Raw genomic sequence first — 1,153,433 nt, forward strand, 5'->3', positions numbered from 1 at the left:
CCTGCTCATGTAGAGATTTGCAGGCCAATAAAGTTTGGAATGAATGAAATGGGAAGTCATTGGAGGATTTTGAGTATTAAAGGGACATAACGTGTCTTATACTTTAGAAGAAACACTCAGATGTGGGAAAATAGACTATAAGAGGCAAGAGTGGATGTGGGTAGACAAGTTAGGAGGTTGTTACAATTGCCCAGGTGGAAGATTGGACCAGTATGGTAGCAGTGGAGCTAGAGAGAAGTGGCAAGATTCTGGACATATTCTGAAGGTAGAGCTGACAGTGTTCCCAATGGGTTGAAAGTATCCTATGAAGAAGAGTCAAACTCAAGTCAATCTAATTCCAAACCTATACATCCTCTAAGTACAGAGGAAAAAAAATCTATTTAAAGAAGAAAAAGGGAGAAAAACCACACACTTTATGTATTTAAAAACTGGTGAGAAACTAAGTTGAAACTCATGGTCACTGATAAATACAAACCATTTTAATCACCCAAAATATCTTCAATCTAAATAGCTCAGTATGTCTGCCTGAAGTAAATTCAATGTTATGAAAAAACGTAATGTACAGATTGTATGCCAACTTGTAAACACTTAAGAATTCTGAGCATATAAAAATATTTCACTCAAAGTTTGGAAAATAAAGTAAATAAAAAAATAAAGTAAAATGAGAATCATAACTATCCTATGATATATGAGATGAACAACTATTAGTCCTACTATTCCTTAGGTTATAAATTTAAAGTCCAGAAAACGTATGACCCCTTTGAGTCAAATCTAATGAATCAAGAACTCGGATCAGAGTCAACTGATTCTAATTCTAGAATATACTAATTCTGGATATACTCTTTGATCAATTGCTGACTCCTGCTCAAGGCTGCTTACATTTTTTGCCTATTTTAATACCCATGACACCCTTCCTGAAACACCAAATAATGAGTTAAGAAGATCCTACATGACGCTAGCAGATTCAGTAGGTCCACCGAACGATAGCTCAATCAAAGAACTTGGAAGAACCAATCTCTAAGAAAACTTTGTGATCCATATCAGTTACTCTAAATATTTTTGAAACATTTAATGCTGCCATAGTTGCATAGATTTCCTTTCCACTTATTTAGCAATGGCAAAATCTGTTCAAATATATATGTGTGTTGCAGGTAGGGGAGTTAGGGGGATGTTTAGAAATTCACACAGAAAGAATATTTACAAACACATTTAAACAAAGAAGGTTTGGGAACTGTAATTTTTACTTCTTTGATGCTGAGCATATGATATGACAAACACATTTCCCCTAAAATAAAAAATAAAAATAAAAAAAAGGGGGGGCTGTAGAATTTATCTGTACCAAGGCAATTGGGTTGTGTGGATTCTTTTATTCCATTGTAAATATTTTGCATATGTCTAGAGCAAGCACCAGTAATTAGGCCATAATGGTAACTTGTCACTCTTAAACACAACAGCTGTGTGTATTTGGAAAGATTAACAACAGCTAGATTGTTCAGTAATTCTGGGAGGCTTGTTTACCAAGCTAAGATGGCTAGCAAGACTCTTCTTGTCTATTTGATATGATATAAATTTATTTTATTAGATATTAAATATTTAAGATTACAATAGTTTAAAATTTTATAAAGAAAGCTTTTTACCTAATTTTGAGGAGAATTAAAGGAGAATCATTTCTTTGTAAGGCTGCAATTTTAACCTCCTTTATAGTGCTTAACAATGTGCCACATACTATTTGATGCTTGATTGTTTTCTTTGTAATCAATCCTGATTACATCTATACACATACATATATTTTAGTATTAAAATTGATTTTCTTGGTTGTGTCTTGAAACTATTCAGGAAGTAGTATTTCTATTTTATAGACAAATCTATAGATATTTAAATGTGGTGCAACAGGCTAAAAAATCACATGAGTAGTAGAATATCAGAACTTGATTCTTTAATTTTGTATTTACAGATCAGCGAGCCCCAAACCTGTTTGTTTCTGGGCTGTTCTTTTGGCAAGACGTTTGCTGTGTTTGCTGATGGAGAGGCTCCAAATGCAGTTTATATTGGTATAAATTAAGAGTAGAGTAAATTACTAGTGGGAAGGATCACCTTTTCCAACTAAAATCCAGGCTTCTAAAAACAAGCATAATTGGGATTCACATAATTCGGGAACATCAGAATAGGCATAATAAGGGGTTGGCCCCATGGCTGAGTGGTTAAGCTCACACGCTCAGCTTCAGTGGCCCAGGGTTTCACTGGTTCAGATCCTGGGCATGGACGTGGCACTCTTCATCAGGCCATGCTGAGGTGGCATACCACATAGCACAACAAGAAGGACCTACAACTGCAATATACAACTAGGTACTTTGGGAGGAAGAAGGAGAAAAGAAAAAAAAAGAAGAAGATTGGCAACCATTGTTAGCTCAGGTGCCAATCTTTAAAAAAAAAAGAATAAGCAGAATAAATAAACTGATAAATAAAATAATAAACAAAATAAAGTTTCTTAGTGACTTTTCTAATTTTTATGGCTGAGTACACATCATGTTCATTTTATTAAACAACTTCGAAAAACTTACTAACCTGCAGAAATGTGAATTATAAATCTTACTCAATACAGTAACATAAATTATTACCCAGGCAGTACATTTCAATAAAATCCATTTAAAATTGGAAAAGATCAGCCCATTTGGAAACTGCTGTCAATTATTCAATCAATATGGGCATTGAACATCTGTTTTATGTCCATCAGTGGTCTAAGATGAAGACGATATGACAGATAAAATGAAATGGTCTTTGCCCTCAAAAGATTTATAATCTAGTACTCAGTGACAATTTTGTTTCAGTTGGTTAATAAAAGCTTTGAGTATCTCTTGATAGCCTTCTTTAGAGAACCAAATTTTGCCAGAATCACATGACTCTTTTGGACAATAACATGGAGTGAATAAACAACAATGAAAACGTTTGCTGCAAACAGGGTCCTTACTGTGTTCAGTGAGTGAAGATTCCACGTACCTGTTTGAAACATCTCAATGTCCAAGAAGCCCTGACCAGTCAGGTGACCTCTGTGAACTTCTTCACCCTCAAAAAAGAAAAATAATATTGGTTCTGCCTCCTGGTGCTGGCAAGGACACACCAGGTAATTAGAGATAATTAATGTTCAAGTGCATACCTAAGACTTCAATGTCATTTATAAACAGATTTCAAAGAACCAAGCACTTAAAGTAAGCTATTACAGTTTAGGAAAACAGCTTAAAAATAAAATTTGACTGATTATTCAACTTTGTTGGACATTCTGCTCAATCATCTCTCCTATTTCCTACATAGTACAAAGGAAAAATAATTATTTTTCTGGTGCTAAAGTTTTGGTAAAAATAATCTAAAGATTAGTTCAGTCTATTAGATTTCTTATATGTAATCTTGACTCATGATCATTATGTTGAATATCAATTGTATTTCAATTCGACAATCAATTATTTTGCAAGTTCAAGGTACAATTCACTGTGCTAGACATGGAAAGAAACATATAACATAAAAATTAACCTACATCTAATGTCCATACACGTACCATCTGGTAGAGATAATGTCATAAATTCTATAAAGTTGAATTTATACCATTAAGATGTACCTGATCGTTGCACTTTTGAATAAGTAATTGTCAAAGTTAACAAGCTAATATTATTTTTATCATGATTTTAGCATTATCATTCTTATCAACAGAATGGGGGCTGAAAGGAAAATATAGTTTTTAGAGCTTGCTCACTGTTTGTATGCCATAAAGAAATTTTATATATATTCACACATATATATATATAAATCTTTGGGAAAAATAGATTTAAAAATAAATTAGCCTGCACTAGTGAAATGGTCTCCTATTCAACCCAAAATATGAAGGAAATTATGTATAGAATCATTCAGTTGTAGGATCTAGAGGAGCTTTTTCTGAGTCAACTTAAGAAATACACAAACTGCTATAAAAGTTAATAACTCAGTAAAATTTTGAGAGCCAAATGGGAGTTTTCACAGGTTGCCTAAATCTGCTCAATCTAAACCATTTTAAAAGATGCCTATCTTCAGATATTTCATATAAACCTAATGCCTATAGCTTTAGAGAACTTGCTGTAATACCTAAAATAATGAAAAATGAAGATTAGACTTCTAGGTAAAGATAAGGATCGAATATGTGCACTTGTGTTTGCTTCCTTTCTATAATCTCATCAAAATGATAGAAAATGATTTAAAAAGAAGAACAAACCCATAAAGAAAAAGAGGACAGAAGAGGAGTCAATACAAGAAAATTTTAGAAACTTAAAAGCAGACACAGAAGTGTCTATTAAAACTTTAGAAAACAATTGGGGAAAAAGTCAAGAAACAAATTAATTTACATTTCAGATTTCCTAAAGGCTCAAAATTGTTGGCACGAGGTGCTGTTGATCTGTGGCTGACATGAGGCTGGACAGGAGAAGGAGTTGAGAGTGTTTATAGGATGCAGTTAGACACCTCACAGCAACAGAGCTCTTCTCCTACTCTGTATCATGGGTCGACTGTGATCCCCACCTAGGACAGAAAATTGCAGGTTCTAGAGAGGATCTTTGAAAAGGAGGACTACAAGCAAAATTGAAGCCTGGGGTACCATGCTAAAAACAGTGGAATGAAGTGAACTTTGATATACGGAATTCTAAGAGCAGCCAATTTGTCTTCTCACACTTGGTTCCTAGAATGCTTGCTTCCGGCCTCTACCTCCTAGGCCTAGGACTGGAAAAGTCACCTCCTGGGAATCTGATCAGCCAAGAAGACCTAAAGATCCTGACATCAGTGTTCCTTCAATGAAATGGGCCACCCAAATCACCCACCAAGAGCAAAGCTCCTGTCAATATACTGCACCCAGAGGTGCTCAGAGCTTCTTGTCAGCTTTCTAGCCCCCCACCTCTTAGAAAACCAAAGGTCATTCAACATCTGAGGGGAGCCTCTGACATGAAAGACAGAGATGGAAACAAGCAGATAAAAGCAACATTGAAGAGAGGGATGTTGGGAAGAGAAGAAAATGGAAATACTTTCATATCCCAGATAGACAAGAGAGAATACTGTATCCATAAAATTAGAACAAAGTGATTATCTATGTATAACTAAAGAGAACAAAAAAGAGCTCCTAAAGATTCAAATTATGAGAGTAGAAATTTTTAAAAATAATAAAAGAGTTGAAAGATAAATAGTTAAGAAAGTCTCTCTGAAAACAAAGCAAAAAGACAATGAGACGATAGTAAGACAGAAAAGATTTAGAAATCAGAGGGCTAAAGGACCAGGCCAGGAGGTCCAATAACAGTTTTAGAAAGGGAGACAAGAGAGAATGAACAGAAGAAAATAATCAAATAAGTAAATCAAGAAGATTTTGCAGAACTGAAAGATATGAATTTCCCCATTAAAAGGGACTAGCAAGTGCCTAGAACAAAGATTTCTAAATCTTTCAGTGGTTTTTTTGGGGCGGAGGAGGGTAATTTTTTGCCATATTTCTGGGTAATCTGCTTATATTGCTGCTTCTTGATTTGCAGCTCTAGGCCTTATCTCCCGACTTCCTGCTGTGGCAGACGTGGACTCAGTGTTGTTTTACCATCACCCCCTCATATCGCTCTCTCTTCTCATCCTCACATCCACCTCGTATAATTAACTTGCAATTTTGATTAAATCAATATTCAATATACATTATTATGACTATGTAAAAGCTATTCAATTTAATGGATTCAGAATTTATGTATATTAAATATTATGAGAAGTGAAAAGTAAACAGACCAAGATAAAATATTTCCAGGAATTATAACAAAGGGTTAATGTCTTGATCAAATAAAGCATTCATATAAATTGATAAATAAATGCCAATATAGGTATAAGTAACATGTCCCTAACGAGAAAATATATCACTAAAGAAATATATAAGAAAATTTCAACCGTCCCAGCAGTAATCATAGAAACACAATGACAATAACAGTGCTCATTTTAATGGAAAAAAATAAATAATAGTCTTGCTGGCCAAGGCTGGATGTAATAGGCATGCTCAAATACTCTTGGTGGCAGAACTTTTTTAAAAAAGCTATTCACAGCTGAGCCATGTAGCATTTCCTAATTCTTTTTTTCTTTCCTGCTTAACCTTTTGTTTTCCTTGGAGTTAATCTTTGTCTTGTTTCTTCCTCTGTGAGATTGGGAAGCTCGTGTTTTGACCTGTTCTAGATATAGAGATTCAAACGCTGCGATTAAGAGACGATCTTCCTCCTTTGATCCGCTCTGCTTTCTTCTGAGCTATCTTCATTCTCAGGCAGCCTTCTTGGCAAGCAGACTCTGAGCAGCTAGTAGTTTAGAAACCTTAGCAGATAAAGGGAGTCTTTTTGTCAACAGCTCCAGTAAGGGAACTGATCTCTTGCCCAAGAGGATGTGCTAACTCTCTTTGCTCCCCTGAGTCACCACTTTGGCAGGGGGTAGTGTCAGTCTTATGGATTGAGAATGAGGAAAAGAGTCTGGGCAGACAAAAAAGATACGAGGCTCAGAAAGTTTTTAATCTACTTTACATCTGCATCTATAATTATAGTACAGCTCAGACTCAAACAAGTCCTTGAATTGTACAGGCTAGAAAGGACAAGAGTTCTTTTAGTCCATCCCTCTGATTTAATTAGGATCATAACCAAATTATTCCACATTTACCACCAAAATTCATTAAAGTTGAGCTCTATAAATGATGTCTTTTGATTGAGAAAATATTATATAATCCAAGTTTAAAGTTGTCAGGGGATACAGCATTGATTTTAGAGCTAATTCAGGGATTTTGTACTGATATTCAAAAGGCAGAGATTACTATGTAAATCAAAATGAAGACTATGAATTTATGGCATCTTTTAATATCACAAACACGTTTTTATGGCGTTCAGCTGGTCTTTTAAATGTTGGATTTAGTATTATTTTTGATGAGTTTTGTGACCTATACAACCTGTGTAGTTAGGCACCCATTGACTAAATGAAATTCAGTATTTCGGCTCTACCTCCCTAAATTCAGTGTTTAGACTCTACCACTGTGTGGGTCTTTAGCCAAACAATTTCAGTTTGGTAGAAACAACTACAATTTTGGTTCCAAGGAGGGAAGGCCGTCTTTATTGTTTCCTTCTTTTTTGGTAATGCATTTTTTTTAGGACGCCAAAAATCCTTAGCTATACTTCAAATACCTTGCACAGTAAGAAGGATGAAGAGTGTTGATTTAAAAAATACATACTAACGGAATTTCAAGAATATGGATAGTTCTGTAATTCAGAGACCCTCGTAGTATTGCTGTATATCGATTTTTAGTGTTATCATATTTATGTTTGTTTTAGGATTATTTTATTATCTCTCTGCAGTGTGACTACATTTATACCTAAACTTACAAGTAAAAATGGCCATTATGCATTTATTTATCAGTGTTAGAAGACTTTGATGATCACTGTTACTTTGTGCCAATACAACTCTGCCACTTGCAAATAGTGATAATAACAATAGCTAACATTAATCCTCACGAAATCCCTACAAGTTAGATACAATTATTATTCCCAGTGTACTGAGGAGGAAGATAGAAACTTGCCAAAGGCATCACTAAGTCTTATAGCCCAGCTTGTCTGAACCCAAAGCCTGCACAAGATGAGAAACTGTGAGAACATAGTGGAAGCGTTGGATGGCCTGACAGCTTGCCTATTTCAAGTGTAGAATGCCTGAGGACCAACGTGCACTTTGAAGGGCATATGTAATAAGCCAAGAGGTCTGTAATTTGACAGAAATGGTCATAGTTGTGGTCTTTTGTAGGTGGAATAGACTACTCACTGAGTCTAACTGCTTAGGACTATACCTATAAAAATGATAAAGGTAGGTTGGAATGGATCAGATCCACCATGAAGAGCAATCTTTTTACAATTCTGGAGAGAGAGAACGATCTTTTAGTGTGCTATCACTCATTCTCTTGCCACACAACCTCCCTTCCCAATTTTTATTCTCTAAAAAAATTTTAGAAATATTTTATCATTATATATAAGTATACAAAAAGTACAGAGAATAACGTAATATACATGTACTCATCATTCAACTCCACCATGTTCTAACATTTTGCTATACTTGCTAATTTTCTTAATTCTTTTAAATTATGTGATAGATTAGACAGCTTAAATAGTATATAGAATATACTCTGGCTTAAAGAATCATAAAATGAATACTCAGGCACTCTCCAGAAAACCTAAAAAATAAAGCATTGCTTCTATCTTAGGAGCCCCCTGTGTTTCTCTCCGTAAAGTTGATAGTTTGACTGAGTCTAGAATTCTAGGTTGAAAACAATTCTACCTCTGAATTTTGAAGGCACTGATCCGTGGTCTTCTGGCTTCCGGTGTTGCTATTCAGACACCTAATGCCATTCTGATTCTTTAGCCTTTGTGTGTAACCTGCTTTTCACCTTCTATGGAAGCTCTTTGCCCCCAGTGTTTTGAAATTTCCCAGTAATCTATCCTGCTGTAGGTTTATTTTCATGCATGTGCTGAGCACTGTGTGAGCCCTTTCAATCTGGAAATTCTTGAACTTCTGCTCTATTAGATGTTGTTAGATTACTTTTTTGATGATTGTCTATGTTTTCTACTCTTGTTTAAATTTTGGATATGTTGGGCTAGTGTCCTAATTTGCTTTTATTTTCTCTCTTATTTTTATCTCTTTGCCTTTTTGCTCTACTTTCTGGGAGATTTTCTTAATTCTATCTTTAAGACCTTCTAAGGTCTTTCTATCATGTTTATAATTTCCAATGGCTTCTGAGAGATAATCACTCCGCCCCCAGTTCCTGGCTCAGAGCTCCTAAAACCCTTGGAATTTCCTCAGTGACAAGAACACTAGGAGCACCTTTTGTTTTAATGAGGCGACTATAAGTGGGCTCCTGGATGGAGCCTGGTTACCAGAAAGACCAAGCCATGATGGGAAGCTTGGAATTTTCAGCCTCACCTCCACTTCTCTAGAGAGTTCATTTGTCTCCTTTATCATATCCTTTAATAAATTGGTAAACGTTGTGTTTCCCTGAGTTCTGTGAGCCACTCTAGCAAAATAATCCAACCTGAGGAGGGGGTCACGGGGACCTCCTATTTATAGCTAAATCGGACAGAAGTTGTAGGTCACCTGGGGACCTACTATTTGTGATTGGCATCTGAAGTGGGGTGGGAGCGGTCTTGTGGGACTGAGTCTTTAACATGTGGGTTTGAGTTAAATTGCAGGACACCCAGCTGGTGTCGTAGGGGATTGCTTGGTGTGAGGAAAACCTCCACACATTTGGGGCCGGAAGTGTCGGAAGTGAAGAGTTCTGTTGTGAGTAACAAAAGAGAAAGACACAAGGGGGAAAACCGAGTGGTTTTTGTTGCCTAGCTCCTTTTTCCAATCTGTTCTTTCATAAAGCATCTTATTCTTTTTTTGTAGCTACTCGATCTTATTTATCTCTCTGAACATATAAATAACTTTAAAAAAATATTTTGCTCCTTTTTGCGTGGTTTCTGTTTCCTTGAAAATGCTTTTTTCCATTTCTTTGTTTTGGTGTCTCTTTTTCACATTCCTCAATATCTCACAGGGATCCTTGGCTGCTAGCTATCACTTAAGAATGGGGCATTAAAAAGGTGTGTGGAGTTCCACATCCATGTGTGGGATTTATTGACCACAAGCTCAATTTTCTTTTAAAAGATTGGTACCTGAGCTAACAACTGTTGCCAATCTTCTTCTTCTTTTTTTTCTCTCCAAATCCCCCCAGCATATAGTTGTATATTTTTTAAACTGTGGGTCCTTCTAGTTGTGGCATGTGGGACACCGCCTCACCATGGCCTGATGAGCAGTGCCACGTCCGTGCCCAGGATCCGAATCGGTGAAACCCTGGGCCACTGTAGTGGAGGGCGCGAACTTAACCACTGGGCTACGGAGCTGGCCCCAACCACAAGCCCATTTTAAGGTGTTTTGGCTAAACCATTTCATTGAGTAACTCCTGACATCTGTGCTTATGGGTATTTTTATGAGAGCTAGAAGATTCCCCGGAAGAGTCTTACTTTCTGCTTCTTTGCCCATGAAACCTGACTGCTAACGTTTCAGAGTCAGGAGGCTGGTGGAGGAGTGGTGGTAGCTCAGTAGCCAGCAGGTAAACATTTCATTTAATCCCTCTGTTTTCAGTGTGGTGGCCAGTTCTGCTTTTAACTGCATCCTGAGCCCTCTGGTCAAGAAACACTCTATTCTGTCCTCTCTTGTGTTCTGGGGAGTAGGAAAATGGCAATCCCCTGGCTCCACGGAGTTGCATGGTGCTGGGTACCTAACTACCTCTTAAACATTGAGGCAATCCTCCTTTTTAGGCCCAGCTTTACTCCCACTTCCAAAATTATGAGATACTACCAGTGCTGAGCTGTTTGTGGGTTTTAAGATACATATTGAGTTGCTTTTTTTTTTACTTTCTCTACTGTCATTTTAGGGTAGGAAGCTTCTTGAGTTCTGCTAAATCCATCTAGTTTCCAGATTTCCCATTCTTTTTGTTCTTGTGAACAAATCTTTATTTTTGTTCTTGGTGTTCTACAGTTTAACTATGACAAGCTTAGCATCAATTTCATTTCTCCTACTTGGGATTCCTTATGTTCCTGAATGTGAAGATTTACGTCTTTTGTCGATCTTAGAATATTCTCAGCTACATTTAAAAATATTATATCCTACTAGCAGGTTTTTGTTTTTTTGATGAGGGAGATTCGCCCTAGGCTAACATCCATTGCCAATCTTCCTTTATTTTGTATGTGGGATGCCTCCACAGCATGACTTATGAGTGGAGTAGGTCCACGCCCAGGATGTGAACCTGTGACTCTGGGCTGTCGAAGCAGAGCACGTGGAACTTTACCCACTCAGCCAGGGAGCCAGCTCCTACTAGCAGTTTTGATGTACGTATCACTGTGCAGAATTCTGAGTAATTTCTTTAGATTAATCCTCTAGCCTACTAATCCACTCTTCAGCTATGTCTATAAACTGCTTTTAAACTCTGTGTAGAGTTTCTAATTTTAATTATATATTTCATTTCTGGAATTTCTATTTAGTTCTTTTAAAAATAATTTCTTAAACATATTAAACATACTTATCATATATTCCGTAGCCTGTAATTTCAGTATCTACAGGCTTCGAGGGTTTGATCCTGTTGTGGTGATGTCATTTTGTTTCTCCGTTGTTGTTTCCCCTGCTCTGAGTGGCTTGTTTGGTTGTGTGTTTTGAGATTTTTCATTCTGTACTCCTGTTCCTTGGAAATTTATCTGTGAGAACTCTTTGAGACCTGGATTTAAAACATCTACATTTTCTTCTGTCAATGCTACTTGGGAATGGCGCCAACCTAAGACCACTTTAATGTAAATTTTGGGGTTAGGCTTTTTGAGCCATACAGAGAGATACATTCTGACCCTAAACTCAGACTGAAGGCTAGCTTGAGGTTAAATATCATCAAGGAAGACTTCCTACCCTCATCCAGAGTTAAAGCCAAGGGAGCCAAATTTCTTTGCTATTTCCTTTTTTCTTAGTTGTTCCATTGAGAAGAACAAATTCTTTTCTTGTTGGAAGAGAGTCTCAGAGAAGAATTTCTATACTGAATGGGTCCTCAAGCTTGTCTTTTATCACGTGTTAAACCATTAAAGCTGAAGCTCTAAACCCCTTAGAATTAGTAGATGACAGTCTGCTGCATGCCCCCACAACAGTTGAGGAAATCAACCAACTCCTTGTTCTGCCTCATAGCCCTATCCCATGGTTCACGTTACGGTGAGTCAGATCACTTGAGGAATAAGGGAAGGAGAAGAGATGATCTCTCACTGGAACAAGCTTTATCTCAAAAGAAATATGAAACCCATCTATGCATGCACAGACATACAAAGAAGTTATGTTTAAATATATGAGTACTTATTAAGCATAAAGGAGGGAAAGATAGACCTGATGTGGGGAAAAGGAGGCCTATGATGTGAGGTGAGCATATACAGGCAGCTGTAGTAGGGTACTCAGCCTGGCTGTCCTCATTTACCCCTCAGCTGCATGGTGATGAAACAGTCACTCCCTCTGTTTGGCAGCTGGAACATTTTTAGCAGCCTTGGAGTCCAGACATGCACACATTTAGCTCCTCAATGCTGCTGCTGATTGACAGTCCCTAAAATGGAAATCTCTGGAAGTTTGGTCATTTATGAGTCTAATGCCTCATCAGAAAGAATTAAAAAGCAAAGCGTATTTGTCCTTTTTCCAGCCAATGTTATTCAACTGCATTCCTCTACTATACAGCCTTGAAATTACATGATGCAAAGCATGGATTTTTCCACTGAATGAGGAAATTCTAACTCTAATGTTAGCCTCTCTTTCAATGACCCTGAATGGTGGGGAACAGCATCGCTATCTTTGGAGACATAGTGGTGGAGTTAGCTACTACAGGGAAACAGCTTTATCTATAGAGGAGTTCAATTATTAGAGGAAAAAGAGCATCTAGTTTTTTTCCCTTCCTTTTGCTAGATATAACTTAGCAGAGTAGCGCAGGTTTGTAGGTTTGGATCTTTTGACCACTGTACTTGACACATGCCCCACAAAATTGCCCCATCTTTCTTCCTATTCTCCGTCCTCAGCATACTTTTCTACCTCCCATCCCAATCCTAGTGTGTGTGTGTATAACTTGATAAGCTGAGTCTATAATTTGCATGAAAATGCAAAAGGCCAAATGTAACTAAGACAAATATGGAGAACAAGGTAAGAGTTCTACCAGACATCACACAGGAAAAACCGGAATCTACAAAGTGGGAACCTTCAGAACATCAACATTTGAAAAGGTAAAATGAGAAAAGCACTCAAAGGAAATTTCATATTATACCCTTAAAATTTGGGGAGAATACCCTAGCAATAGGATCTGAAATATATACTATTTTCCAAAAAGTGCTTATAAAGTGCTTTGAATTTGTAGTAAAAAAAAAATGTGCATTTGAGTTCTGACTAGTTACACATCACAAGCCTTCTTTCTTTCCACTTGCGTAAAATGGGGATAATAATTCTAGAATCATTAGACCAAATATCTTTAAAATGAAAAGTCTTATTATTATTATCAAGCTCAGTTTCTTTTGAGGTAAGACCAAAAAGAGTTTTAAACTAGGGTTTGATGGAAAGTTTTGGCTAGTCTGTGAGAAAATCATTCAAAACTTTGGGGGTTGACAAGCCAATAAAATTAATTGATTTTTTCCCCACTTTTCAGATAATTTTATAGGAGATATGTAGATGCAAATAATTAAGCAAATTAATGCCTGTCTAAAAATGTAATGGAAAAAAGATTGCGTTTTGGTCTACCTCCAATTCACAGTTCAGGAAATTAACAGTAGAAATGAATATATCTCATATATTTCTAATAAGTGTGATATTGATTAACAAACATTTTCTGAGTAGTTTCTTCATTGCCAGCTCAGTACACGCAGCATTCTGTATGTATGTACTGTTTGTGCTTGCATGCTACCATCAGTGATGCCGTTTCAAAGGCTACTGTCAATTATCTACCAACTCCCAGGCATATACAAGGACTGCAATTGGAAGGTCACGCATATCTGTGCAACGACAAAAAAATTGTTGGTGTGATTTCATGTGTAATTTACAAGCATGAAATGGAACTTAATGTAAGGTATAATATTTTGGAAGTTTAAAATGTTGCTATTTCTAAACTCAGTTTGCCAGAATTGTCAAGACACTCGTTATTGGGGGTTTTATATAAAATTTCAAAATAGCTCATTTTGAGTTAACTTCAAAAAAACCACACTTTTCTCCTTCGACAATGAAAATAACCCAAAGTCGTTACAATTAAATATCGCTAAGTTTATAATACTTTTTATGTTAATCATGTGCTGGCCAGCTGATAGTGAACTGGCTAGTGTTTCTATGTAGGGATGCCAGGAACAAAGCTTCATGAGGTCTTTACCTCTCAATGAAAAATAATAGTTTCTGTAAATCAATTACAAATATATTCGGAGTGATTTAAACATCAGAAATTTGTAATTCAAATAAATCTTTCGTTCCTTCTTTTGAGGTGTAAAATTACCATGAAAAATCATTATTATTGATACTACAAAAGACTGTACCTTGGCAATTGTCTTGTTTATAAACTAGATTCCAGATCCAAATATCTTGTGCCCAGTCTTCTCAACTACAACCCAAATAGTTGCCTGAAGCAGTTAAACAAATGTTTTTCACCAGCCAAATTCTGTGTGCCTTCCAGTGGGCTGTACAGAGGTATGTTATGTTAACGGTGTGCTTCAGCCGGTGCAAACTGACTCGTGAGAACCAACTGTGAGCGTGTCTTTCCAATTCCACTTTCAGTGAAGTCAGATTGATAGTTCAGAATCAGCCAAAGCAGGAGTAGTTACGGTACAGAAATAGGAAAACACTATAAATCAGGTCTCTTACCCTGGAGAGAGCCAGCTATTAAGCAGTTGCCAGCACATCACTATTGAGGAGGAAAAAAGGGAAACATAGATGCAGTTTTTCAGTTGTAGGAAGACAATGGAATTGCAAAGTGGAGTTCAGAATGACTAGTAAGATTTAGAATAGGGAAATATTATTCAAAATGCCATATATTTGAAGAATATATTCATCTTTTGTGAGCCCAATTAGTTTTGGAAAATTTGGAAGCAGCCTACTAGGAATTTTAAGTTATGGAAAGTCCTGGAAAATCTAATATGTTTGTAAAAAGGATATCAGTGTGATCAAATGAGTATCTAATCAAATACCTTTGTTCTAGTCTGCTCCATGTCATCCTAATGTGAAACAAGAACAGTCTTTCTTAGAACCTCAGCCAAACCTGCTGCGGGCCTAAAGACCTTCAAGTGTGGGGTGAAGGTTGGTGAACTCTGGAAAGCAAATGCATACACATAGGCAGGAACCAGTTTATTACATTCTCTGCTTTGTAGAGCCAACAAAAGCCAGTTTTCACTTCAGAGCAATGACAACAGACAATGTTCTAAGATGTTATTATTTGACCCCAGTTGAGTTCCACAGTGGAAATTTCCAAGAAAAACTCATTGTTATTATAGCTCATCTTCAATATGTCATTTGATTGATTATATACAAAATATAGAACCAGTTGTTTTAAATATAGTAGGAACCCATAGGGCATCCTAGCTATTATAAATATTTACAAGTATTAAACAGATGTATATTCAAACATGCGAAGCCACTGTAATATCCAGATGATAAGTGGACCTCTTGTTGTAATTACCATTTATTATTAATCAATAATCTGTGTCCCCTTCCTTGGATTAGTTTTTCTCCACACACTTATCACTGTATGTCACACTGTATATTTTTCTGACTGTTCTTACTCTATTTCCATCCACTAAAACGTGCAGGCCTGTGTAGGCAAGGGCATTTTCTGTTTGTTCATTACTGTATCTCCACTGCTGTGGCCTCTCACTGGGGCTCTGGCACTGGGTATACTTGCTGAATAAATGAATGAAGGAATGGACATGAAGATTGGTGGAAAAGTTCCAGTGACTGAAAACTTTCAGGATTCTACTCTAGAGATTTCACAGTAATCTTTAAAATTAGAAACAGAGAAGATGAACAGAAAAACTTGTGGTAAAAAATGTTACTCATTTTCACCTAGTTTAGTAAGCATTGTAGTAAGCATTGAAAGTATGTTTCAGGTATCATCATTGAATTTAATATAAATAATTAATGAAATATCTTGCTAGCATTTTAGCTAATAAGAAATGGTAGCTTTCTACAGAGTCGGATGAGGTTATTATTAACCAAACTGATTTTTAGGAACAAACTCAGTCGTCCTTAAAAGTTACAGAGAGAGCACAGTTTTCAACAATGAAATGAAAGAGGAGGGTTTTCCTCCTGTATTTGCGGATCCACATTCTTACTAAGAGTTTCTTTAAAAATATTTAAAGGAAGTCTCAGGGAAATTTATATTCCCACATAGATACGCTTTCATTTTCAACAACTGTCTACAGTTAATTAATCTTACAGTTCTTGTAAAGGAAGCATAAGGAATCGTTTTAGATCCACTGTAGAAACAGGTTAAGAGAAGATGGCTAACTAATTAGCAGGTATGGATTGGATACTGGGAAACTGAATTCAGATTATCCAGATTTACAATATATGGTATTAAAATCCATTAGAAAATAGTTTATTTTTTCACTTGGCTTTGACTATATGAAGCCAGTAGTAAATAAAGCTATACTTCTATCTCTCATTCTTATATGATATTTTGAAAACTGGGGTATCTCTGCATGTGTGTGTGTTTGTGTATGTGTGTGTAGAGTTTAAATTGCTGAATTATTAACAAAAAGTCTGTTGGAGGGCAGTGGCTTTGTTATCCACAACATCTAGCATGGATCTGAGATTATAATCAGTTTTCAATAAATATTTTTGGAATGACATCACATCACTGATTTCATAACAAAGCGTCTTTGCAACTAGCCCTATAGCATTGAATTCAGAGCTAGACTAGCATGGTCCCTAACACCCATTTCCTTCACTTATCTCCCCTTATTCTTTGTTTTCTCTATGAGAGAAATGTAGAATCTGAAGCCAACAAAGGAAACAGAAATGTACAAAATAGTATTTTTAATACAAGAGTCCATGTGACCTTTAAGAAGAGTCCAAGCTCAACTGGCTGAAAAGTTTTCTGTGGGCAAAGCATTTTCCCAAGGTCAGGAGAGTTCAAAGAACACAGTAAACTTTGAGGAACGTGCCAATGAATTTTGTAAAAGTTGTTTTGGTGTGTGTGTGAAGATACAGGGTTTGGCTGGTCATTCTGGTCTCCAGATGGTCACAGGATGCAGCCAGTAATGACCATGGAACATCCTGAAACAGATGATTATTAGTTTGATCTAGCAACACAGTCTCATTTGTTTGCTAGTGAGAGAGAATTTGTCAAAAATGTTGACTCTGTTCTCTATCGTTCCTACTGCCACCCTAGGCTAAGTGACTATTGTTTTTCAGCAGGATTATTGTGATGACTTCTTGACTAGTTGCCTCTAATAATCTTGCTTCTCTGAAATCTCTTCTCGCTGTAGCTGTAGAGATCATTTTAAATCCTGATTTAGATCTTGTCACTTCCAGCCTTGGAAAAGTTCTTGACTTCCTGTTGTAGTTAGGATACAATGCAAAAATCTTTACCCTAGCCTACAAGGCCCAGCTTCATTAGGATCCCACCTTCTTCAATTGTTTCCTATGTCACTGTCCCTTTGACCCAGTATTCCAGCCACATTGAGCTCTTGTGATCCCTCAAAAGCCCCAAACTGCTGCTTATCTTAGGGCCTTCCCATGTGCTCTTCCTTCTCCCTGGAACGTGCTTTTCCTTCACAAGCCAGTGCTACACATACTGTTCTAGACATCTCTTTAAGGGTTAGGAGGGGGCTGTCAGTGGTTACTCTTACTGGGCTGGGCTGGTAACGCTTCATGACAGAGGCAGTTCTCAAACTTGAAGATGAATCAGCATTCCTAGGCAGACACGTGGGACAAAAGTGTAACCTCAGCAGAGGGAACAGCATAGATAAAAATATGGAAGACAAGAAACCGTTTGGCACAGACGTGGCAGTGCCAGTTGTTAAAATAAAGAAATAGTCTAAGGATGAAGTTTTGAGAGAAAAATGATCTCTCTACTTGGGATATGTTGAGTTTGACTTATCTGGGATTGCAAGGTGGAGCCAGATAGAGAATTGGCAGTTGGATACGTAGGGAAGAATATGAGATAGATGTATAAAGGCAGGGAAGGATATATAGAGCGAGGAGTTATCAGTACATACAATTTTCTAGGAAATCACTGTAGAGTATTGAAAAAGAAACACCAATATTTAAACGGCAGGTACCAGTAAAGAAGACAAAGAAGGAGTGGTCAGAGAAATTGTCTCTGGAAAGGAGGTGAGAGTTTCAAGGAGGAGGCAGCCCAGAACAGAAACAGTAGATAATTTAATTAAGGTGAGAGTTCAAAGGAACTCAAGGGATTGGGAAATGGCAGAATCTCTGATGAGTTTTGCCAGAGAAATGTGAGAACCTGAGCCATAAGGAAAGTAGCTGGAGACTGAGGAGAAATCGGGATGAAAGAAATGTAGCCAGAGATTGAAGACCATTCTTTCATGGAGCTTGGCTGTGAAAGAGGAGAGGGGAAGAGGAACAGGGACGCCAGGTATGAAGTAGGTACAGAGTTGAGAAAAAGTGCTTTATTTATTTTTTATAGTAGTGAGATTAAATCTGTTTTATAGGAGAAAGACGGTGATGTTGAAATAGAGCTTTAGTGAAACAATTTATGAAACAAAATATGGCAAGACAGAGTAAGGGATCTGCTTTAGAACCAAGAAGAATTAACCTTTAGTGGAGGAGCAAGCTCTTGAGATGGAAAGAAAAGAGAAATGAGTCATAGACTGGTGACAGAGCTGTTCACTGCAATTCTCCTCTGTGAAATAGGACATACAGTCACTGCTAAGAGGCCAGAGGAGGTAAAAAGTAGCAACTTGATCTCGGTGACTTTACTGATATATATCTGATGGTGCAAAACCATACTGGTTTTATACATCAAAGGTTCATGGTTATGAGGACTTGATCCACACATAAAATCAAATATTCAAGGTTGTGACATTTCTGCAGATATGTGTCCATGGCCTGGTCTAGTCTCTCTTGGACCAGAAATAGGGATGCAAGAGCAGTGGAGGTTTGAAGGTCAAGAATGTGAAAGTAGCTGGGACAGCAGGTGAGGTCCCCTCTGAGTGTGAACATCAGACCATCGTAGTGAGGATTCTTCTTTGACGTAGGCCTTGACGCCACCTTCTTTTTGCTATTGGAGTGCATTTAGGAATCACAACAATTCTAGGCACTATCTGATAATGCTTGACTGTACCCCATATTTGAGCTTTTATGTGTTTTCAAATAACCATTTAAGTTTGAGAGGAACGAGAACTTTTGGGGGAGAGGTGGTGTATGGAATTTTCTATCATTAAAATCAACAGCCACACTATCTCTATAGTCCTCACTGGGAAATAACAATTAAAACATTTGAAAATATATATTTATCCAACTTATTTATCATATGCTTGATAGGTACATTTGGTTTAAATCAATAGATTATGGCTGTGGATGATTCTTTACTTCATATATCTGTGAATATATAATAATTTCCTACTTTTGGTGGTGCTAAAACTTTCTTTAGTGTAACATAATCTCAGTTTTTGTTATTTTGCCTTTTTTTCTTGCCTTTGCCTGTTATCCTGCTGAGTTAACAGCATTCCGGACACAAAATAAGCACTGAATAAATATCCACGGACTGACTGACCCAGTTCCAAAGCAGGATGCTCCAGTCACAGGGTCAAACCAGGAAAATGACGTTGCCAGTTTAAACCTGTCTTCCTCGTTGCCCTAAGCCACCCGTTCTCGGCTAAGCCATGTGTGTGAGCAACCTGCCTCATGGCCTTGCTCACAGGCTTCAGGAGCGTAGGAGAGAGAATTTACTAAAGTAGGGAGATCTCTGGCTGGGATTTTCTTTGTCTCCAGCTGCTAATCTTAATTACACTGTCAACCTAAAAATATCACAGGTACACACCTTTTTGTTTGTTTTCTACCGTAGCTTCATTGTTAGAAGCAAAAACTCTTGGGGCGAGGCCGCTGGGTTCAAGTTACAACCATAGGATGAGAAATTGTTCAAGGCAACTACATTTCAACACTTATTTTTTAAAAGTCCATTAAAAAGAATGTCTTGCGTGTTTCCATCATAAATAGTAAGCCGAGGGCTTTCTCTTTCTATGTATTTCTGGCAAAGCCATGCTACGTATTACTCTGCCATGTTGTATTTTTAGAACACTATTTGACGTACAATGTTATTGATTTTCCCTAGAAAGTTTTTATTATACTGTTTAAAATGTAGTTTTAAAAACTTTGCCTGTTGTTTCACATGCAGATTTATTTTTTTTTAAAGATTGGCACCTGAGCTAACATCTGTTGCCAATCTTTTTTTTTTCCTTCTTCTCCACAAAGCTCCCCAGTACATAGCTGTATGTTTTAGTCGCATGTCCTTCTGGTTGTGCTACGTGGGACACCGCCTCAGCGGGGCCTGACGAGTGGTGCCATGTCCGCGCCCAGGATCCAAACCAGCAAAACCCTGGGCCCACGAAGCAGAGCATGCGAATTTGACCACTCGGCCACAGGGCCAGCCCCCGGTGCAAACTTTTTTTTGAATCATGTATGACTTTTAAAAAACAGTGTCTGGAAGGCTAAAATTTTCCATAGGAATGTGTCTAGAATACAGCGGTATACAAGACAGACTAGATTGTTGTCCTCACAGAGTTTATCTTCCACTGGGGAAGAGATTTTTAAAAAACAAGTAAAATGATCAATGTGTAATTTTAGGTGGGGATAAGCATTATGAAGAAGAATAAAACAGAGGGAAAGGTTAGAGTGATGGGGCACAATTGGCAGTGGGAGTTGCTGTTTTAAACAAGGTGATCAGAGAAGATCTTCGGGAAGAGAGGATTTTATGCAGAGATCAGGGTGAAGTGAGGACTGAGATATGAGAATGACTGGCGAAGCTGACTCAAGCAGAGAGAAAACAAGTGCACAGCCCTTGAGAGGGGAATGAGCTGGGTACGGTGTGTTTAAAGAATATCAAGAAAGGCCAGTGTGCTGGGTGCTAAGTGAATGTGGTGAAGGGTGGTCACAGACAAATGAGGATAATGTTGGGCCCTTTACGTAATAATGAGAATTCTGGATTTTAGTGTACATGTGAAGGTGGGGAGTTGTATTAGTGAGCTTGAGCTGCCATGACAAAATACTTCAGACTGAGTGGCTTAAACCACAGAAATTTACTTTCTCACTGTTCTGGAGGCTAGGGTTGATTTTGAGTTAATGTTTGTGAGAGGTGTAAGATGCTGTCCAATTTTCACCCTTCTGCATGTGATTATCCAGTTTTCCCTCCATTTATTGAAGAGACAGTCTTTTCTCCATTGAGTTTTATTCGTTCCCTTATCAAATATTAGTTGACTGTATATGTGAGGACTTAAATCTGGGCTTTTGATTTTGTTGCATTGGTCTGTGTGTCTATTTTTATGCCAGTACTACACTGTTTTGACTACTGTAACTTTGTAATATAGTTTGAAATCAGAAAGTATGATGCCTCTAGCTGTGTTCTTCTTTCTCAGGATTGCTTTGGCCATTCAAGGTCTTTTATGGTTCCATACGAATTTTAGGATTTTTTTTCTATTTCTGTGAAAAATGCCATTGGAATTTTGAAAGGCATTGCATTGAATCTATAGATGGCTTTGGGTAGGATGGGCATTTTAACAGTATTAATTCTTTCAATCCTGGAACACGGGATGTCTTTCCATTTGTTTGTGTCTTCTTCGATTTCTTTCATCAAAGTCTTATAGTTTTCAGTGTACAGATCTTTCAACTTCTTGGTCTAACTTATTCCTAATTATTTTATTGTTTTTCATGCTATTGTAAATTGTTTTCTTTATTTCTTTTTCAGATATTTTGTTGTTAGTGGTATCTCTTCTTATAAAGACGCTAATCACGTTGGATCAGTGTCCCATCCTTACGACTTCATTTAATCTAAATTACTCCTTAGAGGCCCCATCTCCAAATATAGCCATACTGGGAGTTAAGGATTCAACATATGAATTTGGGGAAGATACAAACAGCCCATAATAGGAATAATATGATCTGACTTAAATGTTTAGAATGTCACTTTGACTGCTGTGTACCGAATAGACCATATGGAAGAAAGAGTAAAACAGAGAAACTAGTTATAAGTCTAAGGCAATGGGTTAGGTGAGAGATGAGGAAGCCTCTGAATAGCATGACAGTAGTGGAAATTGGGATAATATGTGGATTCAGATCACATTTTGAAAGCAAAGCTATACAGATTTGTTAAATGTGGGTGGATAAAAGAATGAGAGGAAGTAAGAAAGAAACAACCATGGTTTTGGGTCTAAGCAACAGAGAGTGTGATGGCATCATAAACTAAGATAGAGAGGACTAGATGAGGAAAGGAGTCTGATGGGAAAAACAAGAATTATATTTTGGACATGTCAAGATTGACATAGCTATTAGTCATTTGGTGATTTAGAATAAGCAGTGAGATGAATATTCAACTTGTGGTATGTTTATTCACAACCACCTTTTATCAAAGCATCTATTTTAGGAAAGTTACTTATTACTTAGTTAAATCACTTGAAATTAACTCTAGTTGAATTAAGCAGTACGATAGCACATTGAGTAGCTCACAGGATCATTGGGAGAACTGAAGAACCAGAATTCAGCCTCAGTAATCAAGGAAATCTCCCCCAAACACCCCAAATCAGAACTGGCACTGAGAAGAAAAGCACTAAAAATATTTCAGGATGATATTGTCCCCACCTATGCTTGAAATATCTACATTTCAGTTTCCATACTGTCTGGAGACCAGCCAGCCTCCTGGTGGCCTGTTGATTATATTGGACTCCTTCCATAATGGAGGGTGCGATTATTTTGAAATAGATGATTAGATGATTATTCTGTATTTGTATTTGCTTTTCCTGCCCTCCACGTTTCTGCCAGAACTACCATTCATAGATTTACTAAATGTATTCTGCGTCATGAAGTACCATACAACGTAACTTCTAATCAAGAAATTCATTTTATGGTGAAGGAAATAAGAAAATGGACTAACGTTTATGGGATTACTGGCTTAACCATGCATTCCCATTTCCCAGCAGCAGTTGACCTAACAGAATTTTGGAATGGCACACCAAATGTTCAGTTCTGGTGTCACCTGGGAGACAATACTGTGCGACGTTAGGGTGCCAGTACATAAGATATGGTATGTGCCATGACCCAGTGATGCTTCCTTAGCCAGAATACGTGAATACGTAAGCAAGGGACAGAGTTAAGAGTGACATCTCTCACAAATTCACCTAATGGCTCTCTCACAAAAATTTTGCTTCCTACTCCAGTCCCTTTAAGCTCCACTGGCTTAGGGGTCTTAGTAAGCAAGGGAGGGCTGCTTCCAAAGGGTATCAAGCAAAAACTGGTATGATTGAATTGGAAACTGACATTGCTACTTCCCCATTTCCAATTCTGAAACCACAGGGTGAATAGTCAAAAAGAGGATTATTGTATGACTCGAGTGATTAATCCTGGCTGTAATGGGGAAATAGTGTTGCTATTACACAATGGAATCAAAAAGGTGTTAATGGAAACTCAGTGATCTTCTGAGGTGCCTCTTAGTACTGCCATTTCCAGTGTTAAAAGTTAGGATATCCACTACAATCCAATACAGGGAAGATGGACAAGGGGTCACTTTCCCAAGAATGGAGGTGTTGTAAACCCACGCCTGAGGGCAAAGGGAGCATAAAATTGATAGTAGAGGAGGCAGTCAACGAGACAAATACAGCACCAAAGGTGAGTTGCAGGAATAAGGACAGTAGCATCTACCCATACTTTCTTTCATGTGTATATATATTTTATCAGGTTTTATTACATTTTCCCTCCATTTCTACTATGATTTATATGGTGTATTTTAGTGGTAGCTAACTTTACATATTAGTACATAGTTAAAGAATATTGAGACAAGACCATGTCACAACTCCAAGAGAACTGAATATCTTCCAGAAAGCCTGGATTTCAATCCGGATTAAAACTTCAGGTCATTCCCTTTAAATGGGGAAGAATAGTTACTTTAAGTTAAGCGGCAGCATTTTTTTCTGGAACGTTAAGTATGGGGATAAGCTTGTAAGTTGATGTTGGGCTGCCAAAGGTTTTGCTTATAATGGACATTTGTGATTCATTTTGGCTACATAGCAGCCATGCCCCTTTCTATATTTGGAGAATTCTCCACTTAGGAGTCTTGGTGTGGCCAATGAGAACCTATTGCTATAGAGGTCGAGAATGCTAGACACTTAGCAGCTTCCCTTGAAGACAGAACACTCTCATGAGACTTAGGTTCAGAGCCGGACTTTGACCAAAGAGTTAGTGATGCAAGAAACCAAGAACAGGAATCTTTGTGTGTGTGACCTGTGACTGTGGCAATGGCAGCAATCATTTCCTTATGAAAAACAAGGCTCAGACTTAGTTTGGAGCTTTTCCTTTGGATTCTTAGCCTGACTTTGGGCTCTCTAGCTATCCCAGTGTGTCTATAAACTCTCCAACATCCTTTTAATAAACTCCTTTTCTGCTTAATTCTAGCCAGAGTTGTTAAAAATCAAGAATCCCAACTAACGTAGCATCTGTTGAGGTGGTCCCCAACATTGTGCCATTGTTATGAATCCTTTTAAAAATGCCTTTCAGACAATCCTTTTTTTAAAAGTGTGTTTTTAAAATTCAGTCATGAACTTCATATTTTAAAATTAAGCAAAATGCATTTATTAAGTCTGTGCAACTTTAGCTCAGATAAAATTATATATTCATCAATTAAAATATATTAAAAACCACATATATGTCTTTCATCACTACTTATAGGAGCTACAGGTTGAGGGTCACCAGGCTGAGATAAAGTGCACACTATGCAGTAAAATTTTATTAATTCAAATGAAATGGGAAGAAAGACTATCTATGTTAATGTAAAATAACAATTTTTAAAGATATGAAGTTTTATAATTTCCAAGTACTTATAGCAAGTAACTGCATCTAAAGCATTACTAGAAATGTTAGAAATCTACTAGAAATTACTAGAGATCTGCCAAGCTAGATTAATAGACTACATGATCATGTAATCAAGTTTTGTTTTGTTGGGAGGGACCTGTATTATTCAGGATGTTTTTTCTTTTCAAATAATAGAAACTCAGTTTAAACTGGCTTACATAAAAACAGGAATTTGTTGGCACACAGAATTGAAAAATCCAGGGTTTGTCTGGCTGAAGGCATTGCTAGATGTAGGGGTTTTAAAAAAGTGCCAGGACTGAGTCCCCCTCTCTCCGTTGCTTGGCTATACTTTCCTCTGTATTGGTACCATTCTCAGGCAAGCACTCCCCTATTACTAGCAAGATGGCTGCCAGAAGATTTGGGATTACATCTTATCTTTTCAGCAACCCTGTCAAAAAAAGAACTTCTTTTTCTCAACAGTTTCTAAAAAAGTCTTAGGACTGACTCAGATTTACCCAGAATGACCCATGTGCCATTTTTGGCCAAGAAGATGAGATACTGAATGCCTATATCAGCATCACATTCCCACTGCTGAAACCTGAGGATGACTTCAGCTCTATGAAACCTCAAACTTCACAGAAGTGCAGGAGAGGAGGTTCAACAAAAAACACTGGGATGCTATAACCAGAAGCTGAGGAGTAGGATGCTGGCCAGGCAGAAATAACAGTCACTTCACTAGAGGGCCTTAAATTCCCAGCACCACCTGGAGCATCCAACTCCTCCATAACACCACTAATTGTTACTGAGCTTTGACTTATACTCTCTTTGTGTTGACATATTTTCTTTTTCACTTGGCAATCTAGTCTGTTGCCACTAAGTATTAACATTCTTCCTTACATTGAACTCAAATTTGCTTCCTTGGATTTTAAAAACATTGACTCTCTATGCTCTGCTCTCTGTAGCACAGCATCTGCCCCTTCCCACTCAAAAATGATGCTCCTTCAAGTGTTTGAGGTTGGATATCATGCACGTCATGTTTCCCATTCAGTATTCTTATTTCTTCAGCCTTTTCTCAAATGACACATACAACCTTCACTGTCTTGGGCACTTTTCCTCAAGACATTTTCTGGTTTGTCTATGTTTCTTTTACTAGGGTATCATAAAAATATGCTCCTATAAAAGAATTTTTCAGAGGATGAAATAAAACAACAAAGAAACAAGATTGCACTCTGAAATACAGACTATGATCTTGTTAAGTCTGACTTATCTTTCTACAAGCAGTCCAATTTGGTTAGAATACCAATCGTTGGATTAGGAAGTAAAGTGGATACAATAGGACACTTCATATTTTGTACTAGAGTGACTATAGTCTGGACTGCCTAGGACAGTCCCAAATTATGCCTTAAGCATAATTATTAATGGTGTCCCCTTTCACTTTGAAAACCTTATTTTGGTCACGCTGGTCTTAAACCACTATCTGCTACTGATGTGTCAGGTATCCCACAGATATACAGGTGCACTAGGCTATGAACTACTTGAGAGACTGTTTTATTTGACTTTGTGTTCCTAGAGCTTCGCTCCGTTCCCAGTACACAGTGGATATTTAATAGTTGCTCAGTGAATAAGGGGATGAATAAATCCAATCATATTGTTTTAAACTTAAACACAAAACTTTGCATTTGTCCTTAAAAAGTACACATATAACTGGCTGATGCATGCTTTAAAACAGGTGATGTGTTTAACTGCTTAAAAAAAATTCTGTATTTTTCAAAATAGCCCTAATATTTCATACACAATATCATAGACAGTGAACAAGGGCCAAATAAGTGAAAAATGACTGCAAGAATTTAACTAGTAGAGTATCCGTGTGCCTAGCCCACAGTATTCATGTGCCTAATTTAACATTTATATTAAATAAATATTGATAGAATCAAGACTATCTTCAAGAATATTTAATTATCAAATTTATAGATTAAGATAGCAAAACAGATACTGAAAAAAGTGAGCTCAACAGATTTGATCTTAGAGATCTATGAACTTAGTTTAATATGGACAGTGCAGAAGTGTAGAATCAGTCAAATGCTGGTTAAATAAAATGCTTAGAAAAAGTAGCAATCTAGACTCACAAAGATGATAGAGATGACTTAGTTCCATTCATTCTTTTTGCATAGGAGAAAACTTGGATCAGAAAGAATAGACTTCTTGTCCAAGGCCACATGGTTAGTCACCTGCAGAAACAGATAAAGAATGCAGGTCTTCAGCTGGGAAGTACAGGGCTGTTCATTTGTGTTTAATGGGATTTTATGGGTTAATGGAGTTAATCAGAAAAATATTTTTGGTATTTTGTTTTTAAAGAAGAAAGGTTGATCACCTGGTTGATATTGCAATGACCTTATTTTCCTGAATAGCTATACGAGTGTTCTAAATGCAAAGGGACCACGTTCTAAACATGAGGTTTCCCTAAGTAGCTGTAGAGGGAACGCAGATTGAGTGAGCTAAATTGGGGTGGCCAGATAATTGATCACCCAAACTGAAACTTTTTCTGAGAGCCAGAGAGGGTGCTATTAATAATTATGCTGGAACAACAGGTGTAAATGAGGACTATCTCAGGCAAACCAGAACGTATTGTCACGCTAGACAAATGTGTACTTGTTTTGTAGTTAATTGTTTTCCATTAGGGAGCTGTGGGCAAGAATTCTGATAATGAAAGTTAGGGGGAGGGCCTTTGTTGTATTAAATATGTACCTTAAATAATAAACAAGTTTCAGGATTCGGATTTAGTCCAAGCCTATTACACATCTAGAATGTACACATCCAGAAATTATACATCTACTATATCATTTTGGGAGCATTAGGCTTAGTAACTACAACATGAATCAGGTCTCAAATAGGTTGGGAAAAGTACAGATTGTTTTGAGACACCTCAACCCCTCTCCAATCCCATTACTAACCATGAAAGCAATGCAGATGTTTTTGTTTTCTTCTTGACTTGGGTCACATTCCATTGCAGGATGTTGTAAGAGTTTTAACCAAGCATAGAATAGTAATGAGCAATTTGGGAGACCCAGTCCTAAAACCTTGCCTTTGGTCACACGCAACTAGCACTTAGAATCTAAGAACATGGAACCATTTGATTTGCAAGGTTAATCGTATACCTGTTTACTTTGGCATATTTTCTAAGAGGTTAAGCTGGAAAAGTAAAGAGTAGGTTATGGTCCACTTGTCCAAGAAAAAAAAATATAAGCCCACGAGTCTTCTAGTATTTTTCCTATCACATTGAAATATAAAAGCTTGGCCACCATGTTTCTCTTCTGTAAACAGCTGACACCTCTTGACTTTTGCTTGCAGCCGGTAGTTTCTAGCTTGGCTCCACATTAGAATTATGTAGAGGGCTTTTTAGAAATCCTGATACATAGGCCACACCTCAGATCAATCAAATTATCATCTTTGTTGGTGGAACTCAGGCATCAGTATTTTTAAAACACTATAGATAATTCTAACATGCAGGTGAGGTTAAGAACCACTGCTGTAGACTCAACTCCATCCTCAGCTCTGCAATCCTTTAAGGGCTGGTTGAGGAGTTCTAGTCCAGTGCTCCGACAAGTCTGGAGGAGTCAAAATCAAGTTACAAAGCTAGCATGACTTACTAGTTCCAGTAACTGATCTAGAGTTGCAAGCCAAAGTAAGAAAAATAAGGAAAATTAGCTTTGGACTTAGGTAGGCTTTATTTTTAAACCTGGATCAGGTACTTAAATTAGCTGTATGGCCTTGGACATGTTACTTATTCTCTCTGAGCCTCAGCTTCCTCATCTGTAAAATGGACCAACAGCACTTGTTGCTGAGCTGCTACTATTCCTTTCCTTGTTAATGAAATCAATCCTCCTCTCCCATTTCCCCTAGCTTCGGAAGCTTCCGTTCCTAGAAATATGTAAAGTCTTATCTTGATAACCTTATATTCTAGGACTTGGCTTCTGCCTTTTTGGAGTGAATGTCTTCTCAATGACTATAATCTCTCCTTGATACCAGCCCAATGTTGCGGTTCTGCAACCTGCTGGCAGGTTGTCCCGATCTTATTTTCCCGTGCACATATACATGTATGTCCTGCCCCTTCTAGATTTCTTATTTCTGGGCTCCTGCCACCTGACCATTGGCATGTTCCAAAACTCCCTTGTGGACATCACTGACGCCTGTTTCCTCTAAGTACACATATTGGGCACCAAGTTTCATTGGCCTGACTGGACTTCCTCGTGGTACTTCTAAATGGGCTAGCACCCCAAATCCTGCCTCAACTCTAGGGAATGTACTGAGTTTATTCACTAAGTCAACATTCGTGGAGCATTTGCTAAATCTAAACACTTTGGCTCTGCACTCACAGACAATTTCCAGAATAGTGGGGGGAGATGGACAAGAAAAGGTGTGATGAGCACAGTGACGGGAACAGTGCCAGGCCTTCATCGTCCCTATATTCTCTTTCCTCATCAAAGCTTGACGCTTCTATATTTGTTTATGTCACAAAATAGAATCATTGTTTACAAAAATATTTTAATATTTTTGGAGGAGGAATGGCAAAGAAAATGGTTACTAGTTATATTAAGTTATGTCGGATACTCATGTTTTGCTCGACATGATTGGAAGGATTTGGATTATTAATTTGGTTTCGGTAATTTTTCAAAGTTCATTTCCTACTCCTTGGCATAGTGCAAGCATGCCCTCAATTCTACCTTGGGATCATCTTTGTGAATCTAAAGTGAGCTCCATGCTTTTTCTTAGGAATAATTTAGTATGCTGTGTGGATGAGGTATCCTCTGGCTCTCTCAAAACAAACTAATCTGGCTCCATCTGTCAATTTCTATAAAGACCTTACAGGTATGTGAGCAAACAAGTCTCAAAGAGAAATTTGGTGGCCTTTCCAGCAATCTACGTTGTGGAGCAATCAGTGAAGATGATATCTGAGCTGCCCTTCTACTACCTTCCCTTGACTCTGCTTATCAGTCCTGACTCCGCCCTGTGCCTTTCTAATGATCTTTCTTTGTGTTTTCTGCGGCTGCCAGCAACTTTTTATTATCTATCTGAAGAATGAAAATGACTGATTCTACCAGAGGCAATTGAGAAGTTATATATGGCTCATAGGGGTGATGGTGATGATGATGATGATGATTGCTGTTGTTATTTTAGCATTTTACAGAATTCAGAAGTTATCTGCTGCCTTCTGGCTACTCTACTCACGACCAGTGAACCCTGGAGTTACCCAGTTTGCTTTGGGGTGATCAGGGCTGGCTTAGCAAAAATTGTAAAGGAGAAGAAAGGTTAGATTTAGTAAATCTGTCTCCACTATGGTGTATCTAGTCTCTTTGTGCTGGTTTCCTAGGGTGCCCTCTACTGGGCTCCAGTCAGGTCTTCTGATTCTGGGCAATAGTCCCTGAAACCCATGCCTCTCAACTCTCATTAAAAACCTACCACTTTATGTCATATGTCCTCAGAATCTTAGTGTATGTTTTCCAAGCTGACAATTAATCCAGGTAAACTAATCCATGTCAATGAGTTAATATGTTTTATTGTATAAATGGGAAAAAAAACCCCAATGTCCCTCCTAGATCACTTAAGTGTACATTTTCACAGTGACTTTATGGAAGACAACACCTCTACATAGTGTCTAATTCACTGGTGACTAATGGTGGGAATGGGGGCCAGGCATATGAGGAAGGCTATGTTCTGAGAAACCAAAGAGGAAAGTATTTTCCAATAGGAAGGATCTTATGGCTCCCCTCAAATTAAACTGTGTGGGCAGCTGTCTACTCTAGCTAGCTATATGGTCAACACCCACAGACGTAATTTTCACTCTGCCAGCAGGAAAAGAATGAACAACACTGTTTACTCTTAACTTTTAATGAAGAATGCCTGAGCTCTTTGGAGGGTATTGTCTAAATCCTAATAAGAAGTAAGTATATGGCATTGTTTGGGGGATTAGTTTGTCCATAAAGATGTGAATAGGGTACACATTCATGGGCATGACCTCTGTTGCCCTCTGTATTTTCTTGTCTACTGAAATCAGTTGGGCAATCTCTGTCTGTAAGCACATTTCCCAAGAACTGGTTAGAGCCAGTCTTCACAAGAGGAACCTATTATGAAACCAGCTCCAGAGGATATGCACTTTGTTGAAGATCTACTGAAAGATATACTTACTTGAAAATGAAATTGCTTGCTTTTGGTTCCCACCTAGCCCCTTGAAAACCAGAGAGACTTGGGGCTGAGTTATAATTAGACAGAGAGGGGAGATGACAGCTGAGTCTGATCTCCATTTTTTTGGTAAGCTTTCTCGCTGTTTAAGCTGGTATTTTCATAGCTGTTGAATGCACGTGTTTCAAGAAGATCAGCTAAATTAATGATATATTATCAAGTTAATAATGTGCCCAAGATTGGGAACTTGGAGGACATAGCACAAAATTTTAAAGGTTCACCTTTTTTCTTAAAATTTATTGTGAATTTTTTGTCTTTCTTTTTAACATATCCATGTTGGATTTAAGAAAAAATTAACATTTTAGGTTGCTTTTCAGTTAAGTTATTAAATCTTCAGTCAAATAAATGTTCCAGTAAAAAAACTACCTTTATCTTGTGGCTCCTGATCTATAATTATATATCCCCAGGGATATATGTATTCAAATTTGAGAGGCACAAGCTCTGAGGAATAGTCACGGAGAGGATCTAGTCAGAGAATAAGAGTGTGTATTAATGATCGATCAGGCACCAGCCCGGTGGTGAAGTGGTTAAGTTTGTATGTTCTGCTTTGGCAGCCCGGGGTTCACCAGTTCGGATCCCGGGTGTGGACCTATGCACTGCTTGTCAAGCCATGCTGTGCCAGGCATCCCACGTATAAAGTAGAAGATGGGCATGGATGTTAGCTCAGGCCCAGTCTTCCTCAGCAAAAAAAAGGATTGGCAGCAGATGTTAGCTCAGGGCTAATCTTCCTCAAAAAAAAAAATAATAATAATAATTGATCGGTAGGTAAGGAGGATTAGCCCGAGTTTCCTTGTGAATAACTTTCACAGAGGACAGTGGCATTTGATGATAAGGTCTAGTGCACAGCTGTAATGAAGCAGGGATTTTAGGAGTATCTAGACAGCATTGGAGTTGAAGAGAAAATAGACTCAAAATACAGAGTCATCAAGATGGATGTGGAAGAGGCAAAAATGTGATTGAACTAATGTAGATTTCTTAGGTTCCTTATACAGCTATAGTAATTATGAATGCACAAAATAGATGGGATGGCAAATAAATAAAGAGGAAAATTCTGCATGTTAATTTTTGCATAATACCATCTTCTTTCTCCTTTCTGAAAATTTAAAGTGCATATCCTTTTAATCTTGAAAGTAGTGTATATTTTTATCACTAGTGTTTTATATTTATTCTCTGGAAAATATTTATTCCAGAAGTTAATTTGTCTATAGGTTATTTGAAACTCAGAGCATGTTTTTCAATAGAAAGAGTCTTATTAGCAGTGAGTTTTTCATGCCAGTCCCAAAAGTGTATTTAACACAGAAGTATCTGGAATAGGTAAGGGGAAGGGCCAAGTATCTACATTGTTTTTGTAAACACACTTTGATGCAAGTGATCTGAACAGTACCGTGAGACACACTATTACAAAGGTTGAAGTCTCTTGTGATGAGGGCAGGAGACTCAGGACACTGGCTGAGGGCCTGGGCAGGGTTGCAAGGAGGTGTAGAAATATAGGAAGTTGGCTGTCCAGCCCACAGTTGCCCTCTCTGCTACCTGGTACCTTTCTACATATCCAACTAGAGTAGTTACTTTGGCAATTAGGCCAAAACTGATGGAACCATGTGTGGACACCCGACCTAAACCAGGCCAACCAGATATTTTAACTTGAGAGTCTGCAACTGGGGACAGACGCACCAGCTAACCCCTGCTGGTTATTTAGAATTAAGAGATTTCTAGGGACCACAGGCAGCCAGTCCTGTCAAGAAAGTGGACAAGCAGAGGACCAGCATACATAGAAAAAAACCAAAAAACACAGAGAGAGAATTGATGAGGAACCATGCATTGCGAGTGGGGAGGAAGAGGGAGAGAAAGTGAAAAAGTGGGGGAGAAATAGGGAAAGAACACCAGAGGGAGAGAATTTTCCTTGGAGCCTGTCAATTTGTTGCTGTAGACGCCAGACCCTCTGACTGTGTTTTCTATAAGATATGAGGATCTTCTTTCCTTTCCTCACCTCTGTTCCTCTCCAAGTCTTAATCACTTATGCCCTAAATAGAGATGAATGGCCCTGATGGAGAGGAAAGGAGCAGAGGGACATTCTTAGGACCACTTCGGCCCAGATAAGAAAGTGACTGCTTATACTATAATATGATATGTGGAGTATATTTAAAATTGCCCATTTGTTAAGCACACTGAATTCTAAGAAGCAGCTTCAGGCTAGCTTGACAGCATTTATATGTAACGAATAATATGCTGATTACTGTCTTCGAAATTTAACCTATGTAACGTTTTACTTGATGAAACTCTTCTCTGGTTCAATCAGCTGCAGTTGCACTAACTGGCCTTTAGAAATTAGATGTTCTCACTGAACTGAGAGACAAAGAAATGAGGAATAAAGGTCCAGATTTGTCATTAACTTGAAATATAATAGGCCATACATAGGAGTTATGACTTGATATCATAAAAATCCTCACTATGCTGCGAGGGCTGAGCTAAAACTGCTCCAATTTGGCTCGGGTTATTTTTATGAAGCCTGGGCTGAGTCGTTGTAAACTCACCTGATCAAGGCAGACAACATGTTTGCCTTAAAAGGACCTTTGGCAGGTTTCCCTCCCTGCTTTTGTATGAGAACGGGAGAAAAGTAGCTTAATGTGAACCGACAGAGAAGACAACTTTGATTCTACTCAGCTCTGCTGCTCCCTGACCGGCCAGAGAAGGCTGAATAAGTCACAATTTCTCTGGGTCTAAGTTTCCTCACTCATAAAACGTGAAATCCTTTCTTAAAACAAAGCCACAAAAATTAAAAAAAAGACTTTTAAGTAGACATGGTCTAAGTGCTCTAAAAAAGAAACCACTGGAAGTACTGGGTTCAAATATAATAAATATCCTTTAAAATGCATAGCTGATTTCATAAGAAAAGAAGAGAAATTTCCAGGGTTCAAAAAGAACTTGGGAATCCCCCCTACTGTTTTCTACCTCCCATGCGTGCCCTGATCAGGTCACACCATCTTTCGCTCTGGACCTCCGCAAAGACTGGCTTGTGTCCACCAACTCCTGCCTCCTCCAAGCCCATGTTCTTAGCTCCAGCCAGGGTGGGCTAAAATTTTAAAATACAAACAAAATCAGTTAACTCCCCTGCTTAAATTCCTGCTCTGATCTGCCATTGCTATTTGATAAAGACCCAAATCTTATCACAGTCCCTGCCCGCCTCACTAGCGTAGTAGCCAGATTCCAGCTGCACTGGTTTTCTCTAGGTCTGCAGCAGAGCGATTCCTCTGCTTGGAACACAGCCCACTCTGCTCCCTCCTGCCCCAGCTTTCTCTTAGTTCATTCCAACTCACCACTCAGAGAGCCCTGCTCACCCACACGGCATTTAGAGCTTCTCCCTGATGCCCCCAAACCAAGACAGTCTCCCTTGATTACATTTTATCAGTTTTTTGTACTTCTTCCTAGCATTTGTTACAATTCCAACTAAATAAATAATGAAGGATTCAGTTATTTCGCATATATCTCTCCTGCCAAAATTTAAGGTCTATGAAGGGAGAGACTGTATCTGTCTTGTTCACTATAAAATTCCCTGTATACCAAGTATGGTCTCTTTCATAGGTGATTAAAAATATGTTGAGTGAGTGAGCTATATGTACATGAGGCTAGAATTGATATTAATTTATCTCTACCTCACCCCTTATATTCCGCCCACTACTCTAAGGTAACAAGCTCTTTGAAGAAACATTTTAAGAGTAACATTAGCCTTTTACAAGTTTTCTTTTAGCCTTTTCTAGAATGCATATATAAATAGTCTTATTCCATACTCCCTGACAAACTGTTATCATTCTTCTGCAATTTGAAAGAAATATCCAGGGCAATATGCTTCATATACTTCTAATTGTTGCAAGAGACCTATTACTTCAAGCTCTTATTTAAAATTATTATGAGTGAATATCAGTTGAAATATATAAGCAAATTTAATTATTTAGGTTTTTCTCTGGCCAGTGGTTGTGGTTGATAGAATTGATTTTACCTTATACCTGAAGCAAATGTTTGGTTGTAATTGAAATAGTTAATTTTTGCGTTATAAGCAAATCTGGTGTATGTGTGTGTATGAGAGAAAGACCAGCTCCCCCAATCCAGCATAGCCTAATTTACCAAGGATTTCCCTTGCCTATAGCCCCCTTATTTTATCAATTCAGATGTTAAAATTTCAGATCTTTAAAGTTGGAAACAATGGAAGAAACAATTGTATAGAAACAGAAAAAAATTTCTGAATGTGTGTAAAGGTAGCTTTGGAATGAAATAAGCCAATCTTATGTTAAAAATTCTAGGGGCTGGCCCAGTGGCGCAGCAGTTAAGTTCCCACGTTTCACTTCTTGGCAGCCCTGGGTTCACTGGCTCGGATCCCGGGTGCAGACATGGCACTGCTTGGCAAAAGCCATGCTGCGGTAGGCATCCCACATATAAAGTAGAGGAAGATGGTCATGGATGTTAGCTCAGGGCCAGTCTTCCTTAGCAAAAAGAGGAGGATTGGCAGTAGTTAGCTCAGGGCTAATCTTCATCCAAAAGAAAAAAAATTCTAATTAAGGCAAAAGATATTCTTTACCATACAAATAACTCATTTTCTCAATGTGATAGGTTTACCTTTTCTTTGTGAAAGTGATAATCAAGTAAACTCTGTCATGTAAAGTATGCTATGTAATGTTCTTGAGATTGTTTGCAAGTTCGGCATTCATGGGGGACTATTTGTTTCACACTAAATTATTTGCCCACAAATTAGCACTGGCAACTAGATGACTGCAGAATTTTTTAATGTTATGATAATAATCTTAAGTGTATAAAACCGTCAACAAAGGGCCAGGCCCTATGCTAAAAGCTTTATATTGATTATCTCGTCCTACTCTCAGACTGTTCACAACGCAGTACATCATGTTATTATACCTTCATCATTCATTTCCTGAAGCTCATTTCCCAACGTCACACATTTAGTATGTTAGCGTCAGCAAGCAAACTCAAGGTTCTCTGATTCCAAAGTCCTGTTTTTAACTACTATGGTCTAGTGCTCATATATAATATCCCTCTATTGCCTAGCATTCATGGACATAGGATTTATAGCCATGATACTTTTAGATTAACTCAATTTCATACTTGTTAGGATTACACTGTTTGTTCCAGAACTGGGAGAAGGACCCAGGTGTTCTGATTCCCATCCCAGTGTTTTTCCCATTATACTGTGCTACTTCCAATTATAGAGCTTATTCACATACATTTTACTTATGACATAAACTAAAGCAATATTACTGGGCTCTATATTTAAAGAGGGTATACATAGAAGAAATTTCAAAAAATAATTTCTGAGTTAAAGTTCGATGTCTTTTTCTTATATATTTAATTGTCAGTAACATGGTTAACATGAGGTCAATTTTAAAAATGCTTCTTTCTAAAACCCTGACCATGATCTTGGAAAAAGACAAGTTCTGGGACTAGGACCTCAACCTCAGAACTTTAGACCAACCAAGATATCAAGCACTCTCTTCATTTTCTTTTTCCCTAACTTTCTCATACCAGGGAAAGAACTAGGGAGAAGAGAATCACAGATAAATTCTACCCTAGTTCATTATGCCTGACTTTTCTGCTCATTATTGCACATGGTAGAAGTAAGCAGAAAAATGAATCATTATGTAGCATCAAGAGAATGAATTCCTGGGCTGGCCCCGTGGCTGAGTGGCTAAGTTCACATGTTCACTTTGGCAGCCCAGGGTTTCACCGGTTCAGATTCTGGGCGTGGACATGGCGCCGCTCATCATGCTGAGGCGGTGTCCCACATAGCACAACCAGAAGGACCTACAACTAGAATATACAACTGTGTACTGGGGGCTTTGGAAAGAAGAAGGGGAAGGGGAAGGAAAAGAAGAAGAAGATTGGCAACAGATGTTAGCTCAGGTGCCAATCTTTAAAAAAGAAGAGAATGAATTCTTATTTCATATTTTATTTTTTAATCTGAAAATCAACTTTCTTTCTTACAATTTAAAAAAAGACAAATATCTCCCTTCCTGGCATTCCCAAAGATCCACAGATCAGTTGTTAACTTGAGATTTACACGTCATGACCTCCTTTAGCAAATCTCATATGACCTGCAGATTTTAAAAAATTGCCATAGGTACTGTTTCTTGTTAGAAATCCTAGTTATACTAAACAAAACAAAAACAACAAAAAGCCCTTTAACAACCAACAAACAAAGCTTAGTGGAGAAATGAGTAAATATAATATGTGAAGGACTTTTATTAGAGTTTGATCATTTTTAAAAGCATAAGGAATTTTTCCTCAGGCTATTTTATTTCATGAAGAACAATCCAGAACTTTTCATTGTTCCACGGAGACCTAATTTCCAGTTCCTTAATAGTCTCTTCTGGTTCTGCTCTGAATCTCTCGGTTCTCCAGGGGCGTCTATATTATGGATTATTGTGCTAGTCTGCTCAGTGCTGAGAATCTATTAACCTTCATTCACTCATTCATTCAACACCTACAGGGCAGGCCTATGGTAGGCACTAGTGATAGAGAGATACAAAGCAGTGTCTCCCTCTAGTAGAGACTGGATGACTCTTCACAAGTCATTTACTCTTCCTCCTAGGTGCACAGCTAGACTGCTTTTCCCAGCCCCCCTAATTAGGTGTGGCCATGTTCCTGAGACGAATGGCTTGTGGGCACAAGTTGTGTGAGACACTGGCAGGCCGGACCCATAACACTTCCTTCCTCTTTTTCACAGTAAACATGTATTGAAACTGGCTGAACCACGAGATAGAACTTGAGACCCCAACACATGCTTGGAGTAGAGCCACCTGACAATTAGGAACATCTGTTTTGGACTTCTTATGGGCAACAGTAAACTTCTATTGTATTAACTACTCCCCACACATGTAGGAGTTTATTTCCTACAATCTCTAGCAGGGACCTAATTAGTACACTGCACTCAAAATCAATTGGGAAAATAGATTTAGAAATCACTATAGACTACAGTGCTTTGATAATGTTAAGACATGCTCTGATCCAAGTACAGAGGATGGTCTGGGGAGTCAGTGTTAGAGGAGGTGACATCTGAACTGAATTTGGTAGTTCAGTGTCAGGCAAGCTAAACAGGGGAAGAGTGTTCAAGATAGACTTGCATGTACAAAGACTGCCAGGCAAGAAAGAGTAATTTCAAAGGATCAAAAGACGTTTGGGAAGGGTTAAATGCTGACTTACTTTAAAGAGCATGGCAAGACATGAGCCTAGAGAGGTAAAGAGGAGCTAGCTAATGAAGGAGGAATCGGGGGTCATCTGCCCACCACAAGACATGCCAATAGTCAAGAGGCAAGGTGGTAGGAGGGAAAGGGTTTTATTACAGCTTGCTAGCAAGAGGCAAGATGGCTGACTACTGTCCAAAAGAACCATCTTACAGAACAAAGACTCCATGCCTGTTATATGGGGGCTGGTCTTCAGGTGGGGCAGACATCTGGTCTTAGTTCCTGATAATCTTTTGTTTTACTGGATATGCATCAGAGACTGGAGCAACGTCCAGATCTTTCAGTTGTCATTGATGATGGCTATCAGAATAGCCTCTCTGCCTGGGGGTCATAACATTCCTTTGAACTTTGTTCAAAAGAACAAATTTGGGGCCGGCCCGGTGGCACTGAGGTTAAGTTTGTACATTCTGCTTCAGCGGCCTGGGTTTCGCTGGTTTGGATCCCAGCTGTGGACATGGCACCGCTTGGCATGCCATGCTGTGGTAGGCGTCCCATGTATAAAGTAGAGAAAGATGGGCATGGATATTAGCTCAGGGCTAAACTTCCTAAAAAAAAAAAAAACAGAACAAAAAGAACAAAGTTATCAACTTATAGCAGCTTGGAGGGGCCATAAAATCTACAGAGCATGTATATCTCCTGGAAGATGCATATCCTGGTGGGTTACTTAATCAGAGGTCATCCAAAGTTACAATATAGTTTCTCTTCTACAATATGGCTTCCCTTATGGCAACCTTGTGCTGAGCCAGTAGACATAGATAGTAGACATAGACATAGACATCTGACAGGCAAAACAGATGGGAAGAGAGCATCCTGGGAAGAAAAAACCAGAATGTATGTAGCCCAGAGTTATTAAATACCATAGTGACCCCTCAAATTAAACACAAATTAACAGAGATGGAGTGAAGTAGGAGTGGAAATAAGACAGGTAGGAAGAGGAGCCTGGAGTGGAAGGTAAGATTCTTATTCTCCTTATGTTGATTCTGAAGACAAGAAAGGGCTATTAAGAAGCTTTAAGCATGGAAGTAATGGGACACATTTTCACTTCACAAATATTCTTCTGGCAGGAAATCATGTGGAAAACAGATTAGGGTTTATGTAGTATTTTAACATAACAGTGTTTTGGGGTTTTTCCTACCAAAACGGTTATTGTGATGAGTTTTCCCATTGAATTCTACTTTATTTGATAAGAGAGGACAGTTTCAATGGTTATGGATCATCATTCAGGATGTACTGGATTAGGAAAGACTGGAAGTGTGGGGACAAGTTAGGAGGCTATTAGTATTGTCCAGAACATTGAGGGTGAGAGTCTGAGCTAGGGTTGAGCAGAGGAAAGGAGAAGAGGGGAAGAATTCAAGAAACAGTCAAACCACTTAAAGAGAGGCCTTAGGTGGAAGCACACATCAGAGATGACTTAAGTTCTTTGTCTTGAATGAATAGGGACATGGTAATGCTATTCACTCCAGAAAGGCCTAAGACATAGGAAGAAGAAAAATGGGGGGAAGGGGGAGAAAAGTTTGGTTTTTGAAACAATGATTCTGCGGTGACTAAGGCAGATCCAAGTAGAACTGTTGAGTTTCCATCTGGAAAGAAATACAGGCTCAGGCTCGCAAAGATCAGAAAAGGGGAAGATAAATTGTGGAATGTTATCAGTGTATAGAGGTCCCAGCAGAAGCCTGAATGAAAGCAAGAGAGATTGTCCAGGGTGAGCAGAAAGGAGGGCGAGGTGTGGAAGCTTAGGGCCCACTGGCATTTCATCATCCAACCAAAGGAGAACTCAAGGAGTAGGAGGAAAGGAACTCTGAAGCAAGGCTCTGAGTCCAGAACAGCACAGGCATAGCCGGCGATCAAGCACTTTAAATGCCGCAACGTGAGGACCAGAAAAGGCCTCCGTATTTGCTAATCCAGAATCTTTGGAGAACTTTTAAGGAAAAGCTTCGTAGAACGGAGGAGTGAAAGCCAGATTACAGTGAGAGAGAGGGAGGAATAGATGTGGAAGCATCAAATGCCACTATTCTTCCTAGAAATTTTGCGGTACGGCTGGGGATTGAAAGAAATGCGGGACACAGAAAAGTTCCTTTTAGAAAGAAGAAACGTTTGAAAATGTCTCTAAGCATTGGGGGTGGTTGCAATGGAGGGGAAGGCATTGAAGATAAAAAGGCCTGGGGATAAGGGGCAATGTCTTAAATGAGCTGTAAGGTACCTAGGAGGCCTCTTTTCCCATGGCTCAGAATCGTTTTGGCAGCTTCCAGTACTTTGGCTCTGAAATGCAGCCATTTCTAACCAAGGGCTCCACAGGCAAAGTTCTTTCTGCGCTAGCCATTCAGTGATCTTCGGGGCCGATAGGGTCACCAGCATAAACTGAGAGAGAAGAAACACCAGAGAGAGATCAAACTCAACACATGCGTTAAACACTGAGTTACCGGAGACACCTCACTCATCAGAAAATGAACGTAATTGCAACAATTTGAAGGTAAATGAGTTAATGTGGAGAATGTTGAAAGGACCTTTTTAGAGGCCCCGTATCAAGTATTTTTTCTGTTTTCTTTAATTCTCTCAAATCCCAAAAGATATGTATCTGAGGTATAAACCAAGTATATTTTAGGTGCTTATTTGTTTTGTGAATTAGCCGTGAAGAATATAAGCCATTTCTCACAGGAAAAACAATTATTTTTTAGATGATCTGTGGATACATGTTGCTTCATCCTACTTTTCAACTGATTCACTAAGAAATTTTTGTTATTATAACTCAAAATTTAAAGAAAATAAAATATTTTGTATTTTAATGCCTCTGACTCTCTCTGCCATTTCAGTCAAGTCAATAAAAAAACTAACTTTTTCTATTTTGTCTCTACTTCTCTATGTTTAAAATAGGTTATCTGCTGCTTACCTGCTTTGCTAAAGCAGTCACTTTCTAAGATGGTGTTATCCTAGTTTTGAATGCTTCATAGAACCAGAGGTGACAAGAGATCTAGAGTCAGAGAATTCAAGTTCGAGTCCCAGCTCTGTCTCACACCAAAGGTAACTAGATTCCTTGCTTGTATCATAGAGATAATAAACAAACTTCCTTATTGAACTATTGTGAGATAATATCTGTAAAAAAGACATATACAAGTTAATTTAGACTTCTATAGTTCTAGAAAAAGTAACGTGATAATACCCTTAATAGACATGAAATAACCTCATTTCTACACATAATATATATTTCAGGAGGTAAACAACAAAAATCAACCAGCAAAGTTAAGTGAGTTTCAAGAGAATTTCCTTTGGGGGCCGGCCCGGTGGCTGAGCGGTTAAGCTCACGTGCTCCGCTTCAGCGGCCGAGACTTTCGCCGGTTCACATCCTGGGTGTGGACCTAGCACTGCTCCTCAAGCCATGCTGAGGTGGCGTCCCATGGAACAGAACTAGAAGGACCTGCGACTAGAATATACAACTATCTACTGCAGGGCTTTGGGGAGAAGAAGAAGAAGAAATAAAAGATTAATAACAGATGTTAACTCAGGTGCCAATCTTTAAAAAAAAAGGAAAATAAAATTTCCTTTGAAGTTCTCCATGGTGATTGCTGATATATGGGCACATGTAAGGAAAGTATGATTTGGACAAATAGACTCTACCCTTTGGGGTGAAATATTGACATCAGTGAGGATTTAAAGCACAAAGATAAAACATGGCCACATTGATCCAAAGAAATTGTGTCATTATGGTTTGGCTTTTTGTAGTTCTGTAAGAATATTTTTTACATAAATAATAATTTAACTTTGAGACTGCCTGTATTCCTTATTTTATTCCCATAGAAACCCAACACTTGAATATTACACCTGCTGCCCTAGAGTTCATTTAAACTTTGGTCTTTAAACAATGTATATGCTTAATCTCACCTATTTATTATCTGCCTATTATCTGTTTCTTCTTTTACTGCCCGGAGTCTGTGTTTTTATTTTCTCAGAGGGCAAGGCAACATCTGTGTCATGAGCAGTTTGATATGTATTATAGAGCCTTAATAAATATCTTTTATCAATTTTATTTGCTCTGTAAGAAATATTCACATTTACGGCTCAGTTAAATAATGATTCTGATTATTATAATATAAAATTAGAACAGTACACAGGGCATCTCTCCAGGTTTATATTTTAGGGACAATCTATTCTTTTTTTTTAAAGATTTTATTTTTCCTTTTTCTCCCCAAAGCCCCCTACTATATAGTTGTATATTTTAGTTGTGGTACGTGGGATGCTGCTTCAGCATGGCCTGATGAGCAGTGCCATGTCTGCGACCAGGATCCGAACCGGTGAAACCCTGGGCCGCTGAAGCAGAGCATGCAAACTTAATCACTCGGCCACGGGGCCGGCCCTGGGACAATCTATTCTTGAACACAAATGAGCTCATACTGATACACTCCCAATATTGAGCTTTCCTACACTTATTCTATTTTTAGAATATGTATTCTAAATACTTACCTACTTATTCTATTTTTTTTTAAACATAGACTTTACATGTTCCAAAAGCTTGCTAAAGTTTCCCAGGAAAATATCTGTTGGATTTTTATTGGAGCAGTAATTAGTGTATTTCACCTTTTCCAATCCATATTGCACATTATGGTCATATTCACCTTCCTGAATTGGTCTACTCGAGATCTCTTCCAAAGGACTCTCTCATATAGTGTTTGTGTTTTTTCCAACTCACCATTAGTATTTTGCTCTTTTTGAGTTACCCTTCTTATGTGCAGTGTGCTGTTTGTATATTATTATCTTTGAGAAGTTGTATATGAAGTAAGAATTTTTGATTGGAAGGTAGGCTCTTGACTTTTAAAAGAACTGTAAGCCATTCTAAGGCCTGAAGGACATAGGAGAAGACAGCGAGCACTATGCTTATCAGCTCTGAAAGTGTTAGCATCAACATGACTGAATCCTGGGGGGGAAATACCTTCTTCAGAAGCACTTTGCTATTTACTGTTTTTCTTGTTTGTTTTACCTGGGGCTATGCCTTTGACTACATTTGAAGATTTCCCAGGTAAATCCAACCCATATATGTCTCCCTACATATTTTAAATTTCTTTGTGAGAACCATTGTTATTTAACTGTTTTACCCTTGCCTCACATAATCTCCTTGAATGTAGCTTGGACTTTTTGGGTGTTTTTCACAATTTTCAGCTTGTGTTTTGCACATCTACTCAGTAATACATGATGCATTTAACTACAAGCATTTAACTGAGGTTTTCTTCCCATGTGCCCAAGCCTTAAGATTGCTGCTACTTGAACGTGGTGAGAGTACCACCACTTGATCAGACTGGCCTAAGTACAAGGTGCGGTGCCTGAAAACCAAGTCAGTGAGGTGGCCAAAGTCTACACGAGTCATGATTACCAGTGCTGGTAGGTACAACACACAGACTCCTAAAATCTCACTCATTAATACAATAAAGATATATATTTCTCCCTCACTTTCTGGTCTGATACAGATCTGGTGGCTTCCACCACTTTGTAGTTATGCAATCCTACCAGTGCCTCCACGGATGAAGGCACAGAAGAGCTAGAGAGGTGGTGTGTCTTAAGGGGCCAGGCCTGGAAGTGACTCTGTCCCTCTGCCTTCATCCTATGTGCAGAGCTAGTCTCATGGCCCAGATGGAACTGTCAGGAAGGCTGGTCAATGTAGGAAAAACACAGGTATTTGTTGAGCACTATAATCTTTGGTCCTCTAATTCAAACTTCACCTTTTTTTAAAACTAAAATTGAGAAAACTTCAGCAATTTCCCGTGGTAGCTCCTTTAAGACTGAGCAGCACTAGGAAAGGTTATTTTCCATCCCAGTTGGTTCCCTGAGTAAGAGATCTGGGAGATAACAGACACACAGTGGTTTGGGTGTATAGTCATGGGTTCGCGACTCTAGACTGTATCTGGGGCTCTGCATTTTAGGGCTCCTTCAGGATTTGTGGAGACTGCACTAGGAGAGCAAAGCTGGGGTAAAATCCTTGATATGGGCTGCTTGTTGGCTTCTCGGCTATCCCAGACCTAGGATCAGTTGGCCAACAAATCTGGGCTGCAGGTTTGATAAGCTCTCACTCTTGAGGTCAAAGGAGGCGCCTTGACTCAACCCTGGGAAAGTGACTGGAAGTCGGTCGTGATTCACTTAATAAGGCAGGGGTAAGACACTTTCTTCAGCGATCTGGATTGAGAAATAAGACTGGACAGATTCAAACAGCCAACCAAAAATGAGATTTTTCTCAGCCTCTGCACTCCTCAGAAGGAAAAATAGATACTGAATGCACTGCTGTGAAACAGGTATCCTAGGAATATTCTAGAATAGTAATATATCTATGCCTCACTAAGCCTCGTTGCAGCCTGCTCCCCAAAGTATGGTCACAAAATTAGACAGGATAAGTCAGCCTACTTGTGATTTTGCTCCATTGGGAAATTTATATAATTTAAAGTTAACTGATTTGACTTTCAGTTTGATTTAGGCCTAGTCTGTTACATAGTCCAGCATAGAAATAGGCAGCTGGCACGTGTCTGTGCCATTGCTCTCCAGGCAGTAATAATCATCACAATGTTACCTTTCACTCACAGCAGGTGTCTCGGAGGAGCTCCAGCACCAGAATTCTGTTCGGCCAGTAGAAATACAGCCCTTTAATGTGCTTAGTGCTTTGAGAAACAATTGAAACATGACTATGATGATGTGCAACCATTTTATGACACGGCTATTGCATTATCTCTACTGTTGCAATGGCATATCATTGGCTACCACTCATCAATAGATTTTTATGGCTCAGAGTGATCTAATAAATAGCAGCAGACGGAGTTTAGAGTCTCCTTGGAGAACTGACTAATCCTACAACTTGTGGAACTGCTCTCTTTACATTTACAGTTTGGCCTTTTTCAGAGACAGAAAATGAAGATGACAGGGAAACTGACAGAAGGAGAGTTAGCTGCCAGACCCTAGAAGCTGTTCTTTTGTCTGTACTGCTCAGGATCTGCATCTTCTTCAAAATCATAGTGATTTCTTTCCCAGGCCAAGCAAACTTACTATTTTTGTTCACAGTGGACATTAAAACTCCTCATAGTGCCCAGATTAGCTAACTCAGTAAGGGGATCTGTCCAGTCCCTACTACCCTCTATAGACCATTTTTTGCTTTCTGACTATATCAGTCTGCTCAGGTTGCCATAACAAATACCATAGACTGGTTGGCTTAAACAATCAAAATCAATTTTCTCAGAGTTCTAGAGACAGGAAGTCTGAGATCAGAGTGCCAGCATGACCAGTTTCCTGGTGAGGGCCCTCTTCCTAGCTTGCAGATGGCTGCTTTCTGGCTGTATTTTCACATGGCAGAGACAGAGAGCAAGCTCTCTGGTCTCTATTCTAATAAGAGCTCTAATTCTTTCTTTTTTTGAGGAAGATTATCCCTGAGCTAACATCTGCTGCCAATCCTCCTCTTTTTGCTGAGGAAGACTGGCCCTGAGCTAACATCTGTGCCCATCTTCCTCTACTTTATATGTAGGACGCTTACCACAGCATGGCTTATCAAGCGGTGCCATCCGCACCCAAGATCCGAACCGGCGAACCCCGGGCCACCGAGAAGTGGAACGTGAGAACTTAACCACTGCGCCACCGGGGCGGCCCCAAATTCTTAATTCTTGTAAGAGTCCCACCCTCAAGACCTAATCTAAACCTAATGACCTTCCAAAGACCCATTTCCAAACACCATCACATTGAGGGGTTAGGGCTTCAACATGTGAATTTTGAGTAGGACACAATTCAGCCTATAGCATCAACAAATATATGACTAGGAGTACTCTAGTAGTTTCTTGATGGATTTCCCTGTTCCTCACTAGACCCTACAATCTATTCTTAACAGAGATAGATTTTTGAAAAATATAAATCAGATAACATCACTCTCTTGTTCAAAATCCTCCAATGACTTCCCATCACACTTAGAAAAACTATTCCATGGATTACAAGGTGCCAGGTAATTCAGACCCCCTTTCTTCTAGTTGCTTCTTTGTTCACTTCACTCCCGCCATACCAAGTCTCTTGCTATTCCCCAGGCACATCAAGTTGACTTCCCCTTCAGGGACTTTGCAATTGTTGCCTCCTTGGTCCGGAACACACTTTTCCAGATCTTTAATGGCTTGTTCTCTGTCTTCATTTTCACATCTTAATTGGCATCTTCTTGAAACACTCCTCTTTCTCTAATTCTAACTGTATATTCTGGTTAATATAAGTACTGGTCTTCAAAGGACTTCATATATGAAACTTCATATTCTTTTTTATATTCTCAGTGACTAGAATAGTGTCTGACATATATTAGGTACTAAATTGTCATTTATTACAAAAATAAATTAAATATGATGTACATGCCAATGACTTTTATATATATATTGTCATTCTAGTCTTCTCTTCTGATTTCCAGGCTTGTATATGCAACTACCTACTTGATGCCCCCCCTTAACTATTTCATAGACAATCAAACATTTCCAAAATTGATTAATCTATCCCATGAAACCTGTATCTTCTCCCATGTTCCTCTTTGCATAGTGGGTCAAGCAAAATCTTGGCGTCACCTTTAATTTTTCCCTCTTCCTCACCTCCTTATGTCCAGTCAATAACCGATCTTATTACTCTGTCTCTAAAACACATCATGACTCTGCCCTCTTCGCTCCTTCTCTACCACTGCCACTCTTGTCCAAAATGCCACCAACTCTTGCCTGGAGCACAGCATCTTCCAACAGATCTTCTCACTTTCATTCTTATCACACCCCTCCCCATCTATTTTCTAAGCAGTAGCCAGAATGATGCCGGGCATTTCTTTAATAGCAATGGTGAATGTGTATTGAGTTCTGCTATGTGCTGCTCTGTCAGAACTTGAAGATGAACAAACTGAACGTGAGTTTGGGCCCCCCTGGAGACTAAAAATGCAAATCTGTTCATGTAACTACCATATAAAAATCCTTAAAATGAGTTTTCATGCTCTTAGAATAAAAGCCAATATCCTTACCTGGCCACCAGGCCCTGCCTACTTCTCTGGTCTCAGCTCGCACAGCCCTCCTCCTGCCTCTGGCTTCTGGTTGCCATGGCCTCATAGTCCTTTGAAACTGCCACCTGCTTTTCCTCTTCAGAGTTTTCCTGCAGGATCTTCCCTGTCTGGGGCAGTGTTTCCTCCACTCTTGTCCTGAGTAACCCCTGCTTCTTTCATTCCTCAACTAAAACATCTCTCCTCAAAGATGCCTCCTCTGAAACAGCTAGGCAAAACTGAGTCTCCCTAACACATTCTCTTCACAGCACCCACAGCTGGCTTCATCACAGTTGCTAATTCCAGATTTAGCTGTAACTGCCCAAGAGCTACCTCTGCCCCTGGATTGTACACTCCATGAGTTCAGAAGTCGTGGTTTGCTTTTTAACTGCCATGTCTTCACAGGCTGAGTCGAGTACCAGCTACACAGTGGGCATTCAATAAATCTTATTATTCTAGCCAAAATAAGTGGAACACTTTCTCCCACCCCAAAAAGTACCCAGGGGGCTTTTATCTCTGGTCCCTTGAGTGGCCCAAAATAAAATGCATCAACAGGTTACTATGAAACATACAATACACCAAGTAACTGAGAAAGGAGGAGTGTTTTAACTATGGCTTTCATTGAAATTGGTTAGTTTTCTGTTGAAGAACAAAAGTTTTGTAAATAGTATGAAAGGATCATGTTTTCTGGTAAGGAATTTACTTGCATTTGGTCAACTGCATTTGTCATCAACTGTTCATTTGCAAAGCATACCTGTTAAATCTATTCCTTATAATAAACTGCCAATTCATTAATGGAAACATTGGGATTTCATTATCAAAGTGAAATGCTACACAGAGAAGGGTGAAGACACCTGAAGATCCAGTGATTCCATTATTCTTAGGCAAAACTACTTTGCCATATTTAATATAGGACTTTGGCATAGATTTTTAAAGCCCAAAATAGTATTTTGTTTTAACAACAATTATTATTATTACCAACAACCACAAAAGGCCTACCTCTAAATTCAGATGTTTTTAATCAAAATACAAAGGATGAGGTAGCCATAATAGGAGACTATTTTGGGACCAAGTCTGTGGCAATTCGTAACTGACCCTATCAAGTTGAGGGTTCAAACCAAGAAGATATCTCAACCTAGGTCAGAAACTACACAGGGCCCACGGGCTAAGAATGATTTTATACATTTAAATGGTTGAAAAGCAATCAATAAACAATATCTTGTGACATGTAAAAACTGTATGAAATTATTTCAACAAATTTCACACAACCATGCCCATTCATTTACATATTGTCCATGTTTATTTTCTCACTATAATGGCAGAGTTAAGTAGTTGCAGCAGAGATCGTCAAAGTTTTTTGACTGTAATCCTCCATAATGTTTTACATTGAGAGCTGTATATCCACACAGATACACAGCTGAAAAGTTTCACCAAACAATGTTTACACTATTATAATGAGCCCTACTGTATTCTGCTCAATTCTACGTCATTTAAACAGTATTTGTAATGTTATTTCTGATTCTGACCCTCTAGTGATTGCTAATCTTGGTTGGACAAACATTAATTTGGATTTGTTTTCTCAATCCCAGTTGCATAATAAATCACCTAGGAAATTCTCAAAAAAATACCAGGCCCCACTCCAGAGTAGTCAAATCAAAATCTCTGGGTACCTGGGTATTGGTCTTTAAAAATAGCAAATGAGAAAACAGCCCCTCAGGGTGACCTTCTCGAGGAGCCCAGGTTGAGAACTAATCCCCTTGCTACTCAAAGCCTGGTCTTCAGACCAGCAGCATCTATACCTGGGAGTTTGTTAGAAATGCAGAATCTCAGGCCCCAACCAGACCTACTGAATCTGATTGGGCTTGTTAATAAGATCCCCGAGTAACTGACATGCCCGTTAGAGTGTGAGAAGCACTGATCTAAACCAAGAAAAAGTTTGTTAGCACTGGAGCATTAGGTCATACTCTCTTCTTTGTCAGGGAAAGGAAAATTAAGATATTTGCTTCCCAATTAGTACTGAATTTGTACCTGCAAGGGCAAAATGTGAAATGGTAAGGACTAATAATAAACAAAATTTATCCAGAGAGAAAAGCTATTTCATGAGTAGGAGTTTCTACCCGTAGGAGGCCGTCCAACTCCAAAAAAGGGGAGTCAGGGCTGGATGCCAAGAATTTAACAGGAGTGACTTTACTGTGCCAACTCCAAGCAGACATCTAATCTGGGTTCCAGCCCTGCCCTCTCTCCCTCCCTCTGGGGCTGCAGCGGGACCCATTACACAGCTTTCTCCAATCACAACCTTTGCACCTGGGCCAGAACCAGACTGACTTCTAGGAATCGGAATATAGGCTCTGCTACTGTCTATTTGATCAAAAACACTCATGTTTTAGAAACCAAAGCTCTCTGGTGCATTTCATCCCAGTGAGATCAAAGGCAGAGTTTCTGAGTTTTCTCTGGTCGCTGGATCTGAGGCTTCCCAGGAACACAGTGAGTCACAGAGGAGCCACGGAGGGGTGAGGTCTCCAGCAACCTACACAGACTCCTTGGCAACTGGAACCTTGGACGGAAAGTTTTCCCTCTGTAATTTCCTCCGGCCTCTTCTACAGTTTAAACTATTTGTGTTCTCACAGCATTTCCAAATGGTGGTTTTACCCTCCACTGACCTGAGCAATTGTATTTGGCACTGTTGTTAACTTTTTACGTGCTGGGGAGAGACCACAACATTTAGCTTAGATTTTTGCTCTGTTTTGTTTTTGGTGGAGGGAGAGGATGTGAGCAGAGGCACTGGATTTGAAACAGGCATTGACAGAAGTTTAATCAAATAACACTAGGTCTAGATATGAGTATTAGATGCCATCTCTCTTTTTCTTCACAACTCCCTTCCAAAACGAATAAACAATAAGAAAACAAACAAAAGAGATCTAATTTAAAATGACCCCATCTTAACCCCTTTAGAGAAGTTTCACAACTTCCCCTGGTTGTTATTGTTCTCAGCCCCACTGGTGAGAAAGTGGTCTTCCTAGGGTAGTGGTTCTCCAAGTGCAGTACCAGGAAAACTTGCTTCACCTGGAACTTGATCGAAATGTACATTCTTGGGCCTCCCCCCAGAACTGCTGAATCCTCAGCTCTGGGACTGGGGTCCAGCCCTCGAGGTCATTCTGAGGCATGCTAAAATTGGAGGACCTCCGTTCTAGGGAATAACTGAGTTCACACCAGCTATAATTTAAACTGGTCTCAAAGACATGTTGACCTATTTTGGAAAACTGCTAGTTACTAACCTATACTATCTTAGAAAAAAAGTTGAATTTATGAAAAAGGATTCTTATTCTGAACACAGATAGATTAAGATCGACTTCCTATGGCCACCACAGCACTTTTCCAATAAGAGCTTAAAAAGTTATATAAACATTACCAAGTCTCATTAATCCTCACAGTTTACCTTGTGGGTGGGTCATCTTTTGTGAAGATGATGTGCTCCGGTGGACATGAATCTGTCAGAAGGAAGAGAACACAGAGCTCTCATTTTGCAGTTAAATTATAACTTCCGGTCAATAACTGGGTAAGTTAATGTCTTTCTGGAAAGAATGAGAATGCCTTGAAACAAGGCGAAGTTCACCTGTCAAGATTCAGTTAGCACAAAGAAACCTCTGTTTCCACAACTAGTGCTTTAAAAGCTAAAAAACAAGCTAACATGCATACGAACACAAAGACCCATGCAGTCTCTAAGATATGTTTGCCTAGCGAACCATAAAACACGGCCTAGCAGGGATTTCTGAACTAAGTGAAGACTAGAAGTTTCTGCCCAGTTCTCTGGGACAGCTGTAGTGCCTAAAGGAGATCTGCCCAAGATCTACAGAGGCTCCAAGTAGAAATATCTTGAGATTACACTAATGTGTATTAAGGGTTGCAAAATGGCAACAACAAAGGGATCAGAGACAAATGATTTTTCATTTAGATTTTATTTTGAAAACAAAGGCTAAATTTTGGGTAATATTTTATTTATTTACTTTATTATTATTATTATTTTTGAGGAAGATTAGCCCTGAGCTAACATCTGCCACCAATCCTCCTCTTTTTGCTGAGGAAGACTGGCCCTGAGCTAACATCTGTGCCTATCTTCCTCTACTTTATATGTGGGACACCTGCCACAGCATGGCTTGACAAGCAGTGTGTTGGTCTGCACCCGGAATCTGAACCCATGAACTCTGGGCCACCGAAGTGGAACATGCAAACTTAACTGCTGCACCACCAGGTCAGCCCCTGGGTAATATTTTAAACAAAACAACCTACATGACTTAGTGTGAAAGCAGGAAAAGAAAATCCCAGGTGGACAGAATTTCTTTCTTTTTAAAATTTACATATCATGCATTCATTCATTCGTCAGTCTGTCATTTGTTCATTCCTTCTCTCTTCTTCTTCACACTTGGAGCTCTCCTTGCCTAAGGGATTGAAAATCATCACTGGTGATGAGTATTCTGACTTAGATCTATTGATAACCAAGGAAACATAAAAGATTTGATTATTTATAAGCTGTGTGATCTTGAACAAGTTATTTAAGTTCTCAAGAGCCTGTTATCATCATTTCTGCAACAAAATTATAATATTTCTTTTATGTCGTTCTTGGTAGTAGGCATCCTATGTATTCTATCAATGGGATTTCCTCTTAATGAAGTGGGCGTATATATATAGCAAATATTTATCTGGCTATTTTGTCTGCTTTGCAAACTTATATATCAATGTACCAAATTTCTTTGTTTATTCTTGATATGCTTTAAATTCAAAATGTCCAAAAAGAAGTTATTCACCACCCAACAAATCTTCTTTTTTTATCAGTCATATTATTATATTATCTTAGCCATATTATTCCTATGAATCAAGCTAATCAGGTCTACTGCCCTCTTAACAACCTGATAAATGCAAAGAGCATCACAGTCCTGCTGTTGCTTGCTTTGTAACATCTTCCTTACCTTCCCTCTCCCCTTACCTCACCCTCTTGTGTCTGGACTATCGTCTGTTACATGTTTTCCTGCTTTTGTTTATCTTTTTCTTGTCAGTCTAGTCTTAACAGTGCAGTGGATGATCAGACAACCTTTAGCACTATACTGCATGGGTTGGACTCTTACTTCTAACCCTTCATGGTTATATGAACTTGGGCAAGTTATTTCAACACAAATAGCTCCCCCCCCCTTTTTTTTTGCGGAAGATTAGCCCTGAGCTAATATCTGCCGCCAATCCTCCTCTCTTTGCTGAGGAAGACTGGCCCTGAGCTAACATTTGTGTCCATCTTCCTCTACTTTATATGTGGGACGCCTGCCACAGCATGGCTTGCCAAGCGGTGCCATGTCCGCACCCGGGATCTGAACTGGTGAACCCTGGGCCGCCAAAGTGGAACGTGTGAACTTAACCACTGTGCCACCAGGCAGGCCCCAAATAGCTCCCATTTTTTCATCTGGAAAATGGGCATTATAAAAGTATCTATTTTACATATGAATTTTTTGAAAATTCAGTGATATAATCAACATAAAATTCTTATAGTACTCAGCTCAGAGCGAGTACTATATAAATGTTAGATTATTTTATTCATTGCCCAATCAATCTTGCTAAAGCATATTTTATCATGTCATTGCCTACTCAAAAAAATCCAAAATAGCTTCCCAATGCCAACAAGTTAGATTCCAGAGCAGAATGTTTGTAAATGGCTGATGATTTTATTGGAGAACAGGTATTCTAGAAATTCCTTAGAGTGGTGCCCTTACCTTAAGCAACCACGTCAACTAATGCACAAAGGGAAGCTAATATTTGGACATTAACATAGGGGAGAAGAACAGATAAATCAAGAACACCCCATAATCCTTCCTGGAGGACCCATGGGTGAGACATCCTCTCCATCGCTTGCAGTTGCTGTGTCATCTTTGCCCGCACTTGACCATTCCTTGAACCTCTGAATTTCCCAGTTCTTCCTCCCATCACAGCCTTATATGTGGTAGTTTGTACTTCACTTAGTCCCAGAGAATTTGAGAAAGCTTACAAAAATGTGTACAGCAGGAGAAAAAATAAATACATAAAACCTTGTTAAATACATTTTAAAATGTAGCCAAATGAGCCCTCTTAAAATCTAGAGTGTTCAAACCAATTTTCCCAGTGTATGTGTGTGTGTTTGAATTGGACCCAATAAAATGCATCTATATACCTAGCTACCTACCTACCCACATATCTGTCTCTATCTTTATTTCTACATCTCTATCTATCTATATATAAATTAGGGAGGCATCTCACCCATGGGGTGGGGGCTGGAGATTGACTTAGTTATGACAGTGAACTGCTGATTAATTCAGGTACTCAAAGTTCTTCTAAAAGGTGAATCCATTCCTCTACTAAAAATTGGAGAATTTTGGAAAAACTGACACCTTACCTCCAAAATAAAGTTTGAGGTTATTCAAAATAAAACTAAACGACTTTGAATAAAGGCTGAAATAGTGGGAGGACTGCAGGTTATTTTTAAATAATCTTCTGGAGGGTTTACAAAAATTGAGGTATGTGGAAAACCTCTATCTCAGTTTCACAGAAGTAAAATATATGAGGTTAGAAACAGATTAGCTGAGCCTTAAAATACAGGATTACTTTTCAAGAAAGCAGAAGAAATTTACTTCTCAGTATAAAAAAGAAAGCAAACAATATCCTTTCCCCATTCTGATGTATCAGAAATATTATGAGGAACAGAGAAAAACTGTTTCAGATATTCACTTACAGGTGAGCTGACCACATGTCCTGTGTTGCCCTGGAGAGTCCAGATTTATATCTGTTGCTCCGGTCTGATAATTAGTAGTGCCTCCTTTTGCTCTGAAGTGTTTTGCTTTAAATGATAAATTTCATGTTTACCCCATACAGTCATGCACTTTATAACAACAGTTCGGTCAATGACAGACCACACATACCCTGGTGGTCCCATAAGATTAGTACCTATATCCTAGGTGTGTAGTAGGCTATACCATCTAGGTTTGTATAAGTACACTCTGTGATAACATAATGATGAAATCACTTAACAATGCATTTCTCAAAATGTATCCCTATCTTTAAGGGATGCATCATTATACATGTAAAACTGGATGAAGAAAATTTTATATATTGACTGATTAAATACTTATTTGCACAATTTGCAAAAGCAGAGTTCTAGCTGAAACTATCTGCTTTGGTTGGAAACAAACCAATTTACCTTTCTAAATGAGTGTTGCTTCTAAGAGGTATAGGGCTTCCCAAATTTCACGTGTAATAATCACAATTCTGCATGGATTTGGAAATCCCAGTGTCTGTAGGGATTACCATTTCATTCTTTCCACTTGATGAACCACCTCTAAAAGACCTCTGGGAAGGGCTGGGACTGCTGGGAACATGAGGCCAAACCAAAGTCCCCTTGAGGTAGGGATTAAAGGCCGTGTATTAATCTCATACAAGTTCCCTTCACAAATCCTACAGAGATCAATATATTCATAGGTGACAAGCCAGCTGCAAAGACAAACAAAACCCTTAGGTTAATTCTCCTGATCCAATTCCCCAATTTTCCATGAAAATAAGTCCAAGTCCTTGTAACTTTAAGATCTTTCCCAATCATGAGCTGTCTAGAAAAGCAAGAGAAACTCCTGGGAGGTTATAGGGAGAGGTCTTACAGGCAGACAGTAGAGCCCAATATTTCAGTGGACCATTGCCAATTTGCATCTATTGGGGAGAACGACCCATGGCTCTTAGATAGTTGTCTCCAGAGATAGCTCCAGTTTGTGCCACCAAATCCTTTCTCTGTTTCATGAAACTGCATTAGAAAACTGTTAAAATGGACAATAAAGATAGGACTTACTTTTTTATCAGGATCTCAAACTAATTTAGGGAAACATCATCCTCATTTTTATCTCAAACTTCACATATGCTTTAATGAATAAGATAATGTAAGTGATTATATGAGATGACATGTGAGAACATTCTTTGCAATGAGGTTATACAAATGGAAGGCAGTATTATGGTTACAATTTCATGTCTGAATCCTCCAGATTCCTCTGGGGGCTTAGCCCCAGGACAGTACAGTGTTGAGAGCTGAGTTTCCAGTAGACCAGCAGAGGTGATGTTTACCATTCTATTCTCAGAGTTAAGTGGGTGGGGCATGGGGCAAGTGTTGTTGCAAGGCTGATGTGTTCATTCTCCCTCCTTCTCAAACTTGTTTTGGCAGTCGGGTGAGCTGGCCAACTTCTTCTGAAGACAGTAAGTGGGGGAGGGATTGGGTCAGGAGTAAATCCTGTCCTGTTGACCTGGCTTTTTTCCCTCTTTGAACAGCAATTTCACATTGACTCAGGTTGTCCTTATCTAGAGTTCAACATTTATGCTTCTAAGATTCTGAACTTCTTGCTCCTGAAGCCCAAAGAGGCAAATAAATGGGAAAGAAAAATCAAGAAAAAAAAAATAAAAATGAAGGTGGAGCAGAAAGAAACCTAGAAAAGCAAGAGGATAGAGAGGAAAAGATTGAGGTGGAAATTACTATTGGGTGAAGATCTTAATTGTTCTGGGTTTCAGTTCCCTCTTCCGTAACACAGGAATAATCAAGTAAATAGCTTTTAGGACAGTTAGGATGATTCTATAAGATAAAATATATAGAGGACATGGAACAGTGCCTGGCATATTACTGGTGACCAGGAATTATTATTATATTATGTTGTTCTAACAAAAGACTTGGAGTATAAGGAATAAATTTTAAAAGTCATGTTTGCATCAGTCTATCTTTGGCCAAAGATAGCTCCGGGTTTTTTCGTTTTTTTTTTTCTGAGAAACAAACTGTAATCTCTACCCTTGCTGAAATGGATGGTAGACGTGATCTGATGTTTGCCTTCTGGTCACCATCCTTGGTGCCCATGAGCCAAGTATGCAATGAATATGTACAGATTTGCTTCCTCCAAACCCTAATTATGAAGCTATGATTCTCATGTGTGTGGCCAGAGGTTTTTTATCACCTTTGATTTACTTTTCAATAAAAATGACATGATTCATCAAATAACTCAGGGCCTTTTGCAATGGGAATAATTAGAAAGTAGCCAGAGATGCCTCATGGGTGATTCTGATCTCACTGAAGAGTCACGCCCACGCCCTGAGTCCCAAGCGTTGTTTGGTGCTAAGCCTGAACAGCTGCCACCTGGGTTCTGGATTCAGCTGGTTTGATTTTGGATGGTGTAAGAGGCACTAGAAAAAGATGATAAAAGGCCTTAAGAAATCCTTTTCAATTATAGGTGTGGTGTTTTCAAAATTACCCTGGTTTCAGTGAGCTCAGCTCCACCCAGAGGAAAGAGAAGTGTGTAGCCAGCCGAAGAGAAATGACTTTGTTAAAGCTCTGCATATAGAAAAATGGAAGAAGGAGCCTGGGGAACGAAGCTGGTGCCTCCATCTTTACCCTCAGGTGCAGTGTTTATATGAAGTAGGCAATCATCTAGTACAAGCTCAGCCAGTAAATTCCAAGAAATGTATCTAAGGCACATCAGGTCGACCCTTACGATGAATCTCTGAGGGGTCCTCTCTGGTCTCTTGAATTCCTGTTTCTTTTTTTTTTTTTTTTAAAGATTTTATTTTTTCCTTTTTCTCCCCAAAGACCCCCTGGTACATAGTTGTATATTCCTCGTTGTGGGTCCTTCCAGTTGTGGCATGTGGGACGCCGCCTCAGCGTGGTTTGATGAGCCCTGTCATGTCCGCGCCCAGGACTCGAACCAACGAAACACTGGGCTGCCTGCAGCGGAGCGCGCGAACTTAACCACTCGGCCACGGGGCCAGCCCCGAATTCCTGTTTCTTTTACAGCTGACAAAGATCTATGCCTCATTTAGTTATAATCTTAGTCACAATCTAGCAACAGAAGCATATGCAGGTGGTATCCAGGTCATTCTCTGTCAATCAAAGAAAAGACATACATACAATTTTTATATAGTCAAATATCTAAAGACACATCATGTGCCAGGAGATTGAGAAATACCTATTATCTTTTCCTGGACCGTCTCTTGGACCTCCTTGGGGACTAGATATATCCATTCTTGTATAGGCCTTGCATGAGGGAATTACTGTAATGCCAGAAGACTATTATGGAAGAGAACAAATCATGGGAAGTTGGAGCTGAAAAAGACATCCAAAATTACCTAGTTCAGTGGTTCTTGTTGCTAGCTAGATCACCTGAGAAATTATGCAAACTACCAGTACCATGTCCTACTGTCCAAGAGATTCTGATCTAATTGTTCTGGTTTGTGGTATGGGCTTAAATAATGGTTATTAAAGGAAAGAATAAATGTATTAATAAATGCATAATTAATACATTTAATTAATTCATTCATTAATAAATGATAAACATGTAAATTAAACACTTTTTTGGAAAACTGGAAACAAAAGCAAGTATTTTGGGGTATGATCTTGATTTGCTCCTTCTTTTGGTGTTCTGAGCACCCAACTTCCAATGTAGGGGGGCTCCCCACACCACCAATTCTCTGGCGACACCAGCTGGGTGTCCTACCATTCAGCTCAATTCTGACACTTTACCTACCCAGAGATAGCGTCAAACTCTGGACTGCCCCCCTCTCCCACCCCGCTTCAGACATCAGTAGCAAGCCTAAGTTGTTACCTGTACTTCCGACTGACTGTCTATAAAGCAGAGGTTCCCACAACACCCTCTCTCCTTGGGTTCAATTAATTTGCTAGAGCTACTCACAGAAGTCAGTGAAACATTTACTTACTGGATCACGGGTTTATCATAAAAGGATGTAACTCAGGAACAGCCAGATGGAAGAGATGCACAGGGCATGGCATGGGAAAAGGGCTCGGAGCTTCCATGCCCTCCCCAGGAACACCACACTCCCCGAATCACCACTTGTTCACCAACATGGAAACTCTCTGACCCCTGCCCTTTGGGTTTCTATGGAGGCTTCATTATATAGGCATGAGTGATTCAATCATTGGCCATTGTTGATTGATTCAACCTCCAAGCCCTCGCTGCTCCCCAGAGGTGGGGGGTAGAGATGGGACTTAAAGTTCCAACCCTCTAATCACATAGTTGGTTCTCCTGGCAACTAACGCCATCCTTAGGGGGAGTGAAAAAGTCGCACATTATCAAAAGGAGAGACAACTTTGTAAAAGCCTTCATCACTTAGGAAATTCCAAGGGTTTTAGGAGCACTTTGCCAGAAAGGAGGATGAAGACCAAATATATATTTCTTATTATAAATCACAATATGACACTCCTATAGCTCACTTTGATGAAATGTACAATGCAATCAATCAAAAAAAAAACTGAGTACTGGCTCAAAGTTGAAGATGCCATGAAAAAAGTAAGGGTGGTTTTAAAAATATGTTCACAGATTCTTTGATATTCCTACCTTCATGAAGTGGAGCCCAATTTCCCTCCCCTTAAGTGTGGGCTGGATTTAGTGACTTGCTTCTATCCAACAGAATAAAGCAGAAGTTGTGGCATGTGACTTTGAAGACTAAATCATAAAAAGGCACTGTGATGCATGTGTGCATGCACTCTCTCTCGGATCGCTTCTTCCAGGGAAAAGAGCTGACATAGCACAAGGACACTCAGGTAGTCCTGTGAAGCCCACATTTCCTTCTGCGAAGAGCAATTTAAGCAAGCCTTCTTGGGAGTATATTCTCTAGATCTGGTCAAGCCATCAGATGACTTCTCATGAGGTTGCAGCCCTGGCTGACAGCTTGACTGCAACCTCATGACATCCCTTGAGCCAGAGGCTCCTAGCTAAGCTGCTCCCAGATTCCTGGCCCTCAGAAAATGTGTGAGATAATAAATGCGTGTTGTTTTAAGATGCCAAGCTTTAGTGTAATTCGTTATGCAGTAATAGATAACTAATACAGTAACACATGATCCCTGGCCTCCACAAGTTTGCAGCACAGTTGGAGAGGTAGGTTACAGCACAAAAAACATAGCAAACTATCAAAGGCCATAAATGTTCTGTCATATGAAGGACTACTGTGTGGTAGAACTCCAGAGGATGATATGCACATCTTTGTGAACTGAGTGCCCTGCAGCTAAGGAATCCAGAGCCTGTGTGGCAGTAGAGAACAGTGGATTACATAGATGATGGATAGATAGATAGATAGATAGACAGACAGATAGATATAGATAGACAGATAGATAGATAGAAAGAAGATAGTTAGACAGATGAGTTATGCCCTTGGAAATCTTCTTCATAGTTGTGAGATGTCTGAGGAAGACGATGGAACTAGCGCATGGACCTGGATCTTTAAGGTTTAAGTAGCTTTAAGTTTAAGTTAAGTTTAAGTAGTTGAAGTTAAGTAGCTTTAAGTAGCTCATTGAAATTGCATGTAATATGCTACTAAAGCAGACAGGTAAGCAGTCAGATTAATAAAAGATTTCAGTTAAGGTAGTTGATTAATCATCGTGCAAGCTTACTTTTCCAGGCTTTAATGCTAACATTGTTCTTGCCATTGTTTATTGCTGTATCTTGTGTTTTTCTTGAACTGCACCAGCAGTGGGCCTTTAATCCCCATTAGTACGAAATGACCCAGCCCCTGTCAAAGTTGATTGGATTAGAGGTTGAAAACCTGATTCAAACTGTAACAACCTGAGGCCCATTTGCAGGAATTAATAATGGAGACTTGGCTGAGGTACTCTCTTAAATGGCAGATAGGCTGGTATGTCATCAGCCACATTTTCCTCCATAGCAACCTGGGAAGCACAGAAATCTAGCCTGGAGACACAGAGACAGAGGAGAGAGTTCCATAGCATGAGCTGTAATTTTACAACAAACTGTCAGTTTCCCTTTGTCACTGAAGTTGGTCACAGGTGGATCTTTTCTACAACCAAAAGAATCCATCACACTATTCATGACTTTACAGTTTAGGCCATTAACATTACAAATGACTTGAACTTTGTCTACTGCATATTATAATAAGGTCCCAACGGCAAAGCATCTATTCTTTTGCACTTTAAATGATTTTCTTTTTCCTAAATGAATGACTTTCCAGAGAAATGGCACAAGTAAAAGAATTTATAAACAACATCTGTCTAGCTCATGTTATTGGTTATTTGTGTAAAAATTTGTCTTATTACTCACACAAGATTTTTTTTGCCTTTTGGAAAAGAATAATCTTTGATTTCCTGTAAGTAAAAGAGCCAGGGAAAAATTTTTATTCTGATCTAAGTTGTTTCTTCACTTTTAATTATAATATCTACTATTGCTCCATCCAGCCAAGAAAAATCTGACCTAGTGTAAAGCTCTAGAATAATTTTGATTAAAAAAAAAAGGTTCAATAGCAACAATATGTCAATTTAAATAAAAAAAGACTGTTATACTCCCATAAGTCATTGAAGAGATATGGATAAAGAAGTTAATAACATAAACCTAAAATGGGTTTAAAAACTAAAATACAGCCTATAAAGAAAATGTATCACTATTGTTGTTATTACGTCAAATGGGAACATTTTTATTTTACTGTATATGATTAATTGGATGGATACAACCAAAGACTAAAAATCCAGAAATACCTCGCTCTGTTTATTTTTCCAGCAGTGTTTGGATGATTCTGAATTCCAGAACAGCAGCGAGGTCTTTTCGTCATGGAGTTTTTTTCTTTTATTTCTGGGGAAGATAAATATCTGGTTTAGTAGTGATGTCTAGTGTAAGAGATTGTTTTTCAGAATATTTCAACTCATCTTCGGGTCATTGACCTCAGGTCTGAAATTTGCAAGACGTTTCCTCATGCAGTTTGTTCTTCGGAGCACTCCTTTCTCATAACTCTAGTATCTGTCCGTAGGCTATCTGTTCTGGCACAGGGGATTTATCTTTTCATCTCAGAAAATTTCGAAGGATTGTAAACATGTATCAGAATATCCAAAATTATTGTGTTAGTCTATTATGAAAAACTATAAGCTCTTGTTTCAGCTTCTATCTTTTCTAGAATTTTTATCATAGCCCTTTTTATTGTTTCTTACACTCAGTACTAATGGTTTCTTATGGTAGCTGGAGATGATTCTATTGGCTCATTTCTCTCTCATTTTTGATTCCTTACAATCATTGAAGGGATCAACACAATCTGAGGCAAGGATATTAGCTTTGCAAGCATTTGATTCCTACCTGGAACTTGAGGCAGAGCAATGAGAGTTGGCAGGAAGGACTTAGCTGGGATTGTGGGAGGAATAGCCCTGGGTGAGTTAAAATGATAATGCCAGAGAGGTAAGAGAGAGAGGGCAACAGGGTCGCTGGGATGGTAAGAGGAGTGTGTGCATACAAACGTGCCCTAGATAAGCGTTGGTCACCTGAGATGGTGTGATTGTGGAAAGGACTGAGAGGACCTGTATGTGGTAGAAGCTGCTGGTTCACCTGGATCTGCTCCTTCATGGCTCATAGCTCAACACATTTCCTAGGCCCTCTTGCATCCAGATAGGGCCTTGGGACTGAGTTCTGGCCAATGAACTTCTAGCTCTGATCACAACATATTCCATGAAAGCTTCCACTCTCTCTCTTTCCCAGGCCACCTCGCTGAAAATGAAGGATCCTGAGAGTCTAAAAGATAATGCTACCAAAGGAAAGAAGGAGTCCTGAGTCATTGCTTCGAGGAGAGGTACATTGGAGTTTGTATAACAAGAAATAAATTATGTTAAGCCACTGAAAGCTGGTGTTAGTTTATTATAGTATTAATTATCCTGACTAATATAATATCTCTTTGGTTCTGATGTTATCTTTGATATTGCCACAGAACAGAATAAGAAGCAGAAAAATATTACTTAGAGAGAGGATATTCGAGTCAGGGGGAGGAAAAGCAGAAGAAAACAGATGGCATTGGGCATGGAGGGCCTCCCAAGATAGGAAACGTTTTGTGGATGTACTGATCTAATTTTAGAACTGAGCGGGACACCTCTAAATGGGCCTCGATGTGTGTAAAAGTAGACTGGCATATTTTTGACAGCTATAATTAAAAGAATATCTATTTTATACATCTGTAAATGAAGGACAATAAATGAAGTTTATTTGAAAGCATAAAATAGGAAAGATCAGAGATCAAATATCAAGTTCTTAAATATATATATAAAAAGATTTTTTTAAAAGTGCTGAAGTACACTACGTGTATTTCAAAATACCCTGGGAAGAAAGAGGAGAGACTGAAGCCCTGAGCTTGCTGGGTGGAGGGTGCTGTGAGGACGGACACGTATGTGGAGAGTGTTTGGATTGTGTTCAATTAAGGATGAAGTGTGCTGGGCCTGGGAATCCAGAGAAAGTGGCAGGAGAGGACTAGATTTTCCCCATGCTTTTTAGCACTTAAATTCAGTGACTTAGAAGTCAGTTTCTATGCAACAAAAGAAATATTTAGTGATCAGCTTTGGAAGTTATTTGAAATTTTCAATCATCTGAAGGGTAAAAATTATAGCTAAAACTTCTTTTGAAATATAGCATAGTTTTTTTCCTGAAACATGGAATAAAGCCAAAAGTCTGAAATAATATCCCAACCGGTCATTCTTCGGTGAATGATTCATTTATGACTATCAAATATATATCATTACCTTTAAACTGTGTTAACACTGTAGCACCCATTGACTGGGATAGAATCACTCCTTTGTTCCTTCCATAAACTCCCGGTGATAGACCTTTCCTGAGGCTTGGGGCTTCCCTTTTCTTTTCCCCCTTCTTTCCCATATCCAAATTAGAAATTTCCTTAGGTTGAGAGGGCAGTCCAAAAGTTTACGAATAGAGATCCTCCAGGATCTAGCACCCACAGCTCCAGAGGTCCTCAGGCTCATTGTGGTCACTGTGAGTCGATCATCGTGGTCACTTAACTTCTAAGCAAATTGTAAAAGTGTGTCACTTCCAGCAGGAACAGGGTGCCCAGGGTCCTCCGACTCTAAAAATCTCACAAGCTAGGGGTGTGAGTGAGTGAAGGAGAGAGAAATAGGCAGAGCATAAAGGATGTTTAGGGCAGTGAAAATACACTATGTGATTTTATGATGATGGATTTTGTCATTATGTATTTGTCCAAACCCATAGAATTACACCACCAAGAATGAACGCTGGGGCCAGCCCAGTGGTGCAGCAGTTAAGTTCTCACGTTCCGCTTCTCGGTGGCCCAGGGTTTGCCGGTTCGGATCTCGGGTGCGGACATGGCACCACTTGGCAAGCCATGCTGTGGTAGGTGTCCCACGTATAAACTAGAGGAAGATGGGCATGGATGTTAGCTCAGGGCCAGTCTTCCTCAGCAAAAAGAGGAGGATTGGCAGTAGTTAGCTCAGGGCTAATCTTCCTCAAAAAAAAAAAAAAAAAGAATGACTGCTAAGGTAAACTTTGATTGTTGGATGATCATGATGTGTCAACGTAGGTTCAACAGTTGTAACAAATGTACCACTCTGGTGAGTGATGTTGATCATAAGGGAGGCTATGAATGTGTGGAGGCAGGAGGTATATGGGAAATCTCTGTTCCTTCCTCTCAATTTTGTTGTGAACCTAAAACCGTCCTAAAAAATTGTCTTAAAAAAAACTCACTAGCTATAATTGTTTCACTAGAAGTTGACTGAGCAAAAAAAAAAAAAAAAAAAAATAGGTATCTTAAATACTACCTGTGCTACATTCAGGGCTTAAATAATTTCCAACAAACTACACATTTTTTCTGATTTCAAAGATAACCATGTTCTCTGTAGAAAATTTGAATAATACAGAAAAGCCAAAGAAGAAATTGAAAATCTCTGAACTCTATTAACAACTTGGTATATACATGTATGTGTGTGTATTTGTGTGTGTGTGAAGGTGTGCATAAACATATATTTACATTACTAATACAATATATAAATACATGTTATGTATTTATATACCTACAATATATAAATACATAATTTTTGTATTTATATTACATATGTAAATATGTAGAATTTTATTATGCATATTTTTGTTAGCTATAAACTTTGAGTTGTTTTATTAAAGTTATCTTATTTATTCATTAAAATTTTGAAGACACTCTAAAAATTCTCTCAAGTGATTTCACAAGAACTTTCTTCCTACTTTATTTCATTCTCCCCAAAATTTGTACCATAGAAGAGCAGGTATACTGTATAAACTTTTAATCTTACCACTGTTACGTTTTTCTGTAAAATAAATTATATTCTTTTCTTTGAAATAAAGCTTTAGATTTATTAGGGAGAATTGTGAACTATAACTCATCAACATCATCAAAAGGAGGCTTATTAAATCTTTTATCATGTGTATTTCTTTGCATGACATGAGCATATATACTGCCATTGGGGTCACTGTTGAAGACAGATTTTAAAAAGTCTACCTATCTGATAATGAATTTAATAGTTTGGGCCAGTGTCTATGAGTCTTTTATAGTCCTTGAAGGGTCACTTATTGACTGAGGGGAATCAGTGGTCTCTCTGTTTTTCCCATAATGAAAATGATAAAACATTTTAATGGTTTTCTACTTCACTGGAAACCTTGGTACCCTCAAAATCTATTTATAAAGAAGGCTCCCACAAGTCACTTGTAAGTATGTGATGACATGCTGAGCTTAATTTTTACTTTACCTTGAAGCAGGCAGAGTGTAAGCAATTCCCCTCTCTGCTTCACGTTACACCGTTTAGTCCTAAAACAGAAAGCAACTATTGTTTATTCCAAGAGCCACACAGGGCCTTGGGTTCTACAGATTACACCACATGACAACTGGAATCAACTTGATGAAATGCATGAAATTTATTATATTTCCAATTGGCGTTTCTCCACTCTGAAGGTCTAAGTCTTCAGCAAGCATGCTTAGGAGAAGGTGTGGGTGCAGAGAGGTACAAAGCACTGAAGTTAAAAAGCTTGTCGTCTTTAGAGAGTTTCTAATTTGTGGTCACAGTGTTCTTTATTACAATCTAAATCCTGTGAAGAATGGTTGTTCTCCAAGAAGAACAAAATTGGTCAAATAGTTTAAATGCTGGAAAAGGAAGGAATTTTATAATTCCAAGTGGACAACCTTGTATTCTGGAGATAGTATTTGAGCAAGTTACAAAATCCACTGAACTTTGCCTATAGACTTCTACTGGTTGGATGAGATAGGAGACAATCTCAAGTATAGTACCAGAAACCAAGAAAAGTATGTAGTCGGTTGGTTAATAGACAGTATAAGCTACTCTCTTTGTAGCAATGAAGCAGCATCTGAGTCTACTTACATGGAATCATGGCATGCTAAAATGGAATTTTAGAAAATGTTGGGCAAGGGAAACTTTCCGGAGTAATCATTTAGTGAATAATTCTGTTTCTTAGTAAGATCACCTTTAAATAAAATAGGAAGACACTAATCTAGAGTTGTACTATTTTCCAATCTCCCAGTAAACCTTTTGTGTTCCAAATTTGTCAAGTATTTGTAAGTGCTTGTGTCCTTTACTCCTAGACTTAAATATTTGTTTTGCAAAAGAAATCCAATTTATTTCCTGTCTTTAAGACCTGCTCAATTCCTACTTTACTTCTAATAATTGCATCTACTTGTGACCCTTCCAAAAATAATTTCTCCCCGAATAGGATTCATTCCTTTTATCATTTGCTCCTAATAATAAGCCTACTATGAAAATCCAGTATATGCTCTATACATTTTTCTTGAATTGTAGAGCCCAGACTTGGTTATATTTATTTGTATAAGTTCCTTTGTTTCCTATCCAGGAAAATAATTTTCTTTATAGGGTTTCCTAGTTATCAGCAGAGTGTCCTAGTCTGAATTTCAAAGGAAACTGAGCACTGTATAAATAAAATACAGGTAGATTGTTATTGTTTTTAATTAAGATGCCAATCTTAATTGAGCTAACATCTGTTGCCATGCCTGAGCTAACATCTGTTGCCAATCATATTTTTTTTCCTTTTTCTCCCCAAAGCTGTACGCCCCAACCCCCAGTACATAGTTGTATATTCTAGTTGTAGGTCCTTCTGGTCCTGCTGCCTCAGACGCGGCCTCAGCATGGCTTTGATGAGTGGTGCTAGGTCCACACCCGGAATCCGAACCGGTAAAACCCTGGGCTGCCAGAGCGGAACATGGGAACTTAACCGCTCTCCCAAGGGGCCGGCCCCACAGGTAGATTATTCTTGAATCTACCATGGGTAATTGTTTGGACTTGTTAACCCCTAGGAACAGCTTTGGACTACTTATGGTTTTTAGGTTTTGTGTTTATTCTAGAGCAGAGAGAGAGAGAAAGGGAGAGAGAACACAAACACCTCCTGAGCTGAGGGAAGAGCAAAACGGTTCAACCCCTCTTGCCTCTCTCTTATGTCAAAATAATTCACCCACATACGGAGAAACTTTCCCCCCTACCTTTGCCACAAATACAAATTGCACTGAGAGCATTTACAGCTGAGTGTCTTTCTACCTCATCTATGCTGAGAATGTATTTACTTTGTCAGTGAAAATCCTAGAAGTGAGGAATTATCAACTGCTCTCCACTTCTCTTATGGCAGGAACAGAGCTAGTATTTTTTATATGATTTTCTAAAAATCCAGTATTGAAGATATAACCCATATTTCAACACTTGATGGCAAGGATACAGGTAGGAATTGTGTGAGGAAAAAATAATCTGGTATTTCTAGCTGGAAAGTGGAAGGGAGGTGTACAAAAACTACCTTGGGGAAGTGAGAAGAATATGCCATGCATTTTGAAGCGTTAGTCAAGTTCTGACCAGGATCAGCACTGGAAATGGAACTTCTCCTACTCTCCAACATCCTCAAACCCCTCAGGCCCAGATGCAGGTGCGGCATGGGGATGGGGCTGAGCTGGGGACGGAAGAGATTCCCATTCTCCCGTGATGTGACTCTCCAGCCACAGCCTGCTCGCTGGGGACACAGGACCTTCCTCTCCATGAATAATTCAGCGTGACTGAACACTCTGAGACCGCCTCTGCTCCGGTGGCCATTTATTCCCATCTCAGTGTCAACATCTCTGGGTTAAGGAGTAACTAAAACATTTTAGAGGCTCTGTCAGTTGTAAACCTGGGTAGTAGGACAAAAACACAAGGAGGAACCTATTTTTCATCGCTCTGCTGGCCCTGCCTGGCTCTGTCTGGCCTCTAATCCGTGCCTTGGCACCTGAGTTGACATAGCATCTCCAGCTGCTAACTCATTGTCAGGTGTGATTTAGGCCCTGGGGAGAACTGGCTAAACATCACCCATCTTCATGTTTTTAAATCTATTTTCCTTCTGATGAGCAGACAGATGCACTTCATCTTACTATAAGCTCAGCTTTTATCAGAATTCTTATAATCAGAGTGCCCCACAGAGAGTGAAAAATGTGATATACTTTATTTAAATATACGATTTTAATATAATCTTTTAGAAATTCTTATATAAAATAAGCATGCCTATATGAGAAAAAGGTAATAAAAAGACAAGATGTAAAGATCCCAAACTTTCTTTACTATGCGAGCAATCTTACACAGTAAGACAAAAAGGGAGATGTTGTAGGATTACACAAATGTTTTTTCTCTCTTTCAAAACATTCTATACTGTTCTAGTTTATAGATTTTTAAAACACCTGGACCAAAGATAAATTCAAATAAAATCTCTTCATGTTTTTGTTCATTCTTCCAATCTATTTTCTTGTATTTACTGTGGCATTTACATTGGAAAATTGTGATTTTGAGCAATTTATCAAAAATATTTTTGCTGACTTTACTGTTTACTCTTTAAAAAAAGTTGCTTTTTTCAAACATATTTTTTTGTCCTTTGCCAGAAAGAAAGTCTACTTTCCACAGTTCAGTCTTTATCTTGGAGATTGGCAAGAAGCAATGACTTTTAACTCATAATCCTTCGTGTTGTCTTGAGAAATCACAGTGTGGCTGGATGTGGGAAGGTCTTGACTCTTATCAATAATTAGTTCCTAATAGCATGGAACAGAGGCGTTGCTCAGTTATGATGTTCTTCTGAACCTTGGACATTAACAACTAATCTGGTAGACATTGATTTCTTACCTTCAGAGTACAATTAGTCCTATTCCCCTGGCTCACTAAGATTAGAAATTACATGTTATCTAGGTTTGAATGTTAAAGTGCAGACTGTTATTTCATATGTATTTAGTACAGGCATAATGAATCAACCATGAAATGACAAATACACGCTTCTTTGATTTCCTACTGTGGAACCAGATAAGTATGACAGCGATTGCAGATTACAAGTCTTACGTTACAAAATATTCGCACACATGTAATTTTCCACACAAAGCCCTATGTCTAACAGGTCATGGAATAATAATGAGATATGAAGAGTAAATATCTCCTCTTGTCTATTTACTCTCAGTGTGGCCTCCCCCCCCTTCCCCAGTAATCCTTAAAAAGCTATCCTAGTTTGAAACTTTTTATATAGACTACTGCCAAATTGAAAATAACCAATTTTTCACAGGTCTTCAGTGGTTTTCAAGAATTCTTGAATATTTAGGAAGGAGAATGAATTACAGATATAATGCAACAAATTATAGCTTTGAAAATAAAAGCTGCTTGGGAACATGAAGATAATATGGCATCTGATTTGCCCAATAATTGCTATCCATTTGGATTTTTAAAGGCAAAACATCTGTAAGTAAATCTATGAAAGATGAAGAAAAATTATGCTATTAATTTAGTTATTAGGATAAAGATGATTTTTTTTCAGTTCAACAAATATTTGTTGGACATCAATTTTGTTGCAGGCATTGTGCTAGGTGCTTAGGATGCCAAAACAAATAAGATGCAGTTCCCACTCTTCAGGAGCTTACCGTCTGCAGTGTGGGTTTCTTAACTGGGGTTCTGCAGATGGCATTATGGGTTCTGTGAGAGGCTACCAGGAGTTACAAAAGAGATTGGAAAACATTTTAAAAATTATTTGAACTTCCTTCTCCATGCAATGCCGGTACTTGCAGTGAAAAATAGTGATCAAGCAGCCCTGTTATCAATTTAAAAAAAAATTTTATTTTATGGTGGTAAGAACAATTAATATGAGATCTACCCTCTTAACAAAATTTTAAGTGCACAGTACAGGATTGTTGACTGTAGGTACAATGTTGTACAGCAGATCGCTAGAATTTATTCATCTTGCTTAAATAAAACTTTACGATCATTGATTAGTAACTCTCCATTTCTCCCTTCCCTCAGCCTCAGGCAACCACCATTCTACTCTTTGATTCTATGAATTTGACTAGTTTAGATACCTCGTATAAGTGGAATCATGCAGTATTTGTCTTTCTGTCCCTGGTTTATTTCACTTAACAACAGAGTGAAAAGGCAACCTATGGAATGAGAGAAAATATTTGCAAACTATGTATCTGATAAGAGGTTAATCTCCAAAATATAAGGAACTCCTACAACTCCATAGCGAAGAACCCTAATAACCACATTAAAAATGGGCTAAGGACCTGAATAGGCATTCTTCAAAGAAGACATTCAAATGGCCAAGAAGTATATAAAAAATGCGCGGTGTCACTAGTCATCAGGAAAATGCGAATCAAAACCATGAGATATTACCTCACTCCTGTCAGGATGGCTATTATCAAAAAACCAAAAGATAACAAGTGTCATTGAAGATGTGGAGATATTAGAATGCTTGCACACTACTAGTGGGAGTGCAAAATAGCACAGCTGTTGTGGAAAACAGTATGGAGATTCCTCAAAAAAATTAAAAATAGACTGACCATATGATTCAATAATCTTACTTCTTGCTGTTTATCCAAAAGAATTAAAATCAGGATCTAGAAGAGATATTAGTACTCCCGTGTTCATTGCAGCATTATTCACAATAGCCAAGATATGGAAATAACCCAAATGTCCATTAACAGATGAATGACTAAAGAGAATGTGGTATATACATACAATGGAATACTATTCAGCCTTAAAAAAGAATGAAATTCTGCAATATGTGACCACATGGATGAACTTTGAGGATAAAGATGATATTTAAAAAGAGGAAACCACGCGTTCACTATATAATACCATAACACTCCTGATGGTTCTTGAGTACTTCTCTAATTTGTTTTAGTGTTCTCACCTACTCTTCAAGTCTTTTCTTAAATGATTACTACTTCCCTCCTGTAATGCGACAAAAGTCTTCAAAATGATTTTGATGGACACACAGAGCAGAAATATACTATGGGGCAGGGAGATGAACAGTTTCATATACTTCATAAGTCAGCTTTTCAAAATATCTTTTTTTTTTTGAGGAAGATTAGCCCCGAGCTAACCATCTGCTTCTAATCCTCCTCTTTTTGTTGAGGAATACTGGCCCTGAACTAACATCCATGCCCATCTTCCTCTACTTTATATGTGGGACGCCCACCACAGCATGGCTTGCCAAGCGGTGCCATGTCTGCACCCAGGATCCGAACTGGCGGACCCCAGGCTGCCGAAGCAGAACGTGCAAACTTGATCACTGTGCCACCGGGCCGGCCCCCAAAATAGCTGTTAATCATGCATTGTAAGCTGAAATAGAAAGTATTATTATCAGAATTTTCCTTGCTTTTCTTGCTCTGAGTTCCCAGAATTCTTTTTTCAATCTCTCTCTCTGTCTCACATACGCATACATCCTTACCTTTGAAATAAATAGAAGCATGCTCCAAATCCCAAGTAAATGATGTTGAAATGATTTGCATCGTCTCTTTCCTTTATTAGTGTTATAAAACAAATGCCATCAGGACATTCTTAACTTCAAAAAAATCAAATTTGTGATTTTGCTCATAAACTCCTAAAGGCTTATCACAGGCAGAAAGTACAGTTCACCCTGCTTAAATCTGAATTCTTTTATCTACTGGAAAACAAGTGATTACTCATGTTTCCTCACAGGACTAAAATACTATTTCATGTACTGAAAGTGGTTACAATTTCCACAGCTGAGTCATTTTTAGGGACTTCAGCTCTAACCTTGGTGCTTAAGGCACAGTCAAAACTGTTAGACTGCTGAGTCCCTTGCCAAGGCCAGGCTGGGAACTGAACTGAAGCATCCTGTGGTACTCTTGGGTACCACGGCACAGTATTTGATAACTGCATCCCATTGTCATAGATGATGGGAAACAGGGTTATTCTCCATTAGCTTCCTCTCCTGAGACCACGTAATTTACTTAAGTAAAAGATGTTTATTAAACATAAATCAACAATTCTAAAGCATTAGTGAATATCTAGGTTGTTTTGAATATATTCCTTGTGAAACTTTTATCTCCAGTGGAGTAAATTCCTAATTAAGGGGATTGCTTAACTTGTCAAGGTGATTTGAATAGTTACAGACCAAAATAAAAATAATGTATTATTTTCCTTAGGAATATTGTGCATGTATTCATTGTATGTGCTAGTTTGCATGTGTTAAGAGTTCAATAAAGCATCTGAGATTTTCTAAATTTTTGTAATGGTGAATTTGGTTTTCTACTAAAGTGATGAAATTATTTTTATGGGATAAAAGTTTGGGAAGGTGAAATATATTGGGTAAAAATAACATCAACGTACCAAATAAATCTTATCAATAAGAATGTCACTCACCAGAGTTGTACTTGGTTTCACTAGTCAGTCAAAAAGACTAGAAAAGATAGAAGAGTTCTACCTCAGTCACTTTGTCCATTCTGTAAATGCTGCTTATGGACAGTGTGGTCCTTTGACTTACATCTTGCTAGAGAAGCATTGGGGAGATCAGGTCCATGCCACTAGCAATTAAATGGCCATTTGAAACACAGGAATGCCCTTGGTGCCTTCTCTGTTCCTGCCAAGGGCAGGCTGTCTAGAGGAGATCCAGTATGGCATCCAGCAGCTTTGAGAAGGTCAACACCACTTATCTGATTGAGACCTACCCTCAAAACAGATCTGCCAGAAGCCTGAAGGCTAAACTTAGGGAGGATCTTAGTGCTGGGGAATACAGAGTGAATTTGTTTAGGAGCTATATTCCAGAATGGCATTTTCTTTTTCCTGTCACACCCTCATTCCATGTTTGAACTTCTCTGATCAGGTTTGGGAGACATGGAAAATACTGACTAAACCCTAAAACACCTCAAGAGATTGAAAACAACTCAAAGCTAAAGTTCTCCAGTGTAATTCTGTCTGTGTCTTGCTTACTAAGATTTTCATTTGCCTGGTCTCCCGTCCTATTGGCAGGAATTCCACCAGCCCCACGGCTACCCCATGCCCCAGTCGCATACAGGTTTGCACGTGCATCTAAATTAGAAAAGTCCTTTTTTTAACATTCTAAAAAATAAAAGCTAAAAAAAACCTAATCAAAAACAAATTAAAAAATCAGAGAAATACAGAAGCAGAGTCATTGCCCGAGGAAATGTTAGGTGTCTATTGACAGACAAAAGAAATGTCAGAGACATGAAGAATACAGAGTTTCTGTTTGGGGTGACAGAAAGGTTTGGAAATGGAGGTGATGGTTGCACAACATTGTGGATGTAATTAATGCCATTGAATTAAAAAATTACATTTAAAAATGGTTAAAATGGCAAACTTTGTGTTCCATATATTTTACTACAATTAAAAAAAAAACCAATAATATACTAAATACCAATATACTCAATACCATTGAATTGCACTCTTTAAAAGGGGTCAATTGTATGGAATCTGAATTGTATGTTAATAAAGTCGTTCAAAGAATGTCATGGAGAAAAAGAGGATCAAAACTCCCGAAAGAGAAAGACCACTGTGGAGGTGTTAGTGTCAGCCTTGTGGTTTTCATTTTTAAGAATTTCATTTGATTTGCTTTGCTTCTTCCTCCACTTACTACACTTCCCTGGCAGACATCCCGTTTTAATCTACATTGGGAGGAAACAGGATGGCAAAATATTGCTGCTGTTGGAATACGGAGCTTATTTGTTTTAGCACCGTGGCTTCTAGAAATCTCGTTTCTTCCTTCCTATATTTAAAAGAATCATGCTGGACAGGAGCAGGCGGTCCTTTTGATTCCTTACCCAGATGGCGTTCTGGACAGCAACAGAAATCCAGTAACCTGAAGGGAGAAAGCTGTCCCTGATTGGTCGTGGCTTCAGCCAGATTTCCCCCAAATTCCTAACATGGAGAAATGAAAATAGCTGTTGACAATCGCCTTTGTTAGAGAATTAGACATGTAGTTATCTGCAAAAATTGTTACAGTGATTATGACTCATGGATTCCATCACGAAATCTCACATTTCTGTAATCATTACCTAAGCTCCCAAAGTCATTAAAAACTATTAACAATTTTAAAATGCTTACAGTTTCAAAATTTTCTTTCTTTCTTTTTTTTTTGCAGGGGAAGATTTGCCCTAAGCTAACATTTGTTGCCAATCTTCCTCCATTTTTCTTCCTTTCCCCAGCCCCAAAGTCTCGGTATGTAGTTATGTATAGTTGTAAGTTCTTCTGCTTCTTCTCTGTGAGCCACCACTACAGCATGGTTGCTGCTGTGTGGTGCGGTGTACTCAGTGGTGTGGTTCTGCACCCGGGAACTGAACACAGCCTGCCAAAGCAGACCGCGCTGAACTTTAACAGCTAGGCCATCAGGGCCAGCTCTCAAAATTTTCATCTTAAATTTTATATATTATAACCAATTTCATTAATTGCTTCTACTCTATCATGGAACAGACTACAGCACAATGCTGTAGGTTGAAAGAGACGACTAACTTACTTGTCACTTAAGGAAATTCAATCTCTTACCCACCATTTCTAAAGTTCCTAAAAAGGATTATAACTTCAGCAATGATGCAGCCTTTGTTTTTTATGCTGTTTGATTTCATTGTGAAGCTTGTGTTTTCTACCTACAATGACAACCCACTGATCAGAACTCAATATAAGAGGGAGGAGATGGGAGTCGGGGAGGACTAACAGGAAGAGGAGAGGAGAGAGTCATTTTATAATTTATCAAGATAAGTGCTGCCACCTCAGGTTTTATTAAAATAAAGCCATGCTTATCAGGGATGATAGAGTACTTGAATATTTAAATTATGGCTCTCAGGCAAGGTATTAACAGAACAAAATTTTCTCTTAGATAATTTTTTTAATTTTAATTTTTTCTTGGGATGATACTGATTTTTCTCAAAAATACGTAAGAATTCCAAAATAAAAGGGTTCCTTAGGACAAACTCGTTCTGTTCCTAATGATTCTTCTGGAAGCATCAATGAAATCATCACTAACACCACAGTGTTTGCTCTGGGATAGACTTTCTGATTTCTCATTCCAAGACAAAGACAGACTGAAAAATCCAAACCAAGAAATATTTTCTCCCAAACAAACTCTGTGCTGTTTGAATGATCCTCTTCTTAGCTGTGCTAAAATGCTTGATGGAGTTATTTTTAACTGGGAACAGAACATTCATTCTGGAAAATGTTCAGATCCCTAATTTTATAATGAGCAGAAATACATACTTTCAATGAAAGACTATGCAAACCGCAGTAGCCTCATCCACACTCAGGTGCAGAATTATCAGCAGAGAATAGATTTTATGGCTTTTAGGAATGCAAGTCTTCTAGATGCTGTGAAGTCTCGAATCTGGATCAGCTGCATCACTGCTGGAAGAAACAGGTGCTTGACGTCATCTGGATACAGAGTTTGTTTCTTCGCTCACACACAACATTTCCTCATCAATAATGAGCCTGGGTGACGCTGGATGGATTCTATTGTTTTTATTGGTTGTTATTACTTTTATTTAACAATGTTAGGCATATAGGATGATTAAAAAACAACTAATGTTCTTGGAATAGGTACATCCTATTAACTGATATAAATCGATTCAGTCTTTCATTATAGCAGTGAATTTTCAGGTTGCACAAAGATAAGTAATTTAGATTCCAAACACAACAATCACTGGGTTAACCATCCAGGACAATTCACAGGTCCCTATTATACGGCTGCATGCACTTACAGAGTTTTAGCACAAAGCCAATACAAATATGAAAGTATCCTCATTCTAATGGTTCCTGAGGCGCTAAAGATGGGTGTCAGCGATGGGTATCCTCCTGAGTTCTACGATCTGGGAGTCAGTCAAGGTGCCTCCCTCCTGGCTGCCTTGACCGGATTCATTATCACTGACACTGAGACCAGCACCTGCAATAGAAAAAGAATAAACACAAAACTCCCAACTATTAGTGCAGTGAATTAAGGGTCAAGTTACATTAAGCCAACACGTTTATTTTTATTATATTAGCAAAAAGTGAGCTATACGTTTAGAATATGTTATTAATTATAACTATATATTACATTCCTTTTGGTAGTTTTTATAAATAAAAATTAACTTCTAAAGACATGGTTTGGGTTCTCAATCTTTTCTTTGTTTCCACATAGTTGACAGGTGTAACTTGCTCCCAAGAACAGCATTTCTCAATTGGGGGCTCATTAAAATTAAAAAATCAGGCAGGTTATTAGAATTTTTCAGCAGGGGGTAAGATCTGCTGTTAGAAAACATACAACTTCCAACCCGACTTGCACTGAATCCGGTAGGGCCTGCAGGTGAGACTCAGCGTGGGCAGTGATCCGAGAAGAAAGACACACATTGACAACACCTGTTGTCATATCAGCGCCCGGAAGATACTGGCTCTTAATGACTCAGATCTGATCCCAAGATAAAAATAATTATGTAACACAGTGCCAAAAGAGATCCACACAAGAATCCCACAAAGCTAGCTGTTAATGACAGATAGCACCCAAGATTTCTGTTTTGAGGAAGCTCTGCTATTCACTACTTTTTTCACAACTCAGAATAATTCAGAAAACTTAACACTATGCTAGAGTAACACCTTGTTCTTTTCTTCTCCAATGCACAGAGGAACACCTCAGCTCGTGAGCTCTCTCTCTCTCACACACGCGCGCACGCACACACACTGAATGGGGATGTGGTCACAGGCCGTGCTGCTGGTCTGAATCACCACAGATTACAGCTCCCAGATCCTCCCCCTCTGCCGGGCACTACACTCTGCAAACAAGGAAAGTGAAAACCCAGTTGCCGGGAGCTGAGACTTCCTTTTCTCTCTGAGGTGTAGGGAAGGCGATTCTGCAGAGTTGGTAGCTCTAGGAAGATGGGGAATTAGCTTGGTCTGAAGCTGTTTGGAGATGGCAGCAGAAGCCCACTAATTATCTTATTGTAGGCAAACCCTCCCTCTTCTGCTCTCTGTCCTTCCCACTCTCTCTCTGCTACAGGCTGCTATTGAAACCCCACTTCTCCCTTTGCTCCTGTGACATTGCGCTTACCCATCTCATCCTCTGATCTGCTGGCTCTTTCGAGAGCTCTTCTGCTTTCTCTTGAATCTCCTCGTGCTGTCTGCCCACTGGAGGCCTTGTCTTCAGCTCTGCTTCAAGGCCCACGTGATCCCCCTGCCCCTTGCCTGCTCTCTAGCCTGATGTTTCACTAGAGCTGACGGTCGCTCCCTTTTCACTCCATGTTTTTATGCTGGATCTTCTGCCTGGGATGCCTTCTCATTCCCCAATTCCTTAATCTGCTGCCTCCATCCTTCCTATAAATATCAACCCAGGTGTCACCTCTGCTACCCATGGAAACATGATGATTCTTTTTAAAAATTTCTGACTCCCCCATTGGTTTATGTCCTTTGTATCTTTATATCTTCTGGCTCATAGGGCATCCAGCACACTCTGGGTGTTCAGTATATGTTTGTTGAATGTATTAGTAAACTATGCTCTGCATTCTAGTTCTTGAAAATGCCTCTTCCATCTTTATTGCCTGTTCATTTCCTCCAATCCATTCTGCACGCCTCTGCCCTCTCCTTGTGAAGAACAAACATTGGCTCTTATTGCCAATTGCATCAAGTCTGGAACCCTCTGCATTCAACCCTCTGCTTTTAAGACACTTCCTAATCTGGCTCTTCCCTACCAAACGGACGTATTTCAATCTTTGCCCATTGTAGAGCTTTCTCAAAGTGATCAAGTCTCTTGACTGGGCCTGCATGTGCCACGTTAATTCCAGCCTGAGCAGCTTCCTGCCCATCCATCAAGGCCCATTTCCACAACCTTTCACAAAAACTTCTTTCAGCATTCCTTCAAAACAGGGAGACGGAGGATGTAATATTTGAAAAGTCTTGTTTACACTTGAAAAAAATATTAATCACATCCCTTATATTCCCTCAAATTGCCTTGGTTTGGATGATTTGTCATTGTCTTCACCCAGCCCTCTTGCATCAGTAATGGTATTAGCCCGGCCCTTGAAGGTAACATTCGAGTCTGCCACCACGCCGTAGAAGGACAAAGGGCCCATGCTTCCTGGCCAGGGGAGCAGGGGAACTGTCCCCCTTGGAAGAACCTCAGTGGATTGGTAAGACATTGGCCACTCTAGAAGGATAAGATGACTGAAGCCCTGAGTCCTGAGCAGCTTCACTGAGTAAGGGGGAACTAAAGAGCTAAGTAACAAAGTTGCACAATATGAGATCAACTACAGAGAAACAGAGAGGACCCCACAGTTAGCATCAGGACAGAGTGGGGCTTAGTGAATGAAATAGCACCACCTCCCACTGATTTCCGTGTCAGCCTGCTCTAAATCCCACTCGGAATGTGTAAGTGTTTGCTCACCATAGGGACAAAGCACATTAGAAAGAAGTTCTGTAGCGAAAGTCTGCTGGGCAGACCACGAGCAACAGAGCAAACTGGGCTGGGGAGTTTCACATGGGCGCAGCTTTACTGCGAATGGGTGTCACCAGCTTGTTCAGTAGTCCAGAGCCCTGTGAGATGTCAGCAAGTTGTAGACACAGCCTCCAATCACTCCAATGACCCACCTCACCTTCCTCCTCCATTTCTGCCCAGTGGAAATAAATGCATGTAATACTCAAACCCTAATACCTCACTGAGACTCAGAAAGGACACATACTACACACAGCAGTAACAGGGCAGATGGAGCACAGCCCAGGTCCCTCGTCTCTTTGTAATTCATTCAATGGTCTAGGAGGGTATTTGCAGTGAGTATCCTGATTTTCTGAAAGGTATTTTTGTGCTTAAATTTTAAGCCAAAAATTCAAGAAAAATCCAGTAACTGTGACAATAGTTGCTCTCCCCTTTGGTAGACAGAACAGGTCATGTCAAAGGAACTAGAAGTAATGATTCACACTCATCTAGTGGCTCTCCTTTCCCCAACATTTCAACATGCTTTAGTCAGGGAAGGGGTGATTATTAGTCCTGTTCTACAGACACAGGGACTGAACAGGGATCAGAGGTGTTCACTGAGTTGCCCATGTCACACAGCAGGGAAGTCACAGAATGAAGATATCCAATAGGCCTTCTGACCCCAGATACAGTGTTTTCCTCTACTGCCTCTTGTGATGGCAGCTCTTATCCTGTTACTTCCTCATCCCCTGGGTTTCGAGCGTTTGTCCATAGAATAAATTTCCAACTCCTTGGTGCATCTTCAAGCCTCGACCCACCCCATCCCCCAATTTCTACCTCACTCAATAGTAACGGTGCAGCAAACAGCCAGGTGTTACAGAATATATGATGAGCATTTAAAACTGTATTTGAGTATAACAATAAATTGAACCAACAAATAATTCATACCATGTGTTGAATTTAAACTCTGCCAGACACTGTGGTAGATTCTTTACAAACTCTAAACCCCGTGAAAACGTACAAGCTAATTATAATGACTCTTATTTGATAAACAAGGAAATTGAAGGTTGAGTCCCTTGTGGAACGTCACACAGATAGTAGACTGCAGAACTAGATTCCAACACAGGGTTCTTTAACCCCAAGGCCCATTCCTATTTTCCACGGCCTTCTAAAATGTGACGATGATATGAAGGTCATACTCCTTCAATATTTTTCTGAGGAAAAAAAAAATCAAAATCCTCCCAAATTTCACTCTTCCACTTTGCTACTCATCTAACTTTGTTTAGCACACTTGGCTGCAGAAGTTCTTGAAGTTACGTAAGTCGTTGTGGTTTTACGTGATATTTCTGACAGAGAAATTTATTAACGACTTCTTTGAGGAGTTGGAGTATTTGGGCCTTGATTCTGAATGTTTTCAAGGGCTTGTTATTTATTTTCTTCTGACTGAAAAACAAATCATTTAAAGGTTTCCAGTAGGGAAATGTTTACATGACAGTTGTGTCATTGGCCTGAGGTAAAACCAGGAAGCTAAAAGACTAGGGATAATGGGAAATCAGAATAATTTATCCCGGGGGATATGTTCCAAGACCCCCAGTGGATGTCTGAAACCACAAATGGTACTGAACTCTATATATACTATGTTTTGTCCCACACATACTTACCTATGATAAAACTTAATTTGTTAGGCACAAAAAGAGAATAACAACAATACGTAACAATAAAAGAGAACAATTATAACAATATATTGCAATAAAAGTTACTATAGATCTTAGCAACCTCAACACATGATTTTTTTCTTTCCTTATTAAGTCAAGAACTCCCACCTTTTCACTTAAAGGAAGCATTTTGCAGCTTCTCTTTGGCATATCAGAATGGCCAGCATCACTACTCTTGTGCTTTGGGGCCATTATGCAGTCAAATAAGGGTTACTTGAACACAAGCACTGTGATACCATGACAGTCAATCTGATAACCCAGACGACTACTAAGTGACCAAGGGCTGGTGGCTTCTGCTACCAAAGTGGGGATCCAATGGACAAAGGGATGATTCATGCCTTAGGTGGGATGGAGCCAGACAGTCTGAGATTTCATCACGCTACTCAGAACTGAGTACAATTTAAAATGTATGAATTATTTATTTCTGGAATTTTCTTTTTTTTTTTTTTGAGGAAGATTAGCCCTGAGCTAACATCTGCTGCCAATCCTCCTCTTTTTGCTGAGGAAGACTGGCCCTGAGCTAACATCTTCCTCTACTTTATATGTGGGATGCCTGCCACAGCATGGTCAGACAAAACGTAGGTTCTCACCCAGGATCCGAATTGGTGAACCCTGGGCTGCCAAAGTGGAACGTGCAAACTTATCTGCTGTGCCACTGGTCTGGCACCTCTGGAATTTTCCACTTAATTTTTTTGGACTATGGTTGACCATGGCAAACTGAAACTGCAGAAAGCAAAACCTCGGATAAGGGGGGACTACTGCAGTCTCTCTGGGAGAAGCTCTTTGTGAAGAAAACCCTGTTTCTAAGCCCAATATGCTCCTAGTTTGACATATTCTAGACTCTTGTCAGCTGTGGATCAACATAAAAATGCCAGTGCTCAAGACACTTCTTGTTAGGAATGTAACTAGAGTGCATGCCCTTCCATCCTACCTCACCCTTTGTGTAGACTGAGTCTCTGTTTGAGTTAGCTCAGCACGTTCTCCTCTTCCCTGTGATGGAGGCAGTCCCAGGGTGACTGTTCTCATTCTCCTAAAGTCCTGGTTGGGGGCACTGATGATACATCAGAAACTTCTATTAAAAAACTAATAATAAGAAAAATCTTACATAAACAACCTCAAACGACACCTAACGGAATTAGAAAAAGAAGAACAAACAAAGCCCAAAGTCAGTAGAAGGAGGAAAATAATAAAAATTAGAGCAGAAATAAATGATATTGAAACAAAAAAGACAGTAGAAAGGATCAATGAAACAAAGAGTTGGTTCTTCGAAAAAATTAACAAAATCGACAAACCCTTAGCCAGACTCACTAAGAAAAAAAGAGAGAAGTCTCAAATAAATAAAATTAGAAATGAGAGAGGAGAAATCACAACAGATACCGAAGAAATACAAAGGATCATAAGAGAATACTATGTAAAACTATATGCCAACAAATTGAACAACCTAGAAGAAATGGAGAAATTCCTAGACTCATACAACCTACCCAAACTGAATCAGGAACAGATAGAGAATCTGAATAGACCAATCACAAGTAAAGAAATACAAACAGTAACCAAAAACCTCCCCAAAAATAAGAGTCCAGGACCAGATGGCTTCTCTGGAGAATTCTACCAAACATTCACAGAAGATTTAATACCTATCCTTCTCAAACTATTCCAGAAAATAGAGGAAGATGGAGCACTCCCTAATACATTCTATGAAGCCAACATCACCCTGATCCCCAAACCAGACAAGGACAACACAAAGAAGGAAAACTACAGGCCAATATCACTGATGAACATAGATGCAAAAATCCTCAACAAAATTTTGGCAAACCGAATACAGCAATACATCAAAAAGATTATACACCATGATCAAGTGGGATTTATACCAGGGACACAGGGATGGTTCAACATCTGCAAGTCAATCAACGTGATTCACTACATTAACAAAATGAGAAACAAAAACCACATGATCATCTCAATAGATGCAGAGAAAGCATTCAACAAGATCCAACATCCATTTATGATAAAAACCCCCAATAAAATAGGTATAGAAGGAAAGTACCTCAACATAATAAAAGCCATATATGACAAACCCATAGCCAACATCATACTTAACGGACAAAAACTGAAACCCATCCCTCTCAGAACAGGAAGAGGACAAGGGTGCCCACTTTCACCACTCTTATTCAACATAGTACTGGAGGTTTTGGCCAGAGCAATTCGGCAGAAAAAGAAATAAAAGGAATCCAAATAGGCAATGAAGAAGTAAAACTCTCGCTGTTTGCAGATGACATGATCTTATATATAGAAAACCCCAAAGAATCCATAGAAAAACTATTAGAAACAATCAACAACTACAGCAAAGTTGCAGGGTATAAAATCAACATACATAAATCGGTAGCATTTCTATATGCTAACAATGAACTAACAGAAAAAGATCTCAAGAACTCAATCCCATTCAAGATTGCAACAAAAAGAATAAAATACCTTGGGATAAATTTAATCAAGGAAGTGAAAGATCTATACGACGAAAACTACAAGAGCTTCTTGAAAGAAATTGATGACGACATAAAGAGATGGAAATACATTCCATGCACATGGATTGGAAGAATAAACATAGTTAAAATGTCCATATTACCTAAAGCAATCTACAGATTCAACTCTATCCCAATCAGAATTCCAATGTCATTCTTTACAGAAATTGAACAAAGAATCCTAAAATTCATATGGGGCAACAAAAGACCCCGGATTGCTAAAGCAATCCTGAGAAAGAAGAACAAAGCTGGAGGCATCACAATCCCTTACTTCAAAACATGCTACAAAGCTACAGTAATCAAAACAGCATGGTACTGGTACAAAAACAGATGCACAGATTAATGGAACAGAATTGAAAGCCCAGAAATAAAACCACACATCTATGGACAGCTAATCTTTGACAAAGGAGCTGAGGGCCTATAATGGAGGAAAGAAAGTCTCTCCAACAAATGGTACTGGGAAAACTGGACAGCCACATGTAAAAGAATGAAAATCAACCATTCTTTTTCACCATTCACTAAAATAAACTCAAAATGGATCAAAGACCTAAAGATTAGGCCTGAAACAATAAGTCTTCTAGAAGAGAATATCGGCAGTACACTCTTTGACATCAGCTTCAAAAGAATCTTTGCGGACACCGTAACCCCTCAGATGAGGGAAACAATAGAAAGAATAAACAAATGGGACTTCATCAGACTAAAGAGCTTCTTCAAGGCAAGGGAAAACAGGATTGAAACAAAAAAACAGCCCACTAATTGGGAAAAAATATTCACAAGTTATTCATCTGACAAAGGGTTAATCTCCATAATATATAAAGAACTCACACAACTCAACAATAAAAAATCAAACAACCCAATTAAAAAATGGGCAGGGGACATGAACAGACATTTCTCCAAAGAAGCTATACAGATGGCCAATAGACAAATCAAAAGATGCTCATCATCACTAATCATCAGGGAAATGCAAATCAAAACTACACTAAGATATCACCTTACACCTGTTAGAATGGCAAAAATATCCAAAACCAAGAGTGACAAATGTTGGAGAGCCTGTGGAGAAAAGGGAACCCTCATACACTGCTGGTGGGAATGCAAACTGGTGCAGCCACTATGGAAAACAGTATGGAGATTCCTCAAAAAGTTAAGAATAGAAATACCTTATGACCCACTACTATACTATATCCCACTACTGGGTATCTATCCTAAGAACCTGAAATCAGCAACTCCAAAAGTTCCATGCATCCCTATGTTCATTGCAGCATTATTCACAATAGCCAAGACATGGAACCAATCTAAGTGCCCAGCAACTGATGATTGGATAAAGAAGATGTGGTATATATATAAATATACACACACAATGGAATACTACTCAGCCATAAAAAAGGACAAAGTCGTCCCATTCACAACAACATGGATAGACCTTGAGGGTATTATGTTGAGTGAAATAAGCCAGACAGAGAAAGACGAACTCTGTATGACTCCACCCATAGGTGGTATTTAACATATGGACAGAGAACTGATCGGTGGTTGCCAGGGGAAAGGGCGGTGGGGGGAGGGCACTAGGGGTGAAGTGGTGTACCTACAACATGACTAATAATGATGTACAACTGTAATTTCACAAGGATGTTAACTTTCATAACCTTAATAATAATAATAAAAAAAAAAACTAATAATAACCAGGACACCACTAGTTTAGAACTGAGTGTCTCATCTGCCTGTGGAGAGGCTGATACACTTCAAGAACAACTAATTGAAGAATATTATGTCCTCTTTTTAGAGCGAAATGTGGATTTCTCATAGCAAGACAAATAATTTATTTTCAAAAATTAAAAAGGTCAATAGTTGTTTTTAGGAATTCAATTTGGCTAAAATTCAGATAGAAAAAGAAGTCCATGACTGGCTCTGGGGCCAGGGCTTCTGTTTTATACCAAACTATTTAAATATACTTGCCTTGCTTGTTATTTTGAAATATGCAAAAATATACACCAGCACAGTGGCCTCAAAAACAGTCTCGCTCACTTTGGAATTCAATTGTGGCTGTGAAATGGGACCCTGGAGCCTGCTGATACATTTGTAAATGCTTGTAAAGAAGTGACGGTGTTTTCCAATTCAGAAACTGGCTACTGGGTTTTCCTGCTTAGAGGTTTAGTCTTTCCCACAGTCGATCTTAATTTAATTAGAAAAGAGAATATCTTAGCTAAAAAAAGTGTCAGGTCTCCTGCTTGCCCTTTGGAACAATGGCATTCTGACATTAAATTCCCTTTACTGCATCTAAATAACGGTATTCTAACTACTGAGTTAATGTAAGTATTTCAGTAAGTGTTTGAATATCTCAAAATTAGTCAGATTGAAAGATGATGAGTTCTGAGAGAGATTAAAAAGTCATAGGATGTGGAAGATAAACAAACGAACAAACACATAGATACAGAGAACAGACTGGTGGTGACCAGAGGGACGAGGGGTGGGGGAAGTGGTAAAGGGGCACTTGTGTACAGTGATGGGTGGAAACTAGACTTTTGGTGCTGAACATGTAGTCTATTCAGAAGTGAAAATATAATGATCGACATCTGAAATTTATATGTTACAAACCAATGTTACCTCAATAAAATAAATAAGTAAAAAATAATTTCTAAAAGGGCACAGGAAATGGTATTAATGGATATTGAAAGGCCTACTTAGTCCCCCTTCCTGAAATCTGTTCATCCATCTATCCATTTATCCATCCATCCATCCATCCAACCATCCAACCATCCATCCATCCATCCATCCATCCATCCATCCATCCATCCATCACATATAAAGCATTGACTGAGATACCCAGCACTGTTATATATCCAATGTTACTGAGATGAATCCCAGCCTTGTGGAACATGTGCCTTGGTCCAGGACTTTCACTCACTCTTATTTCAACACATTCATCTGGTCAACCTTTCCTGCTTCTACGTAGAGTATGTGCTTGGATGGATCATGCCTCCTACTCTTGCAACCAACCTGCTTATTTGTGACTTAACCTCTGTCCTGGCTGCTATACACTCTCTGACACATATTTTAGTGCAGGACTTAGGGAAAGAGAAGTACATAGGACAAAACTGATGTACAGTGGTGCAATTCAAGAACAACAAACAAATCTCTCCCCACCATGTCCTATCATAGCGCCTAAAGTCCCACAATTAAGGATGCATTTTGTTGTTTCATTTTGAAGGTGGACTTTAAGAGTTTTCTGTTAAGGGGTTGGCCCCGTGGCCGAGTGGTTAAGTTCGCGCGTTCCGCTGCAGGCGGCCCAGTGTTTCGTTGGTTCGAATCCTGGGCGTGGACATGGCACCACTCATCAAACCACGCTGAGGCAGCGTCCCACGTGCCACAACTAGAAGGACCCACAACGAAGAATATACAACTATGTACCGGGGGGCTTTGGGGAGAAAAAGGAAAAAAAAAAGAGTTTTCTATTAAAATAGAAAAAACACAGAAAGTGCTTTTACCTTCCACCTGTGTTTATAGAATGCTTTATTATGAATGAGCCTAAAAACTAAGAAGACTGTTAACATGAAGGGCTATTGAATGCCAAAGGCCCATTTTTATCTTAAATTTACAATGTTTCCAGGTCAGTTGGAGATCTAAGAAGTGGTGGGAGGCCTTCCAGAAAGAAGCCTGGAACACAGGGAGATGTCTGTGGCTGGCTGTTATATATATTCTCAAGAGGAAAATTCTCAGGTGCACTATAGAAATTATTGAGAATAACAAATCTTCTCAGTGTAGGACTTTCGAGGTAGAAAGGAAAATAGGAGTTTGCTAGCCCAGTTAATATAGATGAGAAGGTATGGTTAAATAATCTGGCTAAAGTCAGTGGTGAATCTCATCATCTAATGCTACGCTATGCTCCAGGTCAGCGCCTCTGGAGTCCTCTATAAAGTGTCTGAAGCAGGAGCCTCAAATTGGGATTCCTTTAATTTGTGGGACATGAAGCCTTTGCAAAGGTGGTGTGGGAAGGACAGCTTTAAGGAAATATATTCCCACATCTTTACCTTCCACATGCCCTCTTCTGATGAGATATTTTTGGATAATTATTTATCAGAACATTTAATGTTTTTGTTATCAATGTTGATTTATTCAACTGTAGACTAATAATTATAATGATAACACAAAAGAAATTTTGGACACTTTACAGTTTTATGGTCACAGAAGAAATTTAAGTTTCAATTTATATACATGTTTTGTTGGAGAGAAGTACGAGTGGGTGAAGATTAAATGAATTTCAAGCATAAAATACATTATGCTAGCATAAAATTCTGTCATGGGAATGATGTAAAATTTCCAAATATAAGATAAAACATATATTTTTGTAATGTATAAAACTCATTTTGTAATGATAAAACTCACATAAGAAAAATGCTCATATATTTTTAAAATGAAATGAATAACGGTGAATATCAAATTGGTATTTAGACTCTTGAATTAGCTGAAAAGAATAATGTAAAATTTTTATTTTAAAGCTAAAATTTATAATGCAGTGGATATTACATTATTGGATACTAGTTAAACTTATGATGAAACTCTTTAGATGTTTTTTAAATATATGCAAGGGGTTACACAGCTTTTCAAAGTTCTTTAAGATTCAAATGAAAGGGGCTGGCCCCATGGCAGAGTGGTTAAGTTCTCACACTCCACTGCAGGCGGCCCAGTGTTTTGTTGGTTCGAATCCTGGGCGCGGACATGGCACTGCTCATCAAACCACGCTGAGGCAGCGTCCCACATGCCACAACTAGAAGATCCCACTCCGAAGAATATACAACTATGTACCGGGGAGCTTTGGGGAAAAACCTTCAGCAATTCCCCACTAATTAAACGCAGCCCTGACACCCCCATCAAGACCCCTCGTCTGATTCTACACCTGACTTTCCCACCTCACCTTCCTCTATAAAAAAAAAAAAAAAGATTCAAATGAAAAAGACTTGGAGGACCCAATGTTCCCAGTTCTTGGTTTGGAGTGGCCGACAGCTAAGGTGGACCTGAGACAGATCAAGGTTTGCAAACTCACGTGTCACAGAGGCCAGCGAGACCAGCATAAACCAGCTACACAGGTCTGGTGAGCACTGGATAAACGGAAGAGCTCATGTTCTGTCTAAAGGGGCAGCCGTTGCTCAACTCCGATCGAGCAGTGTTGTGCTAGATTTTAAGGACTCTGTGGCTAGATTTGCTTTTTTTTAGAAATTCTGGATTTTTATGGGATATCTCTAAATTTTTAAATTTTTATTCACAAAAAAGTTAAAATGCTATGAGGGTGAAAAGAAACACCCTGCTGAGCCAAATCTGGCCTATGTGTCAATTGTAAACTCTGCTGTAGATGGAATGGCATGTGGTCTCCTCCTTTGATTTGACCAAATTCTAAGATGGAAAATGTCTGGGGGCTGGTGCTTGATTATTATAGGACCTTTTCTAAAAATAGAGGGAACCAATGTTAGAGATTGTTATTTTGGTCTTTTTAAGTATTTATTTCCTAACAAGTTTAGCGAACTCTGAGGAATGCTAAACTCAATCTATAAGTAAGCAAGTCATTCCATACATTCCTGAACTGAATGCATTTAATACTTGTGATATACATAGGATCCACATCTAATTTAATTATGCTGCAAGAATTCATTTTATGTTTCCAGTGTCATAACATCAACAACTGACCACTTTGTATTGCTGGGGACACAATCTTCCCGGAGAACCACTTGTCATCTGAAAGCCCATTCTTGGTGCTAACGCTAATGAGCATTTGATGCAGTCGTTCGTTTCTCTGCTTCGTAAAACTCGCTTCTCTCCTTGGTTCTTTCTCCCCATGCTACAGTGCCCTCTGTGGGACCCTCTTCAGTTCACTCTTTCAGTGTAGATATTATCTAGGATGCTCTTCTTGTTTCCGTTCTCTTCATTTCCCTTCCTCCCTCTCCCCTCCCTTCCTCATCTCTTTCCTTCCACTCTCCCAGTTCAAACTTATTTCTTCCCACACTTTCAAATATCATCTCTGCACTGATGCATTTCAAATCAATACCTCCCACCCTGATCCCTCGCCTAAGATTCTTCAAACCTGAATATTTAAGAGCCACCAGGCCCAATGATCAATATGTCCAACTCTGAACTCATCAGTTTCCTGCTGCAAACAACTAAATGAACAATGCTCTTTATCCAGTTCCTCAGTCACCAGGTGAGAAGCAGGAGGCTTCACTGACTGTCCTCTCACTGTGCCCTCAGCATTTCTCTGTACTTATCTCTTCTTCATTTCCACTTCTCAAATCTGAGGCCTGAACCTCATTCCCCTGAATGATTGTAATAACCTTCTAGCCTTTCTGATTTTGCTTCTAAATTTATTCTTCATACTTTAATAAGAGTGATTTTGCTATGTACCCATAGCCCTGGGCTTTGGCTCATTCTGTCTCCTCAGCATATAATGCCTTTCTTCCACTCGTTACCTACCTACTTAAAACCTACGTATTTTTCAAGAATCAATTGAAACAGTTTTTTTTAATTTTCTTGATCTCCTCAATAATTAATAACTCTTTCCACTACTCTTTTTTTCTTTTCTTTTCTTTTTTTTTTTGCTGAGGAAGATTTGCCCTGAGTGAACATCTGTGCCAATCTTCCTCTATTTTTCTGTATGTGGGAAACTGCTGCAGCATGGCCGGTGAGCAGAGTAGGTCTGTGCCCGGGATGGGAACCCACGAACCCAGGCCGCCAAAGTGGAGCATGCAGAACTTTAACCACTTGGTCATGGGGCCAGGCCCTCCACTACTTCTTCCGCATGTCATGTTTGAGCGGATGTCTATTCCTCTAGCAAACTCTAAGTTTTGTTTTTTCCATTCCTTCATTCACTCATTCATTCATTCTTCAACAATATCTACAGAAGGTTTACCAAGTGACAAGCACTATTCTGAATATACAGATATATACAGAAAAATGCACTTTTAAATAACTATTTCAACAGGTTCATCTGAGCATGGATGTACCTTCTTGCTTGTTTGTACATCTAGAAATGAAAAACTCACTGATATTTTTATAGCAATGACTGTTCAACATTTTTCCAAGAAAAAAAAGAAAAGAAAAAACTGCATATTTGATTTGAAAACAACTATCCACTGGGGTCACATGTTGAGTGGTTGAACGTATAGGAAGAGACAATGGAATACTACATGTGATGGTACTTTGAAAACTATAGAACTGTATGAGGCCCATTATGTTGTCTTTGAAAGTCTCTGCTTCAAAGATACTCCAGAAGGTCTCTTAGACAGGTCGGAGGCAAAACTCTTTCATGCTACTGAAGCTATCCCAGGAGTATCTTTGTGTTTTAGCACGATTCCAGGACAGAGATATCTACATTTACTTAGAGTATGTATCTTCATTAAAAGCAAATTGCAAATTATTTTTAGGTTGTGTTATATTTGGTGCCAAGAACAAAATATCCTGAGTTTGGCTGGGAATAGGAATGGGTCATGAGAATCAGGATGTGCTAGGGGTGACTGACTGGACGTCTTCTGCAACTTCATGGGAAGAGGATATAAATTGTAGCATAACAAGAGTGCCCACTTCTAATGTGGTTTGTGGTTCATACATACCAGTTTTTAATGCAAATATCAAGTCATCAAACTCCTGGGACTCCTCATCGGCTATTAGTGACCCCTGGCCATATCCTCCAGAGGAAGGGAATGTGGCGCCATTCTGTGGACTTGGCTTTAAGTCAGGGCTGGCCTGACTGGCTTGTTGGAAGGATGCTCTCTCCCAGTCAGGTGGTACCTTTTTGGGTTGGAAGGGGGAGAAAAAGAAACTATAATATGAAATATGTACATATTTACTCCCAAATCTACACAAACAACTTACCTCCACATCACACTGAAAAGACTAAGTTGAAAGGGCTATTGAACTGTCTAGAATTATACCCTTGTTCCTTAGAAAAGTATGTCTTTCCATGGGACAATCTCATTTGGTGATTCTAAACAATTTCTCTGTTAGAATTACTTGTAGATTTCTAGGCTGTCATGTGTGGGGAAAGACAACCATTTTTTTAAACCCAATCAATACATTTTATTTTTTTTGCAGGATATGTGCAAAGAAAGCTGTAAAAAATTTAAGAAATGGAGAAGAACCCTCCTAATCTTTATTCTAAGACACAACATAGAATTTTAAATAGAGGAGCTATCTATAGGGACATGCTGAATTGAAAAAGTTCTTTGATAGCATTCTCAACTCCTTTTTTGATTAAATGATTAAAAAGATAGTCCTATCCTGAAATGATTAAATATATTCACTTCCCTCTTGGTTACTGGTAAACAACTCCTAACTCCTTCCTTTCCTAATGCTTTCCCTTCTCCGTGTGGCTTTCTAGAATGTCTCTGACAGGCCCTCATTGACAGCTGGATCAAGGCCAATTCTAAGTCTCTGAGGAATGTAGAGCACACTTTAGGATACGCCATTGTGCAACACTCCAAATGAGCATTCAAGTAGTGGCTGAGGCCCAGGCACTGAACTGTCATAGTCGCTGCCTCCCAATACAAGGTTTTCTGAGAGACTGAAGGGAGGACTCCTACTGAGAAAAGTGACCTGAGGACTGTGGAAATAAATTTGAGGGAAGGTGAAACCTTAAAAAATTTCGCTAAGAAGTTGAACATCTGGACCAGCACTGTTCAACAGAACTTTCCAGGATGATACCAACGTTTTATACCTGTGTTCTTCATTATGATAGCTACCAGACACCTGTGGCTATTGAGTACTTGAACGTGGCCAGGGAGATTGACAAACTGAATTTTGAATGTTAGTTAATTTTAGTTAGTGGAAATTTAAATAGCCACACATGGCTAGTGGCTATCATATTGTATAGTTCAGATCTAGACAAATGCTAGAATGGATAACAAAGAAAAAAGAACTACAAAATTTTGTTTTCAAGATCCACTCTGAATTGCTGATCCTAAAAATATCTGTTTCTACTGGTACCAAGTGTGATGTGAAAATAATTCAGTTTTAAGAATTTTGGGGATATAGAAATAGTCCTAGATTTCTAAATATTTAAGGGTATTAAAGACATATTTCAATTTTTAAATATTGTACTTGAATTGTGATTGCTTACCTTAATTTTAACTTGACATGAATAAGATTACTTTCTACACTACCATGGAAGACAAAAAATATCACTGAGCAGGTAGATTATCTATCTATATCTATCTACCTACCTACTTATCTATCTATAAACAGTTTCTTTTTTAGACAAATGCACTTTGACTTCTTGCCATTTTTCAGGATGCAAACACAAATACTGTTCCCCTTGGCTTTTTAGCACAGAAAGGGCAATACAAGCTACATAAGGAATAGAAGGCAAGCACATCACAGGCACTGCAGAAATTATCACGGACATGCATACTATCCCTCGCTGGACCAACATCTTCAGGTAAGCTTTGGGTGGTCCCAGCGCTATGGGTGACATTACTGACAGGTTGGTGTCAATGTGATTTAGACACAGGAAACCAAAATGATGTGGCAAGAACACAGGGAGCAGTGGGAGGCAAATCCTGGATAGATTTTCTAGTGCAGCTGCTGAAGCACTCTTCCAAGCCTTTGTTCTATAATATTTTCGGGTTTTTAAATTAAAAAGAGTCTCAACCTATCTTCTTTTCACTGAGTGTTTGTTGGGACTGAAGTAGTCAGTTGGGATGGGTGAAGGAAGGGGCTGCGAAAGCATTTTTAGGAAGATCAGTATTTAAGAAACCATTTTTGAAGCAGATTCAGTCACTGCCATGTCAAATAAGGAAGAGTTTGAAGGAAGATGATAAATTATGCTCTGACTCCCCAGTATAAACTGCTGGTTAGTAGAGCTCACAGGGCAGGGAAGAAAAGGAGTTAGATAACAGGCATGTTATCACAGCCAGCAAACCCAATACCACAGATCACAGGATGTGAGTAGGAAAAGGATTTAAAAGTCATGTAGCACCATTTAACTGGTACTCTTTATGTGATGGAAAGGCTGTATACGAGAGAGAGACACAGACAGAGAGAGACACAGACAGAGAAAGGGCAGGGGCGGGCACCTCCTCCATAGCACTGATAAGGTTCTGGGTGGACTTGCTGATTTCTCCTCCAGCAGGAGGCATTCCACTCCCGGGTGTGAAGAAGGCTGTGCTGGGTCCTGGGTGCCCGTTCATTTCCACTGTGTAACTGGCCTTCATAGGGCAACACGTCTGGTTGTGTAGAACGAAATAAACCACAAAAACATAGAGTCCCTGCAAAAGAAAAGAACACTAGCATGTTACACGAAGTCCTGCTACCGCGGCTGAAGAATAAACATGGCTGGAAGCAGAGGTGATTTTCCACCAGTGTTCTCCAAATCCTACCCAAACCTGGGAATCACAAAACATGCTAGAAGTCCAGCAAGAGGCCCTTGTAAATTTCTGAATGTTATGAAAAAGTTAGTCAATGCCATTTAGGAAAATTGCCCTCTCACTAACGAATCATTTTTCTCTTGGTTAAAACAGAAGTAGCTCTGAAATCTAGCTCTACTAATACATGAAAACAAAATTGGAGAGGTGTATCTGATTAGCTGTGTACCTCTTGGCTTAGAAAGCAAACCTCTCACTTTCTAAAAGACTGCTGTCTTTTCTCATCTATCTCACTTATTCTCATTTTTTTCTTAGCAAAATGGTTGAAGAGAGAGACTAATGCTCCAACCACCTGGCGGACTCAGGGAAGGGAAGCACTAATTAAGCCTCCTGATTTGGTTTATAGATCTCACCTTCTTATCTCATTTGGAAATAGAATCACTGGGTAGGGACTCAGGAATTCTGTGGATTGCTTAATATTTAGCATGCCTTGCTTCTCATAAATGTTACATAAGAACAACAAAGCGATATTGTGCATTCTGAAAGATCTGCTGGCCCTTTAAATTCTTTTGCAATCTAGTCAAACTCTTGACAACGGCTCTCCTTCCGTCACAGAGAGCAACTCAAATTTTGTATTTGTGTTCCAGACATTGCCTACACTGGCTTTCCTTCATGATGTCCACAAGGGATCTACTGTATACTGCTAATGGTGCTTCTATAAAGCTTGGTAATTTTGACCTTTATACTCAGCCAATAAAATATGTTAAATTGTGCCTTTTGTGTCTGTTAATCCATGTTTAAGTCTTGGAAGCAAATAAGAATCTCCTTAGTTACTAAAATTCTTACATTAATCCACAAAAATGAAAGCAAGACATTCAGCTTATTAAAGAAGAAAAGGAGTTAATGTCAAGATTTTTCATAAAACACAAATTGAGTATCTTCATTTTGTGAAATTCGCATTCTCCCATGGTTCCTAATGTTTCTAGGACGTAGAAGCAAGAAAGCAAATAATATACATGTGGGCTTGAGACTTATATCTCCTATTATAAATAGCAAAAAGTCTATCAGCAAATACTTCAGGCATAAGAATTGCAATCAGCTTTTAATATACAACGAAATTAGGGGACAGTCTGCAAGGAAGGCATGCTAGTATTTGATCTCTGTGGCCATTTCTGGAACACTGTTATAAATTAGGCCTTTCTCCCCTTTCTACTGGAATGACCCCTTCCTGAGTTGGCATCCAGTCTATATAATCAACAAATATGTTTTAAAATCAGTGGTTTATCTGCTAAAAATATTTTTAAATGTAATTACTCTAACCATGATATAAAATTAGAAACAGAAATGCTTATTTCCTTTTGAATTAGGGTTGTTTTGTTTTTTAGGAAGCAACATTAATATTTTAAGTTATGTAGGGTAAGCGAATTAGTTTCACATGTAGATGATGCTGTACCCATTAGCAGAAACAAAGCTTCCTGAAAACACACATACACATCCAAAATTTTTCTTGTACAAGCAAATGGGTATGACCTAATTATATTGGCCACAGCAATAGACAAAACAGGAAAAAAATTAAACTGTCAGCTTTAAAAATTGTGAGAATGTCACTGATTTATTTCAGGATTTCTCTAAGTGTTACGAAGTGATAGGGCAAAAGCTGGAACAGGAAACAAAAGCCATGCTTTAAAATCCATCTCTAAGGACCCATTTGTTAAAACAGCACATTCCCTCTTGTTTGTTTTTATATCTGCCCTTTTATGCTTCAGGAAAGGAACTGCCTGCTGAAAATAACTTGCCTGTGAAAATGGCATGTGTTTTTTTCTTAAAAGCATATTTACATGTACAGTAAATACTTTTAATCTTTTAGATGTGCCCCAGGAAACACAAACACTGTTAAAGTGGAAAGAAAAGAATGTTTAAAGGCAGATTGTATGACATTTGCCCATGTCCAGCCGTGGCTGGGCAAATATAGAAAAGGGACCTTCATTATCCAAAGTACTCAGCTGTGGAGGTTTCTGACCTCAGAGTAAAAACAAGTCCTTATTTCAAACACTGCATGCTAAATCTCAGAGTCTCCTTTGTCTGCTGCTCTGTAAAAGAATCTAGAATCTCAACGATTCCTTCCAAAACGCTGACCCCCCCACTACGTGTCCTGTCAGGCACTGAGATGCAAGGAGAAGACATTTGGCTCCCACTCTCATGTTGCTCACAAAGAGAACAATATCCTGCAAAATAATAGGTTAACTGTTTTAAAAGCAGGACACGCATAATCCATCTGTTCTTCCTATTCTTTACCTAGTGGAGGGCTACAGAGAAGGGGATTCTTTCTGTGCATTGCTGTTTTGATGATATTGTTGCATCTCCTACCACCACGATGAGACATGCTTTCAAAAGTCTTTAGTTAGATTGTATCTGGATTGACCATACCCACTATGGCCAATTTTGTATTTCTTTTGGTTCAGGAATTGAACGTTATTGGCAGACATTCAATGAGACACAAATGAGACCACAATGGTCTAAAGGAGTTAATATATGCTGTTAACATCATCATGGAGCAAAATAAGTACAGGAGATTTTGGCTGCTTCTCTTAATTTCTATCAGTTCCATCTGAGGTGGGAAAGAATCAACGTTGCCATTTGACAAATTTAACTGAGAAGTGGTGGCAGAGAAGTGGGTAAAACAGGAAGTTGATTAAGCTGCCTGTCTCTAAATGAAGTGAAGTCTCAGGGCTTCACGCTGACTTGGAGAACTGTCTGCAAAGTGAGTGTGCCCTGTGAGGACTAAGATGCAGCCCTCAGCTAGGAGCAGTTAAGCTTTGTAAGACTTGTATAAGGTCCTCAGAAAAGGGTAAAACCCAGGTATTCAAACCATACTGCACGCAAGCTGTCTTAGCGATCCTCTTTGTCTCTGCCTCTGGCAGCCCTTAATTCCTTCAGGTTACAGAAAAGTGGTTAAACTACCAAATGCGTTAAATGAACCCATTTAACAGTTGCCCAGGCACACTCCTTTAATTTTGTTTGTCTCTAAATAAAGTGAAACGTTAGTTCACTGTTTATTTTTTGTGTGTTCTGAATGTATCCTGCACTCACAGCCAACAGTCACTCGAGTGACAGACTTTACACTGTGTCCCCCGCCAATGAGCATTAACACACTCCTACAGTCAGAGCTCTCAGCAATCCTGACCCAACTGTGCTGAGCAACCTGACATATTGACTCTACATCACCTCTATTTCTAATATTTATTTGAGATTCTGTCAGTTTTGACCAATGATAGATGATAAAAATAGGCAGGTGATAGTGCCGAGCCTGACATTAAAACACAAAGAATTGAATCAGTTTAGATATTAAAATGTAAATTCTATAGTGGTGCCAGCACTTAAATATTTGAGGAATAAACAGCTAGAGATCTATAGGCAATGAGGGATTGGTCTTACAGACACCACGTACGTATCTCACCGTATGCTGTGAGAGTTGATGGACAACTGAGCTCTCAGCAGCTGGACCTGACTATGCACGAGGCATATCATGACTCACAGAATTTGAAAATAAAGGAAGAGATTTTGCTAATATAAAATTCCAGTGAATTAAGATGAAAACAACAGAGATTAAAGGAGTTAAAGAAGCTAATAGGTAAGAAAAATACTCAAGGATTGGAAATTGCTCTCTTTGAAATAAGGAATCCAAAGACTGTAACTGAAGATGAATAAAAAGATATAATATTAATATAAGAAAAGTTTCCAGAAAAAAAAAAAGAAACAAATCTGCAGATTGAAAGTCTAATGCCATGTACCAGGGAAATTTTGATACAGATTCACTAATACCAAATCATAGCTTTATTAAGTTTTGAACTTTAAAATATTCAAGCAGAAAAAAAGCCAGTCTCTTAGTAAGTGGTAAATTTTAGGCTGGCTTCAGATTTCTTTACATCAACTTTTCGTGTTAAAAGGCAACGAAGTAATATCTATTAAGTTCTGAAAAAAAATGGTCCATGAATATTATACCCAGCGAATATAGCATTTGAAATTGTCAAACATTAAAAAAAATGCTGAGAATGCAGCATCCATGGATCTTATTAGGGGGAAAAAGCCCAAACAAACTACATGATAATAAAATATAACCAATAAAGAGATGAATTGCCCATTCAGAGTAAAAAACAGAATTCAGTAGTGAAGATGGCAAAAGGATCATGTAAAAATACCTGTGTCTACGCATTTAGAAACAGGACCAATATCGAAAAAAATTATGAAAATTATAGTTACAGAGTCAAATGTAAATGTTAAGTATCTAGACAATGCAAAAAGCATAATATTAACTAAAAAAATTCCTAAGGTTGGGAAGAGTGGTGATGGGAGGAGATCTGAGTATTGATGACTTTATCATCTTTTATAGTATATAGTCAATCAATACCATAAAATTGAAATACCTAGGTGATCAAAAACAGTGATTCAACCCTTTAATGTATTTATAATATCTTTTCTTAATTTGAGAGAGACCTTTTATTTCTCTTGTGGTGATCAGAATATCTTTTGTGATGTGAAAGCATTTTTGAAATTCAACAATTATTTCTCTTCCATTTTAGTTTTTCCTGTGACAAATGCAAGTAAATTGAAGTTAAATTTTGTGTATTATAGCAACTATAATATGCTCACATATTTAAAATTTACTTATAATTAGGCATCCAATCATAGTTACTAGATCTAGAAAGATGTCTGGAATGATGTTCACTTAAAGTCAGTCAGTGGTCTTAAAGGAGACTTAATGACACACATATGTATGAAGTAGGAATAATTTTAAAAATGATGCTTTATATTTAATGTCTTATTCACTCTTTCTGGTGTTCTTCATTCTTTTCTATAGAACTGGATTTCTCTCATATCATTTCCCTTTCCCTTTAGCATGGAGAACTTCTTTTTAGCATTTCTTGTAGTTCAGATTTATTGGAAATGAATTCTTTTAGCTTTTGTCTGCCTGAAAATGTCTTTATTTCACCTTCATTTTAGAGGGATATTTTCACTGGGTATGGAATTCTGGGTTAACAGGTTTTGGTTTTTTGTTTGTTGGGAGACTTTAAAGATGTCATTCCATTGTCTCCTGGTTTCCAGAGTTCCTGATGAGAATAGTGTTCATTTTTAACATTATTTTCTTGTATGCAATGTTCCCTTCACTGCCCCAAGCTGCACTCATGATTTCCTATTTAGACTGTCAAGAGTTTGACTATGATATGCATAGGTGTATTTTTCTTTACTTGGAGTTCTCTAAGCTTTCTGGATCTACGGTTTGTGCTCTCAAATTTGGAAAATTCCTGGGCTTCATTGTTTCCCTTATGGTCACCTAATGGTGATAAGGATTATTTATAGGTGAAGTTTGAAATGATTTTAAAAGTTTTTAATTTTTATGCTTTTATTTGTTTCAATTCCTTATAATAAGTATTCATCATTTTCCCCCCAAAATAATAGTGAACTGTTTTTTAAAATCCCAAGCCAATTTATCAGTATATTAGTAATGATCAATTCTATATAAAGGAACATGGACACACGCACACTTTATTATTATTGTTTTTCTTTTTTATATTTTTAAAACTTTGAAACATTAAGATATTAAAATAGGAATAATGTTTTTAGAGACATAGGGAAAATGTGCAATTTCAAAATCTCCAGGTATATGTTAATCCTGTTATGAAAAATAGTTCAGAAATAGGTGGTGGAGTCATACAAGTGGCCTAATCAAAACCACCCATCTTTTAGACAGCCTAAGAAAATGCCCAAAACAGTGCGGGAAAAGGGATTCAGAGGAATGAAATCTTTGTAGAAATTAGGCTTTCTTCAACTCAAAAATTACAAATTTGGGATTAAAAAATATATCTTCCATTAAACTGTAACCTCCTAGAAAGCATGAGGCCATGTGCAGTTCACTGCTGTACCTTTTAGTTTATTGCATGGTCCCTGGCACACAGGAAGAGCTTAAGAAGTATTTGCTAAATAAGAGATAATGGTTTTTAAATTTCGTCATTGGGAGAGAGTAGGATAGGGTGAGGACAGACATGGGCCTGAGGCCTGTGTTGGTTTCAGTCCTCTAATTCTCTCCCTATGGTTAGGTAATTTCAGTAGTTGCTCAATAAAATTTTGCTTTGGCTTAGTCTTTCTGTTTCACACGTTCTGTGTGCCAAGACTCTATCATGGGAGAATGAATCATCTGCTCCCGGCTGGATCTCTGCTCTTCTGGTTTGATGCCCTTCTGGTGGTGGGCTTCCTGGGCACTGAGCCCCCAAGTGACTTTCTGGCTGTCTCTGGCTTCTCTGCTGAGTCTGGGTTTGCATACTGCTGCTGCTCCTTCTTGTGGCTCTTTCTCCTTAAACGGCCTCACAGCTTTCAGCTTCTGCTCTCCCCTTGGCAGCACCCCCGTGAAGCGTGCGTGAGTGATTTCTCATCTCTGGCTTCGCGCTGTGCTCTTGGGTGGCTGACCTGCTGCTGTTTTATATCACCAGTGACTTAGCAGCAAAGACAATGGATTTCACGCCAGTGACAGAATTGAAAAGCCAAATGCAGTATTTATACGTGTGTACATTTTTTTCAGGTGTGAGAAAAGTGGGAATTTCATCTTTCATTGCTTCGTATTTTTTAACTGTTCTTATTTTTCACAATTTACGTTGCTTTTGTTAATATTCTTATTTATAAGAATCCACAGTCTAACGTGTGCACTAAATATATAGAGAAAGGAAGCGAGTGAGTTCCTCCTGACGACCATTGGTTAGTCAGCACAATTGAAATATTCAGAAATCTATGGGAACAATTATGATCCAAATGCTTTCCAAAATATTCTGATGGGATAGATAATTACCTAGTGTTCACCATGAGTTATATCAAGCTCTTCTAAAATTTCTTACTAATTTAGGGACACCATCTATGTATTCAGAACTAGTGGAGTCAACAGAAGTTCAGTTGGCTTAGTCTGCAGACTTCAGACCTGGCTATGACTAAGATATCTGGGTAGCAGGACTTCACTTTTAAGGTTTGAGCTTAGAATGATGTCTATTCTAAATTCCATAATCCCTAGGAACAACAATTCTATGTTTTTTACTATAAATATCCAGAGGATAGACAAGATATTTTTTCTTTTCTACAACCAAATTTCTACCTGCAATTTAAGAACATATTTCTCTGTGTGGCACTTATAGACACGAGAAACACTTGGTCAGTCTTCTTAATGATAGACTTCTCATGAATCCAAAGACAATTATTGGGTCATGCCTCAGCAATCTCATCTCCAGATGATGTGATCCTTCAGCCTTTCCTCTTGACCCTTGTGCTCCAGCGCTCCATTGCTGAGATGCTCAGTGTTCTGCACGCTTCTGTTAAGTTTCAAAGCACCAAGTGCTATTCAGTCACGATACTACTTATCAGGAGCCAGACTATCTCTGACAAGATAGAAGGAACTGAAAATTAAGTTGTTTTTCTTTTTTTTTAAGTTACAAGAACACAAGTGCCTGACTCCATTAACCCCCCTGCTTTGAGAGTTTCTAGATTAGAAAGTTTTCAGAAGTACAAATTGAGTTAGGTTGTAGGATTAAGGGGAAGAGAAGACTGGAATTGGCCATAAGACTACTGAGATGTAACTAAATAATGTAGAAGAGGTTTGAAATCTGAGCATAATTTTTTTAAGGTTTTAATAAAAAGTGGAGAAGAGAATTGAGTTGGAGTAAGCTTTGAATGCGAAAAATATTTTTTAATTAAAATTATAAAAATACCAAACTGTACCACGATTATTTATTTAAATCTTGTTATATCTATAAGTACTTTTAAAAAAAATAATTTGAAACTATTTTTGGTTTATTCTGAGACATCTCTGCCACAGGCATTGGAAATACCCAAAGTCTGTAGTTGTAATAACATTAATAATAAGAATCACCATAACAATAATAAACAGTTAAAGTGAATTGTTTTCATGCCTTCTGGGGTGGTTTTTCTATGCAGAAAAGATTATACAAAAGTTTACTTTTAGTTTTGTCTAAGAGTAAAACGTTGCAGAGTGTCCAGCAAAGTATGGCCATGGGTCAAACTGTCCCACTGCCGATTTGTATACAAATATCAAATCACCATGATGTACACTTTAAATATCTTAAAATTTAATTGTCAATTATACCTCAATAAAGCTGAGAAAAAAACCCATGCTACAAAGGACAAACTACTGAAACACACAAGATGAATGAATCTCAAGTTGGTATGCTGGGTGAAAAAAGGCAGACACAAAAGAGTATTTATTGGATGATCCTATTTATAAAAAGTTCTAGAAGATACAAATTAGTATATAGTGATAGAAAGCAGAATAGTGGTTGCCTGACTCTGGAAACAGAAGGAAGGATGTTCTACAGGGGGTTTGGGGAATCTTTTGGGGGTAATGGAAATGTTCTGGGGTTTGGTTTTTTTTTTGAGGAAGACTGGCCCTGAGCTAACATGTGGCACATCCTCCTCTACTTTATATGTGGGATGCCTGTAACAGCATGGATTGACAAGTGGTGCATAGGTCCACACCCAGCATCTGAACCGGCAAACCACGGGCCGCCGAAGTGGAACATGAGAACTTAACCATTGTGCCACTGGGCCAGCCTCATGTTCTGTATCTTGATTGTGGTTTAAGGGAATATAATCACCTGGTTTTTGAAAGCTTTAGAACAAACTAGGGTTTTGAATTTGTTGTTTTAATAAACTGAACACTAATCTTTTAAACCAAGGGTTAGCAAACTTTTCCTGAAAAGAGTCACATAGTACATATTTTAGACTTAGCAGGACATATGGTCTCTGTTGAAACTACACTGAAATTAGAATTTCATACAATTTTCACGTCACAAAATATTATTCTCCTTTCTATTTTTTCCAACATTTATAAATGTAAAAGCCATTCGTAACTCTATAAGTACCTTTAAACATAGTTTTTGTCGGCATCCTTTAAATTGCCTTTTTGAAAACGAGGCCTTAAAAATTTAGCCTTCAGATAGCTGTTAACCACTCTGTGGATCAAGCTTAATTGTTTGGACAGTGATCAGTGACCAAAGAATAGTGTTGATGGTGATGAAAAGGGAAAATTGGATGACGCAGTGCCAATAAAAATAAGAGCAGAGAGGGAATCACTTTGTTGTGGAAACTAAATTAAATATCATACACGTTGAAGTGAAAACATGTAAGATTATTTTAAGTACTAGACTGGAGATCAGGAAAGAAAGCAAGGTTAGAGACATCAGTGTGGAAATAGCTGCGCAGTAGTAAAAGCTGAAGCCATATGGGTGTATGATTTTTTTAAGGAAGATGCTTATGTAGAGAAAAAAGCTGAGTGCTCAGGATTAAACACAGCTGGAGGACATGAACAGGAAGAGAACTAGTGAAGCAAACAAGGAACCACCGACTGGTCAGGCAGGTCAGATAAGAAGACAGCCGTAACTAACTATATCAGAGAAGCCAAGAGAAGGTTCTGTTCCAGGAGAAGGAGGGGGTCCACATGGTCAAAAATAGACATCCAGAAGCAAAAAGAGGCATTTACTCATTTCAGACATAACTGATATCTTTGGGGAAAACACAGTGACAAAAGAGAGAGTAGTGAGAAAATACTGGAATATATAGTATATAGTGCTGTCAAGTAAAAGGTATCCTTAGGTTAGGGAATACTCTGACTCATGACGTGAGATCAGCAAGTTTGATAACTATATGTTAACTTTGGACAGGAGTGTCTCCCTCCTTCCACCCCACCTACCTCATTCATGATTATTCTTATTCAGAGCAAAAGACTATATAGCACAGAGTTCAAAGCCTTTAAACTACAGTCTGAATTAGGCATTCCATCTGAAGATACTGAATGATCAACATTCCACATTTTCTACAATGCTGGATCAATGTGGGTGTGCCTTCCTGTCAATTTTACATGGTCTCTGACACCAAGGTACCTTTTGGAGATGCCTAAGTTTTTGTATTCCTGACTTATTCCTGTCCCACAAGTTACTGAAGGCAGACAGACAATCAGCCAAAGACACATAATTACTGGGCTTCTATATCTTTTATATTGCTTTAAAAATAAAAAAAAACTAGTAAATTTTTAAGAAATTATTCATTTTATCATAAAGTGGTTAATCAAATATCAAAGATGATGTAAATGGCCTTGTTTTAGAAACATTCTCAGATAAGTCAAATCCAAAATAATGACATAGTCCGTGTAGACTTTTATAGAAATATGGAACTCCACATCCTGTGCTTTGCTGTACTGAAACACACAGGTATAAACCATGCACTGAGGAGACAGGAAGAGATTTCTCAGCACAACTGGCAAAACTGGGAAAATTTGGGACGTCTCACCAGCAGACAAAAACTCCTTAAAGTATCACACTTCTGAGAATCTTTGCATTTATAGATTTGAGAAAATATAGCATCTAAACAGAAATCAATAGTAATTCCAGATATTAAGAACCAGAATATAGATTGTCAAAATATTATTTTCAAATACTCATTTCTTATGATTAACAAACTACTTAGTAGGGACAATCATTTAGTATCTTTTGGTTGCAATTTTCTAATCAGTGAAACAAGAAGATCAGAATTTCTCCAGTGATGCTCTATGGAATAATTGATCTACTAACAAAAGTCTAAAACATGTATGGATATTTCAATTTTAAAAAGCAAAAATTTAAAGCAGCCCAAGTTCATTGTTAATATTTATTGCAGAAGGGGAAAAAAGAGAGAACAGAAAATATAGAGAAGCCAAAACCCCCCCACAATTTATACCAAATCTTAACACTCAGAAATAACCACTCTATCTTGGGTATGAAATTTCTTAAAACTACAATTTCTAGAGAGGATTTATTTTCCTCAACCCGTTAATTATGTAAGGACACGCTTTCATATGTAAGCATTTTTTTGGAATAAGAGCTGAAGGTTGGATTTATAGTTGAGCAATAGCTAGGGTAACCTCAGATCCTGGTTTGCTGGGACAGTCCTGGTTTGCTTGGGCTTCCTGGTTTAGCCTGTTGTCTCAGCATTTTTATTAACATCACTCCCTTTCACTCAAGTGTCAGCGACAGTGAATTGTAGGGCAATTTAGAAGAGCTGGATAGGGCTCAGCAAGGGCCCAGCATTGTGGAAGCTATTCTATTTGATACAGCAGCACTATCGAGTGTAGCCCAATAAGAACTCAGATTCTAACCAGTTCTCTTTACATGAGGATGATCCGCAGCTTAAATTCTCCCTAACTCATTTTCGATTCATTCATTGAGTTAATACATAACAGCTGAGTGTTGCCTACTGGCGCACTGGAGGTTCCATGCAGCCAGTGAACAGACTGGCTCAGCTCTTTCTCCACAGTATTTCATGCCCACTCATGTGGGTCAATGCTTGGAGCTCCACCAGCAGTTCTTCTGCTCCCCGAACCTCAGATTACTGCCCGAAGGGGAAATCAGTAAAGTGGAAGCTGGGTCCAGTGACTGGCCTTACCGAAATTGGGGGATGCTCTTCCAAATGTTTTATCTTTCTTCAACAAAATAACATTGTATACTATTCTTTTCAAAGTTTTTGAATGTCTAATACATGGGAAATTCTGTGATTCATAAAATAACGTAAAAGATGTAGTTCCTGCATCAAAGACCATACAGTAAAGTTAAAAATATGAGGCATATAAATAAAATTAAGTCCTGTGGCCTAAAATTCCTCTTATGATGTCGGTCCACACTCTCAAACTTCTTTCACAACAGAATTTTCAACATTGCAATAGTAGGTAAGTTTCGTATGTGGCATGTATTACCTCTCGTGATGAAAGTCAAAGGGAAAAAAAGATTTAGTTTCATGTGTTTATTCCACAGCCAATTTTTCAGAACATAATTTTTAAACATATTATACTGGTAGTAAAAGATGAATTTTCTAGTAGTGTCTCTTTTAATTACCATGACCTCAACTCAATCAACTCTTTTCCTTTTTTAAAAAAAATAAAGAACATTTTAAATAGAGACTTTCTTTTCCTTAGACCAAAACAAATACAAAAATCAGCAAAATTGGTATTATATTGTTTCATATTTGAAGTCCAAGGACATTATTCACTATCTTCTACTCTCTGAGGAAATGAAGGGATTGATAATTTAACAAAAAAATTTAAATGAGGATTTTAGTCTAGCCCTAAACTTAATTTTTTTTACTCCTTATAACCATTCTCTTGTAAAAAATGGGATTTAAGGTCAGATATCTCAGGATTGAATAGGTGATAAATAGTATAATAAGTATAATTATATACTAATTAGTATAATTAGTAAAATAAGTAGCTTTGCTACTTGCTAAATACTGTTACATTGAGCTACACTTTATTTATATGAACCTCAGTTTTTTTCATCTGTAAAATGGGAGTATCAATACTAGTTACCTAGATGCATTATTATGAGGCTCAAATAAAATAAATGTAAGATATATATTTGTAAGCTTTAAATCTAATTTATAAATATAAGGTGATATTGTTTTTATTGTTAAAAGGATTAGCACAAAGTTAGTCTCATCCTTAACCTGGTTGGTTTATTTCAGCACATTCCTACTAGTTGAGGTGGCCTGCCACAAGGTTGTGTTCCAAGAAATAAAGTAACATTATAAGGCCAACCAGAATCTTCGTGGTTGAATATTTTACATGGCTAAGAACCACTTCTTTCCCAGAACTGGTAGAGAATACAATCCAAGGTGCTGTTCTGCCTTAAGTGTGATGATAAACACAATTCTTGACCACCTTCCTTAAGGCGTGGGCATCAGTTTCTTCAGTGATGGGGTTTATTCCTTACTGAGTCATTTCACAAAATGGTGGGGGGAGGAGGAAGGCGTTGATGCTTCAGTGGTTCCCAGTACTTTCAGAGGAGAGAATATAATTTTGTAACTAGGCCAATAAAACCTTCTGTGGTTTGGTCCTCATCTGTCCCCACTCCCTGACTCAGACTCCACACTCCAGGCATACTCAACCACTAGGCACTTTCAGTTCCTCCGAATATGCTGTGCTTTCTCTTGGGTTTGCTCTGTGGACTTGCCCTTCCCTCTCCTGCTCCTCCTCCCCTAAGCTGGCTAGCCCTACTCTTTAAGTAAGTATCAGCTTCCTCCAGGACAGTGAGATGCTTCTGCGGTCACCCCACCACCCCATACTGGCTTGGGTAGCCAACACCCCGCCCCCGCACCCTGTGCACCCTTTTACAGCACTTATTATGCACTATCCTAACTGACAGTTTTCTAGTCGGTCTCCTATGTCATACTGTAGCCTGTAAACTTCTTAAAGCAAGACAACTGGATTTCTTCACTGCCATAAGCCCAGCACAGTGCCCTGCAAAGAGCAAGTCCTTCATAAATATTTGTTGACCAGCAGAGTGAATATATGAAGTGCCCCAAACCCTGCATTAACTGGGGCCTAGAAAAATAAGGGCAAGAAAACCCAGGATCCCTCTATGAACAGCTTCTACACCTTAAGCGCTTAGTCTTGACTAAGAAATGGCTCTGCTTGTATCATCTAAGCCATTTCCTTAATACATCTTCCCAGAAAGTCTGGAAGACTTCATTTGGGGTGCTCTCTTTGGCATCTGCTCCCATGACTCAGATCCCAAGTAAGTAAGGGTGTGAGGGTGTGTAATCACAAATTCACAAATTTTTATAGGCTAAGTTGGATGGAAACCACCTATAGTGGGAGGCGATGAAAGGCCTGTTATGAGAAAGGCAATAAAAGCTGAACTTTCTGTGTGTGTGTGCGTGTGTGTGTGTGTGTGTGTTTAAAGCCCTTAGGAATATATATAAAAGCAGAACACATTTTACTATTTTATTGGTTTAAAAAACAATTTTAACTTAAGTATACAAGGCAATAGTTATGCCTAAAAAGAAAATTTGCTAAAATTAAGGAACTAAAGCCCAAACCCTAAACCCCCAATTTTGGTGGCCTTTATGTAGTTTTGCAAATTTTTCACACAGACAGTGGTTTGTACCTTGTCTAAATTTTACCCCCCTTATAAGAGAATGCATTTTACGTTATTCTAACCTAGGTTGTAATTTTTAGAACAAATAAAAATGTGGATTTCTAAGACAAAGAAATGAAATCCCATATTCTCTGAAAAAAAATCTTAAAAATATAAGAAAACATTTTAAATTTGTATGAGGAAATGTTTACACAATTAATAAAAACAATCTAGTAATATTTATTTACATGTTATAGGTGAAAAATAGTGGATCTATATATTCTACCACATGGCAAAACGATGACTATGATCCTTTATATGATTTGTCAATAATGCGGTCTTGACACAGAGACTTTCCTGTCTCTGTGAAACAGCAGGCTGTTCCTTTAAGATATGTTACCCAAGGTAAAACAGATTTGTCTATGCTTGTCTACTTTCTTCCCTGAGGAATTATGGACACTTATCTCTGTCGTTTACATATTGTTTCCTGTTTCCTATATATTTTATATATATTTGTGAAATTAATAGGCTTGAGATATTAGTTGGGTCTGTTTCATTTTATTAAATCTTCAATATCTGAAGCTGAAGTCAGCAGCATACTGAACATTTACCTCTTTTTTCAAATGGGAGCTACATTTTAGGAAAGGGGCACCCTCTTGGTGCTATAAGCAGAGTTACTGCCTGTGATACTGTGATTTAGAATAAGAAATATACATTTGGTTTTCGTCTTCATTTCTGGCCCAGAGCTCCTAAAATTTTTGGAATTTCCTAAGTGATGAGAGCCATAAAGATGTCTTTTATTATGATAATGAGGTGTCTTTTGGACCCCACCTAACAATGGCGGCTGGTTGTCAGTGGAGCCAACCAAGTCATTAAAGGGTTGGAACTTTCAGTCCCATCTCTGGGCCTTTGGGGAGGAAGAGAGACTGGAGGTTGAATCAGTTGCCAGCAACCAATGGTTTAATCAATCATGCCTATGTAATGAAGCCTCCAGAAAAACTCAAAAGGACAGGGTTCTGAGAGCTTCCGGGTTGTTGACCACATGGTAATTCCCAGGGAGTGGCGCGCCTGGAGAGGGCATGGAAGCTCCGTACCCTTTTCCCATGACTTGCCCTATGCATCTCTTCAGTCTGGCCGTTCCTGAGTTATATCCTTTTATAATAAACCAGTACTCTAGTAAGTAAAATGTTTCTCTGAGTTCTGTGAGTTGCTCTAGTAAATTAATCAACCTGAGGAGGGGGGGGTCTTGGGAAACTGATTTATAGCTGGTAGGTCAGAAGTGCAAGTAACAACCTGGGCTTGCAACTGGCATCTGAAGTGGGGAGGGGGAGAAGTCTTGTAGGAATGAGCCCTTTACCTGTGGAATCTGATGCCATCTCCAGGTAGGCAGTGTCGGAATTGAGTTGAATGGCAGGACATGGTCAACAACCCGGAAGCTCTCAGAACCCTGTCCTTTTGAGTTTTTCTGGAGGCTTCATTACATAGGCATGATTGATTAAACCATTGGTTGCTGGCAACTGATTCAACCTCCAGTCCCTCTTCCTCCCCAAAGGCCCAGAGATGGGACTGAAAGTTGGTGTCCTGAGAGTTGCCTGTAGGTTGTGTGGGGAAAACACCCCTCACACACACATTCGAATCTGGCCTCAGAACACCTGTCTACTGCCTAGTTGACAATAAGTATGTATCTTTAATAAGCTATTGATGGGGTTAACCTCTGTATACAAACCTGATAAAATAAGTACTGTATTAAAAACAAACTCATTTACCGTAGTAGCAAATCAGACAAAATTAGTGGGATTCCTAGAAGTATAAGATACAAGAATCAGCACACAAAAAAGGAAAGAAATTTCTATCTCATTGCACTTCTGTATGAGCCATGCACATGCAAGGCAAAGATTGTCATTCAAACCTTCCAACGATCCTATGAAGTACCTATTATCATCCTTCATCCTATGAGCCTTCCTTCAGAAGTTCAGTAACTTCCTCAAGTACACAGTTCTCCTTAGCAGGCTGGGAAACCTGGGTGTGAAGTGGCTGGAAGGACAGGGGTTTGTGCTTCTCTCATACTGGACCAGTGAAGTAGTTTGGGATAATGGCAAAGTCGGGGTGGGACCATGTGGCATTAGTGGAGCTGGAGAGCACCACGAGCTGTGTAGGGTGGATCATCTACAGAAACCGAAGTCACAGGGATGGCTTGGAACATCTGTGATGACCCCTTCTCTCTCCTCCTCAGCCCCCCAATCCAATCCATCACTACATCCAGTCAGTTTTACCTCCAAAATAGCTCTTGAACCTTGGACTTCTCTCCAAATCCACTGCCAATATGCTAGTCAAAAATCACCACAATCTCACACCTTCACTAAGGCAGGAATCTCTGTATCAACTTGCCCCTATTTTCCTCCCCTCTTCTCCTGTAATAATTCTCCATAATAGACGTTACTTCACTCCTTATTTAATGCTTATTTTAATGCCTACCACTACTTTTAAAATAAAGGCCCTAATCCCAACATGCTTTATAAGCCCCTGCATGACCTGGATTCTACCCACTTTTCCAAGCAATGTCACTGTCGCCACCCTGCCTGCATTCTCCATATCTAGCCACACTAGTCTATTTTCAAGTCTCCACCTCAAGGCCTTTGTATATTCATTTTCAATCATTCCACGAATGGGTATTACACAGGTAGGATCACCAGGCACAGTTCTAAGTGCCGCTCCCTGACATGCTGCTCCCTCTGACTGGAGAACTCTTCTAGAACACATAATCCTGGCACCACTTACTCAGTCATCTGATTTCACTTCCTCAGGAATCTCCCAAATTAGATAACTTTCTTCTGCTTATGCTTTCATTGCTCCCTGTGCTTATCTCTTGTAGAACTTATCACAATTTTTAACAATGTGCGTCTGTGCGATCGTGTTATTAAAATCTGCCTCCCACAGCAGAAGCAGCCTCTATGATTTTACATGATCTATTTGACACCATTCCTGTTTGGGTCCCGATCGTACCCTCCCTCAGAACCTGATGCAGTCACTGACTTACTAAACACGTTTGAATGAGTAAATGATGAGAGAGGCTATCTGCTGAAATCTTTTCAGAAATAACTTAAAATATGATTTGTAAATGTATTATTGATGAAGGTAATAACAAAACTCAAATTTATCAGAAACTCTAAAGGGCCTTCTAATTTAAGACATGTTGATCTACAATATAAATAGTTAAAATAAATTTAACAATTTGCTCTATGAAGACAAAACATTCAGGAAACCAATGACAAATGATCACTTAGGTAGCCAGTGAGAGTCAAGAATCTGTCAGAGATTCTTCATCATTAACCAGTGGCCCAGATGCTTTATTTCTTCATGTCCTCTCCCATTTTTAAATTTAGAAATTTGCCTTTCCCTCCCACCCAAGGTGGAGACCAAGGTGCTTTATCAGACGACAGCTTAATGGAAATATTCCCTTTTGAGCATTTTTTCCCCTGTTTAATTTTATAGTCACTAAAGAATTTGGACCATCTCTAGGTCCAACTTCTGACTGCTCATCTCACTCCAAAATCAGGGAGGCAGCAGGGGTTGTGCAAAGTACATAGACCTCTATCCAGGAGACCTGGATTCCAGTCTCAGCTCTGTCACTAAACATTACTGAAAACCCAGGGTCCCAATTTCTCATCTGCAAAATCAAAGTGTGTTGCAGACTGGATTATATGAGTCTTTCTAGAATTAAAGTTTGATTTTTTTTTATAGTTGCAGATATTTTGTTTCCTCTTAGGCCTATCACAAAGAAGGTGAAATCTATGAATTGACTTTCTGTAGACAACTGGTCTGTTTCCCCAGACACATACAAATCTCATTGTAAATTAATACATCATGAATACTTGAGTAGTGAATCAGCTTTCTGGCGCCTTGTCAAATCCGAGTTTTTGAGCCTGCAAAGTTAAGGATCAAACTTTGATCTATGGTGTCCCCAAAGATAAAGGCAGCCTCTAAAATATACTTGAGAGGAAACAAACAATATCACATCCTATACATCACTAAAATACTGGTGAATCCAATCTTAGGAAGGGAAGAATTCTACCTTCTTTCCAAAGTGCTTTCTAATTTAGCCTAGCTCATGGCCTGCACAACTGAGAATTGTAGTAGTGGAAAATTAAGAAATAGATCTTTAATAGTGATTTTTGCTCTTCTTACTACACAGATCACAATTATAAGCGTTAGAGAAGAAAGAGCATTTCTGGTAAATGTCAACCATATTTGTTTATAAAGAAAGGAAATGAATTTCAGAGCTAGTTCTAACCCATAAATGGAACAGCAAAACATTCTACATATACCCGTCTAAATAATTTTGATCTTAAAACACCCACAACAGTCCACATCAATTTCTTAGTCCAGAGAAAATTAAATATTTTAAACCCAGGCTTTTCCTATTTTAAGCTGATTACCATTTTTCCTCATCTATACTACAGCTTTTGGTTTTAATTACAGAAGTCTTGTTTTGTTTTTCCAACATTAAAGAATCCTTGCCTCACTGTTTTGACAATAATCCTCTAGGAACTTAAAGGGAACATTTACTTCCCAGTGAATCCTGTCCTTTCAGCTTTGCCTAGGACTGAACAAGCGCTAAGTATTAGTAACACAGGATAGACCTTTCTGGAATTAGTATGGTCATTATGTTTTTACTGCAGAAACAGCAGAATAGGCCTTCAAGTCTTTAGTATTTTTTCCCCAGTGTGTGTGTGAGGGGGATGGTGGTGGTAGAGAGTCATTTAAATTTAGGATACACAATGTAAGTCAACATGTTGGAAAGGTACAGTAAACCTTTCCCTATTCTTAGCATTCATTCAAGTACTTATTCCTTCACGGATCCATTCATTCACTCAATATTTACTGAGCACAGGCATTGTTAGAGTTTGGAACAAAGAGATGAAACACACAACACTTGTCTTCAAGTGGCTAGCAAGTCAGTGAGAGGAAAACAAAAGTAATGATATTATAGCATTAAATGCCATGATAAGGAAAAAAATCGTATTGCAGGATCTCAGAGGAAACACATCGAAAAGTGGTTGGGGTCAAGCAGGGAAGACCACTTGTAAGATGACTTCTAAACGAGTTTTTTGTTTTTGTTTATTTTTGCTGAGGAAGATGTGCCCCTGTCCTAACATCTGTGGCCAACCTTCCTCTGTTTTGTATGTTGCCACCATAGCACGGCCACTGACAAGCGGTGTGGGTCTGTGCCTGGGAACCAAACCTGGGCCGCCAAAGTGGAGAGCACTGAACTTAACCACAAGGCCACCAGGCCAGCCCCCCAAGTGAGTTTTAAAAAGAAAAATAGGAAGCCAGGCAGGAGGCAGGAGGCAGGAGGAAATGGCAGTAGAAGAAGATCCTCAAGATGACCAGACAACATGTCCATGCTAAAGCACCCGGGGGAGAGGAGCAGTGACGCTTCTGATGGCAGAGTGAATATCATCCTTCTGCAGCACTTTACTTTCAGTGTACAACTGAAGGGAGCCACAGATGTTACTTAAATGGGTCACGTGATTCCCAGTGAACACACTACTAACCCCAAATGAATCCTGCTGATTGTTCAAAATTATAATACTAAGAAGTATGATTCGATTTTAAACTATATTGTACAGTGTTGCTTTGAGGGGGCATGAGGAACCATGAAGACCTGCAAAGCTAGTGTACTTCCAGTGAGTTCACGAATCAGAATGACTTTATTTAAGAAAGGCTGAACAAAATTGCTGAGGTTGTGAATCAACAGCACGACGGTCTGTTGATTTTGAAAGCAACCCAAGTTTGTATTATGAAAACAGAAAAGACTTACCAAAGGCTCAGGCCAAGTATTGGTGTCACCTATGAAGTTAGCTCCCTATTTTCTCACCCGGGCTTCAAGCTGTCAATATGATCTTGCTTTTGCATTGTCTACTGTATAACGACATGGACTGTTTACCCAGCTGAGGTGATATTTTTCTAAGGCATAAACTCTTTAGCAGTCCCTTTTGTAATAACTCAAATCGCTAATAAGATTATCATTAGTTAACAAACATAAAGTCCCAAATGCTTTATAGGATGCTTGCAGAGTAAATTCAAGGGATAATAACAGACAGCCCCCTGGTGATAGCTTACCTCTGACCTGAGGGAGTCTCTAAAAAGAGTCAAACCACAGCACCCACAGGAAAGAGCAAAGGTGTCCTTAGTCTGGGTAACTGGGAAGTCCATTGAGGTGGCCCCATGTATTACCGTAATTCTGGAAACAAGTGACTATAATCTACAACATGGACACCTGGCCATCCTGCAAGGTTGGATGCTTCCCTTCAGATGCTAGAAAATCAAAAACTTTATAATATGGATATGGCGCTTGTTGCCTCCGTGAGAGGCACAACCATTCAAACACCAGGCATTTCTCCTGTTGCTTCCACACACCCTCCTTACAGAAGTGGCCCATAAGTGACAAAGCCAAGTCACAGAACAAATCCTGTTTCCAGCTCAGTGCTGCTAAACATAGATTAAGTCATCTCCTGGAGTTCTTCCACTGAGAAAACTTACAAGAAGCAAAGCAACTTTTCAAAGCGCAGCAAAATAAACACTTGCTCCATGACTTACTGAATTTGGCACACGGAAAATATGCACTTCCAGTAAACCGAGTGAGTCGACTGAGGCACGACTTCACCTTCCTGGTTGCTTCAGGCCACCAGCCTGCTCTGGGAGGCCAACCTCACTTCGACTCCCAACTCCACCACTGAGTCTATTATTTGAGACAAAGCACGTAACCTTTAGCTACTTTAGTTCTTAAGTGGGACAATGCTGCTGGCTATCACCACAGTTCTTAGGGCAAATGTTTGATAATTAAATATGTTCTTTTAATATCAACATTGTTTTGGTAGTACACACTGGAAAACTATGAAGCGTGTAAATAACTGGAAAATGACAGTTTGGGATGAGGTGCTAAGACTTGTGAGTCATTTCAAGAGACTTCCCTAAATTGAGGAGATCTGTGGAATGGGAGTGGAGGCACTGGAAATTTCAAATCAGAGATTTAATTCAACGAGAATTCACTGAGGACCACGTGCCAGCCCTGTAATTAAGCTTTCCGGGCAGTACCAAAGCAGCGGGAGAGTGGGCCTTCAGGGAACTGGTGAGGGAACAGCCCCAAGCGGTGTAGGATGTGCCAAATGAGTGAAAATGCGGAGTACAACGTGGGGGCTGGCATGAGAGGAGATTACGGTAAACCAGTGAGGCACAGAAGGTTTCAAGGAAGTGGCACATTTAAAGCTGGATCCTTAAGAAAAGCAAGATTTGGAAAAATTTTAGAAAGGGGAACAGAACCACACATGAACATAACAGCATGGTGGAAAGCAAGGAGATGAGAATGAAAGAAAATCCCTCTGTACTGTATATGACACAATCGCTGTATTTGTTCATTCCAGCCAATATGCCCGAGCAATAGTGCATTTCATGCTCTGTGGATCTGCTTGCCATGAAAAGCTCTAGCACAAAATGCATTTACTCCAAATAAATTTGGAGAATTCTTAAAGGCAAAGCAGCTCTTCTCCTCTCTTCTTTTTTCCTTTTTCTAAAAAAATAGTAAAACTACACTTTATCGAGTGTTTACTTGATGTGCCAAGCACTAAGCTAAGCCCTTTCTGTGTGTTATTTCATTTACTGGGACTTAGGGATGGCACTGTACCTGGAATTCACACTTAGGCCTGATTCCAAGTCCTTAACTCTGTGTTGTAATTTACCAAGACTAGTGCTGCCTAAGATCCTCCCTGTGCCTTAGGGATTTTCAAGGCACTCTCCTGTGTCAGGTTATTCGCCCTACTAACTGCGATGTGAAGCTCCACCTTACAGCTTTCACCGTATCTTCTTACCGCACTCCTGATCCTTTCAGAGAAGTATGTTAACGGCTACTTTTGGGGCAAATAGTGTTATATTACATGACCCGCTCAACGTGAATGATACGTGCATTTAAAGACCAGGGTTTACATATCACATGAGCAGCCCGTAGTTTAAAAGATTATCTGGACAAGTCTAGGGAGTGTCAATGGTTGCGCTTCTCTACTCCCATAGATTCAGGGGAGGCGCATCCTGAGAGTTCAGAACACCTGCAACAGGAAGTAGAGAGAAAAGGAGTGTGACTTCCCCTCTGTCCACTCTGCTGGTTTTATTCCAGATAGACTTGTTGACCTGGGACTGTGCCTGGCCACCCCGAGGTCAGTAGTGCCCCCTGACAAAGCTGCTGAAACCCCAAGTCTGAGGAACTGTCTCCAGCTCTCTCTCCTCCCTTCTCTTTCACAAATATAGGCAGTACAGTTCTAGAGACTTTTAAACCTCATGTTTGAAGTGATGGTTACTTTTAATATTAAATAATTAAAATATATCTTCAGAATTAAAATTAACTATAAAAACTCACACAAACTCAAATATAAGAAAGCATCATGGAAAACTTTAGAGTCACACATTTCACGTAATTTCTCGGAACCAAACCAGACAGTCTAAAATTTTTCTTCCTGATCCTGTAACAAAAATGCAGAAGTTTGTTATGAAGAGATTTTTTTGAGGAGAACTATGTGTTACCACGAAGTTTGTTTTTGCCCCATCTGTCATCTGTTCTCTCCTGGATTATGTTAACTTCAGGTGTCCACACTAGAGGACTACAGTTTTTTCCACAGCTCTGTGAACGTCACCGCCGGGCCTCTCCAATCTCCAGATCAAGTATTTTCGCCCTAGTTTTGCTCACATCACACCTCCTCTGGTAAGGGATGTCGAGCAAGTAAGTTTGAATTTCCTTTTGATGGAGTAATATTAGATTGGCCTAAAGAGAAAATGAAACCTTACACAATGAACCTAATTTAACCCCGCTTAACTGTGAGAGAAAAACAAGATACACATTTTAAAAAATTAACTGTGTAGGGCTTTTGGATAGATGAGCTCAAGATATGTGAGAAAATAAATGTGATAGGAAATTTTAGGATAAAGGCTAAAAAACAGACCAAAAGAGCTAACATCTCAGAGACGATCACTTTGCGATACTAAGAATGCCGTGGAACTCACTGATGGCTACTGGTACAAACGAAAAATTCTACTCAGGAAAAAAGTTTGAAAATAAATATGTGAATCAGACAAGGAAATAAAAGCAACTGAAGAGGGACTGAGACCTTCTCAGTGAGCTTCCTGACCACGTATGTAACATTGCAACACACCTGCCTGCCCCTCTCTCTCCTGAACTTGGCATTGATCACCTTCTAACATGCTACGAAATTTCCTTATTATGTTTATTTGAATTATTTATCCACTCCCCCACCAGAAAGCAAGTTTCTCAAGGGCAGGCATTTCTGTCTGTTTTGTTAACTGATTTTTCCAAAGCGCATAAAACAGTTCCTGGAACAGAGCAAGTAAGTAAGTAAATAAATAAATAAAAGTCAAGCATCTTCCAGCGCTAACTACAGTAAATTCATAGCTCAGGAATGGAGAAGTAATTACAAGTCAATTTAGAAAATGAGATTTGTAAAACAGGAGTGGTAACATTTAGAAAAATAGTAATAACAAAAAAAATTAGCATTTATCGAATGCTTACCATGTACTACCACTCTTAAACGCTCTACATATATCGTCTCCTTCTGTCCTCATAACAACACTGTGAGATAGGTATCATTATCATTCTGCTTTACAGATGAGGAAACTGAGGCACAGGGATGTTAAGGAATTCACCTAAGATCACAGAGCTAGCAAGTGGCAGAGCTAGGATTTGAACCCAGGCAGTGTGGGGGAGAGCTTGTGCTCGCTCTTTGCACACCCTGGAAGGTGGAGGACCGAGGCAAAGGGGTTTTCCACGTCCACTTTCTCTCCAGAAGTGGGAGAAACGGGAGGAGGTCTGGGAGTCTCTTTGGAAAATGCCAGTCTCCTGGCATGAGGCACACCTGAAACCGGCTCTGTGCGAAGGCTGCCGGGGGACTGACTGACAGTGAGCCATGCTGTGCAGGACAGCAGAGATGAGGGGGTAGTGGGCAGAGGCCAAGAGAAGGAAAAGACAAAGGGAAGCTACTGAAGACAAACTTTTGCATATTCTATTTTGTAAATGTCACTAGGATGTGTTCTGTCAGTGACAGCAATAACCATTTCCTGATCTGCATTTTGCCAGACAACTCTCAGCCTTCACAATAGGCTTAGAAGATGCAATTCAATAGAAATTTATGGGTTCGCACTATTAAATAACGCTATTTTATTCTTAACTTTTTCCCCCCAAAGGAGGTATGAGGTAGTAGTCCATCAAGACCGGATCAAACAGTGCTAATAGATAACAATGGTTATTTGGAAATAGACTAGAATGAATAGTGCTTTCTCTTTAGCTGCGCGTTCATCATCAGTTGTAAAAACTAGATGACTTCTCTGCTTGAGGAGCAAGTCCTTGGTTACCATTTGGTAAATGCCACTACGAAACGTATTCATTAAAAGAATTTTATTTCCAAAACTATATTCTGTTCAAGAACATCAAAGGGCAGAAAAACATAAGGGAAAAATTATGGCACTCCATTCATGCAACATGATAATATACATCCCACATACATGTACACACAGAGTAAGCATAAATAACTTTTGCTGTCAAACTCGTTTCTCCTTGTTTTTCACTGAAAGGCTCAGAGAGAAGAGGAAAGTAACACAACGTCATTCACTTTATTGTGATCTAGGGTCTCTTGTTTCATAGCCACCAAAACATTTTTAGATTTACTTTTACTGGTAAATAAAACACTTCTAAAGTTCAATAACAAGTTAATGGTCCAAGTTTGGTTTTTTTTCCCTTCTCTTTAAGCCATATTGACCTTTATAGAAGCAAAAGGAGAACATTTGACATTTCGTGGAAAATAAAGAAACATAATTTAGCAATTTTTAACCAATTGCCGCATGCTACAGCTTTAGAGTTGCTCAACTCTTTCCAGACACAAATGTCTCACAAGCATGCTTCATACTCTTTTTAAAATCGCAAGCAAATAAACAAAATTTTAATTAGATGAGCCTGCATCACATATTTGATTGATGTCATCCTCTCCTCTCTGGGAAAAAAAAATAATTCTTAAAAAAAGAAAGAAACACAAGACACAGATGACTCTGGGCACGCAGGACTTGCTTCTGTCTCAGACGCTGTGCTGCGTTTCTGAACTGCAGCTCAATAAGCCAAAACTGCAGGTCCCGACTCACTTAGTCAGACTTCTGGCCCAACTCTCACACCACAAAGAAGAAACACACCCAGGGAGCCCTGAAGCTGACATTTCTTTTGACTTTCCCCCTGTTTTTATCTGCTCACATGGCCTATTCCTCCACTTGGAAGAAAAATAGTCTGTTGTCTCCATCCCAGCCACTGGACCACTGGCACTGCTTCTATTTTTTGTGAAGATTTCCAATAGCCTGGCGGATGGATGGGCACATTCAATGAAGAAGTTAGGAAGGAGCCCTGAGCATTTCCCATGGTCTGTTATTCAGCTAGCTCCTTGACTTTTGATTTTGATGGCTTGTTCTTCCTTACAGTTGAGGAAGAGGAAGAAATACTGCTCCCCAACACTCCCCATTCTATACCTCCTTTATCCCTCCTGTCTCCCGTAGCATCTCATTCCCTTCTGCATGGACATACCGCAGGTTGCCAAACACAGTTGAGGAGATTCTGGCCTGACTCAGGCCCGGCCTGTGCCTTTTCCCCATCTATCAAGGATCACTGGATTTGTGCCTGTCTGGGGCTGGAGATCTGAGCAAGGCTGAGCTCAGTGTTTTGTAGTCACCCAAAACAGACCCAGAATGGCCAGCCTCTCCCTCCTTCCCTCTCGCATCAGCCACGGACGGGAGGTCACTTGAGGGGATGGATCATCCTGAGGCCACCCCGGGAGTTGGAGTTTGTTCCAAGCTATGTTCAGAAAAGGGGTCCAAGAATTCTTAAAACAACTCTTGATTTTTTTAAATGTCCAGTATAAAAATTTGTAAAAGACAGATAAAGCTGGAAAAGTTTCTTTTCCCTGATCCACATGGACTATGAGGGATGGTTTTAGTTCATTATAAAACCTTCAGTGACTGCCTGCTAGGTAGGCCAGAGGTCCAAAAGTGGCAGCTTGAACACTGCCTGCCAACAGCTTTTGATTGGCCCGCACAGTATTTAAAGGTTGTCTTTAAATAGTTGCCAACATTAACAAATTAGGAGCTTTCACATAAAAATCTGGGGTTCTGGCTTCTCTAGAAAAATCAGTAGATCTGGCCGACAGTGGATCTGCTTCCTGTCTAGCAAGCGCTTCAGTGGAGCCAAGCAGCTGCTGCCCCTTTAGACAAGGTGCACTGGCTCTGGACCACAGGCCCCAGCCTGGTCTGCTTCAGCTCCCATAGACATGGGAGTGTGCAACTTCTGGTGTAAGCATCCTGAGTACCTAAGTGAGAAGCTGGTGTGAGTACTGTGTTCTTGTAAGTAGGTATTTGGCAGGGTTTGGCTCATGCTATTTTCTCACCTTTTCCATCCTCTTTCTACATGCCTCTGAGCTGCCCTGAGGCTGAACAGGCACTTGCTCACTAGTAAGAACCATTTTCCTTTGCCAAAGGGTCAGAAGGCCAAGCAAAGTCCAAATGCCACCCCTCTTTGATGTCCTTGTGTTTGTGAATCCAATTGCTGCTTTGGCTGGAGAGGATTTATTAGTGAGGAAGATACATAACTCATACAACTGAGCCAACCCTTTGTCAATACAAGATATAAAGTCACGCCAAGGGAAAGAGTTCTAAGGGCCAAAAGAGAAGTGGGTGTGTGTGGTTTTATTTTATTTCTTAATGCAGGCCGAAAATTGGGCTGCAAAGTTGATAAATATAAGGCATGATGTTTAAAATCAAGATAATGAGAGCTCTAAAACATTTCCTTTGCTTCCACCTGAAACTGTGGAGATTTCATTTAGACTCCATATTCAGGATAGCTGCCAGCTCTCTACTTCTAAAACAGCAGAGGCAAGCTTTTGGAGACTCGCAGCAGGAAGACCACTGCAGGGCTGGGTGATAAGTTGGTAACACGGAGGCAAAAGACAATTAGGGGCTTGTTTCAAAGCGCTTCAGGGCCTGCAGCTGGAAGCCGCCTGTTGACTGCACAGCAGTGGCACGGCTTCATTTCTCTTTCCCACAGCTCTAAAAACATAAGCAAGTAACTCTTGGCAGACTTCTGGAATCCGGTTGCCTATCCATGATCCCTCACAGCACCTGCCATTATTAACTGCTACTGGGAATTTGCACTGGCTTTCTGAAATGGCACAAATCTGAATGTTTTATTATTTCTTTGCACCCTCTCTGAATGGAGAAACTCACCATGTCTCCTAAAACAAAAAAATGCCCTGCTGAACACTATTAGGTGGACATTTGGGTTTTGTTTGTTTTTCCATTGCAGAGATGGGTCCTTGTGTGTGGAAGGCTTGCTCTCTCAGACGATAAGCCATACACAGTTGTCTTTAGAATTACTGACACAGCCCCGGATGTGTGAGAATGATCGAGGTAGATAAAAAATGAGGTGAACAATGGGATGCAATAGAAAACAGACACCGAAAGAGAACGAAAAATGATAAGAAATTCCAGTTGATGAAATAGAGATGGAGAGAGGAAGAGAAAAAGAGAAATGCTAGCGATTTTAGATGGATACCAACAGTGCTAAATTCAGAGGGCTCCTCACTGGTACCATTCTCCATGCCTTAAGGATCAGATAAGGTTCTTCCACTTTAGTGCCCATTCGTGCAGTGTCCTAAATGGCAAGCGATCCCTGGAATTCAATTCAGGAGGCTCTCAGCACCGTAGGAGGGGCTATGATTATGAGGTGCATGGAAGATTTGTAAATCATGGCCCCTGATCTCAAGAATATTACACTCTGGATTACAATTTTATTTTATGCATTTCTGTGTTATTTATTTATAGTGGATTCCTTTCATGCTGCCCTGAGCTCACGCTCGCAGTCAGTGGGAAGAGCGTGAGTATCCATGATTACGGTTCTGTGCTCCAGCAAAGTAAACTCCCTGGTGGCTGTCTTTGAACTTGTCTTCATAGATGGAATGCAAGAGACCAGAATTAAATATTTGTAGTAGTTAAGGTATTTACTTAAGGATGATTTTTTTAGAAGTTTTTTTTAAAGTTCTAAATTGTTTTCATAGATCCCGTAATAATGTGGCACAAACGATTTCCTCATGTCACCCCTTACCCCTACCCCAGTTTCCTACATGAACTTCATTCCAGCTAGACAAACATAACCATGCTCTCTTCCATCCTGTGCCTTTGCCCATCCCTGTCTTCTATATGAAGAACCTGGAGAGACTTTCCTTTCCTCTAAACTCATCCAAATTGCGTACCCTTGCAGCCCAGCTCTATGACCATATCTTTCATGAAGCCATCTCTAGCTTTTCTAGACCTTTCTATGAACTTCCCTAATTATTATTATTATTATTGCTAAGAATAATTACAGATAACACTGGTAACAACCACTACCATCACAAGAAGAGCAACTAATCTTTTCTGAGCATTCCTGCAGCTCCACACACTTGGCCATACTTCACATATGTTATTTGTTACTCAATCCTCTCAACAATCCTAAGGTAGGTACTATTATCATCTCCACTTTTCAGAGAGAAATTAAGTTTCCTATTGATACCTGGTAAGTGATAGAGAATTCTTATCAGTATCATCAATTTAGCATTTAATTATGAAGTAAACATTTGTCTCTTGAGTTGCTATTTATTGCACAGTTATTGAAAGATTTTATTTATTTTTTTTCCTTTTTCTCCCCAAAGCCACCTGGTACATAGTTGTATATTTTTAGTTGTGGGTCCTTTTAGTTGTGGCATGTGGGACGCTGCCTCAGCGTAGCTGGATGAGCAGTGTCATGTCCGCAGCCAGGATTCGAACCGATGAAACACTGGGTCGCCTGCAGCGGAGCGCGCGAACTTAACCACTCCGCCACAGGGCCAGCCCCTATTGCACAGTTATTTAAATATTTTAAATGTAGTTTTTGGGCAAAGGGTTTTAGTAAAAAGAGAAATTGGGGTTTAAATACAAAATGTACTCTTCTGTTAATGCTGTGATTGATATTTCAGGATTCTGGGAGACTTATGAGCTTAGAGAGGCCCTATGAATGAGGAAAGAAGAGTGATATCCCAGAAGATCACCAGGACATCAAATAGGACCAGTGGCTGTTTGCAGGAAATCCAGGTTTAGTTCCCAGCCCAAGCCCTTCCTGGCCTATTACTCTAGCGCTCATCTTACTCTCTCAGGTATCGGTTTTCCAATTTGAAACAAAAGAACAGCAGAGAACACGTGTACTTGCAAAGGTCATAAAAAGAATGAATGGCAAAAGCAGTGTCTCCAAAACTATTTTGGTTCCTCACACAGAGCACTATTCATTTTTTTAAACTTTTGGAATAGAATCATAAAGTTCCAGAGTTAGGCAAGATATTGTCTGATTCCATTCATTTTATAGATGAAGAAATTCCAGCCTCATGACTTGGTCAAAGTCACCCAGTTTGCTAGTGTTATCTGTGCTTCCTCACTATTAATTCAAATCTTTGTTCATGGGTCATCAGGACCCATAAGTACAACCCATTTCACAGGCGAGGCCATACATGTCTGTTTACATCTGGGCTACAAAGTAATAAACTTGCAATTGATTTCTCTTTATAATGACGTTCTTCAAAGACTGTTTTGGCTCCAAATGAAAAGAAACAGGAAATGTGAAATTTTAGAAAGAAAAGTTAGTGACTCAGCAAGTCAACCTCTCCAGCCTTAGTTCTTTCATCCATAAGATAAAGCAGTTGATATAAGATCACTAAGTCAGTGAGAATCTGATAGAATGATAGAAATACTTCGGTACCCAAGAATTACCAAGTTGTTGTAGGGAAAGGAGCAAAAAGGGCAATATATGTCATGGATGATAATAATCCAGTGGAGCAGAAAACAAGGAAGAAGGTTAGGCAGGGGATGGTGACTGCTTAAATGGAAGAATGGAATTAAAAGAAGTGTGGGTACCAATAGAGAGAAGTGCAGGATCTCTCAGACTTCTGGATGTAGAGGATGAAAAGGGTGACGTTTTCAGAAGAGGAGGAATGTGTAACAGAAGGAACAGGGCTAGAATGAATCCTATAGTTGTGAGGGGTAGTAGTGGCAGCCAGAGGGATGAGCACAGTGATAAGCACAGTGTGACAGAACTAGCCTCTTTCCCTCAGGCTGGTATAGGGAGGCAGGAGACAGACACAGTGTTCGTGAGCATCAGGATCAGGGAGGGATGCGATTTTGCTAATTCACACTGATTAACGAACCCATTTGGTGATTCAAACAGCCAGATTTCAAGCAGATTTTATATTGGGTTTCTATTTACTTTTGCATTAAAAATGTGCATTCCATGCCTGAGACAGAACAGCACATGATGAAATGACGTATCAAGGACTAGTGAAATGTGGTTTTGTTTTGGTAGAGATGACCTTTCTGTTTCTCTGACTCTACTTTTCCTAATAAAACATTTGATTTATATGGTTTAGAGGCATAAAAAAACAAACATTGTGGACTCTGTCCAAAGAATAAAGTACTAAATTATAGTGTACTAAGAGAAACCTACCAGTTGCAAAACAGTGTGGCTTTTATCATTTCTACGTAAATAACAACATAGTGAAGCACAGAAGGAGAGGAGAAAATGAGCATTTTATAAGCACATCTTATTAGAACCTACACAAATTTGGGTGATAAATACAGCAAGTCCAGAAAGCTTGCAGCAACGCTTCAGAGGTCCCCATTCTTCAAGATAGCTCTTGTACTTGCAGGTTATGTCTGTATTATGCAATTCTAACATTTTTCTGCTAACTTAATTTTGAAGTGGAACTCTTGGGCAAAGAGTAGAACTGAGAAGGGGTTCTAGCATAGAACCTGTAGTCGACTACTATAGTCAACTGGAACTTGCCAATCTTCATTTACTTGTAGCATATTATTTCATTTTTTTGAAGATTGTACACACATAAAGTCATATAGGCACTGATGAGAGACATCCAAACACTTTTTCTTAGGCTGGTACGTATTTGGAAATAAAAAGTATTTTCTTGGATATTTCCTTAAAATATTGAGACTAGTTTGGAAGTAACCAAATTTGCAAATAGAGAAAATTCAAGTAGATATGAAAAATATTTGCAGATTTTTTTCTGTAATGGCTACTTAATAGGCTTCTTAGGAAGAAGAACTCAAACTTTTAAAATATGATGAATAAAATTCTCTGAATAAAACAAGAGCAAAAGACTATGACAGAAAGTTGAATTTCCCAAAAGTATCTCATAGGAATATAATCTGATATTGAAAGGCCTCCAGAAGGATGACTTCTTAAGTTTGTTTTGAACAGGAACATTTCTAAATGTCCCTGAGAAACATAAATGCGCTACTATTAATAATATAAAAATTATAATGAATAAACTTATTACTAATACAGTAAATAACAAAGAAGCAGATTCCTCACAGACTCAGAAACACTGACTAAATTTTCTTACTTGGGATGAGCAGAGAAAAGGGAGGCGTCCCTGTACAGGCTCCCTTTTATTTTTATAGTCATTCTTCACGTAACTCAGAAGCATATCATCTGTAATTCGGTAACCTTTACAACTACTGTAAATTTCATTTAGTAAAACTATACCCCCTTCAACTCATTGTAATAGCTCTGGTTACCCCATGACCTGTCACTCTGCCAGACTTTGAAAGGGAAAAGTATTCAAGGTCTTTTTGATGAAAAATCATGGGTAAATTTATCCAATTTTAATTTGCCTATCAATCTTCATTGAAAAAAGAAAAAACTCCTTTGAAAAACTTCCTTTTAGCAGATGATCAGGTCCCTAATACAATTCCAGCAATCAGCTCACACAGTTGTAGGAAGCTTTTCTTCTGTACTATTCCACTTGAGATTTTCCAACTCTTGCTAGTGCTGGAGATGGAGGGGGACACAGAGGTGAAATAGCAAATCTTCGGTACAAAATGCTGCAACCACATCATCCAAGAGGCTGCATATACACTCGAAGAGGAGAGAAAGCAGAGAAGTGAAAGGGAGACTGACTTTTCAAGCACCAATTTCCTCACTTCATTTTAGGAGACCCAGGCATATTTGGGACAGTTGCTCCCTGGACTGAACACAATCAGTGAATCCTGGTCCAGTTCTCTTTTTTGCAGTTCCATCATTTCAGATGGGCTGTCTAGCCCCAGTTAGCTAAGTTTACCATGTCTTTGTCCCCACATGGCATGGATCAAGTGGAGAAAAATAAAGTTCGAGACGTCCACTGTTTTCCTAGAAAAACGTTAACTGTACTGTGCGTTTGCTGTCATGCTTAAGCTCAGTTGACATTCATTGAAAAGTAATGTGTGTTAGGGATTTCAGAACACAGTGGACTTCATGGATGAGTGTTAGCAGAGGCTTGGGAAGTCCACTCCATCTGGCCTGTTGAGCTCAAGGTATGTGGCTGCGGGATCTCCCCTAACAGGCATCCTCCTAGATGCTTAGAGCCTGGAGGATGCGATCCAACGCTTGATTTCTTCTCGCCTCGTCTTAGTCTCTAATTGGGTCCCCTGTGTACGTTTGTTTCTACTCAATAAGGTCTGCATGATACTTAAGAAGGCAGACTAGGTGATTGGTCTTGGTGGAAGGTAGTTCCGTTGCAGCAGCAGTCAGGAGCATGGGCTTTAGAGAGTGGAGGCGGCAGTGAGAAACGGGAAGAAAGCAAGGGGAATGGAAGGGAGCCATAGATACACCACCAACTTCACACTTTTTTTTAGAGCTTTTCCTGCCTTTGGGGGCAGGAGTCAGGTCTTTTATTTCTATTTCAGTTTTCTCAGTGCTTACAAATGTCTTAAACAAGCAACAGGAACCTGACTTGCTAACTTGACTTGATGTTCAAGGTCACTTGTATTAAGACTGGCTAAGTTATAGAACCAGGGAAACGAAGGATGTAAGATAGCTTGTGGCGAGCATATGCATAGTGGAATCCTCTATCTAATCTGGAGCATGCTGCATGATCCTGCTGCCCACAAGCTCCCTCAAGAAAGACCTTCAACTAAGCCAAAAGAGAGTGTTCTTTGGGACAATGCAACTTTATAAAGGACATCAATGTTAAAACAGATGAACAGTTGTTGAAATGCATTAATTTTTATTTTTATAAGTGAAAGATAATGAAACAATAATTCATCCTGTAATTATGCTTATTTATTCACTTTAATTCATTTTGCTTTTTTATGCATTTTAACTTAGCAAAAAAATTTTTTTAAGTCCTAGAAACTTTTATTTATTTTAAAAAATTGATTGTCCAGTAAGACATCAATAGCACAAAAAGCCACATTAATTGGTGCTTATTAAGTGAGTAATCTCTTTATTCCCCCCCAATCATTTGAAATGTTCTATAAGATGCCCTTGAAAGAAAAAAAAAGTAGTATTTTAAAAGGAATTTTACAAGGGCTTTCATTTCACAAGGTTTCAGAGTGTGGTGGCACAGTTCTCAGTAATTTAGCAAAATTTTTAACTCAACAAGCATGTATTGAGTAGCTGCTATAAGCACAGGCTTCTGCTAAGGTACTGTGGAACAAGTAGATAACAAGAGGTTCTGTGGTCTTCTAGCATTGCCAGCCTAGTGAGAGAACTGGTCATAGTGCACATAATCCCAGCTGATGAGTTACTGGGTGTGTGACCTTGCCTAATTACTGAACTTCTCTAAGGCTCTGTTTCTTCATGTGTAAAATGGCAAGAATAATGGTCCCTGCCTTGCAGAGTTGTTCTAAGGATTAAATAAAATAAGTACAATTCCACACAATAAGCACTTAATAAATATTGGTGGTTATTATTGTGACTTTTATTGTAATATATATTAAGCAAAGAGGCATGGGGATGTGTGGTCTAACATATGCACACATGAACACATTCTAGATAGATTAATGGTCTTGAATGAATGAACATATGATTTCCAGTGTTACGATACTGGCTCAAACAATACGGTAAATTATAAATGTAATCTATCATATCATCACTTTATAATGAGAGTTTCCAAGACTCACAGAGTCTGAAGTGTCGCCCCAAAATGTTCCAAAATGTTAGTTATGGAAGAAAGGACAAAATATAACTATTAGATTTTATGTGTATATCACATTTATGTAGTATCTATACACTGGGGTCTTGTAGCCAAATAAGATCATTGAGATGGGGGCTCAGAGAATGTGGCCTGGGACATAACCAGGGTTCTGAACAGACTGAATAATCAGCAATTAGAGAAACAGTGCTAACTGCTTTCAGTGATATGCTATGAAGATCTGAAGCTCCGAGTTTTTGTTTGTGTGAAAATAATCTTAAATTAAATGCATATGCAATTACAGTTATGGTGTCACATTAGGGATAAGAGAAAGGCAGTTAATGTTACTATACACTTATTATGTGCTAGAAATGTTAAAGTATTTTTTGGTTGATTTCCATAGATACCTTATAAAGTAAGTAGTATTATCCTCATTTCATAGAATTTAAATAACTTGCCTAAGATCACAAAGCTAGAAATTACTATGATAGTATTTGTAGCCCAAAGTACATTCAATTCGCTATTTCAACACTATTTCTCAAGCCAAAGGGAAGGTTATTTAAAATATCTGCAGAGGAAAACAATGACATGGAAATGGCCTATTCTGAAGGATGAAGACAGAATTTCCTGGATCCATCTATCTAAAAGATTTCTTTTTCAAGTTCAGCTTTTAAAAAAAAAATTTTCAGTAGGATTTTCGTTGGCATTTGTTATTCACATTCTGAGAAGGCAGATCTGTTTCCTAGAGCAGCAACCTTTTGGGACGCGCATCTTTAGTTGCTCTTCTGTGTTGATTGTCTGTCTGTCTTATTGGTTTCTTTCAGTTTTGTGAAATAGGTATGAGGTTATTTTATAGGCAGAATATCATTTTTGAATCTCAATCTTTAATTGATGGATTATAAATTCTAAGATCTTATTCAGTTCTTATTTTATATATAAAATATTTATATAATATATACATAATGTATATATTACATACTATATAATACATATATGATATACAACACATAAAGTACACCTCATCAGCTGACTGTAAGAAGCTTCATGCACAGACTTCCTTGTCAGTGTTCCCAGTAGCACCAGCACAGTGCACACGTTTTAACAGGTATCCACTAGATAGCTAATGAATTGCAGCAGCTCTAAATATCTTCATTTATTAACACGCATCCCGCTTATGTTAAAAATTTGTTAGATATTTGTTAAAATAGATTTATTGAGACTTTCGCCTCTGGCTTCGATGGAGTGTATATCACATTAACCCTTACTGAGTACAGTTCTATAAGCTGAAGAAAATCCCTTCAGACACACACACACACAATAACCATCAGCAAGAAAAACAGTGACAAACAGCAGATGAAAGGCATCAAAACAACTAGTACTTGAGGGGCCAAGATCCCATAGCGAAGCAAAACCCATTGAGTGGGAAGCCCTATATTCGCTGCTTTTTTTTTTTCCTTTAGGGAATTTTCCAGTTCCAAGTGAGATGCTGAGAGGCTGAACCGGAAGCTGCAGCCTGGGACTTGCAGCAGTCTGACGAGGCTGGGAAGCCAAAAAATAGGGTTCAAATCTACCAAGGCAACCAGGACTCGAGGGGCAAGATTCCAAGGAAAAAGGGGACCATGAAGGCTTTGCCCCTTCTGAAGCTGCCTGTGCGTGGGCTGAAAGGCTAAGAGACTAAGCAGAAAGCAGCTGCTCAGGGGTGAAAAAGCTAAGCAGAGAATTCAGTACTCTCCTAGAGCTGGGGAATGAAACATGGAGCCCAGAGACTGCCAGGGAGCGGAGTTCAGACGACACAGTAGGCTTTCAGTTGAGTTACCTGGGTCCCCTGAACAAACTTTTAGTTTGCCCCAAGAGAGGGGGCAAACCATAAACAGATTAACCATCACAAAGCCAGAAACCCAGTTTCTACTGGAGCAAGGTGATCTGCCCATATTCCATTTGCCTTCCAAAAGAAAATTAAATCCACTCTGGAGGAAGAAATTTGAACTTATTATTATCAGGGGTTGCACCCTGACTCTCAGCTATGGGAATCTACCTGTGGAAGCTTTTGTTCGGCCTACACAATGTTTGCTTTTTTCATTTGAATGCTTTTAGGAGGAGTCTATATTCCCCAGTTTTTCTACAGTCCCCACCAATCCCTATAGTCTCACAATAAACCTATTTCACTCACTTAAGTTACTTGCTTGAACCTGAAGGCATCTGCTACACATTTAAAAGCAGATGAGTGACTCCAACAGATCTATGTCGTAAACCAAGCCCTGTGATGGGAGACACAGGGGAGCTACAGCGTGTGCGTGAAGGGAACACCTAAGAGTGGCTGAGATCATTTATGGGAGAACCAGTGGCTTAAGAGAGGATTTAAAGACAAAGCTTACAAATCTCTTCTCTTTGGCTTCTCACTTGTCTTTATACAGCTCCAGAGACAAATGTTTCTTTTTGTCGATTTATTCATTTATAATACTTTGCATTTGTAAAACATTACACAGTTTACAAATTATATTTTTATACATGTCTTTTCACATGATACTTAGGACAAAACTTAGGGCAAGAATCAGCACCTCCATCTGGAAAGTAGATAACTAACGAGCAGAGCAGTCAGTCGCTCGGTGGAACAGATGTTGCACGACACTTAATTGCACGCTCATTCTACTGCCCCTGGCAGCTGGACATTAAAGACTTACCATAAAATATGCCCATAAAAGTATTTACAAAAAATGCGTTCTCCCAACCCCAGTATTTGAGTAATACAAGAGATAAGAATAAAATTTTAGACCTTGGAAAAAATTGTAAATTAACACTAAGGCAAAGAATCTGAATGACCTGGTGAAAACTGGCCCCGAATGTTACCTGTTTGCTTTGTTTTCCCCAAACTGTTTCAACAAGAGGAGGTATGCCTGCTGTTTACTCTAATTCTTGTGGGCTTGCTATTTCAACAATCAGAGTGTGTGAGATCTTTGCACAAGTAAAGTAAAGGCCTGCAAAGCCCAGGAAGGCATGCTACATAGTTAAAATGCAGAAAATATGCTTATAGACGGCACAGAAAACAAATCTGCCATGGATAAACCACGGGGTAAGAAACTAAGACACGATTAGGGCAGAAGAAATGCAGGCACCTGTTTTGCAAGGATGGAGCCAGGTATCAAAAGGTAGTCTATTCAAGCCCTCCATTATTAAAACCGTATTTGTGGAAGATACTCACTGGCAGATTAGACCTTGACACTTTTGTTTAGAGAACGCAATAGAAACAAAAGTAAAACTCCCGCAGTGTGTCTGAAGAGCCCTGCCTAGACAACCAAGAGGCTAATGAGGAGATAATGTTAGATGCTGTCATTCATCGTCAAATGGAGTATGGTATTTGTTGCATGAAAACACTGAGATATTTCACTAGTCCAGATGCTTCTGAATATTGGTCAGAATGGCAGGACCTAATCAAGAAAATTTAAATACACCTCCTTGTCTTAGCTTCTGTATATTTATTTGTAAAGGTATAGAAATGTTCTGGGATCTTTTGAAGAGTACACGAGGCATTCATTAGTCTCTGAATCTTATTCTACAAAACAAGTGTAGTGATTTTTTTTTTTTTCACTGAAGTTGACATGGCTCTGGGACAAATCAATGATGGAGTCCCAAACTCCCCTGGCTTCTGCGTGCTTATTCCAGGGTTTTCTGGGAAGATGGCTTTTTCACTCTTCATGAATAGTTCATGTGCTAGTCTCCAATGGAAACTATGTGACATTTCTTATTACTCTTGGCTGTTGAAAAGCAATAGCAAAGGGAGTGTCTTGAAACAATTAGTCCTCTGTAACTGATTATTTAACAATGTGTATTTCCCAAGAGCTATTTATCCTCAAAAGGAAGCAGCCAAGACTAAATATGTACTGTATCTAAGCAGACACCTGCACCGAACCCCTCTGCATGCTAAATGGGAATTCACACAGAAGAAAATTAAAGGAGCGTTATTAATTTTCTTCTCTATTCCATTTGCAATAAACTCTGTACCTTTTCGTGAGCAAAGAAACCTGTTTCATTTCTTATGATACCTCAAGGACTATTTTCATTTGGGAAAAATCTCTTCACAAAAGATGGTTTTAGTTTTAAAGCTGAAATTCAACATATAACAACAAGAGATACATTGTTGGAAAGCAAGGGAGGGAGAGAGAGGGAAGGGAGGAGGGAGAGATTTTAACCAGCTGATCTGAAATTTGAATACAAGCTATATATTTTTAGCTACAAACTCCACGTTGTCACTCCCTTCTCTGAAATAGGGAAAGATTCGAAAACTGCCAGTGAACATCTCGAGACCAGATGCTTGTGTAAACGAATGTGTAGATGTCAGTTACTGAGAGACGGTCAAACAGGACTCTGAAGAATGTGGCCTCATAACTCATTTACTGAGAAGTGTCATAACCCAACGCTATGTGAAGTTCTGCTCCCTTGCCAGCTTATGCATTCCAAGAAGAATACATTTCAGCTTTTGGAAAGGTTCTTCTATGTATACGAATCTTCTCCAAAAACTTATTTTCTAGATCTCCAAAAAACTCATGCCTGCTACTGCTGGCCACCCTCATTATCTTACACGGGATTCCCTGCACGTAAGAAGATTGGCAGTCAGTGAAATTTTGACATAGTCAATGTGAAAGAGCCCTAAAAGAAAACCTGAAATAAATGCTGTATGCGAATCTGTATCTGACTGGTTCAGGTTAAAAATAGAAAAATATTTTAGAACATAATTAAGCTAGGAGTGACACGCAAAATGTTTAACGAGCGTGGCATAAGCATGGACCAGGCAGAATGGCTGCAGACTAGCACTGGTGTACGGTCCTGCAGGCGCCTTGTCTGGCCAAGCACTAGCCTTTTAGCTGCTGGAGATCTGGAGATGCTTCCAGCCTAAATGGCTAGAAACCTGGGACACATGGAAGGGGTTTAGATAGTAATTATTTCAATATTTTAACAACTGATAGGGTTCTACCAGTACCACCAGCTGAGGTATCAGGCTTGGTGATTACTTCCATTAATTATTCCATTCCTTAACCCAAATTTGGATACACCTTGAACTAAACAGTTTAAGAAAGTTATGATCATGAGTATTAGCCTAAGTCAACTTAGAAATGACAAATCATTTGTTAAAAAATAGAGGTTACTGGATTCGTGGATCAGGGAACTAAGAAAAATATTAAACTTAGTTCCTTATGAATTTCTTGTGGACTATATAGAGACATTTGGTTATATGCTGGATCCCAAGGATATTTATAATAAACTGATGTCACAGTGATGAAGTTTCCTAGTGGTTTGACAATAACTGTCCCTGGTCTTGCCCAAACTTCTATCAATGAACAAGAAAATCTGGAAAATATGCATAGTGGATATCTGTTATTTTGGTCTTCCTAGCACTGGTCTTACTAATCTTCTATTAGTAAGAGAAGATTTCGTCTGGTGGGAATTCCATTTCATGTGGTTTTTGTGAGATCAACCCAACTCTTTCCACCACTGGAGTCTGCTCATGACCCAGGCCTGGACAGAGTACCCATCATCATGTGATTAGTTTCTGGATGGTCTGTGATCTGAGGTGAGGGTAATTTAAGTCCTCCTCAGGATTTTCCTATTGAGGAATAAGCTTTTTCCCTGTTGGGGCTATAAAGCTGGTAGGAGGTGAGTCTTGCACTGGTGGTGGCCACCATGCTTAGTGCACTCAGAAAACCCACTAGGCAAAAAGATAGAGCCTTGAAGCCTTGGGGATTTAAGATTGCCAACCAAGTACATATGAAACTATGTTTCTCTTTTTTGAAGTTTCAGGGTCTCTCTTCTGACATGAAATAAAGCTCAATGAAAATCAAGATTTGTTCACCTCACATCAAGTGCATCATAGGGAACTGGCAAACAGGTATCAGGAACGTGCTGACATGATAGCGAGCAGCTCCTTGAATTACAAAAAAAATTCCCAGGAAATAAACTTAAAGGCCATTTTCCCCCTTCATTTTCTATGTTCTACTCACTCTTGATACTCGACAGTTTAATCTTTTAAAAATAAAGAAGATGTAAATAATATGGATAGACCAATGAGAATTTGAATAAAAGTTCAGTTCTTGGGAAAAAATGTCTTTACTTTGAACATAAAAAATGTTCAAAGAAGATTATTAAGCAATAAAAGTAATAGTAGACACATTTAAAATGATTTCTTAAATCTTACTTTTACATTTGTATCCATCATGCTTGATAACTAATTCATATACATTTTCTTAAATGCTCAAATGTATGAGAAATTTGGTAGCTCAACCTTGAATCTTCAGAAAGTGATCAGGAAATTCCTGATAATATTCAGGTGATCAACATTTCCTTTTTTTAAATGGTTTAAATAATAAATATAAAAAAATCAGACTATTATAGAAACACACCTTTCATCCATCAATCTCAGAGCAGCTATGACATAATAAGAATCTGGAGAAAAAGTGATGCAGTAATCTCCTCTGAGCAAAGTACACTAGCCAAGCCTAAGATACATAATATACTTTTGTGGCCAGAGGTGTTGACAAAAACAAGTAAAAGAATACAAAGGCCAGTGAAGAAAATAACTATTAAGTCTTCATGGAACATACTTGGAAGATCTTTACCCATATTCCATGGAAATGCCAAAACTGCAGACATGAGGCAGCTTATAAATTAAACGAACCCCAATAAATCCTAGTGAAATCATATTTTCCAAGTGTTTCTTAATAGGTATTCCTTTTAGGACTGATTGACTGAGGACTGGTACCAGGAATGTGTCAGGGTGCCAGATACCAGGCAACAGTGATACAAACAGTCATTGCTTCAATAGTGTCACATAGACGGAATTAAGCTCATTAAAGAATTTGAAATATTTTAGTTTTTACTTATTCTTAGCTTGTATTAAGTTCTCAAATAAAGAGACCATAACAATTTCTTTTATATCCTCCCATGAAATATAGTTTAGTGCTCAAAAGTCCTCTTTTATTAACAAACCTCCAGAAGAGCTCAATAAACTTCTTCCTGTGTAGGTGCTTGACAGGTGACACTGCCCAACATGTTAATCTTAAGGTTTAAATTTATTTAATTACTGCTGACTGGCTCAATTACAGATTTCAGATGTCTAACCTCAATGGAATACCACAGATTTCTCTCTAGCCGTCATTTCTTGACCATCTTCCAACTCACCATACTTTAAGATATTTACTTTCGGCCGAGAAACTGCTCCATACCTTTTACTATTTTAACCTCAAGCTTTCAACCCATCCCTCTCAACACATGTCCTTGCTTCCTGACTTTCAGAGAAAAGAGAGGGCATTGGAGGCAAATTCCATACATTCAGCTCCAGAATAGTTTTTCATGTCCACCCATCTTTCCTTCTTTCCCTCCCCTCAGAGAAAGAAACGTCTCTACTCCTCCCTGAGATGAGCCTTCTGTCTCTTCTGTTCTTCCTGCCCTGTCCATGGTCTTGCGATGGCAATGAGCCTTTCCTCCAGTTGTCAATTTCTCCTTCTTTATTGATTCTTTTCAGAAGTAAAGGAAAGGAAACCAGAAAATCTCCTTTGAACCAACCAACCTTCCTTCCTAACCTATTACTTTCTTTCTCTTTGCATTTCCATTAAATGTCTTGAATATTAAAAATAACCATTCTTCATGTGTGAAGTACCGCATAATTGCCTTACATTTGTTATTCCACTTAATTAAATCACACCATAATCCTAAATAGTATTTATTCCCACTTCACAAATGAAGAAAGGAGAATTGAGTAAGTATGCCTGACCCAGCTAAAGCCAACCAGATAGTAGGCTGGTGGAGTCGGGAGCATTCTCTACTATACCAGTGGTTCTCAGACTGTGGTCCCTAGATCACGTCCCCTGGGAACTTGTTAGAAATACACATCCTCAGATCTCACCTAGATCTGCTGGATCAGAAACTCTGAGTATGGGGCCTAGCAATCTGTATTTTCACAAGCTCGTCATGTGATTCTGGTGCACACTACAGTTGGAGAACCACTGCACGAGACTGCATTGCTCCTCAGTTCTCATCCTATTGAACTTCTCTGCTAGACTTGACAGTCTTAGTTGCTGTTTTCTTTTGAAGCTTTCTTTTCTACCAGCAACTCCAAACTGCCCTATCCTGGTTATCTTTCATTAACAATCTCTTTTACTAGCCCTCTCTCTATACCTAGTTACTAAAACATTGGTAGCTTTACCAACATCTCCCAAATCTCACCAACTCACCAACTTCACTGCATATTCCCGAGATCCCTGTTCTTGATGTGATCTCCCTGTTGACTAAAGGAGTCGGTGCCCAATCATTCACCCAAGCCAAGCTTTTCTCAGTGACATTGCTCTCTCACACTCTACAGTCCTACATTTAATTTGCTAACCAAATTTAATTAATATTTATCTCTACAACAATTCTCAAACCTGTCATCTACTCTCTCTTTCCAGCCAGAACATTATAGGCTGGAATATGACAATAGCCTACCTGCCTGGAGCTGCTCTTCTTTTCAATACCCCCCTAAATATTTCCAGTTATCCTTCTAAAAAGTAGGTATGAACATGTCATTCCTATTTAAAATTTAAAAACTTTAAAAACCAACAAAATTTAAAAAACAAATCAGAACAAAACAAACAAAAAACCCACCTTTGATGGCTTCCCATTGCTTAAAGGCTGAAGTTTCACAGCCCATCCGGGGCAGGGTGACCTAGCATTGAAGTCAACCCACCCTTCTGTCTCCTCTCCCACCACTACGTTTCTAACCGCAAAACCTTTCTTCCTCTCCCCCAACCCTCTGTTTAAAATTTCCTTTCAGCAGCCCAAGCTAACAATGTTTTTCTCTGCCTGAAATACCTATCTCTAACTACATACTCATCACTTTCTTAATCAACACTAAAGGTGTCACAAACTTAGAGGCAGGTAAAATGAATGAATGAAGTCTATCAGGTGTAATGAGGTCACATGCCCCATGGAAAGGGGGCAGCATCCACTCACGACTTGGAAATTGCTGCCATGCGAGTACTGCCATTGAAGAAAAGTCAGAAATTCAGGTTTATATGTGAAATTTCTCAACTTTAAAAGTTTGCAGCAAATATTTACAAATCTAAAACACTGTCTGTGTACCTTGTGTATCCACCAAATAAAACATATCGATAGGCTGTCAGTGTGGACCTTGGTGTTAGTTCCACTAGGGTCTAGGGATTCAAAGGTGACCAAGACAAGGCCCTTGATCTGAGTGGCTCACTTTCGGGGCTCAGCTCAAATGCTAGCTTGGGCAGGAACAAACAGGCCCTTCACTCAGCTCTCATAACATCTTGTTTACATGGCACCTTCCATAGTCTACTCATATAACTAATCGTTTACTTCCTTGAATCTACAGGAGCAGGGCTGTCATCTCCATGCTGGTACTGGCAGCACTAGCATGCTGTGCTAGTAGGAAGTGCTCACTTATAACCACATCTTTAAAGAGATGTCTATATATCAATTCGTATCAATTGGATTCCAAGCTTTTAAGTTACTTCGTATTTTTCCCTTCCTAAACTGATACTATGCTTTGATTAGGCATCCTGCTGTAGGATATGATCTCACCAAAGAATGTGTCTCCTAAAAAGCAAACCTAAATAGGCTTTGAGTCACATTTCAGTTGTATGCTATAATCCTAATATGTTTTTCTACTCACGTTCCTTGCAAGATGGTGGTCAAAATAAGGACTGTTTAGAGAGTGCTGGTAAATTCAAGAAATTATTTCAGTTTAGGACAGAACTTTTCACTTTGGAAAATAAGGAAAATGAGTTCATTTGTTCCATTTGCTAATTTCAGGGTGCAACCTTTTTTCCAGTTAACAAAAGCACTAAAAAAGTCAGCTTTAATTTTTGCTACAGTTATATAATTTTTAGTTATGCTATCCAAGCACGCTCACAAAACTAATTTAAGCCGGACTTTGCCAGACTTAGAGGATGTCAATAATTTTTGAGTGAACCAAACACTCTCATTTCACTAAGCACCAGACTTAAGAGGGGTCTGGCTTGAACATCGCTCTCTATTTTACTCCTCAGTTGGTCTAATTTCTAGCCACAGCCACAGTCCAAATATGTCTATAGGTCCTCCATGGCTGCCATCTGCAAAGTTTATAAACATCAATCCTGCTGAAAAATAAATCTTTTTGTACTTACTTACAGGTTGTCAAAATGAAGAAGGGTAAATATTTATGTCTTGCCTATCTGTATAATTGGCAAGTTAGAAGCCAAGCCACATTTCAGGTGTTAAAGATTTAGCCCCTGTCATTTTATTCTACAAGCCTGTGTGACGTTACTGTGTGCACCAGTTCACTGATGTGTGGACACCTGATTCCTTTACACTGAAACTCCACGCCATGTGTTCATTAGGATACATGTGTGCCATCAGTAACAAAAACCATGAGGCTTACCTGCAGACTGTTGAAAATGACAAAGAGGACCAACATCCAGAAATGTCTGTAAGCCATGTGCAGGCCTCCCCAAAGCCATGTCATGGAAATTAGGGCAAAGAGATATAAAACCAGAGGAATTTCTAGAAATCACGAAAAAGAAAAAAAAAAAAAGAAGAATGTTTGAGCTTCAGAATACTGCATAGTCACATCTATACACAAAATTATTTTTGGCTCCTTTCTTGTGATACTCTCCATGCCTAAGTACCCATTTTGAAAGAACAACCTTGGAAATCCCATTCTTATGCCAGGGAAGAGAAGGCACATTGCTGAGTCCACATTCTTTCTGTTTGGCTGGGAGGCAGGGGGATGGGAAGGATGAGAACTGTTCCTCTCCTACACTCCCACCTGCTGGACCATTCAGGAAGTGCCATGAACAACTGTGGACATACAATCACATTTCCATCCCAGGGGAGACTGAGTGTAAATCTCCTTAAAAGAGCGCTCCACCAGAAAATGGTAGGCAGTGGTGTGCTCCTGAAATTAGTGTAGTGCAACACAACATTTTAAAACAGAAATGATATGAAAACCTGTTTGTATGTGATGAAAAAATATGTACTCATCTCTTTTTCTGACTGAGAAGACACCAAACTTTCAGCTAAGGTTGAGAGCAGGGATGAAATGACCGATTCACAGCTGTCGACACTAAGCTTATTCCACCCATCATTTTCTTGTGCAATTTGCTTCAATAGTTTTCGAAGAGATTTCTTCAGGATCAAGGAACTTCATTACCCTTCCCACTTGTCTTTGATATTTTGGTATCAGAATGAAAATCTTTAAGAGGAGATTTTAATATTTATATGACAAACTCTGTAAAATCTGCAAAGTACATCAGATCTTAGCAGCTGCAAATAAACACATTTCCAAGCTGTTGAAAGACACCAGGGTGGACCACACCACTGATAACTCTCATGACAGACCTCAAAGTCCATATACACCCACCATCAAGTAATGCCTAAAATTCAAATACACTGTGGAAATTTGAACAATTAAATACAACTTTGGCAATTTTTAAACTTTATTTTATTTTGAAATAATCTCAAACTTACGGAAGAATTGCAAGTACAGTATGACAAGCCAAGTTTTTTCTCCTGAACCATTTGAAAGGTGCCCACCTGAGCTCCCATCACCCTCTGAATACATTCATGTGTATCTTCTACAAAGACATTCCCCTACATAAATACTATAGAACCATCAAATCAGGAAACTAACACTGATATGTTACTACCATCCTGAGATCCCATTCAAGATTTGTCAGTGACTCCAATAATTTCCTGTGTAGTACAAGGATCCAGCTGACAAGTGTCTGTAGTCTCTTTCAATCTCAAACTGTTCTTCTGTGTTTCCTTGGCTTTCATCACTCTGACTTTCTGGATTACTAGCCAGTTTTTCTTGCAGAGTGCCCTTAAATTTGAGTTTGTCTGATGTCTCATGATTCAGATTATAAACTCTGGCAGAAAGCACAGAAGTGAGGCTGGGTTCTTTTTATAGCATTCCATTGGATAGCAGAAGAATTCAATTTGTCCCATTACTCAGGATGCTCATTTGGGTCACTTGATTAAGGTAGTGGCTGCACAGATTTTCCACTGTAAAGTTAGTCTGTTTCCCTTTGTAATTAATAGGTATCTGTGTGGCATTACTTTGAAACTAGGTAAATATCTTTTCCCTTCTCAAATGTTTGATTTATTTATTTTTATAATATGGACTCATAGTTTCTCAATTTATTCAATGGGTTATTACCCAATACTGTCATTTATTTTGATGCTCAAACTGTCCTAAGTTTGATTAGAAGGAGCCCCTTCAAGATAGTTTCTTTGCCTTTTGTTATGTCTTCATCATTCTGTGAGCACTTCCTTGCTCTTTGGCCCAACAAGATGTTTCAAGCTCATCCTGTATTCTCCCTGTCCCAGTTCCGGTTTCTTTTAGGGGAGAATGGCATTAGAAATCAAGATCTGGGGCTAGGTATGCTCTCTGCTATTAGGGTGTTGCTGCTCCTAAGCTCTCTCAGTAAACAGAGCTGGAGAGTATATATAGGTACGTATATGCATACACACACACAAACACACATTTACAAATTTATTTCTATATCTATCTCTACACAATGAAAATCATTAGTTCACACCAATATTTCCACTTTCAATCCAACATGACAGGGTTAATTCCAATTTTCTACATGTCCATTTTTGTAACTCCCTTCTCTGTTGTTAAGAAATCTGTTTCTCATTATTCTTAACATATTTACCTATTTGATCAACTGCCCTATTTGATTGTAACCAATCTCCCATTGCTGTTGTTCCTTCCCTTGCAGAGATGGCCTCCCAAACTCACTCAGGTTCTGACACCTCATGCTAGGCTGCACCGCACCCCTCACATGGATGCCTCCTCACAATGACTGGGTTTCAACCCTTCATGCTTGAACAGCTTCCTGTGGCTGCTGCACCTTGCTCTACACCAACTAATGGCTTTACGATGGAATTGTTTGGGAAGGGAAGGGAAAGGAAAAAACAAAAAGAGAAAGGAAAGAAATGGAGGGGAGTGAGGAAGAGGAAGAGGGAACCTGAGCAATTTTTTATTTTTGAGAAGAAAAAAGTCTTTAGAAGGAGACCATGCTGATGTCTGGTCAGATACACCCTTCATCGGCAAGCATATGTCTAAATTATTATTTATAACTACACAGAGAAAATAAGAATAATATAAGACAGTCTATCCAGATGAATAATTCCTTTGTTATTAATGCCTTGCAGCAGGACAGGAGAGGAGCTATTAAGATTTATTTCATTTTTCTAAAATTTCATTTTTGTTTAACGAAATCATACAATTTGATAAAGGGCCAGAAGGCTCATTTTTACTTCTGACAGGATACCCTAATATTTAGGGAACTGCCTAAGCTGTGCTCATGAAATTTTTCAAACATTAGGTCTCAAGCCTGGCAATTACATTTTTTGCTCCCACTGTGTAAGTACAAAAGTCTATTTATGGCTCTGTGCAGAGTACAAAAGGACATGCATATTTTGCATGAACAACCAGGAACTAAATCTTCAAAATTTGGCCTGCATGTTCCTTCTGAGTGCCTCAAGCCAAACAAGTGCTGTGTGCTGACAGAGCTCAGCGGGGAAGCCAAGAGAGCATGCCGAGCCGACGAGAAACACCCATGGCCCGGGTTCTTCTGGAACTCTGCAGCAAAGTGTGGCAGCTTGGCACTCCAGATCAGAAACTCGGCAAGGAAGAAAGCCAGTTAGAAATAACTCAGTGTACTGAACAATAGACCCGAAGCTGGTTTTCCAGCAGTGCAGCAACGACATGATTTCAGATGGAAGAAACATAACCAGAGGCACATCTGGATTCTGTGGGCCTGAAATTTATAAACCTTGGAGAGGCTTCTTTAAAAAGTAAAAATCGCAAAAGCATAATTACGTATAAGATCTTAGAAGAGGCCTTTGCAAGTGAGAGGCCCTGAAACTTAAGCTGCATGGCTAATCCACTGAACTTAAGGAGGCCCCTCTCACCCTCTCTGGGGCCTTGAGTCACAACGACCAAAGGGAGAGGGTGTTGGGAGTGGGTGATGGTGATGAAAGTGGGGGGAGGGGCATGTTGTTGGTTAACAGTTACTATGAATTCCATTTGGCAAACTGAAAATTAATGCTCCATTTAATGAAAATCATTTTAGTTTCATATTTTGCAAGCTAACATTTCACATTTGGTGAACTATTAATAACTTTTCTGTTGTCTCTATAAGCCAATGCTTACTGAAGCAGGCATTTATAATTGGTAACATCAGACATTTTTGTTTAGGGGTGAATTAGTTAAGAGAAAACAGAATCATTTCAATGTTCTCACTGAAAGGAAGCCCTAAAAACATAGTAATGGGCCCAAGGAAGAAGAGTACCTATATAAAAGACTGTGCTATCCAGAATATATAGGAACTCCTACACTGCCACAACAAAAAAACAAACAACCCAATTAAAAAATGGACAAAGGACTTGAATAGACATTTCTCCCAAGAAGGTATATAAATGGCCAATGAGCACAAGAAAAGATGCTCCCCATCCCTAGTCACTAGGGAAATGCAAATCAAAACTACAATGAGATACCATTTCATACCCACTAGGATAGCTATCATCAAAAAACTAGAAAATTACAAATGTTGGCAAGGATATGGAGAAATTGGAACCTTGTGCATTGCTGGTGGGAATGTAAACTGGTACAGCTGCTATGGAAAACAGTTTGGTGGTATCTCGAAAAGTTAAATATAGAACTACCATATAATCCAGAAATTCCACTTCTAAGTATATACTCAAAATAATTCAAAGCAGAGACTCACAGACTTGTATATCAATGTTCATGGTAGCATCATTCACAGTACCCAAAAGGGGGAAACAACCCAATGTCCCTCAACAGATGAATGGATAAACAAAACATGGTATACACAGGTGATGGAACACTACTCAGCCCCAAAAAGGAATGAAATTCTGACATATGCTACAACATGGATGAACTTTGAAAAGGTATGTTAAGTAAAATAAGCCAGGCACAAAAGGACAACTATTGTATGGTTCCACTTACATGAGGTGCCTAGAAATAGGCATATTTGTAGACAGAGAGTAGAATGAAGGTCAGCAAGGGCAGGAAGGAGGGGGAAGAGGGAGTCAGTATTTAATGGGTACAGAGCTTATGTTTGGGATGATGATGAAAAAGTTCTGGAAATGGATAGTGATGATGGTTGCACAACATTGTGAATGGACTTATTGCCACTGAACTGGACACTTAAAAATGGTTAAAATGGTAAACTTCATGTTATGTATATTTTACTACAATTAAATAAACCATGCTAAAAAAGGCAAGTTTGTGTCTAGATGAACTTCCACTATAGGGAGAAAAAAGAAATCGAATCCTTAAAGTACTTAATTTAAACATTCAAATTAACAAGGATTCATTAATGTGAAAACAAAGTAGTTTGAAAGGTTTTAGTGAAAGAAATTACTTGTGGAAAGCAAAAAGAAAAACCCAGCAAGTGGATGTGTCATTTAGTACTACTATCATTAAGAAAGTTGACGTATGGCAGTTCATAGAGTCCATTGAGAATACATAAAATCCCATTATTTTTTGGTAGAAAATATGATTTCAATGAATTGAATTGCCATTTTAAAAAAAAGTATGGTGCTGTATTATCTCTTTTCTTTGTAACTGCAGCCTGGGCTTTATAGCTATGCACCAGTGACAACAATAATGGCTTTGTTATGGAAATCACACCCCATTTACATGAGGCTGAAATTTATTCTGTGTTTACAATCTTCTAAAGTGCTTGTTTTAATTTTACCTCACTGATCTTCTGATTCTAACAATTTGGATGTGCTACCAAAACAAACTCATCAAAGTAAAACAAGGAACACAACTGTGACATAGTGCAGATTTAAGATATTTATGGGTCTATTTCCAACAATAGGCAGGCATTATTCTTAAATTAAAAAAAAAAAAGTAATTGAAAAAAAAGTGTCAAAAGGCCTTATTTCTAAAATATGGGCCTTTCTTCTGAAATTAACAGATACTTGTGATACCAGCTCAACACAAGGTTGACATAAGGGAAGCCATATTGCAGAAAAGAAACCACATCGTAATTTGGAATGACCGCTAACCCTCTAATTTTGAATGAACTAACCCAGCTGGATAGGCACCCTCCAGGAGATCTATCTGCTCTGTAGATTTTATAACTCCTGCTTGTGTATGTACCTCCTAGCTATGCTAAGACAATGACTTTGTTCTTTTGAATTCCTTAGGAATGTGATGAGCCCCCATAGAAAGCCTCTGCTGATGGCCATCATCAATGACAACTGAAGGATCTGAAAGATCTGGTGTGGACGCCAGAGGGACAACATTCCTAATCCCCTCCCCTATAATCCACTGGCCTATATAACTGCTTCAAGATTCTGTGCCCCCACTTAAGTTGGTTCTTTAGGACACTAGTCCCCTTATCTTCTGATTTGTTCGCTTATCGCTTAATAAATGCCCTTTCTCTGCCACCATCTTGTCTCTTGATGACTGGCTTTTATCTTGCAGTGAGCAGATGGTGCCCTTTGCACAGTAACACTTGGAGGCAAAGAAGTTTCATTGATCTGACCCATTTCTTGGTGAGATAATAATAATTATGTTCTTGAACTTTCTTAACAAGGGTTAACACTAATCCCACAATGCAGTCACCCATTGATGGTCTCAGTAAATAAACCTAACATCATGGAAGAATACAACAGGGCATACATTTCACAGAACTGCCAAATTAGCATTAGAGTGTTGTGGGTGGAACATATAAAAACTTATGGATTGGATTTGCAAATTGTTCAAAGAAACACTCCATACCTCATGTGGGTAGCTTATATTCCTAACTTTTGATCACTAGTCCTATACTTGGTTCAATTTTAGAATTTCTTTTTTGTTTCACTCCTTCAACGCATCCCAAAAGCTCTTAAAAACCCATTTGGATAACAAGGAACCCACTCTTAAGTCCTATGCCTCTGTCTCTAGATACAGTCGCAAATGTTTGTGACAGCAGGCTAGACTTTGTATATCTCCACTCTCCATTATGTGCCAGGTTTTTTACTTTATCTGGCTATCCTCACTAAATTCATAATCTGTAGAGTCACCTTCTTTCAATGAGCACTTTAGGGCGAACAATTTCCAAATACGCATCTCCATCTCTCTAGAGTTCCAGAATTCCAGGCCTGGAGATCCCCGAAGCATCTCAAACTCAGCTCATTCAAAGCTGAATTTAGTATCCTTCCTCTCAAACTTTCTCTTCCTTTTGAAGAGGGGAAACCACACACATAAAGCAGTCAGCACAGAGCCCAGCACAAAGAATGTGCTCAATAAGCCTTACCTGCTCATCATCTTCATCCTCATTCTCATCCTCATCCTTATCACCATCATAACGTTAGTTAAGTTAGGGAAATGTGCATGGCTATAGATAGCCCCTGCGTGCCTATTTGAAGTGCCAAAATATCACATAATAAAGAAACATGTTTAACTTTTTTGTACCTGAATTTCCCAAACTTATTTGGCTATAGAACCCTTCTGTTTACCTGACATAGTCTAAAGATCACACTCGGAGGTGGGGTGCTTTCAGTGTGCAGACTATAAGTTCCATCACATCCAACTGTCACTGAAAACGTCCTGACCAACCTATTTAAAAAGGACCTCTCAGTGTCTTCTACTCCCCTCCCTTTGATATTTTCTCTTCTCTTCTCTTCTATTCTTTCTATCCTATCTTATCCTACTCTGTCCCATTCCATAACCCACCCATCCCAATCCCATCCCATCCCATCTCATCCCATCCCGTGCCACATAAAAATGCTGGCAATGAGACTCACCAATGTGTTGTGACCCACAATTTCTAAACCTCTGTTCTAGAAGGTAATTTAAGTAGCTCGGAGGATACCTTTACGGTAGGCATGGTAAACATAACCATAGGAAGGCCTACACCTACCACCTTCTGACACGGGTTTACCCTGACCCTTACTGATAAATGAAGGAGGCAAGGCTAATTTGGAAGGATCTGCACAGGTGAGATATGGGATCTGTAGGCAGAGAAGAGAATCAGTATTGGCCTAGAGTATATTTTCCAGGGGTAAAGAAGAAGAATGTGAGAAAATTCTCAGAGGGATCTCAAGGTCTGCTGAGTACCTAAATAGCAGTACTTTGTCAGTGGCTGACTTAGGGCTCTCTTGGATGCTAAAGGACAATCTAGTGTCAGGCTTACTTTGAGTGTGATTTATTGAGATTGAAAAAAAAATAGTACAAACCTAGAATTATGGTCTCGCCTTGCAAAAGCTATATATAATTTTCAATTTGCAGGCTATAATTTTGAATCTAAGGAGAATAATCAAGTTAGATGAGACATACCCACATGGACCTTGCACGAACTGTTATTAGAGTAATTCCATTTGAACCAGGTACTTCAAAGTTGCCAGATAATATCCTACTGAGGGGGAGGCAAATAGGTCTATGATTCTTAAGGAAAAGGTTAAAAGATCTGTTTTCTTCTTGTGAGGAACATGTCTTGGAACTATGGAAAGGAGAATTATCATTTGGGTTCACAGCCAACAGTCATTTTTAACACATTTCAGAAATGTTTCACAAAATGATACTATGGCAAAAGTTTTTAGAAGATCAGAGTTCTAAAACAAACATGAAGTCAGCCAACTAACAACTGCAGACTGGCTTAACCTAGTTTTCTAACTACATTACTAGTTACTCAGCTGTTAAGAGTTCAAAACACTCATCTCCAGGCAAGCTCAGGCACCTAACATCAGTTTCCAACACACTTAGCTTTTACAACACAATGAAAGTGTACAATGCATCTTTCAACCTGCCTACATCTATATTTTGAATCTTACTAGATGGTCTCATAACTTTTGGAAATTAGGTTACAATGTGTTTGGCCATGAATAGCTTGTTATGTTTTATAGGTAGTTTGATACGACATCACATAGCAGTCGTTAAGATTTAAAAGGCTTAAACTCAACACTGAAGTCTTGAGTCAATTCTGAGACAATGTCTCAGAAAAATTAACACTAAATACAACTCCATGCGTTCAAGAAATTGTCTTTACAGTGTGTTAAATGTCAGTTCCCAGAACTGTTTTCTCGTAGATCCTCAATCTGTACACACGTCGGCTGACCTCAACACTTATCTCCTTTCCTTAATTTGGTTCTCTAGCCATCACATTATAAAACTGCAACATAAATTTAAAATTTTGTTTTATTTTTATTTCCCCTGCCACGTCATTATTCTGAAAAGTCTACTTGAGTTAAAAGTCTACTTTGGTTCCTCTCTGTCAATGTGATTAATTGCAACTTTTCTCCCAACAGTTATCAGATTATCAGGGTATTGTTTGGTCTCTAAAATAATGTTATATATCTCTCAAAAGCTTTGGGGATATTAGTTACTCTCTGTTGTTAAATAACTCTACCTGTAAACACAGAAAACTAATACCAAACCCACATACAGAGCTGTTTTCAGGAATACACAACAATTACAGACCATAAAGTGGTACGATATCCTGTTATATAAAGGCTTATCATCATTCATTTAAACAATGGCACAGCACCTGAAGCTGTGGCAGGGATTTTTATGCATATGGGAGTGAACTAATATCTTATTGCTCATTCTTACTAAAACCTTGGGCCAAGCCCTTAGAGAGAAAAGAAAGGGGACCCATTGTGTTAAGAAAGAAAGGCAATCCCCAGATTGAATGCCATGTGTATAACCCAAGGAGAAGGAGGCTGTCCAAAAAAATAATATCTACATTGACAGTATTTGTATACTAGTGATTAAAATAATTTGATCAAAGTGATTTGCACCCAATGATACACCATTAAAATTTTCTTTGTATATTTGTTTGTCAGTGTCATGTGTAGACCTTAATATTTGTGAGACTTTAATTCCAGCTTTTTTCTCTTTTTCTCCTGTTTTATTTGGCATTCAAATTGTTAAATGGTTAGACATTCACAGGTGTCTGTTATTGGTAGCAAATGGAAGGTAGATGCTACAGCTTCTTTTTGTCCTAGGATCAAAACTACACGTTTCCACTTGTTTTTTTTTTTTAACGAGTGAGAGCATTGGACTTTTATTTAACTCTAGGTACTGCAGGTTTGGCATTAGTAGGTAAGGCTAACGAATGTGCAGCCATACAGTTTTTTGGTCACTGTGCTTCCCAAGACCCAAATGGAACTATTTTCACTATTCAAATCCATCTTTAATAGGCTAGACAGATCCTGCTACATCTTTTGTTTATTTCTATTTTTTTTTTAAACCAGGTAGAGTTTATTCTGTTACAGAGTTTGTGAAACATATTTGTAAAAAACTATTTTTTTTTCATGGTGGTAAAGTGGTTTTAATATAACCATAGATTAACTGTTTATTTGAAAATACTCTGGCATTAGGAAAGAAAAATGATGGAGAGAAGGAAACTGTCACACTTCTCTGAAATTATATAATTAAATGAGGGTAAAGATAAAAAATTGTTTATTTCAATTACTTGTTAATTTAAAACCATACTGATTTACAGTGTCTTTATAAAAGTGTACTATAGGGGCTTTAAATTGCTCTTCAAAACCTTTAATCTTTCCTACAACCCATTTTCTACTTCTTTCTGGAAGTTGATACAGCCTAATTATAAAGCACATTACTTGCTTTCCTGAAAGTTATTTATACTAAATTTTATAATTTGCTTCTGTCAAATTCAATTAAAAGAAAAAGATCTGTTTTGAACACAGGCCCTAAGCCAATTACATTTTTTTAAAAAGCATGCATTGAGGCTGATTGGGATTTATTTATAAAAAAGGTAGAATAGTAGAGTGGTCATGAGCATGGACTCTGGAGCCAGATTACTTGAGGGCCATGTACTAGCTGTGTGACCTTGGTAAGTTACTTACCTGCTCGGAGACACAATTTCCTCATCTGTAAAATGAGAATAATATTACCACCTCCCAAATAAGGTTTTGTGGACTCAGTGAGAACATAATAGTTGAAATGCAGATCACTTGGAACAGTTTTACATAAACTTTGGCTATGGCTTGTTATGCAAGAAATATATTTCCGTAGCAAACCTCAAAACTGTATTAGATAACATGTGATAGATAAAAGGATGAATTACACATGGATCTTCTTTCAAATATTATATATACACACACACACCCCTATAATAAAAGGTAGAAGATAAGTATTAGAAGACAGAGACTGGGGCTGGCCCCGTGGCCGAGTGGTTAAGTTCGCGCGCTCCGCTGCAGGTGGCCCAGTGCTTCGTCGGTTCGAATCCTGGGCGCGGACATGGCACTGCTCGTCAGACCACGCTGAGGCAGCGTCCCACATGCCACAACTAGAGGAACCCACAACGAAGAATACACAACTATGTACCGGGGGGCTTTGGGGAGAAAAAGGAAAAAATAAAATCTTAAAAAAAAAAAAAAAAAAAAAAAAGAAGACAGAGACCAAGTTATATAAAAATCCAGGGAAAGCAACAGTTACTTCCTGTCAATGGTGTCAGGGAGGCCTTTGTGAGGAAGAAGGAATTTCAGCTGGACTTTGAAGATGAGCTATATTTAAATATGTAAATATTGAGGTTAAGGTAGTGGGAATGGCATAAAGAGAGGCAAAAAGGCAAGTGCATAATTTAGTGTAAATTATTCCTTTTAATTGGAGTTAAAGGTCCACGAAGGTGAGTGGTGAGAAGAAAGTTTGTAGCACTAGGTCATGAAGGGATTTCGAGGCCAGGTTAAGCAACAGAGAATTATTTTACAGGAAATGGAAAGCCATTTAAAATTTCTGAGAAGAGGTGTGGCCTAATCAAAACAGAGCTTAATCTCATAGGAAAGTAAACAGATTGGTGGAGAGAATGCTGGAGGCTGGGAGCCTAGTTAGGTAACTATTGGAGTGGTCAAAGTGAGAGGAAGTGGAGGCCTGAGGCAAGGGAATGGTAGAGGAGTGGCTCCCGCAGTGGAAAGAAGGGGCTGGACACAAAAATATTATAGAGACAGAATCTGCAGTGGTACCCGCGAGTCAGAAAACAATGAGAAACTTTAAAATTATCCAGATATGGGAACTTCATCAATGGAGATTCCAATTCAGTAAGTCTGTAGAGGGAGTCATCAAAGCATGATTTTTCAAAGTATGATTCTGATGATCAGTTTTGACAACTGCTGGCCTGAAAGTCTATGACTATGAAGTAAAAGAAATTACACTGGCTTCAAGGTTAGGAAAAGAAGTGACAAGAGATTTTCACATATTGAGGTATATGGGGTAATTATTCAGGTTCAAAACTGATTCGGTTTGAACTAAAAAGCCTGACTTACGGCCTATCAAACATATATTGTACATCTGCTTAACCACTGAAGGAAAGAACACACTCTCTTAAAACAAGAACGCATACTTCCCCTCCCATGCCCTATTGGCCAGGCCAGATCAGTTCTTTTCCCGACATCAGGGTCCTTGTTGACCTGCTAATTTGCAACTAAGTACCTCTTTGAAACTTTGATGAAAATGTACCCTGATGTGTTTAATGTATGTTCTTAGTTCTAAAGATATAAGACTGTACTGAAAAGCATGCTTCTCTGGAACCCTTTGTAAGGCCTTTCTGGGTTCTAATCCTCACTCTGGTTCAAGTAAAACTCACTTTACTTCTCTTATCTATAGAAGGGTTATTGGTTATTTTGCATTGACATAATAAAAGGATTAAGAAGAAGAAGAGAAGGAAGGGGAGAAAGAATAACACAGAGATCAGAGCAACTGAGGCAGGCAGAGGAGCAAAGTTGATGACAATTGTTATACTTCCTAAGGACAAGATACTATTCTCAGGAAGAGACAGAGAAGAAGTTGGGAAGAAAAGTAGGGCTCAAGTTGACGGATTTGAAAATTACCACTATGATACGAAAAAGGCAAAGGCAATCCCTGACAAACACACATACTCCAGAATTATGAATAACAAGAATGAGGCATGGCCTGGGATTTGGCAGGAAAATAAAAAGAAGAGAGTATCATGAAAACCAAGGGAGACAGACTATTCAAGCAAGTCCTGATTTATCTATCAGTACTGATTTGGGAAGAGTTTAAGGATAATGACATGAGAAGAGAGGTCAGCAGATTTGGTGTCCAGGGTTACAGGCGATGAAAGACAGAATAAGCAAGGTACGCTCAAGGCTTGGCAGGGGACAGAAGGTGAGGAGCATAGACAGGTAGCTCCTGGGGACTACTCTTCAAGAAGTCTGTTGGTGAAGGAGAGAGCCAGGGAAGTAACTTGATGGGGCAGCAGCATTATGAACAAGCTCTTTCAGGCAGCGAAAAATGATGCATGTTTTTAGATGGAGAGGAAAGACCCAGAAGAGAGAGAGATTTAAGACGTAAGGCAACCGTGGAAAATTTAATGAAACAGGTTCCAAGAGAAGGGAAAATAGATGAAGGGCACAATGGGGAGGGTTGGCTTTTGTAAGAATGAGTTATTTATGTCCTTAGCTAAAATGCGAGGAACAGCAGCGAATAAGTGACAAGAGATTTTCACATATTGAGGTATTTGGGGTAACTACTGGGGTTCAAAAGTGATTCGTCCTGAACTAAAAAAGCCTGACTTATGGCCTATCAAACATACGTTGTACACCGCTTTAACCACTGAAGGAAAGAATACACTCTCCTAAGAATGCATACTTCCCCTCCTACTCCTTATTGGTAACGCCAGTATTAGTCCCTTTTCTGACATCAGAGTCCTGTTGATCTGCTAATTTGCAAGTGAATACTTCTTTGAAACCTTGATGAATATGTATCCTGGGCGTGTTTCATGTATGTTCTTTGTTCTAAACAGGTATAAGACTGTACTGAAAACCATGCTTCTCCTGAACACTTTTTTTCCTTTCTGGAAAGGCCTTCCCAGATCATAATCCTCAGTTTGGCTCAAGTAAAACTCACCTTATCTCTCCTACCTACAGTGGTTACTGGTTATTTTGGTTGACAGAAGGGAGACAACAAACATAAATGATCAGATAAAAATAAGGAAAGTTGAGTGAGATAACATCATGTTGTTTTCATATCTTGTATAGAGGGTGAGAACAGAAGGTATTAAGCACAAAACTTAAGGGCAGTGGAATCTATTTCAAAGATGACTTAAGAACCAATTAAAGATAATCCAAAGGATATCTGAGAAGCAGAGATGGCCCAGTTAAGGTTACTTAGAATAAATTACAGTAGTATCTATTACAGAGTAGCACTAATTGGCTGGAAAAAGAAAAGTGTGTGGCATAGACTGGACTGTGTGATTGGCCAAACTGCCCATGGAGGGAGCCAAGTTGGTGAGGAAATCAAGAGAGCTAGTGAAAATATCGTTGGAATGTCCAATCACAGAGTGGAGGGATGGGAGGTCACAGTGAGGATAAAGAACCAGTAGGAGTGAGGAACGGGGAGAGAGGGCAGAGAGATGTTGTGTTCAGAGAGAGATGTGGAAAGGGAAATTGTGACCCAGGAAGGGAAGATATCATGAAAAATGGTAATCACAGTAACATGGGTAGGAAAAGGGTGGCGGAAGCAAAAAGCACAGATGTAAAAATAGGAAAAATTATTAAGCAGGGACATAGTGACCTTGAAGTGCAGGAAGGAACACAAATATTTTTGACATCCTATTAGTTGGAAGGAATGGCCTCTTGCAACTGGTGGTAAGGAAAGTGATCTTTTATGAGGCAGACCATTTCAGTTAGGATAAGGCAACTGAAAGAGCCCTTTTGTGAAAGGATCAGACCAAATTTGCTACTCCCTTCTGGTCCAATGAAATTCAAACTTCACCTTTGATCTGGCGTTCTTCTGAAAAGAAACAACTTATTATAAAAATGCCCATTTTCCTCTATTCAACTTTCTGAGTTTTTTTTTTGGAAGATTAGCCTTGAGCTAACTTCTGCTGCCAATCCTCCTCTTTTTGCTGAGGAAGATTGGCCCTGAGCTAACATCCGTGCCCACTTTCCTCTATTTTATATGTGGGACACCTGCCACAGCATGGCTTGATAAACAGAGCATAGGCCTGCACCTGGGATCAGCGAATCCTGGGCCGTGAGGCAAAGCACACGAGCTTAACCGCTACACCACTGTGCCAGCCTCCAATTTTCTGTTTTTTAATATGTAAACTACTAAGTATGGTGTTATGGTCACAGGCATTGTGTCAATTACATATTTTTAAAGAAATTTATGATGAAATTGCTAATTCTCCAGATTACTTGCTCCCACTTCCTACTTCTCTAGTCCTAGCAAAAAAAAAACCCTATTTTTCTTTATTTCTGGATCTTCTCTCTAATATTGTACCAGTTGATTAAAGTGTTGACTAAAACAAACTATTATTTTGTGACGATATATTTCTAAAGAACTGTGTAGGCACCGAATCATATTTCTAAATAATGAGAATGGCAATAAATAATACATGGAAAAGTTGCAAATCAAGAATGGAATTTACACCTAAGAACTTGGGTTTTGGCTGATTAGAGAGTTTGGTGTATTACAGGATCACCATGTTGACACCAATTGAGGTGGTTCATATACCAGGGCAAGCGGGAAAATAAAGCTTTCAATGCCATAAATATTCCAAGATAAAACAGCCTTGAAAAGCTGATTTTTCTGCTCTCTAATAGAGTTTTATATACATTCTTTGGCAATGGTCTGAATACAGTCACATGCTGCATAATGGTATTTTCAATCAACGATGGACCACATATACTATGGTGGTCCCATGAGATGAGTACCACATAGGCTAGGTGTGTTGTAGGCTATACCATCTAGGTTTGCGTAAGTACACTCTGTGATGTTCACAATGATGAAATCGCCTAACGATGCATTTCTCAGAACAAATCCCTGTTGTTAAGTGATGCATGACCGTACAAATTTTAGAGAGACATACTAAAAAAAATCAGAAATTGTATTTTCATCAGCCAAGAGTTGAACAGAAGACTTTAGTCATCCATTAAAAAAAATGAATGTACTCTTAGATCAAAGCTGTAAACATGAATAACTGTTTTATGTACCCTTCAAAGGAGTAGAAAGTAATGCCTCATTGGTAATTTTTCCAGGATAAATAAAGAAGGACTGGGGGGGGGGGGGGGAAGTCATTTAAAAGAGTGGAATAGGCCAGGAAAATTAAAATTTAAACTTTCTATTAATTTGGAGAAAAACTGCCAGGAAATATATGGGAAACTCACTTAACCTATATACAAAAATTGTAACCATTGAGAGAGGTTCATTGATTCTCTGGGTCAAACTGACACATGGCAATCGTACACATATATCAAAAAAGATGTCAACCACACTGAAGGCCAAAGTCTGAGCAATGCACCTGAGCAACAATGCTGCTGTGATGTTCTCAGACACTGGCTTTAAACGTATACCATGCTGACCATTATTTTCCACCAACATCCTACTGAAGTCTACTCATGATGGATATCAAGATGGAAATTACTTTCCACTCCTTTCCCTCTCCTTCCTGACCACCATAAATGATGAACTCAGCAAGGGAGAGTGAATTCAGTTGGTTAAGTCTAGACTTAGCAGAAATCATGTCACTTTTAGTCAATAGCAGTAGTTCAAAATGGCTGGAGCATACAGAGAGTTTCGTGGAGAAGTAGTGGAATTTTACTTTTATCCTACAGTCTAAGGATCGCTACTGCATGATTTTAATGATGGGACAACTTCACCTTTTGGATGGTTCAGTATGGAATGGGGACAGACAAGAATCAAGGAGTATCAATCTCAAGACAGTTGCAATGGTCTAGGTATGAGATGATGGGAGATATAACCCAGGTGCTATGGACTGAAGTGTGTCCCTGCAAAATTCATACATTGAAGCCCCAACACACGATGCAATGATATTTGAAGAGGGGGACTTAGAGAGGTTATTAAGCTACGAGAGTGGAACCCTCATGATGGCATTAGTGCCCTTATAAGAAGAGACATGAGAGAACTAACTCTCCTTCCTTCTCCCTGTCTCTAGCATGTGAGGACACAGCAAGAAGATGGCCATCTACAAGCCAGGAAGAGGGCTCTTACTAGGAACCACATTGGTCAACACCCAGACTGTGGGACTTCTCAGTCTCCAGAACTGTGAGGAATAAACTTCAGCTGTTTAAGCCACCCAGTCTATGGTGTTTCGTTATGGCAGCTCTAGCTGATTAATATACTGGGCATAATCATGAAGAAAGAGGAAGCCATATTTGAGAGACATTTAGGAAGTGTACAGGACAAAGGAGTCACATATCTGACTGTATTCTGCACCAATTACATAATGAAAGAGTTGTTATGCTAATAAAAATACCAACACATATTGACTGCTTAATATGTTCCAGAGTGTATTAAAAACTTTATATAAATGGACACTTAATCCTTCAAACAGCTCTATAAAGTTAAGCATTATCATTATGCCTGCACTACATATGAGAACACTGAGGAAAACCAGGCATGTTTCAGAACCATACAGAGGGGGCATTATTTCCTAGAAATCAGAAGATGAAGGGCTAATTTGCCAGATCAGATCACTTCAAATTCTTCCTGGGGAATGGGGTCTAATAATTACTTTTATTGAATTAGAGTTCTCTAGGTTTAACTTCATGTTTACGTGTTATTTTTCTAACTGAAAGTTTGGATAACAAAATGGTTAAGGGGTGACATATTGGTGTTAGCAGTAATGGCAGCTGTGGAGAGCTTGAGTGTCACCTGTGTTTCTAATTCCAGCTAATTGGACACTTTCCTAAGCCTCTCATTTCCTTGATCTTCTTGTCTGACTACAGGAATAATAACATTTGCTTCACAAACTTCTTATAAAAATTGAGATAATGTATACAAAATGCTTAGCACATTGTCTGTCATATGGTGAGTCTTAATTGGTAGTGGTGATGATGATAATGACTATGACCATCAAGGCCAAGTCAATTCACACCTGTCACTTATCTGCAATCCAGCCTTTCACTCTTTCTTCCAACCCTACCATATGCATGCTCTGTGCTCTCTGTCCACCTAGAAAACAAATGTAAATTAAGTTTAACAGTTTAGTACTGAAATAGTTTGAATAGAGAACTACCCTGTCCTCCTCAGGATTCAAATGAGACCAGGTAAAAGGCAGTTCACTGAGATAAAGATAGTCAGGAAACTTGAGTTCTAGAAAACCCCAGCTCTGCCACAAATTATCAGTCCCTTTTCTTCTTTGGTTATGTGTATAAATTGGGAGTTTGAACAGAAATTTAAGCTTTCTCTCAACTCTATGATTTTATTTTTCACTTTTTATCCTGATGTGCTAAGCCTTAGGAAACTAACTCCTGATGTCACTGTTCTAGGAGTTTTTAATGAGCAATATCAAATCCCAAATATTTTCAAAAACAATAATGAAGAAAACAAACATTGAATGACTACACTCCATCCTTCAGGCTCAAAGATTTCTGATTTGAATCTTTGAAGACTGAGGTCATAGGTATAAATCTAAGCAGAGGATGAAGATCCATTATGTTTCTTTAAATATTTTGGATTTTCCCCACCACTATAGGCAAAATGTGGGAAGATTGAACTGTGCTCATAAAGATTATTCAAGCTCAAGTGGAAGAGATTGTTCATTGTCTATGAGAAGCTCTGGGGTTTTCCTTAGGTCCCTAGGCATTGTTTTTTTATTTTCTTTTCAGAAATGGAACTGAGAGTAGACTACAAACAAGCAGCTTACTGCCAAGGACATGTGAAACCTGTTATATTGGTCATTCTGGATCCTATTCAAGCACGTACTGTTACTAGGTAAGATTGCTTTTACTTTGCTTTAGTGTAAGCCTCATTTTGCTTTAGGAAAAAAATCATACTGTACTTTTCCATTTTTACTTATAAACATTTATGTACGTTTCTGCAAGCAATAAAATTTAAAGTGACAATGACATACTTATAATTTTGGTGTGAGAATAATAATAATAGAATCAGAGTGTCTCAGCTCCTGATTGCTACATAATAAACCACAAAACTTAGTGGTTTAAAATAATTATTTCTCACAATCCTACCATCCGGGCTGGGCAGTTTTTTTGCACTGTGTGGTATCTACTTGGGCTGGAGCCTACAAGAAGGCTTCTTCACTTACATGTCTGGAATCAGAGCTGGGACGTCTGAAATGACTGGAGGCTGGCCAAGCTTGTCTATTCACATGGTCACTCCGCATGACTAGCTTGGGGTTTCTAAATCACGGTGGTCTCAGAGTAATTGGACTTCTTACATGGTGGCTGGCTTCCAAGAGAAAGGAAGCTGAAACTCTAGTCTTTCTTAAAGGCTAGATCCATTATGGGACAGTATCACTTCCATCACATTATATTATTCTAAACAAGTCCAAAGCTAGTCCAGATTTAAAGAGGGGAACTAGACTCCACTGCTTAATGGGAGTAGGAGCACACTTGCAAAGGGAGGGACATAATTGATGGTGGCCATCTTTGGGGAACACAACACAGAGTGTATTGCATTTGCCAGAAGTTCTTTCCTTTTCTTCTTTTTCCTTTGGATTTCACTGAGTTTCTTTGAACTCTTTTTGAAATTTTTAAAATGTCAGGATAAAAAAATCTTAACTTTAGGATGTAAGGGATGATAATTTTGTAATACTCATTATAACAAGTTTTCAATGATTTTCATAACAGCAATAGAGTCTAGATTTATATCGTTATTGTTGTTCACTCTAAATATGAAGAAATGGAGCCTGAGAAGAAACGGAAGCATGCATCGTCAAACATGTTTCCAAGGAGAGAAGCGAACATTCCAGTACCAGGAGATCCCAAATACCTCACATTCATGTTATACACAGCTAGCTGGATCAAGCTGCCTTTATATTTTTGTATATAATATTGAAATATATGTGTGGGATTTTTATAAGAAAGGGATTTGTAATCACTTACTTCCTCTTTTTATTCAAGTTAATTTTCCTTCCTTGATCTATGAATCATTCCTCACATAAGAACTGGCTCTTGAATCAAAAAGGAGCCAGTAAATTCTGATGAGCCCAAAAGGAGAGATGAGCTTATCATTGCCAGGGATCAAAACCAAACCCTAAAATTAAGGCTTTGTTTAAAATGCTGTTTGCAATACTGAAATTTAGTTCAGGAAACATAACTTTATCCTGACTCATTCTCACTGTAACACTCACCCCACTGAAGGGAGGAGGAGGCCAGTGAATTTCATTAGGAGCCACTGGCCTTCAAAAATTTGGTTCATAGCAGTCAAGACAGCAGAAGGGCCAAGAATGCCAAGCGGTCATCGCTGTCCCAGGCCACGCTCAGAAAGGGAAGGGACGCCATCTTTGGGAGACTACAGCAGAGTGTATTTTACTACTAGCAGCTCTTCTCTGTTCTCCCCTTTCCTTTGGATTTCAATGAGTTTACCTGAACTCTGAAATTGTAGGATATCAGGAGTGAAAAAGTCACTCAAAATATAGAATGTAAAGGGATTGATACCTAGCAGTCATAACAGCATGTAAGTCTTGATATGAAATTGCTCTAGTTGTCAAGCACATCTAACCTGCACAAGAGGGATTAGCTTGGAGAACAGTTCTATAGAAATATGGAAGATGCCAGGCCTAATGAAATGATTGATGCAAGCTCTTCGGTTATTCAAATAGATCTGATGCTGGTGTTAACTAACACCATCTGTCTACCAAACCTACAATTCTAAGGTAAATAAATAATCCTAATCATTCTAGTTACTAAAAACAAAAAATAGCTTGGCTATAAGGAAACTACAAACTGACCTTTCCTTCTCACAATGCATCTTGCCCATTGTTAAAAGCGATTTATAAACAAACAACAAATGCTTGACAATGTTGGACCAAAAATACAAAAATTTAGTGTAATTTGTAAAACTAGGAAATTGTGCTTTGATGAGAAAAGTGGATTTACTTTCAACTCTTGATTTCTTACTTGAGAATATATTCCTCATCATACTATCTAATATATCCAGAAATGCTCATCCAGTCCAAAAATGCAGGGCAAAATATAACGAACCTACAAACCACTGAAGCGGCCTCAGGAAAAAGGGCTGCTTTTGCATGCTTGGAATTGCAGAGAACTAAGCTGGAGACTAATTAGAAGCACCCCTCTTCTCAGGTATGAAGTGTACATGGGGTGTAAAAAGTGCAGGTTTCCCAGAGGAAAGTGGGAAGAAGCTGGTACCAGTCTGTGTGCTGCCTTTGAAGCCTATGTTTGCAGAGACCTTAGCTGCATCTGCTTGCACCATGGAATCTGAACTTCTGAGTGGGGTGTGTGCCATATATAACAATAAGAGAAGCAAAGAAAAGGCACTCATTATCCAGTTTTTCAACAAGATAGACATGGGAACTTTCAAAATGTACTAATGTACTAGAATTTTCAGCATTCTCCCACCTCTCTCTCTTTTTTTTTACAATGTAGATATTTATTTTATGTGTAGATGTGTTAATTTTTAAATTTTTTCTTTAATTCTGGAAAATTCTCAACCATTATTATCTCATCACATCTTGCTTTTTCTCCAATCGCTGCCTTCTTTTCTTCTGGCGGTCTAGTCTTATACCTCTTAGCTCCGTTTTCATAGTTCTCTTTTTCGTATGTTTCCTTGGTGAATTCCTCAATTCTACCTTCAGACTCTAATTCATTAACTTTCTCTTCTGTGTCTCATCTAGAGTTTATCTCAAATATTAAGATATTTTAAGATTTCAACTAGTATAATTTTCATGGCCAAGATTTCTGAAAATTATTTCATTTTCATATTTGTCTTTTTAAATTTTATTTGTTTATGTCTATTTTTGTTTTTTATTTATAAGTGCTTTTAGTGGCTATATATTCCTTTAGAGCAGGGATCAGATGTCAATTTTTTTTCTGTAAAGGGCCAGATATTAAACAGGTTGTGCAGACCACGTGGTCTCTGTTGTAATGATATATTCTCAACTCTGCATTGTGCAAGCAGCTGTAGAATATATGTAAACAAATGGGTATGGCTGGGTTCCAAAAAAAACTTTACTTAAAAAACAAGTCACTGCAGCCACTTTGGAAAACAGTTTGGTGGTTCCTCCAAATGTTAAACATAAAGCTACCATAGGGCCCAGCAATTCCACTTCTAGGTATATATCCAAGAGAAATGAAAACACAGGTTAAATACAAAAACTTGTATATGAATGTCCATACCATCATTCTTTATAACAGCCAAAAGAGAACACAACTCAAATGTCCACCAACTGATGAATGGATAAGGAAAATGTAGTGTATCCATACAGCGGAATATTATTTGGCAATAAAAAGGAACTCAGCAGTGATACGTGCTATAATAGAGATAAACTTTGGAAAACATTATGCTAAGTGAAAGAAGCCAGACAGAAAATACCACATATTCTATGATACCATTATATGAAATATCCAGAATACGCAAATCTATAGAGATAGAAAGTTGATTAGGACTTACCTAGAGCTCAGCGAAGTAGAGAATGGGGAGCGACTGCTAATGGGTATGGGGATTTTTGGGGGATGATAAAAATGTTCTAGAATTAGATTATGGTGATAGTTACACAACTATGTAAATATACTAAAAACCACTAAACTTTACAATTTAAACAGATGAACTTTATGGCATGTAAATTATACCTCAATGAAGCTGTAAAAAGTAAGTAGATAAAACGGAGAAACAGGTTAGTGGCAGGTAGGACCGTGGTTTGATGATTCCTGCCTTATAGTTTCGAGGAGTCTAACATACTTGTCAAAGTTATTTATAGTTTATTATATTTTTAAAATTTTTTCTGGATTAAATTCATCTTTTTGATTGCTGACTTTAAAGGCTGTCTTTGCTAGTTTTCTTCCAGTGTTTGAGACTTATATTGCAGCTAATCTTGAGTAGAAAGCATTTGTTTCTTTGCTTATTCTCTCTCTTTCTGTGACTACATTTTTCTGTCTAATGGTTATGTGGTTGCTTCCACTTAGCCCTCCTCTCCAAAGAGGACTGGTTTGATGTCCTGGGCCTCCTGTTTCCATGGTGATGTATGGATGTGGCAGGTACAGTTTGTGAACTCTGGAGAGCTTGGTCCAGATACCTGACGAGATGTTTTATCTGCTTCCTCTTTGGGCTCCCAGAGTCCTATAAGCCAAAGCTCAAGCTATCGTGGCAGCTTTTTTTCAGGCTCCTTTCATTCAGGTGCTACTGCTTCAGTCTACCTGCCTCGGGAGGGACCTTTTAGTTCCCAATTCACAATCACAGCTGTTAAGATACTCCTGCATCCACTGGCTTGTGGATCCATAAAATATCAGGTCCATGGCTTCAGCCCAGCTTATCACTTTGCGTTCCTGCTCTATTTCTAATCCACACAGATGTTCATCTTCTTTTTAGTTGTCTTTTGTTATATCTTGGCTTTAACTGCTATGTATATGGAACAGGGAAGTGGACAAAACATGAATTTATAGTGACATCTTGATTGAATATTTTTCAGGTCAATGCAATGGAATTATAGCAGAAAGATTCAAAGAGAATATCAAATGCTCCTTGGTAGAGTAGACAGACATTTTTTTTTCTAGAAATTTGATTCGAGGTAAGTGTAGCATTTTCAAGTGAAGATGAGTTATAGTAGCTTGCAAATAAAATATAAAATATCAGATCAGAGGTCAGAGCTGAACATCTAGTTCCGGGAATCATAAAAGTCAAGGAAAAACTAACAGTCCTAATAATAACTTTCAAAGGGATATCTACAAACAGATCAATGAGATTAATCCTTCGTTTTCTACTTTTGATGATATAACAGATTCCTCTTCTTCTTAATGCGATATTTACCTTGGGGATCCATTCCTCTAAGATTTATGGTACATTGATGATTATTGATTTATTCAAAAAATATTAATTATGCTCCTGCTATCCCATGAGCACTCTACAAGGCCCAGGTGATATAGAGATGAATAATAAATGGTCCTTGCCCTCAAGGAATTCATAAATTACTATGGAAGTCAGCCACACATACCAAAACAAGTCACCATGCCACTGTAAGATAAGAACTATAATGGGTGTAGAGACAAAGTGCTTTGAAGGCATAGATGAGGAATTGAGTAATTCTAATTTGGTGTGGGAAAGAGGCAATTCCAAAGGCTTCAAGAAAAGGTAGCATATTGGGAGCTTCCAGGATTTTTATAAAAGGGTGAGCAGTATCTTGTTGGAAGGGGGCTCTAGGGGAATTAACTCGTGTTTATCCAGGATACCATTTTTACTTAGCTTATGGGTTTACTCGGACAGCTTTGGGGAGCTAATGAAGATTATGGGAGGGTGTGACCCCCTTCTACTTCTGTCCACAGTTTCCCACATTACTTACCAAACTCATGGGTTTTATTAACTAATGATGAGAAGTTCAAAGTAGAGGACTCTTTATATGAGCAAAGATGACAGTATCAGGTAATTTTAGGAAAGAGTAGATAGATGGTATGGTCAGAATGCAGGAAAAATATTAACCAACCTGGGGATAAAAAGATGGCCCAGGGGTGGACTGTGGACACTCTTGTATTATAGGCTAAAGAGACTGTACTTTTGGGCAACGAGAGAGACCTTGAATGACGGTAATGCTGGAGAGTGAGGGGAAGTATGTGACAGTTTTGAAATACAGACATCTGAGAAAATGAAATGGAAAGGAAAAAGACTAGAACTGGTAACCAATCAGGAGAATACTCTTATTTTCCTGACTACTAGATTGAATTGTCACAGGAATAGGGAGTTAGAAATATCACAAATAATTTTGTTCATTTGCCAAACTACAATAAAGCAATGCTTTACTAACATTTCATTGCAAGGGAGGTTTCCCTAATTGAGATACAAGTGTGCTGGAGTTTTAGCATTATGTTCAATGCTTGAGTGCAATGTTTTTCAGATAATCTGAGTACTGTGTATCTACCGTATCCATGATGGATCACATCCAAAAATGCACGGGGTGATTTAGGCATGAAAAGGATTAACTCATTAGGTGAGGCCCTTATCACTATTGAAAACATGCAAACATTGGCACTTTTATATTACATAGAAAACAAATGTTCATTTCGGGAAAGAAACAAACCCTCCCTTCAAAAGAGAATATGCGTTTTCATAGAATGAATCCCAAGTTGAATAAATGCATAGCTTCTGGATAAATGCTATGTCCCATGAAAAAGTAGGATTTCTACATTAAATATTGCTTTTTTTATAGAAAAGTTTAAGATTAATCATAACCTTACATAATACTTCTGCCCATACAGTGATTATAGGCTAGATGAGAGAGAATAGAGAGGAGCTGGTTAGAAACAGCTATCCTGCAAACTACTCCACAAAGTAACACAAGAGTCTTCTCTTTACACCATGAGGAAAATCTTTTGCATCTTCCCTGATCCAGTTCAGGAGCTAGAAGGCTTTTCCTACATTAGGGTGACTCCTTTCATTATCCTGTAAGTGGCAATACCTATCGAGCTCCTAATAATAATGTATTAGATGCTATTCTAGGGACTTCATATATGGTATCTTGCTTAAACTCTGAAAAATGCTTAAAATGTGAAGAATTCCTCTCGATCATTTGGCTTCATATTTGTAAAAGCTTAGAAAAGAGGAGACTCCTCTTCATTGGCCCAAGAGGGATGTCCCACCCCCAGAGCTCGTAAGATTCTTCCTAATATCCCAGTCATTCATATAATTTTAGAGTTTTCTGTAGGTTTGTGTGTGGTTATCGTTCCTGGTTAAGAAAACTCCTAAGAGACTCTAATCTAACAACAAAAAAAGAATCAGATCATAAAAACCTGTGCAAAGTATGATTCAAAGGGAAAAAATGAGCTGCAGTTAAAGCCAATTTGAGCTGGAAAGACTTGCATGCTTAAGTAACCAGACATGTGTAGCCACTTATGAAGCTGTCTGATCACATATGTTTTTAAATGTCTGTCAGCACAATCAGAATCCACATGCAAAATACAGCACTCATGAGCATTACGGAGGTTCATTTGTGATGAAGTCTCAGAATCTGCAAAAATGAACAGATTTCACAGGTTGAACCCAGGTTATTGTTGCTTAGATTGAAGGAAGCTTTGGGGAGCAGCTCCCAAAGGCTGTGACTACTCTTCTTGGACATTAATATCTTAAGGATACAGTTGGAACCAACAATAAAACCAATGGAGTCCTGAAAAAAGAGAGATGTCAGGAAGTACGAAGCAGCAGGAGAAAATGGAGAGCTTAACTAACGGCTTCAGAGCTGAAAGCTGAGTCTAACTTCACTCTTTTTTTTTTGATAAAAATATTCAGTGACATTTCCCCTCCCATAAAAAGTTCCCATCTCCAAAGTGCAAATACTGTTCTTTCCAGACCTGCAGCATTTGTTCTTCCTCTGAAGATGTCATCATACGCTTTCCACTGCGGCTTCACCTGGTAGGCATGGATGAACACCACGAACACCACCACGAGGCACATTAAGGGAACAAGGGCTGCAGTGAACAGAGCTGCATAGATGTTTGGGATGAAGCACCTGGAAGAGAAAAGAGACAATTCAGACAACTTCAACACACACATCTCTAAATTCAGAACGTAGTACATCACCATTTTATACCAGATCTTTATATCTAAATGTTGGCAAAAGCAAATTTTTGCTTTGCCAGATTGAAGTTTTGTTGTAGAGGCTACATGATGAAATCTAACCCACTGCTTCACAAAGTAGGCTCCATGGAATATGCATCTCCTGAGATGCTCAGAAAACTTCACAGAAAGTTATGGCCAAATAAATTTGAGAAATGCACACTTGCTTTTGCAGCTCCATCTTTTTGGCGTAATGAGACCAAGCTCTCACTGGGGATTGCATGAAAGAAGGTATTATTTAAAGGCAAATTTGAGGATTCCCAGGGCTCAACTCTGTCTTCTCCGCAATCTCATTTTTTGAGTGAATGACAGTTTTGTCATTCCTAAGCCATACATTTCCCCAAGAGCCATTTATTCTCTTGAAAATGAAGACAATTTTCCATTTAGAGGCTATACTGTACAAGTGTACCTATTATTACTGGAGTTTATTTAGAACAATGAAGTCCAAAGCAAACAAATTATTTATTTTGGTAAAACTGAAATTCCATGGAAAATGGTTTTAGAGATGTAACTGGAAATTTTTACTCATGGGTCATAAAATCCTCTTGTTGTTTACAAAAAATCTTTCACAAATCTCAGAATGGAGGACTGTTAAATAGGTTCTCAATATCTAAAACCGTGCTTTTGAGGTATTCTTATAAAGGACACACCTCCTACAACTTATAAGACTAAATTTTTTAATTACAAGAAATCTTAATAGTAAGGAATGTCTCTTTTCAAATATGTTTTCCCAACTTTTCCATTTTTTAATACTTAACATTGTAAACCTAGGTTATAATGTCATAAATACAATCATGGATTCTGAAGAAAAGGAAAAAAATTAAACCTGTTTAGAAGGAAAACTCAAAATCCAAAATATAGGTAAATCAGGGGAAATACCTATTCTTGCAACTTTGGAAAATAGTGCCTCAAATTTACATTTAAAAAGACACCATTATTAAAGACCTGACTCAGATATTATTTCTAATTAACATGATCTGCTAAATGTATTCCTTATGTAAACAAGACACATTTCAATAGATATTTCAACAGACATTCTGCATAGACATGTCAGAATGATGAATTTCCTGGCTTTTAGAATTTAATTTGGACAGCACGAAACCTGACTCCTTCTCTGTACACTCATCTGTACACCACAGACCTGTATCTTCCAGGTAAACGGCATCTGATTAAATAAAACAGCAAATATTAATGGCTCTGATCACAAATATATTTCCACACTAAAAATAGTGGTCACGTTGGCTACTCATTTTTATGTACATTGGCTTTAAATGATTTTACTGTTTTCATCGGAATTATGGATTCATTGCCGTAGACTGGCCTAAAGGTGCTTAGACAAACACAGACACTGACGAAGGAACTCACACAGGCTTCACTGATTTATTTTTACCTTGAAAAATGTTGTCACAAATCAATTTCAGGCTGTAAAATGGGGATAATTACTGAATCTATTGTGCACTGCTCTGGGAATAAACACTCCGGACAGAGTGTCAGGGAATAGCTTTGACTCTCCAACATCTGCACTTTCCAGTGGCTGACCATGTTTGGTTCTCACCTCTCTATTTGATGCACTTTCCTAAAAACTTTCCTTTACTTTAGAGGACAACATTTGAAAGCAGAACCCCAATGAATGGCATATCACCCTGGTTAAAAACTAAACTGGGCAAAGTGAACCTCTGGGAGTTTAGAATGAACCAGGAGCAGCACTTGGGAAGAGAAAGGAATTTCCCAAGATACACAGCTCTTAAAAATCTCCTTTGCAAGTCTCCCTACATGTAGGATGCTGGCCCAATCTTCCAGAGAAACGGGCAGGAAAATTATCCAATCCTGAAGTGACCCCTTCATCCCTCATTTCTTCAGAGCCCACAAGAAATGGCCTCTCATAAGTACCGGGCTGCTGAGAGTGCCCTAAGATTGTCCCCCACAGAGACAAAATGGGGTCAGATCATTAACGTGGAGGGCTTTGGCCCCACAGTTGGTGGCCCTCCTGCCCTCCCCTCGCCCACTCCTGTCCAGCTCTGTGCGACTCCATCCCAGGCTCCCTCCAACAATGCACTTGTGTGCTACCTCTTTTAGGGATGAGGGGGTCAGACAACTCTTCTTAAAGAGTATCATTTGCAAATGAGGCAGGGCTAAAAGGGTAACCCACAAGCACAGACAGCAGTCAGGGCCCCACTCATGTGATCCCGTCCATGGAAAGTAGGTGGAGCAGGCTACGTCACTCCACATCCCCAAATTATATCTCCTATACTAACACCTTCTTGTTTTAAATTCTCCTCACTTAACTTTTCCTTGAAAGCTAATAGGTATCATTCTAATTTTCTGATCAATATCATCTGAATGGGATTTCCACTGGAGTAGAATAAAACTTCCGACACATACTTAAAGATGTCCAAGATAAGTGAATTATATCCTCCCTTAAAAGAAAAAAAACAAAACAAGCCTCACCAACCAGAATTTCCTTCAGTCCAGCCAAATACAATGTACAGTACATCCAGGTAGTTTGAGGATGAGATCACATGAAAGTGATGGGGGAGTTAGGAAACGACTATCACGTTAGAAACAGTTTCTGAAATAAGTCTGGTGATACAGTCTTGGAAAAAATGAATGTAATGTAAGAAATGAGCAGACTGAATGCTAGGCACACATGAGGGCTGTGGAAGCAGTCGATTAACGTGCTGGCAGCTATTGCTTCAAGAACAGATCTGGCAGTTCCGAGAAAATGAGACAAAAGCCATTTGGATTTATAATTCCAGCTCATCCAGCTTCAAAGCATTCCAGTGACCCTTCCCTCTTTTGGTGCTGAATGCTCTTTTGGGTTCTTACAATCAAATGACTAACTTTTGCTATTCCCTTTTACTTTGATGGCCAAATTTTCGTTCTTATCATAACCCACAGACTATCCTAATTTATTTAAAAAATTTGTCAGAACTTCATCCTTTTCTTATTTTCTGCCCGAGGAAACAAGATGCTGTTTCATTACCTTCAGTTTTTCCTCTTCCAAGCGTACCCTTGGAATGTTCACAACGGCTTATGTCACTTTATAACTTTGTAAGATTATTACCTCCCCTAGGTAGCACTTTATACTTATTGAAGTGTTTTTACTTGCATTACCTAACTTGATTAAAAAAATTTATGTGGTTGGCATGGGGGTATTTCAGTTTCTTTAGTTCTGTATGAAATCAGCATAAGAAGGAGCTCAGAAGCAAAGGAATCCAGAAGAGACATAAGCTCTACTTATAACGGCTAAAAATATCAGGAGGGACACTGGGAACTCCTTGTACGTGAGACTGTGATTTGAGTCCACTTAAACTATATTTTAAAGAACAAGTTGACCCTGGTGAACTGAAGGACTTGAAGAAAACCAGACAGATGACATCTGGGTTACATCTGGGTTATATAGGTAATGAAAGAATAATAAATGTTTGTTTCCAAGGTCTTCTTTGTAAGTCCTTCTCCTCAATAAGACAATGATAATAGCTGTGATTCACAGGCTCATGGGCCAATCTCCCCGAGGTAGGTCTCCTTAAGACTTCTTTAATGATGGCCTCTATATCAATAGATACATATGTTGCTTCAGCCAACTTTTTCTTCTTTACATGGAAACTCATGGTGATGCCCTACTTTATCTAAAGCTAAAGGAGATGGTCTGTTAAGTTTATTCTAGAAATTTACTTAATGTATGATGCATCAAGAATTGTTTATTTATTGCACACTCATTTCTACTTTGTGTAGAAAGTTCATTATATCTGTTTATTGGCCCTATTAGTTGAAGAACACAGATGTTATTCATTACGTAGATGCTTACCATTTACAAATAAAATCTAAGCCAATATTTATGATTTCAATGTTACTTTCCTTGGATGCCCAATTTACTTTCTTTCCAAAGATGATGTTCTTATCTAACACACATTTTTTATTCACCTGTGAATTTATGTATGTACATATGCATTTATTTCTGTGTGTATGTGTGTATTTCCTGTCCCATCCAAAATGGATGGAAAGGTTTAGAGAATCACTTTAAGAACATGATTTTTTTTCTAATGAATAAATTTATGATGACATCAGAGTGAAGAGATAATAATACTTTGGGTTTAATCAGCTGCATGGTAGGAAAATACATTCTTCTTTCTGTCCTTCTGTTGTAGTGCATACAGAGGTTTTCACACCCAGGGAAATCAGCTGAATTCTAAAAATGCATTTTCCTTTAAGTTTAAACCTTAAACAAGAACAATATTAAGATTAAATTGCAGATAAGCTCTAAAAAGTGAAATCTCACATTAGGATAATGTATAGACTTAGAAAGGAAGGGGAGGAACAAAGTATTTTCCTAAACTGAATCAGCTGGATAATGAGAACTATCTTAAATATAAGTGCTATTCCTACTTCTACCACCACTACTACAATATTACTGGCAACAATCATTTACTATGTAAAAAGCATGAAAATTCAATCCCTACATGCATTATCACACATAAACATCACAACAATCCCATTAGCCTCATTGTACATATGGAAAAACGACCTCTAAATTACATAAGGTCAAATTGCTAGCAGCATAAACAGGCTCATTGCCTTTACTGCTACCCCTAAATTTTAAAATTATCTCCACAATTCTAGTAAAGACATTAGAGTTAGTGGTAAACATGTCAGTGATCTCCTTGAGGACAGGGCCTGTAATATTTTCTTTATATTTCTCCTAGTGCTTTGCATAATCAGACCCTTAAGACATGTTTACTGATTTAACCAATTTTTAGCAGTCTTTGAAAAACACTCACTTAAAAAAAAGTAGGCATAGAAAGTCCTGTATTTCATGTGTTCTGAGTTCAATCATAATCCAAGCAACATTTGAATGTCTATCACACACCAGGCACAGTGCTGGACACGGAAGGGCACATAAAGATGCCTAAGGCACGGTCCTCCCTAATCAAGAGGATTATACTTGCAGTAAGCGCACAGCACTTCAGAATCTAGTCTTCTTTGAAAGTGTTGTTCTTCCATCAGCATCCTCAGCACTATCTGGGAGCTTGTTAAAAATGCAGAATCTCACACCCCAGGACAGAGCTCTTGAAACTGCATTTTAACAAGATCCCCAGGTGTTTCATGTGCACATTGAAAGTTTGAGAAGCACTCTTGTAGCATACTCCTGGGACATAACGTAGCTTAAAGTAATTAACAAATTAACTAATCTTTATATCTCTTTGGCAGTGAAGCCAAGGGACTATGTAACCCCAAGGAGAATCAGACCCAGAGACTTCACAGCATCTGGTGGTCACAGCAGCCTGAAGAACCAGAGTGAAAGACAAGCAGCAGGAAGCAAAAGGGATGGAGAAGAGGATCTGTCACATTTAGAAAGCTGGGATTAGCAACCTGAGCATTGTGACTGCAGAAAAGGAGAGAGCTAATAAACAAAGTAAGAGAGGACACAGCAGATCTGCAGGCTGTCGAAGGAAACGAGAAGGGGAGTGCTGGGCTGTGGGGGGTCTGGATGGGAGGTAAATACTCAGTCCTGCTGTATCTAAACAACCCTTGGAGGAACAAGGTTCCTGCGAGTGTGAGTGCAACAGACATGCTCCACAATTGCTCACACAGCTCAAGGTTTCTGGAAAAGGTGATCCCATGTGCCATGTACCTCTACCCCTACTCAGCCACAGGTCACACCATCCACAGGTGACAAGCACTGCAATGGATACCTGACCCAAAGACAGCCATTCTTCTGGCTTGTCCCTGACTTCTAACAGTGACTTTGCTCTAAAAGTTGAGCGGAGCCAATCAGCTTCTTGCTCTTGATAATTTGACATGGATAGTTGCCAGTTAGTGGTGGGCACAAGAGCCAATATAAATTCAGGGCAAGCAGCCAGACTGGAGTAAATACACAACGAATATACAGAAGAAATGGACAGAGAGGGGAGGGTTGGGAGGAGTCTCACAACAAGTGAGAGACTCTGTGGTCCCTGCGAGATGAAGAATGTGGCCTTAGTTTTCAGCATTCTAATTCTAGGTTCTCTGAGGTCCAGCTATACCTCGTTTTCTGCCTTTGAATGTCCATAAGAATGCCTGTGGGGTACACATACTTCTATAACCCCACCCCCTTTACATGAAGTAGCTTTAGCAGGTTTTTACACGCAACTATAATGACCACGGTTAAAAGAGAGGCAGTTAGTGAGTGATAAACAGAGAAAGGGGAATGAATGCACAATTAGTCTTTAAAACAGTGTCGCTCCTGAAGATGTAGAGGGACATCACTGCCATGTCTACCAGTTTTAGAGCTCCTTCTATACCATGGTTATGTTGCTGTCTAACTCTATGCATTGACAACTGCTTCAGAAGAAGCCAACGGACCAAAGAACAAGAATGAGACTCACCTTTTAGTACCTAAAATGTGCCCATATGCTTATATTAGTTGAAAAGATTGAGCAAAGAAAAATAATGACGTATCAGAGAAATATTGTTTCATCCACTTTAAAAAGAGCAGATATTTTAATTCACTGAATATTAAGCTGTCTAAAATTTTGAGGTACTCAGATACACTCCATAAACTAAAATACAGGCTTGTATTGTATATAATTAGCTCTTATTGAATGAGACAGTTGCCCACATCCCTGGCTCATTACAAAGGTAAAATATATTTATACATAAATTCCAAAGATAAATAGTGGAATCAAAGTATGAACACATTAGAGATAATTGAGGAAAACAGTCTGAAAATTATGATATCCTACATGACCTTTCCACCCCCCTCACTTTTTCCAGGAAACTCAAGTCTGAGCAGTCTGTTGCCGGAACAAGTTGACAATACTGTTGAAGTCTGTCTATTGGTCAGTGTCTGCCAACTTTGCTCCAGGTAGGTTCCAATGAATCAAGCCTCTTCAGAATTTAATTGGAATAAGGTCAGGCTGACTTGTTATTTTTGCATGTACTAATACTCTATGTTCCCACAAAACAAAATTGTTTGGTACTGGAAAATGTCATTGCCCTAGAGCGTTCAAAGGTGTCCTGCCCTTACCTCTTGCTCATCAAGCCTCTGAATGGATGGCTAAAAAGTTTTTTTCTGAATAATCATATCAACCTCTTGAATCTGGGGATAGTAAAATTATAGGTTTTTATAATTTTATAAAAAATAGATTTACAGAGAAGACCACAAGAATACAAGATTAATGTCCAAAAAATGTTTATCTTTTTGTGCCCCCCTCTCTACCCCATCTAACTTCAGGATTTCACATGGACAACAATCCTCACAGTATGACCACTGATAGGAAACAGCTTCAGGTGAGGCGAATCCCTCATCACACAGGCAGGATGCAGTACTTTCTGATCTTAGGTTAATGTCAGAGATGCAATTAATGTTGGAAATACAATTTTTATTTTTTGTGCTTTCAATCTGAGTTTATTTCAATAAACTCAAAGCCTTTAGGAACAGCATAGAAGAAACTGGGGGCCATGTGTCATGTTAGCATCAATGTTGCTTCCTTTTCCTGATGAAGCCTTTGTAGGCTTTGAAGCTTCCTCCCCAAATACTCTTCCAATCCTCCTGTGCATACTTCATTTATAGCCCATGAGAAATACGAAAAAGGTAGAAGACAAGAATGTAGTTGTGGGCCACTCTGTTAATGATGAAGATGTTTCAAGTGATAAACAATCCTGACAGCAATGGTGATGATTTCTTCAAGGGGCAAAAATCATTTGGTAGAAGGATAATCCAACTTTTAATTATTGACCCCATTTTACTGAACAGTAGTCATATTAGGCTGTCCTGGAGATTAGGCCCACAGATTCCTCTGGCTTTATGTGAAAGTTGCAAATGCTCTAAGAAAAAACTTCTAGAGTGTTCCCTGCAGGAGTGAATGCTCAGTCATATCCACATCTTGTATCATCTGTAGTGACATTAACATTTACAGCACACTGCAATAACTGATGTTTCTAAATGATGACTTAAAATCCTTAAGAAATTGTTAAAGTTAGCCATCCTCTGTTTAAAATACACTATACAATTCTTTGTGCTATTAGTAAAATTATAATCTTAAAATGCTAGAAATAACAGGACTACCATTTAACTATTGAGAAAACAAGGGTAAAGTGAGTAAATGAGGTGACACGTCAAACATTTTAAGGTCATTATCTCAAGTCGTAGATAACATAGTTGTGTCTCAACTCCAAAACTCAGTTCTGTTGCTGAGCCAGTTTCAATTCTGATATTCCAAATTTTGGGGGGGGGAGGGTGAGGAAGATTGGCCTTGAGCCAACATCTGTGCCAATCTTCCTCTATTTCATGTGGGATGCCACCACAGCATGGCTTGACGAGTGATGCTAGGTCTGTACCCAGGATCTGAACCTGTGAACCCTGGGCCGCCGAAGTGAAGCATGTGAACTTAACCGCTATGCCACTGGGCTGGCCCCCTGAATTTTTTATTAAACAAGTATTTAAGGATGTTGGTCTTCAGGGTAATGGATTCGCATATCAACGATGTGTTTTAGGATATCTAAATACCCTTAATATATTCATACTAGGTAGTTGCTGGGTTGGTCTATGATGTCACTGTTAATTAATATTTATTGAGTATTTTTATATGCTCTGTGATGTTGCAGTTATAGCTGGAAATTTAAGAAATATAAAAGGCATAACTCCTTTCCTGAAGGATCTTGGAGCAAGAAAAATACAATGTAGCAAAATGAGAACATTATAAAATCCCATAATACAGTGCCAACATATGAGAGATATTTAATAAATGTTAAAAAGCTTAAGAAATATGGGTCAAAATACCCAGGAAAATGAGATAGAGGTCATGGATTAATTTCAGAAAAGGAAATTAAAACTGGAAGTAAAGGATATGGAGGCCAAAATTTATCCACTCCATGGGGAAACTCCAGTTTTGATGGGAAAATGACACATTTCCTTTTCCTTGAAGCTTTAAAATCTTAAGGATTAGATCACACAGATGTAGAAACATTTTAGAAGCCCTAAGCTAGACACCAGATAGATAGATAGATATAAAGTGATCTCCTTTATGATTTACGTAAAGAAGCTTCTTAAAAGAAAATGATGTTGCTATTGAGGGTATATGTGTCGGAGGAAAGAACAGAGTGGGTAGAAGCCTTTTTTGGATTAGGATAACACTGTCTACAAAAAAAATAGAATGTTCTGTTAAGAATGAAGACTCTGAAACCAGACTATTTCGGTCAATCATAGGCATCCCTTTTATTGACTCTGTAACTTGGGGTTGTATTGAACGTCTCCATACCTCAGTTTCCTAAAAAATAAAATGGAGAGAACAACAGCATCTACCCTGAGAGGGTAGTGAGAACTGAATGAGTCAATACACGTAAAGCTCTCGGATCAGAGCCTGGCATGCTGTAGGTACTCAATAAAAGATAGCTACGATTATTATCATCACCTATTACTAAGCCCCAAATCCTCTTATGTATATGCAAGACTTAACCTGTATTTAAAGAAAAACAAAGATACTAAATAGTAGAGAGGGAGGTGTGAACATCTATCACCCTTCTCTATGTGTCAGGGAAAAGCACTGAACAGTATGAGTTCAAGGAAAGAAAAATCTTTCCCCCGGGGTAGGCTGGGAAGACCTCAGGGAAGAGCTGGGGTTGGATACCAGCTTTTTCCCTCTCGAATTCCTTACCAATCAGCAGATGTCTAACGTGATTCAGTCATGCAAATAAGATGAGCTGCCCACGTTCACAAGGCTCCGCATGAGAGGAAGGAGGAAAACTTTCCCTTTGCTGCTTTTCCCCGTGACTCATGTGTTCCTGCAAAACCAGCTGTTGAAACTTGGTTTCAATTTGAAAAGTCAAGGTAACGAGAAGCCATTTGAAAAAGGGCAGGTAATACTCAAGGAAGTCCAACATAACATGAAGGCGCCACCACAGGCTGGCAACTCGGCCTGGCCCAGAAGTGTCAGCAGCAGTAGACTGAGGGGTTGGTTCAGGATTTGAACTGATGGTTTCTAACCTGCTGTACTCCTGTTCCCATCCTCTCTCTTCCCCTAACCCCCAAAGCCTCCATGGAGAGGGCAAAAAGGGTGCTGGAGGGAAAAGGCCAATTAGCTGATGGTTTTCTAGAAAAGGGAGTTTCCAGCCTCTCAGAAGCCTGGATTCTGGATGGAGTGACTGCTGGAGGATTCCCCATGTTGACTATTAGAAAGCAAGGCATTATGAACGTCCCCATCAACCTGAGCTGCCTTGCAGAGGGATAACTGCGCTTCTTTCTTTCATTTAAAAATGGTTTTTCTTCATAGAATCTTAGAACTAGAAGGATAGTACAGGTCTTCCCATCCTCCCTCTGGCTTTAGGGGTGAAGAAATCAAGATGCAAGGTTTGCCTAAAACTCCTTGGTCAATGCTCTAAATGAGGCTCTGAAGTGTAAGTCAGACTTAACAGAAAATGTTTTCAGGGGTCATATTCAGCTAATAATCTAAAAATCCCTTTTGTAGGAAGTGTCCCTAGTGTTTTATTTTATACTGCATGCGAATTCCTAGGGACTAGGGGACTACTGAATAAATCACAGGATGAAACACAAAACATGCATATTTCTGAATATAATACTTGATAGTAACGATCCAGGCAGCTTAGACCGTACTTTTTCCTCCCGTGAGATAATTTTTAATGATATCACATATTAAAATTTTTGCAAAATATAAAAATTCATACAAAAGAATAAATTTCATTCATTCATAAGCCCCCCTCCCACTGAGGCCCCTCCCCTCCTCAGAAAAAAAACTGGCTTCAGTTGAATCAATATTTTATCATAAGGAATTTATTTTTGACAACAGGATGTTCCTGTTATTTTCAAGTCCTGTCGTTTCAACAACAGGATTTCAGGGCAGTGCAGTGAAATGGGAACAGCAGGGTATTATTAATTTCTGAGCACAATCAGGAATGCGTGAGAAAAATCCAAATAGTCCAAAACCTGCCTTAAAAAATTTAAGGCTATCTCCTTCATGAAATTTCTAAATTTCTTCTCATTTAAAAATAAATCATGATCTAATTGGCAGTAAAGATTTTTGGCTGAGGTCCTTAACTTCTTAATTGTAGCCAAACTTCTCATTGGGAGAGCTGGGCCAGCTCATGTCTTCAAAAACTTGCCTTTATTATGGTTTACTAGTTTGCTCTTTTCTTTCTTTCTTCAAATAAAAGCTCCATGTGCCTCAAAATGGAAATAATTTTTAAGACATGCTGAAAATTCAAGAGTGTGATATGTGTGCCATCTGGGAAAGTATCCTGTACTTTCAAATGATAACATCTTACCAAATGTCAGGACTGCTCTTCACGACTCATTTGGAGGCCTAGTCCTCAGGGGTGGGGAGAGGAGGCAGGAGAAATCATCTCTCAATCAAACACTTGCCTGAAGATTCTGCTGCCTGCTTTCAGTAGGAACAGAGACTAATCGAACTGGGTTTGATCATGGGTAGAAATGCATCAAAACCCACTAGTGTCTGGGACATTCTGAATTGAAGACAAGATGACTATGATGATTTCACAAAACAAAGAGTGAGAAAGCGAAGTGCTTACAGCTGAATCACACAGGCCTGGCTTTGGATCTTGGCACTACTATTTAATAGCTATGTGACTATGGGTGAGTGAAGTTACCTCTCTGAGCCTTGGTATCCTTGCTTACAAAATATGCATAAAATCTATTTTTTTCATAAATGTGTTGTGAGAATTAACTGAGATTAATTTGATTAAAGTGCTTAGCACTGTGTCTAGTATGTGGTAAGGATTCAATAAAGGATAGCCATTACCATTCATTTTAGCATGTGAATTGGTTGAATTTGCCGAAACACTGTAAAGCTTACTCATGTACAGAAATTATACACGGCATTCAAGCATTTAACTGTATTCATATTCTGTTTCATATGATACCCAAATATTTGGTTAAGAACACTGATTTTTTGTAACTGCAAGCTTATCCACAAAGTCATTATCACCTCTAATCCAGTGTCTAATACCATTTCTAAGAAAAGCAAGCATTTCCTTGAACACCCACAGCAGTGACCTAAATGCAAAGGCTCTGGGTCAATGTTCAGTCATTTGGAGGCAAGAAAGACATAAAATCTTTAAAAAATGTGTTTCAATCTCCATTTGGTTCTGCCAAGGTAATCCAAAATTGTCTCCACTAAATCCCAGATTTAAATTCATAGAAAGGCGAGGTGTGATTAAATCTTTATGTTGGGCTATAGATTACCTAACTGCTCAGGGACGTGTTTGCCTACAGCTGCTGTTTTGAAGGGTAAGGGAGCACACACCATTGCACCGGCCTCCTCTACCGTGATCCAGCTGTTATCTGCACGGCTATGTTACTGTACCAGGAAGCCACTGTCTTTGGCAGTTGAGGCAGCTTTGCCAAAGTTTCCTATCATGTTATCTCAATATCTGGGTAACAGTAAATAGCATCCTCATGATGGCTTTTCCCCTTTCCTTCTCAGCAAAGAGGTACTGGACTTTCCTTATGCTTCTTTATTATTTCTATAAAATACTCAAGTTTAACTGATATTCTTTTAAGTGTTTTAAGTAGCTTACAAAGATGTATACTTTACATAAGATAAAACAAAAATGAGAGGAATGAGGCAAACAAAAAATAATTAAGGCTGAATCAGGAGTGGGCTACTAAAGTGCTATTTGCTAAAAATGGGCTATATATTCATGCCAGTGTGCTCTCTCGAGGAAATGTTTCAGAGGCACACACACACACACACACACACAATAGTTTAAGGAAAGCACAACTCTTTCCAATATGAAAGTGACATGGTTACTGTGTCATGTAACGACAATGTTCTTGCTCTTCTATTCATGGAAATTCCAAGTATTGACTTTCTCATGACTGCTATTCATTTACTTAACATGAATTTATTAAACAACAGCTATGTGCGTGCTATTTGCTAAGCTCTGGGCATTCAGCGATGAATAATACATGCCTCCTGACCTGGAGAAGATCAGAATCTGGCGTGGAGGAGAGGCCCATGCCAAATCTTAATGCAATGTGTTACGTGTGATAGCACAGCCACCTGGAAAGGGGTGGGAGCTCAAAGGAAGAAGTGAGTTATTGTGTGCAGGGGAGTTGGATGGTGAAATCATATTTGCCTATTAAGAAATGAGAAGAGAATCAAGAAGAACATTTGTTACTTAAGTGACCTGCTAGGAAAATGAGTTGGACGGTCGTGGGAGAGCATTACTCCCTTTCCTGGACAATGGCAAAGAAAGGCAATGCTCAAAACTTTCTCAGCTTTGTTTCCTGTTGGTTCAGGAATCATCTGTGCTCTTAAAAAGGGAAGCACGGCTTGAGATTTTCAGGAAGATAACATAATTATGATTAATCTTTGTCCTTCTGGGGCTATAAAACTTTCAAGGCCAAGGATTTGTGTATATGCCCTGATTTGGGGGGAAGAGGGTAGGGACCAGAATTAATAACCACATAGAATTGAAACACAGGCTTGATTGTCCAAAGATATATGAACTGTGTATTTTACTCATTTTAGAAAAAAGTTCCAGAGCGAAAAGGAGACATATCATTTCACAACTCCTTCAATACCGTCTATGTGAAGGATAATTATGGAGGAAAGCTCAAGAGAGCTGCCATCTAAGAATTTCAAAAGAACCCCACACAATCCAGAAATCACAGCTGCATCACGAAGGAGGCAGTTACTGAACTAGTGATCTCTTCTCAGGACCCCTCATCCCGATGAAAATGACAAGATATGATGCATTGGATCGAAGCTGAGTGGAGGTGGCTTGGGAAGTGAAGTAGAGGCAAAATAATTCACCACCCCTCGAAAAATTCCACTTTTCGTTATTGGCCTGAAACTAATCAAAACTTAACAACTGAAGAAAGCACTAACATTGGACAAAGGTAGCAAACTGAAGAACGCTGAAGCAGCAATATTTCTGGACAGAGAAGAGCCCTTTGATATTGCTCTCCCCCTATGTTTTCAACGTAAATTTGTTCTTTATTGATAAATAAACATTCTTCCTAAACTACAACTGGAATGTGACAAAGACATCTTCAACGAGACACAAGATATTTAAAATGCTGGGTGTAAAAGCTAGACTCTCCTGATAGACCAAGAGCAGCATGGCCATCAGCTTATAGACACCTTGTACAGAAATATGGTGGAGCTTCTCTAGCATTTCAACGCCATCAACAAAACAGAGCACAAAACACTACAATCCATACAATAAATGCGACTACAATGCAATTTTGGAAAATTAGATTCTAAGATGCATCTTTTTGAGGAGAAAGGTTCAAGAAAATAGAGAGGCTATCAGGCTACCGCAGACGCTAAAATCGGATATCGTCTTCTTCTTTGTAACTCCCTTTCTTGAATCTTCCTAAAAACTCACTCCAGAGACCCTGCTGTGAACACTCACATTTGCTTTATGTTCCAAGTGGAGCACTGTCTCTGGCCTTCCTTGAGATTAATTAAAAACAAAACAAAACAAAAAAACCAAAGCCAGAAAGTTTGTTCTATAGTTTAGACATAATCATTATCAAAAAACAGTCCCAAGATACTGGTCAAATGAAGACACTAGTAGTTCTCAGTATATGGCTAGATATAATGTTTGGGATATTCTTCCATCTTTTATACAAAAGGCTTTATAAGCCAAACATAAGGCCAATTGCTAATGAAATCATAACAAGGTTCTCATCATTGTAAATAAATTCACACATCATAAAAACAAGGATGCCGAATATAATTTTCAGAAGTTGAATATATTTAAAACATGCACTTAAACACTATGTCCCAGGTTATGGGTTGAAGCTCATACATTTAACAGTCAGTTTCAGCATTTCTGGTTGTCATATGAGCCCTTTTAGGGGTTTTGGATTCCATATCCCACACGAGGTGTTGGGTTAGGTGCTTTTGCATGCAATCTTTAGTTTAATCCTCATGACAAATCCATAAGACAAGCATTATTATCTCCACTCTTTCATTTAATGAATATTTACTGAGCATCTATTACATGCCAGAGACTGTTCAGGGCTCCAGGAGTAGAGCAGTGAACAACCACAGCCACAAAAAGTCCTTGATCACTGGAACTTACATTCAAGTGGATACTGCTTTTTCTCGATTCTTTTTAATCTAACCTTTTCCTAAGCTAAGTTATTGGAGAGAAACTAAAAAATAAAAACTTCCTCTGAGACCACAGCTGGAATCTGACATCAATACCTGAGACACAGGAAACATAGGAAAAAGCATACAAAGAAATATATATATATATATATTACATCTGATGGTGATAACACCATGACAGAAAATAAAATAGGAAATGGTCATTATGACATGCTGGGAATGGCTAATTTTCCGTGAGTGGGTCAGAGAAATATAAAGTGTCCCTTATATTAAAAGGAAAACTGAGGTTGTATATGACTTTCTATGACCAAATCAGTGAACTAGACCACAGATGTCTCTTTCAGAACGGCAGGAAAAGATATTAATATTCCAGTGTTGTTACCAACATGCTGTTTTCCCAAGCAAATTAATGCTAGTCTTGAAATACAGGATACCACCCAGTGAATACCTCATACAACTGGGGAAAAAAGTCCTATCACTTTGTTTCTAAAACATAAAGATCCTCATTGCCACCATATGTTCCCAAATAGGTATGGTTAATCATTTTTCTAATTCTTTATCAGTAGGCTGTGGTGGAGGACATCTGGAATTCACCCTGGCAGGCCAGCACATGACTCATGTCAGCAAAAGAGTTGTACTAGATATCTGATAAATCTGTAGATTTTTATGAGGTATTTCTACATCCCATATACTGTATTTTTTTTCTCACTTATACTCAGTTTATTTCTTTTGCCTAAAGCATTTTCCCTTAAAAAATAATCAGAAGACACTGTTGATTCAAACTTTAAATTTGCCTAAGGTTGACATTTTTTCCTTATTAGAATTCATTTTATTATAGTAACCTTTTAAATCACAGTATTTGCCTAAACACAAGCTATCCAGCAATTATACTGAATAATAATATTTGTTACAAGTCTGAATTAATAGAGAGAACAAGTGTCCATGTGTGGCCATTTAGTCAAGTATGCATTTATTTACTTATTTAATTTGATTTATTGATTCAAAATGGACTGCCTCTTTCCAAGTAGACCACCATGAGGAAAGTATAAAAATAAGACAAATAAAAATGCTGGAATAATTTGCTATGCTCCTAAGTGTGAAAAATCCACTCAGCCTAGACTTCATAATTTCTCCAAGAGAAGGGAGGAAATATCCTAGATCAGACAATCCATTTAAATAGAGAGTAGTCCTGACAAATCCATAAGCAAACACATGAATTTTCAGACTCACACTCAGGAAACACTGAGCATGTGGAAATACATGAGTTTGAAAAAAACTGAAAGTCCACTTTCTAGGAAAATCTAGTGTCCACCTCTACTGCCATTATCAGTGATGTATCATCATCTCCAAAAGACATCTTGATATAAGTGATAAATAAAAATTAATTATATACCATCCATTATTACCAATTTTGAATATATAACAAATTAAAGTTTTCTATTTAATGTGCTATCTCAATTATTTTATAAACATTAATAATAGAAAGTGAACTTTCAAGGTCTTTTAAAGACTTGCTTATGACTTCCTCCAAACCAATTTGCCTCCTACATTGTTTCACTACCAATTGCTCTAACAGTTTGCTAAAGGGGGTTGCAGCTTTATAGGCTTTCAAATAGATAACAAGTTGAGAATAATTTAATTATTAGATGCTGCTAAGGTTTATGGGGATAAACGAGGATGGTGTCATGTTAACTCCATGGTAAGTGAGAAAGGTTTAATAGTTTACCTAGAAATTATTCTCAAATTTCTAAACCATATCACTCTTTAAAATGTGTTTTGCTAACATGAATAATTGCGATTGAGTCAGATCAATGGTCCTAATATAGTATTAACTATTTTTTTTAATAGAAGAGCAGAATGTACACCAACAAGCCTGGATCTTTTAACAATGAAGTTACAGCTCAGTCACCGCCATCCACTTGCAGGTGATTTACTGGAATTGCAGGTAAAGTAAAGTAAAATAGCTTTAGTTTAGTTATTTATAGTAACTAAATATAACTTTAGTTAGCATTGGCTAAACATTGAAAATGCAAGTAAACTATGACTTTTTTGTGATTTTCATTTATTTAAATCATTTTTTAAAAGGTTGATGGATCATTTTGCTAAAATGGAAGTTTTAGAGAAGACCCTAAGATATCAGATATCTAAGCTGAAAGACAGAAAACACTGTAGAACTTGTGGAACGACGTAGCTGAGAACAGGCTGGGCAGCTCTTGAAATCTTCTCGTGTCAAGGGTATAAATAATCAGGGAAAGAGAAAAATGAAGAAGTTTAGAAAAGGGAAGGTTGTTTATCTTATTTTATTTTATTATTTTTTTTGAGAGAGAGAGAGCAAGAGATAGAATGTGAGAAAGAGGGCTGTAACTGTGCTGTCGAGACAGCTAGATATGTACCCCCTGGAGTTGGGGTTGGGGGTCGGGGGACAAAGAGTTCTGGTGCTGACTCCCATTTGAAAAACCTAAAAGGTGAGAGATGGGCTGGCTTGCTACCCTAACAGCAGGCTAGAAGAGGTGGTTGGGTTTGGTTGGGTAAATCAGCACTTTAAAAGTCTGCTGAGTCAAAGTGTGCACTGATGTTTCTGGAGCATCATGCAAGAGAGAGCTGGAATGAGATGATTCCAGCTCTCGTGCACTAGAATCTCTTAGAAAAGCCAGCAGGCTTCAACAGAGAGAAAGTGAAGCACTCCTGAATCACTAGAGACTGTGCAAATAAATAATAAGCAACTTTCCAGAGGAGAGCAGCCAACTTATGACAGTACCAATTAAATAAATATGCCAGGACTTTCCTGCCTCTCTTCCCTATTCTCCCTCACTTCACAGTGTTCCAGCCCTGGAGAACCAGAAACAAAGATTAGGTAACAGAGGTGAAAAGAGACAGGGAAAAAGAAGCTAACCACACCCTCTTTCCTGTGTGCAAGGTTCAGCCCTTAGGATGTCCTTGTTGTGGCAAGGGCAGCGGTTTTAACTGAAGAAAATTAGCAACTTTGACAATTCCATGGGACTGGAATTTTACATAATTGAATTGAGACCATCTTTGTGATTTAAAGCAACCACTAGACTTTTTGTTTCCTAAGAGTGATTAGAAGTGTCACGAGGTTTGCCAAGGTTTTATGCAGGAGCAGAAGACTTCTGAACAAATTATAAAGAAACAGTAAGTGGCAAAATGGTATTGCTTTGTGATTAGATTTCACGAATCCTAACATATTGGTTACATGTAACGGAAAAAGAAGATCTTGATAGCTATACTACTGGTCAAAATAAGTTGCCTTATTTATCAGATCTGTGTACATCAGAGACTCTATCATTTGGTTTCATGAAAGGTTCTTAATAAGGGACCAAACGGTTTAGGTGATGTTATCTTACAACCATATTCTTGTAGAGCGTTTCATGGTTTACAAAGGACTTTCATACACGTTATCCCCTATTCAGGGCAGATATTATTATCCCTCTCATAACCACAAGGGAACCATTGGGCTGAGAAATTTGTTCAGTTAGTTGGTGTGGAAGCTAGAACTCAAATCCAGATCTTTGAATTCTCAGATCAGTGCTATTTTTACTCTATTATAGTCATCAGATTTTGATTGATGAGGTCTAGGATGAGTCTTTCTCATACTGAATTCTTCTAAAAGCAATCTGGCCACAGATTCGTTTGTATCTTGGTTGCTCGCCTTTTATTTCCACGCGTTCCTTGTTGTATCCTTACAGGAGTCCCTCTCTTTACAGATTTACCTTGGGTGAATTTCTTTTATTTATGAGCAAAAGTCCTCTAGCCAAATATGAATAGAAATATACTGTATTTTTTTTTAAAGTTAAATACTTGCTAACTTACTAAAGTGCAGGCCTAGTGTTCATTGGAAAACTTGAATAGAGAGGTGGAGGGATCTAGCTGGAGAAAGGATTTTTATAAGGATATTTATAAGGTATCAACAAACTGGTAAAACATGTTCTGGCCATTGGGTGAACCCAGGTTCAAACAATCTGCTCTGGCCTTTCGACCATGCTAATTTGTCCATCTTTATCTTTGCTCAGGTTGTTCTTCATGCACGAATGTCTTCCGCTCCTTCCAAGCTATCTAGTAAAATGCTTTTCATCCTTTAATGCCTGGCCAAAGCATGATCCTCTCTTCAAGTCCTTCTTTGACCATAACTACTCACAATCTTTGCTTCATTTGAATTTTGGTATCACAAATGATTAACTGATCCGTTCTGATCTCTTACCATTTTTGTGTCTTATTGCTCCAAACAGACCACAAGCTTTTCAAAAACAGAGCTTCAGTTTGTCTTTGTTTCCTGCTCAATGCTAGGCATAATGACACATGATAAAGGTTCAAGAAACAGGAAATATTTGTTCTTTTATCTTTATGGCACTGCCATCTGTATTTAAATGAGGTTTCAAAAGGCAAAGTCAATTTATTTTTATCTAAAAGTATTGAAATAACAGTATCAAAGCAAGTACGATTCTGAGGTGGACTAGGATGTCTTCCACTTTTCTGACATTTCCATTTTTACTTAACCTGCTTAGATTGAAGAGCCTTTGGCTATTCTCCCTGAGGTATGTTCCAAAGCAAAGCAGTAGCTTAAACAACAAGTCTTTGTTGAATTATTCAAAATCGAAAATGAGAAAGCACTTTCAGTAGTAATACTGAAAAAAAATGCATACTAAGCGATTACTAGTTAAAAAACTCTTTCTTTACCAGTGATAGAAAGTGTTGTCATCTTTGTGTGTGAAGAAATGTCTTCCATCTTTAAACTTCTATCATTTCTTTTCCTGTTTCAAGTGTATATTAAACATCATGTATATGGAAAACAAAATTGAGCTTGAGCAGTCAAATGGAAAGGTCAGGCTGATGTTGTGGCTCACTATAGACACCCCTAAGTATTGGGTACGGATGCAGCGTTCTTCAATTCATTGCAAGCATATCCTAAAACCAGGATCTAGTTCATTTTGAAGTAATTGTGATTATTTTGCTCTCTGGGGAGTTTGATAGAAAGATCCATATATCTACAGAAATGCATTTTAACGTAAACAGCCTTTTATAATAATTTATTCATTTATTCAGTCACCAAGTACTTGCTGAGCACCTATCAGGTATATACCAGACACTGTTCTCGACCCTAGGGATATACAGGCAACACAGAAGCCCTTACTGAGACTACATTCTTTTTAAAGAAATAGAGACTTCAAAAGATAAAATAAATATAAAATATAATGTTTAATGGTGATCAGGGCTATTAAAAAAAATAAAGCAGTAAATAGGGATAAAGACTGAAAAAGATGGTCAGAAAAGGCCTCTCTGGAGAGTGGCAGTTGAAGTGAGAGAGCATTGCATGCAAATGTCTGAAAGAACATTCCAGATAGAAGAACAGCAAGTGCAAAGGCTTTGGATAGGAACAGCTATAAAAATATCTATAAGTGTTATTTACTAAGTGCTAAGTACTCCTCTCAGTAGTAGAACAGAAAAGCTCATTTAATCCTCACACCAATCTTCAGAGGTAATTACTGATATTGTCATCCCCATTTTACAAATGGGGAATCAAAGCACAGAGAGGTTAAATGACTTGTTCAAGGTTAAACTCTAGGAGGAAGCAGAATCAGAGTCTGAACCCAAACAGCTGGTCTGGCTCCAGAGTCCTTTCTCTAACCACTGCACCACACCGCCTCTCTAACAAGGAGGTTGCTGGGACTGTGCACTGAGCAATATCTCCTTACAATAGTTGCAGCAAGAACTTTTAGAGCATAAAAGAGTATTTCCAACAAGATATAAGGATATTAGCCTTAATTTTGTTTTTAAAGAATTAAGATTTATCAGCTTGAACCAATTTAATACTTAGTAGAACTTTATCTGGAATAGAGACTCCTCTGGAAGAATAATGAACACAGATGGATTGTGTCCAGGCTACGGACAACTCCATTGTATTACAGCCGAGAACACACCATAGGCTTACTTCTTCGATTATACCTGAAATAATTAAGCAGAGAGAGAACTTCGGTGCTTCCTCTCCTACGAGTCACATCTAGTTTTCCCAGACGGTGAACAGGAAAATGCAGACAGATACACACTGGACTATGGATAAAGCAACCAGGCAGAGCCCAGGCTGTGGCTGAGCGCACATTAATACAAATGCTTGGAGTTACTACCAGCTCAAACTATAGCCTGTTTGTTCTCTTGGGAAGGGGGAAAAAAGAAAAAGCCAGAAAGCAAGTTCTCAGGATCTCACTAAAGACCTGGAGCCAAACAGTGGACGCGTTGAGTACTTGGAATCACATGTAAAGCCGTCGTGGAGGCTCCTTTCTAGGCTGCGCACATTTACGGGTCTATAAGCACAAGTGTGTCAAGGCTCTGACATACGTAACTGTAGAACTTCATAAAGGAAACAGAGATTGTTCACTAATGCGTAGGGTATTCTTTTTTAAAGACTGCTCTATTTTCTAATACTGAAATTTTATTCACATTAAACTATCTTGATTTAATAGTTAAAGAGCTCTCTGCAATGTGATTGGCTAAAAACCAAAATGTATCGTGTTTAAGTAATATAACATTTGCTTAAACATGCAAGGCGGGAGACACGTCTTGTGATGTCCAAATGGACAGCTCTGGCCGACCTGGGAATGAAATAAAACAGTTTACATCGTGGCTGTAAGAAAGGTGGTATTTTCTATATACCAACTGTATGGTGAGACTTATAATTCATTATCATTTATAGTGACTCAACAGTATGACTTCCAGAGTTTTTCATTACTTAAAATAAAGATTGTCTGTAGCAAAGCACAATCTTTCATAATGCATTAACTCAACTGATTTCAGAGAAGTTTAGGCAGGGCCTGGGGAGCTCTTCTGTGAACTGAATGAGCATGTCTTCCTGGGCCAACGGTGTATGGACTGGAGTAATTAGATAGCAGGTGAATCAGTAAAACTGACTAAGAGCCTCAACCTTAAAACCTCTGTGAAGCAGTTAAATAACCTCCACATTTCTCCATCCTGAAAACTATTTCCTAATGGAGAGCAAATCTTAATACACCACCTAAGCTCTCAAACCTAAGGCATTTCTTATATATAAACAGAAGGGAAAACAAACATATTAACAATGTCTTTGTGTGTGTTGAATTCGTTTTCAGCGCATCATGAAAAAGAAAACTGCAAATCAATGAAGTCTCATGATGGTATTAGGTAGAGATTTATTAACCAATTGAAATTAATAGTTATATGCTAAAATATAGCCTCTGGAAACTTTCCTCTGGTTTCAGGAAATTTTCTTTCTTTCAAGAGGGTTCTAGTCCAGGTTCTGCCCTAAACAGGTTATTTCACATTGAGCAAGTCACTTAACATAACTAAGCCTCAATCTCATTATCACTTAAACAATGAGATGACTATAGAAGGAGAGGTTAGGTAGAAAACAGGCCTTCTGGGGCTGGCCCCGTGGCCGAGTGGTTAAGTTCGCGCGCTCCGCAGCAGGCGGCCCAGTGTTTCGTTGGTTCGAATCCTGGGTGCGGATATGGCACTGCTCATCAGACCACGCTGAGGCAGCGTCCCACATGCCACAACTAGAAGAACCCACAACGAAGAATACACAACTATGTACCGGGGGGCTTTGGGGAGAAAAAGGAAAAAATAAAATCTTAAAAAAAAAAAAAAAAGAAAACAGGCCTTCAGTTTCTTCGCTGAACCCAAATTCTATCCCTCAATTCCATTTTGACCTGGATTCAATATTGAGTCTATTCATGTGCTATTTATTTAGTGTAACTTAAGACATTAATAAACTCTATCTTTCATAATTATTGCTAGAACGAACTCTTAGTTGATAATAATAATAATAGATGGAGACAATGGATCAGATTATCCAAAACTGCAGGTAATTGGAAATTATATCAGTATCACATTGTCATTAATCTTTTACTTGGATTAGTAGCATATCTAGACAGCAGCTAGAAAGTTGGCAGTCTAGGAGTCTGCTATGCACGATGACAATACCAGCATAAATATTTGTTTGGTAGATCCACACAACACATTCCATACACAGATAATTAAAAATTGAGTGTATATACAAATTAACACCAACATACATTCACTCAGCAAATATTTTACGGTCTATTACACTCCAGTCCCTAAGATGCAAATTTGCATAACGTGGGACTCCCGCCCTCATCAAGCCTATACTCATCTATCTAGTCATTCTGACTGGAGCAGCACAGGGACGCCACCAGTCAAACATACGAGAAAGAACTCTATTTTAAAAGATTCCTTAGAAGGTTCCTAATTCATTCCAACACTTATTAACTCCCAGTTAAAAACGTCCCTATCTCTAATCCAAACGTTTCATGCTTCTGCTCAAACTTCTTTATTCTGTTTTATCTTGAGCACAGATGCAGAAAGAAAAATAGTCAATTTTTTCTGAACTAAAATCCTATATAAAAAAGTATCAAATTTCTCTGTTCCTACTGCAATAATTTTACATCTTGTATACTCCCCAAAAGACTTCAGTTTGCAAAGACACAGCACTACATATTTACTTAGTGATTTTTACATTTTATTTTCTACCATTACTCATCTTCGAAGAAATCTTCTGAATCCTTTCCAATTTTTTTCAATCTTTTTTTTTTTTTAAGTTGAAGAGTCTCAGCTTAGACACAGGCATCTAATTTAAGGGTAGTAAAACTAAATCATCATTCCATATTCTATACATAGTTTTTATCCATCTTTCTATTTCCTTGCTTTTAAAACTTGACCCTACTGATTTACAAACAACACACTACAGTCTTTTCATCTTTTATTTATATTATCGCATAATTACTTCCTCTTCATTTTACATGTATCTTATGTATCTATGTATCTTATTTTAATCTTTCAGGTCTGCAATTCTACATTTGCCCTTAAAAACGGTCAGCGATGTTTTGGCACTTTGCCAATTTTCCTACCTCAAATGGACATCCATTGTTTGTTAGTTTGCATGCCCATCCATCTTCCCTTCCCCACGTTCTGGCATCACATGCCCCTCTTCTTGTGGAGAACAGATTACATATAGTTTTGGTTAAACTGGCCAAGGCAAACAGGTGACCTGAGTTGGATAGTCAATGCTTCATCCTCTGGCCACACTGGTTCAGAGGTGCGTACATGACTCAGAGTCTCCCTGTTTTCATGGTGGAAAAGTAATACATTTTCCACTGGGAAGCCAGAAGGACCATGAGGCTAGGAGCTGTCACTGGCCTCTTTTCCTACCTCATTGAAAAAGCCAGCGGGCCGGCCCCGTGGCCAAGTCACTAAGTGCTCCGTTTTGGTGGCCCAGGTTTCGCTGGTTTGGATCCTGGGCGTGGACACAGCACCACTTGTCAGGCCATGCTGGGGCAGTATCCCACATTCCACAACTAGAAGGACCCACAACTAAAATATACAACTATGTACTGGGAGGATTTGGGGAGAAAAAGCAGGAAAAAAAAAAGGATTGGCAACAGTTGTTAGCTCAGCTGTCAATCTTTAAAAAAAAAAAGAAAAGAAAAGGCCTGCTCAATAGTGAAAGTAACAAAGAAACCCAGAAGTGAGTCATGGGGTGAGACAGATCCTAATGACATCTTTTATATTCAGAACTGCCTGAATGCTACCCTGCTCCAAAGGTTTTTAGTATATGAGCTATATGTTTTCTTGTGCTAGTTTGAGTTGGATTTTTGTCAATTGCATTTTAAAGATTGGCACCTGAGCTACCATCTGTTGCCAATCTTTTTTTTTTTTTCCTTCTTCTTCTTCTTCTCCCCAGAGACTCCCAGTACATAGTTGTATATTCTAGTTGTAGGTTCTTCTGGTTGTGCTATGTGCGATGCCACCTCAGCATGGCCTGATGAGCAGTGTCATGTCCGTGCCCAGGATCCAAACCAGCAAAACCCGGGCAGCTGAAGTGGAGCGCGTGAACCCAATCACCCGGCCCTGGGACCGGCCAGTCCCTTGTCAATTGCATTTTAGATATTCCAAGAAGATGCTTCCAGGAGTTCCTTAATCCTAAGGAATAACTCACACATTGTGAACATTAGGCTCAATACATATTTGATATGGCTGCATATCTACTATGCATTCAGAATGTCTGTGGGCAGTAAGACAATATGAGAAAAGGACATAAGCCTCAGAATTAACACATTGGGAATGCAGGGAGCGTTAATGATGGTATTATACCCTAATTTAAATTGTACAGTTAGGAAGGGATCACACTGGTAGGAAAACTTGAGGTGTAATTTTTTTACCAATTGAGAGCATAAGGGTATTCTTTCTTCAATAACTTCAAGCAAAAAAGAGCTCTATATTGAGGTTAGAAGGGACTTGTGACGTCTCACTTCCCTACAGCTCATCTTTCATCTGCACCAAAGTCAGTCTCTAGAGCTCTGGAGAGAATCAGGTTCCCTATGTGTATATATCTAAAAAGCTTGCTGTCACTGAAATAGAAGTGAATATATGAGCTAAATCCCCAAGAGGCTAGTTAATTCTTTCTAGGCACTCTGCCTGTGCAGTTGCCCCTGCCAGAAATCTGAGAATCATCCATGACTTTCTTTTACTTCCTCTAAATCAAATCAATCACCAAGGCCTGACAACTACACTTTATAAATATTTTTTGAATCCATTCATTTCTCTTCATCTTCACTGCCACTGTCTATAGACCAGATCACCATCACCTCTGGCCTGGCTTATGGTAATAAACTTCAACTCCACTATCCGCATTCATCTATCCCCCTGCAACCTGTTCCTTATACAACAATGTGAGGGAGGGAGGGCTTTCAAAAATGCAAATACAGTAGGGGCACTCTCTCTCTTAACCCTTCAGTGACTTTGCACTGCTCTCAGAATCAAGTCTAAATCCAATCTGTGCCCTGCTTGTTTTACTGTCTTCTAGTAGTCCTGGCCTTCTTGTAACTCCTCCAATGATCCAGGCTTCCTTCAGCCAGTAGGATCTTCCTTCTGCTCAGAACATTGTATTCCTTACTCTTAACCTGGTAATTCCTACTACTCTGTTAGGACTTGTTTCCAAATGCTACTTCCTCAGGGACACCTTCTCTGACATCATGAACTAGATCAAGTCCCCCCAATATATAACTTTATAAATCCATTTGGTTTCCTCTGGTGGCATTTATCCATGTTGCAATTAATTACTTTAAGGCTTATCCATTTGAAGCTTGTAAACTTCTTGAAGACAATCACTATGAATATCTTGTTCCCTTCTTATTTCTCCTGTTATAGTGAAGAGATCACTAACTGCCTATCCATCCACATGACTAACTTTATTCCCCCTCTCCCACTAACGTATGACAATATTTTTCCCCGATAACTTTATGGAACAAATGTTGGGAGACAGTTCTCCATGGATCTCAGTTTCTGCATGGCTTGTAAGCAGAAATACTGACAACTTTTTTCCTGGATTATCTTTTCAAGAATGCAAGATGGAATGGAAGATGGAGACAGTACTTCCCTCTGGAGCAGAGGGCAGATTTATTTACTGTCTAGTATAATAAAGTTGTGTCTGTCCTTCCAGCCCAAAGATCAGATAGGTTTGCCTGCAGCTTGTTATAAAATATCAGGCTTTCCTAAAGTTGAGGATCCTCACCTGTGATGCAAATCCACCTAGGCTGCTTTTGCATTGCCCCTGTGCATCCTGGGGGGCGGGGGAACCGATGCGAACATGAGAGGTGCTGCTTGCTGTGTCATAGGTATTAAAGTTGCCTTGCCTCTGACACAGAATTCTCATATCTGGCAGTATCTGTAAACTGTGGCAGGCTAATTTTTAGCTAGCAAGGAGGGTAAAACTTCAGATCTATCAGTTTCCGACAACAAAGAGGTCATCTGTGTTTTGTACTCCTTAACACTAAAAACAATTAAAACATTTTTTTGTATGGGATTTCCTACCAGAAACTCTTAAGCCATGAATTCTTAACCTGAGGTACAAGGAAGGGCTTCACGGGCATTGTGAATCCAATATGTAAGCACTATTGTTTTAACATAGCTTTTGAAATGAGTAAATTGCTTTTATCAGATTTTCCAAGGGGCCAGAAAAAAATATTAAGAACCATTAAGGGTGCATGTCTTACTTCCTTATGAATATTTTCGACTTATTTGGCATTTATTAGAATAAGTTGAAACACAGGGATTTCTTCATTAAGTATATTTTAAATGTCAGATATCTGTAATACTTAATATAAAACCGTAATCTGTCAGCCTCTTTCTTTACCTCATATTTTTGTTCTCAAGTCCAAGGTGTGTGGTGTGAGTTGGAGAATCTTAGCTAATATGTGTACTTGGTGCTTACTAGGTGCCAAGCATCTTTCTAAGGGCTTTATATGTACTAACTCACTTATTACTTAACAACATCTATAAGAACTATTATTATAGTTATTATTATTATTGGATGTTACAGATGAGGAAACTGAAGAGCAGAGAGGTTAAATCACTTGTGCAAGCTCACACAGCCAGTAAGTGATGGAGGAAGATTTGAAACTAGGCAGGCAGATATATGAATTTATCTATGATCTTGATGCCAAAGCTATACTTGCTTTTCAATTTGACTAAAAATTCGAGATCTTTTTGGATTCCTTTTGCTGTTACATATTGGCCTAAGTATGCCACTTGATTTACTCTAAATTGGGCTAGCTAATTATATAAATACAAAATAATAATAGCTTACCCATCACATTCTTGAATACTACATTCTTGAAAATTTCATTATTCAACAAAATCAGAGTTAGTCAAAGCATTTTAGAAAACTGGGGTTAAGCAAAAAAATTGTTAGATGGTTGTAAAGTACATGTTGAGGGAGAAAAAGATATTATTTCAAAATCTGATAAACAGAATTCTTCTTAGGGACATAATTTGTTTAGCAAAACTTCTTCATAGGACATTGGGACATAAACACATGGGACTAGAGAGAAAGAAAAGGAGACGAAGGGAAAGTTGATTTGCTCTTTAAAAGGAAGAAGAAATTGGTTCTTTTCCAGGGACAGCCCAAGAGGGATGCAGTGAGAGCTGAGGACATAAAAGGGGGTAGAGGACAGAGAACACGTGGCAGGCTGGATAATGAAGAAGAAATAGAGCCATTGAGAAAGTCACTATATTGCAGATGGCAGGGGAAGCTTTACAAGGATGTCAAGCAAAATGTCCATTACACTGTTTGTCTGCTCTTCATCCTGACTTGTGCTTGTAGAATTTGGCAGGACACATAAAAATCAGAAGGAGGCTATGTTACATGTCTGTGTCGATAAGAGACAGAGGGAAGACTACACATGAAAGAAGCTAGATGCAGAGTGGACAGGGGGAATAGGAGGAAAGTAGGAATCCAAACCACACGTTCCCATGGAGATGTGATGAGGACACTGTACTCCTCACCTTTCCTGTGATGGGGAATCGGGCCAAGCTGTCAAAACCACTAAATGGAAGGGTGACCCTTAGAGGATGGAGTACTTCATAAATGAAAGTTCTAGCAGGCATCCATTCCTAAAGCAAAACAGATTAATTGATGTTAATAATCTACTGTGACACGTAACTCTAATCTCTTCAAATGTTCAGAAAAGCTTGTTGCAGTGCTGTCATCTACTGAGGCAGATTCTTCCAGGTTTGTGTTATTCAGATTTTAACCTGCTTAAAGTTTGCAGGATAGATCTGATTGGAATGAAATGTAATGTGTTTTTTTTTTTTGTAGACTGACCTTCACTGGTTTTCAAGAGGCTCAGAAAAATGCCTGGGTAACCTCCTGGCCTACCCTGCACTTGATCTTCCAGCTACATTTGGGAAGATTTAGAGGAAGTAATTACTGTTCCCGTGTTCTTAGGAATGCTCAGCCAAATGTTAAATAAAATTTTTAAATTTAAAAAATTTTTAAATTTTTGTATTCACATATAAAATCAAGTTATCACAAAATGAAAGTTGGCTAAGAGTTTCTACACACCCAGTTTTATTATATTAATTATAATTACTAGAACAAAATAGATAAGAAAAGGTGATTAATTATTCTACTAATGACAGTAGAAGGAAGACAATAATAAAGATATAAGCTGACATTGGTGAAATAGAAACAAACAAAAACAGCAGAGAGAGATGATTCCAACTTCACCTCTGCATTCCCATTGCCATCACCTTGCACCAAGTGACCATTACCTCTTGCCTCTATTACTGCAACAGCCTCTTAATTTCTCCACTCTCCTTCTATTTACATTGGAAACAGCAAATCAGGTCATGCCATTCCTCCCATACCCCTCTCAGTGTAAACCTAGCGTCATCACATTTACCTATTTCTCTAACTTCTTTTCTCTCTCACTCACTCCACTTGGGCCACACTGGCCTCTTTGCAATCCCCAGCCATATCAGGCATGCTCCGGCCTCAGGCTCTTTGCACCAGCTGTTCCCTCTGCCAATAATATTCCTTCCCAGATACCCACGTGGAAACCTCCTTGCCTTCTTTCAATCTTTGATCAAATCTCATCTTCTCAATGACACCTCTCCTAACCACTTTCTTTAAAACTGCAACCCACAGTCCCCTCGTACCCTACAACACTTCTGATCCTGTTCACCCTGCTCCATTTTTCCATAGCACTTCTTACTTACAATATCCCATATAATTAATTATATTTTATGTTAGTTTTTTATTTGTCTCTGCTTCATAAACTCCACAATAGTAGCAATCTAGGATCCACTTATTTTTCCACTTTTTTTTTCATTCCAATCACTTAGAACAGAGCCTGCTACATAATAGTTACTCAATTGAATTTACTGATTACATGAATGAAGTATAATTGTTTAAAAAGCGACTTCTTTGAAAAGACACTAACAATCATTGGCATTACAGATCATTAAAAAGAAAAAGGCACAAAAACAATGTTAAGAATGAAATAGGGATATAACTTGAGATATAAGAAAATAATATGAATGCCAACAAATTTGAATACTACAGTAAAATAAACTACTTTCTATCACCTTGGAATAACCTCTGAAACACTATATTGATTAAACAAACACATTGCAGAAGGATTGGTACATTCATATAAATTAATACTCTATGTAGTTCACAAAGAGTATAAAATATTGGCAGAAAGGATATGCACTAACCTTCACAATATGAAGGTGTAGAAAAGGGATTTGAACTGCACCTTAGTATATTTCAAAAACCCTAAAGAAAACAAGTCTAAAGTTTTCACTTGTTGGGCTTTGGCTCAGTCATGTTTGCTGACACAGTAAGTGTGGAACAGGGTGTGTTTCCAGTGTCTGATTCTTGATAGTGGAGATGTCTTAACACTACGGCAGGGCAAGGCATCATCAGATGAGTAAGACAGATCCAGTGTGTTGGCAAAGTCTGGTCACGTATAAATGGGTGTGTGTTATTACTGGGAGAATAAGCTTAGGGGTAGGATGTGGGTTGGACCAGACAAAGTGCAAAATGAGAGGATACCAAAATTGACTTTAAGGATATCAAAGTCAGCTTAAAGTCTTTTGGAAATACAGCCACAAGTAAATAAGCAATCAATCAAGAAGGAATGGTGAAGCAGATCTCGGTAAACACAATTTTCTTGCACAAAGCAGGACTGTAATCTAGGCCAGTCTTGGCTTTGTTTGGAACTCGAGGCTCCATGGGGCCAGGCCCTCCATTTAGGTTTATGTGGATAACCGGGTATGAGGGAGAGGAGGAACAGTGGCGTTGTGGGTTCACAGTTTCCTGGACTTTGGTAGGAATCTTTCCCCACACCATGATCCAGACAGCCCCAAAAGATTCAGAAGCAGAGATTTATAAACTTTATTCTTTACTCATAAATCTTTCTTTCTACGAAACAAAAGCAGAGAAAAGTTGCAATTCAGCCATTCATTGGTTTGGAGAATTAAAACAAAACATTAAAAACAAAACAAAACAAAAAACTGGACTGAGTAGCAAGTGGGTCTCTTGTGTTTTCCAGCACACAGAGCCTGTTATTTAAGAAATCCTGATTTAGCAAACAAATTCCATTAACAACAAAAGAAAGTCTGCTGGCTTGGTAAAGCTTAGAAACGAGCAGGCTCTTTAAAAAGTCCATTGTAAGATTCAGTATTTACACCACCGACAATATTGTCAATAAATTAGACTTACTATTGTACAACACAGGAAAAAGCAATGTTCCTTGTTTATCTTTGGCTGTTGTTTACTTTTAGCTCTGCTGTGGGAAAGAGAACTCAAACAATGCTACGCTTTTCCTTAACGAGATCCTGATTAGCCAGTCTGGACCATGCATAAAGCAAAGTGTACTAACGCAGGAGAGCAAAATTAAAATCTTTGTCTCCCCTCCCCTGAGAGCAACACTGTCAAGTCGCTCTAGTGTGTCCTCAGCACAGAGCAGAGCTTCTCACTTCAATGACCTCCCTCTTGCCACCAGCTCCAACTAGCCCAATAACCTTCTTGATCCCCTTTGTCATGCTATTCCCACATCTTTCCATATTCTGGGCTAGCTGGCTGTGCCTTGCTCCCAAACAAGGAAACGCACCCATTGTATCTTAACTTCTCCGCATTACAAATTAACAGAATCACCAAAGTAGGCATTGTAAAGAATGTGAGAGATTTGACCTACCAGTTTTTAACTTGGGTTCTATGATGAGGTTTAGGGGCTCAAGAATTCCATTGAATCTATGCCTGCACATTTCGAGAGAGAGGGGGAGAGAGTTGTGAGCTTTTACTAGATAATCAAAGAGGTTAGAAACCATTTAGTCCATTAATTGTTTTAGGAATTGGAAAATGAAGAACTGAGAGATTGTTCCTGTTCTCTAGGTAGCTCAGAGAAAGGACTAGATTCTAGTCCTGTGGACTTTTGGTCCTAGCCTCATCACACTATAAGAGCTAAGATTAACTTGCCTGTATGAAAACATTCATTCTCATTGATAATTTGGCATTTTTACTGAGGCTTCCAGTGTCCCCATCTCTCACCTGCCAGATCTTTTTGGCATGCCTCTAAAATCCACTGACAGCACAGATGACTGTGTTGCCTACGAGTTCAGGAATGTTAATTTCAAAGTGCTATTAAACCTCCCTAAGAGCTTCAACACTGAACACGTTCCCTCCATTAACTGAAACCCAAGGAGGCACCACTCCAAAGTCATCCCTAGTTAATAGTGTCCACTTATTTCCTGCTGCTCCTCAACCTCGAGCACAGAGGCTTAATCTTGAAATTTTCTATTTTCCAGAACTTGTTTCGGAACACAAGGAAAGGGAATTGTACCAAGATATAAAAGATATAATTTAATAATCAAATTGCAGGATTTTAAAATAGTAATTTGGTTAATAGTTACAAAGCAACAAAGTGGTCAAATGATCTTTGACTGTTTTATTTTTCAAAAAGCATTGTTTTATGCCCTCCTCCAATGAAATATTTTACATTTCATTTGTTGGCATCACACCTATTCTGCTTTAAAGCATTTGCAAACATTTAATCTTGTTTGTAAGGCACAGAAGTTTCCTAAAGGTTAACAGAACTGTAGGCTAGTGGTTTAAAGCACTGACCTTGGAGCAGGTTCACACCCCAGCTAAGCCACTTCTAGCTGTGTGACTTGTGCAGGTTTCATGTAATTAACTTTGTGCCTCCGTTTTCTCATTTCTAAAATGGAGATGATAATAATAGCACAGACTTCATAGCAGCACCTTGTAGTAAGCACTTAATAAGTAGTATTATTATTATTAGATGGTATTTTCTTGGTTATCATCAACATAATGCGCCCAGTTTTTCAAATTTGTCACCTCTGCCTTGTTGAGAATTGAGGTGCTTTTATGTGTTGAAGCTAACCTGCCAAGCTTTTCTATGAACTATGCCTTATTTTTAACAGTATATCCCGAGTTCCCGGACCGATCACAGTGGAACAATACTGAAACAACTGGTTTCACTTCCCTCTTTGGGCCATCAATGGAAGTAACTGGAATAAATGCCATGGCCCATCATGGAAACAAAAATTTGTGGTTTATGCGGTCTCTTTTCACTGTTGCTGAGGGGTGATCACGGTCCTGGTTTGCAGGCTGCCATTCTGAATGCGTAGCAGAAGGGTGGGGAAAGAGCATGCCACGGGCTTTGTCTTTTGCCCACAGCAGTCTACTGAGAGATCAGGTGAAACCATCGTATGTGAGAGCTTGCTTTTCCTCAATGGCTCACACAGCAGAAAAAGATACAGTAGTGCCAACTATATCCATTGTTCCAACTATACGTCCATAAAGCTCATTCATTTTTACACTAAATCCCAAGGTATTTGAGGTATTTATGCATCCATTTTGATAGTTTGTATTAAAAATGCTTAACTATCAGGCTTAGGTAAGACAAGCCTCAAAATCTTCCTTCTGTCCCAGGCAACATTATTGGGTTTGCAATACCCTAGCTCCTGACTTTGTCCCTGACTAATTGCGTGATTTTTATGCAAGTTAGTTAAGGTCTGCACGTGGGAGGATGTGGGGAACTGTGAATGGGAGAAGGAGTAAATGGAAAAACAACAGAAAAGCAAGGGAATGCTTGCGACAAGAAGGAGAATTCTGCAGAACGGGAGTTCTACTGTAATTTAACGCGTAGTAGGTCTTCTACTTTGATGGATGGGGAATGGTCTCAAGGTTGCCAGGGTTGGTCAGAGAAGCTTGCTATAGGCAATCAACTTTCCTAGTCTAATGAGAGCTCAAAAAGCTGTAGTTTATAATCCTGAAGTAGCAATGGGAACTTTAAAGCCTTTTATCTTGGCACACTTCCCAGGGAAGTCGATGTGGAGACCCACTGGCTATGAACACCATTCTGTGCAATCTGATGCTTTTCGTTTGGTAGAATTTTGTTGCCAAGGCTATTGCGTCAACCTACTGAAATCTTAGTGAATGTAAATTGTCTCATCTGTCACTTAGCCTGGCAGGAAATTTAAAGAGCACGCTTTCTACCGAAAGGAAAGAGTGAGCCTTTTTACTCCATTGCACAATAAGTAGCATTCTCAACACTATGGCAATGCTCATGCTGTGGCGTGGGTCTAGGTGAAGAAAAAGGTTTTTTTTTAACCAAAAAGGAAAAGTTTTAGTGGAACCCAGTTCCCCTCATTATGAAACATGCACACATTCAGCGCATTTTCTAGGGATTCAAAGTTTAATTTTATATCTTTTAATCATTGTGCATAGTTGTTCAGTTTTTTAAAATTTCTAACTTTGCACTGCTTTTAGTTAAATCGCAGGAGAGAAACACATCAGTGCTGACTTAGGATGTAAACAAAGGTTTTCTGTTTTCAAACGCTAAATGCGGGCAGAGTAAGGAAAGTAGTTAATAGAACATTACCTTAGAGTTTCTAAATCTACTAAAATAATTCAGGGAATACAGAGATTTCTTCTCTTTCTAAAACAGGATACTATTAATAATAACTTCCTTTCATCGTCCAGACTGAAAATGTCCAAACCTTCAATTTCACTGCCATTCTTCTCAATCTCAAAATCATCACATGGCTGGTAATACAATAGAGGAAATGGCTAAGATAAGCGAGACCATAAACAGCTGAGACAAAGCAATGCTACAGGCTTGAGTCTCTACAGAGGAGGCATTCAACCCTGGCTGCACATTAGAATCAGCTGGGGAGGGGCTGGCCCCGTGGCCAAGTGGTTAAGTTCGCGTGCTCCGCTGTAGTGGCCCAGGGTTTCTCCGGTTTGGATCCTGGGCGCGGACATGGCACCACTCGTCAGGCCACATTGAGGCAGCAACCCGAATGCCACAACTAGAAGGACCTGCAACTAAGATATACAACTATGTACCGGGGAGGATTTGGGGAGATAAAGCAGCAGGAAAAAAAAAAAAGAATCAGCTGGGGAGTTTTTAGAATATACCCACACCTGGGCCCTAGGCCCTACGTGCAGAAATTGGTTTAGGATTGGGCCTTTGCATCAGTACTAATTTTAGAAAGCTTTCCAGGTGATTCTAATCTGTAGTCAAGGTCGAGAAACACTGGCCTGTAAGACGAAAAACATGAAAGGATAAACTTTAATTTGCAAAGTTCTATCAGGGGTAGTTACTAGTAACTATATATTATATTATTAATATTAAATATAAATATAAACATATTTATATTTAAATATATAAAACATATTTAAATATATTAATATTAAACATAAATATAAAATGATTTATATTTATATATATTTTATATATAAATATATATTACGTATATATAATTATTACATTGAGGTCTAAAAATAAACAAAAATAATATTTTAAAAGCATTATAGTAACCCTCCTCAGCTTTCATCCTATCTCTGTCAGTTTAAACACTTGCATTTTCAAAAAAGGAAACGTGGCTCTAACAGCCTTGCTCGTGGCTCCAGGAGGGAGCATGCTAGGACTCTGGGTCCCCTGCCTATCAAGCCACCCCTGCAGCTTAGGGGTGACCCGGGATCCTTTTGGGATTATGAGATAGAAATCATGGGTGGGGATATGATCTATATTTCCAAACATCCAAAAAGCATTTCCAAATATCTTCACCCACTATTCTGGCAACTAAACTTGTAACAATTCAGGAAAATTCACCCTAACTCAAAAACCAAACAAAAGATAAAGAGAAGAAACATACCTTTTAACCTGAAAAGCTAATTGTATTTCTGGGATCAGGTCCTTGTTTTCCATTCCATCCCCACCGCAACTCTGTACGAGGTCTTCAAAACCTTACCTTTGTCACTTAGACTGTCACCTTAGACTTTCACACTTGTCACCTGGGCTTCAGTGGCCCACCCCTAATTCAGCCTGTGAACAGCTGCAGATTAACCTTCATGCTCACAGTATTTAGTGCTTACATTAAACTCACAGTTTACCCCCACATTACAGAGTTTTTAATATTTAAACACTGGCTTTATTAGCTGTACAACCGCAACATATAAGTTTACTTATAAAGAAAGGTTTCTGTTTAAGCATCAATCCTCCTTTAAAATCATTAGGTCTTAAATTTATCTGCAGGATCTTCAATAGGGAAAAAGAAATTATTTCTATTTAACCCACACAAAAAATGAAGACCTGAGACAACAGGGAACTGAAAAATCATAAAAATATCCATAGGATCCCAAATTTAGTTTCAAAGGTCCCAGGACTGCACACCTAAATTTAGTTATTTTTAGCTCTTTTGTCTCCTTAAAATGTAACACCTTAAAATAGCAATGCAGAAAGCTGCAGGCTAAAACCATAACTTGTAAACCTGTTGGAACAAATTCAGGGCTCACATTAGGGGAAACTAAATTACTGTATTCATCTCCCAAAAATTGTTTCCCCACAAGTAATCAAGCTTATCTGTGACCCAGTTCCAGTTGCTCCTAAGTGGGGGTGGGTTTCCACAAACCCACACAGTGGGAACACTTGAAGGATTTATGAGCCTGTAAATGGATGTTAGCCATTTCAAGAAATCATAGGCCAAGCCAAACTCTTTGCTATCTGTATTTAACTCTGATTACAGGGGTTACATAAATAAGAACTCAAATGTAGCCAGGACTCAGAAAATTGCTTCGAGCCTTTCCTTCCATAAATCTTAAAGCACAGGGGGTACTCTCTATTGAGCCTCTGAATCTAATCTTTCAGTTAAATTTATTTTCCTGCCTATTTTCATAGCAGCATAAAAAGTTCTGAGGAGCCCTAGACAATTTTTGTAGCTCAACTGCTCAACTTTCCCCAATGGTAATTTTAGTGTCCCCGACTTGGGCTCCAAGGACACTCTACAAGCAGTTGGATGTAAGCTTAAGTCCAGCTTTAGCAGAAATATTATGTTTACTTGGCTATAAAGTCTGCTTGCAAAGATCTGTTACCAGAGAGCCTAGATTGCATTGATATACAGTGAACAGCGTCTGCTCTGATTGAATCAGGCAGATAAGGCTAGAAGAAAGATCATGATTATGCTATTTTAACTTGTTCAAAATGGAATTGTTTTGAGGGTGGTGATTACTATCTGAACTATTCCACTTTTTTTTCCAATTTCAAAATGTTTTACATTGTGTGCTGTATCAACTGTTGCATGAGTTTAGAATTCCTCTCACTAAATTCATAGCCCCAGTAGCCATCTTTGCTGACTGAGGAGACACTAATAATGGTGCTGTGCCATCTCTCGGGTAGGCAGTCATTTAAAAATTGGTCTTCACTGGCTCTTCCTCGAAGGGACGACGTCTCTGCTCACATGAAGCATCTGGATCTGAACTCCAAGTGTTTCAGCTGCTCCAGGTGCAGAGACTCTATGCCTTCCACCTAGGTACTACCCTTCTTTTAAAATAAAATTTAGAATTGCCTTGGTATTTTCTGAAAAGCCCAGACAAGGATGACCATGGGTCTGTGCCATAGAAGACGTAACGATTTGGGGGTGCAACCACACTATATCTACCGCTGCCATCCTTTGAGGAGGGCCAGTGCGGTTTATGCTTACCTCTGTTTTGCACTTTCTTGGTAAAGATTCACATGAAAGCTAATGAGATGAGACAGGACTACTTCATACAGGAAATGCGGAAGATAAGCAGTGACTAACCTGGTTCTCTGTGTGGGCTTAATTAGGTCCCTGATTCTTTCATGGGCACAGAAATTATTAGTCTCAGCTTTGATTTCCCCACCTAATATAAATAAAGCTGAGTTCATTAAACCAATTGATCTGCTTCCAGCCACTCAAATTGTATTTTATGTACTTAACTTGGTAAATAAAACATCGTGAGGAAACTGAGAGAAAAATAATACCACCAAGGGAAGGACAGTGGGGCCTCGGTCAGAATTCAAGTCCTATTTACATACTGATGAGTGAAACTGACAACCTTATGCCATTTTGCATTATAGTCCCTCAAAAATATCAGTTGTGACAGTTGTAATTGACATCCTTAAAATAAGACAAAAATGAGGTGAGGTAAATATTTTCTTTTTGCTATTCAAACTCCCAACAACAAATTAACTGACTGAAAATAATTGCTCTTAAGGATCCAAACCATTGATTTGTGCCTCTTTCTGATATGGAAAGATTTACTTTAAATTTACATTAAAATTTGAAAATATATAAAAAAGACAAAAGAAAAGGAAATTCTCACTTACATACTAGTATACTGGGGATAAACAAGCTTGAAAGAATTCAAACTTAAACATTACATATTTCAAATTAAGTGACATCCAAGGAAAATATTTTTTTATTTGAATTGTGATACGAGCAGCACAAGAACTAACCTGTACCCGGAGTCAGTACCTCTTAAATAGTATTTGAGAGACTTAGATGTCAAGGCAATGGCATTCAGTAGATTTAATGTCCTTTAAAATTTCTCCTGTTGGTTCATCCTCTTCCCAGTGTCTCAATTTTGGTCCAGCCCCTCTGCCTTCCACCTGAAATGCCAGCACATTTCCTGGCCTTGTAGCCTTCCTGATGGACATGCACAGCGGCAATGGGTCTTTCACACACTCTTAGTTATTGCTCACAGTCTGCAAATGCTAGAATGGATTCCAGGCAACAGCATGATGGAGAGAACATAGACTCAGTCCAGAGTCAAAGTGCCGACTTCGTCATGTCCTACTTTATATAACTTGGCACAAGTCATTAAGGGTTCCCAAGCTCTAGTCCTTGCCTGAAAATTTAGGATAATGATACTTCATCTATTGTGAGAATCAAGTGGGATCATGTACATGAAATTAGTTTCTCAAATGGAAAGTCACACACAAAGCTGTCTGGCAAGTTCCTTTTTCTGTCATCAGCTGATTAGGTAATGGAGGCCAGTGAGTATGTCAGTACTAAGAACGTCACATAGTTTAGAGGGCTGAGAATGGAACTGGACACATGTTGGATTCCTACTCTCACTCCTTGGGATCAAGGCCAGCTTACAAAAGCACACGGCCGTGGCAGCCTGACAAGAATGATTACTGGGACCTGCCTAGAAATCACGTAAACCAGCTAACATTACACAGACAGTAGCATCTTTTGCAACCTGTGATATAGAAATTACAGCCATCAAGCCATAGCTATAAGCTTTAAAAAAATTATAGTTAGAGACATTAGCATATTTTCTTTAAACTTCTCTTAAACATGACCTACTTTGATCACCAAGGACTAGAAAGGCTGATTTGATGAGAATTTTAAGTTCCAGCTAATTATACAAGGAGAAAGCATCAGAGACCTGGGGGTGGGAGAGGCACAGAGAATGAGAAATACCTAGACAAATGAATGAGGAAATTCTCTGAGAGAGAAGAATTAGATTTCTCTCCATATATATTTAATAGTTATGTAAACTCGAAGAGTTAAAATGCGAAGAACAAAAAAGGTCAATTTTTTTAAAGACCATGTGCTTGTGTAATTGCATTTTGACCAACACCCATTTTATTTGGATGACATCTATCACTGAGAATCCTAGGAATTATATAATTAAAGAATAATAATAAAGCAATTTCCTAATCACCAAACTCCTACGAAAAAAGTGAGGATCTAGTGGCATCATATATAATATTCCCCTAGAGAAAGAGAAATCACCTAGATACAGTAAAGGCATATGGATGTTCAAGCTACCTCACCTATTACCATTAGCCAAGGGTACAGAAGAGCAATCTTAGAGTTGGTCTCCTTTTGCACTAACTTAGACTTACCAGATAGTTTAAGGCAAAAGAGATGATTAAAAGTATTCTAGCTAAGAATGGTCATCTACACCAGACCAAAGTAGATAGCAATCAGAAGAGTGGATGTCAAAAAGTTCACTGCCACTTCCCTTACATTTCCTAACCTCTAGGATTGCATTCATGTGGATTTTTACAAACTGCTTCCTTACTAGGATGTACCTATGTAATAGACACAGAGACTAGTTTCTTGCTCAGCATTTATTCCTTCTTCTGGTAACAGCACTTCAGAATTTCCTTTGAGATCCATGTGACTTGGCCATAGCTGACCTCACTCTTCCTTGCTCTAAGGATGAACCTATGACCTGCACGATCAGTGTTATCTTCTCCTCTATCCACAGGGATAAGCTCAGGGATGGACACTGACTCTACGAAGCCAATGAGACTCCTATTTAGAACTTTTATTAGAACTCCTGAAAAGAGAAAATCTCTTTCATCTGGATTGGCAGGCTGAAAGAATGAGAGTGTCAAGTCACTAGGCATCACGCGGCCGCCCTGAGGGAAACATCTTGCAGTGCTGAAATAACTGAATGACTGATGGCTATGACATGCACTCAGACCCTAGGTGGTGAAAGCTGGGGTGTTGTGACATCTTGAACCCCTGGATTCAGCAATGCCTGAGGCCAGTCATTCACAGACAATTAATTTACATAATCTTTAAGGCTTATGCCGTGCCAGTTTGCAGTCCTTTGCATTAGCATGAATTCTGAATAATATAATTTTGCTTCATAAAACGTGGGCATTTTTTTTTGAATCAGTATAAGTGTGTTTTAGGACACTGCTATTGAAAGGAATTTCAATGTGACTATTTCCTATAAGTATTTTTAACAAACTTCTTTATTTGTGTGAATGCACAGTTGCATTTTCTCTTTTAATTGATTTAAAACAAATGTAAGATGCAAGACTTAGAGTGTCTGCTACTTTTTAGAAGGGCAAAAGTGGCCTTTCACGCTTAAGAACCTAAAGCAAACACTATTTGAGGTCAAGATATTGAGTAACATAAATCTCAACTTTTCTTTCAACACCTCTCTTGAAGAGGCCCTGCCAAAAACCCTGTCCTACTACACTGCTATGTAAATCTCCCATATCCAGTTTACTGATGGCATCTCCCGTGGCATCTCTGTCCAGGTCCTGGGACAGCAGAAGGAACTGTGCGAGAGACTCGGCTGGCTACCACAGCTGCCTGGAACTTCGATTAACTCCAAGTATGTAAGGGCAGGGAGAGCTGGCAGAGTACGAAACTGCATTCCAGGAAGCCCACCTGGGACTTTCTGCAGGACATCCAGCTCTTAAAACAGCCAAGGTCAGAAAGGAAAGCAGGTGCTCAGAGGCTTTCAGAAAAGGGGTTTTCCTTTTGCTTTCGGGACCAGGTTCTTTATTAGGTCTGTATGATGCTTTCTTTTTTTAAGTAAAGATGGAAAATTCAGCAAGTATTTGGTGAAACCTGGGTAGGGCCAATTATGAATACTCTCAATAAAATAAATTATCTTTCAGCGTATGATACATATTCTGCACTTTTGAACATGTAGTAATTATAGTTTTATTTCCATTAACAATTTAGTTAGGGGCTGGCCCAGTGGCGCAGCAGTTAAGTTTGCACGTTCTGCTTCGGCACCTGGGGTTCACTGGTTCGGATTCCAGGTCCAGACCTACACTTCGCTTGTCAAGCCATGCTGTGGGAGGCATCTCACATATAAAAAGTAGAGGAAGATGGGCACGGATGTTAGCTCAGGGCCAGTCCTCCTCAGCAAAAAGAGGAGGATTGGTGGCAGATGTTAGCTCAGGGCTAATCTTCCTCAAAAAATCCCAAAACCAAACCAAACAACAATTTAGTTATATTGACTGATGGGAAGAGATTCTTTTCTGAAGAATCAGCATCTCCATAGGCAAAGCCTAGGAATCAGAATTTTCAGGTGATGCATGTTACCCTAGAACCACACACTGAGAAACATTATCCTGGGGGTAAATTCATATTCATGGGGGCATATCCACTTGTACTTTATAAACCGAATTAACAAGTCACATCATTGGTGCCATGTCTACCGCTTAATGCTTTTATATAAAATCCTATTTTTCAAGAGCCACAGAGTTAAAAAGAGGATGCAATATCTCTCAGACCTGCAATCACCCCTGTATTCACGCCACGGAAGGATAAAGTGTTCCTGACTCCTGCTGAAGTGGCAGCACAACACAAACAAACAGCTTCAGCTCTCCTTCAGGCCACAAAGCAGAAGACATTTCATAGACCACTATGGATCCACTGATACATTGTAACTTGAAAAGTTAACATGTTTTTTGGTGCTTATTTCCTACTCTAATTTTTAATACAGCATTACAGGAAAGTACCTAGTGTATTCTTTACACTGGAACCCATTCAGCCAATTGTGGTCTAAATGCAGTTCATACGGTTTGTTAGCAACAGCATATAAAAGGCGGCTCTTCATGAGGCACAGATATCCATTTGGAAAGTCACACTTATAATAAGCCATGTTGGAAATATGGATCAGTTCTTGAGAACTGTGAGGTACCAATGAATGCAAAGGGACTCATTCATAAATGAGTCTCCCACTGGAACTCCTCAAGTGATATCCTGAACATCCTAGGTTTTATAATCATATGACAGTCCTGATTAACGTCAAAGTCCTCTTCTCTGTTCTTCTCTCCATCCTCTCTTTTCATCCCTGTACCTTCTCTCTTTTTACAATTACCAGGATTAATGCCAGGGACTATCTTTATTCTTGTACCTCCAGTGTTTACTAGGGTGCCTGGCACACAAAAGGTGCTTAATAAATACGTACTGAATGAATGGACAAACAGATGAATGAATAAATGAACTAAATGGCTTTCTCTTATTTGGCCACATTATCTTTTATTCCATTTTAACTTTTCACTCAGTCTATCTACTCAAGCCGGAGTGGGTAAGAGTAATCTCTCATTCTCACCATTTGCCACAGGATACTGAAAATTCATCAACCTGGTTCTCAGCAGGCTTATAGGACTGATGTCTGCTTCCTCAACTGACGATCCTGGAGGATGGAGAATGGTTTTGATGGAATACTGGCTAGCACTTCCCCTCCCTCAAAGTCCTGAGGTTTTCTATTCTTTAATTAATAATCAGCTTAAGGAAAAAGAGGCCAAGAAAGAGACCTGGGTCACAAGTCTGGATTCACGTATGTGGGAATTTGTCTCTGTGTTTGTTTATGCGTGTGTGTGTGAAGCTTGCACAGGCTGGGAGCTGAGGTGATGGATGGAGTGCTTAAGAGCAAGAACCCTCCAGGGTCTGGTAATTTCTGAAGAACTTTCCACCACACAGTGCCTGGAACTAAATAGATGATCAATAAATCTTTGCTGAATGAATAAAAGATACTTTTTGTTGTAAAAGCAAGGTATGGCCAAAATCAGCCAATGAAAGGCTGATTAAAAATTACAAACGTATATTTGATATATATATATATTTCTCTCTCACACATCTATGAATATGCTTCACTACCAACGCAGTCTCAGGAAGGAAGCAAGTGTTTCTTGTTTTCCATTATTCCTTCAACATTAGCATACTACTTGATACATAGTAGGTGCATAAAGTAAGAAGGAGAGTAAAAGCTACACAAATGATACAGGAAAATATGTGGTAATGCCATAAGAGTGTTTAAATAAATAGAAGGATATTCATAGGAGAGAGAGCCTGCCTGTGATGAAAATGAAGCAAGCCTTTTAGAATATCATAGAATTTAACCCCAATGTATATATAAGATTAGCAGACAGAGAGGTAGGAAAGGAAGATGGAAGGCGATTTCTTAAAACAAATGGTGTAAGCAAATGAGTAGAGAAAGGAAAGAATAAGTTGCTCAAAGGGGAATAATTACAAGTATTTCAACTAGACTGGAACAAATGGAATGTCTAACAGTTACAGACCAAGCTGAAAAGGTATCCAGGGACACTGAAAGTTAGGCTAAGGGAAATCAAATTTTATTTAGGAACAAGCAGGAAACCAGTCACCAAGAGGATGTCAACAGAGGAAGGTAAACCAATCTGGCTCAATGTAAATAAAAATTGAAGGGGACCAGTAAGCTTTGGAAGTTGTTTGTATTTCAATATTTCAGGTCATGGATTTAAGTGGTAGTTAGAGCAATGGAAAAAAACAAGGTCAAATGTGAGACATACTGTGAAGGAAAAATGAAAAAAGAAGGTGGGATTTTATTAGATGTGAAGAGTGGAAGGTGGGAAATGTAGTCAAGGTAAGTTCAGATACCTGGGAGAATTCTCAGAATTGAAGGAGATTATGGCTCATTTCCACAGTAAGGAAAGTGTCTTTAGTTTAAATGGATAAATCAGTTAATTGCTACTAATAACAATGTAATGCAAGGTGAAGCTAATAAAGTAGATTTGGTGTGGTACAAAACCATGTGTGTTAGCACCACTTTTCTGAAAAGCCTTTGTGAATGGAAAGCATAAGCCATACGATAAACAGGTAAATTGATAATGATAAAAGGGTAGTGGTGAGAAGAAGAATAGAGAAAGTTAAAATGCATCATTTTCTAGTTTTATAGATGAGGAATGTTGTATGACACAATACACCTATAAGCTACTACATATAAAACGTCTAAAAAAATAAATTCCTGGACATAGTGTTCTAAAGGAATGAGGAAAAATGTGGAGTCACATCTGCTAGGAGAGAGGCAGCAGCGTTTTTCGCCACACATGAAGGTGATAAGGACTAAACAAGGAAGCTGGAGGAAAGGGAAACGGACACGCAACTATGAAGAGAAGCAGAACCAAGAAATCGGAGAGCCAGAAATGACATGTTCTTAATTATAAAAATGTTCAAATTAAATTTCTCTTCATCAGAAAATGAAATAATTGGTAACAATTTAGTGAAGACTCCAACATAAATGTAACAGAGTTAAATATCTGCCAAGTTTTCTCATCCACAAAGCTTTAAGGTGAGACATTTTGGGAACTTAGAACATTTTTATTATGAAAGTAGTAAAGCAAGTTTGCAATAAACACAATCAGAACCCAAAGCAGAAGGAATGGCCTCCAGATGCCCCTCCCCCATCTCATTCCCTAGAGAAAACTACTCTTAGTGCTTTGCTGCATACCGTTACAGATTTGTTCTATGCATATTAACATTTGAATTGAATTATTATTGAATTAAATTGAATTACTGAATTAAAATTGAATTCAAAAACACATGTGGCCCTCTCTTTCTAAGAAATCATTCATTCACCAAATAGGAATAGTAGTGTACCATGCTGAGAATCCAAAGTCAAATACTGTCTGCATTTTATTCTCAAGGAACTTACAGTCTAGTAGGAAAGAGAAAGAAGTAAATCAATTATTACAATACAGAACTTCGGACTATGAGAATCATTACTTTGTCTAATGCATATTAAATATTTCAAACATTTCAGAAATTTTTCAGAAAACAAGATTAAAATGCTTCAGTTGAATTAAAGGTGATTTCAAGGAAGCAAACCTAGACTGACTTACAGAAGATTTAGAGAAGGTTTCTGGTGCAAGTAGTCACACATTCTCAGATAAGTCAGGCAAAGTTTCTTTATATTATGGAGTGACTATCACTTTAAGTGTTCATTTTCTGGTGGTTTTAATATCTGAAAATATCTTTGGCCTAAAATCTTTCATTTTATGTTTGGCCCATCAAAGATCTATTTGAACAAAGTGAACACTGGTTTTTCTATTTCCAAATATTTGAGGACTCGGAGAAAAACTAAACTTCACTTACGATTTATAACTATGTCTGTCCGGAGAAAACAAAAGTCAATGAAAACTGCCAGAGAAGAAGACTGGTGTTTTCATACAGCCTTTGTGTTCAGTCACGCATTTCCCCTTCTTTTGGAAGATGGACAGATGGGCACTCATATTTAGGTGGTTCTTTTGATCCGCCCTAGGAACTGCGTATGAAACTACCGCTTCTCAGAAACGCTGAATGAGAACATTATTCATCACTTAGGAAGCCTGCATGTCAGGATGCGTTTAGCTTTTATACAGTCCCATTCATTTTGTTCCCCTACTAACATCTACTTCCTAACACAGCCAATTTTTAGTAACTCACATTTAAAGATTATTTTGTGACCCATCATAGACAAATTTTTATGAATGAGACGCTAAGGTGATGACAGCACTACTAGGTGACCCTGATCTAGTCTACGCCCCTTTGTTTCTGTAATGCCTTAATGGAACTTGGAAATTAAAGCAACTTGCAGTGTTTTACCAACACATGAAATATGTGATTATAATTCATTTAACTACCCTTAATCTGTTGAAATGTATTTAAATGTATTCCCTTAATTTTCTGATGCTTTTAGTCTCTCTTTCTCCTTGGCTTCAAATACTTGAAGGAATGTCACAGGGTGTTTTGAAATCCACCCAATTTAGCGCCATAGGCACTACAGCACAACCTCCTAAACAGATACAACTTTAATTCACCATGTGACTGATTTGCCTCTCTTTTGCCATTACAAAATGGAAAAAGAAAATTTAAATGGGATTCTTTTATTAAAATCATACTCAAAATTTACAGCTTTAACAAAAGAAAATTTTTAATTACTTTTTATTATTTGGCTCTAATTATCTGTCACAGACAGATATTTTTTATATGACAAATCAAACATCAAAAGTTATGAATATTTGGGATAAAAAATGAAATTCATTCTGAAATCTCCCAGGAATATCTTATTTCATGTCCAGGGAAATTAGCAGTAAGTCCTTCTTGGAACATGCCAGAACTGTAGAATTCACCTTGTCTTGTTTCAGTTCTCTCCAACAGGACCAGTAAGTTAATCTGAAGACGTGTGGCCTGATTGCAATGCTGGGCTCGTAAAAACCTTATCGGAGGAAATACTGACCGTTCTAGACACAACATCTATTCTCTTCATCATTTCCTTGATGAAAGATCATTTGGCAGAAATTCTGAGAGTGAAAGGTCATAGTTGCTTCCTTCCACCTCATATCTATAAGAGGGAAAAAGTCACACTTGGAGGAAACTAAGGAAATGGTCAATAGTCTGCATCACTCCATCTGTGCTTTGCCTCTCTGGACCACACACTTAATTAAAGAGATAGCAAGTCACACACAAATGCTGTAGATTATCTGAGGATAACATCACTATCAACTTGAGAGAAGTATTAGTGTCCTACTTTACTACCAAGATAATCTTTTTCTAGAATCCTCTGAATGTGATTGTTATGATTTGTCAACATTTACTATTTTTTTTTTTAAGATTGGCACCTGAGCTAACAACTGTTGCCAACCTTTTTTTTTTTTTTTTTTCCCCTGCGTTATCTCCCCAAATCCCCCCATACATAGTTGTATCTTAGTTGCAGGTCCTTCTAGTTGTGGCACGTGGAACACCACCTCAACGTGGCCTGACGAGGGGTGTCGGGTCCACGCCCAGGATTCGAACCAGTGAAACCCTGGGCCGCCGGTGCAGCGGAGTGTGTGAACTTAACCACTCAGCCAGGGGGCCGGCCCCTCGACATTTACTCTTAATGAGCCACAAACAGTGCTGTGCTGGGGCTGGCTGGTACAAGCTCATGAGAACCTATTGTTAAATTTTCAAGAATTTCGTGAACCAGTGGTGAAATACAGCCAATATTAAAAATAAAATTATATAGACTTACAATTAAGCTAATTATATTAAAAGGAAAGGTAATAAATACTCAAAACGCATCACTTCCTAATTCTTTTATTACATTTTACTATTGCCTATGAACCTACTGTAACTGTGTGGTGGAAATGCCATATAATGGTGTGCTATTATGCATCTCTTTCCACCTCTGTGTTCAGTAATGTCGCATTGGTACCTTGAAACTAGCCACAGTGCAGCATTTACAACATAGAAATTAACTAATGCTACAAATCAGTTGTCCTCTGTCCTGGCGAGCGAGTAAACATTTACCAGCACATCACTGGCATGGTAGGTTCCAGGATTACAGAGAAGAGTAAGACCTAGCCTTCATAGAAATTGTGACCTAATTGGGAGACAGGTAAGTACTTAACTATCAGACATCTTATAAATGAAATAATAGGGGTTAAACGTGTTAGACGAAAAGAAAGAGATGCAATAAATTTTGCCTGAGGTGTTCTGAGAGGGTCTCATAAAAGAAACAACCTTTGACTAGATCTTTAAGGTTGAGTAAAAACTCACTTGGCAGAGAAGAAGGGAAATGCCCTACTAGAAAAGAACAAACGGTGAAGTATGAGATGCCTTGGCATGTTCTGGAAAAAGCTAATAATTGAATATGTTGAGAGTAGTGTTTCTTGGACATTTCCACTTAGAACCATTAATGGCAAAGAATGAGTGGGTAATTCTTGTGAAGCTGCAGCTTGAAAAGGCTCAGTGCTAAGAGGAATTTTCTTTAATTTTATCTATTTCACCTTAAAAATTGTCATAATTTTCCAGGATCTTTATTCTGTATTTTCATATGGGATAGGGTTCTTGTACATGCTCTGCTCTCAGGATATAAGTATCTCCCAATAATCTCCCAAGATGGAGAGACAAATAGACAAAGATGCAGTAGCAAGATGAAGAAGGGCCACAGGGATAGAAAAGGAAGTAGACAGGGAGATGAAGGGAGGAAGAATTTCTTGGAATGATTCTACACTGAAAGCGACACTATAGAGAGATGTTTTCTACTATTCCCCAGTCTACAAACGCATTCACAATCAGGTATCAGTAGAACGTGGTCTTCCTTATAATGAACCAGAGGTGGACGTACCAGGAAGCTAATGAAGCTTAAAGCTTCAGCACCGTTCATTTGCCTAGTCCCTTTTCAAGGCCCTGGGAGCAGCCCTAGCAATATGTTCACATGGCTGTGAGTTGTTGTAAAATTTACTAAGCTAAGCTATTTTAAGGGCAATCAGTTAAGACCACTGTCTTTTCAGTCACAGCTTCCCTTCTGTTACCCTGCCTCTTACCTGGTGGTACTGGAATGACTGGTCATTTGGGATGTGGCTAAGGGGAAATTCAGATGGGGATAAATTTTGCTGGAGTGTGTAGGAAATATTCATGTGGCTTAGAGTCACTTCCATTTATCACGAAGCTATTGTTAGTCATTACCCACTCTGCCACTTCCCTTAGCATCAATGACAAGGACATGCAGGGTCAGAGGTTATACAGAAGCATGAAAATGTCGACTTGAAGTCCAGACACAGAAGACCATGGGGGAGAAACAAGGTTTAGAATGCACATGGCCAGAAGCTTCTCTGCGGAAAATGCTTCCAGTATTATTAGACCCACCCCTATTTCTCTTCTGTCAGAAATATGTCCAAAGTATAAAATTATAAATGCCTTAGATACTTATTTTTTTACTAAGACTTTATTTTTTTTAGAGTATTTTAGGTTCACAGCAAAATTGAGGGGAAAATTTCCCTTATACCTTCTGCCCCACACATGCACAGCCTCCCCCACTGTCAACATCCCCCATCAGAGTGGTACATTTGTTATAATTGATGAACCTACATTGACACACCATAATCACCCAAAGTCCATAGTTTACATTAGGCTTCACTCTTGGTGTTGTACATTCTACAGGTTTGGACAAATGTATAATGACATGTATCCATCATTATAGTATCATAAAGAATATTTTTATTGCCCTAAAAATCGTTTCTGCTCTGCCTATTCATCCCACTTCCCTCCCCGAACCCCTAGCAACCATCGATCTTTTTACCATCTCCATAGTTTGCCCAGAATCTGGATCTGCCCTTGTAAGGCCCTGCGTGTGTATTTGCATTCAAACATCACAAGGCATAATATTATGGGTCTAATACAAAAATAACATTTTAACCTATTTACCAGCTAAACTTTTTTTTTTTTACCCTAGATATTTAAATATAATTAAACTCTGTAAGTCCCCTAGTTTGAAAAGTATACACCTAGGGCTTAGCACGCATGAGTGGCTAGGAAGGGCTGGAAAAATACAGGATGGGACCAATGCATTAAGGGCATTGCCTGCTAGGTAGAGGAGTTTGGATGTTTTTCCAGAGAGTGGCTGAAGGGTTTTAAGCAGATCCTGTTTTAAAATGAACTTTGGTGATGGTACAGGAAAAGGATTAAAATGGGAGTAAATAATATGATAACTGACTTTAGGGCTATTGCAATAGACTTGGTTCAAGATCATGAGGACTTGAATTAGGTCTATGAAACAGAAAAGGACAGGAGGAAACAGGTTTTAAGTGTTATCAAAAAATCAATAGCCCTGTGGCTAACAGGATGTGGGAAGTAGGTAAGAGGGAGCTGCCAAAGATGACTCCAAATTTTCTGGTTTGAGCACCTAGAGGAATGGTACTGCTCATAATAAAGTTGGAGAATGCAGAAAAATCAAGTTTTCCACAACATAAATAGTAATGGCATACAAATTGAAATTGTTGCCTTAAAAAGCTGTGATATGATTTTAAGATACATTTTTAAAATACTGTCAAATTTCTTTTTCATATGATTATCTTGGGTTGTCTTTCTCCCTTAGGAGAAGTCAGCTTTTGGATTACAAGTTATATCCTGGGTGATATTTTAGCAACAACCAGAATCTTCAAGCAAACTGGTCAACCATATTTATTTATTATTTTTTGAGCATTTATTTTAAAACCAGCATAGAAAAACTGTAAAGTTTAAAATGAATTCTGAGAAAATATGCAAAGTATGCACCTTTAGTGTAGGATTGAATGTAGTAAGTTATCTTTAAAAGCAATTTTTAAAAATATACATCAATATTTCAGGTTTAGAAAAGAGAATCAAATTATAAAACATCGAGGGGAGAAGAACTTTAGAGGTCATTTAATTAACTTCCAATCAACGCTTGACTCTCCCAGTTGACTCTCCTGGTCTCCCTTTTTGTTATGCCGGTCCTGCACACAGTCGAAGAAAGCCACGCTGTGTCCCCTAAGACTTCTCTTTTACAGACAAGGCCCTGCTTCTATCCATGAGCCTCTACATGATGTTGTTTGACATCCTCCTAACCATCACGGCCATTCTCCTTCTGACACACCATTGTTTTCCAGCATTTCTCTTTACCTTCAGAATTCAAAATGTACTATTAAATCAATACACTTTGGATACATTTATTTAACCAACAAGCAGCAAACAACTCAACCATATCCAGTCCATATTTCACCATCTTGTCCTTAAGAAAATCATGGGAAAATATGTCATGAATTACAATATTTATAGCATTCTCCTGATTATACTGGTGGCCCTTATAAAGGAAATTGGTCGAATAGAATATGTTATCTTTCAGTTTATCACCACTTTCCTTTTTTTAAGTGCTCCTAAGGAATCAATGTAATAAGACATTTTAGGAATTTTTTTCAGGATCCGGCAGATTGAGAACTCCATTTATGCAACTGGGGACAATATTTGCTTATTTTCCATTTGTTACTGTCCTGCACTCCACATTCCTCAGTGTCAGTTCATCAAATTCTCTCATATTTGAATATTATCATTCAGGCAGGAAGAGAAATGTGAAGTTGTTAGAACACCGAGGTGCTCTCATAACCAGCTCACTTCTTTGAGATTTCAAGTCTTTTATGGGTAGACTTTTTTCCACCCATGTAAAAATTCTTTCTATTTGAGAGAGAAAACTACAGAAAAATAGGACTCAGCTTTTCCTTTTCTAATATTACTGTAGTAGAAATTTTCTCCAGTTGAGTGTATTTTTAGTCTGAACATATACTTGAAACGGCCTCTTCTTTCCTCCAATTGTTATTTTATCATTTTTAGCAAATCTCCCTTCATTTAAGGTTCCAGCTTCCCTTTTTCTTACATTAGCTGATCTTTTTCTGTTAATATGTTCCTACTTTCTTTCATTATGTCTGTCCTCGTTACATCTGAGCCAGCCAGAAGGAATACATACACTCAAGAATTTTAATGTCTGTCTTCCCTTTTTCTCTCCTTAAAATTATTTTCAACCACTCCATTTGAATTTTTTTTCCTCTGATAGTGTCTTTCCTTTCAGAGTCTCTGGTCATGAAATATTATCCAATTTTTGTCTCAGTGTTTCAAAATCGATCTTTTTATATTTTAGTGTCCACACATATCTAATTATGTTCAGGATTTCCCTTCCTGTTTATCAAGGGCTCCATTTGAACCAGGGTTGCTTTCTGCTGTATCTTGTCATTTCTGTTTCTAGACTTGAACAGAATTATGTTAAACAGTTTGCCTCATGGCTTCCTCAACCTTCCGAGAAATTGTCAGATATTCAAATAAAATATCATCAGTTACTCTTTTTTAAGCAGAATAGGATTTCCAGTGTATGTACATGAAAGCAGCCATGGATCTGTGGATGGCAGACACACTGGGTTTAATTCTGGCTGTGCTGTAATTGTTCTGACTTTGTGTACCTTAATTTCTCATGGAGAAACAAGTTACCTAAGGGTTCACATGGTGTTCCTTCAGCTAAAAGGGTCAGGATCTCTAGCATCTAGAAAGCTGGACAACTCATAGGATTTCTTTGCAAGGTAGCAACAGGTCTTCTCCTTCTACCAGCGGCCCATCCCTCCAGTCGGTACTAATTACCTTTATCCATTGTTTCCGAGGCTGCAGTTCACAAAATCCATAGGAGCAGTAGGAGGAAAGGGGACTGTGTTCGGGCATGATACTCTGAGAGGTCTGCTTCCAAGGAAAGACACATTACACAGGCACAGACACAGGAAAAATTCTGGTAGCAGTGTCTATCAGGGTCTGACATTTTTCATGTATTCTGTTGGTTTAAAGTGTCAGACAAATAGGCTATGTGGGTAGACAAAAAAGCCACCACTTCCATCCTATAGACCTAAAGTAAATGTATGCTACTAACCACTGTTAATAGGACTATGACTGTGCACACAGATCTTAAATCAAGTTTTATGATTGAAAAAGGGATTCTAACTAAGAACAAAGTGAGCAGAGCCAAAAATCGTAATTTGTGCAACACAAGACTCCATGGAGATCTCATTCTAGAATGAGTAAATAAATTAAAAAAAAAAAATCAACATGGGATGCATGAGAAGAAAAAGTGAAACCCCTAAAATCCAGAGGATGATGATTTTGAAAATTATTACAGTGGCCAGGGAAAAAAACCCAAAAACTGCTTAGAACTCTAAATAGGAGTCAAGAAGCAAAGCCTAAGGATAAGAAGTAAAATAAGGTCCAGACAAAAGTTGTCTGAGGGAGCTAACAGAGGAGTAAAGGGAATGGGGAAAAAATACACTAACAACTGAAATCTGCACTGGAAACAGTAATGAGCAGATGGGCACGCAGAAAGCAGCACAACAGGGCAGACAAACTTGAGACGCTGAGACGGGATACACGGGAAAAAGTCAAAGAGTTGAAAAATGATAAGAAAGTGCAATTATTATGACTACAGAAGACAGGGTAGAGTGAGAAGTACTCATGATACTTTGGTATCTCTGATTCTAGAACAATGGGAAAATAGCAAATAAAATGTATAAGACTGGAAAACTCAATTCAGCAGAACATATCATATCTGTGGGCCCACCAAATACCAGACAAATTTACAGAAAAAAAACTATAACTATATACATTCAGTCCAGACTTTTACATTATAGAAATAAAAATTTAAAGTTCTACAAGCATCCAAGAAGATGAAAAATAAATTTACCCAAATGGAAAAATAGTATCAGGCTAATCTCTGTAACAGAAAATGCCATCCAATAATAATATAATATTTTCCGAGCTCTGACGTAAAAAATAATATCAAGCACAAATAATAAATTATTTAATAGCATAGGAAATAAAATAAATACAGCTTGCAAATGAATTAGCAAAATGTAGGAAATTTTTGAGAGAAAAAAACACAAAGAGGAAAGAAATTAGGGAAAATAAAATGCATACGTGGGAGATATAAAGCAGATCCAGTAAGTGAACTGGTATTCAGGAAATAAAAAACCTCCCCAAATAGAAAGGAATAAAAAGGCATTTAAGCGTGCAACTGCAGAAAAATTTTCTGAAATTAAGGAAAAAATAAATCTTTATACTAAAAGAACAAAACACTTTTCTAAGCATACAAATAATATACAGGAAAAAACATAGGAAAAAATGGATAGATTTTACCACAATTTAAAACGTAAATCACAAATTGTGACAAATATTTCATCAAATACTACAAGGGGTGATTTCTTTAATAGGAAAAAAGCTCTCACAAATCACTAACAAAAATGGAAAATGAACAAAGGACATGAACAATTTATAAGAAAGTTTGAATGACCAATAAACATATAAAAGTGAATTCAAATTCCCTGTTCTCATTAAAGAAACAGCAACAAAAACAATAATATATCACTGCATGTGAAGGTTAATTTTATGTGTCAATTTGACTGGGCCATGGGGTGCCCAGATATTTGGTCAAACATTATTCTGGGTGTTTCTGTGAGGAGACTCTGGGTGTTTTGGATGAGATTAACATTAAAATTGGTAGGCTGAGTAAAGCAGATGTGGGTGGGTCTCATCCAATCAGTTGAAGGCCTAGATAGAACAAAAAAGCTGACCCTCCCTGGAATAAGAGAGAATTTCTCCGGCTGATGGTCTTTAAATGGGATATTGGCTTTTCTGCTGCCTTCTGACTGGAACCAAAACATCGGCTCTTCACGGGTCTCAAGCCTGCTGGCCTTTGGACTGGAACTACACCATTAGCTTTCTTGGTCCTCCGGCCTTCCGACTCAGACTACAATGACATTATCAGTTCTCCTGGGGCTCCAGTGGCTGACTTTCCCTGCACATCTTGGGAATTGCAGGTCTCCATAATCTTATGAGCCAATTCCTTCTAATAAATTTATATGATCGATCCATGTATCTATCTATCTACCTATGTATCTATAGCCCATAGGTTGTGTTTCTCTGGAGAACTCTGACTAATACACTGCATTTACCTACCAAAATCACAAAGCTAATAAAACCTACAATTAAGACTGGCATTGGTGTTGGGAGACTCTCAAGAAATATTGTTAAGATTGTAAATTTTCTACGTTTCTGGAGGAGTTCGATAATTTCAATATTTATAAAATGTCATATCTTTAATCCAGTAATTTCATTTCAAGGAATCTGTGATGTGGAAGTGTGACATAGCACATTAACTGTAGACTTTTTAAATATTAAAAACAGAAAGAGGGGCTAACCTAAATGTCCACTGCTGGGGAACTGTAAAAACATTATGATAAAGTCTATTGTGAGGCAGACATTGTGACCCCATTAAAAAAATGCTGAGGTATACTTAATGGTGTGGGAAACTCTAATGGTATAACATTAAATGAAATAAGGAGAAGATAAAAACAATGTGATCCCAATTTTGTATTACAAAAACAAAAATATATGAATCTAGGTATAAACAGAAACACGTCAACGATTAGAAGTACTTATGTTTGAATGATGGGGCTATATCTCATCTTTATTTTTAAAATTGCATTTTCCATGCTTTCCATAATTTCTAAAACAACACTGATTAATTTTATAATATGTAAGCAAAGAACATTATTTTAAGAAAAAGAAATCACAGACAGATCCCCTGCTCCTGAGAAGCTACAAAATAGAAAATTCAACCACAGAATCCACTGTCAGAAAACCCCTGTGAGCCAGGAAGGGTTTTCTCAAGTTGTACCAAGGATCCTGTTTGACAAACTGTTTACACGTGTGGGCCTTTCCTTTTTCATTAGAGACGTCTTCAACGGAACTTCCTCTAGAAATAACTGATCTGCTTCCTGAACTAATACACACTTGAAAGTTTGTGGCTGTAAGAGCTTTTTCAGTTTTCCAAAGGAGAGTTTTTGAGATATTGCAAAATATCTTGTAATATGGAGTATCTGAAAATGAACTTTTTGACCAACTTCTTTTCATTTATCCCTAAATTTTTAAAGAAAATAAGTGAGATAAAATGCAATTTCCCAAGCATCCATATCACTACCACTCCACCCCTGCAGGTTTACAATGACCTCTTTCCCAGTGCTTTAGTCGGCTTGATATTTCAGATGCCTAACACCTTAGCACTTCGCATGAAAAAGCAATCATTAAGTCTTCTGATTCTGCCTCTGGTTAATAACTCAGGGTGGACACAGACTGAACACAGACTGAGTGTTCTTGTGGCAACACACGTTTTCATCGTTTTGACCCTGAGTAAATCACTTTAACTGTTCTCAACATGTGAACTGTACTATCAATGTACTTGGAAAATTTAATTAGCACACAAAGTACTTAAAGTAATTCTCTGAAAGAATCTGATATCACACAGAAGCTCATGTCATACATTAAAATGTAAATTTTCCTTAAAAATGAATAGTAGAAACATGTGTTAATAAGAAATAAAAATTCAAGGGAGACAAAAGCCAATAGGCTTAATATAGCCCACCTCACCTTCAAAAAGAGGAAAAAAGGAAAAAAAACACTCTTCAAATTACTGGAAAACATGAACAAACAGAAAAATTAATGCAGGGAGATGAACAGGCAATTCACAAAAGATATAAAAATGCTAAATAAACGTATGCAAAGATATTCAAACTCATAGGGTTGCATAAAGATAAATGAGAACATGTACTTAATATAACACCCAGTACATAATAAATGAAGCTATTAAATCATAACTAACCACTAAAGAGATGAAAATTTAACTAACTATCCGTGTGTGTGTATGTACGTATTTGTCTATCTCTCTATATCTCACTTTGGCAAACAGTAAAAAAAGAAGCTTACGATGCCCAGAACTGGCAAGAATGTGGGGCAACAGACTCTGTAATAATTTGTGATTTCAGTGTAAATAAGTGTGTCCTTTGCAAAACACTTTGGTAATATCTTTTAAAGTAAAAAATTATACATGTATTCTTTGAATGAGCCATTCTACTGCTGAAAATTCATCTTATATTAACCAAATATCAACACAAGTATACAAAGAGACGTCTGTACAGGGATATTAATTAAAATAATGTTATAAAGAAAAATTGGAAATAGTCCAGAAATCTACTAATAGAGAGTTGGTTAAATAAATATAATAGAACATTATAGTACAAAATGTGATTGATATATACTGATAATAGAAAACTGTCCAATAAATAAAAAGTATAATGCAAAATAGTACATATGATGTCTTGTTTTTGTAGTGTATGTGTATATGAGTGTGTACATATACAGAATATACACAGAAAAAAGATAGAAATATATATATCAAATATCTTGGGATGAGGTTACATATTATTTTAATATTGTTATTATAATAAGTATTAAGAATTGCAAAAAGCCAAGTATTCATTACTGATACTAATGAAGTCATCATAAATAAAAATATTTATATGGCGCTACTCTCTGAGAATAATTTTAGAATAAACCTAGTTGTTTCTGCATATGGAGGGATACAGTTCTTCATCTTTCAACATAAATGAGACTAAAGCTCTACTATTTTTCACAACTCATAGATTTACCAAAAATTACTCCCTGGAACCAAAAGAATACTTAATCTTTCACTTCAGATTTATTCCCATTTAGATAAACTATAAAAATACCTGCTATGGACTGAATGTTTGTCCATCCCCAAATTCCTATGTTGAATCCCTGACACCCAATGTGATGTGTTTGGAGGTGAGGGCTTCAGAGGTCATTACTGTTACATTAGGTCACGAGGGTGGGGCCTTGTAATGGGATTAGTGCCCTTATAAAGATAGGCAGATTTCTCTCTGTGCAGGCACCCGGGAAGGCCAAGTGAGGACACAACCAGCTGGAGGGCCCTCACCAAGAACCTGACAGTGCTGGCACTCTGATCTGGACTTCAGCCTCCAGAACTGTGAGAAATAAACGTTTATTGTTTAAGTCACCCAAACCATGGTATTCTATCAGCCCAACTAAATGAGATGGGATCATAGAAGACTGCAGGCTTTAGAGGCATTTTCTCCCCCGTTTATGACAAACAACTAAACCAAACCAAAAGAAACTCATACCTCAGGTTAACAAAAGCTTCTGAGTTTCAGAAATATTCATGTGTATTATTTGTAATTCTAATGTCAAAGATGCAAAAGAAAAGGATAGAAATAATTTAAATAATAGTTCCAGGATAACCGGAAGTAGTAAAACGGTAAGCTGCCCTTCAGGAACTTCAGGTCAATAATGTCTAGCCAGGCTTGTCTGATAGTTAAATGTAATTACTGCTTCATATGAGACACACATTCACAGACCAGACATGAGGCTCTCATGCACTGGCCCCTCCCCTCTGCCAGTGCACATGCATTTTCTCTACATGCATCCTCTCACTCAATGCATATCACAATCCTGTGACACAGGTTTTATTATCCCTGTTCCACAGATGGGGAACTTCAAGCTGTCAGAGGGAAGTTTGCTCAGGGTCACAAAGCCAGAACACGGCAGAGTCAGTATTTGACTCCTTGTCTATCTACCTTTAAAGCCCTTGCTCTTTCCTTTGCACTCCAATCAAGGACAATTTACAGCCACATCTCCAGACATATTTAGTACAGTGAGTTTGCTAAAGTACAATTTTTTTAGGTTCCTACATTTCAGTACCTTGGTGTTCTAGATATTAAGCACATTTACTTCAGAGTTGGATGCTTGTGTACTAGAAAGAAGAGTCAGAGTTTCATGTGGCCATGGGTGTATATTTACAAATATCAACTGGCTAGAATGACTAAATAAATACTGTTTTACCAAATGACACTATTATTAGTGACATTATTGCCTTACAAAGAATGATATTTGAGGCGGAGTTTGAATGAGTGTTAAATAATGTATAATTTTTGCTCAAATATAAGACATGATGGAATTGGTTTATCTGATATCTTATACAGTGTTCAATGAATGCTTTATGGAGAGAAGGATCTATGAATTTCTCCAGTAATTATGACAGTTAAAACAACCCTGGTGGTTTTTTAACTTCAAATATTAAATTGATCACAGGAAATTCTCATCTTTGTCTTCTAATGGCAACTCCTCTTACTTGAATGTTTTGCTCATGTGTTTTAAGTGGCTAGCACATACCATGGAGAAACAGCCACAGAATACAAAAACCCTTGTAATTATTTTTCAAATTAAACTGAATACTGACAAATGTATGCTAGACACATTTTAAGGCTTTTTTATGCCTTTCCTTAATTATCCACAGCTACAAGCAGCCAACAAGGAACTTCATCCTGCCGTTTTGACATCAGCCAAACCAGGTTACTATGCGGAGATCACTTGTGGAGAAGCGAATTTCGTGTTTGTGGGTCTGTTATAAAGAACTGATGGTGACGTGCAGTCCTCCACGCAAATGAATTTGAAAATCTACATGAAAAGGATAAATTCCTAGGTAAATACAGACTACCAAAATTGTTCCCATTTGATATAGAAAGCTTAAACAGATCAATTTCTACAGAACAACCAGAAAAAGTTACTAAGAGACTACTCCATAAAAAAAGCAGCAGGCCCAGATGGTTTCACAGGGGAATTGTACCAAACCCGCAGGGACTAGATTGTCTCATCCTCTATAAAAAGGAAGAAAAGCTTCCTAAGGCCTCTTATTAAGTCAGTAAAACACTGCTACCTAAACCAAACACAGGAAATACCAGGAAAATTATAGACCAACATCACTCATGAAAAGTGATACAACAATACTAAAAGAAATATAAATGAAGAGAATCCAATTTCTCATTAAGGAAATAACACAATTACCAAGAGGGATTTCTTCCAGGAATGCTAGGGGTGTTCTATCCAATAATATTGTACCCCATACTAACGTATGAAATCATACAAGAGAAATCAATTAATGGCATAATAGGTTAAAAAAAAGAAAAAGTAATGCCAACTCTGTTTGAAGTTGATATAACAGCATCACTGGAAATTCCCAGAAAATCAGCGATAAATTAAGTCAAACAATAAAATAATTCAGTAAAGTAGAAGATTATAACTTGCATACAAAAATCAATAGCTTACATTTTATACACAATAAACAGAGGATATAATGGTCAGAAGGAAACCCACTTAGAATAACAACAAAGACTGAATATATAGAATTAAATTTAATAAGAAATGTTCAAAATCTATGCAAAGAAACTTGTAAAAGACTCCTGAAAGACACAAAACTAGTGGTTAGTTCGCAGGCTCTGCTTTGGCAGCCCAGGGTTCACAGGTTCAGATGCCAAGCATGGACCTACACACTGCTCATCAAGCCATGCTGTGGCAGCATCCCACACACAAAATAGAGGAAGACTGGCACAGATGTTAGCTCAGTGACCACCTTCCTCAAGCAAAAGGAGGAAGACTGACAACAGGTGTTCACTCAGGGCCAATCTTCCTCACCAAAAAAAAAAAAGGTAAACATACAAAAATAACCAGAAAAATAGTGAAAAAGAAAAAAATACTATGAGGGTGGAGGAGAACTAGCTTTAGAAAGACATTAAAACATACTAAAAAGCCTCGAGAATTAACACATGTGAGACTGATACATGAACCGACAAAAGACATGTGGAATAAAACAGTCTAGAATATAGACCCAAGAACATATGGAAATTTAACATATGGTAAAGATGGCATCTCAAAGTGCTGGGGTAAATAATGATTTTCCTGGACTTACGATGGGGTTGCGTCCAGATAAACCCACAGTAAGTTGAAAATATTGTAAGCCAAAAATGCATTTAATACACCTAACCTACCAAACATCATATCTTAGCCTAGCCTGCCTTGAACATGCTCAGAACACTTACATAGCCTACAGTTGGATAAAATCATCTAACATAAACCCTATTTTATAATACAGTGTTGAATATCACATGTAATTTATTGAACACTGTACTGAAAGTGAAAAACAGAATGGTTGTAAGCATATCAGTTGTTTACCCTCAGGACTGCATGGCTGACCGGGAGCTCCAGCTCACTGCTGCTGCCCAGCATCACAAGAGAGTATCATACGGCAGATCACTAGCCTGGGCAAAGATAAAAATTCCAAATTCAAAGTATAGTTTCCACTAAATACATGTTGCTTTCACACCATTGTAAAGGCAAAATCATAAGTTGAACCATGTAAGTTGGGAAGCACCTGTATGGGCTTTTAAATAAATGGTAATGAGTCAACTAGGTAGAAATTTTAAAAGGATAAAACATCCACATATTGTACTAAAAACAAGAATAAAATCCAAATGCATTACAGATTTAAATGTGAAAAAAAAATAAATTACACTGCAGAATTACTAGATGAAAGCATGGGAGAATTTCTCTTTAATTTTAGTTTCAGGAAAGGCTCTCTAACTATGACTAAAAATCCAGAGGCAATGAAAGAGAAAATTGATAAGCCTGATTCTTTAAAAAAAAAAAAATTGTATGGCAGAAAACAGCATAAATAAAATGTGATAAAAATATCTACTCCTTATTCCACAGATACAGGGTAGTATCTGTAATATACATAAACAGCTCTTAAAAACTGAGGGATGGGTAATAGATGAAAATGGCAGAATTAGGACTTCTGAAAATTCTCTGCTCCCTAAAAACAAAGAGAAAGCTAGCAAACATTTTCACAATCACTTTCTCAGCACTCTAGAAATTAACCAAAGATTTGCAGCAATGTAGGAAGCATAAATTTTAAAACATAAACAAACAAACGAAAAGCCCTCAAAAGCTGAATCACAGCAAGAATAGAAAGCTTTATGGCAGTTTAACTTGCTCTAGTTTCATACCCTGCTCTCTAGTTTCATGTAGCCTTGAAAAATAACAGCGCACATTCCCAGCACAGTCTGGCAGTCACTAGGGAAGGGGGTTGGGTGAGAAGCAGAATGTAGCTGCAGCTCTTTAAAAGCTTCATATCCAAAGAAAGTCCCAACTTGCAAGGTTTTCTGTATTTGACATATCTCAGAGCCTAGCCACAGCAAAATGTCTGTTCCTTGAGTAAAGGGTGAGGAATAGGGGGTAGAGAGAGGGGATTGTTTATTAAAAACAATTTAAGGCAAGTGATTTAACTTCATGGCTGCCTGAGCCAGTGGTTAACAAAAATTGAGGCAAACAGACAAACCAAAAAACTTATAAGAAAAGTTGGGGCATGAGATGTCCATAGAGGCTTTAAAAAGCTCCAATACATTCCTGAGAATTTAGAAAGCCACATGCATGCCATTGCTAATGCTCAGGAAAAACCTGAGAAGGCCCTCTGCTCTCTCACCACTAGTTGGCCTTGAGGGTCTATATAAGCAGGAAGTGAAGACTACAGCAGAGTTGTCAAATGCCTAGTGGAGTACTGAAGTCATGTTTCATCATGCACACAGCCCTTTGGCAAAGACTCGGAGATGTCTTGGTTCCAGGCATTTAAGGAAATATCTGTCAATCATTAGCTGACAACTAAGTTAACAGAACAAAGACTTCAGTGGCCACATATGACAAAGAACAGACATTCACAAAATTAGTTTCTGAAAGTCAATAAACAAACAAACAACTACTACTATAATAAGCAGAAACAACAACAAACTTTGAAGAGGAGGGAGAATATGATTTTCAGATTTTCCACACTGTATTATTTAGAATGTCCAGTTTTTAACAAAAATTGCAAGACATGCAAAGAAACAAGAAAGTATGGTGCATATACAAAAAAACAAAAAAAGTAATCACTAGAAACTATCCCTGAGGAAAACCAGATGTTAGACTTACTGACAAAGACTTTAAATTAGCTATTTAAAGTATGTTCAAAATAATAAAGGAAGCCACATCTAAAGAACTAAATGAATGTGTAAGAATGATGTCTCATCAAATAGAGAATACCAATAAAGAGATAGAATTTATAAAAAAAAAAAAAAAAGAACCAAACAGAGATTCTAGAGTTGAAAAGTACAATAACTAAAATGAAAATTTCACTAGAGGGGCTCAATAGTAGTTTTGAGCAGGTAGAAGAATGAATCAGTAAATAGGAAGATACGTCAGTTGAGATTATCAAGTCTGAGGAACAGAAAGAAAAAGAATGAAAAAAAAAGGGGCTGGCCTGGTTGCATAGTGGTTGGGTTTGCATGCTTCACTTCAGTGGTCCGGGGTTCGTGGATTTGGGTCCCGGGTGAGCACCTACACACTGCTCATCAAGCCATGCTGTGGCGGCATTCCACATACAAAATAGAGGAAAATTGACACAGACGTTAGCTCAGGGCCGATCTACCTTACAAAAAAAAAAGAGAGAATGAAAAAAATGAACAGAGCCCAGAGCTGTGGAACACCATCAAGTATATCAACATATGCATGCTACGGGTCCCAGGAGAGGAGAGAAATGGACAAAAATAATATTTGAAGAAATAATGGCCCAAAACATCCCAAATTTGATGAAAAACATTAATCTACACATCCAAGAAGCTCAATAAACTCTAATTAGGATAAACCAGAGAGAATCATACTTAGACATATCATAATTAAACTGCTGAAAGGCAGAGACAAAGAAGGAATTTTGAAAGTAGCAAGTTAAATGGTGTGACCCAACAATTCCACTCCTAGGTATACACCCAAGAGAAGTGAAAACACGTTCACACAGAAAACAATTCCACTCCTAGGTATACACCCAAGAGAACTGAAAACACGTTCACACAAAAAGCAATCCCACTCCTAGGTATACACCCAAGAGAACTGAAAACACGTTCACACAAAAAATAATTCCACTCCTAGGTATACATCCAAGAGAACTGAAAACACGTTCACACAAAAAACTCATACCTTAATACTCTGTGCCATTCTTGCAAAAAATGCATAACCTCCATTTAATCATGAGAAAAAATTAAATAAATCCAAGTTTGGAGACATTCTATAAAAGAGTTGACCAGTACTCATCAAAAGTAAAAACCTAGGAAAAATGGAGGAATTGCCAAATTGGAGGAGACCAAAGAAGCATAACCACTAAATACAATGTGGAATCCTGCATTGGATTTTGGAACAGAAAAAGGACATTGGGGCAAAAAGTGGTAAAATCTTACAGGTCTGTCATTTAGCTAATAGTATTTTATCAGAGTTAATTTCCTGGTTTTAATCATTGTAGTATGGTTATGTAAGCATGTATTTATGTACCCCAGGTGAAAGGTATATGTGAACTTTGACAATTTTTGCAACCTTCCTGTGTTTAAAATTCTGTCACAAATAAAATGTAAGAAAAAAGAAGATCGACATAAACAAATAAAACAAGTTTAGAGGAGAGCTACTAAGATAGTGAAAAGATTCAAAAGCACGCTATATGAGGACATATTTGAACAAATCAGAAAAGTTTAGCCTGGAAAAGAAAAAGAAGAACTGTGACAAACTGAAGGATTATCAACTTGAAAATATTAGGTTATTTTTTTATTTCTTGTTTGTTTTTTGATATGAACCCAACAGTTAGATACCAAGCCAGAATCTAAAGGATTCCAACTCTATGTGAAAAAGTCCTGGGAGGAAATATATTCTTTCTCACAGAGGATTCAAATATCAAGTGAATCAACATTTGTCAGCAATGCTGTCAGGATGACTCGAGGATTGTACAGGAACTGGAGTCAATGCTTTATGAAATTCTCTTTTTGTCTCGGTTCCATCTTGCATGTGAAGAGGAGGATCCAGGGACGAAGAGAAGCCATGAGGGATGTAACTCAAACCATTAGTTGGAATTTTTCTCAGAGAGAGAAAGCGATAGGCAGAAAAGCTGAGGTAGTTGCTAGGAGAGAGAAAGCTAACACAAGATAAGAGAAAGAAGTGAGATTAGTAGAGTGAGCTGTACAATCAGGAGCTATAAAAGGTCAGATAAACTGAGTACGTTTAGAATAAGAAGTCTAAGAGGCTAGCAAGTCTTTGAACAGGGGTTTGAATCACGATATGCATTAGAGGACATGCCCGGAACTTTATCAAGGCAAGTTAGATATTTCCCAACCTTTCAATTTCTAAAAGCTTGTAGGGAAGCATACTTTTAATATCTTTTTATTCTGGAGCTCTGAATAAATGGAAAATGCTAGTCTAAAGCTGCTATTCCTATGTTCATGTATTTTTTGTCTGCGTGTGTGAACCCATGTGCAGTAACATACCCCCCGACCCAGACAAATCCATGAATAGATCCTGACAACATCCCTCTTCCAGAGATTTATGGCAATTTTCTCTAATTCTCAGACAACAGGTAAACAGGCCCCTATATTTATAAACATGTTTTCATGATTCTCTTTTTAAGTAATGTAATGAAAAGAAAGACTCTCATATGATATATTTCCCATAGAGCGCTATTACTTCTACTTAGTTCCAATTTAGAATACGCAGATTTGTGCTCTACATTAAGAACATTTCTCCTAATATATTAAGCTAGCAAAATTAGATTGTTTTCAGAGGACTAAGTGATTTATAAAATGGGTAATTTAGTTCAGGAGCAGGATAATCAGAAGAGGTTATAATGAAGATTTGTTAAGAATACCTAAACTAAAACATGATGCTGAAATACTAAGAAATTGAGATACTGAAAAACTAAAAAATTGGAATCAATTTTAAAATTGTTATGTATTTTTTCATTAGGAGCAAAGAAATTCTTAGCTTAAACAGAAGAGAATTCACTTAGGCCTTTGCACATAGTTATTCAATAAATAGCCACTGATTTTTCTTTAAGTTTGAATTCATATGAATTAGCAAGAAAGAGAAAAAAGCCAGTGTTTTGGAAGTACAAAACAACCTATCGTCAGTATTATGTCATTTTTATTGTTACTGACATTTATTGATGCGTCAGGGTCCTGCAGCTCAGCGGCAGGAATAGCGAGATAAGATATGTAATGTCTTCACTGTCCTCCTCTCTGTATGGCATGACTGACACTTATTCTCAAGCACTCTATCCATCCATAGTCACATAATTGTGGCCCCAGATTAATGCCATATTATCTATTTAGGGGCAATTGTCAGGGTCGTATTCCTTTTGCTTCCACACTGGCTCTTAACTCAGTCCTGTATTCTCTTTCCTCAGCACTTTGCATGACAAGGCTAGGGATTCTCCTTCAGCTGATTTCCTTTACCTAAACCAGCCAAGAAGCCAATCCAAGAAATATAAATGGCTACTTCCAAAGACACGCAATATGAACCACTCATTAGAGATGACATCTGGGTACTCTCAACAGAATTACCTCTGGTACCAAATGCAAATCAAGCAGGGACACATTTCACTTACTTTGGCTTTATTTTAGTTAAGCATTCTTCAATTATAAGATAAAAAGAAAGCTGGAAGAATGTCTAGCACTAATTTCAAAAAGTGATGAAAACAGCTTTTGAAAAGATTTAAAGGTATAGGAAGGCTTCTTTTGTTAACTTTGAGTATAGTGTGATTCCTCGTAGAGTCATAGCAACATCTTGCTCAGCGACAAAGAAACAAGAACAAGTCTATACTGTGTTTTCTGCTTTATAGACAAAAGTAAATTTAAAATTTTATAGGCTCTTTTGGACCTTTCTCCAAATCATGTTGTATGATTTAAATCTAGATTCAAAAATTCATTCGTTTTGGTAAATTAGAATTTGCTCTTTTGTATATGTATAACAAAATTTCTTTCTTACAAATTACGACATGCTTCATGAAATATTTAAAATGATGAGAAATTTAGTATTATTTGGTGACTTCTAGGTATTTTAGACACATTTTGCTAACCATATTATTATGTAAAATTTTATTATATATATGTTAATACATAGAGAAAGCTTGAAAGCATTCTATAAACCCTCATTTATGTAAACTTACCTTAGGTTGTTAAGGCTTCCCTTTTTTCCAATTCAGATTATTTCCATTAAGGGGTAAATTAACCCCACATCCTTCATAAATTTATTAACTTTTAAATATGTTCTGTAATTAATCACTGACCTCCAGTTGAATTTCAATTTATATAGTTGACATAACCAAATATTCACAATATAGTATGATTGGTACAATCAGAGGATTGATGAAAGGTTCCAAGGCTATATATAAGAGGTAGAGGTTTAACCTGAAAAAGAAACTTTACAGAGTGATATTTAAGTTGGTGTTTAGAGGAAAAATAGGTATTTTCTAGGCAGACAAAAGGAAAGAAAAGCATTTGAGACATAAAAGATATATTCAAAGGTTTAGCCATAAGAGACCATGGAAAATATCAAGCAATTCAGTTACAAAGGGTAACTGGAGAGAACGGGTGGGAGGGATGCTGAAGGAAGCTGGCTCAGCAGTTCAGTGTCAAACCACGAATGACCTAACAATCCATGACCTCGAAGGAAATGAAAAGCACTTGTTGGACGTTAAGCATCAGAACGATATGATCGTTTACATATTTCAGAATTTAGTGAATGGATTATAAAAGGAAGAAATTAAAGATAGGAACACAAGTTAGGAGGCAACCCAAGAGATCAAAGATGACAGAACAGAAGAGATGAATAAAATAAGAGAGGAAGATGAAAATGAGAAAATGGATTAGGAAGACATTTAGGAGTTAGCCTAGAAAATAATTTGTGATTAAGAGAATATGAAACACAAAGGAAAAGAAGTAGAAAAATTTCTCAAGTTCATAACTTTGGTACCTGGGTGAATGGTGGACCTTTCATAGAGAATGGAGGTCAAAACACACATTTAGGAGATCAATTTTAAACACACTAACCAAAAGACAGCTGTTTGTCATTCCGGTAAAGATCTTTATTGGACTTCTGAATATATAATATAGGTCCCTAAAAAAACTCAACTTAAAGAAATCTTCTCCAAAACGCATTATGATAAAACTGTCAAAAACCAAAGACAAAAAGAGAATCTTAAAAGCAGCAACAGAAAAGAAGCTTGTAACTTATAAGGGAACCCCCATCATGCCATCAACAGATTTCTCAGCAGAAACCTTTTAGGCTAGGAGAGAGTGGGCTGATACATCCAACGTGCTGAAAGAAAAAAAATTCCAACCAATGATACTCTAACTGGCAAAGCTGTCCTTCAGAAATGAAGAAACAAAGACTTTCCCAGACAAACAAAAGCTGAAGGAGTTCATCATCACTAGACCTGCCTTACAAGAAAAGCTGAAGGTGGTTGTTCAAGCTGAAATACAAGCATGCTAATTATGTTTTTACATGTAAAAACATATAGAAATATATGACACATGGGTAAAAGTGAGTATATAGTCAAATTCAGAATTCTCAGTACTGTAACATGGTAATGTGTCAACCATTTAACTCTAGTATAAAGGTTAAAGGAAAAAAATGTTAAAACAACTAAAGCTACACTAATTGTTAATGAATACACAATGTGAAAAGAGGTGAGTTGTGACATAAAAAACATAAAAGGAGAGGGGGAGGAAAAGAGTAGAGTTTTTGTATGTGACTGAAGTTAAGTAGTTAGCGTAAAATGGACAGTTATATCTAGAAGATGTTTGAACACAAGTTTCCTAATAATCATAAAGCAAAAACCTACAGTAGACATACAAAAGATAAAGAGAAGGGAATTGGAGCATACCACTAAGGAAAATCATCAATTCATAAAGGAAGACAGAAAGAGAGGAAGAAAGGAACATGGGAACTACAAAACAGCCAGGAAACAATTACTAAGACAGCATTAGTAAGTTTCTACCTATCAATAAATACTCTAAATGTAAATAAACTAAATTCTCCAATCAAAAGGCATAGAGTGGCTGAATGGACAGAAAAGAGCCAACTATATGCTGTCTACAAGAGAGTCACTTCAGCTTCAAGGACAGACATAGCCTCAAAATGAAGGGATGAAAAAGGATATTAGATCAAGTGGAAACCAAAAGTGAGCAGGGGTAGTTATAGTTCTATCAGACAAAATGGACTTTAACTCAAAAGATGTAATGAGATAAAGAAGGCCATCATACAATGATAAAGTGTCAATTCATCAAGGGGATATAACAATCATAAATATATATATACTCAAACATATTAACCAAATATGAACAGATTTGAAGGGAGAAATAGACAACAATACAATAATAGTAGGGGACTTCAGTATCCCATTTTCAACAGCGAATAGATCATCCAGTCAGAAAATCAATAAGGAAACTGGGACTTGAACTATACTTTAGACCAAATGGACCTAACAGACATAAAATAGCACATTGCATCCAACAGCAGCAGAGTACATGTTCTTCTCAGGTGCACACACAGAACCTTCTCTAGGATAGATCATATATTAGGTCACAAAACAAGTCTTAACAAATTTAAGAAGACTGAAATCATACCAAGTAGTTTTTCCAACCACAACGGTATGAAACTAGATATTAATAAAAGGAAGAAAACTGGAAAATTCACAAATAGGTGGAAATTAAATAATAAACTCCTGAACAACCAATGGGTCAAAGAAGAAATCAAAAGGGAAACCAAAAAAAAATCTTGAAACAAACAAAAATGAAAGCACAATGTGTCAAAACTTACAGGATGCACTAAAAGCAGTTCTAAGATGAAGTTTATAGCAATAAGCACCTAGATTATGAAAAAAAAAAAAGATCTCAAATAAACAACCCAACTTCATACCTCAAGAAGCTAGAAAAACTAAGCTCAAAGTTAGAAAGAAGAAAATAATAAAGATCATAGACTGTTGGTGGAAATGCCAACTGGTACAGTCACTATGAAAAACAAAATGGAGGTTCCTCAAGAAATTAAAGATAGAACTACCAAATGATACAGCAATCCCACTGCTGTGTATATATCCAAAGGAAATGAAATCAGGATCTCAAAGAGATATTTGCACTCCCATGTTCACTGAAGCATTATTCAGTTATTCACAATAGCTAAGACATGGAAACAACCTAAGTGTGTCTCTCTAAGGATGAATGGATAAAGAAGATGTGAGATTATATACATAATAAAATATTATTCAGCCATGAGACTAGAGCTTGAGAACATTACGCTAAGTGAAATAAGTCAGACAGAGAAAGGCAAATACTGAACGATTTCACTTATATGAGGAATCTAAAAAAGCTGACTCATAGAAACATAAATTAGAATGGTGGTTGCCAGAGGCTGGGGAGGTGGGGGAAATGGGGAGATATTGGTCAAAGGCACAAACTTCCAGAAAAAGATGAGTAAGTTCTTGGGATCCAATGTACGGCAAGATAACTATAGTTAACAATACTGTATTATAAACTTGAAAGTTGCTAAGAGAGTAAATCTTAGATGTTATCACACACACAGAGAAAAAAGGTAATCGTGAGGTGATGGAGGTGTTAACAAACTCTATTGTGGTAATCATTGTGCAATAGATACATGTGTCAAATCATCACATTGTACACCTTAAACTTACACAATGATATACATCCACTATATCTCAATAAAGCTGCAGAAAAATTTTAAAAAGTAAACAAAATAAATGCATAGTGCTTGGCACACAATAAGGCAAAAAAAGGGGGGGGGGAAGGAAATGAGACAAAATCCAGACAGTAAAAGTAATAAAATTAAAAAGATGAGTGTAGAAATTGATAAAAATGAAAACAAATACACAATAGAGAATATCAAGAAGTCAAAAGCTGAATTTGGAAAAGAACAATAACATTGATAAACCCCTAGGCAAGGGTGATCAAGAGAGAAAAAAAGTGAGAGAAGATACAAATTATCGATATCAAGAATCAGAAAAGATTCATCACTACAGATCTCACAAACATCAAAAAATTTGAATAGCTAGATGAAATGCAAACATTCATAGAAAGAAGACAATTCAGCAAGTTGACACAGAAAGAACTAGATATAGAAAATATTAATAGTTCTACATGTTTTGAAGAAAACGAATCAATAATTAAAAGTCTTCCTACAAAGAAAACCTGAGGCCCGACTTCATGTGTGAAGTCTTCCAAGATATTACGGAAGAAGTAACACCAAACTTGTGAACTATTTCAGCGAATAAGAAAAGAGAGATCACTTCCTATTTTTACGGAATGATCACAATCTTCATTCCAAAATTTAACAGAAACAGTTTAAAAGTAACAACTTGTATATAGCAATGCATTAGAGATCTATTTAGGGAAAATTCTTTACCAAAAAGAAACTTTTTATCATTACGAAGTAATCACTGCATAACAGATCAGTTGTTATTTCACACAACCACAAATCCTATCATTACCTCTAGAGAAAAGGCGTGGTTTTAAATTATAATATAGGTATATGATACTTTACATAAACATTTTATATAAACAATATATTAATTTATATTCTTATATTGAGATTAAAGTGATACTAAAACATAAAGAATTTTTTAAAAATTAAAATAAATTTCCCTGGACATGATTTAGGAATATCCTATGTGAATAAAGGAGAAAAGTGATCCTTGCTAAGATTAGTCACTTTGGGTCTAATAATCCTATAATATTAAAACCACATAGACGTTAATATATTTTACATTTCACTTACTATAATTGAACTGGTAATAAAGAACTGTTTGCAGAAGCCTCAGAAGGCAAATATTTGAAGAGTCAGTTGATTTGGACATTCTTGCACAACAGTTTATTTCTCTTCTTAAAAATCCTTTCAGAAATGTGGAGAGAGTTTCTTCTAACTAACATCGCTTCCATCAGGTCCCGTTTCTCAAGAAAGAGTGGGTACACATGTAATGCTAAAACTGCCGCCAAATAAGTCCTGTCTTGCCAGGGAGCTCATGAAAAGAATGGGCTGCTGGCCACCAGGGCTTGTCTCATGGTTACTCTGTATTTGACAAAGAATGTTGCAGAACTTTCTAAAACGAATCCTGGCAACTCAAGACTTAAATTAATGCCAGGGGTAGTAAAATGTGATAATACGATTTTGAAAAGACATGATCATTCCTTTCAGAAGATTAGGCTTTTAGAATTTTATATGGACAAAATACATCATAATACTATAATCTGTACGAGGGAGCCTTATTGAATCTCAGTAAAAAGACGCAATTACTATATTTGGTATCCGAGTTGGTGTGTGTGTATTACATAGCTAGTCTCCTTTGGGTGAATGTGGTGTGGGATACATGTCTGTGGTTGTCCATGTGTGAGAGATATCTGCATACATCAATAACAAGTATTTATTAAGTATATAATGGACGATCATAATTGATCAGAGGCAATAATGATATTGAAATAACTTCTGCTTAGATAGAACTTTTACTTTCAAAGATTTTTCATGTCATTAACTAATTTTTATCTGCACAATACATAAGATAATTAGGTAAATACTGTCCTCATAAGATGGTGAATAGGCTATTCTTTCTTATTTAGAAATGTTACTTTTTCCTCTAATCCTCATTACAGCAAGGGAGCTGATTAAGCTTTATTATTATACAGGTTTTTTTCCCCACATGTGGAGTCAATAAAACAGGCTGAGTGCTCCTCAAAGCTGTAAGATCCCTGATTCAGAATTAAGGCATGTATATATGTGTGTGTGTATGAAGATGTGTTAGATTTCAAGACTACTAACGTACTTTATAAGAATATACATAGGAAGGACCCTGTTGACTTGTCTTCTTCTCATCTCCTTGTGCACTCTCTATTCACTCTGATACAGTCTTTTGATATTTAGGGATCTTATAGATGATGATGCCTGCTATCTCCCCCTCCCCCTAAAAGATCAAACCCTTTAGATAATGTGCCACACTTCAAATTTTTCACTCATTCCATTCTTTATCAAAATTTTCATGGTTCCCTGATTTCGCTAGGTATTTTTGTTTGTCTCAATGAGATAAACTAATTATGCTAAGGTACAAATTACTGTGAACTGTTTGCTACATCAACCCACCTGAGAAAACTGCATCTATCAAAGGAAGTGGAGAGGCACTAGTTTCTTATTTAAAGGGATAATTGGAGGAAATAGAGCTTCAGACAGGGTGGCAGGAAAGCAAACGTCTTCCTGGTAGTCGTTCAGTCATTCCCCAGGCACCTGCTTCCACCATCTGTTCATCAAGCTGCCTGGGCACATGAAGGCTGAGAAGGCAAAGTGCTCTGCCTGGATGTACTTACAGGTCACCGTGGATGAGTCCATAGATCTGTGGCATGCTCTGACGATAGATTCCTTTCAAAATCGCTATGAGGAGAATCACCACAAAAGCCGGAAGTCCCCAACTCAGAAGGAAAAACAGCAGATATCGCCTCTCTGTGTGTTCGTCGTTCATCACCAGTACGTACCAGAAATTCACAGACTAAGGAAGGAAACAAGATAAAATGAACAGGCTCTGGTCTAACGGCACAGGACACAAACTCACCTGGCTTACGCATAAAGTTACTGACGAACCAAGGGCTCGGATCTACTTAATAACTGTAGTTTTGATTTGATTTTTTTCACTAGTTCACACATTCATTCTTTCATACACTCAAGAAATTCAGGATACTTCAAAAGTCTGGAAACGTTGGGAAATAGTTTATTTACTGTACTTTTATTTTCCTTAATTTGCTTTGATTTACTCTAAAGTCATGAGCATCTGTGATTGTCCTATAAATGTGGCTTTGAAGAAACATACACTGATATTCAAATCTACTTTCCACGAGAATAACTTCACGATGATAATGAAGTAAACAGCCCTATGTTCCAGACTTTTTGATAATTTTTATTTATTGAGAGCTTATCATATGGCAGGGCCAGACACTGTTTATGGGAGGGGGGATATAATTGTGAACACAGCCCCAGTCCCAGTCTACTGGAAGATACAGACTGCACAGAGAAAAAAGTACTGGGATGGCGTGGGTTTCGTAGCTGTTTTTCTTTCTCAGTTTACACTCTCTCCTTTTCATTCATTCACTTGACAGGAATTTATTGAGTGCTTACCAAATATCAGGAACCAGTCTAGGCACTGGGGATATAGCAGAAAGAGATGGGGGAAGTGTGTGCTTTCTTGAATCTTAGTTTCCAAACAAGTGGGAAAGAAATCATTACAGAAAATATTTATAATTATATAATATTTTGTATCTGTTACTTCTTACCTCATTAAGATAAAAATATAAAAGCGACAAATACAGAGAGAGTGAGGGGAAGGAGGGGACACATTAGATAGACAGAATAAGAAAACTGAGGCCTGGAGATGTTATTATTGGCCCCAAATCCCACACCTACCTTGTATCTAAGCTAAATGTAGAACTTACATATTCCGCCTTCTAGCAATCTCTTTCTGTGAGAGCACTTATGCTTAATTATCATTTAGTACAGGAACAACATTGAATGTCATGTCAAACGTATTTCACACAATAATACTTATTCACTGGAGAAATCCCCCTTCTCAATTTCATATGGTGGAAAGAGTGTGAATACAGAGGGATAATCTATCTATCTATCTATCTATCTATACATCAGTGGGATAACCTTGGGCAAATAACAACAACCCCAGAGCCTCAGTTTCCTCACCTTTACAATGAGGTTATCATAAAGATTAAATGAGATATTACATATAAAGTACTGAGCACATAGTCACCACTGGAAAATGTTACCACTTCCCTTAAAATCTTCTATTAGGATGTCAGACAGTGTGAAAGGCAAAAGATAAATAATTTAAGACCAAAAGTAATCAGAATACAGTGGAAACTCTTTCTACGTGATAAATAAGCATGCCTAATGTTTGTTGGAAGGCTTTCAGATGCTATTTACTGAGGCTTCCAAGTAAGATTCTATCTGGACCAAATTCACCTTGAAGGCCTCGTATTGATTGGGCTAAACCAGGAAAGGATACAAATATTTGGTTACTTGGAGATTTCTGTTTCTGAATTTTATTTCCTGTCAGCACTCTATATCTTTATGTACATCTGCTTAGATGTGCAAAGATGAAGCATGTTTTGAGTTGTTCCTTATGTAAACTTGTTCTAACTTATTTTTTAAAATTATTAGGCCCAAGAAAGTTTTTCCCCACTCTTTCTATAATTACTATAGGGACATGTACCCAAATAAGTAGATTGTATCAAGTGTCTGATGCTGAGGTAATCAATATTGCCTGGTAGAGAATGAAAATTCACACAAAGTAAGGATGATTAGCCTATGTCTAAAATAAAAGTACTAATTATTTATTTTAAATAGATACATGTATGTAGCCATACAACGTGGTAACTCAGTGGTGTAGTGGGTGGAAGAATCAGGAAGGAGAGTATGGATTGGATTGGTAAATGACTTCTAAGTTGATTCATCCTGATAAAGACCAGGACATTTCTGAAATGTCGGCTTTTACGCAGATGGACATTAGTTCCATCACTTACGATCACTGAACCTTTCAGCAACTGTCTGACCTTTGCCATAGACTCAGATAAGACTGACACCAGGGTAATTGCGAGATTCATCATGCAATACTTCTGCTCCAAAGAGATCAAGGCACAGTGTGGCTGAATTCTCGAATACTCAACTAAGCAAAACAGGCTCCAAAAGTCATTAATTTTATGTCGATTTAAAAAGAAATCCCTTTCCATCTCAAAATAATCCAGCCACTGAGGTATACCCTAAGGACAGCATTTTTCATTATATGTCTTTTTTTCTATAAAATGGGAATACTATGTAATGAAACAACATTTAAATATTCTAGAAATACCATATGGCCCAAACACAATCTTTCTTTTGACTAATTCACTAAAAGTTTTACTTGAATTTTAAAATATTTTAATATAGTTATGGCAGGTACATTTTGGGATATGCCTAGGCCATGAGCTCTCCTTCTCTGAACCCTGTCTCCCTACTCCTCCCCCAAGCCCAACACATGTAGAGTGGGCTCAAGACCCTGCACCTCTGTCCACAGCTGATTCGATCCAAGGGAGAAGCCTGATCCAGGCTGGGCCACTCATCTATCATTGAATTCCCTGAAATTTGGTGATAGTCTAAGCTGGGCAATGGAAAAAAGAGGACCTATGAACTTTAGTGATGGGTCTAGCCAAAAGTACAGTGAAGAGAGAAAGTGTGTTTGTAGAGAGGAATGGACAGAGAAAGCCTTCCATTCATGATTACCGTCCCTTGTGGGGTCCAACTGGACTTACAGTTCTTGGGTTCAATGAGTTATCCTATATGCTTATTATTCCTTTTTTGATTTGAATGTTTGCTTATATTAGCTCCACTTAGTTCTTTGTTGTTCCAAAAAAAAAAAAAAACCTTGATTGAGACATATATTGTTATTCTAAAGCAGTTGGCTTAAAACCTCCAGTTACTGCCATTCTCCAAACAAAGAAGATAGTGGAGCAATGACTATATTCCTTTTCCTGTAATCACTGTTCCTCCTTTGCAATCTAAGATAAGAGTATTAAGAGACCACTATGTTCGCATAATAATTTTATGTTGACACATAGAGACCATATGTAATCTGTGTGACTATCCAATGCTGGAATTAGCAGAATTATGAGAACTCAATACAAGGGTGTCACTCTCACCCAAACATGCTTCTCACAGACTGAGCATGGCTTACCATTCACTGCCCATCTTACATTTTTCCTGCTAAAGAGTAAATGTGAACTGAAAATTTCAATATCTAGGTCTCTATTTACATTTCTATCTCTAAGCTTTAAAAGTTTTGTTAGAACTATCTTAGGGACCATCCCGTAAGATGCAGCATCATCATCACTGTGGAGTTACGTTACATTTTTAGCCAAAATGTTATTATCCCCAAACTTCATCAGCTATATGAATCTGACTTGACTAGTTTATACACGCACAGAATTCAAAGTTTTCTAGAATTAATGTGATGTAGGCTCTGAAGGCAAGTCCAAAAGGATTAAAAAATGTTTTCAGCATTAGTAACATCAAACTAGCCACTTTGAAAGGGACAACTCAATAGAACGTTTTGCAGTGTGTTTAAAAATTAGTGAAGTCACCAGAGTCACATCTTTAACGTCAACTGTAAACACTGAATATGTTTGAACTGCCACCTTCTTATTTTTGTCAATGCTTATCATTGAAGGACAATGTATTTAAATTCAAACACCTCTCACAATTACCGGTGTTTCAAGACTACCTGGGTGACCATAACTTGAGAGAACCTAATTAAAAGCCCATTTTAACAAATTTAAAGAAAACTACTTGATATTTTTGAAAATTTCCTGTCATAAACACAAGCTATAGAAATACAAGAAAGGAAGATTTGCAAAGGTCCCCACATACGCTCAAAAGATAAACTTTCAGGTGAATAATGAATAATAGAAATCATGATTCTTTTAGATTTATAAAAATTTGAAAAGCCATGGTGATTAGTGACTTGATTTGGGTTTTAAACACAGTTCTGCAAGGATAAGTAGCATGTTTTTGGCCAGTATCATTTGGTTCCTCTAGGTTTCAATTTCCTCCTCTGGTAAAAGAAGAGGTTAACCTATAAGTTATCAAGAGTTTCCTGACTCACGCTCTGTGACTGAATCACTGTAGAAATTACGATTCCTTAAATAAAAACCCTAATGGCATGGATGTACACTAGGGATTTTAGCAGCAATACAGACCTCATAGAACATCTGACCACAACCTCTTATTTAGAGATGAGGACGCTAAGACAGTGAGAGAAAACATTGCCTCTTCATACCCTGGGTTGGTTATAGAACTGGGAGTGAACATAAGCGCAAAGTGTCTTGTGAAGACTGACTAAGTTTAAGAATTATTTCCATAGGAATTCAGATAAATATTGACAATGTTATTATTTGCATGAGAGCTTATATTTTTGTCCTCATTTACTCCCACTCACTTCATATGCCAGCGGAGATGCATTTTCTTGGTGCAAGCATGGAGATAAGTCTTTTTCTCTCCCTCTGCATTTTTTCGCTAACACTAAACGAAAACTTATAAAGGTTTATCAGAATATAACGTCTGAAACACAACTGTGAGCTGTGGAAGATTAATTTTTGTCTACCTCATAGTACCTAGCAAAATGCTTTGCATATAATCTCCATTGATAAATATCAAATAAACAAAGATGTATACAATGTGAGTTAGCAATTTTTATTGAATTTAACAACAATTTAATAATTTGGTTTAGTTTCTGAGTTTATTCATTTTTATACCTTGCCACAAAGAATTTTAGGAGGCTCAATAATGTTAGTTGATTTGATTGAATTCCTAATGAAGAGGGTCAATGGTAACTAGTGGAAACTTTAAAATGTTAAATGCAATGGTACAAAAGAGGAAGAACGGAACCAATATTTACAAATTGGGTAATAGATGTAGACACCACATCAAGCTGTATCTCATTTAATCAAGACAACTTCTCTCCTAAGTTTTATTATGATTTTTTTGTTTTTTACGCAGAAGGAAACTGAGGCTGGAAGAAGTATATTTCTCAGAATTAGTAATTGAGGCTGTTAGAATTGAAACTGATTCTGATTAAGATGCAAATGATCCAACTAAAATATTCAGATATAATTTAGGTCAACTATAGGTAGGACTAAACTAAAAGACTGTGTGTCTGTAAGCATATTAACTTACATTCCTGTACGGACATGTCTTTATTCTCACGGTAACATTTTCAGCAACGACTACTACTATTTTCTGACTACCCAAATAGAAAAATAGAAGACATAGCTTGTTAATTGTTTGATTATAATAGTTCATAATTATGCTTTCATGTGCTTCATAAACAGAGATTCATTAGTCTACTCGTATGATATATACTAATATAATATATATATATAATATAATACTAATAGGCATATTAGTATATTCTTAAAATATAAAGGAGAAATGTTTTTCTTTTTTTTAAGTTAAAAACAGGCTGCTTGAACCTCATAAATTTTCATGGTAAGTGGGATAAGATTGGTATTTACCCTGTCATTTACTATTTGGTTGTTAAATGTGTCACCAGAAACTTTGAAGTGATTTATAGCATCAGGCCTAGTTACAGATCATGGACACTATTAATTCTGTCATTACCATATGTTCTTGGTCATTCATGTCAGAGGAGAGTCTAAGAAATGTTACCACACATCCTTGCTCCAGTTGCCCTCCCTCTTTCTTAACAATTTTTGCATGAAATAAATTGCAAGGCTTTTTGAGGATTGGAGAATTCAGTATTTCCTGGGTATGTCAATTTATCTTAGCAATTATCAGTCTGTTGTCCTTAATACCTTTGATGTCCCCTCAAATTAAATCAATGACGAAGGAAAAACACAGCTAATTTTAGCATGTCCCTTCCTGTTGTTATGCTCTGGCACTAAGTAGCCTTTCTGCCAAAGAATAAATAATAAATATATTTTTTTCTTCACAGCCTGATTATATGGAGAAATTAAGGCACAAGATATGAATGCTCAAGTGCAATTGTAAAATGATTTCTAACTTTATTCTACCATTTACAAAATACGTTCTTCAAGTAAGCTTTAGTTTCAAAGTAAAACATTATATTCTCGAGTAAACTATGTCCCCAGACGTGACATGAACAGACTGCAAAGACAGTGCAAGGTTTGGATGTTGTTTACAATTGAAGCAGATCACTACACGATTTAACTTGGTGACAGGAAATGATCATAAAATTGGGTCAAATGAATAGACAGACAAAATTAAATTTCTATTTACCTATATAATATTCTACTATCTCAAATAATTTACTTGTGATTTATTTCTTTCATAGATTAACTCATGGTCTGGAAATCCATCTGGTAGCATATTTCACACAGATGTTAATAGTAAAGGCATAAGTTCTAGGAATTAATTCTATGGACATCTCATAAGTAAACAAATATTCAGAGTGCAAGGATGTTCAAGGAAACATTGTTTATAATAACTGGAAATAACTGGAAATAACCAGCATTTCATTAACAGAAGACCAGAAAAATAAATTATGAAATAACCATATTATACACTAGAAGAAAAAGTACATTAATATGTGGTAAATTTATATATGTATATACACAAAAATATATATGCACTATATATAAATATACACTATATACACACACAGAAGAATATACACATATGTGCTTGTTTATATATTTATAAATATTTGTATATTTTTGGAATATTTCTGGAGGGATGTACAGGAAACCATTAACAGTGTTTACCTTAGGGAGAAGGGTTGAGGGTAGAGCAGATGGTGGGGAGTGTGTGAAGCAGGGGAGAAATAGATGTACTTTTCATTTTATATTTCTCTGTAGCGTTTGATTATGTTTTGTACCATTAGTTTATGCTATTTCTAAAATAAAAGCAAATCAAAACAGAAAAAGGAAGTGGAAAGAGAACACTAACAATTAGGAAAAAAGTAAAAATATTACACGAGTTTTAATTCTCACTGTCAATCCTTCTTGAAGTAGACGTGACCTTGCTGTTTTAAGGAAGTGGGAAACCATTTCAGAGTGACCTTATGTGAAGGGCAAACAGAAAGAACTCAATTTCCATGGCCAAAAAGGGAATTTGTGAGTTGTCTGCTTTAAAAAGAAAATAAGCAAAATAACTTTTTACCATATTCCCATGATGCACATTATGACTTTCCTGTCAAAGAAAGGGAAAGCCTGAAGAAATACAGTCAAAGCCACCACTTACGGAGCTGGCTATGAGCCAAGCACGTACCTTAGAAAAGGGGTTCAGGGTTGTCCAGCTTGCTAAGGCTTCACAACTCATCAGTGTCTGCCTCACTCTAAGTCAGCCCTCTCTTTCCACTATAGCAAGCGAATTCTCTTTTGTAAAAAAAGGTGTCAACTATATTGGAAAAGCAAAGTATTCAACATGTTTCAAAATCTATGAAATATTCACCATTCATATCTGCTTGGCCAATAATATGGGAAAATATGTATGGAGTGTGCAGTCTGTGCCAGGCACCATTCCAAGCTCTTTCCATGTAGTAATTCATTTTCTCTTTCCACAATCCTCAAAGAGAGGTACTGTTACTACAAATCTGATTATTCAGATAAGAAAATCTAGGCTCAGAGAAGTCACGTGACCATAACTTGTTTACCAATAAAATTTTTCTTTAGCTACTCTAAAATATAATCCAATTTTTCTATGTGCCCAAAGTATATGATATAAAAGTAAGATGACTTTTCAAGATAAAGTCATTTAATGCATCTATTCTAAGATTGAAGATATGATGCAGATCACAATAAACAATAATTCTGATGTGCTTAGCCCAATGATTAAAAGTTAATGATTAACATTTTGTCATTATAAGCTATGCATACACATACATATATCAAATTCTCTTCCATACTGCTAAAAAATATGAAGTAGGGTTATTAAAATGTTAATATTCTTTCAATTTTTTCAACCCTATTTAACTACCAGGATTGGATTAGCAGTTGTCTAATCATTTACAGAGATGGATTCTAGTTAAAAAACAAAAAGGATTTTAGCAACGGTATTTTATAAATGGGAAAACACAGGTTGGTAAAGCGACAACCTCTGACCACAAAGTAACTCATTAGAAGTACCCTACCTAGAATCAGAAGTTATTGAATTTTTCCCTTGTGGTCACACCGCAAACCAATGAAAAATGTGTGGTGTACCATCTGAAATACATTAAACTTCGCTGGTCCTTTAAATAGTTTTCCCAACCATTAGCCATACAGAAATCTAATTCATTTACTAAGTGTGCGTCAGCCACAATCATATTTGCTTAAGACTTGAAGAGGAGACATAGAATATACCAGCCTCTTAAGCTGGGTGAAATCTTATATGCCATCCTGTCTAACTCCTTCCCTTAAAGCAGGAAATCCATCAAAAACATGTTTGAAAGTTGGTCATTTCCTCGTTTGAATATATTTCAGTGACTGGATGCTCTCTACTTTTAGAAATAGCCTCTTTAATTTTTACAGTTTTATTGGTTATAAAAGTTCTTGATGTAAATCAAAATTGGCTCCTCTAACTTTTGACCCATTTGTTCTGGTTTTTCCAAATGGAACTACATAGTCCACTCTTTCCTTCTCGAGCCAGCGCTTCTAGTATTCGTAGACGGCCATCACATCTCCCTAAGTTCTTTCCAGGTGAATAATCTCCAGCTGCCTCAAAGTTTCTTATAGGACTGTTTCCTGACTTCTCATTGGCTGGTTAATGTTCCTGCCGAAACAAGATTCATGAAAGTGGTTACAGTGTCCCCAGGTTGTCTGAACACTGTAGTTTACAATGTAACCATGGCTCCCTCAGCTGCCTCCATATTGTTATGAATGTAACCTACGTCTGGGGTTGTTTTTGCAGTTACTGTAGTAGCTATGTTTTAAGCAATCTGGTCACACATTTGATTGCCACTGAGTTTGTGTTAAATTAAAATTTCAAGTTGTTTACATTAACTCCCATCACATTATGTTTCTTTTACTCTAGTTTTCAATCTGTCACAGTACAGTTTCTCTATATTGGATCCACCTGTACTCTTAACTTGGGCAGCTTGCTGTTTCAGCTATCTTTTCAGCTCTGTATCATCTGCATACCTGATAAGACAGTTTCCTGTGTTTTCACCCAAGTCATCCATCAAAAGCTGAATAGGTCAGGGGCATGCACAAAAACCTTCAGACACCACTGGAGACCTCAGTTCAGGCAGATAAACAGCAACGTATACAGGGCGCACATAAAAAGTTCAGCTAAAGAATTTTGCAATCAGAGAATCCAGCAAATACTATTTTAATTGAAATAACTGAAGCAGACTTTTTTTATGTTATACAGTTTTGATTTATTTTTATTTTTTAATTGTTGGGAGGTGGATTTGGAGAACACCATTAACTTTCCATAAGTAGAGCTGCTCAAAGAGCTATAAAACAATAATTCTATGAGATAAGAATTATGACCCCCATATGCAGATTTAGAAATAAGCCTTGGAGAGACTCAATGACTTGATTAAGGTTACAAAGATAGCTGCAGAGCCAGAATTCAAACCTACATGCAGGGCTCTGACTGTTCCAACTAGTTCTATTAACTAAATAGTTCAGTTCACTCCTCCTCCAGCCCCCACGACTACGATATCATACTTAGGAAAATATCCCTTCCTTGAGTCTAAATGGTGGTCTGTCATAATAATACCACCTCACTTTGATACTGCTATACAGTGGAAATCCCACATCCTTCTTATTCAACAAGAAAAACGAATATAAAAGTGCCTGAATGCACCTGTTTTACATAAAATAGTTCATATGCACGCTCAGAAACACATATGAAACTATTTTTACCACATGAAAGATTTAACAATACTATTATGTAGAAAGCATTATCAAAGGCAGCGTTTTAGTTCAGCCATTTAATTAGTGACATTAATACTGCTGAAGTGGATCCAACTCTCTCACATTAGCCTCTTTATCAAGAAAATCAGCATTCTCTCTATTGAGAGAGAATTTGGGATTTTAGTCAGACAAGGAGAGTGCAAATCTCTCCCCAACATTTACTAGTTTCTCAGGAGCTATGCCAGGGGACTTTTGGAGTCCCACTCTGTACTCTTTCCCAAAGTGATCTCTTCCGAAGCAGGGACCCCATTTTCCAACTCTACGTCGACAACTTCCTAACATATTTCCGTACCATGGGCCTGTGTTCTGAGATTTAGCCCTGTGTTTCCCACTTCTCTCAAAGTCCCCATGGAAGGTCTCATAGGAACTTGACACTCATCATGTCCTAAGAAAACCTCATTATCCTTCCCCCAGTCTCCAGTGATCATTATTTCAGTTCAAGGCACCACCATCCGCCCATCCACCCATGCCAGAAAATTCAGAAACATCCTTGGTCCCACCTTCTGGATTCGTCATAACCAATCTCTAGATCCTGTAGTTCTACTTAAAAAAAAAAAAAGTCTCAAAAGCCATCCACTTTCCATTGCTTCTGCTGCCACCTTCCTGGTTCACACCACACGTTCTCTCTCCTGGATCCCGCTAATGCTACTTACTTGACCCCCATGCCAACTCTTTTCTGCTTCCAATTCACTACAAATAGGGGGATCTTTCTAAAATCCAAATCTTATCATGTCACTCCCTTGCTTAAAATAATTCTATGACTTCCCCTAGGAAAAAGTTTAAATTTCTCAATGTGTCTTACAGGGTCCACATCACAAGCCTCATCTCCTGCAACTCTTTTATTTCCAGCCCTACTATACTAGATTTCTTCCCATTTTCTCAAATTCACTATGCTTTCTAATGTTGTACAGCTTATACTGTTTTTCTTGCATTGATTTCCTGGGAAGGCAGAGATGGATATATGGAATTACTTCCATTTCAGTATAAAGAATATCAGATATGAAGACCACTCTACCCAGATTCCTTGGAAAGTTGAAGGGGAGTTGGAGGGAGGAAATGGAGTACCAACCTGAATGAGCATCCAGCTAAACTGGCAAAGATACACGTAATGTGTGACAGCAGCCATGGCTGAACAGCTCTCATCAGTGAGCTGGGGACTTGCATATGCAGACACCAGAAACACAATCTGTAAGAAAGAAATACTTTTATTTTTAAATCATGCTAAAATGGAGCAAGAATATTAATAAAATAAACTGTTTTCTTATCTGAATTTGATTCAATAACTCAAAGGGAAAATAAGTTGATTTGTTGCCCAAACTGAGATGACCAAGTCATTCTAAAAATGGCAATACATGGATTTTTATATTTCTAAAAAACAATGAATTATATGAAATTATGCTACATGTTACTTTGGGCTGTCAAGAGGAAATTCTCAAAGTAAACCTTGCTCTTATTATTGATGGATAAAAATCCTATGAAATACATTTATTTTAGTTCAGTAGAAAAGAGAAAATAGAGTGGAAATACCATTCCTTAAGTCAAAGCTAATGGGAGAGAAAACAAGGAGAAACAAAAGCTCTGACTTTATCCTCATCTACATCCTCTTGCCAGGAAGTAACATATGCAACAAAATAAACTTAAAATAAATTTAAAATTTCAAATCCTATGATTACTTCAGTCCTTGGAGTTTTATTTCAAATGCCCTCAAGCCTTTGTCGAAAGTCGCCTGCACGATGAGGCCTCTCTGGACCACACTATTTAAAATCACACTCTCTTATCTCCTCTTCTTCCCACCACACAATCCTCTGATTTCTACGTTTCTTTCTTTTCAAATAGCACTTATCACCTTCTAACATGCTCTGTAATTTCCTTATTTATTATGTTCTTGGTTATTGTTAGTCTCACCCACTAGAATGTAACCTCTGAGAAGGCAGTATCACTGAATTTTTACTCACTGATGTATTCCATGTGGTACACTGGTACACAGTAGGTACTCAATAAATGCTTGTTGAATAAACGGATAAATGAATGAAGTGAAACACTGCCATTTTGTATTTTCTCCAATATATGATTACCGTAACAAATTTTGTAATGGGAAGCATAAATGGCAAGAGATAGGAGCAATGAGTGTACCATAGGGGCTGGCCCAGTGGCACAGTAGTTAAGTTCGAGCACTTTGCTAGGAGGCCTGGGGCTTGTGGGTTCAGATCCCAGGGATGGACCTACACATCACTCATCAAGCCATGCTGTGGTGGCACCCCACATACAAAATAGAGGAAGACTGCCCCAGATGTTAGCTTAGCAACAATCTTCCTCACTGGGGGAAAAAAAAATGTACTGTAACCTCTCAAGGAATAAACTCTCTCCCTCTTTAGGATAGAGGCCAAGGCTTTTTGACTTTATATTTTCATAAGCTACCACTGTGCCTGGAATATAGAAGTGTTCAATAAATGATTGTAAAAAGAAAGAATAATTGATTCCCAAAAGACAGAGGGATGTTGCAAAGAGAAAATTAGCTGACATGCCTCAAAACCCAACTTCTAAAAAGGAAACATAAATACCTTTAATGCTGTCTGAAGTTTTTTTTTTTAATGAATAATGTGCTCAAAACTAGATCAAAGCAGCAAGATGAAGTATTACTTTTATTTTCAAATGAAATACGTTCCTCCCCAATCCTTTTGTCCCAAAGGTGTGTCCATTAAAGCTCCTTGAAAATTTCTGCCCAATGGTGTTCCTAGGGTAGCATCACTGTGGTGAATTCGTCAGGATGTAGGGTGAGGCCTTGCATTCTCCCAACATCTCCATTTCACAGGGAGAGACTCATCTTAACCAGCATCCTTAGTCAATTACAGAAGAACCAAAATGCTAATTAATAAATTTACAATAACATGCACTGTATCTCATGCGATGCTGAAGAGACTTCCCTCTTGGGAATTATTTATTGAGTACTTCCTGTACCATGTATAGAAAGAAGAAAAACTGTCCCCCCGCAACTTTTTTAAAGCTATGGACATTAAACAAGTCAGTTTACCTTTCTGGGACTAATTCCCCCTCATCAGTAGTTGGAGGACGTTAGAAAAGATAAACTCTAAATTCCTTTCTACACTAAGATTTCAGGATTATTTTTGAAATGAGAAGCATTCCTGACTCAACTTTTTGCTTATTTAGCCCTAGATTTGGAGCATTTGTAACACACACTATTTTTTTTTAACAAAAGCAGATACTAGAAATTTATGTCTCATTATTTCCTAACAATCTGGTAGAAATGAGTTCCCTGAAAAAATCAAGTCAACAAATTTGCCTTTCCGGAACATACCACAGATAGCTTTTGTATTTTAGAGCTTATTTTAAAAACATGCCCAGATTTTCCTAGATTTTAGCTTCTACTTTCTGAATTGTAACAGATTACAGGTCATAAATTTAACCTTCCTAAATTCCACAGATATTCATTGAACACCTTCACTGACACTAGCATTGAACACCAAGCACCGAAACTATGCCTTAAAAGACCTTGGAAGCACAGAATTGTGAGTTTCAGCTAAAAAAAAGGAAATAATTTTAATATTTTACGTTCTTTCTTTTTACCAAGTGGAATCTATTTCCATAAAGTCTTTATAAGCATATCTACAATACATTTGAACTTCTCTAATTCAGATTTTATAATACAAATTCTGTTAAAGTTTATTTGGTAGTTTTGTTCTAATCAACCTGAACTGTTTGCAATGTAAAACCACAGTGTAATCCAAGTTGTAACAGAATATGCTTAGTTTTAAGCATTCCATGAAACTATTTATAAATGGTATGCTAATTTAAATAATTTTTATTCTTTCAATATTTTTTCTTTGAAACACATTAGTACAGGTTATTACTTAAAACTGCATTTACTTTCAGAATACAGTTTTAATACCCAAAATTCCATTCTTAAGGTATGATTTCTTCATATTTTATTGTTTCAATCTCATTTTCTAAATCATGAGAAGACAGTTACACATCTACTTTTGTGAACTACGAACATTCTTCCAGAATGTTCCCTGAATTATGAGAAACACTTCTGTCTGTATGGGAGAAGATTAGTCAGCAAGAGAAGACTGAGCTGTCATAACGCTACAACAGAGATGAGCCAAGAACCTGCTATTATATGTAATCAGGCCTATCTAAAATTAAATTAAATTTAATTAAAGTAGAAATTAAATGATTAAAGTAAAATAAAATAAAATCTCCTAGCATATTTAGCTCATACATCTTTAAGGCACATAACCTAAGAAGAGATGAAGTTGTATCATTGTTCTTTCAGTCAGATACATAGAGATGATCAGGAAAAGGTCATTTTCACAGTCAGTTCTCTGGAAGCATTAAATTGAACACCATAGAAGAAAAAAGGGAATTTTTCAAAAGTTCTCAGTCCTTCATGTATTGATTCATTCAGTAAGAGTTTGAGTACCTACTATCCACAAAGCATTATGCTATCTGTGAAAGATGGAAAATATGACGGGAGAATACTACTGTCTACTAGCAAGGTGCTACCTGTTTTCCTTTGTTGTTTTTTTTGTGTGTGTAACCCACATATTAACGATGTGACGTCATTATTGTTTTTATTCTATTTAATAAATGATGAAAGAGGATCTGGTAGGGGGATTAACTTGTTTAAGAATCATTGAACAAGTTTTAAAATTAAAGTGGGTTTCAAATCCCGGTGTTCTGTTTTGTAAGGCCAGTGTTCTTTCTAGAACACCACGCTGCTGCCTACAAAATGAAGTCAAGCACAAGTCCTGTCTCAAAGCACTGAAATTCTAGTTCACTGTTTCTCAATCCTTTATAACCCACGGCTCACCACAGGTTCACAATGGCAACAGAACACAGTGCTGATAGCAAATACAGTATCATTCTTAATTCTATATTGATATAACATATATACGTCTTAACTAAAGAGAGAAGAAAAACAAATATATTTTCCAAAAGAGAGTATCTGATATATTCTGTTAATAATTTATAAAATTCTTTGCTTCTTCTGGTTGGTTAGAGCTCTACTGTACCAGCCAAGGGAGGAAATACCTATTGTGTTTTGTTTTACTTCAAATATACAGCAAGTGTCTCTGTTTGCTTGGGCTAAATAACTAATAATAAAAACTGATTTCCCTGTAAACTTCAATTCTCAGTACTTCTTCATATATACTCCTCTCATCTTCACATACATACTTTACTAGTGATGCTCTCACTCCTCTCCACCTTATCCAAAACCTACTCAATTTTTATAGGACCAATTCAAATTCCACCTGCCTACTCTGATCACAACAGACCCCTAGACTTTCCTATTTGTTTTTTTTCCTGCTGAGGAAGATCTGCCCTGAGCTAACATCTGCGCCAATCTTCCTCTATCTTTTATCATGTGGGCCATCAGGACAGCATGGCTGCTAACAGAGTGGTGCAGCTCCACACCCAAGAATCAAATTCTGGCTGCTGAAGCGGGGTATGCTGAACTTCACCACTAGGCCATGGGAGCTGGCCCAAGACTTGCCTGTGTTTTTACTGAGCACTTATTGAGCATTAATATGAGCATTTATAATGAGCCAAATGCTGTCCTTTCTAATAGAGGGTAACTAAGGGTAAAGCCAGACACACACATGATGCAATAAATGTGGCCCGTGTTATAATGGGGTGTGGAGTAAAACATCAGGGAATGCAGAGTCAAGATTGATTAGTTCTGCGTATGGGAGTCAAAGAAATATTCGGAGAGGAAACAGAATTGCCTTGGTCTGGCCTCCCAGTCCCGTTTGCCCCACCTTCTCTTCCTAAGTTTATCTTCCACAAGATCCTTCATACTCCAATCGTTCCGCCCTAATTGCATTGATTGCTCTTCTCTAAAACAAGTTCCATCATCTCTCAATTCTTTGCCTTTGTTCTTCCCTTTCCTTCTAGTTAGAATTTCTGTTTCTCATCTTCCTCTGTTGAAATCGTGTCCATTTTTCAAGGTGTGGTTGAAATGCCAACTCCATCATGAATATATGGCTATTTCTTTCAACCATAAACAACATTTTCCTCCTCTGAATTTTTAAACTAGGATTTTATTAACATAAGGACTGGTTTCCCTATGAACCTCAATTTTCCCAATTCTTAGATAAAATCACCTTTACCTCTTGGAAAACTGTCAATTCCTTAAAGGCCAAAATTTGATCTTATTCTCTATTATAATTATTTTGAAATACGTTTAAAAAAAATAGCAAGTATTCACCATCCCATACATACCCCCATCATCAGTTTGAGCATAGTGTTCTTTTAAACAGCATTTTGAAGTAGGACTGACAGACACTAAATGGCACATATTTAAAGTGTATGATCTAATAAGTTTTGACACATATATACACCTGTAAAACCATCATCACAGTCAAGATGATGTTTCCCCCAAAGTTTCCTAATGACCTTCATAGTACCTCTTGCATCACAACTGCTTCTTACATCCCCAGGCAACTGGTATTTTCTGTCACTACGTATTAGTCTGCATTTACTAGAATTTTATGTAATTGGAATCATATGTACTCTCTTTTCTCTAGTTTATTTCACTCTGCATAATTATTTTGAGATACATCCAAAGTAACATATCAAGAGTTCATTCTCTTTTTAATGTTGAGTACTATACCAATTACGTATCCTTTCACCTGTTGATGGCTATTGGGGTTGTTTCCAGTTCTTGACTTTTACAAATAATGTTGCTACGAATGTACAAGTCTTTGTGTGGACATACGCTTTCATTTATTTTGAGTAAACATCTAGGAGAGGAATGGCTAGATCATATGGTAAGTGTGTATCTAATATTTTTAAAAACTGATAAATTATTTTCCAAAGTGGTTGTAACGTTTTACATTCTCACCAGCAATGTACAAATGTTCAGTTGCTCCACATTCTTACTAAAACTTGTTGTGGTTAATTATTTTTTAAAATTTTAGCCTTTCTAATAGGTACACAGCAGTTCCTCATTGTGACTTTAATTTTCCTAATCAGTAATGATTTTGATCATTTTCCATGTGCTTATTTGCAATCCATATCTCTTCTTTGAAAAAATGGCCATTTAACTCTTTTGTCCACTTTTAAATTGGGTTGTTTGTTTTCTTACTATTGAATTGTATGAGTTCTGTCTACATTCATGATACAAGTCTTTCATTAGATATTTGATTTGCAAATATTTTATCCCACTCTGTGGCTTGTCTTCTCATTCTCTTAAGTGTCTTTTGAAGAACAAAAGATTTTCACATTGATGAAACCCAGTAACGGATCGGATTATACTTTTTTTTTGATCTTTATATATTATACTTTTGCTGTTATATCTAAGAAAACTTTGCTTAACCCAAATTCACATTTGTTTCTCTAGAAGTTTTATAGTTTTAGGTTTTAAAATTAGGTCTTTGATTGATTTTGAGTTATTTTGAATATGATGCAAAGTATGGTCCAAAGTGTTTTGTTTGTTTTGCATGTGGATATCCAATTTTTCCAGTATCATTTTTTCTGAAAGACTATCCTTTCTCTACTGAATTGCTTTCCATATTTGTCTGTATATGTAGGAGTCTATTTCTGGACTCTCTAATCTGTTCCACTGATCAACTTGTATATGTTTACACCAATACCACATCAATTACTGTTAACTAGAATTCTTGGAAACAGGTAGTGTTAGACTCCAATTTGTTCTTCTTTTCAAAGTTCTTTTGATTATTCCAAGTCATTTGCATTTCCATATGAATTTTAGAACCAGGTAGTTGATTTCTAAAAGATAAAGCCTGCTGGGGTAGGGGCCGGCTCAGTGGTGTAATGGTTAAGTTCACATGTTCTGCTTCAGTGGGCCGGGGTTTGCCGGTTCGGATCCCAGGTGCAGACCTACGCACTGCTTGTCAAGCCATGCTGTGGCAGGCATCCCGCATATAAAGTAGAGGAAGATGGGCATGGATGTTAGCTCAGGGCCAGTCTTCCTCAGCAAAAAGAGGAGGATTGGCAGCAGATGTTAGCTCAGGGCTAACCTTCCTCAAAAAATAAATAAATAAATAAAAATAAAGCCTGCTGGGGTTTTGACTAGGACTGTGTTGAATCCCAATCTGGGGAGAATTGACATATTAACAATATTAACTTGCATCTGATGAACACAGTTTATCTTTCCATCTATTTAGGTGTTCTCTAATTTTTCTCAGGAGCGTTTTATAGTCATCCACGTACAGGTCCTTCACATATTTGTAAAAAGATTCATCCCTAAGTATTTTATATTTTTGCTGTTATTATAATTGACATTTTATTAAAATTTTAATTTCGGATTGTTCATTGCTAGTATATAGAAATACAATTGATTTTTCTACATTGAACTTGTATCCTGCAAACTTACAGAACACTCTTGCTGGTTTGAGCAGCTCTTCTGCAGAAAACATTACATTTTCTATATAAAGGATCATGTCATCTCTGAATAAAAGGAATTTTGCTTATTTTCTAATCAGAGTGGCTTTAAATTCTTTTTCTTGCCTTAATTTACCTGCTAGAAACAGATAGAAAGATAGATAGACAGATATAATATACATATAGTGTATACATACGCACACTATATTAACAAGAGGAGGTGAAAATGAACATCCTTGTTTTGTTTCTAACCTTAGAGGGGAAGCATTCTGTTTTTCACCATTAAGTATTTTTATGGACGCAATTGTGTCTCCCCAAAATTCCAATGTTGAAGTCCTAATCTCTAGTACCTAAGAATGTAACTGTATTTGAAAACGAGGTCATTAAAGAGGTAATTAAGTTAAAATGAAGTCTTTAGTGTGGGCCCTAATCCAACATGACTGGTGTCTCTATGAGAGGAGGAAGACTTTGGATACAGACATGCACACATACGGAGGAAAGATCATGTGAAGACAAAGGGAGTAGACAGACATCTATAAAGCAAGGAGAGAGGCTTCAAAACGAAATCAGCTCAGCCAACATCTTGATCTCAGACTTCTAGCCTGATGAACGGGGAGAAAATAACTTTCTGTTATTTACAGTATCCAGTCTGTGCTATTTTGTTATGGAAGCCCTAGCATATTCATACAAGTATGAGGTTAGTTACATTTTTTTTTGGTAGATGCCCTTATCAGGTTGAGAAAGAAAACTCTATTTCTACTTGTTGGGAGTTTGTTTTGTTTTGTTTTGTTGTTTTTGCTGAGGAAGATTCACCCTCAGCTAACATCTGTGCCAATCTTCCTCTATTTTGTACGTGGGTCGCCACCACAGCATAGCCACTGATGAGTGGTGTAGGTCCATGCCCGGGAACAGAACCCAGGCCACTAAAGTGGAGTGTGCCAAACTTAACCACTAGGCCACGGGGCTGGGTCCTGTTGGGAGTTTTTATCAGGAATGGATACCAAATTTTGGCAAATGCCATTTCTCTATTGAGATCATCAAAAATATTATTCTACTTTTGTTGTTAATATGATAAATTACATTGATGTTTGAATTTTAAACAACTTTGCATTACTGGAACAGTTATCACTTTGTTGTGATATATTATCCTTTGATTTGCTAAACTTGTACAGTCATGTGCTGCATAATGATGTTTCAGGCAATGACAGACCACATATATGATGGTGGTCCCATAAGATTAGTACCATATAGCCTAGGTGTATAGTGGGTTATACCATCTGGGTTTGTGTAAGTACTGTAGGGGAGGAAGAAATTTTCCTCTACCCTTCTAGCTTCTTCTGGCTTATCTAAGAATTAAATTTGACATGAGACAGATTAAGAGGAGAAAAACAAACCAAAGTTTAATAACACGTATACATGGGAGAAACCCAAGAAAAATGAGTAACTCACCAAAATGACCAAAGCCCTCACTTTAAATACCATCCTCAGCTAAGACAAAACAAGATGTTGAGGGTGGCGAGAGTCAGGCACTTCAAAGGAAAGGAAGGCAATTCATAGGTAGGTGGAAAGGAGCAAATTGTTTGGAAAACAAGTGTTTGTTTGGCCAAACAAAAACAAAAGAAGACAGAGGGGAGCCCAACAAACAGACTTTTCTAGGTTCCTTCATGTCTACCATCTAGTTCATGTTACGCTAAGACAATAGCTCACTTTCCAAGATCCGTTTTTTAAATCTGAATTCTTATAAGCAGTTAAGGAGAAGGTGATGAGAACATCTTTCTGAGTTGTCTGTTTCTTAAAAACGATCAGCCTAAAATAATCTTCGTGTTGAAGAGACACAATTTGGGATGGCAAATTTTGTTCCCCTTCTGTACACTCTATGATGTTTGCACAAAGACAAAATCGTGTAACGACGTTTCTCAGAACATATTCCGATTGTTAAGAGACACACGACTGTATTAAGAATGTCTGCATCAATCAATGTTTATAAGGAATGTAGATTGGTAGTCTTCTTTCCTAATGTCTGCCTCATTTTGGAATCAGGGTAATGCTGGCTTCAGAGAGTGAGTGGGGAAGTACTTCCTCCTTTTCAATTTTCTGGCAGAATCTGTGTAGAACTGGTATTTTCTCTTACTTAAATGTTTGATAAAATTCACCAGTAAAACCATATTGGGACTACAGTTTTCTTAGTGGGAAGATTGTTAAATATAAATTCAATCTTTTTTATAGATTTATAGCTATTCGGGTAATCGATTTCTTTTTGAATGAGTTTTGGTAATTTGTGTATTGTAAGAAATTTGTCCATTTCACCAAAATTGGCAAATTTATTGGTATAAAGTTATAATAATCTTCTTTTATTATCCTTTTAAGATCTTTAGAATCTGTAGTAATTCCATTTCTCTCTTTCTTCATATTAGTAATTTGGATCTACTCTCTTCTTCCTGATCATTTGGCTAAAGGCTGATGATTTTATTGATCTTCTTAAAGAACCGGCTCTTGGTGTTGAAAATGTGATCTTCCCTATTGTTTTGCTGCATTCTATTTCAATGATTTCTGTTCTTCTCTTTATTATTTATTTCTTCTATGTATTTCAAGTTTAAAAAATTGTTTTTCTTTTTATGCAGTTGTATTTTTGAAACCTTACTTCTTTTTCTAATATAGGCATTTAGTTCTATAAATTTCCTCGTAATACCGCTTTAGCAGTATCTCTCAATTTTTGATACATTGTTTTCATTTTCATTCCATTCAAAATATTTTGAAATTTTTTGAAAATTTCTTTTTTGATCTATGGGTCATTTATAAGCGTGCTAATTAGTTTCCAAATATTTGAGGATGTTCTGGAGATGTTTCTGTTGTTGATTTCTAACCTAATTCAATTGTAGTCAGAGGACATGCTCTGTATGACTTTAATTATGTTGAATTTACTAGCTTACGTTCCATGCACACTTGTTAAAAACGTGTATTCTACTGTTATAGAGTGGAGTGTTCTATAAAGGTCAATTGGGTCAAGTTGGATGATAACATCTTATAAATATTCTATATTCTTACTGATTTTCTGTTCTTTTTTTTTTGTTCCTGTCAATTACTGAAAGAGAGGTCTTTAAATTCACAACCATATTTGTGGATTTGTCAATTTTTCACCAGTTTTTGCAAGGTATGTTTGGAAGCTCTTTGTTAAGTATATGAATATTTAGAATTATTACATCCTCTCAATAAATTGACCCTTTTTTCATTATGGAATGACCTTCTTTCTTTCTGGTATTATTCTTTGCTCTGAAATCTACTTTGATGTTAATACAGTCAAACTAACTTTTTACTTTCAACCTGTGTGTGTCTTTATATTTGAAGCATGTTTCTTATAGGCAGCATACAGTTGTGTACTACTTTTTTATTCAGTTTGAAAATCCCTTTTAAAAGGTATATTTAGATCACTTGCATTTAATGTGATTTTTGTGTGCTAAAGTTTAGTCTATCATCTTTGCCATTTGATTTTTATTCATCACATCTGTGAAAATTATCTGGTGATGATTTCTTTCAGCTTTTGTATATTTGAAAACATCTCTAGTTAACCTTTATTTTGAAAAGTAGTTTCGTTGACAAGTTTTTTCTCTTTCAGTACTTAAACATGTTCCACTCTCTCCTCATTTGCATTATTTCTGGAAAGGAATCTGCTGTAATTCTTATGTTTCTCCTCTGTATGGAATTTTTTTTTTTGTTTCAATTTTTGTTGCTTTTAAGACTTTCTCATTATCAGCAATTTTGAGCAATTTGACCCTGATGTGCCTTGGTATAGCTTCTTCTGTTTGGGGTTCACTGGCGCTCATTGAGCTTCTTGAGTCTGTAGGTTGGCAGTTTCAACAAATTTGGAAATTTTTTTTTTTTTTTTTAAAGTAATTGGAAAGCAATTTATGGAGAACTTGAGAATTTTTTTTTTTTTTTTTAAAGATTTTATTTTTTCCTTTTTCTCCCCAAAGCCCCCCGGTACATAGTTGTGTATTCTTCGTTGTGGGTTCCTCTAGTTGTGGCATGTGGGACGCTGCCTCAGCGTGGTCTGACGAGCAGTGCTATGTCCGCGCCCAGGATTCGAACCGACGAAACACTGGGCCGCCTGCAGCGGAGCGCGCGAACTTAACCACTCGGCCACGGGGCCAGCCCAACAAATTTGGAAATTTTTAAATAATTGTTTTTTCAAATGGTTTTTTCCAACCATATTTTCTTTCACTTCTGGCACCCTATGTGTGTGTATATATATATATATGTGTGTGTGTGTGTGTATATATATATATATATATATATATATAAATATATATATGAAACCCTTAATTTTTCCCCCACAGCTCACTGGTGCTCTGTTGATTTATTTTGATTTTCTTTTTAATTTTCATTTTAGATAATTTATATTGCTATGTTTTCACATATACTTATTTTTTCTTCTGCTATTTCTAATCTGCTATTAATCCCATCCCGTGTATTTTGCATTTCACACACTGTAGTTTTCATTTCTAAAAGTTTGATTTAGTTCATTTTAATATCCTTTCCATCTCTACTTAATTTTTTGAACACATGGGATTCAGCTATAATAAATGTATTAATGTTCTAGTCTGCCAATTCTAACATCTGTAAAAGTTCAGTATCAGTTGATTTATTGATTTAATTTCCTAATTATGTGTCATATTTTTGTGCTTTTTGCCACGTCTTGTAGTTTTTGATTGAATATCAGACATTGTGATTTTATCTCTTTGAGGGTTGGATATTTATATTCCCATAAATATTTTTGAGCTCTGCCCTAGCATGCACTTGGAAGAAGTTTGGTTTTTTCAATTTCTGCTGTTAAGATTTGTTAAGCAGGACTGAAATGCTCAGGCCAATTATTCCCCAGGACTGAGGCAAGATCCTTCTGTGTACTCTAACCAATTGCTTGTGAATCATGAAGTTTTGCAGTCTAACTAGTGGGAAGAGACACTATTCTTGGCCTGGCATTATTCTCTTTTATCCTTCCGGGTGACTCTTTCTCTGGCTTTGGATAGTTTCCTTACACAGTGGCCTAATCAGTACTCAGCTGAATACTGAGAACCCTGTGCATATCTCAGAGTTCTCTGTCTGTGCAGTTCTTTCTTTTCCAGTACTCTGTCCTGCAAACTCTAGCCACCTTGGTTTCCCCAGACTCTTACCGTGTCTCCTCAATTCAGTGAGTCTGCTAGACTCTATCTGGGTTCCTCCTCCTCGTACCACAGCCTGGAAAATTTGATAAGGTTGTATTCTAGGGCCATTGTTAAGCTCACCTTGTTTGTTTCCCATACCTCAGGGATCCCTATTCTTCACTGACTGATGTCTAGTCTCTCGAAAATTGTTTCATATATTTTTTCGATTTTTTATTTGTTTCAGATTTGAGGGTAAATATGGTCCCTGTTACCTCATCTTGGCTTAGAGCAGAATCTAGTAGGTATTTAATACCTTTTGGATCCTGTGATTAGTATTCCATATTTTTTTAAATTAAAATATTAACATTATGGTGCTGTCTTGAGCTCAGCTAAAAAGCACTTGAATCTACATTATCTATACACTCTATTTCGTGCACTCTTTAGCTCACATTTTCTAATCCACTTAGCTTCTCTTGACCACAAAAAGTTTTTCACTCTCTTTTTTCAAAGTTAGCTGATGAGTAAGCTATTTTAAACATAGGTTTAAATGAGAAAAGCAAGATATTTTAAGTTAAAAAAAATCACAAAATGCTGAACTCTAAATTTTCTCCACTACTTTTAAATCATTTATGTCTACAAAACCCCTTTCAGTAAAACATTGTGTACAATTTTAATCCGATGCCAAAGACAAAGAGACCTTTGCATGCTGCTGATGCACTGGCCACTGTGGCACTGCCAGCGACCATGGTATTCACAAGTGTAATGGCATTTCCATGACACTAATGCATTCTGTAGTGACAGGCTCCTTTTCGCTTAACTTTTTGTCAGCATTATCTGTGCAACTTTTAAAATTATTTGAAGAAATATTTAAAACTATCTGAAGACCTTTAACAAAGTACTAAATATAAAACATCAATATAACTTAGTGATAATCTTTAATTCCTTATGCAATAGGATAGAAGCTAGAAATGAAAAAGTAACTCTAAGGAAAGGCTATAAATTTTTTCTTGCTTAACTGTGCTCAATAGAGACTGCCTGGAGCATGTTCCTATAAACAGAGTGCTTGGAAAAATGCCATGCTTAATTTCTTGTATCTTTTCTTCATTTCCTTGGGATCATATATGTTTACCACTATTTTTTTCCTCTGGGCTATCATCTTTTTTCACTGGTATTTCTACCCTAACCCTTAAGACAATGTTTAAGGGTTAGGAATATTACGTCAATACCAAATCTTAATTTTCACTATTACTAAAAACATCTTACTTAACCGTATAACTATTTTCACCGATTACACACAACCATTCTTTTCTTTTTTTCTTTTTTGAGGACGATTAGCCCTGAGCTAACTGCTGCCAATCCTCCTCTTTTTGCTGAGCAAGACTAGCCCTGAGCTAACATCTGTGCCCATCTTCCTCTACTTTATACGTGGGACGCCTACCACAACGTGGCTTGCCAAGTGGTGCCATGTCCGCACCCAGGATCCGAACCAGCGAACCCCGGGCCGCTGAAGTGGAACGTGCACACTTAACCGCCGCACCACCAGGCCAGCCCCACAACCATTCTTTTTTTCCCACATTGGCTAGAAGACTTTCAATATTCTTGGATAGCCTTCCTACAGTCTTCATATCAGCTCACTCTCATAGTTTCCTTCCTTCCTGCCTTCCTTCCTCTTTCCTTCCTTCCTCCTCTTCTCCCTCCCTTCCCCCCTCCCTCCCTTCCTCTTATTGTTGCCCCCTCCCTCCCTCCCTTCTATCTCCAAAAAATCCCAACTCCTTATGTTTTATACTTACCTCAGCTGTCATATTAAAATATATGGAACCAAAGACCCTTGAATGCTAAACTACATATGTCTCCAAACGTCTCAGGTGTGTCAGGGAGGTGTTTAATGCAATTAAATAGTTTTTGGCAACTACTGAATGTCAGAAATCTGTCTGAATACGTTTTCGTAATTATTACTTTTTTATAGTTACCATAGTGAAAATATAGTACAAAAATCAATCAACATATTTGCAGTTTTCAAATGTCACATTCTGTACACATCCTATCTTTAGCATACCCTTGTCCCTGCTGCTGTGAATAACACGGGGCACAGATTGCCTCTGAGGCAACAAGTTACTGTCAGAACATTAAGTATGTTGTTTTCTCACCACATCTAACAATTAAAATAGACAAACACACACCATTAAGTCAATCAGTAGCTATTACTCAGAGTCAGAGGCAGGTGGAGATTGGGAGTGTTTACTTAGATTGTATACGCACAGAGTCAGATTAAGATATTTGTTTTAGTCCGTGACTTAAAGTCAGTCAGTCAATCAAATGTTGTCAATTATCATTAAAAAAAAAATAAATGTTATGGCTTGTCTATACACACTGCAATTTTTGTCCGAGCTCATCTTTGGCAAAGAAAACTGCTTGGGATATCTGCCACCCATAGATGAAGACATTTTAAAAGGCTGTTGTGTAAAAGACAATAGTAGAATTTACTGCCCCAAAAATCTCTTAGCCTTCACTTCAGAATTTTTTGGAGGTATTTTATCATGTTTTGATTTCCTCTCTTCCCTTTTAAAAAGTAATTTTCTCTCTGAGAAACAGATCTTTATGAGTAATTCAACAACACCAAGACTAGTCTTTTTCATCTCGTACATAATCAAAGAAGTACTAGCTTATTTTTATAATAAAATATATCATATATAATAAAAACAATCATCATCATCATTGTCATCATTTAATGAATGGTTATTATGTGCCAGGTACTGTGCTAAATGCCCTATAAGACATTATTTCATCTTATCCCTAAATAATCCACACAATTTAGTGAGCACTGCCTCCATTTTATAGAGGAAGAAACTGAGGCTTAACCGACGACAAAAGTTTTACTTAATAAAAGTAAAAAAAGAAAGAAAGCTTGGAAAAGAAGTGTTATGTTTTACATAGGGTTTTACATAATATATAGATATCTAATATATGCTGCTGTCATTAAAAATCAGCTTCAGGGGCTGGCCCAGTGGTGTAGTGGTTAAAGTTCATGTGCTCTGCTTTGGTGGCCCAGGGTTTGCATGTTCAGATCCCGGACACGGACCTACACACATCAGGCCATGCTATGGCAGCATCCCACATACAAAATAGAGCAAGACTGGCAACAGATGTTACCCCAGGCCCAAACATCCTCACCAAAGGAATCAACTTCAGTTTAATAATTAGTTATCTTAATAGTTGTTTAAATATAAAAACTACTTTTTAACTACTATTGATAATTATTTGATCAGTTCGTTGGCATAGTTAAAATTAAATGAGCATAGCAGAAATTTGATTTACAATTAGAAAAACTAAACACATTTCTATAGGCCTTTAAGAAAAGAAGCTTTTATCTTTTACCTATATTTTTAAGGAATAAAAAATGAAATAAATTTCCTACAACCATTACCACACTCTTTCTCTCACATTATTCTTTGCACCATTTCCCCTTTTAGAATTATGCAAGAAACTTATAGCAATTATTACAAAGGAAAGACACATATTATTTTCATGGTTAATTAGCCTCAATTCATATTTTTACTTCAAATTAAATCAAATAGCTAAATTTTTATACACAACTTTTCACTTGAACTGTTATTCTTTAAGAGCTGGGCAAGTTGCATTGACTTTATCTGTAATTTCACAGAGGTCGTTAGATTTATTAGTTGCAGAATACCTGCATCTGTGACATTGACAGCAACAGCAGTGTATCTGGAAAATGACATGATTGAATCAGTTCTGGTAAGGGTTATGTATTATTTAGAAAAGACAGGTCAAATAAATTGAAGTAAGCTCTACATGTAGAGCATGTGGCCCTCTGGAAGAAACTGGGCGCCTAGGATGCAGAGTGGAGGCTACCCGAGGTCTTACAGCAGTTTATAAGCTCATTAGGCAGCCCACAAGAACTAAAAGATCTAATCACTTGCCCCATAAGGAACTTAAGAAGTTTAGTATGACATGAAGAAGCTGTGTTCTTTCATCAGACATCAAAAAATCTATGATGAAAATAAAAACTAAAATTATACATTTTATTCAAATCAAAAGAACAAGTGGGCATGCCTGGATTTCTTCACGGCGCCACTCATCCACAGAGGTCATGCTCTGGACACTGCAAGCAGAGCCCCTTGCATGATGGTATGAAGGAAAGGGCCAGAATTGTAGAACTGAGGCTAGCATATTATACCATTTCCAGTTCATAAGCTCTTCAGAAGAAACAGAAGCCACAAATGTAGATTTCATCTCAGTGTTGTCATGAGAATCTGCTAAAGACATTCAACGTTTGAAATTAAAGGGCTCTGAGAGTCTCAAAAGTTCAAATCCTGCCAGTCACTTCACACACACAAAAAAACAAAACCAAAAATAACAATACAGTATAGTGATTAAGATCATGAGCTCCGAGCCAGAATGCCTAATTTAAATCTTGGTTCCATTCCTTATTAGTTGTATGAACTTTGGAAATTACCTCTCTTTTCTCAACTATAAAATGAAGATGTTAAGTATAATATCTACCTCATAGGGTTGTCGTGAAGATTAAAAGTATTAATAAGTGTGAATTCTTATGTCAGTATCTGTCCTAAAGTAAGCATGGGTAATGTGTTCTAACAGGTGCAATTATTTACACGAAACTGGACAGGTTGATGAACAGCTAACAACTGAAGACTCCACTATTTTGAACTGGTAAATAACTTGGAGGTCAATAAAATCATATATATACATACATTTTTAACAAATTGCATTTTATTTAAAAAATGTTTTTGGTGAGGAAGATTGGTCCTGAACTAACATCTGTCACCAATCTTCCTTTTTTTGCTTGAGGAAAATTGTCGCCGAGCTAACATCTGTACCAATCTTCCTCCACTTTGTATGTGGGATGCTGCCACAGTATGGTTTGATGAGCAGTGTGTAGGTCTGCACCCAGGATCCAAACCTGTGAACCACAGGCTGCTGTAGCACGGCACAAGAACTTGCTACTACACCACCGGGCCGGCCCCAATAAAATCATATTTTAAAGAAATAGAGGATTCTATAAATGAAGTATCAGCTTCCATGTGTTTGATCAGAATGAGCTGTGTTTTAATTTTGTGTAACTGTTCTTCAAGTAGAAACATTAGGATGTTTATGAATTGTCAAGTCTTCATTATTTGAGTAGGTCATTTAAAACAAAAACAAAACTAAAAACTGACTGTATTAAAAATAAACTAGGTCCTGCAAGAAGATCCCTGGAATGACAGAAGTGAGAATTTGAATCCCAGAAGTGTCCTAAATATTGAATTGTGGGCACATTGAATAATGTTTTGACTCAAACAATTGGGGAGGGAAATAATCAACACTTACTGGGCTGTCAAGGTGTAGTAGGCTTTCTGTAGACAGGTTCTTTCATTTTAATTTTCATAACAGTCCTATAAGGTTATTATCTCTGTGTGATAGCTAAGAAAACTGAAACTCAAAGGTCTGACAGCTGACCAGTGACGAGCTTGGATTGGGTTTATCTGACCCCCACCTCAATTCTCTTTTTGCTACTCTCTGCTGCTTTTATGCTTTTTCATGAAAACTGCTGGACTTCAGGCAAAGCTGCTGTTAGTTCCTTGAACATGGAGACAGAAGTGAGATTTGCCACATGGCTTTCAAGAATATTTCTGTTAATACCAGTTTTCCCATATACTTGGTCAAAGTTGGTGACTCTCATAAGTCATTCAAACTGTTCTTTTCAATGAATGAATTTTATTAAACTGCTTTTAAATTTATTTCTATTAATCAAAATTTATATTCTTGAACTGATAAAATAGGTGAAATTATCAACAGAAAATCCAAGAACTTCTCCTTTAAAAATTCTAAAAATGAAAAATTCCTACAATAGACAACTCAGCAGCACATAGGAAATAAAATGAGAGAGCCACATACAAGAAAACAGGGCAAATCAGCATCAACAGGTCAAGATCTACATAAGAGATCGCTCCCGTATCTTTTTTTTCTGGTGAGGAAGACTGTTGCTGAGGTAACATCTGTGCCAACCTTTCTCTATTTTGTATGTGGGATGCTGCCACAGCATGGCTTGATGAGCAGCGTGTAGGTCTGTGCCCAGGATCCGAAGCCACAAATCCCGAGCTGCCGAAGTGGAGCACGCGAACTTAACCACTACGCCACCAGCCGGCTCCTCACTCCTGTATCTAAACTGTAGAAATCTGAAGGGATATTTTGGCACTTCCTCTCATTATTATCTACACAGAGAGTTCACCTGAGTTCATGTTCCAAAGGAGAAAGTTTGATTCTCCTGATTTTGATTATAAAATACTATTTGGATTAAGACAAGGACTTGTGGAACCTGAACTGTACTTTGATCATATTACCTATGTGGGGATCTATAGATCAGTCTTCTGGCAGCTTCAAGTATCCAGAATGCTCCATACCTCAAAGTGGCCCACCTTTCCACACACCCCAATCTTTCCATGGTCCCATCCTCAGGCACAAATGAGACAAATGAGATTTAACACAAATGCACCACTCTTGAACAGAAAGTAGCAATGACAATAAAAGGGCTCAAAGATAATAAATGATAGCCCATGATTGTCTGGTCAGAAGGAAAAGAGCATGCTAACCGCCTAATGATGTCCATAAACAGTCAGCTGTTTTGATCTAAAGTGAAGATTCTAAAAACAGAGAGGGGATTTTTAAAGGTTCAATGTAGACTATGGGCAAATATCAATTCTTGGTATAATGGAGTTTTGGATATCCATATAAAATTCTCATTTATTTTAAGTCTGTGTAGAAATTTCCACTCTCAATCTTTAGAGAAATTCCTACTTCAATAATGACAAATAACCCAACTTTATCAATTTTGCCATTGATTTGCATGAGAACATTATTGCAAGTTGTCCATCGTCTGGAAAAATTAACATAGCGTTATACACAATATAATCTATATCCTTAAAAATAGCTCCAGCTCCATGTAACTGGGATTTAATAAATTCTCAGTCCAGATTTAAATACTTTGAGGGCAGGGCTCTTGTCCTGTTTACTGAGGTATCCCTAACACTTAGTATACTGGCTAAGATCTAGTGAGAATTTAATAAATAGGTGTTGAATATTTATTACTTAATTCAAATAAATATTATTTAAATTAATAATTCATTGCTTATTATTAATAATAAATCAATAAGTATTATTTAATTTAAATAATTATTTGTTGAATTTCTTGTATGCAGGATACTAATTCATTTGGAAATGTTTGCAAATCTGTGATTTAGAAATTAAATTTGAATTCGAAACCTATTCATTTGATTGATTGCAACATTAAAAGTTATCAGGTTTTTTTTTAATATTAACTATGTGTCAATTACAGCCCTGGCTTCTAATAAAACAGAAGTTACATTGACTTAAGTGAAATGCCACTTTCTATGAATAAACAGTGAGAAAAATAAAATAAAATTTTAGTTACCAAGCTCTATGTGAGATAAGTAATGATCAGATGGTACTAAATTAAAAACTTAAGATTTCAAGGAAATGTTTCAAATCACATTGTCTATTTTCAAGGACCAACAGTAATTAAAGAAATTTTATTCATCCTTTCCTCAAAAAAGCAATAGAAATAGGCATCTTCAAAATTTTGTGTCACTTTAAAAATAATCCATTATTCTGCCTTGTCCCTGATTCAGTGTTGGAAAACTAGCAACCTCAATCCTCTCTACAACCCACTTCAACTAGTTCTTATCTAGTAGGCAGAGAATATCCAGCACTGAAGTGGGCTCCATGGAAGACATGAAGGAGCAGCAGAATGTTTCCTACTCGGGAACAGTGGACCATCTAGACGCAAAGATGAGCTGATGCTGTAACAAGGCTGGGTCACATACCAGCTTCCCTCTGTCCTACTGCTTTTATGTTTTAACCACAAATTTTACAAAGTGATTATTGTTTGTTCTGCAAAGTGGGAATAAGGATATAAAAGAAGATTGACACATTTCTTTTGATGGCAGTAAAATGAAATATTCAGTATTAACTGTTTTATTCAATTAGCCATAGCATCCATAGAAAGAGAGATACAGATAGCAGAAGAATGTTCTTTATAAATTGATTGTGTATGATTACGTGAATTAATCAGAGATACATGCTCAGCCATAACCTCTCCCTACAAGGCTGCACAATGAAATTTTGGTCCTCTCCATCAAATGTACTCCCACTACCCCAGTGTTTTGGGCCCCAGTCAATGGCTCCACTACGTATCCAGTTACTCAAGCCCTTGACTCTTTTTTTTCATCCTGTGCAATTAGTTCTCATCAGCTATACTTTTTAAATACCTCTTGAATATGTCAATCCCTTTCCTCTTTCCACTACTATCTCTCACCTCAACTACTTCCTCTCCACAGTGAACAGTGAGGGCCAATTACCTTAATGTACAGCAATATATACACTATACACACACACACAGTAAGATAAATACACTAACATACCGTAAAGGTAGGAACGATAAGATGTTCATTTTGATACAGGGGATAAACACAGTTTAAAATGAAGCATGACTTTTTAATCTCCTCATTACTACATTTTTCATTGAAATGACTATCACACTTTAACGAATATATTGCCAGTTGTCCTACATTCAGAAACATTCAATTGTTAAGATTCAGAAACATTCAATTGTTAAGATGCTGATAGGAATCATGGACCAATCATTGTACAAAGTTCGTGTTTAACAACGCATTATTCCGGAAATGGTTAATCAAACATGAGTAAAGCCATCCCTCCTTTGTCAAAGAAACTCCACACCACTCTTCTGAGTCACTTCTAGTCAATGGAACACATTCCATTTTAAAATCAGAGGGTTTGGCTGGATGCAAGCGAATGTACCTTACCATACTGCTCTAAAACACCATGATTTTTTTGCTTTCTTCTGACTTGTCACTCGAAAGCATCTCAGAATTGTGGGTAAGACTCTAAGCCAAATCCAGGCATTATACGCAAAGGCCACCCTATTACACAGAGCACCCCTAGAGTTTCCCTGTAACGCAGAGAGCCATGTCCCCTCTCTCTTCACCTTTGCTCAGGACCAGATCCCTCTTCTGGTAACCTATGCTGGGACTCTGCTCTCCCATTTATTGCCTCCACCATCTATGGCCTATAATGCTTCTTACTAATTTCTCATTCATTTTTAATTTAATTTTTATATAAATTATATATATTTATAAGTATATTATATTTTATATTTATATTAATGTTATATTATTTCATATTTATATTAATTTAATCATATGTCCCAAAGGAATACATATACATGGTTTTTAAGATTAAATAATTTTAGAAGGTTTATAACAGACCAGCTGCTCTCTAAGGCCTGGGGTGCAGCTGTCATCCTGGGATGTCCTTTTACCATCACCTTAAGGACTTCTTTTGTGTCTGTCCTATGCTGTTTATATCTATATATATCCCAGATTCTTCATTTCCCTCTGTTTCCTCCCATTCTTTTAGTAAAACACATTTCTAGTACCTACATGAGAGAGAGGACATAGAGATCCTTTTTTGAGGGTATCTCTATGATAAGATACATATCATATCATGTATGTATGTATGTACATGATGAGAATGTTTTACTCTTTCTGTCAATTGAAGGTAGCTTAGCTGGGAAAAGAATTATGAGATAGAAATAATTTATGGTCAGAATTCTGAAGCTATTTATTTATTTATTTATCTTTGAGGAAGATTAGCCCTGAGCTAAAATCCACTGCTAAACCTCCTCTTTTTGCTGAGGAAGATTGGCTCTAAGCTAACATCCATGCCCATCTACTTTATACGTAGGATGCCTGCCACAGCATGGCTTAATAAGTGGTGTGTAGGTCTGCACCTGGGATCTGAACTGGCGAACACTGCCGAAGCGCAGCGTGTGAACTTAACCACTATGCCACTGGGCTTGCTCACGCTGTTCTTAATTTTTTGTCCTCAGTGTTGCTGTTCAGAAGTCTAATACCATTCTGATTCCTGACATGTGACAGTTTTTGGGAGAGAAAGTCCTCTGGAAACTTAGATCTTCTTTTTATAAATAGCGTTCTAAAATGTCACGATGATGAATTGCCTTGTTTTGTTTTGTTTGCTAAGCATTTGAAGGGCTTTTACAGGATATATTCTTCAATTCTAGGAATTTTTATTATATTTTTTCTTTGATAACTTCCTCCCCTCTATTTTCTCTTTTCTTGCTTTCTGGATCTCCTATTATCCAGATGTTGGATATTCTGGGCTAAATCCTTCTTTCTTTCTTTTTTAAAAAAATATATTCTCTTGGTCCCCATCTATCACGCTAGGATACCTGTAAGAAAAATGTTCCTTTCTAATTTTTTAAATTGAAGTCTACCATACATAGAGTTCATGAATCTTCAATTGCAGTTAGTTAGATAAAATTTTACATCTGTATAGACCCACAAAACCACCACTAAGACCAAGATACAGAACATTTCCAACACTTTGTAAGGTTCACTTCTGACCCTTCCCAGCCAATACCCTGCAGCCTAAGGTAATCACCATACATGCTTGTATCACAGTCAGTTAGTTTTGCCTATTCTTGAACTTCATTTAAATGGAACCAGATAGTATGTACTATTTCATGTCTAGTTTATTTCTCTGAACAAATGTCTGTGAGATTCACCCATACTGTTATATGTAATAATATTTCACTTTTTAAAAATTGTTGTGTTGTATTTCATTGAGTGAATATATCAAAATGTATCCATTCTACTTCTGATGGACATTTGGGTTATTTACGATTTGGGGATACTATGAGTAAAGCTGCTGTAAATATTTCATAGATTTGTCCTCTATGGGACATTTATCTTGGGCACTGAGCTAAGAATGAAACTAATGGGTTGTAGGATAGGTCTGTGTTTATATGTTTAGCAGAAATTCTCACTGGCAACCCTTGGTATTGTCTGTTTGCTTTTTCTTAATTGTAGTCATTCTGGTTGGTGAACAGCTGTCTATCATTCTGGTTCACATTCACTTTTCAATCTTTTTAAATCTAGGTTCCATAGTCACCAAGGGCCAAATGCTAAGACTACTTTTTAGTCCTCAACCAACTTGTTCTGTTTGCTAGTTTCTGCTACTGGGCATGTCTCCCTTCTTTACACTTGCTTGCTCCTAAGCTCTCTTCCTTATATAACATAAAGATTTCAGTCTTTGGAACCAGAGTCCCGGATTCAAATTCTAATCTCACCAGTAACTAACAGAGTGACATTAGGGAAGTTACTTAACTTTCTAAACTTCAGTATCTATATCTTTAAAATCAAGCTAATTACATTTACCTTGTGGGGTAATTGTGAAAAATAAGTTATAACATATTTAGCGTATCTCAAACTTTTCACCTCAAGCACCTCTTTGGAAGAAGAATATGAGTGTCTGACTCTTCCTAGGAAGTCAGGGGCTATATCCTTGACAAAGACTTCTTTTGTGTGTGTGTCATACTTAATTTTAAAAAACTATGTAAATTTTACACGTTGATTAATATCATGTTTATTTAAATTAAACCATTTACTAATTTTATTATGCTATAAAATAACATTGATGACTGATGATGCGGGAAGACAGAATATGTGTGTTCTCATTCACCCTGGAACACTGTCCTCCTTGCCCGGGGGGTAAATACACCTTTGATGAGAATAGACTACATAAACTTGTAGGCAGAGTAGCTGTACTTGTGACCTTCTCCACACGGTTTCAGAATCTGCCTTCTCCTCTTCCTCCTGTCTCTATTAAATATTGGTATTCCAGGCTCCCTTCCATGTGTCTTTTACATCCCCATTTCATCCACCGACACTCTAATGCCTCCTAAGTCTCTATTTCAGCTCCAATTTCTCTCCTAAAAATCATATCAAGATTTTTAATAATCCATTCAATAAATATAACCACACAGATACTATAAAATGATTATGTCCAAATCTCAATTTATTATCTTCTCTCCCAGCAAAGCTCTACTTCTCCATCTCTGCAAACGCAGTGACTCATATCACCTATAATCCAAAATCCTTACCGTGGTCTTCAATGTTCTATATGATCTTTGCCCTATCTACTCTGCAACCTCATCGTCTATACCACTCTGCCCATTATTCACTCTGCTGTAACACTTCAGGCTCTTTTTCAGTTCCTTAAACAAACCGAGCTCTTTTCTGTTTTAAGTCCTTTGAACATGTTATTCCCTTTTTCTGGAATGTTCTTCTTTGGGCGGGCTTTTCTCCCTCTTATATGTCTCAATTTAAATGTCGTCTCCTAGGGGAGACCACACTCCTAGTATTACTTTTTATTGTATCATTCTACTAATATCCTTCTTGCCCTTTTCTACAACCTGAAATTATCGTATCTGTTTTTGGTAATCTCAGCACATAGCACAGTGTCTGAATCAGAGTAAGTGCTCAGTAAGTATCTGTAGGATGAAGGCATTATGTATCACTCATTGTTCCCCTTCTCATCTAGTACTCTCCCTAGGAGGGGGTTAATCTTGGTCTTGTGGCCCCAAGCCTAATATCTGCTGTGCTGAGGGTGAGCCATGGGTTTCCCAATGCCCTCCCACTGAAGTCTCTCACCAGTGCCTCTGTGCTTGTCACGTCTGTGTGATCGAGCATTCCTCAGAGATGCATGGCTGTTTCTAGCTCTGAAGGCCAGCCTTGAACCACAGCCTACTTGGCTGGGAAAGTGGGGAATAAGTGGGTGTGGCTGACATCTGGCTCCAGACCTGCCAGCTTCCCAGTCACTGGGGCTCAATTCTCCTCTTTTCCTACTGAAGTAGTTAGTTTAGAATACAAAAGAAAAAGAAAGAAAAATTCTGTCTTAGGAATAGGAAGAAATTCAGTTCATTGGGCAGAAAGTACCTTGTATTGTTTTGCTTTTTCTCCTCAGCAGTTAAACAGGACTAGATTAAAAAATATGTATTAAATTGGGCGTAAGGCATCTGCTTTTCAGTCAATACCAAAACCATGACTAGGCTGGTGATATTTCTAGCAAAATTAAAAAATGCTATGAACAAGTTTTTATGTTCAACCAATAGCAAGTGCCTAAGAAATATTAATATAGTCAGTTATTTGCCATTTTTATCACAAAGTCATCCTTCCTTTTTAATTATAAGTGTTTACACTTTTGGAATTGCATTTTTGAAAATAAACATGCTTAAATTTAATGCAAACAAAATCATGTGGGTTTTTTTGAGGAAGATTAGCCCTGAGCTAACTGCTGGCAATCCCCCTCTTTTTTTGCTGAGGAAGACTGGCCCTGAGCTAACATCCGTGCCCATCTTCCTCTACTTTATATGTGGGAAGCCGACCACAGCATGGCTTGCCAAGCAGTGTCACGTCTGCACCCAGGATCCAAGCCGGCGAATCCTGGGCCACCGAAGCAAACATGTGCACTTAACCGCTGCGCCACCAGCCGGCCCCCAAACAAAACCATGTTTTAATCAAGGATGCCCATTTTCCCAGTAGTAGATATTAAATAGACTTTTTTCCTGACGACCTTTAAAGGTTGCAAAGCGTATGCTTCACCAACATTGTAGTGTTAAAGGCGTCAAAAATGATGACAAATTTCCAATTGTTTTCCAGTTAAATAATTCAAACTGATAAATTAACTTCCATGAAAAATAACTGTTTCACAGCTTCTCAAATTAAAAAAGAAATGAGTTATATTATACTTCTATGAAATAAAATTGTTTGAGGTAAAAAGGTCTTTTTGGGCACCAATCACTTTGAACATGAAAGTGAAAACTGCTTGAGATATATTCAAATATTGGGTCTAGTTTTCACAAAACCTTGTGTATTTACTATACAACCCAGAATGAATGTTTACTACATTTAAAACACAATCAGAACATTGAATTTGGTTGCCTTCTTTTATAATTCTCTCTTCAGTATCAGGCACACTAATTGTTATTTCAGTGTCATGTATTTGGTTTTTTTTCCCCTTTTCCTTCAAGCAGAACCTAAATGAAAAATACAGTGTAATCATAAGTTTAAAAAAAATCTTGTGCACACAAATTCCTAATGCACTGATTCACAGACCAACTTGGGATCACCGAGCATCTAGAGAAAGGATAGAATCACATATTATTAGAATTTTGAAATACCTTAAAGACCAGAAATTCCAATCCCATCATCTCACCAGTGAAGAAAATTAGCCCAGAAGAAAAAAAAAATATTTAATTCACTGAATAAACATTCTTTGATTAGCTTCTAGACATCAAAAATTACCCAGGCCTTGAGTAAATCGAAATAAATAAAACAGACTTGAAGCTTGCTGTGGTAGAATTTCCATAACAGGAAGATAAACGAACAAATGAATATGCAACTACAAATATGGTCAATACAATGAAGGAGAGAATTAAAGAGGGGGGCTTGTACAGGTCTGAATAATGTCACCCCAAAATTGATGTCCTCGTGGAACCCCAGAAGTTGACTTTATTTGGAAATAAGGTCTTTGCAGGCATCATTAGTTTAGATGAGGTCATATGGCTTAGGGTGGGCCCTAAATCCAATGACTGGTGTCCTTATAAGAAGGTCATGTGAAGAGACACAGACACACATGGAGAAGAAGGCCATGTGACGACAGAGGCAGATACTGGAGTAATGTAGCTGCAAGCCAAAGAATGTCAATGATTGCTGGCAATCACCAAAAACTATGAAGAGGCAAGGAAGAATTCTTCCCAAGAGCCTTTAAAGGGAATATGGCCCCGCTGACATCTTGATTTCAGACATCTAGACTCCAGCACTGTGAGAGAATACATTTCTGTTGTTTTAAGCCACCCAGAACTTTGTCGTACTTTGTTAGAGCAGTCCTAGGAAATGAGTACAGGCTCCAGGTGAGAAGGCCATGGGAGGCCTCTCTGAAGAAGTGACATTTTCGCTGTCATCTTAAGGACAAGGCAGTGACAGGTAAATGTGAGAAGAGGGGTTTTGCAGGCCAAGGGAACGTACAATATGTCACAGTCCCGGGATGAGGAACAGTTTGTCAGGTTCCAGAACCTATGATTTGTCCAAGGTCATAAGCCAGCAAGTAGCAGAAGTGGAACTTGGTTCCAAGTCTTGTGATCTGAAGAGCAGGGGTTAAAGCTTTCATACCAAGTCCCAGATCTCAGAAGATCCTCAAAACAACCAACCATCCAACCAACCAACCCACCCGCTCCTCACTGTTCAATTTTCTTGGCAATTAAAACTGAAGCATGGCTTGAGGCAGGCAGTGCAGATACCGCTGACAAAGGACATTTTTATGAGAGACAGGAGAAGGCTAGTGTTAAAGAGCTGCTCTACAATCTTCCTTCTTAGCCAAAGCACCCTAAAGAAACAGATGTGAGGGCCAGCTTAATCAGTCTCCAAGTTGGAGAAAGGACAGAAAAGGCTTCCTGGACACTGTGGCTCTTTCCCATTTAGAATCACCTATGGGCAACCATTGTGATGACCTTCCTAAAATATTCAGCGTCTCTCTGGCCTGACAACAAAGCTGCAAGGCTCACCTTTTTCTACACAGATTGTGGCTATAGTGTCATAGGCTGAAATCAGCCTCCAGGTAGGTTTGTTTGATCTGCTTAGTGTTTTAAAAATCCAGATATTTCACACAACAGTTCAGATAGTCCATTTTTCTTGAGAAGTAAGAAGTCCTTGCCATAGGGAATGATTAGTCGGAGTTGGCTAATGGCTTCCAGGCAGAAAAAGTGCCATTCACCAGTTAGCATGGCTCCTGCCAGTTCCTAGAGCCTCTTTAAAGAGCTTGTACAGCCTTCTGCAGACATGTGGGTCTGTGAGCCTTGAGCTATAAGGATGAACTTTACAATCTTCAACCTGACCCCACTTTATCTGTACACTCAAACTTCTCACTAGTCTCACACTCAGAAACTACTATTAACTCTGAGAAACTCTTCAATCTTCTGTAAATGTTTCAATTCATTTCCCCTTCTCATCTCTCTTTCAGTCAATTCAACTCCTCCTCCAGAGAACAACCCAAGTGTGCTCCAAATACGCCTGGTCCACTATCTCTCATTACTGTGTCGGCAACATAGAGTTTTCCCAATTGAATGCTGCCTGGCATTGTTAGTTAACTGTCAAGTATATACATTTAGCCAAAGATTATAGGATCAGCATGAATTTCTTTGCAATCATCTTAGCACTCAGCACCTAAAATACACACGGTTAAATTTCATAAAATGTTTGGCAAGTGAGTGGTGTCAATGAGTCATCATCAAAGAAAGGTTGCCCAGTTAATAATTCTAATTACTCACTTTTGGATTAGATTACTTAGGTTTTTTTGCTTCACCCTCTTATTTCTAGCCAATTTTACTCAATGGGTATCTACCAAGGATTGGGGAGAATAAAGAAGGGTATAATTTTCTTATGAATTGCTCTAATATAAGGAGCTGGGAGAAGAAAGATTGAAATCAATGGCTAAAATAAGATTATTACATTACCTGGGCTTTCTGGGATCACAATTACCATGGAAAATTTAAAATCAATTGCATCATCATATTTTGACTTCCAAAATCATTATAATATTATAAGTTAATCCTGGATGGCTTCTACTAAGTGAAATGTCAAGATACAATATTAAGTGAGCTATGGGTTTTATTTCATATGCACCTGAATTTAGGCTATCCCTGTTCTGTATGAGAGTTGGCTCAGAAGCTGAATCTTTAAATTCCCTCGGATATCTGTACGGCCGAGAATCTGGGTTAGACAGTTTTCCCTGTTTTGTCTCCAATCTCTGTAGTTTTAGTTGGGGGACCGCCTTGGCAGTGACTTCTAGAGTGGAAACCATCTAGCAGGTTTTAAACGGTTTTGGATTGCTGCCTGGTAATAGTAAAACCCAAAATTAATGAGACAGAACTGATTTAAGAATGATGAGTTTGAAACATACCAGAAGCCCCATATTCACCCTCTTGCCCACTCAATTTAACTCATTTCTGAAGGTCGTTATTATTTTTAAAAATAGCTATTTGTATTATAAATGTTCACAAGACTGATCATTTAATATCAACCCATTTCATTTCCTTTACTTAAGAAAATACTTTGTGACTAATCTTCACAGAGGATTATAAGTGATTTCTGGTCTCTGTCAATTTAGAGCAAATGAACATCCTTAATGCATATTCTACAACTTTGTAATTAGACATCATTTTGAAGTAGTTTTATTTGCTTTTGATGGTGATATCTGCTTATAATATTTAAAAGAAGTCCTTTTACTTGGCACGGTCTTATTAGGAATTCTCTAGAAGCAGGTTTTGCTTATATTTTGTTTTTATTTTTTCCTAGGAAATGTTCAAAACTAAGAATGCTATTTTACCAGTATTCATATTCTACTCTAAAGGGGAGAAAAAAAGCAAATCCCAGAGGGGAAAAATGCAGAAGGCTCTGCTTGTAGTACAAACAGCTGTTTCTGTGTTTCTTTCACAGAAGAATAAGAAGTTTGTGAGAACATTATGCCCATAACTGTGCATTCAAATGAGAGCCTCTAAGTGGCCTTTACAGCGAACCTTTGCAATGAGGCACTGGCTGAATGTAATTCCCCTTCTGGGTGCTCCTCCTCTCTGCTGGTCCCACCTCTTCTCTCCCTGTCATTATTAACTAGTGCCGGTTCAAACTGGCTGGCTCCAGTCTCTGCAGCATCCTTCCTCTCTTTCTCTGGGCTTTTGTTCAAGTTAGAACAGAGCATGGCTTTTTGCTTCCATGCAGCTTGTGCAATTAACATGCAAACTGAAAAACATCAGGGCGTATCATTCAATAACCTATTAATGACCTAATTATCTGAAAAGATACTATTAATCTAAAGCAAATATAACTGCATGTTTACTATTTATTATCATATATATTTGCATTCCATCTATTCTCTCAGTTCTGGTAGTTCAATACCTTTTATCCGTCGGCTAATTATAACTCGTTCTGTACGATTGTTACATTTGCTGTTTATGAAGTCCTACAGAAATATTTATATAAAGAATTTGAAAAGAATCCAAGGAAAGTTCATTCAAATATCCTAACTTTGTTTTTCTACTGGACAGACAGGAAGAGTAAACAGAACAGTCTTGAGTCATCTAACAAAGGGAAAATTGGAAATGTCACTGGCACAGTGACATTATTTTCAGCAATGCACTGGTTTTAGAATCAATTATTTTAAACAATGAATCTGTCCCTTCTGTAACAATACCTGTGGGAAGGAAAACTATTCTAAAGCAATGTCATTACCAAAATTCAAAGGAAATAAAAGCAATTTAAAGCATAGAAATATTGTATTTTGGTGAAATAAAAACTGACATTATGTAATCACACCAAATAGCTGCCACCTCATATTAACTGCCGTTTCCCTTCTAGTGTTGAGGACAAATACACCAACCTGTTACAAACAGAGTTTTGGCCTCAGGCTTCTGTATTTCTTGGCGTGTGCGTGATCGTGCGTGTGTCTGTGTGGTGTGGGAGGAAGAGGAGGGACAGAGCAAAGATGAGGGCAATGTGATGGGGTGGGTGACTATTTCAGTCAAGGCTTTAGAACCCCTGTAGATGCTCGTACACACTTGATAAATCTAATGGGATCTAAACCAGCTCAGCGAACTGAACTTGGCCTAACAGCAGGCAACACACACTGGAAAGTGATCTTCTGCCTACATATGTGTTTTGTTTGGCTAGTCCAGTGTTTTCAGTAATTTGAATGTGAATGCCCTGAGGCAGGGCATGTGCTCCATATGTCCCCACTGTCACCACTCTCCATTGCCTTATACTTGTCTACATTTGTACATTTATGGTGTGATTGGCCCCTGAAGGCCTTTGAGTTTGTGACCCTATTTCAGAAGCTAAGATGAGTCCTATGGCCCAACATCTCCAGTGGCCCCTTCCAAAGCCTGCCTCCAAGCTCTTGATGTGTTTCCCTTTCTAATTTAGGAATTTCGTCTCAGAGGCAAATTCACTGTGACCATAGACATGGCAGTGTATTCAAAAGCCCAGTCTATCTGTCCCCAGTGTATACGTTTACAACTAAAGGGAGCATTGTACTAAAACTCAGCCAACCCACCTTTGTAGCATCCCTTTACCAGTAATGGACAAACTTCGAGTAAGAAGTAACATCATCAAAATCATGGATGACTCATAAATTTAGAGTAAATGTCAATTACACTTTGCCTTTTAAATTATCTTGGATTCTTAGAGAAAGCTAGAAAATGACACAAATAATGTATTTTCCCTTAGAAATAGTTTGAACACTGAGTAGGCTCCTATATGTCCCCAAATAAAAGCAACTCGTGTTTTGGATAAGACAGAATCAGATTTATCCGAGTCCTTCAAAGACAGTCAATGGAGGGTGGTAGATTCTTAGCCTAGACATTCTTTTCCTGAAATGATTGCCATTCTTTGCTGTTCTGCTAGTCTGCAACAAATCCTAGGAGCTATTTACAGGAACAGTTCTTAAGGAGAAAAAGCATCAACAATGGCATTTTCAAGGCCCAAGGAAAATAAGAATACTAAGTTGCATGCTTGGGAAATATGTTATTTCTGAACTGCATGGAGAGGTGAGGTGAGGTAAGAATGACAGGATCTCCCGCCTGTATTGGGAACTCTAAAATGTCATCACTGTTGAAGGATAAGGTAAATGTGTCCAATCTCTCTTAAGCTCTCCGAGAAAAGACTATTGTCTGCTTTTCATGAGGTCCCACAGAAACGGTCTAACTTCAGGATCTTTTGTAAGGATCACATGAGATTAGAATGAGAAAGTACTTAAAAACATGGAAATCACTATTCGAATGTTAGGTATCATTATTATTTTAAAACTAAATGGAAAGAAACGATATTGTTCCACCTGTAGAGCATTCCACCGAAAAGTTGTTTATCAATTCCGAATATTATTCCTAGGTGAACAAAAGAGATTTTTTTCTCTAAATTATTATCGTTTTTTCCACATGCACTTTCATAGTACTTTAATATCCTTGCCATTTAGGGCATTTCATTCACAATAACATTAATCCACAGTATCTCCACAAGGCAGGAAGAAATTCAAATGGCATGGAAAGTAAGCAGTGAGCCTAGAACGGAATCCACATTTCCTGATCTTCAGCTCAGTGTTCCATCTGCTGGGCCCTGGTATTTGAATAATGAACTCAAGTTAACCTTGCTCAAAAATCCATTAATCACAGCAGCAAATCAGAACAAAATGAATAGGTCAATGACAACTAACACCCTAAAACTGCTTTTAAGTGTCGTTCCTCACACAGCAACCTAATTAATTAGAGAAACTCTAATCCATACCTTGTACCTTATCAGAAATGGTCCTCTTCTTTGGCCACTGTATTTTAAGACATAATTCCAAGGCTTAAACTGATGGTATGCTTTTCTTTCACTGCCTTGGTTTAGCTTTGTTTTCTAAGCTGAAAGATTTGAATATGGTCTTCTGTTTGATTTACCAACAAATAAAATACATTACCAATCTCCTCCTGAATTTATTTTAAGTCTACAACCATAGTATTAGAATAACTGATAGTCTTCTACCAGTACAGATTTACAACAGAAAATATAAAGAGACACAAAAGCATGTACATATGTGGGTTGTATTTCTTGTGTCAGTGTCTCAGGCATGTGACAAGAAGAATGAAGGTGAGTTCCTCTGGACATAGTTTCTGGGTTGAAAGATAACAAAAATGAATCCTCAAATCACCAACTGTACTTCTCCTACCAATACTGTACATAACAACAATCCCAGAATTATAACTCTCCTCAGCGTGTAGTGATTAATAAAAATCCTATCTGATCAAAGCTATTATTAACAATAAACTGGAATGTGGGCCCCAAGAAGGTAGAGATTTTATATGATTGTCTGCTGTCATAAACCCACATGTTGTGCATAGAACAGTGCCTGGCGTATAATAGATGCTCAATAAAATATCTGTTGCATGAAAGGGAGTGGGGAATTAAGCAGAGGCTCTGGCTGAAAGAGCAGAGTCACATTATCCAAAGTAGATCACAGAAAGTCTTAACAGAAGTGATCAGTGGGGAAGCTTTTAATAAAATAATATCTCTTTGACATTGAAACATTATCAGTCTGACAGTTATTCTTTCCCTCCAAAAAGCATATGCTTCACTACTTATGGTAGTGTATTAAATTAGTCAATAAATTACAATTCAAAGCCAAGCAGTTCTAAAACTGAGGCAATCTAAGTAAGAATAGCTTCAAGTTGACAAAGTGAATTTTTCAGAGCAATATGTACCACAACTGGAATGAAAGCCAGTAAATAAAAAGTTGCTTCTGCCCTAACTGACATTAAAAATCACTGAATGACAACTCCAAAAAATCATTTATTATTTCTCCCTCTTGCTCAAACAGACTGTCTGGGACTTCCAGTTCGAGATGCACAGTGGCTTCACACAGGAAAGTTCACTCTAAATGCAGACCACTGATAGCATAAAAAAAAAAGAGAGGCGTGGGAGGAGTAAAAATTACAGCCAGAGTCAAATACAATCAAATATTTTTGTGAACCAGAAATAGAACAAAAATCAAGAGACTGGGCAGGTGCTGAAGTAGTGATCCTGTTGGCCTAAGTGTCTGGAAGTATGCTGAGACATCAGAAACTTTGGCTCCTGTGGAGTAAAGAGAAATGAAAATGTTTCACAAGAGACGGAGGAGTCCAAGTGGCATGTATTGATGCCCCCCCATCTCAACCTCCTAAAAAACGACTGAAACAGTTTCTGTTGACTATTGCCTGTGTTGCCATCTTGGGAAGCTGTGAAGTGGGTAAGTGCAAACACCAATCCAGCCTTCTGACCAGAAACTGAGTCAAGTCATCGTTTGGGTCCAAGACTAGACTGACCACGTCCCCAGCAGTACTTTGTTATTGTAAACCTGAGTTCCAGAAAAGGGGCTCTAAGTTTTGGCTGGAAGCTTCTGAAATACTACTAGACATGAAGATATGATGGAGGGAGAAAAGGAGAAGAGAAGAAGGGAGAAAAGAAAACAAAACAAAAAACCTGCCACTCAAAATGAATCTGCCAACTAATATTTAAGAACACATGAATAAACCTAGTGCAAATAAAAGGTTATCAATAAAATAAACAATTTAAACATAAATGCACTCCAGATAAAATTAATTTCATGAAACAATCTGACAAAGATCTTAAAAGAGTGTTAACATACTTTAAAAAAGTATGTTAACAATGGCCAGAGATTAATAAAGATAAATTTATCAATAAAAATAGCAAAAGTTTATAAAATATAACAGCTGGAAATGAAATAAGAATAAAGAAATATGAAAAAATACAAATCTTCAAATTTAAAAATATAGTTATTGAATTAAAAGATGAAATAAATGGGATAACTTTAAACTGAGATCAAAGAGTGAATTAATGAAAGGGTAGTAAATAGTGAAGAACTCACCCAGAATGCAGCACAGAAAGATGAGCCTAAAAATTATGGAAGAATATTTGAGACAAAGGAAAGTATCCCAACATATCCTCCAGAAAAAGAGAATGAAGGAAATGGTGAAGAAATGCATGATGAGGTAACTGGTGAGAATTTTTCAGAATTAAGGAAAAACATATCACTAGTTGAAGTGCACTCCAAGTACTGAGGAATAAATAAGAATAAACCTAGACCTAGATACATTATAATGAAATCGCAGAATCTTAAAAACTACAAGTAGGGGGATACAAATTATCTTCATAAGAATGACAGGCTGATAATCAACCTCTCGCTGGCTACAGCAGATGGTAAGAAAGAATAAAGTGATATTTTCAAGGTGCCAAGGAAATGTAACTCTTAACACAGAATTTTATACCCAACCAAACTGTTATTCAAGATTGAGGGCAAAAGATTCATTAAAGTAAATTCTTCTGGAAAAAGAAAATTAAACTCAGCAGGAAGATATAATACTCAAGAAACAATGGTTAGCACAGCAAGTAACTATGTATGACAAAACTTTTATCTATTTAATAAAAAATGATAATTTTTCTTGAAAAAATCTATAAACAACAAAAATTTGCTAAGATTCTTGCTAAGTTAGAAAGACAAAAATAATAACTCTAGACGTTGTTAAATTTTTTTACAATTAAATATATGTTAAAATTTATCATTAAACCTTAATACAATCCACAATTTCCAAATTATCAGAGAAAAATAAGAGGCTAAAGAAAACATTATCGAAACAACAGAACACAGGGAAAGAGAAAAATGAAGAAGAAAAGAAAAATGAAAAATATAAAACATGAAATAATACAGAAGTCCATCCAATATATCAGAAATCACAATAAATGTAGATAAATTAAATTCACTTATTAAGAAAGAGGGAGAACACCTGATTTAATTAAAAACTCAAGCTATTAATTGCTTACAAGAATCACATCTAAAACAAAAACACAAAAGAGGCTGAAAATAAAGTAAGAAAAAAGATATACCATACAAATATACTAAAAAGAGCAACAAGAGGCTGCCTTAGCAATAAGAAAATCAGAAAAAAATATAATTTAAAAGAAAAAAAGCATTAAAAAGATATAAAAGGATACCTATAATAGAAAAAACTATCAAAAACATATGAAAAAATATCAGTGTAATCTTAAAACATGTTTGGCAAAACCTGACAATTAAAAGGAGATAGTGAGAAAAATCCAATCAAAATAAAAATTTAAAACTCTTCTATCAGATACTGATAGATCAAGCAGATAAAAAAATAGTAAGGATGGAAAAGGTTTGAACAGACAAAAAGTTTGGTAAATTAATAGGAAATATTTATAAAAAGTGACTATGTACTAAATTCTCCCTAAAATCTCAAGGAATTTTTGAAAATGATGTCATGCATATGACATTTTTGACCCAATACCATTAAATTAGCAATCAACAATAAAAAGTATTAAAAAAATAAAATGTGATTAAAAATTTTTAAAAATGTTCTCCCAAATTAATTCAAGAAATTAAAAGGAAAATCACAAAATGTTTAGAATTAAATGACAACAAAAGCCCCAAAATTTACTGGAAAGCTGATACAGTGATACTTAAAGCAAAATTTAGAGACTTAATTGTACTTATTTACAAAACAAAACTAAAAATAAAGGAATTAATTAATAATTATTAATAGCTTAATAGCTTAATTAATAAGCTAACTAAAGATGAAAAAGTAAACAAACTAGGTAGAAGGAAATAGAGGATAAAATGTTTACTGGAAAAATTAGAGACAGTAAGCAAAACCATTAGCTTGTTCTTGGAAAATCCCAATAAAATAGATAATCTTGAGAAAGGCTGATCAAGACAAGAGGCATAAAGAGGCATAAATAAACAGCACTAGCTATGAAAAGTGAAAGATTTTTATAGGCACAATTGATATCACTTTAAAAAAATCATAAAGAGATAAAATTCCCATTAAATTTGAAAGTTATGGATGTAGATACAGATTTAGATATAGATAGAATGCAAGCGTGTATGTGAGAAAGACCACCACAACAGATGCTGGAAATAAACAGAAAATAAAAAATTCAATAATCCAGCAATTAACTAAATTTGATCCATAATCCCAAATATCTTGGCCCTAGGAGAAATCAAAAAGGTTGTTTGGAAAAACACTGCAGACATGGCCATTGTCTCTCCCCATCACTTAGAGTGATGATTCACAAAGGTTAAGGTACATAAAAATCTCTTTGGAAATTTATTCTTATGCAGACTATCATGCTTCACCATGGGAGATTCTAATTCAAAAATTCTGGAATAGCTGCATTTTTTACCAGCATTCCAGGTAACTCTGATGGAGATGGCCCTCAAGCTATATTCTGAGAAACACTGCTTCCAGACATAAGACATTTGGACATCTATCTATAAAAGCTCAGGACATCTTCCTAATTGTGGTGAACACATACCATTGGTGTGTATATAGGGGAAAAGGTATAAATTTTGTGCTGCCAACAGAATTAATAACTAAAACAACGACAAAAGACCTATTAAAAAAATCACATGCCCATTTTTTCAGATTTTTTTTTCTGTTGAACATACCGACTATGAATTCCCATAAGTTTCAGGAGCATAATCAATCCCCCCTTTCTATATTAGAGCGCAAAACTCGCCCAAAGAGGTTACAGCTATCCCCCTCAGTCCACTGCTACCAAGCAGGGCTCAGGCTACAGAAATCGGGAGTGGGTGTCCTTGCAGACGCAAAGCCCCAGAACTCCTCCCCCTGAGGAGCAGTGAATAGGACTACTCACTCTAAATTTTTTTTTTAACTGTCCTTGGAGGATTTTAATTCTCCATTTCATATAGATCACTTATTAAGTTATAAGGCTGAAAAGTAAAAATATATTTTACAATCAAAGTAAACTCCAGACACTGGACCACAACAGAATCATCAGAAACGAGGCTCTGTGCATCACTTCCACCCACAGAGCAGAGCTGACACCAGAGCGCGTTCGTGAAGGGGGAGGAGGGCACCCTCAGGAGACACTGAAGAAGCAGAAGTGAAGACCTTAGTCCCCTACTCTGAGCAGCTGAATGGCAGACATCTCAGGGATGCGAGCCAGCATGGAATTGCCAATGGATGACCACAGGGTACCAGACTGAAGATGCCCCTACCTAGCATTCCTAGATGGATTGCTATTACAAGAGTCCCCAAGAACCAAAGTACAGCCACAAGAAAAGGCCAAGCGAGAGCAGAATTGCCAGATTAAGTGTAAAATCGCCCAGCAGAATGGGTCTCAATTCAGCTATGATCAGATAGAGTTATATTCCTTACATATCTGTGTGGGTGGACTAAGATTCATATCCTCGACACTCCAGGCAGGATGAACCTAAGTAAAACACAGGAGGATTGGAGAGCAGGGCATTTACAGGAAATGGTAAACAGTCTGGCATGGCTTAAACAGTTAGGTGAACAAAGCTGAATACTGAAGGCTCTTGAATACCAAATGCAGAAGTTCTGACTTTAAGCTAAAGTGACAGGGAAGCATCACAGGTTTGCAGGCAAAGAAACACATACTCAATACAATTAATGTGGAAAATGTATTTGACAGAGAAGACAGGAGACTGGGAGAAGAGTAAGTAGACCGACTCTTGCAATAATCAAAGATACGATTTTCATTGGGTAAAATTGTGTATAAAACTCTAAAGATGATCTGAATGAATCAGCTCCACAAAGCCTTGGCCAAATGAACCTAGTATGTTCTGTCATTTAATCCTCAAAACAAGTCAATACATAGGTCTCATTATTCCCACATTAACATGAGGAAACAGCCTCAACAAAGCTAAGGAACTTCCTCAAGTTCATGCAGAACCATCATCTCCTGCTTAGATAATTGCAAAATGACTTAAACTAGCCTTCCTACTTTCATCCCAGCCCCATATACCTAGATTCACTTCAGAAGTTATAGTGAACCTCTGAAAAGTTAAGTCAGATCAACCCACTCTTCTGTACAAATCCTGCCAATGACTTCCCATCTCATCTGGAGGAAAATTCTACTAGGCCCTCTCACATCTCTCTCTCTTCCTCTGCTACCACTCTCCCCACATTCCACTCAGGCTCTCTTACTGTTTCCAGAACAAATCTCAGGACTATGCTTGCTTTTCCTTTTATCAGGAATATTCTCCCCAGTTACAGGCATGGCATTCTTTCCCACTTCCTTTGGATCCCTGCTCAAATGATACCTTCTCAGAAAGACTTCCTTGGCCTCCCTGTATGAAATAGTTCGGCTTCCACTGCTCTCAATCCTTCTCTAACTGCTTCACACTTTTTCAATGCACTTCATCCCAACCTGGCATGCACCCTTGCCCCTCCCAACCCCTCTACTCCCCACCGACAGCATCAAATATCAACACTACAAGTAAAGGGATTTTGTCTGTTATGTTTACTGCTCTAAACAAAGTCGGGAACAGGGCCTGACACATATGCACTCAAGAAATGATGGAGCTAGGTCTCTAACTCTGATGTAACAAATTTGAAAAATCATGCTTTTTAAATAAACCAACTGATTTCAATCTGAAGTACATTTTAAATGTTGTTATAATCTCTGATAACAGAAATTTGAAACTATCTAAAAATTTGATGGCTGTATTAATTACTAGCTCTAAAATGCAGAGTGTGATTATTTCTGACATCACTAATAATTCCAGTTTAATTTTATATGTATCATTATTACAAGGGGACCACATATATCAGTGTGAGACCAGCAACGGTGAGACTGACTTTCACATGCCACTATGAAAATGTTCTCTATACAATGTGGTCATTCTCATCTGCATGTATGTATATGTATATACACCACACACCAATCCTACAGTCTCTGATGATTTTTTGAATATGAAAGCTCTTCTCAATACAAATCACTGTTTACTGTTTGTAACACTGCATTCTATTGTGACTTACTATCCTCAACTGTTTACAACTGAGATATACTTGGGGATCTAAACGTTTTTACCTAAGAGGAAAAAATATTGGGGAGAGAAACACTGTTTTAAAGGTATCAGTGGAACTTGTAATGAACATTTGATATCAAATAGATTGTGATTTTCTAAATTAAATATCTCTCTCCACAAAATAGTACCCAGAAAAATAGTACTGATCAAAACATTTGGAAGTATTTTCTTTTTTTTTAACAACAAAGAAAGCCCGTCTCCACTAGCGAATAGAGACTGAGTGCAAAAACCTTTCAGCTTAGAAACAAAAACAGAAAAGATGAATAAATATCCACGTGATTCACTGGGGAAAAGTCTTCTGGGCGCTGTGAGAAAGAGAGTTTGGAAAGAGTGCCTCCTAGTGGGTAGACTTACTCAGTGCAGAAGTGACGAGATGGAAAAGTACCTTTTACATGGAAACGAAATGGGGTATTTGGGAAATCATACTATTGAGGAAAAAAATTCACAGCCTTACAAACTCATTTCCTAGCAAGTCACCACTTCCTTGAATTCTCTCACCTGCTAAAATGATTACATACAGATTTATCCACAAGGAAAATAAGCTAAACTGCCCAGCAATGCTTGAGAAATCCTTTCTAGCAAGTGGAAAATTTATAACAGTTTTATGTGAGGAAGGAAAATAAAAAAGTGAGTAAAGTAAAAACATAAAGGTGGAGTCCTTCATGGTTCTCCATGCTTTGTACCTCTGCTCCTATGGATGACTTATTTTATGACCACTAAATATTCAGTTAAGTTTTAAGATTTCAGGTGCCCAAACTTAGATTAGCAACAAATTGCCAATGATTCTTCTGAGTCAATATACAGCAAAGGATTTTCAAGCATATGCTTGTCCAGAGATAGGTATTCCATATCTGTCCAGCAGCTAGGAAACATACTTATGGACTAATCAAAGAATAATGGACAATTATTAAAATATTTCTCTTAAGAAACTGTGTTGTCAATTTTGTCACGTTTGTTGAGTCATACTCTACTTTCCATACTTCATCTATATAAAATTTAGCACAAAAGCACTGATGATAGCAAAAAGTTATTCTTTTCTTACAATTTGTGATTTTAAGAGAGTTACTAACTTCTAAGTAGAATTGTATTACTTCTAGGAAAGCAAACATTTGTGCCTAGTGAAATTTATCAATTTGGGCAGCAATACAAGAACGGAACTAGGAAAAGAAATTTGTTTTACAGAAGCTCCATTAAGTGAGCTAGACACATTCTTCGATAAACAACTAAACTTTTTGGATAAGTGATCCCTTTCATATCGCCCCTCTACTCTGAATCTTCACTCTCTCCCCATCAATGGTAAAATTACAAGCTTCTCTGATGCCTGGCCTTTGCTTAGCTCTTGCTGACCAGTCCAATCTCATCTCCCATTTCTGCCTAACTTTGCTTTACACTCTAGTCATCTAAACTGTTATTTGATCCTCTTTCCCCATCAACACATGACATATTCCATGAGAACTATCTGCTTTTGCCAATGCTACTGGCTCTACCTGGACACATTCCAGTAAGTATCACCTCTCCTCCTCCTTCACTTCACCCATCAAAAGTCTACTAATCCTTTAATACTCAGCTCAGATGTCATCTATTTCAAGTCACCTTGAAATGAACGAAGTGGCCCCTTCTCTTCGCTCTCATGGCACGTGTTCATAAGTCTTATCTTAGCACTGACATCCTGTCCTAAAACCATCTTGTTAGGTTTCTCCTTCTTAAAGTCAGGCACTGTTCATCCCTCACTCCCAGCTCCATGCATGACCCATAGCAGACACTCTGCAAGTTTAATTGACCTGATTAGTCTATGTTATATAGGTTCTCTCACTGTGAGAGAGATTTCTTTAAAACCCAGGTAAAATTATTGTTACTAGACTTGAAACCACAGTCTTTTCTCACTTCCATTAAAGAAAGTTATTTATAAAAATGTAAGACCAAGTTGAGTTAGGGCAATAAAAAATCATCACATAAGCAAAGGAGAATTATAGTTCCCACTCAAAAATTTGGACTCATGTAAATCTAGAAATAATTCTCTAATATTTAAAAATTAAAAGTTTGGCTAACATCAGCATTTAGCCACTTTTCATTCAGTTGCAAAGAAAAACCACACACAACACAATACTACTGCATTTACATGAATTCACATATTAAACACTGAGTTATAAAAATCTATGTACAAAACCATCAGAACAATGAGAAATATAATACCATTTGGTCATTATGAATTTAGAAGATTGTGTAAGAATGTTTCTGGACAATTAAGTTCACAATGAAAACAATTTTTTTCTTGAAATTGGCAGTCCCATTCACTTTATTTGTTTATTTTTTAGTCAGAGTTTGCAAAAGGACTCATCACATGCTTCTAGCAACATATTAATTTTGTTAGACCAACACAGAAAGTCAATATCGGTATCAGTGTATCTAATGAGAAAGTTGTACATCTGACCCTATAGTTCAGGAAGCTGTTGCATCAAGAATCACACCATGATCTGTCCTTAAAACAGTGCTAAGACACGTGTTTCTCTGCCAAAGACTTTTAGACAAACCACACTAAAGAAAAATGAAACAAACAACAAAAGAAGTTTTAACAGGTCAGTCCATTCAAATGAAAATCTCAACACCCGTGGCTGAATTGAATGCATATTTAAATATAGATAGCCACTTTAAATTCATCTGTTATAAAGCAGAATATGGATGAACAAATAAGCTAAAGTATAAACTCAAATACAAATCTTCTTTAAAAATGATTTCTTAATGTTTTTGTAGTCCATAGTCATCAACGTACTTTCCTTAACATTGTACAGAAAAGAATACATATATATCTGTATATTAGACAATAACTTAAATATATTCAAAGCAGTTTAATCCATATTGGACCAATTGATGACCAAAAGCTATTTAGAGAAGATCTGTCTAATCATAAATTGCAAAATAAAAAGATCAATACTAATAGCACCTTTTAACTTCCAAGTTGTTCTATATATAACCACACACGCACATATACATATATATATGTACATATATATTTCAGTATATATTTAAATTTTAGATTATGCTTACCTTTACATACTCTTTTTTTAAAAAAATTCCTTTTAAATTGAATTCATGGGAAATCTATAACTTATGATGGAATTTTATAGTATATATTAAAATTAGAGGCAATTTCTGTCATTAAAAACATATATTATCTTTTATATACAACATACTAGATCTTACTCTAACATTTGTTTATGAAAATATCCTTTTCTCTAATGGTCCCTTTATAGGCATGACAAAAAATTATGAGCATAAACTGCAATTTATTCTATTCAATCTATGTGATACATACATGAAACGCTCACAAGTTTAAATGGACATGGTTTGGGAGGGGCAAAAAATGCATCTATTTCTTATGGAGATAATTTATTTGGTTGGTTTAGTGCTGAAAACACCCAAATTCCAAGCATGATTCCTTATGACTGTTTATCTACAGAGAATACAAGATAAAATACAAATCTGGTCACTTAGTATAAATCTACTGACAGCTACTATGCAGCAGATGCTCTATGAGGACTCCAAATTTAACGAGACGCAGTTCCTGCATGAGGAACTTAAGGTCTACAGGAGACAATGCATCAAGAACCAAGTATGTCTATACTATTTCTAAAGCCCAAGCACCAGCGGTATCAGATCACTTGGGAGCTAGTCACAAAAGCAGATGCTGATTCAGTACGTCAGACTGGGCCCAATATTCTGCATTCTAGCAAATTTCCAACTGACACCAGCGCTGCCAGTCTGCAGACCACATCTTGAGGACATACAGCTATGAAAATACATAACATGGTTAGGTGACAATGAGCTAGCAAAAGCTTTCAAAGTACAGAAAATGTGGAAAGAGTGCCAGGAGACAAAGTCGGAGACCAGGTTGTGACTATTCCATTCATCTGTCACGCATCATGGAGTTTATCCCATAAGCACTGTAGAGACCCCAGAGGGATACTAGACTCTTCTAAAATTTCCTTTTTATTGAATACGTTTGATATATAACATTGTGTAAATTTGAGGTGTACATGTTAATTTGATACATTTATATATTATAATATCATCGCCGTTGTAGAGATATCTAGCCCCTCTATCATATTACATGATTATCTTTCCTTTTTAGCAGTTGAAGTTTTAGTCTCTTAGCAACTTTGATGATCACAGTACAATATTGTTGTCTTTATTCACTATACTGTGCATTAGACTTTTTTATTTTCTTGAAAGGAAATAATAGAACACCAACATTTTAGAAAGATAATTTTGACATTAGCATGGGGAATGGATTGGAAGAAAGAAACATAACTAGCAAAAGGTTATTTTAAGCAGTTTAAGAAGAGATGTTGAAGGCTTGGACTGCAGTAGTGGCATTTAAATGAGGTCAGGAAGGGAAGCCCTCGAAAGACATTTACGAAGCTACGTGTGGCACAGACATGGGACTATCCACCAAAATCCATTCTCCTAGGCTTTTGTGTATAGAATTGTGGCCAGGGGGTGGCTGCCCACTTAAAGATGGTGTTTCTTGGATCTCTTACAGCCAGTAGAACGTGAACAGAAGTGATACTACTTAGGACTTGCTTAAGAGTCAATTTTTGACCCTGGACTTCCACTATACTCCCTCCCACTGGCTGGAATGGTGACCCTGGAAATAATGCGTTGAAAATGGAAGAGCTGGGGCTGGCTCCATGGCCGAGTGTTTAAGTTTGCGCACTCCGCTGTGGCGGCCCAGGGTTCGGATCCTGGGCACGGACGTGGCACCGCTCGTCAGGCCACCTTGAGGTGGCGTCCCACATCCCACAACTAGAAGGACCTGCCACTAAGATATACAACTATGTACAGGGGGGTGTGGGGAGATAAAGCAGAAAAAAAAAAAAAAGATTGGCAACGGTTGTTAGCTCAGGCGCCAATCTTAAAAAAAAAAAAAAAGAAAGAAAGAAAATGGAAGAGCTATTGCAGACTGAGTCTCCAAAGGGCTGTCCATTCACCGTGGCACTCACCTCAGACTCTTGTACGAGAAAAAGCAAGATAAAACTCCACTGGCTTACATCTTACTTATTATGCTTATGTATTATTATGTGTCTGTATATGTATATTATATATATTCAAAAGTTCCTGTTCCATCAGCTTAGTTTTCACTTTTAGCCCCTACAGGATTTACTGATTTAAGTAGTTGTGAAAAGTAAAGAACACTCGGATTTCAGAATGACTAAATTTAACAGAGCAGACCACACAATTGAAGGTGTGCCCTTATTCAAATTAAAGAAAAGCAGAAGAAATTGCAGGTCTAGGGCGAAGATAACGAGCTCACTTTTTGAGGGATGAAGCCTACGGTACTTGCAGGCTGTGCTGTTGCAGGTACCCAGCAGGGTTTTAGACAAATAGGCCTGGTCTCAGGAGAATACAAGAGCTTCGCAGATGCCAAGTGAGGTAAGGAATGCACAGGGAGATGCCACGCAGTAAGAAGAGAAGGTTGTCAGTTACAGGACCCCGGGAACAAAACCAAGGCAGGAGGAGGCCCTAACCAAAGAGGAGGAGGAGGGAGAGGAACAGTGAGAGCAAATGAGTCTAGTGTCACAGAAGTTAAAAAAAAAAAAAGGATGGATCTCATAAAAAAAAGTCAAGTGAAAAATACAAAAACAGGTGCTAAAGAACACACACAATCACACATCACGGTATCATTTATACAAAGGTTAAAAACATACAAAAAATATGACATAGGACATATTGCCCAGGAGTACACACATATAGAACAAAAGTATACAAAATGCATGAGAATAGTAAACACCAAGTTTTGGATAATGGTTACACTTCCGTTTGGTCAGGGAGGAAATTACAATCAGGGAGGAACACACAAGAAACTTGAACCTTGTTGATAACGTTTTATTTATTACCCTGGGAGGGAGCACAGGAGGGCTCACAGTTTTAATTGTTTTCATAATAAAATTTTGAAATTAATTAAAATGCTAAAAAAAAAGAGCATTTCACAAAGTAGAATGTGGTAACCAGTATCAAAGAAAGATGAGAAATGGGAAAATAACAATGGATCTGGCAGGCAGCAGTTCGTTAATGACATTACATGAGGAATCTTTGTAAGTACAGAACTTGGATTAGATTTTTTAAAAATTAAAGGAGTAGAATTCCATGTTTACATTTTGAGCATTAACTACACTATTTCCGTTGAGCTATTCACTTTATAGGAGACTGTACAATTGTTTTACAACGAAAAAAAGTAAACATTCTGTTTTCTGCAATAATTAGAGGAAAAGATACTAATGAGATGATAATTTCTCCAGTTCATCTAATAAAACATAAATTTCTTGATTAGCTTAGCTCATTATAGGAATAAACTATAAAATGTTAATTATTCCCCATTAGCATATTAAAAATGTCTTATATCTGATAAAATTTTACAAATTCTAGGGGGAAGCTGAATTTAGAATAATGGAAAATAAAAATTGACTCTGAAGGGAACAAAGATCTTTTATTCAGGAAGCCAACAAACTATTTTCAAGAGTATTGCAAAATAATCCTCTTTCAAAATATTTTTCCTAGGGCCGGCCTGGTGGTACAGCTGGTGGGTTCCCACATTCCACTTCGGCGGCCTGGGGTTCGCCGGTTTGGATCCTGGGTGAGGACCTACCTACCACTTGTGAAGCCATTGTGTGGCAGGTGTCCCACATACAAAGTAGAGGAAGATGGGCACAGACGTTCGCTCAGGGCCAGTCTTTCTCAGCAAAAAGAGGAGGATTGGCAGCAGATGTTAGCTTAGGGCTAACCTTCCGCAAAAGAAAAAATTTTTTTCCTATTTATTCCAGCAGTGATGAGATCTCAAGCTATTGTCTGTGTTTCCTTTAGTGGAACTAAGCTCGAAGCTTAAGCTAAACCTCACCTGAATCACAGATAAATAACTGTAGTGATATTTTAGCAAAGAAAGAGATTACTTTGAGGCAAAACTTTAATTTTTCAAACTCCAATTGTTTTTCCTCTCATTTAAAATAATAATCACTACAAGATCCTGGTAAAATAAAAGAAAGTGAACTACTAATTTGAATTTGCAGTAACAGCATTTTCTACACATCAATTACAAATCCCAATATTATATTCTCTTAGCGACTTCATTCTGAAATCTCCAATCCATGTAAATATTATCTCTCTATGACTGGGAAAGACTTCCTATTTTACCTATTGTCCAGGGATATAGAGACACTGTTGAGAAGGATATATGAGACGAAATATATGAGGAACAAGGGTGCAGATTTGGACAAAAAAAAAAATGATTGGACCAAATGAGTTCTAGGGTCCTTCATGATTCTCTCATTCTAAACAGGAGTGATAGGAAGGATGCTATCAGTAGCTAGGAAACATTAAAAACTGGAAAAAGAGGTTTAAATTTGATATCTGGGGTAGTGGGGAGTTCACAGTACTTTATGTGTAGCCAGAAAACCAAAGGATGGTCTTTTAATAGGCAAATTTAAACAAAAAAGCTTTTAGAGAAATTTAACTCAAACTTTACGTATGAAACAATGAGTTTTCTGCCAGCTTTAACAGATAAATATGAGTTTTTGTGGTCCTTGCAGGTTGCCTCCTCAAAGCCCTATGCTGCTATAGATGAAAGACCTAAGCAAAGGCCTGGGCACTGGAATCCACCTAGAAAGAAAAAGTTCTTATGCTTGTACGAAGTCAATGCGTGACAACGTCTGGAATCAGTCAAATAAAATGATTAGGGAAATGAGGTGCTGCAGTGATTGCCTGACCAAGTCAGTCCTTAAGACTCAAGAGAAGAAGGCTGAGAAGAGATAGGATCAAGGACTATGCAATCATAAAGATGGACAGGATAAGCACAAATAGAAACTGAGAACTGGAGGGCATCCGGAAGGTCTTAATGACCCACTTTAAAATAAACACTATTTATTTTTTTCTAAATCAAATATAGCAAACTTCTGGAGAAGCTTATATTAAGGCACAAAAAAAGCAGTTATGGAAAATAACAGATCTACAGAAATTAATGGAACGCAACAATAAGGAGCAGTGACAATGTTGGGAAATGTGCCTTGTTGCCTAAGGTTGCCAAAATGGGCTGGGATTAGTATGTTTAGACACAATATATATCCTGAAATCCCCATCAGTGAAAGATGTACTAGGCAGGGAGGTCCAGTGGTATGACCTAGGGGCAGATTGATTAGGTCCCTGGGTTATTCTGAATAACAAATTTTTAAACTGTGAAGAGACGTAAGTAAGGGATCATTTGAGAACCTGGTGGCTGGTATATGTATGTTCCACTGACTAAGCAGTGAAGAGAGGGAAGCCTTGGCTATAGTAATATTCAAACTGGAAATGTAAAAGAATGGTTTAAATTATCATTGTGGAGTGAAAAATACCAAGGATGAGCCTCTACATGTGCTAGATACTGTGTAAAATATTTACATACAGATATCTTATTTAATCTCCATAACAACCCTACAAACTTGTTATTGTTATATATATTTTATTACTATTATTTTCTTTGGTGAGGAAGATTAGCCCTGAGCTAACATCTGTGCCAATCTTCCTCTACTCCATACGTGGGATGCCTCCACGGCACGGCTGATGAGTGGAGTAGGTCTGCGCCTGGGACCCGAACCCAGGCTGCCGAAGTGGAGCGTGCAGAACTTTAAACACTCAACTACGGGGCTGGCCCTATATTTTAAAGACCAAAAAACCAATGCACATAGACATCAAGAAACAGCTGTCCAAAGTCATAAAAATAGTAGCCAGTGGGGCTGGATTTCAAATTTAGATTTAGCTACATTCAAAATCCACAGTCTTTCCACTAATCCTTGTACCTAACTGTCATACTGAACTTGGTGACTCAAGGACATGAAAGTCACAAGAGATAAAATCATTGACAACAGCCTGAAGATTAAAATTTAGTGATGTGGGGGCTGGCTCGGTGGTGCAGCGGTTAAGTTCGCAGGTTCCACTTCAGTGGCCTGGGATTTGCCAGTTCAGATGCTAGGTGCAGACCTACACACCACTTGTCAAGCCACACTGTGGCAGGCATCCCACATATAAAGTAGAGGAAGATGGGCACGGATGTTAGCTCAGGGCCAGTCTTCCTCAGCAAAAAGAGGAGGATTGGAGGCAGATGTTAGCCCAGGGCTAACCTTCCTCAAGGAAAAAAAAAGCTTAGTGATGTGGATGTTAATAAAAGAGAACTGCCATCTGAGAAATAGATGTTTAGATCCATTCTCTCTGGACCTGGGCCTTCTTTCAGTCTAGTAGACGTGGCCACTGCAGGCTTCCTGAAAAGCAAGGAAGGTTTTTGGAGGATCATTAGAACCAGAGCTGTTCCAAAACTCTAGGACTACTTCCTGCAAGAATTAGCACCTTCCACACCACCAGAATGGGCTGATCCAGCACCCAAACCACAGGATCTCTGTGAGCCAAACAGCCTTACAAAGCCCACTTAGATGTTCGATTGCAAGAGCTGGGAGGATACTCTGGGATCTGATGCACCTCAGTCAAATTCCAGCTTCTGCTCTTACTGGTTGTATAACCTTGAACTAGGTGTTCATCCCCTCCATGCTCAGCTTCCTCATCTGAAAAATGGAACAGTGAAATACATCTCCTAAGAGCTATGATAAGGATTAAACCAAATAAGGCAGAGAAAGTACTCAGCATAGTAAAAACCTTGCAAATGCTCCTTTTACAAAAATGATGATGATGATAAAAATGATAGGGAATAGGAGGAGGAAGAATAGGAGGAGTTCACTCAAAAGTTCGGAGATATCCTCTGGGCATCTGCATTTCTAGGTATTTGTTAGCTAAGAGCCTACTTTCTGCTTGGAAGCATGCTTTCTATAGTCTAGGGGGAATAAACAACATAAGATGAGACGCTCTGGCTCATTTGTTCTTTGAAGACAAGAAGTTTGTCCTCTCAATTACAGACCTTATCAGGTTTAAAATTCATTTCCCCAGCAGTGTGTCAGAGTCAGAGCTTGAGATAAACCTTAAGAATGTGAAGCAGGTTACACCTGTTCATTTTGTTTTGATTCACCAGTCCTGTTTGCTTATTTTGACTATTCCAACTGCTAACACATGGTTGGCATAAACCGTCTTAGTTAATTTTCATCCATTCTCGGTTGCTGTAGGTTATTTACATTCTTAAAATTTTTGTTGGTAATGATTTAGAAAGTCACTTTTAAATTAGAATAACCTACTTGTATCTCCCTGATTATAGGCATGGCACTATTCACATCCCCCTACTTCCAGGCAGCTGCCCATGGCTCTATTTATAAATGTAGCTATTTGCAGCATCTTGCCCCTCTTCTCATTTTTGGAGTCCTGAAAATAGGGAAGATTTAAAATGTGCCTAGTAAATGATAACTCCCAATTCCAGGAACGTTGTGGAGAAACAAGCACTCACTGCTGACAGTATGGTGATTGCTACATCCCTTAGGAAAACAATGTGGCAACCATGAATGGCGACGTTTGTTCACTCTCTTTGATATGGTCTGGATATGATCCAACAGAAATTAAATGCTGCTGCACCATTGTTTTCTACTGATTTACAAATGAAACATTCAACATTGTAAGAATGATTTAACAAATTATTCTTATACACAATACACAAATATATAGATATTCTAATGAAAAATTTGCAGACTATGAAAAAGCATTGAAAATATTTGCTATAACATTAAATAAAATAGAATATATAAATAGAACATAAAATAACATGTACATTGTGGTTGAAACTATATGAAACATTGGTTCTTCACCTGGGAGGCCCATGAGATCACCTGCAGAGCTTCCTAAAAATTTAAATGCCTAGGCTCCACCACAAAAGGGGTCTATCAATTGATCTATTGGTGGTGGGATTGTTGAAAATTTACACTTCCTTCAGATTTTATTTAGTGGAACCTCCTGGAAACACTACAAAGAAGCCAAGATTCTCTGCTTATACCCATCTAAACCACAACCCATCACCCCAAATATAAGAGAATCAAAATGTTCGAGACATGAAAGTATGAACAAATGATACTGTTAAGTACGGGCAGAAGCCTTATCGTTAGATTCTAAATGTTTACACATATGAATTATGAAATTCTGAACTATTAGCTATGTGTGTATTTATGAGTAAAATCAACCAATTTGCTCTTTTGAAGTTTATTTTGTTAATTTTCCCATCTGAGGATGAAGCACACCCACACAGCACACTGTATTAAGGGCAAGGCCTGTGATCAGGAGGCTGCGTTCCTCCTCCCTAGGGCAGCCCAGTGGGCGTGGGGGAGGGTCCTCTCAACCACAGGCCAGCCAACAGCCCCCAGTGGGCAGCACATAGATAACAGCAGCTAATTTTAGAACTCCATGTGTATTTTTTGTTCCCACCTCTTTTTCTCCCAACCTCACAGTCAGCGGTTCATTTTTGCAGAATGCTTTTGCATTCCTAAAAGAGTTTAGCCTTCAGACACAATGGAAAAACAAACAAACAAGGTCATGGGACCTCATCATGATCAGTTCATGTGACTCTTCCTCCGATTTCTGACCAAAGGTTACAGAGATTAATAAGTAATACCAAAGTCAAGGAAATTAAATAACCACTGAATTCTTAAGCCAAACTCCATAGTCACTCAACAAAACAAATTTCAAAATAATTATTTAACATCAAGGTCTTTTTAAACCAGGATATTGATTATTTTTAACTTTTTATTTGGTGTTTTAAAATGATAAATAATACCATACAACAAATAATTAAAAATAAGTTACCCGAAACTACATCTGAATATACTACTTTTCCTAAGATTACTTTAAGAATGCTGTCTTGATAAGTTAGTATTTTCTAGGTAACAAGTCCCACAAGTTAATAATAATGAATATTAAAAAGAAAGTTTATGTTTAAATTTCTCAGTTATAAAAAAGAAAAAGAAAAAATGACAAACATTACAATTCATCCAGTCTTGAGAAGAGCACACAGACAAGAGACTGTAAAATCTCTTTTTCATAAATGTTCCAACAGTTACTTAGAGAATTCGTGTCTTAAGAGATCTTGAAGGTAATTAAAATACCATGATCATATGAATACTGTTAATAGAAAAGGTTTCTTCAAAAACAGGCTGTTTTTGTTTTTGTTGTTGTTAACTAAACTTAGCTGGTAGATTTAAAGGTCTGTTTAAAGATTATTAACCACTTGACCTATAAACTTAATGAAAAGGATCTAGCAGCTGCTGCTAAGTGAAAAATCAATGAGAAATGAGGGAAATATCTTTTATTAAAGGTTAATTATTAGAAAAAATCATATTTACAAACTTTTACTTACATAAGTTTTAGTAATACACTTGTATAGTTATGCTTCACTAAGCATAATATCCAAATTCTTTGGTCTGGAATTAAGGACCAATTTATCACCATTTAATAGTTGTGTGACCTCAGACAAGCTAAAATAAACTCTCTGAGCCTCAGGTTTGTCATTTTTAAAATAGGGACAGTAAGAGTAGCTCACTCAAAGATTTGTTGTGAGGATTCAATGAGATGGTCTCCCTGAAAGGTTAAGCACAGCGGCTGACACAGAGCAAAGCTTCAGGGAAGGCTGGTGCTATTATGCAGCTAAGCCTGGATCCATTACAACAGCCCCACCCACTACCGAATACACTGAACAAAGGAGTAGATTTTCACTGTCAAAGTAACCATGCCAAGAGGGTTTTATTAAATCTTTAAAATTCATATCATGGTGACAAAACATTAAAGCATAATATCGACCTGCAAAGATTTATGATGCTGAGGCAGGACAAGAGTATCACGTATCTGTGAACAGCTAATTCTCAATATTTTCAGATAAAATGAACACGTGCATCCTGAAAGTGCCTTTTGGTTGGCTTGGTTTTCCCTGTGGACCATCAGGTGGAACTCATTTCAGAATGAGGTTCTGCAGAGAGGAAGCTTGCCCTTTGTGATTATATTTAGAAAACTACCCTGCAATGGGAAGAGATGCATGAATTGTGATAAATGGGGCTTCTAAGGCACAGAGTTGAAAAATTCTGAATGGAGGATACTGAGGTTTCCTTGTCAAAGTTAAATTTCCTGCAGTCAAGAAAAAACAAAACCTGAAGACATTTCTTCAAATTTTATTTTAATCTTAATATTATTAAAGGCATTTTACAATTCATATGTATATCAGTCATTAAATCCAAAACTATTTTTATGCTTATAGAAGTAAAACTCCTATTAATTGGTTTGATAACTTCTACCAAACCATAAAAATAAGAACTCTTACTAAGAAAATGGTAAATATTGATATAACACAGTAATGATAGTAAAAAGTCCTCAAGTTTAGGCTTCTGCTTTGGGCTAGGAGTGAAATTCATAGAACTGCTGATTCTCTGATTGCTAGTGTAACTGCTGCTGCTGTGAGATATGACACTTCCGGTCCAGAGGTGGATCCAGATAAAGGCAGACTGCTCCTATTCCACCCTCAGAAATAACTGATTCCTGAGAAGGCACTGGCCATTCATTTCTGCGTCTAGAATGCAAATCATTTGCCTGGGGCCCAAATTACCCAGGCAAAAACACAAACTCCTAGTTGAGCGTGGCACATCATTTTACAGTGAGTCTGTCAATGATCAGAAACACATGCGTATTTTATTAACCTAGAATGGGGTTAAGGGAGGACAGGACACAGAGGTTCAGGCATGGCCTCTGGAGCAGAGCTATACTAAGCGGTTTAACAGATGTTTGACCTCAGGAAAGCTAAATTCTTTGTGCCTCAACGTCTTCATCTGAAAACGGCAAATAAGTACCTACTCATAGGGTAATTGTGAGGACGAGATAAATTAATATAGAGAGAGATATAAAGGGCTTTGAACAGTGCCTAATTAATAAACCATTAATATGATTGCTAACAATACATGTGTGACTATTCCAATTCTCTTCAACACATATAGGAATGGCCCCCCTTCGATTTTAGGGTTTGCTTCTGAACTATTTTTTTTTATTCAATTCAACCTAGAACAAAGTTTTTCAAGCCCTACTATGTTTATCTATTTTTCATACTGTCTAAACCTGGAGGGTTAAGGAGAATAAAAATATGTTTCAAATTGAAACATCAAAGTCCCAAATGTCTACTATACAGAAATAAATGTGGACATATAGGTTGGAGAACTGGAGTTAATTAACTTTGAGCAAAAGATGATGCCAGCAGAGGGCCAAGAGAAATGCTTGGTGCTGTCATTTAGTTGTAATGACAAATGTCATAAAGGCCACTCGGGCCTCAAGGCGATTCAGGTCCTCCTATTTGGCTGCTTCTCTTCTTCCTTTCCCTTCTCTCTTCCTTCATTACAAGGGGACCTGATATCAGCACTACGACAGGCTTTCTGTTTTTTACCACTGGTCTTTTTGAGAAGTTAATTATCTCCTAAAATATCCCTGTTAGCAAGGTTCTCTCTAGTCTTTCCATAATCATAATGACAATAATAACAGCTTTTATTTATGAAGTATTTACCATGTATCAGGCACCTTCTTGGGGCATTTATATGCTCTTTTGCATTTTATGCTCATAACAACTCCCTGAGATTGGCTTATTAAGTCAACTGCCCACATCATGCAGCTCAGAACCGGCAGAGCCAGCATTTGAACCCAGGCGGTCGCACTGCAGACTCAGGACTGTGATCATTATGGGTCTGCCCACCAGGAGACTCTGCAACTGTTCTCTTACACATAGTGTGTCCTCAACCCAAGTACTGGAAGACACTTTTTGTGGGACTTGGGATAGTTCTCACTTTAAATAACTTCCTGAGAAAGGAAAAGTCTATAACATTGTTTCTGATCCCAAAAAGTTTATACTCTTTTGGAGATGCAGAAAGCTAAGAAGGCAGAGGCCAAAATAAATACACAAATAAAGGGAGAAATATTATGTATTTAACATTTAATATTTCTTATTTGAAATTCAGCTGCAATGTTATTAAAACTACCAATGTAACAAATGAGAAGTTTCAAGGTCAACTTTTGTGTGATTCATTCTATATACTTTATATTAATAAAAATTACCACAAGCTAAAATAAACTTTATTCTCTTTCTAGGTAAACCAGTATGTGAAACAATACGGTAGACCAATTTTTTGGTGTCTATGGAAACGTTAAGAGAACGAATCCAAATCATACCTTTTAGTGGATTTTAAACAAACAAAGGTGACTGATCATGGATTCAGCACGTGAGGCCTGGATAGGAACGTTTGGACCAAAAGACAAACTGGTGTTTCCTAATGTTTATAGAATACGAAAGAGTTCAAAGGCTAAAGGCCTAGTTGTCTGTCTGGAAGGGTTACGATGTTGTCAATAGATGAAAGAACTAACCTGAGTTAAAAATAGAATTCCCATTATGCCGTACTCCCTTTTCCTGAACAACTTCACTTAAAAATAGAACCACGCTGATTTTACAGCCATAGTTACTTTCCTTGGTAAACCCCCCAAATGTGTTTAAGACATTGCAGTTCTCTATTAAAACTCCTTTATTAGGTTTATTTGTAGAACAGGCAGAAAACACATTAACTGGAACTCTGTTTTCCAATATTAAATAAAATACGGCTCCTATTTAGTGAATATAAGGATCATCTCAGACTAGGTTAGTGTTATCCTTCTTTCTCTTGTGAAATTCAAATATCTGACCAAAATCATAACAGGAATAGATAGGAACACTGACCAAAGAACTTGCCATCACCATTGTCAAAACATAAATTCTCATAAAAAATTAGAATTTCAGTCGGTAGTCAGATTCTTGCTATTAAATATAAAAGTAAAATGGTGATAAGTGTATATATATATGTATATGTATGCATGCGTGTATATACAGCCTTAAGAAGAAACATCTTCAATCAGATGACCACAGAATAAATCCAATCAGTAAAAAAAGTTTTTGATCATGTACTTAAATTACGAATATTATTTATGTGTAGAATATATACATCTATTCTCAGAATTAAATACATATATTACTAAACGTGGAGAAAAGTGGAAATTCTAAAGCTTGAGTGAAACAAACACTATTTTTAAATGATAATACCATAGTCACAGTGCTTATTATTTCAAAGTAGACTATACACTTAGGATGAGGTTCTTCATCAAAGATATTTGTATATATATACCATTCTAATCGTCTTGGAACTTACCAGTTTTAGTTGGTGGGATTTCTGTTACGCCTGACTAAAATACCAATGGTTTTTGCTCTAAGTGTAGTTAAGGAAGAGTTCATATTAGGAGGATAAGTAACAGCTTCAACGTGTGATTGCATCATGGGTACGAGCTTCAATCTGCAGGCTCTTGGCAAAAATCTTTTTAAGACACTTGATCATTTTGTGAGTGCTGTTTTGGTTAAAGCTAGAAACACAATCTGTAAATCTAGGCACATATCAACTGCAAAACCTCAAATATGCTGACAGTGAATAAACAGGCAAGGTTCCCACTGTCAACCCTTCCAGGTGGTGGAGTCCAGACTCTTCCCTCCGGAAACCTGCTACCACACTTGATATGTGACCATCTGGCATACAGAATAACTTGGGTCAATCTATAATTTAAATAACTGTATTTTTTATTTTAAATATTCGTACTTTTCATTTCTTTTGTATTTTAAATAATTGTATTCTTTAAAAAAGTTCTTTAAGGTAATAACATATTGAACCAATAATCATTATAATAATTTCCTTCCACAGCCCAATAGATTATCCTATGTATTTTTGAGGTCCAAACTCCCCACTTTGAAGACCACTGGCATAGAGAATGAAATAAAAACTTCATGCTGTCTTGAAAATTCCTTCATAGCCCAGCTTTATCCTGTTTTTTTCAGTATCTCCACAAATATTTTTCAGTATTCCCACAAACGAATCTTTCATGGCAAACAAGCTGGTTGTTAAGACAGAACAAGAAGCTGGGCAGGAAACTGAGACCACACTATTCTCTGGTTGGAAATGTAGTCTGTGCAGTAGGTCACCAACCAGATAGATAGTAAGCCAGCAACTAGATAGATAGTAAGACAGCAATACTAAGAAGCCAAGGGTCCAAGTAAGAATAGCAAGTCACAAATCTCCGCCAGGCAGAAATTAGAACATACAGGTCATAGGAGCTCAGAGACCAGAGGAAGAAAAGAAATCAAGCAGGCAGATGAGAACCCCCAGGCACAATGGCAAGGCTTCGGGAACAGTCGAAAGGTCGAGGAGTCAGGAATCAGGAGATCCACTTTAACCAGCACAGGGGTTGGTGAAAGGACAAGGAAACAGATGTGAGGCCCAAGCAACAAAGCAATCTGAGACTGAAGCAATTTTCTGTTGTGGCCAGGAAGTTTCTTACACGTTTCCTACCGGATCCTTTCCCAGAATTTGGCCAGCGTGACCCTGTGCATAGCAGGGGCAAACGCGAGTGTCTGGAGAAAAGGTGGAGTAAGGACGAAGGACCAAGGAAATACTCTCCATAGCCTGTAGCCTTGCTATGATGCCTCCATCTCCTGGAGTATTCCCCTCTCCTATTTATCCTTAAAATCACACTCAAATCCTATCTTCTGCCTTAGTCCTTCTTTAACTATCTCAAAACGCCACTCTGAATTCCTAGAGCGATTACTTTATTCTCTGAGCATTTTAACACAACTGTGTGAAGCCTTGCATTTTTTTCTTGTTTCATGCGTCAGCTTCCCCAAGGAGATTCCAAACACCTGGAGAGCTATGAATTCATGTTACACTTTGATTTTTAGTAGTCAATGCTTCTTAATGTTTCTGAGAGTTCCTTAAACACTATGATTTCACTCCTTACCCAGACAAATGCACAGAACAGCATGTACACAAGATTTAGTATATGATTATATGAGATCCGGTAATTGACCTGAGATCATTATAGTGAAATTCTGCCAGTGGACTCAAAGTAAAGGTGAACAAATAAAAAAAAAGGCTTCTGTACCAAAATACAATAGGTATAGATTTCTTTACTTGTGTGAAACACGAAGAATCAGATTAGGAAATGTTGGACACTAGTCATTAAAGCATTGATTACTATCCATCCACGGATGGATTACCATAACATTTATTTATTAATTTATTGACAAATTCCATAGACACCTACAATATCCCTGCTATGGAATACCTAGCAGACACTGAGGTAGGTACTAGGTGACGAGAGGGATATAGAGATGAATAAAGCAACATCTGAGCCTTAGAAAAACCCAGAGAATATAAAATATTTCAAGGCCACCTAATCAAGCCCAGAAAGGCTGCCCAGGCATTTGATATTGGGCGTGAAGAATGAGTAGTAATTCGCCAGGCAAAGAAAGGGGAGAAGTTGCAAGTGGTAGCTGAATCCGCAGGAGTAAAGATATGAGACCACTGGAGTTGGGTGTGGGGCAGGGGGGAGATGTGAGAAAGAGAAGGGATGGGAGTAAGACTGAACTGGAGCTTGGTGTTGAAGCCTACGCCGTAGTAAGGAGTTTAGACTTCATCTTGGAGGCGCTCATGAACCATGGCCAATTTTTTAAGTAGTAAATTAGGAAGTCTTACCTGGGTTGGTGGACAAAAATTAATATTTATTAATTTAAGTGATCATTTAATTGCAGACTGTTACTAAGATAATATGTGAATCCTAGCAAAGTGATACATAACATTGGGGCTTATTCCTTTATTTCCCAAGTTAGTTATTTTGGTTTATTTTAAGCCAGCTGATTTTCAAACTATCTTTGAGAATAATTCCAAACACACACACCATCAAGTTGAAAGGGAAATGTCCACAGTGGCACCACTTAACGTATTAATAATGACATACCTAATAACTAATTTGCTGATTAATTTAATTTAGACTATTTCCTAGTTATATCTTCTAGATGTATCAACTTTGAAAAAATTAAGTCCTAGCTGGACTATCATGTGAGAATCACAGACCACAGCAGAAGCCACTTGCTGAGAGGTTTGGCAGGTCTACACGGGCATCTCCACGCTATTTGATGTAAACTATATTAAATATAAATTACTGTTTTATTATTTGAACTATTCCTGTCCCAGTGGATCATTAGTCTACCAGTTCTGCCTTTTTTACAGTAAAAAAATGGAAAACCAAAAAAGAAAAACTCTGATCTGATTGCCTCTCCGTTTTGGGTACGTTCTAATTTCCTTGTGAAGGGTATGTGAAAAATTATCTATAGTATATAGTGTGTTCCAAACAAAATATAACTATTCCAAAATAATAGTAAAAGTTACTCAAGTGAAAGAAAATACTGCTATTATTTAAACTTGTAGAGAGCTAATACAATTGCCCCATTTGAAAGAGAGAAACATTGCTCAGTATTTAAAAAAAATAAACTTTGGTGTGTATTATAAAACAAACATAAGGAATTTATCTCCATCTGAAATCATGTACGATATTATAATTTCATGGAAATATTTTGGGGTAATGACTTTCAAATGAATACAGGAAGAAGGCTATTAGAAAGAAGAAAGATTAGGAAATACACGTAGCGCATAATCCTGCAGTGGGGGAGGAAACAGTCTCTTATGATCTAATAGGATTTTTCCATTCTTCACTTGGTTCATCTTAGACACAAAGCAAGTAAATCATTCTTGGTTTCTAAAAGTCCATGGTGATACTCAAAGGAAATTAATTCCCTTTGCTAAGTATGGTTTACAAAAACATATTCTTAAAGTCAACTCCATGAAAATTCTAGATTTATTACTAAAATGGGATGTCCCTTTTTTTTGGTAAAATAAGGGATTTTTCCATCCCTTTCGTAATAGTTTCTAACACAAAAGTGGCTCTCCAGTATTGGGAAATATGGGGTAGAATGAAAAGGTGTGATGTTGACACAATGGAGAGCTTGATAAACTCAGCATAGTTAAAGAGGTCAGCCCTTGAAAACTGAAAGCAGAGAGCTGCCTTTGGAAAAACCCAGGTGTATCATCACTTTAAAATGTGGGGGGAAAAGAGCCTGACTATTGGGAAAAGTGTGATTAAAATTCTTATCAAACACAGGCACTACATAGGTATCAAAATGATATCATCATTTAAAAAATATTTATTTTGAACCTAACTGCACAAGTGTAAGGCAGGAACTGCCCTCTAGGTGTTACAAATCAGAGACAGGCAGATGCACACATACTGAAACATGGAATTAAGCTTGCAGAGCAAACATATAAATGGAAAGTGAAGCATTAGCGTCTCACAGTTAAAAAGGTAGTCACTGTGGCAAGGAGGCAACATATGGAACTGGGGTGAGGACAGAATAGCTATGGAAACTCTTCCTCCAAACTGAATAAACTATGTGGAAATAGTGTGGTCTTTGGTCAATCAGAAGAGTTGGATGAAAGAGCAAGGATTTCAAAATCTATTAGAAAGTTCACAAAACAGGTATGATCTGTAAGCTTTCAGAGATGGGTGGTGACAGAAGTGATGGGAAGCGACTGACTAATGGAGCATGGCTCAAAGTTGATTTCTCAAAGGAAAGAATAACTTGGACAACTGGTGTGCTGAAGGAAAGGAATCAATAAAGATTGAATGACTCAAACCAGGGGTCTCCCCGGACTCCTCTTTTCCCCCTTACACACAACATCCAATCCAGCAGCGAACCCTGTTGGCTTTGTCTTCAAAACATAGTGCAAACCTGAAACCTCTTCTCCCCACAACTAATCCCCTTGTTCAAGCCATGTCTATCTTTCATCTGATCTCCTGCAAAGGCCTCCTAACTGCTGTTTGTTCTCAGTTTTCCACCCTCTGCTATTCACCACAGTCTATTCTCCACCCAACAGCCAAAACTTCATAATGACTTCTCATCACACTTAGACTAAAACATAACTGTTGATCACAAGCAACTGGACCTTACATTATCTGGACCCTACTTCTCCATCTAAATTCATCCCCCTCCATCTCTGCTTTGCTTTTTCCAGTCTAGCCGTACTGGACTTCCTACTGGTTCACAAAGCAAAATCCCAGTTCACTGCTATTTCATGCAACACTAAAACCTGACCGTGTATGGACACTATCCAATCATGTAGCCTCTCTTAGCCAGGGGAATTTGCTACTGAACTGAATTACAGAAATTTACATCTGGGAATAACAACAACGGCAATTTACCTGATCATAGAACAAACAAAGCAATGAAAAACAATATAGGCATTTTCAAATCCATCTTTAAGATAAGAACAATAAGCATTTGCTACTCTACAGAATGACACACAGAAATGGTCTATGGCTGTGGATGAATACACTTCTTCTGAAGCGTGAGAAATATTGACCAGCACTGCATGTGTGGGAAGAAAGAGGAGAGAAATGACAAGGAAAGAGAAAGAGGGAGAGAGATGTGTTACAGGTGCCAAAATGTGCCAAATATACCATGTGGAGCTGGGATAATCATGAGTCCCAAGGTTGATAATTGTGTTGTTAGTCTGAGCAAAAGTCAAATGGGTTCACACTCATTCCCAACAGGAGGGTTTTGGGCTGCAAAGGTTTGGAGGCCATGGAGGTGGGGCTGGGGACACCATACCACATGAGAATTGCAGCTGAATTTCCCAACTTTGGTCCAGATGAATACTTCATTGTATTCACTTCTTACCTCCATTGGCCTAATGCTGGCCAGGATCTGTGAAAAATACAGCTCTGTAACCAGTTAAGGCCAGGGCCAGGGCCAGGGTGAACCCAACTGTCTTGAAATGTTCCACGTTTATGAATACTCACAAATTAACCTGTTAAAAGGACTTAAAGCTGTGCCTTTGTCCTATTTAAACTGCTATGAACTCAACTGACAACTAAGTTTTCTACTTGGGCCTACTGGCCAGAGAGAATCCTGACCAGGAACCACTGGGGTCCCCGATTTGGAGCAAGTCTAATGCCCTAGTCACAAAGTGATTGGACTTTGCAAACCTGAGATTAGTACATCTCTTGAGGAGAAAGGCAGTAAAATTTTTAAGAATGGGGAAGACTTGCTGAGGGAGAAACTAACCCCCACATATTGTAATAAAATTCTACAGGATAAAAAATGCTGCTGGACAGGGTGGGAAAAAAAAACCTTGAAAGCAAATTTGCTAAAAAATTGACAGTGATTTATTCTGGGTGGTGCTAATGCAAAAGACTATTTTATTCTTTGTAATTTTTTTTTTGAGGAAGAGTGGCCCTGAGCTAACCTCTGTGACCAATCTTCCTCTTTTTTGCTGAGGAAGATTGGCCTTGAGTTAACATCCGTGCCCATCTTCCTCCATTTTATATGTGGGGCACCTGCCACAGCATGGCTTGGTAAGTGGTGCGTATGCCCACGCCCAGGATCTGAACCCACAAACCTTGGGCCCCTGAAGTGGAGCACGAACTTAACCACTATTGCACCAGGCCAGCACGTCTTTGTAATTTTTTGTATGTTAATTCCTTTTAAAAAATAAAGTGCTGCTGAGTGGAAAACTATGCCTTTATCTTTTTGGTTCCAACCATGCTTCTTCTTTTAAGACAAGGATCACAAACTCAGATGCCTATAAGGCCCAGCAACTAAAATAAGTGAATGAAACCTGCCAGACAGGAATTATGTTAAACAAGTGAGCACATCCCCATGTCAAGAGTCAGCTTCTCCTTAGTGCCAGCACATAGCTGCTGCAAAGAAATGCAGGTAGCAGTGTTGCCAGATTTAAAATTTTTTCAACATTAGAAATCTGAATTTTTGTTGACATTCCAGATTTTTAAATCTTGGCAAATATTTCAAATTAAAAAAAGCATAACTTGGTGAGGGGACAAACAAAACTCAAGGGATTGTCAAGGATGATTTTGTCCATAAAGCGTAAGGTGTATATTTCTTTGTTTTGCATACAAACCCAAATTCACGTTAAAGTCTGAAAAGCACAGCTCCAGACCAAGGAAAAGAATAACAGTAGTCTGTATGCAGAAGTCTGGGCATCTAAGCAACACCTTTAAGAGAACTATTAAATCCCTGTCTAAATGGAGACATCCTTGTGCAATGGTAGACATTTCTAAAGTATTACTTTCTGCTAGTAAAGTTTATTGCATTCTATTTATCATTGTCTCTATTACATGTGAACAGATTAAACAAGATTAGTGAGTGACATCTAAAACAGGAGCTAGATGGTATAACTTTATTAAAATAATAAACGAAGGGAGTATGTTTGTCTTTCTTATATTGTGTATCAAACATGAACTTTGTGGTGAGAAAACATGCAAGGACTAGCAAGCCAAAGAAAGGTAACCAGAGGGATCAATCAGGACAAATCCATGGCAAGAATTCTCTCTCTGAAAGAATTGGTGGCAAGGGGCATCACCCCAGGGGGACAGAAGACGAGGCTGATGAGGCCCGTTAGGCGGTAGGGGAAAGTCCAAATTCATATATGACATAGGTGCTGAGGACAAGGCCAGTGAAGAACAGTGGCCTGCAGTCACACCCTGGGAAACAAGCAGGAATGCAGGCTCTAGTACAGAAAGAGGCAGGTTAACAACAGGTTTCCAGATTTAGCCAAGTTTTTCCCACTTTATTGCTTTTGGCCAGGTAGGGGATGTTTACCTACTAAGGGTCAGATATGCCAAAGAACATAATCCCAGAGAAGCATATAGAGTGATCTGTCCCCTAAGTAGACTGGAGGCCAGAAACCCCATCCTGAAGGTCTGGGGCTGACCAGTGACGTGCGGCACATCAGTGTATCTTCACTATGGGTGAGCAGGGCCATGACTCATCTCCCAGTGGGGTTGCTGTCTGATATATTTCTGCTAAAATCCGGCATCCAGGAAGTTCAACTGTTTCACTTACTTTGCGAACAGGGTATGATCAGGAAACTATATAAAGAAAGAGTTAAAAAAAAGTTTTGCAGAAGCCAAGTAACTTTTTTCTATGTCATCTGTGGCCCTTGGACTTTATACTTACATAAAAAAGGCAGCAGCAGGGTCCATTCTAATCTTTCACCGTAACTGATTTCTAAGAATCAATGACACTAATCCCCACCCAGTTCCTTTGGTTCAGTTACTTTCAACCAGTTACCATCTTTTAAACTTATTCCAGCATGCTCAAAAATCAGACACGTTGAAAACCTACAATAAGTTGTGCTAACCCACATTAAGTTGCAAAACTTTTTATTCATAAGGAAAGTATTTCAGTATAATAAATCCCAATGATGACATTTACTATGAAAGTGAGAATACAGTAATGATTCAAGAATTAAATCTTACAACCTGTTTATCAGACAAATTTTTATGACCAGTATGAAATGTAGGAGCTAAATGAAAATATGTCCACCACTTAAGGCAATGAAATGACCACTAAGGACCCAAAAAAGGTGACTGAATTGCTGGGTCCTCTACTTCTTGGCCCAAGCATAGTGATTAAAGTCATCAGAGACTTTTATGTTCTGGTTCTGGACACAAAGTAGTACCCATTATTTTGTCTTTGTCTGCAAAGGATCTTCAGGACAAAACAGTCAAATATGACAGAAGGAAATCAACTTGAAATTCTCGTTACACTTTGTAGTGTTTTCAGGGATTAATGCATATAAATTTACCTAGATGAGAATGAAATTGGTAACATTTGCAAAAGTAACACTGTACACACTTACACAAAAGAGTGTTTCTTACGGGAATTTTGTTCACCAATTTTGTTCACGCAATTTTGTTCACCAGAAAACCTCTATCTTACGTTTAAAGATCCTGCTGGGCCTGGATGGAATGGGAAAGAAGCAAAGGCCAGCAAACCTGTGAGTCAGGCTCAGGAGTCAGGAGCATGGACGAGGTGGACAGAGCACGACACCCTCTGACCTCATCCATCTGTTATGGGCTTTGGCAAATCACGCAGAGTCACTGAACCCATGCCTCCCCCTCCCACAGTGTTAGGCTACATGAGCTTGCCATACCATCTATACATGCTCTAAAGGAAAGGCAAAATGGAAAAGTTTCTTATCCTCTCACCAAGCAAATATAGGCCAAAGAAGGCCTCAGAGGGAAAATAATAGCCCTTGGCAAAGGAAGATCTGGATTTTTAGACGAATAAATCCAGGAAATGTAGAGGCAAGAAGTTCTTGTCATCTGGGATATCTTAAAGAAGGAAAATAAATATACTTCTCTCCTCCCACTCCTTTTTTTTCTGATTGCTAACTGCACATGGGTAGAAACTTATTTTCAAGTCGATTTAGCCCTGATATAATATGAAAATACTGGAATTCAAAATGTCCAACTACCTTTTGGGGGCACAAAAAAGGGAAAACCTATTAGTGATAGTATATATTGAGTGCTGATGTTTTTCTAGGCACTGTGTTAAGCTTGTAGTACTCCATGGACTCCTCATATAATGAATTTAATTCTAAAATATGTATGCATTATATACTTCTGTATTTACATCCAAACTCTACTATTCCAAATGCTTTACACTACATTATTCAAATTTTGTAGCTGATAGAACAGGCACAAAACAAACAAGTGGCAGGTAAACATATAAAATTCAAATCTACTGAATTCCATAGTAAGATTGACAGTGAATCATGTTTATATCCTGCCTTTCCTTCCATGGTTAATTTTCATTTGTCTGGACTAAATTAATTTATAAAATTAAATTGGAATTTATATTATAAATTTTTGTATTTATATAAAACATATATTAAATGTGCTAAACTTTGTGCTAGCTCAGTGACATTCTAGACTCAGCTCTATTTCTCTAAGGTGAGACACTTTCCTCTTTAAAACATATGTACAAACAGCAAAACAGTAAGGAGTCTTAATGAGAAGTCACCATTTTAGAAACAAATACATATGAAAGAAATCATTCCTTAAAGTAAGGACTCAAATTTCATAACTTGTCCACACATTTGGCCAGTGCTTTCTGGGACTTCATAGTGCACACCTTGTGTTGGTCAGCTCGCCAACAAGAGCAGGCCATAAAGAGCACTTCATCTAGTCCTGGAGGTCCCGTCCTTGTGCATTTAATGATGCCCTGTGCTGGTGCAGTAACAAGGAGTTCATGACATGGTTATTTCTTTACAGCTTTTTCTTAAGAAATCACAGTGCTTACTTTTTCACTCACATGGGATATTTATTTTATTATGTTAGTTTCACTCCTAGTACATGTATATTGAAACCATAAGAATAAAACATAGCAGCCAGGGACCAAACACATTGAATGGGTGTCAATTGTCGGATATATTAGCTACAACAATACCAATTGTTTTCTACTCAATTCTTAAGACTAAACCCCAATGCACAATGAGTAACAAATAATTCACTGTAACATCAGAATTATTTGTTTTAAATTTGATCACTTCAGGTTAAACTTCTAAGTCTAAGAAACATAAAGAGACAAATTTCTTGCCTTAGACTTCGAAATATCTCAGAAAATAATGTTAGATCTACTGCATTTAAACTAATTTATGATAGTTTTTAAGAAAGTATAGAGTCCAACAATTTATACTTTCAAGTGCAGTAAAATCCACTTAGCTTGACTATTTGACAGTCAACCACCTCAGAGGCTTGGGGTTCAATGATTTGCCTGCACACACTATTGGCACTCCCCAGCCTAAACAGATCACAGCACGTCTCATTCCAGTGAACACCATCAATCTACAGAACACAAGAACTTTCAATTCAATTGCTTGTACAAAATTAATGATAAACGCAGTGTTCAATTAAAGCACTTCTTTTTGATAAGCTACTCCTGACTGCTTGTTTACAAAAGGCTTGTATAATCTCGGCCGTAAGCTCCATGTTATGGTACACCTCCAAAGCCGGGATCATCAGCAAATTAAAAGTTATTTCAACTCTAAGAAGCCAACATACTGACATTCTCATCAGCTAGTCCTCTAACCTGAAATTTACTCTGCTGTAAAGGAGGTAGATAGTCTATGTATTTATTCAACTGAGAAAAAATAGATGCTAAGTTTTAAAGACACGCTATATCAAAGCCCTGCCTGCCTCTTGATCTCATTTCCTAAGACTTCACATCTTGTTCCCTACGCAACAGCTACATTATCCTTTATGTTGTTCAAGCATGCCAAGCCTGTTCAAGCCTCTGGGCCATTGCACTTGCCGTCTTCTCTGCCTAGAAGGTTCTTTCCCCGAGTCTTTGCGTTTCTTCTGAGTTCACGATACCTCCAGAGCAATGCCTTCTCAGACTCCACCCACCTTTAACTGATTTTAACCGTAACCGCTACCACTATCTAAAGTGTGTTTATTTTCCCCTTCATGGCTGTCTCAAATGTTAAGCTATTTACGCCCAGAGAGTGCAGACCTTTCCCTTTTTTGTTAGCACTGTGAACATGGTTGCCTAGCCTTTATAGAAACTAAATAAATATCAATTAATGTAATGAATGATTAAAATTGATCTAATCAAAGTATTTTGATTTAAGGACCACATTTAGGAAACAAGACATTGTTCCTTAATATTGACATTTCTCATTTAATCAAACTTTACCTTGAAGAAATTCAGTTGAAGGTAAAGAATGAATTAGGTTGCACATTCCTTCTCAGGAATACCTGGTGCCCTGGGCTCTGCCATGTGCTGTGGCCATGCTTGGGTGAATCTGCCAGTTACACTCAGGGAACCCCCGGAGTCTGGGAAGCTAATGCCACACTCTTAACAAAGTCATGAAATATCAGTGAAATAAAGAATTATCTTGAGAAGAGAATAGTCAAAGCTTATTAGTCTGTGTGACTTTTTCAGCTAGCCAACAAATAGTCTCCCCTTACCCTTAGCCCCCAAGAAATGAGTCTTGAACTCACTAAGCAAAAGCAAGCTATTTCACCTACTCATTTCACATGTGGCTTTGATTTGGGGTGCTATTAAAATTACATCAACTTGTGCGGGTATTCCTGACATTTTATTAAAGTGAACAGTAAGGGCAGATGATAAGGAAGTGGGAGAGGGTATGAAAAGAATAATGAAATGGAATACATATCCGGGAGTTTGCAGGAGGTCCAAGAACGATGAGAACCTCTGCCAAAACTTGAGCCTTAGAACTTGTTGCTCTTCCTTGGGAACAAACAGCATGTGCTGTAGGGTGGGGCAGAATGATCTTACTGCCAGATTTTTTGATGCTGTGCTCAATTTAGTTTTCATTGTTTGCATTTGGGGGCTTATTTTGAGTCACATACTCTATTACTGTTAATATGTGAGAACATCTATTAATATTTTGAGTCTTTATTAGAGTTTAACTATAAGCTATAATTTAGCTTTAGATGATCTTTCTAAAGTATGCTGAATTTCCAAGTGGAATTTATTTTTACACTCAAATTCTCCTCTGTATGTCTCCCCATATCAGTTTTCAAAGCAATATTAAGAAGAAATTCTTAAAATGTATCTATACCTAAGATATTGGAAATACACTGCAAAGTGTGAACAATACAATAACAATCTTCAAAATGAATAACTTTTTGCTACAGTAGGGTTTGAGAAAAATACATATTGTATTAGCTAATCTTTCATAATTTAATGTTTATTATTAATCCATCTGAGTAAAACTACAAAAAATAGATTCAGATTCTTTTCTAACATGCTGAAGCTTTAACTAATACAGATGGTTCTCTTTTGTTCTGCGAGTCTCACAAGTACTTAAATATATACTAAAAAAGAAAGGACAGAGGGACAAAATCTACCAGAATTAACAGAAATTTCCTGGAATACAAAGGACATTTAAAGGAAATGCAGCATTGCTGTTTTCAACTGCTTGTAGTAAAGTGTCAAATAAATATATGCTTTTAAAAATTATTATTCAATAACTTGTAAGACTGTTATGTAATCAGCCCATAAATTATAGGTAAATGGATGCTGCGAAAGTGGATTTTATGGGCTGATTATACAAGAGTCTTAAAATTTGTTGAATAGTTTGATTTTAAATAGACCAAATGTATCAGCATAGCTAGGCTTCAAGATGGCCTGAATAAGACCCACCTCCTAATACACTCTTGTATAGTGCCCTCCCACGGTGAACCAGGGTTGTTCTCTGTGACAAGCAGAGAATGGGAGAAGAGATGGTATGTGACTTCCAAGATGATCTGGCTTTAATCTTGGTCACGCTCTTTCTCTTTCATAACATTCACTTTGTGGGAAGCCCAATACTATGTTGAATAATCCTATAAAAAAGCCAGAGTATGAGGATCTGACGCCTTCTGACAGTACCAGAGAGGAGCTAGGGCCTTTGGCCAATGGTCACATGAGTAAGCCATCTTGGAAATAGAATTTCTAGTTCAAGTCAAGCACTTATATAACTTCAGCCCTCACTGATAGCATGACTACAACCTCATGAGGCAGCCTGGGCCAAAACCACCCAGCTAAGCCACTCCTGGATTCCTGACTCTCAGAAATAGATGCTTGTTGTTTAAGCTGCTAAATTTTGGTATAATTTGTTATGCAGCAATAGATAACTAACACATACACCCTCTTGCAACCCATCTGTTCCTCTTACCCCATTTTGGCCAGAAGCCAAAGTCAATCAGGTAAGTTTTTCTTTTTTAAACGTACGTTTTTTTTTTTTTTTCCTACTCAAAGCCCCAGTACATATTTGTATATCCTATTTGTAAGGCATTCTGGTTCTTCTATATGGGATGCTATCACACCACGGCTTGATGAGCAGTGTGTAGGTCTGCACCCAGGATCTGAACTGGCAAACCCCGGGCCACCGAAGCAGAGTGCGCAAACTTAACCACTCAAGCCACAGGGCCGACCTCAGTGAGGGAAGTTTTGATTGAAGATTACGGTTAGAAATAAGCTGTGTTCTGGATATTTCTCAAGGACTGAATGAGTATATAAGAATTATTCATACTTAGTATCTAACTCTTATACACCCTGGGTTGGAATTTGCCTGTGCAGTATTAATGAATATAGTTAATAAGCAAAAAAAAATATGTAAAAGTCTAGAAAATGCAAACTTATCTTTTGCGACAGAAAACACATCAGTGGCTGCCTGAAAATGGGGGAGTCGGGGTGAAGGATTACCAAGAGGTAAGAGGAAATTTTGGGGGGTGATGGGTATGTTCCTTATCCTGATTATGCTGACGATTTTTACAGGTATAATATATATGTCAAAACTTATCAAATTGTGGGCCTGGCCCGGTGGCGCAGCAGTTAAGTTCACACGTTCTGCTTCGGTGGCCCAGGGTTCACTGGTTCGGGTCCAGGGTGCAGACGTGGCACCGCTTGGCACACCATGCTGTGGTAGGCGTCCCACATCTAAAGTAGAGGAAGATGGGCATGGATGTTAGCTCAGGGCCAGTCTTCCTCAGCAAAAAGAGGAGGATTGGCAGCAGTTAGCTCAAGGCTAATCTTCCTCCAAAAAAAAAAAAAAACCCTCATCAAATTGTACACTAAATGTGTATACTTTTTCAATTACACTTCAATAAAGATGTTTTTAGTTACTGGATTACTGCACACACAACTTACCTAATTTTCAAATTGCCATGACTTTCAAATTGCCAGCTCTCAATATTAGGTGAACCCTGGGCTACAGAAGCGGAGCGCACGAACTTAACCACTACACCACCGGGCAGCCCCCCAACGTTATCTTTATGATTTATTTTTCCAGTAGCTAAACTAGCTAAAGCAATCTTAGCCTATGTGAATAAAAATATACAATCAAGAGCAAAAAAAAGGGGTTGTTTTTCCCCCTTAGGGGTAAAGACTGATAACACTTAGAATAACTTGTCAGTTCTGGAAACCACAAGGTTGATCAACTAGACTAGATTTTGAAGTGAGCAGCCAGAATGGTGAAGGATTTCGTAGCTGCTTGGAGCATGCGTGCAGTCTCTCAAATGAGGGAGTAAATCTGCTTATGTGCAAGAATGGAAAATGTTCCCCAACAGCCCTCTCTTTCTCCACAGGCTTCCCATTAAATGTGTGGGTACACACTTAGGAGAGGGCTTATCTTTTGACGTATGACAATTATCTTCAGACAAAACATTATTAAACAGTGTAACAATTTCACTTAACTTTATATACCTTAGATATGGTTTTCTCAAACACACGGAAAGGTTTTAAATACCAAATTGCCCACAAAAAATAGTCATAGAAAACTATATAATAGTAAAAGAAAAAACCCGGCTACTTTTACATGACCAAAAAAGGTGAACCAATGATGAAAAAATAAAATTTAGTAATTTTTTATATTGTACAGCCTTAGAAGATAGGTCTAATGAGAAATTTCCTTCCTACTGAAATAGAAGAAGTAATCACTTTAAGAATATATACTTAAAGGGAGATTCTGACTAAAAACAATGATCTGTACAAGGTCATAGCATTGAGCTCCCCCTCTTCACCCCCCAAATGAGCCTTCTCTGTGTAACGAACAAGGAGGCCCGTCGTAAAGAGACCTCAGTGTGACACCAGTTCATTTAGCATCAGTCTCCACAGAGCAGGATTAATCTTTATGGAAAAGCAGTTAATATAAAAAAAGATCTCTGTTGAGAAAAGACGAATTGAATTAAGACAAATCTTTGAAAGATCAAGAAGTTAAAGTGAGCACTGACATACATGGCTAAAATGTTAATTTTCATGGAAACTTAATGGACAAACAAGTGGGGCTATATTAAATGTTAATTATTCTTAATCTTAGCTGGTGAAAAAATGCTTTAGGTTTGGGTGCGGCAACTTCTTTTGAAAAACTTGTTGGCACACTCCAGTGTAGACCTTGCTATGATTTCTTTCCAACATTGGACACACCTTGCTCAAAACATAAATGACTCATAAGAGGCCACAATCCAAGATGTTATATTCAGGATTTAACTCGCTAATGATACCCCAGATGTAGCCACAGCTTCTATTATGAGATAAATAGTTGACGAGGGATTAAAAACTATGGCTTCTCTATTTCACTAGAATCACTTGTGCAAGGAGAGTAAAAATACAGTTTAAAGAGGGTCAGATAAGGTAATGAGGAGAAAGGCCACAGGAGGATGATGAGAGTGTGTCAACATCAATAAAAGTTACTCAATACTTGTACATCTTAACAAAAATAAGCCTAGCATAGAAGGTGAAAATGGCTAGATAAGGAAGGAGAAAACACAGGCAACTAATGAAAGAGTTGACTAGACAAATCTCTACTACAATGATGAAAAACTCCAAGTGACTGACACATGATATCCAACATCAAATACCTTATTTATCATCAATGAAAAAAGGTCACTTAGAGTCATTTCTTCCTCCAAAGTCCATAATCATATTTACGCATGTTTTAATATATGATTCCAATTGTCAAGAACTTTTTTACATTTTAAACACTTTTACCGGTCACAAGAAGTTGCTATTATATATCTGATTTAGTTATTCACTCTTTCACTACAATTTTATTAATCCTAAGATTTTATGTCCTACTGATGCAAATGTAAGAAATACTCCTTTTTTGCTCTTATGAGCTCACATGGCAGTAATAGGGAAGAAACCTGCACAAAAATTTCTATTTAACAATGAACTTATGCCACCATAGAATTATATAGGGATCAGTTTTCTCTTGAAGTTAATTCTTCCTTCCAGAGGAAAAAAGTGATTTTAACACTATCCAACTCCACTAGTCAAAACAAGTGATGCAAGAGATTTCACGTACATTCAACTCTGATAATGTAATGACCCCTTCATGTAAATATGATTTTAACAGAACCCCAGGGAGAAGACAATACTCAAAATGGTGAAATTTCAGGCACAAAAATAAAGAGTTAAAGAATACTTTTTAGTTGTTTTTGCTTTTATAACCTCCCTCAAGTCAGAGTGTGCTGGCAAATGGTCATTTTACAGCTGTATCTAAGGTCAGCCCTGTGTTTGTTCTTTTTCCACATAAATGAAAAAAATTAGTTCCTGTGTCTGGAATGCTAAATTTAAAAAATGATGGTACAAGAATCTTACTGTGAATTACACCAGTAAAGGAAGTAAGCATTGCCTAGTTAAGGTTGTGAAATATTTACATGTAAACTATAGAAAAGCATGATGGATGAAAGATAGGATAAGGTAGAGCTGAATTATTACAATTCCATGTTAGGTTTTAGCTTGTAGGTTTCCATTTTCAGTATGAAATCAATTATTTTTTTAAATCTCACGCAAATTCGATTCCCCATCTACCATTTCTTGGTCCTGCACTGAAGACAAACAAACAAAACCTCAACCTTAATTAATTCATTTAATAAATATGTATTGTGTGTTCATTATTGGCCAGGCACTGTTTTACGTAATGAGTGCACAGTAGTGATGAAAACAGCCATGGTTCTTGTCTTCATGGAGTATATAGTCTCATGAGGGAAAGAGAAACAAATAAATAAATAACTACAACATACCAAGTATTATAAAGGAAAGGAAAAATGAAGACAGCATACTGTGTGCTGAGGACAAGGGAGGATTAAATAGACTGAAGTACAGTGAGAAGAAAGGCCTCCCTAAGAAGATGACATTTAACCTGATCCCTGAAGTGAGTGAAGGAATTTGCAACATGAGGAGCCAAGGATCAGGGAAAAGAGTATTTCAGGAAGAGGCCACCGTACCCACAAAGGTTCTGAGACAGGGGACCTTCAGGGCACCCAGGAAAGGTCAGTGTTGCTGGAGCACAGTGAGCAAGAGGCAGAGTGCTAGAGGTGGGGGTAGATGGGCGAGGCAGACTGAGCTGGCCATGCACTATCCGCCCCCAGCTATGTTAAGATGTTTGAATTGAATTTGACAAGCAATAGGAAGCCATTAAAAGGTTTCAGTAGAGGACAAACGTGACATTTTTAAAAGACAACACTGGCCCCTAAATAGAGAACTAATTGGAAGGGAGCTGGAGGTGAAACAGGCTGACCAATTAGAAGCCAATTTCAATAGTCATATAAGATATGTGGTGGGTTGGACAAAAGGCTGTGGAGGGATTTTGGAAAAAGTAGATGAAGTCATGGCATAATTTGGAGGTAAAATCAACAAAACTTGCTGATAGTGGATACTGTGGGTAGCAAAGGAAGGAATGAATAATGCTTGAGAAACTCCGGGAAACATGGCCCCAGTTACTGAGATACGGAAGACTGCAGGAGGAACAGATTTCAAGGGGATATTAAACATTTTGTTTGGGCATGTTAAATTTGAGATACCAATGAGACACCCAAGAGGAGATATCTAGGGGCAATAAAGTAGACAAGACTAGAGCTTCAAAGAGTGGTTTGTAGTGGAGATATTAATTCATGAGTCATGAAACATACAAATGTTACTTAAAGCTATGGCTAATGATGAGATCACTGACGGAGAGAGTGTGGAGTAATATTTCTATAATTCTAGTATGCAGAAAAATTTCCTGGGGAGATTCTGATTCAGTTGGTTTGGGGTGGGGACTTTGAACCTGCATTTTTATTAAACTGTCTAGGTGAGTCTCATACTAGTACCATTTTATTAAACACTGCTATGTAGATAGAAAATAAGTGAGCCCAGTAGTGAGCTAAGAAACTCTAGCAGTTGGTAGCTGGCCAGAAGAGGGGAAGTTTGAGAAGCCGAAGCCAGAGACCAACCAGGAGAGGGTGGACCAAGCAATTTATACCATCTTTCAAAGGAAGATAAAGGTATCTGACTAGTAGGTACTACTAGTAAGAATCTGGTCAGAGTTCCTTTGAGCAAGTTCCTATAAAACAGCGCCAAGAGGAGGCCTCCAGAATGACAGATTGATGCAAGTGCTCAATGCTGTGCAATGAATTTGTGCTTTGTTACTGTAAGAAGAAAATATGGACAATATCAGCAACAGGATTTCTCGTGATTTCTAAGTATGACTGCCGCTATACCAAAATCAGGAGAGGGCATCATGGGATTAGTATTGACCCTGTTGGAGTTAATGAGATCTTGACCAACACAGTTCAATATTACTGGAGGTAGGAAATGAGTAATGTCACTATCTTTTTTCCTTTTCTTTCCTGTTCTATGTAACTAGCCTCAAGACCCTAGTGTTTATAAAATAGGCTAAGACAAATGGGGCCAGACAAATTATGAGGCAGATTTATTTCTATCTTCTTCTCAACTTCATATTCTTTTACCAAGACTTTTCCTAGCACTCAATATCCCCATCCTATCCTACCTGCTTTGAACTGTCACAATTCAGTCTTTACCTGTGTCAGACAAACCACGCTTCACAACTCTCCCTCTGATCACCTCTCAAAACATCATATTTCACCCAGGCTTGTGTAATAACAAGTTGATCTCTACAATTATGTGCTGATGGGTTTGTTATTGCCCACAAATGTCCATTTTAACAGGACTTTTTGTGGATACAACCTTTAATTTGAAGCAGTTCAGCTAATGTTGGAGCATTCCTATATTACTCTGGAGCAGACATATTAAGTACGGATAAGATAATTTTAAACAATCCTTAATCAACACCCCACAGATTGCTATCTATTTCACCTGTAAAGTCTTGACAGACAGTTTAAGAAGTCTTTGAGTTAATCACCTGGGAGCAAGAAACCACTCAAAAAGACTGCCGAGAGATTACAAACTGCTTCAGCAAGCTGATTTCATGTTATGTGATAACTGAAAGAAATCCTGAACAACAAATACATCTACAAGTCTGCCTTGTGAAAAATCTACACAGAGCCAAAGATTTTCTTTACCAAATAATAAAGCTGGAAGGAGTCCTTAAACGAAGGGTTGCAAATTAAAGACAATCAGGTACAAGGCATTAAGATAAATGTGTGGAGGACCCAGATATAAAACAATACGGGGCCAGGAGGTCCGTGGCAAACATTCAAATTCAATTTTGGGGAAACACTGTGAGACCACACATACCACTTCTGTGGGCCAAACTCACCCCCCAGACCCCCAGTGCCCTGCATTAAAATCCCCATGCCACCAAGGAAATAAAACGAAATATCAAGTAGGGTTTTCAACTGTCCTGAAGTTTCCAGGACTGAAGCATTTGCTGGGATGCAGAACTTCCCGGGCTAATACCAGGAGAGTTATGGGCAAACAGGGACAACTGTTCACCCTAAATCAAGACAATTAATTGCTCTGGGCTTTGGAGCTGGGGGAACAAAACATAATGACAACATGGGGTCTAGTTTTCACAAAAAGTTGGAACTGGTATTTGGTTTGAAAATAATGGTCAGAAAGCATATAAGGAAGAAGGCAGAGTCATCACCAAGATATTTTCCGGACAGTAGCTAGAGTGACAAGGCAATCAGCTGCCATAGGCATCTGGTATGTACAGGTCACTGACATTATCTTCTCAATAACTTACACAAAAACAAAACTGTGAAAAGGTACTACCAGCTCTTGAAGATACCCTGAGAAGAAACAAAAGGAATCAGAAGCACTTTAATGACCCAGTAGTGTCGAAACCAATATCCCAAAGTCAAACGAAATAACTGTTCTGTAATTTAAAAGCAACAGGATACATTTCATAAACTATGTAGAAAAAAAATGATGAGAGGAATAGATTGGTTGTCCAGAGTAGTGATTCTCAAATGGGGGTGATTTTGGCCTCCAGGAACATTTGATGACACCTGAAGACATTTTCACAGTTCGGGGGGAAGAGTGCTACTGGTGTTTAGTGGGTAGGGGCCAGGGATGGTGCTAAACATCCTATAATGCAAAGGACAGTCCCTTACAACAAATTTTCTGGCCCAAAATGTCAATACTGTCAAGGTTGAGAAATCCTAGTTTATGGTCATAAAACCCTTGCAACAATCACTTGGTTAAGCGAGTGAGGCTAAAGTGCATGAAAGGTACTTTTATTCTATGAGTGTGATTCCTGGATTGACACAGGACAAGTATTGCTCCCAGTTAAATCCAGAAGCTGTGAAAGGGAACTACGTACCAAAAAAATGACCAGTGGGTAAGGGAATCATTATTTAAAATGAAATGTCCAAAGTACTAACCTGGGATCTGAAGACCAGCATTTTCTGCATAACTCAATATTGGATTTTATAGCTTTTGAAATAATAGGAAAAGAGAAAAAAACAGATAGCTATTAAGAATCAACACATATTTGCTGCCTCTCCTCTTAAAGGCCTGAAATACCATGCAGCTATTCTAGAAGACAGAAGCAAGATACGGCCTTCCTTCCGGTTCCCAAAGACGAACATGTAATTTTTAGTATAGTGTCTCTACCACTAAAGATCTGTTAGGTTCATCTGAAAATATTTTATGAAGAATCATGATTCCTCACAATCATATCTTTGGACTAAAACAAAATCAATTCAAAGAAAATTAAGGCTAAGAGTCGTTTTAAGGACATACCGAGACTAAGGTTATGTTCAGAGCCTGAACTTTCAAGATAGAGATGGAATTTTTTTCTATTTTGATGGAAATATTACTACCAAAAAAAAAAATCTACCTTAATTTAAAGATCTCTAGTTACAAATAGCATAATATATATATGGTCACAGACATATTTTAAAGTGAAGATTTTTAATTCAACACAATTTTAAGGACACATAATTTTTATAATTTTAACAATTCTATTCATGTTAAAAATTATTTTTGTTATTATTTATTAATTACATACTTATTAATTGATTAAAAAAATCTGTGTACTTTTGGATGTTGTCTTCCATCTTCCATGAACTTAATCCATATACTCAACTTCCTTTAGAAAAGAAAAGGCATTCATTTTCTAGAGGTGAAATGCGAACACAGTGAGCAATTTATCATGTCTAAGCAAGTAAGTAGTGAGGACATCCAAAGGCCTGTCTGGGCACAGGTGGAGTTTTCCCGTCGAGAACAATACCTTCTTGAAAATTTTCAATGGGAAATATCACAAAGAGGAGTTTTTTAAAAGCCTATCATGAAAAATATAGACAGGTATATCTGCAGTGGAAAAAGTTGGCTTTGAAATGAGCTAGATGTAATTTATAGTTACAGCTTCATCAGTTACTAAGCAAGAGACCTTGAGTAAATTTGTCTCCACATCTGTAAAAGGGGTATTTAAAAAGGTAAAATAGGGGCTGGCCTGATGGTGTAGCAGTTAAGTTTGCACGCTCCACTTCAGCGACCCAGAGTTCACAGGTTTGGATCCTGGGCACGGGCCCACATGCTGCTCATTAAGCCATGCTGTGGCGGCATCCCACATACAAAACAGAGGAAGACTGGCACAGATGTTAGCTCAGGAACAATCTTCCTCACCAAAAAAAAAAAAGGTAAAATAACTGGTTCTCAACAAAGTAATCTGTAACATTATTTCCTATCCTTCTCACCAAAATGAATGAGAAAGATACACAAAGAAGTACTGAAGAGCTTTGTAAAACTGCTTTCAGAAATGAGAAAAATCTTTCTTTTAAATTAATTATATTAAATCAAAATATCAAATTCAACTTTAAAATACAGAAATAGCTTTCTGTTTGAAGGCAAACATATCAATGAAAAAGGTAATTGCTTTACACCTATGAGAAAATCTGCAATTTTAGAAGTTCTTCCATTGGCTTAATCCTTGGTAAAAGTTAACATATTCAAAAGTTAAAGATGAAATTGCCCCGTATTTTATTCTTGGTCTTTCCTCTTTCTAATCTCTAATAATTTTCTAGATTTTTTTCCTACAATTTGCATTAATATTTCAGGAACAGCTGAGAAATATTACAAATTCTGAGCATCCTTCACACACAGTACCCAATCTTCATCCTTTACTGTGACCCATTGGTCAAAGTCTGCCTCTCTTGAGTTATCCAATGAGATGAATATCATGGAAAAATACAAGATAAAAAAACCCAAACCCTTTCTAAGAGTTTTAATGAAGGTTTGTGATCAGACAAGTCTATTAAATGGTAGCACATTTAATGGGTGCTTAAATTACATTATTAACAGCCCAATAATTAGACTGCTTTGCCACACACATATACAAAATGTCAAAGTAACAGGGTCATAATTTCCGGCAACACTGGTTACAGGTGCTCTGGTCTTAGCTGTTTTTTATTCTTTCCCTGTCACTTGATTAAGCCAGAAATAACGAGCAAATGTGAACCCTTCCTGAAACGCATCATTTAATTTCTTTTGAAAAATTGCACAGCTGGAATGCAGCAGTTTCTTGGCAATGTACTGAGGCAGGATCCAAGAAACACAAAATATTCCATCAATTATCAACTAAGGATGAGATGCACAACAAAGCTCCTCATACTAGTACTCACCCTCATGGGCTGATCTTGTTAAAGTGCAGCCCAAAGTATTATCCAGCTTTGGAAAAAAACTTGCCTCAAGTGAGCAGATTAAGTTTCCCCCCAAAACGAAAGCAGTGGATGGTAGAACTCTTAAGTACACAAGACAGAACCAGGGGGTCTACAGAGCTGTCATTGATCAGAAAAGGTCAGTGCTAAAATCTGTTCACTTCTCAGTACAAGTTCATTTATAAGGGTGAGAGACTACTAAGGAATGGGAAATTTGAGATTACTACCATATCTTAACATACTAACAATATTCTCCAAAAAACTGACCTACTCGTTGTGAGTTAACAAACTCTTTCTGTAAGTTAGTGATTCCATAATGCTCAGAGAAGCTGACCTAAGAGGCAGCTCCAGGATTGACCTTCTGATCAAGTCACTTCTCTGATAGACACCTTCCGACGTCTGGAAAGGAAAACCACAACTTTTCGATCGAGCTTTCAATGTATCCCATAACTAATCTGGATCTGCCTTTCCAAGCTTTTCCCTCCAACACGCTCATCCAAAGACGATGCACGTCAGTCACAATGTCCCACTCTGGGGTTTTTAAAAAGACGTCCTGTACTTTCCTAAACCAAAATTGTCATCAATGCTGTTTTCTTTGCTCCAAATGCTTTTTCCCCACTGAAAGGCACTGTCCAACTCTGATTGTTCAAATTTCATCTATCTGGCTAAAGCCTTCAGTAATTTTCAGGAAAAGGGAAAAGTAGCTGCTGTATATGACACACACTCATGTACACGTGATATACCTATGCTCATACACATTTATACACATGTTTGTGGGTAGTTTAGTGGATAAAAGAGATCCAGAGACACATGGGTTCAAATCTTAGTTCCGCTTTGTAGTTATGGTTTCTTAGGCAGATCTGATTATATTCAGTGAGACTCAGTTTACTCAGCTGTAAAATGAACATGATAATGCCTACTGATCGAACTATTGTGAGAATAAAATGAAGTTGCATATTTAAAGTCTCTGGATTATAAGAGGAGCTTGAAAAGAACATTATTAACAATATCATTACCTTTCTATGAATTGTATAAAAATAAAATAAAAACTTGAAAATGGCTTCTTAAAAGAATTTATTTTAATTGAGTTAAAATTTAAAATTAAATATATACCACCTGGGTATTTAACTATTCGGGAAAATGAAGAGTTAAAATCAGACAAATCAAAGCAACACAATTAAAAAGAGAGTTAAATTTCAAGAAACAAGACAACCTCAAAAGGAAGCAGGAAAAGGCCATTCTTCCTTTGATGAGAGGAATCAGTGCTTCCATAATCAAAATAACTATAAATCACGCATTTTAAAAGTAAAAAAGAATTTGAAAAACCTAAACTAACAAAATATCTTAACTGTTTTACTCTCCTGATGTCATACCTTATTTATTTTTCTGAATGAAAACTGCTTGTTCTTTCCTTTTCAAATATCCTTTCAAATTTATATCTCCTCTTGTTTATGATAATTCTCATTTTCAAAATGTGCACATGGATTGTTTTTCAAATGCATATGTTAAGTGGGTTTACTTGTGAGTATAAGGGTCTGTCTTTCCTGTGGATCTCAAAACAATTTTCTGAAAGAGGGTGGAAGGGGGAATCTTGGTTCCACTGCTGTGTAGAGAACCATGGAAGTGAGGCTGGAGTCCTACCCTGCTTCTCCTGGTGGATGCTCCCTCTCCTTCCTCCTGCTTACAGACTGGGAAAACATGAACAAAAGGCTGGTTTCAAACAAGTCTGAGTCTGTGACCTTATTTCTACACCTTTCCCAAGCCATTCTCCATTTGAAAGCTGAAGCAGGCTTATCTTTGGGAAAGAATCACTCACATGCAGCTGGTCAATGGTTTCTTTTCCCATTTGTTCCAGTCTGTCCACAGTAGATTTAACAAACAAATGTGGTTAGAGTCCTTACCCTCAAGTAAATTATAATCTGTAAGTGAGAAAAAGTATAACTGTGCAACAACAAAGAATGTGGGACACCACCACCACATTTATGTGGCCGATTTCATCTCCCCTTGTTTACTCTTGCGTCATATCTGTGAAATATCCCCAGCACTCCTTAGATTATAATCTTCTTGAGGACATGATTGTGACTACTTTGGGTTTTGTTAGTCAGTGTGATTATTTGTTTAACCTCACACAGAATTTATAAATGACTGTAAACATGAGGTATTTATTAAAAGTATGTCTTGCAACCCATTGACTGAGAGAAAATATTAGCAAATCACATATCTGACAAGGGGTTAATTTCCAAAATATACAAAGAGCTCATACAACTCCACAACAAAAAAGTGAACAATCCATCAAAAAGTAGGCAGAGGATATGAACAGACATTTTTCCAAAGAAGATATACAGATGGCCAACAGGCAGATGAAAAGATGTTCAGTTCAACATTACTAATTATTAGGGAATGCAAATCAAAACTACAATGAGATATCACCTCACACTTGTCAGAAAGGCTATAATTAACAAGACAAGAAATAACAAGTGTTGGAGAGGATGTGGAGAAAAGGGAATCCTCACACACTGCTGGTGGTATGCAAACTGGTGCAGCCACTATGGAAAACAGTATGGAGATTTCTCAAAAAATTAAAATAGAACTACCATATGATCCAGCTATTCCAATACTGGGTATTTAACCAAAGAACACGAAATCAACAATTCAAAAAGATGTATGCACCCCTATGTTCACTGCAGCATTATTTACAATAGCCAAGATGGGGAAACAACCCACGTGCCCATCAACAGATGAAAGGATAAAGAAGATGGGTATATATACACAATGGAATGACTACTCAGCCATAAAGAAGACAAAATTGTGTCATTTGCAACAACATGGATGGACATTGAGAGTATTATGCTAAGAGAAATAAGTCAGACAGAGAAAGATAAACACCATATGATTTGACTCATATGTGGAAGATAAATAAATACAGAGATAAAGAGAATAGATTAGTGGTTACCAGAGGAAAAGGGGGTAGGGGGAGAGCAAAAGGAGTCAAGGGGCATATATGTATGGTGACAGATAAAAACCAGACTGTTGATGGTAAACACAATGCAGTCTATACAGAAACTGAAATATAACAATGTACACTTGAAATTTACACAATGTTATAAGGCAATACGACCTCAATAAAAAAAAAGTATGCCTTTGACTTTTCATAATTATCTCCAAAGATGTGGTAAGAGGGTACCTTCAGAATGAGATCCTAATTAACATGTAGGACTAGATGCTAAGTAACTTTTAGAGATCACTATGTCCTTTAAATTTATCCAAAACAGCATTCCAATGGTGTTCTAAACGACTTACTTTAGCCTTCTAATTCCATGTTAAACCAAAGTGGTAAACAATTTTCTCTTCAAGTTGCTTCCTCTTTCACGGCCACCACTGACGCAGACATCAGCTGGAAGAGAGGCCTCCAAGGGTTAGGCAGTGAGCATTATACGCAACTTGGCAGCCACTTGTAAACTCCAAAGAGAGTAAATCAAATATCAGTGACCGATTGTGCAGCTGAATTGCTTCCTCTTTTCTAGTTTCTCACAAAACTGTTTGAATTCAGCTTCCCCTCTCCCTTACAGCAGCCACTTCTGACGGAAGTCTATTCTCTCAGACTAGCTTCTATTTAGGAGAAATGGCTTATATTATTGTTCTCAAGCCTATTAATAACTTAGAAAAGAGTTACACATGCTGAATTCTAAACAACACAAATATTTTCCTGTGGTATTTTCACACTCTATTTCTCTATGGTCTGAATTCTATCTTTACTTCAAGAATATGAATTCAATAGTAAATTCACAAAGGGCAATATCATGGAAAATATACACAGGATATATTTCTTACAGTTATGTAGTTGGAGTTATTACAATTTCATTGTAGCTTTTTTTTTTTTCTGAATTTTGTCCCTAGGGTTTACATAAAGGGCATATAAAATGTAGTGTTGTATCAATATTTTTACATGTTTAAATATCGTAATATATAAAACTATATTAATTTCTGCCATTATGGGTCTTTAACATACGATTGCAGCAGATTGTATTTGAAGTAACATTGAAAAATACACTTTATATCTGATTAGCTTTTTCCTATTTCTTCATTTGAACTAATAATAAAGAGTTTATTGGGGTTGTTTTGAGGAATTATTCTTTAAAATATGAAACAGTTTTAATTTCAATGCATAATGAATGCTTCAATTTCCGAGAGGTATTACTTCATGCATGAATAAAAGACTAAAAAAAAGAAAATCTGAAACCCTACTCACACCTTACAGAATAGAGACTTCTGATTTTTTATGAGCAGTAGCACAGAAGTGGATACTCTGGCCCTTTCAGATTAGACTATTTAACACATTTCTAAGAAAAATGCTCACGAGACATGAAAATGTATCTGTGGTATCCAAATTCTTATCCTGAAAAAATCTATAAGAAATTCTTGTTCCTATTACTTCCCCAGATAACAGATCTGCTCCAATCTGGAGACTACTCTCCATCGCTTCCAGGTCTGTAGCAGAAGTAATTCTCCTCTCCTCATCATCAACCCATAACCAGCTGAACCATCCCTGAAGCCTCACAAAATAAACAGAATATAATCCAATGTTAGAGTAATCCTTTTTGCGTCACTAATCCTGCCAGACACAGCCCATTCCTCTGCCTTTACTAATGTCTGTATTTTAATTGTATGCAGATTCTACCTGGTGAAGACTTCTCATCTTTCAAGACAGCTTAAGCATTCTCATCTCTGTAAAGAGTTTGCTGACCCCACCCCTCACCCTGTATAGAATTAATAACTCCCGTCTTTTTGTTCCCACTGTCTGCTGTACAGACTGCCATCACATGCCTATAACACTCTCTTGCAGTCATTTATTTATATGTTTATCCCCTTCCCAGTAGACTACACCTTGCTCAAACGTCTAAACTATGTCTTATTTATCTTTATGTTTGCAGTTCCTAGCAAAGAGCCTGATATATTACATATGACACTAAATATATGCAGAATAGGAACAATGAATGGCTGCTGTATATACAAGGAGATAAATTTAAATTGGGCCTCCATGAAAATTTCAGCAAAGGTCCTCTTCTTTTCCCTCCCTAGAGAATAAATGGATTTTTACGCAGCTCTGATTCAGACTCAAACAGGAGGTGGTAGACAGACTTCCTTGTCCTCATCTGACTTTTCTATATTCACACACAAGTCTTCAATAATTAACCCTGACAAACATTTTCGAAAGAGCAATTCCTAATCCTTACAGTTGAAGGTTGCTCAAGTATGGATTGCTTGTACAACATAAAGCCATTTTTTATGGGGTTTCACAAGTACCTAGTGAGTTAACAGTAATGATGACCATGACCTGAGCTTAAACAGTGGCAATCCAGCGACTCTGACTTCCCGGGGTTAATCTCTAAGACTCCTCCGGCCTTTGCACATATGTGGAATGAAAAAGCTGCATGAGCAATATCTACACGCCTCTGTTTATATAATTTAAAATGTTTATATTGCCCTTCTAAAACAAATATTTACTGAACACTTTTCTAGCCAGATTCAAAGAAGCAAAGACAATTAACCAACACTTTCACTTTTTACCTAAAGATTTCCAGGTTACAAAATCATACTCTTTGAATGCAAAGACTTTACTCTTTAAAAATATTTTTGGGGGAGGGATAGGATTTTGTGATCACTGTATCTCATTAACTCACTGGTTTTCAAAATACCAGGCATTGTAATGAATGCTTTTAGCTATGCATAGGTTAAAAGGCTTTTGGGGTGTGGTATCAGATATAATAATCTCAGAAACTAACGGTGGTTTCATCATAATTATAAACATGATCTAAACATGGCAGAATTGTTCATTATGGCCAGACATATTGCAGTATGTTGGGATATTTCATCCCAGCTCTAATTCCAATCAACAGGACAACCCTGCTACTTATATCCTTATTTTAATGACCCATATTAATTACTTTGGCACTATAGACATTTACTAGCTAACTATTGATTACAATTAGCTACTACAATTAGTTATGATCTATCATGAGTGTCTGCACTAGATCTTAACACAAAATGTTATTCCTGTGGAATAGAGAAAGATCTTACTTAAGAAAACTTTTCCTGTAGATTCCAATAGTTGTTCTCTCATGTCAAAACTTCCTACTCACTAAGAAGGAAATAAAGCTGCTTTAAGAGCCAAATCTCTATCCCCACACTATGTCCACAAACTTCAGAAAACTTCACATTTGCTATCGAACTCACTTGCAGAAGCATCTATCTGAACTCAGGAAGCTGGCTTCCAGAAGCCTGCCTCTCACCTCTAGTTTCATCTCCCCTTCCCCAGCCCATCACCCTCCTGAACCCTTGTTGTCTACTTCTGTGGACTTCTGAAGGAAGGAGAGCCATATACAGAGGCTGTGGGAGCAGCCAGGGTTTTCTTGAAGTTCTCAATCAAATATCAGAATGTGTTTTAACATGAAGGAAAATTAAAAAGTATAATTAGGATTCATAAGAGTGAAATGGGCTTTGGTGGCTGGCTTAGGATCTTCTCTTTACAACTATTTTTCTGGAAAAATGAATTCTGAATTGAATATGTTTAAATTATACACCAAGATTTATAATGCAATTTGTTTATAAATTTAGACCACTACAACATTACAATTCTTTAAGAATCTGAATAATCTTTTTTAAAAATTCTCATTTTTCTTTAAAGCACTGCGACTATAGAAAGAGCTTATTTGCGTGAGAAAATGGCAATAGGTTTTAAATTGCTGAAAAATGTCCTTTAGGAGAAAGTCTACAATTTCCTTTCACTTTATTGTTTTTCTCATTTTAACCAGTTTTTATTGAAAATCTAGTATGTGTCAAAAACTGTTTATGGGTGCTAGGAACACAGGAATGAACGAGACAGGTGATTCCTGATCTAATGGAGTTTACGTTCTAGGAGGTGGGAAGTAGAGAGCGAGGAAGGGGACAGAAAAGAATAAATGAACAAGACAATTCAGATATTGATATATGATATGAAGTAAGCATAAGAGTGAAGCGATATGGGGGGGGCGCTACTCAGAGAGGCTGTTCTGAGGTGATAACATGTGAGCTGAGTAGGAATAAAAGATGGATGAATGGCTATATGAATGGAAAAACACTGGTGCAGAACTTTCCAGGCTTAGGAATTAACTGGAACCCAGGACCCAGGACCCAGGACAAGAAGGACTCCGCACGTTGAAGGAACTAGAAAGTGTTCACTGTAGCTGGTGCTGGGTGAATGGGTGGAGATGGTAGGAGGTGAAATCAGAGTAAGCAGGGATGGTCTGCAAGGGTCTGTCAGATGGAGGTTAGAAGTTCCTCTCTTATGTGCAACATGAAGTCACTGAAGGATTTTAGGTGGGAGAATGAGTTGAGTTGACTTAGTCTTTAAAAGGACTACTCCAGCTGCTGAGAAGAGAACAGTTTATAAAGACAGCAGCCAGAGAAAAACAATGCAGAATAGTTTGGAGGCTACTATAGAAGAGAGACGGCTCAGATGATCATTAACAGTGAAGACAGAGAAAAGGGGACATAGCTGGGATATAGCCTGGAAGCAGCGAGACAAAACGCATTTAATACCCAAATATGGTTAATTCTATGCATATTTTTAAAAAGGGAAACCCACACTAGATGTTTTAAAATAGTAAAAATTGAGAATATGAACTCAAAGGTTGACTTTCATTTAACTTTGATTTCTGTGTTCCAGAAAGGGCAAGGGTACAAATTGGTTTTGGGTAGGGCTTAGAGGTAAGGTCTAGGGTTGCTGCGGAATTTCTCACAGTTTCCAAACCAAACCCCATAAAATCACTTGCATATGCCATCTTCTACAGATGAAATTTGGCCATGAAATGTACTTGGTTGTTGATACGTGACATGTAAATGTTTCAATTTTGCAATAACATTCACCCTTACAACCAAAACACAGTGCCAGAAACCAACTTCTTCCCCATCCCTGGCAGAACACAGAGTATATGTTCCTGGGAGACAGGCTGCAAATGGGGCTCTGCCAGAAAGGCGGTTCTAGACTGCTCACAACCAACAAGCCTACAGGAAAGGCTGCTTGACCTTTATAACTGTTGTTATTTTGGCCCTCTTATATACCTTTTGGTATAGTAAATGATATAAAAAGGAATAGTCTCTTTGCTCAGGAACATAAAGCTCAGCTAGGCAAACAGGCAACTAAATAAACATGAGACAGTCTGTTGGTAGGGCAAGCAGCTAAAGCTCAAAGACACAACTTCCTGGGACTTAGAGAGGTATATGGAAATTTAAAAACCAGTTTTGTAAGGGCCACTCACAGCCAGCCTTGGTGGTCTAGAGGTTAAGATTTGGTGCTCTCACCACCACAGCCAGGCGTCGTTTCCTGGTCAGGGAACCACACCACCCATCTGTCGGTTGTCATACTGTGGCAGCTGCCGTGTTGTTGTGATGTTGAAGCTATGCCACCAAGTATTTCAAATACCAGCAGGGTTACTCAGGGTGGACAGGTTTCAGTGGAGCTCCCAGAACAAGAAAGACTAAGAAGGACCTGGCCACCTACTTCTGGAAAAAACTGGCCATGAAAACCCTATGAACAGCAGCAGAGCATTGTGCAACACAGCCCTGGAAGGTGAGAGGATGGGGCAAAAAACCAGCAGGGTTCCACTCTGCTGTATACAGGGGTGCTAGGAGTCAGAATCAACCAAAAAACTTATTGAAAAGATTCAGAAAAGGAGGCAAGATGTCAAAGAGCTAAAAAGGAGATTGAAGAGAGGCCGATTAGTTCAGTAGTAAATGTTAACTAACCATACTTCAACAAAGCTAGAAAAAATAAATAAATCGAATTGATTGTGGTGATGGGTGCTCAACTCTGTGTATATACTAAAAGCCATTAAATTATACAGTTTAAATGAGTGAAATGTATAGTATGTGAACTTTATCTTAACAAAGCTGTTTTAAAAAAAAACTGTCTGCAAGAGGCCATACTATTTTGCTCCACGGAACTGGAGGGAAGAGGCACCATTGAGTTCTGAGGAGTCCTTCGCAGAGGGGAGAGAGGGACATGAGGGCTTTGGAGTGGACAGACTTACTTGTTGTAGGACCTGGGGCAAGTACTGTGATCTTTTGGGGTCTCAGATTGCTCATGTGCAATACAGAGGCAATAGTAATAAATAGTAATAATACTGATTATCTCAGCGTGTTGATAAGGTAATATGGAATCATGTATACTGAGTGCTTATGGTAGTCTTTAGCAGGACAGTGTTTCACTAAATAGTCTTCGTGCGTTTTTAAAATATATGCCTATTTCAAACTTTAAATGTATATACATACGCATGCACAAGCTCACACCATATACACACATACGTACACAAATATGTGTATATATAAATAAAGGTTTTTTAAATAGGCATTTAAGTCACGTGCCACATAACGATGTTTTGGTCAATGACAGACCACGTATACAGCGGTGGTTCCCTAAGATTAGCACCATATAGTCTAGGTGTGTAGTAGGCTATCCCATCTAGGTTTGTGTAAGTACACTCTGTGATATTCACACAACAATGAAATCGCCTAATGACACATTTCTCAGAACGGATCTCCGTTGTTAAGTGCTGCACAACTGCATATACATATACACACATACATACAGACATATCTATCTCCAGTTCTGAAGGTTCTAATAATTCAACACAGGCAATAAAGACATAAAAACTTAGGAAATACTCAAGATAATGGGGAAAAAATTCTCATTTGAAAAATACAAGCAAGCAAAATTAACAGTGCCTACAGCTAATGCAGATCAACTGAAAAGACTTTCTGGGACAGCATAGCAAGAGGTACGGTAACAGGCGTGCTAGAGCCGACTACTTAAAAAGGGTGGGGTTGCAAACATTGTCACCTCCCTACAAGCTGATTTACAAAAAACCTCAAGAACAGGAAACCAGGCTCAGTTCTCCAGAAGGCATTAGGTAGCTTTCCACTCAGAGCAGAATGCAGAAGAAGCCGGCAATGTGGTACGGCCACGGGAGTCATTGCCCTGATCCTCCGCGCTTCCTTCCCCGGCTCTTGTATTTCGAGCTTTCTGAACTTAGTCTGTTATCCTCTTAACAAGTCTGCAGGGCAGGCATTCTTATTATTTATCCAACGATTTTTCCACTGCAGCTCAGGGATGTTACCCCATTTGTCCTTCTAATTCCACAACTGGGACTCTCCCCCCTCCACTCCATATTTGTCACTTAAAGCTCTTTAGAGCGATCACTAAATATTCGTAGAAACAATTTTTCTCAGATGCTGATTTTCCCTAGTTAGGGACATCAAAACAAGCTTTTAAAAGTCAAGGATAGTTTATGTTTCTGAGGCTGTAACAGAAGATTTCAAACTGGTATTTTCTGGTAAAGTCTGGATTTGCCTCACAAATTTTCCTAGTAACAAAAGCCATGTTGCAGACATGATAATGTCACTGTAGCCTCATTCAGAATATTACTCACTCTTTCTGTTGCTTTGCTACTTCAGCACTTGGGAAAGTTTGAATTTCCCAGTAGTGTGACCATGATACTATTTTTGTATCTTCAGCGTCCACTTATTTTCAATTTAGTAAGAACAGTCTATGGTTGAGCTGAATTTTGAAAGCTTGCTGAAAAAAAGGAGCTGGACTTTGCTATTAACAGATTTTTGGAATGAAACATTTGATATATAAGTAAAATGTATAATTAAGAAGAAAGCAAAGATAAAATAGCTTATTTCTTCTGCAATTCAATACTTTGACCAATACTCAAGTTTCACTTCATTTTGAATACCAGTATCATCTTAATCCCTCAAAGCACATACTTGTGAAAAGCATAATATTAATATTTTTCATCGTAGAAGGAATTATAAAATTATTTGATAATGATTAGTTATAAATTTACTTCATGTTTGACTGCAAGTTCACATGAGACTCAGTAAGAATAATGCCAAAAATTTAAGGTCATCAAAGAAATCTGGATTCAAGAAATGGGGGGGAGAAAAAGAAAAAGGCTCAGTCTAGAGCTCTAATCTTCTCCTAGATACAACATGATTAGGTTAGAAACACTAGCAGGGTGTCACTTGCCTTAGGCATAAAAAATTTCAAAGCAATCAAAAAGTATTAATAAAAACATGAACCAAAGAGAAACTTACTAATTCTATTACCCTTTCATCAAACTTCTATAGAAAGTTCTCTTTCAAGAAAAGAAAAATACCAATGGAGGGGGTGGAGTCAGAGAGAAGGATACCTGCCCCTTTGGTGTGTGGCAGCCCCAGGGCACAGCTTCCCTTCAGCAAGCCTTTTATGATCAGAGGTGCTAGAGATGTTCCCTCTTTCTGTGCCCGGACTGCCCCCTCCTTTCACTGCCAAACTTCTCTCAGGTGGTCTGAAACAGCCTCTTCCATTTCCTCCCTACCTATTTACTGCCTAACCTTTTATGTCTAATATTCAGCATCTCTTCCCAAGGTTTCCAGTGACCTTGTTCGTGCTGAATTTGAAGATTAATCTCCCACTGATGCTCAGTCCTTCTATTTGAAATCTTTTTTTCCTTCCTTAGCTTCAAAAACTTTAACTATGCTCTAATTATCTGCTTCTAATGATCCCTCTCATTCCACATGGCACACTGTTTCAAACATGGGTTTTGGAGCCAGACAGACTTAGGTTCGAAACCTTCTTCCAGCTGCAACAGTCTGTCGATGAAAGTTGGGCAGGTAACTGAACTTCCCTTAGTCCCATTTTTTCCATCTGTAAAATAGAGATGATAACAGTACCCACCCCATCCGGTTATAAGGAGTAAACAAGACAATACGTGCAAATCACTTAGTTCAGTGCCATAAAGGCAAGCCCCTAATGACATTAGCTATGTGTGTTCTATAATCACAGGTTCTCTAAACAACCCGTCTCAGAGAACCTTTTTCACAGTGTCAAGACCTCTGTGTTTACACAGCTAACATCTAAATCACTAGCTACAGAAACTTGAAACTCCTGATGCCCAAATTGCATATATCCCTCTCTATCTATTAAAACTTTCAGCCTTTTCTATTTCAGTCAAATGAAACCACTGGTTTCACAGTCACCTTAAAATCATCTACCTCCTTTGGTGACAGAGTAAATCTCATTAATTCCTAATTTAGGAGACAGTATAGCATTATAGTTAAAGGCAAGGACCGGAGCCTGGCTGCATGTGTTGAAGTGACAGTTCTGTAACCAGCATACTCTGGTTAACAAGTGACTAACCAAAACCTCCAGCTAACGACAAACTGGACGCATGAACATTTCACAATTTCTATCTTTCTTCGCTTCAACCCATAGAAATACGCTTGTTAGATACTTGTTTGCAGACTCTACACACACAATGGCTTTCTTGAGCCGACAGTCTCAACAAGCTGCAGGCGGAGAAACCAGGCCCTGTGGCAGCCAGGAGGAGCCAGGATTGGAGGGTCACACACAGCTTCTGGCTTCAACCAAGTGCAGTCAATGATTCTCAAAGAGTCTCAGAGAAGCTAGATATTCAAAGCCAGAGTAACATAAACTGTAGATGAAAGCAGAATCTATTCGCAGGAGTATCTGAGCAGGGTCCTACCTGGGAAACAAAACGATGTTGCAAAACGATAGCTAAACTGTTGCCGAACAAGGAAACCAGACAAGACAGTGACAGCCCGACTTCTGCTAAATTCCAGAGGACAGCCCTCCGAATTTTAAGGCAATTCCCTTGTCCCTCCTGCACATCCAGTGGCTACCAAAAATTTATATTTCAGTATTTCAAATTCTCAGACGTTCACAGTGTCATCTGAATTCAGATAATGTATAGGCTAGTTGATAATCATTTTTACATACATTTTTTTCTAGACAAATTTGATCTTCAGTTTCAGAAAATGTACTTAGCCATACAAACAAACAAAAAACAGGGGGAAAAAACCCATAAACAAATATTTCCCCCTGGTTAAGTTTATTAATCACAGTAAACGCAGTTCTATCCTACTATGTTTTCTATGAGGAAACTTCTGTTCTTTTTTTAGATTTGGAGAATTGCTTTTCCTGACAGAACCCCCAGAATTGAGAACCCTGAACTGCAAACTTGTCCTTTGTCCTCACTGTTTACCAGCCTTATCAGGGCACACATGGGTTGGCAATGTGATTCTAAGATAAAAATTCCAAAGATATAATTAGATGTTTTTCTGAGAACTATCACCCAATGCCATGAAAATTTGTTTGCTGTTTTTCACCTCATACTTGAAGGGAATGGTCTCACTATTTCTTGCCATTTAATCATGTTCTTTTAGATAAGTGAGAAACATTAACTTGGCATGGAAGAAAAATACATACTTTTTAAATAAACAACACTGAAAATACAGACTTTATCTCAAAACTTCTAACTGTAGCATTTCAATAACCACATTTTTCTTCTTGAAGCTTATAACAGCATAAATATAATGAAAATAATTTTATGCCCCTGAATTTAACTACGAATTATAAATGACAGAAAGATACATCCCAAGCCAGCGATGTATGAGCCTTCTAACAGCGCCTTACAGATTAATTAGTTCAATTCTGAAAAAGAGGATGAAAAGAGAAAAGCTGGAAATCACAGACACATATTTGCTACGTTGCAAAAGAATACTCTCTAGACAGTGAAAGAAGTGCTGTGAAAACATCTCAAGTTTTCTACTGAACTCCATCTTTGCTAAAAAGAGACGGAAAACCAGTTTTGCAAAAACGAAAAAACAAAAAATCTTCTACTGCCACCTGCTGGTAATTTGTAGTCAATGATTCTTAAAGATGCTTGAACGACAAATTCCAGACTAAAGTGGGATCTTTTGACTTTTAAAGAGAAATAATCTTTGGATTCTTGTCTGTCTTCCTCCGTTTATGGCTATCTATATAAAAGTTTATAATAAATTATGGATTCTATATAATATTGTATATATTTCTAGAAGCAGAGAAGTAGAGCCAGAAGACCACATTTTCCCGACCTCTACTGCCTCCCTCCCCAACTCACATTGCTCTGAAAGGAAGTCAGCGACTCTCACATTTCCATCCTCCCCTTTCCCACAAAAGCCAGTCAACTTAGTCCTAGGTCAGCAAGAACGACGTGAAACCGAATGGTCTTGGCAGACCTGTCTGCAGAGGGTTCACAACTCAAACATTCTGTCCGCTAGAGAAGTTTCATTCTCTCAGCCAAAGAACCACAGGCCAAATCCGTGTTTTTGAAGACTTCTCTAGAGGAAACTTAAACTCTAAGGATGTCAACATAGCATTGATGGAGGATCGCAAACGGGAGATCTGAGGCTGGAAGCAGAATACCCTTGTTGGCAAGATTCTGTAACTGGAGATATAAACATGATTTTAAAACTCAGAAAGGGTGGGGCCAGGTTCCTGCAGTCAGCTTCATTTCTTTTCTTGGAGAGTCTAAAAATTTTAAAAAGGCTTTGCTAAAAGGTTTTAAGGGAGACGATTATTCTCTTTAATTTAGAGGGTATTTTAAAACTCAAAGTAGATCGGTAAAGCATTTTGAGGAAGCAGTATACCAATTCTTCCTGCCAAAAAAAAACTATGGAAATTACTTTTTCAGTTATTTCATGTCACAAGTCAGACAGTATAGGATTTTTCATGCCACATTGCTTCGTTTATTGTAAAAATATACTGAAAAACATGGATTTGACTAACCATTTTCTCCAAAATTAATGTTAAGTACAATGTGAATCAGAAGGCAATGTCCCAACATATAAATCCTGAGTCTTTCTTTCACATCCTTAGACATGAGCAAATTTGTCTGGTAGGACACTGAAGAGTTGTCTGTAATTCTATGGTTCTATAATTAAGACTTGTACAAATTCTGCTGCCAAAAAATCACCAGAGTGGGTGGTGAATACAGCCAAGTAAACTCTAATTATGGAAGGCGGGTTTTCTAAGATCTTACATACAAGAAGGCAAGGCAAGATCAGACAGTTAAGATAGTTACCACGGCAATATAAATAGCCTTGTCAAATTCAGTGTAAGCCCCCACTTTGGTAACAGCTGTTACCTCGCATAGTTCATAGGTACTTTAAAACCCTAATCTGGGATCCTCCACTTGGAAACCAGCACTTACTTGTGCCCCCAAAAAATAGAGTTATGAAGTTTACACATGTCATTTTCACTCCTGGGACAAAAAAAGGCAACAGAAGTCCAATGCCCCAGATAATTTTCCATTTTCTATTTCAGCTCCTCCACTAGGTATTATTTTTAAAAGTTCTGTTCAGAATTCAATAAAATGCCATTACCATTCTAAAAGATAGGGTGCAAACGGTAAGTGTACAGCATAATAAGTTTACATAGATTGAACACATGCATATAATCAGCACCCAATTCAGAAAGAGCATTTTCTGCACTCCGGGGGTGTTCCCGCCTACTCAGAAAAGAAGAAATTTTATTTCATAAAATAATACTACCAAGTTCTCCCAATAATAACATTACATAGTATATTCTTACTGTCTGGATCTGTAATTACAGTCTTAAAGTAGAAGTGATTATGCGTTTTTCCATTTGCTTATACAAACAACTACACCCATCTTTCCTCTTATCAACAAACTGTGTGAACTTCTTATTCGCGTCTCAGCTCAAACGTCACCTCCTCTATGAAGGTTTCCTTGACCTTCATAGCAAAAGGAACTGTCCTCATTTATAATCACAGTGTAGTTTGCAAATAGTCTGTGTTTACACTTACAACACTAAATTATAGCTATTTATATGTACATCTACTGTTCTAGACTGAGAGCACCTCGTGGACAGAAAAGGCATTTAATTTTATCTTTTGATGGGGCTTCTGTGCCTTAAACTGTCTGCTAAAGCGTGACTCAATGTTTTTCACACTATTTCTTCTGCTATCGACACCTGAATAATTCTCCAAAAAAAGAATGTTCTACCAAACAACGTTCTATAATATTAAATGAAGCAAAATATATTATCCAGATGTTTTAAGGTATAACCATCTTAGCGCTCTCCATATAAATAATTTATAAGACTATATTTTATTCAGATTAAATAAAATGTGTTAATTTTAATAAAGACACACATTAGTAATATATTTAGCATATATAACTTGACGCTCCAATGCTTTGCATAAGAAGCAGGTATTTTCTCGTAAGCAAGCGATGCTATCAAGGTACTTTGAAGAAGGAAGTTTACAAAATACACGTTTTAGGCTTGATAACGCTCATTTCCTCTTACCGCTCTCCTCCCCCAATCCTTCTCCACTACAGAATCAAACAAGCTCATTTCAACTCAACTGAGATTAAACTTTACTTATACATTCAGTTCAAGAATCACAGAAAAAGAAACACAAACCCCTAATGAAAGCTGGAAATTCCAGTGCTCTCCTACCTGTGTACCTAAGCTGGCTGCCATCATGTGAGTCAGAAGCTTAGCCGCGAACATGGAATACCTGGCACAGAAGATATGGGAAAGAACAGCCAGGAAAAGACCTGTAGGAAGAAAAAAGTTCACATGTGGTTTTATAATCCATGAACAAACAATGGCATAGTGAAAATCTTTGGAACACTCAAGCACATAAGGCCCGCAGCCTGGCTATGCTGCACAGCACAGCATCTCTGCGAATGACTCTGTTGCAATGTTAATCTACTCCATTTTACAGGGCATACAAAATCTGCACACTTATCAATGAAGACCTAAGGGTAACTTTAATTTTCAAACATCTACGTGCTCACTTCCCTACTAAAAAGAAAGCACAAATTAAGGAGATTAATAATTTCATTAAGCTTTTGGTTTTCTACATTTCCATTACACAGTTTTCCTGTTTAAGGAAAGAATCAAACTCCAATCTAATTTTCTAAGAACAGGTGGCTTGGCTAAATAGAGGGATTTAGGGAGGTGAATAGGATTTTTCAGGCATAAAATTGTGAATGGTACCACCAAAACTCAGGTTTGGTAATTACCCCTTGTTACCTACCAGGAATAGTTATATAATTACAACAGTGGTAATTATGAATTTTAAGAGCAATCTATGCTACGGGGTGCCAAAACCAGGTACTAAGTGTGTTCTTTCCCCCTGAGATGACTTTTAATCTAAACATCTATATTTTTTTTCCTTTCTCTCTCTTTCTCTCTCTCTCTCTTTTTTTTTTTTTTTTTGGTGAGGAAGATTGTCGCCAAGCTAATGTCTGTACCAATCTTCCTCTATTTTGTATGTGGGATGCCACCACAGTGTGGCTTGGTGAGTGGTGCATAGGTATGCACCTGGGATCCGAACCTGTGAACCCCAGGCCGCCAAAGTGGAGCACACGAACTTAACCATTATGCCACTGGGCCGGCCCCCTAAACAGGTATAAATAAGTGTGGTGAAGAAAATTATTTTCATTGTCTTTAAATCTACTTGAATTCACCTATTTACACTACTTCAAGGGGATGATTAGAACCTCAGCACTAACCCACAAATCTTTTATCTTGTAATTTATATAAATTTATTTTAATGACAGGTTGTAAAAGCAGAGTGTATATATATTTTTAAAATACTTCCTGCCTTTTAAAATCTAAATGTGCTGCATATGGTAAGCCATTTGCTTTTTCACATAAGCCTTTTCCCTCCACTCTTGTCCTCAATAGGGTTATTTTGTCTGAGAATTATCAAAACCTGCCAACTGGCATGTGTGTGCTGCTTTGCCATGTACGGTGCCTGCATCACCTCACGTATCCACGCCTCCTTGACAAACAAGAGACGCTGCATTTATCTAACATTTTGTTTTCTCATTATCTTCTCTGAAGGTATGGGACGAACTTTTAAAGTACATGTTGGCATAAGCAGACTGGGCATCTGCAAACTGGTGCATAGGATCTATGACTAAGTCTGTGTACAGAAATGCCTCTCATAAGTCCTTTTGGGAAAAGCTTTCAGTGGGTTTAGATTTTAATAAGGTAGACAAGGTTCCATCCAGGAAGTGAGCTTTGGCATGAGCCAAGGCTTTAGCCCTAGAAATCTGGAGTAATCCGTTTTTAGGAAGGCTGCCATGGGGTGTTCTGGGACAGGTGTGCAGGTCCTGGGGCTGCCTCCAAAATCCACCCACACAGGTTCACAGTCTATGCAGAAACTGCAGAGCCAGGCCCGGTCCTGCACTTTTCCTGAGCTAGTCTGTCAACTGCTGAAGCTGATGCTCTGAACACACTCACGAACACTTTGAATTTCCTATGATGATCAAAGCCAGCTTAAACTCAAGGTTTAAGAGTGTGTGTGTGTGTGTGTGTGTGTGTGGGTGGGTGGTGGGTGGGTGTAACATACTGATTTAAAAGCAAGGCCTTGCAAGTTTTTCTCATTAGCGGCCGCATGATCACAAATATGTGCTTTACTGGAAGTTCATTGTGGTAAATGGGAACAATGCGAAGCGAGAGGATTAGCGCCGGGCAAAGGAGAAACAGACATGAGTCAACTGTTTTTTCTTATTCACAAGAAGAGCTTATTCACAGCCTTTTCCCTTAACTTGGTGATTTTCCATTATACTCCAATTTCATGATATAAACTTAGCACAGTTAAATTTGACCAGTTCAGGAATATTTAATTAAGTACATTAAGCTTCAATTAAAATGCTAGCATGACACCTGGTGGCAGTTCAGGATTCAAAGCCAGTGGCAGGAAAATGGGCAAGATTCTATTAGCCTATAACTATAACGTATGATGGTTCTCTAGAGGTGATTTTTTATTTAGGGGAGAAGAATGGTGCTAAAAAACCTCAGGGAGGCTGTGCCTTAGCTGGCCTTGGGAAAAGATACCGAATATCTTAGATTTATAGAAATAAATACTGCAGTTACCAAGTTTCTAAAGTTCTATATGCTAAGTATTTATATTTTATTTTTTTATTTGATATTGAATAGCTGTATTTGGCATGCATGATTTAAATTTATAAATCAGTTTTCGAAAAAAATTATAACAATTATTTGGTTTAAATTCTCTCAGTATAAATATGTAAATCACAGGATACAAAATGTTATAACTATAAATAGAATGTTTTCTTAAAAATAAAGTATAACAATTCAAGGTATTACCTAAACTCCAACAGTTTTTTAAGAGCATACTCTAAACAGTTTTAAAAAAAATTGATTCCTTGGCAATTATGTAGAAAAAACAAGCAGCTAATTGAATAATTTTCCTTAATTTTTTTTCTAGCACTATGTAGATTACAGACTCAGTTGGAAAAGAGCAATTACTTAGTTCACTAAGACAAATGACTTTTCTGTATGATTAGAAAGTGAGAGGGAAGATAAATCACCCTTAACAAAACAACATTGATAATCTTTGATTTAGATAAGAAAAACTCTAACAAGCTGCTAGATTCTTTTGCTCTTATCAAACTGGCCCAAAGATCTTCTTATCTATCTATGCAATATTTAAATGTCTGTATGTGTATAAGCATTTGTAATGTTTATACATGAATATGCATATCCAGTGAACATCTCTATTGTTTGGTCAGTTAAGAATGTGATGTACTTGTCAAGTTACTGAAGTTTATCCCCCCACAAGTTCAATATTAATACTTTTTCCCATGAAAATGTCTTTATTTATAAATTTTGTCTCATAAATTTTGTCTCTATGTATCTGTTTTCTCTACAGATAAACAGTCAAATGATCACCACATTATTAAATCAGTTATTAGCTTGTTAGCTTAGCTTAGTTTTTTCTATTTGCCCATCTAATGCTAGCTGTTAATGTCACTTTTTCTACTTTCTGTTGCTTGTCTCTATTGATTCCCACATTCCTGCAACTCTCCCCTCAGCACGATGCCTCTTGGTTACTGCTACTAATAAGCTAAGGGCAGGAAAACAAAACTGTCAAGCCTGAAAAGTTTTCTAGGTTGAACAAAAGTCAATATGAAACACCCTAGAGTACACAAGTTCGTAGGTGAACAGAAAAGATTTATTCCAGAGGGATGAGGTTGCCAAGAGACCAGCCTCCAGATAATTAGGGTGTTAAACCTTCAAGGTTCAATACAATAGCCACAAGCCATACATGGCTATTTAAATTTTAACTAATTGAAGTTAAATAGAATAAAAAGTTCAGTTCCTCAATTGTACCAGCCACATTTCAAGAGCTCAATATCCAGATGTGGCTAGTGGCTACCATATTGGACAGTGCAGAACAGTTTCAACATCACAGAAAGACCCATTGCAGAATGCTGTGTTAAACTGTCCCAAGAGAAAGCAAGAAAGAGTATGTTATATTTCAGAAGAATTTTTATTAAAATAGCTAAAATGAGCTGGTTTGGGACTTGAAAATATGAACTTGACTTACATAGCCACAAGTACCTCTCATTACTGGAGGATGTCACATCAACACTGTGTATTCATTTATTTATCAATTTAACAAATAGGTATTGAGAAACTGCTATGTGTCAGGGGCTGTGCTGGGCAATGGAGACACAATGTTCAAAAAGCTAGTTATTCGGGGGCAGGCCCAGTGGTGTAGTGATTAAGTTCATGTGCTCGACTTTGGCAGCCCGGGGTTCACCAGTTCGGATCCCGGGTGCAGACCTAGCACCACTCGTCAAGTCATGCTGTGGCGGCATCCCACATAAAACAGAGGAAGATTGGCACAGATGTTAGCACAGTGACAATCTTCCTCAAACAAAAAGAAAAAGACAAGCAACAAACGTTAGCTCAGGGCCAATCTTACACTCACACACACAAGACACACACACACACAAAGCAGCTTGTTACTTGCTTGTCTCTATATTTCTATCTGTATCTTCTCCCTCACAAGGACTTGTTTATGAGAGGTCATAGAACATACTTCTGGTCAAAGACATGTGCGGGAAAACATTCTGGGTGGTTTTCAGGAAAGTTTTCATCGCTCTTAAAACAAGATCCACTTAAGTACTTTTCCCTTGGCAGGCCTGGACATCATTGTGAGATGCTTGGAGCTGCTGCAGCCAGCTCAAGACCATGTAGGGATAAGGCTGAGAAAATAAAATCTTTGAGGAGAGCAAAACAGAAAAGCGGGAAGAGGCTGGCCCCTGATGACATTGCTGAGGTGCTGAATTAATCAACCCTGGAACTAAATCTGCTTCTTTAAGATATTTGAGTTGTCTTCTGTTACTTGCAGCCAAGTTCATCCTAAATAATACAACTCTATGTACATGGCTAGAGAAATCCAACATTTTTATGCCATGGCAGAATGAAACCAAGCTCTCTGACCTCTTTATCACCAGCAGTTCTCACTTCAAACTCTTTTTTTTAAGTTCTTACATCTTTTTTAATATTCTTCTCGTGACTAACTTCCATTTCATAGTCAGAATGAAGTTATTTTGATATATCCTCCCTCATAATCATAATGGCTACTAAGACCACGATTACAGTAAATATGAACTTGGTATTTTAGGGAGAATTTGACACAAAATTTTAGAAAATATCTCTTATTCTAAAAATTAATTTGACATGAGTAGGTATCTGGTAAAGTTACAAAAAGTTTTTTTTCTGGAAAAACATCGGATTCTCAGCTTGTAAAATATAAAAGGAACAACCAAAATGTTCTTGCAGTTTAATAAACTTTGGACAAAAGAATAAGCAGCTTTAAAGGACTTTAGATTGTGTTGATTTACTTATCCTGTAAGTCTCATTATGTAGCAATTTATAGACAATTATTTCCTGTTACTTAAGTGTAAAATTGATATTGTGTTGGCATTTATACACTTACTAATTTCTAAAGTAAAACCATCAGCCATTTCAAAGGGAAAGTTTTAGTTTGACGAATGTGTTAAAGGATCTCTCCACTGGAGGAGAACAAAAAAGAAGAAGTGAAACAAATGTGAGGTCTGTGGTCCATCTCTACCCTCAGCTTAAAAGCACTGCAAACATAGGAGACCCACCAACAAGCGCATCAAACACGACCTAGTTCAAGTACTGATGTTAAAACTGAAATGGTTATGGAATGGTTCAGGGTCTTGTTAAGACCACAAGGCCACAGGAATTGCACTCAGAGTCAAAATCAGGATAATTCCACTCTGCTAGTCTGTCTTTGATAGTCCAACATCAACAGATTCATGGGAAGCAGTGCAGGCTTCTTTGACATTGTCCTCCAAATAGTAACGTACACTTCAAACTGTGCTGAGGTTTCTTAATCATTACACCATAAAATTATGGCATTGTCATCTAAAGGTATTTTAAGTTGTATTTCTCCCAAGTCAGCTTTGAGGCAAGTTCCATAATGTTACACTAAGGTGCACAGTTATGTTTTATTTGTCCTCACTTTCCATCTTTTTAGCTTCAAAGGATAACCTTAATTTAATTTCTTAGAATTTGGTAAACTGGTTTAAAATTTTAAGTCACAGGTATATACGCTCATCTTTGATCTTTCTAAGCTGAGGATAAGTAAACTTTTTTGCCTTTATGCCCATTTCACATACTTTGATCATTTTAGTTGTTCTGCTCTACTATACAGTAACCAGAATTGGAACAGATACATTGTGATCTATCCTGATTTAAATAAAAAGGGTTAATTTCTATCCAAGTGTATTTTACCACATTTCATGAAAAGAACTATCAGATTGTTTCCAAATTCAGAGGGATATTTGGTGTGACCTGACCCTAAATTACAGAATGTGTATGCAAGACATATAAAATTCTCTTCTCTAGTTCCTGGGGGCCTATCAGAGGGATGAACATTCATCCTCCCCTGGAGCTGAAACTGAGACACAAAGACAGGACTTTATGTCCCCTGATCTATAGAACATGCAACATACGTTACACTACCTCATGGACAGAGGGGACCAAAAAACCCACTAATTTCAAATATGACTCATAGTCAAAAGTAATAAAAGTAGATGTTGATATTTAGGTGTTGATTCTCAAAAACATGAGCAAATCTGTGAAACCTTTCTAGAGTGAGTTGCAAAAAATATGTACTTATTAACAATTTCTCAGGAAATATCTTGTGGTCATGATAGCCTTCTACAAAATCAAGACAACCTTCTCTCTTTAGTTTTCAAAACTCTTTGTTTTGATGTTCAGTATTTGCAATAAGGGATTTTTGTGGGTCATAGCAGTACTCAGATCTCTGATTCTACGGAAAAACATAAAAGGACTAGAAATCATTTCAGTGGGGGGTTGTTTTTGGCTTTATTTCATCATTCTATGAAAATTCTGTGAATATATTAGCATTAAAGTAAAACAGGATGTCTCCATTTGATTTTGGAACTACACAGACGTAGAAGAATCTATTAAGCAAGAAATGTTATCCTTATGAAAGACGTGATTAAGAATAAGACATTATTAACTTTTCTATGCAATCTAAATTAGGTTCAGAATTCAGAAACATTAAGGAAAATGTATAATTTTATAAAATAAAATTATAGTGGAAAGATTTTAACAACCAGGACAAAGAACAATAATTAATTACTTGTTTCTACCTCCACAAAAATTTCCTAATAGATTCAGATTATTAGGAGGACTGTTTGCACACCAAATAAAAACGACATGAATTCAATGATAATCACATTTACAAACAAAATATCATTAAAACAGGATATCAGAAATGTCTGAGTTCGTATATCTACCACTCTGCTATGTTAATACAATTTAAAATCATACGTTAAAGGTGGGGAAACTGAAGTATAGAGAAACTAAGTAATTAGCCTCAGGTGCTACAACCAGCCAATGGCAGAACCAGGATTTGAACCCAGGCAGTCTGGCTCCAGGGTTACTCTATACCCAGTTCAATGTAGAGCACATTGTTTACAGAAGCAGCTGTGGGGCTGTAAAAGATGACTCGGAATGGGCACAGAGTGGGTGAGGGTGGGGATAGGAATACAGTTTAAGGAATTCTCATACTCCCAACCATATAAACAACACAGCAAACGAGAACAATTCTATTATTTGGTTATTCAAAGTCAAGGTATAGGTAAACAGTGTGACAGACAATACAGTTCAAATTCCTATTCCTGCAGAAATGGGGCCTAGATGCAAAAGGTGAAAGACAATTTATCTTTAACACAGTGGTTGAGCATATTTAGAGCTCCTAGGTTGTAGAATACAAATCGACTCATGGGGCATTTTTTTTTTTCCTTAATGAAAATACAAAATGCTTTGTATATATTATCTCACACCATCCTGACATTCCTCTGCAGAGCCTGCTCTCTAAATCACGCCACTATGCACACTACCCTTTCTCATTATCTAGTTTCTGCCCCACACTCTATTTCACATTCCTCGTGAGTTGGAACTATGTCTTGTTCTTTCCTATATCCTCAGGACAAAGTTGGCCCTCCATAAATATCTGTTGTATAAATTAAGGAATAAATAAGACCATGGGAAAGTTTATTTTCTCCTAGTGCTGATGAATTGTAGTATGTTTGCACCTTGCATATATAAAAGGACAGTGGGAAAACAGACTTTCATTCTTATAAATATTTAAAATTATTGATTCAAAAATACTCAACTGACCTGAGATACATATAAATCCAGAAGAGAAAAAGGCTTCATTGTACGAAGACAAGTTGTCAGTCTGGGCGTAGACGGCGTACACGGACATGTAGGAACAGGCACATTCCACATAGTCTGAAGTGTCCTCAACCACTTTGCAGAACTCACTGTCAGACAACCAGCTGGGACAAAAACACAATCGTCACTGCTCCTCTTTCATCAATACTTAGGGTGTTGAGATGGCTTTTAAAGGAAAAATAACTTACTGAACTTAAGTGTTGTTCACTCAAGACTTAAGCTGACCTCATTTTCAAGAGGAAACACTGGAGGACATACGTTGTCCAAGACATGACGCAACAGATCCCACAAGACACCTTAAGAGCAGCCTAAATACAAACCAAACCTGCGAAAGCATTCCCGATACCAAAGAAGCCAGTCCTCTCAACAGAGCCGTACCAGGTGCTTCCTAACCTGTAGCAAACACACCCTGGGTTTTCAACAGAAGGCACTCCTCCTTCACCTCCAAAACTACCGAAAGATCCACAAAGCCATTACACGTGTAGTGCTCATCCTTCCTCAGTTTTCACAATTCCTTGTATTTTGAACCACATAAATTATTTATATGCTTTTCTAAGTTTGCTTCCTTATCTTTTTTGGATTGGAGCCAGTTATATTACATAAATGTTTTCCAGGTCTTTTTCAAGTGTTTCTTACTATAAGGTCTGGCTTTTAGCACAAAAACTTTGTTATCACTATAGCAACTGTGGTGTCCACGCCGAGCCTTCTGAGCCTCTTCCCTCTTAGCATCTCTTGACTCCTTTCCTTTTCTAAGGACATAAAACTTCTTTACCCAACTGCAGATTCAAGCTTGAAACATTCATTACTAATTATACACTGAGGATTACAGAGTATCTATGTATTAGGTTTAAGACCTGTCATCAGGCATTAGACATTTCAATTGAAAATTATTTTTTCACAAAGAAAGTGAGAGACTAACCAGAATCCTGGCGTTTGGAGAACAGTTGGTTACCTAAGCTGTTAAACCTATTTAGAATTTTAGTTTGTGCAGCTGAAAGTTAGTAATAAACAGAATCTAGTGGCTGACTTGGACCCTAAACCCTCTGGGCCAGCACTGCAGGACCCTGCAGTATTGACTGAGCTCTGAGTAACAGAACTGCTCAGAAAGTTGAAACCTTAAGCCAAAAAGATTCAAAGAATCATTCTCTTCTTCCCACTCCTATGTATGGATTTAATGCCAAAATGTACTCTAAGCCATATGTGGCCTGGAATTATAAATCCCTGATAATCCCTCTAAACATAGAGCACCAGTTCTAGAACCACAAGCCCAGATAGAAGGGGTAAAGAGAATTTCCTTTCCAGCCCAATAAATTAACCAATAACCACAGGAAGGTTATCTGAATTGCACAGAACTCAGGCTAAGTCCCATGAAAGCTGTAATAATAAAGAAGTAAATAATGTGTTAAACACCTATTTAAATTATTTGGCTGCATTTGCTACCTGCGTAATGTTAGACCATTTCCTATGCTGCTTTGTCTTATTTATTGTAGAGCTTACTCTCTAAAGTCTCACCTGAGGTGACCGTCAATTCTCCCATACAACATCGGACCCAATGGTACTGAAATGGGGAAGGACCAAATTCTGATTTTAAACAATTAATAAGTACCTTGCAGCAGCCTGATTCCAAAGGAGACACAGAGACGTCTGGGGAACAATTCTAGGCTCGGCAGCATAAATCCTGTAGACAACCTCATTGTTGTCAGTCAAGGGTTGTGAACTCTGACCTTTCACACTCAAAGACAATACCTATATCGTCAAAAAGAACAGAAAATTTAACGATATTTTAAAATTAATGTTATGACTGAATCTCACATTCTGAACTTTGCTTCATTTTTCTAGTCACTTTAGTCACTTGCTTACTGCCACTATCAATAGTCTTAGCTTCGTTATGAACGTAAGGCCTCTCAGTAGTTTTTCGTTGCAAACCATTCTACTTCCGTTTCCATTACTGAGTGGTCTTCAGCTGACAACACTCATACTGATTATAATCGTTGGACTTCATCGCAAGTGGGGTATATAATAGCATACAATATTAGTGAAAACTCTATTTTTTCACTTTCCCTACTTCCATATATATTTTACTCAATCAAACACAAAGGAAATATTTCCAACTATTTTCGAGACTAAACATTCTACAAATAGTTCATAGAGATGGGACATGACTCATAATTATCTCACCATGTGGAGCACTTACCACAAATCTGATCAAGCAAATGCATTCTGAGGAATGTGTCTGCTAAAGAAAAATCAGATTCCAACCAGATTTTTCCTAATGATAGATTACCTTATTTCTCAGGGCAGGAAGACCGTTTCCAGTTATAAACCACTGCTGGCTGCTATACTCTGTAAACTGGACAAATTCACATGTGCTTTTCCCAGTCATTATTTCTGCATCCTGGACATCCAATAACCTCTCCGGAATTCGAATATAATCACCTTCCTTTCCTTCAAACTTGTGCCCATTGATCTGCTGAGGATACCAGTGAAGAGCCAGTATTGACAAGTAGGGGCAACTGTCCAGGATGGTTTTGCTTCTACAACAGAAAAGCAAAGCCTCTGCTAAAATGGCATGCATCATATATATATGATATTATGTTTGTTCTATATAGCCATTTCTATTTGCTGAAATGCATCACCATGACATGGCCAAGCCAGACGCAGTACAGAAAATGTGCTTTCAGTTCTCTTATGGTTGTCAGGGTTTTTTGCACAAAACCTTCTGCATCCTCTTTCTGATGCCCCTTGTAACCTAAAACATGGGTTTTTTAAAGCTGTTTAACGGATATCAGATACAATCTGTGGCTATAAAATGTACTTTTTTGTAGTCACAGCAGCATTGGTGGAACGGGTTGAGGAAAGGGCACACCACTGAACTGAAACTCTCTACTATATTTAAGAATATCATAAACCTCATATATCTAGAGCCATGCTTTCACTAAGTGCTTACTACACCCCTTTCAAACCCGTCAGAGCATTGGTAATGTAACCATGTGACTGGTAAGAAAAACAACCCTGAACAGTGGTTTTTATTCATTTAACAATTCTGTTTTGAACATCCCCCAGGCATAAGATCCCGGACTCAGTGAAATTGCTTCCAAACCTCAGTGTGTGTTGAAATCACTTGGAAGCTTATTTAAAAATAGACATTTCTAGAGAACACCCCAGACATACTAAATCAGAATCCTTGCCTGGGGAGGGTGATGGGGTTTTAGGAATCTGCATTTTTTTAACCAGTCCCCAAAGAATCTGATACATCTTGTCTGTGAGCCCATCATGTTTACAAGGAGGAAATACAAAGATGAATCAGATCTGAAACCTGCCTGAAAAAGTTTAGAGAATATTAGTATTTTGGAATAAAAATTATGCATTAAACGTTAAAAGTTATAAGGACCAACGGATGTACAGTATGTATAATTATATCATTGATCTAAGTGATACCAAGCCAAGACCCCTAACCTGGGAAGTGGAGGTGAGAATTTTCAAAGGAAGATTTGAGAAAGAAAAGGAAACGCTAAGGGGCTAACTTTTCCACCAGCTATATGCCCTCTCTAAAAAATAATCTGCCATAGTTTTAACTATCACATTTGAATCAGTGCCTTCAAATATCTATCTTTAATCCAGCCATTTATCCAAGCTCTGGAGCTCTATGTCCAAGACTCCTATTGAAACACCTCAATCTGTATAGGGCACCTCACCTCCACAGTAGCTTATCAAAAACTCCTCTCTTAATTTCCCCATCCAGCTTCCCACATCTTCACTGGCAGCTCAGCTAAAAGCTGCCACTGCAGACCCCCCAACCAGGTACAATGGGGCTGAGACCAGTGAACCTCAGCCACATGACTGTATACCCCTCTTCCAAACCCATGGAATCTACTGAGATTTAGCCCGTCAGTGCCACCACAGGCACTGCTACTTTGGCATACTGAAACCAACATCACATGCACAGTGACTCCACCCAACTCTGAGAGAAGTGTGCCAAATTCTTGGCCCCTCTTACTTGCTGATGACTACACTCTCCCTGACACCTTAAGCTCCTACATCCATGCCCTTCCACTGCACTCACTTTGATCAATCCCACAATCTGCTTTACACCCAGGTAGAAGTGAGGGGAGAAAAACTCTACCCTCTGGCACCCATTGGTATCACTACAAACGCAGTGACCAACCTCAGCTGGGCCTTCAATGCTACTTGACATTGTTTTTACTTGGCTTTCAAGTGACTGTTCTAGACTCCATCATTCTCCTCAACATCCCTGCTCAATGCCCAAACCCTTCACTCTCAGTAGATGCCGTTGATTACTGCTTAAGACAATGTATAAATAATGTATACCAAAATGGTCAACATCTTTAAAGTTTTCTAAGTTAAAAAAACTAGTTTTGATCTCTCTCTTATTTTCTGTGTTCAATTTGTCACCTATATGTTAATTCTACTACCTAATTATTTTTAAGGTACCATTCCTCCATGTTCCTGCCTCAATTTCAGCCCTCATCTTCTCTTAAGTGAACAATTATTGTGTAATCTTCTTATTTCTTGATTTTCCCTATTCTTTAATCTTTTACACTGTCTTCAATATTATGGTTCTAAAATCCTAAGTCTGATATTCTCTCTCTCTCTCTCTCTCTCTCTCTCTCTCTCTCTCTCTCTACACACACACACACATACACACACACACACACACTGCTTAGCTTATTCTATGTTCAACCTTTAAAGGTTGATGATCTCTCCAAACACACCATGTTACTCTTGCCTGACTGCTATTGTACATACTGTTTCCTCTTCCTGGACAACTCAGAAGGAAAGGTAAGTCTAGGGAGAGGAAGTACATGGCAGAAAACATACAGATTCATTCATTCATTCCATTCACTCATTATACCATAACCACTGAGCCTCTACCATGCACCAGACACTGTTCTAGCCCCTGGGAATACATCAGGTAACAAGACAGAAGAGGCCACTCCTTTTGTGCGTCTTACACTTTTTTGAGTTCTCACTGGGCGTTTGAGGGCACAGATACGGGAACCAACATTCACAGCAGATAGATGATTCATATCTAAGACATCCTTGACATGCTGGTGATCTTGCAGAAAAATGGAAAGGAATGGGACTACGGAGAGCCCAAAGCTATGAACTATTTGATTTCATTGAACAACGTAGCTGAACATAGTTCAAGAGGGAAAAAACCAGGATATTTCTTAACTACACACACATGCACACACACACACAAACACACAGACACACACACAGAGTGGCCTCAGTGCAAACTACTTGAAGTAAAGAAATGATCCATTTCGCAGGTTTCTGAAGACATCAGAGACATTTATAAACGGCACAGAGGAACTGAACTGCTAATCATTGGTCTGAGATGGACATTAAGGAAGCAGGGTGAGGACTGGAGAAAGGGCCTCCTGAAAGGGCATTGAGACCTTTTCAGATGCTTTGCTGAAGCTCCTCGTTAAGAAAACCTCAATCCCCAGGACTCACTCATCAGGGTTAAAAGAAGAGCACAGTGTAAGGGGATGTTGGATCTGCACTTTAACCTCAAATCCTACCCTGGCAATGACCTGGGATGAAAGTCTGGGGCATTCTGGAGCCATGGGATTGGGAGTGGAAGTTTTATTACAGAGCATGCGGTTACAATCTACAATCTCGTCTGACCACACAGCATGCTGGCCAGTGGGAGCTGTGGAGTCAAGCAGGCCTGGGGCTGAGGCCTCACCACAGACTAATCGTGTGACCCTTGGCAAGCTGTGTAAGATCCCTAGCCTCAGTTTCTACATCTGTAATAAAATAATAAAAGCTCTAACCCTAATCTTGAATAGCTACTTAAAATGATCTTTTGTAGGGATAAAAATACATACAAATTTTAATAAGGATTGGGTTGAACCATATGAAATTTCTAGCATTATACTGTTTTTACCTACCCCAAAAAAGGCAGTTTGACATAATTCAATCTAACACAATATCAGGACTACAGCAGAGGTACGGTTGATAACAATTATTATTATTATTATTTTATTCCTCGATCTCTCTTATAACCCTTTTATATCTGGATTGAGTATCTCTTTGAACTTCATGTGTCTTGCGACCTAAGAACTAATATTAAAAGTTTTACATATCCAACCAACATTTTAATTAACCTGTCAGAGTTCATAAATGGCCCCATAAATAAAAAGATGATTTAAATTATTATATCAGATTTTTAAGATGTAGTATTCAAAATGTCTCTGAATTTCAATATGACTAAATGAACACTGATGAGTACATTCATTAAGAGAATAACTAACAAACGTTATAGATATTTATATAAACACTCTTAGACAGACACATCCCATTAGATAACAGTCATTGCTTTTCAGATAACTTATATTACTCTGTGAGAATTGGGGGCAAATCCCAATTTCCAACCATGTTCTATTATCAGCCGTTGTAATGTTAAATCAAACAGAAATAAAATATTTTTAGGTCTTTGTACTATAATGATCCAAATTACCTTATGAATGTAATTTTTAAAACCATGCCTTCTGAAGAATATTAGCAGATAATTACAAAATTAATTTCATAGCTAATAATGGACACAAACCACATTTTATTTTTTCCTTTTCCTTTGGCGTGCTTTCTGCCATGAAACTCCAGCCATGAAACAACTAGTCTGAAGTTCAGCAACAAGCCTGAGAGCTGCCTCCAATGGACGAAACTGAACCAAAGCTCCAGGGGGAAGCACGAGTCACAGCACATCAAAACATACCTAGGGGTTGCAATCATCTTCATTTTTATTTTCATTCAGAATGTATCTTCTACTCATTATTTAAATAAGAGTAAGCAATAAGACTTTTTTTGTTTTTAAAAGACCCTTCAAAACAAGAGGAATATATTGGTTATAGTTAAATTTATTTTTCTTGATGTAGTTGCTGTTTTCTCCAAATCATTAACTTCACTTGCCCATTAGGCACAATGCATTGATCCTATGTTCCTTAGTTACATCATCTAAATGTGAATTTGCATTGCCTATTACTTTGTACACTGTGAAGGAATACATATAAGGTCCTGCTATCATATTAAAAAACACTTACTTTTCACCAGGAGAGCCACAGGTAATATCAGTCAGCAGAGAAAAGGCAAACTTCTCAGTCACTTCAGTAAAGGGACTGAATCCTCTGGTGTCCTTGCGCTTTGGGTTAATAAGAGCACAAAGAATCTCATAGAAAAGATTTCGGCTTTCAATACTGAATGCTTGATTTTTTCCTTCAATAGTTATCTGGAAAAAAAATCCAAGTAGGAAAATAAATCTTCAAAAATAAACTTCTTAAATGATGTGTATGGTATAACGTGTTCTTTATTAACAGTTATTAACATTAACAAAATAAGGAGGAACCTACGAAGAATTTAAGAGAAATTGGTATCAAAATTATATTTCAAATATATTCATTTGCCCTTTAATAAACACCAATTATCATTTGTAAAGAAAAGACATAATCACCAAAATATTTTCTATTTAATAACTAGATAAAGCCCAAAATGATTGTATGGGTCACTTAATTTTAACTACAATAATTAACATCATGAGTCAAAATTAATCTCACTTTTACACCTACCCAAGGAATCTTATTCTTTTGACCAACAACTAGGGAAATAAATATGACTGTCTGTCCATAATAGAAATAAGATTATTCTTGATGATCTGTTTTTCAATGAACAGAAGCCACCACATATCACTAAATTTCTAAAACATCAAATGAGAAAATCCTTTTTCAACCAAGAGTAGTCAAGAGCTCCTGGTACTGTTGTCTTTATCGGTAAGTATGACCCTTAGGACTGGGTTGGTTGTTGTTTGAGGGACCAGAAGAGTAGGAGGAAAAATAGCCTTCATGATGATCTATTTTTTTCCTTGCTAGAATGACAAGGACCACATCTTTATTGTCTGACCAAGCATGGATGTGAAGCCACTGACTTGCTATTCCACCAAACTCTTACACATCTGAGAAGTTCAAATTAATTCTCCAAAATCCAAATTAGTCATCGCTTTCTCTGTAGTTTCTACACTGTGTCTCACCTGCCAACACACATGATCGCTCTCTTTGTAATTTGCACATACTTTCATTAGTGAATTTATGACACCGTTGAAATGATTAGTCTGTTACTCCTACTAGTTGAGCTCATCGAGGAAGTGGCTCATGTTCCCCATATTTTTCTTATTGCTTTGTAATCTATACAGCGCCAAGCTGATAGCTGAACTAAAGATCAAAGTTTATAAGAGTAGCCATCTCAAAGACAGCAAGGAAGAAAGGAGAATAATCCACAAGGAAAAGATGATAAAAGGTATAGAACAAAAATTTAACAAAGTAAAAATTATAACGGAGACAGAGAACAGCCCACTGGATACTGAAATGATCAAACTGAATATGTTAAATGGAAAATAAACTCAAGAAATGCTCCCAGAACTCACAGAAAATATAACAGACAAATAGGACAAATCCATAAGGTACAGTAAGCCTATTAAAGAGGAGGTAGAAGAAAAAAAACACGGTTCCTTAATAGGCTACACATATACTCCTGTCTAAAAATGCAGAGCTTGCTCTACACCAGAGAAAATTAGGAAAAGAAACACCACCAGATGTATCTGGGTGATTTTTCAATATTATTTCAAGAATTTTTTTAAAATCCTACCACAAACCAGACAGGAAAAAAAATTACTAACAGAGAAACAAAAATTCAGTTTGACATCAGACTTTTTTGCAAATAAAATGCCAGAAGCCAGCAGAGCAACACGTGCAGTTTCAAGAATTAAAGGCTGCGATCCAAGAATCCCAGAGCCACCCAACGTTTCATTCATATTCAAGGGCAATAGAATGCTTCTTTTAGTAAACACACAAAAAAACAAAACAAAAGGCCATTTATATAACCCTTGGCTTGCAGGGGCGCTGTTCTCAGCCTGTTACATTAACTTCTCTGCTTCTCACAACAATCCTGTGAGAGAGGAGCTAGTGCTATTTTGTTTTGTTTCCAGATAAGGAAACTGAGGCAGCAAAAGGATGACTGACTTGTCCCAGGGTACAGAGATGGTGAATGGCCATACACAGGAGGCACTCGTGACAGTTACCCTGGCCTGACTTGAAAGATCCTCCTACTTGCTTGTCCTGAAATAACACAAATTGACTCAGTTTATAGCCAAAATCAGTCAAAATTATCACAAGCTTGAATTACAAAGCCAGGCAGTAAAACATAGAACTAAGTTTAAATCACCGGTAGATGATTACAAAATAAATCACATGGGAAAAATAATTCTTGAAATACAAGGTATGTAATATCAAAAAGTATACGATCAAAAGAAACATTCTGGTTCTAAAAGGCCATTTTACACAAACAACAACAAAAAAGAACTCCCCACATTATCAAAATTGGTTTATGAAAAAATAGAAAACTTCAATCAACCACAAGAAAAAACTGAAAAACTGTCAGGAGAGAAAACAAAAAGGAGAACTTTGGGAGCGGGGAGGGAGTCCACCAAACTTCACAAAACAAATTATTCCTGTGCTCTTTTCGAGTGTTCCAGAAGAGAAAATTAGAGGCAATGCCTCCTGACTCATGTTTTACAGAACTTCAATACCTGGAAACCAAAGCCAAATTAAATAAAAAATTTGCATACTAAATCCAGAAGTCTTGAAAGATTGATATCATTATTAAGGAAAACCAGTAGCTTTTTAAATAATTTCATTGCACCATGCCTAGGAAAATCAAGGGACAGAATATTATGTCAGAGTAAACTTGCCCAAACCCACAGCTGGATTTTATCCCCAAAATCTTTACAGTGAATCATTTAAAGCCATTCTTTTTAGCGCAATATTTGTTTCTTCTGAACATAACTAAGTCATTACTTCTAATGAGTGTAATAACAGTGTCGAAGATTTATTGAGCTCTTACTATAAAGAAATATATAGAATAGAGCAGATTCAGTTTCAAAGAAGTTAGAATTCAGGAAAAAATAAAAATTACAAATATTAAACAATTATACTTAAAATATAAAATCTTTTTGAATGAAGTTCAATTCAGTACTTGGAAGTTCTATTCTGTACTCCTGAATTTGAGCTTATCTTAGAGTATATGCTAAGTACACATGGTACATATAAATGGTTGTCAGATAGAGAATAGGTGACTCTATTTGAATTTTGAATAAAAAACCAATAATCTTTTGATCTAAGCATGTCCAAAATTGTGCATGCAAATAAAAACATTTATTTTTTATTTGTGATATATTAAAAATAGACATATTCATTGTTTATCTGGAACTCAAAATTAACTGGGCATCCTGTATTTTACTTGTTAAAATTTCAACCCTACTATGTGTGATAATCTCCATTTTCAGTGCCTGTTTCATTATTGTTTTATTCTCATTAATATAAATATGTCTAAAACATGAAAATTTTTTGCATTTTATAGATATGCCTGGTCCCTCTTAATGGCTATTATTTTTTCAAATTTGTTATTAGAAGTAATGCTGAAATAAACTATCTTGTTACTCATGTATTTGGACAAATGTTCCCCACACCCAATAGCTGGATTTTTTTTTTCTTTCTTTCCCCAGTTTTATCACAATATGACTGACATAGAAACATTAGTTGTCTTTTGACTTTGCTTGTGGTATATGTGATGAGAAATTTTGTTTAAACTCTATGGGGTCAGGTTTATCAATTATTTCCTTTATGGCTTCTGGGTTTGTTTTATGCTTTAGAAAGAACTTCCCCACTTCAAACTTATATATTAAAAATGATTCATCCACATTTTCTGCTAGTACTTTAATGGTTTCAGTTTCACAGTTAAGTCTCTGATTGGAGATTTATTTTGGATTTAAGATAGAGATCCAGCTCTGTTTTTCTTTCAACTGGTTAAATCAGCTGTTTCAACACCATTTACAGAATAATAATTTTTGACCCATTCATCTGAAATGTCACCTTTATCATATAAGAACTTTTCATACGTGCTTGTGTTTATTTCTGCACTTTCTGTTCCATCTTATTGACCTGAATGTCTATGCCTGCACCAGTGCCACCCAGTTTTAATCACTGTAACTTCATAACATATTTTCACATCTGGTGGGGGGTGGGGTGGGGCCCCTCTCATTTTTCTTCTTTTTTAGAAAATTTCTGCCCATTCTCACATGTATTTTCTTTCAGGTGAATTATAGCATCATTTTGTTCAGGTAAAAAAAGAATCCAGAATAATTTACTGATATTGATAGGGATTATATTACATTTATAGGTTAATTTACAGAAAACTGTTGTCTGTGATACTGAGTCTTCCTGTTCCTGAACAAGGTACAGATTTCTATTTATTCAAATTTTTTTATGTTACTTAGTAGAATTTTTCAGTTTTCTTTATATATTACATATATTATATATTACATATCATATATTACATAAAACTATGTATGATTATTGAATAATAAGTCAGTTACTCAGATCACCAGATTTCAGTATTGACATCATAGAAAAATAGTATTTGGGAAGACAGTATACCATGACATTAAAAAAAATTTTTGTTAACAATAACACGATTTGAATGTAATCAGAGCAAAGGTGGCTTCAGTTGAAACATAAAAATCATTTTCTTTTAAGAATTCAAATTATGTTTTCTACTTGATTTTATAATATTCTATAACATTTAAAATATATTTTATTCCTCTAATAATTCCCAGGTTGTTTATTTCATATAAATTATTTTAACATATGAGAAAAATTGTACTGTTTGCTAATGGCTACTCAAAAAAAGTTAATTACATTTTTCCATAGGACCTTCTTTCATAATTCAGTTTCATTAATCATGACAGAAGCAATAAAAAACAATCAAGATGTACTATCTGATGACTCTAATTAAATAAGTGTTGAATTCTCAACCAATAACATGCAGCTCTCTGATATAACTTAGAGAGAGGTAGCAGAATTTCCTTACAGTTTTTCTAAATCATATGAAATGACGTTCTCTCTTCTAAAATGTAGTTTACTGTACATTCTTTCTCCTTTCTTGGCCAAAATCAACTTGTCATTGTCCTATGCCACTTTATCATTAGAAAATTCAAGTAACAATATTTCCCGGAGTGAATTCTTATCTCTAGAAGTTTCTCTGCATGATATAGCAGTCACTTCTCTTTGCTTTACAAGATAACTGGCAAGGCCTCCTCTTCTTGCTTGTGAACTTTACGATTTTCTTTTCTGCTCTTCAGTCATTGTATTTTAAGAGACAACATAAGAAGTAAAACAGACATGATAATCTAAACCCTCATTGTAAACATTTCAAGTATTTAAAGGTCACTGTGTAAGAAATACGATATTTATGAATTCATATGTACATACTCAAAACTTTTTATACTTGTATATAAATATGTCAATAAGAAATATCTTAATAAGAAAGCCCCAAATAAACCCCCACAAGTGTCTTTTCCTTTAGTAATAATTCTTTTTAGATATTTTCTTTCATTTACACTCATAGGATCTTCATCTCCATTTAATTTCCTCCTTTGCAGAAGTGTAAATAAATAAATAGTTGTAAAATAAAACCTGGTTGGTCTAAGCCCACACCAATTTGAATGCCTGAAATAATCAGGTCGTTCCTCAGTTCTCCTTTTCTGTAAAAGTTTTCAGAGCCCAGGAGGAGCAGGGAACAAGCAGAGGACAAGAGTTCCTGTTCTACGGCATTTAAACTGGAAAAACTAAGTAATCTCGTCCAACTACTCTTTATGGAGTCAAAAAACTGAGACACAATCTCAAAAGATATTCATGTAGTTTCTGGAGAAGTAGAAAGAGCCTGCAGCTTCTGAAGTCTGGTGCCTCTTTTCAGACACTGGGCTGTTCTTCCTGCTGCAGGAGATTACTCATCAGTCTCTGAGTTTAAGACTGAGGTTTCCAAACAGGCCTCAGTCAGATGGAAGCAAAAGGACAGGGGCGGACATGATGCATTCCATTCTTATGTTTTTTTAACTCTATCTTAATTTCACGATAACTGACATTACAACCAAATGCGTTTTCTTTATTTCTTAAATTTATGAAATTTTACTCCACCAACTGCTGACACTTGCAAGGGCTTCTTACCTTGTCTATTAAATGCATCACGGCGCTGAGCTGTTCATCCGTGTTCTCTGTGGCCACTTTCATGCTGATGCTGTGGAGCACTCTGTTGAGAATGTCCCCATCCAGGGGCTGCTGTAGCTGATCTGCCAGTCCCCAAACAGCCTGCGAGTCCGCGTCAGAGACGAGAGTGATGTTAGCAGTCCCATACGCTTTATCAATTCTGGCACCACCTTTTGGGTCAGAAAGCACAATCTGGAAGCGTTTAGGAAATGGATTTAAAGACCCTGTGTCTGGTGTTAGGATGACATCCAATACGGTGTTTCTCTGGCCAGGTTCAAAGACCAACGTGCCTTCAGTTCTCACAAAATCCTTCCCAGAAATAGCTGGAGATATGAGAGTCCGCCCAACTGTTTCAGCACTCCTCAACTCCTAGAAATTAAGCAACACACTTAAGTGAAGCTGTAACACTTCTGATTTTGTCCTAAACTCATTCTTATTTCTTAAACAAATTCTATTTCCCTTAAACAAACTGATGGGACATAACAGTATTACTACTAAAACATGGGTTTCATACTTCTTCTAACCTCCTAAGATAAATTAAAGAGATAAACACATTATACAGTGATAGGGTTAGGAAAGACAAATGTCTTAGAATAGATCAAGAAAGAGAATTAGAAAAGAAACATTGCAGAATTTCTCCAATTGCGAATGCACTGAAAACTGTGCTTTAAGTAACAGATGCTGCAAAATATAAGTATGGAGGAAAAAAGAGAATGTTTACATTGCATTTTCACATAGACGTTTTAGGGAGATGGAGTTTGGAGGAGTAAAGAGAAGGAAGAGGGGAGAAAGGAGAAAGCAGAAGAAGTTGGTCTTTTGTTTACACTTAGATATGAAAATACCCTGAGGGATAAGGTCCTGGGCATAGATATCTCTGAGTTTCTCCAAGTTAACGGTTATTAAACTTTTCTGTAAAGTATGAAAACATAGTTAAGGAGGAACCAAAGTAACGTGTATGTATTTACCTCGGAGCCAACAAATATTAAACTCCTGGTGCCTGCCAGGTGCCATACTGTGGATGCAAATGTGAACAACAGAATACTTGTACCCATGGGACCTATTGTAGCAGAAGATATAGACAGTATACACGTCACAGAATTAACAAATAATTTTCCATGAAGATGAATTCTATGAACAAAAATAAGACTAGGTAGAGAATGCAGGGTGATGGTAAGGGTACTATTTTAGATAAGGTTGGTCATGGAAGCTCTTGATGTGATACTTGAGCAGAGACCTCAGGGACATAAGGGAACAGGCCACATAAGGATCTGGGAAGAACTATTCTAGGCAGAGGGAACAGTGATTACAAAGACCCTGAGGTGGGAACCATCTTGGAATGTCAGAGGAAAAACCAGAAGGCCAGCGTGATAGGAAGAAGGATGAAAATACACGAAGTTGACATCAAAGAAGTGGACGAGGCTCAGATCACATAGGTCCATTATACAAAGTGTGGCAGGAAGACACTGGAGGATTCCAACAGGAGAGTGACACATTTTATTTCATATTTTTCATGAGTATTCTGGCTCTCGTGTACAGTTAGGCTACATCAGGGGATGAGCGTGGAGGCAGAGAAAAGAGATAGGAGTTTTTTGCATTAGTTCATGCAAAAGCAACGGTAGCTTGGAGAAGGGTCGTATGAGTAGAAAGAGTGAGAAGTTCTCAGACTGAGAATATATTTTGAATGTAGAGTCAGTAGGACTTTCTGGTTATTTCAATGTTGGGTGTAGAGGAAGAGAAGAATTGAGAATAATGCCTAGCTGTTTGCCTGGATAAATGGTGGAAAATTGGGGGAAATACTGTTAGGGGAGAAATCAAGTTATTTATTACACATATTAAGCCGGGGATGCCTTTCAGACATTCAAATGAGGATGTCAAGTAGGAGCAATCAAATATATGAGTCTGGATCAGGGGTGGTAAAGAGGCTAGTGATAAAAATTGAGGAGTTCTCATTTGACAGACGATAAGTGAAGAAACAGGTCTGGATAGTCTAGCCTAGAGAGCGAGTCTTGGTAGACCTCAATATTTATTGATCAGGAAGACCAACATAGGTAACAGGAAGGAGCTGCCAGTGAGGTCAGGGTTAAGAGTAGGAAAGTGTGGTGTTCCAGAAGCCCAAAAGAGAAGAGCAAGCATTCAGAAGGAGGAAGTGACCAACTGTGTCAAAGAATGAAAATCAATGAAGAGAAAGGCTTTCAAGAGCACTTGCAGCACAATGGTAGAAATGGTTTCCTTCCTTGCTGAAGGACACAACTCAGAAGTCTTCTCGCTTTGGAATAGATAAATTAAAGTACCCATTAGAATACTACATAACGATGAAAGTGCAAAAATTAGATATACACACATCAATGGGAGTATTTCTCAAAAACATATTGTTGATCACACCATAAAACAATACAATTGGAAGAATCTCATTTGCATCATTTCCAAAACAGGTAAACCTAAATAGCATGAGAAGAGTGGCAAAACTATAAATCAAAGCAAGGGAAAATTCAACATGAAAGTCAGGATAGACGTTATCTACAAGACAGGGAGAGTCAAGGAAAAAAGCAGAACGGCATCCGAGAAGAGTTCGTGGCGGCTAGTTCTAAGATCCTGGTAAAGGTAGATTTCTCAGGTAGGTGGTGGTGATTTCATCACTGTAAACTGCATCCATACACTCTGTCCACTGTTTTCCGGTAGGATTTATTTTACAATTCTAACATTTAAAGGAAAAAGAACAATGAAAATGTTCTTGTGTTTACAAAACATACAATAAGCACAAATAAGAAGCACTATGCAATTTAAAAGTAACGACGAAAATCAATATAGAAATAGCCTTTGAATAGAAGAGGCAACGTGAAAATAAAAAGGAAAGCCATGTTCCTTCTTGAACTGTGTGCTGTGGGCTAGAACACACATACAAATGAAAGTGCTTGGAATTGGTTTTCAAATTTGGCTCAGCTATTGGCCTATTTAATTTAAAGATAACTGGAACAAGTGACACTTTTATTACCTCAAATCTTTATATCCTTTAACTTTATATCACAAATATACAGATCTAAGGGAATTTATGCTAAGACTACAGTATTCATGTACGTGAGAACACAGGCGCACCAAAGGGTATGTATGCTACAGCTACTGTTTTAACTATATTATTCAAATCTATTTAAAGTAAAATGAAAATCAATATCATTGTAACAGAATAGCAACTTGGTCCATAATTATTTTCTCACCCTTGCCAGCTGCTGGAAAAATAGAATTATATGTCTTTGTCTTCTAGTAATATGCCTAACATTCAGAGAGAGAAAATGCAGGGGCAATGAAGGAATGGGAAAATAAAATCATACGAGAGAGGTGAAATTTTAATTTCTAATTTTTTAAATTAAACTTTTTATTTTGAGATAATTGTAGATTCACGTGCAGTTATAAGAAATAATGAAGAGAGATCTCCTACACCTTTACACAATAACCCTCTTTGGTGACATCTTGCATAACTATAATATATCACAACCAGAATATTGACATTGATACAATACTATGCCACAGCCAGGATATTGACATTTACACAGTCACAATACAGAACATTTCCATCACCACATGGATCTTTTTTTTTTTAAGTGAAGAAGATTTGCCCTGAGCTAATATCTGTGCCAATCTTCCTCTATTTTGTATGTGGGTTGCCTCCTCAGCATGGCTGACAAGTAGTGTAGGTCCGCGCCTGGGATTCAAACCCATGAACTCCGGCCACCAAAGCAGAGTGCACCAAACTTAATCACTAAGCCATGGGGCAGGCCCCCATGTTGATTTTTTTTTTTTTTTTGAGGAAGATTAGCCCTGTGCTAACATCCGCCACCAATCTTCCTCTTTTTGCTGAGGAAGATTGGCCCTGAGCTAACATCCATGCCCATCTTCCTCTATCCTATATGTGGGGTGCCTGCCACAGCATGGCTTGATAAGCAGTGCATAGGTCCATGCCTGGGATCTGAACCAGTGAACCCTGGGCAGCTGAAGCAGAGCATGTGAACCCAATTGCTATGCCACTGGGCTGGCCCCTCATGTTGATTTTTATAGTGTAATAAAAATGCTATGAGTTACATGCTAGTGATAGCATGTGTTTTGCAAGGAATCATTTATAAAGAATTAGAAAGAAGTGAGGCCAGCCTGGTGGTGCAACGGTTAAGTTCGCACGTTCCACTTCAGCAGCCTGGGGTTCGCCAGTTTGGATCCTGGGTGCAGACCTGTGCACCGCTTGTTGAGCCATGCTGTGGCAGGCATCCCACATAAAACAGAGGAAGATGGGCACGGATGTTAGCTCAGGGCCAGTCTTCCTCAGGAAAAAGAGGAGGATTGGCAGTAGATGTTAGCTCAAGGCTAATATTACTCAAAACAAACAAACAAAAAAAACCAAGAATTAGAATATAGTAAAGATATCGGCATTCAGATTTTTATTTTGGCAACTTCAATTCCCATCTCATCTGAGTGTATGAACTAGTTTAAAATGTGACTAAAATCACTTTGTCATCTGTTCTTCATCTCCAATCCCCCTTCTTTCACTCTACAAAGTAGTGAGCCTATGATGATATATATTTCAAGGCAGAAGAGGAGGAATAAAGCACATACTTTTTCTCATTTCTCTGCCTCTCCTAAATGCTCAAAAGAAAAAATACTAAAATCTCCCCAGTATGACTCAAAATACTTCTTTTCATGTTCAAACCACTTCAAGGCTGTTTAGAATGGAGTTTATGTCTAGTGTCTCATATAATAATGAGTTTCGTCTTCTAGTTTGCCATGCTGTGGCCTCTGTCATAAAGACAAGCTTTTCTGCCTGAGAAGCTTCCTTGATAGCTGACCACCCACAGCTCTTGTCCGAACCTCGCAAACCAGAGTCACATGACTGCTCCAGCAAACTGGCTGCAGGTATGTGCATTTTACGCACAGAATGTTCTCTGTGTTTGAACCACCCCACAGTGACACAGCCAAGCACATAGTAAACAGCATCTTGTAAAAAAAAACAAAACAAAACAAAAGAAAACCTTTGAAACCTTGAGGCCTATGGAGTTACCAGGTTTGGATTCTTGAAGCTGGGGAGATGGCAGCACCATCCAGAATGGTAGTTTTCAAATTGTAGGTTTTTTGGAGTTGTATGAGTGAAGGGGAAATGAAAGAGAGGACTGAGGTGGGCAAGCCCCAGTCCCCACAACTGTGCTTCAAGCAGAGTAGACACACACTTTTGTTTTAATATATTAGAGTTTTGCTGCTAAAACACAGTTTAAAACATAATGCTGGAAAGGTGCCTGGTGTTGTGTGGACCAACCCCAGATTTTGTCATTTAGTGTTACATAGCACTGCTCTTCTGAGTCCCTGGACACCCACCTGCTCCCTCTCTTTCATCCTATGTCACCTAATAGGATGGATGTGAAAAGTGGCAGTGAGACCTCATGGACTCATGGATTTAAAGAAACATAAAGATCAGTTCGTGTTTGAAGTGCTGGAGAAGGAGATTTTCAACTAGTTCAGATAGAAACCATAACGAAGACCCTTATTTTTTGTTTCTGGTCTTATACAGCTACATTCTAAAGAAATTTTAGCTCTCTAGAGATTTTATCGATTTATGTAAGACACTTTGCATTGTCTAATCAACCTTTGTCAAAAGAAAGAAAAAAAGAAAAGACTATCACTTTAAAACATGATCTAAGTGAAAAAACTGAATTGTTTCAAGGATAAAGCTTAATGTAATAAACATAACATGAAGTATGATGGTATCATCAGAAAATAATGTATCAATTATTGCCTGTTTCATAACACATGCTATAGTTAAAGAAGAACACCTCAATGTGTGTTAATATATATTCCATGCTCACCTGGGTACTGAAGTTAACAGTCATCATTAGTCCTGTCCCAGAATCTCTAGCCACCTGCAAACTGACTAAAGTGGCCTTCTTATGAGCCACTGGCAGCCGAGAACCCACAGAAAAATACACGAGGCTCTGAGGTTCATCACTCTGTAAGAATTTAACCTGTGCAAATCTGGCACTATCGTTTATTGCTGCTCCAGCAGTTACTTCATATAGTTCCACAAAAAAATGCATTTCAACTTGAGGTCTCTGACAATGAGAAAAAGGAAAAAAAAGGATGGTTACTAACATATTTCTATTCTTAGAGAATTCTGATATTAAGAAACAGTATTATTCATATACATAATTATAGAAATAAATATACATCTAGAGATACATTCTGTATAATTACAAAATTAAATTCTTCTGTTAGATTGCCATGGGATTTATTTTTTGGTCTTTCTTTAAGAAACATCTTTATTCTCTCTGGGTGAGCGTCTTACTAGAAAATCAATGTCAGGAGACAAGCTATGTGTACTTCAAGAAGCAAAAGGATAAATAAAATATATTCATACAATGAAATACTATTTAGGAGCTAAAAGGAATATATCACTATTTTTCAACACGGATAGATATGAAAACATAATAATGAGCGAAAAAGTGAAGTTGCATAATGATATGTATAGTATGATACAATAGAGTTAAAAATCACATAAAGCATATTACAAACAGTTGGTGACTATTTATTTATTTAAAGACTAAAAAAGAAAACAAACACCAAAGTTGGCTCAGGTGGAGGGAGCAGATTGAGGATAGGGCAGGGTGTGGAGTTGGAGAAGGACACTGGGGATAGGAGAAAAAAGGAGCTTCCACTTTGTAAGGTTTTATTTTTAAAGGGTTTTATATAACTATGACCTAATATTGATAAGTCAATTCCGTAATTTTATATATTTTTTCAAAATTTCCCAAAATTCAGTGGCAAATAAGTCTAAATTTAGTCTGCTGGTTATAGTTTGCTCATATTTCACCTGAGTTCTTTCTCAACAATCTCAAATAATTTATTTTCTAAAGCCTGGAGTCAACTTTATAATATACCGTCAATCACCTGTTTTTACTTATTCTCTCTTACACAATAATCTAAAAATCTTAGCAGTATTGTCAGCTTCCTGGCATAACTCAAAGAAGTTTAGCTGATGTATTTTTCAACTGCACATGTCATTGTCTAATTTGATACAATGCATCATTTTTATGTATCATTTGTTGTGTGATCATTTTAATAAGGAGCATTCTGTCAGGAAACAATACAACAAACTCTTCAGTATTACCCAAGAATAAGTGGTATCTTAGTCACAGAGTAAATAAACTTCATCTCCTTTTGTTGTCTGAAGAAGTGTGTTTAGCTTTCCTACGGCACACATCATTCTTTACTTTTGCTGATCAACTGTCAGTAAACATTAAAATATGGAGATCACTTACTCTTCTCACTTTTGAGAAACTCAATTTGGTAAATACAATAAACTAAAACACTAGGAAAGTGTGAGTAACTATACTGAAGAACTATTATTCCCTAATGGCCACGTGAGCTTGAATTCACAATAGCTTCTTTTTAACTGAGGGTTTCAGCATACTGCATTCCAACAGGGACTCTTGTCTTTGTTTTCCAGTAAAATATTTCTTCTCATTGTGATGATGATTAGAACATCACTTATCACCACTTAGAGTCAAAAGAATATGTTACGATCTGAGTAAGGAACCGTCTAAAATTAAACAATGTACAGATGGGTGCCAACACATAATTAGACTAGAGACAAAAGGAATCTTCCAGTCTTACAAAGAAATACTCTATTCAAACAATATGCCTGAAGTATATTGGGAAACCAAAACTGACAGATCATATCTGAACTTCTCTAGACTTAAATATGACTGGAGTCCTCACGAGAACCCATTTCATATGTAACTGCCAGCAAGTTCCTTTCCTAGTTAAGTCAGAAGCATTCCAGGAGGATCTTTTGCCTAACTAATGTAAAATGACTTTCTGGGCTCAGAGCCGCTCAGAAACAGACAAAGTAATAATGAAACAATATCTTACTTACTTAAATATTTTTTCAAAATATTTGCAACAAATATCTAAACAATCTGTTTAGTTTAAAAAGATTTTGTGGGTTAAGAGTGTGCTTCCTAAGTTAAGTATTTTCTTTACACATTTGGCTAATGAAGAACCATAAGACAAAACAGCAGAGAAAGGCGAAACAGACTGAAATTCAAAAGATGAGCTCTAATCTTGGCCCAGTCATTGACTAGGGAACGTTATTTAAATTCTTCATAACCTGAAAATGAAAGAGTTGAATAACTGTAGAGAGGAAAATTGGAGATATGATAGAGTAGAAAAACTTTAAGTTGAGGGTCAGGAGATTGGGTGGAGCTTAGGAGAAACCACCATGAATCAGTGGTGTAATTCTACTGATGAACGTGTTGTTTGCAGTATCTGCAACTCCCCTATCACTGGTGTTGATGTAGCTACTACTCAAGTCACTGAATTGCCACAGGCTCCATTCCCATCCATTCTGAATAACAGTAATACCAGCCATCTCTTATGAAGGGTCAACTCTTTGCCAAGAACTGTGCAAAGAACCTCTGATCATTATCTCATTTAATCTAATAGTCCTATAACTAATCCCATCAAACCTGAGAGGTTCAGGAAGGTGAAGCAACTTGTCCAATGTCACCCAGCTAATCAGTGGAAGAGCTAAGATTTGAACCCAGGTCTTCTATCATCAGAGGCCAAACTCTTAGCCACCCCCCAGAATAAGTTCAGTATCCTTGAAGCTTTTCCTTCGATAAAAAATGAAGAGATAGTTCTTAGGTCAAAAGTCAAGGAATAGTTGTGCTATTCTGCTGGGATATCCAAACAATTTCTCATAGCCCACCACAGAAGAACATGGCCCCAGAACCAGTCTCATTTATATCTTTAGGTATCAGTTTATCAGACATAAACGGAAGAATCTGAACAGGATGATCACTAACTTTCTTTCTAGTCATAAAATGTAAGATGTTAAAGTGTATATTAGACGCTCAGAGTAGTTTTTTAAAAAAATATATTTTTTCATTCTTCTCAGAATAGAATCTTCCTTCTTCCCTCATTTTTAATTTCCTCTTACTGAAACTGGAATGTATATTACTCTTACCTATACCTTGCCCTTTAACAGCTCCCCAGCTGACAGCAAAATGCCTTGAAAATTAGCTGCTTCTCAGGATGCAGAAGAAAACTCAACTCTATTATTGGAGCATAACATTAGAAAGAGAAATAAGAGGTGAGACCAAATTCTTTCTCCAGCCTGACTGAAATTACTCGGATATGGGCTCAGTGGCATTTCCCTAGTTAGGAAAAACGATATACACACAGTTAGCATCCTAGGTACTGTCTCCTACATTCTCTTACCACTTAATTATACTATCTTTAGTTTCCAGGAATTCTTTTCGTGTTCTCCTGCAAGGAGGGTAAGCTCGAAGGAGGCAGTCTCTTCTCCTACCCACATTCTGACTTTCCTTTTTTCCTTCCTTGCAGTGTGTCCAACACCACCCCTGCTTGGCTCTTCTCCTTTCTCTCTCCCTCCTGCAGGTAGGGACCCCTTCAAACAGACCCCTTCAAAGAACTTTATCTTTCAGGATCTTCACCTACTGTACCTGGCTGCTGCCACCAACAAGGTATTTCCACTCTGTGAAAATTGTTTTCATCTCTAAATACAAACAAGTCTTACTTGTCAAGAACCAAGTCAGCAAAAGATTGATAAAGACATTCATCCAAATAGCAATATAGAGATTGGACTGATCTTGATCTCAGAAGAATTTCTTACAATTATAAGGTTAACATCTATTATATGAAATAAATGTTTTAAGTCTAATGAGATCTGTCCAAGGTTCTAATTCACCAAAAATTCCATTTGAGATAAAATGCACAATAGAATTTTTAATAACCAACACTTATTTATAGAGGTTAGTGGGAGGGATGCAAAGATGAATAAAACCATGTTCAAGCAGCTGAGAGTCCAAGAGTCAAGATAAAATATGTATAATAAGTTGTGACCCCGAATATGAGTGACAACTTCTATAAGAAAGGTATAGATGAAGTCTTTGTAAATTTACAGAATTAAGAATTCTAACTGAAGATACCATGGGAGGCATCATGGAGGAAGCGGCATTTTGATGAGTCATTAAGGGACGGTTAGGAAATGGGGATTTGTGGGGGTCAAGGAAGACATAAAACTATTTGAACAAATTTATATTTAAAAAGATTTAAATGCTTTCAAGTAGAATTACATGATCGAATATTTCGAATATTGAAATTTCAATTCCTCCTTTTCAATGTGACAGGAAGTATTAGTATCTGTTGAAACTCCCACTCATGAAAAGTAAAATACAATAATATATGCTAAATTAGAAAAAATCAAGAGGAATTCAATATTTTACAAAACATATTTTCTACCTCTGTCACTACCTTGGTGGCTCACAGCAGTGGCACTTCTGCCTGCCATCAGCTCTCAGGCACATCTCCAGGACACAGATTTATATCTAAAATTCTTTTTTTTTTTTTTGAGGAAGATTGGCCCTGAGCTAACATCTGTTGCTGACCTTCCTCTTTTTGCTGGAAGAAGATTGCTGCTGAGCTAACATCTGTGCCAATCTTCCTCTATTTTATGTGGGGTGTGGCTTGATGAGCAGTGCTAGGTTGGAGCCTGGGATCCAAACGTGTGAACCCTGGGCTGCCAAAGCACAGCATGTGAACTTAACCACTATGCCATCAGGCCAGCCCCTTAAACTCTTTCTGATCAAAGAAATCAAGTCCTTGGACAGAAGTTGATTGGATGTCTTAGATCAGGAAAACTCAGGATGGCTCTGGAGCACATGTTATTGGTAAAAGCAAATATGCTTCCAGGGCTTTTAAAAGCAATACGAAAAGACAAAAACCAGCTTAACAGGACTTTCAGTGGCCATAACATGAATATTTGAGTAGCAAAAAGAAAATAACTTGGGGCTGGCCCCGTGGCCGAGTGGTTAAGTTCGCGCGCTCCGCTGCAGGCGGCCCAGTGTTTCGTCGGTTCGAATCCTGGGCGCGGACATGGCACTGCTCGTCAGACCACGCTGAGGCAGCGTACCACATGCCACAACTAGAGGAACCCACAACGAAGAATACACAACTATGTACCGGGGGGGCTTTGGGGAGAAAAAGGAAAAAAAAAGAAAAAAAATCTTAAAAAAAAAACAAAAAAAAGAAAATAACTTAAGAAGAAACTAAAATTAACTGAATTTGCACCTATAATGGTATTTAAAGAAGAATAATTACTGTAGTGTATAAAAAAGTGGTTACAATGCAAAATAAGTGAGTATAATACTGTATACTTAATATTTTATTAATTTTAACGTAGAAGAGTGTTCTATCAAGACATTTGTGTCTTTTACTAAGTATGTGTTCACCTACTAAAGAATAATAAACATTCTTATCTCTGCATGCAAGTAGGAAGGGGTTAATAAATAAAAATTGTTAGACAATTACTCCTAGAAAAATTAAGAATTGTACCAAAAATAGGAATAATTATTAGTAACTGTGAAACACATACAAATGAAGATGAAAGCATGTCAGAAGTTGAAGAGTGCTGGTACCACACAGGAGTTGACAGATTATGCAGTTGTATGTTTGTTCCAATGTGACAGAACAGATGAGCCAAAGAGATGCCCTGAGAACACAGATTCGTTATCTCATCTCTCAGGAGACGAAGCCTCTAGACTGTCCTCCCAAATATAACTAGATATTAACAAGGCAGACAGACACTTCCAATACCTCTAACAGACCAGCTCCATGACCCATAATGATAGGGCAATTGCTAATGTAAAGTTGGCAGTGCAAAATCTAAAGAACAAAGCATTCTGGGGAAAACACATCATGTTGAAAAAATAAACCTGTAAGGCATGGACTTAGAAAACATATTGGTCTAACAAGTGAAGTCATACAATGGATCCCAACCAGATGACCGGCGATTCTCAGGTGAAACAGATTTGGACAAGAACCACGGTCCATGGTCCCAACCAAGAACAAAGAGGTGACAATCAAGGGCATGTAACCTTAGGGGATCCGAGGCAAGTGTTTCTTGTCTGTTGGAACTAGTAAAATTATTACAATTCCAGGAAGGTATGAACATATGTATTACTTTAACCTTAGAGAATATCACCATAAGTGTTACAGTGATCCTCAGAAAATGAAAAAACAATTAGAGAAAAAATGGAAAAAAGATTAAACCTGCAGGTTGTTATTTCATAACAGGTTTAAGTATACCTATTTATTTATTTATTTTTAAAGATTGGCACCTGAGCTAACATCTGTTGCCAATCGTTTTTTTTCTTTTTCTTCTCCCCAAAGCCCCCCAGTACATAGCTGTATATTCTAGTTGTAGGTCCTTCTGATTGTGCTGTGTGGGACATTGCCCCAGTGTGGACTGATGAGAGGTGCCATGTCTGTGCCCAGAATCCAAACTGGCGAAACCCTCGGCCACCAAAGTGGAGCAGGTGAACCTAACCACTCAGCCACAGGGCTGGTCCCTACTTATGTTTTAAAACAATTGCATTTGTGCATGCTTTTTCTGCTGTTTAAAGTGTTTGACATATACTAAGAAATCATACTTTTGAACATTCTTGATACTTTCGAACATTCATAATATTGTGGCTACTTTTTGTATTAAATATTAGAATTTAATAAATGAAGCAATAGGTAAAGAACAAGTAAGTACTACTGAGTGCTTCACAGGCGTTAAAACATCACAGAATAGTCATTAAAAAAAACCACACACGATTACTAAATGACTAAAACTCTGTTAAGTCATCAGGGACCAATACCATTTGAATAATGTAGATTCCTTTGGAAAGAGTGGGACATGCCTGTTTCCTGGGTGCCAAGTGCAACATGAACTAATAGAAACTAATCCAAAGGCTCACCCCAGTATGGCCTCTGTGCCTCTTTGGTAGGTCAAAACTGAACTCTCTAACTATATATGAACAGAGAACGAGAGAACTGTCTGTTTAACGGATGAAATCTATGAATACAATATGATCAAATCTACGGATATGATAAAAGTGAAACACTAAACATGCAGAGTAATCAGAAATACTAATCCAGCTGAAAATGACTCAAGGGATCATTTACACGATGAGCGGCTGGGCCAGGAGGAATCTTGGAAATGACAAGAAAAAAAAATGGGAAAAACTGATGAGGTTTTTTTAAATTGAGATACAACTGACATATAACATTGTATTAGTTTTAGGTGTACAATTGATGAGCTTATTTTCAAAAATTCATAATGTGATAAATTCTGAGTCTGAGGTCCGTTGTACAACAAAGAGATTTAGACATTCTGGCGAGGTGAGACACAGGGAATCTCCACATAAACAAGGTGTAAGTTTCAATAAGGTGGCTTTAAAATGACTAATTCTAAAGAAATATAATTAGAAGTTGACAATACCGTGCCTCATCACGTCTTACCTTCCCCGCTTTGAGCTCAATGGTGATAAAGCATTTTGTTTGACCTGCTGTACAGATCGTGGTCCCTGACACAGACAGGAGTTCATCCACCAGGTTCACGCCATCTTTCTGGAGGACAGTGGATGTTTTGTTAAATGTGACTCGCCAAAAGACCTTGACATCCTCAAAGGCCCTAGGAACAAAGCAAAACCCATGCAAATGCAGTAACAGGGTGCATCATCCCCGTGTCTAATGCAGAATGTGTTACTACTGCCTAAGCTCCTCATCCCGAGTGCAGCACTTACTTTACCACTGAGAATGCTGAAAATGACCAATTCTCCTCATTATAGATAACAAATTAAGGCCAGAGTTGATGTGGCATTCTTTGACCAAGTTCTATTCAATACTGAATCAAAAAGTATCTAGAATGTGAAAACGAAAACTATTTTTCTGCCTACTACGCCTTCTATGTGCAGAAATATGAAAACAAAATTATAGAGAATTCCTGCCTTCAAATGAATCTTCCTTGTTTGTCTTTTAACAAGAATTCTTCTAAAGGAAAAACACCACTGCTAAAAATGGTTGTTATTATAAAAATAAAGGGCAAGAGATGACCTACATTTTCAGAGAATATTTAGTCCCCTAATGGAAAAGTTGGTATATATACATGTCTATGTGTGTACACCACGTGCATGTACGTAATAAGCACTCAGAAGATGTGTACTGTAAGTACTAGGCTGCGAGCAAAATGTTGGTCTCTAAGTCTCTCTAACAGTAAATGGTTACGTATACGGAGTGAACACAGAACAGTAAATACAATAAAATGACGACTTCCGTAACCTAACATCTGTATGGTACTTTATGAAATACAAAACGTTCAAGGTTTTGATCAAAAGCCAAGTGCGTTAAATCACAAATTAAGAACTAGAGCCTTGGAACTCTGACATACCACATTCCACACTGCCTTCTTCTATCAACATTTCATCCTGTCTTTACCATTTTATGGACTCAAATTAGAGCCTGTATAGAGACACAGCATGTTATATCTTCCACATATGTATGAACATACCTGTCTGGCTGCCTTGTGACAATAAGATGCAGTCTTCTGGGCTCAGCTCCTTCACCCAGCTCCAGTCCACTCTGGGACTCCTCGCTGAATCCTAGGATGCCATTGTGAAGATCGCTTCCTGAAAAAAATGGAGGGTGATGATATACTTAAGACTACAAAAGATCTTTAATGCTCCACTAATCTTTCCCGATCAGATGGTCTAAAAGTAAGAAATGCACAAGCGAGTAGGGGGAGCTACAATTTTTAAAGCTCTTTACTACAAATAGACTAGAATCAAAACAATAACATCAAGGTAGCTAACACTTTGAGAACAAAAGACCAGAAGAGAAACAGAGAAAACATCAGATTCACTCCCCACGCCGACACACACGCTCATCTCTCTCTGATGAGACTCTCCTTTATATCTGATGATCCTTGACACGTTATACGTGTTTACTGTTTAAGTCAGTATATCCCCATAGAAGGTAAATTCTACCAGAGCCACAACTGTTCTATTGAGTGCTGTGTCCTCAGTACCAAAAACAGCAGGAAGCATGTTGTAAATGTTTAAGAAATATTTATTGAATAAATGAACTCCACTTAACCAATTTACCTTCCTACAAGAGCCCTGACCAAAAGATCATTTATGCTACACGTTCGGTTATTTGTCCCTGAGAAAAATGGAATTAAGGAACGCCTGAATATCTGAGTAAAAGAAACTCCTCTGAGCAACACTTGAAGTTACAGGCACCATCATACTAAAAAAAATTGTGCTTAAACTGGAACAAATCTAGGGTTCACACTACACTGAAACAGTCGCTCCAAATCCTCACCAGCACAGAAGCTAGCTTCTCAGACTAGAGGAACCCAGTGCCCAGTTCCTGCTACTTTCTATTTCTCAGTGGCCCAGTTTTGCAAAGTGATCCTAAAAGCCACGATCCCAAAGCAATCAGCCTCAAAGACCACTTTCACTCATCATCCTGAAACCTGACCCCTGAGGTGAGAAACAGGAAACCACTCAACTGTCCAAAAGGAGAGCTAGCAGTCACCAGCCCCAGGTCTATTTTGCAGGTCTGAAGCGTGAGTAAACATAGAGCCTGTTCATCACATGGCATGCACGTGATGAACCATCTTTGTGCCAGCGTCTCAAGTGTGTTTTGACTCAGCCAGATGTCCATCCTCATCCTCACTCATTAATCACTACAATCATTTCTTAGCCCTGCAGCAGAACCTGATATCAACTTTTTCTCCTCAACAGCAGTTGTTTTCTTATCACTTTGAGAGGGAATGCGGTCTTGACAAGAACACTATAAGCTTCTCACAAGCAGAATTTTCATTTTCTTTTCCAATGTGATAGGAACTAACATGGTTCTAATGAATATAACGCTTCCCTTGCCACATACACAATAATAAATTTGATGTCACATTTCTAGTAAATTTCAAGACTTGTAATGTGCCAATGATACAAAACAAAATTAAATAAACTATTTTTTCCAGTGATTTATTTTGAAGGTTTGTTCTAAAATCTAAATGTGGTTTTGGTATGCCATCTTGGTAGGCACTGATCCGCCATAGCAACTGACGAGCACTTCCATTCTCAGCTGCTGTCCTGAGCCCACGAAGAACCCTCTGCCACCACCCTATCCAGGACCACAAGCTCTCCTCATGATCCAGTAACTAATGAGGTAATGCCTGGGATAACCAGGAGCCTCTAACAACCATTTTGATTGGTCTATGCCTCTGCCAAACTGATTGCTAAATATTTTGACTATCAGCCCTGGTCATAGTCAAATAACTGTAATAAAATATGTACGTCACACAATCAGGGAGGAGGCTGTTGGAGTGCCAAAATAATTTGACAAGAAACACGTAGATGGCATTAAGTTAATGTGAATCAAAATTAGTTAAGTAACTGGTAGAACAGAAGTAGAATTTACGATACCCAATAAACTAGAGCAATAGGAATAAGCAACATTAATTCTAATTGGTGCACCTTTGTAGGGTAAAAAACAAATGATGATGCTGCATATGAAAGGAAGTTACACAACTGCAAAATTATGACTGAATTATAATTAAATGGCTAAAATAAAATAAAAATTCTGGGAAGCATCAAATCCTAGAAGTGGATCACAGAGATGTTTATTCTAAAATTTTCCTTTCATAAAAGAGAAAGATAAAGCATAGACACCAAGTGATTTAATCAAGGTCTCCCAGTTAATAACTGATCTGGGCCAAAACTATAGGCCTCATGATTTTAAGTTTTCTTTCCACTATACTGTTTTATCATAGTGTATGTGAAACTCTAAAACACTGTGTAAAACTCACAAACATTTGTATAACGGCACAGTAGGTACGAATCATGAGATGGCCTTGTCAATATACCAGTTAGTGTAAAGTACTGACAAGCTGAGCTAATCCACTTAAAGAATACAGTATAATTTCAGAGAAAAACTGCAAACTATCACCAAAAGATTTTATAAGATCCATACGGAACTCTTTAAAAACAGTCATTGTTGGGGCCGGCCCAGTGGTGCAGTGGTTAAGTTCGCACATTCTGCTTCGGGGGCCCAGGGTTCACTGGTTCAGATCCCGGGTGCAGACGTGGCACTGCTTGACAAGCCATGCTGTGGCAGGCACCCCACATATAAAGTGGAGGAAGATGGGCACGGATGTTAATTCAGGGCCAGTCTTCCTTAACAAAAAGAGGAGGATTGGCAGCAGATGTTAGCTCAGGTCTAATCTTCCTCAAAAAAAAAGTCATTGTGGGGCCACCCTGGTGGCATGATGGTTAAGTTCGCGTGCTCTGCTTCAGTGGCCTGGAGTTCAGATCCCAGGGATGGACCTACACACTGCTCATCAAGCCATGATGTGGTGGCATCCCACATACAAAATAGAGGAAGACTGGCACAGATGTTAGCTCAGGGTCAATCTTCCTCATCAAAAAAAAAAAAGTTATTGAATTTTTAGGCTATTGTCATGTGTATACCCAATAGTACAAAAGTTATATAAACTGCAATGGTTCAAAAGCAGAACAAAAGGAAATAGTTTTAATCTATTTCCCAACAGATACAAAGAATTTCCTGACAATGAGATCTTAGACTTTAGGATGGATTATGGAAAGTGGTTGGGAAATTCCGAATGAGGTTTCAAAACACAATAGGTCATCATTGTGCTTGGATGATTAAATTAAGTATTTTCTAGAGGAAGAAAATGACAAGTGTTTTTAAGGTTTTACCTATACTGTGAAAGTATAGATTCAATGACTGTTTAACTGGCTCTGAGATAAGTGACATTTACAGTCCACTAAATTCTAGCCTGGCACTCAGAGCAACATCATGAGTTCATGTTACATGTCCATACCCGAGAAAAAAATTGTTTAAATGAATTATGATAAGTGATTTAAGTAATGCACCCTCTTAAATTTAGGATAGAATGATCTTATCACAAAATCTGTATCACAAAAGTACATTTTTATCTGCATCGCTCCAAAGATATACCTGCAATAATGATCATGGCAAAAGCTGCAAATCCAGCATCATCTTTTTCCTTCACAATCTGTGCTCCCCCTTGAGGGTCTGTGAGAAACACAAAGAAGAATTCCTGCCCCTCAGGCTCCTCATCATCCAAAATTTGAACCAATATTTTACGTTCTCTTTCTCCATCTACAAATGAAAGGATAACACTTTGTTCTTCAAAGTCTTCTTCTTCAATTGCCCACGTTAGGTTGGAAATTCCATAGACGTCATGAAGGGGAAATGTACTTGGTTCCTTCTGAGCAGATCTTTCACCAAAAGTTTTAACTGTTACACTTACATTGCCAGTAAACCCATCAGTTCTTCGGATGAGAACTTCTGCAACATTAAATGTGCCATTCTTCATTTCCTCTTCAACGTAAACTCTGGATGGCCCAAGACTAAATGTTCCATGAATGGCAACACTGGCAGTTACAGTGGTCACATCAGGCTTCTCAGACATGGCAGATGTACCAGGAAGGGTGACAAGTTTCCCAGGAATGGCATATGTACCACCGGCCTCAGTAACAGTGGCAACTATCTCAGTTGGCTGTGGAATGGCAGTTATCTTGGTTGTCTCAGAGAGTGTGGTGGAGGAGTCCGTCTCTCTAGGAATGAGAGCTGTGTCAGTTGCTACAGCCACAGTCGTCTTGGGGAAAGAAACATCCATTTCTGCCAGGTCACCATCATCCAATATTGTGATCACTGCCACACTGAAATCCAGATTCAGGCGTGGTCTCCAATTAGCATCGAACTTTTGTAATCCTTTCATTTCTACTGAAGTTAGATTAACGTAAAAAATTTCTTCTGCCTCAGAAAGCTGATCGTTAATAATGATTATTTCAAAATCAACCTCAGCTTGGAATTTTTGAAAAAGCAGTTCCCCATTCTGAACAGGCTCAAAGTCTTCCAGGGGCTTTGCGCTTCCTGCAGTTGTCTGATAGGAAACTTTAACAAGATCGCCGTGGAACCCAAACAGTCTTTGTACATGTAATCTGATCGTCTGTGTATCCTCTGCCACGACGATATTTCTTGAACTAGGGGAAAGTTGAAAGACTCCCATTGGTTCAATTTCAGCAACAGTGAAACCTGATCTGGAAAAACAAATTATACCATGAAAGAACTGACAAAATATAGGAACACTGCAGAGATTGATCACATATCTAAGATGCTGCTTTGGTTTATTTAAGATGTCCTTTCAAATTCCATAAAACTCTACTTACTTATTGATGAAGATACCAGAGCACGAGAAATGTAAGAACAGGGGCTGCAACGCCAGGTGAGGGGACCTAAGAAGTTTTAGCAAAGTGAAGAACTCATTCATCTCTTGTCCATTTCCCCAGTCACCCCACAGAAGCTCTCTAAAGGATCTGAAACATTGGGCTCCGTATTTCGATCCATGCACAGGAAACCAAAAACTCTTACATGTTCTGGATGCCAGCCAAACTTCTTAACTACCAAATAGAAATAGTTGCCCCTACTAGATGCAAAATCCTTGCTTCTTCCAACTGGTTAGTAATGGGACTATTCCCTCAGACAAATGTTGCTAAAATTTATATATGAATTGGAAGAAACATCTATGATTGAATGACTTATCCTTATCTTTTTCCTTTGGTAGGCCCATCAGCATAATCCAGACCACAGACATATTTTCTTCAGCTAACAGGTTTTTTTAAACTTAAATTTGAATGCCTTTAGGGAGAACACCCCAGAGCCCATTACTCTCTGTTGTCAAGCACTCATCATTCAACACACAGTATAGTGGTTAAGAGCTCAGACAGTGGCCAGACACTCTGGGTTCAAATCACCACCCAACGCTTATTAGCTGTGTGATGCTGGGTTCGTTACATAATCTATCTGTGACTCATTATCTTCATCTTTAAAAGGGGATACTAACAATAGCATCTATGTCATACGGTTGCTGTGAAGAGTAAAACAAATAAAATTTAATTTTAAAATACATATCTTAAAGCAATGCTTGGCCTAGGGTAAGCACTATAAAACTGTTAGCTATTACTGTGGTTGTTAAAGGCATTTGAATTTGTCACCCTGAAATATGTTCTGTGGCCAAAGATTTTTTAAACGGTATATGTATAATCTAAAGCCATATTCAATTCTGCCAACCAATATCGCCCACACATAAACATATATACAAACATACTTCCACACATTTTCCACATTTTACAAATAAGTGAACTGAAAAACAGAAAGATCAAGTAACTTTCCCAAAGTCGCACAGTAAGCAAGCGGCAGAGTCAGGACTCAATCCATGTGTCTGGCTCTCTGTTGTTCTTATCAAGCTGAGCCCAAGTATGAGAAAAATAAATTGTTTTTGGCTGGGACATAGTTATCTGCAAATATACTGATTTAAATTAAATTCAAAAGAGCCACTGGTTTAAACCAGTTGCATTATCATCTTCCTGTGATGCCTTATTCTTACTCTTAACCCCCTGGGGAAGTCAGGTATTTTTCAGCTGCTCCTTCAAAAACAGGTGAATTTGCCACCATGGTTCTTACTGGAGGTGTTACCCCAGGCCAACACTCTCGAGGTAGAGGTCATAATGAACCCTCCTCAAGGCCAGCAGTAGGTGGTGACCCTAGGAAAGCCAGCCTCCCTCTGTGGCACCTTGGGCACGCTGGCCATATGCTGCTCTACACTAAAATTGTTTCTGCGTCTGCTTCAAGGAAAGCGATCCTTGTGTCTTTTTCTGTTTCGACTGATAAATTCCAGACCATTCCTCAGAGACTTTCTTGGTTGAGAATGGGGTGGGTCTTACCGAAGCTGAGCCCCTCCTGGGGCACCGCTCTGCACCCCCGAGAGATGAGTAACAAAGGCCTCTGGCCGCCCAGGGCTGGGAAATGTCCACAGCAAGACTCCTCTACTTTGTTCTCCATGGGAAAACGAAAGGCTCCCTAAAAGGGAACACGAAAAGGGAAGTACGGTTTCACTTCTGAGTTCTCAAATTGGGATTCAACTCTTAAAAATGTACCGCAATATCTTCTTTTCCAGAATTCTTTGACTACAGAAGGTAAAACATTGTAAAAGTGGGGGAAGGTAAACAAACTGATAAGAAGCCCCCTAGACCACACAAACCTTGCCTTCAATCCCAGTCTGCTCATCCCATTGATTCCTTTTTGTTTCTTTGTTACAAAATCAAGTAGTGGGAAGAGAATGGCGTTAGGCAAGCTCTGATGTGTACTTGGCATTAGACTGTGGTTTGAAATGTGGCCCCAGCATATTTTAGAGACACATATTGAAGCAGTTTGGAGGGAAATATCATAATGGGCGTATTTTACTTTAAATTACTTCAGGAACATCTTTTGAAGTGATGGATATGTTTAGTCCCTTGGTTGTCGTGATGGTACCATGGACGCACGCATATGTCCAAACTCATCAAGCTATATACATTAAAGGTGTGCAATTTTTTGTATGTAATACAATAAAGCTACAAAATAAAGCTAATAAAGCTAAAAGATAATAATACATACCTTCAAAAAAATGTCACAAATATGGTGGAATGTAACAACTGTAAAATCTAGACAGTGAGTTTATGGGTGCTTATTTTACTAGTCGCTTTACTTAGCATCATGTTTGAAAATTTTTATTATAAAACTCAAAAAACTCAACAAATCTGCTTGAAAATATCAGTCTACTTGGAAACTCCTGCTATTTTAGTTTAATCAAGTTATAAACTCACTAAAGCTTTTGAACATTAATTTTATATGTAAGCACAGACTTACATACACACTCATAAAGAACAATATTTCTACAAATAAATCTTTTTGTACCTAGTAAGTGGTTACTAATACAAAAAGAAAAAAACTAAATTGTATTGAGCTGTGCATATCATCCAAAGTGACAGAAAGGGTGAGGGCTTGAAGACAAGGGCTTCTGCAGAAGAAAGGGCTAGAAAATACACAAGAAGGATAATTACGTATCTTTAACTTAGATGACGTGCCAGAAGGAAAATGAGGAGGCATCAGTGTTTGACATATCAGAGCAGGGGTACCCATCAGAGGTTAAGAAACCTCAGGACCCAGGGCAGTGCTGGTGCTCCGGGGTCTCTCACTCAAGCATCCACATTTGCGCTTTATCTATTTCTGGGCTTTCTATTGGGATGGAAGTTGGCATGACAATGTTGTCATTCTACGGTTCCTAGCCCTCACCCCCATCAGCTTGAGGAGTTCAGTTTCCATTCCTTCTTATCTCTGTGATGCAAGACCTTAGGAAAATGAAAGTCATTCTACCCTCACTGAGAGACTGAGGCTCTCAGTCCACGATGCAGGATTCATCAGAGTCATTACTGAGGCTGAATGGCTTTTGCCTGGTGACCAGCAGGACACTGTAAATAAAGGAGGGGGAACTCCAAAGATCCTGAGCCTGCTGGAAAGTCCTTTATAAACTGTCATTATAGGAATTTGCAATGAGCTTTCTATAACACGGTAGAGGTCAAACCATCCAACATTTGCATCTTCCTCAGCCTCACAGAGCTCACGGTATGATTTCAAAAGGAAGTAGATGAAGTAACAGCTGCTCTACTGTCAGAATATTCAGGTGAACGTGTAAATGGATACCAAGGCGTGTCTTTTTTATCACTATATGGGCCAAATTTGATTTTTAGAACTACTTTTAACAAACTACTAATAGATGGGCAGACTAGTCTGCTTAGTGACCTCTATTTCCAGGTGAAGTATGAAGTTTTTAAATGACTGAATAAGGTTTTCCTCATCTCATCAAGCAGCCTGCACAACCCTGATCACTTAAACATGGGAGTGTTGTATTAGAAAGCAAAACTGTTCGGTGTCCAGAGTAAGGATGATCCAAGAAAACCATCGGCCAATTACACACCTCCATGTTCTACAGGCTCATCTTAGAAAAGCCACAACTCACCCAGTTCTGGGGTCATGTTGCCGACAACAATGAATTCAGGGATTTCTGACCCAGGAGCGTATCCAGCCGCCCAGGCCACGGTGAGAGAGCCATACGTGCCTCTTCTAGAAACCACAACGTGGCTCGTCCCGGCAGTGATGTCCACGAGAGGAAAAGCAGTAGATGCAAATCCAACCTGAGGAGAAACATGCTTAGAATATTATTCTATTTCTCCCTAAAGGTGCTCGTTTTCTGAAGAGTGGGTTAAATGTCAACTTCCCCTTTGTTTATCTATATATTTTCTTGTTTTAAACTATACTCAAAGAGTAATGTTTAAGAAATGACATCTCAGATTTGAAAATGTATTCTATTTTATAACTCAGATTATAGTTTACAGCTTTATTGTTTAATCAAATTGTAACCCTTTGAATTAGCAGAATCTAAAAAAGACAAATGTAATTATGGTTAAATGAAAGCAAAAGATTAAAAATGGCATTTTAATACGACTTGGTCATGGGCCTAGACAACCGCTTTGTCTAGAACTAAAGTTTGACTTCTTTCTAAGATATCACAAATTTCTTCGTTTATAAAATGAGCACGATGAACTCGATTTCCTAGTAAGGTTCTTTTCAGTTCTTTGATTCAATTTAATTTTTTTTTGAGGATCATAAAGCTTCAAAGTTTTTTTTTTTTTTAAATAATCATCTTTTTCATCTACATTGAGTAAGATCTCGTTTGAAGCGCAACCTTCCCAGGCTATGCTGGGATTTATAGATGATTTATGGATGAAATAAGTTCTGGTCCATGCCTAAGAGTGAAATCAGATTCCTGGCTTTACTTTGTGATCTGTATGACTCAGTTTACCTTTTATTCCTAATATCTATAAATTTTGGATACCATATGATCAACAGTTATATGTAAGACTCATTCTCCCCATTTCAAATTGGAATGTAGAGTAACAGAAAAGTATGAGAGGATGTTACAGGATAGCTTCAGAGCCACAAAAAAGAAAAACAAACTTTCAATTTGACACCAGCCCAGACTCTCTGTTACAGTGAGGCTTCTGCTCAGCAATTGCCAAAGGCTTTGGTAAATCTAGATCATGCTTGCTCGTGGCTAGAGGCTGTTTGAAGGTGTCCTAGCCCCATCACACACACACACACGGCTAAGAATACAGAGGATACACCAGGGACGGGAATACACTATGGTTGGCCCTATCTTGCCATTTGGGGTGACACAGTCTGGTGACAACGTGCGTGGACAAGGAGTAGGAAATACTTTACTACTCCAAATGAATGGTTCAAGTTGAAAAGAATCTTTTTCATAAAAATCTGTGAGCAAAAAGAAGATAAAAAAACTTCAAAGCATTATTAAATTCTATACCCTCACTCCCTCTTGAACAGAGGACGTGAAGAAAGAAAACATTCCTCTCAGTTATTTGTAATATTGGTGGATTCCAGTTTAGGGGACAAAGCAAATGCATTCCCTGTGGAGAAGTAGCCCAGGAGGGAGTAACTGAAGAGCATCCCCTTAGTGGCCAGAGACCGTGTTACATAAGCTGCTGGCCAGATCTGCGCAGACTCCCGCCCCTTCATCTGCACCGGTTCCACGTCAGCATCTTGGGCCAGGCTTGCCTTAGTCAACATGAAGGCGCTCCCACCTGAAGAGCAGGATGCACTGATATCTCATAATGGTTTCAAAAATACACATGCTACCACAGCCAGAGACAACAGCCGTGTCTTGTTGCAATCCTGACAGAATCGGCCTACACAGGAAGCAAAGCCCTCAAGGTGTTCTTTGTTCTAACGTGAATTTATGAAGACGTGAGGAAACCATCTTTCTTCCGATCAACTCAGGTAGAATATTCAAATATTTAGGTGCAACAGTGTCACAGGATCTCACCACTAGCCTTTATCTACATAAGCACAAACTTGCCACAGAAAACAGAGTCCCCAAAACTAAAGACAAATATTTACAATGTTAGTAAATGAAAAAGTCTGAAATATTAACTAATGTTTCATTCTAATTTTAATTATTTAGCACAAAATATCTCTATATTGAATATTCAATATCAAGAGAAAACCTGGAAATTTTGACTTCAGGTGATTGTTATTTTAAAAATGCTATACCTTACCTTCAAATTCTACAAGACATAAACTTTCTAAAACTCCAAAAACGGAACATATTTTTCTACCAAATGTTGAAGATTGACAAATTATTTTCATATAGTGTATCCATAATGTCTCTTGGATATTCATAGAATTACTTAGATTTAAAGAAATAGTGAATTGTAAGAGATTCTAAGAATCTTAGTCCTTCCTGTAAAAGCTGCCCTCTTGTGGTTCCCGGATAGTACCACACCCAGGGCCGCTTACCTGGGAATTGGCAGCTTCCTCTGGGACAGAAAGGACAGCGGATTTTGCTTCCTGGAGAATTTTTGGCATTCCATAGAAACGTCCACCAACAAGCATCACAGTCACCAGCTGCAAGGTGAAATTCGAGCCCAGGGATAGAAAAACCTAGGAACAAACAGTATGAATGAGTTTTTTAGTACCATAAACTAATTTTCAGAGAAAAACACTGACATTTGACGAGTCGTTAGCACACTGTCTCGGGTTCCTTTAGTATCAGCTTTATCAACATATGTTCTTTCCCCCTTGTTATAAAAAAAAATCACCAGTATGAAGACTGTGGAGCAAGGAGTGGTATTTGTAGAGTATAAAAAATACAAATTTGCAAATTCTCTGTGTGTTTCCAAAGGGCCCCAAGAAGCATGAGCGTCACAGAAGCAGTATTAGTGATAGAATTACGTGCCACAGGGATGGAAGGAGCTCACTGATGAATAGTCAGCCCCTAAAACCAGCAAAACTCACTTTCTTCCTCTTCATTGAGTAATAACTGATAACGCTAATGATGTTTACTCAAAATGGATAATGATTTAGGTATACCGATTATTTGAATATTTTGGATAAATAGAAAATACTAAACCATGTATTAGATTACCAATTTTCATAATCTTAGAATGCAACAAAATAGGGGAAATCCTGAATTTAAAAACTGCTGTTACACTAAAAGACTTTCCTTTTTGAAACTTACAACACATTTTCCCATAGAAACATTGCTATCGATGATGGGTAAGCCCCCGAGTTACCCCATAACCCGGAACACTACTAAAAACTCAGTACATCTTTATTGAATATAAAAACAACCATTTCTGTGGAATCTGTTTGTCCTTTAAATATCATGTCCTTAAACACCCATCACCCCCCCAAAATGTGCAAAACACGTACTACAGCAGTTTCAAATGTTGTGCAACACAGGGGTAGCAGATGTTTCATTCATTCAATCACTCTTCGTGTTTTCAAAATGGCATTCACCGAACATGAATCATAGGTCAAGTGCCAAGGAAACAGAAATAAATCACAGCGTCCTGACTTCAATCATGTGCCCCAGCCCCATGCAGTTCACTGGCTGGGCAGCTGAGGGTTTCTTTAATCCTTATTTCCAAAAGAATGAAGGCCCAGGTGTCAGTTTAAAGCACCCAGTCATTTGTGCCCTTCCACCCAGCTCCTCTGTTCATGGGCCCATCCAGCACACAGACTTGTGTCATGTGGCAGATCCCTGGGGGCAGGAATTAACCATGAAGTTGGACAGGAATGACAACGCATCTGAGGGGAAGCTGGATTGCCTACAGAAGAACAGCAGTGAGATTAATTTGAAAAGGAACTTAAAGGTTTTTAGGAGCTGAGCATGTTCTCCAGCATGCCCTTCCCTTTCTCTGACCCAGGACTGAACCACCAATACGGTTTTACATATTTCCCACCATTCTGGATGGCACTGGGGCACAAATAGAAGGAATTTACAGCCCCATAATATCCTGTGCACATCTCGAACACTGCTTATCCACATGCTTTTACAATGGGGTGTTAATGGGTCTTCTCCCACACTAGGCAGGGAGCAACACGACAACAGGATTGTGTCTTTGCCATCTTTGGATCTGCTGTGCTTCTCACAATAGCAGGTTCTCAATAAACGTTTGAATAAATGACTCAATGGCAAATATAAAATTCTTCTTGCATTCTAACTTAAATTCTTCTAAATTTAGACTTGTTTCTTTAGTGTGCCAATGATTCTTATTGTCAGTGTGTGCCTCATACAAGCCTGTTGTTAATCAGGGGTGGTAATAGTTTACACTCCAAGGTCCTGGTGGTAAACAAACATCAAGATCCTTCTAGTTTTCAGAGCCTAATGGAAACTTACCCTGTTCAAAGACCCATTTGAAGGTCCTTCTCTGTGGCTGACCTGTCCAAAGTCCTAACTTTTACTAGGAGGGTGGAGCAGGTTGAACTGTACGTAACTCTTGTAACTAATCCCCAGCTTCAAAGAGCGATGTGTAACACTCAGTATGAGAGGGAAGAAGGAACCACTGAAAAAGTCCCACCCTTGGTTTATGCACGTCACACCTTGCCCCAAACAGTTACCTTGAAAGACTAACTCACGCAGCAACACCTAATAATCTTGGTGCAGTCTTACACCACACATCCTGGAATGTGAGAGGGAGAAGGAACCAATGCCATTTTAACTATGTTCATGACAGATGTTAAAGTAAGCAATAAGAGGAAGCTTTCATGCATGCATAAGCTAGTAAATTTGTGTTTCTCTCTATTGAAAATAGACAGAAATCATAAAAGTAATTAAAATAAGTTTAAAGAAAATATTAAGAAATTTATAGATAATTTAAATAGCATTAGGAAAAGCTAAGTATCTTTACAAACTGTACCACCAAGCTTTCAAAATGAAATGAAAAGAAGACTACCATCCTTCAAAACATTCCAGGTACCACTCGTGACAAGAGACAATCTAAGAGGCAGGAAGATCGAGGGTCTCAGTCCATCTAATATGTATCACATATTTTGGTTTTTCTATACATAGTCTGAGAGTAATTCTACACTATCCACATTGCTTAGCAAAGTAATAGAATAATAGACTCTTCACTGTGGCATGTCTTATTATAAAATCTTATTATAAAATGATACAAAACTATTCCTTGAAAAGTTAAAGGAATGCCGCCTGGTGTTTATTAGCAGAGACTATAACTAGATTGTGTTCAGAAGGTGATGTTATGTAGATGTGTATGGGAAAATGTTTCAAGGCACATAATTTAAGCACACTGTATTTTGTAAAACTTTTCTCACTTGTAAATGAGACTTAGTACAATGATATTCTGGTTAACTGAATCCACCTCTCATTTCCCCAGCTTGTGCTCTATATTCCAGTCTTGAGAATTTTTGGATATAGGAAACGGAGGTTACAAACTGATAAAACAGGCCCATGGTATTAAGTCAGTCCCCCGGAGAACCACAGGGATGGAGAAATAGCTATGGGACCCATGTCTCACTAAGAAGCCTTCATTTGCCCCCTTTATTAAACAACAAAGACAAGACCCAGGGGCACAAAAGATCAAAAGGTTACAGAGCAGGTATGAATTAGTATAATACGCTGAATGATAACCTATTTTCTATTGATCATAAGCTTATATGAAACTAAGATCATCAATTACTGGGTGGGCTAAACTTAGTGGAATACAAATAGAAAGCTGCTTCCTTTCTCTCCTGTTACTGCTTTATGGGGTTTCTTTCCACTACCCTTTGACAACGTTGTGGTTAGATCTCACAGCTTTCAGTCACTTTCAGAAAGGCAAGGGCCACATCTATATCAATGAAAACTTCTATCTCCATTCAGTTAAACCTCCCTGTTTATCCCAGTTCTTGCTCCAGCCATACCTCAAGATCTACAGTGACAAAGGGGTCATGGTATGTTGTCTCCATCCTCCTCCAGGCCCCACTTGGACCTTTCCATCAATTTTCTGGCACTTCTAGGGGAAGTGGAGGGGTTGATTTGAGAAAGAATGACAAAGATCTTGCCTTGCTGCTGTAGTGCTTTCTCAGCTAACACTGGCTGACTGCTATCCCTCCAAGAGGGTAGGCACCCAAATGCTCGACCTTTCATGGAATCGATTTGGGTGTTCCTCGAAGACTTCAGAATCCCACTCTTCACTATTTGTCCATGGAGACGATGACCTTTTTGATTCTCTCCTAGCTTCGCAATCCACCCTGCAGATTTTTCTCAAGATGATGCTAATCTGGTTACCCTTTGGGGCAGCCTCTCTTAACCACAAGATAATTAATTCCCCGTGTCATAATGCATCCCATGTATGAAATAAATTAACTTCTCTCCTATGCATTGTACCATCCATGGGAGGATTAAGACGGTCACTCAAATCATTTTCTGTGGTTCAGACTGAGAAAGCCTGCTGGGGTATCTACTTGACCTACAGGAAATCCACATATTCTTATCACTCTCACCCTAAATGATGGCAGAGCAGTCTGCTGCCCTCTCTCCTCATTACCATCACAGAAAATCAGAGCCAATTTCCTAGGTTCCAGATTTTCAAGGAGAGAAGCAGGTACCAGTCTCTGTGTTCACACAGTTCCTCCAAACTCCAGGGAGCACATCTCAGTCTTTTTCCCACTGCGCTGCCTTTTGGTAGGAGCACTAGGAAGCCTACAAATTTTTCCCCTTCAATAAGCATCCTGCAGGTGTGTGCAAGTAGGTGTGTACGCGTGGATGTGTATGCACAGCACTTGGAACAGTTCTTGGATACTATGTAAGTATTAAAAAAAGTACCTACTACTGTTTAGACAAAAATATTTTATCTCCAAATAGGAATATACTTAATTCATTTATAATCTGCAACTGTATTCTCCAACAATTGCTATGCATTTCTATGGCATTTTTCATGGTTACATTGAAATTTATCTGAAGAAGATTTTAAACTGATCGTGAGATCAGCAAGGGCTCTTCAGAAGCAGCTTTGATCAAAGAAACTAAAGATGTGCTACAAACCTGACTTTTCACTGGCACCGTGTCCACTTTATATCTGGCCCCATCCTGGACCACCAGTTGCCTCTCTGCATTTTCAGTAACAATCGGCTGCTCCTTTTGATCAGATGATATTCGATATCCAACAGCCACCTCTCCAAACGTTCCAGCAAGCCGGGTTATATTAATTTGAATGAATCTACTAAGGTTCTGCCCAATAAATATCGACTGGTGATCTGAATGCAGAGCAAATACCCCATGTGGGTCATCATTTGCAGAAACAGAGAACCGTGTGATGCATTTTTCCGGATCCAGTTCTGCTCCTCCCTCTACAGAAACAAGCTGCATCACATAATCTTCCTCCACCTCGGGTACATCATCTGGCAGCACATGAACATCAAAGGTCACTTCACCCTCTCCATCAGCTATGGTGAAAAATCCTTTCGCAGAAAGAAAGTCTCCAGTAATATCAAACTCACTACTTATTTCCCAGTAAACCTAAAATAAAAGGAAAAAAATCCAACCAAGTTATATAATTCAGTATATTGAAATAAAATCCTTTAAATTATACGTTGTCCTTCATAATACACAAAAAATAAATTTTAATTATGCATCATTTTATTCAAAGCTAAAGTTTCCAAATAGTTTAGAAACTATGGAGGAATGACATTGGCATCACGAAATATATTAACTCTTTCAGGCTGTCGTATGCAATTTGCAGGACAGGAGTACAAGATCTCATTTCACCTACTTCTAAAATAATAACCTATTCTGAAGAGATAAAGAGAAGCAAGCTAACCTTAAAATGCCAGTTCCACAAATATATTCAAGAGTGAACCACCCACATTATTTGAAGATAAAAAGTGAGTAGATAATCTGATACTTCATATCAGAATATGTTTTGTTCACTTTTAACAAAAAAGGAATATCCATAAAGTTTCAAGAATTAAGAATCATTCTCTAAGAATTTTTGGACTCTAAACCATAAAGTTTCAGCTGAAGAAGTACCAGTTGATCTCCAATAGAGTAAAAGAGGTAAATTCATAGAGAAATCTCAAAAAATATGTTTGCTAGCAAACAGATATCCTTAATCTGTTAGATGAATATCCTGATGATTTACAATAGCATCCCCAAACATTCTATATCATTATAACACAAATGAAACCTCTTAAAAAACAGCTGCTAAATGGAAAAAATATATTGAGAAATAAAGCCGTGAAGAATATATTAAGCAATTTGCCAAAATCATTGATAGACTTAAGTAGGAAAAGCTTCACATTACAGCAAACAAGAAAATTCAAAATAGTTGAGCCATACTCTTCATGATTAAGTATCAGGAAGATCTTTTTAATCTAATTGTAACTAAATTTAGAAAGATAGCTAGGGGTTGATGCTAGCTAGAGAGCCCAAAGGTGCTTAAATGAACCTTCTTGGCTTCTCTGAAAACTCATGTCACTTCAGTTTATCAAACGTTTAACCAGCACATGCAGTGTCTCCGTTCTTTTCAACCGTATTTGTTAGGCAAATTGTTACTTTACTTAAAAATCCAATGAAAAATGATACCGTGATCGCTCCAGAAATGCCCTTGACTCTTCTGACAAAGAAAGTAATGGTTAGGGGCCCTTCCAGGGCTGATGGCTCTGAATAGGTCTTCTCAGATAAAGACTCAGGAGCAAACTGAACAACTCCATTTGGATCACCAGACTTTTGTATCTAAAAATAGAAACGGAGAACACAGTGAATAACACACTAACTATGGAGGAAATTATAGTATCTAACAGATCAATACACAGATAAGCTGAAGAAATAAAAGAAACAGAAGTAACACCTGAATATAATCTATCTAGCTACTGATTTTTTCTTTAAGGTATGCTTTTTGGTGAGGAAGATTGGCCCTAAGCAAACATCTGTTGCCAATCTTCCCTTTTTTTTTCTCTCCAAAGCCCCAGCACAGAGTTGTACATCCTAGTTGTAAGTCATTCTAGTTCTTCTGTGTGGGATGCTGCCACAGCATGGCTGGATGAGCAGTGTGTAAGTCTGCGGCCAGGATCTGAACCAGGAAACCCCAGGCCTCTGAAGCAGAGTGCACGAACTTAACCACTCAGTCATGGGGTCAGCCCCCTAAGTACCAATTTTTAAAAACCTTCTTTACTACACGGATTGTTAACTAAACAAGTAGGTTCTTATTCCCCAAGGATAATGGAATGTGTCCAGAAAATTACAATTTGTAGAATCTCAAAAGGATAGTACCTCGATGCCTGAATTTAGCTTTACTTGCCCCATGTTTGCTTCGCTTAACCAGCTAATTTTAACTAAGTTCTTTCTACTGATTCGGATACAATGTGGAGAGAAGCAAAAAGCCCTGTGATGGTAAATTTTATGTGTCGACTTGGCTAGGCTACGGTGCCCAACTGTTTGGTCAAACATAGTCGAGGTGTTGCTATGAAGGTATTTTGTAGATGTGATTAATATTTACAATCAGTTGACTTTAAGTAAAGGAGATTAACCTTGATAAGGTGGGTGGGCCTTATCCAATCAGTTGAAGGCCTTAAGAGCAAAAACGGCGGTCTCCCAGAGAAGAAGGAATCTGCCTCAAGATTGCAGTTGAGGAGTCCTGCTTGAGCTTCCTGCCTGCCTGCCCACAAAACTCAAACTCAAGACAGCAACTCCAGTTCTTTCCTGTTTCCTGCCTGCCAGTTTGCTCCACAGATTTTGGACTTGTCAGCCTCCAAAATTGTGTGAGCCAATTGCTTAAAATCAATCTCTCTCTCTCTGTTTCTCTGGAGAAATCTGACTGATACAGACCCCAGACAAGAGGATTTTCCAAACTTAAAAAAAGTGCACCTCTCCACATTGTTTTCAGTAGCCTTGGTCCCCAGCACTTTCCTCCCTGATGGACTGTGTGGTTCATATCAAACATGTGGAATTCACATCTGATCCAACACATCGCTGTGTTAACTGAACAAATACCATTCTTCCTTCCAATGATCTGACTCATTACTAGTTAATAACTTTTACGTACTTTGATGGCAAAGATATCCAATGTTTTTGCTGATGTAACAAATACCTCCTCTCTACAAGTGCCAAAGATTCCAAAAACACCAAATTTTCTCCAAGTGCAAAGTAAGTATTCATCACTATATTAAAGCCTTGCCTTTAAAAAGTTACCAATAATCTGGCTATATAATAACTAATATAAAACAAGAAAGTCTGACCCATAGGAATTATTATGACTTTACTGGTTTTATAACTTACAATTAATTCATCATGAGCCTGTAGAGTTTCAACAAATGCAAATGCATTTTCTGATAAATCCATTAAATCCTAAATCTTATGGGAAAAATAAAGTCAGACTTACTGTTAATATAACATCTTTAGCTCTGGAGTCTAATTTAGCTTCTCCTTTCACGAGTTGAAGTTTAATAATGAAAGTCTTTTCAACTTCAGTTTCTTCATGAGGATAGATCATCAGAAGTATGGTTCTCACTCCACCTTCTCCCTCTCCAAAATAGAAGGAGCCGCTCACTGGGTCTGCAATGTCTCTGTTCTGTGGTGCTAAGGCTTCCTGGGAATTGGGTCCTACTATCTCCCAGTGCACCTGCAGGGTGTTTGTTTTTTTAATAGAGATGATCAGTTTTAAACAAAGAATTACTTTGCAGGATATGGACTATTAGAAAAAAAAAATACATATACATGAAAATTATTCTAGAATATCTCCAGCAAATTCCTATGTTATCAACTCATGTTTTTAAAATAATGGTATTTGCAAATATAAACTGAATACATACATAATATCAGTATTCATGGATAACAATGCTAACAAGAAAAGAAAACTCAATACCTGATCATTTTTCATCACCACAGGATAACAAAAATATAAAAGTACATATTTTAAAAATATATACATGCTAGAGAAATATAAAAATTTTTTAAATATGTGATTGCAACACTGTCATGCTGTGTGCACAGGTTCTGTCAATCAAAACCTATTGGAATAAGACAATAAAACCATGTGAAAAGTCTGCTGGGTGTGCAATTCTTCTAAATATACTTAAGTAAACTCCTAGTATAAAATGAACGGAAATTTTTAGAAATTGTTATAAGAAATAAAGTTTTTGTTATAATATATGCATTTTTTAAAGTTTCTATAATTTAAAACTTTTCATATCCAGAAGAAAGAAAAATCAGGCACTTCTCTTTGCTTCTTTTATCTTTCATCAGCACTGGACAAGGCCGATCATCTCCTTTTCCTTGAAACACTGTGTCCTGTCTTTCTTGGCTTACATGATACTTAATATACACACCTTCCTAACTTTCCTCTTTCTTTACTTCTCAATCCTCCTTACTGGCTCTCCCTCCTTAGATCCCTAAACACTGGAAGCCCCAGGCTCGGTCCTGTATCCTTCACATCTCTATCTACCTTCCCTAAGCCCCATAGTTTCAAACATGTGTCAACACCTTCCGAACCTGTGTCTGCAGCCCTGCCCTCCCCACGACCCACACTCGCACATCCCCCTGCCTGCCTGACTCCTCCACTGGATGTCTAGTAACTATCTCAAATTAACATGGCCAAAACAGAACCCTTGATTTCCCCCCAAGCTTCTGCATCTCAGTGAACAGCATTACAATTTAACCAGTTGTTCAAACTAAAATTCTAGCTGTTATTCTTGATTCCTCTCTTTCTCTCAGCCTCCACTAGCCCAGTGAATTTCTCCTCCAAAACATACTCAGTGTCTTTTCACTTCTCACTATCTCCATCTCCACTCTTGTCTCAGCTGTCCATTTTCCCCACAGCAGTCATAAGTGAGCTGCTTAAAATGACAATTCAGTGGCATTGACATCATTCCCCTGCTTAAAACTCTCCAATGGCATCCTATTTGCATTTAGCATAAAATCTTTAACCTGTTTTAAGAGGTTCTCTGTGATCAAACACCTCCTGACCCCTCTGATCTACCTTGTGCTGTTACCCCCAACACATGCAGGCCCCCAGCACACAGACCTCCCCATCCCTCAAACATGCCTGGCTCGTAGACCTGCCCAAATGCTCATCCCTCTACATGACCACCTCTTCCTCCTCATCCACCTTTCAGCTTAAATATCATGCCCTCACCATCCAATCTAGAGTAGCCAGCACGTCACTCACAATTGTGTCTCTTGATTTTATATTCCTGCAAGGCGCTTGGTGTTACCATACCATTTTCTCTTTATTCCTTTGTTTATTGTTCTGAAAAGTCTATGAGAACAGACATGAGGTTTGTCTTGCTCACCACTGTGTTCTCGGTGCCCAGAACAGGGTCTGGCACATGGAAAACATTCAACAAATACTTGTTGAATTAATGCAATTTATCAGGATCCTTCATTTAATTTCTAACTTGCTCTCAAGAGTTCCCTGAGAACAGCTGTATGCCTCATACATTTTTATGTGCTTCATAGGACCTGGAAGCTACTTTACCTCTACCAGGTAATTAATAAATATTATTGATTGTGAATAAATAAAGGAATATATTTGAGGAACAAGAAAATCCAACACCAAACTCAATCTATCAAGAATTATTTTTAAAACCATGGGAGGAATAACTGTACCTGAATCTCACCCGAGAGGCCTCCAGTCCGCTCCAGCAGCAAGGGTAAAATCATTGTGGAATTGGGATTAGGAACAGAAATTTTGCTTTGATTGAGAAATCTTACAACGCCAAAGGGAGAGTCACTCTTGGCTATCGTGACTCTGCTCACTAGGTGGCGCCCAAGGACCGCTCCACCAGTAGCTCCAACCAGCAGAATTTCAATGGGCTCTGCAAATTCACTGCATAGCAAGAAGGAACAATTCTGTGAATCTAAACACATTAAAATGCTTCTAAAATCCAATAACTAGTCATTTTCCAAATTGGTCATACATATTCAAGGCACAGTAGTCACACACAAAGTGGGAAGAAGACGGTACTCAGCTAAAATCATGAATGATCAGCTTCAATATTACATAACTTGGGAGAGTTACCAGACTTTTTCCCACTCTTTTTAATTGCTTAACGCATTAAAAAAGTGCATGATGTTTCCACATTCTGATTAGACTTTTCAAATCCAAAGGAACAAAAATTATTTCCTCTATTTGAAAAAGTGACATCTACAGTCCTCGGTGGTCTCCCAAGCCCTTTTTCCCTACTCCAGTACCCCTAAAAGTTTTTCACTTGTTTCTCAATGGGCCCATGTATAATCTAAAATTCTATTATCAGTGCAAAATAGAGGTAAGGATTGGAGCACAGTGTTCGTGCTGTACGTATGCCCATATTATTTCCGATATCACTAAGTAGTATTACCTTTCATTGTCATCAATGATGGAGATATTTATAAAACTTAAGTTCTGCCCGTGCTGAAAGGTGACTGAACTGCCATGCAGCACGTAATCGACACCCCCAGGAACGGCGGAGGCGCTCTGAGAGATGAAATCAGCCGTCACGCGGCCGTAAGTTCCATGCAGCCTCACCACTGGGATCATGACCATCCCGACATCTTCCTCCACTGTAACGGGAATCTGGAATTAACTGGTACGCCAGACAAAGCAACTAACTTCAATTAAATTGGCAATTAAACATAATGGTACAATGCAAGCACTCAATTTTTCCAAAGTTCACTTATCTCTCTAAAAAAATGATTAGTGAAAATATCATGACTTGTTTTTTTAGGAGGAGTATAGTTTGTCACAAGTTGAAAGTTGTAGTGAGTAGTATAAGTTAGAATTTAAATAACCTATTGAATTAATCATAATCATTAGCATAGGCATTCTTCCTCTGCATGCCACATGCAAATAAATGACCCTTCACTAGAAAGAGAATTTTCACTGATTTCTAATCATCTGAAATTAAGTACTGCATAAGTTAGAAAGATTCACAAAAATGTTTGAAATATAAATATTTCAATAATCCTAAGGTTAAATATAATTTTTCTAAATTGCCTCATTCCCAACCATTCAGCTTTGGCATACACAAGCAAGGTTCAAGTCTGGCCAAAGGTAACTCAAAATATATTTTATTACAAAGGCAGATATAAATACACATAAAGGTGTATATGTATGTGTATATACACATACACACCAAAGCAAGAAAATTTATGGATAGGAATTCAAACTGACAATGTCATTCTCAGGTACTCTGTAATTCAGAAAATGGTGGTAAATTTATAAGTAAGGTTACTGAAACCTACCTTCGAAGGCAGTATACCTTGGGTCAAATTCAATGATGCCCTCTGCATTATCATTTTTCATTATTACGATTCGGACGATGGAGATGTTTCCTATTTCAGGAGGCTGATCCACCTGCAGTCCATTTTCTTGGATGGTAAAATCATACCCTCTTGCAAAGTAATAAAAAATAAAATGAGTGCATAATTGCTTAGCATGAACTGAAGCGTCCTCTGAGCTCCTAGAACTTAGTCCTATTAAGCATTTTAATCTTTTTAAAGATCTCCAACACTAAAATACTCTTTTTTTTCCTAAAATGATGTTTGAAACAGATTTCTGTGTTGCTCCCAATTATCACCGCCTGCGTGAAACCAGAGCTAACGTAGAGTTATTAAACTTAGGCAATGGGAAGATAATAAAACTATTAGGAAATCGGGAAGAAGCTGTCATAAAATGAACCTCTGGGGCGAGGAATGCACGACTGAGCACGTGCTACAGTCATGGAAGGAAGAAGAGAATGTCTGTCAAACTGTAGAGCCCTCAGAGATGGAAACCAGCTGGGCCGGAGCCTCCCAGGGCTGGGCTGAGAGGGTTACTTTAAAGAAATACTGAGTATCATGCCACTAAAGAAATTTCAAGCTAAACCTTCAAGATTCAAGAAAATATTTTAACATCTGTGGAAACCAATTATAATCAATGCCTCTATTCTTTAATATAGATGATAGTTTACTTGACTAATGACATATTTACGCAAAGTAAGTTTCCTTTGTTTTTTTAGGTTGATACTATCCCCATAAAAGAAAAGTTTTGACTTCCAGAATTTTATATCACTTTAATTCCCAGAGCTAAAAAATGGCACTAAACCATTTTAGTCTTTCCTGCAATTTCCAAATTCTATTTATCTGGCATTTTTACCCTATCTAATTTCAACAGTTTGAAAGCTAGTTCATAAGATTATATGTAAGGCAAAATTAGAAAACTGGGGATTAAAATATTAAATGAGAAGAGTAACTGTTATCAGTAGTCTGAGACGGTTTGTAGATAAGTTCATTACCATAACTGAATACCGGAGCAGTAAATTTTCCGGCCACTAGGCAAAATGGGTTTATACTGTTTTCCTTTTCAGATCAAAAGAAGCCTAGAAATTTATCTGGAAGGGAAAACTAGTTTCCCCAGAATTAAACTCAAGTAGGAATTGCTTTTTTAAAGGTAGAAGAGACAGCAAATGCTTCAAGCCCTACTTAGTCAATAACACAGACACGATCTCACATTTCATGAGCTACTTTTACTAAATTTCACCTATTTAATCAAAATAGTCAGTGACCAGTTCAGATTCCAACACATTTAATCTAAGTACAAATTCATTCCCATCGCCAGACACAGAGTCATCTCTGGGAAATTTAAGATTTGAAGTGTGTGCAAGCCCACAATATTTTTTTCCAGGTGGAATGATGTATACTCTACCTAAATCACCCTGAAATGTTTTAGTTAAAAAAAGCTTTTGAAGCACGGCATTTACATAACAAATGCAAAAACATTTTCAGGCACAAGAAAACTTCCTTCAGGACTTATCTAAATGCAAACATTCTAGTCGAAGGTTTGGCTTAAGCTGTCATGTAGGTCTGCTCCACCTGTGGGCACCTCAGCATGCCAAATTCCTCCCTTGATAATCAAGTCTGCTCCCACCAAATCAGTGATGAGAGGGTCTCAGTATAGTTAATTCTGGATCTTCAGTGAAACTTGGTGCACATTAATGGCCAATTATCTTTGACTCAAATTTTTTCCCCACTTTAAAACTGCTACTGGGCAAGCCTCTACCTCATTCACCCACAGAAAGGACCAGAAAGCCCTTAGAGACATCAAAGGAAGACATCTCTCACTCCAGCCCTTTCACTGGAATGGAGACAGAGAGAGGGGTGGCAAATTCAGCCACACCAGCTGACCTTTGACCTGAAGAACAACGACTCTATTTCCTTCCCGAGTTACTACAATCCCCCACCGTGTTTAATTCTCTGGCTGCCCAGAGTGAATTCACACAACAGAAACACATACTTTCCACTTTCCAGAAAAAGAAAATTAGAGTTTAGAATACTGCACAATTAACAGTTAGCCTTTGTCATAATTTCCCTACCGTGCCCTGTTCTAATGTCACATAAATCTGAGAAAGAGCAAATCTGAGACAGTTTTACAGTTCCGTATAACTCCTACCCAATGTGGCCTTTCCTCTTTCCTTCTCTCTTTCTGCTTTCTTCTTTTTCCTAATTTATTATTTTTTTGTACTTTACCTTCCCAGGAGTTCCACCTTTGTAATCACGAGAGAAAATTCCTCGGGGCCTTCAGGAAGACCATCATCAAGCATTTCAATATGCAGGCTTTTTGCCACCTCCCTTGCTTCAAAGAGGAGCTCCCCTGAGGCAGGGATGAAGTCCAGGCCTGCCTCGGCCGTCCCACTCAGGGTCTCATAGCACAGCCTCACGGGGCCGGAAGACCCACCTGAACGAAGGACCGTGATGTTAACCTACACGAGAAGCAGTGTTTGATTTGATTTGGATGATTAATCTACCAGACAATGCTTAATTTTTATGGTCTCTAATTCTATTTACCAGCATTATGTTGAAATTATATATAAACTTATAAAAGTATGTTAACGTTAAAATGATCTTAGGTGCAAATGAATCACTTTGTGTAAACTTTGGAATATGACCAAGGAAACACATTTCAAAGATCACTCACAATATAAAAAACCAAACTGCTATTTAAGATTTCAAGCACTTCACACTCTACCCTTTGTGCTGCCTCTGCCACTCGAAGTTGCTCGTGTGAGAAGGCGAATTGGCCATAGGGAAAGTCACTGGCAGCCATGGTGATATTGGCAGTGCTGCTGGATTCGCTCAGTCTTCCCCCGTCACTGATTCCAGCCAGCTGAAACTCATAGAAATGCTTTTCCTCAGGAATGTCATCATTCAAAGCCTAGAGGAGGACAAAAAGAGCTATTAGCAGCAGAATCTGTAACATTTAAAGAAAAATATCACATAAGCAACAACAACGAACTGTGGGATGATAACTACCTCCCAGCATGCCACCCCCCAACCACATACACACACAGAGCAACGTGCATAAGAGAAAGCAGGAACACTGATACCTGTATGACTACAATCGCGGCAGACTGTCCATCTCGCATTGTCAGTTTTCCCGATGTTTCAGCAAATTCCCCCACAGAAGGAGGGAATATCCTCCAGTACACTGTGACCTCCCCAGAAATCACTGGGCCACGAACAAGGCTACAACAAGATACAAAGTATATTCAATACATTTTATTGAAGGAACTTTTCCTAAATATTTGCTTTATCTTTCATCAATAAACAATTTTGACATTTCAAGAACATGCTGCATTTAAATAACCTTTATCTATTTGGGGTTTACCTTATTTACACTGAGCTTGTGTAAATCTGCTTGATAAGAATACTGACAAAAGCTGAAGGCTGATAGTGAAAGGTTTAAAGGAATAAAAAAAGTATTCGCAGACTTTTCTCTTAATACACAAAGTCCAAAATATGAATAGCCTAAGAAAGTTCTCCAAACAATAGTAAACACTTCCTACATGCAACGTTAATGGAAAAACTACGAAAAAGATAAAGTTTTAACTCAAATTCAGCTACTTCATTGAGAGTTGCCGTCCCACTCCTCATGAGAAAAAGTGTAATAAAGTTGTCTAAGATCATACTACCTGAGTTATATAATTAGCTCTGATTTTAGAACACTTAGAATTATCAAAATGTATAATGCAGATGATTTTCTAAGGAATGACTTTGTAGCAGACACACAAGCCAACAGATATGAAGTAAATCTCTTATTTTACATGGCTGGTGACAGAACCACGCCAAAAGCATAGATCTCCTGAGGTCAACTCAACGTGCTTTCCTTGGCACAAGTTGTGCAAATCACCCAAGAAACAGTCAGAAACCTCCTCATGATCTAACTTCCACGTAGCTCAGGACGTGTCTTCAATCTGTACCAAAAGTTTGCTCTACTCTCCACAAGACATTATCACGATATAAAATGACAATGCTTGAAGAATGTGTATGTATTGAGAACAACGAATTTAAGGCATAAAAGTGCTAACTATTCAAATAAAACTTCAAAACCCCCACCCAGGCAAAGAAAAATCATGAAGCCCTTACCTGATGATAGCAGTACCGTTATATTTTGCTGAGGGTTCCCCAATGAGGACGTGCCTAGATGACGGAGCTATCCCAACTTCTCCTGATGCTCCCTTATCTCCCCGAATGATTATGGATGCGCTACCTACATTGAAGATGATATACATATACCACTTATGTAGCAAACACACGTATGCATCTAGTATATGTCTGGCAATGTTCTAAGTGCTTCACATATACTAATCTTATGAGTTAATCCTCATGACAATCATATTAGTTAGGTACTAATATTATCCTCATTTTTACCGATGAAGAGATCACTTAAGCACACTGAGGCACTGAAGACACTGAGGCAAATAACTTTCCCAAGATTACATTTTAATGGAAGGGGCAGGAGAAAGTGGGCAACAATTCCATTGTCACCCCGTGATAAGCAAGTACTCTTCTACCACTTGTATTAATTCACTTCTACAGTAAGCACTTCGCAACTCACTGCAATTGGCTATGTGGCTGTGGCTATGTGGCAAAAGCAAAAATTCTTGGGGCACTTTTTTATTTTCAATTTGATGACTCCACTAATTGCCTGTAAACATTTATAAAAGTGTCAAATATTCCTACTAAAATGGAAATAAAAATATCAAGTAATTTGAGTATTCATATCATAATTTAGCAGTAACTTGAAGAAAATTGTTTCCAGAGCACATATTAGGGTTTCATGAAAAAAAAGAACTGGATTACTGTACTTTCACATTCTTTGGCAACAGATTAATGGAACCAAGAGTGGTTAGTCGTGTGCAAGTATTCACAGTTAGAAATATACTATGATTTTTTAATATTGATAAACAACTTACCCTGATTTACTGGTATATTCTTGTTCTTGTGTCTAGCTAGTCTATATAACATAAGCCCTGCCATTTACTTGAACATGATGTAGACAACTGAGCTAACTTAAGGCTTATGGAAGGATATGGTGCAAGGATATGAGTCCCTCACAGGCTTTGTGGAAAGTACTCTAGACAAAAATGCGGAAAGAATATCTACCCGAGGTGCATACAGTGATACTTTCTACAATTTTGAGAATTTCCTTGGCATGGAATTCTGCTTTTTTGGCCACAGATCAATAGGATGAAGTTCTTGATGGCAAAATAGGGCATGTAACAGTATCTAAGCTTTCAGACTAAAATTTATGGGCCATTTTTTATGGTTGTGATCATTTGTACTACAATAAAACTTAATTAGAATCATTAATCCTTTCTCTCCAGATCTAAGAAACAAATTTTCATATGGACCATAGACAAATGAGAATTATGACCCTGCTTTCCGAAACGTCAAAATATCTAAGTATTTCCTTTCAGATGAAAATAGGTCTAGATAGGCTGAAATAGACATAATAATATGCTAAGTTTTAAAATAACATTTTATTTAAAAAGTAATATGTGATCATTGTAAATATGTCTAGAACATATAGGTAATCAAAAATCACTATCAACATTTCAAGTAAATAACTCTAAACATATTTATGACATGCATATGAGAAAAATGGGATTACAATGAATACATTGTTATGAAGCCTGCTGTATTAACATAACAATTATCCATGTAATTAAGTGTACTTAATTTTAATGTAATTAAGGCTTTTTCTGCCACATCCTTTTGAATAGTTGCATAGTATTCTGTTATACTGAACCAGACTCCTACTGTTAGATCATTTAGGAAGCTTCCATATTTTATTTTATAAACATTGCTAAAATAAATACCTTTATTTTTAAAAAAACCACACAGCTAAGTTGTATGAAATTTTTGGCATATGATCTTATCAACTTTGGGTATTATAATTTTACTTTTAAAAATTCTTTAGCTGTAACATCAGTGGGAAATGACATCTTTATGTTTTAGCAAACGTTTTAGAAATTGTAAAACCCAACATTACCTATCTTTGTAACCATTAACTACTTGATTATGTTTTTCTGAGAACCTAGTTTTTAATTTCAAAAAATCTGAATTTCTCTTACCTTTCACTGGAGATATTTCTACCTCGTCAAGTGACATCAGCTGAATGGTGAAACGCCGGTCCTCCTCCAACACGGTGTCTTGAAGTGTGTGCAATACAATGGTCTTCTGGGACTCAGTCTACATCAAACGAGAGGAATAATAAATTTTCCTGATTGACCAACACCAAATTTTGAATATCCTCATTAGTGGGATAAAGTTTACATCCATAAGCATTCTCTAAAGTGTGTCTTTTTTGTCCCCTAGAATTAGGGCTGCTTCTAGACAGAATTACTGTATAAAAATTAGCTCTGACTATAAATCCCATTTAGGTTATCAGTAGGAAAAAGGGTGGAAAAATTTAACACAACTTCTAAATTTATTAAAAATTTTCGACCATTGAAAGTTCAATCTCTTAAAGAGAGCTAAAGGGTCACAGCCTGCTGTAAACAGACCAAGGACATAGGTCTAATACTTACGGAGGTTACCTTCCTACTGCCGATTTGACTCTTGGCCTCTACCCATTCCTGCTTCCTTCCCATTCCTTCCACAGCTGCTGAACCCCACAGTGCTGACTGTTACTCCTTCCCCCCCTTGTCTTACACTTAGCTCAGTAGTTTCTTGGAGCATCTGTTAAGTTTCCAGCACAGGCTGGAAGAGAATGAACAGAGGAAAGCAAATATACAGAGGACAACGAGATCAATACTTTGAGACATAACCATGACAGATACCACTTTGATCTTTTTTTCCTCTGTATGCTGACAAAACAACACCAATTTGTCCTACGCATCACTGATTAACTTCCTGCAGTTTGAATTTTACCCTTTATTGCTTCTCACGTACATCTTAGTCCTGCAATGGTATCTTTGCTTTGATATTTTTAATATTAAAAAGCACTATTTTAATCTCTTCACTCAAGCTGTTCTCTCTTCAGGGTTCCTTATTTCTATTTTACAACATCTGTACTTCTTAAAAATTTTATAAGAGCTTCTAGGAAAATGTATACTTCCTGCCTTAGACCTTATTAAATGTACTTGTGGAAAATCTGTAATTCCTGGGATGCAATGACTCACCCCTATGCCTTTTATGAATTTTGTGAATTAAATTTTTTGTGAATTAGATCTCCGCATTTTGTGAGTTAGAGGCTCTAACTGTGTGTCTTAGCTACAAAACCATTCCTTAGAATGGAGATATGTGTATTTCAGAGCTGGGTATAGAATATAAAGGGGAATCTATAGAAATTTGAAAGTAGTTTCCAAATTCTTCTCACGCCAGATGAGAAGTTTTCAGATCATGGCTAGGGCATGCAATCTAGATGTTTCGTGAGCTGTCACTTAGCAGAATCTGAGAAATGAGTGGATGAAATATCTGCGACATCTGGCTTGAGATCATTAATGCTATCAGAGTAACCGACATATCAAGAATGGTGGCAGAATGTCTAAGTGGCAAATAAATTGCCAGAGAGCATTGCTGCTTAATTTCTTAATCACCTAACAGAAGAGTGAAAGAAAAAAAGTATGTTTTCTGTGTTGTTTGGTGCTGAAAGCTCTGAAGAAAGGTCAACAGACTCCAAAAAAAGAAATAAACATAGACATGGATCACGTGGGATCGGGACTACCTAACCTTTCAACGTCTGGTCAATTAATTTGGAAAACCACCTGGGGGGGCTTCTATTCTCTTGTTTAACTTTTTTTTTCTATTTCATTTGTGGAAATTCATCTGCTTAGACCTTCTCTATCTACTACGTATCTACTAGAGCCAATTTCATAGAGGTGTTTAAATTTATTTGCCTAGATTTGCACAAAGTAGTCTCTTAAATTTTTTCATATTTTCTCTGTTAATGGTTCATTCTTTCTTGTCAATTTTTTTTGATTTTGTGAGGTTATTTTTTGTTCATTTTTTTAACTTATTCATCAGTTCTACTGTTTTTCTGGTTTTTAGTTTCCTTCTGCTTTCATCTTTATTAATTTAAGAAAGAATTATGCAAACATGAAAGCAAAAGCCATAAAAAGATTGATAAATATGGACTCTCCATTTTCTTCTCTTTGGTTTATTTGTCTACCCCAGAGCCAATATCACTGTCATATTTACCTTAGGCACATACTGTCTTAGATTTGGTTAGGGAAGGCCACCCTCCATGTTCTTTATGAGTTTCTGACTATTCTTGGTCTTTAGCATTTGCATATATATTTCAGAATCAGCTTGTCAATTCTCCTTCACCTCCCGACCCTTCCTTCCAGTAAAAGAGTTGAGAGTTTGATTACTAAACACTACTTGGCTCTGATTAGATTGGATTCACTGTGAAACTCTGGTGCTCAGATTAATCGGGCCGTATATGCTGCTTCCCCCAGCTTCTTTGGTTACCAAAGCTGACCAAGAAAGTGGAAGCTCAGTGGACACAGGAAACCAGCGAAGTCACATCCTGGGAAAGGTTGACTGATACTCCAGCCAAGGTCCTCCTGGCTAGTGTTGATAGGACATAAACAAATACAACATTTACAACTGCTTTACAGGAATTTGGAAAGAGGAGTCATCCTCAGGAGTCACAAAAACCAATTGCTTGAGCAAAGAGATCTTGGTCTTCCCTCAGAGTTACCACTGTGGGAATCTGCGACACATGGAGATGGATAGCAAAGTGCTTTCCATTTGTAAATTATTATTTTTGATTCAGATTTTTTTTTTTTTTTTGAGGAAGATCAGCCCTGAGCTAACATCTGCCAATCCTCCTCTTTTTGCTGAGGAAGACTAGCCCTGAGCTAACATCTGTGCCCATTTTCCTCTACCTTATCTGTGGGATGCCTGCTACAGCATGGCTTGATGAGTGGTGCCATGTCCTCACCTGGGATCCGAACCAGTGAAGCCCAGGCCGCCAAAGCGGAACCTGCACACTTAACCGCTGCGTCACTGGGCCAGGCCCTCAAATTTTTTTTTAAAAAAATTGGCACCTGAGCTAACAACTGTTGCCAATCTTCTTCTTTTTTTTTCCTCTTTTTTCTCCCCAAATCCCCCCAGTAGATACTTGTATATTTTAGTTGTGGGTCCCTCTAGTTGTGGCATGTGGCACGCCACCTCAACGTGGCCTGATGAGTGGTGCCATGTTAGGGCCCAGGATCCAAACCAGAGAAACCCGGGGCAGCAAAGCAGAGTGCGTGAACTTAACCACTCGGCCACGGGGCCAGTGCTGATTCAGATTTTTGATTGACTGAACATTACCTCAATCATTTTTCCCAACTGTATATGGATTTTAAAATTTCTTAGTCTTTGTAAGTTGTAGATTGTCTTTCTGTTATTATGGTACACAATCAATATTTTGACTCATTATAGAAGTTCTGAATCATGCTATTTTTTAAAATCATATTTTATTCATTGCAGAGGAGAATTTTGTCATCCATTTTTTCTTCATATTTACGTTTTTTCTGCCTCAATAGTTGTAGCTATTTCTCACTATCCTTGAAATTAATGTTTTTGCCAAGATAAAACTAGTTGTGGGTCTTTTAAAAATATTTTTACCTGGGCCAGCCCTGGTGGCCTAGTGGTTAAGTTCAGCATGCTCTGCTTCAGTGGCCCAGGTGCAGTTCCCAGGTGCGGACCCACATGGCTCTGTTAGCAGCCATGCTGTGCTGGTGGCCCACATACTAAAACATAGAGGAAGATAGCTCAGGGCAAATCTTCCCCAGCAAAATTTTTTTTTTTTTTTGCTGCTTTGGACTGGCTGAATTCTTCTGACCTAAAAATTAAATTGTTTTTGCCAACTCAGGATAATTTTATCCTAATATAATGGGAATCAGCCTGCTAGAGACAAAACTTCTCTTATCCTCAATGCTCTACGGAGAGATACGCCGTACAATCACCCTAAGTCTCCTTAACCTCACCTATTCCCAAAACATCAAGTTTGAGTCTCATGAAAGGAATTAGAATAACTCATGTTGTACGTAATGCTCAAAAATGAACAGCTCCAAGGTGGGTATGGAGATTCAAACATAAGTAATTTGTGGGGCCAGCCCAGTGATGCAGCGATTACGTTTGCACACTTCAGTGGTCTGGGGTTCCCCGGTTGGGATCCTGGGTGCAGTCATGGCACTGCTCGGTAAGCCATGCTGTGGCAGGGGTGCCACATATAAAGTAGAGGAAGATGGGCATGGATCTTAGCTCAGGGCCAGTCTTCCTCAGCAAAAAGAGGAGGATTGGGAGCAGATGTTAGCCCAGGGTTAATCTTTCTCAAAAAAAATTTAAAAATTTAAAAATATATACATATATAAGTAATTTTTAAATCTGAGCTAAAGGATATCTCATTCCTGTAGGTTGAGAGAGGCACAGTTACTGTTAGGTTTAATAATATGAAATTGCCATTTTGTAGAGCAAAATGGTCAAACAGCTGCAATTCCACATGGTTTGATCTAATAAACCCTGTGATAAGGACACTTCTCAACATGTGAATAGGTACAGCGATAACACACAATAGTGTGTTTAATTCTACTTAATATCAGAAGAGAAGGCTTCAGAGAGGAGGTGACATAAGATCAACAGGATGAAGAAACAGCAACTGGACAGCAGAGAGCTAAAAAACTACCTGGAATATTCTGGGGATTATAAGTAGATTGTTATTACTGAAGCACAAAGGACAAAAATTAAGCAATATGGAAAGACAACGTGGAAGGTACAGCCAGGATTCCCTCTTAAGAGGCTTTGTGTATCACATTACAAAGCTTTGACTTCTCCTGTGGGTAAGAGGAAGCCACTGGCTCGTTTTAAGCAAGGGGTGGCATAATGTGATATTCCTCATAGAAAGATAACCCTGTCAGTGCATGGATAATGGACAGAAAAGATAAAAGACCTGGAATGGGGATATCAGTTAAAAGACTCTACCCAAGGAGACATGATGGAGGCATGGCCATGGATCATCACAGCCATGATAGAGAAGGAGGAACAGCGAGAAAGAGTATTTAAAAGGAAAAACTGACCAGGCTCAGTGATCAAATATATGTAAGAGTTAAAAAATGGGTGGAGATGAGGATGACACCCAGGTGTCTAGCTTGGTTGACTGGTTTTGCCGTCAATCAGGAGAGGAAATGTTAAGGCAAGAGTAGTTTTGACTGTGGGATGGAAGCAGTGTCTGAACTAAAGAATCTGATTTCAGACATCCAGTGTTTTCTGTGTGTCTGTGTGTCTGTGATTTTTATTCACAATGTTTATGATTTCAAAAAAATTCAAGACATAGTGAATACTATCACATAAATTTATATAAGTAATACTATGCAAAAGAAAATTAGAGAAAAACTACAGGAGTCCTGATGCTGACCATACCTCATCAAAATGAAGCGTCCCATTCAAAGGGCTGAGCTCATCTTTAGCCATCTCGTCTACAGTCCACTGAAGTCGGACAGCACCTTTTCCCCCTGGGGACCGGACAACCGTCAATGTCACATATGAATCAGGGTCATCAGACAAAAAGGATTCATCGACCATTACCTGAAAGAAAGAAAATCCCCTAAGGTGAAAAAAAGAAGCAGGAAAAACAAACTGAATCTGATTTCTATTGACAGTGACACAATTTTTGAATTGAGAACTCTATTCACGGCATGTTACAATCATGTGACAGAAAAAAAATGTTTCACCAAACCCCATTTCCTTTTTGTGCTAGAGACTGAGTTGCTTGGCATTTTCTAGGCACTCTGGCAACTAGGTGGAGGATGTGACTGAATTTGACCAACAGAATGCAGACAAAAGTGATGTAGGCTACTAACAGTCTCGCCATCAAGTTCCCACACAGCCCTCCATATTCCCTCTTTTCCCATTTGCTAGGCGACTAAAGGGGACTCCCAGGACCTAGAGGAGAACAGAGCCACAAGATGGAAAGAATCTGGTGCCTGAGATGCCAGCCAGAGAGAAGTGTCCCTAAGACTCCAAGTAGGAACACTGATGCAGGACTCTTGCAGAAGAAGAAATAAACTCCTATTATATCAAGGAATCAAGATTTTGGGGTCCTTTGTACAGGCAGTCAGGCTCCCTACATAATACAGACCTAAACTGTCCTCTGAATTATTTGCAGTTTGCCAACTTTAGTATGTCCAAATTTAGAAGAGCCTTTATAAACCTGACATAAAGAGAGAAGGAAATTCAGTATGTTATTTTACCTGTACTATTTACACAAGATCCTTATTAAAAGACTTGGTGCAACTGAATTACACATATCAACTCTGTGAAACAAAGCTCAAATTGAGTCTATAATATCCACCTGTTAGGTAAATACAAAAATATAACACCATATTTTCCATTTTCAAGACAGATAGATACTTAACAAACGTATAACTCAACCTTGTTTTGTTTTTCTCATGAGATGTTGCATTGGTGCTAAGAGTAGGGATTTGGAGCCAACTAATATTTATTGAGCGTCTATTACGTATCAGTTCTGCACATACTTAATCTTATTTAAGCCTCCCAGAAACTCTAAGAAATCTGAGAGCCAGATATAGACATATATTTGAAGAAGAGGAGGCTGGAATCTAGGTGAGATGTTTTGACTTCACACTCAGTGCTATTCATACACTCCTCAGAGACTAGAAATATTAAAGAAAGAAACAAAGAGAAAAACAAAAACTCCATTATAAACAGACTGCATATAAGTCTTTTTTGTTTCCACGTCTTTGTAGATTCCAAGTCTTTGTAGATTTCCACGAGCCTCTGCTATTCCTAGTGCTTTGGGATACTGAGCACATTGCCCTTGTGAGCAGCTAATTAATTCTGACAGACTTATACTAACCAATCTTCTCAATATTCTTCAGCTTTGAATCTAATCTGTATCCTCAAATAATGCTAACAGAATGTTCACTGTCTAAGATATTGTGCATCTTAGACACACATTAAAAGAGTTTTCAAGAGCTTTTCACAGTAAGGTAGGATATAAGGAAAGTAGCCACAAAGGGCTGAGCAACAAGCTACTACTAACACCAGCAACAGTAAACATCGCCCTTGACACTTATTGAGTGTAAAGGCCAGTGATGAGTGCTCACACCGGTCAACGCATGGACTCCTCACAGCAAGGGTTATGAGGGATACACAGTAAGGTCTGGGAGACCTAACTCTCCCTTTTAGGTGGTAAAAGAAATTAGAAATTTGAGACTATTACAATTAGTTCCCAGACCAAGGGTGCACTAAAGTTTATGACAGCACTTAAAATGAATAAAAAGAAGTTATTTATGAATAGTAACATAACTCTTCATTTTCCCTAACAGTGAGAGAAGTTTGTGAACACACACTCCTATGCCTAATCCAAAAGTGTGACAAAGTTAAAAGCAAAAACATTATTATAAGGATTGTCCAAAAGTGTGACAAAGTTAAAAGCAAAAACATTATTACAAGGTTTGTCCAACTGGAGGTTTGACTACTAAACCCCGAACATTTTATCTAACCTCGGAAGCTAATAGAGATAATGTATAAAAATTAAATTACATATTCACATGTATTAAAATATGGTTTGCATACATGCAAAGAAAGACTGGAAGGAAAAACAACAAAATGTTAATGTTGTCTATCTTGGGCTAGTCCCATTATGGTTACTTTTACTCTCTTCTTCATACATTTTTCTATCTCCCAGACTTTTTATGTGGCCTGGGAAACGTTCACAGCTTCTCTTCTGTGAATCTACCACTCCTTAAGAACGCTTACTTCTGCTTATTCCTTTCCCAAGAAAGCAAAAGAGTCTCATTAGGCTACAGCAGAAGTATGTTCTGTCCCTCTCATGGTTTCCATTTTCTCATGAAGTTGAAATTTCAATGATCAAATCATCAGTCATTTATTAGGGTATGTTTAAATTTTGGAGCATCTGGGAAGCCTAGCCCTGATAGGCAAGTTGTAGGTCTAGCTTTGCAGAGACAGAACAGTAAAGGCAATGGGCATGAAAGCAGCTCTTTACTATTTAAAGCGATCTGTGGTGAATTACTGACTACCTATAAGTGATCAAATAAAGGGAACTGTGACATAGGGAGCCAGTAAAGTTGTTGTGTATGTTAGAATTATCTAAATATTTTTGATTATTTCATCTTGGAATTTTCTTTGAAAGGTAAAGTCATAATAATTATGAGATAATCATTATGTAATAATACTTATGATATAGTTTAGAGCACTTTATTTTATATTTAAGATGTAGAGATAATTTAGTAGCAGTCAGCAAACAATTGGTTAAGCTTTTTTCCTCCCCCAGTGGTTGAATCAATAATAATTGGGCTCCCTCTGGCAGGTCTTGGAAGTAGACAGCCAATGAGAAGTAAGAGGGAAGACAGGCCGGCCCCGGGACAAGTGATTAAGTTCCCAGGCTCCACTTCGGCGGCCCAGGGTTTCACCGGTTCAGATCCTGGGCACAGACATGGCACCGCTCATCAGGCCATGCTGGTGAGGAGTCCCACATAGCACAACCAGAGGCACTCACAACTAGAATATACAACTACGTACCGGGGGGCTTTGGGGAGAGGAATTAAAAAAAAACAAGATTGGCAACAGATGTTAGCTCAAGTGCCAATCTTTAAAAAACATAAGTAGTATGAGGGAAGAAAGAGAAGAAATATAGAGAAACACATGAGAAGGAGTGACGGTGGTGTTTTGTTCAGTATAAGTCAGGAGAGTACCAAGAAGGGTGGGTAATATTAATCCCTCCCCAGCCAAACTCATCCTGACTGTAACACCAGATCCATGACAGAATCCTGCCTTGGGACCAGGATGGTGGCCTGGGAGCAGGGCAGGCAGAGAACAGCAAAAAGTACCTCTGGTCTATGACACCCAACAAATAGGAATTTGTTCTCCTTTCTAACTGCCTGATGTAAGAGTTCTTATTACCACCAAACTGTGTGCACAGATTGAAGGATTGGCCTCGAATTCAACAGCCACCTCAAAAGATTCTTGAGAAGAGAATCATAAGTAAAGGGTAATAAAGAGTTTTTAAAAAAATTAAAGACATCTTTCTGCTAAAAATTAAATGAAAACTTAGCCCAGGAGAAGGCCCCCCCCCCCGATATTGAACTTACAGTCTTTTCTTCAAATCCGAATACTCCAAATGGAGAATCATTTTGCGGAATAACAACAGTTACCACAACATCATCACCAAGTCGGCCACCTCCGGTCACCTTGATTAAGGAAATATTGAACACTTCCACGAGTTCAAATTCAGCATCATCAATTATGGTGATTTCTATCATTGCGGTAACCTGTGAAAGAAGAAGGAAAGAGGAAAGAGGGGGAGAGATGGAAGAAGAAAGGGAGGGGAGGGGGGAGAGAGGGACGGACAATATAATATAATAGCAATTTTTGATCATATACATTTAAATTTTTAAGTTGAAACTTAGAAACACAGTACAAAAAAAGGCAGGATTTTCTGCCTGTTGTGTTCATAAAACTATTTTAAAGTCATACATATTCACAGTATTTCAAAGTCAGAAATTTACAGTCTATTATTTTCAAGCTAAAGGAAATTATATATGTAATAAAATAATGTTATTTATAGATACAAAAAACAACAAAGCTTTATTCTTGAACAAAAATATTCAAAATGCCATGCAGGTTCTAATAACCATCGCACAAACATATATCTTAGTGTACTTAGTACTAATATTACATGATATAAAATGGTCCCATAGAAATTATCATTGTCTTCTGCAATTACAATTAACCTCTTTGGTTTCAAATATTCTTCTTTTAAGGTAGGCAAAAAGAAAGGCAGGAAGAAAACCCAAATTTGCTGTTCTTAGATGTTTATGATAAGGATTTCACTCATTTGTCTGGGTCTGTGTTAAAAGTGTTTATGATTTATAAATAAGTAAGACTAGGTCCAGCTTGTGATTTCACTATTGGTCATAAAAAATATTCCAACTGTATCGCCATATTTCACATCTTTTTCTGTATCCCAGAGAGAAATTTCAGTACTTTGACAGAGACATTTACCAGAAAATGAAGTTTTTCTACCTAAATCCATCTAAAGCCTTTAATTTAACAACAGAGAAAAGTGAGAAATCTGAACATCACACTCAGAAAGGCATAAAACCCAACAAAATCAAACGTAAAATGGAAGTTCATTAAAACGTCTGCACCTCAAATCTATACTGCAGAATACAGGATGCCTTCCCCACGGGATGCTAACTTCGAGGATAATGATGATCCTAAGGATGCTGCTAAGTGATGGGACTCCAACCTCAGGGACAGAATAAACTGCTGATAATATAACCAAGCTGGAAGGCTACTTCGATGAAAAATCGATGTATTTGTTTCTACTTTCAATGTAAAAATTTGCAGTCCTCCCCCCTCCTTTTAGTAAGAAATGTTTTAGAGCTCTAAATTTGTTAAAAACTCAGGATTTAAAACATTAACAATAGGCCTTTATGTGTAGGAAAATCTGGATCTGTTTGCTTATTTTTTAGCAGCATTTACTACCCCACTATGGGCAACTAGTAAGTGGATGCGCACTATACAGATCTGTCTGGGCAAAATCAGGCTATGCATAGATAGATACTGATTTTTAAGTTACTAACATTTTCATAGTTGTTCACATGCCTTTTCCACTTATTGATTTAAAAATTTATGAAAACATTTTATTCTTACATATTGCAAAATAGCCAGTTTGCCAAACTTAAAATTCTTATGGAATATTTTCTAATTTAAAAATTGGTTGGATCAAATCTAGAATATTGCTTTCAGTTTTTTCCAGTTTTAACTATTTTGCTCCTTTTCTACCATTTTAGTCTTTTTATTAATTATAAAGTAAGTTTTGGATTTAAGTAATAAACGTGCACACTTTTAGTGCAAATTCTAAATAAACAAATATCTGTATTTACAAGTAGTAAGAAATTAAGAATCTAAAATTCCTAGGAATCACGTACTTCATCAGGCAATTTTTTATACATTTTCAGGCATCCCTAAGCCAATTATTATCCTACTTTATAACTTCTATTTAAAACAGAATCAGGTAGGGAAGTTCAGAAAAGGGTGAGACTCTTGCCTCTTTATGTTCTCTTCCTCTGTCCATTAATGGATTATAACATGTTAACTAACAATATTTCTGTTTGGCTTGACATAGAAACATTTAGAGTATAATACATTTAGCAATCACTAATGCACATTTATTTGGTGGATGCCTATAAAATATTTGAAGTACAACCAAAAGTTGCTAATTTTTTCATGACTAGCATACTTGTTTATCTGCAAATTCAAGAATCCCATGAGACGGCTCAAAGTCTTCCAGGGCAGCGCTCTCCAATGTTGCTTTCCAGTAAACATTCACAACCCCGAAGCTTCCCGCCAGCCGGACTACAGGAACTTGAAGAACGTTCAGGGGCGGAGGCACCTCATAGGCAGTAATAACTCCACCAACATCCTTTAAATAAAGAATGTAAGTTGAAATGCAAGACAAAAGTAACATCGTATACGGCAATACTTTCTAAATCTATTATTACGCTTTCTTACATTTCACCTTTCAAAGTGGAAATCGATAGATATAATATGCATAATACGTCTTCAGAATTCTTACATTTAGGTTCAATGAAAATAAACTTGCTTAATCCTTTGGTCTAGCTCAAAGAAAACTAATAATTAGTCTATAAGACAAACTTTAAGAAACATATTTATAAATATCTGCAAGCAAAGCCAATTATTTTGCAGAAAAGATACAATATGGCCAAATCAGCACAGATGAGCTTCTGTATTACTATAAAAATATGAAGGTTCATCTCACTCTGGCAACATGAAACTTAAAAATTCCTCTGGGATCATCATTTTCTTCAATCATTATCTCAACTGTCTCCATTCCAGGCCTCCGCACACTTGGCTGTCCCGCAGAGAAGTCAGAGTTCACCAGGTACACCTCGGTGATGTTGACAAGAAATCCTTCCTCCAACTCAGGAACATCATCCTGGGGGTGAAGGGAGAGGGGAGAGAGACGGTGTTTTATTTTTTAAAATATATTGAACTTGCACTGGAAACCTGATATTTTTCAGTAAGGAACAAGTGACTATCCACAGGAATTGGCAGCTCCGTCACAGGAAAGGAAAAAGGAAAAAAGATTCCTTTTCACATTTAAATACGTTCCCACTGACAACTTCAGGATCTTAGGGGATATTCAAGCTTATCAGTGATGTTTCAATGGAAACCTCATATTCATGAGCAAGTAAAATAATTTTTAAAAATCTATCCAACAATTTTGACCATATCCTATTGAATATGTTTTACATATATATCTCCCTCAAGATTTAGGAGAAACTGGTAAATGCTACAGACATCTTAAAAGTGAAAGCCCTAGACTTGTAAATCTAGACATAATCCTATACGTTAATTAACTTTTTAAAAATTGTTACTTTGTCTTTGAATAGGTAATAAAAAATTTCAAAAGATAAAAAAATACATAGTGAAAAGGAAAGGAAACCTCTGTTCTGCCCCATCCCTCATGACTTTCTCAGAACATCCTCTCCAGAAGCCACTGTTATCTAATAATACCATTATTAGTATCACTAATATTATTGTATAATATTATATTTAATAATATGTGATATATATTATTATTAGATATAGTGTTACAATTTATAAATATAATATTTAATTATTATATATTACTAATAACACTATTACCGCTTTCAGTTTCTTGTGCATCATTACAGAGAAATATACTTCTCTTTATACACACATAGAGAGCACCAAAACCAGATCTAAACCACAGGAAGACTAATCTTGAGTCAAGTAATCATATTATGAAATGAAAATATTGCCCTATCAAACCAAGAATAAAAATAACCAGATTTTATTTGGGCATTTTATTCAGTGTCATTAGTTTAAAATAACTAACTAACCAACAAAATAGTGGATCCAATCAGACATAAAACCAATCCAAATTCAAAGTTCATTTAAAACAATATTCCAGTTAAAAAATAAATATAAAAAATTAATATACTTGCTATTTTTACCAGTCAGTTATAAAATACTCATTCATTATTAAATATTAGGGTGGGTAGGAAAATTAGAGTACTCGGATTTTTACATATAGAAACATCCTTTTTAAAGATTTTTCCCTTTAAGAGCATCACATTTTTATCTTTAAGACCATTTTCTTTTATTTTACATCCCATTCATTGCAGCCTAGACTCACCGGCAAAATAGCAACTTTGGCATGAGCTTCTTTTACGTTTTCCTTCATTATTATTATAGTTTCTTGTAGCACATAATCTTCATTCTCAGTAGCTCGATTATGGACGTGCAGTGAGAAATTGGGTTTAGCTATCAAGTGAATGGCAATGTCCCCAAGTAGTCCTTTATCTCGAACAATGTGTAACTGAAGAATGCTGACGTTCTCTGTGAGATAGACACACCTCAAGTAAATAAGCTTTCCATCTGCCATGGTGCTATTCCAAGATTTAGGGTGGAAGGTTCTGCACTAGCCCTCTTAGATGGTTAATGAAAAAGGTAAAACAAAGACAGTATATACTCCCAAGGAGTATTTTACGCTTTGTCCTCCTTGTTCTCAAAATTATGCAGAACATCACCATGCACTCCCGGTGTTACATATATCTCAGGTCTAAACTCTCACTTCTGGGTCTCTAATGTGCTCTCCTCTGTCGTACGTGCCATGCGCTTTAACAGAAACTGCTGAAAATCTTCAGAAAGTGCCTACGTGGAGGTTGAGCAGAGGTGCTAAATTACAAATGCTAAGATGAGTCTTCAAAAATGAAAAATTAAACAAAGTCATCACTTAATAACCAATCATTAGAAGAAGAATAATTTTATGCTTATAGCGAGGTGCCTATCACAAGGCTCAAAGTACTTCACAGCACCTATTTTTTTTTCATTTCTTACATTTTTTAAAATTCAATTTGCTATATAAATGAAAAAAAAAATGCTTTTCAATCTCATCTACTGGTCTGTGAGTTTCTAATGACTAAATACTGTGTCTTTGTTTCCAGAACACACAGCAGAATTTCTGGCACTTACTAGGTGCTTCAAAAAATGTTTCTTGAATGCATAAATGAACAGATCGTTTTATTTTAAGTCTACTGCTTCTGTTCCCACATACATACACATATAAAGGCCCTTGTGCATAATTATATGTCATTTGTTCCCATCAACTATTTGAATGAAAGGTCCTTGAAAGATGTCCATGTTCCTATATGAAATTTTAGAGCATTCACATAGTATATTCTAAACACATACATATTATATATAAACATTTATTTGAATAAGTCAAATAACCCTTATCTACAAAAATCTATTTATCCCAGAGCTGATATGAATAGTTATTTAGGCAAAGATCAGCACTAAGCTCAAAGGAAACAGGGAGTGATGACTTACACTTTACAGAAAAAACTATTATTCTAATTACTGCTCTAGGTTTCAAAAATAACAGCTTGAGTACCATATGCATTTCATTGTGTTGCTCATTCTTCCCTGTAACTATTGAATATCTACAGAGAGGAAATTGGAGGAAAGAGAACAGATAAAAAAAGGATGAAAAAGAGAAAGTAAAATAAAATCCAGTCACCTCAACTGTAATGATTTACTAAAATATCAATGTTTCTATTATGATAGTAATATCTCAAAAAAGTAAAAGTTTTCCCTATAGCACTGTTGCTAAGTGATTATAAGATCATTAAATTTAATAAAGACAAAAAGTAAAGAGAATTGAGTATGACCTGTTAAACCAAAAAATATCATATAAAAAGAGAAATCTACATTCTTAGTAATTAGAATTCAATTATCCTGTAAAACTTACTAGTCAGCCCCGGTGGTCTAGTAGTTAAGAATTGGGGCTCTCACCACTGAGACGCACGTTAGTTTCCCAGCCAGGAGACCACACCACCCATCTGTCAGTTGTCAAACTGTGGTGGCTGTGTGTTGCTGCGATGCTGAAAGCTATGCCACCAGTATTTCAAATACCAGCAGGGTCACCCACAGTAAGCAGGTTTCAGCAGAGCTTCCAGACTAAGGCAGACTAGGAAGAAGGACCTGGCCACCCGCTTCTGAAAATATCGGCCTTGAAAACCCTATGAAGAGCAGCAAAGCACTGACAGATTTAGTGCCGAAAGGTGAGGGAATGGCACAGAAAAACTGGGCAGGGTTCCGCTCTGCTGGACAGGGGCGCTGGGAGTTGGAATCGACTCCATGGCACTAACAATAAAATAAAACCTACTAGAACCTGAAAAACAATGTAACAAATTACCTTTAGGCTCTGCTACTCTAATGAAGAGAGACTCAGCACGCCAGCCCACCAAGCCATAGGGTGAATCATTGGGCAGAGCGGTTATCACAGACTTGTTTCTTTTCTGATCAATAGTAGCACCTTTTGATGGGTCCTCAACCCCTTCAGTGGTAATACTGGTGAGAGTTATGATCACAGTCTCTGATACCTCTGGGACATCATCAGCAAGCACAGTCAGAGTGACTGCAGACAGAGCTTGGCCTTCAGAAAATGAAATCTAAAATTTTAAAGAAAGAAGATTTCATTTATTTTGTAATTATTACTGTCAGTAAAAATAGGAAAAGGTTAGATTTTCTTTTAATACTGGCCACAACTTAAATAACAAGAGATATTCAAGCAACACAATTATGATTCTACAAATCAATCAAATGCCTTTCCTATTAAAAGTGGAAGACTGTTAGGAAAAAAGAAAGTAAACCATTACTAAAACTTAAGCTAATAAAACATGTAATTACACTGTCATATCCTAAAGCCTATATTCTATTAAAATATAGAGCACAGAGTCTCTCTCTGGGAAGCTAAGCCCTAGATAACCATATATAAAAATCTATAAAGATAAAAGAAGGTGGCATACTAGTTTAAACAATTTTTTCTATGAAATGCTTGCCAGGATTGCTACTTACTTTGGCTAAGTCAGAATAGACATTGATTTAACAATGAATCAACCAAAATAGAGCTAGAGAGAGAAACACAGACAGAGATACAAATCAAAGCATCTTTCTCCTCCTTTTGTGTATCCATTGCCTAAAGAGTTAAGTCCAAATTTGCTAAAAGGCATCTGAAATCCTTTCTGATAGGACTTCTATCTGCTTCTTGAATGTCATTTGCCATTGTTCCCCACTTCATACCCTATCCTCCCACAATATGGCTACAAACCACAATTATTCAAACTAGCATCGGAGGCCTATTTTGCCAACACTCATCTCTCCACCTAGGGAAGGCACTTGAGGATATAAACACAAGAGTTTTATTCATAAAATCAAGGGCCAGAAAACTATGGTCCAATTTTACACTATCCTCCAATACTAGATAATGTGATCCTCTGCCCAGATCCCTTACTGGGGCCGATGCACCCATGCCCAGCTGCTGGGGATAACAACTTCCGTATTTCTCATTAGGAACTGCCCTCAGCTGCAGCAAACTGTTTCACACAAGGTTATGTCCCACCCAGAGGGTAACCAGAGGCCAAGGACAGCTAAAACGGGGATGCAACATCTTAACCCCCTTGTCCTAACAGCAGACAACTCCAAGGACCAGAACTCCCTCATAGGCTCGACCTCAGATGCAAATGCCTGTGGGTCAACTTGTCCCTCTGCACATTCTTGCCTTCCTCATCCTCCTATAGATGTATCTCCCCAATAAACTTTCTGTCCACAACTCTCAATCTCAGAGTCTACTTCCAGGAAACTCAACCTACATCACCCAACAACCCTGCTCTACTTTTTCATACGTATGGCTATTTTTCACGGAATTGTTCTCCATTTACTGCTTGCATTTTACTCAAATCTTGAAACCATGTTTCCATCCCGTTTGATTGGTTTTATCTTAATACAGCCACAATTTTGCCAGTCAATGTATTGAACCTCAAAAGGGATGACCTTTTTACAGACAACTTTGGTATTACAGGAAAAAAAAAAAGAAGAATCACAACAATAAAACTAACCTTAAATTGTATCCCTCTCTACGGTGATTAGTAGGAATCCAGTGTTGACATGGTCAAACTCAAACACTTCATCCATAAGGCAGGGTTTGGTCCCATGCATCAATAGTAACCATAATTTAAAAGTGACTCTCCTATAATTTTGTAAATTACATACCACTCCTGAGGTAGGAAATATATCACTAACACTTCCGCCAGCTTCCCACGCTACAGTTATATGACCATATGTTCCTTTTATGCGTTCAACATTCAAGGTTACTAGGTTATCTTGTTCCATTTCTTCTACTTGCTTATATAATGAATTCTGAAAAATACACAGGAATTCACAAGGGGTTATTTGAAATTACCTAAGCAGACTTATTTCATGCTGCTATGCATTTGCAAACTTCCCAGTACTAAGCAACATGATATAGTAAGCAAAAAACAAGAGTTAAAAGACAATAATATAGGATGGCCACAATTTTATTTTAAAACACGCATGTTTGAATAAGTAAAAGACTAAGTCAAAGTAATGAAAATGTTAATTTTTATAGGATTATTTTTATTTTTGTTCTCCTGGTTCTACATTTTTCAAATTTTCTTCAGTGAACATATATTATTTTTATACTCAAAAAGCATACATATTTTTAAAGCATGTACATACATAGCATGAAAAGAGCTTGTAGAAAGGAAAGGACATAGAGTCAGAAGAACAGGCATCTTCTCCCCCTGTGTAAGCTCTGCCAATTCCTTTAGGTCTCTGGTCTTATTTGTAGCATAAGTGTTTGGCCCACATGGTCTCCAAGGTCCCATCCAAATGCAATGATGTCATGAGAATCAGGGCGCTCTCTCTGCTCATTTACAAATGTCTCTAATCCTTAAGTTCACATCCTCTGAAATGTTTCTACAGGCTGTGCTGTTTCCATTGATGGTGTTTCATCCTTAGCTCATGGTCTTTAGAACTATTTTTCCTGCCAGGAATATCCCTTGTGTTAAAATTCCTTACTCTCTTCTTCTCACCTGTACTTCCCAGTTTCTTTCCTTTGTTCCAAACAGATTTCTGCCTCCGTGTGACTATAACACTCCTTGCCTAACATTTGCAACCTCTCTTGCCAGCCACCTAACGAACTTTTCCCCAAAATTAATACTCTAAAGAATCCGTTCTTACAATACTCCCAGTTTGTCCATCGGCAATAAAGCAAGATCATGGAATATAAAGTTTTAAAGAATCTTTCCAGTAAGGTTTTTCTTGACTTTTTACTATGGTAATCTGAAAAGAGACTCCCTCATTATTTTCTTAAAGCTTATGAAAGCTTCTATTTAGAATGCTAATTTGAGTAGATATCCAATCCTATAGCAATATTTCACACAGCATTTTAACACATTGTTACAGATGTTACATAGTAATAAAATCTTGCTCAAGGCAATCAAAGACTGCTACAGAAAATGCCTTGATTTTAAAATACACATATAATTTGGTCACAAAAGACAATGCCTTCTGAAAGAGAAGTTTTCTCTGGCTCCATGCCCTTTAACAAGGGTTAGTAAAATGAGGGTTCCATACAGCCAGAAAATATTCAAGAAAGCCTCATTATCTACTAAATCTCATCTTGGAACAAGGTTATACAGACACAAAAGGCCTGTGCTGAGGAATTCCACTGATGGATTGAAGGAATCCAGGATACCGTCTATTGGCAAAGATTAAACTATGATGATTTCATGTCTCTAGAACAATTCTGGAGCAAGCTTCACAAAGAGAAATCTGTCATGCTTAAACAGTCAAGGAATAGAATGTGCTCTCCACCTGCAGCAAGATCAAGGTGAGAAGATGAAACCAAGCAGCAGAGCATTGTGGTTCTTGCCCCCCCAATCCCAGCTCCACCCTATTTGTATGAGATCCTGCGAAGGAAATGGGAGTGGCCTATGGCTTCGTCCCCTGCATAATGACAGGCTCACACTAAGCACCTTCTGTGTGCCAGGTACTTTTCTGGGTGCAGGGATAAAGCTGTGAACAAAGCAGTATCCCAGCTCTCATCCTCTTGAATTTTAGTAAAAAAGAAACCAACAACAGACAAATTAGGTCATTATAAGTGGATAAAGAGTGGATGAAGAGTCTCTGCTCTTTCTTCAGCAGAGACGTGAAGAAAGCGAGGAGGCAGTCACGTGAAGACCTGGTGGGACAGAGGTTGTCTTCTTTCTTTCTAACCCTTCCTTCCCAACCCCACCCCATCCCCACCAGCTCATGTCTTAGAGCTGCCCTGTCCTACACAGCAGCCGCTGGCTACACGTGGCTATTGAGCCCTTGAAATGTGACTAGTCTGTGAGGGTAAAATGTGCACTGGATTTGAAGACAAAGTATGAAAAAAAAGGACGTAAAATATTTCATCAATAATTTTATGTTGATTATATGTTGAAATGATATTTCAAATATATTAGGTTAAACAAAAGAAAATATTTTATTTAGCTGTTTCAGAGGGAGGTAATTTGCCTTTAACTCCACAAATGGCCAGACTGGGTAACAGAATGATCCTATAACCCTTGCAAGCAATTGACACAGGACATTAGCATGTCCAAAACTCCTCATATCTTATCCCTCAAACCTGTTCCTCCCACAGTCACCTATTTCTCAGTGAAAGGTAAATTCCTGCTTCCTGTAGCTGTCATTTATTGCTGGATTCTGCAATAGTCTCCTAACTGGTCTATTTCTGTCCTTGCCCACTTACAGTCTGCTCTCAATCCTATGGCCAGAGTGGTCCTTTTAAAATTTGAGTGAGATCATGTTGCTCTTCCACCCCAACCCTCCAAAAGTTTCCCATTTCCTCAGAGACCAAATTCATTATGAGTTAAGGAGTTTGTGCAGGAAGGAGTGGACATGGCAGGCCTCATAGCTATCCTTCAAAAGGCCTGCTCACAAGGTTGGCCCTTGGTAGGTGTCTGGGAACTTGGATTTCGGGAAGGTTCCCACCGTGACTAGAACCGATAAGTACTCTCTGAGCCTGAACTGTTTGTACACACACTGCAGTTTACACCGAGCACCTGTTTTCCTTCTGGGCGTCTGGAATGTTGGTATGTGCCCAGCTGAGAGCGCCTACATGATTGGTCTCCAATTAAGAGCCCGGGCACTGAGTCTGTAATGAACTTCTCTGGTTGGCAACACTTCACACATGCTGTCACAACTCAGCTCGATGCTGGGGGAATTATGTGCCCGTGTGACTCCACTCGTGGAGAACTGTTGGAAACTGGCACGTTGTTCCCTCTGGACTTCTCCCCGTGAGCCTTTCCCTTAGCTGATTTTCCCTTGTACCCTTTCACTATAATAAATCACTGCCACAAGTATGGCTAAACACTGAGTCCTTCGAGTCTCCCAGAAAGTCATCAGACTTGTGGGTGCTGCTGGGGATCCCCAACACAGGGCCCTGGCCCTTCACCTCCTGGGCCTTATCCCTCTCTAGTGTGCTGACCTCAGCCACCGCGGCCTCCTTGCTGCTCCAGATGAGCAAGGCCTCTCACTTCAGGGCCTCTGCCCTTACTGAGGGTTCCCCCTGTCTTACATGTTCTTCCCCCAGATATGCATACACCTCACTCCTTCATCTCCTCCGGCATTTGTCCTCATGTCATTTCCTCAGTGCAGCCCCCCTGATATCCTATTTTCAATTTCCTCGCACACAACCTCCACCCCCTCCCTCACACTCTCCACTGCCTTCCCTGCCTAATGTTTCTCCATGGCACTTATTACCATCAGGTACAGTACAGATGTCTCTTATGTCTTTGTTTATTGCCTATCTCTCTTTGCCCTCTCTACAATTTAAGGACCACGAGCTTGGAGATTTTTACTGTTTTATTTTCTGACATATCTCTAGCATCTGAAACAGTATCTGGTACATATCAGGTGTTCGTTAAACGTCTGCTACATGAATAAATAAATGAAGGAACAAGTGGGTTTGTTAGCCACTTCAGGCCAATGAGACATAAGAAGAGTTTCCTAGATGCTTTTGGGAAATTTCTTTCTTACTCCAAGAGACACATAAAGCATCTATCTCTCCCCACCTGGATATCAACAAGGAAGCAGTAGTCCTAACAACAACATTAGCTTTCAAACTACCAAATGAAGAATCAGCTTTGTGTTGGTAAAGTGGAGAGATGGAAAGAATGTGACCATGGTGACATGAAAGAGATTCAACCAACCCCCAAAGCCCACCTTCTCTGTGGACATGCTCTTGGTGTTTAAGCCAGTTTGAGTTGAGTTTTCTTTACTTGCAAAATATTTCAGAAAAAGTTACATGATAGCTGCAACTACGAACTCTAGCTAAGAAATCAAGATATACTTTTCAAACAGTACTAAATGATGCAATATAAATGGGTGTCCTTTTGCTCACTGGTAAAGGAATACAAAGTCTGGGCATGAAAATCAACCTGGGAAGGTTTGCATAGTCTCTTTCCTCAGGAGAAAGCATCTCCGTGTGTACAACGCATGTACAGTTATAAACATCTCTCTCTCGCTCAATACACAGAAATAACAAAGGCTAAATAGGACGGTAATATATTTGTAGGTGATGTGTATGACAAGACACAGTGTATGGTGTATTTGGAATCTGCTTCATCATTATCCCCTGGAAACAGGGCTAATAACAGAGCCAAACTCCTAGACCAAGGCCAACTGGTAACATCCCAAATTCAATCTTACAAAAAGAATCAATACAAAAAAAAGTTTAGAACAAGTTGACCCAGAGGGTCCAGTGTATAACACTATAAATTGCAAGACATCAGTAGAATTCACCTTAGAAGACAGAGTTGGGGGTAAAACAGGGAAAGAAAAGGGAGAGAAGCTTAAGATACTCATATTATGACTCACAACTGAGTACTGATAACAGCTAGCATATAAAGCATTTTGACTTCTAAATGTGGGATCTTTACCTGAGCAAATCCAACGACTCCATAGGCATCATCATTAGACAGAATAGTAATTTTTACATAACCGTTAATACCAATCTCTGCTCCTCCTTTGGGATTTTTAAGCTGAACTCTGAAGGATTCTTCTTCTTCTGGAACTGTATCATCAAGGATATTTACCGCTATTACAGCTTCTGTGTCACCTGGTTCAAACACCAGTTCACCTGAACTAGCATAAGAAGTATATAAAATAAGTCAACTACAATAAATTTCAGACATATACATAGTAGATTACTCATAAAACTCTCATCACATTAATTAACAATAAAAGTTTAGAAAAATCACATTTCATAAATAAAATTTTAACCCAAAATGTTCATATAATACTGATTAACTTGGTAGATAAATATTAGAAATATAGATAATAACCAAATTTCTGGCTTATAAATAGCTCTTATAGTTTGTATATTTTTCAGTCACTAAATAAAGACTTAGAAATTAGGTGCCATATAACATTATGGTGAGCATGAAGACATTCAGCATAAAATGTTGAACCTACCTAGGAACAAAGTCAGACTGGCTGGAGATGTAGGCCAGCTCATATATGTGTGAGTGGGTGGACTCCGCTAGAGCAATTAAATTCTTGCCTGAATTAAGGGACTTCACTGTAACAGAAGCTGCATCACGAGCAGAAGGTGCTTCCAGAATAAAAGAGAATTGATTCAGCTCTGAATTCCAGCAGTAAAGAGCAGACACAGCTTGGCCAATAAGAAGGATATGGACTGCAGGAAGGAAAGACAAGGCAAATCGAGTGAAATGTAAACTGTCACCTCACATGCTCCCAACATGGGCACCACAGCAAAACCTCTCCCACTCACAGAGCTCCATTTTGATTTCTGAAGTAACTAAATCTGATCCTATTTCTGAAATAACGGAATATAAATAATAAGTTTTAAACGCTGTGGAATGATCAAGCCAGCCTGACAACGTACCCACAATCCAGTTTATCAAAAAGAAATCACTGGATGGTAACACCCAAAAAGATTTTGGACTCTTTTATATTCATGTCAATATTTATGTATTAGATAGCATGGTAGAATATCTTTAAAAGTGAAAAATACCCATGATCCCACCACGAAATGTTTCATTTTTATATTTCCTTTCGAGTCACCATCCATATGAACTCATAATTGACATAGTTATAAACAGTACACATACAAAAAAGTTCTTAATTAAAAAGATTAATGCTACATCTACAGTGTATATAGTGTATATATATAAGCATATAAAATTATACAGTTTTATATGTTGCTACATAGCACTCAAATATATGATTTTAATTCATAGATAATAGTCTATAGGGTTGATACTTAAAATATTCAATAATTTCCCCACATTGGATGTTTATTGTTTTTATTTGATTTTTCAATATTAATTTGAGACAGAGTTCTTCATTTTAATATTTTCACTTGTTAAATTCTTAAAGGTGGTCAATTAGGCCAAAGGATATTAACAACTGTATGATCTTGGAGTACACTTTGTCCATGCTTTCTGAAATGTTATTAGGAAAGCATGCTCGTAATAGTTCAAAGCAATGGCACATATTTGTATCTACAGGAAATAGGAGGGCCTACTACATCATATACACCAGCAAGCAACCTTCAAACTGGAGAGAAAAAGGAGAAACCATAGAGAAACATGCACAAATTCTAATTCTTGGAGAAACATCTTGGAATATAAAAATATCAAATAAGATGGACTGGATATTAAAATAGCACATAGAACCAGAAACCATGAGTCTCTTCTAAAATCTTAGCCCAAAGGTTACAATGGGAAATCCCTTATCCTTACTATTACATATCAAGAACTACCAATCATGCTCATTTATAGTAACTAAAATACTGTTGCAGTTTAGTAAATGTTGCATAAAAGGTAAAGATCAAGAAAAGTGCTGTTATTAATAAACTTGCATTTTTAAAATGATCATGTGTTTTTCATAAAACCATGTAAAACTGGAGACACTCAGCACAGAGCAAGCTCCTCAGAGAGATCTCAACATTTCCCAAGTTTAACTGATTCTACAGTCTCCACCAAAAGCATAAACTAAAGTGTTCTGAACATCCCTGACTGTGTGTTTAACCCTCGGAGACATACCCTCTTCATTCCTTGCACTCTGATTAGTATGACAAGGCAGCAGATAGATAATCAGACATTCAGACTAGGAAATGCAGGACGGGGTCTCCAATCTGCATATACTTAGGCAGAGAGTGTTTTCTCAGAAAAGAGACATTTGCACCGATCAAGACCATGAAATTGGGCCAGGGAATTTAGAAGGGGAAAAAAAAACCCCTAAATCTCTTCTCTGGGGAACAGGATTTTAACTAGTCTTGATTATAGAATTCTCTTCCATTTAGCAAAACTATGAAAAAAAAAGTATCCCAAAGGAAGGCAACTGGACAAGATTATTTAAGGAGTGCACATAAAGAGAAGTTCCAGGCCTCAGCGCTAGAGCAAGCATTCCTAACATTTAGAGATCTGAGGATATAAGAAGAAACCAATAAGAGGCAGAACTGCCATGGAGGGCTGCCTGAAAGCAGTGTCCTCAGGAGACAGCTGAGTTTCACAGGAAGGACATGAAGGAAAGAATCTGAGAAAAGTTTGGGACACAGTGTATCTGTTCCACAGGAAATTATGGAAAGCTTTGGGGAGTTGGAGGAGGTGAGAGTTGAGCATCTGATCTGGAAATTAGGGCTCACAGTCTAGAGCACATATAGACCATACGGGGGCGAGAGTCTCTTTATCTTTATGGAATCCAGGCTTCTTATGGTGACTAAACAGGGATGAATAGAGTGATGAGTTTAATCCAAATGATTTCCAAAGGTGATGATTTCCAAAGGCGACAGTTTTGGTGAAGCTGAGAGATGTCTAAGGACCAGGAAGGGTGGGATAAGTGTCTTTCTAGCAGCATACAGAGCTTTGAGCATTAAATGAGATAAAGTAAGGGGCTGGAACAGAACCTGGGATATAAGAAACATTGAGCAAGGGTTAACTATAGATTTTTGTAGTTTTTGACTCCTTTGTCCATATATTCTCCTCCACTTGCCTTTCAAAAAGTGAAATTCATCAAAATTTGCTTGGAAGCCCCCATCCCTCACACCACAAAATCTTTTTTCAGACAATTTCATCTCTGCCTGTAGTAAAACGACCCTCCTCGTACACCTGCAGTCCAGGACTCTCTTCTAAGTTCCCACCAGTAGCACTGACTCAACCTCTGCACATGCATGACTCAAAGGCATCTCAAATTATCCCAACCAAATTGATTATCTCTTTCTCAAAGGCTGGTCTTCCTTCTAGTGATCATCATAATAGTTATGGGACTATCATCTATCTATTAATTGAAGAAATTAGGGCCCAACCTTAACATTCTCTGTCTCACCTATTCTCATATGTAATCCATCATCAACTGCAGATTTTACCTGTGAGACATCTTTTAAATTAATCTACTTCTCTACTTCTCTGATTTTCCACCTGCATCATCTATCACTTTCCAAGCTCCATCATCCAACATTTCTAGTCTGAAGTGTCACATGAGCCCCCAGCTTGTCTTCAGACATCTTCTCCTACCAGCGTCTAAGCATTTTTCCCCATGGCAGCCAAAGCTCCCTTTTACACACACACACACACACACACACACACACACGAGTCTGTCTCTCTCTCTCTCTCCCCTTGCCCCCTCTCTTTCTCCATTTCCTCATCACCTTCTCATAAAAGGCATCCCAATACTTTTAGGACAAAGACAATAATCCTTTAGGCCCCTATCTTATAACATCCTCAGTTATACCCTGTACCACTCCTCCTTCACTGCCACACTGGCCTCTTCCTGGTCCTTCCTTAAAAGCACACGCTCACGGCCACCATCTGACCTCTTTGCACATGCTATTGTTCCCTTTGCCTAGAGCCCCCCGACACCGTGCTCAACTCTTTGCCTTATTAACTCCTACTCATGTTGTAGTTCACAATTAAATGATTCTTCCTCAAGGAACCTTTCTGGGCATCCCTTAGACCAGGTCAAGTCCTCTCCATTTTGTTATGAGAGTACTTTATTCCATTCTTCCATATGAGTCATCTGTTTATAGCTAGCAATTTATTTGTGTGATTTTATATAACGTCTTTCTTTCCTATCATGTTAAACTTCTTCAGGGCAGGGACTATACCTTATTTTGCTTACCCTTGTTTCCTCAGGGTCTACCACAGTACTTGGCACATAACTGGCACTAAAAAATATCTACTAAGTAATAAAAGAGAGAAGGGAGAAAGGAAAGATGGTGTATATGTCCTTACAGTCTTTGTCACATTCATTCTTCCTCCTCCATTTAAGGAATTCAGTCACTCCCCAATAATCTCTGTCAAGTCATTAACCAGAATAAATATGCAATCCTTACAGTCATGGCTCCAATCTAATACTTTTAATAAAATATTTGACACATTCAAAATAAGAAAGGCCTTGAATATTATTTAATGCATAATTTCAGCTTTCAGGGGATCTATAATAAGACATTCTAAATAATTACCTATAATCTTTTCATACTTCTACATCCTCAAGTCACAGAAACAAAAGAAATAAAGGAGACCTCACAATGGGTCCTTTAACAAGCCTCTGGCAGAATTTTTCACAAGTTCTTTTAGAAAGTGTACCTATTCTATTTTTAAAAAGTCTTTAGAAGGAATTCTATAACTTCAATTAATGGCCCATTCAGGCAGCACTCATCATCCTTAAAAACATTCATTAGGCAACTGTTTTGAATTATAATAAGTGACTCAAGCAGATAGTCCACTTGAAAACTTGAAGTATAAGAGAAGCAAAAATGATAAAGTCACAAAATTAAAGGACAAGTAGACAAAAATGAAACAAATTCATGATGAAAGACACAATTTATTCAGAAAGTCAACTGTTGAGGGAATGATAGGAAAGTCACGGAGTTGTACATTATAGGACAACATCACAGATGTATGGCCTGTCAGAGTGCTGATATGTAAAGAGAGGTCATTTAAGAAGGGGATTAGCAGAACCGAGTCAGACACAGGACTGACAGCAGAGTGAAACTAGCGTGGAGGCCAGAAAATGATGTGACAGTCCAGAATGTGGGGAGAGCGTGGTATGGACATCTGGGAGGACGTGATATGGATGCAGGGCTGAGGATGGGGAGTAGGACACATGGAAACAAAGTACAGTGAGATAATCTCTAAAAAACGAGAGGTAAATAACTTCTGATTCCTGTCAACAGTTGAGGTGACTGAAGGTGACAGTGCCTGATAGAGAAAGCAGCAGTGTGGAACCTAAGAGGAAAACTGCAAGAATAGATTCCTGTATTTGTACTAAATCTTCTACTCTCCTCCACTGTTTACTTTGTAGATTTTGACTTTCATGAGTTCAACTACTCCCACAAGTCGATGTCACCAAAGTCTAAACCTCTAACTGATTTCCTCCTGATTTCAGTTCCATATCTCTAACCACCTGCAGGGGCTGCTACATCAGCTCTTGCCTGGGCAGCTGCAAACTACTGCTTCCAGCATATTCTATACACCAAAGCTAGGAGGAGTGGCAAAACATGCCTTCGATCATCACTTGCGTTTGAAATGTCTTCAAGTATTTCCCTACCTCAATAATGCTCAGAGTGTAGTCCAGCAGCCACAAGGAGTCCTTGAGACCCTTTGAGAGAGTTTGTGAGGTCAAAACTATCTTCATAATAATCCTCAGATGTTGTTTGTCTATTTCACTCTCATTCTTTCCTGAGTGCACAGTGGGACTTTCCAGAGGCCATATGACTGACATTACTGCCACAGGCTGAATACAGATGCAGACATGAGAATCTAGCCATCCTCTATTAAACCATACATTAAAGAGATTTACAAAAACAAAAAGGCAATGCTACTCTTCTTACACAGGTTTTGTTTTGGAAAATATAGTTTTTTAAAAATAAAACATATCTTATTCATGTTCACATGTAATGAGTTTATTGCTACCATTTTTTAATGAATTAATAAATATCTTTAAAATTTCTCAGTTTTAATTTCTAATGCAATAAATATCAATAAATATGATCCACACAAACAAAAGCTCTTTGAGATCATCAAATTCTTAGCAGAGTGAAAAGTTTCTAAGACCTAAATGTTTGGGAACCACCGGACTATCTGAAGCACGGATCAAACCCTGGGCCTGACCTTCCAGACCTTCCTGTATAGACTCTAGTGTGTGTTTCCAACCTGTGTACCACCGCTGCATGCTGAGTCAAATCCTGAGCCTCCACCACTCTCATCTGTTCTCTGTGCCTTCAGTGCCACAGACACTCTGCCCTCTCCTTTGCTCATACCCTTACCCCTACTCACAATATTTCCTACCAACCTGGCCAAGCGTAGCTCAAGCTCCCCCTTAGACCCTTAACCACTCCAATCCCACCACTCACAGAGCAAATGGGATGCAGACTGTACCTTGAATGATCATCTTAATAGTTTTCCTGCTTCTCTAAGCAGATATTAAACCTTCGAGAGTGAGGAATTCTTCATAACTTTAAACAACGACTTATACACAATATCTAATTAATAAATGATGCTGTTTAATTCATACAGAATTGTTATGTCTCAATTTAAAAGTGAAACTTTGACTCATCCAGAATCGCCTCCTGAGCCACTCAGGCTTGGCTTCCAAGTTCCTCTGAGGACCTCGAAAGGAGACAGGCTGACTCACTGAGCGCACCCCGGGCACTGCTCACACTTCCTCCGGGAGGCAGCCCCACAGGCTCACCACGCCAACTCCCGTCGGCTTCTTCACCTTATTGCCACTGGCCCACCCAAGTGATTCTTTACCAACCCTGAAATAATCCCACAGCCTCCAGACAGCATTGACCCTTTAGGTTTTCACTAACAGACTCTGTTCCTGAAACCACTGTGATTAAAAATATTGCTCTGTTTCTACACGTGGATTAAAGTACAGAGGACTAAGAAAGGATTTCAGACCGTGGAAGGTAGTTGGGAGAGGAGACGGGGACAGCAGAGTTCTCACAATCATTTTCTGACTTTTGTTTTTAATTCTTCGATGCAGATACTTGCTATCCCCTTATAAATACTTTCACATTTAAAAAAATACATACGTAATGTCATTCTTCATTTTTCGCTAGACAAAAGAATGTTATCTTTCTTTATTCCTCCCAGTATTTTCCCCCATATTTCAGTCATTCTGATTTATCTCAAGCACAATGGTCATTTTAAAAGTATCAGTCCTTTAAAATTCTAGGATTTCTGGAAATATTATAGTAAAAATCTTTTATTACATCCTTATTAAAATACCCAGTGTCTGGCAATGTGACACCACCTCTAATTCAATAAGATTATAATCATCCTAGCTTTCCATGCTGCCTTTAGGATTAGTTAGCAGTTTACAAGCCCTTACCTATTCCTGAGGCTGGTGTGAAGGAGTAGATCCTATTAATAGCAGCAAAATCCAGGGATTGAAAATATCTGAAAGAAGACTGTCCTGTCTCCCAGATGAAAATATCAATTGAATTCTGATCTCCTAAAATAATGGAATAAAAGTCAAATCTAAGGGCAAAAGTTACAGAAAAAAATGATAAAATTACACATTAAAACTATAATAAAAACATTAAATTTAACTTAAAAAATTTAGTCGGACATTCCTTAGAATTCTTTTAGTAAAACAAAATATGACAGTAGGAAACTCTTCAAGTCTTTCTGGATTTACCATATGAAGTGTATACATGGTCAGCCACTGTGATCTGATATTAAAGAAAAATAGTGACAAACGTTTTATTTTTCAGGAATGTTGAAATTTTATCTATGAAAGTTCCACTAAGCAGAAGAGAATATTCATGTGCAGAGAATATTTTGAAACAGTCTTCTCAAAAGTTGCTAAGCACTATTTAGCACTACTATAAATTATCTATCCACAGCCGCCAAGTACAGTCATATAAAAAACTACCTGTTTGCGCTTTGGGTATAAGATCTTCATAATCTTTTCATAGATCTTTCCACTTTACCCACCCATCCCCAATTTTATTTTAACATAACTTTAAAGTAGTCGTTCAGAGCACCTAAGATTATAGACATAACAATTAAAATGTTTTTTTCCCCAAAATCCATCTATAGCTGACAGTCAGTACTTATCCATGAAGAAACATTCTACAGATTAGCTAAAAAAATTATTACAAGAGCATTTTCATACATAACATACCACACAAATGATAGACAATTTTGATAATAACTATGTATGCATTAAAAACACTGTATCTTCTCACCTAGAAAGACAGGTTTGGCAAAAATTAAGTAAATATCATCCCCTGAAGTCAAGGCCTCGACCTGTGTTGTCCCACTGATTGGCACTTCTTGAAAGTTAATAAACTCATTGCCAGACCATCTAAGTAAAAGGGCATTTGGCCCGGCCTTTGCCTGGGAGATAGCTAAGAACACAGAGCCTGCTCTGGTGAATAAGGCCATGCTCAGCACTCCTCGGACAGGGAGCGTCTGACGCAACAGGAAGCTTGCTCCATCCCATCTGAAGACCTGTAGGGAATGTTCAAATACGAAACACTTCATGACGAGGAATTTAACACGTGTGAGAGTTCAACTAATAATATGTTTACTGGACCCTTTTATTCAGTTAAGAGGATACTTTCATCAATGAGAGACTGTCAAAACTGATGCACTCTCCTTCTTTTTATCTATGTGTGTGTGTGCATGAGCATACACATGTAGAATGAGTGGAAGAGAAGTTATTTAAAAATAAATTAGTTTCAAACATACATCAGGGCGCAGGCTGGTGACAGCAAAAGAAGGGGAAAGCCAAAAATAGGAGAGAATTAATTTAAATATGAGAAACTTAGCCCTGGATAAGAAACATTCTAAGGCTGTAATATCATTACCCACTGCTCAAGCAAGAGAATACAAAAAGAAACACCTAAACTTTTTAGTCCTGAAGGTGGCAATGCATACAAGGTTTCAAGGTGAGTGTAAATATTCTAAGTATAACTGGCAATCATTGAATAATTTTAAAATGAAAAGTAATGTGAATCAACTAATATTTTTTAAATATTACTCTGGCTACTCGATGGAGAATGGATTAGAGGAGGTCAGAGAAGTTCGGAGACCAGCCTGGAGGCCACTTGAATAGTGTGGGTGAGAAATAATGGGAATCTGGATTAGGGAAGGAGAAATAGAGATGGAAAGATATGTCTATACTCAAAATATTACTGTGAGATATAATCAAAAATACTTAAAAATAAAGTAGATGCAAATTACTAAAAAAGAGTAATCAAGAAAGATATATCCCAGCATTCTATCTCGAGCACTTGCATTTATGGGGTTGCTATTTCCTGAGATGAAAGCAGGCATTGAAACAAGTTTCATAGAGAAAATCAAAGTTTAGTTCGGGATATGTTAAATCTTAGATACCTCAAATATACTTAAGCGGAGTTGCCGACAGGCAGTTAGATACGTAAGTCTGGAATACAAAGGAGAGGTTACTGATAAATATGGCAGACATTAGCCTACAGCTGATATTTAAAGCCAGACAACTGATAAAAGTGCCCAGCATGAGTGAAGAGAAAGAAAAAAGAAATTTGAACTGAAACAGAACCTGAAAAACTCCAAGACATCTAAGTTCAGATAAGGGAGGTAGAACCCTGCGGAGACTGAGAAGGATGACACCAAGAGATGGAAGGAAAATCTGGGCTGTATCTTTATTTCTCTTGGAAATCAAGAGAAGAGACGGTTTAAATTTGAGGATGAGGTGACTGTCACATGCTGATGGGAAGTAATGTAAGACAATGATAGAAAAGCATCCACAGGATTTGCAACCCAGTTGTCATCAGTGACCATGAGGAAGTAAAGACCAAGCAAATAGATAATTCTTTCAAGGTGTCCTACTATAAAGGGAGAAAAGAAATGAAATAGAAGGTAGAAGCAGATGAGATCAGGGGAGGAATTTCTTTTGCAACTTAGAGATCCTGCATCTATGCTGATTGTAATAATCTGATAGAGAGAGAGAGATGCCAGTGATGCCAGGAAAAGGAGGCAAAAATAAACCTTCTGAAGGCAAGAGGGGCACCTCTGTAGGAGCCTGGCTTTTACCGAAGCAGCACCTCCTCCACTGTAACAGGAGGAAGGCATAAGACTGGGTTTCAAGAAGGCTTCTGAAGTTGGTGTTGGGAAGGTGAGTATTCTCCTTTCTGGTAGCTTTCATTTCAACAAGGTCATGAGCTGCAGGTGAGAAGATGAGAAGCATGTATGGGAGTCTGAGGAGTGAGAAAACTTCTCAAATAAGCATTATTAGGATTATGAGATGTAGTTTACAAGAGACATCCGGATTTCTGGGGTGGTGATGAGTGCCCGTTTGGCAATGTTAATCAAGAGGTTTTCACAATACCATCCGCACAGCTGTTTGATTTTTCTTGATAATGTTCTCCAACTCAATTAAATTCTAATTAAATGTTCACGCTTATTGTCTTGAAGACAATATAACATTCATAACTCTATTGTTTAATCATTAACATTGACTAATCAATATGTGTATTCCACTTTACCACAAATTATTGTTCTTTTACTCCAAACCCACAGACTACATCTTTGATGGATTTCACTCATAGTATTAAAAAGAATCAAACCTGAGTTAATTCAGAATCATCTCTTTGACTTGCAACAATTAAATAATCTTGACTGTCTGAAGTAAAATACCTTACTTGAGAACTTTCTGAAATAACGATTGTTTGTACCTGCAAGGAAGACAGAACCGTGGGAATAAAAAATTTAAAGGAGAATTTAACTAAAAAAGGCTCTGAATACAGTAATACAGTAATAGTCTGAATCGTCTCAGAATAGTCTCAGTATATGATGTTCCAAACTGGAAAAATCATTCTGATCCCTAGGTAAGCATATCCAGGTACTATTGCAAGAAAGACAAAAATATCCCAGGATTAAGACACCTTGCTAAAATGCATATCAATGTGCAAAAAGTCCTTGTTCATGTTAACATAGAACATACATTATCTTCCATTTAGATCAATCTGATTTTTCTTTTAAATAAAGCAATCTACAAAAAAAGTGAATTTTTTTTTTACCAGGAATAATTTGGATCCAGATGTGAATGTATACACACTGTTAACAGAAGGCTTGTCTTCATTTCTTTCTTCATGAGTAATCACAAAGAAGGGGGAAGGACCGATATTAAAGGCCTCACAAGTTTTAGGATTTTCTATATTTAAATCCTAGGAAATAAAGAATAAGAATAATAGTAATTCATGAGATACCCCAAGTTTACACGTGCATTTTATTGTGTGCACTGTAAAATAAGTGATGTTTACCTCAAGTGGAACAAAAATTCCTTGCCATCGGTAAACAGTAGAAGATAATTTTCTTAACATTACACCATATATTGAATCTTCCAAAGTAAAGAAACACCACCCAGAAGCCGATGCATTCAAAAAACTTTGAAACTTAGAAAACATAACATCCATTCCCCCTGAAAAACATAAATCGTGATTTACTAGCATATAATATCCTCCAAACATTATCTATTCTAAGTTTATTGTTTAAACAGTGAGACTAGTGAGTTTGTTACAGGAAATCAAGATCCTTCCATGGGGGGTGGGGGGTGAGAGAGAGAGAGAGAGAGTGTGTGTGTGTGTGTGTGTGTGTGTAAGACAGAGAAGAGATAAGCTAGAGAACTTCAAAATGATATCTAAAAATATCAACTAAAAAAGACAAAAAAAATTGTTAATACTCTGCTCTAAACCCACATAGACTTTTCCAAAGGGTATTTATAAATAAATGCTAAATGGTTTTTTTATGGGAAATATGCTCAGCATGATTTTTATCAACTTCCATAAAGATGAAAATATAACTGAAAAATTTTAAAATAAAAATCTTTCATAGAAACATGCTAAATGTTACATTTTAAAAACTTACACTACTGATTTGAAACTACGCTCATCCAGTGATTTCTCACTTTATGCTATATATTTTAAGAATGCCAAAGCAGACTCTCCTACTTCAAACGGCTAATCTTTGTCAACCTGCTACAACAGGTGCATGTTCTAAAATTCTGTACTACTACCGAACAAAGACAAAATCAAAAATCCCTATTGAATGAAGAATAACTGTTAAAAACCTCCTCCGTTCTATTATCACGACAGTTTCCCAAAGAAAGGTTGTTGTTTTTAATCTTTAGCTAAAGGTGTGAATATGATGCAGCAAGAACAAATGTCAAGGTTGAAATCTAGGCTCCTTGCAAATTATTGGTCATTTTAAGATTACCAGTTCAAGAAGTCATAATGTCAATGCCTTATATGTACTGTCCACTAGTGATTTCCTTTCCTAGAAATTCAATATTTTAAATTCCTATTTTGCCACCTCTTAAAGGTACACCACAGCATTTGCTTTAAGAGTCTGAAGGTTTTGCATTAAGAATCTGACCATATGGCCAAACTCCTCCCTGCCACAATTCAGGAATATGGTGAATAAAGAACAAACAATGGCTGCTGACGTTTAAGAATCTCCAACATACACTCTCACAAGTACTTCCAAACAACACATGCAGAGCACAAACAATAATGAGATAGCTCTGAATCAGAAACCACAATCTTTCTTTTTTGGATCCCACCTCGTCCTGCCTTCTAGGCAACTGTACCACTATTGATTATCCCCATTCCCTTCTAAATATTCAATCTTTCTCTACATACTAGGCCTTTTCCATCAGCTTTTAAACATGCTTCAGTCTCTCCAAAATAAACAAAACACCCTGAATCCCACACCACATCACTACCTTTGCCAGGTCCCCGCTTCTCAGTCAAACCTCTTGAACTGGTTGCACAGATTTGAGGTCTCCTTTCCGTCACCTCCGTTCAAAATGTTATTCAGTTACCATTCCTCTATACAAAGAGCTCTTGCTATTTTATGTCTTCTATACTGCAGCCAGCCCTGGTGGTCTGGTGGTTAAGATTTGGCACTCTCATCACCATGGCGTGAGCTTGTTTCCCGGTCAGGGAACCACACCACCTGTCTGTTGGTCATCCTACTGTGGCAGCTGTGTATTACTGTGATGCTAAAAGCTATGCCACTGGTATTTCAAATACCAGCAGGGTCATCCATGGTGGATAGGTTTTAGCGTAGCTTCCAGACGAAGACAGGCTAGGAAGAAGGACCCAGCCACTCACTTCTGAAAAACTCAGCCATGAAAACCCTATGAATAGCAGTAGAGCACTGTCTGATATGCACCAGAAAGTGAAAGGATGGTGCCAAAAGACCGGGCAGGGCTCCGCTCTGCTGTACACGGGGGTCACTAGGAGTCTGAATCAACTCAATGGCACGAACAACAAATATTGCTAACTACAATGGATATTTTTCTCAGTTCTGATCTTACTGCACTTCTCATCAGCAAATGACATAGTTTACCACTTGTTTCTTTTTAAAACATTCTTCTGCTGCTGTCTGGAATCTTGTATTCCCCTAGGTTTCTCCTCAGGTCTTCTAAGCCTCCCTTGCTACATCATTCTTCTCTCCCTAGCCATTCAATTTGAGCCTTCTCAGAGCTCAGACTGGGTCCTCTTCCTTTCTCTATTTACAATCTCTTTCCAGGTTTTTACATCAATTTCCAAGACTCAAGTACCATACGCATGCTAAAGATTCCCAAACTTCTCTCTCCAGCAGAGACCTTCCTTCCTTTCAGTCTAGAGAAACATCTTCTCAAAAGTAACTCAAATTCAAAATGTGTTAAATCACATATATTTTACTCCTCTCACCAAATAACACCTACTCCTCTTTCAGTACTCCCTTTTTCACTGAATGGCATGACCCTCCATCCAACTGCACAAGATAGAAACCTAGGAGTCATCTCTGGTACCCCCCTCATATCCAATCCATCACTTAGTTCAAGCCACCATCAACTGATGCCTTTTTGTTTTCTCCCTTCATATTCTCTTTTCTTCTGTGCCATTCCATTCTTACATGTCACAGAGAATGATATCTTCAAAATGAAAATGTGATCATACCACTCCATATACGTACATGGTAATCCTCCCCTGTGCCTAAAACACTCAGAGACTTGGCATAACCCTAGAATAAAGACTAACATGTAATATATTCTTCAAGTTCTTGAATGATCTGGTCTTATCTAGCTCTCCAAACTCAAGACTCTCCTTCTTTCTGAACCCAATGTCCACTCTTCAGTTCTTCACTTCTATGCTTCTTCTGCCTGTAGACTTCTGCCTCGATAGCTTCCCACTTTCTCCTCCATGTTCCTCCAACTCCAGTCTTTGCATAATCAGTCCCTACTCATTATTCTATCTTAGTTCAACACTGATACCCTGGGAAGCATTCTCTTATGTTCTCACAACACTTAGAACTTCTCCTTTAAAACATTTATTAGAGTTTAAACTACACATTGATTTTTTTACTTATCTGATTTATTTGTCTCCCAAATACTAAGCTTCATGAATTCACTACCATGCCCGGCACATGACAAGCACTCAATAAATATTTGTGGATGCAACAAAAGAGCTAGATATCTGTTCTCCATTTTTAACAGATCCATAAGATACAATTCATGGGGGGAAAACATAAATCTTATACGTGCAATCTTTCTTATTATAGAATTTTGTTCTTATAAGAAACTAAACATACTCATGCCAAAGGCTGTTTCAGATATCGTTTCCCACTCCACACTCACAGCTAAATCAATGCCATTGGTACGGGACACGTTTAAATACACAGTCCTGTTGGCTTCTTCAATGTCTACAGAGGTGCCTCTAAAAGAAACAAATTGATTGTGGAAAGCAGAAAAAGAACATAATTTCTACATATTAAATTTTATATATATATATATATATATACACATATCACATCACAGGCATATAGTTAATACTTTTAAATTTATATAAGCCAAGGTGAGATCCATCCACAAATTTCATACAGCAGGAAGACTAGACTCTAGAGCTCAAAAATACTCCTTTATGAAGATTAACAAAAGCACTATGATCATAAGTAAATACTGAAAGTCAGTAACTTCACACTACATATTCTAGAAAATAAAGCTTTGTCGTTCCTAAGGGTTTTTTTCTATATAAACTAAAAACATTTTATAGAGAAAAAAGGCATCATGAAATTCTTAACATACTAATAAAACTAGATCTATTGGACTATTTCTAAGGTATAAGAAACCAAATATTTGTCAGCTTCTAGAGGGAATTTTAAAGCTACAATCATGTTAATACATGTCTGAAGAGCCATTCATTTGGTTTGAGCAGCTAAATATAATTTATATTATTTCTTGGTTTTTATTATTATTGAAAACACGTAACAGTGCAAGCCTTTACCTGAAAGTGTGAACTCTTAGAAAATAAGAATTCTAATAACCCCATTACGCAGGACATGATTAGGTTTGCTCCCTGTTATGAGAGGCCTTGTGGCCTCTCTGGATCTCTCTGTTAGAGCTCATTTTAAAAGCCTCCTTTAAAATAGTCAGAGATCAATTTCCTTCTGCCTTTCCTTCATGTCAAAAGGTATTTCCTACCTAGATTCAGAAAGACAATTTCTTTATGAATAAACGATACCTATTTGCAACTGCAGAGATACTGAATAGCCCCAGAGGGGCCTGGTTTTGCAAAACTGTTATGAGGGTTTGAACACGCATCCCTAGTCTAGCACCTCCAGTCGGATTAAACAAAGTGCACACAAAATGCTCATCCATCTCTGGCTCCGTGTCCAATATGGCAGATATGTGCAGGGCCTGCAAAGAAACATGAAAGATGAAGTTACTAGAATACAGTGTTTTTGCAACACACATACAGAGAAATTTGCTAAGTATTTTTGATAACAAAATCATGTGTTTTGGAAAACACCACCATTTTTTCATTGTAATACTGATCCCCATAATGTAATAGTTATAACTGTTTCAAGTTACTACTTCAAGATTCTTTTTTTAACTGAAGTATAGTTGCCCACTACTTTCAAGAGTCAATAATATTGTAATAACTTTGTATGGCGTCAGATGGTTACTAGACTTTCATGGCAATCATCACGTAATGTATATATATGTCAAACCACTATGTTGTACGCCTGAAACTAAAACAATACTGTATTGTCAAGTATGCTTCAATAAAAAAAATTTTTTTTTTAATTTTCAACACTATGATATAGTACACTGAAGTGCCTAAAAATAAATATTTATGACATTTAAAAATAACATTGAGATTAAAAAATTAAATTTAGGTCCTCATTTTTGCTAACTCTATCCTGCCCCAGCTATATAACTGCATTCATCTCATTCTAGTCCAGGATTCATTGTTAAAAAGTAGTTATAGCCACAGCAGGCACAAATTAGAAACAATCCACATGTTTATCAACAGGAGAATGCATAAACAAACAGTCGTCTGTTCAGGGAAATGCTACTCAGCAATATAAAAAGAACCAAGTACTGATGTGTGTAACCTCACAGATCTCAAAAATTACGTTGGGCAGAAGAAGCCAGACACAAAAGAGTACATGTTATGATTCTATTTATACGAAGCTCAAGAATCAGCAAAATGAGTCTTCGGTGACAGAAAGCACGAGAGCAGTGTCCTCTGGGAAGGGCAAGGGGCAGGAAGGAAAGTTCTGAGAGATGGCAATGTTCAGTAGATTAATCTGAGTGGTGGTCACATGGATGTATACATATATTTAAAGTCATTGAGCCATACACTTAAGATTTTTGTATTTTACTGTTTATACCTCAAAATAAAAACGTGGGGAAAAAGGCAATTATTAGGGTGAGAGAAAAATCTATTTAATGCAATTTTCTCAAACATTTAATTTGCCTAATGAACAGAAAGGTCTTTAAACATGCTGTGAAAAAGCCTTTTAAGAAAATAATAATAATAAATATATAAAAAATTAAATAAATAAAATAAAATTTAAAACATTTTTTAAAAAGAAAAAACATGACTGCAAAACAATGGTAAATTCATGAAAAACTTCAAATTTGAATTCTTTTATATCTATACCAAGATGTAAGTGTCCTCGGACAAATCAAAGTTTCTAAATTTGCAAGAACATGAAAAAAATTGGCCATGCAAATGAATATGAATTCAAAAATGTGTTGAACTTTATACAAACACCATAAATAAAATTATTTAATTATTGGATGGACTGTTTTTAGATGAAATGGTTTTAAATATATTATTTTATCATTATTATACTTCATATAGTTGGCTTTAAAAATGTCTTAAACTAATACAATTAGCTATTTTAAACCTAAACTATGTTTTAAAAATAAAGTTTAGCAGCAGGCACAGAAAATTATTAATATAGAGAAAAAGAAGTTCCAGAAGGCAAATTTTGCAAGTATAGATCACATTTATAATTAATCCCAAATCCAGCATTTTTCCTTCAATAAGCTATTCTTGTTCACATAGAATAGTTGCTTCTTAAAAAAGCAATCTGAAGTAAGCAATTATAGTTTGTTTAATGAAAATGTGGCAAAAAGAAATGATTGGCTAGGGCTTAATGACTGCCAAGAATGGCTTAGAGTTTCTTTTAGTTCGAGGTTTATAGACAACATGAAGTGAAGTATGATATTTAAATATATTTAACATTTAAAACAGCAATATGTATATTTTCTTTATTCTTTGCACAGTGCTCTACCCTATTAATAGAGCAAATTTCTCTAGTTGCACTCTGTGCAGACTTTCTAGCCATATAGCACTTCCACACAGTAATCTAATCATATCTTGACCTATCTCCTAAACTGGAAGTATTTTTTTTTCTTTCTAGGACCTAGAGTGCTCCTCTAAGAGAAAATTATTTTGTAAATATTAATCATTCATTCTTAGTAAAGGTTCCCACTGTACCTTGAAGCGAACACCTTCTTTTAAAACAATGTAGCCTTTGGAAGGTGTCAGATCTTTAGACTCCATTGAAGAATTCACTTCTGTCACAATGAACTGAACTGCCACAGTTCCGAACAGTCCTTGTGCAGGTTCCCGAACAATGTGCAACACTGCAACACTCTCCTGGACGTGGAGAGCTGTTGGTTCTCTTAGGAAGAAGTGCTCACTGTTGTTAAATGATAGAACTCCAGGGCCATCATCATTAGCAAGGACAGTAATTAAGGCTGTAAAAATGAAATAGTAAAGTAAGAAAACAGAATGGGTTATAAGTGTTGAGGAGTATGTGGCTATTTCATTGTAAACTAACCCATTTCTTCTCTAGATCATCTTAAAGACAAGAGAAATTTTAAAAAGCATTTAATAAAATTCCACATTCACTCAAGATGCAAAAATACTCAGTAATCATGGGATAAATGGCAGCTTCTTCAACTTGATGCAGTGATCACTCTCAGAAGGCAACAGCAGACATCAAACTTAATGCTGAAACATTAGAAGCGCTGCTACTAAAAACAGAAACAAGACAATGATGTCTGTCATCACTGCCACTATTCAGCACTGTCCTGGAGCTACCAGCCAGGGAACAGGGAGAAAAGCAATGGAAAGAAAGAGTAGGAACTGTCGCTATTTCCTAGATAACACAATTGTCTTAGAAAACAAGAGAAAAAATTAACCATTATAAGAGTTCAAAATATAAACTGAGTAACCTTCAAAAATCAAGAGCTTTCAATTTTTACTATCACTAGTAATAATATTAATAATAACAACTGAAACAACAACTAATACTATTAAGAACTTCCTGTTTAACCTATATTAACTCATTTAATTTTGACAACAACCCTCTGAAGCTGACTCTATTTTCATTCCCATTTTACAGAACTGATGGCTGAGGCACAGACAGGTAACTTGCAGAAGTGCACAAAGCTAGGAAGCTTCAGAACATGCATTCTTACAGACTAGATTACAATATTTCTATACATCAGCTACGACTATTTTAAAAAGTAACAGAAGAGGGACCTTATTCATAATAGCAACAATACCTACAAATTAAAGTAAATATAAGATCTATATGAAAAAATTATAAAATGTTAATGCACGCTTGTGGCAGCTGCTATCAGTGCCTCACCCATACCCCCTGGGCCCACTCTCAAGACGCCTTCAGCAGTTCTTTTTGCCCAGTGGTCTCTCTCTACCTGAGGACAACATCAGCTCAAACAGGAGTCAAGCTAGAATTGCTGGAGACTTAACACCCAAGAGCAATCCTCAAACGATGAGTGATAACAATTGATGAATGATATGTCCCAGTTTCTTCCTTCTCAGTAGGACGGCCAAGAGCCTTGTTCAACTCAGTGTCTAGGAAGGAGTCCAGCAGCACTGAGCCACAGTTGCCCAAAGAGGTACCATCATTCACACATCTCCTGTCAACCTTCCTCTCTCTCTGTCCTTCTTCACTTCTCACTATGCCTCCAGAGATCACCTCCCAAACAAACTATTTCCACCCAAATCCTTGTCTCAGGGCTTGCATTTGAGGGAACAGAAATGAAAGCAATAATATAAAGAATATCTAAATTAATGGAGAGGCATATCATATTTCTAAATGGAAAAACAATGTTTAATTATGTTGATTCCATCCAAACTAATCTAAAATTTCAATGCAACCTCAATCTAAATACTTTTTATGGAACTCAATTTGTTGATTCTAAAGTTCATATGGAAGAGACCATTTGAAAGAATATGTGAGATGCTTTAGAGACAGAAAAATTAAAGGTATTTGGCCTAAAAAATAACAAAATGTACTTTAAAGCAAAGATAAATAAGACAGGATGTTATTAGCACATAAATAGGCAAACAAAATAGAATAGAGTCCAGGAAAAACAGAGGATAGATAGATACATAGATAAAAATAAATTTCACATTGAAAATCAATGGCTAATGGATGTCTCATTCTCTATATGACATTAGGATACCAATTATACATTTTAGGAGAAAAATGAAGTTGCATCCTTATTCCACATGACATCAATGAATAAATTCATTGTGTTAAATAATAAAATGTAAAGCAAACTATGAAAATATAGAATACTGTATAGCTTTTGAGCAGAAAAGATCTAAATAAATAGGATTTTAAGTGTATCAGAAAATATTTGATTTGATTTTTTAAAATTTTATAATAAAAGACACCATAATAAACTTAAAAGATAAATGACAGACTAGGAGACACTGTCTACAACATATTTAACAAGCAAAGAATTGACTTCAGAATACATGAATTATTCCTACAAACCAATAAAAACTGCAAACCACAGAAAAGCACATAAGAGATATTTTAAAACCTATTCACACAAAGAAAAAGAAATAACTAGTGTCAAATTCACTAACGAACAGAGAAATAAAGAAAAAATGTACAATACAACTACATATTTTTCATTCATTAGAATTAATTTAAAAAAATGTTGAAGACCAAAGAAATTACTGGTGAGGATGTAGAGAAACAGCAATTTGACATACACATGTTGGACGTAGGTAGTATGGAAGGTTGACGTTCTTTCCACTCAACATCCGTTGTACTCAACAGATAATCTTAATTGCCAACATATACAAAGATTTATATACTAGAATATTTACTGAAACTTTATGAAAGTTTGGAGATCGTTTAAAGGTCAAGTAACAGGGAATGGTTTAAAAATTTACTATCAAAGCACTTACTGTTCTGAGGAATTTTTTAACATTTAAAAAGAAAATTACAAGCATAACATAAACTTGACAAAGCCCAGTAACACATTCCTTCCTACTACTCATGGGGTTGGGCATGCAACCTACATAATTCCAATCAGAAGTATATCAGAACTTTTTAGGAATGCTTGATTTTGAATACTCTCTCTTTCCTAACACATGGAATGTAGAAGAGCAATGCTGACCACCATCTTGTGACAATGGGTAACATTAGCTTTGGGATGAGGCCAATACTCCCAAAGGCAAGGAGCAGAGACAGAAAAGAACAGGATCTTTGGTCAGTTTATTCAAATTGGGTTTTCTGTTGTTTATATATAGAAGATTCTTAACCAACACACGTCCTTTTTCAACCCTTCACATACAACCCACCATGCTATACAACAAAATGCTTTCATCTTAAACACATATTCTCTGAATGTGAAACAACAGCCACAGCCTCAAGAGAAAAGGTTCTGAGGACTTAGAAATATCAATTTATTTTATTAATATGACAATAAAAGTAAAAACCAGTTCTCGGGTTACTCTAAATTCTCTCACGTTTTTCACTACAAATCAGACTTTTTCACATAATGGCCAATAACTTAGGAAACAAAGAGTAATTACATTAAGGGAATCCCAAAGAACACTCAGCCACTGGCTAAAACAGGATGTTGAAGAGTCAGTCAACAAGAGTCAACAAGTCTTCTAAATCCACCTGCCTTTTCTATCACCACAAGGGACCAAACTAAGTGACTTTTCAGAGCCCTTCCAACCTGAAATTTCTGTGTGTCCATGAGGGTTCTTCATGTGTGTCTTTTTTACCTTCTCTAAGCAGAGAGCATGATAACTAACAGGCAGTGAACCAGGAGGACTATTAGTTCCAACAATGTCAAACTGCTCCAATCAAAGAATTACGACTCCCACAATCTGTCTGAGGTATCACTACACTTAAACTCTACATGAAAATACGACAGCAGTTAGATGACGCTAAAACAGCTACCTTGTCACTCCTCCTATTGCTAAACAGGAAACCAAAGAAGCATTCAAATTCCAAAGGAAAGACATTTAGAAATTAAATAAAACCTACAATAACTGCAGAAATGATTTAATATTATCTTTGCTAGTGAGCTTTTGTTTTTTAAATACACACACACAGGCTAGAAACACTGTTACACTGACAAGGAATTCCAAAATGCTTAATTTAAAATATTTTTCTTTCTAAGCACAGAAAACCATCAAGACTCTCTAATTCCTACATCTACCTCTAAACTGGGAAAACAGTACGGGGAGAGGGAGCCGTGTATAAGAAATTATCAATTACCTATTGTATTTCCCCCCAGCTCCAGTCCAGGAGAAGGATTTGTTAAAATCAGCTGAAATGTTTCATCTCCTTCTGGAATGTCATCATTAAGAATCATGATGTCAACATTTTTATACCTTTCTCCATTAGCAAAATGAAGAATCTGGTCAAAAAAGGAAAAGTAGACAGTATTATATTTACATACACTCTGAGTTTTTATAGTTTGGAAAGAAATACAATACAATTGTGAATGGTAAGTATAAGCTATTTTACAGGGCTTTTTTTCCCTTGTTTTTTGCATCATCTCTTTTTATTTAAATTGACAATATTGAGTTAAAAAAGTAAAAGCTAATGGAGGAAGAGAAGAAAGTAAACATTTGGTTAAGGAATAAAAGGCACGAAGAGACAAAATAAAAAGTACCTTAAAATACTAAAGGAGTTTCAGTAAATTAAAACAAAGAAATGAAAGAGCTAAAATTTCCAAGATGCATAAGAAACATTCTGGGACGGTCAACTAATGATATAAATTCTTTAACATGATAACTTGTATCAGGATAATTTGTATTCTCCATGATCAAATATTGCAATAAGATAGCAAATGAATTAAACAGGGGATTTCAAACTTTTCAATAAAATAATGAACAAATGAAGTAAAATACAGAACAATCTTTAGAATAGCAGTGAAAAGTAAATTTATACATTTTACTAAAATAATGAAAGCAGCTATTCCACCATGTGGAAATCTTTAGTCCTAATTTACGGTGGAATATATAATAGTTTATTATTTTAAAAGTAATTGCTTTATACAGGACCTAAATCACTATAATTCTCAAGAAATTCACCATCGGGGTGAAGATGTAATCCAGCCCCAGCTGTGCTTCCAAATTCTGGGCATACACAAACAAGGACACGTGGCCAAGAGCCCCTTTGCTCCTCTGGGCTACCAATGCGAACCTTCCTTGGGTTTCATTTACTTCAAACCTATAATAAAGAGAATACATTCATTTTTCCTTGTAAGCTTTTATTCAGTAGATAGTAAAGAATCTAAAACTCAGAAAAGGGTTCTCATGCAGCCTTAGGTTTACCGGCTATGTTGCCACTTGATTACACCTCGAGCACCATCGTTGGCATCAATAATAATTTGTGCAGTCAAGCCCTCTGAATCTGAAAAAACAGAAACATTTTCTTAAATAAATATAAATGATTAGAAAGAAAAGTAGTTGATATAGAAGTTAAAGAGAGTTCCTTTGAGATCATGTAATTCCTAACATAGAGGTATTGTCAACATTATTCAAATAATGTTTAAGAAAATAAAGACATAAATACTTATAATATTTGAATACGGAAACATTTTGTTAACAAGAACCACTGACTTACAGAAATTTAATCAACTGAGAACAGTATGAAATAAGCAACCGAAGTTATAATTTTGTCTCTATTATTTTAATCCATTTCAAGAAGAAAGGAAAACAGGGACAGTGGGAAGGAGCAGCAAGAGAAAGAAATTGGAAGATAGGCAGGGAAAGCTGCAAAGAAAAATACACGTGGTAAAAGAGACAGAGAGAAAGACAGGGATACAGACAAAAGTTGGGACAGATGGTAAAGATGGGGAAAGGTTTGGTGGAGAAAAGAGAGACTAAGATTGAAGTGAGCTTCTCTTATTCCTTTTTATTTTGTATCCTGCCTACCACGTTCAGTATGTTACCAATATCCAGTATTCAGTCTTGAAATATTAACTGACCCTGTTACCGGATTTCTTATTTTTTTTGCTTTTTAGTATTTTTGTCCTTTACCTTTTGAATTTCAGAGGCACTACCTTAATTCAGGATATTTATGACAGCTGCCTGGGTGGGGAAGGAGTAGGGAAAGGGTAACTGAGCGCAGAGAACAACGGTGTAGAGGAAAGAACATAAAATCAGGATTTGTGCCCATCAGACTCAAGGCTACAAAGCAGAAGCCCAGCTCCGCCATTTCCTGGCTGTGTGACTTTGAGCATGTTACTTAGATTTTCTTAGCCACACTTTCTCATCCGTAAAATGGGAAGATACAAGGAATGAGGGTACTAACATACAAAGCATTTGAAACAGGGGCATTAGAGAGCAATCAACAAAAGTTAAACTATTCAAACTACCTCTAATACGAGTATGAAAGCAATAGGAAGTATTTTGTTTGTTTTCTTAATGTGAACAATAATTATCTTGTAGTAATTACTTGATGGTAGACAGCCTAGTCATTGAAGTTCTACTTTTTTTACAAAAGAACTGAACTTTTCCAAATAAGAATATGTTAATTGTAAACGATCATAAACGCAATAAAAATTAACTTTAAAAAAAAAGAATATGTTAAAAACCGACTGCTCCCTTTGGATATTTTCAAAGTTGTCATAGTGAGCCTCAGAAGTGAATGAGGAGCCCCTGTTCCTCAGGCCACTGCTCTTGGCTGTGCTTCTCCTCCTTGAACCCAGACTCACTTCCCCTCTACCCAGAGCACCTTCTGCCAAGGGATGGGGTCTGGCTACCTCAGACCCACTCACCACTTCTGTGGGCTGTCGCACCTACAAGCTTCGGACAAAATTCCAAACATTAAATGCCCAACCATAAACAGGAGTTTGTGTTTTAAAAACAGGAATACATCTTTTTAAAGTAATCTACACAAATTTGTACTGAGGTTCAAGTGTTACCTTTCAGTCTGTAATGAATTAACTGAGTCTTTTCTAAAGCATGAAAAGAAAGAGAGAAAAGGTCAAAAAGAAGCAGAAAACACAACAAACAAACAAATAAAAGCTCAGCTTAACCTAAAAGAAAATGAAATTATCTGACAGTTTGGAGATTTAATGAAAATAGCTAATTTAAATTTTGAAAGGAAAATGCCTTCTTAAGAACTAAACCTATTTTGAAGGTTACAAATTTAGTTATGAAATAGTTGTAAAATTTAAAAAGCATCACAAAATAATTCTTAAATGTCTTTACACTGTCCAATGTACAAAAGTGCAATATATGGTAGTCTCTAAAATTAAAATAAATCTAGGGCCAGCCCCATGGCCAAGTGGTTAAGTTTGCGTGCTCCTCTTCAGCGGCCCAGGGTTTTGCCGGTTCAGATCCTAGGCACAGACATGGCACCGCTCATCAGGCCATGCTGAGGTGGCATCCCACATGCCACAACCAGAAGGACCCACAACTAAAATACACACGCATGTACTGGGGGAATTGGGGAGAAAAAGGAGAAAAAAAAAAGATTGGCAACAGTTGTTAGCTCAGGTGCCAATCTTTAAATCTAAAAGCCCATATTTTCACACATAGCCAAGATTAACAGACATCACAATGATCACTTCTAATTAAAAAATGAAGTAACTTTACTTTGTATGAGTAAATAAAAATGAAGAAACACATCATACCTAGTCTAGGAGGAAATGAAGTGAAAGGAGCCATGATAAGCTCAACATAAGTTAAATTCACGAGGAAATACTCTTCTAGTTCTGGCACATCGTCCTGCAAAAATTACATCCATTATATTCCCCATAATTATGCTCTTAAAGTAATTACCTCTCACAAGTCATTTTTAAAATTATCTTATAAATATATATGCTTAAATAGTAAACAGAAAATATAAAAATGCAAGCAAAAGGGTAGAAAAGATTTAAATCAGAAAAAATAAACGTCTTGGCAATGATTCTTTTGGATTTGACACCAAAAGCAAAAGCAACAAAAGCAAAAATAAACAATTAAGACTACACCAAACTTAAAAGCTTCTGCACAGCAAAGGAAACCATCAACAAAATGAAAACGCAACCTACCAAATGGGAGAAAAGATTTACAAATCAGGTATCTGATAAGGGGTTAATATCCAAAATATATAAAGAACTCATACAAGTCAACAGCAAAAAAACAATTAATACAATTAAAAATTGTGGAGAGGAAATGAATGGACATTTTTCCAAAGAAGATATACAAATGGCCAACAGGTACATGAAAAGGTGCTCAACATCACCAATCATCAGGGAGATGCAAATCAAAGCAACAATGAGATATCACCTTACGCGTGTTACAACGGCTATCACAAAAAAGACAAAAGATAACAAATGTTGGCAAGGATGTAGAGAAAAGGGAACCCTTGGGCACTGTTGGTGGAAATGTAAATTGGTTCAGCTACTATGCAAAACAATATGGAGATTCCTCAAAAAATTAAAAATAGAACTACCATATGATCCAGCAATCCCACACCTGGGTCTATGCCCCCCCAAAAATAAAAACAGGATATCAAAGAGATATCTGCACTCCCATGTTCATTGCAGCATTATTTCCAACAGACAAGATATGGAAAGTACCTGAGTGTCTGTGAACAAATGAATGGATGAAGAAGCCGTGGAGTGTGTGTGTGTATGTGTGTGTGTGTGTAGTGAAATACTATTCAGCCATGAGAAAGAAGGAAATCTGCCATTTGTGAAGACATGGATAAGCTTGAGGGCTGAAACAAGCCAGACAGAAGAAGACAAATACTGAATGGTATCACTTATATGTTGAAGGTAAAAGGAAAAAGTCAAACTCATGGAAACAGAGAAGAGGAAACTGGTTGCTGGGGGCTGTGGGACGCCGGGAGGAATAGGGAGAGGGTGGTAAAAGCAAACAAACTTTCAGCTATAGGATGAATAAGCTCTGAGGATCTCTTGTAAAACATGGTGACTGTAATTGTTAACACTGTATTGTATAATTGAAATTTGCTAGGAGAGTATAACTTAAATGTTCTCACAAAAAAACAAAAAGATAAATACGTGAGGTGATGGATATGTTAATTAACTAGCTGGGGGAATCCTTTCACACTGTATACATTTATCAAATCATTACAATATACACTTTAAATATCTTACAATTTTATTTACTTTTTCAGATTCTACATATAAGTCATACCATGCAGTATTTGTTCATTATATCTCAATAAAGCTGAAATTTAAAGAAATAATAATAAAAGTATTCAACTTATACCTGGTTGTATGATAAGCTATTAGGCTGAACCACATGAAATCACTAACATTATATCATTTTTTACCTAGACTAATATAATATGCAAACCAATTATATAAATACATGAACCTAATATATTTTAAATATAATAGGAGCAAAAGATTTATAACTACCTTAACGTCCAATGATTAGAATGAATAATAGAACGATACCATGAAATAAATACAGGCTTCGCAGTCAAGGCGACCTAGTACCAAATTCTGAAATTTAAGATGAGTTACTTAAACTTTAAGGCCTCAATTCTGCCATCTTTGTAATGGGAGAAATTACATAATTTATGGACCAATGTGATTTACAGAACCAGCGATGTAAAAGGCACTGTCCCCCACCCACCCCCACTGTTTCCCACCGCCATGCAACAACTCTCCCCTTCTCACCCCGCAGCCTGCCTTATTTCTCTCTATATAGGTCTGCAGTCTCTTAATCTCGTGCTACTCAGGGAACAGAAAGGGCTGCAAAGACCTAGGGAGAATAAAAGAGGAACTGGAAACCGTGTGTTCATCAAACTGGACTCTGTAAAGGAAAGAAGGGTGGCTACATATTTCCCGCTTTAAAAACTAACATATCTGAAGAGTAATCCACTTATTTATATTCAGTTACATCAATAGATTATATATTTGAAAAAAAAAGTTACCTTAAAGTTTTATCACATCTGATGTTATATGTCACATACTGACATAATATTACCTTTTGCCTTATGCTTTAGAGTTCTCATACTGTTACATTAGGTCGCAGCGCCATGGTAATCAACAAAATAAGAGTTATTGACTTCAGATTGTGGATAGTTTACTTATAATTTTGTAAAAGTAAAAAGCCTCTGAGAAAATAAAACCTTTTTCTAAAATAGAACCCCTAAAAGACACAGTAATTGAAAATGATTTTTCTAAGGCAATATTCATTCTCTCTCTCTTTCCCACCCCTACCCCACACACATACCATCTCCTACCCTCTCCATACATACTATTTTCATAAACCTCTTGGCAATGCGTTCAGGCAGCCGAAATACTATGTCCCAAAGCAGCACAAGATTTCACAACATGAAAAATCACTTAAAACACAATTTCAGTCACCAATGATTACTTTAAGTTTGACCATAATCACATTTTATGCCATCAGCCTCTAGTGAGTTTCTCATTATCTCTAATTTAACCAGGCCTAACAACTAAGATGCTAACCTACATGGATTTGCTGGCCCAAAGACTCCTTTAGCATAATCAAAATGTTCCTTTGGAAGCTCTTAGGCTAATGCCATCTAAATGCCCTGAGGAAATTCTCTTTACCATGAGATGCTTCTATAACAAAATACACAACAGCAGACCAGCCTATCTAGAAGAGGAACAGAAACCCCTGTGTGGCTAAAAAAAAAAATCACAGAAAAAAATAAGCTGATTTAGAGGCACCAGAATATCCCATTAATTTCTACTTTGTATGTGGTTATTCAGATTTAATACAATCATAGTGAAATAACACAAGAGTTTACCTCAAGTATAGTAATGTTGATGGCTGCTGCAGTTTCCCCTTCTTCTAAAATCAGAAAGCCAACCACCGGGACAAAGTCAACATCTGGCTCAGCCAGATTTCCTTCTGTTTGGTTCTTTAGACTCAACACTCCAGGGACCGTGGTATACGTGACATTGATAGCTCCTAATTGAATTTGTTGGGAAAAGATTTTACAGTTATTTAAACTTTTAAAATAATACCTCATTGAGAATGTTTTTGCCTTTCCTAAAAGCACCTGCAGCAGCTTGGATTATTGGCCCCAATTCCTCGCCTTTTCCTATATCCTTGGCCTTTACCATCACTGGCTCAGTGATGTCCCGCCGTGGGCAAGGCATGCTGCCCTGCCTCCAGACTTGAAGTTTGGCCGTGTGACTTGTTTTGGCTGATAGTACAAGGTGAAAGTGATGATGTGCCAGTTCTGAGCCTAGATGTCAGGGGGTCTGGCATGTTTTTGCTTGCTTTCTTGTGCCTCTACTGGTCCCGGGAGAAGAATGAGAGACATATGGAGGACCGCTTCCCCTGGCCAAGCCCAGCCTCAGTTACTGGACCCACAACCAGCCTATTATTCCACACTGCAGAGATTTCATGATTGTTACACAGCATTTTTGTGACAACACACCATTCCTTTAACCTTTCAAAAATAAAGAAGTTATAGGAGCCAGCCCCATGGCCAAGTGGTGAAGTTCTCGCTCTCTGCTCTGGCAGCCCAAGGTTTCGCCGGTTCGAACCCTGAGTGCGGACACGGCACCACTCATCAGGCCATGTTGAGGCGGCATCCCACATGCCACAACTAGAAGGACCCACAACTAAAATATATACAACTATGTACTTGGGAGATTTGGGGAGAAAACACACACAAAAAAAAAGATCAAGGAAACTTAAAAAAAAAAAGAAGTTATAAAGTCCTGTCCTGAATTAATACATTTTAAATTTTTTCCTGTTTTTGATTTATTTTAGCAATGGCTTTCATCTACACAAGCAGAATATTTAAAAAGCACCTGCCTGAAAACCCCATTCATTCTAGAGGAGCACAAACCTAGAGACCCGAATTCTCTGTTGATGAAAAGCTGAATTGTTATGTTAGCCTCTTGTAGCAAAACAAATCTTGATGAAAGGGCAAAATTTAAAACTCCATGTGGTTCATCGCTGGCTTCTACAGTCAGGACAGCTGCATATCCTTGAGCATCAAGCAGAGCGATTCCTGCTGGTGGCACTCCTAAAAATGTTAGGGACCACAAAAAATCTAACAGTGATATGGCATTAACTTCCAAATACTTAAAATATAACCCCACTCTCTGAAACATATTAAAATAACAGAAAGCGTTCTCTTTCGTTCACTTCTCGAACAGAAATCTTCAGGTTGACCAACAGAATCTACATTTTAGTTGTCTTTTTCCAGATAAAAAATCATGATTTTTTCGTTTCATGTATTATTATCATTATTTCCTACATTCATTATCTGAATTACAGATATTGAGTAGACACTGAGGAGAGTACCCAGATAATTTGCTCAAAATGATTAAATTTGAATTATTTATATTATTGGTCCAAAATCCAAATTGGTCTGCTAATATAAAACTAATTACAGAAAAATTCTCCCTCTGGAAATGTACTTTACTCCATAAGGGAATATTTAGCAAAATTTTTAGAAGTTTTTCCTGAGTTTGTAAAGATAAGTATTCCCATTCTGAGTTGATGTTTTCTGGATCTAACATTTTTATGAGACAGGCAATATTTAAAGTAATTTTTTTAGTTGGTATGCATCTAATTGTTAAATATAGGGATAGCAACTATTATTTTTTTCTGAATAAAATAATATACCAGAAAAAATTTAAAATTGAATTCTCTATTACCTTGCGTCCTGACATCATAGAGAATGACTTGGTATACTTCTTTCTCCTCAGGAATGTTGTCATCCAACAAATGTACAAATATTGTTTGATTCAATGACCCCTGTGTCAAACAGAAAGAAATTTATCCCTCTACTGTCACTGAACACAAACTATCTCCTGCTTTCATTGGCCTTAGAAATTGCACATCCAAATATATTTTCACTGAAAGGGTTCTATGGCTTAAAAAATAAATTAAATAAAGACCACTGATTCAAAGCAATAAGCTTTCAAGATTTCTATGGTAGTAGTGAATAGGAAAAACTAAAGCATGGAAAAGAAGATCAGTGTTGCAAGGAAAACAGTTATTAGAAGTCCAATGTGATAGTCAAGGCAGAAGGTTATATGGGCATGGCTTAATATTGAGGCCATGGAAACGAAGGGTAAAAGAATTAAACACGTTATCAAACGAGAATTCACACCAAGTAAGTGCAGAGAAGAGAGGAAGACAATAGAGTTACAATAAAGTGGTTCCATTTTTCTATGCAAGAAATGCTTTTATAAAGTTATTTCCCCACCAATCACCTTCTTTCAATCTATCAGAAAGAGACTCTAAATGGAACCTCAAAAATATAGTGCAAACAGGACATAAAAAGACATTCATTTTTAGAGCTATATGTACTCTTGTGCATTTAAAGTTCAAAGACAGTGAGGAGTAAAAGAGGGACAGGCAGTATCCAACATCTTCCAAAGGACACAGTTGGCACCAACAGCAGGAAGGCAGGAGAGTACAAAAGAGCTTGGCTCAAACAAAGTAGACATTTTCCATTTCCTTAAGGGAGATTTACCAAGTACATATGGAAAAACAAACCCCTCCTTAAGTCTCAGAAATTCTTTATGTGAGTAATGTTCTTCCTTTAGGTTTCTAAGCAAGTAGCTCTCTCACCAAGCTCTGTTAATCATTGTATTACATAATCCAGTTTTCCCATTTTCTTCACAATACATTGTTTCCTCTAGATATTTGTGGTAAAGCTTTTCCTGGTGGTATTACCTCAGGAAAGAAGAGGTGTCCAGTAAAGTTAGCAAAATTGAGTTCTAGATTTTTCCCAATAATTTTCCAGGTAACAGTAACATTTCCTCGACCAGGGGGGGTTCTTATCACATGGAATTGCAAAATTTCTCCTGCAAGTGAAAAGGACAGATTGTTAAATGCTTCATGGAAAATGAACTGAACATTTGGACTCAACAAAACCCAATCCCAAACATGCAACCTTTACAGCACCTTTTCCAAGAACATTACAAAGCTGGTCTGCTTTGAATTTTCTAGAAGCTTTATACATGCTTATTGTTTATTAACACAGGGATCCCACTTCTAAATACTTCCATTTAGTACAACTTCAGGAAATTCAATACGTAAAAGTTACAAAAGCACATGCTAACACGGGAAACACAAATTTTTATACACTCCAAAACATGCACCAGAACATAAACGTTCTGTAAATTAAAGAAATTAACAAAGTTCTTATGGTCAAAACTAGTAACAACACATGTAAATTCTTCCTTCACTTCTCAAAAGGACACAAATTCCTTACACTGATAGGCAATGTGATTTTACACAATGCATGCATAAAAATGCTTGCAAATACCTGAAAATCACATTTCTTTAATTTGTAACTTACATATACCATCAATGATTTTGTTTTATAAAAAGAAATACAAAGGAAAGGTGTCAAATCTGTACATCAACCTCTGTAACTTCACCAAAGTTACAGTTACCCTTCCTGGATAATTGAGGTATTTCAGATGCTTTCCATTCCTGACTTTTATCTTCATGTAATACTTTGTAAAACTGAAGAAAATCATGATAGTCTTTTCTTTTAAATTGCTAAAAGTGGAATGTAAGCTCCCCGGGAGTATTGTTGATGGTCATGGGGCTTGCTGAAAATATGCTCAAGTCAAAAGTCTTGTATGATGATGGACACAAGTTAAGGAATACTAATGAACTCTATCACTAAAAAATAATTATTATGAAAAGATAAATGGAATGCTGTTTAAAAGGCTTTAAAAGAACATATCCCTATTTAAATTGTGTAGCACAAACATATAGTTGAAAATTATGCATATTCATTAAAAATATCACTTTTACTTAGTTATCCAAATAAGTTAAACACATCTGACACTTTTTAAACAATAGTAGAAATAAAACAATAAAATGTAAATACCTTTTTCAAATATTTTTTAACTACCACAATTTTATTTCTGAAGATAATAAAACCAAAATATTTTTAATAGAAAGTTTTCTTAAACTAAAATATCATGGATTAATTAATTTAGAGATTAATTACTAAAAAATAAAATTTTCATACTAAATTTAAGCACATATAACTTTAGCACAATAAGTTATTTGGGGAGAGTGGAGAATAGAAGGCAAAAGCATCAGAAGGATCTGTAAATAAAATTTCCTCAAACACTTCAATGTTCAATGTACACATTTTTTAAGTGTTTCAATACAAAAAATAAAATTTTAGTCGCTGTTACATTAGTAGACTATGTCTTGGATTTTTTGTTTTTGAAACCTCTAGGGACTGCTAGTTAAGAATCAGATCATCCAAAGGTTAAGATATAACTGAAAGAATATACAATCAGCCATAATTGCCAGCATACCCTTTACAATTTTTATACTTGTACAACTCATATGAACAAAATATAGGCATTGCCATGAAACCCTGGAGTCTCTCTATTGTACACCACGCAGAATTTCTCACAGAGCAAGTATGCATTTAACAACAACGTTTATTACTGAAGGGAAGAGAGAGCCTTGGCGTTATTAAGCTGTTTCACCTACAGTGTTGTCTGGTGACACAAACAAAAGGTGTATAGAGTCAAAGTTTACAAATTTTTAAAAATCACAAAACCTAGGAATACTTCAAAAAGAAAATTGTGGAAGTTTGATCAAGTGCTACAAATTCAATAGGAATACAAGTGGGAAGAAAACAAAACATAGGTCAATAAAGATCCATGTTAAAGGGGAACCTGTAATCATAATAATAAAAAAAATTATGGTTGCAAGATTGTACATAGAGATTTGGGAATAAATACACCATTATAAGGTGAAAGTAAAAATGAAATACTAAGGAGAGAAAAAAGTAAAATTCTCCTACAAATTTACTACATGTAAAATAATCTAATACAGTAGTCCCCACTCATCCATGGTTTCACTTTTCATGGTTTCAGTTATGCATGGTCAACTACAGTCCAAAAATATTAAATGAAACATTCTAGAAATAAACAATTTATAAGTATTAAACTGTGTATCGTCTGAGTAACGTAATGAAATCTGGCACCATCCTGCTCCAACCCTCCCAGGATGTGAATCATCCCTTTGTTCAGCGGATCCACGCTGTATAAGCTACTCAACTGAACCATTAGTCACTTAGTAGCCATCTGGGTTATCAGACCAACTGTCTTGGTATCACAGTGCTTGTGTTCACATAACCCTTATTTTACCTAACAGCCCCAAGGCACAAGAGTAGTGATGCTGGCAATTTGGAGATGCCAAAGAGAAGCCATAAAGTCCTTCCTTTAAGTGAAAAGGTGAAAGTTCTCAACTTAATAAGGAAAGAAAAAAAATTATATGCTGAAGTTGCACAGATCTATAGCAACTTTTATTATGGTATACTGTTATAATTGTTCCACGTTATTATTTATTAATGTTGTTAATCTCTTACTGTGCCTAATTTATAAATTAAACTTTATCATAGGTATGTATGTCTAGGAAAAAGCATGGTGTATACAGGTTTCAGTACTATCCGTGGTTTCAGGCATCCATTGGGGATCTTGGAACATATTCCCCGTGGATAAGGGAGGATTACCATACCACTTAATAAATATCACCTTTGAAATTTTAACATGTTACCATGCAAGTAACTTGCAAGGAAATATTGCAGGAAACACAATTTGAAGCACAACACACACACACAAATAAAAGGTAAACAAAGTACTCCTTAAACACATGATCTTGTAAGCCTATTGCAAATCGTGTCAACAGCAAGAATTGTGTGGAAATTTTCCTAATAGATAACCAAAATAGAATTACTGACTCTGCCTCTTTAAGGCAGACTCCCAGGAACCAGGTCTATTTAAAACGCCTCGGGGAAAAAGTACCAGAAAGTTACCTTCTACCTGGGTGAGGAGTCAAAGAACGGTCGTTGGAAAAGGAAAAACTTACAAACAAGTGCTTAGTCTTCTAAACAAAAGAGAAAGGACAGAAGGCGGGTCTCAGAGAGAGACGGTAAAATTTTCAGAAAACAAACATTTTACTAGGTGCTTCCCTGCCTTCTAGTTTTTGTTCAGGATAAGGCCTAAGGAGGGCCCTCACCCACCAAAGAGTCTGACCCCATTCCTGGAAGAGCATCCTGATATGAAATCCAGAGTCCACCAAAAGTTTGTGACACATTTTAACCCTAAAGCAGAAGATGTATCCTATAGGGTCTAGGCCTAGCCTAACACAGATAAGGTCTACAAATATAAAATGCATTTTAATAACCCTGAGTGTTTTGTACACTTGTTACCAAAACAAACCAGGATTCTTTTTACAAAGATAAACATCAACTATAATGTGTGTAAAAATAATAGAAAACTAAAATACAGGAAATATACTTTAACAGACACACATACATATTGTATACTCGTACCATCCAAATTGAATGCCCTCTACAATAAGTAGAAAATGATTTAAAACAACCATAGGGATATGAACAATGTGAACACAAACTGTCAACATGAACAGTTAAGAAACAAAGTTGAGTGTTTCTAATATAGCAGTTCTATATATATTTTTTAAAGAATCACATCTCTTGTTCAAATCTCGGCCTAAAAAAAGATTCCCACTGTCTCTAAGCTAAGGAAAATTTTTAAATCCATTGAACGTGACATGATGATTATGATGCTGCTGAGCTGGGTGACTAAGTGAAACATTCACACAGATTTATAAAGAGCACATTTATACGTAGTTTGCAACCACAGTAAAAATCTATTGTCCCATATTTCTAAATCCTGCCCATTACATTTGAAAGAAAGAATATTTACCACTGGGCATCTGTTCAATTGCCTTAGGACAAAAACGTAGAAATAGGATTCTACAGAATTCAATACATTGTTAAACACTAAGGCTATTCCTCCCCATGAATCAAAAATGCATTCTGGAGCCAGAAGTTCAGCACAGCCCATGCCTTAAATCTAATCACATAAATGAAACTCCAACACTAGGCCAAAAGCAACGTTAACATTGTTAAAAGGCCACACTGTGTGAGTTTTTTTACTCCATGTGTTTAGCAGCTATCTTTGAAGAATCACCGGGAAGTTTTCATTAATTCACTTGGGTAAACTTATGCTTGATAGACATTTCTCCATCCAATTTCACAGCAATACAGAGCATATGCACACAAAGTACTGAATTCTTGAGGTTCAATATAATGTTTTTGAAAAAGGAAAATTAATTTAGACTCTAGAAAAAGGTTTAGGAGTAAAGAGATAAAAATAGAAATTCCCTTCAATTTTTATTTAGAAAATGAAAAAAACCTCAGGAACACTCATGTAAGCAATAAAAGCAATTCAGTGTTTTATTTCCTGTACCAAACTCACGCTCATAGATTGATATGCTACAGCATATTTTTAACCAAAAACACATTTGGACCATTGGTTTTAGTTACTTATCCTTTTTCCTATTTGCATCTTCCACAGATATTTAAGCTGTTGGAAACTAAAGAGAGCACAACCTGATTTTCAGGTTAAGTCCGTCCAGGAGAAAGGGAGCAGAGGTGCCAGTGTCTGCAAGTTGATGTGGTGCCCAGCAAGAGAGCCTGGGTTTCCTCAGCCCGCCAATGCACCACCACCATCACCACAGACTCTCACAGGACACACTTTGATGACACCAGCCGCTTTACAGTTAGAATCCCTATAAAGTGATACTGGATATCTAAATTCTTTTGTATTCTTAAAAAAAACAATTTCCGTCACATTGTTGAAAATCTCATATCTACTCTAGTTCCAAGTCCTTCCTTAAATCTAATCCTTCCTGGTCCCTGATCTTACTTATACCCTCCATACAACTAACACATTTATTCTCGTCTGCATTATTTTCCTTCCTATATTTCTTTAAAAAAACAAAAAGAAATCCAAAATACTCTTCTTTAATCTTTTTCTCCAATTTTTCTCCTTTCCTTGCTCTCGTAGCCAACAAGCAGGCTGTCTTCTAAGGCAATGCTTCTCGAACTTAATGCATGGAAGGAAAACCGGTTTTTGTCCATTTTGTTTCATTTTGTTTTGTTTGCCCTGAACTATTACAGACTGATATTTTTGTAAAATACAATAAAACAAATGACTAAATAAGCTAAATAGCAAAAAAAAAAAAAAACCCACACAAAATATAAGCCCATAGATATCACTTTTGGATATCACAGCAAAATAAAATTGTTATAAAAGTTTCTAGAAAAAGTTAATTCAATTTCTGAACTTATCCTGTCACAAGCCAGTAGCAAACACTTGTGGACAGGCACCGGCTTGAGGACTGACCACACTTTGAGGAGCACTGCCTAAGGCATCTACGTCGTCTCATCATCCTCAGATATTTGCTTCACATGCCAAGTTCTCCTTTAAAATTCCTCTACCTGTACTGCTCTCTCCTCTAGCTCACTTAGGAATCTAATCTTACTTGTTGCCCATGTTAGTCTGAGACACTCGGATTATTTTCTTCTTCCTATAACTAATGAAAACACTCTAATCTTGATCTCTTCCCACTCTCTGGCAGAGCCTTCTGTCTCTCCTCTCGGGTCTCTTTCCTTTCCCAGCGCCTTAGCCTGATGTTCCACTTGGTTCCATCCTTGACAACTTGCCTTTCTTCCTCCAACCACAAAGACCTTATTAATTGTCCTGATTTCAACTATTATTTCTAAAAATCCAATTTCCATCTTTAACCTGAAATAGTCAGGTTCTCTCACCAATTTCCTTCTCTCACATAAACATTGTTATTCAAATTAATTATCCTTCCAACTCAAATTGCTTGAAATGTTTACCAAAAGTTCCTGCATTGTCAAGTTCTGCAGCATTTATAAATTCAAGCAAAACAAAGTCTCTTCTCACAAAGCGCCCTATAGTCTGGGCTTTGGATTCAGACAGCACTGCGTTTAAGCTCCACCATGAATAACTGCGTGTTATTTAGTCTCTCTACATTTCAGTTTCCTTACGTGAAAATCTGGTGTATATCATTATATCCATTTCATAGGACTATTGTTAAAAATAAATAAAATAATAGATGTGAGATGTCTGGCACGCAGAAAACATTCAGCAAATATTATTGTCATTATTAAGATTTACTTCTCCAGCAGTGATTTTATTATATTACAAATAATTTCTTGAGAGTTGACAATCTGCCTTAGATTAGACTTTTGGCAATTTGTTAGTTACTTTTATTCACTATTGCTATGACATGAGAGTCTAAACCACTAAAAAAGGGAAAGAGTGTCGGGAAATGGCTCAGACATTTGCACTGATAAGTTAAATAAACTTGGAAGTATAGTAAGGTGAAAAGCAATGCACACTTAAATGCATTCCATTTCCACCACAGCAACTAACTGGCCACGTGACCATGTCAAGTCACTTAATCTCTCTGTGTCTCAGTTTGCTCATCTGTAAAACAGAAATCCAAATGCATGATCTATATCCTTTTCATTTCTTAACTCTTTGAGGTAGAATTTTTTTAGTTCTAAATACAAACTATAGTGAAACACAGACTATAAGTACCAACTTTATCTCAAAGAGGCTTATTCAAAGACAAAAAACATTGCTATGACGTTTTAAACAAACAAAAATTAGCCTAAATATGCAAAACCCTACACATACTGTGAAATATTAAGAAAGGATTCAACAGTTATTGTTTTTTAAGGAAAAAAATGGACATTTTATAATTTTTTCTAGTTTGGCAGTTTGTTCATAAAATACCTAAACCCAATATAAAATCCAAGCTGAAATATTCACTGATTATGAACTACTATTTGTTTTTAACAGGAGGCCAACGTTTCAGTGTTTAATGTCAAAGCTACAAGTGAGCAGACACCTTCCAGGAACTATGCCAAGTACTTTACGTTTATTAGCTCACTTGATCCTCACAAAGAAAACTACAAAGTACGTAATATGTCCTGTCATTTAACAGATGAGAAAGCTGAGCATCCCAGGCTTGACTAACTTCCTGAAAATCACACCAGGGGGGAGTGGCAAGCTAGAACACAACATCAATCTGCAAGGCTCCTAAATCTAGTTAAACAGTTCACCATGAAGCCCTCTCCCAAATAAATCCCATGCATATTAACATTCACAGCTCTACAAAATAAGGGCGAGATAAAACACGCCAGAAACTTTACAAGATTAGACAAAAATGAAGTCCATGGAAAAGAGCATGAACGTGCTCAACAGAAAAAGGTACCCACCTTCGTGACCTATGACAGATCTGGAAGTCGTCTGAAAACTAACAACTCCCGCCACATTGTCATTGGCCAAGATGTTCACTCTCACAGTGTCGGAGCTGGGCAAGATTCTACTTCCACCTTTGGTGTACACCAAACTAACTATGATGCTTTCATCATCCTCTGGCTCAGAATCATCTAAAATGGTTAAAATGGCTGTCTTTTTTATTTCACCTATAAAAAAAATTAATGGAATAAAAACCAAAGTAAACAAAATCACCAACACAGAGACTTCACAAAGGCTGAAAATAACTTCTATTAGAACAAGTTAAGTAAAACTATGTCAGTGAATTATAATAGGTCAATAACATGAGCCAATATTAGTGCCACTATAAGCAAATGCTGTATGTTAATCTACATGTCCTTTCACATATAAAACACTAAAATTTCATTAATGTGGACAGATTGTGGAGAAGGACATTTTGAGTTATGGAAAAATTAAAAGGTAGAATTATTTCAAAGAATCATAGTTTCAGTTCCTGGTCTTTAGTCCAGAAGAATGACCTAGTGAGGAAAAGAGCTTCTAAAGCATCTTCTGTTTAGAAACAGCTCCTTCTAGGAGAACGGAGTCTCGCTCTCATTCCGGCCTTACCATGAATAATTTTCACCAGGTAATCAAGCCAATACCTGCCTGAAAGACCAGGAATACTTAGGGAGAGGTGGTCAAAATGGGAAATAGAAAAAAGGCATGGCAAATTCTCAGTGAAAGAACCAGCCTGAATGGGATGAGTCTTTGGGTAGCTCGATGAGATGCCAGCATCCAATACCAGTTTCCAGGATATGGGGAAATGAAGGAAGGAGACAGAAGAGGAATCGGAGGGATGAGTGACAGCAACAGGGGTCAAGCAATCTACTTTGCAATTTGGTCTAGGACCCCACTAGTACACAGGGCACCGCTGAATACCCTACACCCAACACTGCTTCTGCTGCTCAGCCTGCAGTGTCCCTCATCTAATTCTTTGCCACTTTCTGAAAAAAGGATGAAAGGGTGAGATGAGAAAAGGCAGGAAAAAGGAGAAAGGAGACATGAATGCATCTCTCTCTCTCTCTCTCTCTCTCCGTGACGCTGGTACATTTCATCAATTCACAGTGTCAAGATTGCCTCAAGAGATTACAGATTATCTAAGAATCTAGGTTAGCTATAAAATATAGTCTATTTTGTGTGATGTATAGTTAGAATTCAAGGTAATACTAATTTGTATAAGGCTCTTACTTTATATAACTTTCTTTGTAGTTACTAACACGACTGGAAAATCTAACTTTAAATTTTCATCGCCACTCCTTCCTCATTTAATTTTCATTATTTCTTTTGAAGTAGGGAGAAATGTCACCAATTACCAACCTGTGCCCCCATACTCATCAAGCATATCATATTCCATTATGCCCAAAATGATTTAGTAGGAAAAACCATTATAGAAATGTTTTATACTATTTTAAAAATTTACTCTGAAACATAACACTTATTAGATGTTTCAAAAAGTATACTATACATGCAACGTGACCCCCATTACTGTTTCCAAAAAAAGTATACGCATTAAAAAGATGAAGAATAAAAAATGCAGTGAATTGCTATAAGATACGGAGCTGTGAATAATATTTATTTCTTTCATTGTTTTTGTAGATCCTGAGGTTTTTATGAGTATATATTATTTTTTTCTATCAGAAAAACACTATGTTAATCACTGTATGGAATCTGTAATTGCCCAAATCAGGATATAAACAATGATTTCAGTAAAGATACATTTCTCCCACCCAAAGAGAACTATTTTAGAACTTCCCAGATTTTCAAATATTAGATGATTCAACCAGCCCTGAAAAGGAATCAGCGATCTGACCTTAATCCTAATTTGTTGGCCAAGGTATCTATAATTCCATTGCTCATGAAAATTTACAACAGTGATCCCTTCCAAGTCTAAGAACACTATTACAAATTGACCCATCACTAGGCCTAATTCAATATGAATGACGACACAAAAGTTCATACTATTTACACTTAAAAATTATTTTCATTGAAGATTTATCTTCATTTGTCTAGTACATCTTAAAACGCTTCCCAGTTAATATTCATTTTTCTAGCTACCAATACTTCTTACCCACGTGTTTGGTTGTAGATACATGGCTCAATCTTGTAATTTCCTTACAAAATTAGACCTTGCCTTAGAGTTCCTCCAAGTTCCCTTAAAGGCACTGCTATCACATAGAAAGGAATAAAATTTACACACTCCCTGAAAATCTCCTCTTTTTAATAAACTAAAAAGATATACATGAAGGGTCGTGTCAGTCTACATGTCATGTCAACCATTAACAAGCCACCTAACTTCCATTTCTTTCAAAACCATACTGCACTTTTACCTATTAGCAAGAGCGTACACAGTAAGAACTCATGAATATTATTATATAAATTGATGATTTTACCAGGAGGAACTAAAATCCATTTAGAACCATCACTCACCTTCAGCAAAAGTCAGAACGTCTCCAGCACCTATAAAATCTAAACCTTCAGTAGCAGTTCCACCAACAACACGCCATTCGACTGTCACCTGACCTAAGCTGCCCCCGGTCCTGTGGATCATCAGCTTCACTGTGGTTTGGGGTTGCTCCTGAACTTCGACATATAAGCCATCTTCTGAGGTATTGGGACTAGTACTGTAGATCACAAACACTCCAAAGGCATCACCATTTAAGGCTATGACAACTGTAGAAGTATTTGGCTGTCCTATGGTTGGCTGGTTTTTAAAACTGGCTGTGATATTCATGAGGTGAACTTCAAGAAGAGAAATTAGGAAACTCTCATCCATCTCTGGGAAATCATCAGGAAGAATAGAAACTGTGAGATTTGCAAATTCATCACCTTCTAGCATTATGGCCCACTGCCTTGTCACAGGCTCATAGTCACTACCAGCCACAGCCTGACCGCTAAAAAGAGATGCTACCCTGGTCAAGTTTTTCCTGTAGGTCCAGGAGTCTGAGTTGTTAACAGTTGGGCTGATCCACGATGTCATCCAAAAACACTGGGGGCCCTCAGAAGCACTCAAAAATGAAAATGCTGAGCACGCGTGTTCTTTGAGGCACAAAGCGGCACAAGTATACTGGGGTTCCCCCACTGCAGAGACATTCACCCAAGTTCTCCAAAGCGGGTCAGGCACCCCTTGAATTGGTGATTCATAGTAGGAGAGTAAATCTTGACCTTCCTCAACTGCAAGAGCCACCACATCAATATCGGAAGTCCTGTAGAACAACAACAGCCGACCGAAGTGCCCTCCGCTAAAACGTGGAGTGACAATTAAAAGACAGGTTAAGCACTCAAAACAATCTGTGGCTTACATATAGTGAAGAGAAATACTGATTGCGGGTTTTGCTTTTTTTATGGGTATAAAGTACTAGTACAAATACAACCACGTTTCTTAATTACAGTTGTCTTTCAACATTTTGTTTTCTCATGTACAGAAATCTTGCTAGTTTTCAATCGAATAATACTTATTTTTTACCAAGCTATGAAAATATCTTGCAAGGTAAGCAAATCATACCCATTTCGGAATTATCAAACAAGATATTAGAAAACTAATTTTCATTACTAGATTTCAGTGAAACAAAGTAACAATGCTAACAGCATGAGTACATTTTGAGGAGATAGAACTACGTGCCACCACGCCCCAAGACCTCATATTTCCTATTTCTGAAGGAGCTGAGTGAACCGTATGTTGCCTCACAAAAGAAATGCCGAAAAAAACAGAACCTGAATATCAAGCCCTTCATCCAGCATCTGCATGTTCTTTAATTTAGAAGGTAATTGCATTTAAGTTCTAAATCAAAGAAATCACAGATTAAAGCAATAAATTCCTGTGGTTAGAAAACCCAATGATGTTATGATCCATTTCACTAATAATAGGTATGATACATATAATGAGTTATTTATATTAATAGGCATAGTTCAATTAAATTATAACATAAAATAATTTACTTTATATAAAAACCACCAAACCTAAATTATTTAACTGTACAAGAGATACTTTCCCACCACCCCACAATTCCCATCCCCCCACAGATGCAAGCAGCCATCTCATATACCTTCTCCTGACAGTTATGTTAGCACAGGAACTTCTCTCCAGAGGCTCTTGAACATGATAAACCGACTGAACAAAGGCTACTGTACCATAAGGATTATCATTGGCAGGAATAATAATATTTGCCACACGATCTAACCCAATAGTACCTCCACCAGAGGCGTCAGTTAGTTGCACTTGGATAACCTAAAAATACAGTGAAAACTTCCTTAACAGAATCCCGGTTCTGAAATTAGAATAATAATAATGCAGGAAAAAAGTCAAACATAGCAATACAAGAACAAAATGGAATGTAATATAAATGGACTCAAGGAAAACTCCCCCCAATATATTTACAAACCCAAAATGTAACAGAATAATCCATTATCAGCATTTAATAACAGAGCATGATTACACGTAAGAAACATAGGCTAAGTTCCTTAACATTAAGTTACATAAACCTATGAATCCATTTTAAGATCCCTGTTTATGTTTACCACTTCAATAATATACTTTTACGTCCTATACCTTTTTCATTTAGGGAAAATATCATGTATATGTTTTATGAATAGTTAATCAATTATGCTTTATTTCTCACATTCTCTTAAATGGAAATTCTCTGACAAAATTTAAAACAAAAATCATCATTTCATAATGCTACCTAAATTCAGAGAGAAGAGAAATGTTTTGTATGTGTAACTAGTATCTAATATTTTAGAAGTGAATGACGACACAATTAGCATTCAAATGAAATTTTAGGGACTTGCTTTCTATGAAAATTTGATACTATTAAAGAATAAATGGTATCATATGCAATTTCATGAGATTTAGGCTTTACGAATACTTGAATTTCATAAAATAAAATTATCTTCAGCCAATATATGTTAGTGATGAATCAACTCTCCCACTGAGACTCTATTTTTATTTGCCACCTTGCTTCTTCAGCAAAAATAACTATCAGGCAGATATATCCAGCATGGTGTTTGTCACATAGTAAATTCCCAAAACTGTTGTAGAATAAATGAATGAACAAGTGAGAAGTCAAAATCTACACTTAATTAAGACTGACTGACCACACTCAAGCCAAAAGAGAGTCTGGATACAAACAAATTAAAGTTTATATGGAACGATGTAGCAAAAATTATGACAGATGTATATATCTTTAATCATTTAACCAAACTGTTGAAAAATACAATGTAATTGTACAAAACAACTTACACTAGTAAACTGCTATGTGTACAAGACCTATTTCTAGAATATTCTTGCTTCAGAGAATCACTTTCACACTACCCTATTTCGAACATTCCTGTAGAAATAATTTGACATGCTTGATAAATGTCACAATAACAGCCATCTGTTCTAGTCACTATAAGACAAGGTATGATTTACAGTGTCATTCTATACTAGCCATTCCTCTCACCTCTTCAATCTCCGGAACGTCGTCAGCCAGGACCTCTAACAACAAGGTTTGAATGGTTTCCCCAGGGGCAAAGGTCACATTACCTGAGACAACTCGCAGGTCGCCAGTAGCAAGCTGTCCATTAATGGTGGCAACCCACTGAACAGTAACATTGCCGAGTGTCCCAGAATTTCGAATTACTGGCAGGTTTACCTTCACTGAGTTAAACTCAGGTTCCTCTACAATAAGTTTAGTAATCTGAAAACCTGAAGGGCAGAACAGAGTTATTTCAAATACAAAGGAAACTGAGTCAACAGAACTCACCGATTGCCATGCTACAGTCAATTCTTCTCGCCCGCTAAGCAACCTAAGTAGCTAAATCCCACAAAATCAGAGTAATGTGCTGTGATACAAATTGGTCAGGCCTGCCAAAATTTCCAAATTATTTTTCATTATGATAGAAGCAGAAATCATAAACTCAGATGCTCACAGGGGTTAGACTACACCAGTCATGAGTGAAGTGTGTCTAGTAAGTTCTGTGGCTAAGAGCACAGCGCAAGCCCGGTCCCCAAAGGGGCAGTTGCTATTTTGCTCCCATGACTGATTCTACGCAGGAAAGGGGGCCCAATGTTGCCAGATTTTCCTACTTATGAAGAAAGCCTAGAAATCTAGATTTTTGTGTAAATTTCTGTGAATCAAATTAAAAAACAAAACTTTTTAAGAATTTTCTAAGATCCACAAAACACATCTAGGAGCCAAATATGACCTAAAAGTTTACGACTTTCATATTCATGCTAAGAGGTTGATTTCTTTTGTTAATAACCACTACATACTGAAAGTGAATGTACACAGATGTCCTATATGTCAGTAATAGCAAGATAAAAAGGAAACATGACCCAATAAATTCTGAGTCTATAAAAACAAAGAAATGTCAGATCTATACAGACAAGTAAAAGAGAGACACAAACTAGTCTGGTTACCAAATAATCCATAGGGGTCATCAGAGGCCTCAATAATAATGATCGCCTCTGTTAACGCCCCTAGTTTGGCTCCTCCTGTGGTTTCATTCAGCAGTTGCACAAGAAAAGATTCTTCCAGCTCAGGGTAGATGTCGTTAATGATATATATTGGCACAGCTTTACTGGTTTCCCCTTCTAGCAAGACCACATCCGATGAAGCTATACTATAATCTTCACCTACAAAGGCAAAAAGCAAAATGCTACCACTTATTCCAAAGTAGGATAATAAACAGCCATATAGTAGGGAAATACTATGAGGTCTCAAATTTCATGGATATACTTGGAAAGACTTTTTTGAAGATATCAACTACATTTATTCTAAACAAGATTTTACCTCTCTTGCCAGAAAAAAAATGGGTTTGATATCACAAAATAATGGAAAAGACCTTCTAAGGGTGTTCAAGTTCATTCCTTCATTTTTAGAAAGATGTATACATAATTTGTTCTATTTGCTGTATACAGATATGGGTGATAAAGATATGGATATGGAGATAAACATAGACACAGATATAAAGAGTCATTCACTATCACAAGATAGCCCCTTACCTACAAAAGAAAAAAAAATCTATATACAATACTTTTAAAACGAAGAACATAACTAGAATTCTGATCTCACTGGGGAGATAAATTACACTGCTGCTCAGATATGGACATGTCAGCATCATTGATGTTATAGCTGGAAATTATGGAATCTCCCACAAAGTTGGATTAAAAGCTGCTACTGCCTACTGCTCAGGGTAGCTTTTATTTCTGGTCAAACAGTGGATGGGGACAGGAGAGAGGCCTCCTATGGAGGCTGAGGGCTACTTTCCTAGAACACTGGTCAATCTCCACCGTCTGTCAATGTGTTAAGCTCCCTACAGACAGTCAGGTATTCCTCTGGACTGCCTACCCCAAATGTTTGCACATGTATGCAGACACATACGTTATGTACATACGTACACACACACACACACACACCCCACTCAGGGACTAGGTGAGCATGGTTTCTTATCTTTTCAAGCAAGTATCATAGCCACATGATTTATTTCAAAAAAAAAATCAAGCATGTTATCCTATCCATTCACAGTCATGTTCCTAGACGGATTCTAATTAAAAAGCTCTTAGGCAAATCTCCCTCTAGATGCTGTAACTGCACCACCAAAGAAGGCGGTCTCCTAATGTTTGCATTTAGCAGTGAAATTCTTTTGCTTGTACATAAAATAGTTAATGCTAACCATTGCTTTCTCCACGTTGTTCATAAATAAACAAGCAAGATAAATGGGTTGAGAGAGAATACTGTTGCCAAGCACTGTCATTACATGGTTGCACATTTTATCCTGCATTCCTCGTATCATTTACACATGAATCCCTTTCAAAAAACAGGCACTAAAAAGTATGCACAGAGATAGCCTAACAAGGCTTTCCTTAGTTCACTTTTCATTAGTTTGCATGTATTTTGGTCATCAGAGCTTTTAAATTCCTATACAATTTTGCCAACAGTTTTTACAAATTCTGCAAAATCAGTGTCACAAATATCTGATAAAAGCTCTAGATTTGTGTCTTTACACAGATGCGAGAGTATGATTGTTTTCTGGTTGGTTTTTCTAACTACATCTTTGAGTGGCTTTGTTAATCAAGAATACAATTTCCCTCTAAAACACTTCAGCGCTCCTCAGATGTCTTTCCTCACCAGCTATTGCTGTTATTGGCACGGCTTTAAACTTCACAGAAACATCTGCAAATGCTCCTCCCGTTCTAGTCACGTTGATAATGGGTCCAACATGATTTTCTGCTACTCGAACAACTGGTGCTGAGAGCTGAAGAGTTCCAAAGGCATCATCATTGGCAATGATAATTAGATGAGCAATAGTTTCTACCTTAGGCCCAAGGCGTGGAGAATTTGAAACTGCAAGACAGAGGAAAAATGAACATATCAAAATTCTAAGAACTGGCCAAAATTTACCAAGAAGCTTCAGCAAGATTTCATCAGCCAAATGGGATCATCATTTGGTGTCTTCTCGCTACTATTTATATCAAAGAATATTTATTACTATGTACCAGCACTAATCTAGACACTGAGGATACAAAAATAAACAGAAAGTCCCTACTGTCTTGTAACTTTAAATTCTAGGGCAATTTTTATTATAGAATCCTTAGAAAAAAAACAGTTACCCTACAGGGATATTTTAATAAGTATTAGAAATTTGTCAAAAGGCAAAAAAATGATTAGAGTATAATTAATCAACACGTTGCATAATATTACAACAGGTAATGATGAAACCTACAGAATTACGCTGTTCTAATTAGTTACCCGCACGCCATAAATTTTTAAAAGACAACATATTTCAGTTCCAAAATTGAGTAGGAAAGTAATTTAGCTCCTTGCCCTCAAAGATCAGCTGCAAATCATCATGCTCTGAATAAATTATTGCCTCTCTAACTGCTTCACTGTCCTTCCTCACAAACCTGTCCCTTCCTACCCTATCTTCGTGAACCAGTCACTCAGCTAACTCATCCAGAAAGCAGAGTCAGCCTCAATGCTACCTCGACATTGCGATAATGGAGAGGCCCCATCCTTTTAAGGATCTCTGCTCACTTTCCACTGATTTTAGAGGGAGCAAAGCTTACTTTGAAGGCATTTAGGACCTTCCACAAGCCATCGCTGATTTATTTTCTAGGTTCAATTCCAACCAGCACCCTTGCCAAAACAATATATGAAGAGAACTTTTAATACTAATGAAGCATCAACAAACTCTTATTAAAAGTAAACAATTTTGAATTCAAATTCAGAATATCACTAACCATTGTGGTATCTGGAAATATGTGATAATGAATAAAATTCAACATTGCCAGATAATTTTAAAAAAAAGAATGTACCATTTAATTTCAATAAAATAGGCCAAGACCAGCTAAATTATATCATAGTAAAAATCACAAAATAAATCAATATACTATCATTAGATTCAACTAAATTAGAAAAGAATGCCAGTAACACAGAGAGTTGTAGCAGTGGGGTACATTTTTTGAGTGTGCACTATTTGCCAGCATGGCTCCAAGCACTTTTCTTGTATCAAGTCATTTCAGTCCCACACCTCCTAGGTGGTAGGAAACACTGTCCACATTTTACAGATGAGGGTTCAGAGGCACAAAGACACTGAGGAAGTCACCTAAGGTATTAGACTAGTAACTGGTGGACACAATCAAGAGGCATGCTATAAAGCTTTGCCTAATCTCTTGCTCCCTATATCCAACTCTTCATCAACCTGGGTACCACAACACCTTCATCTACCCAAGACTGTCCATCCTGCCATAAGCCCTATGCCCTCACTAGGTGCTGATCACCAGTCTTCTCACACTGCTCTCCTGAAAGTTGATGATTACACTCAGAGCAGAGTAACAGGGACCCTATCAGGTCCTATACTGATTTTGCCTATTAAAATTTGAGTGAGTATCACACAGATTTGCACTTAATTGTTCTCTAATAATTTCAGATCATAGCTTATGCCTATTCTGAACTGTCCCAAGTATGCTGCGTGCTTCAGGAACATATCAAGCATCAAATACATATTGATTGTTTTCCCCATCCCACAGCACATTGATACTCAGCATATACCATTTTATTAATAATAATTGTTCACATTATTGAATGCTTACCATGTGCCAGACACTGGATTAATTTTCACACCTATTATTGTATTTAAGCCCCATGATATTTCTGTAGTATAGATAAGGAAACTGGGGCTTAAAAAGATTATGTCCAACAGTTTATTACTATAGATGGGAACATAAGACACCTGACACCAGCACCCACGGGTCACTGCTGTGTGTGATACTCCCTCCTGGTTTTATTTCTGTCTCACTCTATAAACTGTGAGTTCCTTGAAAACCAGGCTGTATTTATAATTCTTACTTAAGAATCATACTTAAGTCTTACTTACTTAAGACTAATTACTGCATTTTATTTCAATGTATTTATTATAACTGGCCCTAAATCTTGATAAGAAAAAAAGGGATGAGATATTGTGCGGGAATTTTAACCTTGACTATCATCTGAAAATTTAATGTTAGTTGTCCTGTAAAGTTAATTTCCTTCTATAAACTTGGACTACAATTGCTTATAATGTTGGGAAGAATGTTGCTCACTATACACTATATCCATCTAGGTGTTGTGGTAAGGTGAAGAAATTTACTTAATCTTTATGGCAGAACATAGTCAACATGCAGATATTGGAATCTTACTCTTTGGACTATGTAACTCCAGTTTCCTTAAGAAAGTTTTATTTGTTTTCTTATAAATATTGCCCTACAACTAATATTAAATTAATATCACTAATCTTTCTTATTTTACTTGTTCCCTTATCCAGGAAATCTAGATTCTTCTTTTTATTTAAAACACTTTTCTAAAATTACACATCCTTTCAGGAAGAGGTGACTAATGAGCAAGTCATATACAAGAACTGCTTTCAGCTCCATGAGCCGAAGCTGGGCTCTCTACCAGTAGCCACTGGACTCTCTCTACAAAGCCACTGAGCCACAACCCCAGGAGGAGTAGCTGCTACTTTCCAACAGAAGCTGCTGTACAAGATCCTGTACCAAACATGGCTCACTCCTCATTCCTCATTCTTATCCCCAACCACTGCCTTCTTCTCGACTCTCACAGTGACCCACAAATTTACAGGATTTCTTACTGTTACACAGCCTTCTCCCCCTTCCCTCATGCAGTTGCCAGATCCACATGCTCCTCACCAACACAAAGAGCCTCTGCTGGTTAAGGAATCTTCCAGAATGGATCAAGGTAAGAGAGGCTCAGGTTCTTGCTACCAAGACTGTCCTTAGAATCCCCAGATTGATTCCAGAAAGTTTTAGAAGCTACAATATCTGGTACAATAGTACTAGAGGCCAGTTACACTGGATTGCATAAACACTTCTAAAAATTTAGGCTGACACTGTAACAGACTTTTAAAACAGGATTTCACATTTTCAAGTGCCCCACTTCTATTTGCCTTATAGATAAACTTCTGTAAGATGATGCTTTCAAGGTTAGGGCTTACTATTTTTATAGAATTTTCTACTACACCAAATTCTTAATCTATTGTTTTAGAATTCTTACCTCTAGTTTAATAATGACACATGAACAGTTACTTACTTGGGCGATTCTGTACTTGCTCTGCTAAAGTAGAGTTGAGTAGTTCAACAAACACAGACTCAGACCTTTCTGGTTCATCATCCTCCAAAATTGAAATAGTTATTGTTGCCTCACTCTGATTGGCTTTGAAAAGAGCAAACCCAGAAGCTGGAATATAGTCTCTTCCTTGAGTTGCTCTGGCTAAATTAGGTGGAAAATAAGGTGGTTTTTCCATATCATCCAGTGTTGCATATGTGACTATGACTTTTCCCAGGAGTCCTTTTAATCTTATTATTGACAACGTGATGTTCTGGTTTGCTTCCTCAACTTTAACAGGTCTACTCTTCTCAGAAAAAATGAAGACCCCACAAGGATCATCACTAGCCAAAACTGTTAGTGTGGCATTAGTATGAACTCCCAAAGAGCCACTGGAGACGCTAAGGATTGACACAGAGAATGCCTTATCCAGTTCAGGCTCTTCATCCGGCAGTATTTCCACTGTGATGTTGGCACTCTTCTGCCCAATCTCAAATGTGACATTGCCAGAGGTGAAGGCGAGGTCACCATCAGGATCAGAGTCTACGCTCCAAAGCAAAGTCACTTGAGAAAGAGCTCCATGACTTCTCATAATCTATAAAATATTTAATATTAAAATGTATTAAAAGAAGGATTAAAACCATTGACTTAGAGATTTATAAATAAGAATGATAATAGGATATTATAAGCCATTCTCAAGAATCTAAGATTCTTGAAAGCAGGGATCATGTACTACCCATCTTTGAAGACCCTCAGAGAGTCCTACTTAAAAGTGATTGTTGGGGCTGGCCCCATGGCATAGTGGTTAAGTTCAGCACCCTCCACTTCGGTGGCCCAGGTTCACAGGTTCAGATTCCAGGCACAGATCTACACCACTCATCAGCGAAGCTGTGCTAGCAACCCACATATAAGGTGGAGAAAGATTGGCACAGATGTTAGCTCACAGCTAATCTTCCTCAAGCAAAAAAAGAGGAAAACTGGCAATAGATGCTAGCTCAGGACAAATCTTCCTTAGCAGAAAAAAAAAACAAAAAAATAGTGTTGCATGAAATAGATTGATTGAACATTTTTAGCTTCTAACTAAACTATAGCTGTATCTTTTCTACTATTATACTATATATTAGTAATAAAGCAAATGTAACTAACAATTTATTATATTTAAGCACATTCATGAAAATTTTTATATTCATAGCAAAGATGGTATATATTTCATTCTAAGGAACAGATGAGTGATATTTTTCTGAAAAGTTCACCATAAAACTCATTTTTTAAAGCAAATTACATTTCCTTTTATCTTCAATATAATATGAAAAACAAACTCAGCAAAAAACATTTGACTCTAGGTTATATAAAATACATTAAGAAGGAAGAAATGCTTTTGTCAGTAATACGTTAAGAAGAACAAAAAGCTTAAAAAACACTCCAAATAAGTCCCAACTAAAAGTAATTTTTATTTCTACTTAAAATATGAAAGTTCATTCAAAATAAAATTAGGACAGGAGTATTATAAAACTTGATTCTTTCCCTTAATCCTTTTTTTTTCTTTTTTGCGTCATTAGTTGCCCTTCTAAAGTTGTTCAGTTTACTCCACAACACCTTACTGAAAGTCTGCCCTAAGAGTAGAGAAATGATATATTTTGAGTGACATTTCTTCATCATTTGTATAAAATCTGAGGAAGCTGATGAAGCTTCTAACTCCTCTGAGTTACTTAACAAGAGAATCCTACTTGATTCCTATGAGAACAATGCAGAGTAGACACACACACACATAAACACACCATAACATAACACATAAACACAACATAACATGTTGTTATTACTGTTGTTCACAAATGTTTTGGATTTTCTTTCCTTCTGGGAGAGAGATACTAATTGCACTTCTCCATCCACTAACATTAGCATGGTCATGTGACTTGCTTTGTTCAAGAAAGCGTAAGTGGAAATGCTGTGAATCACCTCCAGAAAGAAGCTGTAAGAGCCAGGATGCAGTTCTCCACACTCTCATCTCCCCACTCCATAAGGATGAAAGCATCTGTTGAGATGGAACCTCTGTAATCCTTGGTCCCTAAGTGACTGATGAGTGCCAAATTTAGTTGGACATATACCATGAGCTAAACACAAATCTTTGTTGTAATAAGACATGGAGATTTCAGGGGCTGGCCCCGTGGCCGAGTGGTTAAGTTCGCACGCTCTGCTTTGGCAGCCCAGGGTTTCACTGGTTCGGATCCTGGGTGCGGACATGGCACCGCTCATCAAGCCATGCTGAGGCGGCATCCCACATATAACTAGAAGGACCCACAACTAAAAGTACACAACTACATACCGGGGGGGCTTTGGGGAGAAGAAGGAAAAATAAAATCTTTTAAAAAAAAAGACATGGAGATTTCAGAGATGTTTGTTACTATACCCTATCTGAATTAATACAAAAATCTCTGTGGTAGAGCTCCATTATATTCCTTAAAGAGTCAGGCATCCTCAGAATCATGAGTTTGGATGTAAAACTAGATACAAAGACAAATGCCAATCACTATTCAATTATCAGTTTGTATTGTCTGTGCCACTAGGCTTATTCCCCTCCTCCTAAACAGAAAAAAAGTAACATAAAGCACACCTTCATAAGACAATAAAACAGTCAGAACCAGGACTGGGGGAGCAAATGTACTCACGTTTAATACAACAGTGCTGTACCCATCTTCCGGTTCAGTTCCACTGACAAACAGCGACTCAGGGCTGAATTCAAATACACCATGAGCATGGTCGGAGGCTGCAATTGTCACTAGAATTTGGGAAGCCACTCCTAGACTGGCTGCATGAATACGTTCCAACAAACAGCAAGAAAATGTTAATTAGTAATTTACAAACCAAAGGAAAAGGCAAGGAACAACTTTTTGAAAAGAGTTGTACCATTCATTGAGTACATTCTAATTTGTCTTAGAAAGAAAGGCAGACACAAATGGTTGCCACACAGATTCATGCTTTTATGACCTTTCTCTATTTTGGCACCAACATGATATACAAGTGCCACATAAGCACTTGAGGAGGAATAAGGAAAACTTGTTTTTCTTTTTCTTCTCTGTGAAAGAGAACATTCTTCACATAGGGTGTATGAGGAAAGTCTCCCACGACCTTACCGACCTCAGAAGAACATGAGCCAAAATGACTCTTACCTTTATGAAACAGGGGTTTCCCCACGAGTTCCCTCAATCTGACTAACAGATTCTTGGTTTCCAAATGTACATTAACTCTAGGCCTATTTTTTTCATCATATTATGATATTAGATAGATCTACCTCCTCCCCTGATCCCAAACAGTCCAATCCTATAACTAAAAAGATGTCAAGATCTAAAGAAGTATTTAGATTTTTCCTGAGACGTATGGTAAACTCTTACGTTGTATTAACATACACAGACAAGAAAATGAACAATCCCAAAAGTAGCAGAGTAATTCAATACAGAGGTTACATAAGGCGTTGATAGAGTTAGGAACAAGAGGGGTGGGAACATGAGTTCTGACACCAAAATATAAAGCTTGGTATTAAGAAAAAGGACAATTGGAGGATTAGAAAGACTTCTCCCTCAATAAACAAGTTTTCTCTGTTTTCTCATCTAACAGGAAAAAATATTTGAGGTAAAAAGTTGAACCATGCTTCTACATGAAATCTACTTCAAAAGGCATCCTCTTTTCAAGAGTCCTTCTGATTAACTGGCAACTTACTCTCCCCATTTATTTTCTTCTGAATTTCTTTTTCCTATTTGTTTTGATTAAACACTTCATATAAAGTCTCATGGTTCCTTTCGTACAGAAAATCAGTGTGGCACATTTAACATGAAAATATGTCCTATTTCTCTCCTTTTAGGTATTCAAAGCTATGTAAAATGTTTTTCAATAATCATTTTTGTAAATCATATTCAAGTAAAATTTCCACTGCGATTAGAATCAGGAAACCAAATTAGGTTCATACAGAGAGGGGAATCTGGGCTTCGCAGGCAGGCAAGGACTTGATTCTGACGGGATCACGTTCTAGCTGGGTGACTATAGCACAGAGCAAATAATACTTCATTAAGTTGCTGTGATGGTTAATAAGATAAAATATATAAAGGACCTGCACATAGTAGGTTTCCATAAATGGTTAGTATTGTTGTCTCTAAAAGGAAAAGTTAAAACGTAGACTAGTAAAGGGCGCTGGAACAGCTGCTTACCATGTTTGTGAATAGTTGGAAGGAAGAATTCCTTGTCCCCATCACCACTACCACTGCCATCAACCCTAAAGAGTTCAGTCACTTCACAAGGAGACACACAAAGAGACACAACCCACACAACACACATTGACAGAGTGAGAAAATTGAGAGCTCTTAAAACATATCCAGCAAAGAGGAAAATGCACTAATATTCACCCAATGACATGCACTCTTCCACAGAAAATAGATTATGTTAAGTGATATAACATTAGTCAGGCTACCAATTGATAAAAATTTCACTCATAGCTTCAGGAAATACTCCACGTAAGTTGTAATTGGTATTTCCCATTTCTGCCAATTTAACCAATTTATTTTTAAATTTTCACTTACAGCAATGAAATTGTTTTGAATATTTTAAATATTTGTGTGTGTATATAATCAAACACTTAGGCCTACACGCCTGTGACAGTCACCCTATGGCTCACAACCAACAATTCAAAATTAGAGAAAAGCATCTAACATTTCCCTCCAGCCACACATTCAAATTCCCACCACACTTATGGTTCTCAGACTTCATCACCCTTTTACCACTGATACTGTGGAAAGAACTCTAGACAAGTAGTCTAAAAAACTCTGCTTCAGCCCCGGCCCTGAGAATTATCAGCTATAAAACCTTCAGCAAGTTACTAAACCTCTTGGTACCTCACTGTTCTCACCTATACAAGGTGCTGCCTTTTATAGAACTGCTGCAAAGAACAAACAGATAACACCATAAAAAATAAAGTACCTTGGCAACACATAAGGACTATAATAAAGAGAAAGTTGTTATACCTTCACCTCCAACACATCTTATACCCCACCCATTATTTTACCAAATGTTTGTAAACAATGAAGACAGGAAGGGCAGCGATGTCAGCAATGGAAAAGAAGAAGACTAAGAGAGGCAAAGCCACATCCGTACCTATGTGCCTCTACCAGTATCCTTGACTGACAAGCTAGTTAAGATCTGCTCTATGCTTCTGTCCTTCTCCTCAACAGGACTGGGATACACCAGACATGAGAATCTATAGCACCCAATCCTGAAATCATCTTAGAGACTTAAGAGGCGAAATGGATTGCAGGAAGTATCTGGTGCGTGGTTTTGCCCCCATATTATCCATAAGTCATGAGAAAGAGGAGTGAAGTTCAACACTAATGTACTCTGGCTAGCATAAAACATCTATTCAGGTGGCTATTTTTATGTAGAATAAGTTTTATAGACAAAACTGTATGGAATAAGGGACGCTCCCTTGACCCTCAAAGAAATTGAGTTCTACAAGCTATTTCACTTCTTAGGCAGTCCCTAGCTATGACTCAAAGAGTGGAGACCAGTGTCTAGATTCCTGTACCTCCAATCTCAACTCACTGGGAATTCTCTGTCACTATTGTTTACTAAGAAACTGCAAGATTGGTTTTCAAATGAGTACTCATGCCCAATTAATGCATAACAATGTATATTCTAGAGACATGAAAAGAAGTTTCTACATAAAATCACAAATATCACTATGATCACAAATATTTCTGAAGAATATTCGATGTTCGTTATTAATCAATATTCGGGAATGATCACCAACATTTTCTCTATTACATAAGTATTTTCAGCTATAAATGATACAAAAAACAACTTCTCAAATATTTTATAGTGACTTTTGATTAGTGAAGTCCTGTCACGAAAATAATGATTTGGAGATATGAGCACTTGTCTCTGGAGGACAAGCAAAGCTGGGATTTTTACACGCCACCTGCCAAACTGGTCGCCCAGCATATTTTTACTATTTTAGGCAGTCAACCAAGCTGGGGCGCTATTTAATCATCCCCCGGCTTGGCCTCCTTTGCTTTTATCTGAGCTGTAGGAATACAGGGGAGAGAAATTTGGGAAAATTTTGCCTACTTACCCCAAAGTCTCACTACATACTAAAAGACAAGTTTAATATTTCTGGCCTACCCAATCTCTCCCTTTGGATGGCTTATATGGTACTACAACTTTTTTCATCAAAATCTGAAGACAATAATAAGATAATAATCCTGGGTTTTGTAATGGAAGAGACTGTCCAGATGAATGCCATATCAAATCTCAAGTTCTTACATTTATAAAGGTAATATGGTGCACATCACATGCATTCTATAACACCCCTAGTAGTATCTGATAATCAAACACATTAATACTTCTGCAAGGAAGCATATATAAATAGTTAATCTAAGCAGGATAAATAAAGATTATACGTAGCTTTACTTCAACACAGATGAGTTTTGCTATAAAATGAATTTTGACTCCAAAAATCTTTGATAGTCAGAGCTTTCTGAATCTCAGAATTGAGGATAAGGTATTGTTGACCTGCTTTATTGATAATCACTTCATAATAGATTATCCAAAAGGACTGGTTTTTACCTGTGCTACACCTAGAGATTGCTCTAAAGGAACTACTGGGAAAACTGAAAAAAGGAAGAAACGAGAGAGGTGATTTTAGGGGCACCTGCAATGAATGACAACCATAATTTGGTGATTCAGTACAATTATGCTATTTCATTCTAAAAGCACATCTACTTAAGGAAAAGACAATAGATAATAAAAGGAGAAAAAAACAGCATAATAGACATTGTCCTTATAATAGATGTTAAACATATTAACTCAGAATTAACCAAACCTCACAGCAAAAGTATATGTAAATAAAACTATGAGTTGAATACTAAGTTCTAAAACTAATACTCTAAATTTATGTAGAAAAATAGAAATTTCCTTTTTACCAAGAAAGGGTCTATCCATTGGAAATTGTCTACCATATATCTTAAGCAATTATTAACCTTCAGGATACTCTTTCCAAAAACTAGTCATTCACTAATTAAAAAAATAATAAGGTTAATTCAAAGGAACGAATTTCTTTAATAGAATGTACTATCATCATGGTGGGTGGACAAGCAAATGTTTTGATGTTTTTGAGTCGCAAGTCTTACCTCCTCCCTCTGAGTTTAACAATTCAACTTTAAAAGATTTTTCCAATTCAGGGATAGAATTATCGGTGATGTTAACAGAAATGTATTTATATCTTTCTCCTGGTTGAAATTCTAAGGTACCAGCAATACCCTGAAACACAAATAAAAGATTTATCCATGAGATTATAATTATTTTGTATATGAATGTGCAAAATAAGAGTGTTTACTTTGTCTCAAATTGTTACAAGCACTGAAACAAAAGAACATAATTAAAATACAAAATTGAAAACACAAGTGGAAATGAATAGTGTTCAAATAAATTCTAAATAAATATTCTCCAGTTAAATAAAGTAGATAGATTCTTATTTATCTTATTAGCCTATTCATCAAATAAAAATAGCCAAGGCAAATGAGAAATCTGAATAGGTGACATCCACAAATTCCTAAAGAATTAAGTCAATGAGATGCATGGAATTCTCTTGACCAGGTATATTTAGAACTATTCAAATTATATCACTGAGTAATTTAAATACTCATGCATAATTATAATGGCATTTTCATTCTGAGAATTTCTCCAAGCAATAGTAAATATCTGTCCCTTGGTCATCAATCTTTTCTTGATGATACTTGCAAGTGAAATTCATACCAGAGATCTCCCATCACAAAAGTTCACACAACAACAAGAAAAACAAAAAAGTTATCTAAATTCAAAGTCTTAAGGTCCTTTTTTCTCCCATTATCTCTTATATAAGCATTTTCTCCTCAAGTCATGAGAGTAAATTTTAAAGTTGCTTAAATTTTTCTAGTGTTAGCTTCTGTGGACAACTATATTTCACGTTGCAGAGCTATTAATGACCTTAAACTTAAATTGAGGAACTCAAGTACCAATTCACTTACTCACGTACGTATTAACTTTTTAATATTTATCAAACACATAGCATGTGTATGGCACCATTTTAGGTGCTTGGCATTCAAAAACAGCCAAGACAAATCTCTAGCTCCATGGAGAACATTCCAGAAGGAGTGTTAAGAATGTAATAAAATAATTTGAATAGAATTACAACTGCTATAAAAGGCATAGTTAGCTCAAGAAGAAAGTAAGTAACTTTGCCTAGAGTAGAGTTGTCAGTGGAGTAATTCTAGAAGTCTTAACAACAGAAATAACATTTGACTGTCTTAGGAAAGCTTTTTACTTGACCCTAGTAATATTTTACACAATTGGCCACTTCCTCTTCTGGAAACACGTTCTCTAGTATTCCATGATATCACACACTCCTGTTTTTCCTACCTTTCTAGCTCATCCTTTTCAGTATTCTTTGCCGATTTTCACATTCGCCTTATGACCTCTAAAAACTATTGTTCATCAGACTCTCTCTAGACAAGACTATTATATTCTAGGCTTTTAATATTATTTATATGCTCCCAACTCCCAAATTTCTATCTCCAACCTCTGATATCCAGACTTAAATCTTAACACCTATTTCAAAGTTTTCTTACAACTTCTGTCAAAATTTTTAATTCATGATCTTCCCTTAAAATTTATGCCTTATCCACTCCTCTCCACAGCACTAAATTGTGGAGCAGCAAGTTGCTTATGCCAGGAACTGGGGAGTCACTTTTGACATCCTCTTCTGCTTTGTCCTTCACACCAAACACTCCTCAAATGCTGCCATTTTAATTCTTAAATGTTTCTGGAGCTCACCTACTTCATTTCATCTACGCTGTTACCTGCCTAGTCCAAGATACTATCACCTCTTGCCTTGCTCCAAAAAATGGACTCTTTACTGCATCCAGTGTCTACGTCTTCTAATCCTTTCTCCACAGTTCAGCCTAATGATCTTTTATAAATATATAACACCTTTCAATTACTACTCCTTGTTTTTAAAATAAAAGCCACAACATGTAGCATGATCTCTAAAGCCTGGAATGATCCAGTTCCTGTATACCTTATCTTTTATTACCACACCTAGCTCTCCACATTTCAGAAACATTGGGCTTCCTTCTGTTCCTCTGACAGCCTGTGCTTTTCCCTACATTAGGGCCATTTTACCATTTTACTCATGCCATGTTACCAGTCTCAAGTAATTCGTTCCCTCTTCAACTAGTTTGCTAGTTTTCTTCTTCTTAAACTTCAGAGCTCAGTATAGAAATCACTTCCTCAAGAAAGCCGTCCTTGACTACTGAGACTATGCCAACTCCCCCCCCCACCCCCGGCGCCCCCCCACCGTCCCAGAGTATCAACTGTGAACATTTCCCACAATGGCGATTCAGTCATTAATTAGTTGTTTAATATCACCCTCAAGAGCTGGAAGTAAACACTTGGATGATGGGCATCAACCATACCTTGATATATGAGAATAAGGTTAAGAACAGTGATATCTGTTGTCTCCTCTTCTGCGCATGATCCTTCCTGGCACCTCCCCTCCCTTCCCCTAACGTACTCATCCACACATACTCACATACACAGCCTAAGCAATTTTACTTTTGTGCTAACCTAGACCAGAGAGAGCTGAAGCATCATAGAGAAGCAGTGAAGGCAAAAGTTATCAGGTCTTCAGGGACAAGCAAAGATAATGGTTCAAAGTGGTAACAAGTGACAAACTGGACATTTAAGAACCCCTAAAAATCCTCAGAAATGTCTCCAAGACTATTAGCTTTCTGACAGTCAGGAAGGATTGGAAGATAGGTTTTTTGTTTTGTTTTGTTTTAGTTATTAAAGAAAATGATACTCCAACTGGAGACTGGGGATGCTCAGACTACCTAGAAAGTGAAGACCACCAACATAAGAATGAAAGTATTTCTTTAAGAGAATGCAGAGAAGACAATACTCAGCCAAGCTGAGATGTCTTGTGGAATGTGTTATATACAAAACTAGATAGTGATGCAATAAATGTCAGGGCAAGAGAAATATAACTTGCCCAAGAAAAAGAGTTTGAGAAAGAAGAAATCTGAGAAAACTTTGCCAACCAGACTACAGCCAAAATTAATTGAATTCGATTAGCCAAGGTTTCTGAGGTTTGGGAGGAAAAGTGTGTACAAATTAGTGAGCACTGCATCGTTGTACAGGTCTTATTAGGAACAAGGGGAAAAACAAGAAAACTAATATTAAATTTAAAGACAAAGATTCTTTGGGAAAACAGAAATGATGAAGGATAAAATACTTCCTGAGAAGCACAGCTGAGAAGAAATCATGAGCCACTCACTTAATATGAGTATTGACAATAATAAGAATAGTTAGTGGTCACTGAGTGTCACTATATATGTGCCATGTACAGTACATGACACTTAAAACGCTGCCACCAATCCTCAGAGTGATCCTGCCCGGCAGATAGTCTCTCTCTCTTAAGGTAGGAAACTGAGGTTAGAAAAGATTGTCTCCCACAAAGACACACATTTAGACCAGTTTAAACCCAGTCCTGTCCAGTTCTGAATCCCAGGCTATTTTTTAACCAGTAAACACTGCTTCTCACTCAGAGGAAAAACAATTAAAACTGAAAAGACATGGATCTATAACTTCTTTACAATTTTGGTTTTGTTGATGGATGCAGACGAGAGGATTTAAAATGTGTAAGAAGCATAATTTTAAATATATTTGATCAAAACCTGTAACATTAAAATAAATAATACAAGTGAAGCCTATGACAAATATAAGGTACAAGAGAAATCAGTATGATAGCTATTTAAGTGACAGGCTTCAATGGACTAAGTATTCTAATTTACATAAATTTAAAAGGCTAGAAGCCATCAGTGCTTATTTTCCTCATTTAATGTGTCCCAGGTACCGTGCTAAATCCTTCCCATCCTCTAAGAGAAGGATTATGTCTACTTTACAAGTGCAAATACCACGTCAAAAGGATTAAGTGATTTACCTGGTAGTCCTCGGGACTGAAGGCGGTCAATGACACTGTTCTAAATTCCGCCATAACCCTCCCCAGGAGTCCTTGGGCGCGGACGACCAATAACCTAACTTCTCCATCTTCCTCCTGCACGGTGACGTGTGGAACACCGCTTGCCGGCAGAGTCATTGTGTCCTCAGGCTGGGGCAGCCGCCCTGTGGAGAACTGCAGCAAGCCTGGCGGATACAAAGAAAGGCAGTGCATTCTTGCCCCAATTATCTGTCGAAGAATTTCTTATTCGTTTGAAACAATCTTGCACAAAATCCTGTTATTTTGATCAACAGGATAAAATTGTGAGGGCTTTCACTACCCTCGGAAAAGATTTGATTAACATGCTTGTGACACGATTAGGTTAAGTTTTCAGAATATTAAAAATTAAAAGGATAATTTTCCTTGTCACTACCCAAATAAAGCTTTTTTTTTCACAAAACATCAATAAAAAGAATAGTGATGGAGTTTAAGATATATATTATCAAATATTTACTCCTATTTGACTCTCTAGAATTCATTCTTGAATTTATAGTGGAACATAATTAATGACATCATAAAGGAGTTGCAACACATTTTTTAAAAATTTACATATGAAAATCAGAGCTGAAGAGCCTCCCACATTTCTTACACGGACCTTTTAACAGATGTTCTGGCCTTATTCCTACAAAATAACTATTACTTTTGAATGCAGAAAAGAGTTTCAATTTATTAGGAGAGACAACTATGATGGTTTCCCAATTAAGAAAATTATTTTTTCAGCATAAGATAAAAAGAAATTAATATAAACAAACAGTGATAACTCCACTTCTTGAGGCTTAATAAAATATAAATGACAAAGGACTTCAATTAGTTAGGTGTTAACATATCACAATAGGATAATTTTCTAAATTAAAAAAAATTGATAGGAATGAATAGAAATTCTTTTTTCATTTTAAATAATACTGTGGACACTCTTCAAAATATATTATTAAACCTAAGAAATTGATCTTTCTTTCATAAACAGTATCCCTCAAAATGGCAGCTTGCAAGTTAGAGGGTCCAAAGGAGTTCTACTTCAGTCATTTGCAAGAAGTCCCTGAAGAAGTTCTTAACGAGACCATGTCCCCCCGAGAGGAGGGATTCATCCTGTGAAAGGGCTTGGTTACCATATGGATGATCACTAGCTTGGATGGTGACATCTGTCGTCTCCTTTTCAGGATCTATGCTTGCACCACTGGTGGGAGTTGAACCTAGTCTCCCATCTCCAGGAATTGCAGAAACCAGTGTCACCCGGAAATACTCATTCAGCTCAGGAATATCATCATCAAGAACATATATATTCAGGACCTACAAATATAAAAATCCAGAGGCAGTATGCAATGAGGCATGTAGAAATTATTTACCACCTACTTGGAGAAAATAAAATAGCCAATTAAATTATATTTAATTGAAGTTACCATTTAAGGTGACTGATTTCTACACAAACTTAAACACGAAAAGAGAGAGGAAGAAAGATCTGAGAAAACAATTCTTGAAATGATAATGGGTGCTGAGCAGTAACATTTTCTGTTTAAAATATCCAATTTGCATATTAATATCATACTATCTACGATATATTTATATATCAATACAATATCATATATTCTTTGTACCAAAGACGGTGGTATTACCAACCTCGGAATAAGAGTTCCTAATTAAGGAACTGCATGTTATCTGACAGGATGAAGCAGAAGAGTAAGAAAGGGCAACACACACATGCCTAGCTCCTGCCTAAGGAAAGCCTGACATACTCAGTAGCAGCATTTTAGAAAACAGATTCACAACGGGCCTTAGAAGTCCGGCCTACGCAATCTGTCCAAAAAAGTTATGAAAGGAAGAGCAGTAACTCAGCCATGCTCTAAAAAATTTCAGTCAAAATCTAAAGTGAAAAAACAATTCCTCCATCTGTTATTAATTGAGCAAGCACGTTTTGACATCTTTGTAGGTGTAGATGTAGTGCCAGGGTTAGAAATGGCCCCAGTCCCTAAAGACTCACAGTCTATTGCAGGAGAGAGACCTACAGAAAAACATTTAAAATGCAATGTAAAAATGTCATAATGGAGTTACATACAAAGTAAACTGAGAAACAACCAACTCTTCCTGGTAAAGGTTTTCAACACATGTGAAGTGAGTCTTAATGAATTAGTGGCAGTTGTAAATAGTAATGGGGAAGGACATTCCAAGTAAAAGAAACAACACTGGCAAAGGCGCAGGTGTATGAGAGATTATGGCAGAGAGAGAAGGGCAATTAGACCATTAAGGGTGGAGCAGAAGATAGGGCTGGATGCATAATCAGAAGTCACATTATAGGGACTTTTTATGTCATCATGAAAAAATAATGAACTGGAGCAAAACTGAAGAATCGCAAGCAGGAGACTAACAAAATGAGAATTCCATTCTAGAATAAGTATCGTGGCAGAATGTAAACGGGGTGGACAGAGCAAGAAAGGATGCAGGGGTTGAGTTAGGAGGTGACTGATCAGAAATAATGAGATTCTGAGCTAAAGCAGTGACAACAGAGATGAAGAAAAATAGCAGATGGATTTAAGATTGTTCTGGAGATGGAAGACCCGGGCCTTGATGACTCACTCAGTGATGGGAGTGAGAGATAGGAAGGAAGGAAAGATGCCTTCCTGGTTTCTCTCAGAAAGGAGGGTGACAGCAGCCTGAAAATAAGCTCTAACTCCAAATGCAGTGTCCAAAACACTAGCCATTGGGCCTAAAGGCATTTGGAGAACTTTTTCTTTTTAATGTATTTTTTCTACAGATTTTGATTCAACAGGTCTGAGGCAGAATCTGAATTTGGCTTTAATGTTCATTTTAATCAAATTTTTAATTAAGAAAGCAAGACACAGCACAGCCAATGTGCTCAGAGGAGAAGTATAAAAATGACCCCTACTACCCAAATCATGTCCTTGTTCTTGAACTAAAGGCAACAATAAGTAGTCTAAGATTTAAAATGTCTTGCCCCTAGAAAGTAAGCCAACAAATGTTGCTATGAAAAGTAACATGAAAACATCAAGATTACATTAAAAATGAAGCAATAAATATTTTTAAAGTGTTGAAGCATACCAAAGTAATCATCCATTTTAGTGAAATGAAGAGTTTGAAACTGAAGACCTTATCAAGGTACAAACGTATTTCACATAATGATTCAGTACACAACACAATATTTACCTTTACTATATGTTATACACTCTGCTATTTTCTATTCTATTTTTTAAATCTGGGTTATAACTCACCGAATTGATTTCATAACTAATGGTCCATTTAAGAAAACTTAAAAAACACATGTCCAGTGTACTTTCTGTACTGCAGAGAAACACATACACACACACAGACACACAGACACACACACACACACACACACACACACACACACACACACACTTTCCAGACTCCCTTGCAGCTAGGCTTCTAACTGTGAGTTAAGTATATTCTGTTAGACACACTCCCCAGAGATCTGGAAGGCAGCGGTAAAGCTGAGGCCATCTTACTGCTGTTTGTGCTGGAAAGCACAGCCATGGAGCATCAGCAAACACGTCAGTATCCAGTCCCTGGCTTTGTAAGACCGAGAGGCTGGTGTAGATCCAGCAGGCATGGTGTTATAAACCACCCCACTATTCAATGTTACTATTTTTGCTTTAAAGGTCAAACGTTTTTAAAGTAATTAAAAAATGATACAAGAAAATACTTTAAATAAATCTTGATAGGAGCAGATACAACTATTTTCCTGACCAAAATTTGATTAACTCTATCTCTTCCAAAATGTATACAATCCACTTTATAAAACAATGGTTCCAAGTTATATTTTTATTTTAAAATTGGTAAATTTTCCAAGGTAAAATTTTGGAGATCAACTCTACTCTCCAAGTAGGAATATTAAACTATTACCACGTACTATCATTAGTACTTGATAAAAGAAAGAGCACTTTAAATCCAAAAGAGAAGTAAAAAGACTGCATTAGAAGAAAATACAGTCCTTGAAATTGAATAATTTTAGCCTTATGAAAACTCACTAATTGTCTTAATTTTCCTCATTTTATCAAAAACCAACAAAACATTTATCGTGGATCTACATGCACACTGCCGCTGGGGACATTTGTCATGAACCACTTAATTTGTTTCCTTGTTATCCAAAATGACAGAGATTTGATCAGTCTCCTTTAGCTCTAACTCTTTAAATTTTAAGAATATTTTAAATCTTCCTTCAATTTTATCTTTTTTTACCCAATTAACTCCTAAATCCCTTAGAAGTTTCCTCAAAGATTATATTTGCAAGGCTTAAGTTATTTTACTATTTATTCCTGATGACCGATAAGTTATTTACATTTTTAATGAAAAATTATACTAATATGAATATTCCAACATGATAGAAAAAAGAATGTAAAAAAATTCTGATAGAGGAGGAGGTCACATCGTGATTTCACTTACAAGAAGTGCCATTTATTTCTGAAGCTTCTGTTCAGAAATGAGACTATGCTTCATGGAAAGTTTTTTAATAAAACGAGATCACTTGTACTTTCAAATCAAAGAAAATTACTTCATTTTTCCAAATTTAAAAATGAAATGAGATTACAGTTATAAATACTTCTCATTGGCTGATTAGAAGAGTACCATTAAGAATTCTGCAATTTCCCATCGCATCAGTGATAACAAAAAACCCACAATGACAAAACTTTAAGCTATACCATTTTCATTATATTGGAATTAAACAACAGGCAAAACTATAACACACATCATTCAAAATCCTTCATTTTTCTTCACATAAATAAATACAAAAATATCTTATACCATGATACATACCTAATCCCCTAAATATTTTAAATTGCTTAAACAGCAAGAAGCTGTAAATAAATTACAGAACAAACAGATCAGGAAAAGCCTTCCAGGAGGCTTTGGAAGAAACAAAGGCGGCAGGGTTTACCTCTGATCTCTGCCAAGGAAGGAACGTGATAGTGCCGCTGGCATTAGCAAAATCATCCACAAGGTAATTAATGCCGTCAGATTCGATCTGCGAGATGGTGTAAAAAACGTGCACGTAATCCAGAGCTCCCCTGGTCCGCTCCACCACACACGAAATGGTGGATCCCTCCTCTGCAATCTGAAATTGAACATAAATTATTTATAAGTATATACCGATTCAAGTCAGTGATAAAATTACAATGCTTTCATGAAATCCTTTGATCATAAACTTAATTCTATAACTTTCTCCCACTCTAAAACGGCCTCTACATTCCTCCACATATATTTCTGACTGCTAAGAAATATTTATAACCATTCGTTTTTCTTTCATTCCTTTAAAGGGATAAATAAAACAAAAAGAATTATAATCAGTTAACGGTACATGTAATTCAATCATTGATACCTCCTGTGTTAGCTATGGTGCTAGATGTCATGGTTATACAAGATTTTTTTTAAAAAGCGCAGCCCTTTCTCTGAATAACTCCAAAGCAGACGTCAAACTCAAAATTTGATGATGAGTTCAGCACAGACTAACCAAATGGGGGCAGAAGTTAAGGGAAAAGGGTGGGACACCACATTAGTGAGAACATTCTAGGCATGGACATAAGAAGTAATAGAAGGGATTTGGTAAAATCACTTTGAAGGTAGTACGAGGTACCAAGTGGGGAGAGCCTGGAGAAATGCCTGATGGGGAGACAACAGTCAGGTCAAGGAGGACATTTATGTCCTGCTTACTGTCTTTTCAATATTTTTGTCATATATGCATATATATGTATCAACACGTGTGTGTGTGCATTTTTTCATGGGAAAATATTTTTATCTAAATACTTGAAGATAATGCTTAAAAATTATATGGAGCAAGAAGTTGGAATATCTTTTAGAATAAGGTTTTCATACACAAATTCTCCGTCTCTTAATTCAATTTTATTTTTATGTTAGCAAACATATATATAATTCATAAAAAAAGAACTAAAACTGAATGAATAGAGCACAAAATACAAATCTTAATATACATAATGTCACTCTATTTTTCATATCAATCATAAGCACCTCTGATCAACATTAGATAGAGCTATTTTGGTGCTGACATTAGGGTTGGAGAGATTTGCAATTTGTTTACAAACAGCAATAGTCAAAACAGTGATGAATGAGCATGGAAGCATCAGGAGATGTTCCAGTAGATCCTCTCAGTTTCACTGAGCATCAGCACTCCTACTCTGAAGTGTAGCAGTAGCCCCAGTGCCTCATAGTAAGCAAGATCAAGCCCCCTGGGGCAGCACTGTAACTCCTTTATTTGCCTGCTAGTCCACTGACATAAGAAGCCCACAACGACCAGGGGACTGTTGAGTGGAGCCCTCAGTGTGCCTCCTTGTGGACATCCCCTGATCCAGCCAGAACCAGAACTTCTAATCCAGTGGAGCCTAAAGCATGGGAGCAGGAAGCACAAATTCTGGCAGGAGGTCACTGGGCATGATGGAGATAGGGCCAGTCTAACTTCTACCTCTTGCTTCCAGAGCCCATGTAGGCTAGTTACTGGGGACAAAGAACCAGATATCAGCCATTGGAAACACATACTGGATCCTGGAGGACAATTCCAGCCCTAAAGGTGTCGTCCCTGCGCTGACACCTTGGCTGAGTCTTTTAACAGGCCATCCTATTGTTGTACTAGGCCAGCTGCTTTCAGGTGATGTGGTATATGGTAAGGCCAGGGAATCCTATGACTTGTGCCATATTTACACCTCCTTCACATGAAACAAGTCCCTTTGAGGCAATGTGATACAGGTTCCCAGTGGATATGGCAGGCCTTCTTCCTACAGCCTTCAGATAATGGTCTGGCAGAGGCACTAAGAAATTAAACTCATGAGCTAAAGTAAGTATTAATCCCAATAATAAGAGTTGCTGCCTCCTCTGGAGTAATAAGGCCTGGCTGGGATCAATCTACCACTGAGCAGCTCATTGGAGAGTGTTTAGCCCTGGTCTCCGCTGCTTGCTGTTTGGACATTCAGCAGCAACAGTTGCTAGATCAGTCTTGGTAAGAGGAAGCTCTTGGTAAGAGGAAGCTCAGTTGTAAGGCCCATGCAGAGCTTTGGTCCCTGCCATCACTAGCTTAAGGGTTTTTTTCAAGCATAAGCGATATTTGCTGTAGTATTTAAGTATTAAAACTTTATAGGGTAAAACTGTTTTTTTCTTAGGTCTCTATCTTTCTTTTTAAATTGTCACTAAGTCTTTGACTAGTGTTCTCCTAACCCATCTTTCCCATAAGTTCTGTGTTTTTCATTATGCAATTTGGCATAGTGTGGTGATTTTTAGGAACCCATCTATGACATTATGGCAGAACTGACTGTTCTGAGGGTGAGGCCCTCCAACTCTAAGAAGCTGGTGAAAAGAGGAAGCAGTAAAGAGACCAGGTGCTCAATACAGCATCTAATTTAATTTCCACCTAGGCATCTACAACAGCAGTGTCATCATAGCCGAATGGCACACAAACAAACGTGTGGTGGAAAGAATATGGCTTTAAGCTCAAACAGTCCTGAGCTTCTTCACTCTACAATTTATCAAGCATTCTCAGTCCCAGGGATCTCTTCCTAAAATGAAGATCATACGGTCTCATCGATTTTAGTGGCAATTAAACAAGTTCCTTACATGGTACTTAGCAATATATTAAGTGCTAAAAAAAAATTTCTACTTCTTCCCCTTAAGATACAGACACACATACACAATAACAAAAAATGCCACATGAAAACACTCCCTCATTTTATCAAGAAATATATATGCCTACATATTGAAAAAGCAAACTAATTCCCATGTATTATATCACAATGGGAACAGATTTGCTCCATTTTTCTGCCCCAAATTTTAATCAGAATGAATATTTTTAATGAGCTAAATTAATAAACTTTTAATCCTAACATGTGAACATTCAACCTTTCACTTTTCAGGAAGAGGCATGGATTAAATAGATCCAAAGATACACTCGAGAATCTGGGATATTTCCTTACAACTTTTTTCCAAGTCAGGGAGTATTACCACGCAGCATCCAGGACTAAGAAAGGAGCTTTTTGCTTGCAGGAATCGCATGGGTTAAGTTATGTAACTAAACTTTCATTTAGTAAAGCCTTCATCAAAATCTATCACCTACTAACTGTTTTCAGTTTTAAAAAGAAGAAAAAAAAGACTATCCATATCCAATACAGCTGTGTGGAGACATGTGCTATATTCAAAATTTCACAGAAAATTTAACCGATTAATAATTTATACAATAAAGTAAACTCCATTTAGTTCCAATTAGGGAAGAAGCTTCAAACATCGAGTCCACTAAAAAATCACTGAGGATGCCTGGTAAAAATCCACCTTTCATATTTATGAATTTGCAGAGAAATGACATAATGCCTGAGATCTGCTTTAAAAAATACTTCAGCCAGGGGCTGGCCCCGTGGCCGAGTGGTTGGGTTTGCGCGCTCCGCTGCAGGCGGCCCAGTGTTTCGTTGGTTCGGGTCCTGGGCGCGGACATGGCACTGCTCATCAGACCGCGCTGGGGCAGCGTCCCACATGCCACAACTAGAAGAACCCACAACGAAGAATACACAACTATGTACCGGGGGGCTTTGGGGAGAAAAAGGAAAAAATAAAAAAAAATCTTTAAAAAAAAAAAAAATACTTCAGCCAAAAAGGATGAAACAAGATTGGCAAAAGGCTGATAAATGTTGAAGCCAGGTGATGAGTCACTGGGGTCCATTATTCTACTTTCTCTATTTTTGTGTGTCTATGAAACTTTCCATTTAAAAAAGATTTCTTATTTATTTATTTTTTTTCTGCTCTTTCTCTCCAAATCCTCCCAGTACATAGTTGCACATTCTAGTTGTGGGTCCCTCCAGTTGTGGCATGTGGGATGCCGCCCCGACATGGCCTAACGAGCAGTGCCATGTCCGCACCCAGGATCCGAACCAGCAAAACCCTGGGCCGCCGAAGTGGAATGGGTGAACCCAACCACTCGGCCATGGAGCCAGCCCCCCTAAAAAAGATTTTTAAAATTCAGCTTTTTACCTCCCCTTTCATCCCTCTGCCAGAGATTCTGATTCAGAAATGGGGTCCTGAATCAGGAATGGTGTCCAGGAACATGCATTAGATATTTCTGACCAAAGTGGCCCATGCACAACACTTGGGGAAATATTAGACCAGAGGATGGAATGATTAATACCAGAAGATGATTAAGACATAGAGAATAAGTCGTTAAAAGATTTTGTCTACTATTAAAATATTCATCTAATTGACTTTAGAATAAAGATCCAAGCAAATGTTTAGGCCAGCATATGAAGGGGCATAACATCAAGTAGGAGTCATCAGAACCATCATCACTCAGTTTTTCACAAAAGAGTAATTATAAAGGTTAACGATGAGAAGAGTTTTTGAAATATATTTTTCTAGAAAAAAGAATGCACTCTTCTGAGCCATGAATTGGCTTTCTCTATTGAAACAGAAGATTAAAGCTAAACAATTAGACATCCAATTAATTTTTTATTGTGTTTCATGCTTGGGTGATGATCTGTGATATCAGATTATATCAATATCACTTATATCTAAAGGAATCTATTCACGTAACATATGGCAGGCATTTAAAAACAAATACAGTCCAAGTTAAGAAATACTCACAATTTTACAAAGATCCTCTCAAAATGTCTCTAAATTTATTCTTAAGCCGTGAGTTTATAAATATAAAACATAATCCAAGTATTAGTTATAAAAGTAAAATAATGAGACTAGCAAGTACTATGAATGACTATGAAAAGCAATCTCATTATAATTATGTGGTATACAAAATTTCAGGATATACAAAAACGGTGCTAAAATAAGGTGGAGAGAAAATAACGTAAAAAGTACACAATAACAATATAGAGAAGGCAACACGAAAATGTGGTCACTAGGCTACAGATCCAACAAAAATCAATCATCCATTAATATAGATCCCACTTGGAACCCAAAGAACTCCATGGCATGCCCCATCAGGGCTCTACACTGCACATGGGGTCAGTCATTCTTTCAAGCACAATTCATTATGTACCTGCTAGTTGCAGGACATGGTGTACTGGGTTAGGAGAGAACAAACAAAATAATTAGCATCTCTTTCAATACGCCAAGGAGTAGACAATGCCATATTTTACATATTTTCATTATTTGTTTAAGATGTGATTATACTTTCATTTTAACCTTAATATTACGTTATGTCACATCAATTTATGAAAAATGTAAAAGCATAACATAACCAAGAGAGATGTCTTTAAAGTATCTCTATTGCCTTCAGTATTTTTGAAAGGATAAGAAAAAAGTTAACCTTTCAATGTCGCTGCAACAACACAATAGAGAAGAATCTGTGGAAGTGACAGTGGTTTGCATTTCTGAAAATGAAGAAAATAACCATAAAATTTAAACTCTGAAGACAAACCCAGCTGTAAAACCCACTGTAAAACAGTGCCTCCTTATCACTAATTTTTTTTAGAAAATATAGTTATCTCTCATAAAAATGTTGCTTATGTTAGCATGCAGTGAGTTTATTATTGCTCTTTTTAAATGAGTAAATATATCAATATTTAATTTTTTTTCAGTTTTCATTTGTAAAACGGTAAATATCAACAGATTTCACCAATGTAAGCAAAAATCTCTGGAGTTCTCAATAATTTTTATGAGTGTAAAATCATTATGAGTGTAAATATTTGAGATATTTTAGTTTCGGGACCCCTGAACACTCATAAAAATTATTGAGAACTCCAGAGATTTTTGCTTACATTGGTGAAATCTGTTGATATTTACCGTTTTACAAATGAAAACTGAAAAAAAATTAAATATTGATATACTTACTCATTTAAAAAGAGCAATAATAAACTCACTGCATGCTAACATAAGCAACATATTTTATGAGAGATAACTATATTTTCTAAAAAAAATTAGTGATAAGGAGGCACTGTTTTACATTTCTGCAAATCTCTTTAATGTCTAGCTTAATAGAAGACAGCTAGACTCTCAGGTCTCCTTTTGCAACCAATTTGTCTGTTGCTATTTGTTATTTTGGTTGAAGTATACAAAGAATATCCAGCCTCACATAGATATATAACTGGAAAAAGGAGTATTTTAATAGTATTTTCAAAGTTTTGGGTATTCTTCCCCAATATTATATCAAAATTTGACAAATGGTAGTTTCTCAGAGTTTAGCTACAATATGGAATCATACTCTAATACATTAAAACCCATTGGTCTGCCTTGAACTTCGAATTAATCTTTAACCCAGGCATGCTTTTGTAACAATGTGCATTGATTATTTGGAAAATATTGGTTCACTGAATTATACAGATCCTCCAAATGTTGACACATTTCATTAATAAATCACACTTGCTAATATCATTATCAATCTTATCCAAAAGTCTTTAAGTATTGGGAAACAAGCTCACTTTGGCAGACAAAAGTGTTCAAAACTTCTAATTTTTGTTTGAAAGCTCGAATTTTTATCATTGGCAACAAGTACTGTCAGTTGTTTTCCTTGTAGTCACTGGCTCACTTCATTCATTTTCATGAAAATGTCTGCCAGATACCCAAGTCTGAATAACCAAAATTTGTCAGTCATTTTTTCAAGCAAAAACAGTGTTTCGTGAAAAGAGCAGCTGGTTTGGCTCACGACTCAATATCTGCATAATCATTTTTCTTCCATACAATTATGATCATGTTTTGTTAATGCAACCGAAGCACTTTCTTTATGCGTGCTTCTCATTTTGTTACATGGAATCTTAAAAAGATAGGTATTCAAGGGTCTAGATTTTATCAAATTTAATATTTTGTACTGCTCCATCGAAGATATTCTTAAGTTAAAGACGCACCTTTTAAACTGTGGGTGTGTGTTGATGAATAAAACAATGACAACAGTACAGTTCAATATCACAGCCTTGATTTGTACAAACACACTAGCAGCTAACGGTTTTGGCATCCACTGCTTTTGCAGTGCAAACGTCAATAAAATGAAAAAGACATCTTCGTATTTTACAAAATTAGGTCTGATCTTATGGAACTCCTGAAAGATCTCAGGAACCCTCAGGAGTCCTTGGGCTACACTTTGAGAACAACTTCAGTAAGCAACTAAGAAATATCACCACTGATGATGATGATAAAATTATTTCATATTATTCCCATCTTCAAAACACACGAAGATGAAAGTAAGAGTTCTAGACTTCAGAACATTTTCGGGAAGGAAAATTCTGTAATCTTCCTGACAACCAAATTCCAATGTTTGATCATTTAGACTCAACAACACTTTTCCTATATTAACCATCTAAACTTTTCTCTTTCTAATACAGATAGAGTCTACTTCTCTCTCATGTGGGCTTGGAGAAAAACCAATCATGTCCTCTTTTTCTTTGCGACAGTTCTACTAGTATAGGTGTTGTGGCCTCTCTTCTGCAATCAGAGGTTTGACTGGCCCTGTTCAAGTTCAGAGACGTCTGGGAAGACACAAAGCTGTATACCTAAGTCACATCGACACAATCTATCAACGGAAGTTGTGAGACAAGCCGGCATTGAAAACTTAACCATAATGGCCCAGAAAAACAGAAAAGCACTCAAAAATTATTCTTCACTTTACACAGGTTTTAAAAATTTATCTATTGCTTTGGTTTTTCCAGTTTGGTTGTTTCTGCAGTTTAACTGAATCTGAATGTGTTTTTATTTGTACTATGAGCCTTTCATGTCTCAATATTAAAATACATTCATAAAAGTTCAACAAAGATTTACTGAGTACTCGCTATGTTCCATTCTATGTGCTAGAGATGCAGTAATGAACAATAAGACCGTATGACACTCAGAGCTCTTTCATCTTTGTGGTGGAAAGGGAGAGCCAGTAAATAAGTAGACTTTCGAATAACAAAGGAAATTTAAGGGTGTGATCAATGCTACAAAAAAAACTGAAAATAGCTGAAGAGATGGAGAGTGACCAGTTGGGAGAATATCTTTGGAACTGAGACCTGAATGACTAATTCTGAAGATCTGGAATAAGAATGTACCAAATAGAGAGGCTAGGAAGCACTGATGCCCTGAGACTAGAACCGAAACGGGGTAAGTCTGACTGAAACACAGTGACCAACGAGGAGAATTACAAAAGAAGAAGTCAGAGCCATAGACTGAGGCAGAGTCATGAAAGGAACTGAGGAGAAGCTGATTTTCTATGGCACCCTAATGGTTCTCACAACCTGATGGAAGCCATCTGTCTCTTTAAAAACAGAGATGGTGATACTAAAGACATAGGGGGAAAGACAATAGGTTAGAGGTTACGAGAATAGGCTCAAATTCCTGTTCCTCCATTGTACCTCAGGAGCAAAGAAAAAAAAAGGGAGAATTAATATTTATTAAACACTGGTAACTGCCAAGCTTTGAACCAAGAGTTTGATCCTGTTTCATTTAATTTAATTGGGTTAGTTATTTTCCCGGGTCTCTGATCCTTTAAAGTGGAGAGTAATAATTAATACTTGTTGTAGCTATATTATAGATAGTCAGAAAGGTACGTAAAACAACATGTAAAGTTCTTTGACAACTGAATATCTATTTCAAGGTATTATCATTATAGATAAACATATTTCTTTTTTAAGTTATAGATTTGTATGACATTTGTCTTCCTTAGTCTAGGATATTCTATGTCTGGCATAGAAAAGACCATTATTTGAAGATTTCTTATCACTGTCACCAAACAAAAGAACTAAGAGGGGCAATAAGACACTCCAGAGAGCCAGGCACCCCAACTTGGGCTACAAGGAGGACTAAGACCTAGATATTTTTTCAAGCTCTACTCATTCATGCTTTCCTTAACCATTTCAATTTACATATACATCCTTGTAAGCCTATTAGAATCAACTTGCAAAGGGAAAGGCTCTCTTGTTCTTTGGCATCCTTTCATGGACATCGAGCTGCTACTATCACACATAACACCTGCGATGTAGTTTCACGAGATCTCACATTACTGAACAGGAAACCAAGATGATTACGAATCTTTGAAAACTTGGAAACAACTGATAAGGACAGTAAAATAGCCTAATGAATTAAGCTGGCCAAGAAGTCTGATAAGAAAGGCATTTACACCCAACGTGGTTGAGAATGTTGTAACTACTTAAGTATGTTTCACATGTGAAAAAAACTTAAAAAAAACACATTTTAAGAAAGTTTCAATTACAATCATTCACAGAAGCTTTAAATAAATATTATTTCATTTGCTTATGTGGTAACAAAACAGCAGCCAAAAACTAAATTACCTATGGAGTATAATTATGCATTCTGTGAAGTGCATTAACTTTAAAGATAACTGGTAAAGTTTCATTTGCTAACGTGTGATTACTTCCATCAGCTCATTAAGCATCCACTTCAAACTGTGAACTTATAAGAGCAAAGGCTGTGTAATTTACAACTGCAATCACTGGCTCTAACATACTTCTGGGCTTAGAGTAAATACGCAATCTTCTCAAATGAAAGAAAGCCCACTTCCAAACAAATCCACTTGCAACCAATTTTATTTTTAAGATTGCCACCTGAGCTAACAACTGTTGTCAATCTTTTTTTTTTTTTCCTGCTTTATCTCCCCAAATCTCCCCTGGTACATAGTTGTATATCTTAGTTGCAGGTCCTTCTAGTTGTGGCATGTGGGATGCCGCCTCAACATGGCCTGACAAGCGGTGCCATGTCCCCACCCAGGATTCGAACCGGGAAAACCCTGGGCCACCGCAGCAGAGCGCATGAACTTAACCACTCGGCCATGGGGCTGGCTCCTACAATGAATTTTTTAACTCCAAAATTTTCCAAGCTCACTACTTACCTCTGGTATACAAGCTCCTGTGAAGCCAAACAAGCCGTTGGCATTGTCACTTTTTTGTATTATTATTCTTGCTGTAGTATTTTCTTCAGAGATGCGAGCTCCTCCATATACAGAGACTAGTCTAAGAATGAATAATTCTTCTCCTTCCTCTTCATTGTCATCTCTTGCAGAAATAATGAAGGACTTGTTAGTTTCTCCCTGTCTGAACTCCAGATATCCAGAAACAGGGTGCAAATCACTCTTGGCTGGCATGGCATGAAGCTCATAAATTTCTTCAAGGGTCAGTTTCCGCTCATAGGACCTCACATCCTGCATCAGACCTGTAAATCTGTCACTACCATTCACTCCTGCCCCAATTCTCAGTGTTCCAGGACCTGAAATTAGAGATGGGTTTAAATACTACCATATCCACAACTATGCTGTCTTAAATTACAAGCATGATTCAGAAAGTGAAGCAATTTTTTTGAAAGGTTTTATAAGTAAAGCCTTTCAAAACTGGAATACAATCAAATAAAGACAATCTTCTGTTATGATGAAAAATGAATTAGTAATCACTGGCATGTAAGATATTTTGTATTAAAGGATATTTTTGTACATGTGTATGTATGTGTGTGTATACATATGTACGTATGTGTACATTTAGACAGACATTTCTTCCAGGAAATTTTAAAATTTCCTTTCACATAGAAGAATGGAATGATTCAATTCAGTCACAATTTTAAAAGTTTATTATTACTATTCTTTGAGAACTTCAAGGGTCTATCCGTTAGGAATTCATCTTGAGTTAAATAAAGTTGTGAGAATTCAGCAAAAGAAGTTTTTGTGGACCAAATACATTTCTTTATCCAAACAACTAATGCAATGGATGCAGAAAGAGAAATATTCCTTCCCAGGAACATTATATGTGAGTCTTAAGGACTTTTTCCTGATAACAACAACATGCAGCCTAACTATATTACTATATATCAATAACAACCTTTTTCAGGAATTCACTGATTCTTATTTCTTTACTTATTCCCTCTCCAATAACTCAACTAAAATATTTACGTAAGATGAGAGCTTGGAAGTGATTTGGGGAAAAAGTACAAGCAATATTTCTTATTGATAGCAACAATCAAGAGAGTTTTATAAGTCACTACCCAGATACCTCTTTTAGGGTAGTCACAAGTGTCCTGCACATTACTGCTGTGACTGTCCCCATGCCTTCTCCAAAAGTTCTCGACTGACTATATAGTAATGAGAGTGAAATATCTACAACAGGCAAAAATATGGATGAATCTCATAGGTAATATTGAGCAAAAGAAGCCAGACACTCAAGTATACACACTGCTCAATTCTATTTACATAAATTAAAAAACAGGAAAAGCTAATCTCATGCTCTTCGAAATGGCACTAGTAAGTGGGCAGGGTGATGTGTTAGTGACTGGAGAAGAGCCAAAGCGGGGCTTCGGGAATGCTGTTTCTTGATCTGGGGGCTGGTTACATGGGTGCTAAAACTGACGAACTTATAGTTTTAAAAAATTCATCTACCTGTACACTTATGATATGTACACTTTCATATATTTTGTAATATATAAATATATTTCATTAATAACTTTTAAAAATGTATATAGTTTTAAAATTTTCTTTCCAGGTTACAAATTACAAAAACAATACAGTCATGTGCCACATAACATTTCAGTCAACGATGGACCGCATATATAATGGTAGTCTCATAAGATTAGTACCATATAGCCTAGTGTGTAGTAGGCTACATCATCTAGGTTTGTTTAAGTACACTCTATGATGTTCACACAATGACAAAATAGCCTAACAATGCATTGCTCAATATGTGTCCCCGTCATTAAGCAACACATGACTATGTAAGTTCCTTGAAGTAAGCTCAACAGAGACAAGAAGCACCAGCTCTCACTTCCCCCACCTTTCCCATTCTCATTCTCCCACCATGCCATCACCAAAGGAAGCAATGTTAACAGATACACGTATATATTCACACAATCAAAAGGTGAATAATTTAATGCCATAGAGTGCTGTAAGCACAATCCTTGGAGCTAAATCGGTAGCGTGCACAAGCGATTCTTTTGTCCATCTTTTTTCCTAATAGGAAAAAAAAACACAGCCAGACATCTAAGGCAGGAGGTTCAGAAGAAAAATATTCTATTAAGCGATAATCATATAAGCTCTGCTCTACTTTCTTACTAAATAAAAACAGGATCAAATCATAGGATGAATGGGCTGGGAGGGAATGGGTGATTATATTGGAGATAGACAACATTTGTGTGTAAACAAGAGCATTTGATCCAGCTTAAAGACAAAGATTATCATTTCAAAGCACTCCACAAAATTCAACAATTTACCTCCTGATACTATAAACCCCTGTAATTGCTGGGGTTTGTGATGTAATTTTTCTCTTCTGATTCCTCTTTAACCTTATCTCCGCCACACTCCACCCCTAGCAATTCTGAGGTAGCAGCAGTTCCCCAGATACAATATGCCATTTCACATTTTTACACCTTTGCTCTTTTCTCTATGGGGAATATCTTGCCCCATCCCTCCTACTACCACAAGGGGAATAAATGTCCCTCCTTCGTAATTTTGAAGCAATCTGTTTGCGCAACTCTCTCCCAGAGCCTATTTCAGGTACCTCAAGGGCAAAGACTTTGCCTGATTCATTTCTGCAACACTCAGCACAGCATTGTAGACTTGATAGACACATATTTTACTTAAGAAATTAAACCAATACACAAGCAGATTTTTTAATATCTGTTAGTCTTTTTAAGAAATCAGAATTTTTAAAAATTCAAACTTCAGTGTCCTAGTTATAAAGATGACCCTCACCATCAGCAATGGCTTCTCCTTTTAGACTCTTGATTCCTCTGGGCATTGCATTTCCATCAAGGTAGAATTCAATGATACCATCATCCAGAATAATTAGAAGATGAAGCCAAACACTTTCTTCTAAATATTTCACAACTGTTGTCTTGGCAATATATGTAGCATTTGATCCCAAAGTTTTGTAATCAAGGGAAAGTGTCACATGGGATTCATTTGTTTGAATTTTTACCCCATAGTAGATGCTTCCATTTCCATCATCCTTTGCTATAACAAATCCATTTGTATTGGCATTGGGCATTACCCAAGCTGAAAACGTGAAGTTGGCAATTGAGTTATTCCTGGAGGGATGGTATTTCGGATTAACAGTTCCAAATGCACCCTCTAGTCCACTAAAGTATAATGCATCTGTTCCACTATGGTGACGCCGCATGTGCGGTTGTAAATGCACAGTGCTGGGGAAAACTCCAACCAGCAAAAAATCTATCATTGGAGGCAACCCAGCAGTGAACTCACTGGACAGTATTTCCCAGCCTACTCGCACATCACCAAAGTCACCCTGCTGCCTCAAAATGGTAAAGTTGGTAATATAAGACATATCATCTTCTGAGAGGACATCTTCTGCCACTTCCCTCTCTAAGCACTCAGGATCCAAGGTGAAAACTCCAAAGGGATCATCATTGAATGGAATCATTACTGTCACCTGGAGGTTGGTTCCTGCTAGTTGGCCCCCAGGACCTGGGGACCCACCTGCAATGAGAACATTTATAATCAATGAGAAACCAGAATTTGAAGTACTTTCTAGTATAAGGTGAAGACAAAAGGAATTTGTTAAGCAAACTTCTGGTTAAATAATTTACTCATTGATCAGAGAACAATAGTGTCACCATATGACTTTCACCACATTTTTCAGGGTTATTCCAGTTCAGTACAACTTCATTAACAACCAGTCAAGCCTGAAAAGAAGATATTAACTAGAGAGGTTTAATTCTTATGCTTAAAACCAAAAGTGATGGGAAAATTGATTGTTTAAATTATGGCACAAAGACCAAGCTTTAAGCTACCATTAATCTATACTTCCTAATTTCCATTAATGTTTTGTTAGAGACACGATATTTGAAATGGAAAAAATCTATTTACAAGTTTGAGGATAGATGTAAATCTCCAGCCATAAAACTTAACTAAGTTAAGACCACAAAATGAACGTTAAAAACAACACTTCTATCAAAAAGGGTATTTTGGTGGGGCCAGCCCATGGTTAAGTTTGGGACACTCCACTTTGGCAGCCAGGGTTTGGTTACCGGGCATGGACCTGCACCACTCATTGGCAGCCATACTGTGGTGGCAACCCACATACAAAACAGAAGAAGTTTGGCATAGATGTTAGCTCAAAGAGAATCATCCTGAAGCAAAAAGAGGAAGACTGGCAACAGATATTAGCTCAGGGTGAATCTTCCCTCAGGAAGAAAAAGAAGGTATTTTGACATTTAAAGTCAGATAATTAAGATAAACTTACTTCTTCATTAATTGCATTTTCTATACAGCTCTAATTATTTAAGTATGAAATTTTGGTGATAAAATAAAAGAGATGGGAAAACACAGCACCTGAAATGTTTACAAGCTTTAAAATATAAAATTCATTGAATTCAGGAATTTTATCTGGAAAAGCATGAAGAATTATTGGTTTGGCTGCTTCTCCATCCATAAAATTAACAGTCCCTGAAGTTTCATAGAACTCTTGTCCAGGTTGCAAAGCAGAATCATTCTGAAACAGCTGCCAAGCCACAGAAACATTGCCAAAGTGTCCTCGGTGCCTCAAAATCCTACATAACAAATTAAAGAAAATTAATCTTTATGAAAAATGTATAAGTAGTGAATCTAACTCTAATGAGAGCTTTCTGTGTTATCTCAGAAATATACTTTTTCTATTTATCATCTTTAATATAAACCAGCCAGCCATTCTTTACTGAGCAACCATGAAGAATCTCATGGAAAAAGAAGAGCGTGGTAGAACTTTAAACAATAAGGTCTTAAAAGTCACAGTCTTCAAAGTCCAAACTGAAAGATAAATTCTAAGCCCAACTGAAAAATGCCTAGATGAGAACTGGCAAAAGTTCTTCAAAAGCAAAGTACAGGGTGAGGGTAACCACTTATCATTTGAGAGAAGAGTTCCAGAAGACTTTGGATAATTCAAGTCTCTCAGTCCTGACAAAGGATGGAAGTTGGGGTGAGGAGGGTGGGAGGATGATTTCTGCTTACCCACTAAAGTGTCAAGGTTTTTTTTTTTAACAAGTGGCAAGAGCATAAAAAAGTTTACAATTCATTCAGACTACCAATTTTGAAATTAATCAATTCTTAACCAATTTTTAAATTTGGAAAGATTAACAATTGTTCCAATTTTTGCATACTTAAAGATTTTATTTTATTCTATCCAATTTTGAATTTTTCTTACACAAATAGGCTTACCAAAATGCATTAGTCTTTCCCTCCTCTGCTGCTTTGTCTACGGGCTCCAAAGAGAAAATCCCATTTGGGTCATCATTAGCTTCAATTATCACTGTAGCTATTCCATATTGATATACTACAGTATCACCTAAATTAAAAATGGAAAATTAAAAGAACCAGTCAACTTACTGTTAAATTTGTGTTTTTAAATTAAGAAACAGTTTATAAGTAAATTCAAATATCCTCACCAAAGGTCATAAATAAATGAGAGAGAAAGAGTTGCCTAAACAAGTTTAATGTGACTTGTCTTTGAGAAAATGTTTAATTACAGAAGGACTATTTTGATGAAAAATGTGCAAGACACTTTTCTTTGCAAGAGGAATATGGCTTCAATAGTTTAATTAGAAATCAAAAACATAGCTTTTTCCAATTTCAAATTTTTGACATAGATTCTTTCATTTCCTAAGAAATAATGAAAGGATTACCCCATAACATAAAAATACTCCTTGTCCATATTAACTGGAATCACTGGCTCAAGCATTTCCCTTTAGATCTCTGCCTTCGAGCAGCAGAGTGTGATCTGGTCATACATAGAACAAAGCAATCTTTATGGTGTTGAACTTGATTCCTCCCTACTCCAATTCTCTCCACAGCATGTTAGCACTGTTATTGTCAATACACTAGGTCTCTTCTCATCACTTCCCTGAGGTCCATAGTTCCTCTTTGCTCCAGTTGTTCCCTATGAGAGCAAAAGTCCTTCCCATCTTTACTCACCTACCTCTTATCGTTCCTCAGGACCCACCTCAAGCAACACCTCTTCCAGGAATTCTTCCTTGAATTCCCAAGTTAAGCTAAGTGTGTCTCCACCATGTTCCTACAGCACTTCACACTTTGTCAATTTATCATAACAATTATCACATTATATTAGTACACACAGTGACACACACGAACATACACACACACACAATTTTACTGTAAGCACTTTGAACAAATCCTTCTTAATTCCATGTCCTAGCAGAGTAGATGCTAAGTAATTGATTGGTACACATAAGTTATTTATGAATATTAGCTGAACTGATACAAATGAAACTTTCTAAATTAGATGAAGACTACACCTAAAACTAAAATTGTAGAAGCAGAAATTATATGTAGCAAATCAGTACATTAAAAATAATTTATATAAATATACAACTCTACTCAACCTTACTTGATAATAAGCCAACGGAAAGAGGAAAAAAACAAAAACTAGTACATCATTGTATATAAAATGCTAACAATTTAAAGAAATAAAATAACAAAGTATCATTTCATAAGATCTAACAAAAATAACAAAACCTAAATTTGGCAGAGTTCTGCTACTATGTCCATTTGTCATGCAACACGTCATAGGTGGTTCTAAAATTTCATTCTGTTTCTCTGCAGGGAGAACTGTCAATATTTAATAAGGGCTGTAAGGATGGCCATATCCTTTGCCCTAATAATTCAACCTCAGGGCATACACTGTGAACAATGACCATCAGGCATAAACACTCACTGCCAGCACTAGGTCATGTTAGTGATCAGCTCTCCCATCATCATCCCCTCAGGCCCCCAGTGTTTTGACGTCATAAAAGAGGAGAGAAAAGAGAGAAAGAACTAAGAAAGGATATAAAACGCACAAATTCTAGAGATCTTTGTCATCCAAGTCTTCACAGCTAAAGTCATTTGATCCATCAAATGAAGCCATTTCTGGAAAAATACTGAAGACAAACGCAGCAGCAGTATACATACACACATACCTCAGGTCAGTCACCCAGTCACAGCCCCCTTCTGCCCCCTCATTCTTTCCCAAAATCAAATATACATTTCCCTGATGATACATATTACAAAACAAACTCACTAAACCTCTCCTTGCAGTCATTTTCCATTCTCTTTACAAGAGTGCAGGATCCACTATTTTAATCATAGTGACATTTTGTTCCTGACAATGGTTTAAACCCAGTGACTTGTTGGCCCCAAAGATGTTTGGGACACCATCGTTTTCACCAGAATTACAACAAATTAATAAATGGCATCAAGAACTTATCTCTAGGTAAACTCTATGAAGACAATGTCATTTCTTCATCAACTTTCTACACCTCACAGCAAAACTTTCTGTTTTCTACTTTTAGTTCACCAAAATTATCTGTAGCAATTTCTTTCATTTAAATTTTAGGACAATGACTGGATTCACCAAAATGTTTTTGGCCTACGTAAGATCTGACTGACTATGCTATTTGTGACTGAAATTTCCTTTATGGCCATCCTGCTACAAAGTCAAATTTTTCCTCAACAGATGATAGTTTTAGTTTTTGATTTTTTGATTTTCTTAGTTAAGTCATATGAAAAAATGAGAAAGAAATGAAGGGGAATAGGAAAAGAAATACAAATGGAGAGAGAAAGAGATAAGGAGAATGAGAGAAACAGCACAAACAAAAATTAAGTGATCTCTCTCTTTTCCTCTTCCTCTTTCTGAATATCTCAGTCCACAAGGCACAGGGCCAAGCAGAAGGTAGGCATTCACACTCGGGTGGGAGGCTGGGCACCAGTGACCCAGCACAATGTGTTAGGCTCACACAGGGTAAGGAGGACATGTCTACTGGAGGAAAGCTTGGTGTTGGATGTTGGAGTCCAAGTGGAGTGGGAAGGCATCCACGTGGGGCCATGGGGTTGGCCTAGAGCAGGAAGCTAGAACCCTAATGGAGTAAGAAATGCAATGTCATTGTGGGAAGAGGGTAAAAGAAGAAATGCAAGAGTGGTTACACACAGGGGGAACTGATCAAATAAGTAAATATATTAAAGATAATGGGAGCTGGATTTCTCACTATCAGAGGAGTGAAGGACCAATATGGAAAGCGAGAAAACTAGAACGAACTCTGTGATAATGGATGGAAATGGAGATATTGGTGTGAATTAATGATTTTCAATATATACAGTGCAATACAGAACTACAGATGTAAAAATAAGTACATACATACATACATACTTATAGTCCCTATCTCTGTACACTAACACGGCCCAGGAGGAGTATAACGTCAATACCAATAAGCACACCTAGTACCCAGATTGTGGTTTCTAAATAATATCCTTCACTAAAAGGAACCAGGGCTTCTTGAAGGAATGGCTGATTTCAGAGCTGTGACAAGAAACATACAAGATGAGTTTGGAACATATTGCTGCGCCATGAAGCAAGAAAATGCTCAAAGAATATTAGGGACATGTCAAAAAGACAAAGAAGTCATACTGAACAGGCTACCACTGGCCAAATCTGGGACAATTTGACCATCAAAACAAATAATGATAGCAAGATACAACCCACTACATTAAACGGAAATCATAAGTCCATACTGATAAGTATATCAATGAAAAAATTGAAAGTTTGATGAGTAATAGGATATTTACCTAGTTTTAAAGTATCTCCTCCACAAACTATTTATGAATTACAAAGGATAAAAAGTACAATAGAGAAGATTGGCAGTCATCACCTAAATTGTGGTCAAAGTAAACATCACAGTAAAGGGACAAAACAAAATCATGAGCCAACTGAAGGGATATGACAACAATACAGAATCACCTCTATGAAATTCCTGCCAAGAAGGTAAAACCTGAATCTAACAATGAGGAAACATCAAACAAACCCAAAATGAGGGACATTCTACAAAATAACTAGTTTGTAATCTTCCTATTATAAAGGTCATGAAAGTCAAAGAAAGACTGAGGAACTACTCCAGATTGAAGAGATTAAAGAGACATGACAATTAAATGCAATGCATGATTCAGGAAAGAATCATTTTGCTAGAAAGGACACTATTGGGACAAATGGAGAAATATGAATAGGGTCTGAAGCAATTATTATATTAATGTTAACTTCCTGATTTTAATGGTTATACCGTGGTTATGTGGAGGAATGTCCTTGTTTGTAGGAAAAACGCACTAATGTATTCAGGGGTGATGGGATATCATGTCTTCAACTTACTCTCAAAAGGCTAAGGGAAAAATAGCTCTTTGTACTCTTAAAAGAATAAAATAAATATCAAGATACACTATAGCCCCTCCAATTTACTAAAAGTGGGATCAAAATGTCCTGCTTCATATATAGTAAGAAGAAGAAGGAAGAGTCTATCTATTCCCCCTTGCAAATTGTCATTCATTGTGGCTACAACTCCAGAGAATTATCTAATAGTCAGGTGGGCCCAGCCACCTACAGAATGCAGCTCCCAACCAATACGCCCAGCACCCTGCTAGGAGGGAGAAGGGGTTACAGCATGCTGATGCCTTCAGCCCTTGGGTAGATTAGATGAGTCTCTGGATAGCTTTAGCTAGAAGATTTCTAGTCCTTATATAATATTATAATTTTCTATTTATGCTACATTGTGAAAAAAGATTAAAAATAATGCCACAGAATATACCAGATATACGAAGGCTCAACACATATATTCTTCACCCCATCCCTCAGAAACAATTTTGCTCTTGAACAGTCACAGATGACAGTTAAGTACTACTTGGTAGCACTAACGAACAACAGTACTTAAAATCATCTTAATAAAGCACTGAAACAACACATCTGCCATAAAAATATAATTTATTTACCTGTTGAATTAAAGAGGATTATATAAAAGGGTTCATCTGTTTCTGGGATATCATCTTCATTAATGAATACAGATATGTTCTGCTCTCTACTTCCGACTGCAAACACAAGCGTTTCTCCTTTTTCAATGGGAACAAAGTCGCCCTCGCTTGCGGTAGCCTTCCCATCCATGGTAGCATATTGGACAGTGCAAGCAACATCAACAGATCCATTTCTGAGAACTATAAAGTCAGCAGTCTCACCTTCCTGAACCCTTACTACACGAGGTTCTGAAATATTCAAAAGAAAAGAAGGAACATGTGAGCTCCTCTGATTCCATCTACATATTTTCAGATCACTTTACCTTTCCCCCTGCTCCCCACAAGAAATGCCCTCCACTCAGTCTTTGCTTGAAGATTCAGTTCTGGTCCCAACTCCTACATGAGGCCTCGTCTGTTTATTTCAAGTCAATGGCCTTCCTCTTGCCTTAATTCCCATAAAATCCATTGTCTTTAACACGCAATTTATCAGTAAATTACATACTATCTGAAATCCTCTGCCTACCATTTCATACACCTCATTTCCCTATTCAGACTGTAAGTTCCTTGAGTACAGGCCCAGACATCTTAAGTTTTATTTTTGCCACAGCAGTTAGCAGAAGGTTGAACCTAGGACTAATTCATTAAGCACATCTTAGCTGAAGGTTAAGAACGTGACTCAATAAAATTAAAGAGGTTGAAAAGATTCCTGTAATTGTAAATTGGACAGCTTACAATAAGAGTTTAAGAAAGAATTAGACACCAATTAAGTCTCATAAATAAAACTAAAAGATGTCTCTGGTGGCAAAAGACAGTTCTAAAGAAAGCATTAAAGTGAGAAAAACAGGTAAACCTTAATTTTTACGTCCATTAAATAGTAATTATAGTAAGTGACCATGCATTAGGTACAAAACCCAGATGCTGAACTGTCCATACTGTGTAATGGAAAAAAAGATCATATGGAATAGTGTTATTTTCTGCACAAAGGAAAGAAAATACCTTGGAGCTTGAACAGTATTTCTTTTCTTTGTCCTTTAGAAGATCTTTAAAAATATTTGTTAAAATATCAAATAGATCAAATAGTGATCATCCAAACAAATCATGAAATCGTATTTAAATAAGCACCACTTGCGCTTTATCAAAAATGTTCAGTTAAAAAAATTATTGAAAATATATATAAATACTGTTCAAGAAAGATGTGAACTCACTCAAATAAGAGAGCAATACCACCTGCAAAATAAATGGGGTCATCGTTTCTTCTAATCCTCAGAGTTGCAGCGGTTTTATTTCCTATCTTAGCTCCTCCGGTGGCATTAAGTAGGGTAATGGTAAATTCCTCCATTTCCTCTGGAATCTTTTGGAAAATGTTACACATATTTTAAGTCAGGTGATTTGTATAAATAATTGCACTATATATTCCTACATTATTTTTTATGTTTTTCAAAGAAAGCTCTATAGGGAGCGACGTCAGCATCATAGTGGAGTAAGCTCTTCCCTTAGACTCTCCCCCATAAGATAAAACAAAAAGGACATTCATAAACCAAAATGGACATTCACACAACACAAAAGACATCTGAGAAACTCACACAGCAATGCACCTGAAGGTGGAGGTGCAGGACCCCCCAGGAGGAAGTGGAAGGAGGTAAGGGGATCTCCTATCCCTCTCCAGCAGAGACCTAGGGTGGGGGACTGTGCAGCACAGCTCTGAGAGGAGAGGGGGGAGGGGCAGCTCACCATGGGAATGCCTTCACTCTCTGAATTGCCTACCAGCTGTGGAAAAGCTCCACACAGAGGAGGCTAAGCTATTGCAGGGGTGTCATCATCAAGCCAGCAACCAAGGAGGCCAGATAGCAAGGGCAGAGCAAGAACACCCTAGGATCATGAACATGAAGGAAAGTGCCCCTCCCTCTGCCCAGCACACCAGCTCGGCAGGTGGGCCAGAGCAAGGGCCCCCATCAGAGCACATGCACATACCTTAGTAAAGCAGCAATTGCAAGTGGGCAATCACAGACTGGCCCTGTCAGCATAGATTCCAAAGGATAGGCACAGATGCCAGAGATTGCAGCATGCTCATAATACACAGCCACTGCCCCCCTTCCACAGTGGTGGCAGGTGGAATCTGTCAGGAGATACTACCAGTATATGAAGGTACAAATCCACACCATCAAATAATATGGGGAGGTATATTAATACTCAAGACCAGAAGGAAAATGACAAGCACCCAGAAAACAATCCTAAAGGCACAGAAATTTACAATCTAAATGACAGTAAATTCAAAATAGCCATAATAAAAAAACTTAATGAGATACAAGAAAATTCGGATACTTAGTTCAATGAAACCAGGAATAAAATTAATGAACAAAGGGAATTCTTCACAACATAGATTGAAACTATACAGAAAAAACAATCAGAAATATTGGAGATCAGAGACACAATAAACAAGATAAAGAAAAATCTGGAGTCCTTTAATAACAGAGCTGATATTATGGAGCAAAGAATTAGCAATCGGGAGTAGAGAAATATGGAAATGCTTCAGATGGAGGAGGAGAGAGAACTAGGACTAAAAAGAAATGGAGAAATTCTCCAAGAAATATTTGACTCAATTAGGAAATGCTACGTAAAGACTATATGTACTCCAGAGGGAGAGGAGAGGGAAAAAGGAGCAGAGAACTTGTTCAAAGAAATAATAGCTGAGAACTTCCCAAACCTGGGGAAGGAGCTGGAATTACAAGTAAAAGAAGCTAACAAAACTCCTAATGACATCAATGTAAAAAAGACCTTCTCCAAAGCATATAGTAGCAAAACTGGCAAAAGTCAGTAATGACAAAGAAAAAGCATTAAGGGCAGCAAGGGAGAAGAAAATAACTTACAAAGGAACCCCTATCAGGTTTTTGGTAGATTTCTCAGTAGAAACCTTACAGGCTAGGAGAGAATGGAATAATATATTCAAAACTCTGAAAGACAAAAACTTCCAGCCAAGAATACTCTATCCAGCGAAAATATCCTTCAGACATGATGGAGAAATAAAAACTTTCCCAGATAAACAAACACTGAGGGAGTTCATCACCACAAGACACCCCCTACAAGAAATGATCAAGGAGGACCTCATACCTGAAAAAAAAAAGTTTACAAAGTCTTGAGCAAGGAGATAAATAGGCAGACATAATCAGAAAACGGCAGCTCTCTATCAGAAAAGGTTATCAATCACTTAATTATAACATTAAAGATAAAGAGAAGGAAAATATCAAAAATAACTATAATCATGTCATTTTAACCACAAACTCACAACACAAAATGGAATCAGTTGTGACAACAATAACTCGGAAGAGGAAGAGGACAGGGATGGAACCTACTTAGACTAAAGAAATGAGTCTATCAAAAAATGGATTATATCACCTACGAGATTTTTTTATACAAACCTCACTCTAACCACTAAATAAATAATCAGAAGAGAGACACAAATGGTAAATACTGCGAAAATCATCACAGAGAACTACCAAATGGAATTGGCAGTCTGAAATAGACACAACAAGAAACAAGGAAAATACAGAACCACTGGAAAACAAGTGATAAAATGGCAGCATTAAGCCCTCACACACCAATAATCACTCTAAATGTAAATGTATTGAATTCTCCAATCAAAATGCTGCCTCCAGGAAACATCTCAGCTCTAAAGACAAACACAGGCTCAGATTAAAGGGATGGAAGATAATACTCCAAGCAAACAAAAGAAAGCAAGTGTTGCCATACTTATATCAGACAAAGTAGACTTCAAGATAAAAAAAGGCAATAAGAAACAAAGAGAGGCAGTATATAATGAGAAAAGAGACACTCCACCAAGAAGATATAATACTTATATATGCACCCAACACAGGAGCACCAAAGTACATAAAGAAACTATTAACAAATCTAAAAGGAGATATTAACAGCAACACAATAATAGTAGGGGACCTTAACACCCCACTTACATCAATAGATAGATCATTCAGACAGAAAGTCAACAAGGAAACACTGGAATTAAATGAAGAACTAGACCAGATGGACTTAACAGACACATATAGAACACTCCATCCAAAAACAGCAGAATACATTTTCTTCTAAAGCGCACATGGAACATTCTCTAGAATAGACCATATGGCAGGAAACAAGGCAAGCCTCAACAAATTTGAGATCAAAATCACATCAAGCATCTTTTCTGACCATAATGCTATGAAACTAGAAATCAACTACAAGAAAAAGCTGGGAAAGTGACAAATATGAGGAAACTAAACAACATGCTACTGAACAACCAATGGATCACTGAAGAAATTAAAGGAGAAATCAAAAAATACCTGGAGACAAATGAAAATGAAAATACACAATACCAAACCATATGGGATGCAGCAAAAGTGGTCCTAAGAGGGAAATTCATATCAATACAGGCCCACCTTAACAAATAAGAAAAATCTCAAATAAGCAATCTTAAACTACACCTAACAGAATTAGGAAAAAAAAAAAAAAAAGCCCAAAGTCAACAGAAGGAGGGAAATAATAAAAATTAGAGCAGAAATAAATAAAATTGAAACCAAAAAAACAGTAGAAAGTATCAATGAAACTAAGATCTGGCTCTTTGAGAAGATAAACAAAATTGACAAACCCTTAGCCAGACTAAGAAAAAAAGAGAGAAGGCTCAAATGAATAAAACTATAAATGAAAGAGAAGAAATTACAATGGATATCACAGAAATACAAAAGATTATAAGAGAATACTATGAAAAACTATATACCAACAAATTGGACAATCTAGAAGAAGTGGATAAATTCTTAGACTCATACAACCTCCCAAAAGTGAATCAAGAAGAAATAGAGAATCTGAATAGAATAGTCACAAGTAAAGAGACTGAAACACTAATCAAAAACCTTCCAAAAAATAAATGTCCCATACCAGATGGCTTCTCTGGAGAATTCTACCAAACATTCAAAGAAGATTTAATATCTATCCTTAAACTATTCCAAAAAGTTGAAGAATATGAAACACTTTCTAACACATTTTACAAGGCCAACATCACCCTGATCCCAAAGCCAGAGAAGGAAAACACAAAGAAGGAAAATTACAGGCCAATATGGCTGATGAACATAGATGCAAAAATCTTCGACAAAATATTGGCAAATCAAATACAGCAATATATTAAAAGGATCATACACCACGGACAAGTGGGATTTATCACAGGGACACAGGGATGGTTCAACATCCACAAATCAATCAATGTGATACACCACATTAACAAAATGAGGAATAAGAATCACATGAGCATCTCAACGGATTCAGAGAAAGCATCTGACAAGATCCAACATCCATTTATGATAAAAACTCTCAATAAAATGGGTATAGAAGGAAAGTACCTCAGCATAATAAAGGCCATTTATGACAAACCCACAGCCAACATCATACTCAGCAGGGAAAGCTGGAAGCCACCCCTCTGAGAACAGGAACAAGACCACAGTGTCCACTCTCACCACCCTTATTCAACATAATACCGGACGTTTTGGCCAGACTGATTAAGCAAGAAAAAGAAATAAAGGTATCCAAATTGGCAAGGAAGAAGTGAAACTCTCGCTGTTGGCAGATGATATGATTTTATATATAGAAAGCCCTAAAGAATCCATCAGAAAACTATGAAAAATAGTCAACAACTACAACAAACTGCAGGGTACAAAATCAACTTACAAAAATCAGTTGCATTTCTATACACTAATAACAAACTAGCGGTAACAATTCCATTTACAATCACAACAAAAAGAATAAAATATCAAAGAATAAATTTAACCAAGGAGGTGAAAGACCTATGCAATGAAAACTATAAGACATTATTGAAAGAAATCAATGATGACATACAGAAATGGGAAGATATTCCATGCACACGGACTGGAAGAATAAATTTAGCTAAAGTGTCCACACTACCTGAAGCAATCTACAAACTCAGTGCAATCAAAATCAGAATCCCAATGACATTCTTCAGGGAAATAGAACAAAAAACCCCAAAATTCTTACTCGTCAACAAAAGACTCCAAATAGTTAAAGCAATCCTGAGAAAAAAAGGAACAAATCTGAAGGCATCACAATCCCTCTCTTCAAAATATACAACAAAGCTATAGTAATCAGAACAGCCTGGTACTGGTACAAGAATAGGTACACAGATGAATGGAACAGAATTGAAAGCCTAGAAATAAAACCACATATCGACAGACAGTTAATCTTGGACAAAGGGAGCTAAGAACATGCAATGGAGAAAGGAAAGTCTTTTCAATAAATGGTGTTGGGAAAAGTGGACAGTCACATGCAAAATAATGAAAGTAGACCATTATCTTACACCATATGCAAAAATTAACTCAAAATGGATCAAAGACTTGAAGGTAAGACATGAAACCATAAAACTCCTAGAAAAAGCAGCACACTCTTTGACATCGTCTTAGAAGGATCTTTTCAAATACCATGTCTACTGGGGAAAGGGAAACAAAAGAAAAGACAAACAAGTGGGACTTCATCAGACTAAAGAGCTTCTGCAAGGCAAAGGAAACTAGTAACAAAATGAAAAGACAACTCACCAACTGGGAGAAAATATTTGCAAATCATATATCCAACAATGGTTCAATCTCCAAAATATACAAAGAACTTACATAACTCAAAAAAAAATTTAAAAATGGGCAGAGGATCTGAACAGATATTTTTCCAAAGAATATATACAAATGGCCAATAGGCACACAAAAAGATGTTCAACATCACTAATCATCAGAGAAATGCAAATCAAAACTATACTAAGGAATCACCTTACACCCATTAGAATAGCTATAATCACCAAGACAAAAAATAACAAATGTTGGAGAGGCTGTGGAGAAAAGGGAACCCTCATACACTGTTGGTGGGAATGCAAACTGATGCAGTCACTATGGAAAACAGTATGGAGATTTCTCAAAAAATTAAAAATAGAACTACCATACGGCCCAGCTATCCCACTACTGGATATTTATTTAAAGAACTTGAAATCAACAATTCAAAGAGACTTATGCATCCCTATGTTCATTGCAGCATTATTCACAACAGCCAAGACATGGAAGCAACCCAAGTGCCCATCAACTGATGACTGGATAAAGAAGATGTGATTACACACACACACACACAATGGAACACTACTCAGCCATAAAAAAGGACAAAATCATCTCATTGGTAACAACAAGGATGGACCTTGAGGGTATTATGTTAAGCAAAATAAGCCAGAGGAAGACAAACACCATATGATTTCACTCACAAGTGGAAGATAAACTAACATATGGACAAAGAGAACAGATTAGTGGTTACCAGAGGGGAAGCAGGTTGGGGAGTGGGCATAAGGGGTAAAGGGGCACGTTTATATGATGACTGACAAATAACAATGTACAACTGAAATTTCACAATGTTATAAACTATTATGATCTCAATAAAATAAAATTTAATTTTTTTCAAAAAGCTCTCTAATTATAGTACCAATGATCATTTTCATTTCTGAGGCAGAACCACTGAAAATCATTCAAGTAGGACTTAGACCAAAAGAAATATGTTAATGTGCATTCATCCAAACAGCCGCTTTATTTTGACAGACTACAAAATTAAATAGATACAGAGATATTTTGCCTTATATAAGCTAAAAATGAAAATACTATATAGCTCATATTATTTCTTTAAGAAAATGGGGAAAACATTGTTTATAAGGTAAAACATGGAACAGAAAAATAACTTTTTGACACATTTAGAACAGAGTTCAAAATAGTAAGGAAAACTCAGGTAGCTCTCAAAGGTCCCTTACAAACCTTACTGAAGTTTTACCTAAGTGATAAAGACCTCACTCCCGTGTCCTACCGAGGGGAGATTCCCCACATCTCTGAGCCTAAATGAATCCCCAGGTAGGCATTCTTTCTCTTTCATTTCACCCATGTGAGCTGGTCTTCTCCTCATCCTAAAACGGAAGAGTGTTGGAATTTTGTCTCTCAAGGGACAGGTTTGAAGGAAAGGAGACGGGATTCCATAGCTGTTTGAAAAAGCACAGCTCCCCTCAGAAAGGTCCTCTTCTCATTGTTACTAAGTTCTTTCTCTTGTAAGATGAACACCATACTGGATCCATGATCCATCTGGCCCAGTGTCCTGATTCTGAGAGTGCACCATAAGGTGCTTGGTTGATGGGGCCCTTGTCTTTAAAGGGTCTAAGTACAAGCCAAGCGCTTAACCTCTCCCACAAGTGTGAGCCCCGATACTAGACACCTACGCAGTGTCACTGTCAGTTCTAAGAGTTAAAAATGCCTTCAGGGGTACCAAAAAATAATATTTCTCTTTTGGCTTACAGTCAATTATTGTCATACTTGACTTCTTTAAAAACATACTAACATAACAAAATACGTCACCAGATGTTTAATTGTTTAACAAAAAATAATTACCAAGCAATGACAACAAGTAAAGAGAGAGTTATATATGCAACATTTACCTCATCTGGAAGGGAGTAAACGGTGATATGTTTTAAAAATTCCTGATCTCCAAAGAAAATAGTCCCTTGGACAGGAAACACATCTTGTGTAAAGTCTGGACTAACCACCCATGATGCACTAACATGACCAAAGTTGCCTCGATTTCTTATTACACCATAAACAGCTGTGAAATACAAATGTGCATAATATATAGGAATATATGTTAAACAATTTTAAAACAATGAGTATAGAAATGGCTTAAATAAGCGAAAGTAAAAATAAGACTTTTTTTTAAAGATTGGCACCTGAGCTAACATCTGTTGACAATCTTCGTTTTTTGTTCGTTTTTTTTTTCTTCTTCTTCTTCTTCTCCCAAAAGCCCCCCAGTACATAGTTGTGTATTTTAGTTGTAGGTCCTTCTGGTTGTGCTATGTGGGACACCGCCTCAATATGGCTTGATGAGCAGTGCCATGTCCGCGCCCAGGATCCAAACTGGTGAAACCCTGGGCCGCCAAAGTGGAGCGTGCAAAAGTAACCACTCAGCCACAGGGCTGGCCCCAAGACCTCTTTTTAATAAAAAGAAATTATTTGTTTAGCCCGGCCTCCAAGGTACGCATAGAAATGTATTAGTCTAGTCCTCCGTCTGTAGGTATACAATTGATAAAATAAATGGACCCGATCTTTTCTATCACTTTTTGGGATTTTAAGTCATTCAGCACAGGGAACAGAATGGTGACGAATTAGGTCCACCTATCATAAAGTCCTACAAGGGTATTTGCTGAAGGCAGCCACAGGCAGCTGCACACTCCAACGTGGTGTGCTTACCCAAACAGACACTGCTCTGGAAATCAACCACTGCGCTTCTCATTTCAGGCCACTACGACAGTCCCTAGCAGTAACTCTGAGTTTTCAAGTTTTTCCTCTTTGACTTGACTCATTCTTAAGTGTTTGAGTTCCACAGCATATGGTGAATTGAAATAAAAATATAACTGAAGAGAGGCCAGCTTGGTGGTACAATGGTAGAGTTCACAAGCTCTGCTTCAGCAGCCTGGGGTTCATGGGTTCAGATCCCCAGCACGTACCTACCCACCACTCATCAAGCCATGCAGAGGCAGCAACCCACATACAAAATAGAGGAAGATTGGCACAGATGTTAGCTCAGGGACAATCTCCCTCAAGCAAAAAAGGGGAGGCTGGCAACAGATGTTAGCTCAGAGCCAATCTTCCTCACAAAAAACAAATAAATAAATAACTGAAGACAGTACCATCACAATACTATGTAAAAAATAAAAATAGCAATCTTAAACATGATTTCTTAAAAACACCAAGTTCTGCACTATATGTCATTTCTAAGACAGATGGACAACTAAAAATAACTATTTATTAAAGAAATGAACTAAAAAGTGATTCACTTCCTCTTCAGTAAACAGTAATAGGATGTAAGAAGCAGAACAAATTACCACTATAGGTATCATCTCCTTTGCTTTCATTTATCATAACAATTAGATCATCAGAAACAAATTCTATAATCCCATGAGGATCATCATTCTTTAGAATCGTTATGTTGACAACTGTAGCACTTCCCAACTTGCTTTCTCGTTCACCATGGCTGCTGAGGACCACCCAGTACTGTTCATCCAACTGAAATGAACATGTCAAATTAGGAAAAACACAAAGTTGAAATCTTCAGAGCAAATTAAAATATATATATTCAAAAATAGTAATACCCTCAATTTTTCAGAGACATACTGGTAATTCACTGAAAGGACAAAAGAGCTGATGTTATTTCTTAAAAAAATTTTTAACATTCTCCCAACAGTGAAGAGAGATTATCAGATATAAGCATACATTATCCAAAAAGGGAAATGATAAACCATGATACTATACTAAAATATTAAGACTGTACCTTATCACTGATGATCTAGTCATTTAAACTGAGTCAATAAAATAAAAGTAATTTAAAAGTTACAAATATATTGGTGTGCAAACACAATGAAACAATATCTGGTCCCATTAACATAAAACAAATTTATTTCCCTTAAAAAAGTAATTTTACAGAAAAACGTCTTCAGTTGAAAACCATATTATTAAAAGTTCAATCAATGCAGATTACATAAAATAAGGCTTAACATAAACAAAGCTAACAGGAGATGAAAACTGATCACACACAGAAAGTTTCATATTTTTGGTACTTCTTTATGTAGGACAAACATACACCATTCAAATCTGAATGAGTCTTACCTTGTTTTTTTCATTTTCAAACATAAGTACTTCTAAATTCATTCTTGCCCACTTCCTTTCCTATGGCTCCTTGCCAACGTTCGAATTCTTTATATTCATAACATACTAGATACTATCAAAAGCACAAGGAAAAAATAAAATCCCGTACCTCTGGTATCCCATCCAGTCTTGTCAGCAAGGTGATCACGATCTCCCTTTCCCCAGGTTTAAATTCCAGCACCCCTGTGTTTCCATAGAATTCATTGCTCTCTCCTGGCTCTACGCAGTAGCGTAGAAACTGCTCGACCAGAGCTCCCCGGGATCGAGTGATGTGGAGTTCTACAGACTCTCCTTCCTTAAAAAGGAAATCCACAAGCGTTCAAATCCTCTGAGCTCCTTCTGCAGTTCTGAGTCTATAATAGACTGAAGTTTCCTTATACTTACTTTTATAACATAGGGTCCTCTGGAAGCAGGAGAAAATTCAAAAACTCCCCCAGGATCATCATTTTCCAAAATAATTAGCTCACGGCTGGTATATCCAGATTTCAGCACTTGATTTTCCACATTGACCCTGGAGAAATCAGTGGGGAAAAGGCATCCGCTACCTATGGTCTTTCTTCCGAATTTTGCAGATTTATTTACTCCAGATAATGAATATGAAGGTTATTAGGAGTTAAAACTTAAATTGAATTTAAGTGTATTAAAATCACTTAAGATCAAAACAGTTTTACTCATAACATTTATGAAAGAACTTCTTTTTCTGAATTCATTATATCAGAATATCAGTAAATATGTTTGATATTTGACTGGAACCAAACACTGCATATGTATGCCAAAAATATAGTAATCAAAGGTTGTAAATATATTTTTATAAAGCATCAAATTTACAGCTTTGTTTCCAGTTTTAGAAAAACTGCATTTGTAACATGTCATTAGAAAATACATTTAAATAAAATTGTTCTAACTTTACATACACTTGAATTTTTTCAAAAACTCATTACATAAGATTATACTAACTGACTAAAAGTTGGATAACTGCATGGGCTAAAGCAAGCCACGCTGATCAAAAACAAATAAAATTATGCTTAGATTTTAGAAGTATTTTGTGACCTTTCATATGATTCTATTCATCTCAATATTAACCTCATGCACTTTTTTTATTAGAAAAGAAAATGTAGGACATATAAAAAAAAGAATAGAATAGATCTGAGATGCATGACACATTATAAAAATTTCTACACATATCTCAAAAGAACATATTAAAACTAGATGTTTTTTATTTCTGGTTTTTATGCCCCGTGCATAATTAGAATGATCAAAGGACTGGCACTGCAAGGCTCTGAGGGTTTAAAAGCCTGCGTGCTCTTTGAGAAGTCTCAATCCCGCAAGCTGCTCTAAACCTTTCCAAATGTCACTTTCTATTGAACCAAAAAGTACTCAAGACCAGACCTCAAAATCACAATGAAGCCACAATTAATATGTAGAAAGGACAGCTCGCTTCCTATCTAACAGAGAATCTGAATTAACTTTCTTCCCTACCTTTTGGAAATCTGACAACCAATACCTAGCACACTAGTGGCCACATAAGACATAGCCCAAATAATAGGACAGTTATTTGTTCTATTGTTAATGCAGTCATACGATTTTCATAGCAAATCTGTCCTCATTTCATTTACATCAATTTTTCATTAATTAAAATTTCCTACGTCCACATAAGCTAGGAGACAAGAAAACTGGATCAAAATATAAAATATAAAAATTCATTCTCAGCACTAAACAAATGAATTTATTTATAACCTTTCTTAAAATATACTACCTTATGTTAAAAAGGCAAACTTGAAAAATTCTTTATACAACAACTGAGAAAACACAGGCAAGAAATTGCTTAAATGCACTCAGAAACCAATGGAAGAGATAAGAGCACTGACTGCAAATTCTGTTAAAACTACAAGACTCATAAAAGATGTTAGGTAAGAATTTCACAAGCAAAGCACAATAATTGTTCCCCAGGTTATGTGTAAACTATAAGGAAAGTTAAAACTTTAAGTTCTTCAAAACATGTAATTACATTAATTCTGAAACTTTGAATCAGATATCTTAAATGCACTCAATTTAAAACCCTTACAGAAAAAATAAATACATTTCCTATAAGCCCCCCTTATCATTAGAAAATGAAACTACACACAAAGCATGCGCAGGCCGGGGACAGGCACAATTTCTCAAAACCTGTAGTCATGCAGAACAGCAGCCTCATCCAAAATAATGGCTTGCAAAGCAAAATGTTGAATCACTAAAAACCAGGCATTATTTTGTACACTTACCCAAAATACACAACAAATCTTTCAGTTTCTACCCTGTCAACACAGAAAGCAGCGTGGGAGGGGGAAAATGGAGACAAAGACACCATATGCCAAAATCTCAATACTGCTAGAAATTTAGATGGCAGCGCAAAAATAAAGCTAAAGGAACCCTTTCTTATTTTTCCCCCATCAACTAGTAATGTTCACTTTATGGGAACTCTGCACACTGGGTTCTTTGCTATTGACAAATGCTAGCAAGAGGTTCGGCAGTTCCCACTTAGGGAAGATGACCCCATGGCCAGCCAGCATGTCAAGACCCATTGAAGACATTCCTTTCCAGGCCTGCTCCAAGGCGCTGGGGCCTGCAAAGCCCGGTGCATGCTCATACACCACAGCAGCTGAGCAAATTTCACTCAGCCCGACTTAGAATTACTTAGTAGCTTTAATTAGGTTTTAAAAAAACAAAAACCTCCATCCTCAGGTCTAAAGCCAGCTGTTCTCTGAAAAAATAAATATCATCAGAGAAATACATACTCTTCATCATTTGCATAGGAATATACTCAAGAAGGCATAAAATATCAATACCTTTTAATTATAACAATTATTACTTAAAAATAACTTTATATCAGAAAATCTAAACACTTTTCCAAATCCCCAATTTACTGCATTTTCAAACTGCCTTAAAAACACACGTCAAAATATAAGGGCTTACTGCTTCACTTTTAAAGCCAAGTAACATTATCTGTAAATAAGGGGTTATATGAAAATTTTTTCTGAAATAAACTGGCATAATGAAATTGTTTCTGATTTAGGGAAAACTAAACAATAAAATATTTAACTGGTATGGTATTAAAAGCATCATAAATTATTTAGTAACAGGGCAATTTTTATCTCTATCCAGTTGAAATATAGAGAATTTGCATCTAAATTTAAGAGAAAATTATAAACTGTATCACCATATAGTATCATCTTTTGTTGCAATGTTATATTGTAACTTATTGTACTCACATTTACTAGCATTCATTCATTCTTTCATTTCAGTTTTGTTAAAAATTTGCAAAATTGAGACAGGTTTTGATAAAATATGTTATTTCAAATCATAAATTTTATTCTCACATTCATTTAAATATGTCTTATAACACTCAAGTGTTATTTTCTCATTCTTATTCACGCACAATTGAGATAATACAAGTATGATCTACTTACTAATTAAAACATTTTAGTATAAATTTGAACTAATTTCCTATATTTGAAAAGAGAGAAACCAATCACTTCTAAAATTCTCTGCTCCACTATTTGTTACTTCCTTGTGTACCATTTTCACCCATCGGAAAGAGAGAGGGAAAAAAACACCTAAAAATTATATCTAATTAATTTCAAAAGTTTACACGGTAAGGTTAAAAAACTGACTATTTTGAAAGAATATGAAGAATAGTCACTTGAACTTAGAGAGGTATAATTTAAATCATTCTTCAAACATTTAGTTCAGAGCAGAAACTCTTAGCTGAGCTAACAAAGTTTCTACAAATTGCTACATCTTTGGTTTATAATTGCTGCTCATTTTTCTTTAGGTTTTTTTTTTGTGTCCACTGATTTAATAAGTACGCAAACATAAAGAAAAAAGCACAAGTGAAAAAATAATAATTTTCAGTGTACATTTCACTGATTTTTTTCCATCACACGAAATAGCTTTCTTAAGAGTTAATGTAAAATATATATTAAAACCATAAGTCATTTAGACAGTGTGTGTGTGTATGTTGTATTTGGTTTTCACTTTTTGATTTTTTTGTCTGCCTATTTTGTTGTTGTCTTGTGTTGTTTTACTTTTCATGTAAAAAAAGGAACTAAACATAACGTGGTTCTGAAAGCAAACAAAATTAACAGTGGACATTCAATAAATATGTTCCCTAAATTCTGCACTTTTCTTTCACAGAAAAATAAAAAACAACTCATCACATTTATGAAATGTGTTTACATAAAACACCTAGAAAGAAAAACCTACAAGAGGCTGATAGTAAAGTATAGAGAAGACTAGGGGTTACATAAGTTAATTATTACTTAATACTTCAGTCCTGATTAATATAGTACAAAATAACTCCTACTGCATTTATCTGTGAATTTTACTGTTTCTAAAATATGAATTTTGCAAAGCCTTCAGGTCACACTAACCTTCTTTAATATGTATCAACCGTAACATAAAGAGACCTGTAGTCAATAAGCTTAGTTTCAATTTTTTTAAAAATTAACATCAATTAAACACAGTATATTTTTTTTCATTTTTGGACAGATTTTCTAAATTACTGAAAAAAAACCTCTCTTTGAGAGATTGTGATATTGTCTTAATATAAATTACTCACTGAAAAATGTTAAGTATATCCTTATTACTACTGAAAAATATCCCTTAAATTTATATTATTTTTGATTCTCTGGAAAATAAGTATTATTTAACACTTAAATTCAATGTAAAAAGAGAATTTCATTATCTGAAGATTAACGCCTTCTTTTTACTGACTCAAAAAAGCTCTAATCCTTTCCCCAGTTGAAAATGAAGCCAGCAGAGCTGTTTGCTTACCCTAACATTTCAGATTTGTTGCTGCCTATTTTTTTATATAGCAACATATTAGCTATAGTTAAGATTTACCCGATATCTCACACAAATTCTCTATGTAACATTTCTTCACAATAAATAGCAGGGTAAAAGTTCACTATGTCATAATATTGATAGTCTAACCAGAAGCCATCAACATAGAATGGAAAAGCTCAACGTAACGTTATCTACCCATTTTCTTTTTACTTTATGTGGAGAAAAGAATTCAAAAACAAAATTATTTCATAGAACTCAAACATACAAATGTTACTAAACATTGCCCAAATGGGTTAGTACCTGTCCAGAGAAAGCGTTACCGTCTCATTCATTTCCGGTATGTCATCAGCTTTGACAGTAATGTTGATTGTCGTGTCACTTTGCCCAGATAAAAACACAACAGAGCCATTAAAGGGACTAATGTCGTCCAGGGTCACTGCTTTTGAATTAAAGCCAGAGGGCTTCAAACTCCAATACACGGTAGCCTGGCCATCAGTTCCATCCCTATGTAACGGAATGTACACCTTATAAAAAGAAAAAAACAGAACAACTTATTCTGAAATATATGCTCATGAATCCAACAAGCTTTTCAGTTAGTGCGTGCACATCTTATTATATGAATACACGTATTCTGCATAGAGAAGCGAACTGTTAAATGACATTAAAAACACAACTGAACAAGCCTTCTCTTTAGCCATGAAAAAAACAAGATATAATTATTTTTTCATTAGTTGTTGCTAGTCAAATTTATCTATGAAATTGCCTCCACCCAAAAATATGCCTAACCTGGGATTTGTCTTAACAAAAGACAAATATTTTAAAAGCCAAAGAATTATAAAAAAACATGGAATAATTTGGCTAAAGAATAAATTTCCATCAGAGGGTCTCTGAAAAAGGGATTAATGTAATATCACAGTATAAACTGAAAAATAAACTGTTGTGATTAAAACTGTAAAATTATACGTTAGGTAAAATGCATCCTAAAGTGATAGGAAGAAATATAAGAAAACACTAAAATATAAGAATAAGGAATGTTTCTAACAGTAGAAACAAAATCAGATACTCAAATCATGGCTCTGGGTTACCCTGGGCAAGTTACTTAACCTCTCTGATCTCAATTTCTATATGTGAAATGAAGCTAGTGATTCCCTATTCACAAGTTTGTGATGAGGATTAGAGTGCCTCTCCATAGTACGAGCTAAATAAATGGAGGCTATTATAATAATTCTGAAACAGATTGTATTTGGTAGCTTTATTTAAGTGCAGTACATTTTAAATATACATAATGAAAGGATCACCGTAGATCATGATGAAGTTTTTTCAAACAAAGAATATAAATGAATACTTAACAGTAGATATGCTATTCTTTTTAAGCTTCTAAGACAGTATCCTCTTTGTTCCTTGCTCCTTAACACAGCCCATCTTGAAAAAAAGGGAAGCTGTTTTCCTCCCCAACCATTTTGCTACTTCGGCTAGCAACAGTCAGGGCTGGAGACTAAGGAGCAAAGGAACAGAAGGCTGGGCCCCTATCTTCCCCCCACCATCCCCCCACTGCCCAACCCCCAAGCCCCGACCCAGGGAGTCAGGGGTCAACGCCCCCTGAGAGACTGGGCGTGGCCCGGACTGTCCACAGAACAGAGAAAACAAGGAAATGCCCACTCTTCCAGCGGGTTCACAGGAGGAAGAGAATGCAGGTTCATGGGCCCAAAAGTTTTCCTAAAAGCCAATTTCCTCAAGAAAAAAATATGAAATAGTAACTTTACAGCTTTATAAGATAAATGAATAAAAACAACTCACTCTTTAAGAACAAATTAAATGCTTTATTTTCGTTTTTTAATTTTTAAAAGGAAACAATGTATTAAGAAAAATACAAAAACTCAAAACCATCTTGAAAAATGAAGCTTCTCTGCCAATATATAGGATCAAATACACAAACAAAGGATGTTGCAGTCACCATATTTTGACATGAGGATTTGATAAAAACAATTCCCCTCATTCCTGATCTGAACCTCAACCAAATTTAAATCAAATCCACATGTGACAGACTTGGAGAGATGGGGTATTAGGGACAGACTGACTCAGGGAATGGTAAGGCTGAAGGTCAGAGCCATCCCAGATTGACGGTGGGAAAATTCAACCAGGGTGGGAGGAAGAGAGGGGTGCTGTATATGTGAGCATGCTTTTATGTGTGTGTGTGTGTGCGCAAAAATTTACCCATATACATAACATAAAATTCCTAAGATTTGACATTCCACAACTTTACTCCCATCACCTCCACCACCAAGCAGAGGACTCAAGGCAGCCACCGCAAAGTCCTGCCCAAGGCAAACATGAGGAGTGCCCAGCCATGGAATAGGTCAAGGATAGCTGTGGTACCTATGACTTGGCCAATAAAAAAAAAAATTATGTTTGGCTTGATATCACTCTATCAAATATCATAGCACTATTAAAAGCAGTCACATCAAAATATTCTTCTTTTGCTGTGAGCAATTAATTCTAATTTTATTATACCAAATATGGCAAAAGTTGATAGACAATCACACACTCATCAGTTACTTACGTCAAATTACATATTGAAGGCCTGCTGTAAACAGTGAAGCTTTTCAAGGTCTGTTAACTCTATAGGCTAACTCTACAAAACTAAAAAGATAGTGTCTGTACGTTATCTCAGACTCATTAGACCCCATCAAGCCTACTTACCACTTCAGCAGTGGAATCTTCTGCTTCATGCAAAATGATTGGAAGATTGCTAATAAAGCCAATTTCTCCATTTGCAATTTCTGGAGTAACCACTAGAGAAATATTTCGGATTTTCCCAAATCTAGGACTTATAGGTGGGATTGGGGGAATTATGTTCACCAACTCCACAGTTTCCAACTACAACAAACCAAAAAAAAAAAAAAAAAAGATGAAAATTAAAAGAACAAAAATTTAAAACTAAAAAAAAAAAGTGTTAATTGCATGGAGAAAACAGGGTAAACGCCACCAATAACTTGGCAACTTCATTCTCCTCCTTCTTCATTCACCATCTTGTTTCAATATCTTGCACTGGCTTCTTGAGTTCTTTCTGCTCCCCAGGTATTATTATTCCCCAGTGTTCTCCCTAGCCCTTCTTATAATTTCATACCCTCTCCCTAAATTCTCTGGATCTCTCTTTCAAATTCCAAGTCTTTATAACCAACTGCCACTAGATATGACATAGATGTCACACAGACAGCTTACAAATAGAACGTCCAAAATAGAAATCACTATCTCTGTTCCATGTCCTGTCATCACCATCATCCCCAGCACCTGCTTTTCTTCCTTGTTGCCTACATCCAACTACTCTGACGTTAAAGCTAAGTATCAGAGAGCTGTCTACATCTCTTTCCTCTCTTCCACTGACCTACACCTTCGATCAGTCACCCACTCTCCTTCTCTGTCAGAGAAAATTCACCATCAGAAGACCATTAAGAACTCCAAATGTGACTTAATGTTTAAAAAAATGCAACACACATAGAACATATAGTGTCCCACAGTTAATGAACATGACCACCAGAGTAACTTTCATGGTGTTCTCCTCATGTAGAATGGCCTCCATTATTGCACAAGTCCAAAATGTACCCACTCTTAAAGACCAGTTAAATTTCCCTCTCTACCGACAAGATTTCCTTAGATTCTCCAGCTCTCTTTATTCTACCTTTTTCTGAATTTCTACTGCTACCCTCACTAAACTTAGAGCTTAATTACAAATTTCACATATTGCTTGCTTATTAGCATTTTGTGTGTTCCAGACTTTTACTTCCCAATAGGACTACAGAGCTTTTGTGGGCCTGTGTCCTTCGCAGCATTTCCCAATACACACCATAGACTTGAAAACACAGCAGTTACACAATAAATATTTGTTGAAATATCCTTCAACACAAGCTGAGCTCTATAGGAATCCTGATATATCACAAACCTTCAACATCTCACTATTCTAAGTTTTTCAAAATCCAACGTATCAATCCTCACAGTGTTCACTCCAATGTAGGAATAGATAATCATTACAGACAGCAAAAAGCATAGAGATTTTAAATTAAAAAGCAATTTTGAACTTAATGAGACATTATGGATTGTTAGGCTTTGTAATGTGGAAACGATGCACTAAGTAATCACCAGTAGAGTCTTGAGATTTAAGTTGATTTTCCCCAGTGGACACGATTGGTACTATCCTCACATACTCACATCTTGTGAGAACAACATACATTTTAAAGGGCAAAAGTAAATGCCTTTTTTAAATGTCACACACTTTGCTTTGAAAATCATATACAGGAGAAAGATACAAAAAATTCCATATTTGGTAAATATTCATTTGAGTAAAAGAAAAAAACAAATTAGACTAATTTTGCCAAATGTTGGTATGTAGACTAAGTCAAGTAAAATAAAACGTGATTCTTTAGTATACTGCATTTACTTTATAAAATAAAATGCAAAGACATATAGTTAAAACCAAATAAGAATAACTGTCATTCTTTCTAGAGAAAAGAAATATATCTACTCACATACATATATATGTATTTATCTTTAAAAATAGCACAAAGAATAAACAAGTAAAATATACTATTTGAATGGCATACAAATACAAAGTGTGCATTTTTTGGAGGCGAAGATGTCTTTAAAATACACTGGTCATAGGTGAGTAAGTGCGTGTTTGTGGATGAACATTTTCGTTCCCGTATACTCACAAAGAGCTAAACTGATAATACTATTTAAAACATCAAGGGAAAAAACTCAATATATTTTTACTTCAAAACTTTCTAAAAAGAAAGGAGGAAAAATGGTCATATTTTACTTACATTTATCACAACTGTTACAGAATTCTAAATATAGTGTTTTGAATATAAGGAAAGAAGATATCGAAGGGTATGAAATGAACTGATCAAAAGGAAAATGCAAATTTTACATGGCTTATTTCCTAGTCTCTAAGCCTTTTTGTCTGTGTTCCTTAAGCATCTGCTGAATCAAACTGCTCCATTCATGAGGAGTCGTTCTTTGCTTTCAGAGAGTTTGCTACCGGGACAGCACATTAGTAAGCCCAAGCCTGCCAAAAGCTGTCTCTCAGACTGATGTATTTAGCTGAGAGGGTTACTAAAGAATGACGAGCTCATGTCTCAGATTCTCCTTTCTTCAGTTTCATTCAACTTTCCACACAGAGTCTGATGCCTCCTATTCTTGAGCTGCTCATCCATTATGTACTATACAAACTACACAACCTTCTAATGCCAACCAGCCTTCCAGAGCCTAGCTGTTTTGAACCTCAAGGAATTATGTCAGTGACTAATAATGCCTTTTTTTCCTAAAGTGTTAAATCAACTATCGGCACTGTAAGACCTTTGTTTTTTAACTGAATATAAAGACAGATAAAGAATTGAGTCTAGAATTAGTGGTGCAAACCGATTTCTAACCCATGGTCACCAAAATTCAGATATTACATGCTTCTTCAAGTTTTTCCTTACTTCTCAAGTGTCATCAAAAATAAATTCTATCATGTTCATACAGAATGTTGAAATAAAATAGCGAGATAGTATCTGACCCATAGAAGGGTCTTAATAAGGTTTTGTTTACATAGGGATTCTGCATAGCTACTTGGATAGAGATATTGGATGTTTTCAAAAGACTAAGAGTTTAATATAATGGTTACTAATATTGGCATAGATTTAGGGGGTCTCTACTCACAGGAAAAACTGGTTTGGAGCCAGTGTGAGAAAAGAAATCAGAAAGCTAAAATGGACACAGAAAGCTTCTCTACAACTCAAAATCAAGCCTTCTGCATCATCAGTCCTCACACTCATGTCAAGTCACTGCAACCACGATAGGAATGCCAGGATGGCCAGGCCTCCACGAAAGCAAAGGCAACAGTGGAAAAATCTCGGCTTCATTCACTTGTTTTAATAATTTAGTTCTCGTATGGTTGGGACCTATGCAAGATTAGAGATAGACAGAAGGGAAAACTGAACACTGAGATACTAGGGCCAAGAAAACCCTTAAACATATGCTATGAATTGAATGTCTGTGCTCCCTCAGAACTGAGAGGCTGAAACTCTAATCCCCAGTGGGATGGAAATTGGGAGATGGGACATTTGGGAGGTACTCAGGTCATGACAGCAGAGCACTCATGCTGGGTTAGCGCCCTTATAAGAAGAGACACCAAAGGGCTTGCTTCCCCTCTCTCCACTATGTGTGGACATGGAAGGAAGACATCAGTCTGCAAACCAGGAGGACTCTCACCAGCCCCACCATGCCAGCACCCTGAGCCCAGACTTCCAAACCTCCAGAACTGTGAGAAATAAACGTCTGCTGTTTAACCCACCCAGTCTACGGGATTCTTCATAGGAGCCCAAACTGACTAAGGCAACATATATTAATGAGAATGTTCTGAATCCAGAGGTCATCGATAACAGAGAAGGTGAAGGAGAGCACTGACATCAAAAATAAAAACAAAAAACAAAAACCTTCATTAAATTCTGAAACTGCATTTGACAAGTTATTATCTCCCAGAGACTCTTGAAAACTCCTAAGTTCAGGAAATGCTACCCTAAGTGCAAACTGGTGAACTCAGTATGTGTTTCCACATATCAATTAAACCATCTTTTATAAGTAAGTTATGACATGTTTTTGTATAAGGCCAAACTTCAAGCTTTCTAAAAAATCTCTAAATCTATCTCCAAATGTGCCCTGGTGGCAGCATTCTAGTTGCTTTACCTTCCTGCTCAACAGGGCCAGGGCCGTGGGCTTGACCCCCTGCTCAGTTCCACCTTAGTGAGCCAGATCTCCCGCCACCTGGCCTGTCATCTCACAAGAGCATTCCACAGGCCACAGGGGGACCAGACACAATTGGGAATAACGTCATGTTCTGTTCACCCATCACTCCAAGAAGAGAAATTCAAGGGCCCTCCAAAGAGTGGTATCCTCATAGACAGAAGTATGCATCGTATCCTAACTTCCCCCTTTTGAGAAAACACAATAAAATAGTAATAATAATAGCAATAACAATGAAGATGAACATCAGGATCTCCCATCACTAGTGACAAAACCTTTGGGGACGTTGTCAAAGGTCTCCCTCTGCAAAGGCATATTACAAAAAGGAATCCTCTACATACTGACAAATCATATATCCCCATAACAGGTCACCCACTAGACCCCTCCACCAGGAGTCTTCAGGAAATGTACAAACATTACAAGCATGAGCGGTGGCTCAGCGAAAAAAAATGCCAAGAGTCTTCAGAATGAAAGGGCCCACCTCACTGAGTGCTGAGCAAGGTGGGACACAGCCCTGGGAAAATCAGAACGCCAAGAAAAAAAAAGCTTTCAGAGATCAAGAGTAAGTTACCCACAAAGGTAAATAATTTCTTTCCCCTCAAATTTGTCATCAGCAACTCGGGAAGCTAAAAGACAATACCTTCCAAGCTCTGAAAAAGAAATTATTTTAATATAGAAATTTCTACCAAGCCAAACTATCGGTGTGAATATGACGTTTTATTTTCAGCTGCTTAAAGACTCAAAACGTTTACCTTGCACATACCTATTCTGCACATGTATTTAAGGAAAGCTATACTACAACAAAACTAAAACATAATCCAAGAAGGAAAAGGCAAGAGATCAAGAAAATTCAGGAGTTCAGTAAAGACAGTCCTAAGAAGCAGGAGTGAAGCCAGTGTAGAAAGCAGTTAGTAGAGCTACACTCAACATTTGACGTATATTAGACAGCTGGAAGACCTACCGTGGGGAGGATGCATACAGAAAGGAGCAATTACAAACTCCAGAGAAAGCAATAATAAGCCATAATACCAAGTCTAGGCAAAAATATGAAACAAATTTAAATGTGGCATGATTCAAAGAAATTATCGGACTATGAGATTTCATTTGATATATATTTCAGTTAGCAAAATGTATGGAGACATAAGATTGTATGCCCTTTCTTTATTGATCCATTTGCACTATCTGATTCTGTATTAAATTTATTTAATAAACAAAATTTGATAAGCACCCTTCATTGCTTTCTAATTTTCAGACTCGACCAATATCAAACGCATGGAAAACATAATCATGGTATCATAAGTGAGTGCAGATGTTTTAAACTTTGGCAATAAAAATAATACTTTGGTTAGTAAAAGTTAAGAAATAAAAGAGATAAGAAGGAAGAATATGTTATAGGGCCCTTATTTCTTCTTATTAAGTTGATGAAAATCCAGAGAGTCTAACTACAGTTAACAGAAGAAACAGATTTTTTTTAAGTATATTATTTAAAAGTATCTACATTTTTCTCATATTGCTTTTTTTATTTCTGGAATGCCTTCCCTGCATGATGAAAAACATATTTATCCTACAAACCCTGTTCCTATATCACGTCTCCCCACATCAACTTAAAAGAACGGTAGATCTCTCTCTCTCTCTCCTGGTCCTCCCTCATTAACAGTCTGTGAGTTACTCCATAACGTCTTCCATTATATTCTGACCTGCATTTCATGTCTGATACACTTTTATTATCACTTGATTAAAAATATTAACTTTAGCGGAACCCTTGTTTTATTCATCCTTATATGCCTTAGGAGTAGGAGCAGACACAGTCTCTCTTTGGACTTCCTAAATAACTTTTAGCAACCAATAGCAGAATCCAAACTATAACTGAGGGCAAAATAATGGTTAGTTAACTCTCTCACAAAGATAAGTACACTTGCAATTTAACCAACGTTGAGATTATTTTAATCATTAAAGTACCTGTACTAGGAAGTGAGCCCCATTTTGAAGGAACGCATCATTTCTTATCGGTAATTTTGTAGTGACATGGGTTTTTTGTTCTGGAAAAATGAGGCTATTTCTCCTGGATATATTTAAGATGCCATCTTTTGCTCGCAAAGGGTCCACAGCTCCAGCAGGAATATAAAGTGCAGAATAAAACATCTTCACATCTCCTTTAGTTCCTCCTAGTCTTGTAAAACTCAAGGATAAATATCGTTCCCCTGGGCTGCTTTCAATCTTCTGATTTTCCACAGGAAAAAATGTTATTAGGCCATAAACATCATCACTATCCTGAATGTAAAACAAAAGCTACAGATAAAGGAATAAAATATTAAAGTGCAGAATTCTCACATCTGAGATTACCAAACTGTTTATTTTCTAGGCTATTTGAACTTTTTTATACTTATTTCTATATCATATCTAAAAATGATCACTTCTTATCTGTAATAGAGTAAAAAATGAATCAAAAGCAGATGTGAAAACTTTTCTAATATGGTTTGTGGAATTTTTTAAGAGTAAACTTATTATATACAGAAGAAACAACCTTGAGCAAGGGAAGCAAACATTATTTCCAAAACCACTGTTCTTCCCGTCACGTCAAACTAAACATAAATGTCACCTGTGTGATCAAATTCTTTGGCTCTTCTATAGCTCAGAAATACTCACACGAGTAAAGCATAACAAGAGACCTACCTCTGCTGGTTCGCTGACTTCTGCACCTCCTCGTATTGTATGAGGAAGAATCTGAAGTAGATAAGCTTCAGCCTCTTCTGGAAGATCATCATTAACGACAGTAAGGGGAATTGTTGCCAACATCTGCCCTTGTGCAAAATGGAGAACTCCAGAACTTGGTCTGATATCTGCTGTGACCAGTGAGGGATCACTGTTATTCCGTGTCAATACCCAGTTCACCGAAATATTCCCATGTGTGCCACCATTTCTAACCACTGTAATTTCTTCAAATCTAGAATTTTTTAAAAGAAATATATACGGTTACATAAGACACTCTATTTCCCTTAGATAGGCTTTTCCACTGTCACGTTGGTCATCAGATATTGGTAAAAGCATAATCCATATCATAAAGAATGATTGCTTTTAACATTAAGGAGTAGATATGTAGAAATGTCCTGGAAAACCATCATAATATGAATTCACTTGCACAATCAAATCACTCTCAAAATAAGAAAGAAAACAGTGAAACTATAGCAGAAAAAAACCCACATACTCTTTAACAGTTAAGCATTGTGTCCAACATCACAAATATTAAATCTTGGAATAATATATTAAAATAAATGTAGCAACGAGTTTAAAAGAAACCATACCTTGATGTGGTATCTTCATCAATTACAACTGCCCTTTCAAACAAGATACTGTTGAATGAGAGGACTCCATAAGGTTTGTCATTTGGCTTAATGGTGACTTGTACAATAGAAGGGCTTAAGAGGACAGCATCTCCCTGTAAGGTATCTTTTAGTAACACAACATGAAATGATTCAGCAATCTCTGGTATGGTGTCATCAACTATTTGAAATTTCAGGTGTGATTCATAAATAAAAGGTGGAAAAACAATAGTTGTATTTGGCTGAAGATCGATAAAGTCTAAATTTTGCTGGGCATGCGCTGTTGAATTCCCAGTTATAATAACATAATTGATCAAAACTTCATATTCATCAGAGCCAATGAGATTTCCATTGTCATCTTTTCCACGAACCACTGGAATTAGGAGTATGTGGTCTTCCTCAGGTACCAAATAAACACTTTGAATGAAACTCACAGGACTATCATTTTTCTTAATGATGATCTCAACTGAATTCCTAGAGGTGTTGATATCAGCTCCTCCTTCTACACTTTTCAGTTGAATCAAAAACATCTCATCATTTTCTGGTACCTGTCAAAGAATACAAACAGTGGCAAAAAAATCAATAGCCAGAATGGCTGCAAAGAAACCAAAGTGTAAAAAGTCACTAGGTTTCTATACAATTACACAGAAATAAAAAATCTTTAACTTAAGGGAGCAGATAGAGAGGCTTCTTTAGTGTCCATTTAATAAAATATTTTCCAAAGGTAAACAATATAGTTTAGATAAGGAAGGAAAAGTTCATAAGGCAATGGTATGAAGAGGTAATGACATATAATGTCTTTCAACCTTGGTCGATCTTTAGATAACTCTAAAGACTTGACAGTAAAAATGGACATAAATTTTTACTAGCTTTATCAGGTTGGTAGGGTAAGAAGCAGAATTCCGAAGAATCTGGACAATTATATTAAACATCATATACAAATTGTCAGCTTTCAACCATGTGAATTATTCTTGCTTCCTTCTAAATGGTTTCTAATTCAAAGGTTAAACATATGATTCCCAAAACAGACATTATGTCTTTCTGGAGAATAAGCTATAAGACTCACTATTAGGTAAAATGTTGACATTGTTAAAGTGAAACCCAGGAATAATCTCCACTGTGTTGTTTCAGCTTTTCCTTTACTATGAATTCTATTTTATGAATGGAAAGAGAAAATAATACATCTTTTTACCTCCATCAATAGCAATATAAAAGGTAATGCTATTTGTCTCAAAAAATAAAATACTATGATTTGATTGATGATCTTTTTTTCCACACTTCATTGGGGAATAATTGACAACTATAATTGTAATATATATAGTTTACAATGTAGTGATTTGATAAACAAACACATTGTGGAATGATCACCAGGATCAAGATAATTAACATATCCATCACCTCACATAGTTAACTGTGTGTGTGTGTGTGTGTGTGTGTGTGTGTGTGGTGAGAACGTTTCAGATCTGCTTTCAGCAACCTTCCAGTATCCCACGCCGTATTATTAACTATAGTCACCATGCTGCATATTGGATGCTCAGAAGATGATTTAGTTTTACAATTAAAACGTATAATTAATCACTGTCCCAAATTATAACCTTTCAATGTTCTGGGATCTAAAAACAAAAGGTTTTTATTAGGTTCCAGAACCAGATGAACTAGAGTTTTCAATACTACTTAATATTTCATTTTTTCAAGAGAAATACTCTTCTCAAAGCATGGCTTCTAATTGATTTATTTTTTTTCCTTCTCCTGGGATTTGCTGTGATTTTCTGTGATGCAGTTTCATGATTTTTTATAGGAAGGTGAAGGGATGATTATAAGTTCCCAGCTATTCCCTTTTTTTTTTCTGGCAATACTAAGATTATTTTATTAAAAGTCCTGTTTTCTCTTGTTTAGCTCATGAGGAACATCCTTGTTTAACAGTGTTCAAATTCATTCTCTCCTCAGCAGTTAAACTAGCCATGTTATATATCTCAATCCTCGGTAGCTTCAATGTGAAATGTGAAAATAACGAAAGCCTTCCTATGAATGTGAACATTTAAAAGACCCAAACAAAAGAATATCAATTGCAGCAGAATTTTCTTCGCTTTTATAGTACAATATTTATGCTGGGTAATTAGTATTGTACCTGTTCAAAACTGAAATCACTAACAAAAATCAATTATCAGGGCTTACAAAATGCTTAAATTTTTGGATTATGCATGGTTGTCAGTTACATTCAAGTTCATCAGCTTTTAGATATACAATTTAATGTGAATTAAGGTAAATATTAACAAGATATATCACAAAATAGCTATTTATAGCTAAAGTATGATTGGCCACAATACAATAACTTTACATAAGACTATGTTCTTGAATAATTTCAAACACTGAACACAATTTAACACTTGACATCATGTTCTCTAACATGTCTGTAATACAGAGTCCTGGTCCCATTTAAGCATCTGACATTATCCCACCTCGTCATCAAGGACTGTCAAGTTATAAACTACTGTTGCTTTGCCAGGGGGAAAGGTGATATTTCCTTTAACTGGACTCAAATCTTCTTCAGGTGGATTTGGGCCCCCCTCTACCTGCAAAGAAACACACAATGCCATCAATAAATACAAAATACTTCACAAGAGTAAGAAAGCATTACTGTGATGTCAGCTGACAAAAATCTGAAGTTCACTTAAAAATGTTTTGCAAGAATTATACTGACCTGTATGTAAGCCTGTCCTAATTAATAGTCAAGGCCTAAAATATAGTTATAGATCTTGACTATAATTACATTAAACTACATGGTTTCTTTCTTTTTATTTTTTTAAAGATTTTTTTTTTTTTGGTATATTTTAGTTGTGGGTCCTTCTAGTTGTGGCATGTGTGACGCCACCTCAGCACGGCTTGACGAGCAGTGCCATGTCCACACCCAGGATCCGAACCAGCAAAACCCTAGGCTACCGAAGTGGAGAGCGCAAACCCAACCACTCAGCCAGGGGACCAGCCCCTAAACTACATGGTTTCTAAGAACCTTCTCTTTTTTCTCAACCATTACATTAAACCTGAGGAAAAAAACATATTTTTTCTTGAGAGAAAGGTATTCAAAATTAGTAATTTCTCTTAAGTAAGAGAATCAAACACCAGTTCCACTACTGACTGTGTAATCTTGGGCAAGGTATTTAACAACTCTGTGCTGCATTTTCCTCATCTTTAAAATGAACATCATAATATTTACTTCACAGACTAGATGTAAAGATTTAATGAAATCATTCCTTTCAAAAAGTATTTGAGTCCTCCACACCTGACCTCCTCTAGGACCTAAGGACATTGCAGTGGACAAGGCAGACTCTCTGCCCACAAGGACCTTCCATTTAGCGAAAGGGAACAAATGATAATCAACTGTGTATGTGTCAGATGATGAGAAGCATTATGGAGAAAAAATTCAGAAGGGCATGAGGGGGACTGAGTACTAGGAAGAGTTGCTGCTTATACGCAGTGACACTCAGTGCGAAGCCCTTAGAACAGCATACGGCAACATTAAGTGCCTCACAAATGTTAACTGTAATTATTTCAACACAACAAAAGGCTCAAGACCCAGTAAAATAACTTCAGACAGCTATACGCAAGTTGAAAACACTGTAACCTGATGATGCCTTATCCTTTCTACACTCAATTTTTTTCCAATTTCTCCCATATTCAGTTTCAGATATATTTTCAAAAATGTATTATCTAAGTGCATATTCCTAAGTACATGAAATACTGCCTGAGGTTTCCTGTGTAGAACTTGCATATTTAATTAGTGTTCACCATGTTTTTCATGAATTAGAGACTTACGCCATTTTACTGTCTTATGTAATTAATATAACCCACCACATGATGTAGTCCCTATAAGGAGAAGTAAAAACTGTTCCATTTTTCAGTACAATTATGCCACAGAAATCAGAAACTATGCCACAATTATACACTTTATTGATATTATAATTAATATATTAAGGCAGAAACTGGTATCAAAACTTTCTAATGCTGTTTGAAAATAGCATATGATCATGTTCTGCATCTCATAAAACACAAAAGTTAGTTGAAGATTTAAACATATATCTCAAAGAATGGCAGTATGGTGACACAATGGTATACATGTGGTCAGATAGCAATAAAATGGAATAGTTACAGCAAGCATCCTAAGAAATGCACCTCACCACAGCCTATCTTATTCATGTCAAATGCTGTAACATCTGTGAACCTCCCTGGTGGAGTGTGAGTGCTGTTAAAAACACCACCATTAAATGTGTTTTTAAAAATGGGGAATGTAAATGGGGGAAGACTACATGCTAAATAATCTTATATAAGGCTAAGTAACCCATAGGCATTTTTAAAATTTATATCCTTGAAAAGGTTTATCATAAAGGTTCTACCAATTTTATAGAATTAACATTCTTCTTATTTTATTTCGTGGTTTATTATTACCCCATATCTAAAATGATATCGTGTGTTTCATGTAAGCACAGTATATTCAAGCAGCAAGGAAAACATTTTTTATAATAACCATGAAATTTATCAGATAATAGAGGTATTTACTTTTATATCATTTTTATTAAACATTAATAATACGTTTATTATACAAGGGATCCTGATTTTTAAAATTGTAGCCATCTGCTATGAACTCTAAAGTGTCACCACTTAAAGTGATTTCAGAGTAGACTTACCTCAAAAGTCACAGTTACCATTCCATAGGTTCCTTTTTCTCTGATGAGAGTAAGAGGCACAGATTCATTTCTCCCCCTGGGCTCACTCACCATGACTGAGAAAGGCTATTGGAAAGAACAAAGACAATCAGGTGCTGATCAATCAAGAGATAAGAAGTGGTGCAAACCGTTACCTTAGAAACCTCCACAGACAAATCAATCCACATTGGACTCTAAGAATGTGGTATTTCCTAGCATTAATTAACTGTAGCTAATGAAAAGCTATTACCATTATCACAGTCATCATCAATGTTATCCTCATCACCTGTATCATCATCATCCAGCCTAGGAACCAAAGCCAGCCAATTTAGCAACTCCATGAGCTGAATAGTTAAATATTAAGCACGCAGGGCAGGTGCCCTGTCAGAGGCTGCCTGAAGCATGAAGACTCCACCAGTCAGGGACCCGGGACCAATGCTAGAGACTAGGATGCATTCTCAGAAGCTAAATGTACAAGATCAAGAAAAAGAAAGGAAGGAAGAAAGGATGGAACCTTTAAACAAATCAGTATGAGGTTGGGAATGATAAGTTGGGAGTGAGTGTAGAGGAAAAACAGTATAGAGAGAAATTAAGCAACTAAGGGAGACTGCTTCATAATTAACATTCAAATAGAAATAATTTTGTAAATGACAATATAATGGAGGTTACAAAATGTCTACTCTGTTGACATGATCCACATAGATTTTTTAATAAAGATACTGAAACTACAAAGATCATATTTACCTATAACCTACCTTTTTTCAAAGAAAATTTAAGGTACTAAGAAAATGACATACAATACACCAACTGCAGTAGCAATCTAAATTGGAAACTACATTAAAATCTGGGGAGTATCACATCATATTTTAGTAATGATAACTAGTAACGTGATTCAAAAGGACTCCATAACAGGAAGGTTATTGTAGTACAAAACTTAGTGGCCAAGTCTAATTGGATTTGAGATAAATTTTGTTTTATTTTAAGAGCTGGAAACAATTTCTTTCAAGCAGGGACCTGTCTTGTATGTTTGCTTCTAAAGATAAAACCCTCTGAACATAGGATTGGCCAGGGACACAGGAATTTGGTGATAAGAGAGAAAAAAATGAACTACTGAGCAAAACTAAGGGGATGACATGGAGTTTTAACCTTTAAAAAATACTAATTAATGGGGAAAGCTCAGGATGGGGATTGACTATAGAGTTTTTAAGAGCTGTAATGTCTGCTATTCCATTTTAAGTTCACTATAGGTTTTTTCAGCATTCTTTCAATATGTTTTTCTCGTCTCCTAGTCACTCCAAACTTTCAGAGGAGGCTGAAAAACAGACAAGCCTTCTTTACGCAGCAGTTAGGGAAATCAAGCAAAACAAACTGGGTTACAACATCTGCAACAGACTGAATGTGCCCCCCCGAAATTCATATGTTCAAATCCTAACCCCTAATGTGATGGTATTAGGAGGTGGGGCCTTTGGGAGGTGACTAGGTCAGGAGGGCAGAGCCTTCATGAATAAGATTAGTGCCCTTAGAAAAGAGACCCCAGAGAGCTCCCTCGCCTCTTCAGCCATATGTAAACACAGCAAAAAACTGACTATGAACCAGGAAGTGGGTCCTCAACAGACACTAAACCTGCTGAAGCCTTGATGTGGGACTTCTCAGCCTGCAGAGCTGTGAGTAATAAATTTCTGTTCTTTTTAAGCGCCCCCAGTCTATGGTATTCTGTTATAGCAGATCAAACTGACTCAGACAACATCCGAGCTACGCTGGACCACCCAGAGGAGGTAATAACTGAGTCAGGTGCAACGATCAGCAGACAGAGGTTAGGACAAGAGATGACCCTGATCTTACAGGTCTCCTTGATTTAAAGAAATGTTAGGTAGAGCAAATGGACAGTCTACAGAAGGTGGAGTAGGATGGAGTTAGAGTAAATTTTATTTAAATATCAAAAGACAGGCTGATACTAGGTAACATCATGAGAAATAATCAAAACATTTAACAAACTACTATCTAGCAACCACTATATTAATCAAACTGTAACCATACCATATTAAATGAAATAATTCCAAATGCATTGTCATTTGATAATATTGTCACAGTAACAGTCCGTGGCCATCCAAGCTTCACGTTTGCTGAAGGTTTCTAAAACAGAAGCCCAAAAACAAATTAATAAGTTAAAAACAGGAGGAAAAAATCATTTTCACAGAATTTCTGTCTTTAAGTAATTATTCAGAATGTGAATAAAAATACAAGTATACTTTTAATGCACAGATAAAGAAAATAAATTCAAACTGAGTCAATATGGTAAAGAAATGTCAAATAAAAATTCTTCAAAAATGTTTTTAAAACCTTTAATCACTGATTATTAAAACATAACTTATTATAATTACAAGGAATCACTAGCTAGTAATACTACATAATAATTACTCTAATATCATTACTAATATAACAGAGAATTAAGTAAGTAGTATGAAATTCTACTCAAACATGATTCTTCTCTTATAGAAGGTGCTGAAACTTAAGAATTATTCTATAAATGAGAGCCAAATTAAAGATAAAAAATTAAAACAATTTTTCTAATAAAAATGGGAAGAGTTTTCTGCAACATTTCTATTTATATGCAACAGAAGCATAAAAGAAACTGAAAAAAAGGATTTAGCAAAGCAAAACATAGCTGTTTCAAGTATCATTTTCATAAAAATTTTAATCATACTGATACGATCATTCTAAAACAAATTCTCACTGCCTTTCGGAAAAAAATCAACTGGAGCAGTGTTAGCAGTCATTGCCTCAACCTAATAGATCAAGCCATAAAAGACAATTAAGTCTTAGGCTATTCAAGCGTTTTTCCCAGGGGTACTCCGAATTTATTCTAAGGCATAGAACCTCCCACTTCCATGCCTGTTTTTTGTATCTTTCTCCTTTGAACTCAGAAGTCATGGTCATTCTTTGTGCATCTGGTACTCTGGGAGGAATAAAAGAGAAAGGAGCCAAAGGGAAGACAAGGTTTTCTTGAGCATCTGTCACGGCAATTCTAAATAAGCTGAATGGATCCAAAAACTAGCCGTAGAATCTTCTAAACAAGATTGTCTGAGGAATAACCAGACCATGGAATTGCTGAGGAGGTTATCAGTTCTGGCTTCTATGAAAACCACAAGTCACCCAAATTGGCTTACCTCTAGAGCAAAAGATTTTTAAGGGTTCCAAGATTTTTATGAGTTTAAGGATAAGGAGGAAATAGGACTCACCTGTAATGTTAAGTGAAAAATAAAAGTTTCATCAGGTTCTGGTAAGTCATCGTCACACACTGCTATGTACACTGTCCTATTTGTTTCTCCAACAGGTATAAAAGCTGCAGCGTACGTGTCAAAAAAGTCACCAGTGTCGTCTCCATACAGCTATCAAATGCAAAATATGAGTTGTTCTTACACAACACAGTGTCAGGACAAGCAAAACTGATGCTAACCGGAGCAATCAACAGAAAAAACCTGAATCATTAAATGACACTGGTGTTTATAGATAGGATGTAAAAAACAAAACAAATATTTAACTGATAAAAATCACCTTCAAAAAACATTATAAAAAGAAATGATTCTACACAAAAATATTTATGCCCTAGAAGGTAAAGGATTCATTACCTAGAAACATAAAAATTAAATAGGAAAGCAATGATGTGAATTTTTTTCTCTGTCTCTTGATATATCTGAAGTGGATTACAGCAAACTTAAGAAGACAAAATGAGGCCAAAACTCTCCCAAAGAAGAGGTGGAAGTAGTCTGCCAAAATATGTCAGGAAAATGAATTATTTTCCCCATCAGTTTCAAAGAAACTGCTCTTTCCAAAACTTTCAACCTGAAGTTTTATTTATATTCTCCTACAACTTCAATAAAGATCCAATTCTTTCAGGATTCCAAACTTATTAGTCATTATAAACTTTTCCTTAACTTTCTAAGACATCATTCTGTAACATCAGCACTGCTAATAAGATTCTCATGGGAACAATAATTACGAAATCATAAAGGAGCAGCTTCTTGTGCAAATCGAAATGAGATTTCTCTCGCCAAGAACTCAAAATGAATAATTTGGCTATTAGAAAAAGCTATGATATTGTACAAATAAAAAATGAAAGACATTTATAGGGAAATTTTAGTGAATTTCTAGTTTTCATTTGTAAAAATTAAGTTTTAAATACTTGAGAAATCCAAGTAAGCCATCAGAGGTGTTGGAAAATGTGTACTCACACCTTACACGAGTGGCACAGTCTTTTAGAAAACATTAAGTATCAAGAGCCGCTGAAACAAACAGAAAAACACAGCAATCCAATCCAAAAAATAATTCAACAATCAAAAACATGCAAAAATCAACATGTATGTAAAGAGTTTCATCAGGGCAACATTTATAACAGTAAAAATTGGAAGCAACCTCAACAAAACATAGTTGAGGAATGATTAGGAAATGATGACACCACCATCAAGAAAAGTTGTGAAAATGATAGAGTAACCTGAAAAAAATATTAGGATACAACCAAAATTATATGAAAAGATTATCAAATATAATATATACTCAAACTAAAAATGAATTCAATAAATGTATGCATATGTCATAAACTAAAAATTAAAAGCAATGTACAAAATTATAATACTTGGTTTGTCCCATAGATAATTTTTCTTCTTTTCTCTTTCTACAATGTTGCACAAGGTGATAATTTAATCTATTGCTTAAAAACCTATTTTCGAATACAAAAATTTCAAATACTTTGGGCCTCATATATAGCAATAGCCTTAGTGGTAACGTGACATTACTTTCCAGTTAAACATAGACACAAACATATGCACACACAATCCATCCATAACTAAACTGTGTGAAGGACAGGTAATAGTTTAATGAATTCCACCAAACTTCTACTTAAGTTAATATACTTAATTTCTCCCCCAAAAAGAGCTCTCTGACATAAGTAAGGTTTTGGTTTCTTTTTAATCTTTAGCCTATTTTCTAGAATTGTCAGTATTTTTCTTTTCTCTTTTTTTTAATTGAGGTATACTTGACATATAACATTATATTAGTTTCAGGTGTACAACATAATGGTTCAATATTTGTACATATTGCAAAGTGATCACCACAATAAGGCTAGTTAACATCTGTCAACACATATAGTTACAAAAAATTTTTTTTCTTGTGATGAGAACTTTCAAGATCTACTAAAAACCAAGATATAATAAAAACTAAGGATCTTTTAAATTGTCATTTCTCTATTTTTAAATATTTCATATATTTTCTCTAAGCCACCTGACAATAGATAATATATCTGAGCAGAGATAACGAGAATCCAAATTAAAATGTTCTTTTACTTAAAAATACTTGATATGTTTGTTTATTTGTTTTAAAATAAATATATGAGTATTTTAAAATAATCAGTCTGTATCTTCACAATACTCATATTGTCAAATGCACATGGCTGCCTTGCAGCACTCTGTAAACCTATAAAAGATACGCATGGAAGAGTGTATTTGCAAATCATTTATCGTAACAAAATTACTCAGAATCTTAAACAGTAAAAAAAAATCCTTGTCACTGAGACTAAGAAATTTTATATTATTTTGCTAAGAACAGAACCACAATCATTTCTTACCGATACAATTGCAGTGACATTGGCTGGCTCTCCTATCCTTTCAATGACCAGACGAATAACTGTTGTACTTGTTTCATTAACTACAAATTCTGTTTGTCCGCCAAACCTTATTTCCGTTTCTCCAAACACAAAACAGATGAGTAAAGCTAAAAGAAGATTTACTAATAAAGATGCAGAGGACATCCCTATAGAAAAAAAAAAGATTTTGTTCACAAAACATATCTAACACATTTTCATTAGATTCTGCTGTCTACAGATATAAACACAGAGTAAAGAATTAGACAGTATGCGATTAAGAAAAATATATCAAATATTAAGCCATTCAATTCAAATGCGTGATCACAGAAATAAGTTAAAAGTCACATTGCTTCTTATGGTTCTCTTTTACTATTCATAACTACTTTTTGTTCTTTAAATTCTATACCAAGATAGTAGTTATAACTAGCCTTAAACTTATTAAATTTAGTTTGTTAAAAAATCTGACCTTCCACTTTATTCTAAGAAAAACCAAAGCAGCAACATGGAAATTAAATTAAAGCCCATCTTCCCCCAAATGAAACTGTAAAATACAAGACAAAACTAAAAAGTTATCAAATTTAATGAGACTTATTCATCTATTTATTTGATGATCATACCAACATGACAGAACTCTTGAAACTGGCATATAAAGCAGCTGACGATAAAAATTTTTATTTATTTATATATATTTATTTATTAGTAAAGTGATTTCCTGTTTTTGTCTACTTTTTCCTGAAATTTGTCTTATTGGAGAATGCTTTTCAAAAATTTTGGTTATTTCAAGGAAATGCTAATCCTTTCAAAGAAGACATAAATTTCCAGGACTTAAATTTCTCCCATTTTACTAAAGGAAACACTAATACCACTTGCTAGAAAATGTCCAAGTTGCTTTAAAAATAAGCAAATTGAGCAAAGTGTATATTTCCTGCTTTTCCATAACTTATTGTTTTCCTCTTACTACAATGTGTGTGTTTATGAGTCAACAATATTGTTCGTACTTTGAGCACTGTGTGATTCAAGTGCTTTCAAAGGCACAACAGTGCAGTGGCCTCTTGAAAGCGCTGCTGTTTTGTAATGTAGATGTACCTCTAAAAATGTGAACAATTTATCTCACGGATCATTAAGATTCCAATGGATCTATGAGATCAGTCACACGAACATAACAAGTTCATGCGTTTTAAAGGAGAACTGCATTATGTACTCTATGAGCCAAAATGCTTCCTATTAATCTTTACCTTGGTCAAGAGGTAATAAAATTTTCATGCATGTGGTATTTCCACATGGCTACACATGGCTTTATATTTAGGAACCACCAAATACAGGAGTTCTTGATATATTTTAGGGTTTCAATGCAATTTTCTCGGTCAAGTATACTCAAACAATGCAGTCTGAGATTGATCAATGATGGCTCACCTGTTTATGGCTGCAAATCCATAGACGGGGATGTGCAGTTCATAGGGAGCCCAGGAAACAGACATAGGCCTATAGGGACAGAGATTCTGGAGGATTCAGGCATTCTTTCCACCTGTGCCTTCTCTTTAAGAAAGCCTGCCAGGGGCTGAGGAACTTGGGAGAAGAAACAAAATAGTTCTCCCTCAGCAGCTGCAAACTCTTCCCTGACTTCTAAGCCAGGAACATTCCAAAAGAAAGAAAATGAAAAAGATGAGAGAAAGGGAAGGAAAAAGGCAAAGCCAGGGAGAGGCAGGAAACTGGGAGTAGTACTGGCTAAACCAAGGACAGCTGAACATCCTTTGTGGAATTCTAAAGCCAGAATGACTTCACACTACTGACAAATAGTGGGAAAGAAATGAACTAAGGATGAGAAAGAGAATACAGAAGGGAGCGGTGAGGAGGTAGCAACCCATGCCTTGGATGTCAAAGAAAAAGATCAACTTTGGTCCACCTTGATTTTGAAAGAAAAATTTCAATTCCTTGAACATGAGATGTGATAGAACCTTGAGCTGAGAGAAGACACTTGAAGTTCTAAGTGAGAAAGAACGAAGGTACTTCCAGCATGAGAAGGGGTAATCATGAACGACTGGGAACATAAGTTCTCAAAATCTGTCCTACATAAGAATCAACTCAGATGTTCGTTAAAATGCTGATTTGCACACCCAGAAATTCTGAGTGAGTTAAGGGTGGGGCCCAGGAATCTGCATTTAATAAGCAGCCCTGTTGATTCTAATGCAATGGATCCTTGGGATACACTTTGAAATACACTGTCCTACAGTGTGAGGACTGTGTCCTGGAGTAGACATACAGTAGACCCCTTTTTTGATTTAAGTTAGTTACTGAATTTTTCAATGCGATATGCCTGAACTTACTGCAGACTTCATATATTTTTCTACATGTTACTACACTGCATTTTAAGATACCATATATCCTGAAGAAAAACTGTAATGGTCTATAGAAAGTAATCATAACAGCAAATGCTTATATAGTGGTGGTCTAGGTATTTTATACACAATAATGCATTCAATCTTCACATCTCTATGAAGAAGGTGCCAGTATCATTAACCCCATATTATAGCTGAGGAAACTAAGGCACAGACAGTTTAGTTAACATATGCAGTGTTATTTAGCTAAGTAAGTGGCTAGGAAGGACTTGAACCCAAGAGTCTACCTCCAGACTCTACCCAATAACCACACTATATTGCCTCTTTCATTTTGTCCCTACAAATCACAAATCTCCATCTTGAATAATATGGTAGGTAGTTCATGCTACATGTTTCCAAGCATTTGACTATTTTAAATTCATGCACAATAACCAAAACTACCATAAAACTGCATAATTACAAGTCTCCTAAAAGTTTGCGCCTTATTATTCTGATAAACGCTACCTTTATTTAACTGAAACTACAGTTCTCTTGACTACTTTAAATATTTAACGGCATCTTTTAATGTCAGGACCAATGAGCTCGAATGGTGCATTCTTGCTGTTTCCCAGGCAATTAGAGCCCCAAGATCTTGCAGTTAAGTCAGTAAATTCACTTTAAATTGGTGCACATCAGTGAGTTTTGAGATTATGCAAAATGAACAAACAAGCATGACTGGAAATGCCTCAAATTCTGTGACATCATTGATAATTGAATCTCCTCTGCTTTCATCTTTTCAACTTGTAAGAAAAGATGCTGAGGCAAAGTTGGCATTCAACAGAAATCAAAAGATGAAGAAAAAGCTTTGAAAGTGAAGTTCCCATTAGAAGACAGGCGTAATTACACAAATGCTGAATAGTTTCTTTTTTAGAGTAACTAGGTACATTTTCCTCTATCATAATAAAAAACTAGTCTTTGGAATTCCCTTTATTAAAGTCAGAAAAGTAGGCATTAGTAACTGACACAACATGTAAGTCTTATCTCTATTTCAGGTCACTTTTTCTCTTATTAGATTTAATAAAAGTTTTACATGACCAATCAGACCCCCATGTTAAAATTCTCTACAAAATGAATTTCAAACAACCTATGTTCAAAGATCATGATGTGCTTAGTTCATATTCTGTCACAATTGTGAGAGAATAATTTTAGCATTACTGAGTCATTCCTCTGCTCTGTAATGGCGTGGTGCTCCAATATTCAAAGCTTCTCATTTCCAACTATCACCCATGTTCTCCTCACGCCTCCTACTCTTGCTCAGTATGATTCAAAGGAAATGAAAGCTGTTTCAGCCAATAGATCTCTCATCTCTTAATAGATCTCTTATCGTGTTAAAACAATATGAGATTTAGGTTACTTTCTTGCTTATTTCCTGAATTGTAATACAAGGTTTTGATAGAGTCCTGACAGCATGCAGGCACAAAGTCTCAGGTCATTGGATTCTAGTAATCATATTCAGCCTATTCAACAAGTCATCTAATTCTGTAAAAAATATTTCAAAATTAAAATCAGGAAAATATTAGAGTAGCTCCTACAATGCAAATTGGTTGCTTTCAGAAGAGCAGCTTACAGTTTGGTATACCATTTGTAAACCAAGCACTACGATACATTGTGTAACACCCTGTGCTAATCATTGAGGACGCAGAGATCCATAAGACATGGTCCTTGGCTCCAAGATACTCACAAGGATGGACATATGATTCAGATCAGGCCAATCAAAACCAATAAGACACAATTCTGAGACTTTTGCTCAAGCATAAGGATGTGGATTTCCTCTACCGCTAGATTCGGGATCACGTTGATTGAGGCCAGTTTCCTCCAAGCCTGGAAATGAAACCTGCACAGCCAAAGAGTGAGCCAAGAGGTGGAGAGGAGCCAAGTCGTGACAATCAAGCTTAGGTTCCTGAATCCAGCTTTACCCTGGCCCTTTTAGTTACTGAGGAGATAAATTACATTTTTACTACAGCCAGTTTGGGGTGCATTTTCTGTCACTTTCAACATCAATATTTATCCACTAATCTCCAATCTGTGACACTGTGAACTTACATTAGGATATACCAAGCGGAAGACCCCTTGGAAGTAGAAGTTAATGCCTTCTGATTGTCGCTAAAATGCCAGTATCATGCTTCTTTAAATTAGCCTGGCATTAACTCCTTTCTCTTGCTTTTTTCCTGGATGCCTAGCTCCTTCTTCTCTTTTGAAAAGCTACTGGTATTTGCTAACTTTATTCCCCACTTTGACTACTTAGCACATAAACATATTAAATGTCATTTATAAAACAACACTCACCAATACAATATGTCATAATAACCAGTGAATTCTAAATCCTGTTTATCTAGGATATTACATCCCTCCCATCTTGTCTCTTATTAATTGGTACTTTAGGAAGGGGAGCAAGTATAGTATATTCTGAGTAAATGGGAATAGTCTCCTATTTTAAGTTTCAATAAGTCTGTAGAAACAGAATAGAATAAAATAAACAAATGAGACTCAAGACCCAATAGATGACAATGTAAAGAAAAACATAAGAATTCAATTGATTTTGCAGTAGTCAACTTTCACACAAAACTTTTCATCAACTTGAAAGTTATCTTTGTCTTCTGAAGTTTCAGAATAAACAACTGTACAACCTCTGTGAGTGACAGGACAAGGTGAAAGTACAAACATTATTAGCAGAATTGAAGGGATGCAATGACCCTTTGACTAGCACGTAGAGATAAAGAGAACTACTCTCACAGCCAACACAGAGAGAGAGAAGAACAACAAAAATGAAGAACAAGAGGTCTCTTCCAAAAGACTCAATGAGTCAAAGGGAAATTTAAACCCAGATTAGGAATGCTGAACAACCAGCAGGGAAACACACTATCAGATCAGAAGAAAATAAAGGGAAGGTGGAAACAGCCATACTGAAGATCTGTACAGAAGAGACGAAAGGATGACAGATTCCTTTGAAGCAGATTCCTATGAGGAAGAAGCCATAATTCTAGAAAGTGAAGTGAAAGCTGCTCTAAAAGTACTGGGAAGAAATAAATCACCATGAATAGATGACATATCGATAGAATGATTTCAAGCCACAGAGACTGAATCTGTCAAAATCCTAACAAGAATACGCAAATAAATACAGAAAACAAAACAATGGCCTACGGACTGCCAAGCCCCAAGAAAGAAGATGCCAAGGAGTGCAGTAACTATAGGACCATTGCTCTAATTTTCCATGCAAGTAAAGTGAGGTTCAAAGCGCAGCAACAAAGGCTTTAACCTTATACAGAGCACGAAATGCCTGAAGTCCCAGCTGGATTTCAAAGAGGAAGAGGCATACGAGATCTAATTTTGATTATTCGTTGTCTACCAGAGTGCTCCAGAGAAGTTTTGAAGAAGGTTAGCCTATGTTCTATAGACTACAGTAAAGCCTTTGACTGCGTGGATCATGAAAAGCTATGGGCTGCTCTTAAAGAATTGGGTGGGCCTCAGCACTTGATTGTCCTGATGCGTGACCTGTATTGTAGACAGGAAGCCACTGTCAGGACAGAATACAGAGAGACAGAATGGTTTCCATAGGCAAAAGTGTCAGACAAGGGTAGCTTTTATCTCCCTAACTGTTTCATCTGCATGCAGAACATATCAGACGAAAAACTGGCTAGACTCAGATGAAGCAGGAGTGAAAATTGGTGGAAGAAATCTCAACAATCTAAGATATGCAGACGACACCGTCTTACTCACAGAAAGCAGCAATGACTTGAAACGACTTCTGACGAAAGTGAAAGAAGAAAGTACCAAAGCAGGACTTGCATTTAAACATCAAGACAAAATCATGACTACAGATGAATTACACAACTTTAGACAATGAAGACACTGAAACTGTTAGAGATTTCTTCTACCTTGGCTCAGTCATCAATTTAAATAGAGACTGCAGCCAAAAAATCAAGAGAAGACTGAGACTCTGAGGGGCAGCACTGAAAGAAATAGGAAAGATTCTCAAGTGTAAGGAAGTATCATTAGAGACCAAGGCCAAGATTATCCACACCCTCATAGTCCCAATTACTATGTACGGGTGCAAAAGCTGGACAGCAAATAAGGCTGACAGGAAAAAAATTGATTCATTTGAAATATGGTGTTAGAGGAGAGCTCTACGGAAATCCTGGACTCCCAGAAAGAAGAGCAAGTGGGTCCTAAAGTGAATTAAGTCGGAACAATCCCTGCAGGGAAAAATGATACAACTGAGGCTGCCCTAATTGTGGCACATCCTGAGAAGGCAGGATTCTTTGGAAAAGACAATAAGGCTGGGAAAAGTAGAAGGCAGCAGGAAAAGAGGAAGATCAAGTGTGAGATGGATTGACTCCATAAAGGAAGCCATAGGCCTGAGTCTACAGGAACTTAACAGGGCTGTTGAGGACAGGACATTGTGGATGTCACTCATTCATAAGGTTGGGAGGACTCAGAGCCCACTTGACAGCATGTAACAATTGACCCTTTAGCTTCAGCTGTTGCCTTGTCAATGTTGTAGCAAGCATCTTCCCATGGTGTGACCACCAGGTAATTAATACTGAAAATATGATCCTAATGGAGCAAGGTTTTCAAGTTTAGAATTACTCGAATTCTATTACATTTTCTAAAGGGCATTCTAAAACTATAGAATTACTCCCGTGGAACAAGAGAAGTTTCATCATTCATAGCATCAATTATTCAGCCTCTAAGAATTCTTAATCTGCGTTATTTGTATTTGGCAAGGGCTACAAAAAATTAACCTTTTCCTTCTTCCATAGCAAAACAGAATTTAAATTTGCAACTTGCAAAAAGAAAATAATCTAATGCTACAAATAGAAGAATTGCTAAATATTTTTAAATGATAAAGGATATAGTCTCTTATAATTAACCAGACTATAATATTTATTACCTTTATTTTTTATTTATTTTAAGTGTTTAAGGAATTTATTTTACATGTCTTTAAATAACATATATACACACACACTACAAAATTTAAAAGGAAGAAAAGGTAAGCAATGAAAAGTCAGTCTCCCCCACCCCACCCCACCAGCCATGTTTCTCCCACCCATAGTCAGTCAGTTATCAACTTCACTTGTCTCTCTCAGGAGAGAATCTATGCATATATTAAGATGTATGTCTGTAGAAGAAAATTCCTATGACAGATTTTTGTTTCTTCTACATACAGAAGAATCAACATTTTTTTTTCACGATGGTGGTTAATAGAGAGATAGGTACTAGGCTAGGATGTAGACATTCACGATGGGAATACATTTATCCTCTCAAGTACACGCCATCATCCTTGCAGAGCTCATCATGAAAATGACAGCTTCCGTTGACTTTCACTATACCTACCAATTCAACTTCTCAGGAAAGTTTGACACAAATCTGGCAACTTGCACTTTCCTACGCCACACATTGTCAAATCTACATTAATCAGGACTGCCTGACCTCTACCCGTGGAACACAAGAGTCATGCTAGGATCCCCCTTTACATCATCCCGGGATTCCCTTTGATTCTCTCCTGTGTTTGATCTCCTGTTTGCTGATTCCATGCTTTTCCTCTTTCTTGGTTTACTTGGTTTATTCCCTTGTTTTGATGGAAAACATCCTCTACTAACTTGCTAAGAAAGGGTGTAGAGAGAGAAACATTTTAGGTCCAGTATGTTAGGAATTATTGTGATATTAATCTTCCACTTACCACATACTTTCATTAGGTACAGAATTCTAGGTGAAAATAATTTTTTTTCACTATTTTGAAAGCCTCATTCCATTGTTTTCAAATTTCCAGTGCTGCTCTTAAGAAATCCAAAATAATTTTGATTCTGAAATGTTTCATGTGTTTGCTCATTTGTGTTGTCCCCCCCAGAAGGTTCTTCTCTTTGTCCACACAAGTTATGGCATTTCATAGGATTTCTCCTGGAATGGGTTTATTTTTGTCCACTTGGCTAAGCATTCAGTCAATCCCCTTCAATCTGACACTCATTCTTGAGACCTGGAAAATTTTCTTATATTATTTCATGATGATTTCTCCCCTGTCCATCTTTATTGTTATACCATCCTAAAACTCCTATTATTTGATATTGGTAATCTGGGACTAACTCATTTTCTAATCTTTTATTCTCTCTAGTTTCCAATTCTTTTATTTTTTGCCCTACTTTCTGAGAATTTAATTCATCATTAAATTTCAATCCTTCTCCTAATTTTGACTTATGCTATCATGTTTTCAATTTCTAACAATTCAATGGTATCCACTTCTTTTCCATTAATCCAACACCTTCTTTTATCTCAGAAAACACTGAATTTTTTTTTCTAAGTTTTCTGTTCTCTTTATAGTCTCTGTCACTCTAAGTTGGTTTGTTATTTATTCTGGAGTCTATCTTCTATATAAGAAGATTTCTTCAGATATCCGACAATTCTAAATTTGCTGTATATGCTTCAAAGTAGGAGACTAAAATGATGACTCACTGCTCTGAATACATGGATCTGCATATCTGCATATGATTAAGAATAAGAGACCAGAAGGACAATTGGAAATTCTGAGTATGTGTAGGAGAGTGTAGCTTGTCAACGTTGGGTAAAATGGGTAAACTCTTTATTAGAAAGTCTCAATTGTAGTACCTTTAGAAAAGACTTTACTCTCAGGTTCCCCAAACAGGACTCTTCCATTCTCCTATCTAGAAGATACAGATGTAACTACGAAGACGTCTGAGACCAAGGGCGGAAAAGGGACTGGAGTCTCAGCAGTCAGCAATCATATGATCATCTAATCCCCTATTTTCTTTAGAGACCCTCACCCTCAAACACGCCTCACATCCCCAGTCAAGAAACCATGTTTTACTGTTTCCAGAGAAGGAAGAGTTCAGTTGCAGGGGGGAGGAGGGAGTCAGCAGCAGTGGAGAATGGAACAGACGATGAGTCTAGGAATCCAACTACTCTGGGAGCAGCTTTCACCTCTTCTAGTCGCTCACCTCCCACACGTAGTTACAGAATTACCTGCTACTACCATTTCCTATACTGTTTGAAGGATTATTCCGTGCAAATCTGGCTATTTATTGGCCTGCTAGCTTAGAGTTAAGCGGCCATGGCTCTGCTAAGCCAATTACTACTCATCCCTCTGCCTTCTGGCACAAAAACTGCATTGCTATTTTCTCCTCTCCTTTTCTATCCTTGTGGGTTGATACAATTTTTTTTAAAAAGAAAAGAAAAGAAAAAAAGCCCTTTACCGTAAAGTTTTAGGCCGTTGAAGTAGGGCCAATATTAAAAGTATATATCTAAAATTCATATTTCCCCCAATTTTCTTAAATATTCAAGATCACTTTAAATTCTGTTTGTCACGGTTGTACAAAACATTTGAGTCTCCCATTAGGTGCTACCAACACTTTATTTTCATTGCCTTCATAATTTTCACTAGTTAATTTTTTTACTCATTCACCTACTTTTGTGTTAATCATGTATTAGGAGTCAAATTACCTAGGATCTAGTCCCAAATTGGGTGATGGGTTTACGGGGTTCACTATATTATTCCTCTACTTTTGTGTATGTTTAAACTGTTCCATAATAAAAAAAGGTTTTATAAAAAAAATTTAAAAGGCTCCTAACTGCACTTAAAATAAAAAGCAAACTCCTTACCATGGACCACAAGACCTGGTATAAACAGATCCTATCTTTTCTATTGAGTACCACTCTCTCCCACACTCGCTAAACCACACCAGTGTTCCAGATCTTTGAGTGGGTCAAGCCCTTTCCCACATTTGGGAGCATGGCCATATGCTCCTGAGGCCTAGGACTCTCTTCCCTCCCACCTTTCATATGACCCTTTCTCATCTTTGATGTTTTTGCTTAAATGTCACCTTCTCAGAATGACCTTTCTATTCTCTGTCTGTGAAGAAGCTTGTCCTCTGATATCCTTCTCTCAGTCTTTTGTTTCCTTCATCGCACTTACCACAATTTGTACTCATTCCATCTCTCTCTTTAGAACAAAAACACCTTCAGGACAATGACCTTGCCCATCTTGGACACCTTTGCATTCTCAGCACCTAGCACAGTCCTTGACATATAACGGCCCGGAAGACAGGTTTATTTAATGAGAAAATGAGTGAAGAAATAAATTAACCCATCTTCTTAGAGTAGTGGGAAGGCAGGGAAAAGAGGGTGTCGCAAAGGAAAGTAAGAGACTCTCTTCAAACTCCCTTGCCTCATTTAATTTTGTCAGGGATAACACAGTGGTCTTACTTGGACTCTGATTCTCAAAACATGGGTACAGACATGAGGTTCATCAATACTGGTCATTTTAAGAAAAAGTATCCAAAACTTGGATATAAGGCAAAAACGTGTGTGGCATGTACTTTCAATATCATGCAGGGCACAAATCCATCCAAGATTTAAAGAAACGTACTTTGTTCAACTCAGCCATTGTTTACTATTGATAAAATGTTTCAAACAGTGAAAATACATGTAAATTTGGAAATCTGCATCTGGTAAAGGGGCAGATAATTTTTCAGTGAAACAAATAATCCAAAGGCCACAGTTTTATTGCCCAGTAAGACATTAACCAGTTTTATAACTAACCTAGAAATTTTATCCTAACTTTCCTTTATTAATTTTCTTAGAAATATTTAGCTCCTCGAAAGCTCTTTGAACCAGTATTAACACTCTACTGGGTCCCTCTTTAATGAGTTAAATAAAATCTTTGACATGCCCATTTTATATTTGTATGAGAGTCATGTTTATAAACTTTTATGATGTGTACTTTAACACAATAACCTTGCTTTTTTTTTTTAACAGGAGAGTGACCATGACAGAACAAATCATCCTGGCACACATATAGGACTTTGGTTCCACAACAGCCATTTCAGTAAATAATCATACAGTTTGAAGCAACACTTCCAGAAAAAGTAACATGTCATTTAACACAAATGAGGTAAGTAAATATTTGATGCAATACATAAAATCTTTTAAATAACATATCTGGACTTCTGATTTCTCTTATTTCCAAAATATTTAAGTTTGACATTTTCTATGAGGCCATGTACTCCCATTTGCATGAGTCACCAAATAAACAGATCACACAAGCCAGAGGCTCCCTGGTAGTCTAGTGGTTAGGACTCAGCGCTCGCTCACTCTCTCTCTCTCTCTGTCTCTCTTTCTCTGTCTCTCTCTGTCACAAAAGCCATTCAAGTTGCTCATATTTGGATACAAATGCCCACAAGGGAACAGGAAGAACAGTGTACAGAAGCTTGAATTCTAGAGCTATGTGGGCTCTAGAAGATTATGGATTTAATTGTGTTCTCTCTCCCACTTTGGCAAAGCACAAAATGAAAGATTCACCACACTAAATCCTTTGAGGGAAATTCAGAAGCAATAAAGTTAGTCAAGATTTGTTCATGCAGCTGCCAAAGCTGAGTGTGTGAAAGGTGTCAAGGAGAAGTAAGACACACTTGCCTTTTTTCTCCTTCGAAATATATGGACCATGCGTCAAAACGAAGATTTCTGGAACCACCATTAGATGGCACCCTTCCATCTTCAAAACCAATCAATAAACAACTCAAATTATGAAAAGAGGTCAGAAGAATTTAAAGACAGATTTTTGCCATCTATAACTCTTCGCAAACAAATACAATTTGTAATTCCTCACGGAATTCAAAGACGAAAGTCACTAAAGCAATTTTCTTGAAATTAGGATCTAGCTGAAAATAGCTCTAATTAGTTCTAGTCTTTCTTTCCTCTGAGATTCAGTATTATCTAAAAAAAAAAAACCCAAAGTTTCTCTCAGCCACTTTCTGCGAGTTTCTTTCCATTCTGTAGTTACTTGTCGAATACTATCTGTTTTTACTGAAGCATCTAGGCACTTGTACTTTCTAAATGAATTACTTGCACTCACGGCAGGTCAGGGGAAAGCAAAGAGAGTTTCATTTTATAAACCCAGAGATTTCAACTCAGTGAGGCCAGAGACATGTGTTTTTTAGTCCAAATTGCATTTATAAAATAATACTAAAAGAATTTTTGCCAAGATTTAAAACTTGAAGATTTCACATTTTAAATAATGGATTTCTAGATTATTTTGGAAAATCTCCAGAACTGGCAAATCTGAGTCCACATTTCTACATGACATCAATTAGCTGGAGCTGAGCAGCCAATTTAACAAATTTAGACGTTTAGCCAATGTCTGTTACTTAGAGAATTTGCTCTCCAGTACCCTGCCAATGTCTCCTCAGAGTAGGGTCAAAGAGAAAAGTAAAATATTTGTTATATTCATGTCATTCAAAGGTGGAAAAACAGGCACACGTGTGTGCCCACACATACACACACACATGTGCATACACACACACACACCTCGTGGGCCGCCTCTCTGCAGTGTCCGAGGAATTTGATTTTACAGGACAATGGGAAAGCACTCCTGGCAGTGCCTACCTGGGGATCTCACCATAGATGCTATGAAGCCTCTAGTTGGACACTGCTGTGGGGAGTGTAGAGTCCCCAGTCACCTCTAAAGCAGGAGGCAAATATTTGCCCTGGAGTCAGACTTGGGCTCTACTTTAGTCTCTGCCATATGCGTGATTTTGGACAAGTCAATTCCCTTCTCTGGGCCTTGAGTTCCCTCAACTGTTATAGAGAGGAACAGCTACAGTGCTAGGGTAGTCGTGAGGTGCAAGGGAAAGAATTCATCCCACACCTTGAAGTGCTAGATTCCAGGCTCTAGACCTTCAATGTTCATATGATCAAGAGACCAAAGGAAACAGGAATTGGGCATCGCCTGTGAGCACTATCCTCCCACCCACTCACCCTCACTGTAGCCACGTTAGAGTAGACAGAGGATGTCTGAGGTAGATGGAAACATTAGAACCTAGGAAAGTTTGAAAAGCACAATGAAAACCTGCCACGGGACTTCAAGGTCAGAAGGGGAATGAATTGGGACATTGTATTTGAAGAACAAAATGGCGGCCTCCTGATGTTCCTGGACTTGAACCACAGCATCAGCTGCTCAGCACACGGTAACTGGCATGGGAATCACAGGTAGAAGAGAGGTCTGGGAATCTGGAAATGCCCACCCTCCCAGTGGCACCTATCACCCCAGAGAGGGATAACGGTCCCTTTCAGAGTTAGAAAAAGAAGGCCATATTTTCTCTGTAATGAGCTGAGGTTCCTCCTGAGGAAAAAAACAGTAGAGAAACAAAAGAGACCAAGAGGCCCTGAAGGTGTTCCGAGGTCAAAACCACTGCCACAGCTGTGAGCTCTGAGCTGGAGCCCAGCATCCTCTTCAGGCTCAAACACCACACGTCTTAACCACCCACCTGCTGCTGAGCCACCACCATGACTTTACATTGTGATTTTTAAAAATAATTGTTTATTATTTTCATAATAAAAGAGAACAACAAAGCATAATACAGTACTTTATTCAGATTTTCTTAGTTTTTACCTAATGTCCTTTTTCTGTTCAAGGATCTCATCCAGGATACCACATTACATTTAGTTGTCATGTGATCTCAGGCACCTCTTGGCTGTGACAGTTTCTCAGACTCTTCTCGTTCTTGAAGACCTGGGCAGTTCAGAAGAGCACTGGCCAGGTATTGTGTAGCACATCCCTTAACTGAGATTTGCCTGATGACCTTCTCATGATTAGACTGGGGTTATGGGTTAAATGGAGGACCACAGAGGTAGAATGACATTCTCATCTCATCATATCAAAGGTACTTACTATCAACATGACTTATTGCTGTTGATGTCGACCTTGGTTGCCTGAATGAAATAATAATTGTCTGGGTTCTTGACTGCAAAGTTATTCTTTTTTCCCCCTTTCCCACAGCATACTCTTTGGAAGGAAGTGACTGTGTGCAGCTCTCTTTTTTTTTTTTTAAGAATCTTATTGCTTTCCTTTAAATCAGACAAGATCAACCTCCGTGTATGTATTCATCTACTTATTAAAAACTATACCAAGCATCAAAACATTGTCTAGATGCTGTATTGTAAATCTGTATAACCTGGCAGTGGAAGCTAATCAAGAGATGCAGGGGATACATATGGGAACCTAACAGAATTAATGGAATACAGCTTATTATAGCATACATTTATGAAGATGTGTTGCCAAAAGGTTAATTGGCAATTTCAGATTTTGCTCCTCAATTTCTCTGAAGTCCTACGTGCGTAAGCTTATTATTTCGTCTGTTAATAAAACTCTTGATCATATTGTCCTAGATTGCAGTGATGCTTATGTGCCCTTCTTATTGTCCACGCCTCCAGCAATCTCCAACTGACAGCTAATTTTTACTATATTTCCTCAACCAGTCACTTGAAGCAACTGTGACATCTCCAGCAATATCACTTGCAAGCCATTTTCTAGCCATTAAGGATCTAAACTGTTCACCAGACTGGTTGAATGTGCCAATGGATTGGTTGGTTAGTGCCAATTCTCATGCTGAAGAAATGCAGCAGGGCCTATTAGCCGTGCCCTTAGAGTTCTCTGCCACTTATTAGCTGAGCAACTTCAGGCAGTCATTGAACCTTATGAGTCTACTGCCTCATCTGTAAAATGAAATAAGGCTACCAACTTTATCTGGCTATTTTGATATCAGATTTATTTATCAAGTCACAAATCTTCCGTTTTCTAATTCATCTATTTCTTCTTTAATCTTTATCAATTTCTCTATCCTGAATGGTTTATTATAGTATTTTTTTTAAGATTCATAAATTGAAAATTAATTTCATTTTCATTATTCCTTAGCCCCTAAAGCTATGGTTTTGCTCCAAGTGTAGCTTTGGCTGCATCTCATAGGTTTTGATAAGCTGAGTTCTTGCTGTTATGCTAGTCTAAAAAGTTTGTTATTGCAGATATTAGTTTCTCTGTAACACAAAGATTATTTAGAAGAGTTTGGTTTTCCCCTGTTTCCAAGTAGAAGGGAGTTTTTAAAAATTGATTATTGTTTTAATTTTTGTTTTAATAAAAAGCAGGCTTTAATTTTGTTCATAATATTCTGTTTTCTAGTGATCGCTTTCACTTAAAAACATTGACACAAAACAGAATTGTGTGAGCTTAACGATGATACGTGAAAAAAGATAAACCCTTTGTTCTTTGGTCTTGCCTGAATTTTGTTAAGGTAAAGTAGTTTCTTCAAAGTGACCACACTGGGGCCGGCCCGGTGGTGCAGTGGTTAAGTTCGCATGTTCCGCTTTTCGGCAGCCTGGGGTTCACCGGTTCAGATCCCAGGTACAGACATGGCACCGCTTGGCACGCCATGCTGTGGTAGGCATCCCACATATAAAGTAGAGGAAGATGGGCATGGATGTTAGCTCAGGGCCAGTCTTCCTCAGCAAAAAGAGGAGGATTGGTGGCAGTTAGTTCAGGGCTAATCTTCCTCAAAATAAATAAATAAATAAGTAAAATAAATAAATAAATAAAAATTAAAAAATTAAGTGACCACACTGGCTAAATATGTGATGTTCAAACGAATTAGGTAAAGTGCTGAAAGATCACTCATGGTCCAACTAAGTGATTCCTCTTTCCCATCTATAAAGTATTCAGGTTCCATTAGCTCTATTGCCACTGCCAGAGCCATTTTCCTAACTTAAACAAAATACTTTTTTTTTTCTTCCCAAGGAACATTAGCCCTGAGCTAACATCTGCCAATCCTCCTCTTTTTGCTGAAGAAGACTGGCCCTGAGCTAACATCCATGCCCATCTTCCTCTACTTTATATGTGGGATGCCTGCCACAACATGGCTTGCCACCAGGTGCCATGTCCGCACCTGGGATCCGAATCAGCAAACCCCGGGCTGCCGAAGCGGAACATGTGCACTTAACCACTGTGCCACTGGGCCCAGCCCCAACAAAATACTTTTTAGATATTCAATTTCTTCAATTAACAATTTTCAAATTTTCCACAGGGCCTCAAGAACTGTACAAAATTCTAATGTTAAAATAAACACCTTCATTTGAAACCAAAATATCTGAACACCTTCTTCTACACTTCCCCCAATTTCTAGAATACTCCACAACTTTGAAATGTGTAAAACCTAAGCCTGGATTGCAGACATCTCCATCCAAAGAAGTTTGAAGCCAGTGACCTTACAATATTAATTTATTTCTTCATCTGTATCACACACATTGAATTGTGAGAAACAGACTTAACGTCATCTCAGTATGCTATAATGCTTTGCTGATATAATTGTATCTCTAAGGAAAATCACTGAGACTGAGCTTCTTTCAGTGTCCAATTACACAGAGTGTTTTACAAATAAAAAGAACCATGATAAAGCCTAAAATCCATTTTTGATAAATCTCTATAATGCCTCATAAGATTACAAAAGTATCTATATCAAGCAGGTCAAAATTTCCAAACGCTAAAATACGCTTCACCAAATCCATTTAACACTGTCAAGCACCCTCTGCAAATGTCATTAACTCCACAGTAAACTCATTTCAGGCTGCTTCTTTACTGATAAAAATGTTAATAGCATCTATCGGAACATTTAAAAATTCTCTGTGAAAGTTTGATATTTTTCCAGTTCAGAGAAAGCCTAGGAGTTTCTCAATAACAGATCGCTGAGATGGTTCTGAGTTGTATAAAGCATTTCACAAGATCTCCTGATTTTTCATTTTAAATAAGGTATTTGTTAGGTCTGAATTAAATACGTCTTTATGGAGAAGCAAATGTCTAATAATATATTGACTTGACTCTTGTTTTCATGAACATGTTTTGTAACTAACCTGTGCTTTTCTCAAAGTATTCACTCTGACTCATCTAATTTTTTTCTGTTCTTACCTTAAATTTCCACTCTTTTGGGCCTTTCATGGTCATGATCTCTACCTACACACATTCCAAAATTAAACGTTTCTTTTCTTTTCTTCCTTTGAAAAGACATAGTGTTTATTTTCGTTGTTTTAAATGCAGCCCAAACTATGTTTCAGTACTATGCTGGTGTTTGGAAGAATGATTTGATTAAAATTTGGGGGGGTCGCATTTGATTAAAATTTTCTTATGGCTATGACGTAATGGAAATTATTAATTCCTTCTTAGTGTGTAACAAGTATGAATTAGTCTACAACACCCATGGTGCAAATATTTCACCACACAATTATTTCTCCAAATTAAATTAAATCCTACTCAAGATGCCAAGTTTCATGCTGGAAGGAAATCCAGTTTTACCTCTTGGAGGTCCCCTACTTGTATGCTTAAGGAATTCCAGTGGCTTACGCATTCCTGAAGGAGGTCTGGTGTCTCCCAGACCACAGTGCTCCAGCTGCCACTGAGCCTCAGGACCTGGTGCCCTGTCCAAACCTGGTCCTCCTCCATGTGCCCGGGCCTCCTGCTTCAGGCTACGGCCCTTGTGCCTCACTGGCCCCAGCTCCTGGCACAAGTCAGCACTATCTTTCAACGGAGGGCCACTCCACTGCCTATACCACTTCTTTAGTGCTCTCTTCAGCCCAGAGTCCCTAACCGGATCTCCCCAGCTAGCAAGTTTAATGCCAAGTCCTTTCAAGGGCTCAGTCTTTTCGTTCATGCACACAAGTCTGAAAGAGCTTAAAGGAAACCCATGTGTGGCATGTGGACCCTATTGATGTGCTGTGGCTGTGTTTAACATTCATTCATCATTTGACAACAATCAAAAAATACTTACTGAGTCTCTACTGTGTGCCAGGCACTGTCTAAGGACTGGACACGCAGCAGTAAACAGTACCAAAATCAAGACATTAAAATAGAATTTCAACTTGAATAAGTTTTTCCTAGGTAAAGAAGAGGTAAATCTTTTTTAGATCAGTTTTTACCTCTCAGCGAGATCCTCCACGCTGATATATGAAAAGTTACTGTAGAATGAATTGTACGTCTTAACACATTCAAAATTAGAACAATGTTTGTTCTTTTTTGCCCATTGATATTAATTGCCCACCTTTAAAATTGTATAATATTTCAAACACTTGAGAGATTTTATTTCCCATCCCTCAAAATTCTCTCTCTGGCCCCTAAACGCAGTCTTCTTACCTAGAAACTACTCCCCATCCTCAGCCTTGCTTCCTCTTCAAGCTTCCACCTCAACTCTACCCTTCCCTCAATATCAAGTGTAAACTTTCCCTCTGAGCAATCTCAGCTTTTCCTAGTCCCTATAAAAGACTCCCAATTCCAACTGTTAAACTTTCACATAAGCTCCAATCCATATTCCCCAAGTGTGCTCTATGCAATGCTGTGCCCTCAGTTTGACCACACTAAAGAATTCTGTTGTGAATTATGTTTAGGAAATAAACGTGTGTGGATACTATACATACCCTCTTAAATATTCAAAATACTTAAAGCATATAACAAGCACCAAGAAGGCCTAAACACAGACCTAACTTTATTTACCCCATCATTTTCCAAACACATAATGACCACAGAACAATCTTCCCCTATTGCCACCTATTTACATCCTGCAGAACTACACACATGTTGTCAACTATCTAGACACTTCAGTCTAGCTACCCCACAGTTTCTCGCAGATTCATCTGACTATAAGAGGCAATAATCCTTATTAAATGAAACCCCGATTCTACATGTTGGGCTCAAGATACTTTCAACCGACTGCTAGGTACCTCCATACAGATGTCCTACCAGTCCCTCGAACATGTCTCAAACCAAAACTAAGTGCTACACCTCCCAACCTACCCTCTTCCTCTGTCCCCTGCCTCTGCATCCCCACAGCAGAGATGAATTGAGCACCTCTCTCTTATAAATCACTTCTAATATTATTCCTTGACCTATAACTACATCCATATCCACTAAACTTTGGTCTCCTTAAGAAGGAACATCATGCTTTATGTATCTTTGCATCCTCCTCTGCACTGAGCTTAGTCTTATTCCAAATCATTCATCAATACTTTTTTGTATTTTAAAGAAAGAGTGGTATTACATAACCTCATAAACACTTGTTTTGAGGTCACGATGTCTAGGTTAAACCCAGGCTCAGTCCTTACCATCTGTGTTAGCTTGGCAAGTGGCTTAGGGTCTCCAAAACTCAGGTGTGTCTCTAAACCTCAGTTTTCTGATGCAAAAGTAGGATTAAATCATCTACCTCAAAGGGCAGTCATGAGGATTAGATGAAATAATGCATGCAACACTCTTAGCACATTGCCTAACTTACAGTAACCACTCAACAACTGTGCATTATGGTTACTAATTCACCCAGTTCATATTAACAGAACCACAGCTCCCACAAGGATGTATCAAGAAGTAGGACTCTAGGTTAAAATTATTTTTAGCAACTAAAACAGGAATTCACTTTAAATATCCCTGAGTAGTTGACTTTTTAAATCATTTACAATTCCCTAATGGCCAGTCAAGTAATGAGCCATTAGCAGTTATGCCTTTCCTTGAGCAGATTTCTAGTTATTTTAGTCCTTTATATTGGTTTGCTTAATCCCTCTGCAATTCAAGATGAACAATTTAAACTATTTTGTTATTAATACAGTAACATCAGCATATAATCTTTGTGCAAAGATCTATTTTTTAGGAAGTAATATATCAGAGCAATATGAAGTCACTGAAAATCCTTTATAAAACTATTTATAGGCATGAGAAAATGTTCAAGGGTAAAAAGTAGGATAAATACAATATCATACTATGATAGCATTTTTATTTTTTAAAAGTTAAAAATAAATACACAAGCTTCATTTTCCAAGTAACAGTAGTTAAATGAATATATAACATGGCTGATATGCTATTATTATTATAGCAAGTTGGAATTAAAGTGCATTATTCCACTCTAAAATTGGATGAGGGCAATTGTAACAGATTACAAATAGCTGCAAATTCGTTGGTACTCTTCCCTTGAGGATAGAATCTAATTCCTTTCCCCTTGAATCTGGGCTTTAGTGATTTGCCTGACCAATAAAGTACAGCAGAAATGTGATATTCTGGATCTTCTGAGGCAAAGTCATAAAAAGTTTTGAAGTTTCTGCCCAGTCCTTTCGGAATGCTTGCCCCAGCAGAAGCCAACCATGATGTAGGATGTCTGACTATCTTGAGACTGCCATGCTTTGAGGAAGCCCAAGCTAGCCACACAGAGAGTCATACTCTAAATATCTCCCATTTCCTAACTGCAGCTAGCTCTTATAACTCTTTAAATATTTACTTGTGGTTTAGGATATACGAAGGATATCAACACAGAAAGTGTCTGAGAGGGTGGATGGTCACTTCCTCCTTCTTGAATCATCATCTCATGTGTCCTCCTGACGCCACATGCATCTGGTTTGCCTTTTCACTCATGAGGTACCCTTCAGCCTTCTTTGCTGGATCCTTGTCTTCTTCCTGACCTCCGCAGGATAGAACATTCCAGTACCCAGGCCCAGACATCTTCTCCATCTACACTCATTTTCACTATGAGCTCATTCTCACTGCTTTAAGTGAAGTCTTTCAAATTTACATGTCCAGCCAAATTTCTCCCCTAAACTCCAGACTCATATATCTAACAAATTGTTTGATATCTCCAGGTGTAGATAATTTTTTAATCTAATTTTTATTTTCAGAATATATAACACATTTACATGAATCCAAGCTTAAACATATATAACAAGGTATATTCAGGTAATTCACACTTCCAACCACCTATTCCTCTCCTCCTCCATAGACAACCCTTTTTTCCAGCCCTTGATTTATTTCACCAATGTTTCCTTGGCAAACATAACCACATATAGGCAAAAAAACTGAAACAAACAAAGCAACTGTATATCAAGTGATCACACACATACACTTGATCTAAAGTATCATGTGATACTTTAGAATATAGTATTTTGACTCTCTACCCTCAGTAGAATAAATTCTAAGGACAAAAACAGCTGCAAAGAAAGCTTACACTTCATTCAGTATTCTTATTGTCAGTGTTAACATCAGTATTATTATATTTAAATTAGATTTTTACATTGTAGAATATACATTTTGGAATCATATTTTATATGTTGTAGAATACATCATTTTGAAACTATACATATTGTAAGACAGAACAAATAATAAGTACAGTCATGTTCAGCTTAACAATAGGGATATGTTCTGATAAATGTATCGCTAGGCAATTTCGTCATTGTGTGAATGTCATAGAATGTACTTACACAAACCTACAAACCTAGATGGTATAGCCTACTACACACCTAAGCTATATGGTACTAATCTCATGAGACCACCATCATATACGTGATCCACCATTGACCATTATGCAGCACATGACTGTAATTACATAAGGGAAAAGAGAAATGACAATAAAACCAAAGAAATTATGCAAAGTCTTTATAAGGTTAAATTTGAATTGGAAATATCAGTACTACCTCATAACTTTTTTTCTTCACAATAATACGTATTTTCTGACTCTGTCCACTAAAAAGGCTTGGAAGTAATGAGAACTCAATAAAAATAGGCATCACTAGTGCCCAGATTTTTGTCTCTAAACACCATTCCCCACTAAAAGGAACGAGGGCTCCTTGGAGTAATAACTGATGTCTGGGGGGAGGGGAGGCGCAAAATATGCAAAATGAACCTGAACATCTTCTGCTAGGTAAGGAAGCTATTGAAGATTAATGGGGTCACGTCAATGGGACACAAGAGAAACATAAAAGGGTTCCCACTGGCCAAAGAAAATTTGGCCAAAATTTTTGTGCATCTAAAAAGGTAGTGACTGCAATTGTCTGAAATATATTGAATACATAAATGCTTATGATTATAAAGATACTAAAATAAATAAATAAGTTAATCAATCAGTCAATCTATCTTTCTCATTGGTCACCACTGAAAGTAACTAGGGCATCGACTCCTGACTCTGAAATTAACATTTAAAATGGAAGAATTAAATATTTATCCTGAGCAAACTCCTTTTCAGGGTAACCAAATAGCCTAATTGTTAAGGAAAAAGTTCTTCCTTAAAGAATTCCAGCTAATGTGGCAGGAATGATAGTTAGAAAAGCACCTGTTTGCAACTCCTATTAATATAATTAAGGAAATTATCACTTGTGGATGAAACAATTAGATAAAAATCAAATCAAAATGGATTAAAGACTTGAATGTAAGACCAGAAACCATAAAACTCCTAGAAGAAAATACAGGGGTAAGCTCCTTGACATAAGTCTTGGAAATGATTTTTGGATTTGACACCAAAAGCAAAAGCAACAAAAGCAAAAATAAGCAAGTGAAACTATAGCAAACGAAAAAGCTTCTGCATAGCAAAGGGAGCCATCAACAAAATGAAATGGAAACCTGCAGTATGAGAGAAAAGATCTGCAAATCACATGTCTGAGAAGGAGTTAATATCCAAAATACATAAAGAACTCATACAACTCAACATCAAAAAATAAACAATCTGACTAAAAAAAGGGCAGGGGAACTGAATAGACATTTCCCAAAGAAGACATACAAATGGTCAACAGGTACATAAAAAGGTGCTCAACATCATTAAACATCGGGGAGATGCAAATCAAAGTCACAATGAGATATCACTTCACACCTGTTAGAATGGCTGTAACCTAAAAGACAAGAGACAAAAAGTGTTGATGAGGGTGTGCAGAAAAGCAGCTGTGCACCGTCAGTGGGAATGTAAATTGCTGCTGCCACTATAGAAAACATGCAGGTTTCTCAAAAAATTAAAAATAAAAGTACCATATGATCCAGCAATTCCACTTCTGGGTATATATCTGAAGGAAATGAAATCACTATCTCAAAGAGATATTTGCACCCCATGTTCACAGCAGCATTATTTACAATAGCCAAAACATGGAAAAAACCTAAGTGCCCATCAACAGATGAATGGATAAAGAAAATGTGGTATGTATATATACAATGGAATAATATTCAGATGAAAATCTTGCCTTTTTTTTTTTTTAAAGATTTTATTTTTCTTCCCAAAGCCCCCGGGTACATAGGTTATGTTTTTAGCTGTGGGTAACCTCTAGTTGTAGCATGTGGGATGCTGCCTCAGCATGGCTTGATGAGTGGTGCCATGTCCGCGCCCAGGATCCATACTGGCGAAACCCTGGGCCGCCAAAGCAGAATGCATGAACTTAACCACTCGGCCACGGAGCCGGCGCCAATCCTGCCATTTTTGACAATATGGATGGACCCTGAAGGCCTTATGCTGAGTGAAATAAGTCATACAGTCAAAGACAAATAGTGTAATAATCTCGCTTATATATGGAATCTTAAAAAACCAAACTGATAGAAACAGAAAACAGATAGGTGGTTGTCAGAGGTGGGGGATTGGGAACTGGGAGGTGGGGGAAATGACTTGAAGGTGGTCAAAAGGTATAAACTCCCAGTTATAAGACAAATAAGTCCTGGGCATGTAAGGTACAGCATGGTGACTAGAGCTAACAGTACTGTATCGTACATTTGAAAGCTGCCTAGAGAGTAAATCTTAACAGTTCTCACCACAAAAAAAAAAATCGTAACTATGTGAGATGATGGATGTTATCTAAACTTATTATGGTAATCATTTTGCAATACATACATATATGAAATCATTATACAATGTTATATGTCAATTATAGCTCAATAAAACTGGCGGGGGGAGGAGTTAATGGGAAACCTGTGAATGGAGGGACGGGGCTGTCATCACCTGACCCCACTGCTGACTCCTATTGTCACTAAACTGAGAGAACCAGACAGGACACAACACAACACAAAGTTTCTAGTACCACCTATTAGCATTCTTGCCCAAAGTACAGAACCTGAATCCAATAAAAGCTTTAGAGATAACTCCTAGTGTACCAGGAAAAAGATAGGGGATAAAGAAATCCATTAACTTTTCCAAAAGGAAAGAAACAACTGAGTCCAGAACATGGACCTTCTATGGGACAAATTGCCAAGTTTCTTCAACAAATCAATGGTAGAGAGAAAAAGCAGATTCAAGGAGACGTTAAGAGACTGACAGATGGAATATCTAGAAATTATTTATACCCTAATTAGAAGAATCCAATTCTAAAAAGACATTTTTGAGATAATCAAAGAAATTTGAGGTAATCACAACATATTTGAGATAATCACCGCAAGGGCTCACCTTGCCCCGAGAGGCTGTCCTCTTAGACAAGATCCCTTTAAAATGACCTCAGGCTAACATCCCTATTGCAGGTTTCACAGCTGGCCCTTGGGCCTCACTCCCCTTTGCCGTGATGTGGGAGGTGATGCAGTTCAGCCCAGACACATCCCTCCATCCTGCTGCCACAGGCCACCTTAGCGCTCTCAGAAATTATTCAGGAACTTTTTTGCTGTGGTCCTCAGCCACGAATCAAACTGCAAGTTTTGTGGAACCCCTCCTCACGGCACTTCAGCTGAGGCACAGACACACACGAGGCAGGGAGGCTCACAGCACGACCACAGCTCTCCCAACATAAATTCTCCTCAGAAAATCCTCTCTCAGACTTCACTCTTTTGAATTTTTTATATACTTGATATGAAGAAATTCAAAACATACGGAATTAGTTTCTGTTACCTTCTTAGAAATTCTGAGTCTCAATAACTTCTAACAACTCATTTTTGACATCTGATATACACTTTTTTGGTGCCTCAGCTGAAAAGTCCCATTTAAAAAATGCATGAATATATTGTCATCAGGAGGTCAAAGTGGCTTTTTCCCCTTTTTAATTAACCCAGAAACCACAACCTCTGCCAAACTGCTACACCTCAACAAAGTAGCCCATGATAGCTACTTTTCTTGTTATTATTTTTATTAATAACAGTAGCAATGTGGTGGTTTTAAAATATGGGCCCACAATTTTTTGACACTTCTCCATTGAGAAATGAGCTTCATGCCCTCTCTTTTTAAACCTAAGCTCTATGGGCTCTTGTCCATAGAATTCGGTAGAAGTGAATACTGTATAGCTTCTAGGCTCAAAACTTAGAAAACTGGCAGCTTCCACTTCCTTTCCCTTACAATGCTCGCTCAATGCCTGTTCATGGAACCTAATCACCATGCTGTGAGGAAGTCCAAGTCTCCCCACGGCATGGTCCACCTGGAGAGGAACAGACAACCAGCATCAACTTGCGAGCCACTGTGAGTGAGACATGCTGGAAGATGATCCTCCAGCCCAGGTAAGTGGCCCCAGTAGGCACTGTGTGGAGCAGAGACAAACTGCCCACCAAACCCTACCCAAGTTGCAGATTCATGAGCAAAATAAGTGGTTATTTGAAGCCATTAAGTTTTAGAGTGGTTGGTTATGCCGGAAGCATATATAACTTGGAGTTCCTCCTGAAGTAAGAGGGCAAAATTTAACATAAAATTGTTAGGGGCTGTTAATCTCTTTGCATTCTCTGCCTTTTAACCTTTCTGTGTCCTTATGTTTAATTTGTGTCTCTTGTAAACAACATGTTCTTACTGAAAAGTTCAATTTATATTCACTTACTACAATTAGTCTTACATTTGGATTTGTTCTGCCATCTCATTTTGTGCTTTTTGCCCTGCTCTTACAAAGTTTTGTTTTTTCTTCTTTGCTTCCCTTTGCTGTGCTTGTGAATTTGTTCTTCGAGAGACATCATTTTCATCCTGTAAACTCTTAAAAGTTTAAAGTTAGCATCTTCACTTGGCTCAATAAAAGGATCTTAGAATACTTAAACCCAATCATCAAAGCCCACTATCATGCTCATTTTGTTCATGATCTAAGCTGTATCCTGTTTTACTTAACTCTCAATATTTATCATTAGAAAGACAGAATTTAATAGTTATAGTTATTATCTTCTTCATTTATCCAAATGTTAACTCTCTACTTTAGTCAACCTTGTATCTTAGACCTTTCAGGGATAATTTCCTTCTTTCTGAAGTTCATGAGATAGCAGCAAATACTACTGAAATGTTACTGGTGTTTGTTACTAACAGACTTCAAGGCAAAAAGCATTACTACAGATAAAGACAGTCACTATATAATAACAAAAATGTCAACTTACCAGGAGATAATATAAGCAAAACACAGCTTCAAAATATAGAAAGCAAAAATTGCTAGAACTCCAAGAGAAGTGAGAAATGAGGGATTTCAGTTCTCTCTCTGTATTCTATCTATCAAGTACATAAAAATCAGGAAGGATGTGGAGGATGAGAATGACACACTTAATAAGCTTTATCCGATTGGCATATGGAATATATCTCCAAGAATCAGAGAATACAATGTTCTTTTGAGCACACGGGAGAGGTTTAAAAAGACTGACAACAAATTCCAAAAATTGGGTATCATAAGACCTTGTATTCTGAATACAATAAAATTATTTTATAAATTAACAATACCAAAAACCAAAACATAAAGCAGCACCACCCAGAATTTTAAAAAACAAGCCCTAGAAAGACTCAAAGGTCAAAGCAGCAATCATTCTGGAAAGAGGAAGCTGAATGATGCAAAACCCAATCTGAGGGCTTGGGGAAGACTTCCTCAAAGCAGCACTCATATTAGAAAATAAAAAGGCTAAAGATAAATATGCTGAGGATCCAAAACAAGCCTACGACAGTAAAAAAGAAAAAACTTTGTTAGGGGCTGAAGCTTGGGCTCCAGTAGCTTTAAGGTAAATTTAAATCCTCTTCAGGGATCTAGAGGACGCAAAAGGAGCTAGGGAAGAAGGTATCCTTTAGGGACCCTAATCATCAATAATTTGGATTTCACGTGTGACAATCTCAGCTAATAGCAGCTAACTATACTCAGCGCTAGGTGCTATTCTAATTGCTTTACTCGTGCTAACTCATTTGATCCTCACAGCAACCATTTGAAATATAAGATAGGTACTGTTATTATCCTCATTTTCAAATGAGGAATCTGCGATACAGAGAGATTAAATACATTTGTCGAGATTATACCTTGGAAATACAAAGCCAGGATACAAACCCAAGCTCTAAAGGTCCAGATCCCATGCTCTTAACTAAATACTAGATTGATATTCTCTGTTCATGAAGGAATCTTGCTAATAGTCATATAGGGAGGATAATTTTAAAAATCACTATGCCTAGACAGCCTATCATATAAAAAATACCATTAAATGAGAAGTGCACATCTTTATTCTCTCTATAATCAAACTCAGCCTCTTACCGGCAGCATGGCCTACTCACTAGCATAGTCTAGTGAAGAGAAGAGCCCTATACCGAATGCTTAATGATGTAATAAGACTGGTCACATTATGTACAACTGCCCACCCACAGTGATTTGCCATTTGCAAGGTAATTAGTTGTCGGTATAGATTTTATCTGTGGCTGACATGATACTTTAATAAGAGCAGAAGCAATGACAGAAGGCAAGTATGTGGCCCTAATTCTATCCATGGTTACATTCATCTCCTGTGTTGAAAGAAGTGAGCCCAGGGAGGGAGGGAAAGATGGCATTAGGATTTCTAAACATATGGTGCTAAGAAATCATTAGGATTTTAAAATATCATTAAAAATCACTATAAACTATCAACAAATTTTAAGGTCAAATTTGAGGTGAAAGTAGAAATCATCAGCTGTGTGTTTTTCAAGTCCATGGAAAAGGGCTTCAGTAAACAATGAATGAATAACCAACCCCCAATGTAAAATCACTCAAAAACAGTGGTGAGGAGTGGCGGAGTGGTTAAGTTTGCGCGCTCCGCTGCGGCAGGCCAGGGTTCGGATCCTGGGCGCGGACATGGCACCGCTCGTCAGGCCACGTTGAGGCGGCGTCCCACATCCCACAACTAGAAGGACGTGCAACTAAGATATACAACTGTGTACAGGGGGGGTTTGGGGAGATAAAGCAGAAAAAAAAAAAAAGATTGGCAACAGTTGTTAGCCCAGGTGTCAATCTTTGGGAAAAAAAAAAAAGAATATTGGTGAGAAATAAAAAGACAGTAACGTAAAATTTCCTGCAAGCTAAAACAGCTTCTGGAAATTCTTTTTTTTTTTTTTTTTTTAAGATTGGGCACCTGAGCTAACAACTGTTGCCAACCTTTTTTTTCCTCTCTGCTTTTTCTCCCCAAATCCCCCCAGTACATAGTTGTATATTTTAGTTGTGGGTCCTTCTATTTATGGCATGTGGGACGCCGCCTCAGCATGGCCTGACGAGCGGTGCCATGTCCCCACCCAGGATCTGAACCAGCAAAACCCTGGAGCGCCAAAGTGGAGTGCGCGAACTTAACCACTCGCACTCGGCCACGGAGCCAGCCCCTGGAAATTCTATCAGTAACATGTTTTCAAAGTCTCAAGTAGTAGGTATAGCACTGACTTATAAAAGCTAGGGCATTCTAGTCACTTAAAAGACAAGGACAATTTTAAAAGTTTGCTGACTTTCTCTAAGAAAGGTACTTAAATACTATGCAAAACTGCCACACAATGGTCGAACTGTTTTACACTGGTATTCAATCATTATCTCCAAGTATTTATAATTTTGGTAATAAATGTTCAAAAGAAGCGAGGTCCTGGCTGAGGTTTGGAAATATTTTTATTATAGTGAGGTTTTCAGTGAAATGCTACCCAATGAAACAGATGTATTTATATTAGGAGATTTAAGATAAGAAATAAATTAATTTTAAAAGTTAACAGAAATACTTTTGTGAGATACCAAAATAACAAAATCTTACATTATGATCATTTTTGTGATTATCAATGAGTAGATAACTTTTGGACATTAAATTGAAAACCTGGGTTTATTGTTATTTTTAATTGATTTTGTTGACTTTTATGAATTTTCATTTCATCTATAAAGCAAAAACGTTAACAACTTAAAACCAAGTGGCATTAAGATTACATGAATTAATTTATGTGAACGTTTATGTTGCAAATCATAAGGCATTAAGCAAATATATTTTTTAGGTTTTTTCAAAAGATCTTAAAATATTGCGCCTCCATTAAAAGTAGACAAATTTGTTCAAATGTCAATTTATTTTATCAAAACCTTTCAGGAAATTAGTTAAGATTTCAGATAAACAAATACATAAATGCACAAACATACATACACACACCAAACACACACCTCCCGGAATTAGTGGTATGTGACAAACTATACACTAGTGAATCAGACTTGTTGTTTACTTAAAGTCCAATTCTCAATCAAGTGATTTAACAAAATAACATTTTAAAGCTTCCAGAATTTGTCTTAGAAGAAAAAACAAATTGTTCTCATTTTGGCTGTTCAGCCAATGTCATTTAGATGAGTCCCTACCAAAAAGACAGAAGTCATTAGAGAATTGAATTCAGTGTGCACCAGATACGACCAAACCACATTTCTGATTTCAGCATAACCTAGATAGGTCAATTATTATGCTGGCCACTATAAGACTTCCCTTCTTAGGAAAACCTACAGCCAGTGGTGAGGGAAAAGTCATGGCTGCAAATTGTTCCTTTATTTTGTTTTCTCACAATTTGGTCGTCTTAAATGTCCTGGTTAATTGGCAGAGATTTACACAAGAAGAGTTCTAAATGACAAATCTTCAGACCATACCTGATGCATTTACCCCATCCTGCACCCTGAGCTCAACAGAATATATAACAGAAAAGTGATAAACTTCTTCTAAATGCATCCTAGCTATTTTATCTACTCTCCCTATTGACCCAGCAATTCCACTCCTAGATATATAACCAAGAGAACTGAAAACATATATTCACACAAAAACCTGTACACACATGTCCATAATGTGTCAAAAAGTAAAAATCACCCATATGTCCATCAATTGATGAATGGATAAACAAAAAGGAGTATATTCATACAATGGAATATTATTTAGCCATAAAAAAGAAGTAAGTAGTGATACAAGCTACAACATGATGAACCTTGAAAACATTACGGTAAGTGAAAGAAAACAGACCATGTACTCTATGATTTCACTTATATGAAATGTCCAGAACAGGCACATCTGTAGAGACAGAAAGTAGACTGGTTGCCACCAAGGACTTGGGGGTGGAGAGAGGATGAAGAGAGAAAGTTAATGGGTACAGGATTTCTTTTTGACATGATGAAAATGTTCTGGAATAGAGAGTGGCGACAGTTGCACAACCAACCCTGCGCTTCCAGCCATGTCCTTCTCTTCTTTCAACAGTTTCAGTCAAGGTGATCTAACGTGTATCTAGGACAAGATACCTGGATCCTTCTTACATCTGCACCTTTGATCTGAGCTACTCCCCAGGCCCTTCTCTGACCCTCTCCTCCACCATTCTGTAAGGCCAGATCAAGTCCCACTTTTTCCAGAACACTTTCCATCCTGAGCTGACTAGTCTGCTAGAGGACAGGTCAGCCTTCTTTGTTTCATACCTGCTCATCAACACTGTTGAATTTAATTGAATAATATAAAATGACTCTGTAGCTGCAGATGGGGCTTCCTCTTTATATCACAGATTGAAAATAGAGAAGATAATGCAATTCTTTCATATATGTTCTCAAAATTATACTGATCACTTACAAAACTTGTAGCTAAAACACTTCTATTATGCCTTCTTTCAGTTAAACATTATTTGAAAAATGAGAAATGTATTATTTTACCCCCAAACAATTACATAAGTACAACTTTGCAAAAACAGTGTTGCATTAAAAGATGAGCTAAATTGAATTACTGCCCCAGGACATGGATTAAAGGATAATATCATTCCAGTTATCCTAACAAAAGGATTATCAAAACATACAGTGGTTCTTTCAGAGGAATATGAGTATAGACATGAAGTATATTAATATTACCTAATTATCAGAATTCATGACTAACGAAGCTAACAAAATCTTATTTTCAATTAGCAAACCAACACAAACCTTTGAGTTATTTCTGCAATATGCCTCAGAGCACTTGTTCATTTGTTATAACACTTTAAAAAAAAGTCTTTTCTCTTTTACACATATTCTCCACAGAATTCTTTCTTGCAAAGAGAAAGTCAACATAAATAATTAAGAAGTGCTTCTTCTCTGTTAATTTTGAGTCATCTTATTCAATTATATACATACCCTCTGTTTATTGTGCATACTGTATGTAGAAATAAACAATTAAGAGTGCCACACAAGGGCTGGTCCCATGGCCAAGTGGTTGTGTTCGCGTGCTTTACTTCGGCAGCCCAGGGCTTTGCCGGTTCGGATCCCAGGGCAGACCTAGCACCCTCATCAAGCCATGCTGAGGTGGCCTCCGACTAGGAGAACCAGAAGAATCTACAACTAGAATATACAACTACGTACTGGGGGGCTTTGGGAAGAAGAAGAAGAAGGAAAAAAAGAAGACTGGCAACAGATGTTAGCTCAGGTACCAATCTTTTTTAAAAAAGAAAAAAAAGAGTGCCACACAATGCATTTTGAAGGTATATTTTATTTGAAGCTATCCTATATCTTTCAGCCTGTGCCACATTTCAATAATGACTATTTAATAATTACAATCATCCCCTTATTAGCTTGGCATTTCATTTTTCTCGCCCCACGACACCCTATGGTAAAGGCAAGGAAAACTCTTTGTTGATTAGTTATTTAAGACCAGCAGCAAGAACTACGCTGGAGGGAAGGCCACTTGGAGAGGATTACACAAGAGCTACCGCTCAACAGCCTCAGACAGAGAGCAGCAAATTATAAACCCAAGTACTTCGTTGCGTGTAACCAAATTGGCTAGTTGAAATGCTAATTGCCTTTCAGCAAAACTAAAGACGGACAGGGGACCTTGTGCTTCAGAGAATGAAATGCATTTTTACTCCACTTCTGCACTATTGTCTTGCTGAGAACGATTTGAAATCTATTCATAAAGGTAGCTCTTTCCCTAACCTTTAAATGTGGGAAATTTATTTAGCCCCACCGGCACCTCCAATGTGCTGATGTGCCAAGACGCGAACAGATGGTTGGACCTAAGCCACGTTAAGCCCCTAAGAAAGAGCAGGAAAGAATTCTCTGCTCAAATATATAGCACAAATCAAGAAAATGTGCCTAAAAAAAGGAATTTTGAATAACAAATAAATTCATGAAATAAAAATAATCAAATAATATAATCTTTAAACCAGGAACATTTCTAACATAATTACATTCAAATGCATATGGAAAGAGCTATCATTGTCTCTCTGAAAAAGACCCCCAACCTCCCTTTATATCCAATAATTCTGTATTAGTTCAAAACTCATTTACGGACAATTATTCCGACAGCCAGTTTTCCCTCTTTATATGAAGAGGGTTCATTCTGGGCTTTCAGAATCCTGAATAAATGAATGAGAAATGCCCTATTGACACCCTGCCTCATTCTGAGGTATAGCCAGACTTACGCCTGACTGCACCAGAAAGGGCCCCATGACCACCTGCCCAGCAGCCGGGGGACGGACTTGCTCTGGTACATTTTAAAGTGTATAGTGTGTCACAGCGGAATCAGAAAACACAGCCTTTGTATTACCACAGCCTCCTGTGTCCCAGCTCCACCCTTCTCCTCCTCTGCCACACCTCTCTCAGGGCAACAGAGCTGGGGTGCTGGGGCTTCCTGTGTGGCCTGACATCCTGGCATATAGGGGAAGCCTCCATACATGCAAAGATGCTTCCTGTCTTCCCAGTCCTGCCTTGTGAAGGGAGAAAAATAGGCGTGCATGCGTGGGGAAATCAACTCTCTACACTACTTCATTCTGCATGAGTGATAGAAGAAGTCCGGTTTATTAATAGTACGTTGATCGTCATTTCTCAACAAATATCTTTATTTATATATAGTTTGAGCTAACTGAGAGTGATAGAGTACTAAGACTAAACAGAGCTTTAAACTGTAAACGGTTTCAATAAATAATTCAGCTCTCATCCTGATTCGGCAGGAGTTAAGGGAAGAAAGACATCTCTCTGGCTGGATGTTCACCAAAACCTTTGGACCATGGGGTTCCTGGTGATTTTTCTTTTTTTCTGTAATGTTTGAATTTCCTACATGACTTTGTATTATCTTTACAATCAGAAAAAACAGTTATTTCCAACTCAAAGAGAGAGGGAGAAAGAAATGTACGCTCCACTGTGTCTCATACTTAGCCGTGTGTTTTTTTCCCACAAAATCAGGGAAATGCCCATCCAAATCCCTCCATGGTAACACACTACACTCTATAATCAAATTAAACAATCATCATCTCAGGAGCTCGATATGCTTTATAAGCATCTGTAAATTGTCTAGTTGCCCTCTGTGTGAAAATGTGGTGATGGCGCAGTGCTTCCACTGTGCAGATTTTGGACCCAGTGCATAAAATAATGACTTGTCACAGGTATAGGTCAGAAAGCCATTTATTCAACATATTAACCACTTTCCTGAACCCTAGAATTCTAGAGAAATATATCACACAGTCCTTGTCCTCAAAGATTTTGTATCCTAATTGGGACACCCTTGAAGTTTTCAATAACAGTAGGACAGCACTATACAAAAGGGCATGAGGCAGCATTGGTTGAATGGCAATAAATCAAACATTTAATGACCAAGTTAACCTGATATCATGTTTCTCACATATTAGTTTACAGGAATGTACAGGTGACTAAAGTCATAAATGGGAAAATAGGATATGTGACTCGAAGAGAGACTCTTAACTTTTCTAGGTTTCTGTTTCCCCAAATATAAAATAAAGGGCTTGCTCCAGTTTGGCTCCAAATCTCCTCCCAGTGCTTAAGGATTTCAATGTGTTCAGTCTACGACTTTCTAACGATAAAGGATCATACACCTGACCTAAGGCAAAACGTATTTTCTTTGCGGGTGCCCTCAGAGCATAGATCTTTCTGCCTCACTTTCTTCATCTGCAAATCAGGATAATAGTATTTGACGATTAAATTTAAAGTTACTTTTTTTAAAGGGACTAGAAGAATTCCTGGCATCCAGTGGACATTCAAAAAACAGGGCATACTATTATCATTCATCGTGGGAATGTGAACAGAAGGGTTTAGTCACAGCTAATTCTGCTGTGAACACTGTTTTTCTTTGGGTGTAGATGGGCAAGGGCACCTCCAAGTAGAAAGAGATCTGACATACTTTTGCTTAACACTAGCCTCTGCCTTCCCAGATTATTTCTAATCGTTATTTTTATCACCATAAAAGGATATGTTTCCAAATATATCTCACGTTATCATTTTCTGACAATGAATACAACTGGCATTCAATATTTGATAAATAATATACAGCATAAAATTGTAACTTATTAAAATAGAATAAATGTTGACTGATACATCATTTTTATATCTGATGATGTCAAGATTCAGTGTTGTTACATAATTTACCTTCACCCCATTATGGACTTTTATTTTAGTCTAAGATTATTTCTTAGCTGGTGCTTATAGGCAGTTTCCGCTTTTAATCATTACATTAAGGATAATGTAGATACCCACAGCACTCAGGAAAAATCCTTGATCCAGCTCTTACTAACTGGGGAACTATGGACAAGGAGCTTAAACCTTCCATGCCTCGGTGTCACTATCTGTAAAGTGGAATAATACCATTTAATTTGTGGTATTGTTGTGAGTATTAAATAAAATAATCTATATAAAGGGCTTCTTAGGATTCACTACATAGCAGGCATTCAATGTGGGGTGACTGGTACTGTCATTCATCATGCAAATAAAAACGGAGATAGGATTCAGTCATACTTTCTTTCAGTGTATACATTTTAGTTCTTTTAAAACATTATAACCTTGAGACATATCATTTCTAGCTGAAATGTCTTCTCAACCACTTATAACAATCCCTTTACTTTACAGATGAAGAAACGAAGGCCGAGAAGGATGAGTGAGTATCCAAAGTCACTGTGAGTTAATGGCACAGCCAGGACGTTATACATATGGCATATATTTAACATATTTTAACAGAGTTCCGAGTGTATTTGGCAGTCCCCTTTAGCCTAGGAAATAACCCAAAAATAAACTGCTGGTGTTCATTTGTACCCTGACTAAAACATCTTTTTGTCTTTTCTTTAATGCCTTTCCTGGCTTATTTTTTCTGTTTATTTTTTTGGATCAATCTAGCTTTTTTGATAAATGACACACAAAGGGGAGGAAAAAACACTTTAGTAATTTAAGGTAGTAACTTCAACAATTTTTAAATAATGCTGTATTAGTTAAGGTACATTTTTTTTAGCTTTATCCTAATTGTCAGTAACGCACCCTTAAGATTTGATATCAGTAACTTCTAAGTGTGCTGCTTACATATAAACAAATTACACACATTTTTAGAGGTTGTGGATTTCGTGAAATGTGAAAGGTTGGTTTAAAACAAAAGTTACACAGAATAAGTTAATATTGTAGCTTAAAATCAGTTTTTTTGACTGCCATAATTTCTTAGTCTTAAGAAAAAAATCAATTTTAAAATAGTTTGACACTAAAAATGTGTAAGCTTTTTTTTTTTAAAAAAAAAGCATTATTCTACAGCTCCAGATTAATTCCAAACTCTCTGAGCATATTTCACTGAAAGTTCTTCGACGCAGCGGTTACTTTGGAACAGCAGACTGATGTTGATCTCAACCTGCCCATTATTAATTATCACCTATGGCGCGCCATTCTTGATCGGTTATTTTCCAAGGAGACTTTTCAAAATTAAAGCTAGGGTTCGAGCTTCAAATAGGCAGAAAGAGAAGAAAGGAAAGTGCTCCCTCTGCTCTCTCACCTCTCACCCTCTTTGAGATCAGGCAGCTTCGGAAGGGGCAGGCGGCAGGCAGGCACTGCTGGCGGCACCGCCGCAGCGGAGGGCAGAGGCCGTGGGCAGCCCTGCCCCGTCCGCCGCAGCCCGTGGTGCCGGGTGCGCGCCCTGCCTCCCGGTGCCCTCGCCTCACACCTCCAGCAACAGGTGCCGGAGCAGCGACCCTGCGCCGCCGCGGACGCTGCAGTGTTCTCTTGGGGCACCAGGAGGCTCGCAGCACCATCCCCCAGCCGTAGCCTACCTGGCCCCGGGGACACCGACATCCGCGCGCCCTCGGTCCCCGCCGGTCCTCCCTTCGCACACCCTGGCTCTGCCTCTCGTTCGCGTCTCCAAGCTTCTCCCGGGCTGCCGATTCTTTCTCCCGCTATCGGGTCACGACGGTGGCTCCATCCCCCTCCTTCTCATCCTCCCCCCTGCCACCTCCCCCTCCATCCTCCGTCTGCTCCAATAGGACTCGCGGCTCCCCGGGCTGTGCTCACCTGACCAGCGGAGCGGGGGTGGCCGCCCAAAGAGCGCGCCCCCGTCTGCGCAGCGGGCAGCCAGCTCCGCACTCCGGCGACGGGAACTCCCTGCCTCGGCCATCCCTAATGGACTCTTCCAGCAGAGAGGCGCCGAAGCCGACCTGCCCGCGCGCAGGAACGCGCGAGTCCAGCCCCTGCCCGCGCATCCCAGGCGAGGTGCGCTTTCCAGTGGGCCGATTTCCTAAACTTTCTAGTTTATACCGTTAGGCACAAGGATCCCCCCACCTACGCAGCCGGGCACTCCGCCCTGGGTACTCCACTGTAAGAAATTCCTGGTTTTCTTTCCAGGGAGAAAACCCACTTAGTGAGTCTTGTTCCTTTTCTAAGGACATGTCTTCTAACGTGACTGAGGCAGCGCCTGAGATGTTCCACCCCTTGAGAATTTGCGCATAAATTGATGAAATATTTTAGAAACGAGTAATGTACTCCAACATACACTTATAAGTAGAGACTGAGGTCAACATCTGCGTAATTTATCTGTTTCCTCGTTTGTAAAATAGGATTAATGATTCCTACATCATGTGACTGTTAGAAGGATTAGATGAATGAGATGGTTTTGTGAAGCGCAACTCTACACCTGACACGTGATAAACCCTCAACAAATGTTGGCAGTTGTTCCCAGGGCTTAAAAGTAAAGCCCGCAAGGTCAGACTATATCATGGGCAACGTGTAAATCCCCATCTGTACCAGACATTTTTAAGGTACACGCCGCATTCTTAGTTTCAGACCAGGAGGGAGATTAAAGATTAGCGATTAGTCCAACCACCTCGCCGCTGATTTTGTGGACGAAAAAATTAAAATAGCTGATTGAGTGGCTTAGTTACAGGCAGAAGCAGAACTAGGTTCTAGGTCTCTTAATTCCAAATACCGGGCATGTTGGCACCCTTCCTAACAATTGAAGAGGAATAACTAGAGAGTTACTTTGAGTTGCAAACTGCCATCCAGGAGTGCTCATGTAGGGTGATTATGAACCGTTGCTGAACGCCTCGTCTCAAAGCTGCAACAGTCAAAAACAGCTGGGCGTCAAAGGCAGAGGGTATGCAGGCAAAAGAATTGTCCTGCAGAAACTGTGTGGGGATGCAAATACTGCCCTTCAAGGCCTAAGAACCGGTAGTGAGAAGAGCAACCTAAATGTTGGAGGACACTGAACAGCTTTCCTCTGAGGCTCAGCTACAAAGGTGGACCTGGCTCTAGAAGCCGTAGCGTAAATCCATGGGGCACATTAAAAGAGTAAACACAGACGTGCTTACTGCCTCCTGCAGTAGAGACATTGAAACTTGAAGACAATTTAAAGTCAAAACAGTGAATCAATTATCCATGTATTGATAATGTGAAACAGAAAACAATTTTAGGAAAATGTTTTCTAACATTATTTACTGTAAATGTGTGTTTACTCCGTTCATACACCCCATGTATTTATTTACAGCTTCTAGATTATTTAAAATATATTGCTAAAATATATATTCAACAATATTGTATTATGAGTATGCTTAAAGGCTTTATTTTTGGCTAAATGTTACTTTAATTTATTAAGACTGTGACAGTCAGTGTCTGTCAAGAAACTATTTCGTCTTCATTATTGTGTCAACAAGTCCTGTGGGATTAAACACATTCCGCACGAGTGGACTTAGCATGTGCTTTCAGTCTGTGTGTGACGCCTCCCTAGGCACTGTGACGGGTCAAAATGAAACCTTACACCCGTTCTCCTTCTCAAAGCTATCTCAAGGAGTGAAGTAATTTATTAACAATTATTACTGAGTGTTTAAGAAGCAGGAGACACTGGAAGGCACTATGAGAAAAACAATGATCTCTAAAATACATCCCTGAGTACGCTGAGCTTGCATCTCGCTGGGGTGAAGGTTTAATGAACGAGAAAGCAGAATACGCCAAGCAAAACATGAGCATCCCAGACAGTGCTAGAGATGCTGCAAGAGGAAGAGATTATATGGAACGCTGAAGGCTTCTCCAGAGAGCTGATGTCTTTGCCTTGAAGAATAAAATCATAGGAAATAGTATAGCTGGCATTTTTAGCCCAAGTATTTGACAAAGTAGTGTGAATGCTATCAGATGCTGAAAGTACTCAATGAAGGCCCATCGCACTTAAATCCAACCTCCTCACATAGACTAAAAAACCACCTCATTCTGTCCCTCTTCTCTCCAGCCTTATCTTGTGCCATTCTCCCTCTTTTCACTGTATTCCTGTCACACTGACGTTCTTTCATTGGCTCAAACACAGCAAATCAATCCTGCCTCAGAACCTTTGCACAAGCTCTCCCCTCTGCCGGGCGCACAGTTCCCAGAGATCTCCATATGGCTGGTTCCTCTATCGTATCCTTCATTTGAGGAGCAGCTCAACTATCCCTTCCTCCGAGGTGTCTGCCCTCATAACTTACATGGGCATTACTTGGGCATTAACTGAGCATTTACTTACCTATAACCCTGTTTTATTTTCTTTATATCATTTATCCCTACAATACCTTATTTCCTTACTTAGGTGTTTTTGTCCACCCAGAAGAACAAAAGCCCCATAGGGGTAGGTTCCACTTCTCTCTCATTCACTGCTCTGTACCCAGTAGCTAGAGTAGGCTCTGCGATATAGTAGAAACTCAATTCTTATGGAAGGAAGGAAGGGAGGGAGAGGTAGGGCAGGCCTCTGTACGGGGTTCTGTGAAGAACCTAGAAGCCTATTAGAGCAAAAAGAGTCCCAGAGCCTATTTCCTTGTACTTCACAATCCAACCTTAGAAAAAGTGACGCGATCCCATGTTAAAATACAAATACGCCTGACTCAGAGATGTTTTCAACTCCTTCCATCATTTACAGCTTAGAGAGACTTTGTTCTTCAAGTCATGCTTTGATAAGGAAAACAGAAAGGAAGAGGATTACTGGGCATCTGGAGGTGGGAGCTGGCCGGGGCCACTGAGAGAGAAGGGTGTTGAAAGGAAAGTTGAAAGTTCTGAAGGCAGCGTTGGCCGAATTCCCAATTCTGCCTCAATGCAGCACCGATGGTGTTTAAGCCTTTCCCCCAATAGTAATCTTCATTGAATCAATTCAACAACTCTAAATTTCACACAGTAAAGAATAATTAGTTTTCTTAAACCCTGTGAGAAAAATACTGATGTCATGCAATTTTTCTCCCTTCTGTGATTTAGTTAGTCTTGCAGATGAAGTAAGCTTTATAAATCTTCTCCAAAAATATTTGTAGTTCCTTGAAAAAGGTATTTCTCATACTTGGCATTCTCACTTTAGATATCCAAGTTCAGGCATACGTAAGGGAATTTCATCAAAGGAACAAAACCAAGCTTCGACAGTATCTACCCCCCTCCCCTCCAAGAAAATACGAGTAGGATATTCCCTCAAGAGCGCCCGGATCTGTCTGCCAGAGGCTTCTTCTGTTTGGGCCCTAGGTCTCAGCCAGGAAAAACATTAAGACTCGTCAGGAGCTTGCCACAGACCTGGACTCCTCTTTCTCTCCCCACTGCTGGGTTCAAACCTGCCTGGGCTACTGTCACTCATCTCTCCTCCCTTGCACACCTGTAGGTAGTCAAGTTCTCAATAAAATTGTTTATCATCTTAGCACTCCATAACGGGAAAACAAACAGAGCTTAAATCCACAATCTCAAAGAGCCTGGATACAGTAGTAGCTCATTAAACATTTGTGGAATGAGTGATGCAACTGGACAAATAGTGAGAAGGAGGCCCCACTTTCAGACCCAGAATTAGAATTTGTGAGCCAGAGGAAACAATTTCCTGCTACGAAGGGATCAGAGAATCCATTTAATAACTGAGAAAACTTTAAGCTTGAGATTCTGCTCCCAGGTGAGAAAAAGACAAATATTCTTGGGCCTTTTGGAAGTAAAAAGCCTTGGAAAATCTGAGCGATTCCCTGAACAGTCTCTCACACGGAGCTTCCCTTGGTGTTACCACTTCCTGGAACACTTTATTCCACGCTGATTTTTATTGAACAGATCTCTTGCTTACTATTACTTAAAAACCTACTGCCTCTGAGCTGCCAAGCCTTGCTTTTCCTCTTCTTCAGATAGTATTAGCTACTATTAGCTGCAATGCATATTTTAAATGAATACCTATTTAACCAGAAGCATCACTAGACACTCAGATATGAACATGGACAAAATGTGGTCTCTGCGCTCAACAGTCCACATCGAATAAGGGAAAGAAGACATAAATTGTGATAATCGAAAGTACAATGTGACCAGTGCAGTCAGGGAGATACAAAGATGGTTCAGAGATGGTAGAGACGAGATTACTGAATGGCTCTTGGCTGTGATAGATCTGTCACACCCATTCTGCCTTGGTTCCCAGGACTTGCTGTTAGCCTGACAGAATAGCCGGGTGCTCCCAATTACCTCTGGACCTGAGTTAGCCATGCTGTGACCAAGTCGCATTCAACAGGAAACGTACGTATAAACAGTTTTAAATGTCTATGACAGGAGTAAGGCAACTTTTTTGTAAAAAATCAACCAGGGGCTGGCCCGGTGGTGCAGCAGTTAAGTTCACATGTTCTGCTTTGGCGGTTGGGGGTTCGCTGGTTCAAATCCTGAGTGCGGACCTATGCACTGCTTGTCAAGTCATGCTATGGCAGGCATCCCACATACAAAGTAGAGGAAGATGGGCACAGATGTTAGCTCAGGGCTAATCTTCCTCCAAAAAAAAAAAGGGCCAGACAGTAAATATTTTAGACTTTCAGGCCACGCAGTCTCTGTCGCAGCTATTCACCTCTGCCATTGAAGTGTGAAAGCACCCAAAGACAAAATGTAAACAGATGAGCCTGGCTGTGTTCCAATAAAACGTATTTACAAAAGCAGGCAGTGGCCAGAAATGGCCGAAGGGCCACAGTTTGCCCACCCCTACTCTATGCAGAAGCAAAAGTTACTTTGGTTGTCATGTTCTTTTTTGATACTGGTATCCTAAATTGATTCATTGGCTCAACAAACATTTATTGAGGCCGATGATATATGATGCTTTGGAGATGTGAAGATGAATAAGGAAATGGTCTCACAGTGCTCAAGAAGCTTTCTGCGGCAGAATTTGCAGTGCTCTTCCACCAGGTCCCTCTATGCATTACATGTTACATATTTTCTAGCCCTGATTCTTTGCAAGAAATCCAGAATATTCCCTCTCCTAGGTTCTCATTTTTGCAATCTGCTGTTGTTTTTTTCGCTGCCTAGTTTTTGATCAGTATTTTCATCTGACTTTCACAACACCTACATGTGCAGATTTTGGCTAACTTCTTGCTTGCTCTGATCTAAAATTCTGACCCTTAACAGACTTGCTTTGAGTTCCTCATTCTCACCCTCTTTGAAAAAGAAAAAGAAAAAGAAAAAGAAACAACAACAAAAAAGCAGCTAACAAATATTATCAACATACGCACCAACTGGGTCTTCTTGTCCATCTTCTGTGTACACTATAAAATATTATAAGTCAATGTACCTAATGGACCATTTTCTGCTCCCCTGGAACTGGATTCTGCCCAAGACAGGATCAAAAAGACAAGTACCTGACTTCTAAAGAAAGCTGCCAACCATTGAGACCAGCCTCTGCCTCCAGGGCTTTTTAAAAGAGGTGGAAAGACTATAGACATCCACACCACAGGAGAAAGAAGAGTTAGCCATGAATACTTAGCCTAGGAGGAAAGTTCTTTCTCCTCCAGGAGAATTGTGGTAGAGATTGGAGATCATAGTAGAGAGGGTGGACTGACAACTCATTCCACTGCTGGATGTCTGCTCAGGTCAATAGATTTGTTGATCTACCCTGAGCCTACCACTGAGAGGAAAAAGAACTGGGAAAGAAAGATGGCAGGACAGAGAAAAAGGATGCGGAGGAGCAGCCTCACTCTCACCTTTGAACAAGGATGTGTAGATGTCCTGTAGATTGTGATACCACAAAAGCTGCACTCTAGCAAAATCTTGTCAATACCTGACACAAGAGAACAGCCTGTGCAATGGGAAGATCCCAGGATCAAGAGGCTGTGTATTTTCGGGCAGTAACAGAAGGTGGTGGTTAAGGAAGAACCCACTTCAAGGAACCATGCAATGTGGAGGGCTCACAGAACCCACCAGAACTTATCCATGTGCCTTTGAGAAAGTCAGCACACCAGTCATACAGAGGGTAACTAGTGTTTTTTATCCAGAGAAGCAGCTACAACCCTAAGGAAAGGTACTATGCCAATGCGCAGTCAAAGAGACGTTCGTCTTTCTTTTCCTATTCTCTCCCCCAACTCTCAGAATTAGAAGAGTTAGGCCTTGAAATGGAGCAAGTAGAAGAGAGAGATATTCTAAAACCAGAATCACCATACACATGCACCCACACACACTCTACACGTTTCAGTAACTAACTATGTCTCCCCTCCATTTCAGGCCGCTGGAGCCATTGGTCTAGTTAGTAATGAGGAGGGGAAAGCTTTGAATATGATTTGAGATTGGCATATATTGAAGTTATGGAATCTTCCCAAGAGATGTTCTACCCAGTGGGAAAGAATGCTTTGACATAGCACACATAGGGAAGAGACTGAAGACAATCGTACTGATTCATGTTCATGTTTGGAGTCCATGTTTCAACCCCACTGAATTAAAACCCCTCAGTAAACCAGTTCCATCGGCATTTCTGAAAGTGTGTGCTGTGGATTTCACTTCCCCAAGCTTGCAAAGGGGGAAAGGCTCAGCAGTCACACCATAAATGTGGGAAACATTCCTAGAAAATCACTAAGCACAATAAAATATTAAAAGATCTGAGTAGTATCATAAACAAACCAGTTTATAATGTGTTTAATTCACTGTTTTATAAATTTATTTGATCACAGAACCTTTTTTTTTCTATGTGATTTTCATTAATATTCTTCGAAGCACACTTTTGGAAGTTCTGTTCTAAAGAAGGGTTTGTAAACTACTAAATTACTTCTAAATTTCCAAATTACTTCTGTTCTAAAGAAGTACTTTATGAGGGGGTTGGAAAACTGGGGAAGGTTGGGAAAATTGGGAAGAGTACGTCCTTCTGCGGGGTATAAGGCTTGTATCAGAAAATAACTTAAAGTTTGAAGGTGGGAAGAACTGGAAGGTTATCAATACCATGGCTCCTGAGAGACATTTTTCACATCTTTCCTACCCCACACAAGACTTCCAGGACCAAACTTCTGCAGGTGAAAAACCAAACAAAACCAATACAAAGCCCCAGGAAGGTTGACAGATGTATAGTTTTGTGAGGGAAGAGCCAAGACACAGAAGAATGGCAGACAGGGTTCACACACAGCTCCAGCAGGAGAGGGCTTCACATCTCTCAGAGGAAAGAGTTAGGTATGAGGAGCATCTCAAGCTCTGGTTCACTGAGCAAGTCGGGTCTGCTGAAAGCTGCTGCTCGGAAAGCTATGGGTGAGCCGACTGGAAGAGGCTGAGGAGCTCACAGGAGTCATGGCCTCTATATTTTCCTGGCTTGCCAAAACTTTTGGTTACCCTGGATCTTAATCTAGACAATTGATGAGCTATCTAGAGGTGACCAATGTGTCGTGATGTGTCATGATTGGGTTGAAATTTCTAATCTGCTGTGTCAGAACCTTCTCTGTAAATGATTGGATCTCTACGTAGATGAAGTATACAAAGAGTAGTTCCTCCTTAATTTAAGACTAGATATTTGACTAGAGAGCAGTCAACCCAGATCATCACAGACAACAGAAGTTGTGTCATTTTAAAATTTTAAACCAGAAATGTGATGACAAAAAAAAAAACCTACCGAATAACAACATCAAAATCTTTTTCTCTCTTGTTATTTATGTGAAATTAATGTTTCACCTTTTTTGTACATAGTTAGGTCTCCTTTCTTGAAATTTCTGTACTCTCAATATTTACTTTTTCTAAAATTAACAAGTAAAAAGCAAAGGATAAATTAAGTATGGTTTTTAAGTTCTACTGCAAATGTTTTAAATCTTTATCTTCGTAAGTTAAAAATGTTTTTCCTCAAGAAGTCTATTTACAGAACATGACATCTGAGACTTTGTAAGATCAGTAGCACAATTTCTATTTCTAAAGGCATAGAACAGCAAAAATAAAAGCATTCTCATGGTTAGGTCCAGATGATGCCAAGAGATATATGTATATAGTAGAGTGTAGACAGATTGAGCAAACTTAAATAAATTTATTAATCTTTCACACTTTAGTTTCTTTATCTGCAGAATGGAGATTCTTATATTACCGACTGAACGAGACTGTGTACAGATTGAATGAGATACTGAAGTCTGGTATGTAGTATTTTCAATAACTGACAGCAAAACAATGAAAACAAAATTAAAAACAATGATTTCTTACTCTCGCTGTATTTCAGATGCAGTTGAGAAAGTTTTTCTTTTGAGTTAACCAATCCAATATTGAAAACACTACAGTGGTAATTATACATAAATAAATTTACAAATTCATAATTATGTATTTAAAAGCATTTTCCCATTAAAATCGTTAAATAATTTCTTCTCATTACTATAATGTGATTGTGTCTGTCTTTAATATATCTGGATTTTTTCTACTAATAAAGAAAGTGATGTATATATAATTGTTAAGTAGCTCCATCATATGAACATTAAGATCAAGTAATAGCCAAGTATACATATTGCTTTCTAACAAGTAGTCTCATCTCCTTACAAATCTAAATATATACAGTAGTAGTACTTGATTACACATATTGTATTTTATTTTTATTGTGGCCATATGCAACATTTTATTACATTATTTAGCAAAGGATGAATTAAGTATAATTTTATCTCCAGTGGAAAATATTTTACGTCTTTATCTTCCCAAGTTAAAAATATTTTTCCTCCAGAAATCTATTTACAAACATTTACAGAAAATGCTGAGACTTTTTTTAGATTAATAATAGTTTCTACTTCTTAACAAGAAGCATGTCTCAGAACAGTTTTTCTCATATTTTAAAAGGAATTTCCCCATGAGTCAGATTCAAATGTATATGGAATTTTTAATCCCTTAAGAACAGCTAATTAAATCTTTTTTCCCCGTTGCCTCTGGTTTAGGCATGCTGCGTGTGGCACTTCCCGAGGTCTGTCATTTTGCTTTCATGGCAGGCGGAGGAAAGCAGCAGAGCTCAGTAACCACACTGCATATCACACTGTCACCATAGCAGCATTTGTCCACTTGTCAGAGTCCTTCTGAAATGACTCAGCCGTTCATCTGCTTGAATCAATATTGAAGCTTTTGAGATTTATTACTTGAGATTTGGGAGGAGGCGAGGCCCACATATCCTTCGTTTCTCACACTGAGTTCTACTTGGGCCAAGAGTGTGATTTCTGTCTATACTTCATATTTGAGGATAAGCTATAAGGTTTCCATTCCTTGCATAATTATCTTGTAATAAGCTTGCATTTACAAGCCTGATAATACAGTGAAAAAGAATTTAAAGTTTCCAAACACGTTCTGTGGGCTGTGGTAAACTTATTAAACGCTGACTTCAAATAGCTAACTTCCTGGGAGGTGTGGGTGGGGGCGGGGGGAAGAAGGAGAGATGTACAGCTTTTGATATAACATCTTTAAATCTTTAATATAAGATTCTCTAAATTCCATTTATATATATATATATCCCATCTCGAAGTGTAATTAATAAGAACCAGGATAAGCGTGTTATCTACTAAATCTATTTAATAGCATCCACTTATTCATACTTTCCTTATTCAACAAACATAAAATTTTAAAACTGACCTTTTCTATTTTAAAATACTGAGATTTCTTCAAAGACTTTCTTATAATCACGTAAGTCACAAAATGAGTGATTTCTCAATCCAAGCCCTCACTGTGTGCATTTTTCATTATCACTGGGCTAAATTCAGTGCAGAGCTCATCGATATTGTCCAAAGATGAAATTATGAGAAATTTTCATAAGTTTGACAAGATCCTGCTTGACAAGATCCTGAAGTGTCTTTGAATCTTCATTCGCATATTGGGCCAGGCTACAGTGAGAGAAGGCAAGCTTCTCTTCAGTTTTCTTCCTTGAGCTCTCTCCCCAGGCCTGAGTCTCCCACTTAACATCCCACGACCTAGACCAGTCCTACTGGGATCTGCACAGGATGCTGCCATGCAGTTATCTTCAAAGAGGTGAGTCTACACCAGACAACATGATCAAGTCATCTGTGTCGGGTTATAGGATCTGCTCTCCCAGGACCCTCAGGTTCTACCAAGGACCTCTCCAATCTGAGGGAAGGTTTATTTTACCAGTAGCTGTGAGCAAACAAAGCCACTGTAAACAAAGCTCCCACTGTCTGTTTCCCACATGGGGGGGGGAAGTCAAGCCCAGTGGGAGGAGAGGTGTGACTGATGGTATGTTTGGGGACCATGCAGGGTCTTGAAAAGTTTATATGTGTGTGGGTGCCTGGTGCACTGAACAGAGACATCTCTGCCAGCAGCTTTAGACTTAAGTTGGAGGGTTCTGCCTTTCAAATGTCCAGGCAGCTTTCTTCACTTAAACAGCTTTGTACAGCCATAGGAATTTCAAATCATACTGAAGGGCACATAAAGGTATTCTCTGTAGTTTCCGCTTAAGGTGACACAAAAGTTTTGAAAGTAGATAATGGTAATGGTTGCACAACATTGTGACTGTAATTACTGCCACTGAATTGTAGATTTGAAAGTGGTAAAAATGGCTAATTTTGTTATGTTTATTATACCACAATTTTTAAAAATTAATAATATCATACATCAAAAACCATTGAATTGTACTTTTTTTTTGATGATGAAGATTGGCCCTGAGCTAACATCTGTTGCCAATCTTCCTCTATTTTGTATGTGGGATGCTGCCACAGCATGGCTTGATGAGCAGTGTGTAGGTCCACACCTGGGATCTGAACCCACAGACCCCACACCACTGGGCTGGCCTCTGAATTGCACATTTCAAACAGGAAAATTGTATAGTATGTGAATTATCTCAAGAAAGTGGCTAAAAAAGAAAAGACAAGGAAAAAAAGAGTACCCTGCAGAAAGCTTTAATGCTTTGTCTGTAGCTTGTATATAAGTCAGGTCATATCAGAAAACTTATACTGGAATTGTCTCACTTTTCAGAAAATCAAAATTCTTTTGAGTTTTCTTCTTGGTTGGGTTCTGAGGAAGTAAAAAGGTTTTTAAGACTGTGCTTGAAAGAGTACCATGCAGACAAATACAGCTTTAGCATCATATTAGAGAAATCCCACATGGAATACGCCCAAACAAAATGGAGTTCTCTAATACGCCATAGTTTTTCTTTTCTTTTCTTTATTTCTTTTCTTTTCAGTTTCTTTCTTCCAAAAGCAAAGGAGTGAATTGTGAATATTTCCTACAAAAAACGCTGAGCTGGTTAATTTCTGATAATTATAAAATCACGGGTGGTCGCTAGTTCAAAGAAAATCTTTCCCAAATAAAGCCAATTATGAGCAGAGACTTGAACTGTGTCCCTTTATCCACTGCCAAAATGCAGTATCAATAGAGCAGAATGTGAAAGCTGTGGCTTTGATATGAGAGGTCCTGAAAGTATTCATCTTTTGGTAGTTGTTCTGCCACCATATGGAATGGAATAAAAGGAAAAAGAATTATGCAGCATCAACTTGAATTATGCAATTGGAGGAAAGCAAAGGCAAATCATAACCAGATGCGTCTGTGCATACATTTTATTGTAAAAATTTTCTTTGATATCACTAGGCACCCAACGCACTCTACTGGCAGTGTGAAGTAATTGAAAATAATATAAAAGAAGTTAGACTAACCGTATTATCATTCAAATAAACACGCATTTACCCCAGAGAAATACTATCAGAGCTGTCTTTCAAACGTCAATATTAGTCTGAACCACATGAAACTGATATTTTCTTATGTTAAAATGATCAAACATTGGCCAAATGGTTGAATAACAGCAATTCCATGTGATTCAGCCTAATATGTAATTTTCCTCCTAATTTAAAATGGCAGCCTATTCTTTTCTTTATTGTCGTCACAACAGAATAAAAGACTTTTATTTAATTTTTATTTTGTTTTATTTATTTATTTATTTTGGTGAGGAAGATTGTTGCTGAGCTAACATCTGTGCCAGTCTTCCTCTACCCTGTATGTGGGACACCACCACAGCATGGCCCGACAGCGGTGTGTATGTCCACACCCAGGACCTGAACCCACATACCCTGGGTTGCTGAAGTGGAGCATGCGAACCCAACCACTACGCCACCGGGCAGGCCCCTTATGTAATTTATTTAATCTAACTTATCTAAGAATTGGATATTTAAGAAATTATCTACCATTTTTTAGCCGCCTCATGTGGAATGATTCCATAAATACACGAATCAATTAATGTTCCTTTTCCACCCTTAATTAAGAATTTTTGGGGGGCCGGCCCCGTGGCCAAGTGGTCCAGTTCACGCTCTCCACTTCGGCAGCCCAGGGTTTCGCTGGTTTGGATCCTGGGTGCAGACATGGCACCCCTCATTAGATCATGCTGAGGCAGCGTCCCACATAGCACAACCAGAGGCACTCACAACTAGAATCTACAATTATGTACTGGGGGGCTTTGGGGAGAAGAAGAAGAAGAAAAAAAACAATAAGATTGGCAACAGTTGTTAGCTCAGATGCCAATCTATAAAAAAAAAAAAGGATTCTTTTAAGTTGAATATACCAAAATTTCTCACTCTTTAGTCTGTTGGGGGCTCTTCTCAGCTGGTCATGAGGCACTTCAAGGGAAGCCCTTCCTTATTCAAGATGATGAAAGGAGGAGGATACTTTCCCCTAGACCGTCTCTGCTCCCACATCCCTTCTGCAAAATGGTGATGTAAACCAAGTGCCAGGCTTCCTCCCTCTGGTAACTTGAGGGTCCCAGGGGCAGGTACCGTGGGTGTGTTGGGGGATTGGAGGATCAGAGAGGGAGGTCTAAGGCTGCTTGAGTGGGATTGAGTGAAGCTTGATGCTAATACAACTAGAGGGCAGAGGCAAATCCTACCTGTGAATGATCATCCTACCTCCAATCAGAAACACCATAGCTCTTCTAGAGTCTAGAGAAAGCCCAGTGCTGGAAATAGAAGGTGAAGCCACAGATTAGAAGCTGCCTTGTTTTAGCAATAGCATTGAAAGGAGAGGAGATGAAAGGGAGGCGAGAAGAAGGGCAGAATGGGACTGAGTTGAAGGAGAAAAAGAACTTTGCCACTGAGTGCTGCCTGTACAACCAGGTTTAACTATAGCGCTAGGGTGGGATGGGGAAGTGGATGGGCCCTGTCCTTGTTCCAGAGCTCAGCGGCTGGAGCAGGCTCAAGATCCAAACAAATGCTTGGCCTATGCTCAGACCACTGCAGTTGGCTCCCATTGTCGGGGCAGAATTTGGGTGGCATTACTGCCAAAATTTCATGTTGTCAGTGATAATCTACTCCATCCAACAATTGGAAGGGTTCTGTTTGCATTCATACAAAGGCAACATAGCACGCAATTCTGGGCAATTCCCCAGGAGAATAATAACCCTTAAACAAAGCCTCCTAAATCAGAGTCAAACGTCAGAGGCTGTCTGGCAATGACTAAGAAAGTAGCTTTTTCCCAGAGTTCAGTATAAGACTAACCTGAGGAGGAAGTATTGGAAAGAGGCTCAATACCTAAGGAGCCAGTTCACTGAATTAACTCAATTCTGTTCTTTCCCACCACTGATTCATTAAACCAGTACTCTTGATCATTCTTTTCTGTCCTCAGGGTGAAATCTTGAGTGGATCCCATATTTCACATTCATTTTCCATTGTAAACAAAAGGTCTTATTCTCAGATAGTACAAAGCAAAGCTTAACCTGCTATTTAAGCTTTGAGAGTTAGTTCTTTGCTATTTGAGCCTGACCCAGGTTATAAAGCCTGCAGTGGGGAACGAGGGTGTGGCCATTTGTTTCTCAATTCCTCCCAACTCATACTTTTCACTATGTTCTTTCATGGCTCCTTCAGGGTTGGGAAGCAGGGAAAGCGATATATAGAATTATAGAAATGTTCTTTCTGAATGAGTTCTTTGGAAACTCTTGTCTGTGGGGATACCTGACATGGGCTATGTTCCCCTGGGCAGGCCACTTGTGATTAACTTTCCAGTCCCCACCTTCTGAGAGTCAGTAGGGGTCGCTTCATCCCTCCCGATAAGTCTCTTGGGTGTGGCACCTTTAAAGAATTTAGACCCTTCTGTTGGGGCCACAACTCACCCTCGGAACACCACACCTTTCCCCTGCCATAACTCTGACTGCAGGGCAAGGCCAAACTCACCTTTTAACTTTATCAGGATGAGTCAGGTACCAATCCCTCTATCCTCCAAACTCCAAGTCAAGTTCTCAAGTGATTCTCCCACTCTCCACCCGTTTTGCTGGGGGTGGTGGATGTGGAAAGCACAGCACGAGAACCACCCTCTCTGAAGGAATTCTCACTACAGGCCTCTCAAGACCAATCTCCTAGCCTCCACTTATATACCCTGAAGCTAGGTGACGAGTTAAGAATCCCCAAATCAGTTATCAGTCTCTTAACACTGTAGTTAGTAGTATCAACTTAAAAGCAAATTTCCCTGTTATTTTACCCACAAAAGGAGTTTAGTCGGGAATAGCCAAAAGAATTGCAATTCAGAAAGTGCATGCTATAGCAAACCAAAGGCAAATCCAGAAAACAAAGGAGGTGAGCTGCTTTTATAAAGAAAAAGGGAGGGGCTGTTCTAAACTGAAGTCTATTGGGGGAAAGCAAGAGTTCAGGGCAGTAATAGCTTCTCATTGACTGAGCTGTGGGGTTTCTCATTGGCTGGACTGTTGCCAGGTGGGGAAAGAAATCTTCCTTTAGTAGTAAAATAGTTTTACTTCCTGTTTGGTGTAACTGACAATGTGTGATAGTCATGGGAGCTCCCCCTACAGGCCTTCCCTGATTCCAATTTAGTTAAAGTTTCTTTTATTAATTTCCACAGTGGTTAATCTTGCAATTCTGGAACAACTATCTGAGTTCAGAACTCTGCTCTGCAATTTATTAGCTATGTGACCTTAGACGAGATACTTAATCTCTCAGCATCCTTATGTACAAAGTACTGAAATCTGTAAGAAATAAAAGCAACAGCCACAGCATAGGTTGTTTTAAAATTAAGTGAAGTAAATACTTAGATGCCTGCTCACCGATAACGAAGCAAATGACTTCTTGTGCCCTCTGAGATGACCACTACTGAGAAGTACCCAACATCAACAGGGTAGGATTCTTGCCAAAAAATATTTAACCTGAATCTAATCATGAGGAAACAATCAAACAAATCCAAACTGATGTACAGTCTGCAAAACAACTGCAGTCTAGATTTTTCCAATATGTCAGAGTCATGTAAGACCAAAACATTGAGATGGGCGAGGGGATTTGGGGAACTCTTTGGATTAAAAGGAACTAAAGAGGTGTGAGAACTACATGCAATGCATGAACTTTGATTACATCCTGGATCTCATTTTAAAAATAAATAAATAAACACATTAAAAAAACAGATAAAGAACACAATTGAAGCAATCTTGGATATTTAAATATAAACTGAATATTAGAGAATAAGATTGTGTCAGTATTATATTTCTTGAGGGATAGTTATGTTGTGGTTATGGAGAAGAATATCCTTGTTCTTAGGACACATATCCTGACATATTGAGGAGTAAAGTGTTATGATGTCTGTAACTTTTCCTCAAATCATTCCTCAAAATATTGTATTAAAAATAAAAATAATAGAGGCTGGCCCAGTGGCATAGTGGTTAAGTTCGCACTCTCTGCTTTGGTGGCCTGGGGTTCACTGGTTTGGATCCCAGGCACAGATCTACAGACTGATTATCAAGCCATGCTGTGGCAGCCTCCCACATATAAAGTAGAGGAAGATGGGTGTGGATTTTAGCTCAGGGCCAATCTTCCTCCAAAAAAAATTAAAAAATAAAAATAATAGTGTCATACACATAATAAATCTCTTAGAACAATATTTGGAACATAAATAATTACTAAGCATAAATTATGCATTATTGGCACGTATACCTAGACAATAGGAAAAATCACATTTAAAATTATTATGCATATGTCAAATTGAATTAATGTACTGAACCACGAACTTCCTAACACCCTCTTCACCCGCTACTCACCTTTCCCAACCCTCAACCTCTAACTTTCTTTAATTTCTCCACTCCTCCCTTCAGATCACATCTCCCACTAACACAGTTTCTAAACTTCTAATTTACATTTTGGTAGCTAATATATCAGAAGAATATTGTTTTCCAGTTATACTTTCATCTGTAGCAGTTAGATTCACAACTAACTCATATTATAAAATCTGTGTACCTTGAAGTCCACACAGTAACTTGGCTTAGATAACTTAGCTAACAGCTGTCCCACCTTACAGCATAGTTCAGTGGTTCTCAAACCTTTTAGAGTCAGGACTCCTTTACTCTCTTAAAAACTGAGGACTCAGGGGCCAGCCTGGTGGTGTGGTGGCTGGGTTCTTGTGCTCCCCTTTGGCAGCCTGGTGTTCAAGGGTTTAGATCCTGGATGCAGATCTACACACTGCACATCAAGCCATGCTGTGGCAGCACCCCACATGCAAAATGGAAGAGGATTGGTACAGATGTTAGCTTAGGGACAGTCTTCCTCAAGCAAAAAGAGGAAGATTGGCAACAGATGTTAGCTCAGGGCCAATCTTCCTGACCAAAAAACATAAAATAAAATTAAAAAATTGAGGACTCAAACTTTTGATTTTGGTAGTTATAGCTATCAATATTTACAATATTAAAAATTAAAACCAAGAACAACTCAAAATATGTTTTATTAATTGAATTAGAAATAAACCCACTTCATGTTAACATAAGTAATATATTTTTATGAAAACTTTATTTCACAAAACCAAAATATTTAGTGATATCACTGGCATCATTTACCATTTTACAAATCTCTTTAATGTCTAGCTTAACAGAAGAGAGCTGTATTTTTCAAATAATTTTGGTAACATACACATTACATAAAATTCACAATTTTAAAATGTACAATTCAGTGGCATTTAGTACATTCTCAGTGTTGTGCAGTTGTCACTGCTATCTAGTTCCAGAACATTTTCAGCATCCCAATAGGAAAACCTGTACCCATTATGAAGTAACTTCCTATTCTTCCTTTCCCCCAGCCCCTGGCAACAACTAATCTGATTTCTGTCTCTCTGGATTTGCCAATTCTGAATGTTACATACAAATGGAACCATACAATATGTGGCCTTTTATGTCTGGCTTCTTTCACTTAGCATAATATTTTCAAGGTTCATTCATATTAAATTGTATATGTATGCTTTTGTATATGTATGCATTTTGTTTGAAGTGTATGTATACACCACATTTTGTTTGATATGAAGTGGCATTTCATTGTGGTTTTGATTTGCATTTACCTAATGGCTAAAAATTTTGAGCATCTTTTCATACGCTTGTTGACCGTTTGTATATCTTCTTTAGAGAAATATCTATTCAAGTCCTTGGCCCATTTTTTAATTGAGTATTTGTCTTTTTTGTTGTTGAGTTGCAAAAGTTCTTTATCTTTTCTGAATACTAGGCTAGCTGTATGATTTATAAATATTTTCTCCCATTCTATGGGGTATCTTTTCCCTCCCTTGATAGTATCTTTGATCCCAAAAAGTTTTTAGTTCTAATGAAGTCAAATTTATCTGTTTTTCTTTTGTTGGCTGTGCTTTTATAGCATATCTTAAAAACCATTGTCAAATTCAGATCATGAAGGTTTATTCCTATGCCTTTTTTTAGGATTTTTATAATTTCAGCTCTTATATTTGGGTCTTTGATCTATATTGAGTTAATTTTTGTATACAGTTTGAGGTAAGGGTCCAACTTCGTTGTTTTATATATGGATATCCAGTTTTCCCCTCACCATTTGTTGAAGATATTTTTTCTTTGTAGAATAGTCTTGACATCTTTGTCAAAAATCAGTTGACCATGGATATATAGGTTTATTTATGAACTCTCAATTCTATTCCATAGATGTGTATGTCTATCTTTATGCCAGTACCACACTGTTTTGATTAGCATAGCTTTGTAGTTAAGTTTTGAAATTGGAAAGTGTGAGTTCTCCGACTTCGCTTTTCTTTTTCAAGATTGTTTTGACTATTCAGAATCCCTTGCCATTTGTTATGAACTTTAGGATTGGCTTCTCTATTTCTACAAAAATGTCTGTTGGGATTTTGACAGAGATTGTATCAAAACTATAGATTGGGGGCTGGCTCCGTGGCCGAGTGGTTAAGTTCGCCCGCTCAATCTTCAGCAGCCCAGGGTTTCACCAGTTTGGATCCTGGGCGTGGACCTAGCATCACTCATCAAGCCATGCTGAGGCAGCATCCCATATAGCACAACTAAAAGGACCTACAACTAGTATATACAACCATGCACTGGGGGGCTTTGGAGAGAAGAACAAAAAAAGATTGGCAACAGGTGTTAGTTCAGGTGCCAATCTTTTTTTTTTTTATTGAGTTAATGATAGGTTACAATCTTGTGAAATTTCAGTTGTACATTAATGTTTGTCATTTGTGTTGTAGGTGCACCCCTTCACCCTTTGTGCCCACCCCCCACCCCACCTTTCCCCTGGTAGCCGCTAATCTGTTCTCTTTGTCCACATTTTTAAATTCCTCATATGAGTGGAGTCATACAGAGATTATCCTTCTCTAACTGAGGTGCCAATCTTCTTTTTTTTTTTAAGATTTTATTATTTCCTTTTTCTCCCCAAAGCCCCCCGGTACGTAGTTGTATATTCCTCGTTGTGGGTTCTTCTAGTTGTGGCATGTGGGACGCTGCCTCAGCCTGGTCTGATGAGCAGTGCCATGTCCGCTCCCAGGATTCGAACCAACGAAACACTGGGCTGCCTGCAGCAGAGCGCGCGAACTTAACCACTCGGCCACGGGGCCAGCCCCTGAGGTGCCAATCTTTTAAAAAAAGAAAACAAAAACTATAGATCGCTTTGGGGAATATTGCTATATTAACAAGATTAAGTCTTCTAATCCATAAAGACACATGGCTTTCTATTTATTGATAGTCTTTCATTTCTTTCAGCATTGTTTTGTAATTTTCTGTGTACAAGTCTTGCACCTTCTTTGTTAAATATATTCCTAAGTATTTATTCTTTTTGATGCTATTGTAAGTGTAATTATTTTCTAAATTTTCTTTTCAGATTATTCATTGCTAGTATATAGAAATACCAGTAATTTTTATGTGTTGATCTTGTATCATGCAACTTTGCTAAAGGCATTTATTAGCTCTAATGGCAGCTGGATTCTTATGTTTGCTCTGCATTCAATCTATTGCTATATATGGTTTTGGCTGAAGTCTATGAAAAAAATCCAGCTTCTCATAGATATTTAGTTAAGATAGGGAGAAGGATTTTAATAGGTTCAGATAAAGATGGATATTTGTGTTTGATATTATGTTAAGACTCAATAAGTGATATTTTCTTAAAGCATAGTTGCAAATGTGGCATCTATGTGAAATCATATCAATAAGCATTTTTTACTTAATCACGTTAAAATCTTATGACCTTACATTTTGAATGGATCTTTATCTGTGGCTGATTTTGTAACATTGCACATTTGGAAAATATGGGTTCACTGAGTTATGCAGATTTTCCAACTGTTGACACTTTTAATTATATGATATTTGAAAAACCACATTATTAATATCACCACCAGTTTCATCACAAAATTATTTCAGTTTTGGGAAGCTGCCAAACTTATAGAGGCAATAAAAGTTTTCTAAAACCTGATTTTTGCTTGAAATAAAACTTGAGTTTTATTAATGGTAGCAAATACTGTCTTGTTTGCTTTGAAGTAACTGGCTGACTCTGTTTATTTTCAAGAAAATGTCCACCAATATCCCAGTTTCATTGACCGTAGTTTTTCTGTCAGTCATTCTTCCTGTTAAAAATTGTACCCTATCGGGCCAGCCTGGTGGTACAGTGGTTGGGTGTGCACGTTCCACTTTGGCGGCCCAGGTTTCGCTGGTTCAGATCCCAGGTGCAGACGTGGCACCAATTGACAAGCCATGCTGTGGTAAGTGTCCCACATATAAAGTAGAGGAAGATGGGCACGGATGTTAGCTCAGGGCCAGTCTTGCTCAGCAAAAAGAGGAGGATTGGCAGCAGATGTTAGCTCAGGGCTAATCTTTCTAAAAAAAAAAAAAAATTGTGTCCTATGATAAAAAATGGCTTGTTCAGCCCAGAAATAAAACCACACATCTATGGACAGCTTATCTTTGACAAAGGAGCTGAGGGCATACAATGGAGAAAAGAAAGTCTTTTCAACAAATGGTGCTGGGAAAACTGGAAAGCCACATGTAAAAGAATGAAAATTGACCATTCTTTTTCACCATTCACCAAAATAAACTCAAAATGGATTAAAGACCTAAAGGTGAGACCTGAAACCATAAGGCTTCTGGAAGAAAACGTAGGCAGTACACTCTTTGACATCAGTATTAAAAGGATCTTTTCGGACACCATGCCTTCTCAGAGAAGGGAAACAATAGAAAGAATAAACAAATGGGACTTCATCAGATTAAAGAGCTTCTTCAAGGCAAATGAAAACAGGATTGAAACAAAAAAACAACCCATTAACTGGGAAAAAATATTTGCAAGTCATATATCTGACAAAGGCTTAATATCCTTAATATATAAAGAACTCTTGCAACTCAACCACAAAACATCAAACAACCCAATCAAAAAATGGGCTGGAGACATGAACAGACATTTCTCCAAAGAAGATATACTGATGGCCAATAGGCACATGAAAAGATGCTCATCATCGCTGATCATCAGGGAAATGCAAATCAAAACTACACTAAGATATCACCTTACACCCGTTAGAATGACAAAAATATCTAAAACTAATAGCAGCAAATGTTGGAGAGGTTGCGGAGAAAAAGGAACCCTCATACACTGCTGGTGGGAATGCAAACTGGTGCAGCCACTATGGAAAACAGTATGGAGATTGCTCAAAAAACTAAAAATAGAACTACCATACGATCCAGCCATCCCACTACTGGGTATTTATCCAAAGAGCGTGAAGTCAGCAATCCCAAAAGTCCTGTGCACCCCAATGTTTATTGCAGCACTGTTTACAATAGCCAAGACGTGGAAGCAACCTAAGTGCCCAGCAACAGACGAATGGATAAAGAAGATGTGGTACATATATTCAATGGAATACTACTCAGCTGCAAAACAGAACAAAATCATTCCATTTGCAATAACATGGATGGACCTTGAGAGAATTATGTTAAGTGAAATAAGCCAGCGAGAGAAAGATAATCTGTGTATGACTCCACTCATATGAGGAATTTAAAACTATGGACCACGAACAGTTTAGTGGATACCAGGGGAAAGGTGGGGTGGAGGGTGGGCACAAAGGGTGAAGTGGTGCACCTACAACATGACTGACAAACATTAATGTACAATTGAAATTTCACAAGATTGTAACCTATCAATAACTCAATAAAAAAAAATAATAATTAAAAAAAAAATGGCTTGTTCAGCTCCCAAATGAAACAAGGGCACACGAGCTCTTCCTCCAGACAACCATTGTACTCTGATATGAGTAGAAGAGCCTTATGCATATTTCCCATTTCATCAAAAAGAATAATAAAAAAAATGTAGTCAAGGGTTGAGATTTAATAATCAAGAAACATTCTTAAATAACCTTATTTTAAAATAAGCATGTAGCAGTGGGCAATACAATGACTACTAATATAGTTTGGTGTTACTGCCTTGATTCACATTAAGGATTCACTATGAGTGCAAATAATAACACAGGGAGCAAGGCAAATAACTTCTGAGAATTACTGCAAAAACACTTTTCATCTTGAGGACTCTATGAAGGAGTCTCAGGGATCGAGAAGGCCACACTTTGACAAAAAATGTGGCAGACTACACTTTGACAATAGCTGGTATAACTATTGAAATATCAGTTTTGCACAGACTGCCTTCACTTCATAAATGTTGAAAGAAGTAGATGTCACCATTCTTATCATAATCTCCTTGTTGAACTTTTCCAGTCCCTTACTAATGCATTTGGGTGCTCTCATTACACAAACACAGCCAGCAATAGCAGTCCCTACTTCCGGTTCTTAGGAAACTAGAATTGTAATGGGTAAAGGGCAGATATTTAGAGAAAGGTGACTATGGCTCATGGAAGGTAGGACAAGGCAGAGAGAAAAAAGAATTTGCTATAAACCCTTTTGTATATTCACATCAGAGTCACCACCAAACTCTCTCTCATCCGGATGCTAAAAGTAAATAAAGTGGAAGAGCTAACCTGTCTATTTTAGTATACCAGCCTATGCAGTGTTTTAGGGCTTTTGCCTTATGAGTAACCATAATATTTTTATACAAAGAATCATTCTTTCTCAAGCTAATGCCTTCTTTTGCATCAGCATTAATTATAAAGCTTATATAAACTGTCTTCCACAAAGACAAGAATTAGACACTACGAGTTTTCTTTTAAGGACTGGTGTAGTAAAATATTTGTCTTTCAATGAAATGACTGAAACAATAAGATTTAGAAATCTGTACAAACCAAGCATTCATTTATATTATGTTACATTCTAGACAACTAAGTCTGTAGGATGACCCTAAGGAGAAAGTTATGAAAGGGAAGTTAATCAAGTTTCTGTCAATATAAATTGATTCTCCTACAAAAAACAGATTAGATTTGAAATTGAAAAGTCCTCCAAAGGAAAATAAGTCCTTTTCAAAACAGCAAATAAAAAAATGAGTTTCATTGTGTTTCTTCTTAACAGACTGCTCACTGATCAGCATATGTCATTACCAAACACGCCATTCTGCCTGGAAAGGAAGGAAGGTTCCACTACTCTTGCTATATACCCTACGGAGTAAATGCAAGCATGAAACACTCTTTGAAGTCAGCAGGCATTCTTTGCTTCAAATAAATCTGAAGGGATTTAGAAGCCAGATAGGATTAAAGCTTGGAAAAAAAGGGGAAAAAATGAGCTCAACCTTAACTTTAAATAAAAGAAAACATGGTGAGAAGGGAGAAGGAAAACTTTACTTAGAGCCAACAATCGCTACAGTGGTAAATCTGGCTTATTTGGAATGAATGGGGGAAAAGAGATCCTAAGAACAGACTCACTAATCAAAGTATGCAAGAAGGAACCAGTAAAAAATATTGCTAAAACCAAAATTGAGGAACCTGACAAATTTGAGTGCTTTGAGAAAATATTTTTAAACCAAGTATTTTTAATCCAAATCAATCTGATATTTGATGTTCTCTCTGATTCAAGCCAATCTCCTTCTTGCCTGACTTACTGCATCAGCCTCCTAACTGATCTCCCTTAGCAATGCGTTCCGGTGCTCTCATTACACACACCCAACTGGCAACAGCAGCCCCCATTTCCAGTTCTCATGAAACTAGAATTTTAATGGGTCAAGGGTAGATATTTAGAGAAAGGTAAATATGGCTTATGGTAGGTAGGACGAGGCAGGAGGAAAAAAGAACGTACTATAAACCTTTTTGTATATTCCCATCACACTTACCTCCAAACTCTAGCTCAACCAGTTGCTAAAATCTAGCCCTCCTAAATGAGCCCTTTAAAAGTTAGATAATGTCGTGCTCTGCTCAAAATCCTCCCATGGTTTCCCATCTTGCTTGGAGTAAAAGTCCAAGTCCTGGCTATGGGCTGCAAAGTCCCAGAGGATTCGGCCCCATCTAACCTCATCCCTACTGCTCTCCCACCTTGTGCCATCCCCTCCACCCATGCCAGCCTTCTTGCTGTGCAATACACTAGGCACAATTCCTCCAGGCCTAGGACTTGGTTGTTCCTCTGCCTGGGAAGTTCTCCTCCCAAGAATGAACATGGCTCACACACTTGCTCCCTTCAGGCCTGTGTCAGTCTATCACCTTTTCCATTAGGCTTTTCCTTACCTATCCTATTGCAAATACAAACTCCCTCCCCCAGACCACTCCAACCTCCTTCACTATTTAATTTTCCTCCATTAATTTATCACCATCTAACATACTAATATTTCCTTTATTTATTTATTTATTTATTTATTTTTTCTTAAGGAAGATTAGCCCCGTGCTAACTACTGCCAATCCTCCTCTTTTTGCTGAGCAAGACTGGCCCTGAGCTAACATCCATGCCCATCTTCCTCTACTTTATACATGGGACGCCTACCACAGCGTGGCCTTTGCCAAGCGGTGCCATGTCCACACTCGGGATCCAAATTGACGAACCCCAGGCCGCCGAGAAGCGGAACGTGTGCACTTAACCGCTGCGCCACCAGGCTGGCCCTCCTTTATTTTGTTTTTATCTCTCTTTCACTGCAAGACTACAAGCTCTATGAGAGCAAGAATTTGGGCCTGGTTGTTCACTATACATCCTCAGTGCTTAAGACAGAGCCTGAAACACAGTAGGTGCTTAATTAATATTTCCCAAATGAATAGATGTAATTTCCATCTATATCTTGTCCGATAAGCACCACCTTCACTTTAGGCATATATACCTCACTGCTCTATGATCGTTTTATGGGCATGGAAGCTTCGTTCTTGAACTTCTAGCTTGGTTTTTCGGATACTGTTAGTTAAGTTGAGGATTGTCCCAGAAGAGGTCTCTAACTATCTGGAAAGACCTAGACTAGAATGAGAAGATACTGTTAACTCTTCCATTCTCCCTTTATGCTTCCTCACCCCCTAATCTTCCTGACTCCATGAGCACACTACTGAATACTTAAGAAATCTGACTGCATGTCTGCTCTCTGGACTCTATTTTGACTTGCTCTCTACTTCCGGATGATCACCTTCTGCCCTCACCCAATTCCACTGGCTGGGTCATCCCTCATGTTTTCCTTTGGTGAAGTGGACTTAATTGAATTTTCTTTGACCATCTTATGTCTTTGTGGAGTAGGCACAACAGCAAGTGAGTTATAAGTTCGAGAACATTCACCTGCACCGATTTACTTATATGGCCGTAGTGATTGTAAAGATCACAGGAAACAAAGTATTTCAAGTTATGGTCGACTTAATTTTAAACATATAACTTTTCCTTTCTATATGTACCAACTACCTAGCCAAAGAATTTAAGAATAATATTTTCATCTAGTTTTCATCTAGTAATGTCTATATGTATGGAGGTATTGGGATGGCCATTTTCAAGTCATATTTAATATCCCTGAATTACTTACTAGTATTTATAGGCAACTCTGGATTCCTAAAGTATGCTTGATCCCTTTTAACCCTTTTTATCCACATTACAGCAGAGCTGTGATTATGATAATCACTATGTTCTAAAATAATAGGGTTAAAGACAGGGAGGTCATCTGGATCATCTCTAGAACATATCTAAATCAAACAGTCTGTTGTGGTTTTTTTTCTCATGACTTCTAAGGAAGAGACACAATAATTTTCTCTATACAGATTGCTTGAAGATCAGAGATGAGGAGAGTTATTTAGGTTTCACCTCATAATCCAGCTTTAAATTCATTTAAGTTTACTTCAAGTATTTCCTTAGTATACAATAGTCTTTTCAAGTTTTGCTTCTAGAAAGTAGAATTAGAAAGAAAAGCTGATAAAAGGATACAGAAAGGAGCAGAGAGTAAAAGAGCAGGGGTGAAAGAAATCTGGCAGAGGGGTATCAAGAAAAAATGTAAAAAGAATTCAATGTTCTGTACTCTTTCATTTTTTTGATTTCCAAGGGACTTGATCTGGTTCTTTTCTCCAAGCACTCACTATGTGAACACAAAGTACAAACAGATTCAGGAATGATTAAGAGACAGAGGTTGACTACAGGTTTACCGTGGATAAAACAAGCCCAGTTATTCAATAATAAATTATGTCTTAATTTTTTTTTTTTTCCTGAGGAAGATTCACCCTGAGCCAACATCCATGTCAATCTTCCTCTATTTTCTATGTGGGTCGCTGCCATTCATGGCCACTGACAAGTGGTGTAGGTCTGCACCTGGGAACCAAACCTGGGCCATTGAAGCAGAGCACACCAAACTTAACCACTAGGCCACTGGGGCTGGCCCAATATACTTTTAATAATAATAAAAGCACAGGGCTGGCCCCGTGGCCGAGTGGTTAAGTTTGTACACTCTGCTTCAGCAGCCCAGGGTTTTGCCAGTTCGGATCCTGGGCATGGACATGGCACCGCTCATGTAAGTCATGTTGAGGTGGCATCCCACATAGCACAACCAGAAGGACCTACAACTAGAATGTACAACTATGTACTGGGGGACTTTGAGAAGAGGAAAAAATTAAAAAGAAGATTGGCAACAGATGTTAGCTCAGGTGCCAATCTTTAAGAAAAAAAATAATAAAAACACATGGTAATAAAAATTCAATCTACATAGAGAGGTCTAAGACGAAAAGGCAAAGTCTCCTACTTATTCCCCTGCCACATCTAAACCTTTTCAACCACTGTTAGAAATTCCTTTACGAATTTTCCAGAAAGAAAAATTAAACGCATCTCCCTGCATAGATATACGAATGTGTGTCAGGGGGTGGGAAGATGGGGGATGTATATTTAAAATGTTGTTGAAAGGAATAACATTATACCTCTCCTATGTGGCAACATACTTTTCCTCTTTAAAATACATTTTGGAGATCTTTCCATGTGCTTAGTCTCAGAAACTCCATGAGTAAGGAAAAATGTCTTTTTAAGCACTGTATTCCCCAATGCATAGAACAAAAGGCTCACATATACTTTTCCTCCAACAAAAATTTGTTAGGTAAATGCATGAATAAATCAGAAAATGCAGATTAACTTCATTGTTTTGAGCAAAAGCATAATATTACACTATTTAAATGTACCAAAAGTATCCAGTCTGCTACTGATAAACATTCAGAATATTTTCAGATTTTTAGCTATTACTTTAGCAAACATTCCTGAACATATCTGTTAAATCTTATACATATGTATCTGCAAGTGAATACAAGGTAATTACTTAGTAATGTAATAGTTCAGTCAATCGCAGTTTTAACTTTGATAGACACTGCTAAGTAACACTCCTAATCAGTTGCACCAGTTTGCACTCTCATTACAACACAATTTTTATTCTGTAGCAAATCACAAAACCTGTTAGTGACAGAAACACCCATTCCTAGAAACTACATGTTCTTTCATCTACAGCCTTGTAATGAAAACTGTGTCAGACGTGATCTCAAAAAACTGAAAATCCTTTTGGCTTTGCTGAGCACTGGGGACATCCTTTTTCTCAAAGACAAAGTACTTGTTCCTACTGGCCAGCTTTTTGGAACTTGGCCAAAATTCATGGCTAACTGCTTCCTTTGTATATTCCAATAATAAAATATTCTATTGTTGTGTTTTTGTAAAAAGTGCAATAACTGCACCTGTGTTAAATATAAATAATGATTCAAGAGCATGCAGATATCATCAAGAAAGTATTTATACAAAGGAAACAGGTAGCAATCCTGGAGAAGTGCTTGAAATTCTATCATTTGGGCTCTCACATGGATTCCACTGCCTATTGACATTAAAATAAGAAGAGTAACCTATGTGCAGAAAGAAGGTTGTATTCACATTAACATTCATGAAGGCTGAGCAGCTGAAGCCCTACACATCAAGTAGGGAATATATCCTTTGTCTATTGATGAGAAAATGTCTCAGTGATAAATGGTTACAGACAGGGGTGTCACAAGGGCAAGAGCACACAGAACAGCTCCGACAAACTTTAAACAATTTTTTTTTAGTCTTCTTCTCCTGCAGTTCTTTTTGTAGCATTGTGGAGCGCAGCGCCTATCGCCTCAAATAAAAGAAAAATATTGCAGTGCAGAATTCCTAACCTTTACTGAGGCACATCCAGAAAACAAAAAACATACTCTTTGAAAATAATCTAAAACAAAGCTTCACAGGCTTCATGATGCATAAATATTCAGACATTCTGAAAAGAAGTGTTCTGCACCCTGCACCCTGCCTGTTTGTGTCTAAAATGTATACTGTCATCAGACAGCGTGGTCGTCAAAGTGCAAAGTCTGTAACCTCAACGACAGGAAACGTTAGGCCCGTGGTTAAAACGCTTTATACTTATTTACATAAACTCAAACCCATTATCACACTCATCTAGTAAGTTTGTGAGAAAAACCATAAGTGAAGTCATGAGTTTGTTATTAACAAACAAATATCTCATAGATCCCAACAGTGACTACCAACGACTTTCAGTTTATTTTCAAAACAAAATCAGTTAAGTTACAATTTGTGCACAGCTTTGTCTCATTGAGAATAGGCAGCCTGAGAACCGGGACTGGGGCAAACATTTCCCGGGGCCTGACTCTAGGTGGCTCACTTTCCTCACCTATAAGTACAAAGACTGAAACCACAGTCCCCCGCCGCCCCAGGGTTTCTCTCCAGTATTTCGCCTCTTCTGCAGAAGCCTAGAGGATTCAGCAGGAAGAGTAATAAGCATAGTGCAGCATTCTAAAACATGGATGTCAACCCCGTGCTTCTGGGAGTCCTTCCTCACCCTACAGAAATCTCTAGACGCCGAGCAAGAAGAAATGCACAACAGCCCTCGACAGACCCTCAGCACCTCCCCCCTCAGTGTTTTCTAGACAGTCTTTGTCAGCGCTGTGTGTACGAAGGACAAAGGCGCAGCCATCAAGTCGCCCTAGGTCGCAGGGTGAGCCCGTGGACTTGGCCCGCGGAACTACCTTACTGGAGATGAAGGGGCGGGGCCCAAAGGGGAGGAGTCAGGGGCGGGACTGGAGCGCGGGCCCCGCCCCCAAACCCCAGCAGCGTCCCTGCGCCTGCGCGCCCGGCTGGGCCTGTGGCTGGGGAGCCCCGGGTCCGTGGCTCGCCCTCGCGCCCCCGCCCTTCGCTTCCTCCCCCGCCCCTTCCCACCTCCGCCCACTTGACGTGATGACGCACGGCAGGTTTGCGGACGTGGCGGCGGCGCAGGGCCCGGGAGGCGGAGACGTTGGCGGCGGCAGCGGCCGCGGCGCACGGAGGCAGCCGAAAGGGGAGGCTTGGCCATGAACTGGACCGGCTCGGCGGCGGCGGTGGCGGCGGACTTGGCAGGCGTCTCCTCGATGCGTCCCGGCTGCTAACGAGACAGGTAAAGATGGCGGCGAGAAGGGGGGGTGCCCCTGTCCTGGCCGGCGGGGTGGGGCCCGCGGCACCCTCCCTGGAGGCGGCGCGGAGCCCTCGGCCGCAGGTGTGTTGGGGGTGGCCGGTTGGGGCTGAGACCCCGGCCCGCGGGGAGGAGACCTCTTGGCAGGGGAGACCTTCGAGGCCAGCCCCGCTTAAGCCTCTCGTTACACTGTCGGGGAAACTGAGGCTCAGAGGAGGAGCTCCTGCCTGCCCGATTCCCGGAGCAACGTTTTCCCCACCCAAACACACCACATTTCTCCCATAGCTGCGTGTTTGTGTTGAATATTCGCTGATCTTATCTCGTCCACATCTTCCAAGTGTGATAGTGTGACCTAAAGGTCTGAGACTGAATCCTCGCAGAGGATAGCAGGGAAAGAAAAAACTAGATGTGTGGAATGGAGAGGGAGGGAAGTTAAGTTTCTAAAAACTGAATTGGCCCTGGCGGATACGGTCCCTGTGATACTGTCCCACTGCTGAACTAGCTCGTGTCCTCGGGCCCCTTTATTGCTCCCTGCTTGAGGAGTGTCAAAGCGAAACGCCTAACAGCAGCTATTATACAGGACGAAGGTATTTGGGAAACCATTTTCAGTTACAGGCTGAGCTGATGAGCGCTTTACCGTCGTATCCATTGGGAATTATATTTCTGACCGCTTGTAATCTATGCAGCATTCAGGCTTGTTTGGATTTTCTGAAGAGGAGATTCGTGCTTTTTTCCTGCCCAAAGAGAATTGACCGGTGAAGAGAATTGAGAAGATGACTTTGAATAGTGTGTGCTTTCTGGTCTCTCTATAGTTAGCTCAGATAATTATCTGCCTGGGACAGAATCTGGCTTTTCACTTCGATTAGGCACAACCAATTCTTGCTTATTCAGAAACAGAATACCCAGTTTATGGTATTCTGCTGCCTGCATTTTATTATAAAAGGGAGTGAAGTGATAGTGAGACAGATGAATTCTAGTCTTTGAATATCATTTAGCAATATATTATGGAGAGAGGTTGACAGAAATATCTAAAATGGCTTTTGGGCGTTGCTCAGTGAATTTCAGCTGTGCTAAGGCAGTTTAGGATTCTGAGAAATGATCGGGAGAAGTCTAAAGGGCAGCATAAATGGGTCATTATAGCCACGTGTAAATTGCTGTATAAGTGGTTCTTAACTTTTTTAAATCATGGATCCTTTTTGAGAATATGAAAACAATAAACATTCTCCCAGAAAAATGTACATATGTATAAAATTTTGCCTAGGACTCACTGACGTTCCCTGCATTAAAAAACAGGACAGAAAAGACTTGGTTAAATAAGTAGAAATAGAAGTATTATCTATTTTAGGTGAAGGTGAGGTACTCTTTCAACTTTTTTGAGAATTAAATAAAAATAAAGCATCTTTAATTTATGATGGTATTAAAACAAATTTAATCTGTAAGCTGCTTAGAGTTGTCACTTTTGGGAATTCCTTGAAGGAATAGGTGTGATCATGACTTCAGAACTGCTTTTGAGATGTAAAATGTGGGTAGCTTGCTGTAGTGGCTGTCAAGTTAGGAATCCCAGTTAATGGTAATAAATAATGTAGCACCTAGGGGAAGAGATGAAATAATCGACTTAGTATATAGCTATTAGTTATCTATGTTATCTGAATAGAAACCCTTGAGTTTTTAAAGCATTACAATGTTGCCATAGAGCACAGTCAGAAACTGCTTTTGAAGGATTGGTTTCAGTTGTATGAAATAGTTCTCAAAATTTTACAAGTATGTGCCTCCGTGGAGAGTATAATCTATTGTCATCCATCTTACAAATTCTGGCTTTTGGAGTTGGTCTTTTCTTTTTTTTTAATTTTTTTCTCTTTTTCACTTGATACTTGTCCATAGTATTCACAGTTGATCTAAGTCCTCCTTTGAGACATCATTTTGCCTTGGCTTCACTGACACGTTTTCATGGTTTCCTCTTCCTCTGAACATTCTGTTTCCATCTTCTTTTAGGCTGATTTTCCTTCCCCCAGAACTACTACATTCTTCAAGGCTCAGTCTTGGACCCTGTTTTTTTATTCTGTACTCTCTCTAAGTAATTTCATTTACACCTACAGCTTCAGTTAGTACCTATGTGCAGATGAGTCACAAAATTATCTCTAACCCAGACGTTCCTGAATTTGACTGTATAGCGCCCCCCCAGCTCTTCTTCTAGTGTACTGTATCTTAGAGAATGACACCATTTACTCCGTAATGCAAGTCAAAAATCTTAGTGTGATCTTTCTTTGCTCTCTTCGTATCTGAGCCACATTAAGTCCTAAATATTTTATCTCCAGAATGCCTCTTACTTCCTGTCCACTTCTCTCCATCTTTCACAACAATAACTGAAAGCAATCTATCATCTTTTCTCATATGAACAATTAATCTGAAGCTACAACTGTGTGTGGAATTTGTTTTTTATGCTCTTGTTCATTTTTAACGAGAATAGATCAATTGGACGAAGGTGAGTTGAGAGTGAGTATGTAAGTAAACAAAAAGTATTCATTGATGTATGTTTTTAACTTAGGTCAGCTCTCAGTCAGTCTTACACTGTCTTTTGTGAAAGTAGAAATGCATATAGTGATCTAAAATATGTTCAGTCTTTACGGACCATAAGTTAAGTTTGATGAGGACTTTGATAAGTTAAAGTTTGGTGAAAACCTTCCTGGGAAGAAGTCCCTGGTTGAGAGCAAAATCATGACCTAGATAGAAGGCACAGACTGTGCTAAATATAAATACTGAATTCATTGTGATCCAGGGAGGTAGGTAGGTAGTCCAAAAGATATTTCAATCCCATGTGAACTTAAATGCAGAATAAGCCAGAAAGTTTTGGGTTCATAAAAGTATTGTGTGTACATATAAAAGATATATTTTGATTCCAGCAGAACTATAAATTGTATATATGATCATGACCTGTTAAGACAATTCAAAATTATTTCCCTAGTTTTCTTCACATACTCGGAATAAGGGGATCTTAATTTTTTGACCTAAATTTGCCCTTGTTAAAATGTAATCACCCCCACATGTTTTGTGATATATGGTCAGTAAGAATGGATTACCTTTTCCTCCCATCCCATTGTCTCCACTGCCAAATATGTTCATTGTACTTCAACAGCTGTAACTTGAACCTAAATTTTTAAATAAATAAAACCATTCTTTAAAAAAAACAAAAGAAGTGTCTTGAATGTAAGATTCATGTAAATCAGTCAAATGGATCAGCTACATTCCAAACTTTTCTCTGCCTTCTTTTCCCCCCAGATCTTGACATTATGGCAGGAAGGCATCCGAATCGTAGTTTTCCTCTTCCAGGAGCTCATTCAAGTGGTCAAGTCCATACATTTGGAAATTGTACAGACAGCGATGTGTTGGAGGAGGATGCTGAAGCGTATGAGCTTCGATCCAGGGGAAAAGAGAAAATCCGAAGAAGTACATCAAGAGATAGACTTGATGACATTATAGTATTAACAAAAGATATACAGGAAGGAGATACTTTAAATGCAATAGCCCTTCAGTACTGTTGTACGGTAAGTTTTAATTTGATTTTGCATAATGTGGTCCAAAATAAATTATCTGTTCATAGCACAAATTGAAATAAATTCTGTGCCCTTCTGTCTTGTCTTTTTCTTCCTTCTCTTTTTTCTTCTTTCAATAGAAATCTGTATCATGTTAACTTTTTAAATTTTTAAGTGAATAATTTGTTTATTTCTAAATCTGTGATTCTGTTTTCAGTATTGAATATCAGCAATGTGCTATCTTTTTCTCCTAATTCCATTTGTAACAGAATGTAGAGATATATAAGGAAAAGTTTTTCTCTGCCCCAGTTTCCTTAGATAACACACTTTGGTGTGTTTCTTTCCATACCTTTTTTTTTGTAGCCCCCTCCCCCCAAATATACATATGTTTGGTGTATATATACATAAAAATAAAATACTTGGGAGGGCATTGGTTTTTTTGTATTTAAATTGATTTATACTATGCCTGTTACTCTGCGAGTTGCCTTTGTGTTTTTCATTTCTTAGTATGTCATGGATGTCCCTCATAGCCTTAGATCTAACTCCTTATTGTATATAGCTACAAAATGTTCCATAGTATGAATGTACCGTAATTATTAAGCCGTTCTCCTGCTTATGGATGGTAAGGATTTTGTCCGCGTTTTGCATTGTGTGGTGAATATCATCACAACTATACAATCACGCATCGCTTAACGATGGGGATACATTCTGAGAAATACATCATTAGGTGATGTTTGTGTGAACATCACGGAGTGTACTTACACAAACCTAGATGGCTTAGCCTACTACACACCTAGGCTATATCGTTCTAATCTTATGGCACCAGGGTAATGTATGTGGTTGGTCGTTGACTGCAATGTTGTTATGTGGTGCATGACTGTATCTTTAAATGGTGGTACCTTTATTTTTGTGGGATAGATTCCCAAAAGTGGGATTGATAGTAAAAGGAAGATATATTTTTAATTTTAATAGATATTAAACTCTGTCTAAACCCATCTTATATCTGTGTCACGTCCATCTTACATTCTTAGCATGAAATCTATTTTCGTGGAAACACATTGATATGGAAACTGTTTAGAACATTGGTTTTCAAACTTTTTGTTCTGATACTCCCAATAGAATTTTGAAATGTATGTACTATGTACCTCCTTGCACATTTTAAAGTGAACTTATTAAATATTTCCTAATGACTTAAAATAGTTACAAAGGGTGTAATTTCCAGAATGTTGTTGATATTCATATTTAAAAATAAGACTGTTAGAATACTCTTTAAATGCATGCATGAAATTCTGAATACCATCAGGATTTGCTACAGGAAATCATTCATTTAAAATATATATGTGAGCTCTTTTTTTAGTAGCATGAAATTTTTTATCATTCTTTTTCTCAAAATTTTTCATAGTGTAAAATATTTTCATACTTCAAACCCTTTTCTTGATTATCTGTCATCGTTCTCTGCAATAGAAACAGACACATATTTATAAATTTATATATATTTAAATTGAATTAAAAAAATTTCCTATGACTGTGAGGTTCTATGTATTATTTTTTCCCAAATAGAGTAATTATTGCAATTATTCACAATTCATCAAAACGTATATCACAAATTTTGATTTAAAAATTTAATAAACAAAATATTTTATTGAAATGCATTTCTTAATGAGGTAAGACCTGGGTCTTTTGCAACTTGTTCATCTATGGCAACACTGTTTATTATTAAATCAGAAACTTTCTGATTCCATTTTTTACTGCAAATAAATGTGAATATGTGTTTTGTAGAAACATAAGACCACTGAGAAATAGATTACAGAATGTGCTTTAGAAGGTCAATGATGGAAAGTAATCAAGACTTTAAAATTAGGGACAAGGCTAAAAATGTCATGGTGGAGATCCAAGTGAAGAGTGTGGTCCAGCAGCTTTTTTAGAGAAAGACTGGTTTTCCTTTAGTGAACCTGGAAAATTTTCTTAGAAGAGAAATTTGAAATGCCATCTAAATGATTAAAAATAGGTCATATTTCCAGTGAGGTGAAAAGGAGAAAGTATTTCAGGCATATAACAGTGATGTGGAGACGATTTCAAGGAGGAAATAAGGTGAATCACAGAGGAAGTTTAATAGGTGTTTCAGAAATGAGTGGCACAGACTGATTGGTATAAAGCCCTTTGCAATAACTGAGGAAGTTTGATCCATATAGTGAGAGAACACCAAGGTAAGGTTTTAACAAGAGTGCTGCAAAATGGTGGGGGAGCCCGCTGGTGAGTTTGAGGGGATCCAATAAAGAGGTTATTGGAATAATTCAAAATGAAGATGACCAGGGTCTAGACTAAAATATATGTAGTAAGGAGAGAGAGGAAGTTGATAGAAAATGTATTTGGCGGAAATCACAGGATTATCAGCTGATTCCTTTTTTAAAATGAAGAACGATGAAAGGCAACTAGCTTAACGTTAGCAGAAATGATGGCATTGGCCACAGAAGTGGGAAAATTGATAGTTAAGGTAAGCAACGGTTCCTTTTGATAGGAACTCAACTAGCAAAAAAAAGATTAACCTTACAAAGGATTTATCATTTTAAAAATACAGTACTTAGTACTGTATTCCACTTAGAAATAGTCAGCTTTAGGAATTACTAAAAATATGCCTGTTATAAAACAGTGATAAGAGGAACAAAAAGGCCAAGGTTGGAATCCTAAATGCAACCAAGGAAGTTAGTGTAACAGAAAATTTTATAGGGAGGTTCAGAGAGATGACCTAGGCAGATACTAAACTTTGGAAGCCTAGTTTAGAAAGGGTATTGAGTAATTATTAGTCAGAATATAAGCTACCAAGCAAAAGAGCATTTAAAGAGAATAGGGTCGGTCAGGCTTTTGGATTTGTCAGGGAATTGTTTGCCTTAAGAAAAAACAGTCTCCAGATAGTAAAATGACAAAGCACTCTTTATCTTTACTGTGTCATCTCCCAGTTACTCTTTAATCCTCCCTCCCTCCTCCTCCGACACATATACTTCAAGGGAGTTGATTTTCCCAACAAGAACTCTCATTCTTCATAGGTCTTGATCAGGAATCTGCAGTCGATTCAGTTCGCCACTCCTTCCTAAAAACCCTCTTTACTTGACCTCCATTCTTCAGGTTTCTGATTTTCCTACTATTTAGTAACAGCTAACATTTGCATAACATACTGTATGTCACTGTTCTAAATGTTCTTCATACATTGTAATTCATTAATCTTCAAAACAGGCTTGTATGGCAGGTAGTAGTATTACTGTCATTTGACATATGTGGAAACCGAATTGCAGAGAGGTTAAACAACTTGCCCCAAATCATACAGCTAGAAGGTGTCAGAGCCGTACTTCAGACTCAGTCCATGCTTTTAACCACCATGATATATTGCTTTCCTGGCCACTCTTTCTTATCTCCTTTGTGGATTTCTCTTACTCAGCATACCTCTCAAATGTTGGCATTCCTCAGGGATCTTTCCTGTGTCACCTTTTTCTCCCAGGCCTTTTCTAGTGAATCTGTCTGGTGACTTCAGTTACCATTTCTGCTGGTAATCCACAAGTCTATCTCTGGCCAAGATCACTTCTGAATTTCAGATATACATCTATAACTGCCTGTTGGACATCTTCCACTTGCATATTTCAAGCACTTCAAGGTCAACATGTATGAAATCTGCATTCATTCTGTTTTCTCTCTCCACAATGTTCCGTATCTCAGTAAATGGCATCATTATCCATTGAGTTGAGCAAGCCAGAAATCTAAGTTTTTTCCTAGATTGAGTTTACCTCTGTGACATCAATCAGGTGCTAATGATCAGGGCTTAGGTTAAGACATTGTTGGAAAGGATGAATGGAACTAATAAGTTAAAGGTGGGAGAACCTGGTATAGTAATTGGTAATCTAAGAAACAGTCCCCTGCTCCTCCTCACACTGGCAGGTGGATAGGATATACAGACAGGTTGAGGACTGTATCATATATCGGGACAGCTTATAAAAATGACTGATCTTGGGGGTAGTTGAATAATTCATTTTCTTTGAAGTTGAAATAGTGGCATCTTCAAGATTTGTGTTTTTTTCCTTAGTGATACATAAAATAATGGCATATCTTAGAGTTGATAGCATCTTAGTTTTGATAAAATATGGTGGTTTTAGTGGGGTAAATTAACATTTGCCTGTACTCTAATTGCTAAATTGGAAGAAAGAACATAAGTATCTCTGTGTAATCCCTCCTTCACAAATTGTTTATAAGCAGCAGAAGTGTGATATCTGTGCATGATGTACAAAGAAATATTAAAGGATCCTAGAATTCACTTAAATAGCTAGCTAGGATTAGTGTTAATAATATATTGGTAATAGTAAAAAGTAATTGGTGATTTCCTAAGACTGGTAGATCAAAAGTAGTGTGGGGCCAGCCCCAGTGCCCTAGTGGTTAAGTTCAGTGTGTGGCCTGGGTTCGGGTCTGGGGCACAGACCTACACTGCTGGTCAGTGGCCATGCTGTGGTGGTGGCCCATATACAAAACAGAGGAAGATTTGCCACAGATGTTAGCTCAGAGTGAATCTTCCTCAGGAAAAAAAAAAAAAATCATGCAGGGCTGTTATCTACAAATAACATCTCTCTGGGTGTGATAATACTACTAATAATTAAGCTCACATTTTTTTCCTTTCAAAAGTAACTGGGATGAATGAATATTGCTACCTCTATTTTGACTTAGAATTCAGTTGAATGTTGCTTTTTTTTCCCCCCACAGGTAGCAGATATCAAGAGGGTAAACAATCTCATCAGCGATCAAGACTTTTTTGCCCTTAGGTCTATCAAAATTCCAGTAAAAAAGTTTAGTTCGTTGACAGAAACACTTTATCCTCCAAAAGGAAGACAGGCTTCACGACCTTCATCTGTTCAGTACCTTCCAGAACAACAGGAAATTTTGTCAGCTCACGATTCTCTTTCTTCCAGTGAGTTAGCTGGTAGCTTTTTAAAAGAAGTAGACCGAGACATAGAACAAATAGTAAAATGTACAGACACCAAAAGAGAGAACCTTAATGAAGTAGTGTCTGCCTTAACAGCACAACAAATACGTTTTGAACCTGATAACAAAAACATTCAACGTAAGGATCCTTATTATGGAGCAGACTGGGGAATAGGGTGGTGGACAGCTGTAGTGATAATGTTGATAGTAGGTATAATAACACCAGTATTTTATTTACTATATTATGAAATTTTAGCTAAAGTGGATGTTAGTCACCATTCAACAGTGGATTCTTCACATTTGCATTCGGAAGTCACACCCCCATCACAGCAGAGAGAAATGGAAAACGGAATTGCTCCAACTAAAGGACTACCCTTTGGCCAGCAAGGTGATTATAAACTACATAGTCAAGATCCTCAGCCACCTGCTGTTCATCACAAAACGTAGTAATTAGCTCATAATTACAATGTTAGTGATCAGATGTGAATCTGGAATGTGGTGAATCAGTTATTCAATAACCACTTCAAAGGCAGAATTTAGGGAGGTTGAAGATGCTTTTGTTTTTCACTTTTTTTTTTGAGCCACTTAAAAATGGATTGAGTGTAAAGTCTGCAGTTGCTAGCTGTTGATATTGAGAGCAGTAAATCCATGTGTATGTTATATCAGTGCTTAAAGCAGAAATGAATTTAAATGTGTCTAGGAAGTTCTTCGAAAATGCATCATTTTTCTTATTCAAGATTGGTTATGTTTAAATTTTAAGTATTTTTTGGCTCAAGGTTATTAATGATAAATTTATTAAGCAGAATAATGATAGCGTCAGATATCTCAACTGAAGAAAATTTACTACTTCTGAACCATCAGAATATTTAGTTGCAAAAAAGTTGTTTGGTTCTGAAATTATTTATGATATCACATACTTAAAACTCCATTTTGAAACTTTTAAAAAAATATGTGTAGCACATACGCTATGGAAACATAAGTAGAAACAGAAATGGGAAAGTAACGTACAGTGTCTATAATAGAGGCTAAGAAATAGATATTATTGTTAAGCCCTCAAAATAATGTGTGATGGTTGGGAAGTTGCCATATGGTCACTAGAACACTGGATTAGGTCAAGACTAAAAGTCATCTTTGTTAAAGAATTGCTGCCTCTGTTTCTGTTTTTTACATGATTATATTTGCCTGTGTTATTTGAAAGCACGTTTGCAAATCTTTGATGAAAAGTGTTTTACATGTAAAGATTAGCATTATTTAGGAAATAATTCCTTACATACTGTGATAAGTTGTTGCTATGTTACATATAGTAACATGCCTTAATGACATTTAATGCCTTATAATATTACTTTATGTAAGCTAGTATAATTTTTAGAGTTAAAATTAAGCATTATTTCACATGGTCCAGTGGGATTCATAACATAGGCTGTATAAATTCGTCCCCATCTTCACTATCAAGCACAACTTAATGGGGTCAAAACAAATTTTCATTGGCTGCCTGAGTTCTGTTTGCAGAAAATCGTTCATTAAGCAAAAGCAAGCGTAAAAAAGACCTTTTGCATTAGCAATAACAGATGGCCTTATTTATTGATCCCTTAACATCTATTTTTCAGAGAGAATGTCTAACTTAGACATTTTTTTCCCTGAACCGTAAGCTCAAATTGGGGAACAGAGGCCAAAGGTGTGGATTGGCTGAAAAGGCTTGATTGTCCACCTTTTAAGATCTATGGATCACAGTCTGGCTAAATACAAAGCATTTGCATACTGATTTCATCATTTAATTTTTAAATGTGTTTTTAAAATGTAGCTAAACTGATTAGAAGCAAGATTTGGTGGAGTCTGGATTGCCTGTTTTGTGTTTAATAAAGTATGTACTTTAAGATATATAATACCACCTCATTTTCTGGGCATTATTTCCTAATTTTTAATATTTCAGCTTTTTGACCAGTCATTTTCTATTTCAAACTCCAATCTTGATACAAAGTGGGGTGAATAAATATATGTGGTAAATGAGGTTTTATGCATTTTCAGGAGCTAAGTATCATAAACAACAGGACAAAGAAGTGACACGTTAAAGCCCTTGCATATATTAGAGGACCTTAGTTACCAAAAAGTGTTAATATGGAAGTTACAGCAAGTTGATTTTTTTAGTAACTCTTTTAAAGTTTAAAACATTGTTTTAATGTGCCTTGGGCATCTTGAAAAGAGGAGTATGATGTTTCTAATTTATGCTCAGTGTTAACTTGGTCAGTTTACATTGTATTTATTAAGCCTGCTGAAAAATCAAGTTTTAGAGAAGAAAATAGATGATTGTAGGATGGGCTCTAAATGTCTTTTGAAGAACTTTGTTTACATCAAATTGATGAAATTACGGAGAGTCAGTGATGCCTTTTTGCTAGTGGTACTTTGAAATTGTGATATAGATGTCTGATTTCCAAAATAAGTAACTTATTTTTAAAAGTAGTGAGGCATACTGTGACTTGATTAAAAGCCATTTCTGTCTTGTACGGCGTCCTGTTCCTTGAATGAAAGATAACATGTCCTTATGATACAGTTTCCTTTTTCTATATATTTGAATTACATATTTTTAATTGAATATAATTTAAATTACGTATAATTCTCTATGTCGAATTATAGATTCTAATCACTATGTCATCTGTAAAAGACAAAATTTCCTAAGCATTTAATAGTTATGGAATAACTTTAGCTATTAAAAAGTACTAATACACATCAAAATTTGCAGCAAATGCAGATTACTTTGTAAAATTTAACAAAATAAGAAAAGTTATATTTGTGGATTTTGTGTTGAAACCCTTATTTGAACTTACTGTGAGGCTTTACATTAGAAGATATATATATATATTATGTATACATATATATATATATGTGCAAATGTAAAAGTAACAGAACTGTGAATCATTGCATTTGGTTCACTTAAAAACCTGGAGTTGCAAATGAGGAAAAATCTGTTATTTTTAGGGCAGATTCTTTTTTTAAAAAAAATCTGGGTACAAATGGTTAAGGTTGTTTTGAACTAATGGATGCCATTAAATATGTTTTTGCTGTCCTACTTGTAGAAAATTATGGGATTCATGTCCTCAAAACATATATTAAGATGGATTATAGAATCTGCTGGCCACATTAAGAATTTGAAGGAAGACTGTAATATTAAATTAACTTCTCCAGAGGACTTACTGTTTTTGAAAGCTTTTCTTTTTCTGGACTGTACTTGCTTGTTTGATGGCCTGAAGAGTTCTTTAAATGAACCACTACTTAGTAATTAGTTCTTTTTAAAGGTATCTACTTCTAAAATTACCCACTTGGGAATATGAAGGATACAGTTAGAGTTTTAGAAATATCATGAAGCAAGGCTCAAGTCAGAGTGTAACAGGGTAAAGGAGTTTTTAGAAGCTTGTATTTAAAATGGTGCATTATGATGGGAATCATTCTTACTTTGAATTACAACAATGTTGCTCAGGAAATCAGTATTTTTCTTCCAAGTATGTGCATATTGCACTGTTAGATCATAGAAATATCTGAATGCTTTATTTAATTTTTATGTATGCAAATACTATAAATCTTTTGTATAATGTATTTTATACAAATACAAAATGGAATTGTAGAACATTATGTTAGCATGTACATCTGTAAAACTGGTTTTTAAAACTTTTTGCCCCTTATATTTCTTATCTTAAAAGATCTGTAAAATGTAATAAAGTTTCTATTTTATTATTCAACCTAAAATGGAAGCTGGTGAATTTAATTGAATAAAGCAAAACTTTTCTCCTTTTCTTTCAAACTATTTGATATAGAGATACCAATTCAGATTTCCCCCTTTTTATACTCAAAGTCTACTGGAATTTTTATAAGATGTAAGTGAAATGAAAAAAAATTTCAGTTGAATGTTCTTTGGGAGAATCTTTGATCTCAGGGAAGAAGAACTCCTGAGGCACGGTCCACAGCTGTGTGTCAGTCTTACTATGAAACGGAAAACCTTTCCACTACAAGAATATTTATTTTTAGAAGTTATCAGTAGCAAAAGGAATTGAGAAAGTTCTTTGGAGCTTTTATTTATTAAGTGGAGGAAGTTGTGGTGTAATCCTTGTTTTTTCTCCCCATTTTTAAAAGCATCTTGATCTTAAAATTGTATTTTTTTTTTAATAAAAAGGAAGTTTCACTAACTCCAGAGCCTTTACCCCTATTAAGGCAAGCCACTGAGACTGTACGTTTGAAGGGAACGGGAAAGGAAAGGTTAACAAGAGCCTCTGAATTTCTTAGCGTTCTCTTGGATCCAGCTCTCTTAGTTTATCATCATGCCTTTAATCACCCAGAGTTTTCTGGTGGTGGTGGTGGTGGTCTGTTCAAGAATATCTGATACTGGCATCCCTGCTGTAGGGGAGGAAGACAATTCCTCTACACTATGAGTCCTTCTGGCTGTCCTAAGAATGAAATTGACATGAGACAGTGTTGACGAAAATAATCCATAACCAATCTATAAATGAAAATTGGGGTGAGTTTATTATGAGCCAGATCTGAGGACTAGCTTAGACCTGGGCCTGCCTTCCCCAAGGGAGGAAAGGCACCAAAGAAGTAGGGGTGTACAGAGTGGTTACATAGCATCAAAGAAAATGTATCACATATGATTGAAATGTCCCTTTTATAATAGTCACACGATTGCTCTGTCAGCACAGCAATTGATGGTCACAGCAGGTAGTAGGTCTGCTGTCTTGGTGGACGCAGGTAGTCCATCAGTTGTCTGGAGCTGGGTGGTCACAGGGTGAGGGCAGCAATCAATTCCTAGCCTAGGGAGAGATGCTTATCCTTAAGGAAATGCCAGCGTGGGGGAAGTTGCATCCTAATCGTAAGACCATTTGTTCTTGTCTTTGGGACATGGGAAATGCTTAAAGCAGATATATAATGCATGCTCAATGGCCAGTCAGGCCCTTTTGGAAAAACAAGGTCAGGCCGAATTAGGTTTACACTAAATGGCTTCCTCATATACTCCAGCATATCATATTGCTTGCCATTTGTTTATCAACAGACTAACAGGAGAAAATCCAACAAAGTTTAGTAAGTATACATGGGAGAAACCGAGGAAAGCTGAGTAACTCACCAGAATGGCTGAGGTTGCCATCTTAAATGCCATCTTCAGCTAAAGACAAAGGAGGATGTTGGGGATGGGGGAGTCAGTTATGGAAGATTACCCAAAAAAGCACAGTAAACAAGAGTAAGGTTATTATGCAGATTTAAGTCCTTGCCTTCCGCATTGATAAGAGTTTCTAGAGATAAGGTCATTCCCCTCTTCCTGGTACAGAGAGGGAGACACATTTGCAGGTGGAGATTTCCCTTACAAATGTAAATGTCTCTTACCAAGGCTAACTTCTACTAGGTTTCAGAGCTTCTCCCCTGTCTGCAGTTTCTCAAAAGTAACCAGCCCCAAATAGTCCTAATGCCAAAGAGACACATCTTGAGGTGGCAAATTCTGCTCCCCTATACTGCTCGAATATATAGTTATTTTACTAGGTAAAATCAGTATTAACAAATTTGTTTTCTCTGTCAAATATATTTAAGTAGGTTCAAAATAAAACATCTTAATATAAAACAAAAGGACACAATTTTGTAAGAATTTAATGTGTAAAATACAGAAAAATAAGCATTTATAGCAACAAAACAATTTTTCACCTGTTATATAGCAATTTTAAAGACACTTCACCAACAAGTACTTTTTTAAATATAAGAAATTATCTCTGCATTAAAGTTTACCTTCCTATGGAATAACTTCAGTCTCTTGAGATTATAAGCCAGAAAAATAACATTCATGCTGGTAAAGCAACCTGCAAATACTTCCTGCCTGTTCTCACAATTATCTCCTTTAAACTTGTAAAAAGATCCTCCAAAGGGGAAGACAATGTGCTGAAGGGAGATGGCTGGGGCCTCCCAGAGCCAGTCCTGCAGGACTGAAACTTCGAAGACAAACTGAAAGCCAGGAAAAGCAATACCTGTTATCTTAGGTGTATTTGCCCGATTCAAGCGGTTATCTGCAGATTTATAATAAAGCAAGCAAACAGAACCAGAGAGAGAAAGTTTCTATAAATTAAATGGTATTTGGCTACAGTACTAAGGAGGCGAGAGAATAAAACACCTATGTTAATTACCAATCCTAAATGACTATTTGCTCATCACAGCTGAAAACTTCATGTGAGGTTTCTACCCTAAGTACAGCAGGTTGCTGCTTTAAAGTAGACTTGCTTTATTCATATTTCCCATTTAGAATCTTTAAGTTTTTTGATAAGCTCCTTTAAACAAGAAACAATTCACCTATGACCAACACAGCACTGAACTAAAAATGGTCCTCACAGACATCTCGAATTATCTAAGCAAGAATTACAATTGAAAGTGATCTTTTTCCTGAGAAAGCCATGTTACAAAATGGCACAAGACAATATAAATTTTCTCCAATTTTCCCCAATAGGATACAAGATGGGAAAATCAGATTAAATATATTTTGTGAAGAAACCATGTTTGTTTCTCAAAAATGTGTTTTCAATCTATCTCTTTCCAAGCCAGAATCTTTTAGAGTGATAGCCAAAGTTAAATTAAGAAGTGATCATTTCTATAAGGTAAGAGAATGAATATGTATGTGAATTTGGGTGGATGTTTAAGCAATTTTTCTAGGGAATTGTTTATAAGTGGAGAAACTAAGGCACAGAGAACTTAACCAAGCTCAATTTCAAGGTTGAGTTTACTAGTAAAGGTAAAAATAGAATGTAGGGCTCTGATTCTCCAAGGGTAATGGGTGATATCTTCCCAAAAGAGAAAAATACATTTATTTCTTTTAGGGGGTAATATTAATAAATCATTTTTGAAATATATAATATGAATTTCCTTGAAAATCTTTGGCATTTTTGGAGGCTGAGGTGTTTAGGGACCTCCTCCCAATATAAAAAGGCAGGGGAGCTAGTTTTTAATTTAAACAAAAAAGATTAATGTTAATTTTAAAATGACCTGAGTTTTATTCTGCACTTTTCTGCAACTGGATAGCTATGAGTCCTGTAAAATGTAACAGAGGCCACTACACCTGACAGATTTCACACACACGCACTCTGCAGTGAGATTTATACAACTAGAACTTACCCCACATTTTTGTAAAGTACAAAATTAAATAAGATGTCTCAGTCTAATTTTTCATAAGCCCAACTACTCAAAGATAGCAAATTTATTGCAGTGGGATAATTAATTCATATACTGTATGGCATGAAGTTAGCCCACAATTCAAGTATTTTTAATATTCATCCCAGGTCTTTGTAGTGGCTGAGATGTGAGCTATGAAATTCATATAGCTTAGATTGGCCTTTTTCCCTATGTGTACATTTTTGATCACAAAACTTCTAATCTCATAAAATATGCACTTGTAAGAGCTCAGGTAGGTTTATGTAGTCATAACATAGCAGCACAGAACATACCATGTAAAAGTAAAAAAGAAAATTATTTTCAAGTTTTTTTGTTTTTAAAGTGCTCCATGTGCAGTATTAAATCAACTCTCAGATTACAGAAATCCATTATGATGACTAGTAATAGTTTTACAAAAGATCAGCAGTTAAACAAGAATAATTTGTTCAAGTATGAATACATAGGTTAAAAGATGCAAAAACTCTTTAGGCACATTCTAATCCAAATAATACAAAAAAAATCCACTTGAATACAGAAGAGGGATGACAGAGGTGTTGAGAAGGAATGTCAGAGTATCACACACTCATTGGTAAGGTAACTAGTATGTGAACTCAAAGTGGTTCTGAATATTTTGGTAACAAATATTTGTACAACAAAACAGAAACAAAAATAAAATACTTACTCATTCTTTATCAGAAATAAAATAGAAAAAATGTCCAAATGGTCAGAAGCTGTACCATAAAAATACTTTTTGAGAAATTTCAAGGCTAATAGGTTGCTTCATCCATGTTGTCATCACTGTCTGCGCCAAAATCATCTCCATCTTCAAAGTATGAATTAATGTAGTCATTTTCCTAAGTAAAATGATACATTTCTCAGTAAACATTAAAACAAATGAGTAGTAATACTATTAAAGAACATTCTGTAGGCTGTCTCTTTAAGTTTATAAATATCAAATTTAGGTAATAAGAAAATATACCAGGCTCAAAAGAAGTCTCTGCTATTTCATCTGCTTCAAGAACACATTAGCTCTCACTCACATCCACCTGTGCCACTTTCTCCCTCACGACCACCACCTCCTGCTCTTCTCAGGCACCAACTAGCTACGACAACATGAAGAGAGGCCCATGACACCTTAGTGGGATGATACATGGTTTACTTAGCTCAATCACTAAACACTCAGTCCAAACAAACGCACAGACGCTCCAGAAACAAAGCCAATTTTCATGAACATTTGTTAAACTACACTAGAACTGAGGTTTCCAGTCACAATGCATATCTGAGCATAAGCTGAGGGATTTTTGCTTCCTATCAAAAAAAGGCCTCAAGATACCAAATCCAAACCTAGAGGATGCCATATTACACTCCATCCAGGGCCCCTCAGCGTCCTTTCGGTTAAGGGGGATTAAGCCTCAGGGAACATGCCAATTCTCATGGTTGAGTAAGACTATTATCCATGTAAATGACTCAAGATATCTCTGTGCTTTCTATCAACAATTCAAAAATCCATTTCGGATATAGATAAAAGAAATTTAAGAGAGTTATTAACCAACTGCAGTGTATGGACTGTAATGGGTTTCTGACTGGAATAAAACATTTTTTTCATGACAATTGAAAAAATTGAACACTGACTAAATATTTGATGATATCAAGAAATATTTCATTGTGTTAGGTGTAACAATGATATCGTGATGTTATTAAAGAGCCCTTATTCTGAGTATGTATTGAAATATTTATGGATGAAACAATACAATGCCTGAGATTTGCTTTACAATAATCCAAGGCAGATGGGGGATGACAAGGGGGTACAGGAGTGGTTTGAGTGGCTGAACGAATGGTTGAAAGATTGGCTATGAATTGATCACCCATTGTTAAAGCTGGGTGATAAGTCCACAGGTGTTTATTTTAGTAGTCACAAGACTTTTATACATGATTGAAATCTGACATAAAAAAATTAATCTCCACATCTCTACTGTCTACAGCAAAAATTATAATAGAGAAGAAATAGAGACTATTCTCAAAAGAAAGTCTCCTGGGTATCAGGTTTTTTAGTATCCGCATGGTGGGATTCTATATATAAATTTATATAAATAATGCAAGAAAGGTAACTTGTATTATTCAGATATATATTTCATTACTTTGTCTTCCCTAAACACTACAAGTTGCTGCATCCAGCTAAGACCCTTACCATCTCCAGGAAGTTGGCCTGCTTTCTCTGGTGCCAAGAAATCGAACGTCTGGCAAGTTGGCTGAAGGCTGGGGCCAGTGTACTGTGGAGGGGTGGCACAGCTGAGAGTTCAACTGAGGCCACCCTGCAAATGAGATCTTGGCAAGGACACTGGTGTGGAAATATAAGCAAGCCAATTTGCACATAAAAGTGGAAATGAATAAGGAAAGGATGCTCTACTATTCCAAACGAGCACACGCCACTTGTGTTCTAGACAGGAGCACCTCCAAATATGTTCAGTGATTCACATTAGGTGATTTTGTGATGTTAGCAATCTTGATACAGATACCAAGTGAGAACTTGTTGAAACTGAGGGTTTAAATGGTTCTTGGCTTTCATCTGAGCACTTGTTTTTTCTTAAATTATGTCAAATTAATAAACAGAAATCTCATTAAATTGAAGTCAGGAGGCCAAAAGGGGAGTTCTCACACCCTAGTCTACAGCAGAACCCAACATGAAGAAGAAAGACTTCCTCTTCTTGACTGGCAGGAAGCTCAGCCAATCAGAGATGGTCACAACTCAGCCAGTGAAAAGCCACTGCACATGGAACTCTCATTCCTCCAATGGACTCTTTGTTCACAAGAGCCCTGCCAACTTCCTCTTCCTGCTATAGAAGAGTTTCTCCTGGGTTGGCTGCTGGGGACTGGTGTGTGGCTGGCCATGGTTGCAGACCATGAATTACAATTCTTTGCTGATCCCAAATAAACCCATCTTGCTGGAGAAATAACTGGCTGTCTGTTTAAGGTCAACAATTACAATATTCAAAATACTGAACGAAGAAAAAAGTCTGTATTTCCTCAATTTTACATATAAGTGTTACATAGATAATTTGCTCCATTTTACTTCTCAAAATAAAATGCTTGTCAAATCCTTAATACATCAGGTAAGTTAATTAACACTAATTTTCATTAATTAATTGCTAAAAAGAGCAAAGAGGCTAACTCTAAATCTAGAAAGGCTTTAGCGAGCTTTCCTTTCCTTCCCTCACCCAGCCTCACACTCAGAGCATATATCATTTCTCTATTAAAATGGAAAGATTTTTCTTTTTTCTTAATGAAATGCAGTTACACAAACCCACTGGTGGTGTTTAGTACCCTGCTAAGGCCCAACACAGAATTCTGAAACTACTAGAATCCTGATGTTTGCTGTTCTTGTTAGAGGAGATTTTAATTTCAACACAGCTCAAGTCAAACAGACTTTATAAACAGAGCATTCCAAAAGGCAGTCTTGTCTAGAAAACTCACCACTACCCACTTGAAGCTAGTAGCATGCCACCCCCTCAAGGCCAGTTGTGACAGCCAAAAATGTCTCCAGACATTACCAAATATCCCTGGGAGGGCAAAATCACCACCAGTTGAGAACCACTGGTCTGTAGCAACAAGCTTTCAAACATGATCCAACCTTGGCTCCTTCCAATCCCAGCAACTGAGCTTTCTAAAATACAAATAGGATTACTACTCCACTGCTGAAAACCCTCCAGTGGCTCCACAGCACTCAGGATAAAGGCATATTTCTCAGCCTGTCATTCAAGACCCCTCATTCATCTCTTCAGCTTCATCTCTCCACCTACCCACACTTACACTCTCTGGACCAGCCACATTGACTTACCTGGCCAATTATACTATTACGCCACACTCTCATCATCTGCAAGCCTTCTCCATAGTCTTTCCTTTATCTGCAAGTCTCCTCCACCCCATTTCTCATCCAGATCTGATCTGATTAACTCTTCAGATGTCATAAGTGTATTATAACTGTCTCCTTTCTTGCATGCTTCCCCACTAGACCAATAACCTTGAGGGGAGAACTGCATCTTATCTTGACATTCCCCTTGCCTAGTGTAACTCCAAGCATACAAGCCATGTGCAACTACTATAGGCTGGATGAAAATGAATCGAGGGGACATAAGTATATATAGGGTAACTGAAACTTTGGATCAGGATACAATCAGTCATGGAGACTGTAGATAGAAAAAGAAGTCCAAGGGAAGAACTCTGAAGAATACTGACATTTAAAGACTAGAAAGAAGAGAACTCAGAGACCATGAAAAGGTACCAGAAGTAGGAAAAAAACAAGTACTGTGTCACAAAAACCAAGGGAAGCAACCGTGTTTGTCCAGCACAATGCCTGGCATGTAGCAGATGCCTGAAATTGCCTTAAATTGTTGAATTTAAATAAAGGAAATAATATTTTATTTTATTTTATTTTTTTTTAAAGATTGGCCCCTGGGCTAACGACTGTTGCCAATCTTTTTTGTTTTTCCTGCTTTATGTCCCTAAACCCCCCCTGTACATAGTTGTATATCTTAGTTGCAGGTCCTTCTAGCTGTGGGATGTGGGACGCCGCCTCAACGTGGCCTGACGAGCGGTGCCATGTCCATGCCCAGAATCCGAATCCTGGGCCACCGCAGCGGAGCGCGCGAACTTAACCACTCAGCCACGGAGCCGGCCCCAAGGAAATAATATTTTAATAATGAGCTGTCAGCAGTATAAAATGTTGCAGAAAAGCCAAGTGAAACATGGACTAAAATTTATGTATTAGTGAACTTGATGGCAATAATTTCAATAGCATGTAAGTGGAAATCAGATTAAAAAGAGATAAATGGAGGGAGGGTGGGAGCAAGTGATAACAGCTAAAGAGCTTTCCAAGAGATAGAACAAGAGTTGGAGAGGGAATGTGTTGAACATATTCTACAATGAGAGACGAACATGTTTTAATGCATGAATGGAAGAGAGGAGTAGGAAAAGAAGTTGAAAATGTCGAAAGGAAATGACATGAGGATTATGGTCCCTAAAAAGGGCATGACAATTAGCCCCAAATAGAATGAAGGACATTTCTCCCATTGACAAAAAAGAGGAGGAGGTAGGATATTTAGTTTGAAGGCAGAAGACATGAAATTAAGGGAGTTTCCTCTTGATGGCTTCATTTTCTGTAAGCAGGTGCTACTATCTACTAAGAGTGAAAGAAAAAGTAGTCAAGGAAAGAGATTAAGAAGAAAGAAGATGATGCAAATTAATTACTGTAGAGACACGACAAGAGAAACACAGAAAATGTGTCAGCCAGCAAAACGGAGCTAGTCTTACTTTAGTGGCATGAGTTTCTGTGATTCCTCAGAAAAGCTCAATAAACAGGTCTGGAGGAGAAAAGGGAGAGAGAGTTGAATTGATCAAAGGTTACTTTGGTCTAGAGTGTGTGCTGGGAGGACAAGAGACAAGAGTAATGGCAAGAAAGAAGCTGAAGGGTGAGCAAGCGTCTGGGCTCCTTAGGGAAGGAAATTGAAACAAGGAACCAATAAAGTAGAAATAGAGGATCAGAGTCTGGCAGCCTCAATCATGTTAGCATGCAGGAATAAAAAAGTGAATGATCTGGAAAGAAAGTTGGAGACAAATGTGATATGTTTAATTTTAAAATGTTTAGAGTTAAAATTTATCTGGAAGAATAAGCAAAGACTACTTGAGAAAATTCTGAAAAAGAAGCTAACGTGCCCTAAAAATATTAACGAATAACCAGACGCTTCTATTAATTGGAACAGCAGAGTGATGGCTCAGAAATAGATCAATGGAATAGGGTCCAGAAATACATCTAAGTAGATGTGGGAATCTAATAGCTGATAAAGGAGAATTTCAAATGACCGAAGAAAGCAAATTATTTAATAAATGAGATTAGCAGCTGGCTAGCCATTTGGAAACAGATAAAAATGGATCCACACTTCTCCCTTCACATCAATATAATTTCAAAGGAATCCATAATTCAATGCAAAATAATTAAAGCATATAATAAAGATTTCATAGTTGGAACAGTTTCAGGAGGTGAAAAGATTTAGAGTATGGTGTGAGAAGCTGAAATGGAGTGAAGAGAAGGGTCATTAGAATGGAGAAGAAACTCTCAGCCTAGAGTTACTGCATGAGGTGTCTACAAAGTCCCAAAGAGGCCACGACCAACAAAGTTGCCCTGCTCAAAAATAGCTTGAATGGACCAGCCCTGGTGGCCTAGTGGTTAAGTTTGGCCCACTCCGCTTCAGCGGCCCAGGTTCAGTTCCCAGGTGTGGACCTACACCACTCGTCTATCAATTGCCATGCTGTGGTGGTGGCTCACATACAAAATAGAGGAAGACTGGCAACAGATGTTAGCTCAGGGCAAATCTTCCTTAGCAAAAAAGATTTTTTTTTTTGAGGAAGATTCACCCTGAGCTAACTACTGCCAATCCTCCTCTTTTTGCTGAGGAAGACTGGCCCTGAGCTGACATCCATCCCCATCTTCCTCTACTTTATATGTGGGATGCCTACCACAGCATGGTTTGCCAAGCAGTGCCATGTCTGTACCCAGGATCCAAAGTGGTGAATACCAGGCCGCTGAGAAGCAGAACATGTGAAATAACTGCTGCGCCACCAGGCTGACACCCCCCCACCCCCCAAAAAAACTTGACTGACTCCAGCTTACTTTGAAATTTACCATGTTTCTAAAAGTTGGAAATCCCAAATCCAAAACACTGAGTCCTGACTCAGATACTTGAGGCTGGATTATAAATGTTCTCTGATAGTGTCCCCAAGCACTTTGGGATTTGAAACAAGATGATACTGCACGGATTTCCCCTTCAGACCTACATGACTAAGCCCTTAATTACCTTAATTGCTGACATAAAAATTTATGTAGGCAAATTTTAACTAATCTGATCAATTTCCTTAACTTCTGGACTTCCACTTCCAAAGTTGCCTATCAAGTTACTTTTAACTCCTCTGTTCAATCTAGCATCATTATAATTTCAATGCTACAAATAATTCTCTTGATACCAAGGAATTGATGCCAGTGATAACAGTGATGCCCTGGTTCCCATCAACTTAGTTTTTGTTTGTTTGTTCATTTTAATCATATACCATATATTCGATTCCTTATTAGACAATGCTTAAGCTCAGTAACTTTGCTACCCTCCCCAAACAGCCATTACCTCTTCCTGCTCTTCTTCATCATATTCCTCTTGTTCTGCAGCATCATCTTCCTCATCATCATCGCCTTCTTTACTTTTCTCTTTGCTTCCTTCTTTTTCTTCATTTTCTTCATCTGATTTTTCACCATCACCTCTCTTTTCCAGTTCCTGGTATAAATGAACTTTATTAATTTAAATGGAAACCACTAGACTTTGACCTCCCTGCCCAGCCTGAAGAGAACACAGTTACCTATCACCTCTTTCTAATGCTCCCTTACCAACACCTCCAGACCACCAACTAGGGAACTGAGCTAATGCAAAAGGAGGAACTCACTGTCCTGCCATCAGTACACTAGTATTTTCTTTGATTTTATCACTTCATAGTCGGGTCCCTGGTAATGCTGGGTATCAGCTCTAAGACACAAAGCTTTATTTTTATGATTTCTATCCTACCTCCTTCTAAAATATTGAGATGATTCAGTTTATAGAGAACTTTCAGTATGTTATTTTGTTTTCCTTCTAACATGAAAGGAGAAAAGAGAATATAATGGTAACATTTCAAAATGCCTATGTTTTAGTTTATAAGTAAAATCATTTAAAACAATATCAAGTCATCTTGAGGTGAATTATCCTATTTGCAGATTATCCATGTTTTTATCTCTGTTCTTCTTCATTATTTACTTTCTATTTCCAGGGATTTTTGCTTCTTAATGTATCTGGTAGATTGAGGAAAAGATTAAAACTCAAATCACAGTCAACAGTAGCACTTATTAGCAACTCTAAGAGTGAAGGCACAGGAGAGATGCAGAGTTAGTCTGGTTGCCTGTGGGTCTGCTTATCCACCCTTAAAATTACCATGCTACCTTCTCATAACACACAAATTTAACTTTAAAATTACATTTTTATATTTCCATTATGACTACCAATTTTTCCCACTTGATAAAAAGTGGCCTGTTTTCATTACTGTTGCTATCTGTTCACTAAAATGTTCTATGCTAAATTTGTACAAGTGAGGGAATTTCACAAGTTTTCTAGGATGTGAGTATAGCATTAATTTCACATATTAATACTCAAAATTAAGGCATAATATCATTTTAGCTAAGATGTGATTGATTATTCTTAAACAGTAGTCAGAACACTACTTCATAAATCTGCAAATACTCCATCCTATTATAAGATATTTGCTTTGTAGATTACATACAGAGAGCAAACATATTTTATATTTGAAGTGACTACAACTTAGCTATTCCTTTATTGGTTTTTAAATATTTATTTTTAAAAATCCCTTAAATTACATTCAAATTTGAATTTAAGGAAATCAAAGGCAATAGAAAGACTACATCAGATAGACTCAATTTCTAATCACCTTTCCCGTCACCTCACCCCACTCGGGCAGAACAAGTAAGACCAAGGCAACAAACATAAGATCATTTATCTTCATCCTGACCCATGTTGCCTTAAATGAGTTATTTCTATAATATAATATGTGCAATTTTTCCAACTGGAAATCCCTTTGGAAAACTGCAAGTAAACAAAATAGTGTTTATAGATCTTTGAAAGTGTCTGTAAATACACACAAATACACACAATGTTATGTTAACATTAATTAACATATGGAATGTTTTCTTTTCTATTTTAATCAAACCCTAGTAAAAAGGACTACAACCCATAAGTTTGCGTAGTTAAAAAGGAATTGTAATGCTATATTTATTTAACCTTTACAAGGTATACACTATATCTGAAAAATCATTCTAATTATTAGCTATTATTTCATAATTAGCAACAGAATTATTTAAATCAGTTTCTAAAAATATTTTTAAAATACAGAATTCATTCAGTGCCATGCAGGGACTAGGAAATCTTCAATTCCATTATTGCCACCTCAAACATCTTTAAATAAATAACTTCGACTTTATTTCTACCACATAGATCTAAATCAAACCCATAAAATTCCTCAATAGGTTAACAAATAGCAGATTTATGCAATTAAAAAAAAATGGTCTCAGAGCCACACGCATTGTCTCATTACTTCATCCTTTGCAGTAAGCTACCAGTTTGGTTCATCCACTTAGTAGTCTCCATTTTCTCTTCTGTGAGACTTAACTACCCCTATTACTTTACAGATTTGTTTTAAGAATAATGTGAATAATACAATGTGAAAACTTTGAAAACGGGTAATTTATGGGCAGGGAACAGGTCTAGCTTAAATACTATATGGCCACCTATAGAAAGAGCCTCTTATATGTCATGCAGAAATAAAAAGCTCAAATACTGGTTAACTGCTCTCTGACTATTCACACATTAATCACGAGATTTGACCATATGTCACTCCCTCTCCATCCACAGAAGTTTTATTATAATAAAACTTGCAACTGCTTATGCAGAAGAAATGAATAACAGGGTCATCTGGAAGTTAATCTTGCTCTATTAAAACCGTTCACTCATTGGGATTTCTAGATTTAAAATTTCCAGTTCTAACAACGTGTATACTGAAAAAGGGGTTTAAATGTAGTGAATAAGGAAACACAATTTGTTCTGATGAGAAACTACATCCATAGGTCTAGATCAATCTTCCTTATAGCACATGTCATCTTAGCAACTTCTTTCCAGGAAGCTTTAAGAACAGTCAGAATCTGTGTTCAATCAATACAAGCTGGCTAGTTCTACAGCCTCATCCATCATTCCACCAAGTTAAACCTGACAGTTATTGCTATTCCTTCAACGATCCTTCTGGCTTTATTTTCAGACCTGTTATCTCCAGCTCAAGTACTGATCAAAAAATTACATGACAAAAATATGAGTTTCTGTTACTATGTAGCTGTGCCAACTTGGCCAGGCAAGTAAAGTTTTAAAGCCTTGACTTCCTCATCTGTAAGTAAGGAATAATAATACCTATCTCTCTTTGTTGTTATGAAGTCTTAAGAACATAATGTATATAAATAACTCATCAAAGAGCCTGGTACATAATAAGTTCTCAATAGGTGCTAGCTGCTACCATCATCATCATCTTCATCATCATCAACAACATCATCACCATCAATGCCAGGTGATACATGCATTGATAGTGGAAATAAATTGGTATAACCTCCATGCAGAGTGATCTGTCAATATTTATCCATATTATACAATACACATAACAACTGACCCAACAAATCTACTTCTAGCAATTTACTCTACATATGTGTAATGACATACTTAACATGAACTCACTACAGCATTGCTTATAACAGCGAAACACTAGATGAAACATAATGTCCATCAATAGGATACTGATTAAATAAATTACGGGTTCATTCTTACAGTAGGGCCAAAAAAAAAGAATGAGGCAACGCTATACAGACTGACATGGACCGTCTCCAAGATATTTTAAGTGATAAAATGAAAATGCAAAACAGTATAATATGCTATCTTTTGTCGTTAAAAAGAGAAAGAAAAAAATCTGTATTTGCTATGCATAAAATATTTCTGGAAGGATATATAATAAACTGGTAACACTGGTTGTCTATAGGAGGAGAAGTGGATGGCTAGGAAGAGGGATGGGAAGGCAAATTTTCAGTTTATTAACCTTTTGAATTTTATCTTTTTATTCTTGAAATATTAAAAAAAAGGAAGATGGGGCCCGCCCCGTGGCCAAGTGGTTAAGTTTGAGCACTTCGCTTCAGTGGCCCGGGGTTTCGCCAGTTTGGATCCTGGGCACAGGCATGGCACTGCTCATCAGGCCGTGCTGAGGCGGCGTCCCACACAGCGCAGCCAGAGGCACTCACAACTAGAATCTACAACTAGGTACTGGGGGGCTTTGGGGAGAAGAAGAAGAAGAAGAAGAAAAGGAGATTGGCAACAGATGTTAGCTCAGGTGCCAATCTTTAAAAACAAAAAAAAGATATAAAAATAAGTTCCATAAGATATGGTTTCCCCTCAATAGAATCTTCCATACTTAACATAAGACAGAAAAAAAAACATTAAAAAGTACACATACAACAGTAGGAGGAAAAAAAAAAATGAGAGGTTTTTCAAAGAAATACATTTTAGGTATGTAATTCTTACATGTTTCTTTTCCATGCATAATTCAAATGCAAGGGGAAAAGAGGGATACAGTAGAAAAGGAAGCAGGCTATAAAAGGTGAGGCAAGTTGACAGGTGAGTAGTAGAGAAAGAGAAGATGGAGCCGCCATACTGCCAGCCAAGAACATTCACATCTTTCCAGTTACCCTGCGTGCTGGGCTCAGTTCTGCCAAATCCACGTTATTAAAAAGTGAGAGAAGTTGGAAAGGTTGAAGAAGGCAAAAGAAGGTATGACAGTTTTTCAGTTTGATCTCATAGTAAGAAGAAAACCTTACCTCGATCTTTTTCAATACGTCTGCAGGATTAGTGAGCGAAGTGCCTTGGCCTGTAACTTTTGCCTTTTTGGATTTGGGGCCTGCTGAAGGAAAACTACTGTGAATATATTTTTCTATAACAGCAACTGTGTATTAAGTTTCTTTGCCTTTTAATATGCTGTCAGGCACAGTGGTACAGCATACGAGACAGGCACATCATTTGCAGACAATTAATTTTCTTAAAGAATAAACAAAATCAATCAAAACACCTCACCAATTTGAACACCTCACCAATTTTCCCTGGTGAGGAGTAAATGATAATCACTTAATAGGATATTTTCTAAGACTGCAGCCAGATGAATTAATGTCATTAGGGCCAAAATTGTAGAAATGTTACCTCAGGTAGCAACAGTAGAGGACCAGCGGAAAGGCTCTCAGGAATGCATCATCTGCACTGGCTTCCTGAGCACTGATCAGGAATTTTAACTAGGGCCATTTTACCAGGTTTGGAAAATAAAAAACAAGTGCAGAATAAATACGCATTTGCCAATGGTTACAGAGATGAGAAAGAGGTTATATTCAGTGTAATATAGCATTATCTTTGGAACGAAGATGAAAATGGTTAAACTGAACATACTCATCATATGAATCTGAAAACTCAAAGCAATATAAATAAAACATTTTAATGGCTTTGGGATACATAATTTTTTAAGCCATATCAAAAATATTGCATTTTGACGCTATTCTGAAACTGCAGAGAATAGAGAATTATTTCACATATAGATCCTGCCAGTTACCCAAACATTATGATATACTATAAAATTGTCCCATTGTGATAAAAAATTACTATAGTTCTTTCCCCAAATCAAACTAAATACCTAGAAATTACTTGGTAATAGAGGAAAATATGGCTCAGAACGATGTAATTTTGTTAAAGATTAACATTTAACCTACAGAAGAAGAAAATTTTTAGATTGTGGTGGATGACCCATAACTGATGGAATTAGAATTTACTGTGTTATACCAAATTGCCCCTCAGGGAGTCACTGAGCTCAGAACTCCCAAACACATCCATTAGTGAGGTTTTGCTCAAACAAAAGTAATAGTTAGATTTAATGATGGGTAACTTTCTCTGGCCCCCTTGAGGGCAAAGACTGTTTAATTTGAACTGTAGGACATAAAATACAGTATCATATATGAACAAGATCTCAATATATATTATAACATTGATGCCAGAAAACATTAGCTAAGAATGTAATTTACTCACATCATGAATGTTTTCCTCTAAGAAGCTTTTATCAAATTATTTAAATTTCATATCACATAAGTCTGTTAAATGGATATTATCGAACACGGTCAGGTAAATAAACTTATTAAAAATTACTACACTCTTAACCAAAAAAGTCAGTTGCATATTCAAGTCCACTCAGTATTTTTCACTATGTATCATTCTGGTTTTATATAATGCCTAATCTTTATATGTTTAACTGGGAGAGAACTGTCAAACTACCAAAATTTCTTAAAAGATTGTTTTAACCCCAAAACATTAACATGATTTTTTTTTCCATCTTGGCCAAATATATGCATATATTTGAATTTTTTTGTTTCTTTCAATACCTGCCAGTAGCTGGTTCTTCAAGAAACAAACTTTCTCAGCCGTTGGCTCTTTTGATATTGTTTACTTTGGCGTAAATCAGTGGAGGCCATTTTAATAAAATAGAATATAAGCTTACCAAGAATAAAGCACAAAAATTACACAATAAGCAATAAAAAATATTAGAGGAGAATGGAAAAAGATTTATTGTTGTTGTTTGGTTTTTTAACAAATGGAAGTCCTGGTGCACTGGAAGCCTTTACTGATGATCAATGTGTATCTGAGACTCCAGGCATGTGTCATCAGCAGGGATGTATTTGAAAAACTAATTCTTCCAAATCATTCTTTTCAGCTCTCCTAAAGCTGACCTCTAATTTGCGACCCATTAAAACATGACCAGTATCATTCATACACGTTATTTTATTGTGAAAATAACATATTTGCCCAATAAAACTCAAGAGTATAAAGGGGACAGCAGATATAGTATTATATCTTATAATACTCTGTACACAATCGAGCTGAATATTCTTATATATTGTAGGTTTGAAATAAAACAAAAATACTTCCACTTTAAAGACATACGTCAAAACTTACCAAATTGTATATTTAAAATATGTGCATTTTATTCTGTCAATTCTACCACAATAAGCTGTTAAAAAGGGGAGAATATCTTTCAGAAGACAGAATGACTTCGTAACTCATTCTATGAGGACAGCAGTACCATAATACCAAAACCAGACAAATATTCCGCAAAAGAAAACTAAAGACTGATGTCGTTCATGAATACAGATGCAAAAAATCCTCAACAAAATGTTCTCAAGTTCAATCCAACAATGCACAGAAAGAATTATACACCACGACCAACTGGGATTTATGCCAGGTATGTAAGGCTGGTTCAACATTCCAAAATCAACTAACGTAATCCATCACATTAACAGGCGAGAGAAGAAAAATCACATGATCTTATCAATAGATGCAGAAAAAACATCTGACGAAATCAAACAGCCACTCATGATAGAAACTCTTAGTAAACTAAGAATAGAGGGGAACTTCTTTGACTTGATAAAGAATATCTACCAAAAAAACCCTATAGTTACATCATACCTAATGGTGAAAAATTTGACACTTTCCCACTAAGATCAGGAACAAGGCAAGAAAGTTACCCCTTGCAACTGCTTTTCAACATCGTATAGGAAGCCCTAGCTAATGCAGTAATATAAAAAAAAGGATATAAAAGGTACACAGATTCTAAGGGAAGAAACAAAACTGTCTTTGTTTGTAGGTGACATGATCATCTGTACAGAAAATCTGAAAGAATCTCTCAAAAAACCCCTGGAACCAATAAGCAATTATAGAAAGATTACAGGATACAAGGTTAACACACAAAAGTCAAGCGCTTTCCTATATACCAACGATGAACAAGTGGAATTTGAATTAAAAACATAATACCATTTACATGAGCACCTCCCAAATGAAATACTTAGACATAAATCTAATAAAATATGTACACAATCTATATGAGGAAAACTATAAAACTGATGAATGAAATCAAAGAACCAAATAAATGGAAAGATATTCCAAGTTCACGTATAGGAAGACTCAATATTGTCAAGACATCAGTTCTTCCTAACTTGATCTATAGATTCCATGCCATCTCAATCAAAATCCTAGTATGTTACTTTGCAGATACTGAAAAACTGATTCTAACGTTAATAGGCAGAGGCAAAAGACCTAGAATAGCCCACACAATATTGAAAGAAAGAACAAAGTTGGAGGATGGACATCACTCAACTTTAAAACATACTATACAGCCACAGTAATCAAGACAGTGCGGTATAGGTGAAAGAATAGAGAGCCCAGAAAAGACCCACAAAAATATAAAAAAGGGAGCAAAGGAAATACAATGAAGAAAAGAGTCTTTTCAACAAGTGGTGCTGAAATAATGGGACTTTCACATACAGAAAAATGGATTCAGACAGACATTACACCCCTCACAAAAAATAACTCAATAGATCACAGACCTAAACGTAAAACACAAAACTATAAAACTCCTAAAAGACAACAGGAGAAAATCTAGATGACCTTGCGTTTGGTGATGACTTTTTAGATGCAACACCAAAGGCACAATCCATGATAGAAAGAATTGATAAGAAAGAATTGACTTCATTAAAATTAAAAATATCTGTTCTGTGAAAGACAGTGTCAAGAGAACGAGAAAACAAGCCAGAGACCGGGAGAAAATATTTTCAAAAGACATATGTGATCAAGGACTGTGTGCAATAATAGAAAAAAATATATACTGGCCTCCGCTCCTGGGTGCTGGCACAGAATTCTTCAAACTTTTCTGATTTCCTAAATGATAAAGGCACTAGGAGCATCTTTTGTGCTAATATTTTGTCTTTGACCCTTTGACAGAGTTCCTAAACCCCTTGGAATTTACTGGGTGACAGAAGTATCTTTTGTTCTAAGGAGGAAACTCTTGGTGGGTTCCTGCATAGCTTCAGGATAAGGGCTGGTCACCAGGTAGATCAAGCCATGATTAGAAGTCTGGAACTTTCAGCCCCATCTCCCATCCCCTGGAAAATGGGAGAGGGGCTGGAAATTGAGTTAATGATTGATCATGCCTATGTGATGAAGCCTCCATAAAAATTCTAAAAGTACGGGGTTCAGTGAGTTTCCAGGTTGGTGAACATCCATATACTGGGAAGGGGGCGCATCCCAACACCATGGAGACATAAGTTCCTGTGCTGGGGACTCATTTGGACTTCGCCCTATGTATCACCTTATATGACTGTTTATTTGTATCCTTTATCATATGGTTTATTACATAATAAATTGGTGAACCTAAGTAAGTGTTTCCTTGAGTTCTAGCAAACTGTTCTCGCAAGTCAAATCCTGGCAGGGTGGGTGGGGTCACAGGAACTTCCAATTTGCAGCCAAGTCAGACAGAAGTTTTTTTCTTTTTAGGGAGATTAGCCCTGAGCTAACTGCTGCCAAACCTCCTCTTTTTGCTGAGGAAGATAGAAGTTTGTTGGAGACCTACTACTCATGATTGGCATCTGAAGTGGGGACCAGTCTCATGGGACTAAGTCCTTAACCTGAGGGACCTGTGCCAATTCTGGTTAATGTCAGAACTGAATTGAATTGTAAGACACCCAGCTGGTGGTGGAGAGAATTGCTTGATGCGGGAAAAAAATACTCCACACATCTGGCGTCAGAACTGTTGTGAATGTGGCAGTAGTATGAAAGCAAAGGAGAAACACACAGCAGGAGTGTGTTTTCCCTATAGACTGTTATCCAAAATATACAAAGAACTCTTAAAACTCAACAATAAGAACACAAAAAATCTAATTAAAAAATGAGCCAAAGATCTTAACAGACATCTTGTCAAACAAGATATACTACTGGCAAGTGAGCATATAAATAGATGCTCCACATCATTTGTCATCAGGGAAATGCAAATTAAAACAAGATACCACTATACACCTATTCTATGGTTCAAATCCAGAACACTCACGACACCAAATGTTGACAAGGATATGGAGCAACAGGACCTCTCATTCATTGCTGGTGGCAATGCAAAATGGTAGTCACTTTGGAAGACAGTTTGGTGGTTTCTTACAAAACTAAACATACTCTTACCATACAATCCAGCATTTATGCTTCTTGGTATTTACTTACAGGAGTTGGAAACTTATGTCTACACAAAAACAGATGTTTATAGCAGCTTTATCCATAATTGCCAAAACTTGGAAGCAACCAAGATGTCCTTCAGTAAGTGAACAGATGAATTGTGGTACATCTAGACAATGGAATATAATTCAATGCTAAAAAGAAATGAGCTACCAAGCCATGTAAAGTTGTGAAGGAAACTTAAATGCATATTACTAAGTGAAAGAAGCTAATCTGAAAAGCCTACATACTGTATGATTCCAACTCTAAGACATTCTGGAAAAGGCAAAACTATGGAGTCAGAAAAAAGATTAGTGGTTGCCAGGGGTTAGGAGGAGGAAGGGATAAGTAGGCAGAACACAGAGGATTTTTAGGGCAGTGAAACTACTCTGTACTACACTGTAATGGTGGATACATGTCATTATACATTTGTCAAAACCCACAGAAGGTACCACAGAAAGAGTGAGCCCTGAGGTTTGGACTCTGCATAATAAGGGTGCATCAATGTACGTTCAATGATTGTAACCAAGGTACCACTCTGGTGGGGGATGCTAACAAAGAGGGAGGCTATGCATGTAGGGGAGGGCAGGGAATGTATGAGAAATCTCTGTACTTTCTGCTCAATTTTGCTGTGAATGTAAAATTGCTCTAAAAAAATAAAGTCTATTAAAAAAAACAAACAAAACAAGGCCTGAACAAAATAAGAGGGAGATGGGGGGGATTTCTTCTCTTCTCTTAGTTGCTAACCCCATTGTTCTTAATCTCTTTGGCTATCTTCCTTTTTCTCCCTTCATTCTTTGTAGCAAGATTCTCCAAAGACTCATCTGTGCTAGCTGTCTCCATTTCCTAAACTCCCATTTACTGTGTAACCCATTCCACTCTGGATTCCACCTCTACAAATCTTTTAAAAAGCTCCCACTGAGGTCAACAATGATAGACATGTCAAAAATTAGTTTACGTTACATTTTCCAATCTTTGTCTTGCTTGACCTCTCGGCAGCATTGTTTAACCTCCTTTCACATTGTTGACCACCTTCTGAAATACTCTTCACTTCTGTACACTCTCGCTTCTGTGACTCCACTCTGTTCTGGTTCTCCTCCTCCTCTCTCTTTCCATCTCTTTTCTTTGCTGATTCAATTTCCTCCACCGGCCCATTAAATTTGGGCATTCCTCCAAGCTCAGGGTTAGGCCCTCATTCTTCTACTTCTCTAATTTCACCCTGGACAAGCTCATCTTTTCTCACAGTCTCAATTATAATATCTATGTTGATGACTACCATCTCTATTTTGAGCTCCATCCCTCTGTATCCAACAGCATATTCAACATTTCTACTTATAAATCTCAAAGGAACCTTAAGTACTATCTTTGAACTGAACTCATGATTTTTCCTTCATAAACCTGGTCTTTCTCCAGTGTCCCTCCTCCAGTCTCATCTTAGTAAACTCCTACTCTTCCTTCAATCTGGACTCCAGTTCCATTTTCCTTAAATAACCCGACCCTGACCTCCCAATGAGGACAGTGTGTTTTTGTTTAATGTTCTTGCTCCACTTGACTGTAAACTCCACGAGGTCAAGGATTATTCCCACTTTGCTCGCTGTTTTATTCCTCTGAGCACAGTGTCTGGCAACAGTGGAGACTTAGCAACTATTTACTCAGTGGAATTATGAAAGAACACCACCATGGAAACTTTCACTTTGGTATTTTATGTACAGTATAAAGTTCTATTCTACCAGTTCCCAAATTTCACCAGTTCCAAATGTTTTAGTTAAAAACTTAAAATACAGCCAGTATAACCATCCAAAAAATGTCAAATATACAAATGAAAATGTCTGTGTAATTCAAAAGTCTTTCCCAGCACATCAAAATTCCATAAATAAAGAAAAACAGGGGCCGGCCCGGTGGCACAGCGGTTAAGTTCACACGTTCTGCTTCTCAGTGGCCCGGGGTTTGCCAGTTTGGATCCCGGGTGTGGACATGGCACCGCTTGGCACACCATGCTCTGGTAGGCGTCGCACATATAAAGTAGAGGAAGGTGGGCACGGATGTCAGCTCAGGGCCAGGCTTCCTCAGCAAAAAGAGGAGGATTGGCAGTAGTTAGCTCAGGGCTAATCTTCCTCAAAAAAAACAAAAACAAAAAACAAAAAACAACTAAACAAACAAAAACAAACAAAACAAACCAGAAAGTCAATAACAAAATGCTTTACCAAAATAACCAAAATGCCAAACACATTTCAAGAAAAAGTATTCAGAACATTGAGTGTAACTTCATGTTGACAATTCCATATTAGATAGAATTTAAGCAATAACCTTTTCCCACCTGGATTATTATTATATTACTCAGCATACCTTTTTTGCATTTTTTTGTTGGCATCATCTCTCTTGGGAGTCTTCTCCAATCTGGGTGTGCAAAAGAAGAAATACAAAAATTTCACTTTCTTCTAGGAATTAGTGGCACTGGACATAACTATTTAAAGCACACGACAGTTGCTCATGCAGAAAAAGTAAAATTTCTTAGTATCTGACTACACAGATTTAGCCTAGGAATCAAAACATAACAGTGATACGTTTTCTCCTATGAGGAAAAAAATTCATTAAAATAGCTTTGAAATAGTGCCATAAAATTTCTACAACATTCTTTTAATAGCTATATAATTTAATTTATGTAATAAATTTTAAATACAGAAATTTTTTTAACAAGAATAATGATATAGAAAAATATTTATGGACATGAATTTATTCATGACATTATTAAATAAAAAGTTTCTAAAACAATATATATATAGAATCCCATTTAAAAGAATAAACCTAACATACAAATCTTTTTATATATAGTATTTGTTCAGAGAAAGCTCTAGATTGGGAAGAAAATATTACAGTAATTCTTTGTGGGTGTTGGGATTACAGCTGTTTTTCTTAAGTATTACTTATCTACTATTTAACTACTCTATATTTTTAAAGTTTTCTGTAGTTGATATGTATTTCTTATGTAATAAAGGATTTTTTCCCCAAAAGTTAATGTGACTACAATCCCAAGAGATGCAAAATTAAATAAACAATTTTAATAATTATCTGAAAACTTTAAAATTAAAAATACAAATACCTATGGAAAAGTAAATTCCCTCCAATAAATGATTTTGTTAAACAATTCCTCTAATTTGTCACGTTCTTCTAATTTTTAAGCATAGAGTTAATCAGAAAAATGAAGCAACATAAAAATGAATTAAAAAAATACTGCCTGCTGATAAAAATATCTCAGTGCATTCTGTAAAAAACATTCATATCTTAAGCTATTTTACCTGAACTAATAAATTTTGCTTTGAATATATTTGTTTTTCTAAGTGACTCATAGATGATCATAAGAAAGTATATAAAGAAAATCTTTTAGGAATGAATATTTAAGAAGCGGAAGAAACGATAGATCCAGGAGAGAGGGGACAGAACCTTATCAACCATCGACACTGAAAAGAGCACTATAACCCGTGAAAGCAATAATCCTGTAAATGCTGTTTTTGTTTTTACATAAAGGCAGTTTCTATAAAAGGACAGGATGTCAAAGGCAAGTGAGCTAAAACGAGGAGACCTGGGTTCTAGTAGTGCTGTCCAAGTCGCCCCAACAGGTCACTTCATTTCTAGGGCAACTGTTTTTTATCTGCAAAATGAATGAGCTGGATGAGATCTCTCCAGCCCCTTCCACCTTGTCTGTGTCAAAGGCAAATTTGTGAACGGTGAAAAAAAGCCTCTCTTAGGTGTGGTTCTGTTGAGAAGGCATCTTAACAACTAAAAACCGTCTATGTCTGCTTGAAAGAAAAGAAGACCCATTAGCTTGGCTTAAAAAATTGTTTTCTCCTCAAAAGCTATCTAATCACACAGGAGCACAGAAGTGTGTACTGGTAGCACAGATTAAAATTGAGATTGTCGAAAATGAAAATGGAAAATCCAAATAGGTTTGGCAGATCCTCTTTTATAAAAAATCCATTTTAAGAACTTCCACAAAAACACTTCAACTCCTCCTTCTAACAGTATAAAAATCTTTTCATCTTAGTTTTCAAGAGATATGTGTTACTAATCAATTACGGGAAAAGAGCCAGACTCTATTTTCCTATGGTGAATATAGAAAATTTGTCCTAAAAAAATATGCGATAGGGAGGTAGGCTTTAAAAATTATTTTAACATTTTCTGTTTTCTAATTACCTGGTATCCACTCTTCTTTGTACACCTTCATATATCTTTTACTATATCTTTCAATATCTAGAAAAAAAGAAAAAAGCGTTCATTAGAAAAAAATCAAGAATGAAACCTGAATTTAAGCCATTCTTTTACAATAATTGAAAACCCCAAACACCTTTGACTTCACATATAGCGAGTCTCCTACATTCGTACATAGTGTGTTCCTGAACACACATGGAAAAGTTCAGTGAGCATTACACGTTCGAGGAAGTGGAAGCCACAGCTGGGTATGAACGGCGGGGTGAGCGGAGACCTAAACTCTGATGATGGTTCTTAGAATTAGTCAACCTGACTCACCTCTGAGAATATTCACAAAAGCCCAGAGCCAGGTCAGGAAGCCATTTACATAAAAGGACAGGGAAGTCTTCTCAGCATCTTTTATTTCTTCTTGTGACAATGGCCTCCAGCTCCCAATCTTTAAACCTGTGTAACTGGGATGTGTTAAGTATCTAAGCGGGGATGGAGGGCTGTTTGCTCACTGCTGGTGCTTAACACACACATTCAGCTATGCTTCTCAATGAGCTACTTTTCACAGTCCACTGGGGAGGGGAATGGGGAAAAGGCCAGGAGTAGGCAAGGTTGGACTTGATGGGGTGTGATCAGGAAGCTGCAAGCTTTCCATGCAACTACTGAGAACTCGGCAGGGACGGACCTTCTGAGCTTGCCAAAAATGGGAGAGGTAACACTGTGGCTCTTGCTTCTGCTTTGCCCACTTTGCCACAAGAAACTCCCTCAATGAGGGCCCAAACCCTTTCCCGACCACACAAGTTGGCAAGCAACACCATCATGCAACAGCTTAAAACCATGGTTCAAAATAAAAAGTGATTTGGGAGTATAGCCATGAAAAAGGGAAGGTGATACAAAAGATGAAAATATAAAAATCAAGGCCCAAATATATACTGATTTTTCTTCCACGTTAAGGAAATGCTTCCAAATAATACTGAGACCATGGTGTTAGATAAAAATAACCAAAATAAATAGTAGATCAGAGACCAAGAAACCAGGCTTTTCTAGGTATTTAACTGTTTAACTTCAACCTTGCTCTCAAGTTTTTCATCTGTTAAGAGAAGTCAGCATAAATGAGAGATTCCCAGCATTTGCATTTAAAAATTTTCTCTAAAACAGATTCCATATTTTAAAAATATTTAACCCTCAGTATATCAAGAAAAACAGCTATTACCACTTATTATCTCAGTCCAACAAACCATTTTTTATATTTTTAGGTTACTTTCAAATAATTTACAGAATAAGAGGTATTGAGAACCAACTACCAGAAGCCAACTAAAAAGAGGCAAGTAATAATGTACACCTGAAATTGCACAATATTATAAATCATTATGATCTCAATAAAATTACTGGGGATAAAAAAAGAGGGAAACGATTTGAATAGACATTTGTCCAACAAAGATACCCATGGACAAAAAGCACATGATAAGATGCTCAACATCATTAGTCATTAGGGAAATTCAATTCAAAAGCACAATGAGATATCATTTTATACCCAGTAGGACAGCTACAACCAAAAAGACAATAACAAGTGTTGACAAAGATGTGGAGAAACTGGAACCCTGATAGACTGTTGGTAACATAAAATGGTGCAACCATTTTGGAAAACAGTTTGCCAGTTCCTCAAAGTGTTAAACAGAGTTACCATATGACCCAAGATATATACCAAACAGAAATGACACATGTCCACAGAAAAATGTGCATGTAAATGTTCATAGCAGCATTACTCATGATAGCCCCAAAGTGGAACTGAACCAAATGTCCATTAATTGATGAATGAATAAACAAAATGTAATATAAATATACAATGAAATATTATTCAGCACTAAAAAGAAATGAAGTACTGATATATGCTATACCATGGATGGACCGTGAAGACATTATGCTAAGTGAAAGAACATAAAAGTCATCGGGGCCGGCTCCGTGGCCGAGTGGTTAAGTTAGTGTGCTCCGCTGCGGCAGCCCAGGGTTCGGATCCTGGGCGTGAACATGGCACAGCTCGTCAGGCCACATTGAGGCGGCGTCCCAGATCCCACACCTAGAAGGACGTGCAACTAAGATATACAACTGCATACAGGGGGGGTTTGGGGAGATAAAGCAGAAAAAAAAAAAGATTGGCAACGGTTGTTAGTCCAGGTGCCAATCTTTAAAAAAAAAAAGTCATAAAAGAACACCTATCATTCCATTTATATGAAATGTCCAGAACAGACAAATCTCTAGAGAGAGAGCAGATCAGTGGTTGCCATAAGCTGAGGAGAGGGGAGAATGGGGTGATCCTAATGGATATAAGGTTTCTTTTTAGGATGATGAAAAGGTTCCAAAATTTAGATAGTAGTGCTGGTTGCACAATTCAGTGACTACAGAAAAAGCCACTGAATTGTATACTTTAAAAAGTGAATTTTATCTCAATAAAGCTGTTATTTAAAAAGAAAGAAAACTAATGGAAGTTTTAATAAGAAATTAAGTATAGTAAACTCTAATTTATATTCCATTATTTTTCTGGTTTTGAAGGTACATTTACCCAAAACAGGCAATGTCCCTTGAATGCAGCTAACTGTGCATCAAATGTGCATTCTAGGTTTGTCATGCACAAATCCTGAATATATGCATTTCACATATCCTGATTCCAGATTTCAAATACATCTTTAATAAATTCTGACTTATTACTTCTCGTTCTGCTTCTTGCACCATCCACATGACTCTAGATTACAAATACATCTCTAATTGGTTCTAGCTTATCATTACTTCCAATTCTTCTTCTTGTATTTGCATCATCAAAATGTAATACTTTTAAAGACTTTGATGGCTCACATATTGGTTGAAGAGAGAATGACCCAGTCATCTTCTTTGGTCTATAATTGTAAAACATTTTCATTATTAAACTTATAATTACCAATTAACATGATCAATCCAATAAATTGTTTCATTTCTACACAGTCTATTTCCTTTCAATCATCCTTGCCTTTCTCTTCAGCATTTGTCCAGTTACAACTATGTCAAATAAATTTTGGTACATAAATATCATGAAAAAAGAAAAAACAGTCACACATCATTTTAGCAAACAGGATGTTCCCAGAAATATTATGTGATGAGGTGCTTTTCAAAGATTAACTGTATGAGAATACTATATTTCCTTTTCATCCTTAGAGATACAGTGTTTACTCAGTGATTCTTAAGTTTGAGAAAAGTCATCTAGGATACCATCATCTGAAGGCTCAGTCTGAGATTTTGCTTATACAATCAATTTCACCATCATCAGTAGCATCCAGAGAGCTGCTGTCTCTTTGCCATCCATCTTCTGATTTGTCCAGTAATTGTGAAACATCCTCCTCTGTCAATTTCCTTCTCTTTGCCATTATGGGTAGAAAATGAAAAATTCTGAATTCTCAATTGTATTCTATGAAAGCTAAAACAGAAACAAAACAACTATGAAGTCGAGAGTCTCTCCAGACTTCTTTTGTATCTTCTTGAAAATTAATGTGGGGCCAGCCTGGTGGTGTGGTGATTAAGTTCCCGTGCTCTGCTTTGGTGGCCCAGGGTTTGTGGGTTCAGATCCTGGTTGCAGATGTACACATCACTCGTCAAGCCATGCTGTGGTGGCATCTCACATACAAAATAGAGGAAGATTGGCAACAGATGTTATTTCAGGGATAGTTTTCCTCACGAAAAAAAAATGTACTACTATGGGCAACACAACAGAAAAACTAAAGGATGAAGTAATAGTGATGATTTCTTTAACTACTGCACCATCTTTGTATGGAATTTCATCATTCTTCCATTTTTTTAATACTTTAGTCTTTTTGTTCAGCAGTGGGGAATAATTGATGAATACTTATGAAATAATATCTCTCATGATGAAACAGCAAAATGTTTCAAGATGCAGGAAAAATAAGATCACTAAGATTCCAAAATGTATTTTAGATTTATAAAAGGGTCCAATGGGTGATATGGTAATACTAAGATAATATGGGTTTTCTTTCTTAAAGTAAATTCTCTTTTTTCTTTGGAAGATCTCTACAAAAAACCAAAAGTTATGAATATCAATTATTATACAGTTAAGAACTGCTCAAAAAGAAACTCAAAAATTAAATTAGGGGGTCCAGCCCAGTGGCACAGCAGTTAAGTTCGCGTGTTCTGCTTCAACAGCCCGGGATTTGCCGGTTCCGATCCTGGGTGTGGACCTATGCACCATTTTCAAGCCATGCTATGGCAGGTGTCCCACATATAAAGTAGAAGGAGATGGACACAGATGTTAGCTCAGGGCCAGTCTTCATCAGCAAAAAGAGGAGGATTGGCGGCAGATGTTAGCTCAGGGCTAATCTTCCTCAAAAAAAAAAAATTAAATTAGGGTCTCATGGACTCTGACGGTATATTGAGAGTTAATAAACCAAACAAACTCCATTTATTCAGTAACAGATCTTGTGGTCATACTGCAGGTAAACGTATTATTTCCACTAAGCTTTTGACGTTCTGAAAATGGCTTACAGAACCATCACCACTGTCACTCTTGTTTCTTTTGGTTTTTTTTTGAGGAAGATTCGCCCTGAGCTAACTACTGCCAATCCTCCTCTTTTTGCTGAGGAAGACTGGCCCTGAGCTCACATCCGTGCCCATCTTCCTCTACTTTATATGTGGGACGCCTAACACAGCATGGCTTTTGCCAAGCAGTGCCATGTCTGCACCTGGGATCTGAACCAGCGAACCCCCGGCTGCAGAGAAGCAGAACATGCAAACTTAACCGCTATGCCACCAGGCCGGCCCCGCTCCTGTTTCTACCTCAGAGGACCCCAGTGGTTTAGGAATCTGAGCTGGGAACCATTGGACCAGATGTTCTCTACATACCCTTGTAGCTAAAGTTCATTAAAATAATAATATCCATTGGTGTTTTTCCTTTATTATAAAAATAATAAATTTCACTGTAAAAGAAATACCAACCATTTCTATAATTTTACCTGAAAACTTTATAAACAGATGTTGAAGACATTACAACCTGAAATACATTTATTATGTGCCCTCAATTCTCTTTGACAAATCTCAACGCCCTGAGCCACCAGCCACTTGATTATCAGGAAGTCTTGAGATCTCCGAACCTATTTGTTGGCCCCAGTCTCTAGTGATTCACTTCTTCACATTAGTCCTTAATTCTCTCTCTGCTAACACAGGTGGCGAGCGATGGGAGAAGGCTGGTGAGTGACGTAACACTATCTGGAATAGGCTCCCTCTGATAGTTGCATACTTCTGTTTAGTCGGGCCAATTCTTTTTCATTCATGTGTGTGTATCTAACATACATATATATAGTGTAGATTATATTAATCTAGACACACACATATGAATGTATATATTATATTTTTAAAGACACTTTATTTTGAACCATAGTTTTATAAAACACATTAGATCAAGAAACAGAGGTAAACGTGAAGACTTCAAGGAGACTGTATTGTATCAATTTGGAAAATTCTATACAAGAGTTTTCTCCTGAAAGAAACAGAAGCAAAAGATTCCTTATGTTTTTAAATATTTTATTGCGCAGTTATCAAAGACAAAGAGTCTCTTGATCCAGGCATAAGCCAGCCACTCCCAGAAACTAGCAACGAAATTACGTTCTTAACATCTCTGTCCAAAAGACTCACATAAACGCTTTAATGATATACTGTAAATTAGACATATGCTTTAATAATAACCACATTGAGTTAAGTAAATCTGTCCCAAAATCTAGAGAAAAGACTAATTTTAAAGACTAAAATAAACCCTACACTATTATTTTTTCAAGTAAGAATGAATATTTACTAGTTGTTAGTCTTACTTTTTAAAATGAGCTTTAATTTCATTTTTGAATTCAAATAGATAAAAGTACGCAACATATGAAAATAAAAAAATTCAGCATTTTTGAGGGAAAAATATCTCTTATCAAACCACTATATAACTTCAAGCAGCTATGTTTTGAAAAATTAAGTGAATTTGTCTAAAATGCTTCTTATAATTACAAACACATGTTATATTCTATATAAGACATTTCTTGACTCTTAGCCAATTCTAAGCCTTTTAGAGAGAGGGAAAATGGACTGCATTTTTAATACTAATGGAATGAGATGATACCATGTGAATTTCTCATGTTTTAATAATGTTGTTTTGAGAACTGAAGGATGATATCGATCTTTCTAATTTCAACATTCAAGGGCAGAAACTGAAAATCAATATGGTTCTACTGTGCTAAATAACTACTTAGGAACAAGCTCTGTTCCTCTAAAACCACTTCCCACTTCCAGTCTGAGATTGTCAAGCCTTCAACTATAATTTCTCCTCTCTGTCCTTGGTATAACCAATGAATACATGTTTTCTATATTCTATTGTATCTGATATATAAATGGTAAGCCAAAATATAATCAAAGCTTTTAAAAATTTTAACCTGCATAAAGGTTTATGCATAAGGATAGTAATCACAGTATTATACATATATATGTGCAAAAAAACTAGATAAAACCTTAAACCTAACAGCAGGGAACTAGTTACAAATAATAATGTTATATCTACACAATGGAATACCACAGAGTCATTAAAAATCGTATTTTCTAAGAATACTAAGGAAAATGCTAATAATATACTATTGACTGAAAAAAGAAGATACAAAGCAATATGAATCTAATTTTATAAAAAGAATATACACATAAAAAGAAAAAATCCAGAAGATACAAGAAAATATTAATAGTAGTTCTCTAGACATAAGTACTATAGGTAATTTTTATTTTTTAAACATTTTTATGACATATAAAACTTCTATTGTGAAAGGTAATTTGAAAAATAAAATATCAAAAAGTTTAAAATATATTTTCTGTGAAATCAATATAAATATGCTTTCTCATGGTAGCTGATAATTTCTGACTGAATTGAATCAATCAGCATTAAATAGCCATATATCTTGTGCCAAAATACTGTTTCCTCTGTATACGCTGAAACACATAATCAAAGAGTCCAACACGCACCTTGTTTTTCTTCAGGTGTTTCCATGAAATAAGGCATTCTTTTCATAGTTTCTCTCAACTCCTGTTTCAAGGCCAGCATATAATCCTCACCCTCTCCTGTTCTCAGAGGCACTGGTTTATAATCTGTATCCTGTTTAAGTTAAGAGACAATGTTTTTTTTAAAATAAATTAAATATTTTAATATCTCTTATGTCTATATTCTGGAAAGTGTCAGTTTTATTGAAAATTACATTTTACAGGTACTAAGTTTTACAATCAACTTAAAGATGTTGAACTTTGTAATCTATTTAACCTTTTAGCTCATTTCCTACTTTGCTCTTATTTAGAGGTAGGAAAGATGCTTAATTTTCCTTCTGACCACATCAATCATCATTCTGCTATCTAGTCTGTTGACTGTGATTCCACAGTTTTAAAATCAAGGCACCAATGAGAGTAACTGCTTTAGTCTCCTATTAATCTCAGTCAGTGGTGGTGGTATTAGTGGAAGCAGTAATAACAAAAAAAAAATAAGAGTAGCAGCTATCATTTAGCAAGTGGTTACCATGACCAGGATACACTCAGTAGTCAACATCCTTGATCTCATTTAAGGAATCATCAATATTTCCCTTTTTACAGTGAAGAAACTGAGAAGTGAACAATCTATAAGCCCACATAACTCATAAATGGCAAAGCAAGAGTCTGAAGCTACATCTTCAATTTTAAAAAATTACACACACACACTCATCTGTATTTATGTGTGAATATATATTCATAAAATACATATATTCATAAAAAAGTAAATCCTCAGGATACCTAGTAAAGACATTTCAGAAGCTAAGTATAGGGTACATTTTCAAACTTTCACTCTGAATGTATTTATTCATTCTACAAGTATTTATTGAGTACCTACTCCAAGCCAGACATGGTTAGACAACAGGAAATACTAGGATGAACTAGTCAAAGTTCCTGTCCGTATAGAACTTACTGTCAAAGGGAGAAAAACACAACAAATAAGTAAACAAATGAGGTAATATATAATTTCAGGTATTGACAAGTGACATAAAAAAAATGAAGCCAAGTAGAGGGAAGAGTGACTGACAGTGCATCGAGGCGGGAGGTGGCCGGTCTAGACAGGGTAGGCACACATGACCGCTCAGGGAAGTCACATTTGAGCAGAGACGTGGATAGAATTAGGAAGCCATTCATGCAAAGACTTGGGGAACAGATGGTTCTAGCCGGGGCAACCAGCAGAGGAAAACACCTGAGGGAACAAGGAGGCCAGGATGGCTAGGGAGAGAGGAGCGAGTGGTCGGAAAAGGGTCAGAGAGACATCGGAAAGGCCAGACGAGACAGCCTGTTAGCCAGCGGTAAGGAATTTGGATTTTATTCCAAGTATAAAACAAGAGTATGTTCTAATATTCCCAGTGTTTAGAAGTAATCTCACGTGGAGAAGAGCTCGTTTTAAAAAAAATCAACGTAAACTGACATTACACCTGTACCTGAGATATTCACTTTGTTGTTAGACTATACTGAATATCAAAAAGGCAAAAAAATATCAAGAGCAACAAGCAGAGACTGCCTATGAGAGACATCTACATGCCCAGATACATTTGTCCAGGGTCCTCTACTTACATAAATCTTTCAACAAAGGATTTTTCCTTTTGAAATAGGGGAGATTCCTGGAGGGAGGGATACTTGGTTATTTATGATTTTTTCACTTTTTCTACCACAGCATATACACATCTGGAAATGTAAGTTTACATTTTAAACTAAATATAAAGCAAAAGCATTAGATTAAACATTATGCAAATTAAGCTTGCAGCATACTCAGTAAATGTAAAAACAACACTAAACGCAGTGGAGTTGCTTACATTCTGAGTAACAGTAACAAAATTCAAATTGATTTTGATAAAATAGGGAGCTAAGCAAAAAAAAAAAAAAAAATCAGCAGGGAAAAAGGTCAGGCAGTATACTAGGAAGCAAAATTAAATTCTACAGACACAAGCTGAAAAGAAAAATCATTAAGTGAAGTCCAGTAGAGTGGGAACTGAGGACCACCACAAAATCTAACTTTACTTTTAAAACTATTATTTTAATATTGGAATATATCAATGACAGCAATAAGATGTAAGAATTGAAAACAATTCTTCTTAGTTCACACATTACTGAATATATTCATGAAAAGGTGTACACAATTTTGTTTTCTGTATTTTAAGAAAGCTGTCTAAAAATTAGAAAAGGTTCAGGGAAGAACAGTGGAAATATTTAAATTAAAGTTAAGTGAAACACACTCTCTTTTACTCTCTTACTTTTTTACTTTCTTACACTTTAGGATATCATAATGATAGCATATATTCAAGTCCTACATAAAATTTTAATTTTCTCTGAAACATGAAAAACACACTGAGAATTCCACTGTTAATGTACTTACAGGAAATAGTGGGGGCGGTTTCAATACTACATCCGGTAACTTTTCACCTCTGCTAAATCCAACTGCCTCAATATTAAAGGTATAAGCAGCACGTCCTCTTCCTTTATTCCCAGCCATTGGAACTAGTTACACATGCAAATTCTGAAAGACACTATTAATGATTAAGATTTATTGAATCATCTGAAAAACAAAATCAGTATTTTAAGACAAAATACACTCCACCCCCTAAGTACCATGGCCAATTTAAAACACTTCTGGAAAGCAACACTTGTAAAGAAATACACATTGACACTGATTCCTGAACCCCTCACGTCTAGTCCCGTTTGGCAGGTGAGGTGATGATGATGGCCTCAACCACCTCACCCAGGTCCTGGGTGGATGGCTGACCCTGGGTCTCCTTTGAGATGTTGCTCCAAACACTCTCAGCCAGTTGATGCAATTCTCTCTACCCCTCGGTGGTTTGGCAACAAGATCTCAGAAATACATAAAAAATATGAACAAGGGAAGGTTGGCTGATGAAGAGAAGATACCTCGCTTTTTCATTCAACTTGAAGACTATCAGCAGTCATATATACTTTAAATTTTAGTGACTTATTTATCCTAGAATTTGAGTGTTGGAAAGGATCCTTGAGATCTAGTCCAATGTCCTCCTTTTTGAAATGGGAATGGGCTCAGTAAGACTCTGAAGAGGTCTGTCCTAGCCAAAAAATTTTTTTTAAAGTTCAGAGAAAAGCATCTGAAATAGTTAAATTAAAGGTAAGATAAACCTGTACTCTCTCCAACTTTGGGGACAATAATGACGTCATATACTCAAGTCCCGTACTGAACTTCTGGATCGTCTGAAATGATTTCACTGTGATGTGAGAACTGAGGCGGCAGTCTACTAACAGGGATTCCCATACTAGAGCTCTTTCACCACAACTCTGCATCCGACTGCAGTGAAGACTATAACACACATTCTTTAAATCTCTCTTCCCACTGTTAATATTGAGTATCATCAGCCCTGTAAGCTCAAGAAAGCAATAATATGCCCTCCTATACCACTATAACAGTTTCCTCCCTTTTTTTCTTACCATTTACTTGTTGGAAAAACGAGGTCACTGTCCTATACGATGCTTAAAGTTGGCCAACTTTAAGGCATATGTGAATTACCTAGGAATCTTATCAAAATGCAGATTCTGATTCAGTTGGCAGAGGGTGGGGCCTGAGAATCTGCATTTCTAACAAGCTCTCTGGAGATATTAATGCTTTTGGTTTGCAGAGCACACTTGGAGAGTAGCAAGGCTGTACAATTTCCTATAATCTGGATTGGAGTGATTGCATACATGAGATGTGGTTAACATATTCCTCTATTCCCTGTATTTTCTATAATCAGATGGACTAGAGGCTTACTCAAATTTGGGCTTGATTTTTTTGCAAGAATACTTAAAAGATGCTCTGTTTTTCCTACTGCGTCACATCAGGATGCACATGCAGTCTCTCTCGGTCAGTGGGTTCAGGTGCTGTCAGTCTGTTTCATCCAGTATACAGTTCCTCATCAGCTTTCACCTAATGGTTTTAGCAGCCATTGATGACTGCAGACTACATCCATTATTCCATTATGGATTGTAACATGATGATATATAAATTGTATCATTTTTTCTGTATTTATTAACTGGAATTCTACCAGGAATCAATTCTCCTCATCCAACTATTCAATTACTATGAAACACAATTCACATAGGAAAGGTACTTATTTTAATAACCAAGCTCAGTCCCTCTGTCCACAATAAAAGAGGTGGAAAATACCCAAAAGACCTTGTTTCAATTGCTGAGTCACTAGAGCATATGCTGAGCCTACAGAAAGCAGGTCTCCCAAGTATGAAAATTGTGGAGCAGAAGGGCTCACACCTACACTCTAAGAAACTAACTGCGGGGAGCCCAGTAGGCACGGGCGAGACCACTGGGCTGAATTCCAATCTGGGACTTGCCACTAATCAAAGATTAGAACAATTCTAGGCAATGTTTCCCAAACCTGCCTGATCACGAGAATTCCCCGAAGGATTTGTTAAACATAGGGAGTCCTAAGCGATCCCCAAGTCCTCAAACGTAGCACAGCAGAATCTGTGGAGGTGGGCCCTGGGAAGAAGTTTGGAAAATTCATCCTGAAAAGAGAGTATATCAGCTACCATTGCTTGATAGAATATCCCCTGAGAAATATCAAACCCTGCTGACTCTAAACTTCCATATTTATCAAGTAACCCTTGGGTGTATAAATTGATACTGGAAGTGAATGTACTGCCCTCGGCAGAAAAATCATTCCTAGCTCCTGAGACACCCTGAATAATTGCATGGCATTCTGGGCCACAAATCCCTCTTTTTCTAGTTTGATTGTCATGAGTCAGTTCTCCTGTACCTGGAGAAGCTGCTACATTTATTTTCTTCTCTTGCAAAGGCGGACAGGTACGCCCTGGACTCTGGCAACTGTCTCATGGAAAAAATGACTCACAAGCAAGGCCTGAGCATCGTTCTTTGAAATCCTTTAAGTTGATTCAACCACCGCCTGTTCCTTTTGCACCTCGTCAAACTTCTTGAATGAAGGATTTTTTAAGCCAGCTTTCCCCATTTCCTCATTACCCAAATCTTCCTCTATTTCCTATGGGCCAATTTCATTAAGTCATTCATTCAACATATATTGAGCATTCCAGGCACTGTGGTAGGACCCAGAGAGCATTGAACAAAAACAGGTTCCTGCCCTCAGGGCTTATTTATCAGTGGATGAAGGAACACAAGTAAACAAGTAAGTGTCTAACATAATATTATGTGTTCTGGTTGGGGTTGAATTGTGTCACCCCTCAAAAATACATCGAAGTCCTAACTCCTGGTACCTGCGAATGTGACCTTCCTTATTTGGAAATAAAGTCTTTGCAGATGTAATCGAATTAAGATAAGGTTGTACTGGATTAGTGAGCCGACTTCCAATGACTGGTGTCCTTATAAGACGGAAATGTGGACAGAGAGAGGAACACAGGGAAAACACCATGTGAAGATGGAGGCAGAAGTTGGAGGGAAGCAGCTGCAAGCCAGGAACACCAAGGAGTGCCAGCAACCACCAGAAGCCAGGAGGGAGGCAGAGAAGAGAGTCTGCCTGGGAGCCTCCGGAAGGAAGAAACCCTGCTGACACCTTTATTAGACTCTGGCCTCCAGAAACGGGAGAGAATAAATTTCTGTTGTTTTAAGCCTCCCAATTTGTGGTAATATGTTATGGCAGCCCTAGGAAATCAATACAGCTCTGAAGAAAAGGAAATCACAGTAACGGGACAGAGAATAAGAAACGGGTATGGTAGTGGCTTTTTCACACAGGGGGGGTCTTTCTGTGGAGGATAAATCTGAGCACCATGCTGGAGAGGGCCTGTGAGCCATAAGGTGGAGGGATGGGATGGAGATGGCTACAGAAAAGGAGGAAGAGCAAGTGCCGAGGAGGAAGCCACAAGTTGGGAGTGTGTGAGGAGCAAGAAGCTCATGTAGTTGGTAAGGAGCAAGGAGAGGCTGGTGGAGGCCAGATCTCGCGCAGCCCTGTGTGAGCTGTGGGAAAGGATTTGGCTTTTATCTTACTTGTGATGGGAACTACACTCATGAACATACCGAAATGCAAAGGTCCCTAATGGTCTCCAGTGGCAAAATCCAGTGGCCTTTTGTCCTTGTTTCTCCTCTTGGACTTCCAAAGCACACTGCTCATTATTGCCTCCGCCCTTCTGAAATTCTCTCTTCTCTAGGCTTTAAGAAAACTCTAGGTTCCTCTACGCCACTGACCATTTTTGTGTCTACTTCTCTTCTTAAACCCCTAAATATGGATTTCCTTAAGGTTCAATCTTTGGTCTTCTGCTCTTTTTTTATCTTCAGAAAATGCACCCACTCTCTGGGTCTGACGACCTCTCCAGCACCATTACCTCCAGCACTGACCTTTGTCCTGAGTTGCAGCCCATGTTCTTACCACCATAAGAATATGTGGACAGCACCTTAAACTGACAATACTGAGATCATCTTCCCTCTACACTAACTAGCTTGTCTTTCATGTATAACATCCCTATTTTTATCCACAGTATGTTATTTTCCCAGTCATCAACATTTGAAGATGCGGAGTGAGTCAGTATTGATTCTTCATTCTGTTCCACATCTCCTGTCAAATCAATCATCTAATTTTTCCTCCAAAATGCCCTTTCCTTTCCATTTCCTCTACCATAATCCAGCTCACCTCTTTTCCAACTCCTTTTTTTTTTTTGAGGAAGATTAGCCCTGAGTTAACATCCTCCACTAATCCTCCTCTTTTTGCTGAGGAAGACTGGCCCTGAGCTATCATCCGTGCCCATCTTCCTCTACTTTATATGTGGGATGCTGCCACAGCATGGCTTGACAAGTGGTGTGTAGGTCTGCACCCAGGATCCAAACTGGCAAACCCCAGGCCACTGAAGTGGAACACATGAACGTAACGGGTATGCCATTGGGCTAGCCCCCCAACTCACTTTTGAGTGACTGCAAATTTTGTGGTACCCCTTGTTCTTCCTGTTTATTTTCTTTTTCTTCTGCATTACTCATTCTAAAGCACAGCTCTGATTATGCTACTCTTCTCATCTTCCCTCTAGGCTAGAGAATTGAAATCCAAACTCCCTATCCAAGTATTCAGAGCCCTTTCGAGATGGCTGCACCTATCCTCCTGACTCATTCTTCTGTAGCCATGTCTTGACTATCATTCTCTCCACTGCAACCTACTCCCTTTTCCTCCCTGCCTCATTGCATCCCTTTTCACTTTAAGATCCCCTTTATGTCCCTCAATATCCACAACAATCACTTCATCCCACCTTACTCTTAGAAAGATCCTCCTGTTAAAATAAACGGATTTTTGGGGGCTGGCCCCATGGCTGAGTGGTTAAGTTCGGGCACTCCACTTTGGCAGCCCAGTGTTTTGCAGGTTCGGATCCTGGGTGCAGACATGGCACCACTCATCAGGCCATGTTGAGGCGGCATCCCACATGCCACAACCAGAAGGACCCACAACTAATATACACAACTATGTACTGGGGGGATTTCGGGAGAAAAAGCAGAAAAAAAAAGATTGGCAACAGTTGTTAGCTCAGGTGCTATAGATTAATTAATTAATTAATTAATGGATTTTTGAGGCTGGTCCAGTGGCATAGTGGTTAAGTTCTGCACACTCCACTTTGGCTGGATCCTGAGTGCGGATCTAGCACCACTTGTCAAGCCATGCTGTGGTGTGGTCTCACATAAAAAAATAGAGGGAGACTGGCAGATGTTAGCTCAGTGACAATCTTCCTCAAGCAAAAAGAGGAAGATTGGCAACAGATGTTAGCTCAGGGCCAAGCTTCCTCACAAATAAATAAATAAATAAATGGATTTTCAAAAATTGCGGTGATACACATTGCTACAGTCTTCAATTCTGAAAGAAATATAGACAATGCCCCATTTGGGAAATGAGCTTTTCCAAAAAAGGGAAGAAGTTTCACTTACGTTTTTTGTTTGTTTCTTCAACGGTATTAACACTAGAGATTTTACATCCCCTCCCGTCTAGGCATGGTGCTCTCTATATAGCAACAGCTCCTCAATTAACGTCAAGCTTTCCTTATTTATTTATTTACTGAACGCGATTGCATGAGCAAATTTACCCACAGAAGTACAATTTCGTCAGCCTACTATTAAGTTGTTTTTTGTTTTTTTTTTTTAAATTTCCAGAACTATAAACTTTGGAACCTGGCTATGTACAGGAATCATCAGGAGAGTTAAAACAACAACAACAACTCAGGCTTCACCCCAGAACAATAAAATCAGAATCTTTGGAGGTAGGATTTGGACTGTAGGACTTCTGAAAGCACCCGAGGGGATTACAATGTGTAGCCTAAATTAAGAACCACTGCTCCAGATTAAACTTCCCATTTTAGCGAAGAGGAAAGTGAGGCCCAGGCCCAGCTAACCTGACCACCTGAAGACACACAGTTAATTCCCAACAAGGACAGGGCCACATTAAAGCCTCAGGATATCTTTCCATTGTCCTTTCCACATTACCGCTGCCTGAAACACATTTCTAGGCTAGTTGAATAGCTTTTTTTTTTTTTTTAATTTTTTTTTTTTTAAAGATTTTACTTTTTCCTTTTTCTCCCCAAAGCCCCCCGGTACATAGTTGTATATTCTTCGTTGTGGGTCCTTCTAGTTGTGGCATGTGGAACGCTGCCTCAGCGTGGTTTGATGAGCAGTGTCATGTCCGCGCCCAGGATTCGAACCAATGAAACACTGGGCCGCCTGCAGCGGAGCGCGCGAACTTAACCACTCGGCCACGGGGCCAGCCCCAAGTTGAATAGCTTTTTAATCCCATGGACGTCTTTAATCTTCACAATGAAGTGAATTAGTAACGGCAAAATTGACTGGATTTAAAAATGTAAAATTAGAAGCATCACTTTTCATTTTGGGATGCCTCCCAAAAATTCCTATTCAGAATTGTTCTGAGATGGTCTGATGGGTGTAGTTCAACCGTCCAAGACGTGAAACGCAAAAGCCCATTCTAATCAACCAGAAAAACAACCTCGTGGGAAAGCTGAGCTAATCTCTGAAATTCTCCCTAGCACTAACATTTTATAAGTTATGATTGTGCTTAAATGTATTGTTCTCCATGTCTCACACAGTCTCTTGCACACATTCGCTAGGTGAATAAATGTATGAACGGATGTAAGGAGGCATGGAAGCTAGGGGACGCACTGAAAGCCAGGTCACAGTATCTTTCCTGACGAATGACACCTAAGTTGCCCCAATCAGAACCTGACAGTCATGCTGGCCTCCTCTCCGCCTCCCTCCATCCCCTCATCTAACAGGAGAAGAAGAGTACAGCTCTGGGTCCTCTCTCACATGTTCACCTTCCTTCACCTCTAGCTCAGGCCTTCACCATCTCCCACCCGGACCTCTAATATAGAGCAAATAAACTTCCCATGGCCACACTCCCCCTTTCAATCTACTCTCTAGTCATCTTCTAGAACACAAACCTTGCCGCATCACTCTCCTTAACTAGCAGAGCTTTCAAGTTGAGTTTAACTTTCTGCCTCTTGCTCCATGCATCCCACACTCCAGCCACTCCCAACTCTGCGACATCAGCTCTTTCCTATAGCGTTCCTTCTGCCTGGAGGGCCTTCCTCCCAGATCCACCTGAGCAAGCCCCAGCATCATTTAAGATGCTATGTAAATGACACTTGTCTGTGACCATTTCTTCCACCTTACATGGAACTAGGCCTCTCCCTTCTTGGGGTTTCCCAAGTATACACTGCTTTTATTACCCTTTCTAAAATCACGTTGTAACTGTCAGTTCTTGTCTGTCTCCCCAGTAAGCTCCTCAATTATCCATTCATCAAGTACTTATTAAGTACCCTGACTGTCTGACCATCTCCCATGTACTGGGAATACAGCAGCGAAGGAAACAAGCCTCTGTTCTCGTGGAGCTCACAGTCTAGTAGGGGAAATGGAAAATATAAATATATTTTATAGAAAGTGTCAGGTAGCGATCAGTGATATGAAAAAGCAGGAAACATGCGTGCCATTATGCAAAAGGCGGTTGAAGAACTCCTCCTGTATTCTGTAATATTTGAGCACAAACCTGACAAAAGTGAAGGAAGAAGTCATGCCAAGAACCAGGAAAAGATATCTAGGGCAGCAAAGTGTGATCCACGCAAAAGGATATGTAAGTGTGAAGGCCTCCTTGAAGACTTATTCACCTTTTCCTGCCCCATCGCTAAGCAGACCTTGGCAAAAGTCCAGTAAATATTGGATGAATTATTGCTAAGCTCATGGCCTAGTGACGATATCACTCTGCTTCACCTCTAGTGGGTCCCCTTTGCCTACATGAAAGACACCCAAACTCCAAAGAGCTCTGTACTCCCCTGCTGAGAACGACCTAACAAACAGTGGTCTCAAATGCCACACCTCAACAATCCCCTCCCTCTGTATTCTTACAGCACCTAGGTTTTACTTCCTCTGTGGGACATACTCCCTATTGCTTTATATTGCAAATATCCGTGTAGAGATATCATCTTCCTTCAAATTCTTGAGAACCCAGATCACGACTTTGATTTTGCACAATTCTGTTCTTCACAGATCATCTAGCTCAGGGACTTCCACACAAGAACAGCCCTCAACAGAGTGACTGGATAAATTCAAACTAGATTAGGAAAATATTCAGAAAGGCTAGCTCCCCACCAAAGGCTTTAGGAGTGCAGAGGAGCAGAGTACAACTCTCCTTCTAGGAAGGCTGTCACAATAAGGGTTTTCATAATTATCTTTTATAATGCAGTCTCATGGGTCTTTTATATTTTTTCCTGGCTGAGTAGGGAGGTTAGTCAAGTTCTCAAGGGAATTTCTGAAGCCTTAATAGATGTTTCAATAGCTGGGAAGGGTGGGGTGGGGACTAGGACCTGGCGTTCATAGCGGAGGTGATTTCTGTGGCTGGTGGGGCCACACCCAGTCGTTATCCAATTTTCCTGTCCTCACAAAGTGCGGCTGCCTCCACCTTTCCTTAGTTGAGCCTTTCTACCAACTTTCTCTGCTCTCTTCCAAGAGCGGACAAAGTAACCAAAAAAATGGACAATGGGGGAAGGAATACAGAAGTTAATTATTTAGAAGAGAAGAAAATCCTTACTAACAACCCCTCTTCCCACGATACAGGGGGAAAGCTCCAGCAGTTAAGAAAACATGCTGAACAGCCTGCCCTTAGCTGCCAGTCTGCGGCAGTGACTCGTGCCTGAACCAATCACATAGTCACCAGATTTGAAAATCTACCACGAGGAAGAGCATAAATTCCCTTCTAACTCACTGCAAACGGTCCCAGGAAGAGGAGACTAGGTAAGATGTGGAACCGACGATTTTAAAAGATTTTGAAGGGACCAGGAAAAGGGAGGTAAAGCTCTGTCCCAACACCCCTCAATCCAGAGCGCTTTAATGAATCTCCATCCCTGACTTCCCCCACCTTCTCCATGTGCCCCTTTAACTACCCTCTACGCTCTCCATCTCCGCGCAGGCCATCCATTGCTTGCTCTGTTACCTGTTCACTAAGTCTCCAGGCTCGGGCAAAAGTGTGCAGCCGAAGAGCCGGCCGGCACAGAAGGGGTGCGGACCGAAGGCGCCGGCACCCGAGCGCTGGTTCCACCTCTGAAGATATGCGCTCCGCCCTCCACGCGGCCTCCGAGCCGCGCTAGAATCCCAGCTAGTTAGCCCCGCCCCCTAGCTAGGCCCCGCCCTCTGGGCAGAGAGCTTTTTAGCCCTCGGCAGACGCCGTAGTCGTCCCACAGGCTCGGCCCGACTCTTTCTGCGCTGGCTGACAGTGTACATCGCGGTGCGCGGTCGGTGGGCGGATCTGGCGCCTCCCACGCCTGACTCCCGGCCTCTGCAGTCAGACCCCCGAGGCAGAGAGAGTGTCGCTTTCTCTGTCTTCAGACTCCTGCAGTGGCCCCTGAGTTAATGCTCCCTCTTGCGATTGCTCCAGCGCCCGGGTGCAGGCCGAGCAGCCCCTGTTTTCTGCGGACCAGGCGGGTGGGTGCGCGTCCTTCCTCCTCCTCGTTCTCCCCCCGCACTCCCGCAGCCCCCGCCCCCTCGCGCCGCGTCTCCTCCCCGGCTGCGGGCAGACCGCTCCACACCGCCGCAGCGCATCGCGTGTGGACGGCCTACGAGAGGCACACACGCCCACATCCACTCCGCCACCGCTGCCCAGCATGTCGGCGCTCGAGTGGTACGCCCACAAGTCCCTGGGCGACGGCATCTTCTGGATTCAGGAACGCTTCTATGAGTCGGGCAACCGTGCCAACATCTGGCTGGTGCGCGGCTCCGAGCAGGACGTGGTGATCGACACGGGCCTGGGGCTGCGCAGCCTCCCGGAGTACCTGTACTCCTCCGGCCTCTTGCAGGACCGCGGGGCCAAAGAGGACTCGGCGTGCCGGCCGCTGCTGGCCGTGGCCACCCACGTGCACTTCGACCACTCCGGCGGCCTGTACCAGTTCGACCGGGTGGCGGTGCACCACGCCGAGGCCGAGGCGCTGGCTCGCGGGGACAACTTTGAGACCGTGACCTGGCTGTCGGATAGTGAGGTGGTGCGGGCGCCCAGCCCTGGCTGGAGGGCCAGGCAGTTCCGAGTGCAGGCGGTGCAGCCCACCCTCATCCTGCAGGATGGTAATGGGCCCTCACGGGCGCGCGCTCTCTCATTAAGGGAGGTGATTGGGGAGAAACCTGTCCGAGGGATGCATGTTGTAGACGTCCGTGGCTGCAAGGGGCTTGTTTTGTTACCTTCTAGAAACAGCACTTCTGTTTCTCCCTTCCCCGAGTCAAAGCCCACTCGACTGGAGCCAAGGCTATGCAGCCTTCCCTACCCAAGACTAGCTCTGGCACAGTGTAGCAATGCCGCGTACTCGAGTGAAAGCTGGCCCCACCCCCTAGTCAGTTTCTTGGGTAAGGTACAGTAGTAACACTACAGAGACTTGTGACTAGGTATTTCCCGTTCTTTTCCCGAAAACCTGCCTGACATTTCCAGGCGCTTTTCTAGCGAACCGACTTTTAAGGAATGACTCCTCGCTGAGAGTGCATGTCATGCTCTCTGCTTTTGAGAACTGCTGACTTCATCAGCTCGGTCAGCGGTAACCGCTGGGTAGGAGCAATTCCCACCTGTAGGCTTAGAAAGCTTTTAGAGAGCAGTGGTTCCAATCTGCTCATGCATCCTTATCTGCTAAATAGGTTTCTGTTCTTGATGTTGCCTCACGAGAGAGAGAGCTTGATAGTGAACATAAAAAGTAGAATATGGCTGAGTCTTATATGATGAGATATCTGGTCTGGTTGAAAGCAAGGCCTGAGAAAGACTAATAAGGAGGTTATTTCCGGTGATGGTGAATTATGTGGACTAATGCATAGGTAGCTGTGGGCCTCTGGCTCTATGAAAGACAGGATGGTGATCAGAGAGAAATTATCAGAATAAAATAAAATAGAGTAAGGCCCCAATCCTCCTAACCTCAAACAGGCCTTAAATAATTGAGCTAATTAGCCACAGCAGGATTATTTGTGTATTAATTTCCTTTTTTTATTTTTAGAATACTTTTGTTGATTTCATTTTATCCTTACAACACATTTGAATTGAGACGGCTGAAGATAGTGACAAAAGCTAGGATTTGAACCAAGGCACAATAGATCAAAGCATGCAGAGCATACATAAATCCTACTCCATAAATATATTATGGTAATTCTGAGTAGGATGTGAAACCCCCTTCTCTCCTTTCTGTGTTGAAACCATTTTGATTGCCAGTGTAATCTATTAGACTGTTCCTGTAAGAGCTAGAAAAATCCAGTTGCTGCAGTACAATAAGGCTCACTTTATGACCAACCAATATGACAAATAATGAAATACTCTCCAAAAATCAGTTTATCTTACAGGTGAGATCTTGATCACTTGAAATACAGAAAGAGAAAGCGAGATTCTGTACCTCACAGCCCAACTAAAAAGTCTTTTCATTAAAATTTTAAATCTAAAGATTAAAAAAAGAATGGTTTAGATGGGAGTCTTACATTATCTGACAATTTGAGATAAAAGAAAAATACACTTACATTAAACGTACTTTTAATTACTGTATTTCTTGATGAAGTTGATTTTAGAGGTATGATTTCCATGCAGTTGATGGGTATTCAGACTAAATTCTGGCACCCAGACCAAAGAATGTTTACATTAGTTCTTAAAATACATTTAAATTGCCTAAACAAATACATTACTTTTGATTTATTTACTTTTGCTCCTGTCCCAGCAGTAGGAAATCAATGATGAAAGAATAGTAGGAATTATTGTTTTATAGATGAAGAGTCCAGTCAGGCCTGAATATCAGACCTGAGGTCACATAGCCAGTTTTTGAGAAAGAGCTGGGACTAGAATCCAGGTTTCCTAAATCCTGGTTGATGGTAGAATTATAGCATTTTGGAGGTACAAGGGCCCTGCCAGCTACCTGTGTGGTGCTTTAAGCCTTTGAAGGTGTGAAAAGGAAGCTTAATATTTACCGAACACATGGAAGGTGATAATACTGTGTTAAATCCAAAATTGTTTTTCATTAGGAGCTGGATGCCTCATCCTGTCAAGTTGTATCTAATTTCCTCTTTTCTCAGGAATATTAATTTCCTGTCTCTTCTGAATAGTATGGCCTGCTAACTGGATATTCTCATAATCCAGATGCCTGGAAAGAGATAAAATATTTATATTAAGAATTCATACACAGTTACACACACACATGAACAGCACATACCCAAACAATATAAAGTCTTCATTGCTTTGGTTAGAACATAAGGAGGCTGAAGTCATTAGTTTATATTGCATTTCATTTAGTGAATTGATGATCACCTCTCAAGGAGAAACATAAATCTGTGCCCTGTATCACTAACCCAAAAGCTGATTTGTAAATGAGGGACAAAGAGGACAAGGAGAGATCATTATCCAGTGCATCATCTTCGATGGAAAAACGACTCTCCTTACTAATACTGAAATAGCATCTTCTCATAAGAAGATAGCAGTAACCCTTAGAGTGGTACACTACGTTCTTCTTGAACGGGCACACATTACTTTGTCTATTTTTCATAATATTCAAGTTATATAAAGTGCAGGCATTTTGGCCCCTATTATACAATTTGCCCAGAGTCACAAAGATACTAGAGCAGTTTTTTTCAGGTGGACTTGAATAGTTTGGGGAGGTTAAAAACAAAAAGTAGATTCCAGAAAGGTAGCAGATTGAACAAACCCATCTAATTTGACTCCTACCCAAAACCCCACTAAGACTACTGTAAAGGGACCGTGGTTTGTCTGTTTTAAGTTTAAATCCACACTGACTGAGGAACACTATTTCAGACGCTGGAGAGTAACTGTGATGACTGAGTTAGCAGTTTCCTGCAATGCCAGCAAAGGGAAATCAAGAGCCAGTCCAGTTTGCATTGCAGGAGCCTTCCTGCAGCCTTAGAAATTAGCAGTAGCTGGTACCTTCATGGAGGCAAAGGGAAGAATACTAAAATAAGTAAAATTGGTTGAAAGCCATTTAAGAAGCTGTTAAAACTAGAACGCTTCTTCCTAAGTGAATGCCCATCCAGTTAGTTTGTTCTCTGGGGAGAGTAAAACAGAAGGGTTTCTTGATTGGGGAATGCTAATTACTACTGAACTGAGGGGTTCAGTATGGAAGATAAGAGGAATAAGTGTGTGTGTGTTTATATACATATATATTGCCTACTAGTTTCCCAGAAGGAAGAAGCCAGGCCTTTACCCTCCAGGTAGAAAATTGGGAGAATCTTATCTGGAAAATCTGCCTAGCCCTAGAGGAAAGACTGAGTTGTTGATCCCTAAGGAATCCTTGGCTTGATCTCTCTACAGTGAGGCCTAGGTCACCAGGTCCCCTGCATGTGCTTCAAGCAGCCTTTTCATCCCCTACTCTTAAACAGGCAATCAAGCATTATGAAAAATCTGAGAAAATCCTCTAACATGAGATCAAATACTGAGAGAGACAGCATAAAGCAACTTGAGAGGGGAGGACTATCATTAAGATCATGAGGGGATAACAGAAACTATTGCATTCAAGATATCCAAGAAATAATAGGATGCTTTAAAAATAAGACACAGGCAGAACAATATCCACACACACACACGCACAAAAGAGCTCTTGGAATTTAAAACATCAGAAATTACTTAGTGGAAGATCCAGAAGATAATGTTGAAAAACTTACAAAAAGTCCAGATAGGCAAAATGAAAACTAGGAGAGAACAGGTAAAGGACCAGTTTGGGAAATCCAACATTGAAATAATAGGAGCACAGAGAGAGAATAGAGAGAGTGGAGGAAAAGAAACCATAGTAAAGATAATCCAAGAAAATGTCCCCAAATTAAGGGATGTAAATTTCTAGATTGAAAGGGCCCACACAGTTCCCAGCACAATGGATGAAAACACAGCCAACCTAAGGTACATTATTGTAAAATTTCAGAATACTGGGGTCAAGCTTCCAAAAACTTAAACAAAAAAGGTCATCTCTACAGATCATAATGGCTTTGGAGCTAGAAAAGAAGAGCTATGCCTTATTTGAATAAAATTGATTTCCAATTTAGAATTGTACATCCATTCCACTAACAATCAAGTTCTCAAAAAATTGTTTTCCATATGCTATTACTTAGGAAGCTAATAAGATCTACCTTTATCCTATTCACTCCCTTCAAACCAAGGGAGTAAACCAAGAGGAAGCATGGAATACAGGAAACAGGAGATCTAATGCAAGAGAAAGTTGAAAGGAAGCACCAGGATGATGGCAAAGGCTGACTCTCTGACAATGATAGTACCCCAGGCATAGAGGGCTCCAGAGTGGAGCAGATGAATCATTAGTCTTTTGGAGGGTGAGAGGATGAAAAATGTATAGTACATGTGTGGTTATAGTAGGTGGCAAGTGAGGAGAAAAGAGAACTAAAAATGCTTATGTTTCACAGTGAAAGTCAACAGACAACATCTAAAATTTAAAAACCAAGAAATGGTAATACGTGAATGAAATCGGTACAGTGTATCTAATTGGTAAATCAAGAGATGGAGTATGAACATTACTTAGAGATCACTACCTCTACCAGAAGAAATAGCTACAATTGTTAAAAGCGGTTGCCTGTTAGGAGCAGGATTGGAGATAGAATCAGAATAGGACGAAGAACTTTTTCTTACATTTTAAGAACTTCTAGGATATTTTATTTGAAATATGTATATATATTTTTTGATTAAAAATGAAATAAAAATAAAAGATGGGGAATGCGAAGATGGGAAAGTGTATTTGGGAAGCCAAGGGAAATCTAGTATGGCTGGAATCTGGTGACAGCTGGGTCAGGGTGAGGGCTTGCAAGGATAGAGTGTGTGTGTGTATATGATATTTATTTATATATATATGATATTTATCTATATGGATACATTTCATAGGCAGTTCTGGTTCTTTTAAGAGGTCTTGATGAAATTGTATATGTGAACATTATAAGCATATGGGAGACATTTATAAAGCCACAGGGAAATGGCAGATCTAATAATAATCAGCCACTATGGCCTTAATTGCTTGCAGTGGTATCGATTTTCATACGTGGATTCTTATATCTTATCTGTTGCTAAATATTTTGAATATCACCTAGATATAACCAAAGATCAATAAGACTCTATCCCTGCCTTGGTAATTCTCTACAGTTTCTTTTTTAGGATCAAACTTCCCTCACTCCCTTTCTTTCTGTACTCCTATTTAACAACTGATCTCCAGCAGCTCTATTATTAAATCAACTTAGCTATAATTTCTTTACTTTACCTGCCAATCATGCAGTAAATAGCAGTGGATTGTGATCCCCAGAGGCACCTTAAATCTGGAACTATTATCCTGTAAGGGAACCTGGCCCCTTATGACTGGACTGCAGGGAAATTTGGGAATGTCTGATTGCATCTTAATGTAATTACTGGGATTCAAGACAAGACCAGGAAGACCCCTGCTCCCACCCCTGGCCCCACTGATCTATTTTGTGTCACTATAGTATTGTTTTTCTGAAAATTTTCTACAAATGCAATCATATAATACATAGTCTTTTGTGTCTGTCTGTCTTTCATTTGACATGATGTTTTGGAGACTCATCTATGACGTATCTATTAATAATTCACTCCTTTGTATTGCTGAGAAGTAATCCATTTATGGATGTAACATATTTTATCTGTTCACCTGTTGAAAGAAATCTGAATTGTTTTAGTTTGGGGCTGCTGTGAATAATGCTGCCATGAACATTTGCTGTAAGTCTGTGTGTGGATGCATGTTTTCATTTCCCTTGGTAAATACCTAGGATGGAATTCCTAGGTTTTATCGTAAGTATATGTTAATTTTTGAAGCAAGTGCCAAACTGTTTTCCAAAGTAATGAATTTTACATTCCCAACTGCAGCATATAAGTGTTCCAGTTTCTCCACATCTTTGTCAATACTTGATTTGGTCAGATTTGTCAGTCTGATTTTAGCCATTCAACTGAGTATGCAGTGATATTTCATTGTGGTTTAACGTGCATTTCCCTAATGGCTAATGATGTTGAGCATCCTTTCAGGTACTTATTTGCTATTCAAATATCTTCTTTGTTAAAGGGTCTATTAAAGTCTTTTCTCCTTTTTAAAAATTGAAGTTTTGCTTCCTTATTATTGAGTTGTAAATGTTCCTTATATATTCTGAATTCAAGTCCTTTAGCAGATACACATTTTGCAAATATTTTCTTTCAGTATGTGGCTTGCCTTTTCATTTTAAGGGTGTCTTTTTAAGCAAGAAAGTTTATAACTGGGATGAAGTCCAATTAGTCATTTTTCCTTATGTTTCATACTTTTTTGTGTCATATCTAATAGTTCTGTGTCTAGCCGAAGATCACAAAGATTTTCTCCTATTTTTTTCCTAGAACCTCTCACAGTCACGTTTATAATCCATTTTGAATTTTTGTTAATATTATGAAGTAAGGGTTGAGAGGTTCTTTTTTGTTTGTTTGCCTATGGATATCCAAAGTGTTCTAGTTCAATTTGTTGAAAATACTATCCTTTCACCCATTGAATTATCTTTGTTGACACCTTTGTCAAAAATCCATTGAGCATATATGTGAATGTCTCCTTTTGAACTCTCTTCTCCTCCATTGATTATTTCTGTCACTTAGCCAGCACCACACAGTCTTGATTATTGTAACGTTATTATAATTCTTGAAATTAGTTAGTGTAAGTCTTCCAACTTTGTACCTCTTTTTCAAAATTGTTTTGTCTATTCTAGCTTGTTTGCATTTCTGTATAAATTTTAGAGTCAGATTTTCAAATTCTACAAAAAAAGCATGTCGATTTTGATTGAGATTGTGTTGAATCTATAGATATATAATGATTATTACAGTAGCCACTAGCCACATGTGACTATCTAAATACAAATTTAAATTAATTAGATTGATTAAAATTAAAATTTTAGTTCCTTAGTTGCACTAGCCTTATTTCAAGTGCCGTTATACACATGTAGCTAGCAGCTACCATACTGGACAGTGTTGATACAGAATATTTCAGTAATCTCAGAAAGTTCTAGTAGACATTGCAGCTATTGGAAACATTGGATTTAATTACTGTATTAACAATTTTGAGTCTTCCAGTCAATGGACACGGCCTGTCTCTCCTTTTATTTAGGTCTTTTAAAATTTCTCCTATTATGTTTTTATAGTTTTCAGTATACAGATATAACAAAACATCTTTTTAAAAATGTTTTCCTAAGTATTTTATTCCTTTTGATGCTACTGTGAATAGAAATTTCTTTTTTCTTTTGAGGAAGACTAGCCCTGAGCTAACATCTGCTACCAATCCTCTTCTTTTCTCTTTTGCTGAGGAAGACAGGCCCTGAGGTAACATCCATGCCCATCTTCGTCTACACTCTACGTGGGACGCCTGCCACAGCATGGCTTGACAAGCAGTGCTAGGTCCACATCCGGGATCTGAACCAGCAAACCCTGGGCTGCCAAAGCAGAATGTGTGAACTTAACCGATGTGCCACTAGGCCAGCCCCTAGAATGTTTTTTTTTAAATTCATCTTTTGATAGTTCATTGCTAGTATATAAAAATACAATTGATGTTTGTCTGTTGATCTTATACCCTGTGACATTGCTAAACTTGCTTTCTTAATTCTCTAGCTTTTTCCTACATTTCTTAGGATTTTCTACATGTAAGATCCTGTTGTCTGTGAATAAAGACGGATTTGCTTCTTTTCCAATCTGTGTGACTTTTACTCTCTTTTTCTTGGTTTATGCTCTTGCTAGGATCTTCAGTGCAGTGTTGAATAGAGGTGGTAAGAGCAGACTTCCTTGCCTCTTTCCTGTCTTAGGAGGAAAGCATTTAGTGATTCTATTCAGCGAGAGGTTAGCTGTAGGTTTTTCATAGGTGCCTTTTATCAAGTCAAAGGACTTTCCCTTCTATTCCTAGTTTGCTGAAAGTTTTTATCACAAGGATTTTGTCATATGCTTTTTCTACATCTATTGAGACGATCATATGACTTTTCTCCTGTATTTTATCAATATAGTATATTACATTAATTGATTTTCAAAAGTCAATCCAAACTTACATTTCTTGGATAAACCCCATTTGGTCATTATCCTATTTATAAATTGCCAATATTTTGATAAGGATTTTGAGACTACATTCATTAGGAATATTGGTTTGTCATTTTCTTTTTTTACGTTATCTTTGTCTGGCTTTTCTCAGAGTAAAACTGAATTAGAAAGTTTTTCTTCCTCATCTATATTCTGAAAGTCTTTATTATAGGATTGATATTTTCCCTGTCTTAAATGATTGACAGAACTGATAAGCCATTTTTGAGCCTGGCCTTTTCTTTGTAGGGAGATTTAAATTACTGATCAATTTCTTTGCTTAATATAAGTCTATGTCGATTTTCTATTTCATCTTCAGTCACTTTTGGTAATTTGTCTATTTCAACAAAGTTGTCAAATTTGATGGCTTAAAGTTGTTCATAATACTCCCTTATACTCCTTTTCATTTCCTTAGGTTCTATAGTGATATCTCCTCTTTCATTCCTGATTTTTGTAATTTGTGTTTTCTCTAACTTTGTATTTGTCTGGTTAATGTTCTATCAATTTTGTTGGTCTTTCCAAAGAACCAACTATTAGTTTCCTTGATTTTCTCTATTGATATTTGTTTCCTATTTCATTTATTTCGGCTCTGGCCTTTATTATTTCTTCCTTAAAACTTATTTTGTGTTTGATTTGCTCTCCCTTTCCTAACTTCTTTAGAAACTTTAGTTATTGATTTTAAACAGTTAATCCTTTAAAATTAGCACTTACAGCAATAAATTTTCTTCTAAGCACTGCTTTAGCTACATTCCGTATATTTTGATATCTTTTTATTTTTATTCAGTTCAAGAGATTTTCTAATCTCCTCTGTGACTTCTTTTTTGATCCATGAGGTATCTAGAACTGCAGTGTTTACTTTGCATATATTTGGATATTTCCCATATTTATTCATGTTATAAATTTCTAATTTAATTGCGTTGTGGTCAGAGAACATACCTTGTATGATATTATTCCTTTTATATTTATTGAGACTTGCTTTATGGCCTAGCTGTATAGCCTGGTGAATATTCCATGTGCAGTTGAAAAGAATGTGTTCTTTGCTGTTTTGAGGTAAAGTGTTTTCTATGTGTCAGGTCAAGGTGTGGTTAATAGTGTTGTTCAGGTCTTCTGTATCCTTACTGACTTTCTACCTACTTGCATTATGAATTATTCAGAGAGGACTATTAAATCTCTATGCATAATTGTTGGACTGTTTATTCATATTTCAATTCTGTCAGTTTTTACTTAATGAATTTTTATCCTCTGTTTTAGGTACATATATATTTATAATTTTTTTTAATGTATTGACCTAATGTGTATCCTCATAAAATGTACCTCTTTCCTCTAGTAATATTCCTTATTTTGTCTGATATTAATCCAGCCACTCGAGTTCTCTTATCATGAATATTTATATGGTATAAATTTTTCAAACTATTTTTGTCTTTGACCTTATAGTTTCTCTCTTACAGACTGCACATAAATCTTGCTTTTTTAGCTAGTCTGACAATCTCTGCCTTTGATTAGAGTATTTATCTTATTCATATTTAATGTAATTATTGATACAGTTTTATTGAGGTCTGCCATTTTGTCCTTCGTTTTCTGTGTGTCATTTTCTGTTTTCCCTCTGTTCCTCCTTTATTGTCTTTTATGTCTAACAAATCCTGATTATGATGCCACTTTAATCCCTCTATTAAGTTTTTAACTATATTTCTTTGTTTTTTTCTGTATATGTATGTTTACACTAGAGATAACAATATGAAACTTTTAACTTATGATGATTTACTTATGTTAGTACTGATTTAAATCCAATAAAACATCAATTTTGCACACCTGTAGCTCAGTTTCCTCCCACTTTCAAATAACTGGGAGGAATATGAGATTTTACTCTACTTGTAAGGTAGCAAGTTAGCCTGCCACAGTTGAATGGATTCTGAGAGAAGACATGAGGTTCCTGGGTCAGAGATGAAGGACAATTTATAACTCACAGCAATAGCGGTAGCCAGAGGGTCATCATTTGTACCAATTGCTCAAGCCTTAATTCCCACAGGGTGACAAAACAAGGTGCGAAAAATGGAATACTGTTCACTAGGGCAGTGTTCATAAATTGCGTCACCAGGACACTGGTACTATGGGTGCTTAAAAATAAAAGTTTCGTAGTCAAATAAGTTTGAAAAACTGTACCTCCATATCTCCCTCATGTATATTTACAATGTATATTAGCATATTAAAAGCTTTAAGGAGCCTCACAGAAAAGAAAGCTGCTTAATTTTCTTTGAAGGAAGAGTTTTCAAAATTATTTGACCACAGAATCTTCTTTTCTTTTACGTATCATGACAACCTGCAGAAATAGCGTTCTACATTACTCACTTTGGCAAATACTGCTATAGCAAACAATAGAAATAAAATATATAGGCAACTTATTTTTAAATCATCATTAAGAAGTATGATATTTTTGAAATAAAGTAAAAGAAGTGTCATCCTTCCCAACCTCTTCGAAACCTATTAATGTTCTTTTCTTCTATTCTTGAAGTATTTAGTTGATTGTGTATACTTACACAACACGTTTATTTGTAAACTCTGTTTTCATTTGTAGGGGATGTGATCAATCTTGGTGACAGACAGCTCACTGTTATGCACATGCCTGGTCACTCCAGGGGCAGTATTTGCTTACATGACAAAGACCGAAAGATTCTCTTCAGTGGAGACGTCGTGTATGATGGATCACTGATTGACTGGCTCCCGTACAGCAGGATAAGTGACTATGTTGGAACCTGTGAACGTCTGATAGAATTAGTCGACAGAGGTCTGGTAGAGAAGGTGCTTCCTGGGCACTTCAATACCTTTGGCGCTGAAAGGCTTTTTCGATTGGCTTCTAACTATATTTCAAAAGCCGGGATATGTCACAAAGTTTCTACTTTTGCCATGAGATCTCTTGCAAGTTTAGCCTTACGTGTAACAAATTCTAGGACCTCACCTTAGTATCTATACTATTAATCTATTTTGATTAATTCTCTAAGTTAATCCAATTCATTTTGTGCTGTTTAAAATGATGAATAGTGAGCATTTCAAGAAGTGCTTTTATACTACTATTGTATATTAGAGGAAAAAAGGTTGAGAATGAATAAGCCAAAAAAGATGTGCTTAGTTTAACTTTTTTTTCTTTCTTCCAAATAAGAAACCACTTAAATAAGTTTATATCGTACCAAAGCTGTCATCTGGTAATATTTTCTCTAGAAATGATATAGAAGTATATGTGGAAGCAAGGATGCATTTTACAGTAAGAAAAAGAACTATCTTTGCATCCCATTTGTCTTATTTTATTTCATAGATGACTAGAAAAGAAAGCATAAAGAGTTTTCTGTTTATACTCCAAACTTGATATTTTTAGTATATTATTTAAAGATAAAAGTTCTTGGGTTTAAAATACATTAGAACTCAATGGAAACATGTAAGCTAACATTTAGAATGACAGCTAAAACAATTCATTGTTATGGTACAGAATTTTTATGCTTCATTTTATTTATTCCTAATGTAATTATAGTGTACATTATATGTTGTGAAATTTTACTTACAAAAGGTACAATGAATTTTGTTTTATTGCCAAGCTTTAAATATAAATTGCAGAGTGGTTCAGTCAAAAGCTACTGTATATTGTTGTTTGTTATTATGTATGTGTAATATTTCAATCATAAAAGTGAAATTCACATGTCTGTAATCTAACTACAAATTGTCAGATTTCTCAAAAGGACACTGTCAGGCAAATTTGAAAATATACACATTGAGAATAATTTTTTATTATATCCTATTTTAATATTAACAGTTATTATAAACAAAATTTTTGTTAAATAGTAGCTTCAGTATATGTATCATATTTTATAGTATCCAAACTATAGAAGTCTACAACATCCTGACATAAACCATTCTTTTACTTAGCATAGATATACCACAGAAGGCTTTTCAAATTAATTGCAAAATGTGCATTAGATATTGACTTAGAGTGAACTGCCTTTTTTATCCTGATTCACAACACCTATTCCTGTTTGGTGTTCTTTGTCTTGAATGAAAAGAAGTCTACATTAATAAAGTTATAGGAAAAGTTATCCCACTGTTTAGTAAAATGTTTTGGTTTGGTGCTCTTAATAATTTATTAAAAAGCCTTTTGGAATATTTCATAAAGGTTTTTTAAGCAGTTTTTTCACTGCCTTTTTATTATTGACATGTCTAAAACCAAACTGAGATGGCTTTAGGAATCAGATTTTTAGTATTAGGAATGTGTAACAATTTTGATTTCTGAAAAATCATGAAACTTTTCCTACGCTACACTCACCAGGTTCTTTAGTCTTTTATTCATTCAACACACAACACACACAAACACATACACATACATACACCATACATACACACAGTCATATACATGCACAGTATTGTGCTAAACACTGTGGAAGCTTAAAAAGTCAAAGAGATTACATCCTAGCTGGAAGTAGAAGGCAAACAAGACATGAATAATAATATATGCAGGTTGAAGTGAATACAAATTACACACGAGTGTCAGGGACATAAATGGAGGAGTGTGAAGTTTGGTTAGGGAAAGATTCCTGGGGGAGGGGTTCTTGAGTCATATTTGGAAGGATGATTTGTTAGGTGGTCAGGGTACGAGACAAAAAGACCCAAGAATGGGGTCGGAGGCATTACTGACTAGAGTAGGCTATTCCTTGTGACAATTTAAATTTAATTTTCAGGAATCTTAGATTTTCCAAACACCACGTATTTAGCATGAGAAAGATGAGTTTGTGACTGTGTATACAAGAATCATCCTTAATGACAAACAAGTTGTACTGCCATATGCCACCAAATGAACCTTTACTTATAATCAGTAAGGAGGCTGTGATTGTTCAGATGTAGAATATCACAGGAGTGTCTTTGTGATAGTATTCAAGGCCGTAGGTCTGTTTCAATTGGTAGTGCAACATCAAGAGTATAGATTTGGTTCAGGGCAACTACAAACAATCACTGAATAAGCCTTAAATATAGCCATTATTTTTATATCAGCAGCACAAGAGAAAACCAAAAGTCCTTAACCATTGACCATTTTATCATACTTTAGGACTTTTTTTTTTTAAATCAGGGTATAGTAGGCACTAAGTTTTATTGAGAAATATTTAAACCTGATGAAGGCTTTCCTTATTTCTTAAAAGTGTGATTTTTCAAAACACATTGATTTTAGTTTTAAATTTCCCCAATTTTTTTTTGTTTTTTTAGTTTTTCAAATTGTACCAAAACATAAGACTGTGATATTTTGCTCTTTCTTCAATGTGAATAAATTGGAGAAAGGATCTGTCATTCGTTTGGTGCCCTTGCTATGCATTTTTAAATGTGCATTATTTAATTTAATCCTGGCCCCAGTGCCAGGAAGTAATTGACCAGCCTCACACAACACAGGTTTGGACAAAGCTGGTAATTGAACACAGGTCTGTCTGCCTCCCAAACTGTGCTTTCTCTTATACCTGCACAATAACATAAAATTGGCAAAGTGTATTTTTACTTTTCAAGATGCCACGTGTGCCAAGAATAAATCAAGTGATGTTAAAGCATAATAATAGCATATTTTAAAAAAAGCTTTAAAAATATATATTTTCACCCTGACAGTGACCCTTGTTGTAATTTGTGGATTTTGGAAATAATAGTACATAAGTATAATTCAAAGTTGTCAAAATGTAAGACATTTAGAAATAATTTTTATTTATATAGTTAATAACTTAATCTTTGGAAATTCATTTTCCTTATTTTGTGTTTCCTTTTAACTGAGAAGTCTAAAACAAACAAAAACCTTGTGTGTTATCCTGATATGGTTGAATAAATGATTATGCGTAGTTGTTCTTATATGGATAGTAATATGAATGTGACATGCACAAATTGTCGTCTTATGATTTTCAGATAAGTGTTAGTAAACTTTTGTGTGATCAGTATTAAAGTAGACATTTTATTTCAATCTATATTTGGTATTTTTTATAATGTTGGCAAAATCCCACTTCATTTCTTTCAAGGATATTTCCTATATGAAGTGCAATTTTGAAAAGCTTATAATAAATAAGACATCAAATCTGTGGGCAAGAATAGAGAATCCAGAAACCAAAAAATACCCATAGAAGCCTTTAGTAGTTAATAAATATGGCATTTCAAGTCAATGGATAAAAGATGGACTATACAATATATATTCCAATTGTTGATGTGGGATAAAAGGCCCCTGCCATCATAAAATAAATTCCAAATGGATTAAAGACCTAAATGTGAAAAATGGAACCACATGTGTGTTAAAAGAAAATGTAAATCATGTTTAAGACATTAGGATAGGGAAGATCTTTATATAGAAACAAAAAGCAAAATCACAGTCACGCATCACTTAATGACAGGCACATGTTCTGAGGAAGGCTTCATTAGGCAATTTTGTCACTGTGTGAACATCATAGAGTGTACTTACACAAACCTAGATGGTATAGCCTACTACCTACCTAGTCTATATGTAACTAATTTTATGGGACCACCATCATATATGCAGTCTGTCATTGACTGAAACATCATTATGTGGTGCATGACTGCACACTAAAATTTAAAATGTCTTAGAATTCAGAAGCCATAAAGAAAGTTAAAAAGAGAGAGAAATCAGAAGAAAACATTCACACCTTGTGTAACAGAAAAATTTTTGAAACAAATATAGAAAATGCCTACAAATCAATAAGAAAAAGGGAAATTATTATAGGGGAGGAAAGACCTTTTCCTATACCCTCTGAAGTTCAGTGGCTGGGGCTGAGAATTAAATTTACAAAAGACAGATTGACAGGAGCAAAGCATACAAATTTTATTTGACATTAATATTTTTATGTATACATGGAAGCCTTCATATATAAGAAATGAAAACCCAAAGAAGTAGTTAAGCTTGAGTGCTTATATACCATTTTAACAAAGAATGAGGTGCCAGCCTGGTGGTGCAGTAGTTAAGTTCGCATGTTCCACTTTGGCGGCCCAGGGTCCACAGGTTCGGATCCTGGGTGCAGACATGGCACCGCTTGGCAAGCCATGCTGTGGTAGGCGTCCCACATATAAAGTAGAGGAAGATGAGCATGGATGTTAGCTCAGGGCCAGTCTTCCTCAGCAAAAAGAGGAGGATTGGCAGCAGATGTGAGCTCAGGGCTAATCCTCCTCAAAAAACAAAACAAAAAACCCCAAAGAATGATAAATTGTGGAGACTGACTAGACAGGAAAAAGGAGTTTGGGTTAGGGTTGGTAAATTAGGAGAAAGTGACTAGGAAATATATGGGGGAAACTAATGAAAGACAAGGGTTATTTTAGTAGGTTTGTTTATACCTACTATTAATCTTGGTGTTGACTCCCCATCTCCAGTAATAAGAATATTCTCCTCTTCCTGGTACAGGGAGGGCACCTTTCTCATGGGAAATTTTATGCCCTACTTTAGATAGAAAGGGGGAGGTCACAGAGTCCTTCCTATATTTGCTTTTTCTCAATTATCTTCCACTCAATCAACAGGCCAAAGTGGCATATTTTGGGGTGGCATGTTCTGATGCCCTTCACTACATATTAGAAAAATGAGTACATTACATGAACAGGTTATTCATAGAAGAGGAAACACAATGGGCCAATAAGCAGATAAGACTGTTGGGGGCCAGCCCGGTGGCACAGTGGTTAAGTTCACATATTCTGCTTCCGTGGCCCAGCATTTGCTGGTTCGGATTCCAGGTGCGGACCCGTGCACTGCTTATCAAGCCATGCTGTGGCAGGCATCCCACATATAACATAGAGGAAGATGGGCACAAATGTTAGCTCAGGCCCAATCTTCCTCAGCAAAAAGAAGAGGATTGACAGCAGATGTTAGCACAGGGCTAATCTTCCTCAAAAGAAAAAAAAAAAGTGCTGAAACTCATCAGTAATCAGGGAAATGCAAGTTTAAATAATGAGACAGTTTAACCAGATTGGGAAATTTTGAGAATATGGAGTGTTGGCAAGGGTAAGTGGATATCTCCATGCTGTGCTGCTAGGAGTGTAAAATGCTCCGGCCATTTTGGGGTGCAACTTTGGAGTGTGATTTAGCACATTCTGATTTGGGGTTAAGAGTGGCAGGTTGAAAATATTGGAGAGGTTGTGGAGAAAAAGGAACCCTCATACACTGTTGGTGGGAATGCAAACTGGTGCAGCCACTATAGAAAACAGTATGGAGATTCCTCAAAAAATTAAAAATAGAAATACCATATGACCCAGCTATCCCACTGCTGGGTATCTATCCAAAGAACTTGAAATCAGCAATCCAAAGAGACCCATGCACTCCTATGTTCATTGCAGCATTATTCACAATAGCCGAGATGTGGAAGCAACCTAAGTGCCCATCAACTGATGATTGGATAAAGAAGATGTGGTATATATATACAATGGAATACTACTCAGTCATAAAAAAGGATAAAAATTGTCCCATCCACAACAACATGGATGGACCTTGAGGGTATTATGTTAAGGGAAATAAGACAAAGAAAGACAATCTCTGTATGACTCCACTCATATGCAGAAGATAAACAAACATGTGGACAAAGAGAACAGATTAGTAGTTACCAGGGTAAAGGGGAGTGGAGGGTGGGCACAAAGGGTGAAGTGGTGCACCTATAATATGACTGACAAATAATAATGTACAACTGAAATTTTACAAGGTTGTAAACTATCATAACCTCGATAAAAAATAAAACAGAAAAAAAAAGTGGCAGGTTCAGCACACACCTTAACCTCTGCTCCTTTTTTTTTTTTTGAGGAAGATTAGCCCTGAGCTAACTGCTGCCAATCCTCCTCTTTTTGCTGAGGAAGACTGGCCCTGAGCTAACATCGATGCTCATCTTCCTCTACTTTATATGTGGGACGCCTACCACAGCATGGTCTTGGCAAGTGGTGCCATGGCCGCACCTGGGATCCAAACCAGCGAACCCGGGGCCACCGAGAAGCGGAACGTACAAACTTAACTGCTGTGCCACCAGGCGGGCCCCCTCTGCTCCTTTCAGAAACTCAGTATAAGGACAGGAAAGGCATTTTTTTCAAATGGCTTAAACTCACAAGAACAGCAAGGATGGTAAAGAAGATAACAGCATCAATATTTTGGACACTGAAAAGCTGATAGATGAATGAAAACTGATTTGGTAAACCCAAGAAAGCTGAAACAGGAATGATGAAAGCCAAGAAGCAATCTTATTATGACACAAACCCCCCTACAAGGCTTAGAAACTGGCAGTGTCAGGTACCTCTAGGAGTTGGCGTGAAAGTCTTTCTGATTCACATTCTGTTTGCCACTTAGACCACCCAAGCCCTCCCTACCTCTACACGGCTAAGCAATTTTGTCTACCTCAGGGAAGATTGGAGGTTACCTGAGATTTAACGTGAAGTTAAGTCATCTTTAGCTCGGGGCCTAGCACTTGCATGGGCCGCTTCCAAGGCCCTGGGAAGGGCCCAAGAAATGTGTTCAAATAGTCATTTTGTTTGTTCTAATTTGCAAAACTAAGTTATTTTTTTTCTTTCTCTCAAAGTTCCCAAATTGCGTAAGTTTCAGATGCTGCAAAACTGGGATCTGCTGCTGACTAGAGGATTGTCATGTGGGGAAGATAAACCAGGAAACTCTATTTGGAGGAAACCAGACCTTGTTAAGCTGAGGTCCTACACTGAAACGAGAGCGATTTAACACAGGTTTATGTACAGTGAAAGTTTGTATACTAAAAGTTCACACGCCCAGCCTCCTCCAACCTAGCTCGAAGAACGCTGGCAGCTAGGATTATACTCTCCAGGCAGGAGATTGGAAGATCCTTTTCTTAGAAATGTAACACCCAGGGCTAGCCCCATGGCTGAGTGGTTAAGTTCTCACACTCCACTTCAGCGGCCCAGGGTTTTGCTGGTTCGGATCCTGGGCGCGGACATGGCACCGCTCATCAGGCCATGCTGAGGTGGCGTCCCACATGTCACAACTAGGAGGATCCATAACTAAAATGTACAACTATGTACTGGGGGGATTTGGGGAGAAAAAGCAAACAAACAAACAAAAGATTGGCAACAGTTGTTAGCTCAGGTGCCAATTTTTAAAGGAAAAAAACCCAAGGAATTCTAACACCCGAAAGATCTAATAATGTTGAATCTGCGGTATCAAAAGAAAGGGCTCAGTGAAATCACTCTTCAATACAGCCCACAATTGCTGAGCCTCCCTTCCTCGCCACTCAGACATACAACGCTGAAGTCTTCTCTTAAGTCTAAATATATACACCAAAAGCCAGCATTTTATGGAAAAACAAGAAGAATAAATGTAAATAAATGGGAAAAACACTTAAAGCAATGAGAGAATTTAACAAAGTAAGAAGATATAAAATTAACCTTAAAAATCTATAGTCTTCACCAAAGAAGAAATATAGATGGCAAAGAAGCATATGGAAAGATACTCCACATCATGTCATCAGGGAAATGCAAATTGAAACAATGGGATACTACTACATACCTATTAGAAAGGCCAAAATCCAGGACATTGACAACACCAAATGCCGAAGATGTGGAGCCACAAGAACTCTCATTCGTTGCTGATGGGAATTCAAAATGGTAGAGCTATTTTGGAAGAAGTTGGCAGGTTCTTATAAAACTAAACATACTCTTACCATATGATCCAATTGTGCTTCTTGGCATTTACCCAAATGAATTAAACACTTACGTTCACACAAAAATCGTCACATGGATGTTTATAGGAGCTTTATTCACAATTGCCACATCTTGAAAGCAACCAAGATGTCCTTCATTTGGTGAATGGATAAACTGGGTACACCTAGACAGTGGAATATTATTCAGTGGCTAAAGAGAAATGAGCTATCAAGTCATGAAAAGATATGGAGGAAATATAAATGCATATTACTAAGTGGAAGAAGTCAATCTGAAAAGGCTACATACTGTATGCTCCTTAATTATATGGCAAAGGCAACTATAGAGACAGTTGATCTGTGGTGCCAGGGGTTGGGGTTGGGCACAGGGATGAATAGGTGGAGCACAGAGGATTTTTAGAGAAGTGAAAATACTCTCTGTAATACTATAATACTATACTCTCTATCATACTATAATACTATAATGATGGATACAAGTCAATACACATTTGTCCAAACCCATAGAACATATAACACCAAGCTGAACCCTAAGGTAAACTACGTACTTTGGATAATTATGATGTCACTGTAGACTCATCAACTGTAACAAATGTACTGCTCTGATGGGGGATGTTGATAATGGGGAGGCTGTACATATATAGGAGCAGAGGGTCTATGGGAAATCTCTATACCTTTTGCTCAATTTTGCTGTGAACATAAAACTTCTCTAAAAAAAGTCTTAAAAAAATCTATAGTCTTCGTTTATACAAACAAAAATGAGTTCAAAGGTATAATTTATATGATACATGTGTACTTAAATAATTTTAAGTACCTAGGCAAAAACATAAAAAAAGGAAACATATAAACATATATAAGGAATATAACAAACACACATCTATATATTTGAACACATATATGTTCAAACACATGTAAGGAAAACTATGCTTAAGAAACACTATGTACTTGGATAGAAATATTGGAAGACAATTCTCCATGGGTCTCTCATGTTTCTGCACATCTGGCAAACAGAGGCACTGACTGTCTTTGTTCCACACTACCTTTTAAAAAAATGTTTATTATCGAATATAATTTACATACTATAAAATTCACCCTGTTAAAGTGTACAATTCAGTAGTTTTAAGTATATTCACAGAAGTGTGCAACCAACACCACTATCTAATTCCAGAACATTTTTATCACCCCAAAAATAAACTTTGGACCTATTAGCAATCACTCTCCATTCTCTCTCCCCCCCAGCTCCTGTTAACCACTAATCTACTTTCCATCTCTAGGGATCAGCTACTCTGGAAATTTCAGATAAATAAAATTGTATAATACATGTCTTTTGAGTCTGGCTTCGTTCACCTATCATAATGTTTTCAAGATTCATTCATTCTGTAGCATGTATCAGTATTTCATTTCTTTTTATTGCCAAATAATATTTTGTCATATAATATACCACATTTTGATTATTCTCTCATCAGTTAATGGACATTTGCATTGTTTCTACTTTTTGACTACTATGAATAATGCTGCTATGAACATTCATATACGAGTTTTTGTGTGGTACCTATGTTTTCAATTCTTTTAGGTTTATTCCTGGCAGTGAAATTGCTGGGTCATATAGTAGCTCTACTTTTCAATTTTTGAGAATTGGTATACTATTATTTCTCAGGATTATTACATGTTATATCTCAAGATTTTTTTTCCTTTATAAAATTATGATCATCTATTTTTTTTATGGATCAGATGTAACATTCAGTAACTTCTTTGAAAATAGGCTTAATCATAGTCCTTAAAACATTTTGTCTAATTTTTTGGGAACGGCTTTAGGTTTTGCATGCTACAGAAACAACCAAATTTCTTTGTCAGTTACATTAATCTTATTATAAGCTCTCATTAGACCTTTCAAATTTGAAAATTATCGGTAATAAATTAACCATAGCTATTTTAAGTCTCTCTCATCTACAGATAGTATTCTTTTTTTTGGAAGATTAGCCCTGAGCTAACATCTGCTGCCAATCCTCCTCTTTTTTGCTGAGGAAGACTGGCCCTGAGCTAACATCCGTGCTCATCTTCCTCTGTGGGACGCCTACCACAGCATGGCGTGCCAAGTGGTGTGTAGGTCCACACCTGGGATCTGAACCAGCAAACCCTGGGCTGCCGAAGCGGAATGTGCGAACTTAACCACTGAGCTGCTGGGCTGGTCCCAGTTTTGTTTTATTCTGACGCTTACCTGAAGGCCCTACAGGCCGGTGTCTGTGTCTTTAACAAAGAAGAATCATTTCAGAGCGCAGTAGAAAAGGAATGTGCCAGTTCTTCAAATTATTTACACTTCAAAGAAGAGACTCTTGGGTTATCTGCCACACACCTCTTCATCTCACTGCCCAGTTCTTCTTTAACTTTATTTTTCAGTGCCATCCATTAAAGATTGAAGTCTCAAAACTTGGAATTCCACTTAAGAGGCTTTTCTGACAAGCAAGGGAGTTGAATTTCTTTGTTTTGTATTGCAAATTGTGAATACAGTAAAGCAATACTGATACAGATTCTACCAAGTCACGTTATGTGGTTATTCAGGTACCAGTTTGATTTATGTTAAATGATTCTATATGTGTTTCTCAGCATACACGTTCTTTGATGGGAGGTAAGACTGTGGGAGCTAAAACTTGTGATTTTCCCAATCCACCACCCTTACTCTAGGAGCGGGTATTCATTCGCTCAAGATTTATCATGGCTTCTTTTTCCCCAGCAGACAAAATACAATCTCAAGACTGCTCTAAGGTTTTGAATCGCCAAAATGAAAAGCCTGTTCTCAGGATCAGCTATCTAATTTCTGGGGCCCAGTGCAAAATAAAAATGTGGGGCCTCTTGTTCAAAAATTATGAGGAATTTCAAGCTAGCAATAGCGGAGCATTAAAACGAGCGCAGAGCCCTTCTAACTGTGGGCCGATCTGCGCGCACGTGTGTGCATGTCAACATATACACACAAACTTTTATATGTAAAATTAGGCTTTCAAGGACAAATTTCAAATATATGCACTTTTATATATAAATATATGTATACACACACACACAAATAACTATTCTCTTTTAAAATCTTATCTCTTGGAGTTAGTTTCTCCTGAGTTTCTCCCATGTATACATGCTACTAAACTTTGATTTTCTCCTGCTTAAAAAAAAAAATCTTACCTCCTCTTAAAACTTGAGCTGTTACTTCTAGGAAGATGATTACAACGTTTGTATCTCTACTGTATTCATTCAACAAATATTTCTTGTTTGCCAGAATTCTGTTCTGGGCATTGAGAATGGATATGACGACTGCAGGTCCAAAAGCCATCTTGGACCACAGAGGGAATTTGGGAATGAAAAGATACATAGTGGAGCAACAAGATGTAAGACCCTGGTGTACTGACGCCATGGGGCCATCATGCCAACGCTGGAGTGCATGGCTTAGGCTTTTATGTGTTTATGTTACTTAAGCTAAATGTATTTTGGAGTTTTCTACTACTTTCACTGAATCTAATCCTAGCTAATAAAGTAGACATCTCAAATTTAACATCTCCCAAAATGGACTTTGGATTTTTTTCTCTCAAACCTATTTTACATTAATGGTATCTATGTCCGTCCAGTTGCACAGGCTGAAATCTTTTGGAAAAGTGGTCCTTAATTTCGGATTCATGAAGCTTCAAGGGGTCAAGAATCCATAAACTTGGATGGGAAAAAAACTACACCTATGATACCATGAACCTGTAACTGAAATTTAATATTTCCTTCAATTTATGATTACAAGCAATCAATCACAATAGTGTTAGTAGTATCTGTGACTTTATCACCAATAAAAAAAATCACATTATATATCACATTTTTATATCACATTACAGTTGTTGCAAGAGATTTCAAATATCTTTAATATTTATTACTTTGAATTATAGGAGCAATTATGAAGAAGCACATATGTTTATCACATATTTTCTAATATTTTGATCATGATATTTCGATATAATTGGTTTCCTTTCTAATCTTATGTATTTCATTTCACACACTTAAAATATTGTTCTGAGAGGGCAGTTCAAGAGCTTCACCAGAGGGCTAAAAGGGTCGATAACACAGACAGGGTTAAAACTCTTTCCTTCTGCTCATCCTTGACCTCTCAGTTTATCTCATACCCACATGGCAGAGGGTGCTAGTTACCACCAGTATCCATTCTTCCTATTTTTCCTAGTCTCAGAACCCCAGAGTTTTTTGGGGAGGAGCAATAATGTTCTTACCTGAAAGACTTCCTTTCCCAGATACTGTTTGTAGTTAAGTGTGGCTTTGTGACTAAATTCTAGCTAAGGAGTTATAAGTTAAAATGTTGTGGAGGACTTCTGGAAAGTTTGCTTGAAACATCCAACTTAGCTGGGTAGAAAGCACAGAAAGCCCCCATACCATCACTGAAAGGCCTACTTCTGGAATTATTTTACATTAAAAAATACACCCTCTAGGTAGACTTCTGTTCCTAATTGCTGAATGCAATTCCTAACTGATACATCCCACTTATAATAAATCCTTCAAAATCTAATTTAAATTCAGAGTTTGAGTACTTCTCACTATCTCCACCTCTGTTACCATTGTCCCAGCTCCCATCAAATCTCACTTGAACTATGGCAATAACCAAATTTGAACTGGTCTCCCTTCTCCTGCCTCGACTTGCCACAGTATATTCTCAATAAGTATCCAGAGTGACCTTTTAAAATTCTTAAGGTGGATCATATCATTCCTCTGCCCAAAACCTTCAACAATTTTTCTTCATTCCAAATAAAAGTTAAGTCCTATTGATGGCCTTTATAATTTTATAAGATGCTACCAATCTACCCCCTTACCTCTCTGATCTCTTCCATCACTCTTCTCCAACTGACTCAAATTCTGTCCCATTTTTTCCCTTTGTTGTGCTTTGAATATGGTAGGTGCTCAGGAATATATTTATGGAATGAATAACTGAGAAAGCCAACAGAAGGCTATTTCAAGCCAATCTTTGCTCTAGGCTGGAATGATGAGCCTGATTACTTCAAGTGAGTGGATTCCTATGTGTACAACTGATACCGTAATTCTTTATGGTGCCAACAGGGTAGAAAATTAACAATAAAAGGGATCATCGATAAGGAAAGGAAGAGTTGTTGTATCATCACTCCAACCTAACAGACAATCTTGCCACAAAACCAACCCTCTCGATTTTCCCACTTCTCTCACAGGTACCCAGAAGCAACCACTCAATTATCCTAACTCTTTCCTAATAAAAATGCCATCATTTTCATGACATCTCTCAAACTTGTCTCTTACTTTTCATGCCTCCTAGCTTCTGTCTATTTCAGAGTTCTATTATCTCACACATGGATTACTGCAGGAACCTCCTACTGTGCTTCCTATCATCTCTCTCCTAATCCTGAGCGCTACCATTAGAATAATTTCCCTAAAACACTGTTTGTTTGTTTTTTTAAAGATTGGCACCTGAGCTAACAACTGTTGCTAATCTTTTTCTCTTTTTTTTTTCCTGCTTTTTCTCCCCCAATCCTCCCAGTACATAGTTGCATATTGTGGGTCCTTCTAGTTGTGGCATGTGGGACACCGCCTCAGCATGACCTAATGAGCGGTGCCATGTCCGTGCCCAGGATCAGAACTGGTAAAACCCTGGGCCGCCGATGCAGAGTGCACGAACTTAACCACTCAGCTGTGGGACCCGCCACTAAAGCACTGGTTTTAATAGTGTTTTCCAGCTAAATATTATTTAATATTTATACATTTATTTACTGATGGAAAAACCAATGTGCAATGAAGCTTGTTACTAGAGGTAGAGAAGCTGAGGAGTCTATTTTTTCTTATTGCTATACTGCAAGTTCATAGCAAATGAATAATAATGAAACAATTATCCATAACATAATTGTCCATATAGTTGGTATAATTAGACATAAAGCTATTTGCCAGTAAAAGAACTGAAGAAAAGTATTTTTAAATAACTATGTTTTATGCATTCTCTGTAATCCATTTCAATTCTTATTTATTTACTACAAGATAAATGGCACTGAGCTAAATATTGTGAGAATAAACAAATAAAAATATCAAGAATGTGTTCTATATTACCAAGTCAGATAGAGATTCTGGTAAGCTATTGGGAAAAAATGAGATAGAATGGAAAAAGGAGGGGCTGGTCCAGTGGCGTAGTGGTTAAGTTTGTGTGCTCCACTTCAGTGGCCCTGGGTTCATGGGTTCAGATCCTGGCCATAGACCTACACACTGCTTGCGGCAGCATCCCACATACAAAACACAGGAAGACTGGCACAATTGTTAGCTTAGGGCCACTCTTCCTCAAGCAAAAAAAGAGGAAGATTGGCAACAGATGTTAGCTCAGGGCCAGCCTTCCTTACCAAAAAAAGAAAAGGGAGGGGAGGGGCAGGAAACAATAATTGAATTGCTGTTCAAGTTCAATTGAATTGTTGATCAAGGAATAAAGGAGAAATACATTTACACTGAGGTGATTTGTTTCCATTGAGACAGGTTATTTCAAGCTTTTAAAAATATCTGACCATTAAGTAGACAATAAAATGGACTAATTTTTAAATATTAAAATGATGTTTCTTACAGCTAAAACTGCAAAAATTACAACATTTAAATGTGAGCCTTGCATTACCAAGAGTTCAATATTTTTAATAGAAACATATGTACATTGAGAGCATTACATAAGAAATGCCAAGGAAGACTCAACTTAACCCTGAGGTTTTATTTCATTTCTTTTTAGCACCACTGTAATTTAACCTTCAGAGTCATAATGATAAAAAGCTCTTGAGAAACAGCTGTAAGAATCACCTTGGAGACCACACCACATTCTCAGGTCACATTAGTGAGGTCACCGCAAACAGCGGACAGGGATTATCAACTGTATGTGCAAGTAACAAATACACACTCAAATTAGCATTAATAAAGAGGGGCTTATCAAAAGGATCAAACTGATCATTTCAAGAACATTTGAAGAAATAAAATATAGTTAGGCTAACTGGAAAATGGAAAAAGTATGTTGGAAACCCGACACTTCCCTTCATTTCCCTCAGAGAGGTTTGGCTTCTGCTTCTCTCTGTGATTCTGCGTTTACCTGCGGCATCTCCACTCCCCCACAAATTATCTTGTACTTGGCTCTGATTTGCTGTCCCTCATAGGTCTCTTTTTTGTCCTTTTGGTTCAAGTATTTAGCATCTTCTGACTCATTGGCTAGTATCTATATCCCAAGAAAAAGAATCTGTTTGGTTCAGTTTAGGCCAGGTGCTTCTAGGTGGACCAATAGGCTGAGGTGGTGGAGACCTTAGTCTATGTCCTTACAAGGGTTGTGGCCAGTTAACATACACAGCATCTACAGTTTTGTGAAATCATTGTGGGGTAAAGGAGTAAAGCGGGCTGTGGTGATAATACATCCCCAGTTCCATTCTGGAATCTTACTGTTAGCAACTCGTTCACACCTTTGCTATCATACTGATTTTAAGAAATTAAGACAACACACACACACACACAAACGAATTATCTTAGTTATAAAAAAGTTGACAAAAAATTAAGGTTGTGGGGGCCAGCCCCATGGCATAGTTGTTAAGGTCGGTGCACTCTACTTCAGCAGCCTGGGTTCAGATCCCAGGCACAAACCTACACTACTCATCAGCCATGCTGTGGCGGTGACCCACATACAAAGTAGCGGAAGACTGGCACAGGTTTTAGCTCAGGGCTAATCTGCCTCAGCAAAATAATTAATTAATTAAGGTTGTTATTTTGACACTTCCACTAGACTGGTTGCCTGAAAGACAACTTAATCAGTAAATATTTATGATTCCCTTCACTGAGCTCAGCATTGGACAGCATCGGGGTAGAGAATAAGACAGTAAGTGACAAGATTGATCTTTGATGGTCAAGTTTTTTCTAAGTTACGAGAAGTCCAAACCCTTAATGGACCTTCCATTTCTGGTGATTCTCAGTTGGCTCATAGGTGTGTAATCTACCTTATTCTTATTGTTTCCTTGCTCATCACTGCTGCTCAATTCTTACCACTACTTCTCCAATCACACTCTTACTTCTCAAAACTTGCCCCTTCAACAGGCTTCAAATGGGAGAGGGATTCTAGGAAATTGTCTCAGGCAAATTTTTTGGGGGAAGGAAGGGAAGACACATCATGTTCATTTTTTTTGTTGTTGTTAAGTGGGCAGCAACTAAAAACAATCAGGAGAAACCATATAACAATTTGATTCTCTTGTTTCTCTTGAGAAATCTGAAAATCTGGCATTTTGGGATCTGTATTTCCTTATAGCTGGACACAAAGAGTAGTCTCTCTCTTTAGCTGGAGAATGAGAACCCCAATTTGTCATAGCTCCTCTTCTGTGTGCTGCACCAGCCTGCTTTACTCATTTGACTTATCTGCCTTGCCCTTGTAGGTACTCGTGTTTGCACACCTTGATCTTTCTTAGTTCGTGAGACGTACTGTGTCCTCTTATTTATTTATTTATTTTTAAAGACTTTATTTTTTCCTTTTTCTCCCCAAAGCCCCCCGGTACATAGTTGTGTATTCTTCGTTGTGGGTTCCTCTAGTTGTGGAATGTGGGACGCTGCCTCAGCGTGGTCTGACGAGCAGTGCCATGTCCGCGCCCAGGACTCGAACCGACGAAACACTGGGCCGCCTGCAGCGGAGTGCACGAACTTAACCACTCAGCCACGGGGCCAGCCCCCTGTGTCCTCTTATTTTTTCCAAATCTAATCTCTGGAGAAATTGAGAAACATCGCCAGATTTGAGAATATTTTGTGGCACCACATCACACTCAAAATAGTGAGCCATGTCAGAGATAAATAATTTCTATTCTCTTTTAATTTATGGACCATTTTTGCTTACCTCCTCTGACATCTACTTCTAGAACTAAGGAAACCCACTGTCCGACTAGTTTATTCCAAAACTTAGTGACAGTGTCCCTGACTTAATCATTGGTCCTGGTCACCATATGTGCAGGAAATCTAGTGCCAAAAATGCCTCCTTGTGGTTTGCCCTAATATTGCAGCACATGGAATAAGGCTCTTTCTGCAATTATATTGCTCATCCCACCAAAATGATTATTTTTTTAAATGGTAACGTCTGGAAAAATTGTCCACTACTTGGAAACGGACAAAAGAGATTATCAAGTTCAGTAGACTTTCTGGAGATTATCTGATTATATAAGGTTGTGTGTCTTTGATAAACTTTCTGTTGAGGAGGCTATATTGCATTTCAATACATTAGAAATAAACTTGTACAAAACTAATAGCAATGCAAATAATTCTTGTACATATCAATGCAAATTAATTAATTTCGTCCTGTAGATATAAAATAGATTTCTGCCTTGTAGAAAAGATTATCACAAACATTAAATTTTATTACCCTATAGAATATTAGCCAGTTTTGCATCTATTAGCAAATTCTTTTCAGCATTCCTGATTGTGTGTATGTATGTATTTTTTTAAATTTTCCTTTAAATTGATTCCATTATTAATAAGCTGAATAAAATCTTTCAAATGTGTTCATTTTATATTCACGAGAGTAAAAAAATTTTTTTTTCTTTTTGAACATTACACCTGATGCTTTGATTATCATATTTCAATAGCTCCAATTAAAAAAGAAACTGAGACAGGTTACTAAATATGTAAACCTAAATTATACAAAAATTAGTAGTAGTGATCTTGAGGTAAAAAGAACATTTGGGGTATAGTGGCTATAGTTTTTGCACGCAGTACGTAAAATTTTCTGTGGTAAAGGAATCTCCTCCACAAGGTTTGTCTGCCCTCAGAGCCTTCCTTCCACCCTTGGCAGTGTTTTTTAATCCACAAAGAGGAAAAAGAAATTTTAGAGATGGTGAAATTAGATGAGAAAGGAAAAAAGTTAGTGGAAAGAAATGAAGACAGAGTCAAGAGCACTGCTTCAGCCGAGTCTTTCTGTGTGGAGTCTCCTTATGGGCCTAACACCTTGGAATTCTGTGTGCTCCAGAGCGAAGACACTCCTCTTCCACCTCCGTGCCCCAGTGACTTCCCTGCTTGTTAAAGGAGAACATTCATTCACAACAACCCAACCACAATAAAGTACTCTCTCACTGGACTCGAGTTTTCTTCTCTGTCGTTTTCTTTCTTTAGAAGGGAGGAATAACATTTTGGTAGCTGAGGTCAGAGCTTTAAAAAATATAATTGAGTGTTTTCTTCAAGAGCCATTTGTCTCGTTGATTCACAAAGAAACAAGGATATTGCCATCTAGTGGTTTAATTGAAGAAATTCAGTGAAACAGTTTTTCTCATGAAGTTTCACATTAGTATTTTCTTTATGTGGCCCTATATAAAAAAATTTGTTTTTAGAAAGCAACTATTAATATACTTTTTCAAATTAAGGTTTCAGACTTGGTCACTCTTTTTCTTTTCAGGTTATATTCCTTATCCATTAAGCTCAGTAGGATATGAATTAGAACAGGCAAAGATCTGTTCATGACTGAACAATATATTAATAAAAGACAATGTTTCAACCGTAGAAATTGTCAGATGTTATATAGCCTAAACCAAATAATGAAATAAAATTAATGATCAAATTAATAGTTCATATCAAATTTTAAAAAGGAACTATATAAAATAAATAGGTATATAGTATGTACAGTTGTAATAACAATGTTCTCTAAAATATGCTCTAAAGCCAGGATCTTAAACCAGGAACCTTTGCTTTTATTAAGTAGCTCCATTACAGCAAAATTGGCTATAAAAGAATACTCCATTAAATAAAATATTATTTTATCATTGACTTTGAGTATAAAAGAAGAAATACGTTTTATGAAATTCTTTAAAAAACTGAGGTTTAATTTTATAAAAATTATATCTATAAATCTAGAAAAATTTTATTTACAGATAAACAGAAAATTCAGAGATATTACCATTTATTTTCTGCACTGGTATAAATGTTTATAGCCCTATGTAAAACAGAATCACTCTATTGTTCTATAGAACTATTTCATTCTAATAACAACATGAGAGACAATAGCCTGCACAGATATTCTGACTCCATCTGGCCATGATAGGGATTTTCCCAGGTTCCCCTTGGATTTTCCAATCATCACATACTTGGGTATCATCAAAAGGAAACTTGTTTTTTCAATTTCTGAGTATTCTGATTTCACTTTTAAAGCAAATTTTACACTTTGGGGACCATAATGACTTACACTGAATTTAGCAAAGTAGAGCTCCCTTCTCATCCTTGGTCAGGAGAGTGCCATGACAGAATCCATCCAGCCTGGGACAAACAAGACAAAAGACGTTTTTTCATGGCATCTTTTAGGGTAGATAAAGTTTAGAGGGGAGACACAGAACCTAGACAGAGGGACAGATAGACTCAGTTATGATCCCTGTATAAAATGATGAAAGCTTCAACTATGAAAATGGTTCGGGGCAGAGATTGCCATGCCATCCCTGGGTAGTATATGAGAGCCAAGGAGAAGGAAGGGGTATTACTGTGTACTTGAACGCACCCTGCAGCCTCCTCAATTGTTGGCAGGGCTCAGGTAACTAAAGATTGCACTGTGGTTGTTACGGAAAATAAAAATAGACTCAGAGTTTGAAGTAAGATTTGATTTTGTCATCTAGCAAGAAGGCTGCATGCAGGAAGGAAGTCATATGGGTACACAGGAGCCAAAGTTGGATGACCACACTCCCAATTCCTTGGCTAACTTTGGTAAGTATGCAATTAACCTTGATATCTACCAAGAGCAAAAGAAAAAAAATTAGTCAGTGGATTTTCTTAAGGTATATTATGTTACTAGGCAAGCAAATCAAGGTAAAATATTATAGCACTGCTAAACTTCAAGAGCTATTTGTAAAGTGTGTTGATAACCTCTTTTGAAACAGGTCACAGTATTTGTCAAGAGATGAATCAATTTGTAGATGTCAACCTTCTCTTTATTTATACAATATGTAGATCTATTTATTATATGGGATAATTTCTTCTTCATGATCTTATTAAAAATACATAGCCTTGCCCCTCCTTTCTCAAATACTGAATTATAATCTATGGGGGAGGGACTCTGCCATCCCTATTTTTAACAAGCTCTCCAAGTCATTCTGATATATCCGAATTTGAGAACCATTCTTCTAGACTTCATTAACAAAACCAACAAGACTAAGTACTTTTCATGAAATAGGTTTTAAGGCAATCAAGGGTGAAAGAGTGGAACAACAGGTCAAATTTAATAGTCACTTAGCTAAAGGACTGGCAGATCACCAATGAGATTCCCAACTTACAATACTATCTGTACGGGGAATAATTTTTAATGAGTCTTATTACCATAGGTGGCAACCTGATAAAATCTCTGTGAAAGAGTGGAAATACTCAAAACTTAGGCAATTGTATTTACTAATTCAAGAGTTACTTATTGAGTTTCAACTATAGGTTAGGTGCAATGTTAGGCATTAGAATCATAGAGAAAAAGGTTTTTCCCCTTAGGAAGCTCTTCGTATAATAAAATGATTCTTAGACTTCAGTGGGAATAAAAACCACCTCAAGTACTTGTTAAGATTGCAGATTCTCAGTATCCGATTATAAAGAATACTGATCTGATTACTAAGAGAGAAAGTAAACAGACATGTAGAATACAAGTGGTAAGTTTTAAGAGATACACAGACATGTTATTTGATCACCGATCCAGACCAAGAGGGAAGGGTATGATGGAGTTCAGGGCAGGCCACCTCAAGATGTGCCAACTCTGGTATGCGGATTATTTCAAGCTGAAGACAATAAAGGCTCAGAAGACTCAGGAAGAACATTCGACCAACTTCCCTGCCCCTGCCTCCAACTGCCTAAAAGAAATTTAAATAAAGGCTTGTCCCCAGGACAAGCTTTCACCATAGATAACTCTGGGTATCTGGTAGACTGGGAAGATCCTTGCTAAGCTCACTCTTATCAAAGTTCTATTTACCAAACATTTGCTTTTCTATTTCCATGTGAGTTGCCTTCTTCCTCTTTGAAGCCCCAATCACTACCCCAAAATGTCCTCCTTGTCTGTAGCTGAATATATTTAAACAGGCAGCCTCGGACAGATGGCTGAGTTACTCAGTTTCTCCTGAGTTTCTCCCATGTGTACATGCCATTAAGCTTTGTTTGATTTTCTCCTGCTAACCTGCCTTTTTAATTATTTGATCAGCCATAAGAACCTTAAGGAAAAGGGGAGAATTCTCCAACTTCGCCAACAGGTAAATATTAGGGATAGCTTTTCATAGAAGGTGATACCAACTTGGATTCTTGAATAAAAACCAGTAGTTTTCTAGATGAAGAAAGATGAGGAAAAGCATGGACAATGGCATTGAATGATGAGAAAGTGTGGCATCTATGAGTCACCAAGAAAGGTTTTTTATCTGGAATTTAGGAGTTGAAAGTGAGGCACAAGGGAAATGACACTGGAGAAGTAAGCAGGACTAGATCATGAAGAGTCTTGTATCCTAAAGAGTTTTAATTTCACCCAGAAATAAGTGGTGAATCATTAAAGTACTTGAAGTAGTGAAGTAGACGGTAATTGCATCACAGCAGGTTTTGGGAAAGGCATTCTGATAGTACTGAATGAATGGGTTGAGTTGGGGTCAGGGTGAGGCAAGTAAAGGAGCATGGCAGGAAGGCCAGGTAGGAGGTTGATACAATAATTCAAGCAGGAAATGCGTAATGTCTGCTTTAAGGCAGAGTTGCTGGGATGGAGAAGAGAGAAAGGAGAGATGTTAAAGTGATTAAGTTGATGGGATGTGGAGAAAAAGGTAGGGATGAAAGGAAGAAGGTAGTGTGAAGGATGAATTCCGGGTTTCTGGTTTGATTCCATTCATCTCATCTCCTTGGTGATAGTGTTCCTGCTTTGCAACTGGGAGGACTTTCCCCTTGCCTTCTCACTGCTTAGTATTTTGTACTTTAGGTAGCTATATCATTTGTTGAGTACTTTCTATGTTCCAGATGCTACTACCACCAAAACATCGTCTCCCTATAGAAGACGCTGTCAGTGCCCTGCCCACATTCCTCACCCCTTCCAGAGGTCACCTGTAGCCCTGATGGACAGTTCTTGTAAAAACGCAGTTTTTTACTTCAAGCCCTGAACTTTTCCATGTGAGGGCTTTCTCTGACCCTGGAGTGTGTCTGACCTGTGCTCAGGGTAAGCCAGAAGTGTCTGAGAGTCAATGCCCCAGGAGCAACCCTCAATCCATGAGGAGTGGAGGTTGGGGATAACTACCCTTCCTAGCTTCCCAGCCCTTTGATAAGGGATCCCCAGTAGGATTCCCTCCTGTCTCACTTTATCACACCCTCACCGTGTTTCCTGGGATGATCTCCAAATAAACTACTTGAATCCAAATCTTCACCTTAGAGTTTACTCTGGGGGAAACCCAAACTAAGGTACTCAATTCTCACAACAATGCAGTGAGGATGGTAGGAACTAGTCCTGTCACCATTTAATATATATGCAAACTGACACTTGGAGATTAAACAAATCGTTCATATCACTTAGCTGGTAAAGGCTAGAGCCTGGATTCAAATCCAAGCCTGTGGTCTCAACACTATACTATCCCGCCAGTCCCAAATTCCAAGATCCAAACTACGCATCACCAACTGTGGAGTGAAAGCCAGAGGCAGTCTGTCAGTCTCTTTTAGGTAACATTGAGACTGACTACTTTTCAGATTCTGATCCTTATTATTATGAAGTCTCAGTCTGAGACTTGCCTGCCAGCACGTTTCCTCTCTTCATGTCTACTTGAGAGGGCTGAAAATTCATCATGCAGTTTCTTCCCCTTACATAGTATGGTAGTCATCTAATATTTAGAAGTAAGCAGACCACTTTTAAATGAGGTCAAATGTAATGATGTGGTGGCAGGAAGTGGTATGATACATCAACTTCTCTAAACCCTCTGCTCTACTTGTCAGATTTCCCCTTGCACTTTCATGGGTTAGTTCCTGGTTAAGAATTTGAAGCGAGTGATGAAAGGAAAAGGGCAACTGCTACTGGAGGTCACTAAAACTTAGCAGTAGCTCATATTTTTCTCTCCTTGCCTATATTGCACATAACCCACATTGAAGGGAAGTATGGACGAAGAACATTGGAAATCAGATCTAATCTCAATTCCTTCACCAATTAGCTGTGTGACATTAAGCAAATCACCTAACTTCTTAAAATCTTGGTTGCCGTCTGTGAAAAGAACGGTTTCAGGTATAGAGGATCTGCAAATTCCTTTTTAGTTTTCACACTGCTGTGATGCTATCCAGTCCTGACTTAGGGTTACGTGGATGAAGGAGCCTCAGCTTCAAATATACTAGTCCATTTTCCACTCCCAGCACATATTTTTTACTTTCCTAAGACAAAAGTACAAAATTTCCCTTCCATCTGGAACACTTTCTTTTCTCTTATAAAATTTCAACCCAACTTTTAAAATTCTTTGTCTTAATGATTACAGAAATAATCATGCTCTCCTCTGAATCCCCAAGCATTTATTATCACACCACTCATTCATATGGCTCTTAGCATTTATAGTACAGGAAAACTCTGCAAGAGACATTACAATAGGCATAGAGTATGAGATTAATTACTAGAGAAGTGGTTTAGACTGTAGTTCTCAACATGTGGTGGACAAATCACATTGAATTTCTGTGACTCTCTCTCTTTCTCTCTCACTGATCAGGCCCACACCAGTGTGCCATAACACTCCAGGTTGAATATAATTAGTATATAAATGAGCTCATATGCTTATATAGGCCATAATTCACAAAGTGAAGCAGTACATTTACAGTAAAATAATGAGTGAAAGGGACTCCAGCAAAAAAGAGAGCTCAAGTGCCACAGAAAGGGGGCAGCAGTGCCTTGGCAGAGAGGGGGGTACAGCATCCGTGATGTTAAATCTTCCATTCTTTAAGAGAAGCTGGAAATCAAAAGTCTTTGTTCTTTGTCCCTGGTTTTTAAATGCTAACGACAAAGGAACCATTTTAAACATACCTTCCATAGGTCTTATTTAGCTGGTGGGTGGTCCTGGTCTCTAGTCATCTCTTCCTCAGCCCATCGCAATCTGGCTTTTGCAGTGATATTACTCTCCCATAACGTACCAGTTCCAGCTTTGTGACCCAAGACAAGTAACTTAATTTGTCCCAGCATCAGCTTTTTTGTCTATGATATTGACCTCACAGGATGTATGAGCAGTAAATGAGAAAACACCTAAAAGACACAGCACATAGAAATGAGCACAAAGCACTCCACAGATGTTTGTTCCTACTATGCTCCAACCACACTGCAATCTGGCTTCCTCCATTAACATGGTATAGCTTTAAACATCCACGTGCCATCTTTCCCTCTGCCAAAGCACACTTTTCTCCCCTCACCTTCTGAGTTTTAACTCCTTGACTAGGGTGCCTTCTCAGGTTGGGTATGTTTTTTGATGGTAAAAACTATCCTAGTTTTCCATCACATTTAAAAAAATCTTTTTATTCTGGAAAATTTCAACCATATACAGATGTATGAAGATAGTATAATCAACCCCTGAGTACTCATTCATCCTCAGCAACTTTCAACATTTGGCCAATTGTGTTTCATCCACACCCTGACCAAATCCCTACCATCCCACCCCGCCCCCCCCCCACCACACACTGTATAGTTTTGAAGCCAACTGAAGACATCACATCACCTCATTTGTAAAGACTTCAGTGTTTATACAGCTTTCAAAGAACGTGTGAGAAACAGAATGGTCTTGTGGAAAGATTCTTAGTGATGATGTGGTGGGAGGAGACAGACTAGTAATATGTATCCCTAAAAGATAGGGGTTCTTTCCTTTTCAAGTTTTAAAATTTGAGAAATTCTGTGTGAGCCAACACTATGCAACTGAATGAAATACATCTACAAGCAAAATCCGGTCATGAGGCCAGAAGTTTGCAACCTTTGCTATAAATAATAAATGGGGAGAGGGGCAAGCAGGAAGGGATGGACTCATAATAGAGTCAGGTTACAGGAAGAAATTCTTTCTCCAATTACCAGGTAAATCTGTGAGTTTAAATCGTTTTCCACCTTATAGTTCTCATAATTAGAAGAAAATTTCCAAATACATTTTGCATAAATCTTGATTGCCAATACAAATGCTATGACTATTTTTTTCCTGCTTTTTTCTCCCCCAATCCCCCCAGTAAGTAGTTGTATATTTTAGTTGTGGGTCCTTCCAGTTGTGGCATGTGGGACGCCACCTCAACATGGCCTAATGAGCAGTGCCACGTCCATACCCAGGATCCAAACCGGTGCAACGCTAGGGCCACTGAAGCAGAGCATGCGAACTTAGCCACTTGGCCACGGGGCTGGCCCCCTACTATGACTATTTTTAATTAATCCAATCTGGCTTCCAACACCAGCGTTTCATTAAATGTGGTCTGGTTGAAGTTACCAATTTTGCCAAGTTTAGAATTACAAACCTTCTTCTAGTACTTTAGGAAAAAGTATTCGTTTGACACTTGAGCAGGGATCAGAAGCCAGTCCTGTGAAGAACTGAAGAAGAACAGAAGAGTAAATGCAAAAGTCTTGAAGTAGGGACAAGCTTGGCATAATGCAGGAACAGATAGAATTCTAGTATCAGTGGAGTAAGTTAAATTTGGTTAAATTTGGCCCGCTCTGCTTTGGTGGCCTGGGTTTGGTTCCCGGGCATGGACCCACACCACTCGTCTATCAGTGGCCATGCTGGGACAGCAGCTCACATACAAAATAGAGGACTATTGACAACAGATGTTAGGTCAGGGTGAATCTTCCTCGGCAAAACAAATAAATAAAATAATAATAATAATCTCAACTTGTTCAACTACAGGTATTTCTGGTAGTCTTTGGCTAAAGAGTATTGACTTTGTGAAGTCAATCTCTCTTTATTTTTATTATTTTTTCCAACTCAAATGATAGTATGTTTTATACACTGATCTGTACTTTCTTTTATTTCACTTGATATATTTCAAACTTGTTACATATTAGTACATACAGATCTGCCTTATTCCTTTTAACAGGTATGTAAAATCTCCATGCTATGGAAGTAAATGAATATGTTTAACTTGCCTTCTGTTTGTGGACATTTAGTAATTTTCCAATTTTTTTATTTTATAAGCTGTAATGAATAGCTTTGCACATACTTTACACAAAAGTACATGTATATCTACAGAATATGTTCTGGGAAGTATAAATGCTGGTTCAAAGGGTATGAACATTTAAAATTTTTATAAATATGAACTCCAAGACTTTCCAAAGAGATTGCCCCAAATTACCTAATCAACAATGTTTTGTTCTTTTTTTTAAAGATTTTTTATTTTTCCTTTTTCTCCCCAAAGCCCCCCGGTACATAGTTGTGTATTTCCAATTGTGGGTCCTTCTAGTTGTGGCATGTGGGACGCCGCCTCAGCGTGGTGTGATGGCGGTGCTATGTCTGCCCCCAGGATCTGAACTGGCGAAACCCTGGGCTGCTGAAGCGGAGCGCGCGAATTCAACCACTCAGCCATGGGCCGGCCCCAACAATGCTTAAGGAAGACTTTTCCTGCTAATTCTCCATGGTAGGTTTGTACTTCTAAACATAGATCTTCGCAAATCCAGTAGGTGAAGATTTGTATCTCATTGTAGTTTATTTGAAAATTTACCTTATTTTTAGAGAAGCTGAGCAAATCATATGTTTAAAAGTTATTTGTAGATCTTTTCATGTGAGCTGTCTTCTCACATATTTTAGGTTCTATTATAATATAGAAACATATTATATGTCATATATAACAATATATAATATATGTACATCATATAACATGTAATCTTTTACCTTATTTCACATAGTATTTTATATTCTATTGAATTTTACTTGCAGGGTTTATTACATAATTTAGAAATACGTATATATTTCCCACCCTATGCTATGCAAGCTGTGATTATCAACTTCTTTTATCTATAGTCACAAAGTTTATCTTTACTTTAACATTCGATATTGATGGGTTTAAGCTCTAAACATAATTTTTTTCAGTGTTTCTTTTCTCTTCTAGTTAACGATTCCCACATTTTATTCTTCAGTCAAAATACTTTTTTCTTTTAACTATTTTTTTGCTTGTTTAATAGCCTAATTCTCCTTCCCTCCTTCTCTCTTTCACCCTTCTCTCCTTCCTTTCTCTCTCTCTCTCTTTCTCTTCATATCTAAGCTGTTGCCACAGTAATCACTTTATATAATTAGATGCCCCAACTTTGGGAGGAACGAGAAGAATTTTTCACGAACATTACGATTTATTAAACTAGAAGAACCATTATTTCCCTCCTGCTTTTGATGTTGTCTGCCTATAGTATGTAGGTGGTAGCTAAAAATAATCCTATTAATCTTCTCCTCTATGCTGTATTCAGCAGCACGTTTAGTGTCTCACTGCTAATGAGAATTCATCACAAAAAAATGCAAAATCCTTTGTTTCTGACTATTGTGATAAGAAGACCATTTAGTTTCAAAGACATCCTATGAATCTACAAACATGAATATCTAAATACAACTTGCTTGGTTTTAAGAAATCTAAAGCCAGACAAAGAGATTATGAAATTTTTTCTTCTTTAACCAAAGCTCACAAAAGCTTGTTACCAGACCACTGCTGGCTACTAAATATTCTGATTTGAAGAGTAGATCTGAGATTAATAAATCATTTTCAGGTTTATGCAGTGCTTCACAGGGAGGCATTCAATCTGTCTAAACAACTCAAAAGGCTAGATGGCTTACTTTTTAAGTGAAAAGCAGCTTCTTAAGGATTTATAGGTTGTACTTCATTTTCACTACATTTTTCAGCATAATTTGGTCTTGTCTTTTGCTCTTTCTAGTCAAATCTACTTGTTAGATTTGAATCTACTTGTATTCACTATTAGAATCTATTAGAATCTACTTGTATTCACTGCTGAATGTGACTTAGCTCTGGGCACAAGAGGCCCCTGCTCAGGGCCCCATGCTATGGAACCAACTCCCACACTTCTTCACCTGCACCCTACATGAAGTGAGAACTCTCAGAGGCCAAAGGAGATGTATCCACCTGAAGGGTAGCAGAATATACTGTCTGAAAATATGCCACTTTGACATAAAAGGTATTTTGAGTTGAAGGCAATTACGAGGCAGCAAATGCAGGAAAAGTTCTCTCTATCCTCCCCCTTTTCTGCCTAAAGGTAGGATACAAATTCTCCTTTTACTGGAGACAGACTCATTAGCACAAAGATGGTACCAGAGGAATCTGCAAACTCACCTTATTCCGTTAGTTTCCTCCCATATATTCACCTTCCCACAATTTGCTACCCTTGGAAGCCTAAAATTGCTTTCCTTTGTCCTGTTACTTCTCTACAAATCTACTTTTCTCTGTCGAAGACACTATATAAGCTTGAGTTCTAAGCCTCTTCAAGTTACTCATTTTTCCCTGGATATCTCTCATGTATACATGAGGTAAACATGTTAATAAACTTCTGCTTGTTTTTCTCTGTTTAATCTGTCTTTTATTACAGGGATCTCAGGCAAGAACTCAGAAGGGTAGAGGAAAAATTGTTTTTCCTCCCCTACACATCTAAAACCCATATATTCCCTACAGGACCAAGCTCCAGATACCTGGGACCCCAGAATTCCCTGCCCAAATGGCTCTGAGCCTGCCTCTAGGGCTTTTGCATGGCAAGGACCATGCCATTGGAGTGGCCACATGGCTACTATTAGCTAAGGGTGAGAATGGAGCCTGACTTTTCAGGCTGAAGGATCCACACATGTACACGGGATGCCCCTCACAGTGTGGGACATAGGTGGAAGAAGGAAGAAAAGGGCGAGTTAGTGTGGCTCTTCCCACATTACCAGGATTCAGTGTAGAACACCAAAGAATTAGAATTCTAACTCTGATCCTGGACTTCAGGTCATTATGAAGCTATATTTGTCAAAGTAGGAGGATAGAACATATTTAATTTACCAGCTTGCTAGCTTGATTTATGACTTTTAAATATTTATACATAAGGTATTCAGGGTCTCATTTTCACTAGCAACCACATCTGTTAAGGAAATGCCCCGTGACCAGGTTCCTTGTCCTCCACTGGGTCTTTTATCCTGACTCCAGATTATTCAATTTGTTTTTCACGCTATTTATGGAGGAAAATTTTCAGCAACTCTGTTCCTTTCTCAAGGGGAACTAGCATTTACCAACTGTCTTATAGGATACTTTATATACATTAGCTTATTTAACCTTCACAGCAAATCCATGAGGTGTGTAATACTCATCATAAGGATGAGGAAACTCAAAAAGTAAAGTAACTTGCCCAGGATTTCGCAGCTAATGAAATAGCTAATTGGCTTCATCAAACCCTCTAGTCTTCCTCCAGTCCTCTTTCCCCCCCACCTGCTGACTTTTAGTAGATGTCCTTACTTTCTGTTTTACTAATAAGGTTGAGAACAGGTACAAAATCCCCAAATTATCTTCTACCTCACAGTTTCTCAGTTCCTTCACTCTACCTCTCTTTGCTCGTCTTCCTTCTTTTTATTTAGATAATCCTCCACTTTTTACTCCAAGACATCTAGTCTTATCAACTTTCTCTTCTTCTCCCTCACCCCTATCTTCAACCGATACCTCTCCACTGGCTTCTTCTCTCCTAATAAAGCATTCTCTATTCTAAAGGAATTGTAAAAACAATTTTCTTTGACTTGATATCTTTACTAATTTCTTAATTTTCTCCTCTTCACAGTCAGATTTCTTCAAAGTGAAGTTAATTCTCACTGCTTCATCATTTTTTTTACCCTTTAGCATCTAGACTCTTTCCCCTAACTCTATAAAAATTGCAACCAAAGTCCCCAGGAGAAATTAATTTTTTTTTTTAAAGATTGGCATCTGAGCTAACATCTGTTGCCAATCTTTTTTTTTTTTTTCCTTCTTCTTCTCCTCAAAGCCTCCCAGTATATAGTTGAGTATTCTAGTTGTAGGTCCTTCTGGTTGTACTACATTGGATGCTGCCTCAGCATGGCCTGACAAGTGGTGCTAGGTCTGCGCCCAGGATCTGAACTGGAGAAACCCTGGGCCACCCAAGTGGAGTGTGTGAACTTAACCACTAGGCTACAGGGCTGGCCCCCAAGAAACTACTATTTTTTGATGAGTAACATACCTAATAAAATGCATAAAAACACAAACTTTAGGTGTGCACTTAGATGATTTTTACGTGTTCATACACTCTTGTAACCAATACACAGATCAAGATACAGAACATTTCCAACATTCCATAAAGTTCCTTTGTGCTCCTTTTCCATACATATCACTACTACTGCTCCATCCCTGCCTGCCCAGAGGTAATACTATTCTGATTTCTATAAACATTGATTAGTTCTGCCTGCTGCTGAACTTTATATAAATGGAATGCTGAACTATATACTCATTTGTATGCATTCTTTTGTATCTGACTTATTTCACTCAAAACAATATCCATGAGTATCCATCTTGTTGTTGACTCATCCGATAATTCTTTTTTTTTTCTTTTATCACTTAGACTAGTCCAGCGTATGAATATAACTCAATTTGTTTGTCCTTTTGCTTATTAATCAAAATTTGGGTTGTTTCCAGTTTGGGATTATTATGAATAAAGCTGCAATGAACATTCTTGTGAAAGTTTTTCTGGGGAGACATACTACTTCTCTGGGCTATGTACCCAGGAGTGAAACTGCTGTGTCATAAAGTAATTGAATGTTTAACATTAGTCGAGAAAGATAATTTTACAAGGTGGTTGTATTGTTTTACACTTATATCAGCAATGTTTGAGAGTTGGTCCACATCCTTGCCACCATTCCATATTATTAATCTTTCAAAAATCTTTATTTTAGGGGCCAGCCCAGTGGCGAAGTGGCTAAGTTTGCACGTTCTACATCGGTGGCTTGGGGTTCGCAGGTTCGGATCCCTGATGCGGACCTATGCACTGCTTGTCAAGCCATGCTGTGGCAGGTGACCCTCATATAAAGTAGAGGAAGATGGGCACGTTATGTTAGCTCAGGGCCAGTCTTCCTCAGCCAAAAAAAGGAGGATTGGCAGTAGTGTTAGCTCAGGGCTAACATTCCTCAAAAAAAAAAAAAAATTTTACCTTTAGCCATTTTAGTACATGCATGACCATGTTCATTTTGTTTTTAACTGGTATTTTCCTAATGACTAATGATGTTAAACACCTTTTCCTATGCTCATTGGCCATTTAGATATCCACTGTTGCAATGTGCCTATTCATATCTTTTATCCAATGTTCTTATTGGGTTTTCAGTCTTTTTATAATTGACTTGTAATGCTTTGTCAGATATATATGCATTGTAATTGTTTTCTCCAAGTCTGTGGCTTGCCTTTTCACTTTTCTAAGAGTGTCTTTGATGAGAAAAGTTTTTAATTTTGATGATATCTAATTTATCAGTTTTTAATTTTATGATTAATGCTTTTTAAGTCCTGTTTAAGAGATCTTACATGCCCCAAAATCATGGAGATATTTTCCTATGTTTTCTTTTAGAAACTTTATAAATTTTCCTTTCATATTTAAGTCTAAGATCCATCTCAAGTTAATTTTTTGTATAGTGAGAGGCAGGAATCAGGTTCATTTATTTTGTGTGTGATATCTAGTTATTGCAGCACCGTTTATTGCAAGGTCTTCTTTTTCCTGTCGAATTGTATTAGTGTCTTTGTAGTGAATCGACTGACTGTATTAATAGGTCTACTCTATTGTTATATTTTCCTGTCCTTTCTCCAATGCCATACTTTCTTAATTATTGTGATTTACTAATTTTGAAAACTAGAAGCCTTTTCGCAATCCTTACTCCTGCTCATCTTCTGTGTGCGACTTGAATTTGCCAACTACTCACATTTTTCATGGGGAAAAACCCAGGCATTGGAGTCAGGCAGCTTTGTCTTTAACACATAGCTCCATCACCACATGATGGTGATGTGGGATCAAGGGAAAGTGTAAGAAAAAATATCTAAAACTTGGAAATAATGCCAAAGGATGGCTGTATGTCATTATGGAATATTGCTTAATAGATCTATCCAAAGATTACATAATTCTCTAGGAGGCATACCTTTGTTTGATTTGTTATTTGCCAATGATTAGGACTAAGACTGTGTAAAATGATAACTTGCAGATTTTTGCCCTATAGAGATGCAATGATTTTTATCTGGTAGAGAATGTAACTCCAAAGGCTATAGTTTATTTTAGTCTGTAGGATATTGTAACTCAGCAAACTTATTTCAGCATGCCTTTTGTGACTGCATATATATACTCAGGTTCATTAATTTTTCTGTGAATCAGCTTTATCATCTCGTGGTTTCCTCATTAAAGAGTTAAATAGATTTTGGAAAAATATTCATTCCAGATTTGTAAAACAGTCATATCTTTAAATCTTCAAAATTATACTTTGACAATAGTGAGGAGGTAAATATTATTCCAAGCAGTTACATGAACTGAGTGACCGATGATGCCATTATGCAAGATAGAGAATATATAAGAAGTCTTTTAGAAAATAATGATTTTTGCTTGGGTATATTATTTTCCATTAAGATGGAAATACACGATACACAAATGGAAATCTAGGCGTGAACACTGAGAATAGAGGGCTAGAGGGAAAAACCTGAGAAATTTTGGGGTCATCAGCATGTTAAGTGATTGTTGAAATTTAGGAAGTAAAAGGGCCCAGGGATAGCATGGACGTATTAAGGACATAATTCTAAAAAAAACACAAAAAAACAAAACCCAAAAGTAACAGTTAGGGAGTGGATGAAGAAAAGCTGCCTAAGGAAACCAGGAAGGAGTCGTAAAAAGCAGCCATGAGCAATTTTAAGGAGCGAGTGGTCAACACACAGATGTAACCCAGGGGACAACTAGGATGGGAATTGAAAAGAAGCAATTGAACTTAGCAATTAAGAAGTCTATGGTGACCTAGGAAAAGCACTTCCAGTAGGGAGGTAAGGATGTTAGTCAGATTTGCTGTGGGTTGGGAGAAAATGAGGTATGAGGAAATGGATGCTGTAAATAGAGATTAGTGCTTCAGGAAGTTTGGCTCTAAAATCTAAATCAGATCATAATAATTCACTGTTTAAAACCTGCTGATGGATTTCCATTACACTTGAAATAAAATTCATCCCCTCCTCATGGTCTATTAGGCTCTATATGATTAGGACTCTGCTTATCTGTCTGACTTCTTGTACCACTCTGTGACTCTCATTATGCTTCAAACTTAGTGAATTCTTTCTTGTTCTCAAATATACCAACCTTGATCTTATCTTAGGGCCTTTGCCATGTCCTCTTTTTGACATTCTCTCCCTACAGACCTTTGCAAGACTTGTGCAACAGTAATGAAGGCGAACTGGTCAGATCTCTCTTTAAGATAACCTGCTGTGAGGAGCACAGTTAACACCTTCCAGCTGCCATACCCTCAGATCCACTTACACTGAGGCCACACTTACCCTGGGCTGCGCCCGGCCGATGACCGAGTACAACAGGGGTACTAGAGCTGGCCGTCCATGGCTAACACAGGACTCCTCTATAGGGCAGTTTTTCTTCTGAGGCAAGTCACTGGCCTAAGACTTCTCCACAACTGCACTGCACTCTGAAGCTCTTCTGACCCAGTCGTCCTTGCTTCCTGCTCTGCTCTCTCAGGTGTCAAAACAGTATTGTAGTTTGAAGACTCTCTTGCCTTCTGCTTGCCACACCTTTATCCTTCATAAATGTTTCCTAAACTCCTTCATGACTAATCCTATCTCGTCACCTAGACTTCAGAAGACCTAACGTGACACAGCTGGCAATTATTTAACATCTCAGGTCACAGGTCACTTTCTCACAGACCTTCTCAATTCTATAGTACTCAACCCCTGGTCCGTGCCTATCTCATTCCCGTCTTATTTTCTTCTAGAATTTATCACTGTCTCTTTTAATTTTTTTAAACTGTTTTTTGTATGCCATTTTAAAGTAAATTACAGACATTCTGAACATTTCCCCTCTAAAACTTTAATTTGCATGTCTGAAAAAGAGAACATTTTCAAAGATGGACACAATGTTATTGGAATTCCTGACAAAATTAGTAGCAATTTCTTTATACCATCTAATTCCCTGTCTATATTCAAATTTCCTCTATTGCCTCCATAATGCCTTGTACATTTGCTTTGCCCAAACCAGTCCAATCTAATTCTGGACAAGGCATTCTATCCGGTTGTAATGTCTTTTAAGTCCCTTTAATCTAGGGACTTTAATCATACACTGACTTGTTGAAGAGAATGGCCAATTGTTCTATAGAATGTGTTACTTTCTGAGTCTATCTGATTGTTTTCTCACAGTGCCATTTTTTTTTTGAAAGTAGTTTCTCTATCTCCTACATTTCCTATAAATGGGAAATTAGGTATTAAGGTTTAATTAAATTCAAGTTAAACATTCTTGGTCAAAAGAGGTAAGAGGTTAGGTTGGGTACTTCATATTGAATTCAATCAGCGGACTTATAATATCTGATAATACTCCAATTGGCAATGCTCACTTAGGCCACTAGATTAGACTGGTGACACCCTGAGACAAAATAACTTTTTCTCTCTTGGGACAGAAAGTCATCTGTGTGGTGTTACTTCAGAAATATTTGAAAATACAGTTCTCCGTCACAAATCAATGATCTTACCATTTTTAATGTGGTTTTATTACTTTGAATTCCAAGCATTTAATTTGTTTGCTTGTTTACTTTGCTTAATGTAGTCTCTGCCGTACAGAAATGTTTCCTTTTTATATGGTAGAATCTGTTGATCTTTTCTTATTGTATCTTCTAGGGCTGCCATCACAAAATACCACAGACTGGGTGGCTTAAACAACAGGAATTTATGTTCTCACACTTCTGGAGGCTGGAAGTTCAAGATCAAGGTGCCAGCAGAGTTGGTTTCTCTGGAGGCCTCTCTCCTTGGCTTGCAGATGGCGGCCTTCTTGCTGTGTCTTCACATGGACTTTACTCTGTGTGAGCACATCCCTAGGTGTTTCTACCTCTTCTTATAAGGACATCAGTCCTGTTGGATTAGGGCCTCACACTTATGACGTCATTTAACCTTAATTACCTTTTAAAGGCTTTATTTCCAAATGCAGTCACATTGGGGATTAGGGCTTCAACATATGAATTTTGGGGAGACACATTTCAGCCTATAATACTTATATAGCATCTGGCTTTTGTGTTAAATTTATGTAGGACTTCATACTCTAATATTATAAAAGTACTTCCTCACACTCTCCTCTAGTACTTTTCAGACTTCATTTTTTAAATAAATCATTCACCTATTTGGGATTTATCCTGGAGTCAAGTATGTGATATGGACCCACCTTTATCTTTTTTCCATATGGCCACCCAATTTGTACCAATACGACTTATCTATTATAGGAAAAGCAATGGACTAGATGCAGTTTTGCCATAGACTAGATCGGATCTTTTAATACTACAAAGGGAATCGTAATTATAAAAATGGGACTTATTCTTATAATCAACATTGAAAAGAAAGCTACAAGATATGCCCTAGAAATAAAGCAACAGGAAAGAGAGATTTGATAAAATACACTTGAAAGCAGTGATTGGAAAAAAACAAAATAAACTTTTTTCTGGTCTGGAACAGGTCAAGGTCAGACTGCATAGTAAACAGGTTTCAGTTATATTATGAAAAATAACCCCTTGTCCTTCATGTATTTTGTAAATATTTTTCCTGCTTCATTATCTGCCTTTTAATTTTTTTAACCTTGACATTTTTTGTTCTTTATTGGTTTTATTATACTTGTTTTCATAGTGAGGGTTCTTCTTTTTCCTTGTGGTAAAAAAATAATATTGATGTTATATTTATGTTATACTCATTTATATAAAAATATAAATGATTATAATTATATACTTAATATAAATACAATATTGTATTTCATTCTTATTTTTCTCATGTACACCTCTCAGAAAGTGTATATGATGATTGAATTTTCTGAAATCTTTATGTCCTCACACTTGATTTTTTGCCTTGAAAGGGAATAGAATTCTAAGTTCAAAATAATCTCTCCTTGCAATTTTGAAGGTATTATCTTCTGGTATCTAATGTTTCAAATGAGAAATCTGATGCTAGTTCAATTAATTTGTTTTATAGGAGATCAGATTCTTGCGTGTGGAAGCTAACCTTTTTCTTTTTGAGGTCCTGAAATGTCTTGTTGATGTAGCTAGGTGTGATTTCTTTTACCATTTATTTTGTTCAGTACTCGGTGTGTCCTATCAATCTGGAGACTGGTTACACTTCAGTTCCTTAAAATTTTTCTTCACTTAGTTCTTTGATATTTTTCTGCCTCTCCCTCATTTGTTGCTCTCTCTTTCTGGAATTCCTATTGGTCATATCATGGACCTATTGGATTAATCTTCTATGTTTTCTCAATTTTTCCATGTTTTTGTCTGAATGCTGTATGTTCTGCAATATTTCTTCAATTAAATTATCTCACTATTCTATTAAATTTTTAATTTCTGCCATCATATGTTTATTTTCAACAGTCTTTTCTTATTCTCAGAATGTTCTTTTTCAGAGTATCCTGTTCTCTAATATTTTCTTGGCGACCTCTTTGGAAGTTTAATATTCTTAATTTATTACGAATTTCTTTTGGTTCCTAAGTTGACTCAGAGTCTTCCTAGATAGTTGTTTTCTTTGTTTTATTTTTCATGCTTTTGATTTTCTTTATATCTCTGATGATATTTTGTTTACAGTTATATTTTTTTTTCTTTTTCCTCCTCAAAGCCCCAGTACATAGTTGTATATCCTAGTTGTAGGTCATTCCAGTTCTATGTGGGATGCTGCCACAGCATGGCTTGACGAGTGGCGCTAGGTCTGTGCCCAGAACCTGAACTGGTGAACCCTGGGCCACTGAAGCAGAGCACACAAACCCAACCATTTGGCCATGAGGCCAGGACCTCTCTGATGATTTTTGATTCATTTTTTTTTTTTTCTGCTGAGGAAGATTCACCCTGAGCTAACTTCTGTTGCCAATCTTTCTCTCTCTCTTTTTTTTTTTTGCTTGAGGGAGATTCACCCTGAGCTAACATCTGTGCCAATCTTCTCCTATTTTGTATGTGGGTTGCCACCGCATCATAGTTGCTGAACAAGTGGTGTAGGTCTGTGTCCAGAACTAAACCTGGGCCACTGAAGTGGAGCATGCTGAACTTAACCACTAAGCAATGGGACCAGCCCCTTCATTCATTTTTAAGAGTGGGGTTCGAGATAAACATGAAGAGAGAGGATACTGGGGAGGGGAATCTGGAGAAACTGAAGTGCAGTGGTCTCCTGAAGAGCTTTTAAATTGAGCTTTTGTATTTAGCCCTTTTCTCATTTCCACTCCTTTTGTACCTAAGGTCTCTCTTGGGACTCTGCCAGGTAGATAAACGCTTTCTGAAGCTTTACTCACTTCCTGCAAATTTTGAAACTCCATTTTGATGATCTGTCTCATTTGTCAACAAGCTCTTTTGATGAAAGATATGTGAACCTATCTCTTTCGATCTTTCAGATATTTTTTCTAACATCTTGTCTGCTGATGGTAGCCGTCTAGGTCACATCCAGTATTAGAAATTAATTTCTCAACTATTGTTTCATTAAGGTTTCAGGAGGAAGTCTAAACCAACTACTAATCCCACTACCTTCTTAAATGAGAAGTTTTATCTTCTTTTGGTTCTGGCTCTGGACTTAGTATTTTGATTACCATAGTAACAAATACATTTTGATATCCTGTAGTGTGATTTTTGTGTTATTATTCTTTTTCACAATTTTCTAAGTTATTTTTATGCAATTATTCTTGAGATGATCTTTAGAATAACTTTGTTAAATTCAAGAAAAAAATGTGAGAATTTTTATTCTGATTATATTAAATTTACAGATTAATCTAGGATATAATCAACATTTTTACAATACTGAATCTTCCTATCTAGGAGTATAGCTTCTTTGTCAATTTATTCAAATTTCGTGTCCTTTAGTAATACTCTGCGATTTTCTACCTATAGGTTTCCTGTTAAATTTATTCGAAGGAATTTCGTATTGCTATTATAATTTTATTTTGTAAATGCTTACTGATTTTGCAAATTTCTCTGATAATCAGCTACTTTACTGAATTCTTTTATCGATTCCAATACTTTGATACTCTTGGATTTCTCCAGGTAATCATATCATCCACACAGACATAATGTTAATTTTATATATCACTTTTTTTCTTGTTTTATTACATCATTGATTAGAAATTTAAAGATAGTGTTGATAACTGCTTTAATGGTGTCTGCAGCAGAACTGCTAATCCCATCCTATCTTTAGTAATAGAGGATCTGACCCCAAGTTTTAGCAGAGTGCAGGATTTTCCGGTTAGAGATTTCTTTTCCCAGCCTGACTTGCAGCAAGGAGTGGACATGTCACTAATTCTCACTAATAAAATATGAGCAGAAGTGATGCATGTAACTTCCCTATCATTCCCTTAACAAGATATCCTGTTGAAAACATTTTAGTTTAATATTTAAAAATCTATTTTCCCAAATTATTTGCCCGCAAATACTTGCCCATCCATTCTTCGTGAAATGACTGTAAACAAAGCACAAAATTCTAGCATTTCAGGGACTAGGTTTGAGAAACACTGGCATTTTAAGTATGTTGCTCAAGTTAAAAAGATTACCTTTTATATCTGGTTTATTAATATATATTTTATTAGGAATGGGTATTGAATATTTTCAGTGCCTTTTTGGACATTGAGATGATCTCTTAAACCTGGAATCATAATTAATTAATACAGATTTATACTTTGAACTATCTTTGCACTTTAAAAATAAATTCTATTTGGTTATAGTGAAATATTCCCTTAAGATAATACGAAATTGATTTTGTCAACATCTAGGATTATTGTACCTATGTTCACTAATCAACATAAAATATGAGCCAGGCACACACAATGGTGAGCAACGCACATACAATGCACACACTCTCATCACGGAGCATACATTCAGTGACTTTAAATGCTTTCTAAATGATTTTGTGCTAGCTTCAAAGATTAAGCTAAAAAGCTCTCCCCAACATGCTTTGAGTTTAAAGCACAAGAGTTCGCTCTTCAAGAATTTTTAAAACTCACCCATGAATCTGAGTGGGCTGGATGCCTTTTTATTTTGTGGTACAGAACTTTGGCACCATTTTTTTCAGTCCTATCTATAGTTATTGACTTAATTCACTTTTCTATCTTTTGTAAGTCCTTATCTTTGTTTTCCTTGAAGTGACTATTTCATTTTGATATTAATATGTATTGGCATCATGAAGTTAAATAAAGTATTTTAATAATTTTTATACTACCAACCTTCTTAGTGGCAATATTCCCTTTCTTGTTACACTTCCAAAAAGCTGTCACTTTTATTGGTATTATCTAGAACCAGTTTATTAGATTATGAGACTACCTTTTCCACTTTTGTTTTTTCTTGGTGGGGGGGCTACCTTTTAGCTATTCATTTTTAGCTTTATTCCATCATCCTGCCTTCACTAGTTGAAATTTAGCTTATCCTTTAGGCCTAACACACATGTCATCTCCTTCAAGAAGCCTTCCTTCTACCCTGCTATGTTCTCTCCCTTCTCTAAACCTGTATATCTCTCTCTTTATACACATACCATAGTGTTCATGTATCTTCTCCTTCCCCTGCTCGACCCCGACCTTCAGGCTATTTTCTTCCTTTATGAGATTTGCAGTTTAGCTCAGTACTTTGCGAGTTTTCACAGCAACATTCCATTCAATGCGACAAACATCTACTGAGCTCCTATGCATCAGACACCGTATTAGGCACGAGGAACAGCGTTAAATGAAACAGTCCTGGCCTTCAAGAAATTCATTCTAATAGAAGACATGAACAAGTAAACATAGTAAACACCCGACTGAGCTTCAAGAGACTTGCTTTGGTAGTGAATATAACATCGTGTTATATTCGTGCAGTTTATAGCACTGGAAAATAAAAGACATAAGCGAACAAATCCGTTCAAAGGAGGAAGAGCGAGCGAAGGGCGACTTAGGCGCAGCTTCACCGTAAATAGCCTAATAATCCACCTCTGTGATTATCCAAACGTAACCCACAGCACCTGCCTCAGCATCACTGGAACAGTTTGTAAGGGGGAAAAATGCAGATTCAGGCCTACTAGAATCAGAATGGGAGAAAGAGGCATTTCAGTCTGCGTTTTAAACAAACTCCCCGTGTCCTTAGGCCATCCAAGGTTTTAGACTGCAGTACAGCCGAATTTCGTAGACCTCGAAATTTGCTACTCCCTGCTACTAGCGAGAGATGGCCCCGGCGTGTCTCTTCTTTTCCCTCCCTTCCCTTCCTGGGAGCGGCCCATCTTGTCTCCGGACCGTCGTCCACAGGCAGCAGGCCTCCTCGCGTGAGGCGAGGGCCAGCCACCCACCGACCGAACTCCCACGCAGAGACTCTGACCCACAGAGCCAGGCTCCGCAAAGGATTCGGGGAAAAGGCAACAGGCCAATCAAAGGGGCGGGAGCGGCAACCGGAGACGCCGGCCGAGCGGTGTCTTTGATTGACGTGAAAAGCGCCCAATGAAAGCAGGAAAATAGTGACGCTTCCGCCTCAATGGGCAGGACATTAGCGATTTCAACCAATCCAGCTCAGAAGTGACTACCTTGTGGGAGGTCCTTGAGGCCGCCGAGGTCGTTGGTGTCTGTTGAACGGGTGTGGAAGTCGTGCTGCCTTGGGTAGGGGGTTAAAGTCGTTCTTGAGAGAAACGTCTCTGTCCGAAGAGAAAATGAGTTTAACTCTGAGGTCGGTAATGAGGAGGCGGCAATGCTCTCCACACCCTGCAGCGGGTCCCAGGGCGGGTGTGTGTGGAAGGGAGGCAGTTTGGGACCAGGGAAAGGAGCCTCGGCCAACCTTCCCGGGCCCGGACCCCTCACCCTGGAGGCCCTGGTGTCCCGCAGGTGTGGGGTCCGTGCGTTTCTGCTGAGGTAGTCATATCTATCAGCGCGTTGTGCTTTGGACCGCCGAAAAGAGCTGTTTTAGTTGCAAGGAGGAAGCGAAATATCGCGAGGTTTCTTCTTGCTGTGTTTCTGCGAGAAATCAGGCCATGGAGCATCCTTTCCTTCAGTTCCTCGCTCCTGGTCCGTAGCCCCCACCTCAGCTGCGGTGCCGCTCACGTGCTTACCTGTACATTTTGGAAATAACATAAAAGCCCTCCTTGCTCTTCGTCCGGGGTCCCTTCCCCCTGCTTTACGGTATAATTTAGTGACTTTAATTGGTAATCCCTTAGATTTCCTAAATTTCTGAGTTTCTTTACCTTTCGTTCTCTTCCAGCCTCTGCTCCTCTCCCAGCCCCATCTAGACATTTTACCTTGAAAATATCTGTGTAGTTATGCCACTCTAAAAAGGTGCCATGTTCTGCTAAGGGATAATCGTGGTACCCTTGGATGGGGTCATTTGTCGGTCGGTTGTGGACTGGGCCTTCCGGAATTGTGGGAAGAGAATGACTGACCGCGGGAATGTCCAAGCTTATGTGAAGAAAGATCTTCCTCAGCTTTACCATAACCCTTCTGGCCCATTTCTAGCCGTCTCTTGCCTTTGGTTTTTTTGTAGATTTCAGAGACCAAAACTTCAAATGCAAATAGATAACCTGTTCTAATAAAAGTAACTGAGTTTTACATTTGAATGTTTTACAGAATTCTTCTTTCAGAATTTGTTCTTGTTACAGATGTTGCAGCCCCATTTGAAAATTTGGAACACTTAGGTCGGCATCTCTTAAGGAAGAGATTTCTGGCTTTTAAAATAAATTTCCTTTTTTTCCTTTAAGTTTTTCCAGAATTTATGAGAAATCTGCATTTCCACGTTAAGTGAGATTTACAAGACCATTGACTCGTCACATTATTATATAGAATTAGCACAAATGTTATGTACTTTTTTTTGGTGTTTAATATTCGTGATATTTTTGGAGTCAGTATTTTGGCAGGTTTATTAGTATCAACGGAAGAAATTATAAAGTCCCAAACAATTAGAAACATGTGATCTAAAAGCATTTTTTAACTTTCAAAGCCAGAATACTTTGGAAGTTAATTTTTAAAGTATATGTTTTTTTGTAGCAATTTTGATAACTTAATTATAAGCACTATCAAAAGTAAACCAACTATATAGTGATGGTCAATTATTTATTTTACTTTTTTTTAACACTTTATATTGTAGAATGATGTAAATAATAAGTATGGGTGCTTTTTGTTAAGGTATCTGACGTAAAAATAATGTTTCTTATTCTCAGTTCTTGTTTCTTCTACAGTGGGAATAAATACAAAGCTAGGAGGAAGGAAAGTTAGGTCTTTATTTCCTTTAATAATCTATAACACTTTTCAGTTTTGGGCAGTGCAGATTTATAGCAGTTTAGGCTGGAATGAGCAGGGCTTTGACTCATATAAGGAAAATTTATCTTTCTCCAAAATACTTCCTTTTTAGAACTTTAGAAGATTATTCATTGACTAATTTTTTTGTTGCATTTTTGGAATCTTATTTTAATCATTTGGAAGCATAGGAAAATATGATTAAAGTGGACCAAATAATTTCTTTTCATTTCATAGAAATGAGCTTGTAGTAGACAAAACAAAGAGGAAAAAAAGAAGAGAACTCTCTGAAGAACAGAAACAGGAAATTAAAGATGCTTTTGAACTATTTGACACAGACAAAGATGAAGCAATAGATTATCATGAATTAAAGGTATTAGTATAGTTAAAATTTTTTTTTTCTGTTAAAATGATTTGCATTTTTGATGGTTAAAAATACATTTCTAAATAAGTATTTTAACTAAACAGTTTTTGGAAATATGGACCCATTTTAAATATTCACAGTTAAGTGCTATAATAAAATTGAATAGTTCTCCTCTGTCTTCTTAGAAACTCCTTTTTGCATGGTGAAGTAAGTAGTATTTTAAATGTAAAAATACATTCCTATGGAGGGACTTAGTTTTCATTCACATAATTAAAAGATTTCAAACTATAGGATTTAAACAGTTCTTACTGTATTCTTCCCACTGTTTTTTTTTTTTTTCTGGTGACTCATTCTTTTTCCAGGTTGGGGGAGTGTTGTCTTTTAATTTGAACATGTTAGTAACAGTCTCAACCCATTTTCTCTGGTGCAAACAACATAAGTGATGTCTGATGTTGACACAATGCTAATAGGGAAAAATGTCAACTTTAAGATCTAGAATTATTTATAAAAATGCAAGGGAAAATTGGTGCTTGGGGTAGTTTGGGGATCTCACACTTAGCACAATGAAAAAGGTAGCATTTTAGTAGCTTTTTCACTCTGTTTCTTTTTTTTTTTTTAGTTACCTAGCTTTGATCAATTCTTCCTTGATGTCTCTTCCATTTGTTGCCATCATTATTATTTTGGTTTGGGATCTTAATTCATACCTGGAGCTTCCTAAATGGTTTCTCCATTTCTAGTTCACCCTGTACACTTCTATTAGATTCATCTTTCTAAAATTCTTTTACTGTATTGTTCATTGCTCATAAACTTTTAGTGGCTTCTCATTGTACACTGCATGAAATTCAGATTCCTTTGATTTTTACTGTATGCTGTCCGTGGTTTTACTACTACCTACTTTTCTCATTTGCTAACCGCTTGCTTCCACCTGAGCTCTTCTCATTCAGGTAAGGTAAGCTGCTCTGTTCACTGTCCTCAAGCCTGATCCTTGTTTTGGTGTCTGTTTCAATACTAATCATCCTTTTCTAAATGCCCTTCTACTCTACTTCATCCGTACATTGAAGCTCATCTTGACTCTCTCCAAGTAAGACTTCTTTAAGTAGTAACATGTGTCTCCTTTCTTGTTACTGGTAACAAGATCTCTTCTTTCTCTAAATGCTGTCCCCTACACTACCTACTTGATAACCAATTATGTAGGGTCTGATGATAATTTTTACTTTAATTTTTTTATCTCTTCTCTTGTATAACTTTTTAATATTTACGCTATGCCTTTTTTCCATTTTGGTTGATAATCCTTTGAGAACAAATAACTTGTTAAAATTATCTGTGCACTAAGTCAGTGCATTGTATAGTATATTCTATGAACACTCATTGATTGGTTTGTTATATTTAAAAAAGGGGTATATAAAGGAAAGAAATTGCCATTTAATTTCTATAGTGAAGAAAAACTATCAGTTTGTTATTTTAGAGACCTAAAACATGCAAAAGAATTATGTTTTGTTAATGTGTTGTCATCTCTTAAGTTGTAAACATTTATTTAAAAATTGGAAATCACTTCTTTTGAAAGAGTGCTTTGTAATTTGCTTTTCCCTTTTAATCCAAAAGGTGGCAATGAGAGCCTTGGGATTTGATGTAAAAAAAGCTGATGTACTGAAGATTCTTAAAGATTATGACAGAGAAGCCACAGGGAAAATCACCTTTGAAGATTTTAATGAAGTTGGTGTGTATTTTAATAGTCTTTGTAATTAGCAGTTGTTAGGAAATTGTCTAGTTAATATCAGTATTTTTTAAAATTCTTTGGGTCACGGAATTTTGTTATTGAACATTGCTGTATAATGTGGATCTTACTTGGTTTTTTTGGGGAGATTTTCAAAGAAAACCTTTTTGCTGATTTTCAAAGAAAAAACAAGATTTACAGCTTTCCTGTGGGATTTATCATTTTGTCTTTTATTTTGTCCTGAAGATTCTAACCAAGAAACTATTGTATAGCTTTTTATGGAAAGATGTCTTTCTAAGTAATGTGTTTATATTATGTGATAAAATTAAAAGGGTGATCAAAAATTTTCTCACAGTAAAACAGAAAAATTGGTATGCTTTCGTTTGGAAAATATTTCCCAAAACATTCTGATAGATGGTTTTTGTTGGCAAAGTGGGAGAAGAGGAAACCTTCAGCAGTTGGTGTCTTTGGCTGTGGTTCAAGTGCATGCCTTCAGGTTGATAGATCTTACGAGGGCCTACATACCCTGGATGACCTTGGCTCAGTGAATAAAGTCATCTGTTTAAAGTTGCTGGTGGGGAGAGGATTGTGGTCAGGGAGGCATTGGCAGACTGGAAGCAGGAGAAAACATTTTAGAACAACCAACTGAAGATGATGTGTCATGGGCTTAATATGGTTGAACTTTTGTATGGTTGATTTTAGTGAATTATTTGTAGTGTGTGTATATATCTATCAGACTTTTTTAGAATAGAGGTTTCTGGAAGGCAAGGACTTTGCTATTATAACAAGTTATAATATTGCCTAGAGTATTATACATAGAATGTACATATATTCAGATTTGTTTTTATTAAATTAATTTTCTAAGTCAATGATACTGCTTTATATGGATCATGATATAAGAATAATATATAGTTATTTTTGGATTACGCAAAAGAAGTGGTACCAGAAGTATAGCATGTCTGGGAAACTTCACGTAGTCCCTGCTCTAGAGGATAGGGAAATGACTGGAAAGGTAGGATTGGGCCAGATAGGTAAGGTCTTGCATAACATGTAGAGTTTAGACTTTAGTTACCAGAGGATCATTGTCAATTTTTAAGGAAGAGGTGATGATATGATTCAGAAAGGTAACTTTCTTGAGAGTATTAACGATGAGCTGGAGGGAGAGAGACTGCAGGTGGAAAATAATAAACTTCTTATGCTGAGGGTGGTGAGAATGAAAAGAAAAGGGTCCATTTAAGAGTAAAAAAGGTAGTATCCTCGGTACTGTAGGATCTAATCACTGATTAGGTTTATGAGATTGAAAATGTTCAGACTTTTACAATTTGGGAAACTATCTGTTAATGGTGCTGTTATCTTTTTTGAGGCGGGGCATCAACAGTTATCTTGGTGATAGTGGGAGAAATTTGGATTCCAAAATGTTAAGTTTAAAGTAACTTTATGTTTAGAAACTTCCAAAAGGCAATGAGAAATATAGTTAAAGCTATATTTCTAGTTACCTTGAATAATTTTTGATAAAATTTTAATGTGGTATTTTTTAATTTGCTGTATTCTCAAGTGATTTTTTTTTTTTGAGGAAGATTAGCCCTGAGCTAACTACTGCCAATCCTCCGCTTTTTTCTGAGGAAGGCTGGCCCTGAACTAACATCCATGCCCATCTTCCTCTGCTTTATATGTGGGATGCCTACCACAGCATGGTGTGCCATGCAGTGCCATGTCTGTACCTGGGATCCTAACCGGCGAACCCTGGGCTGCCGAGAAGCGGAGCATGCGCACGTAACCGCTGTGCCACCAGGCTGGCCCCTTAAGTGATTTTTATAAGGTGTAAAGTCTAACTGTTTTGAGGAAGTACATTTCTAATAGTATAATTAAATTATTTGAAATAGAGTTACAGGGACAGAAATTTGTGAAATAGATTGAACCCACCTCCACTGCCTGTCAGTCAGTTGACTTATTTTCATTGAAAAAAAGAGGTATTTCTTATAATTAAATTCTACTTTGTAGAACAGGAGTAGAGCATGAAAGCAGAGAGGAGAGTCACCATAAAGTCATAATTTTTTTTTTGTTATAATGTTTTAGCTGTCCAGAATGATGGGTATTTATAGTTTCCAAGAAAAGTTGCATTCTAAGGCAAAGGATTGATAAAAGATTATATAGACACATAAGTCTGAAGTAACTAACACAATTAAAGCACCAGTGGGATAAGAATTTATACATCTTGGAGCCCCATCTGTTCCCCAGATCACCCTGTTGCTTCTTTAAGTACATTAATACTTTCAGCAAGCTGCTTTTTTGGTTCACCTGTCATGTAAATTATTTAATTGGTGAAGAAAATTTCTTAACACTTTTTTTTCCTTGTCCTGCTTTTTTGTTGGGACTAAATTCAAAATAAGTTGAGTAAGAGCCATAGAGTTAAGTGTGGTATTTTATTTTGGTGTTAGGGCTGTATATATGCCAACTCCTTTTTGACTGAATATTTATGAGCTTTGATGATTTGCATACTTATAGTAATATACTTCAATTAGTTACTTGGAAGACTTTTTGGATAAAATTAATGGATAAAAGGAAACTATTGAATATATATGTAGATGATTTAACATTAACGCAAATAGGTGCTTATTCTAAAGCTTGTTCAACCAAATAGGATGAAGCAGCAGCAAAACAAAAATAATTTATGGGGGACTTGAATTGTATTTTTCCTTTTGATGCATTTAGCATTCTACTACTTTCCATCTACAAGCATTTGCAAGTTCTTAATGATTCTGTAAACCTCACCAGGACTGAGTTATTCTTAATGACAGTGAAAGTGATAAATACTTTTTGTTGTAGTGGAAGACTAGCATGTAGAATTATTTTAGAGATGTTTACTTAGATATTTTCAGAATTTTGTCTAGTAACTTAAAAAATTTTATACCACAGATTTTTATTTCAATTTTTGTTATTGTGGCTATTGATTAAAAATTGTGGTAATATTGAAAATATTTAAGTTTACTATATTGTTATATGGTATTGCATTTAGTATATTACAATATATCATCACTATTGAAGTGTGCAATTACGTTTAATTTTGGTTAATTGTCTGAGAGTTAGCTTGCTGAACAAAATGTACGTGACTTTAGAGAGATCTCCTTTCCAGACTTCTTCTTTACTTTCTTACTACAATCAGATTCAGTCCTTGTAATAACTACTTTTCATATTTTGGAAAACCAAGAGTTTCTTCTGATCATGAAGATATCAGTGGAATTTTCATCTTCTGTCTGAGATTGTGTCTATATTAGTGATGGCAATGCATTTTGTTAATTTGTCAGGGTCTTTTTTTTTTTTTTTTTTTTTGAGGAAGATTAGCCCTGAGCTAACATCCATGCCCATCTTCCTCTACTGTATATGTGGGATGCCTGCCACAGCGTGACTTGATAGCGGTGTGTAGGTCCACACCTGGGATCCGAACCAGCAAACCTCAGGCCACCAAAGTGGCATGTGCAAACTTAACCGCTATGCCATCAGGCTAGCCCCTGTCGGGGTCTTTTTGCTTATTTTCAAGTTGGTTTAAATTTGAGGAACAATCAGTGTTACTGTTAAGTTTAGCCCGCAAACAGCTTTTGTTGAGTTAGCTTTAATTGTTTTGTTGGTATGTTATCTCTATAACTAGGTTACCAACTCCTAGACGTGTCAGTGGAGCCTAGTACAATTCTTGGTAATAGTAGACTTTAAATAAATATGGTATAAATATAGTCCTTTTTATTTTGCCTCTGTGTAATATAGTTTTGCTTACTTGTATAATAGGGTGAATTGTTAAACCTTAGGTTAAATTTTAAAATATGGACTTGGTTTTTCTAATTTCAGGTTTATCTCTTTGGGTTTTTGGGCATTGATTTGGTATTTTATTGTCAAACTAAATGTTGACAGATTCACAGTTTTAATTCTCATCTAATACTTGATTTCACAAGTGAATGCTTTTGTGATTATAAAGGTTTACTTTTTATCTTTTATTTTTTTAACTGTAGTGACAGACTGGATATTGGAAAGAGATCCACATGAAGAAATATTGAAGGCATTTAAACTATTTGATGATGATGATTCAGGTAAAATAAGCTTGAGAAACTTGCGACGTGTTGCCAGAGAATTGGGTGAAAACATGAGTGATGAAGAACTTCGGGCTATGATAGAAGAATTTGATAAAGATGGTGATGGAGAAAGTAAGTTTTGATTAAAACATATATTCCAAGTGTTCCTAATGTACACATACAGTAAATTTTCCTAAAACCAAATGATTTTCAAGACCCTTTGCAAACTGTCTTCATTTACTGTAATTGTTGGTCATCTGTAATGGACATTCTGCATAAATATTTCACATATTCAATTTAGAATGAAGTAGATCTTTAAAACCAACTATAAATATTGTAATATGAGGTTCCACAATTTAAGAAGGTGCTTTACTTTTCTTTGAGGATGAAACATCGCTAAAATTTCAGCCTTTAATGCCTTCTTCCTCAACCTGCGTGCACCTCTAAGCTGTTACTAACTTCTGTTGATCCTACTGTTCAGACATTCTGAATCTGTTTTATATCTTTGTTTACTGCTGCTGTCCTAGTTCAGGCCCTAATTTCTTTGCAGGAATGTTATCATAGCCTCATTCCTTATTTCCTTGGATGCCAGCTGGATGCAGTGTCCTATGTCCTGGCTGGTCCTACACAATGAAAAAGGCAGATGTGGTCCCTGCCCTCATTGACTTTATAGTCTCTTATAGCCTCCTAATTGTGCTCTATGCCTGTAAGCCTCTACTCTCTTCCTAATTGAGTCTATTGATAGCATTCTTTTTCTAAAATACAGGTTTGATGATGTCATTTCCCTATTCAGCAACTTAGAATGATTCTTCAACTTCTGCAAAATTCAGAGCCTTCTATGAGCTGTCCTACCTTAAGTATCCAGTTTTCTTTCTCATTGTGGTCTTCCACTTTTCTCCTTTAACCCTCGCCTCCCATGCATACACAGTTTGACAAAATACACTCTATCCTGAAAACACTTTTTTACACTGTGCCTTTCATTATGCCCTTCCTTAATCCTAGAATGCTCTAATTGTGAATTTCTGTCTGCTTAAAATATTAGTCATTCTCTCAGGTACGTTTTAAATGCTATCTTTTTCTCAAGAGCCTCCCACAAAGATCTCTGTTTATATGAATTATGAGACTTCCATTGAAGGCCCATAGCATTTAGGGCAGCAAACTATTTGACACTTTTATGTACTGCCTTCTGTTAGTTATATACATGCGTACCTCTCCAGCTGTATTGTAAGCCCCTTAAGAGCAGGATGGAATCATACAGTGTGAAAGGCCTGAGGCTTTGGAATCATACAGACCTGGATTTGAATTGAATCTCTACCACTTACTTAGTTGCTATGTAATTTTGTGCAAGTTTTCAATGTTTTCCGAGTCTCAGTTTCCCCATTTATAAAAATGAGAATGATAATACCTTCCAGGGTAGTTGTGAGTATTAAATGAAGATAATCGAAAGTGCCTAGCATTAAATATAAGCTTATTTTCCTTTATTTTTTTGGTCTTTGCTCATCTTTATATTTCCCTGCATTTTCTTGAACATGTTGAGTGCTCTAATGTTGACTTAAAGCCCTGAGCAGGAGTGTGTGTTACAATAGATATATACAGTAGATACAGTACCAGCTATACATATATACATAAATATATTCATATATATATTGCCTCGGAAATACTGGCATGCTTTAATAAAAAGGTAAGACAGTAGCAACTAGCTATTAGTTCAGGTTTGTAGATTGTCCTTTAGAGTTGTGCAGTATTGTCTTTCTCCTTATATTTATGTGAATATTATTTGAGCATTATAAAACTTTTCTGTTTTTTAATACTAGATCTTTGAAAGTGTACTGATATACTTATTCATATTTTAAAACAGAGATGATTAAAACTTGAGGAAAATGAAATGATTTCTTAAGCTGTCATTCTAATATTTGGACTTAGAATCTACTGTGTTCTTTAAATTAAATTAAAAAAATATTTTTAAGATTTTTGTGGCTTCCCTAGCTGTTGATTATTACTCTAAATTAGCTGTAAAAGAACTCTGTTCTGTAAAGGTACTATCTTCAGTGGCACAGAGAATCTTGGTGTGTCTATTTCATAAATCTTTAATAACAGCTACTCTGTTTGTCTAAAGATCAGAGTTCTATTTTTTTTCTGTAGTTGGCACATGCAAATTAGATTTTAGTTATTAGCTTCATTTCACATTAGAAGAAAATATCAGAAAGCTGCCTCTTAAATTCAAACTTGGTATGAAACTTTGCTTAAAAAACGTGTCCGTATCTTGCATCCCTTGTTAGACTGCTCTGTCTGCTACTTTTGAATCTCAGAGTTCACACCTGTGCTCCATTACTTGAAGATTTATTTTAGTGCATCCTTAAAACATTTCTTTGGTCTTCACTGCTTGCATTACTCCACTTTAAGTCACTGTACAACTGTTGCTTGGGCATTCTACTGTCATTTATTTAGATAACTAACAGGCAAATAATATTTTTTTCTTTTTTTCCCAAGTGGTTGATTACAAGTAAAATATAGCTGATGCATAGTCTCGTATTGTTAAGATTTGTCCCTTTTTGGTTGGAGAAGTGTGGTCTTATCATATTAAAGTAGTCTAATCTAGTAGTTTATAATCTGGGATGTGGGTCTCTAGGGGTAGGGACCTTCTAAGGTACTGCACAGGGTTTGGGAATTCATGTACTGCATGCATCATATATTGTCTGTAGTATATATGAATAATAGTATTGCACATGATACATATACTACTATTTCTCATTTATATCTGTCAATGCTATTGTGATTCATAAATATACTTATTTTGCAGAATTCATAGTAGCTTTTTGACATTATCTATTTCTCAAACAAGACAAACTAAGAATACCTGCTATTGTGGCAAGTCCAGAAAATTACTGTCTAAAGGCATTTTCACATTCAGAAACAATGAGAACCACAACTCTAATCTGTTTAGTCTGGCTTTGGGATTCTGCCTTAACTTATATGGGTCTCTGCAGCTATGTGAAAATCTGCCCATTTTTGAAAAAGTAGGAAGTTACATTTTATATTAACTTGTTAGTCTAATCACTTAATTTGGATTCTTTCAGCTGCAGAGGTTTGTTTAGATATAACCTGCTTTCTTTGTATATGATAAACTGGTAAAGATCATAATACTTTGCTGCTTTTTTTGTGAACTTTAGTAAATCTTCTATCTTTATGAATTTTTCACACTTCAGTATTTAAGAACAATGAAAATATTTTATCTTTTCTGTATATAGAATAATAAACATGGTGAATGAGGAGTTAAAGGAAGAGATACAATACAAAATATAAATAAAGCTGTGGTAATGATATAGAAAGAATCCTTTCTCCACCATTCCTCTCAAGATATATAAAATAAGACACAGTAAATCTTTTTGGAAAAATGGAAGCAGCATTAAAAAAGCCAAAGTAGACCATCTTTTAAATAATTTTGATGAGTGTTAACATATATTTAGTAGTTACTATATGTTAGATTCTTTCACGTTATGTTGTAGATTGTCACTTAATTTTCCTAATAGCTTTTGTGAAGTAAATAAAATATTGTACTCATTCGCACGTAGGGTAGATGCGTGTATAGAGGAGGACGCTAAAGCTCTGAGAGGTTAATAAGCTAAGGTTGTCACGGAACTCATACATGGCAGAACCAGAACTCAGACTCAGATGTCCGTAACTCATACATGGCAGAACCAGAACTCAGACTCAGATGTCCGGAACTCATACATGGCAGAACCAGAACTCAGACTCAGATGTCTGGAACTCATACATGGCAGAACCAGAACTCAGACTCAGATGTCCGGAACGACAAAGAAGCTGCTTTTAACCGTAACACTGTATTGCCTCTAGTGCTATACAGTAAAATATTAATTAGATTTCTATGTTTATGGAGTTGTAAAAATTGCATACTATTATAGGAAGCAATATATTAGTAAAATATTCAACTGGCACTTCAGACGCTAAAATTTGTTTTTTCCCTTTCGAAGCCAGATGGTCTCTAAGGTACTTAATTTACTTAATTTCTCTAAAATTCTTTATTTTAATGACGTAATAAGATTTAACATACGAAACGAGTGATTTATGAAAATTTTGTTAACAAAGGTACTGTAGAAGAAAATGAAGTTTCATACTTGTTTGATTCAATAAATATTTTATCAAATGCCTATTTTAAGGTAAGCATTGTGCTAGGTTTATTAGATATAGAAACTTGATATAAGATTGTTGATAGAGAATGTTATAAAGCCAAATGTACAAAGGTCATCATAGATCCTCTTAATTGTCTGAAAGACTCACTGGTAATAAAGAAGTTAGATTTCCTTAGCCACTTTCTTCTCTTCAGCTCTCCACTCTTTTGGATTGCATAAGGATGAAATTATTTAAAATTTTTTTGTATTTTAATTTTTTTTAACTGGGCAGAGAGAGGGATCATAGCTTTCATAAGATGTTGAAACATGTTCATTTAACTACAAAGTTTAAAGATCACTACTACAATTTGTAAGATCATTGAAAGTATTTTGAGTAGTTTAGGTTTTGTATTCTGTTCTACTGTGTCTGTTGTAGTGTCTTGTAGATGTTTAATATTAGATGCATGGATTCATGGTTCTTTATCAGCTTCTGGACAGCTCATCTTCTTAACTCCTTATAGCTTATTTTTGCACTATTTTCTTTATTTATGTTTCTGATGGTGTTCTCCTACCTTAGCTTTCTTTCTACCTCCTGTCAAACCAAATCCTATATTTTTATTTTCGAGCCCAGGTCAAGATTTATTTTTCCCTAAGTTTTTCTCATCAGTAATGATTTTTCCCATTGTTGTGGATTTTTCTTAATACTGATATGTGATTTTTATTTATTTATTTATTTATTTTTTTGAGGAAGATCAGCCCTGAGGTAACATCTGCCAATCCTCTTCTTTTTGCTGAGGAAGACTGGCCCTGAGCTAACGTCCATGCCCATCTTCCTCTACTTTGTATGTGGGAAGTCACAGCATGGCTTCATGAGCGGTGCCATGTCTCCACCTGGGATCTGAACCGGTGGCCCCCAGGCTGCCAAAGCGGAACGTGCGCACTTAACTGCTGCACCACCGGGCCGGCCCCATGATTTTTATTTTAATAATAGATCATGTTTTGTGTTATACAGCAGTTGTTCTCAGGTATAAATTGTGACTAACATAATTATGGAAACTGGTTTTCTGGAACCAGTAGACCTTTTTCATTCCTGAGGTACATATTTTATGTCCTCAACATTTTTTGCTTGGTTAATTTTTTTCTAACTTTTCGTTATGAATCTTCTGAGACATAGAGGAAAAAATGTTAGACTAGTACAGTGAACACCATTATATCTTCTGCCTAGATTCAATAATTAACATTTTATTATATTTGCTTTATCTATAGTACATGTATATTTTTCTGAATCATTTGAAAAATATATCATGAACTTGACCCCCCTAGTATTTTAGCATGCATCTACTAAGAATAAAGATATTATCTTTCATAACTATGATACCATTGTTACTCCTAAGAAAATTAACAATAATTTTATAATATTACCTAATATTTTATTCAACTTCAGGATATTCTAGAATAGGAACCTTGTGTCTGTTTTGATATATTACGGAACTCGTAGTATGGTTTGGTATTCAGTAGGCACTTAACAATGTTTGATTCAATGGAGAGTCTTTGTATATTACTAGCTAGGGTATTGAAGACATAGCAACAACGTAAAAGATCCTGTCATAGTTCAGTATTTTCTGAAGAAATTGAGATGCAGAACTGTTTGTGTCAGAACTATGACTTTTGCTCTGCTAAATTTAGGAATTTAGGTCTGCTTTTTCTCATTGTAGTGTTATTGTTATCATCAAAATGATCATTCATAACTTCTCCCTTGTTAAGGTTTTTGTTAAGTCTTGGGGCCCATGAATTCACCTGTTTTACAAAGAGGAAACGTTCTTTTCTGAACATTTCTATTAATAATTTGTGTGTGTGTATATTGGTTTTTAAAAATTATACTTAATAAGGTTATCACCTATTCTAGATTGCTTCCTTAAACATTATGTTTACAAACTGGAAGTTCTTACTGAATTTTGTTCATAATTTCGGTAAACTAACAATTAGTCTTTATCGGTGATTACTTTCTGCAATTACATCTATATTTTATAGTTGCTGTATTACCTTGGTAATTAAGATTAAATCCATATCCTTTAAAGTTACTATTTCTCTGGATACTTTTGAGGTATGGTAACCTGGCTTCAATTAGTTTTTCTTTAAAATAGGCTTTTAAATAAATAAAAGTTTAAAAAAACAGCAATTTGCCCTTTTTTCTAATTCTAATATATTTTTGTCCTTTAGAATTCTAACTTGCATGGTATATTTAAGCTTATTTGTGAAGGAAGGGTTTGCTGAATGAACTAGTAGAATAAAAATTATAAAGAGGGTTTAACCATCTAAGAAATGAAAATTGGCAAGCTTTTAGAACTATTTTGACAAGTGTGTATAAATGTTATGATTAAGATGGACTTTTTTGTAACTTATGTATTTTTCCTAGTTAATATTATAGAATACTAATTTATATTATTTACATTTTATATATTTTTGTATTCATAAAGTTCTATTTAATAAATATATTCAACTTCCTAGCAAAATATTAAAAGCAAAAGGCCATGCCTTGGTTTGTTAAGAATTTTGTATAATATAAAATTTAAAGATATTTATTGTAAAATACTAAGTATTGTTCTCTGAAAAAACTTGTATTTTTACAATTTCTTTCTGACTTACATTTTCTTTCTTACCACAGTAAATCAAGAGGAGTTCATTGCTATTATGACTGGTGACATTTAAAGAATTACAAGGATAAGCACTAAGAATGTTGCAGTTATCATCTTAAATTCTATTTTTGTGCCTGGAGCCATGTTAAAAAAAAACTCAACTTAGTTCTTTTTTCCAAAAGGACCAAAAATAAGCATCTTATGTATTCATATTTTACTACTGTTAAGTTTCTTTGTATAGACAGTATTGTTAGTACTGTAATAGTTTAGCTTTGTATTTATAATATAGCTTTTATATATAAAAAGTTTGAAAAATTGAATCGTGGTAGACATTTCTTTGAAGATTTTTTATTCAGCATTTTAGTAGTCACTTGTTTCGGTGCACATGTTTTTCAGACTTTTCATTAATAAAATGTTTATTTTCTTAGTATTTTAAAGTTTGGTAAATTTTCTGTTTTATTTTGATTCCAAGTATCTGTTAACCCTCAATAGTATCTTTCTTAAATCTTTTCTCTTACACTACTGGTTTCAGAAACAAAAATTGAAATACAAATAGCAGTAGAATAGCACATTTTTCCATTAAAAATTTGACATTTTATGTTTCAATACAAGTTGATGACTCAATATAGGCATAATTCCTTTTTTGAGAGTCGCGTCTTTTAGTTTGCAGGGAAAAAGTATTGTGCACATAAATCCATTTATCCTCGTGCATTATGTTCTATAACACTTTTGGTATCTTAACGTAAGTTATGACAGTTAAATCTGGGTATTTCCTTCTTAAACTAATTGAATACAGTTTGAATCATCTAACTTCTTGACAAAGTGAAAGATTTAAATTTTGGAATTTTGATCTGTTGAGATAATTATCACTCAATTAAACGTCACAGTGATGAAAATGGAAAACTGTAAGCCGTAGAAATCACTTAAGGCTATGTTTTACCTCTATAAAGAACGTTGTGTGATTCACCAGGAAACAGTAGAGACAGACTTTACAGGTGGGCTCTTCTGCCTTGTAGAAGTGTGTGTTAGGGGGAAACAAGTGGTTATGGGAGATAGATCATAGGGAAATGTTACCTATACTGATCCTTCACTAATAATCTGGTTCCTGTGGTAGGGGTTCTCCAGGAAGAAAGTTGACTTATTTCAGTGATCTTTTTTAGATTTCTTGTTTAAATTTAAAATACAGTAATAATTTGAGGCATTTTAAATGTTGTGAGCCTCATGGAGTATTACATAAAGAGTTATCCACTAGAGATTTAACAAAAAAATCAGTAGGGAATAATATAATAGTGGTAATGTTTCAAACAGTTATCTAGGTAGCAAGTTAATTGTTCATCATATTAAAATTTAATTTTGAGTATGAAATCAGTGTTCACAGTTGTAACAATATTCATGGCAACAAATAGACTTTGAAATTTAAAAATTTTTATCACCCTTACTGATGAATTGCCTTCTATGGCTCGATCACAAAATAAGTTGATTTCTGAGAAATTGAAGAGTAAAGAAAGTGAAGAATAAAACACATATAAATCTAGGCTTACTAGTCTTCTGTCACTTTGTTGGAACAAATAACTCAAGCTACTTTTTGTCACTTATAGAGATAACTTCTTTATTCTTAATAGGAATACTTACTCCTTGAGATACCAGCAGTTTTGTTTCTTCTGTTCTTACTGTGAGAGGGAAGAGTGCTCATCTCAGCTCTTTATGTTTGTGGTAGCTTTCTCCTACAGACGGATGTGAATTATTCTCAAGTTCTTTCCAGAGTTAATCAGAAACTGTAGAGTAGATAAAATTTGCAAGTAGAGGTGGCAGTAGAAGAAAGCAGAGAATTTGCTTTAAAAAAGAGGGAGTTGGAGGTGGTTATTAGTCATATTTATCATGATAAGTCATATTTATCATGCAGTGGCATTTCATGATGTAAGAAAATGTCTGTTAGTTGCTAAACTTGCCTAGTGCATTGCTGTTCTGGTGTCCTGGTAAGCTTTGATAGTTTGAGATTTGTCAGCTAGGACCTTTTCCTTCACGTTTGTTATAAGCCAACAAAGCCTACTTTCTGAAGAAGCTATGTGCCTAATAGCAGCTCTTATTTAGAGTCTGGAGGTAGGTAGTTGGGATGGGGAGGAAAGCAACCTATTTGTTCTGCACTCAATGTGTTGTAGGTACTGTCCTAGACTTATTTAATCCTTTATTGCCGGAAATTCATGCAGCACTTCTAATGGAAGACTTTCTAATTTAGTTGCTGTGCTGGTGTTAATGGCCTTACATCAGCAAACAGCAAGGTGAGTAGACTATCCAGTTGAGTGACTAATGGCCTCAGCTCCATAAGCCATCCATCTGATGCTAGTCTCTGGAAGTGAATTCTCTCAGGGATTTACTAGTGATGTGTTCTTGAAAAGGATTGTTTACAGTGTTTTGAAGACATTGCAATGTGAGGAAGGCAAAATGATTTCAAATATCACTTAAAATATGTAATTTAAATTACGTGAGTAATAAATAAAGACATTATATAAAGCAAAGGCAAGAATTCTTTTTTTTTCTTTTTCACCCTCAATCCTATTTCCATTCCTCTGCATAGTATCAGTGTCCGTTAGGCTTCAGAAAGGAGGAAGAGCACAGTGGGATATTTTAACAGAGTGTAATATCAGGAACAGGTTAAAATGGTACTGGAAAACCAAAAAATCAGAAAGGGAACACTAAGATAGGTAATTTCAGGAAGCAGCCACCACCTCTAGAGCTGAGGGAACAGAAGGTAGAGGTTGTGATTACTAGAAACTAGAAGCTTGGAGGAGAGGTCCTGCAGAGCAGGGACTCGGAGATGTTTGAGGAGAGGGCACTGGTAGGTGGTGCTGGTATTTTTCCTTTTTTCTTTTTTTTTTCCTAAAGATTGGCACCTGAGCTAACAACTGTGGCCAATCTTTTTTTATTTTTTTCTGCTTTATCCCCCCAAGTCCCCCCTGGTACATAGTTGTATATCTTAGTTGTAGGTTCTTCTGGTTGTGGCATGTGGGACGCTGCCTCAATGTGGCCTATCAAGTGGTGCCATGTCCATGCCCAGGATCTGAACCAGTGAAACCCTGGCTGCTGCAGCGGAGCACGTGAACTTAACCACTTGACCATGGGGTGGGCCTCTGGTGCTGGTATTGATGGGGAATGCCGAGAAAAAGCTGGAGGCTGGAACCAAGCCGCTGGAGCTGCTGAAAGGAACTTTTGCCCTGGGGATGCTCACAGGAACAATAAACAGGAAACAGCAAGAGTCTTACCACCTCCTGCCTTCCTGTTTCACTCATCTAGTCTTCCCATTAGTTGAACCTAACAAAAATTCAGCTGGGAAAGGAGAAATGTAGTTTACACAGTCCCAACCCCAGTATTACACAGTTGAGTATAGAATTGTGGTTTGGAGTTGTGGGAAAAAAAAATAGCTTAATAACCAGCATAGTCGACCATATATTTTATATCTGAACCAGGTTATTTGAGAGTGAAGGGGCTTGGTGGAGACTATTATTTATGTTGAGATAACAGGTGTAAATCAGCTATCCTAGGCAAACCAGGAGGTATGGTTACCTGATCTCTGGGAATAATAACCATTGTTATTTTAGAGAAGATTATTTCAACCTGTTTCCTTTGCACTTACATGAAAGTATAGAAATGAACGTTTTTTCCGCTTGAATGTTGCATGCATTCTGCAGCAAAGTTTTTTAAAGGAAATGTCTTTTTAAACTTTAGTAACATTAAGTGCTGCTGTGTTCCAGGCACACACAGGTATTTACATACATTATATATTTTAATAATAACTTTCTGGAGTAGATAATGTTGGATTGTCTTTTATTTTACACACAAGAAAAGCTTAGAGGGCTTAAGTAGCTTGCTCAAGATGACAGGAATTGGAATTTGATCCTAAACTTTCTGACTCCAGAGCCCACTCAGAACCACCAGATTGTACTGTCTCCTTACAATGACGTTTATAGGCTATCTCAAGGTGTGAAGGATCAGACCTTTAAAACTGCCAAACTAATAGAGAGAGAATCTAGAATTCAGATGCTCAGCAGCAGAAGTATTTATTAAATATTTATACTTGATCTAGCATGGCATTCATTGTATTATGTGTTATTGCACGTGAGTTAGTGTTTGATGCCAGACCTGTGGACGCTAACAATCTTAGTCTGTATTTTTATAGTCATGGAGGCAACACGTTGAAAAAGTAGATGTTTGGGAAGGAAGTAAATTAAAAATACAATATTAAGCAAATACTGAGAAAGCACATATTATTGAGTCGTGACTAAGACTCATGGAAGGTTTTTATTTTGAGAGTAAAATTTAGAAAAACTTTTTTTAAGGTAACCTTTGTGGAGAAGATCTCATTTTTGGCATTGCTTGAAGGAAGAAAGAACTCTTAAATCCTTAGTAGGAAATGGAAGGAACCTTGGGTTTAGGAGTGGTTGGTAAAAGGATGTGTGGGAGGGTGTTTGAGGCATCAAACTGGAGAGGAGGAGGGTTTATGGACCCGGACCTGAGAGTCTAAATCAAGGCTCCTGTAGGTCTCAGTGGAGATGCATTCGTCAGAGAGGGCGTCAGTTAAGGTCGCTTTAATAGTAGAATGATGAATTGTGCAGGGGTGGGTTGCAAGCAGGAATTCTTGGAATGAAATATGGCAGTCATCTGGATGACACCTTAGCTAGGTTTTGGAGATCTCAGTTAAACAGCCTAGGCTCACCCATTCAGTTGAAGTAGGTAATTTGTCTACATTTCCTCATTCTGAGTTCGTTCATCTGTCGTCCTGTAGTTAAAGCATTCTTTGAAAACTTCATCTAAGACTCTGAAAGATTGCCAAGTTAAATCTAAAACTAGTGAAACTAAATCTCTGCTTTATTTGAGGTAATATATTTGTTAGTTACTTCTGTGACGTATACTCTAAATATTAAGTGTAATTAATAATATCTAATTGTCTACAAAAATCCAAATTATCTTTTTCTTTAGAACTCTGGAAACCTGAATATCTTGTGCTATTCTGAGAATATGTAAAATATTTTTTCATTGTATGATAATTTAGGAAGATTACTGACATTTTATAGAATCAAAGATCAGCAGGGCTACTTCCATTTTGTACTTAATTAAAAATACTTTTAAATGAGTTTTCTTTATTCCATAATAAAAGAAATTGGGATACTTGATAGAATCCCTAGAGTCTGACATTTCTAATTTTAATATGCTTGTAACATTTGTCCAACACACCACTGTGTTTTCTGAAAAGAGCGATCATTTTCACTGTATGGTATTACCATAGACTGTCTATCCCCAAGGTCTTCCAAAAGGTCCTGATAAGCCTCACAGCTAGAGAAATGTGTACTTTTGTAGAACATAATTCTGGCAGCTTACTGATGCCAGCCTATTCCTGATGGATGGCTAAGCATATCAGTAGTTGCTCACGAAGCCTCAAGGAAACCAGAGATTTAGGGGTGGTATGGGAGAAGCTGGTAGGAGTCATAAGGAAATTATGAATGGCAGGGAGACACTGATGGTAAAGGACCAGTGAATAGTTAGTTATTGGCTTGTGCATTCAAGTGATTTACAGATTTACAATCTGATCTCGGGTGTTCTGGGATCTCCAGGACCTAAAGGGTGTGAGAAACAGCTAAAGAAAGACAACATCATCTAAATTTCAGTTTTTGCCCTGGGACTGACTCTGTTTGACCTTAGTTTTCAAAAGGGGACAGAATGAAATCTGACTGAGTTCCATACTGTTCTAAGGTGATTGTGGGTGAGCATTCACTGATGGAATTGAATGGGAACACCTGGTTCTGGTTTCATTTCAAGACCGGTTTCATTCATGCAGAGAAGAAGTTGGCACACATTTCTTCCATTATATATCACTCATTAGGGTATCATTTCATATAATCTAACAATGAAAAGTGTATCTCTTGGTACTTCAATTTGGTAATATTCTTGTGAGTTTTCAGTGAACAATGATTGTACTTTCCTATCTTAAGGAGCTATTTGCCTTGTATACGTTAATAGATTATAGACCAATAACAGGAATCATTAGCTAGATTCTTGTAATCTATGAATCTAATTTTTTAAAGCTTCCTTAAATTGCGTATTCAATTTTGTTAATCTCTATTAACTAAATCTTCATGTTTTGAGGATGTTCTTTTTTAGGGGGAGGGCTTTTGATTCTTGTAATTGGGAATGCATTAGGAACAAATTTACATGTAGAGCGGATGATAGTCAATCCACAGGCCTTCTAACCTTGTTCAATCAGCCAGTTCTTCTCTTAAACCTTTCCCTATGCATTTCTTCAAGGAACAGTGTACTTAATCTGACTGTTCCAATTTGAATAGCAATTTGAAGAGAGAAAAAAGTAAGACAAAATATATTTTCGACCTCCACCAGGGGGACCTATTGCTGCAACTAAAACATTGAATCTGAGGAAGCACATACATTTCACCTGACAGTTACGTATTAGTTTTAATTTTTTTAAAGCATACACACATTTGAAAAATTGCTTTTATAATCCACATTATGGTATTTCTCAGGTTATAACTTCATATTATATGTAAAAATTAAAATATAAAAATAGAGAAATAAGATATGAGGTTTCCTTGATTTAACGTTTTTTTGAATGACTATAAGATGAAAATATAAATTCAGTCTTTATTTGATAATAATTTGTATTTAAAATATCTATAGGATGACCTACATAAAGCAGAAAAAAAGTCTTTTTCACAAAACATGTTTCTAAATTTTACCAGTTCAGTATATTTTATTCCCTACTCTGCTGGCTTTTATCTGGGATTTACAGGCTTACAGTTTCTATGAAACATTTTCATTCATACTGTAATATTTATAATCACGAAATGGGTAAGTTCTGTAATCACAAAATTGGTAAATCTTTTTGCTTCACTTCTAGTTGTAAGGACATTCTGTTTTGTGCTTTCAGATTATACATGCTTTCTTAGTATCAGCTGCTATCCTATTTGTTTATACTCTTATATCTCTTAGTATTCCTTAATATTTTTTGTGGTTCAAGTAATTCTATTTGTATATTCTAGGTATTTTTACCTGACTTGCATTATTACCTTCTGATTTTATTGATTAGAAGTAATTTGCATTAATAATTGTCAGTGGTGAACAGGGTTTACAAATCTGTGGGGCAGATGGTACTATCCCCATTTTTCAGATCAGGAAATTGAGACTAAGAGTGATTACATTACTTGACTAGTGTAATGTACTCTGCCTTCTGATTCTAGGATCAATATTCTCTCCAAAGTACAACAGCTGATTTTAAAATATCCCAGGTATAGACTAACCATTGTTCCAAGCATATTTCCTCAACCTAGACTAGGAACTCATAATTTGAGTTAGTGTGTCTTCTGACCAGATATGTTCTTCTGTATGAGAAATGCCTTCATGTAGATAACCTATTTGGATGATTTCCATCGTCCTTGATAAATACCAACACTTGGTATTTTAGATGTAGCAAGATATACTTTTTGTAGATATGGTAATGGTACATTTGGCTAAACAATGTTGTAATGATGCTTTTGAACTACTGCTTACTCACACACACCCACACACGCACCATTTTTCTCCCCAAAGAAAAGTTTTAACTTTCTGTTATGAAGAGTGGAATGCAATTCGAGCAAAAGGAAATGAAAAGTGTCTTAGACATATGAAAAGTTTTACTCATACTAAGAGAAATACAGAATTAAAATACACTGGAATACCACTCTCACCTATTCAATTATTTTTGTAATACACTTTGTCGAATGCTAGGAGGTGGGGGAAAATAAATAAACAAACCAGACATTCTTCCACTGTTTGGATTAAAAATTGATACAACTCACACAGCTCAACAACAAAAAATCAAACAACCCGATCAAAAAATGGGCAGGGGACGTGAACAGACATTTCTCCAAAGAAGATATACGTATGACCAATAGACACATGAAAAGATGCTCATCATCACTAATCATCAGTGAAATGCAAATCCAAACTACACTAAGATATCACCTTACACCTGTTAGAATGGCAAAAATTTCCAAAACCAAGAGTGACAAATGTTGGAGAGGCTGTGGAGAAAAAGGAACCCTCATACACTGTTGGTGGGAATGCAAACTGGTGCAGCCACTATGGAAAACAGTATGGAGATTTCTCAAAAAGTTAAAAATAGAAATACCTTATGACCCAGCCATCCCACTACTGGGTATCTATCCTAAGAACCTGAAATCAGCAATTCCAAAAGTCCCATGCACCCCTATGTTCATTGCTGCATTATTCACAATAGCCAAGACATGGAACCAACCTAAGTGCCCAACAACTGATGATTGGATAAAGAAGATATGGTATATATATACAATGGAATACTACTCAGCCATAAAAGAGGACAAAGTGGTTCCATTCACAACAACATGGATGGACCTTGAGGGTATTATGTTGAGTGAAATAAGCCAGACAGAGAAAGACGAACTCTGTATGACTCCACTCATAGGTGGTAGTTAACATATAGACAAAGAGAACTGATCGGTGGTTGCCAGGGGAAAGGGAGTGTTGGGGGAGGGCACAAATGGTGAAGTGGTGCACCTACAACATGGCTAATGTACAACTGTAATTTCACAAGGTTGTTAACTATCATAATCTTAATAAAAAAAAACTTGGTACAACTGCCATGGAGGGCAATTGATACTATCTCTCAACACCGTGTATAATAGATACCAGTTGGCTCAGCAACATGTTTCTTGGTATTTAGCTTTTGGATATACTTGTACATATGCAAAATAATTTATATTAAAGATTATTCATAGGTTTGTTATAGCAAAAATTATAAACAAGTGTCCTTTGATAGGAGGTTGATTAAATGGAACACTATACAGCTGTTAAAAAGAATGAGAAAGCTCTATACTGATATGGAAAGAGCTTTAAGCAATATTAAATGAAAAACTGCAAAGTACAGAATAATCTTAAGCTACCTTTTGTGTAAAAAGGGAAGAATAAGAATATATATTTATATTTCCTTTGACATACATGAAGAAAGTCTTGAAGGATACACAAAGGACTAATAGAAGTGATTACCTGCTTGGGATTGGAAGTAAAAGAGGCAAGTGGGTAGCTGAGAGACACATATTTTCTTTAGAACCATGAGAATTTTCTACCTAAAAAAATGTGTATGTGAGAAAGAGAGGGGAAGAGAGAGAAAAAGAATATGTAAGTCAGAGATTAGGTAGACACATATACTTTTGCTCCCTAAAATGACAGTCAAGGGATATTTTTAAAAAGGCATACACCCACAAGGACAGAGAATGGAAGAGGAAGAAATAGCAAATTTTTGGAAGCTGGAAAGCAGATGAATGAATGGTACTGTTTCAGCAGACCTAGAAATCCAAATTCTTTGCTGACAGTGGGAAAAGCTGAGAAGCTTTCTCATTGCAGAATAGCCAAAAATTCAGGAATTGGCTTCTCCAGGTACCTCTGGAAATAAGATTGAAGGTGAGGCTAAAAATAGGATCGGTTGAAAGCCTCCTTAAGAAGCAGTTAAATCCCCAACTGCATGGCCAGGCAAATCCCCTTCTCCAGTCTTCAGGTTTAGACTCTGGAATGGGTAAAAAAAAAAAAAACCCGAAAAACCCAAAACCCCACAAAAATCTCTGGATTGAGATGTACCAGGAAGAGGTTGGGGAGGGGGCAGTAAGTGGCTGAAAACAAAGTGAGTATTTGCATACTGAATACCAAGACCTTCGCCCTCATCTCTCTTTGCCCACTTGGTGCCCAGAGTGTTGACAATCCAGTCTAGGCTGAAGATGCTTCTTTATGAAATCTGACCAGTCCAAAGAAAAGGTACCTGGGGAACACCCTACAGAACACCCTACAGTGAAGCTCACAGTTGACAAGTGCTAGCATGAACTCAGAGCTTTCAAACAACTTTTTAGTACCTCACTCTTAAATATGAAAAACCAAAGATCACTATGTAACTGAGGAAAGCTTTTAACATGAAAAGGAAACACTGTAGTGGATGCTGTGTTGCACTGCTCAGATCTGCCCTTCAAGGACTTAGGCATTCTCTCCTCCAGTTGCTGGTAATGTTGACTGCTGAGGGCTTACAGCTGAGTGGCTGAAAGGTGTCACTTTGCCAGGTTTACATCCTCTCCCCAGAGTAGCCCATCTGTAGTCTGGTTGAGATGTAGGGTGTGAGCTGGGGGCAGAAAGATGTGGTTCTCTTGCCTGAATTGGGAACAACTCTAAAGAGCTGTTGCAGTTCTGGAGCTCCCTGTGAGACTGGCTGTTGCAACAGCATCACAGTTCAGCGTCTCAGTGGGCGCAATTCTGCCTCCCTCACTCGCTCAAAGGTATTGTTCCCGGAAGGCACTACCCAATTAACCACATGCCCCTAAATCTTAGTCTCAGGAAACCCTACCTATGACAGATCCAAAACAAATAAATAGAGAAAAGTCGGAAGACAGAAATTAGTAATCTCAGATAAACAAGAGAAGATACTACATCTGTGATACAAATGTCATAGAAGAAACATTGAAAGAACATAAAAGAGCTTCTAGGGGTTAACAAATATGATGGCAGAAATGAAAAACCTCAATGGATAAGTTGGAAGATAAACGAGGTAATCTCAGACAGTAGAGCAAAAAGAAAGAGGGAAGAAAAGGTGTTTTGAAGGTCAGTCTAAATATCTGGCATCTGAATATAGGAAGCTTCAGAAAGAGAACAGAGAAAATGGGCGTCATGGAGGAGGATAAAGGGAAAGGAATCAACAGCAAATTAATTCAATAACGTTTCTCAGAGCTTAAGGATATGAGTTTCCAGATTGAGTGCTTGGCTCAATTATGAGTATAGAGCACGTCATAGCAAAATTTCAGAATACCAAAGGCAAAACGAAGATTCTGTAAGCTTCTAGAAAAAATAGATAGGTCACATACAAAGTACTGGTAATCAGAATGACTTCTTAACAACACACTGAGAGTTTGAAGACTGTAGAAAAATACATTCAAAATAGTGAAAAAAATGACTTTCAACCTAATTCTCTACACCCAGCTTAACTATTAATTAAGTGTGAGGTAGAATAAAGACATTTGTAGACCTGCAAGTTCTCAAAAAATTTGCCTCTTCACTTGTCTTCTCTGGAAGCTCCTGGAAGATATACTCCCCTAAAAGGAGGGGGTATAAGAAACTTAAAGATATGGTGTCCATGAAAGAGGAATCTAACACAAAAGCAAAACAAAATCTCTATGATGTGGATAAAGGGCAATACCAAGATGTTGGTTGTGCTCTAGGCCTAGTGGGTGACCAATCCAGATTAGAGCCGGTCAGGCAGCTCCAACAGAAATTATTGAAGAAGATGAAATCATTAACGTGAATAAAAAATTGAGAAGAGATTTAACAATTTTCAAAGAGTTTGGGGTTAAATCGGTAATAACTACACAGAAAACTAAGCAAAAGTAAGAACAAGACTTATTAACTTGAGAGAAATGAAAATTTATGCAAGAAAGAAAAAGTAATAATAATGTTCTTTATTGCTTGATTGTAAAAAACACATACATAGTCATAAAAGGTAAATATTCAATATTGATCTAACCAAAATTTATAAAATAATAACAGTGGGAGATGAGGGAAGAGTGTGTGTGTGCATGCATGCATGTGTTGTATTTGCTGGGGTTAGAAAGAGAACTAAATGGTCCTCTTCTACGGAAAGAAATAGCAACTCAAGAATGGAGTATACTTTAGTATTAACAACATGAACTTTGCGTCCAGACCACCTAGGTTTGAATCACAACTCTGCTACTTTCCAGCAGTAGGACCTTGGGCAATTTACTTGACTTCTCTGTGCATCAGTACTCATCTGTAAAATGGGGATGATGATAATACACATCACACAGGGTTATTGTGAAGATAATGTAAATGTGAACTTAGAACACCACCATACTGCTGTATAGTAACTGCTATGTAAATGTTTTCTATATATGTTATATGTTATGGACTGAATTATGTCCCACCAAGCCCCCACCATTCATAGGTTGAAACACTAACTGCCGTACCTTAGAATGTGACTGTATTTGGAGATAAGGCCTTTAAAGAGGTGATAAAGTTAAAATGAGGCCATTTGGGTGGGCCCCAATCTAAGCTGAATGGTGTCCTTATAAAAAGAGGAGATTAGGATATGCAGAGAGATACACAAGGGATGCGCAGAGAAAAGACCATGTAAGGACACAGCATGCCCTTCTCACAGATAACACCAAACCAAACATGATGTCATTTCACTCGGTTTTTTAAAAATGCCTGCATTAAAATGTTTTTCATTATGTGAAGATAACCGTGATTCACTATAGAAACAACAATCAGGTTACTTATATTTATTTTGTTTGCATTATGTGTTCTCTTTACTACATATGTTTAACCAGGTGGAAAACAACAGAAAATTTCCATTTTTTTAAAACAAATATAACCTGGTCAGGAATTGAATTTACATTCTAATTGCATTATAATAAATCAGGAATGTTTACGGTCACATCTAGCACCCAGTTAAAACTCAACACATGTATAACAATAATAAGAAAATTTGTTGGCCAAAATGTTGTAATAGCTACTAAAAATACATGAATAAATTTTAATATCCAGACAGGAAACAACAGACATACAGTCTGTATTTGAGGCACATGTATCATTTGAACAGGCGCCAGAATTATGTAGCTAAAGATTAAAGTGTGATTTAGAGCTATATTCCACTCCGTATGCACGTGCATTGCCTCCATTAGCATTAATAGAATTTACATGCACGCAGTTAGAGGAGAGAACTGAAATTTGTTGAAAGGCAAAGGAGGAATGATTTTTAACTTTGCCTGTAATTCTAGGAGCGTGGGACTGTATTATTAAAAGCCCTGTGAAAGGCCTTAATTTAGGAACTGAGATATAGAAGCTCTATATCAAACTACTACATGTATACTTCGTTTGTATTATTAGAGAAAAGTGAGCCAAGCAAGGTAAAGCATTTGTTAAAGGCTGTTCTGGGATCATGGTACTGTGTAGAAATGGGAAACAATGTATGCCTTTTGGATGTGAATTAATTTGAGGAATATGAACAATTTTTAATCTGGGACAAAATGTAATTGATGTTGTTATGGCCATTAGCAGGCATGCGTGCATGCACACACATACACCAGTTACTAATATCAACTTATGTTACCTATATTCACCTGTAAGCATTTATTTCCTACCCTTCCCATCGACTACTTCCTAGGAAATGGCTCTCATTAAATATACCTATTCCTTGAGTGAGTATCAGAAGGAAATAAATAAGCTAAATAATGAATCAGACCAAGATGGCGACAAGTGATAGACTTAACTTTCTGTGGGAATAATTGTATTTGAAAGTACAGTTTATTTTGAAAAGCCCCTGGGCAATATATTCATTCATTCATTTGGCACATTCTTAGTGAATGTCTACTATGTGCCAGTCACTTGTTTGGCTCTGCTGACCCAGAGGCGAATAAGATAAAGTTCCTGACTTTGAGGATTTTACAAGTGAGCAATATACATTAAGAACTTTAAAAATGTTCACACTTTTTGATTTAGCTATTATATTTTTATTACTCTAATCTAATAAATTCTTAGAGATTTGCACCAAGATTGATGTATGTGAATTTCCATTGCATCATCGAATGCCTAGATACTTTTGCATGTGTTTTGAAATTCTCTGTAATAAATTAGAAATGAATATCTCTAGCTAGCAAAAAGGGGTACTTTTAATTGTCTTCATGCTTTTCTGCCCTTTCTGAAATTTCTGAGCATGCATTGCTTTTTTAATTAAAAATGTTTTTAAGGTCCTTTAAATCTAAAGATGCAACACATAGACTTTGGAATAGAAGATATTTGTGAAAAGCAAGGCCTCACTGTTTCCTTTGCTTACAGATTGTCTTCCACTGATTTCTGATCGGTTGCTAATGCTTGTGCCTGAATCCCGTAGTGGATTCTCTATATCATAAGAAGCTAGCTCAGAAATGTTTGAGGTGCTGTGTATGAGTAGAAATGTTTGAGCTGGACTTGAGCTTTAATTGAGAAGAAACTATGAAGAAACTCTGACCCCGCTCCTGACACAGATCTCCTAAAAATCCTTGTAAATAGGGGTGCTAGAAAAATCTTTTTTTCCAGCATTTATCTTTGACCCCAGTTCCCAACACAGAGCTCCTAAAGCATTAGTAATTTCCTGAGTGATAGGAGTGTCTGACGCTGAGCTCTTAAATCCCTTGGAATTTCCCGGGTGATAGGAATGTCTTGTTCTAATGAGGTGAGTCTAGGTGGGCTCTTGGATCACCAGAAAGACCAAGTCATGATTAGAAGCTTGAAACTTTTACCCCGCCCACCATTCTCTGAGACAGGAGAGGGGCTGGAAAGGGAGTTAATACTCCATCATGCCTACATGATGGAGCCTGCATAAAAATCCCCATAGAACAGAGTTCAGGGAGCTTCTGGGTTGGCAAACACATTACTACCCAGAAGGAGATGCATCTCAACTCCATGGAGACCGAAACTCTTGTGCTTTGGACTCTCCCAGATCTTGCCCTATGTATCTCCTCATCTGACTGTTCATCTATATCCTTTATCATATCTTTTATTGTATAATAAACTGGTAGACTTAAGTGTTTCCCCGAATTCTGTGAGCTGTTAGCAAATGTTGATTGTGAGGAGGGGAATCATGAGAACCTTTAGTTTGTAGGCAAGTGGAACAGAAGTTGTGGATAACCTGGGGACCTACTATTTATAATTGGCATCTGAAGTTGGGGGCAGTACTGTAGGACTGAGCGCTTAACCTGTGGGGTCTGCACTAACTGGTTAGTGTGAAAATTGGATTGAATTATAGGACACCCAGCTGTTGTCACAGAAAATTGCTTGGTGTGAGAAGAAACCCCACACATCTAGTGTCAGAAGGAATGTAAGTGTGGTAATAGAGTGAGAATAAAGGAGAAAGACAGAAGTAAGTTTTTCCTTACAAAAAGGAAGGACCCATTACCTGAAATCAAATCTGCAGATAGACGGACAGAGAATAGACTACGAGTTCTTTTGTGGCTCAGCCACAAAGCCGTCTACAAAAATAGGGCTTTTGCTTTAGATGTGGGTGAAGGATCTGTGAAATCTTGACCTTGTAGAATGGAGACTGCTTTGTGTTTTTATTTATTTGTTTACTTATTTTTATTTATGTTAAACTAGAAGTTTCTATGTATGATTCTGTGACTCACAATTTACCTACTACTTTATAATTATCTTAGTGTATTTCAGGTAAGTTGTGACAAACTTACGGGGCTTTTCTTTGTTAAATTTGTAAAGCATCCTTTATAAAGAAATGCCAAGCTTTTATAAAATAGATTGGAAGCACCTTTCTAAGATCATACACACTTTCCTTAGTATGGATGTTTTATTGGTTTTCTCTGCAGACTGATTTTTTTCTTTTCCATCTAAATAGTCACCCCCAACTCCCTGAATTTATATAGACTCAGTTTTTACCCACAGCAGAGACAAACTAGGACTGCTTAATCCTAAATGCAACTTCCTGGAAAAAGAATCCGATTAGACAAGCTTTAGTCTAGTATCCAAATCTGGCCCAATTAATCGTGGCCTATGACACCAGGTCACTGAGTAACTCCTGAGTATCTTGACCCATCTCTGGATGAGGTGTGTGGGGACCTGGAATTGGCCACCCCAAGATATGTCTCTTTGGCATCAGGATTATTTGAAGCTGATTGCTTTTGATAAACTAGGACAGAGAAGGAGGCTCTGAGGAATGGAACTTGCCCTTCCTTAGGTCACATTTACATTTGTAAGGTAAATCTCTATCTGTAAAAGGTGCCTGCCTCTCTGTACCAGGAAGAAGAAAGGAGATGACCTTCTCTCCAAAAACTCTTAATCAATACCAAAGGCAAGGACTTAAATCTGCATTTTATTGTGCTAGTCTGGTAACCTCCTGTAACTGACTTCCCTCCCCCTCCCAACTTTGGCATTTCTTTAAAGATTAAGCATCTTTCTTTAGGCTAGGAACTGATTGCTGTGCTCACCTGTGACCGCCCAGCCCAGCTCCAGACAATCGACTTGCCTCCGGCTACGCCCTCCGAGACAGCAGACCACTACCTGCTGTGTCCATCAAGCGCTGTGCTGACAGGGCAATCTTGTGACTATTGTGGGAGGGACATTTCAATCACATGTGAAACACCCTGTTTGGGGGTATATAACCACTGTGTGTACCCCACTTCTTCGGTGCCCTTTCTTCCTTCGGGAAGAAAGGCCCTGGGCCATGGTTCCTCATAAAGCTTTGTTTAATTTTCCCTTGCTATTCTGTCTCATGTGAATTTAATTTGTTCTCTGGCCAGACGAACCCCCATTTGGGAAGAGGAAATGTCTTCCTCCCCTACAGGTGGAATATTTGTTCTCAGAGAAGGAGGCTGACAACCTAGGATGTGTATGCTACAGATAGAAGCTGGAACACAGTCTAGTTGGAAATTGATGCGGGGTCGGTGAGCCGAGGAGTCGAAAGAAAGATTTCTTAGACTCTTAAGATCTGGCAGTAGTGCTCTTTTATTTAGAGAATAGTGTAGCATGGGGACAGGACCCATGGGCAGTCAGAGCTTCTGCTGCCGCTTCTGCTGCCCCTGCTGGCATGGGGACAGGACCCACAGGCAGGCAGAGCCGCTGCTGCTGTCCCCGCTGGCATGGGGACAGGACCCATGGGCAGGCAGAGCTGGTGTGTGGGGACAGGACCCACGGGCAGTCAGAGCTCCTGCTGCTGCTGCTGCTGCTGCCCCTGCTGGCTTGGGGACAGGACCCATGGGCAGGCAGAGCTGGTGCGTGGGGACAGGACCCACGGGCAGTCAGAGCTCCTGCTGCTGCTGCCCCGACTTGAGGGTTAGGGCTAAATTTAAGGCATAGGTATATGATTCATCTCTTTACAAGACAAAGGAAAGAACATGAAAAAAAAGTTAAAATGGTATCAGTGCAGGTGGGGTCTGGTCATTGAGTGATCCCATGACTTTTAGACAAGAATCAAATCGGATTAAGTAAAGGTTAGAAAGGTTAGATGCCACCACCCTAAACCAGTTACATGAGATTGCCAGACAGCAACCAACTTAAGTTCTTGCCTTCCCCATTAAGAGCTTCTAGAGATAAGACCATTCCCCCTTCTTCCTGGCACAGAGAGGGAGACATCTTCACAGATAGAGGTTTCCCTTAGAAATGTAAATGTTTCCCAACAAAGGGGCAAACAAATTCCACTCCTTGGAGCCTGAATCTCATCTGTAGTTTTAAAACTAACCAGCCTAAAAATCCTCATCATAAGCCATTTTAAAATTAAGCAGCCTAAAAATCCTCATCAGAAACCATTACCCTAGTGTATTATTAGTACAATGAAACAGATTATTAGTGGGGCTGGCCCGGTGGTGCAGCGGTTAAGTGCGCACATTCTGTTTTGGTGGCCGGGGGTTTGCTGGTTCAGATCCTGGGTGTAGACGTGGCACTGCTTGGCAAGCCATGCTGTGGTAAGCGTCCCACAGATAAAGTAGAGGAAGATGGGCACAGATGTTAGCTCAGGGCCAGTCTTCCTCAGCAAAAAGAGGAGGATTGGAGGCAAATGTTAGCTCAGGGCTAAACATCCTCAAAAAAAAAAAAAAGTTTATTAGTATACTTAAAGGATTTGACTATCACCATCAGTTTATAAAATTTTTCCCATGACGTTATAGCTGTTAAAAATGTTTCTATATGGTTTTTATCTAAATTAATACTATAAAGGGAAAATATTGATGTGATTTTAGCCATGAGATTTTAACAACCAAGTTGTACTTTGTAATAAAAAGAATTACTTTGTATATAATAATATCAATGAATATATAATAATATATATGGAGATGAAAATGAGTATTGAGTAAAGTTTGTGGAAAGTATATGAAATAATGATTCAAATGATTTAAATATCACTAGAAGAGATATATTTTATAAATAAAACAGTTTACTTAAAAATTTCAAATTCAGGGCCAGCCTGGTGGCACAGTAGTTTAGTGTGTGGCTTCCTCTTCAGAGGCCCAGGGTTTGCCGGTTCAGATCCCGGATGCGGATATGGCACCACTTGGCACGCCATGCTGTGGTAGGCATCCCACATATAAAGTGGTGGAAGATGGGCATGGATGTTAGCTCAGGGCCAGTCTTCCTGAGCAAAAAGAGGAGGATTGGCAGCAGTTAGCTCAGGGCTAATCTTCCTCAAAAAAAAAAAAATTTTCAAATTCAAAGAAGTGAAGAAATTGTTAAAGGTTTACAAAAGGGTAGTGTTTCCTAAAGGGTTAGTTTTACAAGCTGCTTCTCCAAAATGTTCCAGGCTCTCTATAAGTTTGGGAACTGCTCGCTACATTTAGCTCTTGGAAATTCACATTTCATGTCAGTATCCCAAAGGTTCTGGGATGTCCACTAGGAAAGGAAGTTGTTTAACTTTGTAACCCCAAATTATTTCAATACAGATGTTCTTTTATTTAACAAAAATACTGCAAGATTAGTGTTATGAACTCAGCAAGTTGGCTGAGTTTGAGGGTTTCATATCACTACCTGTTAGTTTTCCTGTACTCCTATAGTCACTTGGAGTTACTGTGTTCTAATAATACATGTTTTAGAAAGGAATGATAAGAACAAATGTCAGACAAACATTAGCTTTGCTAGGTTCCTCAAGCCCTCTTTTGGTGTTCAAACAGCTCCTAATAAAGATCATATCACTAAGGGGGACATCTTGTACATTATTGATAATTGATGGACTATCACTTTGTGTTCAACAGCTCCTCAAGCCAACTAAGTGAGCATCTGTTGTGAAGTCAGGCTTAGACATTTTAATCTCTACTTTTATATACTACAAGGATCTCATCTCCGTGGATACCATAACAAACAGATGTTCTTGGCTGAAGTCACTTTGAAAGAGTTCACGTTCAAGCGATAATAAATGGAAAAGAAAAAATATGACTTCACTTTAATCTTTACCAAACAATGGTTATGTATTTAGTTATTCGTGTATTTATCCAACTATTATTTAGTGAATGTTTACTATGTGCTGAGCACAATGTGGAGATAAGCAGTCTGTGCTCTTTCAGTGTTGACATTTTGTCGTGAGAAAGAAGCTTGTCTGCAATCTGACGCTGAAATATTACACTATATTCCAAGAATAAATACTTCTTCTAGGGAGGTAGGAGTGGGGGCTAGTATTAAGGAAGTTTGAGATTTATTAACTGTTAGCCAAATTACTGAAGGCTTAGCATAGTGGTTCCCAAACTTTTATGTGCATTAGAATCATCTAGAGGGCTTGTTAAAGCACAAATTGCTTGCCCTCAACCCCAGAGTTCCTAATTCAGTAGTTCTGGTGTGGAGCCTGAGAATATGCATTTCTAACAAGTACCCAGGAAATGCTGAGGCTGCTGGTCTTCGGACCACACGTTGGGAATCACTGACATGGGGAGTGTATTAACTAGTGCTACTATAACAAATTATCCCAAACTTAGATTACTTAAACCAGTAGGTATTTATTATCTTACACAGTTTCTGTGGGCCCAGGAATCTGGGAGTGCCTTCGCTGGGTAGTTCTATCTTGAGGTCTCTCACGGGGTTGCAGTCAACACATTGGCCAGAGCTGCAGTCATCTGAAGGCTAGACTGGGACTGGAGGATCCACTTCCCAGGTGGCTCACTCACGCGACGCTTGGCAGGAGGCTTCCATTCCTCCCTGTCTATTGGCAGGAGGATTCAGTTTCTTGTCATGGGAATCTTTTCATAGGGCTGCTTGAGTGTCCTCATGTCATGGTAGCAGGCTTCCCCCAGAGCTAGTGATCAAAGATAGAGACCAAGGAGGAAGTGGCAAAGACTTCTATGACCTAGTCACACACCATCACTTCCACTGTGTTAAAAGTGAGTTACTGAGTCCAGCTCACACTTAAAGGGAGGGGAGTTAGGATCCACCTTTCGGAGGGAGGGGTGTCAAAAAATGTGTGGACATATTTTAAACCTAGCATAGAGATTATAGTCTATAATTAGTACTTAACTAATCAACTATTAAATTAGTAATCAATTAATTAATCAGTGATTATTAACTCTTCAAAGATGATAGTATGATAAAAGAATGAACTAGAAATGCTGAATAATCAGAATTCAATAGCCAGAATTCATTCTTGCTATACTTTCACTTTTAGTGCTTTCAAATATTTTGAAAATAAAAGTAGTGTAACATTATTACTCATATTTTGAATATTACTTATATTTTGAATATTCCTATTTTATAAAAATATATTTTGCTTAAATGTAGATACTAGAATGTCTCTTTATTTTATATATGTATGTATGTATGGATGGATGGATGTACCTATTTAGCTCTGAACATAAGTTTGATCCAGTGAAGGCTAAGAGCATGAGTTCTTGGGTTTGAATCCTGGCTCCATGACTTACTAGTTGTTGATCTTGGGTGAGTTATTTCACTTCTCTAGAACTCAGCTTCCTCACCTGTAAAATGGATTTATTCATAGTACCTACTTTTAGAATTGGTCTTGAGATTAAATGAGATAGGGCTGGCCCTGTGGCCAAGTGGTTAAGTTCACGCACTCCACTTCGGCGGCCCAGAGTTTTGCATGTTTGGATCCTGGTCATGGACATGGCACCACTCATCAAGTCATGCTGAGGCAGCGTCCCACATAGCAGAACTACAAGGACCTACAACTAGAATATACAACTATGTACTGCGGGGCTTTGGGGAGAAGAAAGAAATAAAAAAAAAATAAAATAAAAGATTGGCAACAGATGTTAGCTCAGGTGCCAATCTTTAAAAACAAAAGATTAAATGAGATAATAAATGTTAAAGAGCTGACAAAGTGCTTGAATATTGTTGTTTCATTTTTTATGAATATATATGTATACCTTAAAAACAGAGCAATTCAGAAGGGATTAAAATGAAAAGCATAAGTTTAATTAAGAGCATAGCAGACTTCAGTGAATGTTTGGAGGGAGAAAAAACGTTTATATCTCAGCCAAACAGATAACTTTAAATGGTATTAAACATTGCTCTGGAGGGCTGGCCCAGTGGCATAGTAGTTAAGTTCGTGCACTCCTCTGAGGTGGCCTGGGGTTCGCTGGGTCGGATCCTGGGAGTGGACCTGTGCACTGCTTATCAAGCCATGCTGTGGCAGGCATCCCACATATAAAGTGGAGTAAGATGGGCACGGATGTTAGCTCAGGGGCAGTCTTCCTGAGAAACAAAACAAAACAAAAAACAAACAAAAAAAACATTGCTCTGCTCAAAGAAAAAAAAACACCTCAGCTGTTTCTTGTAACTTGCACTGTAGTTCCTGCCATACTGCTTGCCTTTACCCTTCTCCATTCTTTCTCCTCTCTCACAGAATAGTCCCTTCCCCATATTTCTTACATTTTTCATGCAGAGCAATTTAGTCCTCCCTTTGGTCTTTTCTCTCTCTCTCTCTCTTTTTTTTTTGTGAAGAAGATTGGCCCTGAGCTAACATCTGTTGCCAATCTTCTTCTTTTTGCTTGAGGAAGATTGTTTCTGAGCTAACATCCCTGCCAATCTTCCTCCATTTTACGTGCAAAGCTGCCACAGTGTGGCTTGATGAGTGGCACTGGGTCTGTGCCTGGGATCTGAACCTGTAAACCCTGGGTTGCCAAAGTGGAGTGTGCAAATTTAACCATTATGCCACCAGGCTGGCCCCATCTTCTTTTTTCTTCTAACCTATATTTTCCCATCCAAATGGCTCATCAGGATATTTTCCTAAATATAGTTCCTTCTCTAAGAATAATTCTGATGCCAGCTGTTTAATATATATGTTTTGAATTATGCTATTTATAGATTAATTCTTAAAATATCCATTAGCAACCCATGGCCATTGACCATGCACTGTGTGTTGTAACCATGATTGTACTGAGCTCATGATCCACTCAAATAGGAAGGTGTGAGATAGTAAGGCCTGGAGCACACCATGTGTAATGCTTCCTATCCTGGATCATTCCTGAGGAATGAGGTATCATGAACATTGTTTATAACAATCCCAATTGTCACTTTGTATTTCATGTCATATAAATCTGACTAAAGAAAATTTCAAAACCTGTATTTACTAGAAGGCAACTAATCTCAGTTTGAAGGTGCCAATCTTCCTCTTTTTGTATGTGAGCCAACACCACAGCATGGCCACTGACAGATGAGTGGTATAAGTCCTTGCCAGAGAACAGAATCCAGGTCACCAAAGCTGAATGCAACAAACTTAACCACTAGACCACTGATGCTGGCCTGGAAGTTTTTAAATATACTTTACTTAGAAGACAAAGGCAAAAGCAGCATTACCAGCTCTTAGATTCTGGCCCAGGATTCTGCACCTTCAACATCTAATTTCAGAGGTTTGGAAAAATTGATTAGTGGTCAGAATGATGTCTGAGATTCTGTCAAGTCTTGTCATCAAAAAACATTTTATTATGTTCTGTATCGTTTACTTAATGCTTGTCAGTTTCGCCTTAAGATCAGAATCGGAATCACTCCAGCGTTCTGCTCCAGACATGCAGACCAAATAGAGTGGAATCTCTTGAGGTGGAGCCTGAGAGGCTACATTGTAGCAAGTTCTCCAGTGATTCTTCTGTACAATAAAATTTGCTCTGCTTAGTAACACAGTCAGAAAGATGTCCAACAGCAACCTTGAATCTACAAAAAGGATTTTGTCATTCGTGATTAGTTAACCAAGGATTATGTAAAAATGAACAATCTCCTAATTGTTCTGGCTAGTTGAAGCTCTGTTATAGTATGGTTTGTTGATTGATTTTGTTTTAAGGATTCTATCTGTACCTTTTGGTAGACAGTAAGTGAGGCAATGAATATTTGTTTATCCTTAAATATTTAATAGTTTTATTGCTATTTTTAATGGAATATTTTAAAATCATTTTATTGGCTATTCCTAACAAAAAGGAATTCTTTGGATTTTTGTGTACTGATCTTGTATCCAGAAACCTTACCGGTTGTAGTAGTGTGGATGTGTGCATCACATTAATCAATCTTTTAATCTTCCTTTTTTTTTTTTTGAGGCAATGAGTATTTAATGACTGGTTTCGATGAGCCAGGTGTTAGAAGCATGGGGAGGTCTACCGTGAGAAAAAGTCTAGGACTCAGGTCTTCTTCTTCTAGTCCAGTGCTGTTTGTGTTGACTTTGTCTTTCTAAGATTGTTTTTTAACTCTGATGCTCTGTTTTTAGTTTTAATATAGTTAAAACATCATTCAACTATTTTGATTTAATCTTTTTCAGATTTTATTTGGGATGTTTCTTTTTGTGGTATAGTAGAAAAATCACTGGCTTTGAAATCAAACCAAATTGTGAATTCCTGTTCTGCCACTTAACTAGCTGAATGACTGTGAGCAAATTTAATTAGTTCTCTGAGCCTCAATTTCCTCATCTGTTAAATGGGATAATAATTCCTACATTATAAACTTATTACAAGGATGAAACAAGTAAATGCTTACTTTCCTGTTTCCTTTACTTTTCTCTTAGAGAACTTTTGACCAATTTAAAAAAATTGTTTAGATTAATTTAACTTGACTAAAGGTATTTATCATTTTCAAGTTCTCATTTGTGTTTACATTTTTCTAATAGGCAGTTTGAAGATGATTAAAGGTGTTTTTCTGATTAATGATTGTCCTTTCTATTCATAGTATGGAATGTGGATCTCTCTTCCTTTGTGAGGAAAGAATGGATCAAAATTACAAGGTAACAAGCTCTCTCTTACTCAATCTATATCTTCTTCTTTAAGCAAGTGCTGTGATACATGCTATAGGAGGCGCAAAGAAGAGAATTGTAAGAGATGATTTGTGCCCTCAGGTATCTTGGATTCACCAGTGGAGAGACATCATAGACAAGTGGAAACGTAAATAAAAATAGAAGATTTAGATAGCATTCAAAGCACTTTTCGAAGAGCAGTCACAGGTAGTGCCTGCATAATTGTCAGCATACCCACCATTAGCATGAATGTGTGCTAATGCAGCTCTCTGAAGACCAACTTTTGCATGAAATAAAAGCATCCATCTAAAGCTGAGACTGGCAACCAGTACATTTTTTCCCCTCCTGTCTCCGGGGCAACCCACGGAGGGCAAAGTAATGCTGTCTATAGTTATTTACCATCTCTACTGTAAGGTCATGAGACAAAAAACTGGCCCTTCCTTCTTGAGAATTATTCTTGAGAATAGCATTGAAATATGCAGTATTTAATCTTCATTTGTAATTATCATAATAGGCAAAGAGAAGAAGGATTAAGATGATTAGACAGGTGGAATGTTTCCTTTTTCCCACTAATGGTATTAGAACACAATATAAAATAATTGCTTATACTTTGATCCTACCTATCCTTCAAAAAGTGGATGGGGAAGCTGGATCTGTCTACTCAGACAAAGTAAAATAAGAAATAAAACAAGAGTTAAATGGATTGACTTTAGGCACCTAATTTGCATATTTCAGGTATTTTTTTTCCCCCTCTAAACTCTCCCTTGCCACCGGTGTTTAAAATTTCATATTTCTTCCACATTCTCGATTTCATTTAGATTTTGTGAGATTTCTGTATGTGTGTGTATAGGAACTATATATCATTTTTACCTATATGAACACTTCCATATTTTCTGGTTCCACGAGATGTCCCAGGCTCATATTGCTCCAGCCCTGGAATCAGCCATTTCTCCAAGGAGTCCTGGTTCTTTTTATTGATATCTTTAGAAACCAAGATCTGGGGGCTAGGTGTGCTCATTACTACTGAGGTGTCATTGCTTCTAGACCCTCTTAGTGGACAGAGCAAGGAGCACATACATGCACACACTCTCTCTGTCTCTGTCTCTCTCTTTGTATAATAAAAACCATGACTTCATATTGATATCTTCAATTTCAATCCCAAACTACCAGATTCATTTTAGTCTTCCTCCTTTCATTATTTGTAAATCCTTTTTCCAATAGTGAGATAGTTAACTGGCTCTCATGATCTGTAATGTGTTTATTTGCTCAATCCTTGAATGCATATAGTTTCAGAATAATTTATTAATTAGGGTATAGTACTTCTGTACAGGTTTTTTTTTTTTTTTTGTCTTTAGACCTAAAATGTATATTAAAAATGTTATTTTCCAAAGTTACTTAGGTTAGTTCTTTTCTTCTTTGTTCCCTTAAATAGGATTATATTATTCTTTCTAATACAGTTAGGCACATTTGTTGCTGTTTATATTCCATTTTGGTTTTTCTCCAAGTCCTGGTTGATTTTAATCATTTATTTATATTTGTGTATGTGAAACAATGTCATTGTTCTAAAAAATCAGAATAATATACTAAGATATACTTAGAGATATTCCTGCTCATCCATTCTGATACTGTCTCAACACAAGGTTGACATAAGGGAAGCCATATTGTAGAAAAGAAACCATATTGTAACTTTCAATGATCTCTGATTAACTGGCCCAGATGTGCTCTGTAGATTTTGTTGCCCTTCCCAGCTACTTTACTATGATAACTTTGTACATTTGAGTTCCTTAGGAATGTGATGACCCTGGGCAGAGAGTCTCTGCTGATAGCTGTCATCAATGGCTACTGAAAGATCAGGCTATAGGACCTTGTTCCGGTCTCTGAGGTATATCCAGTAAAACAAAGGACTATCAGGAACTAAGACCAGATGTCTGCTCCCACCTGGAGACCAACCACCTCCCCCACCCAGAGACCAACCCCCTATATAACTGACCTGTAGTCTTTGTTCTGTAAGATGGTTCTTTTGGACGTGAGGCATCCATCTTCCCTCTTGCTAGCAAGCTGTAATAAAAAAACCCTTTCTCTCCTACCACCTTGCCTTCTGACTATTGGCATGTCTTACAGAGAGCAGAGGACCCCTCCTTGGGTGGTAACAATTCTAATCTGTTCCTATTTCTCCATTCTTCCTATTCTGTTCCCACTCCTTGTAGGTAGCCAATTTCATTAATTTCTAGTTTATCCTTTCTATGTGTCTTTTTGCTAAAATGAGCAGATATGTGTATTTTTCTTATAGTTCTCCTTTCTTTTTCTTATACAAATGGCAACATACCATAGATAGTCTTACATTGTGCTGTTTTTCTCTTAACCATATATCCTGGAAATCACTCCATTTCAGCTCATAAAGATCTTCATTATTCGTTTTTTACAGGTGCATAGTTCTCTGTTTGTGGATGTAGCATGGTTTATTCATCACCATTCTATTTATGGGCATTTAGGTTGTTTCTGATATTTTACGATTATAAACCGTGCTGCAATAAATAACCTTGTGCATATGTATCTTTCTATTGTTGTAAGTGTCTCTTCAGGGTAAATTCCTTGAAGTGGAATAGTTGGGTCAAAAGGTAAACACATATGTAGCTTTGTTAGGTACTGTTAAATTCCTCTTAAAGGATTGTACCAGTAACGTATGAAAGTGCCTGCCTTCCCAAAGCCTCACCAACAGAATGCGTCCTGCTTTTAAATTTTTGTTCATCTGGTTTGTGCAAATCTTAATTTTAATTCTCTTAAATTTTGCGGTTGATTTGGAACTAGCACTTTGAGAATTCCTCTTTACTTTTTAGAATCTGTGAAGATCCTAAAAGTTTGCTTTTGCTTTTAAGATCCTATCAAGTTTTATGATTTTTAGTCACAATCATAAAGTTTTATCTATCTATTCACTCACTACCTATTCAAAAATATCTTCAGTGACCTCTGTTTCCCAGACAATACGCTAAGACACAGTTCTTGCCCTCAGGTTGCTTACTGACAGGGAGGATGAGGTAAGCAAAAAAATGGACAATTAAGAAACAATGTAATAAGTGAGTTATTATTGGGGGTGCAGTATGGTGATGGAAATAAGTACAAAGTATTAAGGGAGCATTAAAGGGGAACATTTCCTTCATATTTGCAAGGGGCTTCCAGGAGGAAGGGATTTCTTAGCTGAGTGGATCTTTAACATGAGCAGGAATTAACCAGTGGAAAGGGGGAGGAAGGAGTGCTGGTGAGCTTTCCAGATAGACGCAGCTCTGCATGAACAAGACCTTCCAGTGAGGGAAGAGAGAGCCAAATATATTCTGGAATTACAAGAAGTTTAATGTGATTCGCACGTGGGACTCATGTCTGCACTCATAGATGTGGTGAAGTGGGAGAAGGGCAGAGAGAAATACGGTTCAAGAGGCATGTTGAGAAGTTTAGGCTACATCCAGAGGACAAAGGAGACTTACTAAAAAGTTTTAAGCAGAATAGAGATATGATCAGGATTTTTATTATGGGAATGACAATGAGGTGTTTCCAATGAACTCGAGGTTTATCCCGAAAGTGTTAAACTATGTTGCATACGTAGAGATGTGTTAAGTCATGTAAAAAAAGGAATGATCCCCAAGTCAGGAATTGACTGTGACCTTATAGAAGGTAGTATCTTCTTTAAGAAAGAACTGACCAGGGTCAGCCTGGTGGTGCAGTGGTTAAGTGCACATGTTCCGCTTCGGCTGCCCGGGGTTTGCAGGTTCAGATCCCGGGTGCGGACATGGCACTGCTTGGCAAGTCATGCTGTGGTAGGCATCCCACATATAGAGTAGAGGAAGAGGGGCATGGATGTTAGCTCAGGGCCAGTCTTCCTCAGCAAAAAGAGGAGGATTAGCAGAGTTAGCTCAGGGCTAATCTTCCTCAAAAAAAAAAAAAAAAAAAAGAAGAAGAAAGAATGGACCAATCTGAGTGTGGTCAGCAATGAAACAAAGTAAAGGGAGACGGTATCTGAGAGGAAGCCTTTGTCTGCTTTGGTGGTTCAAAGTGAGTCCTTTTCTCAGAAAAGCAGCTGCTCTTGGTGTCTGGGCTTTTCCAGTAGAATGTAAATAACACTAGTAACTACGTATGTTGAGAGCCCAACCCAACTATATCCATAACAGCTGATTTGTTTACATTAACATGACTTTACTCTTCAGATGCTTCACTAAGGTGATTTTATTATTCCACTGTCTTCATCAACCTGATTTGACTATTTCAGAAAATTCCTGCCCAGGAAGATAAAGTTGCTAATAACCTTATTGTTCATTTCAGAAAGTTTGGAAAGTCCATTTAAACCAATATTAGACTACTCAAATTAAAGCAGCATCAAACAGCTGTTTACCCTTCAAGAATTGCTTTGAAACCCTTTTTTCAAAACCTTCCCGTCTCTATATCTGTCAGTCCTAAACTATTAGATCACAAAGTTGCCCAACCATAATCAAGTCCCCCTTCTTACACCAAAAGATCCACCTTAAACCAGAACCCTCAAATCCTATAAATAGCCTATCTTTGCCTTTTCTCTTCTGAAACACAGCAAGATTCTTGTCAAGGTAGTGGCCTGTCTTATTGTGGTAAGCAATAAACTCAAGCAATAAGCCTACTTTATCAACAGGTTATATTGGTGGTGTTTTCAGGAAGTAAAGACTATGATAAGATTCATTTCTTATTCCATCTACAAATGATGCTTTTTGCATAAATGGTGACCCATGTGGTTTGGAACTATAGGCCTAAATTAACAGTCTAAGAATATCTCAGTTAACTTGCTAATTTTTTCTCTTTCTTTCAACCTGATGCATGACATTTACAGCCAGAGAGACCTCAAGGAATGTCATCGTGGCTCAGTCATAATTATTGTTTTTCAAATTAGTGAATCTGGAAATGTATTCTGGTTTCAGGAATAAGTAAGTGAATTATGTATCCTAGCCAATCAGCCTACATCAATCAAAAAAGACTTTTGAAAAAAGCTATATAGATTTTATGTAAATTTGGTATTTATGAGCACCAAACTTTCAGCATTGACATCTGCCTGAGAAGAAACTTCATTTACAGCAGTGGCAGAAATGAAGTTCACTGTGAACTAGTTTTGGATACCATATGCTTTAACATGCTGAAGAGGAGAGGAAAAGAGGCATTTTAAAAACAGATTTTTCTTGCTCTCACTGTGGATGATGTTGCGTGACAACATTGTGACATCATAACTTAGGCTGTTTTATTTGCTGTTGCACCAGTATAGCATCAAGGCATGTAACAGCACCTTGGATGCATATAGTGCTTTCCTTCCACGGAAGTTAAGGCACTTCACAGGCATTTTCTTTCTAAAACTCACATCTCTCTAAGGTATTGCCAAACTGGAGACAAATTTCACAGTTTAATCATGTGGAACACATTGGTAAATATAGATGTGCCTTTTAGAAAGTTGCTTCAAAGTGTATTTTGCAGCTCACTCGACGTTTCCCAGGGTGTAAACCAGTGGTGTAATGTAAAACTTTTGGCCCTCCCCCATGTGAGCTGGGAGGAGAGATGTGTTTGGCAGCACACAGTGGCGCAGGAGGAAAGGAGGGTTGTTCGGAAAAGGCAGGCTGTTTTGTTATGCGTCCTCCCCTTTTCTTCGTATCTCCACACAGGGGTGCCTCCTTTTCCTCCATCTCATTCTTTTCAGCATCAAAAAAGGGAACTGAGTTATAAAATTTAACTTGTAATTAAGAGTCTCGCTGTATATTCAGGGCAGAACACAAAAGTCCGTTTAACTCACAAGGCCTGTGGATTATAATCCTGGCAATGTCAGCAGTACTTATAGTTTTAATGGAAAAAGAGTTCTTATGAAATGGCAATGTGGCAACATTGCAGATGTGCTGTTTCTTGCTCTAATCTCTCCAAATCCACTGTGAAAGGGAATGTACTCCTTCTCAGAACTCTTCTGCCTCCAAACCCCACCCTTTTCCTTCCTAGACCCCTACACCTCCCAATACCCTAGAGAATATGTCTTAATATGGAGCAGAGACCTGGATATGAGTCCTAGTTGTGTCCTGTAAAAGATGTGCGAACCCTGAGTTATGAAACTTCCCTGAACCTGTTTCCCCGTTTTTAATTTATACATAAATTACCTAATTCACAGGGTTGTGGTGAAGATTAAATAGGATAATGTATATGGAAGAGCTGGAGAACTGTCCAGCAGACAAGAATAAGGCTCTACCCTTTTGGGTATCATCCAAACCAGGACGTTTTCAAGAGTGAAAGGGGGAACTCCAGGACAACAACAGACATAAACCGGGACTGTCCCAAGCAAACCAGGGTGTATGATCCATCTCTATATAGGGGACTTTCACAGGTGAGGGCCCTGTGCCTAATTGTACATGTTATTATGCATAGGGATGCCTGCATTTTATGAATAAGAATATCATTTATTGTCCACATACAAGTTGAGCCTGTGCCACATATGTCTTATTTTCACAACTTTTTTGTGTAGTTTATATTTTCCAAAATGTTCTACATGGACAACAGGTGGCACATCAGATCATTGCAAGTGGTACACAGCAAACATTAATTTTTTTAAACTATCGTGTCAAATCCATAATTTTGGAGGTAAACATTTTATTTTAGACTAAGCTTATTTTGACTAAATTTTGAATTGATTTAAAGGAAACAATTAAGTAAGTGGCACTACATTGGGATTACAGATACGGGGAGGTTGATCTGGAATGACTGATATGTGGGAAGCCCTGCTTGATAGGATACAGCCAGTAGGATGAAAGAATAAGCTACTCAGTATTTGAATAAACAGGATTGTAATATATCACCTTCATTCCAGGAAAAGTGCTTTGCGAGAGTTGGAGATGAGATAAATACCCAATCGTGGCCCAGGTGAGGGGGATAGAAATGGAGCAATTGCAGCCGAAGATTCAGCTTGGATTCACTTCCTGGTAAGCCCTGGGCCTCATCACCATTTTTGTACATTATTAATATAAACTATGTATGAAGAATTGATAAAACTTGGCAAAATTTAATACATACACTGGTTTAAACTTTGTGGTGACATTTTATTCATGTTTGTTCTTTGAGAGACATGATTTAGGAGGAGACGTAGTTGGTCTTGTCTTGAGAATTTCAGGAATAGACACTCCTCAGGCTCTGAGTAGTTCATTTAATTCCCTGGTAATCAAAAAGGGCTTCCTGATATCTGGTCCCAGTCCCTTTAGTTTAAGCACAGTCTCCAAAGAAACAGAACAATTGGGAAGATCTTGTCATTCTGCTCTTGATATTTGTTCCAAAGACACTGACAGCAGTGGACTTCCTAATTCTCACCTTAATTTGTTTACACTCAGTGTCCTTTTTGTTTGTGGTTTCTGTTGATGGAAAACATGAGTGCTTCTTATTGTTTTTGTTTGCTTAAAATGGAGACAATTTAGATAATGTATCAAGACACTTGGGTGTAAATTATTAGAGGTCAGCCCTTAGCAATTACACGCTTTCCTAAAACACATCAAAATATTTGAGAAATGGTCATTTACAGATATCTGTGTGCACCCCAGCTGAGGGTTTGTAAAGGTTTACAAGTATTTATGTATGATTTTATGTGTATTTTCAGAGTTGTTTTTTTTCTTTTCTTGTGCAACTTTGAAAAATGAAGAGAATTAAGTTGTTTCTAAAAAGCCAAAGCAGCCTGCCATCTCTTTTTCTTTTCTGGGCTACAGTCCAATTTGCACAGCAGTTGCAAAGAAAAAGCAAACGCATCACTAGATACAGCGAGAAATATTGTAACAGTATGTAATCTCTGTCAAGATAAAATTGCTTTGTGATTTACATTACAATAAATCCTGACCTTTAAGTGCTGCAGACTAAGCTAATCTGTGAAGTACTTTATTCCAACACTGAATCAGCGAGTGAAGCTCAACCAAATTGACTGTATTAGTCCCACCGTGGTGTGGTTAAAGAGCCTATATATATCGAAGCAGATTACAGAGCATTGTTCTATGTGTACTATAATAAGTAGAATAATTGAAATATTCAATCTGTTTCATCATTGTGAAATAATAGAATTATTTTAACCTCCCTTCTGTTTGCCTATTATGGGAATTACAAGTAGCTTCATTTAAATATCATTAGGGCCTGATTTAGATAGATGAGAACAAGGAAATTCAGAATTAGGCTAAAATATCACATGATATTTTGACCTTAATTCACTCCTTATGGCTGTTATTTATTTTCTTTTTGTTCCTCTGTTTTTTTGGTAAAATAGTTAAGATGTTATGTTGAGTTTCGCAACATTTTTGGCTTTTTTTCTGACCAAGTCAAGTGTTAGGCTTATCAATCATTGGAGAAGGGAATTTTGTCAGAGATATTATGAGTTTAAAAAATAGCTAGAATTGACCAAATTTGGGAGATTTTCAGCCATTATGTCTTCAAATATTTTTCTTTCTTCCCATCTCCTGGATTTTGATTACAAAATCTTCTGGTTTTTGATTACACACATATTAGACAACTTTATATTACCCCAGAGGTCAATGATACTTTTTTTCCCCAGTCTTTTCTTTTCTCTCTTTGCTTCATTTTGGATAGTTTCTATTGCATGTCTTTAAATCCGCTTTTATTTTTCTTTTTTGCAGTGCCTAATCTGCTGTTAATCACATCCAATATATTTTTACTTCAGGTACAAAATTTTCCATCTGTAAAATTTCCGTTTTGAAAACTCTCTTCCTTTCTCTCCTCATTACACTCATTTTTACTAATAATGTCATCTCTGTCATGTATGCCTCCTTTCCTACCTAGTGATTATTGATTGGTACTGAATATTATGTTTTTGTCTTTGGGTGCTGAAGATTTTGGCATTTCTTTAATTAGCATTAGATTTTGTCCTGATATGCAGTTAAGTTCTTAGGAATCAGATTCCTTTGAGGCTTGTTTTTAAGCTCTTTTAGGTAGATCCTGAACAGCCTCTACCCACAGCTAATTTGGCCCATGGCTAAGGCAGCACCCTTCTGAAGACTCTTCCTCACGCTTCCTTTATTATGAGGTCTTCCCTCTCTGGCTGGTCGGAACACCACTGTTTCTGTTCCTGTAGGCGATGCGAGAATTGCTTAGTGTCCTGCTCCCTGCCACTTATTTATTTGATCAGAGGTACTATCTTCTTCTGCACATACAGATAGTACTCAGCCAAAGATTTGTGGGAAATCCTCCAAAGCACTCTGGAAATCTCTCTGTGTAGCCCCCTCTTCTCTGGTACTTTGCCCCAGAGATTCTAGCTGTCTTGGCCTCCCTGAATTCCAACTTCTCGCTCTTCAACCCAACCACAGGGCACAGTTTGGGTGCCCCTGTCTTCTCTGTGAGCTGGAAACTCTCTCAGGTAGTAAGCTGGAGCAATGGTAGAGCACACATTGTTCCCTTTTCTTAGGGACCACACTCCTGGGCTGCCTCTTGTTCAATGATTGAAAACAATTCCTTCCTATATTTCTGTCAAATTTTCTCATTGTTTAAGGTGGAAGGCTCCCTGTTACTCTATGATGGTCAGAAGCAGATGTCTCAAATGACAAGAGTTTAATTTTTTTTAATTTTTCCTTTTTTTTTTAAAGGTTGTCGTCTGAGCTAATATCTGTTGCCAATCTTTTTCTTTTCTTTTTTCTTCTCTCCAAAGCCCCCCATTACATAGTTGTATATTCTAGTTGTGAGTGCCTCTGGTTGTGCTATGTGGGACGCCACCTCAGCATGGCCTGATGAGTGGTGCCATGTCCATGCCCAGGATCTGAGCCTGAGAATTCCCGGGCTGCCAAAGCGGAGCATGCGAACTCAACCTCTTGGACATGGGGCCGGCCCCTCAAATGACTAGAGTTGAAAAGGTAGTTTCAGATTTTTATTTAACTATTTGTTTGACAGTTCTTGACAGGACACATTTCTGGAGACATCAAAGTAAGGGATAAGAAGTTTATTTAAACAAATTCTGGACACAATAAACTGTAACAATTGTTGATGCTCATTGTCTAACTGCAAAGCAATATAATGATTGCAAAGTACATAGGACACCATAATCACTTCAGCAACTTAAAATCAGAATGTTTTTTACGTCTTTCAGAGTTGAGCACAAGAAAGTGTTCTGTGGAGTGCTAGAGGCCTCTCCATTGTTTCTTATGGTAACTGTTGCTCTGCTCTATTTTAAAGTTATATTGAGTTCAGGGGAACAGTTTTCATTTTAGTAAGGCAAACTTTTTTTTTGTTATTTTGTGTTTTTTTATTTTATATTTTTATAATAAATGTATAGGGTACCTTGAGGGCAGCCCCATTTGCATTGTAGGGGGCCACCTAAGAAACTCACCTGGGACAGACCATTCTGTTCTGCCTTGGAGCACTACTGCCTGGAACCAGAATTGTTCATGAGATACCCACATTATAAATAGAGACATCCTCGAGGCACCATATCAATGTATACTGGAGGGTCTTCTCATGCATTTTGAGGGGAAAACAGCAGTTTTGATATATCCCCAAGATGAGAGCAAGTATTCCTGATGCTAAAAGGACACCTGAGCACTTAGCTGAAACATTAGTATTTTTTAAAGGTCAATTTCATAGTTCCAAACAATTTTAAAATTAAAATATAGTGATTTTATAGAATCATTTGCTTCACTGCCAAAAAGAGTACAAAACTAATAACTTGAAGGAAAGAGTATATAAAATATTGATAGATTGATATAAGTAAGGTCACACACACACGAACAGCCTTTCAAGCTGCTATTTATTTTCTTACCAATTTTCACAAACTGCACAACTAATAGACTGTTGTAACCCGATGGCTTACCAACGTTCCAATTTTCCGTGACCCAACCTGCAAACGAGAGCGCAAGAGCAGCTCACCAGTCTTTTCTGATGTCAATGAAATCAACGTGTACTTCTAAAAAGTGATTTTATTTTTATTAGGAAGAAGTCTTAAGTCCTATACTGCAACACGTTCCAACGATTCGGGGATTTTCTGTCCTAAGATCTGTCAGACACCCTTCCACCTCCTGTACACACATACTGACTTCACATAGGTTCTGTCGATGTTGATGTTTTGTCCCCATCTGCTTGATGTGGGGGTTCATTGAGATATCTTATCACCTATTTTTGTTGTACTTGTTGGTCTGTGGATTTTTGGTTTAACTGTCATAATTGTTTTCTGTGACAGAGTTTGGGGAGATTCAAAACTACCCCACTGCCACCACACTCTTCCCTGAATTTCCCCTACCTTGACTCCTTAAGCTTTGTTTCTTCATGTGTTAAAAGAAAGAGAATGAAATGATCTAACATCCCTTCCAACTCTGAGATCTGTGATTGTGTAAGATAACCCTATTTGGACCCACAATTGTGGAGGATGGAGTACACGCGGTATTGCCTCTCGTGTTTTCAGACCCTGCGTGTCTAAGATTAAGTTGTGTGTGCTATGATTATATTCGGTCCCCTGAGTCAATACTCATTCTTATATCCATCCATCCTAATAACCAACACAGAGCCTTGGCTATGTGCTAGCCTCATTTCTTCAGGTACTTATCCAGTTTACTACGCTATTTGAACCTATAAATAGCCACACTGTAAATGTCATTTCTCAGCTGATCACCTAAGCAGACCTGATTGTTACTTGGAAGGAAAATGTGAGTGTTATGGTTTTTGTGCGTGTGTATGTGTGTGGGGTGAATGGGATTAATTATTCCAGTTTCTTGACATAGAGAATTTCTTGCCTGCCACCACAATCTTGGACCACTTAGCATGATCAAACTACGGCTTGAAGTTTCCCTAAGGGATTTAATAATCAGCTAAAGAAAGCCACTTAGCCTCACCAGACTCTATTAGTAACCAGACTCTGAATCTGGAAGAATTGAATAAATCTAGGCCTATGGCAGGTCATTGGGGAATATTACCCATAGGCATGTGACATTTTAGTGTTATCGAATAGCCTTGTGTAGGCATCTTCCCACTCTGCTCTGAGGAGGGACAGTCCTGCTGAATAGTTGTCAGGAGAGACTCAAGCAAATGCGGGCAGAAGACACACTCAGTGAATATACAGGGGCATAATTTCAGGCAACGCTTCATTCTTCCAGAAGAGTCCTAAGCTTAACAAATGTAGATTGCCTACTTTTACCACATTCCCTGAGGTCACACAATTTATGTAATCAACATTTGTGGAATACCTACCATATGTGAGTTATTTTGTTAGGTACTTTCTTTATCTTTTTATCTTAATGTAAATTTTTCTTATTAAAGTCGTACTTGCACATGCTTAAGAAATCAAACAATACTTCAAAACTCATAAAAAAAAGCTGGCCCCTGTTTTATTTCTCTCCTCTTCTAATTCCTTCTCTCCAGAGGCAATTACTTTAAATTATTTCTAGCTGTTTATTCTAATATTTGCTTTTGTATATCTAAATAACAGCTTTTATTACTATTTCTTGATTTGTCAGTTTTAAATATTATTTATTGACTTCCTGCTATAGAAGATATGGTTTAGCTCTCTTATATCCCCATCCAGTCAACACAGAAATATTTCCCCTTCCTCATCCTTCCAGTAAAATTGTAAATCATATTTTAAGTCAATTTTGTTTACAATGTTATGATCATATAAATATTATGCATTAATAGTGAACCATATACTACACTATATTTCATTTCCTTTCTAATATAGCTTGTTTTCTCCGAAAATAAAAATTTCCTCGTTTTTCAATTTCTTCCTTTTCTATGTAAATATCACTAATTCACCCCCAATTCTCTAGCAGAACTGAAATTGTAACACTTTGGTACCCGTCATACTCATTATGCGTTGGAGGTAGCCCTTCTAGGGGCCTGTTCTGCTCTAATCTGCACTGGATGCTCTTCAGGCTGCCACAGAGCCGTCATCCTGAGAGTCCCACTCATACGTCTGCTACACCTCTTTACTGTGCCCCATTTGACTCTACAGACAGTTCTCAACTTACGATGGTTCGACTTAGATTTTTTGACTTCACAGGTGGTGCAAAAATGATACATATTAGGTGGAAATCATACCTTGAATTTTGATCATTTCCAAGGCTGATGATATGTGGTAGGATATTCTCATGTGATGCTGGGCAGCAGCAATGAGCTGCAGCTCCTAGTCGGCCATGTGATCATGAGGGTAAACAACCCATACCCTTACAGCCATTCTGTACCCACACAACCATTCTGTACCCACACAACGATTCTTTTTCACTTTCAGTACAGTATTAATAAATTACATGAGATATTCAACACTTGATTATAAAATAGGCTTTGTGCTAGATGATTTTGTCTAACCATAGGCTAATGTAAGTGTTCTGAGCATATTTAGGCTAAGATATGATGTTTGGTAGGTTAGGTGTATTAAATGCATTTTCCACTTAACGATATTTTCAGCTTGTGATGGCGTGATCGGGAGGCAACCCCATTGTAAATTGAGGAATATCTGTAATGCTTTATTTTATTTTATTTTTTAAATAATAAACCTATATGTATATTTTTTAAGTATGCTTTTTTTTATTGTGAAGAAGATTGGGCCTGAGCTAACGTCTGTTGCCAATCTTCCTCTTTTTTTTTCTCCCCAGAGCCCCAGCACATAGCTGTATATCCCAGTTGTAGGTCATTCTAGTTCTTCCTGTGTGATGCTGCCACGCATGGCCTGATTAGTGGTGCTAGGTCTGCATACAGGATCTGAACCCAAGAACCCCGGGCCACAGAAGTGGAGCAGGCAAACTTAACCACTCAACCATGGGGCTGGCCCCTGTAATGCTTTTTCTGACTTTTCCATTTGTTTATTCTCTTTATTTTTCATCTGGGATTTTTTTTCCCATGAACTACTTTCCAATTCATTAAGCCTTTCTCTCCTTTGCATGTCTAATGTGTTATTAAATCCATCTATTGATTTCTTAATCTGAGTTATTTTATTTTTCAGTTCTAGAATTTTCATTAGGTTCTGCAGTTCCAATGAAATTCTTCATTTTGCCATTTATTTTCTTGAATATATTATTATAGCTATTTTCAAGTCCTTCTTGACAACTCTAATCCTGGACTATCTGTGGGTCTGTTTCTCTTTTCTTTTTTTCTCTCTTTGTTTTTAGTCATTTTTGCCTTCCTGGTATGCCTAATGATTTTTGACTGAATGTTGAACGTTGTAAATTAAAAATTATAGAGGCACTGGATGATTTTATCTTTTTCCAAAGAGAATTTTCTTTTCTCTATCAAGCAGTTAGAGGAGGGATAGATCATCTTGATCCATTTGTGGGTAGTCTATTTCTAGGCACTTCTTACTTCTAGAGAATTTTCTTTTGGGGATCTCAGCTAAAAGTCTGTAGGTGTTTTCCAAGACCTCTTATCCTTGGTGTGCTTTGAACTCCAATTTTGTCTTCTTGACACTGTAGTCAATTGAAGATTACTTCATTTTTAGCTTCTAACTGCAGATTTCTGCTTTGTTTCTTGGCTTCTAATCCTGCACAGTTTAAGAATCTGCAAATGCCTTGAGGAGAAAAAGTTCTGAGGAATATCAGATTTACTTCTCCCTGTGGTCCCCTTTTCTTTAGGATATTGGATCCTCAAATTTTAGAAGCCTACGTATCTCTGAACTTGAATTTGGGTCTCTCCAAGCCATTGAGACTGACACAAACTCTAAGCCAAGCCTTTTTGTTCAGCTTCAGTGCCCCACAATGCAAATCAACAAATGCTCTGTGGGGAAAAAGCATCCGTGAGTATAAGGCTCACCTCAATGCATTTTCCTTTTCTCTGTGACCTTGGCTCTTCAAGTTCTGACTGCCTGAGTTGTTTCCAATGCCTTAAAACAACTCTTTCTTCCAGCTTCTAGTTTGGAAACTCCAAACTTCCAGGACTTCCAGGATCTGAAAATTTTTCTTATATTATTTCTTTAATAATTTATGTTCTTCCAGTTTTCTCTTCTGTTTTTCCCTTTCTGCAATTCCTGATATTTTGATACTGGACCTCCCAGGTGGATCCCTTGACTTTTATCTTCTTTCTCTCTCATTTCCATTTCTACATCATTTCCCTTGAACCAGTTTATTCAGAGGGGAATCTTCCACCTTGTGTCTTGGAGTGTGGGGTAAGTATGATTGCTGGTGTTCTGAGAGCCAAGTAGGGAATGATATTGAGGAGAAAGGTTGTTCCGAATGTAAGCTTCCACTCAATGCTCCTGTTTTGCACTTGATACCTTGCCCATGCCTTCAGCTGTAACTTCTGTCCCAGAATCCAGAACTTTCCTCGTTCATCCTCTCAGAGAGGAAACTTCAATCTTCAGCACAAATGGAGGAGAGATGTTTGTCTATAATTTTGTTTTTGGTCCCACTCCACACCTAACTTCAGAAGACATGGTGTTGCCAGTTCTTGAGACTTTCCAGGCTCTGTGGCACAATTAGGTTGTAGACTTTGGTTTCAGCTTTCTCTGATATGTTAAGACACTTACTTTTCACCCATTTGCTTTTCAGCTTCTAAAATTATCTTGTCACCTCTTGTTTCCTACATCTTCTCTCCCATTTTCATTGTCTTTGTGGATTTATACTTAAAAATAATTTTTTCATTTTCTTTTTAAAATCTAGAGCTTTGGGGGAAGGACCAGAGAACAAGTGTGTTTAATCCACCATACTTAACAGGAAGTTTTAGGTGCTTTATACACATCACAACAAATTTCCACAGTAGGAATTAATATATATAAAGAAAATGCTAAAGGAACATAGTAAATGACAAAGTTAGAATTAAAACTCAGTCTGTCATCAAAGCCCTATTTTGGAATGAGCTTTTTTTTCTTACTTTGAAATTTCAGGTTTTACTCACAAGTATGAAGAAATCCAATCCTTTTCAAAACCAAGTGATTCATGAAATAAGAATTTTTGCAATATGCCTTTACCTTCTTTATTTAGCAGTAAATTCTTATATTCTTATCATGCTGTAATGAATTATAAATTTTCAAAAGCTAATGTAATTTTACGAATACATTTATCATTGTAGTTTTTACTTTGTGCTTGAAATTACTAAAACTAAACTCTGGAGAAATTATTCTCAAATTGAGACTTTTGTCTCAGTCAAGATTATTCTCCCCAATAGACCATATCCATTTTCTTTCATAAAAAATAAAGTTTCTTGTTTACCCCTTTTGTTATGTTTTGCTTAAAGCCTAAAATTTCTAAGAAGTTTCTTATTCTGTTTCCTTTTGGGCTATTCCAGTATTCCTTTTGGCTTCCTCTTAGCATATCTTTGACCCTGGAGACCCTTGGTAAAAATCCACATATTTACCACACAATTAATGATTTCCTCTTTATTATGGGAAACATGTAAGATCAATGTGAAACAAGTAAGATCATTTTCAAAAGACAATTAATACATCTTGTAATGAATGGAACATATAGTACTTGGAAAGCTTTTTGTAAAAAATCTCAGTCTAAAAATTGTGCCAGCTTTCCCTTTCATATTCCTACCTAAGAATGGATAGGGCCGTACCTATGGGGCAATTTCACATGAGGAAATGGAATTATGATGGGCTGTGGTCACCTCCAAACATTTTTGTCCCATGAGAGTTATAAAGGAACATATTTCCCTTTTGAAGTTGTCAGTTACTTTCAGGCAAAACCTTTGTCTGCACTTCCTTCCCTGTTTTCAAGAGATAGGGTAGTTACATCTGCTAAACATTTTCAGGAAAAATATTCAAATGATCAGAGAACTGAAACCAATGTGGAGACACCTGATGTTGTATAATATTGTTTGAATTGAGAATAAATTGGATCTCAAAGAGTTTCACTGATCTCTAATCTCTTGGTACCCTGAACCTTCCACATCATTACCTGTTTTGGAAGAATCAAAATTACTCTCTTTTGTTAAATGCTCAACAGAGTTTTTCAGTAATCTTAAAAATTTCTACTCTCTAGGAGCGCTCTTTCACCCTGTTAGATCAGAAACACTCACTTGTTCTTTATCTGCTCTGAGTGATTCATATATTCAGTTTATCAACTTTTCCTTCAGATTTGCACTTCATTTTTTATGGTGATTATTCTATTATGTTCTGTCTCTCCCAACTAGATTCCAAGCTCTTACAGTTAACAAAGGGATGCCATGCTGACATTACCGAAAAGTATGCTCAGTAAATGTTGTTCCCCCAGATACAGAAAATGTATGTTTGTATTTTAATTCTGTAGTGTGAATTCTTTAGTGAAAGAACTGATGGAAGATCTCCATTTCTACGTGGGATCCTGGGTAGTCTGCCATGAGCAAAGAGACAACAGGTGGGTCTGATATAGGAACCTTTTGAAATTAAGATATTGATATTTACCGTATTCTTACTGATATCTGACTGGTATACACAGACCAGAGGAAGATAAAAATTAAATAAGTAAAAGGAAAGAGTTTTAAAGTAGGGTGTGAAATCCTAGCTGAGTAAGTGATCAATTGGCAGATAGAGGCAGACTGAAGAATTTTCCAAAACAAGTAAGCAAAGGAGGATCTAGAAAGCACAAAAGAATACCTATCTAGATCTATTATAAATCATGGTGACCTCTTCTATAACAAGGGCAGTTTCCAACAGGCAACTCTGGGTAAGAATTTAAAAATTGGTGTTAAAGCCAAGTGGAGAAAAATAAAAGTGTAAGCAAGAATAGCTTCAAAATGACTTTCTTTCAAAGCCTTTTAATGATAACAAAATAGTAACAAAGAGGAATAAATCCCTGAAGGAAGAAAGGTGCAAGTAAGGATTAAAATTACAAATGTTAGATAAGGAAAATCACAAATTAATGATGTAATTTTCCCCCAGGTGTAGCAGAAAAAGAGATTTAAATCATTTTGAGGAATTGACTCTCTCTGATGTGGAAATTACTTTTCTCTTTTAATACATAAATTCTGCAGAAATGTAAGTTCTTGATTCAAACTTCGATCCTCCCTACCTTGCCTCACGTTTGTCTTCCTCATGTCCTTTTATTTGTTCTATTAGGTAAAAAGCTCATATGACTCTGTGCGGACATGCATGTGAGGACTTGCTGATATTTTAGGCCAGACTGAAGGGTGAGCCATCGAAGACTACAGGGAACATAGGAAAAATTGAGGAATACCAGCTAGTAACTCAGATGATTAGAATCAGAGATGGAGAGATATGGTAGAAGCAGATGCTTACCATACCTTCCACATAGTAGGGTCCAATAAATATTTGATGTATGAATGAAAAAAGACGGTTACAGTTATGAACATTGGACGAAATTGTCCTGTACCAAAACAGATAATAGAAATAGCTACCATTTATCAAGTGCTTTCCACCTGCCAACCACTGTCCTAAGTATTTTTGTATTTTATTTAATTTGTAAAACACCTTTAGAAGCTAAATATTATCCTCAGTTTACCCATGAGGAAACCAAGGCTCAGAGATGTTAAGTGTCTAGCCCAAGATCTCTCAGCCAGTAGCTGTTGGATCCAAGGCTGGAATTCAAGTCCATCTAACTGTAGAGCTTGAGCTCTTAGATATTATGACGATACCTCTTCTTCCTGAACAAAATGAGTAAGGTCAGGATGTCCCCCTATTGCTTATAGGATGAACTAGGTTCCAATACAGCATGGTATAGCGGAATTTTTTTGGCTTTCTTCCTTGATCACACTGTGTAAAATTGCCTGGTGGGTGTCATCATCTGGGTGTTCCATAGGCCGTAGTCAACCATTAAAGGGCCTAAAACTGAGCTCATTGTCTTCCCTGCAAACTTCTTATTTGTTTTTTTTTTTTTTCTTTATTATAGTTAATGGCACCATGATCTACCCAGGAACTGTGAATAATTCTGCTTTCACAGACGCCACAGCCAATTTAGTCACGAAATCCTGGGCTTTCACTTCTACAATATCTGTGGGATCTAAACCCCCTTTCTATTCCACTGCTGACGCCTTTGTCAGCCCCTCATTCTTTTCTCTCATCCTACTTCAAGAAGCTTTTGATTTGTTTCACTGTCTCCCATTGTGGTCATCTCCAACTCAACCTCAGCAATGCAGCTAGAGTCATTGTTCCTGGTTAAATACTGCTGCCCTAGGAGAAAAAGAAATCTCTTTGCTCCCATGACTTCATTTACTATCTGTTTGCTGATAAATCACAAATTTATATCTCTAACCCAGATTTTTCTTCAGAGCTTCCATACTACTGTTTCCAACTCAGTAAACAATACTGCCATCCACCCAATGCCTCCGACTTTCTCACTCTAATACACATCATTTACAAGTTCTTATGGTTCTACTTCCTGAACAGCTCTCTTTCTGTCCACTTTTCTCCATCCTAACTGTCACAACTCTAGTCTTGTTTCACACTTCTGCAATGGCCTGAACCACCGAGGCAGCCATGATAATACCCTTTTAACTGGTTCCTGTATACCATGATTTCCCACTTCTAACCATTCTCCATACATACTGTATTTTATTTTTTTTTAACATTTTAACTTCTCTGAAATCAGGATATATCTTACAATTGATTTTGTATCTATAGTTTAATTAGCAGCATTTTTTATGTCATATAAAATGATGGTGCATTTTATATTTAACGGCATCTTAGAATTGATGAAATATGATAGGAAAAATCACCTTCTGGATATGCTACTACCCTGCTTAGACTTGTCAATGATTTCCCATTGTCCTTAGGATAAAACTCAATATTCTTAATGTGCCTATGAGGCACTGCATGTTCTGGCCCTTGTTTACCTCTGTAGAATCCTTTTGTGCTAATCTTCTCGTAGTTATCTACCCTTCAGCCACATTCATCCAATAAATATTTATTGGGTGACTGTGTGCTAGGCACTATAATGATATATTAATGAACCAAAAAAATAAACATGGTCTCTGTCCTCGTGGTGCTGACTGTGCTTTCAAAGCCTCCTGGCCTATCTTGAATTTGCCATGTTATTTCTTACCTTGACCCTTACATATGCTAGTCCCTGCCACAGAATGCCCCCCTCCCCACCCTTTGCTCTTCTACCTAGCTAAGCCCTACCACCTACTCATCTTTTAGGGCTTATTTTGCAGAGCTCTCCCCGACAGCCATTCTGTTCAGTACTCTCATGGCTCCTGTACTTCCTTTCATGGCACTCACAGCACTTGCTTTCTTGGGATCTGTCTTCCCCTCTGGACTGTCAGGTCTGTGAAGGCATGGACTGCACCTGCCCACTCATGGCTTTCTCCCCAGCCCTTAGTCCAGTGCCTGGGTCATGTTATAGCCTCTAAATGTTTGTTGAATGAATAAGTAATGGAATTGGAAGCATGAATTCAATTTTGAACCACCCTGAAATACTCTGAATTTTTTACCACTTGAATATGTTATTAAAACAAAATAAAACCCAAATAGAACCATCAAAATATGGGGTTATGTGAGAAGTTTTACATTGACAAGCAAGAAGAGGAGAAAATATATTATCAATCTCAAGCTGAGATGCACAGAAGTTGATATTATATGTCATAAATATTTTCTTTCTTAAAATAAGTGCTATAATACTCTAGCATCATTTTCATTACAAATCCATATACCTATATTTGCACAGTAGTTTCTGTGTCTTGACAGATTAGATCATATTCTTCCTCTGCTGGTTTTAAAAGCTTCCTTCTCCTTGGTCTACCCTTTGTATTGAAGATGGGCTGCCTCTGTGCGTCACGGATTAGCTCAGTGGATTATGTTATGAACTAGCTGTAGATTCAATTCCAGGTAGTGAGTTAGCCTAGCACTCCAGACATAGTCTGCTATTTTGCAAACATGGTTTCAGTTACATTCCAGAGAAAGCAATTCAAAAAAAAGCTCACTAGTGTCATCTTATTTTTAAATATAGTGTGTTTTCATTAGAGTTCAAAGCAATCTTTAACTGCTTGGTTTTTTTTGCTTCAGATGTAAATTTTTCTTCAATTATGTGTACTCTAGTTCATTATGCAATTGTATGTTTCTTGTAATTGCCTCTACATTTATATTAGCATAATCTTCCTCTCTGTTACCAAAGAAAAATTTGAGAAATAGCCAAAAAAAATCTTACCTTTGAAATGCTCCACAATAAGTAGAGAAAGAACCACAACTTTAGGTTTTCTAGTTATTGAATTTTAGTTCTCTTATTGTTAGTGACATAGCCCCAAATCCTTGGATGAAAGGGCTATAAAATTTGAAGTATTATTGCTATAACCTATAGCAACAAACTGCCTCAACATAGGTATAATCAAAAGGAAAAGTTTTATAACCACATTCATATTCAAAGATCTTGAGATATAAGCCAGCGCCTGTGGGGGTATTATTTTCAAACATAACACGTTGACATTATATAATTACACACTGCTGGATATTGAAATATCAAAAAAGGAAAAAGTGCTTATAGTAGTACTCACAGCACACTATTATGAGTATTCACATTTATCCTCACATCTTTAGAGAATTATTTCTAGTTATGTATTACAGATTTTAGCAAAGATTTAGTGATTTATTTAATATCAATATTAGGTTTTGACATTACTGTCTTAGCAAGCACAGGGAGGTGTGGTCCTAAGACTTACTTCCACTCAATAAAAGGGCCCCAAGGTGAAACTCTTCTCCATTGTTCTGCAGTTTGTTAAATAGACATTTGATATATATATGCGTATGTAAATATTCAAAATTCCTTTCAATTATTCTTGTAGTTTGCACTCCCAATATACTTAATTTTTTCTCTTTATTGTTTTTTCCACCTTTGATGATGGCATTGTTCTTTTCTAAGATAAAGTCTTTTTTTGGTCCCATTTTACCATCCACTTCTGCTTTATGCATCTTCTGTAGAAGTGATGAGGGATTGTCAGAATTTCTGATTTCTCAGATTCCTGTTTCACTATTCTCAATGCTACATTCCTTCCATTTAATTTCTGGATGAAACCAACTTTTACCTTTCTCCCTTTCAAATGTCAGGTTTCGAATCTTTCCATTTTTTTCACTTAACATGAGCTTTTGAGTCAGTGTGCTGCCCTATGAAATGTAGTTTCACAAATATTTAGGCCCCAAGTACCATCATTTTTGGAACTTTACCTAGTCTCTCTCAAGTTGTCAGCTTGAAAATCTTACATCTCTTTTTCCTACTCTGTTATATAGGTACAATCTATTGGCTGCTTTTGGATTTCTCTTTCATCAAGTCTTCTTTTCTGAAATGGTTGCATGTAATTATAGGGCATATTATTTCATATTTAATATTCTTAGCAATTTTTTCTAAAGTGACTTACATATGGGAGAGTGGGATTGGAGGAGAGAGGAGAGACAGAGAGCTAGAGCATGACACTGAGAGACAAATAGTATGTATTTTGGGGGGAGCATTAAGGTGGCATAGAACAACAGTCACTGTTTAAGAGTAAATACTAGCAAAGCACCAAACTGGGAGTACGCGTAGCAGTCTGGGGAATAGTGGTCTAGGGGGCAACTCCCTCCCTCATCAACAAAAATCAACCAGTCAATCAACCAACCAACCATGCAGTAATAGGATAGGCTGTCCCAAGTAATGGAGCTCGGACTTAAGTGGGTACATGCTCAAAAAAGGTGAACCAAGACCCTTCATGGTGATTATAAGAGGCTCAGGGAGGGCTTGGAGTTTACTAAGCTAACTTTCGTCGCCAACTCTGTCATCTCTCCTTAGATCTATTGCTCTTTCTTTCTATTGGTACAAGCCAAGGATACAAATGCTGAGATGCAAGGTGAAAGTCTTTAACTACACTTCTTCAGCCCCTTGCCCCTAAACCATACAAGGGCTGAGTTGTAACCATAATAGGTTTTCAATAAACATTTATGGATAAGAATGGTAACTTGAAAAAGAAATTCAGTTAACATAGTTTGTTTGCTTGCTTTTAATAAATTTTACCTGGAGAATCCTTATTAGGGGCACCTTTACTGGCCTTGAAAAACTTCTGTAGGTGTCATCTTGAGGTACGCAGCTAAAATCATTATCTTTCAATAGAAATAAAGTTGGAAAATCCTGTTATCACCAGAAAATTAGAAATAGGTGAAAATAGGCATCAAATAAAAACCAAATGCAAACGCTCTGGAGATCTAGTGTGTCTATTCTGATTTATCTCCCATAAAATCTGCTTTTTGCACCTTTGTGGTCTCTTTGGGGTGTTGGTGTTCATGAATAAAAATCTTACTTTAAAAAACAAAACAGGGGCCGGCCTGGTGGTGTGGTGGTTAAGTTTGTGCACTCTGCTTTGGTGGCCTGGGTGTGGATCTATGCACTGCTCATCAAGCCATGCTGTGGCAGCATCCCACATACAAAATAGAGGACGATTGGCACAGGTGTTAGCTCAGGGACAATCTTCCTCAAGCAAAAAGGGGAAGATTGGCAACAGATGTTAGCTCAGTGCCAATCTTCCTCACAAAAAAACCAACAAAACAAATTCCTTTGCTTTAATTAGGCAAAATGAAAGCCTTCTGTTACAATTTATATTATTAAAATTTTGACATTTTCTAATGGCATAAAATAAGTTCTATTTTTAACAAAGTCCAATATTTAACAAAGTGTCCTCCAATATAAGGAGATTTCCAAGTTCTAGTGATGCTTGAGGTTTTGTAATTATTCAATACCCAAAATTATGGCGTAATAAAATAATTTTGATAGTTCCTGGTTCTATTTAAGTACTAGTTGACTTCTAGAATTATAAACACCCAGAATAAGGTGACTAATGATTAAAATTTAGAAAAATAATAATTGTTAAAAGCTTCATACATAACAGAAATCATCATTTCTGGGCAACAGAATCTGTTAGGGTAAAACAGTTAAGTAGGATTTACCTATGTCAACACTACTTGAAAGCATTCTTTAATCTGGACCTTCATGAACACTACAAAATTATTGAGAATGACTGAACTGTGTAACTGGATTTAGGAACAACAAATTATAAAAGACATAGAATGAATTCTGATCTCTATGTTCGGTTGTTTCTCATTAAAGAACTGGTGATAACTCTAGACAATATAGCTAAGGGCACTGTCTCTTCTATAAGCCCAGATTTTTTTTCCTTCCAAGTTTTCATAGCTTTTATTTTTTTTTAAATCTATCTTATAGCCTTTTTCTTGCATCAAGGCCTTTATTAAAATTTTTTAAATAAGCAATTACGAATGCTCAAAATTCACCTCAAATAAAGTATTTTTTGGGAAATTTTGCTTTTCCAAAGTATTTCCTATTTAGTTTTCTGAAAGAAATGGCTATTTTATGCTTCAACTCCCTGTCTTCTTATATTCAAAGCATTCTGGAGCTGTGTTCATTCTGCAAATATTTATTGAACACCTATCATGAGTAGGTATTGTGCTGGATACTATGGATGCAATAGTGAGTTACAGACCATCCCAGCCCAGGAGGAACTTACATGCTAGTGGGGAGAATAAACAAACAAAAAGGTGATTGCCATGAAGTAGAGCTGGGACTGGGGTAAATTAGGAATGCTATGGGAACATGTAAGAATGGCATCTAGTCTGGTTTTTATGGGTCAAAAAGTGCTTCCCAGAAGGAGAGGCAGTGAAATTGAACCCTGAGTAGGACTCAGCTAGATCAGGTGGAGAAAAAGAGTGGAAAGACTCTTCCAGAAAGATGAAATAGCATGCACACTCTTAAGCTGACTAGGTTTTCTTTTCATGAATTTTTTTTGTACACTGGGGTGACGGGAATGTTGTTTTGAACTACTCCTTGGGGCTGGCCCCATGGCTGAGTGGTTAAGTTCATGCACTCTGCTTTGGCGGCCCAGGGTTTTGCCAGTTCAGATCCTAGATGTGGACATGGCACTGCTCATCAGGCCATGCTGAGGTAGCATCCCACATAGCACAACTAGAGGCACTCACAACTAGAATATACACCTATGTACCAGGGGACTTTGGGGAGAAGAAAAAAGAAAAAGATTGGCAACAGATCTTAGTGCAGGTGCCAATATTAAAAAATAAATAAATAAATAAATAAATAAAAATATAAAAATAAACTACTCCTAGCAGGGAAGTGTCACTCCTTGCTTTGTGTCAGTGCTAAAACTGACACCTTTGTATGGAGATATCCAAAGCCTTTTCACTGTTGACTACCCCCCAGTAAGGCAACTAGCAGGACTAATCACTTGCATATAATACAGCATATGCAAACCTACATGGATGAGCTGGCTCATACCTGCTCAACAGGTCTGCTCATTAATAAAGTGCACAAAACAAAAGAATACTTGGAAGGAGTATGGCAGTCAACAGTTACAATATGCTTGGCTGCAAGTATGAAAAAAACCCACCCAAACTAAATTGGTTAAACAATTATGAAACTTGTTTTATATAATTGGCATCAGGAGTAAGGCAGGCTTCTTGTCATGCAGTTGCTGGTGTGAAGTCATTGAGGATTCAGGTTCTTTCTCCTCTCTGCTCTGGCATGCACAATGTCAGCTCCATCCTATTTCTGTTTCTCTCTTGTGGTTGCCATCAGGGCTATATGATTTCTTGTTCACATCCAGCAGGAGAGAGTGAGATCCTCTACCTCACGTATGGAATCAAGTCATTCCCTTTTGTCAGATTGGTGTAACTAAGGACGTGTCGTACCCTGGACCAAAAGCAGCTCTGAGAGCTACACAATATTCTGTTCTCTCAGTGGGGAGGTACACTTAGGGAGGGCAGGAAGTCAGGATGTCCTCCCCTGAGTCATGGAGGTGTGGACACCTAAGGAAAATCATCCTTTTGTTAAGAAGGAGGAAGGGAGAATGGATGTGGGATAGACAAACAACAGTGTATCCAACCAGGTTGTTTGCTGCTTCTTCATAGTTGTTTAATTCAAATTCAGTCTTCTGACCAGAGCAAAAATACTTCTATATCATTGGGAGAAAAGGGCATGATTCTAATGGATTCTAACTCTTTGAACTATGTGTGGATTGGTAATTAGGGAGAGATGAAGTAAACATTGACTTGTGGAGACCGCTGTTTTGTCTTTCCTTTCCTTCGCTTCCTGAATTGTACTTTTGAATTTCTGCATTGGTTTTTGTGGTGCACATTTACCATAGAGTAGAAAGAAATTGCAGGCATTTGTTTTGCTGTAAAAGTATTTTTAGATGTTTTGTGGGCTGCGTATCAATTACTATATAACATAGAGTTAGGAAGGAATGTGCAAAATATATTTAGCAACCTTTGATAATATTTTAAGAGCATTTGATTCTGACACATGCTATGTAATTTATAGAGATGCAGGTTACATCATTATAAGGTTACATATTGGGAAATCTACAAAAAAAATTCTTAACAAAAATACCTTCTTGAAACACAGACTGAAGAGTGTTCCCTCAAAGGAAAAATATGTGATGATTGCTCAGGTTTTTCTTTCTCTTTTTTATTTTCTTTTTGTACTTCTTGTGCAGGTATAGTTTTTTGGCTTCTGACGACAAACAAATGACCAAACCAGAAGTTTACGTCAGTTGAATGATTGACCCTTATTTTTTATTCAGGACTATTCTTTCCCTCTGGCTACACAGGGTGAAGAGATATGCTTGCCAGAGGCTGGACGAAGATAAACATATTCTTCTATGTAAGTGGCAGAGTGCAACTACATAAGCAAACACAAAATGTTTCTCTCTGCAAGTTTGTTCAGGGCAACCTTTGATGGACAGAAGGGAGAATAAAATTAATAGCTTAAATACCAGAAAAATCGTGATTTCCACCTAATGCATAGTGACATATTTTTCAGAGTGTTTTTGTACACATTTTCTCACATGCTGGAGTAACCCTGTGATAAGAAAAGGATGGTCATGTTATAACCATCTTACAGATGAGAGAATTAATATATGTGAAAGTTAAATGAGTTTTCCACAATCTCAAGTGGAAGAATGAGGTTCAGAAACTCAAACTTTTTGTTTCCTTTCCTAGTGTGTGTGTATGTTTTCCAGTAAAATATTTTGGTCCTTCTTCTTTTTTTTTTTTTAAAGAAAGAGAACAAAACCAAATACAAAGAAAATAAAAGGAAAAAAGTGAGTTGAACAAAAATTGCCTGCTATGTTAAACATACATAATGATCAATTTCTAAAGAAGACGTATTTGCTGGATTATGAGCTTTTGCAAGGCAGCAAGTGTGAATTTTTAGAAATTGAATGACTTAAAATACTCTAAAAAATACCCTTCGAAATACAATATTTTCATTTTTGCTCTTCATTTTCCTGTCAGGCAGGGGTCTCACATATCCGGTTCTGTCTCCCTCAAGGGCATTTCTTATGTTTATGCTTTTGTCCTCTTATTCCCCTTCCCCCAACCTAAACTCACCTCTTTCATGAGGGTGTTTGAGCCTCAACTTACCTTGTGAAGTGTCTACTCAAGGCCTGGAGACCATTAATAGGCCCTCTGACATTATTTAGAGAGCATTGGCTTAGCAGAATACATTAAGGGGAAGGGTTATTGCTGGGAGTCTTTGAAATCGTCTATGTCATGTGGTAGGGACCTATACCTGGGAATGCCCCCAGACACAATCTTAAGATGTTTTTTTTGGTGAGAAAGATTGGCCCTGAGCTGACATATGTTGCCAATCTTCCTCGTTTTTGCTTTGAGGAAGATTGCCTCTGAGCTAACACCTGCCAATTCTCCTCTACTTTGTACGTGGGTTGCCACCACAGCATGGCTTGATGAGTGGTGTAGATCTGTGCCTGGGATCTGAATCTGTGAACCCCAGGCTGCCAAAGTGGAACATGCCAAACCTAACCACTACACCACTGGGTCAGCCCCAAAGATTTTGGTGATTGACACATAGTTGGTCCTCAATAAGCAGCTATAGATAACTATTGAGTTTGCTGCTGGAGTAACTGTGTTGCATGATTTTGTGCTTTCTGAATACAAAATAGACCCTTAGTAAGGTATACTTTTTGACAGCTGCTGATAACATGTGAGAGACAATTTAGATCATCTGCAACTAGAGCAGCAGAAAATAAAAAAAGCAAACAGGCTACATCACTACTCCTGCTTATTTGATGAATATCAATAAATATGGATGAAACACCTGAAGGAGCACATGAATGCCTAGTTAGCAAATTTGCCAACTATGCAGACAATGGGTGTACTGCATGATTATGTTTGTTGAAAATAAAAAAGAGAGACACATAAATAGGGATAGTGAGAATGAAGATTCAATGACAGCATCGCATAATGCTTATAAAGAATCTTTCATCTTGGGTAGTTGAAAGCATTTTAAAAGTGTCCTCATGACACCCTTCTGGTGCTAGTAGATGGTAAAGCAATATCAACTCCATTTAAATTAAAAAGGATGCTGAAATGGGAGTTGAAAAATTAAGCGAACTGCATAGTGTCTTGGTCTCAGAAACGGAGGCTGTGTCTATCTGTGGCAAGTGTATTGTGTCATTTGCCCCCAAGCAATCTTTTTCTAGCTCTGTATAAATTATCTACCTGGCAAAAAGAAGACTGAAGCTGGGAGCAAAAATATACTTCTGTGGGTGTAATTGTATTCTTGGCCAAATAGAATTTGGACTTCTTCCATTAGCAGGAATGCCTGGTGGTAGTACTAACTTTAAAACCCTGAGTTGTCAACAAACAGAAGGAGCCTAGTTGAACAGGATTAGAGAGGAAGAAATGGAGAGATGCGATAAATACACAGGCACATCGAAGGATTTAACCTGAAACTTCCTTGAGGAAGATGAATTGGTGGGAGGGCTCCTTTCCTTGCGGCTGGGCTCATTTGTTTACCCCTCTTCCCCAACACTATTCTTGTCCCCCTTTGCTCCTTGGCTTCTCCAGAAGTACCAAAAGACAGAACTGGGAACAGCCAGGATCCGGGGTTTCCTCCTGGTAAGGAGTAGCAGTACTAATGATATTCCTTCCTCTTGCTGAGGACACTGAGGCATTTCCCTGAAGCACCTCTCTGGGTCATATTTTCATCTCATCTTTTACTTCTCTCGCATCTTGCTCACACCAACACCAACCACACTGGTCTTTTCTCTTGCTCGCATAGGCCAGGCGTGTTCCTGCCTCAGTCTTTCCTCCTCACGTTTCGTCTACCTGGAATGTTCTTTTTACTCAAATATCTTTATAGTATGTCTTCTCTGGCCACATGGTCTAGATTTAGAGTGACAGAGTATCCTGTTTTGCCTAGGACTGAAGATTCCTGGGACGTGGAACTTCTTGTTTTAAAACTCGGTCAGTCCCTGGCAAAGTAGGATGTCTTGATCAGGCTATTTAAATTGCACCTTCTTCTATCTGGTTTCACTCCTTTACTGTTTTTCCTATCATTTGTCACCATCCAATATGTTATACATTTTACCTACTTATTTTGTTTATTATCGGTTGGTTGCCTCCTCCTCCAAAGCTATCTCCATGAGGGCAAGGATTTTTTTTTAATTTATTTTTTTCACTGTTGTGTCCCCAGTATCCGGCATGGCTCAGAGCAGGTACTCAGTAACTGTTTTTGAATGAATCAAGAAATGAATGAGTGAGGGGCCGGCTCCGTGGCCGAGTGGTTAAGTTCGCGCGCTCCGCTGTGGCGGCCCAGGGTTCGGATCCTGGGCGCAGACATTGCACCGCTCGTCAGGCCACGTTGAGGTGGCGTCTCACATCCCACAACTAGAAGGACCTGCAACTAAGATATACAACTATGTACGGGGGGTTTGGGAAGATACAGCAGAAAAAAAAAACAAAACAAAAGATTGGCAACAGTTGTTAGCTCAGGTGCCAATCTTTAAAAAAAAAAAAGAAATGAATGAGTGAGAACTTTAGAAAATGCTAATTATGAATGAAGAAACTATGTTGGGGATGTATTTCCGGAGTTGAATTATTGAATCTATAAAGTCTTGGTCAAATGTAATCTGACTCTCAAAATAAATGCATTATTTCTTAATGAGGGATAAATATCTTGGGAAATGTAAATAATGTTTGTGTTCATAACTTAAAATTGAAGAATTATTTAATTCATTTTAAAAATGATTTGTAAATATAGACTATTAACAGAATGTAGTACCACTTTTACATATCATGTTAGAGGATCATTTGTGTGGGTTTAAGTCAACTGATTTTAATCTACTGAAATGCAATTAAAATTCAGTTAGTTTTAACCCATGTAAGTCTCTTATTTGCCTCCAAGAAAACTTAGGCATATGTTTGATTAACAAACATAACACCACTTCTCTTAATATCCAGTTATTATTGTCTGGATGAATGGATGGATGACTTCAAAAGGCAAATATACAGAAAACTAGATGAATTACATATTTTATATATATATATATATATATATAATATATGTTATATATATGTAACCAGTCATGGGCTGCCATTTACTTAGGGTAGCACTCTTGGGTGTCTGCCTTTTATTGATCTTAGACCTAACCTGGAAAGCCTAGCCAAGTTGTCCTGTTGCTCTATTATTTGGAAGCACTTGGGTTGTCTCTCACACGTCCATGTTGGTGAGAGCACTGAATCTGGGAGCAGCAGACCTGGGTCCTCACCCCTTCTCCCCATTTAACTTTCCATATGGCCTTGCATTATCACTTAACCTTTCGGAACCTGCATCACATAATCTGTGAAATGTGGATGATAAAGACCAACCTACCTTGCCAGGTCGGTGTAAGCTCACAACAGGAGTGGAGATGCTTTGAAAATCCTTAGGTGCTGTGTAATGGAAGGTGAGATAAGATGAGGAGAGGTGAGGCGTTCTCCTGGGTGCATGTGTTGCAGGTGATTGAGCAGCTGCTGCCAAATGGTTCTGAACTTGGCTCTTGGATCATTTCTATTTTCCACCTCACTGGAGAAGGTTTTCTTTCTCACTGGTGATATCTAGAGGGTATCAAGAATGGAGCCTGTGATTTTCCCTTCAGATATAAAGACTTAACTTAGATTTTCTTCTCAAAGTAGGTGATTAGGGAGCTATTCTCCAGCGGCTTCTTACCAGTTTTAATCAAGTCACGTTTACAGAAGCAGGTCACACTTTGGGAGTAGGATTTTGTTCTCTCCCTTAAAATAGGCATCAGTCCTCAATTTTCAAACTAGATTCTATCTTGGTAAATTGGTGAATAGCTACAAAGAGGCCAAGTGATGCAGTGATTAAAACAGACTCTGGAGCTAAGCTGCTGGTGACCAAATCGCACCTCTGCCATTTAGCAGATATTTGACCTTGAAAGAGTGACTTATTCGTATGTGTCTTGGTCTCCCCTACCTCACAGTGTGTAGGAGAATTAAAGAGTTAATAATGCAGAGTGCTTAGAACAGCTCTTGATGCCCACAAAGTGCCGTGTAATTGTTACTATGTTGCTACTATTATGCTACTTTAACTGACCCCTCACTCAAATGGTATGATTTAGGCCTTACTCCAGACCTGGTTTCTGGTATTCTTTTGGTAAAGATTCACCAAGAGCATGCTGATTATGCTTCATTTCATTTCCATGAGCTTTAGGGCACTTAATGAATGTTAAGTATCATCTCTTGGGAATGATATCCTTCTGCCAGTTTCTCCTCTTCCCACCAAAAAATCCACCATGGACTTCAGGTGTATTTTTGGATTTTTTAGGAATAACAACATGCAGGACAGGCGAATCACGGTTCTTACCAATTATTGTACTGTCTAAAGGAGATTGCTTTGCTTATAGGCAGGCCCCTGTTGAGAGAAAAGCCATATGTAGTTTCTTACCCATATCTTGTTATGATGGCATCACCTATCCTGTCTTTATGTCACAGCTGGTTGACCCAAGGAAGGACAATTGGCAGTGCAGCTAGTCTACAGGCTGTCTAGTAAATGGCCTATGAGATGACTTTGCATGAAAGTTCTGCCAAAACATGGATGATTATTTAGGACAACTCAGATGTTCTATTTGGGTACATCTTACTGAAGCTATATGGAGAAAGCATATTAGCAGTGGTAGGGCCAAGTGAGCTAAAGTGGCGAGTAAGCAGTTGTCACTTAGAGAGTAAGCTATGAGCAAGCAGAAAGCATGCATAAGCAGAAGGCAGAAGACATACTCCAGCAGAGTGAGATAGTTGGCTTGGTTGTGGCTGGAGCAGAAGAAGCAGAGGAGCTGATAACAGAAGGAGATCAACAAAGTCCTTCTGTTGAAGGGGTGATAGGTTAACTAGCTCCCATACTTGCTTTGAGTCCTGCAATTTTTGACCCGTTCCAAATTCCAGAGGTCCACCCCATGGCTGTTTCTGGGTTTTCTTGAGATTATGTGAATGCGCATGCTCACAGTATATCCTTATTATTTGAGGCAATCTGAGTGAGGCTTTGTTCCTTACCAGCCGAAGACCTTAAGGATCACTCCAGATTCCCTTTTTTTTTTGTGAGGAAGATTGGCTCATCTAGTCTTGTACTTCAGATAAAAGGATCGTATGATACGTATTCTTATGTACCTTGTTTCATTTGTTCAACATAACACTTTTGAGATTCATCCATGTTTTGTGTATTTCAGAAGTCATTCTTTCTTATTGCTGAATCATATTCCATTGTATGCATGCAACATCATTTGTTTATTCTTTCTCCTGTTGATGGATATTTGTATTGTTTCCCAGTTTTTGGCTATGAATATTCCTACATAAGTCTTTTTGTGGACATTTGCTTTAATTTCTCTTGAAATCACTGGATTACAATGTAGATACATGTTTACCCTCATAAGAAATTGTCTACTCATTTTCCAAGGTGGTTGGACCATTTATACCCCCATGAGCAAAGTATGAGAGTTCTAGTTGCTCTGTATCCTTGCCAACATTTTGCATTGTCATTCTTTGTAATTTTGGTTATTTTCATGTGTTTGGAATGATATCTTATTGTGGTTTTCATTTGCATTTTCCTGAAAATTAATAATGTTCAGCACTATTAAAAAAAGCTTTTTTGGGGCCAGCCTGGTGGCACAGCGGTTAAGTTCACACATTCTGCTTTGGTGGCCCAGGGTTCGCCGGTTTGGATCCCAGGTGCAGGCCTAAGCACTGCTTGTCAAGCCATGCTGTAGCAGACGTCCCACTTATAAAGTAAAGGAAGATGGGCACGGATGTTAGCTCAGGGTCAATCTTCCTCAGCAAAAAGAGGAAGATTGGTGGTGGATGTTAGCTCAGGGCTAATCTTCCTCAAAAAAAAAAAAAAAAAAAAGCTTTCTTATTGACCATTTGCAAATACTCTTTTATGAAGTATTTAGGTCTTTTGCCCATTTTTTATTAGGTTGTTTGTCTTTTGATTGTTTATTTAAAAGAGTTTTTACGTATCCCAAGCCCTTTTTAAGATATATGTATTATAAATATTTTTTCCCAGTCATTGGCTACTTATTCGTTTTCTTAATCGTTTTTTTTTGATGAGCAGAAATTTTTCATTTTGAGACTGTCAGCTTCCTCAAAAAAATTTTAGGACATTTTATTATAAGAACTGGAGTAATCATTTTTAGGCATCTCTGATAAAATATTTCAGGACACCACAAGGAAATCAGCTTTCCTGAAAATGCCTTATTTTTTTTTCCAGAAAGATGGACAGATGAGTAGTTTGAGATCAAGAACATGAATTGTCTATGTGATGTCTATACTATCCAATGATTATAAGTTAATAAGTCAAGGTGGTTGTTACAAAATTAATTGGGTTTTCTATTTAAAATGTGCCACACATCAAATCATTGCCATCTTGAGATAAACCATTTACTTTCTCAGTTAAATAGCTATCTTCTAGATTTGAATTTTTACCCATTGGGTTATAATGTACCAGAGCACTATTTGTTCTTAACATATATATGCAAAGCAAAATTTCCCTGACCTGTTGGCTTGTGGCTCACATGCAGTCATAATAACATTGCTTCTCAAATTATGGTGGCTTTGGGCCTGTGTCCCAAGAAACTGAAGGAAGTAGACTCCACTATTTAGGACATCTTTTCTGGGGACCGGCCCCGTGGCCGAGTGGTTAAGTTCGAACGCTCTGCTTCGGCGGCTCAGGATTTCACCATGGACATGGCACCATTCATCAAGCCATGCTGAGGCAGTGGCCCACATGCCACAACTAGAAGGAACCACAACTAAAAATGCACAACTATTTAACGGGGGCTTTGGGACAAAATGGAAAAATAGAATCTTTAAGAAAACATTAGCTTTTCTGAAGATGTCTTATTTTTTCAAAAAGATTGTCAGATACAGATTAGATACCGGTCAAGAGCATGGAATTTGGAGCACATTGGATTTGAATTCCAGCTTTATCGTTCACTAGCTTTGCAACCTTTGGTAAACTACTCATACTTTCTGTCTCAGTTTTCTTACCTGTAAAATAGGGATAAGAGCAGTAACTATCTCACAGTGTTGTGAGACGTGAATGAGTTGATATATGTGAAGTACTCGGGACAGTACCTGGCACATGCGCATCTGTGTTAGCTGTTATTGCTGTTCTTCTTACTATTCCCCTCCATGAGAACCTGTGATGCCTGAATTCACCTACTAGATTCATAAATAATAATGATAATGACAACACATCATGTATTATTTTGGGCTGTTTCTACACTGCAGACATACTCTCTGACTCTGGCCTTCTTCCGCTCAGAATGCTTTCTCGAGCCTTGGATGGCTGACCATCTTGGGCTGCTAAGAGCAGCTCTATATCTTCTATTTGGTACCATCCATGAGCACAGATGCTTCTCTTAGTTTTCCACAATCTGCCAGAGACCTGGCTATTTGTTTTATCAAAATTAACTAAAGGTTCTTGGATAACACAAGGTGAGAACAATAGAGATAACAACTTGAAATTTGTAATAGAGGAATTCTGGGTTCCAGAAAACAGCAAAAGGCTGCAACACAAAACATGACTCCCTATACACTGCTCCTTCAATAAAACTAGGAGAGCAAGAAAAATCCACAAACTGTAAACAAAATATAGGTTGGGGGAAGAACATATGAAACCAGAACAGCATGGGATGCCAAATGGTGTTACAGGGTGGCAGGTGCTGTGGGAAAGAACTGGGAGTGAGATTTTGTAGCAGAAACAGAACACAAAAAATATTGGCAAATCTTCACTCCTCCACAGGAGGGGGCCTTACCTGGGTGAGAACTGCTGTGGGTAGGACTGAGAACGAGTAGGACAGGGCCTGAGGGCTAAGGGAAACAGTGAAAACAATTGTGGAAAATGCAAGGAGCACAGAGTGGCAGTGGAAAATATTGACGAAAATACCTGTCATAGTCACAACAGAAGGCAGATTCCTTGAGCCAAGATATTGGCAAAGCAACCCTAACCCCTCTGCTCTTATCCACCAGGTTCTCTTGGTCATATGTAAACCAAGAAAAAGAAATTCATTTAATTATGAATAAAAAAGTAAAAATGCTACATCCGCAGGAAGATGTCATAAGGAAAGACAGAAAAGTCAGAGCTTGACAATGGAAGAAAACTCACCCCAAAAACACCACCACAATCAGAATAAAATTGCAAACAGTGTTCTTAAAGAAAAGTGTTCTGTATATAAAGCAGTCACAGCTGTAAAAACATCATGAAATAGAAATAAAGGAACTCAGAGAAAAGATGGCCAGACAACAGGAAGGGGAAAACAGGAATTGACAGAATTCGGGAAAGAAACTGAAGGAAAAGATAAAATCATTTCAGAAATACAGACTAAATTACAAAAAGCACAAGAGACACTAGATATCATGAAAAGACAAGGGTTTGGGGAAGAAAATGAGAAAAAAATAAGACAAAAAAGAGACTAGAGAGGAAAATGATAGTTATAGAAGACAAGGGAGATCCACAAACGTATAATTATAGTTCTTGAGGGAGAAAAATGAAATAATGTAACATAACAAATATTTAAAATTATAATTCAAGGGAACATCCCTAACACCAGATAAGATTTGAATCTCTATATTGAAAGGGCATATATACCTAAGAAAATTAATCCATGATGGTTAATATTAAGACTTAAGGAAATAAACTAATAAAATTATTGGACTTTAAGGAATAAAGAAGAATCCTCTGAGGCCAGCTCTGGTGGCCTAGTGGTTGAGTTTGGCATGCTCCGCTTTGGCGGCCCAGGTTCAGGTCCCTGGGTGCGGGCCTACCCCACTCATCTGTCAATGACCATGCTGTACTGGTGGCTCACATACAAAATAGAGGATGATTGGCAACAGACATCAGCTCAGGGTGAATCTTCCTCAACAAAAAAAAAAAAAGAAGAAGAAGAAGAGGAAGAATCCTCTGGATAACTAGGCAAGAAGTCCAAGTCACCTATGAGAAAAAAAATCAAGTTGCACCAGACTTCTCAATAACAATGTGCCTACACAACATTGTAGAGCTTGGTACTCAAGAAAGAAAGTGTGAGCCAAGGAATATACATCTAGCCAAACTCTCCTTCATATGTAGAAGTTTCAGATAAAAAGTATAGAACAAGTAAGACCTTTGAGATGCATTTTTTCCAACTAGGAAGCAGTGGCACAAGGACTGGTAGTAAGCAATAGATATAAATATAGTACCAAGAGTAAAACAAACATATAGAAGGATAAGGGTGATTAGTAGTATATGAATGTTATGCACCTTGACAATGTAAGAATTGAACACGTGAGAAAAAATGGGAGGAGGAAGAGGACAGATGGTAGAAAGTAGAGTAAACTCAAAGGTGCTTCATGAGTAATAAGCAGAGGTAAAGAAGATCATTTTAAGGTGACAGATCAAGTAGTGCAAGTGTAAGCATGTAAAAGCTTCCCAAAATAAGTACCATTAAAAATAATTATTGACTAAAATTGCATGATGAAGGAAAGGAGGGTGGGGGGAAGAAGAGTTTAGGAGAAATAGAAAAATTGGTCAAAGTGCTGTTCCTTACATATCACAATGGCCAGATGTTTTATATGCTGTTTAAGCTGTTCCAGTTTAATAAAGAAAACATAGGAATATGTCCAGATTCACTTATGAAGTGAGTATAACGCTGATACCAAAACTACTAAAGTTGCACAAGACAAAAACACCCTCCTATAGATCAATATTACTTCTAAATACTGATGCAATTATATTAAATAAAATATAAGCAAACACTATTCAAGAGTACATTAAAAAATAACACTTCATAACCAAGTGGGGTTTATTCCAGAAATAGTAAGGGTGATTTGATATTAGTAATTTTAAGAGATTTAGTGAAAAAAATCATATGATTATGTCTATAGATGCTGAAAAAGCATTTGACAAAATTCAGTCTCCATTTCTGATTTGTAAAAAAAAAAGGCAATTGATAGACTAACCATATATATTTAAATGTAGAAGCATATATATGTATAGATATATACACATATGCACACACATTGTGCATATTTGTGTGTCATCATCCCCAAAACAACATCTTTCATAATAAGGAAGCATTGGAGGCATTCTCAGGAAAGTCAGAAATAAGACAATGACACGTTTTCAGCACTAATATTTAAAACTGTACTGGCAGTGTTAGCTAGCACAATTAGATAAGAGAAGAAAATTAAAATGACAAGAATAGGAAAGGAAAAGGCAATCTATGCATGAATAACTGGAAAATTCCAAAAGAATCTATTAAAAATGATTACAAACCAATCTCAGAAAGGTAACAGGATATGAAATTAACATGCACAAATAAACAGCCTTAATAGACACAAAAAATGAGTTAGAAGACATAATTGAAGACAAGACCCCATTTACATTAGTAACAAAAAAGATAAAATACAGTGCCCAGATAAAACTTAAGAAATATGCAAATCTTATAAGTTGTTGTATATATTTAAAGCAAACCCAAGTTGCTTCTCAAATTTATAGAGAAAAATATGCAAGCAAGAAGTGTCCAAAAAACCCAGCATGTCTTGTCTGTCTCAGAAAAAAAGAAAAGAAACTTGGCATTTTATTGTACTTGTATTAAATTCATATGCTAAATTAGGGAGAGTTTACAAACCTTAGAAATTGAGAAGAAAAAGACCAGCAACCCAATAGAAAAATGAGCAAAGGCATGAAGAGATACGACACAGAAAAAACTACCTGTGATCCCTAGACATATGACAAGATGCTCAACCTCATTCACAACAAGTGAAAACGTAGGTTAAAATGACACTAGAGGGCATTTCTCATCTATCAGATTATTAGCACCTAGAAGTTTCATAATACGCTCTGTTGGTCAGCCTGTGGAAATAGGCACTTTCTTACACTGCTAGAGGAGGGTGTGTAAAATGGTACAACTTCTTTGGAAGGAATTTGGCAATATCTAACAAAATAACAGGTGGCTTTTTCTTTTTTACCCAGCAATAGGAATCTTATGGATAAATCTGCACACATTGTTAGAGTCTTTCTGTAACCATGGGAAAATCCACTGTATCAGCACATTGCATCATGAGATCCCTCAGCGAAAAAAGAAAGGTCCAAAGATCATTGTGCATTCTGTGGCACAAAAGTTGTTAAATATTGTGAATCTTGTACGTGTTTCATTGCAACATATTAGTTTTCTGTGCTCGCATGCAGATATGATGGTGATACACTTTTCACTTACACTGTATGCTAGGCAACCTGCAAAGTCATCTCCATGGTCCATGTGAATATGAACAGGTAGTAGCAATTGCTGTTGTAACAGATTTGCCTCTGCCAGGGCCTGGAGCATGTGCAAGCATTTAGGCTTCATCTTGAGCTGCTGATGGAAAGGTGTCAAATGCCAGGAGATACCAGATAAAACTTTTCTCCTGCATTTGTTTGTACCAGAGGCAAAGGATATTTTGAATGGGTGAAGATATGTAGTATCTTAAATGTGATCTCTGTACTTCAGTGCAGAACCAAATTTAGCAAATTCCAACACACAGAAAATGAGAAATAGAAGGGTAACTCAACAGTTTATGCATACTTCATGCACATGTAAGCTAGTTCCTGAGAGTAGGTGAAACTGTCAGTGCTGTGTCCGTATTCCCTTGGCACTTGCTGTTGCCATATACTTTCTAGTCCAGCTCCTGGACTTCCACAAATGAAGTCCAGCTTATCCCACAGCCAGAGCTTTCTAGTGTGTCTTGATGCTCCAAGGTCCTGTACTCTGAACTAGAAGTCCCAATGTGAGCAGAGAAATTTTCGCTATCCCAGTCTCATTGGCCTCTCTTGTCCCTGGATCTTCCCACTTCTGCTTGTTTCTAGGGAAACTCCAATCTTAGAACATTTGTGGTGTGTCTTTGCCCCAAACAATCACTTTAGAACAGAGTAGCCCAACATCAGGTTATTTTCAAAGTCTGAGTTATTTAATCTTAAATTAGACCCTGAGGGCTTCCTGCAATCCGCTGGAGTGGAAGGCTCTTCAGACCTGGCTGTGCTTCAGAAGCATGCATGGAACTTTCTAAAAATACAGTTGTGTAGGCTCCGTCCCCAGAAATTCTGGCTCCAGTTCACTTTTATCTCCTTGAAACCCCAATATAATGTCAGATATCTTTTTGTTAGTTGTACATCTTAGTTTCTGCTATTCTGTGAGCAGTAATTAGACTTATCACACTTCCTCATCCAGAAGGAAAGCAACAGTTTACAGTTATGCTGTAATGAAAACAAAGATTTGAAAAAGGAATTTTTCTTTAAAGGAAAGAGTGTGCAGAGGTCGAGCTCAGCCTTTTCCGTTATTGTAGTGACCAGTTTAGCTCCTTGGAGCCACAGCTTCCCAAACATTGCTACTTCATATTTGTGTAGCCAAGAAGCTCATTGTGGTATGGTTCTACGATGAAAAGGAAAAAAGACAAAGGAAAAAGTAGTATATGATTTTTGCATCTTGGAGGACATAAAATTGCTTACAGTTTTGAAATGGCAGTTTTTCCAGCTTCAAGGATTCAAAGAGCTTAGAGCTCTAGGTATCCACGCACCGATCCTCCTTTAGCTATCCCTGGACCAAGAAAATGTCATGCTGAGATGATGGGGAGAGTTAAGCCAAGAAGAAACACCCTTCTTTGTTACACAATAACATCTTAACCAAATTTGCCTAGAGTGATTCAAAACAAAAGTAGGAATCAAGGGGCTGGCCCTGTGGCCCGAGTGGTTGAGTTCGTGTGCTCCGCTGCAGGTGGCCCAGTGTTTCGTTGGTTCGAATCCTGGGCGCAGACGTGGCACTGCTCATCAAACCACGCTGAGGCAGCGTCCCACGTGCCACAACTAGAAGGACCCACAACAAAGAATATACAACTATGTACTAGGGGGTTTGGGGAGAAAAAAAATAAAATCTTAAAAAAGAAAAATAGGAATCAAACTTTTTTAACGCTCACAATCTTTCATAAGAGGAAGGAGGAGCAAATAGTATTGCCATTCAAATTTGTAGTTGGCAGAACAGTGCAAGTTAAAAAAAAAATCAGATGACTTTCTTAATGTCAAGGGAAAAGATCCAGGAAAAGAATGCACATTAATGAGAAGTCTTATAGAATAAACTGCTTCTCCAAAATTGAGAATATTCTTTAAAATTTTTGGATTGCTCTATAACCTGAAATAGTAGAAATTTTAATGATGACCAGAGTTGCTTTGTGAAATCAAGTTCGTCTTCGGCTACACGATGTCTTGCTAAGCATTTTAGACCAGTTAATCTCTACTTAGTCTGCTCGTATCATAATTAGTGTTTTCTTATTTGGTTACTAATCAACTAATAAAGTCAGTTTTTTCTAGAAATCCATTCATTTCAAGCTTATTTTGGTTCCTTAGAAAAAAGAGTTTTATATTAGAATCATCTTTTATGAAAAGAATGTTTTTTAAATAACTGAAGAAATAATTTATATCATTCTTACAATTTAATTAAACCTTCCAAAATGTTACATGTAGACAGACTGCTGTCTCTTAACTGGCTTATTATATTTCTGTGTTAGTCCACAGACTGGATTTTGAGGGGTTTATCTCTCTCTATTGAAAATTAAAAATTCTTTTGCAATATGTTGTTCAAGTCTGTCCCAGAGCTTGTGTGAAAGTATCGTCTCAAGTTCTTACTGTACGTCTTTCCCACTGCCTCTGTGCCCTTCTCCTTAGTGGATTCACTTTCCCACTGTAAGCCACTTAAGGAAAGCATTTATACCCTAATAACGAGAGCTACAACACCAATTTGTTAGTAGACAAAGTTGTCACTCCTCCTTCTTTCTTTTACTCATTAGTTCATTCATTTGCTCGCCATAGATACTGTCATAACTAAGAAAGAGTGCTTTCCAGCTAGATTCTTCCTCTGTTTGCCAGGAAGGTAACAAATGTTGACAGAAAGAGAAGCCACTTAAAAACAAATACACCTACAACTTTGGATAACATTAATAAGATACATGTTTAGAAGAAGACTGTCTTCTCTGGAATATCTTTGGATATTGGAGGTACAACTTGATAGAACTTATTTCTCTGAGAAGATATCCAGCCTCCACTGGAACTGAGTAATCATACCAGGTTTCTTTTTCTTCCTTTGACCACTCTTAGTAATTTCATTAGTGTTGAAGCTTTAAAAGTTTCACGCTTCATAACAGTCAAATTCCAATTCTGAGGTCTTACGTGAGGGTAAATAATTTTTTGTGTGTGAGGAAATAAATGGGTACATGGTACACAGAAATGTGAAATATAATTTCTGGGTGGCCGCATGTATTCACCAGCAAAAATTCCTTCCTAAGTAATGCCATTTCCATTTATTTTATAGATTGCTGGGTAGGACTTGGTGGGTAGGAAATATTCCATGGTATAGAGTGGCTTGGTCATTTGACAACCCCTCTTCAAGTACTTTTTGAACAGGAGATAAAATGGAGAATTGGTGATAGAATTAATTAGAACTGTATATATATGATTGTGCAACTAAATGCAAAGAAATTTGGTTAATTAATGCACTGATGTCCAATTTTTAAGTCTTTAGTGAAATTTCTTAATGCTCTAGTCTCCCTATTAAACATTCTTTTTACTGCCTTAGAAACAGTACCCAAGCTTACAAAAATTACAATTAGTATAAACTTTGAGGTATAGTGAATATGTTGGATAACAGGATCAATACTCATTGAAAAGATAGACTAAAACAAATCAGATAAAGTGTGGCAGTTATTAAAGTTATCTGATTATTAAAATAATATAAAAAATCAGTGTAGTGTTGCAAAGACCTTAGCATATGGTTAATTCTAAATGCAACATGAGACAAAAGAGATGTGATGTGACTGTTAAGGCACACAATTACAGGCTGCATTGATGGAAGCATGGCGTTACCCACATCAAGAGAGACGCTTTTCTTGGGGTAGTGTCTGCTGGTTAGACCAAATGTGTGTTATATTCGGTTCTAGGTGTCACATTCTAAGAGGGACAGTGACATCAGAGTATCAAAGGGAAATGGGGAAGGTAGAAGGTGGAGAGTCTGGAAAGTATGTTGTAAGAAAACACTTGAATGATGTGAGGATGTTTGGTTTGGAACCAAAAAGAACCTAGGCACATGGCAGCAGTGTTTGAATATTTGAAAGGGTGCCCTGTTGGGGAAAGAGACTTTTTTTTGTTTGCTTTGGAATAATTGGTATAAGGTATGGGGCCTAGTTGTTGGACCGAGGAAAACTTTTCCATTGAGAATTAGAACTATTCAACAAGGAACTGTTGGCTGTTAATTCCTCATCACTGACTCATCGCTGAGAGTGCTCGGGCAGATATCCAGTGTGAATGATCATCTGTCAAGGATTGTTGTAGAAGAAATCCCCTCTGTTATTAAAAGCCTCCAAGAGCCCTTCAGTCCCTGAGAGTTTTTACTTCTACTTTCATATATTTAGTAATGTTCAGGCAGAATATCAAGACGAGTGTTTGCACTTTTTTTTTTTTAAAGATTTTATTTTTTCCTTTTTCTCCCCAAAGCCCCCCCGGGACATAGTTGTATATTCTTCATTGTGGGTCCTTCTAGTTGTGGCATGTGGGACGCTGCCTCAGCGTGGTTTGATGAGCAGTGCCATGTCTGTGCCCAGGATTCAAACCAACGAAACACTGGGCCGCTTGCAGCGGAGCGCTCGAACTTAACCACTCGGCCACAGGGCCAGCCCCAAGTGTTTGCACTTTTACTTTTGCATTTGGATTTTTTTTTTTTTGGTCACAGTTTAACACGCCCAAATTGTTAAACAGAACAGGGTCTTTTATAATTTTTTAAAGTTGCAACTACTGATAGCCACTTGGGTATAAGTTTCAATGACGTTAGACAAATGAAACGTTGGCTATGAAATACTGTGGTCTGGATTTTTGGAAAAGATCACTGATTTAAAACAAACCTAAAAATCATGTGTAGAAATAAAACAACTTACAATAACAATTTGTTGAGACATGTTTCCCCTTGTTTTTCACCATAGTTTTTCATACATCTGATACCTCACAAACACTAAGTTGAAATGACACTCAGATTATTAACTCACATTTCTGTTTCTGTGGGTTATTTGCAGAGGCTCCAATCTTCCCAAGTGTATTTTCCCTGATTTTAAAAAGTGACTTCATTTTCAGATGAAAGATTTTTATGTGAATCACAATATGGAATAATTTATCACTATAAGAAAACATTATGCCTACATTATATAGATTTACATTTATAATTAATATCTATAAATTAAGCAGCAAATATAGTAATGTTAGCTGTTTTATCATTTATGTTCATCACACTCTTTAGTGTAATGTTGGCTTATTTCTCATTTAATCAACATTAAAAAGTAGTGACTATTTTCTTTAAAAAGTTTTTTAGTAAGAAAAGAGAGTAAAATGAAAGCAACAATAGTACTTGAATTTTTTGTTTTGTTTTGTGTTATTATTGAGAGAGAAGGACCCATGTTATCTTGCCAGGGAACCTAATGCAGCTTTTGTTTCCCCTGCTACTGAAGGTGCTTATTTTCAAAACAATTGAGAAATAACAGAAAATAAAGAAACAGCAAAAGGTTTTAGGGATTAAGTTAAAACTTTTAACAGAGGCCTTTAGGCATTCATTCTTTGGTTGGATTGTATCCTCAACAATTTATTTTCACCAGGGGCTAGGGGTAGAGTTGCCCTTTATTCCACACGTTTATTTTCTATGGTAATAGGGCCTTTGGGTGAGGCCATCCATATGCTCCATAAATGTAACTGTTATTGACGTAAATGGAGTGGAGCATATAAACTAGCATTCACTGTTGAAGATCTTATAGTGTTTGTCACTCACCCAGACTTCTTGTTTACAGTCTCTGTGGACACAGTAGAGGTTTTAGCATTAGTCTGACTATATGTATTTCTCTTCCTCTAAATTGTAGTCATTCCCTTGTGAATTCACTTCTACCCCTGAGGTTACATCTTTCATTTTACATTAGCAACTCACCATTTCAAATATTTATATATTCAGGTTTTTGGCTGTCTAGGAAAAAATAGTGTATTGTACACTTACATCCTTTTTACCTGCTCCAGTTTATTTTTTGTTTTTTATTTTTGAGGCAATCAGGGCAGGCAGCATGGGCTTCTTTTTGCAATACTTGGAAGAATACATTTTAAAAATCATCCTAAAGAAGAAATTTGGCCTGTTTAATTGATTTTAAGTTTTAATAAAGGTTTAAAAGAAACTTAAATAAATTTTTAATAATCAAATGTTTCAAAATGAGAAACTGAAAAACTACATAATGAAAAGTAGTCCTGCAATTCTTACCTCACACATGCTTAGTTTGCACTCCCTCTAGGTAGCTACTATGAAGTTTTTAAATGTGCCCTTATAGAATTTTGTTTATGCATACATTTGCTACAAATATAGATATTTAACTTTTCTTTATGATATAACTGGCATTGTCTTATATACGCTATTCTGTATTTTTCAAACTTAGCAATGTATCGCTCGGATCTTTCCATAACTATGTAGAGTACTTTTTTATTCTTTTTTACGGTTACATGGTATTCCACTGTCTTGATGTGTTACAAATGACTCAACTGGTCCCCTATTGATAGATATTTATATTGTTTTCAGTCTTTCACTATTACTGTGCACAATGACCCACTTTAGCTTTACACCCGTTTCACACTTGAGCAATGATATCTGTAGAACAAATTCCAAATAGGATTTTAAAAGTTTTCATTTTCTTTCTAAGAAACAGATTACTATTACTTCTTAAAGATTCTAGAAGATTGGCACTTAGCCCTCCTCCTTTTTAAACTTACGTATGTGGAATCAAAAGTTTTCCATCCGTTTTATGAATGCCTCGCCTAATCTTGCACACTTTTCTTCTCTATCTGCTCTAGAGACTGTGGCCTAGCAAAGCAGAACCCCTGGCTAAGTCCAACTGAGCTTATGCATTCCTAAACTATCTTTCTAGTTCGGAGAAGTACTTTCACAAACTGGCTCTTTGCTGCTACATGTCTCCTTGAATTACCATTTCATTGTTTAAGAACAGGTCTCTTCTGAGCATGAGAGGAGGAGTTCTTTATTCTTTTACTAAATTGGTCAGCCAAAGAACAGCTTTTGGTGAATAAAAGATATTCTCATTTTAGCAAATGAAGGGGAAGTTCTATTCCCTCCAGTCCAATGCAAAATGTTGTTATTCCTTAAAAATGTTCTAAGTGCTCAAAGTGCTGGAAACTGTTCAGAACATACCACAGAACCCAGTTCCTCCCTACATTCAAAATGTTTACATTCTAAAAATGACAAGAGAGGGAAGGTTGGGAAGGTAGCTAGATCCGGAACAGATGGGCACATATGCCCTCTCTCCTTACCAAATGCAGTCCTATGGATGGCTCAACAGTTAATGTAGATTTCTCTTTACTAAGTTTTATAAGTAACTCTGCTGTGCACAGCCAAATGACTTGAAATGTGAAGATGTAATGCCTCTTTGCTGTGCCCTGCTGTTCAAATGTTCTCAGCTTTGACAATTTATCTTGCTGGAAAATGTCTTCAGAATGTCAGTCACTTCAGTTTCCATGCTTGCCATTTGCATGTTGCACACCTGCTGGTATCTTTGGTTGTGATCTATTGTTATTTTTCGGCGGGGGTGGGGAAGGTACAAAATTGCATTTGCAGACTTGGAGTTCAGTTTGTGTGCAGTTCGGAAATGATTCTTGTGAGCCCAGCTTTTCTTCTTAACATCAATATCACCTACAAACAAGTGTTTATTGAGTTCCTGGTGAAATTTTAGTGCTATGTTAGCCACTTGGGGAGATAATTACAGGTGAATGAAAAGACAAGTTCTTTGTCCCCAAAGGGTTAGGTTCCCACATGAGGATACACATAGATACATAGGCACACAGACTCACAAAGGGATACTTACAAACAATACCATCTGGGCAAACATAGGTGTAGATATTCCAATAACATTTAAATCAAAATGTGTTAATAGTGGCTGCATCTGATAAAGAGTGGGAGATGGGAGGGCCTGAAGGGCATAATAAAAGTCCCTCTCTATTTATTTAGTTGAAGAAACTGGGTCATTTATCCTGTAGAATATCCACATTCTGGATTTGGTGGATTGCTTCCTTGTGATGCATTTAGCTTGATCCTCTTCCCCATATTTTACAACTAGAGATTTAAATGAAGAGATGTGAATAGATTCAGATTCCCTTTTGTTTTGTTTTGTTTTTTTGCAAGAATATTTCATAAGTGATACTGTGTACTTCCTAAAAGTTTGAATCAGAGGACAAGTTGTGACTGGTTGTTCTAGTTTTAGTGGTATTAAGATTCATCAGTAGATTCAGGAGTTGTCAATAAGATTCATTCTTTATAAAGTTCCACATCAACTTTTGCACATCAATATTTTGGCATTTGTTGATAGTTGTTGCCTAGATTCATTATTCTCTAAAGTGCTGCTTTAGTTGCAATTCTTGAATAAAGAACAATTTTTCCTCATCAACTATTTGGTTACTCAAAATACAGGGAAGAGAGAATGAATATTTGATACTTTCTTTCCCTTAATTTTTATTTTCTCCTGGCCTTCTTTTAAGAGTGGTAAAACTTGCCCATCCATCCATCTTCAGAAGTTTCCTTTTACTTCTTATTGGCCACTTTTGCATGCATGTCCATCCCTAAAGTAATTATTTGCAAGGAATCCTTTGGGAAGAATGTGGCTGACTTATATTTGAATGACTTGGGTGCTCTTGGTAATGAAAAGGCAGAGCAATTTGCTCGTGAGTAGGCAACCACAACGCATGGTGGAACACCACTATCTATATGCATGTGATTGTCACCTCCGTGTTTTTTGGTCTCTAACAAGTTAACCGAATTTACTAAAATAAACCTTACCCTTTACCTGTGTACTCTTTAGTTTCTTTGAATCTTTATTTTTACATCCTAACCAAATCCATTGCAATTTTTAACAGTAAATCTACCTCAGTGTGTTACTTCCCTCTCCTTCAATAGCCTGTAATTGCTTTATGACTACATGGCCTGACTCCTTCTCTGGGACCAATCTGAGTACCGCTAAACACTTGCCACCCAAGGCAGCTTGTTAGTATTTGAAACCTCTATGTGAGTTTTAAGCATAGGAGAACACTAGAAAGATAATTTTTAGCATAGATGCATCAAATTTCCAGAACATAGGATTTTATCCCAAGTTAGCTTTATTCTAGTCCTCAAAGGCTGGTGATTTCACTACCAAGTTGATGCCCGCCTAATTACTGTGATTTTCCTTTCTATACCACATGAAGGTAATGTCTTGAATACCTAGCTAGGGTCAGATTCTTCTTTGTTTGCTCATATATTTGGAATCATAAGAAATCAAACTAAGAGACTGATTATGGGGGCAGTATGTGGACAGGAAGAAAATTAGGTCTAACCAAAGGAGTGTTCTGTGTTGGTTTTCTGAGAGATGAGGCCAAAAAATATAATTTGGAGAAAAGTCAAGATCATAGTCCAGAGAGACTGATATAAATACAAGCTGAAAGGGTGAAGAGTGACTGTAATAGTAGAATTAATAGCAGTCATATGCCAGGAGAGTTGGGAGAATAATATCCAGCTTTTTTATATTGAGCATTATAATGTCCCAAACCGTATTCTAAGCACTCTACATATATTAACTTATGTAATCATACACAACTCGGTGAGGTAGGAATATTATTCCCATTTTTTTCAGATAAGTTTTAGGACAAATACTGTAGATTTCAACAATATGACTTCCTGAAAAAAGGCAAAACTATGGAGACAGTAAAAAGATCGGTGGTTGCCAGCGGTTAGGAGGAGGAAGGTATGAATAGGTGGAAGACAGAGGATTTTTACGGCAGTGAAACTACTCTATATGACACTATAATGGTAGATACATGTCCTTACACATCTGTCAAAACCTATGGAATGTACCACACCAAGGGTGAACCTTAATGTAAACTGTGCACTCCGGATGATAATAATGTGTCAATGTAGGTTCATTGATTATAACATATTCACCATTCTGGTGGGGGACATTGATAATGGGGAAGGCTATGCATATATTGGGGCGGAGGTATAAGGAAAATCTCTGTACCTTCTAGTCAATTTTGCCACAAACTTAAAAATTCCCTGAAAAATAAAGTCAATTAATTTTTTTAAAAATGGAAATTTGTCATTCTTTGGGAGCTTCCTAAGGATTCTGAACATTAATTCCTGCTCTTGAGATCCCATGGTTGGCCTTCTTCTGTTTTCCCAAGAGCTGATTGTTCAGATTTTTAAAAACTCTTTGAATTATCCTTTATCTTTCCTTAAATTACTTTTTATGCTTAAGTTAGCCAGAGTTGGCTTCTATTGTTTGCAACCAAAGAAGCTTATCTGCATATCCACGCACTCATTCATGTTTTATTTTTTGAAAGAGCATTTGGCTTACAAATAGTAGTCACATCTTGGTCAAGGGTAAGGAAGCTTTAAGGTTATTATTAATTATTATAATAATTGGTTATTCAAAACCAGTTGAAATTTCAACACATTTTGGATATGACTTTTCAGTGTTACCAAAGTGAAGTTGCCTTCACTTTTCACAAACTCAAAATAAGAGTATTATAAGATATTTATGATATTTATAGGTAGACATACTGTTATAAACATATTGTATTTTTTTGTGTATATAAATTTTACCTACAAAATGACAATTTCACATGGTTCAACTTTTTACAAACTTGAAAGGGATTCAATGCTTTTCTTCTTTTTCATTTCTATGTTTTCAGGAGCAATATGTGTAGGCAATAGAATGGATGAAAGGGAACCCATGAAAATCTAGGAAAAGAGGAAAGGGTGAAGGAGGAATTTAGGTAGGAAGAGGTCAAGAATGCTTGAAGAAATGGCCATAACAAGGGGAAGGGAAATGGAGAGAAGGGAAATGTGGAGAGTCACTGTCAGCCAAGCTCACCTGGCTTCTCTCTGAGCTACTAGCCCACTGGATAATTCTGTGGTGTAGTGATTTCCTCTGATAGTGTCCAGTTCTTAAAACTTGGCTATGGATATACTAATTCTAAGAGGAAATGTATTTTCAAGTAGGAATAAATTACACTTTTTGTCTTCTAAATACTTATCAGTCAAAATTTCAAAGCCTGTTTTTGATGTAACATGGTTACATTTATTCCATTGACTGAGAGTCATTGATAGGCTAAGAACTCAATCCTCCAAACAACCCAGTGAGCTAGATTTTATTACTCTGATTTTATAGATATGAAATCTGTAATTTAAAGAGTTGGATCAACTTTCCCAAATCTTTCTGCTGATTAGTAGCTGAGTAGAACTGGGGCCCCGGTCTTTGCTTGTACTCCTCCTCTCTTGCCAGCAGCTGTCCCAACAGCCTCTCTTTTTATCCTCTCTGAAATTCTCTCCCTGATGCCTCGGCTTCTGCCTCTTCGTCCCACTGCCTCATGATCTACCGATCTAGTAAGTAAATCTTAACTTTCCCCGTGCAAGGGAGGGGGATGCCCAGGAAGTAAAGCTAGACTTTTTGGAGTAAGGCAAAGAGTACTGTATGGATTATCATACAGTAATGTTTGTTTCCATTATGTTTGCTTATGGATTTTTTCATGATTCTAATCTTTACTGTTTTAAACTAGTGATCTAGTGAAACATTTGCCACTTTATTATTTGTACTTCAGTGTCTGTTTTCTATATATTTTGATACCCGTTTTCATTTTTTACTTTAAAGTGGTGAATAAATGCATGTTTTCATTCTGTGTTCCTCAGCTTTTTTATAACCTCATGAAGCCCTTTTGGTGACAGGTCATCCTAGAACAAATCAAATTGTCAAGTATCAATTAAGTGCAAATAATAATGTGCTCACTCCTACAGTAAGTGCTGTGGGGAGGCAGAAGTTATAGAAGACTTGTTTGCTACCCTCAGGAAGCTTGCAAACTAGCTAGGATTGTAAAATTAACCAAGAGGAAACAGTAGCAAGCAGTGCAGGACAATATTTGCTGAAGTATGTGGTGGAGATTGGAAAAACTGTAAGCCTTTACAGAAGTAAGAGGTTGCTGAGGTTTGCAGTTGCCAAAGGGAAGTAGAATTTCAGTGGGGTCTTTAAGGAGAGCATTCCTCGAATGGATGGAGAGGAGACTAAGTATGCCAGACCAGGGCAGCATAAGTAAAGGCAAGAAGCAGAAATGCACAATACCAGGGAATAAGACTGAAGTGGCAGATAGAAACCTTTCTGCTTCCATGCTTGTTGGTTTAATGTTTGATGTGTGCCAACAATTGTCTTTCTATGCCATGCATGTTTTATTATCTGTTGGCCACATTTCTGTTGCTTTTCAGTACAATCTTAATTATTTCTAACTTGTTTTGTTGGTGTATGGGCTACATATTTTGGACTTTATTATTCTACTTCATGGTAGTGAAATAATAATATTTTTTGGTTCATAAATTGTTTCATGTGTGTATCTCAGCATTTAGCACAATACCCAGCATGTTATTGGTGCCCAGTTAATGTTATTAGTGGGATGATTGATTGCATATGGTATATGAAGCTTACTCAGGTTTTTAAAAAAATTATCCTCTGAAATCACCTCTTTTATGTAATTAGAGTGGTGTAAGGAGGAACAGACTCAGGTACACATCACCATCCCAGTGATTTGTAAGAGTGGGTTGAAATGTTTTCTTTTCGCCTGCGTCTGTGAAGAAAGGGAAGATGAGGGCAAAAAAGCATTCTGTCACTTTGGAGAAAACATGGGTAAGGCTCTAAGTGTGAGAAACTTTCCACGTGATAGGAGAGTGACTGACTTTGCTTTCGTTTACTAACACTGTGGTGTTGTGACAAGGTCCTAGATACCATGGCAGACCTGTGGGTGGCCTCCCTTGAAAGCACCTTGGAGATGCTCTCTCTTGTAACCAAGCCATGAAATTAAATTTTGTTTGGAAACTGACTGGCTTATATGTCTCTTTGAAAGTAAGCATGTCGGAGGTATTTATTTCCAGCACAAGAGCTTCATCGGCCATAACTAATAAATTCTTTACACTGAGACCAACTTTGCTAAGCGCTGGCATGGGTAGGAAGTGCTCCTGGAGTGAAGACATTTCAAAGACATTTTAATACAGTGGCACCATGCGGAGGGCATTAATCTTTCTTGTGATTTCCTCCTATTGTAACAATGGAAAAGGCTTCTAATGTGCAAACCTCGTTAAATCAATCATCTTGGGAATTTAGATGCACAGTGTGATAAAGGCAACAACTTTCTCTACCTTAAGGCAATTTTCCATATGTTCTGGAAGTTGAGATTTAGGGAAAATAAGCTCTTTGATGGATTTATGATTCAGCTTCAAATGAAATATTTGAACTATTCACTCTATTAGCCAAAAGAAATGGAAAGTCCTGAATAGCTAATAAAGTGTGTTTCGTTTTTAGATAATATTTATTTTTTACGCGGCTGCTTTGGACACTCGTTTTATGTCTTTTAAACTGTAACTACACTGATGGAATATAATAGGAAATGTGTTAATTTGGAGCAAGGAGCTGTTTTGTACTGTTCTGTGTTTATTTACAATTCTCTGCTATTTTTGTTTAAGAATTTAACTGCTATTATTTGACAAAGCAGTTTTATGAAGATTAAAAAGTGTGAGGAAAATGCTTAAACCAAAGTGTCCTAAGAAATACACATTTTGCCTAGACTTAACTTCTTCCTGTTTGTATATAGAAAAGCACATTGAAAAGGAACACTAACTTCCAGAATATTTTAAATTTGGACCCAAATGCACATGGGTTATGCCTACACAACTACAACATTAGTACTGGCAGGTGGGAGTGACAAAGTTGTAGGAGGCACTGTTTTAATGCTAGTATATCGGCCAGAGGAAATGAACAATTAAAGCATTTGCCTTAAATCTCTTCTGCTATATTAGGGAAAGAAAGTGATTCAAAATGTTAACTTTGATTGGGTTTTATTAAATGCCATCCATAATTCACCTGGCTGATGGAGTATGTCTGGGCATTTCACAGCAAGATGGATAGTGTGGGAAGATCTAAGAGTTCACAGGAGCACTTGGGCACCATTGTTTGTGGACCTGTATCTAAACCATCTTGGAGTTAATTTGGTCAAAGCTTATATTACTAGATCTCTAGTGAGCTCTGCTTGAACCACGGATATTGGTTCCAGGAATACCTAGATTGGATCTATAGACCAAGTGGGGAACTCTTGCCCTGAACTCAAGAATTCCATGAATCAGTAATATATTGAACCATTTTTCTCACTGCTTTCCCATAGTCCCTGGTTTGGTATTTTTGGAAGTTGTGTTAACTCTTTTAGAGACATTGATGCTATATTTATATGAGATGTGCTTCCTAACTATATCACACTACGCTATCTAGCTCTATTCCAGTTTGAATTGTGCTTATTATGTGGCACTACCGTGTCAAAAACAGAAACAAAAGAATTTATTGAAACAAAAGAACTATATTATTTAAAATTAATCCATGCTTAGTATTAGGAAATTTAAAATATCAAGCAATTATATTTCAAAAGTTATGTGATAAGTGTATATATACATACATATACTATAAACATTTTGCAGAAGAGTATATTCTGTAGTCTTAGAAAGAGGAGTATAGAGCCATTTGAAAAATCATGATTGTATTACTTTACAACCTGAACCATCAGTGACTCTGTAATCTTTAAACGTTTGTTAAACACTGGTTTTCCTCAGAAACTCAAAGTTTGGTTAAGGACAATAGCCTTGAAAGATAGGTAAAACATTGTAAGTATTTCTACATGGCTAAAAGCTTACATGACATCTAGGTAAACTTACACTATCTATTAATTGACAACTTAGATCTCCATGGCTCAGAGGAAAGTGACAGCTGTGGGAATGAAGTAAGCCATTGAGATAAGTGGTTATCCAGGGTCTAACTGAATAGTGGTCACTTTCCAAATATACTTATCTTGTAGAGGTGGTTTACATACAGGTGGTGTCATATGGATTTTCAAATAAGAATACCATTTTCTGCTTTCTTCTCTTCCTCTTTGCCCCTTTCTGTCCTTCACCACCTCCTCTATCTTTCTACTTATCTGCCTTCCACAGGGTTTGAACCTAAAGGTACCCTCAGCAGGCTATTCTGTTTTCTTTGCTTGCCATCAACCCTTAGCAAAATTTCCCTCCGTGATGATCTGTATACCTAGGAACTTAACTGAAGTTGCTTACAGTGCAGCTTGTCTTTATAGTTATAGCTCTCTGGGGGAGCTGGAATGAGCAGGTCCCTATTCTCTATTTGTTTGGCCTTTGCATAATTTTTGAGGTTTGAAAATATGAGCTGACTCTTACCTGGCCACATTCAGGAAACTCTGCAATAGAAGCTTTGGTTTTATTAGGAAAGCTTTGGGAGAAGATGAGCTAAATGAGCAGACTATGTCTCTGAACACTGATGCTTGGATAATAATGGGGCTAGAGAAGCAAAAAGCAGCAGTACCCTCAGTGGCTACAGGGCCGGCTTCTTTTCTTGGCAGCGCCAAGAACAACCACAAAGCAAAACCTTCACTAGGTGGAAGCAAAAGAACTCTTACAATCCAATCACAGACAAGGGAGTGTGAGCAACTTAGGAGCTAACCAGAAGTGGAGGAAGGAGGTAGGTGATTTGGCGGAAGGCTTGGGGACGGATATCATTTTATAGTATTGATTATTATGTCATATTTTACTGTATATTACATGGCCTTCATTGTGCTGTATAATAATAATAAAATACTATACATTATATACTATGTATTATAAAATTAAGTACGTATTTTGTCAAAAAGCGTTATGCTAAAATACTGTATAAATATAATGGTGGCATTATTATTGTACTCTAATGCATTCTCCCTGCTGCTGAATATGCCCAGGAAACTTTTGTATATGATATAGACACACTTGCTCCATGCATATAATTCTGATTTAAAATAGGATAAGAACGAATTGTCTAAGAGTATGTGCCAATCTCTAATAATGGAATTCTACATTTAATTTAAAAGAGGATTATGATTTGTTAATAATGTGGTCTTATTTCCTCTCTTCCCCTCTGCTATGAGAGCAGAGGCCTTGGAACTTGGTTCTCAGCTTAGTCAATCCCATCCATTCTACTCTTGTCATCACACTGTGTTGCTGTCATCCACGGCTCAGCTCCATCTAAGGGTAGGCAAGCCTGCCCTCTGGCCCTGCGCTATTTGCCCGGTCATCATGGTATAGCATTTGCTCGCTGCTGCTTGTTTACTCTGATGTTTTTCATAGTGACTGATGTTGGCTTTCATACCTTCTTTTCCTAAGTATTGAAGATGTTTTCCAGGATTCTTGCGAGCTCAATTTGATATCAGTAAACTTTTTTCTTCCTTTGTGACTTTAATATTTCATACCCTTTTCTTTATTAAGTTTTTCCATCTATTTCAGATAAGACTAATTTAGCCAGCAGATCTCCAGATGGGGTGCTTAAGTTTGGAGACCACCTTTTTTCTGCCATACTTGCAAGGATCCTGTCAGCAGCCTCAAGTGTTAGGGCTACAAATGGACATTCTAAATCCAGAGCATTTTCAAACTCAACTATTGAGAAACTGGTACTTGCCCCTGGGATATTAAGAAGGTAAGAGCCTTATTATCATTAATGACTTTGGACTGACTGATAAAGTAGGATGCCTGCTGCAAATGAGGGGTAGAGTGTTTAGCAGCTTTCTGGAGAATGGTAGAAGCTGGGAAGAACACAGAAGGAAAATTGATCAAGTTAAACCAGGAATTGGAAAAAGAATTATCAAACAGTGTTGAGGCCTGAATAAGGTTGGAAAGTGTTCGGAATTGATTCCCACCTGGAAGGAGCCAAGAAGGAGTTCCTGGTTAGGTAGTAACTTTGGGGTAGGTAACTGGGACAGGATACTTTTCAGGGGGTGCTATTGTATTGGTGTGCAGGAATCAAAGGTGACTAAGAGTTATCCTCAAGGAGCAAATAGTGCTGTATTTTGCGCTAAACGAGCATCATCAAAAAACCAAGACAAGTACAAGTAACTACAGTTCAAAACGCAGTTCACATCCAAGTGGCTAGGGGAGAGAAGGAATCTGCATGAGGAGCCAAGGTTATTAACCAACACAAATCATCAGGAAGAAGGATGAGGGAGGGGTTATAAAGAGATGGGGCAGGAATGGCTCCAGAGCTGACAAGTGGACAGCTGTTGTTGTTTATTCATTGACAGCAATCTTGGAAGTTAAGAGCAACTGGGGAAAAAACATGTGCTAGGAGTTTGCAGAAGCCAGTCAACATGGCTATCTGGCTTCTTTTAGAAATGGTCTACAGTCTCAGGGTAGAAGAAACAGAAGAGAATAATGAAGAATTTTAGGCTTTGCAATTGATTAAAAAAATTAGGGCACTAGAACAACCATGGTTGATAAAATGAGGTTCTGACTTTTCTAATGAGATACTACCTTCCTCTCATTTGGAATCAACCCTCCAAAAATCACATTTGAAATAATTTGACCCTTGTCTCTGTTTCTGTTTCAAATTTTCGTTTCTTTCTCTATGCTGTAAAGGAAGTTTGAAGCATTAACTTTTCATTTAGCTTTACAATGTAATATGGCTCTGTGAAAAGATTAAAGATATGGTATGTATGAGAAATATACCTTCCACATTATTCATGTAATAGTCATGAACTAGAAAAAACCTTACATTCTTGATACTTGAAGAGTTGTATGACTCTAGCAAAAATGACTGGTCAATCCATTTTGATGCCTGCTCAGTGACATCCCTGGGGGGTGCAGGAGTGAGAACCTGGATCCCCAAACTTATCACCATTATGGTATTAAGATGAACCATAGCAAATCATATTTTATGGTTTCATGTTCAATTCGGCCACAGCATATAGCCATGGATTATTTTAAGTAAAAATAAAGAAAACATATGGAAAATTTCTAGTCCATTGTGCTCATTGTAACTAGTCTATCTATGTAACTTAGAAATAATATTTTGGACTGAACTTGCTGAAAGTTGGCTTGTATCAACTGAGTAATTTTCTGATCCTTTCTCCACTTATTATTCCTCATAATCTAAACCACCAGTCTAGACAAGTAGCATAATTATATTTGCATCAGAAAGCATGGTACTCTTTGTCACAAACCTTTTACAGTGAATTTTGGAGCTATGAAACTGTTTTTTTGTTGTTCTCAAAACAAGTGTGAGCCACAGATAAATGGACAAACAGCATGCCTAAAACGCCATTTTGTAAACAAGTTTTAAAATTTACTGTCTGCAGCCTCTATCTGAAGGACAAATATGGCTTGTGAAAATAATTTTGATCTTTAGAGGTCATTTTCAGTCCCAACACATAGTAGATAGAATAATATCCATTAGTTTAGAAAGTGGTAAAGATGTCAACAGTTTAAGGTGGTCTTAAGCGGCAAAAGACAAATTTGGACTAATGTCTATTTGTAGCTATTAAGAAACCCATGAGTTTTATCCATCACATACACAGGCAGGCAATTCGTGCCACACAACTAAGAACCACTCCTCTTATGTGACCAGCTAAATTCCTCTGGCTACCAGGACTGTATTTTCTGCTTGATGCGGATATCTGGTAATTCCTTCCCAGGTGCCTGCTCTTTGTGTTCTCCACAGACTTTTCATCCTCAGTGGCCACCTGGTTTATATTCCTTTTGTTTGATTCTAGCTCCTATCTCCCTCAGTTCTGAATAGTTTTGCAGAGATCAGCATATTCTATTTCTTGCTGAATGCCTCCCTTTCTCTGAATTACATTTCGTTGTTTTTGTACTCTCATTTAATCTTTTTCTCACCTCTTTTCTAATTAACTCCATCGTTGCCTTCTTCATTATGCTTGTAATGAGGTCACAGAGGTGTTCCGAAATTTCTGCTTTTCCCATCTGCTTCAGGGTTCCAATTACTTTTCTTTGGAATTCTAAAGTGTTTTTGCTTAGTAGAAGCTTCCAATAAGGCTAACTCTAGGATGGCCTCTTTTCCTTCATCAGTTCAAATGAAAACTTTCAAGATTATACAGACTCTCAATGGTATAAAAGGCGTGATTTTCTCCAGCATAGAAAGGGAGTTAGAGACAACAACAGTTGAGCTACACAGAAAATTTAAATATCTTTTGAAAGAGTGTGAAGTCTGTTCTTCCAGATTGCAAGTAGATGCAGGTGAGAAATTTCAGAAAGACACTTTTATCCACACTTGGACGTGAAGGGTATGTAGCTAACACAACAAAATGAATTTTAAAGGAAATTTGCAAATAATATATTCTAAGGAAAAAGTTTTTTAACTTTAGTATGTTGCTCCTGGAGCATTATTTTCATATAGAATTTTTCAGTAGACTATTGTTTAGCTATTGCTATGGACTGAATTGTGTAACCCTCCCCCCTCCCCGGCCCCGCACCCCCCCTGTGACCCCACCCCCCAACTCTTATGTTGAAGGCCTAACTCCCAATGTGACTGTATTTGGAGGTACTGTATTTGGACCTATAAAGAGGTAATAAAGGTTAAATAAGGTCATAAGGGTGGGGCCCTAATCTGATAGGATTGTGTCCTTATAAGAAAAGGAAAAGAGACCAGATCTCCCTCCCTCTTTGTGCTCTGAGGAAAGGCCATGTGAGGACAAATCGAAAAGATGGCCTTTACAAGCCAGGAAGAGAGTCCTCACCAGAAACTGAACCCTACCAGAAGCTTGATCCTGGACTTTTCAGCCTCCAGAACTATGAGAAAATAAATTTCTATTGTTTAAGCCACCTAATCTATAACATTTTGCTAGCAGACTGATACAGCCATTAAAAGTAATTATTTTAAAGAGAGAAGCATTCATGTAGTTGGCAAAGCAGCACAAAAACTGTATACACTAAGATCTTAATTTAAAAAGCATAGGAGAAATTAGAACCCTCATATGTTGCTGATGGGAATAAAATAATGTAGCCACTTTGAAAACAGTTTAGCAGTTTCTCAAAATGTTAACCATACAGTTACCACTTGGCCTAGCAATTCTACTCCTCAGTATATACCCAAGAGAAATGGAAGCATACATTCACACAAAACTTGTACATGAATGTTCATGGCAGCATTATTCTTAATAGCCAAAAAGTGGAAACAACCCAAATGTCCATCAATTGATGAATGGATAAGTAAAGTATGGTATATCCGTGCAATGAAATATAATTTGGCTATAAAAAGGAACGAAGTAGTGAAAAATGCTACCACATGGATGAACCTTGAAAGCATTACATTAAATGAGAAGCAAGTGACAAAAACCATTATATGATTCCATTTAAATGAAATGCCTAGAATACACAAATTCATAGAGAAAGGAAGTAGATTAGTGGTTGCCTGGCTCTGGGAGGTGGGCCATTGGAAGGAATGGGAAGTGACTGCTAATTAAATGGTACAGGGTTTCTCTGGGAGAGTATGAAAATATTCTAGTTATATGGTGGTGATGGTTGCACTACTCTGTAAATGTACTAAAAATCATGAATTGTTTATTTTAAATGGGTGAATTTTATAGTATGTGGGTTATATCTCCATAAAGCTGTTAAAAAAGAGTACATACCCATACAGGCACACATACATGGAAACATACTGTAAGGAAATACATTAAAATGTTAATAAAGATTTCATGTGTGTTTTTGGCTGATTTTCTACTTGCTTCTTCAAGTTTTTTTATACATTTTTTTCAAATTTTCTATACTGAATATACTTTTCAATAATGAGAAAGTAAACAAATATTAAAATCAAAGTAAATGTTCTCAACTCCACCCAAAATCTCCTCTCCACATATTTATTGAGTGTTTACTATGTGCTAGGTTCTCTGCTACATGTTGGAAAGACTCAACGAAACTAAATGAAGTATAGAAGCTTCTTAAGGAAGGGGCGTTATTTACTACTGTAAAGAAAGCCCTCAATTTGGTGAACGAATGAAAAGAAATAAATGAAGACATCATTGTCTCTTCTTTCATGGAGGCCACAATCTAGTTGTGGAGGAAAAAATTAAATAGGCAATAGTACAGTGTGATAAGCAAAGAAATAGGGTGCTTTAGGAGGGACACAAAACCCGGGATAGGCATTTAGTACAAGCTTCTTGGTGAAGGTAATTTCTAAGCTGAGTTCTGCAGAATGAGTTGGTGGGAGGGAAAGAACAAATTCTAGGCAAAGAGAGCAGCACATATGTAACAAGTCCCAAAGGTGAGCTGGGGCGTTGTCCAGTCAAGAAACTGCAAAAGCTGTGGTTAAGTTTGTTTGGAGTGTTGAATGAGTGGGAGTTGTAATGGAAGGTGAAGTTGGAGGCACGAGAGGGTGCAGATCATAAAAGGCCCTACATGGAGTGCTGAGAAATTTGGATTTTATCTTGAGGCAACATTGAATGATTAGAAGGGTTTTAGATCCAGAGAGTGACTCCATTATACTTGGGCTTCTCTTGGTTTTGAAGAGTACTCCGTTCAGCTTCCTTTGTTATTGTAGGTATTTATTTAGAGGCTAGTCTGGTGTTAAGTTGAAAATAAAAGGAGGGAGAGGCTTGGGGGCCTGTAAGCAGAAATTTTATGGCTTCTCTGTCTCCTCCCACCCTCACCTCTTACCTTGTTTAACAAGAAGTTGGAGTTTTGGGTCTGGAAGAAAGGGAGGTGCTTGTGCTGGGGTCCCTGCCTTGGTTGGCAGGAGCAGAGAGCTGTGCCTCTCATGGCACTTCACTCTGGAGAGATTTTACTGAACACTGGCTTACTCTGAAGTGGCGGGAGGCTCCAGCCAGGGTTTCCAGCCCTCTCTAGATCTTCCATCCAACGTTTGTGGTCTCATCTTCCCAAGTTGGTACAGCCACCCTATCTGAGTTTTCAGTATTTTGAGGCTCCTAAAGACAGGCAGCTCTTAGTTAACATGATTAATTACTCTGGATTATATCCTACTTCCACCTTATATTTTAAATTTATAATATTTAAAACCTCTGTACCACACTGTTAGCTAATAATGACACTATATTTTCTGTATATTTTGACCAGTATAAATAACTTCTGGCTTTTGATCTTATAGTCTTCACACACAATATATCATCTCCCAAACCAACATTATACACAGCTAAGCAGAGGTGGAGTCCCTCAATGCTTTCATGTAGGAAGGAGAGGATTCAGTGTGGAGAATGGATTTGAAGGAAGCTATTGTAGTGATCCACGTGAGGGACAATAGTAGCCTGATCTGATCTGATATAGTGGTAGAAAGGAGGAATATAGTTACTATATGGGCAGTAGACATGATAATGCCAAATGATGATAACAATAATAGAGAGCACTTACAAGAACTTACAAGCAGCTTTATTTTGTGCCAGGCACTGTGCTATGTGCTTTCCTAGGATTATTTTATTTAATTTCTTTAATCCTCACAAAGACTTTGTGAGTTAAAACTCCATCACTGAATCATATACACCTTCTGAGCAGTTTTAGTCATCATTATGTTGGTTTTCTATCAGTTCTGTCGAAATGCCTTCTTCCTCCTGACTCAAGGCTTTTGTGTATGCTGTTCTCTCTGTCTGGAATGTTCTGCACACCCATTCCCTCCTACCCCCAACTCAAAAGCAATTACCTAGTTAAATCTACTTTTAGATCTCAGTTCAAGTGCCCTCTTCTCAGAGAGACCTTCCTTGATCCCCAAATCCAGGTAAGATCTAGTTATTTCATCATCTTATAACACTATGTACCTTTCTTTCCAACAATAATCTCAGTTATAAGTTTACATGTATTTGTTTGTTTATTTTGATCATTTTTATTTCCTACACTAGATTATAAATTTATGAGGGTAGGAACCATGCCTAGGTTTCAGTTGTATGTATTTATTTATTTTTGATCATCATTACCCCTAGCACTAGCATGTTGCAGGGCATATAGTGGCCATTCACTTAATAGTTTGAAGCAATCATGAACTTGGAGACTCTCACTTTCCCCTGTTTACTTTTGAGAATCCATCAGTCTACAATGCTTCTTTCACTACATCTGTGTCATCCTTTCCCAGTACTTCTAGTGACCATGAGTTCTCCAACAACTTGTGACACGCAGGGTTTCTCCTGATCAATGATAGCCCTCATGCTACTGTGACTTCCAACTTCCATCTGCCTCCAGGATTCACTCCTCTCTCTGTTATGAGCATTGCTCCAATGAGAACAAAGACTTTTAATTTTGTTGATTCATGATCAAACACAGAGATGTGTGCCTTTGAGTTGACCACTATTCAAGTCAAAACCTGGAGCAGTTATTTTTGAGACAAAAGGATGGGAAATGATCAAACACTGGAAATTTTTAGTGCAAATAAAGGTTGGTTCATGCATTTTAAAGGCATGCCATTCACAGTATTAGAGTGCAAGATGAAATTGCTAATGTAGAGACTGCAGTTCAAGAAGCTAGTAAAACTTTCAGCTTCAAAGGCAGAGGAGCCCAGCAGCTTGATCGCTTCTCTCTGTCTGCTTGAGGGAAACTTAAAAAGGAGACAGAAAAGAGATATCTCTGAATTGGGTTTTCAAAAAGTCAACAAATTATAAAATTGAGTCTACTTTAGGATTTTCATTATGTAAAAATATGCTGTGTATATAAAAGAAAATGACAAGGTAAAATTGTTTTTTTGAGGTAACAAGATTATAGGTGAATTTTTTCCTTCTTTCATTTTGATGTACATTCATATTGTCATATGCAATATATAACATATTTTTCAAGGAACTCTAAATCTTCTGTAAAGTTCTAAGTTATAATTAATGTGTATCTACTATGTGCTGAGTTTCCTTTTACGTCATTTTAGTTAATCCCAATGACAATCCTAAGAGGAAGATGTTGAACAGGTTAAAAAAAAAAAAAAAGATATATTTGCTCCAGGTCTCGTACCTTGTCAGAGGCAGAGTTGGGATTTGAGCCCTGCTGGACATCCAAGCTTAGTTTTGATCCATTGCCCTACTCCATCTCCTTTTAGAGTCACTTGACACAGTCTCCTCAAAGACTTTTCAAATTCCCTGACACTGTTGAAAGTGGTTTTCCTCTGCCACTTTGTTACAATTGATTATTTCAATAAATATTTATTAAACATTTGATATATGCCAGTGATTGTTCTGTTTCCTGGGTGCATACAATGGACAAGCTTCTTACTCTCAGGCTATTCTAGTAGAAGAAAGATAATAAATTCTCCAATAAGCAAATAAGAAAGCTGTAAGATGACAGTAAGCAACATGTAGAGAATGAGTGTTGGTTATCTGATAGTGACTAATTATTGGACCCCATAAGCTGTTTATTAAATAACATAATGCGAAGACCTCTCTGAGTAGGAAACACTGAAGCTGAGACCCAAATGGCAAGAATGATTCCAACAGAGGAACAAGTTTTTACAAAGGCCCTGTGGCAGGAACTAGCATGGTATGTTCAAATAAAGGAAAGGGAAGACCAGGGTTGCTAGATTGTGGAAGGTGGAGAGATGAGGTTGGAGAAGTAGATTGTAGCCAGGTCATCTAGGGACTTGTAAGCTAGAGTAAGGAAAATGGATTTCAGTTTAATGGACATAGGAAGTCACTGGAGGATTTCAAATAAAAAAAAAATATTTGTGCTGCTGTGTGGGAAATGGATGGTAGGAGAGCTGAGAAGAAGCATGGAGATGAGTCAGAAGGCTGTTGTGATATTCCTATACACTGAACCTGGGAGATGATAGTGGTTTTGATGGGAGCAGTGGTTCTCAGACTGAAGTATTCTTCAAAATCACCTGTAGGGCCTGTTAAAATACAGACTGATGCCCTGTTCTCTCCTCCCCTCCATCAAGTGTCTGATTCAGTACATCTGGGAAGGACCTGAGAATGTTCCAGCAAGTTCCCAGAGGATGCTGGTGCTGGCTCTCCAAAGGCAAAGACATTTGTAATGCAGTTAAGAGGGGAAAGATTCAGAGTGTATTTTAAAGTTGGGGTGATAGAACTTGCTGATGGATTGAATTTAGGGAGTGGAAAAAGAGAAATCAATAGCTAGAATTTTAGGGAAGTGGGAGGTGGGCATTTCACTGAGAAGAGGAGATCTTAGGAAGGAGCAGTTTTTGGTGGAAGAAGAGTAAGGAAAGAATCAAGATTCAATTAAATTAAGAAAGTAATTATGAAAACGTGTTTCATATATTTATACTGGATTGTATTAATTGTAAGTTTAGGTGATTGGTGACATTGATCCAATTCTTTCATGGAGCTGGTGGGGCTGGTTTGGGGCACATAGCTAAGTTGGGCAGGCCCCAACTAAGTGTTGGGGGTCAGAACAGGGGCTGGAACTAAAGAGGGCACATCGAGGCTGTTGGGAGCCAGAGGTGTGATTCGAGCCAGGTGGAGAGGTAACTGAACCAAAACAACAACATCAGGACTAAGTATGGAGGATTCTAAAAGACAGGATTGGCTGAGAATTTGTCTAGGGCATGTGGGCTGCAAAGTGCTTTGATGAACTAGGTCAACTTACAGGATGAGTGTGAGGACAGGAACCTGTGTATTGATAAATACACATGATAATAGCAACTAACCTTTGTTGAGTGCATAGTGTTTGATAGGCATTGCTGAGCACTTGACATAGATTGCCTAATTTAACTCTTACCCTATAAAACTCCTTGTTTCCTCTACTCTCAAAACACTTCTCCCACAAAGTGTGTGGATTTTTCTGCACCAGGCAATTCTCCATTTCTTGGTGTACACTGACTGGTTGTCCTACAATTTAACCCAATTCTGACACTAGCTACCTGGAGTTAGTGCAGCCCTCACAGGTTAAGGGCTCAGTCCCACAAGACTGTGCCCACTTCGGACACCAGTCACAAGTCCCAGGTTGTCATCTGTAGTTCTGACCAACTGGCTATAACTCAGGAGTTCCCACAACTCCCTCTTCGGATTTGATAATTTGCTAGAAAGGCTCACAGAACTCAGGAAAGAGCTTTACTTACTAGTACTAGTTTATTACGGAAGATGCAACTCAGAAACAGCCACAGGGAAAAGATACATAAGGCAAGGTATGTGGGAGGGGGCAAGGTATGTGGGAAGGGGCATGGAGCTTCCATGGGCTCACTGGGTTGCCACCCTTCCAGCATCTTGGTGTATTCGCCAAACCTTCCAAATGCCTTTGATTAGGGCTTTTATTGAGGCTTCATTATATAGGCATTACTGATTAAGTCATTGGCCATTAGTGATTAACTCAACTTCCATCCCCTCTCCTCCACTTTGCTGTTAGGGGGTAGGGCTAAAAGGTTAAGGTTTCAACTCTCTGATCACATTGTTGGTTCCCCTGACAACCAGCCCCTCATCCTTAGGGGCTTTCCAAAAGTTACCTCATTAACATAAACTCAGGTATGTTTGAAAGGGGCTTGTCGTGAATAACAAAGATGTTTCTTTCAGCTTTATCACTCCAGAGCTATTTCAGGAGCCAGGGACAAAAATCAAGTATTATAATAAAAGATGCTCGTTTCATATTTATCACTTAGAAAAATTACATAGGTTTTGGAGCTCTGACCAGGAGCCAGAGATGAAAATCAAAATATATGTTTCTTATATCCAATTCCACACCCTGTGAGATAGGTATCATTATCATCCCAGTTTATAAATGAGGAAACTGAGTCCGAGAGGATAGCTTCCCTGAAGTTGCATAGTTAGAAAATGATAGAGCTGGGATTCATACTTGGGTGCTGTTGAATTTCAATATATTTTATAAGATTTTAATCTGTACAACTTTAAAACAAACATTTTATAGGGGGGATTAAATAGCTTTTTGCCTCCTAGTCTATAAAATGTTTAATGTCAGGCTGTAGTCAGGGACATACTTCCTCCCATTCTCCTTATGACATTACTAATATTGAAAAATCTAGATCCAGCTATCATTTCAATTGATAGCTCTTCTTCCAGGAAGGCAATTCATTATAAACTTGAGGACTGTTTTCATGGTCTGTGTCTGTAAACAGTATCTTCTGCACAGAATTAGCTAGAGGGTTTACCGCTATGTTTTTTTAAGTGTTAATACATTAATCATATATATGAAAGTGTTACATTTCCTCGAGAAGACATTTTTTTGCTTCTCCGAAAAGGGAAAACCCTCACGTTCTGAGAAGCCAGCCTGTTTATCTACTTCCCCTCCCTTTCCCTTGCCTGATATCTTTCATCTCATCTCCTGTTTCTTACACCCTCACCTTCCAAAGTGATGTTTCCTGGGAACACAGGAAGAGAACGAAAGATAGCCCACACAGGCAACTCTTTAAGGATGGGTGTGCCTTTATCTTCTGTACTGGCTCCGGATGCCTCCCTTGGCTTATTACACATTACTCCCCTGAATCTTGGATGCTGGCACGGTCCCTGATTGTCCCCTATGCAGACAAGAAGGAGCATTTGACCGGCTTGCTTGGGGGAGCAGACAGATAAGAAAGATGTTTTCTTAACACATTAAATTTCATGGGATTTTTTTTTTCTGCCCAGAGAAGCTTTCCAGGGCTATTCACTTGCTGTTTTTTCCCCAAGTCTCTGAATGAGTTATTCATTTGAAAACTTGAGAAACTGAACAGTGATGGGACTACTGAGGAGCCCATTACCTGAATATAGGATCTTTGAGGGCAGGGAGATAGTTTTTATTAAAGAAACTGATTATTTTGCAGTACTATATTATGCTAGGTGTCATCTAGTAAATATTTTTCAATTTTTTTAATGTCATAGAAACCACTTTGCAGATTATACAGCAAAGACCACAAATATATAATATGTTTTATCTCCTGCTGGCTGGCCTGTATTTCTGCAAAAAGGACTTTCAAATGTACCTTATGTTTACAATCAAGAAAATATTTTCAAAAATCAGACCTTCTTTATTGTATGAATCTTGTGCTTTGAAACAATGTTATGGAAACATAAGCATAAAGCAAAACATGTTTTGATTGGGTATTGATCTGAATTAAATGGAAAAGCAAGAAAATTCTGAGCTGGTCAAGTAAATAGACAGAAATATGATATAATTGGAGGCCAAGGAGGTGCTTGGCACACGTTCTTCTTTCTAAATATTTCTCTAATAGTACAGATAGGTTCCCAATATGTTGCCATTAGTTGTGAAGAATCGCTAATTTAAATGTAATCTCCTGGGAGTAGCATCAAGTTGTCATTAACAATTGATGCACAATATTTGATATCTAATTAAGAGTAAGAGTTAATGAGAATGGGGTCCAGGGTAGGTTGAAGCAGCAATGGAGTTAAAGGGTTTTCATGGAGCTAGCTTTTTGTGGAGATGGACTGAAAAGAATGAGAGGAAAATAAGAAAGAAAACCTGCCCCAGCTGGGCATGTGGGACCTTCCATTCTGAGGGAGACTCGCTTGCTTAAGACCCCTGCTGATAGGGAGGTGGTGGGGATTTTAACTGTACCACGTGACCCTGCCTTTCTTCTTTGGCTAAAACAGTTTATCTTGCTTGGGAGGATGGAAAGCTGGTGGTGAATCTGAAACAAGGGCATTGATTCCTTGGAGCCAATGACCTATGGATGGGCTAATCCAACAAAAGGATGCTATGGCGTGAAGTTGATACCACAGTGGGCCATAAGGGAACCAAAGTTTTTAGGAAGCTTACATTTTGAATAAGCAAAGGAAGCCAGTAATTAAGACCACCTAGCCCAGGTGAGGCTGATGCAGAGAGTAACTGATTCTTGAAGTCTGTAGATAATCTCACAATAAACTTCCCTTCTCTTAAGCTGGCCTATGTGAGCTTCTGTTATAGTAAGAGGAGCCCAATTAAAATACTGCCTGATGAATTTTGTTTAGGATGATCTTGACAGCAAATACTGAAGTATGTGACCATTAGGCCACTAAATTTCTAGAAGTAAGAAATTTCTGGATGTAAGAAGCAGAGGGTGCTATTTAAGAGGAACGCATTAAATTTGATATGCTCACTGGCAATCTAATTTGAAAACCTTTCAGCCCATTTCTGTCTTCTCAGCCCACTTACTTCTCCGATCTAATCCTGTATGAAGATAGGTTCTGAGACCATGCATAGGTTAAAAAAAAGAAAAAAGAAAGAAAGATGACCACTTTTTACCTAGAAGGATGTTAGTAAGCATAGGGAGACAACTGTGATGTTATCTATAGTGCTTGGTCCCAGCAAATAGACGTGAGTGACATTCCATCCAGATTTCGCTCAATTCTACCATTCAGTAACACCAGGGTCTACCCAAATTGAGTTTATAAAGACATTTGCTCTTTGAACTAATTTACTTTTAAAAGTATATCCTATAGAAAAGTCTGATGTGCCATCATTCCTTACATTTTGGTTCCCATAAATGATTAGCTCTCCCATTGAATATGAAGAATAAATAAGAGCAAAAGATCATAGAATGAGAGCATATTGTCCAAACATGCTATGTATGCCTTGGCAAACAGAATACACATATTAAGACAAATCGCATCTAACTTGCCAGAGAACTGGATCAAAGCTGGCACAGAAAGGGCTGCTGTTGGACAGATCAGGAGGGAAGCTTAACAGTGGCCCCCTTGAAGTAGGGAGACCATACAATTGATCGTCCAGACTGGGACACTTTTGAGAGTGGTGGGAACACTACTAACAATCACACCAGGTCAGTAGATGTAGACTAGAAGTATTCCAGGAAACTGGATGTGTGGTTGCCCTCCAAAGAAGCCAATTCGCCATTTCCTCTGCAAAAATTTCTTTTATGTAATGGCCAAAGAGCTAAAAGGTGGAAAGTTCTGAACTTGAAAAGAAGAATGTTCTAAAATCCAGGTCTCTTGAAAATGTGTACTGTTAAAATGATGAATAAAATTCAAAATATCGAGATTTTTGTCTTGAGAGCCACAAATGTCACATTTTAAAAGAGTTAACTTAGGCACTGAGGTGATGCTGTAGGAACTTTACTCAACTTAAAAACAGTGCACCTCCAGTATTGCTGTGAGGAGTCTTGGCTGCCAGGGTCCCCAACTCTCTTGTGCCAGGCAAGCCAATCCTGAAGGCTTTCTGAGCCAGGTCACATGTACCAGAATTAGGTTTTTTGAAAAAAATCAAAGTAAAATTGGGGCCTGCTCCGTGGCCGAGTGGTTAAGTTCGCGCGCTCCGCTGCAGCGGCCCAGGGTTCGGATCCTGGGCGCAGACATGGCACCATTCGTCAGGCCACGTTGAGGCAGCGTCCCACATCCCACAACTAGAAGGACCTGTAACTAGGATATACAACTATGTACCGGGGGGAGTTGGGGAAATAAAGCAGAAAAAAAAAAAAAAAAAAGATTGGCAACAGTTGTTAGCCCAGGTGCCAATCTTTTAAAAAAAAAAAAAAAAGCAAAGTAAAATTCACGTAACATTAAAAGTCACCATTTTAATAGTTTACAATTTAGTGGATTTTTGTAGTCAATGTTGTGTAACCATCACCATTATCTAGTTATGGAACATTTTCTTTACCCCTAAAGGAAGCCTCCTTTCCCTTAAGGAATCAGTCTGCATTCACCACTCTCCTTGGCCCCTGGCAACCACTGAACTTCTTTCTGTCTCTATGCATTTGCCTTTTCTGGATATTTAATATGAATTAAAGTATACAATATATGGCCTCTGTGTCTGACTTCTTTCACTTAGCAAAATGTTTTCGAGGTTCATCCACATAGTAACATGTATCAATATTTCATTATTTTTCATGGATGAGTAATATTACATTATATGGGTATGTCATATTTTGGTCTGTTGATGGACATTTGGGTTGGTTCTACCTTTTGACTATTTTGAATAGTGCTGTTATGAACATTCATGTACAAGTTTTTGTTTGAACATCTGTTTTCAGTTTTGGGGGGTATATACCTAGGAGTGGAATTGCTGGATTACATGGTAATTCTATATTAAACTTTTTGAGGAACTGTGGAATTAGTTTTATAGGCAGGGCAGTTGTAAGAGTATTCTCAAAGAGGTCACCCAGGAGAGGAAGTTGGGAGTGGCTATCTATGTGTGGAACCATTTCTTCAAAAGGTTGAGGCCCAGAGATATATATTACTTTCTAACACTTAATGGGAGTATATTTGTCTGGTTATTACTAAGGTAGGCAGAATCAAGATGACTTTGTATCCACTCCTTACTCTGCCAATGAATTTATTTATTCAATAAAACCAAGTAGGAAATTTAGCAGGCGTTTTTGATTAAGAATTTTCTCTGGGTCCTACACTTCTCTTGGTGCTGGTGAGTCCCTCTTGTTTCTGAGGTTTATTTTGAGTTTACCAACATTCAAAGTTTGCAAAAGGAGACATCACTATGTTTTTTATTTTGTATTTGTCAAACACCACTATCCTTCAGAGGCTGATCTTTCGCTATCTTAAGAATAGGCTCTTTACTTGTTTTGATAAGAAACTGCTAACATAAAAAGAAACTATCTTAAAACATACAATATAAACACATTGCTTTTAGGGGTCGGCCTGGTGGTGCAGCAGTTAAGTTCACACATTCAGATTCAGCTGCCCGAGGTTCACCGGTTCGGATCCTGGGTGCGGCCTTAGCACTGCTTGTCAAGCCATGCTGCGGCAGGCGTCCCACATATAAAGTAGAGGAAGATGGGCAGGGATGTTAGCTCAGGGCCAGGCTTTCTCAGCAAAAAGAGGAGAATTGCAGCAAATGTTAGCTCAGGGCTAATCTTCCTCAAAAAAACAAAAAACACCACATTGCTTTTTTTTCCTTTCTCTCCTTAGAAGTATTATTCTTATCTTTATGAAATAATTTTTATTATTTTTTCCCATGAAATGATTTATTTACTAGAAATAAACCCCTTCTTTAGGAACAGAAAAATCACATCTTTGGAAAACTAACAGAAAGGAGTTTGTGATTCTATTTTACCAATATTATTTCAGAAGTTTATTTAGAGGGTTGACTAGCTTCCAAAATTAAATTGGTAATACAGTAATTTACCTTGGTTCCTTTTGGGTGGAGAGTCTAGGAAACAAGTTTCATCCTGGGTTTCCTTGTTTTTCAGCTAATGAACAGGCATGGAACACCTGGAGGAGTGGTCCACCACACACCGCCCACTATGATCAGACAGTGGTTTCAGATTGTTTCCCAGCTCCACAAAAGCTCTAATTCTCTACCTTTCAGAATGCTCATTCAGCAGAATTATTACATATTAACAGAAAAGATATTCTAGAGATGTGAATACTTTTGAGCTCATATGTGATAATTTCTTTGCTTTTAAAACATCTTTTTTTGGGAGGCGGATATATATATATGACATATTTATTAGTGTGATTATACAAGGATCAATTGATTATATTTTCATGCTGCTTTGTTCCAAGATCATCAGATGAAGATAGTCTCCACTCTGTCCTTTATTAAGAGGATTTTGAATATTTTTGTCTTTTTATTATTGTGGCATTTATTTTACAAAACAAATTAACTTCCCATTTATGCTCCCAAATGACACACCTTTATTGATTAAATAAGACAATTACAATTTTGCTTTATTAAATTTCAAATGTTTCCTGTGCTATAAAACTAGCACCATCTATAAATAATAATACAAAATTCAAAATAATTAATAAAATGCTCAGAGGCAATGACAATGAGAGGCATGAACTAACGAGCAAGAATAGCATAGATAATGTTTCAGGTAGACAGAAAATGTGTATGACACGCTGGAAACCTTGCAAAGATGTTAGAGGTCGGCACTTTGGTCAGATAACTAATTTTTATCATTTCAGAGATCCAGGCTAATCATATTGTATGGGTGTGTGTGTGTATTTATAGCTGTATGATTTTTGTGCTGCAGGATCAACAATAGAATGCAGATTGTAATTTGTTCAAGGTTTTTTTCCAGTTTTGTTCAAACAGTATCATTGTAAACTTTGAGGTCTGAACATAATACTCTGGTGTTCAATGTCGGAAAGAGGATGGTTAGCAAAGGAAAATCACCCTGAAGTACCAGACTCTTTTGACTGGGAAAGAAATAAAAATAACCAGGAAAAGAGAACAGCAGCAGAGGGGCAGCATCTGTTTCACTTTTTTAGGAACTGCATCTCATGGACCCAGTCATTAAAATTCCAATGTGTCTATGCTTGATTTCTGTGAAGCCACATTTTAACCCTCTTAGATTTGGAGTAGAGAAAGACGGAGACGGAGAGACTGAGGGAGAGACAGAGGGAGCAGGTCTCCGTTATAAGTGTTTCACGTCTACTACACTGGGTAATACCTACTATGGGGATTGTAAACTTTCAGGCACTGTGATATAGTTCTGAACATCTGAGATACTACACACTGAAAACACCATGAAATAAAAATAATCTCTTCACACTTCCCAACTGGCTGTTGATCAACTTTTTCCTTTCCCACATTTATGCATGAAGTGTCCCTTCGCAGCCAGAAACCCTGTGGTGTTTTTGGCTCTGATTTGGACAGTAACTTGCTTATTTTCAGAGTTAACGGCAGAAAGCAAAGAAAAATGTAGTCCATTAATGTGTTACATTATGTAAAGAAAACAAGATTGCTAAATACTGCCATCCAGTATAATTTCCAAGCATTTATTTAAACCTTTTATTTCAAATCAAAATCAAATGGAACAGTCCCCAAATATTAGAGTTGAAAAAGAGTTGTCTCTGTATGTCTTAGAGTAATTGACTCACTTATTTAAACTTTCTGCAAACCCATCCTCTATCAAGCAACCTCCAAGTGGAAACATACACGTATATACACTTAAATAACCACAGCAAATATTGAATATTGACTTTCCTGTTTTTCTTTCCTTTTTCTCCCTTAAGGGAAGAACAGTGCAGGGTTTAATTCTCTCCGTGGCTGTGTGTATGAGAGTGTGTGTGTGTGTGTGTATGTTGCAAATTTAACAAGCAATGACAGTAAAAGATGAATATAGTGGGTTGCTGAACTGAAAGAGTATGTGATCCAGAAACTTGCTTTGAGGTTTGTCAGGTACAAGTTTTTATAATGGATACTAAGTGTGAATAACATTGGTAGTTTGCAGATGAGCCTAAAGCTAAATATATGCTGTCTGTTGCTGGCTGCAAAGGACATGGTAGGGCCACTAAAGCAGATCTTTCTTCCTTAGGCTGGGGATGCTCCTGTTAATATGCTATTTCAAAAACAAAATTCAGTGCTAACTTCTGGGCTAATAGTTCCAAGGAAATGTTTTATTTTGCTCAGAGCAATTAATCAAATTACGCAATCCTAAAATTAAAAGATATCTTCTCTTTGTTCATGTCAAATCAAACAAATAATATGTCCTCATGCACTAATTATATATGTGAAGGCAGTTACATACTTATTTTGTATATCTTTTTAAATGCATAGGAAATAGTTTGGAAAAATACACTTGTAATTGGTAATAGTTTTTACCTCTTGGGAGCTGATTTGGATTGGGATGATGATCAAGTGGGACTTTAGAGTTCTTTGTAATGTTTGCAGTTTAATGTAAATGCATAAATGTGTCACTTCAGAAATTTAAAATGAAAATAATTTAAGAAGTTATATTTTCTAGATGCTTGCCCTTAAAGAGAATATCTAAGCTATTCAAGATAGCCTGCTATTTTTCCATTCAAAAGTTTTTATTGATGGAGAGCTTTATTCCTAGTCATCCAGTGTTTTTTAAACTCCAGGGTTGAAATTTTGTCCTTTATCTCTAAGGTAACCTAAGAGAACAGAAATATCTCTAAGCATCTCCTTTAGTTCTGTTTTCTTTGTAAAAGGTGAATATAAGTGAAGAATGCTGGGCAACATATGAAACAACAGGGCATTGCTAAACATTTCTAAGAAGTAATGGCAGGATTCAGGACAATTTCATCATCAGCATCACTGATAACATGGATTTATTTATGGAATAAAGTATAAGAGCAAGAGTAGGAACAATACTAGATTTTGTGTATAAAGCCTTTAGTTGTAAATATCTTAATTCAAAAGACTAGGTTTGCAGGTAAAAAATGCAAAACAGGGAGTTTTGCAGTGGGGTTTTCACTCTCATCTGTACACATAGCAGTTAGCTTCAGTAGCGGTGTTTTTAAAATAGAAGAGACAGGGCCAGCCCGGTGGAACAGCAGTTAAGTGAGCACGTTCAGCTTTGGCAGCCCGGGGGTTCCCCGGCCGGGATCCAGGGTGCAGACATGGCACCGCTTGTCAAGCCATGCTGTGGTAGGCGTCCCACATAGAAAGTAGAGGAAGATGGGCATGGATGTTAGCTCAGGGCCAGTCTTCCTCAGCAGAAAAGAGGAGGATTGGCAGCAGATGTTAGCTCAGGGCTGATCTTCCTCAAAAAAACAAAAAAAGAGAAGGGACAGCAACACAATGCAATAGTTAAGTAATAGGGATAAACCAACCCCCAGGATCTTCATGCAGGGGCAGTCACATAGCTTTTCCACTGCTAGGTTAATTAGGACCGGCTCAATCCTCCACACACCTGACTGGCCAGAACTACAGTACTGCATACTTGGGGGGCCAACCAGTTTCCAGGATTATCTAAGAATTTTGAGAATTATGCAAGCCAAAAGGAAGCCCTTCCCCAACAGCAGTCCCACACACAGATGTGCCTGGCATCAGCTTTGTGCTCTTGACTGCCATCAGTTTGCTTTTCGCTGACATGTTCTGCTGCTGTTGAGCTCTGGTCTTCCTCCATCTGCTAATCCATGAAGAACAAACTTTGCTGGGGTGATCTTTCAAAGGAGGATGACTCTGATCTCTCAGAGGCACATAGCCCTGGGTGTTCCTCAGTGGGTTCTCAGTGCCTGCTCTTTTATTTTTAAAGATTTTATTTTTCCTTTTTCTCCCCAAAGCCTCCCAGTACATAGTTGTGTATTTTTACTTTTGGATCCTTCTATTGTGGCATGTGGGATGCTGCCTCAGCATGGCTTGATGAGTGGTGCCATGTCTGCGCCTAGGATTTGAACTGGCGAAACCCTGGGCCCTCGCAGCGGAGGGCACGAACTTAACCACTGGGCCACGGAGCTGGCTCCAGCAAATTTTTTAACAGGATGAAAATCTTGAATTCCTAGGAATTGAGAATTCCAGAGATTGTATCCCATGAAGCAAATAATCACTAAGAAGAATGAGATCAGGTATTGCTTAAGTTGCATAACCAAATTTATGAAGAGTTGACTCATATTGAAAAGTGTTTATGTATAAAAGCACAATTTAACTACCTTCAGCTGTTTTGGTTTTAAATTTCTGCCCATGTTAGTAGGAAAATATCCCATTTATTGAAGGCTGACATACACCATGAACATCACTAGTCGTGATATTAATGTGGCCACATCATGGTATGAGCAGAACACCATTTTCTTCTTTAGGAAAAAGTACAATTAAAAATATGTTGAAAAACCAAAGGCCAAATTTTTAGTTTACATACTCTAACAGTTTAACACTGAAATGTCCATATCATCTTGGAAACTCTAAGATAACCTCTTAATAATTGAACATGTTAAGGAGCAACAGCTTTGTATATATTTTGTAAATGACTTCCAAGATACACCAACACAATCTTATTGAGAGGATATTAGCATCAACTTAGACTTGATAATATTGCTGCCCCTTTTCTTTTAGCTCTGCTTGGCTGCCTGGCGTTTGCCTAGATAGCAATTAAGACTCTCAGTTCAGAAAGCCTGATAAGGTTGCCACCGTCTCTGATAGCAATATTATTTGAGTCATTGTTTTTACCTATAGTTAATAATCCTCTTGTGAGGCTTAAAAATTGAGCTGGTCTTCCCTTTATATAGCCTCTAGGTCATTTTAGCTTGAAATGATACCCATAATGCTTTCTTCATGTCACAATGTCCTGTGACCCAAATCTCTCTTGGAAAAGCTGCTAAAACCAAGAAATAGGGGGAAATGGCAATTATTAGTTGGCCATGGCATATATTTTCCTTTTCAGACCTTTGAATTATGCTTTTTAGCAGATCTGTGATAAGGTAGGGCAGTGAGGCTTGCACAGCTGTGGTTTAACCTCAAGTACTTTTGTCAGATTTTGTTTTTTTATGCAATGTATTTCACTTCTGACATTTAGAAGATTGCAGCTATGAAGAATTTGTGTGGACCGTCTGCAAGCATTTTATTTTGCTAATGAACTAAAATTGATCTTTGTAATTGAAAGATAATGATACTCTTTGACTGTAATGACTAAATACCAAGTGAAATTCAACACAATCCTGGATGTAATATGACTGCTTTATCTTAATTGTGAAATCACATTGTATAGCTTTTTAAAATTGTTTAATTATTAAAGAAACAAATCAGATGAAATGAGCAGTTGGAAGGATGCTGGACTGTATGTCTGCAGACTTGAATTTTAAGCTGGACTCTTGCATAACCTTGGGCAAGTCACTTAATTTCCTTGGGACTCAGTTTTTCACCCATAGAACTCGTAGAACAAGGTTATTTAAGGTCTCTTCCAGCTCTTCCATCTCTAGAATCTGAATCCCACCAAATTGATTTTTCATAGTCAGTAAAAAATTTGAACAAAGCTGAAGTGTGAAATATTTGACAAGCATTAACAGGATTGAACATGTTTTAGATGTGCGGTATTCTGTAGGAGAAAAGAACACTTGAGAACTGCCCCCACCTACCCTACTCTCTGCATAACTTGTATTTCTTTAAATTTAAAACACTGTGCAATTGACAGTTACTCTACACTGGTTTTATACTTCTTGTGGTAAGGACAGAGAGAGAGTACTCCAACGTGTAATTTCACAGGGCATGTTGTGCTTTATAAACTCAGTAACGAACACTGGGTTGGGTTGGAGATCTGGATCAGCTTAGGTGGTATATAGTCCAGACTATACTTTACCAGATTTATGCTTGATAAACAGGGTCGTGAATCTTATTGACATTTTTTTCCCCTGGGGGTAGGAAAAAAATAGAGAGACAGAAAAGCAAAACTCCTTGCAACAGCAGAGCACCTGCTTTCTTAAATCTTCCCCAGGGAGGTTCATTATTAAGCTCTGAAATGTAAGATCTTATTATAAATGGCAGATTGGAACCTGTACTCTCTTCATTTGTAATATGCTTATTTTACTGATTTCTTATTAAAATCAAATTTACCTATCGGCTCATACACAAAAATATACTTCTTTGTAGGAATTTTACGGGTGGAAACAGAATATTAAATTGTACAGAGAATGTTCACATATTCATTAATAAAGAGTCCTCCATGAGTCAGAACGTACTCATTTTTATTGTCTTTGCATTTCTAGAGTCTGTGTAAGATAACTGTCTTAAAAATATGAGAGAAGATTTTAGAAATAGGTAAAAGAGGTTTGCTTAATATACCAGAAAATATCTGGCTTTATTTTTCTGAGGGATAAAAATAGTATATGCGCATATATTTTGAAATGAAAAGGTATAAATAAAAATGCAGTTGTAGAGCAGATAACCTGAATTAATCGACTACTATTTGTCTGCCTTAGTATTCACATGAGGCTAGCTTTTAGCCATTTACATTAATAAATTTTTTGCTAAATAACCTCTGAGTTACAATACTTGATCTCACTTAATACATTTTTTAAAGGACAGACTGATGTTTTTTGAAGGAATTCATATTCTATTGTCTTGCAAAGAAGAGTCATATTCTCATAGCCTTTCCTTCTGAATAAACAAGTTCCATGTTTGCCACTCATGATTTTTTTTAATAATGATGATTGAAACACTAAATAATTCAATTTAATTTAGACAGAGGAAAATAAAACTTTGGTACAATTCAGAAATTTCAAAGCATTCCAAGATTGTGGTAGACAGAAGGTCTGTTTTATCTAAACCTGAGGAAGAAATGAGAAAGCAAGCACCTGAGTGGAAAGGTTTTGGGATTGGGAGTCTATTAATGATGGTGAGCATTGTGTTGGCTTAGGTGTGTAGTAAACCCAGTAGCAACCTGGAGCAACTGCAATCAGGACAAACCTATGTTAATTCTTCTGTGATTGATTGGCTTATCTGAAAAATGGGGACAATGGTAGAAAAGTAAAGATAAGGCAAGAAAACAATGAAATGTGCTTGGAAACCATTTATATCTGAAAATTATTTTGAAATGAAAAGATTATTTTCTGTAGAAGTTTAAGTAATACATTAAAGCAGATTTTAATGTATTAACTTACTAAAGAACTCCAGAAATAAAGGTGTTATTTTTTGGGAGACGACTCCTGAAGTTCAGAAAAATGCTATTTTATTTATAGTATGAATTGCAATCGAACCTATTCCATGAAATCATTTTTTTCTAGAATACTGATAAAAAGCAATGTACCTAAAAATCTTATGAAAAAAGAGGTAATTATACCCCAATAAAAATGAGAGAAAGAATACAAAAATATCAGGGTTTAGATAGATAATTAAAATCTTTTTCTACCACCAGTCACTTTCGTTTTCTAAACTGACACTATTTTTAAAACAATAAAAAAAATATACTTTTTGTATTTTGGTGATTACCTTCATCACAGTCATTCTCCAAACCAGGAAAAAAGGCAGTGCTATTACAACTGTGAGACCAGAATGCTGAACAGGTTTGTTGAATTCTGTGCAGGAGGCTAAGGAACCGGCAAATGCCTGGGTGAAATTCCTCTTGAATATGCTCCTGTTCTTCTGAGCCGGTTCTTCAAGCACAGGCAATTTCAAGTTCACTTATACAGGGGCTCTTTCTTTCTGTTTTTTGTGACCTAAATTTGCTAATACTATATAGGGAATGATGAGTTGCACTTTGATTCTTTAGGTCTGTGGATGCTCTTTTATTTTAGAGACTGATAAAAAGGTAAACTTCTGTATTGGTCTAAATATTGATAGCTAGTGGGGGGGAAGGCAGTGGAGGATAAGGACATCTTCCCTATATTTGGTTGCTAATTAGATTCTGTTATGATTTAAGAAAACCGCAGCTCAGAGATGATTTTACACTCACAAAATAGACAAGTGATTATGGTAAGAGAGAATGAAAAAGGGCAGCTTAGAAAAGAAATAAGTAGAGAGGTCTTTAGTACGACTTGAGAGATACACCAGAAAATGCTCTGGGTATAAGTGAAGTAGAGGCTTCTGAAGATGGAGAGAGAGAACCTTAACCTAAGGCTTTGCTTGGCTCTTCAATGTTGCTTTTTACCTTGAGATTTAGATGGATTGGGTTTGGATAGCGATTCACCTCAGTGGCCATAATCTTTTCAGTGTTTAGTACTCCTAAATGCCTTAATCTTGCTCTGGGTACCTTTTTTTTTTTTTCTGTGCCTTTCTAGGCTTTGCACATTGTGGGTATTACCTTTACCCTCTATTAGACAGATGACAGCAAAGTAGTGTGGTATTGAGTTTGCTTTGCTCATCATGATGAGAAAAGTTATTAGAAATAAGATAATAGTACTTTACAAAAACTGGTTTAGGGGCCAGTAATTCTCAAAATGTGGTCACCGGACCAGCAAAAGCAGTGTCTCCTGGAACTTGCCAGAAATGAGAATTCCTCCCCACCCCACCCTGTGCTGAATCAGAAACTCTGGGAGTGGGCTTGGCAATCTGTTTTAACGAGACCTCCAAGTCATTCTGTTGTGTGCCAAAGTTTGAGAAGGGTTGTCTAGAGAATAAGGTTCTTTTCTCAGTTCTACCACTTTCTAGCCATTTGACCTTGGTAAATTTGCTGAACTTTTCTGAGTCTCTGGTTCTTGTGTCTGTAAAATGAGAGATGATCAACAATGGCCCTTCCAGCTCTCACATTCTGTGAGTCTGGGATTCTAATTACTTGGTGAAAGAGAACGTATTAGGGAAAAGCAGTGCCTAGACATCCAGCTACAATGATAAATCTGATATTGCTCAGTAACATGCTCCTTCCACATGTTTAATGTGCAGCAATCCTTCTCAATCCTCATTAGCTCTGTATCTTTCTTGTGGCAGTTACTGTAAAATAAAATGAGCCTGCTAAATAACTCAAGACCAATTCAGTCGCAAGTAAGTAGAATAGATTACATTGATCTTACTTTTAATTGTTGAAAATGACACAAAGCATCAATGATATTATAAAATGTAATTTAAAAGTACACAGCTTTTAGTGGAATGACTTTCCCCAAATTCACCATAAACCGAGTGCTCAGAAAGTACATAATTAAGAAGCAATAATAAGGTGACATAACCCCCTTTTTACAGTATATAATTTATTCAAAGTTTAGAAAGTGATAAACGTAGTTTTTCGTAAGGATCTGCTTAGGCACACTTCTGGTAGCCCATTGGAGATTAGTCAGTTCAAATGGCCAAAGGGCAAATCTTTTATTTGTGGGTTTTTAAATTCTCCTAAAAGCAACTTTCAAATGACAACCTGCTTTTCAATTTATTCGGAGGCATGTTACATGGTTTGGAAAGTTAAAGCTTCTACTGAAAAATGCTAAATATGTGTCTTTATAAGTATTAGATATGAACATGAGTATTTATATCATGTAAGCTGGGATGCGAGTCTGCTCTAAGAGACTATGAACCCTGGATAGTGAGAAGTACAGATTTTGACATTTTGTGTATTTGGGTTATGGCAACACTGCAGACAAAGTTAACTTCCTTCATCCCATCATTGTACTGAGTCTTGATTTTTATATACATGACATGTCAGTTTTAAAAAGGGACACCAGTGATAAATCTGCTTTGACTAACTTGACATAATTGGGCGGAAGGTTCGTTATGTTAAAAAGAAAAATTAACCCACCAGACACAGTGGCACAGGTATGATCTGACTTTCCCTGTCTGTGTCTGTTCATAATCTTATTCCACCAAGCTGAATACAATATACATTGGTTGCTTTGTTTAAAAGGCTCTGTCCATGTATACGCATCCTTTTTTTCTTTATACAATTGAATACTAGGAATTGTAAGCTTGTTTATGGTATCTGGAAGCCATATGAATAAGACAATTTTTATTATTGTTTTTGCTTGTATTCTTGGTATATATATATATATATATATATCAGGCAATTATTTTTATAAAGATAGTTGTAAATGAGGTCTTGGAGTAGCTTCATATAAAATTATACAGAACCAATTTCAATTGAGGGTGACTCTTCTGCATTTTGTAGAAAGTTATCATATACTCTCGTTTATGATAAATGATACCAAATCATTTTCTTTGGGCTTTAGATGGACACTGAATTTGTGTGCATCAAAACCTGTTGTTAAAAATATAAAAGGAAGACAATAAATGGTCGGGTTTTCTTTTAGAGTGGCAATGTCATTTATCCAGAAGGGGGAGCTCTCAGTCCGCATGCGGCAGAGCAAAGCAGACAGTCTAGTGTCTTATCTGCTGCTTGGAAATTGTCTGACAGGAAAATATCAACACAAACCATGCGATTTGCCGCTGGAGCACGCTGGACCTCATCTGCTTAAAAAGATGCACGGATATAGTCATCACAGTTCATAATTTAATAAACTGCTAAAAAAACCACACATTTTCATTTTAGCGACTTTGGTCTCACAACTAAATTCACATTGCTACAAAGACATTTGAATTTTGCACTAATATGTCATGAGCACTGCACCCATTGCAAATTAATGAGTCTCTGAATAGCACTGTGCATTTGTCATTTGAATTTATGCTAATGCGATGAGGTCTCCTGGTGATGCTGATAGTCCATAGCAGCTGCTTGAACCACAGAATGTACTGGCACTTCCCTTCTACTTTATATCGCTACCTCTTTTCCCGGCTTCTCTGGCCTGTCACTTAGGCGGGCAGTCCTGTAGCTGGTTATTGATAGGGCTGCTAATTATCTTTGACTTTACACTATTGGCCTGACCCCCAACACTGAGCAGAAGTAATGTATCAGTGTTGAGAGAATTATGTACATCACACGGTGACAGCTTCAGACCAGGAGGTCAGAAGGAGTTCATTGAGAACCAATGGTATTTACAAAGGATGTTGGGATGGAAATTGGTAATATTTTTCAGTGATATTGTGTAGTTTATATCAATAGGTCAATCTAAGAAAGTGACTGTAATTTTTGTAATCATAATGAACAGCATTTGTATGTGTGTGTAAAAAGAGAAGGTGGTCCTTCTAGTTTTTTCCTTTTCTATTCAATCTGCTTTATTGCAGTCTAAGAGAATGGTCATGCCAATACTTCTGGGTTATCAGGGCATCTGAGTCTTCGTTATGGTTGTACACATTGGCTGTTGGTCAAAGAGATGTAGTGACACAATTGGATCTAGTGGAGGGATTGTTGGCATAGGGGGCATGTGTGTGGGAGGGAGATGCACAAATAACCATTTTCGTGGGACACAAGTCAGTGACAAAAGCTTTCCAGCATGTTGTTATCTTCTTTCCCTAAGTCTTAATTATGAAATTAAAATTTTTTCTTAGACTAATGTTTCCATCTGACCTGCTTCTAGAACAAAGAATGAAAGTGTGTAGAATTTATTCTAATCGATTCAGGAAATCAGATTTGGTGTTTAGAAATGTCATGGAAGAATTAAGCAGAAAATTAAAAGCTAAAAACAAAAGTATAGATTAGACTATGCACCTTTTGGAAAATTGTAACTGAATTTAAGAAATGTTCCTCTTTTCCCAGGGCCAAAGCAAATCATGCAAACTTTTTTTTCAAATAAAAAAACATTTTTTAAAAAGCGACAAACAAACAAATGTACACCCTGATTAAAGTGTAGCATTGTTAGCATTTATTTCCTTGATTGTAAAATAAGCCGCTGAGATAAGTAAGAGTCAATTCCTGAATTATCTCCAGGGGAAAAAAATTCCAAGGCAGATATGTATATATATATATATATATAAAAAATATATAATTATTTGTTAAGTGATGTCAGGAAGTACGAAGTATAGAAGTAAAAATGACCTATTAATCTCACACAGTGCCCAGGAGCAAAAAGGTTCTTTTCTTATGAAACTCAAAAAGGACAAGGATTTTATCCTGACTCCACAGCCTAGTAAGCCGCTCAGAGTACAAGCCCCAGGAGATGCAAACCCTTCTGTTTCTCCCCACCTATTGGCACCAGCCTAAGGGTTAAGGGGCCACCCTGGAGAAAGAGAGCAGACTGAGAAGCAGCCCACAGGTCCTTCACTGCAGCGCCTCCACGTGCCATCAAGGCAGGGAGACGGTTTTCACTCTTCTTGGAAAAACTTTGAAATGTAAACTGTTTCGATTGATGGCTCCTTCTGGCCCTGGCAACTCTTTTTGGTAGCTGGTGCTCTTTCTGTAATACTTGTTAAAAACGTCTCCGTAGCAAAGATGTTGTTTTTTATGTGATTTTTTTTTTTAAGTCAGCGCATGTGTGAGTACAGACAGGCTCTCATCTTGCACGGCGGAGACTGGCAGGTGAACACCTACTCCTGTTGCCCTTATTCATTTGCAATACTTTATAAGATTAGTCTCTTTGAAAGCTGTTTTCAGTCTAAACTGTCAATCCTCTTCGAATGTGGTCCCTCTCACTGGGAATGACTTCTTAGAACTGGTGCGAATGCTGTGGCCTGAAAGTCCCTCTCTTAGTCCAGAGAGGCTTCCATGAGTCTCTGATAACCTGCCCCTAAACCCTCTATGACAAAGCAGCCTGGGGGCAGCTTGAAAAAACCGGACACACATCTAAGGTATCATATGTTTTCGAGCAGTCTTTAAACTACATACACAACTTCTACCACCATCCACATAAATGTAATCATTTTATCTTGTGTTGGAAATTTAATTTTTGTTCAGTCATCTATGAAAGGACTGTGGGTATGTGACTTTTTACATTCTTGTGACATTCTTAAACAACGTCCATGTGGAAAGAATTTGGGTGGTGAAATTGATCAATCTGCTTAAGCCAATTGATTTAAAAGTGGAATCGGCCAAACTGCATAAACCAGTGTGAAAAATATTCACTTCATTCTAAACATTGACTGCTTATATTGGTCTTTTTCATCTATTGATGGATTTATAATGGTTGAATTATTTGTTTATCCTGTGCTGTATGGAGTTGAGTTCATGGTTACATATTATTTGTTGGAGACTTATTTTTCTTTTTCTGATCATTACACTATTCTTCTCTGTTTGGCTGCCGTTGCTTTTCTGAACGCTCGTACTCCCTTGCGTGCATCATGAAGAGGAAAGCCTTGTGACTGTTTCCGAGTGGAGGCCCCCTCTCCCCAAGTGTTTTGCACTCTGAATGCATCCACTTGCCAGACAGTCTCCTCACCAACAGCACATGCAGAGGCAGGGAGTCTGCAAATCGATAGAGATTTGACTTGCAAGTGTTAAGGTGGTAACTGATTAAATGTATGATCTTAAGGCTAAGAAACTACGTTGACTGTGGTCGTTGTCAGCCAAGTGGCTACTCAGGTGCTCAGAGATGCTTCTTTCCTTCCACTCTCTCATATATATATATATACGTATATCTATACACACATGCGCACACATTATACATACACATACACACATTCTCTCATATATATATACACACGCATATATATACACACATTATACACACACATATTCCCTCATAGATACACACAGGCACATATATACATACACATACATATATATACACACAAATACACACATACATATATTCCCTCATATATACATATACACACACATATACACAGACACATATATATACACACACTACCTCATATATATACACACACATATATACACAAACACACACACATGTATACATACATTATACACACATATACACATTCCCTCATATATATACACAGACACACATATATATGCACACATTTACACATTACCTCATATACACACACACACATAAGGTTAGATTAGAATTATACTCTATTATTTTAGTTTTTAAAATTATAGGTAAACAAGAAACACTTGTGTAAACTTATCAAAAAATTTCTCAAACACATTTTTAAATGATTTACTGAAATACAGGTAAATTTAATCCCTCTTAAATCAATATGAAATATTTAATTTCTTTCTTATGGCACTAAAATTTTATTTGTTTATTTTTTTAAAGATTGGCACCTGAGCTAACAGCTGTTGCCAATCTTCTTTTTTCCTGCCTTTTCTCCCTAAATCCCCCAGTACATAGCTCTATATCTTTTTAGTTGTGGGTCCTTCTAGTTGTGGCATGTGGGACACCAGCTCAGCATGGCCTGATGAGTGGTGCCATGTCCGCACCCAGGATCTGAACCGGCGAAACCCTGGGCTGCCAAAGCGGAGTGCGCAAACTTAACCACTTGGCCACGGGCCGGCCCCGTCACTAAAATTTTAAGTGATGATTGATTCTATTTCATTTCAGTATTCAAGTATTTATGTGCTTCGTGCATTGTGGTTCCTAAGCAGTTTGTACATGCTCTACGTACAAGGCCCCTGCCTTCAAGATGCTTATAATCTAGTATGAAAACAAGATTAGAAACCATGTAAACAACATAATATAAATATAAATATTAAAAGATATAAACAATGTAAAATTATTCCTTTGTATTAAAGTGAAAAGTGCTACGTAGTTATTTACTTTCCAGAACAATGTTCTTAATTTCTTATATATAATTGCTATATTTGTTTTTCAGAATATATGAAACAAAATGCAAACCAGAAACTAAATGACAGAGTGGTTTGCAAGGTCAGTGCGTAGTTTGCTTCTCTTCCTCTCATCTCTGTTTTTTTTCTCTTTGGGCCTATTAGGGACCTCAGAGCTGCACTGAGACCCTACCCTTGTTGCCGTGGCCATATGGGAGCCAAGTAGAGACCAAACAAAGGATGAGCCCTCTCTATAGACCCAGGTGGAAGTCCTGGAATCACAGGCCTTTTTCAAAAAGGGTTAAGTTTTCAGTAAATTCCTGTCCTTACAAAGCCTTTTTTCTTTATTACAATGGCTTAAATTGACTGAAGAGAATTATGGCAGTTCACTCTCAGGGAGGCCTTAATATTCTCATTTCTGAAGTGAAGATAAATTTGTAAAAATCTATAAACAATTAGATGATATCTAAGAAAACTTCTAATGAAAAACTTCTTTTTTCTGTGTTTCCAAATGATAGCATCACAGAGTTCCAATTTTGATTACTTTGGGGTCTTGGAGACTAATTCATAGTTAAAAAAAAATCCCTAAAAGTATTTATATTGAAACATGTTTTGAGTTTGATTAAAAAGTAACGGAAAGAAAAAAAACAATTCAACCTCATAAGATTTTTATTTTACGATTTGAAGATATAGGTAAGGAAAAAACCAATGAGAGAGAAAGAAAGAGATGGAAATATGGAGGGGGGAAGAGAAAGAGAGGGAGTTGCAAATTAGAAAAAAATTATTATTATTGTGGTAAGAACACAACATAAGATCTACCCATTTAACAAAGTTTTAAGTGTACAGTACAGTATTATTAACTGGAGGTGCTGTGTTGTACAGCAGATTTCTAGAACTTATCTTGCATAACTGACACTACATACCAGTTAAACAACAACTCCCATTTTCCCCTCCCCATAGCCCCTGGCAATCACCATTCCACTCTCTGCTTTTTATTGTTCAGGCTCAATCCTGCCATATATGACAACATGGATGAACCTGGAGGACTTTCTGATGGGTGAAATAAACCAGTCCCAGAAGGACAAATACTGCATGATTCCACTTATAAGAGGTACGTAAAATAGTCACTCATAGAAGCAGGGAGTGAGAAATGTTTTAGTGGGTGGAGGAGAGTGGAAGTGGAAGGGGAAGTTGGGTCTAAATCCCTTCTCTTAAGTGCCTCAATGAATCTCTGCTATCATTTTCTAAGTTCTTTAGCTAGGTTTTCTTTTCCTGAATCACTCACCTGTCTGCTTCTTTCTGCTGCAGACCCTGCAATGTAATATTAAAAAGATTCCTGAGCTCCAGCACAGAACAGGTATGCACCATCCCAATTATATAAACTGTATAGGGGGAGGGGCAAAGGTATTTTAAAACTTACAAGTGACTGATAAGAGAGAAATTATTGAAGTGGGGAAATTTGAGACTGTCATCTAGCATTTATTTAAGGTCACTTGAAAGAGCTTTTTAAGTCATAAATGAGAAAGGAAAATTAAAATGCTGAGAATATTGTTTGAACAATGTCCACATAATGTAATGATAGGGCATTGGTGGGGCCTGCTCCAATTCATGTGGAGACATTAGAGTAAATTTTGACACTGTTTTAAAACCTAGCAACAGAGTGTTACATGTGAACCAAGGCCCTATAAAGGGATGCAGCTGCTCCTGAAAATACGATCCATGGCCCTTAATTTTTGGTTTGGTGACTAGCGAACTTCAGAGTCACAAGCCTGTGGAGCCCATCTCACCTCCCTTGGCCCCTTCGTGTTCCCTGGAGGGCCCGATTTAAGGGAATGGTCGCCACAGGGCGGGCATGTAGGAAGTGCTTGCCAAGGGATTTTGCTAAAATATGATAATCGGCTTAGTAGGACTTGGTAGCTTAAAAAATCATAAATGGTATTGAAAAGATGTCTACATTTCTGCATCTTCCAAAAGAAAAAAAAAAAAGAGCCTTCAGAAATCTTATCTGGCACTATGAAAATAGACTCCACCGAAGATTCCTCCCCTTCCTCCTCCCACTCCCCAATTTAAATCAACTAATTAAGAAAGACTGTAACTAGAAGGGAATGATTAACTCATTAATTTAATCATTGTCATACTTGTGAATATGGACTTGTACCAGAGTTGAAGTTAATGATTTCAAATATATTGTCAAAACTGCCTATGGTTTTCAAAGAGGAGGATTTTATGTTCTGTAGTTTACACGCTTAGAAGTTAGAACTCGGCTGTGATAAAGTTTGACATCAAAATAAGTTACTGAAATTGCGCAGAAAATGGTAAGAAGGAAAAAATAAGAATTTCTCTTTATCGCTGGTGCCTTCAATGCTACTGCCACCAATTCTACTTTCATCTTCACATAGATTTTTCTTCTTCATCTGGGTAGCTGGGAATTGACTTTTGTTTGGGCATAAGGCTGCCCACACGTAGGGATGTTTGAGATCCCTAGAATTCAGTCTTTGGCCATCTCTTCTTACTATGAATGTTTTGTAGCAATTTTATGTCTAGCATTTTCTAAAAATATATCTCCAGACCAGCTCTTTCTGAGCTCCTTACTTACCTTGTTATCCATCAAAGATAGCAGGAACTGAGGTAGGTTCAGTGGATCCAGTGGTCAACAGAGCAGACTGCTCCTGTTTTGGCAGTGCTTACAACCTGGGCTGATGCATTTAATAAATGATACAAATAAATATCTAATTATGAATTGTGATGAGTATTCAGTATAGCACAGGAGATGATGAAAGATGATCACTTCTCACATGAAAGCTGATTTAGATTAGGAAGCTTCTTTAAGGAAGTAGCAATCATGTTGGAACCTGGAGAATGAGTGGGAGCGGCCTGGTGAAAGGTTGGGAGGAAGAGAATTCCAGGCAAAGATAAGAGCACATGCAAATGTCCTGAGGCAGAAAAGACCTTGGCACTACCAAGAAACTGAAAGAAGGCATGGGTGCCTGCCAGATAATGAGAGTGAGTGGGTGATGTAAGATGAGACTAGAGAGGAAGAAAGGAGAAACACTTGCAGAGACTTTGCTGATCATGGGATTTAGGATTTATTTTAAGAGAAATAGATAATCATTGACAGATTTTAAGGAGAGTTGACATGACCCAAGTTTTGTTTAAAGACGATCACTATGGTTATTTGTGGAAGATATACTGGAGAAGGGAAGACAATGGAAACATGAGAACAATGAGGATGACGCCTCAGAAAAAAAGGTGGAGGTGGAGAGAAGGACATGGATTCAAGATATAATTTGAATTTCTTGGTAGATTTTGGATACTGAATAGATATTGAATTGATAGGTAGAATTGATAGATCAGATGCCCACTGAACAATGTGTAGTGGGGAATGGTCTGGGAAAAAGTTTCATTTGTCAGAGATATCCCAGCCCACCTACTGCCCCCAAAACTGTATGGTAATTCCATCCTTGGAGGAGAAGTACTGTGCAGGGCAGCCATGTGGCTGTTGTGTAATTTCTATGCCTGAAAAAGTGATCTTCTAATTACGTATTAGTAGTAGCCCTGTTTCCATTAGTCAGATATTATATGTGTGCCACAAATTCACCTCTTCAAACCATACAAGATGATGGTAGACAGGGCATTAGCAAAAATGTTTGTAACTTGAGGATGGAATAGACATCATAGGAAAATTATCTCTGGTGCTAAGAAGGAGCCATCTGTCAAGGTAGGACATTTGGAGTCCAAAGCTTCTGGCTATCATTTTCACATCTCAGTTACACTCACTTGCATAGGTAAAATCTTTAAGCAAGCCACCCTACATCATCACAGACAGCTTTCGCCTTGGAGTTCTAGGTCAAGCATCCCTACTGTTGACAAGCGCAGATCATACTGCCTATAAGAGACTTCTTCCTTTGCTAATAGAAAGTAAACCAATAGAGGCAGCGTCTCCTCCAAGTATTTGTCCCCTCCTTCCTCTTTCCCTGTGTTCTCCAAGTCTAAAGGGGCTGCAAGTTTAGACATCCAAAGGCTGTTATTGCTACTCTTTTGATTTTCAAGCTTGATAGACCTCTGACTAAAAAGCTAAGGAATATTGATTAGATCTTTAAGATTCAAAATAATTCAAATCTTTGAGTTTAGGTCCCAAGAATCCAAAGCAGAATAGAACATCTATTTTACCTCATCATTTCTCTATCAACTTTCTTCATTATTGCAGCACATGTACCACCATCGCCCTCTGGCCTAAGCCAGAACCTGCACATTTTTATAGTTCCCCTCTCCTTTCTCTCCTCACCCTCCTCTGGTCCCTAAGACCAGTCTCTTGAATCTCTCTTCTTCCCTTTGTATCCATTGCCCAATTAAAGCAGTTAGAATGATTTTTCTTAAATTCATATTTGATTTTTCCTTCTCTTGTTTCCAATTCTTCAGTGACTTTTTTATTATCTTCAAATAAAATTCAAATTTATTGGCAAGTCAGACGAAGTCTTTAATAACAACTGATGCCTCCCAGCTACCTGTTGGTCTGTTTTCATCTCCCGCCGTTCCCGTTCCAATTATACTGCAAGGTAGGTTCTCACATACGCCTGCTCATTCATAACCATGTGACTGTTCAAATTCTCTTCCTTCTTCTTGGCTCTCCCCTTCACCCTCCATCTTCCGGCTAACTCCAAATCAGTCTTGAGACTCAGTTCAATTATTACCTCTGATAAACACTCAAATAGCCCTTGTTCCTGCTCGGACACCCCCTGCCCCGGTGGAGTTAGGGGCATTTTTGCATTCTGTACTCGACTCTGCCATATGATTTTGCTGTATCGTCTCTGTTGGTTGACTTTTTATGTGGGGCTCAGGTGTACAGGATAGTGGCTAGGAATGTGGGCTTTGGAGTTATTCAGACCTAATAATCAAATGTGTGACCAGGCAAGCTTTGGTTTCTACATCTATAATGATGGATTATTGATTAACAAGATAATGGAAGTAAACTACATAGCTGTGCTGGGTACATACTCCATGTGTAATAAGTGTTGTTTGTTGCTATTACTGGTATCAGTAGGAGCAGTATCTTTTATCCTTAGTTTCTAATGTGGTGTGTATCGCTTAGCAGATACTTAGTAAATGTTGGTTGATTGAATAAATAAGTCTATACCAAGGCAATTTGGCTTATAAAGTCTTGAAGATAATTTGGATTTCTTATAAGAAAACTATCTGAAGTTCAGAGCTGTTTGGAGACCTAATCAGTTTTGCATTGTATTGTCAAGGACACGAATATGGAATACTCTAGATTTCATAACTACCATTTGACTTGCAGGTTAAGAAACAAAATCTGTAAGTGTTCATTTAACTAAAACTGTTGGTATCACCTGGCAGAATTATAATACACCATATAATTATGAGTGATATGAAGAAGACTGCTCAGAAACTCTTTTGTTTTTTTTGAGGAAGATTAGCCCTGAGCTAACATCTGCTGCCAATCCTCCTCTTTTTTGCTGAGGAAGACTGGCCCTGAGCTAACATCCACGCCCATCTTCCTCTACTTTCTATGTGGGACACCTGCCACAGCATGGCTTGACAAGTAGTGCCATGTCCACACCTGGGATGTGAACCGGCGAACCTTGGGCCTCTGAAGCGGAATGTGCGCACTTAATCGCTGCGCCACTGGGCCGGCCCCTCAGAAACTTTTTTTGAGGTGCATGGTATAGGCTGTTTCCACTAATTGGAGATTTTGTATCCTGAATTCCCAAATATAAAATTTCTATACAGAACTTGTTATTTATTTTCCTGTATGAATTAGCTGATATGTGAATATTTGAAGGCTGTCTTTCTTGTTCCTTTAACTCTTGATGTGTAATTAATGATAATTAGCATACCTAATTAGATAAGATTATATTTAGAACAAAATTTTTTCTTCTCTATAGGTACTATTCATAACAAACACAGCTAAGCCTTGGCACCTTAGACACCAATAAAGCAGATTAGAGGTGTGAACAACCCTTTAAATGGTTCTATTATTAAAATTTGTAATATGTTTTGCTATTGTCATTTTAATATTAAGTATAAATATTTGGACAGAAAGGAGTTTGAGCCAAGCAATAAAGACACACTGCAAACCACAGCAGGACTGCAAGCGTGCCAAGACTGGGGTCATGATTGGTGCTGAACTGCAGCATCTGGACTCTGAGGGTTGGAAGGGACCTTAGGGATTGTTGAGTCCAACTTTCCACATAATGGATGATTCTCACCGAGCCCTGCCCCGTAAGCCATTATCTCGTGTCTTTTTGACCGTTTCCAGTTTCGGACACCTCTAGCTCATGAGCCTTCGAATAGCTCTAGTGAGTGTTTTAAGTTCTTTTGAGCAAAACACTATTTTTCTGTAACTTCCATTTATTTGTCTTCATCGTTCTCTCTGAATGTATTCTGAGCATTGATTTTACTTGATGAAAAGTCACTTAAAACAAGACTTTATCTCAAAGACGGTTATGTTATAGAGTAGAATAGAAAATTTCTACTAGAAATTCTGGAATTTCTAAGATAAAAATCAAGACTTCTGTGATTAGGGGAAAAGTTAAGTTATTCTACAAGTTTTGCTCACACTTCCTCTTTGGGAAATAATTTTTTTTTTTCTTAGCAAAGGAAATAATTGGGCCATTTGAGTGTGAAAAGATAGGCCCCAGAATGTGGTCTGGAAGGTGAGGGCTCACTGTCTCTACAGGAGAAAATGTTTTTTCAAGGGCTTCCAAAGAGGGAGAGAGTATTGGGCAAGAAACCAGCAGCTTAAGGCTGGAGGGGAGAGGGTGATATGAGATGGCCAGAGGCCTGGGCCTGAAGAGAAAATACGGCCTGTGCAAAAAAATTAGTGTGGTGGGGACAGCAAAAGCACTTAAGGAATACAAACATCTGGAATGCAATTTAAATTTTTTGGTTTGTATGATGCTTCCACGTATTGCCTTCCATCTTCAGATGCATTACACTTAACCTGAAGTTAAAATCTATTTCCCATGCAGCTGGGTGGCATTGTGGTTAAGTTCTTGGCTCTTGCTTCCATCACTGGCAGTTTGCAGGTTTGGATCTCAGGCGCAGACCTAGCACTGCTCATCAAGCCATGCCGTGGTGGCATCCCACATAACATAGAGGAAGATTGGCGCAGATGTTGGCTCGGTGACAATCTTTCTCAAGGAAAAAAAAAATCTACTTCCCACACTACCTTTTATTCATTAGTGCCTTTTATTATTGGTACTATTGGGGAGAATTGATGAAAAGGGGCCATATTTCACAGCTGGATCAGTTGGGTTAGCAGGAGAATAATAACTCAGCAGAGGACCTTGAGAATATTTGGGGTGGGGTGGAGTTGACACTGGATTTTCTATTCACTGTATTGAGAGATGAGATTACTTTTTTAAAAATACTAAATATAGGGTAGATTGACCCAAGAAAGTGGGAAGAGTTGAGGACACCTAGGTTGTTAACACAGGGTCTCACTTCAAAAAACTTAAATCTTATGTTGCAGTGGATTACTCTGAATGAGTCTGGCTGTGTTGGGGTGTGAAGTGGAGGGATTCTGACCCTCTTTTGCTGTTAACATTTTCTATATTATTTGAGTAGAAGCACTGTTTATATTCTGTCAATATAACTCTTAAAAATTGGTCCCTAGAACTGAACGTAATACCTTGGATCTTTTTTTTTTTAAAGAGAGATAAAGTAGGGTGGATGATTGTCTCCCTTATTTTGGCCTTCCATATTTTTAAATAATATGAAAGCATATTATGTGAAGACAAGATCTAAGTATTGCACTTTCTCTTTAGTCATGACCTCATCTCTTGCATAGTTGCACATCATTTACCCAAACTGTGATGCCCCTTGGTTGGTGGTTCTAGCTGCAGAAATTCTGTGGTGGAGGGGGAATACACTAAACTTGGAGTTGGAGGATCCTGCCTTGACTGTTAGCTCTGCCAAGCATAACTACATGAATGCTTGGAATGTCATATTCTGAGTCTGAATTTCCTTATCTATAAAATTCAAATAAAAATGACTTTTCTATCTCCCTTACAAAATTGTGGTGATTGTCAAATGCCATGATATGAGAACATTTTATAAACTGAAATACCCTATATAAGTATGAAAGGATATCATTTTAAATCTTTAATAAATATCCTTTAAAGAAATGGTGTGAGGCATAGGGGGTAATAAAAGCACACTGGGATGCTTTTGAAATCTCTTGTTTAAAAAATAACAAATTGGGAGAAATGGAGATAATATCTTTAACTTGTCAATGAAATCATTATTTTGCCTTGATAACTTTGTAACTCTTTCTGATTGAGTGAACCATCCACATGACTAATTTTCTGTATGTTAATTCATATCTTCAATCAACTAACTTCTTCAGATAAATTGCATGTCCTTTTGAAAAATTGGTAACTATGCTATACAATTTGCTGCTTTAGCAAAGTAGCTATTCAAAGTGGTAGGTAACTTTATTTCTATGAAGGGCCAATAATCATTAGCCAGAGAAAGAAAGAACACCCTCAAGCCCCAAACCCAAGCAGTTTAATCTATTTTCCCATGAAAGACATAAATATAAATTTCACAAGTCATACAAAAATGCAATTTTATATCATGGCCAGTTAAGGAATGAGAGACACTGAGGGCAAAGAGAAAAGGGAAGAGAATAAGGACAGAATCTTTCATTCATTGTGTTTTGAATCCTCATATTTCTTTGTTCTACCACCTAAGCCCTGACTTTCCTCTCTGAACGCTTGGAAAAGCATCTTTCTCCTACCCAAAGCTATTGAAATCCATGACTGTTGTCTGGCCCCCAATATTTCTTTCTTGACTGCTATCATTACACCCATGCCTCTGCCTCTTACTCTATCCCACCTTTATCTGAAGGCCAAGATCCTCCCTGTGTCCACATGGGAACAGGAGATCCGGTACTTCCATAAACCATTTCTATCTGGTGATTTAAGTCCTGTGGCTTTTGCCTTCTCACACCCAATCTTAACTCTGAAACCAACTACTTGGGACACACCTGTCGCTTTTCTGAGAATCTCAGACTGAAGTGTTGTGCATGACGTAGAGACCTCAACCATACAATTAGAATTCTATTTTGGACATTTGCACAACTGAATGAACTTATCAGTCAAGAAAAGGATATTGGGTAGGCAATTAATAACAAAGCTTTCCAGGGGCTTAATGAAATTAGGTTGATGACTGGTTCCAGTTTATTGTCTGGTTCTCCCTCACCAGTCTAATTAAAGCACAGATTTGAGCGCTAGAAGGGAGTATTGAACATTGTCCTGATTAATTTTCATGCTGGTAAGACCTTAAACTGATTTCTTACCTTCTCTGGGCTTTAAAGTCTACAGTAATTTGGCATGCACCGAAAAACTGGCTAAATGCTGAGCCATTTTCCCAAGAGCCTGAACTTTCTTGAAAGCCCAGTGGATGACTTTTAACATCCTGTAACTTGGAGGGAACTTCAGATGATGTTGCCAATTGTAGGGCTCACCTTGCCTTAGATGGGCCAAAACCCTAGTGAATGCCAAGGGCCAGCACAGTGTCTACTTAGTGACTGTTGCTGACTGCCTCACCCAGGCTGCTGGAGTTGAAGCAAATTCCATTTGGAAATAGGCCAGATTCTTTTGTTTCCTGGGGGACTCCAGAATTTTATAGTGTATGTTTATATTTGTATAATCAGCACATTTTCTAATTAAGTGGGAATTAGTGTGTTTTAGTAAGTATAGTTAAAATTATCGCCTTTAAACACCAAATTAGACTGTAAAATATAACTTCCAAAATTGTGTGTAACAATAATAATATATACAGTGCTTACTATGTGTAAACACTGTTTTAATTGCTTAACCTATATTAGTTCATTCGATCCTCACAACTCTATGAGATTAATTTTCTCTTATTAATCTCAATTTACGTATCAGGATATTAAGGCAAAAAGAGATTAAGTGATTTTCCAAAATTACCTAAAAAGTCAAGGTTATACAAAATCTCCCACCTTTTTTTTTATCCTGGAAGAGTCTGGGGTAACAAAATTCAACAGAACTCTAGGTGTGCTGATGTTTACAGGTGTTTGTGTAGGAAGAGGTAAAAAAAATCAGGAGATGGGTGCCTGATTTAGAGACACATTGAGTTGAGATTTAGTGAACAGGAGAGAAGAGTGGATAGGCAGTATAGAGGGCAGTATAGGAAGTGCAGGAGTGTCAGAAAATTCAAAATACAGAAACTATAACTCTTGGAATTTTATGGGGATAATCAATAGATAAAGTAGCGAATAAAGATGGAAAATGAACTATCTGGAGGAAAAGCAAGAAAGGTTAATTCAAGGAGCTTGCGTGGACAGAGTCCAGTCCTGACGCTGATCCATGCTGGAGCTGTTCAAAGAAGACAATTTCGATGTTTGGTAGAAGAATCGGTTGAAACCCTGAGTGGAAAAGATTGGGCTGCACTTGTGACCAAAGAGATCCTATACAAGTGATTTTGTTCTTGGGTTGAGGGGAAAATAGGGACAAACTGTTGAGGAATTCACCCAAGCTATGAGACACATGTACAGAGGTCAATAAGTGTATGCCTTAAGATTGGCTGTAAACATTGCACATTTTAACACATATATCAATCCAAAGGAATTGTCTAAGAGTGGGGAAGTGATCAATCGGATGCAAAGATAATATCTTCTTTTAAAAAACCAACATTTTAAAATGCTTCTAGGAATTTGATGGGCTACGGTGGCAACATTTTTCCTTCAGCGCTCAATCCTCTCAGAGTTAAAGTTCCTTTTGTTACAGTATATGTTTGGTAATGTCACCTCTACTTTCCTGAAATAAACTTCACTGATAATATAAAATCAATAATGCTACAAGTTTTATATAAAGGAAAAATAAATGAAAAGATTAATATTAAAATAGTACTTATTTCTATATGCAAATGTTCTGGCAAAGCAAAGCTAGAAGACAGAATGAGGTAGTCAGATGCGTGGCCCATTTGAACGGATTCCTATGAATTTGATGGTGCAAATGCAAACTGACACAGTTGGGTTAGACCAGCAGCCCAGATGCCATGAGTAGTGTTGCTGTCAGCAATGTGGTTTTCCAGAATGATGAGCAGCTATGTGTATATTTTCAAACAAAATAAAATACAATCTTCTCTCACTTTCCATAGTAGTTACATTCCTTGAATATCATGGATATCAAAACTGCACAAAGCATGCTTTGTGTTTATATGTAGAAGGACTTAAGTTGTATGCTCAAGTTTTTCACCTAATTGTCTGGCCTGATATTCTCAAGTCAACAGAGATGCTGAATGACTTCTTGTGGTGCAAGGTGTCTAGCATCCCTGGAACCCATCCACTAAATGCGAGTATCATCCTCCATCATTGTGGCGACACAGTAGTTAAATGCCTCATCCAATCTTGGACACTCATTTTAGTCTGCAAAAGCAGAAGAAATCAAACTCTGATGTCAGTAGTGTCTCAGAATGATCATAAGACCATTTTTATCTCATCAGCACCTTGCCCAGGCCATGTGAAAGCAAAACAATAAAATATCCCAAAACCAAATGCTTAAAGCAATGAGATATTATTTCTTACAATTTGGCTGGTTGGGTGGGCAGTTAATTCCTGTTAATGCCAGTTGAGCCTCTCCAGTCATGGTGACAGTCCAAAATACCCCCATATATTTTCAAATTTCCACCTGGCAAACATCTAACCACTCTCCAAATCTCAGTTAGATATCACTTTGTCAAGGAGACATCTCCTGATTCCACATACAAGATTGAATTCCCCTTGTAGTACTCTCATAGCATTTATTTCCTAACACTCACCACATTTTTAATTGCTTGGATATTTTCACTGTCACATTATTCTGTGTGGGCGGGTCCTATGTTTTGTTTATCATTGTATCCTGGTTACCTTGTCCCAGATAGTTTAAAAAAATTGTTTTTGCATTATATTGCATTGAATTGATTTGAAATTCAATTTGTGGATCCATTGCCAAAAAAGTGACAATAGTTTTAGACAATGTTGGTGGATTATTTAAAATATTATTGTATCAACTTGATTTTTAAAATTTATCCTTGGAGATTAAATGAAATGAAATTTTTTTAAAGGTATGCTCTTTTTTTTTTTTTCAGTGAGGACGATTGGCTCTGAGCTAACATCTGTTGCCAATCTTCCTCTTTTTTTGCTCCCCAAAGCCCCAGTACATAGTCGTATATCCTAGTTGTAGGTCATTTTAGTTCCTCTATGTGGGATGCAACCACAGCATGGCTTGATGAGCCATGCGTAGGTCTGCACCAAGGATCTTAACCAGCAAACCCTGGGCAAAGCACATGAACTTAACCACTTGGTCACGGGCCAGGCCCAAAAATGAAATTTTTGATCAATAGAAAAATATACGTACAATATAATGTACATTCACTCTTCACTGAAATGTTGCATCATTACACTCTCCACTGTTCTGCTAGTGGGTGCTTAGACTCTTCTTTGGACGTGCATCCTTACCTATCCAGATTTCTAATCTCTTCCTGTCTATATATTTCTTGGTGCACACTCTGAATTTTGAACTTGGTTTGAGCCTTTAGCTACTTCACCCTGAATACTGAATCACCCTTCAGCTTCATTACAGCATGCTCATCCCTTAATGGTTGATCCTTGGCCCTACTCTCATCTTGTTACTCATAGTCTATACCTGATCTGCAAAGATGTGAGCCTCAGTCTCCACCTCTTCCTCTAACTTTCTGTTTTCTCCTGAGCCCTGGGAGGACCTGTGGCACCCAAAAAACTGGCTGCGGGAATGACTTTAGAACATGACTCTTCATATTTCCACTTTCCCAGTGTGGGCTCTCCAGGCAAATGATATTGGCTTATTCACATTAATAATCCTTTGAAATACCTTCTTATCACCAATTTATGAGTCCTCTCATGGTTCTGTAATTACAACTTTGGAAAAATTCTGACTTTTGTTAGTATAAAGTCCATTTCTGCTTAGTTTCGTAGGATTCAGATCACAGAGGCTTTGATGTACTGTTACGTTAGCTTAACCAGTGCAATCTATTTGAACTAGGAGTGAGGATCTCCCTCTGAAAAACAGGGGCTGGGTTTGATTATTTCTAGAGTCCTTCGAAAATTCAATATCGGAAATCCTGAAATTCCTTTTACATTACTTTTGTGTGTACTCCATGAAAACTGTTTCCCTGGATTGCTGGTTTCTTTCTGCCTCTACTTGGCACAATATCAATTCTTAGATAAAAAACTGGAACCTGAGAGAGTAGGGTGGGATGTGAGCAGGTAATTTTTTTATTTGCATGCCTGCCTTACACATGTGCTTAATCAGCCTTGTAGTTTGAATAAGCAGTAGAAGCAATGCTATGTATCTGAGCTATTTTGAGACACTGAAAACATTGTGTCTCTTTCAAAATTGGCCACGTCTTTTTTGATTTTCTTCCCACTCTGAACATAAAACAGGTGCACCAGCAATAGTTGGCACAAAGTGAAAAAGTTTTTGCATTGAAGACTGATCATTTCTTGTAGTTCACTTTATCTTAGTCATCAGTGTTGATTCAGAGATATTAAGTATGGTAATAACTTGAAGCCAAATTAGTCAAGATTTGGCCAGCACTAACCAGGGTTTGCTTTAACTGTGGGAGGAACTTGCAAAAGGCAATATTGATTATGTCTGGGATATGCCAATTATAATTTGACATTCTGATTTCTGCTTTTTGTTTAACTTAGAAGCAGATTCTGCTTTGCTCTATTTGTAAAAGACAACTGGATGAGCGAAGATTACTACTTGCAATAAGACTAGCAATTTATCTGAAATTAGAGGCAGAGACAAAATATCTACTTTTTGCTCATTCCGACTCAAAATGGGTGAAGGTGAGGAATTTTACTGAACAATATTATCTAGGTAAAAAGAGGAAGATTAAAAGAGTAAGAAAGCCAGGAGTAATACTTGAGATGAAAATTAAAACAAAATATAATTAAGTACTTGGAAGATTTTAAATATGATAGATGGAGTGATGAAAAAAGTGAAGAAGTTATGTCACCATGAAAAAATAATTGGGAATTGAAAGGATGCAGAATGAGTCGATATATAGAAAATGAGTATTTTAGAGAAATAAGTTGCTACTTTGTGATCAATACAATCTATACCCCATGACAGAGATTGCATTCTGTCTGAGGTAATTGCACTTTAAAACGGGTAACGGGATGTTAAAACGGGACTGTTCCTCTCTTAGTTTTGGTTGAGGCATGAAGACATTGGGGGCTACATTCAAGAATGAATTATGAGAGTGACCCCTTATCTGAGAACCAGAGGGATGACTCTGAAGCCCATGCTGAGGACCAAGAAAGTGGGGAAGAGAGCAGGAGTCTGTCAGGAGAGTTTTTGGAGAGAACTCTGGGTGTGGTGGGTGTCACCCCTCCTCGACACAGGAGCGACTGGAGTCTCGTGGGAGAGGTTCAGCTCAGAATTCTAGATGTGTGTTCCTTACAATGGGGAATACAGTGGACCAATGTCTGATTCATACCTGAGTAAGTTAAAGCAGCCTTTTAAGGAAAAGCACTGCATCTGGAAAGTTTCTGTATGTGCCTCTGCTAGGGGGCTAAAGGTGCATGAATCATAGCCATGGGGAAAATTCAGTTGGAACTTTAGTCTGAAGTGATTTAAACATGGGACTCCACAAAAGAACATGGTGCGTCAGGGTGAGGGGACCCCACAGTGGGAGGCTAAGGAGTGTGCCACTGAGGTTTGAAGCCACAGAGGATTAGGAGCAGCCAGCCCTAGGCAAGGCACCGCCCTGTTCAGGGGCATCACATTTACAGGTGCCCAGCATGAAAGTCTCCAAAGACTCTGCAAAAGCACCCATGAGAGAATGAGTCTGCCCGGCCTGAAGAGCAGGCGGCCTTTTCATGGCAGCACAGTCAAGGAAGAACTTCCCCGCCTCCTTACCTCTCCTCCCGCACACCACACTTTTGATCCTGGAAGGTCAAGAGTCAGCTGCAATTGAGTAAGGGAGAAAGGAAAAAGTGAGAGAAAGAGGAAGAAACAGACCGCATCTCATTCCTGAGGCAGGTGGCCCATTTGCGGCCAGCCTTAGTTGGAGAGCAGTGGGGAGAGGCTTACTTGTGAATGAAGTTTGAAGGGTTAATTAATACATTGGATTAAATATTGTAATTTCTGAAGAAAGGGTTAAAGGGATCACAGGGATTTCTATTACCAACAAGAGACTAGGAAACCATGGGGCCCGCCTGACTTTAATCCAACACCAAGGATAAAACTTCCCCTGTGATCATGTTTAAAAGGGCGGAGGAAGACAGAAATCATAGAAATAACTTTTGATTATGTGCCATAAGTAATTTTTCAAAGTACTGGCTCTAGAGGAAAAAGCATAGGACCTTTCTTGAAGGAGATGTGCCTTTGAGCTAAAAGATCATGAGTTTTAGAATTTGTTTTGTTTTAAATTCTCTGTTCTGCCATTTCTTGGCTATAACCTAGAACAGTTAACTTAACTTCTCTGAACCTCATCTGTAAAATGGAACTAACAATACTTAACCTTGAAGGTTTGGGAAGATCCAGAGTTATTCTCAAGAAATATTATTTCTCCCCACCTTTTCTTTCCCTTTTCTAGATAAAATCTGAACCTATTGTTTTAAAAATATACTTCATGAAAGATGTGTGGTAGATGGTGTTGGGTATAAAAAAAGCTCCCACAGGTCCTGGCTACTGTTTATGGATATATAATTCTCTCTAGAAAACATATTGTAAATTCCTCTAATGCAAGGAGCGGCAGTTATGATGAACATCATAAAATAGGATAGTCATTGGGGACTCTCAGTTACAGAGGAGAGATCACTGACGTGTGTTATTAGAGACAGTTGTGGTGTGAGGTGGTCGAGTTCAGACAAACTGGATTTGATAGGATTACGGCATAACATTCAAGTATGGAGAATAGAATTTATAAGTATTTCCAGATAGAAAAAATAGCTTGAGAAAAAGTGGAAATTGGCAAAGCTTAACTAGGGGACAATGAACTGATATTTGTGATGGAGCAGAGGACTTGCAAAGGTTTAGGAATCCCTTTGTAGGAGAAGGAAAGAAGCCCACTGATGGAAGATCCTTGTGAACTAAACACTTTTGCTGGTCATGTATACCATAGTCAAGATGAAGACCCTGAGAGTTTTGAGAGAGGAAAAAGACATTGCTTTAGAAAAATTAATCAAGTTTGGTTTACAAGATGGATTAGCTGGGAAGAGACCAGAAGCAGGTAGACCATTTATAGATTATTGCAATAGTTAAGTCATGAGGATCCTGAACTCGGACGGTAATAGCTGTGAGAATGGAAAGAAAGGGATGAAATATAGTAAGTGAAGAATTGACAGGATTCGGAACATATTTACATTTTCAAACATTACAATTGGAAAAGTCTTTAGACCAGCTCTATCCAATTGAATTCTCTGTGATGTTGGGAATGTTCTCTACACTGTCTGCTGTGGTAGCCATTAGCCACATGTGGCTACTGATCCCTTGAGATACGGCTAGTGAGACTGAGGAATTGAATTTAAAATTTTATTTGATGTTAATAATTTGAAACTTAAATTTAAATTTAAATAGCCCCATGTGGCTAATGGCTACTGTCTTAGGCAGTACAGCATCTCTTCCACGACAAAGTGCAACATCCACACCTGAATTATAATTGGATATTTTGAGTATCGCATTAGCAGTGATTTGAGTTTGGCGCTGTTGCTGTCTTTGGAAATTAGTGCAATTATTTGAATATTTTATTATATTTTTCTCTGACTGCTTTATGGAAATAGAAAATTGAAAGTGCTATTAGTTGTCTTAATAAATGTGGGTCTCCCAGATTAGATACAATTAAGGTATAGGTGGAAATCATTGTGTCCTCAAAGTGATAGAACTTCCTTCTCAACTTAACCTGCGAAGTCAATTGTGGAGAAAATAAAGATGAAGGCCATATATAAAAAAGATAGAATTATATAGCAAAACATAATTCAGGATTTAAATAATTTTGGTATTATTCTTTTTCTCATTATTATTTTTCAGCAACAACTCCTAGATGCAGTGACGTGGAACATTATCATTTACTTTTCTTACATTCCATTTCTGTTTATAATTTCGACAATGTATTGTACATGAATGCAGGTATTTCTTCTATATAGTGCTTCTCACAACATTGAAAGTTTTTACTATAGTTTATTAATGAAGACAATATGACTAATTTTTCTATAGTTATATATCTAGTGAATGACCAAGGTGGATTTTGAATCTAGTTGATTCTCAAATTTCCATTTTTGGAAGCAGAAAAACACGGGACAAAGAAATCCTCAAACTGTCACATGCAAAAAAAGTCTGTGTTTTAACATTTTTAACTTTGGTTGTTCAGATCAGGCTTATTATTTCATCATTAAAACTAGTCTTAATCATATATTTGAATTGTTAGAGATTTGATGTTAATTACAAAGCACAATGCATTATCATCGTATTAGTAAATAACATTTAGCCTTTATTATTAATGGAGTAAAAAATTAATTTCTCAAGGAACACATATATTTTCTTATAAAATGTGATAGGAAAGTATTCTCTATAAGAGATTCTACACTTGACTGTAACATCACCCTTCCTGATTTTTTTCTGAGACTAAAATGTTCGTATTCTTCAAGTTCATGAAAGGAAGTACAAGAATGATTGTTCTTTGGTCTTAGTCTCAAATTTTTGACAAGGAACTACAACCCTGGTTGTAGCATTATATGTCAATTATATTTCAATTTTTAAAAAATGTGTGGACTAAGAAAAAATAGTTCACAAATTTGCTCAGAGTCATACAGCTAGCAATTCATAGAGATGGGGTTCAAATGCAGGCAGTTTCACTCCAGAGCCCTTAACCGCCTTTTGGGCAATAGTTTACCTTTTGGGATAAAGAATGTAAAATAAATAAATAATAACAAACAAACAGAAAAACTGGTTGCAAACCCTTCCCAAAAAATCAGCAGCAATCTTGCTCTGATACCCATGCTTTTGAAAGCCAGCCAATCACTAAACTCCTCTCTGAAAGTCAGCCAACACCTATATACTCCCATTTCTAAAATTCAGCCAACGCCTGACCTCCATGCTTACCCCAAATCCAATACAGGATCAGGCTTTTGCTTTGTTCAGGAGACTGTGTTTTGCTCTATCCTAGCCTTCAATAAATCCATCTCTGTTTCAGATATAATTCAGTAGTAGAGTCTTCCCTCAATATCTCTTTCCTCTTTTCCTAGGTGAGTGATGTCCTGCTAGCTATGACTAGACATGTTTCGGAGGGGACAAATGACCAAGAGCTTATCTAAAAATCTGGTGGAAACATCTTTCTCTCCTTGCCTCCAGGTTTTCATCCGCCTCCTGGAGAGACTCAAAAGGACATGCTGAAAGATGAACAGAGTGGTTAATTACAACTAAATCTCATGAACCAGTAAATATTAAGTGTCTTTCATCCTCTGTCTCCTTTATCCCTTGGGGTTCCTCCAGTACCCACTGAGAATGGGCTGAACTAACATAAGATCCCAAAGAATGGAAGTTCTTCCCTGACTTCAAGAAAGAATTTGTTAAAAACATGATTTCTTGGGCTGGCCCTGTGTTATAGTAGTTAAGTTACCACACTCTGCTTTGGTGGCCCAGGGTTTGCAGGTTTGAATCCTGGGTGTGGACCGAGCAGTGCTTGTCAAGACACACTGTGGTGGCATCCCACATAAGATAGAGGAAAATTGGTATAGATGTTAGCTCAGCAACAGTCTTCCTCAAGCAAAAAGAGGAAGAGTGGAAACAGATGTTAGCTCATGGCCAATCTTCCTCACCTAAAAAAAAAAGATTTCTCTTATTGTATGAAATATACAAAATTTATATAAACAAACATTTTGCTATGGATTTAATGCTAAGTTTTATAGGGCCATATAATTGATCTCTATTGTAATTTATGTTACATAATATCCTTCTGTCATTTGTATTTCCTGAGAGATTCTGGAATGTCATTCTGGCACTTTCCACTGCAAGATTAGCACTGCTGCTCCTTGATGGAGAATACCTCATTCATTAGCAGTGGTCTATAAATGAATAGATGGGCATTGTGGTTTTTCCCTCAGGGGTACAAAATTCCTGGATCTTCAGAGTTAGGACTAGAAATCTGACAACATTTGGCAAAATATAATACCACGAAATTATGCCTAAATTAAAACCACTGAGTTAAATTTATCTTAAGAATAAGGGAAGGAATATTGCTAATGTGATTCCTATGGAGGACTAAAAATGGAGCAAGTGGCATAAAATAAAGGGTATAAATCTTGATTGAAGAATTTCTCCTTCAAATCGTGTCTCCCCATGAAGTATAATCTTAATATATTTTAGCACTTGTGAGTAGATAATGATTACTTCTGTGAGATCAAGCTTTTGGCACACAAACAGCAGGGAATAGGTAAAGTGAACTGGATACTAATAGGCTGACGTCCCCATGTAAATTGTTACAATTTCAGGAATTTTGCTAGCTGGTTGACATCACATTGGTAGCTTGAACTCTTCCGTGATAGGTGTTTTTACACCATAGAAATTGACAAACACTGCAAATCAAGGCTCCCTCTCACTACTCCCACCTTGTGTCCCCCTGTTTAATTATAGATAACTTCGTCTGAAGATAGATTTTGACACCAGTTTATCTCTATGAGCCACATGAACCCCATAATGAAAAGACAATATTCTTATTTCTTTGTGGAAAAGGGATAAGAGCGGACAGATGCCTTTTTTGACTAAATTGAAGTGGAATTATTTATAACTCTAAAATGAGGTTTAAAGGATTAAGTTCTGATCTAGTCTGCTTTTCTTTTTCTTTCTCTTTTTGTGAGTGCATAGAGAAACTGCATGTTCATTGGTATCACATGTGAAGGTCCATTTTCCACAGTGGCTGCTCCGTTTTACATTCCCTCTGACAATGTACAACGGCTCCAACTTCTTCACAACCTCATCAGCAATTGTTATCTTTTTAAATTTTATTTTTTTTGAGAATAGTCCTTCTAACAGGTGTGGTGATATCTCATTGTGGTTTTGATTTGCATTTTCCTGATGATTAGTGCTGTTGAGCACCTTCTCATATGCGTGTTGGCCATTTGTATGTTTTCTTTTGAAAATGACTATTCAGGTCTTTCGCTCATTTTTAATCAAGTTATTTGTGGGTTTTTTTGCTATTGAGTTGAGTTTTTTGCTATTGAGAAATATTTTGGATATTTACTCTTTATCAGATATACGGTTTGCAAATATTTATTTGCTTTCATTCCCTAAATTGCCTCTTCTCTGCTGATTGCTTCTTTTGCTGTGCAGAAGCTTTTTAGTTTGATGTAGTCCCCCAAGATTAAAGATAGAACTATCATGATTCAGCAATACCACTTCTGGGAATATATCTAAAATAATTTAAATCAGGATCTCAAAGAGATATCTGCACTTCCATGTTTATCTCAGCATTATTCACTATAGCCAAAATAAAGAAGCAATCCAAATGTCCACCGACAGATGAATAAAGAAAATGTGATATATACATACAATGGAATATTATTTAGCCTTAAAAGGAGAAGGAAATCCTACTATTTGTGACAACATGGATGGACCTGGAAGAGATTATGCTAAGTGAAATAACTCAGTTACAAAAGGACAAATATTGCATGGTTTTACTTACATGAGGAATCTAAAGTAGTCAAAGTAATAGAAGCAGAGAATAGATTGGTGGATGCCAGGGGAGGGGGAAATGGGAAATTCTTGTTTAATGGGTACAGTTATAGTTATGCAAGATGAATAAGTTCTAGAGATCTGCTGCTCAACATAGTGTCTATAGTTAGAAATATGGTATTGTGCACCTAAAAATTTGTTAAGAGGATGGATCTCACGTTAAGTGTTCTTATTGCAAAAAAACAAACAACTCTCCCCACGACCCAACCCCAAAAAGGACACAAGGAAACTTTTGGAAGTAAGAGCTAGGTTTATTACCTTGATAGTCGTGATGGTATCTATGTCCAAACTCATCAACTGCATGTATCAAATGTGTGCAGGGTTTGGTACATCAATTATGCATCAACAATGCTGTGAAAAAGAAAAAAGAAGTGAAAAGTCTGATGGCTAAGTCTTGATTTTAACGCATTCTTTCCCCACCTATCCCAGAATCCTGGTGACTGTCAAAAATGAGAAATTCTGGGTCTTTGAGCAAACAAAGGATTCCTTTTCCCTCACATATTTTCAGCAAAGATGACTTCCTCTTCTCGTAGGCTAATCTCCTAGGAAGGGCTTCTAGGGTTGCACCAGCATCATCATCATAAATGTGTGTAATGATTGTCTCCTTCATGTCCCGTGTGATCTCTGGCAATTTTGGAGCCAGATTTAGTCCAGCCAGACAGCAATGAAGGAGAGAAAAACATTTCTTTGTACTCTGTGGAGGGGGTTATGGGATTACGGTGGGGCTGGAGGTTCTAGGGAAGGGATTGCCAGCATTTTGGAAGATTCTTTTCTACAAAAACATGGTTGGTTGCTGATCAATGTAAAACAAAGTTAAATGACCATTTGGATGAACAGGGTTAGATTTTTAAGGCTCTTATTTTTCTTTTCCTTTTTGGCTTATTGCTGTATTCTGAGAAATTGTTTGTAGTGGGATCTCACTTCCCATTTTATTTTTTTCTTGTTAATATAGTAGGTTGATTCCCATCTCTGGCTGCACATTAGAATCACCTGTGGAGTTTAAAAAAAAAATCCTGATGCCTGGCCCCTATCCCAGAACAATGAAATTTGAGAGGAATTGAGAACCACTGCTGTGGAATGTAAACTTTTAATGGGGTCAAGATAACTTTAATTTAATTTTGTTTCATCATTTGAGTTCATTAATATGTAAATTGATTGTTTTTTCTGGCTATCACATTTTCATATGGTTCTCTTAACTTTCTTTTTTTGTGTATATGAAATATTTTTGATCGGCTGACACCTACTGGATAAGCTGCTATTTTGTTCAGGACATCAGTTTTACAAGCTGTAAATCTGATAAGCAGTTGTACCGGCTTTGTTTTCCTTGATATAAAAAAGAACCTTTTGAGACATCAGCACATCTGGGGGAAAACATGCTCTTAATATTTAGGTTGTTATTATTCACTTTGAATTAAAAGCTATCAAACTTGACATGTATCTTTAAAATATAGAAATGAATCCTTGTGGGTAACGAATCCGATTTTGAGAAGAAAGCCAAGTAGGCAGAGAGTCTTAAGGAGTTTTCCTCATTGCCGTTTTATCACAGGAAAGGACCTTTGAGGATATTAAAATTGGACTCTTGCTTATGGACTTCGTAAGAGATACATCTCCTGTTAAATATGGTTGCTTTGTTTTTTTGCTTTTGTTCTGCGGGCTTATGCAGCATTTGTTGATTAAAAAAAAATCCCCAAGACATGAGGTAAAATGAATGCCATGTTCTGGTGACTGGTATACACCAAACCAGAGGGAAATTCACATGAGAAAAGTGCTGGACAAAAATATTTCATCTAAGATATTTTCCAGCTGAGTTGCCTTTGCATTCTGTTCCCACCACATTCTCTGAATTGCACGGTGGAAAAGCTGAGACTTTTAACTTATGCTCTGCAAAGTACTGGGAACTTGGGTACAGAAAACCAGGTCATTTTTTTTTATTGCTGTCTTTCTGCAAGGGTTTAATTCTTTTTTATATTATTTATGTAAGGGAAGAACAAATTTAGGAAGAACTTACTTTAAGAACTGTCAACTACCCCAGTTATATATTCCCATGCTGCATAACAATGTACTTTGTTATTATTGACAAATTATATAGATCAAATGATAACCTTTATAGGCCTAATTTGGTTTTATATGTGTTGCAAGTGTAACAATATAGGAAGCCTAATATTGTATGTAAGAAAATGTTTATTAATAGTGTATGTGGCTATCCACAGAGACTAATGTATTTTATTGAGAGTACATTGCCTAAATATTGATTATTTCATGCCAAGAATATGTTTGGTTCTCTACAGTAAACAAAGTTTCTTCCTTAAGTTCTTACCATCAAAATTACATACTATTCAGCAGGACTATCCGGGCATGAAATGAGCATGTTACTAGATTTCTCTGTGTTTATAGTCTGCCTTCTTTTCTAATTTAGATCAGGAATCATTTGGCAAGAACCGTGCTTAATCCTATCAGTACTTATAGAATAGTAAATGAAGTAGATCCCTGTGAATTTATTGAAGGATTCCATTAGGAGAGACAGAACAACTTTACCAAAGAAAAGGCACCATACTACTCTCTCTCTCTCTCTCTCTCTCTCTATATATATATATGTTAGTCCTAAGAAATTCAGAGTCTAGTTGAAGGAATGAGAAGACTACAAATAACCATAAGGCAAGATAGATAATAGAAAGAGTCAGTCTAAGATTTATACTTACTCCTGGTTCTACTATTAACTAGCTATGTGACAGTAGGCAGATTGTGTAGCCTTTCTGGGACTTAGTTTCCACATCTGTAAAATAAGAAAATGAATGACTTTGTCTCCAAGATCTTTTCTAGCCCTTAAATAAACATCATTAAAAACAGGACACATTTATATGAAGGAGATTTGAATGCACTGAAAACATAGTCATTGTTTGGTAGGAAATTATCATCAAAAAACTAATAAAAATTGAGTGCATCAGTAAGAGATAGAGAAGGCTGGCACATGAATCAGACATGAGTAATCAGGAGAAAATCCCTACCTTGGTTCTCTTCCTTCCCTCTACTGTAATGATCTTCCCCCGGACTCTCCCCTGGCTCTCTTCTCACCCCCCCAGGTCTCTGCAAACATGTCACCTCTTCCGAGAAGACTTCCCTGATTAACCTATTCACAAAAGTCTTCCCACCCACTTCTATCTCACACCTTGCTTATTTTTTTTTGTAGCTCTTATTACTTACTACCTACCATTGCAGTATATATTGGTTTATATAGTTAATTATCTGCCTCTCCCACTGGGATATAACCTCTAATTTGGGAGAAATTTTATTCATGTGGTTCATTGCTGTTTCACCAGCATCTAGAGCAGTGTCTGGCACATTGAAGGCACTATGTAAGTATTTATTGATGAAGAAAGTAAACTTATAATGACTCCAACTTTTGAACAACAGCCCTTCTCCTTTTTCTACAATATCTATTTACTCTCAGAAATATTGTACTAATGAAATAGCTTACTAATTTTTCTAGCTTTTGTAGATGAGATTTCAGTTTCGTTCCCTTCCTTCCTTCCTTCCCTCTTTTCCTCTTCTCCTTTCTTTTGAAATGTGGAAAGGAATTTTGGGTTAAATAGTAAAGAATATGAAGGCTTTACTTACTTTTTTGCCTAAATATCAAACTAGAAACCTTAGGAGATTGGACTTTCTCGTGTGTTTTCTGTTATTTTCAAGCATTATCAAACAGATATAAGAAACAATTTTTGCAGATTGTTTTCCACCTTATTTTTAGGACAACCTGAATGTGCGTGAAGACTAAATATATATACTTATATTTATTTTTAAATTAGAATTAACTTTTTGAACTTTGTAAATTATTTGTGTCCGCTCAGGTTGGAACAACAGATTGTACTTTTATTTTTGATTCATTCCGAATAAAGCATCAGTACAGTGAAAAGCTGAACTGTAGCTAAATTTGGTTCCCATCTTGAATCATTAGAATACTTAGACAGTCACATTGTCACCAGCTACAAAGTCAATGGGAGCAGTTGCACAGGATGTGTTAACTCTATAAGGAGAATCTCCTTAGAAGTCTGGAGGTGAAAAATGATTTCTTTTGAGAAAAAGTGGACTTAAGTGGCTTACATCAAACTTCTCTTCCCTCTAAACAAAGACTATAGAAGTCCAAACAAAATAAAAGAAGTTAATAGATTGCTTATATGAAACTAGATGATAAATTTATAGCCAAAGCTTAAATTATTTGAAAGAAGTAAGAAAGAAGGAGCAGCAATGATAGTTATTTCATAAACCCTGACATTGATTTATAGCTTACTTTTTAAATTGCATCCAGTCATATTTATGGGTTCCTGCTTTTTATCAATTATCACCAAATTTACGTGCATCTACATAGATATAGTTATAGACGTAAATTTGGTTTCATGAATTCATATAATTATAAAAGAATATACCTTAACAGATTGGTAAATTACTTTTCATCTTTATATATAGGCTAATTCCAGCCTCTGATATTCTGCATACATGTGCTGGTCTCTGCTCAAGAAAGAAGCCATGGACACAAGCACCTTGCGTAATTTGGTGCTATTTGCTGCTTGACCCACTATTGTTTTAATGTGGCTCCTGGCAACGAAAGGCTTTGAGGGACCCTATTCCTGCTACAACTGTCTGCCATTAACATGAGAGAAAATGAAGGACTCCAGTTTCAAATAATATGGGCTCCTTAATCTTCACAAGCACAGGAAAGTCAATCAAAATATACTACTTGTCTGCCATCAGTATTAACCTTGGATTTCTGTCCTTTCCAAAGCTGAGCAAATTGGATATAAATCTAGATAGTTAGGTTTATACAATGAAAGTGATTGTGTTTGTGCTGGGCAGTGATTGCATTTGTAACTCCGTTCATATTGAAAGTGACTCATGGCTGAATTATGAATGGGACATCGGTATAGAATTTACAAAAGGAAAATTTTGGACCAGTACCTCCTGGTTGTAGCAAAGGCAGACTTTGTCAGTTTTTGGACTATTGGTAAGAACAGTAGGATAAGAATATGAAATAAACCATTCATTTTACTAGTTAACAACACTGAGAATTTGTATTTGACATGACTGAGACCAGTGCAGCTAGACTTTGCTGGGTATGGGCTGAGCCTAGGTTACCATCTGACGTGGCTACTGATTCCTCTGTACCCATCTGGGCTAGATTCATAAACATCCCAGCTCAAGACATCTTGGTAGCTGCTGCCACACCCTCCATTTCGAGTTCCAAAACATCATACTTTTCGAAAGTACAGTATACCGTATACAGTAATTTGATGCAAATCCAAGTAATGCAACTTCATGCTTGGGGTCTATGAAAATGTACTGGTTTATTGAAGAGTTTCAAGCAAGTGGATTATTAGCATTTAAAAATATGCCTTCAAGTGTACTGTCAAAAATCTTTCTGTCTGAGTTGTGGAGTCCATAGACACATCCTAGGCAAATTGCGTAAGTTTCTGGGCTGATTCAGTCTAGTTCAGTTAAAATCTTCAATTTGTTGACTTATTTGAATTGTATTGTCACTCCTCCTTCCAGAGCAGGGTTGGCCAGATGTGCGGAAGGGAGTGAGGTCTGTTCTTTCCTTCTTCTCCCTTTAGCACCTTGGAGGGGAGGGTCTCTCACACTGTGTGTCTTGAATGTCTTGTCTTCCTCCTTGTGCTGAGTCTAGTTCCTCGGGCACTGTGGGAGGGAGGGAGGAGGGAAGATTTTCATTGCTTCTCTGGCTTACATTTTGGTGGCCCCTGCATGGCAGGAATCTGAACGCTGGCTCCTCTGAAGGCATGTGTGTGACTTCTTCAAAGAGCTCGGGGGTAGGGGCAGGGGGTGGGGGTTGCTGCTTTCTCTGTCTTCCCTGTTGTGTGGGTTCAGGTTTGAGTGGAGATTTCCCTCTGGTGTGGAATTCAAGTTAGATATCTCAGGCCCAGCTACTCTGCAGTGTTCACCTCAATCATGGAACACTGGTGTGAACCTGCCAGCTGTTCCCCACCTTACTATCCATCACCCCAGTTCTCTTTTTCTCTTCTGAAATAGGCACTGAGGCAGATGAGCAAGTCTGCTGCCTCAGAAACTATCATACTGAGGAATGATATACCAGTTTCCTTTTCCATGTAGCCTCCTCTGAACTCCACAAGTGATTCTCCTGGGTTCCTCCTCGTTTGTCTGGTAGGGGGAAGGCACCTGTTTTTCTTCCCCGTGAGGAGGCAAGAGAATCTTTCTCACCATGAGCTCTGAATTTCCCATAAGGCTGATGATCCCAATGACTCTTTCTTCCTCCTTTTTCCCGGCCATGGCTGATGTAGATGGCAGAGGCAGTGGTAGGATGGCAGTAATTAGTTGGGTAGAGTCCTCTCAGCTGACTCTTAGTGAGCCGTGGGGAAAGTGTCCGTCTCCAGTCCTTGGTAAGCCTTTTTAAAATTCGGAGGTATTAAGCTCCTTCTTTTCCTTAGCTTTGAGCCCTAGTTGCCCATTTTGGGATTACAGAAAAAACCACCCCCTGTTAAAAATATCAATAAAGTTTCATTTTATGTTCAAAATTTGAAGCAATGACTCTTCCTGAATTAAAAATAATTCTGCTAACAATTCCACAATTCAAACCTGGGGAGTCAAGTAGACCAAGTATTGAACCAATATTTTCCTTATTTTTGCCTGGAGGTGACATTTAAGCTGTAAACAGTAATACTCTTACCCTTTGTAATATGTGAATATGTGAGTATTGAATCAGGCAAAGTTTTATTCATCCTGTACATAAAATGTGACCAATGTATATTTCTCAAGTGTTGTAAAAATTAGGGTGCAATAGAAACAAGTTGCCTGCAATCTTTTACATAACTAGATTCCAATGAAATGAGCATTTCAAATAGGGTACTTTAATGATTCTCTGCCTGTAGCTTCAAAATTAGTACAGTTGCTGATATGAATGGCAGTTATTAGCCACATCCTTATTCAAATAGTAACTTAGAAGATAATTTATTAGTTACACCTGCTTACATTTAGTCTTTGTCTATGTCATTTTAGGGCTCTGAATAAAAACAAAGAAGTAATATGACAAAGAAAATTCAACCCAGCATCAATCCAGTATTTGAACAAGATTTATAAGGGCAAAATTATATGGGGATTATTGCTTACCCGTGAGTACAATATTTAAGGGAAGTGGTAGAATGTTAGTGTGTAAGAAGGCTAGGAACCTGGTTTAAGAAGGAGAAAAATGAATCAGTGATGCATTGCCCAGTGATGGAAGGAAGAGGGTAGGAGATGGAACACACGAGACAGTCAAGACCTGTAAGCTGGGTGTGGGGGGCAAGTGGAAAGGGAACAGAAGTTATGTAAATTATGAGTACTGTCAGGGAAGACATAGAGAGGCACATGTGTTGTCAAGAGGTGGGGAACATGAGAATGTCTTCACTCATAAGAAAGGTTCCAGTGTGTACTGTGATAAACCTAATGCATTGGCATTACATATATGTATGACATATATCACATACATATGTATCATATACACACATACATATATCTGCATATATGCATACATGAGTATGTTTCTGTATTTTTTATTCTTGATCATATTATGATTACATTAAAATAATAACAAATGTGTGCAATTTACAAAACAGAATGTAGATTGTATTCTGTTGCTCTATCACTGTAGAATGTGGCTCCTTGTCTTACACTCTATTTGTGAGAGAGTGTAAGAGAGATTGAGGACTTGGAACCTTACCTGTTACCTGTTAGCCAGGCCCTCACCCATTCCTGTCTCCCAAGTAGTTCTTTTCCTCCATCCCAGCACTCCGTGATGCTTTAGGTGATTTGGTGGTCAGAAAAGTATCACCAGCCATCTCATCATAATTCCCCCTCTGTTATGCAAAGGCTATTCTGGTTATTTCAGTTTTCCTCCACCTCATGCCTATTGTGAACCTCAGAGATTCGTAGAGACTTGTTCCTTTACACCTTCCTAAGGATGGAAAATGATCACCTCTGACTTTTGCACCACCTGAACCCCTGAGACTAGCTGAGAGGCATGTGGGATCTCTGGAGGGCAGCAGCAGTGGGGGTGGGGAGGATTGTTGACCAGGACTGGGGCTTCATTTGCCTAGTACCTGGCTGTAGGGCCAACCACAAGGAAGATGTGCAGGAGTCCAGTCAGTGTCCTAGGGACTCTGCCCACTGGGCTTGATCTGGGTCGGCATCAGTCTCAAAGTGCTCACAATAGTCTTTACCACTGAGTAGGGGCACTCTGCTTCCAAGGAGATCTGACCAGATTACAGCAGGAGTCTGGCCAGTACTCAGGAAAGGAGACTGCAGTCAGGGTCTTAATCGAATAAGACTGAAACAGCCCCAGGAAACCAAGGATGGCCCTAGACATGAGAAAGGAGGGGGAAATATTGTCAGGGCTGGGGGACTGTAGTTCAAAGGAAACACGAGGGTTTGGGACCTCTCCCAGGAGCCCCTCACACCAAATTTAGGTCAGAAGGACCAATGTTTCTAGACTCGATTTCCTGGCTGAGGAAGTGATGCCCAAAACACTGCCAAGCTTTGCTGGAACAGTCATAGGACCTGTGGGAGTTGAAGGTCATCAGTCCATTGCTGGGCAAGGCTAGAGAAGGCAGGAGCCAACTTTGCCCTTTGCCCTTCATTTTTGTTCACATTCAGGCCAGAGACACATTTAGAGGCATAGTCTAGCTGTGTCTGTGTGCGTGTGTTCTCATTCTTTACATCTAACTGAAAGGTAAAGTTTCTAAGGTTTGTATGTGGGTTTTCTAACAACACATACAATATTTCCAGGAAGGAGGTTGGGATGTGTGCGGCAGGTTGAAAGCACAGAGTCCAGCATAGGGAAGAGATTTGACTCCTTTAAGATTGGGACTTAGTGGCTTTAAACAAAAAGTGGGAGTGGATTCAGATGCATCCTCTGGTGGTTTCTTTATTCCTTTGTAAAGGTGGTTTATTCTTGCCTGAGAAATTAAAAAAAGTTCCAGAGGTTTGGATCTGTATTTTATTTATAGTCGATATCTACACTTTTACTCTGAAATGCTCTGGCTCAGAGCTTGGAAGGGGGAGGAATTGCAATAAAAAATGTACCGAAGTGAAAACTATAAAGAAAACTCATGACAAAGGCACAAGCATTTGCATTTCATGTTTGTAAATGACTCATAAAGTAACAAAACCCTTTCTGGTATTTCCCCACATGAAACTGAAGTTATAAGCTTCTAATCAGGTCTGTCCTTAACTGCATCGTCCAAAAATTTCATAAGGAAATTTTGGTTTTCCCTAAAAGAGAGGTGGGATTATCTATTTGGATCAATTGTAATGGTAGGGAAAAATTAGTTAATTCTCTGTAGAGTGGGTGAAAATTGGAGGTTGCTGTAAGGACAAATGCACACGAGTGGCATGCCAGGGCTTCTTGCAGAGAAACTCATATGCTTGGGTTCGGTGTTTGGCCTCAGGCCAAAGGCTGCAACTAACAGGAAAGTGTCAGCATCTCAATATAATTGCATGTCCCAGAGCCTATTATTGCACTAATAAAAATGCTTTTCAATAAATCTAAGAAAGGAAGAGAAAAAAAAACCACCGGGAAGAAAGGAATTGCCTGAAATATTTTATTATATTTAATAAAATTCTCATTAATGGCAAGAGTAGCTTTCTGCTAAATAAATGTGCTTTAATTTTATTTTCTGATTAATTTGATTTGGGGGAAAATGCAAGTAATGCTTTTTTTTCAGTGTACTTTCTTAAGAGAAGAGTAAAAGGCAAGTAGGCATCCCTGTAGGTGGATGTTTTCTCAAGGAGAGGGAAGAGGCAGGACCATGGCACCGGAAGCCTAGTGTTTAGCTAGTAATTATGTCACTGATGCTCTCAGTGACCTTGGGCAAATGATTTAACCTCTCTATCCCCAAACATAAAATGTTAATGTTTCATGTTTATGAAAATCTTTGAAATAATAAAAATGTCAAAGATATTTGATATGTGTACTATTATTTATAATGGGTGCAATAGAGGGCATATGTGCCCACTAACAATGATCTTAATCACACACAGCAGCGTATCTGAGATACTTGTCTCTTTTGGCATATTTCATATCAATAATGAATACTCTAAACACCCTTATGAAAAAAGCCACTTGAGTATCCTTATAGGAACAAACCCTAATAATGCTAGTATATGAATGTATTCATATGGATTTTTCTTTTGTGCTTCCTATAAAACAAAGAAACACAAATAAGAGGAATAATGATAACTAAGTTTTGTCCTCACTTACTATGGACAATGTTCACAATCATAAAGAGAAAGAAAAGGAAAGGAAATTCTTTTATGTGAAGCTTCTACTGTGAGCCAGGTATTTATATACATTACCTTTTCTCTTAGTGTTTAGCCAAATTTCTGGCACATAGCATGTGCTCAACAAGTATTTATTGGGTGAACAAATGCTTCCTGTTTCTTTTTTTTAATTCTCAAAATAACCTTACAAAACAAACCTTATCTCCATTTTATAGAATAAATTAAGGTTAAAAAAGTATAAATATTTGATTTTGAGCACACACACAGCAAAATGGCAGAGCCAGAATTTGAACACTTCTTTGCCTGACTCTAAAACGAATGTTCTTAATGACAGGACTGGGGAAGTGTTTTGATTAATAGAGGTTACTATTCCAAAGTTTATCAATTAATATAATGACTTCATTGAGTCAGAAAGAAGTTGACATGATAAAATCACCTACTCACTTTGAACTCAAAGTATCTAGTTAGCACCTTACTTGCAGAGCTATCTCTGAATGAAAGTGTGAGAGAAAGGGAACTGCTGAATGCCCCTCCCTGGTGGAGAAGCTCATGAGCTGAAGTGGCCTGTGTGGGATCTTGTGGGCTAAAACCAAGCCACAAAGCATTTCTCTCACATAGTCATGGATATGAGCTGCTGATGAGTGGAAAATGTAAGTCATGAAAGCAAGGAAGACTCAGATACTATTGTGAGCTAGGAAACAGGGAGGATACAAGGAAAGAACAGCAAGTGAGTCGGACATGGTTTGGGCGGATACTGCAAGGAAACTGCTGCTCATGGCTGAGCTTTTCTGTCCTGAGTACTTTGGTAAAGGGCCAGGAGGAAAGAATACATTTGGCCCATTATTGGTAGAATACCGTCTTTGCCTTGTGGGCTAGTTACCGCTTATTGCCTCTCTGTTCCCAATCCCCTCTTCTTTGCCCTGCTTTGTACTACTGGAGCTGGAACCTGTGAACATTTTTCCTCAGCCAGCTGGCACAATGTTCAGCTTTGTTGGTAGGGCGAGCTGGAAGGACACTGCAGGAGGAAGGAGTTTCTGTTCATCTTTTGAGTATATTGGTTTCTTCTTGCTCCCAGTCATGCTTACAATCCTACTGGTTTTGCTAACACCCCGGGGGATGGTTTCCCAGAGAGTTTTACTGACACTCAAGAGGGTGGCTTCCTGATCAGTTTTGCCAACAGCAGTGGTGGCTTCCTGGAGGGTCTCACCAGAACCCCAAGGGGCAGCTTCCCAGAGAGTCTTCCTGGTGTCCCAAAGGATGGCTTCCTCTTTGGCATCCCAACAGGCAGTTTCCTGTTGGCCAGCCCTGACCAGTGGTAGTCCAGCTAACTCCTCAGCCATCCAAAGGCCACAGCCACACCCTCTCTAATCAGGTTTGACTTTCAGCCTTGGGGAGAGCCCTCTTCCCAATTTATTCCTTCTTTGAATATTTTGTCTTAGCCCTAGACGTAGTGGCTGCTTCCTTTATCTACTCTTCTCATGATCTTTACTATTCTCTTACCCTTTGTAGTTAATCCTCTGTTGCAAGTTAATAATTCTTTATATTACATTTTTCTCTGTTCAAATTTCTGATGTGGTTTCTGTTTCCCAGCTGGCCCCTGATCAATATACCAGCTTGCCCTCAAAAGCAGAGCCTGAGGCAGAGGCCAATGTGAGAGTTTTTATTTGCAAACGTAATCTTAGGGAGCAGAAGACAAGGACGGGGAGTGAAACAGGAAGAGGAAGAGTAAATACAAGCACGTGTTATCAAATTGGTTGCACCAACAGGCAACTGATTTTTCAATCCCATGGGACCTTCTGAGAAACCATATGAAATATATCTCAGAACTGAGAGGGGGAAGAATGGAGGAAGCTTTTATCCATTGGCTCCCCTCTCCCATTGTTCAGGGTGAAGGCCTGCCAGACCGCATCAGCTCAAAAGTGATTGAAACCTGCATAGAACTGGTTGCTGCAGCAGGGGTTGGAATATGAGGTGAAGCCAGCGGAATGTGTAAACTGGTGCATAGGAGCTGTTTGTGTAATTACCAAAATAACAAAGGGAGAGTTAAAAATCTTTTCTTGAATGTCTTGTAAAAATTTAGTTAAAATTCCAGGTTTAAGAAAATGAAATGTATCAAAATGTATGAGCTGCAACTTGGTTCCTTCATTTAAGGTGTCTAGATCTATTAGGGACAAGGACGAGTGGGAGATCAGCTCTGTGTAAAATAGGCACTGAGCAGGGCAGTACCGAGTTGATGTTAAATTATAGCATGTTACTTTGGAATTTACTAGGAGATGTTGAATCTTACTGGGGCAAGAGGCCCACTTGTCCAAGAAATGGCATTATCTCTGCCAAAGCCAGGAGGTCATAGATAACCATGGCAAGGGAGAGGAGACGTTGTCAGAAATTCAGGAAATATCAAGAGATAGGTCAAGTTGCCAACAACATGAGGAGCAACTTAAAGCAAAGGCTGGAAACTGAGTGTCCTAAGATTTTGTTATTCTCTAGGCCTGGGGTGTGGATATGATTAGAGAGAGAAAATTGTGATTACAGGTAAATTCTGATGCTGAACGGGGAAATAGATGGAGATACCCTATATTCTTTGCCCTCTCAAATAAACATCTCCTCATGTCCTCCCATCCACTTTCTACCTTCAATCTCAACTCAGTCGGAGAGGGGAGAAGTCAAGATCTTCCTTACTCTCCCTCCAGACCACTTTCTGACTTCATGCCCCAACTTTCTCTCATCCTCAGCACCTGAGGCCCATGGTACTTTTTTCTACAACTGGTTTTAACTTATCATTTCCATTTTCTAATCTGTGAGCAAAAATTACAAGGCTTGACAGTTATTTTGAAAATATTTATACTTTTTGATTTCAAAATCTTCAAAAATATCTTTGAATTTTTTTTTAGAGAAGTATTATTTAAAAAATTTAGCATTTTTGAATTCCAGGAAACCAGAAGTTTATGTGAATCATGGAGAAAGGATATACAATTTTCTGCAAAAAAGTGGTTAATTTTTCCAAATAATTTAAAGTTCAGGAGTGGAAAGAAATGGGAAACAACTTTTGAAGATGACATTAAGAACCAACACAGACTGAGAAGTCAGGCTTTGTGTAAATACCTTCATTTGATCTGCTTAGAAATGCTACCAGAAAAGCATACGCTTAGATTTGCAGCTGAGGAAACTGAGTGCAGAGGGCATGAGTTACATGCTCTGGGTCACACAGACAAGCCTTTCCTGGATTCCTATGTCCTCAATCATTTCTTCCTTCTCTGAAATCCTGTTGCACGTTTTATATGTAGTGTGATTTTGGCCTTTCTGATACCCAGACCTGTATGGTCAAAATGTTTTTAAGCTCAGCCTCTTTAGTTAGATTAAAGACAAGGAATATTTCTTTAACCTAGTGATGCTAAAAGGATGATGAGCTCTGTGTGGTATAGGGAGAAGAAGATAGATTGGTGGATTGATGACAATTCTCTCACTAGCTGGTGACTATAGGAAAATCACTTCAACTTTTCATGTCTCAGCTTCATTATTTTGTAGAATGGTTGTAATACAACTTATCCACCAGGGTTTTTAAGATGATTAAACTAGACGCTGTAGCTCAACAGTTCTCGAAGTGTGTTCTTTGGAATGCCAATCCCAAAAGGTGCTGCCCCTTTGCAAGAAAACTCCTTGCTTAAATTACTTTGTGAAATGTAGTGTACCACATAAACCTTTTAATGAGTCACTATGCAGATTAGCACATTCAAGAATCTGGAAAGTTGAGCAAGAAAGCAGGCTGTTGACCTTTTTTAACCAAATGTTTCTCACACATGCCTGACCAACTATTCTTTTACTTAACATATATTGAATAGGTATAAGGTGCACTGAGAACATAAATAACACTGAAAAATATAAATAACATTCTGTGCCTGTGTTATGATATTCAGATTTTAGGATTGAATCATTAAATTGAAAAGACTGTATGGCCACTAGGATTAGATGGGAATTTATCGAAAAATGTTATTAAGTAAAAAAAAGCAAAGTGCAAAAGATGCTCCCATTTGTGTTCAGAAAAGGATATATATTCCTATGTTGTGCAGAAATTTTGGGAAGGATGTAATAAACTATTAGTAATAGTTTCCTCTGGGATGGTGTCTGTGGTGGAAGGGAGTCATAGATATAGAAATATTTACCCTTTCTACCATTTCAGTTTTTTGCTATAAGCAAATATTATTTGGCTAAAAAAAGAAAAGAAAAGTTAAACATAATAAAGAGAACAAACTAAAAATGTACCTTACTTTTTGATGATTTTTTATAGATTGAAACTTTAAGAAAGCTTTCAAAGTATTAAATCATTTGTTAATCATTATTTTTGTAAAAAGGAATTTTATGATAAGTAGGCCAGTTTCTACATTTGTTTTGGGAGCTTGCCAGTTTGACAATTTAAGTGAATAACAGTTTTTTACCTTGTTATGTGCAAGCTTCAACAAAGAAGCTAAACTCCCAACTCGGAAGCCACTTCCAGCTCTCCTACACTACAGAAACTAATAGTGGAGATCCGTAGTCATATTGATCTGTAGAATTAAATTTCTAGTTGATTCTTTAATCCAGAATCAACTTACTATATAATGCTATCTTTGAGAATCTCATAGTGATAAAATTTTAGTAGTTGTATGAGATTTCATATTTCCTGGCTTAAGAAGCTGAAACTACAATTAGGCCAATAGACTTGTTCAGAAAGGTCACACTGTGTGACGTCCTAGGGTTTCAAATCCAAAGGGTGCAACATATTATAAAGTACATCTTATACAACAATTTCTTACAAGGGAGAAGAGGTGGATTTGAATATGCAGTGATCGATAATATAAACAGGAAAGAGAGAAAAATCTTCTGTTCCTATTCACAACATAAGGAAGGTAATTTGCAGTGTATTTCCCGTACATGACGTACTTAAAGCACATTTGGCAACACTTAGCAGTAAGTGGCAAATCATTGTTATGTCTCTCAGTACCCTACACACCCTCATCCATCCGGTGATGGGGCATTAGAACAGTTCTGTGGCTATATCTGCTCTGTAGGTCTTGCCAGTCTTTTGATTTTTGAATTTTGCCTTAAATCAACCGGTCTGTTTTTAAAAAGTTATTCCTTAGGCATAAACAGAAGCTACCGGTTTCATCCCTAGAAGGGGAAAAAAGAAATAGAGATGGTCTCTTGTTTTACCAGTATCCATCCATCCTTCTTCTGCCCACCCCCTGGTCCATTCTCCATTACTGATTTCCCACTGGACCCCACCTTCTGATCTCTAGCTAGAAAATTCACCATTTCTTAGTGGAGTGGAATTTCCTGTTTGATAGCCATCTAAAAATAAAGTCAGAGGGAAAGAAAAGAGAGGAAGTTAAGAAAGGTCAAAAGGAATGCTCTGGGGGACATTTCTTGTTCTCAGAAGTGGCAGATTAGCATTTAAACCAATAAAAGAGAAAGCAGAACAGCAATTTCTTCAGGTATGTTTTTAGTTTTCTTTCTTGTTTCTTTCCCAATGCCTACAATTTGAGAACTAGGAGGCAACAAAGAATGTTTTTACTAGCCCCAAACCATCATTACCCAAGAACAATGTGCTAAAAGCATGAATGAAGATATCAGTGATCATTTGGAGGAAGTTAGGAACAATCTGCTCTTTATTCTCACAGTTGTGAACATTCGTTGAACAATTATACATCTCTACTAGTATTATGGTGAATCTTGATTGGTATCCAAACACTTTAGAAAATTGTTAAGCAGATATATGATAAGGATAACCCTTATTCATTTGTTTTACCAAGAGTTAGGCACTATCTGAAGTACTTAGATATTATAACTCATTTAACCATCATGTCAGCCCGATAAGGTAGGTGCCATAAATATTATTTCCAACTTAGATAAGGAAAATGAAGCACAGATAGGTTAAATAACTTGCCCACAGTCTCACAGCCTGTGAGTGATCAGGATTAGGTCTCAGGCAGTGTAGTTCTACAACTAGTGCTCTTAACCATTATAACAACACAATCTCTGGATGGATATAAAGAATTATAGATGTAAGTAAATGTGATTTTACATAATATTTGCATATTTCATTTGCTAGTTTTATGTATTAGATTAAAGAATCTTAGAGAAGGGAGAGTTTAGCAAGGCAGTGGTAGTGAGAACCAATATTAGTTGAGTACCTACTATAAGTGCCAGGTCATTTAGATGCATGAAGAGGTGGAGAGAGCATCTGTTGGAATGCTTCAGTTGGCTTAGGGGTCAGCAAACTTTTGCTGTAAAAGGCTAAATAGTAAATATTTTAGGTTTTGTGGGCCACGTATATCTCTGTTTCTTATTCCTCCTCTTCCTCTTCTTCTTCTTCTCTTTATATACTTTTTTAAAATGTAAAAATTATTGTTAGGTGCAGTACAAACCAGATTTGGCTCTTAGATCTTGGTTTTCCTACCCAGCCTCAAAAATTGAGCTGAATTTGCTTGCTCTTGTGTTAAACAGCTAAGAGGAGCTCAGAGGGTAGTTCATCCGGGTTCTGGTTCTGCTCCGCTGAGATGTACTGAGACCTGCTTTGTATTGGGTTCGTCCTCAGGCTGCTTCTTTCATCATTACAAGGTGGATGTGCAGAACAACTAGGGGTCCATGCTTCCTTTATCATATTTGAGGGAGGGTGTGGTGGGGAAGGGAGGGCCTCTGCTGATACACATGAAATAGAAATCCTGGGCATCATTCTGATTGGATAGTCTTAGCATTCCCCACATCCTAAACTGATTCCTGAGACCAGGAATTTATGGTACCGATTGACTTAGGCATGAGTTGACTGAACTCAAGGATCATGTGGCAAGAGAGATGGCATTATCTGTGACTGCAGCTCATTAGCCTGGAAGGAGTCCTGAGATTTTGCATTTTTAAGGAGTTCCCAGGTGATGTTGACAGTTTCTAGTCCATGGACCACACTTGAGTAACAAGATTTATCTAAATCTAACCTGTATGACTATTAAATATTGAGGGATTCATAGAATGAATATTGGGGAGATAATCACAATGCCTAGAATTTTTTAGAATTATATTTTCTATAACTGTTGAAAAGAATGCATGTACAATGTGTGGGCTAGAATCAGGATATGAATAATAGCTATTGCCAAGGTTTTACAGTTAGAGAGAGGATGTCTTTCATAATAGAGAGAGAAAAATTTAGAGCTCTCAGGCCAATCCTGGACGGAGGCATGGAAAGGTAGAGATAGACGTGGAAGAGTAAACCCGGGAAGAGAGAGAAATATCTGAACCACCTCATATGATCCCACTTTTACTTATGAATGCTTGTGAAAACCGAAATGAGGAGACTGATTTTCACGTGGAGTGAGGCAGAGGTAAAATTTGAGGAAGCCAGAGTCTGAAAGACAAGGATGCCAGTGTGTGTCGTGATCTCAGGGATTGTCGAAAGTCTTGCAGGTGCCAGCTCAAGGGACTGGGGAGTTCTCACAGCCCGGCGAAAGCCACCCACCTTTTTTTTTTAGGAAGATTAGCCCTGAGCTAACATCTGCTGCCAATCCTCCTCTTTTTGCTGAGGAAGCCCTGCCCTGAGCTAACATCCATGCCCATCTTCCCCTACTTTATATGTGGGACGCCTGCCACAGCATGGCATGCCAAGCGGTACCATATCTGCACATGGGATCCCGGCCAGCGAACCCCTGGCCACCAAAGCAGAAGGTGCGCACTTACCCGCTGCGCCACCCGGCTGGACCCAAGCCACCCACTTTTTAACATTTCTGTTATATGCAGTATTTTATGAATCACCCCAGCAACTTTGTGAATTGGGTGTTATTATCCTTCGTTTTAAAATGAGGAAACTGAAGCTCTGAGATATTAGAGAACCTGCCCAGGGTTTCACAGAGAGCAGATTAGGAAGTTGAGTCCCAACTGGTCTATCTATAAAACCCATGCTCATTTGATTACACTAGTCATTTTCCAACAGAGTTGAGCAAACATCTCAAAAAAAAAAAACCTTTTAAAAAGATGAAATATTAAGTGGGTCCAGTGGTGGCTTGAGACTTTCTATATGGAAGGATTTGGGGGCAACCTGTTTGCGGGTGTGTTGTGGCTGGGGGCTTGTCTTGAGGCTGTGTTTACATAGCTAGTGCACTATTTTTATTTATAGTGTACGTTTATTTAAGATGGTTTTTTGGGAATCAGCTAAATCCCCTTCAACCCACTTTTTCCTGATGTCCCTGTGTGGGACCTCAGTACATAACAGAGACAAAATTGAGCTCCTGTCTTGCTGTCTCTGAAGCATCTTTAAGGAAACTTAAAGGGAAAAACCACTGGAGTATGTACTTCCTGTTACTTCTAATTGTAAAAGTGAGGAAACTGAAATCCAGAGATTTAAAGTGAATTGTCCAGGGTAACATAACAAGTTAGCTGCAGAGTGACTCCAAGGATTATTAAATCCAGGTGCTTAGAGAGAGATCAATTTCTTCAACTTGTGTTTAAAGTACAAATAAAAATTAAGACAATTGCTTCAAGTGTTGAAGTATTTAAGGTTGGTGGAAAGTAGAATACTTTAGATTTAGAATTTGCTTTCTCTATAGGAGCAGCATCAGACAAGGCATAATAAGATGTGCCTTTAGAGTTTCTCTTAGTATGGTATAGTTTTATCATTTATTTTTGTTTTATAATTATTTTTTCTTTTTCTTTGTTTTTGGTGAGGAAGATTGGCCCTGAGCTAACATCTGTTTCCACTCTTCCTCTTTTTGCTTTAGGAAGATTGTCCCTGAGCAAATACCTGTGTCAATCTTCCTCTATTTTGTATGTGGGACACTGCCACAGCATGCCTGATGAGTGGTGTGTAAGTCTGCACCCGGGATCTGAACCCTGAACCCTGGGCCACCAAAGCAGAGTACGCAGACTTAACCACTATGCCACTGGGCCAGCCCCTGTTTTATAATTTTTTGTTTGTTATATTGTTACAATTTTGAAGGTATGGTTAATGTTTTATCAGAACAATTTTACTTTTCTTTTAAATATTTGATTTTATGAGTAACTACACTCTTAGTTATAACTACTACCACCTACAGAGGCCGAATTTTTGCCAGTAGAATGTGTATGTGAATTTAGATTAAAATCAATGACAGGTTAAAAGAAATTCACTTTACATAAGAATGTTTTTTCTTTTAAAGCATTACTTAAATTAAATGACACATGTGTCTATGTTATTTTGATTTTATAACTGTCAATTATATTGCTGTTAATTGCCAGTAGGGCCTTATTATAAAAATGTCCTTTAAAAAATATTGAAGAATAAATTCATTTGAATTCAGTATTGACTCTGTCTTCTATTAGGCTTTTAGCCAAAATGTGACTCAATAGGGTGAACACAGTAGCTGGAGCAATATAATAGCTTCACCCTTGGAAATCCTTTAGAGTGAAATGGTAGCCACAAGGGCAAAGGGGCAGGTCTTGACAACAGTGCCTTTCATGGGTGCAGACGGTCAACTAAAGGACAACACGCAATGTTGCAGGCTAGATCCATAATTCTAATGGCTCAACTATTTGGCAGGAAGCATCGTATACATAGAAACTCATGAGACTAAAATAAAAAATATTCTTATTACTCAAAATCTTAGTTCCCTAGAAGGAAAAAAAAAGACTAAAGAGCAATTACAAGGAAAGAGAGAGAGAGAGAGACAGGAGAAGGGGGAGGGGAGGAGAGGAGAAGGCTGGAGGCTGCTGTAGCTGGTTTGGACTTCTGTAAGGTGCTCAAAATTGTCAATCTGCACCACAGTTTAATTTGTGTCCTTGAGTTCTGTTGCTTCTCACTCTTGCCCACATTCATCACCAGAATAAGCACAGTACTGATTCTACTGGCATTAAGTGAAAAATCACATAAGTTCTCCTCTAATACTTCCTCTGAAAAACATCCTTTTTTCATTCGTGAATTGGAATTTTTATTTTTCATACTTAGGAAAAAGTTACTCATTAATTTCTTTTTTTTTCAGGTATATTAGCAGCTATAATAAATGAGAAGACCACCTTGCCAGTAATAGGGTATTTGCTTAGAGAGCATAAGTACTTCTTATTTGAAGGTTTCAGGTCCAAATTTGTATAACTCCCCAGTGAGGAAGAAAAATATAGTAAGTCTGCCAGATATGCTATGGATGGACAACGTAGGGATTTTTTGTTTTTTAACCTCTTGATTTACAGTTTCAAGTCTCCTTATTTTCTGTAGAATCAAATATGATTCATATGATATGACTCAAATATCAGTTCCCACAAAGTGAAATAAAAGCCATCACTTTCAAAGACTTTTGTCTTAGGTCCGAGGCTGGATGTATTTATATCCCTATCGTTCCTAATGCATGTGGCCTTTCTCCTCATTTCATTTTATGCTGAAGGGGATCAGAATATGCTACCTCAAAAGATACCACTTTGGCATAAGGATTATTTTGAGCTGAAGGCAATTAAGAAACAGCAGACACAGGAGGAACTCTGCTCTGCCTCTTTCTACCTACAAGTGAGGCATAAACTTCCCTTTGTGAAGGTATGCCCCCCTCCCCTCTCCTGTTCCAGGAGGCGAACAACCCTTATCACAGGAGGCAGAAAGTCGGCACTGAGATGAGTCTGTATAAACAAACCTTACTAACACAACTCTTGTCTTCCCTTAGTTTCCCTCGTATTCAAACCTCCTCACAATTTACCACCCCTAGAAGCCCAGATCCCTTTGCCTTTGTCTTGTCACTTCTCCACAATTTATTGCCCTTTGTTAAGGTGGTATATAAGCCCCCAATTCTAACCACTCCTTTGAATTACTCATCACTGAGTTCACCTGTGTGTATGCTCATTACACCTGTGAATAAACATTTTTTTTTTCCTCCAGTTAATCTGTCTTTTGTCAGCTTAATTTGCTGGCCCTGACAGTAAGCCTAAGAAGGTAGAGGAAAAGTTTATTTTCCTCTTCTACAATGCCTATCTAGAATACTCAGACTTATGTTACATAAGAAAGTTTGTTGCTTACTTGTACGGGTAACTCTATGTGACCAGCCTGGCCAACTTAAAAGTCAAGTTATGATAAATTGGTCACATTATATAGTTTTTAATTAAAAACTAAAATAAAAGCTTAGTGCTATATTTGGTTAATTCAAAGACTATATATAGGGAAATAATATTTTTCGCCCTATTAAGCTTTTCACATGGCCCCCTCTCCCCTCACCCCAACTGGGAACTTGCCATCTTGACATCCTTTTCAAAAAGATAAATGACAGCATTTACTGAAGACGGTGAGTCAGTGAACCTAATGTGAAGAATGATGTGTGGATTAAGAGTTTGGAGATCTGGATTCTATTTGATTTCTTCTGATGGATCCAGGGAACTGGGCAGTGTGTGGATCTGGAGGTCAGGGCCAGGATTTTATCCAACAATAGGGTGGTGGTGGCAGGGTCTGAAGTTCAAGGGGGAGAAGCACTCCACCATCAGGGCATCTATTCAGGAAGGTGAGGTAGGCAGGGGAAGAGGGAGTAGACTGAGAGTCAGCAGTTCTGAGAGGGCAGAATAGTGGAGTGGATGAGTGGGAGTCAGGCTCGGAGAGTGATGGAAAGAAAAGTAGGCCTGTGGCTTGGACCAGTGTGCTGAGTTACTATAATGAGTTATAAGTAGGGGCAACACCTGCTAGTCCTGGTCTTAGGTCCTGTGTGATTTTGGCCACATTTCTCTTTCCAAGAACAGTTGTCCTTTCAATTCAGCTTCAGTAAAAACCAGATTGCCAAACCTCTTTACAGTTTCATTCGGTGATACAAGTTGATTTTTGAGGAAGGACTCCTTTTTCTTTCTAAACTCAACTTGTATCATTAAGATGCATTACAAGGATAGAGGAGGTTCTGAGAAGACAGAAATCTAGTATGCGAACACCAGGTCTAAATTGTTTAAAGGAAGATTCATGTCATTTTTGATTGCTTAGGGTAGTATTACCCAAAGTGTGTCCAGAGGAACACTTGTATACAATAAAAGTACTCATCAAGAATTTATATAGAGAGTCTTTTAACTCAGAACTCCTCAGAACCATTATTATGCTAAGTAATATCATGTTCAATATTGAAACAATTTATTTCTTGAGGTCATTCCTATCTTGAAGTTTAACAGAGCTATTAGAATCATGTTAACTCAATATGGGATCAAGAGAAGAAAAATTATTTTCCAAATAATTTGTTCTCCCATTTCCCAGATAATTATTTCCAGGAGAAAGCATCAGGAGATAATTCCAAGCATTCTGTGGTAAATTACCTTGGTTTCTATTGAGGCAGTAGTCATCTCAGATCACCCCGTGGAGGAGAGATTGTTCCATTCTGATTGGACATCTGTAGAGCTTCAAAGGCTGTTGCAGCCAGAAAGCTCTTGGAATTCTGACTCCCGGGTTCCCAAGGTCCAGCTCACTGGGCCAACTCATTTTCTTCTATTTTAGTTCAGTCACTGCAGATATTGGAAATTAGCACCTTACCTCCCTTGCAGATTTCCTTTCCCATTCTTCTTCAGAAAGGACCTTTGATTTTCATCCTGGTGGGTGAAATGGTTTTCTAACCCAGTAAGAGGCTGACACTAAAGCAGGAAGTGAAAAAGGAATCACTTTCTCTCTAAACTCGCACTGCTGGTTGACTGACAAATAGTCCTCTTCTTGGGCATTTCCTCCAGAAGTGCCAAAGCACTGTGAATTCCAAATAAATTTTGCTCTGTGAAGTAATACTGTTAACAGGAAACTCTTGAAAGGTTTGGTTTTTCTTCTTTGCTCCTGAGAACAACAAAGTAACACCTACTGATGGAATTCAAAATATGATCAAATAAATTCTGTTTTATGCCTTATTTAGTGGAGGTCTGAATATTGTTTATTGGTAAAATTTAATCTACAAATAATAAATATGTGTTTATTAACATGTCCAAGAAAACCTAGTCACTTGCTACTTAAAAGAATCACATTTAGGGGCTGGCCTGGTGGTGTAGTGATTAAGTTCATGTGCTCCGCTTCAGTGGCCCAGAGTTCACAGGTTCGGATCCCAGGTGTACTGCTCATCAAACCATGCTGTGGTGGCGTTCCACATATAAAATAGAGGAAGATTATCACAGATGTTAGCTCAGCGACAGTCTTCCTCCAGCAAAAAGAGGAAGATTGGCAACAGATGTTAGCTCAGGGCCAATCTTCCTCACACACACACATACACAAAATCACATTTATTAGTAAGGAAAAAAGGGAACCCTCCACGTTCTCTTATTCCTTTAAAAAGTAAAGAATACCTTTAAAATGTACTAACAGCTTTTCTTTTATTGTTAGCTGAAAGAAATCTCAAGGAGAGGTGGATACTTTAAAAATGAAAGAAGCAACATGAAAAGGTGCTCATCTTTCTGAAACTTCTGTTGTTCAGTACTGCCTAATGTTATACATTAAAGGTTTGCATGTTCATCATCATATTTTATTGAAGTTGGTAATAATTTACTTATTATCTGCAATGGGTTTCTGAAAAATATTTCTCTTTCCATTAAGGATTTCATTTTCGGCATTTGCTTGTCAGTTAAATCCTCACATCATTAATGTAACTTCTCATCATAGGCAAAATTGAATATTCATGCCAAGCTCAAATCACTGTTATTTTGGCCTCTTACTTTTTTTTTTCACCCTGAAAGTGTAGATTGTTAACCCATCACTTTACAATTGAGATTGTTAAATTTCCTGAGACTGCTTTGGTTTGTAAATGTAACTTGAAGTTTACCTTTGGTCATTTTCCATGGGTAGTAATTTCTGCTTTTAGCCTTGACCAGGTCTAGGCATACCATTTAGCCTTTTGCTCTTGGCCAGCTATTTTATTAACTCTTTGGTAATGTTCCAGGTCCTGGAGCCATGCTATTTCAGCCCTTCATACAATGGCTTGCGTGCTTGTGTGCATGGCAGATAAAACCCTTTAATGATGATCATCCTCTCAAATATCTGACCTTCACCCATGGAATTACTGTCTTTGTCTGAAAGACACTTGAAGGGTATTTTTAAATGGTCAGCCTTAGACTAGATGATCTCTCGTGCTCCTTCCGACCATAAGATTCTAGGATTCTATTTGTCTGTTGATTTATTTCACTTTATTTTTTTTAATTATTTATTCTTTTGGTGAGGAAGATTCATCCTGAGCTAACATCCCTCGCCCATCTTCCTCTTTTTTTTTTGCTTGAGGAAGATTAGCCCTGAGCTAACACCTGTGCCAATCTTCCTCTATTTTGTACGTGGACCACCACCACAGCGTGGCTGATGAATGGAGTAGGTCGTGCCCGGGATCCAAACCCATGAACCCAGGGTGCTGGAGTGGAGTGTGTGAACTTAACCACTTGGCCACGGGGTTGCCTGATTTATCTCACTTTAGGTGAATCAGCATTAATGAGGCTAGCCTTCATATACGTGTTTTGAAGTGAAGGAGCACATTTTCCTTAATCTTATTATGACAGGATAGAATTCGTCCTCTCTCCACCCTCTGCCCCATACTGGCTCCTGGCACATACCCATCTGCCTTCTGAGACCAGATTCAAGCGGCACTGGGATAATAGTAAGAGTCCTTTGGTAATGCACCACAGGGAAAAGAAGAGACAAGGACTCTGTACGCATAATAACTTACAGGAATTATGATATTCTGAGAACTGATGACCCTTGGCATTTTAGAATTCTGACTGTCTTGTAGCTGCTTGATTCTAAATCATAATCACTGAAAGAAGCCTTCCTTCATCTCCTTCAGAAGAAAAAACACCCCAAGTCTAAAGGACAAACAAATAAGCAAAACTTTCTTAAACTGGATGAAACATTGACAGGTAGTCCAAAGTTGAATAGGAGCAGATATGAAGGTAGGCTGAGGGGTAGGGTGGGTGTTAGTGGGAAGCAAATGGGTTCTAAGGACAGGACCTGCCATGGAGGGGAGAGGGAAGAAGTTCTAGGGAAATAAGAAGACAGAGAGGATGCAAGCCTGCTGTCCCTGTTTAGGAGGGGATGTGGCTGGAACGAGCTGAATGTGATGTGGACGTGTCTAGAGTGGACGCTGTGTGAATTACAGTGTATGACTTGAGCCTGAATATGCTTGGGGATTTTATGCTTATTATTGCTTAGTTAACAATAAGATGTTATTTTAATAAAGGATTGTACAGTTTGGGCTTTCTATGAGCATAATAAGGGGGTTATATTGTGAATATGCAATTAATATTCATTTAGGAGGTGTTCATGCTAAAACATATACGGTGCCAATGATGAACGTCAGGCTTCAGAATGTAAGCTCCTAGAAAGTAAACATCCTACAGAATATGCTGTTTATGAGACTCAGTTAATCCAGTTCTCCCTTTGCGTCACTCCCTGATGGCACACATATTGTTTCAGGTCACACTTAGCCATTTAATGGTTGACTTACTATCAGAGAGTTATTTGAGGGCGCCACAGGGCAAGAGAAAGCCTAATTAATATTAGACATCAACAATAATTTAGGCTTGTTTTCATAAGTTGCCTGGTAAAGGAACATGCCAGCCCTGGGTTATCACTATGAATTAATAGTGGCTTCTTGTGCTGCTGGCCAGAATCATTATACACTGTTTAGCATACAAATTATTATGGATAATATTTTTGATATAGTAGAACTTGACTCATTCATTTCGCTAATCTGCAGATCCAATAATTCTCAAACCAACCTCAGCCATCCCTCTCTACTCTCAGTAAAGTTTATTAATAGCAGACAGCTGTCATGAAATCTCATATTACAAAGAATTCATTACTCCTACAAAAGATGCTAGAGTACATTTATTGGTCTATTACCAAATAATCTCATAAAAAATTAAAATGCAAGTCTATTTCTCAGGTAGAAAGAGCAGCACACTTTTTGTGATATGATAACACAGCAGTTTGTCCTGTCCTTATGCCCAGAAAGTACTTACACTGGTTAATTTGCTTTGGGCTTTAATAAGGTTCTTCATTAGAACAATAGTAAAACTTCAGAAGAACGCTTAAGTAGCAGAAGAATTCCGTTACATTACTACAAACCTTCAGCAAAAGTAGGAAGAACAGTAAGTGTCTCAATGGGTGCAACAAACATAAGATTGTTACTTATGTGTCTAATTTTTATGTCCTCACCCTCCATAACAATCCAATACAATTTCTTACCAAATGTACAGTTCATATAATAGAACAGATTGAAAGAGAGTCTATAAATGGCAAACTAATAAATTTTCCATACAAATGATGGGTTAACTATGTGGCGGAAAAAAAGCAACAGGCCAGAATAACAGTGATTTGAGTTAGGCATGAATATTCAATTCTGCCTATGATGAGAAGTTACATTAGTGATGTGAGGATTTTACTGACAAGCAAATGCTGAAAATAAAATCCTAATGGAAAGAGAAATATTTCTCAGAAACCCATTGCAGATAATAAGTAAATTATCACCAATTTCAATAACACATGATTACTGCATGCCAGCTAATTCATTATATGCCACTTGAGCTTTGGTTGAACAATAGTACTTTTGTGAAACTCGATTCAACAATTCACAATTTGGATATCTACTATGTGTATCCTGTGTAAGGCTAGCTTAGTTAAGATTGAGAAGGAATCCAATTCCTTTTTAAGAGCCCTCCATTTTGTTTTAATCAATTGAGGGACGTGCTAAATAAATGGAGTAATACCACATTCATTCAGCAAATATTTATGGAGCACCTGCTGAATTTGCCTCATTATAACTGTGTAACAGATGTTAAATGGGAAATTTTGACTCAAGTACCAAGATATGATAATATCATAAGCCAGGGAGAGGTACCACATAATTATGCATATTTCCAACAAGAATGATGGAGAACTGGCTTTAGGACTCATGAATCCTTTGCTTTTTTTGAATATATCAAAAGAGGTTTGAAAATTTGAGATAATGTGGTCAGCAGGATTTTTTGGAAAAAGCTGAGTTGTGATTCTTTCCCTCTCTTCTCCCATCTCTCACCAAGATGGATGGTGGGGAAGTGCTTTATAAATGTTTCCTGAAGGTGAAGGGACACAGTAGATTAGTCTTACATCTGAAAAAAATTTATATGGAAAGGCAAAGGTACTATTTTAGCTGAAACGATTTTGAAGAAGAAGAATGAAGTGGGAGAAATCATTTTACCCAATATCAAGAATTATTATATAGCTACAGTATTCAGGACTGTATGGTATAGGTAGAGGGATAGGCTTCTGGATCAATAGAACAGAATAGAAAGCTCAGAAAAAGTCCCCCAAAATTCATACGGCCAAGTGCTGTTTGACAAAGGCTTAAAAGCAATTCAATGGAGGAAGGATAATGTTTTCAACAAATGGTGCTGGACCAATTGGCTATCCATAGGTAAAAATGTGAACCTTGACCTAAACCTCACACCCACAAAAATTAAGTCAAGAAGGATCATAGATTTAAATGTAAAATATAAAACTACAAAACTTCTAGATGATAAAATAGAAGAGAATTTTTGAGAACCAGGGCTTGGTGAAGAGTTCCTAGATGTGACACCATGAGCATGATCCATAAAAGAAAAGGATAATACATTGAACTTTATCAAATTTAAAAACTTTTGCTTTGTGACTCTGTTAAAAGGATGAAAAAGTAAGGTACAGACTAAGAGAAAATATTTGTAAACCGTAGATCTGACAAAGGATTCTTATCTGAAATATGTAAAGAACTCTCAAAACTCAACAGTAAAAAATTTCAAATGATTTACAATAATTCAAAAAGATATATGTGCCTCTATGTTCATTGCAGCATTATTCACAATAGCCAAGATGTAGAAGCAAGTGCCCATCAAGGGATGAATGGATAAAGAAGATGTGGTATTTATACAATGGAATACTACTCAGCCATAAGATAAGGTCAAAATTGTGCCATTTGCAACAACATGGATGGACCTTGAGGGTATCATGCTAAGCGAAATAAGTCAGACAGAGAAAGACAAATGCCATATGATTTCATTCATGTGTGGAAGATAAACAAACAAACAAACACACAGATAAGGAGAACAGATTGGTGGTTATCAGAGGGGAAGAGGGTGGGGGAAGGTGAAAGGGGTAAAAGGGCACATATGTATGGTGATGGGTAAAAACTAGACTGTTGGAGGTGAACATGATACAGTCTACACAGAAACTGAAATATAATAATGTATACCTAAAATTATACAATGTTATGGGCCAATATGACCTCAATAGAATAATTTAAAAAATTCAAATGATTTAGTTAGAAAATGGTTAAGAAACGTGAACAGATATTTCACTGAAGAAGATAAATGGATTACAGATAAGTACATGAAAAGATATTGAACATAGCTATGTGTTAGGAAAATGCAAATTAAGATCACTATGTGGTATCACCACGTACCTATTAGAACAGCAAAAACCTAGTGACAATGCCAAAACCTTCCAGGATGAAGAGAAGCTGGATCTCTCATACGTTCCTGTTGGGATTGTAAAATGGTGCAGCCATTTTGAAAAATAATTTGGCAATTTCTTAAAAAAATAAGCATACCTTTACTACATGACCCAGCAATCCCAGAGAAATGAAGACTTACGTCCACACAAAAACTTGTACATGACTGTTTGTAGCAGCTTTGTTCGTCATAGTCAAAAATTAGAAACAACCAAAATGAGTCTCAGTAGGTGAATGATTATGCAGACTGGTCCAGCCATACCATAGAATACTGCTCAGCAATGAAAAGGAATAAATTATTGATACCTGTAATTACTTCAATAGACCTCAAGGACATTATGCTGAGTGCAAAAAGCCAGTCTCAAGTTACATTAAACTTATTCTTGGATTTACAAAATTATGGACATGGAAAGCAGATTAGTGGTTGCCAGGGGTTAGGGGCCGTGGCTGAAGGGTGTAGGTGTGACAATCAAGGGGTAGCTTAAGGGAGATTTTTGTGGTAATAGAATAGTTTGATATCATGATTGCAGTGGTGGTTACACAAATCTACACATGTGATAAAATGACGTAGGACGATGCATGCAGATTGTAGCAAGGTCAATTTCCTGGTTTTGATACCATACTATAGTTATGTAAGATGTAACCATCAGGTTAATCCGGAAACTAAGTGAAGGGTATGTGGGACCTCTCTGCAACTTCCTGTCAATAATTATTTCAAAATAAGAAGTAAAAAAAAAATGTGTTTGTGACTTGAAGTGATTGTTATAGTTTCTATTACCTGAAAATAAGCGGAAAAGTCATGGGACTTCCAAATTTTTATCCAGAGGGGAAGAATTGCTATGTTCACTGAGCAAACAAAGCGGCAATCAGAGATAAGATCAAGCTGCTTGTTTGGTTGCTCCATGATGACTGCTTGCTCAATGGACCCATAACGCATAATACTCTCTTTTTAAAATACTTTATTCCCTTGGTTTTGATACCATGACACTTTCCTCATTTTACCCATGTTTCTTCTCACAAAATCTGTTCTCTTTTTAGTATTCTTTCTTTCATTTGGTGGAGCCATTAGCCAGCTAGTTATACAAGTCATGAACATTTGACTGGATTAGTCTTTGCTTCTTTCCCATCTTCACCACTCCAATTACCCCCCTTCCCTATATAATCGCTCACCAAGTCCTGTTGACTTCACTTTCTAACATATTCCTTACTACCACTTCCCTTGTTTTTGCCTTCATTTGCTCTCACCTGAAATACCGTAACATCTCCAACATTCACTTAACACACCTGCAGGCTTGTTCTCCTTAACTCCATCCTGCAACAACCAGCCAGAATGATCTACCTAAAACGCATTTGACCCTGTCATCTCTAGCCTAAATCTTTCAATGGTAAACCTCCTTACAGGAAAATCTGAAGCCCCTTAATTTGCCAACCAAGGTTCCTGATGGTTTGGCCTCTGCCAAACTCTCTAACTCTTCTCCACAACCTGACTCGTATTTGTTGTACAGATTCTCGTCTCCATGCCATTGTTCTCTCTTCTGGCTGGAATGTTGTCTTTGCTTGGAGTACTTATACACACATATGCATGCTCTTTTATAATTTTTAAGACTGAATTCAAGACTCAAGGCTTCCAGGGAACCTTCTCTGAACCTGTTAGACCAGGTCAGCTTCCCATCTCTGTGCTCTCCAAATTGCTCTGTCATTTAGCCTGTGCCTATGGTGTAAGTGTAGTCTTACTTTACAAGTAGAGAACTGGACTACATTATCTCAAGGTCTTTCAAGGTTTGTTTTCTATGAACCCATAAGGTACCTTGTGTCATCTGGCATCTCTCATTCATCATTCATTCAAATTCAATAAACATTAGTTAACTGCTTCTGCATAAGAATTATATTACAGACAGGAGGTGTAATAATAACAGAGAACTGGTTCACTTATTTACCTCAAAGTATATGGCATGCATTTTATATTTGTGGTCAGATGGGGGAACCAGGGCAAGATTCTCCCGAGTAAGTTGCAGTCATGCTGCATAGGCCTCCAGATGAGCCCTGGAGAAGTGCTGTATTGCTGAGTCATGCAGTGGGAGGACTTGTGCTGGTGCAGAGGTTTCCTGTGGTCAGCACATCCACAGCACTTGCATCTTTCCGAACGTATGGAGCTGCAGACTGTAAGAGGCAGTTTGTGCCGGTTAATTCATCCTGAACATTTCAGCAGTAAGATTGGCTACAAAGTGATGCATTTGGAGTCTGATCTTTCTCAGTGGCACCAAACACAGTATAATGAAAGAGCTTTCTGAAGAGTCAGAAGGATTTATGGCAGTAGTCATTGGTAAAGTCAGAACTGAACATTTTCCTATCATCAGAGAATCACACTGCTAGCTTTCTACTATCATTTTCCCCTTCCCCCATCTTGATTCTCAACATTACTCTGTTTTGATTGTTATTTTGGTTGTAAAGGATTAGGAAATGTTATAGTAAAATTTTGCAGGAACTATAGAAGGCTGAACATGCTTGGTGTAATGCCTGGTCCTTTGTAATATTAAACAATCAGTGTACAGAAACAAAAAAGTAGGTCTTTGCAATTTTGTGAGATATCAAAAGAACCCTTAGGAGACAAATTGGAGAAGAAATACTGCCTCTCTTTTTATAATATGACAAAGAGCTAATTCAGCTACTTTAACAGAAACTCAAATAAGCCCAACCCTTTCAAAAAGCCTTTATATTCAATGTAAAGGAAAATGTCTTCAAATCCTGAGAGTTCAGCTTCCACTGGTTTCAATGGGAGCTGTCCATTCAGAGCCAGGGGCTAATTTTGGTCTGTGTGTTTCCCCAATAAGTTCTCTTGGGTGATCATTTTAGCTTCAGCAAAGTGTTTCCTCCAGCTATAGGAGCCAGTGTTTAAAAGTTTAAAGCAATGCGAATAGGCCAAAATCTAAATCAATATTCCGTAGAACAAATAAAGAGCAAAGAGATTTAGGCGGCAGGCACATGGTATGTGCTCCAATTCCCTGGTAGGCAGATCAAGGAGGTTTCAACAAGAACTTAAAAATAAAAGGGCCTAAAAAACAGATGTTAACAAAACTATTCTCTCCCCCTCAGTGAGAAATCACTGGTTAAGTTTTCAGATCAAGACACTGGGGTCATGAAGGGAAATACCACTGTGTGGTGTCAAGTGAGAACTAAGGGGCAAAAAGGATTCAGATCAATAGGCAGTAGCTTATTTATCTTCCCCAATGCCAATTATTTTAGCAGAGTTTGTACTAACTTTGTTTAGCTTTAGGTATATTTCTTTGGTTCATGTAGTAGTTTATACGGAAATTGCATCGTATGAATGCCATGTTTTCTCCTTTTCTCCATCTACCCCCTGCCTCCCTTCAACTCCCTCTTAGAAGTCCCCTTACTAATGACATTCGTGGGGAGGACGGCTTGCCTGTCCATCTCTAGGGCTCTGAAGATTACTCATTATCTTTTGCCCTTTGAGAACCCTGAGTGATTCTAGCTTCAAACTGATGACTGGAAGGAAATATTACATTGAAAGGACATCCAAAAGCAAGCTGATCACAGGCCCAGTTTATCATAACATTTGACTTTACTATGATAGTAATTTGAGGTGTCATGGTAGGAAAAACAAACCACAGGAATGCACAGGACCTTTGATATTCTTTGAAAGAGGGTTTAGTGTAAAATAGTTTAATTGTTGAGATGCCAAATGCATTTTATTATGAGGAAAATTTACCTTTTAAGAATATTCTATAATAACTGCAGCAATAATAAAAATAAGTGGAATTTGTAGAGTGACTTGTGTTCGAGAGCAAAGTTTTATATCCATCATCTCCTGAACCTCTAAAGCAATCTATAAAGGATTCTCCAGTTTTCCCAACATATGTTCCTAACAGGTAAGTACAAAAGTCAAAGAAAAGCCTCTTTTTAAAGTGGAAAAGGAATATCCAGTGCGGAAGAACTGAGGAGGTATAATTTACAATGCAGTCACTCCTAAACTATGTAGTAATTTATATATATATATATTTTGCCACAGTAAAAAAATGAAAGAAAATGCAATTATTTAACCTTAAGTTACAGAAAATATATCATGGCAGTATCGCAGGAGATGGATCCTCCTTGAACAAGAGTGACTCAATCATTGAGAAGGTGTTGTAGGTACCCGACATTCCAACTCCACTGCCCTTTCTGTTTTCTTCTCCTGCGGAAACTGAGAGTTTCCTGGATTTCTTAGCTCTATTTTAAGATACTAATACTTTACTCAATGAGAAAATGCATGTGAAAGTGCTTAAAGATAGCAGTTATTTTTCATTCTAGATGATAACTTGTACCATTCTCAGATTGTAATTCTAGTAATTTTTGAAGCTTTTTACTCTCTTCTCTTTTTTCGCCTCTCAGATTTGTGTGCTGTGTTTAGAGTTATGGGAGCTATACAAAAGTGTAAGGTTCCATCCCTGTTCTAGAGGAGTTTGTTGCCACATTAGGAAGAAGGAACATATGCACACGAAAAGTAAAATTACAAAATAGGATGTGTCTGGAACAGCTAAAACTTGGTAAGGAAATCAGAGGAATTCTTCATGTGGGGCTGGCATACTGTTGAGGTCTAAATAGAGATTTCTAGAAGATTTTGATAGAGGGAATGGAGAAAGCACTGTTGCAGGGGTGAGTGAAGGGGTAGGAGTGATAGTACAGAGAAAGGAGGAGGCAAACACCACTGCTTAAGACATGGAGGCAATATTGATGAAGATGTGCATGAGAGACAGAGGTTAATTAGCCCTACTGGTTAGCCTGACAGGAGAGGAAGGTTTGTGTATGGGCTAACGAGAACCGTGTTTGAAAAGAAGCTTGGGCCCATCTCTGGAAAACAGAACATTAAGCTATGGAGTTAGAAAATTATTTGCCAAGATGAGCAACTAAGGTTTCTGAGAAGGGACATGACTTGGTGAAAGAAATATTTTAGACAACTCTGGCGGGAATGTTCAGAAAGGGGGTAAGGCTAGTTTCAGAGAGAGAAATTAGGAGATGGCCCCAGGAATCTAGGCATCAGGTGATAAAGATCTAGAATTATTCCAGCTATGTACAAAACCCACACATTCCTGTGTTTGGGGAACACAAAATTTCCTAACGTTCCCCAAGAGTCCATCAACCTCGGTAGCTTTAAATCAATGGAACGCTTAAAAAATTTGCCTCAGGGATTATGGATGTGTCTACATTGTTAACTAAAGAAATAAAACTGTTATGGAGTCCAATTTAACTGAAATGTGGAATTGCGCTGACTAAGAATAGCAGATACTCAATTTATGTAATCCTTGAAGTCTGGAAGTAAAAATTACTACCTCTTCTAGGAAGAAAGGGGTTTGTATTTCAGGGTTTTGGAACTGACCAGACTTGCTTGGGTTGGATTCCTTTTCCTCAGACCTCGGCTTCCCACGATTAGTACGGAGTTCATATTGCCCACCTCCTGAATTCCTTTAGTGGACTGCTTGTCGATGAATGAAGACTTCATGTGGCCTGTCTTGAGAAAGCGGAGGAGAAGCTGATCAGCGTCCCAGCTTACAACTTGCTTAACTGGCAGCACATGGCTTCTTATTTACTTTTCTGGGGCTGGTTTTTTTGAGGAATTATTACAGAGCAGAGGAGTTTAAACAGGAGCTATGGCTCTTCTAAATACTGGCAAGGTCAAATTCTGCTGAACTTTGGGATTAGCAGAGATCTGGATGTGTTTTCCTTTTGGTACTTACTATATTCTCTTCAGCTCTATTTTTTCGTGGTCCTTATTGTTCCTGAACATCTCTTTAAGTTAAGATGTTGTTTAGGAGTTGCTAGAGCTGGCAGACTATGACATTACATGTTGTATTATTCATTGTTTGGTGACTAGACTTCATATCTGTGGTAAAAATAAAAATGATGCCTCTCAGCTTACTTCAATCTATTTAGTACTCTCATGAATGGCTTCCTGTAACTCCCTAACTCCCTTTAAAGAATGTATGAAGACGGAGAAGAAGCAGGGGGAGGAGGAGAGTCAGTCTCAACTGTGATCTGTATGACATAGTTTTTAGAAGCAGGATGAATGGCAACTTCAGTTTACAGAGAAGTGTAACAATAGTCTTAGTGGCACTCTAAACATAAAGAGTTATTTTTCTTCGACAACTACAGTATTCCTTCCCATTCTTTCATTTGGAAGCAGTCTCTTTTATGTGTAGACATTGCAGGTAAAAATCAGGTTGTAATTTTTCTCGTTAAGATGGAGGAACTGATTTCTGGCCATGTTGGTTTCCACTTCACTTTATAAATGTGCCAGTAGGTGTTGCTCTGTCAGCACTAATGTGGACTCCACCGAGACTAACTGGTCACTTTGTGGTGACTGGGTCCCCATTCTAATTTGTATATTTCTTCTCAGAGATCAAAACACTGCCACCAAACACTGAAGGCCTGATGGGATTATTTCGAATGCAAAATAAGTTTTTAAAAGATCTTCTATTCTGCTGTGTCAATTCACAAGACTGGAAAATAATTTCATTGACTTACTAGTAGTTAAGGTATTTTGGCCTTTGGGGTAGCAAGCAGTAACCAGTTTGAATAACTGGAAAAAAAGATCATTTCTCTTTCACTCTTCCTAATTACTACACTTCATTCGTAATACATACTATTATCACCCCAGTGTCCCAAACCCACATTAAAAAAAGAAGGGGAGTGGGGGGAGTCTCTATGTCTGGTATAAGCTTCCAGGCATAGATAACCTTTGAAACAGTCTCTCGTTTGTCAAACAAATGAATTTACTCAAGACCCACAGTTTAACTCTTCACAACATCCCTCAGCATCTCAAGTATGTTTACATTGAAAAGTGTTTTCATATTCCTATGTGTAGGCAGAAGCAAATGATTTCTTTGTATTAACCTCTGTAACCCTGCTGCCTGTACTAATTATTAGGCAGAAACAACAGACGCTACTACTTCTGATTTTGGCTTAAATTTGCTAGGCAAAACCCAAAATCTTAGAGAAAAATATTTGGAATTTCTATATTCAAAGATGAGGTTATTAAAATTAAAGAAAAAATTCTGATAATTGATTCTTAGGCAATAAGCCAACCACTTCAGTGTGTGCTCTGGTGGAAAAAAAAAATACATTTGTGTACATTATACTGCTTTTGCATCTGAAGTTTCCTCAGTTGTACCCAGTGTGAAATTGAACAGTGAAAATCTGAACCTGTCAGAGCTACTCTTTTCTTTTTTAATTGTTAAACACAGCAGAGACCTATACACTTCAGGTGAAAACTTGTGCTTTAATCTGAAAACACTGTTTAAAGAATGTGAATTTATATTCTGATACACAGTGAAAGTATAGACATCGGGTGGAAGGAAGAAAGAATAAAATCCTAGAAGGAGATGAGAGAAGGCTGGGGAAAATGTGAAGAATGAATGGGAATGTGAAGCTGTTATATTTTTGTTTTCATAGTTGCAACTATTCAATAATATGAAGCAATAACAGTTTATTGAGCCTTTAACAGGTAGAGCTGAATCATATGGGCTAAAGAGAACATGGATTTTTCTATAAATTGCTCAGCGCTCATTTTAAAATAGTCTTTAATAAAACAGTGAAGTACTTCTGTTGTAGAAATCTCTTAGCACTTTGTAAATAGCAAAACAATAAAGAATCTTGAAGAGTAGGGTTCAGAGCAAAGTAAATAAATCAAAACATTTTTCTGTATTATTTTGTAATGAATTTTCATTGATTTTTTATGGTCATATGACTTGAGCTCTGTGATCTTTTCCCCCTGTCTCCTTCCCTCTCTCTCTTTTCCTTCATGCTCCCTTTTCTCCATCTCTCTCAGTGGTGTCATTTGGGGGCAACTTCAGTATGTTAGATAGCTGAATGAGATTACACCAGGTGAAGGAAAAACACTCAAACAGTTTTTCTCCCTGTAGAGTTTCATTATTGAAATGCTCTGAAGTCATGGGTGGTGAGTGTGAAAATGTAGAGATGTAGATTGGTTGGTAATCAACTCAATGTTTGTAGTAACTGGAGACGAAGCATTCTAATCATTCGTTCTCTGTACCATCCCATGGAAGCTCAGTTTAATTCAGCTAAATGGCCCATGATATGGACTTCTCTTCCCTTCAATTTGGTTTCTCCCCTCTGGCGAATTCTTAATCAGAATTTCCTACTATTTAGTAATTAAATTAAAATCTGTAAATTGTAGGCAACTGCATATAATGCAATGATATATTCATAAAGCACTGAAATTATTTAGCGTATTCCATGTAATGAACATTATAATATCATAATAACACAGTTAAGCTTTGGTATGGGGAAATAATCTGGCTAGATATAGCAATAAGGTATAAAGGATCACTTATCTTTATTTCTGCAGGAAAGATTTAAAAGGTAGATGCTTTTTCTCAAGAAAGCACTGATTTAAAAGGAGTTAGATGTGAAATTTTCACTCAAATAATAATTAATTGTATTTATGACGTGATTGCTTAGCATGTGCCAGATATTTTGCTAAGCATCTTACATACCTTGTTTCGTTTAATCTTCAAAACAGTTTAATGAGGTAGCTACTGCTATTATTCACTTTTTATATATCAGAAAACTTGAGACTCAGAAAGGCTCAAGAACTTGCCCAAGGCCACACAACTAGCTAGTGCTGGAACTAGGATTCAAATCCACGTGTGCCTGACTCTAGAGTTTGGACTCTTAATATTAGGTAATGGAAATATAATCAAAATATATTTATACACTTAGTTTTGATTAATTTTATTTATTTTGTATGAAGTGTTTATCTTAAAGTGTGATCAAATCAAAGAGATATTTAAAAGTGTGGCATATTTATCAAGTTTAAGTCGGACTTCCTGCCCTGCAGGCATTTGTAATGGAAAGTCAAGCATTAATCCCCGAAACTGTGAAATAGTAAATCAACAGAATGTGAGACTATAGAAGATTAGAGAAGACAGGGATAGTGAGAGAAGGCTTCCTGAAGGAGGTGAGACTTGTGGCTATATCCCGTAGAAATATAGAGGTGTTTGAAAGTTGCCAAAATAGGTAGAAGAACATGAGAATATTACTAAAGGTGAATGAATCACGATCAGGAAAAAGTGAGGCAAATACACTAGCTCAATACTTCTTAACTGGGTTGCACATTAGAATCATCTAGAATGCTTATTAAAAATACAAATGCCTAGGCCCTACCCTTTACAAGTTGTAAAAATCTTTGGCAGACAGACTTGGGCAATGGTATTTCTTAAAAGCTCTCTAGCAGATTCTAATGTGCTGAGAATCACTGATGAAACTGTATTGGCATATTTGTGTTGGGGTCAGGTAGGAAATAAAATTGAGTGGGTACTATACAGCCACAAAAGATGGCATGATTCTGGCATTGGACTTCACGGCATAGACACATGGGCATGACTGGAGATTTCTAAGCAAGAGAGGTCAGTTCAATTCAATTTAGCTGATAAGAGCTGAAAGGTAGTACAAGTACTGTAGAGAGGACATGACAAGATGAACAAAATCTGATCTCTGCTCTTTAAATTTTCATAAATATCGTAGGAGATGTACTGATAGCTGTATTAAAGTATGCACATGTTAAGGACTATAATGGAAATGCAGAAATACTCCGAGATTACCTAGGAATACTATTCTACTTCTGGTTGGGAATATCTGAAGATTTCAAAAAGGAAGTAGCTATCATTTGAATTTTGAACAAAAAGTAAAATGAGATTTTTGAAAGAAACAAGATGAGAGGAGCATTCTTGGTATAGAAAGGAATGGAGATCAGAGGCCCAGAGTTTACGTGAGTGAGGGTAGGATTGTGGACAGTGGAAAGGACTTGGATCAGAAGAGAATACAAAGAGAAAGGAAGGCTTTGAGACCAGAGCGCTGGAACGTCCACTTGGAGGTCAAAGTGTAGCCCCTGACACTCCATGTAATGAACTCCATGTTCATCCCCAAAAAGGCTATGTGTGCTGCTCATGATGGAGGTGAAGTATAGCTTAAGATCAGCCAGTGGAGAAAATAGTAAGAGAAAGAGGGACCTGCCGTTGCAGAATGTTAAAAGTGCTGAAACGGACTATGTTAAACTTGCTGTGCATTCTTATGACTGTTTACATTATTCTCCTCCTCCCCTTTTCTGGCTCTCATATACTACCAGACTTTCAAAACCATCTTTTCTGTAGGCTTTTCTCTGAGCTTTTAAAAGCAAGACTTAATTTAAAAAAAAAAAAAAAGAGGAAAACTTAATTTGAAGTTTCCTTTCATTCTTTGTTTAAATTTGAGTTTCAATATTTATTGTTTTATTAGTGTGTGAATATGTGTGGTTCTCCCAGATTGTGAGTTTCTGGAGGGAGGAACATTTTACTGACAGTTAATACAATGTGGAGACAGGAGTATGAAATAGTAAGTAGATTGGCTTGTCTGGACCATAGAGAATATAAAACATTAAAAAAAACCATAATATTTTAAAATAATTTATTGATCTCATGCACTAAAATCATTATTCAAATTAATCCTTTCATTAATAATCCTATTAGGTAGACATTATTATCTCCATTTTTTAGGTGAGGCCACCAAGGTTTAGAGTGGCTCAGTAACTTGCTCTAGGTCTCATTGGCTGCCTGACTCCAGAGCCTCGCCTGGAATCAGTCTACCGTACAGCATGGTTCTGAGTCTTTCCCAAGCGTCAGAAGCCCCTGACTGGAGGGCCCAGTCTGATCAGTATTATGAGGTGGGGCTCAAGAATTTACTTTCTAAGTTTCCAGGTGACATTGATGCTGCTAGTCTGAGGACCACATTTTGAGAGCTATTGCCCAGAAAGTCTGGTTTGAGATGTTGCCCAGAAATCATGGATTTCGAAAAAGTATTCCCAGATGCTACTAATGAGAAGCTAGGAGTAAGACCCACTGACCTTAATCCTGAAGAGCCCTGAATGCTAATTTGACTTTATTATGGCACCAGTTTACAAGAGAGAAGAGTGTAATGATGGTTATGCTTTATTATTATGAGAGGAAAATTAATTGGCAGACATACTAGACCACATGTATCAGACTAGGGAGATACTGAAAGTCAAGTCTTGCCCTCCTCTCTGGCATTTTGCACTGGAGAGTCAATCAGATCTTCCTAAAACATTGCTTTCGTTGAGGTGTTATTCAGGTGTCTATAAAAGCTCCCAACAAACTGCTGGCTTTAGTAACGTGGTCCCCGCCCCCGGCTTTCAGGCTGTGTTTTATGCTAACACTTCCACTCTGAGCAGCTGGGCTTTCATTGCCTGAAGTCTAACCTCAAGCTTTTGCTTCTTCAGTTCTCCTTGATGACTTTTTTTTTTTCCAGTGAGGAAGATTGTTCCTGAGCTAACATCTATGCCAATCTACCTCTGTTTTGTATGTGGATACCACCACAGCATGGCTTGATGAGTGGTGTGTAGGTCTGTGCCTGGGATCTGAACCTACAAACTCCAGGCCACTGAAGTGGAGCGCATGAACTTAACCACTGTGCCACCGGGCTGACCCCCTCTCTGATGATTTTGATGTGGCTCTCACCCCCTCAGCTCTGCCAAATCCTATTCACTATCCTAAGCTCTCAGTTAAAAATAAACTTAAAATACAAAATTAACACTCACGTGGAAAAAAGCAAATAGCATGGGGAGGCGGATAAAGAAAACTTAACTCCCCCAGTCCTATTGCCCAGAGGAAAGAATCTTTAACCCTTTTAGCTATTTAACTCTCTATACTGCTACTTCATGACGAGCAGCTTTAGAAACTATTTATTTCCTGTCCTGAACATCAGGATATAAACCTTTTGCACTCCTCATTTCCTGCTCTATCCTCTCTGTATAGTAACATTATATTTAATCCAATCAATTTTTGTTATTATGACTATATAAGTATTATTCTCTCCAGATCCTAGTAAGGCACCATTCTCATTTTATTTTCTTCTACAGATTTTCATTTTATTCTGAAGTTTGGAATATCTTCCTTTTTTCCTTGCCATAGCCTTCTTCTAATAACTCTTCACTTATATCTAAAATCTTTTACCATACCAGGCATTTTTTTTCAAGTTTTTAAAATGTTTTTTTTTCTGGTGTCCTTATTACTCATTCTTCACCTTTTTGTTTCTGTGGGATGGTTATCACCAAGCCTGCTCTAAAGTGGTAATCTTAGGACTTCCCTTAATACCTTCCTGGTTGAGTCAACTGTTTCTTTTGGGGTGTACTCTTTTGGCTCATCTCTTTTAGTTTGCTCCCTCCTTTTGCTAGGGCACATTCTCCAATAACTTCCGAAGAAAGGGTGCATGTGAGGAAAATTGAGTTCTTGCATGTCTGATAATGTCTTTATACTTAGATATTTTATTTATAGTTTGGTTAAATTCTATAGAAATTGAAGTTGAAACTTATTTTTCCTCAGAAATTTGAAAGCATTGCTCCATTTCCCCCTCTTATTGTTCAGTGTTGTTGAGAAGTAACATTCACAATTCAAATTCGTCTCTAAGAGAACTGGATGTTTCTTCCGGCAGGAACATTTTAGACTCTCCTCTTTTTCCTGCTGTTTGGAAATATCACTAGGATATGTCCTGGTATGACTATTTTTATTTATTTATTAAGATTTCTGTTGTTTTAGTAGGGTATTTGAAGCTGGAAACCAATCTCATAAACTTTAGAAATTTTATCTTATAGTTTTTCTTTGAGAATTTTTTTCTTTCCATTTGTACTGTTCTATTGTCAGATGTTGAAACTTCTGGATCAAAACTTCATATTTTATATAGTTTTGGTCAGACACTTTATCTTTTTTTCTGGTTTTTTGCTTATTCTTTTCAGAGATTTATATATTTTATCTTTCAACCCATCATTTAAGTTTTTATTTCATCAGTATTTTTGATTTTGAAAAGCTCTTTCTTGTCCTCTGATTATTACTTTTTTCATAGAACCTTGTTTATGTGCAACATAATAATTGAAGAGCTTTTAAAAAATGCTTCTAGTATTTGTTTTCTCTGGGATTATATATTTTGATTGATTTTTATCTCTTTCTTGCATCTTGAACATTATTCTCAAGTCTCGTGATCTTGTTCATATTTAAAAGTAAGGCTTCAAAAAATTGAATGGGAAATCTGTGTGTTTGGATGTGGCTTACGGACTGGAAGGGATTATTTTACAGTTGTTATTTAGGCAGCTGATGCTTATGCTAGAGAAGTAGTGTGTGTCAGAATGTGGTAGTCTTTCTCTAGGCTCATTCAACTTTTCCAAAGGATAAACATTCATTCTCCTTCCAAGGGTGTGGAGACCTATTTGCTAGTGTTTTCTGTAGTGTGTGGTGACATATGAATCCAGAGTTTGTTGGGGCTAATTGATCTGGATATTAACTCATCCTTCTATGAAAGCTTTCTAGCATGTGGTTTCATCTCTTAGTTATCATTCCTTTATCTGCTTAACACCTTCCATAATTTTGTTGAAATTTCTTGTCTGCCAGTGGACCCCCTCTCCAGATTCTATGCTGGGTGCCCTGGGCAACATAGGGGTGTCTTTGCTGAGCATTCTCTCCATGTGGTTTGCTCATAGTTCCTGAGTAAGTAGTACTTGGTATAGGTTCATAACTTTCTATTTCCTTGCTATTATTTTAGAGGCCTTGGGAAGAGCATGAGTAGATTCATGTATACAGTTCCCACATTTAGCCCAAACTTAAGGCCCAACTGAATACTAAATTCTTCTATAAACCCTTCCTGTCTTGACTTCTTGACCCACTCTGATAGATCTCCCCTCAAAATTCCTATTGTAATAAAATCAACTTTTTCTTTAGATGACTTATAATTCTTTAAATTTTCCCTATATGTTAATTCCAGATTTTTAGCCAAATCATGGCTTATACTTCTTTTGAATTCCTCCAGCACCAATTCTTATGCTGGACAAATGGTGGATGACTTGAAAATAATCATTGATTGATTGGATCCAGGATATGGAGACAAAAGATATACACGTGACTGATAGTAGAAGCTTTGGTTATTTGGTAAAATAACAGGAATATTGGCAAAGTTAGAGAAGTTGATAAGGGAAGCCAGTGAGTGAATGTAGTGGACATTTGTCAGACCTTATTATTTGCACAGAATCTTTGAATGCCCTATCTAGTTTGAGGATATTACTTAACTTATTAGTCCCTCTCCAAAGCTGAGGGCAGTAATTCACTTTCCCAGCCTCCCTTGCAGATATGATACAGTGATGTAACTGAGATATCACCAATCAGATGACCACCACTAAGACTTTAGTTCAGAAGTGAGCAATGGGAAAAAGTAAGCACAATGAGTAACTCATTTCAGGTAAAGGCTGTGGCAGAGACATCTGGCGTTCCAGGGCAGCAGTAGAAGAGTTTCTGGTGTCCTGGACTGTGTAGGTTGGGTCTTTGTTGGGTAATCTCTCAGTTTAATTTGGGCATTGTTCCAGACTAAGTAGCTTCTATGCCTGACCCTTAGGTGACCTTAGACACTCTCTCTATGTTCTTTAAGAATCCTTTTTTGTCTGTTTGCATCTAAGAACTCTGAATGATAAAACAAACAAGGAAAAGTTGGTGTGTGTGAAATGAGGTATAAAATCAGACAAAAGTAGGTCTCATATTTTTTCTGGAACATGTAAACATATGTAAAAGGTAATTCAAGAAAAACAGGTCTCTGCCAAAAAGTGGAACCAAAAATAAGAGGACAATAGACAGGTAAGTTTAACATCAACACATAGTCAAGGAAAGGAGAGGAAACGTAGCTTCTGACTTTATGATAATATTGATACCAAGCCTCTTAATCTCAAATTCATGTGCCTGATGGACAGCAAGCCAAACACTGAGACATTCGTGCTTGGAGGTGGAGAAAAGCCCCAATCGAGTTGGCCGAGATGAGAAGGTGGGAGCATGGGTTTGCTCAAATCTGCCTTAATAAGAGCAGAAAATGGGGTTTTATAGAGCTAAGGAGTTTGGCAGGAGGATCTTCTGAGAAACAAAGGGGTTACTCCCCATAAGCCCAGGGGCAATCTGACTTCTAGGCGGCAGTGGCAGTTGGGGGTCAGCCAGGTGATTGCAACCTCCCTGAAGGCATTATCTTTCTTCTGCAAAACAAGCTCACAAATCTTCTGCAAAATAAACTCACAAATCCTCGAGATCCCCGAGTTAAACAGAAAAATAGCAAATTGCTTGTTGACCTGGCTTCAACATGAAAATGAAAGGAACCAGGAGTCTTTGTCTAATTTGGTTCAGAGGTAAAATGCTTTTATAAATATCTTCATCTAAGCCTGAATATTTGAGAATTCTTTGGAGATTGAGCATATTACTTCTTCCTCTAATTTTTGTCAGATTAATGTTGGTAGTAATTTATGTAATTGCTTATTGACATTTCTTCATTTGTTCTCCCAACTACTTGGCACTGCATGGAAGAAACCATGCTCTGAGAAAAGCTAAATGCTGTTCTTCTGTTACCATGAGTGAGTTGGCCTGAATTAAAGCAGCCAAGGAAATATGTTCTTTTGATTGGAACTTCTGTTCCTACTATTGTCTAGGAAGGCTTAGCAAACCTATAAAAAGAGAGAATAAGATGAGAAAGTTAATGTACAGGTAGATAGGGCAACATACGAGGAAAGTATATTAGGTAGGATGTGGAGATGGAAGTATGTGTAAGGAAAATAAATTTAGTTTGGTTTTGGACATATGGGGACTTCAAGGGTAGTGTGGTGATGATGTATATTTGGGAATATGAAACTGAAACTTGGGTGGAAATTTATGCCTAAAGGCAGATGAGAATCATTCACAAGAGATGGCAATTGAAGCCAGGAGAACTGAAGCTATTTTCAAAGGGAGAGAATAGAGAGACAGAACAAAGGACCTGGGACTGAGCATGGGAAGAAACTCCTACTAAGGGGTATTGGAAGAGGAAGAACAGCCAAGAAAGAGAATGGAATAATCAGAGCACGAGGAGAAGCAGAATGATGTTTTCATGGAAATTAAGGCAAGTTCAAGGGAATTTCTTTAAAACAATACAATGCTACAAAATGGTAAGATCTTCAGGCACTGTGCTCTGTATCCTAATCCCTTTCTTTCATGATACATGGAAGAAACTCAATAAATGTTTGTTGGATGTATGAATAAATGGTCCAGGAACATAAGGATTGGGAAAATAGAGTAGTTATCTTTTTCATCTTAGTAGATTGATAGGAGGCAGTCATTGATGGGAGGGAGTCACAGGTTTTAGGGATTTAAGGAGAGAATGAGAAAGTAGGCTTAGAGACAGTTGACCTAGACTGCACATTTGAGAAATTTGGACAGTAAAGGAAAATATAAAATAAGATACTTTTCAGAGGGGCAGAAGAATTCAGTGAAGGGATTTTATAAATTGGTATAAACCTTTGTGTGACTAAGGGTACAAGGAAGGAGCCAGTAGAAAGAGAGGAATTAAAAATATTGCAAAATATTAAATGAAGGAAATGGATGTATCAAAAGTCCCCTTATCTGGGAAATTATAGAAACAGCATTTACAGATGTATCTCTTTTGATAAAATACCATGAAAAATAATTTCGATCTGATCTACTTCAAGTCATAGTAGAGTATACAATTTTAGACCATAGGATTTTGAAACTCCAACAACACTCATCCTCCTCATTTTACAGGACAGATCCCATGAAGTAAGTTTGATCTCAAAGCCTGGTATGGATTCAAGGATTGGCAAGAATGAGGATTAGCTAAGGTCATTTTCTTTTTGCTTATTAATGAACTGAACAATTCTAAAGATATATATGAAATCAAAGGCATAATGAGTGGATGCAACTTCTTGATGCCTGCTTTGTTTGTATCATTTGAGGTGCAGGCTCAGCTGCTATAACAAAGTGGACCTAATCCAGAGTGTCTTAAGAGTGACAGAAGTTTATTTCTCTCTCATGGAAAAGCATAGAGATGAATGGTGTGTGGCTGTCAGAGTAGCTCTGCCACTCAAGGTTGCTATCGTCATCACTATTTCACAGCCAGTGACAGGAGGACAGAGAGAATTCAAGGCAAACGGTCCATACACAGGTGACTTGGAAGTTGTATGCATTCCTTCCATTCACATCCTATTGTCCTAAATTTAGTCATATGACCACACTTAGCCATATGAGAGGCTGGGAAAAATATCCATAGCTGGGTGCCCATTGCTGTTACTGCACTTTAAATGCTTCAGAGTCTTGGATAAACGGTCCTCCTCATAACATTTGTTAGGTGTTTCGGATGGGAGAACTGAGGCAGTGAAACAGACAGGTGAAATGAATACTTAATGAACCATCACAACATATTGAATAAATATGAGAGAGATTAAATACAAATTTGCAGAGACATGTATTTAAAACGACAATTCTATTTGGGTGCCTGATTGAGTTTCTACCATGCAGCATTTCAGCCAGTAGGTATCTGTTGTCTCTGGGCAATTAAAATTATTCAGCATCAAAATCTTAGCTCTGGGACCAGAAAAGAGAATCTAAGAAGCCTTCACTGATAGTCTGATTCAGAACAACTGCTTTTCCCTTTGGTCTATTCATGCATATTTCAATCGGCATTAATGTAAAGTACCTTGTGGGCTCTCTTCTATGTGAAATTCTTGTTCTCAAGTTGGCAGCAATCCTGGCATTAGATTCTAAATGGTCATTCTGGAACGGTAAATCAGCAATCCTCAGCTGATGGGTCTAACTATGAGGAGATTGCTGGAGGCAGGTGGTGTTGTGAGGCCTAATTCTGTTGGCATTAAGTGACAATTCATATTTGCTACAGGAGCAGTAAATTGCACTGTTTTAAAACAGGAAGTCTGAGTTAAAAGCTGTGTAAAACCATTATACTGTAGCCAGCACTCCGGGCTTTTCTAATTAGGTCATTTGGAAAAAGATGACCTTTTAGTTTCTGTGCCTCTTTGCTGGGGACACGTGTTCCTAATTATCATTTGCATTTTACTCCACCAGAGCTGTTGACAAGCTGAGCTTTTTTTTGTATGCACACATGAGTGTGTATGGGGGGTTGTGCATGCATGCATGTGGGTGCACTCCATGAAGTTAATAACATTTCTCTGTTCTAGCATTGGGCAAACAAGCAAATAGAAGCACTGTACAGTAATTTTAATGTCAGAGTTACCAAAAATCATATGGGTTTGCATGAATAACACATTAAGGGACACTTCTGACATCTTCAGTGTTTTAGGCCAACTTGACTGTAACCTTGTCTGAAATTGCTGTATCAATATTTCTTCTGTTTTGGGCTGGCAAGTGTGAACACACTGTGTAAGATACAAGGGAGAAATGAACTTTGGTCCATACCGTTACTGGAAACACAACTGCTGGTTACACTTAAAATTCTGTCCAGGACCAAAACCAAAAATTTCATGATGATCTTTTAAGGCTCACTTGTGCTGTCTGCTGTTTTTGGAATGTTTACAAATGCAAACGAATACTGTCGTCTAATGACCACTTCTTCCAAAAGAAGTTCTGGATCAAAGGACAATGTAATTATTTATAGTTCAAAAATATATTTCATATTTTAGGAGATAGCCCAAGAAGCAAGGCATTCCCTAAGGCTGGCTTTTCTGCTGACTTCCTTTTTTGTTGTGGGGGAAGTTTCTCAATGCGCTATCAAGTTCTTCATCTGAAATCATAAAATCACAAAGTCATAGAGCTGGCAGGCCTTTGAGAAGTCTTCCAGCTCGCAGTCTGCCTGGAGGCCTTTCTGAACTTAAACTCTTCTGAAATGTAATGGTCTACTCTTTACTTAACAATCTCTCACAAGGGAGACTTGACAAGGAAGGATGGTACTATCTAAATGTTTAATATATAAATTACTCTGGCAGTTTGAGGAAAATGTATGGAAGATGATTTGAAGTTTATTATGAAATTGCTAATAATTTATTCAACTCAATTTTCTCTTAGAAGTTCTATAGTGGGTAATGATGGGTCTTTAATGGAGCAGTTCCAAGTCTGGAAAGGGAGCTGGCAGTCACTGTATGACAGGGCCTTGCAACCCTGCTAAGGCTCTCTGAGCTGAGTTCCGGGTAGCACAGCCTGAGTGAGTCCGAGGTGAAGCTGCTGTGGAATAGGTGAAGAGTTTCTTGATGCGGGCACTCTCTGAAGTCTGCTAGTTTCCTCCCACTGCTCTGGCAATCCCAGAGGATTTCACCTTTCCTTTTCTTTATCCTTGCTCTCAGGTGGTTGGCAACTTTTTACTACTGAGATGTTTATTAATAATTAAAGCATCGTTGCAAATGGCTGAAAGGAGGACATTTGAATAGATAGTAGAGTTGAATGTTGGTGTCCAGGAGACACTCTTACCAGTCAAATAGCTGGTTATGGTCCTATTTGTGAGATGGCCATGAGAGTGCACCTAGCCGACCTCCAAGTCCAGTGACTGTAATTGACCAAGGTTCCCCAGCTATTGCACTCTGAAATCTATCACTACGTTTGCATCAAGGCCATACTTCCCAACCAATAACTGAGCAAGGCAAGGATACTAAGGCAGACTCATCCTGGGAGACACGCAACTCCTCTGGCAGCCAGCTTTGGCTCGGGGACTTCCCCACACAACAAACACTAGGCTGTGGTGCTGAAAAAACTATGAAGCCTTCAGGGTATTATAAGAGAATAACAGTGTGAAAAAAGAAAACAAAAACTGGTTCAAATCTCATCAATTCTAGATGCCATCTGCCATGCTCGTCACAGGGGCATCCTTTTGGCTGGCTCTTCTTAGCCACTTGCCTGCTGTGGCATTGCTGGGGGTCATTTTATCTTCCCTAGAAGGGATGCCCTCAAATCAGTCCTTCCTGGAAATCTGGGCCATTTGTCCTTGCCTCCTTCCTCACTTCTCACTCTAGCCAAGGAATTTAAAAGGAAGTTAACACCATTCTGGTTTCCACAGAGATGCTGTTCACAAAGTCCTCACTAGGCCTTAGAGTCTGAAATCCCCTATTTTAGAATAAGACTTTGCCTTCCCTTTTGCATAAAACAAAGGACCATTAAAGTAATTTCCTCCCAACAAGAAGCATTCTTTTCCTAAGATTATATGTTGCTTTTACTGCTAGAACAGGATTTTGCAAATGACACTATTGACATTTTGGACCTAATAATTCTTTGCTGTGGAAAATTGTCCTGTGCATTGTAGGATGTTTAACAGCATGCCAGTAGCACCACTACCTCAGTCATGACAACCCAAAATGTCTCCAGATATTGCCCAGTGTCCCCTGGAGGACAGAATCACTCCTGGTTGTGAACTGCTGCCTTAGAACAATGGGAACAAACTGAAGGCAGCTTTTAAAATAGTGTTTTTACCTCTATATGGATGACCACCTCCACTGCACATTAACTGTAATGTTAACCAAAAAGGTAAGGCCCAAGGAAGATTGTGTGCGTGTGCAGCAATCTACCTCTATTAGGCTGGGAAAAGTCAATGGATTTACCATCTGAACAATATTATTGGCTAAAGCAGGAAAAACACTTAACATTCCCTACTCTCTGCTAAACCCACTGTACAGCCAAAACATTGAAATGTGTATAGAACTATATATTATCTTTCAAACATAATAGAAATCTACTCCCATTTTTACTTTTATTTACAGTGAGAAAATTGCTTATGTGACATAGGTGCATGCCTTTTCAAGATCATATCTCCCAGAGGTGTGAAGGATGCCTCTGCTCTGTGGCCATCTTTGTGAGCATGCTCATTCTGGAGGTAGGATTGTATGTGGAGAGACTGAGGGCAGTGTCTGCAGCTGACAGCAGCTGGGTGTTGATTTCCTCTGGCTGTGCATGACACATCCCTACTGTCTGCTGCTTTGTAAAATTCCCATCACCTGGCCTTGGCTGGTATTTCAGCCTTGCTGGTGAAGCAGTCTGTTTGCTAGAGTTGTTGATTAAGGTCATCTGAGTTTTGGCATTCACTGTATTGTGACTCCAAAGGGCAAACAGTTTTGGGTGGCTATTGTGGTAGATGGGTAGAGGTGAAGCTCTGTCTACCTCCTTAGATCATTGTAGATTAGAGATGGAACATTTGTGAAAACGGATGTTCTAAGAACTGGGCAAGATATGAAGATCTTAATTGCCTTGTAGGGCTTTCCTGATGTATTTCGTTCTTTGGTTTGTACATATTTCCTCCTCTCCATGACCTTTTGATCAAATCAAAGAGCCAAGACCTATGCAATGAAGCAGTTCCATGATAATGCAAAGCAGAATAAGACTAAACATCTGAATGAGTGGCATACGCAGCAATTGCTGTCAGAATTCACAGAAGTGGATTGTTGTTGGGGGTAAATTTAATATGGAAAGTGCTCCAGGAGGCTTTGGAACTTGGATCAGGCTTTGAAGGTTAGGCAGGATTTAGATGGGTGGAGAGAAGAGTTTGTGCAACACAAGACATGGGGTGTTAAAATAAGATGAGTGAAAGCTTGGAAATGAAGTCAGTGTGGGATGCTGCTAAGGAGGTGGCCCTGACAGAAGATTTTGGCAAGGAGGAGTGGGGGACAAATTTGGATAGGTAGGATGGGTATTCAGTTTGGGAGCTTTTGGAAATTTCTTACAAACTTTCCTTATGTAGCTACAACGATAATAGAATCACTGAAATCTGACTCGAGGTGGTACTCATTGTTCTAGAAACAAGTGTCATCTGAAGAGCATTACAGGAAAAATCTGTTAACTGAGAGGACAACAGGGAAACAAAAGTTCATTTGTGAGAGATTTGTTCTCTGAAAATGAGCAAGGACTTGTGCAAAAGCAAAAGAAATTCCTCTTTTGTGAGTGATATGCGTAAAAAACGAGTGAACTGGTCAATACTTGTGGATGTTACATGGCATGAACTTTACATGGCTTGGAGCATCTCACAATGCCAAGCATTCGATAATGTCTGCAGTAAAAATTGGCCTCACTTACAAGAGGTACAACTTGAATGTTGACTTTATAAGTTATTAATCTTAAATTGTCATAGGCTGATTTAAAGATGCAGAGAATGTTGGCTAAGTTGGTTTTAGAGTTTCAGATCAAGTTTTCTTAAATACGTATTATTATCTCTGAAAGACTGGGAATGAGGGTGGGTTATGATTTTTAATTTTTCTTTATTTCCTTTTTTTAAAAAAAATCTTGTTGATTTTCAAGTGCTTTGAATTCTCTCACTTGAAAATTTGGGTTCATAAAATTCCAACAGTGTCTGGAAAAAAGTAAGTTCCAAGTTAAAAAAGTAAATGTGACTTCCAAACATCACCTGAGACAATGCTTTAAGAATGATCAGGTATTACACTGACTGAAGAAGGTTATTTCTTCAAACCCTGCCTTGTTCCAAAGACAGCTACTAAAAGAGGTTTTTCACTGCTGAGGAACCTTCTCTGAGGCATTTTTTTTCAACAACTCATTATATTTAATGACCCCAAAGTGGAGACAACTAATTAGATTATAAAGATCAAAAGCTGGAAAATTTTGGAGGCATATGGAGAGAGGAAAGGCAGATCTTTGTCTATTTTTTATCTTTCCACTTAGGTAAGGTGATGAGTTGGGCAGGAGAAAGAAAGGAAAGCAGAGTATTTATTAGATGTCTCTCTTTGTGAACAAGTGAAGGCTTGATAGTGGGGTCAGCCACCTCACTGCCACCAACCTGAGGAACACCTGCAAGTGAGCAGTGAAGTCAAGATGCCTGGTTCTTACGTGAGAGTCTCTCTCCCCTGAGTTGTCGAGAGAACTAGGAGAGTCATTATCCTACACACTCAAGGTGACAAAAAGCAAGCTGGAATTGCAGTCAGCCAACCTGCTCTGCGTTAAGTAGCTTGTGACACTGGATAAGTTCTGTATATTCTCTGCACCTCAGTTTCCTCTCTGTTCCTTGAAGCTGCTCCTCTCAAAGGTCCCTTTTCTGCTCTAATTCCTAGTTTCATCTTCTAAACCTAAGGTTCCATAATTCTTTGATGTTTTTTATTTTCTCTTAAAAATTTATGACATTTTGCACTCATCTGCATATGTTTACCTTAATATAAAATTAACATTTTGTTTTTTCCACAAAAGACTCACTTTATGCTTTTTCCAGCTCTATTGAAATATCTTGAGAGATGATGTTGTATAAGTTTAAGGTATACGTGTTGATTAGATACACTTACATACCACCAAATGATTACCACCTTAGCATTAGTTAACACCTCCTTCACGTCACATAATTACTATTTCATTTTTGTGGTGAGAACATATACGATCTACTCTCTTAGCAACTTTCAAGTATAAAAATAACATTTAAAATGAATGAGTCCAGTGGATGCTGTGGTAATATGGGCCTCTCTTATCCTGCAGCTTCTCTGGTTTCCTCGCATATGACAGTAGAACCACAAGGTACTTCAGTTTGGGAGGCAGGGGATTAAATATTGTTAGCTAATCCCTGCTCTTATCAGTCAGGATAGGGTAGTTGTACTGTGGTAAGAAATAATCCCAAGATTTCAATGGCTTAAAATAGTAAAGGCTTATTTCTTCCTCATGGCAAATAGCCCCCACTGATCTGCTCTGCTTTTCTTATTCAGAGCCCAGGCAGAGGGAGGCTCCGTCTCTGTGCTTTCATGATCCACGATGGGCAAGGCAGGACAGTGGCAATGTGGTGAATCATTCCTTAGCTCTTACATCACTCACATTTCATTGGCACAAGTCACAAGTCCATGTCTAACTGCTAGGAAGGATGAGGGAATGCCATGCTACAAAGTTCCAGAAGACAGAGAGCCAGAAAGATATGGTGAACAGAACTAATGATTACCCCATCAGCTAAAATCAAGAATGGGCCAGAAAGAGGTGCCTAGGAGATAAGACAGTTTTGGAGGTGTCACCAGGAGCTTATTGGCTTCCCTAGAGCCTCGCCACTAAGTGAACTCATGCAATGAATTCATGACTAATTTGTGTTTCCCTTTACTATGCACACACTTTCCTTCACAATACCTTTCTCCAGAGAGTATGTGGGATTTTGAACACTCTGTTACAGTCATGTTCTAGTCCTGCTTCCCTGAGATTACTTCCAGAGACTACTTTGATTGGAGTTCTGTGTTTTTTAGAACCCTTTGGCCATAGATGACAGTTTCCTGCATGACTTACTCCCACAATAGGTTAAGCATAGCCCTTGTCTCTGGATTTTAGTAGTTTAAGTTTCAAAGGCCCATCTTATCTCTAAGTTCTTAGAAAGTACCTCATTATCAAAAGAAGAGGGCATCCCCCTTCTTTTGATACTAAGGTTCTTGCTTTCTCCCTATGGAAGCAGGGAGGACCCTGAAGACACAATTGCTTTGGAGGTGGGCTGCAGCCAGTCTAGCCTGGGTCCTTTCAGTTACCCCGGGTCTCTGACCTCTGGTTGGGTCATAGCAAAGTGCCATGCCGGTTTTGTACATCTTCCTTTCCACCTACAGAATGTCTGTTGACCATTAGGGAGTGTTTGCTGGGCATATCTTTTGTAACATGGTGCCAGGAACTACAGAAAGTTTGAAGTAAACTGAGCCACTTTGTTTTTTTTGAGGCTCCTGAGATACTAAAAAATAAAGTAATGCCAAAAGGGATCATAGAAACTATGATGAATTCAAAGTTGTTGGATGAAATGCTTCTTCTTAAAAGTCTTGCCAGAAGTCTAGGTGTAATCTCTTTTGGAGATATCATTAAAAATCTAAATTTGAGTCTTCTTTTGAATAGTGGCTTATGCCAAATGGTTCTCTTGGATCCCCCATCCCCACTATCCCTGTGATAGGTCCTGGAAATAAGTGTAAGACATTCTGTCTGCTCTTGAGATACTTAAAATCAATTTGGGGAGTCAGTATTAAAAGTACTAATATAGGTGGGTGCATTATAAAGTGCTTGGTTGGCAGCAGATACTGGACGTATTTTTTAGAGTTCAGAGAATGGAAGGATCATTGTAGGGTAGAATAATCGGAAGTGGTTTCATGGAAGAGTCAAGATAAAAGGATAAAAGAATTTTAGGAACAACAACAACAACAATAACAACAACGAGGTATTGACTTCCTCCTATAAATTTATATTCAAATAAAACTGGCTGTACTTTACCAGTTTTACTTGTCGCTACATCATCAGCCAAAAAAGCCCTGGATCTGAGTTCTTCTGAAATCTTGTATAATTTAAGCGCTGTGTTGCTATCCCTTTGAAGTTGGCTAATATGTGAACCAACAGCCACCAGGGATGAAGATTTGAGAGCAAACAACAGACTCTGCTCCCTCTTCCCTTTGAGTCCAGGAGGGAGCTAATAACTTTCCCTCCTGGCGTGCAAACCCTAGTGGGGGTTGAGCAGTATGGATGGTTGAGTAGATGCAGGCAAGCCTTCTGGAGGGGCTTCTAAAGCCGTCCTGTCTTTGAAGCTAGTCAGGATACCTCATGTGGAGCTATCCTGAACATGGTGGGACCAGACCCACAAAACATTCTCGCTGTAGTAGGGCTGTGAGCCATCTCCTATGGCCTTCCTTTTGGACAATCGGAGCCTGGGGAGCACACCCTGTGGAGTCACTAAGTCTGCAAGAACAGGGGAGAGCAGTTTACCACCCACTGCATTCTGCTCCCCGCTGTGGTGCTGACTGAAAGGGGCTCATCAGACTGAACTTTCTTCCCTTCTAAGAGGATAGTTTTTTCCCTCTTAAAACCAAAGTTAGAATTTTTCTTTGAAAATGAATTCTTAGACTCTGGTTTTAGTTAGAAATTTCCATAGGGAACAATAGAACTATAGTACATTTCTAATTTAAAACTTTGCATTGTTGATGAAGTCTTGAAAATAACAAGACTAGGCAACCCAAACATCTGTTACTCTCAATCTTTTCTCCCCCAACTTGCAGCAAATTTGTGGCACTAGACTTGGAATGTGGGCACTGTCTCTGATCAGTACTTTGGGGCTTTTGGAATGCACAAGAAAATATAGATAAGATTCTCGGCTCAAAATTTATAATGCATTGCAGATTGCACTGTGGGTTTCTGAAACAACGAAAAATCGTGGTGGGTTTTAAAGCAGTTTGGAGGAACAACCCAGATCTTTGAAGTAGAATATTTAAATTAATGTTAGTCACAACATAGAGCTCAAGTTCAAAATTTGTGTCTCCCTCCGATTACCACACATCAAACTACTTGAAATGGAGACAAAATTGCATTCCTCTGGAGGGAAATGAGATGCTATTTTGATGATCAAATGTACTGGGAACAAAGGTTCTTGTTAGCCATATTGGGTGTGGTGTTGGGAGGTCTCAGCCAAGTTGGCTGTGGAGCAGTTGTGGTGGCCGAGCAGGCCGCTGTTGCTATCAGCAGCCTCTGGTGGGAAGGTGGGGTCTGGGCCTGGTGTAGGCGAGGACCAGCCTCCCAGCATTCACTCACCTGGGACATGGAATGCACTTGCTGCTTGGGCCATGGCTTGGAGTCACAGAGGACTGTCAGCTCACTCTGCATAGGCCCAGGAGAGCTGTAGAGACACAGCTTACCTTTGATGTTGGTAAAGGATTCACATCCTGGATCAAATCCCTACATGCGACTATTTTTATTATTTGTTGGCAAAGCCTTCTTAAAATGAATGTGACATTGAGAGGCTAATTATTTAACGAAAGGTTGTTACAATATAACCTACCAAGAAGTCATCATCCTGCTCATTTTCTTCCTGTTTTAAAATGTCCTTCTGATGCACCCGTGTTGGGCAGCCTGCAGCCTGGTGGGGACGGAGTGGTGCTGGGAGGAGACTACATGTAGGAAAGGAAAGACTTTCCTTCTACCCTCCTAGGTTTGGTAGCTGGGTCTACAAAATAACTGGACAATAGGCAAAATAATAAGAGAAATGCTGTACAAATTTATTAATTTTTAATATTACGTGCAAGGAGGCTTCAGAGGAAAAAAGTACATACCCCCCAAAAGTAGTGATATTTGAGAGCTTATATACCGTCTTGCTAGGGGAAGGAGAGAGAGAATGTAGGCCACTTGGGGGACAGTAAATGATTTGTAGGAAAGATGAATGGGCCATTCGATGAATAGATGGGAGGTATGGTAGTTTGTGACAGAGTTTGTTTTGGTACAGTATTGACTTCCAGTCTCCTCTCCTGTGACGATAACAGTCAATCTTCCTGGTTGATGATACTCCAGGAGAGGGGCTTTATGACAACTAAGTCCCTTTTGGAGGATCTGTCTTTAGGTAGGTAAGGGGAGTTCAGAGAAAGCCTCTCCCTGCATTTGCTGTTTTTCAAGTGACTTCAGTTCAAAATGCCAATGTATCAAAGTGGCATATTTTGAGGGGGCATGTCCTGAACTCCTTCAGCGCCCAGAAGGTAGTCTTATCGGGCCATCTGCAATGAGGTCATGGGCTGATCTACGTGGGAATAAAGGATGACCAGGTGAGCAGGCTTGGTCTGGTGCTATCTCTTAAGGACAGGATATAGACATCTTAGTGCTTGAAGTCATATGCTCCAGGGAAGCTTGGAGTCAAGCGTGGAAAAGCCATTGCTTCCAAGCTGTGTGCTCCTGCTGGATGCTTTTCTAGACTGATCAGGTTCCCTCTTTTCAGTGATTTGTCACTTTTGAGTCCTAAGTAGTCAGGTCTGCTTGGTCCTTCAGCTTTACAACGGGCCCAGTTTTTTCACAGTGGGCCATTTCTTCTTGTTAAGAGGAGTGTTGGTCTCCTTGGGAGCAGCAATGAAGAGAATGTTCTGATTTTCTTTTTTTTTTTTACTGCATTCTATAAGATGTCATTCTTACTACTTCAGAAAAAGAACTGTTTCTTCTTGATTCCTAGGACCAAGAGTTTTTTCCTACCTACTTCTCTTATGAAATGATAAACATGTGATATGTGTGCATCATATTTCTAAACCAGAACTAAAAACTAGATCTCTATTAGTTTGGAGATCTAGGGTCTGACTTTTATAATGAGTAAGTTGTTTTCGTCTCTGCAGAAATTACTGCTAAGTATTCTACCATGTTGGCTTTTCCTCCGTTGTATTCTTATGATGGCTATATCCACCTGTGAACCCAAACAAACATGATGGCCTGCGAGACTAGAGAACTGACGTTTCTATCCAAGAACTTTCCTTATCTCTAGCATCGACGCGAATTCTTTCCCACATGAGCAGCATCTCATATGTAATATACGAATTTGGTACCTTGTTGATGGATATAAATGGCAGATGAAATTTAGCCAGAGATTAAGAAGAAAAGTTAATGGCCAGCCCCTACTTTCTTCTACTTTAGAAGTGAAAACAGTGGTTTTCACCACTGTTAGTTGCAGTCCAAACAACCACAAATTTAAGAAGACTTCCATGCAACTTCAGAAATATCTAAAAATAATTAATTTTATTTTAAAATGTTTAATTGAAAAGTGTAGAGAATACCCAATAACTGCTCTCAATCAGTGGTGTAACGTAGCTTATCTTTTCTCCCCTTCCCTCCATGTCCTCTCCCAAGAGCATATGTCTTTCTATCTTTGCCCACCAATGACATTTTCTGCTCTCTAGAAGGATACCTTTGAGATCATTCTGTTCTCATCAACAGTCCCATTGTCATCTCTAACTGCAACATTTACAGCATTTGTGCAAGTATAACCCGCTCCAGAGGATAATTTCTGGCGCCCTTGGGTGGTTAGATGTCGCCTTACCTGCCTGTGTCCTCTTTGCCCTTAGGCCTTCCTCGTGGCTTCGCTCACAGATAGATTCACACGCACAGGGGTGCATTCACATAATATAGACGCATTCATACATGCACATCATACACAAATTAACGTACATGGCACTCAATAGAATTTTGTTAACTCAAATAATGAACATAAACTGTACAGTGTGTGTGTGTAGGGGGTAGTTTATTTTGCCTGTGTTCTGTAGATGCAGGCAATGAGAGTTTTCCTCTATCCTTGAAGTTTTCATTGTGTAGCTTCAGAGATTTTTCTTTCTGGATAATTTCTTTTCAAAAAGTTTGAAGAAAATTTTCACAGCAATTTTGACTTACCTGTAGGTGGAAAAAAGGATAATTTTTACACTTTACAGCAATTTTGGATTTTTTACACGTGGATAATTCTGTGAGCTTTCAAAGCAAACACTTTAAAATTTCCTATTCTTTAGATTGAAGTGGTTGAAAGTAATACTATAATGTTTGTATTTTGCCTTTTATAATTATTGCTATATATACGCATTTATATATTTATATAATCAACATTACTATGAATTTCTAATTGATTAGTTGCTTACTTTATCAGTGCATTTTTTTAAATCTTTCTGAAATCTATATATATCTCAGGCACAAAGAAAATATTCTTTTTCTTTTTGAATCTCTGGAAAATCCACTTATTTGCTTTTAGCACTGGAAAAAATTTTATTTTTTGTTCAAGTAGGCAGTTTTTAAGTTGAAAAATAAAGCATACTTCTTTTCTAAAAGTCTACTCTTTAATATCACCTTCAACTCTGTGCAATAGGACTGGGTCACTGTCTTCGTCACCCCATCCACCTTACCCCTGAGTGGTTAGCATTTAGGTGATGTTGGCCCTTTATGTAGGTGACAGCATGTCCAGGAAATTTATGATAGTGTAAAGCCCTGTGGAGGGGATTAGAAATCCTCTCCCTTTGAAAGTAGAATGCCCTCTACTAACTGGTAAGAATAAGCCTTTTTTTTGTATTGGGAAAACTTCAGGGGTTCTGAAAACTAGGAGGAAAAAAATCTCACACAATCTGAGAATACTATGTTTAGGAAAGTTTGGCAGCAGAGTGAAAAACGACCTTGTGTTAGGATTCTAAGGCTGCGAAGTAGCTGTTTTCATGGGCTATTGAAATCTAGAATGGTCTCCTGTTATTTCTGGGAGAAATAAATCAACTGTAAAAAAAGTAAGACTTTCAAGCTGTAATAATAAAGACTGAATTTTAACTTATGAGGTCTTTCAGTAACTGTAAGTCAACTCTAATTCAATAATATTCCCAAACTGGATATTAAGTATTCTTTTAGAGTAGAGTGAACAAAGCATGCACTACACAGGCAAAATATTGTTATTACATGAGCTTCATGTTTGACATCCCCCCACCTCTCTGTGTAGAATTGGTAACTACAGTTTTACTATACGCAGCAGCATTACCTTCCCCCAGCTGTGTGTCATCAAATTCTCTCAAACAGTGCTTGGCAAAGTAGGGCTGCAGGCTAACTCTGACCCACCACTTGTTTTTGTAAATAAAAAGTCTTATTGGACACAGCCACGCCTATTTATTTAAGGCTTATCTATGGCTGCTTTTGGTTAAACAGCAGAGTTGAGTAGTTTTGACACACACTGTATAGTTTTGCAAAGAGAGAAATATTCTAGCCCTTAGAGGAAAAGTTTACCAACCCCCGGTCTAAGATATCAATTTTCCTTTTTTTTTTCTCCTTCACTGATGGTATCACAGAAAACTTTACATAATGTATATTTTTCCTTCTGTGACCACTCTCTTTTTGAAAGCTAAATTAAAGTAAAACAAAAAGAGCAAAAACAAAACAAAACAAAACAAAAACCCAAAAAGAAAAAAGTCCTTACAAAATTTAAGTACTGATGGGAATTTACAGGATCAGGAAATAGGCTTGTTAAAACATGCTGATGTTAATGAAAACTTTTCTTCTTCTCAGGGAGCACAGTGAGAAAAGAACACTGGTGTATGAATCGGAACACTTACGTTCCTGTTTCAATTTTGCCATTCTCTATCTTGGGGGTTGGCAAATGTTTGGTAAAGGGAAAGATACTAACTACTTGAGGCTTTGTGGACCATGTTTATTTTATTTAATACAAAACAGGCGGTGTGCTGGATTTGGTCCAGTAGTTTGACCGCCGCTCTTCTCAGTGCTCCTGATAAGCTATAAGCTCCATGGGCTGCATTTTCGAGAGACTGAAATCAATAATATCTTCCAATGTTAAAATTCTTCTATCTTGTTTTGTGAATCAAAGCCATTGTTTATATTTGACTACATTTTAAATGGATCATTTTCTTACCACGTGGAAGGTAGAGTCAGAACAATACAGGTGAAAAGGTGTGTGATAAGAAACTCAATTTTTACATTTCCTGGTATATGAATTTCTATTGCTTTGTAACAAGTTGATTCCAAACTTAGAAATGTAAAACAGCAACTCTTTAATCTTAGGCTCAGTCTTGTGGGTCAGAAATTCAGGAAGGCCTTGATTGGACAGTTTTCACTTGGGGTTTCTCATGCGGTTACAGATAGATGTCTGCCAGGGCTGTGGCCATCTGAAGGCTCAAGTGGGCCAGCCTTGAGCCTTCCAAGCCATCCAAGATGGCTGGCAGTAGATGCTGGTCAGATGGAAGCTTAGCTGGGACTATAGATTGAAGTGCCCACACATGGCGTCTTCACCATGGAGGTCTCAAGAGTGGTCAAACATTTTACATGGTGCTTGGCCTACTCCAGAGTGAGCATCCCCAGAGAATGATGTAGAAGCTACATGACCTGTTCTGATCTAACCTAAGAAGTCTGTACTCTATTGGTTAAAGCAGCTGCAAGCTTGCCCAGATTCAAGTGAATGAGGGCTGCACAGTCCCTCCCAATGTGAGGAATGTCAAAGAATTTCGGGCTGTATTTTTAAATCACCATACCCAGCTTTGGTGACTTTTATGTTTATACCTTTAACACTGAATTAGCAGAATTTTTGTACCAGCTATTGTATAATTAACCACAGTTATTAAGGGCAAGATCTCATAATTAGGATCTTCTCAGATCTCAAAGGAAATGGACATCCCACATTTTCTTTATTCATTCATCCATCAGCAGATATTTAGGATGCACATACACACACACACAATGGAATATTATGCAACGTTAATAAAGAAGGAAATCCTGCCATTTGTGACAATACAGATGAACCTAGAGAATATTAATCTAAGTGTAATAAACCAGACAGACAGATACTACACGATCTCATATGTGGAATCTAAAAAAGAAGAAGTCATAGAGATAAAGCAGAATAGTGGTTACCAGAGGCTAGGGGGTGGGGGAAATGTTGGTCAAAGGGTACAAACTGTCAGATATAAGATGAGTAAGTTCTGGAGACAATGTATAGCATAGTGAGTATAGTTAATAAGCGTGTATTGGATACTTGAAACTTGCTAAAAGAGTAGATCTTAAGTGTTCTCACCACAGACACAAAAGAAGAAAAAGGTAACTATGTGAGGTGATAGATATCTCAATTAGTTTCATTAATCACTTCAAAATGTGTATGTATATACAAACATCACACTGTACACTTTAAATATATGCAATTTTTATTTGTCAAATATACCTCAATAAACCTTGGGGGAAAAGAAAGGTGAGTTTAGAGAAGAAGTAGTGTTGGTGGGGTGCTCACAGAGGCCTTGTCAGCTGTGGGAAAGAGTTTGGATTTCACTGAAGAACATGAGAAGTCGTTACAGAGTCTTGAGCAGAGGAGTGATATTCTCTGACTCAGAGTTTTAAAATCACTATGGCCATAATAATGATAATAATAATAATAATAGCCCATATTTTGGGGGGATGGGTGGGCAAGAATGGAGGCAGAGGGTTTAGTTAGGAGGCTTTTGTGTTATTTTATGCACTAGATGTTTGTGGAATAGAGTATTAACAGTATGGGTGATTAGAAAAAGTAAAAATAGATTAGAGACTATCCCCAATTTTCCAGATAGGTAAATAGAGACTTAGGGAGTTTAACCAATTCTTGTAGAAGTGGTAAATTGGTATTCAATTTATACATCTAATTTCACAGATCAACTTCAGTGAAATGTCATGTAGATTTGTCACATTTAAATTAAGTCTAAATAAATGAGATTTTACTGTAATTTAGGTGGTTTAGGTTGAGTTAAAAGACATTAACCATTAAATTTTTAGACATTTTCTGTGATCATGCCTCTTCGTTGTCTCCATGTAGAAAACATTTAAAATATAATAAATTGGATGAAATTTAAATTATATCAGCATTTTGTTATATTATTTTTATGGAAAATGAGGAAATCACTGCAGATATAAAACCTGTTGCCTCATACGAACATTCTGCACAATCCTGATGAACAAGGCCTAACAGTCAACCTGAGGAAGTTTGCTACTATCAGTTTGGGGAATTGATGAATGATCAATGATGTATCAGAATTTTTTTTCTTCAGGTTCAATAAGAGTGGAAGAGAGCACTGCCAGGTATGTTGGGACTAATTTGGAACCAAATCTAAGAAGTACATACTTTTCATCGAAAGGTTCCTGGAACTATTCATGGCGGTACCTTCACAAGCCTGGAGAGTCTCCCTTGTTTAGATCTTTCTTCCTTTGGGCAAGAGTTGGGAGAGAGACTCTTCTGTTCTGTTCTTGCTGCAGTACTTTAAAAAAATGTTTATTGGAGAAGCAATTGACTCCTTTATCATGAAGATCACGGAGTCTTTTTTGTATTTTCTTCCCTATGTTTACCTCTGCTGTGATCTCTCTGAGTTACCGACAAAGGGATTTACTTGCGGCTCTAAAACCTCTCTGCTGCTCAATTTATAGGTTACATCGTGCTTCCTCTCCCACACGATCGAGATCTTCAAAGTAAGCATCTTTCAAAGGAGCGACAAGCAAAATACAGCAGCAGGATCAGTAACTCCCTGTGAAGCAGCTTTGCCTGCTGTCATTGTTGACTGCTGGAGGTGCTGATCCATGTCAGTCACTAAAACGACACCTTGGCAAGATGGCAGTCTGCACCCCGAGTTTTTGTGTGTAGGAACACTTTTAGATAATGAGATTTTCTTATATTCCTCACACCTTACACAGTGCCTGGAACATAGTAGGTACCCAGTAAATATTTATTAATATTAACTATAAAACCATATTTTGAAAGCTTTGCTAACGTGGTAGATTGATTTGTTGCAGATGGAGTAATGCAAGAATTTCCTCATCAATCCTGGATAAAGTTTATTAATACTAGAATAAATAACTCTCCAAGCAGGCAAAGACTTTTAGCAAGACTCAATGGATTGATATAAACTTATATTTTTAAAGCATCAAACTAAGAAGAGGTTAAGACTAACGTTTACTTATTAAGATAATTTCCTAATCATTTTTATAAGAACTTAATGAGTGACAAACTGACGCTGGATATAAATTTATGATTTCCCAAAATAACATTTGATTGGTTTGAGTGATGTCTTACATCAAGTAATCATAGTTAATTTTTGCTTCTGGAGAGATTTGACTTTACCAGTCTATCATGTCATCAGATGTATTTCAAGAATAATTTCTTTGTCTGTTGATACAGAGTTAAAGAATTCCTATGGAGATTCTTGAATCTATAACTTGTATTTTTATCAGGGCAGATAGGACAAGTTCAGAATAGTGGCAAAAAGACTACATCTTCATCTGAAATATATTGCAAACACATAAAGAATGATTTCACATCAAAAAATATTTTAAGTCCTATAAATCAAGGGCAAAGTTATGATTTTTCTCATGCATGAGTTATGATGCAAAAAACAATGGGTCACTTATTTTAAGTTTAAAGAAAGGCCAATAAATGCTGCGACCTCAATTCTGTTGTAAATATCAACAGTTACAACAATGAGAGAAAAGGAGTTATAAATTAAATATACTGCTAAGACAAATGTGAAAACTATTTTTCTTGTTATACTATTTTTTTCTTGTTATATCTATTTCTTTAACATTCAATATGTATAATTAAGATTGATTTTTAATTTTAATTCACAAAATAATCCAGGTCTAAAAGAAATCTCAGAGTAAAAAAAGGATTATATGATGGTAAGGATAAAATTGTTAGGTTTTACATTTCTAGATGTTTTTCTCAAGGATGAATTTTGAATGCTTTCTATTTTGGGGGAGGGGGAGGGTTATAAACCAATCACCCTAACACATAAACAAAGCCCTAACAATATTTACAACACAATCATAGACGCACAGTGAAAATTGGGAATAGGGTAATCCTTACCATTTAGAAACAACTCAGGCAACATATAGGAACAGAGAGCTTAACCTGGGTGAAGTAAAGAATGTTCCCTGTATTATTCTAGCACCTGCTACCAGGGCTGACATAAGTCTGGATCTGGCTGTCCCTTGACCCAGATTCCAGTTTTCCACTGGATCAGGTTTGGCATAATTCTTTCACTGGTCTCTGTCCTTCTCCATGGCAGTAGTGGGTGCTTCTTCTAACAGCTACTGTGTTTCCCCAACTTACCCTTGCCCTTGAGATGTGGTGGTTAGCCCAGCACACTGTTTCTCAAACCCTGGCTGCACACTGGGAGTACCTGTGAGTTTTTATAAACTACCCATATCCTGGTCTCTCCTCCAGAGATTCTGATTTAATTGGACTGGGTGGGGCTCAGGCTTTGGCATCTTTGGAAAGGTCCTCCTGTATTTCTAAGGTGCAACTAAAGGTAAGAACCACTGGTCTACTTAATAAAGCTTGGAACAGGGAAGAGAGCACCATCTGTGAAGTTCTGCCTCAGTTCTTATCCTCGATTTTTTTTTTTTAGGATTTTATTTTTTCCTTTTTCTCCTCAAAGCCCCCCGGTACATAGTTGTATATTCTTCGTTGTGGGTTCTTCTAGTTGTGGTATGTGGGACGCTGCCTCAGCGTGGTTTGATGAGCAGTGCCATGTCTGTGCCTAGGATTCAAACCAACGAAACACTGGGCCGCCTGCAGCGGAGCGCGAACTTAACCACTCGGCCACAGGGACAGCCCCATCCTCGATTTTATGTTTTGCCACTGCTCCCTCAGGTCTCAGAAAACCCAGCGAAGCCAGTCTCAGGTGAACCCAATGATGGCAATTCACGGTTCTTGACTTTCAATTCTCTTTGCCCATAATCTTTTTCAGGTGGGAAACTCAAAAGAGTGGTCATAGAATGACAAAGACTCCTAAGGGTACTTGGCATTGGCTTGTGACACATGGTGGAATGAATTCTTTTTAAATGTTCAGTAAGTGAATTGCGCAGAATTGGAGAGTAATGGATTGGCGTACCAAAATGCATATATACAGCAAAGTTAATCAAAGCAAAAAATTTTAACCAAGAGTATCGCAGTAAACAAGCATTGGTATAGGATTTGTAGTCTTAGATTCAAGTGCTGGCTTTGCCATTACTAGCTGTGTGACTTGTACAATTTACCTACTCTTTCTGAGCTTTAGTTTCTTTATCCATAAAATAGAAACAATATCTGCTGTACTTTCCTTACATGGTTGTTGTGAGGATTAAATTAAATTACAAAAGTGGAATAACATTTTATCTTACTAGGTGATATACAAATGTTATTACTATGGGTTGAGCTGCTTTAATATGCATTTATGTGAAAACATTTCATGATTCACTTTTTCAACAAGGGAATAATTCTGGGGAACAATGGTTGTAAAACTGTAATTAAATCAATGTGTCATAGTCTTCAACTAATCTCCCTGGGTGGCAAGTTTATACGAAATGAAGAATGCATCTTATGTAAACCTGATGTTTCATCCTTACATAGGATATAATTGGTTATTGGTTTTGCAAAGCAAAGTTCTGCACCATTTTCTCATAATTTAAAGGTTTTATCCCAATAGCTACTGAGCCCATAGTAGCCATTAAAAGAAAAAAAAAAAACAACAACTATAGGAGTAGAAACATTAGTGATTCTGTTAGGCTGTGGAAGAAGTCTTAGTCTTGTCTTAAACTGTAGTGCCTCAGTCAATCTGGGCTGCTATAACGTATTATCATAAACTGGGAGGCTGAAACAACATCTACTTCTCACAGTTCTGGAGACTGGGTGGTTTGAGATTGGGGTGTCAGCATGGTTGGGTTCCAGTGAGAGCCCTCTTCCAGGTTGCAGACTGCTGACTTCTTGCATCCTCATGTGATGGAATGAGGGTGAGCTGGTTCTCTGGCCTCTTTTTTTTTTTTTGATTTGATTTGATTTTTTTTACTGCAGTAACATTGGATTGTGACATTATATAACTTTCAGATGTACATCATAATATATTTCAAATTCTGTGTAGATTACATCATGTTCACCACCCGAAGACTGATTACAAGCCATCACCACACATGTGTGCCTAATCATCCTTTCCAGCCTCTCCCCTCCCCACTTCCCCTCTGGTAACCACTAATCCTATCTTTGTTGCTATGTGTTTGTTTGTTGTTGTTTTTATCTTCTACTTATGAGTGAGATCATGTGGTATTTGATTTTCTCCCTCTGACTTATTTCCCTTAGCATAATACCATCAAGTTCCATCCATGTTGTCACAAATGGCCAGATTTCATCATGTCTTATGGCTGAGTACTATTCCATTGTGTATATATACATCTTTATCCATTTGTCCCTTGATGGGCACCAGGTTCCTTCCAAGTCTTGGCTATTGAGAATAAGGCTGCGACGAACATAGGGGTGCATGTATCTTTATGCATTAGTGTTTTCATGTTCTTTGGATAAACACCCAGCAGAGGAATAGCTGGATCATATGATAGATCTATGCTTAATTTTCGGAGGAAGCTCCATAGTGTTTTCCATAGTGGCTGTACCAGTTTACACTCCCACCAGCAGTATACGAGTGTTCCTTTCTCTCCACATCCTTTCCAATATTTGTTGTTTCCTGTCTTGTTAGTTATAGCCATTCTGACCGGAGTAAGATGTAGTTTTGATTTGCATTTCCCTGACAGTTAATGATGTTGAACATGTTTTCATGTGCCTGTTGGCCATCTGTATATCTTCTTTGGAAAAATCTCTATTCAGATCTTTTGCCCATTTTTTAATTGGATTGTTGGTTTTTTTGTTGTTGAGATGTATGAGTTCTTTGTATATTTTGGATATTAACCCCTTATCCGATTTGTGGTTTGCAAATATCTTCTCCCAATTGTTAGGTTGTCTTTTTGTTTTGTTGGTTTCCTTTGCTGTGCAGAAGCTTTTTAGTTTGATGTGGTCCCATTTGTTTATTTTTTATTTTGTTTGCCTTTCCCTGTCAGACATGGTACTTGAAAACATGCTGCTAAGACTAATGTCAAAGAGCATGCTGTCTGGCCTCTTCTTATAAAGAGCATGCTGTCTGGCCTCTTCTTATAAAGAAACTAATCCCAATCGTGAGAGCTCCATCTTCATGACTGAATTATCTCCTAAAGGCCCCACTTCCAAGTGCCATCACCTTGGTGATTAGATTTCAAGATGTTAATTTTGGGGTGATACATTCAGTCCATAACGTATCACTTCAAAAAGTGAAGCTAATGTCCATAACCCCCATTTACCAAGCCAGTGCTATGCGCTGGGTACCATGGTAAGGGCTTCAGATACTTCTTCTCATTTAGGCATTCCCAAATGTTGGTGTGATTTAGGTTCTATTATTGTATCAATTTTATTGCTTAAAAACAAAACAAAAAAAAGTGTGGCACAGAGGGGCCTGTTTCCTCTTAAATCCAAACTGTCCAACTCAGATCCCTTGCCTTTTTTTTTTTTTTAAAGATTTTTTTTATTTTTTCCTTTTTCTCCCCAAAGCCCCCCGGTACATAGTTGTATATTCTTCGTTGTGGGTTCTTCTAGTTGTGGCATGTGGGACGCCGCCTCAGCGTGGTCCGATGATCAGTGCCATGTCTGCGCCCAGGATTAGAACCAACGAAACACTGGGCCGCCTGCAGCGGAGCGCGCAAACTTAACCACTCGGCCACGGGGCCAGCCCCCATCAGATCCCTTGCTTTTAACCACTAAACTCTACTGTCTTCCAGAAATCACTGTTAGGGTTTATTGGCATGTTGGTTTGGGGGAAGACGATGAAAGAAGCTTGAAAGGGGAATGGGGATGAAGGATAGTCTAAGGTTTCTTTCAGAAATAACTACTGTGGCTCAGTGTATGGACCCATAGTTGAACTGTGTGGAGGGTGGGGCTACACATACTAGCCGAAAAAATTGTTCTCACAAGAAACTGGTTGGCTGGTACTCAATTGCCCCGCTCCAGGTGATGAAGTGTGACATCATTGGGACTTCAGTGCACTGGCCTTAGAGAACACCAGAAGGCATCATTGTAGGCTCAGACATGAGTATTCTTATCTGCAGAAGTGACAGTGGTCTCTTCAAACCATGGACCTTGGAGAAAGCTCAGAGCACAGGGCAGGAGAATAAGAACATGATGGGTGCCACACTGCAGTAGACCATACTTGATCTAAGTACAGGCAGCATTCTCTTGGGAGTTCCCAGAGGAAACATGTGGGGCACTTTGCATTACCAAGGAAAGACACATTCCAATAGAACACAGGTGACTCCTGTGGAAGGGACCTCACAGTCCCTGTAGGCTGGAGTGGCCTGAATAACAGTAGCAACAAGAATGATAACAATTAACTTATGCTGTGCTCTTCTAAATGCTTTGCATATAACGACCTCAATCTCCAAAGCAGTTCGATAGGCTGAAGAGTAGGTAATATTAATACTACCGTTTTACAGATAAGGATCTCAGAGACAAATAACTTGCCCAGGTTCACACAAGTTAATCAATGCAAGGTGAGATTAAATCAGATCTTTTTGATTCCAGAGCCATACCACATATTATAATTTGTTTTCCTACAAAAAAGCTAGTGGAAGAGGATGCTGTACACCTTTTGATTAGAACTGCCATGAGTTTTGGAAGTGAATGAATGTCCACCTGGCTAGTTTGCCAGGAGCATGAACACCAGGGTTGGAGTCATCGATATAACAAGACATAGCTGGGACTTTTGTTTGGCACTGCTCGTAGTTCCTTTGACTGATCTCATGACCTGCAGAAACTGTGCTAGTCATTTACGAACAACAAGTGAAATTAATTACCTTCTAAATGCAGATTAAGTCAGAACACACTTTGAATAAAAGGATTTTGATTGTTTGTTTTGCCCTACAAAGGCTGGCATCAATCAGCGATTCCAAATAAAATCACAAACTTGTGTTGATCTCAAATATCAAAGAAGTGAGTCTCTAATCCTGCTAGAGAACGCCTCAATTTGAGAGTTAGGCCTGGTTAGGAATACGAACAGATTCTATCCAGTTATAAGGGAGATGAATGTTGAAATATTGAGAGTTGTGTGGAGGGAGAACTTGTATATTTACAAGTTCTGAGAATGATAATATTGCAAAAGGGATTCAATGACTTGATTAGAATACAAAGTTACAACATAACCTAGCACACCACACCATATCATCTATTCCCAGGATATATGGCCTGCCTGATTTTTCAGCCTCAGAAACTGTCTTCTTTCATCATCAGAGTCCAGTTGACTCCTAGACGCAGACCTGGCCCAATGTTATGGCCCTCAACATTAAGTCGCCTATGCTACCCATTTATCTCTGACCTTAGTATCTAGTTATCATTTAAACTTTTTTCTCATTCTTTTAACTGTTCCTACTGTCTTCCAGTTCTAGTCTCCAAATGCTGACATTTTCCTCTGTGGCAGAATCCTAGCTTGGTAATCTGCCCAGGACGACAGTCCCTTTCTTGCATAACTCACATCTGTTCCAAAACTCCAACCTGGTGACTGGGAATCCACTCAAGGTTTTCTGTTGCTGACTGTCTTTCTGTACAGACTCGTGACCATCCTCTGCTTCGGGTAGATATTGACAACCACCTGCCTGAAGGGGTTGCTTGCCAGTGCAGAGGGTTTCAAACCTCAACTTTCACCAAAATCACTTGATGAACTTTTACAGTTCGGAACTCTGGGCTCCACCTCCAAGAGATTCTGATTCAGTCAGGCTGGGGTGGAGCCTAGAAATCCACATATTGAGCAGCTCCCCTGGTGGAACTCTGCAGGTGGGTGGAGGACCACACCTAGGCAGAGACAGGCTGCTCAACGGTCTGTTGCTACACCAGTGCTGGCCAACCTTGGACTTCCTAATATTCCTAATACTCGCAGATGGGTTGCTGTTCCCCAAGGTCTCATCCTACTCCTGTGGTCCTTCAGATCTCAGCTTAGATGCTGTCTCCTCTTGCCTCCTAAGACTGTTAGATGCCTCTTGTATGTACTATTGTATATCCTGTCCTTATCTCTATCTTGCATGTACCTCACTGTATTTCTCTATTCACTTCTCTATATGCCCTGCTAGACTATGAACTCTGAGGGGAGAGTTATGTCATGTTCACCTCTGAATCCTCATTGCCTGCTATAATAACAGGCATAGAGAAGAAGAAATAGTTATTGAACGGGCAGGTCTAAACGGTTCTAGATGGTGGCAGGTCCTAGTCAGTCTTGTTCACCTGATTCAGCTGGGCTACTCGAAGGTCTTAATTTGGATTACTTTAGGGCTGCTGGTCTAGAAATGTACCTGGGATATAAGAGAACTAAGGTTATGGACACAATCTAGCCCAACCTATCCTATTGATTGCTAGACTATGGCAGAGCTTCCAAAACTGGTTCTAATATAAGGATCCACCTCAAGTAAGGATAAGAAACCAAGCCCATATAATTTCTTAAAATTCAAAATATTCTAATTTTCAGGGTGAAATACTGCGATCTGGACATAAGGCATTTAAACATTAGAGAAAATGGGAAGCCCTATTTTGATTCTGGTATGGATCCAATGTTTAGAGATGGTTGGTGATAAATTTTGTAAAGCAGCAGTTTCCTCATTTTTTTTCCTCTTCTAATTGTAGTTAGTCTCTGATTCCATGTTAGCGAAACCTTAAATCTTAGAATCACTGCATGCTAGTCCTGGAAGGGACTTTTGAGATGATCATTATTATAGATGAGGAAAGTTGGGTTTAATATTTGTTCAGTGTCTATGGTGTGCAACAAAACAGAATAAAACAAAGACTCAGACTGGAGGCTGTCACATGCTGAGGCTTACATACCTACTTAGTTTTCCATTTCAGCTGGATCCCAGATCTCCTGATCTCCACGACAATCCCTGCTCTGTCAGAAATTTGCATGCTCAGGTGGAATCCTGGAGACAGACCACAGCACAGACTTGTCTGATTCAGATTTGTCCTGCCCTGCAGCTGGCTTATTTCATTCTCCACTGGATCTTCAGGATTTCTTTATACAATGCATTATTTTTTCCCAAGGCTGATATTATTTTAATAATTGGCCTGTTGAGTGTGTATACTTTGGGACTAATTATCTTATTACTTATTTGAGACACATATCTGGAATTGGCAATAGGGGAACGTTTAAGTGGTGCTTAAGAAGGAAATGGGGGGCAGTCAAGAATGGCCATACTTAGGCAGTTAGATGTTTTTTGGCTCATGTTTTATGAGCATAGATTTATTTTTTTGTATATCTCTTAAAATATAATTAAACTATTGCCAACTGCTGATGATTTCCTCTAATGGAAGAAAGCTGGGGTTTAGGTAATATAAAATCAAGGATAGTCCAAAAAATATTTGGCATTTGAGTATTTTTCTATTCATTTTTTTTTTCCCAGCAAAACATTGCTGGGCATCTTTATGTGTCAGGCACTGTGTTGGGCACTGGAGACATTTGTATCCATATGAATTAAACATGGAATTCGATTTAGAATTTCATCTTAGATAAAATGTTAGATGTACGATTTTAAACAGTAGAGAAACTATTCAGAAGCTACTTTTCATCCTATGTTTCACTCTTCCCAGATGTCTACTCCTGGTGGGGACTTGATTTTTTTTCTCAGGTTAATGTAAGATTTGCCTTCTCTCAAACTCTCCCTGGAGGAATCCTCTTAGATTAGATGGTACCTTTGCATGCAAATTGCATAGAGAGACTTGGGGTGTCAACAGACTGTCGTTATGTAGATTAAATGTTAGCTGCTAATGTAATTTCTGAGATATAATCTAAGTAAGGATTTAGATAGCACAAGTGTTCTCAATACACTAGGAGACAAGTTCTGCCTTTGACAAGCCGTATTGTCTGGTCAGTTGCTTAAAACTGAATTGTACTTTAAGGAGAAATCTTAGTAAGTATGAAAAAGAATTGATGGTGCTGAATTAGTGCTCACTTAGAATAGGAAGGAAGTCACACACACAGAGTAAATGGTATTGGGTAACTCTCTTTTGCCTCTGGAAGCTAATATTTCTATGGTTATAGGAAGAATATAATAATATTTCTGATGCCTTTAATCCTCCCAGAACTGCTGTGTATTAGTCAGTTTTCTTAAAGATGGAAGTACAGAGCATCAGTTATCCCTTTACTAAATAATAAATAACATATCTAAAATCTAAAAGTAAAGGAAAACACAGAAGACCTATATATTGATGAAAGAGTGCAGAAATAGAAATCAAGGAAGTATTAGTCTTAAATTAAAGGGACACCCCCCCCCCACAAACATGCACACACACATGTAAATTGTTTTAGATGATAAATAAGAGTGAGAAGTGGTTAAGCTTCATTCCAATCTACCCAGTTTACCTTCTTCATTGGATAGACCCAGCAATTAGGTAAAGCCTACAGTGGTCTAATGTCATTTAAGGGACATTCACCAGATCCTCCTGCTTAAAGTATTATTCCTTTCATTATACTTCTATTAAGACATAACGTTCACAGGATCTCTGTCAAAATATAAATAGAAGCATGGCAGGCAGAGTATATTGACTGTGTAACACAAAGTCATTTCTTGGATTAACTCAGTGTTGCTCATCATATAGGCAAAGACGGGATTCTAGGAAGATGAGCAAGTTTGGGGGATGAGCAAGGATGGGGGCTGAGGGACAAAGAATGATGGAAAGCTCCAGCAGATGGGATGCAACCCTGAAGAGATAACTAAGGGCACTGGGGAGATGGGAATGGACAGGGAGCCTCAGGCAGAGGGAGCTCACAGGGTGGCTCCTCCTCTCACTGGTAGCCTGTTTGTCGGGAGCCAGGCTTCGTAGTGCTGTCACTGCACACTCTCCTGCTCGTATGAAGTGGGACATTTAAAACTGCAGAGCAAATTGTTCTACCTGCCTTATCTAGCTGCTTTGAAGATTAATGACGTAATGGTTAAAAAGTGCTGGAGATGAAAGTTTCAGTACAAATGTTTGTTTACTTTGCCAAGGGGAGCTCTCTTTGAGAGCTGAAGTTTTTTAAATAAATGTAAACACCTAGTGTTCCTGGTGCCTGCATCCTATTATTAGGGAGCTGCCACATTGGCACCTGGACAAAACATTGGTATTTGATCCTCCCTGATGTTTTTCTCACAGTTTCCCTGGGACAGTCTCCACGGGGACGAGCCATGTCAGATTGGATCAGCCATTTCATACGAAAGTAAAGTCAGAGGACAAGCACCCAATCTAGGAGCCCCGGGCAGGGCTGGATTACACACTGATGCTCAAGACCTCAGTGCTCAAGATCCCAGCAAAGCAAACACAGGCACGTACATGCACATATTAGCAGATCTAGACAGAATTTAATTTCACTTATGCATACCTATGAATTTGGTGTAATTTTGAAAACTATGAAGCAATCATTCATGGGTTGGTCTTGGTTTTGTTTCTAATGAGGTATTGGAGTTGGGCACAGGGGACCTGTGGAGTACTTAGGGCATCTAAGTACTTGGCCTTGGCCAGGAGAAATAGCAGCAGAGCACTATGGAGTGACTCTTCTTGTGGCTGCAGGAAGAGGTCAGCGATTCTGAGTGGGGAAAATTTCCTGTAATTTTGTTCCTGCCTTTTTTTCTCCATGTCAGAGACCTACGCTTGATCTGTAATTGGGTGCTCAAAAGGTGAAACCAGGATCAAATCATCAGCTTGCATCTTATTCTATGGCATGGCCTGATGGAACAGCAATGGTGTGATTGTAAGGACAGTAGCAGCTTAACGGGGACAATATAACAAATGGGAAAGACCTGAACCATCTTCTTATTTTATTGGGCTACATTGAGCAAAGAGGAGCTTGAAGGGAAATATAGAGGTCTCCCATTTTACAAAACTGGGAAATAAAGGTGCAAATATTGTATGAGGCAAGAAACGAGGCTTCTAGACAAAATAGTTAAAAGTCAGCAAATCTATTTCTTCTTTTCTCCTCAGGGTGGGATGTGTTTTCTTTATCCCTTGCATTTCCCCTCACAAATATTTGACTTTGCATTTTAAAATAGACTATCTAGAAATAATATACCAGAAAATTCTCCAGAAAGAAATTTATATACTTGTTTTGACTGTGCAGAATCCTAGCCATAAGTATGCTTAAATATATTACCAACGATATACTCTAATTCCAAGCACTTGGGTTTCAGAATGGGATAAAGGATTTTTCAGAGAATGAAGGAAGATAGAAGGGGAGGTTAAACACGGCACAGGCATTCTAATACTGGGATTCTCTGGAGGAGGGAAAGTGGATCTCTAACTCTTCCAGGAAACAAAAGCAGAAGGCTGGAACCACTTTTCCTTTTGTTCTTCCTAGTCTTCAAAAACCCCTGCTTGCCCACAGAAAAAACTTGACAACACTTTGGCCTATAAACACCAGCATACCAACTGTACTAAATCTCTGCCCTGCTATTTTGGGTAAGCTAGAGGAAAAATAGCAGACTGCATAGGAGGAAGCCTGGGGGCCCGCCAAGGCCATGACGTACAGGTTTCCAAGCAAATCTATGGCTGAATCAGAAAAAGCATGTCTGTAGTCGGGTTCAGATATAAGCCCTCCTCTTCTCGAATTTCTCAGCTTATCTCACAGGAAGAAGAGGTGGGGATTCACAGTAGCTTTCCACCTCTCAGAGGTCATCCAACAGGCCATCAAAACGTATTTTGTTCAAGTTTCATGAAACCCAGAAGGAGATGTTGGTGGAGGTGTTCTCTGTATCGTTTTTATTTTGCCATTCGGCCAGCAAACAACTCATATACCGTCTTCAATGAAGCCAAAGAGTCCCAATGGAGAAATAATTAAAACCACTGATATTTTCCTAAAGCTGTTTGATGTTTCAACAGCTTCAGTGAGTGAAGCATTCACACTGCTGTTAGCATGGAAAACACAGAGACTTTGAAAAAGAGTGTTGTTCTCGTGTTAGATTATTCCTAGTCTCTGGACCTGATAGCTGGATGAGTGGCTTACTTTTCTTTTATCAGGTGTGGATGGAATTGGTAGCAGGGTCATCTATTGGATATTGAATAAAATAACTCAGAGAAAAAAATGTCACCAAATTTCAAACCCACATGTAATTAAATCTAGGGACTTCTCTCTCCTTTCTTCATGTTTTTCATAGGAAGGATCCAGAGTAGATCTGTCAAAATTTCTTAGTTTTTCAGAAAATGGTTTTCTATCCTAAATGGTCAGGTAAATCTTGGATGTGATTTAAATAATGGATGTTTTAAATATTAGCATTTCAGAAATATGTTTCTTTTTGGTCCAGGAAACATGCTAACTAAGGCCTAGTAAGTTCAAAACTGTTCAATAATGATGTGAACGCTCAACTTGAAATCATACTGCTAACATTTTAAAGCATGAAATTTTCACATTAAGAAAAGCTATATTTTTAAGAACAATTGTATTAGTCAGCTTGGGCTGCCATAACAAATACCATAGACTGGGTGCCTTAAAAAACAGAAATTCAGGGGCTGGTCCCGTGGCCGAGTGGTTAAGTTTGCGCGCTCCGCTGCAGGCGGCCCAGTGTTTCGTTGGTTCGAATCCTGGGCGCGGACATGGCACTGCTCGTCAAACCACGCTGAGGCAGTGTCCCACATGCCACAACTAGAAGGACCCACAACGAAGAATATACAGCTATGTACCCGGGGGCTTTGGGGAGAAAAAGGAAAAAATAAAATCTTAAAAAAACAAAACAAAACAAAACAAAAAAAACAGAAATTCATTTCTCAAAGTTCTGGAGGCTGGGAAGTCCAAGATCAAGGTGCCTGCTCCATACTACCCAAAGCAATCTACAGATTCAATGCATCAAAATTCCAATGATGTTTTTCACAGAAATAGAACAAACAATTCTAGAATTTGTATGGAACCACCAAAGACCTTGAATAGCCAAAGCAATCTTGAGAAGGAAGAACAAAGCTTGAGGCATAATGCTCCTGATTTCAAACTATATTCCAAAAGTGTAGTAATCAAAACAGTATGGTACTGGCATAAAAACAGAGATATAGATCAATGAAACGGAATAGAGAGCCCAGAAACAAACTCATGCATATTAATTTATGTATAGTCAATTAGTTTACAACAAAGGAGCCAAGAATATACAATGGGGGAAAGAACAGTCTCTTCAACAAATGGTCTTGGGAAAACTGGATCACTATCTCACACCATACATAAAAATTAACTTAAAATGGGTTAAAGACTTGAATGTAAGACCTGAAACCATAAAACTCCTAGAAGAAAACCTGGAGATCGACTCCTTGATATCAGTCTTGGCAATGATTTTTTGGATTTGACACCAAAAACAAGGCAAGAAAAGCAACAATAAACAAGTGGGACTACATCAAATTAAAAAGCTTCTGCACAGCAAAGGAAACCATCAACAAAATGAAAAGGCAATCTATTGAATGGGAGAAAATATTTGCAAATCATATATCTGATAAGGGGCTAATATCCAAAATATATAAAGAACTCATACAACTCATTAGTGAAAAACCAAATAATCAGATTGAAAAATGGCAGAGGATCTGAATAGACATTTTTCCCAAAAAGACATACAAATGGCCAACAGGTACGTGACAAGTGCTCAACATCACTAATCGTCAGGGAAATGCAAATCAAAGCCACAATGACATATCACCTCACACCTGCTAGAAAGGTTATTATCAAAAATACAAGAAATAACAAATGTTGGTGAGGGTGTGGAGAAAAGGGAACTCTTGTGCACTGTTGATGTGAATGTAAATCAGTGCAACCATTATGGAAAACAGTATGGAGGCTCCTTAAAAAATTAAAAATTGAATTACCAGATGATCCAGAAATTTATCTGAAGAAAACATAACACTAATTTGAAAAGATTTATGCACACCTATGTTCACTGCAGTGTTATTTACAATAACCAAAACATGGAAACAACTTAAGTGTCCACAGATAGATGAATGGATAAAGAAAATGTGGCATATATACAATGGAATATTATTCAGCCATAAAAAGAATGAATTCTTGCCATTTGTGACAACATGGATAGACCTCAAGGACATTATGCTAAGTGAAATAAGTCAGAGAAAGACAAATACTGTATGACTCACTTATATGTGAAATCTAAAAAAGAAAAATGAAAAAAACAGAGCTCATAGATACAGACAGCAGATTGGTGGTTACCAGAGGGTGGGTGAAATGAGTGAAGCGGGTCAAAAGGTACAAATCTCCAGTTACAAAATAAGTAAGTCATGGGAATGTAACGTACAGCAGGGTGACTGTAGTTAATAATACTGTATCACATATTTGAAAGTTGCTAAGAGGGTAGATCTTAAAAGTTCTCGTCACAAGAATGAAGTTTTGTAACTATGTATGGGGATGGATGTTAACTAGAATTATTGTGGTGACCATTTTACAATATATATAAATATCAAATCATTATGCTGTACACCTGAAATTAATATATCTCAATTATACCTCAATTTTAAAAAAAAGGAGGCCAGCTGATTTGGTTCCTGGTGATGGCTCTCTTCTTGGCTTGCACACGGCCACCTTCTCCATGTGTCCTCACATGGTGGAGAAAGAGAGATCTCTGGTGTCTCTTCCTCTTTTATAAGGATTCCGATTCTATTGGATCGGGCCTCCACCCTTATGACATCATTGAACCGTAATCACCTCCAATATAGTCACATGGGGTTAGTGCTTCAACATACAATTTTTGGGAAGGACACAATTCAGTCCGCAGAAGCAGTGGTGGGTAGTGTGAAACCTTTTGACGTACCAATAAGCCTTGATTCATGAAGCAGATCATTCAAGGGCCACATAGAAGTAAAAAGCTACTTAGTTTTGATATTTTTTTTGTGGGGGAAGAGTCATAGATATATATAAGTGTACCTCCTTCCCCCGTACTGCCAGGACACTTTAAATTAAGAACAGGACTTATAAAATAGAGTCACCTTTTAAAGAACTTATTTGAAATCCATATTTAGTTTGAGAGAAAGAGAGAGAAAGAGGAGGGGAGAGAGAGGGAGAGAAAAAAGTTGAAAAGGAGGGATTTGTGGAGACAAAAGTAGTCTCAGAGAAGGAAAGATAGGAGAGAGAATGAAAGAACCATGTAGAAGAGTAGATGGTGGAGATTCATAGAAGGATCAATCAATGAGGGGCAAGGTTGGAGGATGAGCCTGTGGCTGTCTAGCACAGGGGTCAGTAGAGGCTCTGGTATCAAGTACCTGGGTTCAAAACCTGCCTGATCCCACCAGTTATTCACTGTGTGGCCTTAAGCAAATTCCTCCATCTCTTTGAGCTCAGTTTCCTAGTTATAATACTTATCTCATGATATTATGGTAAGGATTGAATGAGATAATACTCAGTGCTTGACAGATAGTAAGAGCTCACTAAATGTGAGTGATTATTATTACCGCTTGTCCCCCTTTGATGTATGCTCCGTAGCTGTTGTTGGTAGCTCCTTCCATGGGGATCACACTCAGGTTATTTTGCTACGTGATCTGGAATTTGTTCCCATGCTGGTTATGGACTCGGAGTTACCTTGCATGTGATGTTGCAGCAGGCATCTTGATTTAATGTGGCCCACCCCCCACCAAGCCCCTGGATTATAGCTGTTAAAGATGGTATCCTTGATGGCCATACTGATTTACTGATGCTCAGTATAGTTGAGGCTCAATAAAGGTCTCTTAATGGATAAATATCACTTGACGTAGCCATTCATGTATTTAAGAGAATTATTTGGCTGTGGTATTTGAAGTACTTTGACTCTATTTGTGTTAAACATGATTTGGGCAAATTAAAAATTTTCTTGATCCTGATTTTCTCCTTTATTAAAAGGATTCTCAAGATGTTTGTGAATCCTGATGAAAGTGAATGAAAGCTCTGAATGTGTTCTTGTTTATCTTCCTTTCCTGGCTTTTTTTTATCCCAGGTTCCTGGGTGCTGAGAGAAGCAGTTCCTTTGGGGACGTCATCTTGTGACTAGAAGCAGAAAGTATCAGTGATCGAAGGATCAAATTATCAATGCTTGGGAGAAATTTGCAGTTCTGTTTAACAGATGATGTCAGCTGACAGACTTGAGAGATGCCTGTTACTCAGCCTGGCGGTCCCTTGGCTGGAGTCCTGATTAACGGGGCCCTACATGTGTTTTAGCATTTGTGGAGGGTGTGTAGGAGATTGGAGGCACCACAAGGAAATCCTGGTTCTTTTATTGTCCCTCATTCCTTTTTACCTTCTGTTCTCATTTTTATTTTCTCGTATTTCCTGTTTTTCTCGGCCTTCTCTTCTCCTGCTTACTGCCACATTTCAAAGAACTTGGCCTGTTTGCATTGTAGCATTGGTTCAGAGAAGAGACCTATAACACAGGCAGTGGAGAGAGGGTGTGAAGACGAACAGATCAATAAAAAGAAGGCAATTTGAGTACATGTGAAATGAAAACTATGCTTCTGGTCACATTTTACCTCTATTGAGGACTTTTATAGCAGACACTTTGTAGTTTTATTTTACATAGTGATCTCCTTCCTTCTCTTTGACTTTTAAATTCTCTCCCTCTCTCTGCTATTGGCTGTGCTGAAGATCGCATATTCGTACACTGTTATCATGTCTGCATGAGTAGATGTACTCCGAACCCCTGTTGTCTGAAATATATTACACCAGGAATCTCATCATCTGAATCTTCTCTGGGGGGAGAGGGAGGGTGGCAGGATGGGGGACTTGGGGGATACACTTTGCAAAAGTTGTGGGAGAGCAGGGAGGAGAGTTTGGATTGCAGAGCGCTGTGTTTCCCCTGAGATCTATTTATCCCCATTATGACTATTTGCATTCCCTGCAAAGCTTCCGTTTCTCCCTTTCTGCCTTCCTCATTTCCTCAGCCACTCCCTCGCTAGGATTGGCCTGGCTGTGCATTTCTGGGTTGTAGTTCTGTGTCCCTGTGCTTCTTGCAAGAAGCGCCTCCCCAGACTGACTTGGCGGCTCTGCACTCAAGGATGTGGCTGGCACGCTTTCTCTCCTGTTAGTATCCTGTTCAATTAGTGTTGCATGACAGGCCAAGGGAGTGTCTACAGCCTCGCTGGGGATTGACAGCAGAAACCTGCTTTTTGTCTGGTGACCCTGCAGGGACTTCTCCATCAGGATTTGAAACTCTGGTGCACAACTCACTGCATCTCATTCTCTGCTAATTTGCATCTTAAGCGAAGCATCTTACTTTCTAGTCATCCATATTTATGATCTATCATAGTACATGGGTGACTCCTTTCAGGGCAATTTTCCAATGCTATTAGTCTCTGTAATCCAAATTAGGGCCACTCTGATAACTAGGCAAATAGTTTTAGCAGATTTCAAGCAGGGATTAGGTAAACGGGGGTACAAAAGAATAAAATAACACTTGTAGTAAAGCCCATTTAGAGAAAAAAATGCATATTTTCTGTTAAGATCTGATCACCTTAATGATGTATTAATAGCAGTAATAAAAAATGCCTTGCTATTTGTATATTATTTAAAAATACACCAAGCACTTTCAAATGCATTTTTTCATGTGTTCCGCTCTAAAAATCTGTGAAGTTGGCAGAATGGAAATACAATTCAGAGAACTATTAGAAAGATGAAAGACTTATCGAAAAGTTCCAGAGCAGACCTGAAAGCCTAACCTACATCTCCTAGTCTTATCCACTTGTCACCATAACATGTTGTTTGATAGAGTAGTTTTAGACCAGATAAACGTTTTGAAAATTCTGTTCACTCTAACAAACAGTAATTGAAGCTCCCTGCTAGATATTGTGTTAGGTTCCATGTACACAAAGATGACTAAGAACTGAACCTTCATGCTTCTCCTGCTTACTGGTTTCTGCCCCCCATATTCTTGCTCAGAGATTAGCCTGGGATTGTATGGTCTGCATATAGAGTTTAGCATCAGCTCTCTTCAACAGCATTCCAAGAGGGAAGCAGCTCCCGCACTAGAACTGGAGTGTGCCTTTCCTACTCAGTCGAGAAGAATTTGCATCCTAGTATACACTTCTGTCCTTAGGTTAACAGGGACAGATCTTTCTATGTGTTCATGAAGATGAATCCTACGGAAGCCTAGATGGCAGTCTGGCCATCCTGATGTCCTGTGACAGGTGTGTCAGCATAAACTTTACCTGGTAAACTTTGTCTTGCCTTCACTAGACAAGTGTGGCTCTGGTAGTGGATGAAAGTATATATGAGAGAGTTTGGAAGGAGGGGGAGAGGTTGAAGAAATCTATGGTTTAGACTGGTCTTAAGAGATACTGTATGATTCTTTTTTTTTTTTGAGGGAGATTAGCCCTGAGCTAACTACTGTCAATCCTCCTCTTTTTGCTGAGGAAGACTGGCCCTGAGCTAACATCCATACCCATCTTCCTCTGCTTTATACGTGGGATGCCTACTACAGCATAGCTTTTGCCAAGCAGTGTCATGTCCTCACCCGGGATCTGAACTGGCGAACCCTGGGCCACCGAGAAGTGGAACGTGAGAAATTAACCACTGCGCCACCGGGCTGGCCCCTACTGTATGATTCTTGATCATCCCTTACTGGAAGGTTCTCCTCTACCTTGAAAAATACATTTCTTACCTTGTTGTAGTGACCATCCAATTTCTCTTCTTTCTTGTTTGGATGATTGGTCTATACTTCTAAATCCATTTTTTAACCCTCAATGCCTTCTTGTTAGCATATAATATTGCTTTCTCCTCTGCTCCTTTCTTACTTCTCAAAGGTACAAATGACCTAATTGCTCAACAAAAAAAAAGCACCAGTATTTTTTCTGTTCTCATCTTCTCATCAGCCCAACAGCAGACAGAAATTACTAAGCCCTCTTTCTTAAAACTATCTTTTTCTTTGGAGTCACAAGTTTCCTATCCCACGTTTTTCTTTTTTCCACCTCACTGTTCTTATTCCTGCTGTGAACACCTAATGCAGTCACCACTAGATTCAATTCTCTCTCTCTACTGTCTGTGCTTTCACTTATATCCATTTCATTTATATCCATTGATTCAATAATCATCTATATGGCAATGATTTATAGATCAGTAAAAACTGCTAAGTTGCTTTAGATAGTTGATCCACAACTTCCTCTGAAGTACCCATATAGAAAAAGTCCCCCAAATCCCCATATTAAAAAACAAAAGTAAAAACAACAAAGTAAAAACAGTGTTAATTTTCTCTACCTAGGCTTTTTCTTCTTCCTGTATTCTCTATCTTAGTATCATCACCATCTACCCCAAGTTAGAACTGAGTCAACTCTGACTCACCTCTCATACACCAAATGCACTTATTTCCTAAGATTAATCCAGTTCTTGGGTGTCTCTCAGAGGCCCCTTCGGCCTCCCCGGTTTACTATCCTCCTCTGGGCCTTCATCACTTTTCCCCTAGACTATTGCAGCAGCCTTCTGACTATCCTAGAATTTTCCTGTAACTTTTCATATGCGTATGACTTCGTTTCCAAGTAGCTAGAACTCTTGTAAAAGTATTTTATATTTCCTATAATAACCAGGACAGTTCCTTATACATAGTAGGGACTCAGTAAATATTTGTGAATTGGTTTTTTAAGTCACAGTTGGGTTTTAACTGAGTTAAGGAGGGCCTACAGGCAAGCTGGGTCTTTCCCAGAAGAATTCTGATTGAATTCTCCTGTTTTCCATCCTGGAGGACCTCTTGGCACAGAACACTACTCAGGCTGGACCTGCTCAGGCTTTTTCAGTGCAGTGGGAAAAGGCTTGTTTACTGGCCATCACCAATTGGTACTTAGCACTAACTGTTTGGATTGTGCTGTATTAGGCAAGTATCAAGTTGCATGGTGGATACGCTCTACATCTATATGAAATCTTCTTTGGGATTTAAATATGCATATTTATCAGTATTTAAATATTCAAATCAAGTTGCATTATGAGTATGCAATGCGTTATAGGTATGTGATGCTTCCATGTGAGATATAAATATGCAAATATAATCTACTTTGCACTGAGGTAAAATGTTTCTGGGCACTACTGAGAGAACTTGGGTATCCATGTGATAATAGGTGGATGCAGTGAGTTTAGGTACAGTGGATTTTTTTTAAGTGTAGGTTAGGTTCTTAAATGAACAAGAGGGTCAAAAGTTGCGTTGAGTCATAACAGTAAAATTCCCTCAAGAAGTTGTTACATGAGAGATGGATATAACCTATTGTCTCGTTGAGTCCAAAATATCCATATTTTCTTCCCAGTATTTAAAATATTGTTCTTTTTCTTAACTGAGAAGCATGTCTAGCTAACTTTTGCTTACAGCACACACTAAACTGAAAATGCATACTGTTAAAACCCAGAATCACCCTCACGATGGGATGCTCAGATTCTGAAAGGCATACACGGACTGTGACAACTGAGGGGACATGGAGCCACATCTTCCATTTCTAGCACCCTAGTCTGCCCTGTGTGCTCACTGAGTGGAATAGTGAGGAAAATCACCTGTCCTCTTTATTTTTTAAATTGTTGAATATGTGTAATTAATTTTGCATAAGTTAAACAAGCTTAGGATACAACTCCATTGAACATCCAATCATTTATGCATGGAATAGATTTTGGACGTCCTAATAATTTTTAAATGAAGCAATTTTAAATGCTATCTATTGCTTGGTTTGTGTCCGGAATTCTTCTAGACCTGAAACAACTTATAACTTTTCCTCTTTAGCAATGAGTCTTGAAGATGGGACAGAATTTAGATTCTCCCAGAAACTGAAGATAGCATGGTCTCTATTTTACTATAATTTTTTTTAATAAGGAGGAATGTGTTACACCACCCCATCAGGATCTTGGCCACATTAACAGAAGCATATGATGTTGTACTCTAAAATATTTCGGCCTCATCAAGTTTGAAAAGGTATAACTATTGAATTTGCTTTCATTGACAGCCCACTTTCTTCTGGAATATTGTAATTTACTGTTAAATAATAGGTATATTTTGCCTCGAATATGTGAATATGTTTAAATAAGTCTGTGGGACTCCTAAGGATGCAACATTTTATACTAAGGAATTGCTAATACAAGATGAGTTGTAATTATCTAAGTAAATTTTTAACCTGGTCAAATTTTCTTAAAATAGGTCGACGTGTAGGTTCAGCAGGATCAAAGGTAATTAATGTTTTCCAGCTGCAAGTGTGATAAATACTTGCTTGTTAAGTCAATTACATTAAGACAAAACTTGAATGTGAAGTGAGGGTGTACTATAAGTAAATTGCAAATAGCATTCTTGTGACAGATCCACTAATTTGCCACTTGTTATTCCAGCAAGATTTGAAAAATTAGGTAGCTGAAGTTGCTGTAAGGAGCGCAGTTTACTGCAGAGATGCCCCAAGAGAAAAATTTAGACCTCAGCTTTGCCTGTTGATTTTTGCCAAGTAGTCACTGGGGGTCTGTTTGGAAACAATCTGTGATCATTCACACCAAAGCAATAATTTTATAGAAAAATTAGAAACAATTAAACACGTTGCTTCTTGGTAATATAATGCTATTTGCTTAAGACCTGCAAGTACTCACTGCAGAGTATCAGTGGTATTGGCCTAAAATACAAGTATAATAGGAAAATTCAAGGAAGAAATGACAGCATTCCCCGTTGAACTGAAATTTAATGAGGATGGTGGAGAGATGTAATTGTGTGTTCTACTTGACTCAACTTTTAATTTAAGTGGAAACTGTAATATGTGTTCTAAAGTTATTGGCACTTAGTAAAATAAGTTACAATTCTTCCTTCTCCCCATTTACTTGGAGTTACAAAAGAGAATTGAACCAAAGTTGGAAAAATAAAAACTTTACTGCATGGTCTGCACTTTGTCAGGAATTTCTAAGACAAGGAATTCAATTTATTTAAAAGTTAGTTTATGGTTGATTTAATAATACCCAAAGATAAATATTCACCTGATTTATTATTTCGTTGATTGTAGGTCCTCTTGACAGTGGATATATTCTCCCTTAGCACTCAGATGCCAAGGTTTTCCCAGCTAAGGGTGTTTTCGACCTTCAACATTTATTGATGAAGAAATTGACAATGTTTGTGAGAGATGAGAAAGTAACTCATGATTATAGTAGTTGAGTTTTCTTTTAAGTTTGATCTCCTGTCTCAAATATTTAATTTATTCATATATGTATGCATGCATACATTTCCTTACTATTTTACTAATTTATTTATTTACTTACTTGCTTTTGGTCACTAGTCTTAATTTTTCAGGTTAACCTAATTTCCCTTTTCACCTGAGAGTTGTTTATAGAAGGCTCTGTGAAATATTGTAGTAGATTCTAAACATTAGTAGAATAATTTTCAAGACTGAACTTCTCAGAAAAACGTTCTTAAATGGTGTGTAGTATTAATGATAAAAACTGAAAACATTTCTGGAGGAATGGGTCTTTCTGTAATGGGAGAATGCTTGCATAGTTCTGGCTTTTAAGTTAAAAATTGTCTCACAGACACTTTTTCTCTTCTCTTTCCTTGTGTTTCTCTCAAGCCCCTCCTTCAAAGTTCCCAGGGTCACATTGTAGGTGAGAAATGGAACTAGCGCCAGCTAGACCCGGGTTCAGGTCCTGACTCTGTCAGGAGCCTCTGAGCAAGATGCTCTTCCTTTCCAACTACAGTGTACATTGATAATACAGGGGTGATGATGATAGCTCCTGTTTTACAGAGTAGTTGTGAGGATTATAAGAGCTAATGTTTGTAAAACATTTAGCACAATGCTTGGCGCAGATGGTAAAAGCATACTAATAATTCCTTCTAGAATCAAGAGCAAGGCTCCTGCTTGTTTCAGCTTCATCAGTTACCCAGCCTTCATCTGTATCCCAGAAAGAATCAACTCCGCATCTCCCAGTTTGCTATGTAGGCAGAGAAAAATATATGCTTCGTACATTTTCCTTTCATTTCCCTCTTCAGTTTTGTATACTTTACCTGAGTCCCAATTTTTTCTTGCCTAATTAATAATCATAATATTAGATAACTGATATGATGATGACAATGATGATACTCACAATTTTGAGCACTTATTTTGTGCCAGGAACTATGTTAAGCATTTTACGTACCTAATATTCTTTAATCCTCAAAGAATCTTGACCTAAAAAATATTAATATACTTATTTTGTAAATGAATCATATATTTATAGGAATGAATAAGCAATCTTTTTCTACTTTCTATGAATAAACTACCAATATCAGGTACTACATAACAACAAGATTGGAAATAGGATTAGAATTCACATCTTTCCAAGACTGATCCTGGAAATTAATTTCTAAACAACAGTATCAACAATTTACTCAGTGCTATGGCAGGCATTGTATTAAAACCTCACGTGTTCTCAATTCTTATGACAACCCCGTGAAGTAGGTTCTATTAATTTTCCAATTTTACATAGGAAGAAACTGAAGGTATCTTACCAAAGGTTGTGAAGCTGGCGTGTGGGGAGGCCAGGTTTTGACCCCAGATAATCTCATTCCACCCTTAACCACTACGTTGCCCTGTCCCCCGTACATGTGATGATATGGGTATATAAAGGATTGCATATGGGTTGTTTATCTTCTCAGCACCAATCAAAATTTCAATGAACATCTGAAAAATCTTTTTTCAGGCCCTTCCCTCTGAGCTTCTGCAATCTCTGTCTTCTATGATCAGTGTAATTCCCTGCTCTTCTCTGCCAAACCACACCTCTTTCATTCCTCCCTGCATAATTTGAGTCTTGACTCCAGATGATCTTTCTGGACAGACCAGAAAAAGAATGATATGGCCTGTAACTCTCATTACCAATAGCCCTTGGCCCCAATTCACAAACTTAAGCCTGCATGTTTGTGATATTTGCTTATTTTCTGTGAAATGTTAGGTGCATAGTTGCTTCTTTGTCTTCTTTACAATTTTTGTAAATCCTGAGTTCAGCAAAGGGTAGGAAACAGGCTACCTCTTGGTGTCTCTCTGAAGTATACTGCATGCAGTAGGAGCTCAGTAAAGTTTTTGATGATTTTATAACCCTAAGAGGAGCATAAACAGAAGTGGAAACTGCCTTAACAATTTAAACCTGTGTGGGCCATCTGCATATTTTCTGCGTACAATTCCGCATACTAAGTGTTAATTTTGAGATTCCCTCTTACTCTGGAGGCATAGTAGAAATGATTAGGTTGAGAATCACAACCCTGATAATTAGCTTAGAGATTCTGAATCAGGATGTGTGCTGCAAAAAAAGTGATTTTTTGGAGCATTTGGCCCTAAGGGGTTGGATAACCAGCTGTCTCAGATTTTATACCTGCCAACATATGGTTCGGTCAATAGGTACTAAGAAATGTAACAGAGCAGGAGGGAGTTCTCCTCCCAACTCTCTCTTGACCTCTGGAGAGTAGGACAAGGCCCTCACTCTCTTTTGGGAACAGTTGGAAAAATATAGAATTATTTATATTGTATAACATTTGCAAAGTGCTTTGCCAGCATTTTTTTTTAAAGCTCTTGCTCTCAACTCTATTTGAAATGAATCTGTGTGTTATCCCCATTTTATAGAGCTTTGTAAGGTGCAGAAAGATGTAATTTCTTTGCTTTGGTACCCAAATGAGTTAACAGCAGACCAGAACGAATACTCATATACTTTGAAGGGGCATTCTGTTTTTTCAGTTTCCATATTATCTTATTTTAAAGGCAAATAAAAACCAAGAGGGGAAGAGAATGGAAAAGAAAAATAGTAGAGTGACCAAGAAGGAAACGTTAAAATAAAGGAGAGTACGTATTCTCATCTTTTTGAATCTCAAACGTGCATTGGTTCTGTAGTGGTTTAAAAATGTATTCACACTCTATGAGATGTCCAAAGACAACATTACTTCTTTATGCTACAACTTGTATAATCTTGCTTATTGGTATCTCCCCTACACTGTGCTATGTAGTGGAGGAAAAAACCTAACCTGTAACTTTAAACTTCCAGTTTAATTGATCTTTCGATTACTCCACAGACCTCTTCCCTTTCTCCCTATTCTTTTTCCCAAGGTGGCACTTGGGTTCAGGAGAAACACTGATGACTGCAGGGCCCTGGAGTGTGAGGGGGTGCTCTTGATCTTGGGCTGGTCTTGGCTGTTGCCCTTGGCTGAGGATCAGCTGGTCTCTGCCGAGGTGAGGTTGGTTGATATTGTACCGGGTGTCCTGGTCCCCGCTGCTGTGGTTCACAACTGGTGTACCTCCTTTTTTGTTTTCATACTTGTGAGGAGCCCTCCCTCTGCTTTCTCATGGGTCTCATCTTGGCTCCTACTGATTCTGGAGAATGCCTAGGGTGGAGCTGGGACTCCCATTTGCTATCTGCCTATCCCATGCTATTAGCTTGTTCCCCAGCAGACTCTCAGCTAACTTCTACCTCTGCTTCAGGGCACAGGGGAACTTCTAAGTCCCTTCTATACCACAGAGGAGAGAAGGAAGACCTGAGAGTGTTAACTCAGGTTCTTTCTCTGCCCATCACCATTATTCTGCTTTGGTAACTCCTAAGTAGATCATGATGGTAGAATTGCTGCAAAGCCATATCTTCCTAGAGTCCCAAATGAGAAATGGGGCAAAGTCTTCTTGCTTTAGCATTTCCCCCAAATGTTCAACATACCTATCTCCTCCTGGACTTTTACCTAGAGTGCAAAGTCAGGACATAAGAGTCTTATTCTGTTCTTCTGTCTACTTCTTCTTCACACAATTAACACCCAATTCCCCAGACTACTAGCTATTTGTGTTGTATTCAAGAAAATACAAATTTTGTTGAGGAATCTACACATTGTTGGAAACACTTGTCCTCAGTGTATCCATAGAAATATGCAGTCTTGTATTTGGACCAATGGACTCTAATCTTGATTCTATGACTTTAAGCAACTATTTAACTTAACATAATCTTGTTTTCTTCATCTCTAAAATGGAATAATAATTGTTCTTTGTATGTTGTATGATTGCTCTGAAAACTAAAATTTGACAATATATAAGAAGATGCTCTGGGAGGAAACAGCTCTAGTCGGGGTGAAGTGATCCCTTACTAGCACTTGAGTAGGCTCAGAGAGTAGAACTTGGGGATTTAAGACCAGTGACAAGATTCTTTCTCCCTCTCCTCCTGAATTTATGTTTGAATTTGTGTTTGAATTTGTTCAGGGTTGTTGCTTCATGATTTCTTCATCTATTTGTATCTACACTTAATTGTGTTTCTGAATAGGGAGGTAGTAATGTTTTATTTTTTAGTTTGTAATTTGAAAAATTCACCCTGTATATTCCCTGATGGACATCAGAAGACATCACAGAGTTCTGGAACACAAAATCTGATAATTATAACATGTTGTCAATGTCATAAATGAATTAATGGGAATATGCTAGAAAAACTTTAATGGGTTCTAATGTATGCCTTATAAGGGCATATATATCCATAGACTATATTTATATTTAATAATACCATAGCTATATTTATATATATATGTATATAATTCATATATATTCCAAAAATACAGACATATATACATATAAAATACTTATAGCAAACACACTCACATATGTATATACAATTTAGAAAAGCTGGTACAATATGAAAATCCAAGCTCATAAGTGCCCTACATTGTGGGTCTGCTTTCCTAAATAAATGAAGTAGATGAGCTATATATAGATTTCTCTTTGGTAAGACCTTATTTTTTATATGTCATTAAGAGGTCTTCTTCATACTCTCTAAGTCAGTTCTGATTTGGAGGTTTGCCAAAATAAAGTCCCACCAGCCACAAAGAAACATTGTACTTAGCTGATCTCTGTAATACTAGCTTTTGGAGACTCAATTCCCAAACCAAAAGATTTTGCCTAACCTTTTACAGATAGAATCACTTAGTTTGTGTAATGGAAAAGGAGAAATCAAAGAGGAAGACAGTTACAGCTAGATTGCTGTGATGATCTGTATGATAGGATGCATAAACAGTTTTTTCTTTTTAATGTTAAGATCTGTTTCCAAAAATCCCTGAAGATTATACCTTAGTCAAAAGTAATGGTCTAGGAGAAATATTTTATTTAAATATCTGTTATAAAATCCACAGTATACTTCTGAGTAGACTTATTTTCAATGAATGAAAATGGTCTTAAATATGAAATTTCTTTAAGATACATACATACTCATTGATGTGTCTTTGAAATGAAGCTTTTAATCTGTGCATTAATTTTAGAATTATATCTAATGATACTGTGAGAACTGAGAGAAAAACAATAAAAAATAATCAAGATACATTTTGCAAGTCGTAAGCAAATTATAGATATATTGTTAAAAAAAATGAAAGAAGTCACTTTTTCCTGAGAAGACTCAGAATTCCTGACATATATCCTTTTGAATTTGTAGCATTTGGCATTATATTGTATTGTACGGATTTGGTTTCAAATGGCCTGAAGACCTCTTCTACTCTAGCCTTCCCAAGGTGGATATTTCTGAGCTGGAAAAGTATTTCACCTAATTTTGGAAGCATTACAGAAGACACAAAGACAACATGATATCCAAAATGAATTACCAGGCTTCAAACTCAGAGTTTCTTTTTGAAATTGAATCCAAAAGGAAGTTATATCTTGGCTGTACACTTTTTACATGGAAGATTCCTTTGAGATTTGTTGCATCCCTGAACAAGTGTAATACCAAAATCTATTGAGATTAATATAAAAATAAATATTTACTGAGTGTCAGCAATGAGGGAGATGTTGCGATCTAGCATGTCTTAATATTTAGTTAAAGGGAATTCTTTTTGATCATGGTAAGTTAGGCCTATTTCCTATTACTGAGTGAGAAATATAGCAGCCTCATGTGTTGAACTGGGAAAAATGCCAGTTACACACGTATGTATAACTGCCTTTGGGGCATCTTACACAGTTTGCAATCCTTCTTGGTTCCTTTTGGGCAGTGTTTTTCTTTGGTTACCCAACTTCTTCTTTGGTGTTTTCTAACTAAAAGATATAGATTTCTTATGCCTGTTATTCTCAAACATTGTCCTAATTTTAAAGCTATGTGAAGTACTCAGCTTTATAACAGGTTAGTTCCTTCAGCAAATGTTCTTTTTTTCTTTTCCTCCGTCTCTCCCTCCATCCTTCCCTTCTTTTTCTCTCTCTCCTTGTTTATTGTTCTTTTCTTCCCATCTGGAACCCCTCCTCCCCCCCACATAAAAGGTTGTAAAATCTAGATTTTATTATTTAAAGATTTGTGAGTTGTGCAATTCAAAATTTGTCAAAATACTTGGGAGGTTCTTTCCATTAATGAACAGAAAATTAAATATTAAAAGCATATTGTCTACTTGTAAAAATTAAAATATATTAAGAAAAAAAACTTTCAACATTCTTTTGAAAACTTTCTAGAGCACCACCAAATCCTTTCCAAATAGTGTTCTGCTCTGATGCAGGCATGGATATTGTTTCCTTCAGATGCATGAGATTTGTCAGCTCAGAAAGCAGTTAGGTCAAATTGACACACTGTGACTTTCTCTAGTTTATTCATAACAAAATCTGAGTCTTGTACCTTGATGATTTCTGAAAGTAATATTCAGAAAAACTACATGGAGAATAAAAATTGAGTCAGTGTGTTTTTAAAAAGCAGTTTTACAGTTCAGTGTAGTTGTATGAATAGCTTCCACATTGGTGATCCCAGTCAACTTCCCTCTACACTTTCCTATACCCACCTAGCCCCTTCATCTTTCATTTTAATAATAATACAGATAATGACATTGAAGAATTGTTGGCCTAGGAGAGTCATGAAATCAGTGAAGATTCTTCTTTCTTCCTCTTTCAGTCAAACTTCAACTCAAGAAATGTTAGTTTCTAAGGAGATTTGATTTTTTTGTAAGCAGTGATAAAGCTTCCAAATAGAAGTATGCCAGCAAATGTCCCACTTTGGAACTAGCTACTAGTGTGTTCTAACTGAACTAGAGGGTGTGGAAGAAGAAGAAGGAAATATAGAGTCTGCAAACATTATCATAAAAGACCCATTTTGTGCCATGTGAAAGTATTTGGACTTTCTTCTGAAAGCAATGGAGACCTACCGGAGGATTTTAAGTGGGGAGGGGAGTAGTCATGACTCCTGGATCGTGACAACTGGAGTTGCATTTTCGGGCGATCCTTCTGGCTGCAGTTATGAACCAGTACGGAGATCTCTTAGGCAGCTGTGGTAGTGATCTAGGTTAGAGGCAGTGGTGATTTCGTCCAAGGAGTGGCTGTGGGGAGGCAGAAGAGGGAAGCTACAGTAAAGAAGTCAAGTCTCTAGGGCTTGGAGTTGTGGTCCAATATGGGCGGATTGAGACTCAAGTCACTTTTGCTATTAGCTTAAGTGTGGATACATTCTCTAGTCTAACATCTGGGTTTCTAACTTGTTTCAGAATCTCTAATCTCTGTCTTGTGCTCCAACTCTGGAATTCTAGTATTATTATACATTCATTTACATGAAACGTTTTTGTTTAAATTATGCTTTTTGGTGAGGAAGATTGGCCCTGAGTGAACATCTGTTGCCAATGTTCCTCTTTTTTTTTTCCCCCAAAGCCCCAGTACATAATTGTATATTCTAGTTGTAGGTTATTCTAGTTCTTCTACGTGGGATGCCACCACAGCATGGCCTGATGAGCAGTGTACAGTCTCCACCCAGGATCCTAACCAGCGAGCCCCAGGCCACCAAAGTGGAGTGCGTGAACCCAACCACTCAGCATGGTACTGGCCTCCTACATGAAATATTTTGCTCAGTTAATTAGAATACAGTGTTAAAGAAATAAAGGGAAGAATTTTCTCTTCATAAGAACAAGCTACTTTTACACAGACATAAGCAATTTTGTATCCAGAGACTAGGCTTCTAATTCTTAGAGGGCATCTCAAAAGAAAAACTAGCACTCAATGGGCTATAGATCAGGCTGGGCTACAGATTTGCTGAGTGCTCTCAGCATAAACATATCACTGTCACGGGAACAAATGAACTAAACTAAACTAAACTAAGCCATTCCTAAAAAGTATTGGGGGGCTGTTGAGAATTCAGTAGCACCAATGTTCCTTGCCCAGAAAAGTACTTTGCCATAAACTCTGGGTTTAAATACTTGTACTAGAAATCTAGCTGCCGAGTTCCACCCCAAAACAGATTTCTATGCAAATTAAACTCATTGGAAAGGGCAGATAGTCAAAAGATATACATCTTTAGACTTTGCCTAATGTCTTGAATTATTTGGTAGCCTAGAACCGTTAGGACATGAAGTCAAGGACGTTGTGGGATCTGGGAGCTTAACCAGGATTTCCTATGGAAGACCTTCTTGTTTGCCCTGCTTACTTTTGAAAAGCGCCCACCTAAGAACTGTCCTAAACGTCATTGGGATTGACTTGGTTCCCCTCATTGAACAGACAATGTCCCTAGGACAGGACTTCAACTTATTCAGTTAGACTTCTCTCTCTGCTTTCTTCTGATTCTCTCAGAGGTATTTTAGCAGCTTTCTAACAGGAATTTTAAAAGTTTAGATCTTGTTTGCCTAGCTCCTAGAAACAAATGATGAGAAAAGAAGTGGCAAAAATGACATTAACATTGGTTGGTCAAGATAACAATGGTAGCATTTGGTAATGTTTTGTGCTGTGAAGCATTGATAAAGGTGGTGTCAAGGGAGTAGAAGTAATGAAGGAGAAAGCGACTGTGTTGGCAGAAGCAGCAAGGTAACTTTGGAAGAATCTGAGCTGGAGAAAGCTTGTCAATGGTATTTGCTATAGAGTGAATGTTTGTGTCAACTCAAAATTTATTATGTTGAAACCTAATCCCTAATGTGATGCTGTTTTGAAGTGGGCCTTTGGGAGGTGATTACGTCATGGAGTCGAGGCCTTGAGAATGGGATTAGCGCCCTTATAAAAGAGACTTGGGAGAACTCTCTCACTCCTTCTGCCTGTGAAGACACAGTGAGAACACCACAGTCTATGAACCAGGAAATAGGCTCTCACCAGACACTGCATCTGTTGGCACCTTGACCTTGAAGTTTCCAGCCTCCAAAATTGTGAGAGATAAATTTCTGTTATTTATAAGCCACCCAGTCTATGGTGTTTTGTTATAGCGACTGAACAGACTAAGACAGTGTTGGAAGCATCAGCAGAAACAGGGAGTCAACAAGGGGTGTGGCAGGTGGTTGGAGTGCCTTCATCTGGTACATTAAGGTCTTGTCTTCCTTGAGCAATTGCAGGCAGTTGCACTTCAAGAGACCATGAGAGCAGGAAAGGGAGGTAACCACATGAATTAGTGTATTAGCTCTAATTGCTCCAAGGTTTATTTTCTATCATAATTTGTGCTACACCTTTAAATCTAAAGGTAAACATTGGGGCAGTGCTCATTGTTATGGTTTTGTTAGATTTATGAAATGTCCATAAAGTGCTTAGATCTAAGCTGGCTTTACTTTACGTGCAGAGTAGTAGGTGGAAATAGGCTTTAAGGAAATCACTGGAAATTGCAGAAAATATTGCAATATGTCAAGTGATTTAAGTTGTCAGGAAGGATCAGAGATTAGTTTAGTTACTGAATTTCATGCTTAGTTTTCTTTTTTGCCAAATAATACTAGAAAACAGAGGTTAGCTATTACTCTTACTTTAATACTTTTCTTCTTGATTGAAATTGACATTTTTATGTGGACCACAAAGCATACAAAATACAGCCATATTCTTCTTTCTCTAAAAAAAGGATTACATCAAATAAAACTCAGACCATACACCTGTTTCTATTTTTTCGTGTTCTGATGTTGGCGACAGAGGATCTGTACTGATTCCTTGTGGAAGATAGTTTTAGTAATGCCTCTTCATGCTGCTGGAATACGTTTATTTAATAATTATTTTTGAAAGATCTACTACATGCCAGACACTTCCTTGGTGGTTGGGATACATTATTTAATAAAAAAGGCAAGGATCTCTGCCCTAGAACTTACATTTTTCGCAGAGAAAGGCAGACAATAAATAGTCAACAATAAGTAAATAAATTATAGTATGTTAGAAATTGATAAGTGCTATGAACAAAGGAAAAAGTATAGCAGGGATGGAAGGATGGGGTTATCATTTGAAGTTCAGGCTATTCCTCATTGAGGTGAAGTTGGAAAAAAACCTTGAAGAAGGTAGCAAATATAACCATGAAGATATCTTGACTAAGAATGTCCCAGAAAGAGAGAGTAGCCCATGCAAATTGAAGGCAGAAGAGATCCAAGTGTTTCACCATGTCCAGCACGCCTTGTCAGCTGCCTGATGGATGGGAAGTCAGGACTCTTTCCTTCACTCAATAAACACATAGGAAATGTCTGCCCAGCACCACGCACTCTGTGAGGCTTTTAGGAAGATTAACATGTTTCCTGACCTCTCAGAGCTTACAGTCTATTAGAAAAATATACATTAAAAACATAAAACCTTAATTATAACTGTGAAAAGTTTTCCAAAGTATAAGGATGCCACAGAGGAGTATAATAGGAGAACTGAACTGAACCTGGCACTCAGTGTTGATCTTCTTGAGGAAACAACTTTCTGATGAGACGTGAAGAATGAAGAGTGAGCAAGGCCAAGGGATGAGTATCACTTTCCAGGTAGAGGAGTGAGCCTGGGCAGGAGGGACTGAAACAGGAAGGAGGCCAGCAAGTTCATGGAATTAGAAATAGGCTGGTGTGACTTGAGCGTGGAGAATAGGAAAAGTAGCTGGAGTTGAGGATGTGGCCAGGAAGACGCAGGTCCTTAGACCATCTTAAAGAGTTTAGATTATAGCCACGGGACCAAGTGAGGCCATTAATTGAGTTGTATGGGATGCTGGCAATACAGAAAGGGCAGCTAACTCGGAATCAGCTGAACTGGGTTCTAGTGCTGGCTGTGTGACTTGAGTAACTGAAAAAAATTTCCCGGCCTTAATTATTTTATATATCTATATCTACATCTATGTCTATATCTAGATCCTTTTCCATATTATATCCATATCTATATCTATTTGCTAGATTACTTTTTCTCTAGGATACTCTAATAGGTTAAATTGTGTCCTCCCCCACCCCAAAGGCGTTGAAGTCATAACTCCCAGTATCTCAGAACGTGACCTTGTTTGGAAATAAGGTCATTGCAGATGTGATTGGTTGAGTTAAGATGAGGTCATACTAGAGTAGGGTGGGCCCTTAATCTAACATGATTGATGTCCTGATAAGGAGGGGGAGATTTGGAGGCACACAGAGGGAAGACAGCATGTGAACACAGAGGCAGAGATTGGCGTGATGCAGCTACAAGCCATGGGGTGCCAAGGCTTGCCAGCTGAACTAACTACATCTGCAAAGATCCTGTTTCCAACAATGTCCTATTCATAAGTACCAGAGATTGGGACTTGAACATATCTTTTTAGGGGAAACAACTCAATCCACTATACCACCTATTGTTCCTATTCTCTAAAGAATTGTCTATACTCACAGTTTTTAATTTCTTACTATCCTATTTAATTCTGGATAATTTGGTTTCTGTTTCCACCACTGTAAACTAGCTGCCATGACAAAAGTCACCAAAATGATCCCCTAATTGCCAAATCCTTTAGCTAGTTTTTAATCCTCATTATACTTGACATTTAAGGGACATTTGAATCTGTTGGCCACTTCTGTCTTAAAGCTTCTTCATCCCTTAGTTTCAAACCCACATTAGTAATTTTCTTGTACTTCTCTAAATTTTTAATTTTCTTTGTGTTATTCTCTTCTTCTGCTTGCCCTTAAGCAATGGTTTCCCAAGAGTCCTATGCACTCTTTTTGGTTTATTCATCCATCCCTATGTCTTCACTCACTGAGTGCAAGTTGATGACTCTCAAATTTGCATCTTTAGCCAGGGCCAGCTTGATTTCAAGATTACAATATTGACGTGCCTGTTGGATATCTCTGCTTAACATACCCAAAACTGAACTCCTTGTCCTTATCTCCTAACCTATTCCACTTCTTCTATTCTTTACCTAGTAAATAGCATCACTTCTACCCATTCATCTGAACTAGACACCTGGAAGATTATCAGATCCCTCTGCCACTGTTTTCCTTACAATCATTTAGTCACAGTTCTTATTTCTTTTCATCTCCACTGCAGTGGTGTTGGTTTTTAGAACATAGCTGGTCCCCCATTCCCAGGTTTGTGCTTTCTCAATCTAATCTCCCCTTCACCCTCAGAGGGATCTTCCTACACAAGAAACTTATGATGTAAACCTTCTGCTTAATGCCTTGAACTGTCTTTTACTGCTTAGAGAATACAGTTCAAACTTGCTAAGCATGGTATCCACGATCAGCCTTCTGCCGATAGCCCAGCCTGTTTTTTACCTGCCAGCCCCTAGGTGAGGCTTCACTCACACCAGATGGCTGCGGCTCTCCAAACATGCCAGGTGGTTTTCACCATGGTCTGCCTTTACTCATGGGCATGCCTATTAATAAAAGCCCCCTCCCCCAATCTGCCGTGATGAACATCCTTTTTCTTCCTTCAAATCTAACCTCTAGCATTATATTTTCTATGAGTTTTCTCCGATTCTTCCCATTCCCCACTCAGATAAATTGCCTCTCTCCTTTGGGATGTTCTATCATATCATCTATGACACTTTAAGGATTTAACATATGTGCTTCCCCGTCTACATTGCAAATACCTTGAGGACAGGGACTGTATTGATCTTTTTATTCTCAGGACCTAGCACAGTGCCTTCCCATAACTAGTGCTTAATGAATGCTTTCTGAAGGCATGGCCTATGCAGTTTTCAAGTACTTCGTTTTTAAAAGGAACATGGTGGTTTTAGGATTTTGACTTCTTTGTGAACCAAATTATTTCTCTGAGTTATCCGTAAAGAGGCAAATCTTGAAGAACATCCAGGAAAGAAAAAAAGTATCCACCTGAATATGAAATCACTTCACAGAGTGACAGATAATGAAATACTGTACATTGAAATTTTGCCATTGTCTACATTCTGATACGCTTTGTGGTTAATCACTTTTGCTTTAAAAATTCTAGATTGATCAAAAGGTCATCATAACTCTCAGTAGACACCTTAGAAGGGAAAGTATTTCTTTAAGTCAGCAATGACTGCTGAGTGAGTATCTATTGTCTTCAATGGAAAGGAGTTAGTCAACTTTTCCGTGTTATACCGGAGGAAAGAGGGAGGTAGTGACTGTAGACAGTAAGCATTAAGTCCTGCTTAAAGAGGGCGTATCAGTAAAGGTTTCCCCACAGTAAGGAAGCTGGTTCCAGCTTGTTTTGAATGCTCAGTGCTTTATTATGTTGTTTCTAGATGGCTTTCCTCTTTTTTTCCTCACTCTTTGGGCCCCTCGTCTCGGGCTCAGTAACACGGTAGAGATGCTTTTTGACAGACAAGAGATAATCTTACACTTGACTTCCAATATCAAGGCATTTTAACTGGCACACTTTATATTGAATAATTCATGGGTATTCAAGCTTTACTTCACTCCACAAAGAAAGTGCTTTCTCTTAGCAGCCACAGTAGATATGAGCAGCTAATTCATTATTTAAAGAGATTAAGTATTAGCAACTGGTCCTGGCTCTTCAGAGCTCTCTTTATTCCCTGTGCTCATGTTATCCCCAGTCTCTCAGCTGCCTAGAACAGTTTTTAGATTGATTTTACCATATTTAAGTCTTTTTAAAAACAGATCTACCCCAAAACCTCACTATTTTCAGACTGCTTTGTCCTATTTTAAAAACGTAAAGCGGTGTCTGTTAGAACTCTGTGAATCTCTGCAGGCTCATGGGAATACATACAATTGCAACACTTTTTACTTTCAGTTAAGAAAATGTGGCAGGTGGGAGGAATGTAAGAAATCTGAGTTTGCTCAAATTTACAGACCGCTTGCTGCAATGGGCCAAGGAAGGCTCGGGCGCTTTAAACAGGTGGCGAAAGTGGGTGAATCCTCAGCTTTCAAGTATTGTTGCTCTGAAAGGAAAAGTCCCATGGAGAGCTGTCCTCTTTATACGTTCAGAGAAAGAAAGAGGGGGAAAGGTTTGAAATGTCTGTTTCTCTTTTGTAGACAGATCTTCGGGTTGGATCTCATTCAGTACAAATTTTTACTCTTTCATTTCCAGTTAAGAAGAGAAAGGAAAATTTGTCAAGAGGTTATGAGGTTTCACTTTCCGTGGACCTTGCCAGAGGGTAACATAACAACGTAATCAGATCTGGAATGGTGAAATAGCGAGAAATATATATATATATATATAACGCTTCTTTAAAAAAGTGACTGATTCTAAGGAAATATATTTCTAGGATATGAAATGAAAGAAAGCACTGGACATCATGTTGCTTAAAGTACTAATAAATGCTTTTCTTAACTTTACATTTTAGATTAGGCTTACCTTTTCTAGGAGTGTTTTAAAGTAGATATTCCACTAGAGTGATAAAATAAGTTGATGCTTTTATTTTTACTCTATATGGAAAAACTGGGTGCCTCTAAAACTAAGGAACTATGAACTCATTCTTTTTCCATTTAAATTATCAAAGGGTACGGATCATAAATGAACTCCCTATGCCTCCAGCATGCTCTTGAATTTTGATGTATCTTTCAGTTACTGCATAGTGAATATATTATGCGCATACTTCATTCATTCAGAAATTTCTTGAGTGAGAAAATCGGGAAAGCATATAGTAGATGATCAATAAAAATGTATTTCTTGAATGACTCAACCTTAAGTAAGCCCAGATGTAGACCATACTGTGAAAAACCTTGTTTTGAAAGGTAGAACAATGAGTTGGCATCACATATCAATTGCCCTTTTATTGTGTTAAAGGCAAAATCCAGTGTGCTGACAAATAACAGACAAGAGTAAGATGCTATCCTTGCCTCGTAAAACTTAGTGTCTACATCAGCCCTGAAAGCCATCAGAGAATAGAGAGGAAACTCATAGGAGACTAGAGGACCACAAGTGTTATTTCTAAACCTGAGATTCTATAAGCTTTTTCTTGTCTATTATGCAGCAAGGAGCCCAATTGAAGATTTTTCATGCAGAAGAATGCATGATGGTTAGTAGCTCGGGTTTTGAAGTTAAAATGACCTTTGCCTAAAACATCTTTTTACCATGTAATAGTTGTCCAACCTTGGGCAAATGGTGTAATCTCCTCAAACCTCCTTTTCTCATCTGTAAAATGAGGATTTTAATGGTATCTACCTCATAGGTGTGAGAATTAATGAGATAATGCTGGAAAATTGCTTAGCATAGTGCTGAGCATATAAGAAACATGCAATAAAACTCTTTTCAAAAAAGTATTTTTGGAAAATTAACCTGTCACTGACATAGAAATTTAATTTGCAATTGAGATTGTAGAAGTTTAGGAAATTGCTGCATTGTACAAAATTGGGAATTTTATGAAATGCTACTGTATTTTGTCCTAATTTAAATAGTCGTTCCAGACCAATTGTGCTAAAAAGGAGGGAAAATATTTTCCTATTACTTTTGGACATAATTATCTACAGATCTCAAAAGAGACCAGCTCAACATGACCTGGTAGCTACTGCTTCCGTTAGGGGTGTTTTGATGTATTTTCATTGAGGTAAAATATGTTTTAAAAGAAGAAACAGTAGCTTTATTCATTTTGCAGTTTTGTAACCATTTTTAAGTTTTTGTAAAAGTGATATTATGTACTACATTATGTATTGATTATCTTAAGCATTCAACTGAGGTAGAGATAGGAATTGAAAATTTTGTTTCTTGAATGGGAAGAAGGATTGGCGAATGAGGGCCTATCTATTACCACTCTCTAATTTTAAAAACTTATTTAGGAGTCTGTATTGTGAGAAGTTGAGACAACCTGGTTGGAAACAAACTCTCTTCTCCAAAAATCAGAATTTAAACTGTGGATCCCAGGTTTTAACATTTACCTATCATATCATCCATCATACAGAATCAACATTTTTTTCTACTGGATTTCTTCCAGAGACATTTTTAGACAATGTTACCTTTTTCTAACATGCACACGTATACATACACACACATTTATAAACACAAAGCTTTCAAATGAAGGCAGCCCCTCCCACTTTCTCTGTATTGATGAAATCTCAATAAAGAGGAGACAAAATGGGGAAGACTAAGATATCGTATATTTATAAAAAATTTATAAATCACTCTAAAACTATAAAAGTAAGCTATTTTTTTTTCGCCCTTCGTAAGCATGCTTACTTTGATATGGATTAAAAGTGCTGACAGCCTGTCTGGAGGAACAAATTGTGTTTGGCAGTTTTCATTTGCAGTTAGTGAAGGCAGACCATTCCTCAGTGGTAGGGTCACCTAAGGGACGCCGAGTCAGGTTCCACCCACAATTATTGAATGCTAACAATGTGCCCTCCTTGTGTTATATGCTGGGGACTCAAAAAGGAACCAATGCTGGAAACTCAAGGAGCTAACATTCATATGGGGTTGCTCTAGAGTGAGGGCAGATAGCTAAAATATTTGTATTACTTTGAGATGTATAGCAAGTATTCTGTTGCTAATAGTAGTCAAAGAGCTAAAATTTGGGTGTGACATTAGTTTTTCATCTGCCTAAGAGGATTCAAGGTTATTCCTATAATGACATCACTTGCATGCATATATATTCTGATATGATTTTGAGACGAGTGAGAGAAGTAACAGGTAGAGCCAGAATTACATAGATTCAGCAGCTTGTATTAAGCAGCCATTCCTGCTCTCCAGCTAGCAGTTGTATGCTTTAGGGTATTTTGTAGAATTTTTGAATTTTGATATTACAGTTCCTTCCATTGTCTTTTAAATTTTATGCATGAATACACTTTTAATGAAAAGAAAGTGAGACTAGATAAAATAAAGGTGCTTAGAGTTTTACATATATGCTTTATTGAGAATGATGCCCTTTATATAAAAAATGTTACAGCCTATACATTCTATATATTGTAACAAAAAATGAATTATATTTATTTATGAATATTCCTTAGTGTTACATAATTGTTTATCTTATTAATGTTATTTGTTGGGTAGAATTCTAGAAAGTTCAAAATTCATATTTAAGAAATGTAGTTTAATATTAAAGAAAATATTAGTCATTTCTTTTTCTCCATAAAAACATTTTTTGAGATCTTTAAAAGTATGATATAATTCTCATGCTTAAAAAATACTTTTTTGAATGCTATGCTAATGAAAAAAGGACAGTATTATTTGGTTTATTTTTCTGATTTCCTTTTCTCTTTTACTTTTATCATTTTAAACAAATCTGGTTTTGCCACTGAATCATATGATTCTTGTAAACATCATCCACCATGCAGAATACAATGAAAAAAAAAGTTGGGGCACAGTGATCTAGTGGATTTCAGCTGCAACTTTTCTCCAAATGTGTGATTGTCCTTTAAACACCGTTGCACCAACACCTGAGATTCATTCAGCTTTCAATACTTGGCCAGCTACACATCTTGCCTCTGATACTGTTGACCTGTCCTTTCTCTAAACCTCAAATTTCCTGATTTTTGTCATATTTCGGTGGGGGGGGGGGGTGTTTAAGATTGCCCACTTCTCTGAGATACTAATATTAGGGTTGGGAAACTCTTTCCAATTATTGACCAGTTCTGTCCAGACAGGGTAAATGAGGACCCTTTACAGACGATCTTTGGAAATAAAGAGATATATTTAATACCTAAGATTTGATTCATCAATTGTATTTCAGTTGACTGCCTTACTGTGTAAATTCCTCATTTATAAGAAACTCAATTAGTATATACAGGATGATTCAAGAGTAGTAAGATATTCCAAAATTTCTACAAAGAGCAGGTGTGTTTTAAAGTAATGTGAGCCTAACAGGCCTGAGAAAGCTCAATGTATCTGGTACCAAACAGACCCATAAGAAAATAAAGATATGTTGCTGGCCAACTTTGGTGCCAAAATTGTGAGTTTTAAAGTGAGTATCAAGATAGACATGATAAAACCTTAGAAATTATGTTATCAAAAGAGGAAAAGAGAGAGAAATAAATGAATCACCTAAATCCTTTTGATAATTTTGAACATATTTAAATGTCTCCAATGAATAGACTCAACAAATAGCAATCGTTGTAGGGTTGCTACGTCTTTAGAGTGACTCATCTCTGTGATTATTCATATTCTAGCATCAATTCATTAATATTAAATGATTTCGGTTTGAAAAGTATCTCTTTCCCTTTAACAACTTATGAATTTTGCCACCTCAACTGTAGACAATTTTCAGAACAAATGTAAAACAGTTTTGTTTACTGTCCCATGGGTATCATCTTTGGAAAAGAAGTTCAAACCATGAATTCTAGAACACTTGGATCAAAACTGAGTGTGGTATACTCAACTTTTGTCTCCAAAGGCTGTACTGTTACCTATTAATTCAAGTTAGTGTAGATAAGTTTTGGGTATTTTATCATCAATAAGCATTATTTAACACAGTGAAGATATCTAAGAGAGCTGGATTAGAATTATCTCAGAGTTTCATCATTTTAATGGTTGTTTTTGTGTTAGTCAAGTGTATGTTTTAAAAGTTAGGTTAACTATTATCCATTTTCTTTTTAATTTTTTTATTGAGATATAATTGACATATAACTATTTTAGTTTCAGGTGCACAACATAATGATTTGATATTTGTATATATTGTGAAATGATCACCACAATAAGTCTATATCCATTTTCTTCTCAGCAACAAATAACATAGATAATATAGAGTACAAGTATGCAAAATACAGTATGCTTTGGGAAATATCATGTAGATTTCTGTGGTTGATTATCAATCTATCTATTATCTACCTATAAAATTTCTTTTGCATGTGATTACCAGATAAGAAGCAATAACAGGCCAAGATTGAAATCTGGCCATGTGCAATCTGCAAGATAAATCATTCTGTATGTGGGAAATCATAGTGATTTCTTGAGATACAGCATTTAGGGAGAATTTTGTCAGAACTTAGGCAGCCATGCTACTAGAGTCCTAGGATTCAGATTATAAGAGAAGAAGCACCGTGCTTTTCAGAAATATTTATATATGGAGAATATGGCAAATGAAGGCAGATATAAAGCAAGAAACTGAGGGTTTTAACACTTGAGTTCTCTTTAGTTTGTTCCAGTTCTTGAGATTGACTGAATAAGGCTTGAAATTTGCCTACTTGCTAAAGCCTATTTATATCATCTATCATGTATCTGTGTGTCTACCAAAGAAACTTTAAATGTATACAAATACAAGTTAATTGTATTGTCTGGACACAGAGTATTTCATATAAATACATAATGACTTTTCCACATAAGTGAAGCGTAACCCTATGAGAGCTACACTTAAAAATCAACAATTTGGGGCCAGCCCAGTGGCGCAGTGGTTAAGTTCATGCTTTCCACTTTAGTGACCTGGGGTTTACCAGATCTCAAGTGCAGACCTACACATCGTTTATCAAGCCATGCTGTGACAGGTGTCCCACATATAAAATAGAGGAAGATAGGCACAGATGTGCGCTCAGGGCCAATCTTCCTCAGCAAAAAGAGGAGGGTTGGTGGCGGATGTTAGCTCAGGGCTAATCTTCCTCCAAAAAAAAAAAAAAAATCAGCAATTTGAAGAAAGAAAATCTTCAAAGTAGCAAGTGCTTCTGGAGCTTCCTAAAAAGAATAGATGAGCCATAATTATTTCCTTCGCCTCAGGGTTATAAAATGCTTTGGCTCCTAATGCACCAAAGTTTTCAAGAGCCCCAGAAAAGTTTTGCCTCTTCCATGAGGAGTTCATAGGGCTGTGCTCTGGGGCCCTGATATATTTGCTTTTATGTTTTATTCTGTTTCAACCACACTCTCAATGGTCACTGCTGTCCATGAGCCTACCTTTCAAATGGCTCTCCTGTTGATCTCCTCTCTTCCCTCCACCATAATTTGCGTATTTGATACTACCTGAGGCTGAGAATCTTAGCTTAATAGAATTGTCTCAAAATATGGTTTAAGTAGACTCCAAGGAAACTCCTGGATAGCTATTCCATGACTATAATTTAGGGTATTGTGTTGGGGGAATTGTTGGAGCAATTTCATTCTTTCTACTTCTTCTTTGTTTATATCCTAGGGAAGAAGGAGTTGATAATATAATTAATTAAAGCACAGGCCATTTATTGGGTCACATTTAGAGGTAGGGAATGTTACTATACTTCTAATGCCATGGCCCATCCATATCCATGTCCTGTCTCTAGCACTTTTGACTTCCCTGTATAAACAGATCAAAGAGGCTTTACCTCCTAGAGACAGACCTGGCTCACTTGTGCTAACTCGTGTGTCCTTTCTCTTTCTGTTTCGGCCCTTCTGCATCTATGACTGGGTAGGTCAACCATGTTGGCTCTGTTTTGAGGACCCCCAAATCTTAGTTTTTGGAGGAGAAGAGCAGGAACACTTGTTTAGACCTCATGTCTAAACTTTGCTCTTAACCAGAGAAGTTGTGTAGGTGGTGGGTTGGGGTAGTGAAGAGAGAATAGTGGGTCCTTTACAAACTAATAAAGTATTCATTTCCCTTTAAGTTATTGTTCCTTTCACGCATAATTCCTTGGCCAGAAAACACAAAGAGAAAGGGTACAAACCTCTTCCTCATGCCTCATATGTTAAACATACGTTTTGTTTGTAGATTTTGTAACATCTCTTTTGGCTACTTGGAGACTTCTGGGATTCTTGTTTGTATTCTTGATAGGTGAAGTTTCTTTTAGTTGAGTTCTGGATATCTGATTGCTATTCTAATTATTTTAAGACAATAAATGATGATTTAAAATCTAGAGACTTGAACGTTATGTGTCTTACGGAGGAAGTGAGTATTAAGTAGAATTAACTTTGCTACAGAGCTTTACCTACTCAAGTAAAATTTTGAGTTAGAGAATCAGTTACAGACGTTCCAGGAAAACTTAAACCAAATAAATTTCAATGAAATTTCAGGCAAATTACTATTAGCTCTTAGATCTATAAAAAAGGCAAAATACCTGAGGTCAAAGCTGAAACCTAATTCAGATCACTTGTGTTAAGCTCCATTTAAGAGGTTCATAATTTTTTCATTAAAGGAAAACCTATTTTTTTTTTTTTTCCATTTCATTCTACAAAATACTCTCCTTGTTATGGAGATTTTGGTCTTTGGTCTAATTTGTATTGCTGGAGCCAAATTGAATTGCCATTTTTGAGCCAAACTTGTGATTGACTGAATTGGGCCATTATTACTGGAAAGAGCAAAGAACGTTTTGCTGAAGCCCTTGAGGTGTTGAAGACATAACATCTGCAGGCAAAAAAATCACAATTATTTTTATGTGTAATGGTATAACTGGACACTGATTGAAACTGTTTTGATTCAGAACCCAAAGAAACAGACACACGTAAGTGAGATTTCAGCCCTTCCCTGATCAGAGAGGCAAATAGCTCACACTTTGCTTTGTTGATGTTGAGACATTGCTAAGGACTGGGGCAGGTGGAGCAGGACATGAACTGCTGAAACTATAGAGATCTACTTAGCCTAACACACCGTTATTAGAGACACAGAGGTTCTGTTTTGAATTACTAAGCTATTACTTTTGAATTTCGCACAGTCAGATATCCCAGGGTTTCCATTTAGCATTTACTAAACCACTTAGAGGATTTCCTTCTGGAACTAGCAGAACTCAGCTCTGGCAGGGACCTGATAAAGTTCTAGCCCTGGATGAGAGTGAGAAATAAAATCTCTTTGCAATTCTGTCTTCTAGGGAGGACAGATAAACAAGTCCCATAAAAAATGTGAGTCTACTGTATTACTCTCTTTAGGAGGTGGGTTTGGGGTTTTTTTTTTCCTGCCCACTGCAGTGCATTTTGAGGACCTAATACCAGCTACTAAAAAGTTATGCTGTACTGAAAATAGAAGACATTTAAAAATTCAAGTAGTAGCTAGCATTCAAATGTTAGATTAATTTGAAATTAATTTCAGCACATAAATATCTGAAGAACTCTTGAACAGCTGGATTGTATTATTTCCATTAGATGATGCTCAAGGTGTAGGAAAGTGAACACATGGCTCCGTTCAGTTCTGTCTCTAAAATAGATTTGGCTTGAAATCGTTAGCTTATATGGCCAATTCAAATAGCTGGTTGGAGAACTCAAGACGTCAAGATATCCCTCCTATTGTAGCATTTATTTTGTTTTAGCTTCACAGAATACGATTATTACTAATAGAAATATTCAGAGCTAATGTCTTATATTAGAGATTTCTATTATATATTTAGTTAGCTTTTAATGAACATAGCACAGAATTACAGAATTTTATATTCGCAAAGAATTTTAAAATTTGCCTGCTGAAGTTCTCTCTCTGCTTTAAATAAGACGGCATTTCAATCATTTGGAAAAACTGTCTACCTTTCCTTAAAATTCTCCTGAGAAATGTACTTCATTTCAGTAGTTTCCAACCAACACATCAAGTTGCATTAGTCGGTTCCACACGTGCAATGGCTTGTTGCCGTTCCAGTTCCGTAAACTGTAGGCAGAGGTTTGGGAGGGGACTGGGGGTGTGTTTGGGAGGAGTCATCTTTGTCTTGCTTTAGCCTATTGCTTTTTTGGCAGTACCTTCCCCAGCCCAACCTGATGAAACTTGAGGGAAATGAGAAGTTTTCTTTTTCTTAAAAAAATTTAAAAAAATGGGAGGACCCCAGTTTTACATCACCATTGGACAGTTTCACTTTCTCACTGCTTTTATACTCCGTCTACTTAGACAAATCCATTCTAAATTCTTTGTGCTCCAACCGAGTCCTTTCTGGTCCTCTCAGAAGCAACAAGGAAAAGCTGCTCATGATCACTGATTCCACAGCTCTCTCTGTACTTGACGACTTTTGGCTCGTGGCTGATTTGCTGTGACAGCAGCAATGTGTGACTCATCAGGGGCTGCTCTTGAGTCAGCAAGTGATAAGACAACTGGCTGTATCTCTAAAAGAGTCCTCAAGGCTGACGCTCACACTTATTGGCTTAAAAGCGTAAGAATGAACAACAGAGAATGATTTTGGGAGAGGATTTGTCCCCATCTGAGTCTTCAGATTACTTTTGTTTTAATTCAACGCCCAAACCTAAAGTTTCTAAAAGTTCAGCTCACTTGTTTCCTGATGCATAAAGGTGACTTCTAAGAAGTACTTCGTTTACTATAGACAGAGAGGCAGTCCCACTTGATGAGGGGCCTGAGGGACACCAGGAAGTTCCTTCCATCAATGTCAAGTCATCAGAACCAGAGATTCCTTGGGAGGGAGCAGAGATTAGTGAAAAGAGCTTTGGAGACAGACAGCCCTGGACTTGAATTTCTCCTCTTTCACTCAATAGCTGATGGAAAGCAGAAAGGAAAAGTTTGGAGATAACAGAGCTGTGGTGCTAAGGACTGAGTGGGGGAACCACATGCCAGGCAGGAAGCCCTTGGGCATGTGTGTGTGTATACTGGGGAAAGGTGGGTAACATGAAAGGATCATAGGAGAAGTGAGGTGAGATAGCACCAAAGACAAATCTAAATGCTTTCATAATGAGAACAATAAAATAGGAAGTGAGAAAGGATAGCTAAATCTGTCTATTGATACTCAAATGCAGTTATTAGATTTCTTCTTTCTCTCTAAATATACGTATTTAAAAATTTTTATTATATATATGTCCTATGAACCTGCTGCATACCAGGTATTGTATCTTTCAGGGTGTTTTTGCATAGATTATCTCATTCTCTGTCCTCAGCAAGTTCTGACAGAGAGAAATTTAATCTCACCATGGTCATAAGAGTCTGCAAGGGAATGTTGTAAGGAGTCCTGTCCTAAACCTTGATCTGGCACCTTTCCATGTGACTTTGGAAAGAGTGTAGAACTACAAAGCTTGGATAAATACTGACTACCACAGATGAGGATTATTAGGTACTAGATGGTATACACTATGCAGCCTCATGAATGTTGAAGAAGAAGGTGTCTCCCTCTATCTCTTTTCTGAAATGTCTTGTGCCCTGGAAAAAGTATCTTGCTCCCTTGAAGAAGTGCCAAGAGATCTGTGAGCCCATTTGCAGAATCACATTAGCTGCATGTGTCCCCAGTTGGGGATTGTATAGATAATTCTCCTGAACAATTACGTGAGGCCCACTCTCCTTCCAGGTGGTAAAATCAGGATCTTTTAAAGCATTTCTGTAGCCTGATTATAATACAGGAGTTACAGAGTGAATGAGCATCTATATTCTTAAAACAAGTTATGTAGACAGACACTCAGGAAGGCATTTTTCCAAGTGAAGGAGAAATGGAGAAACAAATTTTGAAAAAATATCATCAGAGATATTATCCATTATCATTAAATATAGATACATAATATGGAATGCAATTAATGTTATTTTTGATTCCTGGCAGAACTTGAGACAGTGGTTTGTCTGACTGCTATAGGACATCAGTGAGCAGGACTGGGCCTCATTAGGGAGGTGAAAGGAGGAAGAAAAACTGCCAACACAACAAATGGAGACCCTTGGTACAGACATTTAATGCACTTTGTCATATTACAGTGGGAACCGTACATCTCTGTGGTCATGAAGAAGAGAGAAAAACCAGGGCTCCCAGCTAGGATGTTTAAGAACACAAGTGGTTGTGAGTTTTATGAGGTTTCAGTATGGAGTAATCTTTGGAAGACAGCCATTAAAACTGAGTTTCACTTTAGCATTAACAGGTTCAAACAATAAAGGTTGATGAAAACTTTATTTCTAATGCATCATGGAAAACTTCAGGGAAAATCAAATTTAAGTTGGCAATATTTAATTTGGTTTAGGAATTAAAAAAAATATATCATATATAACTCGGCCATGTGAATCCTCTCTCTAAGCCCCTTCAATGGCTTCTCAATGCTCTTAGGAAAAACCTTCACTCTTTATCATGGCCTCTTTCCTAGGTCTTGGCCATCCCAGTCTTGGTTCAATTCTAACATGGCAAGCTCTTTCTTGCTTCAGAGGATCATCTTCCCCAATCTCTTTTCGATCTAAGCACTGCATCATTCTTCAAATTTTATCTTAAATGTCGCCTCTTCAGGGAAGCCTTTCCTGATTAACTCAGACCCCACTTTACTTCTCCTGCCCCTTCTGTTATTCTTATTTCAGCCGTATATTTCTCCTCCAGTACTTTTTACAATTTTCCTTATTTTGTTAGTTTTTTTTGCATTTTTGGCCTGTCTCCCATACCAGAGTACGAGATCCATGAGAAAAGATTCTGTGTTTGTTTTCCCTTCCACTGTATTTCCAGCGGCTACTAGAGTAACTGGTAAGAGGAGATAGTCAATACATGTTTGATAAAGAAAAGAATGAAAAATGTCAGTTATTTATATTAAATTTGCAACATTACAAGAATACAGAGGATCCAGGCTCTGAAATTTCTTTCATTGGATACATTCACAGCAGACATAGGGGTTGAGAAGGCAGGCTAGGCCAAAAATAATGCTCTGGGTACATAGCAATTTGTATGATTGTGGTGTGCTAGTTGAAATATCTAATAAAGCTATCGTCATGAAAACTCTGGGGAAGTTTTGTGAGCTTACTAAAAAAAACAGCAGCAACATATAATCCTACTTTGGATCCATAGGATCTGTTACAATAAATTACTTTAAATTCAGAAAGGAACTTTGTTTACTTGCTTCTGGTGTCATATCTCCTGGGTTCACTGGAACACTAAGAAAATGAGAAGAGCAACGGTTTGTAGAGGGCATCCAGTCCAGGTCCCACTCCTGCCTCATGAGGTCTGTGCTCCACATGGCAGGCATTGGCAATACAATGATGAAGAGGGTCAGGATTCTTGGCCTCACAGAGCTTCTGGTCTCCATTTCTATTTGGATTTTCCTTTTAAGCCTTTATCATTTGCCCAAGGGCATCTACTTGAGACAAAAAATTCTCCATAAACGCCTGTGGTCACTTCCTGTGAATGTCTTTAAGCATTTCTAGTCTCATATTTTTCCATAGTTTTCTTCAGTGTTTACCTTTGTCATCTTGTTCCAATGCTAAACATTTAGTAAAATTTTAATGGAAAGTAAGCAATTAGGGGAAAAAATAAACTTTGAAATAATAGAATTCCATTAACAGCATTTTTTTCTAATTGTGGAACTAGAATAACTAGTTGTGTGACATTATATTTTGGGAAAAAGATGATTCTGGTACAACGTCCTTACATGAGTATGTCCCCTCCCCCTCCAATCCCCCACATTGGTGTGAAGCTCCTAAATTTTAAACAACAGCAAAAATAATACAAAGGCCACTTTATTTTTCACATTCTAAAATGCAGTATACATCCTATAAATTAAACCTGTCGATATCTGTCAACATAAAAATCACTTAGTATGAATTTATGTTTGTCCCTTGTATTTAAAAAAGGTATATACTAAATATCACTGTAAGCATCAGTTATCATAATGTTTTTTAATTCGTAATAGCCTCTAGGAATTTTAAGATATGAAGGACATTTGTATTCCTTAACAATACATTCATTTTTCCTAATGTCTGCTTTTCATGGCTTTTCTGCATCTTTCCACGTATAACTTATTTTAAACATATTGCCAATAGTGCCTACAAGAGTTCCTCTTTTTACTTCATATTTGCTACTTCCAGTCTGTGGTGATTTTTAGATACAAGGTAGCCAATTATGTTACATTGCCCTTAAAGTAAGAGTAAACTCTCCAATGAAGGCGTGAGCTGCTTTTGTACATGAAGTAGATAAAATTAAAGACATGGGTTTTGTGACACTAATTTTGTTTCCTCAGAGACCTTTTATATATGTCCTTTTTCTGGTGAAGCTTTATTCTGGCCGGTTGAGTTCATGAGGTAGAGAAGTTCCATAGAGGAGGAACGTAACTGGGTTTTAGCTCCCTACTTATCTTTGCTTGGTTTTGTTCCTAATCATCTGAGCTCAAAATTAGCTCATACTTTTATTCATATCTCATGCGAACCATTCCAAATAATGTCTGAAAAATGATACGTTAAACCAGGAATACAATCTGTTTAATGGTCCTCCAAAAATAAGCAAATCATCTTTGCTTTGTATCTTCTTTTAGGCACGAATAAAAGTAAAAAGAAAACGGCAGCAATCCCAGACGTTTTCAACAATCTTTTAACACGACTGCACTGTACACTTAAAAATGGTCAAGATGGTAAATTTTCTCTCATGTGTATTTCACCACAATTAAACACTTTTAAAAAAGGAAAAGGAAAATAAAAATAAAGGAAAAGGAAAAGGAAGAAAAGAAAATCATTTGAAAGTTGCAATGATCCCACTCTAGGAAACACTCAAAAAAAAAAAAAAAAACCCAAAAGCAGCACATTCCAGAGACATGTCAGCATTGCCTCAGGAAAAAGAAAAATAAAGAAAAACAGAACTAATAATAAAAGTGGCATGCAAGCAAGACAACTCTAATTATTTAATTACAGAATTTAGAATAATGCTGTAACTACGTTATTCTGAGTAGCTATCAAGACAGTAGTAATTATTTAACCACAGTGTCCAGAATCACATTATTACAGTCTTTTAATCATGTTGGAAGTTTATAAGATGCTGTATAATACATAAAATGTTAGATAAATAAATCAGAACTTCTTTCTCCTACAGGTTTGTTGGGAGAATAACATAATTCAAATTTGAAAGGAGAGAAGAAAGTTGTTGGAAGAAGAAAGGGTGAGATTTTATTGCATAACACTTAACTCTTGATTCTTCTTGCTGCTAACAGGGGCATTAATGCTCTAATAAAGAAAGCCTTTAAAAAAGATAAAATGACAATTAAATATACAACTAAGAAAAACTTTTGGCAGAGAGTTTGGGTGACATCAAAATAAAAATTTTGCCCTGTCCTACATTAAATCCTTGTTTTTTACTTTTAATTTTCAAGTGTTTCCAGACTTATAAAACTCTTGTGAAAACGGTATAAAAATTTCTTTCACCACTCTTCACCGTATTATTAACATAATATTAACATAACACCATAAGATTAATATCTTACATAACCACAGTACAATGATCAAAGCCTGGAAGTTAACATTAATATATTCCTACTAACCAACCTACAGCCTATTCAAATTTCTCCAGTTTTACTACTAATATTCTTTATTTGGTCTAAGATCCAATCCTGAATCCCCAAATTGCATTTAGTTTTTATGCCTCCTTAGTCTCTTCTAATTGGGGCATTTTGTCCATCTTAATTCTTCATTTTGTAGAATAACTCTGTTTCAATTTGAGTTTGTCTGATGTTCTTTCTTGTTCAAGTTTATGTTATGCATTTTTGTCTAAAGTCATAGAGAAGTGATTTTTGTGTCCTTCTCAGTGCATCCTATCAGAAGACACTCTTTAACTTCTGATACCATCAAATGTTCCAGGCTTCTAGCGTATTCCCCCTAACTCAGCCCTGGTTATTTTTCTTGGAGAATGGTATTTAGAAACCAAAATCTGGGTGTTAGGCATGTTCATTACTACTGAGTAATCTTTCTTCTAGACACTCTTAGTGGACAGAACTAGGAAATATGCACACACACATACATATTTGTGTTTGTATATATGCATGCAACATACATACCAATTTATATCTATTTCTATCTGTATTAAAAACAACAATAACAGAGTTTATTCTGATACAGCCAATTCTAATCCAAACCACCAGGGCTATTTTAGCCTTCTCCTTTACCCTGTTTGTAAATCCTCTCTCTGTCAATGAGATAGCTGGCCCTCATACCCACAATATATTTAATTATTTGCTAAATCCTAGACTACACATAAGGCAGTTTCACAGTTGTTAATATACCCCTATGAAAAACAAATTTATGACTTAGAGTACAACATTTGTGCTTTTGCTCTAACAGTACATAATAAAAGTACTGTTTTCCACAGATACTTAGGTTAGTTATCTCAACTCCAATAAATTTAATACATTACTTCCTATCAAATACAAAAATTGCATTTTGAGAAAGAACACAGTGCGACTGATAATCATTTATATGTAAAAACAGAGTGACTGCACCTGAGTGATTGGGGCTGTAGCAACACTCAGTGCTTCTGCTTTTATATTTTATTTGATTTTCAATTTTTTCATCTACTATGGTATCTATGTTAGATATCTTTTTGAGAAAAGCCCCCTAGTATTCAATGTAAACTCTAGTAGCCAAAAGAACATTTTCTTCTTATTTTTTATTTTGTTTTCATGTAAGTTAAAAAAGAGGTTTTAAAGATTAATTTGGAAAACTATGGGAGAAAGCCAGAATACAATTATGTATTTATTTTTAACATGCTTTTTACTAATTGTGAAAGTAATTAATGCTCATTGTATAAGATTGATAAAGAAAAACATTATAGAAGTTAGTAAAAATTATTTATTATGTCATCATCTAGAGATAACCACTGTTAAAATCCCAGCACCTGTCCTTCACTTTTGTAGATGGATATATCAATAGCCATATGTATAGTTTTTAATTCTGGTCTTTTCACTTTTTATTATGTTATAAGCATTTTCTTTGTCACTAAACATTCTTCAAAAAACATGATTTTTAGTGGCTGAATATTATTCCATCAAATTCCGTAATTCATAGGGCCGGCCCAGTGGCACAGTGGTTAAGTGTGCACGTTCCACTTCTCAGCGGCCCAGGGTTCACTGGATCAGATCCCGGGTGTGGGCATGGCACCACTTGGCACACCATGCTGTGGTAGGCGTCCCACATATAAAGTAGAGGAAGATGGGCATGGATGTTAGCTCAGGGACAGTCTTCCTCAGCAGAAAAAAGATGAGGATTGGCAGCAGATGTTAGCTCAGGGCTAATCTTCCTCAAAAAAAAAAAATTCTGTAATTCATCTAGCTATTCTCCTAATGTTGGAGATTTAGACAGTTCTTAATTTTTGTGCCCTTTTAAAAAGAACTTCATTGAATGCCTTGCCCCTGTTATAAAACTTTATATGTGGTTGATGGTGAATGAAGGGTTAATGTAATTAAAATGTAGTAGACAAAAATAAAAAGATGGTTAGGACCCTTCAGGGGAAAATAAGTGAGAGGACTTTTTATGAATGAATGGAAGAAAATGAGGAAAGTGGAAAGGAGAAATTCACACCAGTTGGAACATACAGTAAGGTTGTTCTGCACTGAGAGGATGAAGGTGGAATGGGTTAACCTTTACCATGAAGTTTCTGCAAAGGGAGCTTTACTGGGTCTATCAGTTAGTTTTTGCTGTGTAACAAACCACCTCAAAATTTAGTAGATTCAAACGTTACTTTTAAAAAAATATTCTCACAATTCTATGGTTTGGTGGGGCAGTTCTTCTCATCTGGGCTGGCTTGGACTTCGACTGCATGGTCTAGGATGGCCTCAGTCACATATCTGGTGCTTTAGCTGGAACAGCTGGAGTTGCACCCCATATGGTCTCTCATCAGTCAGTGAGGCTATCCTGGGCTTATTTACATGATGTCAGAGGATTCCCTGGCTGTTTATGACAGTCCCTTTGAATTTCCCCTATAATGCCTGTCAAAGAGTAGGCAAAAGTCAAAACTTAAATTGGTTGGTGGTCAGTCTGTTTATGGAATTATTCCATTTCAGTTATTTTAAGACTTTGGAGTGTATAAGAATCGCCTTTGGAAGTTCTTAAGAAAAAAATCTGAATTGTGAGCTTTAGGTCCAGAGGTTCTGATTCAGTGGGTTGCAGTGGGGTTTAAGAATATTATTCAAAGTAAGTACCCTTAGGATATTCTGATGCAGGTAGGCCAGATTTTGAGAAAACGATTCCAGGTTATGACTCAGAGTATTACAAAAGCATAAAGGAAATTCATGAAATACATATGGATGATAGATACAGAGATTTAAAATTGATATTCTGACTTGAAAAGAATAGGGTGTGTTCATTGCATGCTTTTATTTAAAAAAAAAATCCCTTTCCCTTCTGTCCTCGTGTTGTTCCTGGCATTTCCATAGCTCTGAAATAAGTGAGACTGGGAAAGCCTTAGATCCAGAGAGTGGAAGTGGTTTAGAGTTGAGCGAAATCCAGGAGACAAAACTCAAGAGCAAGGCCAGAGGTCTGTTTGTTATTTTGGGGAAGGGTAAATGGATTTATAAAACCAGGAAATGATTCAAAAATCAAAATACAGACAAACAAGCAAACAGACTCATATGGATGAAGGTACTATTAACCAAGGACTAAACAGGGTTCCAGATGTGGCATACAGAAACAAGAGGGAAAGAATAGATGACGGATGGTGATCTAAGCATTAAAAAATGCTGGATTAGGAAGATTTACAGGTAGATGTTAGGAATGCAGTTAGTGGGATATTAGGATTCAGGGTCAGAAAATCCAATAATCTGTGGAATGTGATATAAGGTTGGAAAGAGTTATCCAGTTCTGGAATACCAAGGTCAGAGAAGAATTAGAAGTAAGGATGGTTCTCATTTCTGATCCAGCAAATTACTGCCATAGAGCTTTTTATATCCTCCTCTCTTAGGACCAAAGGCTGACTTCCATGATTAGAAAGGCATGGGAAAGAAAAATCATTAGGAAGGACATTCCCCTGGGCTAGTTTTCTAAGTTTTGTTTCAGGTGTATAATACTAATCACGTAAGATAGGAAATCAGCCAGATATCACCTTTTCTTCTTTAATCACTTCTCTCCACCCTTCCCCCCATGTTAAGCAGGAACAGTCAATCATTTTATTTCTATTGTGGCCAGTGTTGCCATTTATATTAAAGTATGGCCATTTTTCTACATGACTTATTTCAACTACTGGACTCTTCATTCCTTGAAGCCAGGAGCTTTATTTATCTTACTTGTCCATTGTATGACACAGTGCCTTGAACATAGGCGATGTTTAACAAATGCTTTAGGAATATGAGAAAGAAGAGACTGGTTAATTTAAATACAGGAACTTAAGCTTTAAAAGGAAGATACTCAAAATGTGTGAAATATTTGGTTATTTTCTTTAGTAATGCACCTGTTCACGTCTTTTGCCCATTTTCAAACTGGATAGTCTATCTTTTTTTCAATTGACTTGTATTCACGTATCCTGGTACAAGTCCCTCGTCAGACATATGTATGCCAATATACTCTCTTACCCTGTGACTTGTTTTTTTTCCATCTCCAGACATAAAAGAATACGTATTGTATGATTCTGTTTTATGGAGTTCAAAAAACAGGCAAAACTTACCTATTATAATATAAATCAGAATAGTGCTTACCTTTTGTGGGTGGGGGAAGGGATAATGACTGGGAAGGTGCAAGAAGTGGCTTCTGTAGTGTTAGTAATATTCTACATTTTGACCTCGATGGAAGTTCCATAGGCATAAGCTTTTCAAAAATTAGTCAAGCTGTAGAGCCAGCCCTGATGGCCTAGTGGTTAAAGTTTGGCTCTCTCACTGCTTCGGCAGCCCAGGTTCACTTCCCAGGCACGGAACCACACCACCCGTCTGTCAGTTGCCATGCTGTGGTGGCGGCTCACATAGAATAACTAGAAGAACCTACAACTAAGATATACAACCATGCACTGGGGCTTTGGGGAGGAAAGAAAAATCAAAAAGGGAGGAAGATTGGCAACAGATGTTAGCTCAGGGTGAATCTTTCCCTGAAAAAAAAAATAATAGTCAAGCTATGCATTTAAAATTTGTGTGCTTTATGCTATATCTCAATGAAAAGTAAAAGTAAAAAACATTAAATGCATGAAAGAGACGTTTAAACCTGCTTTTAGTCACTGTCAAAGGAAGGAAGCTCAAGTCACTTAAATGAGGAAAAAACACAGACTTCTGTCTTTGTCAGTGTGATCCGGGCCAGCCCATGCCCACTTGCATGCTTCACAAATACTCTCTATGTAGTACCCTGGCATAAGTCCGGCCCCGAATTAACCAGCCAATTTGGATAATTTAGACATGATTAACCATCGTCATCTCTCACCATTCAGATTTACCACGTGGGGATATCTAAATCATCTGTTGAGAAGATCACATCAGCCAAGAGGACTGTGCTGCTTGAATTCTGGCTCATTTGGCCTCTTGAGGCATATCATAAATCATGTGGTATAAGCAAATTTTCAGTCATAAACTACTTCCAGTTAGCACTCTACAGGGAAATCTTTTTTTTTCCTCTTACTTAAAATTGGGTTTAAAGCTCTCTAGTATTTATTACACCCAACTGTGGTCCCAAATGGAAATGTTCTATAGCCTTTACTACAACAATCTGTAGAACTCTTTGCCTGCATGGAGAATCTGGTTAGATTTCTTTTCTGGGAGACTGCCCTTCTGTTTATTTAAAGGGAGGGAGACGCATAACATTTTAAAGTGATCATCATTTTTTTCTTATGTGGTCCGAGTATACATCATTACATGATGTTAAACTACTGTCTAAAATTTTTCATTCTAATTCTAAAGAATTGCAAAGGCTATGATTTCTACTTTATTCTAAGTATTAACATTGTAAACTAAAACCATAGCATCACTCTTTTAACAGTATCCAGTGGAACCTAAATACTACAATGATATCCAACAGACATCATCCATTTACAAAAATAAACAATGTGCCTTACTAGTTGCAGATTTTTCTTTTTGAACTCACAGTGCCATCCCATTTTCCCCAAAGGATTTAACCTAATATAAGGCACATTTATGCTTGAAAATCCTTTATTGTGTACCTTATCTTAATTCTTGGCAACAAAAATATTTATATTAATTGAAATTAAAATCTCTACTTCCTCTGACCATAAAGCTATAAATGTTAAAATTTTCTTCAGATCGAATTGCCATTAGAACTGTTATTAGTGCATAATTGATCAAACCAATCTGAAAATTTATAAATCCTGAAAAAGTAATTATTAAAATTTAAAGGAGTTTTTTTTTCTTCTGGTTTGAAAGGCATCATGTATTCATGGATGTATATTATTTATTGCTAGAATGAGACAAGTTTACATCCATTCTATTTCTGTTTTTTGTTTTTATAGTTGAAAACATTAATGAATAGTTTCACATAAATAAGCAGATGGAAATGAAGTTTATTTTTTATGTGTCACTATTTTTAGTTCTTTATCAGTCATATGTCAAAAATTATATAGTGATATATTACTAAAATTATATTTTAATTATCAACTCGATCAGGGCCTCCTTCAACTTCATCATAAGCAAAGAATTAGTAGTTATTTGACTTGCAAAAGGATGTATTACTCAGTCATTAGTCATTTACTTTCTCAATAAGATAAAGGCTTTCCCAAGGCTTTTCACCTGACAGTCATTCCTGTTACTTTTTCAGATAAAGGCGCCTTGTTTAACTCAATATATTCAGAAAGGGAGATGAAATAAAAATATCATTTATTTCAATATATCTTAGCTAATACGCATTTTTTGACAAAGCGCTTCTTTTTTATAAAGTATTTTATATATATTTCCATCAAACATCTATACTTAACTCTTTCAAATCGTGGAAAATGGTTACCTTATAACCTAATTGGAAAGTTCAGTTTTCATTGTCTAGTAAATCGGCCAAGGTAGACTTACCTTCTGTCCCAAAATGTCTGCCTTCGTTTATCAGTTAAAAAAAAATTGATATGTTTTCCCATGATAACCATATCACTTCTGATTTCCGGAAGTGTTTCTGATGGATAAATCAGTGACTGGGTCTTAACATGAATTGTCACTGGGAGTCAGTCAGGTGGCTGCATCTTTAGTATTCTGTGACTAAGGGCTCACAGGACTCTCCCTCAGAATCAAGGTCAATAGGCAGGGGAGGGACAAGATGGAGTATGTAACAAAATTGTCTTCACTCTTGGTACCCTACTCACAGTATATCTAAGTTCAAAGTGTATAATGTGGGCCAAATTATCCTGTCTTTAATTTCATTCTTAGGTCTTAATAGAAATAGGTACAATAAATATAAGGACAGATACAAAGCCATATCCTGCATTTATTGTGCCTTGATTTAAGAAGTCTTCAGAGATATCAGTATTTCTAATTGTTCCTTTGATGGGCACCAGGAAGATTTATACTTCAAGGCATGCACCATGGTGAGATTCAGGATGAATAAAGACGAGCATGCTTTTTCTTTTCAAAGTAGAAGAGTGATTATTGGAGGGCAAGTGGGAAAGGAGAATATGTTTGCTTCCTTGACTGATTTCTCTAATAATACACTCTGTTCATTTCCAGTTTGAAAGTAATGCATGTATGTGCACAAATATACACATGTATAACATGTATGAAAACAAATTAGCTGAAATGATTTTGAATGTCAGCCTGTTATTTTTAGTATTTAAATTTGGCAGATGAAAGACAAAGCTTTGTTATTTTATTACGTTTTTAGATGGATGATGTGGCATGAATTTACTTATATTTGCTTTTTTTCCTTTACTCCACCTTTCAAGTTTTTTAAAAGATTTTATATTTTTAGAGCAGTTTTAGGTTCACGGCAAAATTGAGGGGAAAGTACAGAGATTTCCCATACCCCCTGCCCCGACATGTGCATAGTCTCTTCCATTATCAACATCCCCCATCAGAGTGTAATTTGTTACAATTGAGAAACCTACAATGACACAGCATTATCACCTAAAGTCCATAGTTTATATTACGGTTCTCTTGGCGTTGTACATTCTGTGGGTTTGAACAAATGTGTAATGCTATGTATCCATCATTACAATATCACACGGAGTGTTTTCACTGCCCTCAAAATTCTCTGTGCTTCACCTACTCTTCCTTGCCCTTAGCCTCCCACAACCACTGATCATTTTACTGTCTCCATAGTTTTGCCCCTCCTTTCAATTTTGTATATGCTGGAAAATCATAGGATGCTATAATATTTCAGCAGATCTGAAAGTTAGGAGAATGACTTGCAGAGTTAAAATTAAAAATCCTGTCTTTCCTGAAAAGGTTACCTACTGTCTAGCCAGAGAATAAGGTAGGAGAAGTCATGGAAAATAGAATCTGTTTGAAACTTAAATAAGCAAATCCAAAATGGCATTGGATTTAGTACTTTGAAGAATTTAGGTTATGAATAAAAGAGAAAAGGACATAGATAAAACTTGTGTCCTTTTTTCATTTAAATTTTTTTATTTATAAACAAAGTTTTAACTCCAAGTAGTTACCCCATGCTTGATTGGGGGAGAAGGAGAAGAAGAAAGTATCAGAAAGAGATAATAAAATATTTGTATAAAAACATGGCTTATTAATTCAAATGCACACTGCTGTTTTTAAAAAGTATGCTATTTCGAAAGTAAAAATCCATGTAAAAATTAGGAAAAGAGCATAAATAAGAAGTAGATATCATTCATAGCTACAACACTTAGAGACAGTCATGTAAGACTTTATTCCAGTCATTTGTCCATGCCTGTGTATTTTTGTATAGTTGAAATCATATTGCATGTATAACATGGCTTGTAACACTTTTCACTTACAATATTTTGTCATCTAACTAAAAATTTTAGAAACCTGGTTTTAATGACCATATAGTATTCCATCATATAGATGTATCATAATTCATTTCCAAGTTTTGCTCTTTAACTTTTGCTGTAATTAATATCTTTTCGTATAAATCTTTTTCTAAATTTCTATTTTTCTCTTAAGATAGAATTTTAGAAATGGACTTTTCAGAGCAAAAGAACAGGAGATTTTAAAAGCTTAAGTTGCTGAATTGTTTTACAGAAAGGATGCTCAAATTGACAATTCCACCACCAGTATGAGAGAGCAATCATTTGTTTGTGTCTTCTCAAGCACTGGGTATTAGCTTTAAAACTTGTTTGCTGACTGTGTAGATGAAAAAGCATCTCGTATTAAAATGCAGATTATTTCTAACTCATTCACTAATTCCTCTCTGTCTCTTTCTCTCTCTTAATCAGTTAGGTTTTATAAATAATGATGCATATTACCTACAAAAGTATGGAGATTGAATAAACAGGGCAGCATACTTAAAACCTCCCAGATTTTTTGTACAGCTGTAATGTAAATTTAATCATTTTAAAACATGATTCTCTTTAGAAGTATTACTAATTGCAATAAAGTTTGATGTTGAGAGTTCTTCATAGTTTCTTTCTTTTTAATTGTAATTTGTCCTTCAATGCATGCCATAGTTTCTCTAAATGTCCTTTCAATGATATACTTCTATTACACTGTGGTAGGCAGAATAATGCCCCCCAAAGATGTCCATGTTCTAATTCCTGCAAGATGTGCATATGTTATTATATACAGCAAAGGGGAATTAAGGTCGCAGATGGAATTAAAGTTGAAATCAGATGACCTTATTTCAGGAAGATTATTCTGGATTATTTCGTTAGCCCAATGTAGTTACAAGAATCCTTAAAAGTAGAAGAGGGAGGCAGAAGAGGAGGTGAGAGTAATGCAATGTGAGAAGGACTTAATCTTCACTGCTGGCTTGGAAGATGGAGGAAGCGGGCCATGAGCCAAGGAATACAGGCATCCTCTAAAAGCTGGAAAAGGTAAGGAGACATCCCGTTCACTAGAGCTGCCAGAAGGAAATGCAGCTCTGCCAACACCTTGATTTTAACTCACCGAGACCCGTGTTAGACTTCTGACTTACAGAAATAGGGTAATACATCTGTGTTGTTTTAACTCATAAGTTTGTGGCAATTTGTTACAGCAGCAGTAGCTAACTAATACATAGACAAATGCATTTTTGTGATTCAGTATGCATCTGGAATATTAAAACCTTCCTTGAGTCATAAAATTGTCCTCATTTCATTATCCTTCAAATTTCAAATGCTGTTTGCCAAAACACGAATTGATACATTTACTACAATGACGTTTTTTTCTAACTAAACTTAATAATATAAAACAGGTGTTTACTTTCTAAGATCACTTTACATTTTTCATGCACATTATTTATGATTTTCATTCTATGTACTGATCAAAATCTATTACCTTTATTACTCCAGTTGCCATTGTGGGATTGGCTCACCGCCCCAATTTTATTCCTTTACATTTTTACTGGGTAGAATTGAAGACCAATATCTCAGACAATGTAGGATAATGCTCACCTCCAGTGAATCAGCCCAAATTATTTGTTGCATGAATATTTCTGTTAAAATGTCCATGATATTTGCACCTTTTCAGGGTCTGAATTTCTTTAAAAGTCTGCATTAGTAGGTTTATTCATTCAGTAAACATTTATTGAGTGCTATAATATGTCAAGTTTTTTTGTAAAATATTGTTTATACAGAGAAAAGAGACTAGTTTATCCTCTTAAGGAGGTTGTAGTTTATCAAGACAAATGTACGCAACTAGCATAATGGCAGGCTAGACTTATGACTAACTTGTAAAAGGAACACATAGGGAACCCCTTTTATCTTTCCTCTAAACCACTGTAAAATTTTAACTGATCTACCAGCTTCCTCCCTGGTCCCACTGCAGTCCATTCTTGAGATAGTATTCAGAGTAATTCATTTAAGCTTAGGTCAGATCATGATGCTTCTTTGCTCAACTACCCCCCCAACCCCCGCCCCCAGTGGCTTCTTAACTCACTCATGGTAAATGTCCTCAAGGGCTGTGAGGTGAAAGGCCCCACATGTCTGCCTGTCGCTCATCAGCACACTGCCCCTGATCACACAGCTCCAGGCATGTGGGCATCATTTCTAGTTCTTAACATATACTGAGCATGTTCCTGCCTTGGTCTTAATGCACTTGCTATTTTCCCAGTCCAGAGAACTCTTCCTCTAGATGTATACCTGGTTTGTTCTCTCACTTCCTTGGGATTGCTGCTTAGATGTCGTTGTGTCAGTAAGGTTTTCCTTCAGCATCCTGTTGAACAGAAGTTACCCTACTGGTAAGGATGTCTGAGCCCCCTAGCCTGCTTAATATTTCTGCTATCCTGTGTTTTACTTTTGCTTGTGTGTTTTACTCTTCCCTATGGCATAGTTTATGTTTTATCTATTCTCTTTCTCCCTCTATCAGGAGATAAGCTCCAGGAGGAATTAGTTAATGTGATCATTGCTGTATTCCCATGTGTAGAGCAGTACTTGGCACGTAGGAGGTGCTCAAATATTTGTTGAATGAATGATTAAATGAAGGGAATCTGATTCAATCTCAGGATGTCAAAAGGATTTTCCTGTGGAAGTTACCTGAGAAATTGGTTTTGACAGATGCTTAAGAGTGACTCTGAAGGGACAGGAAGGGGTATTCCAAGCAGAGGAAAAGGTAGGCAGCAAGGCAAGAGATCATCAGACTTCCATTGTCACAAGTATAATTATCTTCCAAAGTGATTAGACTCTAAATGCATTAACGTTATATCAAGGAGAATGAGCCTCACCTCCAAGAAAACTTGGAAATTGTTTCATGTGCATGTCTTATCTTCTCAACTCAGAAAGGCAAATTCTTTCCATTACTAGTGGAAAGAAGATGAACAGTGAACATGGATAGACGACTTCCCGTTCAAGACGATGGAGATGCAATGGTATTTTATAGGATGAATGAAAACATTAAACATGGCCATGCATGTTCCTAGTATTGTGGTTTTGTATGTAAGGAACTTAAAGGGATGGGGGCTCTAACTTGGGAAAAGCTTTCCTATTATTTGGACATATTTGTTCTGCATCTGGCTCAGTGTTTCTGTTTTCAAATTGCACAGGAAGTGTTGGTTACAGCTCTGCTTTAGGCTGACTTTCTTTATAAGTTTTATAGACATTCAAATCTAGAGAATGGTAGAATATGTCAGTAACTCATGCAAAGGATAAAGGAGAGGGAATCTTTCAAAAGTAGTCATTCAAGGCTGGGATTGATAGGTGCAGTGTTAGATGATATATACAGTTACAAAAACATAGAATGGTATAATCATTGCCTTAAAGATACTTATAATTTAGTGAGAGGAGTAAAATGAACAATAAAGTTGCTATTATCAAAGCCACCATTTATTGAGGACATACAATATCCAGGCACAATGGTAAGTGATTTCATAGAGTAGTTACTTATTATTCATAGCAACCTCATGGGATAATTACTATTATATTTATTTTACAGATGAGGAAAGTGAGGCCTGGAGAGACTAAGTAACTTGCCCAAAGTCACAAAACTAGAAAGCAGTAGAGATAGTATTTGAACTCAGATCTGCTGAACTCCAAGCTCATACTCACGTTGTATTGACCTGAAAACACAAAGTTATATACTTAGAATAAACATTTAAGTAAAGTTTCATACCTAAATGTATATATACAAGCAACAATACAAGCAGTACAATGATAAAGTAATATAAGCAACTTGGTGTATATATGTATGTGTATATACATAATTGCTTGTATTGTTGAAGCAATTAGAAACAAGTAAATTAGTCTTTGCTCTTGTGCACTTGGCTAAACTCAAATACCAAAATGCAGAAATTACTAACATTCTTTTGTATTTGATTACATTTTAGAGGGTGAGTGGAAAGTTTTAATGGTTTTATCAGACTTTTATTTTTCCTGAGAAGTCAGAAAAATCAAAACTTTTTTCCCAAAGTGTGTTTACTTTTCTTCATTACTTTTCTTTTGTTGAGTAATATCTGTTATTAAGGAATCTAATGTGTATAGTACTGGATTGACATTTATCTTTCTAAATAAGCCACTTTGTAAAAATTTGGCATTTAGAGAGGTGCATTAACTTTTCTCTGCCCCTCTTTAGTGCTCTGCTGGAGTAATTCATCGGTCTGTTACACATCCTGGAGTACTTTGCTGGCAAAGTGAAGAATGTCATCTGCTAAAGCTCCAGAGAACATGCTGGCTTCTGTAGAAGCATAATAACTTATTAAAAAAACAACAGCACAACTCTGGAGATTCTGCTGAAGTTTTTGCAAATAATCCTCAGTGCCTCTGGAAAAATCTCCATGTTTCTAAAATTTCTAAAAATTCAGTAAAAATCTCATTAACTTGATGTTGGTATTTTATAGCCAGTTCTGATTTGAAGAGTAATTCCCAAGTCACTTAAATTACTTTATCTGTACAAATACACAAGTTGGAAATTTGACCCTAGTGCAATGTTCCTCCAGAAACAGTTGATATCAAGCGACCATTTTTCAAACTCTGGAAATAGTTAGAGTTAACTCAAAATTTGTAAAGCACCTAGCAAAAAGGAGAAAGGAAGAGGATTAAGGCAGTGTTTACATTTTATTTTTTCCTTCGGATTCTTTTTTCTAATCCCTTGTCAAATAGTTATTTGTGTCAACAGCAAGTGGTTTGCCTGAAGGAGCAATCCCTTTATGAGCTTGGCTCACTTAAAATCAAACAATGTCGTTTATATGTCCTTAATTCAAAGATGTTTCTCCTTGGTGTCTGTTATTTTAAATCATTAGAACTTTACTTTCCTAAGGTAGGAACAGCAGAAATGTATTTATGTAGATTAATAATGAATAAAACAAATTGCAGCTTTATTTCATAAAAATCAAACTCTGTATCTTTTTTTAAACCAGGATCTTCTCCTCCTAAAACTTTCTCTTGATAGCACCTGACTGAGCCAACGAATTAAGACTCAAGGAACCTCAGTCTTCTTTGAGTCTTATCTTGTCTTTCCTTCCCACTGCCGTCTAACGAGTGGCTAAATCTAACCTTCTTTTGCAACACTTTTAATTGTTTTCTATTTTAGCCTGGCTATTGCTGTAAACCAAGTTTCAGGTCCATACTGTCTAATGCCTGGAAATATTGTAGTAGAGTTCCTATTTGTCCCCAATTCGATTTCTTCTGTGCACCTCCTCCAGGACCCTCTCATTAATTTAACCTCCTGCTCAAGAACCAATGATGATTCTTATTTTAAAAATCATTTTTGAGTCCTTGGAACTCAATCAAGTGTCTTGCCAAGCTGATCCCAAACCTACCTTTCTAGAATTATTTCTACTTCTTCAGTTTACCATGTATGTTCTAGGAAAACTGCACAATGATGTTCTGAGTGTATGATCTGATTTTCCTATCTGGTCACCTTTGCTCATGATATCTTGAAAATGGGCTTCAGCAATTTCATGTACAGCAGCCTATATATGATCTACCCTAAGTTTATATAGATCTGGGATACAAGCCTAAGAGTGGAGATCTTGTGTTTAACCACAAGGATATTGCACATCTATATTTGTTTAATGATCAAAGATAGCATCCTACTATTTTTTCCTAATAAATGACAGCACTGTGGCATCCTACCTTGGAATAAACACTTTGGCTTAAACATATTTGAGAAAAAACTGTCATCTGCCTAATAAACTTTTGAGATAGTACATAGAGTGAACAAGAGCATGGACTCTGGCCCCAGACCCCTAGGATCAAATCCTGGCTGCTACTTGCTAGCTCTATAACCTTAAGCGTGTTATTGAACCTCTCTGTAACTGTCTGTTCATTTATAAGTTGTATTGATTATGTATGTTTATAAGGAGGATTAGGTGAGTTAATATATGTAAAGCGCCTAGAACAGTATTTGTAACTACAAACTAATAGAAAGAAAAGTAAAAGGTAGTCATTAAAAATGGTATGCAACAAACATATTTTAGAATGTCAAAATGTAGAAACCTAAAGAGCAGTGTTCTCTCTTGCCTTTTTAACTTGATTTATATACAAATTTCTTTTTTAAAAATTTTTAAAATTTTTGTTTTATTTTTTGATGAAGATTAACCCTGAGCTAACATCTGCTGCCAATCCTCCTCTTTTTTGCTCAGGAAGACTGGGCCTGAGCTAACATCCATGCCCATCTTCCTCTACTTTATATGTGGGATGCCTGCCACAGCATGGCTTGACAAGTGGTGCATAAGTCCACAGCTGGGATCCGAAGTGGCAAACCCTGGGCCGCCGAAGTGGAACACGCACACTTAACCGCTGTGCCAGCTGGCTGGATTCCCAAACTTCTTTACTGGGTACATCTCCTCCAAGGAATCCCAATCTTTGGGTATTATCAAATGAGAAGACCCTTTCTCATTGCAACCCCAGTGAAGAGCTGTAGATGACATGACTTGAAGTAAGCTGTCCCTTGTAAGAACTCCACAGCTGGAATTGCTTCTGCTGACCCAGAGACTCTCTACAGTGCGGCCATGGTCTTTGAATATGCTGGAGGTCAGAAGGACAGAGAGCCCTTGGAAATAATTATAATAGCTAATGAAAATAGTTAAGATCATTGATCAATACTATATGCCATCACTGTGTAGGTATTATTCATTTTATCTTATTTCAGCCTGACAACAAGCTAATGAAACAGACCGTGTTATAATACTCTTTTTTTCTAATGAGGAAATGGAGATAAAGAGAGAGTAAATAGCTTGTGTAAGCTCATACAGTCAGAAAGTAGTGGAACCAAATGTGAACTGAGAAGTCAAACTCAATCAATCTGATTCCAGACAACCCCCTTTTCTCACCACTTTAACCACTAAGCATATTGCCCCTTTCTATAAATACTTACCTCTTGTATTAGTTAACTTGCACTGCCTTAAAATACCACAGGCTGGGTGACTTAACAGAAATAAGTTTTCTCACAGTTCTGGGGGCTAGAAGTTCAAGATCAAGGTGTCAGGAGGTTTGATTTCTCTTGAGGCCTTTCTCCGTGGCTGGCAGATGGTGGCCATATTGCTGTGTCTTCATGTAGTCTTTCCTCTCCCGGTGCCTCCCTGGTGAGTTCTTTTTTTTATTTGTTTATTTATTTTTTCTTCCTTTCTTTCTCTCTCTTTTTGTTTTTTGAGGAAGATTAGCCCTGAGCTAACTGCTGCCAATCTTCTTTTTGCTGAGGAAGACTGGCCCTGAGCTAACATCCGTGCCCATGTTCCTCTACTTTATATGTGGGACGCCTACCGCAGCACAGCCTGACAAGCAGTGCCATGTCCGCACCTGGGATCCGAACCAGTGAACCCTGGGCTGCCGAAGTGGAACATGCAAACTTAACTGCTGTGCCACCAGGCTGGCCCCCAGTGGTGTGTTCACATTTCCTCTTCTTATAAGGACACCAGTCAGATTGGATTAGGGCCCACCCTGGGGGCCTCGTTTTAACTCAATCCCCTCTTTAAAGGCCCTACCTCCAAATATAGTCACATTCTGAGGTACTGGGAGTGAGGGCTTCAGCATGAATTTTGGAAGGGCACAATTCAGGCTATAACATTTTTGTTATCTGTGACCCCAGAAATCCATTCTTGAACTGTGTTGCATTAAAAAAAAAAAAAAAGAAACAAAAAAAAAAAACATGCTTCAGGCAAAAATTTCAATCTTTATTCATACTTCTCTCAATGAGCATCTGATGATTTTGTCAGCAGTAACTCTTATCTCTTGTCCTTTCCTATCTTCAAACATCCCAGCTCTTGGGAATTGCTCACACTTTTATTCCATCACAGCACCCTTGTCTAGGTCTACCTGCCCTGCTGTTTTGCTTGCTAGATCCCGTCTTCTCTCAAAGAGCAGAGGCCCTGGGAGAGAAGTTCTTTGTTCAGTTTCATGGTTCTCTTTTGAGAATCTGCATATACTAACTTAGTTCTCTTTTCCATATAGTTCCCCACATGACTGGCAAAGAGGGGGAGGGAAGGGTGTGGACCTTGTCGTGTTCATGGTCTCTATCCTGCCACATTAGCTTCTATTGAACACTTACTCTGAACCAAGCACTGTGAGGAAGTGTTTTACATCCATCACTTTCTTTTCACTTATACCTTAGGTTTATGTTAGCTAAAATTACTATCTCTACTTACAGATGAGAAGAAAATGGGTGTTTCAAGAGATTATATTGTTTACTAAGTGTCATGGAGCTAGTAAATGGTAGAGCTGGAATTTATACTTCAGAGCTTAGGTTCTTAACCCTGGTGGCCTGGCTGCGATTATTAATAAACCGTTATCATTATATGTTACATGGCTGAGCAATTTCTCCCTATTTATGATGGTGAAGAATTTGTAGACACTCATTTAAAGAGGACTGTTACAACCATGTGAGTGTAACACTTTGATCCACAAGATTGCAACATATTAAAGAGTATGGAGATTATTAAAATAAGTACATTTAGGTTTCAAAATGACTGTATTGTTAAACAATTCATACCCATATATAAAAAGTCCTTTTTAGAGCCTCTGGGCTGCATGCAGGTGCTAAACATAAATGGAACCCTGATAGGATCTCAGAAAAAGAATCCCACGTTCCAAGTGTAAGTTGGAAAGCCAAATATTGCACTGATTCTGGCTCTGGGAAAAGTACATACTGTTATATTCCAGCACATCAGAATTTTCCAGGGATGTGCCTGGTGTCTTGGAGTAAAGCCAATGTGATTTTTCTGCCATCTAAGTCTTGCTTCTTTATAGGTCTCTTTGCCATGTTCATTATGTAAATCATAGCTTCCTGTCCCTGAATTGTGAGACTTTTTTCTTTCTCTATACTAATGGAAACACCCTCGCTGTTTTCCAGAATCTTGCAGATATAATCATCATTTGTTCCTTTATAGCTACAGGCTTGACTTTATACAAATGTATGACAGACAGAACTGATGAAGGGAAGTCGGTCACATGCACCCGTACCATTCCATAATTACTATTACTTTCATTTATTAATTTTAGTACTTAAATAAGAACCCGTAGGTTGTCTATTTTTGGCAGAGGGAGGAAGATTTTACTTTTCTGTTGTTCTGCTTTACTTGGAAACTTAGACCCAGGCTTTTAAAAAAACTCTGATGTTATGACATTCAATTTTAAATACGTTTTACTGGTCCTCTATCTTAGTTTGGACTGACAAATCCTTTTAGGATCTTTGGAAAGATGTAATTTTTCAATCAATTTGAAAAATCAACAAACCCAACATCAACCACTCAGCGAAAATAGAAATTGATACCATTTAGAATCACTGAAGGCTACATATCTATGATTCTAAAAACATCATTTAATGAGAATAAATGATCAGTATTGATTTATTTTCAGTGAGACTTGAGGGTCAGCTTTTAGTGTGAAGGATTCATTTAACTGAGTCTAAAGAAATAATATGTGAATGCCTAATATTTATGAATAAAATTAAAAGAGCAAATGGGTTATATAGGTCCTAAGAATCAAGTATCCAGTTGACAGAAAGTTATTCAGAAAAATCCCAATATTGCCTAAATAGCATAAGGAAGTGATGGCTGACTCTCAACTTTAGAGAGAGAGAAAAATTTTCTCAAGTCACAGATAACAGGCGAATTCTTTAATTCTAGCCATAATGAAGACTTTTGGTGGGATTTATATATCTTAAAATTCCCAAATCTTATTCTCTGTAAATTTAAATATCTTATTTATAATTACTCCTGAATCACTTTCTGAAGACACGAATTTATTACCATTGTTTTGGATGATAGACTATCCCTTATACTAACAATTTTAGGAATCCAACCATATGACAAAATGAGGAAGATGGCAGAGAGGGGAATATGGCCTTGTCAGCAGGCTTGGAGGACATTCAGAGAAGCCTGTGAAGTGGCTGGGTGGGTCTCCAAATCCTGATTAAGAATCCCAGTGCAGATTAATGGGAACCTGACTGAAATCAATGCATTTGACTGATCTCAGCTACTCAGACCCCAGCACCTCCGCCCTCTCCCGGTCAAACTGATATGGAGTGGCCCAAGTCTTGAGGCATTAAAAACATTCTTATCAGGCAGAATATTCCCAGGACTCAAAGGTCATCTCCTAGGAGCCGGGCCAAGGGCCATTCTTGAAGACAGGCCTTTCTTGGAATGTGCAGGGTTTAAAAGCCGAAGCCTCAATTAACCCTTTTGTGAACAAATTTATAGCTACAGAATGGTAGATGAATGGGCTATTTCACTACAATTTTATTCAAGTACATTTCTCAAAGTAGTTAAGGAAGTTGTAGGGCTCATGTCAATAAGAGTTCTAACTGTGAGAGGAAACTATTGTTCTGAATCTTTTATTAGTGGAGAATTTAGTAAATCATCTAGAATTCTAGAAGGAAATCCATGTACTTTAGTATCCTTTAATAAAGGAAAGAGTACATTTGCCTTAAATCAAATATTTGTATTTTTTCCCTTCATGGGAATTCTTGTTTCTTCAGAGGAGCCAAAAGAACAAGATATAGAACCCCAATAATTTCAAATAGGAGTGTAATATTTTCACAAGAAGCACTGATTTATAAGTCCAGCTTCCAGAGGTACAGACAGGTTTATCATCTAGCAATAAATGTCTAAATGCATAATGGAATACAAGGCCTAATTTCTAAAATATATTTGGATGATGCATTACTCATTGACAAATGTGGCTAAAGCCAAAGAAAAGAGTTCAATTATTTTTTTAAAGGTTGGTTGTACAATGCATTATTAAAGCCTCTAGATAAAAAGCAAAAATATTATCTAGTCTAGTATTATGGGGAAAGATGGAGGAACATTTGGTCATTTTTGTTCATTTGTTTGCTTTCTTAGTTTTTAAAACTCTAATAATCCCTTTCAATTTTGGAGCAAATACGTATCTAGTGGTGACAGAGGACCAGTGGTTAATATTAGAATCAGCTTATCACGAGAAATGTATATTAATAGTCAGGATACTTTTACCTTTTGCTAATAGCTCACGCTGGCACTAATTAGCTGTAACATAAAAATAATAGAAGCCATGCATACCTCTTAATTTTATGCATACTTTGGAGGTTCTATTCTCCCATGAAAATGATTTGTTCAGTTAAATCTCAATAATGATGGCCCCAACATTCCATTATAAATTCAGAGAGGTATGTATGTGTATCTATTTCAAAATGGCCAAATTGCTTATGCTGTTTATAAAAACAGTAGAACTTGAGTAGACACAAAAGAATATGGCTGGTTTTAATTAAACTGTAGCTGGAAGAGGAAAGGTGATATGGGTTTTTGACAAAGAGTAGAGCAGTTGCATGTACGGAAAGTACTGGATCCCACTTTGTTATAGGATGTAACAGTGGGTATGGGATCGCCAGAAATGCCACATTCCTCCAAATAAAACTTTATTAAGAAAAGACCAAAATTTGAGCCCAAGAAGTCCTGGGCTCAGAGCTTCAGATTCAAGAGAAAAATTCTTAAATGTAACTTTCAGGTGCCCTGTAGAGCATTTCTTAAAGCCTCCATTTTCAAAAGGCCATTTCAGTAGCTGCCCCCATGGTTCTTATTAATAGTCTTTCTTTTAGCAGTTGTTTTTCTTGTCAAACTTCACAATTCTAGATAGATGAATGACAACTTGATTGGCAGCTTGACATTGCTAGATAAACTAACTCATTTTTGGAATAAATTCAATGTCCAGTGGCTCAGAGGGCTGCAGACTGAATATGTCAGAAATTTGTTCTTATTTTCGATAAATACTTCTACTTGTTTCATTAACAATAATCTAGAGAGCTAGAATTGTTGAGAAGAGTTTTATGATAATTGTGACTTTTTAAAAATTGTATATTTTTAAGATCTAGGGTCAGTGTGAGACTCTATTCTTAAGTAGAGGCTTCTGGAGTGATTTTCACTGGAAGCCATCTCAATTTGCTTTTTCAGGAATCTGTATTTTCAGAAGTACAAATGAACAATAATTTTTTTCTGAAGTTCAAATGTAACATGCAAGTCAGTTTACCTTCAAATGAAGACTTGCCTTCTTCCCATTGGAGAAGATAAATTGATAAATAAAATTCATCACTTTATTGTCAGCATTCCTCAGAGTAAAGTATAACTCAAGTACATGACATAAGATTTTGCTAAAACAACATGATTATAAAAAGGGCAACAGTTGAGGCCGGCCCCTGTGGCTGAGTGTTTAAGTTCCCGTGCTCTGCTTTGGCAGCCCAGGGTTTTGCTGGTTCGAATCCTGGGTGCGGACATGGCACCGCTCATCAAGCCATGCTGAGGCAGCATCCCTCATGGCACAACTAGAAGGACCCACAACTAAAAATACACAACTATATGCCTGGGGGCTTTGGGAGAAAAAGGAAAAGTAAAATCTTAAAAAAAAAAAAAAATGGCAACCGCTAACTTCTAATGCTCCCAAATGTGGAAGATTAGCAAAACAGCAACAAAAATTCAATTAAAAAAATTCAAGGTATACTTATTGAGGTTTTACTTGGTGGAAAACAGTATTATAACCTTTGAGGGATATCGGAAAAACTAAAATCAGTGTTCCAATTACAAAGGAGTTAATGATTTTATCATAGCAGATAAATGAAACATCTATTGTTATAAGTAGAGGCAATGAGGGGCCCAAGAATTTCTTATGAAAAAGAGGAAACTAGTGTGAGCTCAAAGATCTGGAGATAACTCCATAAAGGAAGTGGCAAGAAAAGCCAATCTTGAATGAGGGATATAATTTGGACATATGGAGGGAAGAAAACAGTAAGCCTTTGGGGAAAATCATAAATAAAACAAGAGGGCTGGGATAAGCAAGTTAGGACCATAAGCATGTCTGTAGTATCAGACATCAAAATTTTGCAGGCTTGGGCTTGGCTGTATTAGATTAATAAGTAGTTCCATAAAGCACACTGTTTTTGTACTTCCAATTTCTAAAGAAAATCTGAGAATTGTGTTTATATTCCTCCTACATTTAGTCTCTCTTGCTCTCCTTTCAATATGCTTTCAACCTAAATACTTGGATGTCTAATAACTCTTTAGGACTTAAGGGAGTCAAATCTTGAAGGACATTTCAAGGAATTTCAAATGTCTATTTTTGATGTTCACATTCTAAAATTTCTCAAAGTATTGCAAACTTGAGGAATATTGGAGGAAATATAAAGAATGCTCATTGAAGTTCCCTTTTTCCATTTCGTTTTAGGTGATTCAGGCTTTCCTTCCCGATGCCCCAACACAGCTGTTCTTAGTATCTCTGCACTGATGTATCTTCACATTCATGTGACATTTATGAAGGGGAAACACAAGGTATTGATTCATTTCCAAATGCTCACAAATGAAATCCATCGTGTCCCTGCTGGTGAGTCATTTCCAAAGTGGTATTAACTGGGATTTGAGACCAGGGTCTGGAAGGACATTATAGCATAGGGATGAGTGCTTTAGGTAAATAGCTTGTTTCTCTTGCTGTTTCTTCAACTCTAAAGCCCTGGTTAATATAAATTAAACTGAAAAGTTAAAATAAAAAGGTGTTGGAACTTCACCCAAACTGCAATCAGTGGCAGCAGTTTAGCATCCCACTAATCACCATCGATGTACAACTTGGCAAATAAAAAAATGTGCTTACTACGAGAATTCACCTTTAAGGTAAACACCCTAGCTCCTTCTTCCAAAAAATTGCTATTTTTAAAGTATTCTTATGCAGAAATTCTAGAAACATTGCAAATTACAAACACCATATTTTGTTCTGATAGAAGACCTCTAACAGCTATTTCACCCTTTGCTTTTTTGGTATGCATAAAGAAGATTCCTACAGCACCCAGTGTAGGGAAGGTGCATCTTAGAAAGATTCAGACTGTTCCATTTCCCAACATGGGTGTCTGACAGAATATCCAGGAATTACTTAAGTGTTTCCTTTTCCAGTTAGATTAGGAGCTGAAGTAAATTGTGATGGATGTCACTATAATGTATCAATATCTGATTCTCCTTTTCCTCCTGAGGAAAGACTATACTTCTCAGTTACCTTGCAGATAAGAGAGAGTAGTTTCTAATTCTAACCAACGCAATGCGAGCAAAAGTCAGGTGTGATACTCCTAGTCTGAGGCAGTGAAAGGTTCTACTAGATTCTCCAGGTTCTTCTGCCTGAGAGATTTAGAGGCAATCCCTGGGATCTGAGACGGTAAACCACAAAATCAAATGAGCCTAGATTACCAGGTCTCTGACTGGAGGATAGCTGCGTCAAGAGTCGCCCAGGGTTTGCAGCTTGCTTAGCATAACAGAAAAATAAACTTTTGTTGTATCAAGCCACTGAGATTTTGAGATTGTTTGTTATCGTACCATAGCCTTTCCTATCCTAACTACTACAGAGGGTTAAATAATACTTCTTTAAGAAAAAATGACTTTTGTTTAAATATTTCTTCAGTTTGGGGGAGATTAAATCACTCAAATTCAGAGAAAAATAACAAAAAACCAAAAACTTAGAATCATAGTATCCCTTGATCTGTCTCTTCATTCTCCCATTGCTTTCAAATTGTTATTATATGTATGGATGAAGCACACCTTTCAGGAAGTGGAATTCAGGCTGGTAAGTAGAGATGAGTTTCTATATATTGATTCTATTCTTTCTTTTTTTGGGGAGGGAGAAGTGACATTTCCCTCATAATCTATATTTTAGATATCCTTTCCACATTGACAAAAATTACTTTGTTTTTCCATAGTTTGTAAAGAAAACTACTCCAAACCTAAAACACTAAAACATAGAGGCCAAAATTAAATTAAAGAGTCAAAATGAAACTGAAGCCAGGAATTACTAAATACTTGTTCTCTTATCAAGGAATTTTGGATGCCAATGCAAAGTGAGTGTAGGTGTGGGCTGCAAGGCTCCAAGAGGGAAGCAGGAAGTATTTTTCTGGCATCACCAAAAAGTTGGTTCAAAGTAGCTATTATTTCATTTGATCTTTTCTGCCCAATTGATGCCTTAGTTACTTCTATGTTGTCGTATAGTCTCCCTAGAAGATGAACACATATTAACATAATAGATTTAGATATTTTGTAATGACCAGTAAGTGTGGTGTGGCAGATTTCATTTTCCAAAGATAGTTGTACCAGTGTATCTCAGATCACATGCTTTTCTTGCAATGTAACATTGATACTCTTCCATTGAGAGATAGGTTGTATGTTCCCTCCCCTTGAAACTAGGCTAACCTTATTAACAATTGCCTCTACCAAGAGAATGTGGCGAAAGTAACACAGTAAGACTTCGGAGGCTAAGTCGTAAAAGGCCATATGGTTTCTGCCTGTTTCTCTCTCTTGGGATATTTGACAAAGGAAGACAGGGTTGTCATGTAGGAAGTAGGGCTGCTTTGAAGCCTCCATAGAGACAGAAGATCTCCAATCGTTCCAGGCCCAGGTCTTCAAGTCTCAGCCCAGGCACCAGACATGTGAGCGAGTGAGCCTCCAGGTAATTCTAGATCTCAGGCTTGGAGCAGCACTAGCCAGCCCTGATTTCCCACAAAGCCCTTACAAGATTGCAGGCTCATGAGGAAAACAAATGTTATTATAGTTTTAAGTCAAGTTCTTTTAAAATTAATTTTTATTGAGATATTTTTATTTGATTATATTAATTATACTATTTGAGATTTGATTCACATGCCGTAAATTTCATCATTTTGAAATGTACAATTCAGTGGTTTTTAGTATATTCGCAAGTTTGTGTAATCAATACTACTATCCAATTTGAGAACATTTTTGTCACCAAGAAAAGAAATCCTATTAGCAGTCATTCCCATTCCCTCTTCCTCCTATCCTTTAGCAGCTGCTAATTCACTTTCTATCTCTATGGATTTGCCTATCTTGGACACTTTATATCAATGAAATCATACAATATGTGCCCTTTTGTGGCTGACTTCTTTCACTTAGCATAATGTTTTCAAGGTTCATCCATGTTGTATCAAATATTGATACTTCACTCATTTTTATGACAGAGTAATATTTCACAATTTGGATATACCACATTTCATTTATTCTTTTATCAGTTGTTGGACATTTGGGTTGTTTTCACTTCTTAGCCATTAGGTGTCAAATTGTTGGGTCATATGGAAACTGTATGTTCAATGTTTTGAGGACCTGCCAAACTATTTTCCGAGGTGACTGCACCATTTTACATACCCATCAGCAATATATGATGGTTCCAATTTCTCCACATCCTTGCCAACACTTGTTATTGTATGTCTTTTTGATTATAACCATCTTTGGGGTTATGAAGGGAAGTCGCTAAATTTTGGGTCATTTGTTACACAGCCGTGCTAACTGGTTTGATGGAAAAAAAAAAACAAGATTGGGAATCAAAAGACATGAGTTCAAGTACCATGTTTATAACTTGTAACTTGACCCTCTGGGCCTCAGTTTTTTCATTTATATGATGAAACTACTTCTTCCACTTCTCATTATGTTTTAGTACATTTTTTCTTCTCTATGCCATTCAAATCAACTTATCTAAATGTCCATTGAAATTTAGGTAAACTTTGTGAAGCACATTTATCTATATTATCAAACTGAACATGGATTTGTTTCATTTTTTAAACAGTTAATAGATATTGATCAAATAATCAAAGACCAGTTACATGATTATAGAGAAGACTAATGCAATTATAAATCTGCCATATTTAAATGAATGAGAATCTTTGTATGGGGTCTTTGAACTTATTGGTTATCTGAATGACTTGAGCTGTATATACCGATATAACGTATGATAGATAAATCGATTTATGAAAAGTGAACTCAGCTAGCTTACATTGTCCATCTGGATCCTGTCACCCCTAGAAAGAAATTTAAAGAACCGTTTCATGGTTCATGGCAAATACACTGATAGGACTGATTGGATAAAAGTTGAATTCCTTTACAACTTTTAAATGATGTCAAGAATTTGAGGTTATATCACTAAAAAATTGTTCAGTGTTTTTATTGACCATTTAAAACATAGGTGCATTAGAAAGAAATCCATTTCATTCAAACAAAGTCAACTCAGTTCAAGTCTTTAAACATCTTGGTGCAGTATAACCTCCCTTTGTTTTTTCATAGTTTGAAACTTGAAGGCGGATCCAGTTAATAACACTGACCTAGAATTTTGATCCTATTCTTTGACTCTATACTCTTTGACTTTGTCTATACAACCATTCAATTGGATTGAATATGCTTTAAAGAAAAAAGTCAGAAAACAATATCTTTTGGCCTACATGATATCAAAATGTTACTTTTTCTAAATTTTTCGATGTATAAAATATCATAACTGTAACCTAAGTCACCAAGAAAAAACTGATGGAAAAAAAGTAAAGTTGTATATGCAAGATTCTTAAAGAATTTTGATGTGTTTTTGTTTTGTGTACATGAGCTCCAGAAAGATGACTTTGTTCTATTATACTTCTCCATAGCACTTTTTTTTTTTTAAAGCTTTTATTTATCTATTTTTTAAAGATTGGCACCCGAGCTAACAACTGTTGCCAATCTTCTTTTTTTTTCTTCCCAGAGCCCCCAGGACATAGTTGTATATTCTAGTTGTGAGTGCCTCTGGTTGCGCTATATGGGATGTGGCCTCAGCATGGCCTGATGAGCAGTGCCATGTCCACACCCAGGATCTGAACCAGTGAAACCCTGGGCCGCCAAAGAGGAGTGTGCAAACTTAACCATTAGGCCATGGGGCCGGCCCCTCCACAGCTCTTTGAACAGTACTCTACATAGAATAATTACTTTCTAAATACTTGTTGAATGATAAATATTTAATCTTAAAATGCAAAAGATTTGTACACACTACCTAGGTTGTGATGCAAAATAGTTTCACACCTAGAGTTTTGTCAACTTAAGTTGGTAATTGTGCACTTGTTATTAATTATTGTTAAATAAAACTCCAATTATACATATTGTTGGAATAGTTAATAAAGGTAGAGTGATTCTACAGAGGTGGCATGTTACAATGGAACAGCATTGAAATGGAAAGTTGCAGTCAGATGCCAAACTTCTTAGAATATCTTTTTAGTGGAAGTCTTGTTAGGAGTCCTAGGGCAGGTCAATTTGAATGAAATCTTAAGTAGAGACTCATCCTTAATTTACGTATATTTAGAATGGATAAGTAAACAAACAAGAAAACACACAAGGAAAGACCAGGGATATTTCAGTTAGCTCCCCCTGGCTCTTAAAACAGAGTATGTGTGGCTCTATTCAGTTCCGGAGTAGCTGAATGACCTGTAGCCAGGGTGTTGGGTTTCATTCTTTCTTTGGTCCAGGGTTGCTCAGGTAACATGGTTTATTATATTGTACTTCAAAGTATAAAGACTTAAAACTAACCATAAGAATTTAGCCTCTTTCAACTTTGCAGAGATCCAAAATAGAATACACCTGCAGAGCAATGTAACTGAATTCCATTAAGCAATCACCTGCCAATATTTGAATTTTGAGAGGATATTAAATGTCTTGTTAATTTAACTATGCTCATAATGCCAAGTTCTGAAATTTTGTCGAAATAAAGTTAAAATAAATATGAAATAACTCAAACTAGCATCAGAGACACATTGAAAGATAAATGAAAAACAGCACACGAATCTATGCAGCCTGTTTATATCGCCCTGGAGATTTAGATAAAGAAAAACAAACATAACCTTTTCAGCTGTTTCTCACAAGAGAAAAAGAAATTAAATATTTGATTATAATTGTTTTAATGAGCTCTGATTCAAAATGATGAAGTTGTAATGGTTTGGGTAAAAAATATTCTGTTAATGAGCTTTTATTTCTATGAAAACCTGCAAGATGTAAAACTCTCCAAGGATAAAGTTTAGTGGCAAAGCAGTGTTTACTTTCTGAAAATTAAAATCCCTAATATTTATCTGCTTTATTTTCAACCAACATACTTATTAGTTTTTGATATTACCATGGAAAAGCGATGTGTTGAAAGAACACAAACAAAATAGTACAATAGACATAGAATATGTTTATGTTACTAGTTTTCAAACTGAAATTTGGCTATAAGGTAAACTTCTTCGCCTGATGTTTAGGAATCTCTTAGATTTTTTTAAGAAATAATTTATGTCTCCTATTCTGACCACAGGCACAGAGTAGTGAAAAAAGGTATTCCATGTGAAACAATAAAACCACCAGGTCTATTTAAAGCAGGATATTATAAACTGATACTTGTTTAGAATATCCATTATCATTTCCTCACTAACGCGTATTCCAAAATGACCACTCTCTCTAAAGGAAAGTTAAAGATATGATGAGCAGATGTCTATCATTGATTTCAACTTTTTAAGTTATGACTCAGTAAAACAAAGCAATGTTTGAATTAACATTCAATATTACTATTACAAATTACGAAAGATTAAATCCAGCCAATTTAATTTACCTGCATATTAGAATTCTAAGTAGTTGTCAATGAGAAACAGAAAAGAAAGATATGATTGTGAAGGGCTAATGAAAGATTCTATTTAGGTGATCAGGAAGTTTGGTAAGACTGCCACTGAGGGTCGTTGATTTGTTAAAGTTTCACTCTAGCAGTGAGATCTCAAGCTAAAGTTCATCCTCATCAGTGAAGAGAAAAGCTTTGAATTTTGAACTTCTGCACATAGTCAGTTCAATTTAACCTCTAAGTTTCAGCTGGGTAATGGCAATATGCTGCTCGATATAACACACACATACACACTCATCTTTTTTCTCTGGCTTTGTAGTGTGAAATAGAACAAGTTGAGAAAATGTTAAGAAGGAAAGGGAGCCAGTGCCTGGAAGCTTCTCTCCTTAACCTAGTTAGTTTCTTTTCCTCTTGTATTTCAGTTTCACAAGTTTAGGTATACCATAGGATTCCTTGTCGTTATAAATGTTTAGATGTTGAAACAGTTTACTTGCAAACCTAGTATATTGCCAATAAGCTGGCAAATATGAGGACAGTATTTTTGCTAATTCCTGTAGGTATATACACTACAATTCATAAGCAAAATAAATTAGAAAATAGATTTTTCTATTCTTTCAGGGCCAGATAAGGAATAATGGCAATAATAATAATAATAACAGCTTGTAGTTGTTGATTACTTACTCTATGCTGCAGCCTATTCTGAGCGCTTTATATATACATTATCTAATTTCATCGTTACAAGAATATTATGAAGGTAGGTACTGTTTTAATCCTCATCTTACCGATGAGGAGGAGCCTGTGACACTGAAGAATTAGGTAGCTTGCCTAAAGTCAACAGCGATTGTCAAATCAGAATGTTTTAATAGAGGGAAAGATTAATTTGGGGGTTACAAGGCAATTAAGTTAATCTTCTTGTTACTTTATTGAGCTGAAAATGAGTTAACAAAATCATGTTTCCAGTACATGGTTTTTAACTGTTTATTACATATAAGAATCTATAGATATTATATAGTGTGTAGTATATTTCTAGAAATTACAAAATAATAATCACTATTTATTCATTTAACAAATATTTATTGAGTCATTACTGTCATCTACCAGGATGTTCTAGGAATTGAGAATAAGATATTGAATTTCCTGCCTGAATTGAGTTTATATTCTAGCCTTATCATACCATTCAGCAACTTACTGCACTCAAAATTGTGTTTTTAGGATTAATCCAATCACACATAAATTAAGTTTTTTTACATTTTCAGTTAGTTTACCATACATGAATATACCACATCTGATTGATTGATTAATCTCACTGCTCATGAACATTGAGATATTTATCAATTTTGTATTATTAGAAGGGATGCATCTGTGAACATGTCTTCTTGTGTGTATGTGTGAGAATTTTCGTCTGGCGTGTATATTTTTTTGGTTCTCACATTAAAGCAAGTTAAACATTTTTAATTCTTCTTTTGACTCACTGTCTCTTACCTCCATGCATGCTACTGTGTTTTACTGTAACCCTGGTGACAAGACATGCCCAGATTCTCAATAAGTGTTCTTGAGACTTGGTACCTCTGTCCAGCTTCAGTTTAACTAAGCCTCTTGGGATTTGGCCATCAGGAGAAAGAACTTATTTGCTTTAATTTGAGTAAAAGCAAAATCGTACTTGAGAACCCATAAATGTGAGACTTTACGAGAAAGAGTATAGAGGACCTTTCTGAAATCATGGCTAGAGAAGGAACATTTACAGAGCAAGCAAGTCACTGTATTTACCATCTGAAAGAAATACATGTAAAATTTGGATAGTTTATGTAGGTAATTATTTTTAATGTCCTTTTGATTTACATGTGTCTTTTTAGAAGGAAATTTCAATTTCAACATTACAGGTTAATTCAACTATTTGGGCTACTTCTCAAGTAAATATATTTTTTAGTCTTAATCTCTTGGTCATTGAGTTTGAAACCAAAATGTATCTGCTTCTTATTTTCCCTGGAGAATTTTTGTTTTAGAAATAGATTTCTTGTGAAACGTTTAGTCATAGACCAGTTGATTTTGAGAGTTTCCTTTGTGTTTTTCAGTAAACAATATACTCTGAATTCTGACTCAAAAGGCTTGTTTTGTTTTCCTCTGGCTTTTTCTTTCTGGAGTTTCAATGTAGGTTGTTCACATCTGACCTGAAGAGCAAATTGCTCTTACATCTCAGAAATTTAAAGAGTTAAAGGCACTGCGTTTTGGAAATAAATTCTTCATTCTTTTTTTCTTATCTGTGAATATTCCCAGAGTTTAATTCTTGGCCATTTCTCTTTCCTTTTGGTATGCTTTCCATGGATCAACTATGACTCACGGTTTTGACTTTCACTTCCATGTTGATGGTCCTCTTTACAGCACTTCTTCTATTTATAATTTGGTTAGGTTCCAAAGGTTGGTTTAAGTCTGTTTGCAAAGTGACACTTAAAATGAGTAACTGCTAACACCCTCTGATGGTACTAGCCAGAGCTGATTGTTTTTTTCCCCTCCTCTGGCTCTTAGATTCGTCTGAGTCATAAGAGAAACTTTTGTTTCATTTACCCCAGTTTCAAAGCTCTACATCTCAACTGTTTTTGGGACTTGCTCCCTTGGTGAACTGTCTATCTCCTCAAACTAAAGATATGAAAATTTGAGATAATTTTCTTTCCAAATAAGCTATGCCTTTCTCCTTTTTAAAAAGTGATACCATTGAAGTCACCAGAACTCCAAGTCTCCAAAATGTCTATACTCGCCTGTCACTTTCATCTCATACATTCATTTTCATTAAATCCTGTTGATTCTTTCTCTAAATTTTCTCTGAGGTCTGTACATTCCTTGCCATTACCACTAGGAATAAACTAGGTTCAAAACCAGTCATCAGGTGCTTTGAAGATTGTAGCCTAGTGCTGTTCTCGTTCTTCCAGAGCTCCAGACTCGTCTAATCCGGTCACTCCACTCACCCTCCTACAGGGCCAGCTTTATACGCCATGCTTGGCCCAGTAGCCTGTATTGATCCACAATTTATTACTAGATAAAATTCAGTATCCTCAAGATGGCATCAAATTACACAATAATCTGGTTTCACACTAATAGCTAAAATGTATTTTCTATCTTTCCAAAGGGGATCCTACTTTCCATCAAATTAGGACATTTCCTCACAGATGCAGCCTTCATATCCGCTACTCCAAGCTTTTACTCCTGGTACTGGCCCTGGATTGCTTTTTCCTCTTTCCTCCTATAAATCTTCTTGATATTTCAAGATCCACGTTGTCTCACTAACTCTTGAACTCCTTCTTCAACATCTTCAGTTTTCAAAGATCCCCCATTAAAAAATCTTTTTATTATAAACATAACATGACTTAAAATAGAAGATGTCAAAAGTCCAGAGAAACTTCAAAAAGTTGAAAGAAATATACTGTAATCTCATCTAATGCTATCTTATTTATTTTGACTTTCATCATTTTTTGGATGATTCTCCTTCATAGCTTCAGCTATGTCTTATCACCCAGTTTTAGTCTCATACCTTCCATTACACATAGAACCTTTCCACTTGGATGCACATAATCTCAAACAACTATTACAATTTGGCATGTTTTCTTTTAATCTTTTTTAATGAATTTTTTATGTTTAATACTTTTATAGCATAATGTTAGGTGAAACTTTAAACAAAACTTTTAATGGCTGTATAGCATTCTAATGTATACATTTGCCTTATATCCCACTATAATTATATATCTTTAATTTTAAATATTTCTGATTTCTTATAATAAATGATACTGAAAGAACATTTTTAGATATAAATCTTTATCCAATTTCAGATGATTTCTTTAGGTTAATCTCCTATAAATGGAATTATTGGGTTCAAGGTATGAGAATTTTATATTTAAAAAATTCCTATTGTCAAATTGCTTTCAAGGAAGGCCATCTTAATTTATAATCCCAAATCAAGATTCTGTAAGAATGCTTGTATTTATTGCGACAAAATAGTGACTTAATAGTCTGGTTTTTCTTTTTCTTTTTTTTTTTTAAAGATTTTATTTTTTTCCTTTTTATCACCAAAGCCTCCCAGTACATAGTTGTATATTCTTAGTTGTGGGTCCTTCTAGTTGTGGCATGTGGGACACCGCCTTAGTGTGGCTGGATGAGCGGTGCCATGTCCGCACCCAGGACTCGAACCGACAAAACACTGGGCCACCTGCAGCAGAGCGCCAGAACTTAACCACTTGGCCACGGGGCCGGCCCCTGGTTTTTCTAATAAGATTTTAAACAGTTACAAGTGGTATAACTTTAGGAAAGTTATTTAATCTCTCTAGTCCCCAGGATCCTCTGTAAAATGGAGATAATTATGGCGCCTACCTCACAGGTTTGTTATGAGGATTTAATGTACATAAAATTTTTTACATACTGTCCAACACAAAATACATAGTTAACAAGTAGTAGTTATTAGGATTATAATTGCCCATGTATTACACAAGTTATATATTTTTTCACTTATATTCTTTTACTTTAGACTTCATACATTTGCTAGCAAAAGAGAATTTTCCAACAGTTTCTTTAACTCAATGCTAAGAACTTTCATATAATAAAAACAATTTTATGAAAGCTATCAAAAGGTAAACAACAATTTTAAATATAGATTCCCCAAACAGTAAAACAGAGACCCTTTAAATGATTACAGGTGTCATCTCTATATTGTCCGGGCCACATTTCTTCCTCCCCTTGAGAAGTCTCCAAGCTTCTAGCATCACTGTCAATCAGCTCCTCACTGCTCTTCTTGCAAGAGTTCCACACAGAAGAATGCACAAGTCTTAAGATGCTTCCATTGAACTTCAGTGGAAGACGATAGGGGTGCACAGCTAGGTTTTGTGGAGCCTAAAGCTCATACAATTTTAGAAGAATTTTTAAAGGAAAATAGTAAAAATCATAACTTAAAAAACTGTCAGAGTCTTTACCAGGTCCTTGCAAGGGGCTGAGAGGAGTCCTAAAGTTACATTAGCTTCATGGAAAATCAACAACTACTTCGTTGCATGCGTCACCACACTTCGCAAAGTCCCTTTCACACAGTAGGTGCTCAGTACACATTTGTTGACTTGAAAAGGAATTGAAACTTGAATAGGAATTGGAGAATTATCACAGGTGCTTCAATACTGTATATAGATAAAAGTGCTAGCTGCATTCACGGTGATCCCCACGTAGCACTGATGTAGAAATATAAGTCTGCTGACAGCATGTTAAATACAAAGGACAAAATCCACCCTTGATTTTTCTTCTGATACCCATTATAAGCCCTTGATGTAGAGATTACAAAGGGAATACACTCAGCTCTGACAAAACTTATCTTATTCCTGCCAGCTTCACTACTTGAGATATTCATTCACTAGATTTTTATGTTCTTACGCTCTAAAATTATTCCAGTGGAAATGGAGAAGTTCTTGCCAGTTTCATTGATAGAGTGAAAACTGATCACAAATTTTAATCATGACTAAAGCATTTTAATGGTTAAAGAAAAGAGACTTGGTCTCTTCAGTCAGGAACCTGCTTATTCCACCTCTTACCAATTTGGACAACTGATGATTAAGAGTCTATGAGAGCATTCCCAGTCAGTTAAAGCTTTGTCATTAAAAGTAAAATAAAAAAAAAAAAGTTCCCATGTATTATGAAATGTTGAGAGGTGAAGTCCTGTTTTAAGATTTGATTGCCAAAGGACAACCACAACAGAAAAAGTGAGATGAATAGCACTTACTGGAATAAGGTAAATGTGACTGTTGAAAAGACCAAACTCCTTTAAATGGAGGAGGGTCTGTTTCTGCCTCAGGCTGCTGCTGCTTTCCAACTGTGAAAGCTTCTTACTTTGGAAACTAAGGTTTCTGCAAACTACCGTGCTACTGTCATCGTGGCTTTAATTATTGCTCTTTCATGAAATCCACTTCTCATTTATTCCTTAATGGAAGGAACTTTAGATCAGAATCTGTATCTGTGTCTTTCCCAGCTCCTGAACCTCTCTTTCACCTGAACACCTTGTTGAGAACTATTCAGGAGCCTGGCTTCATAATTCCTTTACAATAAAGAACAAAATGTTCCCGGCACAATAATTCTACTTAGGAATGGATAGATTCTCACATACTTAAATTCTGAAAGCTACATGAGATGGTCTGCTCTAAACGACAGGTTGCCATGGTTACATTCTTCTGTGGCTCAGATGGGGATAGGGGCCAATTATCAAGTTTTGTTTGGTTGATTTTAAGTAGTTTGTTACCTGGATACTCAACAAATAAGAAAACAGGAAGGAAAAAAAAAAGACATTTTCTTCTTCCCTGGAAAGGAAACTGTCATCGTGGAAAAAAACCCCTCAAATTCTGAACAACATGGTAAATTATTTAGTTCAGATAGAATGTTTCTAAACTGTTGACTTTATTTAGAGACTAGGACAAGGCCTGTGAACTGAGATAGCTTTAACACTACAAATTGGAATTTTTGTTAGCTCTGTTGATCCTATAATACCAGCTTTAAATAATTCTCCTCTTTCCAAATTTGTCTGGTGCTTTTCAAATTTGTATGTGTGTGTATTTTAATAGTTACTCCTTTTGTCCGTTTGCTGCTTGGCCTTCCCGTGGTGGAAGTGGGATTGTTAATTAATGATATTCCAGAGGCAATTTCTGGAGTGACTATTGGAAAACCCTTCTTAATTAACACAATGATAAATGCCCCACTGCAGCAGTGCTGCAGCGAAGTTCATCTCTGTCATTCAAAATCCATGATTCTAAAACATCCTCCGACATTTTTGTGAGGCTGTTGGGCACTTAAAGTCTGGATCTTTTATCAAAGGTTCCACAGCAAGCCGGAGAAGGAGAAATGAAGAGTGAAAAGGAGAAAGAAGAACTGGACAAAATTAAAATGCTATTCTGTCATTGTAATAGTTCATATGGGCACTGACAGGAGAGCATTTTAATTTTGTCAAGTGTGTCTGCTACTCATTTATTCCATCTCCTGCTTGTTATCGAAGTTTCAGATTAAATGTAAAGATATGAATGTATTGCCATAATAAATTTATAAGTGGATATTTAAAGAGCAAAGATTTGAATGACACAAATGAACCTCGGTGTAGCAGTAAAGTGGATGGGATTTGCAGAAAGATGCCACAGAAGTCAGAAATGACTGTTGGAATAGCCTTAATTAAAAAAAAAAAAGAAATAAAACCTTGAGCTGCATGAGCCGCCACAGAAGGTATCTAATATGAAATTAGGCTCACTTTACATTATTTATGCCAGTTTAAAATAATCTAATAAAAGCTTTAGAAAATCTGATTAAACTATATTATTCAAATGTAAGGCAAATACTTAGACAATGGAAAACTAAGCTGTTAAATTTAGGGGCAGAAGGTAAGATTCTAGACAAAGTTAATGTAGAATGTTATTTTAAAAGTATGGATTTATTTATAAACTGTATAAAATACAATTTATTTTTTGAAATTATATTTTGTTACATGAGTAGTAATCCCAATGTAATAAGCTGTAGAGGTACCGCTTTCTAAGGATGCCTTACTTTCCTCCCCACAAGGGGCTCAGTGTTTGTTTATATGTCACAGCAACACCACATAACCTGAGACACTCCTGTGGGCTTTGCATAACATTGGTATTCACAATAAGAGAGAAAGTGATGTAAAGAGGCACCTAGTTGCTATTCCATGATGTAGGTGAGGACCCAGAGTGCACGCCTGGAAAGAAGCAAGGGGGAGTTAAAATGAGGACACGGGGATAAATTATTTGACATGATCCTGAGCAGACCTGACTTTTGTAATGACACTCAAACAGCAGATAACCCCGAAGGCGATCTGAAAAAGAAGAATAAGGTGGTCATGCTAGCAGATATGAAAGGAGATGAGTAAGCTTTCCTGAAATGTCTGAACCACTATTGAAAAGAATGTCCTTCGATTGTGACCACCACTTTTTTTTTTCCTTCTCATGCCTGCTGCCTTCCGGCTAACATAAGGATTCACTTTTGCTTATCTGCTTTAACACAGAAAACCCCCAGTGAGGATAAAGTCATAAGGACTGTAAGGAAGAGGGAAAGAAAAATGCATACAAAAATAGCAGTGGAAGTTTCAGAATAATAGCATGAGAAGGACCTTGTTTGGGCTGGTTTTCTGATTTTATCTAAATAAATATTACTTTCAAAATAATATCCGCTTTGGAGAGGGAGGAAATGAAAAAGTTCCTCACTTAGCCTCAGATCCAGTGTTTTGTTTTCAGTTGAGTGTAGACAGTACATCTTAGGAGCAGTTCAGTCAGTTAGTTTAATACTTAAAAAAATTACTTCAGGACTGATTAAGCTCATGCTTTCAGTTGACCACTTCAGTGAGTTGGGGTGAGGGGAGAACATTGGACACTTTAACAAATGACCAACAGCAACAGATGTTGCCTAACAAGTAGATCGCATGTGGTAGATGCCCTGTCAAACTTTCAAACAATTAAATTTGATTTTATTATAAAGTACAGCTAATAGTAAGCATCTTTGCTTTTTAAACTAGACTTTATTGGTTGCATAACTGCTCATACAAAGTGGGAAACCTCATCTTAGAGTGTGGCATGGATCTTTGATAAATTATATCCGAAATTGGATTGCCAAAATGTGCGTATCTAGCAGGGTCACAATTTATAAATCACAACTGGAGTGTGCAGTCTGGAAGTAACTAATCTTTCTCATGAGCTCCCCCGTCACTGAGGAGAGTGCGGTGGGGTGTGGTGGGAGGAAATCTCAACAAGCAATGGTCTCCTGGCCTCTTCATAGTTAAGACAGTCCCTTTATGAAAATGCTAGCCCTTTGTCTTTCCTCTTCTACCCCAGAGTGCGTCCGAGTAGGTTAGTGGCAACTGAGGGTGGTGTGACTAGCCCTGTCTGGCCTCTATGGTTGCCATGAAGGCAACCACTACTGAAGTCCATGATACTAATTATTTGCATGTCAGCATACTAAAAGCTCACTAAAATTTCTTTTTTGGGAGGCAGAGGGAGATAATGACATGTTTATTTTGACTAATCTCTTTTAAAACATATTTTATTTATTTTTTGATTAAGGTAACATTGATTTATAACATTATATAAATTTCAGGTGTACATTATTGTATTTGACTTCTGTGTAGACTGCATCGTGTTCACCACCAAAAGTCTAGCTGCCGTTTGTCACCGTACAAATGTCACTTTATACTCCTTTCACCCTCCCCCCACCTTAAAATTTCTCGATCTTGATCCCAGGCCTCTGCCATTTCAGCTGTCCCCTCAGAATCTCCATAGCCCCTTACTGGGACATGCAAGAACTTCTAACCCCTACACACAGGCCGTGGGCAATTAGGAGCACTGCCTCATGCTTGTGTCCCTAGCCACCTCCCTGTACAGTGCTGCATTCTCCTTCCTCCCCACTCCCCCTGCCCCCAAAGACTGCTGCTAGATGCTTGCAACTTCTCTCAGGTTTTGGAGAAAAGAGGGCCTTTCTATAGTGTGCCCAAATTTCCTCATTTAGAGTTTGTGTAGGCCCTTCCTCAAGTTTGGTCCCCTTTTGAACTACCTCTGGCTCTCATCTTGATCCTCCTTCACTAGGGCCACCAAGAGAGGGCTTTCAACTTTCTCTTCCTATATGGAAAGTACTTACTGTGAGTCATTATGTTAGTCAGGGTTCCCCAGAGAAACAGAACCAATAGTATCTCTATCTCTTGCTCTACATCTGTCTCTACCTCTACCTCTCTGTCTTTATGTCTGTCTCTATCTCTGTCTGTCCATCCATCCGTCCATCCATCCATCCATCCATCCACCTATATCTGGAAAGAGATTCTTTATAAGGAATTGGCTAACATGATTATGGAGGCTAAGAAGTCATAGGATCTGCCATCTCCAAGCTAGAGGGACCTGTGTAAGCTAGTGATGTAGTTCCAGTCCTAGCCCAAAGGCCTGAGAACCAGGAGAAGTGATGGTATAAATTCTAATCCAAGTTCAAAGCCGTGAGAGCCAGAGAGCTGATGCAAGGTCAAGGGAAGACCAGTGTCCAACTCAGCCGTCAAGCTGAATACAGGAGTGCATTCTGCTTTCCTCTGCCTTTTTGTTCTGTTAGTCCCTCAGTGGGTTGGATGATGCCCACCCATGTGGGGGAGGGCAATCTGCTTTGGTAAATCTACGAGGTTTGAATGTTAATCTCATCCAGAAACACTTTCACAGACATCCAAAAATAATGTTTAGCTAAATATCTGGGCACGCAGTGATCCAGTCAAATTGACACAAAATTAACAATCACAGTCATGTACTCTTTTTCTTTCACTGCATTCTTCTTATTTTATCCGACTCAAACTGCAACCCCCTAATCCTTACAGTCCCATCAAGCCACATGTGAATTCATCCCTCGGTACCTCTCTGACCTCATCTCCTACTAATTTTCTCTTGCTCCTTCTGCTCCAGATACATGGACTTCCCCATTTTTCCTTGAAAACGTGAAGAGGCTCCAACCTTAGGGTCTTTCACTTACTGTTGTCTGTGTCTGAAAATTCACATATACCGGATATCAACATTGCTTGCTTCCTCATTTTTATTTAGGTCTCTGCTCAAATATCATTTTGTCATAGACTCCTTTCCTTTCTCACTTTGGGTAAAATAGGAATGCTCCTCCAAACACGTTCAACTCTCTGTCCTCTTATCTTTCTTTGTTATTTCTTCATAGTACCACCCATCCAAATATTATGTTTGCTTGTATATGTACTTCTGTTATCAGTCTCTCCCTATGAGAATGTAAACTCTCTGAGAGCAGAGATTTTGTTTTATTGAATGCTATATCCCCTGTAGTAGAACAGTATCTGGCACATAGTAAGAAATAATAAATATGCGCACACATACATATGAATTAAACATGCATACATATATTTGTCAGATGAGTGGATGATAATGTTGGATGATATGCAGGAAGATAAACTGGTTTACTGAAAGAAAATATGCATGGGGAAATATTTCCAAAAATACTATTTCCAACACAGACGTTACTTATATTTCATAGGCCTTTAGCTTTTTTTCATTTTGAATTGCTTCAAAAGAATTATTTTAAAATTATTTAGTTAATATGCCAATCAACGCAGTGGGAAAAATACCAGAAAAGTCCATTGTGCATATAAATGTAACTCTTAGTTCATTAAATTTTTTTTTCTTTACAATCAGTATTGAAAAAAATTTATTTCAGAAGAAAGTTCTGAAATAAAATGTGTATGAAAAAACTAGACCCATTTCAGAAGTGTTTTATATTTAAAAAAATAGTTCAATTCAATTTACACTAATTATTGAATAGCAACTATATTTTAGGCAATTTCTTAGGCTCTGGTAATACAAATTTAATGTCTTGTATTCTATGAAGAGTGATTTATAAAAATAGTGGTTTGTGCTTGTTGAGTTTTATATTTTACAGGACCCTTTATATGTTTTCCTCATTTGATTCTCACAGCTATTTCTGAAACAGGTTGTTGTCCCCACTTTTCAGAGATTTCGAGGTTAAGAGATTTGCCTAAGGCCTCACAGCCAGTAAATAGTGGAAGCAGAACTTAAATTTAGATTTGTATATGTCAAACTTAGGATACTTGCCTCCTTTCTCATAATTTATACTTTTAGGCAACTTCATGATTTAAAATATAATGTATATATGTTATTTAATTTAACATTGAAAACATCCCTGTGGACACATTTTGCAGGCAAGGAAAGACTGCTTTATAAAAGTCCCACTGACACGGGCAAAGTTATATAGCTCATTTGTGGCAGAGTCAGTTCTTGAATTCAAGATTTTTGACTTGAAAATAAATGCCTTTTACACTGTCCATTTGATCAAAGGAAAAGTTCAGAAATATAATTACTATCAGACTAAGAACAAATCAAGAACAAACTGAAAGGAAAAAAAATTGAATTTTAGAATAAAAGTTGAGAAATTTACTTGATAGAAAAAAGCTTCAAATAGTTAATTAAGCAGCGAGAAATATACCTACAGTTGGTAAACCTCAAAATGTGTATTTATATCCCATAGGATATTACTTATCTATCTATTGTTGTTTATTTACAATTTAAGGCAGTTTCTAGAGTTACGTAAAATAAAACAAAATGGCAAAATTTAAGAGTGGACATTAAAGAAGAAATAAATAAAAGTGAGGACATAACACCAAACCTTAGATTATGAGAAAAAAGGAAAAAAGGCAATGCAGGGCGTCACCTGCACTGGGTGGGCCACGTTTTACTGTCACTTAAAAGGGAAGTGTGATCTCTTCCACAATTCACTTTATTCAAAATATAATAACAAACCAATGAATTAGAAGAAGCAAAGGTTTCTTTGAAATAAGTCAGAAAGAAATTTCTTCAGAGGGTCTTCATAAAATGGCGTCGTATAATATCATGACTGTTTTCAGCAGTATTCTTAGAATTTTGCAAGGTTGTTTACACAGTGTCACTCAACATAGGGTGAATGCTTCAACCCAAAACACAACTCATAAAAGAATTTCATTGGCATTTGTCAGGCTATTATGTCTCCAACAAACATAAAAATCATGATGCTGAAGAAAGAGGTTTGTTAACACAAGAGTTTGAATGTTGAGTAAATCCACATGAGCCTATTTCCTCTGTCTGGGCTCTTCATCCTGGTATAGATTATTCTCATTAAAAGAATTTGGTGAGATCATGTGATTTCTCCTAGGGCAATGCTTTTCAAATATTTCTGCAGAAATACCTCCAATGGTAGCTGTATGTGATAGTAAAGACGTTTGTGGTGAGAGGGTAGAATGGAGGAGACAACTATGTGAGGGGTAGAGATAATAAAAAAGCAACTCAAACTCTTGCTCAGGAAAATCTATATTTTAATATTATAATTATGAATATTTCCCAAATCCCTGGACAAAATTGATGCTCTTGGAAGATATCAGCTTATTTATGTCACTTTGATGAGTCCCCAGCACAATGTCGCATGCTCCCAGGGTTATGAGTACCTCAGTTTGATAAGCAACCCCTAATGGAATTGTATTAAGGCAGAGGTAATTTATATCTCCTTGCTCTCTTTTAAAATGTTTAAGTTATAAAATATTGTAAACATAAAAAATTATAAAGATTAATGCAAAGAACCCTCATATGCTTATTAACCAAATTTTAAGCATGTTAACTTTGCTATTTTAGCTTCAAACCTTTAGTAAAATTAAAGATAAAGCCGATGGCTCCTTTGCAGTCCTTGCAGATGCTGCTGTTCCCTTCCCACTCTTGGGTCACCACTCTCCTGAAGTTGCTTTGTATCCTTTGTAAAAATGTTTTCCCCCTTTTTTCCTTTTACTGCTTATGTATGCACCTGTGAAAATACAAACAATAGTTTGTGGATTTAAATATTTTTACAGATGCAATCATGTAATATGCAGCATTCTGTAAATTCTTTACTTAATTCAACATTAGGTTTTCAAAATTAATCCATTTTAATACACTTAGATCTGTTTTGTTAACCTAAACCCTTTGTAGTGTCCCATTTAGAAATGTACCACTACTTTTGTATATCATTATCCTACTGATGCATATTAACGTTTTCAATTTTCCTCTATTACAAAAATCTGCTGCAATGACACTATTGTTTAAGACTCCTTGAACATATGTTTAGACTTATTTCTAGTATATGTGCCTAGCAGTGAAATTATTGCGCCTAATGTATATACGTCTTTAACTTAATGAGATATTGCCAAATTGTTTTTCAAATTTGTACTCTTACCTGCATTGTATACTAAATCCTCATTAGCACACTGACCCAGTCGTAGCATTTAATGTTTTGGGGGTAAAATGTTATGTTATTTTTAATTTGAATTTCCCTGATTTAAGTGGAGGCGGTTGAGCATATGTTCACGTATTTATTGGCCATTGAACTTTCCCCTTCTGTGAATGTTGATAAATTTTGCCCATTTTTTCTGTTGGGTAATTGCAATTTTCTTATCTATTGCATTTTATATATGCTGGGTACTTTCTCCTTTTTTGTTGTACAGGATACAATTATCTTTCCAAGGATGTGTCTTTAAATTAAATGAATGTGTCTTTGAACTAGGTTTATGGAATCTGTTGTTATAGCATAGTTTTAAACTTTAATATAGTCAATTTACTTTCCCCACCCTTTTATGTTTGTTATTTAAGACATAATTCTTCTTTAGTACAGCCATAAAATATTCTCCAAAATTTTCTCCTAAAAGTTTTAAAGTTTTATCCTTTATATAATAATTTCTTAAGCTGTCTGGAATTGATTTTGTATGTGATGTGTGGAGGAATCCAATTCCTTATTCTACTTGATTTTCCTATCCATAGAGAACAAGAAATTGTTTTCCATATAGACAGCAAAGTGACCCAGCATTTTGTATCAAATAATCTGTTCTTTTCTCACGAAAGTGTGAATATTTAGCTGTATATAAAGTTGCCGTTTATGCGTGGGCACATTTCTGGGCTCTTTATTATGTTCATTGTCCAGTAAACCCCTCCTCCTCCTCTTTCTTCTTCAAAATTGTCATGGTCATTTTTAGCTCTTTACTCTTAGATACACATTTTAGAGTCTATTTTTCAAGTTTCATGAATAATCTTATCTGGTTTGAGAATCATACTTGTGCTAACTTCATGAAATGAGTTGAGGAGCTTTTCCTCTTTTCTAGCCTCTTGAACAGTTTTCATAAGACAGGAATGATCTGTTTATTGAAGGCTTTGTAGAATCATTTGTAAAATTGTCTCTGCTTCATATATTTTTCATGGGAACTGGTTTTGGATTAGTGATTTATGTTTTTGAATATTCATGACCCTTAAAATTTTTCACATATTCTTTCGTCAATTTTGATAATGTATATTTTCCTAGAAAAGTAAATATTTCTTTGAAATTTTAAAGATATTGTCTTTTATTTGTTTATAGTATTAGGGTTTAAAACTCTACTGTTTCAGTGGTTATAGTCATCTTGTTTTGAACTTCTAATACTTTTAATTTGTTCTCGCTTTCTCTCTCTGTCTTTCTGGATCAGACTTCTAAGTGTTTTACTATTTTTTCTAATGTACCAACTTTCATTGATAATTTCTATAATTTTTTTCTATTTCATTAACTTTTACTATCTTAATTATTTCTTGCCTATTTCTTTCTTTGATTTTACTCTGCTCTTTTGCTGGTTTTCTGAGTTCCTAAGCTAACTATTTGAAGCATTTTTATTTTTTAACAAATCTATTTTAACATAAACTTTCCTCTTAATTTTGCATTAGATGCATTCCATGAGTTTTTTTAAATGCAGTTCTTTCATTGTCATTCAATTCTAAATACTTCATAGTTTCCCCTTTACTCTTTACCCAATGCATTATTTAATGATTTAATCTTTATTGTATGCTTTATTTAGTTTTATTCTTTAACCTAAAAGCCATTTAGAAATGTATTTCCAGTTTCCAAAACATGTACCATATTTATTTTTATTATTGATTTCTTATTTAACTATGGTCAGAGAATATGGTCTATGTGGTAGTGATTTTTTTACGTTTGTTGAGATTTCTTTGTGACCTAACACTAGATCAATGTATGCAAAAGTTTCTATCTGTGCTTAAAAAGAATGTATGTTTTATATTTTAGGGAGTACAGTGTTCTAAATATATCTAATGAAAAAGATTCAGTTAAATGTGTTGTTTAAATTTTATATATCTTTTTAACTTTTTTGGTCTGTTTGTTTTGTCAGTTTCAGAAAAAGGAATGCTAAAATATTCCATTTTGATTGAGGTTTTGTCAGTATTTTTCTTGTAATTCTGTAAGGTTTTCCTTTTATCTATTCCAAGTTATCTTTTTAGGTATATGTAAGGTCTGTTAGAATATTCTGTTGGTGGATTGTTTTAATATTACGTAAGTTCCCTTTTTATCTCTATTATGCTATTTACCCTTAATTTTATTTTTTCTGCTATTGATCTTGCTACACCAGCTTTGTTTTATTTAATTTTTACTGTGAATTAACAGTATACCTCTGTCTGAGAAACTGGTGCATTCTTACATTTATCTAGCCATTGTCTGTGGTCCTAAAACAGACTAAGATACCACTCAGCACCATGATATTGCTGAATACAAGATTTCAAATGTTGCCTCTTCCTGATGTCATGACCCCATTCCAGATGTGAATTGTGGGTAGTCTCATTCAGAGTCAAATTCTGCATTTGGATTTGTTGCTAGGTTGACCGTAGATCCTTCTTTTGGCTCACTGTGAAGGTTCCTCTATGGCTTGTAGTTGGATCAGCTAGGGTGAAACACGAGACTTTTAAACATCTTGTAACCAATATCTACTTTCTCTTACTTGGAGTAGATTCCTAAGGAACTGAAGAATAATGTATAAGGGAAACTGTAGATTAATTACATGAGATTTAAGGTGAAAATTCCCTGAAGAATTTGGAAATGAGGGAAATAAGATTGTCCCTGGAAAGTTAGACTAAAATTTTTACATAACTGTATTAAAGTTGGGAAATATTAAATTGGCTCAAAGATACTATAGCCAACTGCATCCTGAATGAAGGTATTAAAGTAAAAAATGTGTCCAACAAGAAGAATAGTAGTCAGCCTTGAAATCTAGAGAAAGGAAAGTCACAGAGAGAAACTTTAGTTGTGTCTGTGCAGCTTTCCCAAGGGAGGGAACCTTACTTGGCTAAAGGGCTTTTGAGCTGTGTGGTCCCATTTGCTAAACCATGATTTCTGAGGAAAAGACTACAGTGGGTTGTAGCCAACAACCTCCAAGTATTCCAAGCCTAATAAAAAGATTGTCTCCATTATCTACAAATGGAGATGCAAGGCTCTCCTGTCCTGATGCCATCAAACTTGATTTCGCTAACTAAATCCTCTTGTTCTAGTTCCGTGCTCATTGAGCAAGCTCTTCTTTGTTATTTGGTTTCCCAAATAGGTCTGCTTTTAGGGGAGAAACTTAGCCAGTCATCTGGAAATGAGTATTCCAATTACTGAAGTAACAGTATTTCTCACCATAAAGTCATAACTTAGTATTCTGATTATGATTTTCTGTCCCATGTGTCATTTTTTTTTAAAGCAATACTGTAGATAGTTAAGGAAGGCAGAGCATTTTGATTTGGAACATAGAGCTTCATTTCTTAAATGGTTGTATGGTTTTCCATTTTCCTTTCCTTTAATAAGCATATCATTAATTTAGGATGTTAGCTATGTTTTGCTATACAAACAATGCTATAAGTATGTCTTTTACATGCTTTGTAAACATGTGCAAAGATGTTGGTAAGATAAATTTAAGAAGTTGCTGCCTACGTTTCTTAATTTTAAGAAAGAATGCACCTTTCATGTTCACGTGAGTATTCTGGCACATGTGAAGGTGTTCTACATTGGGATTTATATCACACAGAAAATCTATATATCTATATCTATAACTATATGTGTGCGTGATGTTGTATTGCATTGGAACTTACAAAACAGTCTCATGACTGATTCAGTGGGGGAGTTAACATGAGTCTGCCTTGGAGAGATGGATTTACTTTCAGGCCCTGAAAAAGTTAAGTATTTGAGCCTAAAGTCTACTAAACAAGTCTAACTTGATTAAGGAAAATTCTTCAAGACAATGTATGTGAGTCCAAGGCTTCCTGTGAGAACTTTCCCAGGTGACATTCTGACATCACTATATATTTAAAAAGGTGTACTATCCCTTCCGTTATTTATTTAAGTAGCTGACAGATAAATCTGTAAAGCTACCTAATCCTCCCCACCGTAGTTTATCTCCCAATACTCTGATTCCTGCACAGCTCTCTGACTTTCTGCTTAATCCAGAGCTAGAGAACTGCTCACATAACTCCCTCATCACTTATTGTGATTGCTCTCTGGCCATACTTCTTACTCACATAGTCTTTGAAATCTGCCTGGTGCACAAGGACTGTGGTTGAATTTATTGCGTGGCACTTTTCTGAAGACTAGTGTTCCCCTTCAATCCATCTCGTAACAGCAGAGGCAACCATTTTCACGTAGTGTGTTTCTATTCACCTTACTACAGTTGATTGAACCAAAGTTAGATATCTTACCCAAGATAGGAATCAGAGTGTTTGAATACAGACTTATTTATACCGAATACACTCTGGTTTCACTCTGATTGCTCTTTATAAAATGAAGAACTTGAAGGAAATTTTTATTTCAAATGACCTAGGAAGCAGAGAGAGTTTGTCTAGACTGAGATCTTGACAAGAATAAACATATGGGTAAAAAGAGATGTGGGTAATGAGAGTTTAGGAGAGAAGACTTCCCAAACTATGTGTGACCCTTTAGTCCTTGGTTTTAGCAGATTTCTTCCTGAAGCTCAGCTTCATCCCTGTGCTTGAGTTCCTTTGTCCTTATACTAAATTTCATTTTCTTTTCATGAAGCTAGCTTAAAAGGTTTTCTGTTAGGCCTGTATGAGGGATCACATGTTCCATTCTATCCTCTTCCTCTTGCTTTGTCTTGAATACAAAGCTGTGACCCTGAGTCAAAATTTTCCTCTAAAATCTTCCAATCCACACACCGAAGAATCAAATTCAGGGTGGTTTATCAAATGTGAAATTCCTTGTGCTATTTGTGAAGTTATTTATTTAATGAAATGAAAACTTGATAACTTTCACTGAAAATTAATTTCTATGTAAAATATTTCAACGTGTTTTATATTCGTGGATTTTTTAAAGTAAAAACTACACAGCTGTTAAATAACTTGAAACAATACATACTTATTTCTATAATGTGTATGCACATGTACACACACACATGCATGCACACACACACACATACTTTTTTCTCCTAGGCTAGACTTTCAACCAACTTTGTGTGAATTTTAATGTTCATGGCAAAAACTGAAGCTTTTTTCCATTTAAAGAGTTACAGTCTTACCTTTTAAATTTTCCCAATAGAATTTACAGCACAAAAATGATTCTTTTATAGAAGAAAAAAAATCTCTTCTCCTTTCATTTTTATCTGTACTATAAACGTCTATTTAGTTCCCATGGAAATGCAAACTCAAGTTTAAAATATCTGTGTGCTTGCGTTTGTATATGTGTATGAGGAAGGCATGCTATGAGTAAAACCCCATCATGAAGGCTAATATTCTGTTTCTGACAATGAGATCAAATGAGTTTTTCAGGAAGACCCTTTTGTCCTCTATGGAGCAGGCTCAAGGGGATAGGAATGTTGGAGTTGAAGCAGTGTAATGGAAGGTTTTCCAGAAAACGTGTGGTTTATTTGAATTATTTTAATGCATTTTCTGAACTTTTCATTCTGGGAATATATATGATTTCCTTCACTAGAAACTTCAAAAATAAAAACATAAGGTAGAACAAAGGCAAAGCCAAGCTGATGTGTGGTTTAGGTCTCTAATTAGACTCAAGTCAAGCTGTAGACACTGCTCAGATATCAGACCTGTCCCAGGAGGATGATGTCTCAGCCCTAAGAGACTCATTGTGGTTGTCTGCCATCTTTAAAAACCCCAGGGATCCCACAGCCATTGCATCCTGTTCGAATTCCTTACCAGAATTCCAACAGCTAAAGGATCTTCCCAGATAAAGCTCAATCTAGTATTTCTTTGACTCCTTCTAGGGATGGGTAGCATGGCTAAATTTAGACATTAAGCTCTAGCAAGGGTCAAAGAGCAACTCATGTCATCAAGTAAAAACACTCTATGTGTGTTAACAAGAGTGTCATTGATACAGATGAGGATGCCACTTAGTATCTTGTTTTTGGCCCTACATTACTGACATTCATTAAAATTTGTAGGCATTAAGTTGGTAAAAAATTCCAAGCAAGAAAACAGGCCAAGACAAATGTACTTGTTCTTGATACTTTCATTTTCTATTTGGAAGAAAACGGATGTTGGTGCCTTGAAATATTTAAAGACCAAAAAGATGATTGCTATAGAAATCTCTTTTGTTTAAAACCGTATTTTATAGGATCATAAAAATCTTAAAGATGGCAGATCATGTAATCCAGATAACCTTTCTAAAATAGAGACGTATTTCAATTTCCCTAATTAATGTCAATGAACTTTAGCTTTCCTACCTCCAATTTCAGGGAATTTAGCAAGTTAGGAAGCAGTGTAATCCATGGATGGCTAACTTTCGTAGAGCATTTCCTCCTTAGTGTGAGCTGTTCTTATTTTCTGCATAATCAGGTGTGGGTTACTCTCACTTGACTATGGTCACAAATTATTACAACACCATTGATGAACTTAATCATCCCAGGTGTGTAAAATCATGTAGGCACTGTATTTTCAAGCAGAGAAATGAAGAAAAATCATCTTCTTGCTTTTGGTTAAGACCGTTGTAAGTTTAGACTTTGCGCACCAGTGCACCCCAACAGAAGGCAATGATAAATGAAAACTGATTTGATAAAGTTTAGAAGACCTTGCCTTTCTCAAAGGTAAGCATCCCAAAAAGTAATGTGGCAAATGGTGCTGAAATCATAAGCTTGTCGTATCCAGTGCCTCTCCAGACAAATGGAAACAAACAAACAAAATCAGACTAACTGTGCTCCTGTGCCAGGGAGGAGCAGAGTTGAGCTCACTGGATACAATTTGGGGTTGGTGCAGACTCTCCCTTCACCCATTCTGCCCTATCACGTGAAAGACAAGTAAGAAAAAATGACCAAAACCCTCTATCCCTTAAGATCCATCAAAATTTAAATCTTCTATACCTTTTCTCATGCCTTTGCTGACTCTACAGAACTCCCTTTTTGTGTCCTATTATATCCTGCACAAATGTCTAGCATAGGACTTGCAATAAGATTGCATCTACTGGCCAACACGTTTAGCAGCATCAAGCAGGCTGTACGAGCTCCTTGATGGCAGACACCATGTCTTATTCAACTCTAGACAGATGGGAGCCTAGTTCCTGACACTGAGGAGGTACTCAAATTATATTTATTGGATGAAGTAAGGAAAGAAGAGAGAACATTCTTTTACTGCAAGACATTTATTCCTCTTTCTGAGCAGCAACTTTCTCCCAGATAGTAATTCTCCTCGGTTGGCTTGAACTCTGTAGCTCTTCCTGCCCCTCTGTTGTTGAAATCTTGTCTCTCAGAGCTCAAAACATAAGAGTATGTAATGTGAATCAAGTTCAGTAAGAAAATGGCTCCTAGAAGTAAGAAGATATGCTTCATTATAGCTTGTTTTATGACTCTCTTTATTGTTCAGAATAGCAAAACAGTGAAAAAATGATACAACACATGGTATATAACCATTACCACTGAAGCAATTTGAATTGCTTTCTGTGACTACACTGTCACTGATCTAATTTTTACTAAATGTTAAGCAGGTTTCTGTGCTAAAAATATATTGAGCTGAAACAGTGGATTAAGAAAGATGTTGTTCTAAATCCCATCTTGTAATTTTCACTTAATGGGCCTAAATTCCTTGAAGTCTCAAACTTTAAAATTGACTTGCAGAGATCTTAAGTTATGGCTCTGAATCCCTTTGGAGGAGGTGCTTATGAATATTAACTGTACCTTAGGATGCACTGTGTTGGTACAAGACTCACTTGAGCACTGAATTAGTGAGAGGTGAAGGATGAATAATGGGCTCAGTGTGTGGAGTTTAAATATTCGACAGAACAGACTCTGTATGGTATTGTAAAATGTCTTGTAGCTTCATTTCTGAGTTTGAAATGTTACAGTGCTTGCTTATTGTCACAGCATGATCTTCAGCACAGTTGGGTAGTGCTTTTTTAAAGTAATGCAAATGCGTGAATGTCAGAAATACCTTCAAATATCGGGGACTGCATCTTTAAGAAGTACATTTGGCATTAAACAGCCTTTTCCAGCTAATGAATTTCTCAAGTTACAAGAATAATGGCCTTTTTAATCTTAGCAAGAGTAATTAAACAGACATTTGTTATTAATGATGTTGTTAATGGCAGAAGATATTGAATTCTCACTTTATATATTATATTGCTTGAGAGTGATTATTTTGAATATCAGACATATGAGTGTATGATGGTTTTTAAAGTACGACATCTTCTTAAGAGCATTGTAAAGTACTAGTTATTTAAAATGGAAAAACCCGCCCTAACTTTTATTAATACCAAGAAAACTAAATATTTCCAAACTGAGGCAGAACTAACTCTTAGGGACAAAGAACGTTTGTTTGATTAGTTCTGCTCATCAGTTGAAATGGTGCTTTTCTTCTGTTGAGATAGATATGTGGCAGCCCACAGCTTGAGAAAGAATTACTTACTCAAAGTCTGCTTCAAAATAGAAAAGCAGATGATATTGGTTAATTATTTTGTGTCCATTTCCCTTTCTTAACAGGTTCCTCAATTCTATTCAGGAATCCACCCTATCCCCAGCTTCATCAGAAGGGCATCCTAATTAATTCATTCATCCAACAAATATTTACTGAGTGCCAATTATGGCCAGGCACTGTTTTATGCACTGAGAATATAGCTGGGAAAACAGAAAAAAAACCCCAAAAATATCACAAATAAACAAAATATACAAAAAGACAAAAGTCCCTACCTACTATGATTGTGGTTAATGAATCAATCAAGGTAGAATCAATCAGGCCACAGCATCCCCCAGTGAGTCTTATGGTCTAGTGCCAGTGATGGGCGTGTGGGCCAAATGACTCCCATCAGACTAGAGAGCAGGGCTTTCATCTCCACGTAGGGGAAAGAAAATTTTTTTTTCTCTCGTATTACTACACATAGACAAAGCAACAGCCAGGCACAATTGTCACTGGCAGCCATATTGTGACTATGAGGGAATCCAGGCTTAGGATGAATCAGAACCTAAGGACAACCATGAGAGTTTCTACTGCCTGCTCTAAAAGCATCCGAACAGATATACATTTTAAAAATTGAAATTTTAAATACTTTTGGGGCAGAAATGAATGGCTGTGTTCTTTATTATAAGCATATGAGTGATGACTTGATCTTAATGCCATTGAGGGCAAGTAAAAGATGCTTTGGGAATTTGAGAATCAGGGTAAATGATATTTACAAGAGTCATATTGAAGGAGCTTCAAAGATGAGCTAGCATGTACTGACAGGAGCCATGGGATTGGCTTTTGAGGGTGCATGATCAAGGCGTCTAGAATATAAGACTGGATAAACAAGAGTTCATTAGCTTAAGGGCATTGGATCTTCCCATGGGATTTAACACCTTGTCAAGGACTCCAGCGGAAAAAGAAAACCCATTGCTAGACTAGCTTTTGAAGCCTGGAGACAGTGATGGTCCATACTGGGGAAAATAAAATGACTGATTCACCATGGCAGATGGTGGGGGAAGGAATTAAAAGGCTAAGGGAAGTGGGCATGCTGAAATGCATATGTTATGTGACGTCAAAAGACTTGCCAGAGGATTATGTTGCAGGGAGGGCCCTGGGACATTTCATTCACCAAGGCCATCAGTAACTCATTGGTGAGAGGAGTATCAGCGTCTCTGCGAAGTTTAGTGATAGCTTTTCTGTGCAGGCCAGGGCTGATGGCAGGAGTGGCAATCATTGAACCAGGATCTTCACGAACTTATGAGAATGATGGGTCTCTGAAGCAATGAAGCTGAAGTGGCAGTGCCTAGCCACTAAAAGCCAGAGATTTCACAATTATTTTAAGAATTGGCAAGGTCAGAAAAATAGCCAAGGAGGCTGTCAACACGGAAGTGTGGTGGTTAATAGAACATGGCTTTCCTAGGTCAAAATAGATAGATAGCATGTGAGCTACTTAATATATATAATAAAAAGAAGACAAGAATGGATGAGAAGGTATCTGGGGGTCATTGCTCAAAAAGGAAGCTACATTCTCTTGCCTAATTTTGGGACCTGAGTCAGTTTTCAGAAACAGAACCCAATGACTGATGGGGTGGCTGGATCCCTCAGAGAATCGTTGGCAATACAGTGTCAAGTATATACTGTAAGGATTCCCCTGATCTTTCCACAAGAGGATGTATGGATATTTACTTGGGTGCCCATGGACTGAGGAAAGGGAGATGCGAGACATTTCCAGGGCTATTTGATACAGGGTCTGAATTGACATTGCTACCTGAAGTATTATCATGTCCCTATTAGAGGAGGAGGAATACAAGCACCAAGTACTCAATAGAGTCCTGGCCAAAGGCCAGCTTAGAGCCGGTCTATTAGGTTTTTGGCCCCACACAGTTGTCATTTACCCAATCCCCAAGTGTAAAATTTAGAGTTAAGATACTTAGCAGTTGGAATAACACCAATTGATTTCTTGGACAGTAGAGTAAGAGCTTTTAGAGTGGAGGATACCAAGTAGAAGTCTTTGTGATTGCCTCCTCCTCCCATCAAGATAGGGAGTCAAAAACAGCATTGACTTCTTGGAAGGATGACAAGATTAGAATCACCCTTAAACATCTTAAGGATGCAGGGGTGGTGGTCTGTATCATATTTCTATTTAATTCACAAGTGTGGTCCTGGCAGAAAAAGAATGGACCTATGAGAATGACTGTAGACTGCTACGAGCTCAACCAAGTAAGAGCCCTGATTGCAGGGCTGTGCTGGTTGTGGTATCTTTGCTTGAATTAATTAATAACTTCTCTGGTACACGACGTGAGGCTTGAAGTAGCAAACATTCTTTTCTTGTAATCGAGAAAGAAAATGTGAAGTAGTTTGCACTCACATGGAAAGGACAATAATATACATTTAAAGTTTTGTTTGAAGTATATGTTAACTCTCCCACTCTCTGTTATAATATAGTCAGAAGATATCTGGACCATCTAGACTTCCCATGGAGCATCACATTGATCTGTTACATTGATGATGTCATGCTGTTGAGGAAGAATGAGAGAGAGATGATTAGCATGCTGGAGGTCTTGGTAAGACACATGTGCCTCAGAGGGTGGGAGATAAACCCACTGAAGCTTCAGGGACCTGATACTTCTGCAGTTTTTAGGGCTCCAGTGGTCAAGGGCATGCTGGGATATTTCATCTAAAATTAAAGGCAAATTCCTACTTGCCGTCCCCTCCCCCTGCCCCCCACCACACAGAAGACATAACATTTGGTAAGCCTCTTTGTGTTCTGGAGACAGTAGATTCCCTACTTAGAAATATTGTTCTAGCTGATGTGCTAAATAATACAAAAGACTGTTAGCTTTGTGTGGGGCCTGGAGCAGGAAAAGGCTTTGCAGTAGATTTAGGCTATAAAGCAAGCAAATGTCCCCTTAAGGTATACTATCTAGCAGACGCTATGATTCTGAAGGTGTCAGGGTGAGAACAGATGTGGTGTGCAGCTTATTGCAAGCCCAATGAGAGAATCACATCAAAGCCCTACAGTTCCAGAGCAAGGGCATGCCGTCTGCAGTTGGGGAACAGCTCCTGACATGTTACTGGGTCCTGGTAAAGACCCATATTAGCTGGATTCTGTTGGATGCCCCAAGTCATTAAGTTGGGTGGAAGCAACAGCAGTCCACCATAATAAAAGATGAATTTGTGTTGAGCCTGAGCAGATCAGAAAGCGTAAGAAAACCATATGAGCAGGTAGTTTAGACCTCTCCCCTACTATGTCAACCACTATGGTTACTCCAGCACCCTTTTCAGCTCATGTTTGTGGCCATATAGGGATGTCCTTTATGACTGCTGAAGGAGGAGAACAAAGCCCAAGCTTTGTTTATGGATGGGCCAAATAATCAACGGAGTCCTTGCCAAATAACCAAATACATTGGTTCATTGTGTGGATTAAACCAAAAATGGATGTGGTTTCATTACAAGCTATAGTTAGTCAGTAGTAGAAGACAACTTTTCCATTGTCAGAGTTTCTAGTGGTGTACCTGTTTACCTACTTTGTGTGGAAGAAGTGGTCTGAGGTGAAAATATATAGAGTCATGAGTAACTCAAATGGCCTGGATGACTTCTCAAGGGTCTGGAAGTTTGGTGACAGGAATGCCTGAGGTAGAAGTTGTGAATGGACGCAAAGTGTGAAGAAGATCTTTGTATGACTTTTGAATACTCACCAGAAAGCATCATTGTGGAAGAGTCATGGAACTATAAACTAGGTACGAATGGCTCAGTTGGTAGATATTAGTCTGCCTTTGTCTTCAGCACCCCCAGAACTGGTATAATGGGCTCATGACTGGAGAGGACTCAGCAGCAGAGATGAAGACTTCACATGCACCAGACAGAGTGACTTTCACTTGACAAGGCTAATCTAGCTATTACCAAGGCTGAATATCTGATATGTCTCTATTCCTTGAAGAGACCGACTAACCACCGGTAGCAAGTTGACCGCATTGAGTCTCTTTTGTTCTGTAAGTCCTCGTGGTTTGTTCTCACAGAAATAGATGGCTGTTCTGAATATGAGTTCGTCTTTTTTGCTCTCCAAGTCACCATCATCCAGGAACTTTCAGAGTGCCTTATTCCATTCCTTATTCGTAGTACGAAGAATCCTGCGAGTAAATCCACTTCACAGTTAAACAGGTGCAGGAGCAAGACCATGACCATAAAATCTGTGGGCTGCATCAAATACCACAGCATTCAGAAGCTATTAGGTGAATAGAGTATTAGAATGGCCTGGTGAATTCAGAACTGAGTTACCTGCTCAGAGGCAATACTCTGGAAGGATGTGGTTCTATGCTTTAGGTGGATCAGAGATTTCATTATGGCATGTGTCTGATAGAGAAATTCATGAGTCTGGGAATTTTGTCTCTATTAAAGTTAGGAAGCAGGAGTGGTACTTACTATCATTCCCAGTGGTCTACTGCAGGACTTTGTACTTCCTGTCCTTGCAACTCTAGGCTCTCTAAGGCAGAGAACCTGGTCCCTAAATGGAATACACTCTTCCCAGGGACACCCTCAAGCACAGAAATTAGAAAAGCCACCCATCTTCCCATTTTTCTTTTCCCATTTTTCTGTGTGATTAGACATAATAACCCTAAACTGTCTGGCCAATCATTCAGTCTTAGAAAAAGCTATATATTCCCATGTGATGCCCCAAAAGTCTCTTCCATGAGTTAATTTTCTGCATTAGGAATAAAGGGGTCATAGCTGCAAGGAATAAAGGGATGTAATATTGACTTTATCTTCCTTCTATGTTCCATATCTTTTCCCTGGATCGTCTCTGTCCCCAGAAAAGTGCAAGTCAGGAAGCTATGCTCCAACAGCTCTGCTTGTGTGCAGAAGTGGCCCAATTCCTTGAGCAGAAGGCTTGTGGCTTACACTTTTACAGCTGAAAGAACAGTGCTGGGCCCATGGAAGATACCAAGCATAGATGTGCTGCACTGACTGAACTAAACTGTACGAGGTGGTGTTGCCAAGATGCGTTAGTCTTCAACAAGTCAATAAATGACTCTGAGCTGTTGTTTAGTCATTCTTGTTACGAATATGAATTAGATGATGGGATGATTTGGCATTCTCAATGAGATATCTTTCAAACCAGAGATTCAATGGGAAATTATTTTTCGGTGGAAAGGAAGCACTCTAGTCAAGCTTGGGGGCAGCTCCCACAGTGACATGTGATAGTGTAGGCTTCCTTTGACTTTTAAATCTTTATTTCTCCTGAGGAAGGAAAAAAATGAACCACCCTTTAAAAAATCCACCAAGCTCTCTAGAGAATAGAGTTTTCAGGGAGCTGAATTATGTGCCTCTTTGAATCCATGAATTCAAGCTTTCCTGCCTCTGTGGCTTCCAGCTGACACCTTCCGAGAAGCCCTGGTCTGCGCTGTATTTTCTCATCAGGAAACTCAGCCATCTTAGTTTCAGGGTCATTTGAATCACATGGTTAACCTGATTCTTTTTTCATTTTCCAAAATATCACAAATAGGTTTTTTTTTTTTTTTTTAAGAAGGGAAAAGAAAATCTGGCTTCAGTTGTTAATTTCCTCTGTTCTGTCAAGATTAGGCTAGTAGTTCTGAGTAATTCTGGCTCATTTTCTCAAGGGACTAGGCCTGAAATAATCCAGTGTTTATTTTTATACAAATTCTCACAGTACTACAACATTTCAGTGACTTCCTGGGATGTTTCTAGTTTTTCACAGGCCAAGAGGCCATTCTCAGAGGTAGCTCCTTCATGTAAACCTAAAAATGGCACTTTCCCACATTATAGTTTATCAGGAAGTTTAAAGTTCAATAGTCCTCCTCTCTTTTCTTTCTCGTCACAGAGAAAGGAAAAAATAAGGGGCAGTTCCAGCATTTTAGCTCATTCCAGCTCGGTCATTCCATTTCAGTGCTTTGGAACCTGGGAAAGAGGCAGGGAGATTGGAGTGTATCTTGGCTGAGAGATGGCTGGACTGGGAAACAGGACTCTCTGTCATTCCCTGTGTCACTCTCTGTGTGACCCTGACCTCTTCCCAGCATTCCTGACCCCACCTCTAAGTTGGGGAAAATGATGCTTGTCATGTAACCCTCACAGCTTTCTCCCAAAGTCATGAGATACTGTGCTGAAAAAATGTGATCGTGTTTGGAAGGCCAGCCCTATCTTCTGCAAGATTGGGTCTCAATCTGCCTTTCTAGATTTGCCCTCCACTACTCTTTCTCAAGAACCCTCACCTTCAGCCCAGGTGGTGGTCTCGCTGTCTACTCTCCATAACATGCAACTCTCTACCTCCTCACCTTTCTTCAATGTCTGCTGCTTCTATTTCTCTGCCTATTTAAACTCAATCTAATTCTTCAGTTCAGCCTCACTCTTTTCTTTCCTCTCAAATCCTATAACACTTTTCATTTGATATTTCACTTGCATGCAAATTTCCTGCTGCTGTATTTGTAGAAGGTATTATAACACCTTTTTTCCATTCTTTATCTCTTCTAGTACGGGCGTGAGTGCTGGAAGCACTCAGATAATCTGATTGACCAGACAATCTCTACATCAGCCCCTTAGCCATTCAAGCTGTGTTTTAATGACATCATGACCCTCTATGGACACACACACATATTGTTAAAGTTGTACACCAAAATGTGATTATGGTATGTGGCTTCAGGCGTATGAAGTGGATAGTAGAAAAATCTGTTTGAAATATTTAGCCTAGAGTGTTAAATTCGATCCTAGAAGGCAAAAAATCGCTTAGCTCTCTCAGGTCCAGAGCTATATTTAAGTTTATTGTTTCATAACAAGTCTGGTCTATTTCAGTGTATTGTTCTCCGTACAAGGTCTCCCTGTAACCATGCATTATCATAGACTGTTGCCAACATTCTCAAAGTTTCAGAGATGGATTCTTGATTACTTGCTTCCTGCCCCAGGGATTCTTGCTGTTAGGATTGTCATTAAACAAAGCAGCCTCCCTGGCATTGTATTCTGACAAACAATTTGCACCTTTGTAAACTGATTCACAGACCGAGTTTGTTTTGATAATTGATCCTTGACTTGTATTTTAAAGGACAGCAAAATTTGAGAAGATTTCTATATTTGTTACAAATGCTTTTCCTGGAATTTTAAAAATAATTTAGAAACTCCAGTAAAAAAAGAACATTAAGAAATAAATTAAGACTGGAGACCATTATTTCAATTATCATGGATATAATTAATGAAATGACCAGTCCAGTTCCAGACTTTCTCTTCTTAAAGTCATCCCCCTCCCCTCAACCCTAAGTGAGAGATGGGATCTTTGGCACAGAAGCAATGGCCCATATGCATACAGGACACAGAGCAAATTTTATAGTTTGAAGTATTATTACTGTGAACTAGTCTGTCTGAAGACCAACATAGGAATCTTTGTTAATTAACTGCGTTAAAAAAATACTCCGCATTGACAATTGTTCTTCATTTCACGCTCCAAGTCAATAATTCTGTTAGTCATGCAGCCTTTGGCAAGTAAGAGGAAAAGTTTCTCCCGATAAATCTATTGTAATCATGGGATAATTTAGCCATTCTCCTGTTTTCTGGTGTTTAATTACATTTTGTTTGTTAGGTTTTTTTTTTAAGAGCTTAGGGGAAATTCATACAAATATCAACAGATGTCAAGAATTCCAAATAAAAAAGGGAAGCTAAAATTAAAAGGGAGGATTAGAGATGGTAACTGATATGCTTAGCCCAGGTAGAGAATTTGAGTGGCTGGTCATTTTGGTGGTCTAATGAAGTTTAGTGTATAGTTGTTATTGGTAAAGAATATTAAAAAATATATATATCGGTACAATGCATTTTAAAAATGAGAAGGAGGGGCCTGGTCTTGTGGCCAAGTGGTTAAAGTTCTGCATATTTCACTTTGGTGGCCTAGGTTCACAGGTTTAGATCTGTGGTGCAGACCTACTCCTCTCAACAGCCGTGCTGTGGAGGCATCCCACATACAAAGTAGAGGAACTTTGGCCCAGATGTCAGCTTAGGGCAAATCTTCCTCAAAAAAACAAAAACAAAACCAAAAAATGCGAGGGAGATTTTTAAAGCTTTTGAGAGTTAACAGTGTGATACTAGCCCTTCTATTAAAAAAGACTACTCTTTCCACTGTGAAGTGACTCTAGGATTAGAATCTGATTCAATAAAGAGGGGAAAATGTGACTAAACATAATTGTCAACAGACTTAAAATGACAAACACTGTTCCACACAAAATAATTATTTTCAGTATTTCTTGAGGAAACAAAAAGAGGAAAAGAGTAGATTTTCATTCTCTACAGTGTAACATTTTTAAAAGGGCTGGAAAATACATGATTCTGACATCTTGAACTCTTAAAATTCCCCTAGGAAATGGCCAGAGATGGATTTTGATGGAAACAAATTCCCATTTTAAACTCTTTATAAGCATTTTTCTTATTCTTCAGGTAGTAACCCTTTGGGCATTGCTAGAGAAAGCAAAGTGAAAGAGTGTATGTTCTCAACTGGTTAATGAAAAATTGAGATAAACAAGAGTTGCTTAAATATAGATTCTTCTCCTCACATAACTTGTCTCATTAAAATGCTTTTAATATTCTGTATTCTGATTTTCCTTGAAGGAAATATTGTTCTACCAGATTCCAATGAGACATGCTAAAAATAATTTCTGTGACAGAAATGTTAATTTCCTATCTAAATAATTAAATTTAAAACTATTGCATTTTATATTTCAAAAAAGATCATTAGATCCTTTCCCGTAAGGGAAAACTGAGACCCAGAGAGCATAAAAAACTTGCCCAAAGTCACGGAGTTAAGGATCGATAGTCAGGGTTGTGTTGAACCCAGTTACTTATCGTCTACCCTGGTTCTCTTTCCTTTGTGCTTATTTGAAAGTCTACCTTTCTTTCCACTGCAAAAGGGAGGTCTTATTGAAGTCTGCCTATAGGACACACAGCACAGAAACTTAGAATTTTAGCTGCCATATAGGAGTCCAGCAGGCTAGATTTAGGTTGTGCAACATTCTGATTTTTGTTTGTAGATTTTTATTCTATGTAGGTTACAACACTGTGTATGGGCTGGAAAATACATGATTAGAATTTTTTTGTTGTTCTGAGGAATCCCAAAACATGACTAGGTTTATATCAAATTATGAAATAAATAAGTTTTCTTTTGAACTTTCAATTTTTCCACTTTGTGTCATTCCTTTCACCATCTCTATAACGTCTTTCATCTGGGATCTACTACTCTATTATTTCCATTTGATCATGTCACTTCAAAACCTGGATAATATCAATCATTTTAAATTTATTATGAATTTGAATGAATATGCTACCTCTTCTTAGAGTATTTGTATTTTGACATTTTCATTGTAGAATAAAATGCCATGTCTCCAATTATAAAAATGAATTCAGGCACTAATTATGAGGTTAAAAAAATTTTATTTATGGGTAGAAATTTGTTCTGTTCCCTTGAAATCATGCAACCTATATAGTTGTCTATGCTATTTTCTCCTTACCTTAAGACTTCTTTTTTGGCATTTGCTTCCTAAAACAATAACCATTGGCCCTCTACAATAACCATTGGCCCTCTACCTTATATCAGAATTTGTAAAAAGAATCATTAGGGTGATTTTTTTATCAGATTCAGTTAAATTCATGAACATCTACTAATCTACTCTATAAAAGTACTGTGCTTAATAATATGAGGAAGAGAAAGATGAGTAGGACATTGGACTGTCCTGAAAGATTTGGAATGTTCCACAGTGTATTCTTGGGTAAAATGTGGCTTGAACACCACATTTTCTAATTTTCTAACTTCTTAGTTCAAAACATGGGCTCTAGGTCTTTCTCTACCAATTGCATGCAGCTATTACCAACTGATCCAAGTTTGTATTCTGTTTGAAACCTTTTTGGCATCTCTGTTGGACAGCATAAAGCAGTGGTTCTCAAGCTTATTGGACTCAGAGCCTTTTATAGTCTTAAAAATTATTGAGGACCAAAAACACCTTTTGTTTTTGGGAAAATATCAGTATTAGAAATTAAAGCTAAGAAAGTTTAAAACTATTTATTAATTAATCTAAAAATAACATTAAAGCCACAACTTTATATAAAAATAGTCACTTTACATAAAAATAAAGAAACTTTGTATAAAATATAAAGTAACATAATATATTTTTATGAAAAAAGCCCTATAAAAACACACACATATTTAATGAAAAGAGTGACATTGTTTTACATGTTTATAAATGTCTTTAAGGTCTGGTTTAATAGAAGACATACCTGTTTCTGCATTCAATCTCTTATTATATGTTGTTTTGGTTAAATAATATGAAGAAAATCTTATCTCATACACATATATAGTTAGAAAAGGGGGGATATTTTAATAGCATTTTTAGATAATTATGAATATTCTTCTTTGATATTACACCAAAACTCAACAAGCGGTAATAATTTTTTAAAGGTTATTTGCAGTGTAGAATCTAAAATCACACCAAGAACTTTCCATACTTGTTACAGTAAAATTCATTGGTTTATCTTATACTTTAAATTTATCTTTACCCATGCATGATTTTTTAATATTGTTATTGACGATTTGGAAAATTGGTTTACTAAGTTATGCATGTCTACTGAGAGTTGACACATTTTATTATACAATATCAATAAAACACATTCATTAATGTCACCAGCAATTTATCAGCAAAGTCTTTAACTCTTGGGAAGCTGTCACAATGACACATACAAATTTTCCAAAATGCTAAGTTTTACTTGAAAGCTTAAATTTTACCTTTGGCAAAAAATACTGTCCAGATAGTTTTCCCTGAAGTGACAGAGTCATTTTTGTCATTTTCAAGACAATGTCTGCCAAATAAGCAAATCTGAATAATCAAAGTTCATTTTTTCAAGTAAAAATAGTGTTCCGTGAAGAAAAGTAGATAATTCAGTGGAAACTTGAACACGCATAGTACTTTTTCCGGAGACGACTATTGTCCTTCAACACGCAGAAGTGCTATAGGTGTGCTACCCACTTTGTCACGCAAAATATTAAAAAGATGTACACTCAAGACTTGAAATTTAATGAAACTGGCTTTTTATCTTTAATCTTTTATAGTGAGTGCGGCAGTGACGAATACAATGATTACTAGGGCAGTCAATGTCGCTGCTTTCATACACTCAGAGGTGCCAGCAGTTTTCCCACCATTTCTTTTGCACCATTAGTGCAAATGTCAATAGAGTTAATAAAGAAAAATAATATCTTAAGATTTTTAAGAAACCAGTTTCGAGCTTATGGACCCTGACAGGGAATTGGGGCTCCCTGGAGCTCCGTGGACCATATGTTGGCAACTGCTGCTAAGTGGACAGAATAGTCTATTAGAATATAATCTAGTCTGATATTTACTAGCTGTTGTGATTATGAAAAAAAAAGGGTTGCTATTGTGAGCCTCAGTTATTTACAATATGAGGGGAAGTGGAAATCTCTAACTCTTAAATTCTATTTTTTTCTGATTTTCTTTTGTTTGCATCTATATTGCCACCACATGGCAGGGCAGACCAATTCTACAGCTTGAAAATAGTCATTTGCCCACTGATCAAGCTGCAATTTATGTCAAATAAGGAGCTAAGAATGTTAAATTTAAATATTTCTTACTGGTGTGCCATTTGGGGATAGGAATGTCATTTCTTTATGATTTTTCTTTTTAAATTTGAAATAATGCTCAGCCTTTTTACTTTTGTGTGATTATAATTTTTACGCTTTTATATTTTGTATTATTTTAATTTTGGACAAGAATCTGAGTCCTGCCAACAATAATCATAGTTACCATTTCTTGAGCAATGTGTCAGACACTATGCTAGCCACTTCATGGTCACTATTTTATTTAACATTCTGAGGAAATCAATAAAATACTCAATTCCACAAGGTTCTCCCTGAAAACAATGGAAGTGAATTACTAACAATGGGAAGGAATATGACTCATTTTTTGAAACAGTAAAACACAAACCGTTTGCATGTATAACTCTAACGTGCAATAGGTGATATTTTGTGGCAAGAATTTTTTTAAATCTATCTTTTATGGTTTGAATATTTGTGAAACATATACATATATATGTAACAAACACATAAATGTGCTTTATCTAAGCAAAATATCATCACGGTTTTTGCAAGACAAATAGTAGTAAGCAGGTAGTTCAGGTAGATGGAAGTCAAGACATCGTTCACAAAAGGATCATTAGGAACAAATTTGGAAGTAATTTAAAAAACAGAAGTGTGCTCCACTTCCGGTGTATGCAGTTGTGTTTATCACAAAGCATGATCTTTTTCTCAGTCCCTGAGGAAACTGACATCTGTATTTGATTTAATGAACTCTTGTTTGTTCCTAACCCATGCAAAGGAAAAGACCCTAGTGAATCTATGACATACCCAGCTTTTCAACTGTGCTTCCCAGAAGTCAAAGCAGGCACTCTGGGAAAGAACTTGTAAGTTTCTACATGTTTCAACAGACCGAGTCACTTAAAGTTTGCTCCCTTTTGAATCTACATTTATCTTTAGCTGATGAAAATATATTTTTTGTTATATTTTATTATTATTTTAAGCAAAGATCAGAATCTTAGCATGATCTTGCATTAAATTATGTCATTCAAACCTAAGTCCTGCTCCCTTGTTTTTAGCCTGAATTCTGAAAAAGATTTAGAACGAACACAATAACTACAGTGGTGTGTCAGGGAATCAGATAAGGTATGATTAGACCAAAATCAGTCTCATGTGAACGCCTGCTTCTGAGTGTTGCCCTTCTACCTGTAAGGCATAGCTAATGCACTATTAAAAAGCCCTTTAGTGGGAACATTTGAAACTGTAGTTTTGTGCTGATGCTAAACTTTAATAACTAAGGCTTCTTTCCATGTTTTTTAAAAGCCTGACAATAATGGCTCAGTAATTACTGAACTAATGTTATCAATTCCAACAGATATCACATTTATTAAACAGAAAATGCTATGTTGCTGTTCATCAGTTAGAAATGTGTGTAATTGAAATATGAAAATGAAGTCTGTTGGAGTATGTGATTCATCATGAATTCTGCAAGCCCTACACTAACTCTCCTTTTCCTAATTAAACTGTCAAAGTGAAATCTTATAATTAATGCAACCACATGCCTTACACTAGGTTTTCCACTCTCATGTAAAGCTCAATTCAGCAGAAACTTTGCAAGAACCTTTTCTAGGAAAGATGCAATTCTTTGCTCTTCTGATCTCTTGAGCAGAAATCTTGCCCCCCTCCCTCCGTCGCAGAATATTGTGTGGCACAAGATTTCTGTTCTCTGAATGATTAGGAGTAGAGTGGGCTGACGGGTATGTCAGGGGAACCGGTAATCCCTGCTTTGAGTTTTTTCTGGTGAGGCAATAGAGAGGAAGTTGAGAGCTGGAGTGAAGTCTTCCATATTCCTTCCGGCATTGTATATTTCTACATCACGATTGGGCTTTTTTGAAGCTGTTGCTAAAATTTAAAGACTTAGCTGGGTTTTTTCCTGATTAGAGCTTTGAGGACATGGATTTTCAACTCTGTTCTCTAACACTTGATGGCACAGAGTAATTGACAGGAATTTATTTTATACTCAGGATAAAAACACTACACATGATGTGTACTCTGGTGGGAGTATATGTACTGAATTCTGCTTTGGCAAGGAGGTAGCTCGGATATATCTTACTTAGAGCTGATTTCTGCATATCTCTGTCCAGTCACTTGGGTGGCAAGAAGATTTCACCTCTTGTGGTAACTCTAATCCATTGGTAGTTGCTGTCTGGGCTGTTTGTCTTAAGAAGGATTGTGAATTTATTTCTGGCTGGGCAAAATAGGGCTGGGATGAATTAGTAATGTCTGATATGGTGTGGCAATGGGCAGGCAGAGCAAAGTGACTCTTAATTCCATTCCTGGGTTTGTCAGTTCCTTAGACATGTCTTTGTCAAATGCCTTTTCATCCTCTGTGTTGTTTCTAGTCTCAGGTTTTTATCCTATCCTGTCTCTGGTCAGACTTAAGTTTGTCTTAAGTTTTCGTAAGAAATAGGTTCTCAACTTAGTTTCCGACTCTAATAATCATGTAATCTAATCATCCAGACTGTTCTTTTTTTCTCGGTTTCTACAGAACAATATGTTACTCACTGATCTCATCTTCTACATAGATGCAGTTCTCATCACTCTCTGCTTCATTTGGACTCATAAGCCTAATTACATTTTAAAATTTGTAGTTTTCAATTTAGTCAATTAACAGGTACAATTATAATCATTTTATCTATTTAAATGTAGATAGTGTACCACTTGTTGGTATATCCAATCAGGCAGGCAGGTTGGAGCAGTTTACGGAGAGTCGTGAAGCATCTGCTTTAATGATAACAGTTCAACTCAGCCTCTTTATACATCCATGACCATGTGAGTGTCTAGAACTCTGCAGTGTGCTAGTGAGTGGGACTGATTAGGAGGGAGCCAGGGAAAAGAGGCTTTCTCTATTTTTTTTTTGTAAATTGTTTTAAACCAGCGCATATTCCATTTGGAATTTTTTTTACCATGAGTGTTGTAATCATTATACCATTACATTTATAAACATATATGACCTGCATGCCAGCTAGGACATCTCTACTCTTCATGATCTAGACAAGATCCTCTTGAACCCCCGTTATTTCACCTATGATAAGAACATGCAACTTCCAAGATTTCTGAGAATTACTGTTGGGCTTACATTTTCATGGCTCTGATTTCCTTGCTCCTTTCGATTTTTCCTCGTTTCTCTGTATCTTCCAGCTGTGTCTTTATCTCTGCCCTAACTCCAACCCAAGCACGGAACTGAGACCCTTTTCTTAATTTGCACAGCATGTACACAAACACACACAAAGGCTTTGTGTAGAGCAGGTGTTTCTGAAAGTTTGAGAAGATGGAGTATTTGACACCACAGCAGCACAAGCAATTTAAGATGAAATTATTCATTATAGTTCCAAGGAGATCTTTGGCCATTTCATCATGTAGCTCTGCCCTTCTATGTTTTCTCTCTCAAGAACAAAAATTTTACTCTTAGGAGGAAAAAAAATCCTTTTATTTTGTTATACAGAACAATTTTGTTTTCTCCAGCTCCTTCTCTGAAACTGAGAACTGAGTTTTTCTGTGCATATGAAAAGACACAGTGATGCACTTTGCTGATCAGGCCTCTGCTGAACTATGGATTTAATACCCGGCTTTCATCTTCTCTTTCTCTCACACAGTATAGAGATAATCCTTACCTAAACCTAGGCATCAGTTTGGGGCTTTACATTTATCTTTATTAATGTGCATACACATACTTGTAAAACACATACAAATGCCTATAGGTCTGACTTTTTGCATGCATGTGGGGGTGTATTTTCTTTAGCCGTTCTCGTGTTGATCAACACATAGTTGAACTACTAGCAACAATGCTGTGCGCCTATATTTTATTGACCTTGAGGTTTGCTTGGGGATAGATCCCTAGAAGTGCAGTTAAATTTTTGATAGATAATGTTATTCTGATCTTCAAAACAGATGTTTCAAATTATAATTCAATAATCCAATATAAGAACATCTCCATTTCACCACAGTATTGCCAACCCTCAATATTTTCTAATGAAAATATTTTTTGTTAATCCACTGGGGGAGAAATGGTGTCTTGATATTATTTAATTTGCACTCACCTGATTACTAGTGATGTTGAACATATTTTTCATTCATACATTAGCAGTTTGCATTACTTCTTGGATTGCCTGTTCCTGTCCTCTGCTCATTTTCTATGGATCCTCTCTATTTTTCTTCTGTTTGGTGGGAGCTTAGCTATGTGCTAAGAATGTCAGCTGGTTTTTATGTATTAAACACTACAAATATTTTCTCCAAGAATACCACTTATCTTTTATATTGTTTAAAGTGTATTTTGCATCCAGAAATTTTAGAATTAGATTTCGTTTTTAAATCTATCACTAATTTTCTTGGTGCTTCACATATGACTTCGAAAGCCCTTTTTATTTTCCACTACTTTATTCTAATTCTTTCATAGATTGTTTTCCTACATGTAGATCTTTATCAAATTTACTTTTGTGAATGGTGTGAGGTAGGAATCTAATTTCTTTTAATTTTTTTCCATATGAATGGTGAATTCTCTGAACACCACTTATTAAAGAGCTCAACACTTAAAGCTGATTTGAAATGCTACCTTTTCTGTATACTGAATAACCATTATAGAAGGATTAATTTCTGTACTCTATTCTGTAGCTTTTAAAAATATTTCGATACTGTGCATGGCTGGTGCCTCTCATTATACTTCATTTTTAATTAATTTCTGGCTGTTTTCCAAGTCACTAACACGTATTCAGTGATTTTCTTCTTGGGCAACATGGCTGTCTTCCCCTGCTCAGTCTCTACCACACAGGGGCTGCTCAGGTGCTAGCTATGTCTATAAATATCAAATGTCACATTTTCTTCTCAGATTCCATGAAGAGATGAAAATAAGAAATTTCCATTATTTTAAGCTCATGATAAATCTTTCTTTCTACTTCTGACCAAATGACAAATCCCTAGGCATACATTTTCATTAAATTCATTTGAAACAAATAGTAATCTTGTTAGAAAACAAGAGAAGTTTATAGTCTTCATGAAAAAACGTATGGTAGCCTGTTTTTTTTTCTTTCTTTCAACTTTCTCATGTGAGTTTTAGAAAGCACAGATATGCAAAAAAACAAAATTAATATATAATCCCATCATGTAGTGATAACTATTATTAACCTTTTTTGTGCAGAACTTTTCTTCTTTTATATGTGCTTATACACATTTTAATATTATTTTGCAAAAATGAGCCTATACCATAATGTGCATATTGTTTACTTACTGCTTTTTCACTTACTATGTTGTGAACACTTTTTTTTTAAAGATTGTCACCTGAGCTAACAACTGTTGCCAATCTTCTTTTTTTTAATTCTTCTCCCCAAAGACCCCCAGTACATAGTTGTATATTCTAGTTGTAGCTCTTTCTGGTTGTGTTATGTGGGACATGGCCTTGGCATGGCCTGATGAGCAGTGCCATGTCGGCCCCCAGGATCCCAACCGGCGAAACCCTGGGCCGCCAAAGTGGAGCACGTGAACTTAACCACTCAACCATGGGGCCAGCACCTGTGAACACTTTTTTAATGAAATTAATAATTCTCTTCAGACATCATATTAATGCCCTTATATTGATGTACCATGATTGATTTAACCAATCCATGATGTGGGAGTTTGTAGTTTGTTTTCATTTATTTTATTTTTGAGGAAGATTAGTGCTGAGCTGACATCCACCGCCAATCCTCTTTTTTTCTGCTGAGGAAGATTGGCCCTGAGCCAACATCTGTGCCCATCTTCCTCTACTTTATATGTGGGACACCTGCCACAGGATGGCTTGATAAGTGGTGCATAGGTCTGTGCCTGGGATCCAAACCGGCAAACCCCAGACTGCCAAAGTGGAGTGTGTGAACTTAACTGCTGGGCTACCAGCCTGGTCCCTTCATTTATTTTTAATCCTATAAAAAACACTGCAATGAACAACTTTTTAGCTAAACTTTGTATGCCTTTATGATTATGTCTTTTGTGAATTCATGAGCAGAATTGTTAGAGCAAATATTACGTACATTTAAAAAAATCATTGCTGTATCTTGCCATATTACCCTCAAGAAACCCCAGCTAAAGAGGCATTGATGTCTCTACATAGAATAACAATGTTCTTTAGTCTCTGTGTATGCATGGGATAGACTTCATTTGACTATAATCCGAACTGGGCATCTCAGAGAGAGCTCAGCAAAGGGATACTGAAAACAGAGCTGGAAACTGTGGGCGCTTCTCCAGTTCACACTTTTGGAACTGTTCTATGTCTCAGCATAGCAGTCTGTCCAGTATTTAAGTGCATTGACTTAAAAATACTTGCTGGCTGGTGGCCAGTTTCGGATAATGTTAGATGGAAAGGAATTCTCAAAGGAGAGATTATGGGAGGAAAAAAAGGAATAATCGTTTTCTTATGGGACACAGGAAGATGCTAATGCTCTCTGATAGATGAAAATGCTACCTGTGTATAAGGAATTGTTGTCTGTTTCTAGTCAATTCCAGCTTATTCTAGCAGAATGGTTCAAAATATGGCTAATATAGTCAGAGAGGGAAGGTTCTAGGCTTGGCTTTGCCATTTACTCTGTATATCAATGTGAACAAATGCGTTTCACCTTTCTGAGTCTCAGTTTCCTCAACTCATCAGGTTTAAGTGAGGTAATTTGTGTAAGCCCTTCAGAAAGTGCTTGGCAAATAGTAAATATTCAATAATTGTCAATTAATACTAGTATTATCTAATGATGACTCAGCAAAACGGTTTTTCTGGTGTCATCGAGTAGACAGGAGCAATATCTCTTACTCCACCGGTGGTTTTAAGTTTGACTGGACATTTATCTTCTCCTATTCTTCCTTTGGGATCTGCTGAGTAAACCAAGTAGGAGGAGAGGAGGAAGAAGGAGAAATCAGCTATGAGAGAATTATGAGGCACTCAGTTTCTATCTGGAAGGTAAGCTGCTTATTTGGATAGACAGGTAGAGAATATTAGATGGATGCAGAGGACTAGAAAAGAGTGAAGCCTGTATTTATATGCATTTGTATTCATTTGAACTATTTTGTGTAAGCATATATCAATTCGTGATAATCTTATATTACTCAACAAATTCCTTAGCCAAATGAGGCCATCTGGGAATTCCAACTCTGTCCACTTCTCACACAAGTTATTGTCCATGTGTTCAAAATAGATGTTTTCAACTCCCTCATGTCAGTATTTTGGCCCCTATATTCCAAAACCACTTTTAGTAGCCGTCCTACTGTGGTCAAGAGAGTCTTAGGTTCACCTTAATTATCTCTAGCTTTAATTTAAATCTGTTTCCTTTTCTTTATCTTCCATAGGCAGATAAAAGCTTGACATTTTCATGATAAAAATGTCTTCATATATGTGAAGACAATAATTAACTAATTTCTTAGGTCTGTTTGGTAGACTAAAAAACTCAATCCCTTTAACCTTTCCTTTCAGTTCATTTTTGAAAGAATTGGCTTAAAGTGCTTTCAGACTTTGTGTCCTGAACTTTCACCTCTTGAACTTGGCATTTCAATTGAAAAGGGTGTGATTTTCTTTCTCTAGGCCACAATATGATATAATTATAATAACATTAAACAAGAATGTAATGATTACAGGCATCAACATAAATTCAAGGATTTATGTCTCTTTAACATCAACAGCTGTTCATTCAATACATATTGATTGTTTACTCTGTGCCAGTCTGGGTGCCAGAGAAACAATGTTACCTATGACATAAATAGTCCTTACCTTCACGAAGTTTATGTTTTAGTGGAGGGGAAAAAAAACAATAAACAGAAACAAGTAAGATAAATAATATGACTTCAGATGGTGATAAGTGACCTAAAAAAAATAAAGCAAGGTATGATGATAGAAATTAGAGGGAGGAAGGTCAGGGGCTGTTTTAAAGAAATCACATCAGATAAGAAATGACATTTTATAAAGGGCAAAATTATGTTAAAGAACTGACCATACAAAGATCTGTGGAAGAGTAGCTCAGGCAAAGAAAGGAGTAAAGTGGTGTTTGGATGTGAAAGTCTTGGGGATGAGGCAGAGTGGTGCCAGCTGAGTTCAGAGAGGTGACTGGGGCCAGGTCAGATGGCATTGGAAGGTGATAGGACTGAGTTTAGATTTTACACCAAGTGTGGTGGGAAGCTATGTGGATGAATAAGATGGCAACAGAGTTGTGATACAATGTTCTACAAAATCCCCCTGACCTGTGGGGAAATGGACCACTGGAGGAAATAGCAGAAATAGGGAAACCTGTTGACAACATAGTTTCTCTCATGCTCCATAAATATCTTTTCAATACCCTATGTATTTTTTCCCTCCACTGCCGAACTTAAAGAGTCCACATTTGGAATACTGTGTTCCTGCAGGTCTTGAAGAAAAGTGACACAAATTGTCTCAATGTAGAGCATTCTCACTGGACAGGTATAAGTGTTACGGAGCTAGGGGTCTCTCCACCGTTTGGCGCATGGAAGCCAATACTATGGTATACTGGTCTTTGAGGGAAGAGGCAGTACATTACGCAATTGATTGGTAAGGAGACAGAAGGAAAGGCTCTCAACTCTGTCTCCCTGATCCAGGGTATGGGGTGGGTTTAAGGGATCAGGGAGGTCAGGCTGGTATCTGGAAGCACTGGCAAGATGAGTTTTGATGGGCAGATCAAAATTTTCTCCTCTGTGCATGCTCTTGGCTGGCTTGCCACCCCTGAAAAATAGCCTTAACATTCTATTGTTAAGATGAGGTCTGCCTGGTAAAGGAGGGTAAAGTTGTTATGTAGCCTTAAGTCATTCCTTCTTTGTTGATAAGAGTTTCTAGAAATGTAGTCCTCCTCTCCTTCCTGACACAATGAGAAGGCACCCTTATACAAATGAAGATTTTTCTAATAACTGTAAATTTCCCTTACAAATGGGTAACTTCTACGAGGCTTTTCAGAGCTTTCCCTGTGTCTGCTGTTTCTTAAAAATAATCAGCCCAAAATAATTCTTATACCAAAGAGACGTATTTTGGGGTGGCAAATTCTGTTCATGGTCCTGTGGTTATGTAAGATTCAATGCAAGGTACAGGAAATCCTAGCCTCAGGGATGAGCTTCAGAGTGGCCATAGCACTCACTTATTTTGTCTGAAAGATCATTTCATTTATCATGTGCCCAAAGAGGGTTGAAAACTGCAATAGGTATGGAGATTGAGGTAAAATATTTGGAAGATATGGTCCAACCTCTCCATCAAAAAATACACACGCAAAATGAATACATGTGCTGATGAGGTAATTTCCAATTTATCAAAATATGATTGTTTGAGTTTGATACTTTTGTTCTTTGCGGTATCAAAACCTAACCCTTAAATTTAGGTTCTTTCTTACATAGAGGCAAGCATTCTTGGGCCTATACCCAAATCTAGTGGTCTTTAATCATTTTCATTTTCATCTTTCCACTTTAAAAAAAAACTAAAGCAACAGTTTAAATGTTTTTCTGTTGGTATAACTATTAGTGTTCTAAGAATATTGAATTCTACAATTTTCATCACAAGTATAATGCTCATATTTTATGTACATCAAAGTGAAATTGACTACCCTTGGATAGCTTAGGAACCTAACCCTGACATGTGATATTTTCCCCGATGGTATGACACATTCTGAGCTCAAATACTGATTTACAAATGTGCTCTTGGATTTCAAGCTATTTGCAAAGATGGAGACTGACTGTACTGTGTGCACTGCATAGAGGAAACTTGAAGTACAGATAAAAAACCGAGTGGGGTTAATTAGGAACAACAAAGTATGTATGTTTATAATAAGAAATGGTTAATGTTTCCTCTGTTTTCGCTTGAACCTGACTCATCTACTGCTTGTTATTTACTGGGACTAGAGGAGGGTTTTTTTTTTAACCTTTTGAGCAAGTTGGCTCTGTGTGCAATTATGCCCTAAAATGGAGCCCTTAAGCTGTGTTTGTGAGGGGTAAAAATACTCATAGCAGAACAAAAGTGATTCACCTCTCACTTTGCAGAGACAAGCAGACAAAGAGAGCAAGAGAGTAAAACATATTTTGACCACTGAGAGACAGGCTTCTTGGAGGCAACGTTACTCTGTCACAAGATTTTTTTATGCCCGTTTGCTTCCTCACTAAAGCACCAATCTCCTTAGCATGTATCCAGGAACCTGCCTCAGTATTTTCCCACGATGATTTCCTTAACTTGCCATCTCTTAAGAAAAGGAAGCCCACATATTCCTCAAGTCTAGCCATTGATGGAAATGATTTCACCGTCCTGAGCAATGGAAGCTGCTTCTTCCTCTGCACACAAGTGCCCAGATTCCACAAGGCTTTTGCCTCTCTGGACAGAGGGGCACTGTTGCTGACTAGGCCCTACTGTGTATATTACTACAATTGTACTGGATTAAATGACAGTGTAATCATGTAATAAGTTTACTTGGCTGAGGAGGAAAGTGCAACTTAGGGAGAATTGTGATTTCCTGAAGGACTAACAAAGCAGGAGTATATGAATGGTGGAAGCAGAGCTGAGGAGCGTTGTATTCCACAGTCCCTGGGACAGTTATAACTCACCAACAAATAAGAGCATTTTGACTTATACTCTTCATCAAGGTGCTGCTACCCATTTTGAAGTTTGATTTAGGTTATTCTTCTGTTTGTCAGTAAATGGTAATTGACCAACTTCTTATTCCTGTAGCTTTAAAAAATAAACATCCCCTTGTAGGCCTCACGTTGTTTTCTCCTTTTCACAACAATCAAAAAGCAGGCACACGTTGAATAATTTCATAAAGTAATGTTAGTTACTCCCCAAAGATACCAACTATAATTATCTTCCCTTTGGGGTTATTACTTCTGATGCCAACTGTGTACAGACAATTCGTCTCTTCCTGCTGTAGAAGTGGGCAATAAACAATGTGCTTAGAGCGTAGAACTCCTCAATGACAATTGCTAACACCAAAAGTGTACACCAAAATATCGAGAGTACAGGGGCTGGCCTGATAGCGTAGTAGTTGAGTTCGCGTGCTCTGCTCAGCCCGAAGTTCGCCAGTTCAGATACCGGGCATGGACATATGTACTGCTTATCAAGCCATGCTGTGGCAGGTGTCCCACATATAAAAATAGAGGAAGATGGAGACAGATGTTAGCTCAGGGACAATCTTCCTCAGCAAAAAGAGGAAGATTGGTGGTGGATGTTAGCTCAGGGATAATCTTCTCCCACCCCCGCCAAAAATTGAGGGTACGGTGTGTCTTCACGTAGACACCAAATCTTTATCCAATATGTATTTCGTCTAAATAGATAATTTCTCTCCAAAGAATTGTCAGGAATAATATTTTACTGGAGAAGTCTTCTTAGTTTTCATGGTTGGGTTGCCAGAGCCAGGAGCCATGGTGAGGAAGCTCAGGAAAAAGCCAGAGAAAAGGTTTTTAACTTTGATTTCTGGCAACAGTTAACCATGGGGAAATGTTTTCGGTTTATATGGTCTCACCACTCAATTCTCTTTTCCTTGGCTTAGGGGGAATGCAGATCTTATTTCTTTAATATTAACTACATTAATTCCAATTATCATTATCCGAAATTAGTGTCTTTTGCTTAAATGAAACTCTGCTGTTTCATAGGGAAATGTTTCTGCTTTAGAAATTATACTAACTTTAAGTATGATCCGATAGAACTTGAGAAATCAGCTTTCTATGGCAGGTTTTTTGACAGATAGATTTTGATGAACCTTGTCCAAATATCTGATTTATTAGGAAGAAAGATTCTAAGGAAAAGGGTTGATATCCTCTCTTCAAAAGTTTTTCCATGCTAATAAAAGAAATTTTTACTTTCCTTGAAAATCTATGCTTTTACACAATTAGCAGTTTCAGAATTAATCTTTGTTTTTCATTTTCTGTAAGTCAAAACACCATACGAGGTGTGCTTTTGCAGAAACAGAAAATGAAAGGAAGGAAACAAAAAGACAATAATTTCCTCCTTCAGCACATTCTCTTTTTACTTAAACATTTGTAGAAGTGAGAATGTGTCTGTGTTTGGAGCATCAAGCTTCAGTCACGATGGCTTCGTGCTGTAAGAACCTGCTCCAAAACCTGCTCTCTGAGTAGCAGCTCAGATGGAAAGACCACAAATGTGTCACTCTGCTGGCTCAGCTGCAGGACAACAGCGCCCAGCCACCCCACGCTGCGGAAGACTTCAAACTGAGAGTTATAACGCCAACCTCAGGGATCACCAGGCTCCCAAAGACCAATTGCTATGATTCCATGCTAGCATTTAAATAATATTTCGGATGTGTCACAAAATGTCTCCCCCACCTCTGCTTCTTTCTTTCCCTTCCTCCTTTTCTGTTTCACAAACACACATACACACTTTTCACTTTTCTTATGAAATAGTGTCCTCTGGAAAGAGAGTAGGAAATTGTTCAAGATACATCTTAACATTCTATGAACAACAACTCTGCCTCCTATTAAAGGCTACTCAGAATAATCCTAGTTTGGAAATACCCCACCTGATTCTAAGTATTTGCAAAGCTCCTTTTATCCTGAAACATGGAATATATTGACTGCACTGCCTTTTCTCCTTCTTGGCTGCATTATTTTTTCATTTTATGTTTTATTAGCACATGTATTTGAGGAAAAGAGTGAAGAGAACAAGTGCAAAACTCAATTTAAGTCCCTGGATGGTTAATTGTTGGTTGGTTGATGAATGTAAGATGGAGGGAATTAAAATTAATGTCTAGCCTAAATGTTGGGAGACACCAGATTTCATGATTCCCTAACTGAGAGTTGACTGTACATATTACTGTTTCGAAGCAAGTTGCTGAAGAGGTTTATCTTTTGCATCTGATGTTGATTTGTTCTACCCTACCTGGCTATCTTGGCTATCCTGGATGCCATCTCCAAAATTACCTGCCACGTAGACACTGAATAATGTCCTCTGCATGCTTAAGATTTCTCATCAATTTGCTCTCGACCCAAATCTCCCATGTCCTACACATCACCTTACTGATTCTGTAATCCTTGGGTCAGGCCTAGATACGTAGCAAAGATGTCTCTGGCTATGTGCTGACAGAGAAATTTCAATCTGCCCAAGTTCTCTTTCTCTGACACATAATAGGCAGACTTTTTTTCCCCAGTAAGTATGTTTGACAGCACACATAGGCTTGTTGCTGTTACATCAGGTCTTTGTAGCACATTTTTGGCTAAATTAAAACTGACTCATCAGGTATCAGTTTGATGACAGCCTTAAGATCTCCGTGAGCTCAGCTCTGACTGCATCCATATACATGTTTAATGGTCCTCATAAAAATAACATGTCCAAAAGAGAACTCCTGATTCCCTACTCCCACATCTCAGTTGGACAGTTTTCTTCTTTCTGTCCCCTCTCAGCAAATGGCACCACCATTTGCCATCTATGATTCTTGCCTTTTCCTCAACACTCACATACAATACATGAGCAGGTCCTTTTGATTCTATCTAAAATGAGTATTTAAGTATGACTACCTTGCTCCAGTTCCATTACCACTACCCAGGTCCAAGCCTCTGTCATCTCTCCCCTGGACCAGAAGAAGCTTTCTAACAAGTATCCCTGTAGTGTTTCTTGCAGTTCTCTTAAATAACTTTTTTCAAAGACAAATCAGACCATTTCCCATCCAATGACCTCCCATCATTCCTAAGGTAATACCAACTCCTCCCCATGGCCTTCCAAGTCCTGCATTATCTCGCTGTCCTGTCTTTCCTACTCCTGTTCCTCTAACACACCAAGGCCATTTCAGTGTTTGACAGCATTGCTTTCTCTTCCTGGAATGCTCCTTCCCAGCTCTTTATGTGGTTAGTTCACGTGGCTGGCTCCTTCTCTCATTATTGATGAATCACTTTAAATGCCACTCCTTAGAGATCATCTCATGCCCACCTCTCTAAAGTCCCATCCAAAGGGCTCTGCCCAAGCCCCTTCTCTGAGAGTCAGTCTCTATCTCTTCACTTCACTCTATCTTCTTTCCTCTATAACCCTTACATGATCTATTGTTCTGTATTACTTACCATCTGCATCCCCCAATGATGTGAGCATCATAAGAACAAGGACTTTGCCTTTTCACCATTGAATATCCAGTGCCATGAACCGTGCCTGGCACAAAGTAGAACCTCAGTATATATTTGTTGAATTAATGCTGCTATCATGAATAAAGTTTCATATTTTGGGATGTAGCAATGAAATTCATGAAGACATTTGTTTTCTTATAGTTTTGAAAAAAATCCTACAAAACTGATAATAAAAAATAATACTTATGAAAAATAAATATAATAATTCCTCCCTCTGTAAGTATAGTAATACTTGCCTCTATGTGCAAGAAAAATAGAAAAACTCATCATACCTAATCACTCATTTAATTATAGAAATTAAGAATGAAAAATTAATTTTTTTCCAGGTTTAAAGATTTAATTAATATACAAGTTTATTAAGCTTCAAATATTCAAGAGGTAAGATAATAATTCAAAAATCTCAATAAGTTCATTAATCACATTAGTAAGAGGTCATCTTCATTGATTCCTTTTTGTATCAAATGTTTAGTACTTATCATTTCATTTGAATTTCACAACAATGCTGTGAGTTGTGCATTATTATTTCCATTTTGCAGAGGAGAAAGCTGAGGCTCAATAAGGTCAGGAAACCCACCAGAGACTCCACTGCTCATAAGTAGTAGAAGCTAGAAAAGATTAAAACTCAACATTCTTGTAAAAAAGTTGGAGCTCTTCATCTGCCCCTTTGATGTCTTTTTTTTCTGCACATCTTTCTAATGTGAGAAATTGCTGATAAAATGAAGCCTCAACATGGCTTTTAAAAACAGTAGTAAAGCGTGCTTAAGTTTGCACTTAAGATGCAGGGAACAAGCTTTGGCAGCGTGTCAGGATACACGCCTACCTCATTCCTCAGCTGTGGCTTGTTCCTCCTATCTTAGAGGCTGGAGTTTTGATCAAACTGGATGATAGGAAAAACATATATCCTTCAATAATTGGTCAGAATAATAAATGTCCAGAGCTGGCATGGGCCACTGTACAGGAAGCACCATAAATTTCATGCAGAATCAGCTCAAGAAGGCAAGCTGAGGCCAAAGAGTCACAGCTGTCATTTGGCTGTGGGAAAGAGTTCAGAGGTCCCTTCCACTGTTCATTCCCATGAACTTGAGGTTCTCACAGGGGCACTCCGGGAGGTGACGTTTCATTTTCTGTAGTAATGTGATCCAGAACATGACAGAGTGCTAGTAGTTAGTCAACAGGTTATGATAAAAGTCCAAACCTGATGTATTTTGTTTTGTGCCTGAGACTGGCTGTATTTTCACATACAAACACATGTATGCAACTTAACAGATCTAACAGAAGCCAGTCCCAAATACAAAATTGACATTTCCAACTAGTATTTCAGTCTCTAGAAAATTCATAGAAATTATGAAACATAATTAAATATTTCAAGTTTCCAAATAGAAGTGACCTCTCCCCACAAATGTAATTTGCATTTATGTGGTGTAAAATTTACGTTAAAGTTTGAAAAATTAATTCAATGTAGGAGAAATTTCTTTTGTCATGGAAGGATAGGACTTAATCCGAATATGGAATATTAGAGATGATCATGAGAATGGAACTCTGCCATCCGCAGGAGTCTCGTATTACTGTCAAGGTCTCTTTGGGCTCCATGTTCTTGAGATATTTGATTAGTTTAGAAGGTCATGATTGGCAATTGTGATAAAACCTTTGTGGTGTTGTGAAATTTGATGATAAAAGTAGTAATGATGATAAAAATAAATCAATAACTAATAATTATTGAGTCTTAATACACGCCAGGTACTGTTCTGAGTGTTTTGTACTTATTAATTTTTTTAGAAGTCCCTATAACAAACCTATAGCATAGGAACTATTATGATCTCCTTTTCATAGATGGGTAAATTGAGGCACAGGGAGGTTAAGTAATTAGCCCAAGGCCAAACAGCTAATTTGTGGTTACCAAAGTCATTTGGTGACATTTGTGATAAAGGAAATGGGTTTTGCTATTATTGCATCAGGAAAAGGGCTTTGTGGGAGGGCGCAGTTAACAGAGAAAGTTAAGAATGCTAGTTTTGCCACTAGTTTTGCTGAATAGTTGATATCTTTTAGACCAGAAGACATAAGTTGACAGAAAATAAAGAAAAAGTAATAAACACTTTTTAACATATTTATTGCATTTTTGCTAAGTCCTTTAGGTCTTGATATAGTGTGGCAAATATACAAATATATCCCCTATTTACACGCAGTCTTGTGGCCCATTTTGGCATTTGATTTACCATTTCTAAAAAGCGAATGGATCTGGTAGAACCAAGAGCTTGCTGACTTGGTGAGGAGCAGAAATGAGAACGGTGCCAAATTCTCCAGGGCAAGTGTTGATTTCTTTTGACGATTGTCTTCCTATCAGCATACTTTTTTTTGTGCCATCTCAGAATTGGAGCACCAGGAAAGGGTTGACTTTTTAATGCTACTTAAATAGAAGAACACGTAACGGCAGAAATTAGAGTGCAGTTTCTAGCAAATAGTTTGAAAATCTAATACAGTGTCAAATGAAAACAAATTTCTTGGTCTTTAAATTAGAACAATGGTGAGAGAATCAAAAACATCTGTGGCACTTCAGGAAGAAGAAAAATACTCAGCTGTAGTGTGGGGGGGTTACTGAAACTGAGCTGTAAAAAATTGTCATTGGGTTTTAGTACACGTTAGCTAATTAATGCTAATGAATCTGATTTTTTTCTTTGTACATTTTGAAAGTATTTCAAGATGAACAGGCGGACTAGTTTGTGTGCATATCTGCACTAACCTTGGCATCTGAAATAGTTCCTCTTTTATTCTGTGAAACCCAGTATAGGAAATACTCTCTTCTCTTTAAGCCAGTAACTGGGTTGATTCATAGTCTAGCTCTTACCATTATTATTTAATTCTTCCATCGTATAAAACTCTTCATTTTCCCCCATGATCATCAATAATGCCTGCAGTAACTGTCAGTGTTGTGGGACCAAAAAGTGAAAGTGAAGAAACATCTATACTCCATGACTGGATAATTGTTTTAGAAGTGAAGTAAGTGTTGGCTACATTGTTCTAACCGCACATGGTGAAGATGACTTCTCTCTGTCTCTCCAAAGCTAAGAAGCTACTTTCTGTGTTTTATTTATATGTTTATTTGTATTTTTATTTTTATGTCTCTCGCTAAACAGGTCTTGGAAGAGCAAACAGTCAATTGGTATTTTGGGAAAACGTTCATTGAAAATGTCATGGGGCTGTTTTTGCTGTATTTCTGTGCACACATTGTATATATGGTTGGGAATATATACAGCTTTCTAATTTCAAAAACCACTTGGGTGTGGGCACTGTGGTCAGAGTCTTGGGGTCTAGATGGGTAGATAGACACCCAAAAGTCATTAATTCTGTAGTTTTTCTCTGGTGGCAGGGCTGTACACATGTTTACGGTAGAGATGACATGACTACATTTATTAAGATACAGAAAGCTTTCATTTTCCTGGACTTCTCCAGCAAAACCACAATGATCCCTTAGAAGGAGACAGCCCCTCACCCTCACCTCAGCTGCTCTTTTCTTCACCACTGCCTTAGGGACACCTTTCATTTCTTCTGCTCATTAAGAAAAAGGTATAATTGTTCTTGTTTACTTATCTTTTGAAACACATTAAAGAGCCTTTCTAACACTGGCAAAGCCGAAAGGTGGTCTATAAAATCCCTCAGAAACATTATAGAGACTCTTAGTAAAACAGGTTAAACCAGAACTATATTTGGTCCTTGAGACTGATACTGTGACATAGAAAAAGTAGCATTTCAGTATTTTGAGGTTGGTGTATAATTAAGGATTAAAGGAAAGAAGGAAAAAATCACCAAAGTTAGGCAGAAGTGAGAGAAAACAGTTCAGAGAGTAACTGTCAAGCAGTTCCTTCTTTTCCTTTTAACTTGTAGGGACATTAAAACTTTAAATCGTCCGAAAGCATTTTCATATTCCTTTGCCTCTCGGCTTCTGAGGTTGAACTGTTCTAAATCTTTACTAAGTCACAAAGTGCTTTCAATTCTGTCAGTTGGTCTCTGAAATAGGTTAATTTTTATTTGTTTGCTTATTTATTTATTTATTTATGCCAATTCTGCATCCATGAAGATAAATCTTCATCAACCTCGTAACTGGTAAAAATCTTAAAATAGACAAAAGCCAAAGATCAATTATCGACAAATAGGGCACATGAAAGGAAATAACATGTATATATAGGCTAGAAATGATTTCCATGACATAATTAGAACTAATTGAATAAAATTTGGAAATTAAGGATATTGTCAAGAAAAATAAACTAATAGTGAAAAATGTAGCAATAAGATAAAAGTGATGGCGGCAACAGAATTGAGTAATAATTAAAACCTACTACTAAGTCCCTGTAAATCAGGACCTCATGATCTGTTGGTGGAGACTAGATAATCTCTACTCTTGCTTAGCAAGAGTTAGTGGGAGCTAAGAGTATTTACAAATTTTGGAGGTGAATATAATACACATGTTAGAAATAAACTGTTTTCAAGCATACTTATGCATTTAGTAGCATCTCTTAACATAAAATGCGTTTGATGATGTTAATTATAACTTAGTCCTATCCATTTGTTAAAAAAAGAAAAAAATCCACTAAAGAAGCTGAGTAGATATTTGTTAAAATGAGAAATGTGTGTTCAGATTTAGGTTTTACAGCAGAGAGTAATCACTTAGTTGCTAGGGAAAGATTAGATGTTCATTAAAAAAATGCTTTTGATAATTCTGAAGAAAAGGTACTTATTAATAATCCAAATGCTGTGAATTTTTAGATGAAAAGCTATCTGAAAATCAAGCATTATAATAAATGCAAGGACCTATACTTATAATGTTACCATCTTTTACAATGCTTATCTTAATATTTCATGTTTAATTAATTCCTTCATTGCTTATATTATAAAATTTTCCTCTGACTTAAAAGAATATATCGTCATTTTAGAAAAATTGGAAAATAAAGGACAGAAAAAACAATTTCAAATCCCCTATTATCCCCTGATAGGAATAATCACCTTTTTCACTTCTGAAAGTCTAGGGTTCTTACTCTCTTCTATGTATGTGTGTGTGTGTATATCTACATATATGTGTCTATACGTATTTTTTTACATAGTCTACCTTACACTGTATATGAAAGCTATTATTTTAAGTTAAAAACACATTCTCAGATATTTCTTATGTTTTCTTGTCTTAAATAAAATCTAGTAAGGAGAACAGATAAAAAACAATGTTTTGCATGAATAAAAGAACCTGTCTTACTTTTAGGTGGGATTGTAGCATTGTAGAGAAGTCAAGGTGGCTAATCTGAAATTACCCATCAGTAGCCCAACCACATAGATCAGGATCAAATAAGACTGAAGAGTTGAAAAAATTATATTTTTAGGCCAACCAGCCCTCCAGGTTATTGCGTCGGATTCTTTTGTCATCCTTGGACACCATTAACAGGGTGCTTCTTTCTCCTTTGTGTGGTGTGGTGTCATTTACACCTTTGACTTTCTGATCATAGGGGCCTCTTTGGATTATAATAAGTGTGGGCTGCAGTGGAGCTAAGAACAAGCGTACAATTGATTTTACACAGTGACAAAGGTCCTGCTAAGAGGTTTGTCAGTGCAGTAATCACAGCTCATGCTTTTGACCCAGGACCTGTTTTCTACCTTTGTCTTATTTCCAGCGTAAATTCTTGTGGATGAAAATGAATCTTCCAGTGCAAGTGCTACTTCTTCATAACTTCTGACAAAAATGTGTCCCGTGAATTTCTGAATACCCTCTGTCTATGTACATGGGGATCTGAAAGAGAGTCAGGAATATGTCTATTAAATGGGGCAAGAAGGCTACACTGACATCATAAATAAACCCTGAAAACGAGGTTAAGAAAACTGAAGCTTAAGAGAAGGAAGGTTCGTTTCTCATTCCCACAAAGTCTGATGCACTTCAGGAGATGCTTCCATGCTATGACTCAGGGATACAGGCTGCTTTATCATCTTAACATGTGGCCTCCGAGGCTGCACTGAAAAAGGAGAGACAGAGGAGGCACACCAGCTCTTTTGTTATCTGTGTCAGTCCGCAAGTGACATGGGTCCGTTCACCTCTTAGTCTGTTTGTCTAATAGTCACATAGCTTTAACCTAACTGCAAGGGTGGTTAGGAAATCTTGTGGGGTGTATCAGTCAGGATTCTACTAGAGAAGCACAACAAATAGGAGATATACATATTAAGAAATTTATCACAAGGAATCGATTTACGAAGTTGTTGGGGCTGGATAGGAAAGTCTGAAATCCAAAGAGGAGGCCACCGGGAAGGGGAGATTACGGGGAAGCTGGAACCCATAGGCACAGACTGAAGATGCTATCCATAGCAGGAGTGTCTTTGCTGTCTCAGGGAAGCCTCAGCTCCGCTTTTAAGGCCTTTTAACTGATTGGCTCAGGCCTACCCAAATTATCCAGGATAATCTCCTTTACTTAAAGTCAACTGATTGTGGCCTTTTAATTACATCTGCAAACTCCCTTCACAGCAACCTAGCTTAGTGTTTGATTGAATTACTGTAGCTAGCCAAGTTGACACTTGAAAAAAAATGTTGCAAGTGAACACGTGGAATAATAGGTGAGATTTAACGGTCTCTGCCAGAATATGAGACCATTATACCAGGTCTCATGAGGCATTACTCATTAACGACGACAACAACGAAAAGAGATGTGAAAGAAATAATCAGATCAATGGCCTTGTGAGTTGATGTGTGAGATGGAACAGAACCATCATTTAATTATATAATATGTGCATTTCATCATCTGGGCTGAATTAATAGATTACTGAAGACAATTAATCTAGAAAAATTTCATCTAATTCTTAGAAATCTGCCAAGAACCGGCGATCACCTTATCATACTAACTTACCCCTGAAAAGGTTGTTTTGATATTTTTTTTAGTTGTCCTGTTAACTACATTTTTGTCCATACTATTCTTGTTTTTCTATTCCATCTATTTTGCTCTGCTATGCTATTGTTGCTATCACCTAAGCATCTCACGCGTATTTGTTAAACTCTTATTAGTCAGTCCGAACTGGCCTATATCCTTAATCTTAATGCTACAGAATTTAGATTTTACTTGAAGTTTGAGTGCTATCTCTTAATTATCTTCCTTCCTTTTCTCATGCCTCTTGGCATTGTCTCCTATTCCTCTTTTGCTTGTCATCAGTAGCCCACTGAGCTGCATCGTCTTCTCACAGTGGCAATGAGCAAGACAGCTTTTACTTTAGCAACTTCGCATCACTACCAGCCAGTTGGTCTTCCCACTGCCCAAGTCACAGCTTCCATCATTGTTGTCAGTGTCACCTGGTAGTGGCTGATGGTGTTTCATGTGTCTCTCTGTGCTCTGAAAACAATATTTGCCAAGAGTTGGCCAGACACTATAGTGGACAGAATCAAGCAGGTCTTCCATCTGCTGCCTGCATTGGCTGTGTGTATACCCTGTGTATTACCTGAGCAGAAAAAGAGACTTGCTTCCACAGACATCAGATCTACCAGGTGAGGAGCCAAAAGCAAGCCCTTTCTGGCCAAGTTGTGCTAAGCCTTTCTCTGTTGGAAGTTACTCTTTGCCAATTAGGCAATAAGTCAGAACTAAAAGCTGCAGGAGACAGACAAAGCAATGCAGAATTAATGAACTTCTTTGTGCCAAGGTACAAAAATAATATTTGGGCAGTAAACATTTTAGTTTTAAGGTCAAAGTTATTCCACCTTGGGACCACTATTAGGTTCGCAAGTGATTTATCAGGCGCAGACAGAGCTGTTTTAGGTGGCCCTAAAATGAAGTGATTGTGTTCACTTCACCAAAGTGTATAATTTTCCTTTATTATCTACTGGGTCAAGGTCTCACCTTATCGTAACATACCTAAATATGAATTTTCATTGCAGAATATCATTAGTGCATGGTCTGAGTAAGCAATGTGCATTTTTAAAATTGTCTAAACACCTCTTTACATGCCAACTTTGGCGATAATTACCAAATGTCTATATCTAGAAAAACAGGCAATTCAGAAATATCAATTTGTGCTATTATTTATGATACACATGTGCTAGTTTTCCCTAAATATAGACATTTGGTAATTATCACTGGGACTATTTGTTACAATTCTAAAGTAGATACCAATGAGATAGAAATATAATTTATTTGGTAAAAATGTAGATGCTGAAAAATTCTCATTATCTTTCTGCAGAGTACAGTTCTTAGTTTCCTATTCATATTTCATGTAATAATTTTGGATTAGCCATCTGGTTTGTTGAGGGTTGAAAATCTGTTTAACACCAACGCAGAATTTTTGTTAAAAAATAAAACAAGTCACACAGAAATCACAAATGTTTTTCAGGTATTTCATGATGCTAATGATGAATAACTTTTGGGAGATGGCATGGAGATCTGCACTTTTATCTTTAGCACCTTTTTTTTTTCTCATTTGTGCAATTTAGAGTTACCTGCAGCATGCTTTTGAAACTTATTTTTCAGGGATGTGTCAATCTAAGTGGTTGAAATATAATAATTCTCGCGAAATTTGGTGTTGGCCCACCGACATTATTCTCTTTATACCGCTCTTTCTCTTGTCCAAATGGTTAGCACCGTGGATTAGATAGAGCATTTTCTCAATGACTCCAAGTGTATGTCCCTGAGACTGAATTACCTCCTCTTGGCCCCATGTCTGCAAATGGACTCCAGGCCTCTGCTACTCATCCTGTATGGACGTGGTTGGTCCACACCAGGAGACAGGGAAGCAGAGTGTGGATTTATTGGTACAGATCCATCACTTTATGTGAGTAAACACCTTGATGTGTATGCTGCATAAAAAGTGGGTCTGTAGTGTTATTCTTATATTTGGTAGGCAATATTCTCGCTAGCAAGTCCCTTTCTAAATATGGCAAGGAACAGGCTGCTACCTATGGATATGGGTGTCTGTAACTCTGTCCCAAATTATTGACCCCCACACAGCAAAAGTGTATTCTGTTGTATCTTGCTGAATGATGTTTGTAGATATGCATTGCACCTGAGGTGTTAGAACATCTGGATAAAGCATTCCACCCATCCAAGTATCAAGAAGGTTGGATGTGGGTTGACGTATGTCTGGTATTGGACTCTAAAGGCTAAATTGGGCTGCCACAGCTCATCTGAATATGCTGTTAGAAAACATTCCTTGCAGGGAAAGAATATTCAAGGCCTATCAACACACATGTGGGTTTCTGTTAAGTACTCCTCCAAACACCACCTGTAAGAAATGCTTAATGAAATTTGAGAAAGATTTTGTCTCTTCTTGCCAGGACTGGGCCCAAAGCTGAGTAAGATAATCATAAGAAGAATGCTTCTAGATGCCCAGAGAAACAACTGGGAGGAAGCAGCTGGTTGACTTTTATAAGGTTTTGAAATAACACCTGATTTCATTTTGATTGGGAGAAGAATGATCAGTTTTGCTCCATGATCCCGTATTTCAACAGCTAACCTCTGACAAAGAGAAGGCCAGGGAGCTGCTTCTTTCCTGACAGAAGGACTCTAAGTCATAAGGGTGTAAGTTTTGAGAAAATGTGCACAGAGGTATGCACTATGTTAGAAAAGAGATTCAGAATACAGACCTAGATACTTCTCAGTCTTCTGAATTCTTTTCTTTACCTAATGTTTATTCCTTAAACATTTTAATCTGGAAAAGAATGAAAAATGATCTGTATGTTACTCACAAGCCAACACTTCTGGTGCTCTCAATAACAATTCATTTTTGTTGTTGTTGATGTTAATTTGGCTATGGTAAAAAATAAAGAAAGAATGTAAATGAGTTAACAGGCTAATAAACCGATATGTGTGCAGACTAAGCATTCCTACTCAAAGCTCCATACAGGTAGTAAGGTGTTGCAGACAACACCGACTGATGACAACACTCTTCAATTAGCACTAAATTAGTCAGTCTCTTGCTGCAGGTAAAGACACATTGAAAGGCACACAGTCCAATGCAGAAAAATACCATGGAATACCATGGAATAGCCCGGGTCAGATTAGAGAGGAACATTCTAATCAAAGACCTATAGAATGTTCATATCCTAATCCTTTTTCACAAGAAAAATGATTCTTGTCTCCTTTGCTTTTAATGGGAGTAATTCCTATCACTAATTGATTAGGGATATGAAGATAAAAGTAGTTATGAAAGATATGATCAAGGCTTATTAAAATCTCCAGTAATGCTTAAATATATTTGGCAATGGATCTGAAATGGATTTTGCCTTTCATTCTTACTTATTTTTTTCAAAGGATTTGGTGTGGGTAACAAGTTTCTGTATTTGTTTCTGGAAGACGATGTCATTCTCTTGCCTAAATGATGGAAGAACTAGAGTAGAAACGGGTGGAGATGGCTGGGTGGGAAACACAGCGTGCGTGCTCTCAGATCAGATCCTCACAGTTTGGGACAGTGTAATATAATTTTCATGGCCCCAATAATTTCTGAATATCAATTTCAAGGCTGGATTAAAAGATCTAGGCTTAAAGGAAGTGATTCAGTGATTCTGTCTTCTGGATGTTCTCTTGTTTCTTATGACTGTTTTCTACCCTTTTCCTCCTGCTATTCTTAAAATAAAAGTGCATTGTTCTGTACACAGTACAGATATTCTGTACATACTGATTTATGTTGATGCACACGGCAACTAAGAATATTATTTTCAGATTTAAAGTTTAGGTCACTGTTACCAAGTCTGAGGTGCTTCATTTTGTGTAACTCTTCCAGGCTGACTCTAGTATATGTCATTTTTCTGGTCTGTGATGTCCGTATTCACTTAGTTCTCCAGGGACAAGAGACCTCCAGCAAAGCAGTGGTCCCTACAGGTTCTGCCAGGTTAAGTACAGGCAGTTAGCAATTGAGAGTCTAGCAGGAGAAAATCCTTAGAAGTATATCTATGCCAAAACATATTTTTAAAACTCATGCTATTTATAATCTAGAATCCTTCATCTCAAGGCTGTTAGACACTGCCCTTTTTTGAAAGCTGTCCTTTTGAGTGCTGATGTTAGAACCCAAGTCTCAAAGCATCACAGAAGCCAGTCTTTTCCCCAGCTGCAAGCTTTAGGGTGAGTTTTAATAGCACGCCAATTGCTAAGGCTGCACTAGCTACTGCGGGCTCATTCAAAACACCAAGTAGGACTGGGAATCCCATTTGGTGTGATTATATCATTAAGCCACATTTGTCTACCTTCACACACTCCTGTGCTTGGCATTGGTGCTGACAATAATAAAAATCATAATACCTTTTTCACAAGAAATGCAAAGCTATTTAAAACGGTCTTATTACAGCATCCCTGTGAAGCTTTCCTAGAAAATACCTTCATGTGGGTTTCCCTAGCTGAAGACAGTGATCTTCACTGAATCAAAACATGAAACCAGTTCCCAGTAGTTAGAGTTTTTAACTCTGGAATGAGGGTTTACTGCATTTAGAGCCACTAAAGGAAAACTAGATAAAAACACTGTATAATCCTATATTGCTAGCAGATTCCTTTTCTAAAAAGAAATACTGTCCTTTTCCCCTAAATCTATTTGAGTGTTAAAACTAAGGTCTAAAGATATTCTTGAAGCATAGCAAAGCTTAACCTAACCTTGAATAACCCTGATGTATTGTTTTAGTCTGATAAAGGTGCTCTTCAGCTTCATCCTCTCGTCGCCATTTTAGAGATAAAGTTCTACCTATTTATGATCGAAATGGTCATTTCTTATTGCTGCTCAGGTGAGTTTATGATAGAACATAAAGAAGACTCCTATGAGGCGTGGCCACGTTCAGACCAAATTGTCAGAATGTTTTTTGTCTTAGGTGGCATCTTTAAATTGAGTGCCGTTAATGCCCAGAATTAGGAACCTCAAGAGGCAGCCCGCAATAGATAGGGATTCTGCTCCCAAGGTGCTGCATGATTATGTTGTGAGATATTTGCAGAGAGGTTTATTTTGGGCTGGGTGAAATTAGCATCTTTGTTTACAAGAATACCATCTCACTGATCAAGTTAAAGTACATGCCTAATAACCAGCATTTCTAAGGCTTTTATGTTGCCCTTAATTAGACTCTTCAAAGTTAATTAGGGGAACAAATGGTACTTTTTGTTCTTTTAAGTCCCCTTTAACAGCTTTCTCACACTTAAAATGGTCCCACATTTATAGGTAGCTGGGCTTCTGCTTTAAACCTACTGGTTAACTGCTCACTGGTTAACTCCCCCTTCATTCACAGAGTGCAATAGACTCTATTTTCTTGGATGCCTTTGAAACTTTTTTCCCCCCAATTTTCAACCGTTAATATGGTTTATTTTTAGATACAAAATTATTCGTTAAATTTTTTTGTACCTGTTTGGGAACAGCGTTTGCTCAAAGCTTAGAAACTGGCAAAACTAAATCATGGAACACTGGCACATGCAAGGAGCCTAGGGCAGCTTTTGCCTTAGAAAATTGCACAGAAAAATTGAGTCGTTCCCCCTCCCGAGGTGTGGGGTAGTGTTAGTGTTAGTGGTGTGGGATATAACACTCTTTTCATTTTAATTGAAATAAAAATGATTGACCTCATTTTGATATCTATCATACATTTGAATATTATTCTTTATAAAAATATTTTTCTTTTAATTTTTAATAAAGGGCTTATTGCATACAGAAAACTGGCACTCAATATAATAAGCTAATCCCAAGGAGGTGAGATTTTTCAGCCATGATGTCTGTCTGCTTTGTGCCACTAATGGTAATATACGACTATTAGAAGTGAACCGAATAAATGAGAAATAGTCTTTGCATTAGAGCAGGAGTCTGTCATTCTTCTGGCAACCCTGCCGAGAGCTACACATCAAAGCCACCACACTGTGCTAATAGTGTCACTTATCCCACAGCCTTTACACTGTCCCATATGCAGTTACGATGCAGGGGGTGTGCACATGAGGGTGAGAGGGGAGTTGACAATGTGCTAGAAGAAACCGTAGGAGATAAACTGAATGTGATTTACCACCTCTAATCCTTGCAATGGAAAACATTTAGGAAGAGCAAATAATTGAGGTCTTTCAGAAATATGTTTTTATTGAAAAAAAAAAACCCTTGAATTAATTAGAAACCTAAAACTGGAGGAATAAAAATAATTTTTTAAAAAAGTCATGATAAAATCCTTAATATATTTATATAGTTGGAACAAAGAAATTATGATTTAAACCTCCTTAAAACTAGTTTTGATTATATGCCTGAAGGAATGTAAAAAAAAGCCATCATTATTGTTTTTTTATATGGCAATCACAATCACAGATATCTACATAACTCAAGTTGCTGAAACAAAAATATTTCTATTAAACTGAAAGCAATCAGTGATAATGTATCCATATTTCACTTATTGCTGTCTTCCTCACCGGGCTAACATTGTTTTTGTGGTATTTGATTTTTGTGTCGTTGTTGTTTGTATATTTAGTAATCACTGAATGGTACCAGATTGACAGGCTGGGTGGAGAAGCGTGCAGACAGCCCAAGTGGCATCAGACAAAGCCCCGCCCCACCCACCAAGCTGCGCCTCCCATGCCTTTAGCCAAGCTCTGCAGAGCGTGGCTGGTACCTGCTAGGATCTCCCAGGCCTTGGTTAAAAATGCCAGCCTTGTTTCTAGGTCAGTCTACTCAGTTGTTCTCCTAGGAACTGAGCTAACTGTAAATGCTTCTTCTGGAGTCCTTTAAACTATCTAAAGGGTTTGGGAGAAATGGGAAGGAGAATTGTAAATGGCTGAATTGAAGTTTGCCTCTATATTTCAAACATGCACAGAGTTGGTATAAAAGATTTTCCAACAATGTTTCCATGATCTAGGAGAATAAAAAATAAGCATTTCATGGAAGAGAAAAGCCAATAGACAGAGGATTAAAAACAAAACAACAAGCACTCCCACACTTCAAATTACCCCAAAGGCGTCCTGTACAGATTTTGGCAGTTACGTCTCTTATTAGGAGGTCAAATCTAACAGTTTCAGCTCATTGGAGGAGAAATTTTAAGCAACCAAGGATGAAATCATAGAAGGGATGCCCTGGAGTTTCCACATTTTAATCCAGAGGAGTCTCTGAGTCCACCTTTTGGTTCTTGTTTAATCTTCTATCTGTAACATATAGAATGATTTGATGTACAGTCCATTTGGTGGCTTTGAGAAAACAAAGATATGACAAATGACAATCTCTTACAAGGACCAGGATAGAGAAGCTTTAAAAAGCAGAAAAAAGGAAAACGGCAAAATGTGGAGTCCTTTCAGGGCGGGCTGGGAACCCCGTGGTCTGACACTGTGCTTCCTTGAGGACAATATGGTAGAGATGAAGCGAATTTTGTCAACTCCAAAGAGCTGTTGCTCGCCTCACAGTCTCCTCTCAGTTAGCAGCATCTCCATCTAGCAGAGTTAGGAACCTCTGAGTCTTCCTCAGATCTTCCTGTGCCCTGCCCTCCCTTCCTTACCCAGTTAGTGAAGTCCTACTGATTCTGCCTCTTAAGTAGCTCTTCATTTTGGGTCCCCGTCCTCATTGCCACTGCTTTATTTTTGGGGTGACTATGAATTTGAGACCTTGTTCATCCTTCTTCGTGTTCCTTATCCAGTACCATAAGTTAGAGGCAGGAAAAATGTTCCTGTGTAGGCTCTTAGTGCTTAATAGCAGGGGCCTTATGCTTCAATATTTTCTGAGTGCAACTGCCTATCAGTTGGTTGCCCCAGTTCTGAAGTCCTCCGAAACCACAAGGCTGGTGCTAGAACATGCCATGTTGCCATTACATAATTGCCAGTGCCTTCTGGGAGAACAACATTCATTATATATCAAAGCCTCCCTAGTCTTTTCCTCCCCAGACCCTGCCACCTTCATCTTTTTTCATCCCCCATATGCCCCCTACGCGTCAGCCACAAGGAACTTCTCACCGTTCTCTGAATATGCCACTCTTTCAAACTCTGTGTTTCCCATATGCTGTTTCTTTTCCTGGGCTGCCCTTCCCTCCTTTCTCTCATGGTAAACTCCCACTCATGCTGTGAGACCCAGTTCAAATGCCATCTCTTCTCTGAATACTTCCCCACTCCAGCAAAGAAGAACTGCGATTCAGGGATCCACTGGCCTTTTGCAGACAACTCTTTTAACATAATTGTAGCTAGTGCCACCGCCAGGCCTGGGCAACAGGGGCCCTGAGTTAAAGGTCTCTGACCTTCCTCCAGCCAGGGAGAGGTCCATGTGGTGAAATGGATGTGCTACCCAAACTCCTAGCCTCTCTCTTTCTAAATTATGCTCTGGATAACTGATACCATAAAACTCCCTACCCAAATGGCCTCAATCCCATCCCAGAAACTGCTGAGGGTCCTTTCCCTGGGTCTTTGCATCTGAGAGTAGTCCATTCAGTTGATGTGAGCACTACTGGGTCTGAGGGAAGGGGGAATGTGGTTGGAACTTAGACTTGTGGCCTACGGTATCCACATGCATGTGTCCAAGGCCCCTCATGGTAAAATACAGAGCCGAGGGTGGGGTAGTGAAAGGAAGGAGGAGGGTTGCAGGCCTGGGGCTGGAAGCAGCTTCTTTGATGGCATTAATTTCTAGCCTGGAATTCTGAGAAATTCAGGAATTCTAAACTTGAGCCTGATAGTCCATGTTGTTAAGAAGGTATATTTGTCAAGGTAGAAAAATACAACATTTTGTTTAACTGTTTGTAGCTTACTTTATAATTTTTTAAATATTCAGGCATCTGTTATGTGGGCCTCCATTTGTACTCTTGCTCAGGTCCAGCAAATATTAAGAAGGCGCCTACTTATAATTATTGCTTGACATCCTTATCTCCCTAACTGGTCTATGAGTTTGGGGAGGGCTGGGGCTCTTCTTTTTTTCTTAATCTTTTTATTTCAACAGTTCACCATCTTGCTTTAAAATGTATTTGTTGATATAAAGAATTATATTAATAATAGTTGATTTAGGAAGGCAGGGACATATAGAACACATTTTAAAGAAGAGTATCTAAATTGGTTAAAGAAAAAAATCAAACTCTCACTGGGTGAGAAACAGACTCCTGAGCCTTGGGTAATTATCAGTCTCTAACAGCATTAAAGGATAGCATCATAGGATGCTTCCGAACTTCCCTCCTCCTGCAGACACATTGGATGTACAGCTGCACACGGAGCCATTTCCTCTGAGACAAATTCAGAAACTAGCTGAGTGACTCCTACACCTTGGACAAATGAGAAAATACCCATATTGAAATGGGTGAGAAAGGCTGAGACACACTTTGCCATACACCCGCCCCTTGGCACAGTGCCATACAGCTGGAAAAAACCCCCAATCCCAGCTTCTGAGGAATGAAAAGTTTGGACTGCACATCTACTGCCCAACTTTTAAGCTCCCACCCCAGGGACGGGCCCCTAAAACACCTATTTCTGAAAGCAGTAGGGCTTGCCTCCACAAGACTCACAGGATTGTAGCACGCAAAGAAGTAGTTCTTAATGGGTGTGCAAACACTCCTCATGACTATCCTTCCAGGGCTCAGGGCAGAGGAAGAAGGCAAAAATGCCCATCTCCCGGTCTTTCCCTAGAAAGAGTCTGAATGCATACTTTATAAACTGTTGCCTGAGGGTCCAGCTTTTAATTTGCATGCACCTAGAGGCTGGCTATGATTCTCCCCAGAGACCAGGACGCTAGTAGACACTTCCCCTGCCTCCTACCTCTGGCTCATTCCAACAATAAAGCCAAGCACCAGTATGAGCTTGTCCACACATCTAGCATCCCAACTTTTATGGCTACCATCCAAGGGATGGGTCCCTGAATCACCTAGCTCTGATAGCCAAGTCCCACATTCATGAGTCCCACAGGACACTCCCCTCCCTACCCCCTGCAGCTATACACCTGGGCTCAGCACAGAGGGAGCAGGCAAAAACTCTTATCTCCCAGTTTTTCCCTAGAAGGAGTTTCACTACATACTTTCCCAGCTGCTGCCTGAGAGTTTGACTTCCAATCTGCCTGCATCTAGGACTGACTGAGATCTTCCCCTTTGGGATGCTGCTGGGCCTTGGCACACCCTCAGCAACATAATCAGCTTTAAATAGACTATTATAACTATTAGTTAGTTTTTGTAAGCTTTATGGTAACTATAAAGCAAAAATCTATTGTAGATATACAGGGATAAAAAGAAGGAATCTAAGCATACCACTACATAAATCATAAAGTCACAAAGGAAGAGAGCAAGAGAGGAAGAAAGGAAGAAAGGAACTACAAAACAGGCAAAAAACAATGAACAAGATGACAATGGTAAATCTATACCTATCAATAGTTACTTTATATGTAAATGGACTAAATTCTCCAATGAAAACGAGAATGGCTGAACAGACAAAAAAAAAGACCAAATTATATCCCTACAAGAGACTCACTTCAGCTTTAAAGGCTCATAGAATGAAAGTGAAAGGATGAAAAGAGATATTCTATATAAAAGGAAACCAAAAGAAAGCAGAAGAAAAGCTATTCTTATATCAGACAAAATAGACTTTAAGTCAAAGATTGTAACAAGTAACAAAGAGGGTCATAATATAATGATAAAGGGTCAATTCATCAAGGTGATATAATAATTATAAATGTTTATACACCCAACTTTAGAGCACTTAAATATACAAAGCAAATATTATCGGATCTGACGTGAGAGAGAGACTAGGAAGACAATAGAAAATATTAATGAAACGAAGAGCTGGGTTTTTGAAAAGATAAACAAAATTCACAAAGCTTTAGCTAGACTTACCAAGGAAAAAAGAGAGAAAACTCAAATAGGTAAAATCAGAAATGAAAGAGGAGATATTACAGGTGATACCACAGAAATCCAAAGTATCATAAGAGACTACTATGAATAATTATGTTCCCACAAAATTAGACAACCTAGAAGGAATGAATAAATTCCTAGAAACTTAAAACTACCAAGATTGAACCATGAAGCATAGAAAATATGAACAGACCAATTACTAGTAAGGAAATTGAATCAATAATCAAAAATCTCCCAAGAAACAAAAGTTGAGGATTAGATGGCTTATCTGTGAATTCTAACAAACATTTAATGAAGAATTAATAGCAATCCTTCTCAAATTCTTCGAAAAAATAAAGAGAAGAGAATACTTTCAAACTCATTTTATGAGGCCAGCATTACCTTGAGACCAAAGCCAGACAAGATACTAAAAGAAAAGGAAACTATAGGCCAATATGTCTGATGAACATAGATGGAGAAATCTTCAACAAAATCTTAGCAAACTGAATTCAACAATACACTAAAAAGATCATACATCATGATTAAGTGGGCTTTATTCTAGGGATGCAAGGATAGTCCAACATACGAAAATCAATCAATGTGATATGCCACATTAAGAAAATAAAGGATAAAAATCATATAGTTATCTCAATAGATGCAGAAAAAGCATTTGACAAAATTCAACATTGTTTCATGATAGAAACTCTCAATGAACTGGGTATAGAAGAAAGGTACCTCAACATAATAAAGACTATTATGACAAGCCCATAGCTAACATCATACTCAACAGTGAAAAGCTAAAAGCTTTTCCTCTAAGATAAGGAACAAGACAAGGATGCCCACTCTTGCCACTTTTATTTGACATGGTACTAAAAGTCCTAGCTAGAGCAATTAGACAAGAAAAAATAATAAAATGCATCCAAATCAGAAGGGAAGAAGGAAAATTGTCTCCGTTTGCCGATGACATAGTATTACTTATCAAAAACCCTAAACACTGCACCAAAAAACTGTTAGAACTAAAAAGCAAATTCAGTAAACTTTCAGAATACAAACTCAATATATAAAAAATTAGTTGCATTTCTAACACCAACAACAAATTATCAGAAAGAGAAATCAAGAAAACAATCCCATTTATATTAGCATCAAAAAGAGTAAAATGCTTAGGAATAAATTTAACCAAGAAGGTGAAAGACCTGTACACTGACAACTGTAAGACAATGATGAAAGAAATTGAAGAAGACACAAATATATGGAAAGATAGTCCTTGCGCATGGACTGGAAGATTTAATACTATTAAAATGTCCATACCGCCCAAAGCAATCTACAGATTCAGTGCAATCTCTATCAAAATTCCAATGACACTTTTCACAGAAATAGAACAAACAATACTAAAATTTTTATGGAATTACAAAAGACCACAAATAGCTAAATCAATCTTGATAAAGAAGAACAAAGCTGGAGGCATAACGCTTCCTGATATTAAACTATATTATGAAGCTATACTAATCAAAACAGTATGGTACTGGCATAAAGACAGACACATAGATCAATGAAACAGAATAGAGAGCCCAGAAACAAACCCATGCATAGTTGGTCAATTAATTTTCAACAAATGAGCCAAGAATGCAGTAGGGGGAAAGGATAGCCTCTTCAATAAGTGGTGTTGAGAGAACTGGACAGCCACATGAAAATGAATGAAACATGACCCCTAACTTACACTGTACACAAAAATCAACTCAACATCGGCTAAAGACTTGAAAGTAAGACCTGAAACCATAAAACTCCTATAAGACAACAAAGGAGTAAGCTCCTTGACATTGGTCTTGACAATGAACTTTTGGGATTGACACCAAAAGCAAAGGCAACAAAAGCAAAAATAAATAAGTGGAACTACATCAAACTAAAATCCTTCTGCCCAGCAAAGGAAGCCATTAACAAAATGAAAATGAAACCTACAGAATGGAGGAAAATACTTGCAAACCACATATCCAATAAGGGGTTGATATCCAAAATATACAAAGAACTCATACAACTCAATAGCAAAAGCAAATATACAATTGAAAAATAGGCAAAAGACCTCAATAAACATTTTTCTAAGGAAGGCATACAAATGGCCAACAGATACCCGAAAAGATGTTCTACATCACTAATTATCAGGGAAATGCAAATCAAAACCACAATGAAATGCCAACTGACATCTGTTAGGATGTGCATTACGAAAAAGACAAGAGATAACAAATGCTGTCAAGGATGTGGAGAAAAGGGAACTGTTGTACGCTGTTGGTAGGAATGCAAGCCAGTACAGCCACTACAGAAAACAGTATGGAAGTTCCTCAAGAAACTAAAAGTAGAACTACCATGATCCAGCGATCTGACCTCTGGGTATATCCAAAGGAAACAAAATCACAATCTTGAAGATATATCTGTACTCCCATGTTTATTGCAGCATTTCACAATAACCAACACATGGAAACAACCTATGTGCCATTCATCAGATGAATGGATAAAGAAGTTGTGGTATATTTATACAATGGAATATTATTCAACCATAAAAAGAAGGCCTTAGTCCTCACATTCAAAGTCAGTCCTCAGGAAAGAATCTGAAACTCATATTAAGAGCAGTTTTTTTTTTTTTTTTTAAAGATTTTATTTTTCCTTTTTTCTCCCCAAAGCCCCCCAGTACATAGTTGTATATTCTTCGTTGTGGGTCCTTCTAGTTGTGGCATGTGGGACGCTGCCTCAGCGTGGTTTGATGAGTAGTGCCATGTCCGCGCCCAGGATTCGAACCAACGAAACACTGGGCCGCCTGCAGCGGAGCGCGAACTTAACCACTCGGCCATGGGGCCAGCCCCTAAGAGCAGTTTTATCATTTTTATTCATTTGCTTATTCATTATTTCTTATCACTTTATAATACATTTGTATTTTAATAGGATTCAAACTAAAGAAATTATACTCCTGAAGTGGAATTTCAGATAACTTCCAGTGTGGGTTGCAGGAGTTGGAATGATGAGGCATGCAAGGAGACCAGCTCAAGAAGTAAGTGAATCTACTTGTGACATCTTCTTTTTTGCTGAGGAAGATTCACCCTGAACTAACATCTGTGCCAATCTTCTTCTATTTTGTATGTGGGTTTCCACCACAGCATGACTGCTGATGAGTGGTGTAGGTCTGTGCCTGGGCCGCCGAAGTGGAGCACACCAAGCTTAACCACTGGGCCACAGGGCTGGCCCCTACTTGTGACATCTTTTTATCTCAAGTTATAAGTGGCTTACTTTTCTGCCCAAAGAGAAGTTGTGTCATGTACACTGGATGACATCCTGTCATCTTTAAAGTTATATATTCATATGTAGTTAATGTCTTAGGAGTATGAAACTGCAAAATATATTTCTTTTAGAAAAGACAGTATATTAATAGCAAATTGTTGTAAATATCAATAGCCACACATAGGAATTTAAGCAATTGAAAACGTAATCTTATACCTTATAGTAAATCTTATACCAGTAGTAAAGTCTTTTAGGGGATTTTGTCAGTAAATTCAAGAGAAAATGCTTCTTTCTTACTAGACATCTAAAGGCTAGAAGAGAAATAAAGGCATGTTTTCTTGAAATCAGATTGAAGTGAGGAGTAGACATCTATTTTTCATTTTGTTATAACCTTTTTTCCTCAAATGTATTTGTGAATGTGCTTTCCTACCCCTGTAGATTTAGGGTCAACATGATTCAGACTTTGATGATTAAAGATATGATGGTTCCTGAGACTATCACAGAAAACATCTAAGTATCCTTTTCCGGTAGTGAAGCTGTACGTGTAGCAGGGATAAGAGGTTAAGCTGACTGATTATTGACACCAGAACATACCCTGGAAATTAGGTGCTGATATCATTCAGTTTTACCATTATTTGCCCCTTTCTTATAAAAATACAATGCTTCTGGGCAGGCCCCAGTGGCCTAGTGGTTAATTTCAGTGTGCTCTTCTTTGGCAGCACAGGTTTGGTTTCTGGGTGCTGACCTATACCATTCTGTTAGTGGCCATGCTGTGCTGGCAGCCCACACACTAAAAAATAGAGGAAGATTGGCATGGATGTTAGCTCAGGACGAATCTTCCTCAGCAAAAAAAAAAAAAAAAAAAAAAAAGACTGCTTAGGCATAAAGGTGACTCATAATTATAAGTGTTAATTAAAATTGAGAAATGGGTACATGCACACACTCATATGTATACATATATGTATATATCTATGTATGTATGTGTTTCTTTTATAGTTCTCCATAGTGTCTAGCTTGGTCTTCTGTATATAGTACATATGCAAATTGTTGTTTCCTGAAAGACCAATGCAGTCCCATCAATCTGAGCTCCATTCTTGTCCCAGTGGCACCAAAAGCCTCAAATCATTTTTTGGGGGAGGTTGGGGGGAGAACTGACATTTTATTATGTTGAGCCTTCTATTTCATGAACCTGATATTTTTAAAGTCCTTTAATGTCTTTGAATACTTTTTTTTATTGTGGTCAAAATAGTTTATAACATTGTGAAATTTCAGTTGTACATAAATATTTGTCAGGCACCATATAAATGTGCCCCTTTACCCCTTAGACCCACTCTCTGCCCCTTTTCTCCCTGGTAACCATTAAATTGTTCTCTTTGTCTGCAAGTTTTTTATATTCCACATATGAGTGAAATCATATGGTGTTTATGTTTCTCTGTCTGGTATTTCTCTTACCATAATGCCCTCAAGATACATCTATGTGATTGTGAATGGGACAATTTTGTCTTTTCTTATGACCGAGTAGTATTCCATTGTATATATATGCCATATCTTCTTTATCCATTCATCAGTTGATGAGTACTTAGGTTGCTTCCACGTCTTGGCTATTGTGAATAATGCTGCAATGAACATGGGGGTGCATAAGTCTCTGAATTATTGATTTCAAGTTCTTTGGATAAATACCCAGTAGTGGGATAGCTGGGTCATATGGATTCCTATTTTTAATTTTTTCAGAAATCTCCATACTGTTTTCCACAGTGGCTGCACCAGTTTGCATTCCTACCAGCAGTATATGAGGGTTCCCTTTTCTCCACAACCTCTCCAATATTTGTTATTTTTTGTCTTGGTGATTATAGCTATTCTAATGGGCGTAAGGTGATATCTAAGTGTAGTTTTGAGTCGCAGTTCCCTGATGATTAGTAATGTTGAGCATTTTTTCCTGTGTGTATTGGCCATCTTTATATATTCTTTGGAAAAATGTCTGTTCATATCCTCTTCCCACTGTTTGATTGGGTTGTTTGTTTTTTTGTAGTTCAGTTGTATGAGTTCTTTATATATTATGGAGATTAACCCCTTATTGGATATATGACTTGCAAATATTTTCTCCCAGTTGGAAGGTTGTTTTTTGATTTTGGTCTTGGTTTCTTTTGCCTTGCAGAAGCTCTTTAGTCTGATGAAATCCCACTTGTTTATTTTTTCTTTTGTTTCCCTTGTCTGAGTAGACATGGTATTCGAAGATGTCCTTTTAAGCCTGATCTCAAAGAGTGTAGTGCGTATATTTTCTTCCAGGAGTTTTATGGTTTCAGGTCTTACCCTCAAGTCTTTGGTCCCCTTTGAGTCAATTTTTGTGTATGGAGAAAGATAATGGCCTACTTTCATTCTTTTGCATGTGGCTGTCCAGTTTTCCCAACACAAAAGCCTCAAATCTCGATGGTTGACAATGTCCCGAGTAAATCCATGCTAATTCATGCTTTTGAAAGCTCTGATCAAAAGAGCATGGCCTTTAGACCTGGGTTCAAATTTTGATTCTACCATTTACCAATTTTATCGCCTTGGGCAAATTACTGACATCCACTGCATCTCAATGCTCTCATCTCTAAAATGGGGTGAATAATACACACTGTGTATAGTGTTGTCCTGAGGGTTGAGTAAGATAGCGTGTGTAAAACAGCTGAAGTGGTATCTGTCCTGGAGTAGACGGTTCACTGTTGTTAACCTCTTTCTTCTTTTTGTCCTTTCCTAGAAGTGGCTGCATATGTATCCTCTAGCGTCATGGCCTTTTTTCAGGACACGCTACTGTAGGTTTACTGCAGTAGTGCATTTAGGGGCATAGGATCTGTGTAAAACCTAATTAATTGCTGTTTTTATACTCTCACTCTTAATATCATGTGTTGATCCCGCATTGTCAGAGAAATATTCTATTCATAATTTCCCCAAGTTATCGTAAAGTCAATATTTTTCTTTTCTTTTAGTTTTATTGAGGTATAATTGACAAATAAAATTGTAATATATCTAATGTGTGCAGTGTGATGATTTCATGTAGGTATGTATTGTGAAAAGATTGCCACCATTGAGTTAGTTAACATATCCATTGCCTCACATATTTACCTTTTTCTTTTTTGGTGAGAACACAAGTTCTAGTCTATCAGCAAATTTCGATTTTACAATATAGTATTATCAACTGTCATTACCATGCTAACATATTAGATCCTCGGACCTTATTCACCTTATAACTGAAAGCTGTACACTTTTACCAGCTTCCCCCTGTTTCCTCCACCCTCCCAGCCCCTGGCAATCACCAATCTACTCTCTGTTTCTGAGTTCTACTGTTTTTTAAAAAATTCCATGTATAAGTGATACCATGTAGTATTTATCTTTTTCTGTCTGGCTTATCTCACTTAGCATAATGCCCTCCAGTTCTACCCATGTAGTGCAAATGGCAGAATTTTTCTCTTTTTTAACATAATTAATCCTGTTTCTCAAATAAAATACATAGACTGAGATTAAGAAGTGTAGGGGTTGGCCCCATGGCTGAGCAGTTAAGTTCATGCACTCTGCTTTGGTGGCCCAGGGTTTCACCAGTTCAGATCCTGGGCATGGGCCTAGCACTGCTCATCAAGCCATGCTGAGACAGCATCCCACATAGCATGACCAGAAGGATCTACAACTAGAATATACAACTATGTACTTGGGGGCTTTGGGGAGAAGAAGAAGAAGAAGAAGAAGAAGAAGAAGAAGAAGAAGAAGAAGAAGAAGAAGAAAAAAGAAGATTGGCAACAGATGTTAACTCAGGTGTCAATCTTAAAAACGAAGAAGGAGAGGGGCTGGCCCCGTGGCCGAGTGGTTAAGTTCGCGCGCTCCACTGCAGGCGGCCCAGTGTTTCGTCGGTTCGAATCCTGGGCGCGGACATGGCACTGCTCGTCAGACCACGCTGAGGCAGCGTCCCACATGCCACAACTAGAGGAACCCACAACGAAGAATGAACAGCTATGTACCGGGGGCTTTGGGGAGAAAAAGGAAAAAATAAAATCTAAAAAAAAAAAAAAAAAAAACGAAGAAGGAGAAAAATGTTAGGGGACATGGATTCACAGAAGGAGTAGTTTGAGGATTATTTGAGAAATATCTGTCTAATTTTTCAGTTGACCTAAGTGACCATTTCTATTACATATATGGTTAGAGATTAAACACTTATTCTGGCAAATAGGTGCCATTTGTCACAGGGGGTAGGGAGTATCATCTGGACAGGGAAAGCTTCAGTGTTAGTCTCTTGGCTTAGGACAATTATCCTTTGCTAAACCCAATATCTCTGCACCTAATTTCTATCCCGCCTTCACTGGAAGCATACAAAGTCCTTTGAAGTTTCTCTCTTGGGTATTGGAGGGAACATGTTGAAGGGAAAGAGTACAAAATGGAGGAGCCCTGTTGTGTCATCAGCTTGAAATCCCTTCTCAACTTTCTCTTGCTCCCTTCTCCCACATCTTGCTTAATATGGAATTTGTAAAGTCACTCAATCTTACTTTCACACTCTCTCTCAAAAAAAAGGCCCCTGAGTTTAAACTCATTTAACAGATGACCTTTCTGATCCAATGGCTTGTTGAACAATGTGGCAATGAGTGTGTCTTAGTTCACTTGGGCTGCTATAACAAAATACCTTAGACTGAGTGGCTTAAACAACAAATATTTATCATTTGTTTTTCAGAGTTCTGGAAGCTGAGATGTCCAAGACCAATGTGGGCAGATTTGGTTTTGTTGAGGGCCTTCTTCCTGGCATGCAGACTGCCTTCTTATTGTGTCCTCACATGGCAGAGAGAGGAAGCTCTGATGTCTCTTTCTCTCCTTATAAGGGCACTAATCCCATTCTGGAGGCTCCACCCTCATGGCCTCATCCAAACCTAATTATCTCCCAAATGCCCCATCTTCTAATACCATCACACTAGAGATTAAGGCCTCAACATATTAATTTTGGGGGAACACGATCATTTAGTCCATAACAGAGCATGGATCCTGAATGTGATTGGCCATGGAATTAGTAATTTTCTGAGAAATGTGGCTCGCTTCACATTACTTTTGTTATTATTAATAAGATTCCTTTGTCTCCCAAGTGTTGAACTATATAGACTTCCTTCTTTCTTGTTCTACTCTCAGCATCCAATGAGTAATTTGAGTACCCATAGAATTATATTGTGCTATGGGTTTTGTTACTTCATTTTCCCAGCCCTCTTTATTTCCTTTTTTCAAAATCTCTCCCTATTTTCCTTTTCCTTTTCCATTTATTCTTACACTAAATCTGTTTTCCATATGGAACAATTGTCAATCTTGACCAGTATTCTGTTCTACATAGTGCCACCAAAAGATAGTAAGTCATGGATATGGATTAATTATCCAAGAATCTACTTCAAATCTTCTTTGAATCTACTTAAAGCTTAATGATAGAATTTAAAATCTTAAATAGTTTTTAGAAATCATCAATTCAACAACTTCTTTGTACAGAGGAGGACACTGAGACTAAGAGAAACAAAGTAACTTTCCAGTCATCACATACCAGGACTAGAACTCGGTTCTCCTGGTTCGATGGCAATATTCTTTGCCTAGTCATTATTGCAGTATTTTGTTTCTCCAAAATTTTTTCTCTTCCAAAATTGGCTCCCACTTCCTTTAGGAAGCATTGAATCTAGTCTGAGGTTTAGGTACAATTCTTCCTGGATAGATCAGATTGGATTACATTAGTGATGAAAATTAGCACTTGTGTGTGCCTTGAGCTTAAAATAAGTCAAGGCTAATGGAAATCATCCAGTGGACCTAAAAGCAATTTAGCATTCCTTTCTGCTTGTGCTTTGGTTTTACAAAGAATCTACATATGTGGAGAGGTTTGAGTGGGTCTAAAACAGGCAGGTACTTATATTTTATGAAGTCACATTTTTAATATCAGCATGGGTGATGAAATGCAATCAGTCATTTTTCATGGGGAGGAGGTATGGGAAACACACACATTTATGTAGATAGATGTGTGTGTGTATATACGTCACATATATGGAGCATGTAATTTTTATATACCCATATGTACAGTATATAATACATAAACATATACATATTTAAGGTCCTGGGCTGTATATGAATCAACTTGACTCTAACTATATGGGATACAGCAGAAATAAAAGGTAGAGGAGATATATGGCTCATGTAAACTCACTTAGCTAAAATAAAATCAGTACACAGGAATTAAAAATCTGAACTAGGTGGCGGTTTCAGTCCCATCTTAGCCTCAACCTGAATTAGCCCCTCATCTTTGAATTATGGCTGTACAATAAATTAGCTTTAATTTTGTGATGGTGAGAGTTGGGACTTTGGAGCAGGGATCTAAAAAAGCATTGCATTTCAGAATTAAATGCTCAGGAAATTTCAATACAGCAATGGTTTAGAACCTGGTTGATTTGGTGACTATCATAGACGACTCATGCATATAGATAACCCTCCAATGGTAGGAGATGAATGCAGAAGTGTTCAATTATGTTTTTTCTGTTCTTTTATTTCTCCCATGCCCCTCCTGCTTACTGCACTCCAGATTTATTGCCCTTCTTCCTGCTGTGTGTTGCTCGTCTGGGAACTATCCCCCAAAAGGTCACATGGTTTATACCCTCACTTTCTTTAGGTGTCTGCCTAACAGTCGCTTCCTCAGAGAAGCCTTTGTTGACTGAACTCTCTAAAGCAGCGCCCAACACTCTAATTCCTTCTCCATGCTGTATCTTCTCATAGCATTTCCACTAACAAGTCTTAACATATTAGTTTGTTCATCTGTTTTTGTCTGTCTTCCCAGTAAACAGTAAGTTCCTTGAGAATGGGGACTAGGTTTTGTTCTCTGCTTGTCTCCAGGGCCCAGAACAGTGCCTGCACTAAGTCAGTGCTCCAAATGACACTTTTAAACAGATGAATGATTTCCTGCATTCATATTATCTATTTCACCTTCGGAGAGCACCTGCCACATGCAGGGACATGTGCCTTTGAAGGAGTGCTGGTTATAAGCTGAAATATCCATTTTTTTCCCCCAAAACTTCTTTTTCTTTCAAAGAAGTTGAATCTGAAGAATTTTGTAACTTTGGATTCAGTTTTTTACTATCAAATTAAAGCTAAAAATGCTGCCAGGAAGGAGGGAAAGCCAGATTGGAGGGGGAGGAGGCGAGAGGTAGAAGGGGAAGCAGAGAGTTGGGGGAGGAGAGAGCTGAAGGATCCAGGAAACCTGAGGAGAGGCAACAAAAACCAATTAAAGTTAATGAACTACAGCTAAGCTTTTTATTTTAGTTGTTTTTTCCCCCCTCGCAGTATACCAGCCTCAACTTGGAACTATTTTTCTTGGAGAGACACTTTCAAAAAGTCGATTATTTCCTCCCTACCCCCACGCTCAGAAAAATATAATATGACACTTGAATCAACAAAAGCATGAGGATATGTTGTGTGCAGCTATCTGGTGGGTTTGTCACTTGGCCTTCAGCCTTGGTCCTACCACCCACTGAATTCTGGCAAAATCCCAGAATGTCACAAATCTTGTTCTCCTCTATCTTCACAGAAGCCGAGAGAAAGTCGGCCCTACCGAGTAGTTATCTGGAGACAGGAGGCGGAGGTCCAATTGTAGTATCTAATATTAGAAATAGAGACGCCTCCAATGGTTTTTGGCAGACTGAGCCTAGAAAGAGTGGCTCTGGCTCTCCCACTCAAACGTCTTAAATAGTTTATATATCTGTGTGATTAATTTGGCTAGAAACGTGCTTGCAGTTAATGTATTAGGTATAAAAGTTTAGAGGAAGATTCTTATCTCAATCATACCCATTCTCTAGAATAACTTCTTCTATCAATCCAGCTATGTTTAAATGATGAGTGCTGATCATAAGGAGACACTATCATATTTATTGAGTGTTCTTCATTACCCACAAGCCCCCCCCCAAACTGAATATGAATGAAATGTACTTTACTAACGTTTTCTATTCATTCAACATTTTGGCCAAATATCACATTCAAATTTATGATTCCATTCTAAAATGCAAAAAGGGGTATAAATTGATCTAAATTACTTCAAAAGACATTTAAAATCTGAGTTCCTGACACTCAGGTTTCCCATTGGAAGTATGTTTTCAAATGCTCTGCTTTTCACAATGATCTCTTCCTCAACCTATTGCCTTCACCTCAGGCTTGAAATCGGAATTTGTGTCTATTGATTTCTCAGCTGCCATTTAATTCCATTCATTCTTTTTTAGATTCCTAAATGATATATATTTCCCTTCTTTCAAAGAATTTAAGAATCATAGAAGTAAGAGTAGCCTTACTGAATATGTGGCTGGATGCTAACTCTTCTCTCTGTCACTCCAATTCCTTCTCCTCTATGCTCAAAAATACTGGGGTGCTCACTGTTGCTTGAGGCAGCCCCTTCTTTGTTGAGAAAACCTAATGATTAGAAACGTAATCCTTGTACTGACTAAAAACGTATATTGAAACTTCTATTCATTTTAGCCCATCAATTTTGCTCATTGGTGTTTCATTCATTCATTTACTCACTCATTTACACATGCACTCCGTAATTATTCAGTTATTTATCAAGATTCTACCCTGTGTAGAGGCTATACCAGCTCAGGGCCCTGGAGCACCACAATGTGAGTCTATTCTGGCACACACGCTCTATCATTTTTACAGTTGGAAAGGAAAAACTACATTTGTAAATATAAATATCCTCACCTCTACTTTTTGCTGATACCATGTAATTTTAAAAACTGTTCTGTTTCTGGCCACTTTCTTCCCAAAAAGTCTTTGTATGTCAATATCCCTCTTAAAATGTGCGCTCAAATATGAAGGGGATTTTTACATTTAAAAATTAGTAAAACCATTACCTCCCACATTTGAACAAACGCCTTCTTTTAATATTGCTTTTTTTCAATATGCTTTTTTTCTTATATTTCAGTGTTGGTCATTATTTATTCATTTTATCTGAAAACTTTAGATTTTGAAATCAAGATAAAGTACAATTAGGTCAGGAATTCTCCAGCTTGTGCTTGGATATGTTTGTGTGTGTGTGTGTGTGAGAGAGAGAGAGAGAGGGAGAAAGAGAGAGAGATTAACTCAACTTTCCTTTTTATATTTTTCCATATTAAAGTTTATCTTGTTAAATAAATTATTCTTCCTACCTATATAAAGAGCATTTGCAAATAATTCAAACAACATGAACATTCTTCTTACCAATAGAAAAAAGCTATGACGGAGAAGTCACAAAAACGAGAATGAAGAGGACTAATAACCATAAAAATTCAGCCCTCACTTATAATAAAAATGTAAATTGAAACCTCAATAAAATACATTTTTTAACCTACCAAATTGCCAAATGTTAGTTGGTTTGTTTTCAAATTTTAATTCAATACTCATGGTAAGGAAGATGCAAGAATTCATTTATTACTTGTTTGGATATAAATAGTTACAATCTTTGCAGAAGCCAGTTGGAAAATAGAGAGGAAGAGTTGAACATTCATAACATTTCCTGGATTATATTATAAAGGAATAACTGAGAAATGGGATTAATGATTTACGCACAAAATTGTCTAGCATTATTTATGACAACAAAATTTGAAATTAGTTAGACATCCAACAACGGGGAAATGGTTAAATGCATCATAATACCACTAACAAACCATTACGCAGATGTTTACTTCCATTTTCAAAAATATTTAATGATAGAAAGGATGCTTTCATTGTACTTTTAAGTGAAGAGAATATTCAATTATATCTAGACTGTAATTTTCATTAGTTCAAGAATTTTTGTCTATTTTATTTATGGTTGACTGTCCCCAGTGCCTAAAATAGTGCCAGGCACTGGCAGGCATGCTGTACATATTTGTACAGCAATGAATTGATGAACGACGATGTAGTATACTTCCACTTAAAAATATACATACTCACATTTACACACAATTAAGAAGAAAAATCATCAAAATACTAGCTTTGTCAATCTCTGTGCTGGTCATTACAACACATTTTATTTTCATATTTTCAGTACTTTCCAAATTTTCTGTATTTTATAAACAAACAAAATTTACTGAACCAATAGCCTTGTTATCTTCGACCAATAAGTCCAACTTGTGGAAATATTCTTCATTTCTGCTTCAAAGCCATGCCCAATAAATTGGTGTATTTGCCTTTCACGCTCACACTTTCTGAGCAGGATGGAATCCTTTACACTATGAGATCATTCTCTCCAGCCTGAAAACATTTTGAAATAAGGATCTAAATGATTTTAAACCCACCTCCTATCAACTGTATTGAAATGTGGGATCAGCCATACCATTCTATTTTATTTATGATGATTCGTTGTAAAATATTGCCAATGGCCTCTTTGTAGCAAAATACATCCTGACCTATACATCTACTGAGCTTCTCAGAATGAGAAACAAGGTTAGTTCACTTTGGTTTGGTCTTAGTGATCCTTGCTGTGATTGTCTCTTTTTCTTAAGTTCTCTTAACCCAAATATTTGAAAATTAGTTCCAGAATTTTGTCTGCTTAATGTCAAACTTAACTGTCTCTTCTCTTGAAGATCTACATTTTTGAAGATGAATAAAACATCTGCTTGTCTCCTGAGTAGCCCCCACTTCTCCCTGGGCTGTGGTCTCTGAATTCACCAAGGAGAGATTGACTTTCATATCTGCAATTGTGGACAAAGTTGCTTTTCCTGGATCATTTTAGAGTTGCCTTTCAGTTAGATTTAGATTTAGATGTTTAAATACATTTTAAATGGCAAGGTGCTTTCCTACTATGCCTTTGCCTTTTTCATTTTCTAATTCAATATTTATTTTTCATTTTCCAGTAGAAGATTGTTCTCCGTGGTGGAGATGATTAAGGCACCTTTGTTCTTGCTGCCCTATAGAAACTGACAATACCACCATTATCTCCTGACATTATTCTTTAACTTTCCAGTTGAATTTTCTGTGCTGTCTTCTACATTTCCACAAACTGGAGGAATATGTTTTGTTTTAACTCTCTATTTTAAAATAATTTAGGAATTGCAGAAATGTTGAAAGCAATTGTACAAGTATTTAGCCTTTGTCTAGCTTCCTTGAGTGGTAATCCTCCCAAACCTTCTTTCTTAAACTGAGAGTAAGTGCAGGTATGCTGCCCCTTTACATCTAAATGCTTCCCTATGTATTTCTAAAAAACCAAGCGTATTCTCTTATACAAACAGAGTATAGTTATATAAAAGAGGAACTTGGCATTGATGCTGATGAGGTCCAGGATACACTACCATAAAACATGGCCCTCAGCATATTGATTATCTTCAGCTGAAGGAGTTTGAGAAAATGGCAGAAGCAGGAAGGTCGCTCTGACCTCCCCCCTCACATTTCTTCCCTAAAAGGAGACAAATCTCCCATATGAAAGGCCCTCTTCCTGTACCAGGAGGAGGGAAGACCTTCTTATCACCAGAAACACGGAATTCAATCTTGTTAAACTAACCCCTTACCTTCCTAGTTGCAGCTTCACCATTTAACACTCTAAGCCGAAACCCCTTTGTCTTGTCAATTCTCCACAAATTTATTGTTTCTTTGTCTAAAAGGTATAAGAGCTTCATGCTCTGGTCACTTCTTTGGGTTGCATTCTCTTGTGAAGGTTCTCATGTACATGTAAAAATTCAATAAAATTTGTAAGCTTTTCTCCTGTTAATCTGTCTTTGTCAGTTTAATTTTTAGACCTAGCCAGGGACCCTAGGAGGGTTGAGGGAAACTTCTTCCTCCCCTACAGTACAATATTATTGTAATAAACATATATAGGGGGCCAGCCCTGTGGCCTAGTGGTTAAGTTTGTATGCTACGCTTCAGCAGCCCAGGGTTTCGCTGGTTCAGATCCTGGGCACAGACACGTCACTGCTCATCCAGCCATGCTGAGGCGGCGTCCCACATAGCACAACTAGAAGGACCTACAACTAGAATCTACAACTATCTACTGTGGGGTTTTGAGGAGAAGAAGAAAAAAAAAGAAGCTTGGCAACAGTTGTTAGCTCAGGTGCCAATCTTTAAAAAAAACAACTTATAGTAAGTAATTGTAAGCTCAGGTGCCAATCTTTTTTAAAAAAATTTACAGTAAGTAACTGTAAAGAACTTATTCAAATATTGGTAGTTTTTCTAGTAACGTCGTTTATAACAAAACAAATTTTTTTCTGGTCTAGGATCACATGTTGCATTTAGTTGCCATATCTCTTTAGTGTTGCTTATTCTGGAACAGTTTCCAACCTTTTTTTGTCTTTCTCGACCTTGACATTTTGAAGAGCACAGACTAGTTATTTTGCAGCATGTCTCTCAATTTTGGTTTGTCTGATATTTCTTCATGATTACATTCAGGTTGTGCTTTTTTAGCAAGAATACCACAGAAATAATGTGTTCTTCTCAGGAGGCACATGATGTTCATTCGTGCCATTACTGGTGAATTAACTTTGATCATTTGGTTAAGGTGGTGTCTGCCAGCTTTCTCCCATAGAGGTACTATTTCCCCCTTCATAATTAATAAGTATCTTGTGGAGAGATACTTTGAGACTTTGTAAATATCCTGTCTCATCAAATATTCACAGTCTAGTTTTAGCATCCATTGATGATTTGTGCCTGAATCAAATATTACAATGATTATTTCCACATAGTGAATTTCTAATTCTATCATTTTTTTCTACACTCATTAGCTGGCATTTTTCTGTAAGGATGAGCTTTTTCTTTTCCTCTTTTTAATTATTTACTTATTTATGACAACAGAGTTTCACATATTGAGGTATATGAGGTAACTATTCAGGTTCAAAACTGATTCACTTGAACTAAAAAGCCTGATTTATGGCCTATCAAACATACATTGTACATCTGCTTAACCATTAAAGTAAGGAATGTGCTCTCTTAAGATAAGAATGCAGACTTCCCCTCCTAAGCCCTATTGGTAACGCTGGAATTAATCCCTTTCCTGACATCATGGTCATGTTGATCTGCTAATTTGCAACTGAATACCTCTTTGAAATTTTGATAAAAATGTACCCTGGATGTGTTTAACGTATGTTCTTTGTCCTACAAAGATATAAGACTGTACTGAAAACCATGCTTCTCCAGAATGCTTTCTTCCTTACTGGAAAAACCCTTCCTGGGTTATAATCCTTACTCTGGCTCAAGTAAACTTACCTTATTTCTCTTATCTATAGGATAGTTATTGGTTATTTTGCATCCACGTTTATATTAGAATGGCCTTATGGGTTTTTTATATTCATTTAATTCAATGCTAGTTTTAATTCAATGATAGCTGTTACTATCATTGTTTATTTTGATGCATAATTTGTCCCAGTTTGGTCAATAGGAACCTATTCAAACTGTTTTGCTTGTATTTTGACATATCCTCATTTCTTTTTAGAGGTGGGGCAATTTTTTCTTTCTGGACTCAAAAGTATTCCAAGAACATTTTGTATTTTCCCAGCCCCAACTCTGGCGTTAGCCAATTTTCCGAGAAGCTCTGTTTCCTTTTAGTGTAGAATGATGTTTAGAAACCAAGATATGGTTGCTATGTGTGGTCATTGCTACTGGAGCATTGTTACTTCTAGGTTGTTTCAGAAGACACGCACACCATACACACACATACATACCTATGTAAACATAGCTGTATCTTTTTCATTATCTGTCTTTCAATCATCTATCTATCTACCATCTATCATCTGTCTATCTATTTATATTGATACCTCCAGTTGAAGTTCAACGTCAGAGTTTCTTCCTTTCCATAGTTATAACTCTTTTCTCAGACATTGAGAAATCTGGCAGCTATCTATATTTTGACAGGTCAGAGAAGGTCTGTTTCTCTACTTAAAAAACCCTGATAAGAGTTTTCAGTAACAAATTAATGAGAACAAGAGTGCCAGAGCAGAAGAGGGCTCTACCATCAAGTTCTTTTAAAGGCAAACACCTTTTGCAGTTCCTTGAAGTGTCACATGCTACTCAAATGTGGCCTAAAGACTCCTAAGGAAACCACTTTCCCTCCTCCATGGGACATGATATACCTGGAATAAGTCTTCCTGGTGATGAAGGACCAACAATGCTTTGATGGTTGAGCAAGCAGTGCTTTCTGACAGTCAATCAGCACTTTCCAACCGTGCTTTCCAATATTTGATCAGTGATGCTTTCAGAGAAAGATCTTGATCAAAAGGGAAAAATGAGGAAGATGACATGAGTGGAGCCATGTTAAAATAGAGCTAGAGCAGCCATTTCAGAGGAATTGCCTTGCGTGTCTTGTTATCTTCCAAACTAGACCAAACCGCCAACTTTCCAAGAAGTCAGCAAGAATGGGAATATCCTTTTTGTAAGGACTAATGAAATTAGACTTTGCCTATGACCAAATCACTAACCAATCAAATGAGGTGCAAATCTATCCTTTCGTCCAATGATCAAATTCCAAGCCACAATTAATTAATACAACTTACTTAATCTTCCTCCTCTTTTTACCATAAAAACCCTGAGCCTCTCTCTTGTAATCAGGACACTATTTGGATTTTTACCTGAATCTGTGCTCCCTAAGTTGCAATTCTTTGGTTTCAGATGAGGTCTGCCTCTTGAATTGGTTTCTGACTTTTGTAGGTTGGCAACCTTCTAATTCTTCAGAATACGTTCTCAGATCCCAGTTTGAGAAATCCCAGGCTATATTTTTAAATCGTCCTCCTGTGTCATTCAAAGAAACATCTCACACATATTTTTTTTCTAGAGATGCTATTGCATCTGAGAACATCTGCAACAATCCAAAACATGTTTTCCCAAGCATTTTGCTTTAATCTTTCTACAGATATCAGACATTCTCACAGATTCTGTGATGTATTAGTTTTACTGAACAAACGCCATTTATGCCTGTGTCTTCAGTAGTGTCAATCTGAATTGAAAACGTCAGCTTTGTTAACATCCTTAAATTCTTCTTTCAAAATTATGAAGAGTCCATTAAAAAGAGATTGGGTCATGATAGAAACCATTTTAGAATAAGTGACTATAATTATTAAAGTTTTGGTAGAGATACACTCAGCTAATGGTAAGAAACAGGTCTAAGTTATGTCTTCCCTCTCACTATAGAAAAGCAGTATGGGAAGAATATCTAGACTCTATCTTCCAGGTAGGAAACGAAAATTACAGGTAGCAAATTTCTTACTTCCTTCACTGTAAATTGAAGAATTAATATTCAAAAATGATTGACTGAATTCCCACAAATTTAAGCTTTTTTGTTCTTTATGCTTTTATGAAAATAGAATTCTCTGAGGCCATCTGGGACTCTTAACTGTTTTTCTGCAACAGGAGCAAAAATGAATGACTGTTCTATTTATTGGTGAAACATTAACTAGGACTCTGGTAGTTTGAGAATTTATTTAATTTGATTTTGATCAGAGATAGAGTTTAATATGAATATCTACTTAAAATGGATGTGTACAATGTGAACTCTTTTTAAGATTGTTAGCGTTTTTGAATGCTACTTAATTAAAAATTTTTAAGGAGTTTACAACATTGTTTGATGCCAGAGGGTGTTAAACAAAGACTCTCTACTAATTCTGATCAACTCTTTCTTTACTTAGTAGCAGCATACTTGTTTTACTGCCTGAAGATCTGGGTTCTAATCTAATTCTCCTATTAGCTAGATTTGTGAGGTTGAGGAACTTACTTAACTTCTCTCAAACACAACTTAATCTTTAAAAAAAAAGTACAAGTGCCTCCCCAGTTCATTTCACAATAATACTGAGAGATCAAATGAGATTAATGCTTTTGAAAGTGCTTTTTAATTTGCAAAGCACTACATAAATTTACGTATTATTTTTGTTATTGCATATACAAAATGTTTTGTGAATCTGTCTATATTTGAATTCACTACACCCTAAAAATGATTATCTAGAGCAATGTTTCTCAAATTTGAGTGTGCATCAGACTCACCTGGAGGTCTTGTTAAAACAGTTTGGTGGGGCCCACTTGCACAGTTTCTGACTTAATAGATCTGGGGTAGGGCCTGAAAATTTGCATTTTCAACAGGTTCCTAGGAGATATCAGAATTGCTGATCTAAGAACCACACTTTAAGAACCGCTGATCTAGAATTCAGGCCTGTATTTTCCCATATATAGCAAATACCATTAAAAACATTGAAAATAGGCAACATTCACCATTAAATAATACCATTAAATTCAAATAATAATACCATTAAAAATATTCAAAGTAAACATTTACCCCCTTATGTACTTTTGTTATACTTTTCTCCTCAAGTTTTATTTGCATTTCCAGTAAAATATTAGCCCCATTGAATCAGACTCAAAAGTGTTAATAATTTATGATAATATGCAGCATATTTTATGCTGTAGCTTCTTATTTCTGATCTTGAGACCGTTCTCAGTTGAGCAGATTCCATGGCTGAGAGCGTTTGTCCCAATGTTACTGCTATCTGAACACAGTAGTGAGTCTGTAAATATGTACTTTATTTCCTTTGTGTGTTTGTGAATTTTTAATTTAAAAAGGAAAGTCATAAACAGTCTTTTCTTAAAATTCAAATGCTTTCCAAAAGAGGTGATTTAAATCACAGTAGAAGAAACTAGCAGACCTTTGTTATTCAAATCTAGCTTCCTACCTGTGTACAAGAAATGCAGATGTTATGAATTAAGTTGTTGTCAGAATATCTTGCCTTTTCAAACTTTGGGGATGCCATATATATCTTGATAAATTTCTGGAGAAATTATGGTAAATCTCTCTGAAAATAAACTTACCACTGGAATAGAAATTATTAATAAAGGGAAATTTTGATGACAAAGGAAAATGATATACACCTGAGACTGTGTAAGGTGGAATAGGAGCATGTAGAAGGGATCTACTTAGACTGTGTAAATTTCACTGACCTTAAGATTAATTTCAATGTATTGTGTGTATTTTCCATAAAATGATCCTAAATGTACTGAGAGCAAAATGACTTGGATAGTAACTTTTGTTTAAGTTTTCTATTTAAAAACCAGATTCCAAGATCAAGGCTTTAGGAAGTTGGCTAAATTGGATAATTTCTTTTTTCCTTTTTGTATGTATTGTTTTACCAGGGACAGATTCCTTCTTAAATTAGACTAGTTCTTTTCATACAGTGTCTTCAGGAAGTATAGTTGGACCAAATGGTAAGAAATATCAGCCAGAGAGTTTACGCGTGTTGAAATGTATGGCTAAAAGAAAAATACATTTTAGCTATTTTCATGGCTCTGAAGGAAATATCTCTTCCGGTTCTCTATCCTTAGCATGAATCATCAAAGGGAGCTGAAAAAAGTAGTGGTCGGAAATATTACAAATATTCAGAGTCTGTGATTGTCTCTTGAAGGTTATGTCAAGGTTGTTTGTCACTTCCAGAGTGCATGACCACCTCACACAGACATGTAAACCACCTGGAACATAAAAAGCACACTTTTAAAACAAAGATTGGAGGAATCTGAAGTGATTTTGACTTCATTTCAGGAATTACGTTTCTTAGACAAGAGGCCTAGGTTATTGTAATTTGGCCAATACAGAGATCCAGCTTTGTGAGAAATTTCAGACTGCAAAGATTAGAATCTGGTAATTTATCTTTGTTAAACCACTTTGAAATGATGTCAACAAAGTACTGTAACTATATTTCTTTAATCTAGGGAGCGGTCACTGTACTGTAGCAATATATTACAATTTGAATTGCAAAATGATAAAGTTCATTCTTCAAAGAAGATTCTCCCTCCTCCCTTCCAGTTATGAAATAGAAACTTATTGATTATAGCTCCAAACCTATAATGCCCTTAAGTTTCTCCTGCTGATAAAATTACCCCTTATTCCAAGGCGCTCAACTTTGTGAGTCTCAGGTAAAAGTTGAGAAATACATTGAAACCCAGGAAAATGAGCCATACTTAGAATGCCAAGCAAAATTACACAAAAGGTACAAACCAAAGAATTCCTGCAGAGTTACAGAGGAGGAGAATCTGGCCTGTGGCTCAGGTTAGAAAGCGGAAAATGAAAAGATAAACAAATATCATCTGCTGTGTGATAATGCAGAAAGAAGTTATGTAATGGCAGCTGAAGCCTGTTTTTATTGTTCTCACTTGGACGCTGGGTCCAAGAGTCTTAATCTGTTCTTGAATATTTTTCAAAATCAAGTAATTACTAGGACTTGTGACCCCCTATTAAAAAAGTGGCAGGATCTAACAGACACCAGTCTTTTCTGGTGGATTCTTATGCGAACGGAAAAATCTGCCTCAAAGTTGAGTTTCACTTAATTTCTTTACATGACTTTGTAAAACATTTGTAACATCTGTAGGCACTAATCTCAGGCTTAAATATCCTTAGTTTTTCTTTTCCACAAAGAAATAGTTCCCTTTTATATGTGTGATTAGATATTATATCTTATGACATATCATTTGAAATCTCACAGTTTGAGCATATGTCCTCTTCTTGGAGTCTCTTTCTTTTCCAAGGAATTTCTTTTTTAGTTTGGATTAAATGTACTATCGCCTGGTTGACAAACCAAACGACTTAGGCACCTTTCTTGATTACTACATAAAGATGGATAAAGGTGAATGATCCATGCACTTGTATTCCACTTTTGATGATGAATATCAAAGGCCTATTTTTTGCTTCCCTCTCCTTACACTAATTATGATGACCATCAACTTTTTGTACTTAGAATTAACCTTCAAGGCAATTCATTAGGGAAATCAGAGTGACCCATTAGTGAGGCACTATTGGTTAAATCATAACCAAATTGGTTTAGGGCCTTGATTGGTCAAATTTTGGTTTAACTCCTTCATGTTTATTTATATTTATTATTTGGTAGATGCTTGTGAAAATCAAAGTTCGAAAGTTGGTATTTAAATACTCCAACTGTCAGTATCCTCAAATTTTGCCATTGGGTCATTAATATTCTAAACATCTATTACATCAAATGTAAATGGGCTTCATTATGTCTGCTCTGAATTGACTCTGAAATTTTCATTTCTGTCTATTTTTCTATCTGCACTAAATTGGGTTAATATATACACCTCTGTTCTCCCTCACATTTAAATTAAATCCCCTAATTGCAGAACTTAAAATTAGGCCTGTCCTATTTTTGATTTTAAATGTCAGATTCTTGGAAAGACACTGGCCTAATGAGCCTGTTAGTAATCAGTCAGTCAGTCAATCAATACACATTTCCCCATTTTTATTGTGTCGGTTTAGTTCAGAATATTAGAACTTCTCCCCTTCTTTGAGGTTCAGTAGCCCTTGCAGGGTGTTCAATATTGATCTGTGCTCTGTTCACCTTCTTCTTGTGGCATTTCAGAGGGACCACCAAGTAGCAATCAGATCACAATCCCTCAGTTGTGGTAAGAATGGATTCGGTGTTCTCCAATTACTGTTCTCCTGATAATAATTCTCAGAGGGTGGGGCTCATCTTGTGAGGTTTTCTCAGATCCTGCCAATCATTGTCAAGAGCTTTTAAATAGAAACACTTTGAACACTTCAGAAACTCCTAAAAAAGACTCATACATTTTTCTTTTGTTGTCTCTTTAGGTTTCTCACTGTTAATAACTACTGCCAAGAGGTATAAATGGAATAGTTCAGCTAAGAGAAGATTCTATCTGAGGACTGAAAAGTCTTCTGCCCCATGACAATTTTTCTCTCATTTTGTGATTGAGTTGGGACAGAAAATTCAAGATAGGGAAGCAGAGGATCTCTTTCAGCTGATACAGTTGAACCACCAGAGAGCAGTTGATCCCTTAAAACAACTTCCCTGACTATCTTATGGCTTGAGACTGAGAAACTCAAACACTTTGGGAAAGGAGATTCAAGCCTGCTGAGACCAAATGAGACGTCTGGAATTCTTAAGACCAGATCAGATCTAGTGTCCATAATTTATGGAAATGAAAAGCAAAATGAATTCTGGAATAAGTACCTATATTTTGGAATTTGCAAAGAACTGAGGCTATCACACTAACATCTGTGAAGGGTAGGGTAAAGAACTAGTCCTAGTTTGGAGGGGCTTTCCTGGTTTAGAATTGAAAGTTCCGTGTCCCGGGAACACCCCTCAGTCCAGGGCAAACCAGAACAGCTGGTCACCCAAGAAAGGGATATGAGAATAGTGGAGCCACTTTTCCTTCTTTTTCTTTCATTGGGCTTCTCTTGAATTAAATGTTCAGATATGTGCATTAAGCGTTTCATTATCGTATATTTATGAGTACAGACATGCATATTTCCTTTTTATTCAATTGATTTTTTAAAATGGTTTGGTAGATATATCACTAGAGAGAGAGAAGGTACAGAATATTCAAAACTGTGGGCTGCAACAGCCACTTTCACGGGTGAAATGGAACAGTTCCCATTCATAGGAAGTTTTTGGAATGTAGGTCAAGGCATACTTAAACAGAGGGTTACTGATGTTTTCACACTCATGCTTAGACACATAGTTATCTCTTTAAAATCAGTGTTCTATCATCTGACCTGCTAGTGGGCAAAAGCAAATATGAATTTATCTTGAGAAATCCACAGAGTGAATGATCCACCTTGAGAGTTCATTTTATATGTCTTTCAACATGGACGATAGGTAGCTATGTTTACAAAAGTTGGCATATATGCAGAAACCAAGATGGGAATTTGAATCTCTCTGGAATTTTGCTTAGATCAATTTAATAAAACATTCATGAAGATACATTTTCTGTGGAGCTCCTGATTGGGTTGAATTGAGTTGATGCAGTGTACTGTTATAATGCCAGAGGAACTGAGCAATCAATAGTGGGGAAGCACTGGAGCACTGATATTCAGGGTCCAAATAGCTAGGATTCAGGATAAAACTTGCTTAAGATGGTGTCTTGTGTAATGCTGTCAGCATAAGAATAGTGGGAGCAGTAGGCCTCCAAATTCATGTGAATGATAGTATTCCTAAAAGGGGGAGAATTTTCAACTTCTTATGGTGAAGGTGGAGAAGAAAGAAATGGAGAGAGCTGAAGCAGAAAGATTCTTTAGTACCGCAGACTGATTATGCTATTTCTGTACACCAATTCATTCCATCTATTTAATTTTTATTTTGCATTAGCTTTTGCCATCAAATAACTTATAAATTAATAGTAACGCAGATAATGCAAAGGCATAACAAAAAAAGATTTTAACTAGTGCCATAACAAAAAATCAAAATTTGATGAGTGCTATAAGAGAGGCTCTGATACCAGTTGGTAGGATTAGGAAAGGTTTTGCTGAAGATGTAACTGGTGAGATGGATCGTGAAGGCTGCGTAGACTATCAGGAGGAAGAGGGGGAGAATATTTTGGCCAAAGGGAATGGTATTAGCAAAAGCTCTGGTTTGTAAGAGCACAAGAAAGGATGAGCAATCCAATTTTCTGAAATGTAGGGTAAAGGTAGGAGAGAAATCACATAGAATATTAGAAAAACAGGATAGGTTTATAGTGAGGAAGATTTTAAGTGACAGAATGAACATGTGGTACAATAAGTGATGGGGGAAATCTGATAGATTTTAAGTAAGAAAGTGGCATAATTGGTATATTGATTTAAAAAATTTAACCTGGTAGAGGAGTGAAGAATGTGTTGAGTAAGGAAAGACTGTACGCAGGGACATTAGTTCAGTAGCTCTTAGGAGAGTCGAAAAACCAGCCATGAAGGGCTGATTGAGAATGGAGGCCATGAGAACGGAGAAAAAGAATTAGGTCAGAGGGTCATTGATGGGCTACACTTGCGCCATCTGGCCAAGGGTGGCTATCCTGAAAGCAGCTAAGGAGTCTACTGTGCGATTTTTTTTTCTGAACAAAGACCAATTCAGGAAAATAATGAAATAATTTCTGTGAGGGAACATATACACATATATGAAAATATATTAGCAACTAAATTATATTTAAGCATTCTTTTGCTATCTCTCTGTTATTGCTGGAGGGGTTTTGCTTGTTTTTGACAATTTTTTTCCTTACATAAACTAGACTACATATTTTCGGGGTGATGCAAACTGGTAGTGCAGGGACAACGGATTTGGAAACTTTAGAAGAGTAAAGTTAATTTGGCTTGAAAGTTTAGCCTCAAGCCAAGACCCCAAATATCAGCCCCATCAGAAGAGACCAAAGTGCTGGTTAAAGGACTGAAGGGGTGGTGCTGTTAAAGCTGCTGGCTGGAAAAAGGAGGTTCTTTGTCCACGGCAGAAAATGTGACAGCATGATCAGAGGTGGGAGGAGATTATGGATTCAAAATTCTATGTAGAAGATTGAGTGCACTTTTCAGCAGCCAAATATGTTATCAAGAGGGAACATACACACTCTATCACTTTTCAGAGAGGGGAACAAGTGTGGGAGTCTCCTGAAATCTTTACTTCAGGGTCTGTTTCTTTTTCATGTCTTGGCAACATACTGTCTAATGATTTCTAAATGAAACCCTAAAAACGTCCTCACCAGCAGTGAGTTCTGTTTGTAACTAAGCCTTTTAGCAGTGGCATATTTTCTAACTCTGTTGGTGGTTGTGACAATGATGGAACTCTTTGTTAGAGAACTGTATTAGGAAGGATAGGCTAGTCCATGCTACAGTAACAAATATACCCTGTAATCTCAGTGGTTTAACCCAACAAACCTGGTGGAGGACAGCTGAGGTTCTTCCCCAAGCAGTGACACAGAGACCCAGGTTCCCTCCATTTTGTGCCTCCACCATCTCAACACACAGCTTTCAATAGGGCCACCAAAGGGAACAAGAGCGATTTAGAGGAGGCACTATGCTCAAAACTGCCTCAACTTTGAAGTGATTCATGTCATTTCTGCTTATAGCCCTTTGGAGGCCAGAACTAGTCATAAAATTTTAATCTAACTGTAAGGGAGGCTGGGAAATGTAGAGGACCATGTGGGTATTTGATAAATAAGTGTTTCTGCCACAATCCAACCTTCCAGTCACAAAATATCCCCTTCTTCTTTCATCCCATTCTAGGAAAACTCACTCCTTCCCCAGGGAGACGATCTAAAATTTGTTCAACCACTGACTCCAACTCAAAGTCCAGGAACTCCGGACTCATGGTGCCCTCTGAATTAGGTCTAATGGCGTCTTCTCTTTTTCCAGAGTCCTATGAAACTGAAAGACAAATTATATCTTCCCTCCCCACCAAACACAACAATGGAATACTCTGATTAGAAAGTGGAAGAATTTGAAACAGTCCACAATCCTTGGTTCACAGCAAATCTGAAATCCCTCTGCACAGATAAGGTGAAAGCCCCTACCTTGAAGGGGTGGGGCTGGGCAGGAGTGGGTGGGAGTTTCCTTAATTAGGTCATGATTGGCTCTATTCCTTTGTCTGTTGTTCTCAGTGGTCCTCTGTCAAGTGGATGCTGAGGAATGTTCACTCTTTAACTTTAGCACCTTTTCTCAGCTCATTTCCTGCTTTTGGAAGGCTAGGGCCAAAAAGTTGTTTTAAATTTTGAACAGACAGATAATTTTTCAACAACTCATGTGGTTTCTTTGGCAATGCAGTTGCTTTACAAACTTAATAGGTTTCAAATCTATTTGTTTCCAATAAATTTCATGTTCCAGAAGCCCACCCAAAATTCGTTTTTTAGACAGTGTCCTTTAATCTGCTATATGTCTTTGTTCGTAATACCCTTTTCTCTCTCAATTTTAGAGTGGCTACCTTGAGACTATTAGGCTTGAATTAAAAGGCCATGTCCTTAATTTGATCTTTGCAATGAATCACTTTATTAACTCAGAATGCTTGCCATATCATAAATTAGAGGCTGGACATATGTCCTGATATCGGTTTTGGAAGAGACAATGGGTTGGAATCATCTACATCCATGGTTCTCAATGCCTTCCAGGAGAGATTGTCTATGTCTGGAAGCATTTTTGATTTGTATGATTGGAAGGATGGGCAGCACTAGTGCTACTGGCATTTAGTGGGTAGAGGCCAGCGATGCTGCTAAACATTCTATAATGCACAGGGCAGCCCCACACAACAAAGGACCCAAAATGTCAAGAGTGTCAAGGTTGAGAACCCACCTCCCAATATGCACAGACATGTTCCAGAACCTCCCACCTTCAGTTACCCCAGAGCTTTTCAACAGTTTTTAGACAAATTGAAGGAACTATTCCCCTCCTTCAGATTTCTTTGGAATATCCAGACTGGATATTCTGGGATATAAAGCCAGACTCCTTCACCATCTTGGAGGAAACCAGGCCAGGTATACTAGTTTTACATATTTTGATACAGATATATGATATATGGCCTTAACCCAATTCTAAGCCCATAGCAGCTACCTAACAATATTTTAGAATAAGCTATTCCCATTGTTTTTTGCCATAACAGGGTGGCTTCTCCATTATGTCAGTGTTTAGCTTATCCTTTAGAACAAATAAGAAGTCTAAAAACTTGGCCACACATATTCTTTCCGGAGGATGAAAATCTCAATGGTAAAATTCTAGAAATATAATTGACCAAATGAAGCAGTGATTATAGGCAAAAGTTGAGTGACAGAGCAAAATTTCCTATAGTTTTCATGAGAGGTAATATTAAAATTGTATTATTGGGAAGTTAGTAACATTTTTACATACTTTTTCTCTCTATTCTTGAAATGGCTTACAACAACCGGTAATTAATCAGTTTTTTTTTTTAAGAAGAACTAATATCGTTGTAGAAGGTTCACTTCATCTTAGAGTGTATTGTTCAGTGAAAAAGACCAGGAAAAGGCTATCAGATGAACTATTTTCTATTAATAAGTTATTACTTAGACTAGTCTTATCTGCAAAACTATCCTTTTTGACTTAGAGGATTTATATCATCTTCATCTTCTCATCCATTCTCAATACTCCCTCCATTTTTGTTGTTATGTCTGTTTCCTTCTGGTGCTCATCTTAGCTGTAGAGAGAAGGAAAGCTTGAAGGCAACGCCCTTAGAGTAATTTCTCTGATCCCTAAAGCATGACTTCATAATAATCACAAACTTACATTGATTAATAAATATAAGGGGGGATTTATTACAATTTGCCATATTTCTTGCACTCCCTATGCCTTATTTCCATTTTGCCTGGTTTAATAGTTTTAGACTTGAGGCTCATGGATTATCACTTGTTTTAAATGATATACTCCTTTTTGCAGAGAAAGAAAAGCAGCCAAAAATTACAGAAATTGTCCAATTTCTTGTAAATGAGAATGTCACAAGTAGAATGCCAGCTTGTTCACCTTGTCCTTTGCCCTAACAGCAAGCTCTTCCATTCTACGCCTTTTTTGTAGTTATGAGTAATACTCCAAATATTTTACTGCACAGCGATGAGTCACAAAGGAGAGGAACTATAAATACTCTTGTTCTCCAGAAACAATGAAGCTATCTATTCTTTCACATTCACCCACCTCGTATGCTGTTTCATTTAAGGTTAAGCTTTTGAAAAAACAACTTTTTCCTACTTTAAACATTTAAATCCAGTACAAGTTATGTTTTCTAGTAAACTGCTTCATTTTCATTATCTGATGCTTCATATATTTATCTAAATCTAGTCCATGGTGCACTGCCAGCTACACCTAACCACACACACAGGTGTGAATTACTCCAGTCCTATTTAAAGAAAAAGAACAAAAAGTAAGAATGGCAGATGCGTTTCTAATTAATATCCTACTGGGTTAATCAGCAGATCCCTGGGAAAGCTCTGAGACTTTCAATATATTCAGAAAATCACTATTTTGATCTATAGACCTCTCTTTAAACACATACATACAACTGTCAGACTTTTTGGAAGATGTGATCCTTGCAAATAAGGTAGTAAATAACATTAAGTCACAAACTTGTCTCTTTGAATAACCTAATTCTGTGCTTGATTTTGAATATTTCAGCGAGGGATTTATGTTTGAAATTTATAGCAAATACTATGCACAAGTGTTGTGGTTTACTAACATTGCATTCAAAATTTCTTGTAGGTATTTCGAACAATTTGAAGTGCAGCTCTTCTAAAACTAACTAAATACAAACAAGGCGTCCTTTTTAAAAATAATAAGGAATATTGCAGAATCATTGACTTGTTGAGTGCTTCTGGATGTGAGGACATTGGAGGCATAGTGATTCACTGAAGGAGAGGAAGAAGGGAGAGGGAGTGATTTACAGGAAAAACTCAAAGTCTTTACAGTGAGACAAGCCAGGACTGAAAGCTTAGTCTCCTATTGTGCATCTCCTCCAGTCACTAAGCACTCTACTCTTTGGTTACCTCATCCTCAAATGTGGAATAAGAATACCTCTGTCCCAGGGTTTGAGATTTAGGGGTTGAGGGTTTAACAAGATGGAGCGGTGCTTGGGACATTAAAAAATGCTAAATTTAAAAGTTCAGTTTCATAAAGAATATGGAACTCTCATTGTAAAAACACTACTGTATACAAAGCTAAGTTTTAGTTATATTGTGGTTTTCATTTCAGTTTTGGAGTTAATGTATTCAGGTATGTGCCTGGCACATGGTGGGTACTCAATAGATGTTGAATGAGAAAATGCTGCTTTAAATAGGAATCTTGGGATTTAATGAGGAATTTAGTAAAAGAAAAAAAAAAAAGCAACCAGAATAGGAAAAGGTTCATCAGCTCTCTCTTGACTGTCTTTCCATCCAGGATTTATGAAGTACTTCCTGTGAGCAAAGGGTTACATTACACGATCATTTTACGTGTATTATACTTAATAATTGTTTCAAGTACTTTCATTTTTGTCACGGGATTATCCTTTCTACAACCTAGTTTTTCCATTGAAAATGATAATATTAACAGTTTTTCCTGGTCAGAGAATTTACATCCTTTCAGTCTCTGAGGGGGTCAGGGGCGAGGGAAGCTGAGGGAGGGGTTGGGTGCTTTTAGTCCGCTATGTTTGGGGATGGGGCATGGCCATGGGCGTCCCAATGTGCTTGCCTCACAAGCATCCCCACGCTAGACGGAGTGAGACATTAAATAGCAAATAAAAAACTCCATGCCAGATTAAAAGTGACTGAGGAGGAAAGCAAAATGGGTTATATTTTAGTACTTTAAACTGCATTTTCCCCCATTTTCTTTTCAAACGAGAAGCTCCACATTTTCATTTTGCACTGGATCTGGCAAATTATGCAGCTTGTGCTGATACATGTGGCTGGGTCTTGATGCTTAGTGATTCCGCCTGACCTGCCTGTGCCTTCCTATCAGGCTTATCTGGTAGAACTCGTCTTTCTCACACTGCTTCAGCCTCACTGACCTTCTGTCTGTTTCTTTACTATGTTTCTTTGTTTCCTACCCCAGAACTTTACACTTGCTGTTGCTTCCTCCCGATACCCTTCCTCTCTCTTGTCCTTCATTTCTCAGCCCAAGTATCACTTCTTCAGACAATCCCCTTTAAGCACTCTAAGTGAAGGAGCCTCTCTCCCATGCCAGTCCTTTTCTAGCATACCTCCCTCTTTTATTTCCCTTATAAAGCTTAACCACTCTCTGCTTATTTATATATTGACCATTTTTGCCCAATCAAATGTGAAATTCCATGAAGAGACATCATATTTGTATCAAAGTGACACACTTATACTAGCAGGTAGAAAAGGTTACAGTGACTAGTAGGTGCACAATAATTCCTTATTAAATAAATAACGACATACTATTCATTCATCCTAAAAATTTATGAAAGATCTACTCTGATAAAAACACTAGGATTTGAAGGGGATATTAGTAAGGCTCTTCTAGGAGTTTTTAATCCAGTCGGGAAGATGGAAGCAGATATACAATTAGAAACAGTATATAATAGGGGGCTGTCTGGTGGCACAACGGTTAAGTGTGCACATTCTGTTTCTCAGTGGCCCGGGGTTCACCGGTTTGGATCCCAGGGGTGGACATGGCACTGCTTGGCAAAAAGCCATGCTGTGGTAGGCATCCCACATATAAATTAGAGGAAGATAGGCATGGATGTTAGCTCAGGGCCAGTCTTCCTCAGCAAAAAGAGGAGGTTTGGCAGTAGTTAGCTCAGGGCTAATCTTCCTCAAAAAAAAAAAAAAAGAAAGAAAGAAATAGTACATAATAACTTGAATGGTCAAAATTAGTGTTAATTAATTAAAATTAATGTTATAAAGTAGTGTATTATTTCTTGTGTGGCAACAGAATAGAGTGGCTTGGAAAAGTTTAGGGCACAGAGGCCTGTAGGAAATCCAGTTTCTGGATGGTTGTGTTCACAGCAAGGAGGTCAGATACTCAGGAAGGGCGGCCTAAAAGAGTCTTGACTGAGGGGCACCAATGACAAGATTAAAGGTTCAGGGCAGGGGAGTGGTTAAGAATGGCTTAGTTTCTGAAAGTCAGAAGAGAACAAGTAAATTGATCTCTAAGAAAGTGGAGAGGGTTTCAGCCAGGAGGTATGTGAAAAATAGCTCAGTTGTAAAAGGTCGCTATTTATCCCAAGGCTGTGGACGTATGTACTATGTGTCAGTGTCTCCTGAAATGACACCAAGCTCAGCCTTGAATTCACCCTCCCAAACCTCCATGATCATCTCTTGATCCTGTTATAAACTTTTTGCTTTTGAATTTATTTTCATCTCTTTGGAGTTGACTTATTTAAATTGTCTCTTTGGTCCTGAGCCTTCTTTCCATCAAAGATGCTCTCTTTAGCTGCCCATAGATCCACAGCATCCATAGGACCACAAGACTTGAGGCCCTGAATCTCCACCCTAGCAACGCCACCAAGTTCCCTTTTATTCCAGGAGAGCAGCAGGTACACCTAGAAGTTTGGCCAAGACATGAAGGGGTGGACAGGCAATGATTTAAAAATCACCAGGCTGGGTTTCAACATCCACTTTTAGCTCCAGTTGGATGCAGAGACAAGAAACAGATTTTAGGAGGAACATCTCATAATCTAGAAGTTTGAAGTCACACACCTAGTAAACTAGGTTACGACCATTGATTCCAAAGGAAAAAAAGTCACATATCCTCTCTTTTGGTTTTAGGCATTTTCTTAGATCACTTTCCCTCAAAGTAGAGCCTCATTTAAGACAACGCCTAAAACCAGAAAAGAGAGCATGTGTTCAGGAGAAATCTCTACATGAGTGAGAGAAGAGGTTAAGGAAAGGGAAGACACTAAACAAAGACTTAGTTTCAGGTGTCTGACTTTAGCCTTGACCCCACAGGGAAGCCCGGGAGCATAAATTGCATCAGAGAGTCTGTCCCACCTTGAGGAATCAGGGCTTTTGTGTCCATATTAATTATTCATCGGCTCAGAGTCACCCAAGGTGGGATAGTTCTCTCAGGTACCTCCAATTAGTTGATTCCAAGACCCTGTGGGGTTATCTATTTGAGGAGGTTGAAGATATGAGGTGTTAGCAGCAGCACTAATAGTAGCAGGAAAGAGGGATCCCTGTATATCATTATTGCCACCAATAATGTCTTCAATGGGCATCCAGCTGGTAGAAGTAGATATAGATGCAGGCAAGTGATTGCAGCCAGAGGGGAGAGTCTTCACAACCTCTGGTAACTTGTCCATTTCAGAAAAGCGAGAGCATAAGACAGAAATAGAGCAGGACCACGCACATAGTAAATTCTATCGAGATACCAAGGAAAACAAGGTAATGGGCTTGGGCAGGTGGAAATTGGAAACCTTTAAGACCACAGATTTATTAGATTTGTAGGTATTAATTGCAGTGCCTTAAGGAGGAAAGGGTAGTGAGAAATTGATGCAAGGGGGTAAGACATCCACAAGAATAGTCTTCAATTATTCATTCATGTATTTGAGCCCAACTTTATAGAGCAAAAACATATTTGAAATTGCTGTGATCCCATGGCATATTACTATGAGCAGGAAATTTAAGTTTGATTTTCATCTTACTGTATATACTATTCATCAATTTCATGTATATCATAAAATTTCAAATCTCTTTGAATGGAAGAACTGTGAGAAAATGCACACAGAGAAAGTTCATTCCTGAGAAGAACGAAAGGAGTTCATTTCAGAAAACTTTGGGTCTAAGTGAGCTGTGTAAAATATTCAATATTAAAAAAAATCACCACTGATTGTGTGAGGAACAGGATGTTCCTTTGTAGCAGCTACTCAAACCAACCTTTAGAGGAATGGCTGCATTAAATCTTTCTGAAAAAGAAGGTTAAATCATCTTAGACAGAGGGACAAGTTTGAAGGATGGACCAGAAGAACATACATCATTGGATCATGTGATAATAGCCTTGACCAACATTTCTAATACTGAACACCCTGAAGGCAGTGTTTTTTTGAAAGAGGATACATTTGGATTCAGAGACAGTTGGTTTTAAATTGTAGCTTGACTACTTGTGTGTTTGTATGATTTTGGGTAAGTTGCTTAAACTCTCTGAGTACATTTTCTCTGTCTATTCAATGGCCCTTGACAAGTTTTTATGAAGATAAATAAAGTGACACAGACATAGGACCTGACATATAATCAGAAATTGTTAGAACTCTTTCTCTCACTCCTCTGGTCTTGAGGTCTTGTCTCTTTGTTCCACAAGGTATATGCCGCCTTTGCTCTAAATTGGACATCCCATCTCTGTTGATGGCAGTAGGTGTACTGCAGCCTCCACTTGGAATCAGTGGCTATTGGGTGGAGGATGAGTAAGGCTGGATTTTTTAGCACTCCTGGATGGTGTGTGAGTGAGGGAGCAAATGAGGGAGCAAGTGGATCAAGGGCATCCAAAGGTTAAGGATATAGTAAGTGGTGCTATGATCCCCAGTGAAAGAGCCCATCAAATAGCCGTGGACTCATACATAATACCTTCCTTCAACACATGATGGAGTCATAATGTTAAAGTAAAAAAGAAATAGATTTACATGTCATACAGAGTTTTCTTTTTCCTTTGAGATCAAAAATATATGATATAATCTCTAATTATACTTTGTCATTTACACACAATCTTCAACAATTTATTTCCGGAATTTTATACAGGGTCCTTAATCTTATATTTTTCCTTCATAATTGAACCTCAGTTGACTGGGTTTAAATCTAATAAGAACCTGATTGGGGTTAAAGATGTGCCGTAATGGGAGTGCCTAATGATTTCATCTTTCTTTCAATTATGTTAAATTTATGATACCTATGATTTTTATCACTATTACCAGCATTTTCAACGTTCATTTTCCACTCATTTTGGCAAAATAATAAGGGCAAAGAGCAAAAAACATTCAAATAATTACATAAAGCCTGCTCTTACAGACAAAGATGGCATGACTGCCCAAACAGAACTCTTGGCTGTCAGGCGGTGCCACCACACATTAGTGCAAAATGTTCGTTGATCTGCTGATGTATGAAAGTCTGGATTTGGCATACAAAAGGCACTTTGGAGTGTCGATGTATAATGCATGAAAGTGTTGGCTGTTCAGAAGCTGAAAATATGAAAGTCAGGGACAGCCTGTATGTATATGAACAAAGAAAAGGAGACAGATATAGTAAATCATGGCCAATTGTCCTGTAGGTGTTAAGAAAGTCTTCTGAGTGAAGTGGCTTTGAGTGCAGTCCTAAGAGGTGAGTGGACTTGAATCAGGGATTGGCCGACAATCCAAATGTGCACCCATCTTGGAACTGCCAAAGAATATGGTGTGTTCAGGACGGATGAGTTCAGGACGTAGAGTGTGGGAAGAGACATGAGGAGTTAGTTTGGAAACAAGTTTGAAGAGCTCTGCGTGCTGTGTTCAAGGAGTTTGTACTTTATTTTGTAGGTTAGCAGGTCTTTTTATGGTTTTGAAAGTAAATTGAAAAGTTAGGTGATTTCAATAAAAAATCCAGATTTCATGCTTTTCTTAAGAAAGAACAACACTGAGCATCGGTTCCTATGAGGCAATACTTTCCTGGAACAGATTAGCTGCTGCCTTTTTTATACAGGGCTTCTGCTCTCCATCTTCTTTCTTCCTCGTGGCAGGTTTCACTCATCTAAATGACCTGCAGGGCCCTGAATTTGATGGGAGCCTGCCTGGCCCTGGTAGGCATTTACATTTATGGTCTCTGAATGTGATGGGAACCATCAGAGGCTTTCAAGGAAAAGAACGATCAGAGAAATCCATTTAAAATTTTTATCATAAATTGAGTACTGTATTAGGCTCTGTGCAGTAGAAATATGAGTCTGCAAGCCACGGGGAAGATGGTTGGGGTGGGTTTGCAGAGAGAGAGAGAGAGAGAGAGAGAGAGAAGGAAACTAGGAGATTATTTAGAAATTCAGAGTGAGAGATGGGGAAGATTGAAGTATCTTCTATGTTTTTGTGAATTCCACAGCACTTGACATATTACCTTGCATATAATAGGTACTCAATAAATGTTTGTTGAATTAACATATATGCTGATAAACATTTTTTAATCTTGTGTGGACTTTTTCATGCCATCTTTGGGCCCTAGTTCATTATTTACTAAGTACAAGTAAAAAAGTAGAATTCAGTGACAGCTCCAAGTAGAGACTCATAATAGACATTTTGTTTAAATTGTTTTCAATGTTTGACATGGTACAGATTAATGCATTATTGAGACTTCTCCAATTTCTAATTCTATGCTGATTTTGCACAACGTTACCTTCCAAGTGAATTGTATTGAACGTGTGAAGATTAATAAAACCATTCACTTTATATTAATACTTTTATAAAATATTGAGTAGATTCCAAGAAATATTTATAAAATATAGGTAATGTGTAAGTAATCATTGTTCAAAGAATGCTTATGTATGGATCAAAAAATTACAAAATGGAACATTATCATTCCTTTGAAATCTCCCATGTTCCTTTATCTGAATCTGTTCCATTTCTATGTATGGATTCACTACTCTGAATTTATGTTTGTCATTTCCTTGCCTTTCTTTATATTTTTAATCATATGTTTCTAATACTAAACCATATATGGGCTGCTTTTGTGGGTTGCCTTTACCTTTCCATAAATGGAATCATACTATGTGTATTCAGTGACTTGGTTTTTTCACTCAGTATTAGGTTTCAGAGATTTAGACATTGATGCAGGTAAATGCAATTAATTGACTTTCCATTGCTCTCCAGCATTCCATGGTATGATCCCATCTTGATTTATTTACCTATTATATTTTTAATGGGCATTTGCTTTTGTAAACAGTGCCATCATGAATGTTCTCATGATATGTACGTCTAAGTGTTTCTTTAGGGTTTAAACCTAGAAATGGAATTTCTGGGTCAAAAGAAATGTGTCTATTAAAATTTGCTGGATAATTTCAAACTGTTTTCCAAAGTCGTTTACCAATTTACACAATGGCCATCAGTGTATACATGTATAAATATTTCTTTGTATCAGATGCTTGTAGACACTTGTTGTTGTCAATTTTTTGCCAATCTAGTAGCTATCTTATTGTAGTTTTAATTTACATTTCTCTGAAAAATAATGCAATTTACCACTTCTTCATTTGCTTATTACCCATTTAGATTTCCTCTTTTGTGAAGTATCTGTTCAGTTCTTTGCCAATTTTCTCTTCTGCATTTTCTTATTTATTAGTAGAAGTTCTTTGGAAGTTCTAGATCCTATCCTTCATTACATATGTCGAAAACATTTTCTCTGGATGGTGCCATTTGTTTAAGAGAACTGCTTAATTTGAATGTGGTTCGATTTTCAATCTTACCTTGTATGGGTTGCACTTTTTGTATGAGGTTGAAAAAGTTATTTTATTACTGAGTTTATAAAATAGTCTCCTGTGTTATAAAAGTTTTGTAGTTTTACTTTTCATATTCAGGCCTCTAACACCACTGGATTGATTTTTGTGAAAAAAATAGGGTAAAAATCCAGTTTTATTTATTTTTCCACAAGTAACCAATTGCCCCAGCACCATTTAATGTAAATTCCATATTGTTTCCATTGATTTGAAACGTCGCCTTTGTTATAAATCAAGTTTCCTTGAATGTGGAGGTCTTTTTTCCGGGATAGTTTGTTTGATTGGACTACTCTTCAGTCTCTGACAGTACCGCACTGTCTTAATTTCAATGACTTAAAAATAATTATTGATATCTGGTAAGAGATACACTCCAGCTTGTTGTTCAGGAGAGTCTTAGCAATTCTCAGCCCTTTGCTCTTCCATTTTGCATGGAAGTTTCACTTAAAAATTTTTATTTAGAGGGGCTGGCCCCATGGCCAAGTGGTTAAGTTTGTGCACTCCACTGCAGGCTACCCAGTGTTTCATTGGTTCAAATCCTGGGCGCGGACATGGCACTGCTCTTCGGGCACTGCTCATCGGGCACTGCTCATCAGGCGTCCCACATGTCACAACTAGAAGGACCCACAATGAAGAATATACAACTATGTACCGGGGGGCTTTGGGAGAAAAATGAAGAATATACAACTATGTACCGGGGGGCTTTGGGAGAAAAATGAAGAATATACAACTATGTACTGGGGGGCTTTGGGAGAAAAAGGAAAAAAAATAAAATCTTTTAAAAAAATTTTATTTAGAGATTGTTTAGAATTTTATTGATAAATTTGGGAAAACTTGAAATCTTTATGATATCAAATCTTCCAATTTATAAGTGTCTCCCCATTCAGTTGTTTTGTTTTTTTAATAAATTTTATAATTTTCTCTTTAAGATATTTACAGGTTTTTGTTAGATTTATTCTTTAGAACTCATATATTTTTATAAAACATTAAATAACATTGTAAAATATGTACATTCTAAATTTGTGGCTGGAGTGTAAAAAATATAATTGATTTTTGTATGCTATTTTGTAGCTTGCAAGCTTGCTAAACTTACCTTCTAATCAATTCTAATAATATATCTACTGATTTTCTTAGGCTTTGTAGATAGGCAATAACATATCTGTGATTAATGAAAGTTTTCTTTTCTCATTTCCAGTGTATATATTTTGATTTCTTTTTCTTGCCTTACTGTGCTGGCCATGACAACTAGCACAATTATGAATAGAAGTGATGATAACAGGCCTTGTTGTCTTGTTCCTGGTGCCGTAGGGAATGTTTTCATTATTCCACTATTAAGAATAATGTTTATTGTAGGTTTTTTCCAAACTACCTTTATCCAGTCAAGGAAGTTCTTTCTATTTCTTGTGTGCTAAGAGGCTTTTTAAAAATAATCGTGTATAATTCCTGAATTATTAAACAACTTTTCTAAACCAGTAGACATGATCTTATGGTTTTTTCCTTTACTCTATTGATGTAATGAATTACAGTAATTTGTTTTTAAATGTAAAGATAACCATACATTCCTAGGATAACCTACTCAGTCACGATTTTTCATACATTGCTAGATTTAATTGGCTTATATATATTTAGATTTATGCATCTGTGATTATGAGAGTCCCTTTCTCATATTGTCCTTGTCTGGGTTTCTACCCAAGATGTTCTAGTCTCATAAAATAAGTTGGGCAGTGTTCTCATTTTTTACTATACCTTAGAATAGATATTTAGGATTTTAATTATTTGGTCCTTAACTATTTCATTGAACTCACTGGTAAAACTGTCCCAACATGGAAGTTTTCAGTACAGGAAGAATTTATCCACAAATTTAATTCCTATACAGATTATAGAACTCCTAAAGTATTCTAGTTCATCTTTAGGCAGTTTTGTTAAGTTGTGTTTTTTATAGGAATTTTCCCATTTTATCTTGGTTTTAAAATTTATTCATATAAAAACCACTTATAATTTTTGTAAATTCTATAGTAATGTGGATCTGCCCTATTTTTAATTCCTATTTTTCAGTGCCTTATCTACTTTTTTTATTACTTGTGCCAGATGATTGGCAATTTTATTATTGTTTTGAAAAATGGGAAATTTGCTTTATTGATTCATTTTGTTGTATGTGTATTTTCTTTCACTAACTTCTGTTTATAATTGTTATAATAACTTTTCTTGTTTTCTTAAGGTTTACTCTTGCATTATTTATTTTATTTTATTTGATCATCTGAATTCTTTATTAAAATAGACATATAAGTTCCTTTCTAAATGCTGTTTTAATTGTATCCCACAATAATGGTACATAATATTCTACTGTCATTTGGATTTAAATATATAATCATTTCATTATGTTTCTTTTATTGAATCATAATTATTTGGAAGTATGCTTTTTAAAATTTTAAACATGTGGTTATTCTGGTTATCATTTTGTTAATGATTTTTAATTTAATTACACTGTTATCAGCAACATGGTCTATGTGCTTTTCCAATCACTATAATTTTTTAGCGAACACCCTAGACATTTTAATGTGACTCTTTAATATATAATCACCTAATATTAAGTAATATCTTTACCTTTCTTCCAACAATATGAGGACCTTAGTGCTGTTTAACTCTAATATCTCCTGTCCCAAGGTGTATGATTTTGGTATCATGTTTTTTGGGTCTATATTTTCTAATTACACAATAAATTATTACTACTACTATTATAAAAAGTATAACATTGAATTCATAGAATTCATTGTTCACAATTATTTTCCCAATTACATTGAACATATAATTCCATTGAATTCTGGAATTCAATGTCAAATTAAGCCAACTATCAACCTATCCTTTACTCTTTGGATGTGATTTGAATTTTTAATTCTCATAAGATTTTTCTCTTTATCTTTGATGTTCTGTGCTTTCACTGTGGTGAGTCTAGGAGAAGATTTTTTTTCATTTTTCTAATTTTGGAATTTTGGGTCTTTTTGAATATGTGGATTGATGTCTTTCATTTGTATCAGATAATCCCCAGAAATTTTCTTTTCAAATATTGCCTATACCTTAGTTTTTCTCTCCTTTTTTGGATTAACTTTCTTTAACTCAAATCTTAGCTTGAATTTTTCAGAGCACTCAAGTTGTGCAAATTAAGGCTGCAAAACCATGTGAAAACTAGCTTTTGCTTATGAAATCTCAGGGGAATATCTTTAATTTTATTTCTGTCATGAAGGCTGGACCTCTGGGGTCATAGCTATGTAAGAACTTTCTCTTCAGGTCCTTACCCTGAGCAGGCCTTTGTCTTCTCCTCTTGTCCCTTGAGTCCTTAACAGCCATGAAGAGGAAACTTTAATTTTACTTCATTTAGTAAATTCCTCAGGATAAAATCTAGCTTCAGACATCCTCATAACACTATTTTCCACCTTCATGTAGGTGTTGGAGTGCATATTCGTTATTTCTTTTGAATTAATAAAAGCATTTAAGAAGATATCTTATTAACATTTTTAGAAGTTTTATAGTGGGAGGGTAGGTGTGCCATAGTGCCAGAAATGAAGTCTGAATATGCTTTGACTGGCAAGAATTGAGATAAAACTTAGAGGAGAAAGAAAAAAGTACCATTGGTTTTAGTAATTTCATTATCATAGGGATGGTCTCAGCATAGGCAAGCCAGACAAGAGAGTGATTCCTTGTGCAGAGTAGCACAGGACTGAGGCCAAAGAGAGCTGCTCCTTTGGAAGATGTTAATCTCAGGGAGGTCTAGAGGGAGTTTCATTGTGCAAAATGAGAGGCACAAAGTCAGTGTGTATCCCAGATGGGGCTTCCAGGTTAAATATAGGACATCTAGTTAACTTGAATTTCAGATGTATAATGACTATATATTTTAGTATATATCCCAAATATTCTTTCATCCAGTTTTCTCTCACCCCAAATATCTGAGATGGTGTTGGATATGGTGGAGTATATGATCTAGGAGTACTCTGTTGTGACTACTAAAAGCCTTAAAGAAGTACTTTGCAAACTTTAGCACGCAATACGCATCACCAGGAGGGTCTTGTCAAACTGTAGGTTCTGACTTAGTAGGTCTGGGGTGGGGCTTGAGATTCTGCATTTCTAACATGAATGGGTTCTGCTTTAAGTGTAAACATGAGGTGAAACCTCCCCTTAAAATAAGAGAAATTTCAAACAATAATCTCTCCTCAATGGACAAGAACTTCCTATTGCTCCCTCTTGGAATCTTCAAGGCAGGAATGTTTTTCTCAGCTTTTGAACTTTGTTGCTAAGCATGTTGGTAAATATCACTGATAAACTTTGGCTATGTGTTGCATAGCCTCGATTCTTGTAGCCAGCTCTTCCTGAAACATATTTTCAAAATGCCTCCTCACCATTAAAATGCTGAGATATTGGAACCCACTGCTTCCCTTACCTACTTTATATAGATAGAATTCAGGAAGCTTCACGGACAGCCAAATAAATACTAGTTTGCCATATGTGATATTCCTGAGAACAAGTCACTGGAAACCCCAAGGAGAAGAGTTATTGTGAATAAACAAATTTCCAAATAGGTTACAGCTTATTCTTTTACGTCTCCTTAGATTTGAGGTAGAATCTGGACTAGTGTTGGGAAACCCAGTAGCTTCCATTGTATCTAGGGGCATATATATATGCATATGTGCATATACGTGCGTATATATAGGCACTAGGGGAGTGTTGTTCCTGCTGAATTGTCACATAAACTGCATGGAGCTCTAAATGGGGGAACAGTAGAGTGGTAGGTAGAATGCCAGAAACATGCTAGAATAGTTTCCATAGATGTTTACCTCCCTTTCTCCCCTAACCTCTTTCCAGTTCCAGAGCACGTTTACTAAAACAGATGGGAATGCCTGGAAGAAGTGGAGTAACTCTCTGGGGGACGTTTTCCAACATTTTGTTAGAAGCTAGAAATGTTCTCTTCCTTCTTTAGAATGCTGCTTCTCAGTTCTTCCATGAGATGAGTGCACCATTCCAATTCATGAGGAGTTTAGAAGGTTTAGAATGGTGGGCTCTAACATGACTAATGAGTGTGAACTCTGATTCACCTTATCTTCCTGGCCCTTTTAATCTGTATGTGAATTTTTGGGACTTTTTAAATTTGCTTCTATTCCCATGGTATTTCAATATTGGTCATTGTTTGCCATTATACTGAAATTTTGTTTTATTTATTTTTTCCTATAATTGCCATGAAAATGAATACAGATCATGATATGTTTAAAAAGCAACAATTTAAAAAAAACTTACTCTTTTCTCCTAATTCATCAAATGTCATTCCTTTTGCGTGTGAATGGTTATATCTCATTAATGGCTTCTGTGGTGTAACTCTGTAATTAATATTTATATATTAGCTACAGTATCTGTTCTTATGGAAAAAAGAATTATATAGTATAAAATTGAATGTTTTAAAGCATTCAAGTAAACCAAAAATATTTCCTCAAAAATGTGTTGAAAGGATGTAACAATCCAGCATGTGATTTTAATTAATGTCCAAGTAACTAAAAATGTATTTAGTTCATAAAGAAAACATATTGACATCTAATTATGGATCATAGAATTTGGTGCAGCGAAACCGTAGTGCATCTGTTCAGTGAAAACATAATCATGGAGAATACTAAATGGCACAATATATAATGAAAAATTGAAATAATGCACAAATAAGACCATTAAAAAATCACAGTGTGAAACCAAATAGAGTTAGAATTTAGCAAGAGAGGTCTGGTAGTTCTAGATTTACTGATAACAGAGATTGTCAAATTCATGCAAAACTTACTCACTATGCTAATTTTAATGGTCGTGCAGGAGAAGTCTCTCTTTTCTCCTTTAATGGAATTAAAATTTTTAAAGTAGAAGGGGAAATTTAGCACCATTAGCCCACTTTCACATTTTCAGATATACATATATGTATAGATTGAACTAAGGGTTATCCTTTTGATAAATCACTTTTCTTTAATTAATGATGGCAAAGGCTAACAAATGCCAAGAATGTTGACTTTATTTTTTACAACGTCACTGGCTCACTCCTTTTTCTCTATTCCCACTGATTTGGTTCACATCCTCACTTCCTCTCACATGGGATTTCAATATCCTCCTCAATAGCTTGCTAGCTGGTTGATTTGGTTCATGGTGGACCCCAGATGCCCTGATCTCTTTCCCCTCCAATCTATTCTATACCTTAACAGCAGTTATCTTCAGATTTGAGCTTACATCCAAGTCACCTGAAGACTTCTTAAAACACAGAACGTTGAGTTGCATCCTCACAGGTTCTAATTCAGTAAGTCTGTGAAGAGGCCCCAGAGTTTGCACTGCTAATGATTCCCAGGTGATACTGATGTTATTCATGCAGCGACCACATTTTGAGAACCAATGCCTTTGAATCTTGCTAATCTCCTGAAAGTCTTTCTTCCATTCTCCCATTTTCACAAGCCTTTATTGGCTTCTCATGGTCTTTCCAATCAAGCTCAAACTTAGCAAGCTGTTTAGGGATCTCTACCATGTGGCCCCCCAATCTATCTTGTCTGCTCATCTCCAAATTGTCTCTCCCTGGGTACCAGATGCTTTAGCACGCAGAATAATACAATGTTTAGAGAACATGCCCAAATACTTTTTTAGCTTCAAGCTTTTGTTTTGCTGTCCCAATCCCCCTGGAAAGCCCTTCCTCTTCATCTCCATATCTCAGTCATTCAAGTCTCAGCACAAATGCTCCCTCCACCATGAAGTGTCTCTAATTCTCTCTTATTTAGGTAGGTCACAAGTAATGTCACACTTCTCTGAACTCTTCACATTTCATTTCTCTTATGCTAATTTCTGTTTTCTCAACTTTTTATTATTTTTACTTGAATACATATCTAAATTCTTCTATTAGCTTGCAAGATATTTCACAGCAGACCTTGAATTTTGTCCTTTTTTCTAGCACAGTGTCTTATAAGTAGAAGTTACTAATAAATATTTGTGGATTTTTGTTATTTATATAGTGATCATGAAAATAGCAATGATAAAGATGATAAACAGTAATAAGACCAACCAATATCTACTGGACTCTTATTGTGCGGCTAGGCAGGATTCTAGCTTCACGTGCATTATTTCATTTAACCTCCTCATTATCCCTATGAGACATTTCCCTTCCCATTTTATAGGTGAAGAAATTGAGGCACCGAGAAGTTAAGTAATTATCTGTAGTCACATAGCTGGTAAGTGGAGTAACTGGGATATGATCTAAGGCAGTAAATCTCAAGAACACAGTCTGCTAACTCTTTATGTAATGAAGCTTCTTCTATCATAAAAATGTAGATACTTAAACGTCGGCACAAAATGGACACATATGTCTGCACAAACCTTATCTTGTGGTTAGAAAACTGACCAAACAATGATGACCACTAACTCACGTTTAGTAGCAGAGTGACTGAATATTCTTCCAGTTGTAACTCTCCATCCATTCTACTTATCTAGTCTTTGTGTATATGACACAATCGCAAGGAAACCATTGTACCCTCTGTCTTGTTTCCATGACAGTGTGGTAAAGCCTGTTTCTCTAACAGTGGAACTGGGACCCCTTGCATCAGTACTACCTTGGGAGCTTGGGAAAAATGCAGAGGCTCAGAATTAACCAAGATCAAATAAATCAGAATCCCTGATAGAAGTGCCTGAGAATCTGCATTTTCCCTAAGCCCCATGGTGGTTCTTATGTACACTAAAGGTTCAGAAGTACAGGTGTCTCTGGATCATCAAGCCAGTGAAAGTGACTTATCAGCATTCTTTAGTGTGAGTGGAATGGGGGCATGGGGAGGTAGATTCTAGCTGGTGACTGCCCCCAGTTGGGTTTCACATAGGGTTCCTGTGAAGGCATAGAGCACCAAGGGAAGATTTGTTCAGACTACCAGGACTTCTTTAAGAGTGACAGTAACTATTTGGAGAGTTAGTGTAGATTATTTTAATCAAGTCACTGTCCTTTTTAACGCATATAAGGCTCAGTTATCCTAGTGTTTCGTAATCTTAATTTACCACCAGCTTTTAAAGAAAAAAGCAGAAGAAAACAAAAAACACCTCTTTGACTTCTAGAGTTGACAAATTATTCAATATAAAGTTTCTTAAATATTGTACAAACGTAAAACAAATTATACATTTTATACAATTATAAAATTAAACATAATCTATAAATTAAGTCTAAACAAAACTATAAAAACATAAAAGTCAAGTAACAAACTAAAAATAAGGAAGGATTTTTATTGAAACTACATTTCTTGTGTTATATTTACAAGCAACAAATGTACCTCTTTGTTTACTGTGTCACTTGTTGTCAACATAATTTTTATGCTTTTGAGCACAAGGGACTATAATTTGATTCAGCATCATTATAATTATTTCTCCTTTTGAAATGAATTTTTAATTTTAACCACTACTCTATTATTTTCGTGGGCCAGTCGATTTAAGAATATGTACAAAATATAAAATACAATAATAAAAATGATAATTAAATGAAAAATTCTCTAAAGCGTATTTGTTATTGTTTGCACTGATAAAGAATTGTCGCAAGACGCTCTGCAGTCACCCTAGCTTGGATAATCTGTTGGGCAGGTTTTTTCTGGTCAGTATGTTTCCACAACTAAGTGCTTTTTGATGACAATTAGTGTGTAACTTTCATTCAGAAAGCATGCAGGACATTATTTGGCCTACAGTCACTAAGAATGTGATCAAATATAAACTAAGTCTTGGGTCAAAAAGGCAGTCAGGTAGACGGGATGGAATATGCTAAGACCAGCTTTCTAAAATCCTTTTAAAAAAGAAAACATGACATTAAAAACAACAAGAAAATTTACAGAGCCTCAAAAGCAAAATGAGTAGACCTTTGTTCTTGGGATCCTTGAAAACCTGGAACCATTCTTTGGAGCGTTGGTTTGGATTGGGAGTGTCAAGTGTATGGGGAAATTAGCAGAACAGAAGAAACATTTTGCATCATGGACAAGAACTTCAGCAGCTTGGAGGTTTGTTAGATACTCAAATAAAAGAGCATTTGAAGAAAGAAAGAATATTGCATGGAGAAAATTGGACAAGTAAAAGATAAACCTCGACACTCCTCTCTCTTACTCTGTGACTTCTGGCACTGTCCTTGCAGACCACTCACGCAGCTCGATGTCATACAGAAGTGACTTCTGATACAAGTTAATGGAATACAAAAGCTTCACGTGCTCAGGTGGAGTTTTTGGTCTCCATTCTGCTGCAGCGGTGGTGACGGTTCTGCATATTTCACATCTGTCATTATGCAGTCTTCACCCTGGATTTCTAATTGTTTAAGATCTTTTGAATATCATATTCACTGTATCAAATGATATAACTCACAATAACAGAGGAATAAAATCTACTTTCCCAACTTCAGGAATAATTCCTTCTTAAACATCCTTTGCTGATATAAATCTGAATTATTCTAAAGAGTTCCATATTATGAGAATTGAAAACTATTTTCCTCCAGAAACTTATTCCACTGTATGACACCTCACAGTTCTGTGTAGGCATCCTTCCCCATATCTAATCTAAACCCTCTGTACTGCATTTTATTCTTTTTCCCTTTGTCTGGCTTTAACATCAGAAGAACAGATGGCCATCTTTTGTCAGTGCTTGAAGACAGTTTCTAAGAAACATTGAGTCTGCATCAGGCCTCACTCATTAGGCAAAACTCCTATTCAGGACAGAAGCTGGGACAATCTTTGAATTCATCAGGTGTGTCTTGGAGCCTCAGTTTCCCTTTTCCTCACCTTCAGTCACTTAATAGCTTCAATTTTTTTTTTTTTTACTTTTCTGGTCTCCATCTTCAGATATGAAACTGTTAAACTTATTCACACTGAGGTGTAAATGACTGCTAAAGCTTAAAATGTAAGCCACTGGGGGAGAGTGTTTTAATTTTAACAAAGGGCATTTTTTCTTAGATTGAGGTTCTAATCGCAGGGTCATCATATTTATAAATTGGATAAAGGACGGTGGGAGGAGCATGGAGGATCGCTGTCAACGTCACTAGATTCATTCTGTTCAGGGGATGGGTTCACATGCCCCACATGTGAGCAGTAGCTCTCCTCATTCATGATTCATTGAACAATATTCACTGAACATCCAGTGTCTGGGGGTACTGGGAATCCAGCAGTGAATCAGATGATGTCTTGTAGAATTTATAATCTCTTAAAAGGGTAAAAAAACAATAAACCAACAAAAACAAGAAAGTGCCAGGTGTGAGAAATGTTAGGCGGGGAATTAGAATAGAGCGAGGTGTCTAGAGAGGGACAGCGTGACTGGCTGGCTACTTTAGATTTTGGAGTCAGGAAAGGCATTTCCCGGAGGAGGTGACATCTAAATTGAGACTGAAAGTGAGACAGGGCCAGCCCTAGGCAAAGAGGGAGAATAGCACTCTAGAGAGAGGTAAGAGCAAGAGCAAGGACTCTGCAGGTGGGGATAAACTTAGCAGTTAATGTCTGGCTTTTACTGGAAAAAGAGTCTAGAGGATGAGGTTGGGGAGAGAGGGAGGGATCAGGTCATGTAGGGCTTTGATATGCCAGGATAGAAATTTAAGATTTATTCTAAGCAGAGTGGGAAGCCTTTGGAGCCGGATCTGATTTACATTTTAAAATATTACCACGTCTGCTGTGTGTTATAGCAGGAAGCCCAGTTAGGATATTGAGAATTCCGGGTGAGAGAAAATGGTGACTCAGGATAGGATGGTGGAGGTGGAAACACAGATTTCTTTAAGAGGGAGGTTGTCAGGGCTTGCTGATGGGTTGCATGTGGAGTGCGTGTAAAAGAGGGGAGTCAAGAGCAATGCCTAGGCTTAAGGCCTGATTAATTCAGGGGTGATGGTTCCTTTATTACTATGGGGAAAACTTAGGGAGAAACAGTTCTAGGGGTAAAACCAAGATTTCATAGTGTGACGTGCTGTAGTATTAGGGTCACAGACTTTGAGGTTAGGCATAGCTGAGTCTAAATCCTGGCTTAGGTGCTTTCTAGCTCTGTGATCGTGAGCATAAATGGAGATCAATTTAAGCACAGGATTGTGAAAATGAAAAAAGAGAGACATTTCACAGAGAGCACTTAGGTGCATCAGCATTATTACTAAATTGGAGATGTAGAACCTGAAATCTATTTTTTTCTATTTTCCAAATTCTAATATTCTTGGTTAATATTTTATGCCGTGACGCCAAGATATCATCCCAAGTTGCAGAGTTTAAAAATTAGAAATAGTATTTTCATTGTCTGACAAATTCTTTAACTAAAAAGATTATAGTCCTTTAAATACACCACAGTGTTGTTTTAACTACAGTAATATGTTGCTTCCTAATGGTCAATTTGTTTACTAAGACCTATAGATGTTTATACCATTGTCCAGTTCAAACATTGGTCATTTTTGCATCTTGCATTCTCTTGTTTGGTTTTCTTTATAAAGACTATGAGCCAGCAATTATCTACTTTATTCTTATACTTTTAACCTTTTATTAAAAAATGTCATACTGTATTCTGACCTTCAACAAACACTATTCTTCTATATTTGGGGTCTTAATAAGATATAATTCATGAGTCTCTCTTGCATTTTTCCAGGTTTCTGATGAAAACAGAAGCCTGGATTCTGGTCTTACTATCATGATCAATTTTTGAGGGGAGTCTAGTAGGAAGGATTAGAAAGAGTAATTTTTTTCTAGTTGTGAGGGACTTACCCTCTGTCTCTTTTTAGGCCATGTCTTATGAAAGGTGGCACAGCTTACAGTTGGGAGAGGCAGAGTTTGTGATAACACTCAGGTCATTTTTAAATCATCACTTGTACAAAATCCTTGCATAGAAGAAATCTATTTAAGTTTTGAGTACCTGGAATTGGCATATTCTATTGACTAATCACTATTCTGTGGTCCCACATTAGCTACCTTGGACTTTCTAGATAGATAAAGAAGAGAGGATCATTTTCACTGAGTAGGAGGATGCAAGCCTTTGATGACAAATAGATGATGATCCAGTACTTTGTGTATCAAAGTTATTTTTTTTTAAGTTTATGAATGAAAATACTTATGAGAGAAGAATCAAGAAAGGAAGATACATTGCACATACCACTTCCTCTCAAATAATAATGCTCTTAAACATGGCACATTAATTTCTAGCCTAGCGGTAGTGTTGATGATGTAATACTCCTGTGAGGGTAGCCTTTGTATTACATACATTTTACTTATCTTTAACTCATTCAGTATGATCAGTTAATCGATATGAATGAGACCATCAGAGAAACTATTATAGAAATATGGATACTTTGATACCTATTGCATATGCCTCTTTGTTGAGATACAAAATGATTTTGGTGGGCTAACTTGAGAAATTCTGAATGAAGGTACAGAATGAAAATTCCCCAAATAAGCAAGAGGTACAGTGGTTGAAAGCATTATAGGGTCCAAAATTCTGAGGAAAGAAATAACTTTATATTTGCTTCAGAGAGACACTATTTATCTCTGTTGGCCAATACACTTTGAAACAACTATTTGGTTTTAATGGATATATATCTTGCCACTCTGCCATCAGTAATTTGAACAGCTTGAAATACTGTATGTCATCTTACATTGCTTTCTCTTTGAAGCAAACACAATCACTGGATTGTTTTTCATTGATTTAAAAACATTGACTTGCTGAAGTATGAGCCTGTGCACAGTCATAATTCTTGTCTTTTCTTCCTCAGCAAAGCCTGTGATAATTCTTTGAGTTTCAAGCAGGTGTCATGCATCAGATCCAAGTGCTTAATAAATGCACCAGAAGTATATTTTCCTTAAGGCCTTGTGTTTATCCCATTTCCGTTTATCTTGTGAAATATCTTCAAATGCTTTTCTAAAATCCTGGGAAAGAGCAGGTTAGCATTTCTATTTGGCAAGCAGAGCTAGTCAGCGTAAAGTTCCCCTGTCTATTTTGACCTTAACCAACATTGGTGATTCGCAGCTTGTGTGCCAAGGGACTGTGACGAGTGACGGAGTTATTGGATGGGGCCCACCAATCCATATGTGCACCAAGCACTTTTTTGGTAATCTGAATAAATATCTCTGTCATGAAAATGTACTGTTTTTTCCTAAATGCATGTGAATGCTGCTGTTATCAATAAAATATAAATACATTTAAAAGTGATCCTGAATTCATGGTGACTTTTTGTCATTTTATATTTTCTCTGTTGATGGATAGTACCAGTTTAGTTGTACTTTTTACATTGAAATTGACTATGCTCAATGCATTAAATTTTAAGAAAAGAGGATGTCATTGACCACAGGTACTGTACTGATACCAACTTGAAATGATCTTTTATTATATCCATATTGTGAGCTGGTCATCAACAATTTACACTCATTTTGATCAACAGCATCCTAATAAATTAATAATAATATAACTAGCAACAACTATTATAGCTATGTATCTGGTTCAGGCAGTCATTTAGTTTTTATACCAAACCTGTGGAGTAATTATTATTATTCCCATTTCACTAAGAGGAAACCAAGACTCAGAAAACTCAAGGATATTGCCTTAGGACTCACAGCAAAGGAATAAGTGATGTGGGCTTTAAATCCTAGCTTGGCCACCTGACTCTAGACTCCTTGCTGTTTTGACTCCATCACATGGCAGAGCAGTGTGACATGTGAGACATACATATCAAGTTGTGCTTTAGAAGGCACAGATTCCTGGAAGGGATGTGACTGGACCTGTCTTAAATTATGTAGAATCTAATCAATTATGATTTTTCAAGGACGTTTAATCTAGAAAAATTTGTTTGTAATATCCATGAAGTCATATGAATACTGTTCAAACCAGCAACCACCCCTGACTGCTAAACCTCCAACACCCTACTAGACATGTCTGATATTGACCTACTATTTCAAATATCAAGAAAGACTAAAAAAAAATAGGGAGAAAAATCAAGCAATGATAGGGAAATTTACCAGCATAGGGAAGAAAAGGAGGAGAGAGCTACGTGCAGTTCATGGACTTTAAGAACCAGAAGATCTGGGGCATTATCAGTAGGGTCCCTGAAGGTTTCCAGCTCATTCTTTTAATTCCTAATTCCTCTGGTGAACTAGGTGCTAGCCTCACCTACCCCCACTCTTCTGCATCCTTCGTCTCATTATTCTCTCTTCCACTGTGGAAAATCCTACTGTTTGTTTACAATCCAGAGTTTTAAAGAGGCTGAACTAAAATTGGCTGCTTCTGGGACATCCCTGCCAATGGATGGGATCCAAATTGGCTCTGCCATGAAGAGGCAGCTATGCCCACATAAGGATATTTTGGCTTAGTGCTTCTGTCGTCTTGTTGCCAGGCAGACAATCATCCAGGAGTGGGAAAATACAGCCGGGGCAAATGTTTATAGCTAGAGTGGTCAGCTGGTTGGAACACTAGTCTGAAGGAAAGGCTATCTGGATGTGATGTTTGACTCCTCATGGGAAGCACTTAATAATGTTGGACAAATCACTTAGCCTCTTCATCCTCGATCTATTGGACGAGGACCACAGTACAGATACCTGCTACCTGACCACGGATATTTTTAAAAGTATTCAGTTTATTTCTTCCAGCTCTGACTGTACAGGAGATAACTTTCTTTTCTGATATGAGAGCAGTGAAGTAACTCTTTCTCTGTAGTTTTCTGGTGTTATAGACAAATTTAGGAGAAAGAACAATTCTCCCCACCTTAGAAGAAAGCCTTCCCTTTGAGCATTTCTCATGGGCTAATACATTACCTGAAGATGGGAAGACAGGGTGTGTGTACAAAAATCACATGTAGAAAGCATATGTGTAAAACATAGATGTATATACAGTATTTATGTAAAGATGTCTTTATCTAGACATTCCAGCATAACTCCCAGTTAAGCCACAACTTTTATAACGGGAAAGCAAATCAGATTTGACTACGTTGGCTGTTTAACTGAAGGAGCCACACAGATGGAAAAGAAGCACAGACAAATTGCTTTTGGCTCTGCTTTCCTTTATAACAACATCAGATATTTTTAGTTTCTTTTTCTTTATGCGTTGTGCATGTTTCTGCCTCATATAGAAAGCCATTGCACATTGTCTTCACCAGTTTTGACACCCTCTACTAATAGGCCCATTTAGCATTTCATTTACCTTTTAAACTTCTGAGATCTGAAGATACCATGAGAAAGTCCATTTTTCAGATGTAGATGATTGGCAGGTAGAAATAATTTAATGTCATGGAAACAATTCCTAATAGTAGAAAGAGACTTCACAGTGGATGCATATTTCTGGTTAGTGCAAAGTACATTTCCAAGCTGGATGGACCTATAAACACCTTGGTTCCAATAATTAGAATAATTTTTTTCAATGGCAGACCCTGTGTTAATGTGAGGAACTGCAAGACTCATTCAAAGTGATTAACTAGGTAATTTCCACATGAACCTTTCATATGTTGGCCACTTTTTTCTCTCTCTCTTGAACTTTCCTGTCTGGAAATAGGCAATAGTGGCTATGTTCATATCCAGGTTCCTTGTGATATGACAGTGTCAGGTTGGAAAGAGATGAGTATGGTACAGGTTCCACCAAATATTCCAGTAGGCTCTCTCATAATGATCGTTATCCTCCAAAACTGATCTAGGAGCAAGGAATTAGAAACATATGACCCAAACAGTGTGGCAATTTCTTAAGAAGTTAATCATAGAGTTAACATATGATGAAGCAATTTCACTCGTAGGTATCCACCCCAAACTTGTGTTCATATAAAGACTTGTCCACCAACATTTATAGCAGCATTATGCAGACTAGCCCAAAATTGGAAACAATCCAATTGTTCCTCAACTGGTAAATAAAGAAAGAAAATGTGGTATATCCATACAAGGGAATACAAGTCAGAAATAAAAAAATACCAAACTACTAATGATACATGAAAGAGAGGAACCTCAAACATATGCTAAGTTAAAGAAACCAGACACAAAGACTATGTGCTGTGTGATTAAATTTATATGAAATTTCTAGAAAAAGAAATTCTATGAAGAAAAAATGCAGAACAGTAGTTGCCGGGGGCTGGGGATAAGAGTGGGGATCAACTGCAAAGGACATGAGGCAACTTTTTGGGGTAATGTTTTAAACTGGTTGGTGGTGAAGGTTGCACAATTGTATATATTTGTTAAAACTTGTTGAACTCACACATAGTAAGTGAATTTTATGGTATACAAACTAACCTTAATATGGTTATAATTCTGAATGCTTATCAGTTTCTGTAGCTCTACATACACCTCATTCCATTGTGTGTGATGTGTATATTAGGGAAATTGGAGTGTGTATATGTGTCTGTGTGTGTGTGTGTGTGTGTGAGAGAGAGAGAGAGAGAGGGAAAGTACTCCTTTCTCTAACATATTCCAGCCATGATGGAATTCTATCTGTTTCTGGAATATGCAAATTCTACTCTGCTCTAGGAAATTCTTCTGCACATGCTGTAACATACTTTCTCTGGAACTTTCTTTCCCACTCTGCTTCTCCAGGCTGACTCTTCTTCTTTCAGGTTGTTGCTAATGTTACCTCCTCAGAGAGGGCTTCCTTGGTTTTGTAAAGGAGATTTCCAGCCCTGATAATATTTTTTGGCCCATTGTGAATGTCCTTCACTGCGTTTAACCTAATCTTGAGTTATTTTCATTTATGTATCTATGCATGAATGTTTATATGTATATATTTAGTCTCTTCCCTGGTAAAATATAAGTCCTGTAAGTGGAAGTATATCCCTTTATGCACTACAGTGTGGGTATTTAATATTTTGTAAGGAATTAATAAATGAATGAATAGGAGTACTCCCTGTCTTAAGCCATGAAAGATGAGAAAAACCCCAAATATTTTAGGTAGGTCTGCATTCCAGTTTTCTTCAAGGATTTTCATAGTCGTGAATGAACTCACCTCATCTGACAAATACTGGTATTCCTGGGAATATTCTGGAATTAATCCGGTCTTCTGAGGATCTCTGAGCATAGCTATATGTCTTGACTGGCAGAGGACACCCAGTGTCTGGGAGGGACACCCTAGCATTCCCAGGTCTAGCTCCTAATCTCACATGATCCGGGAGGCATAGAAGCTCCAGATTTTTTCAGTGCCCCGGAATTACCAGTTGCTAAATATTGTTTTTTGACACCTCATCAAGCTCTTTTAAAATCCTATTTTTACAATTGAATCAGACCTCCCAGTGTGCAAACCATAATACAAAACTAATGTACAGTTAACTGTGGCCTAAATAATGAGTCTTCCCCAAAGCCCAATCTTCCTCCCGGGAAGTAGCTTATAGTCTGGAAAAAATCCCACTCATTATGTAATCTGACAAAATAATATAATATAGTTTTAATAGCTACAGTTAATACATTAAACATATGGTTTCTTCAATAATTACTAATTTTTACATTTCTTACTACTAATTATGGTATTAAATCGTTCAATCCTTAATTTGTTCTGTCATCAGTTTTTATTTATTCCATACTGAATGGCGGTAAGTGGGGACGTTAGCACTTCTCCCGTTAGCTTAACATCGTTGGTATAAATCTGCTGCACGTTGTAACGGTTTATTATCGTATTATTTTTGGTGACTTAATTTTCTTGTGACAATCGTCTCAATTTAGCCACTCCAGATGTGAAATAGTGCCAAAGGATATTTTAAAAACTTATCAAGACTGTTGTTATTTGTAGTTTTACATAATTTGAATACCATTTTAATCCCTGTCAATTGTAACTGCCAACCTTCCCCATCTGTCTGTTTGGTGCAGGATAACTTCACCACTGCTGTGTTGGGCAGGCAAACTGGGTAGTTGGCTTGAGAAGAGTCAAAAGACCCCCAGGGAGATACTTTGGGGACTGAAATGAATTGAAATGAGTAATTACTTGTTACTCTGAGGTGTGTATATAAGCATTAGGCATCTGTGTCTCTGGGTAAAGTGAGGCAGGCTTCGTGAGGGGGGTGGGAGTAGAAAGACAAGCAGTAATCATTCACTTGATTCAGAGGCTTTTGACAGACTAGGACCAGGGTGAGATGAGGAGACTTGCCTCAGGCACAGAATTTAAGGGAGTGCCAAAAACTTGGTCATCCAGTTCAATCACATCTTAATGCAATATTTGAAAAAATCAAATGGGCAAACTGTGGTCTGTGGGACGGTGCCTGTTTTTGTAAATAAACTTTTATTGGAACCAGGGCTGGGATTGTGGTGAGGCGAGTGAGGTAGGCATATAGAAGTGGAGGGTTGTACATTGTCTTTATTTAAAGTTGTGATACTTTGTAATGGATTTTTTGCATTAATTCTGATTTTTAAAAATAGTGATTTGTAATTTCTTAGTTTTTCTGAGATCTTCCCAAGCAGTAGTGGCTATAGGAATGCTTAATCACCCACACTAGTTTTGGGAGATGTGGAATTACTGTATTTTGGGGTATACATTGGATCGCTAAAATCCCAATTTTATTTAAAATGCCTGTATTAGCGGGGTTGTTTTAAAGGCCAATGCAGTAATGCTTTTCTTTACCTAGAGCTGCAAATGCCTAGGATATTGTAAAATTTAATTTTTTTTTGAAATTCTAACAGCACTTGAACTAAGAACAGTTATATCTCAGGGCAATCATGTCTCTGTAAAAGTAAATGCCCCGTTCTTTAAATTTTGTTCAAATGTCTATCTTTCCTCTTGATTTGAATAGATTTTGCATTCAAAAATGAAATACTAAAGGAACATATATATTCTTATAAAAAATACATTCAATATATGTGTACACACATATCACAGAGAAAATAAAATCTGTTTTTCCTTGAATGATTCCTACATCAATGTAAAATATTTGGAAGAATCAAGAAAATACAAAACTATATTTAAAAGCCAATAACGAGTCAATTCAAGCCACCATTGATGCTTACTTTGTAGATATGTACCTAGTTGACTACTATGAATATTTTCTATGGCTGCCTCTATTACCATTCCTCTACAATTGTTTTGGACCCCATTATTGCATGTGTTGATATTTTCTTTCTCCAGAATCTTCCAAGGCTGTAGTGTAATAGAGAGGTGGATGACGATGCAGAGTACTTTCCTACAGAGTGTGGCTCATTTCTATGAGCGGCTAGTTTACGACCCAAAAATAGGAGCTTTGAGTCTTAGATGGTTCAGGTGGGCTCGGCACTCTGTCAGATGGGGGCTGTTTTTTCTCCCAGACCTCTTGTACTACTAGGCTTCCACGTAAGGTTGTATCTCACTTGCTTCTAAATCCCTCATTCCTCCTTCTCCCTTGCTGCCTTTGAAGGTCCTGCCATGGGATTATCCACACTTCCCTCCTTACTGCAGTCATTTACAGAACCCTCTCATTCCTAAGTATTTCAGCTTCTGCTTCTTTGCCATTCTTATGAACACTACTCCCTTTCATACTTCTTAGTGATTTCAATATCCACATAGGTGATACTTGGCTTTCAGCTTCTTGACCTCTTCTTCATTACTCTATTCCTCTACTTTACCTCACACATTTACTTCCATGGTCATATCAATTAATGTATTCCTACCATAATCTTGGTTTTAGGAATTCTACTTTCTGACCACCTCCTCTCTTTCCAACTACTAACCTGACTCCACAACAAAACAAAACTCCCCAAACTGATCAGTCACATTTTCGCTGTCCTCCGTTATCCCATTTCATACTCTCTTTTTTGCTTCTCACCCAGCTTAGACTCCATGGTTTGTAATTGTAAACATTATTTTGCATATGCCCTCATTTCCCTTGTCCCTTGCTCTCTTACTAACGCAGGAGTCAGGATTTAAACTCAATCAGACTAATTCCAGTGTTTGAGCTCTTAATCACTACGGTATACATATATTATCTCATTTGAGTCTTAAAACACACCTGTAAAAATAAATCAGAAAATAGAAGCTTGGAGAAGCTAAGTAAGTCTTCCAGGATCGCACAGCTTATAAGTGATGGAATAGTATTTAAACTCTGCCTACTTTGTGCCTACACCTACGCTCCTGAATTTGTCTGGGGAAAAACTTATGCTGACTCATTTCACTTTAAATTTATGACCATTTCAGTGAGAACTTTACTGCTGTCAGGCAGACCTACACTTCCTTAGTCTGTCTTCTTTTTCCTGATACCTCTATCCTCTTCTCAAATCTCAACTCCTTTGTCATTCTCAATCTCTTCTGATAATCTTGACTTGTATTATACAGAGATCACAGATGCAATGTGAAGAGATTGTTCCTAGTGTCCTACTGCCACATCTACCACTCTGTCTGCGTAGAGAACCGTATATTTGACATTCCCTCTCCTTGCTATGGACCAGCACACTGTGCTCCTATGCATCCACTCCTTCTAACTTTTGCTAGATCTGGGTTTCTTATCCAAGCAATTGACCCTTGTCTATGTTATATCATTAAGTTTTCCCTCTTCACTGGGTCAACTCCACAGCTGTAATATCTCCCATTGGAAAAAAATGATGAAAGAATAGACAAATAGATCAATGGAACAGATTAGAGACCTACATAAATATAATCAACTGATCTCTGACAAAAGAGCAACGGCAACACAATGGAGAAAAAAATAGTCTTTTCAACAAAAGATGCTGGAACAACTGGGCCTCCATACGCAAAAAAATGAATCTAGACCCAGACCTTACAGCCTCACAAAAAATAACTTAAAATAGATCACAGACCTAAATGTAAAACACAAAACTATCAAACTTGTAGAAAATAGCATAGGAGAAAATTCAGATTATCTTGAGTTTTGCGATGACAATTTAGATGCAACATCAAAGACAAAATCCATGAGAGAAAGAAAGAATTAATAATCTGGACTTCATTAAAATTTAAGCTTTTTCTCTGAGAAAGAGATTGCCAAGAGAATAAGAAGAGAAGCCACAGATTGGGAGAAAATATTTGCAAAAGACATATCTGATCAAGGACTGTTATCCAAAAATATACAAAGAACTCTTAAAATTCAACAATAAAAAACCAAACAATTCAATTAAAAAATAGGCTAAGGACTTTATCAGTCACCTTACCAAAGAAGATATACAAATGGCAAATAAGCATCTGAAAAGAAGCTCCACACCATATGTCATTAGAGAAATGCAAATTAAAACAATAATACCTTTAGAGATACCACAATATACCTTTAGAATGGCCAAAATCCAAAGCGCTGACACCACCAAATGCTGGTGAGGATGTGCAGCAACAGGCACTCTCATTCACTGCTAGTGGGAGTGCAGAATGGTACAGACACTTTGGAAGACGGCTTTGCAATTTCTTATAAAACTAAACATACTCTTATCATATAATCTAGTTGTCAATGCTCCTTGGTATTTACCTAAAGGAGTAAAAAATTTATGCCCATACAAAAACCTGCACATGGATATTTGTAGTAGCTTTATTCGTAATTGCCAAAACTTGGAAGCAACCAAGATGCCCTTTAGTAGGTGAATGGGTAATTAAACTGTGGTACATCCAGACAATGGAATATTATTCAGCGCTAAAAGGAAATGAGCTATCATGCCATAAAATGACATGGAGGACACTTAAGTGAATATTACTAAGTGAAAGAAGCCAATTTGAAAAGGCTACATCCTGTATAATTCCAGCTATGACCTTTTGGAAAAGGGAAAACTATAGAGATGGCGAAAAGATCAGTGATTGACAAAGGTTTTTCAGGGGAGAGAGGGATGAATACAGAGAACACAGAGTGTTCTTTGGACAGTGAAACTACTCTATATGATGCTATAATGGTGGATACACATAGTCATATATTTGTCCAAACCCATAGAATGTGTAACGCCAAGAGTGAACCCTAATGTAAATGTAACTCTCTGGCGGGGGATGTTGATAATGTGGGAGGCTATGCATATTAGCAGGTAGGAGGTACATGGGAAATCTCTGTACCTTCTGCTCAATTTTGCTGTAAACCTAAAACTGCTCTAAAACACAAAGTCTATTTAAAAAAGTCCTTTTATTATTTCATGTCCCTTTCTAGTTTCTTCTCCATTTCTCTGCTCTCCTTTATCACAGCATAACCCTTCAAAAGAGTTGTTGATACCCACTGTATCTAGAGCCTGTCCTCCTATTCTTTTTTGTTCTCACAGCAATATGCTTTTAACTCCATCTCTCCACCACCTGTAGCTCTTGTTAAGTTTATCAGAGTTTACCATTTTGCTAAAGCCGTGGATCCTTGATCCTCGTCTCATTTGACACTGTTTTTTTTAAAGGTCACTGAGGGCTTCTTTCTCCATCCCTCTTAAACAATTCCTTCACATGATTTCAAGAGTAGTACTCTCTCTTGGTTCTATTTCTACCTCTCTGGCCACTCCTAAATATCAGAGTGCTTGAAATCTCCGACGCTATACATTTTCGCTTCTTTATCTTCACTCCCCCTCTATCAATATGAACCCATCTCAAGGCTTGAAGAACTCTATCCTTCTTACTAGTTTAGCCAAAACCTCTGCATCCCTCTTTGATTGCTTGCTTTCTTACACATATGGGAACCATCTGTATGGGGCTCCTGTTGGCTCTACTTTATATATATAGTAAAAAACCTAGAATTTGATCACCTCTCACATCCTTCACGACTACCACCCTTGTCAAAGCCAACAGAATCTCTTGAAAAAATCCTATGAAGCCTCGTAAGAACGATTACATTCTAGCAACAGTTTGATCACTATCAATATCTGTCTTTCTACTCATTCATTAAATACTCTTATTGTGATCACTCCTCAGGTTAAGAAACTCTCACTGCTTTTTTTAAAAATAGAGGTTCTACTTTCCAATCCTAATTATCCGTTTTTATTAGGCATTTTATGAACATCTATTATGGATGTATAAAAATGAATAAAACATTTCCTACCCTCAAGGAGTTTTACATTTGGCGAAAAGACAAACATGGAGTGAATAATTACAGGAGCAATAACTGTTTTAGTATTACATGTGTGCACAGAACACTAGGGGGAGGAGCAGTCAATTAAAATTACCTCATGTAGTCATCGAAGATCTCAGAGAAATAGCATTTGTTCTGACTGGTGGAAGGTGAGCCCTGTCCTTTGAATTGTTTCCTAGTTTTCCATACTCCTTTTGTCCTAGTAATGGATCTGACCAAAAGCAATATGCTGGGATTTACATACAAAGATGATTATTTTTGTTTTCTTTTCAAATAATAGCCCCAGATCTCTTCCAGCTCCAGATCTTGCCTGGTCCCATTTATGGTTGAGTGCACAAATTTGCATTGTGACTGGTGCTGCTTGTGGTCAGTAAGAATGAAAATAAAGTTTGTAGCTCCAGAATCTTTATTTTGACCCAGAGGTTCTCCCATGACACATATGAAAATGCTGTACCCCTTTTGGTGGAGGCAGGCTTCTGTGCAAACGCTAGCCTGATAGCAATAGCTATTACTGCATGGATTTTGTGTCCACTCAAAAACAATATTGAAATACAAGTGAGTGAGCATGTGTGACAGGTTTATCTTCTCTAGGTTATAGAAAAAGCAGCCACTCCTGAGCTTATTGTTGTTCAGTACCTTATTATTGTTATTAATAAATTACCTCTCAAGTGATCAAGAAAAATTACTAGGCTACAATACCATGGTTTTAAACAACCGTTATATTCAGTAGATCCACTGAGATTCCAGAAGACGTAAGGCTCTTTTATGATTTCAGAAATCATGTTAATCTTTTTAAAAGTAGCACAATGTATTGACAAGAACATAATATTTAGACTCAAAGGACTTCAGTCTTGTTCTATGTTCTAAGACATATCAGTTACATAATATTGAGCAACCCACTTAAGAATTCTGAACCTCAGTTTAATTATGTGTACCACGGGATTGTGCAAACTGCAAAATACTCAACAGTTTTGTTATTATTATTATAATAGCAGTATCAATGCACAACGCTTGTCTTTTTCTTTTGACCTTATCTCTTTTGTTTTCTTTCCTGAATAGAGGTAGCTGTACAGTCCTTCTACCACGTGCTTTTTCAAGTTCATCATGAGCTTCTCTGGTGAACTGGGAATTTTACAATTGGGTAGTTAGGATACAGTGTATGATCAGGGCACTGCTGAATTACCTAGAGAATTTCTCAGTGTTGAGTTATTCATTACTTCAAGAGGATTTTCTATTTTTTAAATCTGATGGGTGTGGCGAGAAAGAAGGACCAAGCTGATTAGGATTTCTAGAGAAATGGAAAATATAGGGGAAGAAAGAAGAAGCGAAAGTAAAATGTTTTTAGACAGTACGAGGAAAATGTTCCCTGGGGAGAAATTGAACTGATGGCATCCATTTGTGATTAGATGGCTCCATGCTGCTTCTATGAAGAAGGGCACCCAGCTCTACCCTTGCCACTGGGGGCCAACTGGGAGGCCAGCACAAGGACTCAGGCTCACTGCTGCCTCTGATTCCAGGGAACGCTGCTCCAAGGATGGCCAGTATAAGAGGGTTTGCAGAGTATGAGCTTCAGATAGAGACTAGTGGTTGAATGAGACTAATCTGTTCATTAATTCCACAAATACTTATTTAGTGCCTGTTATGTGACAAGAGTAGTAGACAAAACACACAACAATCCTGTCTTCAGGGAGCTTACATCGCAGAGAAGAATAAGCCTTTATTGTGAATAAAACTCTTGATCCATTCACTGGATTTTTAACGTCCCCCCGGATTGTTTGGGCGATCAATATAATAACCTGAGAATTCTCATTGTATTTCTACTGATGCAGGTTGCTGTGTTGCAGGCACTTTGATGTAATGGAAAAAGCAGCAAACTGGGAATCAGACTTTGTAGTTGCTGTCTCATCTGCCACTAATGAGGTACATGAGCTTCAGCCTATCACAAACTCAGAGTCCAAAGAAAGAGGTGGGTTCTTGGATCATTTACATACCCCCGTTGTTCTCAGCCTGTGTGATCTATGTTCCATCAGGCAGAGAGGAAGAAATTCTCTCCTTGTGAATTAACTTCAGCATAAAATCAAGCCTCCTTTTGCAGTTTGCTCTCATTTCTCTGCAACATGAATGGTGGACACAGTTGGCATCCAGGCTTCTGTAGTGCCCAGACCTTTTCAGTCAGACTTTCTTGGACCTGAGAACAGAATGTTCCACTCTAAGAATAATCTGTCAGAAAATTAAAATGAAAGTGTGTTCAACATCTCCCAGGGCAGGCTCTCCATTATGTTTAGGATCAAGTGTTTTGGCTCATGGAAGACAAAGCACTTTCTACTTCCTACAGTAACACCAAGACTGAACTTGCTCCAAAGACTAAAATAGTTCAAAGTCTGACTGAGCTTTGTAGATGTGTGGATGTCCCCAATATCTATTTCTCCTTTTTCTTTAGTAATAGCACCTCCAAATTATAGCTGGGCACATGGCTACTCAACATCAAGGCAACATTTTCCTACCTCTCTTGCAGTTTAGCTTGGCCAGGTAATCAAGTTCTGGCCAAACTGATGTGATATGAACAACTTCTAATTAGTGCCTTTAAAGAAAGCATATGCTCTATTTTACACACACTCCTCCCCGCAACTTCCCTATGCTGGAACAAAGACTCAGTGGACGTGGTGCCGAGCCATCTTCAACTGCAGACAGGCAAAGCCCTGGTGGGTGGTGAAGCTACATTAAAGAAGGATTTCGGGTCTCCAGATCTGTGGAGCTGCCACACTAGCCTTAAACTACCTATTCAGACCTTGATATCTTTCTTAAACCATTGAACTTTATGGCCTCTTTGTTTCAGCAGCCTAACCTGTATCACAATTAATACAAAGATAAATGACTCAGTAATAAATAGACATAAAAATGTTACGTTATCAATAGTTTTCTTTGACCTGTTCTAAAAAGATAACTAAGCCAATCCAGCCATATTCTATGTGAAAAGTATATATATATATATCTACCAGGAGAATAGGGAACCTTTTAGGGATGACCTATACAAGTGTACTTTTAAAAATTTTCATTTCTTTTCTTTGGAGTTAAAGTGTAAAAAATAATTTAAAAAGACACATTTGGTTGAACACTAAATTTGCATAATTTTAGAAGTTCTAAATTGTGATTCTGTCACCAATAATAACTTTTTTATAATCCATGATCACTGATAGTCCAACCAAAATAAAGAAGACCTGACAAGTGCACAGAGAAGGTGAAAATTATTGTGTCGTGGATATACTAATATTGAATTTCCTAATTTTACACATTTATTTTCTCGGTTAGTGCATCCATGCTTGCGTTTGGTTGCCAAATTTGTTTGTAAAAAAGTTGTTGATGAACAAACAAAAATAATTAAACCCCTCAATATTAACTAAATAATATCTTGATGAAGATTTTAAAACAGTTTGGCTAGCATTTTTTCTGCTTAGAAGTGATGTCGCTGTGAAACGTGAGGATAACACTTCATGTGTTACTATTTGTTGTGAAGTGATTTAATAAATGTTTAAACAAGTCATTACCATGTTGACAGCAATTCTTATCATGGAGCTGTAACTTTGATATTGATTGTCATGCTAGGCTTCCCACCCACTTCCTCTGTCCTGAAAATGTGTGGAGACATAAGTCTGACCCTCAGAGAGTGCTGACAGACTGTGTTAGTTATCGATGCCTGTTCTTTAGTCTTCCTCTCTTCTATGACAATCAGCCCTACTTTCCACAGTGAGGTGGTAGCATGCATGGAAGGGATAAATCGCGTCTAGTACATGCTCATCTGCTAGCAGAGCTTAAGACTAGCATCTTTGGAGAATCACAGTTCTACTCATATATAAGTAACCTCAAAAAGAAGCAACAGCCAGGAAGCCCCTTCCGATTTGTCTAATAGTTTCAAACTTGCAATCAAGGAATGAGTTTAGTTTAGGCTCCTGGCCCCTCTGAGTGAAGGCCACTATCTTACCTTCAGGAATAAGTAGAGATAAACGTTCTGTGATATTCATTCCTTCAGTAATAATTGCTGAGCACCTGCTATATGCCAGATAAATAATGAGCTAAACAGGTGCTATTTCTGTCCTCTTGAAACTTGCAGTTAGGTGGTGGATGTGCATCCTTGTTTTGAGCCTCCTATGGTGTGTGTTTCTGCTGCGCGGGTTTCCATTCCTCCATGATCTTCAGACCACTCTACCAAGAACTCTTCCCCATGAGTTTCATCAATGAAGAAACAAGGCATGACCTGAGAGTGGTGTGGTACCTTCAGTTATACAGTCTCAGAGATGGAAGTTCTCTTAACTTATCTGTTGCATAAGTTTTCTTGAAGAGACTCCTAAATGGATAACTGTTCAATTTCTGCTCCAACACCTTTTAAAAGGGTATCATGCCTGATGTTATCAAATTTTTTGCAATATAAATTCAGTATTTTCCAATTTATTTATATGATCATAAAAAGAAAAGAGGTCAGTATGGCGCAATCTGATCTTAATCGATCCATGTTTAATCCTAATGATAACCTATTTCTCCCTAAATTCTGACAACTTAAGGAAATATTTCAAAAACTTGTTCAGGGACAAGATTTTCAGACACAGATTTTTATTATCCACCTTTTTTCCCTATGAAAATCAGTACAATTGCTCATCTCAAGTCTTCTGTCATCTTTCCCATTCTCCCTGTAACTGTGAGACTAAACTTTAAATATTCTTGTCTATGTCACAGATGTTGTCCTTCCCATTACAGTGTTTCTATTATATCTGGGCCTTTTTCTCCATTCTCTTTGAGTAGCAGGCAAATACATAGCTTTTTCTTACATAGTCCAAGAAAACAGTTTTACTTTAAGATAGTCTTTCTCAACCAGGTTGGTATTTTCCTCTTAGGGGTCATTTGACAATGTCTGGAGACATTTTTGGTTGTCACAACTGAGGGAGGAGGTGTGACTGGCATTTAATGAATAAAGGCCAAAGACACTTGCCAAATATTTCACAATGCACAGGATATCACTCCACAACAAAGAATTATTTGCCACAAGATGTCAATAGTGTTGAGCTTGAAATAATTTGATTTAAAACAATTCAAATATTTATTTGTCTTTATTACAATGTTTTCTTAAGGACTTTTTTCTATATCTCCTCTCTTAAGAAGCTACTGTTTATTGAAATATTTTAGTATGCTTACTTTCTTCACTGATCTATTTTTCTATAAACGCTGGAATATTTGCCTGTACTAGGCACTTTAGGTAATACAAAGATGAATAAGTCTTTGTCTCTGGCTTTATGGTAAAGAATCAGTATCTGTGAATTAAGATATTTATGGTTAAAGGCAAAACTGATTAATCATGTCAGAACAGACAGAGTATGAGAGAAAGTTGGAAGGACTGGTTGTTTCTGGCTGGAGGGATGTAGAAGATACAATGGGGTGGGTAGCGTTGGAACTGGGTGTAAAGGATAATCACGACTCGAACATGCTGAGGTGATGGAACCAGGGCAGGCTCAGGGGACCATCAGCGGTGGCCAAGCTCAGGTGAGGTAGAGTGGTTGGAGAGACGAGGTTGGGAAGTTGTTTGTTCCCTTAACCTAGATGTTAATGGTATAGGCCAAATTATTTTTTGTTTCAAAAATATGCACATCAGGATCATTATAACAATTTTTTACTCTTCTGAGCAAAAATTGTGTCAAATTTTTATACTGTATGTTGAACAAATCAGAATTTTTCATTGAAATCTGAGCTTCTTTGGCGTTGTCCTGAGTTTTCATGAGTATTTTTACGGCTTTAGCATCAGCTATTGTTCCTCATAGTCAGCAGGCAGAAATACCTTTTGTTTTCATTTTTCATTCTGAAAATTCACCTTGAATATGCATATTCTCACAGCTTCAAGGGTCATAATAACCCAAAAATGCATAATTTAGAACAGAGCTCAATGATTCACTCCTACAGTTTGGAGTGAAAATAAATTCTAGCCTGAGATAACAAAATTTGATATATAACATCTTTGGAAATCTCCATCAAAATGTAACATTACAATGGAGGGACAATATTCAACTGTCTTCCTATTGCCCAAGAGAGTCATCAAATTCCCCTGGGGGAGTAGGATTTAAACTGCTGATTCCTAGGCCCTCTCTATGTTGAATATATTGAATCAGAATGGGGAAAGACACAGCAGGAAATATTCCTTTTTCATTTTTCTTGTTACAAGTGCCTTAAATAATGCCTGTGAAAATAAAGTTTAAAACCCACTGTTCTAGAAGTTGGAAGAGTCAGACTACTCAGGCTATGATTAAACATCTTGTGGATGTGGTGGTCAAAAACTGTAAGTAATGAGCAGGATTCCAGAAATGCTTTGTATAAAGAAGTGAGGCCTAGGAGAATGCACTGAATTATGTATACAAAAAGAGGCGAGATGAGAGAAACTATAGAGCATAAAGTAGAAAATATTTATTTGTCTGTGATAGCATTCCTGAGGGAGAATTATTGTAGTTTAAAAAAAGGCAAATGTATTCATTCTGCTGTAAAAATAGAGACATGCCTAACCATTATATACCAAATTGGTTTTTGGGATCCACCTGCACATGATTATAAAAATACCTTGTTGTTTTACGATTCTTGGAACAAGGAAAATTGGGAACATAAATGCCACTCTTTTCTTTTAGTTGAGCTCATAAAAATATTAAGAAATCATATTAGTTTTCATGAAGATTCCACCTACCTTTGTCCTCTAATGATATAGAACTTTAAGGTGATGATAATTCGAATGAATTTTTTTCCTCTTTTTCCTATTCTTATTCTCTAGGCATAAAGTTCATAAATGCGTAACTTGTTTTACGGAGTACACATTTTCCTGTTGACTCAGGTATTGTGTTCATGTTTTATTTTGTAGTCTTTTAAAGTGTGTCTGTACTAAGTGTGGCTCTAAGATTGTCAGCTCTAAAGGGCTGTGTCTACATGATTCCTATCATGTATAGATGAGTTCTTAATAAATATTTTTTGATGATGACGATGGTTGGGTATATCTGATTTAAAGGATCAAATTCAACTGCAATGAGGTATGGTACAGCCTTTTTCATGACACTTACTCCTTAGCATGGCTATATTTTCCTCTGTACAATCAGGCTGCTAATACCATCCCACCCCGTATTGAGATGATTCTGTGGAATAATTATGTAAAACACATAGCCTGGGAGGTGTCCAATAACTATCGCTCCTCCTTTCTTCCCTTACGCATGTCATTGAATTGACTAAAACAATTCTTGCCCTTCATCTACGTCGTGCACAGTAAAAAGATAACTTTTACTTAATGTGGAAGATTGGACACTTTCCAGTATATTCAACATTTCTCCCTGTGGACCTCCTCCTCCAGGCTTGCCCAGCCCTGCACTATTCAACTTAGGCATTGCCACGTGACCAGCATTAACGAATGAAATGGGAGTGGAAGTGATGAGTCACGTTCTAGCAGACGTTTTAGAGCCAGTACATGACTCCCAGTATTCTTTTTTCCTTTGCCACAAGGACAGGCAATGCTTCATACAGAGGCTACTCCAACAGCCTGAGGCCAGGGAGAATGCTCTCTTGACCTGTAGCAGAGATAAAGCTGACCCACAGTGAACACAAGTCATGAATGAGAAAGAAATATTTTTTGTTGGAAACTACAGACATTTTGTGATTGTTTTATGTCACATAAATAACCCACAAGGAATTTTGGGGGGAATAAATAGCAAGGAATATTGATCAGAGCCTACTTGAAGTGCCACCTTAACATGCTATGCCTTCCCCAGCCATGGAAGTGGCTCATAGGAGACCTTTTTGCCTCTCAAGCCTCATCTGGCCTCTTCACTTGGCACCCTGTCATAACCAGCTCTAAGATATTATAAATCGTTTGAGGAAATGTGTGCTCCTATGTAATCTCCATAGAGAGAGTATGCACCGAACAGCTTCTGTAAACCTAACTATAGAATGTTGAGTAGATGTATTTTACATTTGAAGGTCAAGCAAACTTCGCTGGGTCAGTATACCACTGGTAAATGGGTGCTGCGGAATGTCAATATGAACAGGAAGGAGAAAGTTGTGTCTAATTTAGAGGCCTAAAAATTTGGGAGAAGGCTGTTCCCAGAGCCCAGGAGAAGCCATCCTGCTTGAATATGATTCTGTCAATAATGCTAGGTCCAGTTGCTCTTTTAAGGGAAAAACTGTTTTTTTTAATAATTCTAGCATTTTCTGAATTTTCCCCTCAATGAGTCATAGTATTAAGCCATTTGGGCTATGGCAGTAGAAGCCTTCTGAGAATTTAAGGAAAATCTAGATGGGTTTTGAGCCCACATTCTTGTAAACAAGATGCCTCCATTTTATTTTAACTAGATATATCACTTTGATACAAAGAGGGTCATTAAGAAATATTTATTAGCTTGTTAAACTGAACTGCTGTTGTTATTTCCAGCTCAAGTATTCATAAAAGCATTCAAAATTTCATAGAATTCTACTAACTATTCAGCATTAGGAATCAGAACACTTTTATCTGTTTCTTTTCCTAAAGCGAGGGATTCCTCTAGGCACCAGTACGTCTTAAATATTTCTCCAAATCATTAAGTGTAGATAAGCTCAAGGGCTCTCAGATATTTTTTGTTAGATTTTTACGAGGAAGTACCTGGCCAAATGGATACATCTCATGCTAGTTTCAGAGAGACTGATGAATACCATCTTACCTGGATATATTCTTGAAGATCTTTCACTGTTTAGTCATTTAGAAGTATAGATTGGATCCTTACCTGCCAGATGCTGTGAGCATTGTGTGTCACCGTAGTGAGACAACAGCTTATTCTGGGGCATATATTCAGCTTTTGTCATTTGTGAGAAAATCTCTTGAAAGTTTTTTCAACTTGGAAAACTTATTTTAAAGTGGTAACATAGCAGAGTAACAGTGAAAAAAAACAAAACAATAAACTGTATATTTTGCATTAGGCAGACCAGAAAAATTTGGTTGTATAAGGGTGTTATTGACCAAAATTATTAAACTAAAGTCAGCTGTACTAGTTTATGGATATCAAAACCCAAAGTAGCAGCAATATGAATAGGAGAAACTAGAATAAATTTTTGAATATGTTCTAAGGAGAGAGTCTCAAATGGAAGAGGTATGAGCTGTTTAGTCTGCATTAATCTCTCTCTTTGATTTGCTGGAAGTGACATTTTATGATGTGCATTTTCTCTTATAATAATCTACTTTTGTAAGAATGGCTACCCTATTTAGTAAATCTTAAATTTTCCCATTGATTGGGATGTCAGGCTTAAATTCATGTGCCAACAATTGCTATAGGCTGTGTGGATCCTCATATTGAGAAGAACTCTGAGGTCATATTTAGACTCAGCAGGAAAAAACGGTCCTGATAAAGGAGTGATATTTACCACGCTTGGGAAGAGGGCACGGCTGTGCCATATTGAAGGAGTATCGTAAGTGCCATGTATTTGCTATCTTCTTCACATAACATTTTAAAATTGGGGAATTATTATATAAATTAGAATTTTTTATCTTCTCATATTCTCCAGGAAAGATTACAAGGCAATTTCTTCTTTGATTCATCACTACAGTCTTATTTAATGTCACTAAAATCTCCTTTAGTTTCCAAGATGTTGGTGTGCCCCCATCTTGGGAGGATTTCAAGTGGCAGTTTACTAGGGAGGCATATGAGACTGTATCAAGACCCAAGGACGTGGTTGAAAGAACTCCTGAAGAAAAAAATACCAAAACTCATGTCTTGATAACATTGCTCAATACTTACTATGGATGTGAGTTGTAATAATGGTGGGAGCCAGGGAAGGTTTGAAGTAATAAGAGATTTTCAACGATATTGTAAAGTTGAAAGGACGTTAGATTACATGAATTTATGTGAACACATACTCCTGAGTATGATAGTATATTCCTACCCCAACAATGCGAACATGCTTCATGAGGTCATTAAGGCTTAACAAAATCCATAAGCAGATTTGTATCACATTACTCTGGGAACCCAGGAATCAGTTCTTGGTAGAAGGACCCCAAGTACTGATAATTCTGTTGATAGTTCATTCTCACTGCATGACTTTTTGCTACTCTTTAATTTCCTTCTTTCTTTGAAGGGAGGTTGAATTATGCTAGGCATAATTTATCTTATATTCCCGTTTTAAGATAATTCACTTACATCTTATATGCATTTTTTTATTGAAGTGTAACTTACAGCAAAATGCAGAAATCAAAAGTATACAAATTGATGAATTTTCACTAAGTGGACGCACCCATGGAACCACCGCACAGGCCAAGAAGTAAAATATTATCAGCATCTGATAAATCCCTCCTAATCAGTAGTCCTCTCTTCTCTCAGAGGCAACCAAAAATATTTGACTTCAAATATCATCAAATTCTCTATTTTGAACTTATATGTTTGGCAACTTCTGAACAACATTTTTGTGAAATTCATTCATGCTGTAGTGTATAGTACTAATTTATTCTTTTCATTGCTCTATAAATTTCCACTTACAAATATTCAAATTATTTATCCATTTTACTACTGATGAGTATTTGAGTATTTGGGTTGTTTCCACTCTTGGCTATTGTTTATAATGCTGCTATAAACATTCTTACACATGTCTTTCAGTGCACCAAGGTATGCATTCAGTTAGAATATCCGTAGGAAGGAATGGGGGTGTCATAGAGAATGCATATGTTTAATTTTAGTAGAAACTGCTAAATAGTCCTCCAAAATGGTTGGACCAATCTACACTTCCAAGAGGAATATATGAGTTCCAGTTGCTCCACATCCCTATCAACAATTGTCAGTCCTTTTAACTTCAGCTTTCTGGTGGTGTGTAACTGCATCCCATTGTGGTCTAAATTTGCATTTCCCACGTGACTGATGAGAATGAACACCTTTGCTATTTGGGTATCCTCTTTTGTAAAGTGTATCCTTTCCATTTTTAAATCAAGTTGTAGTTTTACATTACTTTTTGGAAGGTTTTATCTATTCTGTTTTCTAGTCCTCTGTCATTTATATGTATTGCAAATGTTTTCACCTGTTTTGTGGCTAGCTTTTTCACTCTTAATGGTGTACTTGGATTAAAAAATATTCTTAATTTTAATGTAGTCCAATTTCTATGTCTCTTTTTTTTAATAGTTCAGGGTTTTTGAGCCCTTTTCATGAAATCTTTGTCTATTCAAAGTGATGAAGTTATTCTGTGTTATTTTTAGATTCTTTTGTTCATTGCCTTTTCCATTTAGATCTATGATTTGGAAGTGATTTTTGTTCACGGAATAAGATGGGAATCAAGGATTACTTTTCTCCTATATAGATATCCAATTGGATAAGTACCATTTATTGATAGCACTATTCTTTTCCCACTGCTCTGTTGGGCCATCTTTATTATGAGTTATGTGCTTATATTTGTGTCTACTTATAGACACTTTAATCTGTTCCGATGATCTGATTGTCCATCCTTGCACCAACACCACACTATCTTAATTACTGTATTTTAATAAGTCTTGAGATCTGCTGGTAAGTCACTTTGGTATATTTGACTGTCACATGATTTCAAGGTTCCCAACAGAACTTTATGAGTCAGAACTTTATAAAATGCTATGAAGATCTTTAAATTTTCATTATGATGTAATTTTTCTTAGCTGTGTAATAGTAGATTTCTGAGTTATAACCTATTTCCCAAAGATATTATGAGAAATCTTTATTTTTATAAACATTGCTTAAGTACTATTGCTACTGCTGTTGCTACTGCTATTAGTAATGTTATGGTGAAAGGGGGTTTTATGAACACTTTAAAAGAAAAATAATGCAAGGAATTTAGCCAAAACCCTAAGTGTGTCAATATATTTTTCATTCATATAAGAGCTAAAAATATATACTACATGCTAGTCCATCTGAATTTTTTTTTATTTCTACTTAATGTATATCCTATGAAAGTACTGAAAATCTATAAATAGTCTGCAAGATTTATTTGTCAGTTTAATAGGTAGATTATAACAGCATCTCAAGTTTGTGACCAAAATCTCAACTAGCTATTTTTGTTTAATCAAAATGTTGTAGAGAAAAAAATAGTTCATTATGTTCCTACTAGCTGTTTGAAAAAGTTCAGCCTTCCCTGGGCATGGTTTCTCTGTATAACACTGGCGGAATTGTAATGCTTTTACTGTCACCTCTAAATATCATCACACCTTGGAGAATCTGCAGAGTTATGTAACACTGTGATTAAACAGAATCACACCCCTTTCCTAGCACAGACTCCGAGTTTTGCTGATGTAGAAAACGCAGAATCCCAAGACCTCCAGCTGTCTTACCTAAAGTTTATGGGAAGGAAGGAAGACAAACCAATGGCTGAAAAGAAATTAAGCAAAACCCCTCTTGCAGTACAAATGAGAGAGAAGGGACAAAAATAAATTAGGCTCCCCTGGCTTCACTTATAGTCCTTTTTAACCAACAATATTTTCTTTCGTTCTTGGCTCACTGCCCTGAAAGAATTCAGAACTTGAATTCAAATTGATTATTAAATAGATAGAGACTTAATTTGGAAATGAGCAAAGTAATGCCGAAAGAACAAGAATATTTCTAACCCTTGAGATTTTCGGAGGAGTGAACTAAATCAGATCTGTGGATGATACTGTTGTGGATCACATGGTGCTGCAGCGAAAAAAATACACAGCAGAAAAATTATTCTTTGTTTCAGGGATAAAAATGTTACGTTTTTCATAGTTGACATTTCTGTGACACTCGAGCTGCGGAAGCAAACACTCCTTTCTTCATTATCAAAGAAAGGGGTTAGCCTTGGAGCTCAGCTATTTAAACACTGCAACAGACATCGCTTATACAGGTCAGTTACAGGTCCTAACAATTAAAAACAAGAAGGAAAAATGTTCATAGTCTCACATGACAGTGTCTAATTTGGTGATTTTTTGCACATTTCAAAACTGAGACTTGAGGCTGAGTGCAAAGAGTACGCAGGCCTGGCTGACACATCGAGTTCCTGTGAATGCTACTGGAGAAGTCACTAACCTTCATCCCGGAGCTGGCACCTTGCTTCAGGAGAGCAAACTTCCCTTCTACCTGCATCTCAGAAAACTTGCCTGTCAGGATTATGTCCGTGTTGTTCAATGCCTGGTCTTTCATTTTGGAGAATCAAAGAGTATTTGATGAATAATTATTTGCTTGCTATTTTTTCATTCCATTCTCAAGTTTCTACTTTGACTTCCTAATCCAGGATTTACTTTCATAGTTCTCTTCTAATTATGTAGGTCATCAGATGCTCTAACAAGGCAGGTGGTGACAGGTCTGCTCCCGGTTTAAGTGAACTCTTCAAAAATAGCCTTCTTGTACACAGAACTGCTGCAACTCTATGTTTCAGTCTTGAGAGTATGGACTTGTGGGGAAATGTCATCAACTAATATTCCTATTTAGAGTTGACCTTCATCATTTATTTTATTGGACAGATTACCAAAGTTTGGTTGAGAAATACCCCTGTGTTTTTTCTTATTTGTTTGCAAGAAGTGTTTTAGTTATGTACGTTTTTTTTTTTTTTTTTTTGGTGAGGAGGACTGGCCATGAGCTAGCATCTGTTGCCAATCTTCCTCCTTCTTTCTTCTTTTTTTTTGCTTGAGGAGGATTGTCCCTGAGCTAACACCTGTGCCAATCTTCCTCTATTTTGTATGTGGGATGCCACCACAGCATGGCTTGATTAGTGGTGTGTAGGTCCATGCCCAGGATCTGAACCCATGAACCCCTGGGCTGCCAAAATGGAGTGTGTGAACTTAACCACTATGCCACCAGGCTGACCCCGTTGTTATGCACTTTTTACCATTCAGCCTGACCCTGCTATTTTTGAAAGTACTTCTCGTGTACCAGATTTCTTTGATAATGCTGTTGTTTTGTACCTTCCGTCACTGGTGATCTGTGATTCCTGTTAATTATCTCAGAAGTACGAATTCACCAATGGGAATCACTTTTCTAGCCTGTGCTTCCCATGCTTATGTGAAACCTCCCACAGATTCACTTTCTATTCCTTTAATGGGAAAAGTTGAGATTTCCTTGTGTTTATGATTCAAGAAAAACATAAGACAGAAAATGCAGATTTAAGTGACTACTGTGTTCTAGGCACTTTCACATGTGATATCTGACATGCATAACCAACTAAAGATAGAAGTTTGTATCTTTTAATGCATCATTTTACTGGCTCACTGACTAGCTTAGAAAACTGAAGCTCAGAAAGGGAAAATTACTTGTCCAAAGTCACATGCTGAGTACTTGTTTTGTACAGAGTTCTCTGACCCCCACCTTTGTACTGCCTTTGTGCTATTCCCTTCACCACCACAGACAGCTGACATTGAGGGCTTACTGTGTGTCACGCCCTGTGTTAAGAACTTTACCCACTTTATTTCACTCAGTCCTCACAGCAGTGTGAGGCTGTAGTCCCCATTATATACATTTAACACAAAATGAAACCCAAACCAACTTCACGTTTCAAGAGCTTAAGAGACTTGTGCAAACTTACGAGAAAGAGGCTCTGCGAGGTTCAAACTTGGGCCCACCCGAGAGCACAGACAAAGCTCTTTCCCACCGAGCTAGAGGACTGCCCATCAGTCAGCAGGGAGTGAGAAATGCTCAGAGTTGATTTTGGTCTCTGGGCCATGGTTCTCAGCCCTGGCCTCACACTAGAATCATCTGAGGTATGGGCTCCAAACCAGATCAGTTAAATTAGAATCTGTTAGGGGAGGGGCTGGGTATATTTTTAAAAGTCAGTAGGTGAATACAATAGCGGGCAGCCAGGCTGAGAACCATTGCTGCAGTTGCGTTTAAGTCCTGTCTCATTTCTCCCCTTCTTTTCCATCAGCTGGTGAGTTCTACCTGTGCACTCTTCCCTGTTCCACTTCCTGTGCCAACTGTGATACAGGCAAGGGCCTCATTTCCTGTCCCCCATAACTTATCTGTAAATGTACCTGTCACCTGGCTGAGGTTGAGGCCCAAATGTATGAAACGTAGCTTAAATTGGGGTTCACATCGTCACTTGGGCTCACCTTTGGGCTTTACTTCCTCTACTGTGGTGCTGTCTTAGGATTATTATCATTGCCCTAGTCCAGTCAAAGAGCTGCTCCCAGTAGCTGAAATACAAGTCCTAGAATTGAGCTTTTGCGGTCTGATTGGCCTCACTAGAGTTCTCTGTTCATCCCTGAAGCAGCCTCTGTAGACAAAGGGTTCTCTGCATGCGGTGGGCTTATCCTAGGCCACCAGCTTTAGCTCCCGGAGGGGAGAATGAGCTTCAAGCTGGGGGTAGGGAGTAGTTCTTCCAAAACAAAATTAGCATACGATTGCCTTAAGAAAGGAAAACAATCCTTTCAAGCTGATTTTCAGTGTGCGCAGTGTATTCACCTGAGGACATTTAAAAATATACCCAGGCCCCTCGCCTCAACAGATTCTGGTGGAACCCTCAGTGTCCACCCAGCCTTGAATGGCACCGTCTCCTAGCTTTATATCCTCCCCATTAGCCATCTCCTTTCTGGGACTGAGCCCCACCAATAAAACCCAGCTTACTTGGCTGGAAACCTCATTTGTTGCTTAGATTTTGTTAGCTCTTTCTCATGATAAACAAAACGAAACAAAAAATATTGTACTGAATTATCTTTTGGAGGTAATTTGTGATGAACGGAACTACCAAACCAAGAGGCCCATCATCTACCAGGTATAGAAATTGAGTTCTTATTAAGAATTTGGTTAAATCCTTTCAGCTTTCCGGGCCTCAAATAAAATAGCAAAATGATGCTTTGTCGTTGTTAGTGCTGTCCAGTCAGTTGTGACTCCTAGTGACCCCGTGCACAGCAAAGCGGAAACCTGCCCAGTCTTTTTGCAGTTTTCACAGCTAATTTTTTGGGAAGTGGATGGCCAAGTCCTTCTTCCTAGTCTGTCAGCTTCACTGAATCCTGTCCACCATGGGTGACCCTGCTGGCCAGCGGCATAGCTTTCAGCATCACAGCAACACACAGCCACCATAGCACGACACCCAGCAGACGGGTGGTGTGACTCCTTGACGGGGAAACGAACAGACCGTGGCAGTGAGAGCACCGAATCGGAGCCAATAGACCACTAGGGCTGGCTAAGATAAAGCTCGATGATTCTAAAGTCTTTTCCAGCTATAATGTTCTATAAATTTATACTAAATTAATTCAATTTTGTTTATTTTTATTGAACAATTAAAACATATCTAATGAGATTTAAGCGTCAAGGAGGGTGATTATACATTTCTGTTTTCCTGGGACTTTCCAGGTTTTCACTTTTGTACCTATAAAATTATTAATTGTGCCATGGTTATTCGCAGAATTTCCTGATTTGAATAAGTTATATGGTCACCGTAGGGAAAACATAGTCTGTTGCTTATACTACTACTACTATTTACCAAGCAGTTACCACATGCTAGACTCTATTGTGAGTGCTTTAAATATTTGAATTTACTTAATCCTAATAACGATCCTAGGAGATAGGCACTATTTTCAACTCCATTTTATAGATGAGAAGAATGAATTTCAGAGATGTTAAGAAACTTGCCAAAGATCACAGAGCAAATAAGTGATAGAACACTATATTCTCCTGCCTCTCATGTTTAATGTTTGTGAACTGAATTAATTAAAATGAACAAAAATAACATTAATGGAAGCACTAAATCAAAATACTTATCAAAGTTTTAGAATTCAAATAATACCTATGATTACCAATTATAACCCAAACCATAAACTAGAAGATACCAATTTGAAAACCCACTGTAGGTAAAACCCTACAAAGAACAGTATAGGAAATTTGCGATATCACACATGTAATGTGTTTCCTGGGAAAAAGCTTTTGTAATATTGGGTCTTCCACTCCAAATCATACAGTTTTAGTGATAAAGTTAGATGTTTTAGTATATGTGTGTATATGTATATAGTGTGTGTGTATACGTACCTATATGTAGTACATATTAGTATATACTAATTTAATTTTATCACTAAAACTGTGTATTAGTATGTACATGAATTATTATAGTAATTTTGGTACAAGATATACCATATACATAATACGTCTTGCATCAAAATTTACCTAATAAAACATAAGTGATATGTATGTTTAATAAAGACTTTTTCCCCCTCTGTTTTTGACTCAACTTCCAAACTCCTCATTCTTTTTTATTTCTTGCTTAAAGAAATAAGTATGTAAATATTTCAGTTACTATAAAGTTGTAATTTTTCTTTTGCTCTTTCAACTTATATATTTGTTTTCTCTTAGTTGTCCTCAAGTTAAAGTGCTATAAGTGATTAGAATTGTATACAGAAAAATCTCTTAGGAAACTGTTTTCTCAATTTTTTTTCTGTTTTGAGAACAGTGTGTCACAAACTTGTCTGAGTCTAATTGTTGCCTGGGGAGCCCCAATCCAAATCTGTTGCTTTGACTTTCTAGGGCAGAGGCCTACTAATTGCTATTTTTGACAAGTATCATGGATGACTCTGTTGGGGAAGAAGAAATTTTCCTCTACCCTTCTAGGTTCTTCTGATTGATCTAAGAATTAAATTGGCATGAGACAGATTAACAGGAGAAAATCAAATTTAATTGTATATGTATGGGAGCCCCACATACTTGAGAGGGCCAGGGACCCCACATACCTGAGAGTTCAGAGACAAAAAGGTAAAAGGAGGTATATACACCATCTTGAGCCAAGGAATGAGCTAGGGGCCTGAGGCTTCAGAGGGGAGGAGGGTAACTCACAGGATGATAAGAGCAGATGTTCAGTAATCAGAGGTTTGCCTTGCCATACAGATAGGTCATAAAAATTTATTTCTGGTTATAACTTTTATTATGGACGAGGCCCCCAGTTTGAATTCTTTAAAGGAGAGGTAAAAGTTTCTCTTGAGCCCACAGGATCTCAGTTGCCTTTAGCTCAAAATATTCCACATGCCAAAGTGGCACATCTTGGGGAGGCCTGTTCTGAACTCCTTCAAATCTGAAGACCAGGATCTTAAGAACATGAATGTCCGGGAAGCATTATTTTATACTACAAATGATTTCTGTTGTGTCAAATAGAATACAAAGTCTGAAAGAAACCTTGTTTATAAGGATATTGGATAAAATTTTATTTCTTTTTCTTTTGAGGAAGATTAGCCCTGAACTAACATCTGCCACCAATCCTCCTCTTTTTGCTGAGCAAGACTGGCCCAGAGCTAACATCCATGCCCGTCTTCCTCTACTTTATACATGGGACATCTGCCAAGCATGGCTGGACAAGCAGTGTGTAGGTCTGCACCCAGGATCTGAAGCGGTGAACCCCGGGCCAGAAAGCAGAACATGTGAACTTAACCACTGTGCCACCAGGCTGGCCCCTGGATAAAATTTCAAATTGCACAATAAAAATTTATTTAAGATGTTGTAAAATAAGTTTTTGTACTGGCAAATATCTACCTTGAACTCTGTGAGTACATTTATATTTGGGGGGACTGAATTTACTAAAAATAAATTTGAAAATCAAGTACACAGTAAACTCATTGAATTTCCCAAAATGCATTAGTGCTTTTTGATAACTTGAATTTTTTGGCATTAATCCTCATGGGAAGAAATGGTGCCAGATATATATGTTTTGCTCTAATCATTTACATGAAAATGACTAGAATTATATTTATTTACCTACTTTTTCAGTTTTTCTAATATTAAATATGAAAATATACATTCACTTTCATTAAACTTGTTAGAAAACAATTTGGAGCATCTTTGTATATTTTAACAAAAATTATTTTGTTATTGATGTGATTCTCTCAAACTGTAAATTTTGTCACTTTTGCCACAAAGTCACAAGTCTGTCACATTTCTCCGTGATTGACAGAGAGCCCTTGATTTAGGCCAGCTGTTGGAATGCTGTGCATTTACTGCTAAAGCTTTCTGGAGGCCTCGGCTATCACATTTTCATTGAATGTGAATTCCTTTTTGTACGTGTACATATTGTACAGAGAACAGAAGAGCTCACAGCAGCCTCTAAACGGCATCTGTTCTTTATAGTGAGATGAAGAAGCTGCAGAAGGTTTGTGGAAACTTGCTGAAGCTTGTTGTCACTTAGCAGGAAGTGTTTAGAAGTTTGCGAAGAACAGAATTACAATTTGTCAAATGTTGCAAACTTCGCAATGAGCACACAATGTTTGATTGCACCGTTGCTCTAAATAGGATTGCATTCTATGTACTTTCAAAATGACCAACTTTCTTTTTTGGTAAAATACAAAAAATTCCTGCACAGGAATTCACAGTCACTCAGGTGAGATGCATTCTTCTTTGTTTTTACCTTTTTTAGGCGTGGGGGGTGTTGGGGGTGGTGGCAAGCGGAGGGCGTGGGGCAGTGGAAGGGGAGGGAGTAGGGGCAATATTGTACAAGTCACAGTCACAGCAGTCCTGGCACCTGCCTTGCTGATTGGGATGAAGAAAGTTTTTTGTTTTTTAATTATAAACTTTACTTTCAGGCTTGCAAGAAATTCTTAAGCCAATGAAGTGCTGGAGTCAATGCTTTATCATGTGGATCTGCACAGAAGAGCACTTTGTTTAGAACTCTCCACACCTACTCAGGATTCATCCTTTAATCTTTATATGTGCTGAGCTAGCTAGAGTCAGTAAAGAATGCATTGAATTCCAAAAGTTTGACATTTTTGTTATGGTGGCACTTCCTTTTCTCCCCTTATCCTTGTGTGATTTCTAACTTCCTTATAATTTTTCCTTTTAATCTATCCACCATGCATTTTTATGTTTGAGGAGGAAAAAATGCTCTCTTCTCACTTTTCTGTGATTTGGTTGATTAGGTTTGGTTAGAGAGACTGTATTGCTTTGGTTGAGGAAGAATTTGATAGGTGTTTGGAGTTCACCAGAGATAAGTTATTACTGTAAAACCGTTTAACTCAACCAAATGAATTAGGATTGTGAGGTGTTAGAAAATTGGGTTACAAGCACCTTTTTCCATGATTTTAAAAAAAAAATCTTTCAACTTCTACATCATAAATTTACATTAGAAACATACAGTGTTAAGGTGAAAAGTTTTAGTGAAAACGTGATTTTACTGTAAACAGGTCCAGGCGCCTTAATGAACTGTTTAAGTCCTGGGTCTTTTTTCACTCCTAGGGCTAAGAGGACTCGCACATGGAATTTAACAGCAACATTTGGAGAGTCATCCGCTGACTAAATAGGCCTCTGGAGTTTGGAAGGATTTCTCTTTATTTTTTCCTGTTGGTATGTGTTAACTCCTTTAAGAGAAGCTGGATGATCTAATAAATTCTGGGATTTCTCTTTATCTTAAATTTTATAATTTCTTATTCAAAATAACTAAGGCTTTCTTCTGCTGTGAGAAAACAATACTTCTATTGTCTTCAGCCCTTCTCCAAAATGCTGTCTCATAATTTAGCTGTTCTTGTTCTTGGATTATCTTTTAAATGTGCTCTAAAAGTCTATGCCATTGAGTTTGGAGAGAGATTCTCTTGTCTTTCAGAAATGGAATTTGAGTGAACAGAATGGAATGTGCTGGAATGTGCTGGAACTAGTCCTTGTAGCATCCTCCTGCCACCTTGGGCCTATTTCCATACTGCAGGTCATCTGAAATGGCACTGGGCTCTTGTGAGACTTCAGAAACAAATTGAGGGCTCGGTCATTCATCTGAATTTACTTAGTTTAGGAGAAGTTCTTTCTAACAGGGTTTCTAATGTGCAGTGTTAATTTCTTTTATATCTCTTTCAAAAGGGATCTTTTATGATTATTCTTAAGAAGAATCTTGATTTTGAAACTTGATTGAAAACCTGATCCTTTCTGGGTTAAACAGGGCCTGCTTTATTGTTTACCAGGGCAAACTGGAAAGGAAGAGAGGATCATTTGTGCAGGTCTCTGGCGCTCTTGCTCTAGAGTGGGTATAAAGGACCATTTGATGAGTTGTTTCAGGGGAACTTTATAAGCACCCCGAGAACTGAGGAAGGAACTCATTAATTCCTCAGGAACATTACCTCCCTTAATGAAAGGAAAGCAGCCTGTTGGCTCTCTAATGGTAATCAAGTGAAATGCAGACACTTCTAGGCTTTTATTTTCAATCACCATTTACAGGAGGCCTTACGGTTTACCATTAAGTCTAACCAGAAACTATTACAAAGCAGTTTAATTGTATGTGGATCCTCTTTTCCTATAAAGATTTCATTCTAACTTGGGAATATTTTATCAAATAATTCTGAAATCTTACCAACAGTCATCATAAAATCAACTTTCAAGCTATCAACTTGAAGTCACTGAATGAGGAATTGGGAAAAGCACCTAATTGTCATTTGCACCATTCATATATAATAGATGTGAATAACCTCAAGAACATAGATAATAGAAAAGTGTAAAATGGTTAGAAGTGATGCATTTTGAGTATTTATTACCTTTGTTTATAATGTAATTCATTAAATTATGTTTATATAATTTAATATTCGATAACGGTTGTTTAACAACCAGCTGCAAAATTTCTGAAAATTTAATGATTGCTCTCACAGCCTGTACAAACCAAATCTAGCACATTGCTGCCTCATCTTTTTAAAGCTGCCACTCTCAACTTCAAGCATTTCTTTTATGATGAGATCTATGGATGGCCTTGCTCACTAGGTAAATCTCCAATGTCTTCTGTATATTTCACTCAAAATAACAAAATCTCAGGGAATTTATT

The 1,153,433-nt window shown here is 37.5% G+C and overlaps 5 protein-coding genes and 5 long non-coding RNA genes across 15 annotated transcripts; 5 read left to right on the plus strand and 5 right to left on the minus strand.

Annotated features, from left to right (window-relative positions):
- The first annotated feature begins 18,035 nt into the window (after positions 1-18,035).
- LOC103567782 (uncharacterized) lies at positions 18,036-48,288 on the plus strand. Of its 2 annotated transcripts, none has more exons than XR_011525285.1 (4): positions 18,036-18,160; positions 40,935-41,081; positions 43,296-43,430; positions 45,550-48,288. It is a non-coding gene; the product is annotated as an uncharacterized lncRNA (long non-coding RNA). The 2 variants fall into 2 exon arrangements; XR_011525286.1 differs by lacking the exon at positions 18,036-18,160 and adding an exon at positions 30,729-30,885 and having other exon boundaries at positions 45,550-47,862.
- Positions 38,138-70,776, minus strand: LOC139075160 (uncharacterized). Its single transcript, XR_011525284.1, has 6 exons — positions 70,596-70,776; positions 60,587-60,680; positions 50,498-50,549; positions 40,951-41,153; positions 40,264-40,421; positions 38,138-38,608 (listed from the first exon to the last, which is right to left on the minus strand). It is a non-coding gene; the product is annotated as an uncharacterized lncRNA (long non-coding RNA).
- A 3,844-nt stretch (positions 70,777-74,620) lies between these two features.
- Positions 74,621-585,895, minus strand: ADGRV1 (adhesion G protein-coupled receptor V1). The gene is made up of 91 exons (XM_070569690.1): positions 585,696-585,895; positions 549,581-549,765; positions 547,200-547,349; positions 545,998-546,093; positions 543,943-544,047; positions 541,720-541,833; positions 539,243-539,808; positions 538,614-538,884; positions 537,900-538,229; positions 531,861-532,037; positions 529,461-529,684; positions 526,598-526,630; positions 524,721-524,847; positions 524,446-524,631; positions 523,517-523,697; positions 522,077-522,240; positions 514,816-514,939; positions 513,571-513,837; positions 508,984-509,110; positions 508,123-508,340; positions 506,524-507,267; positions 503,686-504,059; positions 493,813-493,989; positions 490,013-490,193; positions 488,850-489,052; positions 485,002-485,131; positions 482,032-482,112; positions 480,499-480,638; positions 477,818-478,427; positions 474,362-474,577; positions 472,651-472,866; positions 471,692-471,936; positions 470,297-470,478; positions 468,681-469,492; positions 466,193-466,402; positions 458,761-458,891; positions 457,734-457,833; positions 456,917-457,096; positions 455,861-456,024; positions 452,757-452,850; positions 450,448-450,526; positions 450,205-450,343; positions 449,384-449,525; positions 445,315-445,577; positions 443,041-443,216; positions 442,112-442,236; positions 438,796-438,953; positions 438,553-438,699; positions 438,100-438,207; positions 435,736-436,000; positions 434,874-434,996; positions 427,986-428,208; positions 427,451-427,655; positions 422,715-422,861; positions 420,859-421,114; positions 418,795-418,997; positions 417,391-417,567; positions 416,851-417,033; positions 414,695-414,874; positions 410,982-411,146; positions 405,701-405,818; positions 403,710-403,833; positions 402,671-402,809; positions 402,313-402,498; positions 401,814-402,046; positions 399,552-399,700; positions 398,669-398,870; positions 397,938-398,157; positions 395,713-395,952; positions 393,918-394,067; positions 392,379-392,852; positions 387,848-387,991; positions 385,494-385,668; positions 383,380-383,515; positions 380,588-381,696; positions 377,112-377,229; positions 376,064-376,235; positions 368,563-368,805; positions 362,684-363,091; positions 356,675-356,859; positions 351,889-352,138; positions 351,211-351,350; positions 349,548-349,708; positions 341,490-341,590; positions 246,304-246,420; positions 235,131-235,309; positions 162,379-162,536; positions 136,523-136,644; positions 91,833-92,024; positions 89,373-89,550; positions 74,621-75,056 (listed from the first exon to the last, which is right to left on the minus strand). The coding sequence occupies exons 1-91, from the start codon at positions 585,715-585,717 to the stop codon at positions 74,938-74,940; spliced, it is 18,963 nt and encodes a 6,320-aa protein (XP_070425791.1). The 5' UTR covers positions 585,718-585,895; the 3' UTR covers positions 74,621-74,937.
- Positions 174,023-191,556, plus strand: LOC139075159 (uncharacterized). 2 transcript variants are annotated; one of them, XR_011525283.1, is made up of 3 exons: positions 174,023-174,230; positions 179,572-179,668; positions 191,384-191,556. It is a non-coding gene; the product is annotated as an uncharacterized lncRNA (long non-coding RNA). The 2 variants fall into 2 exon arrangements; XR_011525282.1 differs by lacking the exons at positions 174,023-174,230; positions 179,572-179,668 and adding an exon at positions 180,534-180,873.
- A 28,822-nt stretch (positions 585,896-614,717) lies between the features above and the next one.
- On the plus strand, positions 614,718-627,280 carry LYSMD3 (LysM domain containing 3). The gene is made up of 3 exons (XM_008542082.2): positions 614,718-615,038; positions 618,330-618,595; positions 623,324-627,280. Exons 2-3 carry the CDS (start codon positions 618,341-618,343, stop codon positions 623,987-623,989), a joined length of 921 nt encoding a protein of 306 aa, XP_008540304.2. The 5' UTR covers positions 614,718-615,038; positions 618,330-618,340; the 3' UTR covers positions 623,990-627,280.
- A 755-nt stretch (positions 627,281-628,035) lies between these two features.
- On the minus strand, positions 628,036-670,396 carry POLR3G (RNA polymerase III subunit G). 4 transcript variants are annotated; one of them, XM_008541038.2, is made up of 8 exons: positions 670,131-670,396; positions 661,061-661,211; positions 658,651-658,780; positions 651,628-651,684; positions 649,783-649,833; positions 642,192-642,274; positions 637,876-638,022; positions 628,036-631,560 (listed from the first exon to the last, which is right to left on the minus strand). In XM_008541038.2, the coding sequence occupies exons 2-8, from the start codon at positions 661,175-661,177 to the stop codon at positions 631,474-631,476; spliced, it is 672 nt and encodes a 223-aa protein (XP_008539260.1). In that variant the 5' UTR covers positions 661,178-661,211; positions 670,131-670,396; the 3' UTR covers positions 628,036-631,473. The 4 variants fall into 4 exon arrangements, with proteins under 4 accessions (XP_008539260.1, XP_070425796.1, XP_008537844.2 ...); XM_070569695.1 differs by having other exon boundaries at positions 642,192-642,271; positions 661,061-661,201; positions 670,131-670,337; XM_008539622.2 differs by having other exon boundaries at positions 661,061-661,201; positions 670,131-670,337.
- MBLAC2 (metallo-beta-lactamase domain containing 2) lies at positions 670,356-685,185 on the plus strand. The gene is made up of 2 exons (XM_008538569.2): positions 670,356-671,251; positions 681,790-685,185. Exons 1-2 carry the CDS (start codon positions 670,798-670,800, stop codon positions 682,173-682,175), a joined length of 840 nt encoding a protein of 279 aa, XP_008536791.1. The 5' UTR covers positions 670,356-670,797; the 3' UTR covers positions 682,176-685,185.
- Positions 685,186-700,560: 15,375 nt separating this feature from the next.
- On the minus strand, positions 700,561-722,842 carry LOC139075162 (uncharacterized). The gene is made up of 3 exons (XR_011525289.1): positions 721,505-722,842; positions 705,861-706,076; positions 700,561-701,143 (listed from the first exon to the last, which is right to left on the minus strand). It is a non-coding gene; the product is annotated as an uncharacterized lncRNA (long non-coding RNA).
- On the plus strand, positions 722,371-737,556 carry CETN3 (centrin 3). The gene is made up of 5 exons (XM_008537514.2): positions 722,371-722,658; positions 724,452-724,587; positions 726,181-726,295; positions 730,294-730,485; positions 737,149-737,556. Exons 1-5 carry the CDS (start codon positions 722,642-722,644, stop codon positions 737,190-737,192), a joined length of 504 nt encoding a protein of 167 aa, XP_008535736.1. The 5' UTR covers positions 722,371-722,641; the 3' UTR covers positions 737,193-737,556.
- A 186,038-nt stretch (positions 737,557-923,594) lies between these two features.
- LOC139075408 (uncharacterized) lies at positions 923,595-943,312 on the minus strand. The gene is made up of 3 exons (XR_011525787.1): positions 943,173-943,312; positions 936,548-936,639; positions 923,595-923,763 (listed from the first exon to the last, which is right to left on the minus strand). It is a non-coding gene; the product is annotated as an uncharacterized lncRNA (long non-coding RNA).
- Positions 943,313-1,153,433: the final 210,121 nt, after the last annotated feature.

Source organism: Equus przewalskii, chromosome 13 (assembly GCF_037783145.1).
Source record: "Equus przewalskii isolate Varuska chromosome 13, EquPr2, whole genome shotgun sequence".
In the NCBI taxonomy this organism is placed as follows: domain Eukaryota; kingdom Metazoa; phylum Chordata; class Mammalia; order Perissodactyla; family Equidae; genus Equus; species Equus przewalskii.

Excerpts from the sequence above, each read along its gene's own strand:
- ADGRV1 (XM_070569690.1), bottom strand. The coding sequence starts at position 585,717 with ATGTCGGTGTCCCCGGGGCCAG. Across the intron at positions 529,685-531,860 it reads AAGATTCCACTGCTGAAGTG|GTGTACATTCCGTTACATAG; the intron begins GTAAGTAGGCTT and ends TCTTTTTATAAG. Across the intron at positions 490,194-493,812 it reads TTCCTTGGCAGAGATCAGAG|GTCCTGAATATATATGTTCT; the intron begins GTAAACCCTGCC and ends TTATATTTGTAG.
- LYSMD3 (XM_008542082.2), top strand. The coding sequence starts at position 618,341 with ATGGCAGGAAGGCATCCGAATCGTAGTTTTCCTCTTCCAGGAGCTCAT. Across the intron at positions 618,596-623,323 it reads CCCTTCAGTACTGTTGTACG|GTAGCAGATATCAAGAGGGT; the intron begins GTAAGTTTTAAT and ends TTCCCCCCACAG.
- POLR3G (XM_008541038.2), bottom strand. The coding sequence starts at position 661,177 with ATGGCTGGGAATAAAGGAAGAGGACGTGCTGCTTATACCTTTAATATT. Across the intron at positions 658,781-661,060 it reads AACCGCCCCCACTATTTCCT|GATACAGATTATAAACCAGT; the intron begins GTAAGTACATTA and ends TAACTTAAACAG. Across the intron at positions 649,834-651,627 it reads CAAAGAAGAGTGGATACCAG|ATTGGAGAAGACTCCCAAGA; the intron begins GTAATTAGAAAA and ends TTGCACACCCAG.
- MBLAC2 (XM_008538569.2), top strand. The coding sequence starts at position 670,798 with ATGTCGGCGCTCGAGTGGTACGCCCACAAGTCCCTGGGCGACGGCATC. Across the intron at positions 671,252-681,789 it reads CACCCTCATCCTGCAGGATG|GGGATGTGATCAATCTTGGT; the intron begins GTAATGGGCCCT and ends TTTCATTTGTAG.
- CETN3 (XM_008537514.2), top strand. Across the intron at positions 724,588-726,180 it reads TAGATTATCATGAATTAAAG|GTGGCAATGAGAGCCTTGGG; the intron begins GTATTAGTATAG and ends TTAATCCAAAAG. Across the intron at positions 730,486-737,148 it reads TAAAGATGGTGATGGAGAAA|TAAATCAAGAGGAGTTCATT; the intron begins GTAAGTTTTGAT and ends TTCTTACCACAG.